Source organism: Maniola hyperantus, chromosome 16 (assembly GCF_902806685.2).
Source record: "Maniola hyperantus chromosome 16, iAphHyp1.2, whole genome shotgun sequence".
Lineage (NCBI taxonomy): Eukaryota > Metazoa > Arthropoda > Insecta > Lepidoptera > Nymphalidae > Maniola > Maniola hyperantus.
Genome location: NC_048551.1, coordinates 3,135,606 through 4,289,038, shown reverse-complemented (window position 1 = coordinate 4,289,038; position 1,153,433 = coordinate 3,135,606). Strand labels below are relative to the sequence as shown.

The 1,153,433-nt window shown below is 37.3% G+C and overlaps 13 protein-coding genes, 1 long non-coding RNA gene and 1 other non-coding gene across 24 annotated transcripts; 8 read left to right on the top strand and 7 right to left on the bottom strand.

The window, feature by feature from the left end:
• Positions 1-46,059: 46,059 nt before the first annotated feature.
• On the bottom strand, positions 46,060-51,857 carry LOC117989494 (uncharacterized). The gene is made up of 2 exons (XM_069503739.1): positions 50,973-51,857; positions 46,060-47,165 (listed from the first exon to the last, which is right to left on the bottom strand). The coding sequence occupies exons 1-2, from the start codon at positions 51,496-51,498 to the stop codon at positions 46,348-46,350; spliced, it is 1,344 nt and encodes a 447-aa protein (XP_069359840.1). The 5' UTR covers positions 51,499-51,857; the 3' UTR covers positions 46,060-46,347.
• Positions 51,858-100,696: 48,839 nt separating this feature from the next.
• On the top strand, positions 100,697-169,057 carry Cph (BCL11 transcription factor chronophage). Its single transcript, XM_034976894.2, has 5 exons — positions 100,697-101,429; positions 144,244-144,420; positions 144,988-145,191; positions 145,493-145,678; positions 164,253-169,057. Exons 1-5 carry the CDS (start codon positions 101,393-101,395, stop codon positions 166,244-166,246), a joined length of 2,598 nt encoding a protein of 865 aa, XP_034832785.1. The 5' UTR covers positions 100,697-101,392; the 3' UTR covers positions 166,247-169,057.
• Positions 169,058-305,173: 136,116 nt separating this feature from the next.
• Positions 305,174-322,522, bottom strand: LOC117989701 (putative ATP-dependent RNA helicase DHX57). The gene is made up of 18 exons (XM_034977114.2): positions 322,343-322,522; positions 321,329-321,485; positions 320,739-320,887; positions 318,722-319,691; positions 317,333-317,542; positions 316,644-316,923; positions 316,118-316,219; positions 315,400-315,584; positions 315,090-315,244; positions 314,012-314,194; positions 313,511-313,761; positions 312,671-312,918; positions 312,347-312,421; positions 311,451-311,657; positions 310,223-310,297; positions 307,696-307,942; positions 307,099-307,187; positions 305,174-306,747 (listed from the first exon to the last, which is right to left on the bottom strand). The coding sequence occupies exons 1-18, from the start codon at positions 322,408-322,410 to the stop codon at positions 306,604-306,606; spliced, it is 3,795 nt and encodes a 1,264-aa protein (XP_034833005.1). The 5' UTR covers positions 322,411-322,522; the 3' UTR covers positions 305,174-306,603.
• Positions 322,523-331,616: 9,094 nt separating this feature from the next.
• Ork1 (open rectifier K[+] channel 1) lies at positions 331,617-357,249 on the top strand. The gene is made up of 6 exons (XM_034977115.2): positions 331,617-332,147; positions 352,394-352,573; positions 353,426-353,547; positions 353,724-353,964; positions 354,057-354,319; positions 354,401-357,249. Exons 1-6 carry the CDS (start codon positions 332,003-332,005, stop codon positions 356,480-356,482), a joined length of 3,033 nt encoding a protein of 1,010 aa, XP_034833006.1. The 5' UTR covers positions 331,617-332,002; the 3' UTR covers positions 356,483-357,249.
• Positions 357,112-499,729, bottom strand: IP3K2 (Inositol 1,4,5-triphosphate kinase 2). 3 transcript variants are annotated; one of them, XM_069504005.1, is made up of 7 exons: positions 499,492-499,729; positions 474,325-475,039; positions 366,497-366,676; positions 363,125-363,197; positions 362,296-362,423; positions 360,202-360,453; positions 357,112-358,529 (listed from the first exon to the last, which is right to left on the bottom strand). In XM_069504005.1, the coding sequence occupies exons 2-7, from the start codon at positions 475,033-475,035 to the stop codon at positions 358,185-358,187; spliced, it is 1,689 nt and encodes a 562-aa protein (XP_069360106.1). In that variant the 5' UTR covers positions 475,036-475,039; positions 499,492-499,729; the 3' UTR covers positions 357,112-358,184. The 3 variants fall into 3 exon arrangements, with proteins under 3 accessions (XP_069360106.1, XP_069360107.1, XP_034833007.1); XM_069504006.1 differs by lacking the exons at positions 474,325-475,039; positions 499,492-499,729 and adding an exon at positions 425,555-426,127; XM_034977116.2 differs by lacking the exons at positions 474,325-475,039; positions 499,492-499,729 and adding an exon at positions 413,225-413,904.
• Positions 384,463-387,188, top strand: LOC138403444 (uncharacterized). The gene is made up of 2 exons (XM_069504020.1): positions 384,463-384,620; positions 386,073-387,188. The coding sequence occupies exon 2, from the start codon at positions 386,083-386,085 to the stop codon at positions 387,013-387,015; it is 933 nt and encodes a 310-aa protein (XP_069360121.1). The 5' UTR covers positions 384,463-384,620; positions 386,073-386,082; the 3' UTR covers positions 387,016-387,188.
• Positions 499,730-504,231: 4,502 nt separating the features above from the next.
• On the bottom strand, positions 504,232-515,973 carry sbr (small bristles). The gene is made up of 10 exons (XM_034976720.2): positions 515,682-515,973; positions 514,896-515,489; positions 513,712-513,902; positions 512,653-512,762; positions 511,696-511,732; positions 510,426-510,673; positions 510,069-510,237; positions 509,669-509,833; positions 509,028-509,197; positions 504,232-508,714 (listed from the first exon to the last, which is right to left on the bottom strand). The coding sequence occupies exons 1-10, from the start codon at positions 515,734-515,736 to the stop codon at positions 508,615-508,617; spliced, it is 1,839 nt and encodes a 612-aa protein (XP_034832611.1). The 5' UTR covers positions 515,737-515,973; the 3' UTR covers positions 504,232-508,614.
• A 2,762-nt stretch (positions 515,974-518,735) lies between these two features.
• On the top strand, positions 518,736-748,137 carry LOC117989666 (serine/threonine-protein kinase minibrain-like). Of its 8 annotated transcripts, XR_011237702.1 has the most exons (13): positions 518,736-519,775; positions 553,272-553,450; positions 556,669-556,770; positions 727,618-727,806; positions 728,634-728,781; positions 730,359-730,532; positions 731,491-731,603; positions 737,436-737,645; positions 738,328-738,413; positions 738,891-739,020; positions 739,126-739,261; positions 742,502-742,587; positions 743,758-743,883. XR_011237702.1 is itself a non-coding variant. In XM_034977056.2 (12 exons), the coding sequence occupies exons 1-12, from the start codon at positions 519,712-519,714 to the stop codon at positions 743,874-743,876; spliced, it is 1,593 nt and encodes a 530-aa protein (XP_034832947.1). In that variant the 5' UTR covers positions 518,737-519,711; the 3' UTR covers positions 743,877-748,137. The 8 variants fall into 8 exon arrangements, 7 of the variants coding, with proteins under 7 accessions (XP_034832947.1, XP_069360110.1, XP_069360112.1 ...); XM_034977056.2 differs by lacking the exon at positions 742,502-742,587 and having other exon boundaries at positions 518,737-519,775; positions 553,272-553,393; positions 743,758-748,137; XM_069504009.1 differs by lacking the exon at positions 742,502-742,587 and having other exon boundaries at positions 518,737-519,775; positions 743,758-748,137.
• LOC138403390 (uncharacterized) lies at positions 623,526-624,901 on the bottom strand. The gene is made up of 2 exons (XR_011237649.1): positions 624,682-624,901; positions 623,526-624,356 (listed from the first exon to the last, which is right to left on the bottom strand). It is a non-coding gene; the product is annotated as an uncharacterized lncRNA (long non-coding RNA).
• Positions 748,138-749,306: 1,169 nt separating the features above from the next.
• TRNAH-GUG (transfer RNA histidin (anticodon GUG)) lies at positions 749,307-749,378 on the top strand. The gene has a single exon. It is a non-coding gene; the product is annotated as a tRNA-His (tRNA).
• Positions 749,379-749,834: 456 nt separating this feature from the next.
• On the top strand, positions 749,835-1,102,303 carry LOC117989332 (uncharacterized protein CG43867). Its single transcript, XM_069503976.1, has 30 exons — positions 749,835-750,187; positions 841,895-842,270; positions 843,867-844,026; positions 1,025,347-1,025,409; positions 1,068,812-1,068,907; positions 1,070,627-1,070,815; positions 1,071,537-1,071,656; positions 1,072,830-1,073,009; positions 1,074,455-1,074,554; positions 1,074,987-1,075,138; positions 1,075,994-1,076,119; positions 1,076,588-1,076,705; positions 1,077,179-1,077,415; positions 1,077,753-1,077,918; positions 1,078,277-1,078,484; positions 1,078,952-1,079,113; positions 1,079,569-1,079,667; positions 1,079,795-1,079,824; positions 1,080,193-1,080,337; positions 1,081,091-1,081,203; positions 1,082,281-1,082,454; positions 1,086,978-1,087,097; positions 1,089,407-1,089,564; positions 1,090,009-1,090,186; positions 1,090,893-1,091,048; positions 1,091,857-1,092,031; positions 1,093,354-1,093,525; positions 1,093,968-1,094,097; positions 1,094,595-1,094,807; positions 1,095,497-1,102,303. Exons 2-30 carry the CDS (start codon positions 842,119-842,121, stop codon positions 1,095,896-1,095,898), a joined length of 4,494 nt encoding a protein of 1,497 aa, XP_069360077.1. The 5' UTR covers positions 749,835-750,187; positions 841,895-842,118; the 3' UTR covers positions 1,095,899-1,102,303.
• Positions 751,730-752,548, top strand: LOC138403380 (uncharacterized). Its single transcript, XM_069503701.1, has one exon. It carries the CDS (start codon positions 751,857-751,859, stop codon positions 752,475-752,477), a length of 621 nt encoding a protein of 206 aa, XP_069359802.1. The 5' UTR covers positions 751,730-751,856; the 3' UTR covers positions 752,478-752,548.
• On the top strand, positions 939,591-941,237 carry LOC138403426 (uncharacterized). Its single transcript, XM_069503915.1, has 2 exons — positions 939,591-940,744; positions 941,222-941,237. The coding sequence occupies exons 1-2, from the start codon at positions 939,591-939,593 to the stop codon at positions 941,235-941,237; spliced, it is 1,170 nt and encodes a 389-aa protein (XP_069360016.1).
• Positions 1,102,304-1,102,722: 419 nt separating the features above from the next.
• LOC117989330 (uncharacterized) lies at positions 1,102,723-1,118,619 on the bottom strand. The gene is made up of 16 exons (XM_034976676.2): positions 1,118,574-1,118,619; positions 1,115,302-1,115,471; positions 1,114,634-1,114,794; positions 1,114,125-1,114,507; positions 1,112,537-1,112,760; positions 1,111,623-1,111,725; positions 1,111,109-1,111,236; positions 1,110,268-1,110,558; positions 1,109,371-1,109,655; positions 1,108,534-1,109,024; positions 1,107,882-1,108,065; positions 1,107,246-1,107,441; positions 1,106,398-1,107,167; positions 1,105,685-1,105,877; positions 1,104,716-1,104,829; positions 1,102,723-1,103,874 (listed from the first exon to the last, which is right to left on the bottom strand). Exons 1-16 carry the CDS (start codon positions 1,118,614-1,118,616, stop codon positions 1,103,804-1,103,806), a joined length of 3,807 nt encoding a protein of 1,268 aa, XP_034832567.1. The 5' UTR covers positions 1,118,617-1,118,619; the 3' UTR covers positions 1,102,723-1,103,803.
• Positions 1,118,620-1,134,247: 15,628 nt separating this feature from the next.
• On the bottom strand, positions 1,134,248-1,145,219 carry LOC117989331 (uncharacterized). The gene is made up of 16 exons (XM_069503978.1): positions 1,145,169-1,145,219; positions 1,143,893-1,144,062; positions 1,143,364-1,143,524; positions 1,142,150-1,142,619; positions 1,140,671-1,140,894; positions 1,140,446-1,140,548; positions 1,140,190-1,140,317; positions 1,139,814-1,140,101; positions 1,139,316-1,139,600; positions 1,138,748-1,139,235; positions 1,137,109-1,137,292; positions 1,136,443-1,136,638; positions 1,135,173-1,135,942; positions 1,134,903-1,135,095; positions 1,134,498-1,134,611; positions 1,134,248-1,134,332 (listed from the first exon to the last, which is right to left on the bottom strand). Exons 1-16 carry the CDS (start codon positions 1,145,209-1,145,211, stop codon positions 1,134,262-1,134,264), a joined length of 3,888 nt encoding a protein of 1,295 aa, XP_069360079.1. The 5' UTR covers positions 1,145,212-1,145,219; the 3' UTR covers positions 1,134,248-1,134,261.
• Between the last annotated feature and the right edge of the window lie 8,214 nt (positions 1,145,220-1,153,433).

Sequence of the window (1,153,433 nt, the reverse complement as noted above, 5' to 3'; positions counted from 1 at the left end):
TTATTATCTCAATATAATCTACCTATGTATAAAAACGGTTGATCATCCATACAGTATTGTTCTCGCTATGTCGACAATAGCAATTATCATATTATTATCATCGTCGGGCATTCCTGCATAAATCAATCGGTTCGGGACATTTAATACCTATATAAAGCCAAAGGTACATGTTTCATAGACATGTTATAATTTTTGAAGTGTAAAACACTTTAGACGATTTTTGGATGGGTAAAAACTTCAAGGTCACGTCAGCAACATGGTGTAGTTAATAGGGTCTTGGATTGTAGTAATAAAATTATGTGATGTTTTGTATAGCGGTAGTTTATGTGGCAAGAATTCGTTATTGAAGAGAATAATTTTAAAAAATCATGATTTTTTATTTTTTTTAACATAATTAATTATTAACGTCATGCTGTACGGAAAGCGAATAATGACGTCACAATTCGTAAACGATAAACATTTTCAATTTTTAACATAAAAATAGAGTAATTTCTGCTGGAAAATATTATTAAAAAAAATTTAAATATAGTATTTGTTGTTGCTGTCTTACATGCTTTTTTCCCAATATTTTTTTTTCCAAGTTCAAATCAAATATTAAATTATCAAAAAATACAAATATTATATTAGTAAAGAATAATTTTAGATGAGTGTTTTAAGCGGTAAAGTAAAGCCAAGCCATAGGAAGCCAATTACTCATCGGTTTTAGGCAATAATAAATGCCAATTTTCAAGTTGTGCACTTATTTTTTACAGACGCCTTTTCACGCGAAACTGTATATCTAGGTTATCATAGATTAGCGGTTCGGGAATCTTTGGCCAAACAATTATTACCTTTAACCTTATTTTGGCATTTGGCGATGTCGCAACGACCCTGAGGCGCGGGCTATCATCTGTGGCATCGGCATCCTCTTGGCGCAGGGATGTACCGAGGATCAGAGATAATCCAAGGTCAGTGGGCGCCAACCTTTAATAAATTCCTGTACAGTTTTAAAGATAAATAAAGTCATATATAAAGCTACCGCAATATATATATCAGTACCATTATTATACATGCGAAAGTGTGTTTGTTTGTTGGTTAGTTGGTTTGTTGGTTCCTTCAATCATGTCGCAACGGTGCAACGGATTGACGGTTTTTTTTTTCATGGGTATAGATAAAGACCTGGAGAGTGACATAGGCTACTTTTTATCCCGGAAAATCAAAGAGTCCCCACGGGATTTTTAAAAACCTAATTCCACGGGGACGAAGTCGCGGGCATCAGCTAGTTATTAATGTTTTATGTATAGTCCGCGACAGGTTGAAATGGCAATCGGGGTATGAGGCGGGGAGACGCCCTGCACGCCCACACGTCACTCGCGCTCGCCCGCACTGGGTTAGCACGGGGGGCTGTGCGGGTGTCCCCGATTACCATTACAACCTATCGCGTACTATACTTGACTTATTGTTTGGTATTGTTTTATAGATAAGGAAGTGATAAGATTGTTAATGAAAAATCATAAAGCTCTTAAATACTTTGACCTGACTTTGACAATAGTCAGCACTTGATTAGTTTGTTGGTCTGATTTAAAACGAAAACGAATAAGAATGAGTAGGTACCTAGCGAAAGTTTTTTTTTTTATAAGAATATTAGCCATATTAAATGACTAATATTCCCCTTTCCTCTCCAATTAAGCGTCAGGCTTGTGCTAGGAGTAGGTACGACAATAGTGCAACGGGCGGGATTTGAACCGTCGACCTTTCGGTTTTCAGTCGACTCCTATACCGGTTGAGCTATTGAGGCTCGTTTATAAGTAGGTTTGTACCTTACTTGTTATTGGGAATTCATCTTAAAATTATGGACCCTTATAGGTTTATTCGATTTTGACGTTAGTTAGTAGACATAGGTTGCATCCCAGCGATGGATGTAGGCTACTTTTTGTCTCGGAAAATCAATGAGTTCCCATGGGATTTAAAAAAAATGTGAACCCCCTTGGTCATCATCAGTGCTCGATACAGAAATAGGCAACTTTATACCCCGGAAAATCAAAGAGTTCCCACGGGATTTTTGAAAAACCTAAATCTACGCGTACGTAGTCACAGTCGTCATCTAGTAGTGGCACCTACTATAATTGTGTAACTTCTATCGATATAACAGATATATTATTTTATAGATATTTTACTGCTTTCTGAGATCGTGGCCTATAATTTCAATACACCATGTTATTTCAATAGCCTAACCTAAGTGCTAAGTGACGCAAGTACTAATTCATCGCCGCACAATAGTTTTTATCTCACAATGGCATCAAAACAAAGTCAATAGTTTGCGACCTTTGGTTTAAATTTATTCAATATTGCGCGATCCGTCGAATATAGCAATAATTCGAGAATAATTGTTTACCACTCTTATTGTTGTGGCTGGCTGTCAATCAATTTACTTTCGAACATTGTGATCTACATAGCCTATACAGTGTCGGTGTTATGCAATAGCGCATCAGCGTAAAAAATGATATATATCTTAGCTAATTGAACTTAACTTATCCGTAACAGGTAAGTAAATGTTACTGATTTATTATATCGGATCTGCTTGGTGATTTTTCCGTTCTACATTTTACTTTTATTTTCATTTACAAAATGTAGTTTTCCTAACACTAATAAATACTTTCCTATGGTTTGGTGACTCTTCTATGGTTTTTTTACTAAAGGCTCAGTCAGTATCTGCGGTATTTTTCAATGGCTATGGACCAAACGCATGATGGGCTACTTTTGCGCAATTAGAGCTCAACGCCCTGTTTAGTGTGCCTTAATTCAAACAAATACTTAAGTTACCTTTGCACGACTCGGTTATCCTACCTATGGTTCTGTACTAACGTGTCCCCGGTATTTTTCAATAGTCAGGGAGGGATCAGACGCGTGATCGATGGGATGGACGCTTGCTTGCTCGGTGCCTTGCTAAGTGTGTTTGACAAATCTTGGTCCGCCTTTGCCTAACTCAGTTATCCTATGATCCTCTTGGTAACAGTGTGTCCCCGGTATTTGTCAATGGGCCAGGGAGGGACCAGCCGCGTGATCGATAGGATGGACTGCTCGGCGCCCTGCTGACTGTGCTTGATAAATCTTGGTCACCTTTTGCATAACCCAGTTTTCCTATGGTCCTCTTGCTAACGGCGTGTCCCCGGTATTTGTCAATGGGCCAGGGAGGGACCAGACGCGTGATCTATGGGATGGACTCTTGCGCAACCATATCTCGGCGCCCTGCTAAGTGTGAATGTAGACGGAACTAATGTAGAACAAGGCTTTGGCATATAAATGTGACGCTAAATAATAAATATGTTTCACAAATAATATTTAAAACGACTTCTTATTTTGTACGGACTATAGGTACCTACATAGTATTCGTAGCCGCATGTGGGCAAAAGTGTAGGAAAAGGTAAGGAAATTACAAAGTATGGAAAATTGATGATCCCATTGTATATCGTGGGTACTTCTAGAAGCCTCCTCTACATTTCGGCTATTCGTTTGAAGTTCGTGTGCTGTAGTCGTGACGTCGCTCGTCCACTACGCCGCTCCCACGGACCGCTAACTTTATTATGAAACGCTCTTTACGGATGAACGTGGTAATGTTAAGGAGTTATGATAATTAATTTTGGCTTGCAAGATGAGCTTTTATTACAAAACGTTTGACTATAATTATTACTGTGGACTGTAACCTAAATCCTTCTTATTTTGAACTAGCTTGTGCTCGCGACTTCGTCAGCGTGGACTATACAAATTTCGAACCCCTATTTCACCCCCTTAGGCGTTGAATTTTCTAAAATCTTTTTATAGCGGATGCCTACGTCATAATAGCTATCTGCATGCCAAATTTCAGGCTGATCCATCCAGTAGTTTGAGCTGTGCGGTGACGTTGATATATCAGTCAGTCAGTCAGTCACCTTTTCCTTTTATATATTTAAGAAGATTTCTTTCTTTCCGTACTCAGTAGTGGGCCGCCCGCCGGTGATGTGTTGATAATGTTTCATGCATGATGATTATGTTTTTTTAATAGTTAGGCCTTGTTGTCTATCCTAGATGATTAAAGCATTGTTTCAAACCTGTTCTAGTAACGTGGTGGGTAAATTAGAGGTTAACATATCCATACTCAAGGCCTTATAGGGGGGGGGGGGAGAGAGGAGGGGGGAGAGAGGAGGGGGGAGAGAGGAGGGGGGGAGAGGAGGGGGGAGAGAGGAGGGGGGGGGGAGGAGGGGGGAGAGAGGAGGGGGGAAATTGGGTAATATTGATTGTTCCCTGTCCCCGTTCCAACGCTACATCACCTACCCGCACTAGAGCCAGGTCCAGCACAGGTCCATAAGTCATATAGGTAGGACCTCGTTTTTTTTTTGTGGGTAATCTTGGAAACTGACAAATCAGTCCCCGTTCCATCTAGGCTCCATCACCTAGGACCGCAGACGTCCACACGCGGCGTGAGAGCGGGCGGACCGTCCGGCACGATCTTCATACACGAAGCGTTGCATTGTTGTGTCATTGCATACAGCTCGCGAAATTTATCATAATGCGATGTTGCGGTTCATTAGACTGACTCATTTGAGCTACGTTTTGAAATCTTGGTACTTTTACAGTGTTCGATAATAATTATAGGCAGGCACTATTGAAGCAAACTGTAAAGAATATCCAAACCTGCGCGACCAAAACAACTGCAAAGCGGGATCGTCAGCCGCACGGCCGTCGCCTCGCACAAGACTACAACAGTCGCGTAGGTGTGGACCATAGATTATTGGTGTGGACGTATAGATAGATCCGCGTCATGGACGCTCTCGCATCGCTTCCCGCATCCCGCGTTCATGGCGCGTAGGTGTGGTTATAGCTTTAGTTTTTACTTTTGACACGTATGTAACATTTATCTGCTTCTTTTTATATATAATATATAACTAGCTTATCTTTTCAGCTGGAATTTGATAGAGCTATATAATAGCTTATGTTACTTCTGGATAAAGTAGCTTTCTAATGGTTACGGAATTATTATTAAAATCAGTTCAGTAGTTTCAGCGTTTATCGAATACACACTAAGAAACAAATCTTTACTCTTTACAATATTATTAGTAAGTATAGATTGGTAACCGCGAAATTTCTAAGGCTATTTTCAGATGTGATGTAATCGCAAATACAATGCCAAACAACGCGCTATAAACGCGAATGCGGTGGTTTAGTGCGTTTTCGCTTTCGCCATTAGCAATAAATCAGCGACGCCATCCAGTGGGCAATGGTCTATGCGCCGCGCAATACTTATTCACACACGCATTGTGTGAGTGTCGGTACAAACCAGCGTTTTTTAATGAACAACGCCTGAAAAAATGGACAGGGCACATAGTTCGAAAAACCGATAGACGTAGACGGCTGGTGGATGTGAAAACGCAGTGTTAGAAGGTGGACGGACGACATCAGGCAATGGTCTGTGCCACTGCCGTGTAATATTCACACACGCATTGTGCGAGCATCAACACAAACTAGCGTTTTATGCCCGTCGTTTGAGAGAAAAATGTCTGAAAAAATTTGAATGTAACAAGTTTCTTGGCATCAAATTGCAAATACTTAATAACACAAAAAAAATTGTGTTTATGAATTAAAAATTTGTATTTTCAATTTTCGAAGTAAGATAACTATATTAAGTGAGATATCATGTGAAAGGGACTTTTATTTATTTTTACGCATCATAGTTTTTGAATTATCGTGCAAAATGTCGAAATAAACAACTGTAGTACGGAAACCTCGTTGCGCGAGCCTGACTCGCACTTAACCGGTTTTTTTTAATCTAGAGTAACAGCAACTGCTGCGTGTTAGACGTAGCGTTTGAACCGCTATGTTGCAAATCATCCTAACGGGAAATTTTCACTCCGGCGCCGTCCATCATCTGTCGATTTCCCATTTTACTGTCAATACATGTAAACGTCTCAATTTTGTTGAGGCTCGGGGATATACAGCCAATATCATTATGTTTACAATAGTTCTATTATCATGTCAGTAACATAAAAACTACTAGCTGACCCGCCCCGGCTCCGCTTGAACGGAATTTTGAAAATCAGCAATCAGAATTTCCACAATAACTGAATGCGTGGAATGGTGAACCAATGGTTAGTCGTCTAAAAACAAGATAACTCGAATTTATTGTTTTCAGCGACTTATCTAACGAGCTGTTACACCATTGGTGCCTTACACTTACACTATAAATATGACGATTTCATCACTACATTTAACAATGCTAAATAATTTCACAAAACACCGAAACGGACCGAATAGTTGTAAATAAGAGGTCTCCAAGCCAATTTGCGGAGACGAAGGGTCCCGTACCACCATAATAGATTATCAAAGAGTCGTACGTTTTCATTAGTCGCAGTTGGTTATGCGACTTTTAAGGTAAAACTGCGTGGCTTTGAAATTAAGCTTACGTTTTGGATGTTTTGTTTGCTCTGATTATAATGCCTCCACAGATTTATATGGGACTTGTACTCATATATCTATCTATTAGTAGCATACTATATTATAGAATCGCATGGCCTGCTGTTGTGCTATTACGAATGTTTTATAGGTCTTTCTTCTAAGTAAGGATAATCGAATGGACCATCATAGCTATTTAGCAAACCAGCTCAGCCCAATGTACCGCTTGTTGGATGATAGGAGCATAGACTTGCCACCGGTTGCCAGGTCTTACAAGACTTGCAGAAGACCTGTGTGACGTGAAGCGGCGTAGAACAGGCATGCAAGAGTGGCAGCTCCTATAGTAGTAGTGTAGTAAGCCAAGTCTTTGATTCTCTATTTAGTCTTATTAGTCTTTTGAGCTACCAGAGTATCTAAGTAAATTAGCAAACAAGCATAGTTTCTGTTTTGATACAGTGAATGATTTGTATATTGGAGGTAGGTATTTGCAAATATCTGCTAAACTAAAACTATAACTAGGTATACTAAAATTAATATGAATATTATTTGGATATTTTCATCGAATACTCCAATCCAATGCATCAGTCCAGTCCAGTGGTGGCCAAGTTGAGGTCGTATGATAAGCGCAGTGTAAGACGACCTGCCGCCGCGCTGGACCAACGAATTGTAGAAAGCGGCAGGAATCGGTTGGATGAGGAAGGCGGAGGACTGTGTTTGATTTCGTACCCTTGGAAACGCTTATTTAATTACGAGCAGATGCCCGCGACTTCGTCCGCGTACTGGTCCTTACCTACTCACTCAGTCTCACCTTAAGACACGGAACCCAGAATACCTAAATGCCAATTTTCATATCTCTAACTTCAAAAACATTGGATTTTCATATAAACCTTCCACCCCCATTTTACTCCCTTAGGGGGGGAATTTAGTTAGATCCTTTCTTGTCTGATACCTATCCCCTAGAAATAGCCTACATTTCAAATTTCAAGTAAAAATAACAATTGTTAAAACTTTTCTATGAAAACATTGCCCCCCTATTTTACCACCCTTAAGGGGGGAATTTCCCAAATTGAACTATACAGATTTTTATTATTTAAAACTAATAACCTAAATGTCGATTTTCACGTCTCTAACACCAAAAACATAGGACTTTTATACAACATTCGACCCCCCCTTTCGCACCCTTAGGGGGGGAATTTCATTTCAAATTTCAAGTTTGTAGGCTTTATAGTTTCTGAGATTTTGTGATTAGTCAGTCAGTCCGTCAGTGAGTGAGTGGTATTTCTCTTTTATATATTTAGAAGATAATCATACTAGATTCCAATAGGATTTTTTATGGGTAGGTGGGTATTGGACGGATTGGGCTGTTTGGCATGCAGATTAATGACGTAGGCATCCGCTAAGAAAGAATTTTTGAAAATTCAATCCCTAAGGCGGTGAAATAGAGGTTTGAAATTTGTGTAGTCCACGCGGACACAGTCGCGAGCATAACTAGTCTTTTATAATTCGATACGTATGAGATGGTTTTTTCATTATGACCGATTACTGGACAACCGATATTAGTGTTATCGAGTGGTTTGCACATGGTTGAGCTTTGTTAATTAAACTGTGTATCTGTTGTTGACCGATTAGCTTTTTATCAGATTATTTAATAACAAATTACGTAGATATCTATACGGAAGATTTCAATTAAAATTATACGAAAATTGTATCTAACCAAGTGAAATGCGTACCTACCTATTTTGGTACGGCTAAGTTACATAATTAATTAAAGCAAAGCTTATTAATTATGGGCGATTGAACCAAAATATGCCAAAAATTTAAACCATATTTAAAGACATATACCTACCTACCTATTTTGCGACAGCTTCATTTCTGTCAAGCAAAGTTACTCCTCGATGCTGTCAAGTGACCCACTTATAGTACGCGACAGATCGAGATGGCAATCGGGATAGGGGTATGAAGCGAGAGGACGCCCCGCACATCCGCACGTCACTCGCGTATCCCGCACCAGCATAGCGCAGGGATGTACGGGGCGTCCCCACCCTGGTTGTCATATCGACCTGCCAAACAAGTAGATAAATGGACAGATATGTAGGTAGATACCTACTTAGAAAGATATCTATAATACCTAATGAACTCCCAATAAATAGGCAGTCCTTTGGTCATTCAGAAGAGCTCAAATAAAAGGTAAAAATATATTTTGTGTTATGTTTATGAAGTAACAGATCAGCTCATCATAATATGCAGGAGCTCATGACACGGTTCCAGGTTGTCGTTCCGACGGGACATCCTGATAACACTGCGTGCCCGCGTCCACGTTACACCACCGGCCATGTTTATTGGTCACTGATTTTTTTTTTTCAAAAAAATAGGAACCGACTTCAATAACCACAAACACTAAAAAGTAAAAAATAATTTAATTTATTACCTAATATATTATGTACACAAGAGTTATTGTAGTTCTATAGTAATATTTTTTATATGTCAAAATATATAATGTAAATACAGTGTAGGTATAATGTAAATACAGTGTGGCAAATTCTATTGTACTAAATTTCTAATTAAACTAAAATGACCAGTCCAAATCTAGTGATATTCTTTTCTGCAGTGAGCATTATGAAAGGGATAGCGATACAGTACGCGGCAGAAAGTAATGTACATCGACCTTTAGAAGGAGAACATTGTCTCTGTCGTTGAGACCGACAAAACGTCATATAGGTATGAGTGACAGAGCCAACGCTCTACAAAGTCGAAATGTCGTTATAAGTATCTAATTTCAGTTGTTACAAACTAAACAAAAATTTAATTGAAAAAAGATGAATATAATTCACAATAGTTTATATGTCATAATCATTTTTTAAAGAATAGGTATGTTAAATGGCTAATTTTCCCTTTTCCTCTCCAACTAAGCGTCAAACTTGTGCTAGGAGTAGGTACGACAATAGTGCAACGGGCGGGGTTTGAACCGTCGACCTTTCGGTTTTCAGTCCACTCCTTTACCCGTTGAGCTATTGAGGCTCTGAAATTATTTATTCTGTGTGTGCAATGTTTCTGCCCTGCAGTGTAAGAGTATAATGGTGCGACCATTGGCGCGCGGTCGCCAGCAATTACCCTATTGGCAACAATTGTTGTGCGACGCTGCCCGCTCGCCGGCGAGCGCGGCGTCCTGCTTATCAATTTCAGCGCTTGTTATTGCGGTGTCATCTGTCATCCGCAAAACTGCATAGATATATACCTAAGTACGCGACAGGTCGAGATGACAATCGGGGTTGGGATGCCCCCGCACAGCCGCACAGCCCCCGTGCTAACCCGGTACTAGACAGCGCAGGTGACGTGCGAGTGTACGAGGCGTCTCCCCGCCTCATACCCCGATTGTCATCTCGACCTGTCGCATACTATATCTACCACTAACAATATACAATCTTATTAGAACATTTTTACTTATTGGAATTAATTGATTTGATGGTACCTATTGTCCCATAAATAATTTGGATTCTAGCTCTTCAATCCTGATTCCTGATGATGTACGGGGCCTGACCACCAAAACTGATGGGATTTAGAAACAATCGTAGTGATCCCACGGGATTTTTAAAGAATCACGCGTTTAAATGTCTTTTTACCAAATTTGGTACTTAGTAAGTATACTTGCATCCCGGGGACGGGCTATTACGGATGGGAGGGGACGATTTAACTCCGAAAAATGAGAGGTGCTTGCCCGGGATCGAACCCCCGACCTTCATCATCCCTCATCGCTCCAGCCAGTATAGTAAATTAGTAGAAGTCAAAGATTATTCAGAGGTAGGTTAGGAACGTGCATACAGAGCGTCCAGATAGCTTACCGAACCCCAAACCATTTGTACTCTTTCACCCTTGACTTAGCTCATACATCACATATCCAATCGCCTAATATTCTTAATGATTATTAATAGTTACTAGTACTAATATTATTTTGTTTTGTTCTGTTTTCCCAGTAGAAGTAGATCATTGATTTAGTTAATAAATCAATGAAGTAGATACCTAAAAGATTTTATCGAAAAATATATTCTTTCGTTAAGTTTCTATTACATACATACAAATGAAAATTAGGTAGGCATAGTACGCGATAGTTTGAGATGGCAATCGGGGTGGGAACCCAGTGCAGGCGATTGCGGGTGACGTGCGGGTGAGCGGAGTGTTCCCCCGCCTTATACCCCGATTGTCATCTTAACCTGTCGCCGACTTATATCTACTTAATTTAAACATGAAAGCACATTAATATAGTTAAACTAGATGATGCCCGCGCCTTCGTCCGCGTGGATTTAGGTTTTTTAAAAATCCCGTAAGAACTCTGTAATTTTCCGGGATAAAAAGTAGCCATTTCCTTCCTTGGGATGTAAGCTAACTCTGTACCACATCAAAATCGGTTGAGCTGTAGGGCCGTGAAAAACTAGCAGATAGGCAGACAGAAAGACACACTTTCGCATTCATAATATTAGTATGGATTAGGTTACATAAACAGAACCGTGGGAAAAGTGATGTGTAGGACACGAGCTATCCTGAGCGGAATTGCAGTAAGCATTTCGTACGTAAAATTCATCTTATTGTTCCCACAACCTTTACAAACCACTCAACATGGATATCGGTCAAGGCGCGAGTCCAGGCGATGTTTAACTATAATGAGTTAATACAACCCACGCCTATTATTGTTCTAAGTACGTCTGTCCATCCGTCTCGAACATTTGCATAATAATATGAATATTATTACCAAGTTATCACTCCACCCATCAAAATGACAGTCATTCAATTTTCACCTTTATAGTGTTTGTAATAAAAGAGATGTTACAGAGTTTCAGAGGTAAATAAAGGTTGTAGTAAATCACAAATGGGCTCATTGTCAGTTGGACGAATTAGCATGAGATACGAAAGTAAAGGCGTTACACGAGATGGGATTATTAATTTGTTATTGTTTTGTATTTTGTCTTAATACCTAGTGATTGAGAGAGTTTAATTCTAATAAGAATTTTGAGTTTGAAAGTAAAATAAAGTTAGCAGCAAAAGCAGTGAAAAGTTGTCATAATAGGTACATTGTTTTAAAGCCAATAAAGCTAGAAAGTGTGGAAAAACCGGCCATGTGCGAGTCAGGCTCGCGCACGGCGGGTTCCGCAATGAGGGTTCCATACTACAGTCGTACTTTTCGACATTTTGCACGATAATTCAAAAACTATGATGCATAAAAATAGATAAAAATCTGTTTTAGAATGCACAGGTAAAGACCTTTCATATGATACCCCATTTGAAATAGTTATTTTACTTCGAGAATTGAAAATACTAATTATTAGTTCATGAGTACAATTTAATTTGTTTTGTGTGATGTAACCACAAATTCACAGTTGTCAGATTTTTCCCCGAATGTCTGCTATAAGACCTTTATAAGACCTACCTATCAGACAAATTTCATGATTCTAGGTCAACGGGAAATACCCTGCAGGTTTCTTGACAGACCGACAGACAGACAAAAAAGTGATCCTATACCTAAGGGTTCCGTTTTTCCTTTTGAGGTACGGAACCCTAAAAAGCACGAAATCTTTTCTTTGTTCAAATTAATACTACGTACGACCAGTGGTGGATTTGCAGTCGTGGCTGCCATAAGCCCCAGGCCATGTATTTAGTAAGTGCAAAGTAGGTACCAGCCAGCAGGGCGATTGTTTAAAACCTGCATCAATCATTATTACAATCTCAATTGTTCTGATTGGCTGAATTTGTGCGATTCTTGTTGCAACAATGCATTGTGGCCAATAGTGAGCGAGCATTAACCAATCAGAGATGATTGCGATCGTGACATTGTAGCTGTCAAACAACCGCGGTAGGGCCACAGGTACTTTTATCACAACATCAGTGAATTTTGGTCACGATTTGACCGCCCCTAATATCTGTTTGCCCTAGGCCCGGGCCTACTGGGTCTAAGGGCGAATCCCCCCTTAGGTCCAGTAGGCCCGATTAGAAATGGGTGAAAAGTATGTTGCTAAATTACAGTAACTATTACAAGCTAAATAGGTGTGTAAAAAAGCACAACAAATCTGTTCATAGAACAGGGACGACGCTACGACTCCTACGCATTTCGTTTTGCAATGCATCTATTATAATTTGATAGACCGATGACTCAAAGCGCCCGCGCTGTGCTCGGGTCGATGCTGATGGTACATAGGTTGCGATCATAATTAATTTCATACTTCTCAGTCATACTCAAGAGTGGGCTAAGCTGACTTGAAAGGTTTGAGCTTTTTAGCGAAGCCGTTTAGTGATTGTGGGAATATTTTACTTGTCATTAAAACTGAGCCGAAGTCTATTAAGGCTTTATAAATCTTCAGTTCAATGTTTACACAGCGCAATCAAATTGAAACGGTCAGATTCAAACTTTATACAGTTATTTTATTAAAGTTTCATTTTGGAACGTTCGGGCGATGGAGAGAGCTATGCTTGGAGTTTCTCTACGTGATCAAATCAGAAAAGAGGAGATCCGTAGGAGAATTAGAGTAACCGACATAGCTCATACGGGTTGTGAAGCTGAAGTGGCAATAGTCAGGGCACGTAGTTCGAAAAACCGATAGACGTTGGGGTCCCAAGGTGCTGGAATGGCGACCTCGCACCGGAAAGCACAGCCTAGGTTGACGGACGACATCAGACGAGTCGCAGGGAGCCGCTGGATTCACGCAGCCCAAGACCGTGGCGTGTGGAAGTCCCTACAAGAGATCTATGTCCTACAGTGGACGTCTATCGGTTGGTGATGATGATGATGATGATGATAACGGTACGGACTGATTGCACAAAGGTTTTGATTTTCCGGGATAAAATGTAGCCTATGTCACTCTCCAGGTCTAACCATACCCATGCAAAAATCACGTCAATCGGTTGCTCCGTTGCGACGTGATTGAAGGGAAAACCAACAAATCAACAAACCAACAAACAAACACTCACTTATAATATGAGTACTGATATAATATGGGTACCTACTGATTAAAATTTGTTGGTTTGTAGTTTTTCACCGAACAGTTAGAGATGCGTTGGTACACAGGATTGAAAATACTTAACCTTTATCAAAAACGTTTGCAACAACGTTTAGCATTCAGAAAATACTTTTTTTGATGATAGTATAAATTCTAACTACTTATCGATGGTCATCAATAACGTAATATTTTTGCACTCAATAGCAGCGCATCTGTCAACAAATTGATATATCACGTAAAAATATAACGGAGCGTTTCAATAAAACGCATAAAAAGTATAAAGAGCGGACAAAGCATCTGCGTACACGTTTATACTGAGAGAAATCTTTTATTTTCTACCATAATGAACGGTAATTTGACTACGCGCGATCAAATGACGATGTCCTTTCATTGATTCAGCCACTATTATGTAAAAATGGTAAAAATATTGGAGTCACTAAACAAAAACTGGCCTTTTCATGCTACGGTTATGCCGCTCCAACATTTGCAGTCACATTTTTGATGAGCTATTGTGAAAATATTTTAAAGATTTGTCGAACTTTTTTGGTCACCAATATTTTTTTAAAATTACTTATTGATCCGTGCAACTTAATTAGCTTTTTTGATTAATTAAAGTTTTGTTTGTAGCTTCTCTAGGAACTTAATTAAATTTTTCATTTTCGGGAAAAGATCATTATCATTATCAACGACCCATTGCCAACTACTGGGCGTGGGGTTCAGACTAGGTCCACCACATTGGTCAAGTGCGGATTGGCATACTTCACATACCTTTGATAACATTATGGAGAACTCTCAGGCATATAGGTTTTATCACAATTCCTTTACAGTTATTAAACCTAGTGACATAGTACATAAGTTAGAGGTGCGTGCTTAAGATCACCAACCCCGACGTCTTAACCACCGCTTTAAAGAAAAGATAATTTCAAATCAAATCAAATCAAATCAAATCAAATATTCTTTATTGCACATGTGGGTATGTATGTATATACAGATGTTACACTTATTATAGTTTCACCACAAATAGCCATATTATGGCATGCAAAAAAATAAAACTAACTCCTAAAAACTAAAACCAACTTACTGACTTAAATTACAATTGAATTATCTATTATTACTATTATTTAATACAGTTAATAATTATATTTTATACATACCTACTAGATTTAACAATATAATACAATACAATTTAAAGACTGCTAATAAAATAAATAAAAAATGCTACAACTTATTATAAATTTGTGTCTGTTAAATACTCTTTAATGGAATAGTATCTTTTATGTAGTAAAAATTCTTTAATTTTATATTTAAAAGTTTTAATGTTTAGCTTTCGGTCAGCCAATGATGCTGGTAGTTTATTGTACAACTGAGGTGCCATATTAAAGATACTATTACCAAAAAGTGCGGTTGTATGTTGCATAGGACACAGTTTATTCTGTCTACGCTCATTCTCAGAATATTTAAACAATTTAACATTTGTTTTAATGAATACAAGTACTTCATAAATGTATAAACTTGGACATGTAAGTAACTTAAATTTATCAAAATATGGTTTACACGAATCTGTGGAGCTCAAATGACATATGGCTCTTATACACTTCTTTTGACTTTTAAAAACCCTATCTTTGTCAGTCGAGTTTCCCCAAAATATGATACCGTATCGAATATTTGCTGTTACGTATGCATTGAAAGCTATTAACACTGCTGTCTGGTTTACAACTTTAGAGAGCATGTGTAGTGCAAAAGAAAACCTATTTAACTTCATACACAAATTATCAATATGGATTTTCCAATTTAAACCGTCGTCGATATGTAACCCTAAAAATTTTGTGTGTGTTATTTCTGATATTTTTTTACCTAAATAATTGATGTCCAATGATATTTTATTACGTCTATTTACAAAAGTCATTATTTTAGTTTTGTCCAGATTTATGATTAAATTGTTACATGTTAATTTCCTTTATTAACTGAATAGAAGGAAATAGAGAAGTATGACCTCGAGTGACATGAATTCATCATAAAGACTAAGAGCGATCACGCACTCATCTGATCCAAAACCGTGACAATACTGATATAAAAAATATCTACGTCTTATTATGTTATTAAGCTACCATACAAATAAGTAGTTTTTATGACAACTGCGGAACGTATTTTAACGGACTCGGATCGGATGAGTGCGTAACCGCCGTTAGTTTTATTAATCTTTAATATATAAAAGGAAAAGGTGACTGACTGACTGACTGATTGACTGACTGATTGACTGACTGATCTATCAACGCACAGCTCAAACTACTGGACGGATCGGGCTGAAATTTGGCATGCAGATAGCTATTATGACGTAGGCATCCGCTAAGAAAGGATTCTTGAAAATTCTACCCCTAAGGGGGTGAAATAGGGGTTTGAAATTTGTGTAGTCCACGCGGACGAAGTCGCGAGCATAGGCTAGTTAAGTACAAAAAGTAAAATGGTATGTAATCACACCGCACAGTCCATTTGGACCCGTATAGGTAACGTTCGTCACGTTGCTTGTTTGCCCGCATCGCACATTTCCTCGAATGTAAATAGGTGGCCGATAACAGATAACGCTGCCTGGTCGGCCGTCGAACATGGATCTCGTTTAGAAAACGATGCTATATTTACCTGCTGATTGACTAGTATCAGGGCAAGGTTGTATCTGCACTTAGTATTCTTGTCAGCTTCTTTGGTACAACATTTACCTTCTGCCATACTATAGGTAGCTACACTTAGAGCAAAGTTCTGCCGTGGTAATCAAGAGAGCAGTTAGTCGAATTTTTGACTTTGTAGGGTTGTTGCCAACGTCCATCCGTCTATCCGTCTGTCTGTCTGTCTGTCAGAGAGCTGTATCCGGTGAACTGTAATAGGTAGAGAGCTGCGATTTCCACAGAATAATATGTATTTCTATTGCCGCCATAACAAGAAATAATAAAATTTCAAAATGACCGCCATGAAATTAAGAAAAAGAAGTGTTATTCCTTGTACGATGTCGATGGTACGGAACTCTTCGTGTGCGAGTCCGACTCGCACTTGACCGATTTTTAAATGACAACCCTACCTATTCAGGAATATTCATGAAACATTCTATCTTCTTAGTCTGGATCTAGATTTCATACCTCTACAGGTAGGTAGGTCTAGGTACCTACTATACGAAAATCAAGCCTATCTATGTACAGTGTTTTCACAAACACAAAATAGGTAAGTAGGTATTAAGTATTAAACAACTTTGACCCATTTCGTTAACTGGATGGGTGACCGGCTTTGGAGATCCAAACTAGGCTTTTTCGATTGTTCCGTGCCTCCGAGAGCCTGTTTATGACCACTGCTAGACATAGGCCTAAGAAAATACAAAATAGCCTTTACCTAAATCAGATAACATCAAAGTGGACGTACCTACAGTTTTCAGAAACTGAATATACTTAGCACCTGAAACTATTTTGATTGTTCCATAGATACTTATTTTATCTTTTATTCTGAACTGATAAACATTCAATCGCAATTTTTACTATTCAATACCATGCAGATGTGACCGTGAGAATATTGACCAAAATTTGCAATATAGTTACTATGCATAAGCTTTTTAATGCCCTCGTCTTAAAAAATCACACACGGACCGTGGGGCAAAGGTATTGTTGCCTACCCCTCGATCGACGGTAAAAAACGCTTATTCAAATCGCAAGGTAACTTTACTCCTAGCTTTTTTACAACAAACAATAGTTAATAGTTTCTTTTCTTAGGGACTGTTATTTTTTTAACGGTCCAGGCAGTGCCCTGGGGTCATAGTTGAGGATTAGTGACGTTCTCAGGCAGTTTTTTTTTATAAGTTACGAGTAGAATCTTTTTATCTGTGGGTACATCTGCTAAGGTCTTGTTGTTTGTTAAAAAGTGGGTCCGTTCGTGAGAATGTTTTTGCAGATTTTTTTGGGTATTTATATGATACTAGCTTACGCTCGCGACTTCGTCTGCGTGGACTACAGAAATTTCAAACTCCTATTTCATCCCCTTAGTGGTTGAATTTTTAAAAATCCTTTGTTAGCGGATGCCTACGTCATAATAGCTATCTGCATGCCAAATTTCAGCCCGATCCGTCCAGTAGTTTGAAATGTGCGTTGATAGATCAGCCAGTCAACTTTTCCTTTTATATATTTAGACAAGATGATGCCCGCGACTTCATCCGCATGGATTTAGGTTTTTAATAATTCCATGGGAACTCTTTGATTTTCTGGGATAAAAATAAGCCTAAATCCTTCCCTGGGATGCAAGCTATCTCTGTACCAATTTCATCAAAATCGGTTAAACAGGTGGGCCGTGAAAAGCTAACAGACAGACATACAGACAGACACACACACTTTCGCATTTAAAATATTAATATGGAATATGGATAGAACAGAACTGGCAATTTTTAAAGCCTAAGATTTTTCGTGCAGAAATTTTCTCGTTTCTGATTCGAACTGCTAGAATATGGAACGCTCTTTGGATATCAGTTTTCCCCTTCACTTTTAATATAGGTGCATACTATCAAGTCAAGAGTGAATAGGCATCTTCTAGGCAAGCGCGCTCCATCTTAGGCTGCATCATTACTTGCCAGCCATAGACCTATAATGTTGCCAGCAGCTCGATTGCAGCCAAGCGCTAGTGTTATACTTCTTTGGGTAATTGAATGAATGAATGAATATTTATTTATTACCAAAATTTTTACATTGGACTTAAATGGAATCCTGACCTCTAAACTAGTCAGTTACAGTCAGTGTTATTATTATTATTACTAGCTTATGCTCGCGACTTCGTCCGCGTGGACTACAAAATTTCAAAACCCTATTTCACCCCCTTAGGAGTTGAATTTTCAAAAATCCTTTCTTAGCGGATGCCTACGTCATAATAGCTATCTGCATGCCAAATTTCAGCCCGATCCGTCCAGTAGTTTGAGCTGTGCGTTGATAGATCAGTCAGTCAGTCAGTCAGTCAGTCATTCAGTCAGTCAGTCAGTCAGTCACCTTTTCCTTTTATATATATAGATATATATAGATAAAGTGTATGGTAAAAATAAGTTAAGATGCTCTTAGTATTGAGAGGACTTCTTAGTATTGAGGGTTCTTCTTTAGGTAGTTACAGTCGGTGTTCTGTCTATGATAAAAATTAGTTAAGATGCCCCTAGTATTGAGAGAATGTTTCAGTATTCGCCGGTGATATGCCTGCATGAATTTTGAGCTCGACTGAGCTTTTTGTTTTAAATATTTAAATTGTTATCATACCTTGCGATAAAAAACAAAGGCCACACGTGTCCGCTTAGCTTTATCGATTGTCCTCATATTGTCCTCCATGCGGGCGGGTTATCGTGACGTCATGGGACACTGCGTTACGTTCCGCCCGATTACGGCCCACCGTTAGGACAGGGGTTAGCGTGTTAAAGGTGTACTCTCTTAATTAGGAGCATAACTGTCATGAAAAAGCCTGAAAAGAGTTTCCTTTTAAATTTCAGAAGATATCTTTTGAGGGTTCTGTAACCAAGGGTGCCAACAAGACTCTGTTACTAAGCCGTCTGTCTGTCTATCAGTGGGCTTTATCTCATGAACTCTAATAGGTAGGTAGAGTGTTGAAATTTTCACAGAGAGTGTAGGTAATTCTATTGGCGCTATAGCAACAAATAATAAACAACTTTAAACCGCCTTCTTGCAAATTAAAAACAATCAAAAGTGTTATTTGTTTACGATGCAATGGTTCGGAACCCTTCGATATGCGAATCCGACGCGCACTTGACTGGTTTTTATTATGTAAATTCACATTAAAATAGCGGTAATAGAAGCCGAGTGTTTAAAACGGCTTCTATTCGGGAGGTCAGGGGTTCGATCCCGAACTACCCGAACACTGTTTGGAGTTATGAGCACTTTTAACAAAAAATAAAGAAACACATCTTGAGGAAACCTGCATGCCTGAGAGTTCTCTATATGTTCTCATAGATGTGTGAAGTCTGCCAATCCGCACTGGTCCAGAGCGCGGTCGCCAAGCCCTTCTCATTCTGAGGGGAAACCCCGTGCTCATTAGTGAGCCGGCGATATGGGTTAATCATGATGATGATCATATGTACGTTATTAGTTAGGTACGCTTATATACGAGTGTGTAGACATTTTAATCCGATAAAAAAGCGCTGGTTTCATGACCTTTTTTATTTTTTACCAATTACTTCAAGCAACTGAATTCAAACACATTGAACTGATATAAAGTCCATCACAATGGCCAAGGAAGGATAACAGGCATCATCCTTTCGCGAAAAAACAACAAAGGATCGGTCCAAGCGTAACACATGTCAGAAGCGAATCGCGGATGCCCTTAAAGGATTACGCAACTATTGTCCCGCATGGGTACTATTCTTTAACAGACAATATCCTCATCTTTTTTTTAATTTTTTCAACCACCTGGTCGCAGATTTTTAGCCACGTCATGTGCACTGATAGTTTTCAGGGTTACGTAGGTAGGTACCCTTAACCTTATAATCATAAAATAACCCTTGCCCTCTGATTGCCTTAGCCACAAGTCACAGTACATTATTTTTTTTGCAATCTTTGCACGTAGAAATGTGGTAAAATTTATCCACGCAGAGTGAATAGGCATCTTCTGATGACTTGAAGGTACCCATATTATAATTAGAGGAGAAAACTGATGCTGGAAGGGTGTTCCAAATCTTAGTGGTTCGAATTAGAACGAAAAAATGAGGAGGCAAATCGTTTCGTACGTATCCGTGGAATTTCGCCTACGTACGGGTGCAGACCTTGGAGATGCCTTGCCTTGAGGATGAACCAAGGTCGAAAAGTTCTTCGGCACACTTTCCGAAATATATCCTGTAAAATACCGATAGCCATGCAACTTTGCGCCGATGTTCCAAACTTTGAAGTTCGGAATTGACCGGCGCTTCGTCACCAATGAGTCTTCTAGCGCGATGGTAAGTATATTCACATGACATAGGCCGAATAGGACCGTCCGGAGGAATTTAAGCCATAATATTGTATCTACTGTACAAAAACAGAACCCTCATCACACGAGTCCGACTCACTCTTAGCCGGTTATTTATAACTGATTCGCAGGCTGAATGAACGGGCTGCCCTGCGGTGGTTTTTTGGGGTGCTGATTTTAAATTTCAGTTTGATCGAGAGATCTTGGAGAGATGGGGTTTTTTGATTTGTGAGGTTTGAGATAAAACTATTGTAGCTTTTTTATGTATTTTTTATTGATAACCTTGGCGTATCTGCCCAAACCTTTTCTTGAAAATTTTTCAGTCTCTATTTAATTAAGCTAACGGGTTGTGAAGCTGAAGTGGCAATGAAAGTCTCTACTAGAGACCTATGTCCAGCAGTGGACGTCAAGAACAACGAAACTTGCCTTATTTTTTGCGCAACGGATCAGCCTGGCTGACGTGCGCGGAAATGCAGACAGTATTCTTGGCATCATTCCACGCGGGTGTAATATTACGACAAAATTGAGTATATAATTATTGTGCTAAAATTCATCTAATCACATATACTTGGAGTCTGAAATAAATATTTGTTGTAATATTTAAGACAGAATCGTTATTCTATTATATACATTTTATTACTCATCACTTAAAGCCCACTGTCTAACGCCCAGAATCTCGGACGGGCATGATTTATATTGTAATTAGATAAGGCTATAGCTTTAAGTTTTATTGTAATATTTTCATTTCTCTAGAACAACGACGATATATCTACCAGTGTTAAGTTTTTAAAATTAAAAACCTGATACTTTATGACGATAAATGTACAAACTTTCAGTTACTAACTTGCATCTTGTACGTGACATTAAAAGCTCAATGAGCGTGCGAAAAAAACAGCTTCAATATATTCAATACCCCGTTATTACCATAACGAATCACAAACAAGTTTCTAACCCTGACCCCTCGCGAATGCACAAAAAATGTCACCCCCCACATTTTTTCTAACCCTTTTATGCATATCCTGTGTCAGCCATACAGTATTACAAGTCAAATTTAAATAATTTATGTTCGGCCAGAGTTCGTTAGTGAGTTTGTTTTGCATCTGCCCCGTCATGCGCATGCGTGCTGTAGAGATTTATTTACTTTACAAATTTATTTTTTTACTTATCTAAACCTGGTAATATCATAAAACTGGTAATATGGCTAATTTGGCGTTAAAGAAAACTACATATATACCTACCTAGTCCATTCTGTCAAGTTCAACCTCATTATCATCATCATGATCAACCCGATGCCGGCCTACTACTGAGCAGAATGAAAGGGGCTTAAGGGTTTAGGGTTTCCTCAAAATGTTTTCCTTCACCGTAAGCAAAGCAAGTGATATTTATTTGCTTAAAACGCAAATACTTCGAAAAGTTAGAGGTGCGTGCCCGGGATCGAACCCCTTACCTCCTCAAAAAAAGCCCGACGTTTTAGCCGCCATTACCACCGCTTTTTTAGTCCAACCTATTTCTGATGGTTGATTTAGAAAAAAGAACTTTCCTAATAAAAATAATTTATCTACCCATGATTTAGGGTTACGCCTACACCTTCACATTAAATCTACCATCACAACATTTCATTTACTGCCTAGATTATTACACGAATTGTTCATAGAACAATGCAGCGATTATGATATTTGGACATCAATTGACACGTCGAAGTGAAAGGGATGAACATTGAAGGCGAGTCGGAGGCTGAGCTTGCAGCTAAAGATCGTGTCATTCTCAGTGGATGGCGAAATGTTGCCATGCTGTGGTGAAAATATCAAGGCGTTTTCTCAAGGACGTAAGGAATAACTTAACTGAAGTTAAAACATGCAGATACACAAATAGAATAAGCGTCATTGCGTCGTAGAAGGTTCTTATGCGATTCAGTGACTACATAGGTAGGATTTACATTTACACCATGCGGTGTAAAAGCGGTGAAAGTCTAGTGGTTAAGACGTCGAGGAGGTCGGGGGTTCGATCCCGGGCATGCACCTCTAACTTTTCAGTTATGTGTGTTTTAAAAATTAAATATCTCTTGCGGTGAAGGAGAACATCGTGAGAAAATCTGCGTGCCTGAGAGTTCTCCATAATGTTCTCAAAGATGTGTAAAGTGTGCCGACTCACACTGGGTTAGCGTGGCGAACAGTGACCTAAATTAACCCTTCTCATTCCGAGAGGTTACCTCTGCTCAGTAGTGCGCCGGCGATGAGTTGATCATGATGATTTACACCATGTAAATTTTACTATTTTGTAGTTAAGTATTTGTAACTTTTACAGTAAAGTTTTTTTTAATCAGAATGTAGAACAAACAAAAAGTTTCACACGAATTTCCTCTATAGTCAATACCTATTTGCCTTTTAGAGTTATACAAAATCCGTCATCATTGATTTACAGAAGAATCAGGAGCTCAGAGTATACCTACGTACAATAATAAGGTATGAGACAGTTAAATAAAAGCTAAAGTAGGTAAACTTTAGTTTTGCAATAGGGATAAATAGGGATGATATCATTTTTGTCATTATACTAGGGTAAAACTATACAAGATGCCCCAGCGGGCAAGACGCCTCACCACTCTCACACTCACACAAATTAAGATAGGCGATTTACGATGACACACCGACATAGCCGCTAGTGCTCTTTCAACTTGTATGGCGCAAACACGTGTTTCTTGCATTTATTTTTGAAGTTGTGGTCAAATCAGTGAATTATACCTTAGAACATATTGAGGTGAGTACTATACAATTTTCTCGATTTAAACTACTAATTTGTTATTCAAAATTATAGTTAGAAATACAAAATCTGTGATAAATAACCTACGATTTAGTACGTTTCTCACAGTTGTTACCGTTTAGTGGCGCCGGCATTTGAGGTGGGGCATCTTGTACTAAGGTATTTACAAGATGCCCCAGTTATCACGGTGTAAGACGCCCCATTTTTAGTGCCACAAAATAATACGTATGTTTTACATTTTTTCAGTAATGCCACGTAATTATGTAAGATCTACTTTGCGGGCATCTTGGTCTGAAACTGAACATATACAACAAAACAGAAAATATACAAAAACGGAAGTTGATTAAAGAAAAGTCTTGAAACCAACGAAAACATGTAAATTATCTAAAAAAATGATAAAAAGAATGTTGTTAAGAAGGATATAAAAGGAAAAAGACCAGCAAAGAAAAAAGCAAAGAAGATTAAACCTGTATTTCAATCATCGGACAGCGACAGTGAAGACGAAAACAAGCAAGAAAGTTCTGATGAAGAGATATCCGAAGAAGACAACGAAAACAGATGTGTAGAATGCACTGAAGACTATTATAAAACGACATCAACAGAAGACTGGATTAAGTGCTCTTCTTGCTCTTTTTGACTGCACGAGTTCTGTACAATGTACAAACCGTTGTGTAATAACTGTGGTAAAAAGCTAAGAGAGAGAAGCTATCACGAAGTAAAAAATAAAGAAAAAATAAAGTATACATTAAAGAGTATAAGTTACAATATGTGATTTAAAAGTCGATCTCTAACTAGACTGTTTTATTATAATTATTTTAAAATTTCTGAAGATTTGTTATTTCTATTTTACTGGGGCGTTTTGAAACTGAACTGAGGCATCTTGTCATGCAATGACCGCACAAAACGCCCCACCATAGGTTTTAAAAAAGCTAATATTATGTGTTATTGATAAGTCTGAACTACCAAATAAATATGCCAAAAGATTCTTAAATTATTGTTTTTTCATTAAGTACCAGTATATTTATCTAATACTTTAAAAGTAAGGTTTTAAAGAAGTCTATAAAAAAGTGGGGCATCTTGTATAGTTTTACCCTATACCTAATATTGTATGTTGTTAGCAAAACATCCTGAAGTTTGACCTGCATTTTATTGAATAAATAAATCATCATCATTCATTCATTTTTGTGTGAAAAACCAGCCATATTTAAATTCGAAAATATTTTCCCATTTTTTGAAAAACTAGATTCGACTTATTAAGTCAAACCATATAAATGAATAAATCTATGTTATCGAAATTTACCGCTTGTCGCGTCCCAGTTAGACTATAATGGGGTCATAATTTTTTCCACATTGTTTTTACAAACCCTTTTAATTTTTTTTCGACTTCCAGTAGCCCCCAGTTGTAGGTTTTTTTAAAGTTTTTATACAGCTACATTGGCCGGATTTTTGTCATCTCGTTTATATTAAATTACAGTTTTTATAACGTAATGAATATGCGGGAGCCATTTTTGTTAGATATGCAATTGTAAACGAAAATGAGTGACTATTATCGCTGCCCCTTTTTTTCTTTTTTGTTTAAGCAATAGCAGCTTTGTTTGTAGGTTAGTTTTTGTGTGAAATTGATTGATACATTACAATTTATTATTTGCCATAGGTACGTAATAATAGTTTTATTGCGTGATAAAAAATAAAATAAAATAAATGTTAAAGACAATGAGTTGTTTTGTATTGTCTTTAAGAATTTTTTGATTGGTTATATTTTTTTTTGTTAACCTCTGTAAAAAAAATTACAAATGTTAGAAAACTACGCTTATCATCAAACAAGTAACTTGAAATAACAATTCCAAAACACAATAGCCGTAATATCGATACATTTATATCCCAACAGGAATTAATTCCACTTCAATACGACTGACAATACAGTCGGATGTATCTACCCACAGATCTGAGTTCAATGCAACTCTGCGTGAGAAAACTTAAAAAACCTGCTCGCATACAAAAAAAACGCACTTAGACGAATTATTAAAAACCCCTCCAAGATGTCCCTTGAACAAAGCGCGTAGATGCACACCTTGACAGAGATGCGTCCTTAAAAAATGTGCATATATGTTTTTATAAACAATCTACGGTACTGGAGCCCGTAAAAAATATAGGGGTTGGTGAGATGCGATGTTGGACTGTGGCTCTCAAACTCGGTACATTTTTTCTGTATTTAGGACCTTAGTAATGAAAAATTTCGAGTCGATTATTTTTAGTTTAAGTATTTACTAATGCTATGTCTGATTTCCTATTTTACTGTTACTGTTATTTTCTATTTTAAAGCAAATATGTCATAGAACTTTATATCGGCAAAGCTTGTGAAATTGTACATTAAAAAGTGAACACAAAGTCGTAAGCTTAGATATGTGGGACATGTTACGTATGCGTAGCGACATAGACTAGGCACACACAATTTTTTTCGACAGTTTTGATGTAACTTTGAGAACTACTGTCTCGATCAAGTATATTATTAAATTTGATAGTTCCGGTACCTATTAGGACTCTCTTTTTAGAGGTTCTACAATATATTTCCGGTATTGACCGAACTTAGACATCTTTTGCTTGCCAAGCATTTTTATAAACATGCACTCGAGTGATTGTTGTTTTTATGCATTTTTCCGTAGACCGTCCGAGGTTGGTAGTTAAAGTTAAGGCCATTAATTTGTATTAATTTCAGATATTGATTTTATTAAAAACGATGATAGGTAGAGTAGACGAAGGTAAGTGGCGTGCACAGGGTTTGATGTGAGGGTAAACATTAGTTAGATTACCTATTAACTGAATGTCATAATGAAAAGTGAGCATTGAGCTATTTCAACTAGGGTAAGCAGAAGATAATAGAAAAAGGTATTCATTAATAGGTGCCCTTCTCATAAATTAATCTAAAATTTAGGTAGATGATTATAAAAACAGAGGGTCCTGCGATATAAATCTTTCAAATAAATATCCGTCATAAACTCTCAATGTCAACTGAGATATTTACACTTACCGTTCGCTTCCTGTGGAGGTTTTTTAAGATGCCCTGTTCCCACAGACATCCGCGAGTTTTTTAAAAGTTTTTTTTACATGTAGATTAGAATTAACGGTAAAATCTCCCCTAAGGATAGTTTAATTTATTTCTTTGGCACAAAAAGATGCGGTTGCCCTTTGTTTGTGAATGTGACGGTGCTCAAAAATAATAATGCACGTAGTTCTGTGATAGCTTCAGTTTCTACTTTCTAGAAGTTTCGACCTTTAGAATAAATTACCGATGCTAACTTTACTACAGACTATTAAATAAAACTCTCAAAAAAAGTCCTCAATAAAAAAATATGTAGTTAAACCGCCAAAACAAAACAATGTTTAATTTTTAAGCTTTATCATGCGCTAAAATTATTTTAAATTTAAAAACGTCAAATTTTAATTTTGAATTTGTTTGGTTAATATATAAAAAATTTAGAGCGATAAGGTTACTTTTTTGCAAAATTAACTTTTAAGCCTACATGCGAATAGGTAAGCATATGAAAAAAGTTTTCAAAGAAGGTAGAGCTACCCATTATTTATGATAGAAATTTATGCAAAGATAACGTGCATAAATCAACATAGTAATTATTTTTTGAGACAGCCGTGTTACGAGACGTTGTTTTCACAAACAATAAAACTAAGAAAAAAGTAAAGAAAAAAACAACCGAAAATCAAACCCCAAAGAGTTCTTCAAATTAAACCCTCATTAGAAATTTTCATTAAAAAATACGTTAACGTGAGAATATTAAACCCGCTCATTTTTTCTGTGCAAAAACTAGTTGCAACGTGCGGCTGAACAATATCAAGACCGTTGCATCTTATTTGCATAGATTTTTTTTTTCGAATTCGAAATTCGAATTTTTTTATTCCAGTTTTTAAATTACAGCCAGGAAGACCCTGACACCATATAATTAAGAAAAAAGTATAGCTGCCGCGGGTCTATTCTGTGAGTCCTTTTATCTATCGGTCAGGTAAAGTGCATAAGTGTCGGATACAACAATGCAGTCCGGATTTCCTCTCTCTAATACAAGGACCGACCTTTGGCTCACGTGCAGATTTTGAATACAATCCGATTTTCCGTGGGCGTGATTGATTTTGGAGATAGACTTGATGTATTCTTGTGAAATCGATTATAATGACTCATAGAATTGCTTCCGATATCTGGTCGCTCGATCGGATTGGCTGCTTAGCCTAAGCCGTGTGTCGGTATTATTTAAATGAATTACACATTCGATTGAAAATTATCACCAACAATTGCATCATGAGAGTTAAGGAGATCGCACACGACTGCAAGTTGTCATAGCTACAATAGCCGTATTTTTCAGCAAGTGTGAACGGTCATATCTACTTAGGTACCTAACATCAAAAAAAAATGAAGCCAGCAGAAGTTGGCGCTGACGTGACTTATGCTGACTTCACAAGTATTTCTTCAAAGCCATCAATGTACTTAGCTGAATTTGTAATATTATGTATTTTAGGTAGATAAGTATTGAAAAATACGAGGCGTGCGCGTTTTAAGGTCTGCTATATCTTTTGTCTTCTGTGGCTCTTGTAGGTTGTCTTTTGGAATGCGATCACCTTAAGGATCCTGCAATAAAAATTAGAAAAAGTTTTAATAAAACTGTAGGTGCTAAGTTACCTACAGATCTCTACAATATTTTTGTAATACTTATTAGTCATAGGGGTTTACGATAATTTAAATGTTAGTAAACAGTAGGTACTGGGTACTTCCGGTCACTATTTGAGAACTCAGTAGGTAGATATTTAAAACTTTAGAAATAGGTACGCCTTTGCTTGACCTCTATAAATAATTGAAACATGTCATCCAAACCATCATAATGTTTGATAATATGATAAGAGTTTAATCCTATATGAAAGATAGTAATATTATTATCACGTTAAATTAAGTAAATAGTCTTCTCTGAGATTTATTTGTGCTAAAACTGATACGTAAGTATAGTAAATATACATACATTGATATACATATTCGGTCTTAGGTTATTAATTAGGTATCCTCATCACGATCAACCTATCGGCGGCCCACTATTGAGCACAGGTCTCCTCTCCGAATGAGAAGAGTTTGGCCATGTCTATCACGCTGGCCAAGTGTGGATTGGCAGACTTCACTCACCTTTGAGAACATTATGGAGAACTCTCAGGCATGCAGTCTCCCTCATGGAAAACGAATAAAATTACAAAAAGTTAGAGGTCTGGAATCGAAACCCCAATACCCCGAATAAGAGGCAGATGTCTTAACACTAGGCTCTCAGTGCTATCACCGTTAATAAATTAATCATGATCATCATCATCATCATCATCAACCGATAGACGACCTGTGCTGGTCATAGATCTCCTGTAGAGACTTCCAGATACCACGGTTTTGCACAGCCTAAATCCAGCGGCTCTCGGAATAAAATAATGTTGATAGGTACTTACCTAATTATTGACTTTAGCGTATTAATATAAAAATGACAAAGTGCAATAAAGTCAACAAAAGCGACCATAAATTGTGGGGATTATGCAACGGCACGGCTTACATCCTCTTCCTTGCCTTAGAACCATAAATTTCATTTAGCTGCAAGGTGGTCTGACAAATTTGCGGTTGCTACTAACGACAGACTGCCACTTTTACCCTATTACCATCACAGACTAAAAAATCACCTTTATGAATTAAACTGCCACTTGCAGTATAAACAAAAATTTGTATTGTAATTTCTTACACTGTGGCTAAGAAGGCGGGCGTTTGACGTAAAAGGTATTAAAATTCCCATCTACAAGCCGTTTGTCCGAAACGGACAAAAAAGGACAATCGATTTGTGACATTTGTTTGGGTTTTGTCCCCTTTTTTGTTGACTCCCCGAGGAGCTTGTTTTAATGACTATGTAATTGTTTTCGATAGAGATAAGTTTCTTGTTGTTTCTGTTTTGACTGCTGCATAATTGTTGCTTATTGGTATTTGTATTTCGTAAGATTTATGGAGTTATTGACAATTGCTAGCAGTGATTTGACACTGTTTGGATATTCAAGTACCTAAGTAGTTGTGAGCAGCTTATTGTTATTGCGATATTTATGCTTTGTTTGGTGACTAATTCCATAGGTTTGTAGACAGTGAGACTACAACAGTAGGTAAGGTCCTCGTTTAAAGTTACGTGACGGATAAATTTTGACCATCAATAAAATCAGTATGGGGTTGTAACAGGCATAAGTCAGGATGTAGTGGACATTCACTTGAAAAAAAATTGCAACTGCCTATTTTTTTTTCATAATGAGGTGTTATAATATACAGTACATATAGAGCTTCGGGCGTGGTCCAATAGATTTGGCCCATCCAGAATATTCAATCGTCTATAAAGTCACTAGTAAGACTGGTGCGTAGCACTTGCATAGTGCATAGTGGTGGTAGCCGGTAGGTGTACAGTACGCAAACATCAGTCATCGATGGTAGGTTACCCGTCAGTAACAGTAGTGACTGTGGCAAAACGAGAAGCAAAACCTGTCTAAAGTTAGATTATAGCGGGGAGCGATCACACAATGCAAATTAATTTGTTAGGCGCTACGTAAGGTCGTACAGGCTAGACGGCATCATATAAAATTGTGTAAGTGTCGTATCATCCCACCACGACTTCAGCTCTTCCCTTCCGCTCCCGTTGTAGTCGTGGCCGCAGCCTCATTGACGTCTTACAAGAACTGTAAATAATCGAAACCTGACTGTTAATCCAGTAAGTACTTAGCGATACCGCAAACAAAAGCTAGTCATATTAGCGGGACCGATCGTACACGTCTCCCCGTTATTCGACGTGGATTTCCCGCTCGTGAGAACACCATCACGCCATGGCTTTGTGATAATAGCTGTCAAACGGCAGCCTATAATTGTGGTGTGCTGAAACGTGGTGGTAATAGAAACCTGGTGGTGAAAGATAATGGATGGTAATGGTCAATGGATATCTAGGGAGATCTACGAATATGACGAAGTAGCGTTCTACTAATATTATAAATGCGAAAGTGTGTCTGTCTGTGTCTGCTGGCTATTCGTTTCACCAATTTTGATGAAATTTGGTGCAGAGATAGCTTGCATCCTGGGGAAGGACATAGATTATAGGAAATATTATAACTTACAGCTTAACCCACCTTGGTTAACCCACCGGCAATATGATATCGAACATTAATTCCGTAGCGTCAAAACCTGAAAAGTACAAGAGTAATATAAAGCTGTAAATAAATATTTGTATCACAATGAGGTAGGTTACACTTTATTGGAAGGCTACAGTTAATTTATTACGTAGGTTGTTACGTAGAGACTCACAAGTTAATTTCCAACATAAAGCCTGGAATAAAACAATGAACGTTCTAGAACAAATAGCGAATGTATAACAGCGTTATGATGCCAATAAATAATGAGATACTCGCTATGATTGTGTGTGGTCTAAAGGTGACAGGCGCGACTAATATTTGTGCAGGTATTATAACACGGAAAATACCACAAGCCTGCGCACTGCCATAGGCGGAGCGGAATCATTGAAGACAAATACCAATTACTAATTTACTTGATAAAGTCAAAATCATTTATTCAAAGTGGGCACTGTTTTACTCTTTTTGATAGTCAGTTGTTGTTGGATTTGTAGGATGATACAGTCATCATCATCAACCGATAGACGTCCACAGCTGGACATAGGTTTCTTGTAGGGACTTCCACACGCCACGGTCTTGCTCCGCCTGAATTCAGCGGCTTTCTTCACGATGTTTTCCTAGCAAGTGATGTTTGTTTAAAATGCACATATTTAGTACGCCATAATCGCAAAAAAAAATAGCTAACATCTAAATATGCATGCAATCACACACTCCCACTTACACACGCACACACACACACACACACACAAGCACACAAGCATACACACACACTGTTGTAATTTTATTATTGTATATACATTTAGATTTAAATAATAATTAAGTAATTTCGCTGTTGATTACTTTCAAATAAACAAAATAAATAAATAAATAAAAAGAAATAAACCTCTTCTCCTATGTTCATATCACCACCCATATAATCAACTCAAGATAAATTTACAGCAGTGCTTTTCTGGCACAGAGATGCCCTCGCACCGCGGTCACCGTATCCTTAATTAAATACCACTATCTTCTGATTACATAGTCCGATGTGTATGATAATAACTTGTTTGCTCTTCAAATCTGTCACTTGTTCTGTTAAGTATTACCTAACGCGACAATTGTGGACACTACGTCATCTGAATGCGATTTACTTTTGTTTAATTTGTACTTTAATTTCATGGCAAGTTGTGTTCTATCTTATTTAGCGTAGAATTATTATTTATTATGCCTTGGAAACCATTAGTTATTTACATGGGAACATTTTATTAGTAGAAGCGTATAGCTTGTCTATTTTTATAATGATTTCAAAATACGTTTTCATGTCGAATACAGCTAATTTCTCATCAGGTGTAATTATCATTCCACTAGACATAATGCCCGCGACTTCGTCCGCGTGAAATTGGGTTTTTTTTAATAACCCCGTGGGCACTCTTTGATTTTCCGGGATAAAAAGTTACCTATGTCACTTTCCAGGTCTTTAACTATGCGCATGCAAAAAATCACGTCGATCCGTTGCGATTTGCTTGTGATTTTTTGCATGGGTACTATAGATAAAGACCTAGGGAGAGTGACATAGATTTTTATTCCAGAAAATCAAAGAGCTCCCACGGGGTTTTTAAAAAACCTAATTCCACGCGGACGAAGTCGCGGGCATCATCTAGTTTTTGATAAATCTGTGTTTTCTTACCCATTGTTAGACAAGATGGACTGATGAATTATTAATTTCATAAATAGAATATAGCTCTATCGGTTATTTGATTAGTGCCCGGTTTTCTTCAGCAGATGGGGGCTATGGGGCTACGGGGCTAATCGTCGCAATCATTAATACTCGTTGCTCACGGCCGAGTGAGCGCGACATTACCGTGACGTCCGATCATTAGCTGCTGATATATGGCGATTTTTTCTGTTTATATGACATTGTCTTAACCTCTAGAGTCTAGGCTGATTGACTAGTATTGACTGAGCGATCGTTACTCTAGCTGAGCGTTTTATTTTGAGCAGTTATTAGGGTACCATCGCATCGAGCTGATCAGCCCCCCCGATTGTGTGACACTTTCGAATTTATAATAGGTATTACTAGCTTATGCTCGCGACTTCATCCGCGTGGACTACACAAACTTCAACCCCCTATTTCACCCCCTTAGGGGTTGCATTTTCAAAAGTCCTTTCTTAGCGGATGCCTACGTCATAATAGCTATCTGCATGCCAAATTTCAGCCCGATCCGTCCAGTAATGAAAGCGGTGCGTTGATACTTAGATCAGTCAGTCAGTCAGTCAGTCAAGAAAGGATTTTTGAAAATTCAACCTCTAAGGGGTGAAATAGGGGTTCGAAATTTTTTGTAGGTCACGCGGACGAAGTCGCGAGCATAAGCTAGTTAGAAATAAAAGACAAGAGAACTGTGATCTAAGAAGAAATACAAGACGAAGATCTTTTTTATTCAACAGTACTTACCTACCTACAGTAAGTGTATAGAGTAGGTACTAGGTAGGTATAGTAAAGTCCACACAAAGGCAAAACTTCGTCATAATCGCACTGTCTCGGTGTAGTTTTAATTTCAATTTTTTCTGTCCAGACACGACCAGATGTAAAGAATATGTTACATTTAAGTTTCAGTTCAAATAATATGAAACTTTTTAAATTAAACCAAATCTACTTTTTTTTAACTAAACGGTTAGAAGTCATGTGACTTTATCCGCGTGGGTTTAGGTTTTTAAAAATCCCCGTGGCAATTCTTTGATTTTCTGAGAAAAAGTAGCGTCTCTATACCAAGTTTCGTCAAGGTCTGTTTAACGGATTGACCGGGAAAAGTTAGCAGACAGATGGACAGACACACTGTAACATCTATAATATTAGTAGGTATGGATTACAATTTTCTCTACCCAACATAATGTAAAGTCCATTTTATACCTTAATATCAAAAGTACAGATGGACGCAATTAGCTTGCGGTTGCAATTACAACACTGCGATAATGTGGCCTGCCCTTTACTATTTCGTCAAAACATTGCATGTAAATTAGTACCTACGTCCTACTTGGTTTCTAGTCAGCTTTTAAGGTATACATTTTAACGAATAATCTTCAGTGTCTAAATAGTGTGTAAATGGAAGAAATCCCGAAATGTTAGCAATTTCGATACATAATTATCTATTGTAGTAGCAAATTTTTGTTTGGCATCTTACCTTAGTTTATTTAATTATAGTATAGTGAGTAGTAACCTTTAATAATAATGAATGATGATAGTGTAGTAAGTATTTATAGGTCTACTAGCTGATGCCCGCGACTTTGTCCGCGTGGAATTAGGTTTTTAAAATTCCCGTGGGATTTTACGGGATAAAAAGTAGCCTATATCACTCCCCATGCCCCAGGTCTTTATCTATATCCATGCCAAAAATCACGTCAATCCTTTGCACCGTTGGGCCTTGATTGAAGGACAAACAAACAAACAAACACACTTTCGCATTTATAATAAGGGCACTGATGAGTGTAGTTTGTTGACATTAGGTATGCGTGTGAATTGTGGAAAGTGGTATTTTCTACAAAATAATAAAAATACGTTCAAATGTTTACTATTCAAATGATTTGACAAAATTTTATCTTGCCTGGAATATGCGTCATTGGTGTCAATTGTATTTTTACGACTGTAAATTTTCCATAGATCTTCAGGCAAATGGCTGAATTGAACGATAGCACTAATTTCTTAGTAGCCCTGCATGTTGTCAATAATGTATGCATCTAGCACAGGGCGAGCGAGCGAGCGTGACAGACTGCGCTTGTACTGAATGCGGACACATTTGTACCTGAGCTACGTACTGCCCGCCCTATCACGGGGACATTTCATATAGGACATAACTTTGCAACTGTAGTATGAATAAAGCTATTTTCTAAATAGCCCTGCATGTTGCAAAGGAACGATTTGTAGGACAAGTGAGCGAGCCTTTTTGTACCTGAGCTATGTACCTACTGTCCGCCCTATCACGGGGACATTAATTCATAGTACTCAATAGGGCTTTGTAACAGTAAAAAAAAAGATGCTTTCTTAGTAGCCCTGCATGTTATTAATAATGTATGCATCTGGCACAGAGCAAGCGAGCGAGCGTGACAGACTGCGCTTGTACTGAATGCGAACACATTTTTACCTGAGCTACGTACTGCCCGCCCTATCAAGGGGACATTGCATATAGGAGTTATAGGACTTTGCAATTACTGGAGTATTAATAAATTTATTTCCTAAATAGCCCTGTATGTTGCAAAGGGACGAATGCATTTGCCAACTTAGGATAAGCGAGCGAGCATTATACATATTATGTACCTGAGATATGGACTGCCCGCCCTATCACGGGGGTATTATTTTCATATAGGACACAACTTTGGAACTAATCTAAGAAAGAAGGTGATTTCTTAGTAGGCCTGCATGTTGTCAATAATGTAGGCATCTGGCAAAGGATAAGCGAGCGAGCGTTGCACTTTGCTTAGGAATAATGCGGAGTGCGGACACATCTGTAATGATGTATAGTGATAAACTAGCTTATGCTCGCGACTTCGTCCGCGTGGACCACACAAATTTCAAACCCCTATTTCACCCGCTTAGGGATTGAATTTTCAAAAATCCTTTCTTAGCGGATGCCTACGTCATAATAGCTATCTGCATGCCAAATTTCAGCCTGATCCGTCCAGTAGTTTGAGCTGTGCGTTAATAGATCAGTCAGTCAGTCAGTCAGTCACCTTTTCCTTTTATATATTTAGATTAATTACGTAAACTTATAATTTAAGTTACGAGGGTTCCAAACGTACCTAGATGTCTTTAAAACTGTTGTTTTTTTTACAACAACATAATCCAGTCATTGCGATAGGTCCTTATAGCTACAATTATGAGCACTAGCCCTAAAATTATTACAATGCTTATAATAATGTATTACGATTTATTATACCTACAACTTGTAACCTTAACGAATGGGCCACTGTACTGTAATTTGTACGAAATGTCTAACAATTAATCGTTTAGCAATGTCAACTATTTTATGTGCCTACATAATTAGGTAAGCTAAAATGACGGATAGACTACAGTCTAGTCTAGACCACTTCATAATTCAACCAAGTTCCAAGATTATAAATCATGCTGAGGGTTTTTTTAAATAAAATGTTACAATAAAACTTAAAGCTAGCCTATAATTACTATACCCGCGTGGAATAATGCCAAAAATACTGGCTGCATTTCCGCGCTGGACGGCCAGGCTGATCCGTTACGCAAAAAAATGAGCCAGCCCTTCTGTCACCAGATGAGGCTAATAATCACGGTGAAATGTCTCTGAGGGTCTGTCTGTAGGGGATTGTCTCAAGGTAGACTTTTAGGTAATAGTTGTTGTAAATTATATTTACAATTTGTTCAACCCTGTTCAAAAACTTTAAAGTATGATTCATTTACTATCTTTGGACAATTTCGTAATGTATAAAATTCAATTAGGTATACTTAAAATTTGAGAACTAGCATGTAGCATGCATTGCAATAGGTAAGACTTGCACGCCGCCGTATGTTGACAGTAGTTAGTACTAAAAATATTTTTTTATACCTAGGTATTGGGTACTGGCCACTGGGTAGGTATTACTATTTACTACACCTCAAGGTTTGTTATTAAGAAATTCTAAAATATTTTCTAAATTCTACGGATTCTCATATTATACCGAACAGACCTTTGACGATTCAAAAGGGTATGTCAAGCATGATATTTGAATGAAGGATATTTTGAATTTGAATAAGAAAGATGACTGCGCAGACGATGCCACTGATAAGCTAGTGTACTTTGTTTCGAATCATCATTTAGTTACTTTTTGTTTCATTTACTTCGAAATTACAGTACGCTGAACATAGGTATAGTAAGCGACAGGTTAAGATCGGAATCAGGGTATGAGACAGGGGGGACACCCCGCACACCCGCACGTCACCCGCACTCGCCCTCACTGGGTTAGTGCTGGGGCTGTGTGGGTGTGCGGGGTGTTCCCTCCCCGATTACCATCCAACCTCGATCTCGAACTTTTTGGGGTTTGGGTTTGGGGTTCGATCCTAATTTAGGATTTGTGTACAAATGAATAAGGACCATTGAACGAAGTTAAGACGTCATGTAAGAATAAAAAAACCTTTTTATCATGAAAAAAGTCTTTTATCATGCTCTACTTCACTTGAAAACCAAAAAATCACGCACGAGTCATTACATTCGCATCGAAAAGTGTTTCGCAAAAAAAAAACAACAGAATTGTATACGCGATCGTGTAGGTGGTCCCGATTTTATAGCGCTAAATAATAGCACCTATGTGTTCTGTTCTATATAATAAGGGCCCACAATTTCTGTGGGCATTATGGCCAATGTTCTGGGTGGTCGGATTACGGCGCAAAGCCGTGGATTATGGCACATCGACACGTGTGCTCTCTATGCCCTCGAGTGGCTTTAGCTGTGTACTTGATTGTACTGCCCATGATAAGGAGATGCGGGAATCGTATGGCTAAGAAGGTATAATAGGTAGTTAGGTATCGGAACGTTTTTCGTCGCTTTTAATTCATTGTGGGAGATTTTGTTAATTTTCTTTTTTCCTTAATCATACCTAACCTTTTTAAGAAAAATTACATTTTCCTCCTTGTGGTCGAGGGTCCGATTCTGGGCACCTCTAACTTTTCGAAGTTATATGTATTTTAAACATTAAATACTTATTACTTAAAATGCTTTAACGATGAAGGAAAACATCGCGAGGAAATCTGCATGCATGAGAGTTGTCCATAATGTTCTCAAAGGTGTGTGAAGTCTGCCAATATACACTTGGCCAGTGTGGTGGACAGGTATGGCCGAGGCATGGTTGATGATGATGTCACGATTGTCTTCAACGTTGTCTGTGTTAATTTTTATTATTAAAATTATCATTAAAAAATTTATAGCATGGTAGACGGATATAAGAAAATTATACGTGGGTTTTAGCACAGTATTATTTCTTTCAGCCAGGACAAAGCCCTACTTTCTTACGAGACTCAAAAGCATTTTATGCAAGAGGCCTTTGCCCCGGAGTAACTTTTTAAGTACAATAGGACGAAAATAATAACTTCAATAGGTACCTACTGTGTAAATATCATGCTTAAAATATAAAGGATCGCAAACCGCCCACAAATAATTCGCTACCGTTTGGATTTAACGTGATTACATTTTTTTTTTAATTCAACCTAATTTTTATTCACTCATGCAAGTTTCCAATCTTCCTTAAATTCATTTACATAAAGTTCAAAATTATATTTATAAAGTAAAATTTGTATGAAAGTGTAAGTTTGTATTCTTTGTAAAGGCTTTTTCAAAATGTCAAACCAACCGCGAAGAATTTCGCCCGGACTAGCACCCGTGTTTACTTAGCGGACAGTAGGTACCTTTATGTAGGATGACCATCAATATCGTGATTACAAGACTTATAATCACTTCATAGTCATTTATAGTACTTCATATCACCATAGTCCACTTCATCATTTTCAATAGCGCGAAAGAAAATGGTGAGTTCATTCATTCATCAGCAAAGAAGAATTGCTACAGTATTTATTAATACTTCAGTACCACAGCATTACTAATCGGAGGTCGGGGCTTCGATCCCGTGCACGCACCTCTAACTTTTCAGAGTTATGTGCGTTTTAAGTAAGTAATTAAATATCACATGCTTTAAAGGTGAAGGAAAACATCGTGACGAAATCTGCATGCTTGAGAGTTCTCCATATAATGTTCTCAGAGGTGTGTGAAGTCTGCCAATCCGCACTTGGCCAGCGTGGCCAAATGGCCAAAACCCTTCACGCTCTGAGAGGAGACTTGTGCTTTGTAATGCCGGCGTTTGGGTTGACCATAATTTATCAGCCCACCCCACGGCCCACAGCCGTTGAAATGACTGGAGGTCAAATAGCCGTCTGTATCATGCAATACATTCGCAAATATTGGTAGTTGCCACATCTGCATTGCATTATTTGTTTGAAAGCGAAGCAATGGCAAGTTTTAGTTTCAGCCAAGACATCTTTGACCTATGATTTTCGTAACCTTGGTCACACTACATGAATTTAAAATTTTTACCCAAATAATGGCATTAAATTTTGGCCAGATCGAGCCTGAATAATAGTGTTAAATTTCTTAAATCCATCGAAATATGATGAATCTGTCGGCGGCTTCTTTGGCGGTTTAATTTTTTACTTCTATTGGGTACGCCGCCGTCAAAGGAATACGGTAGCGTAATTTGGCGTGTTCTAGATTCCTATACGTGACTTGCAGATATTTAGCAGATGAGCACTTTTGTAAAGATTTGTTTACTCTCAAATATGAAATATGTACAATAGTCTCAAATTTATACTTACAAGATTTCGGCTTTTTCTTTGCTGTCTGACGTTGAGTTATTCCATCGTAATGATGGTATTCCATTATAGATCAATCAATCCATATTTTATATCCGTAGGCCTTAAAATTCTGAAATATATCTGTGGGTCTGTTTTGTCTCTTCTTAACATTTTACGGCTTGATCCAAGGCTTGACCGGTAAAAACCAATCTTGATGAAATTGGGGCAGAGATAGCTTGAATCCTGGAAAACTACAAAGGATACTTTTCTCCTGAAAAATTATAGAGTAGGTACTCATGGTATTTTTTGAAACCTGAAAAAATCAGATAAGCTTGCCTATACCTACTATAAGTAGGTAGGTAGAATGTAGATATTCGATAAGCATAGAATATTGTGTAAGCAAATGACCAAACAGCAGATTTTCTTGATTTCAAACTCTAAAAGTGTACTAAAATTAGTTTATTAAATCTGTCCAGAAAAATACTACACGTTTAGATACTAAACTAAATTCAAAATGTATAAAAAGACAGATTCCTAATGTCCGAGTCAAGAATTTTTTTCAAGCTCTCTAAGCTTACATTTATCAGCTTAGGTAATATTATAGAAATATCCCTAGATAGAGAAAAACATTGGACCACACTTGACACGTTTTTAAGCTAATGATAGGCTAGGTCATATGAACATGGCCGGTAAGATGGGACGTGGATTAAAGTAAAATAGTCTTTATGCTCTAGGTCATAAGATATTAATATTTATATGTGTCTGATATGTTATGATATGACACATTAGCGCTCAGCGTTGACAGCGCGAAGCAATTTGCAATTAGTTATGGAAATAGCACGAGAGTGTAGGGATGGGCAGCACTTGTACAAAATGTATCGTTGTAACTTGTAAGTTTGATATAGCCATTTTACATGCAATCTACATCTACCACAGCTACGTGTCAAAATTGCTTCATAGATACCTATGAGGTATCTTTTTAAAAAACTTTAGTTTTACGCATTGACATATTATTGTGATTTCAACAGTAGGTAGGTATTTAGTAAAGCGCATTGGTTTTGAATTAGACTGAAACCTATAGAGCGTACTCTAAAAACTTTGCTCATACCGTAATAGAACTAAAACAAGGCAGATTTATTTAGGAAGTCAAAGTACCGTCTATAAGATGTCGGTCTTAAAGTCCTTAGAAAATAACTCACCTGAAGTAGGTATATATTTTGTAAAAATTAAACGCAAAAAATAGGTGCTGTGATTTACTAAAACATTGACACATTTATTTAATCTTAACAATTATGTAAATATTGCAGTTGTCAAATTTATAAAAAGAGAAGAGAAGCTAAGACAGTGGGCTTTAATAGTGATGATAAATTAAATCCAATGATTACTAATGAAAGTTATCATCTATCAATTATTGAAATGTAGGTAGTTGTACTTTTGTCAGGTAAGGCCACATACTAAGTAATTAAAATTAAAGCAAAGCATCTGCTGTATTATTCACCATCTAAACTGGCTTATAAAATAATTAGAAGTTGATAACCTAATGTTTACGTTTATCTCAATAGATAAGATAATTAATTAGCAAAAGAGGGTAGGTTATAAATACAGAAGTAAAACCAACCAAGTCGAATAATAATTGAATTGTATTGTTCAGCATTGATCTATTTATATTAAAATGAATCTACCACCCATTTCGCTAAGGTGTTTAGTCATGGAGAAGAAAGGGCAAAGAAACTCCATAACACACATCTTTTAAAACATTAGAACGTTGAGTAAAGTAGTAGGTACATATTTAGTACACAGTTACAACAGGTAACCTATAAAAGGCAAATGATTACATTACATTATAATAAAATATAAGAATACTTAACTTCAGTAAGGTCCGCTGTGTTTGCTCTGGGCTGTCGATACCAGACTGTTCCCTCTCTGTCGAGGTAGGGTACTTTTATAACACTGCCATCGCAAACAAGGCGGATGTCGACTATCGCATGATCTTAATATTAATCATTATTTTATTTTAGGTTTGTTGACAAAAGGCATGTTGACACACCCAATTTACAATAATAAAATCAGTGACATTGATGGTCTACGTATTAATAATTTACCATAATAATAAGCGACTTAAATTGACAGTTTACACAACATTATTATTTCACATAATAGCTATTGCCAACTGTATGTTGACAATAGCTTAATATAATGTCACTCTTAGTATATTGACAATATTTAATTTACAATGAATAATTAGTGACATGTATTGATAATTTATATAATATTATTTTTCATATTTTCATATTCCTAGATACCAAATTAAACAAGAATAAACAATAATATTTTTACACTATTGTATTGTATGATGACAGTAAGAAACTAGGAACATTGACATTGTATCCGGAAACGGAATAACGATTCTGTTTTAAACATCACAACAAACATTTACTTCAGACTCCCAAGTTTATGATTAGATGAATTTTAGCATAATAATTATGTATCCAATTTTATCGTAATATAACACAGTCATAATATAAATTTGAGATGACCTTTCAGAAACCTTATCGATAGACGTAGCTAACATCACTAAAATCCTTTAAAGTGGAGGTATCCACGAAATAAGTGATCATTATGTAATCTTACGAGTTACGACCATGGCCTTTGGATCCTCGCGTCCCGTTCCCAGCACCTAAGGTTAGCATGTAGGAAGAAGACATCAAAATGTAGGATAATAGGGCTTTAACTTTTGACCGCAAGTCCGCAACATATTCCTCAGGCTAATATGCAACCTTTAGGATAATTTATTTTGCAAAGTTTTCGATCATGTTTGAGATAAAATCAATATTTTACAAGATTGTCTAGTCCACACTAATTGATATTTCCATACTAATACTATACCTAAAGCAAAAGTGTGTGTGTGTGTGTGTGAAGTCTGCTATCTTTTTTTAGGTCAACCATTGGTACAGAAATAGCTTTCATCCCGGGAAAGGACATAGCATTTAGTCCCCGAAAATCAAAGGAATCGCATGGTATTTTTAAAAAGCGTCATCACGTATCTTATAATTAGGTATGGCAAGTGATAGGAACATACTTCGAGACATGGTCGCTAACTATGGGACTCCTTGAGTCACTCAGCGGGCGATTGAAATATCTGTGCTCGAAGTTTCTCTACATGTATCAGAAATGAGAAGAACCAAAGTAAGCAAAATAACCTAACGGGCTGCGAAGTTGAAGGCAATAGTAGAAGAATTGATAGAATAGACGTTGGGGTCCCAACTCCCAAGCTGGACAGACCAAACGAGTCGCAAGGAATTGCTGGATCAAGAGACTGGTGTGGAAGTCAGCAGTGGACCTCTATTGTTTGACGACGACGATATAGTTAGGAGTTTCCTTGAGGGATCAGATTTGAAATAAGGAGATCCGCAGGAGAACCAAGGTTAATAACATAGCCTGAAATATCATTAGCAAGCTGAAGTTGCAAAGAAGGGGCCACGATTATTTTAGAGGTGATGCTTTGGTGGTTTAGTTAAAGATTTTCATTTAGGTATATTTTATAGCTTAAGTCTATGTGTCTCTTTATTTATACAGCATTGTATTTAGGGCTAATTATGTGCTTATATATTTTAATCAACACTAAATTTACATTAGCTATCTGTATAGGAATGATGACATATTGCGAAAAATTTGCGATCCGATAGTCGGCGTAGAAAGTTGTATGGTAGGCACTTAGTTGTTTTTATCAACAAATTAATTACCGGTCCGCGAACGTCTATCTGTATCATTAGCCGTGTATTGGTGTCGTTCTTTTATTTCACGGCCTTTATCTTATCTAAAGAGGACGTGCGGGCGTATATAGGCTACATCAATGTAACAAACCACCTTGACTCTCCAAATAAAATTTTACTCTATTCTTTACATGCTACAGTTTAATTTTGAGTGGTTATTTCATCTTTTTTTCCGACGCTTTTCTCCAAAAGTTCTACATTGAAATTTGAACGTTATAATTCAAGTTTAAAGTATGTTTTTGTTTGGTTGTAAGTGGTTTTTCCGGTAGCGCTGCTATGCGAGCGGTTTACAGCGACAATGGGCCACTTGTTTCACGATAGGTATGTAAATAAGTGGATGGATGGTTGGTCACCGACCAATTGTTTGTCGTGGAGGCGATAATGTGACGGGTTCTTGTAAAACCTGTATTAGACCATATCGCTATACGCTAACATGTCTTGCACTTTACATATTGATAGTGGTTCGTTGACTTATAAAGTTTTGCGGGGCAATGAGCTCGGCCATTTTTTTTAAATATTTATTACGAAACAATTAGTATAACAGGTGAATTTTGATGAAAGAAACTTCTGATTTCTATAAAATCAGTGTTTATTTGTTTTAGAGGAACGCTTAGATATCCAAATATTTGGACGAAAACTTTTGACTGTACCTAGGTAGTACCTACGCGAAACAAATTAAATGGTTTGATTAAAGATTTGATTGAATTTCGTACAATAGGATCTCGACCGCTTTGTGTTAGACTGGATGTTTTTAAAACAGCTAGGAACTAAAATCAACTATTTATTTGATGAAAATTCGAAACCAGCTAATTTTATTATGAGAAAACTTTCCCTTTCCTACGGAACCGAAATATAATCCACATAATACTATTATAGATATTATGCCCCGTTCTAATATTATCTACGTTTTAAATGTCCAGAACAAAAATCATTTAAAAAATCTTATACTTAGTGTATGAAACGGTAGGTTATGTATGGGATACTAACATTTGTTCGTAGATAATCAGAAACTAAGCCGACATGCATAGATCACCCTAAATATCTAATTACATTAAATATATTTTTCTACTTACCTATTTGCTGTACAAAAATAAACCTTTTTCAGTAGTTATTACAGTTATAAATTGTATAAAAAATAATGGGGCGAAAAACAATAACATTTTCGCTTCCATTGTGCGTCGATGTAGAAAAATATGTCGAAAACTTGCACAATCATCTCTTGTTTTAAACGGGTGTTAAATAACTGCTCACTAAATAAAGAAGTAATGGATAGAAAGAAATATTAAATGTCGTAGTTTTGCTATTGAACGATGGGTTCCAATTGGTACCATTCACGGCTGACCGTCGTGTGCCCTACGCGACCTTTCACCTTAGGGGACGGAATAGCGAGAACAACGGAGTATATTCGGGTAATAAATATTAAAACCGTAACTAATATTTTTATTTCAATACTTCTGAAGAAATTTCATTACCAAATAATTTAATTCAGACATGATAAAAGAGCTTACTCACTCTACTGTAAAGATAAAAGACTTTATGTACTGCAATTTAAAAAAATTCAACAAATAAATAACGATAACGAAAAAAATAAAAACTATACACAAGAAATAAACATCCTTAAAAATAAAATAATTATTATGATGGAACTAAGTAGGTATTTATTACTATTAGATTTGTAAGAGGGCGAGTAAAAACGAAAAACCGACCATATTTTATTCATGTTTTGTCTTTATGGTGTAGTCTAATGCACTAAAGACTATAAGTGCTATGCAAATAATAATCCCATATTTATTCATTTATCTGGATGACTGCAAACATTGCCATATTGCATCATTGTAAAATTTGAGCTTTCGACCAAATGTCACCATGTAAATTGTAATGTTATCATTTTCTGACTTTTATTTTTAACTAAAAATGACAACAAATAAGTTTATCATAAAAAAATATTGGTTCAACATCTGTTAAGTACTTGTTTAGTTTAGTAAAATGGTATTTCGAACAGCGTAAAATCATATCAAGTTGCGTCGTGCTCTACGGATTTAGTAATCAGTTTTTGCGGCTACATTGATATAAATTTAATTACCTACGAGTAATTATGTAGCTATGTAATCATTTGATACACATACATATTTTTATTATGACGAATTCTATGGCAACTTAGAATACTAGTTTTACTTTATTAGCTATGATTAAAAGATAAATGGCTGAAAATTTAACTTACTTACTTATAATACCTAAATTTGAATTACTGTGAATACTTAGGTAGGTACCGCAGGTATATTATCAACTTAACATCTTACCGATCAATAGAAACATTACTATTTTATTGGGCATTGTATTGGAAAAAAACCTGGTACCTACCTACATTCTGCTCCATGGATTTTGTGTGAAAAAAATCCTGGTTATGAGTAACTGTTGCAGATTATACCATTGATAAATGGTCGCACCAGCCGATCACAGGGTGGAAAAAAAGCATGAATAATAACTGTTTGGTTTTATGGCAAAAATCACGGTCGATTGCTAATGGTACTGACCATGGGGCCGATCTATTGCGTTTTTTCGATGAACATTAACGGAGCGGGCCTCCGATTTCCGTAGGACAATGGATCGCATAAATTTTACTGCGCAAACACAATGCATCCGTATATGATATGCATACACGTTGTAATTGCATTGATATTTTAGCTGTAATTTTTTTTTCGTGTGGGTGTCGTTTTTGCCATGCAGAACTAGAAGCATAGTCTTATGAAATCACTGAAAATTACTAAGTAGAAGTCGGCTAATAAAGAAAATAACAACGAATTCTCCATAATGTTCTCAAACTTGTGTGAAATGTGCACTTGGCCAGTGTGATGGACTACGGCCTAAACTTTTGAAATCCTGAAAAGAGACCCATGCCAGTAGTGCCGATAAAAACTGAGGACTGCCGACAAAAGTTAAAACTTAAAACTATGAAAATAACAGTAGTCTTTTGAAGATTTTTAAATTAATTGTACCTACCTGCCTGCCGAGTCGAAGTTTCCACGTCAAAAATATTTTTTAAGAATGTTTAACTATCTATATACATACCTACTAATTATTTTGAAGTGTTCGCAATAGTGACAGTAGGTAGGTATTTCTTACCACGTTTGCGGTCGTGATGTTGCGCAACATGTCTGTGTGTCCTTTTGACCGTCCTCACCTTTCAGAGGTGAAGCGCAATTTGTTATAAGGAAAATGGCAAAAGATTATTATAATAGGTAGCTCTTAGATATTTAAAAAAATCGGACTAAACGCATACACAGGTATATTTTGTTATTTTTGGCATAGGCTACAAATATGATAGGATACCTAGCTACGAGTAAGTATAGCACATGAGTAGATATACGACTATGATAAGTAGGCCTCATAAGAAAGCTCAATCACTTAGTGGATGACGGAAAGGACGCTCGAAGTTTCTCTATGTGATCAAAATCAGAAATGAGAAAATCTGTAGGAGAACCAGGGTATTATAATCGACGTAGCCCTACGAGTTGCTAAGCTAAGTGGCAATTTTAGTTTTCTAACAACTAGGTACTTAGTAAGTAGGTACTAAGGCCTATCTATCTATCTAGAGAGCTATATACTTAATTTATAGATTTAGTTAGATTCATTCATTTATTGCACGATTGTAAGTACAAAACAGATGATAAGTACATGTCTGTTTGTACCTTGGGCTGTTGGTTAGGCGCTGGTAAGTTTCGAACCTTCGTTCTTCTTGGCTGTCGCAATTGGGTTTGTGGAATCTTGAGTTTTCCTTTATTAACTTGTGTGTTTAAATCGATGTAATGTAAAAGTCCGTTAACGTTACGTGCTGAATTCATCTGAAGCTTGTTAGTCCGTTTCCTGCCTAATGTCAGGCTGTCACATTATATGTCGTATCACTGTCACTGTCAATGTCTTTTGAGTAGACCACAGACCCAGTGCCTTGTCTATGATCTGTTTGTTTATATAGTTGTTGTGTTCACAACATGCTCCCCCCCGGGCTGATGTCGTCCGTAGGGAGAGGGCAGATGTTGTTGTAGGCCCGTGTAATTGTGCCCTTTTTGGTGAGTAGTACGGCAACTCTTCCAACTGAGTCTCCACCGTAGAAGATTTTTGTAACTCGACCCATAAGCCACAGAAGAGGTGGTTGAGTGCGGTCTCTTACTAAGACGAGAGACCCAACTTTGAGTTGACCATTTGACTGTCTCCATTTTGTTTTCGTCTGCAGCAACGAGACATACTCCAAGGAGTACCTCTGCCAAAAATGTTGGCGAAGTTGTTCCACCCGCTGATATCTCTGGAGTCGATTGATGTTCCTTTCCAGCAAATTTGGATGAGCTGCTGATAGAAGAGGTCGTCCGACTAGGAAGTGTGCTGGAGATAGGTAAGAGAGGTCGGAAGGATCGGATGATAGGGGGGTAAGAGGACGAGAATTTAAGATTGCCTCTATTTGCGCCAGGCAAGTGGCCATTTCCTCATAGTTGAAGTGGGTTAAGGAAAGTACTCTGCGTAAGTGGTGTTTCACGGATTTGACAGCCGCCTCCCAAATTCCGCCGAAGTTAGGGCTATACGCCGGGATACGCTTGAAGTTTATACCTTGGTCGATGAGTTGACATTGCACGAACTCTAAGCTATTTTTAAGAAACTGAGCGAGCTCATTGCACGCTCCAATGAAGGTAGTCCCGTTATCGGAAAATATGGTGGCAGGTTTTCCTCGCCTCGATGTGAAACGATTCAGAGCAGCCAGGAACGCCTCCTTTGTAAGATCCGTTACGAGTTCAAGATGTACTGCCTTTACTGCGAAACATACGAATACGCAAATGTAAGATTTTGTAAGTCTACCCCCCCTGCCCTTTCGGTCGAGTATAAGCACCGGCCCGGCATAGTCGACACCTGTGTTAATGAAAGGATGTTCCAGTTGCGTTCGCTCTTTGGGTAAATCTCCCATGATGGGCTGAACTGAAGACGCCTTGAATCTAAAACAACGAACACAAGAGTGTACAGTTTTTCTGGCTAGATTCCTTCCATTAATAGGCCAGTAGTTCTGTCTAACCGTGCATAAAAGAAGCTGAGGGCCGGCATGCATAAGAATTTTATGTTGTAAAACAAATAAAATTTTCGTGAGATGATGTTTGGAGCAAAGAAGAATGGGATGTTTGACGTCGTAAGTATAATAAGAATTTTTTAAACGACCCCCTACTCTTATGAGATTGTCAGAATCTAAAAATGGTGATAGTGATTTAAGTTTACTGTGTGAAGACAAAGATTGATCATTCTTTAACGATAAATATTCTTCAGGGAACATTTCCTTCTGAGCATGATGTAAAATGAGTTTACGAGATGTTTCAAGTTCGTTGAGGGTAAGATGATTTGTTTTGGTTTTGTGTTTACAATTGTGTATGAATTTATTCACGTAAGCTAAGATTCGAATTATTTTGTTGAAGTTACTATGCTTATGTATGAGTTGAAGAACTCTGTTTTCACTAACGTCTTCTGTATTTTGTGGTGTGACTGCGCACAATACAGTGTTTGAGTTTTTGTGTATCTCCGGAAATTTGATGTCCACTTCATGCAAAAACTCTGGCCCTGACCACCACAGGGCGGCTGTGCTGATGGAATCAGCCTTCACCCCACGAGAAACAAGATCCGCGGGGTTAGACTTGGAAGGCACGTAGTTCCACTTATGGCCGCTAGTGCTTTCTTGTATCTCACCAACTCTATTTCTGACGAACTGAATTGTTTGCGAAGATGAACTTGATAACCATGACAATACGATTGTTGAGTCAGACCAGAAATAGTGTTGATGGACATTGATTGTAAGAGCACTAACTGTCTTTTTCCAGAGTCTTGTGGCAAGCAACGCTGCGGATAGTTCTAAACGCGGTATTGTAGTTTTGGGCTTAATGGGCGCGACCTTATTTTTAGAAGTTAACAGTCTAACATTCACTGACCCATTATCATCTACCGTTCTTACATAAATACAACCGCCATAAGCGCGCTCGGATGCATCTGAAAATACGTGAATTTCAATAAGAGATGGGTTGCTGCATGACACCCATCTAGGAATTGTGATTGAATTTAAAATATGAAAGGTGTTTGCAATATCTAAGAAGTCCTTTTTTATGTCGGCAGGTGCTTCAGTATCCCAGTCACATTTGCAAATCCATAACGCTTGTATAACAAGTTTAGCTAATAGTACGCATGGACCAACAAGACCTAAAGGATCGAAGATTTGACTGATAATAGAAATGATATTGCGCTTTGTTAGCTTTTTCTTTGTGTCTATGTCAATGATGAAATTTAAATTGTCTGAAACTGAATTCCAATGAAGACCTAATGTTTTTGAAGGTGAGCTGTCACTCAACTTCAAATCAAGGGATTTTTCTGAGTTATCCTTTATGTCAGTGATAGCGTGTAAGACCTCAAGACTGTTAGACTGCCATTTGCGTAAGTTCATTTTTGCAGAGGCTAAAGTGTCTCTTACACCTTTGCAAAGAGTAATGACCGATTCTGTATAGTCACCTCCGGACAAAAAGTCATCCACATAAAAATCATGTTGGATGGCACGTTGAGTTGCAAGGTCCTCGGTTTCATCCGCAAGAGACACTAAACATTTTGTAGCCAGATAAGGGGCTGAGGCTGTGCCATATGTCACTGTATTAAGAGTGTAAGTTTGTAGGACCTCGTGCCGATGAAACCGAAAGACTATTTGTTGAAGTGACCTTTGACTTGGTTCTATGTAAATAGTACGGTACATTTTTTCAACGTCAGCAGAAACCACTATTTTGTGTTGCCTAAAGCGTATTAAGATTGAAAATATGTCGTCCTGTACGGTGGGACCTACCATCTGTATAGAATTAAATGATTTTTGGTTTAAAGTGGCAGCCGAGGCATCAAAGACCACTCGTAACCTCGTGGTTGTAGAATCACGAAGTACCCCATGATGAGGAAAATAGACGTTGGGTAAGTTAGATGTATGTTGATGTATGCTTTGGTTAAGAGTCATATGACCTAAATCGATGTATTCTTGAATGAATTGTGTGTATAAGTGTTTCAGGTTTGCATCCCTATCCAGCCGCCGCTCTAAAGAAAGAAAGCGAACCTTAGCAAGATTATAAGAATCTCCAAGCACCTCTGGCGATTCTTTAAGGGGAATTGTTACTATGAATCGACCATCTTTGTCGCGCCGAGTGGTGTCTTCAAAGATCTTCTCACATGCCTTTTCCTCTAGAGACATGCTATGCTGAGGTAATACAGAATCTAGTTGCCAGAAACGTGTAAGTGAAGATTCATCATTTTGTCCAATAAAGTGACAAAAATTGTTTGAAGTCTCTGATTGAGATGTCTTATTATGGCTAAGACAGCCTGATAAGAGCCATCCTAACTTTGAATCGCGAAGCTTTGGCTGATGTTTCCCTAAGTCGATTATGTTTGTACCTAGGACACTCCAAAAGACCTCAGCTCCTACTAAAATATCAATTTCTGATGGTTCATTGAAAGACGGGTCGGCTAACTGAATGTTTTTAGGTATAGGAATATGCATTGTATCTATGTAAGCAGAGGGTAAGTATTTTGTTATTTCTGCAATTATATAACAGCTTATGGCTTCTGTATAGCCACCATAATAAGATTCAATTACTAATTTACAAGACTCTGATATTAAAGAAGTTTGATTGTTGATACCATTAACTGTAGAGCTGACAGGCTTCTTTACTATCCCGAGCCTATCACTGAGCTGCTTTGTAACAAAATTGGCAGTACTTCCATTATCAAGCAACAGCCGTGCTGTGTGTAGCTCATTTCTGGCATCCCGAACTCGCACCACAGCTGTGGATAATAATACATTTGGCTGATAAGATATTGAGGTTATGTCTGTGGACAGCGCTATCGCTGAGCTTGTAGGCTCCTTAGAGCTGTCATGCAGTAGCGTGTTGTGTTTCAGGTTACAGTATTTACAGTGAGTTAATCTACAGGTCTTCGATGTGTGTCCTGGCCTTAAGCAATTTTTACACAAACTCAGTTCAGTGACCTTTTTTGTACGAGACTCAACATCCAATTTTCTGAATGTTTCACAGCTGAATATGAAATGAAGTTGAGAGCAAAAGGGGCACTTGTATGGTTTTTGATGATCAGTGTAAGAAGTTTGTGTTTTGTTTTTATTTATGTCTGAAAATGTTGCAATGTTTGACTTATGTTTGTATTTATTGTTATCCTGTAGTGTTTCTAGTAAATCAGCTCTCTTAGTAATGAATTTTGTAAATTGTTGTAAGTTGGGTGTGCCTCCGAGGCCATTTCGATATTCTTCCCACTCACGACTGGTAGTGGAATCTAATTTCTTAGTCATAATGAAAATAATTAATATGTCCCAGTGGTCAGTGGGCATTCCTAGTGTCGTAAGAGCTCGCAAGTTCTTATTAGTTACATCGACCATGTTCCGCAATAAGTGACTTGATTCCTTTTGTATATGTTCTAAATCAAATAACGTTTGAAGGTGGTGATTAACCAAAAGACGCTCGTTGTCATACCTCTCAGTAAGCAATTGCCACCCTAACTTATAGTTATTTGCACTAAATTCTAATGATTGAATTGTCAAAGCAGCCGTACCTTTAAGCGCTGCCCGGAGATAATGAAACTTGTTTATGTCGCTTATGGAATTGTTGTTATGAATTAGAGAAAGATAGGTGTCTCTAAATTCGAGCCAGTGCTGATAATCTCCATCAAAGTGAGGTAGGTTTATCTTAGGTAACCTTACAAAATCATGTCTGCGTTCCTCATTGCTTTGTATGCTATCATCACTTAAAATGGATGACCGACGCCCATGTGTGTTTGGTTGTGGGCTGAGCAGCACTTGGGCCTCTGACAAAAGCCTAAAATATGTGCCATCGAACGCTTCGCGATCCTGATAGGCTGTTTCTGGGGGCTCCGTAAGCGTTTCGATTTCTGTTTGTAATGTGTCGAAATCACTATAAAGTTGCTCAATTTTCCGAAAACGATACTCTAACTCTTTAAATTGCACTTCACTCAATGATTCACTGGTTTGTAGAAGTGTTAGAAACGATGAAAATTGAGTTAATTTTGCTTTTATTGATCCCCGCTTTTTGACGAGATCTTTGATTTTTGCCTCGCTCATTTTGCTGTAGCAAGGCTAAATAACGTTATTATGAACTAATTACTAACTGTTTTTTATAAAAACTACGCAATTGATGTGATAAATAGTCTAAAATTGATCCGACAAAATAAGTTAACCTCACATTATTCTTTGTTGAAACTCGAAACTTACACAATAAGGGGGAAAACAGAGGATTCGTTTGCGGTCGGATTTGAAGCAATCCGTTTTGTAATTTGGTAATTATGGTTTTCTATGAATGTTAGGATGCAATAATGGTTTTTAGTTAACTATGAGGAAATATTCCACGTACGTAACGGAAATGAGGCAATATTAATATGAAGATTGTAGAAATTAGGAATTGTTAGGAAATAAGATAAAGGAACGGACTCACTCCAGAAGTTGGCTTGGACGACCGTTATGCTTCTGGGTCCACTCTGCTGCGAATTTTCTGCCGATGACTCGGAAGATCGAAGAGTTTCTTCTTTGTTCGAAGGACCACTTGTTTGTACCTTGGGCTGTTGGTTAGGCGCTGGTAAGTTTCGAACCTTCGTTCTTCTTGGCTGTCGCAATTGGGTTTGTGGAATCTTGAGTTTTCCTTTATTAACTTGTGTGTTTAAATCGATGTAATGTAAAAGTCCGTTAACGTTACGTGCTGAATTCATCTGAAGCTTGTTAGTCCGTTTCCTGCCTAATGTCAGGCTGTCACATTATATGTCGTATCACTGTCACTGTCAATGTCTTTTGAGTAGACCACAGACCCAGTGCCTTGTCTATGATCTGTTTGTTTATATAGTTGTTGTGTTCACAACAATGTCTTAAGCATAGTGGTAAAGTGGTAATATCTACTAATTTAAAGTTACTCTACTTACGTGCTCCTATATATATTACATACGTTGATTATTCTATTATAAACAATCAGACCCGCGCACTTACTACAAGGTATTGTCTTATTGCCTAGGTAGTCATAAACCTAAAGGCTAACACAGCGTCTATAAATTACAGCGCTATCTTAACGCAAATCGCACCAGATCAAATAAGACACGTGTTATCGTGGAGACGTAAAACGGACAACGTGGTTCGTGTAATTATACTTAATCATAAAATCACTGTTTACCGTCTTGATAAGTATTTGTAAACTGAGGAAAATAACGCTATACTTCAAGGCACCTAATCACCCGACTAGGGCAGTATTTATCAGTTACCTCCACAGAACCTTATTAATTACCTCGTATAGCTGCTAAGGAATACTAAAGCTCTGTTCCCTACTACTAAAGTTGGTATGGTTGGCTGACACTGTCTCACTATTGGTTAAAATGCACTGTTGTAGCAAGAATCCGCTGTGCCAGATCCTTCTTTCCACGCACATGCAAACTGTGGAACCAACTCCCAGCGGTGTTCCCACTAGATTACAACATGGGGTTATTCAAGGGGCGGACCAACAAATTCCTAAAAGGCCGGCAACGCATGCGGTTCCTCTGGTGCTGCAAATGTTCATGGGCGGCGGTAATCACTTAAAATCAGGTGACCCTTATAATATAAATTTAAATAAAACTGTGTACGAATGGACGGATAGACGGATATAATCGAACTGGACGAAACTATATGAGTTTCTAGCTGTAGTTCCTTGTTTTACTATTAAAAATTATTTAATATTTATTACGTATTATCTCTTAAATACCGTGACAATCTCCTCGTGGGAACAAAACCATCAAAGTGCTTAAGCAATCAAATAACCTAAATAATCTAATTAAAACCTACAAAAACTGCAGGATACGGGATAAATTAAACATAGCGGGCAAACACCGGCGTTTCCTTTGGCCGCGATAAAGGCCCATTTACATAAGGTAGCTTGTGTGATGTTTAAACGCCACTGGGATCCAGGATTTCGGTTGTATGACTGAAAAAAGTTAAACGTAAAGGTAGGTAGTTAGTAGAGTAAATTACTTGATTGTTTTTCAATAACAAACTACCAAACCAAGTCCAAAAAAATGCGTAAATTGAGCCTTCTGATTGAATATTTAGGCAATACGATTCGATACTATTTTTGGATCAGTGTGATGAGTTGACTGTTATTTTAAAACAGATTTTTTTAAGTTCTTAAGTCTCAAAAGGAGGATTAATTTGCGACCAATTCAAAAGTAGACTACCGTCCCAATAGGTATAACTTAAATAAACAGAGTATTTTTTAATTTTTTATTGTAAGGTAGATATAATAAGAACAGACAGTTCTATTAAATAAACTTAAATCAAAATTAAAAGTAAAAAAAAACATTAAATTAAAACTATAATAAATTAAATTAAATCTAAAACCTCATCTAGACTACCGCAGCGAGTCATTTTACCCCCTTACCCCTTTGGATTGCCAAACTATTTCTTTGTCCAAGGTAGCTGCCAGCTTAGGGTCCTCGGTTGACTCAATAACCTTTTCGAAATTTCCTCAAAAATAGCTCGAGCCCCCGGGCCCACCACGGCCCCATCGTCTCCACACCAAAAGGCACGAAAAATAGGCTATTTTATTTATCACCTAAATGTAAACGGGGCCTAATAGAGAGGCCTTATCAACCCTTTATCTTAGAATAAAACAAGCGATTGTTATGTTGTTATCAGCCAGGTCAGTAAATATTCAGGTTTGCTGAGGAATTAGAGATTCGTCTTCAGATGTCCTTGCTGCCAAATGACACAGGATTATATTATTATGATGCGGGTTTAAATAATTGTGTTTGAATTGAAAGATCTTACTAATATAATAAATGCGAAAGTGTGTTTGTTTTTCCTACAATCATGTCGCATCGCATCGTCATGTGCATTTTTGCATGGATAAGTATAGTAAAAGAACTGAAGGGTGATAATTAAGTATCTACTTATAGGCTACTTTTTATTCCGGAAAATAAAAGAATTCCCACCAAAATCCACGTGGACGAAGTCATGGGCATCATTTATTTAGAGATAATCACGGACATACTTGTACTATACATTCAGGTCGAACAACATAACCTCCTTTTTTGTCGGTCAAAAAATTCGACTTCATTTTGTAAAATATTCTGTAAGATGGATTTCACGGGTCAAACTCTCTCGCTCAAAACTCTAATGACCTCCCTGGCGCAGTGCTGAGCGTTGTGATCTTATTAGTGAGAGTTCAAGGGTTCGATTCTCGGTAGGAAAAATTTGCAATTTTATAATTTTAAATTTTTTTCTGGTCTGGTCTAGTGGGAGGCTTCGGCCGTTTCTAGTTATAGTAGTTCAAAGCCGTGTCGCCAAGCTATTTAGCGTTCCGGTACGATGCCGTGTAGGGAGCGGTAGGCTTTCAGGTCCACCCCCTTCTAAGGGCTAATTATCTGAATTAAAAAAAAGTCGGTTAATAATTTGCCATCATTTTGTAAAACTTTCTGTAGACGGATTTAACGGTGCAAACTGTCACAGTAATGAACAGTTTTGGACCGGGCAAGATTCTATCACAGGCAGATGACGTTCCGCACCAGCCTCGTCCAAATGACGAGCATCATGGTAACGATCTTAACGCTTTGCTGCGCGTAGATTGCCTCCAGACCATTGCCCCCTGCTCCTTGGCACATGACAACCGCAATGTGTCCGAGACTTCCGCGTTCAGATAACCATGTGTCATAATTATGGCCTATGGGCAAAGCTTAAGTGCTCTCCATGCAACCTACAGTTAGTTTCTTTATCTGTTTTTTTACGGCATTCACAATACGTATAGGAATAATGCTTTTATGACTTCGATTATTTCATAGTCTACCACGCTTGCCTAGCACGGATTGATAGACTTCACACCCTTTTAAGAACATTATGGAGAACTCCCAGACATGGAGTTTTCCTTCGTCGTTAAAGTAAGAAGTGATGGTAATTGCATAAAACGTACATAGCTCCGAAAGTTAAAAAGAAAGGAGGTATAATATATTATTATGGAATTAAAAACTTAGGTAGGTAGGTACATGAACCCTAAAAACTGTCCGCCAGTTTTTTGGGCAGTCGTTTAAAAAAGAATACTTAACTTATCTCCTAGCGATATAATATTTCGATGCCCTACAATTTTTTTTTTTAAATTTTGTTAATACCTACTTGGCATTTGATTTGGGAAGTAAGTAGAACAAACAATAATGTTCTAAAGAAGTAACCAGAAAAACACACATTACAGATGTAGGAACCACCAAACCCACCCATTAGGGTTTAATATACGACATGTGTCAAAACTGTCAAATCAGAACAACAGTGAGACAATAGGCGAAGTGAGACGACAAACGACTTCCTATGTGACCGCCGCGTGCGCACGCGCCGGTCACCAGCCGTGACGGTGAGCTTGTTTTTGGTCAACGGTGCTTCATAAAATGCCGCATGATATTTTTCCTCGTCTTCTTTAAAAAGTCGCATTCATCACTAGCTTCTACTCGCGACTTCGTCCGCGTGGACTACACAAACAAACCTTTATTTCATCCCCTTAAGGGTTGAATTTTCAAAAAGCCTTTCTTAGCGGATACCTACGTCATAATAGCTCCATGCCAAATTGAGCCAAATGAGCTGTAAGCACAGATAGATCAGTCAGTCAGTCAGTCAGTCAGTCAGTCACCTTTTTCTTTTATATATTTACATTATTGAGGGTCATAACCCCTTTCCATTAATACACAATGGTAGGTAATAGTCTATTTGTTAAGACGTTGGCCTTCTATTCGGGGGATCGAGGGTTCCGTACCGGGCACGCACCTCTAACTTTTCGGAGTTATGTGTGTTTTAAGCAATTAATTAATATCACTTGCTTTACGCTGAAGGAAAACATCGCGAGGAAACCTGCATGCCTGAGAGTTCTGCATAATCTTCTCAAAGGAGTGTGCGCAAATACCCAATATTTGACACATGTCGATTCAGAATCAAACCGAGAGTTCACTCACTCTAGTTCACTCTGTAATCTGAATGCAACATTTTATCGGCCCGAATTCAAGGCACGGAACATAGAATACTGAATTGAAAGATTAGAAAATCGCAGAACGGTATGGAATATTAGTTTGTCCAGCCAGCGAGTATGGAAGATCATTGTTCATGGTTAAGTTTATATACTTAGGGTACCTTCGTACTTACTGGTGGAAGCGCAACTAATGGTCTAATTTAAAAAAAAAACAGATTTTCCTATTTCCTATAAAATATCAATGAAGATGGTCAGAAGTTAACAAATAGAGACTTGGTTAGAAAATTGTAGTTGCACCGATGTAAATGTAAGTTTAAGACGATTTAAAAGTGTTAATCACTAAGACTATATGTACTTAGTACTTCATCATCATTATCGTGATCAACCTATCACCGGTTCACTACTGAGAACGGGTCTCGTTTCAAAATGAGAAGGAACTTAGTACTTACGTTAGTTTAAAATCTTTTAAAGTGTTTTACATTAAAGATAAGTATTTCCACTTTTTTAATACATAATTGTTTTTAAGCAGATGGGTGAATAATTTAGAGAGCCCTAAGAAAAAGGGCACGTGGTACGGTTTTTACATACTTTTTTCTACTACATAAACAGTATGGGAGGAAGTAAAGAAATTAAGAAATCGGTCAGTAGGTTAAAGATTTAAGCCGCCCATATGTTACTGAAGCAAAAACGATCTCCACATCATGTTATGATGTTAATTTATACCATAATATGATTTTGTAAAGCAGAAACTTATTAAGTTAACATAAAAAAATTATAAACTAAAACCGTCTCATCCTATTAGAGTCGCGTCTTCGTCCGCGTGGACTACACAAATTTCAACCCCCTATTTCACCCCTTTAGAAGTTGAATTTTCAAAAATCCTTTCTTAACGGATGCCTACGTCATAATAGCTATCTTCACTCCAAATTTCAGCCCGATCCGTCCAGTAGTTTGAGCTGTGCGTTGATAGATCAGTCAGTCAGTCAGTCAGTCCGTCAGTCAGTCAGTCAGTCAGTCAGTCAGTCACCTTTTCGTTTTATATATTTAGATAATGTTCTTTACTCATACCAAACTAATATTCCTATCTCAACCGATCAAAATGTATCTATTCCTTACTCATCCTAGAGCAAAAGTTGCGAGCACAAAGATGTATTTTTGTAGATGTTAAAATTTTCTAGTTTGGTAAATAAAATAACTAATTACAAGAAATTAGCACAGAGGTTCTTCTCCGTTAATTTGATTATGGAAAATCGTGAGGGCATCGCTTTTCCCCTTCCGATGTTCTTATTAAACGTCAGTTACTCTAGTAAAACATAGAGTAGAAAGTATAGAGACTTTGGTATGCTTTGGTAAGTGTTTGACTTGCTAAGAAAACCCATATAATGGCAAGACATAAACCAATTATAAATCCAAATTGCGAAGGTGTGTCAGACTGTCTACTAGCTTTTCACGGCTCATCCGTTAAACAGATTTTGACCAAATTTGGTAAGTATAGAGATAGCTTGCTTCCCTGAGGATTACCTAGGCTTTTTATCATGGAAAATTAAAGAGTTCTCACGCGATTTTCAAAAACTAAATCCACACGAACGATGTCGAAAGATTATTACCGGTAATATTGTGCTAGGTACCTTCCAAAAGCTATTATGTAGTTGTTCAGTCAGTATAAATTGGGCTTCTTTCGGCGCAAGGTTGGCTGGCCTGGGCGGGCGGATAGCCAAGGGCCGCGCGCGCCCGTGCCGTCCCCGCCTTGTACCACCTTCTGTGAAAAAATAGGATTAAGTACCCCTTGCCTTGTACAAACCACAAATAAAATATTTTTTATTCCCAACAAAACATAAGGAAAGAAACCGGCCAAGTACTCGGGTTTATAGTTATATTACTTTAAAAATTGAAAATACTAATTATTTGTTCATGAACACATTTTTTTCAATGATGTAACTACAAATTCACAGTTTTCGGATTTTCCTAGACCTACTTGTACTGTAAGACTTACCTATCTGCCAAATTTCATGATTCTAGGTCAACGGGAAGTATCCGTTAGATTTTCTTGACAGACACGGCCGACAGAACGGATTACTCTGTTGTCAGTACAGCTGTCTGTCCTACAAGGATAAGAGAGCAATGTGCTCTCAAAACTACACTAACTTCACTGACGTAGGAAAATTCCAACAGCAAAATCCTTGGGAGACATAATAATATGTAGTCGTACCTATCACTGGAGCGACGACTCTTTCACACCAATGCATTTGGCGCAAAAGTGTTGCAAGGCAGGCTCTCAGTGGTGAAGGAAAACACTTTCTTTTGGTCAAATAGCCAGCAAAGTAAGTAAGATAAAGTAATTAATAAAAATAATTAACATTTCAAAAGATTAGAGTGGAAAATCGTATGTATCAAGTGAAGGTAGATCTTGGTACTTATGCAATGACAGTATTGGTAAGTATCCAATGAATCAGTGTATATGTTGTAACATTCCTATTAACTGATACACTTTAATTTAAAATATTTATTTACTAAAGATTTTATATTTATTTGCTACCACTACCGAGCTACAAGCGAGCACCGACAGGCCATCGAGTCCGAGGGCGGGGCGGCGATGTCCGTGCCATGACGTGTGACCCGTGGCCTCTGCCCACCTCTGCACACGCTCACTAGACAACAGTGCAACGTTTTATATTAATTTCTTTGATATTTTATATTTATTTGCTACTAGCACTACAAATTTGCTATGACTATTTAGCTAGAAACGAGCATTGAGAGGCTATCGAGTCCGAGGGCGGGGCGGCTATGTCCGTGCCATGGCGTGTGGCCCGTGGCCTATGCCCACTTTTGCACACGTTTTTCAGACCACGTTGAAACTTAATACTAACTTTATGTTAATTGAAGATTCAGATCGTGACTAGTGACTGCGTAGCTGCCAATTTTGTCTGACCTAGCACACCATTGTTGTGTCCTCATCAACCCATGTAAACATTTTTTGCGATAGTGTGTGCTGGCCGTAGAGTACCTATTCTTGCACACTGAGCATATATCATTTAAGAAAACAGACCTAGGAAACAAGAAGTAGCTTGTAGTCAAAATAAAATATTATTCTCTTGAGAACTTGAAAATTGTCTTATTAAGGCACAGCCGACACAGCCCCGCGCTAGTCCGGTGCGGGACAGCGGGGTAGTGCAGGTGACATGCGGGTGTGCGAGGCGTCCCCCTGCCTCATAACCCAATCGCCATCTCGACCTGTCACGTACTATGGGAGAACTACGTATAGTAGTTAGGTTAAAGTAGACCAATATTCTACCGTTAGTGCACCATAATTAGTGGAACGTAGCACACCAGTGTCTGCGGCGTGTCGCACGGAACGATTCGATAAATACGACAGCGAAATGGCTCCGGCAGTCACGAAGCCTAATAGGGGATGTTTGTCATGCAACCTTATATCTTGTCCGAATGTATGGGACTACCGCAGCATTTAGACTTACAAATACGCTTGAACTTCTTAAAGCTCCAGTGCACAATGGCCCAACTAGTTTGGCCAGTTCCGGTCAACATGAAAACGTTTTATAAAAATCTACAAAAGTGACTAATACGGCCTACTAGGTACACGTAAATACACCAGTACACTAGGTGGCCATACCTAATGTGTTTAAGTCTTTTACCAATCTTACCAATGCATTTTATTTTCGCCATGTCGATCGTAGAGCCATATTAGCTAAGTGATCTTGCAATTTAGCCCGTGGCCCTTCTACTAAATGTTGATTTAAGTGATAATCATAAGAATAATGTGTAGAGCGAATCCAAAATCAATATTATCATATACCAATTCAATACCCAAATAGGCTATTGATTAAAATGTTACTCCCCTCGCGAATTCCGTTGCACAATTTCTATACACCGCATTCCGTCGAACCATAGCAGCCCCCGCACTCCGATATTGCCCATTGTAAAAACCATTTAATACAATAAACAGAAAGATCCGCGGACCGATATTTAAACTCAAGCATTCGATCGCTCATTCACTCATTCATTCACTCCCGGTCGTGAACCGGGACGCTTTATTTTTTTTTAACTTCAAGGACTTCGATTGGCTCTGCAGTCGGCGAGCTTTTGAACTTGAAACTTGAAAATTACGAAATGCATGTCGCTGTGATTAAGATGACAGATTACCGAGTCTTTATTATTTGAGAACGGTGTTCTTAGTTTTTTTTTTGCAAATTCTTTATTTGTTCTGTATGACTAATGATGCAATAGGTAAATCGATGCAGTTTTCTGTACTCAGAGAAGCCTGGAATTAAAGGCTGGGATATTGGAAATTTGAAAAGTTTGTGCGAAAGAGAAAGTGAGAAATGAAACTTTTTTAAAAATAAAATAACTGATAAGTACATCATCATTCATCATACACAGATAGAAAATTAGCAATATATTTTTAGTAAGACTAAAAATGGTTATCTTCAATTTACTAAATATGAAGACGACAAAGCAAAAGTGGATAGAAAAGACTTAAAATAAATTATTGAAAGAAAACTTAATTGTTATTTTAGATTAGAAATCGAAATGCCGGTGCACAATAATTGTATTGGACAGTAAACAAGCATGTAATCGTAAATAACATAACCCAGTAAAAAATAATAATTGTCCAAGTTATTGAATCTATAATAGGAAATACAAAAAATAAACACAAAACCGTTAAGGCACAATCCGTTAGGTTCAATCAAAAACTTCATCGGCTCTACAGAAATTTTACTAATACGCTAATTCAACATATTGTGAGGGGTCTCAGTTGTATAAAAAAAACGAGGGCTAGCACAAAAGGTAAGAAAGGGTCAGAGTTGTTTTTTGTGTGTAAAAAAATCCTTACCAGATGGCCGCAGCGTTTAGCGACAAAAAACGGTGCGTGCCCAAGTTGCGTATGAGTAGCGATGGCAAATAAAATTGAATTGTAAATTAACAGTCACTAAAGAGTTATCTAGCTGATTCTTATGACGTAAGTTATGTATTGGGTTCCGTGCTGATCTCGCAGAGGGGGATGTCTTTTAGTCCGTGCGAGTCGGACACACCCTGTCGATAGACAGAAGTCCGTTAGGGATTTCTCCTCCTCCTACGAAAAAAAAAGTTATGTGCAGTGTACCTACTTAAACATAGCTTTAACTCTCGGGTTATTATTTGGCCCGAGAGTCAGTAAAAACACATTTTTTTAAATAATGAGTTAAGAAATACATACACATTCTGAAAATATTAAAACACGGCCTTTGATGTAAATTGTCAGTTTTATCAATGAAACGTTGTACAAATATCATCAATTCATCATATTCATCAATTCTTATTTTATGCGTGGTCGTCTAATGTCTTAAATTTTAAAATACATAGTCATTATATTATGTTAATTGGACAGTTTAAAAAACCTATTGGTGCATACCGTTCAGGAAATAATGACTACAAGTTTTAAGCAAGTATGAATCGGAAGTAGGTTACGGAATCCTTATGCGTGTTCTGACTCGCACTTGATCAGTTTTATTCATACAGAAAAATATCGCAGCGATCTACAATAATTTTTATTGACATGATTTTATTATCTGAGCAATATTTTTTGCCGACGGTATTTTAATTCTAACATCCTTCCAGAAATAGCGATTTGTCCCTATTCGTATAAATTTCTTCAAATTAATGGAAGTTTAGATGATTTTTGATATAACAGGATTTATGGCGTAGTGACAGGTGGTCATCAGGTCTAAGATTGCGCCGTCATGGCCGTCTGTCGGTCACATGACCACAGCAGTAGATATATCAAGATTTTACACTTACTAGACCGAAGTAGCACTATCGTCTGTATGATAGTAATTTCAGTTGGAATTGTGTGCCTGAAAAAAATATATAATTCCTTTTGAATCTTTCACGTACCTACCTAGTTACACAGTTGGAGTGTGACAAAAAAAGCGGTGATAGCCTCTTACACGGGGAGTCGGGGGCACGCATCTCTAACTTTTCGAAGTTATGTGCGTTTTAAGCAATTAAATATAACTTGCTTTAACGGTGAAGGAAAACATCGTGAGGGAACCTGCTTGTCTAAGTGGTGTGTGAAGTCTGCCCATCCGCACCTGGCCAGCATGGTGGGCTATGGCCAACACCCTTCTCATTCTGAGAAGAGACCCGTGATCAGTAGTAACTATAGTGACCCCACGACGGGTTGTTTGATGACGAAGTATAACTAAATTTATATGTCACTACCTACTTAGTAATAACTTTTATCACCAACTTATAGGACGCGGCAGAAAGTAATTTACATCGACCTTTAAAAGGAGATAGCAGATTTGTAGAGTGTTGTCTCTGTCCTTGAGACCGGCAAAACGTCATATACGTTTGACGACCTCCCTGGCGCAGTGGTGAGCGCTGTGGTCTTATTAGTGGGAGGTCCCGGGTTCGATTCCTGGCAGGGGTTTGGAATTTTATAATTTCTAAATTTCTGGTCTGGTCTGGTGGGAGGCTTCGGCCGTGGCTAGTTACCACCCTACCGGCAAAGCCGTGCCGCCAAGCGATTTAGCGTTCCGGTACGATGCCGTGTAGAAACCAAAGGGGTATGGGTTTAATAAAAACTGCCATACCCCTTCCAGGTTAGCCCGCTATCATCTTAGACTGCATCATCACTTACCATCAGGTGAGATTGCAGTCAAGGGCTAACTTGTATCTGAATAAAAAAAAAAAAAAAAAAATATAGGTATGAGCATAGATAACAGATTACTTCTCTTATCTATGGATATGAGTGACAGAGACAACGCTCCACAAAGCCGAAATGTAATTCTAAAGGCCGATGTACATTACTTTCTGCCGCGTACTGTACCTACTTTTACTACTAGTAGGATATACATTTCTCTCTCTTCCAAATAAAAATTACTGTAATTACAGTTACACCTAGCTAGTTATCTTTGGTTTTTATATCAACAGTGTTTTATAGTATTTTTAGAAGTCGCAAATTATAACTACCCCTGTCAAAACATTTTTTGTGTCCGCATCTGTGTAATTTTTGTCCTGTCCTATCTATGTTACGATCTGTGAGCGGTCATTCTAAGAAAATATAACTGTTCTGGTGATAAAGAAGAACTCCAAACACTGTTCGCTTACTAAATATTTTTGGGTTATAATATAAGAATGTAAAGTTTGCATCAAAAAGTGTAAGTTTTTTCACTAAGCATTTTGTGTGCGTAGGTGTAAATTAAATAACGTATCTATTAAACAAATAATTCATACTAATATCTGTAAATATAAAAGGAAAAGCTGACTGACTGACTTATTATACTGGACGCATCGCACTGGAATTTGGGATGCAGCTATTATGATGTAGACATCCGCTTAGAAAGGATTTTTGAAAATTCAACCCCTAAGGGGGTGAAATAGGGGTTTGCAATTTGTCTAGTCCACGCGGACGAAGTTGCGTGCACAAGCTAGTAAAACTCGTGATTAAGTAGAAAGAAAATTTTCTAGGTCCAATTACTCTGAATAAAATGCGAATATGTAGTGCTCTTCATTAAAAAGGAGTTACAAAATTAGAAAGTTGTCCTCTTTCAATATTTCTCGAGTTTATATTCGCGCATTACGTAATCTGTACCTACACATAACTTATGACAGATGCTAGTGGCATAGTTCTTTGGACACGAAATTTGAATTAAACAAATGATAAATCATGGCTAAACAACCTTGTGAGTACACGCACCATGAATACAACGACTTTTTGAGACAATAACCTCATGATTGTAATACTAATATTATGACAGTTTAACGTTGTACCCTTTTAACATCTTTGGCATAGTATGATCTGAGTTACACTTTTTATCTTTTGCGGGTGGCCAACATCTAGAAAACAATACCTTAGGAAATATTATGTAGCTTGGGTTCAATAAAACTTCGGCCCCAGATAGTTATTATCTTAGCATAACAGCTATAAATAAAAACCAAATGAAGCATTCCAGTACGAACTACGATGTCATCAAATAGTTCTATTCCCATTTTCCTTCCATGGCCCTTCTAAATTTCAGCTAAGTTCATCCCACCTGAACCTGCATAGTTAGACAATTTCAATAATCCCTTCATGAAATAAATCTGTCACATACTTTATCAATAACATTAAGTTAGTAGTCTTCCACTTGAATTAATTGCTTGATGAAAATCAAAGGTACAGTAGCCGGCAAGAAATATTGTACATCGACCTTTACAATGAATGCGATTTCGGCTAGAGCGTTGTTTCTGTCATTGATACCTATGTGGCGTTTTGTCGGTCTCAACGTCAGAGACAAGGCTCTACGAAACCGCTATCTCTTTCTAAAGGTCGATGTATAATATTTTTTGCCGGGTCCTGTACACGTTTTAATAAGAAGGAACAAGCATCCTAAAAAATGCCTGATTAAGATTTACTTTGACGATGTCACAATTAATGACTTTACTAACAAGGGCGTTCATGTCTAACCCTGATGATGTCTAACTTGCGTTTCAACTTGCGTTAGACGCATTCGCTACCTAATACCCAAACGTACCTTCTCGTATGCCTGTGCGTATGCCTCATGCTCATGCATTAAACCCTGTGGTGCATGCCTAAATGGATGCAGTATTGCACGCACAGTACTGACTACGTGAATTGCTTCGAGATATTACTGGTGTATATGAAACAAGTTGAAAGCGCACCAGTGTAGTTAGACCAATCCATTACTGAGTAGTTAATTAATTTTCCAAAAAAGTCTCTGTAATTTTAGAACCATGGATACCCTCCTACTAAATAGCCTTCGTGGATGCATCTTTTGTCGCGTTTCGACAGTACGTCTCTAATCAAGAGAGACATTAAAAATAATTATTGCCGTATATAGTTGTCAGAGAATGAATGGCGAATCCGGACTAATATAAGAGCTTTAAGCTTGAGGACACAAGTAAAATGGTTTAAGTAACATTTTAAAGATTTAATTAAAACATATTCTTTTATTTTCCTCATCTTTTTTGTAGAGACTTGCTTATGCTCGCGACTTCATCCTCGTGGACTACACAAATTTCAAACCTCTATTTTACCCCCTTGAGGGCTGAATTTTCAAAAATCCTTAGCAAATATCTACGTGACAATAGTTATCTGCATGCCTTTCAGCCCGATCCGTCCAGTAGTTTGAGCTGTGTGTTGATAGATCAGTCAGTCAGTCAATCAGATTAACTTAGTTTACTTAATAGCTCACTGGTCCTAATACTATCTTGACCGCAGACACCAGAAGCCCTCATGTACGGTTGCAGGTCTTTCGTCTTTTACCATTATTTGTTTTTCTCAAATCGAATTCATGTAACTGTATACTTTTGATCGTCATCATCATTATCAACCGATAGACGTCCACTGCGGGATATATGTCTCTTGTGGGGATTTCCACACGCCACGGTCTTACGCCGCCTGAATCCAGCGGCTCTCTGCGACTCGTTTGATGTCGTCTGTCCAGCTAGTGGGCAAAACTTTGATTTCTTTACACTTTTCAACGTAAAGATAATATACAACAAACCTGTATAATGGCTTGAGAACCACAATTTCTTGAGTTATCCCACTTCTGATGTTTGTTCTATAAAATGAACGATTGTGAGAACGGGTCATTACATGCGATATCAACTGTTAATAGAGCCGTTAAACTCAAGAGTCGTCACGCTCACGCTGAGTAATGGAAGCCGAAAGCATACTTTATATGCCAATAGTATGCCACACACTTTGACCGTTCTCCTTATACCTATAGTTTAAGACTACGAGTATCGGTTATAAAGTTCAAGTTAACATTTCAATTTGATTATCTTTAATCTTGATCCTAACATTTCGAATCTGAAATTATGTTAAATTTCTATACCTTAAAGAAACGTATAGAATTACCAACAAATGAATTGCTAATTTTACTTAGCCTAGAGGCGGGCGTTACAAGTTTATTTTTATTTCTAGTATTTACTTACATTATGAGTCACTTTTTTTAAAAATTTATGTATGTTTTTATGGATATACAATAAATTTTCAAAAATATATTGTTTTTTAAATGAGAAGATTAATGAGATTATTTTCAACCTGTACTGACCCGAAAGAGAGACAAATTCATGATAGAAACGCTTCCTGGAATATTTTAAAAACTATATACACAGATTGCCCTCAGCCTGAAAAAGTTTATCGGATAGGAAAATACAATCCAGATAAAAACCGTTTAATCAAAGTATGTTTTGAGCTCCCAAAAACAGCCCTGTATATACTTCGGAACAAATCAAGCGTGAAGAATGACGTGAACAAAATTTACCCCGATCAAACATCTCAGCAGCAATCATATATGAAACATCTTAAAGAAGAGCTTGAGGCTCGAACAAGAAATGGCGAAACAAATCTCATGTCTAACCCTGATGATGTCTAAATACACTGGTGCGTTTTTAACTTGCATTTCAACTTGCGTGACGCGGTGTACTATGTGAGCGACGAATACGACGCGACGCGACGCAACACGACGCGACGTAATGCGGCCTATATGGCAGTCTGCGTCTCGCCGCAGTCTGCCATACAGGCCGCAAGCACGGTATGCCGTTGAGTTGATCGCGTTCGTCGCGTTCGCAGCGTCGCGTCGCGTAGTATTCGTCGCTCACGCAGGACACTGCGAGACGCATTCGGTAATACATTAGTATAGTAGGTATTTTACAAACATCAGTGTAGGCTCTCGTGTAGGTGTGAGGAACTGTGTTGCAAGGTTCGCCGCTCACGTTTGGCTACCGACAACAATAATTCGGTATGTATTTTCCACACTTTTCTCCCGCGAGATAAGGTTACGCTTGATAAGCGCTTGATGGACGATTATGTTAAACTTTGTTCTTGCGCTGCTATCCGAACATCTAGAAGTGGCATGTTAAAATGATAATATTATTTGCTTTTCTTTACACAAATATTTTGTACTGGATTTTTGTTTTGAAAATCCCGTGAGAACTCATTGGTTTTCCGGGATCAAAAGTAGCACATTGCCTTCCCAGGGATGCAGGCTATCTCTGTACCAAATTTCAATGAAATCGGTCGAACGGTTGGGCCGTGAAAAGCTAGCAGACAGACAGACAGACACACTTTCGCATTTATAATGTTAGTATGGATTGTTAACCGACTTCCAAAAAGGAACATGTTGGCATATTCGGCACGTACCTACCTATGATTTGGTTTCTGAATTTGGCGACTTTGACTGATTTGACGACCTCCCTGGCGAAGTGGTGAGCGCTGTGGTGTTATTAGTTAGGAAGTCCCGGGTTCGATTCCTGGCAGGGAAAATTTGGAAATTTATAATTTCTATTATTGATTGAGCACGTGTTTCCTCTCAGAATGAGAAAGGTTTACGCCATAGTCCAAAGACCTACCTAGCTGCAAAACTTCATGATTCTAGGTCAACAGAACTACCCTATAGGTTTTCTTGACAGACACAACAGACAGACGTACAGACAAGAAAGTGATCCTATAAAAGTTCCTTTTTACTTTTGAGGTACGGAACCGTACAAATATTAAATGATCTTCAATCTTCATTTACTTGTTAACACATCCAGTCAAAGAGGCTGTTATAAGTTGCTTAGAAAGAAAATATGTTATACCTACCTAATGACTCGAGCCAATTCCATGTTCATAATTATTTAAGAAGATATCCACTAATGCATTTTTATTTTTATCTCAACATTTTTTTTTTAATTTGTAAAGTGTCGTCATAAAAGTGATGACATATCTACGCGTGCATTGCGCTATGATGTAGGCGGATACTGATAAAGCGTCGTCGGTGATGGAGATTGATGGCGCGCAGTGTAAACACGCCTTTATACGTGGCTGTCTGCTGGACCTGCTTACGTGACGGCCATACCAATGTCGAACCTTATATCTGTCATAAATACACGACTTTCTTCATTTCTGAAAGAAAAATACATGTTTCTGTGAAAGAAGGTAAATGCCTAGAGTATGCGGTACTCCTCATGGTAGGGGGTGCCTACTGCCTAGGCATTAGGCAGAGCCAATTCGCACTTGGCCAGCGTGGAGGACTATGACCTATACCTACCCTTCTTATTTTGAGATGAGAAATGTGCTCATATGGAGAGCTTACACACTAGTTTGGGTTAAGACAGTGGATTAAGATTTACTAGAGTCCAAAAAAAAACCGTGACGACCTGAAATTTCCAAAGTCACGTTGCGTTATGAAGTCTGTAAAATGTTAAATACTAATTACCATTGGAGGAATTTAACAGTAAAGAAAAGGGAAAGCAAAGTCACGTCAAAAAAAGCTTTATTTTCCTAAAGAGAAAATAATATTGAGTCGATTTCACTATCTTTTTCTTCCTAGCATTTGCCGCTTTGCATTTGCTGGCTGCCTGTTCATGTTCAGTCCGTATCTAAATATGTAAAAGGAAACGGTCTGACTGATCTATCAACGCACAGCTCAAATTACTGGACGAATCGGGCTGAAATTTGGCATGCAGAAAGCTATTATGACGTAGGCATCCGCTAAAAAAGGATTTTTAAAAATTCAACGCCTAAGGGGGTGAAACAGGCGTTTGAAATTTGTGTAGTCCACGCGGACGAAGTCGCGGGCTTAAGCTAGTTTTGAGATAAGTAGGCTATGAAAGGAAAATATCCGCAGATCAACTTAACACATGATTAGTAAAATAAGCAGTTACTGCTAATAGGAAAATACCACAATTTAATTAGTAACCACAAGATTAAAATATAACCGTCTAAAGCCAAACATGGGACCAACAAAAACTAGCCGAAATCTTTCCCACATGTGGTTACCTCACTTCCTTCACACAGTGGTGCTATTTCTTATTTCTCTAGGCAAAAGGTTGAAAATCGTTATTTTTTGGGGGATAGAAAAAGGTGTTTTTTCATCCCCGGACAAATAGGTCGCAGGTTATTTGCAGTCGCAAGGTGCAAGTCTAACGGGTCGTTTTGAACTTAAAACAAACGGTACGATACTTGTCATGTTGGCGCTACGGTGATAAAAGGAAGCGTTATATTGTTTTCGATGCAAAGCTGTGTTTGCAGTTTTTTCTATATATGGTATTCGTATGAGAAAATTTTTGAGGGCCACGTTAATTTGAAAGAATAAACTAGTTTTAGTTAACTAGTATTAGTATATTGATATTTTTTTATTAATTAGGTATTCATCATAGCATCCTTACTTACTAATATTATAAATTCCAAAGTGTGTTTGTCTGTCTGCTAATTACTTTTTAACAGTCATCCTTTGTACCAGTTTTGATGAAATTTGGTATAGAGAAGCTTGCATTTCGGAGACTGACATACTGAAATTTGGCATGCAGATAGTTATTATGACAGGTATTAGACATCCACTAAGAAAGTATTTTTGAAAATTCTACCCCTAAGGGGGTAAAATAGAAGTTTGAAATTTGGGTAGTCCACACGGACGAAGTCGCGGGAATAAGCTAGTTTTTAAATAAAACCAAAGTTTTTCAATCTATTCTCTAAATACAGTATTATTGTGAGTAGATAAAAGATACGTTAAAGGTTAAGTTATATTAGGCTATTCTAACAAACAATTTTTGCCCTCCCCTCTGTGTACCTAAACGGTTTGTTAAAAGCTCCATAAAGCCCATTGCATAATTTTTACCATCACCACTGAGACATTACCTATTAAAATACTTAAAACTACAAAATAAAATTTTCGGACCCATCTCTACCATATTATAAGCAACGCCCGAAGCTTGAGACCAAACACTGGGTAAAAATAGTCTCAGAGGTGGACAAAAAACAACATAAACCGCGCGTCTCATGTGGGCCAACTTTACGCAATATGGGTTTTGACCCTTATAACCAGCGGATATTTGTTTTATCTTTGGCTTATCCTGTGGGATTAGATACATGGTGTTCACAAAAAATATAATTTATAATTTTATAATTATGCACAAGTTATTGAAACTATCTAATTAGAGATATTCGGCATTTTATATTTTTGAGTTTTGTAATAATAAGAACTCATCATTATCATCATCATCATCATCACCAAACTATTGCCAACCCACTATTGAGCAATAGGTTTCCTCTCAGAATCAAAAGGGTTTATGCCATAGTCAAGCTAGCCGACTTCACACACCTTTGAGAATATTGTGGTGAACTCTGAGGTATGAAGGTTCCCTCATGATATTTTCCTTCACGGTTAAAGCAAATGATATTTAATTGTTTGAACTCATAAACTTCATAGCTAGGTATTATAAATTTAAAATATAATAGACTTTTAGCTTTTGGCGATCGTGGTCGTTTTATATTTCTTCAAATGTAGCGTATAAATAACAGTCGCCTACTAATTAAAGTTGGTCGGTACTAAAGTATTTTACTTATAAGTAGGACCATAAGTAATACAAAATCTGTAACAATAACCATTTCTCGAACACAACGTAGGTAAGTATATATCCGCAACAAAAAGGCGGCACATATTCTTTATTCCCAAACAATTTTACACCATTTTTCCGTCAAGAAGTTGCACGCAATCGTAATTATACTTCGCGATATAATTTCACCACAACAAAGAGCACACCCACACCGCACTACACGTTTTTTGCGCCGGGTCAGAGCTAACGGTGAGAGCGCAACTGCTTCCAGATGCGTCGCATCGCGTCGCCTCGGCTAGCGGTATTTCACCACGATTTTTTGTCCTGACTTTCCTATTTTGTATCCCGTGTACGACGAAGGTCTGATCGAAATTTACGTCACGAAAATCTTTATTAATTTCAGAGTTATACGCCTTACGAGAGCCCAGCTCTCTCTGGAGTTGCTGGAATCCAATGGCACCGGTATTTGGCCCCATCGGGGTTTTGGTTTTGCGAGGCCGTGCCATAAGGTAAAGTTAGGAAGGTTAAAGAGTATTGGAAATACATACATACCTATGTACTTATGTTTTTTTACTTACGTTTTACCAACGTTATTATCCAATTAAAAGAGAAACATAATTTTTTCATTTCAGGTAGGTACTTAGGTCTAGGTACTTAGGTACTCTACCATTTCTTCCATAATAATGGTGTGATTTTTTGTATTTTTTTTATAATGTTGGTCTGATACGGTTGTCACGGTTGATTGAAGATCTTCCTCGAGGTTTCTTGCGTATTGCGTCCTAACACTACATAACTCATATACATACAAACATTCAAATCTACTCAGTAGGCATCATTAACCGTACCAAAATAATTCCAATCGGACATCAAGAAACAAGCAAGCGTAGTGTGAGACGCCCTCCAGCACGATGGACCGACGATATAAAGAGGCTGGCGGGAAGTGGATGAGGAAGGCTGAGGACTGGGTGTGGTGGCGCTCTTTAGGAAAGGCCTATGTCCAACAGTGGACATCCACAGGCTGATGATGATGATGATCAAGAAACCAATCAATCAATAGTCATTTAAATACCTAGAGTACGCGACAGTTTGAAATGGCTATCGGGGGAGGGAACGCTTCGCCCACCCGCACAGCCCCCGCGCTAACCCCGTGCGGGCGAGCACGAGTGTGCGGGCCGTACTTATAATGTTTATGACTTTATATACGTAAGCATAATATTATACTTAGCATAATATTGTACGTAAAGAAATATGTGAGTGTCCAGCACATGCGGCCAGTCTGGACCCTTGTGTCTGGCGACCATGTGTGGAGCGCCCCCCGGCCCCTCGTCCCCGGCTGCGGCTCACGTGTGATCACGTCTAACTAAGATAAGAAAGTTACGCACCGTTACTTATTAGTTTAGTGATCGTTATGGGATATTTCTGTCGTCGGAATTTTCGTCGTGATTTAGTAAAGTTTACATTTTAGGGAGTGATTGAGCTTATCAACGAATAATTGTATAAAGAATCTAGAATTTTACATACCTACCTATGTAAAACTCTAGAGATATACTATGTAAGCGGTCATAGCCTAGTTGTTAAGAGGTCGGAGTTAGATCCCGGGCGCGCATCTTCGGAGCTATGTGCGTTTTAAGAAATTACATATCGCTTGCTTTAACGGTAACGGAAGATATCTTGAGGAAACCTGCATGCCTGAGAGTTCTCCATAATGCTATCAAAGGTGTGTGAAGTCTGCCAATCCACACTTGGTCAGCGTGGTAGACTATAGCCTAAACCTTTCTCATTCTGAGAGGCTATCACTGCTCATTATTGAGTCGGCGGTAGGTTGATCATGAATCATGATGATGATGATGATGATGATAGAACATAGATCCTTAGCTTAGCACCGCCTTGTAGGTATATAAGCTTCACCGCCAACGTGTCTACCTTCAAACAAGAACAAGGCGACGTGTCACGTCCAGAATATACGACAGAATCCAAAAACCACAGACCTTAAAAACATAAATCTCTTCCGTAGGTACCTACGTGTGACGTGGGTCTCATAATGCCTCAAAACACTCGAAACTGACCTAAGCTACGGTAAGATTTGCCGAAAAGAAAGAAAAAGGCTCAGCAAAAAAACTTGTAGATTGAAATCTTATTTTAGTAATTTGTTTGGGGAATTGAAGATAAGAGTTAGAACGGAACTTTAATTTAAAATTAGTGGCATTGATTTTATATGTATTACCAAATGATTGGTAAATTTACTAGCTATGAGTTTATTTTTTATTTTTTAACAATATTAAACATGTTAATCAAGACTAATATTCCCCTTTCCCCTCCAACTAAGCGTTAAGCTTGTACTAGAAGTTGGTACGAAAATAGTGCAACGGGTGGGCTTTCGGATTTCAGTCGCTCCCATAAACGAACCATATTGTTTGATTTTTTTTATTTAAAACTAGATAATATCCGCGATTTCGTCCGCGTGGATTCAGGTTTTTAATAATCCCGTGGAAACTCTTTGCTTTTCCGGGTTAAAAATAGCATGTGTTTATCCGGGGTACGTATAATCCTCTATATTCTTAGGTATAATCTAGCTCCATTCCAAATTTCAGCCAAATCCATTCAGTAGCTTTTGCGTGAGAGAGTAGCAAACACACACACACACACACACACACATATACATTCATACATACATACCTACCTACATACTACACACAAGCAAACATGCAAGAGTAGATTATCATCATCATCATCATCATCATCATCATCATTAAGAATCAACCTATCGCCGCCCGGCTCATTACAGAACACGGGTCACCTCTAAGAGTGAGAAGGTTTATGACCATAGTCTACTACGCTGGTCAAGTGCGGATTGACAGACTTCACACCCTTGATGAGTTTGTTTACGACGCGCGACGAAACGTTTTCCTTCACCGTCAAAGCAAGTGATATTTAATTACTCAAAACGCACATAGCTCCGAAAGTAGATAGTCCACTAATTTACTGCTAAACCTTGAAGTTCCCAAAATCAAAATCGGCCTGCATGGCTCTTTTCATCGGTCCCACATGAGGCGTGTACGTTTTTTGCCAGATTTCTTCTAACAGAAATACCGTTATGGCCACATCTTGCATAAATCATGTGAAGTGGTGGCTTGTGGTGTAGGATTGGCCCCTTTTAATTTTTTATCTGTGAGATGTGCTTTGCATTTGCTTTATTGCGAGTGATAAAGTCACTTCTTGTTATGGATTGAAATATAGTACCTAATGTTTATTGAGTTATCTCTATAAACATTGTCGTTTATGTTTTTAGGGTTCCATACCCCAAGGGTGTCAACAGCACCCTATTACTAAGCTTCCGCTGACTTGCCCTTTAACAAGAAGGTAGCCTCTGACGTGCTGACTGTGACTGCTGGCGCTTAATAGGAGTAATCTGTGCATTCAAAAAAAAAAAAAAAAAGTAGCTAACATCTAAATATGCATGCAATCACACACTACCACTTACACACACACACACACATACACACGCACACACACACACACACACACACACACACACACACACACACACACACACACACACACACACACACACACACACACACACACACGCACACACGCACACACTCACACACGCATACACACACATACAAACACTGTTGTAATTTAATTATTGCATATACCTACATTTATTCTAAATCTATTCTGTTAAAATAGTTTTAATTATAATTTTAAGTAATCTCTTTTGGCCTTCTGTTACACCTAGATTTAAATTTAAATAATAATTATGTATTTACGCTGTTGATTACTTTCAAATAAACAAAATAAAAATAAAAAATTCTAGTGTGAGTTTTATCGGGTCAGTGTGGTCTAAACAGGCACATGTACAACCTTAAGCTCCAGGGCTCGGACATCTGCAGACTGTGCCAGAGTCTACCGAGACTCCATTGCACATTTTCTGCTACTGCCTTGCTTTCATGTACAAACGTAGCATCCACCTAGGGAAACACATCGGCTACCCTGAGGATGACACTTCAATTCCAGTCAAAAAAGTGCTGCTGTATATCTGGCGGTCACAGGATTTGACAAGGAAATGTGAAGAGGAGGCAAACACAATAGATCGGAGACGGTCGAAGTGATACAGGGTATTCAAGAACCTGCAATCTGCATAGTCCCAAAGTATAAGAAGAAGAAGAAAGCCTCCGCAGTCCATCCGTCCGTCTGTTCGTCTGTTTGTTAGCGGGCGGCAATAGGTAAAAAGTCAAAATTTGCACAGAATGTGTATTTCTATTTCTGCTAAAAGGAGCAAAAATAAAAATTTAAAAATGACTGATAAAAAAACTCTTTCTTGTACGATGCTTTGGAACCACATTCGGAACCCTCGGTGTGCGAGTCTGACTCGCACTTGGCCGGTTTTTTTCGTATTAAACTTTGATAAGAATCAAGGCAACTCTATAATATTATTATCATCAGCAGTAACTAATAAATAAAATTCAATTTAACACAAGCTTTTCCATACAACCATCCATCAACTCTTTTCTAATTATATTCCTAACAATAGCGATAAAAAGTTGAAAAACAGTGGACAATGGATCCCGGGTCCATCTCTAAAGGAGGTCTATCAAAAAGAGATCAGATCGATAGAGACCCACACGGCACACATGGGGGCGTACGGAATAGTTTCCCATAAAAAAAATCAAGGACTAACGGGAAATGACAGATAGAGTCCTTGAGAAAATACTTGTTAATTATTATACTGACCACTTTGTACTTGAAATCTTATTTTATACTAGATGATGCCCGCGACTACGTCCGCGTGGATTTACGTTTTTTAAAATCCCGTGGGAACTCTTTAATTTTCTGGGATAAAAAGTAGCCTATGTCCTTCCCCGGGATATAACCTAACTCTGTGCCACATTTCATCAAAATCGGTTGTACGTTTTGGTCGTGAAAAGCTAGCAGACAGACAGACAGACAGACACACTTTCGCATTTATAATATTAGTATGTATTAACCAGGATACACTTACTATTTCAAAGATATTTGACATTTCGTTTTTATATTGCAGGAAATTTTCCTTTATCCTTAGGTATCCAGACTATTACCGACATTTGCTGTGATTCCTTTTGTGCTAAACTTGTTCGAAGTCCCAACAAAAATAATTTCCAGTGGATTAAAGTGAAACCAATAAAAACCATTTGTCTATACTGGTAGTTGGTATAATGGTTACAAGAGGCAGTAGGTACCTACCACGTGGACAGCTTCTTTTTCTGGCTTCATATTCTGTATTTTAGTGATCTGTTTACCGTCTATAATTTTCCATTAGTCTGCACAAAAGACTAAGAAACATGAAACGATGGAATTATTCGCATCGTTTCCTTTCAAATTTTTATAGAAACACCTTTTTTGTTGCAAAAAAGCATAAATGAGGGTGGAAGGTAAAAAATCTATGGACAAAGGCCGGTGCACAAAGAAGGTTTAATACGAACTTTTTCTGACCGTCGATATACTTTTTCATCCGATCCACACTGGCTTAGCTGGCCTGCCCGCATATATCGAAGGTTTTTGCAAAAAACATATACAGAGCCACCTTCACTATCCATCCACTTTTTAAAAGCTTTAATACGAATACGCACATAGTTGTAATTTTACATAAGAAAATGGTTGAAAGTAAGTTTTTGAATAATATTACCTACTCAAAATATTAGTCAATAAGGAGAGATTAAGTAAATTTAAATTCAAAAATATTTATTTCATGAATGTAGAATATTATTACAGAGACTAAAATAATAATATCTCAAGCCACTATTACTGGATCGGAAAGCATATTCTAAGTACCTTTTTTAAAGTTAGATACCTAACTGTTTTATAAATAGCAAATGAAAACTTATTTTTTTACGTTTACCGAAAATTTACTCACTGAATCTTGCATCGCAAAATCGGACAAGAACGGTCTTTTTATTCGAAAGGTTAAAGTTTCATGGGATTTTTAAAGGCCTATCCTTTTACTAATTTTGCCAAGTATGATACAGCTGACATACTGCAGGTGACGGACAAACTTTTTCAGTACAATAATAGTAATTTTTCAGAAAAAAGTAGTAGGTAATTTTTAAAAAACCTAAATCCACGCGGACGTAAGTCGCAGGCATCATATTATAGTGAAATGTAATTAACTTATTCTACAGACGATTAACTTTATGCGAACAAAAAATACAGTCGACCTCAGAATAAGGTGACGGAGCGAGCGAGCTTGTACACAATAATAATAAGAGACCTCGTCCGCTAATGACAGCCCGCCAATGCTCGTGTCCAGCCGAGCTCATTCAATGCTAATTCCAATCAACGACCCACCAATTTGTTAGACAGGACAGTTGAAAAACGATCGTAGAGAGCTTAAAGCATAATGAACGAAGGTAGGTAGATACTAATATTAGGTATATCAATAAAATACAATTAATAGTATACAAAAAATATAGTTGGCCATAAAATAAGGTGACGGAGCGAGCGAGCTTGTACACAATAATTAGAGAGCTCGTCCGCTAATGACAGCCCGCTGATGCTCTGGTCCAGCCGAGCTCATTCAATGCTAATTCCCAACAACGACCCACCAATTTGTTAGACAGGACAGTTGAAAAACCATCGTAGAGAGCTTAAAGCATTATTAACGAAGGTAAGTAGATACTATTAATTAATATTAGGTATTTCAATAAAATACAATTAACAGTATTTAAAAAACAATATAGATGGCCATATAATAAGGTGACGGAGCGAGTGTGCTTGCAAGGTTCCCCAAAATACACATTTTTTACACGACCATTAGGAGAAAACCCAGTTTTATTAGATTGATATAGGTAACCCAATTTCAGTGAAATTTCATATTAACGTTCAACGTTTAATACACTAAGGGATTACGGTATTATTTTATGGTAATAGAGCACATAAAATTTTAAATATAAATATTTATAAAAAGCGTGCAACAAATTTGCGCACGGGCGGGCCAGACTTTTCGATACATTCGCCTTTGCGATCCCATTTCGCCTTAACTTATTTAATTCATAATTCATGTGATAAAATCGCTGATAATAATATTATGGTTCCTATTTTTTTATTGATTCACTTCAATTAATGTGAATATCTGCTCTAAATCTGCTGTACTCTTTTATCATTCACACAATGACCCTTGCGATGACAAGCCCCCTGCCCACGCGCAAGTTCATTCTAATCATTCTCTGTACCATCATCACAACACATAAAAACAGAATTGTGTGATATAAAATTCAGTTCGTACATTGACGAAAGAGTACTGACAAAAAACTTATGTAAGCTTGTGTAAAAGGTAATGTGTATTAAAAATGTTTTTATGATAATATTATACTTAAGTTCGTGATCACACCTATCTTGAAGCTCTTACACCGCTGTTTCATTCATACATACTTGGTCGATTTTTTATTACAATTTAAACGCACGAGTGGGCAGACGTTTTGTTTTATTGTCTGAACAAATTTGATACGTAATCGCTTTATCATCGGTTACGTTAATCGATTTGTATTAACAATAGTATTTTGTACTGTTTTCATTATAGGGATTTCCTTATAGGTTGTATTGCTAGATGTAGATTAAGTAATTTTGAAATTTTCTTGTTAGAAACCTAAAAATACTTATGTACCTATCTTAAAAAATGTAACGAAATGTAATATAAAAGATTTTACAGTCGAAACTAGACCGAAACAGACGAGATAAAAGATTAAAATTAAACATTGACTTATATATTACTTCGTATGGACAGGGCCATCGAACAAACAAAATGGCACCGACTCATTGGTGCTTTAGCACCAATGCAACCTTAGTGACGTCTGGATTTCAAACGGGTCGGTCATTAGTAGGTATAGAGGTGGTGTTGATTTATTTGGTCCCAAAACCGTGAAAAATTTTGTTTGCTTGGGCATATTATCTGGTCATTTTATCGATGAAATTAAGTCATTTTAAAGTAAAAAACTTGAAAAATGCCTATTATAAACCAAATAAATTAAATCCTAGTTAGTATCACTACCCATTATTTTAAATGCAAAGTGTTTGTTGATTATTCCGTCAATCACAGCATAATCGACGTGAATTTTTGGATTGCATGGATACAGTTAAAGATTTAGAAAGTGACTACGCTACTTGTCATCCCAGAAAATCCGTATTCCCACGGGGTTTTAAAACCTAGATCCATGCGAATGAAGTCGCAAGCATCAGCTAGTCACAACTACAAAAGAGAAAAATACGATTTGTTTATTGTTGATGCAATATTTAATCTACATTTTAAATGTGATACGATATGAAACCTCTTAACATAAGAATGAACAACAGATAACAAATTGTGAAAGGCTGTTTAAAAATTTAAATTTCGAAGCGCGAGTCCACCGCTGGCCAGTATGCTAATAGCGACAATACGAAATGTCAAACTGAACTTTGTTATGTTGATGACTGTACATTTCTGTTGCCACGCCCTTCGTGCGATGACGATGTTTTCAAAACACGTTCCATGGGTCATCAATCATCCATATCCATACTTCCATACTAATATTATTAATGCGAAAGTGTGTCTGTCTGTCTGTCTGTCTGTCTGTTAGCTTTTCACGGCTTAACCGTTCAACCGATTTTGACGAAATTTGGTACAGAGGTAGCTTGCAACCCGGGGAAGGACATAGGCTACTTTTTATCCCGGAAAATTTAAGAGTTCCCTCAGGATTTTTAAAAACCTAAATCCACGCGTACGAAGTCGCGGGCATCAGCTAGTTATTCATATGAATCATAAGTAATTTTATTTTTAAGTCCACCTTTCTCTAATTCGAAGAAAATACAGAGTGCCTGGCCTGGCTCAGCCAAACCCTCCTTCCTACCGGATGAGGCTGGGTGATTAGCTCAGTGATCATCACTTAATGAAAACTATAAAGTTCATTTGACGTTTAGTTTTAATCCATTGAAGGTTTTCTACAAAAAATATTTTTATACTGCTCTGTGAAGCAGCAATGTAAAACCAACCAATGCATTTAGTATACTCATGATTTCCAGAAACAGACAGTTTTCCAGGAATATTCTTCAACAGCCACAATCCCCGACAAGTCAAGATGACAATCGGGAGGGAACGCCCTGCACACCCGCACAGCCCCTGCGTTAACCCGGTGTGGGCGAGTGCGACTGACGTGCGAGTGTGCGGAACATCTCCCGCCTCATACCCCGATTGCCATATCGACCTGTCGCGTACTATAGATAGATAATTTTTCACATAGAACTGTTAATAAGATAGCCAAAACAAAAACACCGGAATAAATCACTCTCACCACAATAGTGTTGGGAAAGATATAATTGCTTTAGTCCATTTATAATGGGCGTAATTAATTGACTCCGTGATGGGATGTTACCTCACTATCATCCACTCGACATCAACCCACTGTGCGTAGTAATGCGTAGGTATCATGTTAAGAGAGGCTCGGGTATTGTCTTAAATTAAACTCTTTACTCCAACGCTGGTGAAACTTTATCAAAATACGAGTACGAACAGAATAACAAACACCAAAAGCCATTGAAATTTCATTGTTTTACTTGCGAGTGATTGGTCTAGACCAGATGATTCATTATCATGGTGGCAAGTGCGCTCCATCTTAGGCTGCATCATCACTTGTCACCAGCGGGGTGATTCTCTAACTCAGTTTCTAACACTGAATGATAGTCACCGAGCTTATTTTTTAATCGGTTGAAGGTTTTCTACCAAAAAATATTTTAATATCAACCAGGGAAGCAGCAATGTAAAACCAACCAACCTCGGTGGCTATCATTTAGTGTTAGACACTGAGTTAGCGAATCACCTAGTAGGTCTGATTGCAGCCAAGCGCTAGTCTTTATATAGATTTTAAAAAAAACATCATAATATCTCAATACTTAACCCATCACGGCCCGCTATTAGCATGGTCGAATGAGAAAGGCTTGGCCATAGTCTACCACGCTGACCAAAAGCAGATTTGCGGATTTCTCATGGAGAATCAGGCGTCATGAGGAATCATCTCAGGCATGCAGGTTACCTCACGAGATATTTTAATTGCTTAAAACGCAGATGTAGCTCCAAATAGTTAGAGGTGCGTGCCCGGGACCGAACCCCGGACCTCCCGAACAGGAGGCCGACGCTATCACCTCTTTAAATAAAATTATCAAATCCCAAATCAACCCTTCCGGAAATGTTACCAGAGACCTCTAATTTATAAGAACACCGCTCACCACTGAGCCAGGGAGGTCCTCGAACCAAAAGAACAAAAGAACGCCATACTTATACCTAACCTATGGTTAGTTGTTCCAAAATTCCCCAGACATGCATTATGCTAATTTCTAAGACACAATGACGTTCAGGAGCCAACTGTCGCCAGCCAACAGGTGAAAGCTGACCACCCTAAATAAATACTTAATCCTGGCACATGTTAACATTCTAACCGCAATGCTTATCAATTCTCGTTCAGGCTAAACGGACGGTTGACCGCAATAATATGCATATGGCTAATAATATGATTAGGTACAATATAAGCCTTATAATGGTAGACCCATCGATATAAATGACAAGATATGGTCAAGCGAACAAAATTTTTCACGGTTTTGGAACCAAATAAATCAGCGCCACCTCTTAGATACTAATGAAAGACCCGTTTGAAATCCAGACGTCACTGAGGTTGCTTTGGTGCTAAAGCACCACTGAGTCGGTGCCATTTTGTTTGTTCAATAGCCGTGTCCATACGAAGTAATATATAAAGTCAATGGGTAGAGCCGACATAAATCCGAACGTTTCGAATCTCAGAGCAATATAATTTTTCGTATGTCTATATGAGGGCTTCGGCTGATTCTCAAGTCAGGAAGGCTCTGCTTTGCTGGCGGTGGACATTTGGCTGGTAAATAAGCTTCATTTTCGTTAAAAAAATTGTAACATTATATTATACCTAGTAGTTAATTTAGTTTTTTTAACATATTTATTCATTTTACAATAGAACGTTTACCTACTGTTTACTTTTAAACCATACCTACAGACATACTGTATGGAATCTTTACTTAAATTGTTATCCCCTTTGTAACTCTGATATCTGTACGGAATTTGCATGCAGTGTTTACTTTTAAATGATTTAACATAGTTGTGCATAATAGAAAAACCTATGTATTTATTATAGTTAGTAAGTTTTATGTTAAAATCGCTAGTAAACCATTCAATAAAAAAATAAAAAATAAAAAATTATGATGCAATGATGCTGGCCAAGTCGCTTATCCAGGGTCCAGACGCATAAAAAACTAGTCACTTCTACACGTTATCACATCCACGTTAAATATCTGAAAATGTGGTCCTATGGCCAGGCATTAGACAATGCTAAAAAATAGACGAAGCTTAGGCTATTTTTTTCAAGTAGATCTACTGGGAATCATCATCGCATGGAACGTTTTCAAATTTCATAGCACAGCAATGTACATAGAGTAATTATTGGTATTATATTTTTCATTTAAGGCCCAAGCCACGGGTCTGCCTGCGAAATTCAAATTTAATTTGGTTTTTCACAATTTGTAAACTAATGCGTGACGTGAGCTACTCGCAAATTAATCATTATTTTGACTAATTTCTTAAACTGGACACTTTCAAGTAGTGATTTTTATATAAACCTGTGAAGATGATATTGCTAGGGGCGAAATTTGAATGCCATAAATCTACTTTCTCGCATTAGTTTACAAATTGCGAAAAACAAAATAAAATTTGAATTTCGCGGGCACATTGTGTCTTCCACTATTATATGATTTATGTAACATTATAATAATTGATGTCATGCCTACAGCCCAAGTCGTACCAACTCAATTTGCCGGCCGGCTGTCAAGGATAACGTCTGTGCGGTAATCACTCTATTGACAATGCAAAACATACATTCTGTCCGAGGATAATTCGCTTTAAACTTGGAACAGCAAATACTAAGGAGTAAGTACTGGATTGTTGTTTATAAAAAAAAATTTGGCCATCTGAATTTTTATTTCTGAAATTTTTACTAGGTATACTTCTTTTAATATGCGTCTCTAACTAGGTATTTTATGCGATATTTTTTTTAACTATGTAAAAGTAGAAAAATAATTATCATAAAGTATTGCATGGCAGAATTTGGATGTGCCTTTCTGTTATTGTATCATCTGCACTGTTTACCCATATTCCCAATGAAGAAAGAATTTGAATTTAAATCACAGTTTCGCACTTATAATAGGTATGGGTAGTAATTCTTGATGACCTCCCTGGTGCAGTGGTAAGCGCTGTGGTCTTATTGGTGGGAGGTCTGGGGTTCTATTACCAGCAGGGCTTTGGAATTTTATAATTTCTAAATCTCTGGTCAGGTCTGGTGGGAGGCTTCGGCCGTGGCTATTTACCAGCAAAACCGGCACTGCCAAACGACTTAGCGTTCCGGTACGATTCCGTGTAGAAACCAAAGGAATAAGGGTTTAATAAAACTGCCATACCCCTTCCAAGTTAGCCCCCTTCCATCTTTGACTGCATCATTACTATTACCACCAGATGAGATTTCAGTCTAGGGCTAACTTGTATGTGAATAAAATAAAATAAAAAAATAAAATAGCTACTCCATTTGCTTATATTCCTTTTCCTCGTTTGAAGGCAACATTTGGCTTCACCGCGAAAGTGGGAATGTTCCTCGTAGCATCATTGTTTGACACACCAGGCAACATGTCATTACCAACCTACTGGATGAACTCATTTTCGATACTTTCTTACTGTGAATAACATTTATTTTACTCCATGGTTACGAATTATTTGCAGTTGTGCAATATTACTGAAGCTGAGGTAGCCTAGTGGTTAGGACATCCGCCTTCCAATCGGAGGTCAGGGGTTCGATCCCAGGCACGCATCTCTAACTTTTCTTATGAGTTATGTGAGTTTTTAAGTAATTAAAATATCACTTGCTTTAACGGTGAAGGAAAACAGCGTGAGGAAACCTGCATGCCTGAGAGTTCTCCATAATGTTCTCAAAGGTGTGTAAAGTCTGCCAATCCACACTTGGCGCGTGGTAGACTATGGCCAAAACCCTTCTCACTCTGAGAGGAGACCCGTGCTCTACAGTGAGCCGGCGATGGGTTGATCATGATGACTGATTTGCCAGTGTTTTCTCAATTACTTGGAAAGCTTACGCTCTGTATCGATTTTAAGGACTTATCGTCAGATCGTCATATTTATACTGTTTCTACTTAACTAACTATGTAATATAACAATTATGTATCTACCTAAGCTACAGTATATTATATACAATAGGTACATAATTTTGAATGAATTTTCTGTCTATGTCATTTAGGTATATAAATACATAAAATAGGAATATTTATGGTGTGGTGTTTATTAAAAAAAGTTTCCGAACGCATCACTTGCGCTTTTTAATTAAACAGCGGTCCTGAATTTAAAAACCGAATTCACCTTTGAACGCACAACAGTGACCTCCAACCCACATGGATGTCGGCCCACACCGCCAGTCATTTGGATTCGGGCCGCGTAGCCATTGTTTGACTTTTATTTGAATTTGGAATCACCGATGTTTCGACAGCTTGAGTTCGTCATACTGGCTGATAAAAGGTTCTTGGTACAGGTTACAGATATTCTAAAGTAGTTATAAGAGTTAAGAACACGGTATCACGGAAGAGGTCGTGTAGGTACCTATTTCGGCAATTTGGTACACGATCATTAATAGAAAATAGAGACAGGGACCATCCATTTTCCATCTATTAATGGTTGTAGAAATCGTTTTACCGAAAACACCGCACGTACCTACTTATGTAATCTGTATGAAGTCTGAATGCGTGTACACAACCAAATTTTACAATAATTGAATCGGTCATTTCACAAACCACATAAGTCACACAATTAGAATTTTTCAGAAATCAATAAAAACTGTGTCATTCATAGGTAAACGAGTTTTGAATGACTTTTTGGGCTGAATAAAGTGTACACTTTATACGATTGAAATATCGAATAATCTTTACAATTTTTAAATAATACTTACTTACTTTATAATAGTACCTACCTAAGTAATAGTAAAAAATGCTGAAAAACTATCCTTGACTTATGTTATTGTTATAGCAAGAAACCAGGTTAAACGGTACATAATTTGAACAAAACAATATTTAATCAATATTTTTCAAAGTTACACTTTATTAACATGCCCGGGGGCTCGAGCTCTTTTTGAAGAAATTGCGAAAAGAGTTATCGAGTCAACCGGGGACCCGAGAGCTGGCAGCTACCTTGGTCTTTATTAGTTTGGCCATCCAAAGGGGTAATGCTGCCAGCATCTTGGGTACAATGCCTCGCTGCGGTGGTCTCGACGAGGTTTTAGATTTAATTAGATTTATTTTAGTTTTAATTTAATGTTGTTTTTTTTAGATTTAAGTTTATTAATAGTTTATTTGCTAACCATATTAACATGCTGTGTAAATACGTCTTCATGTTTTACTGTACCTACTCTACTTTTTATTTAGTTCGGTCAGTGATTTCTTTTCATCAATGTCGTAAATATCGAATTTGGCTGATGGTCAAATGCTAAAATGACTTTTTGGTGTCAAAACTCAAAACTTTCATTTTACATTGTCAATCACATTGGAGCAACCACGGCCTGATGATATATTATTGGCACGTATAGAATCAACATAAAAAACCAATTTAATAGGTAGGTATATTCAAAAAAAAATGTCTCAAATTTACTAAACAAGATGGGATGTGTGGCATAATTAAAAAATAAATGTTTTTCTATCTCTCCTTTTATATCCTTGTGCTAAACGCAATGGAGATGGGCCTATAGTAAAAATAAATACTTAAAATAATATAACAGCTGAATAAGTAACATTAAAAGTTACATTATATAATTCAAGGGTTTTACATAACTACCTACGGGACAGAAACGAACATTTTCAAGAAGAAAAATAAACTAAAGTAGTCATAGCCAAGGGCGCCTGCCACAGTTTAAGCTCAAGCTACAAGAGGCAAAAAACCTCATGCCTAACAAAAGCCCGGCCAATTGTCTATCGTAAATTCTTAACATCAATGCTTTTTAGTAGGCTGTGACTGTCTCCATTCAACCACCATTGTCCCTTACGTAAGCTACGTAATTCAATACGTTTAAAGTACTTTTTGTCAAAATATTTACTTTGCCTCACATTCATACAATGGGATACTTTAACTAATAATGCCATTATTGCCATTCAGAGACGGGACGGTAATTGTCATGTCATTATATCGATTCAAGACATCGATGCTTTGACATCGGAGATTTGCGAACGTTGGTCCTTATCGAGTGATAAGATCGATGTATCGAGTTGCTTATTATTGAAGTGTTCGTTCGTTATAATTTGAGACGTTATTATGGAGGATGTCGTGAGAATATTGTAAAATTAAAATATGACCCAGTTTCGATATTACGTAATTAATTAATTATTACCGTTACATTATTATCTTACAAATTCCACAATTTGACAATCAAAAACTGTACAATACCCAATCTTAATACTTAAATGATTTTCTGTAAATAAGGAAACAAAAGTAAAATAACCAATTGTAATGCATAATGCATATTATATGCATTCACTTATACGAATATTACACTAAAATCAACTATATAATTTCTACATAAGGTCTATCTTGATTTAATAACAAAATAGTTTGAGTAACATTACTTATAATAATCAGTAGAGTCGATAAAAAGTGCGACCCCTCGTTGATTGGACAGTCATTATTACCCATCATCTAACAATACGCCTAAGTGAAGACATTACACCGTTCAGTGCAAAAGTCCATGCATGGATCATAATTTTTAATCCGAAAATGATCTTGCAATCAAGAGTTATACTCTCTCTCTAAAATAACTCTAGCTATTTTTATCATGATTGGAGGATGACTTCGTTTTTCTGTATTTAAACATCCATCCATGCAATAGTCTGAATGCGTCCACAGCTGGACATAATTTATTATGTTAAGTTTTTGAAGGTGCAATTTAAATAATTGAAAACAATGATCCAACTGGTTAAAGTGGCATACAACTCGACTAACAAAAAGAAATTTTGACTTAGGTTTCGTACAGTAAATTATTTACACAAAGTGATATTAACAGAAACTGACGATTTAACATGCTGTTTGAGGCGCAGAGGAAATGAAAAAGCCAAATTTGGAGTTCCAAAGTCGGTCACCCATCCATTTAGCAACTTGGGTCAATATTGCATAATAATCGTAATCGATATAATATTGTGTTGTCAAAACTAGGCCAAACGCCTGTACAAATTATTTTTAGGACCGGCGGTGGTCCGGTATTATGACAGAGAGCATCATTGCGTATAGCTTCTCCATTTCGAAGGTTATTTTTTTTTTGAGTTAAGTCGTCTGTTTGTATGTAAATTCTAGGCTTCGCTGACCTTGCCCAGAGTCATCAGGAATGAATTAGGAATCGAACTTGACCACGGGGTCGCGCGGTCTAGAGTGATTGACAACGTGGAGGTGATGCTTTGTTCGAAGCCTTTTTTGCCTGTCACTATGGTTTTTCTTGGTAATTTTCTACGAATAACAATTACTTAGCGTTTAAACTACCGTGAGTGATTTCCATTCTAAATAATATCTGTCCCGGCTTTACTCACGTGTGTAGTCGACGTTAGCCCGACTAGTTTCGTGAAAACCGCGGCGCGTGCGCGAACGGACTCCCTTGAAAAAGGACCCCGTATGGGTTCGAAACTAGTCGGGCTAACGTCGACTACACACGTGAGTAAAGCCGGGACAGATATTATTTAGGACAATTACTTATTTTGGTTTATTGCTTTTATTCTTAAACTTAGACGTCTACACTCTTCATCAACGGTAAACCCAACACAAATAAAGCTTTCGATATACTCATACCTATACCTGATACATATTAAGATTCGCCGTGATTACCTACTCTAAAAGGTTTTGGCCTGATTTTTTGGCCTAGTCTGTCCTACCATGCATTGGGTCTATTTTGTATGAGTCGTTGTTTTTTAAAGACCATCGATCAATGATGCGGCTTGTCTTTCTCTACAGCTCAATCAATTTCGAAAATAAAAGGTATAGATATATGTACCTACTTATAACAATTGTCAATCTGAATGGCTTAAGAGCTGATGAACTAATTTATCTGAAAGATTCTGTGTTTAAAAATACTCACTATACTAAACAGGGCGTTCTTCAAGGAATCAGCTTTAAAACTTACCTAACACATCACTATTCATAATGCGAAAGCGTGTTTGTTTTGGTTTATTGGATTGTTAGTCGAAACGGAGCAACGGATCGATGTGATTTTTAGTTAAAAACCTGCAGAATAACATAGGCTACTTTTTATCCCGAAAAATCACGGAATTTAAGTAACACAAATCCACGCGGACGAAGTTGCTGGCATCAGCTAGTAATAAATACGAATAGCATGATACACCATTAGTCCATTACGCTATAGACGCCATAAAACTAATATTGGTTTTCGAAGATAAACTCAAACGTTTTTGAAATAATGCGCGCAAGGTCTTTAGAATAATTTTTAAAAGTATAATCAAGTATAATGTGGACAATTTGGTGCATTAAGTCGATAGCGCCACTAATTACTGGTTGACGAGCTCTCGACAATTAACCGAACAAGGCTGCGATAAATTTATTTATTAGTCGAAACTCGAAATGGATGGCGAAAGAATCGAGTGTTTTAATAAAACCTATATTGGAATGTTGGAAGCTTTAATAATAATAATCGGGGAACATACATAAAAAATAAAATAAAAATAAAAAAAGATTCCGACGAATTGAGAACCTCCTCCTTTTTTTGAAGTCGGTTAAAAATAGGTAAATACAGGATGTTACCAGAACGCTAGCAAAAGTTTAGCGTTATTGTTATACTACCTAAACACAATCCAATACATATTATAACCATTTGCCTCATTTTGTAGCTAGGATAGCCAGTTCTTGATCTTGTACCATTTTTAATATTGTATATGCTTATGTCAACAAGCACGCAAATTTGTTCAAGATCAAATCCATGTATGTGTGTAACTAGATGATTGAAAAATAAACGTTTTATTTATTATTGTTATTATTATTTGTAGTTTTAGTGACTTAGTATTTTTCAAACCCGCAATGTCCCTATAGCGTGCAAAATTGGGGTAAATGCCCCACCTACGACGTACATTTTATAAATTTAATTAATATCTTTTGAAAGCAAACCCACATCAAAATCATTGTTTGGCAATAGCGCTGACACTGCGCATTGCGTCGCTGCGGTGGCTATCTCTCTTTAACAATCAGTGTAATAAAAGCACTCATCAAACAAACTAGCTTTTTTCTTTAACTATATCTATGAACTAACTTCTATATATGAACTATATTTATCAACAAGCAACAACAACTCAACCTGTACGGGAAAACCGACGCGTCCCGTATAATACCTCTTTCCTAATACTATTTTGCCATCAATCAATCAGCCTGTTTGCGTCCACGGCTGGATATAATTATACCTTCACCAAAGTGCGCCACCACACACGATCCTCCGCCTTCCTCATTCACGCTGTATTTTTAAGGTGCCTACTCTTTTACTCCGAGACATGGTCGCTAACTATGGGCCTCATAAAAGAAGCTGCGAAGCTGAAGTCGCAATGGGCAGGGCACATAGTTCGTAAAATCGATAGACGTTGGGGTCCCAAGGTGTTGGAAAGGCGACCTCGCACCGGAAGACGTAGTGTTGGAAGACCCCACACTAGGGGACGGATGACACGCAGGGAGCCGCTGGATTCGCGTGGCGTGTGGAAGTCCCTACAAAAGACTTATGCCCAGCAGCGGACGTATATCGGTTGATGATGATGATGACTCTTTTACCATAGAGAACTTTTACTAGATCGTGATTAAACATTACGTAAATAAGTGACCTTTCCACCTTCAAATGGACGATACCATAGCGGTCAATATACGGTACCAAGCGGTACCACCGACCAAAATATCTGAATTTTTATTTGGGGTGGAAGTTTTAATATCACTATGGAAACACCGGTGTTACGATGCTCATATTTTACATCAGTTAACCCTAAAAAGCTTAGCCTAAACGTTTGATAGCCTATTGGTTAGGACGTCCGCCTTCTAATCGGAGGTCGGGGCATCGATCCCGGGTACACAGTACACACCTCTAACTTTTCGGAGTTATGTGCGTTTTAATTACCTAATTAAATCTCACTTGCTTTAACGGTGAAGGAAAACATCGTGAGGAAACCTGCATGCCTGAGAGTTCTCCATAATGTTCTCAAGGTGTGTGAAGTCTACCAATCCGCACATGGCCAGCGTGGTAGACTATGGCCAAAACCCTTCTCACTCTGAGAGGAGACGCCTGCTCTGTAGTGAGCCGGCGATGGGTTCAAAAATCAAAGAAGCATCCTCTTTAGCAAGAGGGTTTTTTTTATTTTACTGCTTGATAGGCTTGTGCTTGAGGACAGTCAAGCTATGATGAGGTCTATAGGCTGGAGCCCGCTTGCCTAGAAGAATATAGATTGACTAGATGATACCCGCGACTTCGTCTGCGTGGATTTAGGTTTTTAAAAATCCCATGGGAACTCTTTGATTTTCCGGGATAAAAAGGAGCCTATGTCCTTCCCCGGGATGCAAGCTATCTCTGTACCAAATTTCGTCAAAATCAGTTGAACGGTTGGGCCGTGAAAGGCTAGCAGACAGACAGACAGACACACTTTCGCATTTATAATATTAGTATGGATTATAGACGCCAGTTCATATTATATTATGGATTTCCTAGTACACATCCCAGATTATTCCCACGATTATTCAAACTTGATCACAAACTTTCCGTTTAACCATCCATGGGAATCACATAATTTTTTCACAAAGCTCAGTAGTTAATCAATTTAGAAAAATTCAATAATATATTTTGGTATCTCTATTTATAAACTTTTTCTTTATATTGTTTCTAAAACTAAAGGTATTCGGAGAAAATTGACCTTTAACTTTACCCGGTCAATATAACCAGTGTCTACTCGTACCATGCACTGGTTAGGGTTGCAAAATGTAAGAGGGTGATTTGAAATGAGATTCGAACAAATGAGGCAATTAGGTAGGTACATATTTTTATCCTTTTCAACACATTCTTTTAATTTATAGAAGCTACATTCCTTTTTAAAAATACACACTTAGATATAATATGTCGTAGTAATGTCTATCCATACTTCCATACTAATATTATGCGTGCAAAAGTGTGTCTGTCTGTCTCTCTGTCTGTCTGCTAGCTTTTTACGGCCCAGCAGTTAAACCGATTTTAATGAAATTTGGTACAGAGTCAAATTACATCCCAGAAAAGGACATAGGCTACTTTTTATCCCGGAAAATTAAAGAATTTCCTCGGGATTTTTAAAAACCTACATCCACATAGACGAAGTTGCGGGCATTATCTAGTATTATATAAAAATACATTCATAAATTTTATAATATTAGTAGCGATTTCACAATCTTTGCCCGTTCCTTCTCTTGATTTTCAAGAGATAAAAAGTAAAGTACCTACATAGTTGAGGCGAAAAGAATTAACAAGCAAGCAGACAGGTAGGTACCTAGACTTACTATCTACTTACCTATTATTATCAACAATCATATTTCATGGATTTCATTTAAAAAATGTAAATTAGTATTAATATTTTTTTTTTAAGTTCTACTAAGTAGTATTTGAGAAGACACTTCAAGATACGGACTTTTCTAGTTTAGTGGCCAGGGCTCCATGAAAGCCAAGTATAATGTACCTACATAACAAAGTTTCGTTTACCTAGTAAATATTCATTTCATTCCATTAAGGCTCCCCCAAACAGGCGCGTTATTATAGGTCAATAATATCGCATGCGTTATTGCGATATCTGTTTTCAGTACATTTTGTATTAGGATGGTCATGTAGTTACTCACTGCTGCGATAATACGTCCTACTTCCATTGCGGCGTTATTATCGCAGCAGTGTGTAACTACATGACCATCCTAATACAAAATGTACTGAAAAGAGATATCGCAATAACGCATGCGATATTATCGACCTATAATAACGCGCCTGTGTGGGGGAGCCTTTAAAGTACGTACGGATAGAGTATTTTGCTCAGAGTTCGTGACATTTAGATTTAATCCACGCATAAGAGCTTTATTCGCGTTAATTATCTCGAAAACTTGATAATAAACAATCACTATAACAATGAGCATCTAGCCACCAACAGATTTATAGGCTCGTCGGAGCTGAGCAAATATTTTGCAATGATGAGTCAGTCTGAGAAGAGCGTGGGTGGCATGGGATGCATTGCGTTGCAAGTGATTTAATAATATGATAATTTGGCATTTATATGTCATAGATCGATGGGGTCACAATCACACGCTTTTTTAAAAGGCGGCACAAAGATCTTTCATATTGCGTTTATGCAAAATATACAGTTAATATTCATTGTGAAAGAAATAGAGCTCAGTTAAAATAGAATCACAATAATTGACCTCTCGTCCATAATCTAACTGTTTAAATGAATTTACTGTTGAACTTTTAGATTTCTTTCCTTTGGCATAAGTTTGGCATCCAATCGATGCCAGCCACTTTCAGATGCCATCGGTCTACATAATCTATTTTATTTATTTATCATAATCGGAAATGAGTTAGGCACAGATTAATTTTTTGTTAACTAAATAGCATGCGCTTGACTGCAATCAAATCTAATCAAGCAGGATAGGTATATTCACTCTTCTTTTCAAGGTCCAAAACTGGGAAAACGATAACTCTAATATAAAGTGTATTCTATTAGAGCTTAAATTGCACCATTAGAATATTTTTTTACAAAACATCCCAAAAGGCCAACTCTTTTACCAAATAATTTAGTGTAATTTTTTAAAGAGTGTAGGACATAAATGTTTTAGAAGACGATATATCATCAAATTCAAATTCAAATTTCTTTACCTATTGCGAATATGGGTAAACAGTGGAGATATTACAAAAACAAAAAGGTACCTTTTAGCATGCAATATGTTATGAATGTTATGATATACCTATCCGTTTAAATATGTATATTGTTCCAGTTATTGTTCCCTTTAACTCTAATTGTCTATGTTCATCGTTGGAATCGTTGTTTGTTTGGAAATGGATGCTGGATCTCATCTCAATTTATGGTCCACGTTGGCGGGCAGTGCATTAGCTACCGTGCTTAAGTTAGGCTTAGACTAGCTACTGCAGTTTCTTTATTTGGCTTTACCTTTTTAATAAGTGTAGGTAAAAAGTATCTTATCTATTTGGCCTATACCTAATAGGTAGGTAGGTACTTTTAATAAATTGATATATAATAATATCAAAATACATCTATGTAATATAATTTAAACAAAACGCGTAAGTCTAAGGTACAACAGATGTCAACTATCCATCCCGACCTGTATTATAAATGCGAAAGTAGACGTATTTGTTGATTGGTCTGTCCTTCAATCACGTCGTAACGATCGGCGTGACTTTTTTACACGGGTATAGTTTAAGACCTGGAGAGTGTTACTACTACAGGCTAGGTACTTAGGTATTATCACGGAAAATCATAGACTTCCCACGGGATTTTAAAAACCTAAATCCAGGCGAGTGAAGTCACGGGCATCAGTTAGTAACTAATATTTTTAATAGAATATTAAGTATTATGTTTTATGTTACAAATAAAGCTAAAGATCCCACACTAGGCTAGTCTGCATTAGCCCTAAAGTCTGACTTATTTGGCCGCGCTTGATTAGGCCGTGGCTCGTAGGCGCCGTTGATTCACCAGATCCATCCTAATTACCATCGCACGTCTCTCATAACTCACAAACCAACCTTAATTATGCTAGCGAAATTATGCAACTATTTACACTTTTGCTTTTACTATAGCGGCTGCATACTTGAGAGTTCTCCATAATGATCTTAAAGGTGTATGAAGTCATCCATTTCGTATTTGACCAGCGTGGTGGACTATGGCCAATCCATTCCCAATCTAAGAAGAGACCCGCGTTCAGTAGTAGCTAGGCGATGGGTTGATGATTAATGAATGCTGACCCTACAAATAAGGCTTAAGATCCTACGCTAGGCTAGTCTGCATTAGCCCTAAAGTCTGACTTATTTGGCCGCGCTTGATTAGGCCGAGGCTCGTAGGCGCCGTTGATTCACCAGATCCATCCTAATTACCATCGCACGTCTCTCATAACTCACAAACCAACCTCCATTATGCTAGCGAAATTATGCAACCATTTACACTTTTGCTTTTACATCGGCCTTCGTACAAAGTGGTAGGCACAAAAGAAATATGGTAGATGAGTTCTATTTATAGCTTGTGGTCAGCTACCGCTAGTTGTAAAAGTATGTATTACTTATACTACTACTACTAGATGATAGTTGGTGCCCGCGTCTTCGTCCGCGTGGATTTAGGTTTAAAAAATCTCAAAACCTTTCCATGATAAAAAAATCACTCTCCAAGTCTTTAACTAGGTATACTTAGGTATCCATACAAATGTCTGCCAATTCTACAGGCCAATCCATACTGGGCCAGCAGGCAATGCCAGCCAACCATTCTGATTTGGAAAAGAGACTTGTGCGCTTAGTGCGTGTGATAAGTAGGTACCTAGCCCAAACTGTCATCGTCACCATCAACCGATAAACGTCCACTGCTGGACATAGGTCTCTTGTAGGAACTTCCACACGCCACGGTCTTGCGCCGCCTGAATCCAGCGGCTCCCTGCGACTCGTCTGATGTCGTCCGTCCACCTAGTGCGGGGTCTTTCAACACTGCGTCTTCCGGTGCAAGGTCACCATTTTAGCACCTTGGTACCCCAACGTCTATCGGTTTTACGTATTGTAGACAAACTGTATTGTAGACAAAAATCCTCTTTTTGTAATTAAACCAGCAAAGCATGTTAATAAATATTTATGATAAGATAAGTTTATTAATTGCAAAATTGTATGTACATAGGGTCTTAAAAATATTAAAGTCCAATTACAATCTGCCATCAATGGCGCGCAATTTTACAATAGTGTCAGTTACACATTTAGTTACTATTAACATAGGTACTAAAAAATAAAAAATAAATTTAAAATATGATGTCAGAGAAAACCTAAAATAGTCTTATTTAAGTGCATGTTAATATTAACATAATAATAAATTAATTACATTGATGAAATTAATTACTTAATCAAATCTCGAAATTAAGCCTTAATATGTCGTACGAAGTCATCCACTGTATAAAATTTTTTTTCTTGCAACCATTTTTTTAATTTATGACAGAATTGTTTAAATGGAAGCATTTTAATCTCCATCGGCAATTTGTTAAAGATTTTTATGCACATAGAGTAATAATTTTTTTGGTATAATGATGTTTTGGAGATCCTATCAGACACTAATTTATCTTGATTTCTCAATCCTCTTTTTCCAACATTATCATGCAGAGTTTTGAAATAATGAAAGTTCGTTTTGACAAACTTTGCAATTTCTAAAATGTACATACATGGAAGTGGCAATATTCCATGTTTTTGAAAGACAGGCTTACATGATTCATAAGGAGGCATGTTAAGAATAGCTCGTAGACATTTTTTCTGAACTATGAATGCCTTATTAAAATCTGTTGAATTTCCCCATATAATCAGGCCATAACGGAGTACTGATGACACGTAACCATGGTATGCTGTGAGAGCAGTATTCAAACTAGCAGTCTTTACTAGTCGACGTAATACGTACACAAATCTATTTAGTCTATTACACACATTATTTATCTGATATTTCCATGAGCAGTTTTGATCAATTTCTATTCCTAAAAATCTACAATTTGTTGTTTCATTAATTTTATGGCCTTTATAGTTAACATTAAGATTTACATGTCGTTTATTATAATGTCTAAACTGAATAAAATTAGTTTTATTAATGTTGATACATAGATTATTATATTCTAGCCATTTAATTATTGATTCTACGGTATTATTTATTTCAGCTTCGAATTCACTTATGTTATTATTATTACATGTCAGAAGAATAGAAATGTCATCTGCAAAAAGAGTCATATTATTATTTGTGATATCTGGTAAATCGTTTATATAGAATAGAAAAAGAAGAGGCCCTAGAACCGTGCCTTGTGGTACTCCATATTTATTTGTTTCAAATGACGATTTAAAACTCACTACTTCATTATTATCATTTAAATTTTCTATTTCTACACACTGCCTTCTACATTTGAGAAAGGATTCTATCCATTCCAGGGCAGGTCCTCTAATGCCATAATTGTCAAGTTTATCCATTAGAAGTTTGTGTGAGACAAAATCAAACGCTTTTGTCATATCAATAAATATTGATATTACAATTTCTTTTGCATCCATACTTTTTATAATTTTACTTACTAAGTTAAAGCAGGCTTGAGTTGTTGACTTTTTACTTTGAAACCCGTATTGCTCATTTTTAAATATTTTAAATTTGTTTATAAATTCAGTTATACGTTTGTGCATTGCCTAAAATGATACTAAAACAGTATGATAATAAACCAGTTATTAATCTAACCATAATATTTTACCTGTCTTACTAAGCGTCCAAATCCAAGGACTAAAACGAAATCATCAAGGGGTGTGTTTATTTTTGAAATCTTTGTACCAACTTACAATTTCAGCTGCAAAACTAACACTCAAACGAAACTTAATCTTATTGATAATAGTTTTAAAGTATATATGACTCCTAATTAGAGAAGTAAGAAGATAATTTTGTTACATAGAAACCGTGTGACATTAGTTTGTGTCGACCACATGTGCCCTTGAAAAGGGACTTGCGTAAGTTAGATCTATTTCGGGAATGTGGTCGCTCTCTAAACCACTCTTATTTTTTTCTTATTTATGTTGAGACAAGACACTACTAGTGTCTTTAAGACCGAGCTTACATTTAAACCAAAAAATCTAAGATTTCAAGCTCCAAATTTACCATCATAGAAAAGACTTTCACATAATTAAATACATGTTTAAAATAAAACAATCTTTCGTATTGACATTTAATGTATCGTAAATACAAACACTATTGTATTTATTTTGTAGTAATCAATCTCCCGCCTCTACTTTTAATGAAAAAATAACAGACTTCACTTTGAAGCCCTAAATCTGCCCTTAAAAACCGGCCAAGTGCGTGGCAGGCCACGCGCCACGCGAGTCGTTCCGAACAAAGTAGGGAATCTACTTTTCTTTATTTGAAAATGAAATTAATTATTTCATATAGGACATCTGGACATCCTGTGCACTTATGATAAGTCAAGACTCTACCACCGGTTCGGAATGTAGATTCTACTGAAAAGCATCTGGAAAGAAGAATATTTCAGGCAAAAAATTTTGTTCTAAGATATCTATTATCTACCTACCTATATTATGATGGTTAAGTTAACGGACTTGCAATTTATTTAAATTTTGTTTCTTCCCAAACAAAAACGGTAGAAAATCACGTTACAATCCCAAACCAAACCCGATACTTTCTCAGCGACAAAGTTTCATGTATCAAATCGAGCAATTTTCGATATCCTGTCCCACATCTGTCGTGGGACAAAAAATACGACATATCCGACAAAGATCTACAATTATGTCCTGTATGTCATGTTTGAAACTTACACGCATCTTAACTTAGGTTGAAGACATTAATAAACAGCTTATTACTTATTGAAACCCATTAGTAATAAATAAATACCCAATGATGAATTGACTAATCACAAAATCTCAGAAACTATAAAGCTTACATACTTGAAATTTGATAGGTAGGTTCTTTCTAGGACGTATATATCAGCTAAGAAACGGATTTGAGAAAATCCACTCCCAAGGGGGTGAAATGGGGGTTGAAAAGTTATTTGAAAGTCCTATGTTTTTAAAATTAGAGATATGAAAATTGGCAACTAGGTATTCTGGGTTCCGTGCCTGAGTGAGTATAAGGTAAGTGAGGGCAGAGAGAAAATTTCTGATCTCATTAGAAACCAGAAATTATACGCGGACGAAGTCGCGGTCAACTTCTAGTAAGGACTACAATCGTACTTTTGACATAAAAAGTTAAAATGACGCGTGAGGAGTTAAATTTAACGCGTTATATATTTATATACAAATCAACAGCCTCTCAAACTAAGTAGCCATCTCAGTAAAGAACCTCAGGGATGGTTCGTATCTCGCCCCCGCTTTCCGCGCCGTCTAGTGCCGAGTAGCATGCCGAAATACACGTGAAAATTCACACATCACAAACCATCCCTCTCGCATCCTCCACACATTCCTACATATGAACGAGATGAACATATATAACTCATTATCCCAAGTTTTCCACTAAAGAAAACGGACACCCCTATCCATCTCTATTTTCACTCAAACCGCGGAACCTTTAGACAAGGATGGAATGATTTTACTCGATGTCCGAATGTGGTTGTATTGTCCAGTTATTTTTGTCCAGCCTTCTCGAAAATGAAAATACTGCGTCCAAACTTCAAACAATTAATATTTTTGTAAAATTAACTGAATTTTTGTAGCAGGTGCCATAGTGCCTTTTAACTTAAGTATTACCATCCAAAATTCATACTAAATAAATAATACAGGAAAATTGTAAATCTTATACAATAAATCAATTTCATCAAAGTATGTACCTACCTACTTCGTAACTAGGTACTTAGCTAACATCATTACGACGTAACAAACAGCTCTAGCCCTAGATACCTGTAAAAAGTCCAAATGATAAAATATCTAGGTACCTACATCAAAAATAAAACAAAAAAATAATTAGAGAAAAGTAAGGTAATCATAGTAGGTAATTAGGTATACCATCAACTTTTCTTTTTTTAAACAAAAAAATGTAGGTAGATAACACGTTTTGATTTAAGAAAACATTTACTTACCAGAACCAGTGGTAGATGCATCCGACTATTCGTAAGTACTTGTAAAAGTTTATACGAATAAAAAAGATTTTTATTTTATTTATTTTATTTTTATTTTACTTAGTTAAAAACTTATGAAAAAAATCAAAATTTTTAATAGGTGAGGTCAAGATAATCAGGTAATACTATTTTATAAAAAACAGGTAGATAACTACCTGAGCACCTACCAAACTGTCTTAGTATAATTTGTTCTTCTTAATAACTCCTAATATTATAAAATTGAAACATACAGAAAGTTAAGAAACACCGCTTGTAATAAAACAAGACAATTCTAAAATCAATCAACAATTAAAAGCAAGAGCTCGACATGAAAACTTTTTCAAATTTCAATAATCGAACGTTTTAAACCGGCGAAGTGAGTTCGGAAACAATTATGAAAAAGTTCTTTTTCGTCCGCAGTTCGCGCCAGACTGTCATAAAACTTATTAAAGTCAAGGACCGAGATAAGTTTCCCGTCTTAAGTAAAATAACGCGGTAAAAAATGCGCCGGGAAGTTGAGTGAGAGTGAATCTTAACTACGTGTTGCTTTTAGCGAACTATTTATGCTGTAGTATTTCTGCTAAAGTTTACGTTTGGGTTTTTCATGATGTAGATTTTGCTTGTTGATTCATTTTCTGTGATTTACAAACATATTATAGAACTCCAGATAGGCAAAACTCATTGAAAAAGTGAAGACAAAATCGACCTTTAGAAAGATATAATGGTTTTGTAGAGCGCTGTCTCTGTCGATGAGACCGACAAAACGTCACATAGGTATGAGTGCCAGGGAAAACGCTCTACAAAGCCGAAATCTTACTCTAAAGATTGATGTACATTATTTTGCCGCGTACAGTACGCTTCTGTGCGTGACGCATACGCGTAGCGACACAGATTACATAAATATTGACACCTTCGAGCGAGCTTCGAAAATAGCGGTTCGTTACCATTTTCTAAATATTGGCTACAGCCAGGCTTCGCTGGGCGAAAATTTATTCCCTACCCCGTGGGAATTTCGAAAAAGCCGACCTTGTTCCTTGTCAGAATTATAAAAGGGAAACCTCTATGCACAGCTTTTTAAATCTAAGGGTGTTGTGGGCTGGGCGTTAATGAGTCAGTCAGTTTTGTACTTTTGATAACATTAATTAGAATAAGTAATACAATAGGTACTAACGATATTTCAAACACAAATGAAGAGGTCTTAGATCTTTTCTAAAAGGCATTAAGTAAAAATTACATTAAATAAAACCGAAAGCTTTTAAAATGTAGTTGTTTTTTCAAACGTAAATATTTCATGATAACTGTACAACAAAACAATATTATATAAGTAGGCATAAATATTTACTTATAAGTATAAAACATTGCAATAGAAATCGTAATCAAATTCGTTTACGATAAACGAAATGCAAGAATCTCGACACTTTCCGTAGCCGCCGTAGCACCCTGCTACGCGCGAAAAGTTTTAAAGAAATGTGGTCAAGTCACCTCACGCACGTTAGTTCGAATATTCAGGCTTCAGTTTGTATTATTATGCTCCCTGTAGTAAAATTTTGTAAAACTACTATTTTCTCCATTAATAATAACAATATATTTTAAAATAATTAATAAATTAGAAGGTAAAATATTTCCTCAGTCAAAGTACCTATTGTAGAGTCCAGTTACTGTAGTCTGTAGAGTTCATTTTCAATTCACGAGAAAGTTATCACAGTCGTTTTAAAACTTCATGAAAAAGCGTTCACGAGCGCAGACTGACCGTGCGACACGGTCCATTCAATTAAAAATTCCATCTCCTAATCGAGTCATGAAATATGCAAGCAAATATTATCCCTTTTCTTTTGTACGCGCTGCATCTTCGCCCCACCCGCGCACGCACACCGACGCACGGTACTTGTGATTTATGACTATCCCTTTTACTCCCACGCTTTCTGGTCGAGTTGCGCGCGGTGGCGTCTCGCTCAAGCAGCCGAGGCGATGGCGACCGCGAGTAACCCCTGGCTACTTGGTACGGACTCGCACGCGCCGTCGTCGGCCGGTCGAGAGAGATGGCGCGAGTCGTGGACACGAGGCCGTCGAGCCCTCGCGCAAAGGGACACAGGACAGACGTTCTCGGACATCGGGCGAGAGCGGGCGGCCGGCCGCGCACCTGCCTCGCACCGCTCCGCACGCGACGTATTACGCTACGATAATCACAAACAACAATAGTCTATTTCAAATAAAATTATATCGTTTTGTTTTCGTATTGCAAATTTTATTACAGTTGAGAAAATTACTTTGGACGGTCTTCGGGACAATTTTGGAAAATTTTCATTATAGAGACGGTGGTGAAAATATTGACACAAGTGAAAATTAAACTAAGAAAATTAGAATAAAAGTGGAACAGTGCGGATAGCTTAGATAGTACACTGGGACGTTAATACGAGTGTTAAAAAGACTGATGACCGGTCAAAACTGGCGAATTTTTTTTGGAAACTGTGAACTGATTCGTCGCACCATGAAAAGAAAAAAGTAGAAGCGGGAAATCCAACTTTTCTTATTAGTCGGTATGAAGAAATTAACGAGATGACTATTATCAGTTTATGTTCTATCCGTCGGACTTTAGCTGAGGATTAGTATGACACCTCGACCTTTATTATCAAAAACGTTTTGAGAGTGGGACGATAAGTCGCCGGGCCGACGGCGGCACATGTGAAGTGCTGATAAGGAGATATTAAGATAAAGATTTTTCTGAGGATAGCGAAGTTGTTGAAGATCTAAAAATAGGTGACCAAATCAAGATGAGAATCAAGATGCCAGCTGTACGCATCGCGCAAGGTAACTATAGAAAATATTTGTAATTTGTCCTTACAATAACCGCGTTGAATTCGTCAACTCTACGATAACTAATTGAAAAAAATGCATGCAATAGTAAAAAAGAACGAAACAAATAAATTGTACTTTGGTACCTTATATTTGTAACAATCTACGAAAATGACTGACGTTAATAAATTCGCGAACTCTACAATAATTTTCAAAAATGCTTATTAACTACAATTGTTTTTAAAAACTATTAAATACCTATGTGTTGTTATTATAAAAATGCATGCAATATAGATACCAATAGGTATAATTTGTAAATTGATCTAACATTTTTTTCAAAAATATTTTTCACGAAATTTGCAAACTCTACAATAGTTTCACAAAGTCATACGAACATTTTAATTTACCACAAAATTTGTCAAACATGAAATCAAAATGAATCCGTAAAAAGTATTCGTTTTGTGGAAAATTGCGGAAAATTTTGCGATTTCCACGGAAAATACATCATCATTACAAACATGCACCCACACCCCCATCTGCGAGACGCTATTCAAAGCGACGAGCTACTTAATAGCTGGCCTAGGGTTACCATTCCTTTATTTGAATACTCCATACTCCAGCAAAAAATAAAGAAAATTTCCATTTTCTGGAGAAAACTTTAAATATTTACCCCCATAAAATTGACTCTACAATTCCATTTAGAATACCTACATATAATAGAAATATTGTTTTACAAGATTTACCTAACTATCTAAGTATGAACCAACTTACCAACCTATTATAATAAAAATATATACCTACCTACCTACCGATTACAATAACTGTTATGAAAGTCAGATTGATTTGAGTTGTAAGATAATACCTTTTTTTTGTCTGTCTGTATTTCTGTCTGTTCGTTACCTACCTATATGTTCGTAATTCGTATTGTCCATCCGATTGAGTTGAAACTTTGCATGTTAGATCATCATCATCATCAACACACCGCGACTCACTCCTGAGCATGGGTCTCTTCCCAGAGAAGGGTTTGGCCATAGTCCACCACGCTGGCTAAGTGCAGATTGGAATATTTTACATAAGGTGCATGCCAGGAATCTAATATCCGATCCCCTGAATAGGAGGGCGACGACGTCAGAACCACTACTATCACTGTTAGGAATTAGGATACGGATATGGATCCAACAACACCAGATTCTATCAATGCAAGCCTAGAGATATTATCATTCAAAGTTAATCTGCATAATATATATGAAAAGGTGACTGACTGACTGATCTATCAACGCACAGCTCAAACTACTAGACGGATCGGGCTGAAATTTGGCATGCAGATAGCTATTGTGACGTAGGCATCCGCTAAGAAAGGATTTTTGAAAATTCAATCCCTAAGGGGATGAAATAGGGGTTTGAAATTTGTGTAGTCCACGCGGACGAAGTCGCGAGCATAAGCTTGTTATACCTATATTACATACCTACTAACTCCAAATCTTATCGTTACGAAAAAGACTGATATTAATTAATCAGCAACAAATGGCAAACCTACCCAATATGATTTTGAATTTTGATAGCTATGAAAATGTAAAAGGTACCTTACGTTGTTCCTCCCCATTAATATTTTGTATTCCGGGTAAGTATTTTTTAGGGTACCGTACCCCGAAAGGAAACACGGAACCCTTGTTGGATCGCTTTTTTGTCTGTCTGAATGTCAAGAAACCTATAGAATACCTACTTCCCGTTGACCTAGCATCGTGAAATTTTGTAGGTAGGTAGGTCTTATAGCACACGTAAGGGGAAAAATCCGTAAACCGTGACTTTGTGGTTACATCACAACAAAAAAGTGTCCATGAACAAATAGTTAGTAGATACCTACCTATTTTCAACTTTCAAAGTAAAATAACTATATCAAGTGGGGTATCATATTATGAAAAATATATTAAAAAAACCGACTTCCAAAACCACTACAAAGTAAATAATAACTTTTGTTTCTAGTTTCTACACGTGTAGGTACCTATGTACTTATGTTGAAGTCGGGCGAGCTACACGCTTTGATTTCTAGATTCTTTTATGCTCGCCCTGCGAAAATGCTTTACCTGCACATTCTAAAACAGTTTTTATTTATTTTTATGCATTACTTTCGATTTATCGTGCAAAATGTCGAAAAAACACGACTGCAATATATCTACTCGTGTGACTGCAGTACGGAACCCTCGGTGCGCGAGTCTGACTCGCACTTGGCCGGTTTTTCATATTATTGCGCTGAATGGATTTTCATTCAGTTACTTTTCATAGCATTACGCTAAGATAAATTAGAATAGTTTGAAAATACCAACTGGGTAACCCTAGCTCTAACATAGCGTCCATGTGTCAATATTTACTTTAAGCTGGTCATCCATGGTCCGAAAAGAAAAGGGGTTTTAAAGACCTGTTTTATACATACATATTTTATAATGATGTACATATATCTGCAATAACAATTACTTCTGCTACAATACTCACACAATTTTGGAATGTGTGCCTAAATTATCTATTACGAGTAGGTAGGTGCCTACCTATGTAAGCGATTTTTTGAAAGCATGAATTTTTTGTTTGCCTTTTAGAACAGTTTTTATTTGTTACATAGGTACGATAAGGACAAAACCGTTAGTCGGGTACCTATTTATTTTATAACAATTATAAAGTAAAAACAGAAACCTATCACAATATTTTTTATTAGATACCTAACATTGCTTCAAAAACCAAAAAAAAATATATAGGTACCTACCTATAGAAAATAGGTACATTTATTCTAACATTTTTTTAATCACTAATTCATAAATAGTAATATTTTCTTTGGTTATGTCGTTAAGTTTTTATCATTTTGTAATATTTTTAAAAAAGAAGATTTAATTACCCGCAGATAAAAGTTGTTAGAATTTAAAAGCACGTAGGTACAATCATCAGGACATAGGTAGGTAGGTATAATATAAAATCATTGACGTCAATTATTTTATGTCCGTTTAATACTAGTCACGACTTTTGGACAATACTGTATTTTCTACTTTTATTTACTTCTAGAACAGTTCTACGGCGTAATAAAATTATCTATTGTGATAAAATCACTAGCCACCGAGATCATTTGAAATGTGATAATAAAATATTTTTTTGTAGAAATCCTTCATTGGTTTTATAATAAACTTTAAATGAGCTCGGTGGCTTTCATTCAGCGTTAGACACGGAGTTAGCAAATCAGCGGGCTGATCGACTCACCAAAACCTGGAGGAGGTCAATTGAGGCAGACCTTAAAAAAGTGGGACTCGCATGGAACCATGTCCCTCACGTTGCCCTGTCTTTGGCACTGACCAAAGACAGGACAACATGGAAAAGATCTGAGGTAGCCCTAAGTTGCACTGAAATCAATTTTTTTTATTCAATTAAACTTTTACAAGTACTTTTGAATCGTCAAATGCATCTACCACTGTTTCGGAATGAAGAAGAGCCAGCAGGAAACTCGGCGGTTGCTCTATTCAAAGATTTGATATGACAATATCTTGCCATGTAGGTATAAAAGTACCTAATTGAAGTCCCGCTAGTTTAGTAAGTTAAGTTTTACTAATTGATAACATGAACTTTTAAGTATTATGATTTATGTGATAAGTAGACGGAATGACACACTTCAGCCACCTAAATCTTTGTGGGTTTTTTGCTGTGTTATATTCAACAAAAAACGGACTTGTTAAACATTCTTTATGTTGATAATTTTAAAAAAGTCTACTTAGGTAAAAATTTCCATAACTCTCACCTACAAGCCATGATAATTACAAATGGTAGGTATAGTCCGCGACAGGTTGAGATGTCAATCGGGGTATGAGGCGAGGGGACGCCCCGCACACCCGCACGTCACCCACGCTCGCCCTCACTGGGTTAGCACGGGGGCTGTGCTGGTTGCGAGGCGTTCCCTCCCCGATTGCCATTTCAACCTGTCGCGTACGTATCTACTATAGGTAGGTACTAGGTATGTCGTCCGGCCGCTCACTTGTATCTAGGTAAAGTAAAGCATGGGAAAGTTCGGACGGGCATTAGAATTTCTTAAAATACGTAATTAAATTAAAGTAGCACTTGACCAGTGGGAACTATTTAACAATGGACAGACAGACATTCCGTTTCATCTGTGTAACCATTTCTATTTTATTTCGTTCTCGTTTTTATGTTAGGTTATCTGTCTCGTCCCAGCTTCGCATAGGTCTTCTATGGTCTTATGATAAAAAAACCGGCCAAGTGCGAGTCAGGCTCGCACAACGAGGGTTCCGTACAACAGTCGTATTTTTCCGACATTTTGCACGATAATTGAAAAACTATGATGCATAAAAATAAATAAAAACCTGTTTTAGAATGCACAGGTGAAGACCTTTCATATGATACCCCACTTGATATAGTTATCTTACTAAGAAAATTGAAAATACTAATTATTAGTTTATGACCACAATTTAATTTTGTTTGTGTGATGTAACCACAAATTCACAGTTTTTAGATTTTTCCCCTAATACCAGCTATAAGACCCACCTACCTACCAAATTTCATGATTCTAGATCAACGGAAAGTACCTATCCTGTAGGTTTCTTGACAGACCGACGGACAGACAGGCAGACAGACAACAAAGTGATCCTATAAGGGTTCCGTTATTCCTTTTGAGGTACGAAACCCTAATTAATAATAAATGTGTTACAGAATACGAACCATATTATTCATAAGCATGGTGGAAACACAGGAAACATCACTAAAATACAAAACACAGACAAACGGTTGTTAAATAATTTGTTATTTCCTATAACAGGTAGGTATGTATGAAGCCAAACATGACTAAGCCAAAACGAAATTCACTCTAATACAAAGACTTGTTACTTTGTTTTCAATTATTTTCTTAAGTTAACGATCTACCTAAGTGATAAATAAAATACAATGTGACCGAAAAAATAAACTCACCTTGACTTAGCCTAGTTAGCTTAGCACCTAACTTACCAAAAGCTAGCATAACTAACTAAACTAGCATAACAAACTAGCCAAAACAAATAAAGTTTACTTTTTAAAATCATGCCTAAGAACTGTAAAAGTTCCGCCGTTAAAATTGTATGGAAGTAGGCAATCATTAAAACACATGCGTGCGCGCACTTCAACGCACCGATTCTCCTTGTGCCTAGTGTTATCGCACACATAGGCAATTAGCGCAAGTTGACCGGAGGCGACAGCCCGGCCTGATTGGTCGGTGGTGGTGTGACGTCATCGACGGCTGCTGCCTTCGCGCCCGATTGGTCGACACGCGTCATTTCATCGATGACACGTTTGTTCTTATTTTGAACGTAAGAGGTCTGAGGTACTTGGTTTTTTGTTATTCATAACAATGGTAGCCCCCGGCCCCGGTGCAAAAAATTGTATGTGTGTTCAAACTTTGGTACGGTGACATTGCTAAGAATTTTGTATTTTATACTTTAGGATTATTATTTTGAGTTGTTGTTTAGGGATTTCAAAATCACTATTAATGTCGGTAATGGTGATGTGTAACAAAATAAGCAGGAGTAGAGAGATGGTAACAAGAACAACGCTCGCAGATTAAAAATTAAAGCGGACAAAAAGTTTTGAACGCGGCCTCAATTACTGAACAGAAAGTGTCCAGAGCGGAACCTTTTTGGTTTTAAAACCCTCCTCAAAAGTGTGAATTAGGGAATCGTCAAATTATTTTATCAGGTGCGAGGCCAGACGGCCGGGGGAAGTTTCGAGAAGTTTTAAAAATCAAAGTTAACTTTTCCACCGTTTTCCACTCGCGCCCTAAATAAAATATTAGCTCGTGCACCGATTTGTTTTTGTAATACAAGTTTGAATGTACTCATGTAGACCCTATTTTGGGTCTAATTGACACGGGTTTTGTTAGGACTTTGCTAATTTTTAATTGATACAAAAGTTACTTTTGTGATTTTGTGTCAACTGAAAATAAATACTTAACTTATATTATTTTCTCAATTTCTATGTTGTAACCAAGTAACGGGGATTTCTTTGCTTTTTAATAAGAATCTATCTATTATCATCATCAATCAATCAATACTTATAATAAAACTGTAACAGGTGAAATTCTGTACATTGAAGATATTTTGAAAATTTTTTTTCGAGGGCACTCTATAATCGATACTGAACACAAAACTGTAATTTTTTTCATTTTTGTCTGTCTGTCTGTCTATCTGTCTGTCTGTCTGTCTGTCTGTCTGTATCACGGCCGCGCATCACGCTGAAACTACTGAATGGATTCCAATGAAACTTGGTACGATTTGAGGTCATACTATGAGGAAGAATATAGGATACTTTTTATCCCGAAATTCAGCATGGTTCCCGTAGGAGAGGGGATGAAAGTTAAAATGTATACTGAGTTGTAATTCATTAACGCGTAGTCCGATTTCATTCATTCTTTTTTTGTTAGAAAGGGGATATTTTAAAAATTGTTCCGTAAATATTTCAAGGTAATCGGTTTTTAACCGACTGTCAAAAATGAGGTGGTTCTTTTTTCTACATCGATTTTTTCGAGGTTTCTGGACCGATTTGCAATTTTTTTTTTAAATCAACAAAAAAAGTTTTCGTGGTGGTCACATAAAAAAATTCTGGATTCAACTCCTTAATCCTGATGCTGCAGGGTTACTGTCCGCCTGAGTTATCAAGATTCAGGAAGTGTTCATAGTGAATTCATATTTTAGGTACCAAGTAACGACTTTATTCTCAGACTTCAAGTCTCAACTCCTCAACCCTGATGATGTAGGGTACAGCACTCCTAAACTATAATGTTTCAGGAACTGCGGATGATGCAAAATTATTTTAGGTACCAAGCATAGGCTACATCATTGAACTTCGGATCCTAACTCCTCAATCCTGATGCTGCAAAGTACTGAAGTCCTAAATCGTGGGGATTTTAGAATTTCTGATAGTGAATTGATATTTAAAAAAAAATTAAAAAATTTGAATCGACTGTTAGGCGAAACGAAGTTCGCAGGGTCAGCTAGTGTAACAATACAACTAAAGTTTTCTAGAATTCAGTTAGGTAGTGGTTGACTTAATTTACATTTATTTTATTTTATTAGTTTAGGTCTAATCTGGATGATGTTTAGAAACCCGAGACAAAACGTAGGTTAAAATTTATGCTATATCCCATGGTAGATTGGAGTTTTAACTGCTTCATAATGTGTCATGAGATAAAACAGTTTAGTAAAAGAATCTAAATAAAGAAAAAGTTTGCTTGCACGTAAATACCTACCTACTTTATAACTACCTATTATAATTACATTCATACCACTCCTAACTTTTTGTTTTCAACAGTTGTTTTAATTTGTGTAATTAGAGTTAGATAATATACAAATGTAATATTATACATTTACATTTCCAATATTAGGTATCTAATTTATACAATGAATTATATTCCAAACATTTTTCCTTCATTACCTGTTTCCGAACGTTTTGATTGTATAACCGCTTCATTCATCCTATTTCTAATTCATTTGTTTCCATCAGTTGTTTTACATTCGTTACATTTGTTTATTTTTCGTTCGGAAATGAGCGGATGGTGCATAAAAGGGCCGCATGTCAATTTAAAACATTGCCTATATCTTGTCTTTCGCTTAGCGATTCAATATGTCTTCATTAAGCGAATATCGAAGCATCGTATTCACAAGCGGAACACTCAATCTTGATCCTTGTGCGGGAATTATAGCTGCGACAATGCTCTTGATACTTAGAGCTAATTTCAGTTCAGTTTCCCATAGGCTTACAACTTTATTAGTTAGAATATTGTTATTTGAAGCTAGCAAGTTACCATTATAGATACGAATAAATATAAATAAAAATAAAAAAATAGTACGAGACAGGTGTAGATAGCTCAACGGTTAACAGTGGGCAAAAATCGGAAAGGTCGGCGGTCCAAACCCCACTCGTTGCAATATGACAAGCTCGCTCAGTTGGAGGGGAAAGGGGAAATTAAGTCACGATAAACATGGCTAATCAGTACCCTTATTATAAATGCGAAAGTGTGTTTGTTTGTTGGTTTGTTGGTTTATTAGTTTATTGGTTTTTTGGTTTGTCCTTCAATCACGTCGCAACGATGCAACGGATTGACGTGATTTTTTACATGGGTATAGATAGATAGACCTGCAGAGTGACATAGGCTACTTTTTATCCCGGAAAATAAAAGAGTTCCCACGGGATTTTAAAAAAACCTAATTCCACGCAGACGAAGTCGCGGGCATCATCTAGTTAATTATATCTTTAAAATCGTTAGATTGATTAAAAATAGCTAACTACGGGTATACGAGTAGATTTGGGTAAAGTTTTAATTTGTGCTTGAAAAGTAGGAGTTGCCAATTAAAAAAAAACATTTTGAAAACCGAGATTTACAAAGGATTATAATTTACAAAGTAAAACAAACGGGACAAATCAAGCAATTATTAGCGTTTGAAGAAACCAACTTAGGTAGGTACCTAATTGAATCGATTTTGAACAAATAAAGAATTCAATCGATTTTGGCTTGCATTCTCTCGGAGTCTGAGTCTTTCTCACGGTTGCTAACAATAATTCAGGGCGTGCGATCAAATGGACATTCAAATTATAAAGAAAATTAATGTTTTACTACAAGTAAATTACGCTTATTCGTGATAATTCTGTTTTGCCGACACCCAAGTACCTAATTATTGGTTGATAATGGCAATTGGAAAAGGTTGGTCAAGGGGCTTTTGTGATGATTCCGTGTCATTAAATGATTGGAATTATACAATTTTATAGCACTTGCTGTATAGCCCGATACCTAGTCATTTTATTTGTGTGCAATAAAGATTAAAAAAAGACAGACAACGAAGTGGTCTATAAGGGTTCCTTTTTTTCTGCTGGGCAGTTGAGGACCTAACCTAACGTAATAAGCTAGGTGATTCTCTAACTCAGTTTCTTACACTGAATGATAGCCACCAAGCTCATTTTTAAATCCGTTGAAGGTTTTCTAAGAAAAAATATTTTAATATCACACAGTGAAGCAGCAATGTAGAACCAATCAAACTAGGTGGCTATCATTCAGTGTTAGAAACTGAGTTAGCGAATCACCCTGCTGGTCGATGAACAAACGACTAATTTTTGTTATTTTCGACAAACACTTGCGTATTTAGTATCTACCTACCTACCTATTTGTATGTAGAAGTATAGATCAAAGACATGTGGATAAGAACATCGAAAGTACCTACCTAATGATGTAACGAAGACCAGATAATTCATTCAGATCAGTACAAGTACCTATATTTAAAGTATGGGAAACAAGTTAATTTAGCATTTAGAATAATGAGCCTACGGGCGGCCACCCGTCCGGTATCCTGAATTATTTCCTACTGGACCGGGCCTTTTTGCCTTTTTAACCGACGGCTGCCAAGAAAAACAAAAAAACGGGATATGTTTTAGCAGTGTACCTTTGTTTGTTTGTTTATCTGTTCGCTAAACTCTTGTAAATTAATTTTTTTTTCTGTCTGCCTGTTTGCGTTTGCGCATAGTTCATCCGTTTGAGACTTGAGTTAAAGCTTTGTAAAATTGTTGTTGGGACTTGCAGGAAAGTTTTTGACATTGGTACCATCAACGTAGAATATAGGTGGCGCTTGGGATACATTGCAAGACATGCCGGACATTGGCTAATACGTATCGAACTATACAGTCATCCGCGCTATCCCGCACCGGGTAAGCGCGGGGGCGGTGCGGGTGTGCGCACATTCTGATTGCCATCTCGACCTGTCGTAAACCTACTATAGTTGTACTTACCTTAGTCGAGGCTAGTTAGCGGTTGGATGTAGGTATCAATCAGTTACTTAAATATTTTTTAATCAAATCGTAATAGTTCTGCAGATTATTTCATAAAAAAAAAAAAAAAAATAAGCCTTTTATTACTGAAAAAGGTACAAATTTACAATATTATTACAATTCTAAATGTGTAATTAGATACATGCTTTTAGGTATAAGTACATAATATAGTTGCTTATAGTTACAGTAAACAAGTTGGTTAACAATATTTTCTGGTTTTTGTTTTATTTTATAGAACACAATTTTTGAATTTATTAATACATCTGAATATTTAAAATTTTTGATACTAAATCACAATTTTTAAAAATTTGAAAAAACATTTATTTTTATTTTTATGGTAAGCTTAGACTTATTATGGTATCTATTATTATTTGCTATGTATAAAAGTTGTATAGTACTAATTTACAATTCAAATTTTTATTATTTTTATCATTTATAACAATATTTATATATAACAATTATCTTGTTTTTTATTATGTAATTTTTTTTTATTTTTTTTACTATGTAAAAAAAAAGTAGTTTCTTACAAACAATCAAATGGCAGATTTACGTCGTCATGATATTAGTGGAGATGTAAACTGGACCGGAGTTAACTTTTTGCCTTTTTAGATGTCCGCATCGGATCTCTCGTTTTTGCGATTCTTAAGATAACGTATGGATTTACATATGTTATATCAAAGGAGGTCCTGGACTATATTTAAATTGGATTTATTAGTCCCACTTATTAGAGGATGCAACGTTGGCGGTATTAAGTAGAGGTTCATGAGGTTCATTCATAAAATGTACCTACACATTGGAAAAGCTCAAGAGATACATGTTTGTTTTTTAACAACTTTGTGGTTGAATGCTTTATAATAGCTTTATTATTACAGAAATGAAGCCGTTAAAATTACCATGTAAAATCACACTGTGGTTTTAATCCTTATTCAGCATTTTATATTTTCATGTTAGTTTTATCAATAACTAATTCACAGCTTTCCCTGGGTTTTCTCCAGGCATTTCCTCCGTTCTTCTATAGATACTTAGTAGGCAGTGGCGTGCACAGGAGTTCAAGCCAGGGTATGCATTTAGGTATGAACTTATTTTACGGCAGGTTATAATGAAAAATAAGCATTGATTTATTACAATGAGGGTAAGCAGTGTGTTTATGCTTCTATGAGCTGCACGCCACTGTTAGTAGGTGATGTTTTAATACAATTTACATAAGTAGATAATCATAAAAGTATGATTGATCACATACATATTTCAAAAACTGGGATTGTGATGTCCGTATAATTTAGGATGTCACCAGCTTTTTTCAAAATGTTTGAAGCAAAGAAAACTACTAACTGAAATGTGAAAGTGCTGAAAAATAAAGTAAAAGACAGTACGGTTTCAAAATTAGTACGGGACAATTGTATCATGGACAACATCGGGCTTTCTTTTTGAAGATGCAAGGCAAACAATCCTTTCTGTGAGGAAGGTCGGACAAAAGGATTATTTTTTCCAACAATACAAGTCGTATTACAAACAATGGAAACAGTAGCCAAACATTGTTTTTTTTACGTTCAAGGTGTTGAGGTAAACATAATCTTTGAAAGAAAGATGGACAGACTGATAATTCAAAATACGTAAACTTATCAAGTAATCTGTATTGTCAATAACTATTTATGTTTAGGCTTTTCAATTGTAAATAGGATTATCTACATTTTAGCATTTAAAGAATAGATAATGTGGCCTCAATATTAATAAACTCGTAAGTATAATCAATGATAATACTAAGCAAGCGTTTTGACGTTTGATAATAATAAGTCGCTGATTTGACTAGTGGTCATCATGTCTATTGTTGTGAAAGTTCCTAGCAAAAACTTATTACCTTTTGACCTTTCTTCAAATATGTCTTGTACGTAGGTCTTGAAATATGACCAATTAATAACGTCTGTGGTAACGTTTAGTAGTTGGTAGTTAGTCACGTCTAGGTATAAAAAATATGCAAACATAATATTATCTTACACCAGTCCTTTTCCAAACATCTTTGGACAAAAAAAAGAAAAAAATAATTACCACTACCTACTCCTACTAGTACTATAAGTTCCGCAAATTGCTATTGCGGTGGAACCATGTCTCATTAACATCGAAATGACGTCATTTTGACGTCAGCCGAAATAAAAATAGACCGTCAGCAAAAAATGTTGTATTGGTTGCTCGAAACTTCAGTCTAGTGCTGACGTCACTAAAATGGCGGCCACGCGTATTAGCAATTTGCGGGACTTATACTTTTAACGGATTTATTTATTTATTTTTATTTATTTTATTTTGTAGAGACAAACAGTTACAATTAGTTAGCTAGATAGTATATATATAAAAACACTTAAACCAAAGCAGTCTCCAATGAGAAATTAACACTTATAATAAAAAATTGTGTCCACAACACACGGGCATAGTATGCATATGAAAAACTAAGCACAGAGTATTTAAAACTAATAGAAATTGAAACACGTCTAAATTCTAAAACCCCTTCCTTCTACGAAGTCCGTTAAATATCGGACTTAGCTTTTTACGCCACATTACTTACGTCGTTATTCAAAGACCCTCTAGTAATAAGAAGTAAAATAAAACAAGGAACTCTAAAGAAGAATCTGCTTACAAAGAAATTCAATTCAGTCTTCATTGTGAACCAAATTCCCTTTGACCAATGACCGCCCATTAGGCACTATTAGCCGGGGAGATGGTGGAAAATCCTACCTACCTAATTGATAAAAGCGGACAGTTTGTATGTCCATGCTAAGGATGAGAGGTTATACTTGCATACTTTCTCGTAATCTGTCTCTTTGTGTGTCTTTCTTTATTGCTCTTCTTGGCATAATAATGCGGTGAAGTTCTTGGTCCTTCCGCATACAACTTGTATTGTTTTAGAATAAAATAGAATAGATTTATTTGCTGATCCAATACATAATAAACACAATCGAACATTTCCAAAAATAATGCCTTAAAATGAAGGGTTAATTAAAGGGTATCTAATATAACAACAGTGTCTATAATGTGTCCTGCCAACGAAAAGGCCCGAACTCAGCTGAATGCTGTGAATGGATCCACATGAACTAACCACGGCGCTGTTATTCTGTTCAAGCCCAAACTAGGAAAGTCTTACTTTTTTGTGTTGGTGTACAATAAAGCATATTTCATTCATCCAACTCTATAAAATTACTATTTCAACTCTTAGATTTTCACGATTATTATCAAATGATAGCCTCGTAGCTTTAGTTTTAAGTTTGCGTTATAATTATCACCACTATATTATCTTACAAATCTAACACTATACCAGACAATCAATAAGAGTAATTTATTACCTATTTTGAATAAATCATTTGACTTTGACTTTGACTTTGATAATAACCGGGACCGGCTGCTTAACGTGCTCTCCGAGGCACAGAGTATATAAAAAAGCCAATATATCACATCAGAGTTCTGATTCCATACAAGATTTTAACAACGTTTAAAGCTCACCTCTCCTTGTAATGATTGTCAAATCGATATCACAAACTGCGGGCACGTAAAGGTAGACTGAGCAACAGCGACACGCGACACTTAGGAAGCACACTACTGTGTATAGGAATGTGAGAAGTGCATTTGATTTAAGGTAAGCGACCACGATGGGCGAAGGCATTGCTATCAGTTGATAGGTCTGTCGCGCGTCGCGGTTGCGTAGCTGAGTCTACATTTAGATTAAGATCAAAAAGCCATAACTGTTATCGCACTTGTAATTGCCGCCTTTGAAACACGGCAAGTCACGTGATCTGTTACGACAAAGCAATCTTGAGTCGATTGTATAAATGAGGGTGTTTGATGATTTTTAAATCAGTCTCGTTCTAACTCGAGACTCCACCGACTATTAAATGCTTTTTGTGTTTAGGTCGCCATTTTTATATAGTGGTTGCAATAGCAATTGTGCCCTAATCAAGTTAATATTGCAGTTAGGTTATTATAAAATGTAAAACTTTCGATAAGCCTGTGCGCGTCGTGATTAATATTTAAATTCACATCTGATATGTTTATATAACAAACTAGCTTATGCTCGCGACTTCGTCCGCGTGGACTACACAAATTTCAAACCCCTATTTCTCCCCTTAGGGGTTGAATTTTTAAAAATCCTTTCTTAGCGGTTGCCTACGTCATAATAGCTATCCGCATGCCAAATTTCAGCCCGATCCCTCCAGTAGTTTGAGCTGCGCGTTGATAGATCAGTCAGTCAGTCAGTCAGTCACCTTTTCCTTTTATATATTTAGATAAGGCGCCAGCTCTCGGCCTATATTACGGGCTAGTAAAATAAATACACCGCTAAAACACAATGGGGATAAAAAATGTTCATAACAAGAATTAATTTATTGTAAGCCGCGATCAATAGACGGCGAGTGGGTGGACAGTTTCTCAAGAGTCCATCTTTGTCAGGCTTTGATACTAATTTGTTAGTGTCGGCGGTTCAACGCGGGCAGATTTAAAGTTTGGTAGGTAAGGTATTTTACGGCTTATAGTATCAAGTCCTACTAATAAGGTATCGATTATAGAACAAATAGGTATAGTTTAACTAGTGATCGCACGCAACTTTGCTCGGCCAAAATATAAATCCTTTTCATTCCTTATCCCGTGGGAATTTAGAAAAAATATAGTATTATGGTACATTATAAAGGAAACCTCCGTGCAAAATTTCAACTATGTTGGCCCAAGAGTTTAGGCTGGGCGTTCTGAGCGTTGATGATTCAATCAATGAGTAGGTATGTCAATACTTTTCGTTTTTAGGGTTCCGTACCTCAAAAGGAAAAACGAAACCCTTATAGGATCACTTTGTTGTCTGTCTGTCTGTCTGTCTGTCAAGAAACCTACAGGGTACTTCCCGTTGACCAAGAATCATGATATTTGGTAGGTAGGTAGATCTTATAGCTGACATTTGAGGGAAAATCTGAAAACCGTGAATTTAGGGTTAGATCACACAAAAAAAAATTAAATTGTGTCATGAACTAATAATTAGTATTTTCAACTTTCGAAGTGAGTGACTATATCAAGTGGGGTATCATATAAAAGGTCTTCACCTGTACATTCTAAAACAGATTTTTATTTATTTTTATGCATCATAGTTTTTGAATTATCGTGCAAAATGTCGAAAAAATACGACTGTAGTACGGAACCCTCATTGCGCGAGCCTGACTCGCACTTGGCCAGTTTTTATTGTTTTAAATATGTATTGATAAGATGAGTTCACGAGCAATATAACTTGCAGAAATCGGCTGTCATCTTCATGTCAATGTCAATTTTCTGTTGTTAAAACTTGTAAAACTTGATTTACTACGAGCTGCAACTGTTTACATAGTGCAAGACACTTGCCAGAGACGACTTGTCTAGTTTTATTGCTTGTGGATACTAGGACACATTTTCACTACTAGCTGAATGCCCGTGACTTCGTCTGCGTGAATTTGGGTCTTAAATCTCGTGGAAACTCTTTGATTTTTCGGGATAAAAAGTAGCCTATTTCGCTCTCCAGGTCTTTAACTATATCCATGCAAAAAAACATGTCAATCTGTTGCTCCGTTGCGACGTGATTAAAGGACAAACCAACAAATCAACAAACCAATAAACCAACAAACAAACACACTTTCACATTTATAATATGGGTAGTGATGACATTAATTTAATTAATTAAGCTGTTACTCTCTTTGGTAAACCTAATTTGTTACTGATCCACGATTAATTGCTCAATTCACTTGATCATCGAATAGCGATTCAGAGATTGGAGCAAGAAGGTACATTTTCTTTATATTGTGAGAAAGGATTTCTATAAATCCCGCAAATTGCTATCGCGCTGGAACCATGTCTCGTTAACATCGAAATGACGTCATTTTGACGTCGGCCGAAATAAGAGTATCAGCTCGAAATTTCAGTCTAGAGCTGACGTCACTAAAATGGCGGCCACGCGCATTAGCAATTTGCGGGACTTATACGCGAACGTATTCGGGTCGGGTCAGATAGTCTAAACATAAGAAAAAGATGAGTGACGGACTGACTGACTGACTGACTGATCTATCAACGCACAGATCAAACTTCTGGACGAATCGGGCTGAAACTTGGCATGCAGAATGCAGATTGCTATTCTGACGTAGACATCCGCTAAGAAAGGATTTTTGAAAATTCAACTCCTAAGGGGGTGAATTAGGGGTTTGAAATTTGTGTAGTCCAAGCGGGTGAAGTCGCGGGAATAAGCTAGTCAGAAATAATATGATATATACTCAAAATAACATGACGACGAAGAAACAAACAAAAGCTGCAAAGATTTTATCGAAAAGATCGCGTACAACAGGTTGACAATGGTCCCCTGGACCCGACAGAGCCACCTGAGGCTCCGATATTTTCCCATGGTCAACCTTCGATAAACACCTCGACAAAAAATCATTCCACAGCCTTTGACAAACAATTGGTCAAAGAGATTTTTTTCTTAACAAAACAGACTTCGCACCCACATGGACCAATATCGATAATATCGACAATAGACGAATGGGGTACGATTCCATAGTGTTAGGCAAAATAACTATTGTCGATCGTTTATAAGGAATCCTTTCATCGAATTCATACTGAAAAGGGTTTACGAGTGTCACTTTCTTTTATTGTTGATTGTATTTTTATTTATAAATAGTAAAATTCTACCGAACACTGGTCCTATCTTTTATTGATCAGAGAGCATAATAGTGAATGTTGTTATTAAAAACTATAAGCTTGAATGACTTTTTTAGAAGCTGAATTTTTTAGAAGCTTAGTAGTAATTAAGCTTTTTGAAAAGCTTAATTTGCTATCCGCTGAAGTAGGCAAATTTGTATGGTACAACATGCAGCATGCGACATGCAGCGCCCGCCCTACCACTGCTAAACATGCAGGAAAAGCCAGCCACCAAGCAAGCAATGTTTGGCGGTGCATGTCGCTTGCTGCATGTTGTATCATACAGCCTGCTTCAGCGGATAATAGCAAATTAAGCTTTTTGTTCATATCATGGGCTTCCGCAAAGTAACGCCTGCTTCATATATACAATATTTGAAACAATGTCGACAAACCACTATTACATTAATTACGATGGAGATCTGTTTTCTTCGCGGCAGACCGTAGGAAACGCTTCTTTTACGTAAACAACCGGAAAACATATCCTTTAAAATGCTAACATGGGTAACTCACAAAATACAAAATTTCATAATTTTTTTTACAAAAAAAAATCTTTACAAAAAAAATCTTGATTGACACGAAGATTGCAGTGTATCAAATTCTACCTGAACCTTTTATATCGACCATTCTTCCAACCTGTATGCCAAGTTCCCGTGACCATTGTCCAAATGCCTTTGATACGGCTGAACTTCGATTTTTTTCTACACGTCAGATCGGACAAATGGACAAACGCGGCCTTTAATAGAGACCTGTGTTGTATTGAATTACGACCAGTTACGTGGTTTTTTTGGCCAATATTAATCCTGTTCGCTATTAAGGGCGACGTAAAAGGTCTTAACTTTTTTGTTTTTAATACATATCGGAAATCTGTGTACATAGCATAGTTTAATGAGATCTAAATAATTTGGATCTTTTATTAAGGAGCATTTTAATTTTACAAGAGCAACTTATTTTTTTAGCACTAAAACTGCAGTTTGTATGCAATGATGTTACAAACATTATTTGTAATTTGTGTGTGATAATTTGTTCATGTTGTTTCTATTATTTACAATTACGATACATATCTATGTGTATGTGCCTACTGTAGCAATATTGATGTAAATCTCTTATTGAAAAATAGTATAATTCTCCATGACTGTCCTGCTATTTTTTACTTTTAAAATGCATTAAAAACAAAATTGTACCTATCTTTACTTTTTATGTATTGTTCTCTGTACGTACTGATTTTGTGGTGTACAATAAAAGTTACGCGGCCAAAAGTGAAGAAACATCGATCTTTAGAAGGAGATAGCAGATTTGTAGAGCACTGTCTCGGTCGTTGAGACCGACAATACGTCATATGGGTATGAGTGACAGAGACAACGCTCTACAAAGATAAAATGTCATTCTAAAGGCCAATGTTCATCACTTTCGGCTGCGTACTGTAGGTATATTCATTCATCGATTTATTCATTCATTTTAATAGATTTTTAGAAGAACTAAATATAATCATAATACACAGTAGGTATCCTGCTTTCTTTTGGTATTGATTTTTTGATTCTACCACAACCCACAAATAGATTAAATATCGTTATGGTAGAAATATATCACAGGTATAAATAGGTATTTATGTTAAGGTTTAATAAGGAAAATATTATGCCAAAGAAGTCACAGTACCGCCTTCGAACGGCTCATTGTTTCCTATAAAGAGATGAAGTGGGTGTTAAAAATCATAAGATACACGTTTCGTTTATGATTAATATTGTGTTACGTTCGTTGTATTGTGTCTGTTTGTAGGCGTTTGGCTAAATTTATAATAGCTCGCCCTTTTCCTTCAACTAAATACGATATTTAGTGGGATTCAATACGCTTAATGTTGGTCATGCATAGCCATGCAGATTTATAATAAAGATCGATGGGAGATAAAATGTTTTTGCTAGTATTATTTAATAAGTAATTATTATCACACGATCTGTAAAGCTCGTACCTACAGCATACTGCATAGTGAATCTTTTCTTTGTAAATGTGTCTCGTACAAACTGACCTCTTACACGAAGAGGCTCTGAATAAAAATCATGGTTTTATGAAAAAACATATTTCTTCCTTACTAGCAAAGCTTTAAATAATAGTATTGGTACAGTTATGTTCCTATGTGCAGATTTATTTTTAATATCTTTCAATAAATACTTTATCGATTGTACAAACAAATAGTTTACTGTTGATGATGAATGATGATTTTATGACGAGATTACTATTAGTGTGTTTAATATAAATTTTAATTTTATTGATTTTAACAGATTACTAACAGACTTAATATCTATGGAATGTTTAAATTGTATCTAAGTAGATTTATTCTATGTAATAGAATTTGTATTTTAAATTACATGCGATATAAAATAATAAATATTTCCAATAAACAGTGTTAAAAATATGAGATAATAGATTCTAAATGTTATGTAATTGAAGCGTTTATGCTCATCACTAATAAGCAATTACAAACAATAGATCTATGCATCTCACAGACCCGCCGACGCAGACTAGTCACTAGACGAGGTGTCACCGCTGCATTTCCGGACTCACGTTTCCAAAGTATAAGGTCGTATCTGCATACAACGCTGGGAGCTTTCCCATACCGGGCACTTCGTGACCGCTCGCCTTGTTAAAGATGACCTGCCTCGAGATTATGCACTTACACCCGTTTGAATGATGACTGTTTAATTGAGGTCATGTGAACTGTGCACGCTTACCGTAAACAAAGCGTGATTTTTTGCAATCCTCCATAAATGTTGAAGCGTAGTGAGCTTATTAATTGCCTCTTTATGATAGTTATATTCTTTTACTTTTTCTTTTGCCTGTTACTATCCAGTTTAGTCGCAAAATTTACATTTCTTTCGGAACTTGGCGTCCGAACTTAGGTACCTACCTAAAACTGTACGCAGTTTTTTTTATTTTAAAAAAATATCCTTTATAAAAGACAGCTTACCTATTAATTGACTTTTTATGATAGTTATTTTCCTTTCCTTGTGTGTTTGCTACTATCCAGTCGCATAATTAATATTTCATTCGGACTTGGCGTCGTACATAACCTAAAAATGTACGGAGATAGTGTTCTTGTTTATTTGGAAAAAATATATATCTTAACACCGATCGTCGATATAATAATATTGTGTAGTTAAGTGTAGTAGATTCTGATGACAGTGTTTTATTTTTTATTTTTAATAGGTAGATACTTATCTTTATAGTATCTACCTTTGCCTTTCGATTTATTAAAATCACCAGCTAAATGTAGAGTAAAACCTAACTAGTATTTAGGTACCTACCTATTTAAATAAAATATTCGCCTTCCTCGAATGACATCAGTGAAAGTAACTTCAGAAAATCTAGACAAATTAAACACAGGTATCAATAACATACTCGTACAATACGCACTTCATATAGCCCACTGTGACCACAGTACAAAATCTTTATAGTCCGAAATGAAGCTCACATACATTCACATGGCTGTGGTGAAGTGATGGTCCATAGAAATCGCGATAAATTTCCCGGCGGCCGCAAAGATCAGTTTCTTCCTATCATCAGATAACCGCCGAGTGACCTGTGTGCCTCGTCCCATTGTCTGTAGGCATTGAGTTAGACCATAGAGGAGCAAAACTTATACACAAGTACATCGGGCATCAATATAAACGCCCTCATTCCTACTGATTTCAAATCAATTCATTTCCAGCATGGCATTTCAATCAGCTACCTACGAATAATATCTACTTACAGTAAGAGTAAATAATTATAGTATGAGGTAAATTCCAAGGAATTTTATAAACATAAATCCAGCAGGCAAAGTCGCGGTCATCATCTAGTAGTTAGGTACCTAAAATAATAATTATATTTTTAAGTACATAGTTGTACATTACATCTATCTCTTTTTACATTATAGAGAGCGATGTAATGAAACATATAAAAAGGTAAAACAAACGCATCACTGAAAGACAACAAAATCGGTCAAGGCGAAGCCGGACTCACCTCTGAAGAGTTCATCATGTACCTACCTATCATTCTTTTTTAAATTTACATGGCAGCTATTTTGAAATTCGCAATCTTGTTATTTGTTCAACTTCAACAATTTCAACTCTCTAGCAACTTTCAACATTCATGAGGTACAGCCCGCTGTAAAGGGTACCGTTGGCACCTTCCGGTACGGAACCCTAAAAACGAACGACTGAAGAACTCGTTCAGTATTCAGATTGAATCTATTTTGTGAACCATTGCTACTCTACTAGCATCGCATCTCTCTGTCTGTAGCGGTCAAAACGACAGTTGAAATGATTAAACTGGATTGAGAATTACGTTTCCGTGTGCATTGCTAATTCAATGTAGATTTCCAAAGCACTTACTAGATTATACGCGGGACTAACTTCACCATCCCGTTGCACGACCACTTTTGGGGTTAATTCGTAATACATTTCTATTACAAGAGTTTACTTTGGATTTTGTTATCTCTAACCAGTTGGTTAGGTGTTATGATTTTCGGTTTATTTTGTAAAACGTACTGCTTTTATTCTCATGGCGTTTTTTGGTAGGTAGTACCTATACCTATCTATAGTAGGAAATCCAGTTTCAATATGAACTTATAGGAAATTAGCTTTTGACCGCAAATCTTATCTGCGTCGATTTAGGTTTTTAAAATATCCTCGTTGTTTGCCCGGAGTAAAAGAATGTTATGTCTATATCTAGGATCCATGCTATCTTTGAGCTAACATTGTCGGTTCAGCATTTGAGCCTTGAAAATCATGTAGGAAATCTTAGCTTTATAATATTTAGAGATGTGTGCGTAGGAGCGAATCTAGGACCCCCTGAACAAAAGACGGAAGTCTTCACTACTTAGTCGTCACATTAATTTATTTTGAGTTTGTGTACAACCATAATATTAGTACCATTATCTATTTTGGTAACGCTATTCTATATCTAAAACTTAGATAAGATCATAAAACAGCTCAATTACAGCTTAGGTAGGTACTTTGCTTTCATTAATCTACTCTGTTAAATTTCAGCTGAACATTGCAATGTGACTTCCCAATAATTCATCAATAAAAAAAGTTTGCCGAGTGTCCTCTTAGTTTTCTCTCACGCTGTCTCCAATTTTTTTGTTCCATTAGATGACATCCAACCCTTTATACACACTACAATGGTGTCCATAATGGATTCCTTGACCAGAATTCGAGCATGTGGAATTTTTTGCGAAGTATGGTACCGATTATGACACGGCCCTTCCGCTTTACCGGTCATTAGGTGGGTCTGGGAATTATGGCGTGTAAAAAAGGAAATTGAATTTTAAATTATAATTTTACCAGCTTTTTCGGCGACTTTGTCTAGGTTATTTAGGTTTTGAAAGATCATGTTGGAATTTCCCAATTTTTTTTAGATAGATAGACGTAGATACTTACTGTTGCGAAATCTCAAGTTTCTAGATCCAGTGAAATAAACTCTACGTGGATAGGTCGATAGTTAGTTTCTCTGACTCGTTTTAAACATGGATGAGATATATAGTTATTTACCAACCTAATAACATGAGCATAATGCAAGAACAATCAGCAAATCAGCTTTTTAATTGATATGTAGTACCTATTTAAGACAAAAAAGTCAATTTATGTATATTTATTTTGAGTTCAAAAATTCAACAAAAATACATTATTTGTAAATGAAATCAACCGCATTTCAAAAATAGTTTTACGAACAGCATAACCTACAATAATAAAGAGACGTAAGTAAATACAAATAAAACCGCACATCCTCAACTCATGCGCACTTTTGAGATGATCTCGGTCAGCTGAAAAATGTGAATTCATCAGTACAAAAAGAACGGTCAAGTGTGAGTCGGACTTGCACTCGAAGGGTAAAGAAATAACACTTTATACCTAATCATTTTTAATTTTCATGCTGGCCATCTTGAAATGTTTATTATTTGTTGTTATAGCGGCAATAGTGGGCGCACCCTTTGGGTACGGAACCCTTATAAATATTCAAAATACTTACAGTTAATAGACTTTACAAATAGGCTATATTATATTAACATGGAATCAAGTATAAAGTGCCACATTAGGGCCAGATTAAAAGCTCTATTTTTTACTTTGGTACTGCATGATATGAAACAAAACATCTCGTTTACAAAAAATGCACTTTCATCGCAGAAAAGCTTTAGTGTTCCGTATCTCTAAAGATAAAAACGAACCCTTACAGGATCACTTCGTTATTTGTCTGTCTGTCGTGTCTGTCTAGCTAGACCCGTGAAGGGAATCAAAACCCTTCCTTCGCCTTGACCTAGAATCATGAAATTGGGCAAGTAGCAATTTCATGACACAAGTAAAGCAAAAATCAGAAAAATGTGAATTTGTGGTTGCATCACAAAAAAAAATTAAAAATGTTATTTCTTATGCGATGGTACGAAACCCTTCGTGTGCGAGTCCGATTCGCACTTGATCGGTTTTTTTCTTCGATTCTATATTCGAATCCTATTTGAATTGTGTCGGGCGGAAGAGCCGCCGCAACCACCTGTTACGGTTTCACACGACCAGGTACCTACCTAATCCAAAAACATCACAACTCGGACAACGGGTCATAACTGTACCGTGTTTTTTGTTCTTTCACTCAATAATGAAACAGATTTTTAACTTTTTTTATTTTTGTATAGTCATGGACAGTTATGTATTAGGCAGTTGGAAAGGAACAGTTAAGAGGCCATTAACTTAGGTACAGGAAAACGCGTAGACCACGAAAAAAAAACGTTCTTTTTTTTTATTTGACATCATACAACTTTGGCTGAGTTACTCTGATCATAATTTTTTTTTACAAATAAATCAAAAATAATCCATACTAATATTATAAATGCGAAAGTGTGTCTGTCTGTCTGTCTGCTAGCCTTTCAGGGCCCATCCGCGTTCAACCGATTTTGACGAAATTTGTTACAGCGATTAGCTTGTATCTTGGGGAAGGACATCAAAGTGTTCCCACGGGACTTAAAAACCTTAATCCACGCGGACGAAATCGCGGGCATCATCTAGTTCAATATGATTCACCAAAACAGACAATTAATCTGTATGGAACCGATATACCATACCAGTGTAGCATATACGATATGCACCTCCTACTCTGCACTGTTAAACATACAGAAATAGGAAGATAGCTAAGCAAGAAAGATGTACCACAAAATCTTCTAAAACACACTCAATAGGACACCAAAGCATTCTCAGGAGATGTAGACCCTAACATTGTGATGGACTTCGGCGAAGTAAAGCTTGCTTCTATAAATCATAATAGTATTTTATCAGTTACAGCAGCTGACCATTGACACTCCAACAAAAAATATTATTTCCCAATAGATTCAAATAAAATTGTGACGGATTATTTGACTCTATTTACTCTTCGCAAATAACCTCAAATTATTCCACCGTTGGCGTTGTACAAGCCAACATCACACGCAATTTGTCGTCCGACCATAGGAAAATCGAATTATTGTATTGTTTATCACATCCCCTATTATTTGTGCCTACCAGATGTACACTCAATGTCAATCTTCCATGTTTGTTTACCTAGAAATAGCAAACATTCTGCTGTGGGGTCATTTTGTACGCTTTGCCCGAATATTAGATTATCATAACTTCGTTACGACCATTGCCAAGGAATCTCGGGAAAATCTCGATAAAAAATAATAGTTGGAAAATGATAGCATTATCATCAACTAACCGGCTCGTTGGAAAGCCTGGAGCACCGCAGAGACGTTAGCTCTCTATGCGTGTTCTATCGCCTGTATAATGGGGAGTGCTCTGAAGAGCTTTTTGACCTCATTCCACCCTCTTTTTTCTACAACCGCACCGCGCGCCACCGTAAGGAATTTCACCCTCACCATCTGGGTGTCTGGTGCACTTCGACCGTCCGCTGCGCCAGATCCTTCTTTCCACGCAAGTGCAAACTGTGGAACCAACTCCCATCGGCGGTGTTCCCACTAGATTATAACATGGGGTTATTCAAGGGGCGGACCAACAAATTCCTAAAAGGCCGGCAACGCATCGGCGGCTCCTCTGGTGCTGCAAATGTTCATGGGCGGCGGTAATCACTTAACATCAGGTGACCCGCCTGCTCGCTTGCTCGCTATATCTATTAAAAAAAAAAAAAAAACATCCTCATTATCAACCCAATTACAGAGCACGGGTCTCCTATCAGAATGAGAATGGTTTAGACCTTAGTCTAACCACTAGGCTATTGTAATTAATATCATGCTAATTGTAAATTGTAGGCACATTATAGGTAATGTATACTAAGTATTTGGTAGGGACGACCCGCGTTTGTTTGTGTACATTTATCTTAGAGCTTCTAAATCAAAACGTAGTCGCTACGAAACAATGCGTGGACGTTCGATGCGCGGACATCAGTATACTTACTTCTATAGCTGTCTGATTTCCCACACGCTACTCTACACAAAATATGAAAAACTGAATAATGTATCCAGTCCAGGTTCTTTGAAAAATATAAATTTTAAGTATCTACTCAAGCTAACGATTGATAGCAACGGAAAGCAGTCATATAGCATTACTGCAATTCACGCACATTTTATCTCAAGCAACGAACCCTACATAATATTCCAGTAAAGCCAGGTCAGTTCCATCACAAAAACCACGTCCAACCAATAATTCATGCTAAATATAACGCGACACAATTATAAGTCATCCATCCATTTAGATCCAAAATCATATTCATTCACTAATACCATTTTCGCAATGACATGCACTTTTTGCCATTCAAATGGGGGACAGTTGTGCTTTTTCTGTATGAGACTTTCGCCGTGGTGTCTCTGGTACCCATACCATAGACGATTACGCATATTTTTGCTCACATGTTATTAGGGGTGGCGTGTGTGAAAAAAATGTACTATTATAAATAAAAGGAGCTCCACAAAGGGATGGAAGAGCGATCGGGGTCACTAGGAAACGGCGGTTTTGATACGGGGTTTTTTTACCTGGCAGACTGGGGTCTTTTTTTAATAACATTTTTGGGTCTCAAATTTTATGGTGCTAGCCAGTCAGTCTGTGTTCATCTGCGAAGATGATCACATGCTTTATGACGTCAAGGAGACTTGAAGTGAGTGCCCAGTGGTCTCTTGGACATATAAGGTTTTGAGTTGAGTGTCTCACGAACTTCTTCACTTTGGACTATATACTTTTTGAGTGAACTGAAGATTGAAGAAGAATATGGATTTGTCGATACGTAGTAAGTCAAGATTTTCCGACTCTGGCATCTTCGTAAGACGTAAAGGTACCTACTCTCATTTCTGTGACTTATTGTTATATTTTTCAAATATTTCTTTGCTTTAAAACTACATTAATAAGATTTTTAAATTTTGTTTTTAGTTAAATTTTCTTTATTTACAAAGATCTCATACTTCTTCAATTTTTATTTTCACCACAATCTTCATGGGCTACGTAAAACCTTAAACTTTAAAGGATTTTCTCGTCAGCTGATTCCTCTAATACGCCTATTCCCATGAAGCACATAATATTCTTTGCTTATAACTAAAATAGATCTCAATAGCAGTAGAATAACTAGAACTATTTCTACAAGGATCCTACGTCGTGAATGTATCGGGAATATCTATATTTACATGTATAACTCAATGAATAGAAGCTAATACAGATGGAGGGGTAGCTATAAATGAGGCAATAACCAATGCAGAAGACAAATTGGAAAGTAATAAGGCAGTGAAAATGATATCTGGCCCCGAACATATCTCTATGTGGAATCAGACGAAACTGATCCCATTTACATTAACATATAAATGAGTAAGTAAGTGGACTGTTCCCTGTAGCTTATTTATTCCTTGATCGAACTTTAGTGTTTTTGCCGTAAAAATTCTATGGGATGGACTATTAATTTTTAGCGACAGTGTAGGTACCTACCTATGTTATCTAATAAATATATACTACACCATAAAAAATAAGCGCCTATGTTTTAGAAACGAAACTTCCTTTCGGACTTTATTTGCTTGAATTCCGAGAGTTTTTATTTTTGGCATAATTTTAGCATTTCTTCAAAGAGTTTAGCAGGTTTTCGCAGTTTTTAGTCCAGTAGTTAGCAGGACCATGAATTTATATCTGGTCACGTACTGACGTAATATATTTTACTAAACAGAGGTCTGACAGCGTTGCATACCTACTAACACTACTCGAGGGTTACGGTGCGGGGAAGTGGGAGTCGAGGTAACTGCATTCTCTGGGTGATTCTTGTAGTACCTACCTTCCTAGTTAAAAGTAGGAAACCAATGGACTGACAAAATGAGTAGATAATTAATGAATAGTGGCGTAATTATTTGTACTAATAATAAAATTATGTTATAAAGAAAATGTTATAAAATATGTAGAAAGTAACTACCGAACTTAAATGCAGTAATAGTAAAACTTGCCAAGAAACTTCAACACTCAACATATTATAAGCTATATTTAAAAAATTATTTTAGGAAGATATATAAAGTTTTAAATAAACTACAGATGGGGCAAAACGACCACAGACGCAAGTTAAGAAAAAGGAGCCAGTTGGCTACTTTTTTCTAATCCAATCAACAGTTAAATGTATACAAAATAAAATCGAAATTAAATGAATTATTTCATACAGGACAGCATGCTCCACTTATGATAAGTCAAGATTCTATTAAGAAGAACCGGCAACAAACTCAGTAGCTTTGCTCTTTTTAAAAAACAAAATATTACAATAATATTATGTAGTCAAATATTATGCAATACATAAGCCATCTAACTGTTACACTACCTTGTGGGCTGCTGGATGCAAAACCGACCGTTTCCATGCACGTCTTACCTAATATAATATGAGGTGCCGTCTTAGTATATACCTAACACTTACATACATACTATAACAAACATTACTTCAGTTAAATCTAATCTTAAAAGTTAGTTCAATAGTTTAGAGAATTAACAATGTACATACCTACATTTTTTTTGACCCCAGGAAGTATACAATATGAATGTAGATAGGTTCATAATAATATAGAGGAGAAACAAAGAACCTTTCTTTTCTTAGGTCGGTTTAATATAGCATGCTTCAAACCGGATGTAGGTTAACAAAAATGCGAATTTTATTTTTAATACTGGATTCCAGTATCGCCGAGAGACAGTATATAAACTACTTCCTAAGATATAATGAAATACTTATTGACGTATGATTGAAAGTAGCTTATTATCCAAAGCACATCATCTTACCCTTACTTTTCTGTTAAGTAAGGGTTCAACGTATACGCATCTAACTTGAAGCCATATTTCCACAAGACGATATTTAAACAAAAGCCGGTCCAAATTTTAGATAAATCTCTTTGGTGTTTTAGTTATGCCTTCCTCCACTGCATTGACCGCAAATTTCTAGCGGAGGTCGTATGTCAAAATAATGTCCGCCATGGAATAGGCAGATAGGCTAAGAGCTGGTGGTAACAAAAAATAAGTCGTGCAAACTTTATAACAAGTGTATAACATTACAAAACATAAAACAATTTCACTTCTTCTTTATCTAAGTTTGTTTATTTATATATATCAGATTATACAAGAATTGCATTTTTTTAAAAGATTTTGCAGAGAGTTTACTATGCACAAAATACAAATAAGCTTAAGCTTAAAGTTTATTCAAAATAGGTAGCATTATGATAGCCACGACTTCGTCCGCGTGTTTTTGCGGGATAAACAGTATCCTATCTGTTAAATCAGGGTAGGTATACATAAGCTATGCCCATTCCTCAGCCAATTCCGTCCAGTAGTTTTTGCGTGAAAGAGTAACAAACACACACAAGACACAAACCTACGCAAACAAACAAACTTCCGCCTTTATAATGTTAGTATGATTGTACACTTTTTTCATAAAAATGTACCATAATATTTCATTTTCCAAAAAAAAACCAAATCCTTCACTGAACGAGTTCTGTTTAAAACGAGGGAAACACTGAAGCACAAGAATATCTACTCGTGTGACAAGGCTTGCCTAATAGAGCAGCTAGAAATAAGACACAGCTAGATCACAGTTTTACGGCGGTTACGCACTCATCCGATCCGAGTCCGTGAAAATACGTTCCGAAGTTATCATATAACTTTTTGTATTGTAGCTTATGGCATTTGACGTACATATTTTTTGTATCCGTAATTTCACGGATTCGGATCGGATGAGTGCGTGATCGCTTTTACGATTATGCTAATATTATTAATGCGATGGAGTGTTTACTTGTTCATTTGTTCTTAGGTCGCCACAACGACATAATTTTTTGTGTGGATTTAGTTTCACATACCTACTGTGCATTGGCTACTTTTTATCTCGGAAAATCAGAGCAGATACCTAGATACACGGGATTTTTAAAAACCTACATTATAAAACACCTACTAGTTATTTATATTTTTCGTTACGGTCACAATTTCCCAAGAGCATGGAAACAAGAGATACAGTTTTTCCGAAAGCAATAAAAGTGGGGTTATATAGCGACGTCCGGTCGGGAGCACTGCCAAAGACTGCCAACCCTTACACCAAGCATAGTGGTCAATAATACCCCACCTTGTCACACCATAATCAACCTTATCCAAAAAGCTTTAGAGGTTACATCGACTGCATGAAGAAAATTTTGCACGAAAACCAGTGCGAATAAAATAGTAGTTGCTCGGACTTGGCAAGCTGTTCTGTTTTAAAGCATTTTTAAGGCTATTCCGATGACATGTATATTTCTGTGAAAGAGAAAGCTTAAACTGTAGAATAATAATAAAATTGTCGATGGAGTAACTTATAGGGGATGTTTTTCTGAAAATACAATTTTTTCTTTAGAGTTTTGAACTCTTTCGGTACTTAATTATATACAAATGTCTGACGATTAAATCAATTTAAGAAACCAAATCATTCACCTCCTGTGTGCCAGGCAGACATTGCCTTACAGCATTGGGAAGAACTGGATGGCTGGCGGGCTGGATGAGGAAGGCTGAGGACCGAGTGTGGTGGCGCTCTTTAGGGAAGGCCTATATCCAACAGTGGACGTCCACAGGCTGATGATGATGATGATGATGATAATTGGGAAGAACGGTGTAAACGAGAAACAAACATGCTAACTGCTGTAGGAAGGGGTAGGCATTAGGTAAAAGGTTTTTAGTATTAGTTTTTAGTATTATATTAGGCTTTTAGTATACAAAGGTTACCTAAATAACAGAGTAGAATACGCTAAGCTGACTGCTAACCTTCGCTAGTTGGAAAGGCACGCAAAGAAGAAGAAGATCCTAAATAAAACTATGAAGTCTAAGATAGAAGCGAGCTAACCTGGAAGAGTTACACTTTGGTTTCTACACGGCATCGTACCGGAAAACTACTTAAATAGCTTGGTGGTACGGCTTTGCCGGTATGGAAACCAGGTACAGCCGAAGCCTTCCACCCGACTAGACCAGAGAACATTAAGAAATTATAAAATTCCAAATTTCCCCTGCTAGGAATCGAACTCAGGACCTCCCATTAATAAGACCACAGCGCTTATCACTGTATGGATCGTGTGACGGAGATACCACCGTTAATACCTTCCTATAATAAGTTGCCTTCCTATTCCGTATAATATTATAGATTGCACGTAGAAAGTAACGTGTTAGGTTTTGGTTGTTTGTCACGACACGAGAGTCAATAAAAACGCCACACCGGACTCCTTAGCTGCTATACAACAACGCTATACCACGATAGCCATAGTGTTGTTATTCAATTTCTCGTATCGTAGATTTTTATCGAAAAAAAAACATTTTATTTTTTAGGGTTCCGTAGGTACCTCAAAAGGAAAAAAAGGAACTCTAGGTATAGTTATTAGATAAGGCTAATTTAAAGTTTCGCTGCTGTTACTTGTTTTTGGTACCTATTGGCTATTTATGTAGGCCTAAAGTCCTAAGTGTAAACGCAGTGTATTTCTACGGCTATACTCATGTATCCAGTCGAGGATAAGCCCGACTAGTTTCGAACCCATCCGGGGTCCTTTATCCTGACCTTTAGACTAGAAACCTAGAAACTAGTCGGGCTAACGTCGACTGGATACGTGAGTATAGCCGGAAAAATATACTATAGGTATATAATGGAAATCACTCACGATAGTTTAAACGCTGAAAACTAAACGCAGTGGTTTAAATTAGACTTGTCAAGTTTTAGAAAATTTATTTTTGATTACAACTCTTCAACTTTTTAATATTGTTTGCTTTTATAAGTGTGTGTAAAATATCAATATTGGCATGAAAGGGTATTTTTATGTAGGATAAGATACGATTGCACATAATTCATATTCTACTACTATAGTACTGACCGATGGAAAACAATAGGTTGGAACGTAGGCAATTTGTCTAATAAATGCTTTCACGCTTTGAACTTACCGCCTTAAGTTATACAAGGCATAAAACAGACGTTAAAAGGGCGTTCGTATCGATATTTTATAGGCACATCACTAAAGAACATCCGTTAAGCGGACACTTAACCCCTAATCCTTGGCGCGGCAGTTTAGTCTCTCCCGGGCATTTATGGCAAAAATCTTAATTCTGTTCTGCCGTTAACTGCCCGCCTCTAATTATTGCTGCCAACTGTATCTATTACTTCCAGTGCCTTCCTATATTCGTATAGCAATAAAATTATAAGGCTTTGATTGCACGGACAATATGGAGCTGTAATAATGTTGACTATAGAAAGATCTAAGTAATTTGTTTGTCTTTGGACTAGGGAATACGAGTTCTTCATTTCGTTTTGTAATTAAAATTTTTAATTTATAAAAATTCGGGTTTGAAAATTTTTCTTACATCTAACATCACAATTAAAATTTCAAATTAAAAGTGAAATTTACATGCACTACCTTTTACATAATAAGAAAACACGAAGAACTTATTATGATATTATGTAATTTGGGTTCGCACGCACGCACGTACCTCTAACTTTTCGGAGCTATGTGCGTTTTAAGCAATTAAATATCACTTGCTTTAACGGCGAAGGAAAACATCGTGAGGAAACCTGCATGCCTGAGAGTTTTTCATAATGATCTCAAATGTGTGTAAAGTTTGCCAATCCCCACCTATGGGCTATCTTCTCATTCTTAGAGGTGACCTGTGCTCATTAGTGGGGCGGCAATGGATTGATTATGAGGATGGTGATGTAGTATATTTAAAATTTTAAAAATATATCATCGAAGGCATACAAAATTAATAATAAGTAGATATAGTTTTTTATTAATCCATTATGTTTATTTTTCTCTTCTACAGTTTCAAGGATTATTACTTTTCCATTTGAGATTATGTTACCTTATTTTCAAGTCCGACCGATACCACTAAAAATAAATTTTCAATTTTTATGTCCAATATTTTTCTATTAAGGGCTGTCCATCCCCAGGCGAAGTATCAGGTTACGGGCAAAAAAGTGGAAATAAGAAAAAATTCAAAACCCTCTAACGAAGAGGCCAATACACAGGAGAGCTCTGTTTTCCTCCGGTTATTCCCGATATTCGGCAAGTATTGGATATCAGTAACACGATTACTGACCCGGCCTTAATTCGATCAATTGTGGTCGCCATTTTTTTTGTCTTTCCGTCTAACTTTACCTGTTTATGGAAACCTGGTAGAATTCGTTTATACAGTTGTGAAGAAATCCACGAAAAAAAAACCGGCTCAGTGCGAGACAGCCTCGTGCACTGAGGGTTCCGTACTACAATCGTATTTTATCGACATTTTGCACGATAAATCAAAAACTATTATGCCTAAAAATAAATAAAAATCTGTTTTAGAATGTACAACTAAAGCCCTTTCATATAATACCCCACTTGGTATAGTAATCTTAATTTGAAAGTTGAAAATAGCAATATTTGTTCATTTTTATTTTTTCTTGTGATGCAACTTCAAGTCGCGGACAAAATCTAGTTTTATAATAAGAAACTGTTTACAATAAAATGTCATACGTAACACATTTTTGACACTGTCCACCGATCCCTTTAGCTCCCTTGGGCCTAAAAAAACAAGATGAAGATAATCAGGCGTTTTTGTCGCTCAGAATTACGTCGGATAATTTGATTAGCTATCGGTGGGCGAGAAGGGACCCTTAAGAGGTAATCCTATTTTATAGGTACGCCTCTTTAATTTGATAGTCTTTAGCTGTTTTTATGGCACCTTCTGGATTCGTTTGTGTTTTATTTGTTGTTTTTATATCGATTGGTATCGCGTCCGCTTCTGTTTGGATTTTGTTTGAATAAATTATCTTATTAACTTATTCTTTTGTTCTTTTGTAACAACTCATCTATATATATAAAAGGAAAAGCTGACTGACTGACTGATCTATTAACGCACAGCTCAAACTACTGGATGAATCGGGCTGAAATTTGACATGCAGATAGATATTATGACGTAGACATCCGTTAAGAAAGGATTTTTGAAAATTCAACCCCTACGGGGGTAAAATAGGAGTTTGAAATTTGTGTAGTCCATGCGGACGAAGTCGCAAGCATAAGCTAGTACTTGATATTATAAATGCGAAAGGCTGTCTGTTTATGTGCTAGCTTTTCACGGCCCATCGTTTGGTACAGAGATAGCTTGCACCGCGAGGACGGACATGGGCTACTTTTTGTCCCGGAAAAACAAAGAGATTTTTAAAATGCCTACATCCGAAATTGCGCCATTAGAAAGGTTCAGTTTATACTTTATGGTCACTTAATTTCAGGAGATTACAGTGAAGAATTATGAAATAAAAAATAAGCCTTCGAACTCGTATATTTTCTTGTGGGTCTGTGACTCTTAAATAAAAGCTCTTAAAATATACATACAGGAGTTAATTAGTATAGTAAGAAATAATCCCATTGCAGTAAGGTTTTGATGTGTAGAATACGAGAATCTTTCGTGTGTAAATGAAATTATCTTTCATCACTGTTAACGTAGAATTCTATTTCTAGAATAAAATAGAATAGAGTAGAATAAATTTTATTGCATTCACTGTGTAGGTACAGGTTTTTAAAACAATTACAAAATCACTGCCTCATTACGTCCTATTTACTTCCCCAAATTCATTTACCTACACTTTGACACACAAACCAAAATGTCGGCATAATAATAATTATAGGTGGGCAAACGATGACGTCATTAGTGGCTGTTGACATAGCCCGCCTTCCGCCTGAATGGGCTGGGCGTGGTGTTTACTTGCTCTTGGCTTGCAGGCCCTTGCTTATTCCTTACTTATAATTATAATTGCGCTAAGAATAGCACTGAATGCTACCATGTTTTGGCGTAAGAGCTAAAGGGTGAAAATTAAGAATTAATTTGGTACGTATGGAGTTATGAAGGAACTTTTAAATCTTCAATTTAAAATTCAAAATTTCAAAATATTTATTTCTCAGTCTGGTAACAACTACGTATAGTGTAACGTTTTGAAATAGGTGAGGTATACGTCAACTTGAAACAAAAGCTACGAGATCTCCACATGGGCCCTGCGGGATGATTCGCTAGCTCAGTGATCAAAGCCTGACTAGAAATATAAAAAACTTGTTCGGGGGGGGGGGGGGGGGGGGTATGGTTATAGTTCCACGGGTTATCTAAAAATTTAGACCCATTATTGACAGTAATTGTTGGTGGACACCAACAGACACAGAAAGAGACCTTCCTTGAAAGTAAAACCTACCTTCATTAAAAGTGGAGGGGAAAACTGATGCAGGAGGGTGTCCCATAAATATTATGTGTTGAAAAGATCTTTGTGGTGAAAAGACCATAAAACAATTTTGTAGATCCAAAATATTCCTAGGTGTCTACTAAAAATTTCATATTTCACATTTTCACATTGTTTTAAAGAGTTTGTCTTATTTGCAGGAAATATCAAATTTAAGTTTATAAATAATGGCCATAATAAAATTCCTGTCTGTCTGTTCTGGAGTCGATCTCCATACAAAACCTAAGTAAGCCAAAATCGGCATGTAAACATTCCAAAAGGCAGGGAGGAACCAAAACAAATTTTCTTAAACAATTTAATAAAAGTAAAACAAACTGAATGAGTCGGAATTTGCCGACAAGGCTTTATTTGTATGATCCTTTGAACTGAATGTCCACTTCCGACAACTTGGTCTCTGAATAAAGAGTTGTCAAAGACCGATGTCAAAATTTTATGGCTTTGAATTATAAACAAACGCTAAATTATTAATAGGTTTTGAATGTACTGAAAATAGTTAGTAGCATGCGATTTTTGGTGGTTATGATTTTTTAAGAAATAAAGATTGATTTTGAAATAATACGACTGTAGTACGGAACCCTCGGTGCGCGAGTCTACACACACTTGGCCGATTTTTTATTGATCTGGATACAGCTTTAGGTTATAAAATAATGATAAAATGTCATAAAGCATATATTAAATATTTTTACCAAGAATAGTTTCTATGTGCTAAATTTTTTTGTAGTTTGTTAGGAGATTACTGAATACCAAAAATCTATCCATATTATTTTTATAGTGCACAAAATATAGGTAGAATTTTTTTCGTTATTAAATAAGCTTAAAAAAATATTTTTAACTGCAAATTAATTATTATCAGCTCTTTTATTAGATATAGGTGGTTAGGTATAGTGACAGAAGGGCTGGCTCATTTTTTACGCAACGGATCAGCCTGGCTTTCCAGCGCGGAAATGCAGCCAGTACCTATTCTTGGCACCATTCCACGCGGGCATGATTTGTATAGTAATTAGATAAGGCTAGCTTTAAGTTTAATTGTAATACTAGCTGATGCCCGCGACTTGGTCCACGTGGAATAAGGTTTTTTTAAAAATCCCGTGGGAACTCTTCGATTTTCCGGGATAAAAAGTAGCCTATGTCACTCTCCAGGTCTTTATCTATACCCATACAAAAAATCACGTCAACCCGTTGCACTGTTGCGACGTGATTGAAGGACAAAGCAACAAACCAACCAACCAACACACCAATAAATCAACAAACCAACAAACAAACACACTTTCACATTTATAATAAGGGTTACTGATTTTCATTAAAAAAAATGTATAAAAGGTAGGTCTAGTTTTAGATATAGTACTAAAACTATGGAACTAGATTTCATTACGAACTTATTCTGGAAGCACACAAATTGCACAGGCCAAGTAGTAACAATAACATTTGAATAGGACTCCATCCAGTATTATAATAGAAATAGAGTAGGTATATTGAAACTAATGCTACCGATCGAAACTTGTAATAATAGGGAAACCAACATTTTCACTTTTGTAGGACTCAACTTCTATGAATCCATACTACCTATTATAAATGCGAAAGTGTGTCTGTCTGTCTGTCCGTCTGTCTGTCTGTCTGTCTGTCTATCTGCTAGCTTTTCACGGCCCATCCGTTTAACCAATTTCGATCAAATTTAGTACGGAGATAGCTTGCATCCTGGGGAAGGACATAGGCCACTTTTGATACCAGAAAATCAAAGGGTTCCCACAGGATTTTTAAAAACCTAAATCCACGCGAACGAAGTCGCGGGCATTGTCTAGTAGAGTATAAAAATATGTAGGTCTTTTACACAAAATACATAAGCAATTTATTGAGAATACTAAAAATAGAAATAACCCTTACACAAAATTGTAAGCTTTCTTTTTTAACTCTTTGTTAAAATAACTACTAAACATATCTATTATAAATATAGACATAAGCGTCTAATATCTACCTTGATGTTTTTTAATGGTGTAAGGCACAAGCTTGCTTTTTAATAACTTGTGGCAAATAAAAATGTTAATAAGCTTACCTACACTAAAAGTGTGAATAGATTTCTAAAAGATAATGATTCGGTATTCATTATTGGCATAAATAAATCATGTAAGTTGGAGACGCCTATTATTTGTTCTGTAACGTCAGTGCTGTCAACGCCGTCAGCGTCACGGAATATACACACACACACACACACACACACACAATGTAGATATAAGCATAAGTATGCGCGACCAACATAAAGATCAGAGGAATTCAATCATTAGGATTACCGATATTATAGGACATGTCTCGCGAAATACCGAATATTTAGTGACCCTACCGGCTAACAATCACCACCCCCGCAGTATTCGGGTGTATTATTTTTATTCGGAGTTATTGTGGTGAAAAACGTTTGATTTCTATGGACAATGGGGTTCTCGTGATCCCCTGCCAATTAAGATTGGACACGGTGGTCATAGTGTGTCAAAGTTGGGCATATTTTTTGTTCTTTGTAGCGTTATGGATAGGCCGATCAATCTATTCTATTATAGTGTGTATGTAACCTATATTTTTGATGGTATGATGTAATATGAATTATTTCTTTTGTTTGATATCAGCGAATTCACTCAATTTTTTTTATCGAAATATTCTGTTATTCTTACTGTTACCTACTCTTTGAAAAATGTTGAATATATAAAACGAAAAATGACTGACTGACTGACTAATCTATCAATGCACAGCTCCGACATCAGTAGACATCCGCTAAGAAAGGATATTTGAAAATACAACCCCTAAGGTGGTAAAATAGGGGTTCGAAATTTGTGTAGTCCACGCGGACGAAGTGGCGGGCGTAAGCTAGTGTTGAATATAATATGAAGCTGTCTTACAGTCTAAATTGGAGTTTGAACTTTGATTCTAATTTTCACAAGACTGAATATCTTACCTACTGGAAACCTCCTTAAAGAAGTATAGCTTTAGGCAGTAAAAGTGATGTGTTCAAACTTTAGATCATCAGAATCGCTAGAACAGAGCCAATTAAGCCAATCAAAAAATATTCATGAAAGTTTTGTCGCATACAAAAACTTTTCATACTTCTCAACAAGAAGAAAACTGGCCCGGATTCTTTGCTCGCAAGTTTATAAAAATAATACAAATATAACAGTTGTTTTAACAATGCCATGTACAATGTTAACATTCCGACAGTCGCCGGGACAAAATGTAATTAATAATTTATGCGGCGACTGTCGAAAACTTCTAACACACAAGTTACTCGTGACCAACAAGCAATGCGAATCCGCCTTTAGCGGGGGAGACGCTACATGATATTTATCTCTCTGACTAAGTAATACTTTGTCCACTGGCTCCAATAAAATATACATCTCTATTCGATGACATCATATAATTTAAAGAAGTACGTAGATGTGCGTTACATAATACATACGCATCTAAACTGAACAGTTTAAACCACTACATTTGGATCACATTCGTAGAACACTATTTCTTCTGCCTTTTAATCAGCGCACACGCATTATATGAGCCATGTAATATGAACGTAACATATCTAAGATCTAATTTACCATTGATGACTGTATGAGGAAAGCAACGTTCAAATAGAGTGCGAATCAAGATAATTGCATTGTCAAACGAGTCTCAACACTAAGATTCGCTGTAGTTATTGTACCTACCACCTAATCGCGCATGCCACCTCCATATCTAGTAGACTCAAACTAGTATTTCTGTATATCTACTGCCTTGTTATCATACAATATATGTAGTCAGTTTTGTGGACTAAATAAAAAAAATAAAAGATATGAAGAAGTTGACGATCTACACATAAATTAGATAAGCTCATTATTGATCAACTGAACAAGAAGTATTTTATAAGTTAATTAAAATGTTTTGCCTATTATACTTGAAGGTAGGTAATTCTGAAATAAGTTTTTAGTACAATATCAAAAATTAAATAAGAAGTGTGCATGAACGCGAAACAATGGCAGAACTTTGTTATCGATCAAGATAATGTCTCCTCCTTGCTGAGTTACTGAAGGACGTGACCTTTTCGCTCACGAAAAAACAAAGCAGATTTAACTGTCATGCCTCGATGTAGTAACGAGCTAATTTAAACTTTTCGGTTGTCTCCTAAAGAGGGAGCATAAGCACACCCCACGTCGTCACCTGAGGCGTTAGGGACTAGACAAGAGTGAGTTTTCAATATGTACTTATTTAAATATTATAGATTCCCGCGACTTCGTCCGCGTGGATTTAGCTGTTTTAAAAATGCTATGGGAATTATTTGTTTTTCCGGGATAAAAAGTTGTAAATGTCAATTTCCGAGACCCAAGCTACCTACCTCTCCACCAAATTTCATATAAATCGGTTAATTGGATTGTTTTGAATCCCAATTTTGATGAAATTTGGTACAGAGTTAGCTTACAACCCGGGGAAGGACATAGTCTACTTTTATCCCGGAAAATCAAAGAGTTCCCACGGGAATTTTAAAGGCTCATCCGTTTAATTGATTTAGAGATAGCTTGCATCCCCAAAATTGACATAAGCAACTTTTTATCACGGAAAATCAAAGAGCCTGCGTGGATTTTTAGGAAACCTATATCGAAGTCGCGGGCATGATCTAGTACCTATTATATAATTGGTAGACTTTCAGTTCTGCTTTAGTTTCTTATTTTCCTACCTACATACTTACCTACCATAGAAATAAGTTCTAACTACACTAAATGGATTGTAAGTTAGGCAACCTATGCCTATTTATAGGATCCACGTATTTATAGGATCGGTTCGACCAAACCAGTTTAATAGGGTCGCCCTATTATAATTTAGTTTCGATTGTCTTTTCATAGAGGAAAAATTTATATGAAAACAGCCCTTTCAAAACAACTATAGGTGTCCACAGTAGATATACACGCTACCACAGAGTAGATAATGGCTCCTATTATATCACCGGTAATACCAATAAATCACTGTTTTACACCAAATATAGTGTGGGTGTGTGTATTCTATGGCGCATGTGATGACCAGTGTCCAGTCGCGTGCGGGGGTGGGGCCACGTAAACTTTGTCGACAAATCTACTTTAACGCGGTAAACCGATAGGGTTCGATTTGATAGGCGATCGGACCACGATTGTAAATAGATGTCATGTGTTTCAAATGTGAACTGTTCAAATTTCAAATTCAAAGTCAATGCCTATAGGCATTGACTTTGACTTTGATTACGTAGTATCTTGTGGGCAAGTACGAGCTATGTAATACTCTGCATTAGACGGGTCATTCCAAACAAAAAGGGCTGCAACTCGTTTTGCTCACAACTTGATGTCCAGTGTCATAATACCTAAGATTGACAGCTTCATAGAATACTATTTTTTGGCTTCTGTATCCGAAGGGGACGGGACCCTTTTTTATTTTATTCAGTTAAAAGTTATCTCACCTGGTGGTAAGTGGAAGCTAAGATGGGCTAACCTGGAAGGGGTATTGCAGTTTTATGAAACCTATACCCCTTTGGTTTCTCCACGGCATCGTACCGGAACGCTTAATCGCTTGGCGGCACGGCTTTGCCGGCAGGATGGTAACTAGCCACTGCCGAAGTCTCTCACCAGGCCAGACCAGAAATTTAAAAATTATAAAATTCCAAACCCCTGCTAGGAATCGAACCTGGGACCTCCCACTAATAAGACCACTCTATTACTAAGCCTCCGCTTATCCGTCCGTCCGTCGTCAGTCAGTCTGTCGGTCTGTTTGTCAGCAGGCCGTGTCTCGTGGACCATAAATGGTAGACAGTTGAAATTTTCACAGAATGTGTACCCCCACTTCTATTGCCGCTATAACAGCAAGTAATAAAAATTTCAAAATGGCCGCCATGTTAATTAAAATAAATTAAGGTAACGTAGGTACATAATCTTGTACGATAGTACGGATCCCTTCGTATGCGATTTTTTAATTTAATTAAGCTGTGGATACTAGGTACCTACTCAATTATCTATTAGGTTTTCATTAAAAAATCCTTTTTTTTATTCATTATAGGCAAACGCTTGACCACAATCACACCTGATGGAAAGTGATGATGCGGCCTAAGATGGGACGCGTTTACCTAGAAGATGCCTATTCACTCTTGTTTTAAAGATACCCGGGTTGTAGTTGGTAGGAAACACATATCGTGGAAGAGTATTCCAAACCTTAGCCATACGTATGAGGAATGATGACGCAAAACGTTTCGTTACGATCCTTATTAAAAATTAAATGTTTCACCACCATTGCACAGAACGGAAGGAAAGACATCGGCTCGAAAGGAAGCGATTAAAAAACAAAACCATTTGCCACGAGCCATGGCATTGCCTAAATAAATTCCTGTAAAAAAACTTACATCAATACGACACATTTACATAATAAACCCCCTAAACAAACTCAGGTACGACATGTAAACAAAGCGGTCGAATCACGTAGTTTTTTGCGCTGTATTAATTTAGTACTCCGGTTACAGTCGTCCTACTTTCATCACAAAGAGATTGAAGGAAAAATATAATAATAAAAGCGCACGGAATGTAAGGGAGTACGCATAGTACTTATGTAAAATTAGCTCCGTACCTCGCACGGCTTTGATGTGCCGACCAATTGTATAAGTCTTGAATATGAAAGTGCCTTTATAATTTCACGGGCGCCGATGCCGGTGTCGGCTTATTTATTAGGCAATTAAACGTATGTATATAGAGCATGTAATGGGTGGGTTTTGCACATAGGGCATACGTTTGAAGTAACTTGAGAGTGCTGCAAAAGTATGGCGACAAGTATACGCAGAGCAAAAAGTTTTGTTAAAACGCCTGAGGTTGGCTAAGTTGACTAATGCAAACTTATATATTTATAATGCAATGTAAGCACCAAGCAGACTTAAAAGGTTAAGTTTAACGTTAAAAATAATTAAGTTTTATTCGCCAAACTTAAAAAATTAAGAAAAGATTATTTTTACAGAATCGGCCATTTTTCAGTTCTGACATGGTTCTATCTTCCCCGTGTATCTTCCAATAATGAATCTAGCCCACGACGACTGTATTCTGTTCTCTACGACAAAATCCCTTGTTGCCGTCATAAATTCTTATATAACGAGAAATTTTCAGAATTGAATAGCTTTCCTTTTGTTTAATAATATATCCTTCTAAGTAATGTTGACAAGGCTTAGGTACGCATAGGTTCCATACAAAATTTAAATTAAATACTCTAAATTAAGTTACTTACTTATTTTTTATACCTATGTGTAGGTAGGTACAGTACGCGGCCGAAAGTAATGTACATCGACCTTTAGAAGGAGATAGGAAATTTGTAGAACACTGTCTCTGTCGTTGAGACCGACAAAACGTCATATAGGTATGATTGACAGAGACAACGCTCTACAAAGCCGAAATGTCATTCTAAAGGCCGATGTACATTACTTTCGGCCGCGTACTATACTTCATCAGTGTGTCATTTAATAAAACTTATCAATACAAATTTCTTCCAAAAATTCTTTGCCAAGTACCTAATAAGTAATAACATAATCACGGGTATCCAGAAACCAGGCGGCAATACAACACGTCCGTCAGAATGCTCTCTCTATTCAACCATTTAATTATAATCATAAGCAACTCAAAACATCAGATAAGTCGGACACATCTGTTGTACTGATTATCTTATACCTGTCCCAACAAAGGAAATAACCCTTCCAATACAAACCGCAAGTGAGACGGTCATTATAGCCATTGTAAGCTGGTCACCACAACTGACACCTTACGTCTGACGACCATGACTGAGACAACATATAATTAAATATAATTTAGCACTCGAAGGGTTGAAAGCATGAAAGTGTCATTGGCCATATGTCGCCCGAATTTGGACTCAAGTAATTGGCCTTCACTTGAATGCCTTTTCATCTGGTATGCGTGACCGTGAGCGGTTAACCTGTTTTATATTTTTGTATTTGTTAAATATAATTGATCAGCTGCTGTTCAAATATTTTCGGCTTAAATGTTCCCTATGGCGACTTGGCGACAGAAGCCTTGCCTATTTGCAAAAATTAAGTATTTATTGATTGCATGTATCGTTAACCTACTTCTTCGTCCATTGTCATGACATATTATACCTATCTTACATAAATGAGCCGCAGCAGAAACAGCTGAAAACGGCAAGCGTTGCAAGTATGCCTCTACTTATCGAGAGTTACATTTTTGTCTCGTTTGCCGTGGAAACACTAGGGCTATGGAGTCGTTAGTACTACAAAAAATTACGAGACATTTCACCGCGATTAATAGCCTTAAAACTGTCAAGTTGACAAGCGATCGCGATTCTTGCACGATTTGCTAAAGACAACCTAGGTTACGTTTATCTTAAACTAGATAGTGCCCGCGATTTCGTCCGCGTAGATTTAGGTATTTTTAAATCCCGTAGGAACTCTTTCATTTTCTGGGATATAAATTAGCCTATGTCCTTTCCCGGGTACCTCCCTTATATTAATTCACCTATTTAACTTTCAAAAAGACGATAGTATTGTTCAATTGGCTAGTCTGGCTAAACATTTAATTTATTATCGGCCATAGTTATATATTCAGTGAAAGATCACATGCTTCTTTTTTAATGATATTTTTCGTTGCAGCGGATGCGGACAGCGCGGCAGAAGGCGGGGGGTCGCCCACACCCGGCGTCCCCGCGGACACGCTCACCTGCGGGGCGTGCCGCAGAGCCTTCGCCCTGGCAGATATCGTGCGGTTCATCCAGCACAAAGTCTCCTCCTGTGATAAGGACCTGTCGTCCTACCACTGCTATAGCGCCGGTGAGAACTTATTTGGCTATTTATAACTAGCTGTTTATAACTCCTCAGTATTTTGTTGTCCACATTATTTTCAGATGCCACAAAATTATTCAAACTCTTTTTAGCAGTTGCCCAAGAAACGAGTTACGAATGGTTACGAAGCTATCTTAAATAAAAATAAAACCAGATGACTAAAAATTAAGTCAGTTAGGTAGAAAACTAGTCAGCGCTCTAGAGTTTGTACTGAGTAGTGCAGTACGCTGCAGAAACTATTGTATATCGACCTTTAGAAGGAGATAGAGGATTTGTAGAGTATTGTCTCTGTCGTTGAGACCGGTAAAACGTCATATAGGTACGAGTGACAGAGACAACATTTTTTTCTGCCGCGTACTGTACTGATAGTTTCTTTGTAATGATAGTAAAGGCCTTTTATTTTACCCCACTTAGTACAATAATCTGTTTTTTAAATTTTAGGGTCGAATTAAAAAAACACATTACTATAGGTATATTAGCATACCTAACTGTTGTTCTACTTAGGATGTATTTGCCTTGTTCCTATCTCATCTAATTTTATAAAATTTTACACAGGTCCAAATTCAGACCAAGAAGATGGATCAAGACCTGGTCACGTGGCAACTGGTAACTCCAGTGGAAGAAGACCCTCGCTGCTTACAGCCAGAAGGCCTCCGAGCAGTAGAGTGCACACTCCACCGCTAGCCAGCCCCTCGATAGCTCCGCCTGATCTGCTAGAAGATGGCGGTGCTTCGAGTACACCTAAACGGCTGTTAGATGGTAAATCTTAAGCTACCTTATTTCTACTGGTCGAATGATGGTAGGCGACATAGATCTACCTCCTGAGCATATTAGAGTTTTTTCTTAAATGTTCCCGCCATATCTCTGGTTTTATTACTTATAGGACTTTAGCATAGTAATCATGGAAGTAAGAGATATTCCGAATTTCTCTTGTTTTCTGATTTATAGTTTTTCGCTATTTCAGCTTCATTTTTATTATTGGCTCTCCAAACATTAGGTGTCATCATTGGAAAATAACGTTTCTTGAAAATTTCTAACTTGTCATCTCTTTTGTTACCAGAAGCCGATCCTGGAGTATCAACGCCTAAAAGAAGAGCATCAACATCACCCATGCCTTCAAGTTCCCCTGACGAAGACATCAAACCGAAGATCAAACAAGAACACATGGACACCACGGGGTCTCCTGAAGATCAAAAGAAATCCAGAACTGAAGTAGCTGACGCTGAATCTAACACTATGCATAGTGGTGAGTAACTTTTTGCCATTAAAGAGTTATTTGATAAAACCCGATCAGACATTTAGCAAATCGCGCTAAGTGCGATAAATAAATGATTTTTGAGTATGTACCAAGTTTTCGCATTCGTATCGTATTTACTACCAACACGGCATTTTGTGATGTCGTATACATATAAAGAGAAGTCAAAATTGACGCCAAAATTACAACCATTGATTAATTATTGGTCTCGCTCCGGTAATGTCCAATACAACATTTATTTTGCATATGATTAAGATTTAAATATAACGGAGAATCAATGCCCGAATTACGGAACAAAACCTATTGCACACGTAGGTACCTATTGCTAAATCTATGATCAACTGAAATATTCCGAAAACATTGATAATGTCGTGTTTGTGGTTTGAAACCTTCAATGATAGAATTAAACAGAGTAATAAGAATTCAAAAAAAATTGTTCGTAAGTCGATACAACGGTATAGGTACCCAGTCTAAATCTTCACATCTTAGATCACGTTTTGTTTGAAATGTTGATGTCATGGTGTTTTCTTTGTCCGGTATTTAGGATTTTATTAATGATTGCTGTCCACGTCCGCTTCAAAGGATTTTGGAGACAATTTTATCGTAACGCTCAGCTTTTGTCCTTTATTGTGCAAGACGTTGCACAACAACAATACTGGCGGCCATTTATAGATTTGCTGACGTCATCTTCTGATCATACATTTTGGATTGGAGCTAATTCTGTCACATCACTCGTATATTCGTAAAAGGGTGTTTTCTTATTTTTCTATTTCAGATCTTTTAATTACACCAAAAATACAATTTATTTCATAAGAAATTAGAGTATGATGATTAAGATAGCCACTAAAAATATCAAAATAAATTTCTTCTTGGTTGTATTCTCCATAGGAGAAGCTCGTGTCCGCAATTAAATGTCTTCGTTGCCCATATAGCACTCCACTCTGTTCAGTCAAGAAAAGCCAAGACTTTCTCATAGCGGTTTTAACTGGAAGTCCAGTAAGTGACTTGACCTGCTCAGACCAGTGGCTAGGGGATCGACCGCTTGGTCTTTTGCCTTCCATGTTACCAACGACTAAAACTGTATCTAGATTACTAGACAGAGGTCAGGCAATGTGACTAAAGTATAGCCCGCGACAGGTCGAGATGACAATGGGGGTATGAGGCGGGGAGACGCCCCGCACACTCGCCCCTTGTACGTCATCCGCGCTCTCTCGCATCAGGTTAGCGTGGGGGCTGTGTGAGTGTGCGGGGGCATTCCCTCTCCGATTGCCATTTCGACCTGTCGCGTAACTACTATACCTACCCCAGAATCTTCGTTTCATTAAAGTTACTTTCTTCTGTTGTTGTAGTAGTGTGTTTCTTCTCTTAGCATGGTATTCGAAACATCATTTTCCAAATGAACGCATCAATCTTTTTCCTCTCTGCCACTATGATCGTCCAAGCCTCAGCGCCTATTACCAAAATAAATACCAGGTGACTTAAGTTTGTATTTATAATCGATCGATCACCTTGATAAGATCATTGCTTATGTCCTTATAAAGTTTGCTAGAAAAGTGAAACACAAAAGGAAGCAGAAACTGGGAACATCTGTATAGCGAACAATCTTGCGGGGGTGGTTCGAAAAATAATCTATCCGAGAGCATAACCCTTTGTGCAAGCAGATGTGCCGTCATTTGACACTTTTGTATTAAACCGTTGCACAACAAAAGCTTTCTTAAGCCCGAAAATTGTACACCGTTCAAAATTTTCGACCCGCATTTTGTCAACTGCTTTGTGAGCCACTAAAACTTTAAGCGTTAACAGTTAATTTAGAGAAATTGTTTGTGCAGCATGAAAATATTTTCAAGCATTTTATAACCACAGAAGGAAAATACATAGCAGATACCTTCCTTTTAAATTTCCTAACTTCTTACTTATGTGTTTGGATCTGGAAACTTACTGCATGATTATTTTAATATATCCCTACTATTATGTGATTCGTAGAAAGGGTCTCTACCCTCAGCAATGAGAAATATGATTCAGAGAGAGGCCTTTTAATTTAACTATCATAATATAACAATGACAAGAAAAAAGATTGAAGTTACATAAAGATTAAAGTGGCAGCATAGTGGCAGACGAAAATCGCTGACACAATATCGATGCCGATTGCGCTATCGTCTAAATGTCAATTGCAGGCTTTGCTTCCACACCAGTTGTTTGGGCTTATTGAGTTTATCCTAAACGTTCATATTAACCCCTTCGAGTGAGCTGTCAAACCAGCCATATTCAATAAAGCATGAGGGTCCCGTTAAAGTAAAATATTACACCATATTGAAATGATAACTAAAAACAAAACAATAGCACCTATAAATCTAGTAAACTTTAAATTATTGTGACAATAATAACATAATTCTATTGGTGACAGTTAAATCCCGACCTCGTGCCAACGTAAAAAGGGATCTTAATTTAAATTGTATTATTTTGTACATATTAATTAACCCCATCGCTTTATGGACAGATAAAGGGGATGCTTTTGAAGAAAAAAAATATTTGCATGAACGCACGATTGACGTGCGCGCATTGTTATCTAGTGCCTTTTGTGATGACCCTTATGTTAACCGTAAATATGAGGTACAAAAGATTCCAAGTTTTGTGTACTAGTAGTTGAATATTAAACGGTGTGGTCTTAATGTTTAAAGTTCAGTGTTGATGAACAGATCGCTGATATTAACGGCCTTCCTTAGAAGATGGACTGTGATATTATAATTGTCAAAGATGCTACCGAGGCTCCATTGTCAAAGGCTTTTTATAATTTTTTCAAAGATAAAAAATGTTTGGCGTGCTCCTGACACGTACACGCTCATGCGTTTGCCGTGACCTATGGAACTTCTTTGACTCTGACACAATGGTCGAGGATATTTTTAGTTTTTGTACAGACGGGAAGGTAGCTAAGTGGCGGGCTTTAAATAAGTGGGTTTTAATTTTAGATGTGACGTGTTGCTTTTCTATGTGAAAGGTGAGGGGAAGATTGTCTCGTGCCTATCGCGTGTCCTTTGACTTAGCGTTCGATGGTTATATTTAGAAAAACTTTACCAAAACGCACGTTCGGATGACATCACCGTATCAGCTCTTCCACAGCTTGTTCTTTTGTCTCTTATTTCTATATTTGTTTTAGATATTGTTAAAGTCTCAACAATAGCCTGTCCTCTACGAATGTACAATGATGTGTCCACAAGACATCTTTGCACTCATTACCATAAAAAATACATACGTACAAGAACCGGTGGTCGTCACTATTTGTATCAAAATAAATATTGGGCCAGGTGTAAATTAAGTCCGGAGTTTTTGTTTGGGTTACAAATTAATGACGGATTGTTATGCTAGGCATTTCATATTCAAATGTTGTGGACTCTCACTTCTTAAAATATTAGTCGGGAATAGATAGTATGAGTAGATTGGTAGTGACCCAACGTTTCAATGTTTAGTATTCCCGCCCATTAGCATACGTAATAATTGTGAAGTAGTCCTGTCCGTATCGATTTCATTGTACCCCTCTCACAGAGTCCGCTGATAAAAATTATCCTTTTAAACTTGAATTAACACGGTCGACCGAGTCGTAAAACGGTCGGTCAGTGGAGTCTAAAGACTAAACAACAAAGCATTTTACTTATCTGCTCATGCAAAATAAACGTTACCACAAAAGCTATACGACGGGTCCTCGTTTCAGATAAATCTCTTGTATTTGTACACTAATCACGCATTCATAGACCGTTTCCATGATCGCCCCCGTAAATGATTTCTCGCTAAGTCCCGTCCAAGATATTTCCATATCAAGACATGTTTTCTTAAGGGTCGGCCACAAAGGGCCATCTCAGCGCCCAATCTTTAATCCTATCTCGGGACCTTTGCGGGCAAATTTAAATTTCTTTAGAAATATCGTCCTTATTATGTATGTGCGGGTTTCTATTCCTTGTGACATTCGTGGGCGAGATAACGTAAGTTAAGTCCGAGAGGAGATTGTTGAGAAAAAACTACCGCTAACTTCAACTAGATCCCATCTCCAAAATTCGGGCTATTGAAATTTGGTCCCAACGTAGGTGGTTATAAAACTCTATCTTGCTCGGGATTTTTGGGATTAGTACAACCTTATTTTGTATATGAGGTGATAAGTCTTTATGAAGGGTCAACCTTTTCTATAGTGGAGCTCACCCTTTTAGTGAAAAGAGTCCGTTGATAGCTGATTTAGGAATAGTGATAATGCATTCACTGTGTGTAAATATATCATAGATTTACTCTATGATAGATGGCTTTTCAGCCACGTAAGGGTTGGAAAGCTCCAGTAGATCTATATCAATGGTTTTCAAGTTGAAAATATTGTTGTGAGTATCTAGATCTCATAGGTTTGGAATCTTTCAAGGATCTGTTGATTGTGTAGCATTGGTGAATCGATTAACCATCGTATTATTTGCTTTGTGTTTTGGACACGGGGTCACATAAAATACCTTATCTGATTCATAGATATAATAATAATTTAGTTGTTTAAAGTTTTGATTTTAATTGATGTAGGTAATAGAGTCCTAATATACATTGAAATGATTTCTTAATAGCCATTAACTATTATAACGATGATAACCTAATGGTTAAGACGTCGGTTTTCTATTAGGGAGGTCAGGGATTCCATCCCGGGCATGCACCTCTTACTCTTACTATGTGCGTCAAATATCACTTGCTTTAAAGGTGAAGGAAAACATCGTGAGGACATTTGCATTTGTGTGAAGTCTACCAAAAGCCAGCATGAAGAGTATATGGCCCTTCTCATTCTCATTCATGGAACCAGCAATGAGTTGATGATGATGCGTAACTAATATTCCTAAAACAAACAACTATCTTATAAAATAATACATAAATAAACTGTCAAAGATTAAAGAAAATAGAATATTAAATTTACCAACACTCAAGGGTCCTGAAATATAAATATCAGGGGATTGCCGAAAAAAAACTGATATTCCTAAGCTAGGAACTAAAATGTATATTTTTTATGTTACATTGTATCACAACAACATCATAACATTTTGAAATCAATTTTTAAACCGCGTCCACTTAGGTGTCCCTCACACTCCCCCTCAGCATTTTATTGTTTTTCCTCCATTTTTTGTAATATGTGGTAATGGTCGCTCCACACGTGTCGACAACGGTTATTACGAGTTTAAAATAGCCCTCACATCTGGGCAAAGACGGTCGCGGACCAATTTTGGAGATCACATTTTAGTGTCTCATAAGAAAAATTTTGGTTGCGTACTTCTATGATTTTATCTTTGAGTATAATACTTATTTTGTTTTTATATATTAAATCTTTGATGTTTTGTTATATCGCCAGAGTGAACTGAGTGAGGGAACTATCTGTTTAATCCTGAATCCGACGATATGTCAAATGTTAGGCTATAATCACGTGAAATCATCTTATTGTTCCGAGAAAATCATAGAAAAATAGGGCTACATAAGGGCTATCTGCGTCAAATGTACCTAATATTGTATTTTAAAAGATATTTTAGATATTTTAGTATGAGTAACGCTATCACGATAAAATAACTAGTCTACAATGCTATACATTTTTTAGTGTTCCGTACCCAAAGGGTGGCAACGGGACTAAGGCTCCTCTGTCTGTCCGTCCTTCTGTCTGTCAGTGGCTCTATCTCGTGAACCGTAATCTGAAAATTTGGTAGGGAGTTAAAATTTTCACAGAATGTGTATTTCTACTACCACTAAGTATAACAACAAATAATAAAAAATCAAAATGGCTGCCATGATACGCAAGAAATAACACTTATTTTAATAATAAGTGTTATTTCTTGCACGATGGTACCTACGGAACCCTTCGTGTGCGAGTCCTACTAGCACTTGACCGATTGTTTAAGTTAAATAGAATTGCGCTGCTTACCTACTATGCTTATAAATTTTGTTATTTTTTTAAGTTATATTGAAATGAAAATGTAACTGTTTTTGATTTTTTGAAATCTTATTTCTATTTTTTCTCAGACCTCAGACCTGAGCGCGTATGGAACCCTTGGAAATTCAAATACAAATTCAACAACTGACAAACAAAAAGAGTACAATCATACCTACTTACCCAATTTAAATAAATCCTCTCCTATCTTTGAATGAACAGTTCATTAGATATTATGTAAAATTTCAATACAACCCGATATTAATAAAACGCCCCACTAACGGCAGAACTGATTCGAGCGGGGGCGGAAGCAATTTGCGAGGTAACGTGATAGTTTACAGAAATGAGGGGTTTTTATAGTGTCGACTGTCGACACTGGGTGCGGTGATCGCCGACATGCCGTCATGCTGTACCCTTATAACCTAATTGCTTGCAAATTACGGCGATGTCAGCCTTAAATAAAAAAAAATCGGCTAAATACGAGTAGGACTCGCACACGAAGGGTTTTGTACCATCGTACAAGAAATAACACTTCAATTTTTTTTAATTTTCATGGCCTAGCAATCTTTTATTAGTTATTTGTTATAGCGGCAATAGAAATACACATTCTGCGAAAATTTCAACTTTCTACCTATTACGGTTCACGAGATACATCCCGCTGACAGATAGATGGACGGACGGATGGACAGCGGAGCCATAGTAATAGCACGTAATAGGGTCCCGTTGGCACGCTTCGGGTAGGGAACCCAAATCCGCGTGACGGCAAAGACGCGTGACAGGCTAATAGCAGCACATCCGCATCTAGCACCAAAACTTTTGACCTGATTCCTCCTTCGCCTTTCTTCTATCGTACCGCAAGGCATCGTCAGGGTCTGCACCCGTACGTAGTCGAAATTCCACGGGCAGCGATTTGCCTCCTCGTTTCTAATTTGAACCGCTAGGATATGGAACGCCCTTTCAGCATCAGTTTTCTCCTCCACTTTTAATAGTTATAGGTATTGGGTACATTCAAGTCAAGAGTGAATAGGCATCTAACATCTTCTCTGGCAAGCGCGCTCTATCTTAGGCTGCATCATCATTTGCCAGCAGGTCTAGTCCATGCGCTATTCACTCTGGACTTGTTATAGCAAATACCATCAACTCAGCTAATTACACCAATTTTATTACGACTATCTAGTTTATTTACCTATATTCAATTCGCTTAATGCAGAGTAAGGATTCCTGTGGGTATCCGACATATCTCCTTAGGATAATTTCTTAATATTATTTATTTAAATAATTAAAAAAACACACGCTTTGCACACTTTTGGCCATTTACGTTGGGCACCTTTGTTACATAGGTATACGTAGGTATATAAATTTCACGACAAAACACTTGTGTACTCAAGATACGCTCGGTCGAATCGGTCATCTTATTATTTTAGCTGTTCGGTATGACCTGGGGGACATTCATTAATATATGCGTCATTACTCTATAATTATTTTTGCCACTATGGTCTTTATTGTTGTTAAAACAGTGGTTATTATCGTGTAAAAATACCGCGACAATGTAGACAATATCAATTCGTTTTACACAACTACGTAATTAGTTAATTTTCAGTATGGTCGTTATTGTGAAGACATGCAAAACGTATTCTAAATAATATATATTAGTGGTTTAATGCAGCTCAAAGAGTCAGACATTTTACATCTAAATATATAAAAGGAAAAGGTGACTGACTGATCTATCAACGCACAGCTCAAACTACTGGACGGATCAGGCTGAAATTTGGCATGCAGATAGACGTAGACATCCGCTAAGAAAGGGTTTTTGAAAATTCAACCTCTAAGGGGGTGAAATAGGGGTTTGAAATTTGTTTAGTCCACACGGACGAAGTCGCGAGCATAAGCTAGTATTATTATAATTATGGATTTACTCTTTAGATATTCTTAGAATGAACATACTGTGATTAAAAATAAGTCCAATTCCTTTTAAAGTATTGAGGGACTATAATTTGAATATAATTCCTGTAAGAAGTCTACTGCAGAATGAAAACTGTCTGAGAAACTAGTGTATATTTTTATTGTATCTACAAATAATAAGTCCAAACTCCATACTAGGTAATATTATAAAATGCGAAAGTGTGTCTGTCTATGTCATGGGATGTGTAAAATTTAAATGTGGATTTACTGCATGGTTTAAGTTGTGTGGATTGTAATCATCAACTTGGTACAGAGATATGTAATTGCATTTTGGAGAAGGACATACCTAGACTATTTTTATCCCCGAAAAATCAATGAGTTCCCTCGGGATTTTTAAAAACCTAAATCCACGCAAGTCGCTGGCATCATCTAGTTTAAAATAACTCACTCAACTATCTAATTCAAACCTTGTAATATTTTGTAATTCACTTAAAATAGTACTGCCATACGTAGGTAGGTAAATAAATGAAATTGCAAAGTCCCAAATTGTATTTAATTAATTTTTAATTTTGCTAACGAATCGCGTCAATCTGCTAGTGGCATAATATAATTCCATCAAGACACTAAAAAATATATGGCACATAAATAAAGCGAACGCTTCACGAAAATTGCGTTCCGTTTCACGAATTTTTATTTTTCATACCGCAACATGTCCCCAGTTATGGGTCACAATTTGCACCATTCGGGCTATGAGAGGGGTGTCGTCATACGTCCGGCTTTCATCTGGAACATCCGGATTTTGTGGCCACAGACATATTGTGGTACATGATACAAACATGAAAGTGTCAACTTCCATACAAGTATGACTATAAAATATACAAAAATGGAATATAATACCTACCTATATTTCGAGTATAGTTCATCATCATTATAATCCCATCGCTAGCTAACTTCTGAGCACTGGTCTCCTCTCAGAGTGAGAAGGGTTTGGCTATATAGACTATAGTCTACCATGCTAGCCAGGAGCGAATTGTCAGACTTCACATACCTTTGAGAACACTGTGGATGTGGATACCTACAACGTTAAAGCAAGTGATATTACTTAAAACGCACATCACAACTCTGAAAAGTTAGAAGTGCGTGCCGGGGTCGAAGCCCCGACCCCCCTATGGGAGGCATACATCTCAACCACTAGGCCATCACAATATAGTAGGTAAGAGCTATCGCGCACCACGGTAAATTTCCGTACGTTTTTCCGCCGCAAAATCTATGAACTATAGAACTACATAGAAGTGCGCGCACTGCAGAATTATTTCCGCACCGGATATTGATAGATTATAATTCTAATTTGCGGATTTTAAAACACACCGCAACTCGCCGCACCGTCGTGCGCGCTGCCTCTAATCTATCAAAATGTGTCAAGTGTAACAAGATACTTCATGATGTGCACTCTCTAGTATGTACTGAGTCAGAGATATGAGTACGAAATTACGCAGTACAAGGTTGAAATTTCGTGGTATCACTGTCAATACACGTAACGTATTTCGCGGAACTCTCTAACCTCACATGATGAAAACCTGAGATGACATAGTTTAGTATATTTTTGCTGTTTTACCGTGTTAACTTTGTTAAAACTTTAGAATGAAAACTAAACCGTTCGTAAAAGCTTATGTGCTCTATTTTATCCGCTTGCACCAAGATATTTTTTTTTGCTTGGAAATGAAAAATAACCAAGTCTTTAAAAGCATTTCATCAAGATCTGTTAAGTGGTTTAGCCGTGAAAATCGAAAGACAGACAGATTAGGATTTTTTATATACCTATAATTAGTAATTACTAGCTTATGCTCGCGACTTCGTCCGCGTGGACTACACAAATTTAAAACCCCTATTTCACCCCATTAGGGATTAAATTTTTAAAAAATATCTTATGAAATGCCTACGTTATAATAGCTATCTGCATGCCAAATTTCAGCCCGATCCGTTTAGTAGTTTGAGCTGTGCGTTGCTAGATCAGTCAGTCAATCAGTCAGTCCTCTTTTCCTTTTATATATTTAGATGTTTTTATATTTTCAATGATTTTCACGAGATTTTTCCAAGTGTCCAGGTTGTTAGAGTGCTAAAGTATGGTAGCCCTAGTAACGAGTGGGGGTGGGGGGCGGAAAGGGAAGGCGGTCATTCAGCGCAGCGGCGCGACGGACATCCGCCGCATAACAACTCGATCTAGCCTCACGCTTATAAATATCGCGACTGGAGAAATAGGGCGGCCTTTTTTAAAATTGACATCCAAATTAGGCTGAACGTGTTTACGCCTTTGCTTTGCTATTTATTATTTGATTCTCAATTTTTACCCGACTACGGCAAAGCCAAAAGAAATAGTTATGATTTTAGCAGTCTATGTATGTATGTTTGTAACTATTTTGTATGTTCCACTGTAGCGGCTAAACTACTGGACGGACCGATTTTAATGAATGAGATGTCAATCGATTCATACTAATATAGAAACACCTTGTCATTATTTCAAAGGTTACTTTGTCCCTTATCTCCGAAGTTTATCTACCAATCGAAAATTCTGAAATAATTATGGTCAATAGAAGTCTACGTATATTTTACAGGAAAAATAAAACCAACGCTCTAGTATTCTCCCGTAGTATATTGGTATCACTACCCATATTTTGTTTGTTGGTTTGTTGGTTTGTCCTTCAATCACGTTGCAACAGAGCAACGGATTGACATGATTTTTTGCATGGGTATCTATAGTTAAAGACCTGGAGAGTGACATTTTTATCTCGGAAAATCAGAGTTCACATGGGATTTTTGAAAACCTAATCCACGCGGACGAAGTCGCAGGCATCAGCCAGTAACAATAAACCTCTTAAAACAAAGCTAGTTTTGCAGTTCGTTAACAAAAGTGATTCTTATTTCTTACCGTTTTACTTCTTCTGTTATACGGAATCCTACGTGCGCGAGTCTGACTCTCACTTGGCTGGGTTTTTTTTAAATTTTTGAATTAAAACATTAACTGTGAAATCTGTTAAAAATAGCATATGCACTATATGAAAATAAAGTCGTAAAATTGAAAGCAAGTTCTTGAAAAATACGAATACACTTGGTATGAAACACTCGGGCGGAAGTCGCCGGCGCTGCTTCCTGCACAGAAGTTACCCCAGCGCCTCTTGCGGACACCGCGGCAACTATGTATAGCCACCATCGGTCTATGATTGCGTGCCACGTCGGAATTGCTTGGGATTGTTTTAAAATGCTGCATACAGTGTCTCAGAGATTCTTCATATTATTTATAACTAGCTGATGCCCGCGACTTCGTACGCGTGGAATTCGAATTTTTAAAAATCCCGTGGGAGCTCTTTGATTTTCCGGGATAAAAAGTAGCCTATGGTCCACTCTCCAGGTCTTTATCTATACCCATGCAAAAAGTCACGTTAATCCGTTGCACCGTTGCGACGTGATTGAAGGACAAACCAACAAACCAACAAACAAACACACTTTAGTACGGACTAGCAGATGCCCGCAACATCGGCCGCGTGTGTTTAGATTTTTAATATTCCGTTGGAACTCTTTGATTTTTCGGGATCTTTTTTCTTCTATGTCACTCTCCAGATCTTGCAAAAAATCACACCGATCCTTTGCTCTGTTGTGGCGTGATTAAACAACACCAATAAACTAACAAGCAAACTAACACACTTTCGCATTTCGTAGTGACTGAGTTTGCCTAAGAGTTTTCAATAATGTTCTCAAAAGTGTTTAAAGTAATAATATAAGTTTAATAGTAATATAATTTAAGTTTAAGATAATCCGCACTTGGCCAGAGTAGTGGACTTTGGCCAAACTTCTTATAATTCTGATAAGAGACCCTCAGTAGTGGCATGGGCTGACGAAAAGTGAACGATGATTGTAATGATGTGCCTGTGCCGATCGAGTACCTATAGTTCGGTGTATGAGGCGGGAGACGCCCCGCACACCCGTACGTCACCCGCGCTATCCCGCACTGGGTTACCACGGTAGCTGTGCGGGTGTGCATCGGTCTCCACCCCAATTGCCATGTCGACCTGGCGCGAACTATGGGTACATATTGTAACAGACGACATGAATGGCAGCACAGTCTTTAGTTACAAAAGTTTAAAGCTGTATTTGTATTTTATGTTACAAAACCATTGTAACTGAACGAAAATTACTATACGCGTACCTATATCGTAATAATCGCCAAACGCCGGAAAAGATCCAGCGGGCTCCCAAAAGCGGAACCGGTTAAAGATGGAGGCAGCCAGAAGTTTAACAACCGTTTCGATTTCAAAAGGCAATCGCTGATTGTGGGCATTGTGGGCGAATCAGTGGGGGGTGAAATTTTTAAACGCCACCCGTCTGGACCACCCCCTCGTTCGAGGGAGGTTAACCCGGGACAGTACGTTAACTGTTGTATTTCGTTTTTGCTCGTGCGAATTTTTACCCCGAAAGGAAGCTGAGGGTTCAATTAGAATTGTACCTACTCCTATTAGTTTATTTTTCATGTATAAAAAGATCTATACAATTTCTTTTTTATCCTATACCCGATTAGCTTTTTTACGCGACTAAACAAAAAACAGGAAAAATAGCTTTTGTTCCAATTTTTGATATAAATTGCCATACTTAGTATGAAATAATACTTACCCCACAAGCTTTCATATGGCATAGGTTTGAACATGTTTTAAGCAATTAAATATCACAAACATCGTGAGAAAACCCTGCATACCTGCCTGATTTTGAGATACCCATTCGTGAACCAGGGTCCATTCATTTTTGCTAATGGTCTTTTGATTTTGGTTTCCTCCGTATCTCGGTGAGCATGTCTTATCAGTAATCAGTAACCTTATTTTAAATGCGAAAGTGTGGTTGTTTGTTGGTTTGTCTGTCAATCACGTCGCAACGGAGCGACGTGATTTTTGCATGGATATAGTTAAAGACCTGATGGAGAGTGACATAGACTTTTTATCCTGGACAACCAGAGTTCCCCCGAAATTTTAAAAACCTAAATCCACGCGAACGAAGTCATCGGCTAGTAGGATAATAAAAAGAGGTCAAGCCTCAGAAATCCTACTAATAGGTAATATGTGTATAGGTACCTATATGTATTAAAACACAAAAAATGTTTCTACTAAGTACCTACCTATGTCCGTTATTGACTTTGAAACCATCCAACCGATCACTAAAACACTAAAACGTAGCACACGCCAAATACCTGCTAATATTGAATACTGGGCAGAGAGAACCTTGTAATATTATGCTAAGCCTAACCACACGTGAAACCACGGCGAAGCCACGGAGCGAGTCAATCGGATCACCCACACGTTATTGTTTAATTATCGCCATTATCGCACGGGACTAGATCTTATCGTGTAATGAAATTACGCGCTATGTAACCACGGAGCTTTTGTACGGTTAGAAAAAAACTACGATAGTTAAATCTTGATGTTCATAAATTACATCTATTAGCAACTCGTCCCGGCTTTGCACGAATGAATTTGATTTTGCACGAAGTGTTGATCTCTCATGCGTCAATGTCATGCGACAATGGATTTTATGACCCAACTTAGCTGAATTTGACGAGATCTGGAAGTGTAAATGCTTGCATTCTAGAGACTGACATATAAGGTTACTTTTATCTCGGAAAATAAAAGCGACTAAGTTCTCAGGGGATTTTTAATACAGCTAAATCCACGCAGGCGAATGTTCGAGCATCATCAGGTAGTTTGCAATGTAGTAAATATTAAAATAAGATGATTAACCTTTTTAACTTTGTTAGATATAAGTATATTACTAAATGAAAAGCAATTTGTAGATACCTTCAAAACCCTTTAATGACTAAAATATTTTTAATCAGTACCCTTATATAAATGCGAAAGTGTGTTTGTTTGTTGGTTTGTCCTTCAATCACGTCGCAACGGTGCATCGGATTGACGTGATTTTTGCATGGGTATATATAAAGACCCGGAGAGTGACATATGCTACTTTTTATCCCGGAAAATCAAAGAGTTCCCAGATTTTTAAAAAACTTAATTCCACGCGGACGAAGTCGCGGGCATCAGCTAGTCAGTAATAATACATTGAGTAGGTACAATATGTGTAGGTAATATTTGGGTAGGTAGGTTATGCGTTACTGATACAGTATGTGCATATAGGTACATACAGTAAAATTTCCTTCCAATATAGGAATAGTAAGTTTGAACTCAAAACTATAATATTTTACTTGAATAAACTTCATGTTATACATTTTTTTAAATGGTAAATGGTATAGGAATAATATACTAATGTTCCTGGTTCTATTGTTGCTGACGGTACATACCTACTATTTGGCTACCAAATTCTCTTCTGATTCTATAATAACAGATTATTGTATGTATGACAGTGACGGATTACGTACTGTAAGCAAATAAGTTAACGGGGCGATCGATTTTTAATCATGCGTAGCCGAACCTATAATCAGGATTATCCTATTGTCTGTAATGTAATACCATTACATTTAACAGTTATTAATCAATTTTTATATTACTAGCTGATGTACGCGTGGATTTAGGATTTTGAAAACCCGTGGGAACTCTTTGATTTCCCGGGATAAAAAGTAGCCTATGTCACTCGCCAGGTTTTTAACTATACCCATGCTATAAATCACGTCGATCCGTTGCTTTGTTGCGACGTGATTGAAGGACAAACCAACAAACAAACACACTTTCACATTTATAGCCCCAGGAGTAGATATCCCTACAGAGGGGAAGCTTCCTAATACCGTTCAACATTTAATACCTATTCTTAACCTAGTCAATACCTGTTGCAAGTAAAAAATTAAAAAAAAAACTAAGTATATATAAGGCTCGCAAATTGCTAATGGGCGCGGCCGCCATTTCAGTGACGTCATCACTAGACTTCAATTGATCTCTTGGGTACACAAAATAAAAATAAATATCCTTATTTTTTCTAGACGAACTGAAACATACTGAACAATAGTTAGGCATTTTTGTTTAACCACATTACTTTAGTCTATAATAAGTCATTTTTTTGTACAATTTACACGTAACTAATTCGGAAGTAATATATAAATATTCTCGCTAAGTAAGTATCAACTTAACGCGCAAGACCCACAGCCCTGCCGTTCGCCATCGAACTGGACGCACACGGAACGTCCGTGACACGTCGCGGTGTGCGTGAGCAGCGCTATGAGTGAGTGTACCTACAGCCAGCCGCTTGTATGAAGCTTCCTCTCTGTCCTACTCTGTGCCCCAGGGTCTCCACGGCAAACGGAACAAAAATGTAACTCTCGATAAGAGAGGCATACTTACGCTGCTTACCGTTTTCAGCCATTTCTGCTGCAGCTCCTGGTCTTGAATCTTGATGCAGTCTCCCTGATAATATGACACGGGGCTAATGTGTCAACGCAAGTTGCGTTACTTATAAATTTACCTACTATTTATAAAAAACTAGATCTTGCATCAGTAGAAGACTGGTTAGAATACATTTTGGAATATAAAAGTATATTATTTTTGTTTATGGTAGTGTGTGATGACCAAGACGAATACAATGAACAATGCCTGGACAAAAAGGTCAAAATATATTGATATCGAGATACGCATTTATCTTATACAGCATGATAGGGATCATATATTATAGGGATATTGAAAATCGACAAAGTGACATATTACTATAAAAATCATGCCCGCGTGGAATGGTACCAAGAATACTGGCTGCATTTCCGCGCTAGACAGCCAGGTTGATCCGTGGCATAAAAAATGAGCCATCCCTTCTGTCACCAGATGAGGCTATTTGAAATAGAGGTGAAATGTCTCGTAAAACAATGTTTGCACTAAGACTCCATGGCCCCAGGGTCTCCACGGCAAACGGAACAAAAATGTAACTCGCGGTAAGAGATGCATACTTGCGCTGCTTGCCGTTTTCAGCTGTTTCTGCTGCGGCTCCCCGGTCTTGGTGCTGTCTCCCTGATATGACACGGGGCCAATGTGTCAACGCAAGTTGCGTCCCACATTAGCATCCGTCCCCGTTCTCAGGGAACCAGCGGCAATCCATCAGGTCTCTTGCCATCATCCCAACTAATCCCTGCCGGCTCAATGAGCGCAGGAATATCTATGGTGGCAAGAGCCCTTTTCATCGTATCGTCAAGAAAGCCATGCCTAAATAGCCTACCAGAGCTCCTTTGGCAAGAGAGTCCGTGGATTCCAAATTCCACTTTCTTCTCATAATATTATACTTAACAGTTACAGTTTGATCGTTGCTTAAGTAGTGTCAAACACTCGGAGCACCCTGTATCCACGATCTTTCCGGTCGGTCACAGCACAATCTGACCGTTACATTTCAATAATCGTCTTAACATTCGAGATCGCTTATCGTGCCGCGCCCACCATTGCTAGTGATGATCCCTCTATCGATAACTGTTTGGGTTTTAAATATTAAACCTCTACGCTTGTATTCCAATCAGCATATCGATTTAATATTCCTCTTTTCGATTTAGTATAGGTGGCTACATATTATGTACTAAGAAGCTATTCTATCGTACGCGACAGCTTGAGATGGCAACTGGGGTGGGGACGCTCCGGACGTACCCGCACAGATTTGACGTCATAAACGTTTGATGTAATTTGAGGTACTTATTTAGTCAAATCGATAATTTAAAATGGTCACCAAACTTAAAACTAACAGTAGGTAGACGTGGATTTTACGAATCATTCCTAAGAAATAATTTATTTTTGACATACCTACCTAGGCATCATCCCAATTCCCAATTGATACTCGCACGATTTATTTGATCTGATTAATTTAAGCACCCATCACTATATTTATGTGCTCGTTGAGGCACAATACAATGTGTCCATAATATAATTTGTCTCGGCCTCACAATGAACAATCAAATTACTGTCAAAACTCAATAGGCGCAGCGCCGCTACGCGTCTTGACCACCGATACTACTGTTAATAAATTATTAACATTTTTGCTTATTGTTCCTCTTCGAATCATCATGATCAACCCATCGCCGGCTCACTGCAGAGCACGGGTCTTTTGACCATAGTCTACCACGGTGGCCATGTGCGGATTGGTAGACTTCACACACCTTTGAAAGCATTATGGAAAACTCTCAGGCATGCAGGTTTCCTAACGATATTTTTCTTCACCGTTAAAGCAAGTGATATTTAATAACTTAAAACGCACATAACTCCGAAAAGTTGGAAGTGCATGGCCGGGATCGAACCCCCGACCTCCGGTTAGAAGGCGGACGTTCTAGCCACTAGGCTATCACAGCTTTTTTCTTCTTCGAATAGTATTCTATAAAGAAATGTAGGCAGTAGGATGGTGTATTTTCATCATCATTATCATTATCAACCAACCGATAGATATCCACTTCTGGACACAGGTCTCTCATAGGAACTTCCACACGCCACGGTCTTGCGCCGCCTGAACATACGAGTAGAATGAATCCAGCGGCTCCCTTCGACACGTTTGATGTCATCTGTCCACCTAGTCCTGCCCATTGCCACTTCAGATTTGCATCTCGTTGAGCTATGTCGATTACTCTGGTTCTATTACGAAGCTCCTCATTTCTAATTTGATCACATAGAGGAATTCTAAACAGCTCTCTCCGTCGCCCGCTGAGTTTTCTTATGAGGTACATAGTTAAATTTTACTTGGAATTAATTTTCTAGGAAATTTGTGAGTTTTCCTATGAGGTCCATAGTTCAATTTTACTTGGTCTTAATTTTCTAGGAAATTTGTATCTTACTTTGTATCTACTGCGTTTGTTAGTGACGTCGAATACAATAAGATAGTTTTTGTAATGTCGATATTCATGTAGAAAAATGCAGTTGTAGTAATTATGATACGAACGTCTTAGCGAATAGAGAATCCTTAAAAGATTGGCAATCAATTTAGAGCCCTTCAATATTGCAATACTCATCTTGTGAAACTCATGTAATCTATCAACAGAGGTAAATTCACTTGACTATCCGAAAGTCGAAACCTTGCTGGTAAAACTTTATTTTAATTAAAAAAAAATCTTTCTATTTCTAATAGGCTCCCGTTTCATGGTTGGGTATAAACTGCGCCATTTATTTGAATTGCCCCTTTTGTAGCACATTTACCTACGACAGGTTGAGATGGCAATCGGGGTATGAGGCAGGAGGACGCCCCGCACACCCGCACGCCACCGCGCTCTCCCGCACTGGCTTAGCCCGGGGGATGTGCATGTGTGCGGAGCGTTCCCTCCCCGATTGCCATCGCGACCTGTCGCGTGCTGTACATAGTATTTTTTTAATCGTATTTAATAAAACTTAACACGATCTGTTAAAACAATAGTAAATACTAGAAGCGACACGTCGTTTGTCAACAGGCTTTCATTTTTCTCCCGGCGCGATAGTGTTACATATAGATTTCAATATCAACATTCTTAACCCAGGCGTGCGTACGTGATTCCAGCACGCGTATATTTCATAAGATTTTAGAGGTGCATGAATCACCCGGGACACGGAGGGGCTATCAGTCACGGCTGCCGACGTACCGGGCCCGTGGTCCTCCTGCTTAACATGCGTGCCACGAGCGCTCCCTAGGCCTACACTACGATATGTGAGAGCTATTACTAGACACTTTGCCCGCGTTAATATTCCTCTATATCTTCCATCGGAAAGCGTTTCCATCTTCGTACTCGTGTCTCGTATCTATAAGTATTTTAACACGTTTTTCTCCTTGTTACAGAACCGAGTAACTACGTCTGCTCTACGTGCAAGGCGCGCGTGCATTCTGCCTGGCGATTGGTTCAGCACGTGCAACACGTGCACGGCGTGAAGATTTACGTGGAGAGCATGCCACAGCAGCTGCCGAGCAAACAAAACCATTCATCATCGAGCACTTCCTCATCGAGCTCAGGTTGCTCGTCTACTGGCGCGCCTCTCCCACCACCTTCATTACGTCATCACCCTTTATTACCGCCACCAGACATGCATTCGCCGTTCGGAGTAGGAGGCCTACTACGGCTGCCTTTACCAGGCAGTTTACCACCACTTGCTCATCCATCGGTGCCCCCGACTCCCCTATTTGCGCGACCAAACCATCATGATCACAGATTTCGAATGGAACAATTAGTTTCAGAACAATTTCGACATCACGGACTGAACTTAGCTGCAGCAGCCGCCGCTGTTGCGGCCAATTCTCTCCCTCCACACCAAGCCTTTCCCTCCCCAGCGGATAGGCCACCCGTAGTTCCAACATCTCTCACGGGTCGGGACAGACAGCCTCCCGTATCTCAACCTCTTTCACTAGAACCCCAGCTGGATTTTTACTCGCAGCGCTTGCGGCAACTGGCCGGTACGACCAGTCCAGGGGCGGCCACAGGCAATTCGAGCTCTCCTAGCCCCAGGAAGCATTCGCCGCCGTTCGCTTCCCCGTCGCCCTCCCGAGTCGGCCAGACTCCACCGGCGGGCGCCGGACCCGGAACGGTGGACACCCCTCGAGAAGCCACTAAACTACATAGTTCGATATCACCCGAACGACGTGTTGAACCACAGACAGCAGATGCGCCGCCTCCCGAACGGCCATCATCGACACCACCTGCCAAAAGAAACAATAACGAAGCCATTCATACTTGCGAATTCTGTGGGAAGAAATACCGATTTGAAAATAGTCTAATGGTTCATCGGCGCACGCATACTGGTGAAAAACCTTTCAAATGCAATCAGTGTGATGAAGCATTTGATAAGAATTCAAAGTTAAAAAAGCATTTGAAAATCCACCGAGGAGCTGAGGCTAACACTGAAGAAAATGAATCTGCTGGTGAGACTGGAGACGACGATACCGAAGATGAATTAGACGACGAGGAAATGGATGGTGAAGAAGAAGAAGATAACGAAGATGGAGAGGATGTTGAAGAAGCTGAGGATTTAACCGTTTCAAATAGCAGTGCTCCCTCGGCTCAACCTCGAAAACAAACATCAGCAATACCGGCCCATCCTCCTTCCGCATCAGTTGTTGGAGAACTAATGGATAAATTCGGGTTATCTAACATTGCTCAATATAGTGAAGCGTTTAAACAAGCACTTCAAGAATCGGGAAATTCGCTCAAATGGCAATTAGCAAAAGACCGAGACAACAACAATGGCCCTCTTCCTGAAAAAGCTAATGGTATGCCTCCTGCTTTACGATTGAAGGAGGAATTCGCTAAGATGCCACCTCAGCCGCATCCTTTATTCAACCCCTTTGAAAATCCATTCGAAGCGTCTAAACGAATGAAATTGGATATGGAGAGGAATGAAGGATGGTGGTTACCGACGTTACACGCACAGCGACCACCTGATAATATATTTGATGGGTTAAAGAATAGTGGCAATGGTTTGCTTCAGAATCCTCTCTTAAAATCTAAAGAGGGGCGTCGCAACGACACGTGTGAATTTTGTGGAAAAGTATTCAAGAACTGCTCAAACCTCACGGTTCATCGCCGATCTCATACAGGCGAGAAACCGTACAAATGTGAACTATGTTCCTACGCATGTGCTCAGAGCTCCAAACTGACAAGGCATATGAAAACTCACGGTAGACTCGGCAAAGACGTATACCGGTGCAGGTTCTGTGAGATGCCTTTCTCAGTACCATCAACGCTCGAGAAGCACATGCGTAAGTGTGTTGTGAATCAAAGTAATGGTGCTGCACTTGCTTTATCCGATGACTCTAACGCGTGTCGTGATGAGGCCTCGTGACTCTACCCGTGGGGTGGCCTTCGCCTGCCACCGCCCCCGCCGCCCAGCCAGATCTTCTAGGTCTAAACTTGGTAAAATGTTTCATAGCCAGTACCTCTTAAATTAATTTCCAAAGCTTAGGTATATACAACGCACGACGTATCTAACGCGTCTCCTAGACGATGTTCTCAATTTAAGGAACTGTTCGAAGGCGTTCTTTTTATTATAAATCATACACGTGCACAGCTGTACGATTCAAACGTAAATGCGCCCCTGAAGTTTGCGCACCACGTTGCGCACCACACACATTTTGGGTGTCCGGGGTAGCGGGGAGGGTAACAGCGCACGTCTCGCAACTTCACGCAGACGCATTTAAATTTGAATCGTACTGTACGCGCTGTAGTCTCGCGTCGTTACCGTCATGCTTTGTGTCCGTCTAAGATTCAGGTGAGGCATATCCTCAGAGCGCGCCTTATACAAACCAAGTTTAATTAACGTTTGAATACTAAGCAACAAACTCAATGAGATTTTATTGACATCTGTGGTCTGTCAGATCTTGATAAAAATATGTGAGTAGTTTTTGGCTCAAAAATGTTCATACAAATCTTTGAACCTGTGTATCTTTGGAACTACGAATTTTTACGGAAATCTGACAAATCACATACACCGCTGTTAGTTTGTAAAGTCTTGAGTTTGATTGCTTGCCTATTTACAAGTAAGATTGAAATTATTTTGTACAAGGGTCGCTCGAAGGATACTCCTCTTAACGCATATCAATCGCGTGTAGAGGTCGGCATTTGTTCAATTTCTAGTCTTAAGGAATAAATTGTGGCGAAATTAATATTTAATATACCCATTGCAATATGAGCCCAAAAATCCTAGCATTCAAGGGCATTAATTTAAATGATAGGTACCTAGTGACATATCTTTCGTGTGAGCCAGTGTTGAGCATACCCGTTGCGTTGTTGGTGTTAGTTCGTGAAAGTTTTTGGTTATTTTCTTTGGAGGCTGTACTATGATCTTTACGTTACGTATTATCTAACTTGTTTTGTCATGTTTAATTGATTGTATAAAGGAAACCAATGCCAAAGTTAGCTACGTTGATTTATCCAGTAGAACGTTTAGTTGTTAAGCTGTATAGTGTCAATTAAACCGGTTTTTTCAGTATTTCTAAGATCCTCTGTAGCATTACGTGTATTTGGGTTGTAACTCTGTAAGTTGTTTCGTAATTCTAGGATATTATGTACAATATAAATCAAATGTTTCCTATTCTAGTTAAAACATGTAAATACGATCGCTGTAAGTGTATTATGTAAATCGAGTACCTACCTTTTGATGTTCATATTACTTATTATAGACAACAATAATTCGCAAATCATAAATTACTTTTCGGCAAGAACGGTGAGTTTCCTGTAATCGATAATTTAGCATTGTAGAAATCAAAATTGGAATCGTTTTTAACGGAAGATGTTATTACCAACAAGGTACTTTCGCCCTTACTAATAAGAATGTGTTCATTCCCTTATACATGGCTTATATTCTTGGCCCTTACGTAGACGCACTACTTATACATGACTTAGGTATACATTTATGTCATATAATCGACATGTTTAAGCAGTGTGTTCTTATTAATAAGGGTCTTTGATTTTACGACTGAAATGTGAATAAGCCACGTATAAGCAGTACGTAGATTATTATTAGTAAGGGCCTTTATATTTAACTAGTGTTTAAATTTATTAAATTAAATAAAAATATCTTGTGAGGCATTTTGATCTTCATTTCCAAGCTTTTGTTTCTCGAGAATGGGAGCATGTTATTTTATTAAGACTGAAAAATATTCCAGTTTTGTTTTTATTTATGAATGTTTCCTTGTGATTCGTGGAAGACCTATCACTCGTACCTTTAGTCCAAGTGTGAACTCTTTCAGTATACGTACTTAATGTAAATTATGATAGAATTTATATTAGATAATTGTAAGTAAATTATAATAGAAATAACTCCATTTTGTCTCCTGAATCGATCTCCTTCATCCGTTTCCATTTTTCTTTTATACTAGGACCTCTTTAGAAGTTGTACCTATCTTTGCAAAGAGATTCAAAATCTAGACAGGACCTAGTACTTTTTTAAATATTGTATTGGTCTACTCCACGCTTAAATTCTACAGTTATTTTGTTGAACTTTTTGTGACCTTTAAGATGATATAGATTTTTATTCATGTATCACCCAAAATAATTGTAGCCTTACTTAAAATTTGAACGATTTGCCACGACGCATAAATACGAGTACCTAATTGCTAAATTTGTTTCAACTGCAATGAAACCGGAATTCACGAGACGCTCACTGACAGCGCAAGGATCATTTTATTCCGCATTAATTAATTTATTAAACAAGAATCATGCTATTTTGTACCACATCGTACAAGAATAGGTAGCTTCATATTCTTGTAAAATTGAGCAAGATTTATACTGGTTCTAGTTAGAAATAGTGTACTTCTTGCTTACGATGAATCCTAGATGTCGTGGTAAACCGTTCGACTTTCTATTCTTATACGATTAAGTTTCATGATTTTCTTTTACCTATAGGATTTTTGATACCCAATTAATTCCTTTTATTGATTTGATCTTTACCTCTCTACGATATGGTAGTTGTAGTTTTATTAGTACAAATACTTTAAAAATAATTTAAAAAATCCTGTTTTTATAAATATTAACTCCCAGTGGTAACTTTAAAATTGTACTTACATCGTAGAAGAGGTGAAGTTTAATGGATTATGACTAGGGTCGACAAAATGGGTACGGTAATAGTAAAACAAAATAAATTACTAAGACAAATTTTATTGTGTAATTATTACCTACGTGAAAGAAGAACTGTTTTTATTATTTTTCATTTTTATTATTTTTATTTCAATAAATATCGACGATTTGTTAATCAAAAATAATGTGTTTGATTTGAACCCTCATAAAAATCTAAGTTCTAAGCTATTTGCTCTATCTGGCAATCTATGATGACACGAGAACAGCTTGATTAATTTTATTTCAAAATAATGATCGTAAGTATACAGTGCCTAAGTACTTATGTACCTACATACCTATAAGATGGGAGTGTGCTAAGGATTTAAGGGACAAAAATCTGTAGGTAGCTCCTGGTAGAGCCTTCTGCGGTCCTATTAATCAAAACGCTGAAAGCTGATTGGCTTATACCTACCTAAGTATAGTTAAACAATAATAGGTACTACTTTGGTAGTATGGATCTGGCCTTAGCAATTTGGAACACTCAAAGAATATTGGTTTGAAATTTTGAATGAACCAGGAGGAAAAACAAATGAAAGTCGTAATGACGTAATCAGTAGACGAAAAAACTACATAATTGGGGCCAAAAATCGCCGGTAGGACTTGCGCCACTTTTCAACGATAGAGATGATTACAAAAAGGTATTTGATCATGATCACTGACTTAGCAATGCAATACAAAAGAATACAGATACAGTTATCATGATTATCATCGACCCATCCTTACTACTAGGTAGGTACTTGTAGTTACTACTATGTAACTACAATTTCACTTTAATTCAGATTAACAGACTTCACACACTTTTGAGAACATTATGGCGGACTCTCGGCATGCAGGATACTCTAAAGTGAGCCGGCGATAGGTTGATCATGATGATTATGAGCTTATTTAAAATAATCGTCCTTCAGTTCTATTATACTTTAAGAGATGCAGTTTACCTACAAACTTATACACAGGTATGCTATTACAACATACCTAGGTACCTAATATTATATTATATTTTATGAGGTCGAAATAAGAATATTATTATACAAAAATAATAGGTAATCATAGTTACCAAAAAATTAAATACATGGTAGGTAACCTTTTATGCAAAGATTTTGAAGCTTTTACAACTTTATTAACATCTACTCAGAATTTTTTGCAAACTGAAGCTTTAAGCTTTCTTGTTACTAGCGCCATCTGTTAGCGAGTAGCTACAGCACACCATAATGTAAGTGCAAAAATAATGTAATTTTGAGATTTAATATCGCTATTTTTATGTCTTATTAATAACATTAAAAAAAATATGATAAAGATACTATAATAAATGTTTTTTTTTATAACTTTAAGATATTGCTAAGTACCAGAAACTTACCTAATAGGTCTGTACTTAGTTACTTTTAATTTTTTGGTTATTACTTATTAGTAAGACAGAACAGTTAATTATTATAAATTAATAGTAATAATTTTGTTATTTATCTTTAACTCATAAATTAACTAGCCTATTTGAGTTATGACGGAAATATTATTTTAAGTACTTTCAGGGTTGTAAAACTTGTTGGGTGTACTGTACATTTTTCCTAGCAGAATTCAGTACTAAGTTTTAACTTTCTTGTATCTTTACTATTAAAATTAAAATGACCTAGTTGGAATTATTATAGATTTTTAAGCTAGTGCTATAAAATCACACAAGATGGCAGCCCATTTAAGTTTCTAATGGATGCTAGATGTCGCTGTCAGCGATAAAATTAAATTGGAATTTTTGAACCCAGATAGTGCAACATTTTAACTGCATATATTTATTAAACTGCACCGTCCGTGCGGAGCGTCCCCCCCACCTCATACCCCGATTGCCATCTCGACCTATTGCGGACTATAGGTACGTACCTACTTAGGTAAATTGGTAAATCACCTGCAGCTGAAGCCTCCCATTATTATCATCATCGCCATCAAGCCATGGCCGCCACAATACTGAGTAAGGGTCTCCTCTCGGGACGAGAAAGCCATAGTCAGCCACGTTGACCGAGTGCGGATTGGCAGACTTATCATACCTTTTAGAACATTATGTAGAACTCTCAGGCAATTAGGTAGGTATGTAATGTAGGTTTCCTCATAATTTTTTCCTTCACTATTAAAGAAATTGAAATTCAATATCTTAAAACGCACATAGCTCTGAAAAGTTAGTGGTGCGTGCCCAGGGTCAAACCCCCGACCTTCCGAATAAGATGGCGACAGAGGGCTATCACCGCTCCTTCCATAAAGGAATCCAATTTTTTTCAAAGGATATTTCTTTTAATAACTCAACCAAGAATTAAACCGTTTATTGTGCTTGCAAAAGGATTATTTCCAAAGCTGCGTAACACAAAACTTTGAACTTCCGTATGATCAACGATCCTTCTGAGACTCATTCGGTTCAACTAATTACGTAAACTACGTAAATTCAAGTCAGTAACGTTCCGTAACATCTTGTATAACTGTCCGTAATATTTAAACATTCATTTTTGAGCCGCTCGTCTCCCTCGCGGCTGACCACGGATATATTAATAAAGTACAAACAAGAATTAACCCTTTCATTGTTTAATTATGTAGTCGCATTGCAGTCGTCTGTGGTACAATGTATCCCTACCTAGGTATCTTGTGGTGAATGTTTATAAATTCTACGGGAATTTCATTGCGTTATTCTTATTTATTTTCATCTGATGAAGGTTTTTAATTTACTTAACTCTTCAATTTTATTCTGATTTGTATAATTCCTTACTTTAATCTAGTCTGCCTTATCTGTCTGTTTGATAGCACTAATCTGAAAGGTATTTTAATGAGTTATATATAATAATACTTACTTACTTATTAAAACTCTCATAGTAGAATCATAACTCATAACATAGCTTATTTGGCGCAAGCTGTTCTACAAGAATAAAGTTATTTAGTTACAACAACAACACCACAACAACAACAACAACAAGTTAGTTAGAAAACAACCGCATCGCGCGCCACCGTAAGGAATTTCACCCTCACCATCTGGGTGTCTGGTGCACCTCGACCGTCCGCTGCGCCAGATCCTTCTTTCCACGCACGTGCAAACTGTGGAACCAACTCCCATCGGCGGTGTTCCCACTAGATTATAACATCGGGTTATTCAAGGGGCGGACCAACAAATTCCTAAAAGGCCGGCAACGCATCGGCGGCTCCTCTGGTGCTGCAAATGTTAATAGGCGGCGGTAATCACTTAACATCAGGTGACCCGCCTGCTCGTTTGCTCGCTATATCTATTTAAAAAAAAATAGGTTTTCACCAATTAAGTATATAATAGGTACTATTAATTAGTTAGTAGGCATACTTAATAGGTATGTCGGATACCTGATACTTAGGTAGGTAGGTACCTACTATCAGAAAATACACCTGTAGGTATTCAAAAACAGCAAATATAATACTTATAATAATATCAGTTATTCATAAAAAGACTGTATTTTTTGTCAGTATAAACTTTTGCGAGTTTAAAGATCAATCAATAATTCCCTTATAAGAGCCATATTAATCCAACTGACTGAACTATATATCGTAGAAATCCACTCTACCACACTCTACCATTGGATTTTCAATTTTATTCACTTGAAAATAAGAGTCATAAAGGTTTGTAAACATATGAGTTACCTTATAAAAATCTTATTGGAATGAATTGGTCCCTCAATTGGAATGCCCCAGTGGCGACCCTCCTATGATGACCAATGGGTATTTTAGGCCCCACCCCTTTCGGACAGCGGCCAGTTTGGGGTTGAAACTTTTATACTGATTTGTAGTTTGGTCTAAATTATTTTGTTTGCTGTGTTGAAAAGGTGCTGAATTAATTTGAAGATGTTGTGCTTTTGGAATTTGGATTTAGTTATGTAATATTATTGTTTGTATAAATTGTGATATTGTTTCTTACATAACAATATTGTAGAGCTTAACCTTGGTAAGTTATAAGACATTTTTATTCTTTTGAATTCGAAGAGTTAGGTAGGGTCGATAGGATCGAGATACAAGTAAGTAGGATTGAGTACAGTAGGTACAGTGGGCACCTACAGCTAATATACATATTTTGTATAAGTATATTTACTTACCTGATATCAACTATTAATAAATGCTTATGTTTAATGCGAGACAGGTAGGTGTAAAAATAAACAAACCAAATTCTGCCTAATTTCTTTTTATTAAATCTTTTTACTTAGAGCAGGTACCCACATAAAGTCGATATTAGATATTATCTTGCTAATCCAAAATATATGATGCCACTTAACTATAGTCAGTATATAAACAAAGTTAAAAAAAAATGTTGCAAAATTATTTTTACAATGTCCGTTATATTATAACTTTCACCATCTGCTATTCGGACAGTGCATTTTTTCTGCACAGTGCAATTTGCAAAATGCATAAGGGTGCCATCTTTATTATAACATCGAAACTGGTTTTCAGAAATAATTGTGAAAATTTTTGGTAGGAATGTAGGGTGGTTGGGTAGTAGCAGCTGTTAATGCATATTTTTTGACGAAATTTCAATTATTAAAACACTTAAAAAATTCTGTTCGTGCAATAGGTATTATTATTATAAATAAAATTAAGTCGGTAGGTAAATACCTACACGTTTTAGTTTCTCTGTTAACGAAAAGTCAGTCTCTAAAATCCATATTAGGTAGGTACTTACCTAATAACATTTCGAATGCAAAAACGTGTAGGTATGTGATATGTCAATCGATTACCTTTTTCTTAACCCATTTGATGAAATTTAGTACAGAGATAAGTAGTTTGCATCTTGGAGGCTATATTTCATCATGGAAAATCAACGAGTTCCCACGATATTTTTAAAGAACCGAAACCCATGCGCAGACTTATTGAAACATAAATATTTGTGAAAGATTCAAAATAGCTTGACAATTTGAATAATTATAGAGACTTTGAGTTTAGATAGGTACCTACTTCGGTAATAAAAAATAACTTAATAACTTATTTTTGTAAAGTAACTGAAACGTTAGGAGACAATAATTCATTTTAGTACCTAATAATAAGTATCTACCTACCAACTACCAAATAATAAAAACTTTTATTCGACCAATAAACACATATTATTTCCAAAACCATTCAATACAAATAACTCATCGGGACACCAACAATGAAAACATATTGTAACGAGTAACGACGGACGTTTCATAATAAATAATAAAATTTTATTACCAAAAAGTACATTTTACCCCACAGTCAGCACACGTAGGGTTACAGTTTTAACAGAAAAATGGGGAATTGGGTCGGAGAGGTCATCTCATTCGGGGCCCGCATTGAAGGGTTGAAACGCCCTAATAACTGGACACGGGCGTTGCTAATGTTAGCTTTACCGACCGGTTTGTGGATGGGTGACCATATGCCGTTGCTGCATAAGTATTTACTTACTTTGCTTTGCAGTTCTCTACGTTTCCTTGAGTCTAATATGCACACAGTGTACTGAGACTCTGCACTGTTCGAGACAGTCTTCGAACAGTGCGTACTTAAGTACCTACTGCCAAGGACAGAAGTCCTTCGCAGTACAAAACTTCTAGTCTTCGACGTTACTGATAGGCATCAAATGTTAGTAGGTAGGTACCACGTAGGTACATTTGACGCAGGTAACCCTTAATTAGCCCTATTTTTCTTTGAATTTACATCACCATACCCAATATTTGACATAATATCGTCGATCAGTATCAAATCGAGAGTTCCCTCACTCTAGTTCACTCTGCCAGTGATGGCAATAGGTACCTACAGATCCGAGACATGGGTGCTAACTAATATACCTATCTATAGGCCTCATAAGAAAGCTCAGGGTACTTACCAACCTACGGCCAAATCATCATCAACTAGCACATAGAAACCTTATGTCCAGTAGCGATTAAATAGGTATAAGATCGTTTCTGGTTAATGTCAATCACCGAATTGAACCCAGGAACTCGTATGTCAGGACTGAGCCAGAAATTATGCTAAAGAACGAAACACTATTTCCGTGACGTTCAAATCTTCATTAAAGGGCATTCCTAGCTACATAATCAAAACATTAACCGAAATAGGTGTGCATAGTTATTACACCGACCATCATAACGTGACCCCCTACGCCCTCGACGTCTTGTAAAATCAGATTAAGAAAGACGCAACAAATAATCCACGAGAGGTCTAATTTGAATGGTTAAGTTGTACTACAATCCGAATCAAAATTCAAAACCGCGCTCTCTCTTAATCCGTGTTGAGGATCACAATAAAAGGTAATACATTTTAACTCCCCGGGCGAATGTTGTACAATTTTAAACTTTATTAAGATCGGACTTAAGATACGAATTGTTTGTACCTAACAAAAATAAGATTATCCAAGCGAAAGTAGAAGGTGAAAGGGAGACATTTAGGCATAAAGTGCGAGGTACAGTGAAACCTAAAGAAGTTACAAACTAACGTAATTAAATATTTTAAAGATCATGTAACTGCTAAAGAAAATGCTTTGGAAACTATGTCAGTAACCGTAATGATTCATAATCATCATGATCAACCCATCGCCGGCTCACTACAGAGCACGGGTCTCCTCTAAGAGAGAAGGGTTTTGGTCAGTCTACCACGCTGGCCATGTGCGAATTGGTAGACTTCACACACATTTGAGAACATTGTGGAGAACTCTTAGGCATACAGGTTTTCTCACGATGTTTTCCTACACCGTTAAAGCAAGTGATATTTAATTACTTAAAAAGCACATAACTCCGAAAAGTTAGAGGTGCGTGCCCGGGATCGAACCCCCGACCTCTGATTAGAAGGCGGACGTCCTAACCACTAATATATCACAGCTTTTTTCCGTAATGATTAGATCTAACTAAAATTTTGCAATGCCTTACCAAAATTAGTAAAAGCAGATAGTTACTGCCTACGCGATTAGAACTGGCCACTCTGCGAAACATGCTCTCAAGCTACCTCAGTACCTACCAAGTAGATGATACTCGCGACTTTGTCAAAGTATGTTGATTTAGGTTCCTTAAAAAAGTAGAATGTCCGTCCCTGGAATGTAAGCTATCTTTTTACCCAGTTAAAGACCAGGAGCAAGCAGACAAACACACACACTTTCCTTTTAAATAATATTATTAATATGGAAGTAGGGGCAGATATTGCTTTGCAAACGAAAAAACGCGACGTTTGCTTGTGTTCGTGTGCGTTGCTCTTTCCCCCAGGTGGCGAGTAACCAGTGTAGCGCGTCTCATTTGCGATCGCAATTAACTCGTAGCACTCCGTGATTAGAACACGCAGTTGCGTAGAGTTCTACGAAAATAGACCCTCTAATAAAACACACTAGGAGATGCTGAAAGGAAAACTACTCGCTTCGCAAGCATAGCGTTCTGAGTTTGAATCCTGATCTGGCTTACACAAAATTTCTTTTACTTATTTTAAAAACGCAATAGGTAGGTACATTATCAGGCTATTCCAATTCAAACTATTCTTAAATAAGTATAGTACGCGACAAGTTGAGATGGCAATCGGTGTGCGGACGCCTCGCAACCCCGCACAGCCCCAGTGCTAATCCGGTGCGGGATAGCGCGGTTGACGCGCGGGAATGCGGGGTGTCCCCCCGCCTCATACCCCGGTTGCCATCTCAACCTATCACGAATTATAGGTACTACTGATAAAGCATTACTCTTGTAATACCGGAGTTTATTCGTGGGGACTTCTCTAAACGGTCAGAACAGAGATACTTAGTCTACCACTTCTACTACACTTTTCTGAAATAAAAACACCTTAGAAAAATGTGAATAAAAAACCCCTTTTAAAAACTAAATCAACACTGTAACTTATTGCATCAAAATTGTTACAAATGTTTTTAGGTATATAAGTAGGATTTTCATGTTTAATTAAACACCATTCATCCAGATATTCTAGAACCGCAGGTAGTCACGCAGACGTTGAGTGCGAGGTAAATAACAAAAGCCTTTCAGCGAGGGAGCGTGGACAATTTTACACGAGTATTTACAACCCTGCTGTCCAACGGTCTCGAGAAATTGTGGCAATAGGGACGCGAAATACATCCGTTTTTTGTTATCGATAATTAATCTAAATATATAAAAGTAAAAAAAGGTGACTAACTGACTGACTGACTGACTAATCTATCAACGCACAGGTAAAACTACTGGACGGAACGCGCTGAAATTTGACATGCAGATAGCTATTTTAGAACGTATTGTGACGTTAGGCATCAGCTAAGAAAGGATTTTTGAAAATTCAACCCCCGAGGGGGTGAAATAGGGGTTTGAAATTTGCGTAGTCCACGCGCACGAAGTCGCGAGCAAAAGCTAGTAAAAATAATAATATTTACTTTATTTACTAACTCAGCACAGTTCATTTCTCTGGAGGATGTTAAAATATCGACAAATATTTAGGCAAATTTTCAAATTTGAAAGCCTGAGTACTCAAACGTATTTTTTTCAACAAAAGTAAAACTATCGATAAATACAAAAATAAAATAAAAATCGTTATGATTGAAATTTATACTTAATTAGGATTGGGTATGTTACAACTATTTATGACCTGAATATTAAATTCCCTAAAACTTTATTCAAGCCAAGAAATAACTAGACTATGAATATTATATCCGATATACATAACATTCTACATAACACTCAATACACAAATATTTTATCCGAGTGTTACTCTGTTCTTCTCCACTACACACGTCGAGAACTTGTAAATTAGTTTGATACCTTGTATGAAAAGATAATCAAAAAATAATATCGAGTATGTCGATAAAAGAATGTCAACCACTATTCAACCATCATCAACACCGCATTCGGAAAATCTACACTTAACCAGAAGAGCCAGCCCTCCCATTTATCCTTACACTGTCCTATGGGGTGGGAGTTAGGGTGGGAGGAGGATAGGGGGGGTAACTCGGGGTGCAAAGGGCAATGGGCGCTCGCGCAACTTACCGCTTGTAGCGATTTGCTCTTTGACTAAGTTTTATGCTTTACTTTGGGTTCGGAAGTTTTTGGAACAAACAAATATTAATATGTGAATATGTGAACGCGTTCAACTCAAGGTTACAGAATTTCCTTGTTGGAATGAGTTCAGGAGCGCTACTTTTTAATTGCTTTGCAACTTTTAGTTTTCCTTCATTTACTTACCTACCTACTTGAATATGCGCATGCTGCGTAGAGGAAAGAGGTGGGTACCTACTTGATATTTTTGTTGCTTTGCGTACATCAATTTATATTTCACTGATTAATATTTATTTGTCATTGTTCGTCTCTAGTATTCGTAATAATTATTGTGCTGGCTAGTAGCTAGGTAGGTACTTACTGGTTAAGAGATTGCAATAAAAATATTCAATTAAAGTACCTAAGAGTTTCGTTATGTGATACACCTATACATGATTTACATACCTACTTAATAAAGGTTTATTGAATCAATAGTAATTTAGTAATTAACTCATAAGTAATTAAACATTAATGTCAGCATAAATTTCCAAATAAACTCTGTGCAGTAATCTGTGAAGAAAAGCACATACAATTACTTACCTACTATTACGAAGGTACAAGGTCCTATAGGAAGGATACGAAGGACTGAACTGCCAGTCTGCATTCACCTCAAGATGTGTTGAAGTACCATACCTGCTCCATCTACACTGAAAGAAAATCTATCATACAGTCTATAGTATTACAGGAATAGGTAGCATAATAATTATTGCCCAGTCATAATTTTTAAACGCCCTTGTCACACTCATAATATAATTTCCAAACGCGAAAGTCGGAAGAATTTACAATCGCAATTTAAAAACTCGATACGTAAATCAGAGCGTGGCGAGGGGGGATTCTACCCCCTTCAACCCCTCCCCGTGGGGTTCCGAGCCATCAGTCTGGCCACGGCAATTCGGATGATGAATTAATCCAACAAATGTGACGCTATCACTTAGCCCTAATGTAAGGATATAATGTTACCCGAAAATTTCGGGAGGCCCGGTTACTTTCGAATTTCGCGAGACATTGCAGGGTTTGTGGGGTAATTATCGTTATAACCCACCTACTAGATGATGCCCGCGACTTTGTACGCGTGGATTTAGGTTTTACAAAATCCCGCGGAAACTTTATTTTACATCCCCATCTCTACAAAACCTATAGGGTACTTCCCGTTGACCTAGAATCGTAAAAATTCGCAGGTAGCAATGTCTGGAAACTCTTTAATTTATATCCTCATCTCTATATTTTATACGAGGTTCCGTACCTCATAAGGAAAAAGGAACCATTACAGGATCTTTTCGTTGTCAAGACCCGTCAAGGGAATCAAAACCTAAAGGGTACTTCCCGTTGACCTAGAATCATAAAACTTGGCAGGTAGCAATGTCTTAGATAGAGCAAAAATAAAGGGAACAATTCGAAAACCGTGATTTTATGATTACAACATAAAAAACATTAAAAATGTTATTTTTTGTACGATGACACGACTTGCACTTGACGGGTTTTTTCCGGGATAAAAAGCAGCCTACGCCTGTCCCTGGGATGCAAGCTACCCCTGTACCAAATGAATGATGCCTGCTACTTCATCAACGTAGATCTAGATTTTTAAAAATCCCGTGGGAACTCTTTGTTTTTCCGCGGCGGCAAAAAGTAGCCTATGCTCTGCGATGCAAGCTACCTCTGTACCTTTCTCTATATTTTTAAGCATAGTTTGAAGTTTTATCAAACAATGATAGCAGCTTACTTTTACTCTTCTTTCATCCTTCTACGACCTCCAGTAATTCAAAAAAAAGCATTTCATTCTTTCAAATAGATCGAATCCATTAGCAAAAATTACACACTGCCCCTAAAACCTACATGCAAAAACAATGGGGCAAACTTCGTTCATCGCGAGCATCGAGCGTGACAGTTGAACATAATCAGAACTTGCCTTTACTGAAGTGACCATATGTTCCAAGTTTACTAGGACAGTCCAGCTTTAGCTAAGCTAATTTCTAAATAGAAATCGTCACAGCAGGATGCAGGATTGAAATGCTTCGAGGCAAGTGGCGACAATAATAATTGGTCGTACTTCTGGCAGGACAGGTCACGTGATTCGAGAAATATCTACGGTAGCGGCGCGTCCCTTCGAGAGGGCACTTGCGTAACTCGTAACGTTTTGACGACCTCCCTGGCGCAGTGGTAAGCGCTGTGGTCTTATGAGTGAGAGGTCCCGGATTCGATTCCCGGCAGGGAATAGAATTTTATAATTTCTAAGTTTCTAGTCTGGTCTGGTGGGAGGCTTTGGGGGTAGCTAGTTACCACTCTACCGACAAAGCCGCGCCGCCAAGTGATTTAGCGTTCCAGTACGATGCCGTGTGGAAAGCAAAGTGTACGTGTAAAGTACGAGCTTAATAAAGAGTAAAGACTGCCATGCTCCTTCCAGGTTAGCCCGCTTCCATCTTAGATCGCATCATCACTTACCACCAGGTAAGATTGCAGTCAAGGGCTAACTTCTATCTGAATTTAAAAAAAAAACTCTTATTAGCGGGAGGTCAGAGATATCAGTAAGGTGGTAGAAAGAGGGCATTTGTTAAATTTCAGGCCGCAGCGCTGTGCGAGCTGAATCGCAGTTAACTTCTTTAAGGTAACGGTTTATTTAAACGTCTTTGCAAAGTGATTCTTCTCTGTGCTGTGCAGTGCTGTGCAGTGGTGTGCTGTGTGTGTTCAGGACGCTGGTTGATACAAGAATTGATGAAGTTACGTTTATTACAAAACTACTCACCAATGTATAGTCCAAAGACCTAACATATTTATGTATAGCATTACTTATATTATATTATTTTGTAATCGGTATTTGTGTTTGTTGCCAAAAAATTGATCTATGTATTGCAGATTCATGGCCTCACCTGACTAATTCACATCCGCGGGCCAGCGCGGTTCCGCGCAGGTCCGCTGAGTAACCAACGAATATAAGATATTATGTAAGATACATTTCAAAATAATCCTTAATTAGTGTCCCGCTTAGATTCAAAAGACCCGGGTCACCCTACTGACAAAATGATTCAACGAAACCAAACGATTCACACAATTTTGACGTTTATATTTCATGTCACAAAGATGATTTTATCTTGTACAATTTTAGTGTTTGTGAGTAAGTTGGGGTAAAGTGTACGTATCCACTTTTCTCCAAAGACTATTATTTGAATGTCTTTCAGCCCGTGAGAAGGGTCCGCCCAGCCTCCCCGCGTGTGTTCGTCTGATAATGTAATTAAAACAACACCTTTATTCGGAGCAGTCACATTTTGAAACCAGTTTTAGTTTGATGTAGGTTGCTAGGTTCTTCACGTTTGTGTAATATCTGTTTCAAAGTTATTTAACATTTAGCCTAAAGTGGTGATAGCATACAAATCTTAATACTTACCTAACAACAATTGTGATTAAGATTTTGATTTATACATATGGGACTGATAGTCTAGTGGTTAAACTTCGGTCTACTATTGCGGGGTCCGGTTCGATGCCGAGCACGCACCTCTAGCTTTTTGCAGTTATTTGCGTCTGAAGCAATAATTGCCTGCTGTGATAGCCTAGTGGTTAGGACGTACGTCTTCTAGTCGGAGGTCGGAGGTTTGATCCCGGGCACGCACCTCTAACTTTTCACAATCCGCACATGGCCAGCGTGGTAGACTATGGCCAAAACCCTTCTCACTCTAAGAGAAGACCCGTTCTCTGTAGTGAGCCGGCGATGGGGTGATCATGATGAAGCAATAATTAAATATCACTTGCTTTAATGTTGAAGGGAAATAACTGCTTGAGAGTTGCATAACGTTCTCAAAGGTGTGTGAAGTCTGTTAATCCGCACTTCAAAATCAACGTGGTGGACTGTGGACTGTGGTCTAAAGTATCTACTTACCCCTTTTTCATTCTGAGAACTTTGAGAAGAGACCCGTTCTTAGTAGGGAGCCGCCGATGGGATGATGAAGAACTTTTGCTCATCTTTAAGAATTTACATTTACCTTTCTTTATTATCTGGTATCGGCTGATCAGACAGCTCGTAGGAGACTTGTGAAAACTACCTTTGTAAAAATTAACAGTCCTTTTGTATTAATTTCAAACTTATTTTAATCTAAATTATTCTCTACACAGACATTCCTAAATCACAAAATAAATACTTACCCAATACCCATCCAACACGTTAACTTATACTCACACCCGCTTTAAAATCGGCTGAGGGGTTCGCGCTGACCAATAGCATGCATTTAACCCTTTACAAGGATTAGAGCATTGTTTCAAATTTCAGTCTGTTCGTTTGAATTTGGAGCGCTGCCATTTTGTTCATTTAAAATGGACGCATGAACAATAGGTCACCATTGTTCGTGGAAAACGCTAGACGGACTGTGTCTGCAAAGTGAACGAATGTTGGCCATTGTTTTACCGTTTTCTAATTTTGAATTTTTAATAATGTTCCATTTCGTATGTCGATGCTCGTATTCTCTCTCTCTTTCATGCATGTGGTTGTTCGAGAAAATCGGAACGAGAGGGTTGAGATCTTTACAGCTTTGCTTTCTAACCTCACTTGTGTGTAGGAAATGTTAGAATTCATACAGTATTGTACTGTCTACCTTAAATAATGCCATACTGAATTGATAAACTTTTGCACAATTTATTTTAAAGGCTTTATCGCAGAACTAATATAGTAATAATTTATGTCGTCTATTCTCTGTTAAACTATTATGATTACGAGATTATTTTGGTGCCAAAGATAATATTATAAATCTTCCCATATGCAAAGCTCAAAGACTTGTATTTTAAAAAGTGAAGACAAATTCGTACGCTTGTGTGTGTGACACATACTCGTAGCAAGTAGCAACACATACTACATAGATATTATTAAATAAAATTCAGCAAAAGAAAGTAGGTGGGTATTTAGTAGTAAATAAAATTGCTATAGTTACCAAGTTTGGTAATTTATTTCAGAGCCATCAGTATTTGACAACCAAAAATTACAATTTAAAGACTAATACTAAAAACCAGAATTTCTTGTTTTTATTGTCCCACAAATTATATTATGGGGTCAAAACTAGATCATTTTGGTGAATAGACCCGGTGTGCGGCGGGTTAACAAAAAACGCGATTTAGTACAATATTGTCCACTTTTCGGTAATAGAGTTTTGTCAACAGGAGGCGCGTCGCCGCAGCAGTGAAGGGTTGTTTGACAAATTATCGAAAGAAATAATACGTGTTGATGTTTTAGATACCATCGATCATGTGTGCCTTATGTTTATTTCTATCAAATAAATATTTTTGTGTTCATTTGTCATTACTTCGATAAAATTGTTATTATTATTTATTTATTTATTTTACATCTAATTGTAACGGCAGTGCTACTTACACTAACTAGATGATCAATGATAAAAAATACAAAGTAAATAGTTATTATATATTTATTATTATATTGCTGTAGTTTGATGAGCTTAAAGGTATAAGTTTGTAGCCGTAATTAATACCTAGCTATAACTTAGAAGACACCCTTAAAATTATTATCATTTAATCATCCGTCTTATAATTTGTAAAAGACATTCAAGCCACAGGCCATTTGATCTACCACTGTCTTTCCAGTTTTCAACTTAGGTATGGGTTACCAAAAATCGCATAAACACTGCTGATTTTATTATTATCAATGACCATAATCAACATTGGTGATGAGAAAATAGAATATTAATTTGTTTTATAAATATGTTGAAGTAGTTTCTATCAACTCTGATATAAATGGCTATAAACATTCTACCAAAGGAAATATAAATAAATCCCATTACTTTTAGTACTATTATATCTTCAGTGCTTAAGCTAACATTTTTGCAACTTTAAATTGCTTATAACTATAAGTATAGGCATGCCAACTTTTAATCATCCCATCCATATCTTGTAAAAGACTGGCACAGGTCTATTGATGGAATAGAATATTAATTAGTTTCATACTCCAAATATTTTAAAGCATTCTTCTATCAATTCTGATGCCTCGTAATAGCTCTACTTATCAGTCTACCAAAGTAAATATAAATAAATCACATTACCTATGTTAACATTTGTTACTATAAATTGCCTAAAGCTATAAGTATAGGCATGCCAACATTTAATCATCCCATCCCTGTCTTGTAAAAGACATTTAAGACACAGGGCCTTCGATCCGTTAAGCTTGGACGCCTTGTTTGGTCCACCTGCTCCCTTTGTCCCGACGCTTTGACTGTACCTATTGAGCATTAGGTATTTGTTCCCTTCACTGTGCACATTGATTGGATTCTCAAATGACAAAGCTGATATAAATTTATAATTTTTATAATGATGTTTTATTATACACTAAATAATTTATATAAAAGTTAGAGGTTGAACCCCGGACCCCACGTCTTTACCTAGTAGTTAAGACGAAAAGACGGTGATAGTCTAGTGACTTTATCTTTTATCAGTAGGTATAGTTTAAGGGCTTATTCCACCTTCCTAAATAAGACTTCCTAAATAGTATAGTTACCGTCAAACTAGCTAACTTTGCCACTCAATGATATTACTTTGCCCAAAAAGCAATTTAATAAGCAAATTCGCTATCTAATTTTTTTGATAAATTAACATTTGAAGCAAAATTTGTTCGATTTTCCAGAGCAACCAATTGTAATCCAGACTTTTAGCCAACATTGCCCACATCGATTTTTCATCCAAATATCAAATACCAGAAAATACCATTACTATAATTTAAGGCTATCTTGGCCTATAGTTTGATTGTAGTGTTTATAGTACAGGTGAAAATATTTTTAAATAGAAACATTTTCCTGAAATGTGACAACCCTCAAGATTTACAACTGCTTGATCAGGTTTGTGTGGAAAAGAGAAATAAATAATCGTTAGGTAAAATTGCCCGCTCATTTTATCACTAAATATTTTATTCTACAATCAAAATTTTGAAACCTAGGCCAAGATAGCCTTAAATTATATTCAAAAAGCAATAAATTGCTTTTTGGGCAAAGTATCATTGAGTGGCAAAGTTGGCTAGTTTGACGGCAACTAGGTATACCATTTAGGACGTCTTATTTAGGAAGGTGGAATATGCCCTTTAGGGAAAATTATCTCTACAATCGTATTAGGACCATTATCAGATATAGTAGCCAACTTCCTAATTCTCCGCGACGAGTGTGAACGAAGATTAGACAAACAGCATCTCCTAAATTCCGCTTGTCGTCCGATAGTCTGGCTGCGACCGTTTGCATGCTAATGCTAATCCTTTTCTACGATGCAGATTAGCCGCTGCTACTCCGGGAGTTATGAATTGAAGGTGTTTCGAGTGGAAACGTTCCTGAAGAGTTAAACAGAAATCACGAGAAAAACAATAAATATTTTGCTACTTATACTTATTTTTTTACAATATAGCTGTGGTAGCCTAGTAATATAGCTGTGGTAGCCTAATGGTTAGGACGTCCGCCTTCCAATCGGAGGTCGGGGGTTTCATCCCGGGCACGCACCTCTAACTTTTCGGAGTTATGTGCGTTTAAAATATCACTTGCTTTAACGGTGAAGGAAAACATCGTGAAACCTGCATGCCTGGGAGTTCTCCATAATGTTCTCAAAGGTGTGTGAAGTCTGCCAATCCGCACTTGGCCACCGTGGTAGACTATGGCCAAAACCCTTCTCACTCTGAGAGGAGACCCGTGCTCTGTAGTGAGCCGGCGATGGGTTGATCATGATGATGATGACTTATTTTTTTAAATCATTCAGGTGATTTTTACGGTCCCGTACCCGAAGGGTGCCAACGGGACTCTTTTACTTAGCCTGTCTGTCCATCCGTCCGTTCATCCGTCTGTCTGTCATCGGGCTGTATCTCGTTACACGTCATAGGTAACGAGTTGCAATTTTTACTCCAAGTAGGTATGTGTATTTTTATTGCCGCTATGACAACAATTAGTAATAAAAAATTCAAAATGGGCACCATGAAAATTTAAAAAAAGTGTTATTGCTTGTACGATGGTACGGAACCCATCGTGTGCGAGACCGACTCGCACTTGACCGGTTTTTTAATACTAAAACACGTAGACGTTCCTACTTCGACAGGCTATGACTTCGTCCGACTTTAAGTTTCTTCACAGTCAATCGTTTTATCAGTGACTAGACAAAAACAATCATGCTCTTAGACAAGTACAATCACACATCTAGACAAGTTCAATCATAGCCCTAATTTGATACAGACATGAGACACCAATCAGCTCAAGTGTTTATTACACTCGACAGCCACAATCCCTATTATTGCCAGGTGTCAATAACCTACCAACGCCTTTTTTCTATACAAATAAATATTTTTAAAACCTGGAGTATTTTGAAACGCCGCCGCCTCACCGATCGCAGTGTGGAAATCACTGTAAATAACAAACATCAATGGCGCACTTTGCGGCTGCAGTGTAAATTTCCAATTAGAACTCTTTTCAGTCGGTGGTGTGCTTGCGAAAAAAGAGTTTCAAGGGTGATGTTGGTTGTATAATGATTGGTTCTGTAGGGTTACCTACTACGAGATTTTACATCTCGCCACGTTGACAGAATTTGAGCGTTGAAAGTTGAAACACACTAACGTCAGAGAAAAATAAACTCATGCATTCAGTACCACCGATATTTATTTCACAAAGCTTTTGTGGCTTGGAGTGCTGGTTGTAGAAATAAAACTCTATGGCCCAGGTCTCCACGGCAAACATTGAAAAATAGTACAAAAAACACAAGTAAGAATAGGCTACCAGATAAGCATTTTATTTTGTTACAATACTTATCTTGTTACAAAATGATTCAAGGTATATTTTTATTTAATTAATATATTTTAAAAGATGCAATTCTCGATTTGCGGAACCCAAAAGCAAACTATCGCGTCCCGATTGTAGCACCTTAATTAGCGCAATGCAACAAAGTGGTCGGGAATTGCCACTTTTTTCCTCGATTGTACCACCGACTCTTTCCCTGATTGTGCCACTCCGCCACTCCTCGCGATTGTACCGGCGCAAGCATCGTCACGTGGGGCGCCGATGTGCCAATTAAAGTTGATGACTGTACCTCTTTTGAAGTTCCTTGGCTCCTAATTAGTTGTTACTTTGCGTTGCGCCAATGTGTAGACACGGAAAGGTCAAAATATTATTTCTATCACTTTGTATGGCGCATATCGCACTAGAGCGGCGCTGCACAGCGCTTCACCGCGCGTTGCCGCGCGTCGCGGCTGGGAGAATATTGTGAAGCGCAGCGAAGCGACGCGCGGTGCAGCGACGCTAGTGCGACATACCCAGCGGCGCGTCGCGTCGCTTCAGAATGCGTACGGCCTGTGCGTACGGCGCTCGGATAAGATACACGCGCATCGAGTTAAGTATTTAATGTATAGGCGTGATAGACCTCAAACTAAATAACGTAGTTTTAATTTTTGGCACATGACAGGCTCTTAAAAGTATATCCTCAAAATTCCCAACCCCTAGAATGTCGGCTTCCACCCTTTCCCTCTTCAATGTCGCTCATCTTGCGACGTTGTTGTTCGTACGCGAGCGGGCATAGAAGTGACGCGCAAGTGACGCGAGCTGCCGCGTACTGCAGTTGTAGTGCGGTAGGTATCGTGAGCGGCCAGAAGTGACGCTTTCTGCAGTCGGACTGAAGCGACGCGCAGCGCAGCTCAGGTGTGTACAGATCTTTACAAGGCACGAGCAAACCTAGGATGCAAAACATTCAAATAAAATCTCAGAGACGCAATAATGGTATGAAAGTAGATCTAAAAATAGGTAGGTAGAGATTACCTATGATAAGGCTAAGGAACTGGCCTGACCTTCTTTTAGTTAGAAAGTTTCAAACTCTTATGATATAAGTAGTAAAATTACTGTAAGTATTTAATTACTTTTTCGAAATTTTTGAAAAGAGCAGCCACCGAGTTTCTTTCTGGTCCTTCTCTGTAGCAAAAGCATTCTGAACTATTGGTAGATCCACTTGACGATTCGGAAGTACGAAAGTTTATTCGAATAAAAGTTTACTATGCTTAATTCAATGGGACATCAAACAATATAGTGCAACAGGTGCCCACTGCATACAACTTCATGGATTTAGGTTTTTTGAAAATTTCGTGGGTAACTCTTTTTCCGAGATAAAAAGTCCTATATGTCCGTCCTCAATATGCGGGCTATCTTTTGTCAAATTTCGTCAAGAATGTTTGAGCGGTTGAGCTGTGAAAGGTACTTACCTACCTAAAAACAAACAGACAGACATATTACCTAATTACTTTCGCAATTTATAAATAACTAATTTTTAATATTAACAACTAATTTTGTGGTACCTAAGTATTTAATGATTAGAGATATGGCAAAGCCAAAGAATACCCGAGCGCCATGCAAAAAATATAATATTTTTTCTTTTGCTGTAATGTATGAACTTATAACGTGGGTAGCTAAACGTTAGCTGTTTTCGCGGAACAAAAGGCATCACCACAGAGAATGCGGGGTCACATAAAAGGTATATTTATGTAACAATCATCGCCATCGATTGTGCACGGGTGTTTTATATTGCTCGCTCGGATAAACCATCTATGGTTTTAAGAGAACAGCACTCAGTGGGACGGGGCTATATAATGCCGCGCAATGCATTATTTATGATAGCACTTTTTGTAAATACTAAATTAATTGAAGTTCAATTGCTCTATTAAGTTTTGGATTTTGTTTTCTGAAGCTCAACAGTAACTTTTCAAATCAAAAAAAGCGACCTTTTTGCCGTATTTTGCCTATTCATCCATATTCCATACTAATATTATAAATGCGAAAGTGTGTCTGTCTGCTAGCTTTTCACGGCCCATTCGTTCAACCGATTTTGATGAAATTTAGTACAGAGATAGCTTGCATCCCGGGAAAGGAAATAGGCTACTTTTTATCCCGGTAAATCAAAGAGTTCCTACGGGATTTTTAAAAACCTAAATCTACTACTTAAATGACAGATTAACGGCCACGCATAATGCCCCGTTAGTTTAATTGAGAACTAACAGTAGGACCTCTCCTCGATATTGTTTTTGAAGTAACGTAAAACTTAGTTTAAAAATTACGGCCTTATTTCAACTGCTTTTTAAAATATTAAGCATCTTTTGATACAAAATCTGTTAACATAATATGACATTCAAAACTGCGGATAAGAGCAAGTTACGATTTAAATGAAAAAAATGTTGAGGATACTTTAAGTATTAATTATTAAATTGTTAAAAGAAGGGATTTTTGGAAAAAAAGAAATATGTGAAAAATAAAGTGAACCTGGAAGATGTTGGGCCTAATTAGACATTTATATTAATTATTTTATTACTTCATTTTAATGGTTACTTATAAAAACTTAAGACAAATATTATTTTTTATTGTTGTCGCTTCCTTCTTGCTTAAAACCATCCGAAAGTCGAAGGCACGACGCAGACCGTCATTAAAAGGCTTTTAATTCTTGATGCTTTCTCTATTCACAGACTCGATACATGGACCTGAAAAAAAATATAAAGTTATATTTTATGCCGTTTACTTCAATACATTTAAAACCTAGAAGATACCCACGATTTTAGGTTTTAGGTTTTAGATTTTAGGTTTCTCAAAATCCCGTAAGAACTTTGTGAATTTCCCTAAACCTTTGAAAATGTAACCTATGTGTTAGTTCCGGGTATAAGCTATCTTCATTTCAAACTTCCTTACTGAACCGATATTTGGTTCAGTAATGCGTTGGTTGCGTGAAGGAGTAACAAACATTCAAACTACCATAACATTCATAATATTAGTAAATACTAGCTGATGCCCGCGACTTCGTCCGCATGGAATTGGGTTTTTACTCTTTGATTTTCCGGGATAAATCGCCAATGTCACTCTCCAGGTCTTAACTTATATCCATGCAAAAAATCACGTCAATTCGTTGCACCGTTGCGACGTGATTGAAGGACAAACCAACAAACCAACAAACAAACACACTTTCACATTTATAATAGGGGTAGTGATAAAGACTGGGCAACATGAAAAAGATTGGTCGTTGTGTAAGATTTTTTATGAACAGAATGTTTATCTTATAAGTAGGCATAACATTAGAGTTCTCTCGCTAAGAAATAATAAATTAAAAATTCTTTGTTTTCCTCACAAAGCCCTATTTCAATAGTTACGTTACGCATATCTTCCCCATATTTCTTAAGATGTCATAATACGAAGAATTTTGCTAACAAGCTTCCATCAAATGTGTATTCAATTCAAACTAAATGAACCGAGAGCTAGTCTAATAATTGTGTCAAGTGTTAATACTAGTAGGTACCTACATATCCTACTACTTATAATATTATAAATGTGAAAGTGTGGATGTTTGGATGTTTGTTACTCAATCAGGCAAAAACTACTAGACGGATTTAGCTGAAATTTGGAATGGAAATAGATTATATACCCTGGATTCACATAGGCTATTTTTTATCCCGGAAAATCAAATCAAAGAGAGAAGAGGATTTTGAAAAACATAAGTCGCAGGCATCCGCTAGTAAATATATTAAAAATGTACATGCACAATTAATTATATTCTCGACAAACGAGTTAAAGGGATAGAGCACAGAAATCGGAATAAGTCTAAGGGTGAGATCTATAGAGCGCATTCTGACTTAGCTAGACTTAAGACAGACTTAAAACGAGACAGAGCTATATCTCTCACATAGGTGAATCTGTTTTAATTGTTTTAACTAAAGTCTGAGCAAAGTCAAAGTGCATAATATTATATGTAATAGTTTTTCATTTATCGTGCAAAATGTCGAAAAATACGACTGTAACACGGAACCCTCGGCGTGCGAAACTGACTCGCACTTGGCTGGTTTTTTAATACCTATTACCCCTTTGTGCAATTGGGTATTTGACTCCAATTTTTTTATTACTTTATTATAAACTAGGATAAAAATAATGACGTAAACTGAAAAAACTAATTAGATCGATCAAATAATAAATAAGCATTTAAATATTTCTGATTAGACAGAGATAGCGATATAGAATTATGACGTCATTTTGACTAATGCCGTGTAGCTTCGTGCGGTTTCATACAAATTTTTCGTTTTGCGAGAAAGGGATAGAAGACTCTCCCACTCCAAAATTAAAATGCCTGTAACTTTGTAAATCTTTGTTGGATTTTAATATTTTTTCAGTGTATCCTGGTTTATATTAAAGTAATAATATTTATCAAATTCAAAAGTAGTAAAATACCCAATTCGTCTTCCAACTCTCACACTATGTCTGAAGGAAATGACGCGGGAAACACCATAATGAGCTGGTTCGAGTGCATCATACTACGTACCACTGTACGTTGGCAACAAAAGCAGCATTATGGCGGCACACAAAGAGGAATATTCTAGGCTCTAATGTAGCCTAGCAATAGGAAATATCATTGTTGTGATCGCTGCTTTTTGTCATAATTAAGAGCTTTTTGTAATAGAACTTGCGTTTTTTTTTGTTTCTGTTACAACGTAGGTAATTGGGCATTGTTTTATTGCATGTGTATATTGCAAATAACTTTTTATTAATATGCTTGCTTGTCTTTTGAAGTGAAACTTCTTAACGGACGGACACGTTTGGAATAGGGAACTGTCGTAAAAATGGAATAGGTATTTGCTAGCCAGTGCATTTTTTTGTCCATAATAATGTGACTGAGTAAGACTAGAGTAAGATTCGCTTCTGTGGGGTATCCTTTGCCATTTTTTTCTTTTTAGGGGTTTGTTTAATAAACTTATCTATTTGAATTTTCATTCACTGTCGTATAGAAGCAGCTTTAACTTCATGGATGTCGTCGTAAATTACAAGGAACTTGTATGAAGTTCAAGTTCAATACTTTGCAAAAATAGGATATCTGTATTTTTCCTAATAACGTTGTCGTGCATAGTAATTTGACTGTTTCGTTTTAGTAAAGGTCTATGTCCAGCCGTGGACGCGTATAAGCTGATGGATTGGATATTTTGATTTGTACCTAAGTATAAGTATAAGCGGGCAACGCATGGCGCATACCTACCGCATCTTCTCTTGCGTCATCCCTACACATAGATATTCCTATTGTTTCGGATTATCTTCTTCGAGAAAAGTTCATGATAATTCTAGCTAACAATTAGCATTTTAGGTGAAAGTGAAAGAGTTAAATTCCTCTAAGGCGTAGGTAGGTATTTACCTACATAAAAACTACCTACTTATCATTTATAAGATCATTTTATTCCTCAGTAGATATCTACATAAAATTTAAGCTAACTATGTGTATAAGATCGACTATAAGTGAAATAATTGTAATAAAAGAGCTAAAACAAATGCCACAGCATTAGTATCAAGCTATTTTAAAATCTCGTCTAATGTTCATAAAGCATGACAATAATCTAAAGTTTTTTGTAGAACAAAGTTTCATTGCTCTCCGAGTTCCGACCTCTAAAGTCGAGGCGCAGGGTTACCATTTTCACTATCCACTGAAATAATTTAAATTATTACCCATACTAGCTGACGCACGCGACTTCGTCCGCGTCGAATTAGGTTTTTCAAAAACCCCGTGAGAACTCTTTGATTTTCCGGGATAAAAAGTAGCCTATGTCACTCTTTATCTATAGGTACCCATGCAAATCCCGTCAATCCGTTGCACCGTTGCGACGTGATTGAAGGACAAACCAACAAACAAACAAACACAATTTCGCATTTATAATCAGTACCCTTAACCCTTATTGTAAATGCGAAAGTGTGTTTGTTTGTTGGTTAATCGGTTAATTGGTTTGTTGGTTTGTCCTTCAATCACGTCGCAACGGAGCAACGGATTGACGTGATTATTTGCATGGGTAGAGTTAAAGACCTGGAGAGTGACATAGGCTTCTTTTTATCTCGGAAAATAAATGAGTTCCGCGGGATTTTTGAATACCTAAATCCACGCGAACGAAGTAGCGGGCATCAGTTAGGTAATTACTAATAATTACTTTGGCTATAGTATGAGAAACAATAAATACGACCTCCTTTAGCTCATAATTCAGGCAAAAATAGCCGGCAGAAGACCACCTGGCCGAAAAAAAACATCGTGGCTCAAGAATTTATGCCAATGGTCTCACCAAACTAAACCAAATTCGAGAGTCGAAATACTTCCGCGTTACAGTAAAATGGACCTAAACAGCCTTGAATTGAAGTCAAATATTCAATGCCACTGATTTTAATTTCGCAATGTTTCCGCTTGGAGCGCTGGCTGTAGAAGTGTAGACAAACTTGAGCTTTAAAACAAGGCAGTTAAGATCCAGTTTACTGTAACGCGGAAGTATTTCGACTCTCGAATTTGGTTTCGTTTGGTGAGACGTAAAATCTTGTACTACGGGTACCGATCTATATTCCGTGCAGCAGCGTCCAAAGTGCAGATATTCTTAATGATTATCAACCTCTGAAAAGAGACGGCATTACGAGAAGACTAAAATAATTTAATGAGACTTTATTGAAAAATGGAAATGCATAACTACTAAGTATGACGTGTAAATTTCACTAAGAAACTTCAGTCTAGTGCTGACGTCACTCAAATGGCGGCCACGCTTATTAGCAATTTGCGGGACTTATAGTATGAAAATTATTTTAAAAAATAAACTTATTGAGTATTTTTGTTCTATTTTTGAATTTAATAAATTTTCTTCTCTCATCTGATGACCCTAAAGTTGAGACTGAGAGAAAACTGAATGGCGGCGTTTTGAAGAATCCGCACAGGGGCTAATTCTCGACCATACAGACACGCTAATTGGAAAAACGTCGACGAAAGAAAAAACACCATTGAAACGTCCGCAAATCTTTCACAAACGTCGGAAATGATGTCGGCTTTAAAATCTTTTTGTTTATTTTTTTTTATATCTTTTTCTTGTATTTAAATATGATACCCTCTCTCCATTAAATTTTGAAAGCCGTGATATGAGTTATCACGTCTCTCAAAATTGCCTATAGTCGACGCATTTTAAACTGAGTCGTCGAGTTATCTGTCTGTTTCGCTTGCACTTACCTACGGCCTGTAAGTGCGAGCGAAACAGACAGATAACTCGACGACTCAGTTTAAAATGCGTCGACTATAGTGATTAACACGTCCGCCTCCTATTTGGGAGGTCGGGGGCTAAGCAATTAAAATATATCATTTACTTTAACGAAGTGTGTGGAGTGAAGGAAACCATCGAGAGAAACCTGCATACCTGTGAAGTCTCTATGGGTTGTTGATGATGATGATGATATGATGATGACATAATAATAAGTGTGTGAACAAACACCCTCACTATTAATTTTGCTGGCCCGACACGTAATTCGAACCCGGGACATTATGATCCGCAGCTAAAAGCTGGCCACTAGGCCAACACACAACCACCACATTTGACCTCATTCCACCCTCCCTTTTCTACGAACGCACCGCGCGCCACCGTAAGCAATTTCAGCCTCACCAGCCTGGGTGTCTGGTGCACTTCGACCGTCTGTTGTGCCAGATCCTTCTTTCCACGCACATGCGAACTGTAGAATCAACTCCCTCCGACGGTGTTCCCACTAGATTACAACATGGGGTTATTCAAGGGGCGGACCAACAAATTCCTGAAAGGCCGGCAACGCATCGGCAGTTCCTCTGGTGCTGCAAATGTTCATGGGCGGCTGTAATCACTTAACATCAGCGTTTGCTCGATAAAAAAATCTCTATAAAAAAACATAACATTACTACACGTGGTAGGTATAATATTGTAGTCCAGCAGCCGCCAAGGGATTTTTTTCTGATTAATAACAACCTAGATTTTCGTGAGAAGATTCCGTTTAACAAGACGCTAAATTTTGTTCTGTGAAAATTCTAGATAGAGGTAGTTGTGGTATTGTACTCATGTATATTTATCGTGTGGTAATAAGTAAATCTTGGTAGGTAGTACCTACTTAAATTGGGCACTGAAGCGGAAACCTTTTGATATCGATATTCTTGTCAAAACAACCCCTACTCATTATATAGCTGTGCTTTATCAATACTGGATCCTTGAAGTAGGTATTTTCACTTAACGGTATATAATTATTTTTTTATAAAGAGTTCTAGTAATTTTTATAAAGTGGCCTAATCCGACTTAAGCAATTTATCTTTGAAATGTCGATATTTCATACCACCAAGTTTCATCACAATATACTTAGATCACTCAAACAAATCCCAAAACGCAAAATCACAAATCACGTTGTCATCATGAAAATCACAACCTTGTTATGGTCCAATTTGGTCCAAATGAATTCTTTTTAACTATCTTATAATTCTTATTTAAATTTCTTATAACCACGACAACCAAGTTTTTATAACAATAGATCACTCAAGCAAAGCTGAATGTTATCAAATGACATCACCATAGAAAGCAAAGATAACATACCTATCCTGGTTTTCTTCATGGTTTTATGATGTATCGTGGCCAGATTTTACTAAGGCGATTTATATTTGACATAAAGGTATCCACTGAGGTTTGTATACGTTCCCCAACAATAGACCGCTCAGCAAAGCTCAAACGCCATCAAAGCGCGGTATTATGAACAGCACATACATGTCACGGTCCAAATTAAAAGTCGTATCAATAACACCGGCTCCGCCAAATATGAGTTGTGGTTAATTCTATCAAGGCATTCTATGAGGCATACTCCACTCCTTATAACGAAGACAACCTACGTCTCGCAAAAATAGATCGCTCAAGCAAAGCCCAAAACGCCATTAAAATAGTTATTTGCACCTGTCATATACATACATGTTGGGCCTTGGTTTTCTTGCTTTATTTTGCATCATGGCCTAATTTTGCTGAGGCAATTTATCTTTGACGTGTAGGTATCTAATACCTACTGAGGTTTTTCATACAATCAACGCTCCGCAACAATAGATCGCTCAAGCAAAGCTCAAAACGCCTTCAAAGCGCGGCGTCATGAAAAGCACAGACATGTCAGGGTCCAAATTAAAAGTCGTATCAATAACACAAACGACTCCGCCAACTATGAGTTGTGACGGCGCTTTTTAATTAGCGCATTTTCCCGCAGATCCCTTTGTGCGGCCAAATTAGCCGGTGATGTGGCGCAAAGAGATATACGCGGTGCCCTCCTTTCGCTAGCATTAACAAATTACTCCGTCGAGGCTTTTTGTTTCCCGCTCCATAATCGAGCGCATCGCCAATAGAGGCTGCCGACTTCTGCAGAAATTAGAAAATCTTTCTACTATAGCTATTTATCGCGCAGCATCACGATTCACGATCGTACTTTAACAAAAAATTGTTTGCACTTTTTTCATACTTCAGGTTAGTTTTTATTTTAGAAAGTGGTCACTTCATAATTGAGCAATAGAGATTCTTCTGATGTTTGCAGATATTAGAAAATCTTTCTACTAAGCTATTTATCGTACAGTATCACTATCGTAGCTTGGCTTGACTTCAGGTTGATTTAGGTTTTCAAGGATCCCATTGAGTTAACCTACTAAAAATCATTTTTCCATATTATATAGAAATATACAGAAATGTAAAATAGCAATCAGCACTGTGTACGAAAAAATGGACAGCACTCCATCTGGTGAACCATTTTACAGTTTTGATCCCAGAAAAAAATATCTCCTCAATATGTAATTTTTTTAGGTCCTTGTTTTAAAAATTTCTAAAAGGAGATTAAGAAAATTTATTAAAGATCGCTGCAAAATACTTATAAGAAAGAAAAGTTGTTTTCACGATCATCTTTTCATTAGAAGTTCCATTAAAATATTTTCTTACGATTTACGAACAACCATCAATTAAGTAGTTGAAATTTTGGCCTTAGGTAGATACCTACTACTTAATCTGGTCTCACTGAAAACAATATGGTACCTACCAGGCAAATAAAGTTTCAAAACTTGTTTTTCAAAATAATATTTTAGTATTTACTTAAGTGTTTATAACATGACTAAAATAGATTATTTATTTATTTGGTGTAATGTACATAAAAAATTACATAATATATATATATATATATATATATATATATATATATATATATATATATATATATATATTACGCGACAGTTTGAAATGGCAATCGTGGAGGGAACGCCCCGCACTCCCGCACAGCCCCATGCGTGGAATCATCATCATAAGGGTGGGGCAGGCATTCTCCATATGTTCTATCAATCCGCACTTGGCTAGCGCGGTGGACTATGGCCTAGAACCTTCGCATTCTGAAAGAAGGATTATGCTATTTAGTGAGCTGGCAATTCATTGAGATGATCATGATGATATTGATAATAAAATAATAATAATTGGATTCAGGTGGCGCGAGACGGTGGCGTGTGGAATTCTGGCGGGAATGTGGCGCCTACAAGAGACCTATGTCCCACAGTACAGTAGACGTCTATCGGGTGATGATGATGATGATAAATTTAGTGGCAGCTCGAAACAAATTTCCAGTTACAATCTGTACCTACAGTGTATAGTCATTATAAAGGACTTTGTATTGTATTCGAGTGATAATAGCCAACTCACATACGAGTAGACAATACAAAGCCCATTTCAGCACATTACAAAAATCTCCTCGCCCAAGTCACGCATCGCATTCACCCGATCATTAAACGCAAAACGGCAGACGCCATTGAAATCAGGGCTTTATGAAACTATGAATCCGTAATGACCATGCGTCACATCGTTAAATACCAAAAACAATGGCGCCCGCGACAGAAATTAATATATCATTATGTCAGACCCATGTAGTCGCAACCCTAACTGCGACCGTCCCTTTCCAGCCTATACAAATATTGAATCTCTCTCGCTCTTTTGGGCGGCAAAGTTGTGCGAATTCTGAAATCTCTCCCGTGATTGGGATTAGTTAATTCGCAGAAACTGCTGAGAAAGTTAAAATTCGGATGTGTTACGATGCCTCTGGGTGGTGTTTGTGTTTGTAAATTATGCTTAGAACTTTTGTTGGGGCATAACTTTAGGTTATTTGGTAATTAATGAGCCAATGGGCTATATCCTGGTGATTTATTAGCTGAGGTACTGTAGCATCAAGCAGATCTTTGCGGTTTTATCGTTGGCAATGGTTATGACTCCGAGGAGTTAGTGACTTCTGCAAATAGGAGGCCAACGTTTTAACCTATCAAGTATCAGCGTTTTAAAACCGTTTATTTGCGGAATTTATGTGCATTGTTTTCACGATAAAGGAAAATATATTGTGAGGAAACCATGTGATGCATTAGAGTTCTCCATAATGTTCTCAAAGGTGTATGAAGTCTGCCGCACGCTCGCAGATTTATTAAATAGGATCTTGGATTGTAGTAATAAAATGACATAAAAATCATGTTTTTTCTTAAATTTTTCTCTTTATTAATGAACTAGCCTATGCTCGCGACTTCGTCCACGTGGACTACACAAATGTCAAACCGCTATTTCAGCGCCTCATGGGTTGAATTTTCAAAAATCCTTTCTTAGCGGATGCCAACGTCACAATAGCTATCTGCATGCCAAATTTCAGCCCGATCCGTCCAGTAGTTTGAGCTGTGCGTTGATAGATCAGTCAGTCAGTCAATCAGTCACCTTTTCCTTTTATATATTTAGATTGTAGCCCCATAAATTTCTAGCCCCTACTAAAAATTACTTAATTTTATTACTAAAGTAAAAAACCTATTACGCACTTGGCTAGTGTCGTGGCCATGTACCTACTTCTTACTTTGAGAGAAGACCTGTGCTCAGAAGTGAGTCGGTGATGGGTTGAGATGATGACAGATAGACTAACAACTTTAAAGTAGTAAAAATATTAGCGTTTATATTTTGTAATGCTTTAACATTAGCCCTAACCTTATCGCCGGTCTCGTGTTACGATCAACCTCACAGATATGGATAATATACAAGTACACTAGACAAGGTGTGCCAAACAAAATGATAGCTATTTTTTGTGCCAATTCAAACGCGCCCAACCGAGCTTACCGGGAATTAAAATTGACACTTTGTGTCAATTTTCTGTCTTCGTGGTGTCACTACATTATTGACTTTTCTCATCACTAGCAGTTAGTTCCGAGTGCGCTCACTACTGCTATCAGCGCCAAAATGGCGATAATCAAGTCGCTTCAAAAACAAATCGGCAATAGCAAGTCCAGTGTACTTGTATTAGTAAAGGTCAGTGGTTCAAACTACGGTACAATGTAAATGTAGCATACGGGGCAGTTCTCAAGTATAATTAGCGAGTCTAATCTTCCCCCGCACATGGTGATGATGCAAGTCATCAGAGCCTATGTAATGTCTTCTTTACTAACTTTAGCTTATGATAGATGATATCAGCTAGCATGTTTTATATCATTACTAGATGATGCCCGCGACTTCGTCCGCAACCCGCGTGGATTTAGGTTTTTAAAAATCCCGTGGGAACTCTTTAATTTTCCGGGATCAAAAGTAGCCTTTGTCCTTCCCCGGGATGTAAGCTATCTCCATACCAAATTTCATCAAAATCGGTCAAACGGATGGGCCGTGAAAAGCTAGCAGACAGACAGACAGACAGACACACTTTCGCATTTATAATATTAGTATGGATTGTTCAAGATTTGATACAATAATAGTGTAGAGTCACTTTAGAAAAAACAGTAAGTATCTACTTATACATATAACTCTTTAACAAAACTCTTAAGGGAGGTTCCGAAACCATAATATTGTAACAGTACGCGGCAGAAAGTAATGTACATCGGCCATTGGAGTGACATTTCGGCTTTGTAGAGCGTTGTGTCTGTCACTCATACTCTGTCATGTCTGTACATACATACTTACTGTAGGTATGACGTTTCGTCGGTCGCAACGGCAGAGACAATACTCTACAAATTTTCTATCTCCTTCTAAAGGTCGATGTACATTACTTTCTGCCGCGTACTGTAAGAAAATATAGTTGCTAAAATCTTTAACGGTCATAATTTCATAAACTTCATAATGATTTTATAGGTAAGCCCATTTTTACTGTCACTTTTCAATGATGTAAGTAGTAACTCCCCTGAAAAATGAGAAAGAATGAATAAAACGACAAAATAATATGATAAATCCATAACTTTACCGTATTATCAATACTAAAACAATATCAAAATAATTAATATCTATTTTATTTATAGTAGATAGGTACCAAGTACCTAAATATCTTTTTGTGAAATTCTACTTTTTGTGAAGTACTAGGTATTCAGTAGCTATAGGTACTTAAAAAGGAAAATACGATATCGTAGCACTCAGACCAAATGCAACATCAAAGCGCATACCACCATCCAAAATCAGCATAAACAAACAAACTATACCTACCACTTTCCATATTAATTGGCATACGCAAACACAATATCCTCGCCGACGAATATTTCACAGATATCCGACATTTCTTATCCAACCCACTTAAAACCTCCGAAGGGCAATGGGTCCTCCGAGTGTCATTCATCAACAACTTGCTCCCAACTTTCTATGTACCTAAACCTCTTATTATTTGCCACCCTCGACTATAAAATTGGACCAAACGTATTTGAATCACCTTTTGACACTCAACTCTATCTATATTCACATAAAACTCAAAATGTCGTCTGGGAAATTGTCTATACAGTCGTTTAAGACATTAATTATCGTTTTCGTCCCCAGTTTTAGGGTAACCCTTTAGGAAATTTTCGTCCCTCGCTGGACACCCCTCGACCGACGCGTGCCTTAAAGTCATTAGTGACTGTACTAAGGTATGCCGAAAGGTTGTGTTCAATTTTAATGGTGATATTCGCAACGATATTGAAAGGATCGAACAGAATGCCAAATACTAAAGCGAGGTTTATAAAGAGGCTAGATAATACCCGAGATTTCGTTCACGTGGATAAATATTTTTGAAATCCCATAGCAACTTTGTGTTTTTTCGGGACAACAAGTACCTAACCTATGCCGAATCTCGTCGAAGGCTGTGAAGAGGTGAAATTAAAGGAGACATATTTTTCGCATCCATAATACGTACTTAATAATATTAAGTAGGTATGCATACTAGGTAACAATTAAATATTTTCAATCAATCAGCCTGTTTGCGTCCACTGCTGGACATAGGCCTTCCCAAGAGCACGCCACCACACACGATCCTCCGCCTTCCTTATCCACCCACTACCCGCTATCTTCTTAAGATCGTCAGTCCAGCGGGTTGGAGGTCGTCCTACACTGCGCTTAATATAATAATAATATAATAAAAATATATTTATTTAAGAAAAAATATTTACAGGTTAGAAAAAATTCAGGTATAATCATAACCTCGAAGCTTGAGTTTTTCCGTATACCGAAGCCGTTAACATTAGGTATCTACACGTAACACATTTATCTACGCTTGCTGATACGCTGTCTCCACTCCAGAACACGTCTGCCTCATCGGCCACAGGTTCTGCGGCAGACGTGACCTGCCCACTGCCACTTCAGCTGGCTAATTAGATATTTTACCAGACTGCAATTTTATAGGCAATATTCTTGACACTTTTTGTTAAATCTCTTACCCTTAAAAACCGTATGTGGTATGTACGTCACTGCCCCTACGGGTACCCTCTTGGTTCTACGCTGCCTAAACCGCCTTAGCGTGCTAATTGTTTGGATATGTCGCGTTCGGTGACTACAGTTTTCCTAGGGGTTTGCTCGTTTCGAATTTTGTCCCTCAGAGAGAACCCGTAACACATTAAACTACTTTCCACTAAAATAATAATTAAAAGCATGTTATTGACTAGAGTTTCGTACCTTATTAGAGACTCGCTCTAATAAAGTAAGCGGTAGAAGTCTTCATCCGCGTGCATTTAGATTTTTGTATCCTGTGGGAATTTTGATTTTCCGGGATAAAAAATAGTCTATGTCCTCCCAGGATACAACCTATATCGAGTATCAAACTTCGTACCAAAAAAGCTAGCAGACATACACACTTTCGCATATTAAAGTATGAATGGGTAAGGATTAGATCAACAAATTTTTTTTTAGAAATTACCTGCCCATTAATGTACATTAGGTAATACATTATTAGAATACGTGTAAATGCATTGAATCTTCGTACGTGTATTTATGCAGAATTAGTTTTCCGATACAGTCCCCTTGCTAAGCCGTATTAGCTTATCTTTCCACTTGGCACGCCGTAAATTGGTCAAAATCTCGTTGCCTTCTCCACTTTGCTATGTATACGTAAGTGGTAGGGTGTGTATGACTTGCCTTTGTCCTGAAAAAATTACCTAATTAATGGTTTAGTAACAATCGAAGAAAACAAATTAATCATCCTTATGAATTAAGAAATAAAAATAAGTTTATACTTACTTAGATAGATATTTACTTTTAGAAGTTTTGTTGGGTAGGTTTTTACTGATGAAAATATTGACTAATAGTCCAGTTAATTTAGCTCATAAAATAGGGAAGGTTACATTAATTCGCATAGAGCTAAAAATTTGTAGGAATGTTCGGAACACTATTAGGTATAAATGAAATGTGAAAAGTCCCCATCGATCCGATATTTGCAAAAAAAAGACATTCAAGGTCAAAGTACACAAATAAGTTTTACCATAAAAATTTGTAGCATCAATTTGTAGATCATGCAATTATCTATAAAAAAAATCTTCACACTTTTTCTCCTAAGAGTCATGTATGGGACTTTTCACATTTCATTTATAATGGTGTTTCAAACATTCGTACAATTTTTCAGCTCTATGCAAATTAATGTAACATTGAATCTCTAATTTGGACTATAATAAAGTTCCTTCTTACGTAAAAATGTCTTATTATGACTTCTATTCAATGAATGAAATATCATGTTTTGATTTTCATCTGTAACAATAAAAAATTGAGTTAAATAAAAAGTAACATTTATCCATGGTTATCCGATTCCCATGTCATCCTACCAGATGTTAGGATCTTAAGAGCCGTTTCAAGGGTTCGCCGGTGCCCACGGAGTAGAAAGATAATATCGACATAGTTACTAATAATTGCACGTTATTGTTATTATTTATGCCTTGATTAAGAGGGATTATTGTTCATCGTTTACAATATGTTGTATTTTGAAGGGAGAGCGGGCCAGTATAGGCTGTATAGGTATAAGTACGCACTTAAGTAGGCTCTTACAAATAAAACGATATATTTTATTGCATGTTACAAACAAGCAGGCAGATAAATTATACAATCGGCCGCACTCAGAGTCGCTTAATCGGTACTTAAGTCATGAATTAGTATGGATAAGGAATGCCTTAAGCAACGATTAAGCAACTGAGTGCGGCTGTAATAGGTAAGATTCTAATTTAAAGTATGACGTAGAGGTACCTTCCATTCGATCTGTTAAAATAATATTATGGTAATAATAGAAATAACCTAACTTATTCTATGAGTTGTTACGGTTCCGTACTCGAAGGTTGCCAACGGGACCCTAGCCTCCGCTGTCCATCCATCCGTCCGTCTGTCTGTCAGTGTGCTGTATCTCATGAACTGTAGAAATAGGTTGAGAGTTGAAATTTTCACAGAATGTGTATTTCTATTGCCGTAATGTTTATACCTACCTAACAACAAATAGTAAAAATTATAAAATGGCTACCATGAAAATAAAAAAGAGTTACCCATTTCTTATACCAGTTTAATATATTATCTTTGCTTATACCTACCACGGTACGGAACCCTTCGTGTGCGATTCCGGCTCACACTTGACCGGTTTTATATAAAGTCTATTTATTTTCTCTGCCTCGTCGATTTTCTTAGCATCAAATACCAAACTCTCATATACAATTCAGAGAAACCACATTAATATTTCAGGCCCTAGCGGGTCCTTTCTAAACAGCCCATGGTCTTCTAAAGTTGTTCCAACTTTGAGTTGCGAAGGTTCGCTCTGGGGGTGCAAAGATTACTTTGGGGAAGGCCCTTATCTTTAAGTTTGGTATTAGACACTGCTTTTTGATAATACAGAAATGTTCATACTACCTACATAACAATTATACCTACTACGGTCGGTTTAGGACATGTCAAAGATCATTTATCTTCTATAATTTTGCTATCATCAGTAACGACATAGTTTATTATTTATATTTTAATATTATATTATATCTATGGTTTAGTTCAGGGCCTGAATGCCTGCCAGCTAACCGACCTACCTACCTGCCAAATTTCATGATTCTAGGTCAACGGGAAGTACCATGTAGGTTTCTTGACAGACAGACAGACAGACAGACAGATGGACGGACAGACGGACAGACGGACAGACGGACAGACGGACAGACGGACAGACGGACAGACGGACGGACGGACGGACGGACGGACGGACGGACGGACGGACGGACGGATGGACGGACGGTATACCTAAGGGTTCCGTTTTTCCTTTTGAGGTACGAAACCCTAAAAATCAATACAAAAAGAGAATTATTATCTAACACACCTAAATATAAATCACAACAATTCCAACAATTCCAAGAGCATTCCACGCAAAGACAATGCCATAAACATTCCTCGTCTCACATATGAAATTGGACGAGTAATCACGAACTAAGAATTACGTTCTATGGACGTACGCCATCACACACATTCACACTCTCATACTCATAACACACACACACAGACAAAACTCCAACATTGAAAGTTAGGGGTGGACTACTCGTGTCCTTCCTTTTGATTGCAATTAATTCGGAACTGGGGGAGAAGGGAGGGGGGTGGTAGGGTTGGCCAATGCGCAGGGCCGAACTTTGAATTGGTAAGTTTGCCCAAGTTCATTGTTCGCAAGTTTCTGATATAATGAATTGGTTGTTTATTTTAAGGTGGTAAAATTGATCGCTGTTTCTGAAGATATTCGGTTCGGGAACTAAGTAATAGGTACGTAATTTGTACTCTTGTAAAGATGTACCAAAGAACAAAAGATAGCGATTTGTCTTAAGAAGCTGGATTGTACAAAATAACAATTGTTTCAGAAGTGGGATAGCAAGAATTTCTTTGACTTAATTTTATATTTAACACTAGCTTATGCCCGTGGACTACACAAATTTCAAAATTGAAAATTTATATAACATATTCATTAAAAAAACCGGCCAAGTGCGAGTCAGGCTCGCGCAATGAGGGTTCCGTACTACAGTCGTATTTTTTCGACATTTTGCACGATAATTCAAACACTATGATGCATAAAAATAAATAAAAATCTGTTTTAGAATGTACAGGTGAAGACCTTTCATATGATACCCCACTTGATATAGTCACTCACTTCGAAAGTTGAAAATACTAATTATTAGTTCATGACCACAATTTAATTTTTTTGTGTGATCTAACCCTAAATTCACGCTTTTCAGATTTTTCCCCAAATGTCAGCTATAAGATCTACCTACCTGCCAAATTTCATGATTCTAGGTCAACGGGAAGTACCCTGTAGGTTTCTTGACAGACAGACGGACAGACAGACAGACAGACAGACAGACAGACAACAAAGTGATCCTACAAGGGTTCTGTTTTTCTTTTTGAGGTACGGAACCCTAAAAATTACCTAGTTATTATATTATAAACCTTTTCCGTCCTTTTCTTTCTTCATTGGTGAGAAAAAGATGCGAATATTCTAAAATTTAGTTGCCATCAGACTCAATTTGTCGGGTCAGCAAAAATGTAGTTCCTAACTTCGGCCCTGTCCTCTGAGCGAGTGGTCTCACTCGCCGCTACTCTTTGAAAAATATCCGGACATTTTTATCCCGTACTTATGACCTGTTAGGCGATCTTTTCTTTTTGCTATTAGTGCCTCGGAATTGTGGAGGTAAAGAGCGCCTTATTCTCCCTCTATTTTTCCCTCCGTCGTGATCACCGTTAAAAACCTTTGGACATTTATTTTTTACTTAGAGTACCTAAGTATAAAGGTACTAGGTACCTATAGCAGGAAGGTCTTGTCGCCATAACCATAACATAGTTAATTAATGTTTAATTCTTTACTATTAGGTATTATTTTGTAGGAATGTACCTACATAAAAAAATGCATCAACTAGGTACTTACATAGTTATTTACTTATAGATTACCGGAAAACCTATATGAAGTCAATGTTCTAAAATTATATAGGTAGTATTTCTCTCAATATTGTGCGTCCAAACATATACATATTCATCCTATAGAAACCTTTCCACGCGAGTACAACTCGCGCTTGTCCTCTTTGTCATTATTTTTGTCATTTTTAATCGTCGCATTATGTTTTCAGGCACAGTAAAAAAGTATTTTGCAGAGATTATTGAATAGCGATATTATAATTTAACCCTCTTAAGTTTTTATCTCCCAACAAAGTTATCTATACAAACTGGCATCATGTTCACATCAAACCGGTCACAGAATGGTCATCTCAGGTGAAAGGTCAGCAGGTGAAATGTCAGATCAAATGGTAAACGGGATGCTGTGCAGTGGGAATGATCTGTGATATTGTTCCCTTTATGAGATGTAATCTTTTTGACCTATCTGACAAGGTTATTGTCAATTAATTGAGGGTTGGTATTAGGTACATTAGCTAGTAGGTAAACCAACATTATTTTGTAGAATTAGTAGGTAATCAATCTTCTTCTCGAGTCTTTCAAGGCTGCGTTTTCCGGTGCGAGGTACCCCAACTTGGGACCCAAACGTTTAGGGATTCAGGCGGCGCAAGACTAGCGTGTGGAAGTCCCTGAAGGAGACCTATGTTCAGCAGTGGACGTCTTTCGGTTGATGATGATCATGATGACGGTGGTTAGATTAACACAATTTTTATTACCTACTGTTACAATAAGCATAACTAGACTAATAAGTTTAAACATAACTAGACTAGATAGAATGGTGGAAAAAATTGGTAAGTACATAATTCTAAAATCACAAAGACCCAATAAATTAATCTTCCAAATTATAACATAGTTGTAATACTTAGTTTGAAAGGGGTGCCGCGGGCACGCGCTCATACAAACTTGAATACATTTGTTACTATTATTGCTTCTAGTTTCGAACCGTTCCGTCTTTTATCTCGGACGTGATATTAGGAACATGCCACCCACTTTAATAAAACACATAACGTTGCATTTAACGTTCTGGGTATAATCCTTTTCTTCTTCCTTGCGTTTGTCTCGGCTTAAACATCATATTAAGCTTAGCATCTTTTCTTAGCACGAGCAAATTTTAACGTTCTTTAATCCATTCAATAATCTGATTCTTCTTTTCAGAATTCTAGCCCGAAGGGTGTAAACGGGACCTTATTAGTAAGTCATCCTCTGTCTGTCCGTCGTGCCTGTCTGTCAGTGAGCGTGCAGCGAGCTGTATCTCATAGATAGAGAGCAGGAGTGTTACGGATATTCTCATCTGCATCCGCATTAATTAATGCGGAGCTTAACGGATGCGGATTCATATTTGCAACACAACGCAACGCATCGCATCGCATCGCATCGCATCGCAACGCATTGCATCGCAACGAAGCGCAGCGCATCGCATCGCATCGCTTCGCAACGCAACGCAACGCATTGCATCGCAACGCAACGAAACGCAGCGCATCGCATAACTTCGCAACGCATTGGCTCGCATCGCATCCTTTTAATTTTTTTAAAAAAAAATTACATAAGTAATTAAAATTAAATTAGTAAATTGATAAATACTTAAATAAAATATTATGGATATATTTCGAACATCGACCGCAAAATACACCATTATTTTGTAGCATTCAAAGTGCATTAAAACGTCGAAAAGTCGTTGCGACACTATTCTATCAGTTTTTGTATGTGTCCTATCCATGAACATCATATCCCGTACGTACAATAATAATAGGCACTTATATGTTCATCCAGGGAAAAATACAGGTTTAAAAACCAACCAAACATCATTAATCGTATGCATTTCGAGCACGTTTTAATTTGTCTGAACTCAGAACCCCATAACACTGTCCACTGCATATCCCAGACAGTCTACATAACACACTGTACTACATAACCCTTCCCTAACCACAATGGTGAGGACATAGCATGAATATGCGCTCTAACCCTTCAGGTCCACGCGGCAATTATTCAAAGAGAATAGTTTAACAGAAAGGATTCTGAGCACTGCCCCTTTACGGACCAAAGTGACATTACTCGCAACATTAAACAAATGACAACCAACCGTAAGATCCAAAAAATAAAGTTTAATTTCAAATGGAAGCCTTAATGAACTTGTAGTAAGCGGTTGTTAAGACTAGGTTATATTTGGGTATATTTAGTGATATTTATACATTCGTACGGACACCATGCGGATGAGGCTGGTACATAGGTGATTTACAACTGCGGTTTGCAATGGGTCCTGGATTTTGCGGAATTAGTGAGGTCGGTCCGCCATTTTGTTTGCGGATGCGACCTGTTCTGAAATTTATGATGAAATGTGTTTTAATTCCACTGAAGTAAAATCTAGAAACTATTTGAATCTTATGCGAATAGGCTAGCTTCTCATAGGCTATAGGCGGCTAAAATTTTCACAATACAACGAATAAAACATGTAGTTAAAGTAGGTACCTTGCTCACCTACTTACATGCCTACCAATAAAAAGATAGTAGAAATTGTGTCTATTTTTCGAAGACCTCCTACAGATTTTATCTTACTAGGCCTGCTGACCTATGACTTTTAGTCGCTGTTTTTTTTTTGGGAAAAATTTGGGCTCTATACTTCTATTTTTGTATTTTTTATAAGTCCTACCTACCTACTTACCGTTATTAGAATCCTATAAACGAATACGGTATTTGACAACTAGTCAAATCAGTAACTTTTTATCAAACTTCAAAACGCGCACTTAGTAGGTATGCGATATTCTATGAAATACTGGAATGTGACGTCACATCATAATGGCGTACTTTTCTATTTTAATCGATAATTTAAAATGGTTATCACACGTAAAACCAACAAACGACGTGGATTTTACGTATTTTGGAAGTCCATCTATTTAATAATCACTGAGAAATCATTTATTTTTGATGTAGTCAAATACCCAATTTGTAGCTAAATATAAAATATAGCCAAAACATGTTTATTGTAAGCGTATGGATATAAGCTGTATATCGAAGTCGCCTGTCGCCAAACTTCGTCGGTGTACGCCAGCTAGCTAGCCTGCCCTCGCGTCTCGACGTCACAGAAAAACTTGTTTACATTACATTACCCTATGTCTCGTATCTTTATCTACCTATACAATTACATGTATGTTTGTATTTGTAATGTCAAAATAACAGCTATTTACTAAATTTTAAACTTTTTACTTACCTCTAAGTTCCTACTTATATGAAAGTAAGTAAAAACCGGCCAAGTTCGAGTCAGACTCGCGCACCGAGGGTTCCGTATTACAGTCGAATTTTGCACGATAAATCAAAACTATTATGAATAAAAATAAATAAAAATCTGTTTTAGAATGTACAAGTAAAGCCCTTTTATATGATACCCCACTTAGGTATATAGCTATCTAACTTTGAAAATTGAAAATACTAAGAAATATTTGATGATTAAACGAACTTACCCTAAGTGAAGTTCTATCATAATTATACGAGGGCTTCGTCTGAAGAGATTAAGAATACTTGTAGTAGACGAACCGTCTGGCCATTCAAACACTATAGTTGAGAAATACATCTAAAAATAAATAAAACAAAATAAAAATCCATTGATACATTTTTCGTACCATAGACTGTACTTCTCACAAGGCAACACTGGTCGCCATTTTCATTCAGTTTAGAGTTCCTTTTTTTTTTTTTTTTTTTACTATGTCATACAATATGGGTGTCCGAAAGGAAACAAATGGGATGGGGGGGATCTTAATCTCTTCAGACGAAGCCCTCGTATAATTATGATAGAACTTCACTTAGGGTAAGTTCGTTTAATCATCAATTATACTTTGCTTCGTCTTCGAGATTAAGAATACTTGTAGATCTTTAGAGATATGACATTTGTGAAGAAAAAAAAATGACAATATTAATTATATTTATATAATCAGTTATATCAATATAGTAAATGAATATAGTAGCCTAATCAGCAATAGAGAGTAAGTCAAAAAAGTTAAAGAACTTTATGTGATTTCAAAACAAAAACATTTTAAATGTTGTACTAATTATGATTTAAAACGGTTTTTTGCAAAATCATTGCTATTATCAGTTATCACAAATGGAGGATGAATTTGACCAATCCGCAGTTTTGTGTATTAGGTTATATTAACGGTATTTTTAAATGCGGTAAAAGTGGAGGCATGCCTCGTTGAATGAGCTGCAAATATATTTGTACCGAAGTATTATACTTTTATTTAAAACTTCCTTTATCCAACGACTGATTGATTGGAAACAATCTGGTTTATATGTGCTTTGGAAACTGATAAAATTACAGTTGATTATGGTTTCTTATAAAGAATGTTCTAATAACATGTACTAATAATGCCTCTGTCGGGCATATTTCTGGCTTTTCTTTGAAAACAAAAAAGGGCAGAACTAAGGAGGATAAAAAAGAAAGTCAGCTCGCGAGGTTTTTTATCAAATCGGGTATTTTTATAATAATTCTGTCATTAGTTTTAATTTCAACATTCTGTACATTAATTTTATGTAAAGTTTGCTACTCTTTGTGCCGTTACAAGAGCGAATGTTGCAATTCTTTTTGTTAAATTTTCCATACTGATCTCATCATCTGGGTACCAGTTTCCCACAAAAATAAATACTATTGAAGGATTTAAGATGACATTCTTTCCCAACTTTCCCATCATATACTATGGGAAAGTTGGGCGAAGCCAGTATTAACCTTTAAACAATCTTAGTTACCTGATCATCTGTGCCTATTTTTGCATTTACAATCAAAAATAAGGCGGATCTTGATTGTATAAAGTACCTACTTTACACAACTCCGGTATGAAACTTTTTAGTTAAGAAAATAAATGAGATGGGGAACTGATGCTTGATAATGATCAATACTATACTTTTACAAAAAAATAAGTATTATTATTTTTTATTTTTTAAAGCAACGCTTTATTGTTTAATAGAATTGAATCTTATTAGTTTAACTATTGATGAAGCAAGCAATATGATATTGTTTAATGCACTTCATGGGGTGCTCCTTCGTGAAGATGCTGTGCGAATAGTTTCGCGGCTACTTACTACTTACGGCTGTTAGGAGCAGATAACAATACAATATGTGTATTGGTTTAGTATTAACTTATGTAAGTATTAATATCTACAAACTTTCGGTTGAGTCGTCCAGAGTGGAGCAATTACTATGCCCTCAGGCTTATCTAAAATTAAATTTTATTAATTCGTTATTTTTAAAATTACGAATATTGGTTTTATAAATTCAACGTAAAAAAAGATTACTGCTAAGGCTCCTTGGGTCTTTGTGTAAAGAAATATATATGCATCGCATTTTTAGTAAGCTATAGCAAATAAATCTATCCAAGTGTTTTACTGTTCTACTGAAGGCATGTCCTGTCAGTTCTAACTTGGTATCGAGGTGCGGTGTGATCGACGCGATTTTGCGTCAGCTATTTTCATCATCTTGTGAACAAGTGTAAACGCGTCGACTGATAAAATGATTTTTTCTTCGCACCATGTCCTATTTCTTGGTAATATTAGTGAGATGAGAAAATCACACGCGATCCATTTTTATTACATATTAAATGGCACTTGTATTGTCGATGCGAAGAAGTAGGTATCTGACAATTATATTTTATACTCTTTATGAAGATCTTTCAATCGAAATATGTTGCCAAAAACTCTAAGTTGTTGTTGAGCATATTTTCTGCCATTTAGCATTAACTTTATCCTTACCATAAGCTGCCCACAATCAGTTTTACTGACATGACTGACATCAGAAAAGATTTCTAAGCAGTAGAAATCATTATGCGACGAGAGAGTAACATATTCCATGTTATAAGATTAACTGAACTTTCAATATGTGTCAGCCATCATTCGGAATCTTTTGTTAAATGTTCAGGAATAGTCATATTATTTATATATATGACCCTTATAGTCCTCAGTTTTTTCTAGAGATATTTACATAGTTCGATATTCTTGGTGTACAAGTACAACCAACCATATTAAACAGCGGGCTAAGATAAGGTAACGAGGCTTGCTTATTGAGCCAACTGTCGTATAGTACGTCGCTTTAATTTTTATTTTTAATATTATCTTGTCTTATTAAGATCCTCTTTTCATTAGTGAGAACTAAGTATAATAAATATTTACACCCAGTGTAAGTTGTCAACGAACTTTTCTCATAGTTAATATCAAACATAATGTTTCTAAGATATCTATTGTGTGAGTTACATTCTGCTGGCAAGCGTATAATCAGTCAGCAATTATACAAATATTATATCATCCAAATAATTGGATGAAATATATCCTAAAAACCGAAGTAAGTATATTACTGGTTTCATTCATTTTTTTAAATTGAAGGAGCTGCGTTCAATCCGAATGGAAGAACGATAAATTCGTATTTTTGATACGAGATAATTTTTGAATTACTCAAAATAGAAAATAAGCGTATTTTATATCAATTAAGGATACATAAGAATGAATTCCTCGAAATTAATGTTAAAGTTGCTCGTATCAACAGAAGACTTCTCCGTTTTAAAGTGATTCGTTGGTATTTAGAAAAAACACCTTAAATGTATTGTATAATAATTAATAATGCATACTGCATTCACATATTGTGAAAAATTTCTGGGGGACGGTGTAAATTCCTGTTTCGCGGTTGTGAAAAAAAAAGGTATTTTATAACCATTTCTAATCCATGATAAAATTAGGGCATCATTTACAATGAGGCGCTATCTGTCATAGAATGTAGATAGTCTACCTACGGTGTATCTTACTTCGCCTATCGGCTTGTCTGAGCGCGCACTCTGCGGCTGCGCGTGCGGCGGTGGCGGGCGGCGGCAGAGGAGCTTAGTATAGGTACTTGCGAGGCTGTTGCGCGGCAAGCGCTGATTTCCTCTTTGCTCCCGTTTGCCTCACCAGTGGAAGCGGAGCTTTCACGTTTGACTCGAAAGATCAAGATTCGTTATGTTGTGAGAAAACCATCGTTTTAGCTTGAAACGACACAGTTTCCGCTGCATCGCCCAATTTTTCGCCAAAAAGAAAACTGTCAATTCCAGCCAAGTATTTAAATGATTTTTAATAGTACATGTTACAAAACTTCGGCAAAACATAGACTCAACAAACTGGGAGTCACACAAGAGCTCGGCTGCATCAAATAAAAGTTTTATGAGGTACGAATTACGTCAGACAGTGCTGCAGCCTTTATTTCCGCGTTTAAATGTGGAGATCCAATCTTAAGGCAGTTTTCTGATAGGAACTTGATAGACTCGTGGTGGCCCTGGCAATGTGTTCCCAAAGGACAACTCATCCTTTATTTTAGAAAGAGTTTCACCTAATAGGTCCAGTATAATTATCCAAAATAATTAGATTCATTCAGAAGTTGAGGGTATATCGAAAAAGAAGCCGTACCTAATCAGTTGCTCTAGTCCGACTGGTGACGATTGAATGATATTCATCGTATCGTCTACAAATAGTTATTTTAGACTCAGGCTCACAACCTGTGCTCAACATAATTAATATGAAGGTATTATCTTTCAAAGATAAACTCATCGTTTTTAAGTAATGAATACAAAAGAAATAGTCTTTACAACTATCCTCAATGTATATTGACGTGTAGGTAACACTCTCTAATGAAGTGTACTCAACACTTATGTTACTGGATGTTCACTTATTTTCTTATGAAATAGGTAAGTATTTTTGAAATAATAATAAATGTACAAAGGAAATAGTCTTAATAACTATACTCAATGTATATTGTCGTGAAGGTACCACTCTCTAATGAAGTGTACTCAACACTTATGTTACTGGATTTTCACTTATTTTCTTATGAAATAGGTAAGTATTTTTGAAATAATAATAAATGTACAAAGGAAATAGTCTTAATAACTATACACAATGTATATTGTCGTGAAGGTAACACTCTCTATTGAAGTGTACTCAACACTAATATTACTAATTTACTGAAGTAATTTGTAACCTACCTTCTTGCAAATGACAATTCTGTAAGAATTGTCTGAAGATGAATCCGATAGTAATTTTCAAGCACGTACTTGTATCCTACTTTCCAATTTCTTTATATTTCGCAGTAGATACTCACCACTGACTTTATTTTAAAAGGAAAAAAACGTTTAGGCACTATTATCACTCAATTTTACTACGAGTTTTAAGAATATCGTGTTGAACGGCCTAGCACTAGAACGCGAATGAAAATGGCGACCAGTGTTGCCTTGTGAGAAGTACAGTCTATGGTACGAAAAATGTATCAATGGATTTTTATTTTGTTTTATTTATTTTTAGATGTATTTCTCAACTATAGTGTTTGAATGGCCAGACGGTTCGTCTACTACAAGTATTCTTAATCTCGAAGACGAAGCAAAGTATAATTTGTTCATGAACACATTTAATTTTTGTTCTGTGATGTTATCACAAATTCACGGTTTTCGGATTTATTCCTTTACGTGTGATACCTGACCTACCTACCAGATTTCATGATTCTAGGTCAACGGGAAGTACCCTACAGGATTTCTTGACAGACACGACGGACAGACGGACAACTATAAGTGATCCTATAATGGTTCCTTTTTTCCTTTTGAGTTACGGAACCCTAAAAACAATTAAGTATTAAAAAATACGTCAGTCTGTGTAGTTATGTGAACAATAAGATCCATTTTTCCAAAAAAACTTAAACCAAAAGAATTTTTGGGACGCCAAACAGAATTTATAAAATAATAAAATAAAAAAGTAGGTAGGTATGAAATAGGTAAGCAGGTACGAACCTACGTTAAAAGTTCAGGAAACGCCGACAAGCACCTCAGTTACTCTACGTTCTACACCCCCTTTCCACCTACGAAAAAAAACCTAAATGTCTATGGCTAAAATAAAATTCCTTACTCGTGCATACTTCTGAAATCTAGAGTCTGTAATTTGTTCACATACCTCAGGGGTGGGGGTAGCGCCACACTAGGGAGGGAGGGTCTCCCCGTCTGAGAGAATTTTGGCGGTTCACATTCCGCATGGTCATTCCCGGAGTCATAATTTTCTGGAGCGACAGTTGGGAAGTGCTCCTGTAATTGTTTTTGTAGCGAATTCCTTGGACATATTGTACGCATGCTTTTATTGTTATGCTACCCTGGTAGGTGCTTGAAGGAAATTTCACAACGAAGAGGGTATGAGTTTTATTTAGGGTTTCATTTAAATAGTTTTCTAAGGCTGTAGGTTAATAGAGCCTCAATAGCTCAACTGGTAAAGGAGTGGACTGAAAACCGTTAAAAAAAATTAAGTTAATTTATTATATTAACTTAATTTTTAGGAAAATACAATAATAAAATACAAAAATACATAAATAAAATAATAGTTATATTGTTAATAGTGTAAGTTGCATAGATTTTTATATTTTATGTCTTGCCCACCATATTATACTTATATGGTTAGGTATAGGACGTAGGTAAAGGAAAGCTATGAAAGTGAACTGAAGCACAATAATTGTGTGAAGCTATTAAATCAATCGATTTTTGAAATAAAATCAAATGAAAATGAAATCAATGAACTCTACTCTTCATTTGTTATTAGTAAGTTAAAAAAATTAAGGTGACGCAGGACGCTCGACCGAAATTGGCAGCGCACGTGGGTAACATGTTTGCTTTTCACTTGACATTGTATGAGAAAGTTGAGAGGCACGATGATTTTCACTGAAATCAAGCGCGCGAAAAGGGTTTAGGAAAAGTATTTTTGAGAAAAAACTGCTGAATTTATGTTTGCAAAGTAAAGTTATTTCAACTAATGAATAAATAAACAACGTCTAATGATAAATTGTTTTAGAATTTTCATATCCCTAATCTTATTTATTTACGCCCAAAGTTGTCATTAATTTAGTGTTTAAATAGGAATCTTTTGAGCCTCGTAACTTTTAAATCAATATTTTTTTCAATATTTTATATATCAATAAACCTAGATAATGACGAGATAAATCGATATAATTTCTAGTTTTGTGCGTACAATATCGAATATTGTTGTACTTTCCCTCCTACGTTTGTATGGAGAAAGCACCGAACTGAGCTACCTTAAGGAAATTAAACCAAAAACGAACAAAACACACAGGCAAAACTATGCTACAAAAGATGCTCTTATACCTACATCGCTTAGTAGGTAACTATTTCTACCAGGAAGCCTTAGGGAAATTTTATTTTTATTTTTATTGAATGGTTTACTAGCGATTTTAACATAAAACTTACTAACTATAATATATACATAGGTTTTTCTATCATGCACAACTATGTTAAATCTTTTAAAAGTAAACACTGCATGCAAATTCCGTACAAATAAGTATATCAGACTTACAAAGGGGATAACAATTTAAGTGAAGATTCCATACAGAAATGCAAGGAAGGTTCCTTGAATGTTTTTATAATATGTGTTGTCTAATAATATTGTTATTATAAACATACATTTGTATAACTAAGAACAAAAATAAATAAGTATTTATACTAAATACTTGTATCATATTATTATTACAAATTATACTATCTAATACTAGAATTTTGTAGTTACCTACTTTGTTTAAATAAAACAGAGGTGTTTATTTTATAAAGTTGTTTTATTATACAAAAAGCTCAGACTACACAAACATCTATATCCCCCAACTAATATCCACATAGCGGGGCACATATTAATCATGTACAGGCCGGATTCCGCGCTCGTTAATCATTGGGAGGAACTGCCGCAATCACAACTCCTTACATACACCGCTTTTTGTTAATTAATCTATAGTGTGAAGGTTCGCACTTAGTAGGTTTTATAAATATTATGATCATAATCTATAAACATAATATTATAATTATAAATATTTTAAATATTATATTATTATCATAATTTGAATATTATAGCTTCGTCATGATCATTCATTTGTTCAGTGTTTCAAAAATTCACACTACCGTAACTTCAGTTATGGGTCAGTGAGTTACCTATTGCCACTAAATAATACCTACACAGCCTACAAAATAATACCTACAAAGTAATTCTCTACTCTCTCTCTTTCTCTACTTTTCTCTAATCTTTTCTTCTCTTCTAATCTACTCTACAGGCCGGATTCCGTGCTTGTTAATCATTGGGAGGAACTGCCGCAATCACAACTCCTTACATACACCGCTTTTTGTTAATAATTAATCTATAGTGTGAAGGTTCGCACTTTACTTACAAATCAAATGCCGTGACTTCAGTTATAGGTCAGTGAGTTATGTATCACCACTAAATAATACCTACACAGCCGAAGCAATCTCTACTCTCTCTCTTTCTTTACTTTTCTCTAATCTTTTCTCCTCTTCTAATCTACTCTACAGGCCGGATTCCGCGCTCGTTAATCATTGGGAGGAACTGCCGCAATCACAACTCCTTACATACACCGCTTTTTGTTAATTAATCTATAGTGTGAAGGTTCGCACTTAGTAGGTTTTATAAATATTATGATCATAATCTATAAACATAACATTATAATTATAAATATTTTAAATATTATATTATTATCATAATTTGAATATTATAGCTTCGTCATGATCATTCATTTGTTCAGTGTTTCAAAAATTCACACTATCGTAACTTCAGTTATGGGTCAGTGAGTTACCTATTGCCACTAAATAATACCTACACAGCCTACAAAATAATACCTACAAAGTAATTCTCTACTCTCTCTCTTTCTCTACTTTTCTCTAATCTTTTCTTCTCTTCTAATCTACTCTACAGGCCGGATTCCGTGCTCGTTAATCATTGGGAGGAACTGCCGCAATCACAACTCCTTACATACACCGCTTTTTGTTAATAATTAATCTATAGTGTGAAGGTTCGCACTTTACTTACAAATCAAATGCCGTGACTTCAGTTATAGGTCAGTGAGTTATGTATCACCACTAAATAATACCTACACAGCCGAAGCAATCTCTACTCTCTCTCTTTCTTTACTTTTCTCTAATCTTTTCTCCTCTTCTAATCTACTCTACAGGCCGGATTCCGCGCTCGTTAATCATTGGGAGGAACTGCCGCAATCACAACTACTTACATACACCGCTTTTTGTTAATTAATCTATAGTGTGAAGGTTCGCACTTTACCTAGTAAGTTTTATAATTATTTAATATCATAATTTGAATAGTATAGCTTCATCATGATCATTAATTTGTTTCTATTTTCATTTTTTTTTTTGCAAAATAAAATAATTAAAAAATTCACACTACTGTGACTTAAGTTATGGGTCAGTGAGTTACCTATCGCCACTAAATAATACCTACCTACACAGCCGAAGCAATTTTCTACTCCGTCTCTTTCTCTACTTTTCTCTAATCTTTCTCTTTTCTAATCTACTCTACAGACCGGATCCCGCGCTCGTTAATACTGCCGAGGAACTGCCGCAATCACAATTCCTTACATACACCGCTTTTTGGTAATTAAATTAAGTATAGTGGGAAGTTTCGCACTTTAGAAAGGAAACTTTTTACAAATATTAAATCACACATTAAGTATACCTAACTTTTTTCTCGTGATGAAAATCCATCATGGATACCACCAGCCACGGGGGAGCACAGCGATTATGTCGGACTCCTACCGACTAAAAATCTCAAGAAGTTCATCATTTAACTTTTGTCGTTGAAGTCGCGAGCATAAGCTAATTCAAACTAAAATTTCAGAATGTTCTTCAAAATATTAATTTACAGCACGCGCGTTCCATAATAATATAATATTTAGGTAAATATATCTCTATATATATAAAAGGAAAAGGTGATTGACTGACTGACTGACTGATCTATCAACGCACAGCTCAAACTACTGGAGGGATCGGGCTGAAATTTGGCATGCAGATAGCTATTATAAGAAAGGATTTTTGTAAATTTAACTCCTAAGGGGGTGAAATAGGGGTTTGAAATTTTGTAGTCCACGCGGACGAAGTCGCGAGCATAAGCTAGTAAAATATATAATTTGAACAGCCTCGTCTTAATAACATTAGAGGCACCTACCTCCCCGTGCGGCTCCTCGATCACGCTCCGCCGCATCATCCATCATAATATGAACAAAAAGGTTCGCGCTTGGTCATTATGTTATACCTATACTTGGCAGATTATTATATAACAAGCAGTTGCTTTCCCCTGCGACTTTGTCCGTTTACCTACTTTTTATTAAATTAGCTAAATAAATATCTATCATCTTGAAGCTGTGATAGCCTGATGGTTAGGCCGTCCGCCTCCTAATCGGGGGTCGGGGGTTCGATCCCGGGCACGCACCTCTAACATTTCGGAATTATGTGCGTTTTTAAGTAATTAAAATATCAAGCTTTAACGGTGAAGGAAAACATCGTGTGGAAACCTGCATGCCTGAGAGTTCTCCATAATCTTCTCAAAGGTGTGTGAAGTCTGCCAATCCGCACTTGGCCAGCGCGGGCGTGGTAAACTATGACTAAAGCCTTTCTCACTCTGAGAGGAGACCCGTTCTCTGTAGTGAGCCGGCAAAGGGTTGATCATGATGATGACTTGATACAATCAACGGTGAAGAAAAACTTTGTGAGGACACCTGCATGTCTAACAGTTTTCCATAATGTCCTCAAAGGTGTGTGAAGTCTGCCAATCCACATATTTTGGCTAGCGTATGGTTGACTATGAAACCCTTATCAGGGGATAGATTATACGTGCGCTCAGTAGTAGGCCAGCGATGGATTAATATGATAATTAGATAAATCAGCGGAATAAAATGGAAATCATTGTCTTAAATAACAATCGGAACTCGTTATTACTTTTTTTATCGCTGGGAAATACATTTACGCATCCCCCCGGAAGCCAACCAGCCAGCCAGCCAGTTATCCAGCCAGCCAGCCAGCCATGGAGGGTATGTGGGACTCGCCGGCCGAGAGGCGAGCGGAATACCCATTAAAACCCAGCAATTATTATTAGTTTGAACTGATTCATTTAATAAACCGCTAAAAACACTTTTTGTTTGAATTTTTATCTTTTACGATTCGTGTAAGTATACGTACTTAACTTCTTTTGAGTGATTTGAACTAGAAATTCAAATATTACAAAAAATGTTGGAAAAACGGTAAATAACATTCAAAATTCCAATTCGAAATTCAGATTTAATATAGGTACAATACAACTAGTTTTATTTAAAAAACACATAAGTAGGTACCTACCCAGTGGCGTGCAGGTCAAAGAGGCATAAATGCACTGCTTACCCCAGTTGTAATAGCTCAATGCATATTTTTCATTATGATCTGCATGTAAACAGGTTCCTACCTAACTAATGCCTACCCTGGCTTCGAACACTGTGCACGCCACTGTACCTACCTATAACGGATTTCCAATACAAAAACTATTTAAACTTCAAATTCCTCAGTTATTAAATCAGGCGATTAACAAACCCGTCCTAAGGTTCAATTGCATGACAGGCTGTTAAAGTTACGGTTAAACTTTGGTCATCAATAAAATCCAAATGGGTTGCCGCAATATTAGGCACTGTGGAAAGCTGGTATCACAATAATAATAAAAAATCAGCCTAGTGCGAGTCGGACTCGCACACGTAGAGTTCCGTACCATCGTACAAGAAATAACACTGTTTAATTTTTATGGCGGCATTTTGAATTTTTTTTCCTTGGCACCCTTCGGGTACGGAACCCTAAAAAGAGTTCTACCTACAGGTGATACCCTAGTTTTTGAAACAACACAATCACACAGCATCTTGACCGGCTACATAGAACGTTGCACAAAAGACTTTTAAAAGTAAATCTTGCACATGAAAGCACAGGAATAATGAGAAGGCAACTACTTTGCCTCAAAGGGACCCATTCAATATAGACGAGATATTACAGAGGTTGAGATGCTGATTGGTATAGATTTATCTGTAGCTCTTATTTGTATTCTGTATCTTGTACTTACAAGTATCTAGTTTGAAACTTGCTTTGCTTTTTTATAGTTTATACCTATACTATTTAATTGATTTAACAAAAACCTCATATTTATAATTATTTAGGTGCTAGGAATGAAATTTCGTATATAGTTCGCGCCAGGTTGACATGGCAATTGGGGTGGGGACACCCCGCACACCTCCCGTGCTAATCCGGGCGCTGTGCGGGTGTGCGGGGTAGGTACACCCCGCCTCATACCCCCATGTCCTATTGCCATGTCGACCTTTCGCGAACTCTATAGGTAAGTATCTATCTAATTTATGCATTAGCCCATCGATATAAATGACAAGCGAACAAAATTTTTCACGGTTTTGGAACTAAATAAATAAACGCCACCTGATACTTATGAACGATCCGTTTGAAATCCAGACGTCACTGAGGTTGCATTGGTGCTAAATAAACATTTTAGGACCAATGAGTCAGTGCCATTTTGCTTGTTCAATGGCCCTGTCCTTACGAAGTAAATATAAGTCAATGCATTAGTCTATGTTATTATTGGATAAAGTAGCTTTCTTGGTGAAAGAATTATTAAAATGACTTCAGTAATTTCAGAGTTTATCGATTACAAACAAACAATTACTCACCTAATCTTTCTCTTTAAAATATTCGAAACCCCGAAATTGATTTCGCGGGTTTTTTTTAATCCTCAGAAGCATACAGCAGGAAAATGGTAAATAAGTAGGTAAGTATATTTATAAAATAAATAAAATTGATAGCTTCTACACGTATTTTTTTTATTTTTATTTTTTAACTATTCTTACTCCTAGGTTAACTTTACTATAGTTTTAGATTTATTCAATTACCATTGCACCTTGAATAATTTTAGTTTTTTGTGTTTTCACTATTTCGGAAAGTTTTAGCTACTTTTTGTATTATTTTACTTATATGATTAATAATTGTTCCATGTAAAGTGTGTGAATGTGCATGTAGTGTTTGCTTTCAAATGATTTTACATACAACGTCATGTAATTTAACTTTATGTAATTTAAGATCATTTTTGTAAAAATCGCTAGCGAACCTTTTCAATAAAAATAAAAAAATAAAATAAAAAAAAATTAAATAGTAATTTCTTTTTAGTCCACCATTATTCAAGCTTCGGGCTTTCAACTTTCAACTCTTTGCATTCGGTATTCGCGCTCACAAATTCATAGGAGCGAAATCGTTGAAACTTTAATAAGGTCGTTACGCATACGCCATTTTAATGTCCACCCATGACGTTTCATTCCCACCCATTGTTCCTTACCTACCCGCGCTCACCCACTCACCCCTCGGACAAAGGGGCTATTGTCTACGGCCATATTTTTAAGAACAATATATGACTATCCACATAAACACACATAATTATTTCGTGTGTTCTATTCACCTATAAACGTATCGTATAGATAAACGTTCTTTTATTTATAGTGTTCTTAGTTAAATTGCTACGTTAGGTAGGTACTTATTCATTAAACTTTTTGGAACCTGCTACCTTTAAAATTAACAATTATTAGCTGAAAAGGAAAGCCTTGACTGCGCGGTCCTGTGGAAAATTTGATATTTTATTGTACAATGTGCCATTCTTGTCAACGTGTTTCTATGAATATCTTGTACTTACATGGATTGAAATTTTAAATCTATGTATCTATCTTGGTAGGTAGGTCTACTTTATTTTTTCCTTAGTTGCCTTCCTCCCTTAGCTTTCAGAAGGAAAACGTGAACAACACGCTTTGACCGATGTTTTCGACCGTTTGCAACACAAATTACTGGTCACTTACGTAATTTCAGGGAGAAGTTGTTTACAATTTTTAAGTCAGCTTAGAAAAACAGATTTTCAAAATTGGTTGGTATATGCCTGTGGTATATGCACAAGCTCAGGTCTTTTAGTTCGTAGTCGCCCTTTGAAACCAGACCAATTTCCTAGCAAAAACTCATTTAGGCCACGTTAAAATGGGCGTCGTTGAGCGGCGAGGCCATATCCGACGAGCGATTGGCTCGCTGATTGATCAACCGTTGATTGATCCGATGAGACCGGCTGTCGGTAATGTGTGCCACATCTGTGGTTTTAATATGCGTAAATCGATTCAGTCTCTGAATAGTCTCTCACTGTTTTAGGTACTTCGGAGGATCGTGGTAATGGAAAATTTGTAAGTAATAGAATAGGTGTGACGTGCGACGACCGATTATCATTTATCATTATAAATTAGTAGGTATTACTAAAACTAATCACCTCTTCGTACATTTAAATGTAAGTAAGAATATGTTCCAGTACGATTAAGTAGTCAGAGATACAAACTAAAGAGTCACAGAGTATAAAGTATGGCAAACATAGTTAAAGCATACAAGATAGCAGGCAGCCCCCTTCAGTAATCTGGTTACGTTTTAACTGCCCCTTACATCCGTTCAGCGGAAAGCGCGATAGAGTAGGCGGGCCTCTTGTACAGTATAACACAATTATTCATTTTGCTATGTTTCTATTTTGCTTTGAATAACTTTGACGCATTTTTTTTATATCCTTCCCGGCTCTACGCAATAAACTATTCTTTCCGGACCGATGGTAGTCTCTTCACTTCATATTATCATTAGACTCATAATAAGGTGGCCTACAGTCCATACTAATATACATACGAATACTTATTAAAAATAGAGGGAATATTGTTAATTAGAGAAAACTTTTAACCACTAAGTTAAGAGTTATATAGTTATGTGTGGTGGGAAGCTTCGGCCGTGGCTAGTTACCACCTTATCGACGAAGCCGTGTCGCCAAGGACTAAGTATAAGGTTCCGGTACACCGTACGGCGTACAGTGCCGCATAGAATTAGAAACTGATAAATGATAATAAATAAGGGCAGCTGTCATACATACTCAGCTAGCAAACACGTAGTGTTATTGTTATACCTACCACCTAAACACAATCTAATAGGTACCAAAAACTATTTACCTCATTTTGTAGTTTTAGTGACTTGGTATTTTTTAAACCCGCAATGTATGACGTGCAAAACTCGGGTCAATGCCCCATTTACGATGCGGCATTAAGGCCGAGTGGCCTACTTACGCAACGTTCGTTAAAATGCATCACCACTGACCAGCAAAATTGCAGTCATGGCTAACTTGTATCTAAATAATAAAATAGTTGAATGAAAAAGTTATACTGCTTTGCCTATTTTCTAAAGAGTCTTTAACTGCAAAAATAATACCTAGTTCAAGAGTTTTAAGTATTAGGTAGATAAAAATATGGGAATTAAAAAAACAGTTTTCTAAAATATTGACCAAACTAAAAACTAACGGAAAACCTTGAGCCCATGTAGCGTTCTTTACCTATTAGAAACATTTGTGTTTGAAAAAAAAAACATAAGTAGGTAGGTACTCTAGAGTTGAACTTGAATGTACTAAAGGTGGGCCGGGCCGCCCATAACCTAATGGATAGAAAATTCTCTATGAATTAAATTTTTGGCGAGATGCCCTTTGGCATCTTTAAAAAAAAAAAAGAGATATCCATATCTTAATCTGTGTCTTTTGCGCTTTCCAAAGATAGGTAAGTACCTATTACTTGAATCCCCGTTTAAGAAAAAGAAATTCCGGTATTTACAGGAACATTCAACTTAAGAGTTAGATTAATAATTCTCACCAATTTAGATGAGAATTATTATTAATCTAACTCTTAAGTTGAATGTTTTTTCGCAGCATCTCAAGTAGATAAGTTGCCCTTTAAACCTAGATTTTTCTTACCCCCGTATGCAAATCACGGCGCGCGTTAAACTCAACGACGGGCACTCTCGTTTTCGCCCAAGTTCGCATTTTTCACTCCGCCCGCCCGACTTTCCTTTCACTTGCCAACTTTAAAGTAAACTCATAACTTTACTATTAAACTAACTTTCACTAGATAGCTACTTGGATAGTTTTTTGTTTCTCCTACATACCTAACTATAGATACAGATATACATTCTCTAACTTCGTCATTAATTCTGATCAGTTTGATGATTCAATAAAATATCTAAAATAAAAAATTCCGCAAATCCTTCCGCAAAATTATCTTAGCAAAAAAGGATGCATTCGAATTAGTAGTAAGTCTTTGAATGTATCTTTTTTTACCTTTTTTTATTTTATTATTGAATCATCAACCTGATCAGAAATAACGAGGAAGTTAGTAGACTTAGATTTTTTTAAATTTAATTTATTAGTATATAATAACTTAGCACCTAGGATTCGAATAATGTATTTTTTTTTTTGTATAATTTTGTTGGTGGGTTCATTAAAAAATACAAATAAATGTAGAAATCCTTTTATTTTACATTTTCCATTCCATAATATTATAAAGACTAGATAATTAGTTTAAAATTTTCTTGTTAGAAATGAGTTTCAGAAAAAGTAACGCTGGTAAACTCATGTAGGGAGTAATAATTCCAAAATCCATCAGTAAACGATGAAATAAGAGCAACTACCGCCCTCTATAACAATACTGTGTTGTATAGTTGCTTGCTACTCGCTAAAAGATGGCGCTGTCCCAACACTCTAATGGGATTATGAAATTAAGTTTTTTGTTCTTTTTGGATCAGTACATCACTGTATTGGATTTTGTTTGTGAATTAAAGTACCTACTTACTTATTTGGATTTTCTCCTATAAGAATTGTATGTAAGAATTGGATGGATGTTGTTACATAAAAAAATTCATATTTCCCTGAACCATTTTTAGAGTTCCGTACCCGAAGGATACCAACGGGACCCTATTACTAAGCCTCCACTGTCTGTTCATCCGCCTGTCTGTCAGCGGGCTGTATCTCATGAACTGTGATATACTGATACAGATAACTGATACATAGAGAGTGAAATTTTCACAGAATGTGTAAATATTTCCCATTGCCGCTTTAAAAAATTAACAACGAATACCTACCTACATGCTTACTAAAAATTTCAAAATTAAAAAATTAAAAAGTGTTCTTAAATTTAAAAACTAATAAGAAAGTGCACGGAACCCTTCGTGTGCGATACCAACTCGCACTTGGACGGTTTTTTACAATGTTTTTTAATTTTTTAGAAATTGATGGCCTGGATTTTCTACACGACTACGCAACGCGAAGAGTGTTACGCATGAATGCTCATACAGAGTCCTTCCTTTGTAGGGTTTACAAATAGAGAAAACCTATAGTCCGCGACAGGTCGAGATGACAATCGAGGTGGGCACCCGCACGTCACCCGCGTTATCCCGCAAAGGGTTAACGCATGGAGTGTGCGGGTGTGCAGGGCGTCCGCCCGCCTCATACCCCCATTGCCATCTCGACCTGTCGCGTACTAGACATTCAAAATCTCAAGTTTAAGACCAGTGGTTAGAGCTGACATGTACCTAACTAATGTACCTACCTATTATTTATCATAATAGATATAATATTATGTACAGCTATATCGTAAAGCGCGGTTTCCCCAAAAGACCCTACTCAAGAAATAAACCAATGATTTATAGCCATCTTTGCCCCATGAGAAAGTAATGCCAACTTTGAAAATGCCACAAATATCATGACAGTTGGTGAAATAGGTACATGTTATATCTATTTCGGACGCCGCCGGACCCGTGTCACACTGTCATGGTTCACGCATGCCCTGGAGGATGGAGTGGTCCAAGGCATACGCTTAATCGTGAGAAAAAAATATATTTCAAAAGTTGCTACTTTTTATTTTATGCTAGTTTATGCTCGCGACTTCGTTCACGTGGAGTACACAAATTTCAAACCCCTATTCCACCCCCTTAGGGGTTGAATTTTCAAAAATCCTTTCTCAGCGGATGCCTACATCATAATAGTTATCTGTAAGAAAATTTTCAGCCCGATCTGTCCAGTAGTTTGAGCTGTGCGTTGATAGATTAGTCAGTCAGTCAGTCAGATTGATCTTAATAATCTTAAAATTAAGTAGAAGCTAATAATAGGTTTTCACAGTTAGATACAAAATTAACAGTAAGATGAACACAGTGACAAGCAAACTATAACTAGATATAATTACGTTATGCTAGCAAACAAATTAGTTAAACTTTGGCTTACTCTTATTCACATTTCCATAAAATATGTTTATGCTGGATTCGTTATAAATTGAACTTAGATAGCGAGAAGCGCGAGCAATGAAGGAGTTTGATCTGTTGTTCATTCTAGACACTGGTATACGTAAAAAAATCTGGATGCACGTATTAATAGACGTCAGATACAAGTTAGTCCTTGACAGCAATCTCACCTGGTGGTATTTGATCATTGGATTTGAGTTTTGATAACTAAGATAAGTGCAAATAAGCGAACTAGATATGAATGTTTTTTTTTCAATTTATATAGGATCATAGTATAGGTAGTTTAACATGGCTCAGATAAGCAGTCCTATGTACTCTATATAAGGTAAGTAAGCATCTGCTTTGATCCATGTTACATTGTGTAAACAGTTTGCCCTGTCGGTAAACAAATTATACAAAGCACTTTAATTGAAAAAATATACAAAGAAAAAACGATTAAAATTAAATATTGTGATCCTGAAAATTTCGATTACGATTAATTAATTTTGATCGTTAATCACGTTAACTTTTTAATCATTAATTTTTAAACGTTAATCAGACTAACTTTTTGACAACACTGCTGTATCTTATAGATCACTCACTACCTTATGCTCGCGACTATAGTCCGCGTTGAATACATACATTTCAACCCCTTATTTTACTCCCTTAGGGGTTGAATTTTCAAAAATCCCTTCTTAGCGCATGCCTACGTCATAATAGCTATCTGCATGCCTAATTTCATCCCTATTCGTCCAATAGTTTCAACTGTGCGTTGATAGATCAGTCAATCAGTGACCTTTTCTTTTATATATTTAGATTTGATGCTATAAGCACACGAGTAGATATATAGACCAGAGGGTAAGCTTCATACTTGCGGCTGGCTGTAGGTTCACTCACTCTAGCGTAGCTCACGCACACCACGACGTGTCACGGACGCTCCGTTTGCAGCCAAACAGGGCGCACGGAGCGTCCGTAGTACGTCGTGGTGTGCGTGAGCTAGTGTGAAGCTTCCCCTCTGGTCTATAATATCTACTCGTGTGCTATAAGCTCATAACATGGGACACGGCAAATGTGGCAAAGATTCCACTCATAGGGTATTTCTTTAACTCGCGTCGGCTACGTGTGTAAACAGTCTGCCATGTCGGCAAAAACTTTTTACAAAGTAATTTGCCGACCGTCCGAATATTTGTTGCTTAGAAGTTGTCACAACAGAGTTCAACAGATAGGTATGTTAACATTTTTACTACTTTCTGCCGCGTACTGCACCTACCTACTTTGCATTGAAGGTAGGACCTAAGAGGTACCTATAGTCCGCGACAGGTCGAGATGGCAATTGAGGTACGAGGCGCGGGGAGCCGGATTAGTTAGAGGGGCATTCCCTCCCCGATTGCCATCTCGACCTGTCGCGTTCTATATAAACCTTCTACACAAATAAAAACTACAGGCTAATAAAAGCAAAATGTATTAAAGCCAACCAGGTCCTTCCAAACATTCCGTACAAATATTACAACAGAATTGAAATCAAAACTATACAATCGCACTACAATCTGGGGTCGACCCTGCGACCGTCCCCATACTACTGCCCACAAGAAAACCCTGTGAACCTAAATTCAACCCTATTTCGTAAGGAATAGAACACAGTTTTGTGTGTGGTCGGGAGGCAGTTAGTATGTTTTTTGTTGCCCAAGGTTGTTTAGGGGTGTACTGCCCACAGCGAGGGTGGACAGTCCGCAAAGGGTCCGATTGTGCCTCGTTTAGTCTACTTGAAAGGTTTGGAATCATTTTGGAATAAACTGTTGGTAAGTAGACTTCAAGACTTGTATAATATTATAATACTAGCTTATGCTCGCGACTTCGTCCGCGTGGACTAAACAAATTTCGAACCCCTATTTCACCCCCTTAGGGATTGAATTTTCAAAAATCCTTTCTTAGCGGATGCCTACCTAATAAAAGCTATCTGCTTGCCAAATTTCAGCCCGATCCAACCAGTAGTTTGAGCTGTGAATTGATAGATCAGTCAGTCAGTCATTCAGTCAGTCAGTCACCTTTTATTTTTATATATTTAGATTAGAATTTAACAGTTTTAGGTAGGTTTCAACTTTTTGTAACTTATTTTCATAGGCAGTGTTTTTCATTCGTTTAGGTATCATAAGTGGAGCCATTTAAAATTTTACACTAATTAGGTGCGATTTCATAATTAATTAATTTAGATATTAGGTAATTAAAACTTCATACCTATTACCTATTGGCCGTAATATTTTCGTCTATTATCATAGGATCTACCTAATTGTCACCCGACGAAGTTTACTAAATCATACGTATAGCGCTAGTAGGTACCTACCTAACCGTATCTTAGTTTCGTTATGTTTTAGATATTATTCTTTGTTAAGTACATAATATTATATCAAACATAAGTTTTACTCGATTAAAACAGATATACATAATATTTGAATATTATTAGTGTTCAAACGATTTGCGGTATCTAATCACTAGTTTTTTTTTTAAATATCGACCCTTCAAAACTGGTACGATAGCCCACAACAGTTGCATTAGTTGACACTAAAATAAAATAAGAATACCTATTGCTTGTCCATTACGGATTTCATTTAAAAAATAGAGAGAGTCGAGTAGTCGGTCGAGTTGACTTGCAAATTTGCATGAGGCACGGAGGGTCCACCCGTTGTGCATACATTAGAAGCAGATATCGCAAACCTTTTTGGTAGGATTAAATTAGTAACTTATTTGCGACGTTCTGTTTTGCCGGTCGATTCCTTATTGTACCGTCTCTTGCCAATGATAATAGATTAATTATCTTCTAAAAGCAATAGGTAGTCTTGTTACTATAATAGTAGGCAATCTGAATCAGCTGACTCCGGTGTCTTAAAACATTTTATAGAGATGATAGGAAATATCGCTGGTTTGATAAGCCATACCAATGTACCTATAACAATAATTGCAAAAGTGTTTCTGTCTGTTTGTCTGAATGTCTGTCTGCTAGCATTTCACGGTCCATCCTTTTAACCAATTTTGACGAAATTTGCCAGCAGACAGACAAAAACACATTCGCATTTATAATCATCATGATCAACCCATCGCCGGCCCACTACTGAGCACGGGTCCTCTCAGAATGAGAAGGGTTTAGTCGGCCACGCTGTCCAAGTGTGGATTTGCAGACTTCACAACCTTGAGAACTTTATCGAGAACTAGTCTCAGGCATGTAGGTTCCCTCATGAATGATTTTAAGCTTATTTCATGGTTTAACCACAGAATATATAATAGTACTAACGTTTTAACGACATACATATTTTATAGCCTCAATAGCTCAACAGGTAAAGGAGTGGACTGAAAACCGAAAGGTCGACGGTTCAAATGACAAATCCCTCCCGTTGCACTATTGTCGTACCTACTCCTAGCACAAGCTTGACGCTTAGTTGGAGAGGAAAGGGGAATATTAGTCATTTAACATGTCTAATATTCTTTTTTTTTTTATGTAGATAACGGGTACATACCACGATTAACTTGAAGTTTTTATTTGTATTTGTATTTATTTATTTTATTAAAAAAGAATATTTACAGTTTACAATAAGTCTACAATTCGTAAGTACTTGTAAAAGTTTATACGAATAAAAAAGATTTTTTTATTTTTATTTTTTTGTTGCATTCATAAACTTTAAATAAGTTTTTCCGTACACCAGTGCCGTCGACAGTCGATAGGTACCTACACGTAACACATTAATTTATTGGTATACTTAATACTTAACAGCTAACTAACAATTACTATTACAATTTGTCGATATTTTAACCTAATTGCACGGGTCGTGGTCACGACGGGACTGCGGTACTACGAGAGATGGAGTTCGAGCTGTCAAGGGCAGTAGCGAACTACCCTCTTTCTTGTTCTTTTCGCTGGAACTTCACGAGCTGTCCGACAAAATACACTCACAACGTTACTATAAAATTTTGATGTCGTACGTTGCTGTCTTGGTTTGTTGTTTTGATAAAGTGATATTTTAATCGCTTAAAACGCACATAGCTCCGAACCCCCGATTTCCCGAATTCAAAACCAACGTCATCTTAACCACTAGGCAATCACGGTTCTATAACAATAATATTAGTATGGCATTTAAACTACCGTGAGTGATTTCCATTCTAAATAATATCTGTCCCGGCTTTACTCACGTGTGTAGTCGACGTTAGCCGTTAGTTTTGACAGTCAAAACCGCGGCGCGTGCGCGAACGGACTCCCTTGAAAAAGGACCCCGTATGGGTTCGAAACTAGTCGGGCTAACGTCGACTACACACGTGAGTACAGCCGGGACAGATATTATTTAGAATATTAGTATGGTTTTTTTTAAGAATATTAGCCATGTTAAATGACTAATATTCCCCTTTCCTCTCCAACTAAGCGTCAGTCTTGTGCTAAGAGTAGGTACGACAATAGTGCAACGGGCGGAGTTTGAACCGTCGACCTTTCGGTTTTCAGTCCACTCCTATACCGGTTGAGCTATTGAGGCTCTAGATTGTGTAAACTATACAAGAAAAATATTTAATTTTATTCGTCCGCGACACCGACGCGACGGGCGCTGGGAAACAAATATTGCTAGATATTACGCGTCCCTTGCCCTTCAAATTGCAATAAAAAACCAGGACGTCTTGCTCCGACCACCTTGCCGTTATTTACTTCCAAGATCCAACGACCGGGGACCTTTTTCATTTCCTCACAAAACATGTTGTTTTTATTAAAACATTTCGGACGTAGCTCTGCCTGCATGCACAGATAGTTTTATTGGAATCAGATGCTTCGTATTGAATACAGATATAACATCAGGACTCTATAATAATTCCTCAAAGACTCTACTTATACAGTGGTTAAGACGTCAGCGTCTTATTCGGGGAGTCCGAGGTTTCAATCCCGGGGCATACGCACTTTTACATTTTCGGAGCATGTGCATTTTAAGCAATTAAATATCACTTGCTTTAACGATGAAGGAAATCATGTGAGGAAGCCTGCATGCCTTAGAGTTCTCCATAATGTTCTCAAAGGTGTGTGAAGTCTGGCAATCCGCTCTTGCCCAGAGTGGTGGACTATGGTCAAACGGTACGGACGGTAGACCTGTGTTCAATATTGGGCCGGCAACTGAGCCGATTGATATGATGATGATGATGATGATGATGATGATAATGATAACAATAGAACCTGAAAACAATGCCCCTACCTCCAGAGGAGGAGATACCTGATATCAAACGTCTGTAATATATTTTTATGTGTTTCTCAAAGGTCCAAAATCCAATATTTAAGATAAACAAACAATCGCCCTGGGTCCGCGGACACCGCAATTTATCGCGCGGGCCGGGCGACCCCGGACCAAGAAAGGGTTCGGAATGGATGCTGTTATTGTATCGGAAGGTGGCCCGGTCTTAACGGGCTTACAAGACTGTGCCTTTAGAAGCTACTAGAAGTGGCAGTATGGGAAGTAAAAAATATTATACCATTACCAATAGACGTCCACTGCTGGACATAGGTCTCTTGTAGGGACACGCCACGGTCTTGCGCCGCCTGGATCCAGCGGCTCCCTGCGACTCGTCTGATGTCGTCCGTCCACCTAGTGGGGGGTCTTCCAACGCTGCGTCTTCCGGTGCGAAGTCGCCATTTATAGCACCTTGGGACCCCAACGTCTATCGGTTGTACGAACTATGTGCCCTGCCCATTGCCACTTCAGCTTCGCAACCCGTTGAAAATATTAAAATCTTGTAATTTAAATCATCATAATCATCGTCAACTGATATACGTCCACTGCAGTAGACATTGTAGAGACTTCTACACGCAAAGTTTTGCGCCACCTGAATCCAACGACTCGTTTAACGCCCGTCTGTCCTAGGTCGACTTTCGGGTGCGATGTCGTCATTCTAGCTCTTTGAATTTCCTTGCGATCGCTCTAGGCCCGCGGACGCCACAATTTATCGCGCCGACCAAAGAGGGTTAGGAATGATGCTGTTATTGTATCTAAAGGTGGCCCGGTCTTAACGGGCTTACAAGACATTGCCTTTATAAGGCTACTAGAAGTTGCAGTAAATCAAAAATTAGATTAGGGCATATTAATGAAAAAGGACTCACCATAATATTATTATATTATGCTCTATTTGTCAACTGTCATGTCAAAAGTACGATTTTAGTCCTTAATCTACCAATGTACCTAAGCCAACCACATGAGAGTTGACGCAGCAAATAATATAGTGAGCTCTTTCACAAAATATATGCATTTTATACCTTATGTTTTACGTCTATGCTAGATTATTAGCCCATTTTTGAAAAGGATCTATATGCTTCAGCTGTTCTTGCATTTTTCTTTTGAAAATTGATTCGCGTCTTCAGTAGATGTTGTATCGCGTGGCATCATAATAGCGGCATAGCTTTCGGTAGATACTACTGAAAAAAAAAGTTTTTTCAATCGTAGACAATAGTACTGAATCTGAGCACAACTAAATTTTAGAGTATTCGCATCCTCTTCTTACTAATGTAATATGAAAAGTACAGACACAATTTTAAATTTAATTTAGAGCTGTCAAACCTTTACTTTAGTTGCCAGTTACGAGCCTATTGTTTTGTAGCGTGCACTAAAATTTAGAGTTTTTAAATGTGAAATTCATATTCCGTCCTTTTTTAGAAATATTATAAAGAAATAGATTTAGATACTCTTAATTTAGTTTAGAGAAAGACAACCGAATCGGCGCCATTGTTACCGAGAATGTGTCTTGCCATGTCTGAACTATTCATAGATCTACCAAGTCACATTTGCAAATACAACCGTTTCCATAGTGTTAGTGCGTATTCACGACCTGTCCCTTACGCACACTAACACAAAAGGGACAAAGGTCACTAGCCACAGCCTTCTTATATTTGTTTAAGACGTGTATTGTGCCCAGAAGTCGTATTTCTATACGTTTACATAATATTATATTATGGTTCTGTGTTTACTTGCAAATTCAATATAAGTAAAACAGGGGTAAGTACACTTAACGTTGGTACGACATTTTTATTTAGGTACCTTTTATTATTAGCTTTGGTACAAAGCAATACTCCTACCTTGATATCAAGATAATATATTTAGCTACTTAAAATTTGTTTCGATTTCCGATAGAGCCATTGATCATGAAATTGCAAGATGTGATGTCGATGTCAAAATATCCGTAAAATTTAGTTTTTATCCACGCACTTATTTTCGACTACATAATGCTCGCGACTTCGTTCACGTGGATTTAGGTAGGTTTTTCAAAATCCCGTGGGAACTATTTGATTTCCCAGGATGAAAAGTAGCCTGTGAGTTAATCCAGGGTATAATCTATCTCCATTCCAAATTTCAGCCAAATCCGTCAAGTAGTTTTTGCGTGACAGAGTAACAAACTTACACACACCAATACACACACAAACATACACACAAACTTTCGCCTTTATAATATTAGTGTGATAGTTTTTCTAGTAAGAAAGCCAATAGGAAGGTACGAACACGATTTAAGGTGCCTTAAATAAACAAATCATATTTATTTTGCTAAATAGTGATATACCTATATCTTTTACCTACTCTGTGGTGGATACAAAATGCCATTGCGCAGGTGTTAGGCTAGACCCGGTACATTTAGAAGTACAAAAATACTAACAACAACTCGCTCAAAACCCGAAGAGACTGCGACCAAATTGGTACAATTTGCAAGATTCTTAGGGGTGTGATCGACTGCTCTGAACTACACAACAAGCTCTGCTGCGTTTATGCACCCTCTAATCCATATATAGTCTATCTATAGTCCATAAACTAAAAGTAGAAAGCTATAAAGAAGTTGACACCTTTTCTATTAGATTTTAAACGGCACTTCATAACTTGTACTTCAATGATCGAAGAAGGTAGGTAGGTACCTACCCAAAAAATGTAATTCTGTTGGTCCCAGTTTTAATCCTATATACCTACCCATTAATCAGCATACATATCTAAAAACTTAATTATTATTAAATGTGTACCTATAAAATATAAAATATTAAACAACTCTAATTTAGCGTTTAAACTACCGTGAGTGATTTCCATTATAAATACTATCTGTCCCGGCTTACTCACGTGTGTAGTCGCGGTTTTCAGAAAACCGCGGCGCGTGCGCGGACGGACTCCCTTGAAAAAGGACCCCGGATGGGTTCGAAACTAGTCGGGCTAACGTCGACTACACACGTGAGTAAGCCGGGACAGATAGTATTTATAACTCTAATTTAGAATCAGGAGTATCATTAGACAGATGGTAAAATAAAATTAGGTAGGTATTTTACCTACCAACATAGTTTATACCTATTATGAGTTATGACCTACGTTATACCTACATGCATTTAGGTAGGTATGTTAGTATCGTACGGTAAATAGAGATCCGATTTAATAGACGTCCTCCAGAGGCTCCAAAACGTTCAATCAAAATGATAGGTAATTCACTTACACAACCGCTGGACGAATACCTAGGCTAATCGACTGACAAGCACGAAAGTGTTAAGACTTGAGCGATCCATTAAAATTTGAAATGAAATCTGCCTGAAGTATTTTGCTGAATGGTTGCAGGCACTGTTCCATATTTATGTAACTACTAGTTGATCCGCCCGGGTTCGCCTCGGCAACGATTCCAATTAAGAATTAGGTAGTATCTACACTGATCGCCATCGATTTGCTGTTTTTTTTTTTAAATCATCGGAAATCCTCCGATTTGTGTCAGAGTTCTTTTTTGGGTATTACATTTTGTTAGTCTATTTGGTATATAGTCGATTTGCTGTTACCCGTTAAGGAGTTCCGTCCTCCAAGTCCAAAATTATTCAACAGATCTTCCCTTTTACATGAGACTTGTACTTATTCTAGCAGATATAGGCACCTGATAGTACAACCTTTGTAAAAGAGAATTGCCACAAGTAATGCCTGCGACTTCGTCCACGTGGATTTAGGTTTACATAATCCCGTGGGAACTCTTCAATTTTCCGGGATAAAAAGTAGCCTATGTCTATTCCCGGGATGCAAGCTATCTCTTTACTGTCAAAATCCGTTTAACGGATGGGTCGTGAAAAGCTAGCAGACAAGCAGACATTCTTACGCATTTATACCTAATATTTAGAATGGATATTAATATATATATTTTTTTTTAAAAGAATATTAGCCATGTTAAATGACTAATATTCCCCTTTCCTCTCCAACTAAGCGTCAGGCTTGTGCTAGGAGTAGGTACCACAATAGTGCAACGGGCGGGTTTTTGAACCGTCGACCTTTCGGTTTTCAGTCCACTCCTTTACCCATTGAGCTATTGAGGCTCTAATTAGGCTCTAATATGGATTAGATATTTTCTCTTTTTCCAATCTTAAAATTAAGACTGATCAATCTGACTGTACCCGTCGTAACGCCATACCGACCACTGCTTCCCCGTATTCCCTAATTAACCCTGTATCGCTTTACTCCCCGGAGTTCTGCCCCGCAGGATGACCCCAGCTAATTCGGTTAGGGCTCAAACGATGTTTACTCTTAGCTCAAAGGTATATGGGGCGAACCGAATTATCTTTACCTCTACTGCCTCTACTAGCTGATTCTTGGATTTTGTTTGCGTGGATTCAGTTTTTCGGGAATTCTTTGATTTTCCGGGATAAAGAGTAGCCTATGTCACTCTCCAGGTATTTAACTACCTATGCAAAAAATCACACCAATTCGCTGCCCCGTTACGGCGTGATTGAAAAACAAACGAATATAATATTTTCGGGTTTACAATTATTATTTTTATGGTTATTGATTTGATGGCTGAATTTAGTGTAAAACTAAGGTGTAGAACTTTATACTTAAGCTTGAATTAAAACCATCATTAATGACTGATAATAAGTAGGTATTTGAATGCACTGAAAAAAACTAAAGGTTATACCTAATTAATATTTTATTACAACGGGTTTCTTACACTCAGTCTAAGATTTATAATACATAGCATGTTGTAATTACTTAGTTATCATCATCATTGTCAACCAGAGGTCTATTGTTGGACATAAGTCTCTAGTACGGATTTTCATACGCCACGGTCTTGCACCGTCTAAATCCAGCGGCTTCCTGCGACTCATTTGTGCTTTCCGGTGTGAGGTCACCATCCCCAACACCTTACTTATTTCCATTACTAGGCCGTGGGAACTTCAATAAAATCACTTTTACGGCCAAATTATAAACAATCAACCAAATAAAGCCAGTCCTCTAGAGAGGAACCACAAAAAGCTGTCCCAGCGAAGTTAGTGTAATCGATACGCCCTTAGGGCTTTCGTATAAATTAGAACTACCATCGATCACCGCCCTTTGCCCAATCGCTCGTAGTTTATTGATAGCGGATTGCCGATAGTTTCGGGTTTAGGACACTATTTGCGCAAAATTCCGGGAATTCCGATGGGCTTTAGGTCATCGATTTATACAGATATGCCCTGAAAAGGCGCACTGGTAAAAACAATCTGGTTTGCAAAATTAGTTAGGTCGGACAGTGAGGCATCGAACAAGCGACGAAATTCTTTGGTTCATATTTTTTTTTTTTTAGTTTAGAGACGTTTGTTCTAAGACTTCTAAGTGAGGCCCATGTCTAGCAATGGACGTCTGTCGTCTATTGGTTGTCTCGAACAGATAAAACGACTTTAGTAGATTGTGAGTGTTGAACGATAACTCGTAGGTACCTACCAATGTTTTATTAGATTGATGTAGTGAATTTGGCTCCGGTTCGTAGCTCTGTCTTTTGATTTTCTAAAATAATTAATTTTACTAAAATAATCTTTCCAAAATCAATTTAAATTTATAAGCTTAGAATTTCCTTGGGAGCGGTATTGAGAGTTCGTTAGGCAAGGGTCATCCCACGGGTCAGGCGGGATGCTGTCTATAAATTGCCCTACTCAAGTATTAATTGCTCTCCAAATTTAGACCCTTACCAACCTACCTACCTACAAATATAGATTTTAATTTAGCTTAGTTATCATCATCATCATCATCATGATCAACCCATCGCCGGCTCTCTACAGAGCACGGGTCTCCTCTCAGAGTGAGAAGGGTTTTGGCCATAGTCTACCACGCTGGCCAAGTGCGGATTGGCAGACTTCACATACCTTTGAGAACATTATGGAGAACTCTCAGGCATGCAGGTTTCCTCACGATGTTTTCCTTTACCGTTAAAGCAAGTGATAAACGCACATAACTCCGAAAAGTTAGAGATGCGTGCCCGGGATCGAATCCCCACCTCCGATTGAAAGGCGGACGTCCTAACCACTGGGCTACCACAGCTTCAGCTTAGTTATAGGTACTTTTTGATATTCTAATCAACTACCTACAGACTTGTAACGGGTCTCCATTATTTTTAAGCATGCTTGTATGTGTCGTTCTACCCAAAGGTGCGTAAACATCTTTTCAGTATCTTTGTACTTAAGTATAGGTATCTGTGCCACTACGCGCATGAGTGTCTCATACAGGCGTACGACAAGTCCTCACTTATTTAAAATACGAACTTATACTATGCTTTACCTGTCTAGAGCTTTTATAATATTAATTTTATATCACTATCTATAATATTATTAGTGAAATTGAGTTTGATGTTTGTCCTTCAATCACACCACAAGGATCGTCGTATATTTTTGCACAGATATACCTACCTAGTTAAGGATTTGGAGAGTGACAGAGGATATTTCTTATTTTATGTTAATTTTATAGACCAATCTGACGGGTCCATAGACTTTAAATCACTTTTAAAAGCACTTGTGACTTTGATGTAAGTGGGATAACCTAAAAATACGTATGAAATTGTATGTACCTCTATAAAACACAGGTAGAGCACTTAACTCTTCCTAAGGATACATTATAGGGGGTTCTAAAAACAACATTTTTACATCCCGACCCCGTCCGTGCGCATATTTTATTGCGGGTTACTGGAATGACCCTTGGATTACATAGACTTGCAAAACTTAAGACCTGCCAATTTACTAATGGGTATGCTCAAGTTTTACTAGGATTCAGTGACCGTGACAGTGAGATTCAGTGATTCCTGACCGAAGCCAAAGCCGAAGAAATTTAATTCAAGGTTGGCTAAAGGAGAATAAAATAATGATTTTAATTCTAAGTCTGATTATTGTCTTGTTGAACTTCTCTTAAGCAATAACAACACTTATATCTACGTATTTTAACTTACTTAAAAATAATAATAAAAAAATGACTTAACATAAATTAAAGCGTATGCGTAAGCGGCCAACACTTCGAACCATTTTGGACGAAGCCTAAAGTTTGGCCGAAAGTGTATTTTTTTGCCGAACGAAGCCAAAGCTTAAGTTATAAAGTGATAGGCATCTACTATCTTGTGGGCAACTGAATGCAAACTCGATTGCTTTCATGCAACTATGTCATTAAGAAATCCATATCCATACTAATATTATAAATGCGAAAGTGTGTCTGTCTGTCTGTCTGTCTGCTAGCTTTTCACGGCTCAACCGTTCAACCGATTTTGACGAAATTTAGTACATAGGTAGCTTGCAACCCGGGGAAGGACATAGGCTACTTTTTATCCCGGAAAATTTAAGAGTTCCCACAGGATTTTTAAAAACCTAAATCCACGCGTACGAAGTCGCGGGCATCAGCTAGTTCATCAGTAATTGTAAATCTCAAGGCAGACAATATTAACATTTTTCCAGTGCCACTTCTTTGTCATTACTAGGTCGAGACCTACCTGGACGGTCTCACGAGACGCCTGATGGACGGACCTCGCAGGGTTAACCTAAGCCAATATAAATATTTGACGACTCTGCTTACTTTGCACTCACTATCTAGTTTTAAGTAACGCTCTACACTCTACAGGTTATTTATGCAGTAGGAAAATTTAAGTGGAAATGAGGAAAAAATCCAAAACTACCTATCTACAATACATCTATTTTATACGATTAATTATAAGTTACTTATCTAATAAAATCCGAGGCTGAAACCACCCACATCCATTTGACTGTCCACACTAATATTACCTAAAAATGCAAAAATGTGTCTGTCTGGCTCATATCTTTCACGGCCCATAGCCATACTTATTTAAACATTTTATTTTGTTACGCAATTTCTGATCAAATATAATATTATGTTGTACCTACCTACTCTATTAATTTAGTCGAATTGTATGGTCTCTAAATGACTGTACTTAACTGTTGTTTACTTCCATCATTTTGAACAAACATTCTATCAAATAAATGATAATTTATTTCCATATCTGAAGTTAAAGTTTAATAAAATTGATATTAGATCAAACATACACAATTTAATCGATTCACATAATATTTGGTAGGAACTTAAGAACGTGTGAATTACCCACAGTTTTAACCCGATTTGGAACACCGTTCCCCGGGGTAACCGTGCCGTCCGAAAACTTTATCCCTGCACGCTATAGTACGCGACACTTCGAGATGGCAATCGAGGTATGAGGCGTGGGGACGCCCGCACACGCGCACATCACCCGAGCTGTGGTGATTGCCATATCGACCTGTCGCGTACTATACATTCAGAATAATGAAAGGTTGAAATAATTAAAAAAAATTATGGTAAGTATCTAAATGACTTTATCTACCTACCTAATCTATTGTACTTTCATTTTGTAGAAACATTCTGGCAATTTATTTATTTATCTGAAGTTAAAGTTTAATAAAATATGTATTGAATCAAACAAACACAATATATTCGACTAATATATTTGGTAGGAACGTGTGAATTACCCGCAGTTTTATCCCGGGCTCGAGCACCGTTCCCCCGGGGTAACCGCGCCGTCCGAAAACTTTACCCCTGATGACCCTGCAACGCAATAAATATACATTCCGAATAATGAACTTATGTTCAAGTTTTCTTACATCTTATAGTTAATATTACTTAATGCTAATGTAGATGCTAATCTATTCTAGTAAAGTAAGATGTTAAAAATTAATGTGTTAGGTCGGTATTGTTTTAAACAAAATATTTATCCAAAAACACATTGTTGTTGTTGTTTATTGTTTTTAACATATTTTAATCATGTGTACAACGGTGCCAAAATGGCGAAAACTATGTTGTGTTAGTAGAAGTCAGTGGGCTTAATACTCCTAGCGGAACATTTTTGAAGCTCAGAAACGCCAGACAACTTTCAAAGTTGTAGCAAGATAATGGACTAAAAGCCCGTGAGGGCCAGACCTTCGTTATTTTATAAACGCTGAAACGTTGTTTCTCTGCGCATTGTCTCCAACTCAGGAAGGAACGATCAGCGACTATGAAGTTTGGATCATCGTGACTTTGTCAGATAACAGGTAACAAAGGTGTATGAAATCTTTCATCATGTATAATTTCTTCGGAATTGTATTAGAAATCAGGTTCTTAATTCATTGCCAGATACCTACTTTAGTGTCGTGGCAATCCTCTGTCAGACACCCAAGACATTTTTTTTTATTTGTACCAAAAACATTTACAGTAAAAAGAAAAAGATAATTAAAGTGGACTGGGATGCACTTACTCTATGAGAGATCTCTACCAGTGACTCTTGGCAGTACGAGAGGTTTGAAAGGGAGTAGAATAGATACAAAAAATATATATTATTACAAAATTACAAAATTAGTTACAAAAGGTATATTATTAAAGTTAATGGCTCTTTCTCTATAAAATAATGTAACTCTCAAGCAACTAACTTGTAAGTTGTACCTAACCAGCGTATCTTATCTACCCTCAACATATAGTATATGTACAGAACAATGAGGCTCCGGGGACCTCCCGCCTCTTTACGGCCTGTCAATGACTAGTAAATTTAGAACTCGGCCCGCCATTGATATAAATGTTTTTTGTTTTCCCAAAACGACCCTTCAAATTGTAATTTAGTGTTGTGTTTTTGTTAAAAAATTGTCCGTCGAATGCAGTTGTTTATTTTTATGTTTGCGTTTTAAAAGGGGAATAAGTCCCGCAAATTGCTGATGCGCGTGGCTGTCATTTTAGCAACAGTTTGATTAGAACTTACATTAAAAAAAACATATTGTCTCTTTTTGCACAAAGCTTACCTACGGAGCTGCACTAAAAGGAATTAATGATAAGTAGGGTTTGAGATATTCATTTTTGAATTAAATGTTTCTATAAATAATGTAATATTATAAAAACACTATTATTACTTATTGATATCTAAGTAAACGGAACGACACACAATATATAAACCTTCGTGGTTTTTCGCTGTGTCACAAAGCAGACTAGTTAAACATTCCTTATGATGATTATAAAAAAGATGTATTTTATAAACTAAAATATCTCATATAGGTAGGTACTACAGACTTAATAACCGTCCGTCTGCAAATGCAAGAAAATAGTCCATCACTCCCCTGACTGAATGCATCCATGCATATTGAACGCATTCAGTTGACGACGTATGAGATGAGAATATTAAATTTCTTACGAATTTCATACGCATCACGCACGCTCCGCGCCCTTCGGCTCTCTCAATTACCTCTACATGACTTACTTTTTAAATTCTAGATATTTCGTTTTGTTTTAGGCATATAGAAACTTTAAATTCATAAATACTGCATAAATTATTATCTACTAGACCCGCGACTTCATCCGCTTGGATTTAGGTTTTTCAAAAATCCCGTGGGAATTCTATAATTTTCCGGGATAAAAAGTAGCCTGTCCTTCCCCGGGATGATAGCTAATTCTTCACCAAATTTCATCAAAATCAGTTAAACTGTGAGCCGTGAAAAGGTAGCGGACAGACACTTTAGTATGGATAACTTTTCGAATTAGGTAGGTACAATTTCAAATTCAAACGTTGAATTTGCACCTGGCAAATATTCGTAACCAATCGCGAGCTTTGGATAGCCGTTGACCGGTGGGGTAAAGACTGACCAATGTCCGACCGGTTTTACCCCCGACGCGTGCTATCACCCTTTATCCAACCACCCCAATCCACGGGTAACTTCGTAAGACAGGTTTGAAACGTGTTCATACCGTATAAATTGACGATGGACCTCGGATGTTGGTCTTTACCCGAATAAACAGATACTTTTCATAAATTTGAGACAGGTACTTGGTTTACAAAGGAAGTTTGACACGGGCCGTATATTTGACCACTTAGTGGCCGCAACTTGACAGGGGATGTATGAATAGATTTTATCTCCCTAAATGATACTTGTTTGGTTATTCGGTGTTAAACTTTTTTTGTCGCGTGCTCCATTGATGGGAGGTGCAATTTGAAAGTGGTTTATGAGTAATGGGATGGCGTTTATCTCGTTTATAATCCGTTTGGTAAACTGTCTGTTATTGTTATAAAGGTAAAAATCTCTCTTCCTCCAATTGGTCTCTTATGAAGTCTTGGCTGAGTATAGTGATTCGTCATCACCATTACGACAAGTAAGCTTAAGTGTAAAAAATTCATTAGTCCTTTTTCTAGCCATATGGACTGCGCCGTAGAAAAAAGCACCATCTTCCTTATAACTTGGTCAAGGTTGAACATTTGCCCCGTGGCCTTACCTCCAAGTTCTCAACATAACAGCGATGTACTTACTTGTCCAGTATGTTGACTACTTTCAAGGCAAGAATGAACAAGGATTTCCTAGGCAAGTAAGTATACTCAAACGGTACTGATTCTGAGCACAACGAATTTTAGAGAATTCGCATCCTCTTCTTAGTAATGTAATATGAAAAGGACAGACGCAGTTTGACAGTTTTAAATTTAATTTTTAGATGGTAAAACCCGTGATTTTAGCGCACAGTCGCGAGCCTACTGTTTAAATTTGTAGCGTGCTCTAAAATTTAGAGTCTTTAAATGTAAAGTTCATGTTCTGTCCCTTTTTAATCATTGTTAAAAAGAAAAGGATGCAGATACTCTAAATTTAGTTTAGAGAAAGACAACGGAATCGGCGCCGATCTTTTGTCCTCAAGCGCAAACCTAGGTAGGTGCATGCTTATTACATTTATTAAAATATACCTGCTTACCTACAGTTAATGCAATATTGTTTTTATAATGTAGCGGCAACGCTACAAAATTCAGAATTGGAGTAAAAATTACATATCCGAAGAGTCATTATCATTAATTACACATAGCACTGTGGAGACGAGTGTTTGAGTGTCATCCAATTGAGGCAAAATTTTATATCACTACATTTTATTTCTATCGTGATAATATATTTCAATTTTTAACACATTATGTATATAATGATAGCGTGTAACGATAATTTCAAACCCGAAACATCATGATTCATGTTACGCAGCCAAATCAGTTAAAGCCACTAAACTAACAAGGCGGTAAAACTGAGATAACAAGTGCTGCAAGGTATTTTGGCCCATATTTTTTTACCTCTTTGCTGAACTAATAAAACTTAGGCCTCAATGGCATTGAGCATTGAGCATGGCATTGACTGCAAATACTATTTTATACCTACCTACATGGCATAATCTTGTACCTATATCAAATATTTGAAAAGAGCAACCACCGAGTTTCTTGCTGGTTCTTCTCGGTAGGAAAGGCATTCCGAACCAGTGGTAGATGCATCCGACTATTCGTAAGTACTTGTAAAAGTTTATTCGAATAAAAAAAAGATTTTTATTTTATTTATTTTTATTTATTGAACTCGAATCAATACCGTGCATTCATTTGAAACTAATAGACATTCTGTCTTCCATAGATGAAAGTGCAGAGGGCCACCGGTCCTCATAATCCTGCCCTAATGCCCTGTCCTCTGCAAGGGACATTTCCATTTATTATTGAGCACTTAATTTATGTGTTTTGTTATGGACCGACAACTGGCGATTGTGCTAAACAAATGAAGCAAGAACATTTGTTTCACACAAAGCAATTTCAACTGTAAAACTAAACTAACAAAGTCGAGTTTACCACGTAAAGGAAAGCGGCTCAAACTGTTCAGAATTACAAAGAAAATTTTGCTCTGTGGGTCATTTTAAAGTAGTTTAAAACAAACAGTTTTGAGCTGTACGACATTTGTAATAACGTCGTTATCAGTTTGACAAACGCACGTCTCTTCAAATCTTTTCGAATTCCAAAATATGAAATTTTAAAAGAAAAGTTCCAAGAATTTCTACCGAATATAATTTTTAAGTTAAGTCGATATAGAGTTTATTTTTGTTTGTGAATCGCGTATACTTACGACGTTTTTGGGGTAAAATTGATCACTTAAGAATGGTTAGACAATGTACGCGGCAATCCGTTCGTTTCAGAGCCAGGTTTCGTTTAAGAAGGGGTGAAATGACATTTGGGATAAACTAAACCCCGGGAGTTTGGGGGTCATTTTTCAAAATAACTTATAGGCTTCGCATTTTATCATTAGTTGAAAAGCCGTATTGAATTAAAAATGTTACTTAGGTATAAAGTGAATGATTCTCGGAGTGCTCTAACGTAATATTCCATATGTAAAGGAGGGCTCTCCAAACCCCCGCCTCGCCTACATAAGCCTATGAAAGCATGAAAAAATCAAAAAAATTCATGTGAACCAAAACACATGTAGAATAAACAGATGATGTAGGTAGATACTAACAAAAATATGAAATTCACCACAACATTTGCTAGGGACCGAAAGTCTTGAACCGTTAGCAAAAAAATTTGCTTGTTAAAAATTAAACACTAACACTTTTTGTGTCTTGGAATATATACAGGTTTAACTTTGTCAAACCCCTTTAAAAATTGTTATGACTTTATGGTATAGTGACTATAGAATGCATAGAAGAAAACTTAAAATTGACCCCAACTTCCACTCAATCAAGACATCAGCAGTCATGCTTAGAGATTTAGGTATTGTAATCGAAAGTAGACCATGACTTTAATATGTGCATTGTGCAAACGATTCAACTGGGTGTTTAAGCAATTTTACCCAACTATATTGTGCCTTTTTAAAATTAAATAACCGTTCAGTTATTTCAGTAGACCATTCATAAATATTTCTAAATAATACGCAACAATTATAATTTTAATTACCTTCTAAATACATCTATACCGAAATACTTCTATTTTTAATTTAGTATGTACTATGTTTAAGATAAAAATGTATTTGTATGCCAGCTTGGCGTGGTACAGCTGGCATTACATGTACTGTTATGTATTTACACCTGTATGTATACCTGTATCAGCAAATAAATAAAATTTAATTGAATTTTATGAGATGTTCTGAAAAATGTACCTAAATATTTTTGACTGTCATATCTGATGAAGGTGGGATGTTTACTAGTTACAGTTAATTATTTCTGTCAGATCGTGGTCAAATTCTAACACTCTGTGGGGATCTAAAAAGGATTTTGTGCTGATGTGAGTTATAAAAAAGATTTTTTTCTAAATAAATACTTTTTTGTCAACAGTATCTGTTCGCTCGTCCATAATGCGAGTTGATAGGTAGATGTATTAAAAATAGTATACATTAGACGCGAACACGACATATTATTATACGTACAAACCTATAGATACGTCTACGCGTGATCCGCACAAAGCGTATCGCTCGGGATTACTCATCACATTTCTGATGTTTTAATAATGAACATTGTAAAAATCCTATTATAATAATGTTAAAAGCAATAATGCACTCTACTGCGTTTACATGAAACATTAATTTTATAGTAATGACTACGTTGAGAAAAAATTATTTGACTCTTAATAAAATATTTTTTTGGCGTCCGTCTAAAATTATTGTTGAATACTATTTAAATTAATTTCGCTTTATGTATGTATGAGAAACAAGATATAAAAAATATGTTGGTTACCTATTATAAAAAGAAAAAGGCTAATATTTTCTGGCTCTAAAACCATATTGTGGCTAATTCCATTGTACACAATCTCTAAACTAAAATGGCACGTCTAAATCTATTGCTATCCCTTTCATAATGTTGCTTGCGGAAAAGGATGGCACTAAATTTAGACCTGTTAATTTAGTTTAGTTTAGAGATTGTGTACAAGAGAATCGGCCCCACTGTTTGACTCTGTTGGTGAGCAGTTAAGTAAGTACCTACGTAAAATACGCAAATACGTAGCCCATGAAAAATTATTTTGTGTATTTATTTCATATCCAATGTATCGTATAGAGTATAGAAGCAATTTGGGTGGAAACTCAGAGTCGGTGTACGTTTTATCCATTCATCGGGATTCAGGAGGAAGGCGGGCTGCGAACCATTTGTAACGCATTGACACACCGACAGACAGACCACTGACTACTGCCTTGAGTTACCCCTACTACGGCAATCTATTTAAAATTTATTTTTATCATGAATTTATAGACTAGCAAAAAATTCTGTCCTTTGATTGGTTGATGCGCGAAAGGGCAGAATTTGTTGACGATTACGATAACGATGAGTACGTTTTTCTTACACAATTGAAAATCAGACCTGCTGACAAGTAATGATGCAGACTAAAATGGAGCGCGCTTTATAGAAGATGCTTATTTTCATTATGGATACTAGGATATCCAATTAATTTCTCTCTCGTAAAACTAGAAACGGAGCTCAAAATCCATAAAAATGTGTAATTTAGGTACCTAAATATTGTACCCAATCGTGTAACAGTGTGAGTCGTTGGGAATCCATCGAAAAATGTTACCTAAGTAGCTACACCAACTCAAAAATTTGTACTTATCCTAAATCTTTGAGCCGGTCATGTATTGCTAGATGTAGATTAATTTTGAAATTTTCTTGTTAGAAACCTAAAAATACCTAAAAGTACCTATCTTAAAAACTGTTACAGTCGAAACTAGACCGAAGCAGAAGAGATAAAAAATTAAAATTAAGCATTGACTTATATATTACTTCGTATGGACAGTTTCCATAGTTTTCCACATTTTTACTATCTAAATATAATCTATATACTTAATCTAAAAAAATACAGATATTTTTTCTAGAACATGTCTAAAAATTCCGTTGAGTTTGATTGGTTAATATTCAAATGAGAAGCAAACTACGTTTGTATGGAAAGCGTTGGGAGCGGGCTAGCGTTACTTCTCATAAGAAATGATTTTCAGAATGTTAATCCATTCAAATTTTGAGCGAAGACGGGTTGAGTTAGATAGTCATCAGTAGATATAGATATCCAGAATTACACGACTCTGACTCTACTCTACCAAACACATATTAACTGAGTAGGTAGGTAGTAGATAGGATTAGAGAATCGAGAACCACTAGTAATGAAGGCCCGTCAAAAAGATTAATGCAGACTAAGAGCTAGCGCGCACCACGGAAAATTTCCGTACGTTTAATTTCCGCAAAATCTGTGAATTCTTCTACATAGAAGTGCACGCACTGCGGAATTAATTTCGCACCGAATTTTAATGTATCAAACATTAAAATTCAAATTTTCGGATTTTAAAACGCACCGCAACTCTGCGCACCGTGGTGTTCCCGCAGTTCATCGCCGCGTTCATTTGTTCATATACTTAATATATTATAATTTTTATGCAAGTTAGCTGGTCCTTATCCCAATCATCCGCTAAGAAGTTTCAGAACAAAAAAGCGTTAAAATAAACTCATAAAATAGGTAGGTACACAACCTCCTAACCGAAGCTAAACAGCATGTATTTTTCCAAAAGCCTAACACCCCATCATCATGACAAAACACCATCATAAACACCGAAAAAAACTGGACCCGTGTAACTATCAGTAATTTATCTCCCGCGCCGAAAACGTCTTCAGTCTAACCCAATACAGTCCTAAGTAAACTTCAGGCCAACTTAAGCGACGAGTCCCTTTTCGGCCACATTCTAAATAAATAACATCTAATGGGTGAACATTCATCAGTGTTTCCACGTTTTTAGGTAGACCTCACTCCCCCTGTCTACTCTTTCGGAAAACTTGACTGAACACATTTGGTACACACTCGTAACAAAACTTCCACCTTATGTAGATAAACTTAAGGTTTAATTTCGATAGTTGATTGAATAGTACAAATTACGTTCGTAAAATTTGGAGATTAGCGTTGGCGAGTGCAGAGATATGGGGTAGGGAGGTAGGGGGCGGTCGAACCACCCAACTCCCCGAGTTTTTTTGTTGCATTTTTTGCGTGAGCGCGTGCTGGGTTTGTGCATAGGTAAGAAATAAGAAATTTTTACTGTTGCTTTTTTATTTTTATTTCGTTTTATGTTTATTTTTGCATGTTGTTTGGTTTGAACTTTTTTATTTTAGGTGGTTTAGTAATTAAAAACTTATTTTAAGAAGTAGGTACATACATTATATCTTTTCTAGGTGCTAAACGATAATTTTAAGTAAGTACCTACCTATGCTACCTTATTCACAAAATTTATAAACTCCTGCAAGTTTTATTGCTATAAGTACTTAGTGGACACTTGGCTTTATAAGAAAAATTACACAATAGGTAGATTTATCAAAAAAAAAATGGATTGTGTACGCATATAAATTAAAACTAATCAGAAAGTCAACAGGAAAGTGTCTGTTTTTTCATACTTGCTTATGCCCGCGACTTCGTCCGCATGAATAAAACAAATTTCAAACCCCTATTTTACCCCTCTAGGAATATTAAAAAAAAATCTTTTTGCACCGCTCATTAATGTCTCATTCGAAGGTTTCTAACTGACACAGGTTGTTTGAATTGTGGATATAAAACATTTTCGACTCACGCAAAGAAAGACACAGGTAAAAGCTAGAACAATGTAGGTAATAGAGAGAGAGCCAGCGCTTGCCAGACCTTCGTTATTTTATAAAAGCTAAAAGTTTCTCTGCGCATTGTCCCTAACACAGGGAGGAACGATGAGCGACTATACTTTATACTTTGACCTAAGATTTTTTTCTAAAGCCACCACGATCCAAACTTCATAGTCGCTGAGTCGCTGATCGTTCCTCCCTGTGTTGGGGACAATACGCAGAGAAACTTTCAGCTTTTATAAAATAACGAAGGTCGGGTACGCGCTGGTTTCTAGTCCATAACAATTTCCTTATAAAAATGTAAATAATATCTACTGTAACAAGTAGAAAATGACATCCGGATCGTGCACACCGATGTCACAGTAAACGAATACCTATTTATTTGAAGAGGGTCATTTTTTAGTTTATACTTTTTGCGACTACCTACTGTGTGTTATTTCGGAAAAGTGTACCTACCTTGCCATGCCTGAGAGTTCTCCATAATGGTGTGTGAAGTCTGCCAATCCGCATTTTTTTTATTTATTCAGATACAAGTTAGCCCTTGACTGCAATCTCACCTGGTGGTAAGTGATGATGCAGTCTAAGATGATAGCGGTAACTAGCCACTACGGTACGATGGTAACTAGCCACGGCCGAAGCCTCCCACCAGACCAGACCAGAAATTTAGAAATTATAAAATTCCAAACCCCTGCCAGCAATCGAATCCGGGACCTCCCACTATTAAGACCACAGCGCTCACCACTGCGCCAGGGAGGTCGTCCCAATTTGCCAAGCGTGGCGGCCTTTTTGGTGATGACTTTGTTTTATAGTGATAGCGAGCAAATGAGTAGGCAGTTGGGTCACCTGAAGTTAAGTGATTACCGCCGCCCATGAACATTTGCAGCACTATGGCCAAACCCTTTTCATACTGATAGGAGACCCGTGCTCTGTAGTGAGCCAGCTATGGGTTGATTATAATCATGACCTACTTACTTTTCTGGTAAGGTAAATGGCATATTATGGAATGCATTTCATTTTTAAAAATGAATAAGAATGTCTGCAACAAGATATCACATTCTTCATTCTAATAACTCGGAATTCTAATTCAAGTTGGAATTCAACGAAATTTCCGAAAGCATGACGCTAGAAATTGTAATATTCCGAATTTGTAGTGAAACCTACCGGTAACTAGTTGTGCTGTATTTTACTAAGTTCTCGATCGCTACATTGTGCAGGAATAATGTAAAACTAGGATTTTTTTAATTTGTTGTAAGTAAATTGTTAACCTAGAAGTAAGTTCTAATATTTTATTCCCGCTTTCCATTCATTGATTTTTAATTTTCAGTCCTTCAAATAAACTTTGATTGCTATCGTAAAATTAAAACTTCAAAATATTGTATCTTATTTTTGGTAGGACAGCCATTTTTATGCAATATTATTGAAGCGCACATAAAATGCTTTGAAAACTAAAATATTTAATGCAATTAACCATTTTAAAAATTAAAACCCACTTACACAAGGACACTTAAACTGATTTATAATGCGTACAAAATGAGTTCTCACGCGCACGCGTTTTAACTTTATGTGTCAACTGTCATGTCACGAGTACGATTTTAGTCCTTATTTTAAAGGTGAACCGTACTTTTGACATATCAACTATGGCACACACAATCCAATACACTGGTGACCATTAGCCTCATTTTGTAGTTTTAGTGATTTAGTATTTTTCAAACCCGCAATGTATGGCGTGTAAAACTCGGGTCAACGCCTACGACGCGGCATTGACTCCAAATGGCCTACTTCCGGAACGTTCATAATATTCATAATAATTCATAATTCATTTATTTATTGCATAATTGTCGGTATAAAAAGATGTTACATAAATTATTAAGTACCTAACATGTCACAATCTGCCATACAATGGCGTGCAATATTAAAATATTATTATATAACTGATCGTTCGTTGACCTCTAGCGTCAGTTAGATGTTTTATATGCAATAGGTACCTATATCGTGAAACCTTTACAAAATATAGGACTTTTTTTTCGCGTTTTTTTGTGGTGGGTATCATATCACTGATCATCAGTATTTTCACCTGTCTTCGTTTTTTCATGCGTTCTGGTTACACCTTGTATAGTCGGACTCTAGTGTTCAGGGAACATCACTGGTCACCCTACTCAAAGCAGCTGCCAATGGCTAGAGAGGAAATGGCAAGTGAACGGAACTAAATTCCAACGGTTCCGAGCGGTCGAGACGCTCCGCAGGCTGGACTGCAGTTTGAACTGCACCAACTTAGATGTAAAGGAATTAGGTATACCTACCTTAGAATAGAATAGAATAGAATTTATTTATTCAATTAGACTTAATACAAGTTCTTTTGCATCGTGAACTAGTTTAATTTACCACTGGTTCGAAATGCCGGTCCTACCGAGAAGAACCAGCAAGAATCTCGGCGGTTGCTCTTTTCAAGTCATCAATTATTTACAATATTATTATACCATACCTACTGTACAAGCGATTGCAGCCCCGTGCATTGCTGGAGCGAGTCAAATCCAAGCTTTCTTATCATTTACATAGTCTTCCACTGTATAATATGCTTTTTTAGGTAGGTACATATTGTTACGATATCATCTCTACATAGTATGAAATAAAGTCACTTCCCGCTGTCTGTATGTTTGAACGCGTAAATCTTTTAAACTTCGCAACGGATTTTAATGCGGGTTTCATTAATAGATAGAGTGATTCAAGAGGAAGGTTTATATGCTTATAGTTTAATATGGGTTTGTGTTAATTTGTTAAAATATGACGATATTTGAACAAAATGTTGGAAGAAATCAGGCTTCCATTGAAAATTAACAAATATTATAAGAAAATACATACATATATAACTAGCTGACCCCCGGCGAACTTCGTACCGCCTAACACTTGATTCAATTTTTTTAAATTTTTCTCTCCGTAAGAGAACCATCATCCTCGTACTCCAAGGAATATTATAAAAAAATAGTTTTCTTGACAGAAACGACAGAGAAAAAAAAGTGATCCTATTAGGGTACCTTTTTTCCTTTTAAGGTACAGAATCCTAAAAATTAAATTCATCATTAAAAATATTTTTCGATGTAGCTTTAGAAGGCATTAGATCGCTCGCCCCCATACGCACGAATACCAGCGAAAATGTTATCATAGCGAGCGACTGAACTGAAATAAGACACCGTCTTTTGTTTTCATTGTATGCCTACCAATAACGACGTACGCAACAAAAACAAAAGAAAATGGTTCTATTATGTGAAAACAACCCAGAGACTACTACGGTTATTTTCATCCGTGGGCTGAATTTATACGATATATTCACCGTTCAACTAACCAGCTTAAAGCGAGCTCTCATATCACTAACAATTTCCCCTTTACCACCTATATTTATAAGTGGAAAAAACAGCAGGGGAGGATAAGTTAAGATGGTTATGCGAACATATTTCGAATATCCAAATGCATAAATTCGGTCGGTAAGCTATCGACTTACTTTTTATATTCCAAGGAATCGCGGTGTCGGAATGGGCCACTGTTTTGAAGACAAACACGCTTTATGTATAGTGTGGGATATGATGCTTTTCGAAAAAAATACACCGCTTCGAGCTATCGATATTCTCTATGGAGGGAAGAAAAATAGACCTTCAAAAAAAGGCTTTCGCTAAGCCACGGAGATATGATTTGAATAACTGCATTCAAAAGTTGACAATATACTTGATTGAATCCTGTAAACTGCAGTTAATCACAATTGTAAAGTTATTATACAAATTCACTTTCAAATATAAAACGGTATACGGTATATACAGTAAAATGTATATACCGGTATAAAGAGCAACATCAACAAAAGCAGTCATTATGCCTAGGCTCCAGCCTTTATTAATATTATTTCACTAAAATTAATTACCTAACAAATTCTGAAAACTACAGTCAATCACAGTTGTAAAGTTACATACAAATCCACGTTCAATTATACAAAACGGTATACGGTATTTAGCAGATCTATCTATATACCGGTATAACGAGCAACATCAACAAAAGCGGTCTCTGATGGTTATTAATATTATTTATCTAAAATTAATTAACAAATCCTGAAAACTTCAAGAAACAGTTGTAAAGTTACATACAACTCCACGTTCAATTGTACAAAACGTATAAGATCTATCTAATGTACCGGTATAGCGAGCAACATCAACAAAAACAGTCCTAATGCCCGAGAAACAGCGTTTAATATTATTTCTCTAAAATAAATTAACAAATTCTGAAAACTACAGTCAATCACAGTTGTAAAGTTACATACAATTCCACGTTCAATTATACAGAACCGTATACGGTATATAGTAGATCTATCTGTATACATACCGGTATAACGAGCAACATCAACAAAAGCAGTCCTAATGCCAGAGAAACAGCTCTTAATATTATTTCTCCAAAATTATTTATCAAATCCTGAAAACTACAGTCCATCACAGTTGTAAAGTTACATACAAATCCACGTTCAATTATACAAAACGGTATAGGGTATTTAGCAGATATATCTATATACCGGTATAACGAGCAACATCAACAAAAGCGGTCTCTAATGCCCGTGTTCCAGGCCTTAATCTTTTTGTGCCTCTAATTAAATTAACAAAACCCAAGCGCGCGGAAACTGGACACGCACACATGCAAACACGGAATCGCAGACACTAGACAATAAGCCTGCATAATTCTTGTCCCCGGCGAACTTCGTACCGCCTAACAGTCGATTCAAATTTTTAAATTTTTCTCTCCGAAAGAACCATCCTCGTACTTCAAGGAATATTATAAAGAAAGAATTAGCGAAATCGGTTCAGCTGTTCTGGAGATTTGCGATCAGCAACACATTTAGCGATTCATTTTTATATTTATAGAGATTTATACTGTATTCCTGAATTTTTCCTACTTTCAGATTTTTCTCGCTCCACAATGAATTTACAGAGTTCATTTCGGTTCTTATAATAGTTGTCTCTTCCTTTATAAAATTGGAAAAGTTTCAGTTTTTGTGCTCACAAAACGCAAAAACACACAGGACTCCTTTTTATTAAAGCAACTTTATTAAACGAAATCGGTTTTTAGAAACCGAGATACAGGTCTCTCGAATGTCATTAGATCATTACTAAGTACATTTTGAGTACTCAAAAATATATTGCATATGGCTCCTATAAATGTGCGTAGATAAATGAATTTAGATAAGTTATTTTAGTAACAAAATAATTATGAAATCTATAAGAAATAAGGATAATCGCTTAAATTATTTCCTCAACAACATCATATTATTATCTTGTCTAATTTCCTTATTGTAAATATATTTTTATTTTTTCTGACCCCAAGACAGTTCCATCTAGTGTCTGCGCTGTCCCTCAAACCTCTGATGCTTACTAATACATACAAATGGCACTCTGAAGTGCGCGTGTGTGAGTAGGATCGCCGTGCGTGTTGTATGTGTGTGTTTTAGTTAAGGGTCGTCATTTCTCTTGGACCCTCCCCGTAGTGTCCGCAGAAAGGTGAGTTAAGATAGATTGATATGGAGCTGATACAACCATAATTTATTCAAGACTGTAAAATATAATACCTATATAGTACAGAATAGGTCACTATCGCGACCAGGTCTTCAATAAGAATAGTGAATCGATTATGGTTTCAGGTAAATATGAAATTACTTCTAGGAAAAGGGAGTGATTATTTTGCTGTAATCCAATTGAGAAGGTATTTTGTGAAAGTTTAATATTGTAAGTAGCCTAAATCTCTACAAAATAGACTTTCCAAATCGGTTCATGAACCGCAAAATGCGTAGAGTAAGTAGTAGTACTGTGGAGTAAGTACAACTTAGTACAATGTAGAGTAGGTACAAGATTATATTTGTTGTGTACAAGAAAATATTTTTAACAATCCCACCCAAACAAAGTCGGAGCGGGTAGCTATTTATTAAATATAATTTTAAAATTAAAATTAATTTTATTTAAATATAAGTTTTAGCCTCTCACAAGCGGCACAGAACTGTGAATTGTGGAAATTCCTTCACGAGACATATGTCGAGAGTGGACTCTATCGGTTAAAACGACGATGACAATTTTTTTGTCTCACTGACCTTAACTAAAACAACTAACCTAATCCTTTCAAACAACCATTCAGTCGGGAGCGTTACTCACAAGTCGCTCATAGTCACGGTCACTGCACCAAGTCCGTTGCTGCGAGCAAACACATTGTGCCTAGGGTAAGGAATTACTATGGCGATCGAAACCTCCAAAAACAAACACCGTATTTAAATACGGTGTTTGTTTTTGGAGGTTTCGAGGAGGAGGAGGAGGTTTATCATTAATGATATAATAATAATATAACAGCATATCTAAGATCTATTTAAGGGAGGTAATAACAGCTCTATGTAGGTAGTACAGACAAACAGACGTCCCCCTTGGCCGGCATCTCCCTCGGTTAATATTGATCAGTGTCCACTGCGGTCAGGTAGTCTCGGCCACGGCGACGCATGCGCCGGCCCGACTTACTTGATACATTGTTGCACTTCAACCTTGTACCTAACGATACATAAATTATACATTATACATAAATTATACATGTACCTCAATAGCTCAACCGGTAAAGGAGTGGACTGAAAACCGAAAGGTCGACAGTTCAAACCCCGTCCGTTGCACTATTGTCGTACCTACTCCTAGCACAAGCCTGACGCTTAGTTGGAGAGGAAAGGGGAATATTAGTCATTTAACATGGCCAATATTCTTTTATAAAAAAAAATTTATGTCCCACTACTATTATAGCTTATGCCCGCGACTTCGTCCACGTGGACTACACACATTTCAACCCCACATTTAACCCCCTTAGGCGCAGAATTTTCTAAAATCCTTTCGTAGCGGATGTCTACGTCATAATATCTATCTGCATGCCAAATTTCAGCCCGATCCGTCAAGTAGTTTAAGCTGTGCGTTGATAGATCAGTCATTCAGTCAGAAAGTTAAAAAGTTCCCATGGAGGTTTTATTAAATACCTAATCTAAGTCCACGTGGACGAAGTCGCGGGCATCATCTAGTAAGTACATACTAATATATTAATTAATAACTAGCTTATGCTCGCGACTTCGTTCGCGTGGGATACGCAAATTTCAAACCCCTATTTCACCCCATTAGGGGTTGAATTTTCAAAAATCCTTTCTTAGCGGATGCCAACAACAACAAAAAGTTCCCATGGAGGTTTTAATAAATACCTAATCAAAGTCCACGTGGACGAAGTCGCGGGCATCATCTAGTAAGTAACATATCTACTAATATATCTAGTAATAAAATAACTTCACAAAAATCACGTACCAAACCACTATAACGTTACCTCGTAGGTACCGCGTTAGGGAAACGAGATTTTCCCCGATTTAATATCAAAAAAAGTCCCTAAATTCCCGTATCATGTAAAAGAACACTTTCAATATTGGAATTGGTATCCCTTTGGCCGTAACAAGGTTTTATTAGATCCCACTAAAGGGCAACCCGTACAAAGGTAGTGGAACCCTTTTTGTAACTGTACGTACCTACCTATTACTTCAAATATATATTAACTAGTGAATAGGCATCTTCTAGGCAAGTGCGCCATCTTAGGCTGCATCATCACTTTCCACCAGGTCTGATTGCAGCCAAGCGCTAGTCTATAAATTAAAAAAAAACCTGCCCGACTTGATTCAAAGGCTCAAATCATTTATTCAAATTGGATACCATCAAGTTTATACACTTTTTGATTGTCTGTTGTTGAATTTTTAAGATGGCACTACTTAATGGTAATAATTAATTAAGTTAACTTAAAACTAAAGTTACGAGGGTTCCAAACGCACCTAGGTCTGAGAAGAGCCCACAACAACCACAGCCATTCGATTCAGTGTTTGTGGTGACGCGTATACATATATTAAATTGATTAGGTAGTTAATTAATGTTAGTGAATAAATAATAACAGATTTTACAAAAACGACAATGCTATAACATTAGTAGATATGGATTAAATCTGGAAGATCAAGAGTATGATATGACAAAAACTTAATAAGTAGGTAATATTTAGGAGAAGGAGGGCCCAAAGCGGGCACCTTAAGTTTAAGTAAGGGAAATGTAAGTACCTATTATAGACAAGAAAAACTGTTAATAATATTAGACGCTAAATGTATAGTTGTTTGATAGTCAATGTTTAAATTTTTCATATAAAATCTATAAAATACAAAACGGGAACCCAAATATGAAACCCTTTCGAATGCTCGCTTTGCCCGGGGGTAGCCTAAAGCGAGCATGCATAATTTTTGATTATCTTCGTGGAAATAATTGACAAATCCTCACCAATCACCGACTCACTACTGAGCACGGGTCTCCTCTCAGAATGAGAAGGGCTTAGCCATAGTCCACCACGCTGACCAATCGCGGATTGACAGACTTCACACACTTCTTTTGAGAGCATTATACAAAACTCAGCCACACAGGTTTTCCTAACTTGAAGTTTTCCTACACCGTTGATATTTAATTGCATTAAAAGTTAAAACGCGCATAATTGTAGGTAATTCCAAAAAGTTAGACGTGCCCAGGATCGAACTCTGGACCCCTCGAATAGGCCGACGTCTAAACCACTAGGCTATCACAGCTTAAGTAAATAGTAAGTCCATATAAAAGTAATAAAGTAGGAAAAAGAATTATCCCGGCAAAATACAAGGACATCTCAAGATAGTATTATCCGCCCTGGCTATTTACTATATTATTTGTAGTATATTTAAGCCATTTGTCAGGGGAAATCATGTCTTATGTAAGTACATCGGGCAAGGCTTACACCGCGTTGCCTGGATATCGTTGTGATGGTGACTGAATCTTGACAAAAGTATTCGTACAAGTACACTGAGCAAAAAGATAGCGAATATTACCCGGTAAATTGTAATTACTTATTTGCAATTTTTTTTTGTAAATCCGAGTAGGTACAACAATAAATGCATATTTTTTTTTTATAAAGAATATTAGCCATGTTAAATGACTAATATTCCCCTTTCCTCTCCAACTAAGCGTCAGGCTTGTGCTAGGAGTAGGTACGACAATAGTGCAACGGGCGGGGTTTGAACCGTCGACCTTTCGGTTTTCAGTCCACTCCTTTACCGGTTGAGCTAAAACTAATTATTTTGTAAAACTAAGTACTTTTACTGACTGATCTATCTTAAACTATAGAGCCTAGACGGATCGGGCTGAAGTTTGACATGCAAATAGTAGGTACATGATCTGGGCATCCGCTAAGAAAGGATTTTTGAAAATTCAACAGCTATGGGAGTATAAATAGGTTATAGTGATTTGAAATTTGTGCAGGGATTTGAAATGTGTGAAGTTACGCAGATGAAGTCGCGGGTATAAGCTGTTAATAATAATTGTTAATACTTTTTAATTATTTAATAAGTAGTTATCGAAATTTAGTTTTACTGTTATGTCAATTTAATCATTTTTGGTGAAATATGGGTGAAATCGTCAATTTATCCCAACATGGTTGGCGTGTAAAGTGTCCCAGAAAACTGGTCTTGGAGCTTTTAACTATGAGTTCGTCTTCAAGAAGTTAAATATTTCTGTGTATCTGCATAATGCACAAATCGGCTGCGAAAAACACACCCTATATATTCCTCCCATATAATTGTATATGTAGGCATACTTATTTACATTAGTAACAACAATACACATAAATAATACAAACATACACAAAAAAGTTCCAGAAATAATATAAAATACAACCCTTTGCCTAATAACATGAGGGAAAGTCGTAATAAGGGAAGCGGCCAAATGCGATGTTAGCAAAAATGCGCGACTGAACAGCAAACAAGCTAATGGCGCCGTAAACTATACAGCCGACTATACAGGATGATATTTTGAGAGAGGGCAGTGAGGTGAGTACTACTAGAGATGAGAAACTTGGTCGAAACAGTTATGACAATTTTGTGCGGATAAATAGTGCGTGTAATTTTTACATCTGTAATTTACCGGTTTACTACTTAGCGACTTATTATCTACTAGTTGATGCCCGCGATTTCGTCCTCGTGGTATTAGGTTTTTAAAATCCAGTTTTCTCCTTTGATTTTTCGGGATAAAAAGCAGCGCATGTCACTCTCCAGGTCTTTATCTATACCTATACAAAAAATCACGTCAATCCGTTGCACCGTTGCGACGTGATTGAAGGATAAACCAACAAACAAACACACCAACAAACAAACACACTTTCGAATTTATAATAAGGGCACTGATTTGTTAAAAAAATGCATATATCTAAGTACAATTTTTGACAAAGATGTTGCTACTTAATATAAATCTAAACAACTGTAGCGAGGCTTAGGTTCCCAAAACGCTGGCTGCGTTACTTCGTTGAGTGGCCAGACTAATGGTGGCCAGAGCTGGCTGTTACGTCCTGAGGTAAGAGCCAGCTCTCCGTTCACCCGTAGACTACGCGATACTTGATGACAGGTCCTTAAAAAAGGATTTAGCATTAAAATAACAGGATTAGAATTATCGGATAACAGATAACATTTTTCAATAGCCAATAATTTTCACATCATTTACCACGCTAATCAGCCCCCCAATTGTGTAAGAATAACCATTTCATGGCTATCGCAATCGTCAAGAATTCTGCCCTTTGATTGGCTGTGAAAAAATGTAAACAGCGAATCAACCAATCAAATGGCAGAATTTCTTGACGATTGCGATAGCCATGAAATGGTTATTCTAACACAATTGGGGGGCTGGATTGTCTAGTCTAACTCTTTTTTTTTTTTTAATTTTACTTTAGTTTCAGTTTTCATCTCACTGACCACTCCTAAAATTCCATCCTGTATATAGCCACCAGATTGTTCAGGTCTCCCCACCAATATTAATCCTAATAGGAATATATGACCGGTGGCAGGTCAGGCTATATTTGATACGGATGAGATGGGACGCGTTCGAGCCATTTGCGTTTATTGGCTATTCGGCCAGTTTGGAATTATGTCCGCTCTAATTGATTCCACAGATTCCATCGTTCGTTCTATAATACCTATCTACCTTTATTTTGAAATGGTTACTTAATACAGTAAATCATCATCATCATCATCATGACCAACCCATCGCCGGCTCACTACAGAGCACGGGTCTCCTCTCAGAGTGAGAAGGGTTTTGGCCATAGTCTACCACGCTGGCCAAGTGCTTATTGGCAGACTTCACACACCTTTGAAAACATTATGGAGAACTCTCAAGCATGCCGGTTTCCTCACGATGTTTTCCTTCACCGTTAAAGCGAGTGATACCTATTTAATTTCTCAAAACGCATATAACTCCGATAAGTTTGAGGTGAGTGCCCGGGATCGAACCCGCGACCTCCCGAATAGGAAGGAGGCGGACGTCATAACCACTAGGCTATCACTGCTTCTGGCAAAAAATTACTCTTAGTCTCTAAAAATATAGCTAAGTACTAGCGACTGAAATTTAAAGTCACTCAAGACAAGTACAACACGACCACCTATTCTGTACATCGTGCGATACGGTCGCCGCCGGGTGGGTAGGAGGGGGCCGGATTGACCGCGACATTTGTTGCCTGTCTGTCCCCCCACGGGGAAGTTTTGCACACTATTACCGAGCTTTATATTGACTGCAAATTGCGAAGTTTCCACCGAATAACGTATTGATTTGATGTCGAATGAGTGTGCGCTGGATTTTTATTTGTGGCTTTTTGTACATCTATAGAATAGGTACGTACCTACTTTAATAAAAAAAGAAATTAATAAATAGCTGGCTCTAGAAACAAGACCTTTTCCTTGCTGGCAATTTCTATAAGGTAGACTCCCTCTTAGTTAGACACTTCAAAAATAGATTGATTAACATATTATGTTATATAGTTTCAAAGTCCAATAATAATTATTTTCTGTAAATTTAACTACTGACGCCACTTGGTGGTTGTCACTTTTCGTTGATAAAAATTTGTAGGTAAGTTAGTAAGTAGGTAGGTATAGTGTAGCAAAATAAAGATTCACAAAGTTCATTCGAAAAAGGTTGATAACTTTAGAGTTAAGCATAAGTCAAAACTGTCCACTTTAGTTAGTTACCTACCTACCTTGTTTAGTTCTTTCGTAACTAATTAACATTTTCAAGTCTGTTTTTTTGCATTAGACTTGCATTAAAATTAATAGAAACCTATAGAAATAATAATTGCTTAGTTCTTCCGTAATTTATATTTTGCAAGTTCTTTTAATGAAAATCTATATATATAAAAGGAAAAGGTGACTGACTGACTGACTGACTGACTGATCTATCAACGCACAGCTCAAACTACTGAACGGATCGCGCTGAAATTCGGCATGCAGATAGCTATTGTGACGTGGGCGTCCGCTAAGAAAGGATTTTTCAAAATTCAATAAAATAGGGGTTTGAAGTTTGTATGAACGTCTGTCAGTTTTGAAGTTGTCGATATTGTCTATAAAGAAGTTTTGTAGTTAATATTTTTGCAATTAGCAGTATGACATATTTTATTAAGCCCATATGTTAAAATCTCATTGTTACAGATCTACCCTAAGGGTGTAAAATAGGGGTTTAAAATTTGTGTAGTCCACGCGGACGAAGTCGCGGGCATAAGCCAGTATTACAATAAAACTTAAAGCTTGTCTTATCTAATTACTATAGGTACAAATCATGCCCGCGTGGAATGGTGCCAAGAATACTGGCTGCATTTAAGCGCTGGACAGCCAGGCTGATCCGTTGCGCAAAAAATGAGCCAGCCCTTCTGTCACCAGATGAGGCTATTAATTATTAAGTTCTTTTGCATTAAGACTTGCATTAAAATTAATATATAAAAATGAAATATACGAAATACGAATACTATGTTTAATTTATTGGTACGATATAAGTTTGTAGCAGTACGTACCTACCTACCTATATCGTGAAACTTCGCTTGGCGGTCGGCCATATCGCAAATGTGCAAATAAATCCTCGGTAAATAAGGGGTGAGGGTGGTGGTCAGTGGCCGAGGCCCGCCCCTCGCCGGTCCGATCGACCCCACGGTGGGGGGGTTGGGGCAATTGGGCATTTGTAGCGCGCGAAACTGCCATTATTATTACTTATTACGACAGTAAAATTTAAATTGTTAACTTTATTTAATATTACAGTAGGTACCGTATAAGTATTATTTTATTAAAATTTTAATTTATTTATTTCAAACTAACTGATGCCTGTGACATAGTAAGCGTGGATTTAAGTTCTATTTAAAATGTCATTATCAAAGATAAAATATATCTAGTAGGTACTTAATTAGCAAAAGCAATTATAATAGCATAAATAGATACATTTGTACCTAAGTAGGTATATGATACAAATATATTATACCTATACCTACCTGCCTTATTGCACATCACAGATAAAAATAACAATATGTACCTACAATATAGTACTTAATTTAAATAAAAGTTGTAGGTAATTAGGTACAATAAGGTAAGATACCGTATATAATTCTTATAGGTAGGTAAGTATATTGCCAAAGAGTAATCTCTCCCAAAGTCCAGACAGTTTAATAATTAATTATAATATGTACCTCTACCTACTTATTGTATTTTTGCAAACATCTACCTACTTGGAACAGCTAACAACTAAAACTAACGAGCCGTCATACAAAACAAGGACACACAGAAAACATTGGCATGTTAAAAATAATTGGACCCATCCGACTGACTCAAGAAAAATATCCACTATCTTTGAACGAATATGTTACGTCGATGCGAAGCCATTGTCCTTTGAAAAAAGAATATCGCACACTGATATACAAAACCTGAGATTAATAGTCACGCGTGAAAAACTTATATATTATAGAATATGATTGAGGTATAAATACACGTACCTACCAGTGGCGAAGGGTGAAAATCTGATAAAGGGAAGCCGGAAACGTACTTACCTAAAAGAATATCAGCTGTTCGATTTTTGTTTTCAAAACTTAATTTAGAAAAATTACTATCGTTACGTAACAAGAAATCTGTTAAACAACAATCTATGTGAATTAAGGCCATTTCTGATTTTGGCTTACCAAACTGAATCAAAATTACCGTGAACTTACCACTTATAAGTTATTAATCACATCCCCAATTTATTATATCAAAATAAAACACCACTAACAACTTAAACAAACAAGCATGGCCGCTTCACAAAAACAAATGTATCAATATGAAATCACCCTTCAAAATACAAAATACTCAAAATAGTAGCATGTACCTGTTAAAACAATAGTATTAATATAATTTTTAATTTGGAGGTATTATAGGGTAACTCGGATCCAACCGAGTTATTTACGTCAAATTTGTCTGACCTGTCAGAGTTCCAAATTCGTATTCGCTACTGGGCCAGACTAAATTGGTGTGCTCTTTATTAGTCGACCGTAGAGCGAGACAGACCTAGTTCGTTCCTTTCGCTTTCGCTAGGGAAATGAAAGAGATAAATACTAAGCAAAAATCTAACTAGGGAATCCGATATTTTACGGCTTGTATGGTGTAGGACTGTAGGTGTATGTTACTTACATTAGCTGTTATGTTTTTAACTTAAATTAGTACTTAATAACAACAAAAAAAAAATAGCATTTGTGACGATCGAACCTTTGTATTTACGAATGTATTACGGAATTTATGTGAATAGTACCTACTTACGCTATATTATGCCAATTCTTAAAGGGAAGCCGATAGGAATCGTGTTATATTGACTCTTCGCCGCTGGTACCTACTGTAAATAGGTACGCCACGTATGTATAAGTATTCTCTTATAATAGAAAAAAACTCATGTTTTAAATGTGCGCATGAAAAATATTATAATTTAGCATACTACAAGAAATGGTGTAATATTTTAACATTTATTAGTTTTTCCGTGCAAATTTTTATATTATTTTATAATAAATGATGTATTTATCTGTGTTAATTAAGTTTTTTAAAAGCCGTGTTAACTGTTTGATTTTCCGAGATAAAAAGTAGCCTATGTCCATCTTCCGGTGAGCTATCTCTGTACTGAATGTACCTATGAATTTATTTTAAATTCATGAGTGGGTAACAGAAAACAGACAGACAGACAAACAAACTTACGCACTTTAGTATGGAATTTAAATGTTTTGGATTTTAAATTTTTTGTTTTGGATTGATTTTTGTTTGTAATATCATGTCATTCTTATAAATCGCAGATGGGTAAGTAGTAAGTACCTATGTATATCCTCAGTATCCCTACATCATCGTTTGAAAAAAAAAGGAATATCACATAACGAAGTTGAGTTCCGACTTTATATCAAATATCACGCATGACGCGACTCCCGCCCACCACCCGGCGAGGGCGGGAGGGGAGGAGGGCAATAAAAAATAATATATTGGAATATGCTGGAAATAACAGCGTATCATCTTTTCCATGGATACCGGGGACACTTCTGTTTTGACGCGTCCGGTCTTTTATTGTCTTTGAGGGACTGCTGACGCGTGTAAATGTTTTATTTTGTTATCCAGAATGTATGTTAGGTACTTCTTCTTTATTGTTAGAGTTTTTGTTTTAGGTACTTATATTGATTTATTTTGCAATTAACATACGTTTTGGTTGGGTTAGTTTAGGTTTAGAATGCACAAATTATTTAAAATATCTGGAGACATACACGACACGACGTATGGTAAAATAACACTAAGATCACTTGTTTGTATTGCTGAAGGCTTTATCTCTATGTAAGTAATAGGTATATCTGTCCTGTTTTTATTAAGTAACTAGTGACCGCCAACGAAATGTGAATCCTCTTTATCCCATGGGAATTTCCCAAAACTCGGTTCTATTCCTTGTTTATAGGTTCATTCTATAGGAACCTAACCTACGAATGCATAATTTCAACTTTCTAGATCCAAGGGCTTAGGCTCAGGGCGCTTCAGAGTCAGTTAATTTAAAAAAAAATGTTTTTAATTCGACCATTAAAAGGGTCATATTGCTGTTAGTAAATACACGAAACTTAAACCTAATGAGCCAAGACTTTTCTTTGTTTTTATATATAGATATTTAATTAGATATTATAATTCAATAAAATTAATTTATTATGAATAGGAAAAGGGTTAAGAGAATTAAGATTCAACCAACGCCGTGACGACTTAAATAAATTCATAAATTCAACCTTTCGTGTAATAATTAAGAACTACTCACCGACCGTAATAGATTCACTAACATAATTACAGCACATTACTTACGAATTTACTGGATTTTGAAAACATTTTAGTAAAAATCAATAAAATCTAAACAATCTATTTATAAAATCGATAGAATTCTACACACTTCACATTTCTTAAACTATTTGTGACTCGATAAAATCGATTTTCGATATACGAATCTGCGCACACGCACTCCGGAGCCGGTTCGATAAAGGAATGGTACAAGGAAAGGAAACGACCCCGCGGGGTCAGGTAGCGCTTTAAGAATTAGGCGCGCGTTAAAGGGTTAACTGACAAAGGTATTATTAGGGTTAAGGAGCAGCTTGAGACCGGGTTCAGGTTACGAGGTACCTACGAGGTTGTATACGTGATTTTTTAAGTTTGATTAATTTGATTTTCTTAATTTGAGATTTGAGTTGGTAGTATTATGCTACGATCTACGATCTTACCGTAAATTTGCACTGAGGAAACCTTTACACAAAAAATATTAAAAACTTTCTTTTCTGGATTGTATCAAACTGCGATCGCATTTCATATACCTAACTAAGAACAAAAAGTAAATGTTATGGTTACTAACACTAATGGGCCAAGGTCTGAAATAAATTTTAATTTAATTAATTTTTTTATTTTATAACTAGTTGAAGAGAATTTTTTTGACATTTTGTAGCCTTTAGTCTCAGACCAATGATTACCTACTTCTGTGAATTTACCCAATTTTATAACTACGAACACTATACGTTTGTGTCTAAGACCGCAAGGACTTAGGTTTTTCATTTTCTTAAATTCTGTACTAAGTAATCTCATACATGAATAGTTAAAACGAGTAATAATAACACACTTACCTTTTTTGTCTTAATAGCACACGTGTCTTGCTACCTAAATATAAATATGGAACAGCTAAGTACATAGTGTCCCAGATAGCCACGGGACCTAGGCAGCATAAGAACACAAGTGGTGTATCGAAAACCCTGGAAGAAGCCTATGCTCAGCAATCGACGTCTATAAATGTCGACACATGTTATGCACACTAATTCCAACTACACACTAAGTCAACACTAAACTATCAAAACATTTCTAAAACCTCAACAGACTGTCTCTACCTGACTACACATTCGCGTGTGAAATTCTCGACTGTCATTTTTGCACGTAACCCTTCAATGCCATTTAATGTACCTGAAACGTCCCAACCCAATAATTCATTACATAACAATGGTAACACTAACTTATATTCTAGTAATAGTAATAATCAAAACCCTTTATCGCGGTGCCGTTGTCTGAACGACCCTTGCGAAATTTTTTGACACAAATAAAACACCCGTTCCGAACACAAATATTTGAAAAAAAAAACGCTAACTGCGTTCGATTTTTAACTTTGTCTCTAATCATAAGTCAGTTCGGAAATAACAAACCGTTGCAATGATACGTTTTTTGTATTTTAAGTGAAGCGTGATTGATTAATATTTCGACAATCATTTATGACAAAAACTATATGATGTCTGCGACTTCATCCACCTATATACCTATAGGTTTTTAAAAATTTCGAGGGAACTTTTTGATTCTGCGGGATAAAAAGAAGTTAATTCAAGGAACCTATAAGCTATCTTCATTTCAAATTTTAGTCAAATCGGATGTTAAATATTATTAGGAATAATTTTAATATTTTTATGTCGTCTATTAATTTTATACCTTTGACGTTCTTAGTATTATCGGTTCTTTAAGACGATAAAAAAAATAGGTAAACTAAACATTTAAACAAAACAAAAAACATACTTTTCTGTTCTTATACCGACAAATTTGCATAATACGGCTATAATTGATTTGAATAACACTTGATTCCGTTGCCTTTATGCCTCCCTACATTCAGAAAAAAGTACTTGAACTGATCAGATTCAAGATCTGATAAGATACAACTCTGACTTTGTACCCTGCGCTAGTGCCCACTTACAAATTACTCGCCCAATTTACTTGCATTGTATGCTAATTGTAGATTTTTAGATACGTGAAGAAGTTCTCAAATTATTATAACATTAAGCTGAACTGGTTAGCGGTAGGTACATATTCTATAAAAATAATGACCTATTTAAATATCATGCAATGTATAAAATATAACTTAAATCCTGTATAATTTTAAAATTATATAATAAAATTAGGCTACGTTTTGCCTACGTAGTGAGTTGGTTTTTACGTTACTGCCGTTTTAAACTTACTTACGACCCTACTAATATGCGTATGTAAACTAAATATCCATGTACCTACTTATAGAACGCATCTGCCTCACGTACCTTCTAAATAAGTACTAAGCATTAAAAGAACCCTCTATGCAAAAATGAATGGATTTGGCGCTCGGTATCCCATTGTCATAGATCAGGTACGCAAAAATTGCAACATTCAAATTAATAAAATAATAAAACTAGTTCGTGCGCATCGCAAGGGTTAGATCGCTTTTGTTCAGCATCGTAGGGCTTTCTATTATTACGGATTGTTATGCATAGTTATTGAAGACGTGGTTTTCTATTTTTTTTAATTATAGCAAGTTTCTGTGTAGAAAAGAGTTGAATAACAAACTTGTCTGAAAGACTACCCGAAATCCACGTTTTTGTCTTGACATGGTGTCTTTAGATTAATTATATTTCTTCCTATATTATAAATGCGAACGATGTTTGTTTGTTTGTTGGTTTGCCCTTCAATCACGCCGCAACGAAGCAATGGGTTGGCGGAAGATTTTGCAGGATATACTTAGTTAAAGACGTGGAGAGTGACTTATGCTACTTTTACCCCGGAAAATCAACAAGTATCCACGGGATTTTAAAAAACTAAATCTATGCGGATCAAGTCATGGCACCAACTAGGAAATAATATAAAAACTTAATAAGGGTCAAGTTTGATAATTTGGAACATAAGTTCCAAATATAAATTTAAAATAAAATATAAATTTTATTTTTCAAATTTTGTACAAAAATCACACGAATAACATTTCAATGTCACAAACGACAAAAAATGTCGAATGGGGTCATGAGAACTATCCAATATTTTCGAAAATTTCACACTGATCGCCTCTTGACACCATAAAACATTGTGATTCTGCCAATTGAGGCAAAAAGTGCCAAATGGGGAAACGGGGTTAAAACGACATGTTTTGGCAAAAAAATATTGATATATTGTTTGGCACAACACTAATTAAGTTTGTATAGGTTTTTGGAAAGAGAGGGGTCACTTATACCTTTTTAATCTTTTGGTAAGTGATAGGGTAAATTTATTTGCACTATCTGGTAATTAGTCTGGTAGTTGATCTTCAAAATAAAAAAAATATTTATTTCATGAAGGACAACTAGTGTCTCTTATGCTACAGTACGCGGCAGAAAATAATGTAGGTACATAATTATATCTTTAGAAGGAGGTAGTGGATTTGTAGAGCTTTGTCTCTGTCGTTGAGACTGACAAAATGTCATATTATATACATAGGTATGAGTGACAGAGACAACGCTCTACAAAGTCGAAATGTCATTCTAAAGGCCGATGTAGATACATTATTTTCTGCCGCTTACTGTACGAATGTGACTCTACCACCGTAAATTCTTCTCAGAAGAGCCGATAAGAAACTCAGCAGTTGGTTTTTTCTTAAATTGTAAAAAAATTACAACAACTAGGTACTCTCTACTAACTCCCACGCAACTGACACCAAGGGATTGAATTTTTTTTACTTACTCTTAGTGATTTATTAAATAAATTTAGTAATTTCAATGGATATCGCTTTTGACATCAAACAAGTAGCAGAGAGCCGCTGGATTCAGGCGGCGCGGCGCAAGAAAGAGGCGCGTATCTATTACTTATCTATCGGGGCGAGATCTTTCCCAAACAGATGCAATCAGAATTAATATAATTTTTCACACAGTTACCGTAGGCCGTAAAAACCCTTGGAGTATATTTTGTAATAGAACAGAATTACAACTCTTCAAAATTGACAAAAAAATTCGCACAATCAATTGCATAGTATTTCGGTAGCTTACACCGCTTATACCAAGTCGGCCATTTTTTTATGTCATCCGGACTATTGTAACTTTTTGCGGGAGTCAACGAGTGCATTTTTTTGGATTTTTTTTTCGAAAATCCTATTTCTCGGATTTAAAAGGATTTAGACACTTTGTTGTGACAACAATGACGTTTGTGGAGATTGTTATTTGTTTTGATTTAGAAGTGCGAGGTTTGGAGTTTTCCCACAATTTGTTTGTATTTGATAAAAGTTGTACCTACACAATACTTTGATACTACTATACTACTTACTATAGGAATTTCGTCTGTTTCATTTTTAGGGTTCCGTACTTCAAAAGGAAAAACGGAACCCTGTCTGTCCCTGTGTCTGTCTGTCTATCTGTCTATCTGTCTGTCTGTTTGTCTGTCTGTCTGTCTGTCTGTCTGTCTGTCTGTCTGTCTGTTTGTCTGTCTGTCTGTCTGTCTGTCTGTCTGTCTGTCTGTCTGTCTGTTTGTCTGTCTGTCTGTCTGTCTGTCTGTCTGTCTGTCTGTCTGTCTGTCAAGAAACCTACAGGGTACTTCCTGTTGACCTAGAATCATGAAATTTGGCAGGTAGGTAGATCTTATAGCTGACATTTGGGGAAAAATCTGAAAACCGTGGATTTAGGGTTAGATCACACAAAAAAAATTAAATTGTGGTCATGAACTAATAATTAGTATTTTCAACTTTTGAAGTGAGATAACTATATCAAGTGGGGTATCATATGAAAGGTCTTCACCTGTACATTCTAAAACAGATTTTTATTTATTTTTATGCATCATAGTTTTTGAATTATCGTGCAAAATGTCGAAAAAATACGACTGTGGTACGGAACCCTCGCTGCGCGAGCCTGACTCGCACTTGGCCGGTTTTTATCGTTAAAACACCTTATTACCTTTAGGTACCTATAATTCCCATAATTCCTAATTTTATGCCACTTACCTATGTGTTTTTATTCCTATTGAAGTAATTTTATTATGGCTAGTTACTTTTCACTCGAGTCAATAGATACCTACCTGCCTAATGTAAAAAAATCTTCAACATTTACAATTACTATTTGATAGAGCTTCAATAGCTCAACGGGTAAAGGAGTGGACTAAAAACCGAAAGCTCGACGGTTCAAAGTTTCAAACCCTGCCCGTTACACTATTGTCGTACCTACTCCTAACACAAGCTTGACGCTTAGTTGGAGAGGAAAGGGGAATATTAGTCATTTAATATGGCTAATATTCTTTTTACAAAAAAAAATCTATTACGAGCTATTTATACTAAGAGCACACAAATCTATCAAAAACATATTCTTCTAATCTACGTAGTTTGCCAATTTCGCAGATAAACTTTTATTAAGTTACATGCCTGCTCAATATAAAATTTATCGACAGCATAAAAAATGTAGTAGCAAACGTTAACTTCAAAGAGTCAACTCAATTCGACACAGGACTGCGACAAGTCTAATACCATTCCGCCCCGACCTCCCCTATTGGCATCCAATCTTACAGCCCCAATACTTGGCTTATCAACATTCGGACACCATAACAGGCCTTTTCTAGCCTCATACATATTTTAGGGGGCGCACACCCCGTTTGGTCAACTGTCAGTAATGATTTGCTGCCGATTCTCCCCATCCTCCTCCGTAAATAACACGACCAACTTAGTTTGACCTGCGAAATCACCCGTCCATTAAATCTTGCATCTCGATTTTTTTTGTTTAGTGTTTAATTGGCACAAATCGATACAAATAATTTTTTAAAATAATAATAAATTAGATTACTAGGAATAAGTGCAAATATATACCTACCGAATTTATCAATAACTAGGTATTTTGTCTACTAGACCTTCCTACCTTTCTCCGCGTGGATTGGATTAGGAATTTAAAAATCTCGTGCGGCAATTCTTTAATTTTCCATGATAATAAGTCCAATGTCCTCTAGGATGCAAAGTATCTCTGAACCCATCAAAATTTTAAAAAGATGAGCCTGAAAGATAACAGATAGACAGACAGACATTTTCGCATTTAAATAATACCTAAAATGGATTATTTTTCCCGAATTCAAATCAAATTATAAATAAAACTTTTCAGCTGTTACATTCATATTTCATAGCGGTCCAGAAACGCCAATCATCGTTAAGTAAATTTTGTTTAAATTGCAAAAACCGGCCAAGTGCGAGTCAGACTCGCGCTCAGAGTGTTCCGTACTACAATCGTATTTTATCAACATTTTGCATGATAAACCAAAAACTTTTATGCCTAAAAATAAATAAAAATCTGTTTTAGAATGTACAGGTAAAGCCCTTTCATATGATACCCCACTTGATATAGCAATCTTAATTTGAAAGTCGAAAATAGCAATATTTGTTCATGAACACATTTAAATTTTTTTCTTGTGATGTAGTAACCACAAATTCACGGTTTTCAGATTTTTCCCCTAATTTCTACTATAAGACCTACCTACCTGCCAAATTTCATGATTCTAGGTCAACGGTAAGTATCCTGACGGTTTCTTAACAGACAGACAGACGGACAGACAGACATACCTTGTTGCAACCATTTGCGACTAATCCACAGTTATTATTTGTCTGATTCACTTTGATCAATGTAAAGCAATTGAAGAGCTTCTATTAACCTTCGGGTAGCATTTTCTTGGTCGTATGTAACAGGTCTAGAGATGGTGGTCGGGCAAATAAGACCAGGGGGCGTTAAAAAAGTTAGATTATCTATTTTTTTCGGACGTAAGCACGCCCGGGGTGGATATCGCTGGGAAATATGGCTTCCTATTCGTATAGTTCGCGGGGTTTTGTAGTTTCTCTATTTGTGCTGTACGCGATAGATTGGCGTTTTACGACCGCGGTTTATATTCCTTTATCATCACATCTATCTGTATAGTGTTTGACTAGATACAGTACTTTACTTGGTTCAAACCAGGGTTGGTATTGTTTTCAAACATATTTTTTTATTTAAAAAAGCAGAAGGTAATATTTACCTCTATTTGTATACTTTAGGTACTAAACTGTGATAAGCTGTGATAGCCTATAGTTGTTATGGCGTCCGCCATCTAATCGGAGGTCGGGGGTTCAATCCTGGGCACGTACCTCTAACTTTTCGGAGTTACGTGCGTTTTAATTAATTAAAAATCACTTGCTTTAACGGTGAAGGAAAACATCGTGAGGAAACCTGCATGCCTGAGAGTTCTCCATAATGTTCTCAAAGGTGTGTGAAGTCTACCAATCTGCACATGGCCAGCGTGGTAGACTATGGCCAAAACCCTTCTCACTCTGAGAGGAGACCCGTGCTCTATAGTGAGCCGGCGATGGGTTAATCATGATGATCATGATGATGAGGTACTAAACAAATAGTAGGGCTTATGATATTATTATTATGCATAGGAAATGGTGATACTCCCGTAATAGCGTAGTGGTTACGACGTCCGCCTCCTATTCGGGAGGTCGGGGGTTCGATCCCGGACACGACACCTCTAACTTTTCGGAGCTATGTGCGTTTTAAGCAATTAAATATATCACTCGCTTTAACGGTGAAGCAAAACATCGTGAGGAAACCGGCATGCCCGAGAGTTATCCATAATGGTCTCAAAGGTGTGAAGTTTGCGAATCCACACTTGGCAAGCGTGGTGAACTATGGCTAAAACCTTCTCATACTGAGAGGAGATCTGTCCTCTGTAGTGAGCCGGCTATTAACCATGATGATGATCCTTATGATAAACGAACCGTGACTAAACGCTTCCATTTGAACAGCCAGTTTTTCAAAACGTCATTAAATTTTTTTTTTTTTTTTTTTTTATAAAAAAAAAAAAAAAAAAAAAAAAAAAAAAAAAAAAAATTACTATGGAACCCTAAGAACCCAAATAGCAAAGCTTACTTACACCAAAGACTGCAAGAAAAATCGTCAATATATGAAAAATGATAAATAGGTCTATCTCAACGAAAATGTCTGTAAAAAAAAATTAGCGATCGACAAGAACAATTTGCTCATAGTTAGTCTTGAGAGAGGCAACAAGAAAACATCAAAGTAAGTCAAACAATGTTGTTATGTGTTGAGCGTAAGGGAGTGGCCCTCTCGGCGCCCTCGAGCACTCAAAGAGGACTGCGGCCCTCGACGCGGCTCGCTACAGCCTGAAACATATACCTGCAGACCAAGCACAATCATTGCGACACTTCTCGCGCCTTTGTCACAGCTTTTTCATCGACAAAGCGTTGCACAAGCTGTGAGAGAGACATGTGTCCACACCACAGACCACTAAATGTGTCGCACTTCTAGCGCTGTTGTAGAATAATAAACAGTTTAGTTTTGCTAATTATACCTACTTACTTAGTACTAAATGATGTCCACCACTTCGAGTTCGACCCACCACTTCGAGACGAGTGGTGGGTGTAGTCAACCCCGTGGTGGGTGTAGTCTTTTTTAAAAATCCCGTGGACAGTTTGATTTTCCTTTAATGAAAAGTAGTCGAAGTGAAAGTCAAATTCAAATCATTTATTTACATTGGGTATAATTGTTGTATATGTACACTTTCTGATGGTCAATTGCTGAATTCGCAATACAATGATGTCGTGGCGATAGTCAGCTATGTCCGTCCCCGGGATATGCAAGTTATTTTTTTTTAATTCGTAAAAATCGGTTATTTATTCACTGATTTGATTACATTGTTCACCCATCTAAACTCCGAAGGCTAAACGCCTACTCGTTGTTTGAATTAACATAGAAATAACAATTTTGCCAAGAAAAGTTAATATATTAGGAGCCAGTAATTCAATAGCCAAGTCAAGTTGTTTGCGAACGTACAAATGCTATTTACCGTACGAATCCGCGGACCACTGGCGGTGTCACGTTGCCTTGCCTCCAACGTTACCCAAATAAACCTAAATGCTTGTTTGCTGAACGGAAAATGTATATCTGGTAGCGACGTCTCTAACGGATAGGTTAATAGCTCCAAACACATGTTATTGAAATGTCGCATCTACATTCTACGTCGCTGTTTAATCTTTGGTGATTTTAAAAATGGAACGCGTATTATACCTTCTTTAGATTCTTAAAAATCCCGTGGAAACTTGATTTTTCGGGATAAAAATAGCATGAGTCACTCACAACTCTTTAACAATATCTATGCAAAAAATCACATCAATCTTTGACTCTGTTGCAGTGTGATTGAAGGATAAACGAACAAACAAACAAACTTTCGCATTTTATACCTAATATGATTATGGTCGAAAAACTAAAAGTAATGGAAAACAAACGAAGAGAAAACTTAAATTAAATAAAACCATACTTTTGAAAAATCCAACATAATCATGACATAACCCTAAGCTGGAATGCTCATTTGCAAATCGCAAATTACATAATAAATTCTCAACAAAAAGACGCGAGCGAAATGGCGCGGGCTTCACGTGAAAAACATGCCAGCGTCCGGCGGGCATTACTCATACCATACCCGCTGAAAGGTATCCTGTGGGAAATTACGGGTTGAACAGACCACGCGCTACCTTTATGTAACATTCCGTTTATTATGGTTACCCAGAATTAAATAATTTGTTTTTAAAAATAAAACGCCTGATCGGCGTCTAAAAGGTATATTTAAAAAATTTTAAAAAAATTGCCAGTCAGTAAAGATTTCCGACAGAAGTGTAAACATAACACTATGAAATAACAGAGGTTTCTTTTTTTATAAAACGCAAACATTTCTGACTTAGATACATAGATAAGCTTATATAATATATATATTATCAAAATATTATTGAAAATTTAATTGAAATATTATACACTGCTACCATGTGAATTTTTTAATCAAAGAAAGAAAATTTGTCTCACAGAATTATTAAAAGATTATTATTATATCCATACTAATATTATAAATGCGAAAGTGTGTCTGTCTGTCTGTCTGTCTGCTAGCCTTTCACGGCCCATCCGTTCAACCGATTTTGATGAAATTTGGTACATAGATAGCTTACATCCCGGGGAAGGACATAGGCTTTTTATCCCGGAAAATCAAAGAGTTCCCACGGGATTTCTAAAAACCGAAATCCACGCGGACGAAGTCGCGGGCATCATCCAGTTAAATATATATAAAAGATTCAAGAGAAAATTATTTTAATTAGATAGTAAGTATACTTTAAATTCTCAACTAGACGCGAGTGTTAAAATATAGCGCAGCGTGGAAAACATATCAAAGTCCATGAGATGAGTGAATGGTATCCTATGGGAAATTACTTACTTACAGGTCGAAAAGACCACGCAAGCTGACTTCATGTTACGTTGAATGTATGCCGCAATTTTATTATTTACGTGCAATGTTAATTTCTAAAGCGCAAAAATGTTACTAGTACGAATAGGTATTAATTATTGCCAAGAAATCTAAACCGAGTCGATTAAGTTTAATATTTTGTGCGATTCTTTTCACAATATTTGCGGTGGTGCAGGTGTGGTGTAGCCTGTAGGGTTCCTAACACCAAGCTTGTTTCGAGGGAGGTATGATCGTATTATGAGTGACTCTAGCTGATCCGCTCCAACTTCGCTCGAGTGGAAATTCAGAAACTTTTCAGAAATTCCTTAGGCATGTAATGGCATCTACGTTATAGCAAAATCTACATCAAAATTTCAAGATATGGCAGTCTTTTTATCCTTTTTATATTATTAGAGTATGTCCAGCATTTCTGTTGTACCTACTTCTACAAACTAAAATGACAGGTTTAAATGCATTACTATCCCTTTCATAACGCTCCGTGCGGAAAACGATATCATTTTAGACCTATCAATTTAGTTTAGAGATTGTGTGATTGTGATGTGTGTGTGTGTGAGTGATTAAGACATACATACAACTATTTGTCATTTTGACCAAGCTTCTTTAAGTCCGGCTAAAAAATCATACTTACTTATTGAGGCTTCAGCCTACGACGGTCCTAACTAGGCTTAATCAACGCTAGTACACTGTACTCTATGTCAGTGCTATATTCCGGATGACAGATGTCAAGTTGTTAGTCAAAGGGACTAAAAAGCGATACCCCGTTAACCACGACTGAGAGATACGTTCGCAATTTTTCCCACACGTCCACAAAGGGTTAAAGGCGTCTTTATTGTAAGAGGATATCTAATTTCCTTGAAAGCAAAATTGGCGTAACATTACTGAGGTACTTTTTTCTTTTTTTTGTGCCAGTAACCCTTTATAACGGTGCGTTTGTAGTTTTTTTTTCCTTTTTAAAGCGTAAAGAAAAGGCGGTTAGTTTATATCCGGCGTCTTTTGACATTTCGAGGGCTACCCAAAGTTCAATGAGGATTAATTATTTGAAGTGGGATTTAGTATTGGAGTGGTTCGACGTGAATCGTAGGCGGTTGTATAGATGCTGTATAGGCATACTGTTCTTGCTTCTTGGGGAATGTTTTTATACTGTCAATCTTGGTGGAAATGAACGGTATAGAGACGTTGGTAATTATAATTAACCTACTTGCTGACGTATGGTTTGCTCATTGGTGGTAGGCACAACACTGCATGCTGCAAGTAATCTGCGTGCTGCATGCACTTCTATGCATTTATGTTCACGTACCCAAAGTTATGTCAAGATAACAAAAGCTTATGAAAATTTTCAATTAAAGAGAACGAAACGTTAACTTAACCCTACTGATACGAATTTAATTCGATAACTTATGGAAGCAATCTTTAACAATATTGAAAAGGAGCTATTAATTTTCACACCTCATCAGACTACGTGAGATCCGATCGTAAAGATGGCCGTCGTAAAAAAGTTTGAAAGAAAAATAATTTCACGCGAATCAAGACGCATCTGCCGCCACCTGTCATATTAGCCTTTGATTAGGTATAACTAGAGTTGCCATGATTGCTTGCAAACGTAGGACACGAAAAGCTCTGAAAAAGCTAGGGAGTTCTAAAGACTGGGGCTAATATTTTCGTACCTTTTGGAATTGAATATTCAAGTTTTCTTAAACTTCCCTTTTTTCCCTTCTATTTTTAATATAGGAACTTTCAAATCAAGGGTGAATAGGCACCTTATAGGCAAGCACGCTCCACCTTCTGCTGCATCATCACTAGGTTTAATTACCAAGCGCTAGTCTATAAATAAATAAATAAACCTCTTTTAAATAGACAAGTACATCTTAACTTAAAATTATGTTATAACCTACAATCTAATTATTGATTAATATACTGAGAAGAATTTAGAAATAAACTATTTCAAAACACATCGAGAAAAAACAATAACTCATTTCAAAAACGATTAAAAAATTAAACTCATGACTCTATCTGAAATTAATTCAGCGTTTCACTTAGGTATGTACGGGTAAGTATTAACAATTTATACATTTAGGATTACTTACTCTATTTTTGAAATCATAAAGATTTTTAAAAGAAAACCTGCATAACTTAGAAGTTAGAACATAGTCCTTTGGGATATCGTTCAAACTAGGACTTATCCGGGAAAATCAAAATGTATGGCAACCCTATCTAAAACCGATGTTCGGGTCTTAGCGACCCGTAGCGGATGCGAAAGGGTTTGCCTTTTGTTTGAGCGAACAGTTATGTTACGGTGTTGCCAGGTGGGTAGCGTCTTCCGCGTTCCCACGAGCTGATAGCGAAATTGACATCTTAAGGGTTAAGTTTACGCAACTGTATTTGCTTGTGTTTTATTTTATGGGGTTAAGTTTTTGTTTGGAAAAAATGAGTGCTGTTATAAGTAAATGTTTCTGGGCAGGGTGTAAGATTAAAGTTTAAGCTCATCTAGGTACAAAAACCGGCCAAGTGCGAGTCAGGCTCGCGCAATGAGGGTTCCGTACTACAGTCGTATTTTTTCGACATTTTGCACGATAATTCAAAAACTATAATGCATAAAAATAAATAAAAATCTGTTTTAGAATGTACAGGTGAAGACTTTTCATATGATACCCCACTTGATATAGTCACTAACTTCGAAAGTTGAAAATACTAATTATTAGTTCATGACCACAATTTAATTTTTTTTGTGTGATCTAACCCTAAATTCACGGTTTTCAGATTTTTCCCCAAATGTCAGCTATAAGACCTACCTACCTGCCAAATTTCATGATTCTAGGTCAACGGGAAGTACCCTGCAGGTTTCTTGACAGACAGACAGACAGACAACAAAGTGATCCTATAAGGGTTCCGTTTTTCCTTTTGAGGTACGGAACCCTAAAAAGGATAAACTGACTGACTGACCTACCAATGTTTCTATCGTTCATATTATCGTGACTTGAGATTATATTAATTGATTTTCTTTTTCCCACTAAAGAAAGGATTTTTACAAATTCCGTCCGAGCCAAATCGAGGTAAAAAGTGATTAACATTATTATAATCAACCGATAGACTTTTACAGCTAGACATAAGTCACTTGTAGGGCCTTTTATACGCCACGGTCTGAGTCGCAGAACTGACGACTGATCGACCGATGGGACAGACGTATTCTTGAGTTGAGGCCGCGTACCAGTAAACGCATTCGCTCCTCCAGGCGCGCGACCAATGACAAGAAGATGACTGGAAGTGGATGGATGAAGTAGACGGAGAACCGTGTATGGTAGCGCGCTCTTGAAAAGGGCTATGTCCAGTATTGGACGCGTGGAAATTGCAGGATTGGGGATTGAATTTGATAGAACTTTAAAGTTGTATTTTTGCTAGTTTTCCGTCAATGAAAGCCAACCTCTGTATTTTACGATATTTACTTACCCATATGAGTACACATGCGTATACCTACTGTGAATCTCTCGATAGCCTACTACCCCTATAGTTCGTCAATTAAAAGCGCTAACCACCCAGTGAGTAATAATTTTTATTCACCACAGGGTTTTGATGGACTCCAGCTGAGATTGCATTAAAGTGCAGTAGGTAAAGGGTAATGAAAACACCACCATTATTTAATTTAATTTTATAATTATTATCCATCTGAATTCGCCATAATATACCTAAGTAACCCTTTGTGATACGCATATAAGAGTAAGATTCATAGTTTTGATAACTAACCTACTCAGGTTAGTTATCAAACCTATATCCATGTACATTAATTTCTGTACTCACAGAACGCGGCAGAAATTAATGTACATGGACCTTTAGAACTAGCAGATCGCGTAAGGAATTCTGCTATACGTTCCAAAACGCGAGTAGCTGACGTTGGCCTTGCAGCCGCTTTACTCAAATGGGACTGGGCAGGTCATGTGTGCCGTATGCCAGATGAGTTATGGGCAAAATCTGCTTCTTTTTGGACGCCCCAGAATCATCAACGCCAGCGTGGTCGGCCGAGGCGACGTTGGCGTGATGAATTAGATAAATTTACAGTTACGTGGCCTGAAGAGGCACGAAATAGAAAATTGTGGAAGGATCGGAGGGAGGCCTTTGCCCAGACGTGGGACAGCACAGGCTGATTTAGATTAGATAGGACCTTTAGAAAGAGATAGCGGTTTTGTAGAGCATTGTCTCTGTCGTTGTGGCCGATGAAACGTCACATAGGTATATGACAGACACAACGCTCTACAAAGCCGAAATCTCATTCTAAAGGTCGATGTACATTATTTTCTGTCGCGTACCTACTGTACTATGTTCCAGAGATAACGGTGCGGTTGTCACAACGTTGTGCAAACTAGATACAACTATATTAGACTAAAATAGTTTTCGTAGCATCAAGCATATAGCAATAGCTTTCGTAGCATTTAGTAGTTCTATTTTAGTCTAATTATTTTTGTTCTGGGTTAGTTAGGAAGATTCCAACTTTAGTAGTTCATTAATTAAAGTTTCTTGTAACTGATCGTATAATGGGAACATAACTCATGCTACTTATAATTCTTAATAGAGCCCCAGAGTCTTTGACAAAGAATCCTAAAGAGAACAGTTTTTATAACTTAGCAATAAAATATACGCAGAAGCCTATCGTGAATTTTTTTTCATGCTTAAGAATACATCGAAAATCACAAGTCACGTTTGTGGCGACAACCCTACATTTCACCAATGTATTACTTACCAAAAACATACGTATACATCGATACAATTTTATACATTACTGTTTTTTTATTAAGGGTTCAAATTTCATAAGAAAGAAAACCAGCAATGAATTGTAAGCCATTCATTGTAGCAGTAAGAGTTTAACCCTAAAACGCGCACGGCTCGGTCTTCATTGTATGTAAGATCGCATATCCATTAATCAGTCTGTGCTAGAATCATCAATATAACATTATACAGATACGTCCAAGCACTCGATTCGAATATTCGATGTATCGATTATGTATCGGTAATTCGATTACGCCAACTTGTATTGTACCGGGGCTGTTTATCATCCGGTGAAAAATGACGACGTCATAGTTTACGGGCAAGCAGGTTACGTTGATTTGTTACTTTTTTACAAAAGAATAGTGGAAAGAGTTACGTAATTTTTACTATATTCTGCCTCCATACATATTTAGTCTGTAACTACCTAGATATCGAAAAAGATACTATCTATCTATCTAAATATATTAAAGGAAAAGCTGATTGACTGACTGACTGATCTATCAACGCACAGCAACTACTGGACGGGCTGAAAAGCATGCAGGTAGCTATTATGAAGTAGACGTCCGCTTAGAAAGGATTTTTGAAAATCCAACCCCTAAGAGGGTAAAATAGGAGTTTGGTGTAGTCCACGCGGGTGAAGTCGCGGGCATAAGCTAGTTTTGAATATTTCCATATACCTATAGGTATAGTATGCGGCAGAAAGTAATGTGCATCGGCCTTTAGATTGACATTTCGGCTTTTTACAGCGTTGTCTCTGTCACTGATATCTATAATATGACGTTTTGCCGGTCTCAACGACAGAGTCAATGCTCTACAAATCTGCTATCTCCTTCTAAAGGTCGATGTACATTACTTCCTGCCACGTACTGTAGGTATCTATACCTAAGTACCTATAAAACGAATTTGGTTTTTGTAGCTCTTTTTGGTTACCATAACTTTTTTATTACACGAATATTGATGTCTCAGAAAATGAAACCCCGTCAACTTTACGTACAAAATATTACCATACAAAAATATGTTGTTGTTTCATCAATTTTCCTCGCAAACATGGAGTGAAGGATTAAAAGCATATCAATAACGTCCCGATGAGCAGCTTTGAGCGCTCGTCCATGAAATACTTCCACCTTCACGTCACTTCCCGCCGATATAACGAGATCACCTACTCGTTACCTATTTCCCTCTTTACTACAAAACACCAACAAAATATTGTACCGAGTTTTGTTCTTTTTACCTATTCCTATAATAAAAACCGGCCAAGTGCGAGTCAGGCTCGCGCAATGAGGGTTCCGTACTACAGTAGTATTTTTTCGACATTTTGTACGATAATTCAAAAACTATGATGCATAAAAATAAATAAAAATCTGTTTTAGAATGTACAGGTGAACCTGACCTTTCATATGATACCCCAATTGATATAGTCACTCTCTTCGAAAGTTGTAAATACTAATTATTAGTTCATGACCACAATTTAATTTTTTTTTTGTGTGATCTAACCCTAAATTCACGGTTTTCAGATTTTTCCCCAAATGTCAACTATAAGATCTACCTACCTGCCAAAATTCATGATTCTAGGTCAACGGGAAGTACCCTGTAGGTTTCTTGACAGACAGACAGACAGACAGACAGACAGACAGACAGACAACAAAGTGATCCTATAAGGGTTCCTTTTTTCCTTTTGAGGTACAAAACCCTAAAAACCGACCAACTAATGGGTGGGTGAGGAAGGCGGAGGACCGTGATTGGCGGTGCGCTCTTGGAAAAACCTAAGTATGTCCAGCAGTGGACGTATACAAGCTGGTGGAATTGAATGGAAGGGTTCCGTATCAACGTATTCTTATACGATGTAAAACTTTTTTTTTCATGACGACACAAGTTATTTAATACAGTTAGGTCTGATTGCAGGCAAGCGCTAGTCTATAAATTAAAAAAAAACATACATATTTAATAGTTTAATGAACTTATGTTCTGTAAATATGAGAAATTTACGCACATTTAAGGTTATCTAAATAATTTACAAGTTATACTTTTAAGACTCTGAGGCTCTATTGTAATAAATCTGTTATATTTTAGCAGGGTCTCTGTTGCCTTAATTTTAAGTGACTTTGTATTGAGAAATATTCTAACAAAAACTTTGTTTTTTTTTTTAATTTTATATAGACTAGCGCTTGGCTGCAATCAGACCTGGCGGCAAGTGATGATGCAGCCTAAGATAGAGCGCGCTTGTCTAGAAGATGCCTCTTTACTCGATATAACAACCATGCGAAGTTGAATAGTTCAGCTAGTTAACAGACAAAATTAACCGATCCAATCGCAAGCTGTCTGCATCTAAAATCAATAAACTTTTTTTTTATTAATGGTTAACCCTTTGTCGATGGCACCAATCGATTTCCGAACCCTGCACCTCAATACAATGCACATTTTAAAATTTAAAATCCGATATCTGTAGTGAACTTTTTATGACGCTACGATGCATTTTTAACCCTTCACCGTATGTCTAAATTCAGTGGTCCTCAAATATTTTTATGCATCCTATCCCAACCTTTGCTTGTTTTTGTATTGTGTGAAATAAAAAATAAAATATTGAGCTAACTTTATATTTTGACTAATTACTTACTCGATGATGCTCACGACTTGGTCTGCGTGGATTTAGGTTTTTTATAAATCCCGTGGAAACTCTGGGTTAAAAATCAACCTATGTCAGTTTGATGTCGGATAACCATCCCTTTATATAAACTCTTTGATCATAATATCAAAAAAACTTGTTGATTCGTTTGCTCCGTTGCGGTGTGATTGAAGGACATAAAAATAAAATAAATAAATAAATAAAATTGAAGGACATACCAACAAACAAACACACTTTCACATTATAATATGGGTAGCGATAGGATTTGCAGTTGGAGCCGAGAGTTTCTGGAGGAATACTTGCGACTTATATTTTGAAGTGAAAACTATTATCTTAATCCGTATAAATTTCATATTTAAATAATATACATACTTACCTAATTATTTTAATGAGAAATTGGTCAATACGAGTACTAGGTACCTAAAAAACTGCAATCAAGATTTTATATTGTTTTATATTTTATTTTATTTTTGTGCCAAATAAATTTTATCTTATTATCTTATCTTATCTTATTTATTGACAGCTGTTGAATTCAAGTTGTAACTATGTATTGTCAAATGCCATAAAATGTCTCCTTATGCAGACAAAAATTTACTCTTCAGACAAAAATTTGAACTAAGTAAGTAGGTATTTAAAATCAATATGAAAAACTCACCGAAATAAAGGCTCATTAACACAAAAGTTGAGAAGCGGTGTCAGGGGATTGTATAACCGCGCGGTGTCTGTACGTGACAATTTAAACAAATTCTGGGCCATTTGGCTTCTGGGGTGGGTTTTTTGAGCACTTATTTTGAATAAAAAAAACTCCATTGAGCCATGTTCACCCGGCGGATCAGATGCGGGATGAGTGTGTGGCCTATAATGAGGAACCTAAGCCTTGGTCAGGTAGAAGTTTTTGTTTATGGTTGCTTAATAATACTACTGTCTTATATCTATATCTATCACAGAAGTCGGAACCGATGGCCGCTAGGGCAGACGTGTTCTGGAGTAAAGACTACGTACCAGCAAGCGCAGTGTGGGACGACCTCCAACCAGACCACCGCGCTGGACTGACGACCTTAAGAAGGTAGTGGGAAATAAATGGTGGTGTTGCACTTACGGAAGGCCTATGCCCAGTAGATAGTATAGACGTAAACACGCTGATTGATTGATCAATCGCCAGAAAATTTTGGATTTGGAAAAATTTATGTTTCAAAAAAAAAATTGCTACGGAAAAATTTTAGTTTGGTCCTCACCAAATTAAAAACTAACAAAATTTTCCTTATTGGCCCTGCCCAGTATCGAACTCATAGAAAATACGTGCCAATCTATGCCGTTTCAACGTCGGGACGTCTGAGTTGCATCCGATACCTGGGATCCTGAGATGACTCATTCATGACTCGTACTGTGCCGACGGCGTCGGGTTTCTAGTGGATATCCTGGCAGAGCCAAAATACAACTACCAGTAGTACCTATGAGTACCAAATACTTATATGTACCTGCTTTTGTGCAGTATGCGGCATTTACCACAGCGAATAAAAGAAGGTAACTAAAAGTAACCTAACTGTTAGAGGTGAGGAAATCTCTAAAATGTATTCCGGAGACCATCATTTATCGCCGAGGGTTCTGAATCAAGAAATATCATAATAGGGAGGCGCTGAGCGGTGGATTTGCTGCTCGCGTCTCGCTGCCTCTATTTTTATTTGCAGACTTGAGACCAGGAGGTGAGCGGGCATGAAGTAAAGTGGTTAAGTACAAAATGTTCAAAATTTAAAAATGTTCCTTTGGCAAACTTCTGACTTTTAATCATACATAGATATTTACCCTCCAATTAACAAGTTTCAGCAACAACTTTCATCAACCAGTTTCATCTAGAAGTTTCTGCAACAAGTTTCGTCAACATGTTTCAATAACAAGTTTCTGCAACAATTTTAGGCAATAAGTTTCTGCAACAAGTTTCATGAACAAATTTCAGCAACAAGTTTCGTCTACAAGTTTCAGCAATAAGTTTCGCCAACAAGTTTCTGCAACAAGTTCGCCAATAGAGCCACTCCATACTTACATGAATAAAGTTTCGAGAGTGTTCAGATGTTCAGATAATTCAAATTTTTCAATTATTATAACAAAAAATCATAATTCAATGAATTTCATTATAATATTGTCTACCTAGTCAATAAAGCTGAAACGTATAATGTTATGTATGTTTAATTTAATTTAATAAAAAAATGAAGAGTTCCAACTTCCAACGGGTCACTTAATACTCGTACTTATAATAGTAAAGAGTAGACTATAAGAACGAACTGCGTTTCTGAACGTTTGATTATGTGGTATTTTTAATAGAAAGAAAAAAGGTAAGTACGTAAACCATAGACCACAGTTCGTCACGTTCGAATTTCAACTCGTACTTTGCACGCTAGCGAGCAAAATTAGTGGTAATTTTGGCGTGCAAAGTACGAGTTGAAATTACGAGCCAGTGAGATGAAAATATTTTTTAAACTTTGACAGCACTGACACTAATTTTAGGGTTGCTCTATAATCTATATACCTAAAACATTTTAGTTCCAAAATATTTAATCTTCTCCACAAACACATAAAAATCTTTAAAATTCGACTTGTACCACTTTGCCGTCAGCAGGAATGGAGAGCGGGCATTATTACCGATAAGTATATGGGGCGGTGTGTTCGCGGGTAGATTTTGAATAATATATTATTTTCTTATGTAAAATGCCCGATTACTCCCATCCTAGAGATTTTTGCCGCACAAAGAGGAAAGCCTTTATGGCACTTTATTACGTTTCGTTCTTAAGTTTACGATATTTTGGAAACGCTGTTTATAGAAAAATATTTTGGTTCGATATTCATTTATATTTTGAATAAAATATATTCTCAACCTCATAAACTTTTAATAGGTACTTAAAGCACGCGGCAGAAAATAATGTACATCGACCTTTAGAAGGAGATCGCGGATTTGTTGAGCATTGTCTCTGTCGTTGTAACCGACAAAACGTCATATAGGTATGAGTGACAGAGACAACGCTCTACAAAGCCGAAATGTCATTCTAAAGGCCGATGTACATTATTTTCTGCCGCGTACTGTAAATCTTAAGCTAACGGCTAACCTAACCCGTTATGAAAACATCAAGAAGACGCTAACAGTTTCAAAGTTTAGCAACCAAAAACTGGCTTTCAATTAGCTATAATAATAATCTTAAATCAAAATGGTATTTAAGTATTTACTTAACTATCAGCTGATGAGAGATAAAGAAACATCACTGATACTTTAGGTTGAGTCCCTATGTTTGAGAAGGTTTTTGAGTGATAGGCAAAAGTCATAATCATAGTCATATCCATAAATAAAGTTATTCAAAAGTAAGCATGTCAAACTCAAACTCAAACACAAACTCAAATTTTTTATTCAGAATAGATAAAATTTTACGCTTAGGTACTGTTGGTCAAAATATTAATTTGTAAGATGATATAGCAGTGATAATTAATACGTACTTAAAACTAAAGCTACGAGGGTTCCAAACGCGCCCAGGTCTGAGAAGAGCCCACAACAAACTCAGTCAACTCTGTCAACACCATAACCCTAATCAAGACCACAATATGATAAAGCAAGTCACACACAGAGACAATCGGGCACAAATGAACGAGCACGTAAGGTGGTGTAAGCGAGTTTTCCACACACAGCAGCGCAGCCTATAACAGAACGTATAAAGAAGATGGCGTAAAAAGAGGTATATTATTTTATTATCTGAAGCCAGCCAGGACCGGCGACGGCAATATCACCGTATATAGATTCGATTTTCTACGTGAACTCCTTTGACGGCCTTCATAATGCGACATATAAAACTGGGGTCTTACGGACCCCGAAACCAATTTCGGGTTATGACCCAACGACTCTTTGATAATATTCGCGGGTTATTAGGTACGGATAGGAGTTTTTTTAGTATGGCTATTTTTTCCGCTGACGGCGGATTATTGGAGCGAGTTTACGAGGTAACTGTACCTACCTACTGTCAGCTTACGTTTGTTTTATGTTTGTTCTTCTCTTGTCGTATGTAGTACGTAAATACATATACACCTGCTTATGTCGTATTGACGAATGTTTATATTTCTCTAAACTCGTAAAACGGTTTCGTGGTCACGAAGGTAACAAAGTCGTCAAACAAAGAAACAAAGTGATGTGCCACGTATTCAACTAAAAGACGTGTTTTTTTAGAAACCTATTATCCTGATCAACCCATAACCGGCTCACTACATTTCTTCTATAAAATTAATCCTAAGTGTCTACAGATTGCTAAAACAGATGTTACAACTTACAACTCAATCATTTTTACGGGCATTATGTATCTGAATATTCCGCCATTGATAGCGTATGGGGAACCAAAGTGATCATACAGAGAAACAAAGTGATCACAGAGCAGTTTGATCGCCAGGTCACGTGCCACGTATACAGCTAAAAGCCGTATTCTTTACGAGCCGATATCAGATCGTTTGCGCTCAATGCGTGTAGTATTCGATCTGCTTCGTACTTCAAATGTTACGTGACCCATGCTAGAAGGGCACAAGCATACGATACAAAATAGTCTTTACTGATATTGTAGCTTAAGTTATATTAGGTATTTATTTTATTAGGGTTCCGTACCTCAAAAGGAAAAAAGGAACCCTTATAGGATCACTTTGTTGTCTGTCTGTCTGTCTGTCAAGAAACCTACAGGGTACTTCCCGTTGACCTAGAATCATGAAATTTGGCAGGTAGGTAGTTCTTATAGTTGACATTTGGGGAAAAATCTGAAAACCGTGAATTTGTGGTTACATCACACAAAAAAAAATTAATTGTGTCATTAACTAATAACTAGTATTTTCAATTTTCTAAGTAAGATAACTACCTATATCAAGTGGGGTATCATATGAAAGGTCTTTACTTGTGCATTCTAAAACAGATTTTTATTTATTTTTATGTATCATAGTTTTTGAATTATCCTGCAAAATGTCGAAAAAATACGACCGTAGTACGGAACCCTCAGTGCGCTAGCCTGACTCGCACTTGGCCTTTTTTTTTATTCAGATACAAGTTATCCCTTGACTGCAATCTCATCTGGTGGTAAGCGATGATGCAGTCTAAGATAGAAGGGGTAGGTAGGTTCCATGGAACCCATACTCCTTTGGTTTCTACACGGCACCATACCAGAATAAATCGCTTGGCGGCATGGCTTTGTCAGTAACGCGGTGTTTTTGTCTGCTCCACAATATGTTGATAATCCATACTAATATTATAAACGCGAAAGTGTGTCTGTCTGTCTGCTAGCTTTTCACGGCCTAACGGTTTAACCGATTTTGACGTAATTCGGTACAGATGTAGCTTATAGACCGGAGAAGGACATTTTTTAAAATCCTAAAACCACGCGGACGAAGTCTATCATCTAGTACCTATAATAACTCCATCATTAGTCATGATGATCCACGGTATTGACATTTGGTAGTATTATAGGAGGTTTCAGATTCTATATCAAGGTGTAGTCTACAATTCTGCATCGTCCATATCAGAATAAAAAAATTACAAAACTTTTTCTATAATAGGTTCAGTTCGGTTACAAATTCTGAGGTAAGATTCTGTCTAACAAAACTTATATCTGCGATAACAAAAAAACAGTAGCAGGCTCAGATCATTCCGAAAAATCCTCTTAGGCCGCAAACGATAGGAAAGGATAGGAATCAAATCTACTAAAAAATGCAATCGGAATCTCAAAGACATACAAGAAACTACTTTATTAAAGCGCACTCTATATTCATAACGCCTCAGCGATACTATCACACAAATAATATCTCCCCTCAAGATGCATTGGGAAAGAAATGTATCAGAAAATATATAAAAAACAAGCACAGGGAAAAATGTTTAGTTGGTAGTTTAACTAGATGTGGCATAAAGCTATCAAGTATTGACTCAGTTATTAAGTCAGCGATATGCAAATACATGTAGACAATGTACTTAATAATAGTGAAATCTTTTTTTTTTTGTTATTTTGAAGTGCACAACAGTGTTTTTTCTAAAATTACGGTAATTAAAAAGCAGTTACAAATTAGAATTTAACTTATTTACAGGTAGGTACAGTACTTTAGTCAAACTAATATTTTTTTCTCGAGACACTTTGTTTCTCGTGTTTTTTCTGATTACACTACGCTAATTTTAATTCTTGAAGATTTTAGCTCGTAGTGATATTTTGTATCTACTTTGCTTATCTTAAATTTTCAAAAGCTTTGTAAAGCTGCAGACTTCAGACCAAAACTCAACAAGTTCTTCCATCTCTGAGTTCTGACATACCAGCGCAACTGAAAAAAACTTAAACGTTTCTCTTTTTGTAAGGTTTTGCAAGGATAATTAATTTCCGTACGGAGGAGCCTACCTTTTGTCTGGAACTATAAATTGAAAAACTAAATATATAAACGTGACAGGTCTCTTTCAGTAAATCTTATTCCTGTAATGTACCTACGTACGGTCGGTGCGGGCGACCGTGTGATTTTTGTAGGGGATATGGGATTTTCAGAGATATGAGCCGACCTGACTCGGCTTGTCCGAGAGAGGGACTCTGGACGGCTTTCATACGTAATTCACTCTACAAATACTGATACTGGTACAAGTACCCTGCCATTAGTTTATTGTGTTCCTATCGAGTACCGACATGTGATTGTTCTGTGTATTTGTCTCATCTGTGTAATCCATACTTCCATACTAATATTATAAATGCGAAAGTGTGTCTGTCTGTCTGCTAACTTTTCACGGCCCATCCGTTCAACCGATTTTGATGAAATTTACAGGTACAGAGATAGCTTGCATCCCGGGGAAAGACATAGGCTACTCTTTATCCCGAAAAATCAAAGAGTTTCCACGTGATTTTCAAAAACCGAAATCCACGCGGACGAAGTCGCGGGCATCATCTAGTATCTACCTAATGTAATGTTTATATAGAGGAATGTGCAGCGCCCAGACAAGTCGACAAGACTTAAGGGTGTTAGGAACCTATGTAAAAAGCTATATTTGTTATGGAAATAAAATATAAAATATTATTCGAATCTTCTTTTTATCCGACTACACAGACTGCGTTTAGCAAATATTATTATGTGCAATGTGAGTCGGTTCCCTTATAATTAATTGCCAAACTTCTTATTGGATTTCGATAAGTGATACCTACTGTTGACTTTGTCTTAGCGTATTGTGAGGTCAGGTATTCAATATGGCGGATATGATAAAATATATACGTACCTACCTACCTACGTCAAGATAAAAATAGTCTATCAAAAGGTGTTATACTTAGTGTAGATTCGGAAAATGTTAAATTTATCTTTTGAATAAATAAACCGTTCGTCCGTCATGGTATTTATAAGGGGGTCTGAGTAGGATTTTAGGTTATAGATTTCAAAAATTTATAATTTGTGTAATATACCTATTAACCGTTCGTCCGTTGTTTTATTTTTAAGAGGTTAGGTTTTTTAACTTTATCTTATTTAAGACTTGGTATCAAGATGAGATTATGACCAACATTTTTAAAGTAGGTAGGTGCAACATACATACATAACATGCAAGGTGTAATAATAATGAATATGTACTAAGCATTTGGGTTCACATTGCATAAAGCCATCCAATCCAATTCACAGTTCAAAGGTTATAAGATCTTTGCCAAGGCAACTGGCCGAGTGGGTGAATGTCATATAGGTAGCATATTTTATTATGTTATCTACCATACTAACGTAGTGATACAACTTAAAACCTACCTATATTAAAATAAATATACCATTTCACGTGGAAGGTTACCTATGGGCTTAGATTTGATACAACTAAGTACAATACCCGGCAGAAAATAATGTACATCGGCATTTAGAATGAAATTTCGGCTTTGTAGAGCGTTGTCTCTGTCACTCGTGCCTATATGACGTTTTGTCGGTCTCAACGACAGAGACATTGCTCTACAAATCCGCTATCTCCTTCTAAAGATTGATGTACATTATTTTCTGCCGCGTACTGTAGATTTGCATACAAATCTTTGGACTTAACTGTGTAACTTGTAAGTTGTAACTTTGAATCTACGTATTTTTATAGGATTTTTACAGGATTTTTTTTTAATTTTTCTCTCCCTAAGAAGCATCCTTGTACTTCGAGGAATATTATGAAAAAAGAATTAGCGAAATCGGTTCAGTTGTCTTCGAGATTTGCGATCAGCAACACATTTTGCGATTCATTTTTATATATAGAAAAGATGTCACAAGCCACAGTCACAGATATTGATTTGTAGAGACGTAAGAGATTTGTACGTCGTAAATTTGACTGATTAGATAATTTTAATAAGTAGGTAGGTACCTAATTCAAGTAAGAATCAAATTTCCTTTGTATGGAGCGCTCTATATTCTCCGTGATGTAATTTTTTTTTCTGATTTTTTTTTAACTAACTAAGCGTGAAGCTTGTGCTAGGAGTAGGTACGACAATAGTGCAACGGGCGGGGTTTGAACCGTCGACCTTTCGGTTTTCAGTCCACTCCTTTACCAGTTGAGCTATTGAGGCTCTATTGTAATTGTAAAAGTTTAATCCAAAATTCAGAAAGGATTCAATTTTACAGGAAGCCATAAACAAGGCATCGAAAATTCACCAATGCGTTATAGCTACGTATCTACCCACTCAGTAGCAGCGACTACGTCATCAGTCACCACCGCCCACACCATGTTGCTATCGAGATACCATTTATAAGGGAGAGAGTAGAGACAGACCAATTTATATAAAGCATAAACGAGGGACAGAAAATAATTGAATGTAAAAAATCGGCCATTTGGCGCCCAGGAAGGGGCTTGCTGAGGGTCGCCACGGTTATATAATTTTAATATTAAATGACGTATGCCATACGGCGTCGCTTCTAATTTTGTTACAGCCCTTGTTTACGAGTTATTTATCGTGTTGAAAGTCCAATTATAAGTGGAATTAATTGTTTTTAAATTAGCTTACTTACTACTTATGTGTAATGATAACCGAGACCGACAGCGTTTTGTACTCTGAAACACACAGGCAAAGTTACAAAGTTGACTTTTTTTGAAGCTACAAAGTAACTATAATATATTGGTTATACTATAAGTATTTTGTGAAATAAAATCAAAACAAATCCAAATACTTACTTATGCAAGTGATGATGTATGACAGATCATCACTTGAAAACGGCTCGATGATTTTCCTGTTTTTGTGTTCGTAATTAATTGTCAGGATACGGATTGTATGAAAAATTATTTTTTGAAAATAGCATCCGTACGAACCCAGGGGGATATCTCGTAAATAATAACTGTTCGTTAGAGCCTTGCTAAGAAAAAAAATCTACCTAAATGGACCTGAGTATGGGACATTTACCTACACGATTTGTAATTTCTCCACCTTTTTTTTTCATTTACATCGCACATGACTTGAGACTTTAGGAATAAGGAACCTTTCTGTAGAGGCCTAGATAATTCTATAGACACATACGTAATAATGGTCCAACGTCCGTTCTTCACAAAAGGGGAAGTAGAACTCCAGCGGAGTAGGATTATTGGAAAGCAGGGCTTTAGCGCTCGTATCGCCGGTAATATTAAATATTCAGCCCATGAATGGATTCGCGGGACTTAGGTACTGTGATACCATTGTTATAGGATTTGGTTATGCTCTCCTGGTACAGAGAAAATCATATCACAGAAAAATGTGTAAGAAAAACTTAAGGTGACGCAGTACCCTCGACCGAACCTGTTTGCTTTTCACTCGACATTGTATGAGAAAGGTGAGAGGCACGATGATTTTCACCGAAATCAAGGGTTCAGAAAAAGTATTTTCGAGAAAAAACTACTGAGTTTATGTTTGCAAAGTATAGTTAGGTACTTCAACTAATAAATAAATATACTATGTCTAATGTTAAATTTCTTTAGAATTTTCATACCCCTAATCTTATTTATTTACGCCCAAAGTTGTCATAAATTTAGTGTTAAAATAGGAATCTTTTGAGGCTCGTAACTTTAAAATCAATATTTTTTTCAATGTTTCATATATCAATAAACCTAGATAATGACGAGATTAAATTTAGGTAGAATCGATATAATACTTAGTTTTGAGCGTACAGCATCAAATAATGTAGTAATTACCCTCCTACCTTTGTATGAAGAAAGCACCATCCTGAGCCCCCTTAATAATATTATTTATTACTAGAACTTTTACGGGGAAAATCAAAGAGTTTTTGCACAATACATTGCATTGTATACTACAGTGCGACAAGGCTACCTTGGCGCGTGGCGACAATCGGAACTAACGTTGCCGCCAAGTGTCCCCTTTGTTCTTGTTTGAATATTCTAAGCCTATGTTCTCCAACAGCGCCCCCTGTCAATGTCATTCAAGTGCCAAGAGGGCCTTGTCGGTCTGTAGGTACGTACGGTCGAGATGGCAGTCGAGGTGGGGACGGCCCCGCACACCCGCATAGCCCCCGCGCTAACCCGGCTAATGCTGTAGCGCGGGTGACGAGCGAGTGTGCGGGGTGTCCCCCACCCCTTGATTGCCTTCTCGACTTGTCGCGAACTATACTTAGGTATGAAGCTAGAGTGCATTTCAAATCGCCATTGCGTCGCGTTTCCTTCATGGAACACGCCATGTGTGTCCATCCTAGTCTTTACAATGTATCCTAATATTATAGCTTTGTTAGTATTATAGTAAGCTTGTATTGACTTAAAATGTATGAGCATTCTAATATCCTTTAGAACCCCGGGTAAGGTTTGAGACCGACCGAAAACTTTAGGGTATAGTACCTACGTAAACTAAGTAGGTATAATAAGTACAATGTTTCTATAGGTAAGGCCTCGATGAGAATAAGACATAAGCAAATTATGATCAATGCGTAATTATTAGTACCAAAAAAGTGGTGATAGCCTAGTGGTTGATACTTCCGGGGGCCCGAAGTTCGATTCCTACTCTAACTTTTCGGAGGTATGCTTTAAGTAATTAATTAATATCACTTAGGTACACTACCCGGCAGGAAATCGACCTTTAGAAATAAATAGCGGTTTCGTAGAGCGTTGTGTCTGTCGTTGAAACCGAGAACACGTCACATAGGGACATAGGTATGAGTGAGAGACAAAGCTCTACAAAGCCGTAGTCTCTTTCTAAAACATTAAACATCAAACTTATCGTTTAGCGGCATAGCTTATAGGATAGCTGGTAGGATGGTAACTAGCCACGCCCGAAGCTTCCCTGCACTAGACCATACACTATTTAGGTCTGCTGGGAGACTTCGGCCGTAGCTAGTTACCACCCTACCGGCAAAGCCGTGCCGCCAAGCGATTAGCGTTCCGGTACGATGCCGTGTAGAACCTAGAGGGGTTTATTAAAACTTGCCATACCCCTTCTAGGTTAGCCCGCTTCCATCTTAGACTGCATCGTCACTTACCACCTGGTGAGATTGCAGTCAAGGGCTAACTTATACATATCTGAATAAATAAATCCATACTTAATATTATTATAAATGCGAATGTGTGTCTGTATGTCTGTCTGTCCGTCTGTCTGACTGTTTGCTAGCTTCTCACGACCCACCCGTTAAACCGATTTTGATGGAATTTGGTATAGAGATAGCTTGCATCCCGGGGAAAGCACATAGGCTACTTTTGATCCCGGAAAATTAAAGAGTTCCCACGGGTTTTAAAAAACCTAAATCCACGTGGACAAAGTCGCGGGCAGTAAAATATAAATTCCCAAATTGCCCCTGCCGGGAATCGAACACGGAACCACTACAACTGCGTCAGGGAGGTCTTCAAAAACTATTAAGTAAGTAGGTAAGTTCAAAACAAAGCACAGTAGCTAGTAGCTACTCTATGGACTTCTTGGATTAAGCGGCCCATATCCTCTAACTTCCTCGCAGTTCCTCGCACATCCTCCTGCAGATTGCTATAGTGTTGAGTCCTATCTCTGTTTACATCTCCACGTTACAAATGTGTTACATCACAGCTCCCGACTACCCGTTACTTATCTTGCCTTGCGAGGGTTAGGGTTGACACTCATACTACCCTCATTTTACTAAAATACGATTATCCTAAAAAGCAGTTTATGAGTTTTTACCACAAATAATGGAAAATTAGAAAAAAACTGATGTTCCTAAAAACTTTGCTCAAAACTTAACTCTTAGTCCTACTGTGGCATTTTTAGAAACATCAGTTTTGGAAAATTCACATGTTTTTTGGATATAGCTCAAACACTACTTCTTTTTTGGAGGAGAGCCGCTTTTAAGAAAAAACCGGCCAAGTGCGAGTCAGACTTGTGCATCGGAGATACCGTACTCAGGTATTTTTTTGACATTTTGCAGGGATAAATCAAAAACTATTACACATAAAAATAGATAAAAACCTGTTTTAGAATGTACAGGTGTACCCTTTCATATGATACCCAATTTGTTATAGCTATCTTACTTTGAAAATTGAAAATTGATGGAAAATAGTAATAGGCTACTTGACAATTTTTTTAAGTTGGTCTTAAATGGTTAATATTTGTCCTATTATATCAAAAAAATTAACACTATATTTTTTTGCGCCCTAAAAACCGTAAAACTTTAATTTAAAAAAATATTTTTCTTAGACAGGTGAAAACACTGTCGGCCATGTTTGGCCGATAGATTATCTGTGCTCTGACGTCATGCATTTGTAAACAACAGTATAACCACTATACTGTTGTTTACAAATGCATGACGTCAGAGCACAGATAATCTATCGGCCAAACATGGCCGACAGTGTTTTCACCTGTCTAAGAAAATTATTTTTTTAAATTAAAGTTTTACGGTTTTTAGGGCGCAAAAAAATATAGTGTTAATTTTTTTGATATAATAGGACAAATATTAACCATTTAAGACCAACTTAAAAAAATTGTCAAGTAGCCTATTATTTGTTATAAACACATTTTAATTTTTTTTAATGATTCACGGTTTTCGGATTTATTCCTTTACTTATGCTATAAGACCTACTGCCTGCCAAATTTCATGATTCTAGGTCTACGGGAAGTAGGTACTTTATGGGTTTTTTGACAGACACGACAGACAGACGGACATACAGATATTTTCTGGGATAAAAATTAGCCTATGTCACTCTCCAGGTATGCAAGACATCACGTCGATCGATTGCTCCGTTGCGACGTGATTGAAGGACCAACTAACAAATCAATAAACCAACAAACAAACAAACAAACACACTTTCACATTGATGGGTAGTGATTATAGTCATAATATTAAAAATTCATGGAAACTTTCAATTAACACTACCCCGCTTACGCATTCACCCCAATATAAGTAAAGTACAATACAAATAAATCTAATTATCCTTTTGATCCTTTCACAGCATCCCCTGCCACAATTTTTTTATGACAATTTATTCAAAAAACTTGGTCAAAACCATGTCAAAATCATCTTTCCAACTGACCTGTGACGTACCTGTAGGTATAGATTACCCCAAATAATAAACAGATTGATCCCTGACATCCCCTGTTACAGTTTTGATCTTAAAATATATTCATAGACATTGGTCAGCATCCGATTGCAACCCTTGACCCTACCTGTTATTAGTTACCCCAATTTCAAGTTTACCCCAAACGTATATAACAGATCTCTTTAACCTATTGACCTATTCTCAGCATCACCGTTACACTTTTGATCTCGTATTCAAAGCATGCTTATATTAAGTTAAACAGGTTATTGTCCCCCGCGTAACGACGCATTTCATCTTAACATTATAAATAGAAAAATTTATATAATTTAAATCCTTATTGATTATTTTAAAATATTAACAAGGCGGGTGGTACAATTTGTCAGCAAAGTAATGAGATACTTTTTATATAGATATAAATAGTTAATTGTTTAAATAATAATAAATATAGGATATACCTAATTATGGCTAATACATGACTATGGTACTCTATCTGTATTTTTTTTGTTTTAATGTTATTTTATTTTATTCTTTGGCTGAATAAAGGATATTTATTGATTTCAAAAAAAAAATCCGAACCATTTTTGTTAGTTTTTCAGTCTACCTTCTTATCAGATAAAAACGAATAGGTGAAGTGTAATTATATCAAAATAAGTTTCATGATTCACATTGAAAATATTCAGAGCCTTTGGCCGAAGCAATAGCGTAGCCATCCACCTACTAATTCAGCGGCGCGGCGAGCGGAGCGGCGCCGGTGACGGGCGGCGAGCGGAGTGGTGCGAGAGAATTACAAGTACTTATAGTATACGACAGGTTGAGATGGTAATCGGGGTATGAGGAGGGGGGATGCCCTTCACGCCCGCACGTCACCCGCGCTGTCCCGCATCGGGTTAGCGCGGGGGTTGTGTGGATGTGCGGGGCGGCCCCACCCCGATTGCTATCTCTACCTGTTGCGTACTATACATAGTATTGGCCTACCCACGAAAACGTAAAGGGCTTCATTCCTAGATGATTTTGTTATTGCCGAAGTGAGGTACCGCCACATCGCTCATAGCGAAATGTTTCTGAAGAGTAGGTAGTTATCCGAGATTTTTGCAACACTGAAAGGTTTTTCATTATATTTCTGTCTAGTGACAACCCTACGGATAAGCATGTTACAGTTAAACACGCCATATGTATATCTCAGGCGCTGACCAAACACCCGCCCACCGCCGAACGCCCGGACCTCGGATATGGGACACACAGCGACGTGCATGGAGCCGCATAAACTGAAAAATGTTTATATTTCTGCCTTGTAACAACCCTACGGATAAGCATGTTACAGTTAAACACGCCATAATATGTAGGTATATCTCAAGCGCTGACCAAACACCCGCCCACCGCCGAACGCCCGGACCTCGGATATGGGACACACAGCTACGTGCATGGAGCCGAATTACTTAACTGAAAAATGTTTATACTTCAAATGACAACCCTTAAGTGGTTACAAACGTCATAATGTTATGTAGGTGTTGGTACTGATTCTGAGCACAACCTACTTTTAGAGTAATTGCATCCTCTTCTTACTAATAAATATGAAAAGGACAGACGCAGTTTGACAGTTTTAAATTTAATTTTTAGATGGTAAAACCCGTGATTTTAGCGCACAGCCGCGAGCCTACTGTTTAAATTTGTAGCGTGCACCAAAATTTAGAGTCTTTAAATGTAAAGTTCATGTTCTGTCCCTTTTTAGCATTGTTAAAAAGAAAATAATGCAGATACTCTAAATTTAGTTTAGAGAAAGACAACGGAATCGGTGCCATAGCCTGACTAAAATTACACTTGTCCACCACTGAAAGACGGACCGATACCTATAAGATAACCCTGAAATACCTATACATGTATAGTTTAAGACCTGGAGAGGGGGCCCAGTGGCGTGCACAGAAGTTTAAGCCAGGGTATGCATTTAGGTATGAACTTATTTTACGGCAGATTATACTGAAAATTAAGCATTGATTTATTATAATGAGGGTATGCAGTTCGTTCATGCTTCTATGAGCTGCACGCCACTAAGAGGGGCATTGGCTACTTTTTATCCCGGATAATCAAAGAGTTCCCACGGGATTTTTAAAAACCTAAATCCACACGTACGAAGTCGCGGGCATCATCTAGTAGGTAGGTACTTAATAAGTTCAATATTAAAGACATCTCCTTTCCACTTTCTGTTCCACATACATTGTCGTCCGCACATTTAGCAGGCTGATCTTAAGGCCCGACGTTTCCTTTACGAAGTAGCCTAATGCATACGCTATTTCATTACTAACTTAGATACTGAGTTTATATGGAACTAGCGACCCGTCCCGGCTTTGCACGGGTAGCTACAGATTTTCAGTTGCGTTTTTAGGGTTCCGTACCCGAAGGGTGCGGGGTGGCAATGGAACCCTATTACTAAACTTCCGCTGCACTGTCTCTGTCAGTAGGCTGTATCTCACAAACCATAATTAGATATAGAGAGTTGAAGATTTCAGAATGTAGGTATTTCTATACCTAATAAGTAGGTAATAACCAATAATGAAAATTTCAAACTATAAGAACCTATTTACTAGTGTTATAATAACTTAAAAGCCGCGATAGCTCAACGGTTAAAGGAGCGGACTGAAAACCGAAAGGTCGCCGGTTCAAATCCCACCCGTTGCACTATTGTCGTACCTAAAATCCAATCCCCCAATTAAGCGTAAACTCTACCTACTTATAGGTAGAGTTATTCCGAAAATTTAAGAGGTTCGTGATCAGGTTGAACCCTGGACCCTACGAATAGGAGGCCAACTTCTTAACCACTGGGCTATCACGGCTCTATCGACTCTGCCTAATATTATTTCGTCTTAAATATCATTATCAGTGAAATGAAGACGTGTTCCCATCTCACAAAGGACCAACAACCCAAACCCTGTATCAAATCACTTCGGTCTCTAAGCTCGAAAGTTTCGCCTAACCTAAACCGAAACTCTAAAGGATTCTTGTCTCTATATATCTACCTACCAGGGAAGCCAATGGACGTTAAAGAATCAGTTTACACAAAAGGGCTAGACACCTAAAGATATCTAATATTAGGTTGACTAATGTGTAGCTATAGTTACCTTTTAAATATAGATCATTAGGTAGGTACATAAAATTATATTACAGTATTTCCCCATACCTACTGTCTCAGTTCGCGCCAAGCGCCTCAATAGCTCAACGGGTAAAGGAGTGGACTGAAAACCGAAAGGTAGACGGTTCAAACCCCGCCCGTTGCACTATTGTCGTACCTACTCCTAGCACAAGCTTTACGCTTAGTTGGAGAGGAAAGGGGAATATTAGTCATTTAACATGGCTAATATATTTTTTTAAAGTTAAAAAACACTGTGTCAGTATATAAAAAAAATATATGTATCGCCTAAATGTATGCAGGTACCTACATTTTATCTACGCGCATAACTTCCGAACGACTGCACCAAATTGGTTAATTATTTTATGTTGTGTTTATAATTATTGTAAGTACCTACAAGGTTTGTATGAAAGATTTATTTTTTTGGGGAATCCACAGAAAAAAACAGTTGCCGTGGGACGCGGATGAAGTCGCACACATCAACAGCTAGTTATTAATAAAAACATAACATTTATTTATGAGACGCATTAAAATTACAATTATATTGCACATTACACCAAACAAAACTGAATAGTAATTTAATACCCTCGTAATACCACTCAGGTAATACCGACTACAGTTACAGCTAGTGATTGAAATAAAAACTAAGTTTATTCCTCCCATACACCAACAACTAAATACACACACAACCATATCTATCCGTAGCTTACTTTGCGTGTGTGCGATGCGTTTCAAGTTTCAACCAATGGTCAAGCCACGGTCAAGCGGTCACTGTGAGAACGAAACAAATATATTAATACTTTAGTGTGTGAAAGTGACGGTTATACGACCGCTAAAACTTAACTTTTTACCAAAAAGTTTTTTGTTATAATTATGTAGACCGTGCTGTAAGATACCTAACAATTATATTATGATAATGATTTTTTAATGATATCATTATTTTTACATTTTCTTCATTTCTGTTGCCCAGGTAGGTACTTTTAAAAAACTGCCATTTTAAACAGCAGTTTTTATATTATGTAAATAATTCTTAAAATCTAATTTCTTGTTTAATACTTATGTTTATGTGTGTGTGTTTACCTAATCACCATATTTTATTTAGAATTTAACTAGATAACTGATAAGTAATTACTATACAAAATATTATTAAATAAATGTTTCGTTTTATATCAACCTGTACTAATGTATTTAAAGTTATATTTAATCTAGTTAAATTTAAAGTAGTCCATTTATTTCACTATAACCTAAGCGTTATTACCTTTAACATAGTTTGCATTTTTCAAGGGATCGAAGGATTACCGCAGAATTACTATTGATTTGGGCGCGTACCCGCTTGGCCGCCTTTCAAATGAGCAGATCGTTGGAAATTATAGAGAGTTGTTACAACAATAACACACAAAATATTATTTTCTATTAGGTACCTACTATTGATGATTTTTTGCATCTTTTGGCTATAGTGATCTTGAATTATTGTAAATAATAATTTGGTAATCTACCTAATTTATGAGTTTTTTACCATTCTTTGAGGCCATTAATAAAGATTTACTAATACCAAACCAAATTGTGCATAATATACCTAATTAGATCTCAATCAGAGTTTTTGTTATCAATCAGGATGAAAAATATTTTTCTATGTAGGTAGGTACTTTATAATAATGATTTATACCTATTTTCTAAACTGCAACTGGTAGACTAAGATGTTTGTATCTGGTACATATTAAGATTGTATAGACGACTAAAATATAAGACGTAATATTATAATTTATAACAAATTAAAATCATAATATCCACTCCGTACAGTTTTCCAAGAAACTTCGCAAGACCCAACCTGAATTTATTAAGCCGGACCCTAGAAAGGTTTGCCGTATGCAGATAAGGGATTTATTTAGCGGAAAGGTCCGTCCCTGGGTTAGCTAAAACGCCTTTTGGGTCGCGATGACCAGGATTGGGACAAAATTTATTGTCGGCTTTCGGCTTTCCCGTTGATTTATTCGGCCTTACTGAATGAAATCACGCCGGGCGATAATGTGCGGAGATTTTGTTGATATCCAGGATTGCTCAATTTTACTAAGTATTTTATACAGAACAGCTTATTTCGACTTCCTTTGCATTGGTATTTAAATATTTATACGTTTTCTTACTGCATTAATTTATACTGTAGGCTCTATTGTTTTATGAGTAAGTATGATACCCGTGACTTCGTCGGCATGGATTTAGATTTTTTTTAATCACGTGGATTTTTTTTAATGTTATGGCATATAAAGTTCCTACTTAACTTATCCCCAATTAAACTAAATTGACAGGTCTAAATTTAGTGCTATCATTTTCCACAGGTAGGTAGCACTAGGAAAATGATAGCAATTTAATATTTAGACTTAGTCATTTTAGTTTATTCAAGAGATAGGTACATAACAGAAATGGCCATAGCTGTTTAATTAGGTAAAAAGGCTTCTGTTTGGCATTAAAAACTCTAATTTTTTTTTTCAAAAATAGATTAGGTACCTATCCTTTTAAAAGAGCAACGGCCGAGTTTGTTGCTGGTTCTTCTCGGTTGGAAAGGCATTCCAAACGAGTGGTAGATTCTTTTGACATTGCAAAAGCACTTGTAAAGGTAATAAATAATGTTTTTATTTCTATTTTTTTCAATTCAGATACAAGCTATCCCTTGTCTGCAATCTCACCTGGTGGTAAGTGATGATGCAATCTAAGATGGAAGCGTGCTAACCTGGAGGAGTATTGCTGTTTTCATTAACGCCATACCTACCCCTTTGGTTTCTACACGGCATCGTACCGGAACACTAAATCGCTCGGCGGCACGGCTTTGCCGGTAGATAGCGTTTTAAACTTTTTTGTTTCAATAGCACTTAGATCTATACGACAAGCGATATGGACCCAATATCTGTTTGCGACGGACGTAGGACGCAACGTGTAGCAAGCGGCGGGCGGACGGTAAATGGCGCCAATTACGCACGGCCCGGACGTGATGTGATTCAAAATGGCCGAGCGGGACACCGGGAAAGTTGGTGTAGTGTGGATAAGGAAATAGAAGATTACTTTAGCAGGACTTACTAAATGGAAGGATCTAGAACCCTCATTATTACCTATTTAAAAAACCCTCGCTATGTAATTAGATAATGAGTCACACCCTCAATGAGGAATACAACGTAAAGAGAAGGCTTGTTTGAATAATTAACGGACTTTAACGAATTTTTTCTTGAAATTTACAGAACTAAGTAGGTAGGAACTTAACTACCAACGTGTAGAAAAAATATATCTAAATGTAGGTATAAAAGGAAAAGCTGACTGACTGACTGATCTATCAAACTACTGGATGGGCCGGGCTGAAATTTGGCATGCTGAATAGAGCTTATGACGTAGACATCGCTAAGAAAGGATTTTGAAAATTGAACCCTTAAGGAGATAAAATACCGGTTTGAAATGTAATGCACGCAGACGAAGTCGCGGGAATAACAGCTAGTCATCATCATCATTAATAATGAATAAGCTCAAGTACATTAACGTCCTAAATTAAAATAAAAAAGTTGCAATGCAGTTATGTTACATTTTAGTGGCCTTAATTCCAATTCGAATTTTAATAACTGCCATCTATTAGTAGTAGTTTGATTATTGGAGATGTTATGGAAGTTCCGCTATTCGATCATAGATGGCATAGTATGGATAGGTTTTTAAATTCAACAAATATAACTTTCTGAAAGTGAAAAAGTTACTAAAGCTAATAAAGTATCGTTACCTACTCTATGATATTAGTAGATATGGATTAATTAAACTGATATACCTGGTGCTGGTAGCTTGATGGATCACTTGATCACTGGATGGTGGTGTTGATTTTTATTGTACCTATCTGAATAAAATAAAATAAAAATTGTTCTCACTGAAAAAGATTAGGTTCTCAATTCAATCTTACTTTTTTGCAAGTAGGTAGGTAAGGTACTAGGTCATTTCCATTACTTTTCAGGGATCCGTACCCAAAGGACGCCAATTACGGGACCCTATCACTAAGCCTCTGCTGTCCATCTGTCCCTCTGTCGGTCATCTCTTGAACCATAATTGGTAGAGAGTTGAAATTTACAGTTTGTATTTCTGTTTCTGTTGCCGCTGTAACAATTAAAATAATAAAAAATTCAAAATGTCCGCCAAGTACGGCGGTACGGAACCCTTTGTGTGCGAGTATGGCTCCTACTTGACCGGTTTTTTTTGTAAAGGTAGGTAATTTTTCGCTAGTTTTCAGTTTCGTATCCACTAGTCTCCACCGCTAACTCGGACGGCACTAACCCAAAAGTTCGCCTATACACATGTATCCCGCTGGAACACGTGCGTTTTACGACCGAACACTATTGGATCGGTCGAGAATGGAGGCCTTCCATTTTTTACCCACATTGAAATATCGACTGGTAGGGACACCATATGCTTTTCACCGAGTTCCATATTACGCATATTTACTTTTAAAATCTTAAAGTGTCAAGTCAAACCCATTAATTTAGTTTAAGTATGTTACACCTAATCATTCAATCAATTCATCATCATCATCATCAACCGAGAGACGTCCACTGCTGGACATCATAGGTCTCTTGTAGGGACTTCCACACGCCACGGTCTTGCGCTGCCTGAATCCCGACTCGTCTGATGTCATCCGTCCACCTAGTGGGGGATCTTCGAACACTGCGTCTTCCGGTGCGAGGATCGAACCCCCGACCTCCGATTAGAAGGCGGACGTCCTAACCACTGGGCTATCACAGCCCTAGTAAATAAGCCTGAGTACATAAACTTATTTTATTCTCCATGTTTCATGGTAACCCTTGGTAGCGTGCGGCCGACGCTCGTTAGGTATTTGTTAGGCTCCGGCGTTTTGTCCGATAATGTTCCGCCGTGTGATGGATGGAGAACATACGTCACGCCAATTTTCACCTTGTCAATTTCCCGCGATATATTTTTAGGGAAAACCGTTTTGGTACAAATTGTACGGATTTTTTGAATGAAACAGATTTGTGTAGGTCGATAGGTGACAACTGACAAGCTAATCAGTACCTACCCATATTATAAATGTGAAAGTGTGTTTGTTTGTTGCTTTGTCCTTCAATCACGTCGCAACAGAGCAACGGAGATATAATTTTTGCATGGGTATAGTTAAAGACCTGAAGAGTGACATAGGCTACTTTTTATCCCGGGAAATCAGAGATTCCCAAGGGATTTTTAAAGATATAAATCCACGCGTCACGGGCATCAACTAGTTCGCACATAAAAATGAAAAATAGAAATTCTTTAATTCACTCATCTACTAAGAAATAAAACACCATGCATTAAAACAAAAATATTATATTTATTTTCATATTATCACATTTATTAGGTCATTATGAATTAATTTAAGAACTCATAACATAATTTAATTATTGTAAGTGAATTAATTAATTGAGTAATTCATTACCTATTTTAAATTAATTATGATTACAATTATTCTATTTTTCCGATTCAATCTACTAAAATAATTGTTACGATTCAAGAGCATGATGATTAACCCTTCTTAATCTTTGAATGCTGCCGGTACTAGAAAATTGATAAGATATAGCACATATAGTACGCGACAGGTCGAGATAGCAATCGAGGTGGGGACGCCCCGCACACCGCTCTTACCCGGTGCGGGATTGCCATCTCGCCCTGTCCCGTACTATATATGTATACTTAGTAATCGCAAAACAAGTAGTCCAATCTGAACACGAGGAGTACGACTGCGCAGTGAACAAATACAGATCTCAACGGGCTTGTGTATTTTATACTTAGTCTATGACCTGCGCAGACCACAATGTTGCAATTTCACTAAGTTGCAACATGCTGGTTTTCGCAGTTCATAGACAATCATCATTTTTCAAAATGCTGTATAATTCCCGCAAATTGCTAATACGCTTGACCCCATATTAGTGACGTCAGCACTAGACTGAAGTTTCGAGCTGATGGTATGTATATTTTTATTTCGGCTGACGTCAAAATGACGTCAATTCGTTGTTAATGAGACATGGTTCCAGCGAAATAGCAATTTGCGGGACTTATACTAAATTGTATCATCATCAACCCCTCGCCGCCGCCGGTCCAATACTGAGCACGGGTCTTATTTCAGTTTTTTTTAAAGAGTATTAGCCATGTTAAATGACTAATATTCCCCTTTCCTCTCCAACTAAGCGCCAGGCTTGTGCTAGGAGTAGGTACGACAATAGTGCAACGGGCGGGGTTTGAACCGTCGACCTTTCGGTTTTCAGTCCACTCCTTTACCGGTTGAGCTATTGAGGCTGTATGAAAGGGCTTTATGTCATATAGTCCGTCAAGTGCGGATTGACAGACTGACAGACTTCACACACCTTTCAGAACATTATGCTCGCAAGCATGCAAGTTTTCTCAAGATGCTTTCCTTCACTGTTAAAGCAAGTGGTAATTAATTGCTTAAAACGCATATATAACTTGAAAAAGTTAGGTGCGTACCCGGGATCGAACCTCCGACCTCACGAATAGGCAGCTGACTTCTAAACCACTAGGCTATCACCGCTCTGAAGATTTACATAGGCTCTTTTTATCAGAGTAAATCAAAGAGCTCCCATAGGATTTAAAAAAATCTAAATCCTTGCTGTCGAATTCGCAGGCATCATCTAGTATGTAAATAAAATTAAATTAAAAAATATATAGTAGGTACAATAAATTATTATTTATACAGGGTTATTCTATAAATCTATACTACTAAAGATTAATCTTTAGATATAATTTGGACGATTGTCTTAATGATTTTGTTTCCTTTCTCATAATGCAGCAGGTCCAACGATGGGTCTTTAATCTTCTCTTCTAGAAGATTGATGAGTTCCACACGAATCGTCTTTAGCATTTCGGCCACCTGAAATAAACACAAACTATAGTCCAAGGCAGGAGATGACAATTAGGGTATGAGGCGCGGGGGGGGGGGGGCACACACGCACGCAGGCTATGCGGAGCGTTCCTTTCCCAGTTGCCATCTCGACTTGTCGCGTACTATAAATGTAGCCTTCCACCAGACCAGACCAGAGACAATTAAGAAATTATAAATTCCCATATTGCCAAATTGCAAACCTAGCGGAGGAGGTCCGACCGTCTGTCTGTCAGCGGGCTGTATCTCATGAACTCATGTAGAGACTAGAGAGTTGAAATTGTACAGATACGCTGCGGGAATTCAGTCACTATTTCACGCTGTAAAATCTAATGAACTTACTTCATGTTTTTCAACTTGGAACATAATCCACCCGTCTTCTAGGGAAACGATAAATGTGCCATTATGAAGCTCCACAGCTAACGTACAACCTGAAAAGATAAGTGTTTTTAAGTATTATTGAGTCTAGATAACGTCATCTGTAATGCAGATATAAATGGGGCTGGTTCTCAATTTTAGTTAGACGTGTTAAGATTATCTAGAATCAAACAAATAAAGAATTTTCAAAATCGGTCGCGTTTTCGAGTAATCGGGTAACATACATTAAAAAAAAAAGATTCCGACGAATTGAGAACCTCCTCCTTTTTTGAAGTCTGTTAAAAATAACGAGTATAAAATCTTAGTCATTGGTCTTAGAGATAATCGCAAACATATAACATAGTAGATTTTGTAGAGCGTTGTCTCTGTCACTCATACCTATGTGACGTTTTGTCGATCTGAACGACAGAGACCATGCTCTACAAAACTGCTATCTCTTTCTACAGGTCTATGTACATTATTTTCTGCTGCGTACTCCACATTTATTTTAATGTAACATTTTAACACCATGGTGTTTTTCAATTCATATTTTGACCAGAAAACCATGAAAAAAATACTCACCAGAAAACAAAACCAACGGCAACTGAGGCACCATAGAGCACTCCCGTATAAACACCCTCGATGTTTTCACCTTCTCTTGGTACACTAGATACGGACTGCCGAAATATCGGATAGTGGAGTTGACAGAAGATGGGTGGAGAGCTACGTAGCCGTCCGATTTGGTCTTGAACTTCAGTTCGTCTGGTGTCGGCTGGCGAGGTATGGCGCCGCCTACTTGCATGTGGAATGCTTTTTCCGGGGTCAGCACCTAAAAATACTAAAAATTACAAAATAGCCGCCATGAAAATTAAAAAAAATTAAAGTGTCATTTCTTGTACGATGCTAAAACCCTTCGTGTGCGAGTCCGACTCGCACTTGACTGTTTTTATTTTACCTTTTGACCCCATTGAAAAATAATCTTTAACCATTTTGCATTAAAGTCGTTTTTACATTGATCCTGATTTTATTCTTTGTCGATAGCATTTGTAAGAATTTTCTACCTGCAGGCCGATTCAGAACCCTTCGATAATATACCGTGTCGATACGATTTGGTATCGATCTCGTATCGAAATTTTTTTGGCGTGAAATTCAGAACGTTTGATAGAAGGATACGATTCGATGTCGATTACGGTATCGTTATCGATAAAATACAGTGCAATTACATGAGCATTTACAAAGTATGCTATTTTACCAAAATTTTACTTGTTTTTAAATTCATGTTAAGCATTAATAAATTACTTTTAATCATCTTGAAGGCAACTAAAGTCATTATTTAAAATGATAACCTAATAAATTGTTGATTTCAAAAGAAAAACATCGAAATATAGTTACTACTACAGTTTTAAGTTTTTATTAAAGCTATCCTCGTAAATACCACACAGATGTCAAACATCTGTCAATCAATTTTAAGTTTGAATTGTAAATTTTTTCGGGCGGTTTTTAGAGTTCCGTACCCGAAGGGTGCCAACGGGATTTTATTACTCCACAGTCCGTCCATCTTTCAGCGGTATCTCGTGAACTATAATAGGTAGAGAATTGAATTTTCCTTGAATGTGTATTTCTATTGCCACTATACAACAAATAATAAGAATTTCAAAATGGTCGCCATGAAAATTAAAAAAACCGGCCAAGTGCGAGTCAGGCTCGCGCAATGAGGGTTCCGTACTACAGTCGTATTTTTTCGACATTTTGCACGATAATTCAAAAACTATGATGCATAAAAATAAATAAAAATCTGTTTTAGAATGTACAGGTGAAGACCTTTCATATGATACCCCACTTGATATAGTCACTCACTTCGAAAGTTGAAAATACTAATTATTAGTTCATGACCACAATTTAATTTTTTTTGTGTGATCTAACCCTAAATTCACGGTTTTCAGATTTTTCCCCAAATGTCAGCTATAAGATCTACCTACCTGCCAAATTTCATGATTCTAGGTCAACGGGAAGTACCCTGTAGGTTTCTTGACAGACAGACGGACAGACAAACAGACAACAAAGTGATCCTATAAGGGTTCCGTTTTTCCTTTTGAGGTACGGAACCTTAAAAATAAATAAAACTCTTGTATGATGGGACGGAAGTTCCGTACCATTCCACGGAACCCTTCGTGTGTGAGTCTGATTCGCACTTGACCGATTTTTTTATTTTTGCATAATTATTAAAGTCTCAGATGACTTGTATAGTCTTCATTTCATCTTCTTAAGACTCCTTAAAATTGTGGCCCCGAACATTTTTTTTTTGAAATAACAGTATCTAACGCGATACGTAGGATATCCGATGCCCTGTAGCTTTCGATAAGTAATCATCCAAAATTATCGGACGTTCGGATAATCTTATTCGATTAAGTTGTTGTGAATAGCGTTTGATAGTCGTAATCGTACGATATCTACGTAAGTTCGATTCGGTTTCGGTTTCGACAACTTTACTGTCGTTACGGTTATTCTGAATTGAAAATACATCTTATCGTACGACAACTTACCGAATCGATCGATAACTATGTTATCGAAGTGTTCTGAATCGGCCTGCTGGTCTCTTCGTTTTGTAATTTTTTCTCGATTTTACAATCAATGGACAGCTAACGATACGTAGATATTTTTAAAATAATCCGCAGGATAAGTACCATAGTAATTTTTTCAGAAAATTTGCAAGGTATTGCAAAAGAATTAAATTTAAAAATTGAAAACTTTTACAGTTTTTGGACTGTAATTTTAAAATTCTTGAAGATTTTTCTTGTTTTATAACTGTTTATTATTAACAAGGATATGCACTAGCAAGAAATAAAAAAAAAATTATTATCAGTAAGTAATAAAATGAAGTCAGTTAAAAAGGAGTTAGTATGAATTCTTATAAAACAAAGCAATGGGGCCGATTCTCTAGTACACAATCTCTAAACTAAACTAAATTAGCAGGTCTAAATCTAGTGCTTTCCTTTTCCGCAAGCAACATTATGAAAGGGATAGCAATAGATTTAGACGTGATATTTTAATTTAGTTTAGAGATTGTGTACAAAGGAATTAGCCACAATGTTGAATTTTTGATATTTACCTTCACAACGTTAGGATATAACGCAGCGCATAGGATCGCAGCCAACAGCTTGTCATTACTTCCGTTGCAGTTCAACTGTAACAAAAAAAAATTATACATTTAATACATAATATTAACATAATAAAAACAGCTTGACTGTTGGTTCGTTTCTAAAACAAAAAAATCAGGCATTCGGGGCATGTCCGACAGAAGCTAAACTTCTACATAAACACTTACTTCGTCCCAAGTCAAAGAGGCAACGGAATCCTTCCTCATCTTCCTCCTCAGAGCGGGCATGTCGGGCACGAAGCCGATGGAAGCCAGCAAGCCGAGCAACTGGTGCTTGATATCGGCGAGCATCATGAGCGTCTTGTATGAGAGGAAGTGCTCGTTGGAGAACACTAGCGCCGCGTGCGTGCTCGACTTGTGTTTTAGTGTAGTGTGATGTTGGTACTTTAGTGTTTAGTGTAGTGTTAGTACGGTAGTTTTTAGTGTAGTGTTAGTACTTTAGTGTTTTAATGTAATGTCATACTTTAGTGTTTAATGTACTGGCAAAGGGTACTGCATACCCATGTTTAGTTTTCACTTGCTTCGGTCGCATACCCAAACTTACGACGAATCTGAAACTTACTATCTGGGCTTGCTATATGTGCGCTTGATTAGTCCTCCGTACCGCAACTATATTGAAACCTCAACGTTTTCAATTAGAACGCAAGGAAGTATGAACTTACTTCGTCCCCAGTCAAAGAAGCGACGGAATCTTTCCTCATCTTCCTCCTTAGAGCGGGCATGTCGGGCACGAAGCTGATGGAAGCCAGCAAGCCGAGCAACTGGTGCTTGATATCGGCGAGCATCATGAGCGTCTTGTATGAGAGGAAGTGCTCGTTGGAGAACACTAGCGCCGCGTGCGTGCTCGACTTGTGTTTTAGTGTAGTGTTAGTACTTTAGTGTTTAGTGTAATGTTGGTACTTTAGTGTTTAGTGTAGTGTTAGTTCGGTAGTTTTTAGTGTAGTGTTAGTACTTTAGTGTTTTAATGTAATGTCATACTTTAGTGTTTAATGTACTGGCAAAGGGTACTGCATACCCATGTTTAGTTTTCACTTGCTTCGGCCGCATACCCACACTTACGACGAATCTGAAACATACTTACTATCTGGGCTTGCTATATGTGCGCTTGATTCGTCCTCCGCACCGCAACTATATAAAACCTCAAAGTCTTCTATTAGAACGTAAGGAAGTATGAACTTACTTCATCCCCAGTCAAAGAAGCGACGGAATCCTTCCTCATCTTCCTCCTTAGAGCGGGCATGTCGGGCACGAAGCCGATGGAAGCCAGCAAGCCGAGCAACTGGTGCTTGATATCGGCGAGCATCATGAGCGTCTTGTGTGACAGGAAGTGCTCGTTGGAGAACACTAGCGCCGCGTGCGTACTTGACTTTAGTGCTTGCTGCCATCTCTGGAAGAAAGCATTTTAAATATACTCTTACCGCCGAAAGAAGTTAGTATAGCTGTTACGTAATCCCATAAAACGATAGAGAGAAATCTCAGTGGGCACTAACCATTTTGAATCACCAACCAATCACAAACGAAACTATGTTTTCTAATTAAATTTCGAATGTTTTTAGAAGACATGTCACTAACATACTAACTTCTTTGCACGGATAGAGTATAGAACTTTACTGATGATTCGTCACAAACTAAGATCTTGTCCTATGAGTTCGGATGTACGCCAAATATTTCATATCGGTGCTAGATCTATCTACTCAATAAGTAAATCTATAATATAAAAATGAATCACTAAATGTGTTGCTCATCGCAAATCTCGAGAACAGCTGAACCGATTTGGCTAATTCTTTTTTTATAATATTCCTTGAAGTAGGTACGAGGATGGTTCTTACGGAAAGAAAAAATTAAAAAGTTGCCTGAAAAAGTCTAAAAACAATACTTTTCTATATTACCATACAAAAGATTCGTAATAATACTTAAGTCTATTTGAACTTTAATACCATACCATAAAGTTTAAGTGTTAGTGGAGGGGTTCCGGGAAGGCAAAACAATTGAGTGACGTGTTAGGCGGTACGAAATTCGCCGGGTCAGCTAGTATGGATATGGATATAGTATGGATATTAATTTTTCAAAACTTACTCTGTAAGCTCTTAAAGTAGTCAACTGATCACTGTTCGCACAAGCGAATTCTCTCCTTTTTGCGTCGGCCTCTGTCTGTGAAATAATTCCTTTTTGAAAAAAAAAACCAAGCAGAAAATTACAACACTATGAAAAAAATTGTCATTGTTAAAAGACAAATGACCATTTTAAATCAGTAAATTGTAAAAAAGAAAATATTAACCGAAAATATTTCCGCCATATTGAAATTATATGACGTCACTCATTTTCTATAAACTCTAAAGTGAAGTGAGTATTATTGTAATAAAAGGTATTTCGGAAAAAAGGTTGCACGAAGGAACTTACTTTTTTTCCAAACGGCGCAACAAAAGGGCTTTTATGGCTCAAAAAAGCCGCCATCGTTAAAGCGGAGTCTACACAGCAGAATATAGCGCCGAATAGCATCAGTTTCCCTATTCTCACGTCTACTGGTAGCGCCGCTAAGTGCTTCCCGAGCGCAGTGAGGACAAATGCCTTGTCTAAGGCACCCACGTCTTGCAAGCGGGTTAGTGCGCCGTCTATGTTGGATACGAGGGGAGGTTCAATCGTTTTACCTGTAAAGGTGGATGAATAGTAAACATGCTGAGTATTTTCTTTAAAACTGTAAAATAGGACAACCTTAATTCTTCACCGATTTTTTTGGGCAACCTTATTGCTCTTGTTCTTTGTGCGTCTCACTCTCAATAATTGGTATTGTATTCGTTTAGTTTACAAACTAGCTGATGCCCGCGACATCGTCCGCGTGGATTTACGTTTTTCGAAATCCCGCGGGAACTCTTTAATTTTCCGGGATAAAAAGTAGCCTATGTGTTAATCCAAGGTATAATCTATCTTCATTCCAAATTTCAGCCAAATCCGTCCAGTAGTTTTTGCGTGAAGGAGTAACAAACATACACACACACACACACACACACACATACAAACTTTCGCCTTTATAATATTAGTCGGGATTAGTCGGGATTCCTGCGAAAATTGTAATAATGTGAAAAAAATAGTCTCATCTGTGAGCTTCCGTGGCGTGCGCTGCGTAAATAGTTAAAGTTACACGAATACAATATTCGGTGGAATTGTTCATCTTGAACAGCTCCAAAAAAAAGTCCGCGATAGCATATAGATATCAATGATATAAAAATCACAAATTCTTACCTAATACTTCATGTACGTTCATGTTCTGGAATAACGGCAGTATCTTCAGCTTCAATAACAGTTGTTCTAATGGCACCCTATGTATCTCCGGCACGGGTTGTTCCGCAAAGTGATGGGTGTATCGATGGGATGTGAACAGATGTATGCAGACTCCGGCCATAACTCTACCGGCGCGGCCTCTACGTTGCTTCGCGTTGGCTCGCGACACCCACACTAGGTCTAGAGATTCCATGTTGCGGTTGGAATCGAACCTGGAATGGTGTTTTGGAATTTATTTGGACTGTAATTCCATCGCAGCCATTATCTAAAGAGATAACTAATGGAAGAACTATCATGGTTTGATTTTTAGATCTGTTAATTTTGTTAAGCGGAATTTAAACTTTGTGCCTGTAAAAAAAGAGCACGAAGAAACCAACATTGTAATCTTTTGTTTTTTTGTGGAAATGAAGAAAGAAGAAAGGAGAAGTACAACAATTTATCATAATATTGCGATCAACTAACCTTTTCTCCTTCATCCGTCCGCAGTCAACAACAAACACGCAGTCATCTATAGTAACAGAAGTTTCTGCTATATTGGTTGAAAGGACAATCTTCCTCGCCCCAGGTCTAGGTTTCTGAAACACCCGCGCCTGCTCTTCGCTTGATAATGTCGAGTGGAGTGGCACTAATACGTATTTACCTGTGCTGAAATATAAGCAATTTGGCGTTTTTAAATTGAAGGATTTTTCATTAAAAAACATGCTAGTTGACATCAAATAATTGCTGCATTGACTTAAAAACAGTGTTCCTTAAAAACACAATAGGCATATAATTCAACAAGTAGTAACCGATGCTATAAAAAAAATGCAACTTAAAATGTATATACCGTTTCACTAAGAGTTTTTTTATAAATTCCGTGGGAACCCTTTAAATATCCGGAATAAAAATTCTCTATATTCGTCCCCGGGATGCAAACTATCTCCAACAAATTTCGTCGAAATCCGTTAAACTGACGGGCCCTGGAAAGTAGATAGGCGGGCTCACTTTTGCATTTACAACATTAGTATGGATTACGCCTGCATATTTTAGAAACGGATTTTTAAAGCTTAGCGTCGATATCCTATAGAAACTTCTGGATAGTTCAAATAAAGTCATATGTCCAAAAAAGGTATCGGTATAAGGGTGAGATTCACGCACAACAGACGGAAACGTTTAAGTGCGGAAACCAGCCCAGAGCGAAGAAGAAGAAGAAGAGTGAGATTTATAGAGCGCACGCTGACTTAGCTTATTACTTAAGACAAAGACTCGAGTTAAAACGAGACAGAGCTATATCTCTCACGTAAATCTGTCTCGTTTTAACACAATCTTAAGTCTGCGCCTCGATTGCGGGAAACCTGCATCAATCATTATTACAATCTCAATTGTTCTGATTGGCTGAATTTGTGCGATTCTTGTTGCAACAATGCATTGTAGCCAATAGTGAGCGAGCGTCAACCAATCAGAGGTGATTGCGATCGTGACTTTGTAGCTGTCATTCTCCCGCAATCGCGCAGCTGAGCAAAGTCAAAGTGCGCTTTATAGATCTCAGCCTAAGACTCACTTTGGACTAAACGTGTGACTTTCAGCCAGTTGGTCGTGCAAGGACATGATCTCTCCGATACCGGGCAGGAATATCAGAATGGCGCCCTCTCGCGGCCACGAATGATCTCCTTCCACTATGTACGTTAGAACATGTTCTACGAGGTCTAGATTTATCTGAAAAAAAAAATTCAGTCAAACAAAACTAAATAAGTACAAAAAAAGTAAAAAATATATCATCAGCTCGAAACTTCAGTCTAGTGCTGACGTCACTAAAATTGCGGCCACGCGCATTAGCAATTTGCGGGACTTGTACTATACATAATTTTTACCTTTTCAGTGTCCATTAGATACAAATTCTTGCACGCCAATTTGCTACAATTTGGATACCGAGCGACCATTTGCGATATCGAGAGGTTTTCATCTCGTATAGACGCTTTAGGCGGTTCCGTTGCTTCCGATTTGACGTCACATGTTTCGAACTCCGTTTCGAAGTCTATCCTCTTGTCTCTGTCACCTGAGATACAAACAAGAGGGACATAATATATGATAAGCACAACAGGCGGAAACGGTGCGGAAACCAGCCCAGAGTGAAGAAAGAAAAAAGAGGGATAGAACCTATATGATATCCAAATAAAATGAAATAAAAATAAAAAATATACTTTATTGTACATAATAAAATTTATACTAACTGTATAGGATTAGTACTAGTTTTCTCTCGTCAAAGTCGATAGATATTGAAGATGGAAACATAATAATGTAAAATGGACCTAAATTGCCTTGTTTTAGGTTTAAGTTCGTCTGTACATTTACAGCAAGCACTCTGAATGGAAACTTTGCGAAATAAAAATTGGTAGTAAGTAGGTATTGAGTATATTTAAAAACAAAAGTCAAAATTAAAATATGTTGATCCATTTTATTCGGACGTTATTTTTTTTCGATGCTCGAAATATATACCAAGTGAAGGAGGATATTAAGTATTTTTATATAAAAACATAAAGAACTATTAGACATTTATTAAGAATTTTCTACAATTTTCTTGCGACTTACCTTTCTTAACTTTTCGAGCATATGGGCCATTTTCTTCTAAAACATAATTCGTAACATCCATAACGTCATCCAAAAACAATTGTTCCACTGGAAAAGTTCGACCTAAAACATTTAAATAAATTTAAGATTAAATTTAGATTTAAATACATACCCAAAAAACGATTCATGGCCAAACAATTAAGAGCGCTAACACACTGGGACTCCATGGCGACGTCGCCGGCTACGAATCCAAAAAATTCATATTGAAATGTATGGCAGGTAACTTGGCTACGGTCTAGCGACTTATACGTGGTAAAATGGAGACCAGACCAGTATTTTGTACAAGTGAGTTACGGCTTAGTTACTGAGTGAAGGACTCAGCGGCCAACCGATGGCCAGGACGGACGCCCGTGTGTTTGTGTTCTTGTTGTACTACTTATGTTCAACCTCATTTGGTAACGCTAGCCGGAGGTAGCTATGGCTACGTAGTCAGCGACGTCACCATGGCTTCCGAGTGTGTTAAGGCTCTAATGGGCAATGGACATACCTGGTATTTCAATAACTGGAACCTTGTTAAAGTAACCCGAGAACAAATCTGCGTTCATCGTCGCACTCATAAGCACAATAGTCAAGTCTTTCCTTACTTTGATAAGGTCCTTTAATACTAGTAGGAGGAAATCGCTCTCCTCGGACCTTTCGTGAACTTCGTCGACTAATACATGAGTGATAGATTGTAACTGTGGATCGTATTCTAATCTTCGTAGTAAAATACCGGTGGTGCAGAAGGTTAGTCTTGTTTTAGAGGAGACTTTGCTTTCTAACCTGATCTGAAAATTAAAGTAGGTATATTAGTGCTAAAATATTTGTGAAGTCACCATCAAGATCGATGTTAAAATTATTCAAACACTGGAAATGACAAAAGCGTGTTAAAAAGTCGTCAACCAATTAGAAGTTGAAAGTAAACGTCATTTTCGTAATTAATAGTTACCCCAAAAACCTCGAAAATGACATCAATTTAAAAAAAAAAAAGACACTTAATTGTCTGTTTGAAAATGGAATGGAAATGTCATTTTCGTAATCAGCACCTCGAAGAACTTCGAAAATGTCCTTCATATCGTGTTTATTCAAAAGTAAAACAAGTCCGCCATCTCAATTTATAGGTATGAAAGCGGGCTTTTAAACTTGCGACATTGTATAGCTATAATATATGTGTTGCACTTGATAAGACAAAATTACCTGATAACCGACAATCTGCCCCGTCTTCTCAACCCGTTCCTCAGCGACTCTGTCGGCCACCCCAATAGCGGATATCCTCCTGGGCTGAGTACACACAATGTCCACGTGCTCACGCCCTCCATGGCTGTAGCTGTCGAGCCAATCGTCCAGAATGTACTGCGGCACTTGCGTGCTCTTGCCGCAACCCGTCTCCCCACTTATTACTATTACCTGACAATCAAAAACAAACTGAATTTTGGTGGAACACTTGAGAAAGCGAAGCTTCTCGTTCACTGTCTCACTCACTCGTAACAAGGGTGCAAAGAACTTTGTACTAGGGACTCATAAGTTCTGTATAGTTGTCTCAACCGATTCATCAGCGACAATCGGCTACCCTAATAGCGGATATCCTTCTAGGCTGAGTACACCCTACGCTCACTATTGCTGTAGCTATCGAGCCAATATTCCAAAATGTACTGTGGCACTTGCGTACTCTTGCCGCAGCCCGTCTCCCCACTTATTATTATTACCTGACAATCAAAAACAAACTGAATTTTGGTGCAACACTTGAGAAAGCGAAGCTTCTCGTTCACTGTCTCACTCACTCGTAACAAGGGTGCAAAGAACTTTGTACTAGGAACTATTGTCTCAACAGATTCATCAGCGACAATCGGCTACCCTAATAGCGGATATCCTTCTAGGCTAAGTATACACTATGTCCACGTGCTCGCGCTCACTATTGCTGTAGCTATCGAGTCAAGTCTAGAATATACTGCGGCACTTGTGTACTCTTGCCGCAACCCCTCTCTCCACTTATTACTATTACCCGACGTTTTAAAAAAAAATTATAAAGTGTTGTGGGACCCCCGACAGAAGCGAAGCTACTCATAGACTGTCTCGCTCACTTATATGGGCAAATGAGAGAGCGAGAGAAAGTTATATATCTTGCACTCCGTTTCGCTTAGTTGTACGGCGCTAGAACCCAAAGGTGTAAAGCCACTGAAAGTAGCTCTCTTTCTGAGTCATAGTTATAAATTTGGTAGATATAGCTTAGATACTGGAAACAGACATAGGCTGCTCTTTATCTCGAAAAATCAAAGAATTCCTATAGAATTTCCAATGAACCTAAATCCACATAGATAAAGTTACACGCATCATCTACTAAGAATAAGCCCCCCGATTGTGTACGAATAACCATTTCATCGCTATCGCAATCGTCAAGTAATTCTGCCCTTTGATTGGTTGAGTCACTGTTTACATTTTTTCACAGCCAATCAAAGGGCAGAATTTCTTGACGATTGCAATAGCCATGAAATTGTTATTCTCACAATTGGGGGGCAGGTTTACATCTTCTGTTGAAATAATTAGCTCTTACTTATTCCTCAGACATAACTTAATTCTTAGACTAACCTGCGATTTATCCATTGTATCTAAAATTTCTTTCCGTTTTTTCCATGCAGGTAATTTTTTCCTGCTAGACAGCATTTTATGATACCTATTATTATCGCGTTTCTCTAACCACCATTTAACTATTTCACTATTTTCTTTCAATATTGCATTAAAATTAATATTCGACCTATCTTTGGTTTCACCTTTCTTATAATGAGAAGGGCGTGTTAACTTCTTTGAGTTAGAATTTTCTATTAACTGGGGGAATAATGCTTCAAATGCTTCAGGAAATTTTCTAGTATCAAACTTTATAAAATTTAATATATCTTCTTCGTTGTTCAATAATTCTACTAGTGTGTAAATACTTGGTATACCGTCTTGGGCTAATGTTTTCGCTTCGTCGTATAATCTAGCGGTTATTCGTAAACATGTTAGCTCTGGTATCAACTTGGAACTCTGTTGTGGTTTAAAAAATAGTATTGGCGGTTCGTAAGGATATAAAGAGTTTTCTGGAAACCTTATTTCTAATTCATAAGAAACTTTTTCACTATCTGTATAATCAATTTCTGTCGGTTTATTTTCTGCTTGTGTTTCGTGTGAAAATTTGCATTTAGCACCAAATCTGCAAGAACCTCGTAGGAACAGTTTACATGCTTCTTTCTTTTTCGTTTTGAAATTCGTACTTTTGTCTTCTCTTTTCTTTGGAATCTGGGCTTCTGTGCTTCTATAAACATTTGTTAAATAATCCAGATCAAGATTCACCGTCCATATATTGGTATCAGTTGCTTTAAAACTGTTTTCGTAAATTGATTCCAAAACTGCTTTTTCGTCCATTATCATTTCTAGTAATTCTGTTTTAGTTGGGATATTTGCAGGTTTTTCTTGTTGAATAACATTGAAATATTTCACAAATAGGATTTCTAGTGCACTGTCAACGTTTTCTGCTGCATTTTCTAGGGCTTCCGCACAATGTGGTTTGTGAAAGCAATATCTGAAATAAGAAAACGGTAATGTCAAAGCCTTTGCCTTTTATTCAAAATGGGTACCGGGTACCACTAATCAAAATGTATACTTTTTGATTGTTAAGACTGTTTGATTGTAACAATTGTTAAGACTCAAGCTAGTATCATACAACAGAAGTTACACTGACATTCAGAAGTTTATTTCAGCCTTAAGGTAGCTCAGTTCGGTGCTTTCTCCATACAAACGTAGGAGGGAAAGTACAACAATATTCGATATTGTACGCACAAAACTAGAAATTATATCGATTTATCTCGTCATTATCTAGGTTTATTGATATATAAAATATTGAAAAAAATATTGATTTAAAAGTTACGAGGCTCAAAAGATTCCTATTTAAACACTAAATTAATGACAACTTTGGGCGTAAATAAATAAGATTAGGGATATGAAAATTCTAAAACAATTTATCATTAGACGTTGTTTATTTATTCATTAGTTGAAATAACTTTACTTTGCAAACATAAATTCAGCAGTTTTTTCTCAAAAATACTTTTCCTAAACCCTTTTCGCGCGCTTGATTTCAGTGAAAATCATCGTGCCTCTCAACTTTCTCATACAATGTCAAGTGAAAAGCAAACATGTTACCCACGTGCGCTGCCAATTTCGGTCGAGCGTCCTGCGTCACCTTAAGTTTAGTTAACCGCTGATTTTTTCATGGTACTGCTTCATCACCATATTACAGTAATCTACTGATGAGGCAGTCACATCACATAAGAAATCACCCTGCAGAATCAAGGTTCAAGAACCTGGTATGAATAACTTTAAAAAATAATTAAAGGGCCAATTTCTGATAAATGTCAAAACGAGATGGATAAAATTTGCCCCAGGCTGAACTATGCCTATCATGAACTTAATGCCACAACTGCAAAACAACATATCATCAAAACAGATTTATCATCTCTGTACATTTATTAAATGGCACATATATTATCATCTCTGTATATTCTGGGGCACGCCTCCATACAATTTTTGTCTATCTCCTTTGTTTTGCAAATACAGAAAAAGTGTTACCTACTTTTCTAATTTTGACAATGCAAACTCTCGCAACCTCGTTTCAGAGGATTTTATGTCTGGTTTGGGTGCGAGTGAGTAGTCACAGCCTCCTCTAACCACAAGATTGCCTCTTTCCATCCAGAAACGGTTGCCCAGGTTTGAACCTTTGTCCTATAAGTAGAAACAAAAATAAGTTATATTTTGTATCAACGTAGAAGTTGAAAGACTCTAAGGGTAAGATCTATAAAGTGCACTCTGACTCTGCTTTAGACAGAGTTAAAACGAGAGAGAGGTATATGTCACATAAATCTGTATCGTTAGAAGAAAGTTAGATTATTTAAAACATTATAATTATACATAATATAGGAACAATTTGCTTTTCTGGGATAAAAAGTAGCCTATGTCCATTTCTGGGATACAACTTACAAGGTACCTCTGTACCAAATTTCATCAAAATCAGTTAAGCAAATGCCATGAAAAAGTAACAGACAGACACACTTTAGCATTTATAATATTAGTATGGTTTAGACTCAGTTTTTTCATCAATATAAATCTTACAAAAACATAAGAATAAATACTTAAATATGGATAAATTTATAATATTCAACTTACCTTGTACACGCTACTACTTTCCAATTTAAAATCTGACCCGTGAATAAATCGAAGTGTGTCTAATACAAGCTTCTGTGAGTCCGGGCTGAGACGAATGGTTTGCATTTCCACTTTAAGGGATGGGTGACTCTCTTCTTCATGCTCATCTTTATGTTTTCTATAAAATTAAATAATTTATATTATTTATAGAGGGTGTAACCAGAACGGTAGCAAAAACGAAGACAGGTGATAGTACTGTTGATTACTGATATTATGATACCTTAAAAAACACGAAAAAATCCTATAATTTTGTAAAAGTTTACAATATATTGCAAATAAAACATCTGACTGACGCCAGAACTAATGTTACATGTAACATCATAAATTCAACCTTGGACATTCACAGCTTGATAGGTGGTGAAAAATGGTTAATTTCCTGCACTTTAAACTTTAAACACAAAATTAGAATGAATTATTGGATGAGTTAACCTCATATAAGCTAACTAGCTTATTCCCGCGACTTCGTCCACGTGGCCTACACAAATTCCAAACCCTTAATTTAACCCCCTTTAGGGGTTGTATTTTCAAAAATCCTTTCTTAGCAGATGACTATGTCATAATAGCTATCTGCATGCCACATTACGGCCCGATGCGATCATAAATAATGGTAGGAGTTTTCTTGGGATAATAATGTGATAGGCTCTCAGATCCTTCTGCCTTGATTCACAAGAGCAGTAAAGCACCGAGAGGTGAAAACGAGATTAATATTTTGACGAAAATCGCCTTTTCTAGTCTCCTCTCAGATAAATTATTTATTATTGTACTGCAAGTTCTACTGCAAAAATGTCCTTGAAATATCTAATGATTCATAGTGACCCTCTAGAAATAAGCATGTATGTATCTAGCTTATATAAACGTATGCATTTAAAAGAACACCATATAGGTCCTTAAAACTGGTAAAATAATACAGAATCCTTTCAAGATTCTATGAAACATTGTGCAATTTCTAAATCAAAATATTGTCTTTTAATTTACCTTACTCGGGCGTCCACTGGTACTCGTAGGAAGGTGTCTTCGGCCAATTGTCTACTGTTGTAATTCATGGCGCTAAAATTGTTAATTCCAGTTAAAAATTTATAAAGTTGAAAAATATGCGAAAAAGTCACACAAGAGAGACCGAAGACGTGCACATCAAATAAAAGATTAGAATGTCAAAGTCAAACACAAATTGACGACAACGCTCAGCGACAACGCGACATTGACACATTGAGTAGATGCGTGCTAGGTACGTACCTCTACCTCTATGACATTGACAAATATGCACAGGGTATGTCATGGTATCGTTTAGGCTTACGCTATATGCTATCGGACGGGTTACTATTCTGTTTGACAAAATAAACTCAAATCAGAGTCGATTGGTTTATTAAACCTTGTGATTAACCCCTAACACGAGGATAAATTAAGGGTAAATTATGAGGGTAAAACTTGTGATTCCTAGGTTATTGGATTTTGGAGTTGACGTGTCACGAATCGTGCCATAACACAACCGGAATAAAAGCGAAACTATGTATCCCTAGCCTTATTGGCATTTGTTTTTTAACTTATTTGGTCATAGCATGGTCATAGACACTTAAATCTATTGGAAGCTTGCCGGAAGTTTCAGTTTCAACTTTCGGCTTACAGAAACCAGAAGCGGAAGCGATTTTTAAAAATAACTGTTTTTTGTTTAACTTTATGTGAAATGGAGCTTTCCATGGTTAGTGACCTTGCTTTCCATTTCTTTCGATAAAAAGTTATCTCGCTCCTGTGCTACTGAGTAGTTTATAGGAATAACTGGGTTAGGTAAAAATACCTACCTACCTATAGTACGCGACAGGTTGAGACGGCAATCGGGGAGGAAACGCCCCGCACACCCGCCCCCGGGCTAACCTAGTGCGGGCGAGCGCGGGTGACGTGCGGGCCGCCTCTCGCCTCATACTCCTTCAAGGCTTCAAACTGTATCTACAGCTATCTTCCTACTTTGTCAGGAAATTAATGCACTTTGTCGTAAAACTGGCCTCGGTAATAAACTGGCTAATCTCGTCCAAAGCCCAAATGTCTAGATAAGCCGAAAAACCTTAATCATAATCCTGAAAACCGGCTACATGCGGTCAAACTACAATATGTACAAATAGGATTCCGTAGTCTTAGGATATTTAAGTATGTACCTACCCACTTTTATTTAAAATCAACGGCACCTTACATAATAATTAGGTATTTATATGTAGTATTCTATTTAATTATCCTATTTCTAAGATATAATAAAACTTCTTCCTGAAGTCCATAATCCTTCCTTGTTCATGTCATAGGCTCAATAGTTCCATCTTCCACTCCCATACGTTTAAGTTTCGTAGCCATACTTCATCCTTTAACCCTTCATTGTACTCTTCATTCATCAATATCTGTAGAAGGCTGTATCTATCGTGTCACAAAATTCTTACGCTGTAAGAGTGTGGCCATCTTCTTATGGATGATGGCATGAAAGCCATCCTGGCCTCTGTGAATTAAATGTAAATAATAATCAAACTACATTTATTATTTAATTGATTTACCTTTTGAGTTTGGATTAATTTTCTCTCGAATAGTAAATAATTTAGGAAACGAAAAGCATGGTTCTAAAAATATAAATAAATCTTTGGTTAGGTAGGTACCTACCTAATTCAAAATTAGAATGCTGAGCTGTGAGCTAGGCTGGGTGATAGAGTCATTTATCTACTTGCCTACTATAGAAGGATTCTGTTTTAGGCGTTCTATTATGGAACCCTGAGCACAAATCAAGGATTAGGTAGGTTTATTGCATAGTTAGCAAATAGGCACTTTTGCAGCTATAAAACTAATGGTTTATAATTAGCCGTTAAAAAGAGTGTTGGAAGGTGTCATTATTCTGTTTAATTTGTCTTTTTCCATGTATACCTATGTGAATGATGATCGTAGGCAATAATAATATTATACCTATCAATACCATCTAGTCTACCTTTTCTTATCTTAGCGTCTTTGAGGTAGGTAGGTTAAGTTATCCACTTTCCTAACTTACGCAGATAAGTATAAAATATTTTTACTTATCTTATTAGGTAGGTACCTATTTATTATTACTTTGTAACTAAAATTTTGGTAGGTACATGATAAATAAAAATAAATAAAATAAATAGGTTAGTAATATAACGGCTGAGACTGGCTAAGACATGGATTCTGTACCAAGTTATAAATTTTGGAGCCGTTATAAGGAAGCAATGCATTATTATTTGCATCGAATGAATGTCCTTATTTCTTCCAGCGGAACTAAATTGACGTGTATGTCATAAATTACCTTGAAAAGAATTATTGAGATTCAATGTCCATCTCAGTCATGAGACACGCGAAATTTGCTTCGTGAAAAAATTGCCTATTAAAAAATTCGATAACCCTGTAGTTGTGTATCTTGAAGGAACTTTAATTGGCTACCCTCCTGGTAACTTGGTAGGAAAAATACGTTAATTTTCATCGACAGTTCTAGAGCACAGTCCCCGCGCTAACCCGGTGAGGGATAGCGCGGGTGACGTGCGGGTGTGCGGGGCGTCCCCCCGCCTCATACCCAGACTGCCATCTCAACCTGTCGCGGATTACATCTTCATAGGATTCAGAATAGGGATAGATGGTACCGAATATGAGGAGGTGGTAAGCGGTAAGCGCAATGTAGGACGACATCCAGTCCGCTGCCGCTGCTGAGTCGATACTGACTGGAAGCGGGTGGAGGAGGACGCCGGACGGTGGAGTGGCATGCGTTCGAAAAGGCCTTAGTCCAGTTGCAATGGACGAATGTATAATATGCTGATGGATGAGAGTGTATTGACACGTATATTTCTTTTAGTGAAACAGTAGTAGGTGCCTACGTGGCGCGTTTGAATAAAAACAGATGTAGGTATTATACGCACAGCGTCATAACGTTCTCTATAGCCTACTTAGCCTACTAGTCCATCTACCTATTTATCTATCTTCTATACTTAAAATAAGACTGTAACAGGTCAAATTATGATCGTCAGCCTTTATCATCCAGCCACTTCCCGCCAGCCTCTTTGTAACGTCGCGTGGGGCCATCGTGCTGGAAGGCGTCCTACACTACGCTTGCTTATACGCGGTTTCCACTCAAGGATTTTCTGGCTCCAACGGTCATCGCCTCTACGATAGGCATGTCCTGCCCACTGCCACTTCAGCTTGCTTTTTTGCATGGATATAGTTAAAAACTGGAGAGTAACACAGGCTCCTTTTATCCAGGAAAATCAAAAAGTTCCCACTGACTTTTGAAAACCTACGTCCACGCGAACAAAGTCGCGGCCATCAGCTAGTATAGGCAAATAAAAAAGCAAAGTGCCCATCCCGTTTAAGCTATTGTAATGCTAAGTTAAAGCATTTGTATCTATTTGATGAAAAGACAGAATATAAAGAGGCACGGACGTCGGCAGTTTAACGAATTCAATAAAAAGTTAAATTCAAATAAAATCTATTTAATTCAGAAAAAGTAAATACTTATTCCCCTTTATAGAAGCCTAAATTAAGTTTCAGATAGGTACAGTAGCCGGCAGAAAATATTGTACAAACCGCTATCTTTTCCCAAAGGTCGATGTACAATATTTTTCTAATTCTTTAGTAAAAGTTTCCTGAAACTCTGTGTAAATTATGTACCTACTGTAATTTAATTTTCTACAGGATATGAAATGTGCACATTTCATATCCTGTAGATTGGTTCAAAAGTTAAACTTCCTGGAGAGTATTGCTACTGTCCAGACAAGTAGGTAAGTATGGAATTTAATTTCTGGACAGTATGTATTAGTACAGCGATTCAGGAAAGTAGGTTTGAATTTGGAATAATGTCTGTTCCTCACAATTATTTACTGTTCAGAAATGTTACTATGCTAAATTTGAATTTGGAATAATTTTTCTACCTAAATATCTTGTATATTTTTAATATTCTTTTTTTCTTAATCTTAAATAGTTTGAATTCGGAACTCTACGAATAGGCTACTTGACTCATATCTAATTTCGTCCAATAAATGATTATTTATTATAGTATTTTGCTTAAGACAACGAAATATATCAATAACAATTATTAAAAACGCAGGATGGATATATAAATCCAATTTAAAAAAATACAATTTTTATTTTTATTTGAAACGCAGAAAACGCTGTCAGCCATGATGTGACGTCATTAAATATGTAAACAAAGAAATGTCAGCCCTATGTCACGCGAGGACTAACGTAGTATCCAACTATATAAAATTTAAAGTCCGTAAAAGTTTGTCAGGACTTTAAATTATCTGCTTTTTTTACATTCTCGGATGATACAATAACGATAATTACTATATTTTTCATATAAACTAGTATAGAAGTCATGTTTATTAAACTTTGGGAGGTTATGCTGTTGTTTACAAATGCATGACGTCAGAGCACAGATAATCTATCGGCCAAACATGGCTGACAGTGTTTTCACCTGTCTAAGAAAAATATATTTTTAAATTAAAGTTTTACGGTTTTTAGGGCGCAAAAAAATATAGTGTTAATTTTTTTGATCTAATAGGACAAATATTAACCATTTAAGACCTACTTAAAAAAAGTGTCAACTAGCCTATTGCGTTTTCAGTGCTCGACTCACAACACGGCACGGTTATAGGGTTTTTTACAGCTAGGCTGTAGCGTCATTCGGAGCAAAAGTTTAATGAATTTTTTGGTCTTTATATTAAAAGGCTCGAATTGACTGTTCGTTTTAAATTATTTATTAAAAATAAGTTACCTACTAAATAAAATGAGTTCAAGTAAGGATAGTATGGAATTTAATTGCACACCTAATTTGAGAGGAGGCTGAATTAGCAAAATACATAGAAGGTACATATATACCTATCACCTATATACTTTTTTAAATAAATTACTAGTTTCATTTTTTAGAAAAGCACTATACATGCCTCGACCGGGACTGCCTTTCTGGCCTCGGCCGTCAAACTCACACTCGACCAGAAAAAGCTTACTTCCCGGTCTCGTGCAGTAATGTACTATTACGGTCCGGTTACGGTAAACGTTAATTTTTATTTTTATTTTATTTCATTACAATTTAGTCCTTGACTGCGATCTCAAGCTCTCACATGGTGGTCAGGGATGGCAGTTTTATTGATAGCAGGGGTGGATTTTCTTAAAATCTTTTCTAAGAAAATGCGCCATAGAAAAAACCTACCTACCCAAGATAATTAAATAACAGTAATTAGAATACGAAACGAAACACGCGAGTCGCAAGGCATGGAGTCGATGGATCCAGGCGACGACGACACAAAACCGTGGCGTGTGGACGTAAGACCATAAGACCTAGTAAGTATGTCCTGCAGTCTGCTGTGGACGTCAGTCGGTTCATGACAACGACGACAATGACGACGGGAACTTTCATATTCTGTCCTAAGTCACGGTGCGTTTCTTCCTCTTAATCTTGCACATCATGATGATCTGAAAATAATATGAACCTTTTTAGACATACGTAATGCTAGGAGTTTTTACATTTGATTCACCATTTGTTTGTTAAACAGTAAAATACGTAATGTCGTATAGCCTTCGAATTAACCAAGCATGCGAATGACGTCTAATATAAGGCTTTCACGTTAATTCCTTAATCTTGAGCCTCGTTTTAGTGGAGATTAGGAAGGTTTGTAAATATTTGTGACACGTGGTTCAAAGTGACGAACGATAAGGCCCCTCTCACACTGGAAGAGGGTAACGTAACTAGCCGGCTGCAATTCACCTGTTCCTTACAACTTAAGTCGCGCCGCGCTGCAGTGTAGGTACCCGTGACTCAAGTTGTAACAATTTCTAGACATAATATTAACTCGCAGGCCGCAGCACCGTTTACGGGCACACGAATATATACTTACGTCCAACTGCTTGGATTTCATTAAAATGTTGAAATGTACAGAAAAATGAAATTCGGATCTAGTGATCACTCATACAAATACTTTGAGAAGAAAATTCTGGCATTCGGATTGGATGCAGTGCGTAAAGAGTCTAATGGTGATATCAGACTGTTCATTTGTTGTTAATTTCTGTCTTCCGTTCGGCATCTTTTACTCAAAACGTAAAGTCCGAATCAAAAAAGACAAAATGAAATGTGACAATCACTCCGAATGAACCGTCTGAAATCACCTTTAATGCTTTCACATATTACCTATGGCGTATCTACTTATCTCTCTATAGCTAATCCGTGCAATTTTGAAGAAACTTTTAGTGGATAAAAATTTGATGATTGCCTAAATGACTCGCTCGATCTGGCTATTAAGGTATTAGCAAGTCAATAGAGTAGGTATAGACAAGAATAAAGGACAACTTTCACTGTAAGACGTTGGTTTTTCCCGTTTTTCTGGCCAAATGAGAAAAAGCATCGCTAAATAAATTATATCGGCAAATTGTAATCAGTGAACTGTACACGGACATTGTAGCTTGACCTTGACATTCGTAAACTTTAACAGGGTGATACATTTTTTATATGCAACAGGTAGACAAGATGACCCATTTGTGAACAGTCGAAATTATAAGTCATCATCATCATCAACAACGCATCGCCAATTCACTACTGAGTACGAGTCTCAGGTACGGCATTATTTTAAGGAATAAAGCCATTTTTAGGGTTCCTCCGGTAAATAAAAAGCGTGTGTCGACCATGGTACGCGGTTGCGGAGTTTAAGCACTAAGTGAGTATTTTTTTAAAGAATATTAGCCATGGGCCCTTGACTAAACTTCCTCTTTCCCGTCCAATTAAGCATGAAGCTTGCGCTAGGATTAGGTACGACAATAGTGCATCGGATGGGGTTTGAACCGGCGACCTTCCGAATTTCAGTCCGCACCTTTAACCGTTGAGCTATTGTGGCTCTCAAACTGTTATACTATGTATTGTTGGGTATGATCCACTAAAAAAAATTCCTGACATTCATTCTGATTTTCTTCATCAAAATGTTTTTTCCTTTCAAAAGGGAGAACGGCTACCTTTCCGGTTTCGGTAGAAATTTCACAATTTTCGGATTTTCGGATAAGTAATCAAAAAGTACGAAAGAAAAGAAGAAAATCAGAAGTAAATTTTTCTATGGCATAATAATATGTAGATATGTAGTAGGTATTAGAATAACCAGACTATAAATAGATAAATATGGACAAAATACAGGAACATGTTATGTCTAACATGAAATGATTTATGCCTGAGGTAGTTAGAGTTACCTACACGCGGACATTGGGTTCGAACCCTGACACCTTTGTTTACATCCTAGAAAAACACTATCCTTGTGAATAATTTGAATTCTTTTACCCGCATGTTGTCGATGCGCGTTTTATGAATTATGATACTGGCTTATGTATGTTAATTGTTTGTGTATGAGTCGTCGATTTTTAATCGACTTCAAAAAAGGAGGTGGTTCTCAACTCGGCCCGTTTGTTTTTTAGGGTTCCGTACCTCAAAAGGAAAAACGGAACCCTTATATGATCACTTTGTTGTCTGTCTGTCTGTCCGTCTGTCTGTCAAGAAACCTACAGGGTACTTCCCGTTGACCTAGAATCATGAAATTTGGCAAGTAGGTAGATCTTATAGCTGACATTTGGGGAAAATTCTGAAAACCGTGAATTTGTAGTTACACCACACAAAAAAAATTAAATTGTGGTCATGTAGGTACTAATAATTAATATTTTCAATTTTCTAAGTAAGATAACTATTATCAAGTGGGGTATCATATGAAAGGTCTTCAACTGTACATTCTAAAACAGATTTTAATTTATTTTTATGTATCATAGTTTTTGAATTATCCTGCAAAATGTCGAAAAAATACGACTGTAGTACGGAACCCTCATTGCGCAAGCCTGACTCGCACTTGGCCGGTTTTTTATTTTTCTTAAAGGTCTAAGTCTATACAGACGGACTTTGGACTGCAAGCCGACAGAAAAATTGCACCAGGGCTACAGTTTTATTGCAGTTGACCACCGAGGAGAAAATAGAAATAGCACGGCGTTGCTGCGCATGCAAACTCTGCCATGTGGAAAATCACAAGTATTCAGAAGAAAATAGTATTGAAAAGTTTGACGCAACTGCTGACGCGCGTGCACCCTACTGGGTGCTATTTACATTGTACGGTCAAAACCTTCCATCAGACCAGACCAGAAACAATTTAATTTTATTTTAATTTTATTTTGCATATGTTATGAAGGCCCAAAATGTTTACAAATACTTACTTAAAATCTAAATATATAAAACGAAAAGGTGACTGCCTGACTGACTGATCTATCAACGCACAGCTCAAACTACTGGACGGAAATTTGGTATGCAGATAAAATCGAAATCGAACCTGGGATCTCCAAGCCTCCTATCCATACAAATTTATAGTCGCACCTAATGCTCCCTGGCGCAGTAGTCAGGGAGCATTAGGTGCGTTCCGCAGAAACTTCTCTGATTCCTTAGGCACGATGCTGTTCAGTTAGTACGTATTTCTACGCTAAAGGTACTACCACATCAATGTGACCAAGCGTGATCTCATCCCTAGATTGCTTTTCACTAGCTATCATGTCGAGCGGAAGACCTGCCTATGCCTAAGTTATGAACAAAAATCTGTCAAAGAATCGACTCGGCTTCGACAGGTACAATGTAGATGCCAAGGAGGTGTGGTTATTTTGTTAAGTATGTAGGTATATAAGTATTTTGAAAAGAATAAGCAGCATTTCGATGAAGGCTTTCAGTCGGCTTGATTTCTTGCAACATCTTGAACAATTATTATCATAATATTTCAACAATTTAACATAAAAATAATATTAAACTATAAGTATACTTATAAACCTTCCTCTAGAATACTTCATCTACTTATTGATGAATATTCGGCATTAAAATCCGTTGCGTAGGTTAAAATATCTAAGCGTACAGACGGCGGCAAACAACTTGGTTTTATACTATGGCGAGATTCCTTTGAGCTTAAAAAAATAACCGCACTCTTACGTCAAACTGTTGAACTTGCTGGATTTCGCTATCAGAGAAATGATGTAACGCTCTCGCGCCTAGACGACCATTATCAGCTGCAGAATCCTTATAATCTTCTGTCGTAAACGGAAATCTTTCGCTTTAACGCGTTTAGTATATTATCATTGAAGTATGCACGTATACATGTATATGTGGATATATTGGTATAATACTGGCAATAACCTTACATATTATCCTTACGACGAGCTAATGCGAGTTGCCAGTCAAACATTTAGAGCTGATCGTATAAAAAAAGGACGTATTCGCGGCCGGCGTGCGGTCCGGAGGCGCGCGCGCCGGAAAATCATTCGATCTAGCGCTTCGGTCGAACGTCGTCCAATCGGAAAGTGTCATCGATTTTTTTTACTATAAATTTTCACTAATCGAATTTCACTTTTTTCAAAATGCTTAATATGACTCAGTGGTTGTGTTCTTGATCGCTACAGGATCCAGTGCTACGGAGATTTTTCAATTAAAAAATGAGCGCAGCTGTTAGACTCTTTTCACGGACTTTCTAAAGTTTTTAAAATGCCGAAAGTTTTGCCTTTTAAAAAGACGATATGGACATTCGAAGTATTGTGATCCTCATACTTTAAATTACATTTTTGAACGTGATTTTCAAAAGTTTTCTCACGGACGGAGTTTAGAAAAAACTTGTCAAGATGATGTCCAAAAAGCAATTAGCGTGCATGTTGGCGTTGCACATAGTATACTTGCTGGTCGGCGCGAGCATATTTTATCACATAGAAAGTCCTCTGGAATTGGCGCAAAGGGCTGAAGAAAAACTGGAAAGACTTGAAATCCAAAGTGAGTAGTTTACGAATAGCGCTAACACCCATTATGCAGGACACATGGCCTTAAAACTGCATAACAAATTGTCTCATATCCTTTTTCACTTACGATACTAGATATGTTTATATGGAATAATGCGTTTGCATTGCGAAATCGAATTAAAACAAGTAATCGTACATAATATTATGACATCTAACTAGCTTGCCCAATCATCACATAGATAGGCAACAAGACTGAATGTATTGAAGACTATTATTAAATGTATTGAATTATATTATTATTAAGACCTCAGGAAATGTTCAAAATTTCCTATACCGGTTGAGCCTCAATAGCTCAACCGGTATAGGAGTAGACTGAAAACCGAAAGGTCGACGGTTCAAACCCCGCCCGTTGCACTATTGTCGTACCTACTCCTAGCACAAGCTTGACGCTTAATTGAAGAGGAAAGGGGAATATTAGTCATTTAAAAAAAAATGGCTAATATTCTTTAAAAAAAAAAAAAAATTTTGGTGAAACCTGCAGTAAAAATATCACTGTAGGAATACCCCGACTATTTAATAATAATAAAAATACTATTTACAATACAAACGTTTAAAACTAAGTTGTAGAACATAAATAAATTTAAAAAATTATGCACCAAAATATCATCTAAACCACTGTAACGAGGCAAAGTACTCAGAACGCTGGCTGAGTTACTCATTGATTCAAATCTAATAAAAAATATAACAACAAGAATGATATATTATGTTCTTCGAAAAAGGTTAAAAATTTAAAATAAAGTGCGTATGTAAAAGTGAATAGATATCAAATACATTAGCAGTTGATGTTGTAACCTTGCACTCAGGCTCGGATAAGTGAATAAATGCAGTTTTCAATATAGTTGACACTCTACTACTTTACGTTTATCGATCCACTTAAGGGATTGGCGATGTAGTGTTGTAACTACAGAAATAGGTATAAACAATGGAAAATGTTGCAATAATTTATTAAACAAGCAATTATTTATTTATATTTCTGCAGTATTTATTTATTGAGAAATTGTGTATTGATTCTGTTAAGTGTTCATTACAAACCATCACAGCAATTAAATTAATTATTATTGTGATAAGAACTTTTCAATAACTATTGTTAATAATCTTCATCTAAATAGTTGGTAGCATATTTAATGATCTGCTAAAATGTCAATCAAAATTAGCAGATCATTTGAAACCATAAAACTCTATAATCTTCTAATTAGGTATGCACGGTAATGTCCGCGCTTGTCCGAAACGTTGTCGTCGTGTATTTAGGTTTTTAAAAATCCCGTGACAATTTTTTGATGGTTTTAATGAAAAATAGGCTAGTCCGTCTCCGGGATAGGTACAAGCTACTTCTGTACTTACCATTAAAATTTCATCAAAATCAATTGCATAAATGGAGAGGCCATGAAAAGGTGTAGACAGACAGACCGACAAACAGTCAAACAGACAAACAGGCAAACACACTTTCGCATTCATAATACTAGAGCAGATTATAGGTTTTAGACTGATCTACACTTTCCAAAGCTCTTTTCTCGGAGTAAGTTTAAACAAAGCACCTATTGTGTTTTTCTTTTCATCGCATTCAGTTTTTGTTATTGCAGTATTTATTTTTCATTTACGTTTACAAACTAAAGCTTCTTCTTCTTAGCTTTTTCCGCTTTAGGATCGAGTTTTGCCTACGTGGCTTCCACTTTGCACGGTCTATTGTATCTTTGCATCCCTTCAAAGACCGTTAGCACTTCGTGCTTGTGTGATGTCAATCCATCATTACTTATCGACCAACCGGTGACTCGCGTATAGTGCACGCGATAGGTCGAAATGGCATTCGGGGATACCCCGCATACCCGCACAGCCGCGCTAACCCGGTGTGGGATAGTGCGGGTGACGTGCGGGTCTGCGGGGTGTCCCCTCACCTCATACTCCGATTGCCATCTCAACCTGTCGCGGACTATACCTACTTAGTTGAGAACGGTGCAGCGCAGCCGAAGCTCTTGTACTTTTTACCCGACTACGGCAAAGCCAAAAGGAAGGGTTATGATTTTAGCAGTCTATGTATGTGTGTATGTTTGTAACTTAGAGCCTCAATAGCTCAACCGGTAAAGGAGCGGACTGAAAACCGAAACGTCGACGGTTCAAACCCCGCCCGTTGCACTATTGTCGTACCTACTCCTAACACAAGCCTGACGCTTAGTTGGAGAGGAAAGGGGAATATTAGTCATTTAACATGGCTAATGTTCTTTAAAAAAAAAAAAAAACTGCGTATTTTGTGTGTTCCACTGTAGTGGCTAAACTACTGGACCAATTTTAATGAATGAGGTGTCAATCGATTCGTTATTATGGTCCGGGTGACATAGGATAGGATATTACGTCCAAAAAAGTAGGGGTCCCCAAAAATGTTTTTATTTTATTGTATTAAGTGCGATGTCAAATGTAAGAGGAAACAATTTTGAGTTCATAAATATATAATAAATATAGTAATGTTTAACCATACCAAGCGATAGAAAATCAATTTTACTAGTGGCAACTAGCGGCAGTTTTTTATTATTTGCTAGCTGCCCTGGCCAACTTCGTTCCGCCTAACAGTCGATTCAAATATTTTAAATTTTTCTCTCCGTAAGAACCATCCTCGTACTTCAAGGAATATTATAAAAATGAATTAGCGAAATCGGTACAGCTGTTCTCGAGATTTGCGATGAGCAACACATTTAGTGATTCATTTTTATATTATAGATAAATTAAAATTTCTTTTACTTGTGTTTCTTAATAATGATGAAATAAATCATATAAAACGCTCTTTGTTTTAAATACAATGTTAAAACGTACACCTACCTACACTATATATATATATTATTTAAGGCACATTGTTCATAATTTAATAACACATAATTAAGAATAATTTATGAAAGGATATTTATGTGTTCATATTTTGACCATTTTATAGATACTTAAAATAAGCTTAGTAAGCAAGTATATGTATTTATCCTAATATTAATATTATATAAGCTTAGTAAGCAAGTATATGTATTTATCCTAATATTAATATGTATTATAAATGTGAAAGTGTGGATGTTTAGATGTTTGGATGTATGGATGTTTGTCACTCAATCAAGCAAAATCGGCTGAACGGATTTGGATGAAATTTTGAATAGAGATAGATTATACCCTGGATTAACACATAGACTACTTTTTATCCCAGAAAATCAAAGAGTTCCCGCGGGATTTTGAAAATGTAAATCCATCCTGGCATCAGCTAATAGTTTTATAATGAAAATTGGTTGCATACCTAATCAAATATTTATTTAAGTAGTTTCCGATAGACATAACAGACAGACAGACGGTGACAGCACTAAGTACATAACTTGTTTCTTACTTTTATTTTTTTTGTTGTTTTTTAAAAAGAAGCCAATAAAGCGTGAAGCTTGTGCTAGGAGTATAGGTACTTTATTTTATTTATACCTAGTCGGGTTAAAGTTGTATAATTTTTTTCCATAGTCGGGTTATACTTAGTTTTTCTACGATAGTAACCTATCTCTCACGTCGAGGCTACCGCGGATGTCATCATCATCATCATCTCAACCCATCACCGGGTCGGGTCTCAAAGGTGTGGATGACCTGAACTCTTCTTGTTGTGAGAGGAGACCTGTGCTCTGTAGTGAGCCGGCAGTGGGTTGATCATGATGATGATGATAATAACGTTTAACGTGCTCTCCGAGCACCCGAGCTACAGATAGAATGAAAATGACAAAGTCGGTCACCCATCCAGTTACCGACTTGGGTTTAGAGCCTCGATAGCTCAACGGTTAAAGGAGCGGACTGAAATCCGGAAGGTCGCCGGTTCAAATCCCACCCGCACTTGTGTCGTACCTACTCCTAACACAAGCTTTACACTTAGTTGGAGGGGAAAGGGGAATATTAGTCAGCATAATACACTTGGCTAATATTCTTTTTAAAAAAAAAAAAAAACGCTGACGCGCGTTGCTTAGAAATTGCAATCAAGTCTATACAAGTATTTATCCTTCTATAAGTTTTTTTTAATACAAATGGCGAGCAAACGAGGTGATTACCGCCGCCCATGAACATTTTCAGTACCAGAGGAACCACCAATGCGTTGCCAGTCATTCAGGAATTTGTTGGTCCGCTCCTTGAATAACCCCATGTTGTAATGTTATTATTCTTTTAATAATTATTGCTATCGACAATTTGTAACAAAGCCTTCACTTTCAATCAATGAACATTTATCTCGATTGTTATATTTTTCCACGGTTCTCGATAAAAAATCTAATTGACAACACAAACGGATTGATGTAACGTCAAACGAATCTTCCGTTTTTACATTTTCTCTATACACGTGACGCCACAAAAATATGTAGATATTTAGCTTATACCCGCGGCTTCATCCGCGTGGACTACAAAATTTCAAACCCCCCTTAAGAGTTGAATTTTCAAAATTCCTTTCTTTAGCGGATGTCTACTTAATAATAATCTGCATGCAAAACAAAGTGCTAAGTATGACAAATATACAAACAATGACCGGGCAAAGATTTTAGCGGTTTGCGGCTACGAAATCCTATACCTTATTAATGTTTTGAGACAAACTTGATCAGTTTTCATATTTGGACCAAACCTTCAGATCTTAATAAATAAAAACAGGAAAGTATGTAAATTTGTTTGTGGGGTTGTCTCTGGAACTACTGAACCGATTTTGAAAGTTCTTTCACCAGTTGAAAGCTACATTATTCCTGAGTGGCATAGGCTACATTTTATTTCAAAAATATTAGAGATCCCTACGAAAATTGTAATAAACTACGCGAGCGAAGCTGGGGCGGGTTGCTAGTCGCTTAGGTATATTTTTATTTGCCGAAGTAACTGTGTTAATAAAGATGGTTCTATTTTATCCCCGAATGCACAAACTTTATGAGTCATTTAAGTAACTCGATAATTAATGATTCTAGAGATGCATTTTGGTTTGAGTATTTAACTTATCAGTAAAACAAATAGAATTAACACATAATTAAATTTTATCTCGCTCACACAATCACAGTTGATGTTTTTTATTACATCACTTATCTGTTAAATATTAAAGATAAACTTAAATGTTATATGGGATTAAAATAAATACGTGGTAGAATACTAAACGACTTTAATGACTTGGTGCATGGAAGGCCCTGATCAACATCAGATTCTGTCATAATACGCTCTTCTTAGGCCCGGTATCCACCAGAGCGGAGACGGGCGGAGATCTGTTTAGCAGACCAGTCACTTTACTGATAGATGACTTGAAAAAATTATCACACCCATTAACAAATAATCTGATTGGTCTACTAAACACATCTCCGCCCATCTCCGCTCTCGTGGTTAGTAAAACTTACAGGTGTAATCGCGGCCGGCCTTTCGAAAATTTATGACAGTTCAGTAGTTTAATATCTCTTTAATAATTTTACATATTATGCTAAAATCGTGACACAGCTGTCAATTTGTATTATATCTTCACGATTTATCGTCATTTTGTTTCCTTGAAGCAGCGGGATTTTAAATATTACTTTACATATTTCATTGTCGGTATTAAAATTTAGCATCAACATTTTTATGAGTGCACATTACTGAGCATTTTTGACACTTGGATAGCGATACATTTCCAATTTTTATTGTTGTGGGTGATTCAAAATGGCTTGTTTATTTTGATTGTAATATGGGTAAATTTTGACAAATTAGTAGGTAGGTACTTAAGTTAGTGTATCCTTTAAATTTTCTTGCAAAGAAAAATACCTGAAATATATTATTGTTTAACTGGTGCACTATTTTTGCACACCACGATATTCTAACCCGTTAATTCGCATATTTTTCGTTTGGGATTAGGTAGGTAAGACTTTAGCTCCTTTTTAGGGTTCCTTACCTCAAAAGGAAAAAAGGAACCCTTATAAGACCACTTTGTTGTTTGTCTGTCCGTCTGTCCATCGTGTCCACAGATAAGAGAATCATGTCTGTCAAGAAAACCTATAAGGGTAGGTACTTCCCGTTGACCTGGAATCATGAAATCCGGTATGCAGGTAGATGTTATGCACAAATAAAGGAATAAATCCGAAAACTGTGAATTTGTGATTACATCACAAAAAAAAATTGAATGTGTTCATGATGATGAACAAATAATTAGTAAGTATTTCCAATTTTCAAAGTAAGATAACTTAACCAAGTAGGGTATCATATGAAAGGACTTTACCTGTGCATTCTATGTAGAACAGATTTTTATTTATTTTATGTATAATAGTTTTTGATTTATCGTGCAAAATGTCGAAAAAATACGACTGTAGTACGGAACCCTTGGTGCGCGAGTCTGACTCGCACTTGGCCGGTTTTTTAGGCACACTTATGCTTTCAGTTTTACTTAAGTACTTGTAATATTCTTTCAAGAATGTTTTACGTTAGGTATATCTACTGGTGCATTATTTTACACACACTACGCCATCTATCACGTGAAATGAGTAAGTAGGTACCCAACTTAATTCTCAGGCGTTTGCATTTTAACAAAAGATTTCAATTACTTACTACTGAAATAATTATACAAATGTTATGACGTTCACACAACAAAAGCATTCCTAAGGATAATTACATCCATCTTCCAACCGATTAGGTGTTACACTAAAGAGAGCACATTTGTTTAAATATTAAAAATATTAAAATTCACCATGACAAAGACTTGTGCAAATTTCTTGGAGTATAATTATTGTGATTACTGAATAGCAAACCTGATGCGTCTAAACTCCATATCCACTAAAAAAAAGATTCCGACGAATTGAGAACCTCCTCCTTTTTTTGAAGTCTGTTAAAAATACAGAGCAGGTATCCACTGAAGGATAAAAACCTGAGTGCACTGACTCTATCAGTCTGCTACATTTCAGAAATTCTGGGATAATCTATACCCTTATTAAGAAATAATTAGGGTAAGCTTGTATAACGCATTAATGATTCACACTTCACAGGGACTCGGCTATACCAAAGGTTGGGATCTAGAAGAAACCGATATCAAGCAGTGGACGTCTAAGTATTAGCTATTGTGGTTGACGACGATGAAGCAATATCAACGTTACATTTAGATCAGCTTACTGAGAAAGTCATTGCATGTTGGATCCATATTTATTTTGTTCCTAAACTTTGAGGCCCCTTAAATCGTAGGGCTGCTTCTATTAATTTCTCGCGTTGTGGGAAAAAATAGAAAAGATGTTAATACGTGTACATGTGTTACCTAAAAGCTCGAATATTTGTAAATCTTAGGTTTTATACATTAGCTGGTAAATGGATAAAATGAGTAAATTTTTCGTGCTTTTACCACGAGGACATTTTCGGTAACGGGAATTACCTATATCTAGGTAAGTACTACAAACATTTTTGCTGAAATGGATCAACGAGGCTTTACCAAGCAATATTTACACGATCAAAAGTATTTCAAGAGTCCATTACTTTACAGATTGTTGAAGCAAACAGTAGCTGTTAACTGTATATCGAGTAGGTACCTAGTACCTACACATTATTATCAATGGCTCAATTACTCTAATCAATGTTCTCATAATTGAAGGAGACAAACACTTCACGGATCCTCCGCTCTCACTTACGTCACTGTTTTACCTTTTGACGGACGTTCATCTCTTTAACCTATTGATATAAATCATTTATATGGCGGGTCTCATCACAGTATAATAAAGCAAACTATATAAACACATCATCTAAATATACTTACAAAAAAGAAAAGTCCTGACTCACTTAATGGTTACTCATCATCGCCCATTTAAAATGCTTGGACCTAGATAGCTGGAATTTTGCATAGAAGACAAGGAATATGTCCAGATTTTTCGGAATTTCCACGAGAGCGAAGCCACGGGCGGTCGCTAGTTATAAGTGAACAATATGGATATAGGAATGTGAGGCGGAGAGAATGTCTCCGCCTGTTAAATTCCTAAAATTTCAAATTGTCAAATTATTGTAAAAAAATTAGGGCAATTTCATTAAATTGGTCTGAAATTATTGAAAATGTACTAAGTAAAAAAAAAATGTACTTCCAAGGGTCAAAATGGCTTGCAAACATGAATCTATTTAAAAACCTGCTTTGTTTGACTTTTCCCCCAAAATAAGTATAAGCAAATATATTTTGTAACAAGCAAGGTGGGATCTATTCACGAAAAATGAATTCCATACGCGTGCTACACCAGTAAAAGATAGACGATGATAAATTTAATAGCTTATTATTTTACAAACAGTTTAACGACTAATGAAATAGACCCGATTGCCTTATAATATCATTGGATTTCTATTGTTTCAATGTGAACAAATTCCTGATTGCATAAACCTACTTAGTACCTACTATAAGTACCTACAGTCATTGCTGTCGGAGCCACCCGGGTACAGTAATACTACTACGAGTAAATAGTTTATCACTATAACTACTTACTAGTCAATGCTAAATATCAGATTTTAATACCCTATCCAATGAACTTTTAAATGTTATGCCATACTAGCTGATGCCCGCGAATTCATCCGCGTGGATTTACGGTTTTCAAAATCCCGCGGGAACTCTTTGATTTTTCGGTATAAAAAGTAGGTTATGTCACTCTCCAAGTCTTTAACTATACCTATGCAAACAATCACGTCGATCTGTTGCTCCGTTGCGACGTGATTGAAGAACAAACCAACAAACACACTTTCGCATTTATAATAAGGGTACTGATTATAGTATGGATATGGATTTGATCACATTTGATACTGCTAAAGTAAATACTTGTAGCAATAATTATGTAAAACCAATACCGCTAGCGCTCAATTTAAACCTTGTTGCGTATTAAATCTCTTTGATTGCTTACTAACTAGTCTTATTTATAGGTTCAGTAGAACGAATATGTGACCCAGTTTAATACTAATCAGGATTCTTATATGCATAATCATGGGATTATGCATATAATATGGATTATAAACTAGCTTATGCTCGCGACTTCATCCGCGTGGACTACACAAATTTCAAAACCCTGTTTCACCCCCTTAGGGGTTGAATTTTCAAAAGTCCTTTCTTAGCGGATGCCTACGTCATTATAGCTATCTGCATGCCAAATTTCAGCCCGATCCGTCCTTCCGTTTGAGCTGTGCGTTGATAGATCAGTCAGTCCCCTTTTCCTTCTAATATTTAGATGAGAATAACATTTTTTTATCTATTTAGTTCAGCTTAATACTATTTATTGTATACCATTATAAAAATAAGACACAACATAAGGAACACAAGATAGAAGTAATAGCGGTCTTATCGCTTCGAAGTGATCTCTACCAGGCAACTAGGGTGAAAATTGACTAGTGAGAAAGGGTTTAGGGTCTGTCTGTTACCTTTCAAGCCCTAACCGCTGAATTTTACTAAATCTGGCACAGGCGCGTATTAGTTCTTTGATCGAACAATAGGCAACTTTTATCCAGCAAAATATTCTAGTCTCTCGGTAATTTCCCGCGGACAAAAGTTACGTTACAAAAGTTACGCTAGTAAGAAATACCTAGTACAGTAGCCGACAAGAAATATTGTACATCGAACTTTAGTATGAGATTTCGGCTTTGTAGAGCGTTGTCTCCGTCACTCATACCTATGTGACGTTTTGTGGGTCTCAACGATGGAGACAACGCTCTACGAAACCGCTATCTCTTTCTAAGTTCGATGTACAATATTTTCTACCGCGTACTCTGTAGTAGGTTCGGTGTCCTGTTCCACGTCGTACCACTTATCACGGTAAAATATGTGGTCAACAGCCAAGATTAATGGTCGAGATTGTTCACAAGCCTACAAGTTACGTGATTTAAATATTTATAACGTTAATCCGTTTTAGACGTTTAGTTACATGGAACGTAACGTTGCACTTTTTGGTTTATTATAATCGATGGTTATAAATGAAAATTCACCTTCTCAAAAGCTTCGCAAGAAAGCTTGCGAAAGACTCCGCAATTGAAAGGAAAGAATGAAATCTAAAAACAGATTCATTTTTATTTTTGCGCATAATAGTTTTTGATTTATCGTGCAAAATGTCGACAAATTACGACTGTAGCCTACCTACGAAACCCTCGGTGCGCGAGTCTGACTCGCACTTGACTGGTTTTTTATGCAGTCGTGTAAATAAATTTCAGTTAGACCTAATCCTGGAACCCTTACATTTTGTTACCACTTTTCCATAATACTCATGATTTTATACTCCAAAAAAATTATAACCAAAAAACCGGTTAAGTGCAACATATTTTAACATTTTTATGTGCAACACTGCACAGTTAATGACAAGTGCTTCTAGTGATTTAGAAAATTGTTTTTTCTTGAACACATTTTAATATATTTTTTTGAGATGTGACCACAATCTCACGGTTTTCGGATTTATTCCCTATAAAACCTACCTACGTGTAACATTTCATGATTCTAAGCCAACGGTAAGTACCCCGTAGGCCCATTTACTTTTACTTTACTTTACAGACAGACAACAAAGTGATCTTAGAAGGGTTCCTTTTTCCTTTTGAGATACGGAACCCTGAAAATGGGGTAATAAAAATGTATCTAATAAAAAATGAGTAGGTATCCGGAAGTAGCGTTTAATGGGAAATATTTTTTCCAAAGCCTTACGTGATCTACATACATATTACACGGCCTAGTTTTATTTACAAGGAACTTCAATAGAAATGTTGTAATCTTCTAAATATATAAAAGGAAAAGGTGACTGATACTGACTGACTGGCTGATCTATCCACGCACAGGTCAAACTACTGGACGGATCGGGCTCAAATTTGGCATGCAAATTGCAAATACCTATTATGACGTAAGCATCCGCTAAGGAAGGATTTTTGAAAATTCAACCCTAAGGGGTGAAATAGGGGTTTAAATTTTTTTAGGTGCACGCGAACGAAGTCGCGAGCATAAGCTAGGTTGATCATTATTAATGATCAACCCATCTCCGGCTCACTACAGAACACGGGTCTCCTCTCAGAGTGAGAAGGGTTTGGCCGTAGTCTACCACGCTGGCCATGTGCAGATTGGTAGACTTCACGCACCATTGAGAACATTATGGAGAACTCTCAGACATGCAGGTTTCCTCACGATGTTTTCCTTCACCGTTAAAGCAAGTGATATTTAATTACTTAAAACGCACATAACACCGAAAAGTTAGAGGACGCGGGATCGAACCCCCGATCTCCGATTAGAAGGCGGACGTCCTAACCACTATAGGCTAGCACAGCTGTAATTAAAAAGCTGATTCAATTAGATATTTCTTCACTGTGGGAATCATCATTGCTTTACATTATACATATTTATTCATAAAAATCGTATTTAAATTAGCTGAACTTGTAATTCCAATAGTTACAATATCTATTACTTACGAAAGTTTGCACAACAATAATTGTAAGCTAAACAATAGTTTTCCTTTCCGCGTTTTCTCATCTATTTACATAAACTAATTATTATCGTAGTAACGAGGAAAAGTTCCGTTGGTTTCCGACTACAAATCAGAGATTCAGCGAACACTGGACCCGGGAGGACATCTTTGCCGACACGTCCTTATGCTTAGTTTTCCTCATGTCACACTGCTGCTGAATGTTAATGGACTCTAGAAATTTCCGGTACAAGTTTTCATGGATGGCGAATATTTGTATTGTAACAAGGACTATTTATTAGAAGTAGCCCTATTGTGACACTTACTGTTAGAGCGAGGTAGCTAAAAGCATGTAAGCTCTTATTAGAACGTGACAAAATGATTATGTTCACCGTGGCCACTTTTTTTGTTTGCCAAAATGTATTTGTACGTGAGATTTTGGCAAACAAAGTGAAGTGATGTTGACTCAAGTATTGTAAATAAGTAATTGATTTGTTTTGTTGTTTTTTGTTTTTGATGTTATTGTGCAATGGTGGGTTGCAGTATACTAGGCTACAATAGCCGAAGCGAACGTAAAATAGACGGAATAACATTTCACAAGTAAGTACCTCTGCTTGAGCGAGAGGGACTGAGGGGGCCACGCTAGTTGCATATCTGGACAATGGACATATCTGTAATTTGTTTGTTGTCCGCCAAGTTTATATATTTTTAACCGACTTCCAAAAAGGAGGTGGTTCTCAATTCAGCCCCTTTTTTTTCGACTTTTTTTTTAATGTATGTACTCGTACATCGATTTTTTCTAAGTTTCTGGACCGATTTGCAAATTATTTTTTTAACTATAACGAGAACAGTACCTACGTGGCAGAAAGTAATGTACCGACATCGGCCTTTAGAATAACATTTCGGCTTTGTAGAGCGTTGTCTCTGTCACTCATACCTATATGACGTTTTGTCGGTCTCAACGACAGAGACAATGCTCTACAAATCTGCTATCTCCTTCTAAAGGTCGATGTAGATACATTCCTTTCAGCCGCATGCTATATATAGATATATAGATATATATAGTTGGCGACAGGTTGAGATGACAATCAGGGTATGAGACGGGGAGAGAGAGAGAGACTCCTATAAATATAAGAAAGTCTGTATGCTATAGAATGCTCCGTTATGTTCTCAAGGGTGTGTTAAATCTTCACACTTAGCCAACGTGATGGACTATGGCTTAAACTCTTTCCTTTCTGTGAGGAGGCCCGTGCTCAGTAGTGAGCCGGTAAAGGATTGAGAAAAAACGGTAGGTATATTAAGAGTTAGCCAGCCGGTCTCAAACAGTGCTAGACGTCTATTCAATACTGTGACCACAATCCTCTGTAATGAAACCATGTCTATGCGAAACACGGTACACCTCATTGTTTAAACTTTAAATCGTCACCAATGAGTCATAAATTACAATCTATAGAAATAGGCGATAGCTATAGGAAGAATACTTAATTATTAATCTACATGTAATTACCTCTGAAGTCGTTATTTATTTATTTTATTTGTCTGGTTGCAAGGCATCAGATGTGACTACTTACCACGCTAGAGTTGAAAGAAGGAAGTCTATTTTGTAATTAATAGACTAGCATATGCCCACGACTATACAAATTTCAAACCCCTATTTTACGCCTTTAGAGTTTGATTTTTCCAAAATCCTTTCTTTGCGAATGTCAAATTTCAGCCTAATCCGTCCATTAGTTTGAGCTGTGCGTTGATAGATCAGTCAGTCAGTCACCTTTTCCTTTTATGTATTTACATTTTAAACGTGTTATAGAAGTATGTTATTTAAGTAGGCTACGACTACCAAACAACGGGAAAACCTTGCCGTGCGAAAATGTATATGTATCTCTGCAGTTACCTTTTCACAGCCCATCCGCTTGACTGATTTTGACGTTTGGCACAGAAATAGCTTGCAACCCGAAGACGGAATTAAGTTACCTACGTACTTTTTATTCCGAAAAGTCAAAGAGTCCCCACGGGATTTATGAAAAGTCAAATCCACGTAAGTAATGTGTCTAGTAAACAATAAGGAAGGAGGTATAAGAGCAAACTGTAATGACTGAAAATCCTATTTATCATCGCAAAGTGGAAAGATATACGACGCATGCAAACACCTTCGGCCTCTGCTGCGTCGTGATCGGGAAATTAGGGCTCTGATTAGTACCTGTCGTTGGACGTGAATATATCAGTATAAAAATAATAAATTGTCTTATTACTTGAAAAATGTACATACGTCACGTTTTACGTGCTGAATTGATGGATATCTTGGATGAAAGATCACTCTTTCTCCGAAAACACTTTTTTGGGCCTAGGATTTAACCTAATTATCTTTTGTGATACTGATAAAGCACTCTCTTAGTTAGTGCATGTAATTAACGTCCATACCAAAATTATAAATGTGTGTTTTTTTTGTCTGTCTGTCTGTTACTTTTTCACAGCCCAATTTTGGCACAGATACCTTAGGAGCTTGCATCTCGGAGAAGGCATAATATGTTAGTTTTTATCGTGGAAAAAAAAGAGTTTCTATAGGATTTTTAAAAAACCCAAATTATCTTCTAGTAAAGTAAATGATGTCTGCGGTTATATAAAAAAAAATTATTAGATATAACATTTAAAAATTAATTAATTTGTTAAATCTCGAGAAACTACTGGTGTCTTTTTACGACTTAATCTATCCCAAGATGGGAGTTTATTAATATGGATTAACAATGACACATTACATACTTCTACAAGATTGCATATTAATGTATTAGTTTTGTAACCTGTTGTGAATAAAACCTAGATGATAATAAGTTTAAATCAAGTAATTATTATTGGTTGGTACATCCATGTTCAATTGATTATTATTATTATTATTTATTTATTATTTAATTAGAACGGCCATAAAGCCAATTACACTAATTAAACTACGAGTACAAACTAACATAAACATACTTACAAAAATTGTTAAAATTATAAATTTTAAAAAGCAAAATTATAAATTTTCACAAAAGTGCAAGATCTGACCCATGAGGTCAGCCCATTTGTCAGCAAATATGTCACAGCGAGGGGACTCCTTCAGCAGTGCGTTGAGCGCAGCCAAAGTGCGCGGTAAGGGTGATCTGGAGCGCGCTAACGTGCGACTAAACGGACTTACGAAAAATTTGGAGCGGTGGCGGAAAAAGCTGTAATTAGAGGGTGCATAAACGCAGCAGAGCTTGTTGTGTAGTTCAGAGCAGTCGATCACACCCCTAAGAATCTTGCAAATTGTACCAATTTGGTCGCAGTCTCTTCGGGTTTTGAGCAAGTGGAAACCCAAGTGCCCTTGGAGAAATTTTGTGGGATACATAAATGGGTAATACCCATGTAATTTTTTATATAAATACCTTAGAAAGGCTTTTTGAACCTTTTCAAGTAGCAAGGTGTAAGTGCTTTCATATGGATTCCAAATACAAGCGCTGGTTTCTAGCTTGGCACGAACCAAAGCGTCAAATAGCAGTTTTATCGTGTAACAATTTTGAAAATCTCGAGTATTACGCAAAACAAACCCCAACCGCTGGAATGATTCGGAGGCGAGTGTAGAAATATGGTCATGGAATGTCAGTTTATGGTCAAATATTACTCCCAAGTCCTTTACATTAGTTTGTCTGGGCAATTGAACTCCGTTCATTTTATACGGGAAGAAAACTGGACACCTTCCGCGTCCAAAAGTCATGACCGAACATTTATTGGTGTTGAACTCCATTCTGTTTTCGTCGCTCCATTTGATGACAGCATCGATATCATCCTGGAGTTCAACACATTCGGCCTCAGATTTTATTTCCATAAACAATTTCAGGTCGGCAGCGTATAGTAAACACTTGGCCCTTTCCAGCACTAATGGCAGGTCATTGACCATTATCAAGAAAAGGAGAGGACCAAGAATCGAGCCTTGACTGACGCCTGAACGAGTGTGGTACGGTTTGGACTCATACATGCCAAGCCGTACAAATTGCTTTCGATCTTGCAGATAATTTGCCATTAGATGTAGGAGGTTGGGAGCTAAACCAATCTTAGACAACTAGTAATATATCATTGTTGACCCTGTCAAACGCTTTCCGAAAATCAAAGTAAAGGACATCAACTTGTCCACCACGATCCAAGCATTCGGAAATGTAGTCTACCAATATCAATAGGTTACTATTTACTGATCGCTTGCTCCTAAAGCCGTGTTGTTCATCAGACAGAAACACATTGACTTGCTTATGAACTATTTCATGTAGTATGCTCTCAAAAACTTTAGCCGGTGTAGACAAGATTGCTATAGGGCGGAAATCCTCAACAGCTACGGTATTTCTAATTTTAGGAATAGTGATAGCTTCCATTGTGATGGGTAGGTACCAGATTTAAGAGACAAGTTGAATATATGAAAGAGGGGAAGCACAAAATAATTGGACTTCTTGGGTATATAGGGTGGAATTTCATCCGGGCCTATAGAGCTATTTGGCTTCAACTTAGTAATACCTTGCTTTACTTGCTGTGGAGAGATATTTTGTACACATATCATATTACTGTTTCGGCTGTTATCATAACTATTAGCCTGCGAAGCACTAAGTGATGGAACCTCGGGGAGAAATACGCTTGAGAAAAACTTTGCAAAAGCTTCGGCTGCTTTGGTTCCCACCAGGCGCTTGCCATTGGAATCCACTGTTGGCTCGAAATCACCTTTTGATCGCAAGCACGAGACGTGAGCCCAAAACTTTTGAGGATGCTTCCTGATATTAGTCTCGACATCTTTGATGTAATTTTTATAAGCAATTTGGATTCTATCATTAAGGCTGGACCGTAAATCGCAGAATTTTTTGTAGTCCGAGTCCAACTGTGACTTTTTCCATATTCTATGTAGTTTTAATTTACGTTCACAATCCCTGATAATGTATTTTGTGAACCATACCGGATAACGGCAAACTATCCCAGATCTTACCTTCTTGGGTATACAACTGTCAAACAAGTTATAGATGGTTTGATAGAAGTAGTGAACTGCAGTATCTACGTTTATTTAATTAATTGATGAATTAATTAAAAGCCCATTTACTGCCTCAACTCAAATAAAATAAATACGTACTTAAATAAAAGTAAAAAACAGCATTTATTATTCTTAGTTACAAGTATTAACAAATTAACTAATTTTAATATGAAAAAAGGCGTTGATTGTACAGAGTTTTAACACTGAAAACTGAAAAGCTTGTCACAGCTCAAGAAGACTTCTTGCGTGTCGTTGCGTGGTATACGATTCTGACGAGAGTTTACATGACAGTAATGTAATATGATTTTGAGAATTTACATTGTAATGGTGCATTCTAGCCGGATTCATGGTAGCCGGAGGAAAATTCCCTTTTGTAACACTTACTTACTATACACTCCCTATACAACAATTTTCGTTGTTGTATCATTATTCATTAATCTAATGATCGGCTTGACGACTGATACAGTACTAGCCGATCTAACGCTCAAATCTGAGCTGCTACTGCTACATTACAAACGAATGCTCTTGGTCAGTATACATCTTTAGATGGTGACGAAAAATGTCAAGGCAGTTCTTACCCTAATTCAATGCCGAGACATTAAACCCATTCCGCAAATATTACTTTAATACTATGCATTTTATTCAAATAACTTTTCCACACAAGAAGAATTTGGCAGAATACGCTAACTTCCAATAATTTGTGCTAATATGAAAGGCATCACGATCTCACTAATTGAATAAGCACTTCGTCGCATAAACTGTAAAGGACAAAACACAGTTAGTCATGAAGTTCCCAATGTGCATTGTGCTCTCTTACCTTTTATATAGGTAGGCTACGGAGATTAACAATTAGGACATTCTTTGTCAAATTACCCTAACAACTAATCTATCTCTTGAAGCAAATCTGATTTCCTGCAGCTCCCTACCTACCTTTCCCTAGCTTTCTAACACATAAGTAAACAAAATAACTATTCTGTGTTAGCACACACGTCTAATTCGATCCATCTGTGATTCGTAGCAATATTCCCCATAACATTCCATCAGCCTGTATGAGTCTGTTGGCCTTTCCAAGAGCTCGCCACCAAACACGGCCCTTCGTCTTCCTCATCCACCCGCTCCCCGCCTCCTTCTTCAGGTCATCGGTCCAGCAGCAGGCTGAAGCCGCTGAAGGCCGTCCCACACTGCGCTTACCGGTACGCGATCTCCACTCCAAACAATAAAATAGTCTCACAAACCTGTAAATGTACATAGTGTACCTATCTGTAATCAACCATTCCCTTGATCTTGACAGTGGTCCCGTCCTTCGCATTGTCAACGTTCAATTGAAGCACATTGCCGTGTATCGGCTTTACATCAGCTCTATATACCCATAATGATGATCCGATGACAATAGCAGCACCGCTCCCTCCTTTCGTGTCGTTGGTACTATACAATTTGAATAGGAACCATTTTTAGTATCAAAAACTACTAATCGTTTCCGGAATCCTACTTTATAGAGTTTTACTAGTTTATCATATATTTTTAGTTCTTTATAAGTTTCAAACAGATTTTTACATCTTGGTATGTCGGTTCAATACCCAACCAACCACCAAGATACCAGTTAGCAGAAATATAAAATCAATGGCAAAGTTTGAGCTCGTCACCCACAACTAATTCACAATCAACAAATCCTCAGCCCTCGCAGCATCAGGATCGAGATTGCTCGTTTTAGTTTCTTGTAGAGGATTCATTAGGTAAAGCTTAGGTACTTGTGCTCGATTATTTATAGACCTCTGTCTGTACAAGCCCTTGACTTCTGCAAACGATTACAGGATACAAGATCCTTTTAAAGCTAAAGTTATGACAGTCGACAATCGACATACTCTCATAGGAATACATTTAAGAGAGCACATAAATACAGTTTATTATGGACGCCATTGCCGCAGCGATCGCTCCTTTTTAGCAGCGTCTGATTTGAAGTAGCCATCTTTGCTTGGGCATCTGAACTTCGAGAGCTTCTTCTTCAGATGACTGCTAGAGGGACTAGGGCATATTATTCATTGGTGATTATTTAGTTGTACACAAATTTTTTAAACATAAAATCTTTAACAACAAGTATAACATTAACAACAAGCCTTGCCGTGTGTCGCCACAGTTATGCCAAAGTAAGTAGGTAAGTACTTAGTTTGAGTTGTCATCAAGAAAGACGCCGCGCTTCGGCTCTACCGGTGTGTGTTGCCCCAAAGAATTTAATGGTGTGTACGCGGTACCTCGCGAATTTTTCCTTTAATTTTTTTTATTTTTCCCCTAAACAACAATTTGTCTCATTTGTGTTGAGCCGACCATAAAATTGTGATTGTTAAAAAAAACTTTAAACACCTAATTAACGGTGCACGTTACCGTTTTGTCGTGATTTAGCAATTATTTTAATACTTTGTTTAACTAGATCCATAGTCTTGTTAAAGTTGTTACATTTTATGGTAACAATTGACCACATAATGACCACATTATTCACTAACTGATAGATTAGCTGCACTACTTCAGCGTTATCAGTAAAGGATGTGGTATTGCGGCTAACTCTAACTTAGACTAAAAATATGACAGGACAAAATTAATTGCTATCCCTTTCATCATGATCCCTGAAAAGAAATCCCGGAAAAGGATAGCCCTAGATTTAGACTGTCAATTTAGTTTGATTTAGATATTGTGTACTTACCTACCTACTATAATAGAATTACCCACAATTGACGGACTAAATCTACCATTATACCTACCTACCTACTGACTAATAAAAATTAAAATAAATTGCGATATTACTAAAAATATTATGATACCTACCCTTTTTCTTTGTTTGCAGGCCAACTTCTGACGATTTTCAAAAACTGTTCATTAATCAAATTGGTAAATTCGCTAAACAATCGTTGATCATTTCCGATCGATATTTCCGATACCTATTAGGTCTAATACTTAGTTAACGTTATATCAGAATTGTAGTAACCGCAAACATATTGTTCTATTTTATCACATTGAACAATGAATAATATAAAAAGCATAATACTTAGGTATTAATGGACTAAGAGCCATATTTTATAAAAGCTGAAAGTTTCTCTGCGCATTGTCCCGCAATAGGTACTGGAAACTGGAAGGAATGTTTGTTGGGATCATGGTGGCTTTGGGAGATAAAAGGTAAGTAGGTAATAAAGGTGTAAAAAATCTTAAGTCAAAGTATAGTCTAATTTGTTTTCTTTAGGATAGTAGGTAGAAATCACGTCATACATTGCGAAACACTTAAGCGTCGTGGCAACCGCCTGCCAGAAACCCTCAAACTTTTAAACAAAAAGGATGTCTAGCAGAGGGTTGCCATGATTATAAGTGTCTGGCAATGCATGGCGTGATTTCTAATACAATCCTGAAGAAAATGTAAAAAATTAGACTTTATATTTTGACGTAAGATTTTTTACACCTTTATTATCTGTTATCTCCCAAAGCCACCATGATCCAAACAAACGTTCCTTCCAGGACAATACGCAGAAAAACTTTCAGCTTTTATAAAATAACAAAGGTCTGGCACGCGCTGGCTCTCTCTCTTTATAAGTGTTTATTGTTCTCTTTTATGATCAGTTATTTATCAGCCTATAATAGGTATATTGCATTTATAGGTAATATCACTGCGCCTCTTACATAAACACTCATAAATCTGAGTTTTTTGTGGGCTCTTCTCAGACCTGGGCGCGTTTGGAACCCTCGTAACTTTAGTTTTAAGTACATACCACTATATCATCTTAAAAATATAAATTTTGACAATCAGGAAGAGTAAAATTTTACCTAAGTATTCTAAATAAATATTTTGAGTTTGAGTTTGTTTCTATTTTTCAGATCTGCTATACGAAAACTACATTCCAAACGATCCTGAAAAGCAAGACAGCATACTGCGCAAGCTCTCCGAATACTGTGGCAAGTCCATGTTTAACTACACCACGGAAGATGCTGAGCCACCCTTCAAGTGGGATTTCTATCACTCCTTCTTCTTCTCTTATACGGTTGTCAGTACTATTGGTGAGTAATTTTAAGAATTGACTTTTACTCCTCCACTCCTTTGTTTACTCGTGCCGTGTGTAGTCTAAAATGAAGCCTAAAGATTACTTTGTTCATGTTTAGTGTAGTCTTTTACCTTTCCTATTATATTTGTGTCTGTAGTGGCCTAAGAGCCAGCGCGTACCAGACCTTCCTTATTTTATAAAAAAACTGAAAGTTTATCTGCGTATTGTCCCCAACATTGGGAGGAACGTTTGTTTGGATCATGGTGGCTTTTGCGAGGTAATAAAGGTGTAAACGATCTTACGTCAAAGTATAAAGACTATTTTTTTATATTTTCTTCAGAATAGTATTAAAAATCACGTTAGGCATTGCCAGACACTTAGTATGGTGTCAACCCCCTAAGGGTGTCTGGTGGTGGTTCCCACGACGTTAAGTGTCTGGTAATGCACGACGTGATTTCTTATACTACTCCGAAGAAAATATAAAAAAATTAGACTTTATACTTTGACGTAAGATTTCTTACATCTTTATTACCTGTTATATCCCAAAGCCACCATGATCTAAACAAACATCCAAACAAACGTTCCTCCCAGTTTTGGGGACATTACGCAGAGAAGCTTTCCGCTTTTATAAAATAAGGAAGGTCTGGCACGCGCTGGCTCTCCCTCTGTAGCTACAAGTCCTAGATTATTAGTTTCTCACTATAAAAAATAGTTTTCCAGTAAATCATATTCTCTTGGTCTTCCATTCCCAAAAAACTATCGATGTTTTTAAATTCCATGCGGACCTATTATAAGACCAGCTATTATAATAATACCCTAACTTTACAAGAATCTATGGAAATAATATTAGAATCGTATCGCTTTTCAGGTTACGGGAATCTGGCACCCACAACTCACCTGTCCAGAATCTTGATGATATTTTATGGATTATTTGGAATCCCCATCAATGGTATACTACTTGCAAATCTTGGTGAATACTTCGGTCGTCAGGTAAAAAAATGACTACCTACTTTATACAATAACAAAATGTAGATCCAAATATTTTAGTGGACTGAAAAGTCGCTTAACTATTTAGCTTTAGTATTTGGTAACACGTCTCGCCTTCTTTAAAAGAACACTAAAACAAGAGATAGTAATTTTTCCACACATTTTTTTAATTTTTTCAGCTCATTTCTGTATACCGAAAGTACAAAAGAAAAGACGAAAAGCGTGCTGATAAACTGGATTATTTTTTTAGTAACTTAGGAATGCTCGGCCAAATATTTCTCTACTTAGTCCCCGGTTTCTTGTTCTTCATATTCTTGCCTGCCTGCATTTTTATAGTCTTCGAGGGCTGGGATTATGTAGCTGGAATATATTATGCCTTTGTTACTTTAACTACTATAGGATTCGGTGATTTAGTAGCAGGTATGTATTTCTCATTAGCATATAGGTACTCATTTATGAGTGATTTATTTTCTTAACCTTAAATAATTATTATTTCTCTATGTTTTTTTCAGGAACTGTAAATAATGGTTTTAAGTACGGCTATTTCATGGCATATCAAATATTCCTCATCGTATGGATCACCTTTGGCCTCGGGTATATTGTAATGTTGCTAGGCTTCATCACCAGTGGTATGAGATCTGAGAGAGTACACAGGTTGGAGCAAAAATTTGCCTATCAATTGAAATCCACACAAAGCAAAATATTACAAGGATTTACCAGAGACATTGCTATTATACGAAAAATTGTAAATGAAGCTAATTTGTTGAAAGTTAAAGTAAGTATTTAGTAAAAATAAAAAGCAATTCATATTATTAGATATATTGAACATAACTATAGAGTATCATTTTATTTTCAGCCTGTCTATGTCAAAGCTACACCTTTCTTATATAGAAGCTCAAGTTGCCCGAATTTCACCTTTGACATAGAACCAAGAGATCCTGTTGTTAAGAGAAAACGAGCGAACTCTGAAAACATTCAACTCACTGCTAAGGATATGCTTCGAATCCAGTCGGATACTGATCTTCTTGGAATAGACAAAGAAAAGACATTTACAGCATCAGCTATCATAAAACCGGTTGAATTATTAGCTAGAGTTGTAAATGTATTAGGTGGGTTTGAAGCACACAATCGTGACAGAGGTATCAATATTTTTGATGACGATCATATTTTAGCAAGTGAAAAGCCATCGCTTTTTAGCATTGGCCATGAATATATACCTAGTACTCCAGTCAGTATGAGAACCAGAGCTTTAAGTGTTGCGGTACCAAATTATAGAAAAGAATCTGTTGCTAAATTAGATCATGATTTTACGTGGACAAATGGTGATACAGCTGAAAAGTATAGAAAAGAGGCCAATATTCGAAGCGGAAAGCTATCACTACCAGCGAATGTAGATTCAAATGATACAAGTACAAAAAGCCTATTTTCGAGACTATTTAGAAAACCAAGCTCGAGTGAAAGTCCTGCGGAATATATCAAGAACACAATGAGAGGAAGACTAAGTAGTCCTCAGGGGTCTTCCGAAATTAATAAAGATAGAGAACGACGAGGTAGTATTTTCCCAACATTCGGTATTGGGGATGCCCAAAAAAGTCACGTAGATGCATATAAAGAAAGTACAAAACGTGGTAGGCATAGTATTTTTCCTACATTTGACTTCTCGGAGGACGAAGATAGAGCTACTGCTAGGGCTTACCAACAGAAACCTAAAAGGCACAGCATATTTCCCACGTTTGATTTTAGTGAAGACGAGGATGCGTCTGCAGCTAAAGCATACAAGGAAAGAACTAGATCTGGTAGACATAGTATATTTCCAACATTTGATTTTAGTGATCCTGATGATGATGCAAAACATTACAAAGAAAATACAAGACGGGGCAGACATAGTATTTTTCCTACATTTGATTTTAGTGATCATACAAGTAATGATGAGGATACTGTTGATGAGGACGAGGTACAAAAATACCAAAATCGTACTCGAAGAGGACGTCTTAGTCTATTACCCACATTTGGTAGGTCGAAGAAAAGCGACGATGAGACATTGCCGGAAAGCTCGGATGAGTTAGTTAATTATAAGGAAAAAACACGTCACGGTCGCAGCAGTCTGTTTCCGTCTTTTGGCAAAAGCAGAAAAATTAGTACACCTGAAAGTGGTACCAGTGATCTTGAGGCCAGTATCAAGCAGTATCAAAATCAAACAAAAATGGGTCGCAACAGTTTATTTGCTGGTGATGCAAATAGCTTTAGGCAGGCTACCGAAGTTGGCCGAGGAAATCTCTTCTCTAGTGAATTAGATAATTATAGGAATAGAACACGTCATGGACGTCCTAGCTTATTTGATCCCGACGTAAACATTTCGAATTTACCGGAATCAGAGCAAGTTGAAGTATTAGAAAACACAAGTGTTGCCGATTTACTACGAGCTTTAGCTGTAATAGACACAGTTAACGGACAAAGTAATTCAGACGCATCAGATTCATCGGAACCATCGTCATCAAGAAGGCGAGGGTCTATAAGACCTGATTACAATTTGCCAAATATTCCTGCAAGAGGTGATATAGCAGAAATGAGTGGACCAAGAAGAAGAAAAGTATCAGTGCGAGCTGCGGCTCCCCAATTTACTCCAACTTTGGCTACAGTTGTTGCAGGGGCTGAACTGCAAATAACAGCTGCTGCACAAAGAGAAAATCGGATGTCCATGTTGATGCAACCTCCACCTCCTTATTCAGAGAGCGCCAGTGAAGTACAAACTCCAAGAACTAGAAGGTATTCGCCAGCACCTGTTACTGCGGAATCGAGCAGGTCAGGCACAGCACCGGTGACTAGACTTTTTACACGAATGCGAAAAGAAAGTGCGTCTGCCATCGAGGAAGGTTCAAGACGCGACAGCTTAACTGATATTGTGATAGATAATAATAAAGAAAAAAATAATACGTAACAGTGCCAGTCATATCAGTGCAATTAGTAGACTTAAGTATTTAAATTATTATTTTTATATTACTATTTGAATTAATTGAGCCGTCCAGTTGGAAGTATTTATATTCCTTACTGCTAAATAAATCGTCACCATTCCATTTTACTGTTATTCTTTTGATATTTTAAGTTAATTTAGAATTTATAGATTTTATTATACCTAATTTTTTTAAAAATCTTGTCATATTAATGTCTGGAATATTTTCCTGATAAGTTTAGTAATGTTCTCAAAATATGTTGGTTTTTACTTAACTGTGGCTCGGCAAATCAGTTAAGTATTAGGTCTTTATATTTTTTTATCAGGTAATGGTACGATTACACCTAACGAGTACAGTGGCGAGTCAGTGTCCTCGGCCGAGTACTCGGTTGGTATAAACACTTTAACGAGTGCAATTTCGCCACAATTTCTCAGCCACAGCTTTGTCTCGGCCGAGTGACATTTTACTGTCTCGCTTCCCTACTCGGTAGGTGTAATCGTACCATTAATAAGCATACCATTTTTTTAAATTTTCCAGTTTTAAATATTTTTGGATAAGCTCCAACCTCAAAAATGTTTAGCCCTAGTTTCAAGGTGAAAAAATCAAAACACCAAAAAAATGTGATATGTTTTAATTAGTGTCTCCAAATAAATTTAATATTACGTATTCTTACTTAGGAATTAAATTTTATCTAGTCGTTACACTAATATAGTGTAGTTACAATAACAATAAATATTTATATTATGATTGTGTCTATTTGTCTTTTCTTCAGAAGCCCTAAAACTTACATTTTTAGTATAACAAACACTTTTATGTCAGATACCTACGTCTGGCTAAGAAATGTGAAAATTCTGATTAACAGTTTGAATTAAGTATATATTAAAATAACAATATTAATTTACATTCTTTATTATAAGTTAAATTTATTTATAGTTTTTTTTACAAACATCGATTTGATACGCCGGAAAAATCTTTAAAGTTCATTTGAGTAACAAAAATAAACACATCAATAATATAGTAATATAGTGATGATATAATTATACAGATCGAAGCATCTATCATACGTAGGCATATTAATTACAGAATTTGTTTAAACAGTATTAAATAGATCAATATTTTCTCAATTTAGATAAGAATCAATTAAAATAGCATTAATGCTTAATGAATGAGCGAATTCATCGTATATTTTAATATTCTGTTTGTTACTAAAAATAACCTACAATATTATTATATGCTTGCTACGGATCCATAATAGGTACATTATTAAAATACCAATAAATATAGGCTAAGTTGATCAATCATTATGTACAATATTATGTACATAGTAATATACCACCATTCCTTATCATACTCATCGGCCGTGCCAAATATTGTATCTTTATCTCTTGCACTATATTCTTCGGTATTTCAAAATGTTTCTTTTCAATATTATCGTCAGCTTCTAGAATATAAACAAAATAACGTCATCTATGAAATTTACAAATTATAAATCCAATGACGTTCCTCTCTAACTCTAAAGATGAGTATTATAAACAACTTATCAATAATACAATCACGGTCTTTAATACACTATTTACAATCATCAATAGCTTCAGTACCAATACATGGTACTTTGTCTTTGTACAAAATATAATTCAAAGTTTAAATTCACGCTACAGATTTTCTCTGTATTGGAACGTTTAATAAATTTCAGGTCGCTAAAGTGTCCATTCTAACGTTTTTATCTACAGTTAAATTAGAAAAGCACTCGATATTCCCATTATTGTCTTTTATAAGGGATTCGAATATAGATATTAAATTGTTAATGCCGATGAGGTAGCCATCTTCGTGGTTGCTGACCTTCCAAGCGGAATTGTGGTCGATATCTATACCGTCAGGTACAGGAACTGTTTTGGCAAAATCTATCATCCAAATGGATGCTTTTCTCTTATCGTGGACGAAAAGTAAGGAACTGCCAATAAGCTCGTGTGTTCTGAAGAAATTGGATTCTATTAACGTCGCACGTATGTTCTTCAGCCTCTCGAGGTACTTTGGCTGTAAATAAGAGAAATTAAATGGTTAAAATTTTGTAATACTATTTACAAAATTCGGTAGCTATAGGTCGTATTTTTTTCTGTGTGATTGGGATCAGTCCAGAATATTAGTTAAAGGTTACATGTTTTGTAAAGGCTGCTCCTCTTTGGAAGCAACATTCATATTATATTTATTGCCTATCAGGAAGCGAGATCGAGAATGCATTAAGGCGTCTCGTATTTTGGCAATCTTTTATTATCATCGTGACTTCAAATTTTATTATAGTTACGTACATTTTATAATCTATATATATAAAATTCAAAGTCCCGACTGACTGACTGACTGACATATATATCAACGCCCAGCCTAAACCACTGTTTGGTGTGTTCTTTGTAAAGAGTAGGTATCTAGTATATATCTATCTAAGTGGGTTAAATAGGGGATAAAAGTTTGTATGAAAGTCCGTCATTTTTCAAGTTATTTGCATGAAAATTGGTTTTCGGTCACAAATAAAGAAATACGTGTTCCAGGATTTTAGGAAATTCATCCCTCGCCTCGATTTTCTAAATTCCACCCCAGCGAAGCAGGGGCGGGTCAGCTAGTTAAACATACAATGTTAAATGCACATGTACATGATAAGCACAAATGTTGGACCATACGGAAGTAGGGTTAAAGTCTATGTACAATAATGAAATGTAGGAAAAATTATAAAATAACGAACAGCTCAGCATAGTAGAAATGTGATCTGTTATAAACAAGTTTGTATGATTATAGTGACGTAAATAGCTTGGATTTATCAATGTTTTGTCTTTAACTGATTGCATGGGTCAGATCATAATTAGATAAGAGCTAACTTGTTGTAGCCGGTTTCTTATATAATGCTTTATGAGAAACATTATAATAAAATGCATTACAGCCATAAAACATAGCAAATAGATAATATATTTTTAATTTCAAAGAAAGTACGCAACAAAATCAAATGACTAAGAAGTCAATTTAAAAGGATTTTATAGGATGATTTGAAATTCATCGAAATTGGTTTTAACATTTTGAAATGAATTCAAACATCTCTGAATACAAGCATTCACTGAATTTTAATTGGTACCTACGAGAATACACAAAATATAGTGTTGTAAACAATAACTAAGGTCATGAAATACAAAAGCTACAAGAAGACGTCTGCGGTCTGCGTGAGTAGGAAACGATTTGTATTGAATGTCATAAAGAATATTTTTAGGGTTCCGTACCTCAAAAGGAAAAACTGAACCCTTATAGGATCACTTTGTTGTCTGTCGGTCTGTCTGTCTGTCTATCGGTCTAAACCTACAGGGTACTTCCCGTTGACCTAGAATCATGAAATTTGGCAGGTGGGTAGGCCTTATAGCAGACATTAGGAGAAAAATCTAAAAAACCGTGAATTTGTGGTTACATACAATTAAATTACAAAAAAATCAAATGGTGGAACTAAAAATTAGTATTTTCAATTTTCGGAGTAAGATAACTATATCAAGTGCGAATCATATGAAAGGGCTCCACCTGAGCATTCTAAAACAGATTTTTATTTATTTTTATGTATCATAGTTTTTGAATGATCGTGCAAAATGACGAAGAAATACGACTGTAGTACGGAACTCTCGTTGCGCGAGCTTGACTCGCACTTGGCCGGTTTTTTACTTTAAAATTGTAAACTTACCACTGCAGTTGGGATGCTTGCAGTAAAATCTTTGAAGGCCTCAACAATTTGATCTCTCGTCTTGGTAGTCTTGAAGTCTTTCGAACTTGTGCCGTCTGCCTTCTTGACGCCGTCTATCCTGAAGCCAAGTGTGGACGTCGAACTAATAGTCTCTCTCCAGATCATGTATCTAGGCTTTGTTACGCCCTTACTTCTGTGCTCTTCTTCCGTTGGCGCTGAAGGATCGATTTGGATCATTTTTTCATACATATCCTGAAATCAAAATATTATGTTTTTATTAGAATTACCATTGATAAAATTTAGATAAGTACATATTCTTAAGTTTACGTAAACTGCAATAATTATAAGCAAAATGTCAGTGCCTATTCAGATATTGATATTGCTGAAACTAAATCTATTAAATATTTATTTAAGTATCTATATTTCATTTAAGCTTCGCTAGTGTGTAATTTCTGAAAATCCATTAGTGGGACTCTGCCCTACGTCTTTAAAAACCTACATTTAGAAACCACAAACTAAATTACAGTAGGTAAAATCGTTTATCTCTGTATGACGTCATGAAACCAGTTTATCATTAATAAATAAAGAACATTGTTGGACCTTAATGAGAATTTCTATAATTAAAAGAGTCTTTAAAGATATTTATATGTAAGGTCATTTCAGTTCAAGATAAATCCGCAAATAGATTATTAACGTTATAAAATATTAAATATATATAATGTTTATGTATTCGGGGTAAGTACCCTTCTGACATCAGAATATTTATTTATTTTAGAAGCATTTCTCTTAATTAGTTATGTAGAATAATAGATATTGCTTGTCGTATTTCTACTTTCTAAGAGGAAGTAAAAATATTTAATATACCACCCTAATTTAAGGTTATTTGTTTCATCTTTTCAAAATTAAAGCTAAGTGAATTAACTTTAATTCCCCTAAAATTTAAACAGAATATTTTGTATTTTAGTGCAAATTTTCCGGCATAAAATATAAAGTGCATTCCATTCACGTATTTTAATTTTAGGCAATTTTCAGTAAAAACGTGAGTTAGTATTTTATCTAAGATTGACAATAATATATCATTAACAAAATAATAAGTACCTACCTAAGAGTATATTTTTAACTTAACTTATACTTAAAGGCTGGTTTACACCAGAGCTATAACCTGCAACAATGTAGCATGCTACAAATGGAAACATTAATTTTGCAGCATGCGGCAGTATTTTTTATGCAGAGACAACATCTTGCTGTAGAATTCGAATATTACGGTACGACAATCTGCCAACGATTCTTGCTACATTTTGCATTGAGCCCTGTGGCAATGTCGCACCATGTTTGCGCTGGTGTAAAACGTTCTTAATTCAGCGTATTTGTACTGTGCGTCTAATATTACTGTTATTGCATTTTCTTGAATGTCGCAGTTCTATTTATTATCATCTACAGCGTCAGTGGTGTCATTAATAAATGACCGGAATATGAAGGATTATGATGTATTTCTATACGCTTCATATTACGCTTGTTTAGTCGAATTATATTATAATATTGTGTTTCAAAATTTTTTTTTATTGTCATGCTTTAATTAATGCAAATGATAAAATGTCACTTGCTTGAATATTCCTATTCCTATCTCGAGCCACGGTCTGTTGGTTACCTATATTTCGCGTATCGTTCATCTGATTGTGTCTAAACTTTGTATAGTTGTTATTGCTACTTTGTATTTACTAATATAGATCCACGCTTTTTCGTCGTATATTTTGTAGAATATCTCTCTGTTCGTTACATTGCGTTCGCCTGTCAAGAACATAATATGATTGAGTTGAAACTGTGTGGAGTTCTTATTGTTTTCTTCAAACCATCAACTACAATAGATGGTGCACGAGTCGCATTGCAAAGCATGCCAGACAAGAAGGTGGTGGTAAGTGGGTGGATAAAGCAGATCAAGGACCATGTTGAGTGGCACGCTCTGGGGAAGGCCTATGTCTAGCAGTGGACGCAAACTGATTGACTGTGGGAACCGGACCAGAGATTGCCATTTAATATTATACTGTTTTGCAATGCTCTAACCCCTAGAACCCTTAGAAAATTTAAAATACTCACTTTTCTTAGCTTAGTCTTTTCTTTTGCTTTCGCTAATTCTTCTTCTAGATATGTTCGTACGCCAATCTTGCAGTCCATGACGCAGGGGCAGTCGAAATCACTTAGCAGATCTTGCAATTGTAAGTACACTGTGGTAATTGATGGTTAAGGAATCAAAGATAATAACAAGATAAGATTATACAAAATTAATTAGACGTTAGTGAGATTGACCTCGGTAGATTTAGAATAGCTAACAGAACTGGGTGAACTCTCGGGAAGGCTTATGTCCAGCAGTGGACGCAAACAGGCGGATTGATAGACCGACCTGAACGAATTTAGAAATAGTCTTTTCCCTAGATTGAATGAGCCGGTAAACAAAAACTACTTAGCTGCCTTCAAAAATAGTGTATGCTGATGCCCGGACTTCGTTCAGATTTATGTTTTTAAAAATCCCGTTGGAATCCTTAGTCGGGGTTTATGTTATAGAGTCTAGAGAGAACCTTCGAAGTGCAAAATCTCAAATTTCTAGACACAGTAAATTTTCGCTGTACCTATTACGTTGGTACTTGATATGTCAATTTTACTGTCCAAACTAGTAAATCCTAGGCCAAACTTATCTTACGCGTGTCACGAAATACTACTACTGCACGTTAAGCCTAGGGCTCTAGTTTGGCCTAAAGTATTTTTATAAGTCAAAAACGAGATAGCGTTATATGGCTGACATAAGTGACATAAGATTTAACTGAAACTAAAATCAGAGCAAAATCAAAGTGCACTCTATACTTATAGATCTCAACCTAAGAGCTCGAGGGCAAAATTTTTGAAATTTTTCTTTAGAAAAAAAGGATACGTTCTCCATCTTCACACGTGACTTGCCCCTTGTATTCGGGTACAAATGGCCGCAGTATGTCCTTCATCAGCAACTGTAACAAGTGAAAAATCAATTAAATATACTAATATTATAAATGCGAAAGTGTGTCTGCCTGTATGTGTCTGCTAGCTTTTCACGAGTTAGCTTACATCAAGGGGGCGGACATAAGCTATGAACTCTATAAAGAATTCTGATTATATTACGAGTATACTACTGTGGGAAATTGTAAAGGCTATTTTACGCCGGAGCAACAATATGCAACAATGCGGCATGCGGCATTCTATTTCATTCCGAGAAAAATGTACTACAAAATTGGCAGATCCCAACAGGCAACAATCTGTTAGAAGTTTAATATAATAAAAATTCAATTTACGTGTCCATACTTAGGTAATAGTGAGCTTTGTAGTGTTGATTTAATGCACAACTAAAAGACAACGCAAAAGAAGAAAAATAGGGTTTACAAAATATGGTATTATGACATAATAGATAGGTAGGTACGCCATCAATTTAATCATCGCAAAATAAAAAATAAATAATTAATCATTGTTTGTGTATTTCGCACGATTGACACAATTATGACTGTAACTAGATTTAATGCACGTGTTATACCTATTATTACAGATCTTTAAAGTGTGTGTAGTTTTTATTATTATTGTCACTGGTTGAAGTAAACAATACAGACTGATGACAGATGCTTTTCGTAACTAGATAAAAGGTAACAGATAAGTACTGTTTTATGGCTACCTAAGTCATAAAGTCAAAAAATCCATGGCTCATCACTAAATATTGGGTAACTACCTATACCTAATCATTTTAAAATTAAACAAAATACAGTAGGTACCTAAGTATTTTGTAAATATAACAATATTCACGATTGTCAAAAATCTATTTGTGGGCAAATGAATCTACTGATTTGAATCTACCAAGTGGTTATTAACATACCAATTTGTAAATAAACTAAACTCGCTCAGGATATAAAATAATATTCCATAACAAGCTAGCCCTTGACTACAATCTTCTCTGGTGTTAAGTGATAATGTAACAATAGGGTTGATGAACTTAATGAAATAATTAAAGTTATTAATACATATTTAATATTTTAAAACAATAGATAGTGACGCATGCGAGATATATTATATTTCGGTAAGCAACCCAAAATGGGTACTCGTATGACACTTATTGACGTCAATCGACAGTGTAGAGAAATATTTTATGATTACGAAATATAACAGTTTTACCATAAAATGCTGATACGAAGGTACCTATTTGATTCGCCTGAGAGGCCCGTTACATTTGCGTCATTGTCATAATATTATTATAGTTATAAAATGTATTAAAAAATGTATTAAAATATGTCTTAAAAGTTTGTATTACAGTTGAAACTCTTAAGTCCGTTCTAAAACATTTTGTTAAATAAGTAGGCTATTTATCTTTCCCTTATACAGTATGCGGCAGAAAATAATGTACATCGACCCTTAGAAAGAGATAGCGGTTTTGTAGAGTATTGTCTAGTGCAGGATTTCTTAAAGTGCGGTCCATGGACCCCTCAGGAGTCCGTATCATGTGTACTCGGGGTCCGCAGCAGCTCAGTAAATCCTTGTGTGGTAAACTGCACTTCCTTGCCTCGTCCCGCGCGCTTTCTGAAGCAGGCTTTTCGGTGCTACTTTCGCTGTAGTTTCGGTGCTATAAAAACAAAAAATCGCAATCGATTGCACATCGCAGATGACTTGCGCCATCCGTTGTCAAAAACTATTCCACAATTAACGTGCTCATTGAGGCCAAACAACAACATCCTTCTCTCACTAACTTGAGTTAGTGAGTTATCATCTGCGTCGTGAAATCCATTATAATTTTTTTCATTGTATGTGTCAGTTATAGTAAATAGAGGAAACTACCAATATAACTGATTTCTAAAATACACGGTTTGTTTTTTTAAAGGTTTTTTTCCTGAAACAGGTTTGACAGGGGTCCATGAAATTTCAAAATTCTGACAGTGGTCCTTGGCTCCCAAAAGTTTAAGAAACCCTGGTCTAGTCGCATTGTCTCTGTCGTTGAGACCGATAAGGTATGTCACATAGAGGCATGAGTGACAGAGACAACGCTTTACAAAGCCGAAATCTCATTCTAAAGGTCATTATTACAAGCAAGGTCAAGTACATTATTTTCTGCCGCGTACTGTACTCACCTACTTATACTGTCTATAAAACTGCAATATACATGTCTGTGAATCTTCCTAATACATATTATATTCATATAATATTCATAAAAATAACTGCATCATTTGTCTAAAACTATACGTCATAATAAAATATATATTACACTCATTAGGTAGATACCTAGTTTACTAAAACCCTTACACATGGTTACGTTTATAATAGCTGTGGTAATACCAAGTATTGTGGTTATATTGTGGAACTTTTAATGTCGTAAGTAATATTTTATACAAGGAATTTGGATTTCGGCCGATGGAAATGCCCAGAATAATGATACGTCGTCGCCAAGTTTGTAATTAATTACACATTTTCTCATGGGGTTCAAGGGTCCGATTATAGGTAAAGGTCAAGGCTCAATTAATTAAGAGAATCATCTTTTAAAACGAATCTTTGAAGTCTAAGGATTTCTGCAAATTTTCTTTCCTAAAGAAAAGCTTTACTTACTAATTGGTTTCTAGAAGGGTCTAGAACTACGAGTAACGACTGTCTAAACCTGGTTCAGGAAGAAAATGGAATATTGTTAATTGAATAAGTATTATTTTATATACATACTTACTTCAAGTATCATATGACATATCCCATAATATTGTTAGTACATATGTATGTATATACCGATATTATGTAACTAATCTGTAATGGATAATCAAACACCCCTATCAATTCTTTACGCGGTTAACCATATAACTATGGGTTTTCTATTTATAAAATGAACCTCGCTCAAGATCTATTACATAATACAATTATGTAAGACGTCAGGCAAGTAAATTTATCGCGGTTACAAAACCTATTATATTTGAGTGATGGCTCTCCAAAGGCTCATATTATCGCAGCAGAGGTATACTCAGTACTCACACTCTTCAGTATATATCACTTGCTTTAACCGTGAAGGAAAACATCGTGAGGAAACCTGCATGCCTGTGAGTTCTCCATAATGATCTCTAAGGTGTGTGAAGTCTGCCGATCCGCATTGGACCAACAGCGTGGCTGACTATAATGCCTAAAGCCTTCTCATTCTGAGAATAGACCCGTGCTCAGTCGGGCCGGCGCGGACGCGCGTGATCATGATGATACTCACACAATACTTTGCCTGGGCCTGGCTTAAAATTATTAATTTTTGATCTCAATAAATAATTCTTACCTTAAAACACCTTTCCTCTTGAGGGCTCAGCTTCTTCAGTATCGTGCCCTGATCCGGGCCAGCCTTGAAGTTGCCTTGATGTCCGGCGAGCTGGACCCAGGGGTACCGCTGCTTCTTGTACGTCTGGAAGAACGGCGTCCATTGCACTATGTTCCGGAGCTTCCTCCATCTTTCTGATTGCTGGAATGAGAGAAAAGTGTTGCCATTATTAGGGTGTACTAGATTATTCCCACGACTTGGGGGTTGAAAAATTGCGGGCTGCAACTCGTTTTTGCTTACAACTTGATGCTTGATATCAGATTTACTTGATATTTTAGTATGAAACTAGCTTATGCTCGCGACTTTGTCCGCGTGGACTACACACATTTTAAACCTCTATTTTACCCAGTTAGGGGTTGTATTTTCGAAAATCCTTTGTTAGCGGATGTCTACGTCATAATAGCTATCTGCATACCAACCAGCCCGATTCGTCTAGTAGAATGAGCTGTGCGTTGATATATCAGTCAATCAGCTTTTCTTTTTATATATCAGAAGAAAGAAGATTTAGGTAAATATGGTCATTCGAAATGGGGCATCAATATCATACACTTTTTAATATGAACCAACCTATAAATATTTATATTGATATTTTTCTGTATGCCCGCCAATCCTGAGTTAGGCTGAAATCTATAGACTTTACTTTAAGTCAAAACACGACAGATTTATGACTTAGTTATGTCCCTTACGTAAAATCGTCTTACTGAAATATATGTACCGTACTTTGACTTTGCTCAGAGTTAAGACAGAGTTAAAACGAGATAGATTTATGCGAGAGACATAAAGATGTGATGACTCTAAAATAGAGCCTCGGTAGCTCTACGGTTAAAGGAGCGGACTGAAATCCGAAAGGTCGCCGGTTCAAAGCCCACCCGTTGCACTATCGTCGTACCTACTCTACTCCTAGTACAAGTTTACGCTTAGTTGGAGGGGAAAGGGGAATATAAACTTGGCTAATATTCTTTAAAAAAATCTCTAAAAAGCGTATGTAGATATAGAGCGTACTTTGACTTGTTAAAAAAATGTGACGTGAGCGTTATGATATAGCTGGCATAAATCTCGTTTTAACTGAATCTTAAGTCTGAGGCCTGCTGAGCAAAGTCAAAGTATGCACTATGCCCATACGCCTGTAAGTACGGTCTGAGTAGAGTCAAAGCACGCTTTATTTTCAAGCTTATTGCAGAGTACTTAGTGAATCTAAAGTCTAAACTATAATAGTAAGATTATCAAAATCGTTGCACGAACAGAGAAACCCGGACGAGTTATATAGGTACCTACGCGTAGACTAATTGGGTATACTCCGACAAAAACATAAGTTGTACCGTTATATTCATATGGTAATCTATTTAATAGTTGTGTTACTAATTCGTCTCTAACTGGTGAAGTAACAATCACTGGGTCAGATGATAATATTAATCATCATTATTAGCAAGAACCAGTTGATTGGGAATTTCTGGTTACAAATAATTGATATGCCTGATAGTAATTAGCAACGGGTAATATTAGAACAGTTTCCGGCGCAAAAAACCACAATCAACCACATACCTACAAACGTAATAAGTTTTAGAGCCTCTAAAGGAAAAGGTCCCGAATTCGATTCTCGGTTTAAGGTATATCGGAATAAAAGGCTACATTACCATGCAAACTTCCACCGAAAATTGGTTTAAACGAGATCTAGTAGTACTTAGTTTTTGATTTATCGTGCAAAATGTCGATAAAATACGATGTGATTGTAGTACGGAACCCTCAGTGCGCGAGTGTGATTAGCAATTGGCCGATTTTTACTTGTAGTAGGTATCTATCGTACGCTAGGTGCTTGCAAAAGGTATAGTCGACGCGTCGCGCGACGGGTGGAATTCGACCTTACGACCCTTTTGATTACAGTTCATTTCCTTAATAATCATTAAACTATTAAGGCTTAGTACCTAGATAAACAATAATAACAACTAAGACGCTTAAGTTTATCTGTACAGTATGTATACAACGACCTCTCTATACTAAGCACTAGACGGGTCATTCCAAACAAAAAATTGCAAGATTTTGCTTACTTTATATTACTGATGGCCAGTATCATATTATTAATTTCGACAGCTTCATAGACCACGATTTTTATTCGGAATGGTCCATCTAGCTAGTGCGTAGTATAATATAGAAGTCGTTGCCAACTTCCTTTTTGCAATCGAGTAAAACATCTTAAAATTGTTAGACGTATCGCGTACTAACATAGCAATGAAAACTCTTGGCCGTGAATTTAACAATGAAGGTCTTCTTCACGAGGGCAAAAAGCGGAAAAACAGCAAATAGCAAAATTACTTCACATTGGCAGTCGCCACGAGCAATAAATATAAATTGTTATTAATGTATGACTAGTGACGTACTTTGAAAAGAACCTCGAAAACTATCCAATTAAGTATCATTTCATTTCCTCAATAAAACCACTATCATTTGCTTGCAAAAATCAGTTAGGTATTGAAAAAAGGAAAATCTATTTTTTTGTTTAAAAAAATAGTAGGTAAATAAAATACATTTAGATGAATCTTTATAGATTAAATTGAAGAAAAACTATTTTTTGAAAAGAAACGACTAAATGGCTTTAACACTACATAAGAAAAACTATCTACTATTTACCAGGCTGTATGATTTATGATCTTTGCCTATCCCGAAGGGGATTAAATTGAACAAACTTGAAAAAATAGTCGTCGCATTGTAAGCAATAACGTAATATTGCTTTTACTATTAGGGGAAAAAAGATGACTGTCCTTTGCTTGTCAAGGATTGACTATGAAATTGCAAAGTTACCCCGATTTAATTGAACAATATTGTTCAAAATACAGTTCATACAAAAACAGTAATTGATTATTTAAAAAAAAACTAAATAGTAAAAAAACTAAACGTAAACAAACCTTCTTAGATCTCAAGACGTAAACACAATACACAACATCCACAAAATCATTGATGCGGAAGCAAATGTCGTCGGAATACATTTTCAAATACATTCCACACTATTCCGAAATCGATAAACAAATCAATTATTTCTTTAGATTTTATCACTGTTTATTCACTTAAAATAACACGAGTTCTCAATTCAAATTAGGAGGAAATTATCCACAGGTAAGCTGATAAAAGTATAGGTATAGATTGCAGACCACATTAAACACAATGTTCGAAATTCAAGTTTTAGGATCCGGAGTTGTGCAAAAGGTCCAACCCTCTGTGATATACTGAACAACAAATTGGCCTCATCGCCAATATAAACCGTATACCGTATAATCTGTACTGACTCAGTAAGCAGTTGGTGGAACCGCACTGTGTGACGTCAATCCAGTGCGACCTAAGCAGAATTGCACGATTGGTGGAATTCCGGATTGGCCTGTTTTGTTCCGTCGTATTCAGGTACAAATTACGCCTGTAAAATCTGTAAAGTAGTCACAGTTTGTTTCACTAATTTAATTAGGCTATTTTAAACCTGTTATTTACCGTGGTACCTATTTTTAAATTAATTTATTGTGGATGGACCACCATCACTATCAGTGGCGTGCACAGGAGTTCAAGCCAGGGTATGCAATTAGGTATGAACTTATTTTACGGCAGGTTAAAATGAAAAATAAGCATTGATTTATTAAAATGAGGGTAAGCAGTGCGTTTATGCCTCTATGAGCTGCACGCCACTGATCACTATGTATTTAGGTTTGGTTTGAATTTGACTAATATAATTAGCTATTTAACATCTATTGATTTATTTTTAAAACTAATTATTTTTGGATAGAACATCATATTTTAGTACAAATTAGTATCTAAGTTGGTACGAATTTGATGATGACTAATAAAAGTATGACGTATCTGTGACGTCACAGATAAGTGAAAAGATAGTATTATATGGAAAGACTACAGCAACTTTTGTTTACTGCTCATGACGTACAAGATACTTATCTAGCCCTAAAGCTTTAGAATAGTATTTGAAACTTGTATTGGGTAAAGTCGTCTCAAGTGATTGAGTTCCACTGATAGATCTTGAAGGAATTTCATCAATGCACGGTCTTCTGCCGCTTGTATCCAGTTGTTCCTCGCAATTCCCATGACATTATCTAAGTATCTACTTAGTACTTGGTAAGTGCACTCCTGTGTACTCCCAAAGTCCCAACGCTACGTCTTTCAGTGCGAGGTCGTTATTCTATGGACTATGGGATCGAAACATCTAATCATTCGTTTGAGTAGGATTGGGTACAATAATTATTCAAATAGATCATCTTGATTAGATTCTTTTCCTTATTCTACAGACTTTTTATTTTGCATCTTAAACCATACTATAATATTATAAATGCGAAAGTGTGTCTGTCTGTCTGTCTGCTATCTGCTGATGCTGCCCATCCATTCAACCGATTTTGATGAAATTTGGTACAGAGATAGCTTGCATCCCGGGAAAGGACATAGGCTACTTTTTATCCCGGAAAATCAATGAGTTCCCACGGGATTTTGTAAAACCTAAATCCACGCGGACAAATTCGCGGGCATCATCTAGTTCTAGATATTTTAAGGATGTTGCATTTTGCCTCATATTTTGTACTTAATTTTCTTTTAATTTTAAACACGTCATGCTTATGAACCTTTTTTTAATTATGTCCGTCATGATTCTTTAGTAAGGAAAACCAATTTTTTTTACTCTTCACTACTGTATTTTCGTCAGCTTTTTTCCCATTAGACCTCCATATGTGTAATCTCATAGAAATTAGTATGATATCATCGCTTGCGGCTTTAGATATGTCTTCATGGACTTTAGAACTGCCGTTTGTATTCGATGACTGATTCAGCTGCTCGATTGCGGTAGAATGACAGCTACAATGTCATGATTGCAATCATCTCTGATTGGTTGATAGTCACTCACTATTGGCTACAATGCACTGCTGCAACAAGAATCGCACAAATTCAGCCAATCACAACAATTGAGATTGTAATAATGATTGATGCAGGTTTTACGAAATCGACCTACGTGTTTGATATTATGCGATGAGTCTTCAGATAGATATATAAATAGAAACATGAAATAACCAAGACAAAAACGAACAATTTGAAAACCAAAAAAGTTTTATGCAAAGGCAGTCTTATTTCTCAGATGCAATCTCCACCATTGGTGAATGGAAAAGCTAGGAGGTGGAACTAGAAAGGGTTTTTTTTTCAACTAAACTTTTACAAAATGCTTTGAAATCGTCAAATGAGTCTACCTCTAGTTCTGAATACCAGAAGAATAGAAGAGCCAGCAAGAAACTCAACGTCTGCTCCTCTCCAAAATAGTTATAGAAGTGATTTTAGACTTATTTGCATAGCCTCAAATAGCGTCTTGCAAGTGCCAAGCTGCAAGCACAACGAGCAATGGAGTAGGCCATGATCGGTATTCATATGCTCATAGATCGCGTGCCAAACACCACAATTTGCAAAAGAGACTGACACCCGTATTTACACTCATTACTATGAAATCGCACAGTGTGCTCGAACGCATAGTGTGGATTCCACCAATCAGATTATCGAAAATTGACGTGAAAAAATAATCTGATTGGTGGAACCACACACTGTGCGTTCAAGCGCACTGTGAGACCTCATAGACCATCGAAAGTGTCCGGATCGAAATGGAGGTAGACAAGTAAGACAAGGCATGTCTGTATGGCCACAGAATACAAATGACCGATGGACCCGTTTCCTAATTGAATGGAGACTACGTCCCGGGAAAAAAAACCGGCCAAGTGCGAGTCAGACTCGCACAACGAGGGTTTCGTACTACAGGCGTATTTTTTTTAGACATTTTGCACATTAAATCAAAAACTATTATGCATAAAAATAAATAAAATCTTTTTTAGAATGTACAAGCAAAGCCCTTTCATATGATAGCCCACTTGGTATAGTTATCTTACTTTGAAAATTTAAAATACTAATTATTTGTTCATGATCATATTTTAATTTTTTTTAATGATGTAACCACAAATTCTCGGTTTTCAGATTATTCCCCTTATGTGTGCAATAAGACCTATCTACCTGCCAAACTTCATGGTTCATGAACAAGAACATGAACAACATGAACTAGGTCAACGGGAAGTCGACAGACAGAAAGACAGAGAGACAGACAGACAACAAAGTTATCCTATAAGAGTTCCTTTTTTCCTTTTGAGGTACGGAACCCTAAAAAAGTTGGAAAACAACCATGACAATAAGTTTGCGGGAAAAAATTAAGGAGACTTGCCAACACCGGGAAAAATGAGGAGGCGTTTGTCCAACAATAAATAAAGATAAGTGAAACAAGGCTGATAAAGAAGAGAAAGTTGGAAAAATTTTTAGCGTCTTACATTATTTTGGCTGCTAGAGATGTTAGGGAGTGCTTTGCTTGTGTTTGATTATTATTTTTGTATGTTTTGGAAGCTAAAAATTCGCAACTGCTGTCCCGGATAGAACTTGTGACTTTTTTCACCTTATATACCTTACCTAGACCTATTTAAAATTTTGTGCTGCTGTACCAATTAAGTAAAAACGATCGCAATAAAATCGCACAATATTAACTGTAATCATCATCATCATCATGATCAACCCAACGCCGGCTCACTACAGAGCACGGGTCTCCTCTCAGAGAGAAGGGGTTTGGCCATAGTCTACCACGCTGGCCATGTGCGGATTGGTATACTTACTTATTACCTAACTGTAATATTGTAATGATATCGAATGTAATAGTGACGTATTTTGTTATAGACTTCCTTCCAGTGCAAACGAGACAAACCACAGCAACGCATTATTACTGGAAATGGAAAATGCGTACCTAATTAATGATGTCACTGACATTTTTTGGCGAAGTCGAATTTCGAATTCAGTCTATGTATTATTTATTATTTAAAAAGGGATGGCTGCGTGTGTTATAGCACGTTTGTAATAAGCGACAGGGATGTTGCATTTTGCCTCATATTTTGTAGTAAATTTTAGGTATAGTACGCGAATCGGGGTATCAGGCGGGGGACGCCCCGTACACCCGCACGTCACCTGTGCATTCCGCACCGGGTTAGCGCGGGGGCAGTGCGGGTAGGCGGAGTGTTCCCTCTCCGATTTCCATCTCGATTTGTCGCGTACTATAGGTACCATATTACGTAGCTGACGTTCCTACCACATGAGTGTGTTTCTACTATAAAATATTTTTCAGTCAAGAAATTAGAATGACTGGTAACCCACGTCATAGTCTGCGGCATAAAGTGTGGCTGCAAGGATTTACTAAGGACTGATCCACATGATGACTGATATCCACGCAATAGATGCTTGTAAAATTCCCTTTACTGAATAACGGTTAACCACCAAAAATGTGACGATATTGAATTTTAAAATTATGTTCTATCTATTTAATTTACAACTAGCTTAAGCCCGCGACTTCGTCCGCGTGGACTACACAAATTTCAAACCCCTGTTTTACCCCTCCAGGGATTGAATTTTCAAAAATACTTTCTTAGCGGATTTCTATGTCATAAGTAAGCCTTAATAATATAACCTCATCTGTTATTTAATCGAATTATATATCAATTTAAAGATTTTTTTATTCCCGATCCAACCGTATTAGATTGCTTTATCAAAAAGTTTTTTGAATCCATAGTTGCCTGGATTTAAGATGTATTTTTTTTATTTTTGCTTTTATTTTACTACGGGAACCCTTAAAAGGTGTCAAGCACATAGGTATTTACGTAATACCATATTTTACAATCGAATAACCCTGTTTTTATGTACTTAACAACCAGTCTTATTGATTTCGTCACATTGTAAACAACTAAATTATTAATGCAAATATACAAGTAAATAATACCTACCTATTAAAATCGAGTTTCGGTGACCGAAGAATTTTTGCCCTGCAATAATAATATCCTTGACAGACATTTTGTAATATTAATTCGGTGTAGTACCCATCCAGGATTCGATATCCGACTAGGAAACTTGATAACTGCTTGAGAATAACCCTAGTGTGCTCCCCAGCGCTTTTCATACAAACGTAGTTTGGTTCTCTTTTGAATATTAACCATGGCATACCTAGGTATATGGTTAATACCTCTCAATGAAATTTTGTGGGCACATACATACCTACTAGAAATTCCTAAATAATGGTGTCTGTGGTTATCTTTTCTATGAAAATAATATATGTATAGTACGCGACAGGTGGAGATGGGAATCGGGGAGGTAGCGCCCCGCACACCCGCACAGCCCCGGCGCTAACCCGGTGCGGGCGAACGCAAGTGACATGCGGGTGTGTGGGGCGTCCCCTCGCCCCATTCCCCGATTGCCATCTCAACCTGTCGCGGACAATAGTTTCAAAGAATCTCCGCGCGCTGGGAAGTGCGCTAGGACTACCTACTTCTTTTAAGTTGGATCTGGTTTGATTTGAATATTCAATCTAGGAGGTTTTGGCTAAAACAAGTTTTAATCCACGACCTACCAAATGATATCAAGGAGCAATAATTAATTATACAGTATTATATTTAACGAACCGGCTAGTATAACTACTGGAACAATATTCAAAAGACTCGCCAGATATGTCAGGATTCACATTTTAAAATCATGCCGAACGTGGGCGTATTAACGATATTCTCTTGCAAACGTCTTGAACTCTACGTATCTCACACTTGAATCAAGCGTCTCTATCTGACGCATCTAGACGAGCCTAACGATCCCACGACGAGTATGTGTTTTACAATAATTATTACTTTGCTATAAACCAATTATTATCGTAGTAGTTTCGTTAAAAAAACTTGCACTCGAAGTGCAGTACTTAACATAAATACCCGATAAAAATAAAAAAGACGACTACATACGCGTAATAACGTAAAAATATATACGCGGCGCCCATAAAAAGATACATTGACGCAAATGAATGATTGACCAATTAAACTAAATAAAAAACAAATAAATTATCGCAATAAAATAATTATTGCAAGGCATCTTATGCATTTCTCGCCAGCATAGGCTTCAGGCACATTGCCGTGTTGTGATATGCCCTGTGTCGCAAATCGCAACGTAATTTGGCATGACGAACTAGTACCTACCTACCTAGACGGAGCGCGGCTTGAGCGCCAGATACTGTAAACGCCTTCATAATAAATGGCTCTGGTAGGCTTCTGTTACGTCACAACTCATAAAACTCACAGGACTCAACTTGCAACACAGTAATGTGTCTGCGGCTTTATTTTTTTTATTTTTTTTCAGTCCCTATAAGCCAAGAACCAACAGTCCAAGAACTCGAATTATCTTAAACATGATTAAATTTGTTTTTTGAGAGTAAACGTTTAATAAATATTTTACATAATATATGAACGCTTTTCTGTCTGTCTGTCTGTCTGTCTGTCTGTCTGTCTGTCGTTCTTTCAAGAAAACTACAGGGTACTTCCTGTTAACCTTGAATCATGAAATTTAGCAGGAAGGTATGTCTTATTGCAGACATTAGGGGAAAAATCTGAAAATCGTAAATTTGTGGCTACATTCCAAAAAAAATTAATATGAACAAATAATTAGTGTTTTCGAAAACAGATTTTTATTTATTTTTATGCATAATAGTTTTTGATTTATCGTGCAAAATGTCGAAAAAATACGATTGGACTACGAAACCCTCAGTGCGAGAGTCTAACTCGCACTTGGCCGGTTTTTTCTCCATCTAGTTTCTCATCGCAAGTTGTGGCAATCACTAAGTGGGTCTACAAAATGGCACTAGTATGAATTTCTGTCTTTTTGTGTTTAAGTTTATTATTTGTAACCTTTTGATTGTCCATTTAATTTTTTCTTTAAATGACGTATAATCAAATTCAGGGTCAAACCGAGAGTTCCCTCACTCTAGTTCACCCTAATTACGTCGCGTGCGCGCGTAACGGGGGTTTTTCAGATTTTCCTTTATGCATCGTGGGTATTAAGTGTGCACAATTTATATAAATTACTAGATGATGCCCGCGACTTCGTCCGCGTGTATTTAGGTTTTTAAAAATCCTATGGGAACTCTTCAATTTTCCGGGATAAAAAGTAGCCTATTTTTTTCCCCGGGATGCAAGCTATCCCTGTACCAAATTTCGTCAAAATCGGTTGAACGGTTGAGCCGTGAAAAGCTAGCAGACAGACAGACAGATACACTTTCGCATTTATAATATTAGTATGGATTAACACACACATGACTTTTGTCATTTTCACCTACGTTTTTTTAAACAAATAAACGAGAAGACGTTAAGTATTTCGTGCGCGTAGGTGGATCAGTACTCAACTACGTTAAACATAACTTTATAATATTATGATATATGCGTACGTAGGCCTTATTGCTATTATAATATATTCTATAATGCAACGACATTATGCTGTTACCATCCGTAATGTCAAGCAGTCAAGTACGCTAGTGACGCAAATGGTATGTGAATCTGCAACTGTTAACAAAACAGACCTTCCCAGAGGACTATTATTGTTTGTAGTTCCATATTTACTTAGCGTTAACAAATACTGCGTTCATGAACATCATCATGATCAACCCATCACCGGCTCACTACAGAGCACGGGTCTCCTCTCAGAGTGAGAAGGGTTTTGGCCATAAACTACCACACTGGCCATGTACGGATTGGTAGACTTCACACACCTTTGAGAACATTATGGAGAACTCTCAGGCATGCAGGTTTCCTCACGATGTTTTCCTTCGCCGTGATACTTGCTTTTGTCTGTTATTCGGCCAGTGCCCTGTACTTAGGTACCTACTACTTATAGAATGAGTGTTTGAACCATGAATATTATGAGTGAAAAAATATTTCTGTTCTATTCTAAAAACCCGGCCAAGTGCGAGTCAGGCTCGCGCAATGAGGGTTCCGTACTACAGTCGTATTTTTTCGACATTTTGCACGATAATTCAAAAACTATGATGCATAAAAATAAATAAAAATCTGTTTTAGAATGTACAGGTGAAGACCTTTCATATGATACCCCACTTGGTATAGTCACTCACTTGGAAAGTTCAAAATACAATTTATTAGTTCATGACCACAATCTTTTTTTGTGTGATCTAACCCTAAATTCACGGTTTTCAGATTTTTCCCCAAATGTCAGCTATAAGATCTACCTACCTGCCAAATTTCATGATAGGTCAACGGGAAGTACCCTGTAGGTTTCTTGACAGACAGACAGACAGACAGACAACAAAGTGATCCTATAAGGGTTCCGTTTTCCTTTTGAGGTACGAAACCCTAATAAAAAAATTGCTTAGCGGCAAGGATTTGTTTAGTAATATGGTAAATACTAAATAGCAACGGATCCAGTTTCAGGTGAGATTGCAGTCAATGGCTAACTTGTATACTTAGGAATAAAAATAGAAAAGTAAAAATTACAAACTGTCAAATGCACTGACTCAGCCAGGAATCGAACCCAAAACCTTTCACTTATAAGACCACTGCGCCAGGGAGTTCAATCTTTTGTATTTGGCGTGAGGCACCGTAGCGGAAATAAAGCCCAAAAAACTAATTTTAGCTCTTTATTGTTGTTTTAATTGATAAAGGTCGTATCCGATTTGAAGTGGCATCGAACTATGCATTGTTTACGATTGACCTTCCTTTGGTCTTCAGCCCGTGTTAGGGCGCCGTGCGCCAGCCATAATCTATCAAGGCATACCTATCTATTACTAGATGATGCCCGCGCCTTCGTCCGGTTGGATTTAGGTTTTTTAAAAATCCCGTGGGACCCTTTAATTTTCCGGCATAAAAAGGAGCCTTATGTCGATGGTCCTTCCCCGGGATGTAAGCTAATTCTGTATCTACCAAATTTCGTCAAAATCGGACAGTGAAAAGCTAGCAGACGGACAGACAGACACACTTTCGCATTCATTATATTAGTATGGAAATATGGATTTGATAAACTGCTGAATATCTTACCTCAGATCAAACGAATGGATCATAGAATTTTGAGATTTTGCAATGTAGCCATAAAAAGAAAAGAAAGGAAGGTAGACGATATTGAAGTAGAATATTAATATGTATAATACTTATAGAAATGCCATTACAACAAAAATCGTATTGTATGAAGTCGTACTGTCAATCATCATCAAGTTGTAAGCAAAAACGAGTTGCAGCCCTCAAAAATGTTTGTTTGGAATGCCCTGTCTTGACATAGCAGGGTTGTTACGGATGCCAATATTATAATATCCGCGGATACGGATGCGGATTATCAGAAGTTCACATCCGCCGATGCGGATGTCTGAATTAATGCAAATTTCCGCATTTGCGGAAGCGGATGCGTAACACCTTGCTGGGTCCCATTGTACACTTGTTGATTGGTCAGTTAGCGAACGAAGATATCAACTAGCAAACACGCGCGAAGCACGCGCCACTCTGGCCCCGCCCAATTTTATTGCAGGTCGGTATTTGTTTCGAATATGAATCCGCATCAGTAAAAGCTCCTCATTAATTGATGCCGATGCGGATGAATTAATGCGGATGTTCCGCATTTGCGGATTATTCGTATTTAAGGCCATTTATAGGACAAACTATTGCACATAATAATATATAGTGGCGAGCATAGGATACGGAGGCTTATGTGGGGTATCACGTGGATAGATTACCTACTTATGTCAGGTCATGGTGAAAAATAAACATGCCTTTATGACCTGCACGCCATTGATAACTAGTACCATAGACGCCTAATAGCCGGACACCCGCGATCGCCAAGCTTAGGCAGTTGCTTAGCATAAATGTCGACCCACGCCCGTTCGGTACCCTCATTCCGCACGTTGTCGTGACTTTTGAGTCCACCAATCGCAACAAAGCATTCTCCCCTGTCCCTCGCCAATATTTTACGATTTTGTTTTCATGCAAAACTTGTATATGCATACTCTTGAAGTTGAATTTCCTGTGCTTACACTATACAAAAGTCATGTCAAAGGACACTGTAATTTGATAATTGAAATGGTAAATTCCCTAACCCTGAATGCGGTATTTTATTTTGAAGTAGATACTACCTACGTATAGTTACCACCTTAGTAATATTTCCTTCCTATGAACTTTAACCTGTGGTTTTGAATTCCTCATAACAGAATTATTTACAGTGGGTATGTCAACACACATTCATTATAATTAATTGGCTATTGATAATATTATTTGTTACGTTGCGGCTTCCTCGTCTGGAAACAGAACCTTAACCCAAGAACCGGGAACCCTGTTCTGGAAAGATAACGTTGAACTCTTCGTGATGACGTGAATGTCTGTCATATCAAGAGGTCAAACAATTTAAGTAGGAATCTAGGAAGACGATTTTTAACTGTAAAAGAATCGTAGTCTAGTTGTTTGCCGAAGGATCGGGGAACCCAACGCATTATTATCCCAAAAAAAATTGTACCTATAATTAATGAAAAGGTGTTACGATTCTCGGCAATGAAGAATACGAAATGTACACAGAGAGTAAAACAAGTATTAGGTATATGTCCGTCAGCAGTGTACGTCAGTCTGTCGATCTTAAAAATAAAGGACTATCTTGAAATGTATCCTGGTATAACGTAGCGCTACACAGGAACCTCCTAAACATGAAAAGCGAAAACAAAAAAAAAGGTTTTAAGTTTTAACCTTCAAGTAAATGCCTCGTTGAATATGTAATTTAAAATCATTATGAGGTTCCGTCTGTCCGTCCGTCTGTCAGTGTGTATCTCATGAACCGTAATAGGTAGAGAGTTGAATATTTCTATCAACAACAAATATTATAATTTTCTAAATGGCCACTATAAAAATTAAAAATAAATAAAAAGTGTACGGAACCCTTCGTAAGCGAGTCCGACACACACTTGATCGTGTTTTTCACACTTTTCTTTGCCCGTGTCTAGTCCTCGTAAACGTTAAGCGTTAACCTCGTTGATGTTAAGTTTATACATCAAAGCTTGATTTTATGACGTCCATAGACCGGGTCTCTATCCCCGCTTTAAATTGTTGAAGATTCTAGATTACTAGAACATTCCTCCCAGCCACGAATGAATCACATGAGCTCCATTAATTATTAGAATGGATAACACTGTCTTGTTAGGAAACCGCGTGGGTTTGAGCATCATCGTGTTACAAGTCGTTAGCTTTATTGAGTGAACTCATCGCTTTTAATTGTCTCGCGGACACCAAATGGTGAGTAAGGGCTTGGATAGACGCGACATGTGACTGCGATCGAGGTTCCTGCTGAAAACCAGCGCTGTATATTTTTCGTGCGTGTGCACTGTGCAAGGCATGTTGGGATCTTTTTTCGGGTTGTGCCACACCCACAGAGAATTCAACCTCAATAGTACGCATTTACAAGGTTTTGCATCAAAACAAAATCGTAAATGTTGTGATTGGTGGACTCAAAAGTCACGTAATCAAGACAATATACGTTTTGTGGTATTGCACTTCTATCAAAATGCTGCTAGGTATGTTTTTCCTAAAAAGCGGCCCTCAAAGAGTAGTTTGTATAATACAACATAATAATATGAATTTAGATTCATTGATGTTTCTAAATATGTAGTGATGATGAAAGAGAAATGAGGGGAAATCGGAAGAATTTGATATCGCATCAAAGCTTTGAAAGAGGGACCATGGAACTGGAAGCTTACTACGAACTCAGAAAACTACTGAAAGCAGATGACATAGTCTATACTTATAATCTTATCCATACTTCCATACTAATATTATAAATGCGAAAGTGTGTCTGTCTGTCTGTCTGCTAGCTTTTCACGGCTCAACCGTTCAACCGATTTTGACGAAATTTGGTACAGAGGTAGCTTGCTACCCGGGGAAGGACATAGGTTACTTACATAGGTTATCCCGGAAAATTTAGGAGTTCCCACAGGATTTTTAAAAACCTAAATCCACGCGTACGAAGTCGCGGGCATCAGCTAGTCTTTAATAATTTAAGGTTTAAATTGGCAAAGTGATTGTGCAGAAAAATTAAGTAATTAAATATATTTCAGCAAATTCCAAAACGTGTGCAAGACACTCCAAGGTCGGGAGTGTAAATAAGATACTATCTCAGATAAAATACAGTAGGTAGTGATTGAAGGTTACTTTTAGGCTGATCGCACATTGGCTTCTTTTTCTCGAGCGATCGCTTCTTTTTAGCAGCTCGACGGGGTGATTACGTAAAACGTTGCAGTAGCGACAGCAACGCGACAGCAGTAGCAATGCGACAGTTCATTTGCTGTTTCTCTTCTCCTTCTTCTTATTTTGCTTTGTGCCTATTGCTGTCTCTCTCTAGCCGAACGTTTGACAGCAAAGATCGCGAGATTTACGCCTGTCGCAAGCCTGTCCCGAGATGCGTAATCACCTTTAACAATACCCTCGGAATGTGGAGGCAGCGACGGACATCCGAACGTATTATTTTTACATGAGTTTCCAAGAAAGAGTGTAATATTTTCAGGGTTCATGTATTTACGTTTCTTTATTCCGGCATAACTTCTAAATGGCTGAACAGATCGGGACGTATGGGGTATCGTTAGAATTCTTACGGCATCACTGTTCAGTACCCTGGCATATATTTTTTCAATATAGCGGCTGTATGGCGCCATTTTTAAATGTGAACATTATTACTTTTTAATATTTAGTTCGTTTTTGGCAGGGCAGTCATGTCTTAATTTTTTTAATTACGACTGTTTAACATTTGTAGACGCTATGGGTGATATATACCTAGTCGTTATAGCATTCGAAGTCATGTCACTCATATGAAGAAGGATTTGAGAGTACACTGTACACCGTCTAACAATTCGTCGTCGTCGTCATCTTCGCAACTGATAGACATTTGACGATCTCTACAGAACACGGTTTTTTGCCAGTGGGTACCGGCTCCCAGCTACTTCCTTGAGACCGTCATCCCCTCTAACAAAGGACCTTTTAAAGCTGCTTTATCCACATTGTTGACCCAAGAGAACCCTAACGGTAGTGAATAATGCAAATGGGTTACGACCCTCAAGACTGAGGAATACGATGCAGTGAGGAGAGAGAAATGGTAGCTACTCCGTAGACCCTTGGGCGCCATCTCCTTGGACGAGAGAATCACGGCGATAGTCTCGCCGTGCCACCAATTTCGATACAACTATTAAAGGCTAATCTCCATAGGGCGATACTATTAACAACCATAGTAGGTCGGACTCGTTGCGATTCCCTCGCCCGTGGAGATGGCGCCTTAGGCGATAGTAGCCAATGTGCGCCCAGCCTTTTGCGTTGTATGAAAAGTCAATGTACGTTTTAGCACCTACACCGGGGCTAATCGCCAGTAAACGTTAGACCACGAAGCCGACCACAAAAACGTCATGGCAATTATCGACGCAATAAATCTGGTATTTCACCGCATTCGGAATTATAGCGTGTGTACTTAATCGACGAGAATGTCTTTACACCAACAAATCTATACAAAGTATAAAATATCTTGAACGAGCGAGTTACTTTACTGACAGAAACGACAAAAGCACAGAAATTGAGTAGAGTTATTAATGTGACCTAAACATTCAAACGGATTTTTCAGATATAATTCAATTTTAATGTACTTTAGGTACGTTGAAAGTTTGAAGATCTTGAAGTGCAATACAAAAGGTCATTCATTTCAATTGTAATAAATTATTATCTCTGAACAAGGGGATGAATAGAATGAGGTACATACTTAGTAAAATTTAAAGTACTTAAAACATCGAAATATAAAACCTAAAACTATTTGTCTATTGTACAAAAAAAATCACGTATTAAAATGGCCATCAGAAGCTTAGAAGGATCTTAACTGACTCGACTGAACAGCGGGTGATGATCTCGGACATGACAATCATTGATTAAGCTCCGCTCGCTCGCACCTCAACTATCGCAGAGGCGCGTGTTGTTCAAAACAAAAATTCTTAGTTCACGTGATAAAATTTTGCAATCAATCGAACCAATTTAACTGATTAATTTGATTTGATTTGAATCGAACAAGATATTTGACACCGTCGCATCGTCTAGTAACATGAGTACCTACAAGTAATACAATGAGTCTTTATTAAATCAATTGATCTGATTGTGTATGACATCACCGTTCGTATCAACTGAGGTTAACACGAGTCTCGGAGTCTAGACTCTAGAACATAAATATGTGTGGTCTGTCATATCCAATCCAACCATCAACCTTGCTGGACATACCTAGTAGGTATGCCTATCCAGAGCGCACCACCAAACACGGTCCTCTGCCTTCCTCAACCACCCATTTCCCGTCATTTTGTTCAGGTCATCAGTCCAGCGCGGGCTGATAGTCACCCTATCAACCATTTTTAAACTAAAACCTGCCATAGCACCGGTATTATGTCAGGTAGGAGTCTTCGGCCGTGGCTAGTTACCACCCTGCCGGCAAAACCATGCTGCCAAGCGATTTAGCTTTCCGGTCCCATGCTTCGTAGAAACCAATATGATGGGTATGGGTTTAATCACAGATAATTAATAATTTATCTATGGGCTTGATGAAACTGCCATACGTTAGCCCGCTTCTATCTAAGACTCTCTTACCACCAGGTTCATCACTTACCAGGTGAGATCGTAGTTAAGGGCAACTTGTATCGGAATAAAAAAAGGTAATATAGCGTTTAGTGTAAAGAATTTTAATCTTTGTAAAATACCTAGTTATTAATTAATAGTCTAAATTTATGAATCTACTTTAGTAGCTACCAACTTACGATGTATTTATGCAAAGCCAATTTCCTTTTATGATCTCTTAAACGTTTAAGCTCGATATTAGCACGACTTTTCTTACGTAAATATCAATCAATGTAATGGTTATGCTAAAGTGTAGGGTTATCATGGTATGGAAAACCAATCGAGGATATGTATATTAAGTGTGTGTGTGGAAAGGAAAAAATTGCTTTTTTGTACAAATACCTATACAAAGATCTATAATAAATCTAGATGTACGATAATACCTTTTTGTAAAAAGGTGATTGTGATGTTTAGTAAATATAGTGCACAAATAGATGGTGTCGCTACGCTCGCACTTTTGGCTGGTCATTGAGTGCGAGCGGGTGTACCGTCGATTTGCTTACTGAATATTTGATTTTAATTTGAAATCCTAAAGCCTCAACAAGTGTATTTCACATTTGGCGACGAATACAAGCGCAGTAAGTAAATTTTATCACTCAAATTAGGTATGTACCGGCTTACAGAAATTGGTCAACAACAAAATATGAATTTCACAAACTGTTTTGGATAAGAAAAGAAATGGAGAAGTAGCTTAATAGAATTAGTACTTCAAATGCGGCCCGAAAATATCGGCCAAAAAGCTTATTTCTAATTATTTCATTTTGGACTTATTGTTTAGGTACAGCTATTAAGTTTTATATTAAAATAAATATTTTATTATTATTTGAGAATTCGAATATTTTAAATTTATTGTCAATGAAAATAGGTCTTATATATAAATATTTTGCAAACGTTATTAGACTTTATATATAAGTGTTAAGTTTATTATAAACTGAAGTCGTTGATATTATAAAACTTTTTCTACGTTTCGTAATAAGAAACATAGATGTGTATAATTATGTGTGCCGACACCCGAGCCACTTGAACGATTTGAACGATTCCGACTCGGTTGTGAGCCCTCGTCTATACCTACTATTATAAATCAATGCATTATCGAATAACACAAATTCCTACCTTTTGTGTTGATACATTACGGCATTTTATTTGGTGTCTGTCTAAATTTCGATAATAAGCAAATAGGATGAGTAAGGTTGGTGCTAAAAAGAAGTATTCAATTACGATTATAGTTTACGTATTGTTGACCAAATCTGTTCGCAAATTAATACCTATACCTATTATACTTACCTATCGAAATTTTCGATCAATCAGCCAAATGTACCAACGAAAATATTATCGTTAATTTACCTGTTTTAACCAAATACTTTTACCACTTCAATAACTTTGAAGTCATAACGAAATAAATGTGGTTAAAACGAAATACATACGTATGATTTTCGATCAATCAGCCAAATGTACCAACGAAAATATTATCGTTAATTTACTTGTTTTAACCAAGTACTTTTACCACTTCAATAACTTTGAAGTCATAACGAAATAAATGTGGTTAAAACGAAATACATATGTATGATTTTCGATCAATCAGCCAAATGTACCAACGAAAATATTATCGTTAATTTACCTATTTTAACCAAGCACTGACCACTTCAATAACTTTGAAGTCATAACTATATAACTAAATGTAGTTAAAACGAAATACCTTCATGCGTATGAAGTGTCACAAAATCAAAATAATACCTGTTAAGGCCAAGTAACTACCAAATGGAAGTGAAGTCAAATCGATTGCATTTTGCACTGTCTATCGTTATTAATGAAGTAATTCATCAGCCATCAACGAACTTTTCATGTGCCTACCATAGCTATATAACAGAATCACATTCAAAGACAGTCTTGTGATTTTCTGTATTAATTGACCAACATTCTTAAACTAAAAGTTACAGTCAATTTAAATAAGGTATATGTATATTGTACATAGGTATATGCATATCTAAATAATTTAATTAGTAACGAGGTTCCTTCTCCCTTATTCACAGATCGTCCAACATGTCCCAATCACAAGTGACGACATTAGAACCATTTGATTGTGAAGGTGATCCCACTTCCATTAGCTCCCGTTGGGAAAGATGGAAACGTGCCTTAGAAATATATTTCATAGCAGCAAGTACTAACGACCAAAACATAAAACGTGCAATGTTATTACATTCCGGAGGCATGCCACTACAAGACATATATTTCAATATACCCGGAGCTCATGTGACTGACCCTGATACGACTGACGTTTATGACATTGCGATTAAAAAATTGGACGAGTACTTTTCCCCTAAACAAAGCTATTTATTTGAAAGGCATATTTTTCGGTTGATGAAGCAGGAACCAGATGAAAAGTTTGAAAAATTTTTGGTTCGTCTAAGACGACAAAGTTCTAAATGCAATTTTGCAAATGAAAATGAAAGTCTTATTGACCAAATTACAGAAAAGTGTAGTTCGACTAAGTTGAGGAAGAATATTTTACTACTAGGTGATACAGCAACAATTGAAAAAATCATAACAGAGGCAAACACTTTAGAAACGGTCGAACGGCAGTTGAACGAGTTTCACGATAGACAGTGCACAAATGCAACAACTACCAGCCTTAATAAAATTGATATCAAAACAGCCAAGCGGTTTACTAGAACAGAGGCTGATATCTGTTGCCGATGTGGCAGCAAAAATCACAGTAGTGACAGCAGTTCCTGCCCTGCAATAAACGCTAATTGCGTGAAATGTGGTTTCAAAGGTCATTTTCAGAAACACTGTAGAACTAGGGCAAATAAAAGAAAAGGTTCTAACCTCACTGCAAACGACAAAATTAAAGCTAAAAAACCCAAAGTGGAAAACCCCAAAAATAAAGAGCCCCCAAAAAATAAAGAGTCTACATCTGTAGACTACATTTTCCACATGGACGACTTGATTCAGGCAGTAGATCCAATACTATAAATGATAAAACTTGGCAACTTATGAAACGGTCTGAAGTTCTAGTTTTCAATCAACAAAAGTCTTCAGACAAAACTTTTATGGCGTACGGTGCTAAACACCCACTAAAAGTATTAGGTTCATTTGATGCAGAAATAAAAGTAGGTTCTAAATCATTAACAACAAAATTTTATGTCATTGAAAATGATTCAAGAAACCTTTTTGGTAAAGAAACTGCCATTGCCCTTAACATACTAAAACTAGGTTTTGATGTAAATTTCGTTGAACAAAATCAATGTCCCAAATTCAAAGATGTCCAATTAGAGATAACTATTGACAAAACAGTTCCTCCAGTTTGTCAACCTTATAGACGAGTCCCAATTCCTTTGGAATCAAAGATAAACAAAAATAGAGGAACTAGTAAAAATGGACGTCATGGAAACTGTAAATAAACCATCTTCTTGGGTTTCTCCAATGGTACCGGTTCTAAAGCCTGACGATGATATTCGTATTTGTTTGGATATGCGTGCTGCTAACAAAGCCATCATTACAGAAAACCATCCACTGCCCACCATGGAACAGTTCATTCCCAAATTTGGCAAAGCAAAATTTTTCTCAAAATTAGATATTAAGAATGCTTTTCATCAGATTGAACTCACAGAAAATAGCAGAGAAATTACAACTTTTATAACAAGCAAAGGGCTTTACATATACAAACGATTAATGTTTGGAATATCGTGCGCACCTGAACATTTTCAAAAAATTATGGAGAGAATATTATTGCCATGCGAAGGAGTTGTAAACTTTATAGTTACATTGTTGTATGACATTGTTGTTTTTGGGCGAGATGAAAAAGAACATGATGCTAGGTTTCAACACGCATTAAAAGTACTCAGGGACAAAAGTTTTCTAGGATTATTCAAATTTGTTGGAAAATGGATCCCTAATTTGTCAACCCTAACGGAACCCATTCGGCAATTACTTTGCTGATGCGAGTCCTGTGGGTTTAGGAGCAGTACTCAAAGCCTTGCGCAAGAATCGAGCGCTGGGTCCCCCGTTTACAATCATATGATTATAAAGTCATATATAAACCTGGAAAATCTAATATAGCTGATCCACTATCCCGTCTATGTACGGGTACTAGTGCACAAAATAGCCCTATTGAAAATGAACATCATGTTAACCAGATTGTCCAATACGCGCGTCCAGTAGCATTATCCCTTAAATCGATTATTGAAGCATCTAATGATGATGATGATGAGTTCAAATTAGTGAAGAATGCTTTAATAAATAATGTGTGGGATACTTCAGTAAATAATTACAAGATGTTTCTCATAAAAGTCTGGTGGCCAAATATAGATAAAGATACTGAAAATACTGTAAAAATTGCAGAGGGTGTACTTTAGTCTCGGCACCCAATCCACCAGTACCCATGAAAAGACGAAAACTGATTGGAAAGATGATTTGCTAAAATATTTAATGGGGTATAACAGTACTCCTCATCCTTCCACAGGGAAATCCCCCTCAGAGTTGTTCCATGGAAGACAATTTAGAGACAAATTACCTTTTCTAACGGACCTTGAACATAATTATAATGATTCGGAAGTAAGAGATAGAGACAAAGAAAAAAAAAAGAGAAAAACAAATTAATAGAAGATAGGAAAAGAAAGGCTGCAGATAGAGAATTGCTACAGATAGAGAATTGGAGATTGGGGAGAAATTGTATGTGAAGAATATGATTAAAGAAAATAAATTAGTTGTTCAATTTAATCCAATACCTCATACAGTAATAAGAGCTGACGGAAGCGACGTAAACGTAAAGAATGATGAAATTGGTCAAGAGTACAGGAGGAATATTGTTCACTTTAAGAAAGTAGAAGGTCACTGGAAAGTCATTGATCATGAAGAAACATCTGATAAAGAAGTTTAGGTTAATAAGTTGATTCAAGGATAAAATATTGTTTTGTTTGTTTCTAAATGCTAATCATATTGTAATTAAAATAATGAATTAATTTGAAGATTTAATTGAACAACAATGGCGCCGATACTGTTTCTTTCAATAAGCTAAAAGATTATCTGCATCTTTTTCTTTTTAATATTGCTAAAACGGGACGGAACTTTACATTAAAAGACTCTAATTTTAAGTGCATGCTACAAAAAACAATAGGCTCGCGACTGGCAGCTAAAGTCACGAGATTTGACGGTTCTAAATTAAATTTAAAACTGTCAAACTGTGTCTGTCCTTTTCATATTACAGTAGTAAGAAGAGTATGCAAATGCTCTAAAATTTAGTTGTGCTCAGAACAGTATCACTGTCTCAAGTCTGCCTGTAACTGTATGGCATGGACTAACCTAAAAGTCGAAATCCTACTATGACTACTACAGTATATTATGTTGAAGTGAACGAGAAGGAAACTGGAGCCCGTTAGGTAGATATCCCATTAAGGGATACCTACAATCTTAAGCAATGAAGATGAGATATGCCGAAAAGAAAAAGGTAACTAAACGTGATAAAACATAAACAAATTAAGTGAGTGATAAAACTGACACTTAACAAAACTCAAGTTGAGTTTTGAGCGCAAAATATAATGCAGTGTCAAAAAATAATATTGCCCGTTTTCCGTTTATCTTAAGAAATATTTATCAATCTTGGCTGATTTTATCAATCAATAAACGTTTTGCGCGACCTCATAAAATATAAAAGTTATGTCTTTGACATATTAATAATGAAAAATGTACTTATCGACATTTCAGGTCAGATCAACTTATACAAGTGCAATTTTTTGTCATAAGGAAACCTTAATAATATGATTCCTCAAAAGTTATTATTTTCGTTTAACCCATGTTTTATGTTATTTTGACCGTCAAATAATAGGTTAAGGCTAAGGGCACAGACAGAGCGCGTCGAGTGATGGCGAGTGGATTTGAGTGAATACGGTGAGAGTACAGCCACAAAATAAGAAGATACTTACTTAACTAAGGAACTTACGTATTTTGTGCTAGAGTCACAACGTAGTGGATAAGGGCGTGTAGAGGCGAGGCGTGCCGAATGGCTTGTTATTATGTGTGAAAATTGGCTGGCGCCTCGCCCGACGCACCTCTGCCATCCGCGCGCCATTTGATGAACCACTAGAATGCGCTTATTTTCACTATTATAATTTCAACTGTATGTCGAACTAGATAAGCTAAGTGCAAGTTGATAAATTAAAGAAGCCGTATGTGGCTGATGTGCCTAAAACACACAACGCACTTTAGGAACTGCAGGGCAGGATGTCATATTGGTGACTGAACATGGGCATACCCGTGTAACAAGAAATTGTGAAGCATGCCATAAAAGCACGACAGCTGGAACACGGCTCGAACACAAGTTCTCAGTATGAATTAAGCCAAACAGATTCTTGTATTACAGCTTTTAAAAGTCTGTAGACGCTATGTTTGGCACGCTGATGTGAGGCGTCACTGCCGTCGCGCATTGTTTGTTTTAGCCCTTAGCATTAAACCTCCTTCATAAGAGCGCTCAGAGTCACTCAGCAGGCGATGGAGAGAGCTACGCTTGGAATTTCTCTACGAAAAAGAAATCAAGTCAGAAATGAGGAGATCCGTAGGAGAACTAGAGTAACCGACACAGCTCAACGGGTTGCGAAGCTGAAGTGGCAATGGGCAGGGCACATAGTTCGTAAAACCGATAGACTTTGGAGTCCCAAGGTGCTGGAATGGTGACCTTGCACCGGAAGCCGTAGTGTTGGAAGACCCCCCCACTAGGTAGACGGATGACATCAGACGAGTCGGAGGGAGCCGCTGGATTCAGGCGGCGCAAGACCGTGGCGTGTGGAAGTCCCTACAAGAGGCCTATGTCAAGCAGTGGACGTTTGTCGGTTGATAATTAAACCTCCCAACTTAATTTTTTGAATATGAACTGAGTCAACGCAAGCGTTGTTTAAAACGAGACAATCCCGGCAAAATCATAATCTACAGTGCACCTACTAATACCTCATTTCGCGCTAGGTTAATTACTTCATTTAAATACTTTGCCTATTCCAGATGAAACTAGCTCCCAATACCACCTTTTGGTGCATGACAGTGACACGGTACATGTAGTTCTTACTAATTTGGATATGGAGATTTATTTGTCACACATGCCTTCGTTAGTGATAATAATTCCCTTTACATTAATGTTCTATCATGGAGCTCAAAAGATCCTTAATGCTTACATTAAGGATTCAGGGGAAAATAGCCGACAAAACGCCGAAGAAGAACGTCAAAGAAGAATTTATGCCAGTACGGGAAGAGTACTACCCGCAGGTTGATAGGTAGATATTTGAAATTTTCATAGTGTGTGTATTTAATATTGTGCCGCTACAACAACAAATAATACCTAGTAATTTAAAAATGGCCGCCGTGAAAATAAAAAATTAATTATAAAGCGTTATTTCTGATACGATGTTTTGGATAAAAATAAGTGGTTAACTTACAACTTACTGGCGCTTTTCATAAGTTCAATGGTTTACCTGAAAACAAAATAAATATAGAAATGAAACAATGCATGAATGGTGTCAAATATAATATCATACCTACATAACGTAATGGATAAACACAAATATGTCAATTTTAATGTATAAAAGGAAAATCTGACTGACTGACTGATCTATCAACGTAGTACCTACAGCTTAAACTACTGTATGCATTTATGACGTAGACACTGGATATCCGCTAAGAAAGGATTTTTGAAAATTCAACCCGCGCTGACGAAGTCGCGGGAATAGCCTAGTATTAAATAATATTTTCGTACGGGCAAAAGTAATATTTAACTTATCTATTTAACTAGGTATAGAATAAATTGACCATAGCAACATCAACGATCATCGTGACGCATATTCAATCTCTATTTAAACATGTGCAAATAGTAGCGTTAAAAAATAAATAAATGTTTACTCAAACACTTCTTACTTACTCAAATGTTAAGTGCTAGGTTGGTTTGACGTAGGTAAACCACTGCAGAAAACGTGCAAACTATTGAAAATAAATCAAGTGTATCGATCCGTAACAAAACAAACAGACAAAAACCTCATAATTGTGTCAGACTAAGAAAATTATCTAGGTAGGAAGCCCAATGGGCGTTGCGCAAGGGGGCACCGATGTCTTCAAAAGAGATCTCGGAGCCTCCCAATATGCGCTGAGGGTGGCCACCGAGGGGGTTTTACAGGTGTACGCACCTCCAGTCCCCACGCTAACCCGGTGCGGGCAAGCGCGGGTGACGTGCGGGTGTCGTCCCCCCGCCTCATACCCCGATTGCCATCTCAACCTGTCGCGGACTATATATGTCCCTTATACATATAAAGAACTACCTGTGTGTAAAATGCACATAATTCCAAAGTAAGATATGTGCTTGTCCGGAATCGAGCCCCTGATCTCCTGAATAGGAGGAGACAGCGCAGCATGACGCCAATTAATTATGTGTTATTAATTTATTATTATGGTTCCTTGTGATATATTTTTAGTTCTGACACCTTTGATTCTAAATGCGCTTACCGCATAATATACTATTTCAATGGCTGCCACTCTTTCGCAATTACTGACCAAAATATTCAGTTTCATAAATTATTCAGCCAATAACAACACTGCGATCGCAATCCGATAATCATAATATTGGTGCTAAGGATACGAATATAGAGTAGGTACCGACAATCTCTTTATTTAAAGCTATTCAAAGATTTTGGATAAATATTTGTCTCTCTATTTGCACATTACCGCAGACGTTATAGCATCGCAATCTAGGCCATAACTGACGTCAATAGTTATTACCATACCCGGCGATGCGACGGCGATACGATTCGTCATTCGACCAACCGACAGATCATTTTATATCGGTACTAGATGATACCCGCAACTTCGTCCGCGTGGATTTAGGTTTTTAAAAATCCCGTGGGAGCTCTTTGATTTTCCGGGATAAAAAGTAAAAGCCTATGTCCTTCCCCGGGATGCAAGCTATATCTGTACCAAGCGTCAAAATCGGTAGAACGGATGGGCCGTGAAAGGCTAGCAAACAGACAGACAGACAGACAATCGCATTTATAATATTAGTATGGAGTATGGATAAATAATGATGAAGGATAAATGATACATATTTTAATCATCATCATCATCTCAACTTATCTTCCAAAAAGAGGTGTGTGCCGAGTCGAAACACTCAGTCCCCGCATAAGAGGCCAACATCTATCCCCACAATAGTCAGTTATTCTTTTTAAGTATATATGTATTTAAATAGTAGACATATTTGATAAATTTGAAAATAATATCCACAGTAAAAGTAGAGTTAAATTATTAACATGGATGAAAATATATCCATTAAAAAAATATATAACATACTCTCCCAAATCCAATCATAGAACACTAGATGAAATAACTAAAGATAAATTTGTCGTGTAGTTGGACTTAAAAGCTATAAGACCCGTACGATATCTTCCATGCGCAATCACACGTTTGTTTTGTTATGGAAACATTTCGTCCACTGTATAATGTTCAATTTGAACGATAACTTGACTAGAGTGTAAACACAGATCTATTTGCCAAACATACTATATTAAGCAGGTACTAACTAATTTCTAATTGTATTGGCTGATACTTATTTTTATGCTTTCCCTAATGTTGACTTGAAAATCGAAATGATTTGATACGATATATAGCTAAGTGACTGTTAAAATTTCTTTATCGTAATAGCTGTCACAATATTATGACTGTCACAATTTTTTTATCGTAACGAATAAAAGAAGTGAGGTACGACAAATCTTAATTGAATCAGCTTTAGGAGTTAGACATAAAAATCAATGTCAACAGTTATATACCTACTTAAACCAGCTTTTATTCTAATGTCAACAGATAATATAATTTGCGTAGAAAATAATGTCAATAATCTTTGAACGGCCACAAATTCATATTTATATTATCCTCTAAATCTGCATGTTGTTAAAACCGCAAAGCACTCAAAAGTAGACAAGCAAATACTGACTTAATCCCCTAATAATTATGTGGTTATAATCTTACTGAATACCTACCACATACAAAGTATCATTTAATTAATATAATTTCCTCATAAACCTAATCGTTAAACATCAAAGCTGACTCAAACGGTCTGCAACGATCTGATATGCGAGATACTTATCAAAAACAATAAGGCTTGTTCATACCAATGGCAAAATAAAGGATATACCTACTTAATATTAATATGTAAGGCAATGCGAATTGATGATCGAAAATCAGAATATAGCAAAAAGCTTAATTCACGATTTTACACAAAAAGTTTGATCTTTTTAAGATTTTGGAAAGAAAAATACTGTAATAGTTAGAATAGAGAAGATATTTAAATAAGAGTGTTCTACGTGGCATCAGTCGGGAATATTAAATCACTTGCACTCGGTCTGTGCCGTTAGGGTCGTTAGCCATAGCTGAAGCCTCCCTTCAGACAAAAGTTCACACAATTTTAACATTAAGGGTCAAATTTATAGAGCGCACTCTGACTTAGCTTAGACTTAAGACAGAGTTAATACGAGACTGAGCTAAATCTTTAACATAAATCTGTCTCCTTTTAACTCAATCTTAAGTCTGAGTAAAGTCAAAGTGCGCTCGCTTGTGGTTAAAACTTTATTCGGTGCGCCCACATCGATTGCAAAACCGGTCCCTTCAAGATGTCTGTCTACAAGACAGACAGCATGGGTCTCCCGCCCAGTTAAAAAATAAATACAACAAGTATTTACTTTTCAAGCAATATCGCTTTCAAGAAATAATACCGTTTGTTTGACAACCGATTCCTGCCTTTTAAATCAACTTCAACGGTAATACATACATTCTTGTACCTATTATAATGTAAATAATTGTAGTAATTGCGTAGGTTAATTGCTTTGATTTTATACAATTAGTAATTAAAGGTCAGTAATATTATCGTTTTATATGACGACTTAAAAACTTTGATTTTCTTTTCCTTCTCTTTATTTTCGCCTAGTTTTAAATTCTGGGCAAGACCTGCAGCAGACAGAATCTATACACCTTTTCAATCTTCGCTCTTCAAAATTTGGACATTGGTGTAGGTAGGTTTGTTTGTTGAGAAGCGAAATAAGTTTCAAGTATGTATTTATGGCAGTATATTAAGTAAAACCTGACCAGAAATATCGAAAACTTGCTCTGGTGGATGGCGCCACTAGTATATTGTCTATGATCATTAAGTATAATTGGTCATGTATAAATTAGTTCCACGGGTTTTGCGCAATATGGCGAAGTATTTTTTTATTTTTCTGATCGGGCTTTAATTTTAATTCCATTATTAATAAAATCAGTAGCGTTAAATATTGCCAGTTACTAGCTGACACAGAGCTATTTTTGATAGATTTCCTCGACATCAATGCTAACCGATGTATGAAGCTCAATACTAAAAAAACTCAATCATTAGTGCTGTAAACATGATATGAGAGTTATAAAAATGAGATAATAATTCCGAATGACCCAAAACATTATTATCGACATCCGACAAGTCAGAGACAAAATTGTTACGTAGGAGGTGGTATCACTGTGACCTTTGATAAAAGTCAACAGAATAAAAATGCAAATTGACTCGGCAGTACTGTTCCTCCTACAGCAATGTGAAGCACATTGCATTACAAAAACAAATTTTGAAGGAAAGGCAAACCAACTAGGTACTCATTCATTTACTATAACTTAAGATCAATGGATAGCTGTTATGTTTCATAGATTAATTATTGGTCTCGCTACGCTCTTTATGATTGAATTCGTTCATCCGTTGTCGGTTGGTATCCGTGATTCTTAGAAGTGGCCATTATACAAATACGTACATTAGATTCCTATTTTTTTCGGATCCGTAAAATCACGGATGAGTGTAGAAACTAAACTACTATTATTACTAACTAATATTTCGGGGCAAAACAATTCATGAAATAGATATACAGACCTTAATTTGATTATAATTATAAAATACAATCTTTTCTAGACAGCAATTTTAAACTAAGACAAGAAATACACGAAGATTGAAAGTTTGACGATGATGTAACTATCAAATGAATGTGATTATTAAGTTAATGTGAAGAATGACTCAATCTACCTGCATTGATCAAAACATGCTCTTGAAAAGCACGTGTAAGGTCAAGTTCATTATATTTGGTTGTGAGAATCTGCATCGCAATTCAGTTGTTTGTTTATTAAATACCCAGCATTTTTAATTATTGGTTGTCATCCTTCAGTTATATAAGGAAACTAGCTTATTCCCACGACTTCGTCCGCGTGGACTACACAAATTTCGAACCCCTATTTTAGCCTCTCAGAGTTTGAATTTTTAAAAGACCTTTCTTAGCATATGCCTACGTTATAATATCTATCTGCATGCAAATTTTCAGCCCGTCCCGTCTAGTGGTTTGAGCTGTGCATTGATAGATCAGTCAGACAGTCAATTACTTTTTTGTTTTTTATATTTAGACTAGCTTATGCTCGCGACTTCGTCCGCGTGGACTACAAAATTTCAAAACCCTATTTCACCCCCTTAGGAGTTGAATTTTCAAAAATCCTTTCTTACCGGATGCCTACGTCATAATAGCTATCTGCATGCCAAATTTCAGCCCGATCCGTCCAGTAGTTTGAGCTGTGCGTTGACAGATCAGTCAGTCAGTCATTCAGTCAGTCAGTCAGTCAGTCACATTTTCCTTTTATATATATATAGATAAAAAGAAAAAAGTCACAGGCATCAGCTAGTTTTATCTATAACTCTGAAAAATTAGAGGTGCGTGCATCAAACTCAGGATCCGCTGAATATAGGAGGCTGAAAATTGGTTAGTCTATTTGGAATTTAACTATATGGACTGGTCATTATGATACGGTAACGTACTAACAGACGTCATTGCCAACCTTCCTACGTCATTGTAATGAGGTAAGCGATCAGCAGGCATTAGACTAATGGTGGTCAGTGATAGTCATTACTCATTACTCGCGTATTAATTAGCATATATAAGTGTAGATTGTTGGATTAGTTTTGTGGCTCTACCTTCACTTACAATAATATGGTTTATAATTAAAAAGCTATTTACAAATTCGAGAGCCTCGAGAGCTCAACGGTTAAAGGAGATAATAGGAAGAGATTTCAAATTTTCACGGAATGTGTATTTCTATTTCTGCTATATAAGCTGTGATAGCCTACTGGTCAGGACGTCCGCCTTCTAATCGGAAGTCAGGGGTTCGATTCCGGGCACACGCCTCTAACTTTTCGGAGTTATGTGCGTTTTAAGTAATTAAATATCACTTGCTTTAACGGTGAAGGAAAACATCGTCAGGAAACCTGCATGCCTGAGAGTTCTCTATAATGTTCTCAAAGGTGTGTAAAGTCTACCATTCCGCACAGGGCCAGCGTGGTAGACTACGGCCAAAGCCTTCTCACTCTGAGAGGAGACTCGTGCTATGCAGTGAGCCCGCGAAGGGTTGATCATGATGATTTCCGCTATAGCAACAAATGTCTATCTATATTTTACATCAGGTCACAAAATTATAAATTATGTTTTGTTATTATTGTACTTCAAATTGGAATCTTTCGAGGAAATAAATTGGTTGAATCTAGAAAATAAATCGATTATGTTTTTTTTTTTAAATAGATATAGCGAGCAAACGAGCAGGCGGGTCACCTGATGTTAAGTGATTACCGCCGCCCATGAACATTTGCAGCACCAGAGGAGCCGCCGATGCGTTGCCGGCCTTTTAAAAGGCAAATATTATTAATTAATTATTTTATACTATTTGCATCACTGTAAAGTGTAAACGTAGATAATATCACAAGGCTTATTAAGAAAACTAAATAAAAATAGCGACAAACTGCTTCCTTTTAAAGAGTCTATTAAAATATAAATGATAATACGACTGTTAAGAAACCTAAAATAGGGCTTGCAAAATAAATAATGATACCTGATAATGGAGTTGAAAATCAAATATACGCAAATATGTGAACTGTGCGACGCTAATTACTTATTTATTATTTGCATCACACTCAGTATTGTTCGCGAGTAGGCATCAACTATGGCCGCTATGGGCGCCGATGTAGGTGGTCTACAATGGATTCACGATCTCAATCCCGCAGAGACCAAATATGGCTTCATGCTTGCAGATTTATAGCACACTAGATAATAAATAGATTTTTTTTTAATAAAAATAGCAAAAAAACGTTCAGGCAGTTACCGCCGCCCATAAACATTAGGGGTTGAATTTTCAAACATCCTTTCTTAGGGTATGTCTACGTCATAATAGTTATCTGCAAGCTAAATTTCAGCCCGTTCCGTCCAGTAGTTTGAGCTTTGCTTTGATAGATCAGTCAGTCAGTCAGCTTTTCATTTTATATATTATTACTAGCTTATGCTCGCGACTTCGTCCGCGTGGACTACACAAATTTCAAACCCCTATTTCACCCCCTTAGGGATTTAATTTTCAAAAATCCTTTCTGAGCGGATGCCTACGTCATAATAGCTATCTGCATGCCAAATTCCAGCCCGATCCGCCCAGTAGTTTGAGCTGTGCGTTGATAGATCAGTCAGTCAGTCAGTTACTCAGTCAGTCAGTCAGTCACCTTTTCCTTTTGTATATTAAGATTTAGATTACAAAGAAACACAAAGTAAAAGTCATTGCGTCAAACTACTGCAGTTTTGTCACGAAATGGCTATAAAAGTTATTTTAGTACCTACGTACTACGTCGTCCCTTCAGTAGATATTATGAATGCAAAACGTTAAGTTATGTTAAATTTGTTGTCATTGACGTAGGCATAATATTAATGTGACGTACGAGTAGGTATACCTATCTAAAGATAGTTAAATCACTAGTGAAGTGAATGTCTTCAAGAATATGTAGAAAAATGAGTGAGTCGAGAAGGAAGACACTTAATAGTCCAAATACGTAAATTCAAGTTTAGATGTTAATAAAGTATTATTTATTAAGATAATTTATGCTTACTAGTAAAAAAAAAAAAAAATCTTTTTTATTCGAATAAACTTTTACAAGTACTTTCGAATAGTCGGATGCATCTACCACTGGTTCGAATGGGTATCAAGTATAACAACATGTAGGGCCTTAGCAGACACGATGCTTTTAGCATCAGCGCGCGGCCGGCGTTTAGTTGTTCCGTTCTAGTCATAGGCATAAAATTTTTTCGCTACAGTCGTATTTTTTCGACATTTTGCTCGCTAAATCAAAAACTGCTGTGGATAAAAATAAATAAAAATCTGTTTTAGAGTGTACAGGTAAAGCCCTTTCATATGATATCCATTTGGTATAGTAATCTTAAGTGCTTTGAAAGTTGAAAATACTAATTAATTATTTAATTATGAACACCGATGTGATCAGTGGCATGCAGGTCATAGAGGCATAAATGCACTGCTTACCCCAGTTGTAATGGCTCAATGCATATTTTTCATTATGACCTGCCAGTAAATAGGTTCCTACCTAACTAATGCTTACCCTGGCTTCAAACACAGTGCACGCCACTGGATGTGATGTAACCACAAATTCACGGTTTTCGGATTTTTCCCGTGACGTGTGCTATAAGACCTACCTGCCTGCCAAATTTAATGATTCTAGGTCAACGGGAAGTACCTACCCTATAGGTTTCTTGACAGACACGACAGACAGACAGCGACTTCAGGGTTCAGAGAACAGGGTTCCTTTTTCCTTTTGAGGTACGGAACCCTAAAAACATAATAAGGCTGTGATTTATCTCTATAACACAAAGTCACTAACGTACATTAACCCTAGAATATTACAAACGTTTTTGCGTAGTCATCAAATGAACAAAAAGCCTTCTTAGACTACCTATGATTTTTTTTAAATATAAAGGCATGACTATAAAGATTAAGAATAAGAAGTATATATTATTACCACAGAATAATATAATAGTACCTACTAATTACGGAGTAATTTTAATCTATAATCATCTTGCGAATGATTTTGCCAAAGATCTGCTTACTACTTTTGTAAAGGTAGTTTGGGAAAAAATACACAAGATTTTGCGAAGAAAATGGTTAGTACAGACTTTCAGGTATACAGCTCGATCACGCATGAGGTACCTATACCTAGGTCCTAGGTATTTTTAAAAATGGATAAACGGTTAAGTTATTATTTATATTCATACCTACATTGTATACATTTGGTACCTATTAGATATTTCAGATTCTACACACATAATAGGTATGTCGCAGTAATAAATAAGTACTATTTCACTTTGTTAATACTTAGGCTAGAAACAAGTCATAATATTAGTTGTACTGTACAGTGTCAGAGATAATATATTAAACAAGTACAGTTCGCTTACTCTCTATTTTTAACTAGTTCAAGACAATTACTAGATGGCGTCACTTGGTTCGTATGAAATATATTTTTTATGAATTTGACGGAATATCATATTTTACATGTCTGGTTCATCAAATTTATTTATATTTAGTAACAAAATACAAAATTTTCACAACATCACCATCGGAAAAAGCAAATTCTTAATTTTAATTATTGACTCATTGAACTTTACGATATCCATAGCAAGTTCTATCTTTTGCAGCAGCGGGGTCTTCTCCGTTTGACCTAGGCCAAAAACTATCTTTTGCTTTGGATAGCTGAAGTAGTATTACAAAATTCCAGTAGATGGCGTAACAAAATGACTTGTCACTTGAAAATAAAATTATTATTTTGCCTTTGGATTGGTGACGGTTGAATTTGACGGTGTGTTACAATTTTCTGAGTGCTTTTATTTCTTTTCTCTATTTCGTTTGTGAATTGAAGTAAAGACGTCATGTGCGTCGTAAAAAAATTGAAATTTGAGTTGGCTCTAAATAAAATTAAGTTTCATCAGCTGTTCGATAGATGGCACTAAATAAATTCGATAACTCACATTTTAGCTTGCACAATAACGCTATCACACTATAAGGAGTTGAACTACAAGGTACCGGCGACTTAAAGGAGTTTTACGCAAGCTTTAAATGAATGTATGACGTTAGCAATCTGTACTTGTTTAATATATTATCTGTGACAGTGTAGGGTCAGACGATTCGTCTGAGTATAAACAATAACAATAAGCCTTTCTAAGGTATTTATATAAAAAATTGCACGGGTATTACCCATTTATGTATTCCACAAAATTTCTCCAAGGGCACTTGGGTTTCCACTCGCTCAAAACCCGAAGAGACTGCGACCAAACTGGTACAATTTGCAAAATTCTTAGGGGTGTGATTGACTGCTCTGAACTACACAACAAGCTCTGCTGCGTTTATGCACCCTCTAATTACAGCTATCTCCGCCACCGCTCCAAATTTTTCGTAAGTCCGTTTAGTCGCACAGTAGCGCGTTCCAGGTCACCCATACCGCGCACTTTGGCTGCGCTCAACGCACTGCTGAAGGAGTCCCCTCGCTGTGACATATTTGCTGACAAATGGGCTGACCTCATGGGTCAGATCTTGCACTTTTGTGAAAATTTATAATTTGCTTTTTAAAATTTATAATTTTAAGTTGTTAATTTTTGTAAGTATGTTTATGTTAGTTTGTACTCGTATTTTAATTAGTGTAATTGGCTTTATGGCCGTTCTAATTAAATAATAAATAAATAATAATAATAATAATAATCTCATTCATCACATTATTATCAAAAGCTTAAAAATTATGAGGGAACTAATAAACCAACAAACAACACAGGCAAATCTAAAGTTGGCAAAAATAGCTCTACCTAACAGCATTTTGGAGAAAAACAAAATATTTAACACTCGTTACTAATATTATCACTTACAGCAAAAATTAACGGAAAATTGTTAAAAACCGAACACCACCCACGCTGTTTCTGCTTGTGTTACGAGTATATTACTCATCTGCACTGAGTAATCACACTTTGTTAACGGAATACCAAAATGTTGATGTGTATCAACAAACAAAAAGCTTTATTTGTTTTTGAAATAAGCATAAAGGCGGGCGCCACTTTAGAAACAATGGCAAATCTTCCTAAAACACAAAAGAAATTGTGGCCGTTATAGACTTTGAAACCATCCAACCGATATGCCCCAACCGGTTTATTTATTATCATCATCATCACCAACCGATAGACGACCACTGCTGGACATAGGTCTCTTGTAGGGACTTCCACACGCCACGATCTTGCCCCCTCAGGATCCAGCGGCTCCCTGCGACTCGTCGAATGTCGTCCGTCCGGTTATTAGAGAGACAATAATGCGAAGATGGTTTTAGAACGGTTTTTTAGCGAAGCACACGCCGGGAATCCGCTAGTAGGATAAATATAAAGTTGATATTTGAATTAGAGAGAAGTGTCTCTACCCTTATTACATACACAAAAATGTGTTTTTTGTTGGTTTGTCTTTCAATCACACCGTAAGTTGCAACGGAATTGAATACCTACACAAACCTGTACTATATTTTAAGCAAAACAGCCTAAAACTGTGCTCAAATTGAGTCCAAAGCGAGATTTCAATCAAATCTGTACAATTGGATATTTTACTACTTTTGAATTTGATAAATAATGACGTACGCTGAAAAAAATATTAAAATCCATCAGTTTTTTCAGTTTACATTACTAACATTACTTTTATCCTAGTTTATAATAAAGTAATAAATAAATTGGAGTCAAATACCCAATTCTAGAGTAAAATTTCAACAGCTGTCAATCAGTTTTTTGCTCCTCCTATAAAATTATAATAATTTTATCTATTTAACTACTCCGTTTTGTGCGCCAACTCCTCACTTTATCAGCGAGACATTGGGCATTGGAATTAATTTCAATAGACTTGACATTATAATTTTCTTCGCATGTGATCGGGGACATCCTGTTCCATTATTTCGTCTGGTCCACATAGATTAATAAATAGAATACATTACAAACTATGCAATCATCAGAGAGTTGTCATCACTAGAGCAGCAATCTTCTCACCAGCCGTGCTTCTTGTCATTTAGTAAATTGGCGCTAGACCTGCATTTACTTTATATGTCAATCATTCCTGTATATATATGAAAGAGAAACTGACTGACAATCATATTAACGTAAAGCTCAAACTGTTGCGTCTAGACTCTTGACTCTAGAGACTCGAGATTTCACATGCAGATTATCTCTATAAAAGAGATTTACGACGACAATCTTGTCTAATAGATTTTCAGAAATTCCAACCGTGCGAATTCGGGGCAAGTCAGGTAGTTTCTCTCTAAATATAATAAGTATGACATAATTCAAACGTTACTGTAACAAGAGTAAAATCTTTAAATACATACCTATAATGTGTTTATGGTAATGTTTATTAGTTCTCCAGTAATCATTAGGAAGCAGTGATTTTTGACCGCCTGTAGCACAGGACAATATAGTGGACAGCATATGACATTATATGTCTTTGCCTGTAGCCTATGTAGCGCTCTTTCGCGGCTTCTTGATCTACATAGCATTACAAAAGTCTCGATAGTGTATGTGTCACTCTGATAACTGATTGTGTTAGAGCTGCAGGTGTATGAGGTTTGCTCCTCTATATAATATGCAGTCAAACATCTCTCTGGTTCTGGTTGTGACAACACGAACGCGCCAGACGGGCGTCGCAGGTTATCAATGTCGTGTGACGTCACATAATTATCATTATCAACTGCTAGACTCTTTATAGCGATTCGACCCACAAGAAAAATCGCTGTGGTACTGGCTGCCGCGCCTGCGATTAGCGGAGTGTATCTGTGGCAAGAAAACGGCTCACATAGCTGTTTTGATTACATTTTTAATTTTGCTTATGGTATTGCCGCATCGCGTCCCGCATCCTGCATTCATGACGCGTTGGTGTGGCCGTAGCTTTATTCGACAACAAGACAGACCTTGAATGTGATCTCACAGCGTAAGTGAAGATACAGATGGAAGTTGGCTTATAAAACAGGTATATCAGTATGATTTAAACCCACAACACATACACACACAACAAAAGTGTTGTCCAAGAAGATAGGGTATGACCAACAGTCACGCTTGGCCGAATAGGATTATCTAATTAATGCGCTGCCGCTACGCATGGAAGCCTACGAATTCACGTGGTCTGGTGTATCATGACAATTATCTCAGTCACGTTTTAGCCATTGAGTAGGAGGAATCTACCTATCTAACTGCTACTCACAGCGTAGTAACGGGTATCCGCTATGCCATATTATACAGGGTGTAACCAGAATGCTAGTAAAAACAAAGACAGGTGATACTACTGTTGATTACTGATATGATAACACCAAAAAAGCAAAAAAAAAAATTAAGAAATCGTACATTTTGTAAAAGTTCACGATATATTCCAAACTGATCTGACTGACGCTAGAGGTCAACGAAAAATGCGTAAGTAGGCCATCAATGCCACGTCGTAGGTGGGCCATTGACCCGAGTTTTGCACGCTATAGATTATACCTTTCATTTACAAAAAACTAAGTACAACTTTCGGAATAAACCACACTTTTTTAGAAATTAGTTGACTGTTTAATAAAATGTTATTTTATAAATTTAAATATTCGGTAATTATTTAGCAAACCAACCGAATATTCGGCCGAATACGAACATGAAAAATATGCCGAATGCACTGCATACGAATATTCAGCCGAACATACGGCGCATCTCTAAATAATCACTGCCGTTCTAATACCTAAGATATAAAAAAAAAATCATAACATAAATTTTATCTGAAATCTAGATTTTAATCTAGGAATTCTATGTTAATATGTGCTATTACTACACAGTAAGCACATAACCGGTGTTAGAATTTAGAGGTACCGTACCTACAAGGTACCAACATAGCACATACATAGCTGCCTACATACTACCTACCTACTTAGTTCAGAGGCGCTCTGGTTCAAGTTAGAGTATCATTACCTCAACGTAAGACAACCGTAAGACGAGGTAGATACAATAATATAATATATAGATTTTTATAATAACTCTTATGTAGGTTCAGTTTTTATTGCATCACGTAAGCCCACCTGTGTTCTGAAAAGAGTCATTATACTTATGAACAAAACATTATATCGGTTTTTATGTAACGCAAAAAAGCAATGGATTTCTATCGAGTAGGTACCGGCTTTATAGCTCAGTCGTAATTTTTATTTAGTACTAGCTTATGCCTGCAACTTCGTCCGCGTGGACTACTCAAATTTCGAACCCCTATTTTACCCCCTTAGGTGTTGAGTTTCCAAAAAAGCCTTTCTTAGCGAATGTCTACGTCATAATAGCTATCTGCAAGCCAATTTTCAGCCCGATCAATACAGTAGTTTGAACTGTGCGTTGATATATCAGTCAGTCAGACAGACAGACAGACATACAACAAAGTAATCCTATAAGGGTTCCGTTTTTCATTTTGAGGTACGGAACCCTAAAAAACGAATTTCACATCGAAATGAAACGATTTCGAAACGAAGTTCCTATCTATTAGTCATCCTCTCTATATTATTAGTGTCCATATAAGTACAAACACAGCTCAATATAAAAATGAAACTATGCGAAAATTCGCATTAATTTGCAATATGATTATGACGTCAAATATTGAATCAAATGCGTCAGTCGAATCGAATTCGAACAGTTCTCAAAATCATTACACAAAATGATGAATAACGCGTAATAATGAGATGTGATTATGAATATAAACCGCAAATGTTATTAGGTATTATAATGATATACTTAGTCAGTAATGGGTGTTCTTAGAAATTGTAGCAAGTAGGTGGTACATACAGTCATTTTATAAGTATTTCTCTACCTTCCTGACATTCTACCTTTATTGAGTTGGCTACATGACATGAACAAAAATGGTGTACAGTTCAAAATAATTATATTAAAAGATATTCAGTCCATTTCCAATATTATAAGTGAAAAATTTAAGAGTGAAGCGCGCAAAGTAGTTTAAGTGTCTCTACCATTTTCTTTATTTATCTTTTTTTTTCGGGGTTCCGTACATCTAAAAGAAAAAAGGAACCCTTATAGGATCACGTCGTTATCTGTCTGTCTGTTTATCCGTATGTCCGTCTGTCGGTCGTGTCTGTCAAAAAAACCTATAGGATACTTCCCCCGTTGAACAAGAATCATGAAATTTGGCAGGTAGGTAGGTCTTAAAGCACAAGTAAAGGAATAAATCCAAAAACCGTGGATTTATGGTTACATTACACAAAAAAAAAATGAGTTAATGAACAAATTAATAGTATTTTCAATTTTCAAAGTATGAAAGGGCTAAGTAAGTATACCTACCTGTATATTCTAAAACAGATTTTTATTTCTTTTTTTACATAATAGTTTTTGATTTATCGTGCAAAATGTCTTGTATTGTACTTACCTCATTCCAATTTGTAAACACCGCGACTTCGCTAGATTTAATGGCTCATTTAAAAATCCCCTGTAACTCTTTGATTTTCCCGGACAAAAAGTAGTCTATACGATGGACCGTGAAACAGATGGACCGAAAGATAACAGACAGGCAGACACACTTTCTCATTAATTATAATATTATGGATTTAATAATGTGAACTTTATCACAAAATAATATAATTATATCCGGTAAATAACAACTGAAACGGTTTTTTGGCGAAGCAGTGGGTGGAAAGCGTGTTAACTCAAGATCCCACGCTAATCCGACCATAAAATGAATTCTAGTTCAAAATATTTAAAAATTACAAGTACTTGTTGATTAAAGCATTAATTAAACTATTATAGTGGGCAATTTTGTAATTTTATTTATATAGTTAATCTTATGACGCACCTAAATCATTTTATCTTATAAGTGATTATACCTACCTTCTTTGAATTACATAATATTTTATAAGCTCTGTACACTAAATTCTAAGGCAACAACAATGAACTACATAGTCATTGTTGTTGCCTCAGCGTAACTCTACATTAAGACATACAGTCTACATCTCTACTCTCTGAATTAAATACAGCAGAAACCACTTGTTTATGAAGCCAAGACCCCCCAGTCTTCCAATGCTGCGTCTTCCGGTGCGAGGTCTCCATTCCAGCACCGTGGGACCCCAACGTCTATCGTTCTTCCGAACTATGTGCCCTGCCCATTGCCACTTCAGCTTCGCAACCCGTTGAGCTATTTCGGTCACTCTAGTTCTCCTACGTAGAGAAACTCCAAGCATAACTCTCTCCATCGCCTGCTGAGTGACTGAGCTTTCTTATGAGGCCCATAGTGATATCATAATACATTAATTCGTTTGTCACCGTGAGAATCCCCATACAGTGCAACGGTAGCCAGAACCGCGGAAGCTGACTATTACGCTTGATTACGTGCACCATAAGTATACATACACATTACACATACATAATTACACGTATTCATACATAGTTCACATAATAACCGATTGTATGCATAACACGCGAGCATTTTGAATGCGAATTGTAATCAGAGATTTTACAGAGATGCCTACTAAACTCTAAACGCTCCCAAATGGATGCTAGGTACCTACTAGAGCGGAGACTTTATAAGAGCCTATAAAGTAAGCCTACTTAAAATAAAAATATTATGATTTAATTTTTATAATATGTTCGGTATATTGGACAGGATAGAATATTGAAGAAGAGGTGAAAATTAAGTAGGTAACAAATCCAGTCGCTAGTAGGTGAAACTAATAATAATAAAATTATCAGTATTAAGTACTTTTTGGAAGTAAGGTGTGAATTTTTAATTTAGAATATCTTAATGAAATAATGATTTATTTATTTAATAACTCAGTACAGTGCATTGCTCTTGAATCCTGACCCCTAAACTAGGAAATCCCGTGTCTTAGGGGATGCTTGGATAATGCTATATCATTTGCCCAAAAACAAACAAGAGGTCCAGAGATAGATTCATTCCGATCGACTTTTCAAAGTTGATATTTTGTATGTTTTTATTATTTGGTTGCATAAATTACTTTGAATGATTTATAAAAAGTCGGTATTTTCTCCGCACAAACCTTGACATGTTCCTTTTGTTATAAAAAAAAAGCTAAGTGGCTGAAAACCGTAAAAGCCGTTTAGCCGTAATAATATGCTCACTTATATTCATAAGATTATATTAATTAAAAAAATTGCCAAAAATAATTTATGTTAATTATTAAAAATTGCTTAAAGTGGCCTTGGTATTTCATATTATAATTACATTAAGTATGCTCAAAATTCAAATATAAGTAGTGGGACCCTAAATAAAGTAAAATAAGGCAATAATTGAAGGCTTTTTGTCACTCTCACTGACGCACGCTAGTAAAAAGTTAATCAAATAAGTTCTTTGATCAATACGAGAGCAAAAAGATTAATTGAATTTGTCGACTCCGGCTGGTTATTCCAATCACGACGATAGATCGATCGAGTATAGATCAATTAATCTTTGTTTGATTTTTACTGTTACATTTTTGCATTACAGATTTAAATATTTTTTGTTTTACATAGACCAACCAGCTTTTGAAGTTGCTGCCTAACTAATAATATATAAAAAATGTGCGTCAGATGATATCAAAAAATAAAAAGCCGGTCTAGCAAAAATAGAACTCAATAACGCCTTTTCCAGACGCCTTTTCCTCAGAAACCAACCTACGTACCTACTTACTATACTTAATTGCTAACGCAAAAACGTAAGCACAAGTAGCCTATACCTAGTACCTACCTACATTTATACTTACTTACTTGAAAAAATAATACATTAGATTAGCTTTACCCAGGGACTTAGTTCGAGTGACCTACTTAATTTAAACCTAAAACAGGTTTTTCAAAAGTCTCGTTGGAAATTTCGTAAATGTTTTCTTAGTATAGAGCAGGTTTTTTTAAACTTTTGGCATCCAAGGACCACTGTCAGAATATTAAAATTTCATGGACCCCTGTCAAACTTGTTTCAGGAAAAAAACCGTGAATTTCAGAAATCAGTTCATAGGTGGTAGTTTCCTCTATTTACTATAACTGACACAAACTTACAAAGAAAAAATCACAATCGATTTCACGCCGCAGATGATAACTCACTGTAACTCAAGTTAGTGAGAGAAGGATGTTGTTGTTTGGCGTCAATGAGCACGTTAAATTGTGGAATAGTTTTTGACAACGCAAGGCGCAAGTCATCTGCGATGTGCAATCGATTGCAATTTTTTGTGTTAGCACCGAAACTACAGCGAAACTAGCACCGAAAACCCTGCTTCAGAAAGCGCGCGGGACGAGGCAAGGCAGTTTACCACACAAGGATTTACTGAGCTGCTGCGGACCCCGAGTACACATTATCATGTGTGGGGTAAGGGGTCCATGGACCCCACTTTAAGAAACCCTATAGAGAGAGAATCAGTTTTCCCTTCCATTTTAGTATCAAGAGAGTCAAAATTGAATAGGCAAGCGTGATCCATTTTTAGCTTCATCATCACTTGCCAGCAGGTCTGATCTGATTGCATCTAAGCGCTAGTCTTTATACCTATTTGAAACTAGCGAACCGCTCCAGCTTCGCACGGGTGCTTGTTAATAAAATATAGCTTATGTCACTTGGGAAGAATGTAGCTTTCTATTGGTAAAAGAATTTTCAAAATCGGTTCAGTAGTTCCAGAAATTACTTCCTACAAAGAAACTTACACACATTACCTTTTTATAATATAAGTATAGATAAATGTTTATACAAAATCTCAAGTTTCTCGTTATATTAGCCAGAAAGATAATACTAGATCATTGACCATAATAATTAAACAAACACGAGACAATACTAACGCATATGATGCTTGAAAAAAGAGGTTAGTGGAACAGTTTGACTCACTGTTGACTACCACTAACTACCTACGTAGTAGGTACATACCTAATAGTGGTGAAAGTCAAATGTGATCTACTGCCATTCTTTCACCATTTCATATGGCGAGAATTTCAAAGATCGAGATCGCCATTCCAGCACCTTGGAATCCTAACGTCTAGCGGTTCTTTGAATTATGTGTCCCGTCCGTTGCCACTTCAGCTGCAAAAATAGTTGGTCTGTGTTACTCTGGATCTTATATAGATCTTCCCATTTCTGATTCGATCACATACACTCTCTCTCATACTCTGGACATCTATTGGTTGACGACATAGATAACAGAACCATTTCTACTTTGTTTAGGCAATTGAATGTGGCACATGTCCTCGTCCACTAGTTCAAAGTCGCTCAAAGACTACGAAGCGAGACAAAATCCGTAACGAAGAAATTCAAAGGAGACCCAAAGTGACTGAAAAAGCCCAACGGGTTAGCAAGTTGAAGTGGCAATAGGCAGACCATAAGTATTATGTTTGTTGCAGAAGTCGTGGCCGCTGACGTATTTTGGAGTGTAGGCCGCACACTGGTAAGTTCAGCATGGGACACCAGTTAGGACCGATGAGTTTTGAAAAGTGGGAGGATGAGGAAGGCGTGGAAACGTGTCTGGTGGCACGCTTTTGTGATGGTATATGTCCAGACTCCAGAGTGAAAAAAAGTTGATTGTTGAGATATGAAATAAATGAATATGCGTCTAAATCGATTTGTGCATAGAATACGAGTAGATTAAAGACTACTATCTACCAGGCTGGTAATGCCTTGCTTGGTAATCTTGCTGTCTGCAGCCGGTCAGCCTACTCCACAGGTCATCTGATCTGTGTTCTAAGCAGACTTGATCAATAAACAAACAAATCAAAAGAAAACGTAACATTATCTATAGAAAACAAAGATAACACTATTGATACTTTCCAAAAAAAGTAGTGAATCTTTTGTTTTTTGGTTAATGAAGGCGTTTTAGGAGTTGCTCTTTTATTTAAAAAAGTTCTAACTCTCTTTACTAAATATTTGACTTATTGGAATAGTAATAAGAATTTAACTTTTTGGATTACAATCCGGCTTTTAGTGCAAGGCAAATTCCATTTAACATTTGAATTCAAATTATATTCATGCGTTCACAAAATATTTCATTAAAAGTAATCACTTCTTTTTATGGTTTCTTAACAAGCCATATTAAGAAAATCTAATTGCAAGAATACTTCATTGAAATTTTTTAACTACATCAAATTATCTACATAGTAAAACATCCTAAATAGTTTTCAATGCAGATTGCAACCAATTATTTATTATTGCGGAAAAATTATAACTCTTAAATAATAATTGACTCATTATAAACACTTGATTATTTGTGCTTTGATTATTATTTGATAAGAGTGGAACTCAAATAAGGATAAATTAACGAAACCTTACATAATAACAAAACAGTAGCAATAATTGAGTTTTTATAATAATTATACAATAACACGTGACTCATTTGACAGGAGTTCAAAGTAAACAAACTTGGCCTTGAGAAGAACAAGTAACTGTTTAAGAAACTACCATTGACACAGATGTAAGCGTATGCTAACTTGCTTAGAAAGAATCTTGATAAATACGCGCGGAGTATGCCGACTGTGGAGGATAACCAGTATTCTAATAAAAAAACTAGTATTTGATGCCACTAAGTCGATTACCATTAACGATCACGTGGAATTGTATATACTATGTTATCTTGTTGAAAATAATATAAAACTAGTATAAAATGACGATTATAATAAATAAACAAATTCTTCACGTATGTTAATCATGCAGCTCTTAAACAAATAAAAATATGAAAGAAAAGGAGCTACGTAGTTAGGGCTACAACATTTACATTAAAATCACATCAAATTATCTAATAACTTATCGTTAATAAGTAGTTTGTAATACTATTATTTAAATTATTATATACAATTATACATACAGAAAAACTTATCACTAAAAAATAGTAGTTTATAATATAAGTAGTTTTAAAAATTAAAAATAGAATTTAAAAAAATACCTACTACGTTGTAATTAATAGGACCAGATATAAGCACATCGTTTTTGGGGCACATAGATATGAGAACTGAGTGATAATAATCTAAATAGAGTAAAAGTCATAACTTATAAACTCAACACTGTACTTAACTAAACAGTTGGAAGCAATTCTTTACAAAAAAAATAAGAATAAACCTTACGTGCAAAGCAATTGCGAAAAATGTAGAACGGTATATTACCTGTTACAATAATTAAGGTAGTGAAATACTTTGATAAGAAATAGATTTATTAATACCTAGTTAAATATTTTAGAACCATTATGACAAGTGTGAAATTACTAGAGATATCTATGCTGATTATTAGCATGTATAACTTGTATATACAAGTTCTGAATATATTTGAATTGATGATTCTAAACTAGTAGAGCCATCCACTTCTGCAGACATATTGGAATGGATGATATGACTTTTAAGCCTATCCAATTAGTTTAGAGGCATTGATTATGTCAGTCGGTTAGTTTGTTTTTTTATTACATATTTATAGAATACTAGCTTATACCCGCGACTTAATCTGCGTGGACTAGACAAATTTCAGACCCCTGTTTTACTCCTTTAGAGATTGGATTTTCAAAAACCCTTTCTTAACAGATGTCTACGACATAATAGTTATCTGCATTCCAAATTTCAGCCCGATTCGTTTAATAGTTTGATCTGTGTGTTGATAGATTAGTCAGTCAGTCAGCTTTTCCTTTTACATCTACATAAGTATTACGAGTACATCCTCATTCCAATCTTTAATACCGGCTAGGCTAGTTTCTAATATTGTTAGTATTAAACGCCAATATAATTTATCACCGATAATGCTATAAGCCAATTCAATAACTCAACTCTAGTACACGATCTGGTTCTTAATTATTATCAGTCCACTTTTTCTTTCAACGACCAATCACTACGGATTAAGCTTGCCTCTCAATTTTTTTATAAAGCCTGCAATATTAAGTAGGTCTTTGCAAAAGCGAATCTCTTTAAAATAATAAATTATATCTCAATAATACTCTTGCTTAAGTCTTGCTATTCTTGAATTATTACAGACCTCTACTTTTCCAACATTTATATTTTTTTTCGTGTTTAAAATTATAGTTATGTTTCATTTTGTTGCTGAAAGTGTAAATGAGTATACTTATGTAAATGTCAGACTATAATAAGGTATTTATAATATACGTTCGAAATTGTAGAACGTTTCGTAACATTAGCAAGTCAAATTGGCGTCGTTAACTTTGAATTCTTTTGTGCGAAATACTTACCAAATATTTTGTAGCAAACTATAATTTGGTTAAATATGTTGGAAACCCGTGAAAGATGTTTAACTTCAACAACGACGGAAAGCCAACTGTATAGCGTAGATAATCTTAATTTATTCAGTACAAACATTGAAGTAGGTGGATTATGGAAATTACCTTTTGTATGGGGCGCGGGGGAGGGACAGGTTCAGGCGCATCGGAATCCCATTCAGAGCTCAGATCATCGCTCGACGCTTCCGTATAGTCCTCGGTCCACGGAACTTCTAACAAGGAACTCTTCATTTGGTCGTAACCAGGCGACATTGTAGGTGGCCCATACCCAGGAGGCAAAGGACTCGCTGCTCTACATTCCTCACAGTTACAAGGCTTAGGACCAAAAGTCTCTTTACAAGGGGAATCTCCTCGCGAACTTGATTTAGATTTCCTTCTGGTATCGTGTTTTCTAGCAGTTCTTGGTGATAGTTTGTTATTGCATTGCGGTGGAATGTAATATCTCGTAGGTTCAGACGACCGTCTACCTGTGTCCGGGACTTCTATTTTCACCGGGGTCAGCAAGGACATCTTCTTCGTCTGCTGCCTATCGGTATTAGCTGGTCTGTCGTCTTCCATGGTGAACCGTATGATGGGTATCGTGAAAGGAAAAGATTCGGGGCACTCCGGCATTATTGTACCTAAGTATCACTTCACAAGCTTCCCGGCGGAATTCGGGAGGGGGTCAACGACATTTTCGACTCACAGTTATGAGGTTATTAGCACATTTTGGGTGACTGCACGCGTGCTAAGGGCGCCGGGCGCGGGCGTCGGTCGAGCGCGCGGCGCACGGACTGCGCGTTTGCGGGAGCTGACTCGCGGGTCGGTTATACGCAGAAAATTCAACTGTGAGCATTTATTTTGTATTCGACATTCGAACCGCGATACGCAAATGATAGCAAAGGTTTGCGTAACCGTGAATGTAACGAGGAATGTACGAATTTCGTTAATGTGCAATTTCGAATTCGCAAATGTAAACGCCGCGTACGTCAATAATTATTATGTCGTAGAGTTTGTGTTATTTACACATTTACAGTATAAAAAAGATTCCGACAAATTGAGAGCCTCCTTATTTGAAGTCAGTTAAAAAAACATTTTTACCTTATTAGATGATACCTATACCTACCTATAAATGCGCCTTCCAATCGGAGGTCGGGGGTTCGATCTTGGGCACGGACCTCTAACTTTTCCTATGCGTTATACCTATGCGTTTTTAAGTAATTAAAATATCACTTGCTTTAGCGGTAAAGGAAAACATCGTGAGGAAACCTGCATGCCTGAGAGTTCTACATAATGTTCTCAAAGGCGTGTGAAGTCTGCCAATCCGCACATGGCCAGCGTGGTAGACTATGGCCAAAACCCTTCTCACTCTGAGAGGAGACCCGTGCTCTGTAGTGAGCCGGCGATGGTTGATCATGATGATGATGATGATGATACCTATAAATGAATATTTCAAATTATTAAAGAAATTAATTATTTCCAGAAATCATCAGATTTCAGAGGCCAATAGAAGTTAGAGAGAAAAATCAAGAAGCAACAGAAGGCGCTCGGAATCATGCATTTTTAACCGACTTTTAAAAAAAGGAGGAGGTTCTCATTTACTCGAAGACGCCTAGACCGATTTGGATTTTTTTTTTTTAAAGCTTATACTTCCTATTCCTATGTGATGCCCATAGATTAATTATTGGTCTCGCTCCGCTCTACGTGGGGCCATAAAAATTTGGTAAATATCTGATGAACATCTTCAAAAAAAGATAATGGAACTCCTCAGCGGATAAGAGTAAAAATTAAAAAATAATTTTATTTATTACTGAATATACTATGTATACAAGATATTTATTTATTTTATTTTATTCAGATATAAGTTAGCCCTTGACTGCAATCTCACCTGGTGGTAAGTGATAATGCAGTCTAAGATGAAAGCGGGCTAACCTGGAAGGGGTATGGCAGTTTTTTTATTTAAACCCACACCCCTTTAGTTTCTACACGGCATCGTACCGGAACGCTAAATCGCTTGATGGCACGGCTTTGCCGGTAGGGTGGTAACTAGCCACGGCCGAAGCCTCGCACCAGAAGAGTCAATAATAATAGTTCTATAATAATATTTTTTGGGGTCGGTGCCAATGAGGTGCCAGCCATTGTGGAGTCTCAACATGAAGTATAGCCGATTCGCGCAGGTAATAAGCTAAATTGGCACCGGCTCCAAAAAATATTATTATAGAACTATATTAACTCTTTTATACATAGTAGGTATATTCGGTAATAAATTAAATTATTTTTTAATTTTTAGTATTTGTAAATAGGTATTGAAGTTGGTTTTTATTTATTTTTTTGTAATTTTTTTAAGTCCGTTCCAGTCCAGAATCTTAAAGATGTCTTCCAAAGCTGCGGTAAAGAGCTTCGGGGAGATTTAGAACATCTCCCAGTACGTCGCACTCCCTGCTGCAATTGGATTGGTGTCGTAGTTATGGACTGACATGCTGGCGTTTTGGTACTACCACTTCAGCACTTAGATATACCTACCGATAGTCGATCCGGCATTAACTCTGTAAAGACCTTAATGCGGCCCAAGTTTCCACCGAATCGAAGGCTTTCTCATAGTCTACAAACGCCAAGCAAAGTGGTCGATTGACGATTCTACTTTTTTTTTTCTTTTGTATAACCTGCCGCCGCGTGTGGATGTGATCTATGGTACTGACGCCTTTCTGGAATCCGGCTTGTTTGGGAGGCTGGTAGTCGTCATACCTAGGAGCGACTGTGCTTGACTTTTCATAATGCCTCTGTGAAAAACACACAGACAGACAAGCTGACAGACAATGATCCTGTAAGGTTTCCGTTTTCCATTTTGCGGTACGGACCCCTACATTAAACAAGCTTTCAAAAGAATATTCTACACAGACTTCTAAATTAGCATCGATGTGCGTCAACGAAATCATTGTACCAATAGTACGCGACAGGTCGAGATGGCATTCGGTGTATGAGGCGGGTGGACGCCCCGCACACCCGTACGTCACCCGCGGTCACCCGCACTGTGTTAGCGCAGGGCTGTGCGGGTGTGCGAGGCGTTCACTTCCGGATTGCCATCTCGACCTGCCGCGGACTATACATAGTAGATACCTATCTACTTAGATACAATTTATAAGGCGGCCATTAGACGATAGGTTTTACATCTGACAAATCCGTCAATCATTCATCATCATCAACATTAATCCATCGCCGGCAAGCTCCCAGTATGATAAGCGTATGACCATAATCCACTACGCTGTCCAAGTGTGTATTGGTAGACTTCACACACTGTTAGGAACATTTTTGAAACTTCTCAGGCATGCAGGTTTCCTCAAGACATTTTCCTTCACCGTTAAAACAAGTGATATTTATTTGCTTAAACCGTACATACCTAACTCCTGAAATCTAACCCCGAAATCCCCGAATAAGAGGCGACATAAGCCGACATCTTACAATCAATGCTTCATGAATGATTGATAGAGCTCAGAGCAGATAATTATCCACATATCTGTCAAGCATACACAGTTATCGCTCTATGCGGTACGTTATACATACGTCAATCTCAGCAATGACTGTGGCAAAACTGACATCAAAACCTACCGTCTAATAGACACTTAAGTAAGTAAGTAAGTAGGTACATAACATACGAATATTTTGTTGAAGTTAGTATTACATAATATAAGAAGTAAATATTTATAAGTGACATTAACAGCTGGAGACTTTACAGTGCTATATTGAGACATTAAAGTTGACTTATAAGGTAAATTCAGCATGTTTCTAATGTCTACCGTGCAATATTGAATACCTGCTTAAAACATTGATGTGCCATAATATTTAACTTCGTCTAGTTAGAAGTACGTGTATATTTACCTCCGGCTTCTTCAGTATTTTTATGGTTATATTTTTTCCATCATAAATAACTTTGATATTCATCTGACATCTCTATTACTAGGCCTAATTTAATAAAACAAGTTAAAAGAAATAGAATTTCTATTTCAAATTGTAGTAAAATTTATTTAGTTTTTTCTTCGAATAGAAAATCTTACTGCAGCTTTCTCTAGAACTAAAACTTATAAATGTATTTATTCAAGTGTTATAGCTACTATTAAAGTGTCTTAAGAAACTTTATCTTTTTCTACTACATGAGATATTTCTCTCATAAAATGTAAAAGGGAGCCTGTAAATGGCAAAAAGTTTATAAAATTATGTGAACGGCCGGACGAAATGGTCAAACGCACTATTCTGTATCGTTAATCGTAATCACGCAATCATTGCCTCTTGAATCTTGATGCCTTAAGAGATTTAAAAAATAATGAGCCTTTAAACTGTAGTCTTGGCTGTAACCATACATTATGACAGACGTAAATAGCAACTTAAAAATATCTGACCGCTTTATCGACCGTTTCTCTTCAGCAGCTAAAGCGGAGAATTTTTGCAGCTTAGGGTTCAAACGAAAGGCCCAGGAGCAGCTTAGGCATACGAGTGGGAGCTGAAGCTACCTGTATTGCTAACATAGCTCAAGCGTGTGCATAGACGTCAAAGTTATCTTAGAGACGCTAGAGATTTTTTAAAGAGATTTTTGCTGTTAGACCTGCGCCTGAATGCTCGTGACTTAGCGATGGAACATGGATGCTAACTATGGGCCTAATAAGAAAATTCAAAATCATTTTACTAGTTACGGAGAGAGCTTGATTGCTTGCTCAGAATATCTCTACGTGATTAAAAATGAAAATGCAATGAGCCCTAGAAGAACCTATCTAATGCAACGAACTGAAGTAGCACTGGGCGGGCATATACCTAGTTCGGAGAACAAATAGACGTGGGGTCTCTAGGTGCTCAAATGGTGACACTCAAAAACCAACTAAACTACAAACATAGCGTTGGAAGACCTCCATCAGGTAGAAGGACGATCTCTCCCCAATTCTCTGCGCATTGTCTCCAACAAAGAGAGGAACGATCAGCGATTATGAAGTTTGGATCATAGTGGCTTTGACTTTGGCTAGATAACAGATACTTAACAAGAACATATTAAAAAATCTTTCAGCTAAGTATAAAGTTTTTTTTATTTTCTTCGGAGTAGTATTAGAAATCACGTCATGTATTGCCAGACACTTAGTATTGTGGCAACCACCTGCCAGACACCCAAGACATTAAAGTTTAAGGATGTCTGGCAGGAAGTTGCCACGATACACATGACCGCGTTCTGTGAAAATCCTTCTCCTTGCAGAAACTCATATCCAGCTGTGGGCACTTATCGGTAACAACGGCGACAATCGTAATGCAGACCTTTCTCACCTTTTAGGTAAAAAAGGGAGCTTCAAATACGTCATTCATTAAAGCCCCATAAATAATTCATTAAAGCTTATTATCTTAATTGATTGGCATTGAGCTTCTCTTTCGAGATGTAGTTTTATAGGCATTTCGTCGCCTTTTTAATAATTGACGTCATTTATAAATACTTATGTGTTTTTATTTTCCGGGCATATTTTATCTGATAGTTTATAATCATTTATGATATCAATTTGTCTGTCAGTTGATGACAGACTTGCTTGATTAATGAATTGTTGCTAGTGGTTTTTAAAAGCTGACCCCAATTTCGCCCGGGTGAAATTTCTGAAAACCCTTTCTAAGTGGGGGACAAAATCTGAATGCTTAATTTGCACGTTGAGTCAGTCAGTTTAGTCTTTTATAATATTATATGTTACCTTGAGTGTGTTAAATATGAAGAAGAAATTCTAATATTATAATATTATAATTATTATTAAAATGCGAAAGTGTGCTTGTTTGTCCCCCCCTTCACGCCCTAACTAATTTAACCAATCGACTTGATTTTTGGCAAAGAAAATCAAAGAGTTTCCACGGGATTTTTAAAATCTAAATCCACGCCGACAGGTATCAGCTAGTACCTACCTACTGTATTATTACATACATAGTACATACCATATTATATTTATTTTAAGAGAAGATGGAAACAAATAAACTATTAATAAACTTAAATCTAAAAAAAAAGAAAACAATATTAAATTAAAACTAAAATAAATTAAATTAAATCTAAAACCTCATCGAGACCACCGCAGCGAGGCATTGTACCCAAGATGCTGGCAGCATTACCCCTTTGGATGGCCAAACTAATTCTTTGGCCAAGGTAGCTGCCAGCTCTCGGGTCCCCGGTTGACTCGATAACTCTTTTCGCAATTTCTTCAAAAAGAGCTCGAGCCCCCGGGCCCCACGGCCCCAAGGTCTCCACACCAAAAGGCACGAATACGAAGCTCCCATCGAGGTTTTCATATTTGCGCCTTTTGGCCTGTTCGGCGCTGATGGCCGCTGCACCCGCCATAGAGGAGGTCGCCTGAATGTGGGATGCAGCTAAAGTGTCTACACAAGTTGCATCCCAAACAAGCGACCTGCCCATCTTCCACGGTACGAGCGTCATACCATCAGGTCTCTTGCCATCGCCACGTGCCAAACCAATAGGTTCTAGTACAGCTGGCACATGGGCGGTGGCAAGGGACCTCCGGATGATGTCGTTAAGGGTACTATGGCGGGAGAAGCGACCAGCGCTTCTCGAACAGGAGAGCCCATGGTGGCCGAAGGCGTCAACGCAGTCACCGCAGTGGCAACGGTGAGGCTGGTTTATTGTGGCGCCAAGCCTTATATATTATATTATACATCCTAAATTATAAAGCTTCGTATATATTCCATAGGAATGTAATGTGAAATTCAGAACCGAATATATAGGAATTTTAAGTATAGTACGCGACAGGTTGAGATAGCAATCGAGGAGAGTCCCTGCACACCTACACAGCCCCCGCACTAACCCGGTACGGGCAAGCGCGGGTGACATGCGGGTTCACAGGACGTGCCCCCGCCTCATACATCGTAAAGTTTAAATATATTGCTCATAAAAAATATTGATTTTCAAAAAATCTATCTTTGTATCTATTACTGGTTCGGAAATCATTCAGTTTCTATATGTTAGAATAATTAATTACTTACCTACATATATCTATATCCTCAAGAAAGATTTGTTAGTAGTCTAACTGGTTATTACAGGTAAAAACACTAAATTTAATTAAGATTTATATTAAGATATCACTGAGAACAAAAATGCATTATCTTGAAATTAATTACGTAAATAATTAAATTAAAAACTAAAACCCGCAAATGGAAAGCCCCGTGTGGTTTTGTGGTCAAATAAAATTTCATTAGTCAGTTCAAGTCCTGACTTTAAATGGCAAGGTATGTACCTACCTAAATCTTTTCAGCCACAAAATGACTCTGATTTTTAAATCATACTATTATTTCTATTTTCCTGTGTGTGTCATACTTAGATATAGTACGCGACAGGTCAAAATGGTAATCGGGGTATGCGGCGGGGGGACGCCCCGCACGTCACCCGCGCCATCCCGCACCGGGTTAAAGCGGTGGTGCGGAGGCTGTGCGGGTGTGCGAGACGTCCCTACCACGATTACCATCTCGATCTGTCGCCTACTATACGTAGATAGTAGGTACATTGTATTGCGTAACTTGAATGAAGAGAAGGCTTAGATCAAAGCTTTTGCTCTAGATTGCATGATTACAAAAATAAAATAACTGAATATTCATGAAAATTCAATTTTTTTCCAAAATGTCATGCAATTATGAATTCGGCCCGCGGGATTTTTAAAAACTTAGGTATAGGTGCGGCCCTCATTTAGTGCAACTCTTTTTTTAAATCTGAATATAATATTTTCGCTTGACGATAAACGCAAAAGCTTGACGCACTTCGTAATAATATAAACATAAAAATGCTAAACGGTATGCACATTAAGTGGATGATGATTTATATCTTTGGTATGGCCATTATAATATTATCTCTGTTAAGATTTTTGCTTATTCGTCATTTCTTAAAATAGCAAGAGTTTTATGAAACTAATTTTCTATTTTATCTTTTTATCATTAAAACCCTATTAGTTTATTAGGTATCTACTTAATTAACTATCCACAATCTATAATACTTAAATATGATATTTTAATCTGTTGTTCTATGATCCTTATCCATATTCGACACTCATATTTTTATCACTAGACATCCATTATATTCGAAAATGTGTTAGTTTGTTGGCTTGTTTGGTCTTCAATCACATCGCAACTGAGCAACGGATCGACGTGATCTTTTGCACGGGTATACCTAGTTGAATACATTGAGAATGACATAGGTAGTGAGTAGTGACATAACAAGGAGGCTCTCTCCCCTAATTCTTTATGTCACGGCTCAGCACTAGCTTTATTTCTGAAGACGGACATTGACTACTTTTTTACCGCGGCAATAAAGGCTTATTCCAATGAGATAACAGAAATTCCTAACCAAACAGCCCAATTAAATTTACTTACAGTCTCATATTTTTGAAGTTGATTAAAAAAGAAAAACTCATCAGTCCAACGACCCCTCGAAATTCAAAAGGTTCGGGAGAAAGGACTGATGGTGACGTGCCAGAAACTAGTGACGCACGCGCGTGTCTGGATATTCAAAACGTGTCCGGTGACGTCACTAGGGGCGCTCTCACAAATTTACATGAGCCGTAAACGCATAGACATACAAAAACGAAAGATACACAGTCCCACAGCCAGCTGACATCAACTCGTCGAGTCGTCGAAAGTCAAAAGATGCGAGAGAAAACGACAATACAACATCTAAAGATCCTGCTACTAATAATATTCATTTCATACTAGCCTGAAAGTAAAGTAATAGTATTATATTTTTAATTACTTTTGTTTTGGTTTTAGACTAGTATGAAAACTATTGAAAACAGTGTAAGTTATTGAAAATTTAGATTCACGAGTATACATATTGCACAAGTTACTTTTAATATCCCTCTTTCGGGACCTTACGAAGAGAGTTCGATTGTGTTATTATTGGTTATGAACCTATATTTTAGCAAGAGGCCTAATTCGCAGAAAGCCCTTCTGAAACTCTTCAATTTAGCGGGAAACCTGCACATGAGTGAGGAGACTATATTCAGATAGATATCTTGGATTTTGTATATCAGTGACCAAACATAAAATGTATCAAGGTAAAAAAAACCCTATTTTAATCCATCAAAGTTCAAAGTCCCAAGCATTAAATATAAATGACATAAAATACAAATACGGCGTGAATAACTACGCTCCTACGTCAAGCAAGTGGAGCGCATCGTTTTTACTTCATTATAAATGTTAATTGTAGGCCTGCTGAATAAGCCTGGTCATTGAATCGTCAGTAAATGGGTGGCACTTCCTGGTTAGGGTCCGTTCAGACCGGCGCGGAGAGGATCGATGAGCGTATATTTTAGTTTCAATGGTTCCGTATGGACCCTATCTCTGCCTTCGCTGTTCGTCCATGGCCCCCCAGTTAAAAGTGAGCAGCGGGCATATCCTCTTGCGCATCTTGCCGTTTGGCTTAGGAGTTCGGACCCACGGCAACAGCATCACAACCACAGATTAGAGAAGTAGACTCATCTGTAATCACAACCCCCTCTTGATTCATCGCCATCATAATAATCATTAGGTATGTAGGTAGGTACAAGTTCCAAACAAAGTCAAAGTCAAATTATTTATTACGCTTACTGATGGTCAAAATTGTTAATTTGTAAGATCATAATTATAGTGGTGATAATTAATTACGTACCTACTTAAAACTAAAGCTACGAGGCTTAAAACTAAACCATCGCTATCCTACTATTTTAAGCACAGGATTCCTCTCAGATTGAAAATGGCCTAGGCCATAGTCCAGATTGGCAGACTCAGACGTTCGAGAACATTCGGAACATTCTCTTAGGTAGGTATACAGAACTTAAGTTTTGAAAAGTTAGACGTGCGTGCTCGGGATAGAATTCCGAACCCCCGAATAAGAGACCGACGACGTCTTGACGAGTGATGATGATGATGAATAATTACATATATCAAGTAACTAGCAACCCACCCCGGCTTCGCACGTGTAGCTCATTACAATTTTCGAAGGGATCTCTATTTTTTATTAGAATAAAATATTGCCTATGTCACACAATGTAGCTTTCTGCTGGTGAAAGAATTTTCAAATTCGATTTAGTAGTTCCAGAGATTACCCCCTACAAACAAACTTATAAAATTTACCACTTTATAATATTAAAGTACCTATCGATAGATGATTTTATACAAACGCGAAAAGTGAAAAAAAAAGTTTAGTAAAAAAGCTTTTTGCAATGAGCTTTTAAAATACAAAAAAGCGCCATCTTTAATATCGCTGTAAAACTGCGAAGGTAGATTAAGCTCACGATGATATATCGTCTCTACGTTTGCCCATGCGCACGCGGCGCTTTACTTAAAACTTTTCTGTGCCGTCACTAGATAGCGCTAGCATACAATTATGTTACATTCCTATTACATTAGCATTCAAATAACAAGAGTATTCTCCTACTAGGTAAGTATATTAGTATACGTCTACTATTTTTACTGGACTACGAGTCGGTTCCCTCATAATCTATATTATCAATATATTATGTACTAGTAAATAAAATTGAAGAGTCTGTCTGTTTGAGCAGGTTAATCTTCGGAACGGCTGAACCTATTTTGACATGACTTTCACAGACAAGTACATAATTAGGAATAAAACAAGGATTAACCAAGGAGCAGTTGTGTTCTTTCTATTAATATAATATCTGTCCCGGCTTTACTCACGTGTTAAGTCGACGTTAGTCCGACTAGTTTCGAACCCATCCGGAGTCCTTTTTCAAGGGAGTCAGTTCGCGCACGCGTCGGGGTTGTGACTGCGAGCTGCTGCCCGTAGAGCCCGTTGTTCTTTCTAGCTATGTTACACCGAAATCTCCAAGATTTCTGAACCGATTTGCGTAATTTTTTTTAATCAATTTGTGACATTGCCCCATAAAAAAATTAGATTCCAACTCCTCCACCGAGTAGAGTAAACTCCTCAATCCTGATGCTGCAGGGGACCTGACCACCAAGACTGATGGGCTATAGAAACTGTCGGTTATGAATTGATATTGAGGTAGGTTCTTACCAAGTAAAGACTCTTTGAACTCGAGGCTCAGCCCTGATGCTGTAAGGAATTGCCAAATCATGCGTTTACATGTTTTTACGAAATTTGGTATTGCATCCTTGCATCTCCGGGCTACTATGGATATAGGCTACTTTTTGTCCTGGGAAAATCAAAAGTTCCCACGGGATTTTTAATAATAATTTAATCAAACCATCCGCAATAATTGTCGATAAGTTACCAAGCAACGTTGTTGATTATGAAAAAAGACTAAAAAAAATATCAACATTGTTAAATAACTTATCAACAGTTTACAAATAGGATTGATTAATTATTAATTTCAACCGTTAGCAGAGATAATATATTGCCGTTAGTGACTTATCGAGAGATAGAAAAATTATTAATTTCGGCCTCAATATTATATTGATAGTCCACTTATGCACGTGTTAGCATGACAAATAAACTTACTGCCAGACTAAACAGTCCGCTCCAGCGATGGCAAAAATAATTTTTACGACCGGAAATTGAACCCGTGACGCTAGCGGGCCTCTGTCAACTGTGCCAGCGTCACTGTACTATAATTTTATAGCTCAATAAAATTTTATTAACCTTAGGCCTAACGCACATAAGTAGGTAGGTACTTACCTATTGGATATCTTTGTACACTATTATGGCAACTATAGTACGTTAGTACTATTATATATTCTGTGACTATAGTAGGTAGTACTTAGGTAGACGTAACTACCTATTGGAATTGTTGGGAAAATCCTCTTCTATGATACCTATTACTTAAAATATTATTTTTCTGTTTTTACTATTTCAGAAGGTATTAATTATTGAATTACCATACCTACCTATGTGTAGTATGTATACCTAATGTCCTACCTACCTAATACATAGTCGTATAAATTGGCTGGACATGAAATATTCAAACGGGTAGGTACTTAATATAATTAATTATACATTTTTCGTTTAAAAACTTCAATTAAGCCCATGTTTAACTGAGATTGATAATGAAGCTTTTGAGCTTTTTATAGTAAAAGGCTTTAGAAACGTATAGTTATTCGCTTTAAAATGTGTTGCTATAAACCAAAAGCTAGGCAAAGGGGTGAATTTTAGGGTGATCTATGGTGAAAAGACACAATTATATTATTATTATTTCAATGGCCTTAAAATTTTTACGACTACATTGCCCAATATCTAGGTACCTACCTAACTTTTGTAAAATAGGCAAATATGGAAAACAATAGAGTTATCTACAATATTAGAACATCATTCTTTCATTTTTATAAAGTGCAAACTTAATTAAAAATAAAAAATAAAAAGAACATAATATTAAGTATTATTACAGAAATATACACCTACAAAACACAACATAATATTATTATTATTATGTATAGTAGAACAACAACAGACAAATAAAAGGAATATAAAAATTAACAACTAAGTAAAATACGTACCTTTCTAAGTCCTTTGCTCGCATCCGGATTGGGGAGATAAAAGTCCACAATTCCCAACAAACAGTCGTCACACCGACACACATCACTTGGCAGAGAGGACATCGATCCAAAACTGCTGCAACTATCCATTGAGTCCGTTCGCACTAGCTTGCCCGTGCTCAGAGCCTCCATTTTAGCCACAAGCAAAGACTCCATGAGAGACCGCGGTCGTGCAGGGGACCGGGAACGACGCGGGAAGTCAGGGGACAAGGATAAAGTTCGGTCTAATAAATCCGGGGACAACGGCCTGTGGCGTGAGAAGTCCAAAGATAGATCTGGGGTTAAGGCTCGTCGCGCTATGTCAGGGGACATCGGGCAGGGGACCAGGTCGCCCGACCCCGCGCGCGATAGTGGCGGTGTCACGCTCCGACAATGGGACGATGTCATCTTGGATGCCCGCATTGGTTAGGCTTCCGCTATTACACTTAACACTTCACTGATCACAATGGGTCTGTTTGTTTCTCCGTTTTGTACACTGGGCGTCGCATGTTTTTTGTTATTTGTTTATTTTGTTTTTGTTGTAACGTTCTGCACTGTTAGTTTTGGAGTCATGCCACTATACATGAGGTTAACGAGTCGTTTTTCAGTTGACTTTATAACTGGAAGGTTCAAATTAAAAGGCACGTTTAAATCGTATCTAGGCCCTTACTGCTAATATACATCATTGTCATACATTCGACGTGCATAATATTACTATATCATGTCATGTAGTATGCCTACCTGTACCTACCTATAGCAGTGTGTGCAGTACGCGGCCGAAAGTAATGTACATCGATTTTTAGAAGGAGATTTGTAGAGCACCGTCTCTGTCGTCAGCGACAAAATGTCATATAGGTATGAGTAACAGAGACAACGACGACTCTACAAAGACGAAATGTCATTCTAAAGGCCGATGTACATTACTTTCGGCTGCGTACTATACTTCTTCTTCTTCTTTTCGAGTCGACGGTCACCTCAAACACGGGCAGCCCAAAAAGCCGCAACCGCGATTGCTCGGTCGGTAGCGTTGTGCAGCTCCTCGTTCGTGCAGGCTGTCGGGCACGCAGGGCACCCAGTCATGTGCGCAATGGTCTGTTTCGGATGACCACAGATGCACTGCGTATCATGTACCGAGATAAAGCCCCAATACCCAATACTTAACTATTTGGGTAAAATGACCTAGCCTAATTACCTAGGTAAATACAAATACCTAACGGACATAACAGAATCCTAACCTAAAGTAGTGTAATTAAAGACCAATTACTTATTTACCTACTTAATTATTTAAAAAGCTCAAAACACAAACGTGCTTTTAACATTAATTGTTCAAGACAGTTCACGATTATTGTATCAAGGAACCGATGTGTAATTAGTACTTAATTATTGTAAACCAATTAAATGCCAATTAAACTGTTCAAAAAGACAAGATGGTAGTCTGTGTGCTTTGTGGTTAAAATATTTTATGTGAAAGAGTTCATGGACCGTAATCCATACTCCATACTTAATATTATAAATGCGAAAGTGTGTCTGACTGTCTGTCTGTCTGCTATCTTTTCACGGCCCATCCGTTTAACCAATTTTGATGGTATTTGGTACAGAGACAGCTTGCATCCCGGGGAAGGACAAAGGTACTTTGATTCCGGAAAATCAAACAGATCCGACAGGATAAAAAAATCCACGCGGACGAAGTTGCGGGCATCATCTAGAAAATAATAATGAGAGTCGATAAATTACAATTAACGAATTATTATTGCAATTAAAAATCAATGAAATTGTTCAACATTTGCGAAGAATTCCAGAAGCATAAATCAAACAGTATACGCGCCAGAGCCTGAGTTCAACTTCGAAGTCGAAATATTTCACATTTTCAAGCGTAACATACCTACCTACTTATACTCGTACAATTCATATCCATTTTCCATTCTTTAGTATGTATTATAAATGCGACACTGTGTCTGTCTATCTACCAGCTTTTCACCATCCATTAAATTACGAGAAATTTGGTCAAGATTATGTAGTTTGCATCTCATCTCATACCTAGACTCCTTTTGGTCCCGGAAAATCAAAGAGTTCAGCGAAATTTTTGGATCCTCATGGATGAAATCGGAGGCAAATACTTTCTTCGTTCAGAGAGCTTGCACCCTAAAGACGGACATAGATTACTTTTGTCCCGGAAAATCAAAGAGTTCGCCTCGGATTTGTAGTAAAACCAACGGACTCCACGCGGACAAGGTCGCAGGCATCTAGTATATTATGTAATATTTTTTTTAATCAGTAGGTACCCATATTATAAATGTGAAAGTGTGTTTGTTTGTTGGTTTATTGGTTTGTTGGTTTGTCCTTTAATCACGTCGCGACGGACCAACGGCAACGGATCGACGTGATTTTTGGTATGAGAGTGACATAGGCTACTTTTAATGCCGGAAAATCAAAGAGTTCCCACGGGATTTTAAAAACATAAATCCACGCGTACGAAGTCGCGGGCATCAGCTAGTAAAACTTAAAGCTAGCGTTATCTAATTACTATATCATGCCCGCGTGGAATAGTACCAAGAATACTGGCTGCATTTTTGCGCTGGACAGCCAGGCTGATCCGTTGGGCAATTATGTAAATAAATAATTCTATAAAATATGGCCGTTAAATTTATTAGTTGTACGGTTCAAAAATTCGCAAAAAAAAATGTTACGTTACAAATAATTCATATTTATTAAAGAACATTTTACTTTGTCCAAGCCCTGAATTATTATAGAAATGGAGCCATATATCAAGTTTGGACCGCTGGTATGTTTACAAGTTATTACTGGTGTATTATTTATTCTCTTCACGTACAAAATATAGCCTTCGCGAGCCTTGCGCGGGCGCACCCGCGAGCGTAACGTCAAAAATACGTGAAAACTATACCTAGGACTTCTATAAGAGTTTTCACCGCGGGATTTTTTCTGCAGAATTCTGTAACATGGAAACTGTATGAATCCGTCCACGCATATTTTTTTGCGAGTGCGTGCGGCTTTATAATAATTAACATTTTCCTTAGTCACATAATCACAGAATTTTGCGGAAAAAAATCGTACGGTGAAAATTTGCAGCGCGTGCTTGCCTTTTTTGCTCTCTCAGCATAAAATCAGTCGTATACCTTGATAGGGGGTCGAGACCCCTTCCATTAATCACATAATCGTAACAGTTTTCTTTGCATAATAAAATCCTTAACCTCCTAATGCGGTGCAGTGGGCTCCCAGAGTCTATTTTATATATTAAGCACCTATCTAGCTAGGGTAATAGAGACGGGGAGACCCCAAAAATGACCCCTTTTAATTTTGGGAAATGCTGAAATAGTGAGAGCGTACATGTACTGTAGGTACAGCATACTCTGTTTCACTTTAATTAGTTATCAATTATCATTCTTTTTGTAATTCGGTATTGGACAACTAGTCAAATCAGTAACTTTTTATCAAATGTCAAAACGCGCGCTTAGTATGCGAGATTCTATGAAATATACTGAAATGTGACGTCACAATCATTCGACGAGCTTTTTTTAGTTTATTCGATGATTTAAAATGGTTATTACACTTAAAACTACCAAAGGGCGTGGATTTAACATAATATTTTGGAAGACCCTCTATTCAATAGGTAATCACTGAGAAATAATTTATTTTTGACACAGGCAAATACCCAATTAGGTATGTACCTCTAGGTACTTATTTATAGTTACGAATTTTGAGCAAAAAGTTATCAAGTTGGAATCTCCTTGATCTGTGAATGCTGATGATACTTAGTTGAAACTCTGTGCTGAATGTTGTAGGAAAAAACATAAATATTTCATTATTCAACTGAGCAATGATCAGCTTAGCAATAAATCTCCGGTAAACAGTTAATTCCTATGCGCATCCACGCTCACGTTCTGGGTGGGCTTTAACAAGACTACGCAAGCTTTTTCTATCAAGTAGCTAAAATGTAGTAGGTAAACCCTGCAATAAAAATACAATAAACTCGTCGATTTTCATTTGAAATAACGTAACTTTTAATGGTTTTGTGAAGTACCTCTTAAACGGAAACATTAATAAAAAGGTTGTTAGTATAAAATGCTAATATGACTATTTATTTAATTAATAGATTCACTTAGTACGAATGGTAAGTGGTAAGTACATACCTACAAAACCAGATCGACATACCTACCCAATTTCTGTGTTTCAATTTCAAAACAGAACTGTGGGAACCACAGTAAATGTCACTCGAAGAACGAGCTAGTCTACCAGTTCGTGATTAAGACGTGATTCGAGGACAAACCAACAAACAAACAAACACACTTTCGCATTTATAATAAGGGTACTGATAAGTGGCAGAACGGATGTATTAAAAAATAAGTATTTAACGCTTATTTATTTTAACTACCATTACCTAATAAGTAATAACCCCTGTGACATAAAAATAAATTATGTAAAGTATCAATCTACTATTTGTGTTGACATTTTGAAAAATCAAAATCATTTAACTTTATGAGGTCATAGAAGCGGAGACTTCAATGAAAAAAAAGATATGCTAATACAGATCATATCGACAAGTGGTTCAGTCTAAATTGGCATAATCGATTCTCGATCGATTTAAATATGATGTAGATACTGCACCAAGAGCTGGTCAACGATTGTACAAAAATGTTTATCAGGGCATTCTTCATTATCGAGAGCCGCTGGATTCGGGCGGCGCAAGACCGCACACGCCACTAATTTCCTACAAGAGTCCTATGTCCAGCAGTGGACGTCTATTGGTTGACGATGATGTTGATGATGATGAAAAAGTTAAAGGTATTGTAAATATTGGTTCTTGAGATAGGGAGGGAGGTTTGAGGTTTGTTAAAGTGTATCTACTGAAGATATACAATTATCGTATATTCGTGTTGGGTACTTGAAATCAGGTGCGAATAAGTATCTACCTACCTTCTGTTACCTATAAATAGTACCCAAAATGTTCAAACTTAGAGCTTGACATTGCTTTTAGGGCCAGTATGCAAATATAACAAGTATTCGTTGCTTTACTGCAGAGTGCAGACTCGTAATTTCATACGCAGGAAACATTTTGTCCAACTGCATTTTTTAATTCCGATTTTTTTGGGATCTTTTAATCACTATGTGACTATGTCAGATCCATAATAACCTAATTAAATTTCTCTCTATTTTAACTTAGTAACTAATCTTACCCGTTAATAGTTGTACTCAGCCAAATTCTCGTACAACTGATTTTAAAACGGTTCAACAATCTTGGAAACAAGTTTAAAACGGTATGAACGAATTATACACTCGCTCTCTGACTACATGACTACCGATTTGGAAAGTGGATGTATAAAATATGTCGTCCGCATGGAGCAATTTACATAATTCCTTTCCCATAGCGAATGACGTTGATATAATGCGAATTAAGCGATGTATTTCCTATTGGATAGAATTTTTGACAGACTACCTTCGCTATAAATTCGTAGTCGCTCAGAAGTTATATTGTGGACTGTGGTATCTCTCTGAAGGATAAAAGTCCTAAACTAGGAAGTTCGTGGAAGATAAGTAATTGATAAAACAAAACTTCAGAGGATTATCAAGTTGAAACAGTACTTACACAGAGTCAATTATGTAGGTATGTCGCAGACCCGTTGGCCGCTATGGCAGACGCGTTTTGGAGTGGAAACCGCGTTCCGGAAAGCTTAGGACTGAGTGATGAATTTCTGGATTTTAACATTAATAAAAACAATAAGAAGGTAGCGGAATGGGGGTGGATGAGGCTAGGTGGAGGACCGTGAGTGGTCATTGGTAGCGCACTCTCCAAAAGGCCTATGTCTATCAGTAGCCGTGTGCAGGTCATAATAATATGATGGATGGAATTTCGTTTATTCGCTACTTAAATGGTTTGTACATAATTATTATCTAAGAAAATTTTCATATGTCTTCTAAAATATTCACGCCATAGAAAATCTTTCCGCTCCGCTTAGGTAGAAACCGGACCTAATACGTGTATTGCTACAGGGTATGACAATAGTCCTTTACCTATATTAATTAGTGAACAAGTAGGTAGATATGTTAAAGTAGGTATAGCACGCAGGTTGAGATGGCGATCGGGGTGGGGACGTCAGGCGTGCTAACCCAGTGCGGGATAGCGCGGGTGACGTGTGGGTATGCGGGGCGTGCCCCCGCCACATACCACGATTGCCATCTCGACTGTACTCATCTGTACTGCACGGTAAACCACACCTATTTTTTACTCGATACACCCACCGAGAGGTTCTAACTCCTCCCCCTTCTCGTTTAATGCGTAGAAAAGAAAAGCATATGAAACCAAAAGAAAACTGCCGATAATAAAGAGCTAGGGCACTCTAAAAGCTCGAACTACGGTAAATCCACATATTCCCGTAAAACCAAAGATTTACCAAGTCGTATTAATGGTAAATGGCTGATCTGTTCTTTCAAAGGTACCTACCGTGACTACAGAGCACATGAGTCTTTTCTTTTGGTAACGATCTTAGGTAACCATCTTACTGCATCATCACTTGCCATCATCTAATTGCAGCCAAGCACTAGCTATAAATTAAAAAAAAACAGGTAGGTAGGTACCTACCTACAGTTGACGCCACGTGGACGCAATGTAGAGATTCCCTAACATTATGGCCCCGTATGCCCATTGCCCCGTATGAACACCTATAAACTTTTATTCACGACTCATGACCATAAAGTGTAATAAAACGTCTTAAAGATTATCCAATTTTGCCCTTATACGGAGTAAATTACAAAAGGTTTTAAACTATCATTACTTAATACGCATGAGCTCCGCGGCTCAGCATCTTCTTACAAATATCTTTATATTTTAAGCTGAAATATTTTACAGGGCAAAAAGTTGATTACAGGAAATACCGTGCGTTGTAAATGCGCGTATAATAATATGATGACTGCAATAGCCCGAGCACAATTATTTCGACACATCTTTCTCCCGGGTGGCAAAAGCTCTATCGCACCGATTGTGCTAGCGCTGCAGAGCTTACGTGGAAATAATAATATGACTGCCCAAAAAAGGAGTGTAATTATTTCAGCGTGAGTTTCTTTATTTTTTTCAAAATTGTTTAGGCATTTTAGAAGGATCTAAAATGCCTAAACAATTTTGGATGTACCTAGGTATCGTTAGAATCCTAACATCAACCCAAGTGACAACAGCTATAATTTTTTTTAAAAATTTAAATACGGCGGCTGTATGGCATGTTTTTTTAAAGAAATGTGATGATTGATGAAATGAATGAATAATATAAACCACCTTATCAATTCTCTTACAGAATAGGTTCTCAAGACATTACTAAACTTATTCCAGCTAAAAAGAATTTTCACAGAAAAACTTAAAATAGGAGATATCGGTGTTATTTCAACGTGTAAAGTCGGTAATGGTTTGGCAGTGAAAAATGCTCTAGGTACGTTGTGTCTCGGTAGATGGGCGTCGACCCTTAGGCACATTTCCACGGGCAAGGGAGTCGCAACGACTCCTACCTATTATGTTCGGCGATACCTAGTATCGCCCTGTGAAGATTGGTCGTATGAGTTGCGAATTTGGTGACACAGCGAGACTATCGCCGCGATTCTCTCGTCCGTTTAGATGGCGCCTTAGTGATTATTTTGAAGCGTCTACTCATTGGACAAAGTGTCAAGCATTATAACCGCATTATGTGTCAGACCAAGGTGGTCCTAAATATAGTCCTTTCTTAAGATAACGAGCCGTCAAACATTAAGTACACTTAATAACAGTAATTATGTATCCGTGCAATTTGGTAATTACACACGCTGGTAACTCATGATAATAATAAAATTATCCTGCAGCTACTATATTATCACTATACTGCACATACCAAAGTATGAAAGTAGGTACCTACTTGTATTTTTATTTTATAGATAGGTGGGTGGTGGTCACAGGTGGTGGTGATAGATTCCTCCCGATAGAATTTAGGCCACGGCCCACGGCGGCGCGGCGGCTAAACTCAACGGAGACTATCCAACTACGTAAAAAATATTCTACTTACTTAGTGCACAAATGTGTGTACAAACACAGCTGCATTCTCTACTCCCTCACTCTCGTATTCCGATCCAAAACGACCGGAGACAGATCAGTCGCAAACCCAACGGCTTTACGTGCGTTGCAATGTACTGAGGTGTATCACCACAAACTTTCCAAATGCAGGATGGTACAAAGAATTTCTTAACAAAAAAACCTCTAGGTATTCATTTTTTAAATGATCTTAATTTTAAATTAATTATTGTTTTTTTTTTATTCAGATACAAGTTAGCCCTTGACTGCACCTGATGGTAAGTGATGATGCAGTCTAAGAAGATAGCGGGCTAACCTGGAAGGGACACATATTTTAATTTTTTAATAATTTATGATAATATTCTGACTGTATGTAAACATGTTTTATATGACCCCCTGACCTGCAATAAAATAATTTTATTTTTATTTTATTTTTTACCGTTCCTTCTTCTACAGAAAAGGTAACTGTTTTTGCAAGACTCGGGACCTTTACTGAAAATTTTACATTCTATGACAAATTTATTACGTCTGTTACCACAACTGTTTATACTTTTGACGGTGAAAATCGCAAAATAACCGAAATATTTGGATTTATAAGACAGACGAGGTGTGATTTCTTGCATTTCGAAGTGACATAAACAACAGCTTTTTGCTGGAGCAGTTATTTTGTAAAGAATTTAATGAAATTCACACAAGAGCGTTAATGCGTAAGTAGCCTGGTGTTTTATTAAGGGTAAGCCAGTGTGTCAGCGACTTTACTTTTTGTCAGCCGCTGTAATACTATGTTGTCACCAAACGTCAGCTTTTTATGGTTCCATACCAAAATGGTAAAAAAGGAATCCTGGGTGCGACTTCGTCCGTCTGTCAGTCCGTCTGTCTAACTGTTTATTTCATTAACTACCTACTTATGGTATCAAGTTGAATTCTGAATAGATTTAAATAAGTATTACTTACTGCCCCACCTTTATTTAATTGCAACTAAAATAAAATTATATTTATCAATATTAGGTTCTTATTTTAAGCCGCATATTTTGTGACCTGTTGCGATAATTATTGTCTGAAAATATCTTTACATTCTTTACCGTAACTTCTTTGTACCTTAATCAAAAATCGAAAATAATTAGAGTTAGTTTATGTAAATTTTACTAACCTACACGAAAAATTAAATAATCTCTTAGTAGGATAGTTTTTGGAAATATCAGTACTAATTTTACAAGCAAACTTGGCACTTGGCACTATATCTTTGTCGGTAGAGTACGTCGATTTATGACATAATATTATGATATATTTTTTATTTAATATATCAGATTAGCGCTTGCACTTTGGCATGATATTGGGAAAGAACTCTACTAAAACTGTTAATTTATTTACTTACTTGTTACTTACTTACTGACTGAGTTGTGATAATTTCTGAACTATTTTAATGATGTCGAATTGATGTAAATGTCTTTGGTATTTTATTAAAGACCAATCAATCAGATATTAATAAATAGCTCGTACTATGAAGGCCTTTAATTAAAGTCGCAATGCCACAGATTTCCTTTCTTAATAATTTATTTTGAGAATTATTTTGGTCGATACAAAGTGCCAATTTTAATGAACACGAGGGAGGTTGCTGCAACTTGTTCCAGTTTCACTTGTTAACAAGTCATAATTGAAAAAATACTACTGCCCTGTCAAAAACCGAACCGAAAATTGAAAATGAGGTTATACAACCGCCATATTGATTTTTTTATACTTAGCTAGTTGGGAATTGGGATTATGTAAGAGTTCTAACGATGGGTAGCCCCATTCATCTAAATCTGTTTAGGCAATAAGAAAGTATGGTGGAATAAACACGAACCCTGAATTACAATCAAAAAACACATTACAATCCTTTTTGGGCAGTCGTGCAAAAATGATAAAACCGCCCTCACGATTTATAAGCGATACCAATCGCTATCAATTCGACATGTCTCAAAGCTCGTAAACATCCATAAAGATGCTTGTTAACAAGTTTCATACGTGAAGATGGCAGGTGGTCGTGACTTTTTATTTCTTTACAAACAGCGATATAAACAGCTATGTTCCACTAGACGCACCGCTTCATAGGAACAAGTAGCAACATGTTCCAAAACGAACATCGTGTATCGGTGTCCGCACCTTTATGTCCCAGTCCCGGCTACATAGGGCCAACAACACGTTTTTCCTCGGCATTTCCCGTTAAGCGTAGATTATTTATTAATAATTTTATCAACAGCATTCACAACATCGTTTGGCGTTTGTCTATAACTCAGGTGGTGGAATATCAAGGAGATTTAACTGCAGAATCAACGCGTATCAAATAAAGACATTTTATAGCCAATGTAAACGGCATTGTAAATGGCATTAGACGTTAAACGTTAGTGTGGCCACACAGTTCAACTTGTTTTGTACCGGCGAAAATTTTCCGTTGTTTAAGGCGTTCTTGGGCATTGACGTCGACCTTAATTTAGCCGTACCAAAGGCGTAGTCCAACTGTAAAAATTAAACTTGTGCGATAATAAGTATTATTCACGTTATCATATTAAAGTAGGTTCTAACTTAATTAAGTTCGTAAAAACGAACTGCATCTAAAGGGAAGACGTACTGGAGTAAGATCACCGATGTTTGGTGGAACATGTTGTAACGATGAGATGCCATATCTAGTGGAACATTTATTAAGATCGCCGTTTACAAACCTATAATTTGTACGGTATGAACATAACGCTGTTCTTAATTATAATGACAGGTAATCAACCCTGAATAACAATGCAAGTGGCACTTGCGTTATTTTATGTTTTTTATTTATTCAATTTATGACGATTAACAATAATTATTGATGAAATTTCGATTGTTATCTGTTGTTACGACGGGGTTATTTGTAATTAATTAAACTTATTAACTTTGTCTTATAAAAAGTAAAGTACATATCCAATCAACACTCGATGGTTCCGCATCTTTTGTATTTCAACACCAAACTGTTTTAAAGCTGATAAAATAATAATTTGGTTTAATTTTTAGACACAACTTGAAAAAGTTTTTGTTGGTCATCAACAATAATTTAATTATGGCTACTCATACTATAAATGCAAAAGTGTGTTTGTTTGGCTTTGGGGCAACGGATCGTATGCCATACATATGCCAGATTTAATCCCGGAAAATTAAAGAATTCCCACGAAAACCTAAATTCACGCGGACTAAGTCGTGGGCATCAGCTAATGTCCAATATTTCTCTCTTCACCAAAATGTAGGTAGATAGATGCTTGGGACGCTACGGAAAAAAGTGCCAGTTTTCATAGAAAGCTTGCCGGCTGGGCTTTATGACTTTACCGCAGACCCCTGAAATCTCGCGCGTTCCACTGGTGTTTATCAAGAAAACGCATCGTAAATACCTCTGCAAAGATAAGCAGGTACGATTCGCTCTTTCTTCATTCCTCGACGTGGAATTCTTCGACAGAAATGGAGCAAAAAGCTCGCGGTAGCGCATGGCGGGGCGATAAATCCTGATTGTATCTACCACCGCTTTGGTTATCATGCCCTATTAATTTTAATTTTGTCATACGTGATTTTATTCTTTTTAAAAGAGTTTATTTGGGTTATCTATATCAGTATCCTTATATCAGTACCCTTATTTCGATACCCTTATTATAAATGCAAAAGGGTGTTTGTTTGTTGGTTTGTCCTCCAATCACGTCGCAACGGAGCAACGGATTGACGTGATTTTTTGCATGAGTATAATTAAAGACCTGGAGAGTGACATAGGCTACTTTTTATCCCGGAAAATCAAAGAGTTCCCATGGGATTTTCAAAAAACCTAAATCCACGCTGACGAAGTCGCGGGCATCCTCTAGTATGTATTCATAAAAAAATAACTTTTAAATTGGATTTTATAATTATTTTAGAAGAGCATTGGAGCCTTGTTCAATAATATCAAAGAGCGTAACGGGATCACGAATCATTTCGCAAAAAATGATTGATCATCGACAATATGATTTATGGTCAATTTGATGGATTGCATTTCGCGTTAATTTTGGTTAGGCTTTGAGTTATAATAAGTTTTGATGATTATTTTAGGATTTGGGTATAGATTTACTTATATTTATATTTATATGTCAATTTCGGGGATGGACGCTACCTCTGTACCAAATTTCATATAAATCGGTTAAAGGGAATCTTTTATGAATCCCTTAGAAACTCTTTGATTTTCCGGGATAAAAAGTAGCCTACTGTGTCCTTTCCCAGAATGTTAGCTAACTCTGTATCAAATTTCCCCAAATCGCTTAAACTGTTGGACCGTAAAAAGCTAGCAGACAGATAGACAGACAGACTGAGACAATTTCGCATTTATAATATTAGTTTGGATAATTTTATCAGTTAGTATTCAATCATTTACAATATTATGCGAAGGCAATGGTAAAATCAAACAAGCACTATTTGATGGAGTAGGTATGTATTGCTTGTAAGAGTCGGGATGTGCGGGGCGTTTCCTCCCCGATTGCCATCTCGACCTGTCACGTACTATACCTACTTCTCTATCAGTGATTAGTTGGATTCATATCAAATCTAGATTCTATTCAAACAAAATCTGAAAAACTGATATTTTCCCAACAAATTCTCTGTTCAGGGTTTCTTCAGTTCTAAATTCTGAGTTGTAAGATTACAAATTGATAAAATTATACATTAAAAATATGTTTAACAGAATATACCTATCTAGCTTATGCTCGCGACTTCGTTCGCCTGGACTACACAAATTCTAAACGCCTATTTCACCCCCTTAGGGGTTGAATTTTCAATGCCTACGTCATAATAGCTATCTGCATGCCAAACAGCCCGATCCGTCCAGTAGTTTGAGCTGCGCGTTGATAGATCAGTCATTCAGTCGGTCAGTCAGTCACCTTTTCCTTATATATATTTAGATAAACAGTTGGGACTGGTTAGTCGCGGCCTTCTTTCTTTCATTGAGCGCACATTATACCTCTATCGTTGCTTAGACCGTTCTCTACTAACTTAGGAGAGAGCTTTTGCCCAGCTGTGACATTAATAGTCAGTTAACAAGAAATGCCCTTATAAGATAATGCCTTAAAATAGCGATTGAAATAACTTTAACCAAAACAGCGTATCTTAACCGTCTCATCAGATATGAGCTTACCTAAATGGCAAACTTTAATACATACAAAATTGTAATTTTTGATGCTTAATCCCTATTTCTCCTCTAAGCATAACGGGACAGGAAAATAAATTTTATTCAAAAACGTATACGGATACGCGTCTTTACTTGGCAAGCTCGGTGTTTACATTATATAATTGTTAATAATACCTAATTAATATTGCAACACGACACTTTTTTCTTCCATATACAAAAAGGCAATTACGTGAGATTTATAAATTTTGCATAATATTTCAGTGTCACAATAATTAAAATTCCTTGTTAACTAAAAATTAAACCAAATGCTTTTGTTGCAATAGTTATAATTCTAACAAATGCTATCAATTAGAATTGATTTTACTAGTTAAAAAAACTGTAGATACGTAAAATAATAATAGCAGGATTTTTTTACAAATAAGGTGAGATTTTCTAACCACTCTCTTTGACATGCCACTACAATTTTTTTTAATAGATATGGAAAATTTACGATTGAGGAGAATTTTAACTTTAAAATAAAAATTATTGTTTTCTTGTAAAATGCAAACATTTTCGCAGCGGTGTCGAAATAAGTCAAAAATTACGCAACGCTGTGTTGACTATATTTAACCTGTCCAAATAATATTGTGCTCGAAATCGATAATGAAATTTTATTACGAATAAATATATACAGTTTAAAATAAACTATCAGATTTAATCTTTAATGAAATCCCAGTGAATTGAGTTTTTAACAATTTAAATAGTGAAGTATTATGTATACTTAATTTAAAAAGGAAAGTCAATATGAGAAGCAACTCGGCCGTAAATTTTTACGACAATGTGTTGACATTTAAAAATCACGCAAATAAATTGTTTTAACAGATTAAGGGCGACCAATTAAGAGCTTATCGTCATAAGGTGTTCTCTTTTTTAATAGCTTTCGATTTTAAAATTTTGATAAGTTCATAATTAAAACTGATTACTTTATCCGCTTAGTCCAGGGGCTGCTGAAAAATGGACGCGGAAAATTTCTTCAGCGCATGTCCCTAATCTATACTAATATTACAAATGCGAAAGTGGTCTGTTTGTCTATCTGTTAACTTTTCACAGACCATCTGTTTAATCGATTTTGACCAAAGGTAGGTACAGGTAGGACCGCAGACTCCAGAGTAAATTGATTATACTATCTATGGCCACTTTATCTAAGGTCCAGTTGCATGATAGGGGGTTAAAGGGATGTTACTGTTACGGTTATGTTTTAATCGTCAGTAAAAGCAAAATAATAGTACCTACTGGTTTGTTAACTTATGACCAACGTTTGGTTTGACCTCAATCGTGGATATAATGAACACTAACCCGTACAACTCACTTTCCTTTTTATTGATGATCGATTTTTATGGTAACCGTATAATGTAACTTTAATCGCCTGTCATGCAACTGGACCTAAATCTGTTATAGAAATTGTTGGACGACTGGACAAAGGTCTCTTGTACTCGTAGAAATTTATACAAATCATGGTCTTGTGCCGCTTGTGTTTCCTAAATATAAATTACTATTTTTTGTTTTATATCTTTGATAGGCTATACGTTCATAAATGATTACATATAGGTATACTTACTATTAAATGCCTTAAGTAGGTATTAATTCACTTTGAAACAAAGAAAGCAACTTTCTTTTATGATATTATAGGTAGGTAAGTACGCATCTAAACCGGTTCGTATTTAGACAGCGCTATGTAGTCGTAACTCGTAGTCCTCTAACAACTCATTTTGAGACATGACCAATATTTTTCACCGAACCAACATTAATCTCTAATGTCTCTAAACAAATATATACAAATACCTCTTTAAGACGGGTGCACATAAGAACAAATCTGCGAAAAATATGACTAGTTAAATAATATTTATTAATCTACACGTATTTATTTATTAACCGTTTTTGGCACGTCCTGACTGAAAACCCCCAAGTTTTTAGCTTAGACGTTTTGTACGATTTACTTTGTTATAAGTTTTACAATTAGAAGTTAAAAAATATTTGCTTATAATCTATGAAAGACCTCTTCTTAAATTATTATTAACCGCACATAAAATAAATAATAATGTTTTACTTATTGTTAAATTATTAGGTATGTTCCAATATGCATTCACCTTTATTTATACAGTGGAGTATTTTCAATACGACACAAACTAATGTTTCGCTCAGAACAAATAAATCATTAGGCTAATGACTAATTGTGTATGAGTAAATCATGAATAAATATTGATGAAAGATAAGAGAATCGAGAAGTCTGACCATTCGCTACTACCTATAAACAAACCGACAAAAACTTAAGCTTTTATAATTTGCATAATTATTATTGTGACACTATTTATAAATTAGTACCTACTTTATGGCTTATCTAAAATTTCACTCATAATAATCAAACATTTGGCAAGTTACAATCCTTTAATTTCCTTTCTTCTTAATTTTTTCACGAACAAAAAATAAACACAACCTCCCTGGCGCAGTGGTAAGCGCTGAAGTCTTGTACAGTGGGAGTTCCCGGGTTCGATTCCTGGCATTAGTTTGGACTTTGGAATTTTATAATTTCTAAATTTCTGGTCTGGTCTGGTGGGAGGCTTCGGCCGTGATTAGTTACCAACCTACCGGCAAAGCCGTGCAGCCAAGCGATTTAGCGTTCCGGTACGATGCCGTGTAGAAACCAAAGGGGGTATGGGCTTAATAAAAATGCTATACCTCTTCCAGATTAGCCCGCTTCCACCTTAGACTGCATCATCACTTACCACCACGTGAGATTGCAGGGAAGGACTAACTTGTATCTGAATGAAAAAAATTAAAAAAATACACCTACCTAAATACAAGAGAGTAGACCTACCTGTTGCTACCTGTTAAAGAATATTTCAAATCTCAAAGTTTGACTTTTACTTACATTTCAATTAGATACATGAAATCACTAACTGTAGACTAAACCTATTTCAAAACTTGTTAATTTGTAGATAACTATATGTAACAAGTCCGTGGTTGATTATTATCATCTATGTTTTTCTTTGATAAATCTAGAATTAAAATGAAGTGTCGGCAGATCAATTAAAAATAACTGTTACTTATTGGTCTCCTTTAATTGAACATAACCTTCAATTAATTTTATTTAATAGACCTCGTCATAAATATCCTTATTCAAGAATTCAAGAGACATGGATGGCCGTATGTGGGAAAATATTTTTTGTACTAAATATTTTCGCGTATGTTCGGAATTAATATTAATTAAAGCATTTTTTATAACGACATGTCATTTGTGTAAAATATATCAATGTAATAGTCTACATTCCAATGTTCACTTATACAAATGAATTAAAGCAATTTTTTAACACATTATTATCGTGGTAAAATCAGTCATTCTTTTGATATAAAACTTTACCACGAATAAAACCTACCTGAAAATTAATGAAACAACTACCTGTTGTAAGAACAAAAACCTGTTGAACTTTTAATTTTCCGACGGTAAAATTTGAAATTCTAATTGAAAAGCCAGTAGCGAAAATGTTTGACATCGAATACACGATAGTATAAAGTACCGTAGGGAAGTGGTAGATAAATCTTACTTATATGTCTCTAAAACCATTACACGGTGGCTTGAATGGTAGAAAATGTAAATAACATGGACGTTTATGTTTTACACGAGTCACGGATAGCGGCACTGACTTGTTGAGAAGCAGAAAATAATATTATTTATTACAAACGTTGCGTTTCTGCAGAAAAAACCGACACTGCATGCGCCGCTGTAAGTAATTGACAATTTCAGGACAACTGACAAAGTTTTTTGAGTCATTATACTAACGAGCCGAAAGAAAGCTTCATTTTGTGTACAAATTAACATAAAAAAACCTATTAACCTTTTTGATTTTTCTTTTTTTTAAATGTTAATGAAAAAGTAGATCTTTTCTGTCTACAGATATTTTTGTCGTGTTAAAAAGCACAACCTCCAAGTCTAAGTTTTATCCCGAAATCAGGAGTCTCTACAGATTGTGAAGGAAGCACCTACCTACTTAACGGGTAACAACTAGTAGATATTATATTAAATCAAAAATTACACATCAATATACTTAACAGTGCCGTTTACTGACAGACAAAATAAATATTAGAAAAGTTTCGAATATTTTCTATCATTTTGTTAGGAAACATTATGGCAGAAATTAACCTTAATCACTAATATATAATAGCCTCTACTGTTATAAATTACAAATTACGGTTAATTTCTGTTCATTAAATTTATTGCCGTTTAAATAACAAGTAATTTTAACGCAATTGCTCTAAATTCTAATGCTCATTGCTCAGCGGGCGGCACCGTTCTGTAAGTTGCTTTAATTTTTATTACTGCGCTAGTAAAATTGTTTACTTTATAAGTAGGTAATTCTTAGTGCTACCTAAATTTAACGCCTATCATACAGACAAGCAATAACCATTATAGTAGGTCCTGCAAAGGTCAGCAAAAATAGGACCAGGGACATTTCGTCCAATCAAAAAAGGTCCTACAAAAAAGTTTCCAGAGTGCGGAGTCAATTATTATGTCTCAGAGGGCATAATGCAAATGGACCATCTGGCCGAAGTTAGTGAAAAACTGTACCTATTATTATTTATTATTATATATTTATTTTCTATTTAATTAGAACGGCCATAAAGCCCAATTACACTAATTAAACTACGAGTACTAACTCGTAGTTTAATTGGTGTATTGGGCTTGTAACTAACATAAATATACTTACAAAAAATTGTTAAAATTACAATTAATAATAAAGTCATGTCAAAAAGCAAAATTATGAATTTTCACAAACGTGCAAGATCTTTAACCGCTATAAAAGGAAAAGCTGACTGATCTGGGATCTGACTGATCTATCAACGCACAGCTCAAAGCACTAAACAGCCCCCCAATTGTGTAAGAATAACCATTTCATGGCTATCGCAATCGTCAAGAATTCTGCCCTTTGATTGGCTGTGAAAAAATGTAAACAGCGAATCCACCAATCAAAGGGCAGAATTTCTTGACGATTGCGATAGCCATGAAATGGTTATTCTTACACAATTGGGGGGCGGATCAGGCTGGGCATACAGATAGCTATTATGACGTTGACATCCACCAAGAAAGGATTTTAGAAAATTGTCAAAGTCAAAGTCAAATGATTTATTCAAAATAGGTAGTAATAATAAATTTTTCTTTTCGATTGTCAGTTGTTGGATTTGTAAGATAAAATGGTGATAATTATTCAACTAAAGCTACGAGGGTTCCAAACGCGCCCAATTCTGAACTAAATTACCCCTTTAAACAGGGGTTTGAAATTTGTGTAGTCCACGCGGTCGAAGTCGCTCGCATAAACTAGTCCTCCTATATTATTTAAAAAAAACTGTTTGACATGTAACAAAGTACCATAAATCTTATGGTATTTTTCATATTATTTTGTGTTAAGTATTAGTTTTTATTGTCATTATCTATTTTTATGGGCCTCGTTGCCTAAAATAATCAACACTTAATAAATAAAAATCGGTTTTACTTAACCAAATCGCGCTGACCAGCACGGCACGACGACATGCGACATGTCATTAACTTAACTCAGTGGCCCTACCGCGGTTGTTTGACAGCTACAATGTCACGATCGCAATCATCTCTGATTGGTTAATGCTCGCTCACTATTGGCCACAATGCATTGTTGCATAAAGAATCGCACAAATTCAGCCAATCAGAACAATTGACATTGTAATAATGATTGATGCAGGTTTTAGACAATCGCCCTACAGCATAAAATCGGACATGCACCGCTTTACAAAAAGTCTCAAAGGACGTTTTCGGATTAAAAAATCGGTCCCTGATAAACAGCAGTCGTCTGTATTAGGTCTAAGAATTAATTTTATTGCAATTTTTTAATGATCTATTGTTTATTATGTTCAACATACAAACTGATTCAAACCAATGGAAAATAGTACCTACTACCTACCTTAGTCTTACTTGACTTATTCATATAAATATTCATTATCTAATAAGCTATTGGTATAATTTGTCGTGCTCATTTTAGGAACATTGATCTGCCTTTTTTTGGAGATATTTGATATTTCATATCCCATACACGGAAAGGTTGTAAAAATTCTGCGTAATAACTTTATTTTAGTTGATCTATGTTCAAACCTTGTAGAAACTTGAAACTTATCTTTGTAATTAAGTAAATAAATGCTAATTTTTATTTTCTTTTATTTGCATTTATTATTTTACAATTTTCAAAATGTTTTACTTGAAGAAAAGAAGTTAACTTACTAAGGCTGCCTTCACATTACAGGCGCGTCTTACACGCGAATGAAATACTTAACTTGAAGGCACCTTAATTGGGTATGCAGGATTATATTTTCACAGTATGACAACGCATTAACATACCTATGTGCCAACATAATTGTGGTTTCGAGCAGGTATTTATTTTGACCAATCACGCAGTTTTTCCTGTCACATCGCGGGGGATCGGATCCATCGAATAGTTCGTACGGCGCGAAAACGTAATGTAATGTATGCACATAAAATAAATCTCAAATGAGCCACTTAAGGCGATCGCATACTGCCCCAAGAGCTGAGAGTCAGCCGCAAGGTGTGCTTTTTTCAGTACCTACCGGAAATGCAAAGGACATCTGCAGAGAAGTTCCTTATAATATTATAAAATAGGATAAGAAATAATTTCAGGTCTCACCCGCAAAAGGGGTTAATAAGGAATGAAAGCCTGTCTGGAAATTCATCCTTTTTGAGGTGGAAAATATGGAAACTGGTGTTTAGGCTTTCGTATACCTAATAGATATACAATAAGATATAAACTTTCATCCTATATTTGATAAGGAGACGAAACTTTTTAAAAACATCTAAGATAGTTCCTGAAAATAATATGATGCCGATGAGGAATCCAATAAGGTACACGGCTAGTCACGAATAAGTCACGGAAAGCCTTTAATCACGAATTTTCGTGACCAAAGCTTAGTGTTGTTTTGCAAATTATGCTAATAATATCCACAACACAATTCGGCGGCATTGGACACGTCGAGCTCTGTTTACGCCTCCCGATTTTCTTTAAACATACGTAATTCGATCGCTTCTATTGCTGATGTTATTTATGTTTTTTTTCTGCAACATCTTTTGCGGTTCGCTCCGTAGTATGCGATCGGTTTATATAACGTGCACATATAATTTAATAAATTAATAAATCACCGACTATAGCCGCTCACCGCAACTGCATGGAACTGGTAAATAACTAAATAAGCGTATAGCGTCATTCAATTATATTTTTTCCAGTCCATTTTAAGCTATCAATGGCACGCCCGTCTATGAAATATAGTCTCATTTTTCGTAAAATACATATTATTATAACTATTCACTTACTTGCTCATTTATTTTAATACGAAAATGAAAACTTGGTGTAAACAAGCTGTTACATAATTTAGAACTGTACACTTACTAGCTTATTTTAACAAGGGCCATGGCAGATCGGTGAATTTGCGACTGCATCAATGCTTCAATGCGTTTTGATAACTCTATACGTTCGATCGCTATATTAAAAACGCGCGTTAGCGATTGTTTTGATGGTGCTTGGCGTTCAGCCGCTGTAATGAAATCTAAATATAAAAAATGAAAAGCTGACTGACTGATTGACTGAACTATTAACGCACAGCTCAAACTACTGGACGTATCGGGTTGAAATTTGCCATGGAGATAGCTATTAAGACAAAAAAAATCAACTCCTAAGGGGGTAAAATGGGTTTTGAAAGTGTAGTCCACGCGGACAAAGACGCGAGCATAAGCTAGTCTTCTTCTATAATTTAAAAATGAAAATGGGGTGAAATAGGGGTCTATTTCACCTCCTTAGGGGTTGAATTTTCAAAAATCCTTTCTTAGCGGATGCCTGCGTCATAATAGCTATCTGCATGCCAAATTTCAGCCCGATCCGTCCAGTAGTTTGAGCTGTGCGTTGATAGATCAGTCAGTCAGTCAGTCAGTCACCTTTTCATTTTACATATTATTTAGATTGCTGATCGGCGATGCTAAATCATCGTGATTCGTCATACAAACAAATAAATTTTCTCTTTATAATATTAGAAGTATTAGGATAGATTATCATGGTGTCATAAACAAGACAATGGGAATAGACAATCTTGCTTGTACTTATTATCTTATCAGCCCGCCCTATCCGTGTTAATATTGTTAGTGAAAACATAGGTGGATACTATCACTATATAGGACTATGATCTACGAATAGTAACGATACCTATATATAATTCTATAGAATCTATAGATAGGTAGGTACGTGTAAAAACGTCCCATAACTGAAATTAATTTCAGAAAATAAAGAATGCAGAAAATTATTATTGATATCTAACTCACTATTTGTACTAGGTGGGTATGTATAAAACACGTATTTTGACGACCTCCCTGGCGCAGTGGTAAGCGCTGTGGTCTTATTAGTGGGAGGTCCCGGGTTCGATTCCTGGCAGGAATTTGGAATTTTAAAATTCTAAATTTCTGGTCTGGTCTGATGGGAGGCTTCGGCCGTGGCTAGTTACAACCCAACCGGCAAAGCCGTGCCGCCAAGCGATCTAGCGTTCCGGTACGATGCCGTGTAGAAACCAAAGGGGCATGGGCTTATTAAAAAACTGCCATACCCCTTCCAGGTTGGCCCGCATCCATCTTAGACTGCATCGTCACTTACCACAAGGTGAGACTGCAGTCAAGGGCTAACTTGTATCTATATTAAAAAAAATAAAAAAAAACGTATCTTCGTAAGAGAGGATTGTACACCTATACATTTAAATTAATTGGGTCATATTCAAATTAAGGCATATTTTTGCTCTGCGAGCTAGATAACATCAAGCTACGCATTTCAAGCATAACAACTGTCGACACAATAAGTGTGAAGCATTAGTGTGTCTATCTGTTACGATCTTACGCCACAATGAGCACTTATCGCTGTTAGATCTCGTACATTTGATAAGAGAATGTATGATTGTTCTGACACAGCTTTTACGCTAAGTGCACCTTAAGTTACTTCAATCAAAGGCCAGCGTCCACTAGACTAAACTATAAATCATCACCGATATTATAAATGCGGAAATGTGTTTGTTGGTTTGTTCTTCAATCACTTCACAAAGGAGCAACGGATCGACATGATTATTTGCATGGGTAGTTATAGTTCAAGACCTGGAGAAATGATATAGGTTACTTTTATCCTGGGAAATCCGCAAATAAGCAACTATAGAGCGATAGCTCAACCGTCTGCATAGACATAAAAGTTGCCGTGTGCTGTCCAATGCCTCTGACGATTCAAAAGTACTTCTTTAATTGAATAAATAAAAAAATAAAATTATATATTTATGTATTAGAAAAGCTGGGCTTCTTTTAAGCAGCTATGGCCTCTTGAATGGCTTTTAGCACAAGCATAGGTAATGTGGGCACAGATGATTATGTACCTTTACTTAAATCTGCCAAAATTGTATGGAGATGTCAAACAACACGTTCTCCCACAACTACACATTCTATTCTATACCAAATGACAGATATCATCATCATTAACAACAACAACCGATAGACGTCCACGGCTGGACATAGGTCTACTGTAGGGACTTCCACAGACAATGACAGATATAGGGTATACGCACAGTTAATTTTGAGCACACTAAAATCTAAGGTTTAAGTAGGTCATAGTTGTGGAAGTGTGAACGCAAAGAGGAACATTGCATGCTTGTCGAGCATGTATCTGTGTGTAAGAACTGCTGAGCAAAATATTAGCACGCGCATCGCGTTTCGTCTTTTGTAGCTACTTTTGTAATCAATTTTGCATTATGTAATATGTTTGAAATAATAACACCTAGCCTACCTACCGCCGCGCCGCGTTGTTACTTTATTGAAAATATCTTTATTGAAAGTCATCATTTATAAATTTTATTAAGACTTGCACCTTTGAGGTAAAAAGTAAAAAGGTGAGTAGGTATCTTTTGAAATAAAAAGCAACATTTAACTGCGTGAATATTTTATTGCAACTCACTTTAGCTTAGGTATCTATAATATTATTTAAAAGTTTACACGCGTATAACTAAAATAAGATATAATGTTATGTTTTTAATTATTGTGGACTTGCTCTAATTTTATGATAGAGATATCTAGGTAAAACACCTTTCAATTTATTTAAAATTTTAGTTCCTTGTGTCTTGACTCTACCAATTTCTTTTTCTATTTCGTCAACCTGTTCCAAGCTAGATAACTGTCTTGAACTGCAACACTACTAAGTACGAAATAGTATCTATTTGTAGGGAAATCGTCAAAAATTTCAAGTACAAGCACATGTTGCCGGTTCACAGTCGATATGATATCAGTAGCTGAGTTTGAATTCGGATAAAAAATGGACCGCATGACATCAAATCGACCAGATCGGTCCACAATCCATAATGGAATGGAAAGTCATCGCAATTTACGGTTATGATAATGTTAAGGAGTGCAAAAAGTTTATAAGTCTGGTTCCCATAATAAGAGACCCATAATAATAAAAAGCATGCTAAAGTTTGTTTCATCATAAAAGTTTAGATTAAGAAGCATAAAAGCTTTTTATTGTTTCAATTTACGACATTAGTGCTAATTCGGATGCATGAATACACTAAATTAAAACAGGTCTAATAGAATTATTACTATTTTTAGTGTCGTCGAATTATTTTATAGATTTGTGTAGGTACAACAGAATTAACACCATTATTAACACCCGATTATCTGCCACTAAATGATACTTCCGACTTCGTCTGCGTGGATATAGGTTTTAAAAAAACCAAAAAACCGGTATGAATTCTTTGATTTTCCGTAATAAAAAGTAGCCAGAAATCAGCGCTAAATTCTGAATGGTTTGCAGAACCCTAATAAGATAATAATAAAAAGTGTTAATAATAAAGATTGTGAATCGTCGCCTTATAAAGTGTAACTCAAAAAATTGCGAGGAAATTTTACTTTTGAAGATGATTCAAATCTTAGTTCTTACTGGTTTTATGAAAATGTTGAGTATCTGTATATAAGTATAGGTAGTATTTTGATGATGGGTAAAATATAGGTACATATTGAACAAACTTATACTGCTAATGAGTAAATCGTTAGCAGAATATACCTATTCCTACTCTCCACTGTTACGCAAATCTTTGGTGATTTGATTCCACTTTTTGATATCACCCTGCAGGTGATCAAAGTGGAATATACCTCTGTTTTTAATTTATTATGTCATAACTATTTAACTAGCCCAGCGAGTTGCGAAGCTGAAGTGGCAAAGGGCAGTGCACATAGTTCGAAAAACCGATAAGTATGAGAAAATTAATATAGGTAGGTAATTCTTTATATATATAATTCAGAAACCTGACTGACTGATATATTAATCACAACGCACAGCCTAAACCGCTGGTCCTAGAGACATGAAAGGAGGGTGTGTTCTTTGTATAGAGTCCACTAAGAAAGGATTTTTCGAAATTCCACCCGTAAGTGGGATAAATGGGGGATGAAAGTTTGTATGAAAGTCATTTTTTCTAGTTATTTCCTTGAAAATCAGTATTTGGATTTTCGGAATCAAAGGATTTTTGGAAATTCGACGTCGATTTTCTGAATTCCACCCGAGCGAAGCCGGGGCGGGTCAGCTAGTATATAGATATATTAAGTTGTAAGCGTTATTCGTGTTCTCCAACAGACCATTCATTCGATCGCTAGCGCCATACATGTGGCACATGAGTAGATATTAAGTAATGTGCATGTGGTGCGCAGGCGCACAATATTGTATATTTGTTCAATCAAAATTCCTGTACACATAGAGAGTTATGGACGTGAAAAATCCTCTAATGACGCAGACTACTGTTTGATGTTCTGAACACATTGCCAATTATATTTCCTTCTATATTATTAAACTTTACTGTAAGTTTAGCAGTCTATGTGTAGGTATATGTGTATATTTTTTACCGGTTCCCTCATAATCGCCAATATACTAAATTTTAATAAATAATACTTATTTGTCTGAATTTGTCTAATCTTTAAGCTTGATACGCCATATTATGGTATTATAATTATTATAACCAAAATTCTAATAGATAGGTATGCGGTTAAGACAAAAATAAAAATACGTCAAGAAAAATGAGATACTTGTATCGAGTTTGGTGAGTCTGCTATCAAATAAAAAGTGTAAGTACCTACCTATCTAATTTTTTATATATGTACATAACCGAGTCACCTACCGTTAATAAATAATGGATCACGTAGGTACCTACGAGCGTATAACAATATTTTGCCTTTAAAAACCCAAAATTATTATTAGCCCAAAAACGAATTATGTAAAATCTTGTGATTTTTTGTTAGGGTGTTTTTGTTACATTGTGATCTATATACTAATACATATTATAAAGAGGTAAAGTTTGTAAGTTTGTTTGTAGGAAGTAATCTCTCGAACTACTGATCCGATTTTTAAAATTCTTTCACCAGTAGAAAGCTACATTAGTACCTATTCCTGACTAATAAAGGATTTTTTTTGCAGAGATCCCTACTAAAATTGTAATAAGTAATAAGCTACCCGCGCGGGGTGGGTCACTAGTCATCAGTATAATCAGTATCACATTCGTAGGCTTCAAAACTTTGAACTTTGAACAAAGCTTTGAATCGCACGTGTTTGAGAGTTGTTATAATAAAACCGCGTAAATAGGTAAATAGGTTAAGAGTAGGTAATTAATAAGCAATTCCAAAAAGACTATCTTACAAAATGATCTCTTGACAATGATAGTAAGTAAACAAAATTCAATTAAAAGATAACACATCTAATTCACTGTATATTTTGGAGGCAATGAAAAGTAATTGTATCGAATAAGCAATCAAGATATAAAACGATAAAACTATTGCCGCAATTAGCGTCACGGCAATTTTGAGATCGATTTATTGATTACTTCCATCAAACCGAATAACTCGCGAAATCCGACACCATTCGACGAGAGCATTTTGTTACCATGGCTAACGTAAACAGATAGAATCGATTATTTACAGTATCAATCGATAATCGATAAACGGTCTAAGTAAAATGTTTATATTGTAAACACTTAACAGGTGAGGTGATGATTGAATCTGTACACTTACACGACTCGTTAACCTCTGTATTGATGGAATTCAGTGCAAACGCATAACTACAAACCCGTATTGTTTATCCATTTAATACAAGTTATTTGAAAATTTTCACTTATAATATCACTCAAAAGTTTACAGCACTACAGCCAGTATTTAATTTTTTTAATCGATGACGCGTCACGATACATCGATTTCATTGTGGAAAATCGAATAGTTCGATTGGAGCATGTCGTGATCGCAGTTCGCAGATCGAATGCGTGCAATCAGTTCACAAGGCGTTACACTACTAAGTAGTAAGAACGGTGGTGTTACGATGCTTGTCTTGAGTCGCTGCAGGCTGACTAGCTGAACCGATATATTAGGGTCACACTTACGACTAATGATCTGTAATCAAATACGTAGGAAAGCTTTAGGATAAAGTTTTCAATCGCCTTCGGCCTCTCAATTCGAGCTCAGATGACAGCAGAGGTAAAATATCAATAAAAATTTAGAATGGTTGTGTGAAGGTAAACCTGATACCTAGACCTGTGATGATGAAGTCTAAGTAAAGATGCTCGCGCGCTTGCGTAGAATATGCCTGTTTACGCTTGAGTATTCACACACAAGTCGAATCGACTCAAACAATGAAATATACAAACTTTAGGAGCCCATTGTACCATGATTGTACGGTGTACCTACCACCTAAAAGTGTGATTTCAAAAAATTACGTCTTAGAGGAGCAGCTACTTCCTAAAAGGAACTCCCATGCAAGATTTCTGAAGTCCTTGTAGTTTCAGAGATTTCATGACGATGTCAGATTGATGGTCCTTCTGCATTTCCGCATTTTCCGAAACAAAAATATATTATAATAGCGGCATTTAGCCGAGCTAGGATAGTTTCCGAAACAAAAATAGGTTATAATTTAGCCGAGCTAGGATAGATTGAAGTGCATTATATTATAAGTGCGACATTTTGTCGAGCTATTTGTTGCTAATGTATGTGATCTAATATAGCTAAGTTCAAACATGGCACAGGCCGCCGTGGGATCGAGACATTGAGTTTTTTCGCGTGTCTAACATTACATATGTCATAATTCTAAGGCCGACACGTTTTCGTACGAAACAAACTCGCCCGATACGTCTGCGCCCGACGCGAATACCAAACCTATGACCTCTGGCGACTCTGGTGTGGGTGCAAAAAATCATTAAAAATATTATAGTGCGTACGTACATAGAAATCGTTACAAAACATGCGAGTTGCGAAAGCTTCATAATCAAAATATTGCTAAATTTGAAGGCCAGTTAGAGCTAAACCTTCAAAACTATTTTGTCTGAGCTTCAGTTTACTAGTTAGTCTTAAAATTTTACTAAGGACCAGTTGCATATCAGATAGTTAAAGTCACTTTACAAGTTACCGCTAAATTTTGACCACAGCAGGCTACAGCAAAGCAAAGTTGATTATACCTATAGTTCAATATTCATATTCCCGAGGTTAAATGTTGTTCCAAAAACAAACCCATTTTGCTTTTATTGGTGCTCAAAGTTTATTCGTAACGTACTTTAACCACCTGATATGCAAACGGCCTTAAATTGAAAGTAATTCGTTTTATTAAATGTCCCAACCTGGAAAAGAAACCGGCATCTCTTCAAAAAAGCTCAAAGATGAGAAATAAGTATTATCTTTTTTTTAAAGAATATTAGCCACTAGCTGATTCCCGCGACTTCATCCGCGTGGAATAAGGTTTTTTAAAGTCCCGTGGGAACTCTTTGATTTCCGGGATAAAAAGTAGCCATGTCAGTGTCCTGGTCTTTATCTATACCCATGCAAAAAATCACGTCAATCCGTTGCACTGTTGCGACGTGATTGAAGGACAAACCAACAAACAAACTCACTTTCGCATTTATAATAAGGGTACTGATGGCCCTTGACAAACATTCCCCTTTCCCCTTCAATTAAGCGTACAGCTTGTGCTAGGAGTAGGTACGACAATAGTGCAACGGGTGAGGTTTGAACCGGCGACCTTTCGGATTTCAGTCCGCACCTTTAACTGTTGAGCTATTGAAGCTATCTATAATATTATCAGTGACATTATAATGTGTATTATATTCGTGATGTTGCTGGTAATTCGGTTCCACACAAGAATTGACCTAAACTTGAATGACAGTGAAATCCGTGCCGAATTAAAAACTTCCTCTTTTTATCAATTTGCAACTTGCAAGCAAGAAGACAATTTTCGGACCGCATCCTATCAATTTCAATTAAGTTTTATAGACAACCGAATCAGAACAAATTGTACCAGGGAGAGATCAAGGAACTGAAGTTTGGAGTGACGTAGGAAATTAAATAGATGCGTACGATCATGAATATTGTCAGGTTTTCAATCAATGGATTTGTTGGAGGTGAATGACATTTAAAGCTTCGAGGAATTGGTTGCGTGGCCTAGAGTACCCAATTTTTTCTATCAATAGTAGGTATGTTATGTTATGACTATGAGCGTGGCCAGGCCAGGCCTTCACATTTCAGGTACCTTTTTAAAGCTACAAGTTCCCGGCGGGACCCGTCCGGGCAAGCGGGCCAATTCAGACGGTTGCGGTCGCACGCGTTATTTCGATATTTAGATAGGTACTCACATGCTACGTCGCGTCATCCGTTCGTTGCTAAAGATTCGAGTTTTACAACTAAAAATTAAATTAAAAAATTTAAACCGCAACCGCACCGTACCGCATCGCACCGCACCACACAGCAGCGCACCGCTCCGCAGCACACAGCAGTGCACTGCACAGCAGCGCATCGCACCGTATCGCACCGCACCACACCACAGCTCAACGCATCGTACCGCACCACACCGCACCGCACCGCACCGCACCGCAACGCACCGCAGCGCATCACACCGCAGCGCAGCGCACCGCACTGCAACGCACCACAACGCACCGCATCGCATAGCAAATCAATTTTCTAGGAAGTCTAAAGAGGCAAGTTAATAAAAAGATCCCAGTTTTAATAAAAAAAACTACTTAAGTAGTTTCCCAAAGAGCGTATTTGTCTGTAAAATCACTTTTCACTTCGTTAAATAGGTACTAGTTACTACGTTAAACTTTTTCAGTTGTTGGTTGTAACCATAACGTCGTAACCTTGGCCCGAAATATATTCTGAATACTAAAGATCATAACGGCATCTGGCATGTACGAGAAATTGTATATAAAAGCAGCCACAATTTTTTGTTATTTTCAAATAAACTACTCAATCCAGTTAGTAGGTTCTTACTTATTTTGTTGTTTTGCAAACTAAAGGAATGTGGCCTTTTCGTATTGCCATTTAAGACCCTTTAAGGTACAGTCAGCTTCAAAATAACTATAGATTTTTTTAATACTCTGACAAGTTCAAGTAAACGATTATTATAATGATAGTGATGATGATTTTAAAAAGCAATAAAAATAAATCAAAATTTTGCATTATAGATACTAAGTACTATACCTAATATCTATGGGAATTCAATATCCTACTACCAGAACACTCGTTATGGAAAGATATCCATGTTTTTTAAGTAGCACCTAAATTGATTGCATTGGAACTAGTAGGTACCTACCCACTAGGAACTTGGGGTGTTACGGATATTTGCATCCGCATCCGTAAATGCGGAACATCCGAATTGATTCAGACATCCACGTCCGCATCTGCATCATGCGGAGCTTTTACGAATGCGGATTCATATTTGGAACAAGTAACGACCTGCAAATAAATTGGGCGGTCCAGAGTGGCGCGTGCTTCGCCCGTGTTTTCTCGTTGATATCCGTTCGCTAACTGACCAATCAAAAAGTGTACAATGGTACTCAACAGGGTGTTACGGATATTTGCATCCGCATCCGAAATGCGGGACATTCGTATTGATTCAGACATCCGCAAATATTAGTATCCGCAACAACCCTGCTAGGAATCACAGTTTTACAATCTATTATTAAACAGTGTAGGAACCTATCAAATTGGCTAAAATTGCTGAGGTCTATAAAATCTAGAAATAGTTAGGTACATGCCAGTATAGATAGCACTTATGGAAAACTTTTCGCTGATATAGTAGTATGAGCACTTTGAGCTGTGCCTTTCTATTTTTGAAAACCGTATGAATATCCGTATTTCTGAGATTACAGCCCGAACAAACACTAACTCAGCGCAGCGCGGCGAGAGACTTTAATTTATAACAAACTTGAAAAATTACGAACTTAGATGGATACAAAATTTCATGCCCCATTTAATCCTCTCAATAGTGAAGTTTCCAAAAATCCTTTCTTAGGGATTGCCTACGAGAGAATGTCTACGATAAGGAACCTACTGTCAAAATTTCAAGTTTCTAAACTCAGCAGCTTAGCCTGTGCGTCAGTCAGTCAGTCTGTCAGTCAAGACAAGTCTGTACCTACATATAAAAGGAAAAGCTGACTGATTGACTGACTGACTGATCTATCAACGCACAGCTCAAACTACTGGACTGATCGGGCTTTAATTTGGCTTGCAGATAGCTATCATGTAGGTATCTAACTTAGAGATCCGCTAAGAACGGATTTCTGAAAATTAGATCCCTAAAGGGGTAAAACAGGGGTTTGAAAGTTGAAACGAAGTCACGGGCATAAGCTAGTCTTTCTATACTGCATAGATTGCCGTTTAATGAGCACTTTTTATTTATAGATGAAGTTTGTCTCCACACTTATTTACCTCGGCTCACGCGCAGCTGCCGTGGAAGCGCGCAAATAAATCACGCAACGACACGCCATATATCTTTCACCAATATTGTGTGTAGCAGTAGCACCTTATTCCGTTGGACGGTGTCAGTTTCATTGGTATGTCCTAGGGTATTTACAATCTACACGCCTTATGGGATACGGCGCACTTACATTTTGCAGTCAACGTTCGAGTAGGAGCCGCGATAGCCTAGTGGTTAGGACGTCCGCCTCCTATTCGGGAGGTCGGGGGTTCGATCTCGGGCACGCACCTTTATAGTAATGTGAGTTTTAAGAAATTAAATATCACTCGCTTTAGCGGTAAAGGAAAACATCGTGAGGAAACGCCTGAGGAAGTGCCTGAGAGATCTACAATATAATGTTCTCAAAGGCGGGTGAAGTCTATCAATTCGCAATCGGCCAAACCCTACTCATAGTTGAGAGGAGAGAGGAGATGAAGGAGATAGGATCTGTAGAGAGCCGGCGATGGGTTTATCATGATGATGATGATGATAATCGAGTGGAGTTGCTATCTTGATGCCTTCTACTAGATCCATCGAAAAAAGAGCTCTAAACTTAAAGAGTTATTTAATGGTAGGTAATTATTGATGAGGGACGGCGGGGGTGTGTGTCTGTACCCACTCTCTACGTCTATACTGCCGAGCGATTAATTTGTCTAACAACCTTTCAATTTCCTCGGTATGAAAGGACAGTACTTATGCGCAGACTCTACGCCTCCTCAGTTAGTCGTCCAGAACTCTTCCCTGAAACCATCTATACTGAAATGACTTTACATGAATTCAGTTACCGCCAAGTTCTTCAGACTGGGTTATTAGCTACTTTCACCCACACAATAGCATATTTTCAGCAGATAAGCATCTGATATGTACAAAATTACCTAAAGCTGTTTCGAATGGAAGCTTCCTAAACTGCCGAAGAGAGCCTTAAGTCTCTTCTTTAGACGGTATGGCTGCTAGAGAAGTTAAACGCTCAAGCAATGGTAGTCAACGCCTAGGCAACGCCAATATTCACTGGCAGCCATGACATTTAACCCAATTGTTTTACCCGAATTCGGGCTAGTTCCGCAAGTTAGTTTCGAAGAAAGTTAGTTAGAATTTGGTAGTTACGGAACCTCCGAAAGACGAGCGTATTCGTACGATTATCTTTACACTACGTCTTTGCGACGATATGTGATTCCGCTGTTATGCCGCAAATCCATACTTCCATTCTAATATTATAAATGCAAAAGTGTGTCTTTCTGTCTATCTGTCTGTATGTCTGTTGATCTGTCTGTATGTCTGTCTATCTGTCTTTATGTCTGTCTGTCTGCTGGCTTTTCACGGCCCATCCTTTCAACCGATTTTAATGAAATTTGGTACAGAGATAGCTTGCATCCCGGGAAAGGACATAGGCTACTTTTTATGCCAAAAATCAAAGACTTCCCACGGGATTTTTAAAAACTTTATCCACGTGGACGAAGTCGCGGGCATCATCTAGGCAAATATAAGCCTCCCGTCCCTCGTTTAAGACTCCCGACGAAGTTGACAGGCGCATTAGTTTGAGCTTTAGCACCGCGGGCGTCGTTACCTTTTTAGCTATAGAGATCCTACCTTTCTGAGATCCATTTCTGGGTGGATCTAAAGTTTATATTCCTTCCTTTTCCAAATCGGTGCACGTCTTATGGGGAAGGTTATGGACCTAGGAATTCCAAACAGTTTTACAACGATGCTACGTAGAATATCCTAATGTGACCATAATAATATTCGCAAAATTACTATATAAGGTTTTTGCAAAATAGGTATTTGTGCCTGTCACAACCGTGGCCATAAATAAGAAGTGAAGTGCAGTAGACGCAGCCCACAGTCAACCAGTCTCGTTATAAACATCAATTTTAAATTATCCGATTAAAAGTCAACGTCGCTAAACTTATTGCGGGCTTTTATGTTTTTGAAATGGGGAAACCATTGATCTAGGTAACTAACGCAAAGAAAAAGTGGAAAACTGTACCTACAATAAAGTTGCTTTAAAAACAGAGTTTAGAACTACTTAGACAGTGGTAACAAAGATAATTGATATTTAAGTAAGTTAAGAATAAGTAGGAAAAATAATTGCAAACATTCAGTGATTTTTCTTATTTTCCGTAATATTCTATCTCCATTCTAATTTAAGCCAAATCCGTCGAGTAGTTTTTGCGTGAAAGAGTAACAAACATACGCACATACATACACGCAAATTTTCGCCTTTATAATATTAGTGTGATACCTTTACTGTGTATCTTTGGTGTCTTGTATCAAAGAGTCCACCAATGGAATTGATAGGATCAGTGGTTTCTATAAATGCTTATCAATGACAAATAGCTCGATCGCCTCCCGCGCTGCGGTCAACGTGACTCGTATTAATAATTTAATAATACCCAATATCTCGACACAAATTGACAGCTGGAATACTTAACGGTAGTTATTATAACGAAACAAGTATGTAGGTCGTAGGTAAAGTGCTGCGTGCTATAATGACATAACAATAACATGGGGTTATTCAAGGGGCCGGGCGGACCAATCAATTCCTGAAAGGCCGGCAACACATTGGCGGTTCCTCTGGTACTGCAAATTTCCATGGGCGGCGGTAATCACTTAACATCAGGTGACCCGCCTGCTTGTTTGCACTCTCAAAGGCTTTTTTTTATAATTTTTTTATAATTTATTTAGAATTTAGAATTTAGACACAAGAAACAAGCTTTCACCATACACGTGCAAAAAATCACGTCAATCTGTTTCTCAGTTGTGACGTTATTGAAGGAAAAACCAACAAACGATCACACTTTCGCATTTATAATGATGAGTAAGAAGAAAGAAAGAAAATGCATTTATTTGTTGTTGGTGTCACAGATAAAAACAAAGTACAAATGTAACATTTTCATCTGTGACACCACCCCAAATAGGTGTACAGCTCAGCATAATGTCTAGTAGCGTCTAGTGGTATTTACTATGTAGTATTATAGTGAATGTGATGGATCGTAAATTAATATATGCCAATTGCCAATATATACTATAAACGCCTGCTAAAAGTTATTGTGCAAACACACAGTATGTGAAATTGCTTTTATTTTATTCACATTAGAGTTGCATTATTATTAATTATTATACTAATTCAATAATATCGACCTGTAACGTCACATTAAATAATAACTTATGCTCGCGACTTCGTCCGCGTGGACCACACAAATTTCAAACCTCTATTTTACCACCTTAGCGGTAAAATTATTAAAAATTCTTTTTTAGCAGCTTTTGCTATTTGCGCTGCATGCCCAGCTTGCTCCGTCCAGTCGTTTGAGGTGTGCGTTGATAGATCAGTCAGTCAGCTTTTCTTTCTATGCATATATATAGATTAATATTGAATTTAATAAAGATAAATATTATAATAAGTAATGCGTTATATTTTCATAGTTGCAATTAAATATTTTGTCCACGTTGCGTAGGCGTAGGCTGTAGGCGTGGGTGGACAGGTGCTATCATCATCATCGTCATGATCAACCCATCGCCGGCTCACTACAGAGCACGGGTCTCCTCTCAGAGTGAGAAGGGTTTTGGCCTTTTGTTCCGTCGCATGCGGTGGGATGGAACTTCGTGAGGTTTTTAGTCGAGAGTCCGACATAACCTTTGTGCTCCCCCGTGGTTGGTGGTATCCATGATGGATTTTCCTCACGAAAAAAGGACTAATCTCACAGATGCTGGCTGATATTTTTTTTAAATGAGTAATGTATTAAAATTTAAAACATTTATTTAACCATATTTATTTATTAAAATATATGACGTGTGCAAACTGCAAACGGTAGGTGAAAAAAAAAAGATCTTAACGATTAATAAAATTTATTCATGCTACGCACTGTATGCTAATTTAATATCCATTTCTTATACCTACCTACTCACACTGGAATGATTTAATATAATATCGCGAGTATTGCATGTAACAAAAAAATGGAATAGGTTGTAAGTAGGTATTTATATTATACGTTTTATCGGTAGGTATCTATTAAACTTTGAACAAAAAAAACGGCCAAGTGCGAGTAAGGCTCGCGCAACGAGGGTTCCGTACTACAGTCGTATTTTTTTGACATTTTGCACGATAATTCAAAAACTATGATGCATAAAAATAAATAAAAATCTGTTTTAGAATGCACAGGTAAAACCCTTTCATATGATACCCCACTTGATATAGTTATCTTACTTCGAAAATTGAAAATACTAATTACTAGTTCATGACCACAATTTAATTTTTTTTGTGTGATGTAACCACAAATTCGCAGTTTTCAGATTTTCCCCGAATGTCAGCTATAAGACCTAGCTACCTGCTAAATTTCATGATTCTAGGTCAACGGGATGTACCCTGTAGGTTTCTTGACAGACCGACAGACAGACAGACAGACAACAAAGTGATCCTATAAGGGTTCCGTTTTTTCTTTTGCGATACGGAACCCTAAAAAAATTGTTTTGATCGGAAAAGGGGAAACTATCGACATTCAAAGTAAAGCCAAAACTACATTATTTAGGCTTCCGTATACGAAGGGTGCCAACGGGACTCTATGACTCCGCTGTCCGTCCGTCTGTCTGTCAGCGGGCTCTACACTGTACAGGTATCTAGCGAAAGAGACCTGAAATTTTCACAGAATGTGTATTTCTATTGGCACTATAACAGCAAACAATAAAAATTTCGAAATGGCCACATCAAAATTAAAAAAAACCGGCCAATGGCGAGACAGACTCCCGCACCGAGGGTGCCCGTCCTACAGTCGTATTTTTCAACATTTTGCACAATAAATCAAGAACTGGTAAGTAACTGCAAGAAATAAAAAGCTGTTTTAGAATGTACAGGTAAAGCTATTTCATATGATACCCCACTTGGACTCACTTGGTATATTACTCTTTCTTTAAAAGTTGAAAATTCTAATTATTTGTTCATGAACACATTATTTTAGTGTAGTCCAGTAAATAGAGCATTTAACCTCGCACTAAATTTCCGATCCAATTTCTTTTTTTTAGGTTAAGGGTCACTTACTGACCATAAAATGACAAAATGCTGACAGATCCAGGTGGAGCTTCGATCACAATCTTGAGGGAAAGTTTTTGGCTGATATCTCGGAAACTATCCACTTTAGGGCAAAAGTTATTTAGATTGTTATTGTAGAGAATAAAATTTTGCATCTTTTGTTTCCTTTAAACTTTTTTGTAAAAATTACCGTTTACGATTTATATGTCGTGTACGTGGTCAACGGGTAGTACCCTATAGGTTTCTTGACAGACAGACAGACATCAAAGTGATCCTATAAGGATTCCTTTTAAAAAGTGTTTTAGGTATTTTTTACGATGGTGCGGAGCCTTTCGAGTAAGAGTCCGACTCGCACTTGACTAATATTTTGCAACTCTGTAAAGTCGTCATCATTATTGATGATTTTTCACTATGATTTATACTAACTTGGCAAAGGGTTGAAATATTATCTTAGTCTACTACCTACTTTACATGCAATAACCTTTCTACAAAATAATATCATTTTCGTAAGTTTAAAAAGCTTGGTCCGGTCTGGGCACAGCTCGGTATCAATTCTAAAAACAAACTTTTCAGGATTTCTGCACTTTTTTCATTTAACAAAATGCTATAAGTATATAATGTAAGCTAACTAACCAATTGCCACGTGTGTATTTAATCTAAACAAGTAATTAACAAAACGAAACGCTTCCTACATAGTATTATTAATGATAACATAAAAGCTAATAATACCTACTCCTGCGACGTAGTTACTATGTTATGACGTCAAACTCATTAGAGCGATTACAAAGTCATAATTAGATGGAAATTAACATAACTTTATGTAAATTGTATTAAAAACCTATAAATAAGGAAACTTTGATATCTGTAAATAAAGCTTAACTTTAATTAATTGAGGCAAGATAAACTTTTGGTACATTATTGCTACATAATACATTTAAAATAATACTGTGTACATAAATAAATTAATAAATATTGGAATCTCAGTGTAATTTTAACGGATTTAATAAAATTATCTTGGAATGAAAATTAAAAAATGTTGCAATATTTCGAAAAAGTTAAACACTTCCAATTAAATCCGTTAAAAAATATAATTATACAATCTAAGGATAACTATTTTTTTTTACAAAATTAATGATATGTTACTATTCTGTTATTCTTGATTGTTAAAAATGTTAAAATTATTTCTAAATGCGGAAAAAATAATTAGATATTTAATAAATAATCAAGGAATGTTTTTACATTATTATTTAGGTAATTAAGAAAATACATTTTCCTAGTACAAATTGTTCTCAATTTTATTTTCATACGCAGGTAGCGTATGAAAATAAAATTGAGAACAATTTGTTGTTATTCACAAATTCAGAATCAACTACAAAATATCTGTGAAAGACAGATAAGTATACAGAGCCAAGGTGATGCGAATTATTATTTTTCGCAATTCGCATACGGAATTTAACAAAACATTTGTAAAAACAATTTTAAAAATGCATATTGGAATTTCATTAGGTCTAACTCTGAGTCTAGATCATTTCATTGTATAAATTCTTATCTTTTGTTGAATTAATTTTTATAAAATTTTCAAAAGACAACAAAAAAACAAAAATCCACAGTAAATAATACAAATTTTAAAAGGAAAAAATTTAAATAATGTTCTTTTCTTAAAAACATATTTTAATTTCCAACAATGTAGATCGGCACCATTGTATTAATTATTATTATTTATTCAACATAACGAATTTATTAAATTAACATGCCATAGATTTGCGTCACTAGACTTTTTAATCACAAACAATCATAATTGCCAATTAAAATAACAAATGCAATCTGAAAACACATTAAATATGAGTACATACCATAGCGAGTATATTATACATTTAGATACGGTTATTAACCTATTCAAAATTCAATAAACAATAAGATTTAAAACCCAACATAAAAGGCATCCTAATTTCTCACTTAAAATACCTACGGAACACTATAATAAAAATACTTATGCGCTGCCCAAACTTGGCACTCACAAGAATACGACGATCGCTTAGCATAGATGGTAATGTATCAAATAGCAATCCAAATCATCATTATAGAATGTCTCAAATTATGTTCGCGCGATCAAGATGTGCTCAATTACGGTAAAATGACAGCTAGTGTAACGATCGCAATCACCTTTGATTGGTTGACACTCTCTAGCGAGAGCGCTATTGGCTAAAATGCATTAATAAATAATAATGTAGCATTTCTACAATCGGCCAGCAGAATACGCAATCGCATCGCTTGTTCATGCGAGCTATCATCTAGGACAGCGTCTTAACTCATTTAACACACTGACGTATTAACTCTATGGAGTAAACTGCAAAACATACCGCGTGTGAATGCGTCAGTGTGATAAAGCGGAAACAATAATTAAAAATAAATAAAATATAGCTGCATGTATGCTGCGTGTTTTGCTTAGTTTAGGAGATTTTATGCGGAAAAGGTAACTCATAAATAAGCGAGTTTTTCATAAGAATAAGATCAATATCATTATGGAGCACTAACGGGCTAACCTCGGGCTAACTGAGAAATCTGTCCTCAACTACTGAGTTTTAAGTTTCGGTCATACTAATCTGTGAATCCTACATAGATTGTGGGTAGTTATTACCTCGTATCAATCATCAATTTCATTCTACTACTGCGACAAGAAATCATAAAAGAATTCAATCGAGTTTCCTTGTCTATCAAAACGAAGGAAAATTAGGTCGTCCTAGATTAGTCTGCTACTGCATCGAGTCTAAGGATCCCAGAAGTGATGTCCAGAGTCCCAGAAGTGGAGTGCAGGGTCCCAGACGTGGTCGAGCCCAGAGTCCCACCGCAGATCGCTCAGGAGTCAACGCCCTCAATCAGCGTTTAACATCTGGAACAAGCAATTTTACTTTTTAATTTGTGCCGTTTAACTAATTTAATCTAAACAGGGGAATTGAGTCCTGAGCGACCTGTTCGAAACACAGACAATATACAGTCAGTTATAAATTCGAAATATACATGCGAATGTGTGTTTTGTTTGTTAGTTAGTCTTTCAACCACGCCACAACGAATCGACGTGATTTTTGCATGAAATAGTTAAAAAACTGAAGAAATGACATAGGCTACTTTTCTCCGGAAATTTAAACAGTTTCCACAATCTTTTTCTTATCGGGATAGATATACTTAAATCTCAAATCGACGCGGATGTGGTCGCAGGCATCATCTAATAGACTGTAAATTATAATTAAAAAACTGGTCAATTAGATTGAAGTTAAAAATAAAGCATAAATAAAAATGTGTTGAAATAATCATCAGTTGTAATCAAAGGATTTTTGCAATTGTGCATTATGGACTGTACAATCTACTCGTCTACACTCAGTACGACGACGGTAGGTACGGTCGGTCTACGGTAGATTAAATATCACCATGCGGCCGCGTAGTCCCAGAGGTTTGTCTGCCGCATATATACTTACATACTACCATGTTCATGGTGGGCAGGCAAAGTTAAACCATAGACTTATCTCATTTCCTTTGAAATACAGGCTGACAAATCAGTACCCTTGTAATAAATGCGAAAGTATATTTGTTTGTTGGTTTGTCCTTCAATCACGTTGCAACGGTGCAACGGATTGACGTGATTTTTGCATGGATATAGGATAAAGACCTGGACGGAGTGACATAGGCTACTTTTTATCCCGGAAAAATCAAAGAGTTCCCACGGGATTTTTAAAGACCTAATTCCGCGTGCACGAAGTCGCGGGCATCAGCTAGTGATAAATAATTGATTACATCAGTGAGTGCGTGGTGTAACTGGAAATTGGAATCAATTCTATGTAGTTGAACTCCATCCTGTTTTACAGCTAACTGCAACACGCATGTACCGAGTGATTTGACACTTGGTCAATCCTCGCTAGGGCTGCCAGCGTTTAGTTTAAAAAAAATTAAAAATAAACATACAGCTATAAACGTGGTCTACCTAAAGGATTTCCGAAGTGAAGCAGGGGCGCATAAACCAGTTTAAAATATAATAAAACCTACTTAATAGTGATGCTTAATGGTGCTGGTACTTACAGTAGGTACGCTACAGGTCGAGATGGCAATTGGGATGAGGACGCCCGAACATCCCCGATAGCGCGGGTGCCGTGCGGGTGTGTGTCCCTCCGCCTCATACCCCGATTGCCATCTCGAGCTGTCGTGAACTTATACGTAATTTGATTTAATTTTGTTTTACTTATCTATTTGTCAAAAAAACGCATAAAATTTTCAGGTAGAAAGATTTTGGTCAAAATAGCACAATGTTTGATTAGTAGTTCCGTATCGTCAAGTCATTCGTGATTCTGGATTTTATGATAAACCTTACCATGTTTTTATGCACATAAAAATAAAAGAACTTTGTATTTATGGTATGTATCACTTCAAGTGATCAATCAGCTCTGGTAGGCTGTTTAGGCATGGCAGCTCTTAACGACACGATCAAAATGGCTCTTGCCACCTTACCTACATTCCTTTGCTCATCAAGCCGGCAGGGATTAGTCCGGATGATGGCAAGAGACCTGATGGATTGACGCTGGTTGCCTGGGTAGGTACAGGGACAGCGCTAATGTGGGACGTAACTTGCGTTGACACATTGGCCCCGTATCATATCAGGGAGACAGTATCAAGACCGAGAGCCGCAGCAGAAACAGCTGAAAACGCGGCGGCGCATAGTATGCATCTCTTATCGAGAGTTGCATTTTTGTTCCGTTTGCCGTAGAGACCCTGGGGCCATGGAGTCTTAGTGCAAAAAAATTATGAGACATTTCCCCGCGATTAATAGCCTCATCTGGTGACAGAAGGGCGCGGGCGCGGAAATGCAGCCAGTATTCTTGGCACCATTCGACGCGGGCATGATTTGTATAGTAATTAATTAGAGAAGGCTAGCTTTAAGTTTAATTGTAATATTTTCTTTAAAAAAAAGAGATAATTATTCTTTTTCAGCTAGGTACATATATCCACATAAAGATTGTAGTACCTACCTATTCAAACCTAATTGTGTAACGTTCTACCAGTGTACCTCTCTTTATTAAAAAATAAAATGTAGGTAGATAAGCATACAAATATTTGCGAATTTTAAGTGATTTTTTTCGTTTAACTATGTAATGCAAAATATCACACGCTTTACAAATATGAGTTGACAAATACAAATATAGTGGGGTACACCAAAGCTAACTCCTACGCTCACTTATAAATCTGGGTCCATACCTATAAAAAGAGAAACTGATTGACTGACATATTATATTACACTTCACTACTAGATGATACCCATAGACTTCATCCACGTGGATTTAGGTTTTTAAAATCCCGTGGGAACTTTGATTTTCTGGGGTGAAAAGTAGAGGCCTACCCAGTGGCGTGCAGGTTATAGAGGCATACATGCACTGCTTACCCCAGTTGTAATCGCTCAGTGCATATTTTTCATTATGACCTACCAGTAAACAGCCTACCTAACTAATGCCTACCATGGCTTCAAACACTATGCACGCCACTGGGCCTACCTATCCTATGTCCGTGTCTCCAGGAATAGGACGCAAGCTAACTTTGCACCAACAATTTAGGTTTTTAATAACCTAGGTTCGTTCCCGGGTCGCAAGCTAGGAAGAGTAAGTAAAAAACACCTGAGCAAAGTCAGGGCGGGTCAGTTATAATTATTATAGTACCTACAATATTCAATTAAACATTCATAAAAATAACAGTTTTTTTATGACGCGTTCTTGATTAACCAGTTTTTGTATTTCATCTATGACGTAAAGTTTATTATGTAATAGTAGGCCCATTTATAGTTTTTAGGGTTCTGTGTCACTCTGATATAAAGTATGTCTGTCTATCTATACCTATAGGTAAATCCTGGTTCTCTAACTCGTAGACTGACTGGGTAACAGAGCTGAAATTTGGATATTCAGTAAATATAAACAGTAAACATTCATTGAAATTAATTTTCATTCCTCATCCTTACACATGAAAAAAAGCTGAAAAAAGATTTTTGACCCTGGCATGTGGGGCGTGCCTTTGAGAGTACAAACATATGTTTTGTTTTTAAAAATAAAGAAATGGGGGGCCGTCAAAAATGCCATTTTAGACTAAGGTTACAGGGTCTAACTCAAAAACTAGAATAGTAAGGAATTCAGAATATCCTTATATAATTATGTACTAGCTTATACCTACGACTTCGTCTGTATGGATTACACAATTTTAAAACCCCTATTTTACCCCCTTAGAGGTTGAATATTCAAAAATCCTTTCTTAGCGGATGCCTACGTCGTCGTTATAGCTATCTGCATGCCAAATTTCAGATCGATCCGTCTAGTAGTTTGAGCTGCGTGTAGTCAGTCAGACAGTCAGCTTTCCTTTTATATATATAGATATACATATTTAGATTAATTAAATGTAAAATACTGAAAATTCATATGTGGTATTCATAATGTGGATTGTAAGCTGCACAGAGAATGGTGGTTTGTGGTAAGCTGTGACCAAAACAATTGGTCACATGTACGGAACCCTAACAGAGCATAGCTCGACTCGCACTTAGGCGGTTTATTATTTTGGAAAACAAGTTTATTGGCATTGATAATGACGTTCGTGCACAGCTATCACGTACTAACACCAAACCTGTTCTTTACCGTGTGGCCGTGTTTAAAACCGAATAGGTATCTACATCTACCTACCCATACCGCTAAAACCGCAAATGTTTATTTAACCTATTCAGCACATCCACCAATTTTATCCTCAGGACCTCATCACTTAGCGTCTGTAGATGTGTCAACAAGTCGTAGGCAGACCCGTCGCCACTATCCAATCCAATCCCTCAGCCTAATGCGTCCACTATGTAGACATAGGCCTTTTCGAGAACGTTCTTAATAGATAATAATAAACTCTACTGAGCATTGCATTTTAATTTCAGCCCTTAAACAAGTCGTAATTTAAAAAAGTAAAACCCACAAGAAAACGAATTAAAAAATATATATTTGAAAATGGCGCCATACAGCCGCCACATTAACTTTCAAAAATATTATAGCCACACTAGTGACACTCACTCGGGATAATGGAAGGATTCTAACGATCACCCATACATCCAAATATGTTCAGTCATTTAGAAGTTATGGTGGAATAAGAAACTCATAACTGCATGAACCCTGAAAACATTACCCTCCTTTTTTGGGCAGTCTAGTCCTATAAATATAGCAGCTGACAGCTGATACTTCAATTTCAATCTCTCATACAAATGGCAGACTAGACTCGAGAACCTTTTGGATCAACTTGTCACCTCAGTCGTGCGAAAAAGCCGACTGCCGACGTGGACGGACGAAGGTTTTAGAAGGAAACCGGCTGACACGACATTTTGTAAAATACCGAGCTGGAAACCTATAGAAAAAACCTATGTTTGCGGCGTTGGTAAGTTGCCACGTCTGTATAACTTTTATTGTCTTATTGCCTGTTTATTATAATAAGCCATGATTAACGGTTATGCAAGCCCTGCGACCCTGCAACCGCACACACGCAAACACGCACACACACATGACCACGACAATCATCAAACCGGCCGATTGACGTCAATGGTGGGTGGGACGGCTGTAAAAAATAAACTATCAGTTTACTATAGAACAACACAACATATAGCCATAACAAGGCATTGTCTCCGTTTTTACTCATAACAATTGAGCTGTGAATGGATGGCATCTTTTTTATTGTTTCTCGTTGTTGATAAGATGATATGTTTGAAACGCGATGATAGTTGTTTACGGATGCTTAGAGAACCCTATTGTTGCATTCAATGCGTATGTGTTTATTGTATTTAATTATAATGCTTGCCAAGCAAGGAAATATATGTACTTATTAGAGTCAATGCATTTAAACCCTTTTACTCAACCTCGTTAATCAATAAATAACTTTCCATTTGATCGGATCCAAAGGCGGGCTGTTCGACTTGTGGACGATCCCAAACTAACTGGCCAGTTGGAAGCCACCATGTCCGAAGATCATCGCAGACGATATTAAGATATCCTTTATATGGGACCACCCCACGGTATAACCTGTCAAATAAAAACTTAAACATTCCAATGGGTCACCCAATAAAAAGGATGCATGGACAGCAACAAAACTATAAATTCTGCGTTTTATTTTGAACAAAAGTACACCACATCCTGGCTTTCTCAAAAGAAGACGATATTACCTATGCAAATTCTAATTCTATAAGTTGCAAAGGTAATATCGCTATCTGTCTTCATAATATGAAAATGAACTATTCCCATAATAACTAGGCCACTACCTTGTCGGGTCCTTGACAACAGACGACAAGTATTACCAAGTCCATAAACCTTCATAAGCCATACATTCCATACATAAGGCTTGGACACAATGTCACCACAATAGTAACCTCACCAAATTTTAGCCACAGCAGATCTCTGAAACTATAGGCGACGCATTTTAAACTGAGTCGTCGAGTTATCTGTCTGGTTCGGTCGTAGTAGCTGCGAGCGAAACAGTGTACTGAGTGGGAGTTCCACAAAATTAGGTAGAAATACGAATAGGTAGAAATAGGTAGAAAATCTCCCACTAGGCACACTGACAGATAACTAAAGTTTAAAATGCGTCGACTATAGTCAAACTAGGTACGCAGAAGACATTTTAGTGCAAAGTGTGCGGGCAAACACAGACGCATTCTCTATTCCAATTTTCTGTTCTACTAGCTCATGCCCTTCCAGCATCACTTTGATATAGAGGTACTTTTCAAGAATGAATAGGCATCTTCTAGGGAAGCGCGCTCCATCTTAGGCTGCATCATCACTTGTCAGCAAGCCTGATTGCAGCGAAGTGCTAGGTAGTCTATAAATTAAAAAAAAACAAATAGGTACATCCAGTGTGATGTCCTTCCATGCAGTTGCCGTCACGCGTAGCTATTTATGGATCCAAGCCTTTACCTTCCATCCTTCACTGATAAAAAAACGTGACGTCAATTGCTGGTAGAGTACCTAAGAGTTAGAATACTTTGTAGCACATTGTACTGAATTTGCATTAGAATGGTCTAACATTTGTGATACTATGTTTGACATTTACTTTACAAAGCAAAATTTACGGTCAGCAGTAACATGGCAACTCAATTTGCTAAAACGTGTACAAACTCACTAAGTACTAACAATAGTATGTGACTATCAGGTGCTTTAAATTTAGCTGTCTGCAGTACCTACTAAATAGGTATAATAGAACTAGGATACATTGAATAGGTAGGTCAAATACTGATTATGATTTAATAGTCTTCGTGGAGTCAATTCGCTTCCAGCCGCGACAAGATCATTAAATCTTTTATGAATTGAAAACCTCCTCCTTTTTGGAACTCGCTTAAAAATGATGCAATCTAATTGGTGTTTCATCCACACCCCTTCATCCCTAGCTACGCATCTTCGCGTTCTAAACTTTGACAGGAATAGACATAGGTAATTACTAATTATAATGTTCTTAGATTTCCCATGGTTGCAAATTGCAATTAATAATTTGAAAATCAAAAATTCAACCTCTTGATAATAATGTCAAACATGGCTTCTATTCCTTGAATGCCAGGGTTCCAGGAAAAGGTACGATAATATACGAACCATAATATTGTTTCGTTTACGTGGGAATGAGAATGTAACACACCCACCTACATAATATAAACAACTTTATATAAAGCAACGAATTAGCAACGCTCCGTTAAACCACAGTTAAGGATAACAAGGGATTGAATGACGGATGTGGACATCCGCTCCGAGACTAAACACATCCATACAAATAAGTAAATAACACAGGATTAGGATATATCGCTGATAATTCGAGTGCAACAACCGTATACAACAATCGCAATGTTATGGAATAGTACTAATGCCATATTGTTTTACGCAATAATTGACCTCCCACACAGTTCCTACCTAGATAGTAGATAGGTATGTTTATTGTATCATCCTCTATTATGTTAATAAAAGCTGTAACAGCCCAGTGGATAGAATACGCAAATCCTAGTTAATAATTCTGAGATTTCTTATTATGTATCTTGAGAAGAAAATAATCTTTCTTAAAGGGGATCTACAGAATACATATTATCCTCTCTAAGAAAAGCTTTTGAGAAATTTCATTTTGATTTTAATCCATGCGGACGAACACGAAATTGCAAGATCCAGAAAGTATATTTTAAGAAAAAAATAATTAATACCTAGGTATATTATAAGTAGTAAACTTATAATTTGTCGTCTTTTCCATTTTGCAAGAAATGGTAATCAAGCTGACATTGACAAAATTTAAATTAGGTATGTGCCTATGGGGACGAGTAAAACCATCGAATTGAATGTTCATTAATGATTTCCGCAAGAAAGACTAGACCATTTTAGGTCGTTCTGCTAACGAGGCCAATATTGTATTTATTCAACCATGGAAAGTGAATGTATAGTTGAAAGAAATTTTTTAAAATGAAGTGTTTCTTTCTAAATGTTTTAGAAGTTTAAGATAATTCTTGGCACCATTCCACGCGGGCATAATTTGTATAGTAATTAAATAAGGCCAGCTTTAAGTTTTACTGTAATATTAAAATAAAATAAAAAAGATATAAATCCTCATTACTTTTCCCAGAAGATATTGTTAGAAGTTCTATCGATATAGAATGTAGGTAGTAGAACTTTCATCAGATTTTTGTCCATCGAAGGGATAAGAAAGTTCCCAATAGCGGTGTTACCTCAAAGATAACTTTAAGCTGTTTATTGCAACAAAACTAACTTAGTTAAAAGTACCTACATAATATAAGCCGTGTACTTGACCTACTACATAACAATAAAAGGCACGATTACATTGCATAAGAAGGTAATAACAAAAACAAAGAAACGTGCGCAAAATTCAAATTATTTGAAATGCAAAACTACCTAGTACATTTAAAATTCAAATTCCGGTTGTATATGACAAACCTAGTGCTAGTTAAATATTATGGTTTAAGCTAATTTATCCGCTTATATATCTAAACTACGTGCGTCATTCACTCTATATTAACATGGAGAAAATTACGTTCAAGCCCATATAAATAAAGCATTTTATATGCCACGTGTCCTTAACTCATTATTTGTTTTTTCTTACAACAATATGACTTTGTATTTAGTTCCCGTATCTATTTATTTTTTGATGGAATCAAATAACCACTTATTTATTGCGAATCAGGGTTACAGATTGGTTTCATCATGGTTTCAATACATAGGTGTGTTGTTTCCAGCCAAATTCTGAACGCACCCGGAAAAAACTTTTCAAAGTGTTCTTGCAATATTCTTGCAAGTTGCATCTAGCGTTTTCGTCATTGTAGTAGAGTAGTAGTAGAGTCGCTGTATGAATGAATGAATGAATGAATGAATGTACGTTTATTGTACACCACAAAATTATTACAGAAATCACACACAAGTAGTGTGTTTCAACGGCTCCATATTTTGCGCTCATGTACCTATTTGAATTTGTGTCGCTACGCTAAGGATTCTAACCTTAGAATCCGTCGCTTGCTCGGAACTCAATACAAACACTCGCGCCAAAATAACAACTTTGCAGCCTTTATAACAAATAACTATTATTTTTGCTTTTACGCTAAAGACTTGAAAGGTTCACCTGCTGCGCGATTGCGGGAGAATGACAGCTACAAAGTCACGATCGCAATCACCTCTGATTGGTTGATGCTCGCTCACTATTGGCATGCATTGTTGCAACAAGAATCGCACAAATTTAGCCAATCAGAACAATTGAGATTATAATAATGATTGATGCAGGTTTCCCGCAATGGAGGTGATGTTGTTAGATAGCAGCCAGATTTGTCTTTTTAGCATTCTTTAGAACAATCTAGACTTTGTATTTATGAACTAGGTATACCTATTAATAATAGGCTATTACTTATTTTGTAAGCAACTTCAACCTTTTTATTACTCAAGTTGTTTTTCATTGACGTCACAAGTGTGAGGTAATATAGCATCGGCAGTAAAATTTATTGTTATTATCATAACAAGTAATGGAGAAGGTAGGTTAGGTATACGCTATGTTATGCTAATTTTATGTGAAGCAAGCATATTGCCTCTGTATTCATACAGTGTGACGCAAATTACATGATAAATACCTTGTAATTTATCGTGAATATAAGGCTGTGTAAATAAAGTAGATAGGTACCTACAGATAAGTACTCCTAAAAGAAAGTATCCACCTTGTATCCACCTATTTAGGAAACACCGAAACAGATGGTACATAATTGATAGACCTACCAATCTACCAATTTAAGAAAAAACGTACCTAAGTAAATAAAGCTTAATTGAATGCCACCATAAACCATTAGAAAAGCTTAAAATCAATGAAGCCTCTAAGTTATCAAATTTAAAAAAAGTATTTAATGAAAAAAAATACGTAAAAAATGAGTTCATGAATAAAATGTAAAAAATACCACCGGGAAATAGGTAGGTATAAAGCAATTGCATACTACCTAAATAAACTTTTCACGCAAAATCAAACCATTTAAGTAGGTAGGTATATCTTCGTACGGGTCCACTTTACAGGAGCTTGTTTAGGTCAGTCAGAGTCACCACATAAAAGTAGACGGACGGAGTTATAATTTTTTCAAAACCAACGATTGAAATCTCTAAATCGTTTGTAAGTGTATGTGTTTTTTCTCTTTTTAGTATTTGCATAAATAATCATTGAAAAACTCACCTTCTTTGGTACTGTAGGAGGAGTCTCGAACTCCTCGTCATCTCGGCTGGACAACGTCGAACACGAGGAACACGCTGAATCCGCTGACAGAGACCTCGACCTCAGCCAGTCCACCTCTTCTTCTGTCGCACCCACAGCTATTCCATCGGAATAGTCACTGACAACAACGCTGGGCGTCCGCACACATCTGCCCCTGGTCTCGCACCCCTCGCTGCCCCGTCTGCCCAATTCCACCACATGAGCTTCGATTAGAGTCCTTTCTCGTCTCGGTGACATGACGTCCGGCGGTGGGGTGACGTCGCGAGGGTGCGAATGCCGTCTCCTCGGTTCCAGCTCCACGGCGGAATCGTCGCTCAAGTCTCGGCTGCGTCGTCGGACAGCCGCTCGGTCGTCGTCATCGGATGAACTGATATCGTCTGGAGGGCTGGACGCGCGAGGGATGCGTAAATACTGCATCGGGCCCGGCTCGAACTTTCGGAGCAGTTCGGAGACGCGCGGCTGCGCGTGTCGGGTGACGCGCGCGGTCGTGGGCGCGCGCATGCCAGCACTGTCGGTCGCTCGCCGCGATATCGATAGCTTTGCCGAAGCCTCCCGCGCCTGCCCAGGGGGCACTCCTGCGCCGAGCTTGAGGTAAAACAAACTGTGGCTCAGTGCTTTCTCGCGCAAGACCCGGCGGAAGTCCTCCGGGGGTGTCTGCTCGAGCCGAGGCATTGTTCTGCAACAGAAGAAAAGAAAAATATAAGTACTTAATTATGGCTATCATTTAGTGTTAGACAATGGGTTAGCGAATCACATAGCTGAAGGTAGAGGAGACCTCTAGAGAGAAAAATTGCTGACCAATATAATTGGAGAGACTAAATCGGCGTGACCAGGTCCTAAAAATGATGGAAGAAAATCATGCTGTAAAAGGCAAGATGTGGCGCTGAAAAGGCATGACCAAGAGCTTGTTGTAGAGACGATATTATAGTGACGCCTATACTTAATAGGGCTTATGTTTTCTCGTGAAGTGAGCATAAACAAAAAAACAGATGATCACTTTTGTATCAGTAGTCAGTACCCTTATTACAAATGCGAAAGTGTGTTTGTTTCTTGGTTTGTTGGATTGTTGGTCTGTCCTTCAATCACGTCGCAACGGTGCAACGGATTGACGTGATTTTTTTGCATAGGTACCTAAAGATAAGACCTGGAGAGTGACATATGCTACTTTTATCCCGGAAAATCAAAGAGTTCCCACGGGATTTTTAAAAACCTAATTCCACGCGGACGCAGTCGCGGGCATCAGCTAGTACTTAATAAGTAACTGTAGAGATTTAGAGATAATTGTAATTAAATAATTTCCTTCTTCGATGGCCAGCATCACAAATTGAAGCAATTGTAACTAGAAACAATAGCTAGTATTTTCACACAGCGACGTCATCAGCTTGTTAGGGATGCCAAATGGTTTTCCTTCCCAACAAATCTCTTGTGGTTTATGATAGTACTAAATGATGGCCGTGAATTCGTCCGCTGAAAATTAGATTTTTAAAAATCCCGCGGGACTCTTTGATTTTTCGGCATAAAATGACAATTTCCGGGAAGCAAGCTCTGTACCAAATCCATACTATTAATATTATAAATGCGAAAGTGTGTCTGTCTGTCTGTCTGTTAGCTTTTCACGGCTCAACCGTTCAACCACTCAAATTTTGGTACAGAGGTAGCTTGCAACCCGGGGAAGGACGGGTTGCAAGCTACTTTTTATCCCGGAAAATTTAAGAGTTCCCAGAGGATTTCTAAAAACCTAAATCCACACTAACGAAGTCGCGGGCATTGGCTAGTTTTATACAAATATAATATAGATAAACGAATGGGCCTTTAAGAATTCCGTAGCATTCACAACTTTGATTTTCCGGGTTAAAAAGTAGTAGCCTACGTCCACCCCCGGGATGTAAGCTAACTCTGTACCTAAATTCATCAAAATCGGTTAAACTGTTGGTAATGTATGTAGGTACTATGAACCCGTTATTTTCATTATAATCTAAATAGTAAGTACCAGCTACCTATTATGTAATAATATTATGTCTGTAAACTACGAAATAAGCCTAAAATCATAAGAATCTATCCATTATTTTTTTAATGTACTAGTACCTACATTTTGAATTAATTTTATCTTTTGCAGCAAGAATGATTTCAGTTACCTAATACTATGTACTAAAGGTTTTCGTAGTCAAATAATGTACAAATTCGTTTTAAGATTGGTTGGTTTAATTATTGTCAACCCTAATTCTGGCATTATCTTTTTATCTCACGCATTGTGGATGAAAAAATGTGGAAATAACCACTCGGCAGTTCCAATTTATGGCTCGTTTGGAACGCGACTTGACTAGGTATCGTGCCAATTTCATAGTATTTTTCCACCATTTATTATATGATGATGCCCGCGACTTCGTCCACGTGGATTTAAGTTTTTTTAAATCCCGTGGGAACTCTTTGATTTCCCGGGATAAAAAGTCGCCTATGTCCTTCCCCGGGATATAACCTAACTCTGTACCAAATTTCATCAAAATCGGGTGAACGGTTGGGCCGTGAAAAGCTAGCAGACAGACAGACAGACACACTTTCGCATTTATAATATTAGTATGGATAATAGCGAATAACATGATAATTTTAAATCATCGCTATTTCGATTTTCGACCCAGTTGCACTTGCATGGGTCGTGGACGTCACGACGGGACGGGGCGGGACCCATAAAACTTGGTCGAAATATCATTTAAATAAGAAAATTGTTACACCACGAACACGATATAAATATGTCCAACCACGACTTTACATTTAAAGTACCTAGGTACTTCTCATGGACCTATGTCATTCACATATTAGCTCAGAATAAGTACATAATAGTGATTATTAGTGAATCTTAAAAAATCTTAAATCTTTGGCTATGCGACTAACTATGGTGATGTGACAATAATTCATTAAGATATTTTGCAATGACATGTGGAATTGTGTCTAATTGTTCATTTAATTATTTTACTAGACATAACAAATAAAAGATAAGATAAATGATGATATCTTTTATTTGTTACGACTTGTTTATCTTTCAGTAAAATAAAAACGTCAGCGACACAGATTACAATCTGATGATGACATATAAATAGGAAGTACTTATCTATCTACATCTGAAGATGGCTTAAAATCATTATAACTGTTTTATTTTTTTACTAGACTATTTTAAAATCGTCTCAATATCACACATAGATTTAATTTATTTAATCTTACAAAGCTTAAGTTGAGTTTGAGGTAACAAAGCACTAAAACCATTCGGCGGAAAGTAAATGGGTATAATGGGGACCAGGAAGACCCTCACCATCGAACACTGCGACCTTCCTCCGCCATCCTTTACATAATTTTATTCATTGTAAATTAGATTCTATAAAATAAAGACTATGGTTTATTTCAGGTTGAAGGTGTTTCCACGCGCTAGATTGACGGCTCAGTATCCTTTACACGACTTTATTTAGGTACTGTAAATTAGATCCTAAAAAAGGTGATTAAGGTTTATTTCAGATTGAAGGTGGTGTTTCCACGTGCTTGGTCGCTCGACATCGACGTGCATGTCCTCAAGCAATGACGTCAAAGGTAGCCTTGCGCGGGCGCAAGGGCACCGCACCAAAACTGCTTAAGTTAGACAATTACTTAATAAGCTGTTACAAATTGTTACCTACCGAAACTAGGAACTTATTTATTTTTTGTGAGTTGTCAAGCTGTTTCAATTTTGATCTGGGTAGGTACCTACCGTCTAGATTCCTGATTCTTTTTTTTACGATATTAGGTATGTACTTACAAAACTTAGCTAATTTAACAAATAACTACCTTCAAGAATAAGAATAGAATAGATTTATTGCGTGATTAGCTTATAAGTACCCGCATCTTCGTTCACGTGGAGTTAACAAATTAGGGGTTGAATTTTCAAAAATCCTTTCTTAGTGGATGTCTACATCCCTCAACCCGATACGTCCAGTAGTTTGAGCTGGACGTTGATAGATCAGTCAGTCAGTCAGTCAGTCAGCTTTTTCTTTTATATACATTTTGAAGATAGTGATAGTGATAGGCAATAGTAGGTATAGTGAAAAAGAAAAGAAAAAAAAGTGGTCAAAGCCGCTTGGCCAGCGTGATGAACTGTGGCATTTCGAGAGGAAATCTGTGCTCAGTAGTCGATAGCCATGGGTTGTGACGATGATGGGTATGATGCCCGCATGATAATGTACCAAGAGTATTAGCTGCATTACCGCGCTGAAAAGTCAGGTTGATTCTGTGCGCATAAAATGAGCAAGTCTTTCTGTGTTCAAATGCTCTGATTCTCAGCGTCATTTTATTCTCAATTTGTTTTTAATTTTCCACAAACATTTTCACGGCTCAACCGCTAAACCGAACCTGACGAAAGCATAGAGATAGGCGACAGGTCTAAATGGCAATCGGGGACGGAACGCCTCGCACACCCGCACAGCCACCGCGTTAACCCGGTGCGGGCGGGCGCGGGTGATGTGCGGATGTGCGGGGCGTCCCCCCAACCTCCTATCCCGAAGAACTAATTCTAGAACGGACATCAAAGAATTCCCACCGATTTTTTCGAAAGGCCACGCCGATGAAGTCGCGGGCAGTAAAGAATAAATAGAACTATGTATTTCACCGCTCTGTCTAATTAATATAAAGTATATTATGCTTGATGATAATATTCTCAAAGACTTTTAATATTATACCTACTACCTACTGTACAAAAATATGTTTTAATATTTATTACATCATATTTAGGTAGGTACCTACTTATTATAAGAGACGTTTTAACAGCGGATTTAATTAAAAACGCAAGGACGTCCGCGTGAAAAGCCCCGTTAACCATTTGTAGAGTATCTACACATTCACTTCTTTGAATAAAATACGTAGTAGGTATCTACATATTTTATCTATATAAAATTTTAAAAATTAACCTACACAAGTATCTTTGTTTGTTTATTTGTTCCTTGGCGTTCCAATCCGTCTGCGAGGAAACTTTGTACAAGTTGTTAGGAGTTGCGAGAAAATTTCTCACATAACGTACAACGTGGTACATTTACGTGTAGGAAACTAAAAAATCAATGGTAATTGGTAACACAACTTTGATACTCAAGTCCTTTAGAGAAAGTAAAATCAACATAAGTTGTCAGTGGTAAAATAACTGAACTGACTCTACCTACGTCGGTTTATCTATAACCAGTAGGCCACGGACCACGGTTTACTTACTGCCATATACCGAAATTTTGGATACTTATGTATTTTTATTCAGTAGGCACTAGGCACTCAAGTGAACCGTAGACGTAGCCTTTTCGTCAAAGGCGCTCTATGCGCGATAGCCTTTGGATAGGCGCAGGTTCGAATTACCCTAGGTACTTAAAATTATTTAGAAATTTCTTTGAAGTGTAGTTAAAAACACTACCTATCATAAAAATTATAAATAGATTTATCTAAACTATACTAATATTATGTATTTATATACTTAACAAAATATATTAATAACTCATTGCAATTATGTACATGAATGTATAAGATAAATGGTTAGAGTTGCTATTTATTTCTTGAAATTGCTACTAAACTCTTTAGATTTTGCTTAAGAATTAATTCTAAACCATTGACATTTTATTTGTAAACAGAGGCACGTCAAAATGATAGACAAAATACTACAGACGTAACAGATAATATATAGCAGCTAATCCAAAGGTCTTACATGGTGAATTGATTTTATTATATTTTAGAAGTAAAGTAATTGTAGATTTAAATAGAGTATAATGTGGAATTTTGAAGTGTATAAATTTAAAACTAAAGTTTAATCTCTATTGTCGACTCTATTGAATTTGAGTTTTATATGGTATCATTATACTTATGGAAAGGGTAGCCAAAGGGCTATAAATGGCTCTGCTTTGACGGTAGACATCATTAATTTTCCTATTTTTAAGAAGAAGCTGTGACATACCTACAGGTACGAATATTGTTGATTTTATATTTCTATTGTTGTACTATGTATGTTGATTTATGTATTGTTCAAATGTGTAATTGGTATTTCAAAATAGACACCACCGAGTTTTTTCTTGCCAGTTCTTTCTCTCGCTAGATAATATGCTTTTTACGAACTGGCGGTAGATTTTTCTTAAAGGAAATAATAAATTATTTAAAGATAAAGCAATAAGTAATGGTAAAGATAAACTTTGATTTGGAGGGAGTTTTTCCCTGAATAAAACAGTTTATTTCTTTATACAATCTTTTATTTTGTCTCCTACCTACAACCACGCCCTAGCTTATTGATAACGAACTAAGGTTTAGACTCTCAGTAGGTTGATTCCTGACTCTATTGTCTCTATACTTCTGAGGTTAATCTAGCATCAGAAGTGGGATACGATATGGCTGAATTGTGCCTTTTCTAATACAGTTGTACAAGTTTCAGAAATACCGGCGAATTCGGATGGCTTTGTGAAAAGCCATCAAAGATGTTCCAACAGGCGTTGTGATGACTGACGTCCACGAGAGGTACCACAATGGACATTGGATACCCTAAATCTGGAAATCTTAATATGAAAATATGGTATGAAAAAAAAAAGTGAAAGTGAATTAAAACTTTTTTGCAAGACAATTTTTCAGGCAGGTAGGCCTTAGAAAGTTTTATTGCGTAATCATGGACCTATTAATACTCTGTGTAATGTAGTAACACAGTTTCATAGTACCTGTCGTCATTTTATTTATTTTAAAACTAATTGTATTATAGAAATAAAGATGTGGGTACTAAATAAATAAAATTTTTGCGGGTAATTTTGTGTTCAGTATAGATGTTCTGTTTCAATGACTCAGATTAATGTTTGAAGGTGTTTAATCGCATGATGTCCCAGCTAGTACAACAAATCGATATTACGTAAATTAATGTTAAAAATTTGCAGGTAGTTAGTTGGTAGGAAATTTTTATTAAATGATCATACGATAAAATGTGGTTAAATGTCAGACTGACCGAGCGGTGAAAAACTAAAGCAAGTTTGTCAGTAAATATTTACCGATGATTAATTTGTGTTCTATTTTAATTTACGTCTGACGTCTAGCCGTATATTCGTAATTTATATGATAGTGATGTTGACATTGAATCATTGAATATTGTTTTACGAGTGATGAGTCATCTTACTTTTTTTTTTAGTTATGTTCTTGAGGCATTTCCTATGTAAGTACTTCGAGAACGAAGTACTTTTCAGGTTGGCCGAATAGATATATATATAATTTATTTATGTGTTACATAATGACAGAGAGAAAAGAAGGAAAAAAAAGAACCAAAAAAAAAAAGAAAAAAAAAAAAAAATTTTGTAATTTTGTTTCAAATTAAGAACAATACAGAAATACATTATATTGCATCATTCGTTAAATATTGATGATTCATTGATCAGAAACGCGATTAGCGTGGCCATTTTTGTAAATTTGCTATTGACTTTGCATCGGAGTTCTCACTCGCGAAACGTAGAGATGAAAGATTTGTGATACCTACCTACAATAATTAAGAAATTTTGTTGGAGTTTATTTTTGTAGTTTTTATATAAGGATAGGTTAGGCTGCTGATGTCTTATCCTGTTGCTATGCCGCTAAGTCTAGTAGCTACTGATTGTTTGATGTCATTGTTTTTTTATATATACCCACCGTTATGTAATGTGATGTAATGGAGCTGCCAATCCACACTTGGCCAGCGTGGTGGACTATGGTTAAACCTGAAACTTAAATTTAGAATATTGGAATTTAGAGATTATTGACTACCCACTTGTGTTTAATATTTTTTAATGCCGTATTTTGTTGTTTTGTTTGAATAATACTTTTGATTTTTTGACGTTTTTGATGTTTGAAGTGTTTAACTATTTTTGATATTGATTACTTCTTTGACGATCTTTTTAATGTAAATTATTTTTGTGGTATTTTTTGACATTTTAGTTTTTGATACCTACCTTTATGTTTTTATTTACGATCTTTTTGGATTTTTATATTTTATTGTGGAAAAATGTTTTGGTATTTATTTAAAAAGGAAGGTTGTTGGCACATCATTGGATGTGGGAAGCAACAAATGTTTTTGTATAGTCCAAGGACTGATTGCAGATAGACAAAAAGAGATTGAATAGTAAATATTTTTGAAAGTAAATAACGATAATTAGATAAGTTTACTCTTTGATTATTTTTACTTCTTCTAACATAGTAGTTAGTTTTGTTTTGATATATCTTACATATAATTACTTTTTATATACCTACCCTTTGTTTTTGACTTTGGTACTTTAGGAGTAAGAGTCGATGGTATTTTATTATTTTTGCAAAATTATTAACTTGAAATTGAAAAAAAGTTCTTATGATTTAACTTATTTTGAAATATTAATATTTTTGTAACTTTTTCATTTTGATGGTTCTTTTTTATGAAACATATTATTTTAAATTCTGATAATTTACAATTTGTTCAGTTGCAATTTTTCTTTGTTTAATATTCATCTCTATATTTTATTGGAATTTATTTAAAACTTTGATCAAATGTTCGATCAATGGAAAAATTGTATAGTGATATATGGATCAAAACCAATGGTGTTAAGGGACAATTTTATGATGGTTTACGATGTTGCCTTAAAACCAATGGTGTTGAAGGATATTTTGTAGATGATACTTTAAAACGTTGGAACCAACGGTGTTGAAAAGTATTTTTATAATATCGCTTTAATACCAGTGGTGTTAAAAATATTTTTGATATTGGTTTAAAACCAATGGGGTTAAAGGATATCTTGTTTGGAAACATTTATGTGCTGTGGCGAGAAGAATATTTCTCGTATTTTTGAGAGTAAACTGTGTGGTAATTTTGTATGTCACACACATGTTTAAAATGTTTTTTTTAAATTTTGTTGGAAGCCACAGACATGTTGTTTGAAAAAAAAAAAAAAAAAATGTTTTGATGTTGTTAAAAATTTACTTTACGAATTGTTTGTTTTTATTTTGTTGCTTCGAGAACGAAGCAATTGTCAGTTTGGCCGTATAAGATAAATGGTTAGAGTTGCTATTTATTTCTTGAAATTGCTACTAAACTCTTTAGATTTTGCTTAAGAATTAATTCTAAACCATTGACATTTTATTTGTAAACAGAGGCACGTCAAAATGATAGACAAAATACTACAGACGTAACAGATAATATATAGCAGCTAATCCAAAGGTCTTACATGGTGAATTGATTTTATTATATTTTAGAAGTAAAGTAATTGTAGATTTAAATAGAGTATAATGTGGAATTTTGAAGTGTATAAATTTAAAACTAAAGTTTAATCTCTATTGTCGACTCTATTGAATTTGAGTTTTATATGGTATCATTATACTTATGGAAAGGGTAGCCAAAGGGCTATAAATGGCTCTGCTTTGACGGTAGACATCATTAATTTTCCTATTTTTAAGAAGAAGCTGTGACATACCTACAGGTACGAATATTGTTGATTTTATATTTCTATTGTTGTACTATGTATGTTGATTTATGTATTGTTCAAATGTGTAATTGGTATTTCAAAATAGACACCACCGAGTTTTTTCTTGCCAGTTCTTTCTCTCGCTAGATAATATGCTTTTTACGAACTGGCGGTAGATTTTTCTTAAAGGAAATAATAAATTATTTAAAGATAAAGCAATAAGTAATGGTAAAGATAAACTTTGATTTGGAGGGAGTTTTTCCCTGAATAAAACAGTTTATTTCTTTATACAATCTTTTATTTTGTCTCCTACCTACAACCACGCCCTAGCTTATTGATAACGAACTAAGGTTTAGACTCTCAGTAGGTTGATTCCTGACTCTATTGTCTCTATACTTCTGAGGTTAATCTAGCAAATGCGTATAGGTAGATAGAAAAAAATGAAATTAAATAATAAATCTGCGTAAAAATCGCTAGTGTGTACCGACTCTACTACCTGCCGGCCTAGATAGCGCCAGATAAGGTTAAATTAAAGATAACTCGATCTGCGCCGGAATGGGGACACGCCGGGCAAACAATATTTTATTCACGTTGGGATGATAACAGGTGACAGTTTTGATGTAGGACCTACATACAGTTCCGAGTATACACGGATTAAAATAGACCTTCAAAGTCAAACCTACAAAAAATGAGCGAAAATAGGCATTCTTAGCTCTCCGTATACAAGTAAAAGCGGAATAAAGGAGCCACTGTCTGTCTGTCACATCACAACCATGACAGATAGGGTAAATTAAAGATAACTCGATCTGCGCAGGTAACAGTTTTGATGTACCTACCTACATATAGTTCCGAGTATACACGGATTAAAATAGACGAATTCAAACCTACAAAACTTTTTTTTATTATTTAGATACAAGTTAGCCCTTGACTGCAATCTCACCTGGTGGTGATGATGCAGTCTAAGATGATAGCGGGCTAACCTGGAAGGGGTATGGCAGTTTTTATTAAATCCATACCCCTTTGGTTTCTACACGGCATCGTACTGGAACGCTAAATCGATTGGCGGCACGGCTTTGCCGGTAGGGTGGTAACCAGCCACGGCCGAAGCTTCCCACCAGACCAGACCAGAAATTTAGAAATTATAAAATTCCAAACCCCTGCCAGGAATCGAACCCGGGACCTCCCACTATTAAGACCACAGCGCTCACCACTGCGCCAGGGAGGTCGTCAAATGTCGTCAAAATGAGCGAAATAGGCATTTTTTAAATGTTCCGTGCCTATTCAAGTAAAAATCCTACGTAAAAATCGGTAAACTAGTAGGACTCGCACACGAAATATTTCGTACCGACGCGACGTGACTTCCCAAATAATATATCGAATAAGTATTTCGAAATATCCAGACGAAATCGGAAACAGATAAGATCTACTTGTAATCAGTAACAACACCAACATACACTTCAAATTCTAACGGAACTAACTTTGTATATAGATTATCTTCAAAGATATCTTCGAGTGGTGATGGCGAAATAGCTAATTATAAAGTGTTCAAATGTTTCATACTGTTTCCAAATACCACTTTTATTGGTACACCGTTAATTACTCTAATTTGCTATTAGTAGCATGCTAGTGACCAGCTCTGACTTTGCACGGCCGCAAAGTACGCACAGACTAGCTTTTTTCCACGACTTTTTACACACTTTACTAAGTGGGTTTAGGCTGAGGTCCCGGATTCGAGACTCGGAGTCGGCATAGGCCTGAAAAGTAAACGGATTTTTCTGTCATAAAATAGCAACTCAGTAGCAGCCTGGAGTTGGGAAGTAACATCCCCTTGCCCATGAAAGAGTGTCGAAGGCCCGGGCTGACATATCACTGAATGAGGATTTCAGATGCCTATGTTATACTGAATTCCTCCTCCTTTCCCCGCCCTACCTTTAGTCCAGCACTAAAGCGTGAAAAATTCTTTGTCCTGCGCCTGATCTCTTTCCGGCCATATATATGACATCCGCTGCGATTGCGTAGTTCGCTAGTCTCTACAGGCTGAAATTCGGTCAGGAGAACAATGTTTGTTTTGATTTCCATGGATACTATATATATAGTCTAGTCTATGTTCGTCTAGATTCTTCCCTATTGCCTAGAACATAGACACTACGCACTACCGTTTGGTATGTTTAGTTTTGAAATTGTAATCCGGCGTCGATAACTGGGCCAGTGCTCCGAGAGTAACTGTATTTAATTACCATGTATTAATAACTTAGACGGTTGTTGTTGAGTTGGTTTTTTTGTACAACAATTACATACGATTGAAGACGTCTTCTCGTCCAAAATCTTTCAGTGCCCGAAGAGCAAAGTCTTCTAACTTGCCGGGGATGACATACGGATCTAAAACATGGTCACTATCATGGGCCATATAAGAAAGCTCAGATTCTCTCAGCGGACAATGGAGCACTGTTCCGTGGAGCAGATAGAACAGCTATGCTCAAAATTGATCTACGTAATCAAATTAGAAATGAGAAGATCCGTAGAAGACGTTTAGAAAATTATTAACGTTTAAGGGTGTCTGGCGGGGGTTCCCACGACACTAAGATTTTCCACGGCAATTCATGACGTGATTTCTAACACTACTCCGAAGAAAATATAAAAAAATTAGGATTTATACTTGACGTAAGATTTTTTACACCTTTATTACCTACCTGTTATCTCCCAAACCCACCATGATCCAAACAAATGTTCCTCCTAGTGTTGGGGACAATACGCAGAGAAACTTTCAGTTTTTATAAAACAAGGAAGGCCTGGCACGCGCTGACTCTATTATAAGAATATTACCTATCTAAGTTGTAAGTTGACGTGAAAGATGAAACGTGCTAAATAAATAAGCGTAGGTGATGTACGTTACACATGTGCGACATGGCCTTACCAACTGACTAAGGTCTAAGGCAAACCACTAAGTGCAGTAAATAGACTTGACTGTCCACCTCCTGCTGCCTAACACGGCAAAATGTCTCAACTACTATGATACTAGCGGATATCTAGCGTGTGATAACTTCGCTAAAAAAGTTAAAAAATACACCAAAAAAAAAATCGCCTCAGCAGTGTGTGGTAGGACGACAGTAGGTAATACGTCCATGCATTATACATCTCTTCCTTATCCATACTAATATTATAAATGTGAAAGTGTGTCTGTCTGTCTGTCTGCTAGCTTTCACGTCCCAACCATTTCGATGAAATTTGGTACAGAGTTAGCTTACATCCCGGAGAAGGACATGGGCTACTTTTTATCCCGGAAAATTAAATAGTTCCCACGGGATTTTTAAAAACCTAAATCAGCTAGTTTTATATATACAGATTAACACCAACATCCAATATCGGACAAAAACTTGTACAAATAAAGCACTAATTTCGGCCAACACTTTCCCTAACCTTCGTAAAAGTAAATGCAAATAGTACGCATTCTTTAGTATTACACTCGACGATAATCTCGCCTCGTACGTTACGGTTTCTAATTCCTTTAATGCCCATATTGTGTACAAAAACTACGATTTTTATCTGCCGCGTTCTTAAGAAAGTCGATTTCACTTAAAAGTTCATTTGCAGTTGAATTAATTATTATACCACGTTGATACAATACTTGATACAGTAAGTACGCGGCCGAAAGTGATGAACATCGGCTTTTAGAATGACATTTAATTTTTCATTATTTGCATTTTTCAGACCGAGACAGTGCTCTACAATTTTGCTGTCTCCTTCTTAAGACCGATGTTCATCACGTTTGGCCGCGTACTGTACGTATAGTACGCGACAGGTCGAAATGCCAATCAGGGAGGGAATGCCCCGCACACCCGCACAGCCCCCGCGCTAAACCGGTGCGAGTGAGCACGGGTGACGTGCGGGTGTGCGCACTGGGCCAGCATGGTAGACTATGGCCAAAACCCTTCTCACTCTGAGATGAGACCCGTGCTCTGTAGTGAGCTGGCGATGGGTTGATCATGATGATGATGATGAAGTACTTAACAAAGCGGAAAAATGTAACGTTTAAATACCCAACATCACATGAGTGCAAAATAAAATTATCCACACTGGTTATAGGGAGAAAATGATAAGATAACGGAACTCTATTTACTCAGCACTGTACTGTAAATTATGTGTTGCTATTGTCATACAAGTACGAGTAAACATGCCTTGAGGCACGTGGATGATACCTACAATCTAGGGGTGTTACGGATATGCACATCCGCAGTAATTAATGTGGAGCCTTTACGGATGCGGATTCATATTTGGAACAAGTAACGACCTGCAAAGAAATTGGGCGGGACAGACTGGCGCGTGCTTCGCGTGTTTGCTAGTTGCAAATTCAACCCCTAAGGGGGTAAAATAGGAATTTGAAATTGTGTAGTCCACGCGAAGCCGCGAGCATAAGCTAGTAAGGTATAACTGCGGGAGTGTCACGTTGTCTATAGTAGGCGACAGGTCGAAATGGCAATCGGGGTGGAAATCCCCCGCACACCCGCCAAGTCCCCGTATACTTATCCGGTGTGGGAAAGTGCGGATGACGTGCGGGTGTGCGGTGCGTTCCCCCGCCTCATACCCCGATTGGTATCTTGACCTGTCGCGTACTATGCCTGTCGGTTTGTCAGGTTACCTCTACAAGCTCACTGAGCCGATCTTGGTGTTTCATACAGAGATAGCTTGCAGCCTGGAGTATACACATACCTACCTACCTACTCGTAAATAAAATACGTCTAAGTATTGGAAATACCTGTCTCAGAAGACGGAAATCCACAAATTATAGAATAAATTATAATATTATGTATAGACCGGGTTTCCACAAAATTCAAGGAAACTAATAAAATACTGACAGTGAACTGGTACCTACCTCGAAAACCACAAGTGTATTAAATTTGAAATCTAGGTAAAATAGGTCCTCAAATAGTGCTCGAAGAAATCAAGGCCAGATTTTTAATAATCTAGACAATAGGTATTATTATTTTTGTACTTAGATACGAGTCGGTATGTTGCACATAATTATTATAATACTAGCTGATGCCCGCGACTTCGCTCGCGTGAAATTAGGTTTTTTTTTAAATCCCGTGGGAACTCTTTGATTTTCCGGAATAAAAAGTAGCATAATATGTCACTCTCCAGGTCTTTATCTATACACATGCAAATCACGTCAATCCGTTGCACCGTTGCGACGTGATTGAAGGACAAACCAACAAACAAAACTTTCGCATTTATAATGATGATGATGGATGTATGGTAGTTACACCCATTATCATTATCACTTCGATTCATCGCCGCACTGGTCTACAACTGAACCTGGTCTTTTTTCAAAATGAAAAAGGGCATAGGTCCACTACGACGACCAAATGCAGATTGGCAGACTTTACATACCTTTGAAAACATTAAAACTTTCAGGCATGCAAGTTTACTTACGACATTTTCCTTCACCATTAAAGTAGGTGATATTTAATTGCTTAGAACTCATATATTTCCGAAAAGTTTAAGGTCTCTAAAAGGAGGCTAACGTCTTAGTTACCAAGTTATCAATGCTTTTATCACCATACCGTTACTGTTTATGAAATAGGTAATACTTAGGTATTATGTAGCACCTATAGGTTGCATCTTACGTTGACATACTCATATCACGTATCTCATAAGTGAGGTAACCCGAGTACTTGTACCCTATTACTGTGATTGCGCTATTGTCCCTCGTGTGATGGGTATATTGTGTATGTAAATCTATAAATAAATCAGAAGATACGCCATACATTTCCGGTTGATGCAACAGGATTAGATTAGGATTTTATGTCAGTTCTTTATGGATTGGCAGACTTCGAGAATATTGTGGAGAACTCTCAACAATGCAGGTTCCCTCACGATGGTGTTCTTCACCGTTAAAGCAAATTATATTTAAGTAATTTAAAACGCACGTTAACTCTGAAAAGTTAGAGAGGCGTGCCCGGGATCGAATCACAGATCCCCTACTGGATGGTTGATGTCGTGATTCGGCCTATATCCTGCATATAGGCCAAATCACGGGATATAAAGATAACCAGAATGCTAGCAAAAACTTAGCGTTATTTTTATACTACCTAAACACAATCCAATACCAATAACCAATTGCCTCATTTTGTAGTTTTAGTGATTTAGTATTTTTCAAACCCGCAATGTATAGCACGCAAAACTCGGGTCAATGCCCCGCCTACGACGCGGCATTGACTCCGAGTGGCCTACTTACGCAACAGATGACAGATGTTTTATTTGCAATATATCGTTACCTTTTAAAAAATTATAGGATTTTTTAATATAATATATTTTTTCGCGTTTTTTTTTTGTGGTATCAAATCAGTAATCATCAGTAGTACCTTCGTTTTTGAGTCCGTTCTGGTTACACCCTGTATGAACCGAGACGTTGGTGGGGCCATGGGAAGTGGTGGGTTGTACCTACCACGATGCCATTCTAACAATAACCTCATTCATGAATATTCATTCCGTGACTGGACTAGCAAAAATTTTAAGAATGTTTATGTGCAGTATTATTCAGAACAATATAATACCTACCTATTATATTTATTAGGTATACGTGTGTGGTGACATCATTTTCACAGTAACGGAATTTCCTTTCGTTGACAAATTACATAAATAGTTATTGTATGCAAATATCCTTAGCTAAAAATAAATAAGTATAAGGTAGGTACTCCATTACTCATTACATTTATAATTATTATAACTGGCCGACCTGACCTGCCTGTGCTCGAGTGGTGCTGGATTTTCAGCCCAGCCTGAAAAAATTTGTGACTTTTGAAAATTATAAATAGGTAAAATAACTTTAAAAGTTTAATGTAGGTTAGGTAGTTTAATATCTGCTTTTTGGGTCTTCAATATAAATTTCTCATGAAATACATTGAAATGCCGTTGTTTAAAATTTTCGCGATAGAAAAAAAATCCGAATAATGTTGTAATGCAGCATCGATGTATTAATGCAGCCAGTATTCTTGGCACCATTCCACGCGGGCATGATTTATACAGTAATCAGATAAGGCTACTTTAACTTAAAAATGTTTCAATAATATGGGCCTTTTGGGTCTTCCCTCTAAATTCTTAATGAATTAGATTGGACGCGATAAGATACAATTTCCTCAATAGAAGAAATTCCGAAAACTGCTCTAAATATTAAATTTTTAGTTTTACACTGACTTCTCTCTCCTTCAGTATACTAAAGTGAATAAATGCATCCTTCTTATATTTTCTTGGTTTTGACCCCACGAGTCTGCGTTATTTTTTAACCCATGTGCAGATGTGGTTTGAACTCTGAGATAATAACATTATGTATTACTTACTTGTAAAGCTTGGAGTTTCTTTATGTGATCAAATCAGAAATGAGGAGATCCGTAGGAGAACTAGAGTAACCGACATAGCTCAACGGGTTGCGAAGCTGAAGTGGCAATGGGCAGGGCACATAGTTCGTACAACCGATAGACGTTGGGGTCCCAAGGTGCTAGAATGGCGACCTCGATCCGGACGACGCAGTGTTGGAAGACCCCCACTAGGTGGACGGACGACATCAGACGAGTCGCAGGGAGCCGCTGGATTTAGGTGGCGCAAGACCGTGGCGTGAGGAAGTCCCTACAAAAGACCTATGTCCAGCAGTGGACGTCTATTGGTTGATGATGATGATGATGATGATTACTTACTTATTCAGTTTATCCTTTTATACTAGATACTTATTTCAAGATATTGAATGAATGATGTTAGGCACGCAGTTTTATTACTTACCTATATGGAAAACCATGAAACTCTTATCGAGCAGTATCGTATAACGGGTTACGCAAGCGATAGCGTAGGTAATGCGAAATAGAAATGTTTCTACGCCTCATTTTTACCAAGGCTGCGGTTAACAACGAAAGTTTGTCACGACAACTATCGGGCACTAGTGGGAGTTTACAATCACTGGATTAAACCCATTCATCATCGTCCATCATGAATCATGATCAACCCATCGCCGCGCCGGCTCACTACCAGAGGCCAGTACCCGTAGTACAAGATTTAACGTCTCACCAAACCAAACCAAATTCGAGAGTCGAAATACTTCCGCGTTACAGTAAACTGGATCTTACATGCCTTGTTTTAAAGCTCAAGTTTGTCTACACTTCTACAGCCAGCGCTCCAAGCGGAAACATTGCGAAATTAAAATCAGTGGCATTGAATATTTGACTTCTTTTCAAGGCTGTTTAGGTCTATTTTACTGTAACGCGGAAGTATTTCGACTCTCGAATTTGGTTTGGTTTGGTGAGACGTAAGATCTTGTACTACGGGTACAGAGCTATCACAAAAAAAATTGTGGTCATGAACTAATAATAATAAAGTATTTTCAATTTACGAAGTAAGATAATTAGATCAAGTGGGGTTTTACTTGTGCATTCTAAAACAGATTTTAATTTATTTTTATGCATCATCGTTTTTGAATTATCGTGCAAAATGTCTAAAAATAAGACTATATTACGGAACCCTCGGTGCGCGAGCCTGACTCGCACTTGACCGGTTTTTTGGGTCAAAAGCTTACCCTTCCCTAGGATACAAGCTATGTCTGTACCAAATGTCTAAATGGATTAAACAGATGAAACGTGAAAAGATACAGACACTTTTGTATATTTTATTATATCACTAGCTTATGCCCGCGACCTCGACCGCGTGGACTACACAAATTTCAAACCCCTACCCCTATTTTACCCCTTACGGGTTGAGATTTTACACATCCTTTCTTAACGGAGGTCTTCGTCATAATAGCTATCTGCATGCCAAATTTTAGCCCGATTCGTCCAGTAGTTTGATGATCAGTCAACTTTTCCGTCGATTACAAAATATCATTACAAAGCCGGTGAATCTGTAATCAAACTAAACCACAGAATATATAATAGTACTAAATTCCCTATGTCTTAGTTTATTTCAACGATCTGTACGCACTTTTATTTTATAAACTCAAATCTTAACTCGGGCCCGAAGTCAAAATCCCACGCCAATTCTTACCTAATTATGATATTATTATGTACAGTTTCCTTTTTATAAAAAAAAACGGCCAAGTGCGAGTCAGGCTCGCGCAACGAGGGTTTCGTACTACATTTTGCAAGATAATTCAAAAACTATGATGCATAAAAATAAATAAAAATCTGTTTTAGAATGTATAGGTGAAGCCCTTTCATATGATACCCCACTTAATATAGTTATCCTACTTCGAAAATTAAAAATACTAATGATTAGTTCATTGACCACAATTTTTTTTGTGTGATGTAACCACAAATTAACGGTTTTCAGATTTTCCCCCGAATGTTTGCTATATGACCTACCTACCTGCCAAATTTCATGATTCTAGGTCAACGGGAAGTACCCTGTAGGTTTCTTGACAGACCGACAGACAGACAACAAAGTGATCCTAAAAGGAATTCGTTTTTCCTTTTGAGGTACGGAACCCTAAAAAGTAACAGTGTTAACAGCTATAAGTATACTTCCTGGTAGTAAGTACATTTTAGCTGTTTTCGGCATAACATGATCACGTTCTTGCTCGCCGGATGTAACCACGTTTCCCATGATTAATAACAGTTCTTTATGATGGTGGTCTCATTCTGAGAGAGGTTGATTGTATCATTTTGATGAGTAAGTTTCACCATTGTCATGGTCATCGTTAAGTCGAAGCTTATTCTGATTTTTTTGCATGGAAGTAGGTACTTTCACTTATTCAGTAACATTATAAGTTAGATAATACTTTTTTCACTTTGTCGTTGTTATAATATCAAAAAGTTACTTTGTTTATACAACTCTTGCATAATTGTATACCTAAATGTAAAGTAGGTATCAAAGAAATCCTAGCTAGGTAGGTATACAATTAGTCTAGCTAGTGCTTATCTGCAATCAGACCTGCTGGCAAGTGATGATGCAGCCTAAGATGGAGAGCGCTTGTCTAGAAGATGCATAGGTAACAATAACGCTAAGTTTTTGCTAGCGTTCTGGTTACACTTTGTATATGTATAATAATAATAATATGTCTATTTAGTTTGACTTATATAGGGAAACTCTGATTTTTAATCGTAAAAAATATTAGGTAACTAAATTAATAGAATTAACTAGGAAGTGTTTAGTTTTATAATTCATGAAAGATCAAATTTAAATAAAACTCCAGAAAACAACGTAGAACAATGTAGATAAAAGAGTTTAAATAAGACAACATTCGGGTAATTTACAAATCAAATATTTTGACATACAAATATCCACATTCTTCAACCAAAGATAGCCCGTATATCTGTTCAGAATACAGATCTAAATCCTTGAAACCTTGAAAACGTACTTACAAATTCATTTATACTAATTATCTCCGTCATAAAGGAATTATCTCACCGCACACTCAAGTACCATACACCTAATTTGAGGTCTTTAACTGATTAAACTTAGGCTATAGTCGTGTTCGAAAAAAAGTGCTCAAGACTACTTACTATTTTGTTTTGTGTCACCTGGTGGTAAGTGACGATGCAGTCTAAGATGGAAGCGGGAATATTCTTGTATTTTTCCCAGTACGAGAATCTGATGGCACTTACGAGCTTATAAACCACGACTATGAATTATAAGTTTAACACTCTAATATGCCGTGAGACCATAGTCAGGTATTGTAAGGGTAACTTACTTGTCAGGTACTGGAACGTTGTAAGTCACAACGTCTAGTAAGATGTGTGGGTCACCTGGACCGAATTCCGGATATAAGGATTATATAAACGTTATGGACAGGTGGACGCCTCAGCAGATAAGACTAAAAGTCAGATCAAAAAAGCGTTGGATGGAATGCGTAGAAGATAAGTATATAAGTAGGCTGTAGGCAAGTTACAAGAAAAATATCGAGATTTTTTGCAAAGACCTAATTGGTATAGGTACCTATTGCACCTAAGACGGACGTACAATCATAAAATATTATTTATAAAACCACAATAATATTATACTTAATAAGAGGGCTTCTCATTATAAAACAATTTATGAATTTAAAAGTTAATGGTTCATAGGTATCTACGTCATCATAACTAACATAAGTGATAAAGTTTCAATGAAACATCCATAGACAGGTTCAATCAACTTTAATCATAATTTAATTACCGTAGTAAATTAATATGTACTTTAAATAATTGACAAATAACCGGAACTTTCGTAGTATTAGATTGAAAACCACTTTAATATACTTTAGAAGGCTTTTATTCACTGTTCACATAATAATTTTTAGTTATAAGAGCACAAGACCAGTCCTATTTACCCATTACAAATATTTTAGATTTGGTATCAATTTGGCAAGGTTTCTCTCGAGAGGGCCATCATTTTTTTTTCGACTTACACTTTTCATTTTCAGGAGGTTCCCTGACCTACTTTTTTTTTCAAAATAAGTGTGTTTGTGTGTACTGTGTGTGTTTGTTACTCTTTTCTTTTACGCATAAACTAATATACTTCACAGATTTGGTTGAAATTTGGAATGGAGATAGCTTAAGCCCTGACTTAATACATAACCTACTTTTTATCCCGGAAAATCAAAGAGTTCCCGCAGGATTAAAATAACCTATATCCATGAGAACGAAGTCGCGGTTATCATCTAGTACCTACATTAATATAACTAACTAACCAAAACGCTAATTTGGTAAGTAATAATCTAACCACAAATTCACTTTCAATCATCGCTCGGAAGTCGGTATTATTCTGGACATCATTTCCGCGCGATGTCACGCGAACGATGCGATTCTGCACGTTCTACGCACGATATTACGCTTCCGTGTGCGACCGCTATCTGTTCTAATGGGTCTAATCAATTGCAATAATTAACAGTCGAAAGCGTGGCAAAAACTGTCTAGTTTTTGCGAGCTTTTGCAATTAATGATAACCAAGTTACATTCCCTATTGTATGATTAACTGCTATTTACCTACTTTTGCATGAAATTAAAAGAAAAATATTGTAAAACTCGTTTCCTTGTGTAAAAACTGTAAGTATTATACTTCTATATATTACTACTGGCTACTGCTGTCTTTTTGTTAAAAAGCGGAAACTGCAAAAAGTAATAGGTAAATGCTCAAGTTAGGTATGGGCAAAAAACCATAGCATTTAAAAAAGTCTTTATTTCTTAAAAAGTATGATGCTACGTAGGACTGAAATAAAATAACTAAGCCGCTTAGCAAAAGGGTGAAAATCATTAAAAAAAACATATCTCCTAAACTATTGAAAATCGCTGAACATAATATATAGGGGTGATTCGGATACCCCTTTAAATAAGGTATTCAAATTATTCTTTTAGACGTCACAACCCCGGCCACCCTGTATAATATCTACAGTAAAGAAACAATAAAGAAGGACTCAAGGAAATCTTTGATAGTTTTTAATTACATAGTTTATACCATCGTAAAACTGTGGTTATACCACTCGTAAAACTGTGGTATACCACTCGTAAAACTGTGGTTATACCACTCGTCAAACTTTGGTATTAATACCTGCAATAGAATAAGGTCATCGTACCGATAGATCATTTACATTTTCTAGGGAAATAGTATAACTGTCTATTTTAATTGGCGCCGCAGTTTCTAATTTAATTGCAACGTCGTAGTTGCTACCTACTATCATCATCGTCATCAACCAATAGACGTCCACTGCTGGACATAGGTCTCTTGTAGGGACCTCCACACGCCATACTACGCTACCTACTATAATCATGTTATAATTAAAAAGTTTGAAGTTAATTGTGCTTAAAATGATTCTTGTTTCTACGTTTAGGTACTATAGATTCATTATTGGGGACTGCTTGCTTCTCAATCGCCAGATAAACTTTATCTAACGAGAAAATTCGACATTTTGACAGATTCCCAATACAAAAACAGTCATAACGTCAAATTGATTCATTAGATAAGTTTATCTGGAGATTGTGAAACATGTCCTAACGGCGGTTACGCACTGCACTTCCGTCATCCGAGTTCTATCGGTCATCCGTGAGAATACCAGCGATTCTCTACGACATATTATTATGTAATAAGCTCCCATACAAAACAAAAAGGTTCCTTTTTTTATTTTTCGGACTAGGATCGGATCGGATTGGATGCGCCGTTAAGGTATGTACTTGGCAAATTACTTACGTCGAAGCAACAACATGCGAAAATGTGGCACCTTGACAACTGGACCCTTTGCAATTTTGTGCCAGTTGCACATATCGCGGTTAAATAAACTACACCGTTAATGTTCAATTTGGCCATAAACCACATAAAGCTGGTTGCACAAAAGATGTTCGGTAGCTTTTGAACAACATTATTTTGATGAGGTATGAATACTTACCTACTGACTTGTGCAACCCACTTTGCTTGATTTTTTAAAGTTTAACTTTAACTGTAACTTAAAATTATCAGTATGTGTGCAACTGGCCCTCAGATAGGTAATGAATGCTCAATCCTACTTAAGTAGGTACTTATAGGTAGGTCTGATTTTGAAATCGATTTACGATCGCAAGAAAAAACGACGTAAAAACTGTTACAAAAACAACATAAGTACTCGTAAGTAACTGTGTTGTAAAGTAGGTAGGTAGCACGTCATTTTACGGCACATTTTCGCGAAACTGTGTCAATATTTTATGTGCCTAAAATTACGTGTCTATCATATTTTTAGTATACTTAGGTAATTTGGTTGTACTGTAGAGGACGTAGAAGAAAATTCTTAAGTTTTTATACGGGCGAAAAACTTAAGAATTTTCCTGGAGGAAAGAAGAATTTTTCTTTTTTATTGCACCTGGAGGAGTACTAACTGCTACTTATCCATACTAACATTATAATTATACGAAAGTGTGTCTGCTAGCTTTTCATGGCCCAACAGTTTAACCGATATTGATGAAATTTGGTACAGAGTTAGATTATATCCCGACATAGGCTACTTTTTCTCGGAAAATTAAAGTTCCCACGGGATTTTTTAAAACCTAAATCCACGCAGACTAAGTCGTGGGCATCCTCTTATAGTTATCTAATGGAACTATGGTTGACTTCTAAGTTCTGACACCGCCGCCGACGTGACGCTATAATCGTCAATAACTACTTACTTACCAAAGTATATTTATCATCATCATCAATCTCTATTCTCTTTACCAAATTCCGTCAATATGGGTTAAGCAGATGGGCCCGGTCGTAAAAAGGTTATCCTAGTCAGACAGAATCTTAGTATGGATTTTATGGTTCTAATGATTTTAAAGTAAACATTTGTATGGGTACATCTATAAAGTAGTTAGTTATCTATTTGTCTTCTGATTAGGTAACGTCTACATGTACAAAAATGTAATTATGTGCTGTAATTAAAAAAAAAACAATAGGTTCACTAGTCATCTTCCCACTTAACTGGCGTTATTATAATTTTATTATAATTAGTTGACTCACAATCATAAGGAAAACTCTTTTCAATCTTTTGGCGTTTCATCGAATTGAATTCAGAGCTTGCATTCAAACTAGCTACCTAGTATGTAAACTAGATACCTAATACCTATCTACTTTTAGGTTAAATGTTTTATTTAAGTATACATAACTAGCTAATGCCCGCGACTTCGTCTGCGTGGACTACACAAATTTAAATACCTATTTCACCCCCTTCTTCTTCTTCTTCTGCCCTGCTTCTTTTTGGACGCCCCAGAATCATCAACGCCAGCGTGGTCGGCAGAGGCGACGTTGGCGTGATGAATTAGATAACTTTACAGTTACGTGGCCTGAAGAGGCAGGAAATAGGAAATGCGGTGCAAGGATCGCAGGGAGGCCTTTGCCCAGACGTGGGACAGGCACAGCACAGGCTGATTTAGATTAGATTAGAACCGGTTAGCTAAATATAAATTGTATTGTTAAATAAGTATAAGGGGAGTTAACTGATAAAGATAGTTTCCATAGATTTGTACTTAAGTAGGGAAGGACGTGGTATTTTCATGTGTGTAGGTAGGTATGCCTATTCGGTACCTAGGTATTTTAATTCATGAAATAAAGGTTATACATAAACTGTTAACTAGATAGGTACTTTTCTAAATTTTCACTTGTAGAAAATACCTAATTAGGTAGGATATAATTGAAATCAAGACTTACCTACTCATTCACAATTTAATACAGAGAAATTACGATACTTATGTATAAAAACCGGCCAAGTGCGAGTCAGGCTCGCCCAATGAGGGTTCCGTACTACAGTCGTATTTTTTCGACATTTTGCAGGATAATTCAAAAACTATGATACATAAAAATAAATAAAAATCTGTTTTAGAATGCACAGGTGAAGACCTTTCATATAATACCCCACTTGATATAGTTATCTTACTTAGAAAATTGAAAATACTAATTATTAGTTAATGACCACAATTTAATTTTTTTGTGTGATCTAACCCTAAATTCACGGTTTTCAGATTTTTCCCCAAATGTCAGCTATAAGATCTACCTACCCGCCAAATTTCATGATTCTAAGTCAACGGGAAGTACCCTGTAGGTTTCTTGACAGACAGACAGACAGCAAAGTGATCCTATAAGGGTTCCGTTTTTCCTTTTGAGGTACGGAACCCTAAAAAGTATAACATAGTTAAATATTCATATGAAACGCTGCACAAAAGTGTCAAATACCCAAAACCCAACTGACCCGTCGAACAATGCAAAGTCAGCGAATGGCAGCACAATCACATCGAAAGGGTTAACACACGGACATACTGACCTCAAAGTTCAAACTCGTTCCGCTAGCGCTTTACCGTTACACTACACATGCACAAACAATAACAATTGCAGTCTCTGAACACCAATTTCCGAGCGACGACCACTGGTTGCGACTTTCGAATAGCAACTACAAAGTACAACGCATACACGGTTGGTTCCAACCAACACTACCGATAAGTGAATCAAGAATCAAGATAATGCGAGGTACGCAGTAAAAGTATGTGTAAAGTCGGGCACACATGAAAGCGTTGATTTTCATTTTTATTCTTTAAATCTTGACTCGTCTTCGATTTTAGCATAAAGTTTTGAATCTAGATTATTCACAGCAGTTTCCGATGTTAATTTTTAGGGTTCCGTACCTCAAAATGAAAAACGGAACCCTTCACTTAAGATCACTTTGTTGTCTGTCTGTCTGTCAAGAAACCTATAACTTACTTCCCGCTGACATAGAATCATGAAATTTGGCAGGTAGGTAGGTCTTATAGCAGACATGAGGGGAAAAATCTGAAAGTCTTGAATTTGTGGTTACATCACAAGAAAAAATTAAAATGTGTTCATGAACAAAAATTGCTATTTTCAACTTTCAAAGTAAGACTACTATACCAAGTGGGGTATCATAATATGAAAGGGCTGTACCAGTACCTACATTCTAAACTAGATTTTTATTTATTTTTATGCACAACAGTTTATGATTTATCGTGCAAAATGTCGAAAAAACACGACTGTAGTACGGATCCCTCGGTATGTGAGCCTAGCTCGCACTTGGTTGTTTTTTTACTACTTCAGTTCTATTTGAATGGATTGTTCTATGTGGTTTAACTGTAAAGAACAACGCCACGAGGAAACCTGCATGTCTTGAGAGTTCTTGTAACGTTTGTTCTCAAAGGTGTGTGAAGTCTGCCAATGCATGTTTGGCCAGCGCGGTGGACATGACGTGTGCTTTAAATATAAGAAAAACACGTCGGGAAACCTGCAGAACGTCTTGAGAGTTCTTATAATGTTCTCAAAGGTGTGTGAGAACTACCAATCCACATTTGGCCAGCGTGGTGGACTCCCTGTAATCTAAAGTCTAATCTGTTATAAATCTGAAAGGGGGCCGGTGATCAGTTGTGTTGACTGATGATGATAATGATGACGATTGATGAATCGTAATGATTCTTCACCTCACTTTACAATTAGATACCGAGCTATGTTTATTGAGGTTTTCTTTATTCATAGGCAATTAGAAAGTCTAGCTTAGCTGTTATCTACGTATCTACCTGGTAATTAAATATAAACTAGTTAAGTAGGTACGAATAAGAAATAAAAAGTTGAGAACTACAAAATTTCGATTTGAGTTTCGGAATTCCTATTTATTTTATAGGTCAATTGAATGCATGAATATTTGGTCATATTATTTACTAAGTAGCTTCTTATTTATACTGATAGCCTAGTTGCTTAAAAGAATTCGGCCTCCTTAGAGGGCCTGGGGTTCGATCCCGGGAAGGCACCTCTAACTCTTCTGAGTCAGGTACCTATATAGTTTTTAGCGATTAAGTACTATAATAAATCTTATAAACATCGTGAGCAGATTTTTCAATAATATGTGTGAAGTCTATCAATCCGCTCTTGGCTATGGCTACTTTGGCTAGCGAGTGGATATGGAAGCCCTTCTCATTCTGAGAGGAGACCTATTCTCTATACTGGATGGGTAGGTATTATTGATGCGAAAATCGCCGAATCGCTATGGTCCGCTGTGTGCACTAGGCATAAGTAATTTGTGCTGAACTGCACTACACAGTACCTAGGTATACCCACTATAAGATTGGCTCAATGATTGTCACAGAATCTTTTCTCCGCTCATAGCTCGGTCGATGACTCGGCTCGTCAGCCGTGACAAAATGTTGACAAATACGAACTTACTTACTTACTTTTTAACCGACTGTGCAGGCGGACACAATAAATATATTATTAGATAGCCTGTATATCTGTGCCTGTAGGTTTAGTGTATATTATCAAGGTCCAAGACAGGGTGTTTTTAGGATTCCGTAGTTGGTATCTACTGTACTTACCTAATTATAATCATCTTATCTCAACTTAAAGTACTTTTTTTAGGAAGCTGTTTAGCAATACGTCTTTACAGAAAGGTAACCTATAAAGTTGCTTTTTAAAAACCTAATTTTAAATGGATGAAGTCGGGGTCATCATTATTTTTTTTGTTTCTGAGTATACTTGCCTCCGTATACGGATCTATGTAAGTACCTATATCCGGATACTTTTATTTTTATACCGGAAAATCCAATATTTCCCTTTGGATGTTCGAAAAACCTAAGTCCACGCCAACGAAGTCGCGGAAAAAAGCTAGCGTATTATATGGGTAGGCAAGTATAGTCCGCAACAGGTCGAGATCACAATCGGGGTATGAGGCGGGGGGAAGCCCCGCACACTCGCGCTTGCCCGCACCGGGTTAGCGTGGAGGCTCCCCACCCTGATTTCCTCCCCGATTGCTATTTCGACCTGTCGCGTACTATAGGTATTTATTAAGTAGGTAGGTAGGTCCTGCCTACAGCTCTTATGAAAAAACCATCAAAAAATAGGATCACGAAATGACTAAGCAAGAAATGCTATTGTTGTTACATTTCGTGTTGCGGTTATGAAGAAGGAAAAAACAAACATTTTTTTAACTTAAAATATTTTTTCAAGTCAGCGAAGCGTAAAATCAACTTTGTCAAAAAGTGATAGAGTCACAATTAGAATATCATAAGGGTACACATTACGACCGTATGCTTCGAAACCTTATTTACATGGAACGACCTGGGGACGACGCAGGTCACCCGTCAGAGGAAATCCCAGCTTCAGTTTTACAGGAAATTCATATTATCCACTTTATTCAAACGATAAAGTTTAATCTTGCTTTGCATTTACGCAGGGGCGTTTAAAAACTTGACGTGTACAGACCTACTTAACTATTCTTCCACCATACTGTAGGTTCTATAGGCACCTACAATCTTTATTCCTACTGGTACTATATTACAGTGAAACAAGGTCATGTACCTAAACAAGTTTCAGGAGTTTCCAAGACAAGAAATAAGAATCTTTACAACGGACGTACGTTTGCAGAATTACCTACAGCAGATTTAGTACCTCAGAACTGCCAATTTTTGGCTATGTGTCATTTTTGTTTGCAATATGCTAATTCGTACATATACATACACGTCATCTACACATACTTAGATAGAAGTAAGTAGGAATCAGCTTTGTGCAATGTGCACCGAAGTAGGTAGGTACATTCTACATAACTCGCCAAACAGAATTATTCGATTGTTTGTATTAAATACAAAATCGAATTAAAACCTACGTACCTAGTACTTATTTCATTATTTCTTCCTACTTGTTTCGTCAAATCGAGAAAAATTTCTATGTAGTCCCTACAAAATGACTTCAAAATACGGTTCACCTTTAAAATAAGGACTAAAATCGTACTTTTGTCATGAAATTTGACACATAAGTTAAAATAGCGGGTTAGAACTCATTTTTTACGCATTATACTTGCTTACCTACTCAATAATAAAAACAATGTACTTAGGGGTGAGTCGCAATTACTGACTTGTAAAATTCCACAACTTATCGTGTCATATTACTCCGAATACAGTTATCATTAGTCAACAAGACGCATCTCGATTCTCGTGGAAGATTTTCAACGGGGACTTACTGTAAACTCTAGCCGAGCAGAATTACTACACCTGCTTCAAGTCGCGTATAAGTTGCATCATCTACATTTTTTACTGTGTGTCACTTCAAAATCTTAGTAGGGCCTGATACAAGCTTAAGGGCTTATTCCATCCTCCTAAATAAGACGTCCTAAAGGCTAAACGGTATAGTTACCATCAAACTAGCCAACTTTGCCACTCAATGATACTATGCCCAAAAACCAATTTATAAAAATCAATTGCAGCTTTTTTATCCCAACAATTCCCCGCGGGATTTTAGGCCCATCCGTTATACCTACCTACATGCAGATATAGCTTAGGTACATATCGAAGATTGACATAGGCTACTTTTATCCAGAAAAATCAAAAAGTTCCTACGGGATAACAAAAACCTAAATCCGCGCGGTCGGAAGTCGCAGCAGACATCAGCTAGTATACATTTTTCATCTTCAAAAAAGCAGTTTGTTGCACAGCCATGAAAGCAAGCAGGTCTACGAGGCTTAACTGCTTAATACCTTGCCTGTCAGACCGATCGAGATCAAATCAGCTATCTAAACAAACCATGGTACTTTATCAATCTTCAAACATACCTACTTTACGGTATGACGTAGGTTCTTTGTGAAGTCGACACTTGACGAAGTTTATAGATCTAAGATGATTATATGTACCTAAATTAATAAACTAAGTATAATTTTTTAAAGAACACAATTGAGTAGGCTAGTAACTCATTTTTCAGTCTCAGCCGGCATAGCAATATAGATCGATGAAAAAATTAGTATTTTACCACATTATTCACCATCATCATCATCATCAACAACAACCCATTGCCAACTTACATGAGTCTCTTCTCAGAATGAGGCCCATATAGTTCAGATAGTCAATTGCGGATTGGCAGACACTTCACACATCTTTGAGAACATAATGGAGAACTGTCAGCGATTTCGGCTTACATTAAAAATAATATAAGTACAGAAAACAAAAGGGCGACCTTAAAGTGATCTTATCTTAACATAACTAACTTAAATTACGGAGAGGATTTCAAATGAAAACGCTTATTATTCGAAAATAAAACTTTATTCACGCAAACCGTAATCATTCTAGAATGTTAAATACCCTAAGTTCTCCCTAAGCACAACCCAAAACTGGCACAGATGAGGGCATCCTCAACGTACAGCCAAGTAAATACCGTACCGTGACAACATGGGACCATGGGAGAGAACACCATACAGCTAACCCACAAGGAGTATCCAGGGGGTTCCGCCGCCAATATTCCGAGGCAATTTACCCCACGTAAACACCATAAGAATACACCATGTGGCTGCACAATCATGTGACAACCTTGTCTACGGACACCATAAAACCGGCCGTTTATGAGGACTTTAGCCCGAAAAACTCAACGTGTGCCACCCCCATTTCCCCACAACTACAAACTCACTACATTCTCTTTTTTAACCTAAACTAAATTAATTTCTGAAACGAAACTTTAAATCTAATTATTATGAATTAGTTATTATATTTTTAATCAACTCAATTATTTACATTTTTGTGAAACAGTTGTTACTACAAAATATTTAACAGAACTATGTTTATTACTCAAAAATACATTATGATAAAAATAAATTCGAAATAACATCAGATTTTTGGAGCACGCTCACATTTTTGCTCACTTTTTAGTGGACACTAGAATTTTTGATATTTTACAATGGCAAATAACCAGCTAAAGTTTAAACAAAGTTTTTATTTGTCCACAAAAAATATTAATAAAGCATGGCCTATTATCACTACCAAATTATTATTATTTATTAAAGGAAGTATTATAGAAAACAATCTAATTGATAGCACTAAAAGGGAGCAAAATACCCCTTTAGTGTTATCAACAACCAAAAGATTTTAGTGAAAACATTATTCTTTATATGTTTTCCTGAAGAATAACTATGTTATGATATCTATTTTCGATTGATCTATGGTAAATAAATATTTTTTCATTTTTTTTTTCATTTTCAGTACAAAACAATACATAATTTATAATATTTTGAATTTATATACTTTGCCATGGTTATGAAAGGTATAAACCAATTTTGTGATAAAATTATCTAAGCTATCCAATTACAATGTACATACAAAGAAAAGGACAGCTATATTACATGTCAATATTTTGTATGTGCAAAAAAATAGCTATTACAATTACTACATTCAAATATCATTGCAAACGGATTTTCTACGAATTCCTTTAGAACACCCGACGTATTACCACGTTATAGAGAAAATATACGCTTTTATGATTTTTAGGCGATAACCGATCCGAGAAGGCCGACTTTTTTTTCCGAGTTGTGCCACACATGACACAGTTTATTCCTGCGCTTCTTCTGCTTAAGGTGTTTTGGCTTAATGCTCCGGGATAACCAAGTCTGGGATGTCTGGTGATGTGTGGCACAACTTTAAAAAATAAACGTTTTTTCTTTATGAAATAAATAAAGCTAATAATCAATCCTATCTGTAATCTTTCGATAAGATTCCTAGCAACGTTACTAGTAAATTATCAACAGATCACGGATAAGTTGGTTATTAATTTTGGCCGTTGGAAAACTCGAATCGAATCCGAATGTTGATTTTACACTGCGTCCGTTTTGAAGACTGTTGCTTGACTAGGATTCGGATCGGACGCAGTGAACAAGCATTCATACACTTGTGTGCATTTTGTGGTTAATTCGGTCTATGACCAATGCTCCAAGTTGGAGATATTCTCGTTGGAAAATGAATCGCTTCGGATCTAGTGTGCAAACCCTTATACAAATAGTATTTCGGATTGAGAATTCTCGGATTCGGATCGAGAGCGTAACTGCGATTACGCAATGCACTTCCGTCATCCGAGTTCAATCCGTCACCCGTGAGAATACCAGCGATTATCTACGACATATGTCATAAGCTCCCATACAAAACAAAAAGGAACGTATTCTCACAGACTTGGAGTGGATGAGTGCGTAACCGCCGTAAAAGCCTAGGCATAAAAACGTACCGCGTGCGAATGCGTCGGTGTCCTAAAGGTGTAACGATTATAAAGTTTTTTGGCGTTTAAACTATTGTGAGTGAACATTATAAATATAAATGCTACCGGCTGTAGTCGAATGGTTAGTCGACGTAAGCCCGACTAGTTTTATCGGTAGTCAGTATCAACCGAGACGCGTTTGCGATGGGTTCGTAACTAGTCGGGTTTACGTCGACTAATCACGTGAGTATAGCCGGGAGCATTTATACGATTATAAACTTTTTTTATTTTGAAACAAGTTTTGTAACTTTTTAATTTGGAAACCATGTATCAAACAATTATTTATACAACAACACTTATAACTATTTTCTTAAACAATATTTACAAGTCAAATAAGGATTGATATCAAACATAAGAAAGCCGAACGAAACAATATTTTTTGATAAAACTCCTGCACAAAAACTGTCTAAGCGACAGCGATTAAAAAATCGCTTGTTATCAAACAATTAGAGTGAAGCCACACGATGCGTTGCGTTGGCAGTGCGGCGCTTGAACAGTACCGCTGCGTCATCCTACTTATCATATAATCGCTGTATCATGCCACACGATGCGTTGCTACGTCGTGCGGCGCCGCACCGCACGCGCTACGGATTTGAGACCAGAGAGACGAGTTGGGGAGGGGTGGTGCGCTGCAACGCCATACTTTCTGCCAGAGCGGCAACGCATTGCCCATGTGGCATCCAATACTGAAATCCACAGCAGTACGGCGCCGCAATGCACTGGGAACGCATCGTGTGGCGTTAGTCTTAATGTATGAAATAACTTTTATACTTGCAGATCAAGAGATATCCGTTCAACACAAAACTTCGCTAAATTGACACGACTGCTCCTTCAGTTGCCAAGTATTTTTTAACCGAGCACTAAATTTTGACATTTTGAGTTTATGTATTAAAAATATGTTAAATTAAAGTTTATTCTACAGTTCAGAGGATTATAAGGCGCCATCTCCACGGATAAGAGAATCGCGGCGATAGTCTCGTCGTGTCACAAAATTCGATACAAACTCTATGAGCCAATCTCATTATCGCAGCGATAGTTTGTATCGAATTTTATTTATTTTATTTTTCATGTACAGTAATAATAAATTAAGTTACATTGGAAATTTTTTCCACACGGCGAGCCTATCGCCATGATTCTATCGTCCGCCCTTAAGATTGAGTTAAAACGAGACAGATTTATGTGACAGATATAGCTGTCTCGTTTAACTCAATCTTATGTAACGATTAAGCGACTCTGAGTACGGCGCTTAGACTGATTTAGTTTATTTTTTAATGCTGTCACTTTTTGGTAACCGCATTATACTTTGGTATAGTATGCATAGTATAGTGCGCGCAAAATAAGAAGTCCAATCTGAAGACGAGGCGTATGACTGCGCATTGTACAAAAACCCTTGGTCCTTTAGTTTGGTTTGACCCTTAGTCCTGTGCAAGTCTCTATATTGTAACTTCAAATTGGACTACTTGCAGAGTGAACTAGAGTGAGGGAACTCTCGGTTTGATCCCGAATCCACAATATGTCAAATATTAGACTACGGTGACGTGAAATCAAAGAAAAATAGAGCAACTTTAGAGCTACCTGCGTCAAATGTACTAACATTTGAGGTCTGCCAGTGATGTCGAAGCCTCGACGTTTCGTTAGAAGTTCTCTAACTGTCGTGAACTGTGCTACTTGTTTTGCCATCACTGGACTGTTTTTGTCATGCCAATTTAATGAAGTTATCACTTACGACTATAACTTTACGAGAAATATAACTTGGTACAATAAATCTATAACGCGTGCCTATAGAGATACGAATCGAAACGAAGTAGCGCTAATCATTCGGTCTCATTCACATACACTACACAAGTATACTGTATAAGTGAGATCGAATAATTCACGCCACTCTTTTCAGTTTGTGTCTTTCAATAGCTCGCCTTATATCTAATGAACTTTTTTAATCAGGCACTAACAGATATTGAAATTTTAAATTTTATAAAAACACTATCACATAATGTGATAAATAGTATTAGCAAAATGGAAAGTATTTGTACAACAATAATATTATTACATTTCCAGTTTTGTTTTATATTTTTTCATTTTTTTTCTGTTTTTTTAACCACAAGGCAATGTTAGTATTATTTTTCATAAAAAGATAAAAAAACTTTTTTTGTGCATTATAACATTACAATTTACAAACTAAAAAAACTATTAATTCATTGCCAATAATTTTTTTGGCAGATTTTTTTTAAATATACACACTATAACAGTCCGTTCTTCCATCTTCATCCACTCTTCATTGACTCTTGGCTTTAAGTAACAAGGAACCGTCTATATACACAATAAGGATTCCGTTTTTTCTTTTCAGCAACGGAACCCTGGAAAGGCACAGCCACTGGGAGCAGCAACCAGTTCATTTGACGAAGGCCTCTGAAGGTATTTTGCCTTCTGAGTGAAGCTGGTTGAAGATGAACAACGCACGTTGGTAATCCCAACCGGTTTCTTGTAGACAACTGTAATGGAAAAACTTAATATGTAATGAACATCTATCTGACCGATATAATATAAACTATTAAATAAATAATTGGAATTAACTATTGGAATTGTTATTTTTAATCATCCTCTCTAAGAGATCTAAAATATAGAATATAATCTATATATATAAAAGGAAAAGGTGACTGACTGACTGACTGATCTATCTTGAAAGTACTCAGAAAAAACACAAACGTCGAGAAGCGTTACCTTACGTGCAGTTCGTATGAACTCTATGTCGCTTGGACTACTCGCGCTGGGGTGATGTAGGCTAAGAGACAGTGAACTACTTACTTGATGCTCCAGTGCTCGTTCATACCCGTCTGCTGTCCGAGCATGTTCAACATCATGCGTTGGTTGTCGTCGTGTAGTGCTGGTGTCGCGGCCACTGGCGCTTGGACTATTTGTACTGGCTGTTGGACGACTGGTTGGTCGGGAGTGCCTGTTGAGAACGCTTTATCTTCCTGCAGATGAAAAAGATTGATCAACAGGACAGAAATAGGGAAGAAAATTTGAATTGTATCAGTAGAGCTTTATTTTTGCCCACTTTATTTTTCTACTAACGACCCGCCCCGGATTCGCACAGGTAGCTTATTACAATTTTAGAGATCTTTAATTTTTTGAAAATAAAATATAGCCTATGTTACTCGGGAATAATGTAGCTTTCAAAATCGGTTCAGTAGTTCCAGAGATTACTTCCTTCAAACAAACTTACAAACTTTACCTCTTTTTAATACTTATGAAGAAGTAAAAGCGTAGCTGGAGCCCAAATAGGCAGTCCGCTTTTTTGCACAAAAAATGCAGTGCAAACTGCAGTGGGAATTTTCTGAAAACTTATGTTAAGTGCAGTAAAGAATTTATCTTTCAATTTCAGAATTTTTTCGCAAATAAAGTTTTAAGGTTAGAAATGCTTAAGAAATTTTGCAGAATCTTGCCTGTTCTCTGGTGGGGTTGGTAACGAACAGCATATCATTGGTGATGGAAAATCCGCCGTTGCTGTTGGGTACGATCACAAACGTTCGGTGGAACGCCCTGATCGGGTTACCGGTTACGTTCGTCTCTCTGTATACTCCATTCATAGTCACTACTATCAAACCAGGCTGTGGACAAAAAAAGTCAAGTAAACAAAACGTTAATGCGACTTAAAATACAACTAGCGCCATCTAGTTAGACTTTTCATAGTCAAAGTCAAACCATTTATTCCGCAGCGCGGAGATTGCCACCGGACTTGACATCACCTCCGCGCGCGACAGCGTAACTATCGCCCGAAGCGAAGGGAACATAATAAATGACACCAATGAAATGAAACGGTGTACAGAATTAGTTACAACTTACTGTAAACACTGGTAAATCGACAGCGAATCCCAACAGGTCATGTTTAGTTTTCGGCAAATCTGACAGGAAAGAGACAACTTGCAGTTTGCCGATCTTCAAGTATCGACGTCTGGATTCCCTTTCCATTATCCTAAGTATGTTTCGACTTTTTGATATGTACGCATTTAGTCTGTAACAAAAAAATGCATTTTAAATCTTCTATCCTTATTATATGCATGTGGAAGGAAAATGGTGAGAGGAGGACCAAAGCAAAGGTGTTTGGGTTGCGTGAAAATCAAAGGGTTCAAGCGGGATTAAAAAGACGTATATCTATGCGGATGAAGTCGCGGGTATCATCTAGTATAATATAAGACCTACCTGTTTTCAGGAGCATTTCTGCAATCGCCAGTGAGGTATGATGCCGCCATGGATAACATAGCAGTTTCATCGTACGCCTCAAGCAATGGCTGCCTGGACTCCGAGTCATATATCGCGAAGTATTGCGTGAGGAAGTCCCGGACTAAGGTCTGGCCGGCCTGGTCTATGAGGAACCACTGCCTGTTGGGAGGCAGGCTGACTTCGTCGGACACGTCGAAGCCGATCGCTGGGGGGAGATCCACGCCGTCCTATATAATGAGTCAAAAGTCATCTATCTTCATCTTTCCTACTCTTTTGTAATGCAGTGTTTGGTTCGCAATAATAAAAAGACCAGTCAAGAGCGAATCAGACTTGCACATGAAGGGTTCCATACCATCATACAAGGTACTTATGCCTAAAACACTGCAAGTTAATGACGGACTGCGCCATCTATTAGTAAATTATTTTTTCGTGAACAAATATTTAAATATATAAAAGGAAAAGGTGACTGACTGACTGACTGATCTATCAACGCACAGCTCAAACTACTGCATGGATCGGGCTGAAATTTGGCATGCAGATAGCTATTATGACGTAGGCATCCGCTAAGAAAGGATTTTTGAAAATTCAACCCCTAAGGGGGTGAAATAGGGGTTTGAAATTTGTGTAGTCCACGCGGACGAAGTCGAAAGCATAAGCTAGTTTAATTTAATTTAAAACATCTTTATTGCATAATGCTGACAAAGAATAAAAAATACAGGACATGCTTAAAACAAAGTTTAAATTTTTTGTGTGATGTAATCCACAAATTCACGGTTTTTGGATTGTTTCCTTTACTTTTGCTATAAGACCTACCTACCTGCCAAATTTCATGATTCTAGGTGAACGGGAAGTTTTCTTGACAGACACGACGGACAGACAGACAGACAACAAAGTGATCTTATAAGGGTTCCGTTTTTCTTTTAGAGGTACAGAACCTTAAAAATCACATCAATCCGTTGCACTGTTGCGATTAGTTTGAAAAACAAACTAACAAACCAATAGACCAACAAACAAACACACTTTCGCATTTATAATAAGGGTACTGATTACGAAAATCTATATAAAAATAAAAAGTAAAATTGTTTAATTTTTTATGACCGTTTTGCAAAGCACTTCTGGTGGAGGGTCTACATTATAAAGAAAACCAACATGCAATATATCTTTCTAGACCCAGCATTTTGTGTTACACATTGATGTCAGTCAGTCATTCAGTTTATCCTTTTATTATATGGTTGTTTTTCTAACTTACCAGTCTCACCAATTTGGGAAACTTCTTCCGGATTTCACTGGACAAACATGGGAAGATATAACTCTGAAACTCACACAGTATTATCCAATCCAAATTCCAATAGAATATGGGTGACCAATCAACATTGAGCTTGGCTGCGGTATGCTGCACTATGCTCTATCACTCCTCTAAGATTATAAGAAACGAAAATCCTTGCTGCTCTGCGCTTTTTTAAAGAGCCACCGAGCAAGTACCGAACATGCGTCCTCCCGCGTTTCGGCCCATATAACCGCGAGGTTGGTGGGCCCATGGGTGGTGGTGGGTTGGTCTGCGCTTTCTAAGGCTGTGCTTTGTTTAAAATTAAAACAGCAAGGACTATGCAATACGTGCTGGCTTGCTCAGCATCGCATTACCCACCTCGCTTAGTCTTTCGACTATATCGCTTGCACTTCTGCGTACTCAAGTCGCGCTGTCGCAGTCGTACTGCAAAGCTCAATGTTCTTTGTAGTAAAACATAGAACCGGAAAGTTAGCTGAGCACAGCACAGCACAGCGAAGCAAGGCTCAATGTTGATTGGTCACCCTAACTTTGACAGCTGTTGTACTGACTTTACAACTTTGTTATGTATAGTCTGTACAAAATGACTCCTCTAAAACTTTTGAGTATTTGCATCTTTTTCTTACTAATGTGATAAGAAAAGGACAGAAAAACCTAGTATAATTTAGAACTGTCAAACCTCGAAACTTTGCCAGTCATGAGCAGAGTGCACTAAAATTTGTAGTCTTTAAATTTAAAATTCATTTACTGTCCTTTTTTAGAAATATTAAAAAGAAAAGGATGCGATACTCTAAATTTAGTTTAGAGAAAAACATCAGAATCGATGCCACTGTCTCAGTAGTCATTACCCATAATTCAGGGTTAACCCTTGGATTCTTCCTCGCTTCGTCACTGCACAAATGTGGTCTGAAATAACATTACCTCACGTAAATGTCATGGTCACTGAACCTGTTCACCAGTGGGTTTCCTTTGAGGTACAGCTCTACAAGGGGGAGGGGCTTGAGTGGATACATGGACCCCAGGTATGGTATCTGAAAAGAGGTTAAACTTGGTAAGTTCCTTGAGAAGTAACTCCCTTCAGTGGTGTTCCCACTAGATTACAACATAGGGTTATTCAACGGACGGACCAAAAAATTCCTGAAAGGCCAGCACAGCTCAGTTCCTCTGGTGCTGCAAATGTTCATGGGCGACGGTAATCTAAAAATCAAGTGACCCGCCTGCTCGTTTGCTCGCTATCTCTATTTAAAAAAAGTTTAACAACCTATTTGGCTGTGGTAAGCAGTAAGCACTGTTGATTGGTCAGGCTGCACAGATGAGGGACGGTCCTCAGGGTACTTTTACTTCATTAAAATAGGTTGTTTACAACAAACTACATTAAAGCACACGAACATACAGTACGCGGGAGAAAATCTAAATATATAAAAGGAAAAGGTGACTGACTGACTGACTGACTGATCTATCAACGCACATCTCAAACTACTGGACGGATCGGGCTGAAATTTGGAATGCAGATAGCTATTATGACGTAGGCATCCGCTAAGAAAGGGTTTTCAAAATTCAACCCCTCAGGGGGTGAAATAGGGGTTTGAAATTTGTGTAGACCACGCGGACGAAGTCGCGAGCATAAGCTAGTAATACATAAAACTTTAGAAAGAAATAGTGGTTTTGTAGTGCCAATGCACTGTCGTTGAGACCGACAAAACGTCGTATAGGTATTCGTGACTGAGACAACGCTCTACAAAGCTGAAATCTTATTCTAAGGGTCGATGTACATCATTTTCTGCCACTTTGCCTATGTCTTTTACTGTACATAAAATCCCCATAAAAGAGGACATTGACAGACTAGATAGTAAATCAATATGCATTATAAAATATTACTGAATTAGCTCAGGTCTAGTGTACTGGAAACATTCAGTTGTGGCTTTACATACTAGCAAAGACATGCAATTTAATGGAAAATGAAAAAAAATCACATGTTACCTTGTTGTCACCTAAGTACAGTATTTTCAGGTTTTTTAACTTGACACACAGGGCCTTCAGGTGTTCAATCCCATGGAGCTTATTGTCATTCAGGTTTAAAGCTTCTAGGTCTGGAATGTTCTCAGCAATTATGTCTATTGCGGCCAACATGATCATGGGGCGGAACAGTGCACAGAATATGTCAGACAAATCTGTAACAAACAAGAAAATGTATGGTATATAAATATATAATAATGGTAAATATATGAAGGGTTTAATCCATAGTCAGCCAAACTGGCCCAATGAGCATTGGCAGACTACACATCTTTGAGAACATGGAGAACTCTTCGGCATGCAGGTTTCCTCACGATGTTTTCCTTCACCGTTAAAGCAAGTCATATTTGTTTTTTTTTAAACAACTCTGAAAAGTTAACTATTTAGAACTATTAATGCCAAAAAAGACAGAGAATGAATTTAAATAGTAGTGCTACTCTACATAATTAGTGCTAGTCCTCAGGTTTGACAGTTTTAAATTAAGTTTGTATATCCTTTTCTTATTACATTTGCCAGAAAAAGATGTGAATACTTTAAAATTTAGTTGCCATCACAATCAGTACCAAAATTTAATTAAAACTTATAGGTTTAGATGGATACTGTATTGAAAACAATTTGATAAACCTTCAAATTGTTTTTAATCCAGATTTTGTAGTGCAGAAAGGTAAACCTACAAAACTTAATATTTTACTAGATGATGACTTTATCTGCATGGATTTAATTTCCCTATTTATTTTTTACCATATTTAATGGGATAATGTCTAAATGCCCTATGTCCTTCCTAGGGAAGAAAGCTAATGTACCAAATATCAAAAACTGCTGGGGCATGAAAAGCTAGCAGACAGACAGACAGACACTTTTGCATTTATAATATTAGTATGCAAATTAGTATGGATGATATGTACAGATTTTTACTATTTGTTATTGGCAGTTTATACTGTAATATGTCCCATGATGTAGATGCATTTCATGAAGTCTGTTGGCTATGTTTGAGTGAGTGGACACATATACATGTGCCACTCAGTCCCCACCATAAGGTGGTCAATGTTATGCATACAAATATGTTAATACTTATTACTACAACTTACTACTACAACCAATAGGCTGAGTATACTTCCTGAAAACGAACTAGACCAGTATGTAATATTTACCTGGATCAGAATGAAACTTTGTCAAATCCAAAGCTTTAGTCGCAGCATTGTACCTCTTGGCCATCGCAAGCTTCATCTTCTCTTTCATATCTGCGTCGATGTTCACATTAGGCACAGAGTTGCGCACAATAACAACCAGTTTAAACCCATCTGACATAACAATCTTTCTATCAGCATTAAACAGCTTTTCTGCTATTTTTGCATCATCAACATAGAATACAGCGGCGTTGCCATTTATTTTGTAGTAATGAGGTATGAACACATCCGGTGATAAATGGCTCAATAGTACTCTTAAAATTACGTCTTTCTCATGTTTAGCTCCATATGGTATTATTATTTGATACCAAGGTAGTAACCCAGGTATGAACCTCTTTCTGCCAGCCGGCCGTGGTGCAGGAGACCCAAGTCTTCCTCCTCTAGGTCTAAAGCCTTTCCTGTTAGGTCCTTGACCTCCAGATGCCCCCATATCAATGTCTCCATCCAACAATAATTGCGATGCTTCATTCCACGATCTGAATTTACTCTTTCCTTTATTCGTACCAGGTTTAAAGCTGACTCGCCTGGTGTTATTAGAGTGTGCACGGTCGTCATGTTCTGTAAATCGAAAACAATATTACCAAACAAATATTATGAACAATATTATATGCAAAGTTGAGTCGTATAGAAGTTCAGTAGGTACTTAAATGTAATTTTCCCAACCACTCAACAGAAAGCCGAATATCTCTCAAAATTCCCAAGTAAAAATCGTTTTGATATAATATGTGTTACCTAAATAAGTACACTTACCAAAGTGCAAGTCATTTGGCTTCCAATTCCTCAATCTTCCTCCACGTTTAGGCATGGTGTTTACAAAAAAGTTGCACAAGTGACAAGTTACAAGTAAAACTATTAACAAAATTATATTTTATCGGTGTTTGTATTATGAACTGCACTTGCCATAAATTTAAACGCACAAAGCAGTGGTCTTATTTTCAAGTTTTTCTTGCAAAATGCAAATTTTAGGTTTTCTTTTCCGTAATTATCCGTAATGGCGACAGCGGATTAGGCGTCGTGACGTGACGTCACAATATTATTGCCTTTGGTTCAAGCTTTGGTTGAATTCAATTGTGTTACCATAAAATTTATGTTAAAAACTACTACTTTATAAGAATAATCCAAACTTATTATTATAAATGCGAAAGTGTGTCTGTCTAGTGTCTGTCTATCTGTCTGCTAGCTTTTGATGGCCTAACAGTTTAATCGATTTTGATGAAATTTGGCACACAGTCATAATTATTACCACCGCTAATATTTAAAAAAAATAGCTTACATCCCAGGGAAGGGCATAGCCTACTTTTTATCTCAGAAAATCAAGAGATATCACGGGATTTTTAAAGGCTTATCCGTTTAGCCAATTTACATGACAATTGTTACAGAGTAAACGGAAGGTACGGAGGTCTCGGAAATTGACATATGCAACTATTTATTCCCAAAAGTATTTATTCCCAGGGGATTTTTAAACCTAAATCCACGCGGATAAAGTCGTGGAAATCATCTAATTTCTGATAAGATTCTGTCTATGTCCAATTGTCCATACTCCTTCACATACGTTTTCGTACTCAGACAAAGTTTTCGTACAAAGTTCAATTGTGGACACATATAACCCCAGTCCTGATATTTCAAGTACTATGGGTATGGGAGCGCTCACACTAGATGCGAGTTATTCGTAGGTACGATTTAACTCGTATCCAGTGTGAGCGCTCTTCAGCTCTCATAACGTATTTGAAGGCCTAAGATTATTATTCGTGTCTATTCAGACGATGGAATTTCATTAGAAAATGCGATAATGAAAATAATAATTTCTTTGCATACGTATTGTGTGATGATAATTCTGTACATAATCTACAGCTGGCACTAGTCACAACTGCTTCTGATTATGTACAGCCTACAGCAATCTTTATGGCAGCAATAAAGGAGCTTGAACCTGCACATGGTAAGAGTACGTGCATGGCGAGCTATAACATCTCGCTGATAAAAATTGTCGAAGTTAGCTTTATTATATACCTAGCTCTTTTTTTATTTGCCCTCACTCAGGTTTCATATTATAGACAGACCAAGAAATGAAAGAATAGGTACAGAGATTCACAATTAATAATTATATTTCAAAACCACTCGATTCCTTTCAAGAAACAGGTATTCTTACAAAATATCCTCTCAGTCTATTCACAAAAATATAATTTTAAAAGTTCAACCGATAGTCGTTCACATAGATCTCTTGTAAGGACTTAATATGATGCGAATATTATAAAGGCGAAAGTTTGTATGTGTATAATGTGTGTATGTGTGTTTGTTTGTTACTTTTTCAAGCAAAAACTAAGGGATAGACTTGGCTGAAATTTGGAATGGAGATAGATTATACCTTGGACTCAGAATACATAATAGTATATGTACAGAAGGTTCACTCCGCAAAATCATTTAAATAGATAGCAACTATTGCTTCGACACCATAAAGTGCAATTCCAGGTCGCACAGCATTTTATAACCTACCGCTATATTTACCTAGAAGTTGCCTCTCTTTCTATGGTTAGCTTATATCTTTTCTGATTACGTTAGGGTTGTCTTTAAAAGAATTACTAGCTTACGCCCGTTACTTCATCCGCGTGGACTACACAAATTTTAAATCCCAATTTTACCAACTTAGCAGTTGAATTTTAAAAAATCCTTTCTTAGCGGATGTCTACGTCATAATAGCTATCTGCATTCTGCAGGCCTTTATTATTGAGCACTTACATACGTAATTAGGCAAATAAGTATATGCAAGTAATGGACAAGGCCACCATGAAAATAAAGTGTTATTTTTTGTAATATTGTACGAATATGGTACGGTGCGATGCGCTGCGCTGTGGTGCATTGCGGTGCAGTGTACGTGAGTACCTAAATATTGAAATAATGCGTGCGACCTACGCACTGCGTGGCGCGCGGCGACCGTCTGAGATGACCCGCCCAGACGGGTCCCAACGGGTACCCGGTACAGTACCTGTCTGGGCCTGACCTGCCTTGGATTAGCATAAAGGCTACTCTTTATACCGGAAAGCCAATGAATTCCCACGAGATTATTAAAACCTACATACATACGAATGAACTCGTGGACATCAGCTATTATCTTTTTAAAATGAACTAAATTATTTTGTTATACGCGTGAAAAAGCATATGTATAAAATTGAAGATTATGTAATATATGAAAACGGAGCGTGGAGTTGACTCGCATCTTACTCCAGTAATGTGCGGGACAGGAATAAATTCTTTTACATGGTATAATATTCTTTTAAATCGAATATTTGAAAAGAGCAACCGATGAGTTTCTTGCTGGCTCTTCTTGTTAGGAAAGGTATTCCGAACCAGTGGTAGATACATTTGAGTATTCAAAAGTACTTGTAAAAGTTTATTTAATAAAAAAAATCTATTCCTATTTCTTTAACATCTCTATGTAACATATTAAATACAAAAAAAAATTCTACCAAAAAAAGAAAATTTTTACACACATGGCATCATTATTATAGATTATATCTACGTTTGTCTATGGTGGACGCTAAGGCAGACTCATTTTACGCAATTTATTTTCCAAATAATGCTCTTTGCATTAATTATTCTTCCATAAGAAACTTAATGCAATTATTTGAATCATGAAATTTCCAGTAAAAATTGCATTTAATCGATTGAATTTGATAGTTGTTACTCGAGAATTCATTTATTATTCATTTTGTTAAATCAAAAATAAATTGTCTAAGCATTTTAAAATGGAACGTATTAGCAGCCATAGCGTTTTAAAAATAAAAACGACCACAGACAAACTTCGTGTGCTTTTCTTTTCATCAAGTCTGCCATGTTTTGTCCTACTTGTCGCGCTTGATCAACGCGTTCGCGATTTCTGTTGTAAACTATTATTTTACTGAATGTTTCACAGGCTGTGTTTTGTTTACAAATAGTGTAGTTAATGACTTTATAATTACGCTAATGAAACGTGTAATCAATCAATTGCTTTTGATACTGGTGTATAATGGTGTAGTTCGCATTTCATAAAAATTTGAAATTGTTCACAAGCTTGCTATTGCAGCCGTGAACAGAGATATTCCGTCACGATTTTGAAATGGTTACAATTTATTCGGTTTAGTGTTAATAAGTAAGTTCGATCCTGTGACGCAACCCACGTGCACATAATTTATCAAGCATCTCATGCACATTTGTTATTATTTTGTTCGCGGCTCGCGAGTTTGATTCGAGCTTGCAAGGATCGGATCGAAGAAGGGAAATCGTGTCGTCCGTCTTGCTCCCTCCCGTCGCTGTCCATTCGGTTGCATTCATTCATTTTCATAAACCGAAATAGATTTTTTGATCGAGTGCAATAATTTGTTTTGGTGCGCGAGTCCCGAGGCCGTGGGCCAGAGGCAGTGTTGTTGGTGTTGGAGCCGCACACGTGACGCGGTCGCGGCCGAGTGTTTGGGTGTCGTCTAGGGTCGCGCGGTCGCTGCAGTGCGGAGCGCGGCGAGGCCGAGGTGAATCACCGCGCGGTGCCGTGTTGATCGTGCTTGTTTACCCGCGAGTGCATCGTCAAGTGCGTGAGCGGAAGTGCCAGGCATGTGCGGCGCGGGCTGGCGCCGATGACACCGCCGTCCCATGCGACGGCGCTTTGAGCCAGTGAAAGAGTGCTAGATATTATGTTTCTTGGGTTATGAGTGTGTGACAAAGTTGTAGTGTTTCGAGGACACTGGAGCCCCTAGACGGAGTTGGGCCCGCTGGGGCGGCCCTGGTGCTTCTCGGGGCTCCGCACGAAGGCAAAATGGCAGCGTGGAACCGCCACCACCACTTCAATATGCTCATGGATGAGAATGCCAAAAACAAATGTAAGTAACCTATCAATCAATTGATTAAATACAATTAAAAACCTGGCTAATACTTGATGTTTTCGACTATCACATGTCAAAAATTCCCTTGACGTTTATAAAAATGTGAGTAGATTACTGAATAAAGTTCATCAAACACAACATTGCTGAATAAAGTTCCATTTCTTCTAGTCGTCTACAACATGCAACTGCATTGTATGTGAGTAATTGAACAGCAAATAAAACAGCCTGCGTATCTGTAGATTTGCAATGAAAAGCTGTAGAAGAAAATGAAACCACACATAAAATTCAATGTTTTGAAGCTTAAACATGATCTATAATTCTATACCTTTCAATGTAAACATAAACAAAGTTAGCTTAGAAAATGCAAAACTCAGTAAACCTCTTTTGCTTACTTATTTTAAGCAAGTTCTTATGATATTTCATACTGTCAGGCGATGGTGATAACTAGGCACTTAAGTAATTTCCTCAACTTAAACCTATGCATGGCTGTCTATAAGAGTTCTGAACACCCTGGTTAAAAAGAAGCCCACAACAAACTTGGTTACTGTTTAAACTGTAATCTGCTTCAGAAAAAGATTCAGTAATTTAAGTGCAAAATAAGCTCTTTAGCTAAGCAACAACCTGTTAGGTTCAACTTAAAGGTTTCCGCACATAACAGATGCAATGTCAACTAACTCAACTTACATTAAAGCATGGATATGTGAGGTTTATGTATAACTAGCTTGTGCCGCATGTACTACACAAATTTCAAACCCCTCTTTCACCCCCTTAGGGGCTCAATTTTCAAAAATCCTTTCTTAGCGGATGCCTATGTCATAATAGCTATCTGCATGCCAAATTTCAGCCGATCTGTCCAGTAAGTTGAGCTGTGCGTTGATAGATCAGTCAGTCAGTCACCTTTCCTTTTTATATATTTATTTAATATATATACATTCTACGTATATATATAATATATACATTACATTTGCGATTTCAGCAATTAAATATCACTTGATTTAACGGTAAAGGAAAACGTCAGGAGGAAATCTGCTTGCCTGAGAGTTTGCCGTAATGTTAATCTATACAATTTGTGAACTCTGCCAATCAGCACAATATGGTAGACTATAGCCTTCTCATTCAGAGAGAAGACCCGTGCTCGTAGTATTGGCAGGCCACAGGTTGGGATAATGATACCTGGTAGCACCAGATACAGATTCTTGATTTTATAATCCATACTAATATTATAAATGCGAAAGTGTGTCTATCTGTTTGCTGGCTTTTTGCAGCTCATCGGTTTAACCAATTTTGATGAAATTTGGTATAGAGATAACTTGCATCCTGGGGAAGGATATATGCTATTTTTTATCCTGGAAAATTAAAGAGTTCCCATGGGATTTTAAAAAACCTAAATCCACGCGGGTGAAGTCGTGGGTATCATCTAGTAGTTTATAAAGACTTGGAGAGTGACATAGGCTACTTTTTATCTCAGAAAATCAAAGAGTTCCTACAGGATTTTAATAACATAATTCAAGGGGATGTTCAGCTAGTATCTTATAAGCTTGTTATAAGATATCAACCAAGTGGTTATAATAACCACCGAACTCCCAGTAAGTATATGAATAATACTAATAATTGATATTATTAGGAAGATACCTATTTATAATAATGAATAATGATTCCAAAATAATATAACACTGCAATAAGCCGTAGATAATGTTTAGCATTGTTTCTAAACTGATACCAAAACATCACCTCTATCTATGCCCATGTACTGGGGCTGCACATAGGCATAGGGGTGATTACTGTTAACTACTAACTGTAATGACATGCTTACACTTTGTAACTGCACCCTTCTTTTTATCTCCTTTCCCATCTAAGTTGCATGACACTCTTGCTAAACATGTAGTTTCATTGCATATCAATTTACATGGTACTTGGATAAGTAAATACAGTGTAAACTCCATATTGCAAACTTCTATTTACGGAAAAACTCCTTTAAACATAGAAATTGCTAAGGTTCCTTTGGTTTACATTGTTAGATACTCTTTTACTCTATAACGCAATAAAATACCCGGCCCCTTCAATTTCGCTATGTGCATACTTTATTGCCATCAAGAATCAAGATAGAGAATAATATGCATGATTAAAACTATGTATACAATGGCGGCCTTATTGCTTACTGTACGTACCTAATACAATTTTCCAGCCTATCACCTTTAGAACAACTGCAGGTATTTTCCTGTATTTGTGTTACAGTCCAAGTATGCAGGGTGCGCATTGCTGACAGTTACCGGGCATTGTCTGCTTTGCACGGATTTTGAATGGCGGTTTGGTGGTGGTTTAAATTATAATTTACTTAAGTTTAATTTCATTTTAACTGAGTATTATTTTTCACTTTAGTAGATGATGGGGTGATAACTATTTTTACCAAATAAAACCAAAGTAGACTACCTTTTTCTTTTGATACTAAGTAAGTGAATAAAATAATCTTAGCAGAACCTTGCTGTGTGTTTTGATTAGTTAATTAGCAGTTTCCTTAGTCCATTACCTACTAACTTACCATGGCCTAATTTTCTACCATGGCATAATTCCCAAAAATTGCTCCCTGCTTTGCCTTCGAACATGCTAACTTCTATAGAAGCAGGCGTTACTTTGCGGAAATCCATGATATACAATGAACCAAAAGCTTAATTTTCTATAATCCACTAATACAGCAGATTATAGCAAATTAACAACAAACCCTAAAAGGCCGGCATTGCATCGGCGGTTCCTCTGGTGCTGCAAATGTTCATGGGCGGCGGTAATCACTTGAGCAGGTGAATCACCCACATCAGGTGACCCGCCTGCTCGTATGCTCGCTATCTCCATTACAAAAATTAACCTTTGGTTTCTACCAAGTGTCTTGAGAAGATTTCCCCCCAGTCTACAAAAAAAAACTTGTTAAAGTCAGATTGCTTACGTAATTATACTATTATAATAGCAAAATACTATTAAAATAGCAACAAAGCTAGGCCAGCGAAAAAAAAAAAAAAAAAAAAAAAGGCTTATTGATCAAAGTAACTTTTTCAAAACCTACCTGGAGAAGAATTTAAGAAGAAAATACAACTATTGCACACTAAAAGTAAAAGTAATTCAATAAGAAAATACAGAAGAGGGAAAAATAGTGAATCCATTAAGTTATACTTGTATATTATATCTCTCAATGGCTATACTCACGTGTAACGTTAAACGCTAGAATTCCATTAAGTTGTTTTATAGCCAGGCAGTATCAACATTGCACATCCAGCTGACTTGGGCGGTAACACGAATTTGCATTGTTGAGTGCACACAGACCTACACTGACCCACCTATGGGTGCTGTCCCGTATCCTTTTGACCTGATTTTCCTCTTGCGTTTGATTAGGGTTGAGTTGTGAATCGATTAGACTCGACTAGGTACTTTATATTGCAGGTAAGTTCACACCTTTTTAAATAAGCTCTAACATCAATATGTTTGAGTATCATATAAGTTCAGAGACTTTCATTGCTGGAATGGCTGATTTTTTAAAATAGTTTTTTTTAAAAGTTAATAGAAAAAACAGTTATAAATCAAAAAGAAATAAGTAAATCCGTAAAATGAAGCGTTCTTACGTACAGGTTTCCGCACAGTCTTGGTATCCGTCCGTTCATTCTGTCTGGTCTAGAGTCACTAGATTAACGGCCGGAATTAGTAAATACTCATTCTAGTTATTTGTAATCTGCTGATAAATTCCTTATAGATGTTGTTTATACGAGTATTTTGTCAAAAACTGTATGGTCTTCTTTAACAAATAACAATGTTGCTGTAGTCTTTTTTTAATCCCGGAGACAAAAATAAAGTGTTGGGTGTTGCCTGCTTTTTACGACTCTAATAGTGATGTGGTGCAATCGAAACTTAACGGTAAATATTTGTAGATTTTCTTATCTCTTCTTGGAATAATTCCAATTCATCAAATGAAATAAGAATGGGCGGATTTTCAATTTATGAGTTAAAATTGAAAATATAAAATACTATTGATACTTTCCTTAGGTGAATTATTTTTTGTATTTTTTGTTACTAATTATTCTTTAATTCTTTTAAATAATATGTGATTAGTTAGTCCTAGTTTTTAATTTTGTAATTATGTACACATTCCGTATGTTTATTTTACTCGCTATGCACGAAATATTATTTTATTAATGATCTTAATCTGAACCGGAACCATGAGGACAACACTATTTTTTGCTAAGCTGGTATTATTATTTTTTAAGTTTGACATTTCTAGCTGTCATTTTGGTCTCTGGGATAAAAAAATAGACTATAAGTAACTTATCGACCGAGTACAGATAGATTTATTATTGATTTTGGCCATAATTCGTCAAATAAAGAACGATCTATTTACATACAAATAACAGAAAATCCCTACGATTGTTAACGAGAGTAAGTACCTACCTACCTACTGTACCAAAAAACTAAAAAGTAACGATTTTATGATATAACGGGACGGGAAGTTTATTTTGTGCTAAATTAATCGCTCCATGTAGCCTCGACCCCAAAACTGCTTAACGCGGCATCGACCTCCCCAACCTTTAACCTAATTCTGCGTCCAACCCTCGCGGATGGCTGCTTGCATTGATGCTTTTATTAGATAACATAACCTCCATGCTGCCTCGATGTGAGCCCGACAGTGTTGAATTGGTACACAATGATTCTTTACCACACTAAGCGCGCGTTCACACCTAACGTATTGTCAGCAACCAACTGTGAGCGACCGACGCACGTTTGTATGACGCACGTGTGAACGACTGAGTTTTCTTATGTGACTCATTTCATGTGTGCTCAATGAACTGTGTGGTTGACAGAGGATGCACAAAATGTCTGAGACATCGTCGGTGCAAGACCGCGCGCGGCGTTTGGAATTTGGATGTCTCTACCAGGGGTGTTATGGATATTCGCATCCGCAAATGCGGAACATTTGCATTAATTCAGACATCCACATTAATGCGGAGCTTTTACGGATGCGGATTCATATTAGCAACAAGTTACGACCTGCAAAGAAAGTGGCGCGTGTCCCTCGCGCGTGTCTGCTAGTTGATATCTTCGTTCGCTAACACTGACTAATCAAAAAGTGTACAATGATACCCAACAGGGGTGTTACGGATATTCGCACCCGCATCTGCAAATGCGGAACATTCGCATTATTTCAGAACTTCTCATAGTCTCCGCACCCGCGGATATCAAAATACTGGCATCCGCAACAACACTGGGCTCTACAAGAGACCTATGTGCAGCAGTGAACGTGTTGACCTGTGGATGACGACGACGATGCCCGAAAAGTCAGTAGTTTGTGGTGGCCCTTACAATACCCGTGAATTGAGTAAATCACTTCATTTTTTGATGTTTATTTACGATCCGAAACTGTTCTCTGTAGGGAGCGGGATTGGGAACGCTATATTGTATTCTGAAATTTATAACCGTCATTGAATCTCGTGTAGCACGAGATACAGATGAAAGACGTCAAGATTCACGTGAATTCCGTTTAAAAATTATAGGAGATATGGGTCCTGATTTATGTTATACTATCTTATCCCCACGACTTCGTCCGCGTGAACTACACATTAGTGTAGTTCACGTATGAGGGGCTGAGAATTGGCATGCAGACAGCTTTGACTTAGAAATCCGCTTAGAAAGGATTTTTGAAAATGGAATGGTAAATTTTTCAAAAATCCTTCCTGAAATTGGTGTTATAATTTGCAAATTTTACGTGAACGAAGTTGCGGGCATAAGCTAGTTTATTATACAGGGTTACAGGAAAATAGGACACGATCCCGTTAAGGGGTTATAGTACAGGACATTAGCTATCAGACGACCCCTAAAGTGCTTATGCGAAAGTGTATCGTTTTCGAGTTATTAATTTTTTTATTTTTTTCTTGGTAAAAGGGTGTTCGCCACTTTAAAAATTAATAAAAAAAAGGAACAATGTATTTCTGCAGATTTTTTATTATTTCTTGCTAGTACATATCCTTGTTAATAATAAACAGTTATAAAACTAAAAAAATCTTCAAGCATTTTAAAATTACAGCCCAAAAACTGTACAAGTTTTCGATTTTTAAATTTAATTCTTTGAATAACTTGCAAATTTTCTGTAAAAATTACTATGGCACTTATCCTGCGGATTATTTTAAAAACATCTACGTTTCATTAGCTATCCATTGGTACAAAAAAATTACAAAAAAAACATAAAATCAAGAAAAAATTACACAACAAAGAGACCAGGTAGAAAATTCTAACAAATGCTATTGCCAAAGAATTAAATCAGAATCTATGTAAAAACGAGTTTAATGCAAAATAGTTGAAGATTATTTTTAATGAGGTCAAAAGGTAACATAAAATCAGTCAAGTGCGAGTCGGACTCGCACACGAAGGGTTCCGTACCATCGTACAAAAAATAACACTTTTTAATTTTTTTAATTTTTATGGCGGCCATTTTGTAATTTTTAGTATTTGTTGTTATAGCGGCCATAAAAATACACATTTCGTGAAAATTTCATGTTCGTTCGTTCGTCCGTCCGTCCGTCCGGCCGTCCGTTTGTCTGTCAGTGGACTGTTTCTCGTGAACCCTAATACGTAGAGACTTGAAATTTTTACAGATTTATTTTCCTGTAACCCTGTATATTCTTAATTTGGATATTGTTATTAGATAAGTGGGTATAATAGAACTTTAACTGTATCAATTTACACAATAAACTATGTCCTAATAATGTGATAAGTACATCTAAGATTCCATGTGGTGGTATAAACTAGTTCAGATTCTCTCACCGCCCACGCTCTTGGCACTGCATCGGATGCCGGATCTACATTCTACCCAAATAAAACAAAGATATTGCTCCCGATACCCAGTTTCTAGGAAACCCGTGACGAGTCACACGGATTTTGCGCTTTGATGAACTTACTAACCGATAATGAGCTTCTGACATAACTATCTCTTTATTTTTTTGTCACAGACCACCACCTATAGACGCCTAATAGCCGGACACCCAAGCATAGGCAGTTGCTTAGCATAAAAGTCGGCCCACGCCCGTTCGGTACCCTCATTCCGCACATTGTCTTGATGACGTGACTTTTGAGTCCACCAATCACAACAAAGCATTCTCCCATGTCCCCCGCCAACATTTTACAATTTTGTTTTATGCAAAACCTATATATATATATATATATATATATGCGTACTTTTGAGGTTGAATTCTCAGTGTTTTTTATTAAATATTTTAATTTCTCGCGTGAACTATACAAACCCGTGGTTTTCCCATTATAAAAATTGTCTTTCCATAGCCCTCTCTATCTGCCTAAAAAACTCATGAAAATTGGTTCTGTCTTTTTGAAGATTTGTTCGAACAAACCTTTAAAAAGCATGTTTTCGTGTCTAACAGTTTATAGGAACTCCTAACGACTGTAATTTGACTAATATAATATAGTAATCTACTTCTACTTCTTAGGGGGCTGAGCTTTACTAGAAGTTCGCGCGATATAAGGTTTGGCCTCTTCATTTTCATGTTAACGTTATCATGCGGAGGCGTGGATGTAGGACGCGGTATGTAATTTCCTCTATCGAGAGGGTAAGTGGGAGGATACAAAATAAAATTACTCAGGCCATAAATAAACAGCTTCTTATATAAAGAGTGAAACAAATCAAGCACGCAGGGTGACGGATGTCACTCTTATCGCGCGTATACGTTATTTGTAATACAAGGAACTGTGTGCTTAGTGTGAGATTTTATATCTCACCAACGTTGATAGAATTCGAGCATCGACACACTACAACATCATAGTAAAATGGACCTTAATGTCTGTGATTTAAAGTCGAAAATTCAGTAGACCACATTTTAATTTCGCAATGTATAAATGGATGGACGAACTTGAGCGTTAAAATTAAGAAGTTAATATCCATTATCTGAAGTCTTTCGACATTCGAATTCTATCAACGTTGTTGAGATTAAAAATCTTATATACTCACCCTACTGTATGTAGCAAGTCATTGTGACGCGCGATGAAGACGTCAGGAGAGCAGCCTGAACTGTGACGTCCCACCGTGCAATTTTCATCTATGCAATGATCTAATACGATACGAACCGCTAAGGTATGGAATGCCCTTCCGGCGTCCACGTTTCCTGCCAAGTATAACATAAACACCTACAAGCCAAGAGTGAATAGGCATCTTCTAAGCAAGCGCGCTCCAACGTAGACCACATCATTGCTTTATCACCATGATTGTCGTCAAGAGCAAGCATCTTACAATCCGGGTTGCCTGGAAGAAGAGATCACTGTAGTGATAAGGCTCGCCCTTTTGTTTTTAAGTGTATCATGTATTTTTATTTTTCATAATATTGTCAGTAAATTAGCAATAAAAATGTTTAAATAAATAAATAAAATGAACTACGCTCCCGTTGCTCGTTGTATTTATTTCAACCTTTAACGCCATGCGCGCCAACCAGCAGACAATGCACGATCTAACTTTTGCATTTCACGCGTCTAGATCGTGTGCCGCGCCCCCGGCTTGCCCGCAGTTTTTCCTCATACGAAAACGTGGCCAATGTCAAGTCTCGAAGAGAGCAACGTGTCGGAGTTATATCGTGCCATTTGATTGGCTACGCTCTATAGTTTGAAGTTAGTTCCACGCCTGTTCTTTGTCCATATTGTCAGTCTGCAGGCAAAAATTTCATATTTGGTAAAGATCTTAGAAGTTAATATATTTTACACGTAACTATGGTACATCGAACTGGCTGTCTGAGCGCGCACACTTAATTTCGAATTTTGCTAGGATATGTCAATATATTTTAATCACAGTCAGGTGTTTAATTTATGAAAATCCCAATTTACAATATGCCTGGTTCAATTTGTTTTACTTACCTACCTAAATGAAAAAAAAAAAAATAATAATAATAATAAATACACTTTATTTGCACAACCACAAGAAGGATTACATTAAAGAATAAAAAAACACAGACAGAAGGAAGATACAAAAGGCGGCCTTATCGCTAATTAGCGATCTCTACCAGGCAACCTTGAAGATTGGAAAGTATAAGGAAAATTAGATTGCAGGTGGTGTGTAATATACTAATAAACATACATTCAAATAACTGATACATACTAATACATAAACCACTAATACATGTATTAAATAATATGTATAATACCAATATACTAATAAAATAGACTAATATATACTCCATAATCGTACTTAAAGAGAAACAAATATGATAAATAAATACCAACTTATTATAAAAATTCAATTACAAGTAAACCGTCTGAACGCAAAAGTTTCCAAAGAAACATTTTATTAAAGATCGTAAAGAAGGCTAAATGTAATGTAGTTAATATACATTGCATTCCACAAAACTCCGAAACGGCATCCCAAGTCGATGGCGACTCAGAAATTTTCTTCCGTATCGCACAATAAATTGGAAGCGTAAAACGCGTGCCCTAAATGGGATGGGAGTGCCAAATATTTAAGGCTTGAACAGCCACAACGCGATATGATGCGGAATTTTGCTAAAAATGTTTGACACATTACGAGCATTACATTGCTCAATGAACTAATTGCTCAGCACTAACAATTAGACGTATTTAACAGACTTAATGAATTTAGTAAGTGGTGTAATCTCTGACTAAATATGCGATTTGGCATCGCCTCGAATCTCGAAGTCTTGGAAAATTCGGCTTACTTCCTTGCCTACATTACAAAGGGAATCTCTGTACAAAATTTCAGCTTTCTAGGTGCAAGCGTTTGGGCTAGGCGTTGATGAGTCAGATGTGAGTGAGTCAGGACTTTTCTTTTTATACACCGTGTGAGATAAGTCACACTGCAAACAAAGCTCGCGTAGGAGGAAAAGCGCGTGTCATCCCCGCAGTGTGACGTGCTTAATGCAGTTCATTAAATTACATTCTTTATACCGATTTCTCGTCAGGCTGAAGTCTGTCAGGCCACGGAGCTTGAAGGTCTGTCTGTCGAGCTGCGGGCCTTGAGTCTGAGGGTCCTTGCTCGGGCGTGTCCCATTAGGTCATTAGGATAGCTTTGACTAACAGTTTCAACCCTTTTCAAGATTGCCTCTAGGTCGCGCCTTTTCTGCATCGGCTTTAAGATAATCGAATCCAGTGCCTTGGTCTCTTTGGTATTTGTATGTAAGTGTCATATTCGGTGGGTGGTATAGATGGTGTCCCCCATTCATCCGCGTGGACTTATGTTCTTCCTAAACCGAGTGGGAACTCTTTGATTTTCTAGGATAAAAGTAACTAGCCTATATTATGCATCTTCGCGAGGCAAGCTATCTCTGTACCAAATAGATGATGCCCGTAACTTGGTCCACGCTGATTTAAGTTTTCAAAAAATCCCCATGGGAACTTTTTGATTTTCCAGGCGTGAAGTAATTTTGTCCGTCTTCCCGATGCAAGCTATGTCAGTACCAAATTTCGTCAAAATCGGTTAAACATGTAAGCTGTGAAAAGGTGCAGATAGATGATCGTACACCTACACACGTTCCTCAAAACGCCCTGCCGTACTGCTGTCGTTGGTAAAGGCGCTTGGTGTACGACCAGACCTTTACAGCGGCTCCCCCGGCCACTCGTACCCGCGATCAACTTTCATTGAGCGTCTGAAAGTTGTTGCTATGCGGATGCCGCCGGCCCCGCGGTGCGCCGCTATTAAACCAAAACGCTCGTGCAACGGGCGTCATGTAGATGATATCGTGTTTCGAAAGTAACCTGCTATAGTTTACTCGCTTTAAACGTTTTCTCATTTCCATTGGCCCGCTTGTCGCCTCGTTAAGGCTGAGTAAATCAAAATAAATGCCAATCCTATAGTAACATTTAAAGTAGATGAAGTTGCGGTGTCTGTCTATGATTTTGAAATAACTGCCTTCTATTTATCTCTAGTTAACGTTTTATCGCTATTAAACATTGAAGGAAAACATTGCGAGGAAACCTGCATGCCTGAGAGTTCTCCATAATGTTCTCCAAAGGTGTATGAAGTCTGTCAATCCGCACTGGGCGAAAGTGGCAGACTAAAGACTAAACCCGTCTCATTCTGATAAGAGACCCGAGTGGGCCGGCACGGCGACGGCTTGATCATAATTATGAGAAACGTTTTATCTAATACTAGCTTATTCTCGCGACTCCGTCCGCGTTTTACCCCTTTAGGGGTTGAATTTCAAAAATCCTTTCTTAGCGGATGTCTTCGTCATAATGGCAATCTGCATGCTAAATTTCGGCCGATCCGTTCAGTAGTTTGAGCTGTGCGTTGATAGATTAGTCAGTCAGTCAGATTTTCATTTTATATAAATTTAGATTTGTATATATATAATCGAACCGACAAACGCCGATTTGTTTGACTGTTGTCTCTACGGACTTATCTTCGTAAAGACTGGACCTATTTTGATTCGACTTTCGCGAGCTGGTAAAGAACTATACAAGAAGAAATCTAGGTTACTTTTTGTACCGGGACACATATACCTAAATAAAGTTGTTTTTGCCAAAAACTGAAATCCTCGGGACGAACTCAGGGCAAAAATTAGAACTAATTTCAGTAGCAAGTTCCTATTTAGTCTTAAATAAATGCTATTGTAACTTGTAATATCATTCGACAGTAAGTAATTGATCTCGTAGATAAAGCTTAAACTACCGTTAAACTTACCGTGTAACTACTCGCGTTGTATTTTTATGTAAATTACAATTAATAGCTATAAACAGCTCACATTTTCTCTTGAAATGAAACTATAACGGATTTAAATCGTGGCGTTTTATTATTTAAACTGACGCGGACGTTGAATCAAAATTCACAGACCCAGTTGTCGCTCGCGAACGCACATCATAAAAAATTAATGATAATTTTAACGCAATTCATATGACGTACGGTAACAGTTCAGTTAATAAGTAAACTTAATAGCTACTTACTTAATTATTTACATTATTTTTTATCCATTTCTTTTTCTCCGCTACTAATTATTATTGCAATTAAAAGTAAAGCTACCAAATATTTTTCACAATATTTTTAAGAGAATGGTGTCTTAATTTTTGGTTTTGACTTTTGACGATTTAAGTACGTTACTAATTACTTTAAATGTTTTGTGTATGACCGAATCCCTAATAATGTAGCTGCATATTCCGCGCCAATTAAATAGTCACGACAATTAGGGAACTTGTAACGAAAATGTTTCTACATTTGACGATCGGTAGCCTATGAATCGCCTATTTTTCTTTGATATCATTATACCCATAGCCTAATATTTCAAAGGTATATAGTCGATTCAGTACTGAGTGTTCCCTTTACTCTAGTTCACTCTGGAGTATGGTCTAGTTGGATTTTATGTCAAAAATAACTATCAAAGAGACACAAAATCGAATCCTTGGTTGCGTTTTTGTAGGTCAAAATAAATGGCATTTTACAAGGAAGTTCGGGATGAAAAAACGACCAAAATGTTTGGATAAGATCGGGATCTCCCGCGCGTTTATCTCATACACAATTCTTGTACGTGCGAATGCATCCCAAGTGCGGGCAGCCTGATCGCACGTGGGGATAGTCGGATGTTAACGGTATCAATTTAACTGGTCATATCTCAGAGGCGATGTAGTCAAGCCGTCTCGCTGGTGAATGGTCATTGGTCACCTTTCTCCGACACACTGTCTAGACGTTTCGGCTGCAGCCCGTGAATGAATTTCATTTCACATCGGAATGCGGAACAGATTTATTAGACCCTACCACCAATTGGCCGAGTGAAACTTTTGTATAAGGAAAACTTTGATTTCGTTGGTTAACGTCAATGAATCACACACTTATTTCTTGTCATTATGGCTATTCGTCAGAGAATCTTCTTAAGTATTTACTTAATTTAAAATATAACAATAACTAAGTAAGTAGGTATAATGCGATTATTGAAATGTTTTTTTAAAAGCAAGATGTCTTGGTTAAGTTTCTGGTTAAGATAGGAAACTTCTGAATTTACCCAGGTGTTCAATGACATGAGTAGGAAACTTCTGAATTTACCCAGGTGTTCAATGATATGAGTTGCTTGCGATTTTTGTGACTACAGTTTTATCGGGAAAATCTGAATATAATTTGGTATTCCGGTAACAGTACACGACGATTATAAGTGGGTCTATTCAGATTAAAATGCGCTTCAAATATTATCTTATCTTTAACTTAGTACATATCAGTGGCGAAGGGTGAAAATCTGAAAAAGGGAAGCCGGAAAGGTACCTACCTACCTACTTACCTAAAAGAATATCAGCTGTTCCCTATCGATTAAAGACGCTTTTTGTTTTCAAAACTCGATTTAGAAAAATTACTATCGTTACGTAACAGGAAATCTGTTAAACAACAATCTATGTAAATTAAGGTAATTTCTGATGTTGACTTACCAAACTGAATCTAAATTACCGCGAACTTACACTTATTAGTTATTAATCACTAGCCCCAATTTATTATATCAAAATAAAACACTACTAACAACTTTAAAAACAAACTTGCATGGACGCTTCACAAAAACAAATAATAATCAATCAAATTCAATATCACCCTTCAAAATACAAAATACTCAAAATAGTAGCATGTACCTGTTAAAATAATACTATTAATATAATTTTTAATTTGGAGGTATAATACGGTAACTCGGATTCTAGCGGCTTAACTACGTCAAATTTGTTTGACCTGTCAGAGTTCCAAATTCGTATTCGCTACTGGGCCAGATTAAATTGGTGGGCTCCAACCGTAGAGCGAGACAGACCTAGTTCGCTCCTTTCGCTTTCGCTAGGGAAATGAAAGAGATAAATACTAAGCAAAAATCTAACTAGGGAATCTGATATTTTACGGCTTGTATGGTGTAGGACTGTAGGTGTATGTTACTTACCTACATTAGCTGTTATGGTTTTAACTTAAATTAGTAATAACAAAAAAAAATTAGCATTTGTGACGATTCGAACCTTTGTATTTACGAACGTATTACCGAATTTATGTGAATAGTACCTACTTACGCTATATTATGCCAACTCTTAAAGGGAAGCCGATAGGAATCGTGTTATATTGACTCTTCGCCGCTGGTACATATAGATGTCCTTTCACAAGTGTTTATAAATACTTCCTTTACTGAACACTAGTTACTCAATTATAATATACTTAGCTTACTTGATAAGGAATTTATTGAAACTAAGCATACGCCGTCGGGAGTCAGTGCGTATTTGATATTGTAGAATTTTAAATATTTCGTCATACATTAATATAAAACGTTGCCCACAGCCGATTAACATTATGTTAATCGTATTATTAACAAAGTTCAATAACAATTCCTGGTAGGTAAGCGTAGAGAGCGCGAGGACAAGGCGTGGGCCCCTTCGCTGTGTGGGTATTCGGGTACCTGATGCAAATGGCCAAGATTTCTCCACCACAGCGCCTGCAGACAAGGGAAAATTATAGATGGTAAACGGGACGCCAGAGTATGAAACACACGAATAACTAAAAAAAACGATCACACACGATGGGTTCCGTACCATCGTACAAAAATGCCACTTTTTTCATTTTCATACTGGTCATTTTGGAGTTTTTATTATTTGTTATAGCGGCAATAGAAATACACATTCTGTGAAAATTTTAACTCTTACGGTCCACGAAATACAGCCTGCTGACAGACAGACGGACAGATGGCCGGGCAGCGAAGGCTTAGTAATAGGTGGCCCTCTTCGGGTATGGAATCTTAAAAATCGGACCGGTTTTTTTCTAAAATAACGTTCACAAATAGCGGCGGCAACTCTATAAAAGCTATTTTTTTATAATGCCCCCAGTCTACTGGGACAGGGACGATTGCATCTAAAGAAGAATTGACCTGAATGGTAGACTGAATATCGTTCTCTTGTTAACGGAATAGTTATTTATCTTTAATCTAATGTAGCGTTTCTTAGTATCTAGATCTGCCAAGTCCCAATAATTATTTTTATCCAAGCTGGCTTCATAATGAGCACGTTTATTCGCGAGAACTCCGTCTCTATTTTTCTTTAGTCACTGGCATAGTCTCATACCCAACGATGGCTCGACCTATTATTATTATTTGCGGCCACGATTTCATTGCGCACCGACAAACATTTGCATTTTAATTGGATTTAGTCTCGCTTACATATCATAACGCTTGCTTTGTCGTTACGGACGGACGGACAACCTGCTAAAATTTTATCGCTATCTACCTAAAATGATAAATAATAAAACCGCTTGACAACGACTTCGGTAACTCGTGTCCTTCAAAAATTTTGTCAATGTGAACACATACACTACGAGTGGGAAAGCTACAAAGTAGGAGTACCTATCTTATCTTTGTAATTTTATGCTCTCTTGGTACTAGGTATATCTGCCTAGAAGGAGACCGGTATACTCAAGCTATCTCGTATACCTATAGTCCGCGACGGGTTGAGATGGCAATTGGGGTTTCAGGCGGGGGGGGGGGCCCGCACACCCGCACCGGATTAGCACGTGGGCTGTGCGGGTGTATGGGGCGTTCTCGTCCCGATTGGTATCTCGACCTGTCGTGTACTATACGTAATATCAATGCTGCCTCAGTACAAAGTATTATTTAGGAGCTGCTCACCGGCACAGATTCACGGAAGTAGAGGTCCTCAGTTCGACTGAGCAATTGCTTGGTCTGGTTTTCTGGTTCCCCTTACCCCCATAACTTACTGGTAACCAAGCCTTACTAGCTGTATGGTTCACACGTCATGCCATTATTATCTTTTAGAGTTGAGCGCGTTCTTAAACTTCGTCATCAATTACCATCAAAGCCTGTCAAAGATAAAAATAACTATGGTAGATAGGTATATGGCAACGTAATCACATAATGACGTGGATACCGCGAGAACGTAAAATTCCACCCGATTTCGAAACAATTAATTTAATTATTACCTACGTTTATGTTTTTTAAAAAGAGATGTGATTTAATTGATTGTTATAATACATGTATGTAACGGCTACGTATATTTAATACCGAGCTGTCATTTTGTCGTCGGTGGAAATAAGTTTTTTTTAATTGTTAACAATTTAGCAGTTTACTGTGATCTCATCTAAATCACAGAGTAAGGAGACCTATGATATTACATATTTCATAAAGAGGTTCAACAGTATGTACAGAAATAGTTCGCAAGTTGTATACCGGGGACGAGAGGCTTTTGCTCAGTTGTTAGACATTAATAGGCTGTTAACCCTTACTTAGATATCGAGGTGTCTAATGGAAGGTACGGTTCCACTATCGGGATTCGGCAAATGATTCGAGTTTGGGCTACGATAGTTCGGCGTTCGGCAAATCAACTAGCCACACTACTCGGGATACGGCGAATGTTTTCTGTTTGGCTAATTTTTAAATAAGTTTGACAAATAAGCCGGCCGGCAGACGCGCCATTCTGAGACAATTAATTAGTATTTGATATATTTCGGAAAACAATGAGTTCCCGCGGGATTTTTAAAAAACCCATAGTTATTAGTGCCAACCATTCAGGTTTGGTTCTACTCGCGTATTCTAATTCTAAGTCTACCAATTCGCACATGGCCAGCGTGGTAGACTATGGGCAAACCCCTTCTCACTCTGAGAGGAGACCCGTGCTTTGCAGTGAGCCGGCGCGGATAGGTTGATCATGATGATGATTCAGGTAAGTGCGAATGTGCGGAACGATACGATTGCCGCTGGCCACACAATTCGCGACATCGCGAATCTTTTGCCGAATCCTGATAGTGGAGGCGTACCATTACTGTTGCTAGTGAAAATAAATACCTACTTTGGCAAGTAGGTACTAGGTATATTATAAGGCGCGTTGCCGCGGAGTGTGACGAGTCAGCCCTAAAGTGCCCCTCGGTGTCAACGACCGGCCGCGAAGGTTTTTGCGCGGCGAACGGTGGTTTATTTTAATATATAATTGAATGAGTATGGTAAGTCGAAACTACGACGGAAGTGATTGTGTACGGACGTTGGTTTTATGTTCCATTATAAATTAACGTAGGTTACATTTTTAGAGTTCCGTACCCGAAGGATGCCAACGGGACCCTATCACTAAGCCTCCGCTGTTCGTTCGTCCGTCCGTCTGTCACTCAGTGGGCTGTATCTCGTAAACCGTAATAGGTAGAGAGTTGTAATGTTCACAGAATGTGTATTTCTATTGCCGCTATTTAACAAAAAATTATAAAAAAATTTAAAGTAGCCGCCATGAAGATTAAAAAGCAATTTAAAAGTGTTATTTCTTGTACGATGGTACGGAATTCTACGTGTGCGAGTCCAACTCGCACTTGACCGATTTTTAACTTATTATGAGATTGTATTCTTAACTAACTCATCTAATTAGTGAATGAGTGATTGCCATAGCAATGCCCTGTCCTTCGTGAAAGAGCGTTTGGATAGTCTTAATCGTTGAGTTATCGCTATCTTACCTTTATAATGTAGACGAGGAATAAGGGTTACATAATAAACAGAATTTATACTTGGACCCCGCAAAGCCGTCTACCTTTGCAAGAAAACACTTTTGGAAGGTGAAAATCAGAAGAAAATTTCTCTCAGTGAACGATTTAGGGAGCACGCTACAATCCGAAAGATCGTGTCTCAAATCCAATCCGTTGGAAACTTGTCGTCCTTGCTTCTAGCATAAACTTCGTGCTTATTCGGTATTGAGGAGTATGAGTCTAATATATAAAAAAAACATATCTTGCAAAAATATGAAAATGATTGTATGGTGGAATACCGAAGTTCGCATCCCCGCGGGCCCCAGTGACGATGACCGCAGGTTTTTGCGCCATGTGCAATGTAGAGCAACAGCCGTCAGCCACCCATCGCGAAGATGTTGGACAATGCTGTCTAATCAGTGATCTGGTACTGGCTATCCGATCTGGCCTCACTTGGATATCAAAATGATTGTATGGATGAATACCGAAGTACGCATCCCCACGGGCCCCAGCGACGATGACCGCAGGTTTTTGCACCATCTGCAATGTAGAGCAACAGCCAACCATCGCGAAGATGTTGGACAATGCTGTCTGATCACTTATCTGTAACTGGCTATCCGATCTGGCCTCACGTGCATATATATCGAAATGATTGTATGGAAGAATACCTAATGCCTAAGTTCGCTTCGAAAATCGAAGACATCGCGGGCATCAGCTAGTATTGAATAGATAAATCGTGACAGTCAATAAGTAAACTATCTACTTAAAGGAGCTATATAAAAAGTCGCGTCCAAATATTGCCCATCTTTTCCACTAATATCTACAGCCTGACAACCTGATATTTGATAACTATTGACTATTAATGCAGCATCATAAAAAACGATATAAAAATGACATATTTATGAAATTTGGTCCATCTTGATAAAGCACGACATCAAGGAGCTTCATAGTAACCGAAATAGTTTTAGCTTTTTCCCTATATAACTACATATCTATGGCAACTATGGTCATAAATTTCTATCATACTTAACTACAATAACTAATACTCTATTTAAAAAACAAAATTCGGTCCATCTTGATAAACCTTCGTTAATGAAGTCATTTGCATCATGTTTAAAGCAAAAAAAAATACAAACGTTATCTATAGCATTTATCACTAAAGAAGCTCTACAGTTCGAGTGGCGCAATTTCTTCGACCTTACATGTACCCAGTATGTAATTCAATTTTTTTGGATTCCGATGCCCGAGCCCTTGACTACGATCTCACCTGGTAGTGAGTGCTGAGTGCAGATGGAAACGGGCTAACTTGGATGAGGTATGGCAGTTTCATTAAACCCATACCCCTGATTGGTTTTTACGCGGCATCGTCCCGGAACGCTAAATCGCTTACCGGTAACGGCACGGCACGGCTTTACCGGTAAGGTGGTAACTAGCCACGGCTGAAGCTTCCCATCAGGTCAGACCAGTGATTAATTATAAATTATAAATTCACTCATTCTCCCTGCCAGGAATCGAACCTGGGACCTCCCACTTATAAGACCACAGCGCTCACCACTGTGCCAGTGAGGTCATCATAGACTACAATCATAGTTACAAAAAAGTATCAAAAAATCCAACTTGATAATAATAATCTTTCAACGACGTAGGTACTTAAAAGTCTCAACAGCTCTGCAGTAACAGATAGTCGCGCCAAAACATCAGCCATCTCCTCCACTATAACAACAATATTCATCAATGATCTGCCACAATCGCGTGTTACCGTCGATAACGGCGCGGGCGCGCTGTTTTCGCGCACACCTCACGGGCCCCGGGTTAACGGCCAGACGGGCTGGCCGGACGTTAAACCTGCCCCGGACCGGCTCGCGGCCTCGGTGCCGAGCTCACTCGGTCTGCAGTTAGCGTGGTGTCGGCCACACTCGCATCTTATTTTGTAATAGCTGATGCCTGCAATTTCGTCTGAACTCTTTGATTTACCGGGACAAAAAGTAGCCTATGTACTATCGAAAGGATTGCGATTTGCGATATCACTGTCTGTCAAATTCGGTTATTCTATACTTTTTTGAGAGCTTTTCTTCTTCAAGAGATCATCCGTGTGAGTCCCATAGTAGGCACTTTAAAAGAGAAATAGCTTAATAGTTGAGGTTAGAGTTATTCATTTTAATATATTCAAATACTCTTTGCTTTTCCGGGATAATAAAAGGCCTATGTCCGTCTACGGGAAGCAAGCTATCTCTGTACCTTTCATCACAATAGTTAATTTTAGATAGGCCGTGAAAAAGTAAAAAAACAAGAAGACAGACGCTCATACGCATTTAGAATATTAGTATGCGTACGGATTTCACAAGTTCACATTTTTACCGTTTTTTGTTCTAGATTAGAGTTTTGATCGTAGTTACTCAATGTAGTAACTCGACTGGCATCATTAGTTATGATTTGTGAAATCGCTGTCAAGCACAAAACCTGTTATAGGCAGGGGAAAAAACTATTATTTGATTATGCTCTTTAATATTTAGATTTCGGTAGACACATCCGACTGATCGTCATTTATCATAAGCTGTGAGTGGACTCAACTATAATTAATGGCCTCTTATATAACAGAACACGAAATATTTTAGTCTATAATTTTTAAAGTGCGAATGGAAACTATACCTGACTTAAACATATTGTGTTCTGCTTCTAGGCAATGTGCTTTATGAGATATTTCTAGAAATGCGGGGTTTTTACATCAGTTTGCACAAATTTAATGCTTCAATAGTTCCATGTAATATGTACTTACCCCATGGACCATGGAGGTGGTCAAGTATAACATTGCTAAGGTGTGGAAACCTCTCACCGAGTCTATAGTTACTATATGGCTTATAATTTACTTTGCTTTCAAGGTAAGAGTAAATAGACATCTTCAAGACTAGTCCGTTCGATTGTACACTGCATTATTTATCAATTTGCTTCAGGCATGATTGCGATCAAGCTCAAGTCTATATTAAAAACATCATCTGCAGCATGCTGCTGGAAAAAGGTTCCTTTTTGTTCGTCAAGTTTTGCGTTGAATTTGTTCCGTTCTACCCCCGTTGCCTTTTCGATATTATCGCCTATCATAAACGTAAAAAAAAAATGTATACAATAAGCTTTATATAGACAATTATTATTTGTAGAATATGTATTTCCTACTTAGTTTCAAGCGTTTAGGTTACTTAACAAACTTAGGCAATATAAAGACTTAAGTCACATTGCAAATTTGAAAATAAACGGTACCAGTAAAACATATTCACCTCTTCTCCCGTCTATGTATCGTCTATCTATATGCTTTGTGCATTAGTAATTTCGACTTTGTATATATGTACATAATATCCTCCAGTACATTATGTGATTTTCATTATACATGGTGCTTGTTTTATGTTCTGACCGGCTAGACAAGCATGATTTGGGTAAGATAATAGCTGTCTATCGAGTAACTATGTTCCCATCGCTATTAGATGCGTAGTTTCAATTTTATAGAGTTTTGTTCGTTTTAATGGTTCAATTCACTTAGCTTCTTGGATCGTAGACCTTGGAATATTAAAATTACTATAGTTGGTCTGCGTATTACTTCGAGTAACAAGTTTGATTTCTGCTCTCAACTCTTTGGTATCTCTCAACGCTTTATGCAAATTCAAGGTATTATCAAAACTCAGTCTGCCCTTTTGTTTATTTAACTTTTAAATGTTAAATAGTCTTGAATTAAAATTCTTAATCCTAACTGGCAGCGATCACACAAGCAGACAAGGTCAAACGTCAGAATTCCTAGTATCCAACAACGAATATATTCATAACAAGACTTTAGGTAGGTAGCTAGCCGTCTTTTCTTCAATTCCTAGAAGGTCCAGCAATCTCAGGAGTCGTCTTTGTTCCACAGACCTTTGTTAATGATATCAAAATAAATATCCTGGATATTCCGAAATTTATTTTATTTCGTAGACACAAAAGATGAGATATTCTATTTATATTCCATGGTTTTAATTTTTATATTTTTCTATTTGTGTTAACGTACATATTATATTTTTTATGTCTGGCCAAAAAGATCGCTAGCAAACAATTAGATTAACTGCATCAAAAGTTAGATTTGTATCCGAAAAATAAAACATCTATATAAGTACTTGATTGATAGCTTTGTCATTGTGAATGTCATGAAACCAAACAATTCGTAGATTTTGGGTGTTATAATTAAATTATACTTTAAGTACGTACTTATATCTATATCATAGTATGCTAAGCGGTAAATGCGCCATCTAACAAGTTAGTTTTACTTACATTAAGTGCATGAATGTTCTTTGAATTTTCTTGAAAATATTCTCAGAATAACTTGTAGTTGGTAACTATCATAATCGTATGTATATAGTATATTTTATTATTATTATTTTTTACTTATCAGTTTAATTATGTAGATTGACTTAATTAGCTTTTAACGTTTATTGTAGTATTGTGATCAAATAAAAGTTTTCTTTCTTTTTTCTTTCTTAATATTTTAGATAGTTATTTAAATAATATAACGTTACAGTTTTCTGAGAAAAAGAGGTTATTCTATAATAACATTATTTTCTTTAGTTTCATATTAAGTCACTATGTGATATTTGAATAATTTAAGAAGTCACATCATGCAACGCCTATGATCTGGCCGATCTAAGCCTGGATCGGTAGGTATTTGGTATAGAGCTTTATTGACTAAGTCCGAGTAACTACTCATTTAAATTATAAAATCCAGACGTTTGTGTATGAAACACGAAAATATTCACTTATAACTTATTATTAACTAGATGATGCCCGCGACTTCGTTCGCGTGGGTTGAGGTTTTTAAAAATCCCGTGCGAACTCTGATTTTGTCCTTTCCCGTGATGTAAGCTATCTCTGTACCTTTCATCAAAATCCGTACAACTGTTGGGCTGTGAAAGCTAGCAGACAGACGGACAGACACACTTTCACATTTATAATATTAGTATGGATAGGTTGTTATGCACTTACAATTTACATAAATTTTTCACTATACCGTTCAAAGACGTTTAGCATAGTAACTAACTACAGAGTAGTGAGTACTGAGTGCCATAAAATCAACTGACATTGTATGAAACAATAAAGCGAATAACAGTTTATCTAATCCTACTATTAAGTGAATAACCGGATCATCAGCACGTGTCTGTATATACTTAGTTGATATGTTATTGACTTTAGGTATTATTTAAAGGAGTTATTTTTCTTTTGTAGTCAATTGTTCTAAAGTCGCGGGCATCATCTAGTACTTAATATCTCGAAAATGCTAGGTGTACTCGTAGTAAAACCAATAACATACCTAACTTCACAGTAACAGATAATACTTTCTCAAAATCGCTCAATGCAGTTCAAAGAATAATGCTATTGACAAAATGCGGGCGGGCCAAGGCGATGCAAATGAGGGCTCAGCCCTGTATGTTTATACTGCGACTCTGGCGCCAGCGGTGCCTTGAGAATCTACCAAGATGCATTCTCCCTAAGTGCTTAATAGAAAACGCGCTGAATTATTCACCAGTCGAAGACTAATAAAACCGGCCAAGATGGTTGAACTGTCGATATGTAAAAAGGATATATAAGAAGATGGTCTTCTAAGGAATAAAGTCCTGGTGGTATTCGTTACCAATGTTCTAGTAATGTGGAGTACATTAAGGGCATTTTGAGGTACATAAAACTGAAATAACATTCTGATCACGAGGCAAATAAACCGACCTTTACCAAGGCTTGTCATTACACTTGTAATAAACTGTAAATCTCAAAAAGTAGCGAGAAGGTAGATGAGAAGTGTGTGGTAGCACCTGACCTAAGTCCAGCTGTGACCACATATAGGCTGATAGATAAATGTAATCGGTTGGATGAAACACTAAGGGTGAGAGCTATAGAGCGCACTCTTGACTTTACTTAGACTTAAGACAGAGTTAAAACGAGACAGAGTTATATCTCTCACATAAATCTGTCTCGTTTTAACTCAATCTTAAGTCAGCAAAATCATAGTGCGCTCTACAGATCTCAGCCTAAGAAAAAGAGACCGAGTCCGTCCGAGACGGTACAGGATAGGATGAAAACGTCGACTGGTTGTGTTGGCTTGTTTCGTCAAGAATTTCCGTGATTTTATACAGTTGATAAAGAGGGATTCGTATAGCCTGGCTATTAATTACCGTCTTAAAGTAGAACCGTATAGATAATATTACCGTGGTCGTACTCTTTTATTCTAATTCGTCACAGAGCCCGTCTGTATGTACGGCGGCTTAGGTAGAGATCGGTATGTTTGGTATTTCTTCTTATAAACTTCTATTCAAGTTGGGTTAATTAATTGGTTACTATTAAAAGAAACTACCGCCTCGTACTCTCTTGTGAATCCTTCGTCGATAAAATCACCGGCGTACGTAATTCATGTCGACATGCTTGTCACCTGAATCACGTGGTCCTCCGCTCGGTTGATACTTAGCAAGCGATATTATAGTTCGCGCGTTAGTATCGTGGGGCTGGCCGCGCCGCTCGCCGGCACATACCCGCGCCTTATCGCCTGCGCAGTGCGCCCGTCGCCGCTGATATTGACAAGTTTCGCGTTCACAACAACGCCACGTGTATAAACATTGTTGCACAACAATAACACACGGCCGCCAGTGACGCGCAAGGACGCGCCGACCCAAACAATTCCGAATGATAGTTTAATATATGAACTGCGCTCCCACGCTTTTAGTGGTGACTGGTGACACCCGCCACCGATCCCATGTCACTTGTCACACTAAATCATGGGTACCGTGATTTCCAATAGTTGCGCAGTGATTAAAGTGTTGGCTGTTCATTGTTGTTCTAATAAAACGTGCTCTCGGCTCATTGTTTTCAAACCAAATGATTGGGTTCAGTGATAAATTCTTTGTTCTGTGTTTATATCTTATATTATTGGAGTGCACTTTGGATTTGCGGGATGTCTATACTAAAAGAAGAAAAAAGTGACGATTGTAAGTAACTACTTTATACTGTTTCTTTCGATGAGTAACTTGTTGTGATAAATTTCCGAGATAAGATAAAAGTTTAACTTGAATTGCGCATTTATCCGTGCGCATTTCTAACGTTTGATGAACTGCAATCAATCAAATACTTTCTTACAAAATTAAAAAATAAATAAATGGATAAGTGACTGTTTTTTTTAAAATATGTAAGTAAACGTTATATTTCTTTTCATATAATACTTTATTTACTGCGTCTAAAATACGCGGTCGTGAGTAGCAACTAAACTATTTTTATTAAATTCCTACGTGCGTTGCGTCATCTCCGTATTTAAACCAGGTCTTTGGCCTACAATATATGGCACACGTACCTATTCGTAGGTATCTATTTATCAACATGATTAATCGTCAATTTTGATCGGAATAAATTACGAATTAGTACCACAGCCTAGTACCAACTATCCGCATTTGCAATACGTAAACACAAGTTTGCACCTCCCACGCTAATCTACCGGCGACTAGTCGCATTCCGCGCATAGCTACCACAGGTTGTCGGCCGGCAGTACGGGCTGGTTTTGCGCGGCTTGGAAGTAGTGACGTAGCGACTAGCTCGTCTCGACTCGCGCCGTGCCATCGACACACTCCTACACTCGTCCTCGCACTCGGCGCTTAACACAACTCATCGGGGAAACCCAGCGTCATCTCAGAGCTTCCTTGAGACAAACTGCGCAGTGAGCACATTCAAGTCGATGCAGTCTCGATATCGATCTATTAGTCCAACGCTATTGTCTATAGTATATTTTAAGCCATGATTGCTATTTATGATTGAGTGGCGCTATTTATGCTATCTATACTCGTCTTCACATTGGCGCTAAACAGACTCATCGGGGAAACCAAGCGTCATCTAAGTCTTAAAATAGTAGTAGAATGTCGTAGACTAAGTATAAAGCTTTATTGCAATAAAACACAGTTGGTATATACTTATGCAGTCTCCGATGCATTTACTTAATATATTATTCAATTCTCGCCTGCTACATTCCAGGAATCTGTTTACTTACGACTCCAGTAGATCGTACCACTTCTTACCTAACTTTAGATTGATGGCACATAGTTCAAAATAGAAATCAAACTAACTACTTACATAAGAAGGTACTCACAATAGCACTTCATTTTAGGGCATCTCCTAAATCTGCACCTAGACTACAGCAGTAGGTACGTTAGTTATCGTAGTAATTTATTTATTTAAGTACCTACTAGGCATGTGCCCGATGAAATTTCCTAACACCGCTATTCAACCGCCTTGGGGTTGATTCGTATTAACAGCGAATGGAAGTGAAATTCTAAAATTTTACCTAGCTTGATGAGAGAAAAAAATTCGCGCAAAAAAACTTGTGCTTTACGTAGTGATAGAGATAGAGCAATAGAGGTCAATATGCTGCGTAAGATTTTAGAATTTCGCTATATTATTTGCTAATCGCTGCCAAGTGACAATGTGATTCGTGAATGCTACGAACTCGATCTGGATCGGCGATATTTGGATCAAACCATAGTCTTAATAAACAGATATGAGATAGACCTGTTATACCTATTTTTTACCGTGCATTACCTATACTCAATATATTATGTCAGTGTACTCAGTATGAGTAATTCATGCTCTATGACTTATGAGCCATTTGCTGTACAGGTGCATTTGAGCATTAGGTATACGTGTGTGAGTGTAAGTAATGCATGGTAAAAAAGTAGGTTTAACAGGTCTATATGTTTATTACGACTTATGGTTCGATACAAATATCGCCGATCAAGAGTGTAGTTCGTTGTCTGTAATATATGTATATTTACTTAATTTTTGTTTAGTTTAGTTACAAAATATTTGTATCTAAGGTATCTAAAGCATAACGTTAACAGTGAATTGCAGTAGATTATATGATAAAAACATCCAGAACCGCACTGAAGAACGTCACGTAACGGCCGCGGAGCGTAACGAGTTTCTACAACTACGCAGTAGCTGGATCACATGCGATAACATGCGGATAAGTGCACATGCGCAGATCATAGCCGGAAAACTTCGGCATATTTACGACGCAAGGATGCACCCGCGGCAGAGAGTGAGGGTAACTCTCGGTTTGATCCTGAATTGACGATATTATGTCAAATATCAGGTTATGAGTGACGTGAAATCAAAGAAAAATAGGCGATTCATAGGCTACCTAGCGTCAAATGTAGGAACATTTGATGCCTACTAGGCTACTAATGACGTCGAAGCGTCGAAGTTTCGTTGCAAGTTCCTTAACTGTCGTAAGCTGAACTGTCGTGTAAATAAAAATCATGTTTTTTTTTAAATTATTCTATTTAATAATGAATTCTAGCCCCATAAACTACCGCTATATAAAAATCACTTCGTTTTATTACTACAGTCCAAGACCCTTTTGCGCAGTTGCTAAGGTAACATTCAATAACATGCTGAACTGAAGTGATAACTGACGAGTTACACGTGCCACGAGCAAGTTGGATGTAAAGTTCATTGTTCGTCCGAATGGACATTTCACTACATTGTAATTGATCGTATTTTTTATCTACATTGTTGACTAAGTAAAATGCATCTTTGATTATGTCATAGTTCACGGCAGTTATTTATTTATTTTACATCTAATTGGAACGGCAGTGCCACTTACACTAACTAGATGATCAATGATAAATATAAAATACTAGCGACCCGCCCCGGCTTCGCACGGGTAGCTTATTACAATTTTCGTAAGGATCTAATAATAAAAAAAAATATAGCCTATGTCACTCAGGAATCAGGCCCTCAGGCCCATCCGTTCAACCGATTTGGCCTAAAACTTCTAAGAGGAGATTCGTACTCAATAGTAAGCTGGCAATGGGTTAAGATGTTGTTATTGTAGTGTCATTAAAATTTTAAGTGACTTCATTAATTATTCTTATATTTTTATATTTATTTTACTAAAACTATTATTAATGACTTAGATGTATATTGTTATTGATCACATTTAATACACATATATTTATTATGTCGGTTAGTTATATATTCGTTAGTATATATATAACATCATTAAGAAAAGTGCGTCTCTGAAACAACGCAGTTACCGAGATCAGATGCAATAACACAACGATAATAATTGCACGTGCGACGCGAGATTCTGATAAGAGAAAGGTCCCTTTGCACTGCGACTTTACACTAGATAAGATCAGATGTAGTTCTACTATAAGTTTCTAAATTCCCTTTTTGTATGAAAAATATATCTAGATATATATTTGTACCCGTAATCATCGTCATTATCAACCGTTAGACGTCCTCTGCTGGACATAGGTCTATTGTAGGGACTTCCACACGCCACGGTCTTGCGCCTAAATCTAGCGGATCTTCATCATCACGATCAACCCATCGCTGGCCCACTACTGAGCACAGGTCTTGTCTCAGGATGAGAAGGGTTTAGGCCATAGTCCACCACGCTGGCCATGTGCGGATTGGCGGACTTCACACACCCTTGAGAATATTATGCAGAACTTTCAGGCAACTTTCTTCACGATGTTTTCTTTCACCGTTAAAGCAAGTGATATTTAATTACTTAAAACGCACAATTTTATTTCCGAAAAGTTAGAGGTGATCGGAATCGAACCCCCGACCTCCCGAATAGGTGGCGAACCTCTTAACCACTATCATAGCTCATTATAATATTATATTATACGCATTCTGTTATTTTATTGGTGATATTTACCTGCAATGAAATAAAGCCTAAATAGCTCATCTGATCAAACATCGAAAGGTCGTTGCGTAGGTTTCAACCCTTCCACTATTTTCCATTCAACGTCGTAATACAAGCTCATTGTTCAGGGAATAAAGGAAAAAGAGGCAAAAATAAAGCTATTTCTTAAAAAAAATATTAAACATGTACTTTATACTTTGTGTTAATTATGTATTTAAGTAATAATTAAAATATTCGTGGAAACTTTCTGAAAAAAGTGATTTTTATTGTCTTACATGCTTGCTTCGATGCCAAAACTATACAATCTTTGATACTAATGGAGAATTGTTCCTGTTCTCTCTTCATACAAAGTCTATTAGAAAGTCGGGCTACCTGTATAAAACTGCATTACACACAGACGCACACGTTATCTTCTATTAGCATTATGTTTTAGCGTTTAAACTATCGTGAATGATTTCCATTATATATATATAATATCTGGGACGGCTTTACTCCCGTGTTTAGTCGACGTTAGCGCGACTAGTTTCGAACCCTTCCGGGGTCCTTTTTCACATGTAGTCCCGTTGTCCCCGTTAGCCGTATCCCCGTTAACAGGGACATCGGGATTTGAATAACAAGGGAGTCAGTTCGCGCACGCGTCGCGATTGTGACAGCGAGCTGCGCGTGCCGCTGCCCGTAGAGCCCGTTGTGAGGGTGGCTGAGGTAGTCGGGCTAACGTCGAGTAACACGTGAATAAAGCCGGGACAGATATTACATTATGTTATTGAATGAGTGTAAGATCGCATAAATATGAGTCACTTATCATCTCTGGTAATTCAGTAATTAACATTTAAATAAGATAAGTGGACAATTGTGAGTCATAAATAACAACAAAATAAGCCGAGTGCCCTCGGAGCGCACCCCGTACAAACTACGTTCGATTCTTATTTGAATATAAAGCAGTCAAACTCAGTGTTTTCATTTGAGCCCTATTTATTATCTTTGAAATCATACATTTTTATAGTGGACAAACCATAGACATATTTAAAAAACCGGCCAAGTGCGAGTCAGGCTCGCGCAATGAGGGTTCCGTACTACAGTCGTATTTTTTCGACATTTTGCAGGATAATTCAAAAACTATGTATGATACATAAAAATAAATAAAAATCTGTTTTAGATTGCACAGGTGAAGATCTTTCATATGATACCCTGTAAGTTTCTTGACAGACCGACAGACAGACAACAAAGTGATCCTATAAGGGTTCCGTTTTTCCTTTTGAGGTAAGGAACCCTAAAAGCGTTTAAAAAATTGAGTGGGATGCATTGACTTATTACATATATTACTTCGTATGGATAGGGCTATTGAACAAACAAAATGGCACCGACTCAGTGGTGCTTTAGCACCATTTCAACTTCAGTGACGTCTGGATTTCAAACGGGTCGTTCATTACCAATAGTATCTAAGAGGTGGCGCTGATTTATTTGGTTTCAAAACCGTGAAAATTTTTGTTCGCTTGACCGTATCTTGTCATTTATATCGATGGTGGGATAGATTGATTTTATTCAAATAAGCAACAAACTTCGTTTATATATATATATGAAGCGCGCTCGAAGTACACTCCTTGTGACCTATAAATACAAAGTGCGAATCAATTATACTATCAAAACATTGTCTCCTTTTGTTAATGAAAGGTAGAAATAATCAACAAATTAACTCTCAATTAAAAGATAAGCAGGTAAACAAAGTAACGCCAAGTTACGAGACGTTGAACAAACTTTTCTGTCGCCTTGAAATAAACGAGCGAGTCGAACCCCTGGCCCGGTCTGGTGTTTTATTATAAAACGTCACGTTGTACCAGACGTTACATAAATAAGACTGATTTAACTTGTCTGCGACCTCCGTTGCCGTCGCAAACGCACGCACCTCTCTTACTCTGTTAGGACACCGACGTATTTCGCACGAGGTAGCGAAACTTTGACACCTTTATGTCAAACGGATAAAGGCGTTAATAGTTTAGCTGCCGCATAAGAATGCGTCGATGTGCTAAAGGCGTTTACGCCTTATGTCCGAAACGCAACGGATATCAGAAACTGCACGGCAACATTGAACGCGTGTACGAACGTGTGTAACACAAATACTTTATAAAGCATGTCACACAAAGAGTGCAGATTTTACGTGCGCATTGCAGACTACAGTGTGTACCTACAGTGTGTACCTACCAGTTGGACACATCGCATTCGCGCCGCGTTGCCTTTGCGGTTTTTGTGTATTTATTTCAAGCTTTCACTTCAGTTTACCGCTATTTCTAGATGAAAACATCAATAAAAAATTGTAAAAACACAGTAGATAGATATATTATATTTTTTTGAAAACAATCGCACGTAGGTATATATCGGAAACCCTATAGCCATGAGAATGAGCAGCTATAAGTAGGTTTGCCATCAGTTAAGAATGTCATCAGAATTCAGCAGCTCGATTACGGTAGAATGACAACTACAATGTCACGATCGCAATCACCTCTGATTGGTCGACACTTGCTCACCATTGGCTAACGTGCTACGAAAACCATATTTCGACATTGATGCAGTCCTTAAATGATTGATGCAGCCCGTTCGTAATAGAGCAGCTGAATCACAAGCAGCGGTGTACAGGTCATAAAAGCATTACTTAACCTAGTTGAAATAACATTTTGGTCATTTTTTATAGTGAATGACCCTGACAAAAACCTATTTTTTAAAATGAATGTCCCTGACGAATTACCAAACTGTTTGTAACAAAATTAAACTAACAAAAGTAATCACAAAAATTTTCGCCGTATTAACAACTATTTCAATTAAGTACTTAATTATTACCAAAAGTTTAGTATTTAAATAAGAGTTAATTTTGCAATTCCAACAATTCGCAAGGAAACTATTTGTAATTCTTTGAGTCCTTGGATTTACAAATATTTTATTACTTACTTAATAGGTAGGTTAATTTGATTTTGTTAGCGCACCACTCAAGCCGGTAAAAACTACCTAAACTTATGCCTACTTTTGGCTTCGAACTCTTTGCACGACATCACAAGGCTCTATGTATTCAAACCAAAAACGATGAAAGGCTTAATTTCTGGAAAAAAAAATGAAAAAAATAACCAAACGAAATCAAAAGCTCTTTGGTATACTTATAAAGTTTTAAGTACCTTATTAAATTTCATTGAACATTCTTCTTACCTTTATTACTTGTCTCTTATGTTTTCCTGATGTTTTCAACATTTTTCCGCCTCGAGACTCCACAACAATCCCGATGGGAACCCACCGTGAGACGTACTTACTACTTTAGTGACTTGTTCCCGCTTGTAGAACGAGCGACATGCGATCAACTTTGCTAAGATTGATATGAACTCACAAAGTGGAAACTGACAAGTCCGAAGCTATGTTTATAAACACTTACGTTAAAAGTTGTTCGGATTATTCGGTAACACAATGTTTGGAATACAAAATGATTGTACATTATTTTAATGTTTTATTTAGAGCGTGTAAGGCTAAAGGCGGAAACAAATTATAACACGCGGCTGACGTATGCGGGTATCTGGATCATACATAGTACATACGCGTCCCATAGTTTGTTTTACGCTTTAGGATTGGGTCTGTTTAGTGCGCCCAAAACAAGTAGTCCGATCTGAACACGAGGCGTTATTGTTGACAACAGATATCAGCCGGGATATGGCGGACAAACCGCCATGTTGCAACTTCACATCGAACTATTTGTTTTGCTATCACTGTAACAGTAACTGTTCTCTAGTTTGTCATCTTTACAAAAGGATTTACACCACACATCTCTTCCGTGCATAATTCTGGACGTCTGTAAATAACTCTTGTCTAAAAAGTATTTATTAATATTCGCATAATAAATTGCATTGAAACGTGTCTGCGTAAAGATCCCATCAGTGATCATACAACTGAATAATTACGTTTCAAACACGAAAACGATACTGTACGAATATGAATAAATATACTGTCAGAATAAAAATAGTTTAATTACTGAAACAATCGCTTCTCAGAATGCGAGGAATTTATTCGTGGAAATAAAAACGATTCACATAAAAAAATGATTCACACCGCAATGTTTAGAAGCGGGGAAGAGTGGGCGGGCAAGGTGAATGAGTCGTTTATGGAAATTTGAACTATGCCACCGGGTTGATTGACATGAGCTACTCTAAAGTCTAAACATCGCATCGATCTCCTAACTGTATTGATGCTATTTTGTATTCTGTTAATTTGGGCGAGGCGGTTTAACTAGATGGGCGAAATGGAATTTAAACGTTCGATACATTTTACAAATTCGTGGGAATTGTGTGGTTTATGAAAGAGACGACACACCAATGCCTCCGGCGGTCAACCTTTTCTAGCTTTGGTAGTTTAAACCTACTTTAGCTTTTGCCCATTAAATGACAAATTATTATCTAAGTATATTTTTTACAAATAAACAATATTTTGCTTTGATTTGTTTCATTAATTACTTACCTACCAAGGGTAAACTATTAACGGTGGTATAAGGATCTTCTTAAATCTTTTGAGTTTAAGTTTAACCTGCAAAATTAACATCCAGGGCAAAAATTATATGGTTCTGTTCCTTTCGACTTGCAAAAATTGACACTACAAAATTTTAATTTAGAAATTTAAAAAATAGCCTAATAATGTTTTTGACTAAATGACATAGTCTGGGCTGCAGTGACACATGTCACAATGACAAGTATTAATAATAGTAAAAAAACCGGCCAAGTGCGAGTCAGGCTCGCGCAATGAGGGTTCCGTACTACAGTCGTAATTTTTCGACATTTTGCACGATAATTCAAAAACTATGATGCATAAAAAAAATAAAAATCTGTTTTAGAATGTACAGGTGAAGACCTTTCATATGATAACATATGAATTCAATAGGTAAAGATTCCATTCAGTATGTCTGTAGGTATGGTTAAAAAGTAAACAGTAGGTAAACGTTCTACTGTAAAATTAATAAATATGTTAAAAAAACTAAATTAACTACTAGGTATAATATAATGTTACAATTTTTTATTTTTTTTAACGTTTATACTTAATTACTATTTTCTTATATTCTACACATTCTAAGTTCTAACACACTCTTATTTCTTATTTTCCCCCAAATGTCAGCTATAAGATCTACCTACCTGCCAAATTTCATGATTCTAGGTCAACGGGAAGTACCCTGTAGGTTTCTTGACAGACAGACAGACAAACAACAAAGTGATCCTATAAGGGTTTCGTTTTTCCTTTTGAGGTACGGAACCCTAAAAACCTGCAAAAGACTGTAAAGTGCGGAAAAAAACCCACGACATAAGAAGGGCTTTAAAGTTTATTATCTTAATATTGTTTTATTTTTGTTGCAGTGGGCGTGGTCGGCGGCGGCATGCCGGAAGCCGCCGGTGGCGAGAGGCGCCACGTTCCTCTCTATGGCAGGCTGGTTGCGGAGGAGCAGCTGGCCTCCATGAGCGCGCCCTCGGACATTCAGGTGAGCGCCCCCGCGCGCAACCCAAGAGCTTTCTGCTGCTACCCTAGCCGCGCACAGGTAAATGATGCACGAGGCAGTTTGGGGTTCCCCTAACCCGGTTGTACGATAACTACCTACTGTTTGCGGTTAGGGATGCTAACTAGGGCGGTGGCGTGGGTTCCCATTAACCAAAAAATACTTATAACTAGGCCATAATGCTACGAACTTATAAGGATCGTGCTCAATATTTGACTTTGCCCTATTAATTGACTGATATTACAGATTAATTTATTTTAGACATAAATTGTATTTTTATAGACGGAGAAATAAACTAAGTAAAATGATGAACTTATAAATTTAGGAAAATAAATAGCATATTTTACTAGTTAAAATACTTCACTATATTAGATTACTTCAGTATAGAAAAAGTGCTTCAGGTATTATTAGGACAAGAAATATGACTTCCCTGTTTAACTAACGCCTTGCGAATGTCCTTGCGTGTAAATTTTTTTCATTAGGTATGCCTATTGTACCAATAGAAGATGATGACTAACTAATTAATTATAGTTTACCTCTGTTAACTAGTTTAATATGTGTAAAAAATTAACATGATGTGTGCAGTGCAGTTCACACGCGTTATGACTGAAATCTTCAAGAAACTAAATATCGAGATAATAAGACGAGATCAGGAGTAGGATAATTGTAGGGTTTATTGTAATATTGGTACCAAGTTTAAAAATTATTTTACATTTTATTCTACATAATTAATATGTATAGATACACACTCCAAGTTTTCAATTTCAACAAATTACAAGAGAAGCTTATAGTGGCTAAAGTATGAAATAATAGGAAACACTGTATGTATGTTTTTCTCTTCTAAGTTTTCACTAAGGTGTGGAAAGCCCTTCCGGCGTCCGTGTTTCCTACCACGTATAACCTAAATACCTTCGAAGCAAGAGTGAATAGGAATTTTCTAGGCAAGCGCGCCCCAACCTAGACCTCATCACTGCTTTTTAGGTATGATTGTAGTCAAGCCCAAGCCTATCGCGCTATAAAAAAAACTTCAAAAAGAAATAATGCTTTTAAACTTATTTTGTTTAACGTAACGCCCACTTACTTAAACCCTTAAAATACGTACAGCAAGATCGTCCTCATTGTTTTATTAAAAGCACCATTAACAACGCTGTCGGGGCAGACATTACGCGAGGTAAATAAATTATTTATCCTTCAAACTAAGTGCCACTAATTATCTACAAGTTCTCTTTCACCAGAGGTTTGCTTGAAGTTGTTTGAGGGTTAAGTAGGGATACCACGCTGCGAAACTTAGCGATCTTCTACCAAGTATTTCTTTTTAATCGTAAATGATTCAGGTTTATCCACTTTATCCATGATAGTAGATCAAATTATCCAATTATCCATCAAGTGCTAATTTCACCAGGGGTTTGCTTGTAGTTATTTGAGAGTTAAGTAGGGATACAACGCTTTAAAACTTAGCGATTTTCTAACAAGTAAGTACTTGCTTGCTTCTTTTTAATTGTACATGCTCATTGTTCAGGCATATCCGCTTTATCCGTGGTAGGTAGTTAGTGGTTTTTAGCTAAGTGCCTCTTTTAGCTGACGAAAAGTATTCATTTTCTTTAAGATACCACACTTTTCTCAAAATCTGTTTAATCATTAGCAAGTACCTCGCAGTTTAAGAATTATGATCTCGAACATAATAATCTTCTTCTTTATGACAAACATATACTTATAAAGAAAACGATTATTATGTATTATTTGCTAGTTATCTCTTAGGTTACTCTGCGAATCATTGTAAACCATTTACTGTAACGAATAAATAATAATCATTCGTTTCTTTTTGTAGCTATTAGTCTTCATTTTTTTTTGTCTTACCAATAAAGAGGAAAATCTTAAGAGCTAATTGTGGGTTTTAGGATTTGATAGAGCAAAATGAATTTAATAGATATAATTATACAAACTGTCTCGTGTAGGTAGGTACGCTTTCTTTAGGAACACTTTTAGAGTTTCGTCTTGCTTATTCCTATAATTGAGAATGAAATCCCAATAAATTTCACGCATTTAATTTATATTTACTACTTATTATAAAAATATTTTTTTACTTATAGTAATTATTATGTTTCAATTCGTATGCTAAATTTGTTGGACATGAAGCTTATGTAAATTGACTTGATTTCTTTCTGTTTACGTTTTATTAATGATACATTTGGCGTCAAACAAATTAGTGTACCTACTATGTAATAATTTGGTAACTGACTCTTTAAATTTCAAACCTTAACAGTTAACGTCATTAACTCGTCTTCAACGTAACATCAACTTTTTTGTGATAACACAATTCAGTTCAATTTATATCGATAAACATTGTCTAATAATAATAGAACGATTTAGTAACTGTCAATTACCGAATTATAGTTGTTTTAGCACTTAGTATAGTTGTTTGATAAATTCAATGCACCTATTCGATTTTATAGCGCGACTTCGTCCGCGTGGATTTAGCTTTTTGAATATCCTGTGGGAACTCTTCAATTTTCCGGGATAAAAAGTAGCCTATGTCCTTCCCCGGGATACAAACTATCTCTGTACCAAATTTCGTTAAAATCGGTTCAACGGTTGAGCCGTGAAAAGCTAGCAGACAGACACACACACACACAGACACACTTTCGCATTTATTATATTAGTATGGATTAACGATTACAATACTATATCGTTTTGAGTGAAGTTTAGTCAGTTATTTTGCATGCGTGATAAAATTATTAAAATAATAATTATTATTACTTAGACAAAACTGCCTTGGACCTAGACTGCTAGCTTTTATTTGTCTGCTACAATTGCTAAATGTTTTAAAATACTATGTATAGGTATACCGCTCGACTGAAACGGTTCATGAGGTAGGCTGCGGGTTTCGGGAGGGTGACAGTGACGTGAAGAACCTTCATTTTTACGACAACTGTCACCTTCCCGCAACCCGCGCCATACCTCACGAGCCGTCTCAGTGAAACGGTATACCTGTGAGTAGAGCCTGAAAACTCAAACAACGCGCCACGGAAACTATACGGCAAAAAGTCACATTCAACGCCCGCGTAAGTGTATGAGATTTGTAGACAAGTAACTATACGAAGTACACAAACAGCAGCGCGTGACTTTGTCTCTCGTATTTAACAAAAGTTAACTTTCTTGTATTTAAATATTTCTAGCCGCATTGGACACGTTTCCGTCGCACGTTCTGTTTGTTTCAACCTTAACTATTAATAACTTACTAGTTTTTGTTGGTTGTCCAGGCCATGCAAGCTCGAATACCACACCATTTTCGGGATCCCTCAACAGCGCCGTTAAGAAAACTCAGTGTGGACCTCATCAAAACCTACAAACACATAAACGAGGTAAGTGTTTTAAGTAATTAAAGTATAGGAATATTACTTACTCCTAATTATTATCTTTCTTTGAATTAACGTTATACCACCAGTTGGTGTCCGCTTCTAGGACAATATTCACATTACGATTACATCACTAGGATATTTCCCATAACAATAATAACTTTACCAGGGTCAGACACCTCGATTTACGGCAGCGACGTCTGCCGGTAGTAGGTAGCGTATAAGATTTGTAAAAACAAAGAACACAAACGTATCGCACTGCAGATTGCGGCGCCAGGAACACAACTTGTAGGTATATTCACTCTGCAGCATAAACTCTACATTCCTTTTATTACAACTTGTAGTACTCGTTTTGGAACCGCTGCCGGCGCGCGTCTTATATGACTAGGGCTTTAATTTTTAACATCTTACTGCCGTACTCAGAGTCGTTTAATCGTTACTTAAGTTTAGTTAAAACGAGACAGAGCTGTATGTATATCTCTCGCATAAATCTGTCTCGTTTTAACTCAATCTTAAGTAAGGATTAGCGACTCTTGAGTACGGCTGTAAGTAAAATATTTATCAGTCATAGAAATTGCAGCGTTTCGAGAACGGTTACAAAATTAAAGTTGTCTTGATATGTATTACCAAATTATTCAATTCATCGGAAAGATTTGGTTATTAAGTTGCTAACAACATAGCTACATTGTCATTGAATAAGAATGCATTTCTAGTTGATGTGTACGTGAGATAAACACACAATTATTTTACATTAGAGAATGTCCGCGACTTCGTCCGTGGATTTAGTTTTTAAAATTCCCGTGGGAACTCTTTGTTCGGGATGCAAGCTATCTCTGTACCAAATTTCGTCAAAATCGGTTGAACGGTTAAGCCGTGAAAAGCTAGCAGAGAGACAGACAAACAGACACACTTTCGCATTTATAATATTAGTATGGATTACCCATTATCTTACTTACTATGCAATTTTACAGAACGTGCACAATAATTTTTATAAATAGGTTGTTATGAATAAACACGCTCATGGTCGTTGTAATGAAAAACACGTTCCGATTATGGCATTTTACTAATTAATGGTCTATTATTACTTCGTTCATTGTTTATGGTTCAAAAGCCATAGTTTATCTCAGCTATTGTGTTGGATTATCAGTATTTGATTAGATTTCAGTCGATTACAGTAGCGAACTTGTAACTACATAAGTCAAAGTACAACACGTGCCTTTTTGAAACTTATGAATATTGCTCACTAGTTGATGCCAGCGAATTCGTCCGCGTGGATCTATGGTTTAAAAAAAATCCTGTAGGAACTCCTTGATTCTCCGGGATTAAAAGAATGCCTATGTTACTCTCCAGGTCACTATAAACACCGTTTTCTGGTGTGGGTTCCCTTTCCAGCACCTTTGGACCTCAATGTCCATCCGTCTGCTAGCTATATGTGTCCCACACATTACCACAGCGTTGTGACTCGTTGGTATTCTCGTTACTCTAGTTCTTCTAAACTCTTTATTTCTTATTTAACTGCGTAGTGAAACTCCCAGCATTGCTCACTACATCGCTTGCTGACTCTTAGTCTGAGCTTTCTTAGTCTGAACGCACATCCGCTGGGTTCAGGCGGTACAAGACGCTGCGGCTCGCTTGATGTCGTCTGTCCGCCTGGTGGAGGGTTTTCGGGACGAGGTCGCCATTCGAACACCTTGGGACCTTGGGACTTGGGTTATTTTTAGTTACGGATATTTAGCAAACACTGTTTTCTCACAATGAATAAGACAGGACAAAGAGCTTACACGTTTCCTTTCACCATTAGGCAATAATAGAAATGTATCTCTCTACATGAAACATTTTGAATACGGATGGGCATAATCGCAAATTTATCGATCATTCCGTATAGCGTCCGATTAGTCTATTAATCTGGAATCAACTGGTTCCGGCTATTCACTTACATAACTCAATGATATAACAACGGCCCATTAGAGTATTTATCTAATTGTATTGTCACACATGCTAAATGTTAGAATACATCCAAATTGACGGGTAACTAGGCGCCTGTAAGTTGTAAGTTGTACTTTAGTTAGTTATACTAAGTAGATTACGAATAGATACGTCTTATGCTTCGAATAAGCTATTGCGGGCTAGTTAAACTATTTTTTGGGGTTTTCTGTTTCCTACGGTTGTTTGGTTCTATCACCACTCTTTTTCTACACAAGAACTACGTAAAATGTCTTAAGGCCAGTTGCATATAAAGTAAGATTATCATTAGTGTTTCTGAATACCAACAAGTAAAGTGGGTTGCACGTGTCAGAATTCGTATTTTGTACTTCCTAGCCGGGCGAAAAACATATTACGCGTTACTTCGAGAAATTTTCTGCGATTTTTTAATCTACCTTTCCTTTTCTGACTAATAAGGAAAAACAGATATACCTATATCTATTATGTACCTACTTACTACTTACTTAATCTAATAATAAGAAAAAGTCCTGAATCATTGACTGATTCATCAACGCCCAGCCCAAATCCTTAGACATAGAAAACTGAAATTTTGAGGTTACGTTTATAATTATTTAGACAAGGAATAAAGCCGGATTTTTGGGAATTCCGACGAGATAGAGAACATAGAGGATAATATTTTCACCGAGCGAAGCCGCATACAATCGCTAGTGAATTGATAAATTACTTTAAAAAATCTTAAAATTCTCGAAATTATAAACAAAATACGGGGTAAAATGATGCATTGGCTATAAGTTTTCAGTGTCAAGTCGAAATAATAATGAGTTACACAAGGAGTTGATACAGCGGCAGCGGGCGGGTGTTTACGACTTTTCTGCACGTGTTGGTTTGACCTTTGGATCACGTGGGCGTGAGTTTTCGCTGCAACGTAGGACGCCACTAAACTGCTGCGTCACAGAGTTTTCCACGAGCCGAATCACGAATACTGCATCTGAAAGTTAATTATACGGTTCCGTAGTTGAGGGGTTTATTCGTAGGGCGCTCCAAACAAACGTAGTTTTGGCTTTGGTTGACATTTTGAATACTAACCAATCAAACTCAATGAAATTTTGTAGATACGTTATAACCTGATGCGAAAGTGTGTCTGTCTGTCTGCTAGCTTTCCCGGCTCAACAGTTTAACCGATTTTGATGAAATTTGGTACAGAGTTAGCTTACATCCCGGGAAGGACATAGGCTACTTTTATCCCGGAAAATTCCCGAAGAGTTCCCGCGGGATTCCTATAGGCCCATTCGTTTAACCTATTTAAATATGAAATTCGGTACAGACGTAGCTTGCATACCGGAAATTGACATAGGCAACTTTTTATCCCGGAAAATCAAAGAGTTCCCACAGGATTTTTAAAATTCCTTTATCCACGCGGACGAAGTCGTGGGCATCCTCTAGTATATAATATTTTTGTTTAAATGAATAGTTTATATTTCTTTTTAATACAACATTAAAAAAGTTTTAATTAAAATGGTTTTTTTTTACTTTTAACCATAGACGAATAGGTATAACAGCAACAAACAGAATAATACAAACATAAAGAAAAAAATAAGTATACAAAAGGCGGCCTTTATCGCTTATTATTAATTAATTCCAGTAGTATCTTCTAGGCAACTTTGATTAGTCATGCAAATAAGAAAACTTCTTACTTCAGAATTATTATTATTAGAAATAAACTTATTTTTGCGGCAGAATTGGGTATTTGACTACATCAAAAATAAATAAATTCTTAGTGATTATTAAATTGTGAGTCTTACAAAATACGTAAAATCAACGTCCTTTGTTAGTTTTAAGTGTAATAACCATTTTAAATTAACGATTAAACTAAAAAAGTACGTCATTATGATGTGACGTCACATTTCAGTATTTCATAGAATATTGCATACTAAGTGCGCGTTTTGACGTTTGATAAAAAGTTACTGATTTGACTAGTTGTCAAATACCGTATTGCTTAAGTGTTTGCGTAAGCAGCCACCAGAGTTACATGATCCTAAAAATTATTATCTTATAGTAGCTTCTTGAACTGTGTTTTCTTAAAATTGTCCTTAACGTTATATGGACGTATGTATCTGTTTTAGTTGTATCTACCTAATTGCTTGACTATTATAGGTATCTTCTACATTTCTTTTCACGATATCCAAATCGAACCATCATTTTTTTAAATGGTTGGTCGAAATATCGATAATTCAAAATAATCGTAGGTATTATTTTTATTTTTATTGAGATACAAGGTTCTGGCAATCTAACCTGGTGGTAAGTGATGACGCAGTCAAAGATGGGAGCGGGCTAACCTTGAAGGGGGATGGCAGTTTTTATTGAACCCATGCCCCTTTAGTTTCTACGCGGCATCGTACCAGAACGCTAATGGTAGTACGTACGCGTTATTTACAATGTAATATGACGTTAAACCACGAAATAAGTCTAAAATGATTATAGTAAGTATATTAATACCTGTAGCCCATTCATTTTTATGCGAGATGAGTCGGTAGGCATTCTTTCTAACGATATGCATCGCTTTCCCGGTATATATGGGTTTTATGAAGTGTCCATTTCAGCAAAGGCTCATAAAGCTCTAACACGTGTCTGGATGACCTTTAGGTATACACGTGGGCGTTTCATTGCAGCGTGGGACGCGACTGATAGCGTCGCTGCGTCACGGTTTTCCCGCTAGGATCTAATATAAAAGTTTGCATTAACTGTTAATCTCGTACTGTGTTCAGTGGGTAGTCAATAAGTATAACGTCATTTATCATACGTACATATGACGTATTATCGATTACGTCTTCTTAACGATGCGATGAAATTAAATGAAATGAAATAATATATGCTTTGTTGTACACCATTATAAAATAGAAAGACGTATAAAACTTAAAAGTAAAACAATAAATTTGACAAAAATAGAAGTAGATACCTACAATTGGCGGCCTTATCGCTTTGAAGCGATCTCTACCAGGCAACTAAAAAAAATTATTAGCCGAGAAATGTGATATTTATATGATTTGAGCTATATTATTGTAAAAAATCTTTAATGCTTTGGTATTCTCTGAAACGAATTAAAGTGTCAATTTGTTTTTCGTTTAAAATTCAGCCAGTAGCCTAAATCGTGAAGGAAAGCAATGTGAATAAACCTGCGTGTCTGAGAAGTCTCAATAATGTTCTCAAAGGTTGATGTCTGCCAATCCAATATGGGCCAGTGCAGCGTGGCGCACTATGACCTAGACCCTCTACATTCTGAGAGGAGCCCCGTACTCAGTAGTGGGCCGGCGATGGGTTTATCATAGTGACGGTGATGATGAAACTGTATCATGCGTAATTTGAGTTTGATAACTTAGTTTTTGAACAACTTTTTTGTACTTGAAGTAGGTATGGACTTGTCCGATAGCAACTGGACGTGGTCAACTTCGTGGCAAATTTAGGTCTGCAATAGAAAACAAAAACAGTCCCAGTTTATATTTAAAACTCGGAGCTTGGCAGTGGGCGTTTTCACGAAAGCGTAGGACGACCGAAGAAGTAGCTGTATCGTTTATCAAAGTCATGTTCTATTTTAAAACTTCAGGGGTTTTAGGAAACCAGACAGAAGCTTAAAGTGCGTGAAAAATTAATAATTTTAATCATCACCTTAACATCCTTCGATTCAATTCAACTCTTCTATTGGGCTACATCCACAGCAGACGTTGGTATTTACAATGTCTCACTCTCCTTTCCTCATTAATCAATTGTTGTGTGAAATGAAAAGTTCATCTTGTTCCATTTTCTTCCTTGACTTGAAGGCTTTTGCAAAGAACCTTTCCCTCGAAAACACTCACAACTAATTAAAATACCTAGTCTTCGAAATACAATAGCATTGAAATCAGAATATGTACTGACTCATAAATACTTCAGTGGATATCTAATGCATGTCTCACCACCATGCACGAAGATTAAGATTTCTGCCCTTTGCTAATGTCAGGGCTGTCCAAAAGTTCACGATTAGTATGCTCCATTGATGCTAGACGGCTGCAGGGCTCCTTTTTTATTTGACTCCTGTAAATAAGAAAAACAGTCTGCGGTTTGTTAGACGGAATTTGACCCTGTCTGGCATTGTGCGCCCGTCTTGGAGGTTAATACACCTAATCACAGCCAAAAGGGCGTCTGCACTTCAAATTCAGGTGTAGTAGTAAAATAAAAGCATTTTTACGACTCTACTTCAACTAATAGACATGTAAGCACCAACATTAAACATATTAATAGTGGCATATAAATATTGTACATCAACTTTTAGAATGAGATTTCGTGTACCTATGTGACGTTTTGTCGGTCTGAACGACTGAGACAGTGCTCTACAAAACCGCTATCTCTTTCTAAAGGTCGATGTACATTATTTTCTGCCGCGTAATTACTGTACAATGTTGGTACTAGTCTACTTTATGTGCTGCTTTACTTAATCCTAATGATGTCTCGGTTCTATTTTGTATGAAACTTTATGGATTATGGATTATATTCTTTACTAGATGATGCGCTCAACATCGACCCCGTGGATTTAGAGTTTTAAATATCATGTGGGAACTTTTTGATTTTCAGGGAGAATACGTGTTTCCAGAATGGAAGCTATCTCTGAACAAAATTTCGTCAAATCAGTTAAGCGGATGGGCTGTGGAAAAGTAGTAGACACACTTTCGAATTAGTATTGATATGGATGTAAAAAATTCAAATGCATTACCTAGGATTTAACTCAACCGAGTTTATGTTTACACCACAATCGTAATAAACCTTGTAAGTATATTTTTTGTAAACAAATGAATAAAATAAAAATAATATCAATATTTAAACATAGCTAACTACGTAATAGTAAATTGGAAAATATAGGATCTAAATCCTTTTTTTTGCTTTCCGAATTATTCATATTACACCATTTATAATGTGAACTGGTTGGTTAGACTTACACGTAATTTATACTTTACACTTTAAAGTAACAAAAAAGGACACATAGCAAAAAGTTACTGAAATAATAAGCCGCCGTTACCTAAATCCACATAGGCGTTAGCCACTTTAGATGTAGAAATACAATTGAGTATTTTCATACAATTTGAATTAATTTCGTTTGTAACTGTTAATGTCTGTTGTTTTGTTTTGAATAGCAATTTGTCGGATGTTAATAGCAATTACGATTTGAACTTCACAAAATTAATCCTCAGCGAGACAGGGGTCAAACTGAAATACGTCTAGTTGTGAATTGTAGTTACCATAAATAATTATTGTTTAATCACTTTAATGTACTAAGAATTTACAAGGAAGAAGCCTAATCTATATCTGTCTGCTGGCTTTTCACGACCACCACCAAATTTCATCGAACTCGGTTAAACTGTTGTTTTAACCGATTTTGATGAAATTTGGTACAGAGTTAGCTTACATCCCGGGAAGGCCATAGGCTTTTTATCCCGGAAAATCAAAGAGTTCCCACGGGATTTTTAAAAAACGACGAAGTCGCGGGCATCATCTAGTTTATTATAATCGGCTGAACCAGATAAATCTGTATTTACATGCGACAATTAAATTGCACCGCCCACCTTCCCGTTACATATACGAGTACATGCAGGACAGACAAGCAACCAAAACGCACCACCATGTAGAAATGTCGTGAAGATGCCGTGTGGAAACCGATCAGCGGTAGGTATGGGTTTAATGATCCCGTTCCCATTCAGCCCGCTTCCATCTTACAATACATTATCACTTACCATCAGGTGAGATCGCAGTCAAAGGCGAACTTGTATCAGAATATATAAGAAACCATCACCATCACGCTTGCGTGCCTGGCCTGCCCATTGCTTAGTTAGCTGTTTATGGCACGCTCTGACATTATCAAACTATTGCAGTCTTGTAGTTTATGTACAGACAGTATCATTATAACTTATCAAACTATTCCAGTCTTGTAGTTTATGTACAGACAGTATCATTATAACTTATCAAACTATTCCAGTCTTGTAGTTTATGTACAGACAGTATCATTATAAATTATCAAACTATTCCAGTCCTGTAGTACAGACAGTATCGTAATAACTTATCAAACTATTCCAGTCTTGTAGCTGCGGGCCTCCCCCCCAACTTTGCCTGAGTAGCATTATAATGCTACCATTAGGTATATCTTCATATCGATCGATTGAAATAAATATCTTCTAGGTCCAGTGATTTGAGCTATACATTGATATGTCAGTCAGTCAGTGTCTCCTTTTATTATAGAGCAGATGAAAACAAGACGCTTCGAACATGCACTATTCCTGTACAACAGTCGGGCAATTAATCTTACAGTTTGGGACACGTGGAGTCTCCCCTTCGAAAGCGCGCCATTTATTTTTACACATTGTATTAATAGTCAATATTCTATTTATATTTGGAAACGTGGTCGTTGCCCTATTTGGATGTGTTTACATGACGCCACAACAGTTTCGTACCTACCTCACAAGTACAATACAAAATGTATCGGAGTTACGCGTGGGGAATGTTTTTGTTTTGATTTGTATTCAAATTGCTCTTGATCATGTGTCTATACTCTATTATGTCACTCGTGACATAAGTAGAGTAATGGATGAGTTAATCGACTGACTACAGCTAAAGTTTGCTGATTCAAGCCCTAGGTTTAAGAATTGTACATATTAGTAGATATACATATTGTGAAAAACGTATGTGAAATTTGAACCATAATATGTTTTGCTTTTATCGTTTGTAAAAATTAAAAAAAATATTAATATGTATATTCTTTATTGCACCACAAAACAAAAATGTCAGGTTGCAAGAGATCTTAATATGTCGTTGTATGTTAATTTTATCTCTTGACTGTCATTTTTTGATGACAATTGTATGCATGTAAGATAATAAGTACCTAAGGTCTCCAACCTGGAACGTGTATTTTCGACGGATCCACGAGTTGAAAGATGGTTTTGTAATGTCAAGCACAGAACGAAAACAAATTGTCGAACACGAGCATTGAAGATTACCACAGCTAATAAATAAAATAGCTATTTATTTTCCGACTTTTATTTACGTTTGAAGTCTTTGACTTGTCATTATATTGTTAAGTCGGCAAATAGCATCCAATTTTAGCTGTCAGAAACATTTTTGCTAGTGTTTTTTGTTAGTATATTCGTAACTGAATTGCGTAATGTTATTGTTGGTCAATAAGTGCTTGTCTAGAAAGAGTTAATTTATTTACTTGTAGCCAGATGCCAGATTGTTGCGAATAACGCTTTGTATAGTACGCGACAGGTCGAGATAGCAATCGGGGTGGGGACGTCCACACACGTCCATAGCGCGGGTGACGTACGGGCACGTACGGGTATGCGGGCGTCCCCCCGCCTCATACTCCGATTGACATCTCAATCTGTCGCGTAAATAGATTTGATTAATTTATTTGCTTGATATTACATTACAGTAGTTGTTCCAAGTTAGATTGATTTGTTCATTCTGATTTATTTTTGGGCATGATTACTCTGTAGTTAGAAGTTAATAAAAATTAAAGATCGATTCAAGAAAATAGTCACTACAACTTAGGTATTTAACACTTAAACAGTAGAGTAAACAAAGGTACTAATTCGGTTGTACACAGTTTTTAAACTAATGGTTGTGTTACAGTTGCATTATCCTTTTTCGCTAGGAACGTTGTGAAAGAGGTAGCAATACAGTTAGTCCTATCATTTTAGTTTGTTTAGAGATGGTTTCTCTTTGCATCGCATTCCTCTTTGCTGAAAATCGTGATGCCTTTCCATTAATCACATAATGGTAAAAGGATTTTAGAATTATAATGCGGTGGGTTCCCAGATTCTTCCGCATATAGTAACTAAGAGATTTATCCGGAGGATGTTACTTCAATTCCAGTCAAGAAGGTGCTGCTGTATCTGGCGGCCACAGGATTTGATAAGGAAGTGTGAAGTGGAGGCAAACACAATAGATCGGAGACGGTCGCAGTGATTCAGGGATAGTAAGGACCTGTATAGCCCCAAAGAAGAAAGAAGGAAGAAGAAGAAGAAGTAAGAGATATCGACTCTTAAGTTTTTACAGTTATCATCAGATGTTAGTCATAATAAACGGCTTAACATGCATGCTATCCAAGGCACGGAGCAAACGAAAACGCTAAATTTGGACCTTCAAAGTTAGTTACCAAATACCCATCCAGTTAGACACTGGGGTCAACGTTGCTTAGCAATCGCTATCGATTGGTATCCGTTGTCGCAATTAGGCCACACTTCCCTCATTTAGCGATTGTATCTGAATAACCATCAATATAGAGTTTAATATTAACCGCTTCGTAGAGTTAATCCTCGTCTAGGATATAGATAGGCATATATGCTTTGAGTTATTCGCCCCAACTGCCCTTTAGAGTTTGAAATTCCCATTAAACTGTTGTGTGGGTTGAGTGTTATTGTCTGGCCTCGGTAATATTACCTCCATGTAGGAGGAACAATCCGTTTTCAATCCATTCGACTCGAGAGATATTATATTCCCGATTGTGATTCTTAATCACTAAGCAGAAATATTCTTGGGTTGTCTTTTGTTGAACAACTTGCCAGATTGCTTGTATGTTGATTCGTCTGTACTCTGTATCATAATAAGTAAACAATTTTAGTATAATTATGGACGAGTTGCTTAGTGGGTAGTGGGTACCTCTACCGTACTTCGCCTCTCATTTATTACACCTAACTCATTATTGAGTTACCAATCAAACTTACCAACTCTAAAAAAAAATTAAAAAAAAATTTCATCATTATCATCCAATAGACGTCCACTGCTAGAGATAAGTCTCTTGTAGGGACTTCCGTACGCCAGGGTCTTGCGCCGCAGGAATTCAGCGGCTGCCTGCGACTCATTTTAAGTCTGTCCACCTAGTAGGAAGTCTTAAAACGCCAGGCGCTTTCCGGCGCGATATCGCCATACTAGCACGTTATTAGGATCCCACTATCCAGTTTTTCAAATTACATAATATTATGTGCAAAGTAACAATCCTGCCTATTCCGTAATTATTTTTAGAAGATGAATAAGGAAACTTTTTATTTGATCACCAACGATCCTTAAAACTAATTACCTACATTAATCTATCCTTATCAATAAGAATAATTAAATATTACAATAAATAGGTATATTATAATAAGTATTGAAAGTGTATTAAGTTTTAGGTTTGAATTAAACACTCCTTAACACTAATGAAAGATTTTTACGTTATTTTTTTTAATCTAAGAAATTCCAATATATCGAATCAAATAGCCGGTTATTTTAAACATTTCGTGAATTAATAAGCGAGATAAGAACGAATTCCAAGTAATATCGGGTTTTTTGTCTGTTTTCCTCCTTCGTTTCCTCATCCGCCGCGCCACCGTCTCCCAATAAAACATTGGGAACTCCCTTCTTTTACAAACATGTATTATATATCGCTCATCCAATAAAACAAATATCCAACATCATTGGAATAAACGAAAAACCGTGAAATGGCTTTACCTATACATTCTAAAACTGATATTTTAAATTTATTTTTATGCATAATAGTTTTGATTTATCGTGCAAAATGTCGACAAAAAATACCGTTCCTACCGCACCCTTATCTCAGAAGTTTACCAATCGAAAAGTCTGACTCGCACTTGGCCGGTTTAAAAAAATACTTACTAGAATTACTTAACATAAACAAACCTACGATTTGATCTGCAAACCCAAGCTATAGTGATTTACCTCCATCCCTCATTAGATGGAGCGCGCGGCCTTTGTCCGGCGGGGAGGTCAACAACCTTCCGACTTTCCCATTTTCTCCTTTTCAGTACTAAGGCTTTTATTACGTTGCCTCTGCTCCCTTTCTATCTGCAGATAGGTAATCCTCTATTAATATTACACTGCGGTTTTGCCGACCAAGTTGTTGGTATCGTATGATCCCTATTACGTCACATAGGACATTCCGATGACGGACAATGGATATGCAAACGCAACGGTGAAACGCAACTCCCAATGTTGTCATATTTATTTATTATTATTAGCGTTTATAACAATGTTACAACTATAAGTCTATTATAAATACTATCTGTCCCGGCTTACTCACTTATAATGGAAATCACTCACGGTAGTTTAAACGCTATAAGTCTATTTTTTAATCCCGGAGACCAAAATGACGTTTCGTGTGTTGCCTGTTTTTTACGGCTCTTTATTAGTGATGTGGTGCAATCGATAGGTACTTACCGATAATATATATATATATATAGAGGTTTTCTTGTGAGATTTGTAAAATGAGACAACAAAACGTGTTGAAAATAATTCCAGTTCAAATGAAATAAGTATGGGCTGATTCGCAATTTATAAGTTCTACAAACTATTGAAAAATTCCTTAGGAATTATTTTTATATTTTTTATTACTAATTTATTCTTTAATTTTAGACTTATTTACCAGCTTACTTTACTTATTTATTTAGATACCAGCTTAGGTATCATTATTTTAAAGTTTGACATTTCTACCTGTCATTTTGGTCTTTGGGATTAAAAAATAGACTACATATAATTATATCCTGATTCATCTGGTACACTAGTAGTGCTTTTTAGGACAGGCCCTTGAGTTTTAGAATTTAGACATTAGAATTTTACGCTAATATTGCTCTCAAGAAAATAACTATCCCGGGCAAGTTGAGAGAAGAATCGAAATACGTCATACTATTTACGAAAAGTTTCTTTTTACGTAGTTATAATCTTTATTTATGCCTTACATAAATGCTTCTACGTAAATGTAACGGTTTAATGACTTCACATGACGACATTTTCACTATTTGATTGTGTGTTTCTAAGAAACCGAAATAAATTTTTTATAGTCGGTAAAATGTGAATGATTTTAATAGTCTTTTAACCCACACTTTCAAATACTTACTGTCGCAGCCGAAGCAGCAAGAGTCAGGAGGCTTTATTAAATTGTATTTACCGTGTCTGTAATTTTTGATTGACCTGTATTTGAATAAAATTTGTTTTATGGTCGTTAATAATTCTTAGTATTTCTACAAATATGACGTTTGAAGTACCTAGCAGTAGTTATAAACAATCGTACTATCATAAAATCAATGTTTCCTTATAGCGTATTGTTTGTTACTACGGGAACAACTTTCGCCGTTTAACCGATTAAACTATAGCTATCGAGAGCAAATAAATACTACATATTGAGCGCATTGGGTGGCATGAAGCAAAGCCGCTGGCTGAATGCAATAGACGACAATGACTAACGCCACTGGCGAATTTCGCAAGCGGCCGGTTATTGCGATTCCGAGTCAAGGAATCAATATTTATAGATCGGTTACTGACTCGTGATTGACTGACCCCGTTCTACAGATATCGAAGAAGATTTATCTCGTGTGTCGGACAAGTTATTTCATTATTTACTGGGCAACGTGGACCGGTGATATTGTAGCGCGCTCGATTGTGTTTGGCCATTGGAATTTATTGTCCCAATAAATGACACATTTTTTACGACATTTTTACTAGGCGATCATCTTAAGAAAGTCAAAGCTTTCCCATCCGCGTACAAAATGAATTAACTAGATTTTGCCCTCGACTTTGTCCATGTCAATTTAAGTTTTACGAATTCCGTGAGAACTCTTCGATTTTGTGGGATAAAATGTAGTCTCCAGAATGCAAGCTATCTCTGTACTAAATAGGTGATGTTCATCCATCTGAATTTAGATTTTTTTAAACCCCATGGGAACTCTTTAATTTTCCGTATCAAGTAGTCGTTGTTATTTATTAAGATAAGTAATTTATTCTGTATACTAGCCAATGCTCGTGACTTCGTCCGCGTGGACTACACAAATTTCAAACCTCCCTGGCGCAGTGGTGAGCGCTGTGGTCTTATTAGTGGGAGGTCCTGGGTTCGATTCCTGGCAGGGGTTTGGAATTTTATAATTTCTAAATTTCTGGTCTGGTCTGGTGGGAGGCTTCGGCCGTGGCTAGTTACCACCCTACCGGCAAAGCCGTACCGCCAAGCGATTTAGCGTTCCGGTACGATGCCGTGTAGAAACCAAAGGGGTATGGGTTTAATAAAAACTGCCATACCCCTTCCAGGTTAGCCCGCTATCATCTTAGACTGCATCATCACTTACCATCAGGTGAGATTGCAGTCCAGGGCTAACTTGTATCTGAATAAAAAAATAAAAAAACCCCCTATTTCACCCCCTTAGGGGTTGAATTTTCAAAAATCCTTTCTTGTCTGCATGCCAAATTTCGTTGTGCGTTGACAGATCAGTCAGTCAGTCAGTCACCTTTTCCTTTTATATATTTAAAAAAGATTGAACGAGAGTTAAGAAATTGCATTTTGAAAAAATCGTATTACGCTTAAAAATTCCGACGCGTGGATATTCTCACTGCCACTTTTTACATCGTGTGTGTAAAAATCTGCGATCTCCCACAAGCGGGCGTTCCCACAAAACAGTAAAGTTATCAGATGTTAGGTAACAGAATTTCCCAGCGATGCGCTAGACGGTACACAGTACACGCTGCATTGTTATTACGCTTTCGCCGCATCTATGTCGTGCGATGCGAGCATCAGCTGTTCGTTTGTATGTGAAAAGTAATTGCCGCATCTCGAGACATGATTGGAAAAGAAAACACAGCTAGCTTAGCTCTTGCCGGCTCGCGACATTGTGAAATCGACGAATGCGCCACTACTGGATATAAGATATTATCGGAGCAGCTGCACTTATTAAGATGTCTACAGATTTGCTCGATTTTCGATGACGTGAACATTGGCACCCTTATGTGGTCGACATGACTGTAATCTACTCGAACGAAATGGTATTGTTCAAGGGTTCTAAAAGTGTGGAATGTCCTTCTGGCGTCCATATTTCCTGCCAAGTATAACTTAAATACCTTCAAAGCAAGAGTAAATAGGCAAGCGCGCTCTACCCTAGATCATCACTGCTTTGTAATAGCAAGATTGTCGCCAAGAGCACAGCACGCCTTTCTCACATAATAAAAAAGTGTGATCAAACAAAATCAAGTAAACCACCAGACAGACGATCGACATCGTATTTTTTGTCGATCGCCGCTGTTGATCATTTTTGTCGATCGATAAATCAACAAGTGATGTGAATTTAATCTTGATATTTATCCATCGTTAACAATGGATAAAATCGAGCAAATCTGTAGGCACCTTTAGACACATGGCATATTTTAATAAATAATTAAGTAATACTACAGTAGAAAGTTGCCATATTATTGCTGGAAGCTGTGATGTCCCGCAGAATGGTCTCGTCCATCCAAAAGTCCCGCAAGACTTACGTAGACCCAGTCCCTATTAATATAGTTTCCAATGACTTCGGTATTAGTTTTTGTTTCTTCGTTGTTTTGTTTACTAATAACAAGGCACAACAAGGGTGTTCTTGCTCCGATTATTATATTTTATTAGAACCTAAAGTAATTTTCTTTTCGTTGTATTGTAAAAATTATACCGCTTTGCCGGTATGGTAGTAACTAGCCACGGCCGAAACCTCCCAGCAGACCAGACCAGAAATTTAGAAATTATAAAATTCCAAACCCTTGCCAGGAACCTGGGACCTCCCATTAATAAGACCACACTGCGCCAGGTAGGTCATCATACATTTAAAGCGTAGTTATAATTTTGTTAAGGTGTAATAATGTGTTAGTACTCAAGTGCTTATACAGTGACAAGCGCGTCTTAATAAATCCGAAAACGGTGTGAATTATGGCTATCGTATATGCTTTATTGATTCGACCTTAATGTACGAGTATAAAGCGAGCAAGGTATTTACAAAAACTCGCCTAGTCATATGTAAGTCATGGATATACTGCGTCGGCACACGTGCGCCAGTTGCATAACACTTGCATACGAAAACAACCTACCTTTCCATCGAGGTGACCTATGTAGGTGCTTTATCTAAATATATAAAAGGAAAAGGTGACTGACTGACTGGCTGATCTATCAACGCACAGCTAAAATTACTGGACTAATCGGGCTGAAATTTGGCATGCAGATAGCTATTACGACGTAGGTATCCGCTAAGAAAGGATTTTTGAAAATTCAACTCCCCTAAGGGGGTGAAATAGGGGTTTGAAATTTGTGTGGTCCACGCGGACGAAGTCGCGAGCATAAGCTAGTCTATCTAAATATGAGTAGGAGCTAAGTAAGTGCGGTGGTTTTCTCGGTTGAAATGCATGGAAAGCCGTACGTATTAGTTAAGTATTTGTGATCTTTTTGTCTTCATGCTTTGTTTTTTGTTGTGTTTTTTTGTTTTGTTTATGTACGTTTGTCTGGTGTTGTTCTGTTTTGTACTGTGCGCTATGGTCCCAAATAAAAGGTTATTTATTTATTTATTTATTTATAGGATTGACTGACTGACTGATCTATCAACGCACAGCTCAAACTACTGGACGGATCGGGCTGAATTTTGGCATGCAGATAGCTAACTGCTAATATGACGTACGCATCCGCTAAGAAAGGATTTTTGAAAATTCAACCCCTAAAGGGGTTGAAATAGGGGTTTGAAATTTGTGTAGTCCACGCGAACGAAGTGCGAGCAGAAGCTAGTTATACTTAACTGAACACCCGCCGTGGCTTCTCACGGGTAGACAAAGTATGCGCAGATTTGTATTTTGTAGGGTTCCGTAGGCCGAAGGGTGCTGACTCAATGGGACTCTACACCTAACTTAGCCTTCGCTGTCCGTCCGTCTGTCTATCAGCGGGCTGTATCTCATGTACCGTATTATGTAGAGTTGAAATTCAGACAGACTAGGTATGTATTTCTATTGCCGCTGTAACAACAAATAATAAAAAACCAAGAAGGAAATGGTCGCCATGCAAATTAAAAAAAAAAGTATACCTATAGTGTTATATTTATCTTGTATGGTGGTCAGGTACCCTTCGTATGCGAGTTAGACTCATACCTACTTGACCGATTTTTCTGTTTATGCTGCGCGAAAAGCAGCTCGGTGATTTTTCAGTCGACAAACAAAAATGTATTTGGCAATAGCTAAACGCCGGCGTTCGCACAGTTGCATAGATGAGAGATAAAAATGACCGACACATGCATGCGGTGTGTACATTTTTTCATAAGACTAATCACCAGTACACGGCGCACTCGGTGTTACCTACTTACAGGCGAGCCAACTAAACTGAGTCAAGGTGAGGCGACACGTCACGACTTTACTGTTGCCACCCGGATTATGTTCGGACGCCCACTGTGTGCAAGTCTAATTGTTGTCTGACTACGGGAATGCAGATGGGCTATGATTTTGACAGTTTTGGTAGCCTAACTGGTGGGTGGACCGAAATTAGAGAGTTACATAGGTTCGTATCGCACCCGTAGAACTATTATTATTACTGTCGTCGTATCACAAGCTAACCCCTTACGTAAAATTAGAAAGGCTTATGTATTATTATTAGTAATACAATTATTAATAGTAAAGATGACGAAACTATAATAATATTAGGTACTAGCTACAACAAGCTTAAGCTCGCGACTTCATCTGCGTGGACTACACAAATTTCAAACCACTATTTTGCTCCCGTAGGGGTTGAATTTTTTAAAATCCTTTCTTAACGGATGCCTACGTCATAATAGCTATCTGCATGCCAAATTTTAACCCGATCCATCGAGTAGTTTGAGCTGTGCGTTGATAGATCAGTCAGTCAGCTTATCCTTTTTAATATATATACAAGTTGATGCCCGCGACTTCGTCCGGGTGGATTTCGGTTTTTAACAATCCCGTGGGAACTCTTTCATTTTCCGGGATAAAAAGTAGCCTATGCCCTTCCCCGGGATGCAAGGTATCTCTGTACCAAATTTCATTAAAATGGGTAGGCCGTGAAAGTCTAGCAGACGGACACTTTCGCATTTATAATGTTAGTATGGAGTATGGATAGATAAGAAAAGAATCACGTATGAAATGAACCAAAAATATATTAAACTCGCATATTTTCCTGTCTAGGGCAAAATGCCCGGCATTCCGTTAATAAGGATCTAACTTCTCGTTGCTAGGCTAGACTCCGCCAGACCGGCGCCGTTACATTGAGGGCATAGGCTGGGCCTAAAAGCCCTTCCAGCGTTGACAATAAAGGCCATTCACCGACTAGATATAGTTCTGAAAATCGGCTTATCTACTCAAGTATTTATAGTTTATGCCTATGTACAAGTGGGCAAAATGTTACAAACAAATTTTTTTTACAAACACAATGTTTATGATTTTGACGCGTTCTTTATAATATTATACTAGCTGCCCTGGCGAACTTCGTTCCGCCTAACAGTCGATTAAATTTTTTAAAATTTTTCTCTCCGTAAGAACCATCCTCGTACTTCAAGGAATATTATAAAAAAAGAATTAGCGAAATCGGTTCAGCTGTTCTCGAGATTTGCGATGAGCAACACATTTAGTGATTCATTTTTATATTATAGAGATATCTTCTTTTATACTTAACTAATAATGTTTGTTTGCTCTGTCCACATCGTTCGTCTGATTAAGTTTAAACCTCACACAGTTATTGTGCGCCAAAAATAACTGTACTAGGTTTAAATTCCATCATATATATATGAAGGTTTTAACAGCAACATCAACGTGCAATAAATGGCACGAGAGCCATTGCAACGTATACCAGGCATTAGTTACACAACCTTAGCCTTTTTATACTAGATCTTTACGGGTTACGAATTTAATTGTTGTTTCAGAATTATACGAATGGAAGGTTGTTGTAGATGTTTTTAATGAAGCTGTTATCCTTGTTAAAGATCAATTTGATTATAGCGCGATGTTTTATAATCACTACCTAAATGCCAATGTTTGTTTTGATGAAAGGAGGTTAAAAAGGCCTCGTAATTGAAAGAATCATAGCAGAAACAAAGTTACGTTGGCGCTTGTCTCGTAACTGACGGATTGCGTGCTCGCCAACAATGATCGACTTTCTTGTGAAAGAGCATCCATAGACATGCCAACATGGGACGGCAGCTAACATTTTCGTATGATACAGCAGGTTGGGGCGGGACATACGCATTACACATGATTTTCGTCATACTCATGTTCACTTTTAGGCCCACCTGCTGAGAAGCTCTGCTAAGGTCACTGAGCATTGAGGTCTTCCAGAGTCTCTGCAATAACGACTATGTCATCGGCAAATCGAAGGTGAGTGACGTAGTCGTCGCCGTTGATGTTAATGCCAAGTCCTTTCCAATTCAGAAGCTAAACATGTCTTCCAAAGCTGCGGTAAAGAGCTTCAGGGAGCAGGTTGGCTGGCAAGTGAGACCTACTGAGCGTTCGACTAATTGTAGAAACGCAACGGCACCCAACTTCAACGTACCTTATTAGTTGGTGCCAAGTCGGTTCGATTCAGTCCGCGAATTCGTCGTGTTAACCTATGTAAGTCTGCTGGATAGATCTCTTGAAGTGATTTCCACAATTCACGTTCTTGTACCCTTAGTGTTCCGCAGCTTTCTGGGACTCTCTTGTTGTAGTAAGCCCATAAGCTGCAACATAGGTTATTATTTGTGTTTAATAGTTTGGATCGTATCGGAAGTATGATTTGTTGGCGCATCTGTAAATGCTAGGGGCGTATTACCCAAAAAGTGCGTTTAAGCGTTCAACAATAAAACAAATTTACGGTTTCCCTCGAGAATATAAGGTTTCAGCTGTTACGTAATATGGACATCGACCATGTTAATGCCGATTAATTCTCGCTTAATATAAATTTTACAGAGGCTGGAGGCCAGTCCCTGAACCGGCTAGGCTATTGATGCCAAGGTATCCGCTGCTAGTAATTGCGTGTTAAATTTTACTTGACATCGCTTAACCTTCACTCACAAACTGACTTACGGAGAACTCTGTCTCGTGGCCGGTATGTAGCGCACGACGCGAGCACTCGTGGCTCGGTACATAATGGTTTTAAATATATAAATCATACACCGTTTTTCAGGTGATCTTCACTCTTCACTCTTCTTCAACCTTGTCACATACCCCAATGGCGGAGTATTGAAAGTTGCGCGGGAATGGGGACACCGGCTGTCGTTTCTTGCTCTTTGTTTAATTAATGAATCGGCCCCGTTTTTCGAGTTTTCGATAATGACCGTAACCAATCGGCTCGCAACGGATTTTAGCCCCGAGAGAATATTACTCGACCAACTTGGTTCAAGAGTTGTATTGGTCTTGAGGGAAACGTTCGCATGAAACACTAATTCGTAGGCGTGTTCTATCAACTACTTAAATATCGTTTATTGTGAATTACGTCGATTTTGTATTGACTTGTTTTGATAACATTTAATATTACCTCTAATTAATAATAATATAGAGCATAATATTATGAAGATATGGTATGCGCAATACCACCGTGTTGCTGAGAATGGGAAGTCCACTGAGCTACACAAAATTATTCACAAAGAAAAATTCGAATACCTGGGCCTATGCAGGATTCCAAATATGGACTGCTCCTATTCATCATACAAGAGAAAATAAATAGCAAATGGAGAAGAAGTCCAACTAGGCTCAATGGTTGCCAACCTCTGATGATGATGAGACAATTGTCATTTAGGTTAACTTTGTGTTTCAGATATGCATTACGTACGATAGACGCCCACTGCTGGACATACTTAGGTCTCTTGTAGGGACTTCCCACACGCCACGGTCTTGCGCCGCCTGAATTCAGCGGCTCCCTGCGACTCGTCTGATGTCGTTTGTCCAGTAATTTTATACTTGAATTATACTTCGTAATAATATTTTATAAATAATATTATCGACATAGCGTATTTACTTGAAGTAATTATAAAAAGGTAATTATTCATATAGGGTATCGGTTACGCAGGACATGTTGCGTTATAGAAGCTAAAACGTTTCATGTATGGCTTCAGTTTCACCTTGCACTATTTATATACCTACAGGCGGCGCTAGGTTTAATGTTCTTTAGAGTAAGATCACACTGGCGCTAGCGCATTAGCATTTGTTTGGTCTATTTATATGCAATATGCTTTACTATTTTGTTTGAAAAATACAAATATGTAATCTACGCTTTAGTTATGGCCAGTACGTAAATTTTGCCAAAATATTGTCCCATTTGTAGTTTCCCCTGGTGACGCAGTCAGTACCTACTTAATACAGACGATAGGACAGACAGCTTAAATCTTAATCCAATCTTATCGCATTTTAACTTCTAAGCGCGATTTATACTACGCTTTACGTATTTTGTTTTCTATGATGCTTTTCTATTACGCATTTTTTTTATTAATAACAAACTGAAAGGTACAAGAAATACTAGGTACAATAACCAAATTATGCGTACCAATTGTAGTCGCTGTAGGATGTACTAAGCCTTTGTTATTTTTATCGATAAATCAATTAAATTTCTTTTTTGCGAAGTCGCGATCTTACGATTTGAAACGCGTCACTCGCATCGCGTGTAAAACGCTCTATCTGGACGCGTTCCTAGACTAGGTAACACCGATTCAGTACATACGCACTAACGACACGTGGGTGTGAGGGATTTCGCAATGTAAACTGAATTGTTACGTGTAAATCGGCTCACGACCGATTGTGATAACATGACGTACTTACTCGTATCATCGTTAGACATCGGTACATATCGTTGATTTATGATTTTTGATTATTTAACTAAATGCGCACATTTATATAAATATAAGTAAGTCTACTCTAGGTAGAGATATTCGTTATTAATCACAATTCTACGCCTTCTAACCGCTTATCTATCAAATAATATAATAGTACGTTTTTTCTGATAAGTAAATTATTATGGCAGACATTTTCTTGCAAAATGCCAATACTTACATATTTTATTCAAGCCATTTGCAATCAATACAATACTAACAAGCACGCGATTTCACATTATAAATATCGGACAATATTTTTTACCGATTTTACCCAACGTGTTGTACGTAATCAATAAATCATCCAAGAGTTGGCCGGAAATTTTTCACACGTACTTGTTGAAAGCTAAAAGTATTATATACTTTGTACCTGTACTGTACGGTCTTTACGTTAGCTGAATATGCACATTAGCCATCTGTTCCGTGATTGATGCAGTTGTTGATCTGCGACTCGTATGTCGGAACATCTTGTTTTCTTACCGTTTGACCATCACTCTACCGACTGCCTGGTGTGTTGTTAACTCGAGCTCTTGCCCGAGTAGAAGAAACAGAAGATCTTTACTAAATCATGTTTCAAATTCTATCCTAAGTTACTCGATTATCTTTCTGGCAGTCTATGGCTGTGGCCTTATAGTTGGAAGTTTCGGGTCCGATTTTCACCGGGGTAAATTTGAAAATTATTTCTCAACTAGCTGATGCTAGCTGATGCGCGACTTCGTCCGCGTGGAATTAGGTTTTAAAAATCCCGTGGGAACTCTTTGATTTTCCGGGATAAGAAGTAGCCTATGTCACTCTCCAGGTCTTTATCTATACCCATGCAAAAAATCACGTCAATCCGTTGCACCGTTGCGACATGATTGAAGGACAAACCAACAAACAAACACACTTTCGCATTTATAATAAGGGTACTGATTGACTGAGATGTGTTTTTGTTGCTTTTGTTGTGGTGGCTTTAGTTTAACTGCGGCTGACTTACGGCAAAGCCGAACTGCCTTTCGATTAAGCGTTCCCTTACAATGCCGCATGGAAATAGGAATCTCAGATATTTGTTTATTAATGACTAGCGACCCGGCTTCGGCTAAATAATATTATATGAAAAATGTAGCTTCCTATCGGTGAAAGAATTTTCAAAATCTGTTCAGTAGTTCCAGAGATTACTTCCTACAAACAAACTTACAAACATTACCTCTTTATAATATTAGTGTAGATTAGTGTAGAACTGGCTACAGATTAGCGCACTTTCATCCTACATTGTGAGTTCAGTAACTTTATCTGGTCATACAGCAGTCAAGTCTTAGTTGATGTAATTAATTTTTTGTCTTCAGCTCTCCGGCTACAGCTTGCAGTCGCTGTGTCGCTATGAGAAAGGTTACTTAATCGTCTCCTTGGATCAGTTCGTTATCAGACGGATTATGGACGTGACACACATTGCCGCGGTAAACACCATTGACTGATACTAGTTTTTTATAACGTGCACAATGCTCATAGTTATTGGCTACGGCAGATCATTATGAAGCAGAGGTATGATATGAATACCAGTATATGATTTACCGGTGTATTGTGAATTTTACTTGTTGCAATCCAAATCTAATTGTAAACCTGTAATACTGTCTCACGACATGGCAAAGGCCTCCCTCCGATTTTTCACAACTCTCTATTCTACCTCTTTGGGCCACATAGCCATAAATTTATGTAAATCTCATGCCATCGTTGCCTGGCCTGTTACGCTGGCGTTGATGATTCTCAGGAGTCCAGAATGAAGATTTTTGCCCACAAGCAATATTGTTTAAGAAATGTGGCTGCAAGGTCAAGGTCGGCTACTCGTGTTTAGGAACATATAGCAAAATTCCTTTCGTTCGTTCAGATCTGCTAGTTTTGATCCAAATAGGTATGTAGCTCTTTAGCAAACCTTGACCGTGTTGCAATAAATCTTTTAAATCTCTGTCTAAAGTAGCTGTGATAGCCTAGTGGTTAGGACGTCCGCCTCCTAATCTGGAGGTCGGGGGTTTGATCCCGGGAACACACCTCTAACTTTTCAGAGTTATGCGCGTTTTAAATAATTGAATATCACTTGTTTTAAACGGTGAAGGAAAACATGTTGAGAAAACCTGCATACCTGGGAGTTCTCCATAATGTTCTCAAAGGTGTGTGAAGTCTGCCAATCCCCACTTGGCCAGGTGGTAGACTATGGCCAAAACCAGTCTCAGTCTGAGAGGAGACCCGTGTTCTGTAGTGAGCCGGCGCGATGGGTTGATCATGATGATGATGATGATGATGATGATGATGATGAAGTCAAACATTAGTTTAGATGATTTGACATCATTGTCACGGTTCTTTATTTTTACCTTAACAACTGTTGTCGATTTATTTAAGAGATTTGTAATATAGAAATAGTTAGTGGCGGAGAAGTGATGTTGACATAATCATATCCCAGGCATAGACTAGGGCGTTAGGAATAAATTTGGGACCAGTAGGGCGATTGTCTAAAACCTGCATCAATCATTATTACAATCTCAATTGTTCTGATTGGCTGAATTTGTGCGATTCTTGTTGCAACAATGCATTGTGGCCAATAGTGAGCGAGCATTAACCAATCAGAGATGATTGCGATCGTGACATTGTACCTGTCAAACAACCGCGGTAGGGCCACAGGTGGCTTTTTACCACGTTAGTCTAGATAAGGAACGGAAGTTGTGACCATGCTACGTCTCACCAAGTCGCTACTTTATCGGTCCCGTTTTTGATGAGCATAATGCCGGTATTGAAGAGACTAAATATAATATTAGGGCCTATTTCGCAACGTCCGGAGAATTTTTTTCTACAGACCGTTGACTTTGTCCTTTGCCATCATGTTGGCACAATTGCATTTCACACAATAATAAACCCTAAGTTCTAAGGAATAAACCTGACAAAGCAATGGTGCCAACATGACAGCAACTGTCTGAACGGATAAATTTGTCATTTTGACAGATTCCAATTACAACAACTGTCATAACGTCAAATTTATTTGCTAGATAAAGTTTATATCTGAAAGTTGTGAAACAGGCCCTAAATCGTAAAACAATAATTATTATTAATCTCTTTTATAATCTTTTGACATCTCGCTCCCAGAATTAACTTAACTAAAACACAGCCCCCCTGAAATTTTGTCACGGAATATAAACGGCCCATTCAATTTGCGAAATATAATTTGCCGTCGCCTTAATTAATTTCTAAGTTTGTCAGGCATTATTTTGTCACCGAGTGGTGGCTAATTTGTTCCCAATAGTTAATGAGAACTCTTATTTGCATATTTGTTGTGAAAAGGGACCATTGCTCGGCATCATAAGATGTTTATTTATTTTGTTCCTTTTGGTTACTGACACTCATTGTTCCTGAGTCCACAAATTAATAATGACAATTTTTTTATATTAAAACTGAAGGAACCATCAAAATCGAGAGTGCACGAAGAAGTGGCAACATTTTATTTAAGAGTTTATGTGATGTGAAAACTGCGAACTTAAATAGAAACTTGAAAATTATAGGATATTAATAATTTTAGTTCAAATTTCATTTAAATATTTGAATTTCTTTCGTATAACTCACCTGTTTAATACAGGGTGTTTATAAAGTTTTATAACCAGCCGTTCTAACCATAATTGCATTGCGTCAACCCCAGTGACGCGCGCGTCCCGTATGTTGGTGCGTCCCATTCTGTTACCGTAACAAGCTTGGTCCGACCACTCAGTCCGTAATCTTGTTTGTGTCCGTTTACGAGCAATTAGACGGCGGACTTGTCTCGATCATCTTCTATTATTTTCCTAGTATATTTTAATCAAACGATAATTTTGTTCGTCTTCTTAAGTTCCTTAATTATTAATTAGGTACTAGCTTATTCCCGCGACTCCATCCGCATGGACTACGCAAATTTCAAACCCCTATTTTACCCCCTTAGGGGTTGTAATCGCTTGCGCTTTATTCGGTTCTTCAGATTTCTTTGGTATGAATTTGTTAAATTTAGAAACTTGTATATAGACTTAAATTCGTTTATTTCGATTTATTTTCAGAACAATAAGTAAAAAATTATGCTAATTTAATGAGTCACGATTTTCAATTGACACTTGATAGTTGACTTTGACATCGGCGAAGGTGACGTCTGGTGTTGCCACTTCAACCTTTTACATGCCCCCGGCCTTGGAATTGCCAGGTTCCAAGGTAGTCTTCTTTATCTCTTCTTCGCAAAACAATGGACATATCTTCGCAAATGAGCGTCTCACCACGCCCGATGACGTGCGAATGTCTGCTACACGTGAAATGCCATCCTTGCCTGGGATGGCGTTGATGATGCGTCCAAGAAGCCATTTTAGTGGAGGAAGATTGTCGTCTTTGATCACGACCATCATGCCTGGTTGCAGTGTGTCGACGCCGCTCATCCATTTACATCTCGTCTGCAGTTCGGAGATGTATTCCTTAGACCACCTCTCCCAGAAATGGTGTCGCATCTGCTCCACCCGTTGATAGCGACTGAGGTAGGAGCCGTTTTGGTTTCGCATGTCTTCGTATACTGGCGCAGTCAGAGATCGACCAACCAAGAAGTGGGCAGGACTAAGGGGTAGGAAATCTTGAGGGTCGGACGACATAGGTGATAGAGGACGGGAATTGAGAATTGATTCAACTTGCGTGAGAACTGTAGTAAGTTCTTCGAATGTTAGGTGTGCGTTGCCTATGACGCGAGTTAAGTGATATTTGGAAGATTTCACTCCAGCCTCCCACAGGCCACCGAAATGAGGACTGTACGCCGGGATAAATTTGAATGTAATGCTTTGACTTACCGCGTATTCGGAGATGTCATCGGAACATCTCGTTAAAAACCTTCCAAATTCGTTCATCGTGCCAACGAAATTTTTCCCATTATCAGAAGTAATTTCTAACGGCTTTGCGCGCCTTGAAATGAAACGCTTAAGCGCCAGAATGTATGATTCAGAAGTCAGGTCACTGACAAGCTCCAAGTGAACTGCGCGAGTCGTGAAGCACACAAATAAACAAATGTATGATTTTACAGTTTTAGCACCTCTACCCTTTCGGTTCAACGTGAGCACTGGCCCTGCATAGTCTACTCCACAATAAAGAAAAGGGTAAGTTGGAGTCACCCGCTCTTTTGGCAGGTTACCCATAAGAGGGTGTAAAGTGTTACCTTTCAATCGCTTACATAAAATACATTCATGAACGACCTGACGTGCAAGATTTCTCCCACCTACAGGCCACCACTGTTGTCGCACCTCATATAATAGCGCTTGAGGGGCTGCGTGGAGCAAACGCTTGTGTTCATGACGTAACAACAAAATTGTAAATCGATGTTTTGAGTTAAGCAGTATAGGATGAATTTTATTGTAATCGAATTCATTTGAATTCATAATGCGACCGCCTACACGTATTAGATCTAAATCTTTATCAACAAATAAATTCAGTTTTAATAGCGACGGTTTTAAATTTCGCTTATTCGTTTTAGTTATTAATTCATATTCCTCGCTGTATGATTCCGATTGCGATAACTTTGCCAAGCCCAGCTCAGCTCTTCTCAATTCATCCGAACTAAGAGCACCAGTCCGCCGATTGATTTTATAGTTGTGCGTGTTGTGAAGAAAGCGAAGCACGTACGCAAAGGCGCGTCTCATTCGATTGAACTGAGAAAACCGAGAAAAGGGAAATAACTCACGTTCTTCAGTGCAAACTAATACTGAAGTAGATTTTACTTCAGGCAGCTCTTCGTGTTTAGTAGCTTGATCTTGGTCTAGTACAATGTCAGAGCTGTCGAAAGTAAGATCGCGTAGGAAAGACGGTCCCTCCCACCACAGTGTGGAAGTGGCAAGATCGTTTAGCAGAACTCCGCGTGATGCCATGTCGGCTGGATTTTCCTTACCACTCACATGCCGCCATGGAAGTTCGCCAGTTAGTTCGTGAATTTCGACAACCCTGTTTTGAACGAAAGTTTTCAATAAATTAGGGGCCATTCGTAACCATCCCAATACTATAGTTGAATCTGTCCAAAATGTTACTTTGTTGAATTGGCAGTGAAGAGCTTCAATAATTTTCTTATATAGCCGCGCACCTAGAACCGCTCCACTCAACTCTAGCCTGGGTATCGTAAGAGGCTTCACGGGCGCGACCTTTGCTTTTGCGCATAGCAATCTATTGCAAATTGTGTTATTTTCCGTAGTAGTGCGAATGTATGCGCACGCACCATAGGCTACCTGCGATGCATCCGTAAAGATGTGCAACTCGATAGACGCAGGGTCCAGCCCAATAGCATGTCTCGGAACGACAATATCGTTAAGCGCCGATAAACTATTCGCAAACCGGTTCCACGCCTCGATGACGTCATTCGGTAGCGCGTCGTCCCAATCAGTTTTCGTTAACCACAACTTTTGCAATAGAATTTTTGCTGTTATGATTGCAGGGCTTAATAAACCCAGCGGATCGAATATTTGCGAAACATGTGACAATATTGTACGCTTAGATATCTGCGTATCATGTTTAAATGTTGTGTTATAATTAAATTCATCGGTAGAATTATTCCACCCTATCCCCAATGTTTTGCACTCGCCTTTTCCATCTAAATTCAATTGCTTTATGCCGTTGAAAACAGACTGATCGCATTCATAATTAAATATCCATTTCCGTAGAGGAAAGCATCCCGATTGCAAAGTTTCATATACCCTTCTGCATAATTCCGTTAGTTCATCTTTGTCGTCTAGGCCTGTTATCATATCGTCGACAAAGAAGTCTTCTGTGATAACTCTTTTGACGTCAGGATCTGAACTGGTAAACCCTAATTCCTTCAGGCATCTTACGGCGAGAAAGGGTGCGGAAGCGGTTCCGTATACGACAGTGTTGAGTCTGTAAATGCCTAAAGATTCCTTTGGATCATCACGCCATACGATCAGTTGCAGGTCTCGCTGATCTTCAGATACTAGTATTTGACGATACATTTTTTCTACGTCTGCACAGGCTACATACCTGTGCTGCCGCAAACGCAGTAAGATGGCTAATAAGTCGCCTTGTATGGGAGGGCCTACACGTTGGAGACTGTTAAAAGAAACTGACGTGGAAGAAGGAAAACTCGCGTCAAAAACAACACGTAGTTTCGTTGTGGTACTATGCTCTCGGAATACCCCATGGTGCGGCATGAAACAGTGTGGCGTTCCATGACTGTTAATTCGAGTCATGTGTCCTAAATTTTCGTATTCGTGTATGAAATCACTGTACATTTTTTTGTACTCTGGTACGCGTTGTAGCCGCTTTTCTAACGACATAAATCTGTTAACGGCTTGAGGATGCGTCTCACCTAATTCATGTGGAGATAATTTGAGGGGAATGCTTACGCAAAACCTTCCGTCATTATTGCGCGTAGTAGTTTTGACGAAATGATCTTCGCACGCCTTTTCCTCCTCTGTGCGCGTGTCACATGGCTTAAGTAGTTCCTCAGTCTCCCAGAACAGACGTAGTTGATCGTTAACCGCTTGAGAGAAATTGCACTGGATGTGGCCCTTATTGTGCGTATTAATATGTAAGGGACCTGAAATAATCCAGCCTAGTCGCGTATTTTGCAAGAATGGACCAGCAGGTAAACGCATTTTACCCTGGCTCAGTAAGTCCCAGAACTTGTCCGCACCTATAAGTAAGTCTATGCTCTGACCTTCATAGAAGTCGGGATCTGCTAACTGTAAGTTACTGGGAATTTTAAATTGCGCATCTTGTTTAGGTATAGCAGAAAAGGTAGATGTAATGTTCGGTAGCACTATACATTGTAAGCGTGTAGTATAGGAGCTGGTGCGTGATTTGATTTCAATATCGCAGATTAGCGTAGCCTGTGTAACTGAATTTCCAACTCCACGTATTTCTTGAGCGGACTGTATCACTGGTATGTTTAGAATATCGCATAAAGATTTTTTTATAAGGCAACGTTCACTACCAGAATCTAAAAGAGTGCGGGCTAAATGATAATTATTAAATTTATCACGTACTTCAACTAATGCAGTCGATAACAGGACTCGTTGCACGCAGGGATATTGGGCACATAATGTCTCTGTGTGCATGCTTGTTTGACTCTCAAATGGTTGAGATGCAGCAACGGTGTTGAGGGACGCTAAAGTGACTATAGATGGTCTTTTTTCATCGCTTCGCATCGCTTGAGATGGTACTTGGCCTTTAGGGTCAGTACTTTTATCACAAATTAAAGAATTATGCTTAATATTCTCACACTTTCTGCACGGTCCAAATCTACAGTCAGCTGCTGTATGCCCTCCGGGCCGCAAACAATTTTCACATAATTTATGGTCCCGTACAAATTTTAATCTTGAGTTTAAATCTAAACCTAGGAATTGACTGCAGGCGTATAGTGCATGATTAGATTTACAAAGTAAACATGAACGCTGTGTAACATGTGGTTTGCTCTTAGCGCTAGAAACATTGCAGTGTACCTTAGAATTTGTGTTTGCATGGTGTTTCTTACTATCATTTGGTTTGGTACTATTTGCCTGCAAAGTGTCTAGCATGTCTGCCCTATCCTTTAGAAATGTTAATAATACTTCAACTTTCAAGCGGGACTTGGAATCCTCAGATTTATTTGAAATTGTATTTCTGTGTTGTTCCCATGCTCGCTCTGTTGTTTTATCAAGTTTGGAAACAATAATATATATTAAAATTGAATCCCAGCTTTCAACGGGTTCGCCTAATATTTTTAATGCACGTAGATTTTTTAAATAACTGTCTATTAAATTTCTTAATAAATCTGGTGACTCCCTTGTCATGGCCTGAAGTGTAAACAATGCCTTAATATGACTATGAATTAGTAACCTATTGTTATTAAATCTATTTAAGAGTAACTCCCACGCTACCGAGTAATTATCAGCTGAGAACTCCACTGAATCTATAACTAGTGCTGCGCTGCCCTTTAGGGATGATTTCAGGTAATGAAACTTTTGAATACTACTTATCTGAGTGGATTCATGAACCAACGATTGAAAGGTGTCTCTAAACTCTAACCAGCGGTCACATGAACCATCAAAGGTAGGTACTGAGATAGTAGGTAACTTTACTGTGTCATTGTGACTATGACAGCTCCTAGAGCATGCACTTGTGACCTCCTTCTTTATCATACCTTCAGCACGAGCCAATGTACTGTAATAACTATTTTCAAACGCATCACGTTGATTTAATTGTTCTTCTAAGTCTAAGTCTAAAACTGACTCTTCTATTTTAGTCTGAAGCTCGTTGAACTCAGCATAAAGGCTCGATGCTCCTTGCAAACGCAACTTTAGATCAACTTGAGTTTCAATGGGCAAAATTTCGTCAGACAACCCATTGACATATGATGAAAATCTAGTTAATCTACTTTTAACTATAGCGCGTTTTTTAATTAAATCACGTATTAACTGATTAGTGCCCTCGTCATCAGTTAATGTTATTTTATACGGCGATCTAGACCTAGGTTTTGTCTCATTTGTAAGACTCATTTCGATAGCCTAAAAAGGTTAGAGTGAAAGACGAAATTCTATGCGTTTTGACGGGGAAAGGCTATGAAACAATAAACAAATAAGAAAGTGGAGTTGTACTCACGTTTAACGCGTAGAAATACCTTAGGAAAAGGGGTAAGTAGATGGGAGTGGTTGGTGATCCACGCTGGCCATCCGGTTCGAATAGGAACAGCTATGTAATCGCTTGCGCTTTATTCGGTTCTTCAGATTTCTTTGGTATGAATTTGTTAAATTTAGAAACTTGTATATAGACTTAAATTCGTTTATTTCGATTTATTTTCAGAACAATAAGTAAAAAATTATGCTAATTTAATGAGTCACGATTTTCAATTGACACTTGATAGTTGACTTTGACATCGGCGAAGGTGACGTCTGGTGTTGCCACTTCAACCTTTTACAGGGGTTGAATTTTCAAAAATCCTTTCATAGCGGATGTCTACGTCATAATAGCTATCTGCATGCCAAATTTCAGCCCGATCCGTCTAGTAGTTTGAGCTGTGCGTTGATAGATCAGTCAGTCAGTCAGTCAGCCCTTCCTTTCATGCTGCTATGCAACATGAAATTGAGTGCATACTTTTTTCACAAACACAAATTATTAGAACTGAACTTTAAGGGTGTTTTACTCAAAACTGTTTCTGACTTATACTGCCGTTGCTGCCGTCTCAATTAGGTTCCACGGCAGTTGTGTTAATAGACGGGCTAGAATCAGTTTTCTCAGAGTCTCGTTGCGGTTGTAACATGAACGGGGGTGATTTTCTTACACTGGCAATCTTAACAGTTACAAAACTGTATATTTTACTCTCCTTTTACTCTTGGTTATTATTTGTTTAATTAAATGAAAACTTTTAGACACACTGAGATATTCAAATATAAGATAAAAAGTTGTGCCGTATGTCCTTTATATTTTTCATACTTAGTATGTGGAAAGATTTTCTCTAGTACCTACTAGTTTTTTTAACTTAAAATATCGCTTATATTTATATAATGTCACGTGGATTTAGGTTCGTCTTCGGGATGCAAGCTATCTCTGTACCAAACTTCGCAAATTCGGACAAACAAATAAACTTTCCTCATTTATAATATTAGTATGGCTTTGGTGATCATGTCGTGATTTTCATATAAGAGCCAGTCACTAAAAAAGTTAACTTTCGTAATTTTGTAATACTACCTGGCAACTCGTTTACAAATTGCGCTGACGCAATTTTTATCAGCCTGTAACGGACAAAACCACAATATCGCATTCCGTTTGTTGTTTTCGATAGAAAATAATTCTTTCCCACACCAAATCCAATCATTTACTTAGATAGAGTATATTCTAAGAAATTCCCATAACACGACATTGATCTAATTAAGTTAATGGGTCGCTCATAGAACTTGTCGTCGTAATTAGCGGCAGATATTTAATAGCGTCTATTTTATGATGATTACATAGTTGGCGGAAATAAGTGTTATCTCGACGATCCTCCCTAATAAAAAGAGTCTATTAGTGGTGTTGTAATAGGAATGAAACCGGGGTGGTAAACAGAGGCATGCGCGTTCAATGTCTTGCACAAGGCTAACCATGTTTTGCAATTATGTATGTGTACTCTCAAAGACTCAAAACTCGGACCTAAAGCAATATGTAGAGGCTTCATGAGAGATTTCGTCAATTTTGAGATAGGTACAACAATCTGATCTTCAGTATTAACCTCAAGCTAAGCTAAAGTGGAGGAAGCGCCGGAATAACTAACCCTTTGGTGTAAAGTGATGTGTGCCAAAACTTACACTTTCTTCTTCTTTCAGTAGGTAGGTACATCAATAAGTTGCACTAAACGATAATGCCAGACTCCTCTACATACCACTCCACTATTAAGTTCTAGATAAGTACTATGTACTCAGATTTTAAAAATATTCATAAATAACTAGATGATGCCCGCGACTCTGTCCCCGTGGATTTAGGTTTTTAAAAATCCTGTGGGAAATCTTCAATTTTCCGGGATAAAAAGTAGCATATGTTCTTTCCCGGGATGCAAGCTATCCCTGTACCAAATCTCGTCAAAATTGGTTGAACGGTTGAGCCGTGAAAAGCTAGCATACAGACAGACACACTTTCGCATTTATAATATTAGTATGGACTAGCATTTACCCGCGACTTCGTTCCACGGTATACATTTATAGTCTTTAGCAATCGATAATAATGTAGTTATTTATCAGTGAAAGAATTTTTGAAATCGGATGGTTAGTTTCGGAGATTACATCATACATCCAAACTTTACCTCTTTATAATTAGTGTAGCTTAAAATGCGTTCCAAGGCACTGAGGAAACAAAACGGCGGAATTTTAAGTCCGTCATCCATCTAGTTACCGTCTCAGGTCATCGTTAATGACCCCGCAAACAGACATTCGCTGTCGCAACGAGGCTGAGCTACCCTTGTCTCCTATTAAATTAAAGCATGGTCACCCTATTCGTACAGTGAGCAGTAATCTCGTTTTTCGCAATTAGTTGTCGGCCGCCTCTATCGCCCGCCACGGTGGTGGCTGTAAATACGCTTCATCGTTTCACTTTTTATATTGTTTTTTTTTTCGGGATTTCTCGCATTTTCCCTGTCCCCGTTGCTCGCGCTTTTCACGTTCGATTGTTTTACGACACCGGTAGGTATTGTGGAATTCTTTTGATATGGGTTCCTTTACAAAACAAAATGTGCGATCAATTTGAGTTGGCCTGAAAACAATACTAGCACTAGCAAGACGTTCATGTAGGTACCTACTTCTACTAAGGGTGGATTTAGACAGTTCAAAATTAACAAAAAATATTATTATTAAAAAATAAATGAATGTGTATGAAATATATTTTTTAACCGACTTCAAAAAAAGGAGTAGGTTCTCAATTCGTCGGAATCTTTTTTTTTTAATGTATGTTACCGGATTACTCGAAGACGCCTGGACCGATTTTGAAAATTCTTTTTTTGTTTGAAAGGAAACTTCAAAGTTGGTCCCATTTAAATTTGGTGAAGATCTGATGAACGTCTTCGAAGATAGATAATATAACTCCTCAACGGATAAGAGTAAATTGCTCGCGATCAGTGTAATAGCTTAGTAAACAGTAGATTTTTAACCAGGCATAGCATATTTTAATACCATGGAGCCACTAAAAATTGTGAAATAATTTTTTTTACAAAAAAAATAAAAACCGACTTCGGCACCAAAAAGTATTATTATGGAACTATATTAACTCTTATATACATAATATATTCGGTAATGAATTAAATTATTTTTCAATTTTTAGTGTTTGTGTATCGAAGTCGGTTTTTATTTTTTTTGTAAATTTTTTTTTAATAGTTGACCGTTCATGCTTTACATAACATTTTTATGAATAATCCATACTGAATATAATAATTAGCTTTTAACCTTGCCATAGTGCTAATTGTTCTAGACCTTAGAAATCATTTGGTTAAAATAAAACAGTTAAATAAACATTAACCAAGCCAGTTACTAGTTACAACAGTCTGTTTTTAAGTAGCCGTGTAATGTAAGCGTAGGTAAGTATGTATAGTACTCGCTGTAGTGAAGCCCGCGACGTCCGTCGTTAGCGTCGATTTAGGATTTTAAACATCTCTTGGGAACTCTTAAAAAATAAAAATATTATTTATTCAATTAAACTTTTACAAGTATTTTTGAATATTGTCAGATGCATGTATGTATATACTTTATTGCACCACAGAAACACAAATGACAGGTTACAAAAAGAAATCTTAATAAGTAGGTACAAAAAGGCGGTCTTATCGCTAAATAGCGATCTCTTCCAGACAACCTTAACGCTAGGGAAAAAACGAACAAATGGACAGTGGGAGGTGGTGTAAAATAAACCTAAATACCAATAGCTAAATAAACTAAACCATATAATAAGAATATAAAATACATATTATTAATACACTAATACATACAAATAAAATATAATAGACATACATAAGACTACATAGATATATATACACATATAGATTTAAATAACAAACTATGCCGTTACTGATGATAGCAAAGAGATAGGTAATGATGCATCTACCACTGGTTCGGAATGCCTTTCCTACCGAGAAGAACCAGCAGCATTAATGTAGATGGGACCACCCACCAGCAATAATAATTTATTTTGTTAAATAAAACAATTGAATAAACATTAACCATTAGCTGCTAACACAATCGCCCGTTAAACTTTTAAATGGCCATGTAATGAAAGTGTATATCACTGAGCATTACACGCCTAAGTTGACAGCTGGATTTTACGACGCAATCTTGATATGATCACAACTATTTACTATTTAACTGCTTTGAGTAACCATAGCAGTAATAAATCTTTCTGATCAATATCTTCTAAACATATAAAAGGAAAAGCTGACTGACTAAGTCAGAAACAGTTTTGAGTAAAACACTCTTAAATTTCAGTTCTAATAATTTGTGTTTGTGAAAAAAGTATGCACTCAATTTCATGTTGCATAGCAGCATGAAAGGAAAGGCTGACTGACTGACTGACTGATCTATCAACGCACAGATCAAATTACTCTACGGATCAGGCTGAAATTTGGCATGCAGGTAGCTATTATGACGTAGACATCCGCTAAGAAAGGATTTTTGAAAATTCAACCCCTAAGGGGGTAAAATAGGGGTTTGAAAATTTATGTAGTCCACGCGGACGAAGTGCCGAGCATAAGCTCTTGTGAAACTCTTTTGGTGGAAGTAAACATTTTTGTAGAGCTTGAAAAAATAAAATAAAACGGATTAACAAACAAACGTTACAAGAACTTAAACTGTAAAGATTTTATTGAAAACTAGATGATGTCTGCGACTTTGTCCGCGTGGATTTAGGTTTTAAAAATCCTGTGGGAACTCTTCAATTTTCCGGGATAAAAAGTAGCCTATGTCCTTCCCCGGGATGCAAGCTATCCCTGTACCAAATTTCGTCAAAATTGGTGGAGCCGTGAAAAGCTAGCAGACAGACAGACATACTTTCGCATTTATAATATTAAGAATGGATTAAAAAGTAATAATTAATATCTAGTATAATAAATACAAATATTTTAGCTGTAATTGTATGATTACTCCTAGCGATAGCCAGATTAATCTAGAGCTACCTACTTGTTCTGTGAGAGTAAGTTTAATTCGTTCAAAGTTGCGCAGCGATGCCTATCACCACAGCTCCTTCGGGTTAATTCAAGATTTAATAAAATAAAGTAGTAATAACAATTAACTAAACACAATCGTGTAATACAATTCTAGATTAAAGTGGGTATTTTTAAATTCTTTGAGAAAATTAATTACCTAAACGGTTTATTAAGAACTAGACTAGATGATGCCCGCGACATCGTACGCGTGGATTTAGATTTTTAAAAATAACATGGGAACTCTATGATTTTCCGGGATAAAAAGTAATGTATGTCACTCTCCAAGTCCTTAACTATATCCATGCAAAACATCAGGTCAATCCGTTGCTCCGTTGCGGCGTGATTGAAGGACAAACCAACAAACAAACACGCCTTCGCATTTATAATATGGGTAGTGATTTGTAGAGATTATAGTGTGAATAGAAAATAAATGTTGATGAATGAAACTCGATGTTTTGAGCATGCGATAAAAATGTCGTTGATCAAGTTTCGGAAGCAAGGTGACTCCCGTGACCCGAAGGTGACCCGAGTTGTGTTCCGTTCGACGAACCCAGCACACTATCGTTACCTTAATCTTCGGTTTGGCGTCAATTAATATTCATACCCAGTGCTGTGGAGGTGTGTTTGTGGGGTATACTCTAGAATAAAACTAGGCGAGCTACCGTATACTTACTATTAATAATAATCATCATCATCATCATCAACCAATAGACGTCCACTGCTGGACATAGGTCTCTTGTAGTCAACTATTAATAATAATTAATTATTATGCTTGTAGTCATGGTTACTGTATAAGTGTATATGTACAATTTTTTATGTATGCACTAGTGTTATCAAAGACGGAAGTCATAAATATTTTTAACTACAGTATATTTACTTTTAAATCTTTTTATAATTAGAGTTGCTTCATAATATGATAAATATATTATAGACACATAGAGTAAAAACATTAGTTAATGAAGGGCAAAAAGCAAGACTTGTTCGTTTCTGTTTTACAGGTTGGTATTACCAACCACTAAGCGCCAAGAAGAAACCGAAGAGTTTCCAAACTACCCCCTTTTTGTTAGCGCGAACATCTCTGCTGGTCTGTGAACAAATCACCAGGAACCTTTTTTTAAATCGTCAAGTAATGATGCAGCTTAAGATGAAGCGCGCTTGCCTAGAAGATATTTCACTCTCGACTTAAAGGCGCGCCCCATATTTTAAATAATTAATATTATTATTTCACCAAATTTTACAGCCAAAATTAGGCTAAGCCACTGATGCCTAAAATAAGTTGTACACCCGTGTTATAGGCATCAGTGCTCTCCCCTTACGGGCTAGAATATTAAAAGCAATAAAAGAAATTCATGAAAAATATATATCCTTTCGGTTCGAATTAAAAACTGTGCGATTACATAAACTTCATTGTCAACAGCGAGAACTGTTCACAATGAGTTTTTAGTTTTACTTAGAATAGATCTTGCATCGCGTACCTACCTAAAGTCGCGTTAATTCGCTCACCTGTAAAGCTTTATTAGACACAGATTGCTTGATAATATTATGTAATACGAGCACCGGATAACCGATACAATTGTCTTCTCAGCTGCCGTCCGCTTAGTGGAGAGATTTGCTGCGAACCACAATAACATGTTGCCCTGTATATAGGCCTAAGACCTATTCGGTATTATATTATGGTGTTGCATATCAACACTTTGATAATAATATAATACAAGATAAGTGCTCATGTGAAATAGGATAGGTAAACTAAACCCAATTTTATTGTCAAAAATCATAAATAGAAATAATCAGTCAATTGCGAGTCAGACTCACACATGAAGGGTACTATGTACCGTACAAGAAATAACACTTTTTAATTTTTTTTTAAATTTCATAGCGGCCATTCTGTGAAATTTCTAACTCTACCTATTACGTTTCACGAGATACTGAGGACAGCGGACTTAGTAATATGGTCCCGTTGGCACTTTTCAGGTACGGAACCCTAAAAACGCTTTTGCGTTGTCCATTCACTGTTTTACCGGACTAGGGACCGCTAACATATTTTTTATTTTAGTTTAGACTAGAAAAACAAGTAGGTACCTATGCAATCAATAACATTTTTTTTATTTTTTTTAACTCTGGGAAATGCGTTTACGCATCGCCCCCTCCTGGAAGCCAGCCACGCACGTCGCCCGCGTCCCATCCTCTGCTTCGTCCACTGTGCCCTCTGCTAGTCAGAGGGTCAAGCGGAGAAACCTCCAATCAATAACATTCGTCTAACTCTAAATAATTGACGACAACTTAATCAGTTCAAGCGAGCGCGGAAGGGGTTTAACCAAGCGGAAAAACTGTTTACAAAACAACCATTACCTTAAGCGTAATAAAAAGAATAAAAATAAACAACGTGCGATATTTCCGGCGATCGAGGAAACAATAAAATTGAATTTCGCATTTCGAGCTAGTAAATGGAGTGGGAATTCCAATAAGTATTAACAGTCACTTAATTCCCACAGTAGGAAAGAAGCAGCTAAGTTGAACTTTAAGTATGCCTGTGGGTCATTAACAGGTCGTAAAAAGGAGATATTTTACAGACTTGCTCTATATTTCTCTACCTGCTTAAGGTAAAGTTTATGTTATACTAGCAGTTGCCCGCGACTTCGCGTAAATTTTCTGGTTACTCTTGAGATCAGATATTTTCCCGCTGCAAAAGGTCTCACTTATCTACTCACTCAGTCATCATCTTACAGGCACGGAATCCAAAAATTAAAACTTTTCTGTACAAAATTTTTCCCCATATTTACCACCCTTAAAGGGTGATTTTCCAAAATACAGATTTTTATTATTTAAAGCTTATAACCTAAATGTCGATTTTCATGTCTCTAATTTCAAAAACATAGGACTTTCATACAATCTCCGATCCCCCCTTAATAATATCAATAACGTTTCTTGACCTAACCGGGAAGTGACTTTATCTTGAGCAATGAGAAAATATCAACGTGGAAGTTCAAGTCAAAGATAAATTACTGTTATGTCAGTAAATGCATAAAGCCGTGACAAATCGACTGCTCTGCGTATTATTGTCAAAGGAACCAGGCAGTTGACAAAAGCCACTTCTATGCAATTATTAAGTAATAATGTCGTTTCCTCAATCCACTTGTGTATTTGTGTACTCAATAGATCGTGATGTCTGTTATTATGAAAACAGCTGAGCCGAATTAAGGACACGATGAGAACAATAGGTTTCCCATTCCCATTCTCCAATGCCGGTGCCGCTGCGAGGCTGTGACTCATCCGATGTGGCAATGGCGGCTGACTCACAGCTGATCTCATAGATGTGCGAAACAAGGATACGGGCAGTAGGTGACATGGGCGGTGATGTGCTAATAAAAACAATATTATATTTTTCTACTAGTATTTGTCATTAGAATGACACCTACGGAATGCAGAGGTCTTTTTTTTATTTGGTCATGTTTTAAAACAGCATCTCTTGAGAGCATGTTAATATAATTTAAATGATTTTTCGGACGAAAAATTTAGACTTATTTATGGAATTTTTATGTACGGCTTAAACAGCTGGGTCTAGAATAGTAGATTGCAAACAAGGGCACAAAACAAGCCATTTTATCTGAGACGTTTATCTACCCGAGCCGAAGGCGAGGGCAGATAACTATTTAAGTCGAGGATAAAATGGGTTTTATGACCGAGTTATACACTCTGCTTTTCACTTCGATTGCGAGGAAATGAAATAATAATAATATTATTGTAAGTACATGTTTAAAGTGAAATTCGAGCAATTTTGTAATTAAGGTTAAATATAGGCGGGAGACCTATACAACCTCATCATAAGTGCAAAATGTTATGGCACTATAGAAATGATATACTTACAATTTTTTTGTGTCATCACATCATCAAGATAAATTCTTGTTATTCTTATTATATGTTATTCTTTCTTCTATAAACACTTTATGCACAAGAGCATAGTCTTAGTCCGCTTACGGCCAGTATAAAGAAGAACTTTACGAGCATGAAAAGTGAAAACGTGTTTTTAACATAGGTTTTCTCTAAAGGATGTTCATAAAATCCGACCGAGCAAAGTCAGTTTTCTTTCCTTGTTTCAGTCATTATTTTTAATTACGATCCTAGCTAATGACTAGCCTTCGGAGCTTACTGTCGATATGATGTAGACTAATTTGGAAGACTAGAGACGTGCTAGGTAAACAACCATTATTTCATGTCTCAACAACGCAATGTCTTAACGTAAACTTTTTTCGGTGCTACATTACGCAACTATCATTAAATAAATTGCAGTTGTCAACTAAAAATTGCATGACGTTGAAATGCTTATTGAAACATGTCCATATCGCTTATCCTGTTGGTTTCGTCACTCGTTGTAGCTTGTTGCGGATTTTCGCTAGCAACGCGGGTGTATGAACTATCATTACATACCACAGTCCACGAGGCGGCCGGCTGACCTCACATACGAGTGCCTACGTAATATTATGGGAAGCAAGGATGGCTCTCATAATCATTTGTAACAGTGAATACTCGATACTTTTAGCATTAGCGATATTATTGCTTTTCGGAAGCTGGAAGCTGCGATTGAAAACGCCTTTAGTACATCAACGTATTGACACGCGTTATATCTTTACGCCGTGGACACAAAGGCGATAAACGTGTCAATGCCCAAGATTTCAATAGACCAGAAATAAAGCATAGAGTAGCAGATATATATACTTTATTTTTTGGGGTAGTAAAACAAGGAAGTTTAGGTTTCGTCCAGTCACGGCTGTTTGTCTGTGCTGCCGTCGTTTATCTAAAAAGCCGCTAACCACAAAAATATGTTGAGTTATCGCCAAAAAGTAGCAATTTTCAAAAACTATTGTTATACATAACATGTTTAGTACATTATATAAACCTACCACTACACAGAGTAGGTACATAATATTTAAATTTGAAAAACAAAATTAGAAACATAAAAAGCATGAGTCGAAAAAAAATTTATTTATCTCATCACCAAGTGAGACCTTGTTAAAAAGGTATTTTGAAATCATTATGAGATTTCGTAGAATATTTAAAAAAAGTTGCATTTAAAAATAATGACCGCCAAAGTTTGTAGTAGGCACAAACTCTACCTATGTTCTGAGTTCTCTAGAGTTTTTAGTTTAAATTTGGATCCGACAAGTACTGTACAATTATTTACATACTACATTTACAATGACGTCCACATTTTAACATTCATAATATAATAATAGGTAATAGCTTTGTCACTTACTAATAGGTATGTATTATTATGCATGTATCATATAGATTACATTACACTCATGAATGGAATTACCATTGATGACGCCAACTGCGGCTTTCAGACTTCAGTAGGTATGAGTGTGTGACGTGGAACACGAGCTACCTACCTTCAGAGTCGCCCACCACAGCCATTGATAAATTGATAAGCTATAAATGTCGAGTATTCGCTTAAATTACATTTTCAATGGGACTCTCTGTGTGAAACACAAGAGCCTAATTCACAGCTTATCATAGAACATGATTGGTCGCTCAAAGGACTAGTATCTAAATTATATTGTTTATATAGGTAAGTAAGCTAATGACTATACTAGTATTTTAGTGTAATATATAATGTAAATAGCGGACGTATCTCACCCCCTATTATTAAGCCTACTACGTAATTTCAAACAAACTAGATCATTATTTTTGTTTAGTTTGTCCGTTGATTTCCCTTAAACTAAAGTTAGAAGAAAGAAAAGGTTAATATAAAGTAGAATTGATTTTATTAACATTTTAAAATCTATAAAAGCAGTTTTTTGTCTTTTTATCAATTTCTAATATTCCCAATCGGTTCACAAAATGTTATTTCTATTAAGTACTAGTCTTTGTTTAGTTTTACGTGGTTTTTATTGTACGCGTGTTTTGCGAAAAAACATAAATTATACCCCATATTTGACAGCATTACACGTAGGGATTCCTGTACAAATACGCCAGAGGATTGTGTTTTGGTGACAACATGCGTTGTAATAATTTTAATGGAATAGACGCTGTAACCTTTATTTCTTTTTAATTTGAGTGAACCATTACTGTCACGCCCATTCGCGTAGCCTGTGGGTCGTTTTTTCATTAAAAAAATCTTTCCACTGAACACACGCTTAATTAACTTTGCTGAATTTGTAAATATTTGTTTTTCGCATATAAATTACAATGTTCATAGTTTTAATACCTAAGTAACTACACTCTGTAATTTGTCTCAATTAATTAGTAAGTCGGTAGGTCTAGGTACGTACAACCTAAAACTTGATCAACATTTCTGTCGTCTACTAAAGTATTAAGTAGGTACGTACCTAAATAAGAAATTTCATTTAAATAAGTAAAAGTGATGTCATTTGCGATCAAAAGCTACATCTCTAAAATGTCTCCAGCGCAATAGTCGCTAGCTGTGACGCCATAAACTGTCATGTTGACAAACCAATATGACAGCTTTGTATGAGATGACTGATCCAACTTAAACGAGCCGCAGGAATCGCTGGATTCAAGCGGCGCAAGTCCCATGACCTGTGGGAAGTCTCTACAAGAGAACTATGACCAAAAGTGGATATCAATCGGTTGATGACGAATGAACGACAAAAAACGTGCTGGTTAGTTTAACCTTGTCGTCCCACAGTCCTCATTTGAAAATGGCGTATGATTCGCATCGTTTGATATCCCAACGCGGGCAAACGACCTTAATCGCACACCGAGTAGATACAAAGTCAGGGGGTTAATAAACTGCTGAAAGTTAGCCTATCTGTTATGTAAACATCCGTCCCGATAGGCCGGGAGCACCTTCATACCGATAGCGCTTAACACAACGCAATACTGTTCGCGTATTCTGATACGAGATGGATGATGCATATTATTATTACCTATCGTTTATCTATGTAAAAGTAACAACGGCTTATGTTTCTGGTCGTTAAAAAATGGTACAATATTAAAATCAATCGTCTTTCTCCTATAAAACACATTTCTCAAAAAATTCTTCATTTTTGTTTCAAATGGAAATAATGGAAATGAAATGAGACTGAAACCATCTTTTTTAGTTCTCAAACCCGTCTCGGTGTGGTAGACCAAATAGACCGCAATGTAGAATCACTACTTTTTATTTTAAGAAATACCTACCTAGTCATATTAGTATATTATAGGAATATAGGCAATCGAATTATAAGATATTTGTTCTCTAAAATATTATCAAAACAGTTTAACACATACATGAGCAGTTCCATTTTATTATTGTAAGGAAATATTTCCTTAAAGCGGTCTCCTTTATGAAAAATCCCTCAATCAGCCAAATAAAATGACCCTTTTGGTGTCCCTTTTTCAACCTTTATCTGTGTATAATTTGTTGAGTAGTACAATGAAGCAATTTACGTTCATCCGGCATCCTGTAGGCAGTAGGCAGCGTTGTCTAAAATCAATTGTTTAATTTAGATAGGGAGCTAATGGCAGAAAAAATTAAATCATTTGCTCGCGTACTTCTGGCATACATTTCTCGTTCCGAAAACTTACCCAAATAATTAGTAGGTAGTGAGTAGCGACACATGCCTTTTCACAAATATTCACACTGGTTTACGAACCCTTTTTATTATCTTCAAAATTGTACTAAATTAATTGTAATTAGTCTGAATCATTACCATATAAATTCAAGCCAAAATATTGTTCTATGGAACTGTCAAAATTGGTATGCCAATAGACAAAAAACATAAGTAAGCAAATAGCAGTTGCAGGGTGCAACCCGCAATCAATTTTTTCTTCTCGTCTTGTGCGTAGTACCACCGTTCACGAACTTCTAACAAAACGTCGACGCGTCGACGTCACTGGCAGGCGTCAAATGTTAGTACTTTTGACGCTAGGTAGCCCTATTTTTCTTTGATTTTTCGTCACTATAGCCTAATATTTGACATAATGTTGATTCAGGATCAAACCGCGAGCTCCCTCACTTTATTTCACTCTGACATAAGTAGGCGAAAACGAGTTGCAGTCTGAAGATATTTTTTTCGGAAAGTCTCATCTTGTGCGTAGTACTACACAGAGTTCGTTGGTCTGAATCACGATCTAATCATATACCACCGATATTACCACCAACTCTAGAGCTATGTGCACTAGGCAGCGCTGCCTAAAATCAATTGTCTCACTCAATTACCCGACGACATTTACACCCGAAGGGCGCATTGTTGGTGTTCCGATCGGCGAGAAACAATGACTATTGCTATAACAAACAGTAATTATCTGTTTGTTACGTCCTTGTGCGGTATGTGTACGGACTAAAGACGGGCTTTTACGCCGTGTTTTCGATTAAAATCATTATTGTGTGAGAATATTTATGGAGCATACTGATACTTTTTGTAGGAAAATTATTAGTATGAAGATAGGTCTCGGTAGAGCAGAACGTAGGTATGTTACATTCATCATCATCATCATCAGACGTCCACTGCTGGACATAAATCTCTTTTAGGGACTTCCGCACGCCACGATCTTGCAACGCCCGAATCCGGCCGGGCTCCCTGCGACTCGTTTGATGTCGTCTGTGTAGGTACCTAGTTATATTACTGAAATATTATTTATTTTTAGAGCGGAGTTTCAAATCTTAGAATATTTTAACTTGTACCTACCTCAATGACTATTATTTACCTATATTACATAATTAGTATCTTTAAAAATCTCTGAGTAAATGAAAAAGGCTATTTTTCTGTTTCGCAATACATTTATCTAAGAAAATACATATATGAAATAAGATAAAATTTAAAGAGATAGATTCATTAGAAATGTTTTGTTCTACGGCTTTATTTAATGAATTTTTTAAAAGTGTTCGTATATTTCGTCTATTATCGTACTAAGGGTAGAAAGGATAGGACACTCCCCCTTATTAGACATCGCTCTTGTTAAATTTTAAAGTGTTAATGCTATGCCATTAAACAGGTGGGCGGAAACATAAATAGAAAACACAATGACCTAGCAGCCTTGAAAACAATAAAAAGATTTATTCCGAAGTAAGAACTTCGTTTATAAACATCCGCCAACTCTACTTAGCTACCTACTTACCTAACATGGTCATAGACGAGGAGCTGCTGGCAGTAATTTTACTCTTGAACCATAGTGCTATAGAAAATGCGGTTTTTAAAAACAATTAAGTATACTTGTTTAATATTTAATTACCACATTAATAAATTAAAATAGAAAACGAACATAACTTTCATGCTTCTTAGTACTTAGTATTATAACGTTTGCCGTAACGTTTGTTGCCTCATGATTTCCTAGTTTATTACTAAAAAAATCTTTCACTTGGCCATATCAGATAAATCATTCACTTCAAATAATAGGTACAGTACGCGATAGGTCGTTCGGGGAGGAAACGCCCCTCACACTCGCACAGCCCCCGAGCTTACCCAGTGCGGGTAAAAGCCTAGTCCGTCCGTTAGTCCGTCTCCAGTATACAAGCTATCTTTATATGCATTAAAATCGGTTAAAAATAAGGGCTATGAAACGTAATAGATAGACTTACAAACACTTTGACATTATTTATAATATTAATAGGGAATTATTTAGTTAAATTTCCACAAGCTCCTTATCTATTATCGAGTTGCCTAACATAGTCAATAGGCCAATGTGAACAATGCCACACACGGCCAAACATCCGGCGGCTTATCGTAAAAGTTCCGAGGAAACCGACGATTAGCCGTCAAGAGCGCTGACGTTTCAAGAATTTTTCCCAACTTGCTTACGCAACATTGCAACCTTATGACGTGTGTATGCAGACAATTAGTTGTGAAAACTCATTTTGCTAGAATTTTCATGTGAATATATATGTTCTAGATAACGCGCGCGACTTCGTCCGCGGGGATTTTGGTATTAGGTAGGTATTCTTTTAAATCCCGTGGGGACTCCTTGATTTTTCGGAAAAAAGTAGCCTATGTCCGTCTCTGGGATGAAAACAATGTCTATAAGTCATAATCGGTTAGACGGATGGGCCGTGAAAAGGTAACAAATAAACTTTCGCATTTTTATATTACCTTGTATGGATTTACGTACCTATTGTCTATGAATCGATAGAGTTCGCATTAAGTGCGAATTTAAAAAAATGGCAGAATTACTCAAACGTAGTTACATAGTTCACTATAAAACGACATTATTCATGACTATCTCCCTTTTCGGGCTTCGTCAGATAACAATTACACGTTTGCATATGAAACTGTCGAGACTTTCTCTTGAGAAAATCTACACGAGTTTTGTCAAGATAACAGTTAACTGGAATTATAATAATATTTAAATATGCATTTTAACGTTTCTCTGTTAATTATTTTAATTAAATCCATCCTTAGGTTCATTAGCAGGCGGAAGCCCGTTGGAGGCAAACATTAGAACTAACCTTGTTACTGTCTAATAAGCATATTCTGCTCACACAGCGAGACGGAAACAGCGCTAGATGTAGCGACTGGCGAATCTAGACTGTTGCCAGCCGGTACCGGGCCGGATGAATGGCGTGCATGCGCGTGAGTCGATTACGCAAGGCGGCCGGTGACGCAACGTCGCGACTCGACACCGCGCACCGTTGCTTGTTAGTATGCAAAATAAGTGAAATATCCGTGTCGCCGTGCCTCGGTATGCGCTTACCGTTCCGTCAATAGATGCGCATTGCGTCGCCGCCGCGCCGCCGCTACCGCTTTTTTTAAGGGGCCCATTAGACGATAGATCCTGCATCAGCCAATTCCGTTGACCATCTACAGTCTACACTAAGGAAAGAAAAGGGTGGTAACGCATTGGTATTTCCTCTGGTGCTGCAAATGTTCATAGGCGGCGGTAATCATTTAACATCATGTAACCTGCTTGCTCGCTATTGAAAGGAGAAACTGTCTGACACGTCAATTTACCTATAGCCCAAATTGCTGTCTCGAAACTTAACATTCTACACCCAGTTTCTGTCTATCTATAACATCCCAACCAATCCAGCGGGATTTAAAAAAAAACTAAATCCACGCAGCTCAGCTAGAACCTTCCGGCTTGTTCAGGGATGACGGCAAGAGGCCAGATGGGATGACTATGGTACCATGGTCGATGGGGCGTGCGCTGGTGTGGGATGCGACCTGCGTCGACACGTTGGCAGCGTCCCATTTATGGGGCACGTGCCAAAAGCGGCTGCAGCAGCCGAGTCAGCTCAGGAGCTTAAGCGCCGTAAATACTCAGTCATTAGTAAGGACTATGTATTTGCGGCGCTTGCGTTTGAGACTCTGGGCCCATGGTCATCGGACACGAAAGCTTTTATAAACGTCGTGTCCCAAAAGCTGATCCACGCGTCTGGTGACCCAAGAGCTGGTGCTTATTTCGCTCAACGGTTGAGCCTTGCCGTTCAGCGAGGTAATAGCGCCAGTGTTTTGGGCACAATGCCCATAAATGACCATTTGGACGGCGTATATTTTTTGTAAAAATGTAACATGTACTTTTAAATATTATGTTTTAGTCATTGATAGTTTTTTACTTGTACTTAATAATAAATAAAATATCGACGAAGGATGATATAAAATCTACGCAGATGAAGTTGCGAATATCAATTACTAAGAGTTTTATCAATGAGTAATGGAGCAGATTATCCAAATATTCTGTCATATTAGACGATGGTTACCTATCCATCAGTCACAGAAGTGACTGAAACTAACAGCAAAACCTAGCATTTAAGAAAACCTTTAAACATTACGTATGGCGGACATATGGAAAGCTATGGCTTGCTGTGTAATAATTTATTTAGCGGTTAAGACTAACCACACGGAAATGCCCCGAAGAGATTTGAACGCGTCAATACGCAGGGAAATACGGTTCTTTTATTATTTAAATAGGTTTCCTAATAAGTACGTCATTAAGTAGGTATAATAATTACGTCAAAAATAAATAATTATGTTTTCTTCGATATGGTCTGATGACACCCTTGAAGTTTCCGTCTAATTACATCCAAATAGGAATGTACAAAGAGCTAAAGAGCAAGTTTTTTTGGAAGTTAAAATTAAATTGATTACGGTATTATTGATAAAAACAATTTATTTACCTATGGGTATTCTGGTATTCTTGAGAGACACGACGAACAGACAGACCAAAAGTGATCCTGTGAGGTTTCCTTTTTTCCTTTAGAGGTACTGTTTGTAACTATACTGCTTTGGCTAATAGCACTTTTTTTTCATCAACAGCTTAAAATACTTACTTGCCATTTCACAAAATTATAATTCAATATGCACGTCTGTCGAAATCGTTCTACTTAGTCCAGAGTACGCGATGACACAATCTCTACATAACCGATACAAAAAGCTAATAGACTTTAACGTCATGTCTAGACTGATAAGTTAACTCCTGTACCGTAACCAACTGAAGACTAATTACCTACTGCGTCAGTTGCTTAATCATTGCGCTCAAGCATCACTTGTTATACAAACCTTGTGCCTACTAGAGCTAACATCTAAAAGGTTAAAGATAGAAGAGCTACTCTTACGAGTCGTATCCATATTTTAAACTCATGCTTCAATCTATTCCTAACCAAGTGGCATTAAAGCGAAAAAAAATTTATGAAAGGTTTCCTTTTTAATCTATCCTTTATTATAATGATATTGATGAAAGGTACAGAGCTAGCTGTCCCGAGGACGGACATAGGCCACTTTTTGTCAAATCGAAATCAAAAGAGTTCCCACGGGATTAACAAAATCTAAATCCACGTGAACGAAGTCGTGGGACAATCATCTATTTGTAACAGAGATAACTTTGCATCACTGGTTACTTTTTATCTCGGAAAGTCAAAGAGTTCCCGAGGGATTTTTAAAAAACTTAAATTCACGAGTATAAGGTCAGTCGCGGGCATCATCTAGTGCTTAATATTGAAAATGAATGATATCAAAAATTGTCAATCTGTCGTAAGTCGAATTTATTGAAATCGGAACTTCATCCCGATTCCCGCCCCGAATGGCAAATTGCACACGCATGGCGCGGTGGGGTGCCAATGATATCAGCAGAGGACGGACCTTATTTGTCGAGTTTTGACATTATGACGCCGATAAACTTGAGACCAAATATGTTGCCATTATTTAAAGGGATTCGCGACCAAAAACGAGGTCAGGTTTTTCTGGAAGAGAGTAATTCCGGTTGTGATTGTGAAAACTTTGAACCAAACAAATTGATGTGATGTGTGATTCAAATAAATATGTAGGTATAAATTAATACTACAATCTGGCTGAAAACTCAATTAAATAAAAAAGGGCACACAAAATAAAAATCTTAGTATTGTGACACAGCTGAAACTATCCGTAATTAAAAATATAATTAAAATAAAAAACTGATAACTTCACAAAAATATACGTACCTATATGTGTAGTTGTATAATGGGCTACGGAAACCCCAAACGGACGGGACGTAGATACATATACCTACAAGTACTTCATATCGGTCCTATTGAGGACTTTTTTAACACAAGTTTACTAACTCGCTTTCTTGACAAGTAAGTCTTTGTTTTTCTGCTTGTTCGATCAAATTTTGCAATCGATTTTGATTTTTGAAATCAGTTAAAAATTACAGAACTACTGCTCTAACTTACACTTCACCGGTTAACTTTACGAAGAATATAACGGGCTACGGAAACCCTAAAACAGAGAAAGAATTTCTCGCTGCACAAGTTGATTTTACCGCAGCTGTTGCATCCGTATCAGTAAGCAGTCACAAGGTCTTTCCACTCGGTCGCGTCGGTGTCGACAGTTGCCGTCTGCTCGATTGTTGACATGACCCATTATTGGTAGTTAGGTGAACACGATAAAGGTTGCCCGAGGTCCGTTGAGTAAACGATCTTAGCCTATGTTTTAAAATTATCTTAAAAATAAACCGTAAAACATTGACTTACATATTACTTCGTAAGGCTATTGAACAAACAAAATACACTCAGTGGTGCTTTAGCCACCAATGCAACCTCAGTGACGTCTGGATTTCAAACGGGTCGTTCATTAGTATCAAAGAGGTGGCCCTGATTTTTTTGGTTCCAAAACCGTGAAAAATTTTGTTCGCTTGTCCATATCATGTCATTTATATCGATGCCGTCAAATATATATGAAAGACTTGCACTCCATTTAAAGTTGTTGAGCTTTCCGAGTCAGTAAATAAAAATATTTTGCTACCAAAATCACATCACATTACTTTATAAAAACTGTAGTCAAGTGGTAGGTATATTTAAATTAAATTATTTAAATTATTGATTTAAAATTGAATTGAATTTAACTTTTGAAATATTCAATAGTTTCAGGCGTAGTTTATACAGAAGTGGCGAGGTACGCCAACACACATTTCTTCATAGACCGAATGAAAAACGTAAATGTAAAAAGTGTGTAAAAGTAAAACTTGAAATTCTTCGTCAACTTAATACAAATTACTTACGGTTTTTACACTGTACAAACTACAAATGATCAAAATAATTCATTCTAAATAAAAATATGTACCTATTTCAATATCTGATACGGCAATATCGTTGTTTCTATGTAAATAAGCGTTGTGAAAATTGCGCAAATATTTCAGGATATCTATTAGCTTACCTAATATCGCGGAGAGCTGAGTCATGCGCCTTGTAGGAAATAACGGTTGCATTTGTGCCTTATCTATATTTATGTTCTCCGGCGCTAATATAGTCTTTATCACCAGGCGCAGGTGCTTATGTACTCGTACCTACTGTGTCGTATCGTTCTTAGTGCAGGATAAAAATGACAAGCGAATGACGTTTATCACCTCAAATCAAATGAGTAGATAATAACGTCCGAAATTAATATAAATCTATCTGTAATCCGACGATAAGTTACTTAGAAAAGTTTTTTTGTCCAAAATTGTATGGCCTTTTTTTTGACAAATAACGACGTTGCTAAGCAACTTATCGATAGATTAACAGATATATGAATTATTTATTTTGCCGGTAAGTTTATCACGTAATTTTTAAAAATTAAAATGTACCATACATAAAGAAGTGAAGTACTAATGAAAACAGGGAATGGGACCAAATTCGACTATCCTGCCACAAAATACAAATGTCATCGTCATATTATAATGATTGATATAATGCCCGCCTTCCACCCGCATCTTATGGAACGGTTAATGGTACTTTAATCATTTATGTCAATCAACCACACGTGTATGTGAAGTAGCTGAAAAATCGGTCACTAATTTCAACGGAATGACAACTTGCGAGAAAATCAACCTAATATAATGCTTTTAATTACTGCTTGAGCTTTAGACACATTAAATACCTCGCGATAGAAACATCTCTGATGCGGCTCCCAGAACACAAGGATTAGCTGTATGAAGTTGTCCACACTGCCAAGCGCGCCTCACAAACCCTTCTGCTGCAGTTTCGCACTGTCGATGTCGCCGTCGTCTCTTGCAGTGTGACTGCTTCAGTGATTCTTCCTGAAGTGTAGTTTCCGTCGAACGTTGCTACCATTTCGCTGTTACTTGAAAATGAAAATCGCGAGACTAAACTGTTATGAGTTCTCACTTATCAATGTCATCTACATAGATTTGCGAATTCATACTTGTTGCTAAAATACAACTTTACACCTTGGCTTACTTGGCTCATTAAAAGGTATTTCGAAATATAATTTCAAACAAAGAGGAAAAACCGCAAACCAAATTCGTTCATGGTAAAAATATCGCAAAGGCGACCGATGCATTCCAGGAACCACAATTTACTCGGCAGTATCTCGGAGGCACAATATCTGAAGTGTCATCCCATTATGAACCCTTTTTCTTAATGTTATAAAGTTTATATTAGCTTTAACAATCGGTGAGAAGAATGGAGCGAATGGCCGGTTGAGAATGTTTGCCGCTGACCTAAGTGGTCAATAATGATCTGTTATAATATTACTTTATACTGGGTACCTTCCTTACTGTTCTGCGACAGGAGGAAGGTGAGCCATATTTTACTGCCCACACTATCTTTGCTGCTGATATGCCGTACGAAATTACTGGTCTTGGTGGTGCTATCAAAGTTTCGATAAAGCTGTCGAATGTCCTAGTAGACAGAATAATCATACTAAACTATTTCACTTTTATATGCAAACAAGAAAATGTTTAAATGAAATTTCCCGTTTCCACGTCTCTAGATTTTGGTTACCCTTTGAGTCATTATGTTTTGTTAATACAAATACGATTAGGACTAGGATTAGGATTACAAATGTACCAAGAAATAAATGAACTCGTAACTAAAATTTTCCTATATTATATGTGTGCTCTATAAGGGGTTTTTCTTTTATTTATTTGAAAGACATTGTACATTCTTAAAAGTTTTTTGATTTTTTATGAATTTTAAATATAATATTGAGAGCTAGCTGATGCCCGCGACTTTGCACATTTTTGATCCCGTGAAACCGTCAGTTTTGCAGGTTGCAAGCTATCTCTATGTCGATGAAATCGATTCATTGGTTGTGTTGTGAATTGTTACGGACACTTTCGCATTTAAACTATGGATGTAAATATGAGAAAAATAACACTAGTTACCTAAATTAGCGCGAATAAATGCATCCATGAAAAAGAGGTTTTGGAGTATGCTTGCGGTGTCACAGGATTCTTTTAACATTTTTATAAAATGAAGCCGGTGTTGCTCTTACCGTTTCGTGTAATTAAAACGGCATCGTCGGCGAACTTCATTATAAGGCTTTATCAGTGCACGGCGGAACAGTTATTTTACTAAAGCGAGTTATGTGCGAAATTTCCTAATCGCTTTTTACGACGACCTACAATACATGTTACAAACCATCTCTATAGTGCTATCTCTACAGATAGATCAGATGTTAAATTATGTATGGAATGTTTATAATTATCTTATTCTTGTCTATTTTTTTTAGTTTGCACAAATATTTTACTGTTTAAATATGTTTCCAATTAAACTTTTTTTTGATTTCACATTCAATTCTCCTTGTTTAGAGTATTTTTTATCAATAAAAGTAGCGAGCAAACGAACAGGCGGGTTACCTGATGTGAAGTGATTTCCGCCGCCCGAACTCTTGCAGCACCAGAGGAATTATTGTCGTAACCAAAGCTTGCACCACCTCTACACTAAGTTACGTACAGAGGAAGAAAATATTTAGTTGATAATAAAATTATTAGATGATGCCCGCGACTTCGTCCGCGTGGATTTAGGTTATCAAAAATCCCGTGGGAACTCTTGATTTTGATTTTCTGAGATAAAAAGTAGCCTATGCCCCTCCCCGGAAAGCAAGCTACCTTTGTAACAAATTTCGTCATAATCCGTTGAACGGATGGGCCGTAAAAGGCTAGCAGACCGACAGACAGACGGACAGTCAGACACACTTTCGCATTTATAATATTAGTATGGATATGGATTTTCAATGCACATACTTACCTACTTATCTATTTCTTAAAAAAAGTTTACTATTTCACATAGGGTTGGTAAAAAAATCATCATTTCATGAACATCATAATAATAGATGGGATTCGTGACTCGGGTTCTGAATATCACTTGAGTTTTGACCTTCTTGGCGATAAAGCTTGTAGTTACTTACACCGTTACGTGCAGAGTCCAGACTTAACTGGAATTCACTGGAAAATTTGATAATCTCTAAGTGAAAAAAAGCTGTTATCTTGTCGCAATAAAATTGTTGAGTTAAAAAGTAAAACAAGTTTTTTATTCGGTCGTTGAAGTTTACTTGAGTTTACCGCCGTGAATTATTTATTTTTATCGTTAAGTAAATTGTTTAAATAAACTCAAACATAAGTCACTTTACAAGCTCTTTACACTTTACAAACTAAAACTATGTAAAAGGTGTCTCTATTTATCTTATCAATAAAGTTCTACTTAGCTTATAGCTTTATTTAGACCCACAGTCTGGGTGGTCGCACTATGTTTTAGAGTTCTTTACCTTTTCTGCTCAACTTTATAAACAGATGGTAGAAATAGAGAGTTCAGTTTATAATTAGTTGCTTTCTAAATCGGAAATTGCGAAAATTGAATAGGTAAAAACCACTTTGAATACCTACCTAACCTTTTGCTTTATTCAAGATGTTGCGCTATAGATTTAAAAAATACGTTTCAGTGATTACGATTTGAGAAACCCTTATTAGAATACCACAGATAAGTAAAGATCTTATGACATTTCGCCAGACCGATTACATAAGTCAGTACTCAAGTCCGGCCTGGGTGGTCGAGCTGTTAGGAGGTCCGCTTCGACAGTCTTTTGAAAAAAAAAAACCACAAGAAATGTCCAACGAATTTAATTTGGAAATTCACACACACGGAACTTTTACTTCACGCGAATACAGTAGTTTCAGTGTTAACTATTCAATATGGAAATGTGGACTGCCTCGCCGCCTCGCGGATTGTTCGCTTTATATAAATTGAAATGCTGAAGCAGCGAATTAACACGTCATGTTAAAATTATTAATTTATAACATTTCCCCCCTTTAGACGAAGCTTTAATTTAAAATAAAGCGTAGTAAAAAAAAGAAAAGGAAAAGGAGAGAAATGGTAAAATATTCTACATAATTTAATTATTTGAAAGATTTCTTTGCACTGATGCACTAAGATTTCGAAGGTCTACAGATGCGTTATCTTCATCATCTGTTATCTGTGACATTTCAATAGAACTTTGGGCTTTGTTTTCTTTATGCGAAATCTTTTTGCGATTACATTGGAAAAAAAATTGAATGCAGAATTTGTTACAATTACGTTGTTTAAAACATCTGATAATCTTATAACATAAAAATAGAAAAATTAACGAAATAATTATATAAGTAAAAGCAGAATAATACGAGCTATATTTTATAAAATGAGATTCCTCTTGGATCCTGTTGATTTGCAACTCAAGATCGTTGAATTGGTTTATCGAATTTTTTAAGGAATCTAAATTAATATTACTTAGGTTAATAGGTGATAGAAGAGGAATCGTTTTGTTAACAATCTCTTGGTTGCAGCAGTTATCATTAGTTATATCAAAATTAATATTAAAGTTATTATTATCAATAGTTAAATTTGAAATGGTAGAAGGTATAAATTGAATCGTTTTAAAGTAACCAATGCAACCTTTGTTCAGTTTTAATATTCCAGTGCCAGATATAGAATAATCCTTAAAGTTATCATTACAATTGATAGTTAGTTTGCTTGTTTTTGACTGTACAAATATCCATTGATTATTTTTTAATTTATGCCATATGTCAATAAGACCATATAGGATTTTCGGTTCACATTCCCTTGGTAAAGATAGAGTCACTTCAGTTAAAAGTTTTGTCTCGCATGAAGGATTCGAATTTACAGAATAAATTGACTCTAATTTACAGATGGAATTTTCACTATTTAAAATAGTACAATCTCTTAAAGTATCTAATAATACGTAATTTAATCTATCGTCAGTTATAGCTAAATAGGGTTTAGTAGGTTTGATTAAGGCAAAACTTTTGGATTGTCCTTCGTAATGAGGAGTCGGGAGCGGGATTGTTTTATAGACGTTATACTTAACGGGAGAGACAAGAGGGATCTGTATTACAAATACTATCTTATTGTTATAGAAATAGGAGACTAACTTAGATATATCTATAATAGTATGTATATTTTCTATACTTAGTGCTACAGGAAAATCTAAACCTTTATTGATTGAGTTTCTGTGTTTAGACAGTTCATCATACAGTTTTACAGGACTTAGAACAGAAGGATGTAGAACATTAACTTTTGAAAACAAAATTGCGTTTATTACAGTATCGAGAAAATTTGAGATAGCTAGTAAAGAGCTTTCGATTATATTAACTAAGCTATTAAATCTAGTTAAATACATTAATTTTTCATTATCACTAGTAACATAAGACAATATATCGTTTAATTTATTAATCTGAGAGTTTAACTTTATCTCATTTTGATTTAACCTAGAAATAGTAGAATTAAAAGTATTAATAGACGACTTAACTATATGAATATTATCTTTCATTAAATGAAATATCTCAGATTCAGATCTCTGACAAGAGCTAATTGCAGCATCATATTTTCGGGCATCTTCAGCATCTAAAGTGCCAAAGAAAAACTTAAGGATTTCACCACCAAATTCTAAAGATCTTTTGAATCTAGCAGGATTTTCGCTTGAGATAATATGAGATAGAGATTGAGCCTTGAGATAATTGGATTCTAGAAGTACTTCAATTGGACTAAAAACATTTTTGCAGCTAGAGTACTCTTCTGGTTGCAACTTAGCACAAACTAGAGAGGTTTTAACAATCAACCGGTCAACTTTGTCAAGCTGTGGTTCCAATGAGACGGTGTTGAGATGCGTGATTACTCTCCAATAATCATTGTAGAAATAAATTTTTGTAATGGGGTCGAAATATATTCCAGGGCTATGCGTTATGGGTGTAATCATTGGCTCAGACGAGACGTAGGAGAAAAATCTGAAAAGAATGATAAGCTTAAGTTACAGCGAGCTTAATTAAATTAGTATGATACTTAACATGTTTTCTATTTATTAATAAAGTAACATTATGTTTTCCATTTATTTTAACGATTTTGTAAGGGCCTTTCCATATTGGAGATAAGGCTTTACGAAGTCTGTGATGGTATTTTAAATATACCATGTCACCAACTTTATATTCTATGTTAGGATTAGAACTTGAATCATAGATTTGTTTTGAAGATTCTTTACTTGATCTAATATACTCTAAAGCTTTTTCGCGGCTTACTTTCATTCTATACTGAAGCGCACGGACATACTCGTGGTATGTAACATTATTATCTGTGTCGTAGAGAGAATTAGGAAGGGTTGGTTTCTGTCCAAACAGAAGTTCAAACGGAGTAAATTGAGTAGTAGTATGAGGAGTTGTATTATACGCGAGAACAGCTGTTGCTAGGTAGCAATGCCAATCATTTTGATTTTCGTTTACAAAGGATTTTAGGTATTCTTTAAGAGTAGCGTGGCTGCGTTCCAGCGCACCGTTAGTTTGGGGATGGTAAGGGCTAGAAAGTAAGGGTTTGATTTTGAAAATATCGGTAACTTGTTTAAACAGTTCTGATGTAAAAGTCATGGCTTGATCAGTAAGGATCATTTTAGGAATAGCGAATAAGGACATAAAGTGGACCAGATTACGGGCTACTTCTTCACTTGTTGAAGAAATCATAGGATAGACACATAGGAATTTGGTAAGATCATCTTGCAGAGTCAGTATGAACTTGAACTTTTGGAAACCTGCTTCAGGTAAGACACCAACTATGTCCAGAGCTAATCGTTCAAAAGGCTTTGTGCTCGTGGATGTAATAACCATAGGAGCTTTAATGCAGGCTCGTAAAGGTTTGTTAACTTGGCATAGTTTGCAAGACTTCACATAGCGTTCTATGTCAGTTCTCATTCCTTTCCAGTAGTATGAGGCTTTAATTCGACTATACATCCTATTCACACCAGGATGTCCTGCTATGGGAGTGTCGTGATTCTCTTTGAGAATTGTAGGAACTTCAGCTGGAGTTGGAAATATTATTTGATTTTTATAAATATGTATTTTGATATTAGTGTTATGAAATACGTAGGAAATCATATTATAAATTTTGGTATAGGATAATTTAGTAAAAGGTTCAGAGAAATCGGAGATAGCTATTTCATCAATGCTAGGGTGATGTGATATAAGTTCATCACGAAGCATCATCAAAGTGTCGTAAATGGAGCGAAAAGTTGTCTCATCGTAATGATGAACCTTGGTAAAAAGAAAATAATATGTTTTATTATTTTTTGTAACTGACCTTACCGAACATTGTTCACGTTCGGCTTCTAACAATGAAGCGGTGTCGGTTATCTGAGATAATAATTCCTCACAATGTGGCATTGAGTTGTCGAAATCTAGAGAAACGGGGCATGCAATAATTTTGCATTTGGAAAGATGTAAAGCTTGTGAGTGTTCTTCAATTTTTGTGTTAGAATCTGGTAAAGAGTTTGTAAGTTGTTTCTTAAAATATGCCTCGTAGGAAAGCTTAGTAAGATTATCTGTATTTATAGCATGAATTGGGATGCGAGACAGAGCGTCTGCATTTGAATTTAATTTTCCAGGTTTGTAAATAATCTCGTAATCGTATTCCTCAAGTTTGAGGCGCCAACGGACGAGTTTGGAACCAGGATCTTTGACGTTGAAGAGCCATACTAAGGGCCGATGATCTGTTACGATTTTGAATTTAGTGCCGTAGAGATATGGTCGGAAAGTTTTAACGGCGAATAAAATAGAAACTAACTCCTTTTCTGTGGTCGAGTAATTTCCTTCTTGTTTGTTTAAGGTTCTAGAAGCATAGGCTATTGGTTTGTCCTTGCCGACAGGGCCTTGAGATAGCACTGCGCCAACGGCGTAGTTGCTGGCGTCTGTGGTAACGATAAATGGTTGAGAAAAATCAGGGTATTGGAGAAGAGGAGCTGAGGTTAACTTTTCCTTCAGGAGGTTAAAAGCTTGGTCTTGTTCTATAGACCAATGAAAAGTGACATCCTTTTTGAGTAAAGATGTTAGAGGTTTTGTGATCTTGGAGAAATTGTCAATAAATCGGCGGTAATAACCAACGAGACCGAGGAATGACTTTACTTCTTTAGGATTTTTAGGAATTGGGAAATCACAGACTGATTTAATTTTTTCTGGGTTTGGAGAGACACCTTTATCCGTTATAATGTGACCTAGATAGGTGACTTCCTTTCTAAGGAATTCACATTTATCCGGTTGTAATTTGAGATTATAATCTCTGAAACGGTTGAATACCATTTTCAGTTTTTCACAATGTGATTTGAGATCTGCACTATAGATGATACAGTCATCTAAATAGACATAGCAATGTAAACCTTGAAGACCTGATAATACTGTGTTCATAAGACGTTGAAAAGTACTGGGAGCGTTCTTAAGTCCGAACGGCATCCTAGTGAATTCGTAGTGGCCTGCTGAACCATTTGTGTTGACTACAGTAAAGCCAGTTTTAGGTGCATCTGAAGGATTCAGCGGAATTTGATGGAAACCGGAGACTAAGTCCAGTGTGCTAAAATATTTGGAATGACCTAGTTGATCTAGGATATCTGTGATCAAGGGAATAGGATATACTTCGGATACAGTGACGTCATTGAGGCGGCGGTAGTCGATAACTATTCGCCATTTCTTTTTCCCGGATGCGTCCATTTTTTTGGGAACCACCCAAACGGGAGCATTCCATGGAGAGATAGACGGTTTAATAATTTTCTGTTGTAGCATTTTCTGGATTTGGGAATCGACTTCGTTTTTATGACATTCGGGAAAACGGTAAGATTTTACATTAATAGGAGAGCTATTACCCGTGTCAATAGAGTGTTGAATAGCGTTAGTATGAGTTAGAGTGTCTCCTTCGAGATAAAATATATCAGAGTATTCAGAACAGCACTCTAAGAGAACTTTTCTCTCCTCATCGTTAAGATGTGAGTGTCTTATAAGACTTAGAACACGATCGAGTCGATTTGATGAAGAATTAGAAACGTGGTTGACAATTTCGGGGGATTGAGACACTTGGCGTAGTTCAGAGAAGTCTATAGGAGTTAAATGAACCTTGAAGTCTTGGATTTCTATTTGAGATTCAGTGGTATTTAAAACAGAGACATTGACTTTATAATTAGGCTTCAAACTTACTATACAGTTTGCTATATATACACCTTCGGATATAGAGTGATCTAATATGAGTGCGTCTTTTAAATGACGTAACTCGAACTTGTCATTTGAGACAGTGCATTCAACAATAGCTTCGGAGCGAGCCGGTATTATATATCTAGGGCTCGAATAATGAATTGGTAAAGTGTAATTTGAGATAGTAAGGGATTTAGTATTATAATCGATATTAGTATGGAAAAAATGTAGAAAATCGGTACCTAAGATACCGTCTGATTCCAGATTCAGAGCGTCAGTTATGACGTGGAATTTAAAAGAAATGGTGTGGTCGTTTATAATAAGGTTAAGCACAACTGTTCCTAAAGTTTCGCTATAGGAATCCTTATCGTTTATGCCTTTGAGTTTTATAATTTCTTGAGACAATTGGGGCTCTGCTGGTAAACACGAGCGCTTAATAATGCTGACACTTGCGCCTGTGTCAACTAAGAAACAGAGAGGTTTTTTATTACATTCTATTTGTAAAAATGCATGAGGTAAGGACACCAACTTTTTCAGGGTGCTTGTTTCGAAGATCGGGACGTCTTTAAGAGGCAATGAGCTTTTGCTTGCGTTGCTTTGGGGGTCATTTTGAATGACTTTAGATTTTGTAAGACTCAGTTGATCCTTTGAAGGAAACTGAGATTTAAAGGATTTTGTAGTATAAGAGCTAGTATAAGAATTAGAATGAGATATAGTATTATTTGAGCAATCTTCTTTGGAATGCTTTGTATTCGATTTTGTAGGAATCAGTGAGGATTTAGGATATGATTCAGCGATATTTTGGCAGTCTTTTGGTGATTGCCGGGATATAAAAGATTTGGTATAAGATTCAGTGTGACTCGGACAGTCATGTAGCGATTGCCGAGATGTAAACGATTTGGGGGAATTAGTATAAAAGGATTTAGTAGTTCGAGTGCCATTTTGGATTGTTGATTTCGGCAGGCACGCATCCGAAATCAGTTTAAGTTTTTTGATTCAGGGACGTAACTATTCGTCACTTCATTTAAGGATTCTGAGTATTCATACATGTTGACATTAGCATTGTTACTATGAGAGGGACCTGACGGAGGGTGAGAGTTCATCCGACGCTGATTATTATTATATTGGCGCTTACGACATTCTGAGATAAGATGTCCTTTGTGTTTACAATAGGCACAGGTTTTGACGAAATTTGAGTCCTTTGATGAACTTTGACTTGTTCCTGCAGGATATTGAATGTTAGTGGGAGGAATGTGGAAAGATGATCTCTGTGTGAAATCGTGCTTTTTCTTAAAGCACTCTGAGAAACTATGATTGGTCTTCTTACATAAGGAACAAAATTTAGTTGGATGTTTTGGTTGAGTAATTTTTACAAGTTTGAAAATTTTTTCTTCTTCGACTGCTAGAGGAATTGCTTCATTAAGTGTCGAAGGGTTTCTGCAGCGGACAATATTAGAAATGTTAGGGTTAAGACCTAATTGGAATGAGCTTAAGGCGAGTTCTTCCATAGCTGCGATTTTGCCTAGAAGGAGATTACGATCAGTGCATGAATTTTGAATATCAGCTTGAAGTCGAGTTAGGCATGCTTCGAGTCTGATAGAATATTGTGTAACGCTTTCGGACTGGCCCTGTTTACAGTTTTGGAGATCAAGTAGCAGATGGGACGAGTGTTTTTTCTCGCCAAACGTGCTTTTTAAATATGATTTTAATTCATCCCAATTATTGAAATTTTTAAGGCTGCAGGCTAATTGTGCTTTGCCCTCAAGTTGGGAGATTATATATTTACATAAGATATTTTGCTGGTCGGGAACAGCTAAACTGATTGCGTTATCGCAGTTAGTTAGGAACGCGGCAAGAGTTTCCTGATTCCCGTCATAAGACCTTACGAATTTAGTGAGCACAGAGAGAGGCACTTTTACGTCCGAACTTTCTGACTTTAAACTCATTTTTGATTACTGAAACTGAGATATGGAGAGAAAAAAAAAAGGATTTAAATTTAAAATACAGTACGAAAATATACAATTTAGACAATTTACGCTTTTTATACAAAATTAATATAAACTACTTACAGGATAACGGCAAACATCACGATTTATTTTTCACAAAAAGGTTTTCACTTTGATGTCACTGCACTGAAAGTTAAATTAGGTCGATGCGTTTGCGACACGTGAAGGCTTTGAACTGTACGGAATGCGTCTCGTATTTCACGCGGCGACGATATCGAGTAGGTTTCTGAAGATATTGAAGAAATTGTATTTCGTAATTTTGAAGGCTTAAAATTTATTTCACTGATGTTTTTAAGTGAGTCCAGGATATTCGCGTTCTTCGTGTGAGATGCGGGCTCAGTCTGGCAGGCTGAGACTTATCGTCGATCTTGAGTAGAACCGGTGCTTAGTGGTTGTGATGCGGGCTCAACCCTGGGGGCGAGGCTTATCGTCGATCACGACTGCGATGACCTCAGGATTCTTTGGATGCTAAGGGTCCTCTTGCGTGAACCTTCTTAGCATCCCACTTCTGACACCAATTGTTAGGAGGTCCGCTTCGACAGTCTTTTGAAAAAAAAAACCACAAGAAATGTCCAACGAATTTAATTTGGAAATTCACACACACGGAACTTTTACTTCACGCGAATACAGTAGTTTCAGTGTTAACTATTCAATATGGAAATGTGGACTGCCTCGCCGCCTCGCGGATTGTTCGCTTTATATAAATTGAAATGCTGAAGCAGCGAATTAACACGTCATGTTAAAATTATTAATTTATAACAGAGCGATTGTTATTTTCAACGCGTTGTCTACCTACGCGCACCTACCTATATCATGCGACACGACAGGTCGAGATGGCAGTCGGAAAGGGAACGCCCCGTACACCCGCACAGTTCCCGCGCTAACGTGACGTGCGGGTGTGCGGGGCGTTCGCCCCCCCCCCCCCCCCCCGCCTCATACCCTGATTGCCATCTCAACCTGTCACGGACTAATAATCCAATGAATTATCAGTTCGTGTATTATCATTTCAAAAAGAGATTTGTCATAAATAGAGTAGGTATTAAAAATATTTTAAGAAGTTGATGTTATGTTTCACTAGCAAGAAAGGCAGTATTGTACGTAGACAGTTTTTTTATCTAAACAGTATACCTATGAGTGTTATCTACCAATAGCCGTCTTTTTTAATTTAAGAATTTTTACCAAAAATTAGTATCTAATAGTAAAAAGAAAAAAGATGAGAAGTAGACAGCGAAGCACTTATCTCTATAAGAGATCTCTACCAGAGGTTGTAAAGAAAGCAACCTACAGCAAAGTTAGAAGACCCATCTTCTTGGGACTTATGTAGTTAACATTACACATAAAATACATGATATTATTATATAATACTGTAGATGATGCCCGCGACTTCGTCCGCGTGGATTTAGGTTTATCTAAAATTCTGTGGGAACTCTTTGATTTTCCGGGATAAAAAGTAGCCTGTCTTTCGCCGGGATGTAAGATATCTTTGTACCAAATTTCGCCAAAATCGGCTGAACGGATGGGCCGTGAAAAGCTGGCAGACAGACAAACACCCTTTCGCATTTATAATATAGTATGAAAGTATGGATTTTATTATATTGCGACCAGACATACTTGCTTCTTCGTTCAAAGGTGCATGATCGAAGGTAAAACGTTAACTCGAAAAGCCTACAAAAACATGCTTGCCATCTTTAGAATCACATGTATAAACTTCCGATTTTGAAAAGGCATATCTGATTGAATCTCATTGTAGCGTATAAAAGTTGCTTCAAGTATGGAATTATCATAAGTAACAGGTAGTTTTTGTGCTGTGTGCAACGTTAACACACTATCGTATGAAGATACAGAACGGTTGCTCAAACGCATCAAATAAATACGCACGTTGTTGTACACTTCTATTACTTTTATTTATAAAATATATTACATTATTATTATTATTTTTAGTATGTAATGATCTCTTATATATTATAATCCTCATGATGATATGTATTTATAAGTTTTATAACATATATATACCATTAATATTCCTCAGTCACTAATTTTCCGTGCTTAACCGCATTAATGAAATAAAACAGGAAACCATGGTAAACATTAACTCGGACCCTACGATACAGGTCACTTCCTAGTGTAGGGTCCACTGGTAAAAGTTTATAAAATGTGCAAGCAAGTATAATATACCTACACCTAGTTACATATTATTATCACCACTTGTAATCTGTAATTGTAATTAATACTTATATGTACTTTAAAAAATTTAAATTTTAAAACAACTTTATTGTTAATAGATTTACAGAGAGTAAGAATACAGGATACACTTAAAAAACAAAGTACTTGTACCAATACTTTTGAGAAATAAACGATTTATTTATTTATTTATATTTATTTATGAAACATCGGCTCCTTGTAGAATAATGTACTTAATGCGGTAAAATAATAAATTATTGGCTTTATGCAGAGAAAGTCACAGGTTACAGCCGTTCAGCACGTTTTTACATATATAAATAACTTATACTTTGTAGTAAATTCTATATTAATCCGGTCGGCCTTAACCGGTTTATGAAAGAGCTATAAATGGGTATCATTAAAAATGCACGCGATTACAGTTTTGCCTACAGCGGGCGTCGGGGGCGGGTCCGGGCGGACGCTAAATTAGCGGTCTGCTGCTCTGTTGCTCTGTCGGTAACATACAGTATCGTTTCCTGAAACGACTTTATAATGGACTTAAGGACCTGCACATGACGGACGGATTATCCGCCGCAAAAATTAAGTACTCTTAGATCTGCATCAGACACCGCACACGATGGACTAATAAGTAGGTACGGCGGCGATTACCTAGTGGTTTACTACTACAGGGCGATTACCTAGTGGTTTTTTCTGGTGGGAGGCTTCGGCCGTGGCTACTTACCACCCTACCGGCAAAGCCGTGCCGCCAAGCGATTTAGCGTTCCGGTACGATGCCGTGTAGAAACCAAAGGGGTATGGGTTTAATAAAAACTGCCATACCCCTTCCAGGTTAGCCCGCTATCATCTTAGACTGCATCATCACTTACCATCAGGTGAGATTGCAGTCAAGGGCTAACTTGAATCTTAATTTAAAAAAAAACATTATATATCAATGACGTAGTAGACGAGTAGTCCATCGCTATATCCATCTATCGAAGATAATATAGTAGAAAAGATAGTCGATTCAATAATTATAAATAAAATTTTCAGTCGATGGAAGCCCAATATGTAAGAAGGCTTACATGAAACAAATTAATTAGTTTTGGGTTTGAAAGTTTGATCTCTAACCTTACTAACGCACCTAATAGGTAAAGATATTGTTATTATGACGTCATAATTAAGTACGGCAAAGAAAGCTTGGATTTTTCTCGTTCACTCTGCCTGTGTCTCAGAGTCAGCAAATATTTGTATTCTAAAAATAATAATGATTTTGCTTTTGTTTTAAACAATACGTTACTTTCGCCCTCTTAACTAAAGACACATAATATTATCCCTTACATATTAACTAACAACCGCGTCAAGTTTCCTTCACATTACGCTTAATTAAAATCGTAGTCAAGACTCCCGGCCTTTGAGCGACTGCGGCTTATACCCCGGGGTGTCGTACACCCTAAAGTTGAAACGTTAATTATTCACAAATAAAGGAAAAGTTGTATTTTCGACATAGTCTCGCTGAAAATCTCCTTACTGCTCGCTTCATAATAATATTAAACAATGAATTTAGATTACAAAATCTTGGTAGAACCTTTAATACTAAGTTAATATATAATATGTCAAACATTCTCATTGAAATCTGCATTTCGAACAAGTAGTAGTTAAGAAAATTATTATTATTAATGATAGATTTTATTTATGTACCTGAACTAGAACATTATATTGATTCTTGTTATATTTTGATTATGATAGGATGACTTTTTTGGTGTCTAATATATTTTCCCAAAGCTTTGTTTCAGGATTGGCTCCGATTTCGTTTTCTTTAGGCCTTAAATAACAAATATTAGCTACTTACTGTTTAATTTCAAGCCTCATTATTATACTCATTAGAACGCCTTGTTTCTTTCTTACTAATGAAATTAAAACAAGATTACTTTGGATTTTCCGGTTTACATGTTATTAAAATAAAGCCAAGACCGAAGCTTAGCGAGTATGTAACAGCTTTTTTTAACCCCAGTGCAAATGAGAAAATTTATCCAATTAGTACACGTAATTATCTAATTTTATTTAATCTGTAGCATGTAATGTTTCAGGAGCTAGTGACATGTTCATCATGTTTCTTAGTTGGTCTTATTAACACGTTTTTTTGTAAATTTTATTTATAATTTTTTTTTAACGTTCTCTGCTAACTGTACTTAGTAGTTAAGCAGTGTGTTGACTTCACGGAACAGAAAGAACAGTGGAAGTGCAATTCACCAAAATTACTATAGGAACCGCTGTCGCCAAACTCATACAAATATACCGATAGTCATATATTGCACTACAAAGAAACAAATCATTTGATTTGTCGTTTAAGTTTAGTCAAAACTAGCCTACGTCACAGATTTGGAAATAAACCCTGACGCTCTAGAAATAAGATTTATTTTGCTTTAGCGGAAGAACGTATTTACGAGCTATAGTCACACTCACGTCACACTAGATTCAATTGTCCAATTAATTCCGCTACTTGACCATAGATGGCGGTATTCTAAGTAGTAGCAATTATAAACTTAATTACTTTAAACATATGGTTGACATTTGCGTGATCGGTCGATTTTTTTTTCCTCCTCAGTTAAGGCTGCACCACGTAGCTCAATGAATTACCTATCGATATCGATAGATACTCGTTATTTTGTTCATTCGCAAAAATAAAATTAAAAAAGGTAATTATTGAATAAAAGTGCTGGTATGTATGCATGCCTTTTACAAGTATGCACAATAAATACTGCAACGTATGAAAATAGATAAATTTTATTTATTGCCCTTGAAATAAAACATATTTGTTAAGAAACTGGCGTTTCGAAAGTCTTATTTTTAATTTTAATAAATGGTGTATGCGAACATTTATGTATATATTTTTCGACTATTGCCTTCATCAAATCGGTAACGTGATTAGACGCAGGAATCTCCGAATCACTTTGTCTTTTTGAAGAACCTGGAGTGACCACATTTATCATTTTGTGGCTGAAACCAAAATTAAATTTTGAGAATAAATCCGTACTAATATTATAAATGCGAAAGTGTGTCTGTCTGTCTGTCTGTCTGCTAGCTTTTCACGGCTCAACCGATCAACCGTTTTTGATGAAATTTGGTACAGAGATAGCTTGCATCCCGGGAAAGGACATAGGAAGTTGAAAAGTTCCCACAGGATTTTTAAAAACCTAAATCCACGCGGACGAAGTCGCGGGCATCATCTAGTACCTATATAAAAATGAATAGGAGAAAAATTAATTAGTGTGTTTATGAATTAAATTTGATATTTAGTCAGTCAATCTTCATACAAAAATATAACTAAGAGGTGTGTTGTTTTGTATTATAATATCAAGTATTTTCAATACTTACTGAAAGTAATAAAATAAAACAAGGTTATTTGATTAAAAGACTTAACGATTTTCATTGATAGAGGCGCAGTAGGTTTCGTATATCTATATCCTTTATTTGATATTATAAAATCGACTTCTAAAAAAATGTTCAGAGCATATCATGCTTGATTTGGTTGGCATCCAATTAACTCTACCCGTTGCATCTATCCATTTCTCTTTGATGCTTGCATCTTTGGGAAACCTAAAAATATTTTAAATGAAGGTTAGAGGAACTACTGATGTCTATTTAGTGATCAATGCAACGTCTCACTCATTAATAAATTATAATTATTGCGTTACTATTTATTTATATCCTTGTATCGATATCAATCGATAAATTCAATATTCTACTTGGCCACATCACTATTTGAGTAGCGAACACGGAGCGAAGTACTTTCGGAATAGAATCAATCCAAAATAAACTTTATCTTAATTGTTTAAGGTTGATTTTGACTAACCGTTCTATTAAATATTAGTTAATTGAAATAAATTAAGATTTTATAGAAAACAATGAAAATCGTACTTACCGATGATACGAAACACCTCCATTTTTAAGATTTTTTCTCCTACTATCATTTTTACACTCCAAAACGGAACAGTAACATTGCTAGGGCAATATGAATTTGTCGCGAGACTACCAACTCCACGCGATGTTAGAACGCGACTGGGATCAGTTTTACGTAACTACGCTTAATTGTGGCACGCGTGCCACGCCTACTTAGCACTTCCACTGTTTTTTCTGTTCCGTGGTTGACTTATTTTGACATGAACATAGTTAACTGATACAAATCAGTAGGTAGGTATTGTAATAGATGAGAATCTCTAGATATGAAATTCTACTGATTATAATCTTGATATCTGTATATTAAAAAGTAATGTTTGTCTGTCTGTTCGAACATTGAGCAGAGGTTGTTAGCACTTGCGGGTAGTTTTCTGACAGTACGTACTATCAACGTATCTACAATATCTAAATATATAAAAGGAAAAGATGACTGACTGACTGATTTATCAATGCACAGCTCAAACTACTGGATGGATCGGGCTGAAATTTGGCATGCAGATACCTATTATGACGTAGGCATCCGCTAAGAAAGGATTTTTGAAAATTCATCCCCCGAGGGTGTGAAATAGGGGTTTGAAATTTGTTTAGTCCACGCGGACGAAGTCCCGAGCATAAGCTAGTTAATTAGTACTTACATATTGGTTTTTCCATTACCTACTAATATTTAATACAATATCGTACTTACCTACAGGATACTATTAATATTAGTGTATATTTTTTATGGAAATACCCAATTCCGATACTCGATAGACGTTATTTATGGTTTACCCTATGGCTAATGGGCATCCATTCATAGACAGCTTTATAGTTAAGACTTATTTAAAAAACGACTAAAACTTACAAGAAAAACGTCTATAGGTCACAGGTATTCTATTGCAACATGAGAATATACTGTAGGCGTGAGTAATCTTTGAACTTTATTAAGTTTTCGGTAAAGCGTATTTTATTATTAGTTATACGTCCACGTTAAGTCTTAACTCCTACGCAAACAATTGTAGTAATGATTATGATTTTACTATAGATTGATTCTATATCAACGGACTTTAATTAACAATTATATTATTATTAAGTACTTATTAGATAGTGTACAGATTTGGAAAAATTAATAAACTTAATAAATCACTCTTGCCTACTATTATTATATCAACATCGAAATGCCGACCCGCCCCGAATCGCTCGGAGGCAATTTCTGAAAATCCTTAGTGAGGGGTGCTGAGGGTCTACGTTATAGAGAGTACGACCTCCCTGGCGCAGTGCTTAAGCGCTGTGGTCTTATTAATGGGAGAAATTGAGAATGGTTTCGAATTTTTAATTTCATAAAAAAAACTATGCACTTCAATCTCAAATTACTATTGTTAGCTAATAGCTTGCGAGATATATTTACCAACGTTGACATTATATCAGTCAGTCAGTTTCTTCTTTTATAAACCGGCGATTCTTGTTTAACAAACGTCGTGACCACGTTGCGGCGATGCGAAAAGATTAAAAAGAGAAATATTCAGAAGGACAATATTCATATTATCAAAACAAACAAACCTTGAATGAAAAAGTTTACTATTCAGTAAAAAGACCGCGTTATGGATTCTCAAGAAAGTTATTATTTAAAAAATTAATGAGATCCTTTGACGATATTACTTCAAGGGCATAACTCATTCTGAGTTAGAAAATAGTCTGGAAACTATTAGCAATTTTATAAATAGCACAAGATGCGTACCATTTATAGTGTGGGTGCCATGCTTACCGGTTCTAAAGGAGGCTCTATTTATAGCTGGCAAACAGGACTTACTTGATACATTTCGTATACTCGCGATGTAGGTATTCAGTGGAATATTAAAATATCTACTTATTGATATAAACAATGAGTGCGAATTTTGTGAGTTTATGTATTACTAGATGATGCCCGCGACTTCGTCCGCGTGGATTTAGGTTTTCAAAATCCCGTGGGAACACTTTGATTTCCCGGGATAAAAAGCTATATCTTTCCCCGGGATGCAAGCTATCTCTGTACCAAAATTCATCAAAATCGGTTGAACGGGTGGGCCGTGAAAGGCTAGCAGACAGACAGACAGACACACTTTCGCATTTATAATATTAGTATGGATTGTGGAGGTTAACTAAAACTTGTTTGTTTGTATTTACACCAATAATTATTTCGCCATTATTGAAAGCTATAGCTATTTGCTTACGATAGGTAATTTTTCAACAGGAAGAAAAATCAGACCGCTGCGCTAGTTTCAATATATTTTGAATGCCACGATGTCAGGTTATACTCGTTTAACCTGAGGAAACTATTTTGATGTAAGTGCTATTTTGCAGTTAAATAAAAAGGTGACTTTATTATATCTAAAAGGAACAAGCTTCCTACGCGAACCTGAAACAGAGATTTGACGGTTGTACGTATAAAGGTCACTGGAATACAGCAAGTACCTTATATCATCAAAATACATAAAATTATGACTACCCTGTATTTTAGTTAACAACTCATATTTTATATGTACCTAACAAATTGGATCCATAATGATTTTTTGACTCTTTGATTTTTGCAATAGTGTCATATCAAAAGATATTATGGTAATAATAACTTCCATGTTCGCCCCCCAGTACCCTAGTTCAAGAACTGAAAGAGAGATGAATGTTGAACTAGAAGATAATAGAACGTGGAATGAAAATAACAGAATTTACTTATTTGTGTGTTATTCGATCTCTCATAAAAAGAAAACAGCTCAAGAGGATTTCCGGTGAAAATAAGGTAGAAATCCTTACTTATCACAAAATAAGGCACGGCCCCGAGAGTCTGTCAATCAATGAGAGACCCAATAAACAGTTTGCGGGGACAGCCATATATCGTGCGAGTGGGTCGGGACGGGGCCCTTATCTGTCATTGAGCGTTGGCTAATATTAATTCTTCACTCACGTGGACATAACGTCTGATACTTTTTTCTTAGTTATATTCGCTTTTTTTTAAATATTACAATAAAACTTAAAGCTAGCCTTATCTAATTAATTATTAATGATTGTACAAATGTTTGGCTTAAACTCTTCTCGCTTTGAGAGGTGACCCGTGTTCACCCATTCTTACAATATATCCAAACCAGCAGTCCATTTTTTTTTTTTTATTTATTTTGCTCGGATATGGTACATGTATATTATTTACATGGGGTAGGTAAAATGAGGTAGGTCTAGAAGTTTTAATTCTCCAATAATAATAATCTTTGGCTCTGATTTAGGTTTCAAAGCCCAAGAACCTTCAAGCAACGCAAACTTACACATTGAAAAAATTGGCAAGCAAAACTGTCTCTTGGTTGCGAAAGCTACTAACTACTTGGAACCATTAAACCTTCGGAGATATGACACACTATATTGACAGCCTTTATTTTAAACTAGCGTAAGCCCGCGACTTCGTCCGCGTGGACTACACAATTTCAAAATTTCAATTTTAAACCTCTTCCTTTCTTAGCGGATGTCTTCGTCATAATAGTTATCTGCATACCAAATTTCAGCCCGATCCGTCCAGTAGTTTGAACAGCTGTGCGTTGATAGATCAGTCAGTCAGTCAACCAACCAGCTTCTCCTTTTATGTATATAGTTGAGAGGATTTTCGGCAACAACGAAGTGGTAATGGTTAAATCCTTATTTATTACGTAACACTGTAAGTCCCAAGACATTGTCATTCAAATGTAGACCCTACCCACAGTTTTTGTGCCGGTCATCGTCCGGCGAACCGGAGGACCGAAACTTACATTGAGCGTCGCCTAATCCTATTTCCGCGCTCACGTGTTTGTAGCGTTAGGTCATACAAGGGACAATATATGCGACAAAAAGTATTATGTCGGCAGTAAAATTATATTTGGGTCCCACAGCGTCTCAGTGGGCGATGTCCACGGGACTCTAAAATTGTGTGTGTTGTGTGTGTGTGTTTTTGGAGGGCCTATTACCGTAGTAGTAGCTAGTGTGACGATCGCTAAACTTCTGATTGGCTCACTATTGGTCCAAATGCACAGCTGCATTGCTGCATTCTAATACCTTAAATTCAGCCATTCACAATAATTGAGATTTTAGCAAAACTTTCGTGAAAAAGAGGCTGTTGTGTACTTGTGTACGTACTCATTATAACGATTTTATGCCAAATGCCAATTCTGCAAGTTGCCCTAAGCGGCCAGGGCAGTAAGATTTTAGTTGAAAGTTTGGTAAAAATGCTTAAATGCCAACACTGGCAGGGCAGTCAGGTATAAGATGTTAATTGGCAACAATTTAAATTGCCTCTGTGATATCGTTGTAGGTATTGTTAAGGCAACTGAGACAATAATCATCCCTAATCTTACGTAGCTCTTTGTGCATTGTGCGTGGGCCGTCGAGTCGCGTCGCCCGTCCACCAAGTAGGCTTTTCCGACTGTGCGTCACAGCGCTTGACGATCATTGGTGTCATTGGTGTCACTAGTTCATTAACCTTCAGACTGATATGATAGCATTTTTTACCTTTATCTGGAGAATAGCGTCCGGAAAATAATAATCTTCTATACTCCCTATCCCGTGGGAATTTAGAAAAATCCGGTCTTATTTCTTATGAAGTGAATCTCATTGCAAAATTTCAGCTGTTTTCAGCTTGTACATATATTTAGACTAGCTAATGCCTGCGTCTTTCGTCTGCGTGGACTTAGGTTTTTGAAAATCCCGTGGGAACTCTTTGATTGTCCGGGGTAGGTAAACTTAACCCATGTCACTCTCCAGGTCTTTAATTATACCTTTGCAAAAAATCATGTCATAAATAGGTATATGGATAATAAAGAAGAATTACATCAATATGCAACAAAATGATTTCCTAACTTAAATTCGTCGCATAGCAACACAGAGAATTCAAGGTGGTGGTCTGTGCATAGCAATTAAGTACTCAAAGTTACAGGAAAATCAGATTCTGCGCTCGCCCACTTCATTTAAACTTCATGTTATACCGCCACACAGTCGTTTGTGCGACATTGTAGTTTTTCCGAGAACAGGGTTGTATACCGACAATTTAAGTTTCTCTTAGTATTTCTTATTCGTGTGCGTTCAGAGTTGTGGAAGGATCTGGAAGGAAGTCAGAAGTACATTAAGTATAATACGCGACAGGTCGAGATGGCAATCGGGATGGAGACGCCCCGCACAGCCTCCGCGCTAACCCGGTGCTGGATATAGCGCGGGTGTGCGGGTTGTCCCTCCGCCTCATACCCCGATGGCGATCTCGCTCTGTCGCGTACTATAAGGTATGTAGGCAGGTACATCCATCATACAGGAAAATTATTATGATCACCAGTTCTGGAAAACTCCATAAAGTACGCCGTCAATAACACAATATTATTTCCCGGAATAGGCCTACATGTACGGCGGGTTATCATTATCAGTGCCTATTATAGGTAGTTTATTTAAGGTGACGTTTGAACAAAGCGAATTTACATTTCATACATGATTATTTTTACTTTAATTACTGTCTGGCAGGGGATTGCCACGGTACTAAGTGTCTGGCAATGCATGACGTGATTTCTAAACACTATTTCTAAGAAAAAAAAATATACTTTGACGTTTTATTATCTGTTTTATCCCAAAGCCACCATGATCCAAACTTCATATGTAGTTGCTGATCGTACGTCCCTGTATTGGGCACAATACGCAGAGAAACTCAGCTTTTATAAAATAACGAAGGTCTGGCACGCGCTGGCTCTTAGTCCATTAGATGACATTTCGTGAACAACGCTAAATGTCAAAAACAAATGGTTACATTATAATTATTACCCTGGTTTGATACATGCTGAAATAAAATTACCTACGGACTTTTTAAAGCTTGCCACTTGTGAGCGTAATAATTTTCGCGCGGTTCAATTTAATGCAATGTGGCGGGCAAGTGAGGTGTGCGGCCCGAACTGATTCATACGAGTTATCATAACACGGCTTTGTTTTTAACATAATATTGTGTAAAGAGCGAATTGTGAAAACATACCATTGATTTTTACACATCACAGCGCATTCCTCATATTTAATTAATAATTGTAGGGATTTTAAACGTTACCGTAGTGCCGAAATGGTTTTTAACAGTTTCGGACCTGTTAATTCCACGCGTTTTATAAGTAGGTACGAATATCTATCCTATCCGTTTTTCTTTCAGCTAGCTATAATCAAAGTATTTAGGCAGGTTTTGTTAATGATTTTAATCCGATTTGGTAGATTCTTTTTAACACAACAAGAAGTCTCTATCAGAACAAAAAGTCTCAATTTGAATACAATTCTATTTTGAAACGAGAAGTGTTTTAAAATAACAGAAGCCTATAGGTCTGCTTTTTAAATCCATAACAGTTTTTATAAATTTACTTGTTCTAATTTTATATTTTTTACTAGCTGCCCCGGCGAACTTTGTACCGCCTAACAGTCGATTCTTTTTTAGGATTTTTTTTTAATTTTTCTCTCCGTAAGAACCATCCCCGTACTTCAAGGAGTATTATTTAGTATAAAGTATTAGCGAAATCGGTTCAGCTGTTCTCAAGATTTGCGATGAGCAATACATTCAGCGATTCATTTATATATATATATATATATATATATATATATATACATACGATATTCGAACATACGTTAATCTCTATTTCTATATATATATAGAAATAGAGATTAACGTATGTTCGAATAAATCTTAGTTTAAGATGACACGGGATTTGGGATTCTGATGAATTATTAAATAAACCCTCCTAATTACGTAGCTTTAAGGATATGTGGGATATGTACTACTTATATACATATGAGAGTATTTCTGCACAATGTGAAAGCCTTGTGACCTTTCGGCGGGTCGCTTATGCGAACCATGTCGAATTTACGTCTAGTTCTTATTACAAAGGTCCTTAGAGCTAAAATGCAACGCAAAATATCCTTCTTATACCCGTGCCTCGGCGTACGGTTAACCTCAGACGATGCATTAATAATGCCTTTTTATAAAACCACCGCAGCCTTCTAATCTAGACGGAATTTGTGCACATTCCGCAAAGTTTCGAGGATATAATAATTTTAGTTTGTTTTGTACAGGTTTCACTAGTTCGCTACCTACTGAAATAAACCACAATTTCACAAACGATATTGAAATCAAAGTAGCATGTGTAAAATTAAAGGTTTGGACAGACACAACGCGTGACGGGAAAATGTCCAATGCGGCTCCTAGAAGTTGATAAGATAGTGAATTGTTGATGTGGCGCTCTGATCTAAATCTAATAAATAAACTAAATAAACTAAATCAACTAAATGAACTAAATCATAATATAGTACGCGACAGGTTGGGATGGCAATCGGGGTATGAGCCGGGGGGACGCCGCGAACACCCGCACGACACCCGCGCTCGCTCGCACCGGGTAGACTCGGGGGATGTGCGGGACGTTTCCTCCCCTATTGCCATCTCGACCTGTCGCAGACTATACATGCGTTCAGTGACGTTCTATCGTCGCACGTCGCTGCTCTCAAGCTCTTTCTCTTCTTTTTCACGCGTTCTAGGTCTGGAGCTAGTCTGGACATATCCAGACTAGGTCCAGACCTTGAACGCGTGCAGTCGAAAATTCATTTCATCCATACTAATATGTTATATATTATACTAATATTATAAATTCGAAAATGTGTCTCTGTCTATCTGTCTGTCTGCTAGCTTTTCACGGGCCACGGGCCAACAGTTTAACCGATTTTGATGAAATTTGGTACAGATTTAGCTTACATTCCGGGGAAGGACATAAGCTTTTTATTCCGGAAAATCAAAGAGTTCCCACAGAATTTTTTAAAAGCTAAGTCCTCGCGGACGAAGTCGCAGGCATCATCTAGGTTCTTATTAAAATATTAACTAATTATTTTGTTTTTGTTTACAGGTAAGAGCATGTTATTCTACACTACTGAAAACTGAGTAAGTGACATAAGTTGTTTAGTAATCTTTTATTTAATCTTTGGTTTCATCGGATTCCTTATTTCTGATTGAATATATATCTGAGCTAGGCACCAAATTTGTGTGTGCTACTTCAGAATTTCAAAACTGAAAAATGCATCATGTTAGATGCGAGAGGTTTGACAATGGTTTTGAGGTCTCTATAACGCGTGATCTACTGATCGTGATCATAGTACCTAATAAAGCAATATCAGTCAGTCCTATCATTAATGTTTTGGGTAAAACAAGGTTGACGTTTACATTTTATAGGAACTATTTTGAATTCCCAGTAAGTACAAATTATTAATAATAAATAATAAATTATTATTAATAATAAGTAAATTATTAATATTAAGTTCTCTATTTATTTAGAAACTAGCTGATGCCTGCGATTTCGTCCGCGTGGAATTAGGTTTTGTAAAAATCCCGTGGGAACTTTTCGATTTTCCGGGATAAAAATAGCCTATGTCACTCTCTGGGTCTTTATATATACCTATGCAAAAAATCACGTTAATCCGTTACGACATGATTGCAAGACAAACTAACAAACACTTTCGCATTTATAATATGGGTAGTGACCGTCATTGCTTATTAAATAGGTATCAAATTCCAAAACCAATAGTTGTCATTGTTTTCCAAGGAGCTTATCACGGCACGTAATGATATGGCGACATTTCTGAGGATAATTCGTCGCCAATACCAGACTATCTTAGGCTGAGTCCACATTTGTATCGTTATGGCTAACCATTATCTCCGGCATGAAGGCCTGAATTGAATTGTATGACGATCGTTACGCGCCTATTAGACGATGGGTTCAGCTTCAGTCAATTCCGTCAATCATGAGTAATCAGCTAATGAACCATCGTTATCATCGCCAGATAGAGTAGACCCACAGATATTCTCGTAGAAAAAGTAGGCCCATAGTACGCTGGCCACGCTGGCCAAGTGCGGAGGATTGGCAAACGTCACACACCTTTGAGAACTTTAGAGAGAACTCTTAGACTTGCAGATTTTCTCACGTTTTCTTTCACCGTGAATTGATGGATGATTCTGGGTGAGATTTCTGAATATCTTTTCTTTGTGGGCGGGGCCTTTGTTCGTATTTTGGAGAAAAGCTACAAATGCAAATTCCAAGTTTATAAAGCCATCAGTTCGAGGTATACGTTTGATAATATTATGTCAGTCATTCAGTTTCTTTTTTTACACAACGAGATTCGTCACACAAATATCAGTCATCGCATTAGACGTAATGATTGTGGCAAAACTGACTGAAAAACTTTGCGTCTAATAGACGTCTGATCCGGCCTAACTAACAATCTTAATACAAATGTGGACACAGCCTACTATAGATTTATATAGATTTTATCGGTGGTGTAGTGACGTGACTCATAATGGCTTATCGACGCGCCACACCCTGTCTCTTACTAGGAAATAGTGATGTGCAGTATCGGTACACGACATTTTTAATCAACGCTTTATACAGCGCACTTTGTAGGTCAGCGCTAGGTGTAGTCAGCCTACGAAATAATATCAGGATTTAAATTGATAAATGTTGCTTTGCGGAAATACATGATACGGAAAGTTAATCATAAACAACTCAACTAGTGGCTGTATGTTGCAGGTTTCCGTCCAAAGTTAGCAAAATATTTATCAAAAATAACATTATATCGTGTCGATTCAATCACACTTAAAATATTGCCTAACCCATGTATTTCAATAATGTACTAGTAAAAAGTGTAACTATTATGCTTTTTTTAGAGTACTAACTAGCCGATATTTCAATCGCCAGTAAATAATCTTTAACTGAGAAATAAACACGTTTTGAAATTCATTAATTGAAGTCTATTTGGCAATCGAAAATTACCTCTTACCTATTCTACTTTCGATAATTTCCTTATTTTTTAAAAATGTTATGAAACAAAATTTTTGTTATATACGTGTTACAATAATCAGGACTCAGCTTTACATCAAAATTATTTCCATTGACTGAATCTAAAAATAGATCTCTCCTTTGAACCTGAAATAAACTTTGTAATAACCTTAATATAACAAAATTATCGTGCTGGTAACATTATTCTTCAGGAAGAAATATGTTAATTTTTTTATATATTTAGGTTAAGTAAACGTGTTCTTCTTTTAGTAAGTATTATTACATAATTTTAATTTAATTCCTAGTTATACGTAGGCGTCCAATAAACTAGGGCTTTACTTGTTGTAATTGAAATTGTATTTTTGGAATTAACTTACCTACTTATTGGGTATTCGGTATTTTTAACGTAGGAATCAATATTTTAGCAGATTTTCGGCGAATAAGGCCGATGCCAATATTTGATTTTTATGGATACCAACACGATTAAAAATAAATGTTTCTGTAAAACAGTATCAGAATTGTTTGTAAAATAAAATGAGGCACTAAATCATATTTTAAATGAATTAACCGTGACCGTCAAACAACTTGAGCTGAAGTGGCGTAGTGGGAGAAAGTTGTGACATCGTGGGAAAAAGGAGTCGACTGATTGACCATTCGCGTGTTCTCGCGCGGTACAAATCCTCTCACGCCTCCTTCGGCCTGCCAAGGAGACTTAAAAATCGACTACAGTACCCGGCAGGAAATATTGTACATCTACCTATAATATGAGGAAGAGTCTCTACTCTTCCTCATATTATAGAGGTAACAAAATGTTGCTACCTTCCTCTCCCCGCACGCACCGTATTGATGTCATCAAGACATCAATTTACCCTTTATTACTAAATTTAAATGGCTACTTTTAACGGATTCGTGAAGTTTTTTATGGTATACGTAACCTTTGATAAATAAATAAAAAATCGTTCTTTCTTTTCTTCTTTCGACGTCTGCATTCTGCACATGATGTAAGAAGACTTAACATTCCAACCTGGATCATGTTCCCAAAAGAAATCTTTAGGCACTTGACATTCGTGCTACGTTAAACGCGAGATGTTAGAATATTTGGGAGTGCCTAGTATTCCTGCTAGACAGGCACGCTCAACAGTGCCTAATTAAAAATGTACCTAAGTTACTGTGGTAGCTTGTAATAAAACATGCAAGTGACTTGATTAACCCCATTCTGAGAGGAGATCCGTTCTTTGTAGTGGGCGCGGTGGGCTCATCATGATGATCAATCATGATGACTCGATTAACCGGACGGTTGCAAACTTCTCGCATGCACTTGAAATATAAGATACTATATGAAATATCTGTCAGTCCGCACTCGGCCAGCGTGGCAGACTAGAATAGAATAGAATAGAATGTTTTTTTATTCATGTAAACTTTTTAAAAGTGCTTATGAATAGTCAGGTAGTTTTAATTTACCACTGGTTCGAAATGCCGTTCCTACCGAGAAGAATCAGCAAGAAACTCGGCGGTTGCTCTTTTTAATTTTTCAATTTACAATGTTATTATACCGTACTATACAAGCCATTGCAGCCCCGTGCATTACTGGAGCGAGTCAAATCCAAGCTTTTTTATCGTTTACATAGTCTGCGACTGTATAATATGCTTTTTTAGGAGCATACTTTTAACACATTTTTCAAACTTGTGTAGCAAGTCTAAAATTGCTTGTGGAATTTTATTATAAAATATTACACTCATTCCCACAAATGACTTTCCCACCTTCCAGAGGCGGAGCGCAGGAGTAGCTAGCTTATTTTTGTTTCTAGTTTGCCTTACATGGAGATCACACTGGAGATGACTGTGGCCTGAACCCTACTCATTATGACAAGAGGTCCGTGCTCTGTAGTGGGTCGGCGATGGGTTGTTCATGATGATGATGACGATGATGATGATGATGAAGATATGAAATATCCCGCCACTACGTCATGACTCATGTGATCCTCCTATGCTCACTTATAGTCCATCTCTATATCTAAACTAAATGGATATGACAGGTCTAAATGTTATGCTATCCCTGTCACAAATTTTTTTTTTTGGAAAAGGATAGACTTTTAAACAGATGTTTTAAAGTTTCGTTTAAGTGTTCTGATGCCCCCTTCTTCACAGAAAACAAATTAGGTACAAGTTTTTTTTTATCTTTTTGCGATGTACACATCGAAGTTTATTTTGACCAAACCGTCCGCGTCGCCTTTTCGAATATCAAGGAATTTTCAAACTTATTATGAAGCACGCAAAGCTTTCAGCAATTGCAAACATGTCACCTACATAGATTGACGAGGATATCGATAAATAAATAAGGTCGATTTTTTATGTCACAAGGGTGCGTTGTGTTTGTTTAATGCACCTGTGTACTCCGCTGTACAAATGAAATGGCCATGTTTGGTGTATGATAAAACCATTTTGATAAAACACGTAAACAAAATGTAGATCAGCACCTAAAGGCTATTTTACGGTGAAGCGTCAACATGCGACACTGCAGCTAGCTATACTTACTGTTAGATGGGTTTCTGATAGTGTAGACTTGGACACGTCTCTGACATTTTTCTAGGTGTTTATGCTTTGGGCGGATCTATAATGCACTCTCTGGTGGCGGTTAATAATGTGGAGATTTGTACAATATGTGGAATTCAAATAAGAGTATATAAAATCGTTTAAACTGAGTTTAACTTTTGCGTCTTCGAGTTTCGTAAGGAAAAAATAGACCACTACTTGGTATTTTCGCATTTAAACTATCGTTAGTTTTCCGAAACTTCCGGCACTCCGAACCAGTGGTAGTTGCATCCGACTATTCGAAAGTACTTGTAAAAGTTTATTTGAATAAAAAAGTTTTTTTTTGTGATTTCACTTGTTTAGTCAACGTAAGCCGCAATCATTCATATTTAGAACTACTTGATACTTTACAACATCTCGATAAGAAATGGCGGCCTCAAGACCGCTGTTCTGTTTGGCGGTCATCCATTTTAAACGTTAAACGGATAAGCCGTGAAGACAGATGTGACTCACAGCCACACTTTCGCATTTATAATATTAATATCGATTAAGTATGTATCATAAAGTCAGAAAAGAGGAAAGTAAAAGTTGTTGCGTATCAAAAAGTGCGTAGAAAAAGAAAATAAAGTATCTCTCCCTCGCCGGATGTAGAGTCCACGGAGCTCAACAGTGAACACCTGTTGTTGTTGGCGTATCGTTTTTTACGTAGCCCATGGTAAATATCCGTTTCATCCGGTTTTCCTTAATAGAGTAACGAAATGTTTAAAAAAAAGTATTTGACAAAAGTAGGCTCGAAAGCAGTACAGTAAGAAAGGTCAAGTCACAGGAAAGCTATATAGTACGCGACAGGTTGAGATGGCAATCGGGGTGGGGACGCCCCGCACACCCGCGCCTACCCAGTGCGGGATAGCACGGGTGACGTGGGAGTGTGCGGGGCGTCCCCCCGCCTCATACCCCGATTGCCATCTTAACGTGGCGTGGGGATGCCCTACACAGCCGCGCTAACCCAGTTCGGGATAACACGGGTGACGTGCGGGTTTGCGGGGCCTTATACCCCAACTCAACCTGTCGCGTACTATTGTCATGAAATAAATGAGACAATGGAGCTAATTGTGTTGTACGTAATCTCTTAACTAAATTGACAGGTCTTCTAGAAAGGAATAGCAATATTATTTAGAACTGTTCAATTACAATAGTCCTACTAATTACAACTAATTCGATTATATACAATGGTTAAATTTTAGCTGAATCCGTCCAGTAGTTTTTGCGTGAAAGAGTAACAAACATACACACATACACACAAACTTTCGCCTTTATAATATTAGTGTGATTTAATCATTTCCCGCAAATTTTCTGACGCACATCGCCCAAGTTCTCCAAAACTAATCATTATCACAAGTTGTTGTCAGCTTTATCAGTGATAATGGACTGGAATGTGGCGCCGAATGTATTCTTATCAATTACTATGGAAACTAGCTCAGTGAGTTCCGTTTGTCCCACGGAGATTTGGTTTGAGATTAGAGTGGACTTTTAAAACTTTTGACAATTATAATCAACATTTAAATCTTAGCCATATTCCATACCAATACAAATGCTAAAGTGTGTATGTCTGATCTGTTAACTTTTTACGGCTCAACCGCTAAACCGATCTCTGCTGCCACGAAGATAGCTTACATTCTGGAGACAGACATGAGGTATGTTTAACCGACTTCAAAAAATTAGGAAGTTCTCAATTCGTCGAAATCTTTTTTATCACTAAAAATTAAAGATTTCCCATTGGATTTAATACTAGGTAAGAGTGTAGAGTAGCCAAATAGATACTTCTTCTTGAGTTATGGTTTTAGTCGTTTTGTCCTCTCTGTCATCAACATATTGTTTTACAATATTATTTATTATCTCTGGGTTTTCCACAATACGGTACACGGACACGATAATAATGTAATTATTTAGATTTCATTGATAACGTACTGCAGACAGTGCAGAATTGCGCAAACTGCGAGCGATAAGGTTGCCATGGTGACGATCTGTGACGATGACCAACTAAGCAATTGTAGTCCCTAGGGTTATAGTAATTATGTACCTACCTAGTTATATATAGTGTCTTCCTCTCACTGTTATTATATAAAAATTTTCTTTTGAGGCTCGTTATATTATATCCTTGTTCAAAGAAGAGTTCTTTTCTAAAGTACCTACTTATGACTGAATTTGTTGAAAGGCATCTGTTACAAATGTTCACCTAATAAGATTTATTTTGATGATAAATATTGACTCTCCAATTTTGAGAGAACAAAATAAACATTTTCATTGTAAACAAAGTTTGATAGACATAATACGAATATCATTAAAAACAGGCGTTGATCTGCTCGTAATACGAATGAGGAAACGATTAACAATAACACCGGATCAATATGTAAATTCGTTAAATGAAATACGTCGTCAAAGGCCCGTTTCCCCGGCGACGAGATCTCGATTCGCTATTCATTATTACGAGTATATCGAAGCAGTATAACAATAGCCTGCATTTCTTGTATTACAATTACGACGCGACGCCGTACCGGCGTCGCGTCGTAATTGTAATACAAGAAATGGGATCGGATATACGATTTTCCATATCTCCTTAAATGTTATGGGCACCTAGTACTTCAAATTGAAATGTATTCTACAGCAGATTTTACTTATTATAATTTAAATTTCAGTGCGGCTGAGCTTACGATAGTATAATATCGAAAGCCTGGGCCGGCAGTACGTCGACACAATTGTACCTAGAATCCAGATTGAGTATCATTTACTCAGCACCTTAAAAATTATAGGTTCGTAGTAGGTAGCTTGAATGCAATACATTTTTTTTAAACTTCCTAACAATGTGGCTAATTCCTTTGTACACAATCTCTAAACTAAACTAAAATATCACGTCTAAATCTATTGCTATCCCTTTCATAATGTTGCTTGCGGAAAAGGAAAGCACTAGATTTAGACCTGTTAATTTAGTTTAGTTTAGAGATTGTGTACTAGAGAATCGGCCCCATTATTTGCATATGAACAACTAATTACTTTTCTTTTATATATTCAGACTAGCTTATGCTCGCGACTTCGTCCGCGTGGACTTCGAAAATTTCAAACCCCCTTAGGGTTGAATATTCAAAAATCCTTTCATCCGCTAAGAAAGGATTTCTGAAATCATATCTGCATGCTAAATTTCAGCCCGATCTGTCCAGTAGTTTGAGCTGTGCGTTGGCGTTGATAGCTCAGTCAGCTTTTCCTTTTAAATATTCAGATATACTGTAGTGGTACCTATAGGTATCTTCGAATTCACTAAATCAAAAAAACAAAAGAAGCAAAGCTATATCAGCTTGAAAGCAGCTGCCGAAACACCTGTCCCGATCGCCTTGTATCGTACGTTAAATGCATAACATTTTTCGATTCCTTCGACTTCCATTCTTTGTTCCTTGCATTTATCGACAAAGATAACAATGCACTTGTATTTATGTCCAATTTATGCATCAGATTAGTTTTATTTTTCTGAATAACTCAATATTAATGAAGCTCACGAAAGCTAAATGTTTTTTCGATCGGATGCCTGGTTAGTTTCTTTTTATATTCTGATAAGTTTTTATATGTCATTTCTTAATCTCATAAGCTTATTTAAATTCTTGGTAAAACAAACATTCATTAATCGGCTATAGCCGACTTCCAAAAATCAACTAAATGATACCTACATGCTAAAATAAAAAGCCCATTTCTATTTTCTTAACTATTGTATTATTTTTATTAAGAAGAATTATCTAAGTAACTGAATTTATAATACCATTGAGAAGGCCAAAATGTAGACAAATTAAAACTACGGCAAATCTGCATCTTCTAGGGTTCTCTTGATTCGATCAGGGACGAAAATAATAGCTAATAAATAATCTATCTCGAACACTCACTACTCACAATGTTATGTTCTAATACAAACAAAACATAACAGACGAATTTCCCATGTCGCCTTACAATTTAAGTGATGAATTTGTAGCGAACGTATTTATTTCTAACTACAAAGTTGTACAATACGACCCGGCTTCGCACGGGTGGAATTACTAAAAATCTTACGTTATTGCGCGACCCTACCTTAAGGGGTCTGCTTTATAGAGCAAACCTACATGACTACCTCAAGATTTCATATAACTTTCATCACCTATTTAACACTCTTGGGGGTGGAATTTCTAAAAATCCTGAAACACGTATTTCTTCATTTTTGAACAAAAGCTCTGATATTAGTTTTCATAGATATAACTTGAGAAATGACTGACTTTCATACAAACATTCATCCTCTATTTAATCCTTTGAGGGGTGAAATTTCCGAGCACCTGTCTCATAAATAGAACCTACTGTCAAAACAAGTCTTTTTATACATTTACAGATTACAAAATAATTTAACCGGTAGGTTATTATCATGTACAGGCGTCAGTCACACATAATTATTATAGCTAAGCAAAAGAGGCTATTTTTTTTAAATCGCCTCCCGCTCTTAAATTACGACTTGCCATTCGCGATCCGCGCCACCCCGGGGAAATTACGTGCCACCAAGCAATAGCATTACTAGTCCACTGCAACTAATAAATGTAATTAATTTCGTATCTCTACCAAACAATAAAAGTTCTTTCACTCGGGGACGAAAAGATCCATCGTGCTGCACGGCCGTTTAATTTTGTTCTAACTGCGACTAAATTTACCTATTGTTTGGGTAATTGATTCATGAGATCGGTGATGTTCACTAAAAGATTGTAAGTTTGTAAGATTGTAAGGAATACTCTTCCTAGATCAGTGTTTCCTGTCAATTATAATCCGAGTATCTTTAAAACAAGAGTGAATAGGCACCTTCTAGGCAAACGCGTCCCATCTTAGGCCACATCGTCACTTCCCATCAGGTGTGATCGTGGAAAAGCGTGCGCTTATAACGAATTAAAAAAAAAAGTTTTCTATTGATCTGTGATAGAAATTATAAGTTGTGCTGCGTACTTATGGTTTTTGACGCATTACTAGTCCACTGTATCTACCCATCGCCGGCTCACTACAGACCACGGGTCTCCTCTCAAAGTGAAGGGTACTAGCAACTCATACCTAAATGTAGTTAGCATTAGGTACATAATTTTGTATCTCTACTATGCCAAACAATAAAATTTCTTTCACTCGGGCGAAAAGATCCGTTATTCATCGTGTCATAATGGGCGTTTAATTTCAGTCCAACTACGACTATATTTATTGTTCGGCTAATTGATTCATGAGATCGGAAAATATGATAAATTTTCACTGTTGTAGAACGATAGGTTTTTTATTGATCTGTTATAGAAAGGAAAAATTGTCACTGTTAATTTCGTTTGTAAATAAATCTTGGACTGGCCAACAACTTTATAGTGATACAAATACATACATTACCCAATGCCCAAAAATCCGTTTTCAAAGTTCTTGTTACAAAAACTGCTCTAGACGAACTGAACTGCCTAAAAAAAGGGTAAAATGCATTGTTTAACAAAATAATGGCGTACTTGAATCGATTCGCTTACGGAATTGTAAAAGGAGACCTCCACAGTCATAGGCGGAGGGACACCTGTCTAGGGAAACAGGTTCCCCGCCGACCGTGTGAATGGACGTGATGGATCTTCTCATACACCGAAACTGGTTTTTTATTACAGACAGAGCCATTCCGTTTGTTTCAAAATATTGTTTTATGTTTTCAATAACCGTCAATACCCGCCCCTGGCTACTCAGTTAATTGGTAATGCCCGCTAAAGTTAATTTCGCTTACATAGTAGTGATATTAGGTACTGATGGTACTGATGATGTCCGCGTCCGCGTGGAAGTTATTGAAAGATCCCTCAGGAATCGTTCAATGTTCGTAAATAAAAAGTACCTAACCTATATCCGTCTATCTCTGTACCAAATAGCTGATGATACTCACAACTTCGTCCGTCCACGTGGATTTAGGTTTTTGAAAAATCCCATGGGGGAACTCCTTGATTTAACGAGACAAAAAGTAACCTCATGTAAAGTTCGTCCCCGGAATGCCAGCAAACGTCAAAATCGGTTAAACAGCTAAGCCGTGAAAATGTAGCAGACAGCTTGTTAGACAGACACACTGCATTTATAACATTAGTATGGATTAGTAGGTAAGTAGTGATTTTATGATTCTTGCGTACACAAGATTGATAGAATTGTAGATGTCTTTTAATAGACTCTACCACTAGTTACTGTTTAAATGTAACACTAAACAAATATTACAAATATACAAACAAATATCACTATCAATACTTGCCAGATAAATGATTATTTTATCAGTAATAAAATATCTTACAAAACTTCCCTGTTTGAAACTATAAAAATTATAATATTTAATATTATGATAGTTAAAATTATCTACACGTAGATTCTTGTATCAATATAAAAAATAATATACTTATGTAAGCAGACGGAATCACGGAAGCACGTCTTTACCTAAAATAAAAACACTTATCTTCAAAGGATATAACGATTGTATTTAGATAAGGATTACTTTACAAGAGTTATAAATTTTAAATAAATGTTTACGTGTAGGTACACAAGTTATTAATTTTATATAAATAGCAATTGATATTATATATACGTACGTTACCAAATCGAAAAAAAAATATTTTTCTGGCTAAGCATCGTAGTGTGGGTAATTCGTAGTCAACGAGGTCTATAGACTGATAACGGGCCCCCCGCCATTGAAGAATGCTCTTAGGTGTCGTTTTACCCAAAGGTGCGTAACCACCGCGCTACTATCTATATTCTATGCAGTCTGCCGCTACGCACATGCCGAGTACAAGCCTACGAGTTTACTGCACTTTTTAAAATACCTATGAATGTATGAAATGTTTGTCTATCTGAAGTTTTACAATATCTTTGTTCGTAGTGGGTATACATTCTTCTCAGCATGTGTTTATTCACAGTAGTCTTCACAGCAAATAATTTTACTGATTTCCAATATTGCATGGAGAGGGAAGCTGAACCATAAAGTGGCAATTTTTAATGCACAAGTTGCCGGAAATTTCTAGTCTTAATATAAATGGCGCTAAGAGGAGCTTTTGTTTACTCTTCGATTGCTTTTCACCAGCGAGATAAATTTACATGAGACTTTTCAATTAAAAAACTCGATTTTTAGGGTTCCGTACCTCAAAAGGAAAAACGGAACCTTTATAGGATCACTTTGTTGTGTCTGTCTGTCGGTCTGTCAAGAAACCTACAGGGTACTTCCCGTTGACCTAGAATCATGAAATTTGGCAGGTAGGTAAGTCTTATAGCAGACATTCGGGGAAAAATCTGAAAATCGTGAATTTGTGGATACATCACACAAAAAAAAATTAAATTGTGGTCATGAACAAATATTGCTATTTTCAACTTTCAACATAAGATTATTATACCAAGTGGTGTATCATATGATAGGGCTTTACTTGAACATTCTAAAACAGATTTTTATTTATTTTTAGGCATAAAAGTTTTTGATTTATCGTGCAAAATGTCGATAAAATACGATTTTGCTATGGAACCCTCAGTGCGCGAGTCTGACTCGCACTTGGCCGGTTTTTTATATCTCGCTGCGGCTTGAAATATGTTTTCAATTTTCTTAGCTTTAATGCATCCTCTATCCTGTTTCCTACTGTGCTCGTTGTGTTTCTAGTGAGTTATTTCCTGTGTTCTTTTTATAGTAACTTAACTTCTAACATTTCGTTGTACCTTGTCCTAGGCCCGTTGTCTAGAAATTATTATTAACATGTTAATTTAATAAAGTGTAATTATGCCGTCAACTTGGTAATGTGCATTTTAAGCAATTATATCAAAGGAAAACATCGTGAGGAAACCTGCATGCCTGAGAGATCTCTATAATGTTCTTAAAGATGTGCGAAGTCTTCCAATCCACAATTTTCCAGCGTGGTAGACTATGGTCTAACCTCTATGGTCTCATTCGGAAAACTAATGAGCCGGCGCGGCGATGGGTTGAGATGACGGTTATTTCTTCTCCTTAGTTGGTATCTTTGAGTTCTATTTTTATCATAGAATAGGTACTTGCTCCGTCTCTATCAATCGTTCTGGACATACGCGTGAGCCTGACGAATCACATATTATTTAAGCTTACGTGCAAGAAAACCTTTTGTTTTGCCTAGTGAGGTACTTTTTAAACGACATTTTATTTTTTAAATCAATTCATTTCTACATTATAATAATAATATGTATGTAAATTCATTTAATAGTTTCTGTTAAATTCGCAATTTTTGACATAAAACCTACCCAGCCCATTATTACGAGAAAATCAAAAGCGTAATAAATCGAGCCCCATAATAAATGGTTAGTGCAGCATTAACGAAAGAAATTGCCTCAGTTACATAGAATTGATAGTAGTAACAAACACGAAATCGTTTTCAGGCAAGGTGCAGCAAGAACGCATGAGTCACAATAGCGGGTCATACCTGTAAAACCTGACTTGTCAAATCTAACCTGGAAACGATCTAAGTTTCCAATAAACTGATTAAAAGGCAACGTAAAAAAGGGTTTATTAAAATAAATTGAATTAATAATATTACTAAAGTATTACTAGCTGATCCGCCTAGGGTCTAGCTAGTAATATTATTAATTTGTGTGTGTGTGCGCGTGTGAGTGTGTGTCTGTGTGTATGTGTGTGTACGCACAGACTACACAGGCAACGTAGATATTGGCGCAGAGTTTACACACGGACGAGCGTACTTCAAAAAATCGCGACCTGTTACCAAGGTTGCTAGATACATGCAAAATCACAAGTTTTTAGACACACGGCGTGATTAAGTTGTACATTGTGAGCTGGTTGTGAGTCAATCAGCTTATAACTTTATATGTCTGCCTCGTAGTGGTTACGATGTTCGACTGCGGATGCCGAGTTCTGGACTCGATTCTCGGGGTGGAACTTCTGTGAATTGTCATCGTTACCAACAATAGACTAACTTGTCATTATCGTCGTAAAGTTATCAGTGTTAGCAGTAGGTTCCATCTGTCGTCATGAAATCGAGGCCGGCAGTCGGTCGGGTGGCCTTTGTAATGCACCGAGTGCAATAACAAACGATACCTACTTTATTGCGCGAGGCGTAAAATGCACGTGTAGGTAGGGCTACCTCACCAATCATCTAGCACAGCAAGTTTTCGCCGCCCAACATACAATCTTTTCAAAAATTCTAGAAAGATTTGTCTGGAGGATTGAATAATAATTTATTTATCCAAGTGCATTTTTGTAAACATTCGATACTCGAATTGCAAGAAAAACTACATGATGCTTTAAATTGAAGGGATTGGGTCTTAATTCGGTGGGAGGATATGAGGAAAGAAGTAACTTGGTAGAGTCCTGACAGTGTGTCGTAAGAGAAACCTAGAGAAGGTTGGCCTAAGTGAAATATATTTGAAATAGATTTAGAAGCCAACGTTGGCCTACGTGAAATATATTTGAAACTAGATGATGCCCGCGACTTCGTCTGCGTGGATTTAGGTTTTTTTGAAATCCCGTGGGAACTCTTCAATTTTCCAGGATAAAAAGTAGCCTATGTCTTTCCCCGGGATATAAGCTAAGTCTGTACCAAATTTCGTCAAAATCGGTTGAACGGTTCGTGCCGTGAAAAGCTAGCAAACAGGCAGACACACTTTCGCATTTATAATATTAGTATGGATTGGATAGTATGGATAAATCAAGAAGTCATAAGGTAATTTGGTTACTAATAGAATAGGTACCAGTTTCAAGTTACACCTTTATTGTCTTGTTTAGGTGCATCTACGAAGAGCAAGGCATTCAGTTCTTTCAAGCCTTTTCCCACGCGAGATTTGAGTGAAGCGCGATTTTTGTCTTCCGTGATATCGCTGCACCAAAACTTTATTTTGCTGCTAATGCGTCTCCAGGCTGTTAAAACCTCATTTTCCCATCATTATGAGTTACTATATGTATGTCTATTGTGCTAAAAGATATGTCTAAGACAAATAAATCTAGCTGACACATTACGCGTACTCTTTTCATACATCTCTCTCTCTCTCCGGTCGTTCCTTCATTGCTGAATGAAGATCGTGGTCCTGGCAAACTTCCCTCGAATGGACTATCTGTTTCCACCGGCTTCTGTTGGTGGCCATTTTCACTATGTGATAAAATCCACACCTGCTGGATCCCTTTAACTGGTCTGACCATCTAGTTGGTGAGGTACCTCATACACTCATACATTATATACACTGATATAAATTCATATTCATTATTTACACTAAATCCTTTGAAACATGGCAAAGCAAATTTCCAAAAGTTTATGTGATTATGCTAACCCTATTTACATCAAACTACCTATTGTTGGGAATACCCAGACCGGCGCCAAACCATGGCGTGACTTTGTTAGTCAATCATACACGAAAGTTATTGTTTTGCTTGTAAAATTAACCCACTGTAAGTTTTTAATAATAAACGAGGTGACGAATAAAACATGTTATTCGCTTATGCTAATTAATAAATTTGACTGTTGCGGTTGATATAACGATGAATTAAAATATTAATGACCAGTGAATTTGAGTATGAATGATGTGTATTTTTAAGTATTTGCTCTTTTCGAAGCAAATGTGGAGGCAGTTGTAAGCATTTACATATTTATTCAAAGATTCTTTTTACGTACAAAAAACAATAATACATATTTTAAACAAAAGGATGAAAGCATTCTATTACCTGAGCGTAATACAATAAAAATCTGGCAAAGTTACGATAAGTAATATTCTTTGACAAACATTCTTAATCTTATTGGAAACATTTCAATGCGAATTTGTTCACTATCAGTATCACTAAACTTATACTTAGGACTAGGAAAACTTGTATGGATCCGAAGGAAGGCTACGGTGCTCGTTACGTTCCCGTTCCGTACGGTGCCCCTAGTTCGGCTGCTAAAGCACTCCTTCAGAAGTTCAGACCTATACTTAAGAAGTCTCAACAATCAACATGTAAAAAACTTTTTGTTCAATTTATTACTATATGTATAGACCTATATACAATCTTCAGGACAACACCACAAAGTAACTAGCACTAATAGTCTCTGAGATTAACCGAGGATGGACGGACGGACAGACGGACGGACATGGCGAAACTATAAGGGTTCCTTGTTTACTACGGAACCCTAAAAATGGTATGTTATTACCTTAGATACTGTGAGTACACTCTTGTCGAAACTATCTAACTATAAATTGTGTCATTTGCTAGTACGGCTTCGTCTTAAGCCGTGACCGAACTGAAACCGAACTGACGTGAACTCTAACTCCATAGTCCTGAGGCAATAAAAACATTGTTTTAGCTAAGCAGTAGTATACTTTACTCACAAACCACTACGTTACTGAACCTGAGGTAATGAAGAGAGCGCCCAAAAGTCCACACGGACGAAATTGATTTATCATCATTATCATGATCAACCCATTGCCGGTTCACTTCAGACTTCAGAGCACGAATCTCCTCTCAGAGTGAGAAGGGCCTGGCCATAGTCTACCACTCTGGCCAAGTGCGGATTGGCAAACTTCACACGCCTTTAAGAACATTATGGATAACTCTCAGCCCTCAGGCATGCAAGTTTTCTCACGACGTTTTCCTTCACTGTTAAAGCAATTGATATTTAATTACTTAAAACGCACATAACTCCGAAAAGTTAGAGGTGCGTGCCCGGGATAGAACCTCTGACCTCTAATTAGGAGGCGGACGTCCTAACTACTAGGCTATCAAAACTTAGAAATTGATTACAAAACGACAGTCGCCAATCAAACTGTTGCACTCGCTACTAAGTACACAAATCAGGCACTACAACCTGCCGCAACTGTTTGTACTTTATTTACGCCATTGCCCTCAAAGACCTAATAATTTAATCAAAAACACGACCGCTTCGTGGAACCACGGAACCGCCGGCTTTGATTGCTTGGAGACAATTCTGATTGGTCGCTCTGTATTCCTTATGTTAACAGCGTTAACACGTAGCAAAACATATTCAATTCGATTATACATTAAGCGAATCGGTTGGGGGTCAAAAGACTCTATACCTACTTCATATTATTAACGAATGGAAATATTATGTATACTTCTTTAAGAAAAACTACTTTGTCTAGACGCGATTTAGTTTTGGATATTGACATAATATTTAAAATACAGCAAAATAAGCATTTTAAAATTGTAGTAGTTTACTATTATGTTTATGTATTCGAGATTCCGTTCGTGATCGAATCTATTTTTTTTTCTATTTTTGCAATATTATCTAATTGAAACTAATGATCCGCCTCTGGCTTCGCTTTTTTTTCTGAGTGTTCCTTTCGTAGTGGTAGTCGTTTATTTACGTCAAAAATATTTCATGTGTCTAAACCCAGCTCTTTAAGCTGTCTATCGATATGCCAGTCAGTTAGTGTTTCCTTAGGTATATGGTAGTTAAAATATACATGTTCTAATAAATTAGAACAATCAGAATAACGGTCTAGATATCATTATTGTCATTTAAATATTTTCATCAGTGACGGTCAAAATAATCACTGAAAATAGTTTAATAGAAATAAGAAATATTAAATATTAAGCCTGATTAAGACCACTGCCCCTATTTACCTATTCTACTTGAAGGATCGCAAAGTTACCCAGGGCCCGTACGTCACAAGACCCTCAAGGGTCATCAAACGTTTGATATAGTAACTATATATTTCACCGCATTTCTGTCGACGAGTGTGTAATGTGTACCATCCCTTAAGGTGCGCTTACACGAGCAATGGAAATTACTCAATTCGATCACTTCAATCACGACCACATGAAGCCATTTACTGCAATTCCTACTTGAAATCAGCAATGTTGCTCCTTTTAGCGCCACATCGTGTTGAGGGAGTTAGAGTAACGTAGATCAATTTAGAACAAATAGGTACACTAGCAATTTAGTTCAATAGGAGTCACTGGCAATGGATAAGGTTTTACTGGCAGCGGCATGTACCTAGTTATTTTATTATCATGAGTTTAAAACGGAAAAAAGAAGATGAATAGACAGATTTACGTGCGAACATTTCTACAAAAACGAAAGCCAACTTTATTGTGTGATGTGTCATTTCGTGACAATTCGTTTCGACAACATTGAGCAATATGGAATATATAGAGCAATTAGAAATAGTATTATTGCCGAACCAACTGCCGCATTTTATTTAAATTGCTGCAGATTGCTATAATAATTGCTTCAGATGGATCCATTACGTGTTACCGTGTTTTTAATTGCTTAAAAAATTGCCCATGTAAGCGCACCTTTAGGCTATCGCTATCGGGTTTCGAGTACCACACTGAGGCTTCAGCCTGCACGACAAAGCGGGTTCAATTAAACGTGATATGCTTTGAATAGTTTGTACAATGGCATAGGAAAGCGCTTTCTAATTCATTAATAATTCGGGCCTGCATTCTGCAAAACTTCGGCCTCTCCTTGAGTGATTCATTTTATTGCGCACATCGGATGCTGTGGGTGTAGTTTTCAGGATTCCGTGGAAGGGCGCTATCAGGACCCTATTACTAAGCCTCCGCTGTCCGTCCGTTTGTCAGCGGGAAGTATTAGCAGAGTGAACTGCGGTACATATTAGCCAATCGGATTTATTGAGAACGTCACACTTTAGCTGTCATTTTCCCTCAATCGACATCCTAGAGGCCTTCCGCGGTCCGCCGTAGTTCGTAGTTTGATAGCTAATAGCTATAGCACGTATAACGCATGCAGGTCCACCTCTGATTGGCTAACATTTTCTCAGTTCTCTAAAATGCTCACTTGCAGCAGGAATACCATAAATTATTCAGCTAATCACAACAATTGCGAAAGAAGCCCTACCTTTTTATATAGTACCTACTAGCTGCCCCGGCGAACTTCGTACCGCCTAACAGTCGAATCTTTTTCGTGATTTTTTTAAATTGTTCTCTTCGTAAGAACCATCCTCGTACTTCAAGGAATATTATAAAAAAAGAATAAGCGAAATCGGTTCAGCTGTTCTCGAGATTTGCGATCAGCAACTCAAGAGATTAGTAGGTAGGTATGACATAAAACGGAGAAGAAAATAGGGCTAGCGAAATCCTTCTAAGGTCTTGGAAATGCCTTTGTCTTGTAATTGTGATTGGTTAGGAAGGAATATAATTTATTAAAATGGATACTAGTAAATTATGCCTATACTGACAAATACACCTTCGGAACATACAGAGAGAGACCTATATAAATCACGAGTACCTAGATTTAGAAAGTCTCCGACAAAATGTGACGCAAGAAAAGCGTCCGTGGGCGTAAGGTAAACACTCGTCTGGGCCTAAATTGTATTCAATTGTCAGTTGATACCATTCATGTCTTCATTCACGAAACTTCCAGTAAACACAGATCATTTTACAGACTTTCTTTGAAAACAAATATAGGTAGGTACGGTACGGTATTATCATTCATAGAAGACTCCATGAAAATTTAAATTTTGTAAGAAGGATTAGCTGACCCGCCCCGACTTTAGTGAAATGGAATTTGAGCGAATCCTTTCTTAGCTTTATATAGAAAATCTACAAGCAAAATTTTATGTTTCTACCTTACAGGTTGTTGATGTCAGTTAGTCAGTCAATTTATTTTCTATAAACGTGTGATAAATGAATATGGCATAACTCAGTAGGTAAATATTGTTTGAGTTTTTCACGGCTACGCTCAAAGATTTTCACTTTAATAAATTAGTATTTACTACCTTGTCTAAAGAAGTTTCACTTCAATAAAGCATTGATGTCGTGGAAAGACTACAAGGATAATAGTCCTACGAAATACGCTCGTGTCCGCCGGTTGAGCACTCGCCTTTGATCCAAAATGTCCCCATTTATCACATTGACACATAAGTATTTAAGCAAGATTTGCTTCAGCGAAGGGTATTTATAAGGTAGAAGGAAACTAACCTAATTGTCCTGTTGAAGAATGAAACATTTTGTTGAAGTTTTTCCCATTGCATTTACTTACTTAATTATTTAATTTTCCATAATCTGCTTTCAAGGTTAAGTCCAAATCATGTACTTAATTAGGAAAATTAAAGGCGAAGTTAATTAATGTGGAAAAATGTGCGCAAAATTTTTCCTGGGCAATTTATGGCTCTCCCCGAATATTTCGATATAATATATTAATAGCAGAACTCCGCGTGCGCTTTTCTTGCGCACGGAATTATGCTAGATTTGTTCTTGGCCTAAATTAGAAAAAAATGCTTTTTATCATAGGAAAATCGGAACGGATTGCGGAGCACCAAAGGTCGTCCGATTCCGTTGAATAAACCCTAGTCTCCAATTCAAATTGCCCATTTCATGAAAGGGTACTTTAGTAGCCTTATACTCTGGAGCATATAGGTTATAATATATTTAATATGAATATATATTCATAGGTGGCTCTTGCAAAATCAGTTAGGAAAATGTAAAAATAGGAGTGTGTTCATTTGATAAACACAATTCTTTGACCCTAATTGGGTTAAAGGGTTTCTTCTTATTGCTCTAGTGTTAAATTTTGGTGTGAAAATTTTTCCAGTTGTGCCTCTACGCTTTTCCTATTGATAATACATTTAATATCTGTGCAAATCAGATATTAAAATGTGAGGAGAAAAAATGCTATCCATCGCATAAAGTTCGGGGTGGAGTGTGGCGCGGCTAAGGGCGTCTGTGTCCATTGGGTAAACAGTAAACACTTGTCTCCGACTCAAATTGCCCTCACTTGTCATGCCAAGGGTACCTTCGCGTGACATACAAAAATTCCTTATTACTTAGTACAATTAACGGCAAAGAAATGTCGTTTGAATAGCGAAATAAGACATTTTTACTTTTCAAGTTTTGTTACTAAGGACAACGATATTCCGTTTTAGTGATTGATTTATTCAATACAAAGGAGCAGAGTTTCGACCAGAAGACCTTGTGAATGTTTAAAAAAAATAGATTTTAATACTTACTTCTATCTGTAAAATTAGTTCTTAAAACACATGACTTAGAAGTCATGACTTAGTATGAATTACAAATGAAGAGCGTCTGTGTTATTAGCTCGATGGTCTATTCAAGGAATATCTTGGCTAATTTACCGTGTTTGTGCAAAGTTGAAAATTATTTCGCATAAATTTTAACTTCTTATTTGTCCTAACAAGTTCCAAATAACCGGTTAAACTTTGACTCCTCAGTATTTGATTAGAATTGATATTATTCTAAACTTTTAAAGTCTAACCCATATAATTAGCAAGTGAGTATTTTGTACTCTAGATTGTATCTACGTATAAACGTTTGATTCTATAGACTTGTACAGTTTTAAATCTAGTGAACGCTTACCAAGCCCGTTATTCTGAAGTTATTTTGTTTTGTATTTACAAACAGAAATTAAAAACACCCCGTTGGCTTTAACTGTCGCTAAGGTTTTTAATGTTACTTAAAGTAGACAGATACATGAGTGGTGTAGTTTTTTGTCGTACACGGATAAATATGGTGTGGTGTCGTTAAACCGCTGCGTCCTTGACTAGGGCGGGTCGTTGACGTGCAGGCGGTCAGTCCCGCTCCCCACAAATGCACATAGGGTGTCCATTGCCTTGGAAATAAACAAAATATCGGGAGTATTGACTTGTGACCGTTCTTTCCAACTTTTTTAGATAGCTTTAGAGCTTAACAGCTTTAGAGTGCACGCACACCATGCTATTTTATCTAAGACCGTTTTTTATCCTACAATGTGCTTAATTCTGGTGTACACAATCTTCTTTAAATATATAAAAGAAAAATCTGACTGACTGATGTATCAACGCACAGCTTTAACTACTGGACCGATAGGGCTGAAAGGCATTCAGACAGCTATAATGAAGTTGCATCCGCTAAGAAAGGATTTTTGAAAATTGAACTCCTAAGGGCTAAAATAGAGGATTGCAATTTATGTCGTCCACGCGGAAGAAGTCGCGGGTATAAGACTAAAATGACAAGTGACTAAATATATTGCTATCCTTTTCATAATGCTTACTCTGGATAAAGAAAATACTAGAATTAGACCTATCAATTTGTCAAACAGGTGGCCTAATTAGAATATCCAAACCACTTAAAACAGACATGCTTTGTACATTGTCCGTAGAAAAGGCAAATAGTTGGTAAGCATAAGCGCACGCGACCGATTGGACCCTTCTGATCGCGACGTCCATACCTCCGACACGCGCCTTTACTTGAAGGGTGAATGTGAATTTCATTGTCTGTTGGCATTTTAATCTTTTTCGTATAGTGATAAACTCTATTTTCCCTACCAACAAAAGGCTTAAACAGAAGGCAGGATGCCACACTACGCGCGCGTACACGTGTACGATTTGTTTAGAATAGAATAGATTTTTATTGAAATAAACTTTTACAAGTGCTTTTGAATCGTCAATAGAATTTATCATTGGTTCGGAATGCCATTCCTACCAAGAACCACCAAGAAACTGCTTATCGCAAGGAAATGTATGCACATAAAGTCGTCCCTGCGGCGCTGCATTTGAATTTTGAACACCTTTTTAGTGCCTTTGCACAGGACGACATTTTCACGCCTAGTTTACGAGACCACGTTGACCTTGCTGCATAGATAAATAAAAGTTTATTTAGCTCACAAAACAATACAAGGAAAAAAAATATAGAAGTTGTTTATAACTACAAAATTAAAACTAAACAAAACTACGAGCTAGAAAATACTAAAAACAAATATCATGTCTTGTGTGAGCTAAAGGGGCTACTGCCTCTACATAATGCTGCAGTATTTGACTACTGCAGCGCTGATTTTCAGGCAGAGCCGCATGCAGCTGCACGTGAAAATGTCACCGTACCGCGTACGCAGACTTTGTCCGCCCTCTAAATAATTCAGCTTGGTAGGTTTTAGTATTAAAGTTAGCTCCTTATAAATCCTACCTCATTTCCTTGCGAAGCCTATTTATTTAACAAAACAGCCTTGAAATATTTATCTCATTCAACATTTCGTAAAAACATTTGTTTAGTTTAATCTCCTTAGGAGGAAACTCCTTGCTGAAATACGACGGGCAGAGATTGACCGTGCAGAGATGTAATTAAATGATAAACAAATAAAAGAGACCGATGTCATTAGCATCGGGGACGGCGCACACCACACGTGGACCGAGAGCTGGCGGGAAATTTGAAAGAGGTTTTTGATTTATTGACTAGCCGAATTAGAATTTATCAAAATCCTTTCATTGTGGGGTCTCTTCGTTATAGAGAGAACCTACGTGCCAAATTTCAAGTGTCTAGTTCCTGTGGTTTATTTTTTTAGTAAAGTAAACCGTGTAAAAACCAAAGGGGTATGGGTTTAATAAAAACTGCCATACCCCTTCCAGGTTAGCCCGCTATCATCTTAGACTGCATTATCACTTACCACCAGGTGAGATTGCAGTCAAGGGCTAACTTGTATCTGAATAAAATAAAAAAAAAAACCCTTTACTCATCTAGTGATAAGTGATGATGGAATCTAAGATGGTAGCGGACTAACCTAGTAGCGGTATGTCAGTTAATTAAACTCATCCAAAATAGGTAAATAGGTACAATTTAAGATTTTTTACAACAGCAGCTGTTGTATTTAACATGCTGTATTATTTTAATGACGGTTAACGGTTGAAATTCAGAAAACCAAACATAGCGATAGCGACGTTGTTAATAAGTGTATTATTGTCAACAAGGACCATGCATTTTTTTACAAATAACAACCTTGCTAACATATCGGTAGAGGACATAAAGTAGGTGGCTTTTAGGTTAGCCTAACGTTACCTCATGAACTTAACCATTAACAGAGCTGACTGGCTAAGAGATTTCATACAATCTAAGAACTACACCAAATAAATTACTACCTTCAGCTGAGGAGACTAGAGTGTAGAAGAAACATTGCAAACTTTTATGAAGCTCGTCTCTCTTGCCACTAGTTCTCCAACTATCAGGATAGACAGCGATTTTCCGCTATGAACTTTATCCCAGAGGAAATTAACTTCTTATGTTTCACGCCTCTCTTCGGAGACAATTCAATCCTGCCCAACACAAAATTGATTGTTTTTTGTCACATTCACACCAATAATTGCCCGTTTGCAATTTTCGGTCATCTACTTCGATGGCCCTAAGAGATTTTTTATCTGTAAAGCTAGAGCGGCTGTTAGGAAAGTTTTACATAATTATATCGCGGTGACAGCCTAGTGTTTAAGACTTTGGCTGACCTTCTATTCGGAGAGTCCGGGATTTATTTACGTTTTAAGAAATAAAATATCAGAAGGAAACTCTTGGCGAAATCTGCAATCTGCATGCCTGAGACTTCTCCATAATGTTCTCAAATTTATGTGAAGTCTGCCGATCCACACTTGACCAACGTAATGGCCAGACCCTTCTCATTCTCAGAGGAGATCCGTGCTAAGTTGGCCGGCCGGCCAACTTAGTTGAAATGATGATGATGATGATGCATTAAGTTTGTTGCAATTTTGATGTCTAAGTCTGACCGAAAGATAATATTTGTCTCTACTGACTGACTGTCGAAAGCGTTCGAACGTTAACATTACCACTACTAACGATTATCTAGTGATGGCTAGCCCCACTAAAATTGTTAACACTAGGCGGGTAATCCTAAACACGTGCTAACTAAATAATTTCTCGAGTCCCGGTAGTTGAAACACTAAATAAGTGTCAATATTACGGTTAGCAAGTAAGTTAAAAGTACGTATTTACCAGTCGTTCTTTTTTCAGTAAAATGGTTCTAGACCAGCTTTTACTCTATCTATCAAATAATATCGCTAGGTTTACTGATCCAATGTTTTGTCCTGTCTGCCACAAAACGTTTAAATATCTTTGTTCCGGCATCTTCGGCAATAGACTTGTAAATCAAAAGATGCAACGTCATCGTCTGCCGGGTTGTTTTTTAGACCGATGCCCCACATCTTTATAACGGTCAGATTAATTTGCTTGCGTTTTTTGTCCAATTCCAAGCAATTCGATCGTCCATACCGACGCGGTTGAGAAAGTGAAACAAAAACTAAAATTGAACGCCCACTTGCTTGATTTGAAATTTGAATGCTTCTATAAAGGCACGAAGTGTATAAAAATAATATGTTTCTTTATTAAAAAACAGCTTAATGTTTTTAATCATGTTTTAAACAACAAGTTTCCCAACCCTGGCCACGACAAACTAGTGTGCTCTCTTCTTAAAAAAATTATTGAATGCTACTAATATGAGATGTATTTGCACTAGGTACCTACTACACTATTTTGGAACATTTACGTTTCCAGACATACCTCTATTTGAAATTGAATCTGACCATAGAAATTTCTATTTGAAACTGATCATAGAAAACGTCTAACATTCAATTTGCAGATTCAAATTAGATCTTTGGACCTATGTTATTTATTTGTAAAATATCAGAATAACTGTTACCGAATCGATTCTACCAGCCCTTCTGTCACCAGATGAGGCTATTAATCGCGGATTTATATTATTTTAACTGCATTAAATCGTTGAACTTTTCCTCGTGCGTAAAAGTCCATATTTTCCACCCGGGGTTTTTGAGTTTAACCTAATGTTCGTTGTAGAACGTGTAACAGTGTAATCGCTCAATGTTTAGGGGGGGGGGGGGGGGGGTATATTCGCGGTAGGTACTTAATTGCGCCCCGCCGCGCCGCACCTAGCCGCCTAACCATAGAAATACTCGAGCTAATATCGCCACTTCGACACATTTGACACTTACCTACTTTGGTACGTCAAACAACAATTCAACCCCTTCCAAACAATTTATGCAACCCTAGTGAAATTTCTGTGAGTGGGTACTTGTAACAAAACCAAAGGAACATTGCCACTTTGATTTTCCCACTGATTTTATAAAGATTTGGAGCTCACAATATTAGATCCTAAATTAAACTTTTTCTTTGTTGAGCTAATGTACACCTCTTATACTAAGTGCTTGTTCCTTCTCATTTCTCAGAATTAACGTTGTAATAAGTAAATATATTCTTTTAACTTTTCGGTGGAAAAATTTCTAATTCAAAATTAAATTTTCTCGGAACTCATGGTTTATGAAGGTTAACAGACTAACGAACTTGATATTTGATTTTAAGCGTATGTTTTGAGAAACCCGTGAGAAACGACCTCTAAGAGCATCTTTAAGTACGAGCTCAATTACAATTTATCCAGATCACAGATAGATAGGTAATCAGTCGTAAAGGTTTCTAGAAATGAACGCTTCCATTATACGATAGCTTTTGTGTCAGTCTATTCCGTAAATCATGATTGATGGACCAGATAACTATCCATCGCATTAGACTGTAGATTAATATCTGTTGATCACACCCATGGACTTGGAGTAGCTAGACACCGCAGGTTGTCCAGGTGTACCCAAAAGAGCCAAGCACCTATTTTATATTTATTCCTCGGACAATACTATCATTTCTCATTCCAAATACGAGCAATCGATCCTCTCTCATGTCGAAGTCGAAGTTGGCGCTCACGCGTGGCGATTGGAACTTGTGATTGCACGTTGTGATCATCACAATGACTCGCATGACGTCATTTTAGGTAGGAAAAAATAGGCACGGTTGGTTTCCGTACTATTTAATGAACATACGGCTTCTAGCTATTCCAAGTCCGTGATCACAACAACAGTGACTTGGTAAAACAGACACCAAAATCTATTGTCTAATGGACGCCTTAGTGAGACAGGACCACAGTATAAACAGAGACACAGTAGTCCGTAAATGACAAACAACGACCCTTCAACATAGGGCCCTAACTACGTAGGCCAGTTCGTCCCGCACTTATCGCACGATTGCTCTGTCTAGACTTTGTCGAACCTCTGATGTAATATACTCTGGACGTTACAGTAGTTCAAAGTGATTGAGAAACATTAGACGGGGCTGTGGTTTGCCGCGGTGCCGTCGCGTCAACTAGACGCCAGGGATCCGATTGGACTGCGTCTACCCGATACTCTAATTGTGTCAATTTTTAATACGGTCTGTCTATTGTTTTGTGTTGTATATAGGTTGTATAATTATGTTTAGGAGTTAGGTAGGTATGTTAGAAAATTTTATGTATAATTGATGAAGGCAAGATATAAAGTTTTAGGTTGGTTCTAAAGTACCAGTACCTACCAATCGAATATTTACCTTTTAATTTTGGCAAGTAGATATAATAGTTCAGAAGTGCAATTCGCAGTGTTTATTTAGAACATTTCTGAGTAAAAAATATCACCTAAGAATAGAATTTAATTGGAAAGTAACTCTGTTTGTCACCTTTGCTACCTTTCTCTGTTTGTTTGCTACCTTTTCACAGATCAACCGCTGAACCGGTCTTGGCTAAATTCAGCACAAAGATAGCATAGCATTGCATCCTGTAAACAAACATAAGATACTTTTTATCCCAGAAAATCAAAAAGTTCCCGCCCTTTCAAAAGGGACGGGAAGTCGTTTGAAGGGACTTTTAAAACCTTAATCCACGCGGACGAAGTTACAGGCGTCCGCAAGTAAGTAAAATAAAATTGATATTTCTGAATAGGGTAAACTAGCAAATTATAAAATGGAAAATAGATGTCACGGATAAGTATTTGGAACAATTAATAGAATACGTAAATGGACATAAATATGCTCGATCAGATAGTAAGTATATCTTGAATACTTTCAAGGCAAGAATGAATATAAAGGCATCTTCTAAGCTAGCGCGCTCCAACATGGACCTCATCATTGCTCTGTTTCTCAGGCATGATTGTCGTCAAGCGCAACTAGCGCGAGCCTATCTCACAATCAAAAATATAAAAAGTCGTCTGTTGGTAGTAGCTACAGAATACGGTTGCCTGTACATGCGGAAAAGGTCAGTCAACCGTATGTGTGTTTTGAATAACATGGAATCGAAGGGTAGAAAGTATTTCGGCAGTTATTTTCGGTATGCGTATCCGAAAAGGCCGTTACAAGTTGGAAACATACAGCAGGGATTACGCGCGTCGCATTAGCATATAATAGTGTTATTTGCATTCGGTTACTTTGGCTTATATATTTTGCGCCCGCTTATTTTTCAGAAATCCAACTCGATTGCTGCAGCGTACCTGCCTAATTTATGCAAAATACGGCACATGATTGGACTACTGTCGGCCGTTTTTAGGGTTCCGTACCCGAAGGGTGCCAATGGGATCCAATTACTAAGCCTCCGCTGTCCGTCCGTCCGTCCTTCCGTCTGTCTATCTGTCTGTCAGCGTATCTCATGAACCGTATAGGTAGATAGTTGACATTTTTAAACAGTGTGTAGGTATTCCTATTGCCGCTATGATAAGAGGCAAATTAAAAACAAATTAAAAATGTATTATTTCTTGTACGGAACCCTTCGTGTGCGAGTCCAACTCGTACTTGATAGGTTTTTTCTACCTATTTTTAGTACAGTCATAATTTTATGTCTTAAGTTGATGAATAATGTTGTCCTTGTACCAGTTTAAGTAGTTTCGTGTTTACTTTTTAACGTTCCTTGTCGTTTTCGAATTGTTGGTAATTTTCCTATGTACTTATTACCATATTATTTTTATTACCTAACTACCTGACTGAGGCATTGCACTGAAATTAAAATTATTTCTTGAAACCTATAGGAACAGCGAACGAAGACAACGGAAAAATATTAACTGCATCATAATCATTATCTATGTACATAATATTATGAAAGGATAAACTGACTGACATATATCAATCAAGATTTTTCACTGGTCACGCTCATCTCTGATGCACTACAAAATACACTTCCGCACACAAAAGAAAAGCTTTCTATAATGGACGTTGAACGTAAAGCAAGTTGGGTTCTCATTGCTCACTCTATGGCTGAGATCTATAGAGCGCACTTTGACTTTGCTTAGACTTTAGATTGAGTCAAAACGAGACAGATTTATGTGAGAGATATGTACATACCTCTGTCTCGTTTCAAGTCTATCGTAAGTCTAAGCAAAGTCAGAGTGCGCTCTATAGATCTGACCCTATATGCGGTGTGGAATAATCGGAAGAACTCCTGTGGTGTTCGCTTAGTGCGCTCGGGAAAGAATTTCAATAAGTTGTTTTCATTTGCAAATTGCGCGCCCCGACGTCACCTAATGGAATAGGAATCTGAGGGCCGCGTGCCGACCGCCCGCAAAGATGCTTATTGGATTATAAAGAGCTTCTTTTATGGATTCACACTTGACGATTTTAACGGCTCATTAGAAATAGGTTCCTACTTGCACGTTGCCAATCATGACATAAGAGTACCTATAGTCGCTAACTAAGGTCGTGTGGCTTAGTTGTGACAACTCGCAAATCAATCGATTGCGATTGTTTGACCATACGGAAATCAAAGTCACTAGACTCCTTTAAAACTGCAGTGAAGAATCATTATCTTACAAATTGAAGACGACAATCATATTTGTTTCTCCTTAAGTACGATTATAGAGTATATATTAGTCTATTTTATTAGTATATTGGTATTATACATATTATTTAATACATGTATTAGTGGTTTATGTATTAGTATGTATGTATGTATAGTTATTTGAATGTATGTTTATTAGTATATTACACACCACCTGCAGTCTAATTTTCCTTATACTTTCCAATCTTTAAGGTTGCCTGGTAGAGATCGCTAATTAGCGATAAGGCCGCCTTTTGTATCTTCCTTCTGTCTGTGTTTTTTATTCTTTAATGTATTCCTTCTTGTGGTTGTGCAAATAAAGTGTATTTATTATTATTATTCTTAAACGACGTTAAACGAAGACGGTAATTGGATGGGAGACGACTTAAAATGCTCTCCAAGGCACGTAGAAAACGAAAAGGTTAAATTTCAACCTTCAAAGTTGATTACACACCCACTTATCGGCATGGGTCAACGTTGCTTAACCAGCGTTATCAACTGATTATAACATGCACTATCACATCTAGCTCACACGTTTCTGGAAAGATAAATGGATAAAGTTCAATATTCTGCCAAATGACAAATGTGTACGGTCACTTCATATACTAAAATTCTGGTCATTTTATTATTTCCGCAAAGGTTGCCTAGAAGAGATTGCTTTAGCAATAAGGCCGCCTTTGCACCCTCTTGTATAGTTTCTTCTGTAGCTTATATTGTTTCTCTGTATGTACCTATATATTTGTGTGTGCAATAAATTATTCCGAACTAGCTTATGCTCGCGACTTCGTCCGCGTGGGCTACACAAATTTCAAACCCCTATTCGAATTTTCAAAAATCCTTTCTTAGCGGATGCCTACGTCATAAAAGCTATCTGCATGCCAAATTTCAGCCCGATCCGTCCAGTAGTTTGAGCTGTGCGTTGATAGATCAGTCAGTCAGTCAGTCACCATTTCCTTTTATATATTTAAGAAGAAGATAAATAAAATAAAATTCGTAATAATGAACAAAAGCTAGTTGTATGTAGCTTAGGTACATTATAATAATATACCTACTATAAGTCTCGGGCGCCATCAACGGCCGATAAAGAAGTAGGTGCACGCGGTGGCCGTTGAAAAATGCCAGTGACATTATTACCATCTCGGGGATACATTGGTATGCCGCGAGCGGGCGCCCCGAATGCCATTACTCATTTATTCATCGCCCGCACGTACTTTATGCTGAAACTTGCTGTAATATAACCGCGATAAACACGCTCGGCTTTGTATCGCACAAGCTTGTTCGGATCTCGCGTCTTCGTCCACGATACACCAATAGAGTCATCTACCGACTACCGAGCTACGGGTCCAGAGTACGTAGACTTACAGAGGTGGTCGAGCTAGTAATACTGCCAGATTGAACTAGAGTGAGGGAACTCTCGGGTTTGATTCTGAATCGACGATATGTTATGGTGACGTAAAATCAAAGAAAAATAAGGCTACTTTAGGGTTACTTTCGTCAAATGTACAGTAGCCGGCAAGAAATATTGTATAGCGACCTTTAGAACGAGACTTCGCTTCGGCTTCCTAGAGCGTTGTGTCTGTCACTCATACCTGGGTGACGTTTTGTCGGTCTCAACGACGGAGACAACGCTCTACAAAACCGCTATCTCTTTCTAAAGGCCGATGTAAAACATTTTCTGCCGGCTACTGACGCCTGCCAGTGACGTCGAAGCATCGACGTTTTGTTAGAAGTTCCCTAACTATCGTGAACTGTGTTACTGCTAAATGTAATAAATATCTCTTTTAAGGGTGTCTCACACACCTGTTATATTACCTACGTAATCTGACTGGACCGAATAGTGACATGGGGAGCTTTCTGTTCAACTCATAATACCTAATCAGCATTGAAAAACAAAATCCTTCCACAAACACATTATGGTACAAAACAAAATTGTACAACCTAAAACAACGTACTGGCATTTACATTATGCCACTTCAAAAAGATGTAATTTTACGCAAATTTAATTAGCAAAAATATAATTTAAACGCGCACCTAACCTAACGCCCATTCCACATTGCCACGGAATTTTAATCAGCGCGCTTTGCAAAACGGAAAATACCCGCGGTACCAACTCACGGTTATGGTAACGCGCGTTTACAACCCGCGCTAATATAATGTTAGCGCTAGATCAGACTGGGCCCATATCGCCGTAGTTTGGACATTTAGAGTGTGACAATTGCAACCATCTCTGGGCACTGACTGGCCGACACTAGAGTGAGAACTTTTGATCCTGAATACATAATAGATATGTCAAATATTAGGCTATGGTGACGTAAAATCAAAGAAAAATAGGGCTATCTTAGGACTACCTAGACTAACTACTAATATTTGACGCCGTCCAGTGACGTCGACGCCTCGACGTTTTGTTAGAAGTTCCCTAACTGTTATGAACTGCCGACACTCCTCATGACTGAAATGCATTGTTCGCAAAAGTAGTTGTCAAAAATCGTTGGTGTTGGTAACCAACGATCTCTACGTAGTAATACCACAACATAATGTCATTTCGAATAGAAATGTTTGCGTACTGCAACTCGTTTTTGCTTACTCTATATGTCCATGTCTAACTTTTTGACAAAGTTCATACAACATAGTTTTCTTCAAATAGCCCTTTTCTATAGGCGCTAATTCAGTTCAATGTTGGTTACTATAAGACGAAAAGTCCCCAGTGTAGCCCTTGGCTTACCGTTGCCATGGTAACGAGTAACGAGCGATTATAATGTTAATGTGTAACGGTGAACCGCGCAAAGAACGCGGAAGCGAATTTTCCAATAAACCGAGCAATAAACGTATTCGTGACCGCTGCGGGTTTATTATGCCTTCTCTTGCATTCCTCTTTCCCGCTCGCAGGGTCGCCCAACTAACAAAGATTATAACGTTATATTAGTTACAGAAAGGTCACAGCGGCTAAAGTTACCGTCAAGATAATTTTTAATACATTCTTAGTCTGTTTCATCACTTACTTATACACGAAGGGTTTTGTACCATCCTACAAGAAATAACACTTTTTTATTTTCATGGGGGCCATTTTGAAAATTTTACTATTTGTGGTTATAGCGGCAATAGACGCATAGACGGACATAGACTAGACAATAGACGGACGGGCAGTGGAGGCTTAATAATAGTGTCCCGTTGGCACCCTTCGGGTACGGAACCCTAAAAAGTAGTTGAACACGGTTAACAGCCATAAATAATAATAATTGAATACTTAGATCAACCGTGATGAATCACTGATCATATCCTGAGTACATACATTAATACTGCATTCTCGCAATTAGCATCTATAAGGAAAAAAATGTATGAATAACAATGCAATCTTGTTGCCGAGAAACAACTTTTCTAAAGACCTCTCAAGCTATTAGCACAACCTTGCGTTCGCAGAATCCAACTAAGATCTTAACCATATAGCCGGGGAGCACGTGGGATTTGTGGTTGTACTTTCTGCATTATTCTGCACTTTAATCTGCATTCCGAACCGGTGGTAGAGTCTAGACTTATCATAAGTGACACCATGATGTCCTGTGTGAAATGAAATTAATTAATTTCATTACTTAATAAAATTATATAGTGATCTAAAAGTTTTTATTTTATTATTTTTTATTCAGATAAAAGGTGATACCTCAATGCGATCTTACCTGATGGTAAGTGATGATGCAGTCTCAGATGGAAGCGGTCTACGCGGCATCGTACTGGAACACTAAATCTCTTGGCGGTGAAGCCTTGTCGTTGGGGTGGTAACTAGCCACGGCCCACGAGAGACAATTTTGAAATTATAAATTCCCAGACCACTCTTGCTGGGAATCGAAGCCGGGATCTCCCACTTATAAATATACCTAATATATATTAATATAAAATGTTAGTTGATTCGCTATATGTAGGAGTCATTCAAATATTCCCACCAGTTGCTCTTCGACCAATAGGTATTAAGATTAAAACGTAATCCGTTGGTTTGCAATAGAATAATTTAAGATTTCCTGGTTGCCAGCTTATCACAATAGATCCGTCAGTTCCGTCCCATATAACTGTTAAATCATTTCCCTTCAATCACTATTGTCCGGTGTACGTCCTAACTAGCTACACATGACTCAACCGATATGTGGGCAGCCTCACGCGATATTACTTCAATTAGTTTATTTATTTATTTATTCATTCATTATAGGCATTTTTATGTTATATTTGTATTTTATTATTATATTTATATTTATTATTTTATTTATTATAGGAAAAAAGTTACTCTTGATAGGTATCATTCTATAATCTTTATATCAAGATTTTTTATAATGTAGGTATCAGATGATAAAGGAACAAAAACTCACCATACGTCTACATAATTATATATTTTTTTCATCAAAAATAAATTATACAGCCAGACCAGTAAGTAGTTCATTGTCATATCTTAGTATCAAGTTTTTACTCTTGACCTAATTACCTTTGTTTATTTTACGATAAATCAGCTCTAAGTTTATGTTATAGTAAATAATTAATTAGATTGGTAAGCAGGCACTTAATTTAATCTTAATTACGATCCATGTTGTAAAAATGAACTTAACTCCTTTATTTAGCTCTCCATTTTGCAAGTTAAACGCAATATTTACAAACGTTTAATTCGAGATTATTTTATTCGCGTCGGAAAGTCGGATTGAATTGAAACGTTTCGCAGCGAAGCTATTAGTTCCCACACGAAAAATTGCCGACGTATTTGGGTGAGACATACATTGTCCGCTTGTTTTCCAGTCATCCACCCGATGCATTTATTTATGCCGTTTGCGGTGGACGGCTGCCCCGAAACGGGACGGAGGCGGCCAGAAATAGCCACGGTGCAGTCACACGACAATTGACTCGTGGAGCCGCCTGTGAAAGGGTAAAGGCCGTGCTACACATGAATGTTAGCTTGTATTAAATTTTGAAAGGATATTGATTTTATTGACGTGTCCGAGCTATAAAACATGGATTTACGAAATATTCTTTATTTTACACCAGCAAGAGAATAAATTCACAACTATCTAAATATCTAAATATTGTTATACTAGCTGACGCGCGTGACTTCATACGCGTGGATTTAGGTTTTTAAGAATCCTGCGGGAACTCCTTGATTTACCGGTATAAAAGTATATCCATATAACAACATATAACATATAACAAAATCACGTCGATCCGTTGCTCCGTTGCGACTTGATTGAAGGACAAACCAACAAACTATTAAACCAACAAACAAACTAACAAAGAAACACACTTTCACATTTATAATATGGGTACTGATAAAAGGAAAAGCAAACTGATTGGCATATTAAAGTATAGTTTAAATTGCTAGATTTAGATACTTGTGATTTCACATGTAGGTTTAGTCCCCACTTTCTACTAAGAAAGGATTTTCAGTAATTCGGCTTGGCCGTCACCTAATAATGAATAATAACATACAACGTTGCACTATCTGTCCAGACATGGCATGTCTCTTAATATGTTATATGTATCTAATAACACTAGACCAGATAGGTGTTTGTATTCTTTTGTAGCATTTTGATTAGCCCACTGAAGAGAACAAGTTTTTTTTCTGTGCGGCCGTCAAGAAACGTTTGGACGTATTTTATTGTTTGATACAGGAATTTTTATCATTTTGAAGAGGCCTGTAGGTATCTACTTGGCCTTCTAGAGTCCAGAGTAAGTGTATCTCCGGCTTAATGCTCTTTGTGTCGTCGCTTTTGGTTCGTGTGTTGATTTTATTAATTTATTATTGTGACTCAGTCTTTTCCGCGTTGATGTCACTTTCGATTGAATTATTGGCAAAGAATACAAGTATAAAATTAGCTTTAGGGATTGTTCTTTATCGAGATAGCTTTCTTATACGAACTTCGCCCTTTTACATGGTAATACTCCCATATTACCAATATAGCATAGATAAGTTTTTATTCAAATAAACTTTTACAAAGTGCTTTCGAATGGCAAATTGAATCTACCAGTTTTTCGGAATACTATCCTAATGTCAAATAAAAATACCCTTTTGAGGGCCTACTCGAATAGTAAAACCAGAGTTACTAAATTGTAGCAAAACTATAAATCGTCAGAGTTTGCAGCTCTATAAAGAGCCTTAATAGCTCAACGGTTCGAGGCGGACTGAAATCCGAAATATTCAAGCTCTATCCGTGGCAATATTGTGATACCTAGTACCTACTCCTAGAACAAATTTTAGGTTCGATTCCCATTAGCATAGAGTTGAAGCGACAATCTAAATATGTATAACATATTGACCTCTATCTATTCAATAGAAGAAAAAAAATCCCCTCTTATTTTTTTAAAGTAAAGTTACCTTTAAGTAAAGAGAATTGGCATCTTCTAGGCAAGCGCGCTCTATCTTAGACTGCATCATCTCTTGCCAGCAAGACTGATTGCAGCCAAGCACCAGTCTATAAATTAAAATGAAAAAGTATTCTGTCCAATGTGTGAGTCTTTGCATCGTTTTTTTCTCGATAGAAAGTGTGGAGACAGAAGTTTAAAAATATGTATGAGGTGTGTATTCAAGGCGCAAATATGAACGCCACGTCAAATGATTGCAATGACAATTCCACCATTCGACGCGACAACGACAGTCGCGTGACATCCACAACAAGTGCTAATCGTCGCCCGCTCGCGATCGTTACGGTGCCGCGTCGAACTTGTATCGAGTGCCTCGGGATTTCACTTCAGCATCTGTACCCTTATATAGTTTCCGCATTATGTCAATTTCCGGGACTCAAGCTACTGCTGTACTTACCACATATATAAATGACCAGTTAAACGGATGGACCTTTAAGAATCCCGTGGGGTCTCTTTGATTTTCTGGGATAACAAGTAGTTTATGTCAAAGTATTTCATTACAATCGGTTAAACTGTTAGGCCGTGAAAATTAGCAGACAGACATACGTCTGTATGTCTGTCTGCTACTTTTCACTTTCGTATTTATGATATTATCATTAGTATGGATGTCAGAGTAATATAGATTTAAAGAGCTGAAAGCAAACCCGACGCATTAAGCAAGGGAGTAAAGGTCCATTTTGCTGTGACGTTTTAGTGTTTCGGCAGTCGATCAATGTTGTCGAGATTTGCAAACGCGTACTAAGGGTAGGTAGTAGATACTGATTTGAGCCGATGCAACTTTCGCTCAGGCACGATCTCGTCCGCGCGGCTCTGGCTGCATTTCTTTTTATCTTCGGTAACATTGTTCGCGTTTCAAACGTTTTGTGTTTTTTTCTCCCGTTTTATCGGCGATAGACGGGTGCTTTTAGCGGTGTGCCGCACCGTTGCAGTGATGTAGAAATTTTATTGTGCTTTACCGAGTAGGTTTCTATTTCTCGAGTTCGTACCTAATACACACGCGTTGACTTGTCTTGCTAACGCGGTAGGTAGGTAAAAACCAAAAAACATAAGATCAATAGAACATCAATTTAATGTTTAATTTTAGGTAGGTAGATAAGTTTAAGTCAACTTAAAATGTTACTCAATTCACGCTTGTTGCGTTGAGATAAATCTGTAATTTTATATTCATATAGCAAAACTCTGGTGTGATATGTCACGTTGGTTTACCTGAAAATTTACACATAAGCCCCAGGAGCTATTTTTGCGCCGCACCGTCGCGGAATCATTCTACAAGACTGTAATAATCAAATTTATTGCAAGCAGTAAGTAGACTGGCTTCCGTGTTTCCTGCCACTTATAACCTTAATACCTTCAAGGCAAGAGTAATAGGCATCGTCTAGGCAAGCGCGCTCCAACCTAGACCTCATCATTGCTTTTTATTAAGCATGATTGTTGTCAAGCGCAATACTATCTTGCAATAAAAAATTGTATTATACCTGTCATTATTTACCCATGTAATGAAGCCAACGTATCAAAAGTTAACTAAATGTTAGATAGCAACAGTTAATAAAATTCAATGTGTCGTCATTGGTTAAATGTCGAATCAGTTTGTCAGCCCAGACGGTTGGCCAATCGGCCCAGAATGCAGTGTCGTCTGCCCTGAATTGGGACGCGGCACTCGATTCGCCAATACTTGCCGAACTGACCGGACGCGAATGCCGAAGTACAAATAATAGAGCTTGCACTGAAATTCCACTACTACCTACTTCTTCTTGTATCAAACGTGTACAGAGTTTATTCGTGCTCTATTCATGTTGCATTAATTTCACCCATTTATTACCAAAAGTTAGACCGACCGCTTAACATGCTTTCCGAGGCACGAAAGGAAGATAAATCCAAGTTCAGACCTCCAAGATCGGTTACCCATGCAGTTGCAACTTGAGCCAACCCTACTTTATCTTGATATGCGCTGTCGAAAGGTTGACTAGGCCTTAGGTGCCGTCGCTCGTATATTCCTGTACTTTCACTATAGGCCTATAGGCATATTATAGAAAAATATAAGGCTTTCTTTCCACTTTAGAATAGTGGAAACCAGCTTTATGCTTTCTCCTGTTACCATTATAAGAATGGTAATAAGTTTGTTTAACATACAAGTACTAAAATGATTAAACTCATTATCTTTGAATAGAATCTCGCTGAAACCATTGTTCGTATCGCAATAAAGTGCAATGAAACGTATGGGCTAAATGTGTAATCCATTGTTTTTGTAGCAGCCAATATCCAGCCAGTTATCGTATGGTAATGACTTAGAAAATCACAATATTGCTTGTGAAGAGCTTCACGGCTCATTTGTGCTTCGCCGCTACGCTACTTGCTAACTTACCAGTTGGGGTCCATTCACACTGGCAGAGTTGAGGCGAATGGAAGAAACAATCAAAAATTTTACATAGCATATTGAGCACAAAGTACCGAACGTAGTTTGAAGGATTAGCAAGTCGAAGAGGCAGTGGGTAGTTCATATCTGCTGATGGAGCAGACATGTTCTGGAGAGGAGACTGCGTAGTAAGCGCAGAGCAGGACAACCACCAGCCTGCTGAACCTTCGATCTGAAGAAGATAACGGCACGCGGGTGGATGGGGATGGCAGAAGATCGTGTTTGCTGGCGCACTCTCGAAAAGGCCTATGTTCAATAGTGAACTCATATTGGGCTTTGGCTGATGAATTGGCTCAATATTTAATAAACAATGCACTATGCAGCCACGGAGAAAAAAAAAGACTTTCTTTTCATCGTTTTTGCACATTACGTTGCGCTTATAGAGGTCAAAATGCTTTGTACAATTTTAAATTGCGTTTCTTCTCTTTGTCAGTGTGAATTGACCCTTACCAGTGCAGGGGTGCATAACGATGCAATTGGGATTAGGTGATCGGGATCGGCTTCAAATCTTTGAATCGATGTAATTTTATTAAGTTTTGCTTTCTAGCTAATTTAGCTTTCTCAACTTACTAGGCTTAGTGTTTAAATATTTTTTTAAATATTTTGTTTCGCCTGATAAACATGTTCTTCAATCGATCGCCCTATTTTGAATTCATCGATAATATTTCACGATTGACATCACAATTGCAGCGATAGGCGGTTCGATACGCGATGTAAAAACGTTGCGCAATGTAGAGCAAAATTTATTTATAGACTAGATGCATTCCACCTGGTGTGGGCCGATGTTTAAAAGCTCTCAAAAGAATCATAATAATATCTTCCACTACTAGTTTTTTTGTTTATTTTCTTCGTGTGTAGGTAATACACTACTAACAAAATATCGAATTGTGGAGAAATGATAGAACAAAATTATAAAAACAAAAATAAATTAAATTGTGCGTACAATGATAACTATTAAAAAAAAACAGATTGTAAGGAATACATAAGTATTTGAGATTACCAAAAAAGATGACGTCCTGTCTTCCTAGATATCGCTCAGAACATGAAAGCATAACTTCAGGAAATCTTAATGAAAAGAACTGGCAAAAGATCTTCAGAACAGATAAACTTAGCATCTCTTGTTTTTGTAGGTTATTGACTTTATGTAATATGTCGATGATGTATTTTATTCCACCTTGGGAATTGGGATAGGACTGCCGCAGTAGTTTCCCTTGTCCTTCTGTCTTGTCCATTGGCGTGCACGAGATCACGAGTTTCTCTCTTTTAAGGTATGCCTCCGTGGACCTTCTCCAAGTGTTTAGTAAATAAAATAATAGATAAATGTAGAGTGATAGGTAATATAGATGTTTATTCCAATGCTGGATACTTACGGACCTTTATCTATAGGTATCTACTTATATCATAAAGAGGTCAAGTTCAAGTTTGTTTGTTTATAGAAAGTAATCTCTGGATCTACTGAACCGTTTTTGAGAATTCCTTCACTAGTAGAAAGCTACGTTATTCTTGAGTGACATAGGCTATTACATATTTCTACGTAAATTGTAATAAACAACCCGTGCGAAGCGGGGGTGGGTCGCTAGTATATTATAATTAACTGGTTACAGAATACAGATGTGGGATGGCAGTCACGCTAAGTTGTCTGATTAATATGATATTTTTCCCGCAATCTGCGAGGCGAATGATAATTTATAACGTGTTTACGTACACAAACAGAATCCGTCCCCGCGGAAGTGGGAGGGCTGCCCTACGCCTGGGGCCCTCGGCGGACGAGCGAGGCCCTAGGGTCTGTTCACATTGGTGACGCGACTCAAAGAAACGCACAGTTTTTGATTTCTAGACATTGTAGAACAATAATTGAATAAGAGTAGAACTTTTCAAAATCCTTTCTTAGTGGGGTTCCATATTAGAGAGTCGTCATGCAAAATTCCAAGTTTCTAGACCCAGCTAGCGGTTTTAGCTGGACGTTGATATTAGTCCGCTTCTCATTAATTTATACTCATATGTAAAGAAACTGAAAGATTTTTTATTCAATTAAAATTTTACAAGTGCTTTTAAATCGTCAACTGAATCCACCATTAGAAGACTATTCAATACAATTTTTGGTGGGTTAGTACAGTACCGTTACTGATCTAGATCCGGTAACATAGAGACGCCGCGCAGTCCAGTATGACACCGCTTATAGTGCTTGCTAGAGTGATTTTCACTACAGGCAAACATTCACTCTTGTGAATCCTCTTTTAGTGCGAGGAAATAAATATACCTAGTATCCCCCCGTCTCATACCCCGATTGCCGTCTCGACCTGTCGTGGACTATAATGATATTAATTTCCAAACAGCCCTTTCGGCCGCTTAGTTTATCAAGCAAATTTTTACATTCAGCACCCCCCTAACTAGGTACTAATGTAACTTGGGGAATATTGGCTCCGGGGTCGCAGTGTAAATACACGCTAATTATTCGTTAGCGACACTGATTTGTGATTACTGATATTTAATCCATACTAATATTATAAATACGAAAGTGTGTCTGTCTGTCTGTCTGTCTGCTAGCTTGTCACGGCTCAACCGTTTAACCGATTTTAACGAAATTTAGTACAGAGATAGTTTGCATCCCGGGGAAGGACATAGGCTACTTTTTATCCCGAAATATTGAAGAGTTCCCACAGGATTTTCAAAAACCTAAATCCATTCGGACGAAGTCGCGGGTATCATCTAGTATTATAATATTTAAACTAAGTAGCAAAAATAACACTACTATAATCTAAACGATTATAATTATTTCCACTATTTATTACAATTCGACAGTGTTTCGCTACATTCCTTTCCGGCTTCCGCGTTTCCCGTGGCCTACAAAGTACAATAAATTAGCGTTGGCGTAAAAACACTCTGATACTGAACCTGCGCAGTGGGCGATTTATCGATTAATTTGGTGATTTGCGTTGCGCGTGGATGTCTACTCCGCCACGCTATTGGCCTATGTTAGTCCACCTTTCGCTCCTAAGGAAAATACAGTACTTAAGTGCCCATACGCAGACTCCACCATGTCGTTAAGAGCTCTTTTTACCTGCCGCTAACAATATGTTTAAAATAAAACGAGTGAGTAGGGCATCCTTTTGGTATAATTAGGCTAGTGAGTTTCAAGTCCCAACCAAAATGTCATCACTTTCCACAGCGCTCGCCTATTAAAAACCACTCGTTATGTATGCTGTTTTGCTATCTATCATCAAGAAGTAGGTCTTCAAACAAAAAGCCAAAACATACAAATCACAAGCGATATTTTGAAAGGTATGCTCAGAAAAAGGTCAAAATAAGCAGAAAAGCACAGCGAAAGCAGTGTTCGCGCGTGTCGTTCGACAGTAACCGTGCTATGACAAGCACTCGTTCCAATTTGATGGCCCCGCCGAATCGCCGCGACCACTCCATACATAGTACACCCCGCTTAGTACAAGTTTACACATCTCGATCAATGTTGATAAACCGGCCTCGCTCAGGTGAAATAATTATATATGGGTATAAGCCAATGTCACAATTTCAGAGCTAACTTTAAGTTTGTGTGCCTACCAATAAAACAATCACCTTTAGCACAACTTTTAGGCCTATTTTACTTTCTTACTTTATAGTCTTTCGATATTCTATCTACATTGTCGAGATTGCGAAGTAGTACTAAGGGTACAGTTCGCTAGATAAATACACACCGGTGCCGGTATATCTCGTGAAATATGGCCGTGTCCCGACTGTATGGAAGGGAGGATTAATCAGCCTAACTACCCAATACGGAAAACCCTCAAGTTGTCCATAATTTGATCATTATAAATTGTTATAGATTACGTTTTGTTTGCCCAGTTTTTCCTCTAAATCCTTACTTCCGTACTAATTTGTGAATGCGAAAGTGATGTTCTTCTTTCAGACTGTCTATTTCTATACATTTCTAGCGGATACCCAGCGTATGCTACCACGCTCTAAAATAAAAACAACTCTAAAACAATGTTTGCATTATTGCCTTTCTAATGAAACCAGTTTCAAATTCTATAACGGACAAGCAACGGTAGAAACATTTTTTGTGGTAAACTTACTTGTCAATACGACTTTTACTTTATCTGTGTAATTTGTTTTCTTTTTGGGTTTTATTTTAGTTTTCACATCATTTAGAACATTTTACGTGAACGATTATCTACATAAGCCAACCCTTGCGAAGTCGAGTGGCGTTTCCCAACGGATAGCGACTTGGACAAGCATCGCTGCGTTTCCTATGATTTGCTAAATAATAAATATTTACAGTTCATTAAGTTTTCTTAGGTGAAGGAAAACATTATGAGGAGATACTTGCGCATAACGGAAGAAATTCTGCGAATTCCGCCTTCGTCCGTTAACCATCATTGGATCTACGAGCTACGAGTTCGAACTAAAAGCCCTAAAGCTAGTGGGAATGTTGAAGTAGGTACTTGATAAAAGCTGTAAAGTTAGTTAAGTCTACTTTGCCTGTGTATGTTAACCTGTTTAATTTTCCGGCACCTAATAAGTGGCAATCAAGATTGAAGTTAATTTCTGAAACGTGCCAAAAATATACTAAGAAGTTAAAATTTCACAGTTAAGCCTTTTCATATCCAGATGATGTTTTTAGTATCCGTAGGTATGTTCGGATGAAAAAGCAGAGCCCCTGTAGGAATACTCGTGCGTCTGTCTGTCTATCTGTCTGTCTGTCACAGCCAAGTTGCTCCGAATCTACTGGACAGATTAAGTTGAGGTATGTGTCTTAAGAGCTCCTTCGGGAAAATCAAAAAGCTCCTACGGGTTTTTTTAAAGTCTAAATCCATGCGGGTGATGTCGCGGGCATCAGCTAGTTTGAAAATAAAATTGAAATTATAGTTCAAGTACCTACTAAAGTTAGTTCAAGTCAAGTATCTAATGTATATCGGAAAAACGGTCTTGTTATTATTTTTTAAAAGGGCAGAACCGTTGATCTCACGTGGATCACCAGTTCTGCCGTCACTATCCGTAATAGAAGCCCAGAGAAAAACTACTCAAAAACTATTCCGAACACCTAAAACTTATTTAATTGTAAGCTGCTATCAATTTGACCCTAACCCGTTCGTATGACATCGCTACCAGCGAATCTAAAAGAAACAACTAAAGAAACTAAAACTGATTTGAAAAGGTAGGTAGGTAGATTTATTAAACACCGAAGGTAGTTCACAAAACCACCCAATCACATCACAATTTTAATTTGTTAAGAAAACCGAACGATGGTAGATGTAGGTAGTAAATTAATTTAACACTGAAGGTAATTTACAAAACATTACGATTATAATTACTCAAGTCTTCCAAACACCGGACTAAGATCGTTTCGATCGATCGTCGATCGTTCATTTGATTTAAATTTTGCTTTATTATTTTTCCTTGAGATATCCGGAACCATGGATTCCGGATCTCTCTTACGGAACAAATAATTGTAAGGAAACACTAGTTCCTGCGATAACTTTACTACCTACCCGCTTAGAATTCTGGGTATAATTTACTACTGGATTTTGCACACAAATACCAACATTTTTAGCGTTATGATTTTATTATAGAACCGTTAAATGAATCTACCACTGGTTCGGAATGCCTTTCCTACCGAGAAGAACCAGCAAGAAACTCAGCGGTTGCTCTTTTCAAATATTCGATTTACAATATTATTGTCATGAATGCAAGCAACCGCAATCTCGAGCAATACTAGATTTTCACAATGATTTTATCACGATCACAATAATGAGTTAACGAAACATTGTGATTTTGGCTTCAATGATTATAGTTACTCACTGAGATTAATCACAATTCAAAATCACTGAGCAAACACTCTTTAAATCTAATTTATTTTCACAATCACTTTATTACGACAATAAATAGTCAAAGGAAACATTGCTTTTGATTTTAGCTTCAAGGATTGCGGCAACTCACATTAAACACAACTCAAAACTACTTTGTAAGTAACTATTTCGAGCTAATAAGACCTAGCCAACACAGAGTCGTCTATTTTCTATTTTGGCACTAAAATTGGGCAGAGTTTTCTCCTACTAGCCTTCCCTAGCGCGAGGCGAAAAATTAATCCTAAATTCTCACTGATCGAAACGCGTCCAAGCAAACAACGTCCCACCATTTTCTCGCTTTGCGTGACGACCGTCATACTCAGCTCCCATTGGCCGGACCGCATTGCACGCGTTTCGATTGGCTCTTGTTTGGATAGTAACAAACAATTTGAATGCTTATTTAGTAACAAATAAGTAAACTAAGCTTAGAACGGATCTAAACAGCTTCTTAAATTATCTCAATATTTTAACATTGATTCTCCAGCAATCTGAACAGCAAAACATTTACACAAAAACAAATAGGAAACAAAACGAGTACCTACTTACTTCAAAGCATACAAAGATTCGTTTAGAAACAAGTAAAATATTAGTTTATAAATAACTTAAATTGTAGAATTTGATCAGTAACAATTGATTTATAAAAAAGATAAGTTTATTGAAAGCCGGTGAAGTCTCCGCGGCGACATGTACATAGAAGAATCATACTTTCAGTTTTTATCAAGTAACCTCCCAAAATTTCCCACTAGCTCTGGGATCATAAGCTCAATATACCTACCCGCCTGGAGAGTTGAGGCCAACGGCCCGTGGCAGCTAAGACGTTAACGCTTCGATTTCTCACTACTCATAAACTAATATTATTATTTATTGATTTTTTATTATATGATGACACGACATTGTGTTTTTAGTAATTTTTTACTGGTATTTTACGTAGGTTCTTACATTATGTTATTCATTTTTTTTTTTTTTAATGATCTTTCGGTTGAATCTAATGTTCTTTATAGACCAAGATCCCAACAGTGCTAGATCTGTCTTATTTTCTGAGTAACAAAATGTGTGCGATAGAGTAGTGTTTGTACATTTTAGTGTCAGTCACCTCATACTCTGGACCTTTCAATTGTGTCTGGCAGATGTTTTGTTTTGACTCGCTCCGGCTTTGCTCAGGTGAAATTGATAGAACTCCTTTTTTAGTGGATATATGTTATATGATAGAGAACACCAACAAGCAAAATCGTTCGGAAGAATCCTAGGCGCGGTTTGAGATGTACGTCGATAACGGTATCTCAGTTTATCCTTTTAATTGTATAGATATCTCTATATATAAAAATGAATCGCTAAATGTATTGCTGATCGCAAATCTCGAGAACAGCTAAACCGATTTCGATAATTCTTTTTTATAATATTCCTTGAAGTACGAGGATGGTTCTTACGGAGAGAAAAATTTAATTCAACCTCCCCCTCAATTTTCTAACTCCACCCGAGCGAAGCCGGTTAGGCGGTTCAGCTAGTTTATTATAATTATATAAATTCTAGATGATATCTCGCGACTTCGATTTAGGTGTTTAAAAATCCTGTAAGAACTCTTTCATTTCCCAGGATAAAAAGTAGCCTATGCCTTTCACCGGGATGTAAGCTAACTCCGTACCAAATTTCATCAACTAGCAGGCAGACAGACAGACACACTTTCGCATAATAATATTAGTATGGATGTAAATATTTCGGTAACAGTAAAATCATGAATTTTCGTTAAAAAAAATGTATTGAGACTTGAGAGCTTCGAACCCGTCAATAAATCACGTTAGATAAATTGGGCAATCCATAAGATAATGGTGCACGCACCGCAAACACGTGCGGCCTCATTGAATCTTATAGAGCGGTTTATGGCGGTTATCCATGTTCTATGTAACGCTGCTTGGCTACAATACACATAGGTGTCTGCTACATCAATATTGTGGATATAACATGAATCTCTTTACCAATATAATAATTAAATTTTACATATCGCAGTACCTATAGCCCGCGACAGGTTAAGATGGCAATCGGGGTATGAGGCGGGGGGACGCCCCACATCACCCACGCTCGCCCGCACCGGATTAGCGCGGGGGCTGTGCTGGTGTGCGGGGCAGTGCGGGGCGTTCCCTCCCCGATTTGCCATTTCAACCTGTCGCGTACTGTAGTACCTACTGATTCATATTTTTAGGTTTTGTTTTAATTACGTCCTACTGTTTTACTTCAGGCTATTTCTAAAGAATATCATTAAAATTATAATAAAATTTTTATTATTTCGAGAATCACGTTAAAATTAGAACTTTATTTTTTGTAAAAATCTTAGGTCAATACTTACTTAGTTACTAAAATAATTACAATATCAAAATAAAAATAGGTATAAGTCCCGCAAATTGCTAATGCGTGTGGCCGCCATTTTAGTGACGTCAGCAGTACTAGACTGAAGTTTCGAGCTGATGGTATATTTTTATTTCGGCTGACGTCAAAATGACGTCATCTTGATGTTAATGAGACATGGTTCCAGCGCAATAGCAATTTGCGGGACTTATATCGAGAACCTCGGTCGAGAGAGGTCTTTTGATAACACTATTATACTAAGACGTCCTCGGTTCGACAATAATCATAAAACTACTAACAACCTACCTATTACAATATCTTAATAGTAGAGAAAACAACCCAGGTGCAACAGCCGTTTAGGGTGCCTACGTATTGATTGATGAAATTAATCGTCTCGGATTTAGGAATATTTCACCAATTAAAAGCAATACATACCCCACGAAGTTCGATTTGAACTAGCCATGCGTTTCATACGATTAGTCTTAACAAAGCTGTTATGTGAGAGAGCCCTCCATTCCATCGCTATGAACGGGTGTAACTATGCCTACCTACTTGCCTATCGTTGTTTATTTTTTATTATGTATTCAATATTGTATAGTATTTACATGACCAAATTAGTCGGGAATGCACCGGCGAAAAACGAGACAAGTAACAACCAAGATATAGTACGCGACAGGTTGAAATGGCAATCGGGGAGGAACCGCTCCGCACACCCGCACAGCTCCCGCGCTAACCCAGTGTGGGCGAGGCATTCCCCCGCCTCATACCCCGATTGCCATTTCAACCTGTCGCGGACTATACATTTACACTTTTACAAAACAAACAACCCTAATTAATTATTTTCGCTTGGCTCGTGCGTGTAAAGCCCTGGTCAAACACAACAAGTGACGACACCAGCATGGCAGGACGACACACTAAACGCGTATTTTCATCAAACGGTTCGGCAGTAGCTTTTAGTGATTTGTAATACGAGATACTGTATGAAGCACCGCGGCTTCTTCATACAGTTTTTTATATTAGATCTTCTAGAAGCTGTTTTGTACTCAAGCGTTGTTGTCGTACCTCGTTGTACGTGACCAAGGCTTAAGTCTAAAGTATCAACACATTAATTGCAGTTTTAACTTGCTGGGCGTTAACCTTAAATTATCCCATAGGCGCACAAAATGATTCCCTACAGAGAAATAGAGAGTACTAGGTACTAATACAATTGCCCAAATATGGGCCCTTAAAACTGCACTTAATTAGATTAAACTTTTAGCTAATTAATTATAACTTAATGAATGATATATAGTTATATGATACGTACAAGTACTATACTGAGTAACTGGAACCTCTAATAAACCCTCCTACAAGCAATTCGACATAGACTATTTTCCTGCATTTACCTGTTACGTAAAAAGTAATACGCATTCTTACCGAGGTAAAATGTCTTTAAGAAGTGTGTAATTGATTGTAACTCGTGGTTTATGAGCTGTAATGTTTGCCGACGCGAAAGAATTACTACTTTAGCTGATTGTTTTCTATTTCTGTTTTGTTTCCATCTTAACCTCTCTCTTTTTGTAGGAATTACTTTGTACTCGTGCCTGTGGATGTTGCCGCTTGTACATCAAACACATTTGCTAAAAGCTTAGTGAACAAAGTTGCTAATTGTAATTGATAATTTGCTACATACTTATGCAAGTTTTATTTATTAATTTTAAAATTGCGCTCGAATTTGTCTTGAACTCTCTCATAGTAAGTGACACGTATATTGCGCAAGCGCACCCGCCACCATAAGCTCAAGTTAATGTAATCATGCACTACTTTAGTTTTCGATCCTACTTCTGATGTCAGAATCTAGAATAACTTTAGTTTCATTCTTAGATTAAGTAGGCACATCATTTAATAATTATTGAATTTACTAAAGATAATTTTACTCGTTTACATCGTATGAACCACATTTAATATGTACATGAATATTAGTTTAAGCAAATTACCCCAAATCATTAAAGTGAAATAATAATTCCCGAATAACATTTGCGCACCCATGAATCGCCGCTCCAATAATAATTATTCTTCTATAGATACTTGAGCAAAATTAATGATGGAAAAATGAAAATTCCTTTCTTCCCTTTCTACCCCAGGGCCCAAAAGACTTAACCGCAGCGAAATCGGCTACGTCACATTGACGTCATTATACGGTGCGTCAAAACACGATGTTGACGACCCCGATGACTTGCATGATCCGCCCCGCGATCTCGTATCGATCCTTCCCACAGGCCACTAACCCAAGATACCAAAACAATTCTAAAGTGGGCTCTACACTCGCGGCGCGAACGGCCGCGAAAGCCCGCGACAACTGCGAATCACGAGTGTAGATGTTGTTCACGCCTTCGCGTTCTCGCTTCGCGCCTTTCCCCGATCAGTGTCGGTTTTTTGGTCCGCGACAAAGGGTTTGCGGCGCGCGAACGTGAACTCACGCAGAAATCACGTCGTCGTCCATAGTAACGAACAAGACTGTGAAGATTTGCGAGTGTGGAGGGACACAGTTCACGCGTGGATCGCGGCGTACATTCACAGCGTGAAATAACGGCGCGAATTCACGTGTGAGTGTAGAGCCGGCTGAAGCCTACCATCGCAGTTATAGGGGCGTGTTGTCCGACAATTTGTAGACCATATAATTATGAAAAACTACGCTTGGCTGCAAATATAAGTAGCAGCTTTACCTACTGTTAGGATGATCTGTAGCAGTAGTGAAGCTACCTCACTAGATGACGACCATAAGTCTAGGCCTGGCCTTCGATAACAGCAGAGTAAATCAAACAGTTCTATTCGTGTCGTACATCGATTCTTTTTATAGTTTAAACCTCCACTAAAAAAAAAATTGAAAAATTCTAACGGGGTCTTCAATAAACGCAAGGTTATGCTAGTTTATCTTAAAATCTATATCGTGTCACTACGGTGTATTAAGATTTAAGACAAAGCAAACGATTCTCCATAGATTTTAATGAAGTAGATTTTAAAGAACATTTTAATGAGTATAGTCATTTCCTATTTTCCCGATTGCTATCACAGGTCGAGATAGCAATCGGGGTGTGGACGCCCCGCAAACCCGCACAGTCCCCGCGTCAACATGGTGCGGGTGACGTGCGGGTGTGCGGGGCGTCCTCCCGCCACATACCCCGATTCCCATCTCGACCTGTCGCGTACCATATAGCACAGAATAATATAATAGTACCTACTAACCATAGTTTGGCAATTATTTTACTGAACCGATGAACCTATAAACACAAGTGTGTGTACACACAGACATAATGCTAAACACTTTACCATCTCATAGCCGGGTAGCAAGTCTTTAGTCTGATCTTGTACTAATAAACGCTTTCTTTGTTCCAGGTGAGCTTTCGACAGTTATACGAGGTCTCCTTTTCACATTCCGCTGCAATACGGTAAGGCCTTTGCCGATGGCTCAACAGATTTACACTAATAAGGTGGCGTCAGATTTCGTAGCTCGGATTGTATTGAAGTCGTTTATTTAGTCTTTGTATTGGTGTTTATTTTTTTAATGTCTTATGTTTGTATTTACTGTTTGTTTTATTCATGTACCTTGATGGGTATGACCGCCATTATTAATGTGGATTGTTTCGAGAAATTTGGTTATTTTTTCACGCTATCTATCTATTCAAATAGAGGGATAGGCTAATTTTCACTTCCAAAAGCTACTGCTTTTCAGCATATTATTCTTGAAAGATGATATTGAGCAAGCTGAAAAAAGAATTCTAAATTGTCATGATTATTACAACTTATTTTAAGTACTTATAGAGACCCGAATTTTCATTGTATGTTATGTGGTAAAGTTATCCTTATCAGAGATTATTATGCAAATTCGAATACAATTGTGACGGTTTAGTGAGACAGCTTGACTAAGACATTGGGGCTAATTCTATTTTACCCCATTTCTAAACTTGATATACTTGATTGAACTAAATTGATAGGTCTAAATAAGTGCTATCCTTCTCCGCAGGGGGAATTGTAAAAAGAATAGCAATAGACTTAGACCTACCATTTTAATTTAGAGATTGTATACAACAGAATTAGCCACATTCTAGCGTTGAGACATTCTTATGAAGACAGAGATCATTATAATTTAGTTGATATTATCAAGTTATAGTGAGACACAGTTATTATTATTATATTACATAGTTAATATAGATTATCATCAAAAAATCGTCCGCAATCATAATCGGTAACCAGGTGATAAATTATTATAAATGTAGATGTTACCGGTGCTAAATGTGCTGCGCTATTGGTAATTAATCATGTCAGTCTTGTTACCTGTCCAAACTATAAACAAAAAGTCCGTCGGTAATCGTTTAGAACTAACCGAGACGTAAATATTTGGTAAGGCGTTATGGCGGTATGGTATTGGTATTGGTTTTTTTTACCGTAATACAGTTAATGTCTGGTAAAATGAGTTCTGGACGAAGTAATGTGCTTACGCATGGGTACTGTATTCCCAAGACCGCTGGAAATGAAAGGTTGATGACAGGTATGGCCGCAATTACACCTGTAAGTTTTACTTACGTTAAGAGCTTACGAAATTGATTGACAACAAAACTGAGGTAAATGTACTTATAACTGTTTACATCTTACAGCCCTTTCACGCGGCGTCCAGTTTTTTGCAGGATCCCGTTTTCTGCAGGATCCCGTTTGATGGCGAATGTGTTTGTATGCTAGCGAGCATCCCGCATGCGGGATGAAACGGGATCCTGCAAAAAACTGGACGCCGTGTGAAAGGGGCATTACGTGAGTAAATCTTACAGGTGTATCCGCGGTCTATGGAAATCAAAATATTTTGCCGCTCATGGGGCTTTGTTAAAGAGCGCCCTGCTCACTAGGGATGCGAGACTGCGAAGAAGCAAGTCTATTCTGGCGTCCGCAAACATCCTGAGAGCGATCACGCACTCATCCGATCCGAATCCGTGAAAATACGGATATAAAACATATATATATACGTCCGCGTGGATCTAAGTTTATTAAAAATCCCGTGAGAACTCTTTGATTTTTCAGCATAAAAAGTAGCGTACGACCGTCTTCGGGATGCAAGCTATCTCTGTATCTTTCGTCAAAATCGGTTTATCGGATGAGCTGTAAAAAAGTAGCAGACACACATAGGCACACAATTTCGCATATATAATTCTAGATGATGCTCGCGACTGCGCCCGCGTGGAGTTTGGTTAAATCCTGTGGGAACGCTTTGATTTTCCGGGATAAAAAGTAGCCTATGTCCTTCACCGGGATGCAAGCTATCTCGATGTATCAAAATTCGTCAAAATCTGTTGAACGGATGGGTCGTGAAAAGCTAGCATACAGACAGACAGACAAACAATTCAATTCAAATTTCTTTATTGCGAATATGGGTAAACAGTGCAGATATTACAAAACAAAAAGGTACAGCCAAATTCTGTCTATTAGCATGCAATATGTTATGACTTATGATATACCGAACAACGTGTACATAGTTTTGATAAAATTAGTCAAATTAAATACTTAGTCACAAAAAAATACAAATTTAAATGATAATGTTACAAATGTCAAAAATTAAAATAAAACTACAATTTCTCTACAAGGTAATCATTAATCGAGTAATATGTCTTTTCTAACAATAGTTTTTTCAATTTTATCTTAAATAAAGGAAGTTCTCGCAACAACAACAGGAAGGAACAATATTATTAGTATTAAGTTAAAGAACGGACGAAAGCTCTAAAACGCCGGTCGCTAATTAAAAAGTGACACCCCAATCCAAAATCTCACACTGCCACACCTTAGGCTGCCACAGTTTCAGCTGGTGTATTTTGGCCGAGCACGTGGCATTGCGTGGCGCGGGTGTAATGGGCCGCGCGGGTGAATATTTCAGTTCACCGGTCAAGGAACTGTTACACCGCCGCGCCGACGAGATTGATGGCCTAATATCGCGATGAGCTCGCCCGGATATCGACGAATGTGCATTAATATAATACATTTAATTTTATATCCATGAAGGTATATTGCGCGATTATTTATTCAATCCACTTGTAACTAATCCTGCATGCAGGCGTTTGTTTGTACCATTATCTTTTATTTATAGGATACCTACACTTTTTTAACATCGATAAATTGGATTTGAACGATTAAGTACCGATTTCACCAAAATCGAGTGACGTTTAACCGAGGAATAAATTGGGCGTAATGACTGTTTTCGTATAGAAAACCCACCAAAACATTAATTTTTCATTTTAAAAGTCAAAACTTGGTTAGAACAAAATTAAATTGTGTAGTGCGTGTTTTGTACCTAATGTGTATTTTTTTGTACGCAAGCGTATATTTAATAGTAGATGATACCCGCGACTTCGTCCGCGTGGATTTAGACTTTTTTAAATCCCGTGGGAACTCTTTGGTTTTCCGGGATAAAAAGTAGCCGTCCTTTCCTGGTAATTATGCAAGCTATCTCTGTACCAAATTTCGCCAAAATCGGTTGAACGGATGCACTGTGAAAGGCTAGCAGAGAGACAGACAGACTGACAGAAGCACTTTCTCATTTATAATATGAGTATGTATTTTTATACGTCATATTTGCTCCAAGCTAGACCAGTAAGAATTCCAGGTGATTCGTGTGCGTCGTTTATTTATTTATGTGGTAGTTATATTTTCAACGTGCCTAACGGTTAAGCTTTTCATATTTATGTGCATCTATGTTTATATTATGTTTTTATCGATTCAACCGGCAAGAATAGCGATTAATTCAATGACATCGTGATATGACCAAATTGAATCTTTTCAAAGTCTCGAAAGTATCGAGACTTGAATAAGTCTCGAATAAGGAAAACAAGAGGAGATTAATGAAAGCAATTGGGAGATAAGAAGTTGTTATTTAAATACGGAAGTAGGCACTCGCGGTGCCGACTGCCGAAATTGTAAAAATCTGTACCGTTGCCGTTTTCCATATAACGCACCGACCATGCAGCGGTGATCACTTTCATTTTATAATGACTTAAAAGTCCGTTGACTTGTTCCGCCTGTACGAATACAGTTTCATATCAAAATGCACTTTATTTTTTGTGCAAAAAGTAATAATCATCACACTTAAAAATAATATTATAAAGGCGAAAGTTTTTATGTGTAAGTATGTTTGTTACTCTTTCACGCAAGTAAAACTGGGCGGATTTGGCTGAAATTTGGAATGGAAGTAGTTTATACCCAGTTTATGTCAGATTAACACCTAGGCTACTTTTTATCCTGGAAAATCAAAGAGCTCCCACGGGATTTTGAAAAACGGGATTTTAAATCCATGCGCACGAAATAGCGGGTTCAACACGTGAGAAGCTTCTTTTTAAGCCACAAAGAGATGTTCCGCTTTGTCTGTCTGTGTGTCTGTCTATGTCGTATTAACAGTCAAGTGATTTAAATGCGGCTTTTTTATTCGCGAACTGGTTTCATGAGATGGTTCTTATTTTAAGTGAAGAAGAAAAGAAGTGTGATATCTAGGTACTTAGTAGATTAAAGATTTAAGAATTTTAAGTTATCTCATCAAAAGTTTCATTATGAAAAGTTTGAACGATTTTCTTATATAAAATTCCCAAAATAAGCAGTTCAACGATCTCATGATGCAGTTATTCCTCATTATGGTGATTGCATTATACTAATAGTTAAATCAAAGAGTGTCCAATCAGTAAAAACGCAGAGCTACATCATAGGTATAAAATCGACGGCGGCGGCCAATACCGTAATGCGAGACTCGGACGCGCGCCCCGACTCGCCCCGTGTTATCGCGCGCCCGATCTGTTTGATACACCGGACGCCGCAACGCCACGTTAAGCTTGTGGCACACTAAACATTCGTCATAGATAAGAGAAGTACTCTAATCTGTGGCTTAGGTATTATTACAACAGGCTGCTTGTACATATGATCACTGGTTATCTATTAGTATTATTATCCGTTATTTGGAAACTCTGAAATTCTCGTCAGATATTATAAAAACAAGTGGTGTTCTTGACTTCGTCTTGGTTTTTCTCGTGTCACTAGAATATAGTCTCTCTCTCTCTCCGGTTGTTCCTTCATTGCTGAAGATCGTGGTCCTGGCAAACTGCCCTCGAATGAATTATCTGTTTCCATCGGCTTATGTCGGTGGCCATTTTCACAAAGTGATAAAATCCACACCTGCTGGACTCCTTTAGCTGGTCGGACCACCTAGTTGGTGAGCGGCCTCTTGGTCTTTTGCCCTCAGTGTTGCCCCGAAGCTTGAGGGTAATTATTCGTTCGCTAACTGGTTTGTATCCGATCACACATTTATCCAGCTGCTGTGGTACAATAGAATATAGTAAGTTATGACATATTAAGTGCTGTGTGACAGCCAAAATCTGCACAGAAAGAAACTCATATCATATGAGTTTCTTTCTTTCGATATGAGTCATATGTACAAATACTTAAATGCAAAAGTGTGTATCTGCTACTAGGTACTATCTGCTACCTTTTCACGGTCCATCTGCCTAACCGATTTTGACGGAATTTGGTGCAGATATACTTGTGTTCCGTACTTTTGGTATTTTATTAGCCTAGCACAAAACAGTTCCCCTTTTCCAAATTTTTACTACATTTCATTATTACAATCGGTCGGGGTTTACCAATGTGGCCGCTTATCAAAAGTGGCAACACTACAGTGCTGTCAACTGTCAGTCGAAGTTGACACACATACCGCGAACGCTCCGCGCGAACCGTGACGCAAAAAAACAAGCCTAACGGCTATCGCCGACAAAGCCGAAATTATAGACGCGAAATTCATCAAACTTGGACCAGAGCATCAACCCTGAATCCTTACCAGTGCATCTTGGGGGCCCCCATCATCGGAGCGCGTTCCCGGATCCGGTAAGTGACTGCATTACAAACACTGACCGTCCATTAGCTTTTCTTCTAAACATAGATTCGAGCCGGATATACCGCATTATATCTGGTCATTTTGTGTTATTTCGCGTTCTATAACTGTTTTATGCTAGTTTGATTAAATTAAATCTCATTTTAGTCAAATTTCTTCATTTTCAAGCGCGGCTCCTACCGCCAGAAATCGAACTTTTAAATCGAGATTGTAGGCATGTTGCGTGTTATTTTTCGATAATACCGGTGTCTCATCCTCATGACTACCAATACTTCGTAATTATACATAGTTTAAAGCGTTTTAGTGTATATTTCGATATTTCATTTCAACAATTTTTATAAAAGAAATAAAGCGGTAGTTACAAAAAAAAAAAAAAAACGTACGCTCGGAGCCACAGCGTTGCGCGCTGGCGAGGTAAATAAGGCTAGTTACACACTACTCTCATTATTCGTATTACGTACGGACAATATAATTTCGTAATTGGTATTTCGTACCAATTGCATATTTAGCGGTCTAGGTATTACGTACCGAACCCCAACATCAGCAAATCTTGTATTTTTTTGCACTGGACACACAAATTTAAACATAACGTATTAGGTAAATAGTTTTAAAATATTAAGAAGACCTTTTTATACTCACAACATTTACCACTTATACAACCTTTTCACATACAGTTTATTTATTTATTATACTTATACATTCACTCAGATACAATGGAGATTGAACAATTAATTTTTGAACGTGATCTTGCCCTAAATAGTTTGCAACGTCTTGCAGATTGCTCGAATAATCTATCCGAGTTTCGAGTACGAGTTAAGGAATTAAATTCTATCAAAAAAACTTTCTTTCAAGTGCAAACTAAAATCGAAAAACTATCGGCAAAGGAACAAAACTTTACAAAAGAAGAACATTTAGCGATACGTAATCAATTCGATTCCTTATACTATCACATTCAAGTAACATTGGACGCTATGAAGGAGACACGTAGACAAAGCGTCGCCTGTGTGTCACCGCCCTGTGGTCACGATGCGCATGCGCACTGCAGCCGACTTCAAACTGCGCAGTCACACATTAGACTACCTAGACTTTCATTACACACCTTCGACGGAAAATTAACTGAATGGAATGCTTTCTATGACTTATTCAAATCTCTTGTACACAATAACGAAACTTTAACGGACGTGGAACGATTTCGTTATTTATTATTGTCTCTAAAGGATGAACCTTTTAATTTAATCAAATCTATCCCAGTCACTGAGTCGAATTATGCAAATGCTCTGCAGGCGTTATGCCACCGATATGAAAACAAAAGGATTCTTGCAACGAAACACTTTGATAACATATTTGACGTTGAACCGGTAAACGAAAATAATTTACAACCAAGCTTGCGTCACTTACTTAATACATATCTAGAAAATGTAACTGCTCTAAATTCATTGGAATTTCCAGTCTCAGAGTGGAGTTTTATACTTTTAAATATTTTATTTCGTAAAATAACTCCTGATATACGAAGACGTTTTGAACTATCATTACGGTCATCAAGTGAGATACCGCCAGTGAGCGAATTACTTGACTTTCTCGAGAAAGAGTTATCGGCATCGGAGGTAATGTCTTCGTCCGCACGCTCCACCATCACTACCGCGAGCCGTGCGTCGGCTCCCACTGCTGACTCGGCTGACGGCTCATCCCGCACGCCTGTTATGTCGATGTCAAGTCACGCGCAAGCTGCACAGTGTGCTTTAACTCGTGCTGAATCGATTTCTAACGCATCAAATACGCCACGCTCCTTAGATTCATATTACAATAGCATTTTGCATCCTCAACGAAATATGGGTGTCTATACAACTGTCACTTCGTATAAAATCAAATGCGCTTATTGCAAAGATAGTTCACATCCTTTAAATAAGTGTCTTAACTTCCAAAAACTTAAGTTAGATGAACGGCAAGAATTTGTAACTCAAAATAAAATATGTAGGAATTGTTTATTGGAACATGAAACTGACAGGTGTACCTCGCGTCACAACTGCCACTACTGCTCATTACGTCATCATTCTACAATTTGTGAAAATCGAAAAACTGTTCATAATCAAAACGTCACACTGACACCACGGACATCAAAACCTTCGGCTTTCCCTGAGCTACACTCAGGTGCAAAAACTTCATCGCCCACTTCATTACATGGAGCTACAGGGCCTTCAAACAACAAAAACTGTACAGTTTTACTAACTACTGCTATTGTCAACGTTCGGTCCTCGGATAACGGGTCTAATCCGCCGTGCCGGGTGCGTGCCCTTGTCGACCAAGGATCTACGACCACACTCATTTCTGAGTCATGCGTCGAACGTCTTGGCTTGAAGCGGTACCCTATGCAAGATTGTACCAATATCACGGGATTAGGTGACAACAAAGAACAACTAACCAGTTACACGTTGTGCGAGGTTACGCCCCACAACCAAACAGAACCAAAATTATACGTCGAAGCTCTGATATTGCCGAAATTAACTAATTACATCCCCAGTGTGCCGCATTCGTTTGAACACATTTCGCACCTCAAGGGTCTTTCATTAGCGGATCCAGAACTACGTTCTGCGCGTCCCGTGGAACTCTTGCTTGGTTCAGATTATACTGACAGCATACTGCTTCATGACAACATCAAGGGTCCACCGGGTACCCCGGTGGCCATAAACAGCATCTTCGGTTACCTCCTAAACGGTAAAATATTACATGCGGCCCCGAGTTCAAAACCTAATTTTAGCGTTCGGCAACCTAAAGTACAAAATTCTAGACCAGTACAGACTCCAATCAGCACACCTAAAGTTGAGCTCAACGAGAAACCTACAATTTCTCTTCCGTTGAAGGGCAGTATTGCAGTTTCTGCGCCTCGTTTAACAAAAGCGTTAATATCTCGACCTTTTGTAAACGACGCCGGACTCTGCAGGGCCGGCGGTGTCAACCATTCTGATGTGCCTTATGATGCCAAGCAGCACGCTCATCGTAAGACACGTACAAAATATATAAAACGTTCGAAACCAGGTGGTGTTTTCGTATGCAAGTTACAGAAAGCAATCTATTCCCGACCAGCCTCCGATTTACACACACACACAAACAAGGCAGTCGGGCACTACCACTGTCTTTCATTATTGCAACACAACGTCTTTCACCAACACCTGACCGATTACATCATTCATTTCAATGCTCTTCATACGTCTCATTGCGCAGAAGTATACACAGCAGTCCTAGATCACCAGCTCGCCGCCGCCGCAGCTGATGTGGCGCCTAGCGCGCGTGCTACTGCACCCCAGCGCCTCCATAACCCGCTCATCAAGCGACGACGTAAGGTCTGCTTATTGCTTGTTATGTAAACATGTCGCATCTATTACATTTCATAATTTTAGTTTAAGCTACTTAGTTTAGGTATTCTCTTTTTTTTTCTTTTAATAAAATAATCCTGAATTATTTTATGGCCGGCGGTATGTTCCGTACTTTTGGTATTTTATTAGCCTAGCACAAAACAGTTCCCCTTTTCCAAATTTTTACTACATTTCATTATTACAATCGGTCGGGGTTTACCAATGTGGCCGCTTATCAAAAGTGGCAACACTACAGTGCTGTCAACTGTCAGTCGAAGTTGACACACATACCGCGAACGCTCCGCGCGAACCGTGACGCAAAAAAACAAGCCTAACGGCTATCGCCGACAAAGCCGAAATTATAGACGCGAAATTCATCAAACTTGGACCAGAGCATCAACCCTGAATCCTTACCAGTGCATCTTGGGGGCCCCCATCATCGGAGCGCGTTCCCGGATCCGGTAAGTGACTGCATTACAAACACTGACCGTCCATTAGCTTTTCTTCTAAACAACTTGCATATAACTTGCATCCCGAGGATGAACATAACCTTAAAAAAAATGTTTTTTAAAAAAATGAACCCACACGGGTGAAGATGCGGGAATTAGCTAGTAGGTATGTTATATTTGGGAGATGCATGCTCAGTTTGTTATCGAATTGAAAGTTCCATTGTGTAGATTCCGAAAATCTTAATATTTTTTTAGATAGGTACCTACCTCCATGAAAATATGACCCAGTCCCCCACGGATTTTTTTTAATTATAGAGGATAGTCAGGGTGCATCGAAATTTTGACTTCCATGGTAGTAATCGATTCAGCTATCAATAATTTATTATTGTTGTAGTAGAATATAATAGTTTTAATATCATACTTCGATGTGTTGTACAACATAACATTTTAGTTCCTAGTATTAATAGGGTAGGCAAACAGTGGGCACCGCTATATTCTCGCGTTTAGTGTGCCCAAGACTTTATCCTCGCTGTGCATATGTAAGTAGTACGTACTACGTACAGTCGCTAATCGCACCCCCTCATCAAATACGCCGCTATAATAAACAAACAAAACATATGGCTTTCGAATTTATTTGCGGCTTTTGACAACATTACAATGTACAACTCGGATATAAGGGTTGCGTTTTGTGCAATTGAACTTTTGAAGGGTTTCCTTTTTACTTTAATATGTAGCAGAAGGCATAACGTAAGCGGAGTGCTTCTTTTACCTTTCAACCTTTTTTGCGAGCGTAGCACCTAAAAACATTGAAGGTAAAGCTATAATAATCGACGCGACTTTTCTAGAATAATAGGTAATTTTTTAGTCTAAAGTGTAAACTTTATACCATACTTTACACACGGAGTTGTTACTTCTGTCCATCTTTTTAAAATATTTCCGTGATTAGTTGATAACTCATCGTGGACGAAAGTTTAATATCTTACTGTGACTAAGGTAGTGATTCGTATCATTACAAAGTTTACGATAATGACATTTGTGACAATGCATAAAACCGCAATCGGTACTGATCAGAATGCGTTATGATTTTTATTTCTGTATCATAGTCATTTGAAAATGTCTTGTAACAAAGTGACGGGTAAAAGCGATGAGGTAGGGAAGGGGGTAAGACAACAAGAGTGCGTGTGCGCCTTCGGCGTCGAAACGCTCCAGTTGTTTCAGCCTGACCACAGCTGTCGGCTTGGAGAGATTCGTTATGGGTGTGTTTACTTCCTCAGGTTTGATGACCTGTCGCCTTGTGTTCTTACTTACATAAATTGGGTTTTCACTCATGTTTTTTGCTACAGTTTTCTAAAAGCCTTCAGCAATGTTTGGTTCTTAGAAAATTGTATTTGTCTGGTTCGCTTTGTTTTACTCTTTTTTTATAGAATTATCGCGTAACCTCGCCAAAGCCTCGCCATGATATGATCTGTAGTTAGGACGCTCAACTTGTGATACGCTGATAATATGATCGATGATCTGATACGACCCAAGAGATCGGATACGCAAATTTTTGTGAAAAAATCGCAGTGTAGCGTCTGTAATACAGACCGCTACACCGATCATTGACACGAATGAAGGGACGGATGAACGGGCTTAATACGTTATACCATCGTATCGATCAGTCCAAATATTATATCATCGCGTCAAAACGTGAGAAACGCGTGTTGATGCGATGATACGTGATCGGCGAAAAGATCAGCCCAACAAATGTTGTTGGTTGACAGTTAACACATCTCTTTGATGAATATTTTCTAATTTTAAAACGAAATAGTTTTTGTTACGTGATCGTGTGGAAATTACTCTTGTCCACAGTGGCAGATTGAGCTAGAGTGCGAACTCTCGGTTTAATCCTGATTTGACGATATACATGTCTCAAATATTAGGCCATGGTGACGTAAAATCAAAGAAAAATAGGGCTACTTCAGGGCTACCTGCGTCAAATGTACTAACATTTGATGCCTGCCAGTGACGTCGAAGCCTCTACATTTTGTTAGAAGTTCCCTAACTGTCGTGAACTGTGACAGTTATGTAATGTCCTTTCATCTTTATTAACCACGGAAAGGAAACGTAATTTGCTTATGTAGAATTAAATGATGCCCGTGACTTCGTCCGCGTGGATTTAGGTTTTTAAAAATCCCGTGGAAACTCTTTGATTTTCGTGGATAAAAAGTAGCCTATGTCCTGCCGCGGGATGCAAGCTATATCTGTACCAAATTTCGTCAAAATCGGTTGAACGGATGGCCCGTGAAAGGCTAGTAGACAGACCGACAGACACACTTTCGCGTGTATAATATTAGTATGGATTGTAGATTGTCTGATTTACAAACATTTCCTTAAGTGCCATCTTGTTTTATTTATATTTTCGTATCTCTATCTGTAATGTTTAAAGGGTTATTCCGTTTTTATTCCAAAAATAAATGGTAAAAGCGGTTCAAAAATAGCAGGTAGTTTATAAGAAAGTTTCGCGAATGCACTTTGTGCGCGACAAACCCCGCAGCTCACAATCGTTAGTCTAGTTTGCTAACAGTTAACGCGTCGCGACCAACTTGCGACCCCTTTGCACTTTTTCGGTGTGGAACGTGGAGCACCAGTGGAAAGTTCTCAAACGTTTTCAATTGTATCTACGTCGCGTCGCGTCGTCGCCCCAAGTACGGCACCGGCACGTTAGCGCCATTTATATTCACCTGAGTTTTCCAGTGGTTTTGTTCGTTTTTAATAATATTGATGTCAAAAGCGTTTTAAGGTCTGAAATTTGAAATGTTACTGGAAAATTGATAATTTTTTATTAGTTACGAAATTGCAATGCAAAATTCTTGCTTTAACGGTGAACGAAAACATCGTGAGGAAAGCTGCATGCCTGAGTTTTCTCCATAATGTTCTCAAAGGTGTGTCTGCTAATCCGCATTTGGCCAGCGTAGTGGACTATGGCCTAAACCCTTATTTTTACGGGAGCAATCCCATGCTCAGAAGTGGATATAGGTAGAAATGATAATGATAGAATGACTCTTGAATGAAATGAATCTTAAATTTTGCGCTTGAAATACAGTCAATACTAATAATAAGGACATAATATTATATTCTGACGCAGTCTTCCAATCCAGCCGAAAATCAGTATTTTATTTTGCCTTTGAATTTGGAAGTTAAGAAGCTGCTTTTAAAATTTAAAGGTCCATTTCGTACCCGAAGCACCATCTTGACAGCGACAGTTGGCAAAAGGCCATCCTCCAAAGCTACAGAAGCTACCTTTGACATTAAGAAGTCGGACTTTGTCCGGGGGTCATAAATGTGGGCGACCTTGCAGGTAGGTATATTCTCGTCGGCCGCGTTTGCTATTTCGGAACGTTGACATCGATCCGAGGAAAATTGGAGCAGCATCTTTGGCACCTGCGGTGCACCAAAATGCGGCTGGCAAATGCTAGATTGATCTAGCTGAAACTATTCGCAACTCCATAGTAAACCAATGAATTTTGATACAACGCGATACAATGCAATGGCGTACGGGCGTATTTAACTAAGCTGCTTGCCACGAGAAAAAAAACTGATATTACCAATATGAAAAGTTTTAAAATCGAACATATTATTGAAAGTAATAGGATAGTACAGAAAAGCATTAAGATTCTTATTTCAATATGAAAAATGTACATATGGTTGCGAGTTAGTGTTTAAGGACACGTTGAACCAAGTTTGATTAGAATAAATCATGAAGCTAAATTTATAAAAGGAAAAGCTGACTGACTGACTGATCTATCTATGAACAGCTCAAACTATTGAATTGATCAGGCTGTTCAGCATGCAGCAGCTAAATATGATGTAGAAATCCGCTAAGATTTTATTAGGGGTTTGAAATTTGTGTAATCTACACGGTTGAAGTCGCGGGCATAAGCTAGTAAATATACAAAAGTATGCGAGCTATTTATTTGGCAAACACAAGACAGAAGATGTAAATATATTTAAGTACGTTTTCGTGGATTTAGGTAATAATGAAGAATGCCCGTCGATAGCAATTTTCCTCATGCTCGTGCTTACCGTGGCGATGTTATTAATTAAACTACGTCAACGTCTGTCTAACCCAGACGAATACGTAAATCGTGACGTAATCACACGACCAATATAACACAGCAATACAAACACGTTTGCTTTGTTTAATCTCGTAATAGTGTTTGTACGAAAATCTGCAAAAATGCAAAAAATGAGTTTTTAGACGAAATATTATTAGTTCTGAAAATTTAGAAGCTCTTGGCCATAACAGTTTAATAAAGACATTTATTTATTTATTTCCACACAAAAAAAAAACAATTAAAATATTGGTTTCTTCGTGCTCGTAAGCGCTTGGGAGCTAATACATACTTCTCCATTGTCTTTCTTTGGGTTGGTGTGCCACATTTTGAAGTTCCTGGTACTCGTTATTCTAGGGATTATTGTCGCCCTTATTAAAATAGGACAGAACGTTTTTCTTCTTATATCATTAGGCTAAAAGCCTAGCGACCCAAAAATTCTATGATTTCTCAGTAGTGCCCTAAAGCTTTGAGCACATGTACCGCCCGGTGTTTCCACTTAGCGCGTTATTTACGATCCAGTTCGAGTATCGACCTCTCGGATAAGATTGTATCAGATTTGCAAATTTCACTCGCCACGATTGCGTCGCGCCGCGTCGCTCAAGGTGACCGGTGCGTTGACATTGAAACGCCTTTATCAGATCAGGCGGCGCGGAATCGCGAATTGTGTTTATTACTGGGTCGGTTGCCGACTCGGCGGGGACGTGCTTACGTCTTAATAGAATTAGCTGATATACCCACCTAGTAACGGCCGTGACATTTTCTTGGGTAATCGCTACCTAAATTTTTGTTTCTTAAGGTTTCTTTTAAGTAAGGGAACGATTAATACGATAGTGTTTCTATGCCCGTCTATTTAATGAACTTTGGAATTTAGCGTGGTTGTTTGTTTTCCTATAGTGACAGGGAAAATTGTTACCATGTGTTTCTTATCATAGTCGCCAATCGGGTTATCAAATTAGCATTGCAAATGTAGGCAGGTAGGTACATCTTGTATTACAAGAGTCCAATTTACGTTAAGATAAATAAAAACCACTAACTAACAGCTGTAGGTAAGTACTAATAAGAAAAGAGATTACAAGATATTGATAACCAAATCGGCATTAATCCTATAAAAAATTGGTACAGTTATTTTACGATTATTATAATAAACGTTTCAAAACTCTTTGTGGGATCTCGATGGCTAATTTGAAGTTTTATCCGCGAATAATTTATGTTACTGTGATACAACCAAGATACCATCTAGAATTACTCATAATATTTAGCAGCGTTTTGATGGTATGTATCTGCTAATTGGATTAAAAGTAACAGCCTGTCATAAACGGATTTGGAATAGTAGGCACGGCATTCGCCGATTAACAATGACCTCTATGTAGTACCTACTAAGCACTAGACGAGTCATTTCGAACAAAAAAAATTGCGGACTGCAACCTCGTTATTGCTTGCAATTTGATGTCCAGGTTACTTTTGACAGTGTTATAGTTTGAAATAACTCTTCTATAAGTAGGTAGGTGCTAATTTAGTTCAGAGTAGGCTAAACAATACGAACTTCTAGGAAGAAGTGTTAAGTATGTACGGAATAGAAATCTAAATATATAAAAGGAAAAGGTGACTGACTGACTGATCAATCAACGCCCAGCTCAAACTACTGGACGGATCGGGCTGAAATTTGGCATGCAGATAGCTATTATAACGCAGGTATCCGCTAAGAAAAGATTTTTGAAAATTTAACCCCTAAGGGGGTGAAATACGGGTTTGAAATTTGTATAGTTCACGCGGACGAAGTCGCGAGCATAAGCTAGTGCTATATAAAACGTAAGTGGCGAGGGCAAGCATGGCAACAAAACATCGTCACACTCAAGTCATTAATCCGGTTCACTGCGAGTGCTGCGAATATTTATTTTCCTCTTGTCACCAGGTGTTAGTCTTGGATGGCGAACGTATTTCATTGAATTTATTCATGACACATCTAAGGAAATCGTTAGGCACCCGCTATTATGTGTGAAAACTTGAAAAGCTCCTCTCCTCAGACATTTCGTTGTTGTACGGAGCAAAATTGAGAGGAGGAATTCTTGATTTTGTATCGAATTAAACAACGATATCCAATTTTTGTTGATCTTATCACCCAAACGTTGTTTGTGAGTTAATCTTTTGTTAGTTTATTTATATATTGTTTTTAATATTGACATCCATGTACTACATCTACATCTAGGTACTAAATAATATTTAAATACAATTTTGTTATGTTCTATACAATTATGGGATCAGATGGTTTCAACTTCCTAACATCTAAGTTTTATCACAATAAATTGATAGTTACATTTGGAGTTCTTAAGTTTTACTATGTAACAACTATGAATAGGAATATGTTTGATTATGCCTGTAGAAATATTTTAGAACAGATATATTTTTTATTCAAATAAACTTTTACAAGTACTTATTAAATACATTAGGATTGAGATGATTTCATTCTTAATTTTGTCATTTCAAAGACATTATTATCGTCATCCTATTTGTCATATGTAACCACTAGCTGCGTAGCGTAGATTTAGGTTTTTAAAGATCCCGTATAGCCTATGTCACTCAGGAATAATGTAGCTTTCTACTGGTGAAAGAATTTTTAAAATTGGTTCAGTAGTTCCAAATATTACCCCCTACAAACAAACTTAACGACATTACCTCTTTATATAATAAGTAGTATAGATTACCCCCTACAAACAAACTTAACGACATTACCTCTTTATATAATAGTATAGATATATATTGACCTAGCACTGGATAATGACTTGATTTAGGCTTCGTCTTGGATAGATTCATTGACTGTTACCGTCATTGCATCATTGGAAGCCAATGGCCTGATAGCTACTTCAGTTCTCACTGTCGAAGTTCAATTTATTCTCAGAATCTTGACATCAATTATGATTTCTCAAGATGATAATGGGTTTTTTATTCTTTGTTTAAAAGTTTTTGCTTGCTCTAGCTGCTCGAATTATTCTTCAGTGCTCGCGTTATCAATTTATTATATTTTGTCATTTATACCAGATACCTTATAACTTCTTCATTATGTTAAACTAGCTGTCTTTTTCTGTGGATAAAAATATTTCATGCAAACCGTGTCGTGACAATTACAAACACAATAAGAAAAAAAAAGAATTAACCAATTTGTTGCAGTCGTTCGGAAGTTATGAAGTTATGCGCGTGTACATACATTTCGGCGATTTATTTTTATTTATATGTACTTAGATTTTACTGATTTTATATATTGTATTGATTGATAGTTAATACAGTACACTAGTCAAAATATTTGAAAAATCCCTAAAATCCCTAATGAAAACCATAAAGCAATTCAGTTTAATCGTGAAATCATCTAATGTTTCATTTGTAATTTTTAAAATAAGTACATTAATGTTTTATATACCTAGATCAGAAACGGAGGTAAAGTGGACAAACAAACTGCGAACAAGGGGAACAATTTGTAAATACCTTGTACCGCCTTAGTGGTATCACGATTATCGGTACGTCGCTGGTACAGGCAGGGGCCGTGATTGGGTGCAGTGAAGAACTCTATTAAAACTGCGATCGGTATCTCGCTCCTGTCACGTGTACCGCAAGCCCGCCGGCTAGCCGAATCGCGGTTCGATTTCGTGTTATACCTATATCTTTTCTTAGTAGTAATCTCATTCTCTGCAGCAACAAACTATTTTGTTATATTAACATGATTGAAATTTTCATATTCATGCGCGTTCTTATTTATTACCACTCATTTACTATTACTCAGAATCATCATCATATCAGCCTGCTTGTCAATGGCACTAGATGCAGTTAGCTGGTTGCCACAGCTTGCTGGGTCTTATCACTATCAACGTATCTTTTTGACCCATTTCTCTCTTTCGCTTCTCTGTAGCTCAGTTAGATTAATTCTGTCGCAAACTGTGGCGACTTTTAAGTGGGATTGGTTAGAATTACAGACTAGTCAGGGTGGGATTAACCTGTTGGATATTAAAGAATTAAGAATATCACTATTTACCTACTTACACTAGCAGAAAAGTGACCTTCCCTAAATAAATGCCTGCCCCACACCAGGCACTGTTCTTTATCCTAGTTTGACTCGAGAACCAGCCAGCCATCCTTAAATAAACAAGTTACCGGCGCGGCGCTGCGTTACTTGATAGTATTGAATCAAAATTATCACAATTTGAATACATTTAAAATATCGGACTAATATTAAGCAATTAATATTCGTCTCTAACCAAAATTTGTTCATCGTTGAGCCAAGTTAAAAGATTAGTTTCGCTCGTAATGTAGTTTGCGTCATTCCGCTTTATTACACGCAAAATGAGTGGAACCTACCTACCTGAATATACAGGGTGCTATTTTGGAAATGGTCAGTGAGGCGATAGGCTAGACTTTGAGAATTTTGCTTTAAGCACCCATATACCCAGTCGATATAGAAAAAACTGTATTTAAAATGAATTATGAATTAACAAAGATTTTTGAATAAAATCAATCAGAGTCGTCAATCTTTTTTCCTTAAGCTCTATGCAGGCCGTTCTAACTCGGGCTCTCAGGCTGCGGATTCGGTTGGCAGTTGCCATGAAGTATTTCGGTTTTGGTGACTGCATCGCGTCGCCAGATACGCTGTGACTGGTTCCTATTTTCGCGCGCAGGCTCTACTAGGTGAAACGCTTGCATAACAGTGTGGTGTATTCAGCTCCACACAGTAGTCAGTGTACATACCGTATCAAAACTGCTATTTTGCTGTTGGCTTACGCCCTCAATAAGAACTGGCCGAAGTGGTTGTCTTCGTCAACATTCTTCGAAGAACGCCGGACGGGTCGGCAGGCAGAGGAAATAATGAAACTTATACGTCGCGCGCCGCACAAACCCGCGATCGACTATCGATAGAGGCAATTTGCCGAATAAATGACTCGGTAATAATTGGCCACTCGCTCGATTTAGGCGTTTGGGTCATTGATATACTTACCTAATACCTAAGACGCTCGTATACCTGCAATAATACGAGAGTGTCGGAGGTTAAGTGCTAGATTTAAATACCACAATTTTATTGAGACGTTTCGCAACGAAAATTGGTAAAAGTATTCTAGCTTCCATTCTGCAGACGGATATCTCTCTGAGAGTTCTGATGGGATTTTCAATAAACCTAAATCCATGCCGACGAAGTCGAAAATCAAGCAAGCATAGAAGTTAGGAAACAAAGACAACGAGATAATATGTCCCAGCTCCCAGATTGGTACAATCAATGTCTAATCTATGGTTTCGGTACGAATAACCCATTGTTTAGGCTTGTAGCGGTCAAGATTATGATTTGCTTCTGCTTTCACGGTGGTCTACGTGTAGCGTAGATGGGCTACTTTCGTCTCGCTCCAGAAGCCTTATTAATTCTTTTTATCAACAACTTATTTTTCATGCGATAGCGTTAGCGAAGAATAATGATTTCGGAAATACTGTAGTGTACTGTAAGTGACCTTCTAAAAGTAAAATGATTCTTCGTAATGAATCCTATAATAAGAAAGCAACTCGTTTTTTAAGATAAGATATCTAATCGCTTTCGCAATGAAAATTGAATTCCGTTTAATCTGAGCCGTTTGAAATTAAATTCTCTCTATCGGCGCATCGCTCAAATGCTTGCAGCGCCGCCTCCTGCACCCTCGCCATTGTTGTGCACCCACCGATGCACCCTGGACATTATTGTACTCGACTGCGTTTGCAGTTTTCTTTAATATGCAAATGTGAGAAATTGTACGTCTGATTGGAAGGTTTTCAAAGTTACAGTAATTTCTTTTTTAAAGTAAAAATACACTTCTATAAATATAAATACACTTATTTTGAATAAAATATTTGAATTTTGAATTTTGAAGTGAAGAAATCGGATGATGTTAGTTAAACCTTCATTCGAATCTAATGAGTTACTTAATTCAAATAGAGAAATTTGCCAGTTCAAATACTGATTGAATCAGATCCCTGCAATGCATGAAATAAGGGAAGTACCTCTTTAACATAAAGCTGAAAAGCTGGCTTTTAGTAGGTAGTTTTATATCATATACAAGAAGTTCTTAGTTCGAAATACACTTTGAATAACAACTAAACGAGAGATCGTCGGTGCTCAACTATTTCCACCAAAGATTCCGAGCTCCGAATTCTCTGAATAGCTGCATGCGTTGCTGTCAAATAAGCGAGGGGTGTCGGCGTAATAGCTTTAATGTTCCCTTAAGACGATACTGTGTGGAACTATTAGCTACATACAATATTGAAATATTTGTGTTTCTAGTCACTTTCTCTAACGTCTTTAACGCTTTTACCCATATCAGGCAGATCAGTATATCAAAACAGTCTAGTTTCCTAAGTTAAATATTAGTATAGATATTTTGTGTTCTGACTGATTTCATCTTAATAATTATTGGTCTATGCGTGATGCAAAATATTTAGCATGACTTTAAATAAAGAATAAAATTAATTGATCTGTTTTAGGTAGGTATTAGGTATAAGTGTCTAATGAGTGGATCCTTTACGCTGAAAGAGGTAAATACCGTGTTCTCAAAAACTTTATAATAACATAGTGAGCACCGGCAAAACCGAGTCTTATAATTGCACGAATGTTTATAATGATCTCTCATGAGTAGGTACCTACTCTCACTCAATATCGCAAATGATTCATGAATGCGACACTCAATAATCGCAAATGATTCATTACATGGAAACATTCAATTGGCGCTTTCATCTCGCGGTGTTTTATCTCATTTTTGCCAATTTAATACAGACACCCGCGGAATGCGGATCGGTTGCGATTTCCGGAAAAATCTCCCTGTCAACGACCGCGCCCGATATAGTGCGGGTCCGTTAGCCGAGTGATCGAGCTGGACTCCTGCCACCGGCGCCGGCTAATTATACACATGCATACGATATACGGGCACGGGCGGTAATCGCGCCGAGGGACACCATTGTCTGTATCCTACACTGTTGATAGGTCACTATACCATATTTTTGCCAGGCTTAGCTTGTAATCTGTAACCTTTTCTCCGGCCAACATTGTCAAACATCGTTTGATATCATAAGGATGTTCTCCCAATTAAGAAGTTATTTCTGTTACAAATGAACATCGTCCCACACGCCACATTCCCACGAGATTAATTGGAGGGAAAAAAATATTACTCTGTGGGAGACGATGAGTAATTGCTTGTGAATGTAAACATATGATTTGAATAGCGCGATTTCTCAAGAAAACGTAAATTCTCGCTCGATTACATAGTTTACTCTGCAAAAAGCGCGATTATCTGGATGAGTACCAATGAAAGAAAACACGACGACAGATGTTTTGTTTTTAGTTTTGTGGACTCGTCCCAGATATTTCTGGGCGGGCGGATTACTAGCAGTTGACGCGCGACGTGTTCCCCGCCAGAGGCATCTGGGTCCCGCGTCAGTTGACCAAAACATCGAGGCCAAATGTCCATTCACGAAGATATTAGATATATTAGTCTTTATTTTATAGGTGTAGTTGAGATAACGTGCCAGTCGCGTCCACGCAGTCGATTATTACGGACAAGTACATTACTAGAGTACATCTCGTCCACCTATTTGTTTATTCCATTTTCACTTTGAGCACGCGCGAATCGGGGAGTCGCGTAAACAGATGTCACAAAAGTGTTGAGCAGATAATTGCTAGTACAGCACGGGTTTTGTTGGATAGGTGTGTTAGTTTGGTGTTAGGAGCGTTGGATAAGTGTTGTGGTGGAGTCCAGTGACCGGCCAGCCGTGCGTGAAGCCGGGATGGTGCGCAAGGGGGAGTCCACTGGCGCCCTCTTCAGGACTCTGGCCGACACGCTTCGATGGCGTTCCGTCCGCGCCCTCGCAATGGTATGTTCTGCGTTAGTTACTGTCAAATCGACTTACACCTTTCATTGCGGTTTCGACCGCTCTGGGGGTTTCTTTATATATATATATATATATATATATATATATATATATATATATATATATATATATATATATAAACTAGATCTTTTTATTGTTCGCTAATACCTACTATTTTATAAAACAGCGTGAAACCTATAGAACAATGAAATAATTAAAATAAAATAATAAATAAATAAAACATAGGTAATAGTTTGTGTTATTATAGCAGAAGTTGACACTTAACGCTTAATTTTATGTCCACGTGTAGAATCATTCTAGAATCACAATAGCAACATATTTCAATGCATTTGAGTAGTTCAATATATTATTTGCTTCAAATGATTCAAGCTAATACCTAATTGTACTGTTAGTTAGGCAGTTCTCCGACCACTGTCGATTAGCGAGAAACGATAGTCGCCCCTCATACATTAATTATTTATTAATCCCTGGGCAAACTGTGCGAGTGTTTTGAACACCAAGAGAGTGTCGCTGAGCGAGTTTCTCTTTGATAGCTTTTGTCGCTGCGACAAACTAGCGGAGAGAGAGTTCTCGCCGGCGGCAACTCAAGCGTAATCTCCCAACGTGACTGACTTCAAGTCCGGTCGTCAATACGTACGCTGGTCTAGAGAATATTCTCTAGGAGCTACTTATATCAAAAAACCTATAGGCAACCTATCGGCGTAGTTTTTTTTTTTATTTTTTTTTATTCAGATACAAGTTAGCCCTTGACTGCAATCTCACCTGGTGGTAAGTGATGATGCAGTCTAAGATGATAGCGGGCTAACCTGGAAGGGGTATGGCAGTTTTTATTAAACCCATACCCCTTACAAGCCTTCTGTAGACCAGCGTCAGTGTTGGTATTGATTGGTGTTGGCATTGATTCTCGGACGATATGTCAAATATTAAGCTATGGTGATATAAAATCAAAGAAAAATAGGGCTACTGTAGGGCTACCTGCATCAAATGTACTAACATTTGACCCCTGCCAGTGACGTCGAAGCCTCGACGTTTTGTTAGACGTTCCCTAACTGTCGTGAACTGTGATAGTACAGTACCTACCTGGGTAGGATGAGACTGGTGCAATTGTAATCTTTGGTAGTACACGTAGTTCCGTGAGCAAATTCATGATGCATTAGCCGACCGTTTAAGATTTATAGTCTCTGTCTGAAGGAATAAGTCACGTGCGAACACGAAGGAGATAAAACCTGCGGAGCTACATTGTTTGCTACACCGAATAGATTCAAAAGGATAGTAGAACGGCTATTGGAAACATTTTCTTTAATCTCATTTAGTTCAAGTTGCCACGCTGTTCGTACATTTCAGGATGAACCATACCCAATAAATTACAGATTACTAGCAAATAAAACTATCACTTAAAACTGATCAATTCGGTCTCAACTATTTATTACCTATTCCAATTAATGTATTTCAATTTACTCCCGCTTCTAAAACTAAACATAACACAAGTGTGAAAATGGAAAAGCGGTATAAAATACATATTATTCAGTAGAGTACTGAAAATTCGGCTTAGAGTAGGTACTGCAAAATCGCCTTTGCTTGTTTTGCGTGCATGTTTGATCTGCATAATGCATAAGCACGTGCTAAACGCTGCTCATATTCGTAGCAAGTGAAAAATTGAGTGTCATCATAAGGCGCTGATTGAATAACTACATTCAATCAAATTATTATTTATAGACCTGATATTATTACGGAACTTCTTTGGTGCATTTGATGTGGTCACTAAATAATGCAGTGCAATGGTACAAGGAAAGCCAAGTCCCCTCTGTCGCCAATAAAACGTGAACATCTCCGTCCACTACAATGCCCGTGGATTCTCTACGCCCGGTTAATTCAATGGAGTGACGTAAAGTACGGTGACAGCGATTAGTAATAAACGTCTTGACGCAAGCGTTACAGCTCTTTGCGCCTGTTTAATATGTGCTCTCTTTACTATACAGTTATATACATCTACCAAGATATCATAATGCTATCGTATCAATCTTTCTTCTTGCTACCTCCTTAGCACGAAGTTGTGATTATGACATTGCTATAATCGCAATTGAAAAATCATGTCAAACAACTTTACACTCTTTTAAGAAGCCAAAGTGATGTATTGACTCCAAAAAAATCATAACTAGATTTTTTTTACAAGATACAAGTTGGCTCTTGGTTGTAATTTCACCTGGTGTTAAGTGATGATGCAGTCTAATATGAAAGCGGGCTAACCTGGAAGGGATATGACAGTTTTTTATTTATTAAACCCATACCTATCCCTTTCGTTTCTACACGGCATCGTCCCGGAACGCTAACTCTCTTGGCGGCACGGCTTTGCCGGTAGTGTGGTAACTAGCCACGGCCGAAGTCTCTCACCAGACCAGACCAGACCAGAGAAAATGTACCTATAAATTATAAAATTCTAAATTTCCCCTGCCAGGACTCGAACCCGGGACCTCCTACTAATAAGTCCACAGCGCTCACCACTGCGCCAGGGTGGTCGTCGTTTAGGTCGCATGCATTGTTTGTACCTACTAATTTATCGCTAATAATATGACAAGGTAGCGGCCCTGGGTATCACTCGAGTCTCGAGTTTTCGACTCGTTCGTGGTCATCGTCTGGCGTTTTTGAGAGAAAATTTCTCCTGGCCTCGTACAATATTTCACAATAGTCTGGCAGAGTACTAGATACTGCCCACGGCACAGCTGCTCCATCGCATCAACAGTTTAAAATTTAAATAATTGGTTAGTTACATAGTAGTTGTTAAAATTACACATCATTAATTTAACTCAACATTTAGCTGTGCTAGCCTACTGGTAAGGACGTCAGTCTCCTAATCGGAGGTCGGAGGTTCGATCCCGGGCATTTTCGGAGGTATGTGCGTTTTAACTAATCAAATATCACTTGCTTTAACGTTGAAGGAAAACATCGTGAGGAAACCTGGAAGCCTCAGAGTTCTCCTTAATGTTCTCAAAGGTGTGTAAAGTCTGCGAATCCGCACTAGACTTAGGCGTGGTTGACTATGGCCAAAACTCTTTTCACTCAGAGAGGAGACCCGTGCGCTGTAGCAAGCCGGCGATGGGTTGGTCATGATGATGATGATGATACACAATGAACCAAAATATTAATTTGTTATAATCCGCTTTTCCTACATGTTTAGCAATGGAAGGGCGGGCGGTGCATATCTGCATGTTGCACCATACAGATTTGATATGTTTCAGCGGATTATAGCAAATTAAGCTTTTGGTTCATTGTATATCATGGATTTCCGCAAAATAACGCCTGCTTCTATACAACGACTAGCTTAAGCTTGCGACTTCGTCCGCGTGGACTACACAAATTTCGAACCCCTATTTCACCCCCTTAGGGGTTGAATTTTCAAAAATCCTTTCTTAGCTGATGCCTACGTCATAATAGCTATCTGCATGCCAAATTTCAATCCGAGTCGTCCACTGCGATATGCACTGTAAAGGTGTTTGTTACATTACATCTAAGTGACACATGACCCAGGATTTCTCTACGACCTTGCGTAACAATCAATTTTGATGTCTCAGTCGTTCGTTACAATATCTAGTGACTGAATCTAAGGAGCAAGACATACAGACTCGAGGCGCGGCGTTTTTTTGTTAATAACTCCCAAACAAAGTCATTCATCATCATTGTCAACCGATAGACGTCCACTACTAGACATAGGTCTCTTGGAGGGACTTCCATACGCCACGCCGCGCCGCCTGAAATGAAAAGATTACTTTGGGCCAGGGTGGGCCCAAGCGCGGCGCTCGTGCTGTATTTATTTTTCCGTATACCAATTTCACCGGTATGTCAAAGTTCATAAAGTTGAGATTAGGTTATCAAAAAGACTTCACTGCGTATGTATACTCTGGCCCTAAAATGCCAGTAGAAAAGAAGAAATAATAGTCTTAACGTTAGGAATAATCTGTTCTTGAAAAGAACAAGATGTATACGCGACAGGTCGAGATGGCAATCGGGGAGGCAATGGCCCGCACACCCGCCCAGCCTCCACAATAATCCGGTGCGGGAGAGCGCGGGTGTCATGCGGGTGTCTAGAGATAATTATATCAGTGCATTGTGTAACCTCGCAGCGAGACCAGATGCTATGATAAGCACGTGCACCGTATCACTCTCGATATCGCACGGACGCATCGCGGAGCCGTCAAAACAGCACGCACGGCGCGTGGACGATAGTAAACATACTTACGAGCAGCGATAATAATTAATAAATGCTCAAGGCATATTAGCTAAACTCACATTATTTTAATAATTCACACGAGGGCCTCTGGAGGTTAAAATGGAAGGCACTAGACATGCATTAAGAATTAATTTTAAAGCCTGAACGCTACGCTCACATACAAATCACACGAGTATGACTAGTTCTCACTATCTGTTGGCTCCAGACAACGGGTTCTCGTTCATCCTTATTAACTTAGTTACTCAACAAAGGTAACTACAATACAGAACAGATACATAACAATGACGATAATCTTGAGAATTGCCAACAGCCGCCTAACGATGTTTTTGTAAACTCGTTACGTCGCGACTCCGAGATCTATCTTGCTCCACTTAGCCAGAGTGAACTAGAAGGAGGGTAGTCCTGATTCGACGATATGTCAAATATTGGACTATGGTGACGTGAAATCAAAGAAAAATCGGGCTATTTTAGGGCTACCAGCGCCAAATGTGCTAACATTTTGCCGCCTGCCAGTGACGTCGAAGCCTCGACGTTTTGTTAGAAGTTCCCTGACTGTCGTGAACTGTGACTGAGCTTTTCAGGCAAAGCAGTTTGTTGCCTCAGTTCCTACATATGGCAACCATTTCTACTGCCTCCTCTGAACAATTCCTGTTTCCTGGTCTTAAGGACGGAAAAGAGTTGTTTTGTCAATACGGTATTTGCCTACTAGTCAAATCAGTAACTTTTTATCAAACGTCAAAACGCGCACTTAGTACGCGATATTCAATGAAATGCTTGAATGTGACGTCACATCATAATAACGTAGGTGCTTTTTTAGTTTAATTAATTAAAAATGGATAATACATCTAAAACTAAAAAAGGATGTAGATTTTACGTATTTTGGAAGACCCTCTATTTTATGATCACTGAGAAATAATTTATTTTTGATGTAGTCAAATACCCAATTGCATGCATCAGTGACGTGCCATTGCTATGAAAGCACTGACCTCTATTTATACAAGTACGCTGGATCTGTTTTTGAACCTACTTTATTTTCGCCATTTTGGAGTTGATAGCAGCAGTGAGTGTTTGAGTGAGTACTCGAAACTAAATGATAGTGATGAGACATCTGTCAACATAGTGTTAACATGATGACCATTTGACACAAAGTGTAAATAATTGCAATTCGTGGTACGTTCGGTGGGGCGCTTCGAATCGGCAGAAGAATAACCGTCATTTTGTACGGCGGCATTCTTCCAGCGTACTTGCAATATCCATTTCAGTTTGTACAAGCAATATTATGACTGTTCCATATATTATATTTTCTGTTAAAATCTGTTAAATCTGTTAAAATCAAAAGTGTCACCTAATCAACGGGATTGCCATTATAACATTTTATAGTAATAGGAAGTTCCTCTTGAAACAGATGTGTGTGAAAGTTAATTTAATGTATCGTTTCATTCTTTTATATTTAGCTCATAAAAGCCTCCGTAAAAAGGACTAATGTTCCTTGCTCGCCCGACTTACATGAGGGTCCATATCACCAAAGATGGTGAATTTGGTGGTGGATCGATGGTGAAAAGAATACATTATCCACCAGCGAAAGTTTTTGACGTCAAAAAGGACCCAACAGACGTGCTAAAGAAAGAATAAAAAAGTGTCTTTCATATCTAACAAGGCATCATTATATTATAATGTTATGTCAAAAATAGAACTGTGCTCACAAAAGGATCTCAATTCTCAACAACCCGAACTTTAGAAATACGACATTGCAATACCAGGCCATAGCCATATTTCCCTCTAGCTGTATTAATGATGTAAAGACGAGCCATCGCATCGAGCTGTCGGAGCTACGACAAGATGCAGCTGCTTTCCTTGTTATTACTGTTTCCAAGTACGTCCTTTCGTATAGCTTTTGTTCCAAGTTATAAGCGAAGAGCGTTTTTCTTTGAGCATAACTCAAATTACAAGTTCTTACTTCTTAAATCAATATTTAAAAGAACTCGGAAGTTAGCTACTTAAATGACTGGGAACATTAGTCGTATTTTTTTCTCTAGCTTATTAATCAATTATGTAAAGAAGAATCATCGCTTCAAACTATCGAAGCTACAACAAGATGTAACTTTTTCCTTGTTATTATTGTTTTCCACTAGGTACGTCCTTTCGTGTAGCTTCTGTTAGTTATGAGCGAAGAGCGTTTTCTTTGAGTATAACTCATAAGTTCTTAAATCAATCTAAAAGTACTCGGAAGTGAGATATTCATATGACAGCGATACTATACTTATTCATTTCCCCCTCTTGCTGTATTAATTATAAAGAAAAGCAATCGAATCAAGCTGTCCTTGTCCTTGTTATTACTGTTTTATTTTAAATAACTTTAGTTCCAAGTCATAAAAACATAGCGTTAAATGCAATGATTAATATCGCTAAAATAATTAAGATGTCTCTCTTAATATTAATTTTCTATAAATACGAGTATGTAGATAGATAAGTATGATTATACATTTTTAAGAGATTATTTTGTTCCTAAGTTTTATAGGAAATACTTCCAAAATGTCTATTTCGATAAATATTACTTAAATAACTCTCCTAAACTTTAGACTTACCATCTGTATTTTATAGGTAGCTAAGAAACCCAAATCACACAAAATGTTCTCTTCATTTAAATGATGTCTATGTTAGTTGTAATAGAAATGCATTTACTGTTTAATTAATGTCTAGATATGAAGCTCTGTTTTGTACCTCGAGGTGGCTTGTTTCGCTTAATGTTTGAATCCCCAGACATTTCATTGCTATTTAGGCTTGTACAATGTACATATTCAAATAACGTTTGTGTACGAGTTAACCTTAAAATTATTGAAGCAGTTTCAAAGTTTCGCTTGCGTGAACAAGTATAAAAACCGGTCAAGTGAGAGTCGGACTCGCACACGAAGGGTTCCGTTACGTACCACCGAACAAGAAATTACACTTCTAATTGTCGTGGCCACCATTTTTAAATTTTTATTATTTGGTGTTATAGCGGATATAGAATTTCAGCTCACTATGTATTACCTACGGTTCATAAGATAGACACTGCTCGCTGACAGACAGACAGACGTACGGACAGCGGAAGCTAAAGCGGTAGTTGAATCCACCACCGGTTCTTACACTCCACAGTCAGTTATTTACTTGGACCGCAAGACAATTTACCATAGCGTGCTTTCAGTAAACAGCAGACTGTTGATATGTACTCGTATTTTTGTATTTCGTATCAGTCGAGTTTATTTTAAAACCACAACTTCTCTACCCATAATGTCACTTCCGGCTTTTGCAAGTGACTCCAAGGCTAAGACCTTGTTGCAAATAAAACAGTTCACAGCGTCTCGGTAATAGCTAGTGGCATAAATCCTGTAATGTGTGTGGCTTTTTCCTTAATACCTTTGCCCCTTTTTTATACGAGTGAGAAATAACGCGAGAATGGAGATGGTCTTACTATGTAAAAATTAATTTTATTACAAAGTTATTAACTTTAATTTTATTGATATAAGTTTGTTTCCTAGAATGTATCGAATGTTTTGAATTGTATTAAAACCAAAAAGTAGAGGAGCGAGAATTTATCGAAAATTGTAATAGATTTGTGACGTTGTTATGAGTGATTGATAGATGTTGGATCCGTTATCGTATCGCAAAGCTATATTTCGGATCGGAAACGTTACGTCGCGCGTCGTCTAGGTGGCGACGGCACGCCGTATCGTCGGAGCCGCCATCCGCAGAGATGACTATGTTCGCTCTCATTCATTAGAGGGGTGCGGGGAGGGTGCAAGACGTCGCGCGCCGCCCGACGATATCGATTTTGTCCCATCCCCCGCCCGCGCCACCCCTACGCCGCGGCTCTCAGCATCCGACCTCGAGTGCTCTCCTCTCGCGCCTACGGACACCTCCGACAGAAACTACGCCTTAACGACATGACGCCACAGCTCAAAATTCCAACCCGTGACCCGCGCGCCGCTTCGTCCCGCCGATCCCTAATGGACCCTCCGGCCGAAAGTCACTCGGTCGAGATTGCACTGCCGCGGCGTGATGCCCTCGTCCACGCCGGTGGAAAAAATAAGCTTTTTGTTACAATTAAAATGGTAAATCAAACCAATTTTAGTAATTGCGAGGTCAAACTTTGAAGTGGCAGCGCACGGTGAGGGCGGGCTTTTTGAACGCGTATGATTTTTAATGGGCGCTCTAGAGTTATTAACGTACGACGGTCGACCGGGGCCGAATGGCGAGGGCTCGATGAAGCGTGTCCTGTACATTCGCTGATTTACCTATTGCTTTCTACTCTCTCAGTACAGTGGATGTAAGGAACCCACCTACACCGCTTTATTTTCAGCATCGAAAGATGGATACAAAGTTATATTTACTCGCTTGCTCCTATGACTTGCAAACTTTTTAAAATTCCTACGTTGTCTTGATTTTACTCAAAATAATATATCATGAGGAAAATTTGCGACGATTTAAGTACAAGGTAGCTAATTGAGATTATTACTATCAAGTCTTAAAAGGCAGGTGGTGGCCATTATACACACGACATTTATTTAATACAAGCTGATGCCCGCGACATCGTACGTGTGAATATAGGTTTTTAAAAATCCCGTGGGAACTCTGATTTTCCGAGATAAAAGTAGCCTATGTCCTTCCTCGGGATGCAAGCTATCTCTGTACCAAATTTCATCAAAATCGGTTAATCCGTGCAAAGCTAGCAGACAGACAGACAGACAGACACACTTTCGCATTTATAATATTAGTATGGATTTTAAAAATTATAATCATAGTTTAATGACAATAATAATTTCAAAAAGGTGTCTTGTCAATTGTTTTATATTATTGTACTTAAAGTATTGACGAGAGTCCATGTTTCAAGCATGGAAAATATAGTAAGAAAGGCTGATCTAATCCCCAGCAAAGACGGACAGTGAAAGTACGAGTATATAGGTAGCAGATCACTTCTAAGTCTACGGAGTCTATGTAGAGAAAAAATTGCATAGAAAATTTCTGATAAGGGCTCTTCAAAAGAGAATACTTAAATTCTAACGTGAATAGGTTTAAACCTGGTTTAAACAAACATTTCTAGTTTATAAAAGTGGAATAAAATGGTACTTAATTGTTAATCTTTTTTTTTGAGCGCGCATCGCTAGAAAACAACTGTTTTTACCGATTAAGACGAAATTGCATTGAAAAGTTTAAAGTTGGACATAAAATACTGCTCTAACTTCAAAATTTGATCAAAATGTATTTCACGCGGGCAAAGCCGTATAAAAATCTAGTTCCTAAATCTAATCTTGTGAATTTAAATGGTTCTCTTATCTAATTTTAAGTCCTAGAATTCGGTTTTCGTAATTTGTTATCAAAGTAATTTTAGGGCTAAAGATTTTATCTGGGCTTTTCATTTCTCGTACTTATTGGATATCGTTCCTTGTAGTTCCTCGACTAATGGCTTTCGTAACAATAACTGCTATTTGTGTAAACGGTTTAGTATTATACTCAGGGCCGATTCCAGTTGAAAAGGTATAGGTATTTATTGAATGCTTGCTTTATAGCGCGGGTTCGTCCGTGAATCCATCCATAAAATAGTACCTTTTCTTAAAAGGGCAAACGTAATGCAAGTATTTTATCGAAATAGCTTTTGTTGATGGTCGAAGTGGTAACCACAACGATCTACGAATGGAGTCAACTGACTATAAGATTTTTTTTGTAAGTGAAATCAATACACAATCGTCGTCGTCATCGTCTCAAGCGAACGATATCCACAGCTGAACATAGGAATTAAAGGGATTTCCATACTTGACGGTATTGTACTGCTTAATATATCCAACCGCACTCTACAACTCATTTGATGTCTGTCCTGTGAGATCTACTATCACTGACTTCTGGTTCTATCTATATTTATGTTCCATTCATTGCCATTTTAGATAACCAATGCCTGAAAATCCGGCAACGTATTGGCAGTTTCTCCGGTGCTGCAAAGATCATGGGCGACAGTAATCACTTAACATCAGATGACCCACCTGGTCGTTTGCTTACTATTTATATATAAAAAAAACCGGTCAAGTGCGAGTTGGACTCATACACGAAGGGTTCTGTATCATCGTACAAGATGAAGATGAAAAACTCTTTTATGTATAGGACACTGCAAGTTAATGGCAGACTGGACTGAATGGAATTGTGATTAGGTAAATTATTTTTTCGTGAACACATTTTAATTTGTGCTATAAGACCTACCTACCTGCCAAATTTCATGATTCTAGGTCTACGAGGAGTACCCTATAGGTTTTCTTGACAGCAACCGAAAGACAAACACAGACAACAAAGTGATTGTGTGATTTCTTTTTAAGGTACCGAACCTTAAAAACATGAAATCACAGACATCTAACAGCAAGTTGTGTTGCTTATCTTTATCAGCCTACTTCTTTGGCAAACGACCTCGCGTTTTATCAAAAAGAAAAAGTTAAAATCCATCGGTAGTTTGTAGGTATCCAAGATCGCGGTCTATGACTTGTTCTGTCATAATATCATAACATAGCTCGCATTGCGGTAGGTCGCACGAATTAATGGATTATGCATTGTTTTTATTACATATCGATGTAGATACCACAGTGCGCGGTACACGCCGGGAATGCATTATGCATAATCGTCGGCTTAATACATACCTACATAGCGCGGACTGCCGATAATTTAGTCGGTCATGCCAAAAACGGCGAAATACAACTCGGAACAAAAGTGGTGATAGTTTAGTGGTTAAGACGTCGGCTTCTATTCGGGGCATCTGGGATTCGATAACTTTTCGGAGTTACTGAAATCTGCATGCCTGAGAGTTGTCCCTAATGTTCTGAAAGGTGTATGAACTCTGCCTATTTTAAATCAAATCTTTGAAAAGAGCAACCGCCGAGTTTCTTGCTGGTTATTCTTGGTAGGGAGGGCATTCCGAACCAGTGGTAGATAGACACATTTGACGATTTACAAATATGTACTTGCAATAGTTTATTTGAATAAAAATATTTTAATTTGTACGACGCTGACGACTTATGTTTCTAATTTGCAGGCTTTGTATTGTACACTAAACAGGCTATAAATACCCCATTATGCATTTACGCTCAGTATACCAACTGGATCGGATATCACATAGTATTATGCGTAGGTGCCTATATTTTTTCGACGCTTTGCGTCGAGGCAGGTGACCACGGGTACGAGAAAACAGGATTTTTAATCAGTTTAATTGAATGGTATCGATTCGTCTGCGATCCGAGTTTATAAAGTAATGATGGACCAGCGTAGATACCTAATTCATGTTCACGATTTTCGAAACTGTTAGCCCTATACTACCTTTCGCCCGCGACTTCACGCGAATGTTTTTCAAAAATGTCTTTAGACTTAGGACCCATTTTTTTCGGAATAAAAAGTGACCTTAATCACTCATCCAGGACAATCAGTTACCTGCCTAATATAGCGCCTCCAAAATTGGTTCAGATGTTTCAGTGATGTCATCATCATCATCATTATCGACCGATAGAAGTCCACTGCTGGATATGTCTCTTGAAGGGACTTTCCACACGCCATAGTCTTGCACCGTCTGAATCCAGCGTCTCCCTGCGACTTGTTTAATGGTGTAGGTCTACCTAGTAGGGGGGAACTTCCAATGCTACGCTTTCCGGTGAGATCGCCAATCTAGCACCTTAGGATCCCAACGTCTCCGGGATTTGTAGCACTATGTGTCCTGCCCATTGCCACGTCAGCGTCACTGTCGGTCACATGTCGGTTATTCTGGTTCCTCCAAGAAGTCCTCATTTCTTATTTGATCACGTATAGGTAGGTATATCGTAAGTCGTGGCTATCATCTACCTATAGTATTATGTAGGTATGGAGACTTGCCGAGGAATTTTCTATTTACAATTATTTAAAACATTATTGTAATGCAAACATAATGTATACAATTACACTTCAATGTTATGGTTGTTACGTGTATAATGTACTTGTAATAATGCGTTATTTCCCGTACAGGTGGTGATAAAGCACGTGCGGAACGCAAAGTTGAATTTTTATCAGATATTATTTAAAAGCTTGAAGTTATACCCACTTAATTGCAATTTATAACTCATATTTTCTTACTAGATGAAACCCTCTGCTAGATTTTTAAAAATCCCGTGGGAGCGCTTTGATTTTCCGAGATAAAAAGTAGCCTATGGCCGTCCCCGGGATGCTAGATATCTCTGTACTAAATTTCGTCAGAATTGGTTAAACAGATGGGCCGTGAAAAGCTAGTAAACAGACTGACAGACATACTTTCACAATTATAATATTAGTATAGATTTACAAATTTTTAATCGGTACCCCCGTTCTCTTGATCAATTAGTACTTTATATACAGTACAGTGCAGTGCGACAAATCCGATTAAGTTCAGTTCCGGGGCGAGTGTTCTGTAGGCGCGCGGAAGAGACGCTATTATTTCGCGAAAGGTCTCCCCTGCATTGTGCTCAAGATTCAATCGAAGAGCACCGCCGGCTGCCGGGGCATAGTGCGTTCCCATTGAAGCGGAGCGGCTGAGCGGACCCAAAATGTGGAGTACACTAATTAGATTTGAAATCCGCATCTCGTCTCCACTCTGCTTCAGTGAAAAGAGTTAATGAAGAAAAGAGTAAATAGAGAAAATCTCTTAAATAGTAATTCTAGCATGCAATGAGAAAAGCGAGGTTCTGTCATGATATTTTAAGTCTAACGACCTTTACATACTTCAAAACCTCTCAACCTCGCTTCGCTCAGCTTCAGTGTAAACACACATAGCTCCGCCTTTATCCCCTCTGCTCTACTTCAGTGGAAACGTACCCTTATTCTTCTCTTGGGATTTTGATTTAAATTTATCGTTTGTGCCTCAGACATTAGTCACGATGTTTGTCGCTTTCAGTGAGTACCCGCTTCCCGAAAGATAGTATTATTGGACTGATGGACGTTTAAATAATGCTCGTCTGATTTGATATATTGCTCTTATGTTACCGTCCTATTGATTGCGAGGCTTTGCTTTAGCCACCACAGAGATTTGTTTCTTTTGTTTGAGAACTTTACACAAATTGTTATAGGTATTTTTGTCAATAGATTTCTAATTCAGTTATGTAGGAGGCATGGGAAGAGTATCTACCCGATCTTTATTCCGCGCAGCAGAGTCCATGGTGCAGATAGCCCTAATGGTTGCCAACCTCAGATAGGAGACGGCACTACAAGAAGAAGAAAAGGAGATACATGAATACTAATTTACAATCGACGCATAAACATCACAATAACATAATATACATCTACAGACGATGCGTGCCATTAATGGATAGCAATTTGTAAATACTATACGCCTGGTTATTATGTAAATGCCCTTCAAAAGCGTCTGCCCTGACCTGCCTCAACGAGGGGAAAGCTTGGGGTAGGTTATGGGCATTGCATCCGACCATTCGCCCACTGCAAGGGTGGTTTTGCATAAGTATACCTCGGTTAATACTTACCGCCGTGAATGTGTCTGTCTACCTTAATCACTGGATTTATGAATGCTGCGGCATAATTATGACTCCCGTAGTGCATTCGCCATATACGTCTTGATACTTATGTAATTACATGTCCATACATTCAACCCTCGAAATGTGCGGTTAGCGCAGCACTTTTGTGCAGACACGCTTTATTTGTAGCGCCCTGCCGATTGAAAGTTGCGCTTTTCAAAAGCCGCTAAATTGTTTGAATTGGGGCGCACCTAATACCTAGCCGATGCATGGTTTTTAGTTTGCTATAAATTTTAAATCGCGTATCGTAAGAGCAGAAATAAACACGGGATCGATTATGGGTCTGACGTCCAGAGACGTGTCGCCGACTGTACCGCTCTGCGTTCTTTCGTAGATCAGAAATGGAATTCCGCCCCGAGCTAATCTAAGCTGTTGGTATCCGGCAGATGATTAAAAAAGCGTGCGTGCCCACTTGACGCACAGTGTTAGCTTTTTGCATGGGTGTGCGGTGCGGTGGCACTAATGAAACGGCGTGTGCGTCGCGGCCTACGTACGCGGGCCTTGCATTGGGTCGGGTCAGTGAACCCGCCCGCCCACTATCGGGGTAAATATGCCGAATGCACACAGATGCGCGCGCCGCCCTCCCCTCCCTTCACGCCGACGCCGCCGTCGCCGCTGCACTCTGCACGCATCCACCCCCAACCCCTCTTAAAACTCCTAATTGATTGCGCAAATTTTCTCGCAATAACTGTCTTTTTATGGTGTTAATGATGTAAACTTGCGCAGTTCCGCCGCTTTAATTGATGCTGCGACGTGATCCCGCAGCCTCCGCGCCTGTCCGTCGGCCGCGGACGCCCGCCGGCCAGACCCCGACGACGCGACGGGGCCATGAAAAATTAATTAGCGTGCACTCGTATTAGCTTTTTGGGGATTCCTGCGTCGAGACTCGTTGTTTCGAAACAAATTTCTGCCCGTGATGAGACGACGTCGTATAATAACGTGTAATCCGCTTTCAATGTGCTTCCATTTCGACTCTATGCATTACATAGGGCTGCAATTTCACTATGGATATTTTTCCATTCCAAAACGTATCTACCTAATGCATTTCGAATAAAATTTTCTTTGTAAAATTTAACACATAGAAAGAACCTGCTTGGACAGAACTTTTCTTCGCAATAAATAAACGCAATCGAGTATAATGAGTTAAGCAATTAGAGTAGGTATAGTTGCTGTCCTGTCGCGTTCTCTTGATACATATTGCTTCTCCATTTGAATAATGAGTAATCAATACATTAAACTGGATCCTGGGTCCGAGGATCGAGTCCGATGACACCATCGTTCCGTCATAATACACGGTCCGATGATGTCACGATGACGGAATGCGTTCAAATGACTACCCACTGCCCATGTTTTATGAAACGAGAACATGGTTTATGCCAAATGGCGAATCTACCCACAAGTTTGTACGTTTAAAGGTTTGGACATACATAATGCGCGGCGGAAGCGTGTCCAACGCCCCGCTACTAAGGATGCCTGTCCACAGAATCGAGCGGAGCGGAGAAGTGCTCAGTAGACTAATCAGATTACTGAGAGGTACTTTGGATATTTATAGGGTTGCGAACCTTAAAAGGAAAAAAGGAACCCTTATAGGATCACTTCGTTTTCTGTCTGTCCGTCTGTCTGTCTGTCGTGTCTGTCAAGAAAATCTATAGGGTACTTCCCGTAATCATGAAATTGGGTAGGTACATAGTTCTTTTAGCACAAGTAAAGGTATAAATTAGATCCGAAACCCAAGAGTTTTTGGTAACATCACAAAAAAATTAAAATGTGTTCATGAGCAAATAATTAATTAGTATTTTCATTTTTCAAAGTAAGATAACTATACTAAGTGAGGTATCATGTGAAAGGGTACCTGTAAGTGTACATCCTAAAACCAATTTTTATTTTTTTTATGCATAATAGTTTTTGATTTATCGTGCAAAATGTCGAAAATATATAGCTACGACTGTAGCATGGAATCCTCGGTATGCGAGTCTGACTCGCAGTAGGCCGATTTTTTTGCGTCATTTCTGTGGTAGGTATCCCATTGGTCAACTCCGCTTCAATGACAAGTTGCAATACAAGAAAGTTTTAGTGTGTCTGTCTGTCTTTCTGTCTGTTACCTTTTGAAACCCTAACGGCTGACGCATCAATCTTGACACAATTTAGCAGAGATAAGTATGGCTTGCATCTTGGAATATACTGCACTAGCTGATGCCCACGACTTCGTTCGCTTGGGTTTAGGTTTTTTTAAAATCCCGTGGGAACTCGTTGATTTTCCGGGCTATAAAGTAGCCTATGTCACTCTCCAGGTCTTTATCTATACCCATCCAAAAAATCACGTCAATCCGTTGCACCGTTGCGACGTGATTGAAGGACAAACTTAAATCCACGTGGACGAAGTCGGGCATCAGCTACAAAAAAATAATTTGCAAAAAATTCCACTCTGGCTATTATGGATAAGCCGGCGGTGAAATTTTATGTGTAATAAATAATAATGTTTATGTATAGAACATAGATACAACATGGGAATGGTCAATAAATCCCATAGTGCGGCAGTCAACAGTGCGGTTGCTTGCCAAGTAACAGGCACTGTACCATTGCATCACCGCGAAAAGCTCACGTCTTACGTGCGAGCGGGATCACTCCTTCAAAGATGTACTGCAGCTACTGGATGAGTCAGTCTGATTAATAAATATGTGCTATATTTATCATGGTCGCTAACTATGGGCCTCATAAGAAAGCTCACTCAGCTATGCTTGGAGTTTCTCGACGTGATCAAATCAGAAATGAGGAGATCCGTAGAGTAACCGACATAGCTCAACGGGTTGCGAAGCTGAAGTGGCAATGGGCAGGGCACATAGTTCGTACAACCGATAGACGTTGGGGTCCCAAGGTGCTGGAATGGCGACCTCGCACCGGAAGACGCAGCGTTGTAAGACCCCCCACTATGTGGACATCAGACGAGTCGCAGGGAGCCGCTGGATCCAGACGGCGCAAGACCGTGGCGTGTGGAAGCCCCTACAAGAGAGCTATGTCCAGCAGTGGACGTCTATTGGTTCATGATGATGATGATGATGATATTTATCATAGTTAAGATTTGGTAGCCTAGTGGCTAAGATGTCCGCCTCCTATTCGGAAGGTCTGGGGTTCGATCCCGGGCACGCACCTCTGTAAGCTACATTGCCTTTGCTCAGTATTTAATTTTTGAAAAAAAGATGATTGTTTTGGAATAGTCAAATTATGTGCCTTGAAGGTATACGTATTTAAGTTCTACGAGGCGGGCGTTTCAAAACCTGAAAAGTTGAGTAAAAACGTGTCGTACGAGTTAATTGGATGTCGACCACATAAGGATGACACGCGGTTTCTCTCTTTTCTGTGTTAGAACAGTGAAGGAGGAACAGGACAGTTCCTAAGCACACAGTATATCCGATAGAAGAGCGATAGGCAGGCAACGCTGTAAACTGAGCAATTTCGCTCGTGTTAGTGATTTTTAAGTTAAAAGCAAATAAAGTGTCACATCCAGTGCGATTCTACACGCGGTATTCTTCCGTTGTTGGTTATTCAATTACGGGAGGCGCCCAATGAAACGAACACTATTGCACAACCAAATTATTTTCGCCGGCTCACTTCCGACCGCGGCGTTTAGCGAGATAAGGCCAATCTGCTAATTTGATCCCAATATACACTTGTTTGGGTGCGAATTGCGTTCTTTACTACGGTTTACACTTTACACCTTTTCCTTTTTAACAGGCAAATGTTTTTCTTATTTACCATGTGCCCTATTCTTTAGTCACTTCTTTAAACAGCTTCGCTTTAGCTAACGCAGCGACGATGAAACGTAACACATTTGACTGTAAGTCAAGAGTCAAATATTGTTTGTACCTTTCAATCAATCAATCAGCCTGTTTGCGCCCACTGCTGGACATAGGCCTTCCCAAGAGCACGCAAACACAAACGATCCACCGCCTTCCTCATCTACTCCTGGATTAACACATAGGCTATCCCGGAACATCAGTTCCCACAGAATTTTCAAAAACCTAAATCCAAGCGGACAAAGTCGGGCATCAACTAGTTGTTGATAAATTGTTATACTCACTATCAATATTTTCTGTATACTGCTTGCCGCCAGGTACAACAGCATTCTTGACCACGATTTATTTAGCCTCCTCCGAGTGTACCTACTATCTTAGCCGGTGTATGGCGGCTTTACGAATCTACGCGTTAAATGCTGATTTGATATCGTTGTCTCCTGGACTTCAGCTTTGTGGTGCGTTGTACCGACCGCATTCAAAAGATTGATCGACAATAAATCACCTTGCGCAACTAATAAATGGAAATAATGTATTGGCATACGATTACGCTGTTTAATGTGAATTATGATAAGTTGCTCATATATTAGGACACGAGTCAAGGTGGCCGGTGTTCGGAGCCAGTTTTGAGATATTGTGCGTCATGCCCAGATCATAAATATCGATTTGAAATTAGTCATATTCTTGGAAATTGTTAACAACCACTGTACCTACTGATCTGGTGAAGGAAAACATCGTACGAAAACCTGCATGCCAGCGAGTTCTCCATAATGTTTTCAAAAGTGTGTGAAGTCTGCCAATCTGCACTTGGCCAGCGTGGTGAACTATGGGCAAATCCTTCTCATAGTGAGAGGAGATCCGTGCTCTGTAGTGAGCCGACTATGGGTTGATCATGATGACCGCACTGATCTGAATTCGTTTCAACATTGTGTTGTAAATCCTAGTCCTTTGGATATTGGGTAGGTATACTTTTCAAGTTTTTTAATAACTGAACGGGTTATTGAAGTGATGAGCCTAATATAAATCTATGTATGGTTCATAAAAATAGCCCCAAGAAGTAAGATTGATTTCTAATCTCTTTAGCGTTGTAGATGCTTAGTAACAAGGTTTACCTGAAATTACAAACATCGAGGAGCGTACGGGCGTCGGGTTCAATAGCGAATGCTTATAATAAATTCACGAAGTTTACGTAGCGCACGCTTATCTACGCCGAGACGTAGTTAGCAGATTTGAATTGAACTCGGTCCGCGAGTCGCGACGACAATTGGAAGCCGCCGCTGCCTACTCCACGGCCGCGCTGCGAGATGCGCTCTTCGCGTTCCCATCTCCGGCTTCATTAGACAGTTACCCGTCCACCGAACTGTGGATCATGTCCCGCTATCAGGTGCGCTGCAAACAAAACGCTGAATAGAGGCCGGGTTAAACATGCACGACGGGTGTACGGGTATAATTAAAGTTTAGGAGACGCTCACGTCGCCCGTTAACCTCGTTATCGGGCGCTGGAAGTGGGTGAGACGCGGCGGGGAGGGAGGCAGCCTCGGGGTTGGGGGGAAACGGGGAAAATCAATGACAGCCGCCGCGCGCCGTCTCCCCGGCCCGACGCTCATCTCGCCACGTGCCGCGGTCACTGGCCTGCTCGCCATCGCCACCGCCGCCATGTCGCAGCTCGCAACCTCTCCCGCAGCCACCGGGCTGATTGATGATGGCCAGCCAACCCTGACCGCGCTCCCCGGCAACAGCACTGACCTTAGATACCGACCCGATCACGCGGACGTTCGATCAAACATTGTCAAGGAGATACGCTTTCAAATGACGATTTATTCCGCCCACCTACCTATCTTTAGCACACCGTTCACCGAACTATACTAGGGCGGCATACGTATAGTTGTATTGTAGCGATGGCTCGGTTGTCAGGGCGCTCGGTCGCCTGTAAAATATACTCCGTTTTAGGTATGTAGGTCGCAGCCAGAAATTTGGGTTATCGTTTGGCCACGTCGATATGCGACACTTCCGCCACGCTGCGAATGGTATGCAGTCTCCAATAATATTATTGGTCGCTATGCAACTTACGTAACAGTGGCGACTGCCAGAGTGCCAGATACTGTGGGTTTCAATGACGTGACATATCTCGGATGCATCGGTCATCTCGAGTTGTCGTTCCTTTAGTTATGCCTATGAAGTTCCTTGCTAAACAACTTATATAATATATACAATAAAGTTGGACAGTTATTCTCCTAACTTATTACAGATAGAGCGTATCTCTTATAATTAATCTTATGTCAATGAGATATATCTAAAAGTAAAAGAAATAGCTAATTCTAAACTAAGTAAATAGCGAAGTAAATAATATTATGTCGAAAAAACACCATATTTCCTCAACATGACCTTACCCTTAACCTTCATAATTTTCTTTTAAGACTACGTCTACTCCTAGTCTATATGCATATTTTTACTGTATAATATTATGTTTAGGAACTTGTTAAAGGTAGGTATCTATATAATATATTGCTTCCACCCCCATGAAACAAGTACTATATTCTACTCACTCCATATAATTTTTAATAAGAGATAAAAATAATAGAAAGGAAAGATTTAATTTTATTCTTTTACAAGTCTCACTCCTAAGGTGGTAAATTAAAAAGTTATGAAGTAATACTGACTCAATGTAACATTGTCGTTTGCTATATTCGAACACTCAACTTTCTGCTTTAGACATTTGTTAACAACTGAGCCGCCGCGTCACGCAGCACGAAGCGAACACAATGAGTCATAATATCTCTTCGGCTAGACGCGACGCCGACGGTGCCGCATTAAAAAAACCCAGGATCAACGAACTGCCTAGTTCCGAATCCCATGCGTTGCGCTGTACGAATCTACCAATACAAACAAATTGAAGTGTCTGTCTGTGATTTCTCGTAACTGATTTTATTCATATAAGCTTATTTACATGTTATCTATACATACCTACTCGTATTATAAAAGGATAAACTTACTGACTGTTTCAGTGCGTGACAAGTCGAGATGGCAATCGGGAAGGGAACGCCCCGCACACCTGCACAGCCCCCGCGCTAACCCGGTGCGGGAGAGCGCGGGTGACGTGCGGATGTGCGGGGCGTCCCCCCGCCTCATACCCCGATTGCCATCTTGGCCTGTCGCGGACTATAGGTATACAGCTCATACCTCTGGATCTAGAAACTAGTAACGTAGGCTCTCTTAAACAAACGTGGTCTATGTTATAGAAAAGAAAAACCTAGACTGATACGGTTTTAGAAATCTGGATGAAGCCGGGCGGGTCAGCCAGTCAAAACTCAAAAATAAGCACCCATTTTTAAATGTTTGTCTGTCTCTCTGTTTGTACAAGCTTAAGCGGGAATGTTGACAAAACTTTAGCAGGCATATAGAGTACTGCAAGGAATAATTAAGACTATTTTATTGCACGAAAACAAAGGGCTCGTAGGAAATTTAAAGAAACCTAAATCCATGCCAAGGAAGTCGCGAGAAACAAGTAGTGTTTTTATATAAGCGTATCGTCGATCAATGTCAACCGCATATTTGGGTCAACGTCCGGCCAAATTCCCGCGCTCCCCTATCCTCTTCATTTCCTATAATGCATGCGGATACTTTTTACTGAGGATTCTACGCAGGCCTTCCAATGCTAATTTATTATCCAATTTTATACATAGGTACTCGTATTATACTTGAACGATCAATGGATTTGACGATTATAGTTATGACTAAGGCTAAGGATAGATGATGACAAAAATCCTCTACCTGTCGTCGTCCACTTTGATATCGTCCCCTGACTGATTGCCAATCAAAAGTAGTAAAATTATATAAGCAATTGGGTATTTGACTCCAATTTTTTTATTACTTTATTATATACTAGGATGAAAATAATGACGTAAACTGAAAAACTAATTAAATCGATCAAATAACAAAAAAGTTATACGCTTTTAAATATTTCTGATTAGACAGAGATAGCGATATAGCATTTTGACTTCACACCGACCCCAAAAAATATTATTATGGAACTATATTAACTCTTGTATACATAATATAATCGGTAATAAATTAAATTATTTTTCAATTTTTAGTGTTTGTGTAACGAAGTCGGTTTTTATTTTTTTTGTAAAAAATTTTTATTTCACCATTTTTAGTGGCCCCATGGAATTATGCTATGACTGGTTAAAAATCTACTGTTTACTAAGCTATTACACTGATCGCGAGCAATTTACTCTTATCCGTTGAGGAGTTCCAGTATCTATCTTCGAAGATGTTCATCAGATCTTCACCAAATTGAAATGGGACCAACTTTGAAGTATACCCTTTCAAACAAAAAAAGAATATTCAAAATCGGTCCAGGCGTTTTCGAGTAATCAGGGAACATACATAAAAAAAAAAAGATTCCGACGAATTGAGAACCTCCTCCTTTTTTTGAAGTCGGTTAAAAAGCAGGAAAATACCCAATTGAATAAAGTGAAGTAATTACTCGTAATTATATTACATTGTAGGGCTTATAAATTTCTTAAAAATCCATACTAATATTATAAATGCGAAAGTGTGTCTGTCTGTCTGTTTGTCTTTCACGGCCCAACCGTTCAACCGATTTTGACGAAATTTAGTACAGAGTTAGCTTATATCCCGGGGAAGGACATAGGCCGGAACTTTTATCCCGGAAAATTGAAGAGTTCCCACGGGATTTCAAAAAACCTAAATCCACCGGGACGAAGTCGCGGGCTCCTACTAGTAATTTATAAAAAGAACACTATAATAATCAATAATAGAGAGAGAGTCAGCGCTTGCCAGACCTTCGTTATTTTATAACAGCTGCGTATTATTACCAAAACTGGGAGGAACGTTTGTTTGGATGTTTATTTGGATCATGGTGGCTTTGGGTGATAGCCGGTAATAAAGATGTAAAAAATCTTAAGTCAAAGTATAAAGTAATTTTTTTATGTTTTCATCTAAATAGTATTAGAAAAACACGTCATGCATTGCCAGATTCTTAGTGTCGTGGCAACCCCCTGCCAGACACCCTTAAACTTTTAAACTTTAAGGGTGTCTGGCAATGCATGACGTGATTTCTAATACTATTCCGAAGAAAATATAAAATAATTAGACTTCATACTTTGACGTAGGATTTTTTACACCTTTATTACATGCTATCTCCGAAAGCCACCATGATCCAAACAAACGTTCCTCCCAGTGTTAAGGGCAATACGCAGAGAAACTTTCAGCTTTATAAAATAACGAAGGTCTGGCAAGCGCTGGCTCTTAGTCCATTATCATATTATAACAAATACTTTCACGCACAAAAGCCTCAAACAACTATATTTCAGAAAAAGTTTTAGTTAATTGAAATAAAACATCAATGTCCAATGATTAGACATGTCATGAAAATGTCATTCTTTATTAGATATTGTCTCAAGTAGTGGTGATAAATAATACGATGAGAATTAATTTAATTATTTGCATTGTTATCATACCCATAAATTATTTCTATGCCTTATTCTTGTAATTAACGAGAAGCTCATTATATATAAAACTGGGAAATAATAAGTCCGCCTACCGGAAAAACAAGGTACCTAGTACGTGTTGTAATAATTATGTTCTAACATCGATGGTTCTAAGTGGGTATGTATGTTACAAAACTAATAATAAAATGCCAGTTCCCATCAAGTGCTCGTTTGATTCACAACACTAGGTACCCCAAGTCTCTAAGTTCTAGCTTATTTAACATTTGGTTACTTGTGTATATTTTGGTACTTTTACTTCTTAACGGCTGACAGGGGTTATCCGGGTCTTGCATTCTTTAATTTCCAATTTAATGTATTACCATTCTAATTTTAAAAATGCGAAAGTGTATGTCTGTCTGTCTGTCTGCTAGCCTTTCACGGTCCATCCGTTCAACCGATTTTAATGAAATTTGGTACAGAGATAGCTTGCATCCCGGGGAAGGACATAAGCTACTTTTTATCCCGGGAAATCAAAGAGTTCCCACGGGATTTTTGAAAACCTAAATCCACGCGGACGAAGTCGCGGGTATCATCTAGTTCCTAATAAATCATTTAGTTCGCCTATGTTCGCAGACCAACCAAAGCAGATTTTATCTATTTAAACTAGCCTATGCTCGCGACTTCGTCCGACAAATTTCGAACCCCTATTTTAGCCCCTGTAATTTTACACCTAGGTTGAATTTTCAAAAATCCTTTCTTAGCGGATGTCTACGTTATAATAGCTATCTGCATGCCAAATTTCAGCCAGATCTGTCCAGTAGTTCGAGCTGTGCGTTGATAGATCTGTCAGTCAGTCAGTCGGCTTTTCATTTTACATGTTTAATTAGATTGCTATGCCAACCGTCTTCTCTCAAAGAAGTTAAGAAAGATGAGCAGCTTACGTGAAAAGTAAAAAACCTGTAAAAGTCAAACCAGAACCTCACAAGTAAACATATGACCGTTCTCGTAATATCAATCGTTATTTTGTGTCCACATTTCATGATATCGTTAAAAACGCTTGTTTATAACGTTCCATGACCAAACTTAATACGTAAAGCCTCCATCCTTCACGATTTTTCGTCTCAGACGTTTTTATTAACGTCTAATCCCTCGTCCACATATATTATGCATGATGTCAAAACAGAGCGTTCTAGGCTTGCCTAGGGATTAGCGTTGTATCGGCGGAGTGTGCTTGTGAAATATGTTGAAAAATGTATTTTCAATCTCATACGGGGGAGCTTCCCGGCTTAATATTTCCTGTCCTTATACGGTCCCGTTCGTTTGAAACTAACAAAGTTATAAAAGTTTTGCGTTTTGATATTATTTTGTTCATCCTGAACTGTGTAGCGTGTGTGCTATATAAATATTGCTCTTTAGCTCATATTTTGAAACTGGACCCTTGGATTTGCAGTTATCTAGATTGTCGCCGTCAGTAAACCTTTTTATCGAAATAAAAATAAGAGCAAGCGTATTAACGTAATCCCATTTCTGTTGTCCATAGGTATACTACGCGAAGAAAAAACGGAGAGCGCAACAGTACCTCGGCGACGATGGCTCACACAAAAAGGAACGGAAGCTCTACAACGATGGGTACGACGACGACAATCACGACTACATCATCAAACAAGGCGAAAAGTTCCTCGACCGGTACGAGATCTCGTCGCCGATCGGCAAGGGCTCGTTTGGGCAGGTGAGACAGTTTATTCTTTCCACCAATCGATCAGGCTGTTTGCGTCCAGTGCTGTACATAAGTTTTCCCGAGAGAGCCACACGAAGTCCTCCCTCTTCTTTATCCATCCATATCCCGCTTCTTTTTCTTTTTTATTCTTTGGCTCATTTAATTTCTCTTTACTAAGATCAATTATTATTCTCATCTATGTTTATTATGTATTCTATTCTTTTTCGTCGTTCATTACTTTCTTTCTTCTATTGTATAGTAAGGTTGACGGTGCTATTTTAGTCCCGTCGTGATCTCGACTCACGCGACTTGGTCGAAATATCGATAATTCAAAATCATCATATTAATTGTGATATGCACCGTTATTTACATTATAATATTTTAACTGTCTAATCTTTAACTTTCTATCTACGCGTACCTCCACAAGATGTATCACTCTATTTATAAATTGCTCACGTGTCTTCACACACTTCGCTCAAATAAGATTGTCAGTTTCCAAAAACTTCTTACTTTGTAAATGGAACCTATATAACCTGCCAAGGAACACCTTTGGGACCACGCTTATAAAACTTTTACAACATTGATGAGGTAGAGATAAATTTATTTTGGCAACAGTGATTGCCGTTAGGTTAAGCTTTTGTAATCTTTTGTTATATTAGTGTTATTAAGTTTGTCATTTATTCAGTCGCATTCAGTTATCAAAAAGTAACTGTTTCCGTTTTTTCTCAATGTTTAATTTATTAGTTAGATACAAGTATCCAACATACTTGTACATAACATTTAATTTGATACATGTAATCCCTTTTTTTCTAACAAATGGTAAATTTGATTGATTTCAGGTTGTGAAAGCGTACGACCACGAGGAGCAGTGTCAAGTAGCGATAAAAATTATTAAAAATAAGAAACCTTTCCTAAATCAGGCACAAATAGAAGTCAAGTTACTAGAAATGATGAACAGAGCAGATGCCGAAAATAAGTATTATATAGGTAAGTTGGTCCATATTTAAGGAAATTGTTAGTTGGTGTCACTTATATGTAGGTCTCTGGATGACAGTTGGTAAAGATGTAACTGCGCTTGGGTATATATAATTATAAAAACCTAAAGTTCCGTACTACAGACGTATTTTTCTTGACATTTTAAACGATAAATCAAAAATTTATATGCGTAAAAATAAATAAAAATTTGTTTTAAAATATCCCACTTAGTATAGTAATGTTATTTTGAAAGTTGAAAATACTAATTATTTGTTCATGATTCATCATTCTAGATCAACGGGAAGTACCCTATAGGTTTTCTTGACAGACACGATACACAGACAGACGGACAGATAGATAGACAACAAAGTGATCCACTAAGGGTTCCTTTTTCCTTTTGAGGTACGGAACCCTAAAAATAGCTTCCGAAAGCGGACAAATCTCCAGTTGCCGATGCTGAAAGTATCGTGTGTTTTGGCCCTCAATTTATTTACACAGTTTACACAATTATTACACAATAAAATGGAATTATAATATATAACAATGGAGAAGGTATCGGTTGGGACACCGTTGAGCTCCCAATTTAATTTGTTTTAGTGGAATTTTACAAAAACCTTGAAATTAGATATTAGAAATTACTTAGAATTCTCTAATTTAGAAATGCGAAACTGGTATTTCTTCACTGAATTGTTTTTGTTTAAATTATATTCTGAGAATGACTTAAACTGTCTTTGATTTTACGATTAAAATATTATTGAATTTTCATATGCATAATGAATTTTTTAGCTTTTATAAACGGAAAGTTATGTAAAATGTCGCCAAATTATTGAAACTTGGTTAGTTTTTTTTAATATAAAAATGGCGAGCAAACGAGCAGGCGGGTCAACTGATGTTTAGTGACACACTTTCGCATTTATAATATTAGTATGAATAGTATTTTTTTCTAAGCGAAATAAGTGGCTAAACACTGTTTTTGCAAAGTAACTATCAACTTACTTATAATACAATTTTAATCTAGAAATACGCAAACCATGAACTGACGATGAAACATCAAATAACTTTATGGAATCGATAAACGGCGCAAATTGGTCAGTTAAGTTTAAACGGAGTTTATCTTGCATTGCGTTGTTCAAAGACGCACTGTCTCAAGTTATCGGACCAATAGCGCTATTGAATAGATAAACTGTCGTTAAAAGTACCTCAGAAACCGGGTATTAGTGCTTCAAAATTCAAATAATATTTGATGAATGTACAAGATTATGTACCTTTTTTTTTAAATTTACATGCCAACCATTTTGAATTTTTTATTATTTGTTGTAATAGCGACAATAGAAACACACACTCTGTACTTAACAACTCTCTACCTATTAAGTTCATGAGATACAGCCCGCTGATAGACAGCCAGACTGATGGACGGACAATAATAGGGCCCCGTTACCGTACCTACCTTTCGGGTACGGAACCCTACAAAAGGTCTGATGTTGTAGCAGGAAGGTGGTGAATTAGCAGCTGCCACAGACCCATCATAAATTTCATAAGAATTTGACTGTCCACATGTGTAAAGTAACCCTTGGTCAATTTGTTTGCAGTAAAACTGAAACGTCACTTTATGTGGCGGAACCACCTGTGCCTAGTGTTCGAACTGCTGTCGTACAACCTGTACGACCTGCTACGAAACACCAACTTCCGTGGAGTCTCACTCAACCTCACGCGGAAGTTCGCGCAGCAGCTCTGCACCGCGTTACTGTTCCTTAGTCAACCTGGTGAGTTTACTTTCATTTTTTACTTGTAGTAAAGCATTCTAATCCGCACTTGGCCAGCGTGGTGGACTATGGCCTCACCCTCCTCTTTCTAAGAGGACACCCGTGATCACTAATAAGCCGGCGATGGGATGATTCGATGATGATGATGATGGAAGTATTACGCCGCCATTAGCGGTGATACCTAGTGGTTAAGACATCGGGCTCCTATTAGGGGCCTCTGGGTTCGATATTTCTAGCTTATGTGCGTTTTAATCAATTATTAAATATCACTTACTTTAATGGGGAAGGCAAAGATCGCGAAGAAACCTGTTAGCCTGAGAGTTCTCCACAGTCAGAAACCTCACAGAATCAAAGGGGTGTACTAACTACTAACTCGTAAGGCATCGACATGAGAATTCATAGATCCGGAGCCATACGAAGAGCTTCTAAACAGCTCTCTATACAGCGTCAGTAACGTATTCAAATGAAATTGTTTGTAGTTCTAGAAGATCGACTTTCAAAAATTATCTCATAGACGATAGTTTTTCGACTAAAATTTTGGATAGGAGCAGTCGTTACTTTGCGACATTCTATGGAGGTATAAAATGTAGACTCCACAATGCAAATTGCACTGTGGAGTCTACATCTGAAGATGCCGGAATTAAACGTGTGTTCTTGAAGATTTGTGTGGTGTTGTGTGTTGGTGGTGTGTATTGCTTGCTTCTCCTGCTTCTTTAGTAGTGGGAGGACGGGCGGTGCATACCGCATGCTGCACGTTGTACCATACCTATAGATTTATCTATTTTGGCGAATTATAGCAAATTAAACTTGTATCTATGTACTAAAATTTTGTTTACTCAGGGACATGTTTTTGGGCTACAAAAGACGCAATAGTTTTATTCCCATCAATCTACTTAGTCAATAAGTTGAGTTGTTTACTATGATAATGTGTTTACGTGAATGTTTTTGTTTGTTTCAGAACTAAATATAATTCACTGTGATCTTAAGCCTGAGAATATACTATTATGCAATCCCAAGAGGTCAGCCATCAAGATTGTGGACTTCGGCAGTTCGTGTCAACTAGGTCAAAGGGTATGTTGATAAATAATCTCCATAAAATGTATATCTGTTATCATAATATCAATATAACATTACACTAGCACTATGGCCGTATGATCGTTTGCACGAAATGGTTGGAATAGTTTGAGCTTAAACAAAACTAAATCTAAATCTATACTAATATTAAAAATGCGATCTGTCTGTCTGTCTGCTAGCTTTTCACGGCCCATCCGTTTAATCGAATTCGTCGAAATTTCTTACAGAGATAACTTGCATCCTGAGGTAGAAACTTAGAGTAGGTACTTTATATTTCGGAAAATCAAAAAGTCCCGACGGGATTTTAAAAACCAAAATCCACGCGGTTGAAGTAGCGGGCTCATGTAGTGTTCATATTATATAAGATGAAATCTTAGTAACGTAGCTACTAGCTCAAAATCTGACATACTCGTAACAATCTTCAGAATTGCATACTTATGGCAAAATGTATGTAACACTTTATATCTTGTTATCGGCTCGTATATTTCGCTATTCGCGCCATTTGTTGCCGCGACGCGTTCATTGGTTCGATAAAATCGAATTAAGGTAGGCGTCCACAGTTCCAATCCGCACACTTCGAACGGATCGCATAGAGCGGATCCGTTTGTAGGCATACATCCACTGTATCCGCAGTTATCGGAATGCTAACGCAACTGCCAGCTATCGGATCGCCGATGCCATTTTTCCGTAACGACTGTAAGGCAGACGGACGGACTGACAGCAGAGGCTTAGTAATAGGGTCCTTCGGGTACGGAACCCTAAAAAGAAAACATGGCGGTTGACGCGGCGAAAAGGGCGCGCGGGGTGCGTCCACTGATCGGTAATCCATCTGCACGCATCTGAAAAGCTGCCTCTTCGAGCATCTGCTTCGGCATTACTGATAGGCCGATGCAGTAGACGCAGTTCTATGAGTTTCTATGCAAAAAATACTAAAATCCGATGTGTATTCGATGCGGAACTGTGGACTCTTACCTTAAATCTCCACAAATACCTAGTTCGATGTGCGCGTGCGATTATTTTAGATCTCCATTCATAATATTGACTATTACGTAAGCATATCTTGATAACCTTCGTCTTAAAATAGTTATAGTAGGTAGAAACAAAGTTTATTTAGAATGAAATTATAATAATCTGTGATTAGGAAATTTTTTGTGCGCATATTTTATTATACTTGTTCAAATTGTTGATATTTTGTGGCACGCTACGAAATCCGTTTTGTCATATCAGAATAGTGATGTGACACATTATCGAAAAAAAATTCAAAACATAAATTCACATGAAATGAATGAAGTCACGGGCATCATCTATTTGGTACAGAGATTGCCGAAGACAGACATAGGCCGGAAAATCAAAGACTTCCCGCGAGATATTTAAAAAAACTTAAATCAATGCGGATATAAATCGCGGGTATCTACTAGTTACTTCTAAATCTTTTAAGATTTTTATATATCATGTAATCTGTAGACTCTTCAAAAGAACAGTGAATAAGCACCTTCCAGGCAGGCGGCGGCGGCGCGCTCTACCTGGCTGCATCATTTCCTACTGTTTGTTGTGATTGCAGCCAAGCGCAGGCCTATCTATATATATATATATATATATATATATATATATATATCTCGACTCTAGTATCATAAGGTCGGATGTGTACTTCCGACCAAACTCACTTTTTTACATAAAGGTAATGAGCATTTCGGGCTCTTTCTGCCAAGCTGACACCAGTATTTCTATCTCTTTTCGTTGCAAAGATAAATACATGCATAATGTCGTATCTGAACACATTCTAAAAATTTGGAGAACCATAATTATATTTTTTGACTTGCGTATGTATGCACCAAAGCAATGGAGAAAAATGATAGGTGTATTTTGAGTTCGACCATTATGCTACGAAATAAGTTTATTTGTAATAATAGCTGGTACTGCAGTTACGCACTTCTGCTTCTAAAATATGTAATAATTTTGTTAGGTAAAATCACAACAGATGTTATGCTTCGAATTTTTTGTATTAATATTTGGACTGTGAATCATTTAAGACTTTTTGCCTTGTAATATAAATAATTTTGCAATAAAATTCATGGAAGTAAGTTGAAATAAAGCTTTTTGTTTGTGACTACATTAAAGTTGATGTGATTAATAGGTAAGAGATCCATCCTATTTCACCAAAATTTTGGACTAAACTGCGGGAAAAAAGTAAAGAGCCAGAATAAAGCTGAAGACATTTTGAAAATGTAGACTGGAAAATCTTTTAGGACCACGAAAATCACACCATGGAAATCTAAAAATATATTATAATAATACCCCACTAAGCAAAAACCGTGCATTTATGGTGTTTTATATGAATCATAGTTCAAATCATCAGTTCAAAAATTTATTGCCCTAGTTTTTAGGTAGCCTTACAAAATTAGAGTACCTAATCAATTTTTTTCTTCTTTACCCGTCTTATAATCGACCGGTTTTGATAGTAATCGAGAGCAGAAATTATAAGGCACCTACAATATGTAACCTGATGATAGTGATTCTAACGAAACATTCCTAATTATAGGAAGCTTTAGATTATGTATTTTAAATATATATGTAGTATAAATTAATTTATTAATTAAACAACTAATAAAAGTGAAAGTAAAAAAAAAAAAAAAACTTAACTAAAACACGAAAGAAACAGTTTAAAAAAGTATCTGTTAAAAAGAACAGTCGAAACAGAAGCAATGGAATTTTCAAAAAGCAGAAAGTATTTTTTTATTACAAAAGTGGCAATGCCGGATTTGACTAACAGTAAATCCTTATACCTGCGTAGTTTCTGCACCTTAAAAACGATTCATGATGCTACCAGCAGTGTTGCTACTTTAATGTAGTCTGAAAACATCAGCTGCAGCGGAAGGAATAAAACAGTATCTTGTCTTATTTCATTAATCTACTAGAGAAGAAACAAAGTATTCTCGAAATTGTTGAAGAATTGACTTTGTGGTCTGATAATTGTGTCGGTCATAATCGGAGCATGATAATCGTTATGGCTTACTTATGATTATTATAAGGATTACCACACTAAAAGGTGATAAATCACAAGCTTTATGCTAAAATGCAACATGTACCTACGTGGAGTAAGATGTCATCCATGCATGCAAAAAAAGGGAACAGCTGAAAACAATGCAGATTACTAAACTAAGAGATTGGTCACAGTTTACAAGAACATGCGAAGGAAACAAAATATTTTGATAAGTTTGATTTGGCACTACAACATATTTTTAAAGACCACATCCCTTTACAAAGGTGATATATCATGACCGTTTGTTATATCAAAAAAAAAATAAGAACGGCGGGGATTTTCAGATTTCGGAATATATTACCTGGCTACAACTAACGCAATAATGCTGGGTGTTATTATTTTATAAAAACTACTTTAAAGAAGACTTTTTTGTATTTCATTAGTATGTTATAGGTACATATAAACTTAAAATTCTTCCTCGCTTTCGCCCAATATACGACATAATGAGAAACCATTATCCACTGTAAAATATAACCAACTTTTGCAGTAGGTACCTGCTACGTACCTAATCATTATAAGGAAAATCAGGCTATGTTAGCATGTTTTAGATTTCCATATTGATGTAACCGCAATATATGCAATTCCACAAAAAATGTTTGGCCCACTGTAGGTTTCTAATTACTTTGTATTTTTTTTCCAATTTTTGGCCGTTGTTTTTAATTAATGGGCTTTATTTGTGAATTTGTAAATGTTATTTTCATTCATTCAGAAGTCACAAGGTTTACAATGCAATGATGCGGATGCGGATGCAATGGTCAGACTATCGGGCGAATGCAATTATTATGTTTCAGATCTAACTAATCAGTTTCAGAAAAATCAGATAGGTACATTGTTGCTATCTCACAAAATTCCTAAATGATTTTTGTGAGATAACTACTGTGATCTTTTGTCCGAATATTACTTATGTATAATCAGTTAAGACGTATTATGAAATATTAAGTAATAGATCCGACTTTTATTTCAAATTTGTAATAGTAAAAATTGCAGCCATAAAGTCGGTTTACAACTTATGCACAAATTTTTTTAGCACAGTTACGAATATTATATAAAGTCGCATATCGTCCATTTTGAAGAAATTGTGAGTTTATATTTTATTTATTAATGATAAAGTATTTCTAGTAATGGTTAATGATAGATACAGTTAAGTGTTAAATATTACAAAAACAACTGAAATTGTATCTCTAGTAGTTTAGAAATTATGACCCGATTTCCCTAGCATTTTTGTTTTGGCTCTCCTGAAAAGTAGCAAAAATCCACATCCGACCTTATGATACTAGAGTCGAGATATATATAGTTTAAAAAAACAAAAAAAAACAGTTTTGCTTAGTTTCTAAAAAGTGTTTTATTAAATCGGTGCGAAATAAGTATTTTACTTCAATGAAACTGGTCGGATATCCTAAGCTCCCATTATACACATGAGCTAATTGTTAGAGATAAATCACTCCGGGGTCTTCCGATTTAGTACACTATTGAGCAAAGGTTATCTTCAATTACGCGTAAATGTATTAAACTCGGTATTGCTCGAGTTATTGTTCCCGGCTGCGATTGAGGAAAATTTATTGGACTTTGCACGTACGGTCTCCTGTAGGTGATAGATACTACGTCTAAAGTAATAAACACTCTTTGTCCCCTTATTCCGTCCGCTTTTGTAGCTTTGATTGCAATACATACTTAAGTTGGACATCGCTTTGTGACTTCAACTCATTAAATCGCTCCATTACAATATTTTTACACCGATAAAAATTATAAGTACCTACTACTAAACCCTTTCTTATGTTGTCTCTCCTCACTAGAATCACTTTCGGAACTGCGCCGAGTCTTGATACATCACAAGAGCTGGCCTACTATTGATTTTTAGGGTTCCCAAAAGAAAAAAAGAACCCTTATAGGATCACTTTGTTGTCTGTCTGTAATGTCACATGTGTTCACGAAATTTTTCATGAACACATTTTAATTACAGTGCCATCTATATTTGATTTGATAAATTAATTTTAATTTATCAAACCACATATAGATTGTGCTGTTGCCATTATCTTGCAGTGTTGAACATAAAAATGTTAAAAAATCTTGTACAATAGTATAGAAACCTTAGTGTGTGAGTACGACTTGCACTTGGCCGGTTTTTTTAATTTACACACTGCAAATATACACGGTGTATTCACATCTAATATGTCAAGTGTAATTTTTATTAGTAAGGGGCGGAGTAAGGGCAGCGTGAACTAGAATGAGGAAATTCTCGGTTGGATCCTGAATCGACGATAATATATCAAATATTAGGCTATAGTGATGTAAAATCAAGGAAAGGGCTACTTTAGGGCTACCTGCGTCAAATGTACTAACATTTGACGCCTGCCAGTATTTTCATAGATTTTCTACGATACTCTGATCAATTTTACTATTAACAGTACAGACAAACAAACATTTATATAAACTGTATTCAGTAAATATTAAGTTTATCCTTCTATTTTCGGTGTTAATGGACAAATAAATTCTACGAAACAGGCAAATTAATTTCATGATTTGTTTCCTTGAACGCAAATATGCAGGTAAGGGCCTGCATATCGTGTTATTTAGACTAATTGAGATGACCTTATACCTTGAGCCTTTGATGTATAGTACGCGACAGGTTGAAATGGCAATCGGGGAGGGAACGCACCGCACACCCGCACAACCCCCGCGCTAACCCGGTACGGGCGAGCGCCAGTGACGTGCGGGTGTGCGGGGCGTCGCTGATAGGGTGGTAACTAAAAGTATTTGGGATTTTTAAAAACTGATGTTCTCTCTAACAGATATACCAGTACATCCAGTCAAGGTTCTACCGGTCACCAGAGGTCCTGCTAGGCATCCCCTACGATCTGGCGATCGACATGTGGTCGTTGGGCTGCATCCTGGTCGAGATGCACACGGGGGAGCCACTGTTCAGCGGGGCCAACGAGCTGGACCAGATGAACAAGATCGTCGAAGTGCTGGGCATGCCGCCGGACCATTTGCTCGATCAGGTCAGTTTGATGAACTAGTCTTATTCATTTGCAGTAAGATTGTCGAAGTGCTGGACAAGACTTTACCAACAATTGCTAAGCCCCAACACTTCCAATATTGACACTGTAAATTGCAATAATTGTTAATAATTGAATCTATGTAGGCACTTAATATTGGAACTAAATGAGGTTTGCATTGGCCAGAAATTTTCTTAAAGCTCAAATCTTTTGCTATTCTCAAATAACTTTTTAATTATATTCTGAAACATTCAAAACATTTCAAAACATCGTGCGACTTGCACACGAAACTAAAACATTGGAAACTGCAACAAATAATTATTGCTCCGTTCGCGTTCTGGATGAAGATATAATGGCTCTTAGCTCGCGATAATTGTCTAACTTTCAACAATATGTAGCCGCCGCGCCGCTTAAATGTGTAACCATAGCGACACTCCGACCCACTTCCATTGTTAATTGGAAATAAGACAACTTTTCAAACACTTAAGATCTGTTATGAAATCTACGAACGTGCTACAAGTGTAGCCTTGCGCCTGAATCTTGTTGGTGCCTTTTCAAGACAAAAACTTCAGTCACTTGTGTGGTTACGACTTATTATCGAGTTATTATTGAAATTTCAAAGATTATATTGCTTGGAAATGGCAAATGTAATATGAAGTGACGTTGTTGTTTGCTTCATTTTCAGGCACACAAAACCAGAAAGTTCTTCGACAAATTACCAGCGTCAGAAGGCGGTGGTTACGTCCTGAAGAAAGTTGCCGGCAAAGACGGGTAAGTCGTAGTTGTAGTTAATTGTTATTTTAACTGAACAGTAAAGTACCACTCTCCTTACCACTTAGGAGTAGTTTAAATTCTGAAGTTGATATCTAAACAACTAAATGCCATTGATGTATATAAGACAGATTTTTAACATAATATGTATTTGGTTCTCTTCTCTCGTCTCGCATGGCATCTACGCGAGCCAAATGCTCGGTTATTGTAGACTTGCCTCTCACTTTTTTGGTAGAGACAATGAGCGCCCTGCAACCGCGAGGCGGTTTTTCGATGTATTTACGCAAGCGCATCAGAAGCTCTGAAAAGCTCCATCAAAGTTCTATGAGCGCTTTGTATTTGCTGCGCCTTTGCTGGAGTTGTGATTTGAAATTTGCAGTAAATGTGATATTTTTGACCAATTTAGATCTTCGATTTCGTGACCGCTTTTCCGTGACTGTTTGTGTAAGTAAATGTTTCGTCTCGTATCTGTTGCAGCGGATACAGAAAGTACCGGCCGTCGGGCACGCGGCGGCTACACGACATCCTCGGAGTGGAGGGCGGAGGTCCTGCGGCGCGGCGGCGAGGAGAGCCCGGTCATTCTGTCTCCGACTACCTTAAGTTTAAAGTACGTTTTTGTACGAATTTCTACACTCCAATCAAATCATGCAACTTTTGGCCAGCTGTGTCCTTTCAGTCCACCTGATAATAAAAAGAATCCTCGATTTTCCAGGACCTAATTCTGCGCATGTTGGAGTATGACCCCAAACAGCGCGTGACGCCGTACTACGCGCTGCAGCACAACTTCTTCAAGCGCACCGCCGATGAGGCCACCAACACGCAGCAGGCTCAGTCACACCACCAACACGGTCAGTCCACCAGTAGCAAATCCTGATCCTCCGTGTCCCAGTGCGACACTGAAGTGCGTGACGCCGTACTACGCGTTGCAGCACAACTTCTGCCTCATTCGTCTGGTGGCACGTTTTTATTTGGCTGTGGATCAAAAGGTCGGGGTTGGGCAAAAAACCGTTATTTGGTTTCTCTGTGAAACAATTTTCAGTAGCTTGGAGTTGGCAGTGTTACATCCCGAATCCTCGGAGAGCACAGTCATAAAGCCGTTAGTTCGGTGTCGGAACTCACCTTTGCCTTAACAAACCTTAGCCATACGTGTGGGAATGATGACGCAAAACGTTTCGTGCATGTAGATGGAATGTCGAAGGATGGAAACTCGCCCGACATCTTGCGGTACAGTGGTGGTCGAAAAGTTCCTGAGCACTCTCAGAAAAATATTCTATAAAGCACTGATAAGCCGGCAACCTTACGGCGCTAATCAAGTTGGAAGTTTCGCCAGTAGGAGAGACGGTGCCTATGAGTTTCTTAGTTTGACGTCCAACAGCATATATAGAGCCGCTAGTTGGTATTTAGTGGAGCCATAATAGAGGTGACTCGAGTACTCCATGCATAACCTGATTTAGGCCAGGCAATCAGTTGGTGCGGCCTGCAGTGAGGGACCTACTGCATACTTTGGTGTATTAATTGGCATTGCGTTTGGCTAACCTCCTTTGAAATTTGGGAAATGTATACCCCTTGCACACTATTTGTCTATCCATGAAGGCCATACATTGTATATGTGGGGCTGACACTGAACTACATTCTTAAATCATGCGTGTATAGAAGTGAACCATCCATATGGACATGTTCATGATAAAGGTATCGCGGGTAAATATAATGGGCGTTTTTACATTTTTATAATGCGTGCCAATAAACGAATCGAAACAAAGCGACGCTAATCGTAGCGTCTCGCTCACACACTATTCACAGGTGCACGGTATAAGTGAGATCGAAAGATTAACGCTGCTCTTTTCATTCTAGTTTTTTATTGGCATGGCATCGTATGACGTTCGTGTTACATGCATATCGAACCCTTTGCAAACTCCTAAGTTACTAACTATCAGTACCCTTATTATAAATGCGAAAGTGTGTTTGTTTCTTGGATTGTTGATTTGTTGGTTTGTCCTTAAATCACGTCGCAATAGAGCAACGGATTGACGTGACTTTTTGCATGAGTATAGTCAAAGACCTGGAGAGTGGCATAGGCTACTTTTTATCCCGGAAAACCAAAAAGTTCCCACGGGATTGCTAACAACCTTAATCCACGCGTACGAAGTCACGGGCATCAGCTAGTTGTTTATATAACTTAAGTTTGATTCAACCTACGATTTTCATCATGATCGCCGGATCGCCGAACCCATCGCCGGCTCACTACAGAGCACGGGTCTCCTCTCAGACTGAGAAGGATTTTGGCCATAGTCTACCACGCAGTCCATGTGCCGATTGGTAGACTTCACACACCTTTGAGAACATTATGGAGAACTCTCAGGCATGCAGGTTTCCTCTCGATGTTTTCCTTTACCGTTGAGCAAGTGATATTTAATTAATTAAAACGCACTCCGAAAAGTTAGAGGTGCGTGCCCGGGATCGAATTCCCGACCTCCGATTAGAAGGCGGACGTCCTAACCACTAGGCTATCACAGCTTTACGATTGTCTTGCTTTTGGTTACATATGGATTTATGTGTGCAAGGGTATGATTAACTATTCCAGAACAGCTAGCCTCGAAAAAGAAAATATTTAGGGGTATGGTATTTAAATGAGTGTTAAGATTTTATGTGAATAATTTCTTTCGGTTGATATGGATAACAATGCATAATGGGAGGTTATAAATAATTTTAATATATTATAGCTTTTTATTTATTGGTGTTCATGGGCGTACCCAAATATTTCATTCATATGGAATTCATTCCATGGACACGTAGAAGCCCAATTTTTGTTTGTTTGACTTAGTATTGAATTTTTTACTTTAAATCAAGCGACTTTAGGTCTATTTTATTTTACTTCGAAGCTCGAATTTTGTCAACTTGACTTAGATCAAAATTTAGGGGTATTTATCCCCTATTGGGTACGGCCATGTTTGGTGTCTATGGCAAAATATTATTCTAAAGGTGTTTTAATGTATGATATTGTGTAGATTATTTTATGTCTAACATGATCCATTTTCAGCTTTATCGTGTCTCCGCTAACACATGACGCTATCATCAATTCATTTTTTAACTAATTGGGTTCCATGGAAACTGTCACTAAAATCTTTTAAAGTACTTCAAAAATAATGATCAAAACTAACGTGAATGCCTTTTCAATGATTTTTTAGCCTTAACCATTGTTAAAGATAAATAATTAAATTTTTAACTATCACACTATGTCGTTATAGCAAAATGGGGTAAAGCCAAAGTTATTTTTCTATTGTCACTTAAAACAGTTACTGATTGAACAACGTACACGGTATGCTTGAGCAGTCGACTGCAGTTGACCGCTCGGACTGACTCTAGTAGTATCGGATATGACAATGAAAGGAAGATTGTAGTTTGCTATGCAGTCGCCGTCATAACTGACTGCTTCAAGCAATCCGTGTATATCTGCTCTTAGATATAAAACTAACGTAAACCTAAGTTTGGATAATTTTATTAATATGATTCACAAAATGTGATCAAATAAGCACTGAAAACAAAATTAAATGTAGAACTTGGACTACTATCCTAATTCAGTTGTATACAAAATCATGATTCTAAATTGACAGCCTGAATAGTAGTTTTATCATTTCCGCAGCCAAGATGGTGGAAAATATAGCACTGTAGTTGTTCTGTCAATTTAGCATGGTTTAAGTTTTGTGTAAATTTGTAGAGTATTTTTTTGGTATTGATAAAAAGAATCCTATGTATGGCCTTGATTACACCAGTAAGTTTTACTCAAGTAAGTAGCATATATTGATTGTCAGCAAATTTACTAAATGACACTTATAAGAGCGTTTACATGAGTAAATTTGTCGTAAGTTAATCATGTAAGCTACTTACGTGAGTAAAACTTACTGGTGTAATCGCGGCCATAACTTACAGACGTAATTGCGGTTAAAACTTACAGGTGCAATTGTATTTGTTAGTAAGGGTTGACAATAGAACAACAACTGGGGTTACACCCGTCCAAATTAACCTTTCACACTATTCATACAATAGTGAACCTTAACTCCTTGTTTATAATGGCGATGTTCCCGCGGCAGATGGCCCGGACTCGCGATGACTAGAGCGCTCGGGCGGCCCCCCCTCGCGTCACTAACGCCGCCTAGTGCCTAACATTGTACGCCAGGTCTGCCTCCAAATCTACGTTACCCTTTTACCCCCGGAATGCTATGCCCCCTGTTGCCCCCCCTTGAACCCACATTCTTCATTTGACATTAGTAACAGTAACTACAACAGTATTGAGTTTTAGAGAGGTTAAATAATTTAACACTTTACTCAGCAATTCTATAACTGCACTTGACTTGGTTAAACCAACTGGAACATATTATTTTGTGATTTAAAACCTTTGAGACCATCCTTATTTGGAGCACATGTATCCATACGGAAGAATGTCACCGATTTGAAGTGCGGCCCAAGATGGCGAATGCCCTAATTGAAGGTGACTTGTTTTATACCCCTTTAACACTACCTGATCCGCCCCGGTTTTGCTTGTGCGGAATTTGTTAAAATTATTTCTTAGTGGAAGGGTTTACATTATGAGAAGTTAGAAAACCTACCTGTAAAATGTCTAGTTTCTAGATTACCAAGCCTTCACAGAAACACAATACTGTTACAGCTATTAGATACTCACACTATTATAGAGTCTCCATTCAATTTATTTTGGCATGGTATCATCCATCGTATTTTATTCAGTGCATGGCTTATCACTGTTAGATTGGTCATCTGCAACTGCTTACAATCTCAATTATCATTATGCAATAAAAGTTCATCAATGGAAAATTCGTTGGTTGCAGATTAGTGCCAATCTTATCGTATTTTATTATTTTATGTAATAAGTACACGCATTAAATAAGTATTGGTTTTATGATAACGAAACCTGTAAATAGGAACTAATTATTACAAAAAGTCTGTCAAAATATTTGAGAACTAGGTTTATCAGTAGCATTTTGATTAGGTAAAATCATAAATTAGTTAGATCCCTTAGATTTAGAATATTATAATCCCAATTATTTAGTTGTTTGTTTTTAAGCCGAAATAATATTATCATGTATAAAATGTAAGATTTTCAAATTCAATATTTTGTATGAAAACAGTAGGTGCAACTGCAAGTTGCAACGGTCTCAGATCTCAATAAGAACAAAATATGTTAAGCAATTTAAAATCTCCGGTTTTACGGTCACAAAAAATTATTATCGAGGTTCCTTGGTATGTTACATTGTTTCGGCTTACAACAAAAGTAACTATGGGATTAGTATTAGGAAATGTTAAAAGTAAATATGTTGTTTCGGGTAAACAGTGGGCGGCGCCCGGCTGTGGGGCGGCGCAGAGCGCATGGAGGTGGAGGGCGTCCGGCGCGACGACGACATGCTGCAGCCCGTCTGCCAGCTGCAGCACTCGCCCGTCGCCATCCACTAGCGCCGCGCGCGCGCCGACCCGAGCCGAGCCGGGCCCGGCGCGACGCCGCTCGCACCCGCCTCTGTCGCGCCCGGCGCCAAGCGCACGCGCAACAGGAGGCGCAAGCATCCGCGGAACTGAGGACCAGACTGTGAAGTGATGACGCGACATAGTGCCGTGGTTAAACGCGCGACGCGAGGACGAGACGGACAGTCTAGTCGCGTCGAGCGTCGCGCAATTGACGAGTGCTCAAAGGATATGAGTATGATGGTTGTGTGCGTGTGGACGTTCGGCGAGCGAGGACGCGTCCGCTCGCCCGGAACGGCTTAGTATAATTCCTTGCTCCATAATCAAAGACGATAGAGTTAATTCGCTCTAGTATTCGTAAGGCGGAGACTGTGCGCGAGTCGGTGTAGTGTAAGTAAAGTTAAATCACTCTATATTTAGAGGACGGTATAGATCCACGTCGCCTACCGGCGGTAGCGAGTAATCCATAGAGAATCGGGACACCACGGCGTCGGAATAGTACTCTAGTACAATATGTGGCAACACTTGCGGACTGAATCCATATTTATAATTCTTTATTTTTATTTAATGCGATAAGTCTGATTGTAAAAAGTAATGATGGCGATTAGTTACTCTGTAACAGGATTGTATGTATGTATGTTCGTACCGCTTCTCGACCGTACTTAGTAGTGCCGCGGCCCGAGGCCGAACGCATCCGGATGCATGGCATGAAAGCTAGGTTTTTTTATTGTTACGCAATGCATATCAAGGACGCAATATGGTAGAAAATAAATAATATTGTACATAATATTAGGAGGCCGACTAATAATGGATACAGACTGCAACTTCAACCGGTAATATAGTTTAGATACGTCTATGCTAGTTAAGCTTTCCTTCAGTTATTATCGCAAGCTTTATATTTTTAAAAGTGTCGGCAACTGATGACTGAGAAATCAAAGGGCCAGAACAGAATTTCGTTTATTGATACAACCGAGTAAAAAATAGTATAAAATAATAAAAAATGAAGTATTTTTTGAGTGCACAGATTGATTGGATTCGATACTCCTGACGTTGAAATCATTTGAAACTTTGCCCTCGCATTTCAGAGTTGTTGTATATTGTAAATGTTTTTATTTCGGATCTCGAATGCGCGAGATTCGAGGATCTGTACATCAATACACGCGTACTGTGTAACACAATATATATAGGTTATTTTTGACCCATCGGAATATTCAGACGATATGTAAATCAAAAAATAGTGTATAGGTAATTCTATAAAAACACAAAATGTACTTGTAGGTTACGGGAATGTTGAATCATATATATAAACATTTTTGGGTATTTCAGATAGGAGTTAATAAATTAAACTGACTTGTTCAACCTTTTTGGATTTGAATCTACAATAGACTAACCTCATTGCAACAGACTGGTCGTAACTTTGTAATGGAGATATTTTGTATAGCGTACACTGAATCACTGCCTTATTGTGCCGGAACTCCGAGAGCCCCGCCGCGCGCCGCGGCGCCCCGCCGACCTCGGGCGGGGCTGCGCGCGGGCACGCGGCGCGCGGCGGCCCCGCGGCGGCTCCACGCGGGCGCCGCGATTTAGCAAATTATATTTTTTTCGATTGTGTATAGTTCGTGACGACTGAGTCGCCCGGGCGTGGAGCCTCCGAGGATACATTGCAACTGAAAGCAGATTTTTTTGTGCTGCAGAATGTTGCCGTGATTTTTTATAAGAAAAATAACTTCCCCTCCCCCCGAAAAGTTATTTTAAAATTAAACGAGTTTGTATGGTACGATTATTTTCATACATGAAGCATGAAAGTATTCTCTTAACTTGCGTTCCTTAGCTCGGTAAGCGCTGCGACTGTTCTCTCGATCTATTTATTGTTTTCATTGTAGATTTGAATCTATTTCTAATCTCTCTGGTCTGAAATATAAATTTTTCGAATATCTGTATCATATTTACTGTATTTTAATACTTTTTTGCTTCATGAGGTTATAGGATTGTTAGAGATGTAAGAAATAGGTATGGGAAACATGTTTTCGTTTCATTCTAGGGAAGTAACAAATTATGCCAGCGGGTTTCCGAACAGTCTTTAAGACTATTTGATTTTTTTTGTTTCAATAAATAAATGTTTTGTTTCCTTCAATTATTAATTCTGACGAAGACTGTATTGGATTTTTGTTTTGTTACATTTTCCTTTGTTATCAATCTAATCATACATAATGGAATTTGTCGAAACATGATGTTTTAACGTTTAATTTACATATTTCTTTATGCTCTATGTTGTTCAGAGTGACTCGTCTTGGATTCAGGCGTTTTAGTAAATCTTGTAGTAGTTATTTTTAATTGTTTGCCGTTATGAATCGTACCTTTGTCGTCGATTATATCGTGGAAATACGAGTCATTCTGGAGTCACACGTATAGTATCAGCTGCCTTAGGGTCAGTGTAGACCAAGCGGAAAACTGATCGAGAAAATGCATACACTTGTCTTAACAATAGCCCAACGATACAATTAAATTTCTTATTCAATTCAAATAGAGTTCTAAATAATTTGACATAAGCAGTCTTACGACTGTTTGAAAGTTTTGTATGACATCACTTTCTTGAATTTCATCAAGAGGTTTAATTTTGTATCTTTTAATAAAACTGCAGGCTCAAAAGGGCTAAAACCTGTTCAAAATTTACTGTACGCCTTTTTACAGTAACTGAGTCATGGTCTGCCATTTCATCTCAACAAAACTCTGCGAGCATTATCGATGGAGTTGTATACGGAGATGACCTAGTAGCAAGTAACATTTTGTCTCCAAAAATTTAACAATCGGCCTGAAAAACGATATTTAGCGCAATTTTTGCAATCGTCAAAATATATTTGTAATTTGTAAAATAATTGACGTTTTCATAGTTTTAATCTGACGTAAAAAAATTGTCAGGGATCGACAAATCAACCCTTAAAATGCAAACAGACGAGTGACAAAGAGTCGTATTATGTAATATGGCCGTTCTTTACTTGCATAGCGACGCGATTGTCCGTGAACGCCGCAAAACGAACATACTGTTTCGCGCTCTTTACGAGCTTTCGCGGCGCTATTTACACGAGTGAAGAGCGGGCTGTATGAAAACGTGCGTCGTCAGTCGTGCATATTATATTATGAGGTGTACCGCTTGACAGAGACTGCTGTGGGTTAGGGTGCGGGTTGCGAGAGGGTGACAGCGACTTCGAAATCCTTGACTTTTACGTCAACTGTCACCCTCCCACAACCCGCGCCAACTTCAAGAGCCATCTCGATGAAACGGTATACTTATAGTTATAATAGAGCCAACGAGAAATTGCGTTTTTGACATCTGTCAGTTACAAACTAAATAATATTGTGTGCCCTCTCGCACACATTACTTTGATATGTGACAACGAAACATCAAAAACGCAATCTCGCGTTGGCTCTACAATAGCAGCTATACTTTCTGCCGCACTACCTCACTGTCGATTGTCTGTAAAGTCTGACGTACATCTGAGACACGCCGAATCGAGCCGAAACGCATCGACTAAAGTATGATAAGCGATTCGAGTCGGCAGCGTACTGTAGCGCGTCGCTCAGGACGCAGTTCTATAAAAATAGATGGCGAATTATTGCGAATCGATTCGTTAGTGAGCGTTAACCATTTTGAGACACCAACCAATCACAAACATGTTTTCAAAAAACATTCGAAAGTTTAGTTTAAACACATTGTTTAATTTGTGGTTGGTGCCTCAAAATGATTAACGCCCACTGAGATTTTTGTCTCTGTCATTTATAAGGGATTATCGTAACAGAGAGAGCCCTATACTAACTTAAACTTTGGATAGAGTATATAGTGGACTCCAGTCTATATTATTCTAATCTACATTGACAATCAGTGGGAGAAACTAGCGCATGCTCGAACAGTTTGCGCTCGATCTGCGCCGCCCGCGCCGCTTGCGGGAACCTGCCATACAATATTATTTTACATAATCGAGCCTTAAATACGTGACAAGAGAACTGGAAACACCAACCTATTGATAATTGTAAACCGATACTAATGATGGCCCTAGATGTTTCGCTTGAGTATGTATAATACTGTATTTATTTGTATTTGTACTGTGACATGGTATCGTTGACGCGAGTTGACGCTGCGCGAGAGCTAAATGTTTATTTCCTATCGAATTGTCAGTTCGCAGGCACTGTAACAATAAAAGGATAGAGCTTTATGTCACTAAGTTTTGTATTTTAAATCAATAAACGATAGCAATGATTTTGGTATGTTTTAATGTCACCATGCACCCTTTTCCCGCCAAAACAGTTCACCACGACAGTTAAGAAACTTGTAACAAAACGTCGAGGCTTCATTCACCTGCACTCATTCAGCAGGCGTCAATTGTTACCTACATTTGACGCCAGGTAGGCTATGAAACGACTACCGGGCCTAATATTTGACAGATGTCGCTTCAGGATTAAAACCAAATAACCTAACCAAAGACGTAGGTTCGAATCCCGCCAGTTCCGCAATTTTTGATATGTATTTAAAAATAGATGCTGCCTGTGGATTTAGATTAAAAAAAATCTAAATCCACAAATAAAATTGTATCAAAATTTGTTGAATTTGGTTGAAATTGAAGCAGACAGACAGACACACTTTCGCATTTATAATATTAGTATGGATTATTTACAAAACCGAGTTTTTTTATTCTAGTTACGAGTGAACTAGAATAAAAAATAGTTACAGTTTGAAATGCCGCTGTCGGATAAAAAAAACACGAATTACAAATTCGAATTCGATTCGATTTGAATATGAAGGCTGGAGCTCACATTTCCAGGCTTTACTATGATCGAGTCGGAGTAGGTGTCGAAACTTACCTAATGTGGAAGACCTTTAACGTTTAGTGTTGTTTTCTTAAGTTTTAACGATGAGTAGGTGCAGTTTAGGCACAGATGTCTGTCAGCGGCTGTACTCACGTATCTAAGGGCTAACGTCGACTAAATAAATGAGTACAGCCGGCGACAGATATATATATAATGTAAATCACTCACGATAGTTTAAACGCTAAATTTTATTTAGGTAAATTAAAGTTAATTATGACAGAGGTTCGACGAAGCCGTCTAAACAGTGGTCAGTGTGGGACAAAAGAGCGACCCGAACTAGCCTGCTTAGGTACGGCCCTTCTTTTGAAGGGTCATCGAGGTCATCATTTACCACGAGATCAAAGGTATGTCGGACTACTGTATCTTTCTTTATAGTGTGGTTCGGGTTAAGTTAGGTTTCCGAATGACTTTTTGTTGTTTGTTTAAATTTTTTAGCGTCAGCAATAATTTTACAATGAGACCGCAGAAATTGGAAATAATATGTATTGTCATTTTATATTTCAAACTTACTACTAGTTGGTAACACCTCATAATTTCAGTATTGCCTCTATATCTCCGATAGCCGTGATCGTCTAGTGGTTAGGACCCTACGTTGTGGCCGTAGTAACCCAGGTTCGAATCCTGGTCACGGCAGTGGTCAAACACTGTTACGGCGGAGATTATATTTTTGTAATTTTTAAATTATTTTTATTTACCTAATTTAATTTAGATTTCCATAAAAAAAGGTATTTTTCTGCCGTCTTTTACCTAAAAGTCTATCCGTCGTTTTGATAAGGGTCATATTAAAAACTAAGGAAACTTACACCGTTACACCTAATTACAGTTTCTAATAATATTAGGTAATAATGTTTTTGTTTCTTCTATGTTGATAAGCGCAACTTTTTTGATGTAAAATTGTTGGTTTTTTTATTTTTAAAACTTTATTTACGCCATCTATGGATGTGAGGTTGAGTCACTATAAAAACGTTTTGCTCCGTGTCTCGGTGCTCCGTTACTGACGACTACGGAGCCTCCGTAGCCGTCAGCTATCTGTAACTTCTGGTTAAAATTATTGTAGCTTTGCCTCGTCTAGGTGGCTGTACTGGTATTTGTTTTGGTACAACTACGCACCGCAGCTGTTCGGCGTTCGCTATCATAGAAATCTGTGAGAGAAAAGGAGTGGTGATTAGGCTCTGTTTGGCAAAAATTTATGTTTTATATATGGTTCCCGGCCGTTTTGACACCTGTGCTTCTAATATATAATGCATTGAGATGTTACCCGCGTCCTATATCGTCGGCAGTGTCGAATAACCGTGATAAATGGTGTAATTAACGTTGTTAACTTTGGTTATGACGTTTACTACGTTTTTTGCATGTGTGCGTGTGTATTCATCGTGACAGCATTGCCGTTGATTGTTGAAGCGAATCTTGTAACGGGATTTCTTGTGAGAATGCTTGTTTGGGTAAGTTGAAAATGTTGTTTTGAATGCTTAACCTAACCTCTCTGCCACTCACGCCTGCAGCTCGGCTATACATCCATAGATGTGCGCCTCTGACCTCGATACCCAATACAGTTCATGATACTATTCAACAGAAAGGCCAATTTCTAGCGGTCACATTTTTTTGCCAATTGAGAGTGTGAATCTTATTGGCTTGATCTTGGTGTTGTGTTTTGTTATGCTATAACCATGCCTATGACTGCTATGACTTAGTAAACTCAATTAGGTACTTATTTAAAACTCAAAAATATAATAAGTGTGAATGTTAAAAAACATAAGAGCTTTGTGTTTGATATGAATTTTTGGTAATTTTGAAAATACCCCCATTTTTATCTACCTACTTAATAAAAATATTTAAGTAAGTAGGTGTTTATTAACGGTCCTACATAACGGACTTTTAAAACTTTTCTCACGTTAAGTAAATGACACTTAGGTATTATTCTTGTAAGTACCTACCTACCTACCTACCTACCTACCTACCTACCTAATTGTTTTCGACACAAAAATGTCTAGGTATAAGTACAAATAAACACTGGGCTTAGTTTACTACTACCACTAGGTAGGTATAGCTTTAATTAAAACTGGTTCTTATCTTTAGTTATTGTAAGTAATGTAGTCGTTGTTTTGTTTTTTCCTACCATTTATATATCTTATCAAGGTTGACAATTCACAGGAGTTGAAACTCATTCATATATTTTGTCAACTAATGATCGCTTTACTGTACCTAAATCTTAATGATTGGGACCTATTTACTATTATTTAGTTGTAAACTTAGCTAAGTAGGTACTTTTGTCTTGTTGTTGCTCTAGAATTTCCGTATCAACGAAGCTGTAAACAACTGTTCGTCTCTTCTTTTACTTCGTTCACTATTCCTCCAATAGCGAATTCTTTGATTTCCGATCTTGTACCGGTTCCGTCTTGTGGTTTATGTTTCTGTAATTTTTAATATGTAAGTAGTCAATGCATTTGTAAGTAATCCGTACTTCTTATCTTAAAATAGACTGGTTCTTGTCTTTAAAACATGACTTCATAGTAGAATTTCAATTAGGTAGGTAGGTATGCAATAATTTAAAAGCATTCTTATTAGCATAGATTCACAGCACAGCTCTTACTGGTACAGACTACCTTGTCAAACTGGTTATTGATTTATTATCCAATTCACTAATGCTACACCAACGCTTTTCCCAATGCCAAAATTTAGCTAATTTTGTTACAAAACGTAGCGAACTCTAATTTACGGACGTTTGATGTTAATTTCGTTGGAAACGGGCGAAGTGGCTTTTACTGGCTGGTTATCATACTAGGTATAGTATAGGCAAGATATAATATAGTGTTAAGTAATTATGAGTCCATATTTTGCAATTTCACGAATATACGATACCTCTATGATACCTACCCTCAAGTATCAAAAGTAAGCATAAGTTATAATAAAAAGAAAATTTGACATCTAATTTTGACATTAGTAATCAATAAACCTCATCCATCATCAGTCATCAAGAGCATCAAGGTTTCTTGAATTCCATCTTCATATTGCGTGGTTTTCTTCTCGGCCTCCAAAATTTCCTGTAATCAGAACAAACCAATTAAAAGTCTATTAAACAATGTTCTAAATTTGCTAAAGCGCAGCAACAAAATGTTTGGCAAAAAACCTCCCATTAAGTCTAGACGCGAACCGAGCACCAGCGCAGCGAAAGGCAAAGATGCGCTGCCCGAAGTGGCTCTAGCAGCCATCCTCTCCTACAAAAAGCAAAAAGAGATCGGCGACTTTATGAGTTTTTTCCTCGATGCTCTCGACCGGAATTCCGATTGGCTCAACGGGGTCGTCGGCAAGCAAACTAACTTCAGATGCGCTTTGTTGGTTGGAAACGGACCGAACAGATTTCAGCTCCAGGAAATAATATACCCGAACGACGGCAACGATATCCATCTTGAAGTAGAGCCGAGAGATTGTGAAGATTTCGACAAGGTTGCGATCGCCGCTATACTGAATGTAGCGAACTATGAAATTGAGCATCTTCTGAGGTACATTAAAACTCGTCTTTATGAAAATCCGATGAGAGAAGATTTGCTCAAAGGCATGGAATTGGGAATCAACTACGCAGTTTTGACACCGTTTTATGAAAATCAGTATAGGCTAGTGGAAAGAATCCACATCGGAAGTTCAGTGAGATGCGTTGAACCTCTGCTACAGAAGAAACGAAGGCGTAACGAAAAATCAATCACTAGATATCCTTTCAAAAAGATTAAACAATAGGCTTTATAGTTAACTACAATTATCCTATGCCTTGAAAAAATATTTAAAAATTTACATTCAGGTCATATAATATAGGTACATAATATTAAATCTATTATGGCATCTAAAAAGAATCGAGTTTTTGAACTGCATGTCCGCCATTTGTATGAAATAGATCGAAATGAATGATACCTCGTTACGGTGCACCGCAGTGGGTCATGTAGCATGTAATGACGGCAATTTGGGGCGACTGAAAACGCGACGATCAAGGCAAATTATACTCATTTCTGCATTGATAGCTTCCGATTACCTATGATGGATGGCACGGCATCGGCGGCGAAATTTAATGTGACGAAAATATGTATTATAAAATTATGCATTCTCCATTGTTATATCGTTGATTAATTATACACGAGAATTGTTCAATCTGGTGGTAAATTACCTTGGATGAAATGTAAATTACTTACTTACTCATTTCTAAATTAATTACATCTTGTATTGCAGTTGTTTTTGTCAGTTCATCGCCCATATCAATGACTACTACCTATAGAAAATTACTACTAATTCGTCCTTAATTAATTTAATTATATTATGATACTACATATTATTTTAGATTATTATTGAATTATACCAGTACCATATCAGTTAATTACTCAAGCAAGCCACTTGAACTAAATCTTAATTGCAGCTCGAAGAAAAAATCCTTAAGGTTTCCGATAAAGTTCACGTCCAAATATTTAAACCAAGCATTTAAATCAAGCGGCCCAAAGCAATTTTTGGGTACGCAAACAATAATCAAGCCCCCGTCCGTTACACTCTTTTCATCTGGCAAAGCGGTCTTCCGGCAAAGATCAATATCACAGAAATCGGGCAGCCGTGCGCGTTCTAACTTATAGATAGTCACAAAACCCACCCCATAAGTTATTACAAAATAGCACACAGGTTATAGCCATACACGCAATCGCAAAATCTGGCAAAGCCGTACCGCCAAGCGATTAAGCGTTTCGATATGATGCCACATAGAAAACGAATAGGAGTAACTATGAGCTTAGTATAATTGTACAATAATACGATATTATAACCATGTTACATGGTCACATAATGTCACACGTAATGGTCACGTAATGGTAATGTCGCAACACTTGCCACCTAGAGATAACAATTATGAACTTTCAAAATGTTCATAAATAGCAATTCCAACTAAGCCTTCAACTTAAGTCAGCAGCAGGACCGGATCGATTTATTAGCTTATGTCAAAAACCACATCTCCATGGCTGCCATCATCATGAGGCATCCAGACTTATACAATGGATTGATTGTTATTTATATCTGGCGGGAATGGACTATGAGTCATATTTAATTGTTAACTATTTGAATCAACATATTTTGTGTCATGTTTAACATCTAGCTGATTTAATTGTTACGTTAATGATTTGTGACGTCACAGGAAGTATCATTTAGTTCAATCACTTTGCAATTTGTAAAATACTGGAAGTTAAATAATACCAACCTTTAAAATATGTCAGTTTTGCTGTCCTGTCAAATTAGTATAAAAAGCGTAGGTTTAATAAAAATGGCGGTCAATTGTGAGAATTAAGTCGAAGGCGCAAGCTATGCTTAAAAATACAGTGAAGTGAAATTGGAAACTGACTATTATTGAAGACCATCCCTATACTTCTGCAACATTTATGCCTTCGGCTTCGCCCACGTGAAGTGTGGTAGTCATTGTTGTTCCACTTGGATCTAGCGGCTCTCTGTGACTAATTTGATGGCGTCTGTCTTCCTAATGGAGGGTCTGATGCACTTTGCCGTGTGCCATAATGTAAGGCCGCCATTCCAAAGCGCACCTTGGGATCTGAACTTCGAGCTGTATATCCCGCTCATTGCCACTTCAGCTTTGCAACCCGTTCAACTATGGCGGCAACTTTAGTTTTTCTACGGATGTTTTATGACTGTAGATCTACAATTATTTTTAAATGGCAGCAGCTATGTTCTTGTAAACTTTCAACCTGCTCATCGTTATCAGAGACATAAATCTATTTGAGTCATGGTCTGAGAGTAAGTTGGGTCGATCCTTGGCCCTTTTTCTGCTAAGTCGGCCCTGCGAAGGATCAGGGGCCGCTGACTGCCGCGTAATTGGCGTAATAGTTATGTGATTTATCGCCAAGATTTATGGACTCCATAATAATAACCTTCTGTTGGAATTTGCGTTCGTATTCGAATAGTAATTCAAATCTTACCATTTGTCTCAACTAAGATTGATGAGTAAATCCATTTTATATCTGGTTTCATTACTGTTACTGTACTTCTGAGATGATTTAGAAAGTGTTTAATGGCAAGAGGGTCAGTCCGTCAATAAGTAAATACTTATCGAGTTTAAATATCATGATCAAAATTAGGAGCGAGTCACACAGCGGTCGATGAAGTGAGCTATGCTTCGAGTTTATCTAAGTGATCAAATGAGGAGATCTGTAGTAAAACCAGAGTAACTGACATAGCCCAACTAGATGTGAAGTAGAAGATAGTCATTGGGGTCCGATGGTAACATCGCACCGGAAACGGTGGCGCAAGACCGCAGCACGTAAAAGTTTTTACAAGAAACTAACTTCCACGGACGTTTATCAGTTGACGACGACGAATATTGTGATAACGGCGTTATCGCATCAACATAATATAAATGAATACCACATTATTAGAAGTAGGTAAATTAAACTTAAACCATTGAAAGACACAACTGGCTTTGATCCTTAAATAGGCATAATGCTCATGAAAATTTCCAGGCAGCATCAGAGGAACAGCCGAAGTGTTTATAATTTGTGATTATCCGCCCTTTGAGCGCTGGTTTGGAGATTCGAATGTCTGAAAAACACTCATTAGATATACTTACTTATCACTAGTCACTATATACATAACGACATAATATTATAAATGGGAAAATGTGTTCGTTTGTTGGTTTGTCCTTCATCCCGCCGCAACAGAGCAACGAATCGACATGATTTTTTGCATAGATATAGGTACCTAGTTAAAACCCGGAGAGTGAAATAATACCACATAGGTAACTCTTTGAGTTCCCGGGATAACCTAAACCTAAATCCACGCGCACAAAGGCGTGGGCATCAGTTACTTCGTATTAATTATAATATTTTCGCAGAGAATACAAACTCAAACAATATGTACACCTAAGTAAAACGGTTTCTTGTTGCAACAAAAAATGGAATTTAGTCCGTGGCCGGTCTGCGCATTGAAATGAACAAAAAGTGTTAACTTAAATCCCGACATTTGGAGCCGCCTGGGAATCTGACCGCGGTCCAGATTTAATTTACATCTGCGATTTCATTCCAGATTTCTTTTAACATGAAATTCGTTTTGCGCTAAACCGTTCAGAGTTTGTAACTGTGCAGTGTGCTCTCAATGGAGGAATATTGAAGTAAGAGCGGCATAAACGGGTGGTTTGAGTTAGTTTCTAACTTCTCACGCAGTCATCGTCAAATGTTCGAGCAGTCGTTTTTAACCTCTGGAGGAGAAGACAATTTAACTGCTGCTGCTAGGAGGGAGATAAAAAAAAGTAACGAGCAAACGAGCAGCCGGGTCAGCTGATGTATGTGATTACCACCGCCCATGAACATTTGCAGCACCAGAAGAACCGCCAATGCGTTGCCGGCGTTTCAAGAATTTGTTGACATTATCCTCCTAGCAACTGATGACCTTTTGTATCCTACTTCTGTCTGTGTTTTCTGTTCTTTCACTGTTATTGTCCTTTTTATGGTTATTTAAATAAAGTGTGTAATAAGTAAATAATAAATAAACTGCGCCAGAGTTGGCGATAACTCAAGAATTCGAGTGCAGTTAGCCTAAGTTGCAACTGCTCGACCATCTCGGCCGCACGACGGAATTTCGCCATACAGCTGAACACTCGGTCGTGACTGCTCAAACGGTTTCATAATATGTGGCAAGCTTAAACCGATCAGTCATGACTGCTTTAAGTCTGCGGCCCGTGTATGAACACCCTAACTTGGGAACTATTCTAATACTCTTAGTGCGAGTTAGCACACCTCGACAATAATAGGCTATTTTTTGAAATCTGATATTTTTAAGGGGCTTTTACAGATAGTCTGTATGCCAGCCCCAGATAGGCTATTTCTAGTCGAAATCTATCGACACTAAAATGGACCTCAAGTTATTTGTTATTATTTGTTTTCAAGTTGTCTATTCAGTTAGTATTACCGTTTCTTATTTTAGAAATTTGCCGCTTTAGCTGACTGTGTAGATGTAAAAACAAACTTGAACCTAAAAACAAAAGGCTTAGAGCGTATTTTATTATGTTAATACCATTGGATCGTTAGGTATAGTCCGCGACAGGTCGAAATGGCAATTCTTGTATGCGGCAGGGGGACGCCACGCACGTCAGCCATGCTCGCCCGCACCGGGTTAGCGCGGCGAGTTTGTGAAGTGTTCCCTCCCCGATTGGCATCTCAACCTGTCGCGTATTATTCCTTTGTAGGTATACATTTTCATCGGTAACTTGAGAGTTTTTGATAGTCGATATCGATAAACGTTGTTGAGACATGCAATCTCTTACTAAGCCTCCTGATAACAATATCCAAGAGTTTCCACGAGAAAGGTCTTCGGTAAATTCCTTAAGTAAATAAAGCTAATGAAAGGCCAAGTTCCGCAAATACGAGCTCGTAAAATATTAAAATTTGCCTTAAAATTTAGTAACGTCTTTTATAGCTTCGGTCAGAGAGATGTAATATTACTAGAGTGCGTATAAGTTATGACGTCCGGTCCTACTAAACGGCCTCAATCTGCTTGGTGTACTTACAGTACACCATCACCAGTCGTACTTTATTGAATCACAATAATGTTGCTGACTTTTCAACTTTCACGGCAATGAAATATGAGCTAAAGACATAAAATTACCTATGTACTTAAGCGACCCAAATTACCTAAATTATTTTTTTTTCTCTTTGGCTACGGGGAGTGGAAGAATTGACACATTTTTGAAAATATAAATTCGTTACCAATTAGGAGCCAACTCCAACCACAATTAGTATCCAGCTGAAAAAGGCTATCGTCTCAAGAAGCCTATTTTCGTCTACATGCCATGATTTTATAACAACTCTGTAACAAAATAAATATTAGATTATAGTAGTTATATTTCTTAGGGTTTGTAGGTAATCATAAGGTAGAGGCGCTTTTGTACGTTTTTCGTCTGATGTATGAGATTCGCACCTCTAGCAATATACTTAACATCTCTCTGGCTGCGGCTATGAAAAGAAACTGCGCGATTGCGGTGTAAAAGCTATAATTTTAATATAAAGCGATAAATGTATCTATGGTGGTTATAAAGAAATTAAACATAAAATGGAACCACTTTAAGGGTTAAATTTTTATTTTAAACATAGAAAGGGATTTTGATGGCCCTCCCACGTCGTGAAATCGCGTTATCTTTAGATTTAGAGCTTGTGGGTGATAATAATACGCAGTGGAAATGGTGATTCAAACTGTCGTCCTGAAGCGTTTTTCCACGGACCACCGCACGACACGACTTTTCGGATATCTCGTCGGTGCCGCTATATTGTTTCGAGTTTGGTGTAGTGTCATAGTCCCTGTACAAAACACGACTGCTGATTTTCATTGAGACGTAGGTATTTGACCTGTAATCATGTATTTTTTTTTAAATAGAGATAGCGAGCGAGCGAGCAGGCGGGTCACCTGATGTTAAGTGATTACCGCCGCCCATGAACATTTGCAGCACCAGAGAAACCGCCGATGCGTTGCCGGCTTTTTAGGAATTTGTTGGTCCGCCCCTTGAATAACCCCATGTTGTAATCTAGTGGGAACACCGCCGATGGGAGTTGGTTCCACAGTTTGCATGTGCGTGGAAAGAAGGATCTGGCACAGCGGACGTCTATATATATATCTAGCTAAAAGCTGTTTATAAAATATCTATTTTATCTTAGTAGCCACTCCTAGTTACCAGAGTGGCAGACGGTAGGATAACTAGCCTGTTGAGGTTGGGTAGATAATTTATTGATTTGGGGTCAGAGCTAACCTCCGAACCATTTGTCTTTCAGTGAGCACCTACAAGCTGCGACTGCGAAATCGTTGGTGGAATCGTCACTCGTAAAAAATCTTTCAAATGATATGTCGTGTGTTACTTATCGTGACTGCGAATCGTGTCGTGCCGAGTCCATGGTAAAGCAGCCATATGCGCCAACAGAGAGTCTTATACCTCTGATTTACTTGCGACGTGTGTGTGAAATATCGCCCTTAAATCTATTGATGTCCGTAATACATTTATGAAATCACTTCCACTTGTCCCCTTTTCATTTAAATTATGATTAGGATTCATAGATTAATGATCATGAGATTTTGGTGATTGCATCTATGGTCTAATTCCGGGCTAATGTCTGTACTCCAGAATTGATGATATACATCCGGGTTACTTAATTAAATACCTTTTATTTTAATCCTAAATTCCTTATTGTCAATTCAAATAGGCTATTCCTATTACTGAATTATCAAAACGGCCTTTGTTTAACAAAGCTATCAGAGTGCCCGTGTAATGTTCCCAAAGCGCCATCGACCTAATACATTTTCCGCTCTCTATATTTTCAAGCGTTTTGGTAATTGCCTGTACTAAAATCTCTACAGCGTTACGGACGGTTACGTAACCCTATTTAGGTAACTATATCGAAAATAATAATATATAACGTTCAACTAATGTCTCTTAATCACACAAAAATATTTTAATGCCAGTTATTTTATTCATTTTGTCTAAAGTACAATTCAAAAAATATGACATGCAAGCAACAAGTAGTAGGCATACGTTTGTAGTCCCGTAGTTAAATAATGAAGAAGTTACTATATTATGTAATTTTGTGTGGATTTAGATGTGATTTAGTTTATCTGCAGATTAAAAAGAAAATTGGGACTCAATCATAAAGGACTTACCTATATGAATATTTTTATGGGTACCTACTTAGATACTTTCATTTTTCTTTACCATTTGCATTTTACACAACCTCTTTCGGTGCAATCCATCCTTAACTATTTAAGTTGCCTTGAGGAGATCACCAAGTAATAAGGTCGCCTGTTCACCCTGATCTGTAAATACAAATAGTGTATGTCTAATTTTTTATGTTATTTGTGTATATAATTTGTGTCTGATAAAGAGTTTTTATTTATTGAAAAGGAAGTAAAAGAGAGACTTAGAGATATACAAGGATGGAAAAGGCTACTCTGACAAGAGCTTCTTCTTATATTACAATAGTAAGAGGAAGAACGATTCAAAATCGTTTGAAAAAGTTTTGAACAACAAAAGTTATGACGAATATCATAAGGATCATAATAAATTATGAGGAGCAAAGAAACAGTGTAATTAGTTACCTACACTTCTGGTCAAAATATTTTTCCCTAACTTATTCCCAAGCTTAGAACTGTGTTTTAGCGTTTAAACTACCGTGAGTGATTTCCATTATAAATAATATCTGTCCCGGCTGTACTCACGTGTTTAGTCGACGTCACAACCGCGGCGCGTGCGCGAACTGACTCCCTTGAAAAAGGACCCCGGATGGGATCGAAACTAGTCGGGCTAACGTCGACTAAACACGTGAGTACAGCCGGGACAGATATTAATTAGAACTGTGCTTTAAATTGAGTTCAAAGTTCGTGATTTTGATCACTGATTACAAACTTGAATTCATTTCCAAGCAAAACGACCAAAAACTGTGCTAAAATTGAATTCAAAGTTCGTCATTTCATCAAAACGCTACATCACAGTATATCATTAGCTTTCATTCAGTTTCTTTGCTCATCCTGTAATTTCATGTAAATAATACCGTTTTTTATTGTTAAGACTGAAATAATATTTTATTATAGGAAATCGTAAATGTTCCGTAAACTTTACAGATTGTTCCGTTAACATTTCGCGAATTCTGTCCCATAATTTCCCCACATGTAATCGCGTATAAAAGTCGGGCGGCCATTAAAAAGCCGTCAGGCGCGTCGTTTCACATCTGTCCCTGTTCGAGGCTATCCATCGACCCCTGTCCACCTGCTTCCTCTCAGTTTGTTGCTTCTTGAAGGTTAGTGATCGCTACTATTATATAGGTATGTGTATCAAATGCGAAGTTCTATGTGTCTAAGAACGACCAGAGTGAACTATATGGAAATACAATTACAAAGCATTTTACCGGAGGTCTACTATGTGTTTCAAGACCTGCGGTAAAATGCTTTTTAAGTCGTGTACCTACTATCAAACTTTTATCAATATAGGAACTATTTTTTCAATTTTTTTGTATTATACTGTTTTAATTTTTACAAGAATTAAGTAAGGAAGTTTATTCCTGTATATGTGGTATTCCTTAGTACCTAATATATATCTAAATGGCTCGATTACTTTGCATTGATGTACCTACGTACTAAAGGTAAAAGAGCAAAAACAGGTGTATGATACATAAATTTATATTTGCGAGCTATCTTGAGAAAACCGGCCTTTCGAAGCCAACACAAATTTCAGTCGGAATACCCTTTTTCATATTTGATATACGCGTCACTCGATCAAGAGGCTGTGAGGGTTCTAGGTTTTCTGATAATATCTCGTCTGCAGGACAAATTTGTTTGTCGTGTGGACATAAGTGGATAAAGGCAAAACCCCTTGTAAGTTCAACAATATAAAAGGATATTTTCTTTATACAACTACATGACCTTTTCGAGGAACGAATTTACTGAAAGGATTTTTTCTTGGAAGGATCTGTTCAAATTTCCGAAGCCTTTTAATGATCTTAGAATATTCATAATATCTCAATGGACGTTGGAGTCGTTATATCCAATTTTGAGAAGTAATGGTTAAGAATTCAATTGTGTGAATGTTTGCTAAAAATATAGGTACTTACTTATTAAATTTATTCAACTTCAAAATAAACTACTATGATTTCGTGATATAAATAAAAAAGGTGCGACTCAGATGTTGTTTTATTCATGGTTATTCGTTCACGCACCATCCACCGATCGATCCCATAAACCATGGTAACTTTAAATATGAAAAGAGACAAGAAAATCGCGCCAGGTTTTAAGGGTGGTCATAAATATCTCTCTCCAGATAAATATGTATCATTGTCCTATGTCACGGTCTTCTGATTTCGATAAAGGGTCTGGGGAGTTTGTTTTAGGGTGAACTTTCAAAGGTTTTTTCAGTTTTTATGTTTTGGAATGGTAGATACCTGCAAGTTTACAGTTGTAAACGCAGCTGTTTCAAAGGTAAAGCACTTCGTGTACTCATATTATAAACTAGCTTATGCTCGCAACTTCGTCCGCGCGGACTACACAAATTTCAAACCCCTATTTTACCCCCTTAGGAGCTGTATTTTCAAAAATCCTTTCTTAGCGGATGTCTACGTCATAATAGCTATCTGCATGCCAAATTTCAGCCCGATCCGTGCTGTTGTTTGAGCTGTGCGTTTATAGATCAGTCAGTTAGTCACCTTTTCTACACTAATATTATAAAGAGGAAAACTTTGTTTGTTTGTTTGTTTGTTTGTTTGTACTGAATAGGCTCAAAAACTACTGGACCGATTTTAAAAATTCTTTCACCATTCGAAAGCTACATTATCCACGAGTAACATAGGCTATATTTTATTTTGGAAAAAAATAGGGTTCCGTAAGATATTTGGGTTTTTCGGACACAAGGTGTAAAAAACAACCAGAAAAGTTACTTATTTTGCGTACGCTGCCTAAACTATAAAAGATAGAACCATAAAATGTTCTAATTAATTGTAGATCTTATAAATATCTACAAAAAAGTCCGCGACACACTATACCCATCTATGTCGAGTGAGGCACAGCAACCATTTTTTTATTTAAAAATCTTGAATTTTTTTTGGACTACATTTAAACGCGTTTATTTTACTCATGCTATTAATCCTTATCAAAATAAATGATTTCATCACTAAGAACAGTTTATGGAGATAATATTTGGTCTTTGAATGATTAAAATTGGACGTTTGGTTTTGAAGTTATGGCGAAATTAAAATATTACGATTTCTGCTGCACGGCCCGTTGCGAAGTGGGCGTCACCAAGGCGGGGGTGCGCGTGCGGGAGGGGAGTTTAGATCTATGAGTAAAGGTTCGTACGCACCTGAGCGGCGCGGCGCGGCGCTTCAGTCCGACTGCAGAACGCGTCACCTCAGGCCGCTCGACGGTGCCTACCGCACTACAACTTCAGTACGCGGCACCTCGCGTCACTTGCGCGTCACTTTTATACCCGTTCGCGTACGAGCGCGAAGCGCCGCGCCGCGCCGCTGGGTATGTCGCACTAGCGTCACTGCACTGCGCGTCGCTTCGCTGCGCTTCAAAATATTCTCTCCAGCCGTGCCGCGCGGCAACGCGCGGTGAAGCGCTGTGCAGCGCCGCTCTAGTGCGATATGCGCCATACAAAATGATAGAAATGATATTTTGAAGTTCTGTGCCGCGACGTGCAGCTCGCTGAAGCGCCGCGCCGCGCCGCTCAGGTGCGTACGAACCTTAAGGTACCCGCGCGGCTCCCGTAAATGACGCGGTTCGAAAATTCCACCCGAGCGAAGCCGGGGCGGGTCAGCTAGTATAGTATATACATACAGAAAAAACTTATCACTAAAACATTTAATTCATAATTTATTTGTCACTATAAACGTGCAAAAGTTATTTAATCAAGTTAAGGTAGCGCAAGATCTTAAAAACTTTTAAGTTCACTTGTTTTACGACAGATAATTACAGTTAGGCGCGCATATTATATTAACTCCCACACAAACACTTTACCTTTCTAAGTATTTTTTACTCCACTTCGTATTATATACAATAAACCATTGTTTAAGATTTGCGTGCCAAACATGGTGAATGACATTTATATATCTTACTAGCTGACCCGCCCCGGCTTCGCTCGGGTGGAGTATTTCGGACTGGGAGTGTCATCGTGAAGCCGTTGCTTGGTACCTAAAATATCAAATCACTATCAGAAATTCAAAAATCCCCACTATTTAGGACTTTAGTACTTTGCAGCATCAGGATTGAGGAGTTAGGATCCGAAGTTCAATGATGTAGCCTATGCTTGGTACCTAAAATAATTTTGCATCATCCGCAGTTCCTGAAACATTATAGTTTAGGAGTGCTGTACCCTACATCATCAGGGTTGAGGAGTTGAGACTTGAAGTCTGAGAATAAAGTCGTTGCTTGGTACCTACAATATGAATTCACTATGAACACTTCCTGAATCTTGATAACTCAGGCGGGCAGTAACCCTGCAGCATCAGGATTAAGGAGTTGAATCCAGAATTTTTATGTGACCACCACGAAAACTTTTTTTTTATTTAAAAAAAAAGTTGCAAATCGGTCCAGAAACCTCTAAAAAATCGATGTAGAAAAAAGAACCACCTCCTTTTTGACAGTCGGTTAAAAACCGATGACCTTGAAATATTTACGGAACAATCTTTAAAATATCCCCTTTCAATCAAAAATAAAGAATGAATGAAATCGGACTACGCGTTAATGAATTACAACTCAGTATACATTTTAACTTTCATCCCCTCTCCTACGGGAACTATGCTGAATTTCGGGATAAAAAGTATCCTATATTCTTCCTCATAGTATGACCTCAAATCGTACCAAGTTTCATTGGAATCCATTCAGTAGTTTCAGCGTGATGCGCGGCCGTGATACAGACAGACAGACAGACAGACAGATAGACCGACAGACAGACAGACAGACAGACAGACAGACAGACAAAAATGAAAAAAATTACAGTTTTGGGTTCAGTATCGATTATAGAGTGCCCTCGAAAAATTTCAAAATATCTTCAATGTACAGAATTTGACCTGTTACAGTTTTATTATAAGTATTGATTGATGATTATAAGTATTGATGATTTTATTGTTTAAAAAACTATCGGACCCCGGATGGGTTCGAAACTAGTTTTTTTTTTTTTTTTTTTAAAGAATATTAGCCATGTTAAATGACTAATATTCCCCTTTCCTCTCCAATTAAGCGTCAGGCTTGTGCTAGGAGTAGGTACGACAATAGTGCAACGGGCGGGGTTTGAACCGTCGACCTTTCGGTTTTCAGTCCACTCCTATACCGGTTGAGCTATTGAGGCTATCGTCGACAAAATAGTGAGTAAAGACGGTTTGTCAGACATTGATATCATTAATAAACAATTGTTAGATGTATTTCAAAATAAAGAATTATGATAATCGCCACAAAACTACATATTCCTAAAATCCGAATTTCACGAAAATAAATACAAGCCCAGTCATTCGTTTCTCCCGGAATTCCGATGACGAATGCCCCCATGTTCTGCTCGGGACGGGATATATAATGCGTAAAATTACTGTCTTCAACTGCTTTCATACGTTATGTGTGTTATGTTTTTGCGAAATGTCTCTATTTGTTTAGGTTTCGAAGACCCTCCATTTTTCCTTTTCAACTTTCTGAATTATACGACGTTTAGAAGGTTATAAGTGTTGGGAAGCCCAAATAATTTGTATGTACTACTACGAGGAAGCCTCATTATTTTACTTAATATGTCAATTAGTAACTTTTTTTACTTTTGCTCTAAAGGCTCTAAATTAGTTTTTGTCTCTGGTTGTACTTGTACTAAACTTCTTCAATTCTTATATTATATTCTGCTTGACTTTTAGTATTATAAAATACTAGTTGACACCCACGATTTCCTCTGTGTATTTTTAAAAATAATGGATACTCTCTGATTTTTTGGGACAAAAAGTAACTTAAGTCACTTTCCAGGTCTTTAACTAAATAATATAATCACGCAAAAAATAAAGTAAATGCATTGCCTCGTCACGACGTGATTGAAGGATAAACAAACAAACCAACAAACAGACACATTTTTGCATTATTTTTTATTATTAGTGATAGAGGGTGAATCACAAAAAGAATTTAATTTCAAATGTTTTAGTTGGCCATAAATAAATTTAACTTTAAATTAAACTGTAGAAACAAAACTAGTTATTTCTCCAGTTCAAGATAGTGTCAAAGCGTAAAAAGGGGGTTGGGGTGGTCACGTACAAACAACTCGAGTTTAATCTAGCGGTGATTAAAGTGCTACAGTGGACCGAGCGCCAACTCGTGCGGCTTTGGTGTCTTTTACTGCTGGCGCCGACGACGTGGCTTATTAATTATTGTAGATAGTTTTCTTGCTAATTCTTTAACCGTTTTATAAAGAAATCGTTTTTGGTCAGAACCATTTAGATAAAGACTAGCTGATGCCTGCGACTTCGTACGCGTGGAATTAGGTTTTCGAAAATCCCGTGGGAACTCTTTGATTTTCCGGGATAAAAAGTAGCCTATGTCACTCTCCAGGTTTTTATGCCACCCATACCCATGCAAAAAATCACGCCAATCCGTTGCACCGTTGCGACGTGATTGAAGGACAAACAAACACACTTTCGCATTTATAATAAGGGTAGGTACTGATTAGAGAGAAGCTGTCGATATTTTGCGAAAGTCCATGATTCATAAGGTATAACAAGCTTATTTTGCTTAACCAGCGAAATCTGTATGGCTTTGCAATTATTGCGCTTTATACTCAACGTGCGAAGAGTGTCTTGGAAAATTGTGTAGTTTGTTTGGTTTTTCATGTTTTTCTATACTTTACTTTTCCTTAGCTTAAACCCTGTTTAAACAAGCAACTTCTTTAACGGATAGGCGTGCAGTGGATAATCGTTATGCAAACAATTTGTTTAAACTTGATTAGTGTCCACTCGTCTAAGATGGTTTACTATACTTAGAAGATTTTTACATGCCAGATCGAAGAAAAAGAAATGCTTAATCTGTAAAAACCATAAAAAGCGATTCGTTCAACATTATCGACAAGAGCCTACTTTATGAGAAAAGGGATCGATGTGTATTTTCCTCGAAAGACTTTATTAAAAATTCAAATGTGCAGATGAAATAGGCTCAGTGAACGAGGGTGAAATTGATCTCTGAGATCATGAGCGTACATTTTGTGTTCACTTTAGAGCGTCAATGCATTTCGCAGCCGTTGAAATTATGTTGAGCGTGTTTAATATTTATACTTTAGAAACAACTTGGATGTTGCTTGTTAAATATTTATGGGAACTTATGCCACTTAATTTTGTATTTATCTACTTGTGTTAAGGAAGCTTTTTCTTTTGATTGGTTTCAGTGTAACGGTAGACCACGATCTTATTTGATAGAAAGTGATCAACGACGACCACCCTGAAGCAGTGGTAAGCGCTATTGTCTTGTTAGTGGGAGGTCCCGGGTTCGATTCCCGGTAGGGGTTTGGAATTTTATAATTTCTAAAATTCTGGTCTCGTCTGGTGGGAGGCTTTGTCGGATTTAGCGTTCCGGTACGTTGCCATGTAGAAACTATGTTTGGGTTTAATAAAAATTGGCATACTTACCCTAGCCCGCATCCATCTTAGGTTGCATCATCACTTACCTACCACCAGGTGAGATTGCAGTCAAGGGCTTCATTGTATCTGAATAAAAAAAACATGGACATTTTTCGAAAGGGTAAGTAGTAGGTAAAATACATATAATCATTCTAAGCAATTTCTACGACAAGAAAAGAAATTGCCGTAAGCTAGTAGGAACCGGGCCCTTTGTTATAACGTTTGATTTAATAAGGCTTTGTGCAGCCCTTCGTACAATAATTGTGAATTAATTGCGATCTCAAAGCCAATGGACTTCCTAATGGCTTATTAGAATTACTATAAATAAATTAGGGACAACCTTGCCGCCATTATTAATTTCTCAACTAGTTATTTCATGGGGTTTCGCGGGAGTTAATTAATATCCTATTTGCTGATGCCTGCGACGTCGTCTTCGTGGATTTAGGTTTTTAAAAATCCCGTGGGGACTTTTTGATTTTACGAAATGAAATAGCCTGTGTCACTCTCCAGGTCTTAAACTATATCAACGCAAAAAATCACAGCAAATCACAGCGGTATATTGCTCCGTGATTGAAGGACTAATATACCTACTTACATCTTTTTTAGAACTGCTCCATAATTTGCAATACTTTCGGCCTCGCCTATGGTAAATATACCTTTCTGCCAGCTGACTCGTCTTGGCTCGCACACTCTCCGAAAATTTCAACTGTCTGCCTATTACGAGATTCAAGAGATACAGACCGCTGATGACAGAGTCGGGTAGACAGACGGACAGATGAATGAACAGCGGAGGCTTATAACAGGGTCCTTTTGGCACACTTCGGGTACGGAACCCTAAAAAGAATAATATCTGTGATTATAATATTATCAGTAATTAAGTATTAGTTTTAAAGAAAACCAAAACAAATAAAAATATTGGCACGATATTATTGATATGATTTAAGTGCGTGTCTTCAATACAATTTATGCAAGAGTTGTGCACACTTGGCCTTCGTATAACGTGATCTAGTTCACGATTTCGTTATTCGCTTGATTTGACGGGAACAAAGAATGTGCTACTGATTGTATAATTAATGGTTCATTGGAGTGAATGATCGCACTGCACGAGTGCGAACATGGTGCGGACGCATGTACAGTTCCCGGCATGAAATATTTGCGCATAACTTTAGAAAGAGATTTCGGCTTGGTTGAGCGTCGTCTCTGTCACTCATCAGAATGTTAAAACACAGGGACGTTTTGTCGGTCTCAAAGACAGAGACAACGCTCTAAGAAATCGTTATCTCATTCTAAAGTTCGATGTGCAATATTTCCTGCCGGTTACTGTAGGTACTTATTGTAATACTGATTCGCAACAGACTTGCTTCGCACAGACTTCCAGCAGACTTGATGTAAAACTGATAGTGGCATTCTTTATCTAAGCTCCTTCCTTCCTTATTTTAATTACAACTTCTAGGAGCGACGTTGAAAACGTTGCCGACACATTTTTTTTTAATTTATCGACTAGCGCTTGGCTGCAATCAGACCTGCTGGCCATTTGTGATAATGTAGCCTAAGATAGAGCGCGCTTGGCTAAGAAACCCCTATTTACTCTTGATTTGAAGGTATCTATATCAAAATTGTAGGGAAAAACTAATGCCGAATCCATATCCTAGCAGTTTGAATTAGAAAAGAAGAAGCAAATCGTTTCGTACGTGTCCGTGGGACTTCGACTACGTATGGGTGCAGATCTTGCCGATGCCTTGCGGTAGAATAGTAGAAAGACGATGGAGGAACCAGGTCAAAAATTTATTGGCACATTCTCCGGAATATAACCTATAGAGAGTAGAATATCGATAGACAGTCAACTTTGCGTCGATGCTTCTAACTTTGAAGCTTAGAATTGATCAGCTCTTCGTCACCAATGAGTCCTCTAGCGCGCCATCTACCGAATCCAAGGCATCAAGTTGATACTGAATATCGGGAGCGATTCTATTCTTTACATGATTGCCAATTAATAAATGCTGTTCAATTAAAGTGAAGTGTCATGAACTCAGTTATTTCTCTTAAATAGATCGATATGGTAATTAATATCAACAAGTTCGTGCAGTAGGTGTGAGTGTGAATCTTTTAAATAGATACAAACAGCCTTTGATGAAACTCAACGGAGCCTATCTAACAATATTCTATTCTTTACACGAAGCGCCCGTCGAGGGAGGAGCAAAAAGGTGAATTATTAGATTTCGCACGGCTAGTGGTTTCAATCGTGGCGATATTTAATTAAACGGAACCTCATGGGATTTCGCAGACGCTGCGGCCGCGTTTCCACTTTAATTTCTTATAGTCTGGCGTTGAGATTTTATTAAGTACTTATAATAAATAAATTTTGATTTAGTAGAAGAAATTCATGAGATTATTTCAATAATTTCCCACCATTTGTTACTATAATTACTTTTAGATTATAGTTCTTCTATTTAGCCTATTCCTTAGTTAGTCCCGTGAAATCTAGTACATGATACTTAATGTAGTCATTTACTTATTTACTGACTCTGTAGACCACTCGTAGACCGTGATTTTTTTCAGTGACTGACTCTATGAGTCTATAGTAAATATTCAAACATATTCTATGTTTCCTAATTTAAAAATATATTAAAAGAAACTAAAAAAAACAATGAGTTTCTATTTAAACAACCTCTTAAACTACTTATTAAATTACTAGGAGATCCCGCGACTTTGATTTTCTGCCATAAAAAGTAATATATCTCTGTCTGTCCCCGTGCTGTACAGTAGCCGACAAGAAATATTGTACATCGACCTTTAGAATGAGATTTCGGATTTGTAGAGCGTTGTCTCTGTCACTCATACCTATGTGACATTTTGTCGGTCTCAAAGACATGGACAACACTCTACGAAAACGCTATCTAAAGGTCGATGTACAATATTTTCTGCCACGTACTGTAACTCTCTAATCTCTACCATACTCTCTCTAACTCAATCTTTGTACCAAATTTCGTCAAAATTGATTAAATGGATGGGCCTTTAAGAATCCCGTGAGTATTGAGTACCTACTCTTTGATTTTCGGGCTATTTTCGGAGTAAAAAAGTAGCCCCTGTCTGCCTCCGGGATGCAATCCAAGAATTTTGTCATAATCGTAAACGGATGGGCCGTGAAAAGGAAACGGACAGACATACTTACTTAAACACTTTCGCATTTATAATATTAGTAGGATTTCACAGTTACAGATTATTTAGCTTTACGACTGGCGTATGCAAATATTGTTTTAACATTAGCATATAAATAACTTTTTCTACTTATTTGTTCCTCTTAGTTATGCTCCAGAAAATTTTATTTAATTTTCTAACGCAGAGACTGAATTACCTGCCGTTACGGTTAAAAGTGCCGTCCTCGTTTTTCTTTTTTCTCAAAACAAATTGGATCAGCACGTCTACGGCCCCAGGGAATCTTCTGGCAGATTAATTTAGTCCTACGTAGTTGCGTAATATGAGTTATGGTTATCCGAGGATACTTTATAAAATGCTTTATAATGGACTATGATAAAACTCGAATATTGTTTATGATGTTATTAGTATTTTTATTTAAATACTAATAACATCATCAGGCAGCGTCAGGAATGTTCGCAGATGAACGGACTGATGACTTCTTTGCAATAATGCGGAAGAAGTCATCATCACACGCTGACAAGACTGCGCTCAAGTATCAACCGCATCCTGAACATGTTTGCGAGCAAGGTGGACTCACCAATGCCTGAACACTTTATTCAAGCGTTCAGCTGGTAAAAAATAATTTAAAACTGTCAGTTTAAATTATTTACATAATATTATTTAGCATAATTTTTATATGAGTCGTTGTTGCTTGAAATAAATTTATATTTATTCAAATATACTTATTTATTACCTAATAATTAATGATGCCCGTGACTTCGTCTGCGTGGATTTACGTTTATTAAAAATCTCGTGGGAACTCTTTGATTTCCAGGATAAAAAGAAGCCTATGTCCATCTCCGAGACTCAAGTGAAATGGATGAGTCGAGAAAAGGTAACAGAAAGATAGAGAGACACATTTTTGTATTTTTATTAGTACTAGGTGATGCCCGCGACATCGTCCGCGTGAGTTTCGATTTTTAAAATTCCCGTGGGAACTCTTTTATTTTCCGGAATAAAAAGTAGCCTATGTCCTTCCTCGGGATGCAAGCTATCTCTGTACCGAATTTCGTCAAAATCAGTTAAACGGATGGGCCGTGAAAATCCTAGCAGACAGACAAACAGACAGACGGACAGAAAGACAGACAGACACACTTTCGCATTTATAATATTAATATGGATAATATTAGTATGGATGGAAGTATGGATTAATGTAATGGCTTCCCAGGAAACACGCAGTGCCACGCATTAAATCGGCCATTCTGATTTGATAAATAACTCTATTATATTTATAAAAGTAGCTTGTATGCCATTATCATATTGGTGTGTTTTGGACACTCCAAATGTAACACCACATATCATCACAGTTACTACAATTGGACCCTAAAGCCATTAACCGTGTCCCTTCGACGATAGTTTCTCAAGTCGTTCTGAAGACTCAGGTGTCCTTCCAAATGGTTGTGCTGGAAATCATTTAGTCTGCCCCTTGAAGTCAGTCCCTCAAGAATTATTTAGTTTTATCCCTCCGTTCAGGTGGTCTTGTAATCACAGGTCGGTAGGGAATGACCATCGCTTTCAGGTACATTTAAAAGCCTTCTCCCCTTCGGAATTATTTATTAGATTTGAAGCTCGTTACCTATTTGTGTTGCCTTTTGAAGGATCTTTGACGTTTTACCTACAATAAATAGTTAATCTGCGAGTTTTACTTCATTAAATATTTGGTGGTTGGTACCCTAAAAACCGACAAAAGTTGTGAATTATGTAATTCAGAACTTTTGTCGGTTTTTAGGGTTCCGTACCTCAAGTGGAAAAACGGAACCCTTATAGGATCACTTTGTTGTCTGTCTGTCTGTCTGTCTGTCTGTCGGTTTGTCAAGAAACTTACAGGGTACTTACCGTTGACCTAGAATCATGAAATTTGGCAGGTAGGTAATCTGAAAACCGAATTAGTGGTTACATCACGCAACAATAATCAAATTGTGGTCATGAAGTAATAATTAGTATTTTCAATATTCAGATAGATAAATAATTCAGAAAGAAAAGTATAGTATCTAGCATAATACCTATTTTTAAGTAGGTAAGTATCTTTATCTAGATATATTATTTTTACTAAGTTAGAATTCTCATACAGCCACCACATACCTTTCAATTCGGAATCAATCATCCACACAATGCTTCACCAATTTTATTCCTTCAATGGTGAAATCTCTCGAATCCTAATGTATTCTCCTTAACAATGAAAAGCGCTTTTCGTTCGCTTTACAAAACCTCAACTATTCTACACACCTATCTCTAGTAGATCTATTATTTCTTATTAGACTATTTCTACATTGGATTCACGAAAAGAAGTATTCAGGCATAGAGAGATAACCACATCACTGTACCTATTCAGGTGTAATATTTTGAAAATGGAATAGGCTACTTGACACTTTTTTAAAGTTGGTCTTAAATGGTTAATATTTATGCTATTATATCAAAAAAATTAACACTATATTTTTTTGCGCCCTAAAAACCGTAAAACTTTCATTTAAAAATATATTTTTCTTAGACAGGTGAAAACACTGTCGGCCATGTTTGGCCGATAGATTATCTGTGCTCTGACGTCATGCATTTGTAAACAACAGCATAACCTCCCAAAGTTTAATAAACATGACTTCTATACTAGTGTACGTGAAAAATATAGTAATTTTCGTTTTTGTATCATCCGAGAATGTAAAAAACGCATCGATAAAGACCACAGAAAAGTTGTGGATTAGAGTGCCCAGTGAAATAAATATACGTAACACGCGAAGACTTGCTTAAAGGGATCCTATATGACTAACGACTTCAACCCAAATTTATTTTTGCAAAGATCACTTTGTTGTAATAACTTATTCAATTTATAAAGAGAAAACGATATTTTTTTACGTTTACTATGAGTTTTTAGAAATATATAAAAACTAGCTTATGCTCGTGACTTCGCCCGCGTGGACTTCATAAATTTCAGACCTCCATTTAACCCACTCAGGGGTGGAATTTCAAAAAATCCTTTCCTAGTGGATACCTTCTCTTTACCTACAAATAACACACCCACCAAATTTCATGTATCTAGGACCAGCTGTTTAGATGTTTAGGCTGTGCGTTGATATATAAGTTAGTCAGGACTCTAAATTTTATATATATGGATACTACGTTAGTCCCCGCGTGACATAGGGATGACATTTCTTTGTTTACAAATTTAATGACGTCACATCATGGCTGACAGCGTTTTCTGCGTTTCAAATAAAAATAAAAACTGTATTTTTTAAAATTGGATTTATATATCCATCCTGCGTTTTTAATAATTGGTATGGATATTGTTCGTTGTCTTAAGCAAAATACTATAATAAATAATGATTTATTGGACGAAATTAGATATGAGTCAAGTAGCCTATTATTTTCAAGACTAGCAGATTCACCCCCGGAATCTTTGAAAGTCTTTTTTGTTGAGATACTTAGTTGGTAAGAATAGAGAAAAGCTATATACAAAATTGCAATATTCTTGACCCAGTAACAGTTTCAGACAGTAAATCAGTTTTCTTTTTATCATCCATATTCATTCTAATATTATAAATGCCAAAGTGTGACTGTCTGGCTGTCTTTCACGGTCCATCCGATTAACCGATTTTGACGAAATTCGGTACAGATATAGCTTGCATCCCGGGGCTTTTCCGGGATCAAAAGTATTTTATCCCGGAAAATCAAAGAGATCCCACGGGATTTTTAAAAACCTAAATCCACATGGACCAAATCGCGGTTATTATCTAGTAGGTATATAATATATATCTTGTTCAAAGGAAATTAAATTCCCCAGAAAAATAATAGAGTATCAAACCCCGTAGGCGTTAGACGTTAGATAACAATAGCTAATTATTCTAAAACCTAATTTCCATAAAAACGCCTGATTATACGAGGCCTTGAAATCTTTTCTTCCGAAGAAATGTTTTTACCTAATTTACATTTTTACGGTAAGATCACGCAGTTTCGGGCGAGATTTACGCACTTTTCGCGAGCTATATTTTATCTTAACTTCGTGTCAATTTTGGGGCATGTTTATTAATAAACTAGATGAGCCCCCGACTTTAACTAAATCTCTGTACCTTTTCCTCGAGAGAGAGGTACGTGGTCTCCACTCCAGAACACGTCTGCTTCATCGACCGTCGGTTCTGCGACGGACCTGACCTGTCCATTGCCACTTCGACTTGCTAATCCTTTGAGTTATGCCAATCGCTAATTTGCTATTGTTTTTCTGCAAATTTCGTCATTCCATACATAAGTCCTAGCTTCGCGACTTCGTCGGCGTGGACTACATCCCCTATGGTCATTTAGGGGTTGAATTTTCAAAAATCTTTCGTTTGTCTACATCATCATAATAGCTGCATGCCAAACAGCCCGATCCGTCCAGTTGTTTGTCCTTGAGTCAGTCAGTCAGTCATCTTTTCCTTTTAGGTATTATATTTAATTAAGACCATAATTAATGTTTAAAAATTAAAAGTTCAGAATTGAAAGTGTCTGTATTATTTATTTACTCTCCATTCAAAAGCATCGCGAGAGGCTCTCGACGCGGCGCGGTAGTCGCTACTTGGTACACTCGAATTAAGTGAATGACATTTTCATATTTAAACAGGGCGTAATGAAACTTTGGACGAATTTCCGCATATTTACCTACTTTTGTTTCATAATATTTAAAGACGTTTATATTTCGTTTTCAGTATTGTAGTATATTATAATATTAAATGTGGGTAGTCTAGGAACGAATAGCGATCTATCATTTTGCTGCATTAAGCACTCTAGCACTTAAGTATTAGATGTTTTTATTACTTCTACTAGCTAGACCACGACTTCGTTCGCGTTGATTTAGTTTATCAAAAATCCCCTTTGATTTTCCGGGATAAAAAGTAGCTCTCTTATGTCTTTATTTCACACTTTCGAATTTATAATATGAGTAGTGATATAGATTTTTATAAGTTTCTAAAACATGAGTTTCTCTGTTCGAATAGTGTAAAGTCAGTATTATCTTTCCTCATATAATATTAAAATAGCTTCTCCAAAGAAACTTGTTGAATCCCAGCAACTTGCAACGTCTGCTCGTTTTTGCCACATCACGCAATTTGTTCAGTTTCTACTCTCTAGTAATACATGAACCTGTTCGGAGTAAAACAACAACTGTTTATTTACAAGACATTCTGAGCTTACTGCTATAAGACCCATACACTATGCACATATGTAATTCTTTAAATAGTGCTTTCTTTTTTTGTTGGCCTGTTTGTCTGTTCGCTACAAATATTGCAATCGATTTTAAAATAACTTCCCGATGAGATAGAGCTTTGAAATTTTAAATACAGATCGGAAGTAGATGAAAAACAATGTGCGACCTCATCACTAAAGTGATCTCTTCCAGGCAACCCATACTTAAGAACTTATAGAACTGTAAGACGGGGAGTCGCAATGCAGCTATATATAGAAAACCTATAGGTATACATAAACATACACTCTCTCAATGTATTTCGTATTTTTCTATTTGTTCTAGGAATGCAAACAAAAGTTAACGAAAAGTTGGCAAAATCTAAGTGTAATTTGGGGTTACTTTCCATCAATGCTGTGTAATAAACAGTAGTGCGTACTGAAGGCGAGTGAAGTGCGGGCTCGTAAATTATCAGCAAAGGGCCACCGATACAGAAGTAAGGCGACACATAAATCCTACTGGCGCTATAACGGGTGCCACTGACTTCGGTTTTCTGGACCACTGGTTACTGGAAGAGACAATTGCTACTGGTTTAAAAAAGGAAAGAGAAAGCGGTCCGTGTTTTTTAAAACCGATTACAAGTTAGCCTAATCTAAATATATAAAAGGAAAAGGTGACTGACTGATCTATCAACGCACAGCTCAAACTACTGGACGGATTGGGCTGAAATTTGGCATGCAGGTAGCTATTATGACGTAGGCATCCGCTAAGAAGGGATTTTAGAAAATTCAACCCCTAAGGGTGTGAAAAAAGGGTTTTAAATTTGTGTAGTCCTCGCGGATGAAGTCGCAGGAATAAGCTAGTAGCTTATAAGCTCCCACTTATAAGAATATAAAACCACATAGCTTTACCACTGCACCAGGGAGATCGTTGTTAGGTTGTTAGTTGTTCATCGATTTTATCTGCTCACGCAACTCTCGTATGGCCGTTCTAAAGCTTGAGCTTTTCTGCCCTATCAGGTTTAACTTATACTTGCTAATATTATAATTGTGAAAGTGTGTCTGTCGGTATGTCTGCTAGCTTTTTACGACTCACGCGCCCCAACGATTTTGATGAAATTTGATAAAGGGATAATTTGCATCCCGGGGAGGGACGTAGGCTGCCTTTTGTCTCGTAAAATCAATGAGTTCCTATGGGATATTTATGAACCATAAATCCACGCGGATTAAGTCGCGAGCATCATGTAGTTTCTAAATACTTATATATTTTTTATAATTTATGGAAACTTTGTTGGCTAGTCTTAAGGTCTGTGATAAATATTATTCTCATTTTTGTCTAAAGAATGAGACAATTTTAACCAAAATATTTTTTCTTGATGCTTCAACTACATTTCACTTCCAGTATATAAATACCCCTAATATTGGCACTAAACAAAGCACGGCCGGTATAAACAGCTAATTCCATTACTAGAATAGCTCGCGTAGGGTGGCTGTGGACAGCCTTATTGGGCTTTCGAGATTAGTTGGTTCTTAAGGTCGGCGCACTGCGGGTAATGATCTTGGAAACCAAAGGGGTAAGAAATAAAAGGCTTTATTTATTTCGTCGTCCCCAAAACTGACATATGGCTATACTCAGCAAACTTAATCAAATATTGGGTTTTAAATCAGGGGATACGAAAAGTCTTATACTATTCCGTATGCCATAATTTTATAGGGGAAAAGTGGGATATTTGTTATTTAAAAGTAGGGCATTGATATCTTCTCAAAGATGTCATCATCATCATCATCATCATCATCATCATCATCATCATCATCATCAACCGATAGACGTCCACTGCTGGAAATAAGTCCCTAAAAGAGGACTTCCACACGCTACGGTCTTGCGCCCCTATACCGGGTGTAAATAGAACGCTAGCAAAAACTTAGCGTTATTGTTATACTTACTTACCTAAACACAATCCAATACCAATAACCATTTGCCTCATTTTGTAGTTTTGATGATTTAACATTTTTCAAATCCGCAATGTATAGCGTAAACTCGGGTCGATGGGACCTAAGACGCGGCATTGAGCCCGAGTGGCCTACTTACGCAACGTTCGTTGACCTCTAGCGTCAGTCACATGTATTATTTGCAATATATCGTGAACTTTTACAAAATATAGGATTTTTTATTTATTTTTCGTGTTTTTTTTGTGATATCATATCAGTAATCATCAGTGTTATCACTTTTCTTCTGAATAGGCACCTTCTGAGTAGGTGCGCTCCACCTTAGGCTGCATCACCTCATGTTTGGTGTGATTGCAGTCAAGCGCAAGCCTAGAGTTAATATAATATTCAGTACCCTTATTATAAATGCGAAAGTGTGTTTGTTTGTTGGTTTGTTGATTTGTTGGTTTGACCTTCAATCACGTCGCAACGGAGCAACGGATCGACGTGATTTTTTGCATGGGTATAGATAAAGACCTGAGGGCCTAACATGCGCCCCGCGAGAAAATTTTGTCTACGCATTATCTCGTGTTTCTTCATACAAATAAGACGAGTAAATGCGTAGACAAAATTTTCTCGTGGTGCGCACGTTAGCCAAATTGGAGAGTGACATAGGCTACTATTTATCCAGGAAAATCAAAGAGTTCCCACTGGATTTTTAAAAACCTAATTCCACGCGGACAAATTCGTGGGAATCAGCTAGTATGTATTATATCAGTTAGATATCTATAGTTCAAAGGTAAATAATTAATGCAGAAGTTTGTAAGTCGAGGGGCGGATAAGGCTTTGAGCATTGCACTGCGGTCTGTTACAACGCACGGGGGAGCAATGCCTAATAAGCTTTATAATTTAGCGCAGACGCCTCGACTGGAACTGAGTTATTAGTTCAGGTACAATATTTTGCCCGCAGCTTCACTGGCACATTTTTTAGAATTTCAAAAACTATTTTTTGTGGAGGTGCCGTTTTCGTAACGTTTTGTCTAGGCATACCTAATGTTGTTTTCCACTTGGCGAGTTGAATTTTTTTTTATCAAGAAGTACCTATCTAATATCATGAATCTAGGGCCTAGTGCAGTGGCACAGTTTACCGGTGGTCTGAGCTATAAGTTCATATGATATGTCAGTCAGTGCCTTTTTCCAAGCCAATCCAAACTATAATATTATAACGGTGAAAGTGTGTGTTCCCACGGAATTTTTGAAAGACCTAAATCTACGCGGATTCACGGGCATCATTCAGTTATAGAAAAAGCGGATTTGACTTTACTACCCGGACAGTAACATTTTATAGAGATCTCTTTCTTGTAAATAAAAAGTAATACCTTACAAAGCTGGCCTCAAGCTGGCTGTTAGACATAAGCAAGACAAAAGATTTTGACATGTAAGACTCATCATTTTGTGACTGAAGAGAAATATTTTTGGCATGTTGGGTTGTACGTTTTTATAAAAATTCAGTTTTATTTTATTATTTTCTATTATTTATTAATAATTTAGTGATGAATTTTGACGAACCAGCTAAGAAATCAGAGAATGAGCATAATAATGGAGCTCACGAAGACGAATCTAAGACGGAGAATGCTGGAGAACTTCTGGAATTGGCAAACAAGTCCTCAAGGGACGTGAACGATTTGAAAACGTTAGACGAGGATGACCATAACAATGGAGCTCATGAAAATGAATCTAAGACTGAGAATGCTGGAGAACTTTTGGAATTTCCAAGCAATTCCTCTCAAGACGTGAACGATTTGGAAATGATCAACGAGGATGAGTATAATAATGGAGCTCACGGAGATGAATCTCAGGAGAAAAATGCTAAGCAATTCCTGAAAATGTCAAGCAAGTCTTCTTATGATACAGATGATCTAAAAAATTTCGATTGTAACTCTGCGGACAAAGTCGCGTAAGTGCCTAGGTATATCACTATCCTAAAGGCGAAAATGTATAAATTGTTTGTTGGTTTGCCTTTCAATCACGATCGACTCGATTTTTTTCATGGATATATTATTGTGTAGTTAAAGACCTGGAGAGTGACATAGTCTACTTTTTATCCCGAAAAATTAAAGAATTTTACGGGTTTTTTAAAAACCTAAAACCATGCGGACGAAGTAGCGAGCATGAGCTAGACGTAAATAAACTAGCATAGAAAGAATTTGCAGGCTGTCATAGTACAGGATAGTTAGCCAAAGGCAACATAGTTAAAAATCGTAACCTTGGTTTTGGAAAAGCCTACAGGTTTTCAGGTCGCAGCGTCTCCACTCTAACTACCGGGGTTTAAGGCACCGTCTACTTACCCACTATGAACTTAGGATATTTGATCCAAACAAACGGGTAGGTATGTGTAAAAATAGATATTTACAAAAAATACATTTAAAAGTTTTAGTCAACCTTTCAAGGCGTAAATGATACTTGCAACAACACACCGAAGTTTAAACATTTATAAACCCTTATTTCCAGTGACGGAAGAGGTCTACTTATCAATGATGTCGAAGAAAGCCTTGTTTCTTCGAATGAACAAGAAGTCCTATCAATGACACCAGCGGATTCCCTGTCTCGAAAAAGAAATGCCCAAACAATTAATTCTAATACGCAGCCTCGTAAACATAATAAAAATCAAAGAGATCATCGTAGGAGACGACCAGATAGACCACCTAAGGCTGGCCCGTCAAGGACCATAAAAAAGAATGAAGTTTCTTCAATTTATATTGGAAAATTATCTAAACCTTGTTTTCTATTATTCTCTTTATTAAACCTTGCTCTATCAAAAAAGCGCCTACGAACTACTACGAAAACGTTATCTTTGGGTAGAAACTAAATTCTTTAATTTCAGTTACTTGTTACTAATTTTCATTTTTTAGTTAAATTTTATGTATTGTTATTTTTGTGGATTGTATTATTAAAAATCTTCGATTGAAACTTATCCAGCAATTTACTTTTTTAATATAAAACGGTTTTTTCATCTAGATTACATACTTCTACTTATTTGTAGAGGTTAGTGGGTTGCATAGTTAATGTAGTTTGTAATATATATATATATATATATATATATATATATATATATATATATATATATATATATATATATATTACAAACTACATTAACTATGCAACCCACTAACCTCTACAAATAAGTATAGTATATATATATATATATACTATATGTAAGTATATATATATATATATATATATATATATAAATCCGTCATTTTTAAGGTTTGAAAATTAAAAATCAAGGGAAAATGTCTTTGTCTTTCGGATTTTTGGAAATTCCACTTAAGTGAAGCCGGCGTGGATCAGCTATAATAGGCATCACTTGTTTTGAAATTGCAACATTTTCGTCTCAATCAATCCTGTAGTTTTCGTGTAACATCATCCGGATAAGCTAATGGACAGAATGGAATACTTCAATTTTTAATCGTAGATAGATAAAGGCGTATTTTTTGAAACCCAGATTAGCACAGGCGAGCGAGCATCGAGATGCGTTTAAACTCCGTCTGTATCGTTGAACGGTGCCGTCGTATTTCTGCAATCTCTTAGCGGATCGTATCATATCGGAAATTGAATTTCCGATTGGCCCTCCAGTGCACAGACTGGCTGTAATGGATGGTCCCGCGGTCCCTGTTTCGCGAACTTCATGAGAATGATAGATAGTAATACTTGGAATAAGACTTCCCAGTGTGGAAATTGAACAATGTTTAGTACTTTCTCTGCTACTTGTTTTCTTTGAGTCTGGCGAGAATAATAAACGGAACGAAATTTATGGGGAAAGTTTGCTGACGACTTTCTTTGTTATTTATAAATGTTACTGTATTTTTATTCTGTTTGTTTATTACTCTGGTATTTGATTGCTCTAGTGTAAAACTATAATGTCACTTGCTTATTTCCGCAACTTCATCTGCGTGGAATTAGGTTCTTAAAAAATCCCGTGAGGACTCTTTGATTGACACTAGGCTGAGCACGGGTCTCCTCTCAGAATGAGAAGGGTTTGGCCATAGTCAACCACGCTGGTCAATTGCGGATTGGTAGACTTCACATAATTTTGAAAACATTAAGGAGAACTTATGCGAAGCATGCAGATTTCCTTGCGACGTTTTCCTTCACCGTCAAAACAAATGATTTTTAACTAGCTGATACCCGCGACTTCGTCCGCGTGGAATTAGGTTTTTAAAAATCCCGTGGGAACTCTTTGATTTGCCAGGATAAAAAGTAGCCTATGTCACTCCCCAGGTTCTATCTATTTGCATGCAAAAAATTACGTCAATCCGTTGCACCGTTTGCGACGTGATTAAAAGATAAACCAACAAACCAACAAACAAACACACTTTCGCATTTATAAACAGAGTACTGATTGTTTAAAACGCTCATAGCTCGGATAAGTTATAAAGTGTTCCAAGGAGTTCTTTAAAGAGTTAATAACTGAAACACTGTTTTATAATCATCAACAAATATCACCAAAAAGGCGGTCGTTTCCCGAACAACAAAATCAAATCTCCCAACTTAGCATAAGAACAAAGCGTTTATAATAAGCGTTCAGATATTCAGCACCGTATTTACATAATACAGAGCGTAAATTACCGGCGCTAATGTCTCAAGGTTTCGGTTTCTCTCAACAGACAATACTCTCTGCTTGATTTCAGAATTTTCATAGCCTTCTTTGGGACTAATAAATGTTCGTTCCTGGTTAAGCGCTTTTTCTGAATAAATGATTCAGAAAATTAGAGTCCCAGGTACAGTTCCGGTAGGAAGGGTGTCAACGGGATTACTAAGGCTCCGCTGTCCGTCCGTTTGTTCGGCCGTTCGTTCAGGTTGTATACTATGACATTTATGTATTGCTGACCTATATATGTATTGCGTCTGACCTATTCGGGGGGTCCGGAGTTCGATTCCGAGCACGCAACTCTAATTTTGCGAAATTATGTGCGTTTTAAGCATTTAAATAACACTCTCTTTAACGGGGAAAGAAAACATTGTGAGGAGACCTGCTTGCTTGAGAGTTCCTCATAATATCCTCAAACATGTGTGAAGTCTGCTAATCCACACTTGGCCAGCGTGTCATTCTAAGAGGAGATAAATATGTGCTCACTATGAATAGGTATAAACTATGGATTTCAACGAATCAGTTATGGTAAAAGCTGTTTGAAAACATATTGATAGTGTGAATCAAAACTGAGATGAATTTTCGTTTGTAACATGTTTCTTGTCCAATTCATTTCATGTTATCCGTTGCCTGTGCTCCATTTGACAGATAATGTAACGTGTATTGAGAGATTGGGTCGGCTCCGCTGGCTCTGATATGTATTGGAATTGGGTGTATTGTTATTGCATTTGACCCGTATAGAAATGCATTTAGATTTACGAGTATACCTAACATTTTGAATTGTCTACCATTTTGTGCTAAGTAGATTTATGAGTATTTCTAACATTTTGAATCGTCTACCATTCGTCTATTTATCGTTTTTGTGATAAATTAATGTCGATTTCATATTCGTAAATTACTAGCTGATGCCCGCGACTATACCCATGCAAAAAATTACGTCGATTTGTTTCCTCCTTTACGACATGATTGAAGGACCAACAAATAAACAATTCTGTACTGCGATGCCAGGCATGGAATTATGAATCAGCTTAGCTTATTACTAAGATCCCAGCCGTTGTGGCTAACCTTTGTCCTTTTGAGAATCTTATCTTTAGAGCCTCGATAGCTCAACGGTTTGAGGAGCGGACTGAAAACCGAAAGGTTGCCGCCGCGCCGCGTTCAAATCCCACCCGTTGCACTATTGTCGTGCCTACTCCTAGCACAAGCTTTACGCTTTATTGGAGGGGAAAAGGGGAATATTAGTCACCCATTAACCGGGCTAATATTCTTTAAAAAAACTATCCTTATGCGAACAAAGGGTCATAATGTGAAGTCCTGCCAAGAGTTCACATCACATAAAAAATATATAGGACATATCGAAAAAAATAAAAATCTTTATAAAAAATATACATTTGCCAAAACCACGCCGTGAAATGATTCACTCAGGCCGCTGGCTGACAAGGCAGATACCGTTTGCAGTTTTCAATGGCGCTTATCAGCCTCGTGACATGACAACCGCCTGTGGAGGCAGGGAAACAGTTTTTTGTTGACGTGATTTGTGAAGAATTTACCAATAAAATGTCTTGACATCTCATTTTGTGTGTTGCTTCGTGGAAGTGAAAATATATTTGTAAAATGATTTCTTTAATATCGGATCAAGTATAGTAGTCTTTAGATCTTAAACTTAACGAATGACATTATAAATATTTAAATCTCTGACGGCTTAATTCATGTGATAAGTCGGAGTAAGTATGCCCGACTAGTTTTCACACCATCCTTCTTCAAAAGGGTTCAGGTTCAGGGTTCTTTTTCAAAGGGCTTCTGCTCACGACATGGCACCAAGACTTATACCTCTCACGCGGACGAGGTCGCGGGCAATAGATATTAAAAAATATTTTTAAATTGACTATTGAAAACTCAGACGGATATTTCCTTGTAATAATACTCGAGAATCGCACCAAACTTATTTATTCACTGCACACTAATACTGATCTTAATCATCGCACTATTAACATACGAGCACTCCTACTGCCGCTGCCTACAGCTGACAAAAAAAATCAAGTTAAATACAAGTCGTTACGTTATATTGACACAAGCGATAACAATAAGCATAATCGAAATTGCTAACACTATAATTTTGCTACTTAATTTATTTTATTTTTCAAATTTTGAACGTAACAGCGCTACATAATAATATTATATCGATAAAACGTCGGACTTGTTCATCCAGGGAATCTGAATGTTGAAAGTTGGAGCAATGATCATTAAAGTAATTAAAGCCAGCAATTAACATGCATTGTCCATTCGTGCGTCGGTCCAATCTGCGAGGTAATTTAACTTGTACGGGTCGGGTCCAGGTCGGCACGCGGCGGGGGACCATAGCTCATTATTAGACCTCACCCCGAATGTTTCTCATACGAGTCGGATTGTAGTGATGTAATCTTAAATCATGTACAGTCCGTGACACGTTCAGATGGCAATCGGGGTATGAGGCAGGCTGACATCCCGCACATCCGTACGACACCTGCGCTCGCCCGTATCGGGCTAAAGCGGGGACTGTGCGGGTGTGCAGGGCGTTCCCTCGAGCTGTCGCGTGATATACATGTTGTTGGTATGACTAATATTTCTTTAGAATTTAGTGCAAATATTTCAATACCGTACTTGGAGATGGACTAAAGTGATGTAATCTTAAATCATGTACATGTTGGTTGGTATGACAAATATTTCTTTAGAATTTAGTGCAAACATTTCAGTGCCCTGAGATTCAAGTGTAAATTTTGAAGATAACTTGGATTAAATCTGTCATTTAGTATGGACAGGAAAACTTTGACATTTTGATAGAGTTTTGATGATTTTAGCAGACTTGCCAGCTCACTACTGAGAATTGCTGTCCTCTCAGAATGAGAATTTCTCTCAACAAAGCCCTTAGCCTGTGATATCAGTATTATATTCCAAGGATTTGAAGCTACGATCTTTCGTATTTCACTGCAGTACACCTTAAAACCTTTGAATTATGGCTTTCAAACATCTTTCAAATTAGTAGCTTCTTTTCATAACCACATATTCTCTTACGTACTTCAAAGGAGGAGGTTATGAGGAAGCAGTACATTAACATTAATTACATCATCCTACGAGTGGAAAATTAGTTTTTACGGGTAAATGACGGAATTCCGCCGAGCTTAATGAAATTCTGTCTAATGAGATATCTCAGTCTTAACGTCCCAAAGTTTGAGCTGACTTAGTACATACTATGTATGTGTGACAGACAGTTTCGCTGTGAGATCCGTGGTAAACTTTACACTTGCGACATGTACAAGTGACGCCGAACTTCTTGATCGCTTTTAAGCCATAACCGCTACCGAGTTTCTTGGTCTTGCTGGTTCTTCTCGGTAGGAATGGCATTCCAAACCATTGGTAGATTCTTTTGACGATGCAAAAGCACTTCTAAAAGTTCTGGATAGAAAATCTTTTTATTCCATTCTATCAAGAGGTGACGAGTGGTAGTGGTCCTTTGTAAAAAGTAGTTTGTGTGTTATCGCCAAAAAATATGGAAATTTAGGAAAACTGATGTCTCTAAAAAGTTTGTTACCTTGCCCTTGAACAAAACACATTTGAAAACATCAGTTTTTTGAAAATTCACACGTTTTGGGCGGTTTATCCAGCTGTCGTAAAGACTAGGTTTTTTTGATTGCTAACCTCGTGGATGCTCCTTTACGAGTGGTTTCATCGTTGTCTGTGTTATGTAAAAAAACCGGCCAAGTGCGAGTTAGGCTCGCGCAATGAGGGTTCCGTACTACAGTCGTATTCTTTCGACATTTTGCACGATAATTCAAAAACTATGATGCATAAAAATAAATAAAAATCTGTTTTCGAATGTACAGGTACCTTTCAATGATACCCCACTTGATAAAGTCACTCACTTCCAAAGTTGAAAATACTAATTATTAGTTCATGACCACAATTTAATTTTTTGTGTGTGATCTAACCCTAAATTCACGGTTTTCAGATTTTTCCCCAAATGTCAGCTATAAGATCTCCCTACCTGCCAAATTTCATGATTCTAGGTCAACGGGAAGTACCCTGTAGGTTTCTTGACAGACAGACAGACAACAAAGTGATCCTATAAGGGTTCCGTTTTTCCTTTTGAGGTACGGAACCCTAAAAACTTGTCTATTGCGTCGCAACATGTAACTAGTGCAGGAATACAAAAAGTCATACTTGAATCAATAAGTCTAGGTAGTGTGTTCACTCTAACTCGCGAACTTTAGGTAAGTGAATGTAAATCCCGTACACACTAGCGTAGGTTGAGCTTCTCACTTAATAATGAATTAATTAATGCAACGTTGCAAGTTCCTATAGCTACGTGGAGTTAGATCGCGGAACTCAAACTTAGGGCGTAGTAGAACTAGCTAGAAGTAGGTAGGTATCGTTTTCCGACTAAGTTATTTTTGGCTGTGTGCCTGCGGGTTTAGTTTCGTGCTCGGAGTTTTGATCAACTTATGTTTAAACGCTTGACTTAGTTGTGAAAGCTATCCTTTATTTAGTTACTAGGTGATGCCCGCGGCTTCGCCCGCGTGGATTTAGGTTTTTTAATATTTGTTTGTCTGTCTATCTGTCGTGGCTATCAAGACCCGTTTAAGGAATCAATACCTATAGGGTACTTCCCGTTGACCTAGAATCATAAAATTTGGCAGGTAGCAATGTCTCATACCACAACAATTAAAGGGAAAAATCCGAAAACCATAATTTCTGGTTAGGTACATCACAAAAAAATTAAAGTGTTATTTCTTGTAACCCTTCGTGTGCGTGTCCGACTGACATTGACTGGTTTTTAGGGTTCCGTACCTCAAAAGGAAAAACGGAACCCTTATAGGATCACTTTGTTGTCTGTCCGTCTGTCTGTCAAGAAACCTACAGGGTACTTCCCGTTGACCTAGAATCATGAAATTTGGCAGGTAGGTAGATCTTATAGCTGACATTTGGGGAAAAATCTGAAAACCGTAAATTTAGGGTTAGATCACACAAAAAAAATTAAATTGTGGTCATGAACTAATAATTAGTATTTTCAACTTTCGAAGTGAGTGACTATATCAAGTGGGGTATCATATGAAAGGTCTTCACCTGTACGTTCTAAAACAGATTTTTATTTATTTTTATGCATCATAGTTTTTGAATTATCGTGCAAAATGTCGAAAAAATACGACTGTAGTACGGAACCCTCATTGCGCGAGCCTGACTCGCACTTGGCCGGTTTTTTTATATAAAAACTTACTAAGCACAAAAAATAAAAAGTCAAATACTTATTGAAAGAATTTGAAAAGAAACCGTGTACAAAGACATGTATCAATAGCTCGGCGAGCGCAGCATAAAGCATTTTCACGGCGTTAAAAATGGTTTACGAGTATAGCTAAAGCGAATGCTCCGTCGTAGAAGGCCGAGCTCCGTAGTAAAAAATCCTAATTTCCTGCACCCTTTCATTTATACCCGTAACCCGGGCAATCTGGGCCCTGTAGCTTATTTATAGGGGTCCCGCTCGTTTGATGGGCGGCTGTCAGAATGCGTAATGATAAAGGTTGTAAAAAAGCTCGCAGACTTGAGACACCTTGCGTCTTGATATGCTTCAAGTAGGTACCTAAAGACTGTTGCAAGGTTTAGTTTTATAAAAGATTCCGACGAATTGAGAACCTCCTCCTTTTTTGAAGTCGGTTAAAAAATCCACACAAATCATAGGCCTCATTTGTGTGGTTTAGGCTTATAAAGTTCTCATCTTTGTGTCTTGGCACGAAAATGACTCCATCGAGCTGTCATGCAGAGCAAAATGAAAGACACCCAAGGATAAGGAAGGTTGCCCAAACGATAGACCGTCCAATTAAGTCTACTTTGGGTGGTTCTTTGCATGATTACACCAGTTTATCAGACAGGTAACCAGAGAGAACCACATATGCCTCGAAAAACCACTTCATAATAATGAAGACATGGATTTTTTTCTTAAATACTTCTTTTTTTCTGGAATTAGCGCGGCAACAGCAAACCCTCACAACATCATTAAATATTTAGCAAACCGAAAAATATTCGCCTCTCGACAGTCTCGACTAACAAAGGTTGGTCGCATTGATATTGAATGGCGAGGAGGCCTTGAGAATACAGTCAAACTTATAATAATTAATTATTTATTAAAAGAACAAAGACCGAGAGAATCTGAATACAATAAAAGTAAAGAAATACCATGACTATAAAACAACAGCCGTCTATTTTGGTAGAGATTCCACTAGGTCTATGTCCCAAAAACTTACATATAAAAGCGGTGTTAGTTTATCAAACGCAAGTCTACTGCCCCACAGTTACCAAGCTCACTACAGTCATGTAGCAGAGTTTACGAGTGTTAGTTTGGTCGTTCGCCCATAGAAATGATATGTTATCGTCTCTATTTTTGGACGGCCTAATTCACGGGGACCCCTTTATCCTGGCGCTTTATGGCGGGACGGAGTATCGTGTTGAACCGTAGACATGTAAATTGACATGATGTAACGGTTCGCCTGCAAGTATTTCAGATTGTACAATGTACGTTGCATATTTATTCCGGTTTTGGTACTGTGTTATTTGTTGGAAGCTTTTAAGAACTTTGTTGCAGTCCTAAGTTTTCCACACTTAGCTTATTTGTAACTAGCTGATGCCCGCGACTTCGTCCGCATGAATTAGGTTTTTTAAAAATCCCTTGGGAACTCTTTGATTTTCCGGGATAAAAAGTAGCCTATGTCACTCTGCGGGTCTTTATCTATCCCCATGCAAAAAATCACATCAATCCGTTGCACTGTTGCGACGTGATTGAAGGACAAACCAACAAACCAACAAACAAAAACACTTTCACATTTATAATAAGGGTAGGTACTGATGGAAAAGAGAAGGAATTGGGCAATATTAAAATATTACTAGGGTGTATTGGCAAATTTTCTGAGTATCTACTCTGTTCTGGAATCTTTGTACCTATTACTCGAATATTGCTTGATCTAGTATCGGACAGGGAGAGTCACATAGGCTACTTTTATTCCGGAAAATCAACGAGTCCCCATGGAATTTATGCAACTTAAATCCACGCATAGTCGCGGGCAGCCATGTTTTATATTTCCTTGTTGTATTACAGATTTTGGGTTACAGTTATTTATCTAAGTATAAAACACCAAAGTAAAATAATAAATATACCTTTTCAAACACCCTTTCCGAAAGCATTACTGAATTTCTTTGCTTTAAACCCATAAATTTTAAGGGTAAGGCACCTTATAACTGGGCTATTTGACTTTTCTCGCTGTAATGTATTAAGCGGGCCTTTTTCAAAACCAGTTCAAATTCACTTTAGCTCGCCTACTTGGGGGGCGTTGTTGGCTTGAATTTTAAAAAGCGACCTTAATTACGCTCAGCGCGGATTCAAATGGGTGAGATTGTTGAGGGATGAATTGCTCCATTTTTTATTGTTTATTAAATCGCTTTTTGTTATGGCGTTTTTTTTTAGAGTGCAGCGGGTTAATGGATGGCGTTTCCGCAAATATTTTTTTTATAAAAGTTATTGTTATTTTTTTATTATTTTTAGGTTATTTTGCGATACGCGGGTGCGAGTGCCAATAGACTTTTGTCCTTTATGCTTTTGTTTCTAGAAGTAAAATTAGGATGCCTATCCATTGAAGCGGAGTGGAGCGGAAATGTGTAGGTACAGTTGACCAATAAGAGTTTTATCAGATAATCTATTTGTCTGATCAACACATTTCCGCTTCAGTAGACAGGCATTCTTAGGATTGTAGAAAACTAGAAACGGTGTCAGCAATTTAGTGAATTCAGTGTGGCATTAAAGGTGCCATCAACATCAATGGGTGCCATAGAAATCTGCAGACTCCCGCGTTAATACCTATTACTTATAACGACGTATCGAGTATGTACCTAACATTTATTTACGTGGATGTGTTACAACAATGTGCTGAATATGGCTTTTTAATTAGGTTATCTTCCATCAAAAGTTTAAAAGAAGATACCTACTTTAGACATAAGACAGATGAGTCTTTTTGCCATAAATAGATAGTAACGTAAAGATGGAATAGAAAGATAAGACTCGACGTTGGAGGATGAGTGCGGGTTTAGATAAAGTCAAAGGCTCTTTAAAGTCACATGTCAGGTTGACATACTGGAAAACCTCAAAAGATACCCTAGCGTTTACGTCATGTACAATATAATATGCAAGTTTATCAAACCCTTTTAACAGATAAGAGAAAGGCTCTTCAGAAGGGTGATTGATTGATGGTGAGTGAGTGATTCTTTCACTCCCTTACCACAGCTTTTTTTAGAGTCGAATTAAGTATAGTTTGAAAAAACTGCTATGAGATATCACGATATATTATGGCTATGAAGAAATAATTTGATCGTTTCGTACGTCCAATTTTCCTGTTCAGAACTTTCGTAAATTGACCCAATCAAGAATCGAATCTGATACCCCCAGTCTGAGAGACTTTTACATGCACCTCTGCATTCAGTCGTAAGGCTTTATTATATATACATAATATTATCTAAAAGTTTTAAGTGGTACTAGTTATAGTGCAAAAGTAAGTAGGTACTTAGAAAAAATCTCGCTTTACCTCCTCTATGCTAAAATATAAACAATATACACAATAGAGCTTAGAAGTACTTACCTAGAACTTCACTGCAATTACGTAACGTAATTAACCACGTTATAGTATAGAATCAAAACTGAAGCACTGGCCTAGAAACTTTCACATACAAAAGCCATAGAGTTACTTAGTCCACAGAGCAGCAAACCAGGCGTTATAAAAACGCCACTACTTTAGGAACATCGTCCACGGCCACGGAGACTTTTTGTGGCGATACAGCAACGCGTATCTTGAACGCGATTCAGAATCAAGACAGTATTCATCATTCATCGGAATCGGATTCAGATTTCATCGGAATCGTGGGCAAAGGTAGAAAGATCAGAAACACATCACTATCGTGGCTATCGCTGCAAAAAGTAGCGGGGAGGCCCTGTCCCATCTGTATACAACGAAAAAGTGAAAAATATGGAGTTTTGTGAACAAGGTATGTCCTTTGGTAGGATTGATTTTAGAATCTAGAAAAGCATTAAAGCAGCGGAGACATCAAGATATTTGATTTATATTTTGGGGTGGGGAAAGCACTCAGTCTGATACCGACATCAGTTGGTATCATTTTCGAATAAATTGGGGATGATGTATTCATTTATATTGGCACTATTCGGAAGAAAAAAACGACTTAAATAATGGTTTTCTGTTTCATGACATGCGTATTTTGAAAGAAATCATTTTTAGCTCATACTCTACTTAAAATCCACGAAAAGAATACGTAAAATCCACGTCTCCTGTAATTTTAAGTTTATTAACTGTTTTAAAATAATTATCGATTATAAAAAAGCACGTCAAATGTTTATGACGTCGCGTTTCACTATTTCATACCAGCTCCCATATTAAGCACGCCTTTTGACGTTTAATAATAAAGAGTTGCTGATTTGATTAGTTTACACTTTACAACATTGCTATTGGTAACGTTTTTATGTCAGTTAAGTTAGGTTCGTCGCTTTGCAGGACATTGCTGCTCTAGTAACAACAACTCTGACAAAAGCAAACATTCAGAGTTCTGCCATAAAAGTACTGTAGAGGGGGCATTAAAACAGCAAAGTACACTACATTTACTGAGTCTTGTTTGCTTTCAACAGAAGCTATTAAGTTGTTTACTACTGGATCCCGAACTTGTGTCTTTACCACGTTATGAGCTTACAACTATTGTTAAACGTAGAAATTTGAAATAAGAGATTGTGCTGATCCAAATAGACTTTTTTTTTCGGTTTTACAATACAAAAGGACAACAATGACAGTAGCAGTGGTTCGAAATCGTATGTGTACAGAAGTTCGTCTTGACGTTTTGAAAAAGGTAACGACAGATAGCGAATTACGTGGACCAATGGGTTATGCGTTTCGTTTCACGCCGCAACACTATTTTATTTGACTACCTCCGTGGCGCAGTGGTAAGTGCTGTGGTCTTATAAGTGGGAGGTCCCGGGTTCGATTCCCGATAGGGGTTTGGAATTTTTCTAAATTTCTGGTCTGGTCTGGTAGAATGCTTCAGTCGTGGCTAATTACCACCCTACCGGGAATGCCGTGCCGCCAGGCGATTTAGCGTTCCGGTACGATGCCGTGTAGAAACCAAAGGTCTATGGGCTTAATAAAAACTGAAACACACACACACACAAGAAATCGAACCTATCAAAAGGGGTGGGTTGGTTAAATCATCTTTAAAGTCTGTTCAAACGTGCGCTGAAGAAACGTGATTTCGCAATTGAAAATTGAAAATACTATTTGCCAACAACTGTAGAAGCAACGTGCTTGTGAAAACGAAGTCAACGTGCGTAGTTAGAGATCGTTGACCTGAACAGTTTCTTGTTGTTATATCTTGTACCATGGGTACAGAAAACCCTTCACCGAGTTTATATATTTTATATAATGTATGTATTAAATTTATCAGGTATATAATATCACTTCATTGCTTGAACTTAAGAGAAAACAATACCTAACACAAAATACAAAAAAGGGAATTGGGTGCAACGATATCATTCTATCAATATGGGAGCAGATTGTGCAGCAGAAAAGAATAAAAATAAACTATGTAGGTGCCTACACTAAATTAGATACTATTTGTCTCGTCTCTGCAACAACCCAAATATATCAAAAACAACTCGTTATCTAAATAAATCTAACAAACTCAAAGCGTGGATATAATGAGAGAAATATATTTTCGTTTCTCGTCCGCGATGATGATAATTTTCTCTTTTTTGTAGTCGAAATGACTGCAAATGTGGCTCGTTACGGATGAATGGCTTTAATCAAGATCTTTTCACGTCACTGCACAAACCCTCGTTCCTCTTCAGTCCTCATATTGCGTTAGTGCAAATTGTCTCCTATTTATGTGCGGTGAGTTAGACCATGGAGGATCAAATCAGTACCCTTATTATAAATGTGAAAGTGTGTTTGTTTGTTGGTTTGTTGGTTTGTCCTTCAATCACGTCGCAACGGAGCAACGGATTGACGTGATTTTTTGGATGGATATCGTTTAAGACTTGGAGAGTGACATAGGCTACTTTTTATCCCGGAAAATAAAAGAGTTCCCCCAGGATTTTTATAAACCTAAATCCACGCGTACGAAGTCGCGGGCATCAGCTTGTATCATATAAATGCGTTTAAACAAGCGATCCCACTTACCGCCGTACTCAGAGTTGCTAATCGTTGTCGGTGTCACAGATAAAAACAAAGTACAAATGTAACATTTTCATCTGTGACACCACCCCAAATGGGTGTACAGCTCAGCATATAGCTGTCTCGTTTTAACTAAACTTAAGTAACGATCAAGCGACTCTGAGTACGGCTGTATGACAATACAAATATACTACTCAGAATTAATAAACATTTTTTAGTGAAGTTTGACGATCTTCCAGGCGCAGAGGTCCCAATTTCTGGTATGGGCAATTTGAAAATTTATAATTACTAAATTGGCATTGGTCTGGTGAGGAATCAAGATCTTTTCACGTTGCTGCTGAAACCGTCCCTCTTCAGTGCTCCTAAAAAGCACAATTGTTGAACTATATTGCACCATTCAAGTTTAAAAAAAATTCAAGTAGATACTTTAGGTAGAGTAGGTACAAGTAGTGGGTAAAGGTTGAATCAATATTGCGGTACATTCGCTACTCTATACATATTTTAGCTCAGTGCCTATATAAATATGATTCAGTTCTTCATTTGCACTTCTTTCATCAAGCGCAGTAATTCCGCGAGTTTTTCCCACGTCTTTATAGTATAAACGGTTTTTACGAACGAATTTACTCTACAGGATGTATTTTTTTACCGTTCTCTTCTCATAATATTGTATGAATCCTACCTTTACGTACAACTAGAGACTTATTAAATTTTTCAGAGCCCGTACTATCCGTAAACGTGCAAATATTATGTGAACCTACTCATATACTCTCGGTTTTCGAAACACCATTCAATGGTTAAAATATGTTTTTTTTTAAATAATATAAATTAGCCTTTTAATCGTTAATCATTTAAAAACAAAAATTATTATTAACAAAGGTTATTCAAGGGGCGATTTATTGGTTAATAAATAATATATTTATTTATTTTAGAAAAATATTTACACAGTTTCAAAAAGTTTAGTTGTAATCAACTCGTAAATTGAGTTTTTCCGTACACCAGTTGACAATAAATAAATTATTAAATGACAGTAGTAAATTAAATCACAATGATAATTAGTATTTGTAACAGCCAATCCTATCCGTTCTATTTAGTGGTAGATGCATCCGACTATTCGTAAGTACTTGTAAAAGTTTATACGAATAAAAAAGATTTTTATTTATTTATTTATTTATCTGTAATCTATATAATATATAAAAGGAAAAGGTGACTGACTGACTGACTGATCTATCAACGCACAGCTCAAACTACTGGACGGATCGGGCTGGGCATGCAGATAGCTATAATGACGTAGGTATCCGGTAAGAAAGGATATTTGAAAATTCAATCCCTAAGGGGGTGAAATAGGGGTTTGAAATTGGTGTAGTCCACGCGGACGAAGTCGCGAGCATAAGCTAGTATGTTGATAAGTTTCTTAGTACATTTTTTATTCCTGAGCACTTCCAGCTTTATAAGAGTTATACATTGTTATGTATTTAAAATGCTTTAAAGCTGTTTTGTCGCCGGAAAGGCAAAGCAGACGGGGAAATGGATATTGAATTTCGATTTTATAGAAACACAAAAGTTCCCCGAACAACGGAAGCTCGTTCTAGGTTTCATTATTACTTAACCGGGAAATTGTAGTATTTTAGTTTGAAATCGAAGTATTTTCACTGTTTTGTTTTAAAACTTACGTATCAAACTGTCGATACGGCTTGGACAGACACACTGTTGCCTATAATAAGCTTGTCATTTTGTGAATGTATTTTACATAGTTAAAATTGTTTTTGTGACTGTATTTGTGAATGACTAAGCTGTTGGTAAACCCAATAAAGAAAATAAAATAAAATGATACTTGGTCACAAGGGGTCTCTTTATAAAGACCTATTTTAATTTATTTTAGTCTTGATAGCCTAGTGGTTACGTCCGCTTCCTATTCGGGAGGTTAGGGGTTCGATCCCGGGCACGCACCACTAACTTTTCGGAGTTATGTGCGTTTTAAGCAATTAAATATCACTTGCTTTAAAGGTGAAAGAAAACATTGTACACGCCTGAGAGTTCTCCAAAATGTTCTCAAAGGTGTGTGATGTCTGCCAATCCGCACTTGGCCAGCAGCGTGGCGGACTGTGGCCTAAACCCTTCTCATTTTGAGAGGAGGCCTGTGCTCAGTAGTGGACCAGTGATGACTTGATCATGATAGTGATTTTATTTTTCCAAAGGTGCGAAACATTTGTCGCAGCACTCACATCATATAAATAGTAGTGGCGATCCAAGTATGGTGCAAGAAAATATCCTTGATATATACCAACCATTTGTCCCTTGCCGAAGGGCCATTAACTTCCCGCCGAAAGGTTTCTATAATGTACTTCAAGGGCATTAGTGTACCCGCAAGGCGTTTAAGGGCGAAACGTACGGCCTCTCGAAGTGCTTTCCAACGGACTTCATAATATACTTGTTGATTGATGTCGAAGAAATATTACGGGATTTTTGTGCGGCACTTTATTTATCGACTAGAAAATCCCTTCTCGCATTCACTAAATATCGTAACCATCAAAATAGAAATGTTTAAGTAAATATGTAGGTAGTGTATGTACTTATTTTTTATCGGGTCACAAGCAGTGATCTTAACGGACCAAAATCACTCCAAGGCTGCGATAGCCAGCTACACTTAATTGTCAAGAATCAAATAATTAATTGATCAAGATTTGTTAATTTTTAATAGAAAATAAAATAACGAACATAATATGATGTTTGGTGTAAAATACTTGTAACAAATCTTGCACCACATCTTAGACTATTTTATTTCTCAAAATGTGTTGCCAATTTATTCGGGATTTGTAAAATTGCATTTCCCCATAATGCAAACATATTATTTAAATGCGATGCGGAAAACTAGCAGTTATGTGATATTCCGCATTCGGTGAATTGCCAATGGTTCTGGACAATTTCTTGCAATCCAATTGGAATTCTTTGAAATTTCTTTTGTCGATCCTTTCACCCTTAAGCGCGTGGTACACGTTCAATATTTATCGTGATCCAGGAGGCCTACCGCCGTATTTAACAGCGCAGTGATGATCACAATCACCACTGATTGGCCGAGACTATAACTATCAAAATAAATTAAGACTGTAGCCATGATTAACGCAGATTTTACCCAATCGCTCAGTAAATCCCGGTATTTGGATCATAATTCTCTCATTACTGAGATGAATATCGTTATCTATTAAAACACTACCACTATCTAGTCCACAGTACAAAGAGCAATAGAGAAGAAAAAAGAAGCTAAAATACATAGTTGCAGCAAGATACCACAAATTAAGCCAATTACAACAATGCAAATGCCGTGCTAGTCCCCGGGATCACGATTAAAAATATCTCAGTAAATATTGAGCATGACCCTTAAATTACGTAGGCTGTTGTGTAAACAAAGCCTAATATGCAACTTAAAGTGTGTCCGGACTCGTAAAAGACAGAATGCGGACTTAAAGCATTATACTTTGACCCTTTGACCAGAGGTTCCCAACTTTATAACCTACCGTTTCAAAATGAGGCTTTTAGGTTTTCCTATTTACTTTTACCTTACTCGCTTCACGTCTACGAGATGATCATCAGCATCACGTATCCATGTAGATAATAATATGTGGACCTTCTCTGATAGACACCTGTATTGCTGTAAACTTAAATGAATTTCGTTTAGCTAGAGCTAAATAAATAAATAAAATAACTAAAATTATTTATTTAATAGAAAGCCAACGGTATACAAAGAATTTTTTTTAATCTAAATTAAAAGTAAAAAACAACATTAAATTAAAACTAAAATAGATTTAAAACTAGACCGCGCCCCGTGACTTCGTCCGCGTGGATTTAGGTATCTAAAAATTCTGATTTTGAGAAGACTGTCTGGTCTGGTGGACAACTTCGGCCTTGGCTAGTTACCATCCCACTGGCAAAGCTGTGCCGCCAAGCGATTTAACGTTCCAATTAGTAAGATGCCTAGTAAATAGACACCAATTAATAAGTTGCAAACTCCGCCCGTTGCACTATTGTCGTACCCACTCCTAGCACAAGCTTAACGCTTAGTTGGACAGGTAAAGGGAATATTAGTCATTTAACATGGCTAATATTCTTTTTTTTTTTAGAGTATGGGCTTGATAAAAATTGTCATAACCCTTCCAGTTTCACCTGCTTCCATATTCTTATACTGCAACATCATTTACTATCTGACGAGATTGCAAATAAACTTGTTCGGTTAAAAAATCTTTTCGACTAAAACAACTAAAACTAACTTAAAGTTTGTCTTGATAGAGTTTTCCGGGAAAAAAGAGTCGAACATAAAGTCATCTAATACCCATTTACTGCGCAATGAAACTTTACAAATACAATTTTATTGAAAACCGTTACGAAAGTAGGAGAAATCTATTTTTAATCTACAAAGTTTTTGTTAGGGTTTCGCTAGTTGTAGATGAAAAAAAGGGCGATATTGAACATCGTTTTCGAAAAATATTAAAACTCTAGTAAGTAGAGATGCTGTGCTATCGTGAAAACCCAGATGCAGTAGGTACAGTACGCGGCAAGAAATAATGTATACGCGGCGGATTTGTAGAGCGTTGTCTCTGTCGTTGAACCGACAAAACACCATAAAGATATGAGTGACAGAGACAACGCTCTACAAAGCCGAAATGTCATTCTAAAGGTCGGTGTACATTATTTTCTGCCGCGTACTGTACGTGCTAACGTTGTAGCAATAACAAAATTTTGCTCTGTTGGAAATAATTAAAACAACGTTCTGCTCGTTCATGTTTAGTTTACAAAAGTTTGAACGTAATGTTGTTAGAAAGTTGATGGTTAACATTGATTTTGAAAACATGAAATTATTTTGTTTCGTCCAAAATATCCTGTTATGAAATGAATACTTAAAGTAAAATAGAATAGAATAGAATAATTCTTTATTTGCATAATGTGGTACATAAGATGTTAAATCTAAGAAACAGTCCAGCACATTAGCCATGTCGGCGTACAAATGTATGTACCTATGTAGTAATTTCTAATTTTATTTACCAGTTATTATTTTTAGTAAGTACATAACTGTAAAACTTATTGAATCAGCACTACGCGATATTTTTTTTGAGCCCTTCTGACACCTTTGTTAAGAAAATAATAATATTAATAACAAAAATTGCAGAACCGGCGAAAATATTTTCATAAAATATTTATTTTTATACATATATATGTATATTAAGATAAAATAAATATATTTTGAAATTTTCCAAGTGTGGTAGGTATCACAATCATTAAAAATTATAAGCTTTTGGCTAAGACCTAAGAAATTAAAGATTTTTTTTTTAAATTTCTACGTTTTGTACTAAATCATTTATCATAGCATTTTGTTGATATAATTTAAGAAACAGTTCAACAATTCAACAACAACAATTTAACAATCACTTCTTAATGTATTGTTCGAGTGTTATGTTGTTCTTATCGAAATCCTGTGAAAAACATCCACGCCGCAGCCTCTGTTCCCTGTTTCCGTACAATCGAGGCCCTTTCGCGAAACTTCTCAACTGCTTTCAAGGGAGTGATAGCCGAGTTCAGTAATTTTAACTAATGACACTTCGCACACTGAAGAGTCGTCTACACGCATAAACTTGTCTCGCGCTGCCATACATGTATCCAAAAAGCGCCTCTCACGTTAATGAGGGAGGAAGTACGCTTTACCTTATATTATGCCAAAGTACCGGCCCATCAGGTCAATAATACGACGTGTAACATATCAGACGCCACCGAAAAACTGGAAACGAATAAATTCGTCTCGCGTTGCCATAAGGCATACTCCACTCATACGAAATATTGTATCCAAAATTCTTTTTGGATACAATATTTTTGAAGAAGGCACTGTGTAATTCCCACTACAGAACTGCCGGCCCCCTTAGTCAAGAAATTCTATCAAAACGAGCGGAAAAATATCAAAAAGGCAATTTTAATCAATCAGCCTGTTTGCGTCCCCTGCTAGACATAGGCATTTCCAAGAGCTTGCCACCACACACGATCCTCTGCCCTCCTCATCCAGCCACTTCTCGCTACCTACTTAAGGTCGTCAGTCCAGCGGGTTGGAGGTCGTCCCACACTGCGCTTGCCCACTGCCACATCAGCTGGCTAATTCGTTGAGCTATGTCAGTCACTTTGGCTCTCCAACGGATTTCCTCGTTACGGATTTTGTCCCTAAGAGAGACACCCAACACAACACGCTCCATAGTACGCCAATTTGCCTCGCGCTGCCATAATATTAGGACCAGGAGAAGAAATTTTAGTTAAGTGTTTTTGAATTGTAAATTCCGTTAAATGCTCGAACTTATTGTGGATGATAGTCTTCATCTAGTCGTGATGCTTGATATATGTAGCTCACTGTGGGTGATACAGAATATTATACAATGAAATATTTAGACTTGTTTGAAATAACTAAACTTGTTAAATTTTAAGTACTTACGTCACTGCTCGTTTTCATAAATTTTACGAGGCCGTTAAAAATCTAATGTTTCTAAATACGAAGTTTCTTAACGTTTTTGGCTTTTCTATTAAATATTTTATGTCTTAAAGTCTTCTTACTGGCATAATTTTAAGTGAAATGATTTTCTTTTTGTAATTTTTATCAATTATTTAACTTTATAACTACTTCCTTAACTAAATTATTAACTTCAGAAATCAACGATTATATCAATCTTAATTAAAGTATTTATTTGTTGTTTATTGATTGGCGGTTTGGACACACATGACCTTCTATTTGTACTTCTTATTTTATTAGAATCTATTTAGGTGTTTCCCACAACTTCATTAGCAATTCTAACTTAATTGTTTCAAGTCATTTCAAGTACAAAAGTCTATGGAGCTGAAATTTCAGAAATCCCCTTTAGAGAAACTACACTATTACTTTTATACTGGTCCTTTCCCGACATTCCTCGTATCTCCAAGTCTGAAGCACTTCAAGTACTACGCTTTAGGCAAGTCCCATTGTCTTGTGACAAATGTCTTGATGGACGAAAGCAAAGAGATGTCACATTACTAGAGTAGCAATATCCCGCTACATAATCATTCTGGCTGGTGTACCTGATGGTGGAAGTTCACCAGTCGTGCTTTTTGTTATTCGAAAATTTGGCGAAAGGAGGAAGGAGGAGGAGGAAAAAAATGAAGGTTCAGAGTCATTTTACTTTCACCGTATTTTTTTCAGTTTACCAATTTAGACCTTACTCAAAGTTGTTGTTACTAAAAAAGACTGTTCCATTCCATTTCGTCTGTATGCGTCGGCTTCGAGGTGGTTTTATTTTTAAATAAATAGCGAGCAAATGAGCACCTGATGTTTAGTGATTACCGCCCATGAACATTTGCAGCACCAGAGGAACCACCAATGCGTTGCCGGCTTTTCAGGAGTTTTTGATCCGCCCCTTGAATAAACCCATGTTGAAATCTAGTGGGAACACCACCAAATGTAGTTGACTCCACAGTTTGGTGTACAATAAAGAATATTAAAAAATAATTTCAAACCCCTATTTTACTCCCTTAGGGGTTGAATTTTTAAAAATCCGTTTTTAGCGGGTGACTACGTCATAATAGCTATCTGCATGCCAAATTTCAGCCTGATCCGTCCAGCAGTTTGAGCTGTGCGTTGATAGATCAGTCAGTCAGTCACCTTTTCGTTTTATATATTTAGATTATTTTGTACGACAAACTTTTCTCCTCCAGTCATAATATGACATCTCTCTGGTCAAGGCCCTGACAGCACTGTAAAGCCCTTCAATTTACATACAAATAATTGTAACAGATTGCGTTCCCTGAACCGTTTAGCTGCGAATTGTGTTCATTTGTATAATTTGCCTGCCTCTTGATTCAGTTACACAGATTTTGATGTAAAGGCGCTTGATTAATTTCCGCTTGGCTCCTTTCACTGAACTCTGCCTGTGTTTGTACCTATTCCCTTCATTTGGTTTAATTTCTTGTTCTTTATAAATTTTAATGAGTTTGCGTCTTGGATTTTACTTTTCCAACTTTTGCCACAGCTTAGTGCTTTTACATTATTATATTACTTTGCTGAGTGGTAGTAGATGTTTCTTCTTCATATTTTTTTTGCAAAATAAGGCATGCGCTTGACGACAATCAGACATAATAAAAAGCTATCATGAGGTCTAGATTGAAGCAGGCTTGCCATAAGTAACCTATTGTAATATGTACGAATTGATAGTTTAAACGTAGCATGTTCATATTAGCTGTAACATAAAAATGCAACTCCTCAATATATCAAAGTAGGTTGCCTGCACATCGGATTGAAAGAGAGGTGATGCAAAATTATGTAGGTTAGGTAGTTAAGCAATAAGATTTAAACAATAGTATGTAAGATTTATTTATTGTTATTGTTAGTCCATAAGCGGGAGTAGATCATAAGACGGCTCTCAATAAACATCTTTCATCGTTGCCGCATTTAATTATTACCATACGGCCACAACATATCTCATGGCGACCCTTGCCAGTCGGTGCATGCCTAATCTAAGTGCGTGCACCGGCTGGGCACCGATCAAGATGAAGACTACACAATTTTCAAAAGAATATTATCAAGATTCAAGACTCAATTAGAACAAAAAGAAGAAAATAATTCCACGTCCTATATTAAAAATCAAGAAACACTAACATCAAGAAATAAGCCAAAAAAAAAAATGAATCGCTTATGAACAGAAGACATCTCAAGCTTCATTGATCGGCCCAGCATCATCGTGCGTCCAGGGTTATCCCGGCCAAAACTAGGAGGTGTCCAGGGTATTCCCGGCCCAGTTCGAGGAGTCCAGGGTTTTCCCGGCCCATTAAGATGCAGTAAAGAAGAGGCGAAGACTCCAGACCTCCGGACCTGATGACCAAAACCTGTCCTGATGACGACGGCGACTACACGGCGGTCACGAAATTGACTATTGAAATGCGTCGCTAACAGTTAAAGTATGTGCAATTTATCTCTCGTAATGGGCAAATAGGTAGAATGTGTAGCTATTGTAATTTTTTTTCTTGGGTACCTAGTTAATTTAATTTTGTACGTAGGTTAGGTAAATATTGGTTTTTTATAACAAATAATACTTGTTCCACTATCTACTAATAAATTCCATTCGTGCTTTATTAGTAAGATTTTATATAGTGTGTAGGATAGTTTAAAATAATAATAGATAATTAATAAATGAATAAGTAGGTACTTACTTCTTTCGTAAATATTCGATGTTAAAATCGAAATATTCAGAGAATTATAACGGTGTCATCGCGTGGTCAAAGACACACGCGTATCCGAACATTTTGTATTGTTATACGAGACAATGGTTTTGCTCGAGATGCAATTTGCAAATACAAGGAAATGAATATGAAATAAGGAGAATTTTTTCCCCTACAGACGTTTTTCGTCTAGCTTCGTGCAAGTTTTGACGATATAAGACTATACCGGCTTTGACAAATTAGGACTCTGCAAACCAAAGGCTTGATCACCCTTCGGCTGTAGAAGTGCTAGGTATAAAATATACAATTATTTATTTTGGATTGAGACATACTGACGTAGGAAGATGATTGTTATTTATTATTTGGACGCGATGTTTTGCGCATATTTAGTACCTCCTCATTCAACTATATATTTGTCTAGACTCTTGATCATTATCTACCGCGCTGGTGTTAGTGAAAGACCTAGAATTTTTATGAAAAGTTGAATGTTATTGAAATACTTATTGAAAGAAATAAGTTTGATGAAGACTATAAGTGTTATGAAAAATGCTCGCAAGCATGTTATGTTAAATATTTATTAGGAGAGTACGCGCCGCGTTTGTTCATTTGTTTATTTATTTGTATTATGTGAAGAAGTAACTTGAAAGGAAGATGAAGACTAGGAGAGATTTATTTTGACTGTCCAGGAAATATGAATACCTGAGATGTTTACTTAATAATAGGTATTATTATGGGTTATAGAATAGAAACCTTATATTTACCGTCTTACGACGATGCTATACGACAGCTGTATACTTATGATGACGACGATTTGATAGGTCAAAGAATATTTTGAAGTCGATTTGTGAAATCGATACCTCAGCTTATACATATCTAATACCTATGATGCTATTTTGAGATTATTTTATTATGATGAGATTTTTCGAAACTTTTGTAAAAGTTAAATCCTTGACTGTGCACTTGATTACGATTTTTCTATTTATAAGTAAAGTTGAAAGTATGCCCATACGAAGTAAGAGATAAGATAAATTGCACTTGAGCACAGGAAGTAACGATTTAAAAAAAATTTTTCCTTACATAATTTTAATTTTATTTAGCATTAGATTTTATTTTTGTGATTGTCATCATCTTTTCTTCTGATTCGATGTAGCGTCTAACATTTTTTTTTCTTTTAAGGGGAGGGGTAACCGCATACATTTTCAGGGGAGTTGTAATATGTACGAATTGATAGTTTAAACGTAGCATGTTCATATTAGCTATAACATAAAAATGCAACTCCTCAATATATCAAAGTAGGTTGCCTGCACATCGGATTGAAAGAGAGGTGATGCAAAATTATGTAGGTTAGGTAGTTAAGCAATAAGATTTAAACAATAGTATGTAAGATTTATTTATTGTTATTGTTAGTCCATAAGCGGGAGTAGATCATAAGACGGCTCTCAATAAACATCTTTCATCGTTGCCGCATTTAATTATTACCATACGGCCACAACATATCTCACTATTTTGAATAAATCATTTGACTTTGACTTTGACTTTGACTAACTATAAAGGTCTAGAAAGTAGGCCACAAATCCAGACTGAAATCAGTCTTATCTTATCTTATTATTATTATCTTAATAGTTTTATCAGTCAGTCATAACAGTTAATCAGTTCGAACGTTTATGCTTAATAACTCTAATAAGACCAGGTGTGGAATGCCCTTCTGGCGTCCGTGTTTTCTGCCAAGTATAAACTAAATAACTCTTCAACGCAGGAGAGACTAGGCATCTTCTAGGCAAGCGTGCCTCAACCTAGACCTTATCATTGCTTTTTAAGTACGAGTCGGACTCGCACACAAAGGGTTACGTACCTACCATTGTACAAAATATACCTAGCACTTTTATGCAGAATACTGCAAGTAAATGACGGACTGCGCCATCTATACGGGATTTAGTAAATTTTTTTTTCGTGAATACATTTTTTTTGTGATGTAACCACAAATTCACAGTTTTCGGACTTTTCCCTTTAGGTACTTGTGCTTTAAGGCGCGACCTACCTACCTGCCATTCTAGGTCAACGGGAAGTACCTACCCTATAGGTTTTCTTGACACCCACTACAATATAAGGCTTCCTTTTTTCCTTTCGAGGTACGGAACCCTAAAAACATTATTTTTGATGAAAACCAAAGCGATATCTTTCTAAAATTCAAGAACAATGCAACTTGAAACAAATCGCTGAGCAATTAGCTCAACCGGACACATCTTATAATTGTTTACGAGGAAATGGCTGGAGTTTCCGCGCTCTAATGAAAAATGTCCGAGACTTTGTCTCTGCTCCTTTATGGCTTAAGTTTTGTGGTCGGGGCTTAAATTATTTTAAGTGCGCCCATTTGAGAGCGCCTTGCGGTTATCGTCTGCCCTCTGTGATTAATGCTACACTGTGTTGAACTTACCTTCTGAGCTCTGTTCTTGATAGGGTTTTACTTTACCGCATTTTGTGTGTGTTGTTTCGGATTGACTATGCTGCGTGGGCCCTACTGGCCGCTACAGCGTCACGGCTCGAAGAATTAATTATCCTTCTGTGAGGCTCGGAGCACGTCTTAGGATGACGTTGGGATGGGTGGATTTGTTCGACTATTGGTTGTCCGTACGCCCCCGAGGCCGTGGCGTGAGTCCACGTCCGGGTGACTTACCCGCAAAGTTGTCTTCTCTTATATAGTAGGTACGCGACAGGTCGAGATGACAATCGGGGTGGGAATTCCCGCACACACGCAGAGCCGTGACATGCGGGTGTGCGGGGTGTCCCTTCGCCTCATACCCCGATTGTGATCTCGATCTGTCGCCTACTATAATTATCTTACTAGCTTTGAATTAATGTTTTATAAATCCCGTGGGACCTCTTTGATTTTCCGGGATAAAAATTATTTTCATTCTGTACCTACATCTTTAACTGCATCCATGCAAAAAATCACGTCGATCCGTTTCTGGTTGCAGCGTGATTAAAGGTCAACCCAATAAACTAGGAAACATGTTTTATGTTATTAAATGTTTCGTCAGTGCAAACTAACGGTAAAGCTCACGTTAGTGTTTTAGGAGATTTGAAACTGATCATTGGGTTGAGAAAATGATAAAACAATTTCTGAAATGAATACGAACCCGAATATAATATCAGCCACAAACAGATAAGGGAAAATGATAAGTAAATGTGGCAGGCTAATTCAAAAATGCTTTCAAAACTCCATAATAGCGTAGGTATAGCTACCTACCTACCCCTCTCTCGAATCTCGGACCCGCTATCTGGGAAGCCGGTTTTAATTAAATGTTTTAACTATCAGATGGAAAGGGCTTTTCAAAAAAGATACGACTGCTATAAATTTTTTGTTTCAATAAAAACAACTCTTAAAATACTCTGTCTTGTACCTACATTGTTTAGGATAATGGCTTCTTCATGGTAATTCTTTTTCTTTTTTTCCCCGTTGCTTTGGCGTTCCGCGGGACTGTGGTAGGTACTACAGAACCTTGAACATAATTTCTTAGTTTTTAGTCGTTGTTGTTTCAACCTATGGACGGCTACCAGCTGTTGAGCATTTTAAATTCCTATACAAGTTAGCCCTCGAGAGCTAGAGCTCGATCTCACCTGGTGGTGATGATGCAGCTTAAGTTTTTTTTTTTTTTTAATGGAATTTAGATGGAAGCAAGCTAACTTGGAAGGGGTAGGCAGTTGCATTAAACTCATACCCTTGATCGGTTTCTACCCGGCATCGTAGTGAAACGCTAAATCACTTGGCGTCAAGGCCTTGCCGGTAGGGTGGTGACTAGCCACGCCCGAAGCCTCCCCACTAGACTAAAAAGTCTACTATAAGGATATTTACAACCACGAAGTTATGCCGCTTGGATTGAGCTGCTCCTTAAATAGTAGATAGCGATACTTAGATCTCTAAAATGTCAATATTTTAGAGACCTAAGTATCGCTATCGAGTATCTACTTAATGATTTATCATAATTATTTGAATTTGTTGTTTAGAAGCAGGCGTTACAGTGCGCAAGTCCGTGATGTCTTAGGAGCCATAAGCTTAATTTGCTATGATCCGCTAAAACAGACAAATATGTGTTGGTACTACGTATGTATCTGGCGGCATATACGTTCAATTTCAGAAACTTCGTACCTAGAGTGTATTTTAGGTTATAAAATAGCGAAAGCGAAAGTTGAAAAAAAAAAGTTGCCTTCATAACCATAAAATCTGCTTCCCGAGTGTAACTAGATCGATTTAAATTTTTATTCGCAATTCTGAAAGGCTCTAATAAAATACAACGTAGGTTGGTAGGTACTAGCTATATTTTAATAAAACGAAATTACTAAGGGCGGGTGTAAAATTTAAGGACCTACGAATTAATTCTGGCAGTAATTGAGTCCCCAAGATATGTACCTACGAGGGGTCATTTTATGTATATTTTATTTGAACTGAATTCGCTCTTTGTTAAATTAATGACTTCTACACTACAGCAGTAAAATAAAATAGATGATTTCAAGCTCTACAAAGGAATTTTTTACTTTAATACAAGTAAGTACTTAGTAATAAGCTGTGATAGCTTAGTGGTTAGGACGTTCGCCTCCTAATCGGTGGTCGTTTCTAAACGTTTCTCCCAGTGTTGGAGACGTTTCTCCCAATACGCAGAGAAATTTTCAGCTTTTATAAAATAAGGAACGCACGGCACGCACTGGCTCTCTCTCTATGACTAATAATATTATAATATGAGTAAATAGTAGAGCAGAAAAAATATTTTAGCCGAATGAATGGCGCTCATCGTAAACATTTATCCAAGAAAAAGTGTTTATGGGTCGCCACTCGCCAGTGATAATATGTACATAAATATTTGGCTATTGCTTTGAGCAATTCGGGACGATCATCCATGTTTTATTGCCCATGAAAACGGACGAAAATCACGTTTTTATTCCCTACTACGTTTTGGATTAGGAATTTCTATCTTATACTTATAAGTACATCAACTTATCTACTGTAAAAATATATTTAAAAAAAATGTAACCATGGTCATTATTTTTGAGAATCACAATTAATCAACAATATATTCACTAGGTAATTACACCACTTAAAGGAGGTCCACTCCACCAAAAGCTGCGTTTTTAGGGTTCCGTACCTCAAAAGGAAAAACGGAACCCTTAAAGGGTCACTTTGGTGTCTGTCTGTCTGTCTGTCTGTCTATCCGTCTGTCTGTCAAGAAACCTACAGGGTACTTCCCGTTGAGCTAGAATCATGAAATTTGGCATCATCACTCAAAATCATCATCAATCACACAAAATTAAATTGTGGTCATGAACTAATAATTAGTATTTTCAACTTTCGAAGTGAGTTACTATATCAAGTGGGGTATCATATGAAAAGTCTTCACCTGTACATTCTAAAACAGATTTTTATTTATTTTTATACATCATAGTTTTTGAATTATCGTGCAAAATGTCGAAAAAATACGACTGTAGTACGGAGCCCTCATTGCGCGAGCCTGACTCACACTTGGCCGGTTTTCTGGTATGGGGTCACCATACTACTCCAATTACTACCTACTACTTACTATTCTAAATTCTAATCAAAAAATATAAATATCCCCTTATTTCTGTAACATCCACTTTAAAATATAGATACGAGGTAGCGAAACTGCCTAAATCAATTTCGTTAAAACAGATTTAAGGTTTTATAAAAAACATGTAGGTAGTCTGCATACTTAGCTAGCGTGGCGGACTCCGGCCTAAACCCATCTCATTCTGAGTGGTGTCCCGAACTCGGTAGTTGGTGATAGGTTGATCATGATAATGATGTCATATTTTCTAAGTCTATAAAATATTTGGTTTTTAATTTTAAGGTAAATTTCGTGGACGTTGTTGATTACGACAACTAAAAAAAATTAAAAAAGAACATACTTAAGTTAAAAAGTCATAGTTAAATAATAATCATAGTATCGACAACAAGTAATAGTAGTATCAAGTTGCAAGTTGTAAATAGAAGGAAACTTAGCTTTATAATATAGTAGGTACGCTTACCGACTACCGAGTTAAGGAAACCAACTCGGTTTGCTGTTACTTTTGTGAAAAAGCAAACAGACCGTTCATTTCATTAAATAGTTAAAGTAAATCGCTTTTAAAAACAAAAGCGTTAGGAACACATTTATTGTTGTAACATTCAACGGTAATTTACCGACTTCTCACAGTCTAGAGGCGAGGAAATGGCAACAATTATTACTTTTCTTGTTCAACTTAATACATTTGCTTTTGTTTCGGGAGGTAGTATTTTTGATTTATACACGCCTTTTTGGATTCGTTTATCATTCTGTCGACATGTTTGCCAACTTTTCACATACGTCTAGTACCGGCTAAAGTTTGGTGTATGTGTTTACTTTTGTTTGGTTCAAACTTTCGTAGTGCGGTTATGATAAAGACCTAAAAATATTTAAATCTTCGATCATCAGGTAATGTATTTTCGGAGTTTTCTATAAATAAATATACTTTTACTCTTACGTGTCCTATCTATTTCATTGTTGTTTAGCTTTTTAAATAAATAGGCTCTTGTCATTATATTTTTGAAATATATTATACATAATACCCTCCCCCCCCCCCTCCTCAATAAAAACCACACAAATGTGTACATATTTTTTTCTAATTTATGTGCACTGCTGTGAATTCCTGCACCATTGTTTATCATTCTCTCGACAAGTTTCCCAACTTTTCCCATACGTCTAGTGCGGGGCAAAACTTGGTGTTTGTTCTTATTTTTTGTTGTGTGGAAACTTTCCTGTGGTTACTTTTGTACCGGGTTATGAATTGGTTGAAAGTTTTTGGCCGGTTTATGACTTTACAGTTTTTAATGTGCTGCATTTTTAGGCTCCTGCGCTGCTTGACTCTTGTCTTACTGTATCTTTTGAGAACAGTTTCAAGTTATTTTTTCTTAGTATTAAGTTATATAGTATCTACCTAAGTTTAAACTCTTCTTTTTAAGTATTACATCCAATGATTACATCTAACAAAGTTTATTTCCATGTATTTCCATGTAACACGCTCCGTCTCTAACTCTACGGCAGGTCAGCACGGCCTTGAATCCATGTCTATGGTATATCTAAATATATAAAAGCTGACTGACTGGTCTATGAACACTCAGCTGAAACTACTGGATGGATCAGGCTGAAATTTGGCATGCAACCTAGCTATTATGATGAAGATAGCCACCAAGAAGGGATTTTTGAAAATTAAACTCCTAAAGAGGTAAAATAGGGGTTCGAAATTTGTGTAGTCCACGTGGACGAAGAAGTTGCGGGCATAAGCTAGTTAAATTTATAAATGAAAAGTTTGTGCCTGTTACCTTACAGTTTAACCACTGGATCGATCTTGAAAGCAGAACAAAAAAGTAACATAACTTCCTCGCAGACGAAGTCGCGGTCAAAAAGTAGTAGGTATTTCTAATAAACATACAGACTTATTTTCTTTACATTTCGCATTCGCTCTAGTGTGGATGTTTATTCATCTTAATTTAACCCATCATGCACTCGGAGAATCGAGATAAATGTATGCAAATCGTTCCACTGCGAAAATTCATATGGAACGGTTGTAACTTTCCCACTCGCTTCGTATGCGAAGTTGCCTTCAGTGCTTATTATGAAAACTCTTGATATGCACGAGAACAAATAACTCTATTTAAGCCTTTATTTAAAGTGTACTTAGCATTAAGTCCGGCGTTATATGTAGGTACGGTTCTGCCGTGAAACGTTTAAGCTAGCTTTAAGCTCGTGTGAATAATATTTTGCATTTTAGTTTTAAGTTTAAATTTTTCCCTCTTTTTGTATCGAGTCAACGCAAACCGTTTATAGATCTCAGCCTTAGCCTCCAAGTTGCATTTGTTCTAAGCTTTTATCTATAGCCAAAACCTTTCACTAAACCATCCTTTTTTCCCTCCCCTCCGCAAAGCGTGTAGTTACGGGTTTATAAATAAATAAATAAATAATATTTTATTTCAGACAACAGTAGAGTCCATATTAAATTTACAAACACTATATTTACTAGAGTTAGTGTGTTAGTAACAATATTTCCTTATTGTTAGTAAATAAAATGGCCGATTGTAGGAGCTCTAGTCGCCCCGTGGCCACAGCCACCCAATGTTTAGCTATTGAGCAGCCTATCCTATCTTTAACTGCACCCAGAATGCTGTTGTGACTGCTACGAAGACGTTGTAGGAGTGAGGCCTTTTTTTACGAATGATAGCATGAAAGCCATCAGTCCTGGCCTCAGTGAACATCCAACTAGCACCACAGTCCCTCAGCAGCCCTACAGCATTCTGAATGCATTATTATACTGCATTTTATTCGTAGCGTTCTAAATGATTAACGTAGTTTGGTTTCCATTTGTTCATAATAACCAATCAAACTTAGTGTGATGAAGACACGTTCTAGAAATTAATACCTGTATCTGTTTTCCAGAGTTCTGTAAAAATGTGTAGTTTTGAAGGTGCACAAATCTTAGAGTCCGTGTCCGAGTGAGACCCAAATTACACCTGCATGAAAAACGCTAGAGGGACATGCTGGGGATACTTCACTTAATTAATTAAGATTAATAAGTAATTTTTCACGCATACATTTAACACCAACTCTGGTAATCTCAGAAAATATTTAACTCGAGTCTTTATAGGTACCGCAGTTTAAAACAAAGGATCGTTTCGTAAGCTCTCTCAACCGGAATTCATCGCATATAAAATTTTCCCGATGTGTCTCGATGTGGTGCAATAAAAACCGATTTGTCACTTCAGAGACACGCTGTCTCCGTGTATCCTTCATTTACCCGTTTATCTTGTCTTATCTCGCCTGCCGAAATGTTTTTACAGTTTCTTTTCTTGTGAAAACGTTTTATTACAGTAGCGTTGGCTGAATATATTATCTACGAGTAGAAGTTTTCTCAATTGTCGACTATTTTCTGGTCGAGATTTGATTTGCATTGAGGTTTTAGGTTACTTGTATGTAAAAGCCTCCTTGATTCTTCTATGTATTGTTGAAAACCTCTACTATTCTTTATTATATAAAGTTGTATTCCTCATTGCTGAGGGTCGTGTCTTATTTCCACTGATCACATAATAGCAGGAATTCTTTTCTGATAATAATACGGCGGGTTCCCAGATCCTTCCGCATTCAACTCACTAAGAGGGCGAGATTTCGTTTCTTATCTCTACTTCCTCTACTATTACGATTTACGACGTGGTTAAAAAAAGAGAGATCGTGACCCTGAGAAATGGAGAGTACGACGCAGAGAGAGAATTATTTTATGGTTTGGTAAATTGTTTCGAGTCACTTTTCGAGCAAACTCATTTGGACACAGCGTAGCGTCCTTTTCGCTAACACAATTAAACTTTTCACTGAGAAGCGATTCCGCCCACCCTTTGTCTTTGTTCGGTTTGTATAAGCTCTTTATTGTTATACTTATTTGACTTGGAAATTCAGGTTTAAAAGGATATTAATTTGAAACAGGATGCGGTTAAGGTGTGTTTAAATATATTTTATTAAATGATCTTCGAATAAAGCTACTCATATTTGTGATAGAAGTTCACACAGGTGAGTTCGTTTACTCATCAATTAATTAGGCACATTTAGCGATTTAGATACTTTTTATCATCATCTCTACCCATCGCCAGTCCGCCACTGAACAAGGGTTTCCTCGCAGAATGAGAATTTAGGTCCACTACGCTGACCATGAGCGCGGATTGACATGCTTTACACACAGAATATCAAATCTATGCTAATAAATTAATGAAATGAAATGGAGAACTCTCAGGCATGCAAGTTTCCTCACTATGTTTTTCGGATAATTAGTTGCTTTTAAACGCACATAGCTCCTTAAAATTAAAGGTGTGTGTTGTAATAATGAATTTCTAGGGGAAAATATTCTATTTTATAAAATAAAACGAAAAATTCGACTTCCTGTGACAAATATTATTTCGAAGTGAAAACTCGTTGCGTATAAACTTTAACGAACAGTACGTGCCCGGGATTGAACCCTGGAGCCTCAGAATATTAACCACTAGGCTCACTGCCTTCAAAATAAAGATCAGTATAATAATGAAATACTTAGTATTGAAAATAGAAGTATTATTAGAAAACAACATTCGCAAAACATAATACGTGTAGAAGCACTAATGCATAAATCACTGGAGCTACATGACTTCAACACGGAGCGAGTTTGCTTAGAACTGGGAGGAAACTTCAAGACTTCATTGTTAGTGATGAAACTTGTAGCGATTATGTGGCAACTTTGAATGTACCCTGCATCTTGTATGAGCCGCGTCGCAGCGTGAACGGAAAGTCAACAAAGACCGGTTATAGGGGAACTTTTATAATAAACCTACACTTGTACTTGCACTTGCAAAAGTGATCTAAAGTTTATCTTTGAAGTTTTATTGAAAAATCCTAAGCTCTATGGTTTCATAAGGGTAGCCCTAGTTCAGTCTCTGTATGTTTGGTATTTTTTATTGAGATACAAGTTAGCTTATGTCACTCTCCAGTAGGGCGATTGTCTAAAACCTGCATCAATCATTATTGCAATCTCAATTGTTCTGATTGGCTGAATTTGTGCGATTCTTGTTGCAACAATGAGCAACAATGCATTGTGGCCAATAGTGAGCGAGCATTAACCAATCAGAGATGATTGCGATCGTGACATTGTAGCTGTCAAACAACCGCGGTAGGGCCACGGGTCATTAACTACGAGTATACCTACCCATGCAAAAAATCACGTCGATCCGTTGCTCCGTTGCGACGTGATTGAAGGAACAACCAACAAACCAATAAACCAACAATCAAACACACTTTCGCATTTTTTTTTTATTTTACATTTATAATATGGGTGCTGATTGTCACCCATCAAGGGAGATACCGTAGTCTAGTAATATGGTACGTACAGCTTTGCTAAAAGCCTTATATTGGGTTACTTCTAATTAAATAAATCGCTACATCAAAGAGCATATAATACCAAAGGAATATAACAAAAATTGTGGCATCAAAAAAAGTCCCTCGATTTATTTTACCTTAGTATGTACTAGTACTTTGTCTTTTATTTAATTTTCTCTTCAAAGCGAAATATCTTATGCAAATTAAAAAGCAACCTTTTTATCTCGGCTTCGTAGACTCCCCTTAATTGTAAATCTAATCGAGTTTGCTAACGATATCTTTTCATCAAAATATATCGCCGACGAAAAGTAAGTAAACAAGAATATTCCACTCGTAAATTGAGACATTTTCATATCATTACCGTATTTAATGATCCAAAAGGGCCTGCGAAAGTCTATTTGCATAAAGAAGAAGAAGAAGAAAGACCGATAAGTTAGTAATTATTTCATTATCATAATTACTAACTTATCGGTCCCGGCTCTGTTCAAGTGGACCAAAAATGGACCTTTTCCAAAAATCCCGAAACACGTATAGTATCTACGCGACAGTTTGAGAGATGACAATCGGGGTACGAGGCGAGGGAACACCCTGCACACCCGAACGTTAACCGCGCTGGCCCGCATCGGGTTAGCGCGGGGGCTGTGCGTATCTCGACCTGTCGTGTACTATTTTTGAACGAAACCCAAAATACAAATTTTCATGTATATATACGAGTATATTTGAAAAATGTCAGACTTTTGTAGAAACTTTCATTCCATTATAATATAACACCGGGGCGGAATTTCCGTAAATCCTTTCTTAGTGTTCGCCATAAAAGGAACCTACTGTGCTCTCATGTTTCTAAACCTTAGATTTAGGCTGTGCGTTGATAGTCAGTGTGTCAAGACAATTCTTTTTATATATTATACAAAATACCTAGCACTCGTTTATGATTACAGAGACTCAATTTTCAATGAAACACGTATCACCACACAGAGGTGTGATCTTTGAGTTAACCCTGAGAAATACTAAGAAAGCATACAAGGTAAACTGAAGGTCTAGCTGTTTGCTAAGGTTAAGTTGATTCTATGAGGCACCCTTGAGTTGTGATGGGAACGGAACCACCCAGAAGAAGGTAAGGATAGCTTCTTTATTTAAGCGCCAGCATCTCAATAGTGATATCATATCAAACTAGCTTATGCTCGCGACTTCGTCCGCGTGGACTACACAAATTTCAAACCCCTGTTTCACCACCTTAGGGGTTGAAATTTCAAATTAACATAATTATCCTTTCTTAGCGGATGCCTACGTCATAATAGATATCTGCATGCCAAATTTCAGCCCGATCCGTTAAGTAGTTTGAGCTGTGCGTTGATAGATCAGTCAGTCAGTCACCATTTCCTTTTATATATTTAGATTTACCCATCACCGCTCACTATTGAGCACGGCCTCTTCTCAGAATAAGATGGACTTAGGCCATAGTCCAGCCTTCACAGACCTTCGAGACCATTATGGAGAAAACTCAGTTATGCAGGTTTCCTTCGCTGTTAAGGCAAGTGTTTTAATTGCTTGAAGTTGAACGCACATACGAGTAGCTCCAAAAAGTTCGAGCTGTGCAAAACCCCGGGCCACTGTCCCGGATGTCGCTGTCACCGTTTTTTTACAGAAGGATGACCTTTCTTTTTCGAAGGCCTGTTTACAGCGCTATCTCTTTTATTTTCGTGCGTCATCTTCTGTCTTAATCATCACTGAGTAAGATTTTATGCGCCATGTGATATAAAACATGTCTATGGTATACAAGTCATTGAAGTTGTTGATTAAGTACTTAATTTCTTTGTCTATAAAAATGTTTGTTCCCTAAAAGCTGATAAAATCTTGCCACGTAGTATCAAATCGTAATAGATATCTTAATAGAGAATACATTCAATTTATCGGTCACGCACGTCAAAAAATATTTAATTATTCGTCCCAGCAAACGGCCGAATAGCCGATAAGGCGGCCCATATCTTGATATTTGTCCACAAATTACGGTAATCGTTGTTGTTAACCGCACCATGACACGCGAGTGCGTTTGGACGCCCACTGTGTATAACTCAATTTGGACATTAAAAGGGAAGGCTTGGTTAGCTTTAATATTTTATTACTAGCTGATGCCCGCGACATCGTCTGCGTGGATGTAGGGTCTGAAAAATCCTGTGGGAACTCTTTGATTTTCCCGGACAAGAAGTAGTCTGTGACGTGTCCGTCTCCAAGATGCAAGCTATCTCTGTACCGAGTAGATGATGCCCGTTACTTCACCCACTTTGTTTTAAATTATATAAAACCTAAACCAAGTTATTTTCCGGGATAAAAACAGTCTACATCTGTCCCCGGGATGCAAGCTATCTCTGTAGCTTTCGTCAAAATCGCTTAAACAGAAGAGCCGTGAAAAGCTAGCAGATAGCGTTTATAATATTTGTATGGAAATATGGATTATTTTTGTTTTTGTATGGAAATATGGATTATTTTTGTTGCTATACGTATATAGGTTAAGGTAACCTCTAAAAACCTTTGAAATTGAATTTTTTATTGTTTGCACTGAAAAATAACCATTGTTGACCGAAGAAAGTTACCTATTTTCTTTTCAATTTTCCTTACCTACAGTTTCTTCATAATAATTCATACCTCTATTCAGAAATTCATAAGGTTGGTTGGTTTTGAAGCATTGTATCCAAATTACTTGTCTGAGTTGTACAGTAGATGTATACCCGAAGTAACGCGATTATTCTGCAGTCCTGGCGTTTTAAATAATCTCCAACCCTCTCAATTGCACTTCAGGAGTTTGTAGTGTTACCATTTATTCAGTAATTTGAAATATGGTTTTGGATATAAAAATAGTATAGGAACTATTCTAACCTTGCGACTATTCGCTTTCATTAGTCGAACCGTTCTTGGATTCGATAGCCATAGTTGCACTAATTTAAAACTGAACATGAAAAGACCTTTCAGACTGTTCATTCTGACTTCGGTTTCGGATTGTGATTAGCCGAACAAAGAAGCTGTGATAGCCTAGTGGTTAGAACCTCCGCCTCCTAATCGGAGATCGGGAGTTCGATCCCGGGCACGCACTTCTAATTTTTCGGAGTTGCGTTTTAAGTAATTAAAGATCACTTGCTCTAACGGTGAGGAAAACATCGTGAGGAAACCTGCATGTATGAGAGTTCTCCATAATGTTCTCAAAGGTGTGTGAAGTCTGCCAATCCGCACTTGACCAGCGTAGACTATGGCCAAAACTCTTCTCTCTCTGAGAGGAGACCCGTGCTCTGTAGTGAGCCGGCGATGGGTTGCTCATGATGAACAAAGAAGCGGTTTCGTCAAACAAACCTAGGAACCAGCTTTCTGGTCGTTAAAGTTAAAATTAGTATTTTCAATTTTCGAATTAAGAAAACTATATCAAGTGGGGTATCAAATGAAAGCGAAATGTCGAAAAAATACGACTGTAGTACGGAACCCTCATTGCGCGAGCCTGACTCGCACTTGGCCGGTTTTTAAATATTAGTATGGATTTCTAAAAATGAGGAATTCCTCAGTTCGTGCCAGTCATGGTCATAATGAATATAATATAACTGTATGACTCTTATAATACGAGGTTCAAACTTACTTTAGTCATCCTACTGACTATATTGAATTTCATGTAAGCTTCTTTTTATTATTTTATAGTTGTGAGTGGTTAGATGTTTTTTTAAGTTTGTACTTTTAATAAAATAATTAGGTACTTAACTATTAATGTTTTTAACTTGTGTATTTTCGGCTCTACCTTTTACATGGTTATCCTAGCACCGAACCGCGTATTGTGTGAGATTTCAATCCGGAAGGCTTGAATGCTCTCTTTGTTTCTTAATGGGATTCACGAGGCATCAGATACGGGGTGGCGACGGTAAATGTACACTGATTTACTACATTCTGTATTGTGCTTTTTGATTGTTTGTGATATTATATGAAATGGTTGGAGATAAATGTGTTTTTATCTGAAAATGGACACGTTTTTGCTTGACTAGGATTTCAGATAACGCAATGTTGCTGAGATCTGGCACAATGGGCGATCGAAGTGCATCAGGCACCTAGGTGGTGAGGGTGAAACTGCTTACGGTGGTGTGCGGTGCGGTTGTAGAAAAGGAGGTTAGAATGAGGTCGACTCCTCAGAGCACTCCCCCATTTTAAAGGAGATAGACTTCGTTGAGAGGGCTTACGTCTCTGCGGTGCTCCAGGCTTTCCAAGATGTTTTTTCGTGTCCATACGAGGGACAGATTTACGCACTACCTACATGAAAAGTTAGATTAGCTTCAGATGGCTATGAACAGAGCTCCTATAGCGTTTACTCACTGTGCGTTTACTGTACCGAGAACTAGAATAAAATGGAACTAGGATAAAGTTTAGACCTAAATCATCCGAGAAGACTGTCAATATATTGCATAATTCGGCAAGTGTCAAACTCAAAAAATAATTTAGAAGAAACCACGAGTACAGATGAATATAACGAAATCAGAAGAAAAAATAGCAAACAGTTTATACGATCATTCAGCACGTATCCAAAGTAACCAGCGGTTCTGAGAGGCTGTTAAAATCCTAATAGTTAAGTCCTTTGTCCTCCAGTCGACGCGGACGTGAAGAGAGGGCTTGTTAATAATGCACTTTGAGTGGTGGTCCGAGAGTAAAGTGCGAATCGCCGTCATTTCATTGAAAATTCACAACTGAGGGCCCGTGATACTCAGCAACGATGATACTAAACGCAAACGTGTGATCATAAAAACATGAGAGTAGGTGCAAATCTTAACTTACAAGTTACAATACGAAATTGAAACAAAAAAGAGTTGTAAAAACCAAAAACGAAACTTCAAGGTTCAATCTTCTAGTTTAGAGAAATACAATAATTTTTGAAATAACGAGCAAGGACTTGGAATAGAAATAGTATGAAAACCAACTGTGCATATTTTTTTCTTACCTATAACCTACGATGACGTCACGAGATCAGGGAGCCATCAGACTTCGACAATCGGTTGATCATGATGAGTAGTGTAGCACCTACCTACTCAGTCGCTGGTTCTAGAAACTTGAAATTTTGCTAAATTGACCATCCACAAAAATAAATTCTATCTGTTCCTCTAGATATCTATATAGGTAGCTTGTTATGTAATCTTGTTTATTCTTTATACACCTATATGTTAGAACTTGTATTTCTTGAATATTGCCTGCGCTCGGCTGCAGCTGCGACGTGTCGCTCATAACTTCGTAACTCCGGCTTGGGCTAAATTGATTTAGCGCTTTCTTTATAGCGCATTAGCTGTAATGGGATTATTACGAGTAGCTTTATAAATGAGATTACGTAAAGAGGTAGATGGAAACGCGCTTACCTGGAAGATTAGGAAATTTCTTATTTAAAAGATAATCCGTAATAGCTCGTTTGAAAAAAAAGCTAAGAAATGCTTATGCTAACATAGGCATTATTATGTAGAAAGGTACTTGTATTTTAATATATTTTAAAAAAATCCACAGCATTCGTTCTTTGAAATATGGCGTATTGACATCGCCATCTTTTCGATCCACCACCAACCCAATATTTAAAAAAAATACAGGGCAGAGACCCATATAAAACATGTTTACTTACATAGAAAATTTAAAAATGTTTTTTTTTAGAATATTTTAGAATATTATAAAATATTGAGTACGGGTCTCTCAGAATAAGAAGTTTTTAGTATACTAGATACATATATACATACTAGCTAGCTAGCCTAGTGAATTGGCAGACTTCACACACCTTTGAGAATAATATGGAGAACTCTCAGACAAGCAGGTTTCCTCACGATGACTTCCTTCACCATAAAGCAAGCAATATTTAATTGCTTAAAACGTACATATGTACCTAACTCCAAAGAGTTAGAGGACCTGAATAACCCCCAGGCTATCACCGCTGTAAACACTGTTAGTAATATTACGTATGTGCTAAATGTTATATTAGAAGTAAAAAAATCCAAACTTAGACTTGTTTTTTGTAATTTAACTTTAATCCAAAGTTAAATTACAATATTGAAGTGCTCTGATTGTAATATACACCTATTTAAACAAATAAGTACTTACAAGTATTTTGTGTTCGTATTTTCTCGGTGTTTAGCCCGTAACGAGGTCATAAGCTATCTAATGGCGGTTCGGTAAATGAACTCAATGCAGCCCCTTATCGCGTACACTCGGGCTTATCTAAAAAACCCACTGATAATCGGTCTGAACGACCGATTTAATAAACTCGATCGCACCCTAATGGGTGTAATTTTCGCGCGAGGGTTAACAAGCTACGTCCGAAACAAATGTTGGTGCATTCGTCAACCGCTTATTTGCACGGGGTAGGAGAGACCGAGCGCATTTGCCTTTGCCGTAGAATAAATTACCCACAGTCGGCAGAGATATTCCAAATTGCGAATCTCATTCCTAACTTCACACTTATCTATATGCTAGAACATTTCGTATAAAACATTTACTATGGGTTGCGTTTTGCGATGTTTTGATCCTAGTCCTAATACTTTCTTTGTGAATTTGTGAATGAATTTTATCAAGCCATAAATTATTATAATATTATAGCTGACCCGCCCCGGCTTCGCTCGGGTGGAATTTAGAAAATAGAGGTGGGGGTTAAATTTCCAAAAATCCTGGAACACGTATTTCTTCATTTGTGACCGAAAACCCAAATACCAATTTTCATGCAAATAATTTGAAAAATGACGTACTTTCGTACAAACTTTCATCCCCTATTTAACCCACTTAGGGGTAGAATTTCGAAAAATCCTTTCTTAGTGGATACCTACTCTTTACAAAGAACACACCCTCAAAATTTCATGTCTCTAAGACCAGCGGTTTAGGCTGTGCGTTGATATATATGTCAGTCAGTCAGTCAGGACTTTGAATTTTATATATACAGATGCCACAGCATAATAATATAGTACTTTCTGTATCATGAATTTTATGAATATTGATAACTCATGTTTTACATTTAGCAAGTAAGACATTTTATACGCTGAAGTACTGACAACGTTGGTTAAAGTAATGCATACAAATCCACTTAACTGAATTAAGTCTACAACTTTAAAAGGACCATAAAATCTAATCTACCATAAAAATATCTCTGAAATCCCTACTCTGTGCACATTCATAATAAGCCCCATAAAAATATGATTGCCCATGGTATTATTTTCTTGATTGTTCAGCGGTTTCTTGTGCTTCATAATTTACTGTTTTCCACAAATTGTATTTTGTAATGTGAGCCATTTGGGGAATTTAATGATTCATCATAAAACCGCTAGGCTATCACAGCTATAATATATAGTACCTACTCAGTATTCAACTATTTTAATATCCCAAGCTTAAGACTAATCCAATCCTTTTCTAATGGGTTCCCTGAAACACGTACCTTACTTACTGTTTTTTTAGCTACACCCTGCATTTTTCTATTCCTATGAAAGACTAATTAAAATTCCCTCTAAGAGGGAAGTGGGTGGGCCAGGGAACTATTTTCCATCCAGGTCGCTACCGTATTTTCACTGATACCATCTCGACATGATTATTTATGCTTACATTTATAGGGGGGAATAGTTCCGTCGATACGCCTCTGCCCCTTTTTGTATATTGTGGTTTGTATAACTTACAGTTATAACGACAAGGAGTAGACTTTTTAAGACTATCGTCTTGTGACTAAACGCGACGCGAGTAGGTATTTTCAAAAATGCTATCTGTTTCACGCCGCTTCGATACCTTCTCCTCGTGAAAGATGAGAAGTGGGACAATTTTGGTCTCATGAGATTCATTATACCTTAATCCAGGCCCGTACGTTACATTTTTTTAGTATTTTAGTTTAGTTAAATTAGAAAAAATTAAAATACTCAAGGAAGTTTTTAGGTCAAAAATATAGATATTTAGACGCGTTTTGTTAAAAAATCAGTTGAAAGTGAACAGTTCTAGATAATGTTGATTAAAGAACTTGTGTACTAAATATTCGATTTTATGGATATCTTGTAAGACCTAATGCTTCTTGAAGATTTTTTTTTAACATTGACTGTATCGACTAGTTGAGTGTTAATTTATTGAATTTTTAGCTGGTTCGATTCCCGGGTGAGACAAGCGAATTTTAGAAAATCTTTGAATGCAGTTTTGTTTCTTTTTAAAAATAAGAGAATGTTTCCTTTGAGTAAAATGATCTCACTTAAGGGTTTAAAGTAGTTCCGCTGAAGGGCCCATACTTTTTTCCACTCTGTATAATGTCTGTATTTCCAATATTCAAAAATCTGTAAAAGTAAAGAGAGCTATTGTTCACGATGTAAAATAAAAAACGAAAAACAAATGATTACCTTTTTAGTAACTTTTACTAACTCAGTAGAGATAATATTAATAAAGTTGATGTGTCTTTAAACAATTAATCCTATCGGGCGATTTATATAAAGTACAAACTGAAACAATCACAAAAAGCACTGAACCTTATTTTCTTTGATTAAAAAGAGCTCGTTTAAGTAAGTAGCGATTATCTACGACGATAGGTAATAAATTTCGGCCGACTGTTTGCAACAGTTACTGGAGCTTAGGCTAACTATTAAGTATTTCAAATTCTTTGTTGAGTGGGCAGTTAAATTGTAAGTAGCGGTTGGTTTATTAGTCGACAGTTGTAGGATCATAGGTAAAATCTTCTTTTCTAAAGGGACGAATATACATTTGGGTATATAATAACTAAGTCGCGGTAATATGTAGGTGACAACTATATATTATGTATTTCGATATTTAAGCGACTAAAATAAATTAGTTTGTAAAACAAATACCATTGCGCATTGGGGTCATTGTGACCGATGCAAGGTAGTCAAGGGTTAATAAATAATTAAAAATTAAAATATACATATTGAAACATGTTTAAAAAAAATTGCACCTTCTAAGCTTCTTCCCGGCTCTTCTCAGTAGAATCTGCTTGCGAACCGGTGGTAGTCTCGACATATACAATACGCGGCAGAAAATAATATAGGTACATCGACCTTTAGAAAGAGATAATTGTTTTGTAGAGCGTTGTCCCTGTCGTTGAGACCGACAAAACGTCACATAGGTATGAGTGACAGAGACAACGCTCTACAAATCCGAAATCTCATTCTAAAGGTCGATGTACAGTGTTTTCTGGCGCGTACTGTACCTACTTATTATGTGGTAAAGTGGTAGACGTATTTGGCGATTCAAAAGTACTTATAAAAGTTTATTTGATTAAAAAAAACCTTAAATTTTATAATCTAAAAATTAAATAAAAATAGTATTATATTGTGTAATTTCGTGTGCATGTAGATAATATAATAATTAATACTTAATTGAGACAAATTAGTGAACTCATTTAAATGCTGATTTCGTTTCACTCGCTAATTAATTTAAAACTGTCGTTAGAGAAATGTTCGATTTGGACTTCAAAGGAAAAGGTCCAATTAGGAAAATCACTCTCCGAAGTAATTTGGCGGGAAACTTTTCATCTTGTCTAGCGAAACTGTTTTATTTTGTATCTATATGTGTCAAATATTTTAGACAGATTTAGGGGTGTGCTAGGTTTTGCTTTAAGATGGATATTTACGAGTAGATCGTGTTTTAATAAATGATTAACCCATACTAATATTATAAATGCGAAAGTGTGTCTATCTGTCTGTCTATCTGTCTATCTGTCTGTCTGCTAGCCTTTTACGGCCCATCCGTTCAACCGATTTTGACAAAATTTGGTACAGCGATAGCTTGCATCTAGGGGAAGGACATAGGCCTTTTTATCCCAGAAAATCAAAGAGTTCCCACAGCATTTTAAAAAATCTAAATCCACGCGGACGTAGTCGCGGGCATCATCTAGTACTTAATGTGTTAAGAGAAAAGTGGCGGACAAAAATATCGAATTATCAAACATTCAAATCCACATATATGTACAGTACTACTTTATAACTTAAAATTAAACTTACAATACAAATCACTATAAAATATAGATTAGGTAACTCGTATTACAGGTTAGACTTAACAATGCGAGGTTCCGACCTTGTTAACCGTAAAATGACGCTAATTAGTTAGAACGATACGATGCAATAACAAGTCAATCACTATTATGTTTTGACGACTATTTTTAGGCACTTTTTCAATGTATTACCATTCTTGCATCTTGACAAAGTCGGTAAAAAGAAAAATAAAATACTCTTTATCACAAGATGACATAATAATGTAGTAGTCAAGCAAGCAAGTCGTTGGCGAAAACAATTTGAAACCAACTTCAAAAGAGGACGTTGTTCTTTTCCAGAGGGTGGCGGTTTGTGTCATCATCATCATGATCCACCCATAGCCGGCTCACTACAGAGCACAGGTCTCCTTTCACTATGAGAAGGGTTTAGCCATAGGCTACCACTCTGGCCAAGTGCGGATTGGCAGACTTCACACACCTTTGAGAACATTATGGAGAACTCTCAGGCATGCAGGTTTCTTCACGATCTTTTCACCGTTAAAGCGAGTGATGTTTAATTTCTTACGCACATAACTCCGAAAAGTTAGAGGTGCGTGCCCGGGATCGAAACCCCCCCCCCCCCCCCCCCCCCCCCCGAATAGGAGGCGGACGTCGTAACCACTAGCCTATCACGGCTTCTTCTTCTTAACTCACATAAACTTCTGCAGTTTCCAGAGGGTTGCAATTTGTGTATTTTAATGTAATATTTAGTGAAAAATAAAAATAAAAACAAGATTCAAGAGACACAGTAGGTACTCGTTCAACATTTTTACAGCACATTTCAAGAGATTTCTATAAACAGTCAATGCTTTATAGCATAATGCCGTCCCAAGTCGCAAAACGCCTTTAAGAGCTCTCTTTACGACTTCCGTTTATATCCCCCCCTCTTCTCCCACTCTGATAAATTAAATGTAACATCTTCAAACTGTGGAAGACAAGGTAATCTTCGTCGTGTTTTGATATTTTGAATGACTTGTATATCTACGTGATTTGGCGCAATACCATATACATATTTTATTTATATTTAGGTTTACACAGTGATAGGTATCTCATATTATTACTCATTATATCTGATCGGTTTCCACATCATACTATATTATTAACCGACTTTCAAAAAGGAGGTGGTTCTCAATTCGCCCCGTTTTTTTTTCGACTTTTTTTTAATATTATAAAGTCGAAAGTTTGTGTGTGTTATTGGGTATGTGTGTGTGTGTGTGAATGAGAGAGAGAGTACGTATGTGTGTGTGTGTCTGTGCGGAGTTGCTTTTTGGAATTGAGATAAATTACACCCTGACTTAACAAATAAAGTTAATTTTTATCCCGGAAAGTTAAAAGTTCTTACGGGATTTTTAAAAAAATCCTGTGAGAACAGCCGTAAGTGTGCACAGCCGTCTTGTAAGATAACTCTCGGACATCCGCGGACGTCCGAGCGCTCAAGGTTACTTCCCGCGACTTACGTCCGACAGTGTGTACAGTTCAGTGTACCTACTATGTATTATCCAGGTACCCATAAGCCGCCGCTGGCGGATTATAATTTGTTCTTTATACTTTGTTTCCGCCTTCACTCAGACATCCTACTCTGACATTTTCACAGTTTCTCAACTATTTTTCATTACGACAAGCTTAAAAGTACCATTGTTACAGTATCAGTGACAAGGACTGAATACATTAAGTAATAATTTAGTTTCGTAAGGCAGTATTATTGTTTCTAGATAGTCCTTGAGATCCCAAGCAGTTCCGTTGTTCCACAACATCACGATAATCCTGTCTGAGTGGGGCTTTAGAGGCTGCACTCTGTAATTACTCATGGATAACATTATTTTGCTACCTTTCAAGGGGGGAGTATCTATGGGTGGAGTAATTGAGAACATCGGCGGATGTAATCCTTGATTGAGCTTTCATAAATTAATTTTGTCGGTCGGTCGGTTATGGGATATATTTTATTCTTAACTTTTTTTGAACAATTTATCTTTCTTTTTATTTAATCTCAAGGTTTATTATTAGTATCCTTTACATCAGCTATAGTGAGTTCAGACAATCTGAAGCCTCATCCTTGGACGAATTAACAACATTACTTCAGATTGTCTAAACCTCTTTCTATGTTAGCTCAATATCATATACTTTAGTATCGTATACCATCCAATTACATACACATATATACCATCCAAATACAACAAGCCTTTATCGAAATGTTTGGCATTTTTGTATCTGCATTTTTTGCTAGTTTTAATTTAAGTGAGCTTTTTTATAACAACATTGAATAAGCCTTTTGTAGGCAAACGCATTCAAAAACTTTGACTGCATCATCAAAAATCATTAAGCACCTTCGTTCTTTAATGTAGTGCTTTTCGCTTCCGACCAGTGCCAGTCATATTACCTACACTACATATACCTACTTTTATTTTTCATCAACAAATTTAAAGCTCTATATAAAGGCACAGATCACTTAAAAAATATTAAATATCCACCCAAAAATTACTTCCTTAAATTGAATTAAAATTTATTGAACAACGGCTTTGTTATTCGAAGTACAACGGTAAAATTTATTCATCATCACTAAACATACGTTTAATTACAAAGCTAAATCTAATTCAACAACGTTAGAGTATTTGGACAGTTCCGAATATAAATCATCTGAAATAATAGACAATGCAGTATTGCGAATAATAAAATTTCCACGCGACACCGCACCGCCTGCATCGAATGCATTGAGTTTAAACTATAGAGCAGCAGACTTCATACATCAGGCGTCAAAATATACCCCATCTTTCTAGGCTCCGTACCCGAAGGTACTTACGGAAGGTAACTTATAATGATGGGCAAAGTAGAGAGCAAATAACACGCTGGAAGTAGAAAAAGTCCTGGTTGCGCAACATCCGCGAATGGACGAAGATTGCCAGCGTAGAAGAACTATTTTGCTTTGCGCAACCGCGGAAAATTCACTGAGCTGACGGCCAACCTCCATTAGTGGAGAGGCACAAGAAGAAGAAGAAGACTCGAAGGGTGCGAACGGGACTCTGTTACGGGAGCCTTTGCTGATCATCCGTCTGTCAGCGGGCTGCATCTCATGAACCGTAATAGGTAGAGAGTTGAAATTTTAAGTGTGTATGTTCTACTGCCGCTATCTAACAACAAATAAAAACATAAAAATGGCCGCTATGTAAGTTTATTGTATTTCTACTTTTTCATTTTCTTCAGGATGGCTTAAAAAAATGCACAAACATAGACACAACCGCTAACGCGCGGGTCAAAGCATGACTGGAAAACTTTTACGCGTCAAGTTTGCAGTGCATTTATCGTGACATTGCTGCTCTAGGTACCATGACAACTCTCTGATTGAATGCATTATCCGTAACCATTTTATATGCTAGTTTGCTATTTTAATGGCGGCATATTTCATTTGCTTTCAGTCCTTTTGAAATATTATTTAGAGCTTTCGTGTTATGTATTGTAGCGAGCGTTTTGGTTACTTTCTATTTAGTCACGTTTTCAGCTAGGGAAAGATTTTTTTCTACCACAAAATGTTGACAAATGAGACAGCGAATATAGCATGAAAACTGCAATGCTTAAATAGAAAACTGCTACTGTACGAAACACAATAAAAGTGGCTGGCGTAGGCACCAGCTGGCGAATTGGCTATGTTAATTTTTACAGTTAAAATAGGTGCAAGACTCTATTTTTATAGAAAAACTAACTTATGCCCGCGACTTCATTCACGTGGATTACACAAACTTCAAACCCCCATTTTACCCCCTTAGGGGTTGAATTTTCAAAAATCCTTTCTTAGCGGATATCAGGTTGTTAAATCAATGGATATCATATTCAATCAGTCAGACAGTCAGTCAGTCATTTTTGCGTTTAATATATTTAGACACCTATTTCGGATAGTTTACAAGAATATTTCGTTTCCTGTCACTACTCTGATTGTTAGGAGCATCTTAAACTTATGTCTGTTTTAGGTTTTTGTCAATAGGTACGTTTTGCACAGTTATCTTCTAAGATGTATTTCAGTATTGAGGGGTTAGCTCAGAGCCTGAGAGCATGCCTATTGTACCTATACTAAATAATATGTTCTAAATATGTAAATAAAAATATACATAATATCTAAAACAATACTCGGAAAAGAATCTGTAAATCGACTTCGCATGTCTTTGTGAATATCTAATGCTTCTAAAGTGCCCATTCTAATTTATTATTGAAATAAAATTCAAAGTTTATGACTTAAGAACTGCTCACGATGCCTCCCCTGGCGCGAACTGACCGTCTTAGCTTCCTTTATAGTGCCTTAGAGATTTGGAAATGTTGTGAGTGGTTTTTAACTACCCAATATATTAAAAGGTTTTGCATAAACGTTTGTGCTCATTTTATTTATGTGTTCAATAGCTATATCTCATACAAAGTTTATATGTTTAGCACTCTTAGCATAATACATAGCGTGATCGGGGTTCCTTTATGTGGTTCAATCAGAAATGAGGAGATTCGTAGAAGAATTAAAATTAGCAACATGCCCCAAGCTGAAGCGGCAATGAGCGGGGGCCGGGGCTCATAGTTCGAAGAACCATAGAAGTTGGGTCCCAAAGTGCTGAAATGGCGACCTTGCACCGAAAAGCTTAGCGTTGCCGACCCCCTATCACGAAGATAGATGAAATCAAACGAGTCACAGAGAGCCGCTTGATACAGGCGGCGGTAAATCATGTCATTATCAGAAACCTATTTATTTTATTTTATTTTAAAACTTTTTTTGCATACAAAAGGATAAACAGAAAAAAAGTAACAAAAAAAAACTATGTCCAGCTGAGGACGTATATCGGTTGACGACGACCACAATACAGGATGACATAATTAGGTTGCAGCTCCCTAATGTAGTAATTAGGAGCCAGTTGAGCCCAATCAATCATGACACGAAAGCTACTTGTATCTAACTTGTGCTGGATTAAGCTTTTTTGAAATTACGATCTTCGGATCCACTTGTAGTTGAAAAAATCAGGATGACATTTGTATCAATCAATCAATCAGCCTGTTTGCGTCCACTGCTGGACATAGGCCTTCCCAAGAGCGCGCCACCACACACGATCCTCTGCCTTCTTCATCCACCCACTTCCCGCTACCTTCTTAAGGTATTTAATTCAATACTGGTAGTTTCGACATCAATGATATTTATAGTACCGTAAACCAATCATAAGTATATACATGTCAATGATCGGAAATCTGTCCTACATAGGCACAGATATAAACATAATAAAATGAAGTCTCATGATTACATAGGTGGCACATATATCACAGCCGACGTTCCAGATTTAGTGCAACTTCCGCTCGTTTCTTTTTCAGAAGAAATCAATACGTCTCGAGTCCGCATACGGAGCTAATGCTCAATTGACACAAATCATACGGCTTCGCAACCGACCGCCATCAAAAGCTCTCCGTCTCGACCTAGATCCGTTTCCTGCCTATTATTCAACGCCGCTAATTTTAACGCGAATAGTCTCGGAAGTGAGTTCAGCCGAGCAGTCAAATATAGCTGCAATTCTTTTTAGGGTTCCATATTCAAACTAGTTCTTCGCCTGAACCAGCTTTTTAGGGTTCCGTAGCCGAATGGCAAAAACGGAACCCTTATAGATTCGTCATGTCTGTCTGTCTGTCTGTCCGTATATCACAGCCACATTTCTTCGAAACCATAAGAGCTATATTGTCGAAACTTGGTAAGTAGACGTATTCTGTGAACCGCATTAAGATTTTTACACAAAAATAGAAAAACAACAATAAATTTTGGGGTTCCCCATACTTAGAACTGAAACTCAAAAATCTTTCATTTTCCGGGATAAAAAGTATCCTATATCACTTTGCTGTTCTCTATCTATACACCCATGTAATAAATTACGTCAATCTGTTGCACCGTTGCGACGTGATTGAAGGACAATCGACTTTTCGTTTGTGGACGAGACCCACTGTCAGTGTCCACGTTTCCGCTCCATACATGCTCCATACGTCATCACAGGGTCATCCCTTACCTAACTTTGATTAATTAACATCTGACTCTGACATGACTTATTGTCAGAGGAAGAAGGCAAGGTCTCTAAATAATTAGTTAATTTACTAGAAGTTCTGCCGTAACTGAGGGTAAATTTTATAAATTACTTCAGGCTGAGCCGCTGCTACTAATCGCATCATCTGCCAGGCGACCTGTCAAATGCTGACGTCGTAAACTTTAACGTAAGCGTTTATCGCCCATTTCCAGTTCAGCCATAAACTAGGCTGCTCCGAGTGACTCTTAAAATGTGAGTAGATGGCTCGGAGAAAATCCATCTCAATATGGTCAGAATCTTGAGAAGGATTTTTTAGATAGCGAACAGATATTATCTGTTCACTACATTAGATAATATTATAGGTATCATCTTTCTGGACATATGATTCGATTCACGATTTGTTAACAACTATTCAGTACCCTAATTATAAATGCGAGTGTGTTTCAATCCTTCAATTACGTCGCAACGGTGTAACGGATTGACGTGATTTTTGCATGTGTATAGATAAAGACCTGGAGAGTGACATAGGCTACTTTTTGTACCGGAAAATCAAAAAGTTCCCACAGGATTTTTAAAAAACCTAATTCCACGCGGACGAAACCGTCGCGTCGGTTCAAACCCCGCCCGCTGCACTATTGTCGTACCTACTCCTAGCACTAGCTTGACGCTTAGTTGGAGGGGAAGGGGAATATTAGCTGTGAATATTTTTATAAAAAACAAAAAAAATAACAGCTCGTGGTTTTCGCTTGTTTAGTGGCTCAATCCTTCGCACCTTCATCAATCATTGGCGCTTCGGGCGGACATTGTAAACCGTGCTTAATTTCATTCCGCTGAATTAACTTTACGATGTGTGCGAATTCATGCAAGAAAATAAAAGGAAATTGCCTTTTTCTTATGATTTATTCAAAAAACCGGCCAAATGCGAGTCAGACTCGCTCACCGAGGGTTCCGTACTACAGTAGTATTTTTTCGACATTTTGCACGATAAATCAACAATTTATGCATAAAAATAAATAAAAATCTATCTTAGAATGTACAGGTAAAAGATAACGTTGTTTTTGTTGTTATCAAAGGATTTTATAATGAGACTTGATTGACTTTTTAAATAAGTTGTAAGAGTAGCTTTGTTGTAGAATGAAATAGGTGGGATATTCTAATTTAAAATTGTACATTCCAGTGTAAAACAGAAAATAATTTTGGTAGTTTTAACCTAAGTTTAATAATATTATGTAACTTGGCAAGTAGGTAAAAATAGGTAGGTATTTTAGGCATGTAATAATATACATATATATTAGAAAGTTACTTAATCAACTCCATACATATAAAATAGATATTCATCTTCAATTCGAGCACTTGTATGTCTTCATTGGATTATATTTCTGAAAGTGTATTCATATGGGTTCGTTTACCGCATCCTTTCCTATACTGTCTTCGGAAGAGGATTATTGGGTTTAGTAGGTCAAGTTAAAATAATAAAATTAATAAAATCCTATCTAAAAAAATATTCAAACGAGAGGAATGACAAGTGAAACAGCCATCGATATAAATGACAAGAAGAAGCCCACGCGAACAAATTTTTTCACGGTTTTGAAACCAAATAAATCAGCGCCACCTCTTAGATACTAATGAACGACTCGTTTGAAATCCAGACGTCACTGAGGTTGCATTGGTGCTAAATAAACATTCGGTGCTATTTTGCTTGTACAATGGCCCTGTCCTCACGAAGTAATATATAAGCCAACGGAAACAGCACTTTCAAAGCTAGTGCGCTTCAACCTATGTTTCTCATTGCAGAGCAAATTACTATCTATAGGATTTAAAAAATATAATACACTTAATATGGGTTTCTGGTATATGGTAGAGATCTCTTTAATATTCCGGGCTACATGTAGCCTATATCCGTCTCCGAAATGCAAGCTATCTAAGTGTACCAAATTTTGTCAAAACTGGTTGGTAACAGACATACAGATGGGTAGAAAGTGGCACTTATTATAATAATATGGAATATGGATATAGAGAGATTAGTTTTATACAAACTTGTATGAACTCACGAGACCTAACTTGGTTAGACAAATTCAGTTATAGGTTCCAAATAAAGTTAGATTCTAATTTTATCAAGCTCCTTAATGAAATATTGTGTGTAAAGGTTAGCAAGGGTAGAATGTATAACTTTGCTAAAAGGTTTGGGGTCGCTAGAACGAATCGAATTTTCTTACACATGTTTTATTTTTATTTATTTTATTTAATAGGAAGCCAACGGTATACAAAGAAAACTAATTATGACGACTTATATAAACTTAGGACTATCAATGTATACTCACTTACAGGCTAACTCAACATGCTTAACTAGAACTTCTAAATAGTAAAACTTAAACTAAGACATTCTTTGCGTACCTAAAATCTATAACAATTAAATTAATTACTAAATAAGTTAAAACTACGATGATGCTTACAACTAACAATAAAAACTACAATTAAGACTAACAATAGTACCTACCCTACAATTTCAAAATGTTATGATTATTAGTAAGTACTGCTACTGCGTATCAGCATTTCGTTAGTTCAGTGATGCTCTATTACAATATATCGATAGTTTGGATTTAGTTCATTTATATTTTAAACTAGATGATGCCCGTGACTTCGTCCGCGTGGATTTGAGTTTTTGAAAATCCCGTAGGAACTCTTTGGTTTTTAGGGATAAAAGGGATTTATTATAAGTAATTACTTAGGAAATAGTAAAACTAAAATTTAAAAGAGAGTAAAACTTTAATGTTACTTGCAGTAATTGGTACACGTGTTCCTAAATGCTAAAAAAACTACATAATATCTACTTACTAGAAAAATCCTTAAGTAGTACTAGAAAAGTCCCCTACTTTAGTGTGATTATCCAAAAGACAAAGCTCAGTATTAACGATTGGTAGTAAAGAATTTCCCATCGTTTTGGCGCGGTCAGGTACATTTGTTACTGGCTAGCGGACTGAGCGTTTAAGCACTACCTCGTATCTTAATAGACACGGTCTTAGCGTATCTGCTAGCACACTTATAACGGTGATCGCACACGACGAGACCTGCCGCAAGAGCCTAAGGGCTTGTATTTCAGTCAAATCGCCTACGCGGTGGAGGGTGTGTTTGTAAGATATCAAGCAGGCAATGGATGACCGCGATTGCACCCGCGTTGATTTAGGTTTTTAAATATCCCGTGGGAACTCTTTGATTTTCCGGGATAAAAAGTAGGTAGCCTATGTCCTTCCCCAGGATGCAAGCTATCTCTGTACCAAATTTCGTCAAAATCGGTTGAACGGATAGGCTGTCAAAGGCTAGCAGACAGACAGGCAGACACACTTTCGCAAGGGCTCCTAATCGCGACTTGTATAACTAGCAGCTCTCTGCTACTCGTTTGATATCGTCTATCCGCCACAAGAAAGTTGGTGTTGCCTTTCCAGCACTTTGGGATTCTAACTTCTAACGGTTTTTCGAAATATATTGTGCCCTGTTCCAATTCAGCTTCACAACCCGTTGAGCTTTGTGTTACTCTGGTTCTCCTACGAATCTCCTCATTTCTGATTTTATCCCGTATAGAAACTCCAAGCATAGCTCTCCATCGCCGTTGGGGCCGTGTGCGATCTCTTTAATAGAAACGGTCTTAGCGTATCTACTAGCACACTTCTAAACGACACCATTGCAATAGAGAGCGTGATAATCCTAGAACACTAGGCTTCAGAGGGAAGCGCTGAGCAATCGATTTGGCAAGTTGCCCGACTCGATACCTGCGACCTACTTCCGCCCGATCTTATTTAGAAGAGCCTTTACGGGAATATTTGTTTACACTCAATTAAACTAGATACTTTCCTAGTTAACTTTACTGAATTGTTTTTGTAGACGGTCATATTGTTAGCGGCCACGACGTTTTTAGCATCAGCGATCTGCGAATTTTGCGACTGCATCGATGCTGCATCGCGTTTTGACGACTTTCTGCGTTCGATCGTTGTATTGAAATCGCGCGTTTTAGCGTTCGGATGCGGAATCAAGCTTACGAAAATAGATTTGAACGTTGCGACTGGAGTGGATGGGTTGAGAGCATTCTCAACCCATCATTTCGCAACGCATCGTTTGGCTTCACTCTTATGATCGCATGATCATAAGAGTGAAGCCAAACGATGCGTTGCGTTGGCGGTGCGGCGCCTGAGGGGTGCCGCTGCGTCATCCTACATAGAAATCGCTGTATCCTATCACACGATGCGTTACGACGTCGCTCGTGCGCACCGCACACGCAACGGACTTGGGGCCAGAGAGACGAGGCAGGGATAGCTGGTGCGGTGCAACGCTATACTTTTTGCTGGAGCGGCAACGCAGTGCCCGTGTGACTTCCAATACTGAAATCGCGGTGCGACACCGCAACGCACCGGAAACACATCGTGTGGCTTCAGTCTTAGCTAAACTAATCATGATGATGATTGATAATGAAAAACCGGAAGTTTCAATTTTGTGGAATTTTTCATCGAAACGCGAACCATCAAAGTTTTCGAAATGTGTAAAATTGTACTTACTAGTAGTAGTAGAAGTATACATGCAATAAAAAATCGATAAAAGTACTTTAATACATATCGATACTTTTCTTTTCACCGCCCGTTTTCGTCAGCCAGACTAAAGCGAACCAAAAGGCAGATTTTAATTACGAAAGCCGCCGCGGGCCAATGTGCTACGCCTTTGTTGCCTATGCCTATTTCCAGTCTCATCTCTCGTGCCTGTGCCTACAAATAGATGAAGTGTATGAAATTTTTCTTGCTGAGTTAAATTGTGCCCAAAATCGTGCTACATGCTAGATAAAATCTGTTATTACAAAACTCGTTGGTTGTTTTTGTTGATTTTTTTAGTATCTTTAGTCTTTTCTTGTGATATTATGATTATGATGATAATAAATTAGAAAAAAACATTTAATAACTAGATGATGCCCGTAAATTCACCCGCGTTGATTTAGATACCTAAATCATTTCCGGGACAAAAAGTAGCATTGTGTCCGTCCCCGGGTTGCAAGCTATCTCAGCACCAAATTTCACAATATCCCACAATAGACCACTTTTTGTCGCGGAAAATCGATCGAAAATCCCATTGCCGACTCACTAATGAGGGTTTGTTTACTCTCAGAATGAGATGGTTTTGACCATAGTTTACTGCACTGGCCCAGTGCGGATTGTCAAAAAAACCTAAATCCACGTGGACGACATCGCGGGCAAAAGCTAGTTATTTTATGAATAATGCCTAAGATCTCTAGTTTCTACTTGTTGTTACTGGAACCATACGTTCGTCGCTTTCGACTTCCCTGGGGACCAGTCATCAATCTTGTTCATACGTTCCCTCCTGTCCCTCCTGTGTCTCGTTGACACAATACGACAGCTGGCAAAATCTCTCGTAGAAAAACTAAATATAAAAATAGCAAATAGCCTATTCTCATCCAAACTAATAATATTCAAATGCGAGAGTGAATTGTTGTCTGTCTCTATGTTTGTTACGTTTTCATGGCTTCTTTCTTGCCGGCTTTTGTCAGTAGAACGTGCTTGCCGAACCGATGGAAGAGTCATTATCATAAAATACGTTAGATACATAAATAAATCATTCAATTTTTCAATACGGTTACAGCCAAAATTAGATTGAGCCTCTGATATCTAACAGCCGTACTCAGAGTCGCTAATCGTTACTTAAGACTGAGTTAAAACGAGACAGATTTATGTGAGAGATATAGCTCTGTCTCGTTTTAACTAAACTTAAGTAACGATTAAGCGACTCTGAGTACGGATGTAAGATAAGTTTTACAGCCGTGTTACACCAAATTTGAATTTGACTTTGAGGTTTAAAAACCTATTTATATCTGCACCTATACTTATATCTATAAAAACACGATCTAGAGTTTTCTTGGTAGTTGACTCAGAGCGGTCTTAATTTTTCCACCTAAACAAACTTTAGTCCTTATAACCTCACGAACTCATAAAATCTTCTTTCTGATAACTTGTAACGAACGCTGCTAATACGTGCCCATCTGATAAAAAGAGCTTCGCCTTTCGTCCATTTATTTATAAGGTCAATCACGTTATCGTCAAAGTGCAGGAAGGTAAACGAGGCACGGGGGCGCTTTCCAAGATACGGCGAATAAATAGGCTTTACGATACTTCGTACCACGAAATTAGGGTAATCGATCTTTACAGCGGAGTTACAAAATGAGCACCCAATTTTGGGTTGATGTTCTTATCACAGCGCGCCTGCTGTTTTTTCCTACTTTCTCCAGCGCTTTGGGTTTGTTAATTGTAAAGTAAAGCTTGGGAGTTTTATAAACTGTAACTGTACCGTATCGGAAAATACTTTGGAAAACAAATTTTCATAGGTAAGTAAAAAAGTTAAAATATGTTCTTGAACAAATAATTAGTTTTTTCAATTTTCAAAGTAAGATAAGTGATAACTCTTGGACGATCTACGTCCAAGTGATAACTATACCAAGTACTATATCATATGAAAGGGCTTTGCCTGTACATACTAAAACAGAATTTCATTTATTTATTTTTATGCATAATAGTTTTTGATTTATCGTGCAAAATATCAAAAAATACGACTGTAGTACGGAACCCTCGGTGCGCGAGCCTGACTCGCACTTAGCCGGTTTTTTTCACAATGAACTGGTTTAAAATGTTTTTGGAATTGAGAAATATACCAGACATGTTAGATGAGACGTAATGGTCGTTCATTGTTCATGTAGTGGTTTTTGTAGCGAACCCTCATTAGTGTCTGTCTGGTTGCTAGCACGGTCTTTGTTTCCATGGAATGGTTCGAACAGACTTTTTCTAGATCGGATAGGTACTTTGGACATGTTATTTTATGTTGAGGCCTCAAGTTATCTTTGTACATACATTTCAAGTAACTATGTTTATCTGACTTATGTTCCCCTTTTCCCTCAAACTAAAGCTTATGCTAGGAATAAATACGACAGTAAAGCAACGGTTGGGGTTTGAACCGCCGACCTTTCGGATTTCAGTCCGCTCCATTAACCGTTGCGCTATTGAACCAGACTGAGCCAGACATGTTAGATGGCCGTCTATCGTTTATATAGTGATGTTTGTGGCAAACCCTCATTAGTGTCTGTCTAGATGTTAGCACCGTCTTTGTTTCCATGGAATGGTTCGAACAGACTTTTTCTAGATCGGAAAGGTACTTTGGACACGTTATGTTATGTTTATGCTCACAGACCACCACCTATAGACGCCTAATAGCCTGACACCCCAAGCATAGGCAGTTGCTTAGCATAAAAGTCGGCCCACGGCCGTTCGCTACCCTCATTCCGCACATTGTCTTGATTACGTGACTTTTGAGTCCACCAATCACAACAAAGCATTCTCCCCTGTCACCCGCCAACATTTTACGATTTTGTATTGTGATTAAGAAGGCGGACGTCCTAACCACTAGGCTATCACTAGGCTAAGTAAGTGTACTTAGAATAAATAATTTTGACTGACTTTAATTAATTTATTAAAAAGTCATATGCGTTGATTCTTTATTTTACTCTAACTTGCAAAGTAAAAAAAAGTTTTATAAGTAAAATAACTTACCAAAAAGCTAGTTTTACAGAAAAACTTTAAAAAGACCAGCACGTTTCCAATGAAAGTACACAAAGCTTTGTTACACTTTTAATTTACTAATGTCTCTTTCCCCGCTGTTACATCATTTCCTTCTTTTTGGAGCTCTACACTTTTTCATACAAGCGGCAGCCATTAGGAAAATTGGTGAATTTTATCTATAAATCTGTTTTTATAAAAGAGATTTCGTCATGTCAGAAAACCAATCAATGGATCATATACTGGCTTATGCTCGCGACTTATACAAATTTCAAACCCCTATTTCAACCCTTTAGGGGTTGAGTTTTCAAAAATCCAGGAGGGACGCCCCGCACACCCGCACGTCACCCGCACTCGTTCGCACTGGGTTAGCGAGGGAACTGTGCGGGTGCAGGTTTGCTCCCCAATTGCTATCTCGACCTGTCGCGTGCTATAGGTATATTTTAGTAACTGTACACGCGCAAGTCAGTGACCGGTACGTACTACGTACGTACTTCAACAGTTGTGTTACATACTCGTAACTCATCAGGTGGCATAGTTCATTGTAGGGTAAGCATGCCTATTTTTTGATTTTCAGGATATTTTTTTCTTTTGATTTCTCATCATATTATTATCTCATATTATTTCTCATACTGTGGTAAATCCCTGCCATACACCCTTAAACTTTTAAACTGCGTTTGGCAGGGGATTGCCACGACACTAAGTGTCTGGCAATGTATGACGTGTGTTTTAATACTATTTCGAAGAAAATATAAAAAAAATTACAAACAGACTTTATATTTGGCTTAAGATTTTGTACACCTTTAATACCTGTTATCTCCTAAAGCCACCATGATCCAAACTTCATAGTCACTGATCGTTCCTCCCTGTGTTGGGGAAATTACGCAGATAAACTTTCAGATTTTTAAAAGGTCTGGCATGCGCTGGCTCTCTTCCTATATTGTGACAAGCATAAGTTTCTTAGGGTTCCGTAACACTAGGTAATATTTAATTCTTATGGTAAGACTAAGGGAGTAAGTGAGGCCTTTTAGAGCGGATTTTTTTTCAATAATCTCATGGGAAATGAATTGAACGCTCGCGCACGTAGTTGCGGGCAACTGTTAGTATAAAATATAGGACATCCTTTAATTTTCCGTTAGTGTGGTGACTGTAGTTGAAGCCTAATGAGACAGTGCGCTACCCCAAGTCATTAGGTGGCGTCCTCGGTTGTTGAATAGCTTTTAAAAGACGAGCTTGTTTGCAGCATCCGTTATTGATCACGGCCTGGATTTTTCTTTTATTTGTTAAAACACGTTTGAAATCTGGTATTCATGGTTATTCAATACTGATTCGTACCGGATTTTTATTGAAGTTGCTAGCGACTTAGATTTCTCTTACTTAGCATTGATTTTTCGGAACAAGAAGCAGCCTATGTTAAGTACTTTCCAGGTCTTTAGCTACGCAGAAATTCCAAGTCGTCCGTTGTGACTTGATAAACAAATAAACTTAAGCATTTCTATTATTATATAGGATTATAAATATGTAAAAAAGGTTATCTACTCTCTTCCAATGTAATTGTGTGTATATGCACTTACCTACCACTTCAGTGATATTAGGTTTCTAGATACATACATTTTTTCATAATCTATGTAAAATACATTTGAAGTGAATATTTGTTTGAAGTTGCCGATTTTTCAGTAGAGCTGCTAACGCAACCGATGATACAGTCTTTAAAGTAAGGGTAAGTGAACAAAGCTCTAAGCAGACTATTAGGCTTGTCAAGCCATACAAATTAGGTAGGTAGAAAATTAGGATAGTAGTTTCGTCAAAAATTTCTACTTCAGAATTGATTCTGAAAAATGGAAAGAGAAAATAATTCATAACAAACACAAACTAGAAACTCGAGGATATGCTCAGAAATTACGAAACGGATTGGCTGCAAAACTCAATTTACTTGCACTTAAAAGCTTGAAGCCTTAAATTCCGATACAGATAAAAATGTCGGGCAACACAAGAAGGGTTGACCCCAATTTAGTTTCCTAGATAACGTCCTTGATAACATTAATCAAAGCTCGTATCTGGCGGGGTCCGAGCAATTTTCTGGTCAGTGACCTTTTAATTTGCCACCCTGTGAAGTAATTTTTCACTTCGGCTGTGATGTGATAAGCATTAGGCTTCGGTTAAACGGCGCGAAAGTTATCGTGCGGCCATCGCGCGGCATCCGATCATTCGACGCGCCGCGCTCTCTTGTTCATTAATGACGCGTGTGAGCTATATTTATTAGACAACTAGCTGATGCCCGCGACTTCGTCCGCGTGGATTTACGTTTTTCAAAATCCCGCGGGAACTCTTTTATTTTCCGGGATAAAAAGTAGCGTAGTAGGATGTGTTAATCCAGAATATAATCTATCTCCATTCCAAATTTTTGCCAAATCCGTCCAGTAAGTTTTGCGTGATACTCCTTCACAACATACATACATACATACATACACACACACACACACACACACACACACACACACACACACACACACACACACACACACACACACACACACACACACATACAAACTTTCACCTTTATAATATTAGTCGGGATTACGAGTGTGTTCAAATTTCGCGCAATAACATTACCGATGATTACATTTTGTCCGTTATGTAATATTTTCTAAATAGTTACTAATTAATAAGAGTTTGTTGAAGAAGAACTTGCGGCGATCGCATTGTGCATGCCCGAAAAAAAAAATCGTGTGAAATAAACGCACCCTTAAGATCCCCGGGTACGGCTATCAGGGAAGCTGATAATGAAGGGATTTCGGTAAATAAGGTAGTTAATTTGTTTTCGGAACTTTTGAAGTGTGATAGGATTTTATCAGTTATTTCTCAGATCATTATTTTTTATCCATAAGTGCATATATCAAAATGAAAATTTTCTTCGCTCAAGGTATGTCACAGAAGAAAATGATGATCGTTAAATCAGGAACATTGACTTTGTGACACTGAAATCGAGTCTTAGTGCAAAATGCACGCGATGATGATGATGGTGATGAATTGAGAGTCTCAAATACATTATTATTTTATTTTTCTTTATGACTAAATATTATATTTAAAAAGTAAATAAAACTAAGTTATTATATTATTTTAAGATTGTTGATGTCAAAAAAATGGCCGTGGACGTTAGCCAAAACTTGTGTTGTTTAGTTTCAAAATCATATTATCGCGGAAAATTTTACTACAATAAAGAAGAGTAGAATCCAAAAATAAAAAGAAATAAAGTAGCGGAATACATTTACCGGGTCGTTACAACTGAACTCATATAAACTAAGGAACTAATTTAAATTAGACTAAAAACATTTAGATTTGTTTAATGTCGTCCTAAAGGTGATCGCATACTATACAAGACGTCTCGCAAGATCCGCAGGCAGGAGGCGTAAGAGCCTTAAAGCTGGTGCAATAATATGCGACTATGCGGCACGATACAAATCGACTAATTAATTTTGTGTCCTAGCAGCATGCGTCAGTCTATATTACGCCAAGCAACGGTGATGCCACCACCACGTCCTGGTGGTAAATAAGAATATATTCTTACAACAGTCTGCCGACGATTCTTGCTACGTTTTAAAATATTCAAGCATGCAGCTATGTGGCATGGCTCAATATCGCACTATGTTACTCTGGCGTACAACTTGTCTTTGTAACTTTGGAATCGTAAGACGTAAACGCCACACAATCCCCAATACAAAAGATGCTCGTAACGTGCAAATTTGGCCGCATAAGACACATCGAGGAAATCCTGATGGGCTCAGTATAGATCGGTACCTACTAATGTGATCTCTACCCCATTACTTACACATATGTACAGCGTGCCCAATGCTGCTGACGTTATTTGCATTTTCATTACTGAAAAATACGGTACTGGCAGCACTTGCGCCTTCTGTGGGCCGTGTGTGCTCACCTTTAGACATAAAAACATTCAAATAAAAAAAAGGATTTGTTTAATGGCCGCTTTAAAACGGCGATTGGAGATTATAATGAACAGTTAATCATAGAAGCATGGGTTTATAGTTTTGAGTCTCTACACACTGCGAACCTCGTAGGAAATCTGTCGTAATAAGTTGCGTTGAATATGTTGCGTCATACCTTCCTACCTACATTTCATTTCAGATATAATATGGTCTTTTTAGTGCTGTAAGATTATTAGTTCTCAGTAGAATCCGAATCGATTGGTGGTAGAGTCCTAGACGTAGCCTAAAAGTTAGTGGACTACATATTAAGTGCTCGGAAATTAGGAAAATTGCTTATGATCGCAAAAGTTTTTTCCAGCTGACTCCAAGTTTCAGTTTGAAGATGTCACTGCACAATGATGATGATGATGATGATCAAAGTATTCTAGGAAAAGCAGCTGTAGACAAGACATCAGCTTAAAAATTAGTTAACGAAATTCGAAACTAAAATAGTTTTATAGTTTAGCCACTATAAAAACTGACACGGTTTCAACCACTTTTACTGTCTAAATCTACTTAAAGTTGCATTATGTTGCTTCTAGTTTATTATCTATCTAATTTCATTTCATTTAACGATTTTAGTTTATTTTGCTATGAAAACTGGAGTTTAAACTGGCAATTAGTAAACTGTGTTGCATCACGTCCGGGTCCAACCAATTAATGTAAGAAAAACTTCATTGTTATTTCCATCTCAGTATTACTCATAACGGAGGCTTCTGACCCTTGCTTTTGGTCATAATATAATGGTGAGGGTTTTTTTGAATAATGATGTGGTGGCTTCCAGAGCCTTAAAATTGCAATTAAAAGGCTCTGGAATTATTTTGGTATTAATTGCAATTTTTTGAAAGATACCCAGGTAGGTATAAAGTTACAAAGAAGAAATTCTAAAACAGTAAAATCCATGAAGCAATAATGACTCCTCTAAAACGAAACCGACGAACCCCAAATAAAACAAAATCGACGTTATTATTTAAATGTCACCAAGACCGGAAATATATTATATTTCACTTGCGATGACAGTATTTGTCAATGCGCCAGCGCTGACATTTTATTTTGTCGCCCGTCCAAGCGCTCCCAAACCACGACTAATTGACTCACCTTACCTAATCTCTCACCTCGCCACCCACTGACTTCATATTTCTTTTTCAGATCTAAATACGGCGTGAAAAAGATCAGACAGAACCAAGATGGCGGGAAGGATTGCGCGGCAAATCCCGCGTCGCGTCGGTCGCCATCTTTCAACTCGCGATAACCGCTTCCTTAGTTTAAATAGTTCGGATCGTTTGAAATAGTCTGTGATTCTGTCGTGCGATTGGTCAGTGACGTTAGCTAGTGATGTGATAGTGTTGAGTGTGGTGCAGTGTTGTGTTACGATGTCGGAGGAGAGGTCGAGGCGGTTGTCGCAGATCTTCGACCCGTTGTCGAGGTTCACGGATCACAGTGGCGCAGGGCAGTCTTCCAGTACTCCAAACAGTCCTCGGTTGATGCCAAGGCGTTCGAGGGATCCACCGCCACCACCGCCCAGGTATATTTTTAACTTTTAAATTTTGACTAGCAAACATCCGCGGCCTCACTTACTCCCGTGGAAATATCCTTATGCCTTGTCTACATTATAAAAAGCATCCGTGTGCAATAATTTCTAACATCACATCTTCCTATCTGGTATCATTTTTAAAATTTATTTTACCACTTACCTAATGCGAAAAGCAAATTTAATTATTACTGCGAATGTAATTATTTTGTCTATACAATAATTAAAATCATGATTCCTCGCCGCAAATTGCATTGCAAGCTATGATTAGAGATAGTTATATTATAATATTGTACGTTGAAACCGTAATTGCAACATGGCGTAGATTGATATCGTGATAATTTCGCAAACTCTTACTTTGTAGAGAAAACATACCATATCGGGATATCAAAGCGAACCGCATCGTAAGTCAGATGTCCCACGTTTGATTCTCGATTTGTGATTATTGATGTTTTCTTAATTACCAGATAAATATCAGAAAGTTGCCTGATATTCCTGTATAGGTTGGTTATAGCTTTTTGCCGACCTCCCTAGCGCAGTAGTGAGCGCTGTGGTTTTATAAGTGGGAGATCCCGGATTCCATTCCCGGCAGGGGCAATTTGTAAATTTATAATTTCTAAATTGTCTCTGGTTTGTATAGCGGGAGGCTTCGACCGTGACTAGTTACCATCCTACCAGCAAAGCCGTCCCGTCAAGTGATTTAGCGTTCCGGTACGATGCCGTGTAGAAACCGATAAGCGGTATTGGTTGATACAACTACCGTACCAGTTCCAAGTTAGTCCGTTTCTTCACGCGGATGAAGTCACGGGCATCAGCAAGTAAATTATAATTAACTAGCTTATGCTCGCGACTTCGTATGCGTTGATTTAGTTTTTTAAAACTCCCGTGGGAACTCTTGGGTTTCCGGGATAAAAAGTAGCCTATGTCACTCTCCAGGTCTTTATTTATACCCATGCAAAATATCCCGTCAATCCGTTGCACCGTTGCGACGTGATTGAAGGACAAACCAACAAACAAACACACTTTCACATTTATAATAAGGGTACTGATTGGTACTGCCAACTTCAGGGGCGTAGTTTGTATCCAATGCCCTACATTCACAATACAGTGTGAAATTGGTACTTACGAATTGGAATGACGCGCTCGCACACCAATTGAAGGCTTAAGTCGTTTCCAATTTTCATGTGATGAGATTGTAAATGCTGGCTGAATCTGAATTGGTAATGTGTTTCACTTGATTATTGGTGAAAATGTTTTGAATTTAAAGGAATTTTGCTAATGGCTAATTTAGAAAGAGAACATCATTTCATTTCATTCAGAGATTCATGTTTTCATTTTATAGTTATTCTTACTAGAATCTTACGCAGAATTAAATTCTTATTAGAATCTGGAATAGTTCTTACGGTACTCCGTAAATCTGTTTCATTTTAACGTGTGAGCAAAGTCAAAATGCGCTCTATAGATCTCAGTCTTAGACTGCATCGTCATTTACATCGTCTAGGTAAGATTGCAGTCAAAGCTTAACTTCCTCCTAAATAAAAATAAATTAAAAAAACCTACTGCAGACTGTAATGGTGATATATTTTTCAGACCATTCGCCCACTCCTCCCGCCTGGATCCCTTGGAGTACGAGCTAGCAGCAGCAGACCTTGGGTCTGTGAACTGGCAGGAACGGTGCTTGGAGCTCCAGCTGGAGCTGCACAGGAGTCGCCATCAAGCCACGCGAGTACGAGATATGCTCAGAGATAAGGTAGGATTATGTGATACAAAGTGGTGGAGATTTTCTTCAAGAGACCAATGTCCAGTTGTGGACGTCCATTAGTTGAGAGTTGAGACAATGAAGATTGAAACAAAGAGATCGTTTCTATTCATTTTGGTATACAATCTGCAAGAATTTGTGCTGCAAGATATTAAACCACATATATTTTTCCATGAAAAAAGTCATGGCCTCAGTGAAAAATAGATGTTTTTTTTTTAATGATATCAAAACAAAAACATTTTTATTTTTTTAAGTTTAACTCAAAATCTCGATATACCTACTAGTGAAGGCCGTGGCAGAACGATTGTTCTACCACGGGAAGACTACCACTAAAATTTCAGCGTGTATAAGCTTTGTAAAGACTAAAGTCTTCATGCTGACTGAATGTACTTGGATGCATGGTCCAGGAAACACAATGTGTGTGTATTCATCCATGTTTTATATAAAAATAAACAACGTTTGTTTCACCAAAAAAGCAAAACTCTATGTATCTAACAAAAAGTTCAAACACATCCGAATCCATTCGTGGGGAAACTAAAAGCAGAATTTCCGCAGGACGTAATGAAAAATGGATCAGACATCTATCATAAACTCTTTCCCGCGATATCCCGGAACGCAAAAACTTACCGGCGACGTGAATAATGTCACGCGAAATTAAATCCCGGGCTATAAAGAACAGATGACGGGCGGCACGGATAACTTCTGGATTTTAGGCGCTAAGGATCACTTGGCTTAAGAGCCTGTAGGAAATTTTAACGAAGTAATTCAGAAAAACTTTACTCAGCAGACTGCAAAAGTTGGTCTTGGAATAATGTTTTAAATTCTTTGAACTGCTTTTAGAATTAACGTCTCCATCGTAAATAAACTAAAATATCAACTACATTCCTATGACATAGCCGGGAATATTTCGGACACATTTCCCGCAGAGATCCTAGCAACGTTGAGAATTAGTTGGTAACTGTCAGAAAAGAGGCCAAGAGAACGTAGCCGTTGGCCCGATGAAATCTGTCCATCACTCGAACTCGATCAACTGGTCCACATAGCTGACATCTGTAAAGAGAAGAGCATCTGAGAAGGAGAAGACAAGCCGTGACATGCCATCACGACCCTCAATATTCAGGAAGGTTGACAAGAATTAGTGTTCTGGTAATTCAGCATCAGGTATAACAGATCTCTTCACCAACTAGGAAAAGAGATTAAAATATTTAGACAAAGCATCAAACACAGCTAAGTGCCGTTTAGACCAGCCCTCGTAAAGATAGCTACCTAGGCTACCTGCTAAGCTACCTACAGGGTATTTCGGGCAGCTTTCATCCGTTTTTCTTTGCCCTTAAATTCATAAATTGCTGGTTTTCCATGACGAATAACCATAATATCAATTTTCATCTATTATCAAACACCTCTTCACAATTTCCTACAGGTTCTTGGTCACAATTGCTACTCAGAATTTAAATCGACGTTTGACAATTTCGGTTTTTTGAGACAATTTATTTCGTTGGAACATACATTTGGAATCGCCCTTTATTGCTTGCAATCTTGGACGTAACCTGAACGACCAATGTAGCATACGTTGCTTCAGAGTTTAGTTTGTATCTCAAATAGCACATTTTCCTTTCAATATTACCTAATCTTATTCGGTCATTGGCGAATGTTCCTTTCCAGACCTTACTTTATTTTGATTGTAATTTTTGTCTTAGATAAAAAGGGTTCAAGTAATTTTATGAAACTGCAAAAAAGGAATTTTCTATCACAGTTTTCGAAACTCCGAGACAAAAAATAATACAGAGCTACGGATACAAATTTACATTCCTCGTAGCCATAGTTAATTAAGTATGACCAAAAGACTTAACTATAGCTACGAGGGATGTGGCCCTGCGGGTGATGCACTAACTCAGTGATCATCACTAAGTGAAATCCATAAAACTCATTTGACATTCGTTGGTTCTAAATTGCTGCCTCACTGAGCGATATAAAAACATGTTTCGTGTAAAACCTTCAATGGATTTAAAATAAATGTCAAATGAGCTTGGTGGCTACGAAACTCAACAAAACCAAAACTGATCCGAACTGCACCAAAAAGGCTAGTAAAAGTGTTAGGCAAAGGAAAGATTCATTTTGAAGGTGTAAATAAAAATGAATTGCCTAACTGCATACATAATAAGTGGACATCAATAGGAGACCATATTCACAAGAATTACCTACAAGAGTCAAATGATGATGAAGGCGACAAAGGCGATGAGGATGACAAAGGCGATAAAGTAATTTCAGCGGTCACAAAAGAAAGTAAGAGAGTCAAATTTCAAATACCTCCACGGCTAAGCTCTCCAAAAAGCCCTCCAAAACCGGAAAAATAGATACAGAGATTGCAGAGTTGGTTAAAGAAAAGGGGGTAACCTTTAGATTCATATTACCACTTGCAGTGGTTTGGACTGAATCATTTATGTAATCGTAATATAAAACCACAAGAGGAAGCGTGGAAGTTCGTTGACGCTGATGAAAATAAAGAGAATGTAGCATCAGGACATAAAAGTGAAAAGGAGTCATTTTCGGAAAATAACTATAGAAATGGTAATCTGGAAAATGAAGGAAGCCCCCGATTCCCTGCGCACAGCTGGTGTAAAGCAAGCTGTGTTACGGACACTAGCGATTATAATGACAGTTATACTTCACCACTGATTTCTCGTGAGGCGTTGAACCACGAAGTGCTTCTCGGTGCTTTGAATGAATTGAAGGAGCTGTTGCGGGAGGGTTTCAACTGCGAACAAAGCGCGTGTTGGCTCCGCGCGTTGCATGAGCAACTCCCTTGCGCCCCTGAATCTGCGATCTATTGGGAGTGCCAAGCGGACCTCGCGGAGAGGCAGGGAGACTTGCTAGCCACGCTGTAGTGTTTGGAGCAGGCCATCGCTAAGAGCACAGAGATATGCGCACCAGAGGAAAACTTGGACTGTCTGGTGGACAAACTCAAGCAGCTTCAGATAAATCCCAACTGATGTACCGGGTGTTAATATCTTTAAGAGAAGGGCGAGAACACACGGTAATCAAGTGGCACTCCAAGGTACACGGTGACGCCGGTTCGCCATCGTCAGAGTCATACTCACACACCATTACGTGTCGGCAGCTGCAAACAACAGATCAGGCAGCTCGGGGGAGAGTTCTGGCCAACAAGGCTCTCCGTGACAGCCCTTAGAATATTGACCATAAAGTGACAACCCTTAGAATATACAATACCCAGTGACAACTCCTAGAACATAATAAGAGCACCCAGTGACAACCCTTAGAACTCATATTATACAGTACAACTGTTAGAACATACAGCTCACAATAGCAGTCCTGGGTAGTAAATCATGTGGCACTGCTTAGTACACAATGATGATGGTTTGCCAAAGCCACCACCTGAGCTGCACTCTACGCTCTACAGCTCCATACGAGTCATAGAAGTTGGAGCAGAGTTCCAGTACAACAAGATGGTCAGTGACAGTCTTGTGACAAGGTGCTCAGTGACAGTCTAGTGAACTTATACTCTTAGAACATTACCCTACTGTGATTAATAATTGTGATAGTGTTAATTAATTGAATTTTAAAATTATCATTAAATTAAATTTTATTGATGCATAATTATTGCCATTTCACAATGTCATACTATTGCAAACCTCTATGATTAAATAAAAAGGAAACTATAAATACTATCTGTCCCGGCTTACTCACGTGTCGCTTACACACGGGGTCCTTTTCCGGATGGGTTCGAAACAAGTCGGGCTAACGTCGACTACACACGTGAGTAAGATTTATAATGGAAATCACTCACGGTAGTTTAAACGCTAAAAAAGGAAACTGATCGGTAAAAAAAAAAACCGATTGCTTTATTGAGTGGTATTAATTTAAAAGAACAGGATATAACGATCCCATGTTTGATGTGCCTCATGGATGGGGGCCATAAGTTTTTATCTAAAGAGCCGTGCCATCAAGCTGAAGTTGCGTGGAAAAGATTCCTTTTATCCCCCTATCCTATTGACTCATATGGCTGTCGCAACATATTAGTTATCAATATTAGGGTCAAACGTGACTTCGGGATAAAGATACGTATAGTACACGACAGTTCGAGATGGTAATCGGGGTGGGAACGCCCCGCACATCCGCACAGCTCCCGCGCTAACCCGGTGCGGGATAGCGCGGGTGACGTGCGGGTGTGCGAGACGTTCTCTCGCCTCATACTCCGATTGCCATGTTGACCTGTCGCGTACTATAGATAAGTAGGGAGTACAAATTTCGCTGATTTCTTCGATCAATCAATTGATACAACCAGCCCGACTTCGAGTGCAATTCCGGAAAATTAGAGAAGCCGCACACAAGATCTCAATATATTATTCTGGACCGACCGGTTAGAGTTGTACGTTGATAATAATTTATCAGTCAGTCAGTTTCTCCTTTTAGATATTGTAAGTAGCTGACCCATCCTAGTTAAATCATCATCATCATCAACCTATTGATAGCCTACTACTTTAGTCCACCACGCTGACCAAGCGCGGATTGGCAGACTTCGCACCCCTTTAAGAACATTACGTGTAGTTATATCACATAAAGTTTTGCGGTTACAAACTTTTATTTGCATAATTATCTTTCCAAGGTACGGAACCCTCGGTGCGCGAGTCCGACTCTCACTTGGCTGGTTTTTTCCAATCGTAGGCAGTAGTTGTAAACACTCGTTAAACTTTATAAATTGGCCCGAACGATTCTACAACTGCACAACGCTTAATTAAAAGTTTCCTCGTTCCAATTTTCCAGATCCTTGCCGACTCTAATTATTGTCAAATCGTCAAATTATATTAGAAAGTGTTTCGATTTGTATGATGAGAAGTATATTTACTTTCTTCTACTGAACATTTCTGTATATTTTGATTACACATAAAACATACAAAATGAGCTTACGGATTTCAAGAAATGTCTGCGAAAATATTAGATTTTCAAAAAAATTTACCTGAACGAAGCCATGGTGGGTCACAGTTATATTATCAGGATTGGTATGCCAGCTCAGTCCATAAATAAAATGTTACCCTAAAGATTTTATCCACAGATTCGCAGATTTCTTCTTCGGAATTGTTGACGCTAACACATTTTCCATCCCGGCAACTTCCAAACTTCACGTGTACGGGAATATTCGTGCAAAAGCTGAAACATAGCTGAAATCCCGCCGAGCCGAGCGGAGGTGCCATACATCTTTTGGGTGCATATTTTATTTTACCGCTTCGTTTATTGTTACATCCTATAGCACTTTGGGAAATTCCATTTGAGGGTTTTCATCGTTTCAAGAGATTGTGTACTAACCCAATCATCAATACGACATCTACACTATACAATAATGTGGCATGATCCATAATATCCATACCTACATAATATTTTAAAAACGTAAGTGTGACTGTCTGTCTGCAAGATTTTTAGGGCCCATTTTTTAACCGAATTTGATAAAATTTCGTACAGCTCGCATTTCGTGTTAGGTCACTTAGGACGTAGGCTACTTTTGATCCAGGAAAAAGAGTTTCCATGAACTTTTTAAAACCTAAATCTAAGCGGACGAAGTCGTGGGCATTGTAATATTTGTTAATCTCATCAAAGGTTCTGTTATTCTATGTCAGATAAATACAATATTTATGTCTGTGTGATTCGAGAGCTGTACGTGAACCGTAATGGTTTGCGGTCTTGAACTGACGTGGTTGATGATTCGACGTGAACTGATTGATGTGTGGAATGATGCATGATTTTATAACAAGTTTGATGATGGGTTGGCAATGACGGACTTGCACCTGCACTTTGCTTTTAGCCGTTAGGATTCTGCATTGTTAGAAAATGATTCCTTTACCGAACGACATTTATGGGATTTTCATTCATACCTAATACATAGAATTTTTAATTCTACTATAACAGGTTTGTTAGCAAGTCTTCCCACTTGCAACTCGTCTAATCTTGTCCCATTTCATCCCATTCGCATCTCGTCCCATTCGTATCTCGTCCCGTTTGCATCTCGTCCCATTTGCAACTCGTCACGTTCGGATCTCGTGCCATTCGCAACTTGTCCCAATCACTATTTATATTCGCAACTCGTCCTGTTCTTAGCTCTAGGCTTGGTAAAGATTTCCCCTAATTGCATTAGATATCTGAGATTACCTTCTCTACAATTTAATAACCATCCCGGCACCAACCTTCCCCTATTTTGTATTCTTACATAATTCTTCGCTTCACTTCATACACGTGTAAGACCATTAAAATCCAATTTCCCACAAAGCTTTTAACATAAAATGCAATATACAGGATGTATTAGTCAAAATTCATGTCTGTCCGTACGGCGCTCCCGGGTGCATCGACTTTGTGTAGCTTTGGCTTTTACAAATCGCACCTTTGGAACTGTGCACGTGAACCACAGAGCAATGCTGGAGATTTGAGCAATATTTACAACGAGCGAAAAAGATTTTTCTAGTTGAAAATACCTTTTTCGTAAAAGTGGTATAATTTTACACTACTTATTTTACACAAGCTAATATGCGCAACTTTTTCCGCGTGGTTTTTTTAAATCTCGTGGGAACTCTTTGATTTTCCGTGATAAAAAGTAGCCTGTTTCACTCTCTAGCGGCTCGATTACGGCCGAATGACAGCTACAATGTCACGATTGCAATCATCTCTGATTGGTTGATGCTCGCTTACTATTGGCTACACTGTATTGTTGCAACAAGAATGCCATAAATTCAGCCAATCACAACGATTACGATTGTAATAATGATTGATGCAGTTTTCTCGCAAGCGAGCAGCAGGTCTTTATACCAATGCAAAAAATTACGTCGATAATCGCGTTGCTCCGTTGCAACGTGTTTGAAAGACAAACAAACAAAGCAATAAACACACTTTCACATTTATAATATGGGTAATAATTCTCTTATGAGATTCTTGATTATCCATAAAATACAGGATGTATTGTTAGTCAAAATTCATGTCTGTCCGTACGGCGCTCTCGGGTGTATCGAATTTGTGTAGCTTTGACTTTTACAAATCGCACCTTTGGAACTGTGCACGTGAACCACAGAGCAATGCTAGAGATTTGAGCAATATTTACAACGGGCGAAAAAGATTTTTCTAGTTTAATTTGTCTAGTTTAGTTCTAGTTGTCTTAAGGTTTTTTTATTGCGCTACTAGGTAGGTAACTAGGTATACTAATAACACTAATGGTTTAATAAATAATAAATAATGTTCAATATGACATCTCACCTGCCATATTACCAGCACGTTTCAGAACACCTGTAGTGGCATAACAGCATGGCTAACCTAACCTATCAGTTCTTACAAATTGTATGAAAAATCATTTACTGAAATAGGTATAACTAACTTCTGCTGTCCCGATTTCTTCCATCGATACAATGAAATGATCTACGTACGATACATAAAACGGAGTCGATCGGCATTAAAAAATTTAATTAATTATGAAACAAGAACTAAAGGTTCCTAAGACAGTTGCTTCTAATCCCTGTTGATATGGTTTTAGATTTCCCTATACTGACAGTATAGAGATATCTAAAAAAACACTTTAATGGTAGGTATACACCTACCATTATAATGTACTAGCGACCCCTTATGTTTTTAGCTAATGAGCTAGTTTAACATAAAAACGTCTTAGTGGTTATAGCATACACAGTTTAAAAGTTGTGAGTTGAATTTTATTTTTCAAGCAAACTTTTTTGCTTGCTCTTGCACATAGTTACTCTGTGCTAATCTCAAAAGGCCCATGCATCACTTTTCTACAGGCGTTCACAGTGTCGATAAATCAATCGGCTCTAAATAGTTGCCGACTGCTACAAATATTTTAATCTAAACTCGAATAAAACAGTACGACTATTACTTAATAATACATTATTATAGGCACTCTTTATCGATGATAGTTAATTTCGAGTCAGGCTCGCGCACTGAGCGTTCCGTACTCGGGTATTTTTTTCGACATTTTGCACGATAAATCAAAAACTGTTATGCATAAAAATAAATAAAAATCTGTCTTAGAATATACAGGTAAAGTTCTTTCATATGATATCCCAGTTCTTACTTTGAAAATTGAAAATACTAATTATTTTCACATTAACACATTTTAATTTTTTTATTTGATCCAACCACAAACCCACGTTTTTCGGATTTATTCCTTTACTTATGCTATAATTGCCTACCTACCTGCCAAATTTCATGATTCTAGGTCAACGGAAAGTACCGGAAAAATGTTTCTGTGTCTTCGTTACACTGGTAACTATAGCCTCAGACCTCTACTCTGTCCGGCCATATTTTTTTTTGCAAAAACGTAAAAATCTCATATTAATTTATTTTAAATGAACGTCATGGATTGGCTGGTAGGTGGGTGGGAATTCTGGAAGGTAAATTCAAATTGAAAATTAGCCAGGTAGTGTATAAACAGTGCGCAATTATTGTAACAGTTACCGTATCCTGAACGATTCTGACGATTCCACCGGAAACTAGCCCGAGCCAATGGCGTAAAGTTTCACGTACACCGAGTATCTCTTTGAACATGTTCAGAAGTTAACAAAGCATTGAACATGACAAAAGCAAACAGAAACTTCTCAAGTTAAGTTTTGTTCTATATGTTTTGTTAATTGCGGATAGTAATCAATTCCTAATATCCTGTACATTTGTTCTACAGAAAGCATGTTATAGATTTAAAATAGATCAGTAGGTGCAAATGATTTGAAATGTTTAAAAAAATCGAACACGTACAATAAACTTCCACTATGCTACCTTACATATACAAACACACAAGCAAGTCACATATTCTTTTTTTTAATTTTAAAATTATTCGAAAATAAACTATATTGACACAATCCATCTTTTAATAAACTTAATTACTATAATCAGAAATGTGGAGATCTGTACTCTGAATCAACGGAATGTGAAACTGAAGTGGTAATTGCCCAGTACCACTTAAGCTTCATATCTCGTAGTACACGTCCGTGCACATAGTTCAAAAAACCTATATAGACGTTGGGGTCCCAAGGTGCTATAATGGCGCTCGCACCGAAAAGCATTGGAAGACCCCTCACTGACACGGACGGTGTACAGACAACATCAAACGAGTCGCAGGAAGCCGCTGGATTTAGGAGCGCCTCATGACCGTGCCATATGGAAGTTCCTACAAGAGACATAATATATGTCCAGCAGTGGACGTCTATCGGTTGATAATGATCATGATGTTCCTCGTGCACAAAATTATTCATGTTTTATATGTAACTAGCTTATGCTCGCGACTTCGTCCGCGTGGACTTTCAAACCCCTATTTCACTCCCTTAGGGGTTGAATTTTCAAAAATCCTTTCTTAGCGGATGCCTACGTCATTATAGCTATCTGCATGCCAAATTTCAGCCCGATCCGTCCAGTAGTTTGAGCTGTGCGTTGATAGATCAGTCCTAGAACCTTTTCCTTTTATACATTTAGAAGACTAATTATTATCAGACCTAAAGTGATAACTTTACGCTCGGTATGTCCCAAGTCCTGCAGCAGAAACCCATACTCGGCAGTTATATGAAACGATGGACACGCTCTCCATTCCATTTGCAGTATCTTTCACTATATTGGCAGTGATTTCATACTCGCCGCTGCAATCGGGAGCTGAAAGCGTTCGAGTGCAGAAACTGCAGCGCGAATAAAGAGAAAATATATAATCTGTTGCATTTTATTTATTTGCGGAATCAACTCAACAACACTTGATGGTTGCAACTGGAATTGAAGTAAATGAAATTGAAATAATATTTCCATCGCTTATTTTGTTGAGTGAGTTGGAAGCGGTACTTCCTCGATCTTTTGTTATCCTACTAATAAACCTAAATGAAACATATCGAAAGGTGGAAGATAGTTTCTCTAGTTTCAGATTCGGTACGCAAAATTGAAGCAAACTCATAGAATAGCTCTAACCATTGTAAAGTGGAAGTGTTGAACTGAATCTTGTGTACATTTTGACATAAACGGAGTAGTAGGTATGTAAGATAAAGCTTTTGCAATTTGCCCAACAAATTCCTAAAAGGCCAGCAACGCATCGGCGGTTCCTCTGGTGCTGCAAATGTTCATGGGGGCGGTAATCACTTAAGATCAGGTGACCCGCCTGCTCGTTTGCTTGCTATCTATATTTCAAAAAAGACAATTGAATGCATAGAGCATTTAATTACAAAAACTTTAAAATAATTAGTTCGATGCGATGTATGTAACAAACGGTGAAGGAAAAAATCGTCACATACTTGTGCTAACATCGTATACCAACTGTGATCCAATTTAACATTTCATTTTGTCATCCCAGAAGTTTCACGATAAGCAAAAGCGCTCGTCTCTAAGTTAGTGTCATTACAGCCAGTAAAATATCTCGCAGACAGGCAATCTCGGCTGCATTAGCTCCCCGTCAAGTGTCATGTAAGTGACGACACTAAGCTTCTATGTTATATAAGAGCTTCTATGTTATAAAATAGTTATGATACGTATTTTGTGAAGTAAAACTTTTTAGGTGACTTGATAGTTATTTAGATCTTATATCGGATGGAAGTAGGGTTTGCGTTACTTCCGTCCGTATTTAAAACGGTCGCTAAATAAAACAGCTGTTTTGAAGCTGCCATCTTTTATCGACGTGTTTAGTATTAGTAATAAGCGTCATAGCAAAAAATACTTTTGCCGACTTATTTTCAAAAATGGTCACGCGCGCTTTTAGTATTACTTCAACCACGCGTATATAATAAGTTAAACGCATTGTTTTTTTCTTTTTTAAGCTTTTCACGAAAATTATGTCAGCCCTATGACTTTGTACGAATTTTCACTTCATCATTATCATCATAGTCAACCCATCGCCACCTCACACCACATAATCTACCACGATGGCCAAGTGCGGATTGACAGACTTCACACATTTGAGATCAAATATTATGGAGAACTCTCAGGCACTCAGGTTTCCTCACGATGTTTTCATTCACCATTAAAGCAAAATATACTTAATTGCTTAAAACGTAGGTACATAACTCCGAAAAGTTAGAGGTTGGGTATTTATTATTTTTTAATCAAGAAGATATTCGGTTTTCTTTTTAACTTTTCCGTATCAGACACGAGTCTGATAGCAAAGCAGTCGCTTTCGTAAAATTTCGCTTTCTCATCCTCTATTCATCACACGTCAAAATTGAAGCGTCCTATGAACGCTACGTCACTTTACCAGGTAAAATATCGTAGCAGACAGGCAATTTCGTCTGCGTTAGGTGATAGGTCTCGTACCATTTTATTGGTGAAACTAGCAGAATCTCCCAGCTTCGGTCGGACTCTGACAATAAAATGCATAGAGACTATAACGCGTAAAATTTAACTCCTCGCGCGATATTTTAACCTTATGTGTGATGTGTCCATGTTAAAAGTACTATTTTAGTCCTTATTTTAAAGGTGAACCCTACTTTTGACATGTCAGTTGACCTATAGTGTTAAAATAGCACGTGAGGAGTCATTTTATTTAATTTTAAAGTTAACTGGAAGATAATAATTTACCAGTTAACCTTAAGAGGGGTTAATTCATAGTGCGCTCCAAACTAAAGTTGTTTGGATCTCATTTGAAGACCAACTAATCAAACTCAATGAAACTTTGTAGATACGTTTTAGGAACTATGAAACTGTGGAATTTTTAACATCTTTTTTTCAGTTCAAAGTTACACAACGTTACCTCAAAAATTTTAAAGCCGTGTAACTTTAAAACCAGTTAAGTACATATTTTTGCGGAAATCTGGCAGACATACTTAGATATTAGCGTCGCCCTTACATAAACAAACAACGCGGATTTTGGATTTTGCTCTTATTTATTTCTATTTAGGTCAGCGTCGTAGACGAAAAAACGGCAAAAGTTAAACGGGACATAAAACGCCCCTTTAAAAGAATGTCATTACTACAGGCACATTCATCTCTCGAAACGCAGGAAAGAGGCCTTTGTTCACAACACTCATTTATTCGGACAAAACTTTTTTAACCGTTAATGTGCAAATTAACCGTCAGAAATGGCGGAATCCAACAATGCCTTTTTTGTCCCCGGCTTCAGGGTAAAATATTTTGGGTTGTGCCAGTGTACCTACACTCTACAGTAAAGTTGGTGCATAGTCATCTGCATAAAGTATTTTGTATTATATTTTTGTGGTGATCATTTTCTCTTTGTTTTTTTTGTTTTCGATTGTTTTTTTCATTTTTTACTAGCCGATGCCTGCGACTTCGTACGCGTGGATTTAGGGTTTTATAAATTCTGTAGGAATTCTTTGATTTTCCGGGATAAAAAGTAGTCTATGTCGCTCTCCACTCTCCAGGTCTTAAACTACCTATACCCATGCAAAAAATTACGTCGATCCGTTGCTCTGTTGCCACGTGATTGAAGAACAAACAGACAAACCAATAAACCAACAATCCAACAAACAAACACACTTTCGCATTTATAATAGGGTAGTGATACGAGTGTATACCTAACAGTTACCCTCAGTATGTACCCGTTATCTACAGTATAATGTCGTTAAACCACGAAATAAGCCTGAAATCACTGATGTCGTAGTCTGTGCCTAAAATCATAAGCCTTGAGTTCATCATCATCAACAACCGATGGATGTCCACTGCTAGACATAGGTCTTCTGCAGGGACTTCCACACGTCACGGTCCTGCGCCGCTGAAATCCCGCAGCTCCCTGCGACTCGCGTGATTTCGTCCGTCCACCTAGTGGGGGGTCTTAAACGCTGCGCTTTCCGATGAGAGGTCGTCATTCCAGCACCTTGGGACCCCAACGTCTATCGGTTTTTCACCACACGCTGGGCCATATCGGCTACTCTGGTTCTCCTACGGATCTCCCCATTTCTGATTTGACCACGAAGAGAAATTCCAAGCATAGCTCTCTTCAGCCTAGCATTGTTTCCAACCATAGATCTTGTGAAATTATTTAAAAAAAGAGGCAGAGATTTTCCTTCATCAAACATAAGCCAGGCCGGTCTTTTGATTGAATTAACATGAAACTTTTCGGCCCCGGCTGACAAATTTATCGCCATGAATTTTTTTCACCAATCCACCGTAAAAAGCAAGTTTGACTCCCGAATTTAATTTCGTTTATTGGGATTTCGTTTTTTCCGTTTCCAATTTGTGCAAATTCGAGTTTCTGTTACGGGTTACCTACATTTGAAATACGACGGTCTTTTTAAATTTTTTACTAAAATATTATCACTCTTGTATAAATCGAATCCTTTCTCATTTGAGGTACCTATCTATAAAAAAAGATTTAGTTTTAGTATCAAGCTACAAATCTAAAGACTTATCCTGGCTGACTGACTGACTAATCATCAACGCACGACCTAAGCCGTTTGGTTTGGAAACTCAAAATTTTGACATTATGTTCCTTTTATGAGGTAGGCAAAAACTAAGAAAGGTTTTTGTGGAAATTCTACTCTTACTAAATAAGTGGGTAGTTTGTACGAAAGTCTGACATTTTTCAAGTTATGTCCATGAAAATTGATATTTGAGATGATTTATTGTTGGACATAATATTGTCTTCTAGGGCCTTCCGCAATTGCCTAAATCAGTGTCTGGCTGCGACTCTTTTGATGTCTTCTGTCCACCTAATAAACTCAATAAACGATGCGCTTGTGTGAGGTTGGTATTCCATGACCTTGGCAGCTCAACATCTAGCTGTTTTTTGAACTATGTGCCCCACCCATTGCTACTACAGCTTCCGTACTCTAATTATCCTACGGAAAACTCGGTAGTCTATAAAAATACCAGTGTCACTAATTACTAAAAGTTCGTGGCCTCATTTAGCTTTGCAGCGAATACTGTAAAAAAGTAGCTATGAAGAGGAATTGGCAAGCATGTCACATAAACATTTAGGGGCTACGAAGCGAGCGGGGCATAAAACGTCCTGCAAGAGGACGGTCATTAAACAAGATCGCTATCATAATTGAATTAAAAATTCCGACACGAGTCCTCTCTGCAGGAGATGTACCCTCACCCTCGGAGTCACGGTTTATTTGTGTCTATAATGTACAGAGATGACACTTCAATGTTCTACCGAGCGTGCTAGGGTTGTGAAGATTGTGAGTAAGCTTTTTTGGACGATTTCTGGTGTGAATTTCGTGATGATGTAAGAAATAGAGTTCTTTATTAGTTTTCAATGTCATACAATAGGACAATATAAGTTTAATTCCTCGTAATGTACAATGTACCTACATACCTAAAATCTGAGATGACATAAAAATTCATAATCAAGTCATCATCACCATCAACCCATCGCTGATTCTCTACTAAGTACGGGTGTACTCTTGGAATAAGAAAGGTTTGACCATAGTCTACCACGCTGGCTAAGTGTGGATTGGCAGACTTCACACATCTTTTAAAACACTATAGAGAACACTTAGGTATGCAGGTTACCACACGATGTTTTCCTTCACCATTAAAGCAAGGGATAATCCAAAAAGTTAAAGATGCATGTTCGATATCGAACCTCGGATTCCCAGACTAAGAAGCCGACGTCTTAACCACTAGGCTATCATCGCTTATTTCACCGTTATCATAGTGAAGTAACGTATATGAAGCACACCTAAATCACAACAGTGAATCGTTAAGGGTAACGTTACACGTAACTGCAGACGCCGCCATCCGTAGTGGTTGTTAAACACAGATGTTGCTGTGGGCGACGACGACGTATGAACACGTTTAACTACGTCTGGTTTTGATGTGTTACAAACTATTATAGAACAGCTTTCAAATAAGAGACAAAATATTGATAGTCAGGTTAAATCACAGTCAAGTAACGCGTATATACTTGTAATGTACTAAATCATAACAGTGAACGTTACACGTTACTACAGACACCGCCATCCATAGTGGTTGTTAAACACATATGTTGCTTCGGGCGACGACGATGTATGAACACATTTAACTATGTCTGGTTTTGATGTGTAACAAACTATTTGTAGAGGAAAAGCTTTCAAATATGAAACAAATATTAATAGTTAGATTAAATCACAGTCAAGTAACGCGTATATACTTGTAATGTACTAAATCATAACAGTGAATCGTTAAGAGATGTAACTGCGGGCGACGACGATGTATGAACACATTTTACTACGTCTGGTTTTGATGTGTAACAAACTATTATAGAACAGCTTTCATACGTGAAGCAAATATTAATAGTCATGTACTAAATCATAAGAGTGAATCGTTAAAGGTAACGAAAGGTAACATTACAGCGATACTACAAAAGCCAGCCGCAGTTATGGTTGTTAAACACAGATGTTGGTCTGGGCGACGTATGAACACATTTGGCTATACTATGCCTGGTTGTGATATAATATGTGACAAACGAATAACACAGGAACACTTTTATTCTTGCTTCTTTAGTGAAGCTGTGTCTGTAAAATGTACTAAATCATAACAGTGAATTATTAAGCAAAGGAACACTTTTATTTTTGAAACAAATATTATTAGTCAAAGTGAAGCTATGTCTGTAAAATGTACTAAATCATAACAGTGAATTATTAAGCTGTAAGAATCACACCGAATAAGAAGCCTTTCTTACCGATTGGTTGCTTCGTGCAACGTAAGTATGAACACATTAGATCTCTCTCTCTCATCAGTCTCATAAGAAATCATCATCATCATCATGATCAACCCATCTCTCAGAAAGAAGGGTTTTCCATAGTCTACCATGCTGGTCATGTGCGGGTTGGTAGACTTCACACACCTTTAAGAACATTATGGAGAATTCTCAGGCATGCAGGTTTCCTCACGATATTTTCCTTCACCGTTAAAGCAAGTGATATTTTATTACTTAAAACGCACATAACTCAGAAAAGTTAGAGGTGCGTGCCCGGGATCGAACCCCCGACCTCCAATTATAAGGCGGACGTTCTTATCACTAGCTCATAAAAAATGTCCCCACTTTATAAGAAATTGACAGATTCAATATGAAGATATGGTAAAATCTAGAGTTAAAATAAAAAAAGTTTGCTAGCAACGCCAACGCTCAATACGAAGTGTATGCAAGTTCATTATCTCATCGCCCGCGGATACGTCTGCGATTTAACAATCCGATCGCCGCATTGATGCTCTAAACCAGCGATTCCCAATTGGTGGTCCGCGGAACCCTGGAGTTCCGTAGAAGGGTCGCAGGGGTTCAACGGTCTGTCCGAGAGATAGCTAAATATAACTTTTGTGAAAACGACTCATAACCCGTCACGCCTACACGGCAGTCTAAGATGGAAACTACCCGATAGGTATACTCCTAATCAGTTTCTACATGGCATCTTACCGGGATCGCTCAATCGCTTGGCCTTACGTCTTTACCGGTAGGATGTTAACTAGCCAGCTAAGGTTCCGCCAAAAAAGTATGATCAATTAGGGTTCCATGACCAAATAAAATTGCCTAAACCTAAACCTCTGCTCTAAACCCTATGCATATCATAATGAACATAGATTACATAATAGGATCTTGGACTGCAGTAATAAAATGATGTAATTTTTTGGTATAGCGGTAGTTTATGGGGCTAGAATTCATTATTAAAGAGAATAATTTTAAAAACAACATGATTGTTAATTGAAAAACTTTTACATTATCTTCCAAAGCCACCATGATCCAAACAAACATTCCTCCCAGTGTAGGGGACAATACACAGAGAAACTTTCAGTTTTTATAAAATAACGCAGGTCTGGCACGCGCTGGCTCTTAGCCCATTAATTTCACGTGCTCGACAGATCTCTCTTTTTGAAGTGACTGCCATCCGGTTTGAAAAGTAGACTCTATTGAGACTAAACCGCCAAGACTTTTCTCTTATCAATCATTTTGTACTATTATTACTTTAGAAATGCCTAAATGCCTTAAAATAAATATATGTAAATATTTTTTAAGTGTATCCCCTGTATTCACTCTCTGTAGTTTAGTTAACAATAAAGTTGTTTAAATAAATAAATAAATAAATAGGTACACTACTCTGTTAAAAACTGGAAACGTCTAGTACAAATCGAAGACAGTTAGATGTATAAAACACGACACTGAAGGCAAGTGCAAGTTCGTTATCTCACCGCCCGAGGATATGTCTGCGATCTGACAACCCGATGGCTACGAATGAGTCCCATTAATGCATAAGCACAGTTCAAACTTCTATCATCTTCCAACTATCTTCATCTTCTACTTTACTTGCTCTATTACCTAACATTTTTCTGATTTTTTTGCGGTATATAATCATGTAAAATATTCATTTTTTTAAAAAGAATATTAGCCATTTTTTAAATGACTCATATTCCCCTTTCCTCTCCAATTAAGCGTCAAGCTTGTGCTAGGAGTAGGTACGACAATAGTGCAACGGGCGGGGTTTGAACCGTCGACCTTTCGGTTTTCAGTCCACTCCTATACCGGTTGAGCTATTGAGGCTCTAACTCATTCATTCATCTTTAAGATTGTTTGATTACTTTGTCTGTTTTATTTTGAAGTGAATTTAGGTTTTTTAAAATCCCTTGGAACTTGTTGATTTTCCGGGGTAAAACTAGCCATTATATAACCATATAACAGGATAAAGCCTATCCTACTCTCCAGGTCTTTAGCTATACCTACTCTTACAGAAAATCACGTCAATCCGTGGTGACGTGATTGAAGGATACACCAACAAACCAAGAGTAGGGTAATGATATGGTTCAGACATGGTCCCTAACTATCGGCCTCTCAAGGAAGCTTAGAGCCACTCAGCGGGCGATGGAGATAGCTGTGCTTGAAGCTTCTCATGTGATCAAATCAGAAACGAGGAAATCCGTAGGAGAACCAGAGCAACCAACATAGCTCATTAGATTGCGAAGCTGAAGTGGAATTGGCAAAAGCATAGCACAGTTCGAATAACCGATAGATGTCGGGGTCTCAGAATGGCGACTTCGCACCGGAAAGCGCAGCGTTGGAAGACCCCCTACTTTTCAATTAGGGTTTTATAAAAAGTTGTGACGTATTAGATCAAAGAGTTCAACGGGATGTTGAAGTAAGCTTCTATATCGATGAAGTATCTGTAAACCGATAATAATATATTTCTTTTAGCTGCTTTTAAATTTTATCGATAAAACGATAGCATGCGCATATTTCTAAAACACGAAGGACCGCCACTCATTACCCTCGACATACGGAACTCGATCCTCGACCCCTTTCAGCCCCGTCTTGTAGATAGTTTACGCGAGGAACGTTGACGGGAATTCAATTTTGTATGCTAAACTTTGAAACGTACGGCATGTATGAAACTCAACCAAAAATTATTATCGATGCTTTCCGATAAGTAATGGATATACCTACGAGTATGAAAAAAGCCGTGGACGTTTGCCTTCTCGTGGAGGTCGGGGATTCGATCCCGGGCACGCATCTTTAACTATTCGGAGTTATGTGCCGTTTAAGCAATTATTGTAAACTAGATTAAGCTCGCGACTTCGTCCGCGTGGACTACATAAATTTCAAACCCCCACTTAGGGGTGGAATTTCAAAAATCCTTTTTAAAATGAATACCTACTTTTAACAAAGAATACACCCTCCAAATTTCATGTCTCTAGGACCAGCGGTTTAGGATGTCTGTTGATATATAAGTCAGTCAGTCAGTCAGGACTTTGAATTTTATATATACAGATATCACTTAATTGAACGGCGAAGGAAACATCGTGAGGACACCTGTCTTAGAGTTCTCCATAACGTTCTCAAAGGTGATGGAAAAACTCTTGGAAAAACTGGAGTAGGTATAGACATGATGTAGGTAGTAAAACAACGATAACAAGGCCACGTGAAGCCAAGGGCTTTAATATTGCACCTTGTTTGCATGTCAACTATACTGTGAAGGGTTAGCGAGTCCTTGAGGCGGGGCGCGGTTGAGGTAGGGCTTGAAAATCGGACTATTTTTCAGCTCCGGAGTCGCGTTTTGATGCTCAACGTTTCAAATTTACAGTTCCGGAGTTTCGAAGCTTCATTAAAAAAACTTGAATGACATGATTAAATAATACATTTGCTTTGAATATTTCTTGCGCTTAAATGAATTTTCAAGTCCGAAATACAACGAATCAAACAAATCAGTTAAAAATATGAAAGTTGAAACTCGGGTTATGTTTGGTGAGAGGCTTCGGCTGTGCCAAGTTATCACCCTACCGGCAAAGCTGTGCCGCCAAACGATTTAGCGTTCTGGTACGATGGCATGTAGAAACCAAAGGGGTATGGGTTTAATAAAAACTGCTATACTCCTTTCAGGTTAGCCCGCTTCCATCTTAGACTGCATCATCACTACCATCATGTGAGATTGCAGTCAAAGCCTAGTTTGTATCTGAAATAATAAAATATGATAATAAAAAATGTTCACGATAGCTCCGGTTTTACAAACGAACCTGTAACCTGTCAAAGCTCCGGAGTTAAACCAAAACAGGAATTCCGGAGCTCAAGCCCTAGGTTGTGCGCCCTCCACGGTTTAATATCTGGAGATTACCGCCTCATTAATGCACGGTCATGCCACATTTAATGGTTTATTGCTGAGGGAGACGTGATGATATGCCGACTGCTTGTTTTATTTGAATTGTTCAGGAGTTATTACCATGTCTATAGTTTAAGACATCTACATGTCCTGGAAGATAAGATTTAGACGGAAATAGCTGTTGAAGTGTTACTATGTTTATAGTTAAGGATATCTTCATAGGTAGTGCATACTGGGAGATAAGATTTAGATGGAAATAGCTGTTGAAGTGTAGTTGATACTGGCTATAACTTATGCTTAAGTCACTATCGAGTAAGTTATAGGTGCAGTAGATAAGACAAATGGTTCTAAACAACTGTGATATGAAACTGTCATAAAAAATACCTACAGTTCGAAGATTAGACCATGTATCAACAGCATCATTTGCTCTCAAAGCAGAACGTAATTTATTATTAAAATATGTACACATTATAGTAAAATAAGTTTTAATTATTTGATGATTTTGACCTTAATTCGGGTTTTATTTCGTAAACTATGCCAAAAATTGTGCTTACTTATCAGACTTAAATTAGCCTAAATCCCGCGACTTCGTCCGTTTGGACTAAACAAATTTCAAACCCCTATTTTAACGTCTTAGGGGTTGAATTTTAAAAAATCCTTTGAACCGTCGACCTATAGGAATTCAATCCGCTCCTTAATCGTTGAGCTATTGAGGTTAAGGTACGATTATTTACATCATTCAGCCCAAATCCGTGATTTCTGCAAAATAAATCACCCTATTCCAATCTTACCCAATTCCAGTATTATTAATGTGTAATAGATGGAATTCAATTAAAAAGGCATTATCTTCGAAACCCCCCCTAATTGACATGACAAAAACAGATCGCGAGGGATCGATTATGAATTAGCTACCGATTTCATCTTGTCTTGGGCTTAGCGGGTAATACAGTAAAGACGTATTATATGTAGAGAATTAGAAACCTTACGTGTACAATAATAAGTAACATTATTAATGTGCAACTGTTGTCTTTTCATGTTGTTCAGTTGAAGATTCTATGAAGTGAAAAGACAATATTATGTACAGTTCACTTCATAGTTTCGTACCTCGATTTTTTTTTTAATAAAATTATAGCCAGCGTCATTCGGGATGATGCAAAGATTCTGACAACACCCAATACATCTTAATCTATTCAGGCATTTAAAAGTTACATACATAATATAGTACGTGACAGGTCGAGATGGCACTCGGGATGGAACGCCCCGGGCCCCGCACATCCGCACAGCCCCCGCGCTAACCCGGTGCGGGTGAGCGCGGATGACGTGCGGGTGTGCCAGGCGTCCCCCTCCTCATACCCTGGTTGCCATCTCAACCTGTCGCGTACTATACAATATACATACCTACCTACCTACTAAAATAAATGTGTAGTATACTTTCAATATGTTTAATTTTCGATACGAAAATCGGCTTCATCCATTAAAAATCAAAGCTATTGTGATTGCGAGAACATTACGGCATTTTCTCTTCAACAAAATGAAGTACCCACTGCAACATTTACTTTAAACAAGAGCTGCAATCCAATTGTATTTATACATCCAATATTTTCCTTTAAAAGAACAAACAATAAATTTAATTTATCCAGAAATCTCGTAGTTTTGTGTAAACATGACAGTACAAAACTTTAATTACAAAAGTATGACCAACTCACTGGCGTAGAGGTGAGCTTTGTGCTATGATGGTACTGGATTCGATTCAAAATTGAATTTTTTTAATTTCTAAATTGGCTCTGGTATCTGGTAAAGTTTAGTTTATGTTACGTACTTGGGCGAATCAGTGGTTGATTGATGGAGGTCAAGGATCGAAACGAAAATCTGTCATCATCATCATCATCAACCGTCATTAGACGTCCAACTGCTGGATATAGGTCCCTTATTTCTTCCACACGCAACGGTCTTGCGCCGCCCAAATCCAGCGGGTCCCTGCGACTCGTGTGATGTCGTCCGTCCACCTAGTTCCAACGCCTTGAGACCCCAACGTTATCGGTTTTTCGAACTATGCGCCATTGCCAAAGCTTCGCAACAAGTTGAGTATTCCTCTGGCTCTCCTACGGATCTCCTTTTGATTTAATTACGTAGAAAAACTCCAAGCATAGCTCTCTCCATCACCGCTGAGTGACTGACCTTTCTTATGAGGTCCAAAGTTCGTGACCATGCGACCATATTTCGGATTCATATCCATATTATGTATCGCTCAGTAAAAGAAAAGAAAACACGAAAAGTACTACAATTTAATCACAAAAGAATGGCGAAACTGGAAAACAATATTAACATTCAAACTCTTACAAGATAAAGGAAGTCCTTTTAAGGTATTTCCTTGACTTATCCTAAGGCGCAATCCTTTATTGAATTCCGCGCGTCTCGGAGTTTCAGTGTGCACATTTTTGTAATACTCCATCTGCTCTTTCAACTTTATTATTACATACCTGATATACATTCTGCCAAGTAACTGCTTACTACTAACTTATTACACTCAGTTTATTTTGTACTGGTATTGGCGCTGATTCTGTTGTTTTTCGCTAAACTAAATTTAGAGTATCTGCATCCTCTTCTTTTTTTTTTTTTAATATAATAATAATTTAATATTGCTAAAAAAGGACGGAACATTAATTTTACATTTAAAGACTCTAAATTTTAGTGCACGCTACAAATTTAAACGATACGCTCGCGACTGGTAGCTAAAGTCACGAGGTTTGACAGCTCTAAATTAAACTTAAAACTGTCAGACAACTGTCTGTCCTTTTCATATTATATTAGTACGAAGAGGATGCGAATGCTTTAATATTTAGTTGTGCTCAGAATCAGTACCACTGCTAGATTCTGTAGATCACGGACCCTGATACTTTTAGACCATTAATTGCCTGTTTTCGTGAATCATTAGTCTTGATATTTTTGTAAAGTCGGCTTACACATCATCATCATTTTATAACACATCATCATAACCCATAACCAGTCCACTACTGAGGACAAGTCTCCTCTCGCGCCCCTTTCACACGGCAGTCCAGTTTTTTGCAGGATCCCGTTTTCTGCAGGATCCCGTTTGATGGCGAATGTGATGCTATTATATGTGAGCATATAATAGCATCGTTAGCAATAGTTCACACGAGCATTCCGCATGCGGGATCCTGCAGAAAACCGATCCGGTCGAATTGAGCCATTCGATTTTGTCACTAGAAACTGAATCCGTAGTCCAGTAAAAAGCGGGATCCCGTTTAATCACACATATATTTAAATAGCAGTCTTCACACGGCTTCCTGCGTGCGGTTTTTTGCTAGATAAGTACTGTTTTTTGCGGGAAAGTGGAGTGGTGGCAGCTCCCGCCCCGCGCCCGCCACGATGCAACAGGACGCAACCGTGTTGACACGGTAGTCCAGTTTTGCGGGACCAGCTTTTTACTGGATCCAGCAAAACTGAACTGGTGAACACAGCGTCCAGTTTTGCAGGATACAGTAAAAAGCGGGTCTTGCAAAACTGGACTGCCGTATGGAAGGAGTGTCAGAATTTAAAGGATTTTAGGCTGTGTTTAGGTAAAACTGTGAATTGAGATTGACTGAAAGAGTGTCACTACGTCACAGAGTCATTTTCAGCCCAATTTTTTAAATGCCCATTAAAGTTAACGACTTGCAACGATCAATCTTGCTAAATAACTATTCAAATCAAAGTTAGCACGTTGCAAAAATGGCTCCCAAGCCGCGATTACTGCAATGTGACCCCCAGTGCACCTAAGTGCAGCAACACTAAATAATTCACCCGGAGATGGATGGCGCTAATAGGGCCCATACGTCACGCAGCACCGCGTAAATCCTCCGGTACTTTCGATTGCATTCCAAAATACCCCCCTTGATGTATGGTAATAGTTTTTTAATTTTTTATTTAGCTACTAGTTGTTTTATTCGGACGTTTTTGTGATTGATTTTGTTTACTGGCGCCAATTCTGTTATTTTTCTCTAAACTAAATTTAGAGTATCTGCATCTATTTCTTTTTAATATGGCTAAAATGGGACGGAACATGAATTTTACATTTAAATTTACACATACATACAATTCCATTTTATAATGAATTCTAGCCCCAAACACTACCGCTATACAAAAACATCACGTCACTTTATTAGTACTACAGTCCAAGACCCTATTAGCCACATTGTCAATTGATTGAAACGGAAAGAACAAACTGTGACCTTCCACTAATGCACATAAGAGAGTGTTAAACGTACGCGGGCGATACTAATGCACTTCAGTTTTATTGCGCGTTTATTTGTGACACGTGCCTGTGAATACTCGCCCGCTTTTATTGCGGCCTAAAGGTTCATCCAAACCTGCGCGATTGAAGCGACTACGAAGCGGGAACGCCAGCCGTGCGGCGGTCGCCATAGTCCATGGTCACCTCCCACGATATTTTAATGGTGCCGTGCACATCTACGCGACTACACCGTCTGCAGATTGGGACGTATGCGTCTAGTGATCTAAAATCAGCAACAATGTACAAAAATATGTTTTTTTTAACTACGAGTGTAATGGCTAGCGCTTGCCTGCAATCAAACTAAACAGTAGGAGATCATGCAGCCTAAAGTGGACCTGCCCAGAAGGTGCCTATTCCCTCTTCTTAGAAAGCTCTTGTAGCCAGTGGCGAGAACGTAAGCTTCTGGCTGCCATTTTTCCCACTAGCTACTAGAGCTTTCCATATTCTAGCAGTGCTTATTAGAAACGAGGAAGCAAATCGTTTTGTACGAGTCCGTAGAATTTCAACTATGTAGGGATGCATACCTTGACGACGCCTCACGGTTTGATAGTAAAATGGCGAGCGAGGAACTAGGTCAAATTGTGCGCTAAGGCACTCTCTGAAATATAATCCAGTAGAATACCAACAGACAGAGGTTCGCGATTCGCATATTTGCGTAGGAATGTACGTACAGAGTCGCGTCGCGTCGCGTCGTTCATGACGCGCAAGTGTGGCCGTAGCCTGAACGAGGCGGTTTAGAAACGTACGAAGATAAATGTCATCGTTTTCCTTCAACTTGGCATTTTAAAGGTAAACCCGGGAGCAGTTTTGTTTCAATAGATGTCATTATGGTCCGTGGAGATTTTGCATTCATTTTTCTGGTCCTGCAAACCAGTAACTCGGTTTTGATCTTAAATGTTTATTTCAGCTGCTTTCACGTTACTTTCTTTCCATTGTTACCTAAATTCTCACATTTTTCTATATACCAGATACCTACAGTGAGCACTACGTGGTAATAGTATATTATAATATAATATACTATTACTATATTATATTATAATATAGTAATAGTATTATTTCTAATTTTGTTTTTTGAGAAAAGTAGGCATGATGTAATGCGCAGACGTACGCATTGAGGGTCAAACCTCTGTGGTTTTTTTTACAATGCGTACTACCTATTATATGTAAATTTTCTTGTATGTTAATAATAAAATAAAAAAAAATAAAAAACTTGAGGTGACATGTTGAAAGATGGAGGCAGGTTGAAGTTTATAATGTTTAGGTCGCATTTACCCACTGACCACCACCTTATAGACGCCTAATAGCCGGACACCCCCGATTGCTAAGCTTAGGCTGCTTAGCATAAAAGTCGGCCCATGTCCAGGGTACCGAACACCCTCCTTCCGCACATTGTCTTTTGAGTCCACCAAACCAAACAAAGCATTCTGCCTTGTCCCCCGCCAATATTTTACGATTTTGTTTTCATGCAAAACCTCGTATATGCGTACTCTTGAGGTTGAATTATCTGTGCTTTCACCACTCCCACACCGTACAGCTACGTCAGCAACTGTTTCACATAAACGGTAGACTGGTAATTTGTGAGTATGGTTATAGCATGTACCTAAAGGTATTTCTATCAGGTTTTTAGAATTCTGTGTACGGCATAGGTACGAGCTATATCTGCATTGGAATAAACTGCACATGGACTAAATATGTAGCCAAGTAAAATTTTTACGAGACATTTTCTGCCCAACGAATCAGCTTGGCTGTCCAGCGAAGAAATGCTGCCAGTGTTCTTGGCATCATTCCACGCGGGCATGACTTTTACAGCAATTAGGTAAGGCTAACTTTAAGTTTTGTTGTAATATTTTCAAAGTTAATCTTGAAAACAAAAGTAAAATTTGTTTTGTAAAGTTATTAAGTTTTTTGAAACCATAATAAAATTACGCTGTTTTCAAGGAATAACCCATATTGTACAACATAATCTCTATGGCATCGACTTTACTCACTAGAAACATTAGTTACGGTTGTTTAAGCCTCAAATGCGGTGAATCTTTTTACCGATTGCTTTAACACCCTCTCCCTCGTAACAGTGGATTCATAGAGTGCACTCAATCTAAAAACAATATCACTAAAGTATTCATGACAAATCGGTGTCTAACGAAGAGAAATAACTACGTAAACATCGGGCGATTTTAGCATGGGGAGGAATTTTTGGGATATTGCCCTACTGATAGCGTTTTATAACCAACTAGAAACTAGATGATGCCCACAGCCCAACACTGTCCTTATGGATTTAGTTTTTTGAATATCCCATTGTTGATTTTCGGGGATAAAAAGTAGCCTACGTTCATTTTTGGGATGCAAGCTATCTTCGTCAAAATCAGCAGCCTCATTATTATATTTTTGTGTATAATTTTAATGCTGTTGCTAAATTGCACTACAAAGTAAACATTGAGTCATGTTTTGATAGATAATACAACACGTACACATTTGCGCACACACAAATACATACGCGCACGCACGGACAAGTACACGCACACATGCACATGTGCACACACACACACACACACACACACACACAAACGCACGCCTACACGCACACACGCACGAGCATGCACAATTTCCGCGGATTTTTCTTAATTGGATTAAATTCCTCAAAGGCCGGCAACGTATAGGCAGCTAGCTCCTCTAGTGCTGCAGAGTTCATGGGCGGTGGTAATCACCTATATTTTTATTAAAAAAAATATTAAATGCATATTTACAAACATAAAAGAGAATTCAAGGTATTCCCGCTTTTACTGGGGCCACACTTGGAAAGACAAGAGTAGGGTGCGTAACTACGTAACGCGTTTAGATTGATGGCAGATGCAATTTGGGAACGACTCGGATTTATTGGCTATGATAAAGAAACATTTGCGGGTACATTTTCATAATAGGCACCCCGCAATCGGTGCAATTGCTCTGAAAGAGTTGGAGGGAAGAAAATGGCGTCGATTCTGATGTATTTCTCTTTACTAAATACTAAGTAAATCCTAATAGTATCTGCATCTTTTTCTTTTTACTACCTATTATTGCTTAAAAACGAAGGAAAAGTAATTTTAAATTTAAAGACTGTTTTACTGCACTAGGCTCAGGACTGGTACAAAATGTCAAAAAAATACGACTGTACTACGGAACCCTCGTTGCACGAGCCTGACTCGCATTTGGCCGGTTTATATATTTAGATTGCATCATCATTCAGAATCAGGTGAGATCGTATCGTATTCAAGTGTCAACTGAAACTTCCAATACAATTAACAAGAGATCCTAAACAAAACAGTTTGTCCGTTGCTCCTAAAAGTTGCTCCACAGTACCTGATAATTATCTTTAAAATGTCTTCATTCCGTTTCACGGTGCAACTTTAAACTTTTTAATTCAATCCAACAACTTAAAACAAGTTAGTCCCCCTTGTCCTGAAGTAATGAATAGTAATCACTCATTTCATTTGCACCCTATCCCTTTATTACGAATCTTTGATGCAATCGATGCGATTGTCGCAATTCTCCCTAGCGGCTTACACTTTAGAATACTTATTTCTTAAGTGGCTAACACTATCTATAATCTCTAAACTAAACTAAAATGACACGTCTGAATCTATTGCTATCCCTTTCATAATTTTGCTTGCGGAAAAGGATAACACGATTTAGACCTGTTAATTTAGTTTAATATAGAGATTGTGTATAAAGAGAATCGGCTCCACTATTGGGTTAAAAAATTTCAAAAAAATTGCGCACCTCACTCTTACATTTTTCATAATATAAGTGGGTATGTTGAATTCCTTTTCCTGTTAAGGAAATTTAAGAGTGGCTTGAGTAATACCTATTCATCATCATCACGATTAACCTATGACCGACTCATTACAGAGCATGGCTCTCCTATCAGACCATCACCCCGCTGCTGGTCAAGTGTGGATTGGCAGACTTCATACACCTTTGAGAACATTATGGAGAAGTCTCTTACGTATATTAATTAAGGAATGTTTAACTTAGCCAATAAACTACGGTTTAGATCTATAGAGCGCACTTTGACTTTGCTCAGACTTATAGCATTGTTAAAATAAGACAGCGTTATATCGTTCGCATAAATCTGTCTCGTTTTAACATAAACTTAAGTCTCTATAGATCTCGACCTGAATGCCATGCCATGCCAAACTAAATTTATGGAGCACTGGCTGACTTTTTGTAATACATAGCAACAAAGGAGTAAATACTTGACGACCTCCCTGGCGTAGTGGTAAGCGCTGTGGTCTTATTAGTGGGAGGTCCCGGGTTCGATTCCTGGCAGGGATTTGGAATTTTATAATTCTAAATTTCTGGTCTGGTCTGGTGGGAGGCTTCGGCCGTGGCTAGTTACCACCCTACCGGCAAAGCCGTGCCGTGCCGCCAAGCGATCTAGCGTTCCGGTACGATGCCGTGTAGAAACCAAAGGGGCATGGGTTTATTAAAAACTACCATACACCTTCCAGGTTAGCCCGCATCCATCTTAGAGTGCATCGTCACTTACCACCAGGTGAGATTGCAAGGGCTCACTTGTATCCGGATAAAAAAAAATAGGTATCAAGTAGATCTTATAATCGCAATGCATCAATCACAAGTTCCGCAATAAGGGCTGATGTCCCTCTGCTCCGTCAGATTATCGACTACCGCAGGACAATATCTTAATCGTTACGGGGAATGGAAACAAATCACCGTACAAACCGCACCGAGCCGCGGTACCGTGCTCGGGGGACACGCTACGTAGCCCTAAGAAAGTGCATCTCAGGTTGTGGTGCAAGAGAAAAAATATGGCGAGGATGCTTCGAAAATTTCGTATCGTCGGATCTCAAAATTTTTAATGAACATTTTAGGATTGATGAAACACAAAGACGAACTCCAAATGATTAGCTCGGGGCATGGTTAACAAGATAATGACGTTATCGATTAGTTTATATTCTTATCCATATACTTACTGCTTATTATGCGTTAAAAAATTAGAATAGAATGTTTTTGTATTCATGTAAACTTTTTACAAGTGTTTATGAATAGTCAGGTAGTTTTAATTTACCACTGGTTCGGAACGCCGTTCCCACCGAGAAGAACCAGCAAGAAACTCGGCGGTTGCTCTTTTTAATTTTTCAATTTACAATGTTATTATACCGTACTATACAAGCCATTGCAGCCCCGTGCATTGCTGGAGCGAGTCAAATCCAAGCTTTTGTATCGTTTACATAGTCTGCGACTGTATAATATGCTTTTTTTAGGAGCATACTTTTAACACATTTTTTAAACTTGTGTAAAGGCAAGTCTAAAATGGCTTGTGGCATTTTATTATAAAATATTACACTCATTCCCACAAATGACTTTCCCACCTTCCAGAGGCGGAGCGCAGGAGTAGCTAGCTTATTTTTGTTTCTAGTTTGCCTATCATGGAGATCACTGTTTTTTTTGTAACTGTGAATTTGTCGTACAAAAATTATATTATTGTAAATATATTGGGAAGCTACTGTAAGAATACCTATTTCCTTAAATATCTCTCGTAGGGAATCGCGCGGTTTTAAATTATAAATTGCATGTATTGCCCTTTTTTGTAATACGAATATTTTCCCAATATCTGCCACTTTACCCCATAGCAAGACTCCGTAAGACATAATACTGTGGAAATAGGCAAAATACACAATTTTTGCAGTTTCCACGTCAGTTACCTGTCGAATCCTTCGAACAGCATAAGCAGCAGAGCTGAGTTTACCAGCAAGTGTTGATATATCGGCGTTCTATTGAAGCTTTGCATCTAACGTGATCCCCAGGAACACGGTGGTCTCCTCCACTTTTAACATATCATTATTTATCATTAAGTTAATGTCCTTGGTCGTCTTTGTACTGGGCAGAGAAAATATAACACACTTGGTTTTCTTTGCATTTAAAAGTAAATTGTTGACAGTAAACCAATGAGTGACCCGCGATATGGCATTATTTACATCGTCAAAATTACTTACTTATCACGCGCCATTTAAATAACTTTATGTGTCTTTCATGTCAAAAGTACGATTTTAGTCCATATTTAGTCCGTACTTTTCACATGACAGCTGACCCATACAGTTAAAATGGCGAATGAGAAGTCATTTTGTATACATGGCATTAGCATGATAAATTTTGAATGAAATGCAGTTAAATTAGAAGCATGTCTTCAGGGTTAAATTTGTTCGTTGTTACTCTTTTTCTTGTTTTTCAGAATTCTTTCACAAGTGCCATCAAAAATTTTCACTCAGTGCCACAATATAAATGAAACCACACATTTACTTAAACCGAGTTGGCTTTCTTTGAACCTGACAAAATAAACTAAACTACAACTGCAATAATACAGCCATTCTAGTTAATTATTATTATCTTATTGTTTTTTAACACAAAATTTTATGCAAGTATGCGCTAAGTAGTATCCTGTAATACACAGATTTTCAGTTCTACGTACAGTAACGCATTTAAGTACACTAAAATATCTTTAACAAAATAATAATAAGAATAAGTGATAAAGAAACGCTTTTCAATCCTTACTTGTACCACCCAGTGGGGACAACTGCAAATAGCGGTAAAATGGGACCTAACGCTCCCCATACATTGACTTTGACGGATCTTTCCCTTGCACCTAATAAACTAATGCATTGAGGCATCCCCCTCTAAGTAGACATTGCCAATTGCCGAGGGGAGGGTTTTTTGCAGCGTAATAGTTTTTGTGGTTGGGGAGATGTGAAATCTACGTGCAAAATGAAACAAAGAAATGAGTAAGACTAGATTTATTGACAGTGAAATTTTATGTTTAAAGTAGGGTAATTATGTATATGAGATTTCAGACTGAATATGGGTATGGACTATGGAATATATTATTATAGAGTAATAAATCTGTTTCGGCTACGAATAATATGCTATGTCATCATCATCATCATGTTCAACCCATCAACAGCTCACTACAGAGCGCGGGTCTCCTCTCAGAGTAAGAAGGATTTTGGCCATAGTCTACCACGCTGTGCGGATTGGTAGACTTCACACACCTTTGAGAACATTATGGAGAACTCTCAGGCATGCAGGTTTCCTCACGATGTTTTCCTTTACCGTTAAAGCAAGTGATATTTAATTAATTAAAACGCACATAATTCCGAAAAGTTAGAGGTGCGTGCCCGGGACCGAACCCCCGACCTCCGATTAGAAGGCGGACGTCCTAACCACTAGGCTATCATGGTTTTGCTATGTAGATATAAAAAATTATTTCAGATCTTATCATCATCATCCAACACCAACGCCGGCTCACTACTGACCACGGGTCTCCTTTCGGAATGGAAACCGCTTTTGACCCTAATTCTAGGTAAACGCGTTCCATCTTAGGCCACATGATCACTTTCCATCAAGTGTGATTGTAATCAAGCATTTTCTTATAATGAATTAAAAAAAGAGCATTTTTTCACAGGATTTAAAAAAATAATTAAAGGTACAGTCAGGAAGTTTTATCTTTAGCAAAATTATGAGGTTAATTATTGCTTGGTCAAGTTAAGAAAATTGCGGCTATTTAGCTAGAATTCTATACTACCAGTATATTATGTAGTCCAACATATAGCACGTGTCCATCGTGCCGGACCTCAGACTGGACCTTGGCCACACTATATTTCGTGGAGTTACGCACAAACCGCATGTTTAGTGTGACATCATGGTGATTCAGTGCAAGCAAGCCTGTAAAGTGTGTGGTAAAGGCTGTTACATGCTCAGTGCTAATTCTATTGCTCAGCACTGTTTATAGCACTTATTTTACCTATCATTCAATAAATTTAAAAAGGAATTATCATCGTAAAAAAAAGTAGCTAACATCTAAATATGCATGCAATCACACACTCCCACTTACACATTCACACACATACACACACGCACACACAGACACACACACACATACACACACACACACACACACACGCAAGCACACACTCGAACACGCATACACACACACACACACACACGTAAGCATACACACACTGTTGTAATTTTATTATTGTATATACCTACATTTATTCTAAATCTATTCTGTTAAAATAGTTTTAATTATAATTTTAAGTAATCTCTTTTGGCCTTCTGTTATACCTAGATTTAAATTTAAATAATAATTATGTATTTACGGCGTTGATTACTTTCAAATAAACAAAATAAAATAAAATAGGTGCATCAGAATCTGCATCTGTATTATTGCATTGGAGTGCGTATCAAGAAAAAAAATTGGTACTTCACGCCTAATAAAAAACAAGCGCAACATTTTAGGCGTAATTTTCGCAAAAATTTGTCCCTATAACCTTTCTTTTTTGGCCGTGAAATTGTAGTTGTTTATCATTTTACTAATTTAAAAATATCTTTCTTTTAATGTACCTTATAAAGTTATAAGTAAAGTAGCCAGTAAGAAATATTGTACATCGATCTTTAGAATGAAATTTCGGCTTTATAGAGCGTTGTCTCTGTCACTCATACCTATGTGACATTTTTTTCGGTTTCAACGACAGAGACAACGCTCTACGAAACCGCTATCTCTCTCTAAAGGTCGATGTACAATATTTTCTGCCGCGTACTGTAGGTACTTACTTACTTATTTATTGTTTGGAACAAATGCATTTAATATGAAAATTTCTAATTCAATATGAAAAACCTAAAACAACAATATGAAAAGTACCTGAGAACAGATGCATAATTTTTATGCGTTGTTTGCATTTGCGTATCATTTATTTGATTTTCCACTTGTATCTACATAGGTTTACATATTGTCTTTGTGCAGCCTTGTTTCAGGATCAACTGTTCCTTGGAAAGGATTTCGAATTTAATATAGCAACTGCCGGCTTTAAGGCTGCAGCTTTACTGAGGATAAGAATTCAATTTTCTATCAGCTTTCACCGGGAAGTGAGGGCACAATGGACCACTCATTTTTACACCCCGGTCCTTATGCCGCTACGTATAAGATGTACAATGCATCAAATTATTCCGCGAACATGTCTACCGTATGTAGGATTGCTATGAGTAAAGGTATTCCTGGGACATCTTTTTTTAAAATTTAAATTCAAAACTGTGTGTGTTACACACACATTTTCACAGATAATAAACCTACAGATATGCAACTAGCGTGGCCCCCTCAGTCCCTCTCGCTCAAGCAGAGTACTTACTTTTGAAATGTTATTATGTATCTACTTCTATTTTTCGTTCGCTTCGGCTATTGTAGCCTAGTATACTGCAACCCACCATTGCACAATAACTTCAAAAACAAAAAACAATAAATCAAATCAATTAATTCTTTATAATACTTGAGTCAACATAACCTCACTTCACGTTGTTTGTTAAGATCTCACGTACAAAATACATCTTGACAAACAAAAAAGTGGTCACAGTGATAAGGACAAAAATAATCGTTTTGTCTCGTTATAATAAGAGCTAAAATGTATTTAGCTATCTCCCTCTAACAGTAAGAGTCACAATGGGGCTACTTCTACAGGTATTTATTCTAAGCACATTTTGAATATTCGGTACCTGATGGAATGATGGATTATCGTCATCAATATCTCAAGCTATCGCTGGCCCATTACTAAGCACGAGTATTTTCTCAGAATGAGAAGAGTTGACCATAGTCCACCACGTTAGCCAAGAGCAGATTGACAGACTTCACACATCTTTGAGAACATAATGGAGAATTCTGAGGCATGCAGAAGATAGAGGTGCACGTAATCGAACCATGGAGGAGGCTATAATCTTTAACCACCAGACTATCACATTAGCTTGTTCTACAATTTTTTCTATTTACGAGTACGTCTAGCCTTAGTAGTAGAGCCTTTAGATCATTTTTCCAAGATATTACCTGAATTTCTGTAGTATTACGATGTTTTACTGATGCTTTGGTAAGAATAATTTTATTTTAAACAAATAACAAACATGGATTCGTTTTTTGAAAATGATTTTAAGGAATTGAAATTTGCGAAAGCAGTTAATTATTTAAATTGTAGGAATTTAATAGCAGATTTTTCAGAATGATCCACAATATTTCGAGTGTATGGTGACTTTATCCGAACATATTCCGTATGGAGTACGTGCTGAAATCGCAATAAAGGCCCAATCACGTGCCCTTCAGAGGAAGCTTTTTGTGCGCGACAGCATGCAATAACTGACAGTAGGTACCTCGTGAATACCTGGCTCCGAATAGCGCTCATGAAATGACGACGAACCTCAATGAATTTATTGAATCATACAATGATGATATGAATATTTAAGTTTTTTTAAAGGTCCTTACATCATAAGCGGTGCGGTGCGATGCGCTGCGGTGCGTTTCGCTGCGGTGCGGTGACGTGCGGTGCGGTGCGCTGTGGTGCGGCGCGGTGACATGCGATGCGGTGCGCTGCGGTGACATGCGATGCGGTGCGCTGCGGTGTGGTGCGCTGCGGTGCGGTACGGTGCGGTGCGGTGCACTGCGGTTCGGTGCGCTGCAGTGCGCTGTGGTGTGGTGCAGTGCAGTGCACTGCGATGCGGTGCGGTGTGGTGTCCGTCTGTCCGTCCGTCCGAGTCCCCTATTGTCTACATAGGTAGGTTATCAAAATCTTACAACATAATATTTAGTTATACATAGTTAGACCTTGGTTACCCACCAAAACAAAAATACCTAAGTAAGGCTGAGGTAAATTTGATAGACTTTAATAGACTAAAAACTACAAACCTAATAACCTAATATTTTTACCAGTAAACTCGACTGATTGTAAACTACTATTCTCCATTTTAAAATAATTTCGTCCTTGTGGACTAGAATTATATATTCATCAAAAATAAGAGAATATTATTATAACTTCTTATCCACAATTTACAAAGTAAGACTTGCAATCTTAGAAGTGCAGAAAAATCACCTTATTTTTCGCTCTTTGCGATGCAAAAGCTATGTAAAAGCTCCGAAGCTAAGTAGATGGGATGTGAAATTTTGATTAGGCATCTCTCGCAGCACGAGACTTTCGAACTTTCGAGAAGAGCTAGACTCATGATTAAAAATAAAAAGTTAGGTTTTATTTTTTGTTACAACATGCTAATATGAGTTTGTAACTGTCGAAGTAGTTTCGAACTAACCGTGCGTACCTAGCTTAATTTTTTCTATAAGTTTGAAAGTAAAATATTTTGTAGTAAAAGTTTATTATTTCTCGTACCTCTTACAGCTTATTTAAATATGGTAAAACTTTATTAATAAAACTTATAGCATGCGTAATCTATCCATATTCTAATTGCAGTTCAAAGCATGATCACGTTGTATGGTGTCAAAGATACTAGCTGAAATTCGGTGCTGAGCAGCCAGGCTGATTCTTTGCGCAACAAAGATCTTTTGTCTTCATCACCAAATGAGACATTATTTTTTGGCACTAAAGCATTAATTACAATTATTAAAAAGGAGAAGGAAAACATCGTGAGGAAACCTGCTTGCCTGAGTGTTCTTCAAATGTGTGTGAAGTGTGCCAATCCGCACTTGGGCAGCGTGGTGGACTATGACCAAACCCTTCTCATACTGAGAGGAGACCCGTGCTCTGTAGTGAGCCGGCTATGGGTTAATCATGATGATGATGATTAGAAAGTTTAATCTTTCGCACCAAGGAGTTGATTAATCATTCTATCTATAAAAGATATATTGGTTATTAATTGTGGCATTTACCGAATAAATTATTCTGACATTACAATGGTATAGATTTGAGAAAAGATTAGGGAAAGTTAACTCGACGAAAGTATAATTCGATTCATTATGTGATTTAGCATCGAGTTTCCGAATCGCCATGAAAATCAAATTAATCAAAGAAACTTTCCCCTTCCGCGGATTTAGCCGAGCGAAACAACATATTGCCAACTCAAATCATTGGCTTCTGCTAAAGTTTAATTCCGAATTGCCTAATAGTAGGGACCCTATTATTCAGATTTTCATGGGATACGTCCTTAGAGCTTTTGAGCATTTGTCCGACCGGTCCGTGTATATCAGACACCGACGCTAATAAGGTAATGATATCCGAATGAAGCAATAATACGGTATTTGACTATGTCAAAAATAATTTATTTCTCAGTGATTTAAAATAGAGGTTCTTCAAAGTTCCAAGTCCTTTATTAGTTTTATGTGTGACTGAATTATCGATTAAAGTAAAAAAAGGACGTCTAATGATAAAAAACCTGTAGCACTCTCCAACAAAAAATCACGTCGATCTGTTGCTTGCGGCGTGATTGAAGGACAACCAATACGCTTTTGCATTTGTAATATTAGTAAGTTACATAAACCTAAAATCTAGTTATGACTAAGACTAAGTCCGTAATACTTTTTATTTTTTGTTACAATCACGCTTCGCTCACAATTCATGAATAACTGAATAAACCTAAAAAAGGATGTCTGAAAATGATTTTATAGGCAACCTGTGCCGATTATCCCATATAAGTTTCATATGTGGCATCCCTATTCAAGGGTTGTATAGTTCCCTTGAGGTCCTTTAAATTCGCAATCGAGTTTACGATTTATAAACGCTTAAAACTTAAGGTGAGGTACAGTTGTGTCGGTAGTAAAAGCAAATAAAGTAATGGCCTATAAACGTTACTCTTAAGGGGAATGCCATTGATTTATATTAAGTACTTCACCCACTGAGGCATGCGTACGGGAAAACTACAATTAGTGTTGCTTGGAGTATATTTTCTTGGAAAATACATTTTATCTTAGAGGTAGGAGGAAAATATTTTCATTTACAAAATGAATTTCGGACTGTTTCTTCATATTCGTCTCACTTTTCATGATTGAATGAAAAATATTTTTTTTTATTACGACAGATTACAGATAAATTGATTATTATTATTGAAACCGGCTGGTTTACTTGTTTGTTAATGACAACGCTCATGTTGCCTTAGTTAAAGTAGAAAGTCAACTTGAAAAAGTAATCGGGGTTTGAGGCGGAAGGACGCCCCACACACATGCACGCACTATCCCGCACCGTGTTAGCGCAGAGGCTGTGCGGATGTGCGGGGCGTCCCCATCCCGATTGCCATCTCGACCTGCTACGTACTATACATAAGTAACCAAGAAGCTCTAGGCTAGTCGTTAATGTTTTGATGATCTACGCAACGAGACTGTTTATCTATCGAAGATAAACTAGTTCATAAAACGATCCAATTTTCTACTAGTCTACGTTATCGACTGAACATTGTTTATAGTTGACATCGTTTCCCCTTTGATTGAACGAATAGAACTACATAGAGAAAGAGCCAGCGCGTGCCAGACCTTTGGTATTTTATAAAAGCTGAAAGTTTATCTGCGTATTGTCCCCAACACTAGCAGGAACGTTTGTTTGGATCATGGTGGCTACGGGAGGTAATAAAGGTGTGAAAAATCTTACGTCAAAGTATAAAGTCTAATCCATTCTAATATTATAAATGCGAAAGTGTGTCTGTCTATCTGTCTGTCTGCTAGCTTTTCACGGCTCAACCGTTCAACCGATTTTGACGAAATTTGATATAGAGATAGCTTACATCCCGGGGGGACATAGGCTGCTTTTTATCCCGGAAAATTGAAGAGTTCCCACAGGATTTTTAAAACGTAAATCCACGCGGACGAAGTCGCGGGCATGATCTAGTTCTTTTATATTTTCTTCAGAATAGTACTCGTATTAGAAATCACGTCATGCATTGCCAGAGACTTTAGTGTTGTGTACCACACTCATTATCAACACATACAAATCGTGTGTGGATAGACCGGTGTGCCGGTAGTAGTAAAATGTAATTAAATGAGTTCACTTAGATATGAGTGTCGGGGATGTGACTCTACTCTAAGCTACCATTATTTACGTACAGTAAGTAGATCAAGGAATTTCGCAAAGTAACGCCAGCTTCTATCAACAAGATTATAATACCTAATACATTTTTCCACGGGTTGCTGAATCCCGAGCAAGTGTGGCGCAAACAAAGCGCAGTTTCCCACGCCGCTGCGCAAACAAGCGCCCCTTATTGAAAGCAAACAACATCAAATCTTGCTCCAAGCGATCCTCCTTAGCTATTCCGTTGCTAACCATAAAATAACCAAGTCTTTGTTCTCCTGTAAAAATACTAGAGTCCATTCTAATAGTTTCGTATTTTAAAACCACTTGGGCAGTTGTTATTTTTAACAGTCGATGTGCAATTCAAATTAACTGTTAACCATTTCAGTTTTATTGGATCACTCGAAACTCTAATTCAAAGCATTTACCTATTCAAAATCGGTACCATAGTACATTTTTTGACTGTCAATTGTTGAATTTCTAAGCTAATAGTGATAATAATTAATTACGCAAACTTAAAATTATAAGGGTAACCAATCGATCGACAGATCGAGCTATACTGCGCTGTGCTGTGCTCAGCTAAGCTAACTTTCTGGTGCTGTTTTTTTCTACAAAGACTATTGAGCAGCGCGGTGTGCTGTGCTACTGCCACAGCGCGACATAAACAGATTTTTGTTTTAGATAACTACGTGAATAAATACATAGACCCCTATAACCAAAATATCATACTCTGAAAATAGCTTTAATATTTCGCTACGAGAGAATATTCATTGAAATTCGCCTAATTTAATATCTATTATTGTAATACAAAGGAATATTTATAGGTCCATGAACACAGAGTAGAATATCTGAACAGTATTTATTTAACATTTCGTCAAAATATATTTCAAAAGGAAATCTCTTGTTTGCATTCAATAAAGGCCTTGTTTGCGTAGTCCCTGGAGGCAGCGCTCTTTGTTAATATCTCCATATTACTATAGTATGAGATGTGGTTAGCCAAATAGGTAAATGTTAAATGTTGAATATGAATTCATTATAGTATTTGTTTTATAATATAATATGAGAAATCCGTAATTGCTAGAGGGTAGGGCGGTATTGGTCTTGTTTAAAACCCATAGCTAACTCTATGATACGGACACCTTAAAATTAAATTTATCTAACAGAAAGTCTAAGTATACATTACTGTAAAATATGTCTTCTGATATGTTTTGTAAACATGTGTTTTTCTCGGGGTTTTGTACTGTAGGGGCATAGACCTATAAATACTCTGTAGAGGTAAACATGTTGAATTGGTACAAAGCTAATCTGAGCGAGAAATTGGACCAAGCTGGACTGTGATATTATTGATAATCGATGTAGGAATATACATACTTTTAATTTATTTTTCTAGTTTTCTAGTCTGGCGCTGGCAAGAAAACGATGTATTTTAGCTAGATTTTAGCATCGCATAGAGCCCCACTTAGCATCTAGCTGTGCTTGTAGAAAACATTGACAATTTGAAGCGATACGGAACAAATAGACAGCGCCCCGGGGAACCGTCGGGATTGGCTCATTGTTTACATTTTATTTATTTTATTTTCACTTACACATGCTCCGTTTTACATGTTCCCGACTCATGTAACTAATTTAGTGGAATTATTTTTACTTTTTAGGCTTCCGTACTTCAAAAGGAAAAAGGAACCCTTCACTTCGTTGCCTGTCTGTCTGTCTGTCCGTCTGTCAAAACCTGGTACTTCCCATTGACCTAGAATCATGAAATTTGTCAGGTAGGTAGGTCAAGTAAAGGAAAAAATTCGAAAACCATCTACAAACAGTTAGTTCTGCGGCTCGTTAACAAAAGTGATTCTTACCGTTGTACTTTTTCTTTAGTACGGAACCCTCGGTGCTCGAGTCTGACTCGCACTTGGCCGGTTAATTTTTGTTTAAAAATTACAACAATTCATTAGATGACTGCCCAAAAAAGGAGTGTAATGTTTTCAGAGTTCATGTATGTGAGTTTTGTACTCCACCATAACTTTTAAATGGCTGAACAGAAAATCCCGTAGGAACTCTTTGATTTTCCGAGTTAAAAAGTAGCTAATATCGGCTTTTGGGATGCAAGCTGCAACTGTGCTTTTCGTCGAAGGCAAAGGCAAAACAAGACAGACATTATGGACTCGAATTTCGATGATTTTTGCAACTTTGTCCGCGTACCAACATTGAGTTTCTTAAAAATCCCATGAGACGTCTTTCATTTTCCGAGATGAAAGTAGCCTTTTAACTAAAAAAATCTTCAATATACAACTTAAAAATGTTTTAACAGGTTTTTAATGAGTTATTAACTTTACAAAAGGCACCTAAATAACAACTGTGAACTCTGTGCACTATTATTTCAGTGGTAAAATATTTTCATTTGTCCAAGTGAAATATTCGCTTGGCATTAAATATATTACGTTGGCCACAGTTAGCCATTGTGCGCCGGCTACGGTGGAACCTATCTGCTACTAACGACCGCTGCTGCGTTTAATGGCCACATATTTAAGACGGGGAGGTTTTTTTATGAACATATTCCCTTTGTGTTTTCACCCGACTGCGTTGGGAAGCATGTTTATTTATTATCAGACTAACTTATGCTCGCGACTTCGTCCGCGTGGACTGCACAAATTTCAAACCTCTATTTCACCCCCTTAGGGGAAGAATTTTCAAAAATCCTTTCTTAGCTTTTGCCTACGTCATAATAGCTATCTGCATGCCAAATTTCAGCCCGACCCCTCCAGTAGTTTGAGCTGTGCGTTGATAGATCAGTCAGTCAGTCAGTCAGTCAGTCAGTCAGTCAGTCAGTCAGTCAGTCAGTCAGTCAGAAAGTCACCTTTACTTTTTATATATCTATTTAGAAGAAGAAGATAGAGACTCGAGTAATTTAGTGTAAAGAAGCTCGCTTAGAGTTGGAGTCATTCTCAAGACTTTAGAGAAGCCTCTAAAGTCTTGAGTTTCACTGGTAAGAAAACCAATCCAGACACAAATGCATAATTATGTCGAAAAGTGGCTCAAGATTACCGAGTCGAGTCAGTTAATGGCAACATGTAAAATCCTAGGGTTAGGTGCAATACGAATAGTACTGATCTTAAAGCACAATGAAGTTGATATCGCTGTAACCTAGGAGGGATATCGAAGTCTAATACTAGACAAGTTATCTGCCACTAACGACCGCTGCTGCGTTTTATGGCCATATATTTAAGACGGGGAGGTGTTTTTTATGAACATATTCCCTTTGTGTTTTCACCCGACTGCGTTGGGATGCAGCATGTTTATTTCTTTTCAGATAGACTCGAGTAATTTAGTGTACAGAAACTTTGAAGTTGAAGTCAATCTTTCTGCCAACAGTCTGAAGTCTCTAAAGTCTTGAGTTTCGCTGTCAAAACAAACCAATCGAGAGACAAATACATAGGTATGTTAAAAAATTCCCATGGGAACTTTTTGATTTTCCGGGATAAAAAGTTGCCCATGTCAATTTACGGGATGCAAGATAGCTTTGTTAAAACTTCATATAAATCGGTTAAACGGTTGGGCCTTTAAAAATCTTTGATTTTTCCAGGATGAAAAGTAGCCTATGTCCTTCCCCGGGATGTATGCTAACTCTGTACCCAATTTAATCAAAATCGGTCAAACTGTTGGGTCATGAAAGCTGACAGACAGACAGACCGGCAGACAGACAGACACACTTTAGCATTTATAATATTAAGTATGGACGTATGGATTTTCAAATTGCCTCAGCCGGGAATCAATCTCAAAACTCCTACCAATAAGACCACAGCGCTAACCACTGCGCGGCTGTTCTTCAAACCCGATTTTCTCAATCTTTCTCAATAAAGTGAAACTCGACGCAGTTATCGAGACGCCATTAAAAATCCCATTCCAGAGCCATCAAAGTTATCAGTGCCGCCATCATCTACCAATCAAACTTTACTGTACACTTTGGACGACGATGCTAAAGTCGCTATGCGCTGGAAGCGATAAGATTTCTCTCGTATGAATACTATGAATAGGTAATAGATGATCTCGTGAGAATTCTTTGATTTGCCGGGATAAGATGTAAGTAGTTTGTATCACTTTCCTTTAATTATGCATGAAAAAATCATCTGGATCCGTTGTTCCTTAGCGGCATGATTTAAGGATAAACCAACAAACAAAAACTATATTTATATACTATAGTTAGTAATACCAAATCTCATATTAATTTTCACAGCTTCATGGAACACAATTTTTGTCTGAAATAGGTCTTATAAAGGTATTATGAGTGGTGAGCCCTTTCCCGCTACCTACTTCGTCCAAGGTGAGTGATATAATCTATTGCCTGTAGCACTCGAGGATAATGTACGAGCAGCTGTCTAGCAGTAAAAGAATTTTCAGAATGGGATCATTAGTTCCGGAGATTACCCCTTCATTTAAACTTACAAACTTTCGTCATCATCATCATGATCAACCCATCGCCGGCTCAGCAGAGCACGGGTCTCCTCTCAGAGTGAAAAGGGTTTTGGCCATAGTCTTCTACGCTGGCCAAGTGCGGATTGGCTGACTTCACACACCTTTGAGAACATTAGTTACCTGTAGTAGTGTAGTAGTACTTATAAAATTACCATAGTCGACTCATTTTAAACTGAGTCGTTGAGTTATGTGTCTGTTTCGCTCGCACTTATCTATGACCTGTAAGTGCGAGCGAAACAGACAGATAACTCGGCGACTCAGTTTAAAATGCGTCGACTATAGTAATAACTTTACCTGCTTATAAAATTAGTGTAAAGAAGCCTTTCTAGATATTTGACTGCCTGTGTTCAAGGATCCGGAGTTTTATAAGGTCGGACTTCATTATGCTAATTGGGTTCGATTTCTTCCCTCATCTGGCAGTTTCTAGTGATTCTTGTTACATGTCTTATCTGGGGTAAGTGAAATTGTCTATAATCTATCCACGGAGAAAAGTTAGTATAGGGCTCTCTCTGTTTAAAAGATCAGTCGGCGTTTACTGTTTTGAGTCACCAACCAAGGAAGGGATTTTTTTGAAAATTCAACCACTAATGGGGTGAAATAGGGGTTTGAAATTTGTGTAGTCCACGCGGACAATTTCGCGAGCATAAGCTAGTCTCAAATAAAAATAAATGCAAAAACAATAAAAATGAGTAGTAACAATAATGTATTTATTATTGTCATTATTGTATAGTATTTCTATCATTATTTTCGATTCCCACTGCGATGCTGCGTCAACCAATACCGGTAGATGGCCACATCTAAGTGCTCATAATACATCTCATTATTAGAATGACGTAGTCGCTCCTAAAAGGAAACTCTTAGGAAGCTATTCTGGAACGTATAATCGGGAAGAACTCTGCCCGAGTTCTTCTTTCTACCTGAGAGTTCTCCATAATGTTCTCAAAGGTGTGTGAAATCTGCTAATCCGCACTGGTACTGGTAGAATTTGGCCTAAACCCTTTTCATACTGAGAAGAGATCCGTGCTCAGTAATGTGCCGGCGATGGTTTGGTTGGTTGTTGATTATGATGATGACTCTAAGCATATTAATAATAATAAAAAAGATATTAATCATTTTGTGATTTTAGTTTTAGTTTTACTTTTACCACTATTAGAATCTTTAGAATTTAACAAGTGTTCTCGATAATGGATGTAAGAAGGCTAGGTCGACTCTGCATAAAATATGGGTTAAGAGCTTAAGCGGAGTTACTATAGGTTACCTATGTAGCTATTAACTTATTGAAGTCTATAGTTTCAAGAATACTAGCTATCTTGAAATTTCAGTCTAGAAAGCGAACTTAGAAGAACTATGGAAGTGTTTTATTAAAATGGCTTCAAACCCCCATATCGGTTTTTACTTTTTACACGGCATCGTACCGGCATGTTAAAACCCCCTCTACACTTGACCAGAGAAAATTAAAAATTACCAAACTACTCCTGCGGAGAATCGAGACCTGCAGAGTGATTCGCTAACTCAAAGCCACCGAGCCCATTTGACATTTATTTTTAATCCATTGAAGGGCTTCTTCGAAAATTCTTTTTAATGTCATTTAGTGAACCAGCAATGTTGAATGAGATCGGGGCTATCATTCATAGTTGAACCATGAGTTAACGAATCAGCATGCCGGGGCTCCCAGCTCCCACTTATAAGACCACAGCGCGCACAATTGCCCAAGTTGGTTAAGAGAACGCCAGATTATCCACTCGTACATTTTCTCGTTTTTCTGTGGTTATAGAAAAAAACCGGCCAAGTGCGAGTCAGGCTCGCACACTGAGGGTTCCGTACAGTCGTATTTTTTTCGACATTTTGCACGATAATTCAAAAACTATGATGCATAAAAATAAATAAAAATCTGTTTTAAAATGTACAGGTAAAGACCTTTCATAATATGATACCCCACTTGATATAGTTATCTTATTTCGAATATTGAAAATACTAATTATTCGTTCATGACCACAATTTAATTTTTTTTGTGTGATTTAACCCAAAATTCACAGTTTTCAGATTTTTCCCCTAAAGCCAGCCATAAAGCCATAATAAAGCCAGCATAAGACCAACCTACCTGCCAAATTTCATGATTCTAGGTCAACGGGAAGTACCCTGTAGGTTTCTTGACAGACAGACAGACAGACGGACAGACAACAAAGTGATCCTATAAGGGTTCCGTTTTTCCTTTTGAGGTACGGAACCCTAAAAACCATTTCAGTAAACTCTTCATAAAGGAAGCATTACAGCAATAAAATATATTGAAGATATTATCTTACGGAAAAAACAAGATTTTTCTCTTCGTCCATACAAAACCTCCATACTCCAATCCTTATTGTTCCCAAAAATCAGTTTTCTCTTCAATGTCCCGATACAAAATATGAAATCACTCAGTTTTATGGCGAGCTTAGGAGGTACTTCTTTCTTTGTTCGCGCACTTTACTCTATTTGCGGCTGACATACACCAGACGGACAGACGGACAGACGTATAGACGGACAGACAGAAATACAACAAAGTGATCCTATAAGGTTTCCTTTTTCCTTTTGAGGTACGGAACCCTAAAAAACCATTTTAATAAAGTCTTCATAAAGGATGTATCATAGCAATCCATACTAATGTTATAAATGCGAAAGTGTGTCTGTCTGTCCATCTGTCTGTCAGTCCGTCTGTCTGTCTGCTAGCTTATCACAGCTCATCCGCTAAACCGATTTTAACGAAATATGGTACAGAGATAGCTTACATCACGAGGAAGGACATAGGTTACTTTTCATCCCGGAAAATCAAAGAGTTCCCACGGGATTTTTAAAAAACCTAAATCCACGCGGACGAAGTCGCGGGCATCATCTAGTAAAATATAATGAAGGAAAACACGAAAAAAAAACCCTTCGTCCATACAAAACCTCCACACTCCAATTCGTATTCTTCCCAAAAAGCAGTTTTCTCTTCAATGTCTCGATACAAAGTATGAAGACACTCAGTTTTATGGGCAGCTTAAGAGGTACTTCTTTCTTTGTTCGCGCACTTTATTATATTTGCGGCTGGCATACTACACCATTTAAATTGTTTACTTTTTCAGATTTATGAGCTTTAGATAGATGACTTAAGTCTAGACTTTTTGTTGGCTGAGAATTATGTCCATATATTATGGACTAAGAGCCAGCGAGTGCCAGATCTTCGTTATTTTATAAAAGCTGAAAATTTCTCTGCGTATTGTCCCCAACACTGGGAGGAACGTTTGTTTGGATCATGGTGGCTTTGGCAGATAACAGGTAGGTAATGAGGCTAATTCCGTTGTACACAATCTCTAAACTAAACTAAAATAGCTCGTCTAAATCTATTGCTATCCCTTTCAAAATGTTGCTTGCGGAAAAGGATAGAACTAAATTTAGACCTGTTAATTTAGTTTAGTTTAGAGATTGTGTACAAAAGAGAATCGGCCCCAGTAAAGGTGTAAAAAATCTTACGACAAAGTATAAAGTCTAATTTTTTAAAATATTTATATTACTTACCTATTTAGATCTTAATTTAAAATTTAGTTCGACCTCTGGATGCTAGCCAAACAGCCTTCAACATTATTTATAAAATATGAGAAACGTAAAGAAAATATCCAAAGGTCACACAATAACGTCTCTCAGACGTCCTTAATAATTTAATGGACGGATAACAGCAAAATAATTATCTCTTTTGTAAATAAAAAAAACTTACATACTCTTTGCGTTGTAATCCTCATTACTGAGGGTTGTAAGCTGTGATATCCTAGTGGTTAGGACGTCCGCCTTCTAATCGGAGGTCGGGGGTTCAACCCTGGGCACGCATCTCTAACTTTTTGGAGTTATGTGCGTTTTAATTAATTAAATATCCTGAGAGTCCTGCATAATGATGAGCCATGATGGCTCCAAATAATCTAATTAAATGGTTAAATATCATGGTAAGAGCTGATAATAATGGGGTGGGATATACGACTCGAATAAGGGTGACGTAAGATTTAGGACTAAGTATTATAATATAAGGATTATTAATAGGAAATTGGACCGATGGCTTTATATACTTACCGAGGCACCGGAAGAAAGCTAAAGACCAAATTCAACTTGGTCACCCATCCAATTATCAACTTGGATCAATGTTGCTTAACCACCGCAATCGACTTATATATACGTTGCCGCAACGAGGCCTCCCCTTTATCACACCACCTTAATATTATTAAAGCTCAAAGTTTAAAGATTTCGGATTTGTCACCCCTTCAATTTACAACTACAACATATTATTTGGGATCTTCCCAAGCTATTTCAAGGATCTACAAGATTGAAGTCTTCTCAACACGGAGTATTGTATAATAAATAACAGTTTCAACAAGGACCATTGTAGTCCCCTATCTGAAACCTTATAGTAAATAACATGACAGAGACAATCATAGTCTAAGAGTAGGCGAATGATATTCTCATAATGTTTTATTCAGGCCCTAATTCATATACATACAAATATTATAATTGCGTTAGTATGTCTATTTGTGTACTAATTTTGACTGATGAGCTACCTGTAGGGCGATTGTCTAAAACCTGCATCAATCATTATTACAATCTCAATTGTTCTGATTGGCTGAATTTGTGCGATTCTTGTTGCAACAATGCATTGTGGCCAATAGTGAGCGAGCATTAACCAATCAGAGATGATTGCGATCGTGACATTGTAGCTGTCAAACAACCGCGGTAGGGCCACTGTTGTCTAGAACGAATACGTACGTAGCTTTTGTTAAAAATTCTTTGACAACCTCCCTGGTGCTGTGGTAAGCGCTGTGGTCTTATTAGTGGGAGGTTTCGGGTGTGATCCTCGGTAGGGGTTTAGAATTTTATAATTTCTAAATTTCTGGTCTGGTCTGGTAGGATTTGGCCGTGGCTAGTTATCACTCTACCGGCAAAGCCGTGCCGCCAAGCGATTTAGCGTTCCGGTACGATGCCGTGTAGAAACCAAAGGGGTAAATAGGTTTAATAAAAACTGCCATATTCCTTCCAGGTTAGCTCGCTTCCATCTTAGATTGCATCATCACTTACCACCAGGTGAGGTTGCAGTAAAGGGCTAACTTGTATCTGAAAAAAAAGCTATAATATTTTCAAATACATCCGCGTCGATGTAAGATCCCGTAAAAACTCTTTAGGGAAACTAAATAAAAAGTCCACTATAGCCACCTGCTTGATGGAAGCTATTTAGTGTACCAAAAATATATCCAGATCGATTCAGTGGTTAAACCGTGAAAAGGTAATAGATAGACAAACTTGCGCATTTATAATATTAAGCACGGATGGATAAGCATGGATTATAGGGTCTGTTTAAATTTTTGCAACAAATCATTCACCAGTTCTCTGTGTATTAGATAAGGGACATCGCAGGGTTTCAAAGCTTATGGGGACCGTCGCTAAGAAAATCTTTATTAATAGAGGCAGCGTTGCACCAGCCGTGAGTGACAAAGACGAATAGACGTTCTGATCCCCCGAATAGATGTAGAGGATTACCAGGGTTGCAGCTGAAATAGAATGTTCAAAGGTCTTGAGGCGCACAACGGGCTAGATTCTAGCTTTGGCAATTTCCAGACGCGTCTAGCCAAGAAATAGCTGGCTATATCGCGCAAATTTTTATGTTTTATTTTTATGTAGTTGTAGCAGTAGTAGTATAAAGCTTTATTGAAACAAAAAACCGTATATAAAAATAATAAGAAGGAAAACAAATTGTACTAAGTAGCTTGCAACGTGAACGGTAGCCTTATCACTAAGAAAGAGGGTTTTCGTCATGAATGATTTTTTAGCCCATTTTTCACGGTTTTGGAACCAAATAAATCAGCACCACCTCTTAGATACTAATGAACGACCCGTTTGAAATCCAGATGTCACTGAGGTTGCATTGGTGCCACCACCACTGAGTCGGTGCCATTGTGTTTGTTTAATAGCCCTGTCTATACGAAGTAATAGGTATATAGTCAATGTTTACAAGACAGGTAATTTTTGTAGCTGAAAATTTTACGTGTTCTGGCTGATATCCGAAAGCAAAATGGAGGATGTTAGCCTTAATCGGATCTGCATTGAAAACAGGGCCGTTTCATTAGAAAAAGAATATGTTAGAGCCATAGCACACGGCGTATTTTTAACGCGCAGACGACGCGCGTATTAGGAACGCGCGTCTTCAGCGCCGTAGACGCTGATTGTTGCGTTTACATTGATGATACAAGCGCGCGCATGAAGCGCGTATACGCGCGTTTGAAGCAATTTTTTAAATGTTGTATGATAATGACCACTCAATCTTTTTTCACTCGTAAATGGGTCTATCCAATAGATTCGGTTTTTTTTCGTTTCTTTCTTTTAAAAGAAGTACTAAAGCCAGCGTAAGCACTGTTGTCTCAACCGACGCCATTGTACAACTGAAGAAGAGGAGTTTCTGATCAAAACGCAAAAGCTACGAGCGACTACAGCGCGTCTACGCGCAATAGAGGCGCGTTTCAAGATCGCCCTGTGTGCCTAGGTTAGAAGGTTGCGTTCAAATCTCGTATGAAGCGCGTATACGCGCGTCATCTTCGCATCGTCTGCGCGTATAAAATACGCCGTGTGCTATGGCTCTTAAGGATAGTTTGAGAGCAACATGAATATTCATGTTTCGATAAAAGCAAAATGCTTGAGATATTTCCGATATTTCTTTTTGACGTTTCATTTTGTCTATGATTTTCTTTGTCTACGGAATAGTATGTAGATAGTAGGTAGTACCTGATATTCGCGAAGGCGCTGCGGTAAATCTGATTGTTATCCTTTTCAAATACAACGCATGTTTGCAATAAAATGTTTTTATTTTGACTTTTTATTAGAAAAGCCAAAGTTTTTAATTTTAAAAAGCGTCCAACATCATTATTTAGAGTTACTATTAAATAAAATTTAAATAAAAAAAATACTATCGTTGCATAAGTAGGCCCGCTATAGTTTTGCTCGCATATATAATTTCTGTAAATACTACCTTAGTGTGAAGGAAGGGTACAAAATATTTCAATAAAAAAAATCAATTTTCAATAAATAAATAAAAATATAGGGATCGTTTAGACAAGCCTTTTGTAAATACAGTAAATAAATCAAAAACCAATCATACGAGTCTAGAATACATTTTTAATTCGATAGATAAGTATCTACTTATAGATAGCTACTAACGTTTTTCAAAGTATATTTCGGCACCCAAAATAAACCCTACCTTTCCCCTACTTTAACAGGTATACCTATCTTCTTAAATCTCGCCGTCCCCTAGGGCGGTTTATCGTTATTGTGTACGATATCTCCTAATGTATGGAGGTCTGCACTCTACACATTCAATACCCAGTTATTCAAACCCTGACTTAATTCAATTAGGACTCAGAAACCTCGCTAACCTTTTGGGCAACTTACATTTCATGATCATCGGGTGGTAATGAAACATTCAGGGCTACATGTTGAATAATCAAGCTTATAGACTGTACCTTAGATCTATCTTTAGGAATTATTTATTGTCATGTATACTAAGAAATCGAGTCGAGGGAATTGCAAAGATCTGCTGAATACTTACTAGCGACACATATTAATCGTGGTTTGTGTAAATATTTTCAAGATGGCTATTTGCACCTATGGCTGCAGTGAACTGTTATAATGCTACTACAGTCGACGCATTTTAAACTGAGTCGTCGAGTTATCTGTCTGTTTCGCTCGCACTTACCTACCCCCTGTAAGTACTTACGAGCGAAACAGACAGATAACTCGACGACTCAGTTTAAAATGCGTAAACATGTAACATGTAGTAGTTCATGCATTAACATTTTTTTTGTCAGTCCCGAGAAAAGCCTGTTATAGGTAAGAAGTAGGTACCTACTTTTATTTTAAGGTAAGTATAAAACCTAGCAAAATTTATTCATCGATCGAATCTCTGTTTTCCCAAGCTATTCAAATTCACTTCCTTACCATTCCAAGTATTATAGCAGTTGTTTCAATTATAACCAAAATATATGCAAACAATTCTGAAGACCTCTCGAAGTCAGCCATAAACTCAATACAAGTTCCAAATTGAATTAAGTTCGTGCTACACTCTAACAATGTAAAATCAATTTTAAGACAAAGGGGATAGAGAACAAATTAATTTGGGTGTAGGAATGGTCGTTTTAAAGCCCTTTAGCATTATTTGAATAAGGCCTTAAATATCCCAAGATATCGTGAAGTTCTTCAAAGGCCAGCCTAATCTAATCTCTGGTAATTTCATCCTCCTTTCATTGATGTATGACACAAGATTTTGACCACTAAAGTATGTATGGAAAATCAGTCATATTCTGAGGAAGCAAAGACTGCTAGGTTAAACTTTTATTAATTCTTAGCTCTGAATCAATAAAAAACTTAAGTGTGTTTATTAAGCCGAAGTAAAACCAAAGTAGAGCGAGCAAACTTTTGTCGAATATATCAAAAATATCTTTGAAAAATGTAATTTAGTCAAAGAGCAGTATGTTAGTTACGTAATATACTGAATATACTTACCTACTAAAAGAGTCAGTCAGAAAAGCAGGCGAATTTTTGGGTATTTTTAGATGAGTTTAGTTAAAATGTCCTCCCAATTCATTAAACAACTTCAATGAATAAATTGATAATCTTGATCATTACTTTGAATACAAACCAATTCTTTTAAATAAGCTAAAAATAACTAGTAATTTAGTCAGTGTTGCTGACACTACTAAAAAGGCGTTTTGTACTATTTGGATTACGAAAATAATTATGCAAAAAGCCTTTTAGTTTTCATAATCAAAGGTAAATCGAAATACCGCCCCTAAAACTAAAACTACTCTCTGCATGCATTTTCATACCACATAAACGCTACCTTTATTCGCCTTCCGTGAACATTCTTAAAATAAATTGCTTCCCAAAATGCAGCCATTGCCACAACTACCATTTTATCTGTGTATCTCTCATCGCATTACTTACACTATACTTTTAAGCGAGGTTTAAAACAGTGAATTTTCTGCTGCGACTTCTACTTTACGAATAATCAACTTACCTCAAAACAAAAAAATGAACCCTAACAGGATCACTTCGTTGTCTGTCAGTCTGCCTGTCTGTCTGTCTGTTTGTCCATCTGTCCGTCAGGTCTGTCAAGAAAACCTATAGGGTAACCGGAAGTATAGAAATCTTATTATACTTCCCGTTGATCTAGAATCATGAAATTTGGAAGGGAGGATTTTATATATGAACCATCGTCATCAAAAAAAATCTACCAAAATCGTGGTCTGCAAAGAAAAGTGTGTATCAAATATCCTCAAGAAATATTTATGGAAGACCAATAAAGCTTTTACTTATTGCCTATCTAGCACTGTTGGCCTCTAGAGGTTTAAGCGTGAAATTCGTTCATTTATTCTATTCCTAAGAGTACTTGACCGCAACAAAATCCTTACCTAACTCACGCACGTGCCTTCAACCAAAATCCTTAACACGTAGTTGAATTAAAATACCTTGTGACCCTTTTTCATTAATAAGAGATCTTCGCTCCGCACTGAATATTTATGTACTTGGGTCCAGTTCTTAAAAGACTAGCGATTTTATTATTTTAGAGGTACTGCAGTTGTTTGAGTTTAAAATTCTCTCTGTTATATACTTAAACAGACGGGATAATCAATCAATTTATGTATTAAGCTTCAATGTTATCTTTTTGAGACCTTTTCACTAAACGTGGACAGTTTAGTTTTCGTCATTATACCGGCTTTCGCCACCTTCATTACGATAGGTTACCTCTTGAACGCTGCAACATCAGTATAGCTTGTTAAGTAAGATCTTGATAAGATACAACTAATAATATTATAATAAAAAACGTGATAAAAATGTGTAAAAGGAAGACTTTACTTATTAAGTACTAGCTGATGACCGCGACTTCATCCGCGTGGAATTAGGTTTTTAAAATCCCGTGGGAACTCTTTGATTTTCCGGGATAAAAAGTAGCATATGTCACTCTCGAGGTCTTTACCTATACCCATACAAAAATCACGTCAATCCATTGCACCGTTGCGACGTGATTGAAGGACAAACCAACAAACAAACACACTCTTGCATTTATAATAAGGGTACTGATTTTAATATTCTGTTATATTATATGGGTTGAGAGTTGAGACTAATTACTTAAATGCTTCTAACAAGAATTTCGTATTCAGATATACCTACTGTACTACTAAGAACCTTGCTCCTTTAACTTGGACCAAATTCTTGAACGAGAGACGCCACTTGATTTTTTCTGATACATTTTCATGAGGTAACCTTATACGGGTATCTTGGCTGGGGATTGGGTTAAACTTATTAGCCCAAATAGTCTGAATACTGTTACTAACAAATATTTAGATGATTTAGCATTTTCACTTGATATTTTTTACTATGGCCACACTATTTTATTTTATTTTAAAACTACCTGCCTACATTTGTTCATAATAGTATGTATAGTATGTATGTAAGTATAAGACTACAGAGGAATGTGCAGTGCTCAGACAAGCCGCCAAGCGCTTACGAGCACGAAGAAACCAATATTGTAAGTGTTTTTTCTGTTTGTGTGGAAATAAATAAATAAATAAATATTAAGCTTATTATAAACTACACTATAACACACGAGATAAGCTAAGCACTAGGCTATCACAGCTTCATGAAGTGGTGATAATAAAAATAATAGTTTCTCTCGTAGCTTTAGCTGTTATAAGTGTATGTAATTAAATTATTATCATTTATCACCATTACATTATTATGTTACAAATTCCACAATTTGATACTTTGACGATCCGAAACTGTACCTACAATGGTACCCAATTTAAATAAATGATTTGAATTTTTTTGACGTTAACTATGCGTTAATCTGTTATCCTTTGGAAAATAATTTGAAAATGGAATGTGATAAATGTATAAATAAAAAACAGTAGGAATTTGGATTAAAAACTTAAACAATTGGTGTAAAGCCAGCAGGAAAGCCGATTAGCAGCGACGAATCCCATTGAGTCGGTACCATTGTTCAGAGATTTTGCATGCAATAGGATTCTGCGAGCTAAATACCTTAAATAAATAGTCGAATTGCTTTCAGAGACGTTTCAGACTCTTCTCTTGTGATGGACGGCCACATTGGTACTATGAACACACATGTATCTATGTATGTATGTACCTACATAGACTACCATACTTCAATATACTACCATATATTATGTACATAGTGTACGTACGTCTACACACACACACGCACGCACGCACACACAAAACTTTACTTTTGAAGCCTCATATTATATACCTATATACCTAACCAATTTTAAAGAAACGAATGAAGTACAAACTACAAAGCTATACGAAAAAACGAACGATATGTTCACCCGGGAAAATAATTAATTCTACAGGATTTATAAAAAAATAGCTGATGCCCGCGAGTTTGTCTGCGTGGAATTAGGTATTTTAAAAATCCCGTGGGAACTCTTTGATTTTCCGTGATAAAAAGTAGCCTATGTCGCTCTCCAGGTCTTTATCTATACCCATGAAACAAATTACGTCAATCCGTTGCACCGTTGCGACGTGATTGAAGGACAAACCAACAAACCAACAAACAAACACACTTTCGCATTTATAATAAGGGAACTGATTTAATTTAATCACTCAGCCAAAGTTGAGGGCAAAATCTAGGTGACCATAAAATGTTGAAAATTGAAAATACAAGCCGAGGATGAGTATTATGGGTCCGACCATGCCGAGGATTTAGAGTTGTCACAAACTTTATTTAAACCATCTTAAGTTTTCATCTAGGAAATGAAAAGTAGTAATATTTCCTAGAAGTTATTCAGCGGGCGCAATTCCGGTCCTAATATCAAACTTTTCATATTACACTTTTCAGATTTCGAACTGAATTTGACCTAGATAGAATATATTTTCAAGATGTAACCTACCCACATTGAATTATTATAATATGTATCACTATAGAGCACGGCTCTCCGCTCAGAATCAGATGGGTTCTGGCCATAGTCTACCACGCTGAACAAGTGCGGATTAGCAGACTTCACACACCTTTGAGAACATTATGAAGAACTCTCCGGCATGCAGGTTTCCTCACGATGTTTTCCTTCACCGTTAAAGCACTTAAAACGCACATAACTCCGAAAAATTAGAGGTGCGTCTTAGGATCGAACCCCCGACCTCCGATTAGGAAACCTATAATATAAAATACTTGCCTTCGGGCATATCAAATTTATAGGCTTGTAATTTTTGAATAAAAAAGCTTTCTAATGGTGAAAGAATTATCAAAATCGGTTCAGTAATTTCCGAGTTTATCGATTACAAACAAGCGAATCGTTTCGAATTATTTTGTTTACCTGTTGAAATAATAATGAAACTTTGCGTAATAGTTTGGATGCAAAACATAAACTCGAGGCCACGACCTTTGCATTACTGTTCCTAAAAACCTGTATTTGAAAAAAAAATAGAACAAAGAAACCGAAGTTCTTATCTAACAATAGGAGAAAGTCAACGCCCCGTTTGAACTCTAAAATATAGCCAAGCGAGAAAAGTTGGCCCACTTAGAATGTGCGAAAAATCCCGTATAGACGAAGAGCTGGTATCCCGCATAGATAGAGGTGCATAAGCCTTATGTACGATAGTCGGGTAATTGGATGGGTTTGACTTTGGCGGTCTTGGGCTTCCCGTTTCCTCCTTGCTTTCGAGAGCACGTTAAGCTCTTGGCCCGTTTATAATAATCTTTTAACATCTGATAATAATTGTTAAAAGTCGTATCAAGTTAATTTGAAATCACTATCTAGTATGTAGCCTGAGGCTTTGTCAAATTTTTTATTTTCGAAATCTAAAGGGTCAAATGACATATAATTATACCGTCATACCATTCGCAGGTCGCAATGCCGACCTGCGAATGGTATGAATTGCGAATTTTTGCCGAGCCTGTAAAAAATGTAACGTAGAGTTTGCGACGAGCGACTCGGCTCGCCGTCCTGACTATCCGAATGCAAACATTACGTTCAAAATGATACCTATACTACAGGTTAATTGTCAGAAAAATCTGTCTCCCTGTTCTCAAGTAAATTTTCAAATTTTTTATTTTCGAAATCTAAAGGGTCAAATGACATAATTATACATTATAATTATAATTATACATTATAATTATAATTATACATTATATATTGCGAATTTTTGCCGAGCCTGTAAAAAATGTAACGTAGAGTTTGCGACGAGCGACTCGGCTCGCCGTCCTGACTATCCGAATGCAAACATTACGTTCAAAATGATACCTATACTACAGGTTAATTGTCAGAAAAATCTGTCTCCCTGTTCTCAAGTAAATTTACATTACATAATATTTTTTCTCAATTAAAAAGTATGTCACTCTCCAGGTCCTTAACTATATCCATGCAAAAATTCACGTCGATCCGTTGCGACGTGATTGAAGGACACACCAACAAACCAACAAACAAACACACTTTCATATTTAAAATTGGGGTAGTGATAATACCGGTTTTCCAACACTTGCCTTCTGAAATGTTAATTTACTCATTCCGTATCGATTTTATTAAGTTTTTGGAAGCTTTGTCAGGTTGTTGATTTTTATAATCATCCGATTTAATTACTTTCAATAAACCATTTACCAGCTCTTGGTCTAAGCACTAGTTCGAATCGAGGAGATCTTAAAGCATCGGCTACGTGAAATATAAGATCTATCGGCGATATTCAAGTAAAATCTGGAGCAGTTGGCTTTCATTCGACAGTCTAACCTAATATAGATTTCGCTTGATATTAGCTATTTCTAAAAGGCGAAAATATTTTATATCTACTTACTTAGTACGTGATACCATCTAGACCTGTCGCGTACTATAGGTATCTTAAATTAAAAATTGGTCTCCTCAACCAATCCTATCTAAGGTAGGTACAGTCAGCAACAAAGCTAGGTATGCACCCATCCATAGTCACTTGTACTGGCGGGTGCAAACTTAGCTTTGTTGCTGACCCTACCTACTTCTGTGACAAAAGAAATAAACATCACCCACAAAGTTCACGAAAAGTAATAAGTTCTGTGTTGACAACGCAAGCAGCAAATAGCAACTGGCGACTGGCGAGTAAACCTCATGCGATATTGGATAGAAACAGCTGCCCCCAACAGCTAAGCTCCTAACTCGAATTAGGGACTAACTTGCCGAAAGGTGGACTCCTATTGATACTTTAGTGATGTTGGCTGTTCATGTTTCGGCTCACACAACGTTTTTCAGATCGTTTTTTTTTATTTATTTTTAATAGATATAGCGAGCAAACGAGCAGGCGGGTCACCTGAATGAACATTTGCAGCACCAGAGGAACCGCTGATGCGTTGCCGGCCTTTTAGGAATTTGTTGGTCCGCCCCTTGAATAACCCCATGTTATTATCTAGTGGGAACACCGCCGATGGGAGTTGGTTCCACGGTTTGCACGTGCGTGGAAAAAAGGATCTAGTATGTATATGTATATGTAGGTATACTATATTAAACTTCATATGTTTTTGTTTTGAATAATATTTTTCATTCCTTTATTGTTTTTAATAAGTCTGTAAGGGGAGAGATGATGATGCCTATAACACGAGTGTACAACTTATTTTAGGTATCAGTGGCTTAACCTAATCTTGGTTGTAAATTTTGGTGAAACAATAAATGATTTATTTATTTATTTATATTATACAAGCGACCCGCCCCGGCTTCGCATGGGTGCAATGTAGATACTAATGTGGTGTCATAGAGGTGTCATTGCCTCGGAAACTCAAATGAGAGGATTTTTTTTCGACCTAATTCACATTATTTCAATTTCTATAGGGATCTCTAATTTTTATATAGCTATAAACCTTCCTCTTGAATCACTCTATCTATTGGTGAAAACCGCATTAAAATCCGTTGCGTAGTTTAAAAGATCTACGCGTTCATACATACATACAGACGTGGGAAGCGACTTAATTTTATACTACACAAAACAATAATAATGTAAAGATTTAAGTCTGTTTATAATGCGCTACCAACTCAAACGACGCCAAAACTACGAACATACACTCTCCCTTGGCTTTGACCTAGTCGGGGAAGAATAAACTCTCATCTCTCCTCCTACCTAAGCCTCATATTATACATATTCAGTACGTAGATACCTCCTCCTAATGAAAAAGGACCTCTATGTATTTTAATTCAACTGCATAATATTACGGATTCCCGGTCGTGAGGGACGTGCGTTACTTAGTTATGGGATTTTGTCACAGATGAGTGATTTCTCTAATCCGTGGATTTTGTTAAGGGTTTTTTAATTTAATTACCTACAGGTTAGCAATCTTACCTGATGGTAAGTGGTAATGCAGTTTAAGATGGAAGCGGGTTAAGTTGGAAGGGGTAAAGCAGTTTTATGAAACCAACCCTTATTGGTTTCTGCACGGCATCGTAACGGCACGCTAAACAGATTGGCAGCACGGCTTTTCTGGTAGGGTGGTAACTAGTAACTACCCACGGCAGCAGTCTCCCACCAGGCCAGACCAGAGACAATTATTTAGAATAAATTAATTCCCAAACTGCCCCTGCTGGGAATCGAACCTGGGGCCTCCCTGCACCAGGGAGGTTGTCGAATATGACCTATTCCTAGGAGTATACATGGGTGTACTTATAGGTGCTAAATCGCGGGCATCAGTTAGTTTGCTACGAGTATAGTCCGCGACAGGTTGAGATAGCAATCTGGGTGCTACGCCTCGCACACCCGCACTGCCCCCGAGCTAATATAGTGCGAAATAGCGCGGGTGACATACGGGTGTGCGGGGCGTCTCCTGCCTCATACCCTGATTGCCATCTCGATCTGTCTCGTACTATAGAGCTAAGAAGCTCTTCACTCTTACCTTTTATTTTACTTCACCCATAGTAGGTATAAGCAACCCCTGTAATTACTAGAGGCTAAGCGTTAAGACCCGAATTCCCTGTTAAACGTCCCACTGGGATATCTAAGACTTTATGTGGACACATATTATCACTTCTCATGTTTGACCTCTTAAAGTGCCGCCAAATGATCGACTTTCTGTACAGGATTCAAAGGTATGAGAGATCATTTTATACTAGACGTGGTCACAAAATCTTGAGACAAGCAAGGTGTTATCAACTTGGGAAGTTTGCAACGAATGATAAAAGTGAACTATATCACTTACTGTTAATGTATCTTTCGCTTTCCGGCTCATCGCATCCTAAATACAGTACGCGGCAGAAAGTAATGTACATCGACATTTAGAAGGAGATAGATAGTGCGTTGTCCCCGTCATTGAGACCGACAAAACGTCATATAGGTATGAGTGACAAAAACAACGCTCTACAAAGCCGTTCTGCCGCGTACTGTACTAGTACTGGTGCCAACTCGTTCTTTTCACTCCTCGAACAAGGCCGAACTTTTAAAGTGGTATCCTATTATTATTATAAAACTGACTTTTGCTCAAGATCAAACGAATTCAACTTCTGTATTTTATGATATTATATTCATAGGTACCTAGTACCGTTAAGTACTAATATCACGCACAATAGACGGAAACGTTTAAGTGCGGAAACCAGCCCAGCCCCCCAATTGTGTAAGAATAACCATTTCATGGCTATCGCAATCGTCAAGAATTCTGCCCTTTGATTGGCTGTGAAAAAATGTAAACAGCGAATCAACCAATCAAAGGGCAGAACTTCTTGACGATTGCGATAGCCATGAAATGGTTATTCTTACACAATTAGGGGGCTGAGTGAAGAAGTAGAAGAAGAAGAAGAACAAATATCGAGGGGGGTTGTTGCTTAGTATGTGCTGTAAAACATTCGGAACTTTTCATCAGTCGTCCTTACAACGATATTGAACTAAATGATACGAATCATTTGTGCAAAAGCATTGAAGTGAATCCCAGAAGATACGTATCTTTCCATTTTATTAGCGAGTCGTTATGCGCACCTCTAACGTCTTGTTCAAATAAAGGGCGGTTAGACCTCGGTCTTCGCTTTCAAAGTAATTTAAACTCTATTTCCTTGAGTTTTAATCTGATATTGGATTGTACGTGTTTGATACGAAGTAAATCAATTTGAAACTTGTATCAAGTTTATGCTCTGATGTCGTAAGTTTACGGAATTGCTGGCTTTGTATGTTGTAATTATTTAAATAAAGACCATTATTTGATGGACATTGGGATATTGCTATTGAAACTGAATACAGAGAATGAGAATGTAATTATTCAGTTTTGTACTGTGAAATTCTTAAGATTTATTAACAGACGTACTTTTTAAAATTAATTTTGTATGAGAGCTTATACAGCGTGTTACCAGAACGCTAGCATAAACTTAGCGTCATTGTTATACTGCAATAACCATTTGCCTCATTTTGTAGTTTTAGTGATTTAGTATTTTTCAAACCTGCAATGTATAGCGTGCAAAACTCGGGTCAATGATACGACCCCCACCTACGACATGGCTTTGACTCCGAGTGGCCTTACGCAACGTTCGTTGATCTCTATCGTCAATCAGATATATAAAATCTGTGATTTCAGTCGTGAATGTTTATCAATATATTGTCACTTCTGTAATATTGAGTTAAAAGTCCCTCTTTTTAGTTAAAAAACTTTAATAAACTCAATCATAAAAAATCCCTAATTAAATTCAAGTACCTAAAGGTATTTAAACTTAAACGTACTCTCATAAAGTCAAATGTGAAAAGTAAAGTAAATAGAAGCTAGATAGCTACTTTACATTGTGAACAAAGATTCGACGGCGCTCTCGAAACTTCCAGCTTTAAAAGTGAATGGGGTACTTTTCTAGAAACATCTATAAAGAGCGAAGTTTTATAAACAGTTTTTAACTTGTCTTTGAAAGAAATTAAGTTTTCACATTGTAGTGATGAGTAGGTATAGTTCACGACAGGTCGACATAGCAATAGGGGTGAGGACGCCCCGCTCACCCGCATAGCCCCCGCGCTAACCCGCATAGCCCCCGCGCTAACCCGCTTAGCCCCCGCGCTAACCCGCATAACCCCTGCGCTAACCCGCATAGCCCCCGCGCTAACCCGCATAGCCCCCGCGCTAACCCGCATAGCCCCCGCGCTAACGCGCATAGCCCCCGCGCTAACCCGCATAGCCCCCGCGCTAACCCGCATAGCCCCCGCGCTAACCCGGTGTAGGATAGCGCGGTTGACGTGTGGGTGTACGGGGCGTTTCCCCGCGCCACATACCCTGATTTCCATGCCGACTATACATTACGTAACATCAGGTACTTGTTGATCTTAGATTTACTGAAATTTTGTTTTGGCTTAGCTTCGTTAAGTCCACTAATTACGTAAGTACCAAAAAGATATCCTTTGCTATCTAGAGAATGGATGTTATCTACGCGCTAAATAATATCAAGATCAATTCAGAGATTTAGTTTTAAAAGTGTCTCAAACAGATACCTACGTCACACTTTGCAGTCATTTTCTTCACGGCATCGTACGGGAACGCTATCGCTAAGCGGCACGACTTTGCTGGTAAGGTCGTAACTAGCCACGGCCGAAGCCTCCCACCAGAACAGACTAGAGACAATTAAATTCCCAAATTGCCACATGACTGCCAGGAATCGAACCCGGGGCCTTCATTTTGTAAATAAGTAACCTAAATAAATAATGAGTAGGTATATGACGTCAACCTTTTACTCATTAAATATCTTTAGAAACTTTCCAAAATGTTTTTAAAATGACATTTTCATTAAGCCGTATGCTTGGAATTCACGCAAACTTAATTTAAAGACGATAATGAGAAAGCGACAACATTCAGTCCGGTAAAACTCGGATAAAACTTACGTTACACCCAGAGCCGACAATTTTTAGTGAATTTATGGAGCACCCACACGCACAAGTGTGACTTTTGGCTGTTTGTCATTTTTAGAGCCCCGCACTAATTAAGGTGAAACGGCGTTTTTATTGTTTGGAATACAACGCTATGCTGTTGGAGACATTCCTTTTTTAAATAATTCCATTTGGTACCTAAATAATAATATGTATGTAGATTGTGGAGGCCTAGAACCTATTATGTGTAGATACGTTGTTTGTATACCGTGGTTTGTGGCGAAAGACATTAAACAGCACAACAGTGAGTTGTCACCATGGAGTAAGAGCCAGCGCGTGCCAGACCTTCGTTACTTTGTAAAAGCTAAAAGTTTCTCTGGGTATTGTCCCCAACGCTAGGAGGATCACTCTCAAAAAATCTATTAAAAGTATGCTCCTGAAAAAAGCATATTATACAATTAAAGATTACCTAAATGATAAAAGAGCGTGGATTTGACCTGCAGCTCGTTCCAGCAACGCGCAGGACTGCAAATACTTTTCTTATACATGGCATGATATTGTACCTATATCAAATCTTTGAAAAGAGCAACCGCCGAGTTTCTTGCTGGTTCTTCTCGGTAGGAAAGGCATTCCGAACTAGTGGTAGATGCAGTTGACGATTCAAAAATACTTAAAAAATTCCATTGAATAAAAAATATTTTTATTTTATTTTATTAATATTTTATAGATCAAACTCCGATTCATTGCGTTAGTTCAGTTTATCTTGAACGCTATAACAAAATGTTCCGGTGGAATACAGCGCTTGTTTAATGCCACCCGTATATTTGGTGCGGTCGTGCTCAAATTGGTGATTATACCGTTTTTACTATACTCATAGAATTAATGTACGCCGTCCGCACGTATACGATTTTCAGCTGTTGATAAGCTACGTTAGCGGCCATATTTCCATTGTTATGGAGCCTATTTGAACAATTATTGCGGTAGATTCATAAAAACTTGGTAAAAACGTTAATAAAGATATCGTAATCTTATTTGTATCTTGACCCGCGAACATAATATTTTTTCCTTTATTTTATTAAACCCGAAAAGTTTATTATATTCAGATATTAGATAGATATATCAGAATTAAACTTTTTTATATTCAGATACAAGTTAGCCCCTGTCTGCAATCTAACCTGGTGGTAAGTGATGATGCAGTCTAAGATGGAAGTTAAGTGCTCAGTTGCGTCAAGATTGATTCAGCGGTTGAGCTTATACTTTTACGATTGTAATAATAGCATGGATAGATGATAACAGAAATGTAGATGCTTTAGATTTTTGACTCAACCATTTTATAGGATGAAAACGAAAGTAACAGCAGTTCAAGATTTTCACGGACACTTCAATAAGTTTGATCTACGGGGTGCCACGATCCGACGCATGAATACATATCGACTCATTACTCTCTGCCGGCAGGCAGTCTAGACCGAAACAATCTTGCTATGAAACTGGGATAGTAAACAATTCTAGATAATGGATTAAAAGTATTTCAAGAGTTCAGTACAGGATATATTTTAGCGAGTTTGCCAACGCATCGTACTGTTAGGAGGTCCGCTTCGACAGTCTTTTGAAAAAAAAACCACAAGAAATGTCCAACGAATTTAATTTAAATTTAAAAAATTCACACACACGGAACTTTTACTTCACGCGAATACAGTAGTTTCAGTGTTAACTATTCAATATGGAAATGTGGACTGCTTCGCCGCCTCGCGGGTTGTTCGCTTTATATAAATTGAAATGCTGAAGCAGCGAATTAACACATCATGTTAAAATTATTAATTTATAACATTTCCCCCCTTTAAACGAAGCTTTAATTTAAAATAAAGCGTAGTAAAAAAAAAGAAAAGGAAAAGGAGAGAAATGGTAAAATATTCTACATAATTTAATTATTTGTAAGATTTCTTTTGGATGCACTAAGATTTCGAAGGTCTACAGATGCGTTATCTTCATCATCTGTTATCTGTGACATTTCAATAGAACTTTGGATTTTGTTTTCTTTATGCGAAATCTTTTTGCGATTACATTGGTAAAAAATTTGGATGCAGAATTCGTTGCAATTACGTTGTTTAAAACATTTGACAATCTTATAACATAAAAATAGAAAAATTAACGAAATAATTATATAAGTAAAAGCAGAGTAATACGAGCTATATTTTATAAAATGAGATTCCTCTTGGATCCTGTTGATTTGCAACTCAAGATCGTTGAATTGGTTTATCGAATTTTTTAAGGAATCTAAATTAATATTACTTAGGTTAATAGGTGATAGAAGAGGAATCGTTTTGTTAACAATCTCTTGGTTGCAGCAGTTATCATTAGTTATATCAAAATTAATATTAAAGTTATTATTATCAATAGTTAAATTTGAAATGGTAGAAGGTATAAATTGAATCGTTTTAAAGTAACCAATGCAACCTTTGTTCAGTTTTAATATTCCAGTGCCAGATATAGAATAATCCTTAAAGTTATCATTACAATTGATAGTTAGTTTGCTTGTTTTTGACTGTACAAATATCCATTGATTATTTTTTAATTTATGCCATATGTCAATAAGACCATATAGGATTTTCGGTTCACATTCCCTTGGTAAAGATAGAGTTACTTCAGTTAAAAGTTTTGTCTCGCATGAAGGATTCGAATTTACAGAATAAATTGACTCTAATTTACAGATGGAATTTTCACTATTTAAAATAGTACAATCTCTTAAAGTATCTAATAATACGTAATTTAATCTATCGTCAGTTATAGCTAAATAGGGTTTAGTAGGTTTGATTAAGGCAAAACTTTTGGATTGTCCTTCGTAATGAGGAGTCGGGAGCGGGATTGTTTTATAGACGTTATACTTAACGGGAGAGACAAGAGGGATCTGTATTACAAATACTATCTTATTGTTATAGAAATAGGAGACTAACTTAGATATATCTATAATGGTATGTATATTTTCTATACTTAGTGCTACAGGAAAATCTAAACCTTTATTGATTGAGTTTCTGTGTTTAGACAGTTCATCATACAGTTTTACAGGACTTAGAACAGAAGGATGTAGAACATTAACTTTTGAAAACAAAATTGCGTTTATTACAGTATCGAGAAAATTTGAGATAGCTAGTAAAGAGCTTTCGATTATATTAACTAAGCTATTAAATCTAGTTAAATACATTAATTTTTCATTATCACTAGTAACATAAGACAATATATCGTTTAATTTATTAATCTGAGAGTTTAACTTTATCTCATTTTGATTTAACCTAGAAATAGTAGAATTAAAAGTATTAATAGACGACTTAACTATATGAATATTATCTTTCATTAAATGAAATATCTCAGATTCAGATCTCTGACAAGAGCTAATTGCAGCATCATATTTTCGGGCATCTTCAGCATCTAAAGTGCCAAAGAAAAACTTAAGGATTTCACCACCAAATTCTAAAGATCTTTTGAATCTAGCAGGATTTTCGCTTGAGATAATATGAGATAGAGATTGAGCCTTGAGATAATTGGATTCTAGAAGTACTTCAATTGGACTAAAAACATTTTTGCAGCTAGAGTACTCTTCTGGTTGCAACTTAGCACAAACTAGAGAGGTTTTAACAATCAACCGGTCAACTTTGTCAAGCTGTGGTTCCAATGAGACGGTGTTGAGATGCGTGATTACTCTCCAATAATCATTGTAGAAATAAATTTTTGTAATGGGGTCGAAATATATTCCAGGGCTATGCGTTATGGGTGTAATCATTGGCTCAGACGAGACGTAGGAGAAAAATCTGAAAATAATGATAAGCTTAAGTTACAGCGAGCTTAATTAAATTAGTATGATACTTAACATGTTTTCTATTTATTAATAAAGTAACATTATGTTTTCCATTTATTTTAACGATTTTGTAAGGGCCTTTCCATATTGGAGATAAGGCTTTACGAAGTCTGTGATGGTATTTTAAATATACCATGTCACCAACTTTATATTCTATGTTAGGATTAGAACTTGAATCATAGATTTGTTTTGAAGATTCTTTACTTGATCTAATATACTCTAAAGCTTTTTCGCGGCTTACTTTCATTCTATACTGAAGCGCACGGACATACTCGTGGTATGTAACATTATTATCTGTGTCGTAGAGAGAATTAGGAAGGGTTGGTTTCTGTCCAAACAGAAGTTCAAACGGAGTAAATTGAGTAGTAGTATGAGGAGTTGTATTATACGCGAGAACAGCTGTTGCTAGGTAGCAATGCCAATCATTTTGATTTTCGTTTACAAAGGATTTTAGGTATTCTTTAAGAGTAGCGTGGCTGCGTTCCAGCGCACCGTTAGTTTGGGGATGGTAAGGGCTAGAAAGTAAGGGTTTGATTTTGAAAATATCGGTAACTTGTTTAAACAGTTCTGATGTAAAAGTCATGGCTTGATCAGTAAGGATCATTTTAGGAATAGCGAATAAGGACATAAAGTGGACCAGATTACGGGCTACTTCTTCACTTGTTGAAGAAATCATAGGATAGACACATAGGAATTTGGTAAGATCATCTTGCAGAGTCAGTATGAACTTGAACTTTTGGAAACCTGCTTCAGGTAAGACACCAACTATGTCCAGAGCTAATCGTTCAAAAGGCTTTGTGCTCGTGGATGTAATAACCATAGGAGCTTTATTGCAAGCTCGTAAAGGTTTGTTAACTTGGCATAGTTTGCAAGACTTCACATAGCGTTCTATGTCAGTTCTCATTCCTTTCCAGTAGTATGAGGCTTTAATTCGACTATACATCCTATTCACACCGGGATGTCCTGCTATGGGAGTGTCGTGATTCTCTTTGAGAATTGTAGGAACTTCAGCTGGAGTTGGAAATATTATTTGATTTTTATAAATATGTATTTTGATATCAGTGTTATGAAATACGTAGGAAATCATATTATAAATTTTGGTATAGGATAATTTAGTAAAAGGTTCAGAGAAATCGGAGATAGCTATTTCATCAATGCTAGGGTGATGTGATATAAGTTCATCACGAAGCATCATCAAAGTGTCGTAAATGGAGCGAAAAGTTGTCTCATCGTAATGATGAACCTTGGTAAAAAGAAAATAATATGTTTTATTATTTTTTGTAACTGACCTTACCGAACATTGTTCACGTTCGGCTTCTAACAATGAAGCGGTGTCGGTTATCTGAGATAATAATTCCTCACAATGTGGCATTGAGTTGTCGAAATCTAGAGAAACGGGGCATGCAATAATTTTGCATTTGGAAAGATGTAAAGCTTGTGAGTGTTCTTCAATTTTTGTGTTAGAATCTGGTAAAGAGTTTGTAAGTTGTTTCTTAAAATATGCCTCGTAGGAAAGCTTAGTAAGATTATCTGTATTTATAGCATGAATTGGGATGCGAGACAGAGCGTCTGCATTTGAATTTAATTTTCCAGGTTTGTAAATAATCTCGTAATCGTATTCCTCAAGTTTGAGGCGCCAACGGACGAGTTTGGAACCAGGATCTTTGACGTTGAAGAGCCATACTAAGGGCCGATGATCTGTTACGATTTTGAATTTAGTGCCGTAGAGATATGGTCGGAAAGTTTTAACGGCGAATAAAATAGAAACTAACTCCTTTTCTGTGGTCGAGTAATTTCCTTCTTGTTTGTTTAAGGTTCTAGAAGCATAGGCTATTGGTTTGTCCTTGCCGATAGGGCCTTGAGATAGCACTGCGCCAACGGCGTAGTTGCTGGCGTCTGTGGTAACGATAAATGGTTGAGAAAAATCAGGGTATTGGAGAAGAGGAGCTGAGGTTAACTTTTCCTTCAGGAGGTTAAAAGCTTGGTCCTGTTCTATAGACCAATGAAAAGTGACATCCTTCTTGAGTAAAGATGTTAGAGGTTTTGTGATCTTGGAGAAATTGTCAATAAATCGGCGGTAATAACCAACGAGACCGAGGAATGATTTTACTTCTTTAGGATTTTTAGGAATTGGGAAATCACAGACTGATTTAATTTTTTCTGGGTTTGGAGAGACACCTTTATCCGTTATAATGTGACCTAGATAGGTGACTTCCTTTCTAAGGAATTCACATTTATCCGGTTGTAATTTGAGATTATAATCTCTGAAACGGTTGAATACCATTTTCAGTTTTTCACAATGTGATTTGAGATCTGCACTATAGATGATACAGTCATCTAAATAGACATAGCAATGTAAACCTTGAAGACCTGATAACACTGTGTTCATAAGACGTTGAAAAGTACTGGGAGCGTTCTTAAGTCCAAACGGCATCCTAGTGAATTCGTAGTGGCCTGTTGAACCATTTGTGTTGACTACAGTAAAGCCAGTTTTAGGTGCATCTGAAGGATTCAGCGGAATTTGATGGAAACCGGAGACTAAGTCCAGTGTGCTAAAATATTTGGAATGACCTAGTTGATCTAGGATATCTGTGATCAAGGGAATAGGATATACTTCGGATACAGTGACGTCATTGAGGCGGCGGTAGTCGATAACTATTCGCCATTTCTTTTTCCCGGATGCGTCCATTTTTTTGGGAACCACCCAAACGGGAGCATTCCATGGAGAGATAGACGGTTTAATAATTTTCTGTTGTAGCATTTTCTGGATTTGGGAATCGACTTCGTTTTTATGACATTCGGGAAAACGGTAAGATTTTACATTAATAGGAGAGCTATTACCCGTGTCAATAGAGTGTTGAATAGCGTTAGTATGAGTTAGAGTGTCTCCTTCGAGATAAAATATATCAGAGTATTCAGAACAGCACTCTAAGAGAACTTTTCTCTCCTCATCGTTAAGATGTGAGTGTCTTATAAGACTTAGAACACGATCGAGTCGATTTGATGAAGAATTAGAAACGTGGTTGACAATTTCGGGGGATTGAGACACTTGGCGTAGTTCAGAGAAGTCTATAGGAGTTAAATGAACCTTGAAGTCTTGGATTTCTATTTGAGATTCAGTGGTATTTAAAACAGAGACATTGACTTTATAATTAGGCTTCAAACTTACTATACAGTTTGCTATATATACACCTTCGGATATAGAGTGATCTAATATGAGTGCGTCTTTTAAATGACGTAACTCGAACTTGTCATTTGAGACAGTGCATTCAACAATAGCTTCGGAGCGAGCCGGTATTATATATCTAGGGCTCGAATAATGAATTGGTAAAGAGTAATTTGAGATAGTAAGGGATTTAGTATTATAATCGATATTAGTATGGAAAAAATGTAGAAAATCGGTACCTAAGATACCGTCTGATTCCAGATTCAGAGCGTCAGTTATGACGTGGAATTTAAAAGAAATGGTGTGGTCGTTTATAATAAGGTTAAGCACAACTGTTCCTAAAGTTTCGCTATAGGAATCCTTATCGTTTATGCCTTTGAGTTTTATAATTTCTTGAGACAATTGGGGCTCTGCTGGTAAACACGAGCGCTTAATAATGCTGACACTTGCGCCTGTGTCAACTAAGAAACAGAGAGGTTTTTTATTACATTCTATTTGTAAAAATGCATGAGGTAAGGACACCAACTTTTTCAGGGTGCTTGTTTCGAAGATCGGGACGTCTTTAAGAGGCAATGAGCTTTTGCTTGCGTCGCTTTGGGGGTCATTTTGAATGACTTTAGAGTTTGTAAGACTCAGTTGATCCTTTGAAGGAAACTGAGATTTAAAGGATTTTGTAGTATAAGAGCTAGTATAAGAATTAGAATGAGATATAGTATTATTTGAGCAATCTTCTTTGGAATGCTTTGTATTCGATTTTGTAGGAATCAGTGAGGATTTAGGATATGATTCAGCGATATTTTGGCAGTCTTTTGGTGATTGCCGGGATATAAAAGATTTGGTATAAGATTCAGTGTGACTCGGACAGTCATGTAGCGATTGCCGAGATATAAACGATTTGAGAGAATTAGTATAAAAGGATTTAGTAGTTCGAGTGCCATTTTGGATTGTTGATTTCGGCAGGCACGCATCCGAAATCAGTTTAAGTTTTTTGATTCAGGGACGTAACTATTCGTCACTTCATTTAAGGATTCAGAGTATTCATACATGTTAACATTAGCACTGTTACTATGAGAGGGACCCGACGGAGGGTGAGAGTTCATCCGACGCTGATTATTATTATATTGGCGCTTACGACATTCTGAGATAAGATGTCCTTTGTGTTTACAATAGGCACAGGTTTTGACGAAATTTGAGTCCTTTGATGAACTTTGACTTGTTTCTGCAGAATATTGAGGGTTAGCGGGAGGAATATGGAAAGATGATCTCTGTGTGAAATCGTGCTTTTTCTTAAAGCACTCTGAGAAACTATGATTGGTCTTCTTACATAAGGAACAAAATTTAGTTGGATGTTTTGGTTGAGTAATTTTTACAAGTTTGAAAATTTTTTCTTCTTCGACTGCTAGAGAAATTGCTTCATTAAGTGTCGAAGGGTTTCTGCAGCGGACAATATTAGAAATATTAGGGTTAAGACCTAATTGGAATAAGCTTAAGGCGAGTTCTTCCATAGCTGTGATTTTGCCTAGAAGGAGATTACGATCAGTGCATGAATTTTGAATATCAGCTTGAAGTCGAGTTAGGCATGCTTCGAGTCTGATAGAATATTGTGTCACACTTTCGGACTGGCCCTGTTTACAGTTTTGGAGATCAAGTAGCAGATGGGACGAGTGTTTTTTCTCGCCAAACGTGCTTTTTAAATATGATTTTAATTCATCCCAATTATTGAAATTTTTAAGGCTGCAGGCTAATTGAGCTTTGCCCTCAAGTTGGGAGATTATATATTTACATAAGATATTTTGCTGGTCGGGAGCAGCTAAACTAATTGCGTTATCGCAGTTAGTTAGGAACGCGGCAAGAGTTTCCCGATTCCCATCATAAGACCTTACGAATTTAGTGAGTATAGAGAGAGTCACTTTTGCGTCCGAACTTTCTGACTTTAAACTCATTTTTGATTACTGAAACTGAGATATGGAGAGAAAAAAAAAGGATTTAAATTTAAAATACAGTACGAAAATATACAATTTAGACAATTTACGCTTTTTATACAAAATTAATATAAACTACTTACAGGATAACGGCAAACATCACGATTTATTTTTCACAAAAAGGTTTTCACTTTGATGTCACTGCACTGAAAGTTAAATTAGGTCGATGCGTTTGCGACACGTGAAGGCTTTGAACTGTACGGAATGCGTCTCGTATTTCACGCGGCGACGATATCGAGTAGGTTTCTGAAGATATTGAAGAAATTGTATTTCGTAATTTTGAAGGCTTAAAATTTATTTCACTGATGTTTTTGAGTGAGTCCAGGATATTCGCGTTCTTCGTGTGAGATGCGGGCTCAGTCTGGCAGGCTGAGACTTATCGTCGATCTTGAGTAGAACCGGTGCTTAGTGGTTGTGATGCGGGCTCAACCCTGGGGGCGAGGCTTATCGTCGATCACGACTGCGATGACCTCAGGATTCTTTGGATGCTAAGGGTCCTCTTGCGTGAACCTTCTCAGCATCCCACTTCTGACACCAATTGTTAGGAGGTCCGCTTCGACAGTCTTTTGAAAAAAAAACCACAAGAAATGTCCAACGAATTTAATTTAAATTTAAAAAATTCACACACACGGAACTTTTACTTCACGCGAATACAGTAGTTTCAGTGTTAACTATTCAATATGGAAATGTGGACTGCTTCGCCGCCTCGCGGGTTGTTCGCTTTATATAAATTGAAATGCTGAAGCAGCGAATTAACACATCATGTTAAAATTATTAATTTATAACAGTACGATTTATTTTCTGTTTTACATTACAATACTCGTGGACGAGATTGCACCAAACTTTATGGCTGGTTATGTAGTGTAAGTTGTGGAAATGTGAATGAATTCAGAATTTTAATCCAATTCTTGTATCGTAAAATTTAATGACCCCAATTTTCCACAAGGGACTTCGCTTGAGAGTATTTTTTTAGGACCTTCAAGCTTTCTAGATTTAGCAACCCCAAATATCTTTGACTTGCCCTATCTGATATCTCGGCTCTATCAAGTTTAGTTCCAAAAATTAGGTATAAGGGTATTTCAAATCAAATTCCAATTTAAGGTACAAAATAATGTACAGGTATATAACATCATTTCATAAAATATCATAAGTTTATTCGGGTTATTTTATAAATGATATAAAAATATTACTTTTCCATTTTATCTAGACTTTTTTGGCAAACGCTCCTGATTTTCCTTTAATATCACTGACAGATCCAATATTTCTCAAAGCCTGTTTTTTAAGACAACCCCGTTTCGAACTAGTATGTGATTTCTCGCGTATTCAAAGTGGGCCAACTTTCATCCCTTTGAGGTTTGTTTTCAGTATTCAGAACGGAGCGTTGACTTTTTTTCTCCATTGTTGGAATGATAAAGTCTTGAAGTTCTTTGTTCTGTTATTTTTCGAGATAGTTGCTTCGTCGCGTTTTCTTACTGTCTATTATACTTTTTACTCTATATATTTTACCAACGTATTTTAATAACCCTCGGCAGAAAAGAGTCTGTCTGTGGCATTATGAGTGAATTTTCTATGTGATTGAAATAAAAATCATGTTCTTGTAAAGATTAATTATTTTTCGTTGTTATAAACTTAAGTTTTTCTTTAACTACAATTTTTAGCATTTGCACCTCTTATCATAGTGCCAACCCAGTCAACAAACTCACACAAGTGAACACAAACACAAAAAAAACCGGCCAAGTACGAGTCGAGCTTACACACGAAGGGCTCCGTACCATCGTATAAAAAATAACAATTTTTTGTGTTGCAAGCACGAATTCAAGGTTTTCCTTTTTTTTATTTGTGCTATAAGATCTACCTACCTGCCCATGATTCATGTCAATGGGAAGTACCCTATAGGTTTGTTGACAGACACGACAGACAGACAACAAAGTTATACCGGTATAAGGGTTCATTTTTCCTCTTGAGGTATGGAACCCTAGATATAGTTAAGTAAGTACTTATTTGGCCACTGCGATCAAAATTTTGTAAAGAACTTAAAATGCAAGCCATCTGCATTGCATAGACTAGGTACAGCAAAAGAATGCAGAACTCTGACCTCTAGAACTTACTGAACTCTAGCAGTAAGATTGATGCCTAGTTTTCGTGTAAGGGTTTGTTGATGCGTATGGTTCGATTCATGTTATGAAACTGGTCCACACTCCACATGTGTAAATAGCTTATGTAAATCATGCCCCATGTGCTAGCTACGTCTGTATCAACCGCAAACGACTATAAAACATTATTTAGCTAGCACATGCGTTTTAGAATTGTAATTACAATGTGCTTGGTATGCTTAAATGGTTTACAGTTGATTGGAATTATTAATTATTGCAAATATAGTGTAAATGATTGTGTTTAAAATGTCTGATTAGCTTTAATAGCATTATGTAATACATATACCTACCAGCGGCGAAGAGTCAATATAACACGATTCCTATCGGCTTCCCTTTAAGAATTGGCATAATATAGCGTAAGTAGGTACTATTCACATAAATTCCGTAATACATTCGTAAATACAAAGGTTCGATCGTCACAAATGCTAATGTTTTTTTTTGTTATTAAGTACTAATTTAAGTTAAAAACATAACAGCTAATGTAAGTAACATACACCTACAGTCCTACACCGTACAAGCCGTAAAATATCGGATTCCCTAGTTAGATTTTTGCTTAGTATTTATCTCTTTCATTTCCCTAGCGAAAGCGAAAGGAACGAACTAGGTCTGTCTCGCTCTACGGTCGACTAATAAAGAGCACACCAATTTAGTCTGGCCCAGTAGCGAATACGAATTTGGAACTCTGACAGGTCAGACAAATTTGACGTAAATAACTCGGTTGGATCCGAGTTACCCTATAATACCTCCAAATTAAAAATTATATTAATACTATTGTTTTAACAGGTACATGCTACTATTTTGAGTATTTTGTATTTTGAAGGGTGATTTGATATTGATACATTTGTTTTTGTGAAGCGGCCATGCTTGTTTGTTTAAGTTGTTAGTGGTGTTTTATTTTGATATAATAAATTGGGGATGTGATTAATAACTTATAAGTGGTAAGTTCACGGTAATTTTGATTCAGTTTGGTAAGCCAAAATCAGAAATGGCCTTAATTCACATAGATTGTTGTTTAACAGATTTCTTGTTACGTAACGATAGTAATTTTTCTAAATTAAGTTTTGAAAACAAAAATCGAACAGCTGATATTCTTTTAGGTAAGTACGTTTCCGGCTTCCCTTTATCAGATTTTCACCCTTCGCCACTGATACCTACCTACCATTGATGTGGGAGGAATTATGATTATTATTATACACTTTATTTGTACAATCACAAGAAGGAAAATAACAAAAACGAGAACAGAAAACACAGACAAAAGTAGGATACAAAAGCCTTGCCTCTACCAGGCAACCTTAGGATTAACAAAATATTGGTACCGTACCCTTGCAAAAATCTACGTTGAAGCATTGTTCCGTTGCGTTGTGATTGAAGGACAAACCAACAAACAAACGCACTTTCGAGAAGCTGACTGACTGACATACCAACGTACAGTTTAAACCACAGAGTCAAGAAACTTGAGACTTTACTTGTAAGTTTTCTTTTAAGTTTAAACACAAGTACAATATTTAGAGAGATAGAATAAGCTATTGGATTTCTATTCGCTCCCTAAACTGATACTATTTGTGTGAAACATTGTCGACAATTTCAAGGGTGTAATTATGCGTATTATTTATTGTGTCTGTATGGGCACTTTGAGCATGTTTCTCGGTGGCAAAGCTAGGCTTTTAGGAGCCGTATTGACTCAATTACCACTCGCTCGGCGCGAGGCGACAGTGTATTTACATTTCAAACGCACTCGACTCGCGTTACTTGATACTTCTAGCTCTTAGACTACACTATGGGAATATACCTTCTTACCTTTTTGTTTAGTGGCGTAGTACATACTCAGGATATTAGAGGTTAAAAAAAAGAATATTAGCCGAGATTATTAATTTTCCCCTCCAACTAATCGAAAGCTTGTGCTAAGAGTGGGTACGACAATCAACGGGTGGGGTTTGAACGGGCGCAGTATATTTTACTTATTTTATGGTAGACTAGTGGTTAATACGTCGGCCTCATATTTGGAAGGCCCAGGGTTTAATCAAGGGGTTCCTAAATACGATCTCTAGCTTTTCAGATTTAAGTGCATTTTATGCAATTAAATATAACTTTCTTTAGCGGTTCTCATTCTGAGAAAAGATCCATGTTCAGCTGTGGACCAGTGATGGGTTGAGCTGGAACTTGAGTTAGAAAGTATTCATGATAAAAACTTAGATAAAAATCAATGTTTCTTTTATATTATATTTACCCATCTAAATATATAAAATTCAAAGTCCTGACTGACTGACTGACATAATTATCAACGCACAGCCTAAACCCCTGGTCCTAGACCCGTAATTTTGAGGGTGTGTTCTTTGTAAAGAGTAGGTATCCACTAAGAAAGGATTTTTTGAAATTCCACCCCTAAGTGGGTTAAATAGGAGATGAAAGTTTGTATGAAAGTCTGTCATTTTTCAAGTTATTTACATGAAAATTGGTATTTGGGTTTTCGGTAATAAATGAAGAAATATGTATTTCAGGATTTTTGGAAATTCAACCCTCACCTCGATTTTCTAAATTGCACCCGAGCGAAGCCGGGGCGGGTCAGCTAGTTAGGTATAAATCCGACAGTGTGTTTGTTTGCTGGTTTTTCCTTCAATCACGCCACACCAGAGTAACAGATCGACGTGTTTTTTGCATGGTTATAATTTAAAGATCTAGAGAGTGACATGTTAATTTTTATCTCGGAAAATCAAAGGAGTTTTAAAAACCATGCATACGAAGTCGCGGATATCAGCTAGTCTATATAACAAGTAAATGTACTATAAGCTTTGGATAAAATAGTTTTACAAGTAGTACATCATAATTCATGAACATTATGGCTTTTAAATACGTCATGGTTTTGTGTCCCAAACTGTTACCCAAGGGTATTTTATTTACGTTACTAAAATTTAGCAATAGCAAGTCGACATGACGTTTACAATTTGACCTTTGATATTTTTTGTAGCAAAAATAGCTCGAGCTCCCTTAAGTCTTAAGCCCACGAAATATTGTCGACATCACAAAATAACTAATAAGTCACCACCTCAACGCTCGAGGAAAAATCGCCTCCATCCTATTTTACTTTCTATTTTGGGACAGCACATAAAATTATGCGCGTCCCTAGTCACTTACTGAGCCTTAAAAATAAAAGACTTCATGAAAATTGACTTTCATAGGCTTACATTAGACGGAGAGGTGGATATGATGGAACTAGAGTTGTGCAAAATGGCTCTGAAAGGAAAAGAAATTGACATCTTTTAAATCAAAGAACCGTATCACTCTTTTACTTCAATTGTATAATAGAGTAAATGACAAAATGATCAAACAAAAGAGTCTGTTCACCTACTGATCTTACCGCACTTGTCATGTCTATCTGACTTTTACTAAACATATCGAGGAGGTGAATTTTTTTATGAATTCTTAAATAATTCGGAAATCCGTGTAGTGTTTATACGAAAGGTTCAAAATATCTCTTACGTTCGATTATTATATTTGAATTCGCTACCAGAACAGTTTATACATTTAACTGGAAGAGAGAGAAAGTATGAGTCGTAGAAGAGTTAGTATTTTTTGTAAAAAAAGCCCGAAAAACCAATATTTAGTGTGAACTGAACCAGTACCTCTGATTAGTAAGTGACGACATGACGGTGAATCGTTTATAATGTTAGCGTGACCGAAATATATAAATAGTAAAGATGATGTAGTTCATTTATATCTTTCACTCGTGAACCGCCCAACTCGAGAACGAGAGGGCAAATAAAGAGGAAATGAGGAACATTACATAAATATTCAAAAGCATCCACTACATAATGAAAAACCCGGAGGCTTTATTCAAATTCTCGAGAGGTGCCTTCTGATGTGTTGACATCTTAATGATGCGGGGGTTAATGAATCGTGGGATTACATAGACGTTTGTGTGTTAAATGGGACTATTTAATTATTGTTGGAATTAAAATAATTAAACTCCAACATAGGGGGTTAGTTTTAACTATCTGCATTACTACGAATGTTGATGGAACAGATTTTCTACATAATAAAATCGTTTGATGGAAAATCTAAATATATAAAAGGAATAAAAAGGTGACTGACTGACTGACTGATCTATCAACGCACAGCTTAAACCACTGGACGGATCGGGCTGAAGGCTTGCAGATAGTTATTATGACGTAGACGTCCGCTAATAAAGGATTTTTGAAAATTCAACCCCTAAGGGGATAAAGTAGGGGTTTGAAAAATGAAAAAGTTCCCACGGGATTTTAAAAAGCTAAATCCAAGTCGCGGAAAGAAATATTTTGTTAGTTGAATAATTTTACTTGTAGTCTGATGTAGTGAAATATGTATATCATTTGAGAGGAAGCGAGCGCACCGGAAGCGTCAAACGCCAGATGTACCGGAACTGTCGCCATATTGCCATTTATGACAGCGCAGCCTAGCGTGGCATATTATAGCATAGCATTGTCTGTGCCTATTACTGCGAATAAACCGGTATATAAGTCTCGCAAATTATTAATGTGCGTGGCCGCCATTTTAGTGACGTCAGCACTAGATTGATGTTTTGAGCTGATGATATATGAGACATGGTTCCAGCGCAATAGCAATTTGCGGTACTTATACGATAAACAGGTAGGAACCGATACAAATGTGTTAGAAAATCGGTTGACTGCGAGTCGGACTCGCATACGAAAGGTTCCGTACATTTAAAATAACATTTTTAATTTTGTTTTAAATTTTCGTGATAGTAATTTTGATTTTTTTTTTGTTGTTATAGCAGCAATAGAAATACATATTGTGTGAAAATTTTAACTTTCTACCTGTTACGTTTCACGAGATACAGCAGACTGACAGACAGGGGACGAACGGATGGACGGACGAACGACAGCAGACTGCAGAGGCTTATTAATAGGGTGCCATCGGCACCCTTCGGGTACGGAACCCCAAAAAATCAATGAGAGACAAAAAATAGTTAAAGAAGTATCGTGGCCTTTGGTCGTCTCTCAAACCTCTACTACTAAATATAATAATAATATACCAAACATTGTCGTTCCTCAAGAGATTCTATTATCCACGTCTCCCTTGTAATCAGTTACGGGCTTAAATGCCCTGCAAGTGTTTGCATTCCCGGGGAGGAGGAATACATGCAATTTTATCCGTCAAAACGCCCGGGCACATCCGACGAGAAAAATATGCCCCAAGCACGCTAACATATTATTGAGGCTTAGGATGACTGGAAGAGTTATTTTCGTGCAGTTTTTCACCCGACTACGCTCTTAGCTCGCCTTGATGATCGTGCGCGCGCGAAAATAATAAAGGAGTATTAAATATATCCATATTCATACTATCCATACTTTAATATTATAAATGCGAAAGTGTGTCTGTCTGTCTGTCTGCTAGCTTTTCACTGCCCAGCTGTTCAACCAATTTTAACGAAATTTGGTACAGAGATAGCTTGCATCCCAACATGCATGCAAACGTTTAAGTGCGGAAATCAGCCAAGAGAGAGAAGAAGATGAAGCTTGCATCCCGCGGAAGGACATAGGTTTTTTATCCCGGAAAATCGAAAAGTTCCCACGGGATTTTTAAAAACCTAAATCGTAACCGACGATCGGAATCAACGTAACCTTGAGCGCTAGGACAGACATCCGAGAGATATCTCACAAGCCGCGTTCCAAGGGACTTTATATGACAAATAACAATTCCCAATTCAACTGAGCACATCTAGAAACGTGTATATCGTGGCACAAAGGTAAATTAAGGCGGGAATGACAGTAGTGCGCACTGCAAATATTCCCAGCGACAATGCACGAGGGGTAGCGACGGGTACTGTGTATAATGTTTTATGTTTGACACGTATTTGGAGTACCCACTGTTTGTATCTAGCAAACATATCCCTACAGAGATTTAGTTATTTCAGAAAGTGAGTAAACCAGATTAACAAATACTAAAACTCGACTCAGCGGGCGATGGAAACAGCTTTGCTTGGAGTTTGTCTACGTGATCAAATCAAAAATGAGGAGATTTTTTTATATTTTCCTGTACAAGTTAGCCCTTGACTGCGATCTCATCTGGTTAACTGATGATCCGTTGGAGAACTAGAGTGATTACAGTGCTTACCAGCGGTAAGCACCCCCCTAGGCTATCCTAGTCCTAACCACTATAGGCTATCACAGCTTTCTTGCTAAGAATATTAAATCCTAATTCATAGATTTGCGGTTGGTAAGAAAAACATGGAGTAACTTGCCGAAATTTTTATAGCAAAATATGCAAAATATATGAACAGTTTAAATACTCGTACGGAACTAAATAATACGACTATTTATTAAATTTTCACATTTCATAAAAATGTCTTTGCCCAGTTTCGCTCGGTAAGCTCTAGAAAAATTCGTTAAGGCGCCGAAGTAAACTAATTTGTTTTATAATGCTCAACTTCTTCTGCAGCAACCGACAACGCTTTGAAATTCTTCAAAGTTTACTACGTAATTGCGTTATATTTTATTTCTGTAAACCATAAAATTCTTGTTCAAAAGTTGTTCTTTGAAAGTGGTTGGCACTATTGCATTTTATAGCTATACGCTACGCTTGAGATCTTCCGAAATGAACCTTAATATATTATAGTACGCGACAGGTCGAGATTGCAATCGGGGAGGGACCGCCCCGCACACCCGCACAGCCCCCGCGCTAACCCGGTGAGGGCGAGCGTAGGTGACGTGCGAATGTGGGAGACGTCGTCCCGCCTCATACCCCGATTGCCGTCTAGACCTGTCGCAAACTTTACAGTTTGTGCCCGATACCAACTAAAGATACTTTTGAGATGTTGATGTTACCATGGCTCTAGATATTTGGCGATTTATTTATATAGTATATTTTACAAATTCAAAAGCCGATTCAAGCCGAAAGTAGATAGAAGCCGAAGACATATTTTTGTACTGCTAAATCGTTATACTACTTAGTAGTTTGTCCATAATTTTACTCTTATCTACTTGAATATTTGGCAAAAATATATTGAGCGCAAAATACAATTCTGATGATTACTTACTATAGTTTCTATGATTTCATTCCCTTCTTTTAAATTATCACAAGCCGTTTTGAGTATTAGTTACACGACTTTAAGATCAATTTGGCGTGCATTATGTGTATTTCTTTCTACATTCATTTCTCCGTGCAGCCACTAATTGAAAGCAGTGGTAGACCATTCTGTGGAGATGTGCTTGATGGGAAGATAAAGCACGTTTGCAGTCCTCGGGAGCCGCCAACAAATTGTCTTTGAAGGCTTTGTAAATAACTCGAGCGGTGATTGGATTTAGGTTACCATTGGGGGGCTTCTTTTATAATCTAAACATTGAGTTTGTTCTCCATTTTATTTAAAAAAAGCCACTTTAATATTTGTGAAGCGCTATAGCACATATCTATAACTTGAACTTCTAATACGCTGAGGGTTTTATTAATAGGTAATTTTATTTTCTGAGTTTATTTTCTTCTTCTTCTTCTGTACTTACTTCCGTTCGTACTTCTACGTAGTTTATTTTATTACTATTGTTACTAAAAAAATACACGAGTAATATTTTTTTTCATAATTATTGTTCTTTCAAGACACGTATTTACTTAACTTAATTACTAAACTTTTATTTCTAGCATTGCTTACATTTAAACTCTTTATTACATTATATTCTGTATTATTTATATTTATTTTCACAGATCAAAAAGAAGGGGCTCTCAATTAACTGCGTATTTTACAACGTACAAAATATGATTCCATTATATTTTTGAGCAAATGAACTAATTTTGATGTCAGAAACTTAGTTTTTTAATACAATTGTATACTTTTGTTAAATAAAATAATATATTCCGGTAGGGATACAGAACAGAGCTTAAAAACTTGTATTTACAGAAAATATGTTGTTAACTTTAAAGTTTTACAAAATCGTCCTTTGTTTCAGGTACGAAAATGTGTGAATGTTACCCATTGTCCAGAATTTCTGTTGGTAAGTTCTCAAATGTTTACATTTCGCCATTTGAGACAAATAAGTTGCAAGAGCGCTAGTTTCAAAACTGCTTACACTTAGTATTTCAAGTTCTTTAGGGCTTAGCAAATGAAGAAATTCAGCGCATTTTATTTTGAATAGGAACAGAACCAATTTAGCTGATATATTTCTTGTCTAGAATAATTTAACATCAGATTCACTGTAACTGTTACATAGACGATATCATGTGATGCAATTTAAAATTGAGATTGAAAGTAGTTAGAAAAAGGTAGAGGTATGTGAAATTTTTTTAAGACCCATGTCCCTAAATAATATCTACGCGGTATCATACCGAAAGTTCTATAGACCAATCGTTATCGTCAACGGGATGTAACCTATAGGTTTTATCTATAGGGTAGGTACTTCCCGTTTAGGGTAGGGTAGCCGGTAGGTACTTTATAGGTACCTACCTATAGGACAGACAGACAAACAACGAAGTGATCCTATTAGGGTTCCTTTTTCCTTTGAGGTACGGAACCCTAAAAAGGATGAAATATTATTTTAAAGATTTGTATGTAAATCTTTGAGCCCGTGTAACTTTAAACTACACATTTATACAAATCTCTGGAAAACCATAGACACACATAAATTTCTTGAACGTTTCTACAAAACATTAAGTTAAATGAGAATCAAACTACATAATATGTACCTATATTTGGAGCGCACTACGATTAAACTCCTCTTAGGTAGTCAAAGTCAAAGTCAAATTATTTATTCAAAATAGGTAATAAGTTTTAGATAATCGGTTGTTGGATTTGTAAGATGAGATAGATGATGTAGATTGTAAATAGTTAGATATACCTTTGCCTTGTCGCTAAACCTTATCCCGCTCCGACGTCTTGCCTTTAATTTCGTTCACAAAGCGACGTCGTCTCTGTTATTATACATCATGCTCCAATAATTGTCGTCTCGGAAGAATGGAGCACCCTGTACACTCGAGTGCACGCCGGGATTTCTCTCCCGGTGTTGTTTTAGCAAATTGTGTAAATATTTGCACGGAGTATTGTGCTTTACTTGAGATACAATTTTGAGAAATGTTAACCATTTCTGGACCGTTTAGCGTTTATGAATTAGTAAAGTTTTCGTCTTGTAAACTGGTGACTCGCCTCAACTTCACACTGGTTGTATTTACCAACTAGTGACGTACCCTGACTTCGCACGGGTGCAATGTTATCTAATATGGTGTCAGTGTGGAGGAATTGAAATAGTATTCGATTTGATAAGGACAAAATATATCATATCCGTCTAAATAGCTTTCCAAAGTCCACTTTGTATCGATTTTTTTAAACATTTAAATAGTTATAGAAAGCTATATGTAGGTATAATAATATAATGAAGCTCTTTCATACATGCGGCTGTTGATTTTTATTTACGTATAGATGTAAAAGTATATTTGTTTGTTTGTCTGTTACCTACCCGTTTAAGCAATTTGGACTAAGCAATCTTGAAGGGCACAAAGGTAAGTATCTAGCTTTTATCCTGGAGACTCATGGAATGTTTTTATCCCGGACTTATTGACGTGGACAAGATCGCAGGTAGGATGATAACTAGCTGTAGCCGAAGCTCCTTGTAGGAATTTGAACCCAGAATCTGCTACTTTTTAAGACCATTCATTCGCTGCGCTGAGTTTTAATCATTTTTGATAATTTTGGTGTTCATTTTCCTTTATTAAAGTAGATTAAATCTAATTTATAGAGATTAAATCTCTGTCCCACTAATACAGTAGCAAATGTTTTGCATAGTTTCAACCTTTAAGCTTGTTACAAAACTGGTTTTTGCCCAATTAAGCCCTAAACTTTCCGGTCTAAAATGCCTTTTCTTGAAATATCGAGTCAAATATTTAATGTGACATTATTATTACGTCGCATTTTACATTTTACTAAGAATTTTGCTGAAATTCGACTAGCGTGTCGCATGCGACCCTCCAGGAAGCAAACTGTTACTAAAGGTGATCGTGTATCGAACCATAAGACGACTAGCACGAGGTGCAAGAGCCGCAACGGGGCTTATTCAACGCACTAAAAAAAAATCGGTGACAAGTTGGCATATAGATAACAGAAGTACTTGTCTGCGAACCTGCGGAATGTGTCTTGATCTGATGGTAACTAACGATGCCTTCTAAGATAGAAGCAGGCTAAGGCCAGGCTAGCAGCCTGGAAGGGTTATGACAGTTTTTACCGAACTCATTTCCCTGTTGTGTCTCTAGAGACCATTGTCGATAGCCTGATCGTGGCATTGACTTGCTTTAGTAATACACTGGGATTGCTATTATTATTTATATACACATAATTTCACATTGGTCATTGAGTTTTCAAAAAGAGCAAAGCATTTTGTAAAGTTTTATTTTTATAAAACACTTTTCTATATTTTCTGATTTCTAAGGTTTTTGCGTCTCTTGTAATTTTAGCAGCTGTGTGCGAACTCCTTATTAAATTGTGTTTTACGGATAGAATAAAATCTAGGCATCTATAAAAACGTCGTCAAAGAAAAGTTAGGGACGTTATTTGTGGAGGCGACCGGCACGCTAATGAGTGAATTTTATCAAAATTACTACATTTTAATGTAACCCATTTTGTAAACGTAACCAATTTATACCCACTGACCGGTATTCTAATCTGTTTCGTTTGTCTAATCCTTATTTGAAGCTGTGGTAGCCTAGTGGTTAGGACGTCCGCCTTCCAATCGGAGGTCGGGGGTTCGATCCCGGGCACGCACCTTTAACTTTTCGGAGTTATGTGCGTTTTTAAGTAATTAAAATATCAATTGCTTTAACGGTGAAGGAAAACATCGTGAGGAAACCTGCATGCCTGAGAGTTCTCCATAATGTTCTCAAAGGTGTGTGAAGTCTGCCAATCCGCACTTGGCCGGTATGGTAGACTATGGCCAAAACCCTTCTCACTCTGAGAGGAGACCCGTGCTCTGTAGTGAGCCGGCGATGGGTTGATCATGATGATTATGATGAATCCTTATTTAATTATAATTATTACAAAATATCAAATATTCTGACAAAATGTGGCTTTATTTTCCTCTGTTATCCTAATCAGTTTTGTTTGTACAATGTACATACCTACTAATCCTTATATATAAACATTTAGTAACCGATAAAAATGACAAAAAGTCTGACAAAATGCGTCTATATTTTTGCCTCTTATCTTTCTCTATTTGTACCTAATCCTAATAGTGCATCATCATCATCATGATCAACCCATCACCGGCTCACTACAGAGCACAGGTCTCCTCGCAGAGTGAGAAGGGTTTTGGCCGTAGTCTACCACGCTGGCCAAGTGCGGATTGGCAGACTTCACACACCTTTGAGAACATTATGGAGATAACTCTCAGGCATGCAGGTTTCCTCACGATGTTTTCCTTCACTGTTAAAGCAAGAGATATTTTAATTACTTAAAAACGCACATAACTCCGAAAAGTTAGTGGTGCGTGACCGGGATCGAACCCCCGACCTCCGATTGGAAGGCGGACGTCCTAACCACTAGGCTACCACAGCTTTTATTCTATCCTTATTTTATCCTAATAGTTACACATCTTTAATCCAATTTTAGGATAGAGTAGCTTTGTTCCTACAACATACATCAAACAATGTGTTCATTAGTTAAGTAATATTATGTATCTTTGTGCCTAATTATGTTAAAATCATTTAGCGGCTAAAAGCGGCGGTGAAGGCATTAGACAGACAGACAAAAGCTGTTAAGTACTTCCCATGCTATTTACTTCATTTCGAAGCCATACCAAAATGTTCTATCTTCATAATATAAACGAACATGACTTATTCGTCGTGTTTACGTCCTTGTATAGAGATTAGGTTAATTAATTAGCCTGGTTTCGTGATTTACTTCTTTGTACATTGTATTTTAGTACTAATTTTATTTTCGGGGTCACAAGATTACAATCGTAATATAATCGTATCTTTAAATTAAAATTATAATTGGATATGTTTTTATTACCAGCTGAAATTCATTACTTTTAACGTATTAGGTACAAAAGGTTTTAATCATTTTAATTTTTTACATAGCAAGCCTTATTAATTTTATTTTTTCCTGATAGCCTTCATGCGCCTTTGTTAGAAGAGTCTTCGTTCAATTCCCAGTTGGGTGATTCAGGATAGCTGTATTTGTTATATTTGGTCAGGGAACATCCGCTACAGCGAAGTAGTGCCTCATAGAACTAAATGAAACCATCGCACTTATGGGTCATAAAAAACTGGAATATACCATTTAAGTTTTCATTTTCTTCTGCATCCTCACAAAGCATCAATAAAAGATACTATCAAAATGTACGTTTCTACAATACAAAAGAATTTGATTGTAACATTTTCAAACTTTGATTTCAAATCAAACCATAGCACAGAATAATGTAATAGTACTAACTAACACCATAGTAAGTGTATAATACTAATTTTATGGTTTGAAACCAATGTCGCGTTTAGAAGGTATCTTCTTCTTTTACAACAGTTAAGCAATACTATTAGAGTTGAGAACGACTAGAAGTCCAAATTGACGTTGTTACAAATGCACCTTTTGCGTTGCTGGCGGTCTTGCGGTAATGTGCTTTCTTTTATAAGTATATGACACTATCAGAATTCTCGTAGAGTTGAGAATGACCAGAAGTACATTGTGGACTCTTTTATATATTTTTATTGCATAAACGTGCCCCCAAGAGCAGTTTGAATTCAAATTTTTGAAAACGTGCAGATTATTTTACAATTGCATGTGGCTCTAAATGTATTCAGTGGTCGTTGAATATTGTATGCACATAATAATATTGGTAGCGCTATTCGTATAATAGATCCCTTATCGTCGTAACGTTATTATTTTGATTATACATGTAACCGGCTTTACTCACGCATTTAGTCGACGCTAGCGGCTAGCCTGACTAGGTGACTAGTTTCAAACCCATCAGGGGTCCATTTTCACAGGGACCACGCGTCGCGGTTGAGACTGTTATTATTTTGTTTACCTATTCTCTGAGCCTACAATATTTATTTTTTACATTTTTCGAAGATCTGTATTGAAATATAATACAAAGAGCAGATAACAAATGATACAAAAAGTAATGATTATACTACGTGAACGGAACGGATGTAGGTTAATAGTTCAACAGTTGAGATTTAAATCTTTAATCTTTTTACGCCTAAATATTGTAAGCCGTACATCTATTCAGAGGCTGTGAATTGTGACTAACGAACTGAAAACTTAAAGTGAACTAACATAGTTCATGTATATTGTAAATGCAAAAGTGTCTTCAGTCTGACTGTCGGTCTGTCTGTCTGCCAGTCTTTTATTTTACGTCTTAAGTTGTACGTGGCAGGAAAAATAGTAAGGGCGTTCCACAGCTTTAATTAGGTACTCTAACTACTCTAACTATAAGTAGGTACCTCATGAACTTTGACCGACTTCCCTGGCGCAGTGGTAAGCACTGTGGTCTTATTAGTGGGAGGTCCCGGGTTCGATTCCTGGTGGGGGTTTGGTTTATAATTTCTAAATTACTGGTCTCGTCTGGTGGGAGGCATCGGCCGTGGCTGATTACCACCTTACCGGCAAAGCCGTATCGCCAGGCGATTTAGCGTTCCGATAAGATGCCGTGTAGAAACCAAAGGGGTATGGGTTTAATAAAAACTGCCATACCTTCCATGCCTTCCAGGTTAGCCCGCTTCCATCTTAGACTGCATCATCACTTACCACCAGGTGACATTGTAGTCAAGGGCCAACTTTTATCTGAATAAAAAAAACATCTCAGTCAAACAAATCACACGTCTGTAGCAAAGATTCTGCATTTAAACTTTCAAAGAGCGCGAACCAACCGACCAAACAGCTGTTCTATAGTTTGTGGTTAGCTATGAAGTCCAGATAAACGGATAGGCAAATGGTCTGAAAGTCAGAATCATTAGTGCATAACACAATTACAATTTAGTCGACAATGTCGGCGGCAGAGGTTCGTGTGCAAGCGAACTTTCAGCCCAGTGCAGCATGAGTAATACGCGCAAACAAGACTATAATTTGGGACTTTAATTAATTTTGCTTGTGGCGTTTTTACGCATGGTTTAATACGATACAACTATAACTATTCTATTATAGGCATGAATATGGAATATGAAAATAGAAAATAATTTATTTACGATGCAGAACTTCGACAAACATTAGGTACTAGCTGCCCCAGCGAACTTCGTACCGACTACCGCCTAACAGTCGATTCTTTTTCAGGCAATTTTTTAAATTTTTCTCTCCGTAAGAACCACCCTCGTACTTCAAGGAATATTATAAAAAAGAATTAGCGAAATCGGTTCAGCTGTTCTCGAGATTTGCGATCAGCAACACATTCAGCGATTCATTTTTATATACAAGAAATAAACTAGCGTACGTTCCAGAAATTAATCATGTTTTCAGTAAAAACAGTTCTGAAAAAATTCCTCAATTTTAGCTCTATTCAGCTATCAAGCTGGATTTTTCTACATCCATGGTAGCTGTTCTATGGAAAAAAATCATAAATCCACGCAGACGTCCCGAGCATCATCTAGTCTATAACTAGGTATGTAAAAGGAAAAGCTGACTGACTGATCTATCAACGCACAGCTCAAACTACTAGACGGATCGGGCTGGAAATTAGCATGCAGATAGCTTTTATGACGTAGAAATCCACTAAGAAAAGATTTTTAAAAATTCTACCGAGGGAGTAGAATTGGGGTTATTTTGTGTAACCCACGCAGACGAAGTCGCGGGCATAAACTAGTATAATATAAAGTCCTAAAGTGTACACAGGCAAATTATTATCACTAAACTTAAACTACGTAAATATTATGAAAGTTAAATGTTACTGGAGCGCTGTTTGTTTTACGTAGCGGTGGGCGGCGAGTGAGAACTAGCCAAAATAGTAACATATCGTTAGCTTTTGAACCTGGCTGAGTTCAAAGTTGGATGTGAATACGACGAAACTTTCACAAACTACGGATTGGATTTTGCTTTGACGTGAAAACCACACAAACTTAAAGTATTTAACTATTCATACTTACTTCCATCAAAGTCGCGAGCATCAGCTAGTTCTTGACAAATGCTTACTCAAATATTTTCATACCAGGCTAACATAAGCTTTTAAAGCTCATAAAGGTCATGCGCAGATACGGCGTTGCACCGCGTACGCACGGAAGACCTGAAATGTGACATCTAGGCTACTTTTTACCCCGGAAAATCAAAGAGTTCCCACGGGATTTTTAAAAACCGACGTAGACGAAGTCGCGATCATCAGCTAGTTCTTGATCTATACCTACCTAGAGATCTACTCGTATCTACCAGGCTAACATAAGCTTTCAAAGCTCATAAAGGTCACGCACAGATACGGCGTTGTACCGCGTACGTACGGAAGCCGTGCCATCATTAGTTACTGTCGACCCGCGCCGAGTTAGATATTGATATTTTCGCTATGATAAATGGTGTTACAAAGTCGTTCCAACACCGGACACTGCGTAAATGTGGGCCATAATGTATACGCTACGTCGATACTTTCTGCCACTTCGTGTTTATTGCGTTCCATATATATGAGTTCTGTGATTTCGTATGTGGTAGGTACCTATTTATTACATTACGGACCTGTTTCACAACCTCCAGATAAACTTTATCTAATGAATAAATTTGACGTTATGACAGTTTTTGTATTGGGAATCTGTCAAAACGTCAAATTTATATTCATTAGATAAAGTTCAATTCAATTCCCAATTATTGGCTTTTAGGTGTGCCAGCTGGGCACAGAGTGTTTCGCCAGTGTCACGTTTATGGAGAAGGCTTAGATAAAGTTTATCTGCTGCTCGATTGCGAAAGAATTACAGCTACAATGTCAAGGTCGAAATCACCTCTGATTGGTTGACGCTCGCTCACTATTGGCTACAATGCATTGTTGTAACAAGAATAGCACAAATTCAGCCAATCACAACAATTGAGATTGTAATAATGATTGATGCAGGTTTTACGAAATCGACCTACTGGAGGTTGTGAAACAGGAAACAGGTTATCTAATAATTCATAGTCAAGAGGGGCTTCTTTAGAGGACGAATCAAACATGTGTCATACACAACCTTAATTCACTGCATCAAAGGTTTAGAGGTTGCTTGACCACAATCATACCCGATGGAAAGTGATGATGTAGGTAATGATGACCTAGCCTAAGATGGGACGGGTTTACCTATAGAAGATGCCTATTTCATCTCTTTTTGAAGTTACGTATTTTATTATTTTGCAACCCTTTCGCCAGAGGTCGGCCCATTATCCCGCGATGTGTACGCAAAGGTTTTGTTTTGACACTTGAGAGATGAAAACAGAAGCGATTTATCTTAGTTTCGCCCGAGGCGGCTTAGGAAAGTTTTCCTTTGTGTAACCTACTATCTCCTTATGGCGTCAAACCTACTTTACTTCACTTCGCTTATCAAAGGATGGCTTATCTCGATACAGTTATTAATATTAATAGTAGGTTAGTACGCCATGATAGCCTAGTGGTTAAAACGTCCACCTCCTTTGGGGGTTCAATCAAGGTTGGCAGGCAATTAAAATATATCACTTGCTTTAACGTTGAAGGTAAACATCTTGAGGAAATCTGCATGCTTGAGAATTTTCCACAATGTTCTTAAAGGTATGTGAAGTCTGCCAATCCGCACTTGGGCGGCGCGGTAGACTATGACCAAACTCTTCTAACTATGAGATGAGACTCGTTCTCAGTAGTGACCCGGCGATGGGAAGATTATGCGTAGGTAAGTAAGACATAAGTACGAAGACTAAGCACCCGTATCAACCGTTCCGTTCATGTTCCAGCATCAGTTTTCCCTCCCACTTAGTGAATAGGCATTTTCTAGGCAAACGCCATTCATCTTAAGCTGTATCTTCACTTGCCAGCAGGTCTGATTGTACCGATGTGCTAGTCTATATTTAAATCTGTTGTGAAGATCTCCAAAATAACTAAAATGACATAGATTTTTTATTCAAATAAATTTTTACAAGAGCATTACAATCGTCACAGAATCTAGCACCATTGGTTTGAAATGCCCTTCCAAACGAAAAGATCCAGCAATCTTGCTGGCTGTTCTCGGTTGGACTCGACGGTTGCTCTTTTCAAATATTCAATTTACTATTTGAAAAACTATTATTACAGCTAGTATTACCAGAAACTACCTTCTCTAAACATAATAGCTCTGCACAGAATTTCATTAGGAAGCATTTTTGTTTGCTTTTCGCTGAAGTGAGACCCCCTATAAAGTTTCGAAGCCCGTGATAAAGTAGACATTTCTGCAAGATGCATTAGCAAGGGGACCAGCGGCCATTGTCAAGTTTTCTCAGAACGATCTTAAATTAAAACTGCTCCTCATGGAACCATTATGGCTAAGTTAGAACTCCAACTAACTAGGGTTTCTATTGAAGACATTAAGGAACTTTAACTTACATCTTACATTTAAGGAGTGGATACACAAAACGCGCTACGGCAGCGATAACAACGACTATTTAAGACTGTTTTACACCGGAGCAACAATACGACATTGCGGCATGCTAGTGAAGTAGAAACCTTCATTTTGCGGCCTTAAACAGCAGCAGTCTATATTTTTATGCCAAGTCAAATACAATCAGCTGACAATTCTTGCTACATTTCAAATTATTGCACCATGTGACCCTGGCCATGCTGCAATGTCACACTATGTTGCTCTGGCATAAATGAAGCTTAACGCCTAACTTCTTATAATATCGTGTAATGTAGTATGAATAAATACTTACATGTAGGTAAGGCTAAGACATACACAGCGCGTGATAGAAATTGTATAGTGAAGCTCTAAAATGTTATAATACAAGGGACTATGTGAAAGCCTTAACACAGCAAAACGTACATAGAAGCTGCGCTGTTGGGATCGCGCACCATCGTCATCGTGCAGTCCAACTTCAGTGTGACTTATTTTCATGCAGTACCTTGTATAATTAAAAGATCTATATTGCTTCTACTCTGATGTCGGTCGCTTTATAACGCTGTCAGCGTTGCAGTATTTACAGATAACGCAGGCGAATTCAGCGTAGGAAAGGTGGGATAGGATAGCGTATAGGAAGGTAATTTCAGGCATAAATGGGCATGCGTATATGTTGTGCTCTCTCATACAGTTGCCACCGCAAGTCAATATCGTTCCACGCCACATGCGTCCAAACCCTTAACATGGCCAAAGAAAATTAGTTAAGGAGGTATGTGGGGCCTGATGAATATTTATTATATTTGTTTTATCAAGGCCCTGTGGTTAACGAAAGGGGTAATTTATGCAAGGGTTGCCTAGTTAAATTTTGAACCGCGTGAAAATGAGTGAAAATTTTCCACTAAAGGTTAAGTTTACTGTCAATATTATTCATGGTAAATTTGAGAAAATGAACAGCGCTACTTGCGGTCCAATTGAAAAGCTGTTGTTTGCTTTGTGTGTATATTGACATAGTTAATGCTAACTTCAGTGATACCTAGTGATATTCGTATTTCAATCATACCACTCATAAAGCTGGACGATTAATGAAAAGGTGCATCAATCATTACATTCTCAATTGTTGTAGTTGGGTGAATTTTGTGATATTTTTGCTGCCACAATGTAATTCACCATTAGTGAAAGAATGTCGACCAATCAGAGTTGATTGAAAGGAATTTTGCCAACGCGACTTATAAAAGTGCAAATTATTAAATAAAAAACCATATAGGATGATCAAGCTGGTAAGTCACTGATGGCATAATTAAACCTTCATTCAAACTTTTTGAATAGAAAATAAAATGCTTTTCTTTTCGCATTGAACTTTGTCTTTTGAACGGGTCTTATCGCGCTTTATTTTTATCTCAGCACCCGGGACCCTCCTCAACGAGACCGGGAGGACTGTCTCTAACCGACAATCGTCGACGGCCCTGAATAATACAACGCTGAAGCTGTTTCAAATATTGGTGAAATAATACTTCTGAAAGTCCGGTTCAAAAGGAAGGGACTAGAGTTTTGGGTAGGTTTTTGATGTATTACTTCGTTCTCGCTTACTCCTAAGTGCAGATGGCTAGTCTTCACACACCTTTGACAATATTATGAAGAACTCTCAAGCATGTAGGTTCCTTAAATCTCTAATGATGTTTCGTTCCTTAAAACGCACATAACTCCGAAAAATTAGAGGTGCATGCCAGGGACCGGGCTAGTTGTAACCATGCCTTAACACTCATACCTATATAACAGTTATATAACACATGCCTATATAATAGTTGTATAACACATGTTTATATAACTTAATAGTATATTAGTATAATATAATAGTATTCTATAATTAGTATTTAGAGCCTCAATAGCTCAACCGGTATAGGAGTGGACTGAAAACCGAAAGGTCGACGGTTCAAACCCCGCCCGTTGCACTATTGTCGTACCTACTCCTAGCACAAGCCTGACGCTTAATTGGAGAGGAAAGGGTAATATTAATCAGTTAATATGGCTAATATTCTTTTTAATAAAAAAAATATATTATCACCGAATAAAAAGAATTTAATATTGATAAAAATCGCGAAAAGATTTGTGAAGCGGAAATAAAAAGGAGTGTTAAGGCATGTTTATATAAACACCAAATCCGGCTGAGGGGATAACTCATTACTAAGTTCGCACGAACCTAACTGACTCCGGTAACACTTGCTTGTTATAACTTGTCCGTTTACTTTTCCCGTTGCTACCGTCTGAGAGTCGACTGTAGGATAAGTTGACTTATTTACCCAACTTACTTAATACCAACTTAGTTCTATAGTGACTCCAACTTTTAATATTCAATATTCTGTTATGGAACATGCAAGGTACAATTTTGCTTAGCAGTTAGCTGCAACGTTAAACGATATCTTATTTTATTCAGAAGTAGACGTTACTTAACGTACTTAATTTATCTTAAACAATCTATGTAAGTAAATAAAAAAAAACAATTGCTGCATGTTTGAAAGATCATCACTTGAGAACGGCTCTATTGATTTAACTGATTTGTTTTTTCGTTGTAGGTATTCGTAATTGTCAAGAAAAGGTATGCATGAATTTGTTTTGGGAAAATACACTGGAAAAATCAAATAATTGGATGCCATTTTTGTATGAAATCTCAATACTTATTTTCTTCATTAGTAAAATGTACCTGTGCAAATCCGGGGCGGGTCGCTGAACACTTCGCATCTAAATATATAAAAGGAAAAAAAGGAAAAGGTGACTGACTGACTGGCTGGCTGATCTATCAACGCACAGCTCTAACTAATGGACGGATCGGGCTAAAATTATGACATAGGCATCCGCTAAGAAAGAATTTTTGAAAATACAACCGCTAAGGGATGAAATAAGGGTTTGAAATTTGTGTAGTCCACGCAGACGAAGTCGCGAGTATAAGCTAGTAATATTATAAATGCGAAAGTGTGTTCCTTTGTTAGTTGGTCCCACAATCACGCCGCAACGAAGCAACAGATCAGCGTGATTTTTTGCATAGTGCATAGATATACCTAGTTAACGACCTGGAGAGTGACACAGGCTTACTGTTTATTCAAAAAATCATAGAGTTCCCACGGGATTTTACGAACTTAAATCCACGTGGACGAAGTCATAGAGGTATATAAATGTTGTGAAAAAATGAGTAACACTATTTTTGCTTGTTAAGAGGATGATTATAATATTATAATATGTATATCATATAAATAGATACTTATGTATAATAATATCCCCTAATTCAAATTGTATTCGAAGAGCTTTTATCTTTTATATTTGTCTTTTATAGAGCTACTTCGTTCGTGTTCTATTTGTTTACTAAGAACGTTACCTAATGATGCGTGAAAGAACGTTTTCCTATTTCATGGAATTTTCCGGACGCCGCCTTCGCATTCTCAACGTAAACACCTGATGTTACATAATTGGTGAGTTTTTTTACGTAGAGAAACGTCTTCGAAATACAAATCAAAAGGTTTTATTAGTCATAGTTAGAGAGATTAAATTATTAAGACATTCTTGGCAATATATAATAGCTTAAAATGCAAATAATCCCGAAAAGGAAGTAGTGCGTGCCCATGATCGAATCTCCGACTCCCTGAACAGGGGGAAGACCTCTTAACCACTAGGGTATCACCGCTTATAAATACCTACAGCTCATATTAAGTAAATTGTGCATGTAAATTCTTATAAGTAGATCAAAACAGCTTATCTTCACCAAGTTCAACTTATTAAAAATGTCCAATATCAATATTGAAATTGCTTGAACGTAAAAATTCTTTATAACAATTTCGCTTACCTAATTTCAACCCGGGTAACTAGTGAAATGTCACAAATTTAATTATTATCGCGACAGAAGGCATTTCTGAGGGGCCGGCCTGACTTTGACATAGAAATTATAAGACCCCCGTCACAAAATAAAGTAGGTATTTTGGGACCCCGTTATCAGGAAATATATTGGATTTATATTAACGGTTTTTATTAGCAGAACTTATTGTGCCAGAAACATTCAGCCTATTTACTACGTCTCCACTTTATTTGATGTAGCTTATGACATGTTTTGCGCGCGGGCGGGGCGATCCATACATGGCTGCATGCCGAAGCAACAATATGCGACAATGCAGCATGCGTTAATTTTGCAATGAAAACATTAATTATTTTAACACACACACGTGTGTGTGTGTTAAAATTAATGTTTAGGAGGTCCTTCTTAAAAGTGGATCAAATAGGTATAATTATTTCCACAGATTTTCGGGTGTTTTTAGCGAGTCAGGTAATGCGAAAAATATGGCACCGGACTTTTGGCATTTCATCATAAATCAAAAGCAGTGGAATTCGTTCACATTGAATGGCAAGAATTTCGAGTTTCCAATCTTTTTCAGATTATAAGGAAACCCCTGACGGTTGCTGAACTTGAAGTTTCAGTAATACATTTTCATTTATTTCTATTTTTTTTCTCACAATAAATTTTATAGCTAATCTTATCTTCTCAGGGATCCGTACTCAAAGGATACCAACGGGACTCTACTACTAAGCTGCCGTCTGTCCGTCCGTCGGTCTGTTACTCATCAAGTTTTATATTTACTTGGAAGAAAATGTAAAGAAAATGAAAACAATTTATCTATCAAAACATTGCGATTTCTATCAGGTATTCATGCTCGAGTTAGCAAAACAGAAAAGAAGTACAAAAAGGTGTACATTTTGCACTAGCTATCACCATTATCAATCTAAAATATTGGAAAACTTTAAGCCGCTGACTTTTAAAAACATAGTTTTACGAAGCAAAAAACTTCAACCGGGTTTTATAAGTTACAAATTCCATACCATCTTCAGAACTGCCATAACCGTAAACTGTACTAGTGCTTTAAAACTTCATAGATAAATACTGCACTAGATGATTCACCCCGACTTCGCATGGCTTACCTATTCTATAGAGTATAGACTAAACGTGAATGTGTTATACAATAGGTACATACATATACGAACCTTTCTTGTGTATAATGTTCCAAATCGTGGCGAAATCTTTCGAAAAGCGATATTATTAGAAGTTTTCAAAGTCAAAGTCAAAATAGGTAATAAATTACAGTTTTTGATGGTCGGTTGTTGCATTTGTATAACAATTTATGCTACTTATAAAATGAAAATAATATTTTAGCACATTTAGTATTTCACGCTTCTACAATAACTTCTGAAAGAGTTGAGAACAATACTCAGGTATAGTTATATTTTTTAATTTTATTTAAATTTTTTCATTGGATTTTTCCGAAAGTTCCTCAGTGTGTAAATTATTTTAGGTCTAAATAAAGTTCACCTTTTTTATTAAGCACATAAAAATGCAGCATCCGTGAGTATTTTTTACAAAAAAATATGCGTTTATCTTTTACAAAGGGACAACAATAAACTCTTATTTACAAAACAGAAAAAATAACTCGTACAATACATATTTTTCCATGCTCTTTCGCACTCGTCCCTAAAGTATTGCCATTTTATACTGAGCCACGTTCCCTTTTCACCTCTTATATCACAAAGTAAATGTTACGAATGTTTTTGGCAGTAAAAGATCAGCGTAAAGTGGTGCGTTGTCAGCAGAACTCTATAATAACTAACCATCAAACCGCGTACTGAGAATAAATTTTCAATACACGAACTCGAGTCATTACTTCTGCTTAGAGGTTTTTGTGTGTTTATGCGCTAAGCTTTATACCGGGAACGTGTGCAGGAGTCATCGAACCATACGCCTACGAGTAGCTCTATACTCGGAAAAAAGTTAGTGTAGCCCTTTATCTGTTTCTTAATCTCGTACAAATGACAGATACAAAAATCGCAGTGGGCGTTAACTATTTTGAGTCACCAACTAATCACAAACATGTTCTCAAAAACATTCGAAATTCAATCCGAGAAATTTTAAATGATGAGTCACTTCGTCTCCTAGGGGCTCCCGTACTAGATGCATCAGTTCCTCTATTTGTTGAAAATACTATTTCAAAATTTAGTAGTAACTCCCACCGTCTGTTTGAAACTAATCCACATATGGCTCTCACAATATTGCGGTTTTGTTTATTCGTTCCAAAATTTACTTACTATCTAAGATGTTCTCCACTTTGGAAATTTAATACTTTATTGGACAATTTGGATGCTTTTGTTAAAAATATTCTCACCAGTATTCTAAATTGTCCAATAAGTAATCAAGCATGGTCCCAGGCTTCTCTTCCAATCAGGTATGGAGGTCTGGGAATTCGCAAAATTTCTAGTGTTTCGCTGCCAGCATTTCTTTCCTCTGTTTACAGTACACACACTCTCTATGGCAAGATTATATCCAATTCTTTGGGTTCCATAGAGGTGTCTGGCTTAACAGAGGCAAGAAATGAATGGTCCATGCATAGTCCCAGCCAAGTGCCGGTTTCTCTTTCTTCCCAGAGACAGTGGGACGACATTATTTGCAAAACGACATTTGACACTTTACTAGCAAACGCAAATTCTAAAAAAGACCGTGCTCGTCTTCTCGCTGTCTCTGCAAAAGAGTCCGGCTACTGGCTACATGCTCTTCCCTCTGCCAACCTGGGCACTTTGTTAGACCATACGACACTTTCTGTTCTGATTGGTCTTAGGCTTGGCGCCACAATAAACCAGCCTCACCGTTGCCACTGCGGGGACTGCGTTGACGCCTTCGGCCACCATGGGCTCTCCTGTTCGAGAAGCGCTGGACGCTTCTCCCGCCATAGTACCCTTAACGACATCATCCGGAGGTCCCTTGCCACCGCCCATGTGCCAGCTGTACTAGAACCTATTGGTTTGGCACGTAGCGATGGCAAGAGACCTGATGGTATGACGCTCGTACCGTGGAAGATGGGCAGGTCGCTTGTTTGGGATGCAACTTGTGTAGACACTTTAGCTGCATCCCACATTCAGGCGACCTCCTCTATGGCGGGTGCAGCGGCCATCAGCGCCGAACAGGCCAAGAGGCGCAAATATGAAAACCTCGATGGGAGCTTCGTATTCGTGCCTTTTGGTGTGGAGACCTTGGGGCCGTGGGGCCCGGGGGCTCGAGCTCTTTTTGAAGAAATTGCGAAAAGAGTTATCGAGTCAACCGGGGACCCGAGAGCTGGCAGCTACCTTGGTCAAAGAATTAGTTTGGCCATCCAAAGGGGTAATGCTGCCAGCATCTTGGGTACAATGCCTCGCTGCGGTGGTCTCGATGAGGTTTTAGATTTAATTTAATTTATTTTAGATTTATTTAATGTTGTTTTTTTTTAGATTTAAGTTTATTAATAGTTTATTTGTTAACCATTGATAATAAAATTATACATATGTTTATCCGAGAATGTTTTAAAAAAACGTTCGAAATTCAATTTGAAAATATAGTTTTGTTAGGTTGGTGGCTCAAAATGCCAACTGAGATTTTTGTCTCTGTCATTTGTATTTGTATGAGATTACGTAACAGGGAGAGCCCTTTACTTACTACTTCTTTCCGTAGATAGAGTACAGTATAAGGGACTTACGTAAATCTGAAGTAGGTATGATTTGATGAATAGATTCAAACAGCATTTGTTGGTCGACGGCTGTACCCACTCCTTGCATAATTTTAGCGGATTTTGCCGAGGCTAGGAGAAATATTAAAAAACCTAATATAGATTAGACCCCGTTATATTGTTTTGACCCAGTGGTCTACTACTTTGACGAAACGTTGTGTATACCACCCACATACAAAATGTGAAGCCTTGATGCTTTTTGAATGGGGTACAGTAGCTGTCGAGCAATATGAAAGTTTCCTTCTTAATGGGATTTTAATACTTTATTTAGACGTGGACTTCGCTATTGATCCCGATATGATTGATTGCGGATAGGGGTCCCAAACGCGCTTTGAAAATTAAATTTCTATAATATGGGGCTTCGGCTAGCTCTTGTACAGTATACTCAAAAACAGCCAACGTAACACAGTGTTTAACTTCATACGTGTTGCGTCAATGCATCGCTTTGCGATGCGGCATCGTTTTTACGATGCGATGTCGCACCGCAGTGTTGTGACCGCGCCCTAAGGTGTACAACCCGTACAGAACCCGACAGGAACTATTGTACATCGACTATTAGAAAAAGCTTGACGTTTTGTCGGTCTCAACGAGACAACGCTCTACGAAACCTCTATCGCTAGACCGCTAAAGGCCAATGTACAATATTTCCTGCTGGGTACTGTACCTATATTTTCTGGTATGCGCCGGTTGTTTTTGTCTTCACTCAAGCAAAGACAAGTAGCGGCGCACCTGGCTCAAAGCTATTTGTTCAGCTTACACATATTACAGAACCTGCAGGATACCGTGTGGCGTGGAGGTTCTAATAGGTACATATTAGCGCCGATTGTCTTGTCTTTCTTTAAATTTAGAGTATCTGCGTCTTTTTCTTTTTAATATTGCTAAAAAAGGACGGAACATGAATTTTATATTTAAAGACTCTAAATTTTAGTGCACGCTACGAATTTAAGCAATAGGCTCGCGACTGGCAGCTAAAGTCACGAGGTTTGACAACTCTAAATTAAAACGGTCAAACTGTGTCTGTCCTTTTCATATTACATTAGTAAAAAGAGGATGCAAATACTCTTTTTAGGTGTGCTCAGAATCAGCAGCAATATGTACAAGGTTTGGTGGGTTTTAATCTTAATTTTTTGAATATAAACTCTCTAACTATACCAATGCAAAAATCACTTCGATCCGTTGTTCCATTGTGACGTTATTGAAGGCCAAACCAATAAACCAACAAACACACTTTCGCATTTATAATAGGTAATGATCATAAGCGGTTTTATATACAAACTACCTCATGCTCACGACTTCGTACGCGTGGACAACACAAATTTCAAACCTTATTTCACTCCCTTAGGGGTTGAATTTTCAAAAATCCTTTCTTAGCGGATGCCTACGTCATAATAGCTATCTGCATGCCAAATTTCAGCCCGATACGTCCAGTAGTTTGAGCTGTTCGCTGATAGATCAGTCAGTCAGTCAATCCTTTTATATATTTAGACGAAAAGGCACGATCAAATACAGCCCTTCCCCGTTTTCACGCTGAATTTATATCATTAACATAAAAGAAGTTGAGAAAGGCTTATTCGTATTTTTCCGTCTCATTAGGCGTCGAGACGAGCCGTTAGTCTCGCGAAAGTGCAAGATCCTTTGCAAACGGGAACTTGAGAAACGTTCCTTTGAACATTTACTTTCTTGTGTGAATGTATGAAACTTCTCGCGTTACTTTCTTGCTCTACCTACTGAATATTTTGTACTATTGTAAAAAGTGTAAGTGTGAACCTAGTGGTTAGGACGTCCGCCTTCTAATCGGAGGTCGGGGGTTAGATCCCGGGCACGCACCTCTAACTTTTCGGAGTTATGTGCGTTTTAATTAATTAAATATCACTCGCTTTAACGGTGAAGGAAAACATCATGATGTTCTCAAAGGTGTGTGAAGTCTACCAATCCGCACATAGCCAGCGTGGTAGACTATGGCCAAAACCTGTTTCACTCTGAGAGGAGACCCGTGCTCTGTAGTGAGCCGGTGATGGGTTGATCATGATGATGATAATGATTGTAAAAAGCGATCAATTTCTGAGTAAGCCAATTTTCCAGTTTTCTAAGTTTAAGGCATCGACTCTATTTTCCACTCTGTCTGTCTGCGTTGGCCGTTAGTTGTGATACATTGTTATAAGTCCCGTAAATTGCTAATGCGCGTGGCCGCCATTTTAGTGACGTCAGCACTAGACTAAAGTTTCGAGCTGATGGTATATTTTTTTTTCGGCTGACGTCAAAATGATGTAATTTCGATGTTAATGGGACATGGTTCCAGCGGAATAGCAATTTGCGGTACTTATACTCACCTATTTGAATTACGTAAGTACCTTTGTATGAAAGTGTATTTATACAAGGTAAAGGGTAGTTTTGTAACAATGTAGCTCTCTTGAATAAACTTTGAAGTGAACACATTAAGTCAATGAGTGAATAGAATAGTTTAGTGGAACGTAAAAAGGATGGATTCTAAAAATCTTGCATTAACTTTGTATGAAACTCAGTTTATTCGTTTAGTAGTAGAGTCAACTTTAGGAACAAAAAAAATGAGTGGTGTATGATACCATACCTACCTAATAATAGCAAAAATATAAAATCGCATCAATCATGCGTCAAGCACGTAAATGCTTGACTCAAGCATCAAGCAACATTTGTAAACGGACAAAATGCTTGACTCAAGCAAAAATCTTCTTGCTTGACGTCAAGCCACTTGACCGTCTCGCAAGCTCTTAAGGCCATGTTCGAGACCTTCGTCTTGCTAGTCCGGAAAGCTCAGTCAAGTCAATTAAAGTTGTTAAGATCTCAATTGTTATGATTGGCTGATGAAGTTATGGTATTCTGCAACAATGCATTTCAGCCAATAGTGATAGAGTGTCAACCAATAAGAGGCGATGCGATGTTGATATTGCAGCTGCCAAACTTCCGTGAGTTCTTTCTTCGTCCCACAACATTTACCGGTACCGGTATGGAATGCTTTTCGTGGTGCTTTCCCAAAAGGTAGTGTAAATGAAAACACGAAATAAAGAGCAGTAAAAGTCCTCGTAGATAGGTACTAAGAAGATAAACGCAACCATTACACAATGCACGTAAATCAGAATGCACGAACCGCTGCTGCACTGGCTGCAGACAATGCAACCGTATTTAACCGTAACCATTGTACTAACAGGTGTTTCATTCCCTCTCACCACATAAACAATATCGAACAAAGAGCACACAACAATAAGTAACGTCAACATTATGGCTCGGACACACTGTATTGTAACACGCTTCTTCATCTAGCGCCACTAGACAATTAAACAGCACTTTCTATATCCAGGCAAGATAGGCTGTTACTAGAACGCTTGTAAAAACAGTACTGATTATTACTGATAACTGATAAGATACAAACAGACGCGAAATAGTAATTAAAAATCGTGTATTTTTAAAAGTTCGCAATCTGTTGCAAATAAAACATCTGTCTGACGGTAGAAATCTACGAATGTTGCGTAGATAGGTGCTACGGCGTCAATAGCGTAATAGCAATGAGTAATGTCAACATTATGGCTAGGACACACTGTATTGTAACACGCGTCTTCATCTAACACCACAAGACTAAATGAAACCTAGCACTTTCTATACCAATCAAATGTTATATTCGTAGCCCATGGAGTGATTCGCTAACTCAGTGTTCGACACTGAATGATAGTTACCGAGCTCATTTGACATTGGTTGGTTCTACATTGCTGCTTCATTGTGACATAAAAAAATTTTTTCGTAGAAAACCTTCATTGGTTTCAAGTATATGTCACACTCACATGACCTCGTTGGCTATCATTCAGCGTTAAACACTGAGTTATCAGGAACCACACCACCCATATACACAAAATGCCCATATTTCATTTGACGTCACAAGCAAAAATTTAACCTTAGTAGGTATTTTCTATACCCATAACCATTGACTTATAACCCAGGACAAACTTACCAGAAAACGTTAAAAAATAATTTTATTTACTTTTATAGCGTGTAGCGTTAAAAGTGTGTCTAATCCATCATTTGGCATCATAATATTAAACGCGCAACTGAAACATAGAGTCCCGTAGTAAACCGCAATCTAAAGGTACTTACTATCAATTGAAATCTACCCGTGCGTACTTCCTCAATACAGTATTGTGTGTAACAAAGGGAGGCTTACAGTTCCCCTCTTTATTGCAAACTAAACTCTAAATTTATTTCTACAAAGGTACATTAAACATTGAAGCTTTCAGGATCAGTGGGACCTTTTAGTAATAGGCTACAAATTATTCGCATCGAACAATATTTGCTCGCGACGTTAGCGATATTAATTAATTATATTATATCTATTGTTAAGAGAGTAGAACCTTTTCGTTGTAAACGTTACGAGGAACCGGAAAATATGGAACTTCTATTTAGTAGAGTAGTATGAATAAGGATCTTAACTAAACTTGAGATTAATCTCGAGGATCAGAAAGATCACTTTGATGTCCGTCTGTCCGTCTGCCTGTCAAAACCCGTCAAGGAAATCAAAACCTATAGAACAGGTAGATACCTACTTCGCGTTGACCTAGAATCATGGGCAGGTAGCAATACCACAAGCACAAGTATAGGAAAAAATTCGTAAACCGTGAATTTGTGGTTCTTTTAGTTCTTGTACGATGGTACGGAACCGTTCGAGTGCAAGTTCGACTCGCACTTGACCGGTTTTTTTAAACTAAATAGGCGTGAACTAGACTGCAACCACACCAAATAGTAGGTGATAGGTAGACCTAAGGTGTACCGCGCCTACCTAGAAGGTAATAGAAGGAAGTCAGCAATGTACCTATCTATATTTAAACTGTAAGGTTGTGTTGGAGGTCTGTCTGTGTGAAGAAAATACGGGCAACGAATAAATCACGGCTTTCGCATTTGATCGCGTCAGGCGATAAGGCCGCAATTTGGAATGCACAAAATATTGCATCTTTAGGGCTCCGCAAAAGCGGCGTTTATGTAAACACTGCAGGTGTTGCGAGATACTAGACCACTTTTTGCGTTTTATTATTAAACTGTAATCAACGTTTTTAGCGTTAGTCTGCGGTAGCAATTTGTTTATTCACTTTAGCCCGTCGATTTCACAGACAACAGGCGAGAGTTTATGTTCCATGTTCTTAGCGGATGCCTACGTCATAATAGCTATCTGCATGCCAAATTTCAGCCTCATCCGTCCAGTAGTTTGCGCTGTGCGTTGATAGATCAGTCAGTCAGTCACCTTTTCCTTTTATATATTTAGATTTTGAATAAAATACTTAACTTTGACTTTGACTTTGAATGTAATTTGACTTAAAATGATATCACAATGGATTGACTATCAAATCCACCAATCTGTTTTAATTGCTTATTTGTCTGGTACTAACAAAGATTTAATTAATTGTGTCTGACATTGTGTTGTGTGACGTATAAGAGCGGGTGTTATCACCTAGCCAGCTAATTGCACTTCAGCGGGTGAATTATGACTTGGAAGGGGGTACGTTCAGACAAGTCTGGGATACATTATTTTGTGGACGACAGTATTGAGTGGACAAAACTAAATTAACGCTTCGCAGAAAGTAAAGGCCAGTTCCCACGGTCGATCTGCATGAACGGATTTTTACTGGTTACGGCTAAACTAAGTGGCTCATAGTTCATAGTTTCTATTCTGTTTTTTGATAGAGTGCTTATAAACCGTCTGTTTGTCCGTGCGTCCGTCCGTCCATCCGTCCATCCGTCTGTCTACGCCTATACTTTTGTCTCGGAAAATCAAAGAGTTCCCACGGAATTTCTAACAACTTACGCATAAAATCGCAAGCATCATCTAGTTGATAATATTGCGTTATTACGACTGGAAATATATAAAAGGAAAAGGTGACTGACTGACTGACTGACTGACTGTCTGACTGTCTGTCTGTCTGACTGACTGACTGACTGACTGACTGACTGACTGACTGACTGATTGATTGATCTATCAACGCACAGCTGGAACTACTGGACGGACTGGGCTGAAATTTGGCATGCAGATAGCTATTATAACGTAGGCGGCATCCGCTAAGAATAGATTTTTGAAATTCTACCCTTAAAGGAGTAAAATAGGGGGTTGAAATTTCCGTAGTCCTTGCGGATGAAGTCGCGAGCATAAGCTAGTAACATATATATTATATAAATCATGCTACAGATGAGTACATCAAGTTAGTTAGATGGTATCAGTCATCGTAATATAATTATCCAGAACAACAAAGAACTAACAACATCAGGTGCGCTCTGTGCCCAATTTTCATCATGCCCTTTAAGCTAATCCAGAAAGTTTCCGCCATCCCCTCCCGTAAATAATAGTATCGCTCCATCAAAATGCAGACTGGGGCGATTTCTGAGGTGCTTCAGTGTAGGCGCTATTATCAGAGAAATAGTATCAAATGACAAAGATGAAAAGCAAGTGGGTGTTAACCATTTTGAGTGACCAACCAATCACAAGAGCCTACGTTTTCCGTACTTAATCTATTACAGTTTTGAATTCTTACTCTATTAGTGTACTTAGTACAGAAAACATGTCTATGATACACTCCAGATATTAAACAATACTCGTGCAAAAATCACATCGATCCGTTGCTCCGTTGCGTTGTGATTAAAGGACCAACCAACAAACAAACACACTTTCGCCACAGCTTTCGCATTTATAAATTAAATATTGAGGTAGTGATGTAGAAGATTAATATAGATAACTAGATGATGCCCGCGACTTCGGCCACGTTTAAAAATCCCGTTATTTCTATCCCGATTTTCCGGGATAAAAGTATTCAGTAGGTACTTGTTAATGTCTCGGTGCGGTTCTGCCCTATGCTATACTATCTTCTGCGTCAGTTTTAGTGCCGTCTATTAGAAGTCGCTTCCCTAATGGAAGTATCATCTTACCGTCTCGAATATCGTTATCCGATTATATTATTTTTGGCGTCAATCTTAGAAAAATTTTGTCGTGGTCTGTCTCCATTTTCCGTACGAATAATATGTAAGTTTGTAACATTGACTAATAATACTTTGTATGGTTATGGATATATGGTTATTGAACAAACAAAATGGCACCGACTCATTGGTGCTTATGCACCAATGCGACCTCAATGACGTTTGGATTTCAAACGGGTCGTTCATTAGTGTCTATTAAACCGTGAAAAATTTTGTTCGTTTGACTATATTATCTTGTCATTCGATGGTTTGTTTACACAATTTTGAAAGATTTACCATTTCATCTAAAGACCATACGGGATGCGAGCTGTCTCTATACCTTTCATAGAAATCGGTTAAACGAATGGTCCATGAAAAGATAACAGACTAACACATTTGCACTTATAATATTACTAGCTTATGCCAGCGCGCGTCCACGTGGACCACACAAATTTCATACCCCTATTTTACCCCCTCAGGGATTGCATTTCCAAAAACCCTTTATTAGCGGATGTCTGCGTCATAATAGCTATCTACATGCCAAAATTCAGTCCGATCCGCCCAGTAGCTGTGCTGGATAGATGAATCAGTCAGTCAGCTTTTGCTTTTATATAGTTAGACTATGAATTTGCACTGTCATAGGATTTCTTTCTCAATTGCTCTAACAAGACCCCCATAAAAATACAATAGTTCAGGCATCAATTTGATGAAGTGACACGATTATTTAGAGGATGGGAAAAAGTTCGGAGTGTCCTAAAGGGTGTGTGATGTATATTGGGCCCGGAACGCACCTGCGATCTTTGTTGTTAGAGTGAAATAGATAAATAATAGATGTGCGAACTATTTCTGTCATAAATTGTGGCTAATTCTGACTTACACAATCGCTAAACTAAACTAAACTGAGAATTCTAAATTGAGTGCTGTCCTTTTCTGTAGAAAGTATTGTAAAAAGAATAGCTATAGATAATGCCATTTTTGTATCAGTTTAGACGTTTAGAGGTTGTGTACAGCACAGAGGAATCATAGCTACATTGTCAATTGACATTGCACTTTCTCAATTTCATTGCATGAGCATGAGCATTGTCTCAGAATGAAGACCAGGATTTGCTTATTAATCTAAGCCTTTTTCACAAGCTACAAATTCATGGTGTTACCAGTTATCTACCGACATCTACTTCTTTTCCCCTGTCTTAGGCCTCATTTCTTTACTCAAATGTAACCGTGCACGATTATAGCCCCCCCCCCCCCCCCCCACCGCCTCACTCCTCCGTATTGTACAAGATGACATAAATACAGGTTGAATTTCCATAGATCCTTCTATTTGAGTTGTCAACCCAAGCACTGGACCGGGGGCAAGGCGCACCCGGCAAGTCTGCTGGCATCTGTAAACAATCAATATGCTAATTCGGTTAACCCGCCCTTAGCGCTTGCCCGGTGTTTATTGTGCAACACAGGCGTTCGCAATACTATTGCTGTTGCTGCATATTGATTTGCTGAAATGGATAAAGGTTGAAAAGGATTGCCAGTTTAGTACTTCTATGGATTATACCTGGAGGTTTGTTTTGTAGGCACCTTCTAAAATGATACACACGCACTCAACCATACGCACACCCACATACACACTTTTTATATCTATCATTTTATCATTTGTATGGGATTATAATGTGGAAAAAATACGTAACAGAGAGAGAGCTATACTAATTTCTTTCCGCAGATATGAAATGAAATGAAATAATTTATTTGTGTGAATATGGGAAGACAAGGTGTTTACAATAGAGAGTTGCCAACATATCCAGTCAGGAAGCCCTGACGTACAAATGTTTTGACAAAGTAGGCAGTACATCAGATAAGAATATCATATTGTGTCAAAGATATAAATGTCAGTCAATAATATTAATAACTTAATCAAATTCATTCTAATTCTTGTGCTTAAATTCTAGAAACTCACCAACAGGATAAAATACGTTTTGCGACAGCCACTTTTTTAATGCATTTTAATATATAGATAGATAGATAGGGTATATATAGACTTGGCATTCCGGACAAAAAAAATTGCGGGTTGCAGCTTTATAGAATACGATTTTTATCATACGAATACGAATTTACTATTTTTACGAATTTTATGTCTATACTAGCTGATGCCCACGACTTCGTCCGCACATGCAAAAATCACGTCAATCCGTTGCACCGTTGCGACGTGATTGAAGGACAAACCAACGAACAAACACACTTTCGAATTTATAATAAGGGTACTGATTGAATTCAATGTTCTAAAGCGAAGTTCCAACGCTATTCGTATTATTTTTTAAAATTTTTTTTTTTTAAATTCAGATACAAGTTAGCCCTTGACTGCAATCTCACCTGGTGGTAAGTGATGATGCAGTCTAAGATGATAGCGGGCTAACCTGGAAGGGGTATGGCAGTTTTTATTAAACCCATACCCCTTTGGTTTCTACACGGCATCGTACCGGAACGCTAAATCGCTTGGCGGCACTGCTTTGCCGGTAGGGTGGTAACTAGCCACGGCCGAAGCCTCCCACCAGACCAGACCAGAAATTTAGAAATTATAAAATTCCAAACCCCTGCCAGGATACGAACCCGGGACCTCCCACTATTAAGACCACAGCGCTCACCACTGCGCCAGGGAGGTCGTCAAAATTGCTTATTACTAGGTCATGAGTCATGACACAGTATTATGCATCCATTTGTGTAGTACTAACTCCATGAATTATAATTATCCTATGCTACCAGATTAGTTCCAAGTTCCAATCACAATTGCAGTCTTAACCAACCTGAATAATTCTCAGTTCCATACGGACGCACACGTTAGTGATATTAATCTAAACTATTACTAACACCATACAATTTACTGATACGTCGAAGCTGTCTAATACTAGTATGATAATTAAGGCTTTGTGATGTGGAAATTAATTAATTAATGAACGGTAGGTAGGGGTAAATTTGAATTTATGGCAATACTCATTGCCTACTGTCTCAGTTGCCTGAATTTCATTTATGCAAAGTACACCGACCTGCTGTGTAATATTTTAATAATCCTACATCCTACGCATTATTATTAAACAAACGGCCAAGTGCGAGTCAGACTCGCGCACCGCGAGGGTTCCGTACTACAGTCGTATTTTTCCGACATTTTGCACGATAAATCAAAAACAATTGAGCATTAAAATAAATAAAAACCAGTTTTAGAATGTACAGGTAAAGCCCTTTCATATAATACCCCATTTGGTAGAGTTATCTTACTTTGAAAATTGAAAATACATTGTAACAATACAAAATTGTTCATGAACACATTTTAATATTTTTTTGTGTTATAGCCACAAAAACACAGTTTTCGGATTTATTTCTTTGCTTGTGGTGTAAGACCTACCTACCTACTAAATTGCATGATTCTAGGTCAACGGGAAGTGCCCTATAGGTTTTCTTGACAGACAAGACGGCCAGACGGACAGACATTCTGCGCACGCATGTTTTCAAAGCTATGCGCGTTTTAAGTTTTTAAATTCTTATTTTAGAGTTCGTTCATCACCCGCTGCGGAACCCGGGTGTTTAGATTTTTTAACATGTAATTAAAAGTTATAAAACCATCCTAAAAATTAAGCTCTATTTTATTAGGATACTACTTATTTGGTAGCGATACTGAGTCCCATAATCACTTGATCAATCTCCTTTAATTGAATAAAACGCACATATTTCCGAAGTTACAAAACTCTCAACGCTCTACACACCGCTGATGTGACTTCAATGCCTCGATCACAGAAAAAAAGCTTCAATGCTCATCAAATGTAATATTTCCTTTGGCTGTAAAAAAATATTGGGTTCACGGACGTGTCCAATTTGTGTAGAAATTTTTTAACCCCCCGTAACAGCTGTCGTTAGTCAAAAATTGAAAATATATAGGTAGGTGTACTTTTATTCCTATTTTCTGCACGTGCCCTGACCGTTTTAAATCTGAGTTTAATTGAGAGTTATGGAAATTCGGCCTTTCCGGGTATCCGACAAACGGGCGGGATATGAAGGCTTTTAGGAAATTTCTCACGTGTAAAGATAGGTATAGATAGATTGACAGGCTTAGGATGACAAGCCTCAGGCGCACAGTAATTTTTTTCTTTGATATTCTAAAATCTTTGAAAGTTTATGTCTTTCAAAATAATCTAAGGCGTCCAAGATATAATTTTGGACATCAATGGATACTCATAAAATGGATTCTTTGAAAATTCTTTGAATCTGTGTATACCTACCTACTCTATACTACCTATCACTGACACGATTATGCCTTGTTTTGAAAGAAAGAAATACCTTTTTTTTCTCATATCTATTTGTAAGGCAAGACAAATTCATGTGAAAACTGAAGAACTTAACTTAATATTAAAATTAAATTAAAAACATTTTCACTATAAGTATACTTTTGCATCGTCAAATGCATCTACCACTGGTTCGGAATGCCTTCTGATGTTTTAAAAAAAAATGCTTAGGTTGTATTAAGGTTTTTAGTTACATTTTAGCTTAGTCCTACGTAGCATTCTTTACTAGCATTGGTTTTGGAAAGAAACATTGGTTTTGGAAAATTCCCACGTTTTTTGGCGATAACTCAAAAACTACATTTTGCTATTAACCGCTTTATAGATATATGACGGCAGAAATTATGAAAAAGCATTTTCTCACGCACAGAGCAAAAAGTAAAGTAAAAAAAAGCTACTGGGCTACTTACCGTAAAGAAAATTAGCTCGCGCTATTTTCCTAGAAGCATTTTAAACTTCTCTCACCCATATATACTTTTTCTAATCTAAAGCAAGAGTGCAGATTCCAATTAAGTTTTAAATTAAAATTGCGGGTTCTGCATAGTATTCCTTGTAATAGCCGTAACAAAAAAACCTTATATCCTGCAAGATAAGACGAAGCTAAAAAAGCTCATAAGCATTTAAAACAATTCCGTTTAGCCATTAGAGCGAGAATCGTTTGCACTGAATAACCTTAGCCTTAGTGTGCTGCACGAGATATCCTTAGAACTGCAAGTGAATGTAGAATCTATTCACAAACGCTTAGAGGTATTCGCTTACTACACAGACAGAACTGTGTCAAGTTTGTGATATGATAAGTAATCGCGAATCGAAGCGGCGCTATTTAACGTGATTTCTTGACAAGTGTAATCTATTATCTTTTGCGCATTTATTACAATTCAGTATAGGTATTAGACAATATATAATAAGCTGTGATATCCTAGGTTAGGACGTCCGCCTTCTAATCCGGTAGGTACGAAACCAAAGGGGTGTGGGTTTAATGATAATAAAAAATTGCAGCTAAGGGCTAACTCGTATCTGAATTAAAAAAACCGTAAACCCAAGAATCGAAATCCCGTTCTCTTAGTATTGTATGCGGAAGATCTGGGTACCCACCGCATTATTATCCCAAGAGATTTCCATTATGTGATTAATGGAAAGGGACCTTCAGCACGACCCTCAGCAATGAGGAATACGATTATAAAGAATATATATAAGAATCCGAGTGAGCGTAAACCTTAAATACCTAGAAATTCACATCCGTCCACAGAAATTAATATTAATACTAAGAAAAGTCATCTGAAAATGATCTACAGTTCAGTTTCGTTATCACGAGCTTCCGAACCACTGACCAAAGTAACCAGAATATCAAGAACTCTATAGGCAGTGTCATTTGCGAGAGAAAATCGAGTGGATTGGTTCTTGGTAAATTGGTTGATTCCAATGTTTAGCTTGGCAAAGATGAAGTAGGTATTTAACACTTCTTTGCTAACTAAAAAGTAAAACAAGAGACTAATGACAAGTATAGTCCGCGACAGGTTGAGATTGCAATCGGGGAATGAGGTGGGGGACTTCGTGCGCGTGGAGTTCACAAACTTCAAACCCCTATTTTACTCCTTTAGGGGTCGAATTTTCGAAAATCCTTTCTTAGCGGATGTCTACGTCATAGTAGCTATCGGCATACCAAATTTCAGCCCGATCCACCCAACAACGGTTTGAGATGTGCGTCGATAGATCAATCAGTCAGTCAGCTTTTCCTTTTATATATTTAAATCATCATCATCATCATCATCAACCAATAGACGTCCACTGCTGGACATAGGTCTCTTGTAGGGACTTCCACACACCACGGTCTTGCGCCGCCTGGATCCAGCGGCTCCCTGCGACTCGTCTAATGTCGTCCGTCCACCTAGTGGGGTGTCTTCCAACGCTGCGTCTTCCGGTGCGAGGTCGCCATTCTAGCACCTTGGGACCCCAACGTCTATCGGTTGTACGAACTATGTGCCCTGCTCATTGCCACTTCAGCTTTGCAACCCGTTGAGCTATTTCGGTTACTCTAGTTCTCCTACGGATCTCCTCATTTTTGATTTGATCACGTAGAGAAACTCCAAGCATAGCTCTCTCCATCGCCCGCTGAGTGACTCTGAGCTTTCTTATGAGGCCCATAGTTAGCGACCATGTGTCTCGGATCCATATGTCATCACTGGCAACACTGGCAATATATTTAAATAAAGCCTACTAATTCTCTCTAGCCCTCTTCTTAGGTATGTAGTAAATAAAGTTTTATATGGCAAAAGAAGATGTTGAATTGCTCCAAAAACTTACAATTATTATACGTTCTACCGACATAAGCATAAATACCTTTGTACCCACACACGCTACACATTAGTCCGAGGGGGTAACATTAAAATTGCGTGTAATAGGGGATAAATCTCCACGCCATTACCCCGGCCAGGACAGGTGCTGTTATTTTTACCCCGGAAATTGGACGGCCGCTTTCATTTTGGATACATTATGGTGATACAAATGTCTCCACAAGCGGTGATGGCTTAGTAGTTAAGACGTCGGCCTCCTATTCAGGAGGACCGGGATTCAATCCCGGGCACGCACCTCTAACTTTTCGTAGCTATGTGCGTTTTAAGCATGCCAGAGTTCTCCAAAATATTCTCAATGGTGTGTGAAGCCTGCCCATCCACAGTTGGTCAGCGTGGTAGGCTATGGTGGGTCAAGGCCTGCTCATTCTGAGAGGTCTGTGCTTAACTTTTGTCATAATTTGCATTAAGTACAAGTTAAGTAAAAAGTTATATTATCTTATATCAATCAAAAAACCACGTTCTTATATTAAACAAGAACCTAATTTTACTTTCACGAAAGCAGAATTCCATAGGTACTTGAATTTCGTACAGAAATACCATTCACCTAGTCTCTATACTGTAGGAATTACTTAACTCGTATAATATAGCCGTAGTAAATTCAAACTTAGATCATTTAGCACATGTTCACGTAAGATAACTCGCGAAGAGCATAAGAATACATGGCCCTTATATTTTCGCCTCATATTCATATTACCTTGGGATTAAAATCGCTGTATGTCGCCTAACCAAGTTCTACCAAAATATGTAGAACTTTCAGAGAAAGTGTGTAGCGGTAAAGTATTTGTACAACCTTATATATGAGCTGTAGAATTGTGAATTATAATATCGAAATGTCAATCTAAGTGCTAAAGAGTGTTCTTCTGAGGCTGGCGTTTTTGTTACCCTATAGCTTTAGTTTTAAGTTTACGTACTTAATTAATTATTTATCAACATTACAATATTATCTAAGTTTAACAATATTGGCAATCAAAAAGTTTACAATGTTAACTATTTTGAACAAATGCTTTGAAAAAAAAACAAAGATTTGAATAAAAACCACTTGATTAATAAAACCTAAATTCACGTGACAAAAATTGCGAGCACCGTTTATTTAGTACAGTATAGTTTGCATCCAGGAGACAGACATTAAGTACTTTTTACATTCAATCAATCAATCAGCCTGTTTGCGTCCACTGCTGGACACAGACCTTCCCAAGAGCACGCCACCACACACGATCCTCCGCCTTCCTCATCCACCCACTTCCCGCTATTTTCCGGCCATTCGGCTTTCGGTTCTGCGGCAGACGTGGCCTGCCCACTGCCATTTCAGCTGGCTAATTCGTTGGGCTATGTCGGTCACTCTGGTTCTCCTACTTTTTACATTAGAAAATCAGAATTGCCCACCTAAATCCACGCGGATGAAATCGCGGGCATCATCTAGTTTTAATTTTAAGTAGTATTATAAGTATGGATATAGATAAATTAAATATTAAATTCAGTATTTAAGAACCCTGTTCAAACACTAAAAAATAGTTGATCAAATCTCAACAGCAACTTAGATAAAATGTAAAGTTCTATTGCTATTCCACTTTGAACATCTCTCGGGGGATAGATCTGTTCAGGTTTTCCTTCGTCGCTCATAAATTACGTAAGCACCTTAGTTTTCTGAAAGCTCGTTGGTTTTGTGTGAGAATTTTAGATTATAGTTCTTACATTTTACGAAGGCCACTGACTCATGCTTGTGTTTAAGTCGTATCGGTATGTGTACTAAATGTGTGCGTTTGACAGCGCTTGCTCGCGACTGATTGGTCCGACATGCACGCACACTTCCGCAATGACCATGTAAACGACGTTACCACAAGTAAAATTCACTAGCCTTCGTGAATTGCAAGAACTGTACTAGAATATACTACTAAAAGAACTAGGTTAAAATTTCGTCTGGTTGGAGACATTGGCCGTGATTTGTTACTAATCTCCTGACATAGTTGTGCCACCAAAAAATTTAACATTCCGGCATAATCCGGTATATAAACCGGTTTGTATGGGTTTGATTAAGTTGCCATATCCCTTCTGTCCAAGCCGTCCATCCTTCCATCCGGAGTTAGTCAGCTACTATTCTGCACCATCATTTAATTTAACAATATTGGCTTCCAAAATTTGTAAATTTAAAAATGAGATTGGGCATGTAGGTTCTTTCTATAATGTAGTCCACCACTAAGAAAGGATTTCGAGAATTTCCAGCTGAGCGAAGCCGGGGCGAGTCTGCTAGTTTGACCTGGAATTGAATCCAAAGTTTGCTAAATACAGAACGTCTATACATTCAAGGCATAATATTTTTTAAAAAGACAGCTATCGGAAACCAAAAAAAGACCACGCATAATAGACTATTAACACATCCCCCTATTAGCAAATAATTTTAACGTTAACGTCTTTTTCGTCGCCGGGAGTATTTGGGGTCTTGTTACGTTGGTTATTCAGTAAGCCATGGCAAAAGGGTGAAATTAGAAAATTTCCCGAGGCGTGCCGTTGCCAGGAGACAGGTTCACGGGGTTTTCGGAGTCTCTAATAAGCGGCGTTTAGCATTGAGTTTAATAGGCCATGGAGGAGCAAACTTCATATACCTATGCCATTGTATATGGTCATATTTTCCGCGTAATCATTTTACGAATCTGCATTCATAAAATGCACTTGACATTCATGCATTCATTTTTTGTCGACAGCGCAAACAGATAGAGTGTATCGTATTCGCTGAAACTACCATTAGATGAATCAAAATCTGCGGCCCAGGTGGGAGCGGGTGTGTGCTGCGGGGCGACCAGCAAGTGCGCCATACTCTCCGACCCGCTCTTGATTAGGACGCGTCCGCGCGTCTTTCTTCCAATTTCTTGTAAATATTAAGAATTTATTCTACAGCTAAGTAGACCGCAGATTAACTGCATGTGGAAATGTTGCCGTCTTCAAAGATCCCAATGCTTTAAATAAGCGTTTCCATCGAGTGATTGTATAGATGTAAGCTTGTAGTTTATACTCGTATCTCTCTTATACTCTTTTTGCATTACCGTGGAAGTTGCGTCATTTATGACAGTGGTAGCATATTGAGTAACAAATTAAAAGCAGGTCCGGCGCCATTTTAATAAATGGCAATAACACGACTAATTTCCTTGTACACCAGTTAGATTAAGAACACTAAAACATGAGTAGGTATCACTGCCTCTAGTAATTTGACAACTCGCTGGCTGTTGGTAACTTTATTTTATAAAATAAAATATTATATTGCCAAACGATTGTGTTAAACTCGGAAAATAAATTGGTCAATTATCTTTTCTTTTCATCAATATTGCTTTACTTTTTTATTGAACTTTTTGTTTTGGGACGTTAATGAACTGAACTAAATTCAGAAGATTTTTCTAGACTATTGAACCTTCGCTTTTTTATCTTCTATAGGCACATTATAAAAGGATAAACAGACTGACTGACATGACCTCAATGTACAGTTTAAATCGGTCTAAGAAAACTTTTCAGACCTTCTACGCGAGCAATGTCGAGGCGGGTCAGCTACTTAAACATGTGCGTAAGCAATCCATGTAGTTTTCTATAATTTTGTGTATTTATCCCATCATCCCATACCATGATCTTGGAAGTAGGTATCACTGCACCTTCACATTCATTTGGACTTGGGATATATAACTGACTATTCATTATAATCATCATTTCCCGTTAGGTAATGAGCATATGAGTCTTCTCTCAGAATGAGAAGGATTGTCCATAGTCCACCACGCTGGCCAAGAAGGGATTGGCAAATTTCACACAGCTTTGAGCATTATGGCAAACTCTCAGGCATGCAGACATTCGCACGATCTTTTCCTTTACCATTAAAACAAGTGATATTCAGTTGCTAAATATAAAATACATAAATCCGAACTACCTATTACTTTTGTAATATTTAGGTACAATTTGTAATCTTTAGGTACAATTGTAATCTTAAAGCTCTAACACAAATACTTGATTCTCTCAAGGTCTCCCTCACGTAGCATTTCCGTAGGTGTCTAATTGATACAAACATACTATTCGTCTCAATAAAACATTATTGACATTTGAAATAGAACTTTAATTCAATGGTGTAAAGTTTAAATTAGTAGGTGTAGTCACGGAAATTACAGTTGAATTTTAAAATTGGTGTTCTATTGAATAATAGCTTCGTGGGCGATACTACAGTAGTTAAGTAGGTAATTGTCCGTAAATTTCGCATAGTGACCGCAATCCTTAACGTGTGACACTTCATAATAGGTATTTCTTATTCTGTTTTAAAGTATATTATGTACTATCTGATGCCTGCGACTTCGAGGTTTTTTAAAAATCCCGTGGGAACTCTTTAATTTTCCGGGATAAAAAGCCCATGTCACTCTCCAGGTCCCATGCAAAAAATCACGTCAATCCGTTGCACTGTTGCGACGTGATTGAAGGACAAACCAACAAACAAACACACTTTCGCATTTATAATAGGGGTAGTGATTATGTATTTTATTTATCCCTCTTTCTGCTTTATCATGCCTTAGGCGCAACGCCCACAGAAGGAGTAGAGCAGCGTCGAGGCCGTCACTCGGCACCCTCGGTCTGCGCTGGCTATTCGTCTCTGCTCAAATAAAAACCTTTTAAGCTATTTAACTTTTTGGGCACATGCATACTGTGGAACCAACTCCCTTCGGTGGTGTTCTCACTAGATTTCTACATGGGATTATTTCTACAGGGGCGGATCAACAAATTCGTGAAAGGACGGCAACGTATTCCTCTGCTGCAAATTTTCATGGGCGGTGGTAATTACTTAATATCAGATGACCTGCGTGCTCGTTTGCTCGCTGTTTTTATTTAAAAAAAAAACAAGTGTTTATTAGGTACACAAGAGTATCATCTTATTATATTGTGTCAGTTGCTGACAGTTTCCTAACGGTTTCCTATGCTGATGTAATGACTGATGACATATTTTTGGCAATAAAATCATTAATGTAGGTGGATTGTGGAATCTAAATAATACAGGCTTGTTCTGTTAGAATAAGCCGATAGGATTACAACATTACTGAAAAATGTATAAGTACCTACACAATATATTAATTAATATCATACAATTTCGTTAAAAAAATATCATGCGTTGCAAATAAATGAGGATTACACTCATGGCGAATCATACTAAAAATAGGCTCCTGCGGTCCCGCCATATATCGAATTATTCCCAAAGTATGGTGGCGCGGAAAACGCATGTGCTGCGGTTCCCAGCACTCAGTCCATTAATTTAATTAATACCGTTATTTTACATCACTGTATGAACCATTCTGACGGTAAAGAGTAACTGGTATTTTTATTACAGCTCCGGCAAACAAATATGTCCTTTATCACACAGGAATACGAGTTGTTTCAAATGCAAATGGAGGTTGGTGAACGGACAATGGTTGGCCGCCCACCAAACCTATATGTATGGTTTTCGCAGCCTGTGGCAATTAGCGTGAAAAAGTATCGCCGAGGTTGCGACATCTGCGACTAGGCTGCAATTTGCTGCAAATATAAAATACTGCAAAAATGTTAATGTTGCGAACCACTGTTTATTAAGCGTCTGCCTACATAGTTGTGAACTACTACTGATTATTATTATTTAAGAGTACCTCTACTTTTAAATGATAGTTTAATGACCAAATACACTTTTAACCACATTAACTACGCTTACGCTGTGAGGTGACAGTGATGTTGAATTCCTTGATTTTTACGTCATCTGTCACCCTCCCGCAACCAGCATGCTACCTTATGGGCCGTCTTAATGAAATGGTAGGTATACCTACTATATTACACTCTATCCACAGAAAGAAATTAGTATAGCGCTCTCTGTGTTACAAAATCCCATACAAATGACAGAGATAAAAATCTCAGTGGGCGTCAACTATTTTGAGACACCAACCTATAACAAACATGCTTTCAAAAACCATTCGCAATTCAATTCGAAAATGTTTTCAAAAAAACATTCATACATCAACCATACATTGCAACATGCACTACAACATTTGTGATTGTTTGGTGACTCTAAATGTTCTAATCTCTGTCATTTGAGTTACGTAACAGAGGGAGAGCTAATACTAAGTTCTTTCCGATAGAAGTAACATTCATTTATATAGTCAATAGAAAGGACTTTTGTTGATCGTAGGTATATAAAATATACAATCACTATTTGTTGATGTTAATCTATAGACAAAGAAGCAAATCATACAAAGGAGTAAGGAGCCAATATATTCAATTGAACGAGTAGGTTATGAAATTTCAATATCATCGGTATAGATATTGACTTGAAGGAGTTCTCGTATCATAAGTGCTCTACAATATGCTGCCGGTATGGAGTGGAATGCCGATAGAATTCCTGAAGTTCATAGAATAATTAATTAATGAAACGGAGGTGCAATGGCTCAAAGGTGAACCTAGATTTAGTGTAAATATATTTCAGTGTTCAGTGAACTGTGATAGCCTAGTGGTTGAGACGTCAGCCTATTCGGCAGGTCCGGGGTTCATGATATTTTCCTTCTTTTCCTTCACCATTAAAGCAAGTGATATCTAATTGTTTAACACGTACATAACTTCGAAAAGTTGGAGGTGTGTGCCCGGGACCGAACCCGACGTCCTAACCACTAGGCTATCTCCGCTATACTAAACTCAAAATCTACCGATAATGTGTTCTCATGTACTTTTTATTGTTTACAGGTAACAACACCAAAGTTTCACCATGTCGTAAGTAAGGATTAGGCTTCAAGCTGTTTAAAGAAAATCATTTAATTTAGAAAACTTTTTGTGAATGGTTTTCAAATTTTCAAAGGGAATGATTGCATAGAAATGAATTTATTTATTTCATGTCTGTGTGTGCCTGTGCCTGTGCCACTTATACTATATCAAGACTCTTCTGAAAGCAGATTCTACTGAGAAGAGCGGCAAGAAACTCTTTTGCAGTTACTCTTTTTTAAATCGGTATAGTACGTCAATACTCTCTATATTACTGGTTTGAAATGATAAATGGTTGGCAAATTATAATCAACAGTCAAACGAAATGATCTACAGATACGAGAGTGAAGTAATACTAAACGCTCAATAGTCATGGAGAATTCAATTGGCACTTATTATTTCACTCTCACAGACTTAGAAAGCATATAATATGAGGCCTCCTTTGGGGCAATCTCTATCAACTCAAAGTACCTTCACTTCATGTTGAAATTTTATAACTCGACGCGAGTTACCTAACTCTTCGAGAGCTATGATAAGATACTTTGGTCGGAATTCAATCTTAGGTAAAGTTAATGACCTGTGACAACGTTAAACTCCGTCACCCACGTAAAAAGGTCTGCGGTTCGATTCTTAGTTGGGTAATTTTTGGATCATCAACATCCTATCACCAGCTTACTGATGAGCACAGCAATGAGGAAGGGTGAAGGCCATAGTCTATCTCGCTGGCCAAGTGCGCACTACCCTACTTTACACATCTGTAAGAATATTATGGCGAAATCTCAGGCATGCAGGTTTCCTCACGATGTTTTCCTTCACCGTTAAAGCAAGTGATAATTAGATCATGCTAGCTTATAATTAGAGCATGCAATTGATGAAGTTCGATCCCGAGCATGCTCGGGATCGAACTTCAGACCTCCCGAATAGGCATCGACATCATAATCACTAAGCTATCACATATTAGTATAGATTGTCCTATATTAGCCTATTCACTAGTTCAATAGCCTATATTCTATAATCATAGTCATCGCTTACATGATATTACAGGTAATAGGCAATTTAGAAGTAATTTGTCATGAGCCAAGATCAATGAAGGAGGGTTTAAGGTAACGTAATCCTACCTTGGCGTAGGTCGATGACCTTTATTAGGCATCATTAGTAATCGTTAGTGAAGGCTTAGAACGTCTCAGGCAACTTAAATGGTTTATATTAATTTGTGAGAAATTGCGTGATTAGATTTATTAATAGGTAGGTAACTAATTAGTTTAATTAATAACTAGATGATGGTAAAAGGAAAGGACACATCGTGAGGAAAGCTGCATGCCTGAGAGTTCTCCATAATGTTCTCAAAGGTGTGTGAAGTCTACCAAAACGCACTGGGCCAGCGCGGTCGCGGACTATGGCCTAAGCCCTTCTCATTGTGAGAGGAGACCCTTGCTCAGTAGTGAGCCGGTGATGGGTAGATGATGATGATGATGATCCTTTCTGGGGTTTTTCTGTTTTTTTTTAATCTTATGGTAACTCTTAGATTTTCCGGAAAAAAGTAGCCTATGGTCACTGTTGAAGCGCCTACAACTTCACTTAATTATTTAATTGTTTCTTTATAGTATTTTTGTTATTGTATATATATAAATTAGTCACTTTTATAACTCATGTTTAATATTTTGGAATCAAACATTAATAATCTAAAATCACACATTTATTATCTTTTCCAAATGTCAGTTCATGCAACATAATATTTTTATAACCACCCGCAATTTTCTATATATTTTTTGTATCAATTGACGTTTTCATAAATTCCTTTGTTCTCTTCTTGTTAAAAACTAACCAACGGTCTGCGCTCAATAAATCATTTACAACTGCAAGAAAAATCCTTTAAATTGTCATCCACGCATCTACAGTCACTCTTCAGGTCTTTAACCCTATATCGATGTAAAAAAGTAGCCTATGGTCACTCTTCAGGTCTTTAACCCTATATCGATGTAAAAAAGTAGCCTATGGTCACTCTTCAGGTCTTTAACCCTATATCGATGTAAAAAGTAGCCTATGGTCACTCTTCAGGTCTTTAACCCTATATCGATGTAAAAAGTAGCCTATGGTCACTCTTCAGGTCTTTAACCCTATATCGATGTAAAAAGTAGCCTATGGTCACTCTTCAGGTCTTTAACCCTATATCGATGTAAAAAGTAGCCTATGGTCACTCTTCAGGTCTTTAACCCTATATCGATGTAAAAAGTAGCCTATGGTCACTCTTCAGGTCTTTAACCCTATATCGATGTAAAAAGTAGCCTATGGTCACTCTTCAGGTCTTTAACCCTATATCGATGTAAAAAAATCAGGTCGATCGTGGTCACTCCATTTCGACATGATTTAAGGATAAACCTATCAATAAACACACCTTTGCATTTATTATATTACTAATAGGATAGGACTACTTAATCTAGCTCACTCGCCAGTGCTTCGTACAGATAGTCACCCATTTTTTTTCTAGGATACGCACCACTTCTATCTAAGTAGTTTACTTATTTGTAGAGTCATAACTTTATCATCCACCTCATAACTGAAACCTGAAAAATAAGTTTAAATATGGTTTTTTTTCTAAAATACAAAAATCTTGTTAATTCAAATTATTATTTTTTCGTTTTAGACTAGCGTTAGACAAACATTTTCACTTTTGGTAACTAAAAAAGATGATCCAGCCGATAATAGAGTGCAGTGACTAGGCAGAAACCTAGAATGCCTATAGACGTGTGTGATGTGTTTTTCTGAAAAACTATGACATTTTTTTGAAAGCTTTTTAGGCCTAACTCCACCCGAGTATTCAATTTTAACGAAGATTACTCAATAACACTATTCTAGTTTTCCTACATACTCGTGATGTAAATAAAAAGCACGCGCAAAGCAATAAAATCATATAGTAACGAAACAAAAGCTTAAACTTTCCACGTAATGACAGCGCGATGTGCCGCATACAAACTCAATAGCTTAACAGGTGCTTAACAGGTTTCTAGGTAAAGAGCAATGTAATAATGTTACCTCACACGTGCTACCAAATAATAGAAGCCGACTGCAAAACATTGTTTATTTACACCAACGTTCCGTCATAAAAGGTTGTAATGCGTTTACACCACATACGTAGCAGCCAGCTACGGCGTAGCGGCGGGTGCTATAGTAACCTAACCTCAGTCGGCTCGGCGGGCCCGGTTCGCGTAGACGCGTATACCGTGCTACACGTTACCGTTACCGTAACCGCGTGTTACCAAGCATCACCAAATGTTACCGAGTGTTACCAAATAATCCCTTTGAAAAGCCGTATTTTAATTAATGAGAATCTAAAGATGGTCCCGTGATGGCTTTGCGCACGTGTGTGTAAAGCGTGTTTGATTTTTGCCGGGAAACTTGTGTGTGTGTTTTGTGTTGATTAGGAGGTGGATCCTAGTTGATGTACTTGATATACGCTTTTGCGAAACTTTGTGTGTATATTTAAATGTTGTTATACTCACATTAAAATTAAATACTTAGATTTAGATTTGTTTGAAAATGAGTATGTTCTATATAGCTTAGTTCACCGTTGCACTAACTACACTAAACTAAATTGTCGATTTTACAGGAGAGCTTTTAAAGTTCACATATGAATAGCAGAAAATTAGTAGATCATTATCAATAGAGTTTTAGCATCTCATCACAATTCTCGACATAAAATGCGAAAATGTATTGAAATGATCTACTATCTTTGTGCTAGACATATTGAACTTTAAACAGTTCTCCTGTAAAATCGACAATGGTGTAGTAAATGCAATTCTGCCTTTAACTAAATAGCTGTTAACTACATAAATTATTTTATAAGTTATCGTTAAAAAAAACGTGGGAATTTTCAAAAACTAAAACTTCTCAAAAAGAATACTACTAAAACTAATGTTTCTGAAAAATAATGCTACGAAAACTACAAATTAACTTAGAACCTTGGCTCTTTTTTTTGGCGGCGAATAGTTGTGAACTAAGGCTATGATGTATAGAATAGATAGGTTAATTATACCTAACCGAATATACCCACTCACTTTGCTGTACGAATTAGCAACTTGTCCACCCAAATAATGTAGTAACAAACCATTAGAGCGAGAGAGTTAGCGCGTGCCGGACCTTCGTTATTTTATAAAAGCTGAAAATTTCTCTACGTATTGTTACATTACGTGTTGTTGTTGTTGTACACAAAAAGGAACGATCAGCGACTATGATATTTGGATCATGGTGGCTTTGGGAGATAACAGATAGTAAAAAATCTTATGTCACAGTATAAAGTCAATTTTATTTTTATTTTCTTAGAAATAGTATTGGAAATCATGTCATGCGTTGCCCTCTTAGTATCGTGGCAACCCCCTGCCAGACGCCTTTAAAGTTTAAAAGTTTAAGGGTGTCTGGCAGGGGTTTTCCACTTTATACTTTGACGTAAGATTTTTACACATTTATTCCTGTTATCTCCCAAAGCCACCATAGCCAAACTTCATAGTCGCTGATCGTTCCTCCCTGTGTTGAGGAAAATACGCAGAGTTACTGTCAGATTTTATAAAATACCGAATGTCTGGCATGCGCTGGCTCTCTCTCTCTGTAATGTATAATATGTCAGGAATGAGACTCGGTGTAAAATATTTTGCACAACAAAAATAAGCATTGAATAGCAACTCATCTCCAGTTTTTGGAGTTGATTAATTCTTACCATGATGATTTTCATACTCAGACATGACCAATGGTCACCATTTGTGGAAAAGGAGGTAAATATGAGATATACTACTAAATGTAGCTTTTTTGATTAATACTACTTAATCCAGTTGTTCTAAAATTAATAATTGTACGTTTTATTCCAGCTCTTACACATTGTTCGCAAAAGTTTTGGTGAATTTTAGTAACTACTTTAATAGAACCCTTTTCAAGTAAACTTTAATTACTTTATACTACCCGAAAGGAATAATTACAGAACTGACTTTTCCAGCTGTTGTTAAAATAATGTGAATCATTTTAGTGAATTATGGATATAGCTAGTTTTAGGGGAAAAAATCAATTTCACTTTTTTAAACTTTAAATCCTTTTAAATAAATAAGTATTTTCGCAAGAAAACTTTTATTACTTACTTAATAATAAGAGTTTACGTTTTGATTGAATTTAAAAACTAATCCCCTAAGGAGGTTGAATAGAAGATAAAAGTTTATATGAAAAGCCGTGATTTAGTTTTCAAGTTATATCTATGAAAATTGGTACAGTAGCCGGCAGGAAATATTGTACATTGACCTTTAGAAAGAGATTTCGGCTTTTTAGAGCGTTGTCTCTGTCACTCACATCTTTGTGACGTTTTTTCGGTCTCAACGACAAAGACAACGCTTTACAAAACTGCTATCACTTTCTAAACGTCGATGTACAATATTTCTTGCAGGCTACTGTACCAATTTTCATAGACTGAGTTATAACTCAGAAAATTAATCCCAGTGATTTAAATTCAATCAAAACAAACTCCAATAATTATTAATTAATTAATTTTTCCCCTTAAAATAATTATATCAATCACTTATTATATGGGCTTTCGGGCACAAATATAATTAAGAAGTAGGTACGTATTTCAGAATTTTGGAAATTAAACCTCCTGATTTTCAAAAATCTCAAACGAAGCCGGGCTGCATCAAATTTTTTATTTATATCCTAACTTACTTACCTTTTGTGTTTTGGTTAATTTCGGTGGCAGGCTACCCTTTTCATCGCGGACGTATTTTTGCACTCGCTAAGTGCTGGCCCATTGTGCGTCAAGTTCAATGACCGGGCTCTTCTTCAAGCTACGAAAGGCTTTCGCGCATAACTCCAGGCCATTTACTTGATCGCCGTTTTCACTTAAACTGACACTGTGGATGTATTAGTGCGGGTATGTTGCATACTGATAAGCTTTTCTTCTCTTCTTCACTAAAGAATAGGCAATTTTTTTATGTGGGTGGTTTGCGGACGCATAATTATCAACATATCTTTATACGTATAAAAGAGTAAACTGATTGGCCTATCAACGTACAGCTCAAACCGCAGGACCTACAAACTTGAGATTTTTCATGCAATTTCTCTCTATGGTGTAGACCCGCACTAAGAAACGATTTTCAAAAATTCCACCCAAGGCTGGTCAGCTGGTTACTACTCATATGAACTTTAATTGTAGTGTTTTGAATAATTTCGGTAACCATTCACTTATAATTCTTTTCCCCTTAGACATGTTTCATAAGACCCATTCTGTTAAGTTCAATGACTACTCTTCTTCTAGCTACGAAAGGTTTTCTTTTAACTATGTCAGTTTCCGAAAATTTTGGTCTTGTAAAATTGAAGTAGAAATAACAGAAATACTAAGTTTTTTTAAAATAATTAGTACAGAAAGGCTATTTCAAAGACTATGCCCTATAAAGCTGTTGAAATTAGTATGGCATTGGACATGAGTAACAGCCCGACGAATTTTTGTTTGGAATGACTGTGGTAGTACTACATAGAGCTCGATGAATGTAACTTTACCAGCCTCTTGTACCACTGGTGCAAAGTCAGCCACATCGACCAAGCTCAGGCATATTTGCCTAGCGAACTTCTAAACTCTAAGGCAATGGACGAGTGTGTGCGGGAACGAGTAAATCAATAGCCACTTTGCAGTACGTAATTCCCGTAACAATGAAGTGGAGAGACGTCAACTGCAGATGCGTACCTATTGTGTGCGCTTTTCGCATTTCACACATAATATGCTATATCCACATCAAGATACAGGGTGTTATTTGAACGCTAGCAAAAACAAAGACAGGTGATAGTACTGTTGATTAATAATAAGACACCACAAAATAAACGCGAAAAAACCCAAAAAAAATGTATTTTTTGAAAGTTCTGACTGAAGCTAAAGGTCAACGAACGTTGCGTAGATAGGTGCTGCGGGACAACAAGTTTTGCACGCTATCATTGCGAGTTTAAATGACTAAATCTACAAGTATAAGGCAAATGGTTATTGGTATTGGATTTCGTTTATCTACATCTACACTAATATTATAAAGAGGAAAACTTTGTTTGTATGTTTGTTTGTTTGTACTGAATAGGCTCAAAAACTACTGGACCGATTTTAAAAATTCTTTCACCATTCGAAAGCTACATTATCCACGAGTAACATAGGCTATATTTTATTTTGGAAAAAAATAGGGTTCCGTAAGATATTTGGGTTTTTCGGACACAAGGTGTAAAAAATCAACCAGAAAAGTTACTTATTTTGCGTACGCTGCCTAAACTATAAAAGATAGAACCATAAAATGTTCTAATTAATTGTAGATCTTATAAATATCTACAAAAAAGTCCGCGACCACACTATACCCATCTATGTCGAGTGAGGCACAGCAACCATTTTTTATTTAAAAATCTTGAATTTTTTTTGGACTACATTTAAACGCGTTTATTTTACTCATGCTATTAATCCTTATCAAAATAAATGATTTCATCACTAAGAACAGTTTATGGAGATAATATTTGGTCTTTGAATGATTAAAATTGGACGTTTGGTTTTGAAGTTATGGCGAAATTAAAATATTACGATTTCTGCTGCACGGCCCGTTGTATTATATAAAGAGGTAATGTCGTTAAGTTTGTTTGTAGGGGGTAATCTTTAGAACTACTGAACCGATTTTAAAAATTCTTTCACCAGTAGAAAGCTACATTATTCCTGAGTGACATAGGCTATACGGGATCTTTAAAAACCTAAATCTACGCGGGCGAAGCCGCGGGGATCAGCTAGTCTAAATATATAAAAGGAAAAGGTAATCAAAATACTGGATGGATAGGGCTGAAATTTGGCATGCAGATATTGTGACGTAGACGTCTGCTGAGAATTTTTTTTTGAAAATTCAACCCCTAAGGGGGGTTTCGAACATTGTGTAGTCCACGTGGACAAAGTAGCGAGCATAAGCTAGTTTCCCTATATTGTATTTTTAAAATGTGTGTACAATAAACTATTTACTTTTTATTTTTTATCATATCAATATAGCATAGGACAAGACTTTCACAGGCAGCTAGAGAAATATAAAAGGAATGATAGAATAGAATAGAATAGAAATCCATTTATTCGTTGATCCAACACACGATAAACACAAACACAAATATTTACAAAAAAAATCCTTAATATCTAATTCAACAAATAGGTATATGATCTACTAGGCTGCTTTTTATTTCAAGAAAAACACAGGTTCCTCTCGAGAAATTTTAAACATTCCTAAATCCACGCTAACGAAGGCGTGGGCAAAAGTTAATAAGTGGTAAGAAAGGTAAAAGGTAGGACTCGAAATAATAATTGTTTCTGGCTAATACAACGAAACAGACAGCCCAATCATATTAAGCTTCTTATATTAAGACAAAAAGCCGCCAGCACAATAACTTGCAATTTCGTTGAAGGCTTATGGAATAAGAGCTGACGACCTTGCTGGCCTTGCTGCTAATGTTATGCTAACAAACATCCATACTAATATTATAAATGCGAAAGTGTGTCTGTCTAACTGTCTGCTAGCCTTTCACGGCCCATCCATTCAACCGATTTTGATGAAATTATGTACAGCGATAGCTTGCATCGCGGGGAAGGACATAGGCTACTTTTTATCCCGGGAAAATCAAGAGTTCCCACGGGATTTTTAAAAACCTAAAACCACGCGTACGAAGTCGCGGGCACTATCTAGTTTTTTATAACTTAAGTTTACCTAGTATAATTCATACATTTTACATTATAAATGCGAAAGTGTCTTTCTGTCTGCTAGCTTTTGACGGCCCATCGGTGAAACCGATTTTGACTAAATTTTGTTCAGTCATAGTTTGCATCCCAGGCACGGACATAGGTTACTTGTTGTCTTTCTTTCTTCTGAGAAACTTAAGAATTCCTACAGAATGTAAAAAATCTACATCCACGACCAGTCGTTAAAGTCGCAGGCAAAAACATAGTTGCTTTCTTTTGAGAAACTCTAAAGCCTCACATGCGAAGTAAGCTTAGAGGTCCCATGCTCTTCGCCTATTCCAAACGGAGCTCAGCCTTCAAAGAATGAAAGACTTTGAACCCATTGAGACATTTACATTCAGTGAATTTGGAATTGAAAGTTCCTTCGGTCTCCGGTTTGATTTTCGCTTGTGTGCCTATTCACAATAGACGGCTTTGTCCGTACGTACGTTTGCGGTATTTTACTTTTCTCTACTTTTCAACTGTGATTGCTTAGTGCTCTTTCTTCGACTTGCCGCAGTACTTTTCTATTTTTGATATATTAAGTAGAATAGAAGCGGTGCTTGTCTAGTAGTTTAGATGTCGACTCCTATTCGGAAAGCTCGGAGTTCGATCCCGAACCTCTAACTCTTTGAAATGAAACATGATTTAACGGTGATGGAAAATATCGTTAGGAAACCAGCTGCATGCCTGAGAGTTTTCCATATAATATTCTGGGTGCTGCGGTCCGTGAAGTCTGTCAATGTGCACTAGAACAGCGTGTTAAGAATTTTTTGAATTGTTTTTGGTCTACTATTGGAAGCTTCTACCGTGGCTAGTTACCACCTTATCGGCAAAGACGTACGATGCCTCTTTGAAATTGATTAGGGGTGGGTATGGGTTTATTTTATACTGTCATACTCTGTCTAAGTTAGCTTGTTTCCATCTTAGACTACCTACATATCATCAGTCAACACTTAACAATAAATGAAATCCAAGGTAAGGGCTAACTTGAATCGAATATAAAAAACAGGTAGGTGTATTTAAGTCAATGATTTTTCATTACTAAATTTTTTTATAAACAGGTCCTAGGAAGTTGTCAATAAACAAAGGATTGGTTTAGTTCTGTTTTGTTTTTTCTTCGCAAGTTTAGGTTTTTCTTCGAGTTTTTCCTTTGAATGACCGTCTTCGGTTTTCTTTTCAAATTAAGGAACCATTGAACAACTGCGTTGTGTTTATTAAAAACTTATTCTAAAGCTGTTCGGGTTGTTTGTTTTTAAGTTATACAAATGTAAAATAAGTTTATAAGTTTGCTTATGTTAAATACATAAATAAACAATACTTCAAAAAAATTCTTTCCAGTATTATTTTAGCCATCTTGGATGATTTTACATTTTTTGAGACAACTGACGCTACCCGCGGCTTCGCCTGCGAGGATTTAGGTTTTTCAAAAATCCCATGGGAAGTCTATTATTTTCTGGGACAAAAAATAGCCTATGTCCATCCCTGGGATACAAGCTATCTCTATATCCGTCAAAATCGGCTAATCGAATTTGCCGCGAAAAGATTGTAGATAGACAGACAGACACACTTTCGCTTTCATAATATTAAGTGTGGAAGAGCCGCTGGAGTATTTTTTATAACCGATGACAACTTAAGCCCTTGACTGTGATCTTACCTGGTGATCAGTGACGATGCAGTCTTACTTTTACCCAATACACCTTACTCTTTATACAGGATGTAACCAGTACGCTAGTAAAAACTTAGCGTTATTCTTACACTACCTAAACACAATCCAATGTCAATAACCATTTGCCTCGTTTTGTAGTTTTAGTGATTTAGTTTTTTTAGTCAAACCCGCAATGTATAGCGTGCAAAACTCGGGTCAATGCCCCACCTACGACGCGGCATTGACTTCGTGTTGTCTACTAACGCAACGTTCGTTGATCTCTAGCGTTAGTCAGATATTTTATTTGCAATATTATATCGTGAAATTTTGTAAAATATAGATTTTTTTATATTTTTTCGCCTTTTTTTGTGGTATCATCATATCAGTGATCATCAATAATATCACCTCTCTTCGTTTTTGCTAGCGTTCTGGTTACACCCTGTATAATTTTGATAATTTGTATGAGAACTTTAAGTGAAATATTATAAAGCTTTGCGGGCGGTGAAATTAGTGGTTATTAAAACTTTGCTGTTAGTGAGGTACTTGTAGTTACATTATAGGAAAGTTGGTGAACCACTTTTAATAGGCTACTTGACAATTTTTTAAGTTGGTCTTAAATGGTTAATATTTGTCCTATTATATCAAAAAATTAACACTATATTTTTTGCGCCCTAAAAACCGTAAAACTTTAATTTAAAAAAATATTTTTCTTAGACAGGTGAAAACACTGTCGGCCATGTTTGGCCGATAGATTATCTGTGCTCTGACGTCATGCATTTGTAAACAACAGTATAACCCTGTGGTTATACTGTTGTTTACAAATGCATGACGTCAGAGCACAGATAATCTATCGGCCAAACATGGCCGACAGTGTTTTCACCTGTCTAAGAAAAATATTTTTTTAAATTAAAGTTTTACGGTTTTTAGGGCGCAAAAAAATATAGTGTTAATTTTTTTGATATAATAGGACAAATATTAACCATTTAAGACCAACTTAAAAAAATTGTCAAGTAGCCTATTATCGCATCCGTTTTCAACTCACTCGAAAAAGGGGCAGTTGAGATTTGTATTACAATTTGCACATGGACATGTTTGAAACTATTATCAGACTAGCTGATGCCCGCTACTTCGTCCGCGTGGATTTAGTTTTTTAAAATCCCGTGGGAATTCTTTGATTTTCTGGGATAAAAATTAGCCTATTTCACTCTCCAGGTCTTTAATTATATCCATGCAAAAATCACGTCGTTGCTCCGTTGCAACGTGATTGAAGAAAAAACCAACAAACTAATAAACAAGCACACTTTCGCATTTATAATATGGGTCGTGATAAATCACAGTTTCTGAGCAATTAAATGAAAATTATAAATAACTAGCTTTTACTATATAAAAAATACGCGCTGAATTGAGAATCTGCTTTTAAGTTGGTTAAAAAATTCACCGCATTGTCTTGATGCTAGTTAAAACTAAATATATATAATGCTAAAGCACAGATATTAAGAGAAAACAGTTTATATAAGTGTATCGATCGTTCAAGTAATGTGAAGGAGCCTTAAGTAATAACAAGTAGAAAACTTTGAAACCGCATCAAGCTGTAAGAATATCTTAATTTCCCCTTTAAAAGCAGGTAAGGAAAGAGCCTAGAAACTTTGCCCCTCGCAACCTGCTAACATTAATTGCAATGCAACTAACATTGCAAGTTGCAACAAACTTATAGTTACATCCGAGTTTATTGCGTATTTGCTGCAACTTGGATGTTTAAGTTTGTTTTAACAGTTCGCTTTAATGTTATATGGGTACTCGTGTTAGGAGAATTTTAATGCCTACTCTACACAATAAATAGAGAATTATTTTAATACTAGTTTTGTCACTGAATTAAAACGAACGTTTTGATATGCGTTTATTTTCAAACGTACCTAATAAGACAGATTTTAGATAATAATGTTAGCTATTACAAAAATATAAAAATCTATAGTTATTATTAAAGATAACCACAACTTCATCTGCGTAGATTTAGGTTTTAAATATCCCATGAGAAAACTTCGATTCTCCCGGACAAAATAGACCTTGTCCATCCCGGGGATGCAAACTATCTCCTTATAAAAATTCTTCATAACCAGTTAAACGGATGGGCCGTGAAAAGGTAGTTGATAAACTGATATACTTTCACTTTCATTCTATTCTCTATAACCTTTCACTAAAATGGTATCCACCAACTAATGCCTACCCTAGCTTCTAGCTTCCTGTGCACGCCACTGGTCGGCAGTATCGTAGTCGTATCGCTGTATTCACGACTAAAAGCACGTGCAATCAGCGTAATGCAAATGTTGGAGTGGACACCAGTGGGCACTAGACAGGATGTGATGTCGCAACCGTCTCGCATTATTGATTCAACCGCTTCCAGCTCGGCATTGGCCTTGCTCACAATGAAAATGAAGGTCGCTATGTGTAGGTTTCAAAAATAACACAGTATTGAACTAAATTAGTACCTAAAACAGGGCTATTTTAATCAAAAATCGTGTCAATCAAGTTGTACAGTTAAAAAACACGGCTGCCGTGCTAAAAAGTAAAAGACTACATTAGGCGCTATACAGCCACCATATTAAATTTTCTTCAAAAACTAATGAAAATCTGTTCAACTATTCTAAGAATACAAGAAGTTACAACAAAATTGGTTTCAGTCGGCACTCATCCGCGAAATTTGGAAAAAGTATTATCACGGATCTTGATAATAGGTACTTTAACTTGAACAGATTAAGTAACAGGTACGAGCGATATAAGTATAACGTAAGAATAAAAAAGGGAGTTGTAGCGACGCCTCTATCTCACTCCAATCTTGCTCCACTAACTGCAATATTCTACTGTACTAGGCCAGGTCTGAGTCAGGACCATGTTTCCCTATAGAGCTCAATTAAATATTCCCCTTTCCTCTCCTACTAAGCGTCAAGCTTGTGCTAGGAGTAGGTACGACAATAGTGCATCGGGCGTGGTTTGAAGCGTCGACCTTTCGGTTTTCAGTCCACTCCTTTACCTGTTGAGCTATTGAGGCTCTGCTTACCTGTACAACAGCTATATCTGTACTGTATATAGTAGGAAAGTTGAGCTATTAAGAGCCTCAATAGCTCAACGGTTAAAGGAGCGGACTGAAATTCGAAACGTCGCCGGTTCAAACCCCACCTGTTGCACTATTGTCATATCCATTGATGTTGTACCTACTCCTAGCACAAGCTTTACGGTTAGTTGGAGGGGAAAGGGGAATTAATCGTGATAAACATGGCTAATATTCTTTAGAAAAAAAAGTATATCCCTTCACTTCTGATCCATTCACAAATCGCAGTAGACCCGCGTAGGCGTATGAATGGAAGGTGAGCGACTCTGACGCATGCTACAGATTTGCATATAGCGTGGATGGGTTCCTTGACCTAGTGGCTTAGTAGGTACCTGTCTGGCTCAACTATCGAGATTCTATTGCGCACTCGTAGCTTTTAAAGTTTATCTAAATATATAAAAGGAAGGTGACTGACTGATCTATCGACGCACAGCTCAAACTACTGGACGGATTGGGCTGTAATTTGACATGCAGATAGCTATATGATTTTTGAAAATTCAACGCCTAAGGAGTACTCCTATAGGGGTTTGCAATTTGTGTTGCACTGCGGACGAAGTCGCGGGCATAAGCTAGTTCCATTATAAATACTTTGAATTTACTTAGTTCTTCTTTCCTTTGGGTTATTTTTTACTGTAAAATCAAGACGATGTTATCCATACTAATATTATAAATGCGAAAGTGTGTCTGTCTGTATGTCTGCTAGCTTTTCACGGCTTAACCGTTTAACCGATTTTGACGAAATTTGGTACAGAGGTAGCTTGCAACCCGGGGAAGGACATAGGCTACTTTTTATCCCGGAAAATTTAAGAGTTCCCACAGGATTTTTAAAAACCTAAATCCACGCGTACGAAGTCGCGGGCATCAGCTAGTTTACTATAATTTTGCTCATACACTACGCTGAACTTTATTTACTATACTTTTACGCGAAGAACACTAACAATACTGAACTTTCATAAACTTTACTTTCAATTATTTCTATAACATCCTCATCCTGAAAAAGAAAAGTCATAACTCGTTTTGGAGAAATCTTAATCATTTATATTGATATGAGGTTTTACAAAAGGTTACAGTTATTTGTAGTGCCATTATTATCTCTATCAGTGTAAAGTTACACGATGCTGTAGTAGGTCAGAACAATGATATGTCATGTTACACGTTTCCTCTTTAACGCTTGACATTCACACTGGAAAAGGTTGGAATGTGGACGTGGGTTGATGTCACGGCATTGAACAATGTTTTCTGGGATACAAGTTCTTCTTACAAGTTATGGGCACCTAGTAGTTTCACTTACTTTCCTGGCAACCTATTTAGTACTTAGGTACTTAGGTACTTATTATTGGTGTCATTGTTTGTTCTAGTTATTCTTACATGAATTAATAAAAAATATTAATTATAGTTAGGTAATTTAGTGTTTTGGATCATTTCTTTATTGTATTTGGCAAGTTTTATCTTTAGCGCATTTAACAAGATTTTACAAGGGTGGTTTAGTAATAAAATTCATCAACATTGATGCCTGCAACTTCGTCTGCGTGAATTTAGGTTTTAAATCCCGTAGTAACAAAATATTTGATTTTCCGGGATAAAAATAACCTATGTTCGTCACCGGGATGCAAGCTCTCTCTGTACTAAACTCCATCATTGCTTTCCATTGGGCATGATTGACAAGCGGAAAACTGTCTTGCAAAAAAATTAATGCTGGAAGCAAAATCGGTAAGCGGTAGCTAGCCTTGTTCAAAGTCATTCAGGGAAAAATTGTTTTAAAGATTATGCAAGTAATTTGGCTAGTTCCGTTGTACACAGTCTCTAAACTCAACTAAAATGACACGTCTAAATCTATTGCTATCCCTTTCATAATGTTACTTGCGTAAAAGGATAGCACTAGATTTAGACTTATAAGACAGTAGAATTGAAAAAATAGGTACCTAGTGCAAACAATCGCGCGTACAATATAAAACCCTTTTTAACCGACTTCAAAAAAAGGAGGAGGTTCTCAATTCGTCGGAATCTTTTTTAACTCATACAAAGGACGTTATATTTACAGCATGTAGATATAGCATACTGACTACTGTGCATATTTGTAGGTCTGTGCGTTTGTATCGCCATTGTTGCAGAGGTCGTCGACTCTTGGCACGAATGCTGTAGAACTACAGCGAGAGGAGAAATGAACAGTTGTGTACATTCAGTTTGAATTGTGTACATAAGCGAAAATTTGCGAGGTAGTTACGTCAAAGTTAAATTTTTATTAGCTGTTCGGACAGCAGGGTTTAACTGCAGAAATTAAAACCCTATTTTTTTTTCTTTTTTTAATAGAGAAAGCGAGCAAACGAGCAGGCGGATCACCTGATGTTAAGTGATTACCGCCGCCCATGAACATTGCATCACCAGAGGAACCGCCGATGCGTGTTGCCGGCCTTTTAGGGATTTGTTGGTCCGCCCCTTGAATAACCCCATGTTGTAATCGAGTGGGAACACCGCCGATGGGAGTTGGTTCCACAGTTTGCATGTGCGTGGAAAGAAGGATCTGGCACAGCGGACGGTCGAAGTGCACCAGACACCCAGGTGGTGAGGGTGAAATTCCTTGAGGTGGCGTGCGGTCTGGTTGTAGAAAAAGGAGGGTGGAATGAAGTCAAAGAGGTCTTCAGAGCACTCCCCATTATAAAGGCTCCCCTTATATCTACTAGATACCATATTATAATACTAGATCAGTTTAGTTTTAAGCACTGAGAGCTTAATGGTTAAGACGTCGGCATTCTATTTGGGGGTTAAGAATTCGACCCTAGGCGCGCACCTCTAACTTCGGAGTTATGTGCAATTTAAGTAGTTCAATATCACACGCTCTAACGTTGAAGGATAATATCCCACCCATCCAATTTTTAGTACAGAGATAGCTTGAATCCCGGAGACGGACATAAGCAGTTTTTATCCTAGAAAATCGTAGAGTAGTAAAAACCCAAATTCACGTGAAGTCGCGGGCATCATCTAGTCTATTATATCCAATCCAATGACAATGAAAAAGAAGAGACACTTTCAAGTTTATTAAGTTTAGATTTTGTTAGATGCATTTTATTATTTCAAATTTATTTAAGGGAGTACTTATATTCATCATTTTATATTTCATCCGCTCGCTCATTTCAATAGCGTACGCTCTTGAGGCAATCAGTGTCAAGCAGCTCTTGAATCGCTGAAAACTGAAAACTTCGCGCTATTATACTGTTAGTTTAATCGTTTGTATTTAACCCACTGAAATGAAATGTTTGTACCTAAGTATTTTGTATGTAATTTTTTTGTCATTGATAGTAGAGATTCCTTGGTGCATATCGAGGTAGGTTGATTAGTATTTTCGTGTTTTTACAAGTTTTCATTTAACTTACTGAGTCAATAGGTATGTGGTCAAATCTTGCAACTGAATTTTAGACCAGAACTCCGCATTTTCTCAACATAGCTCGGTAGTGTTTTATCTTGACAAAGTATACCTACTTTTGACAAATTGTATGTTTTATATTCCGAATTAGGCTTGCGCTTGACGACAATCATCTTCTCTCTATATAAAAACTAGCTTATGCTCGCGACTTCGTCCGCGTGGACTACAAAATTTCAAACCCCTATTTCACCCCCTTGGGAGTTGAATTTTCAAAAATCCTTTCGTAGCGGACGCCTACGTTATAATAGCTATCTGCATGCCAAATTTCAGCCCGATCCGTCCAGTAGTTTGAGCTGTGTGTTGATAGATCAGTCAGTCAGTCATTTAGTCACCTTTTCCTTTTATATATAGGTATAGATGAATCGCTAAATTTGTTGCTGATCGCAAATCTCGAGAACAGCTGAACCGATTTCGCTAATTCGTGGTGCTGATTTATTTGGTTCCAAAACAGTGAAAAATTTTGTTCGTTTGGGCATATCTTGTCATTTATATCGATGTGATGAGGCCTAGATTTTTTTTTCCAAAGAATATTAGCCTTGGTAGTTATGACTAATATTCCCATTTCCCCTCCAATTAAAGTGGAAATCTTGTGCTAGGAGTGGGTACAACAATAGTGCAACGAGTGGGGTTTGAACCGGCGACCTTTCGGGATTCAGTCCGCTCCTAAACCGTTGAGCTATTGAGGCTCTTACCTGAGAGATGCATATTCACTCTTACCTTGAAAGTGGTTATACGTGGCAGGAAGAGCATTCCACATCTCCGCAGTCCGAACCGCATTACAAAACTGAAAAGTTGAAGAGAGAGAGACAGAGAGAGAGAGAGAAAGAGAGAGAGAGAGAAAGAGAGAGAGAATACGGATACCGTAGTCTTAACTATTAGGCTATTACCTACCAATTTATCGATTTAAATTACTACTATTATTACTATACGTAAAACTAGTGAAAAGGGGTCAACCAGTGGGTCTCGCCATCGATAAAAGAATGGAGTGGGTGCGGGTGTCAAGTTCTATCGTAGTTCTTTCAAACTTGAGAAACTAAAGAACATTGATTACTTTCTACAACTACTTCTTGGCAAGTTTCATACACAATTTTAAAAGCTTCAATCCAACAGGTAGGTACCTCCTTTATTTTTAAGTGATATCATCATCATCAACATCTGATAGACGTCCACTGCTGGACATGGGTCTCTTATATCCCTATAAGATTCCACATGCCACGGTCTTGCGCCGCGCCGCCTGAAACCAACGGGTCCCTGCGACTCGCCTAATGTCGTCCGTTAAGTGATATCTTAGTGGTTAAATATTGGTCTCCTATTCGGGGAGCCCGGGGTTCAAATCCATGCACACACTAATTCTCAGTAGTGGGCCGGCGATAGGTTGTAGGAATGATACTTATGTTGATGAAATGAAATGAAATGTAAATAATTACATGTACCTACCATATTCGAACAAAAGAAATGATTATTTTAGCGTTTAAACTACCGTGAGTGATTTCCATTATAAATACTATCTGTCCCGGCTTACTCACGTGTGTAGTCGACGTTAGCCCGACTAGTTTCGAACCCATCCGGGGTCCTTTTTCAAGGGAGTCCGTCCGCGCACGCGCCGCGGTTTTGACTGAGTCAACGGACGGACGGACTCCCTTGAAAAAGGACCCCGGATGGGTTCGAAACTAGTCGGGCTAACGTCGACTACACACGTGAGTAAGCCGGGACAGATAGTATTTATAATAGAAATGATTATGATTAAGAGTGTTATGAAATGAAAAATTCAGTTTACACGTAAGTAGGTATAATAATTTTATCAGCGATTCAGGATGCAGTTTCTAGTGAGAAGAGCTAGCAAATACTCAGCCGAAATTTTTTCAGATGTCTTCATATAGGATTTTATCACTTTTCGAAAAGAATTATATCATATCAAATTTATCATCCAGGCTTCAGCGCTAATATTGCTGACATAATTCATTTTCTATTAAAAAGCTCGGAACGAAAATTCAAAGCCCGTTAAACTAATTTTTAAGACTATTATGTAGGTCAGTAACCACGCCGACAATACATCATACAGCTCATCAATCCACGTCGCTCGCTCACGAACTATCTCTCGCTGAAAATTTAATTTAAATTTTCAGTTTGTGTCGAACATTCATTTTAAACTCGTACAGTTCGAGAACAATGGGGCACACGTAGGATAGGAACTCCATGCTGACTAATTTTAGTGAGACAAGTCCTGGTTTTGATCAGTACCCTTATTATAAATGCGAAAAAGTGTGTTTGTTTGTTGGTTTGTCCTTCAATCACGTCGCAACAGTGCAATGGACTGACGTGATTTTTTGCATGGGTATAGATAAAGACCTGGAGAGTAACAAAGGCTACTTTTTATCCCGGAAAATCAAAGAGTTCCCACGGGATTTATGAAAAACCTAATTCCACGCGGACGAAGTGGCGGGCATCAGTTAGTTTTTCAATATCTGTCCTTTGCACTTATTTACACTTGCACTCGCTGCCTAATAAGTTTAAGGAATAACAATTTTGAGAACCTTAGACTGCCAAACTTCTTATCAATTTATAGTTAGGTTCGTACTACTTAGTTGTGTCCTGTTAAAAATATTTGGAGTCTACAACTGAGTTTGTTGAGATAACTTGTTGTTCTAAAGAATTTTTTAATGCTATATCTGTGCTTTCAGCACAGGCATAGCAAATGCTGAGTGGAGTCCATTTTGGGATCACACGCCAGACATTTTCTTCAAATTAATATCTTTAAAATTATAGTTCTTTTTCTAAAAATTATAATTTGAGTTTCTTTTTGCTTCTGCACACACCCCTCTTTACACAGATAATGTTTTTATGACTTGACTATGAATGTGATTTATTTGTCTACTGATTAATTTCCAAAGTCAATTCGTCCCAGTTCGTATATTGTAGTAGTAGATGGTCACCCTAAACTAGGATCCATTTAACGAACGGGTAAATGGTATTTACTGAATGTTTATCAGACGTCGAGGAGATAACATTGCAGTGAAGCTCCCTCTTGTTTCACGATAGTTGCCTTTATTGCGAGCTAAAATATGTGTTATTATAATAGTTTTATTTTTATGTACCTAATTAAAACTCGTATAAGAATAAAAGTGCACATAGCTCAAAGGATTAAACAAGCTGAAGTGACAATGGGAAGGTCACATCTAATGGAGAACCAACGCAACGGCCGATGGGGCAGACATGATCTGGGATGGAAACTGGAGTCCACGTAGTGGGTAGCGCAGTGTTTGACCGTTCCACTGTTTATTCCGCTTGACTAATGTTAGTTCCGCTGGACTGATGACCTGAACCTGAAGAAGGCGGCGAGAAGAGAGTAGATGAGACAGGTATAGAGGGCCGTTTTTTCGGTTTTTTCCTCTACGTCCACCAGGCTGACTTGCCTGTCAGTTTAGACAATCTAAATATTATATAAAAGGAAAAGCTGACTAACTGACTGACTGACTGATCTATCAACGCACAGCTCAAGCTACTGATCGGATTGGGCTATATAACGTAGACATCTGACATCTGACGTAGACGTAAAATTCAACTCAAAAGGGGGTAAAATAGGTGTTTGAAAATTGTGTAGTGTGTCCACGCGGACGAAGTTGCGAGCATACGCTAGTCTCTAATATGCCTGTATGGAAGTGGTTACTATACTACCTTGCATTACATGTCCGTACTTTGTATGTAGGTAAAGATATATTTTATGAGCAAACTGAACCCTAAACAAACGTAGTAGGTATCCTCCCCGAAAACCTGTATTTGTGAAGGTGCAGTAACAGAGCTTAACCCTTAACATATGCAAAGTCACGTCTCCACTATCTTTGTTTGTTCAGCATAAGCTTATCGCGCGACATGGGGTGCAAAATACCTATAGCACACGACAGGTCGAGATGGCAAGCTGGGTGTGAGGCGAGGGGATGCCCGGCACACCCGCATGTAACTCGTGCTATCCCGTACAGGGTTAGCGCGGGGGTTGTGCGGGTATGCGGGGCGTTCCCAGCCCGATTGCCTTCTCGACCTGTCACCGACTATACTTGTGTTAGCAGTTCTCAGTAACTCGTTTGAAATGGTCCGACCACCTAAAAGTGGTTCTTAGACGGACGCGGCACGATCTAGCATGAGGTACCTACTTCATACCATGTTAAAATTGTTCTGTTTTTCTCAATATTTCCTGCCAAAAAAATTGCATTTACTTTACATATGTCTATTTAGTTTAAATCGTGGTACAGGCCCAGTCTAAAATAAGTCAACCATTATACACCTGCGACTTAGTAGGTATTAAATATTCCGGCATTCTGCATAATGGATCAGGTTTGACAAACTAACATTATTAGAGTCAGGTGTCTGAATTAATAACTGGGATAGGATTAAAGTGATGTACGAGGTACAAATGGGACACCTAGCTGTAGGTACATACCTATACGTGCCCTTTTTGGGTAGGCCTTTATACTGGCTCTACAAGCTCGCCGAGTGAATGCGAGCGGCGGCGAGTCGAGCGTGAAGTCGGTCCGTCCTCACGCTCGCACTCGCAGCTGCTCGCCTTGACTCGGCAAGCGTGTAGAGCCAGTATAAAATGCTATTCTATTGCTATGGTATTTACCTTTATTTAAGTAGTTTTGTTAAATAAATGCTATCTAACTAAATAAAGGTTTACTCGTAGGGAACATAGGTATATATTTCTTATGAATGAATTAGATTAGTTCCTGAAATTACAAAATGCCTCGCATAAAAAATAGATACAGGTATTAGTAACATCTCATAATTATTATGAATTTTATAAAAAGTGATTGGGTTTATCTTTCTTTGTTTTACCTAACATTCAAAATTTACAACACTAAAATTATAGTAGACTCTACATGATAAACAATCAAGGGTGAATAAAATACAGCAAAAAAGACCAATATTAATTAAGAAAACTTCCAAACAATCCTGTATATAAACTAAAAGTGCGGTTCATATGCGTCGAATTTGTGCAATTTAAATAAAATCAGTACGAACGATGTAAGTGTCGGTTTAAAGTGGAGTGCCAATGTGTGAGGTTGCGGCGCAGCGGGGCGCGGCTCACCTATGACGAATAACAACAACGGACTGAACGGAGGCGCGGCCTTCCCCGCGGCGGCCGACATGGACTCGCTCGAAGAAATGCTGCGGAAGGTAAGCAAAAAAAATAAAATTTAATTTAAAGCTAAAAAACGGACTCGCTGCGCTCGCGGTCGCGCTGTCACATTAGGTACCTACAGACCAACATAGACTGACAGGATGATGATCTTTTGTTTGTTTAGAGTACTAAACAAATCAAGCTTCCAACTTACATATATTATAACCCTGTTTGATTTAAAAATATTTGCTTTCACCATCAAAGACAAAACGTTTTTTTAATGGAAAAACTGAATTAAGTAAGTATTTTGTTAAAATCATTAAGAGCGTTTGCCATGCTTTCTTCTCGAAACCACTAAAATGTACTGGACATATTAAAGCTGGAAGACGAGTGCCATAGAAAACGACAGTTTTTTTAATGCCGATTCGTAGCGGCCTAATTCGTAGATTAAAATTGACACTATGTGGCAAAATATGGTCTTCGTGTTGACACTTTGTTGACAGATGTCACTAACATTTAGTTCCGAATACGTTGACATGACTGTGAGTGTGTTCATGTACCTACTGCTGCTGTCAGCGCCAAAATGGTGAAAATCAAGTTGCTTCAATAACAGGTCAGCAATCACAGTTCTAGTGTGTATTAATAGAGGTCATTGCTTCAAACAAATCGAAATCATGAATAAAACAAAACTTACAGCTAGACAAAAAGAATTATTCATAACAAAATTTTTATAAAATATACATACTAAAACAATTCTTCTACTGTTACACAAAAATAAAAAGCACTGAAACTATTAATCTAAACGATTTACGAGTACTTCATACATATATCATTTCCACTGTAACGATCCACAATCCACATACAAAATGCAGTGTAATAAAGGTATGGAAATAATTAATGTATTTATAACCGTACTGCCATACCTACCATCTGTCATATGTCATGTTCGTAGTAACGACCTAAAGTGACGCGTCACATACGGCGAATTAATTAGCTGGACTTACCTATCTACGTAATGTTATTTGCATGTGTTTAAACAATTAAACTGACCGCATACTATGAGATGACCTGCAGTAGGCGCAAGAGCCGCAAAAAATGCAGTTATAAATGTGAAAGTGTCTTTGGATGTTTGTTACTCAATCACGCAAAAATTTCTGGACGGATTTGGATGCAATTTAAAATGGAGATAGATTATACCCTGTATTAACACATAGGCTACTTTTAGCCCGGAAAATCAAAGAGTTCCCACGGGATTTTTTTAAAACTAAACGCACGCGTACGAAGTCGCGGGCATCAAATAATTCCACTTTATATTTGCACATATTATTTAAAATAATACTTAGATAGACTGACTGTCATACTATCGACAACAGGAAACATGTCTTCCACTGGGTCCAGAAACTTGAAAGTTTACATGAAGGGCTTTTCTGTATAAGCTAGACCCCCACTGATAAAGGATTTTCTGAGTGAAGCCGGGGTGGGCCAGCTAGTAATAAATATAGCTACGAGTACCGTCTAAGCGAGTAAATAAAATTAGTAGGTATAACTCCTAGTAAGTTATAGTTTGCACAAGTCATGAAAAAAAAGCTTTATAATAATAGCTAGGTAATCTTCACTTATTTTACACTTAGCTAATTATCCTGAACTAGGTGCCCTAAGTTTAAAGGCGCTAGCCTGAGCTAGGAGCACGTATCTCCTGCTGAGCGCATAATTTATTTTGCTCCCCGGGAAGGACTAGTTGTAGTCGAAGAACTGGTGGGAAATTTTCTCAAAGTTCTTGTATTTTTTAATTTTAGCATGCATACCTAGTCCTGCCAACAGTCTTTTTCGATTGCTTTATTTTGTCTGCACTGACTCTAGCGAATTCTGGAAGAAGTCGGGATCAAAGCTAGTATAAAGAAATAGTGTGAAGGTTGATTGTACATACTCATATTAATGCCGTAGCCTGTTCCCTCCAAAAACCTTCCTTAGTGGAGGTTTGACTTTGTATTATTTTATACATCAGATAAAAGATGCCTCTTCCATTTACAACTTTCAACTTGTATTTCTTTAGTTGAGTTTATTAGTATGCCACCTTTTTTTGTCAGTTTTCGGTATGTGTACGAATATAATTCCCTTCTAAGTAAATCTACCTCTGTCCTCTCCCTACACAGATACCTGTATAGCAAACTTCGAGTTTTCATCAAAATTTTCCGCTAGCTCTTTGACCACTACCCCATAACAATATTCTGCTCTCTTAAGTAAGATGTAAGGGGTAATTAATGCACTCAGTGCATAAGGGGGTGCTGAAGTGTTGAATAAAATATGATTTATGTAAACTACCTCAATTTTAAATAATTAACTTTGTAATCATATTTAATGTTTTTAATTATTTTTGATAATATTCTGCCATTTGGATTTAGGTTTAATAAAAGTTTTATAGCGATCCTTTATTTTCAGGAATAAAAAGTACCTATTCAGATAATTACTAGTCCCGGCTGATGCTTCCCGTTAGATCAGACTTTAGATTTGTTTGTCTGGGACTGCAAGTTAAAAATAGAGTTCATACAAAACTATCACGGAACAGGGTATTAGCTTATACTTACTTCCAACCTTGAACTAAAAATCCTTTTAATCCTAAAAACAGCAATAAATACTTACTAGTGTTTGAGGACGCCCAAAAATGTTGAAATTCCCAAAAATTAATGTTTCTTAAAAAATTATGCTACGTAGAACCAAGGTTTTTAGTCAGTCTTTAGTTTCTACGTAGCAAACTTTTTAAAAACATCACTTTTACTCACATATTTTTTGGCTATAACTCTTAAAACTATCTTGATTTGCTGTTAACGGCTTTTACATATCACAATTAGACAGACACAGAACAGCAATTTCGTTCTGTCCTTGCAGTCGTATTTTATTAAATCTTTCGCGACATCTCAAGATCGTTAAAAATTGCACCTCGTATTGTGGAGCAAAAATATGATATTGCTTGAAACCGCGGCGTTTTTTAGTTTTGTTGTGTCTGTCACCGCACCGTCTGCACGGACAGATTGTATTTTATAGTAATATGGCTTGCAAAAAGGTTGATGAAAAATCCGAAGATTAAAAATAAAATGTAGACGCACGGTAACACAAATACAGAAATAATTAAAATTCCTACCTAAATTACCAGAGAGGCTAGTATGGAACTTATGATTACTGATCTCCACTGTTTTCCCATAGGTATTCGCAATAAAGAAATTTGAATTGAATTGAATTGAATTACTATGTGACAATCGCATTTGCTTGCTTTGGTAGACACTCTTACACACAGGTATTTGATGAACTTATACCACACACTTATACTTCAGCGGGTAGTTCTTTACTTGAAAATGCTATTATTATGGTAAAAAAGTAATCCATTATTAATCTAAACTAACATAACAAAACGGGAAAAACAAAAGAATGTTCATCAGCTAAATGCACCGCCTGTGTTCGCGGGAATCATTATTGCTAATTAGGAAAAGTGAAAAATGCAGAAAAGAAAAACTTTTCTAAAGGCGGTGTCGCACGTTGCCCGTGCCGCTTAGTTGCGAGTCGTACGCTACGCTTGGCAAGCCCAATCTACAAATACGTTTCTATACTAGATATTATACCTACCGTTTCATTGGATGGTGGTGTGATTCACTTTTCCGAATGCACTTCCCCAACCTGTACCTTTTCGCACGAGTCAAGAAATACAGACCTATACTTGTAAAATCAACGACAAGGCGAGAAAAATGCTCCGTCGATCGACTCGTTTGGTAGTTCAACTATTGTGACTCGGATAGCGTGTGGAGCTAGCATAATAATGCTACATCCACATATGCCTTCCACATAGGCCGCCGGCTTTATTTGCGACTTGCAAAATGCGTTAGTAAATAAGCTGGTGGTAAGACTTTACAGGCAGCTTTACTAAAGATAAGAGACAGACACAGACTACGTACCTACTAGATTCTATATCGACTACATACAAATCGGCGTGAGATTTACGCACCTTTTACTAAAATATCGTTTGTTTGTTTGATACCTTGATACCTACAAACGTGCTTAAAAAAATGGCAGTAAGTTTCGAAGGTTGATTAGTGGTTGGTTATTCATTTAAAAAAGAAATAAAAATGTTCACTTAATTATCTCTGTTCAACAAAGTGTAGGTACGAACAAAGGAAAGCTCTACAAATTAATACGAAACAGCCTTTAATATCGAGTGGTATATATTGATACGCCACTGAAAGGCATTCACGGGTGAAAAGCGGGCTCAATAAACTGGTCAATTTAAACGCGAAATAAAAACAAAGTACAAAAAACTCGTAAAAGCGAAATTAAAAATTAATAGCGGTGCGCGTTAACGTATGAACATGGTCCAATGATCAACGCACCGAGGAGTAGACATACACCGAAACTTTAAGCCGCCACGTGCGACGTCGCATCGCATCGTCAAAAAGTGCAGGTTGACACTTTTTTTCGAGATTCGCAGCACAAAATACGCGTAGTTTGACGCGTAGCATAGATTTATAGTTTGCCCTGTTCCTTTTCTTGCCCACTTTCTAGATATATTATGCGCCTGACCACCTCACCTCGATGGAAGATTCATCTTCCTCTGAGCTAGGTTTGGCCACAGATTCAGCTGGTCGAATCGAATTTCAAAGACTAAACTAGCCGTGGAGATTTTTTACATCCACAGCATTTATTGTCACACAAAACATAAATTACATTAAAAAAATACAATTTATAGGTGACCTGATCATTAGAACTGATCCCCTCTAGACAATTCTTCCTGATATTTGCAATATTCTAAACTGAAATATTTGCATCTGAAAAGAGTCTAAATCTATTAGGCATCTGTGCTTTTTTAGTCAATTTATGCGGAGGTACACTAAAGTATAAGATGTTATAGACAAAAATATATGCAATGTTATATTTTGCTGCAACTTAACACATAGAGAATAACACAAACAATTGGCGCACCCATCAATATTATGCACATTTGTGGACCCGTTGGTCCAGTAACTTGTTAAAAGGGAATATGTATGGTTTTATGGTCCCTTCTTCCGTTGAAGGAGAGATCGCGTAGCTTTTTGTGTGAACGTAGCCCTGGGACTGGATCCTGAAAAGGGGGGAAGAGAGCGGTAGGGAATATTCATGTAAATATCCGCGCGGAAGACTCGGATCACCCTTTGAATGTTAATTGCGTTATTTTGAGTCGGATTCGTTATATCGTTACGATATCGTGCGTGGACACACGCTGTGTTATTATTATATTATTATCCTCGGTAATCGGGATAAATCCCGATTACCGAGGATAATAATATAAATCTTCTTCTCAGAGCAGGGCGCGCTTGGGACCCTACCTACCTACTACCGGCTTACCGGCCTACGATAGTTAAAGGTATAGCTAAGCTTTTATTAATGCTATATGCTCAAACATTGTAATTATTAAGTAATTCTACTATAATAATTCAAAATTTTATGTGGGGCCATGAAGTCTTAGCACATTAGTAGATGTCTTAGTGCTAAAAAAAGATTACAAGATATTTCACCACGCTTAATTGCCATAGTTGGTAACAGAAGGCCTAGCTTATTTTTTGCACAAAGAATCAGGCTGGCTGTTTAGCGCGGAAATGCAGCCAGTGCATTTTTGACACGTGGGCAAGATTTGTACAGTAAATAGACAGCTATTGAATTTTCAATTTAAAAAATCTAGATTAAAATTATCAAACTCAGTAAAAAGCAATTGCACGAATATAAAATACCGTCGAAAAATTCCAATCTATTTCATCGAAACCACAGTTAAAATGTCACTTTGTACGTGCCAGTATTCAATTTTTATCAATACAATACGTTTCATAGAATAATCCTTTGGTATCTCCCAAAATCGATTTTCAGCTTAAACGAACTCTCGCTTTGCAATTAAAATATTCAATTTATTCTACGGCCGAATTTGTTTTTAATTATTGCAAATTGGTCATTCGAACGCGTGAATCGATTATAATCATCCGATGGGATTATTACCGTACATCGAATACTAATGAACTTTAATTTATAATCAAGTGATTTTCATTATAACTTAATGTTGATTTGGGCGTCGACTATCCCCGTCAGGTATCGATACCGGAAAATAATCGATTCGTAATTATCGATATTACTTAATATGGATTATTATTGTCGAATGAACATGTATGAGGTTTGAATGTAAATGGGCATCGATATAATTTCGATGTGTTTATGGTCATATTTGTTACGTGCGGTGGTCATTAAAAGTCACTCAGAATTCTCATGAAAATGATTCTACTGTATTTTAATGAAGCTTTATAATTCCGAGCACCGAAATTGCGTTTCGAAAAATTAAATCGTCGGTTTCGTACTAAATGGTAAAAAGGTACATCAAGCCGTCTGTACAGTACATAGAGGTCGTGACTCGTGTGATACGTGGGCATAAACTATGCCCGAGACTTCGTGCACGTGGACAACACAAATTTCAAACCCCTATTTTACCCCTTTAGGGGTTGAATTTTGAAAAATCCTGTCTTAGTGGATGCCTACGTCATAATAACTATCTGCATGCCAAATTTCAGCCCGATCCGTCCTGTAGTTTGAGCTGTGCGTTGATAGATCAGTCAGTCAGTCAGTCAGTCGCAATTTCCTTTTTTATATAATACTAGCTTATGCTCGCGACTTCGTCCGCGTGGACTACACAAATTTCAAACCCCTATTTCTCCCCCTTAGGGGTTGAATTTTCAAAAATCCTTTCTTAGCGGATGCCTACGTCATAATAGCTATCTGCATGCCAAATTTCAGCTCGATCCGTCCAGTAGATTGAGCTGTGCGTTGATAGATCAGTCAGTCAGTCAGTCAGTCACCTTTTCCTTTTATATATTTTGATATATACATATTGTGTCATATTCGACCTTAATGCATTGCATGAAGGTTGAATATGAGACACAAATGTCATCTGAATGGTCCCCTAAAGAAGCCATTATTTTGACTATGAATTCCAGTGTATTATAAGCAGCGAGTTGCAGCCTGCAATTGTTCGGAAAGATTCGTCTAGTTGGTACAGTGCGTAGCATATTAGAAGGCGTTGTTTATACATTTCCAAGCTACGAAACCCTCGTTGCAAAATTCTGACTCAGTTGGCTGGTTTTATTGTGATTTATCGAACGTCACCCGTAACATACTCGTACACTTAACATGTTTTCAGCAAAGGTGTTCGGTGTTTACCCCTAGGAACAAGTCACTAGCCACGTCAACACCGCATTCGTATTAAAACTTGAACCCCACCGGGGCCGGTTGCTTTATTATTTATTGCCTGGTATAATAACTTCCCCGGCCTTTATTTGTTTTCAACTCGTTACGAAGATTTGCCCTAAATTCGGAAACTCGATTATTTATTCATTTTAAACCGTAGCGGCAGACGGTTTTGCGGACGGCCGACGTTATGATGCGGTCGTAATCGAATTTTGCTATGCTTTATTCGATTTTGTTACGATTCGATTAAATTATTACTTTACTGCTCGATGTTTACAGTTAGTTATTACACAACTAATGCGTCATGTTTTCAGGGGTCATCTATCCATGTACGTGAGTTTCTTTGTTCCACCATAACTTCTAAATGCCTGAATAAATTTGGATGTATGGGGCATCGTTAGAATCCTTACATCATTACTTCCTCGATCTTTATTTGTTTTCAACTCGTTCTGAAGATTTGGACTAAATTCGGAAACTCGATTATTTATTCATTTTAAACCGTAGCGGCAGACGGTTTTGCGGACGGCCGACGTTATGATGCGGTCGTAATCGAATTTTGCTATGCTTTATTCGATTTTGTTACGATTCGATTAAATTATTACTTTACTGCTCGATGTTTACAGTTAGTTATTACACAACTAATGCGTACTGTTTTCAGGGGTTATCTATCCATGTACGTGAGTTTCTTTATTCCACCATAACTTCTAAATGCCTGAATACATTTGGATGTATGGGGCATCGTTAGAATCCTTACATCATTACTTCCTCGAACTTTATTTGTTTTCAACTCGTTCTGAAGATTTGCACTAAATTCGGAAACTCGATTATTATTTATTCATTTTAAACCATACTGGCAGACGGTTTTGCGGATGGCCGACGTTATGACGCGGTCATAATCGAATTTTGTTGTGCTTTATTCGATTTTGTAATTCGATTTAGTTATTAGGTACTTTGTAACTCGATGTTTACAGTTAGTTTTTTTATCAACATATATCGAAACAGTGTTTGTAATAGCTGGTTAAACAAGTCATTATAGAGACGAAAGAATGAAACATCGAAAAATATTTTTGGGACGTAATATAATCCAGACATATCTCTGGTTTTCGGGATAAAGAGTAGGCAATATTTATCTCCAGCTGCTAGCTGTCTATGTACCAAGCAGATGATTGCAGGGACTTCGTCGGCGTTGATTTAAGGTTTCTAGAGTCCCGCGGGAACTTTATGGAGTCTATGTCCGTCCCTGTGATGCAAGCTCTGCACCAAATTTCGTCAAAATCGGTTAAACGGAATGACCGTGAAAAGCTAGAAGACAGACAAATAGACACACTTTCGCATTTATAATATTAGTAGGCATGGACTAGTATGGATTCAACGTTTCTTACTATGTTAAAAGAATTTAAACCTTTTTTCCTCCATAAAATAAAGTAATTTACTATCATAAAGAAAGTTCTTATATGGTCCGCAGTGGCCACTTTGTAACAGTATGTTAATGCGCGTCCTTATCTCCAAACCCTACCTATTTTCTAATGCCACGGCATTTTAAATTAGCCTTTTAAAATTGCGTGTTTTATCCTTTCAGTGGCGCTGATTCTGCTGTCTTTCTCTAAAAGAGTATCTGCATTTTTTTTTCTTTTTAATATTGCTTTCTTTTTAAATAAAGGGACGGAACATGAACTTTACATTTAAAGACTCTTTTTAGTTCATGCTACAAACTTGAACAATAGGCTCACGACTGGCAGCTAGAGTCACGAGGTTTGACAGCTCTAAATTAAATTTAAAACTGTCAAACTTTGTCTGTCTTTTTCATATTAGATTAGTAAGAAGAGGATGCGAATACTCTAAAATATTTTTGTGCTCAGAATCAGCACCAATGTTCCTTTCCTAATTTTTAAACTTGATCTGGTTTTTCTGGTTTTTCTTAATTAATATTTGACTGGATTCCACCTAGTTGCTGAAACACTGCGTTTACACCATTGATGTCAGTTTACTTTTGACCAAGATCTGTGTCTTCACAGTCGGACTGCATTTGAACTGCAAGCCCACTGCAAAATTGCAGTTGGAATGCAATTTTATTGCAGTTTACACAACTGCATTGGAACTGCTGACCAACTGAATGAAGTTAATATAGCACTCTCTATGTTTGGATTTATCATTTGTATAGGTACGTAACAGAGAGAACGCTATACCAACTTATCCGTGGAATAAAGTTAGTATAGCGCTCTCTCTGTTTTTGTATGGGATTAGGTAGAGAGGGCGCTATAAGTATTAACTTCATTCCACGGATAGGGTATAGAACTGCACGCCTATTACCACTATTGGTAGTTTACACAAAAATAAATGACATTGTGGATGATTCTGCTGTGTACAATCTCTAAAGTAAACTAAAATGACAGGTTTAAATAATATTGCTTTCATGTTCCAATTCTTTTTTTTTTTTTTTAAAAGAATATTAGCCATGTTAAATGACTAATATTCCCCTTTCCTCTCCAACTAAGCGTCAAGCTTGTGCTAGGAGTAGGTACGACAATAGTGCGACGGGCGGGGTTTGAACCGTCGACCTTTCGGTTTTCAGTCCACTCCTTTACCCGTTGAGCTATTGAGGCTCTAAATATTATTAGGACTGATTTAGGACTGACAATTTAGTTTAGTTTGGAGAATTTTATTGTTTATGAAGTTTTCTAATTCAACGACATTTTAAATTAGTCTCTTTGAAACCGACAAGTGAATTAAATCGTATCATTCGCGTTCAGAGCATTCACCCATAGGAATATTCATACTTCTGTCGCCGATCCACGCAATTGTAGCTCATGTCTCATTGTAATACAGAGTATTGTTCCGCGATGCGTATTGTTCGTTCTCTGCAATGCAGTTCAAAAGCTCGCATATATCGGCAGAGAGGGTAGTTGGCGTTAATACCGATTAATGTGGTTTGCACACGCAACTGTGCAGTTAGGGGAAAAATGCTCCACTTACCCGACAGCCGAGTTTTACAAGTTTCAGTTGTTATTGACGTCATTTCAGGCACGGATTTCGTATTCCTGAATAATTCCGTTGCTCAAACTTGGTAAAGTTTCGTATTTTTACATAGACGAAGTTAAGCACAACTTAATAAATAAAATTCTTAATACTGACAGCTTCGATTAAGAATTTGACAGACGCAACACAACTTCAGTACGCGGCAGAAAGTAATGTATAATTATAATTTTAATTTTAATTCACGGTCCGCTCCGCTCCATTCCACCCAGCTCCGCGTCAGCGGAAACGCACCCTTACACTCTCGCTAACACATCCAAAGTAGAACCGACACACTGCAAAATACCTAACCTGCATACTAATATCATAAATGCGAAAGTTATTTGTTGTTTTGTCCTACAATCACGTCGCAACAAAGCAACGGATCAGCGTGATTTTGCATGGATTTAAGGACCTGGAGAGTAACATCATCATCATCATCATTATCATCAGCCTGTGGACGTCCACTGTTGGACATAGGCCTTCCCTAAAGAGCGCCACCACAACCGGTCCTCAGCCTTCCTCATCCAGCCACTTCCCGCCAGCCTCTTTATATCGGTCCATCGTGCTGGAGGGCGTCCCACACTACGCTTAAGAGTAACATAGGCTATTTTTATACGGGAACATCAAAGAGTTCCCACGGGATTTAAAAACTTAAATCAACGCGGACGAAGTCGCGAGTATCAATAGGGCGATTTCGTAAAACCTGCATCAATAATTATTACCATCTCAATTGTTGTGATTGGCTGAATTTGTGCTATTCTTGTTGCAACAATGCATTGTAGCCAATAATAAGCGAGCGTCAACCAATCAGAAGTGATTGCGATCGTGACATTGTAGCTGTCATTCTACCGCAATCGCTCAGCAGGTGTAGTAAGCTGTTATGAGATAAAGAATATTCAATATTATACCTGAATCGATCATTTGGATAGCATCCAAGCCGTGTTTACGGTGGTCCGACGTGCCCCGATAAGGATTAATATACGCGCACTGTTCCACGCGACCGTTTGAGGGTTTATTATACCCCGTCCGTTACGGTTTGCGGTTTGTTTTGAACTGTTTTTAATTAGATGCAGTATTTCCTCAACAAAATAATTTAATATCATCATCAGCCATTATCATCATCAGTTGGAGCATAAGCCCCAAAAAGAGAAGGAAGAGGAGAAGATAAAGAATATTCAATTTTATTCCTGAATCGATCAGTTGTTCAGCATCTTAACCGTGTTTACGGTGGTCCGACGTGCCCCGATAAGGATTAATACACGCGGACTGTTCCACGCGACCGTTTGAGGGTATATTATACCCCGTCCGTTACTGCTTCAGCAGTTTGTTCTGAACTGTTTTTAATTAGTTTTGCAGTGTTTCCTTAACAAAATAATTAAGTACTGACCACAGACCAATCCTAATAGGTTAAACCGTTTTTGGTTTTAATAGTGGTTTTAATCATGTTTCTACCGTGAATCCATGATATAAGTCGTTAGTTCAATATCATTAATTTTATTACGTCATCTGTCAATATGCCGTGCCTCTTCAGGCCACGTAAATAGGTACGGAATAGGGAATGGGGGAAGGATCGGAGGGAGGCCTTTGCCCAGACCCAGAATCCCGGTATCAGACGGTAGGAACGGTATTCCGAACCAGTGGTTAATTAAACTAGTTGACGATTCAAAAGCACTTGTAAAAGTTTACTTGAATATAAATATATTCTATTCTATTCTATTCTAGACGTGGGACAGTACAGGCTGATTTAGATTAGATCTTTTAATACTCTGATTGGTCTGCTAAGCACATGGTCAGGCACCCTTAGGCTGATATCATTGTTGTAGACTTTGCTCATGCCTCAGAAATTAATTAGAGTTTTATGTATCTGACATCAACCTAATAAATCTTAAATCTGAGTAAGTCAAAGAACGTTCTATTACCTAAATAACTCTGCGGCAAAAAACAGATATACTTAATTATGTCAGATACACTTGCAAGGCACTTTATAATGTTCTCAAAGGTGTGTGAAGACTGCCAATCTACACTTGGCCAGCGTGGTGGACTGTGGTCTAAGCCATTCTCATTCTGACATGAGATCCGTGCTCAGCAATGATAAATCAGAAACGACACATAAACCTTTCTCTTTTTAACGAAAAGTTAAGTTCCCGCTCTTATAGAAATATAGATCTTAGCGCCATTCAGCGAATTTGATAACGCAAATAAAATATTAGAAGGTGGTGTAAGTCGTAGCTAAAGATGTATTTGAATTTCTACCAAATGAAGGTATCTCACTATCCTCACCAAACAAGAAGTATCTAATATACTTGAAATGAATCCCGATATTCGATGGTCCCAGCGCCCACATAGCTCCTAGCGCCGAAGCCCGAAGGCTACAAATAAGCTATTAAACACCGAATCGTCGCAATTCCGTTTTGGCTTAACACGAGATTCCGTAAAAGGTTATACCAGACCGTAAAAAGTTAATAGACGCGCCGATTTATAAGACCTTAATACCATTATCACATTATACCGAATACCGATACGATTTAGTGTTTAGACCTCAACTGGTATTGATATCCGATATTGTATTATTGAAATCTCTCGTGTAAGTTTTTACATAAAAACTTAATCAATACCAATGATTTCTATGTATTACTACGCACTAGACTGGTTATTCTGAAATAAAATTTCTGTAGGCTCGTTTTTCTCCCTTTGAAATACCACTTCTATTGGTACTAAATGAGTTCAATGCATTGATTTCAGTGAATTTCAGGGCTTGTTTTCTATGAGTATGTACTAGAATATATTTAAGTACAATTTACGTGATCCGATATCAATTCGGTAAGTGTTATGAGAATACCGTTACGTTTTTAGGGAAGACAGTTCGTAATTCCGCAGGTTGAGGGCGCTTTTGTACAATGGAAGGTAATGATTACTTTTTTTGTTATTACAAACACCATTAACACGATTAAAAAGACATTTTTTTTTGTAATTAGGGTACATATTTATTAAAATGTACATTTTACGTGATCCGATATTGAAACAGTAACTGTTAAGTATCTACTTGATATACCGGTATAGTATCTTCTTATGTATGGATGCGATAACGTTACATTTTGACGGAAACAAACGCAGTTCGAGTAATTCTCGCTTGAAGGCGCTTTCGTACAATGGAAGGTAACGATTTCTTTTTTTTTTTGAAATTTTATTACAAGCGCCATTGTCGCGATCAAAGGGACGCGCAATAAAACGCCTGGAGGGCCAAAGGTATTCGGTTTTTATGTGCTGGTATTTATCTACGATAGCTTGGAGGCTGTATTGTTGGGCGAAAGATTTTTTGCTTTATTTATGGTTTTTACGGGTGACTGAAATTTTGTTTGATGGTAAGCGATGATGTATTTCTAAGGTGGAAAATACATCATCGCTCCTGGAAAAGTCACGTTAGTTGTTTTAAGATGACCAGGAGATTTTTTAAATGTATTTGCAGTTTGTTTTTAACGGGTTTAATTTAGTTGAATTAATATTTCCTAAAAAAATATGCATCAACATTGTCATCTCAACCTGTTGCCATTCCACTACTGAACACAAGTTTTCTATGAAAATGAGAAAGGGTTAGGCAACATCCACCACACTGGCCAAGTGCAGATTGTCAATTTTATGGAAAACTCTCATGCATGTAGGTTTCTTTACGATGTTTTGCTTTAACGTTAAAGCAAATGACATTTAATTGGTTCTTAAAATACATATAATTCCAAAATATTGGAGGTGCATGCCCGGGATCGAACCCCAGACAACCAAAATAGGAGACTGTAGCTTTGACCACTTTAAATCTTCTAGAGAAACTCCTATACATGTGGAGCTTAGAACTTTTAATAGTCATGAAAAGGGGATTGTACAAATCTACAAAGACTTACCTACTTTACCCATTAACACTCTCTTCACAGTCGCAACTGCAGCGCAAATAAGTCCAGCGATTTACAATTTGTTGTCGTCCATTCCAGCGCACCTACAATTTACTGACTTGAAGTAAAATGTCGACTGTAGAAAAGGGTATGGCTTAGGTCATAGTCTGCCACGCCTGGCCCAGTACGGATTGGCAGACTTCACACACATTTGAGAACATTATGGAAAACTTCCAGGCATGCAATTGCAGATTTCTCTACAAATGATATTTGATTCCTAAAATGTATATTACTCCAAAAAATTAGAGGTGACCACTATAAATAGATCTTCTAGAGAAACTACTATACATGTGGAGCTTAGAGCTTTTAATACTCGTGAAAAGAGGATTGCACAAAGAATACCTACGTTATCCATTAACACTCCCTTCACAGTCGCAACTGCAGCGCAAATAAGTCCAGCGATTTAGAATTTGTTGCCGTCCATTCAAGCGCACCTACAATTTACTAAGTTGAAATAAAATGTCGACTGTAGAAAGGACGAAGAAAGCTACTCTTTGTAGCAACAGTTTCCTCTAAACATGGAGTATACTACCTCTAGCAGATATAAAGTAAAGTAAAAGTAAAAGTAAAATATGCTTTATTGTACACCAAAACAAAAACAATAGACATATAACAAATACAGCATGTACAATAGGCGGCCTTATCGCTAAAATAGCGATCTCTTCCAGGCAACCTTAGGGTAGAGGATATTAAAATACGTGATAGCTTAGTGGTTAACCGAAGGAAAATATGAGGAAACCTGCATGCCTGAGAGTTCTCTGAGTTTTCTCGAAGCTGCGTGAAGCCTGCCACAACGCAGGCAAACTTCACGCACCTTTGAGAACATTAACGCACCTTTCGGAATATGGCTGAGTAAACGCCTTATGGCACGGCATGCTTCAAGTACGACACTACTTGAGTAGATGGCTGCCACTCATCATCATTTAGGTCTGGTGGGAGGCTACGGCCGTGGCTAGCTATCACCCTATCAGCAAAGCCGTACCGCCAAGCGATTTAGCGTTCCGGTACGATGCCGTGTAGAAACCATGGGTTTAGTAAAAACTGCCATACCTACCCTTTCCAGGTCAGCCCGCATCCATCTTAGATTGCATCATCACTTACCACCAGGTGAGATTGCAGTCAAGGGCTAACTTGTATCTGAATAAAATAAAATAAAAAATCGGCAACGTCCACTGCTGGACATAATGGTGGAGTTGCGTAAGCACCTTAAGTCTCTTGTAGAATCCAGCGGTTCACTGCGACCCGTTTGATGTCGTCTGTCCACCTAGTGGAGGGGGAGAGGGGGGGGGCTTACCAACACTGCGCTTTTAGGTGCGAGATCGCCATTCTAGCACCTTGGGACTCCAATGTCGATTGGCTGTATCTAGTGAATGCGAAAGTTTCAATCTACATGTAAGGTAATCACGGTTTCCTTTGTTTCGTGAATTATTATAAACTTCATTGTTTAAGCTCTTTAAGCCACATCATGCCTTCGGCATCGATGCGACGCGGAAATTGATTGAGATCCATTCACGGAACTTTATTAATTCGGTTGGAAATTCCCGACAGCTTTTAGAATTTAAAGATTGCTCCGGTAATGAGATTATAGATTATTCACTTTACAGTTCACTGGCAGAGTTCCGGTGAAAAGATCACTAATCTCTCTATAGTCAAACAATTATTGCTTAATCAATGTATGTACCTAAGTTTTTTTATTCCACCATAACTTTCGTATGCGTAAACGTCGATACGGGTACTAATGCAAAAACACTGTATAGTCCATGTTCTTTGTTAGAAAGTCAGTTCATTTTTATAAAAATTCAGAAAATAGATCATAAAGCAACAAAACTAACCAAGTATTATACCTACCTTCAAAAATCGTTTTAAGAACTATTTATTATCTATGTAAAACAGAATTATGTAGTATATTATAGATAGTAGTAGTAGTGTAGTATATTATAATTTATAGTAAAAAAAATAAAAAAAATATAGTAATATATACCTACCTAGGCCCTAGGGCCTTGTTTTAAACGAAATCAAAGAGAATTAATAAAATTATTTTGCAAAAAATGGAGAAGATTCGTTATCTCAAAGCTCTTAAATCATTTATTAATCAGTAGGTAGGTACATCCGGAGAAGGCACAACTGCGCTGAATTAGTAATGCTTCCATTATGAGAGACTGTTAACCCACCTACTATGTCTATTGATATGACGTAGGTACTTTATATCAAAGTGATATAAGCTATGTTTATGTTGTGTATCTCTCTCAGTACTGAAATCTTATTTCTATTACGGTTTCCCTGGTGGGAGGCTTCGGCCGTGGCTAGTTTCCCTACCGGCAAAGCCATGCTGCCTAGCGGTCTATCGTTCCGGTACGATGCCGCTTAAAACCGATCAAGGATATAGGTTTAATGAAACTATCACACCCCTTCCAAGTTAGCCCGTTTCTATCATAGACTGCATCATCACTAAAATTATCACGAAAGTCAATAATGCCTTTAGAGCCTCAATAGCTCAACCGGTAAAGGAGTGGACTGAAAACCGAAAGGTCGACGGTTCAAACCCCGCCCGTTGCACTATTGTCGTATCTACTCCTAGCCCAAGCTTTACGCTTAGTTGGAGAGGAAAGGGGTATATTAGTCATTTAACATGGCTAATATTCTTTAAAAAAAAAAGAAATGCGCTCAAAACAAGTCGTCTAATCTGAATACGAGACAGATCTCAGCAGGGCTTGTGTATAAGTACAATCCCTAGTGCCGATTTCACCAACGTCGAGTGATGTTTAACCTAGGAATAAATTGGGCGTAATGACAGTTTTTGTATTGTAAAGATGCAAAAATATTTTACGTTGGTGAAATCAGCCCTTAGTCTATGACTTGTGCACCCCAACATGTTGCAACTTGGTTGGATTGGATCCTACTTGTTTTGTGCGCACTATTCCTTAAACCCCTATTTCTCAACAGTAGGCAAGTAAGTAGATAGGTACAGTACCCGGTAGGAAATATTATACAACGACCTTTAGAAAGAGATTTCGTAGAGCATTGTCTCTGTCGTTGAGACCGACAAAATGTCACATAGGTACGAATGCAGAGACAAGGGTCAACGAAGCCGAAATCTCTTAAAGGTCGATATACAATATTTCCTGCCGGCTACTCTACAGTTCGAGACAGGTCGACGTAGCAATCGGGGTGGTGACGCCCCGCACACCCGCATAATCCCGCGCTAACCCGGTGCGGGATAGCGCGGGCGTTGTACGGGTGTACGGGTTGTCTCCCCGCCTCATACCCCGATTGCTATCTCAACCTGTCGCGAACTATAACCTACGAAGTCGAAACACGGATCTCGCATTTCGGAGCGCTGACACGGTCCCGATGCGATTGTTATTGCGTCTTCACCTCCGACGCCAATTGATTCTTTATTTACCCTCGATGCACTGGCTGTTTATCCGCTATTGCTTCAATTTGAACATTTCCCACAACAAAATTCACAATAATTCCAACACAATAAATAGATTTAAAAGATAAAATAGATTAGACTAACGCCATATACCGACACTGTTGCACTCGGTAGCAAAACTATTAAGGCATGTATATACCATGTTCAAATCATCATCATCATGATTAACCCATCGCCGGATCACTAGAGAGCACGGATCTGCTCTCAGTATGTGCTGTGTCAAGCGCGGATTGGTAGACTTCACACACCTTTGAAAACATTATGAAGAACTCTAAGGCATGCAGGTTTCCTCACGTTTTCCTTCACCCTTAATGCGAGTGATTTATATTCTTAAAATGCACATAACTCCGAAATGTTAGAGGTGCGTGCCCGGAATCGAACCTCTGACCTCCCGAATAGGAAGCGGACGTCCTAACCACTAGGCTATCACGGCGTGCAAATTTATCTGTGTAATAAAGGCGTAATTACTAAAAACTGTTAGCTTGATACAGTATTCCCAAATCTCAAAGCTAAAAGCAACTTAATATTGCAAAGTTCTCACATTAGGTACATCTTGCACCCCCGTTAAGATTAGAAACAAACAGAATTTCAAATTCAAAAGCGAAAGAACGGCGATAATCGCATCAGGGTGTTCACGGATATCCGGTTATTCGCTAATGTATTCTCGCCTCGTCGAACGTATGCCCGGTTAATCTCCTCCTTTGATTTACGACCGTCACATTCTTATTTACGTAATTGTTCGTTTTTATCCGGCTCCATGAGGATTATCATAATTACCAAACTCCTCATTGGATTTCAATATACGCATACTGACCCAAATACACACGACTCCGAAACTAACATACAAATTGTGGAACCAACTCCCTACGGTGGTATTCCCACTAAATTTTAACATGGGGTTATTCAAAGGGTGGATTAAAAGAGTCTTGAAAACCCGGTAACGCATTGGCGGTTACTCTGGTACTGCAAATGTTCATGGGTGGCAGGTAACCAGCCTGCTCGTTTGCTCGCTCTTTATTTTTTATTTTATTTTTTATTTTATGATAGATACTTGATATGCTTACAGCTAGTGCCAAAGCGCATTACAAGTTAGACTTATGACTAATAACTTATAGTTTATACTATTCAAACAAATACACAAAGGCTCTTATAAGTGTAGATCACTTATAAGAACCTTTGTGAAACATGAAAAAAAATTATTTATATTTCTATTGAACACGTCTAGGCTCTGGTGCTGAGCAATCAACTCATTTAGCATGGAAAGTGCGCGGAAGGTTGGCGCACTTTCAGCACAATTCAGGCTTTATACAAAAAAGCCTTCAGCTCTAGAGTAGAATGTACTTCAGCTTGTTTACGTTTAAGTAGTAATTGAAGTATCGATTGGAAAAAGTTATGTTGTATGATAAAATATTCAATTATTACCTTTTAATAAAAATACCTTGGTCGTTGAAATGTTACTAAACGGTTACGAAGCGTACTATAAATAAAATTGTACCATGAAAACATTTTATAGCTATCGGCCGTGTACGGGTTGATTTGCATTTGTGTACGAGTCGCTGGTTATTGCATGTGGTCTCTTGGACCGTGCAACACAACACACAGTTCGATATTCGATGTAGTTTAATATTCTGGCCGTAGAGAGCCCAATATTATTAAATTGGGTACCTATCGGGTATCAACTATTGAAATATACCTGACGAATATTAATAACTAGCTGCCCAGGCGAACTTCGTTCCGCCTAACAGTCGATTCAAATTTTTTAAATTTTTCTCTCCGTAAGAACCATCCTCGTACTTCAAGGAATATTATAAAAAAAGATTTAGCGAAATCGGTTCAGCTGTTCTCGAGATTTGCGATGACCAACACATTTAGTGATTCATTTTTATGTTATAGAATAATGTTAAGTAATAAAGTAACTAATGTTTTGAAAATATACCTATACTACGTGGCAGAAAGTAATGTATATAAACTTTTAAACCGAGATAGCAGATTTGTAGAGCGTTGTCTCTGTCGTTGAGATCGATAAAACGTCGTAAATGAGCCTCCTAAGCCTACGCTGCCCGTCCGTCTGTCTGTCAATGGGCTACATACAGCCCTCTATTTGGTAGAGAGTTGAAATTTTCACAGAGTGTACACCTATTTCTATTGCCGCTGTAACAACAAACAATAAAAATTTCAAAATGGCCGCCATGCAAGTTAAAAAGTGTTATTTCATGTACGACGGTACGGAACCTTCATGGGCGAGTCCGACTCACACTTGACCGGGTTTTAAAACTCTAAACCCTTAAATTTTGACGTCACGTATCATATATAATAGTACGATACATTAGCCAAGTATAGCGCAGCTTTTAGCCAGACCGCTTGTGAAATTGCGCTAATTGCGTTATCTGAGCGAAAAGCTGTTGGATTTAATGCTTTCTGTTTGCAAGTATTGCGGATTGTCCATGTGGATTTAGGTATTTAAAAAATCTTGTAGGAACTCTTTGTTTTTCCAGGAAGTAAAGACGCAAGCTAGATCTGTACCAAATTATGTCATAATCAAACGGATGGGCCGTTAAAAGCTAACAGACAGATACACTTTCGCATGTATAATATTTAATATTTACTAGCTTATGCCAGCGACTTCATCTGCCTGACTAAACAAATTTCAAACCTCTAATTTTACCCATAAAATAGAATTTTCATAATCGGGTGTCTTATCTACGTCATAATAGCTATCTGCATGTCTTTCAGCCCGATCCATCCAGTAGTTTGAGCTGTGCATTGATAGATCAGTCAGTCAGTCACCTTTTCCTTTTATTTAGATTTATAAATCGATAGTTCCATATAGCCGTAATAAAATATCACGTCATCTGACAAAGAATACTTCTAACCTTACCATAAACAAAAGAGATTGAGTACCACTTTGCCCAACAGAATTGAACCTGGAAGGAGCTTTTTCACAAATGATTTAAGTAAAGCCCATTTTTACCTCCGATACGTTGATTTCAAAATAAGCCGAGTGTGATCCTGTCATACGGAACAAATGGGATTTATCTTCTTCCTATTTTATATTAACATCCAAAAGCTTAATTCTTCAAAATTCGAAAGCCAGTGAACCGGAATCATTCGCCTTAACTCAATCATCGTAACTAAGCTCGTAGGGACTCCAGCTACTTTGTATCTCGCGGGGCCTCGCCAAATTTTCCGTGTGGCCTGTCAAAGGAAATCAAAAATAAAGAAAAATGTGGAAACATTTTGTATACCTACGTGCGAAGGAAAACATTAGTTCAATTCGATTTTTTTTTGTAAATCTGCTGGGGGCAACTAGTACACACCTTCGGCAAAATCCTAAAATCAGAACAAATAAAGTAACTCTCCTTTATACATCACCATTATCACAAACCATCGCTGGTTCACTACTAAACACGAGTGTCTTCTCAGAATGAGAAGGGGAGATTTCACATACTTTTGAGTACCAACTGTTAGGTGGGATTTGTTGATAGTCTGTGCCCGGCCTAGCACCCTCTGACATTCTCCTAGTCTATGGTTTGGGTAATCTCTGGTAACGCTTAAAAGATGAATAGTTCATTGCACTCACTTGTAAATTAGTTTAAACTTTAAAGAGCAAACAGTGATTAAAAGTATGTTAAGGTATATCAAAGTGGTTTTCCATTTCTAGACGGGTCATTGTGAACAAAAATGTTTGCGGTCTGCAACTCGTTTTACTTGATGTGCAGTATCATTCTCATAGAACTATCAGCTTCATAGAACTATGGAAATAAGTTAATGTAAAAAAACTCGCATCGTTAAACAAAGTTCACAATGGAGTCAAAGTGAATTTCCTAGCCTCCTAGGTCCTATCTAAGGACTAAACTTAGCCAATAAACAATGAAGACGATTGAGAATTCTATCCGCGCCACGATCGACTCGAAAATTTCACCCGTTTCGTGAAAATAAATTTTCTTCCAAGACCCAAGACAAATAACATTGGTGAGCGATTTTGCGAAATTAACTCTGTTTGAGGAGCAACCGCGAGTGAAATTGACACAGGGAAATCCTACAGGAAACCTGTAAATAATGCAGTAGGCTGACGACTAGATTAAACGGAAATTTAATGACAATCATTTTCACTGATTTGTATTGGAAGTTTATCTGTATCTATATATATATAAAAGGAAAAGCTGACTGACTGACTGACTGACTGACTGACTGACTGACTGACTGACTGACTGATCTATCAACGCACAGCTCAAACTACTGGACGGATCGGGCTGAAATTTAGCTTGCAGATAGCTATTATGACGCAGGCATCCGCTAAGAAAGGATTTTTGAAAATTCAACCCCTAAGGGGGTGAAATATGGGTTTGAAATTTGTGTAGCCCACGCGGACGAAGTCGCGAGCAAGCTAGTTAAATATATAAAAGGAAATTGACTAACTGATCCATCAAATTACAGCTCAAACTACTGGACAGACAGGACTGAAATTCGGCATGCAGATAGCTATGACTAAATACCCGCTAAGAAAATTCAAGATTTTTGAAAATTCAACTCCTAGAGACATTATAGGGGTTTAAAATTTGTGTAATCCACGCGGACTAAGTCGCGGGCATAAGTTAGTTTATAAATAAACTAGCTGACCCGCCCCGGCTTTGCTCGGGTGGAATTTAGAAAATCGAGGTGGGGGTTGAATTTCCACAAATCCTGAAATACATATTTCTTCATTTGTTTGAAGCAAAACCCAACATCAACTAAACCCAAATACCAATTTTCATGCAAATAACTTGGAAAAATGACGGACTTTCATACAAACTTTCATCCCCTATTTAACCTTTTTGGTAGTAGAATTTCCAAAAATCGTAAAATACGTTTATTTTTTATTTTTAACCGAAAGCTTAAATACCAATTTTCATCGATGTGACTTCAAAAATGACGGACTTTCATACAAACTTCCATCCCCCATTTAACCCACTTAGGGGTGGAATTTCAAAAAAGTCTTTCTTAGTGGATAACTACTCTTTACAAAGAACACACCCTCCAAATTTCATGTCTCTAGGACCAGCGGTTTAGGCTGTGCGTTGATATATATGTCAGTCAGTCAGTCAGGACTTTGAATTTTATATATATAGATAGCGAGCAAACAAGGCAAGTTTCTTCACGTTGTTTTCCTTCACCGTTAAAGCAAGTGATATTAATTAATTTCTTAAAACTCACATAACTCCGAAAAATTAGAGACGCATGACCGGGATCGAACCCCGGTCCCTCGTATCTTAAACACTAGCCTATTACCGCTTTCTGACGAAAATAAATCGTAACTTGAAACGAAAGTTTCGACTCGTAACTGAAATTCACGAAACTTGATCAGAGAAAATCAAATATACCCGTACTGCAGTTTTCGGACGTCGTGTCCTATAATTGAATTCACGCTGATTGGCTAGTTCATATCGCGTTCGATGACGTCACGTCCGGTCCAGTCACGTGGTCAATTTCCGTTCCAATTTCCTATGCAGCCTGTCATTTGAGATCCGTAGACTTAGTACAAGATTTTTACATCTTACCGACGTTGGTAGAATTCGAGATTCGAAACACAATAACGTCAGAGTGCAATTTTGCTCAAGTTTATCTAGAGTAAAATTGACCTTTGACCTTGATAAAATTAAGTCAAAAATTCAGTAGGTGCCTACCACCAATTTTGACTTCGCAATTTTTCTTTATGGAGTGCTGACTTATTGACAAACCTTAAAACAAACTAGTTAAGGTCCGTTATACTTTAACGCGTGTTTTCACGCTCGTATTCCATCAACGTTGGTGAGATGATATAGGTATCTCATACTAATCCTAGCGACTGTCGTCAGGACGTCTTGAAATTAATTTTGAATTTTGATTCGTCAAGTGATGGTCCTTACGCCCAACACACACTAACAGAGTCGAAGGAAGTATTTTTTGATAACTTGCCAAACTTTGAAATACGGTTGAAATTAGAATAAAGACAATCGATATAGCCTGTTTGCTTCCACTGTTGGACCAAGGACTTCCCAAGAGCGCGCCACCACATACGGTCCTCTAATTTCCTCATCCACCTACTTCTCGCTACCTTCCAACGGTCGTCAATCCAGCGGGTTGGAGGTCGTCCCACGCTGCGCTTGCTGGTATGCGGTCTCCACTCCAGAACACGTCTGCCCCAGCGGCCATCGGTTCTGCAACAGACTGCCACTTCTGCTGGCTATTTGTTGAGATAATATGTCGATTGTCGGTCACTTTGGTTCTCCTTCGTTACAGACTTTTTGCCTCAGAGAGGTAATCAAAAAACTCAAAATGGGAAACTAAGAATACCTACCTACCTAATATAATAAAAATCTTTATAAAGATCACTAAAAAGAGTGAATCTGTAGCCTATATAATCAATTAGGTCCATTGCCTCTGAAATTGCTTAAAAACTAGCAAGTTGATTTAGTTTTAGTTAGCGAGTCGATCAAATACATTTGTGGCGGAGCTGATTGCATTAGTCTGAAAACTAGCAAACTTTATTGTGTTTTTTCTTTCATTTTCTGTTAAATTGAATTTCTATTCCATTTGAAGTTAATGGATTTCTTATTACAGCTTGCGGTAATTTAGAATCAGAGCTAAGAACTAATGTGGTTAAATATAAACACACTTACCTCATAAACAATGTATTTTTATTAAACCTAAGGTTTATTTTCCTGAGTATTAACTAATCTAACTTTGGTATTTACACAAACATTGGGGCCGATTCTCTTAAACACAATCTCTAAACTAAACTAAATTAACATGTCTAACTCTAGTGCTTTCATTTTCCGCAAGCAACATAATGAAAGGGATAGCAATAGATTTAGATGTGTCATTTTAGTTTAGTGAGATTACAACAACGGAATAAGCCACATTGTTTCTACTGAAAATATTTAGTAAGATTATTCTACAGGACGAAAATGTCGCGATACAGTAGTGAAGCGAATGGTGAAGCGTCGCTTACTAAACTAGGGGTAAACTAGGGGTAAGAATACTTTTACGAGTTGGTCAGGCTACAAATATAAATAATAAAACATCAATCCATCAAAACTTTCTAGACAACATATTATAATAATAATTAAAAATCCCGCTGGCACATAAAACGCCACACACTCGCCAAATATCCAATACCGATGTTATCACAATCATAAAAGGTGTTTTATGGCATCGGGTTGTAAAAAATACTCCATTATTTTATGCTTTATACCACCATAAAGTTTATAATAAACGGCCAACGGTAAAAACCGCCTGTAAACCTCTTCATATGACGTGCCGAGGAAAGCAAACTCAAATACGGGTATTATACTTTTTATGAAGGTTTTTAGTAGTAAAAAATATTGCCACTGGAAGTTTTCTAATAAATTTTCAGTCTAAAAAATATCATAAGCAACTTATTTGTGTTATATTGAGGTTTTACTGTATTTGTAAGTAGCCCTTAGAAACTTGTTGAAAAGACTTCACTTCTCATGAACCAATTTTGCCCAAATTTAGGGCGCCCTGGTCGTTAGTTAGGTATAAATTTATTTTGTTAATAGAGTAAACGTTTATTTTCATTTTTCATCTTTACCGAAAGTAAGTAATACGTATTCTATTACTTACCTTTGAAAGATAGATACTTAAAAGAAAATCCAAAAGAAAAGGTCTTACATAATCCGGATCGTTTTCTAGGAGAGATAGAATATCTACCTTAAGAATATAAATGCGATAGGTTTAGAACCTAATCGCAGGCAATTCTTTCAAGATGCCACCCGCACTAATGCTCGTTGCCAAGGGTTAGTTAAATAAAATATTTTATCCACAAACTCAGCAAAACCTCAAAAAAAATCCATTAATATACAGTCAACCACATTGTACTCTACAGCTAGCTTTTATTCTTACCAGTGTAAGGTCGATACTAGTTCCAGATTTCGTACAATTTCGCCTATCGTACATCTTACACAGCAAAATGTAAGAAAACCATACAGATTTATGTGTCATACGTGTTCACTGCTCAGTTTTGGATGGGCTATTCTGTGTGAAGGCCTATAGAAGATTGTTTTATGATATCTTGCATGTCGTGCCTCCTAGTCATGATTTAGTTTGCGTGAATGCAATCTAAAAGCAATAAAAAAAATTCGGAAATACATTGCAGTTGCTCTGGTGCTGCAAATATTCATCAACCTTAGGACCCTAACGTCTATTTCTATTATCTACGTTTTCGAACTATGTGCTCTGTAAGTGTTTTTTTTATTATTATTATTCAGATTCCAGTTAGCCCTTGACTGCAATCTCACATTGTGGTAAGTGATGATGCAATCTAAGATGGATGCGGGCTAACCTGGAAGGGGTATAGCAGTTTTTATTGAACCCTTTGGTTTCTACACGGCATGGTACCGGAACGCTAAATCGCTTGATGGTACGGCTTTGCCGGTAGGTATGGTACAGATGGGACTTAAACCTACTACCTTTCCAATTTCACTCTATCCTTAGACGTTGAGCTATTGAGTCGTCCAAACTTGGAAACTAGGTCACATACCACAGCAGTAAATGCGCTATTTGGTATACATTTCACAGCAAATCATACAACTGTGTACCGCCAACAAAGCAAGAGCCGAAACCCGGGCGGAATGCGAGATTATTCACCGATGAATTTTACATAGCATCCGCTGAGATTCTTTAAGATTTACGAGCATTTGTAAACAGTGTTTCTCTTCTACTAGTGTTATATCTACAGTTGCAGTCTACCCGTACACACACATACACAAGTTCAATCCCTGGCATGCATTTATTGGAGCTATGTGCGTTTTAAGCATTTAAATATCACTTGCTTTAACGGTGAAGGAAAACATCGTAAGTTCGCTTTGTTACAAGTTCCCCAACTGTTATGAATTGTAACGCTCCGTCAAAGCAAACTAAGCTAAATTTGAATTGTTATCAAAAATACTTCGCTTCTCTATACAGGTGGGCTTCGAGCCGAAGGTATGTACCTAACTATACAATTTTAAAGTTAACAGTGATAAAAAGTAAAAACTCTACTTTTTCGACTTATTTCATTGAGAAGTGTTCCTATTTCCACCCCTCATACTTCGTGCATCCATCCCATCAAACCTCCATAACTCTGACATAGACTTAATTTAGTGAGAAAAATACCTTAAAGCTTTGAACGTATCCCTCCAATTCCTTGGGCCCTTTGGGGACTCAAAATGCATATTTCTGTTATCATTATACAAAATAAACCTAATCATAACATCAAAGGAGGTAAAGGGCCCTCAACCCTCCTAAAGGAAATCGTGTTGGTTAAAAATGTATTTCATTGGAGAGTATATTTTCGAAATTTAGCGTCTATTTTTCTTTTTCTAAACTCGTTTCCCTTCTAAGCGTGAAACAAAGTAAAGGAATTTGAACGTACCTATACTTACTTATAACCTCAACCTTTTCCATCCTAATCTACTGTAGCTGATAGAGATGCTTTTCGTATGATGATCGTCAAACTTCGTTTCGAAGAAGGCACGCGATGATGATGATGATGATTATACTTTAAATGTTATTATTTTTTCACAGATCGACTATGCTATCGATTAAACCACTTAAAATGTCGCACGTGGACATTAAGTAGCCCTTTATGTAGAACTAAAATACAAACAGAACCATTTTTCACAATTTTCATTACATTGTCACATTGTCAAATGCAATTTTATTCGTAGGTCGAACGTGTTAGCTAAAAATCAAACATTTCAAACAAACGACAGAGCGCAGACATATCACAAACAGGGGTAGTTTCAATTTGAATACCGCGAAAATTTAATCTAGCGCACTGAAAACCATAAAAATGCCCGTCAGCTGACGGCAGTTTGCCCTTTTAATTTTAGGGCCATCGCCCACGGCAAGCTTTTTTTTTTTTTTAACAGCGATATAGGGTAAAAATGTCGAGATACAGTAGCGATGTTGTAGTTGCTGACCAGTGTACAAAATGAATAGAATAGAATAGAATAGAATGTTTTTTTATTCATGTAAACTTTTTAAAAGTGCTTATGAATAGTCAGGTAGTTTTAATTTACCACTGGTTCGGAATGCCGTTCCTACCGAGAAGAACCAGCAAGAAACTCGGCGGTTGCTCTTTTTAATTTTTCAATTTACAATGTTATTATACCGTACTATACAAGCCATTGCAGCCCCGTGCATTGCTGGAGCGAGTCAAATCCAAGCTTTTTTATCGTTTACATAGTCTGCGACTGTATAATATGCTTTTTTTAGGAGCATAATTTTAACACATTTTTTAAACTTGTGTAAAGGCAAGTCTAAAATTGGTTGTGGAATTTTATTATAAAATATTACACTCATTCCCACAAATGACTTTCGCACCTTCCAGAGGCGGAGCGCAGGAGTAGCCAGCTTATTTCTGTTTGCTAATGCAAATGGGATTATTGACAAAATGTATGGATACATCACCGTTCAATATAAGGTGTAACCAAAATGCTGGCAAAACCGAAGACAGGATAGTACTAATGATTACTGATAATATGATACCACAAAAAACCGGCCAAGTGCGAGTCAGGCTCGCGCAATGAGGGTTCCGTACTACAGTCGTATTTTTCGACATTTTGCACGATAATTCAAAAACTATGATGCATAAAAATAAATAAAAATCTGTTTTAGAATGTACATGTGAAGACCTTTCATATGATACCCCACTTGATATAGTCACTCACTTCGAAAGTTGAAAATACTAATTATTAGTTCATGACCACAATTTAATTTTTTTTGTGTGATCTAACCCTAAATTCACGGTTTTCAGATTTTTCCCCAAATGTCAGCTATAAGACTCACCTTCCTGCCAAATTTCATGATTCTAGGTCAACGGGAAGTACCCTGCAAAGTGATCCTATAAGGGTTCCGTTTTTCCTTTTGAGGTACGGAACCCTAAAAAACGCGAAAAAAAATTATTAAAAAATCTTATAATTTTGTAAAACTGACACAGAAGACAGAAGCTGTTTGCTCTACCTAATATCCGCTTAACTATTTGGTTCAATCACACAGCTGGACGGACTTCTGAGCGTTACAATTTGAAGCTGCTACTAGGCTATTAGTTCTATGATATGGGCTTTAGCTTTATCTCTACTGTAATAATATTGTTATACCTCGTTTTTTTTTTCATGCGATAATTACAAGATCAAATGTAACGAAAATTTCTGAAAGCACATCAAATCTCTATGAAACTTGTTGGTCCAAACGCACAACGTGACTCGTCCGTCGCTCAAGTGCGCTTTGCTCCTATATTTATTTTAATATGATTATTTTCTTGACAGACACGACTCGGAGACAAACTGAGAGACAGACAATGAAGTGATCCTATAAAGGTTTCTTTTTTCTCACCCTCACGATTATGTGATTTGTGGAAACAGTCACAACCCTCAGCAATGAGGAAATTGACACAGAAGTTAGATAAAGGTGGTGCCTACTAGACAGTCCAACCTGCAATGATCCTAAAACAAAGAAAACTGGCAATATTATTTAAGCATTGCCTCCAGCTAAAAAAGCGAGGGCCTGGCCTATCTGTCGCAGTAAATAAATTGTCTGTACTCAACCTTAGACCCTGAAAACCAGACCTTTATTTCCCTTACCATAAGAGTCATTATTCATAGTATGGACTGTTTATCTTGGTTGTTACTAGGGTTCCCAATTTCATATTGTAGAAAAGTTACTTCTTTTGAAAAAATTTAACCCACATAACCCAAATCCATACTTTCATCCATACTAATTTTATAAATATGAAAGTGTGTCTGTCTATCCATCTGTCTGTCTGCTAGCTTTCACGGCCCAACAGTTTAAACCGATTTTTATGAAATTTGATACAGAGTTAACTTACATCCCGTGGAAGGACATGCGCTACTTTTTATACCAGAAAATCAAAGAGTTCCCACGGGATTTTTCAAAAACCTAAATCCACGCAGACAAAGTCGCGAGCATCATCTAGTGTTTCATAAGGTGGACTAAGCTTAAAACTTTACATCATTTACTATTAGAGATGGACTATTTCACTGGTAGCATGTGAAAAATCACTTGAAAAGTCTTATTATAAGTAACACTTGCTGTGGAAAATCACACTGTTTGAAAATTATTATACATTTAATACCGCTTAGTACGGAGTCCTTCTTGTGTGAGTCTGACTCGCACTTGACCGGTTTCTACTCATAATAAAACATTTTCGCATCCCTTGCTAAAAATAATGTTGACAGCCCTAGCTGTAACCGCAACAAAAAATTCAAAACAATATAGGCGGAACGGACAGTGGTTATCGAAAAATGTGAGGTGAATTGTTAGCCTCTGCCCATTCTGTGCCCTGTGGTTTGCAATATGTACATGTACATTAGGACTTTGTGTGGAGTATGACTTTCAAATAACGTTTTATAAATAGGTAACCATCCGCCCGCCCGCCCTAGCTACGCTTGAGTAGAATCTTTGAAAATCCATGATGATTTTTGAAATTTCCAAAAAATCCTGAAATATGTATTTCATCATTTTTAACTGAGCTGAAATACCAATTATTATCAGTAATAATAAATATACTTTGCACAAATCGTAATCGAAAATTTAAAAAACACTTAAAAAATTCACATTTGAAAATGGAACCATAACTACAGAATACAATATAGCCGCCATTTTTTTTTCAAATCATTAATAATTTACATTCAGTGTCACTAATAATATCATTTAAGGTAGATATATTTTTTAATTTGTTTATCGAAGTTCACAAAAACAACATGTATAACTCAAACAGCTTTAAAAAGTATAAATGATAAATTGCGAAAAATCTCTGCTTTTCCCAGATTTTTCTCCCGACTTTTAAATCTACAGAGTATATAATTGAATCTGTACCGTCTTAGCATACAAATGTTACTTGAAACGACCTTAAAAATTTATACTCCCTCTTGCGGGCGACCTCATATCCTTTGCGTTTGCAGACTCTTTTTAGGGTTCTGCATTAAAATAATAAAAACCGGTCAAGTGCGAGTTGGACTCGCACACGAAGGTTTCCGCATCATCGTGCAATATTTGTACTTTTTCAATGCAGACGAAGCCGCAGGCCGAACTATTATTAAGTAATACGTTTTAATCCACTTTTATTCCTCGTAATATTTCCACTTTCCGTTTAAATCGTTTAAAAGCATTGCGTTGAGTCTGTAATAGTAGGAATTTGCAAATTGCAAAGCCCCGCTACCCGTTTTCACATTCAGTATTTTCAGTACTCTTATACTGAAAATACTGAGGGTACCGAACGGGCGTGGGGCGACTTTTAAATGCTAAGCAACTGCCTAAACTTGGTGATCTGGGGTGTTAGGCGTCTATAGGTGGTGGTCTGTGTGTAAACCTAGAATAAAGGAAGAGAGGCAACATAAAAGAACAAAACTAGTTGAATGAAAAATGGGTAGGTAACCTTAGCCGTTGCGTCGAGTACATAAAAAAAGTTAGAGCCCAACGTGGCCCAACCGCCAATCAGGAGAGTGGTGGCAATCTATCAACGTGTCACTGCTTCGTATCCCAATTTTGATGCGAAGTTTTCATTGTCTCGAAAAAGCAATTAAAATAACACATCGCTCGTTCATTTATCATCAAAATGAAAAGCTCTTAATAGATTGGGCTTATGATTTTAAAGTTTAAAGGGATTATGAATTACTAGATGATGCACGGGTCTTCATTCGCGTAGGTTCAGAATTTCGAAAATTCCGTGGGTTTGATTTTCCGTTATAAAGAGTAGTCTATGTCCTCCTCCAAGGTGCACGCTGTCTCTGCTGTAGGTAAATTTCATCAAAATCGGTTATGCGAATGGGCCGTGAAAAGGTTGCAGACAGACAGACACACTTTCGTATTTATATGATTACTAGATGATGCCTGCGACTTCGTCCGCGTGGATGTAGTTTTTCCTTAAATCCCGTGGGAACTCTTTGATTTTACGGGATAAAACACCCATGTCCTTGTAAGCTAACTCTGTACCAAATTTCATCAAAATCGGTTAAACTGTTGGGCCGTGAAAAGCTAGCAGACAGACAGACAGACAGACACACTTTCCCATTTATAATATTAGTATGGATAGTAAATAATTGATTGATTCGCAGATTACCCCCTACATACAATGTCACAAAGTATCTTTTTTATAATATTAGTAGGTATAAACTAGCTAACTCGCCCCAACTTCGCTCGTATAGAACTTCTGAAAATCTTTAATTAGCTGTTGAGGTCTCATTGAGGTTCATCAAACCCATACCCTTGATCGGATCGGTTTTAAACTCACTGAATTTCAGACTTATTAGATACCTACACTTAGGAACAGAGGTATCGAGGTGTATTGTTTCAAATTAGGGAACAATCCGATATCAATGCATACAATATCAAAATGCAAATACCCCGTGGACGTTCAGCTTATAACGATATCGTTGTTGTTCCGAGCCCGTATTCTCGGCGTATTGCCAAAATCCAAAATGCTATCTGGATGGTCTCTTAGCTCATTTCATTAGAATAATGTCACGCTAAAGGTAGCATTTGGGGCTTCTGACCTAGTTTAATTTATCTTTGAATATTTATGAAGCTTGAGTATGAATAGTTGAATAAAACATCAACTTATTATATTTAACTAAGCAGATGACGCCCGCGACTTCGTCCGGGAAGTTTTGATTCTTTAAAATCCCTGGGAACTCCTTGATTTTCCGAAGTAAAAAGTGATATTAGGCATGTCACTCTCTATGGCCAGGTATTTGAATATCTATGCAAAAAACATGCAACATGTTGATCCGTTGTTTCGTTGCGGCGTGATTGAAGGATAAACCAACAAACAAACAAATTTTTCTATTTAATATAATATAATGAGTAGTGTAGTAGGGGGTTCGATCCCGGGCACGCACCTCTAACTTTTCAGAGTTAAGTGCGTTTTTAAGAAATTAAATATCACTCGCTTTAACGGTGAAGGAAAACATCGTGAGGAAACCTAATAAATTTTACATAATGTTCTCAACGCGCAACGGCGTGTGAAGTCTGCCAATCCGCACATGGCCAGCGTGGTGGACTTTGGCCAAACCCTTCTCTGTAGAGGAGACCCGTACTCCGTAGTGAGCCGGTGATGGGTTGATGTTGATGAATGAGTAGTGATATGGATCGTGATGATGTAATGAAATTGGATCTTAAAGCATTCAGTATTAATTTGAGAGCAGGTATTATTCGTGAGGTAGTTAGGTATGTTATGTTCTCCGAGGCACATACGTTAATAAGCGAGCTACCTGGCGCACATCCAAGGCACTTGATATTAAAGGATATTTTAGTGCAGGTCTAAATCATTGGGCCTGCAAGGCGTATGTGCTAGAATGGGGAATATTAAATTCCCAGCCAGCGGCCCAGAATGTGGTCACAAATATTATTTATCGTTACAAAGGAGATCAAATTAAAATATTATGTTCTCCTACATGTACGTATTAGACGTCGCTCTGGCTTCTCTCGGCTGAAGTTTTTGAGAAAATCAGGGAAACCTACAAGCAAAATCATAAGTTTCTAGATTCTATACTAGAACAGATATTTTTCTAAGAACCAGGGTTCCGTTTGAGAAAAAGAAAGGAAAAAACCCTTTTTGTGGCAACACATACAAAATAAGTTATTATTATTTTGCTAGACGTAAAAACGTACCTAGAAATGAAATACACATTTTGTAGTGTCCATAAATCAAAAACAGAAACGAGAACAAAGGCTGTAAAGGTACGCCTACACGGGCAATTGAAATTCCGCAATTCCAGGCAATTTACGTATGGATCAATAAGGAGCAATAAGTGGAGCAATCTGGAACAATTATTTTGCATAACATTACTGAAAGTTTTAAGTATTGCTGGCTATTGCCGCAAATTACTTCATGCGGTCGTGAGTCATAATTGACTAAATTGCCTGGAGTTGCGGAATTCAATTGCCCGTGTAAGGGTACCTTAAAGAAATGCTTATTGCCGACGACGGGTAGTTTGTTAATATTTGAACAGCCTTGTCGCTCCCATACTGAAATGGCATTCATCGCCCGGCGCCGAGAAGGGATGGACGTCTACGAGTGCCGTAATTATTTATTGTTTTAGAACAAGACGCCACTAAATTGTAAAAGTTTAAAGGGGCCTGGCACGGGGTTGCCACGATACTAAGTGTCTGGCAATACATAACGTGATTTCTAATACTATTCCGAAGAAAATGTACAAAAATTGGACGTAACTTTGATGTAAGTTTTTTACACCTTTGTTACTTGTTATCTCGCAAGGCAACCATGTCCAAACTTCATAGTCGCTGATCGTTCCTCCCTGTGACAATACGCAGAGAAACTTACAGCTTTTATAAAATATCGAAGGTCTGGCCCTCGCTGGCCCTTAGACCATTAGAATACGAAAATTATCTAAATATTAATAGCAGTTAGTATCACGCATACAACGACTATTGAAAGAAGTTTGTAATAATGTCAAAAAATAAGCATCGCGGGTGAATTTAATAGTGTAATTTGTTTTCATTCTACAATAAACAAAATATTTCGACCTAGTTACATTAATCATGATTACTAATTAACTAATTACCCAGTTTTCATTTGCATAATATCATTTCTGTCATGTTATAAAGATCTTATCAACAGCAAGTAGGTAATTACTCTGACACAGTGAACGGATTCTAGATATGTATTTATTAACGAATAGGTATACTATTGTTAGGCTGTCCTTATTTCCTGTGATTTGTTCTCGTGGATATACTATTTTAAAGTAGAACTGATGATGAAATACTGAAGGAATAGGTATAAAATATATGTATATACTTTAGTTTTCTTAGTTGACTTGAAATATGAATAAATCGCAGAAACCTTTTCGGAGAAACGCGTAAGTAACGCGATTTGCCTCACTGCCTGGCGCTTTAGACCTTCTGGAGTTACGTTTTACTCGCAAGTCGCAATATTATGATTTAAGTGGATTTAACTGTCAGTTCGCAGTAAAAAGTTCCTATGGGCTGCGTGTAGTTGCGTATAGTGCGCCTGGCATTTCAGCCAGGAGCTACTTATTCACCTTTTAATAGTCTAAGATCCCGCATTAGAAATATCTACCCTCATCTGTTATTTAACCGTGATAAAAAATACAATATGCTAGATAATGTATAGATTGATACATCGCGAACAGGTTGCCATGCGAAATCACGTGCCAATGGTGTTAAACAGTAAAAAAATATATTTTTTAACATCATTGGTTAGATTTGGTGGGATTTAGTTAAGTGCGATCTATGTGCGATGTATTTATGTACCATATATTCTCTATCACAATTAAGTAACAGATGAGGTTAGACATTCCTAATACCGGATCTCTACCTATAAGTCAGTTAAGGTAAAATAGATTACACCTACCCAATTAACAATATACAATAAGGTCATTCATTTATAACATGAAGGATGTTGTACAGAGCTTCCGTCTTTCATGCTGAAAGGTTAAGTGAAAATAGGTCATTGGAAAAAAGATTATTAGGTCATGACGTTACCGCCCTAGTCTAGTTCAATGTTCTTTAGTCTCGTAATCCTTTGTGACTTTAAAAGCTCCGTAAAAAGCAAATGAGTTGAATGTATGTCTGTTTATTAAAGATACTGCTCTGTTTCTCGTAGAGTTATTTTTGGAATTTTAATATTATACAGAACTCTCAAGAATGCAGGCTTCTTCACGATGTTTTCCTTCACTACTAAAGCATAACTCCGAAAAGTTAGAGGTGCACGCCAGGAATCGAACGCCCGAACCCCCGCATAGAAGGCCGACGTCTTTACCCACTAGGCAAGTACTCACCAGTCACCAGTTAACACCCGTCCTCAGTAGTGGGCTGCCAATAAGTAGAGATGACAATAATGACTAGGGACTAGGGTACCATAACTTAAGGTAGGTACCTAACTATAATCTAACTAACACTAACAACCAATAAACAAACATTCAATCACGTAATTGCTATAAATGTTAACACGCCCTGACTATTATGATTGATCTATATTAATTGCTCGGAGGCGTATAATTAATTTATTATTACTGCCTACTCAGTAGCCTATTTTTCGAGGAACTAATTAGATACCGGCTTATTATGGGTATTTGAACACATTAATTATATCAACGCTTTTATCACAATAGCCAGAATGGAATAAAAATAACGAACTATGTAGGTACTTGCATTTCACGACCATCTTGACTGCTTTTGAAAGGATAATTAAATGAATAAAGGAAAGTACGAAAAAGAAACACCATAAAATATAAAAACCGGCCAAGTGCGAGTCAGGCTCGCGCACCGAGGGTTCCGTGCTACGGTTGTATTTTTTCAACATTTTGCACGATAATTCAAAAACTAGCATAATAAAATGAAAATCTGATTTAGAATGCACAGGTAAAGCCCTAAATACTTGACCAGGCCAAGACCCAACAAGGGATGCGGCGCTAAAAGGAATTGTAGAAATTGTGGCCAAATTGTGAAATGTGCGAGTAATTTTCAAAATGCAGCGATGCGAAATAAACAATTCTTCACTCAAACGCATTTTGTAAATGTCCCTGTTTTCGTTGTAGCTTAGTTCTGCTCTACTAACCACAGTTGCTTTCCGTACGAAAGGACAGCGAAGTAGCTAAGGTTGATACTTACAACCAATATAAGGGTAAGAGCACAAGACACGTCTCGCGACAAAATGCCTGAATGGCGTGTGACCTAGTCCCTACGTCACACGAAGCGGCCGTGTCGTGAAAAAGTAGTAGGCTTCGCTTTAAAGGGGGTACTATGGGAGCATTACAATACTCAGGGATACTTACGCACGCCATTCCTGTAACAATTCGCCTACCCGTCGAGTAGCTCAAGATACCTTACCGTATACCTTGATCAGAAAATTACCGGAGAAGCAGAAAAAATAAGAATAAGAAATCAGGAGAATACACTTTATTAATGGACAACATCAGTGAAAGAAATGGAACCCATTACAATCACGTCGGGGTCACCAAGTGTTGCGTGTTATAAATGAAACTAGTGGTTGAAATTATCATTCCTTTTGATTCATTCAACATTCAACCACTAGTTTCATTTATAGCACGCAACAGTCTAATCATCATCAACCCGTGCTAAGTCACACGTGTCTCATGTCAGAATGAGAAAGATTTGGCCGTAGTCCACCACGCTATCTAAGTGCAGATTGGCTGACTTCATATACCTTTGAGAACATTAAGAAGAATTCTCAGGCATGCAGGTTTCCTTCACCGTTAAAGCAAGTGATATTAATTAATTGATTTCAACGCACATAACTATGAAAAACTACATTTAATGCATGAAATTCTGACACAGTTCACCTATTTTTCGTGTATCTTGCATCACCCAATGTTTTGACATATCGTCGATTCAGGATCAAACCTCACTCTAGTGCACTCTGGTTATGAGGCATGTGTCAATGTCGGACTGTATTGCTCTTAAGCTGTATGGTAAGTGCTTCTCTGACGGTGTAATACCGAAAGTTCATCAAAAGAGATGTGCGAACAAAAAGCTGTAAGACAAAAAGTCCCAAGTTAGACGAAGCCCTAAGTCCGGTAGAAAACGACGATTCATAGTTCCAATCTTCGTTCGTGGCCGCGATGCAGAAAATTGAACAGCTTTGACTTTACTCGGCAACTTTGTTGCAGCTATACAACGAGCTATATGTATATAGTACGCGACAGTTCGAGATGGCAATCGGGGTATAAGGCGGGGGGACGCCCCGCACACTCAAGCGTCACCCGCGCTCTCCGCACCGGGTTTAGCGTGGGGCTGTGCGGATGTGCAGCGTGTTCCCTCCATGATTGCCATTTCAACCTGTCGCGTACTATGGCTGTTCAAACCTCGAGAAAATTCCATAAAATAGATCGTTGCTCACTAGGTTCTAGAAACAAAAAATATTTTTATGCTGCCTGTGACATTTAGGTTTTTTTTTTTAAATCCCGTGGAAACACCTTGATTTTCATGGGATAAAACGTAGTCTATGCTGGCTCCGCAAATGCAAGCTATCTCTGTACCAAACGTCCGTAGCAGACAGATAGACACACATTCGCATTTATAATATTTTAGTATGGATTTCCGATTTTACGTATTCTTTATTTATCTATTACTAGCTTATGCCCGCGACTTCGTCCGCGTGGACTACACAAATTTCAAACCCCTATTTCAACCCCTTAGGGATTGAATTTTCTAAAATCCTTTCTTAGCGGATGCTAGCTAACTGCATGCCAAATTTCAGCCCGATCCGTCCAGTAGTTTGGGCTGTGCGTTGATAGATCAGTCAGTCAGTCAGTCAGTCAGTCAGTCAGTCAGTCAGTCAGTCAGTCACCTTTTCCTTTTATATATATAGACTAGCTTATGCTCGCGACTTCGTCCGCGTGGACTACACAAAATTTCGAACCCCTATTTCTCCCCCTCAAGAGTTGAATTTTCAAAAATCCTTTATTAGCGGATGCCTACGTCATAATAGCTATCTGCATGCCAAATTTCAGTACAATCCGTCCAGTAGTTTGAGTTGTGCGTTGATAGATCAGTCAGTCAGTCAGTCAGTCAGTCAGTCACCTTTTCCTTTTATATATTTAGATTTGAGAATATAACATATCAATGAGTTGGGGACTCAAACTTGGTTTTTCTCATTAATTATTATTTTAGGGCGACACAATATTGTTTTGAAAGTACATTTGTAGGTAGTGAAACAGCAATCCTTAATGAGATTTTACGCTAAATAGTAAACAACCGATTGGCTAATCCTAAACGTAGACGTAGTAAAAAGAAAAGTATCGTTAACGAAACAACTGCAGTAAAAACACGGCTTTAATTAACATAAAACCCTGAAAAAAGGATAATTTAGGCTTCCAGGCTATTTGAATAATATGGCTCTACGTTCGCCTCACAAAAATTTTTACAGTTTTGTGAGAAAGCTTTCGATTACCCAAATTTTGTTGTTATAAAGTTTAGTAAATTATTGCATGAACAGTTGATCACATAGAAACCTACCATACGAGCACATACGGGTATGGCGGATTGAACCCAAAGTGTATGCAATCTTGTCCAGTCATCGCGCTGGGCGATGGCTAAACTAATTAAAGCTTAATTACAAGCATTAATTTACCAGATCGCTGGCCATTCCATCAGCCTGCCCGAACCGCTGTCAACATATTGTGTTTATGACGTCTAAACAACTAAAACATGTATGTACTACATTACTCCGTTACAAGCAACTGTGTTTCTTATACGATACAGTATTAAGGACGAAATTCCTGTATGGTTTTAGGATTTGGTAGATACCCACTTTGACCTGGTATGGGTCGCTATAAGGTCGGGGAAACTGCGGATTCAGTATGACTATAAATTTTGATCCGTCAATGACATTGGTGTTCGAACTGAATCTATTAACGAAACCTAAACCGACTTCCTCTCCAACTTGGCGGATTAACAGAACTCCATTCATCGTATTTTAAATTTATTATTTAGTATGCAGCTTAGTTCCTCACGATATTTTCCTTCACCGTTAAATCAAGTGATACCTATTTTTTTTTTTGTTTTTTTTGTAAAGAATTTAATTGCATAAAGCGCACATAACTCCGAAAAGTTAGAGATTAGAGAGCTCCCGAAACTGTAATTATGCAGTTTTGATAGGGATCACGAACTTTGGACTCAATTTTAGAACAGTTTTAGGCCATTATGCTTGGAAATGAGTTCAGATATTTTGTATTAAAAATTTACCTATTTGTATCAGAAGTTTAATTACACCGTTTTGTTCGCCAGCTCTTCGAATATTAAATTCCTAAATTGCCGGGAACTGAACCGGGATTGCCAGCATTCACAACTGCGCCAGGGAGGTCGAAAAAATATAGACGGGTAATAAAAAGTTCAAGGCAATCGTCTGAATTCAAGAGTTCAAGTAACACTGGTTCTTTCGTATTTATAGTCCAATAACAAACATTTAGGGCATTTAGGCGAGACCCTGACACATCGGGCCGTCACTTTATTGGAGCGTATTGGCTGTATATGACAGTGCTTATGGGCGGGAATGATATTCCAAATCTGTTTATTTCCACCTACATTCCTTTTAGCCTGAGAGCTGGTAGGACATTTCGAGGGGGTGAACATAACTAAGCTGTGATAGCCTAGTGGTTAAGACGCCCGTCTCCTAATGGAGATCGGGGGTTCGATCCCGGGCACGCACCTCTGACTTTTTGGAGTTATGTGTGTATTAGGTAATTAAATATCACTTGCTTTAACGATGAAGATATATATATATATATATATATATATATTTAGGACCTGCATACTCCATAATGTTCTCAAAGGTGTGTGAAGTCTGCCAATCCGCACATAGCCAGCGTGGTAGACTATGGCCAAACCCCTTCTCACTCTGAGAGGAGACCCGTGCTCTGTAGTGAGCCGGCGATGGGTTGATCATGATGATGATGATGATGATGAGGATGATTGACTGACTGATCTATCAACGCACAGCTCAAACTACTGGACCGATCGGGCTGAAAATTAGCATGCAGATAGCTATTATGACTTAGGCATCCGCATCCTTTTTTGAAAATTCCACCGCTAAGGGGGTGACATAGGGGTTTGATATTTGTGTAGTCCACACAGACGAAGTCGCTAGCATAAGCTAGTATAAAATAAAATATTTTGTGCTTCTACTTTGCTTTGACGCACGATGCATTTGAAAGTTGAAACGTTGGATTTTTATTTGTGAATTCGTTAGCCGCGAAGGGAACAGACGTTCGGTAAATCCGGGATCGAATGTTATGTTTGGCGGGTTCCTATGATTTTTACGTGGAAACTTTCTTTTGTATTTTTATTTCATTTCATATCCTGTTTCAATGTTTGGGGAAATTTTTACTCGATGTATGTTTTTATGGAGCTCTATCTATACCTATAATATTATAATAAATATGGTATATGGTGGAAAATTATGCTGACGATACAAAAGCTTATTGTAGAAGTTTATTTAGAAAATAAATTATTATCTTCTAAATATATAAAAGGAAAAGGTACTGATTGACTGACTGACGTATCTATCAACGCACAGCTCAAACTACTGGACGGATCGGGCTGAAATTTGGCATGTTATATAGCTATTATGACGTAGACATTCGCCAAGAAAGGATTTTTGAAAATTCAACTCCTGAGGGGCTAAAATAGGGGTCTGAAATTCGTGTAGTCCACGCGGACGAAGGCGCGGGAATAAGCTAGTAAAATATAAGATACCTATGCAATAAAAAATAATTCACTCGAAAATACAACAAGTAAGTAAAAGCTGATTCTATGTAACTTCGTTTAAATACGTTAAATTAGTTTTATACTTGTTGCACCAAAAAGAAAATCTTTTCCGACAATTTTTCACATATTATATTTTTGAACAATACCTACTAGAATTGATTGATTGATTAATTATAGGTACGTACCTGAAGATTTTTATACTTAGAAGTTGTAAAAAAAATCATGTGAAAACTTTTTTATAAATGGAAATACTAAGTAGAATCATAAAAGCTTCGGTGCCCTTTTATATCAATCGAGCAAAATCTTTTATTCTCGCCTTACATATTATATTATCCTTACCCGCCAAATAAATCCTTTAAACACAGCCTAATACCTTGCTTTGCATACGTATATCACTATGGTACAACCACCCTTTCGTCGATTCGCCTCCCCATGCCTCTACAACCGCACAAATACTCTCTCTTACATAACAATAATACTATTCCTACAGCCTCCCTGACAAATAGATGTACTTTCTATACATTGTTATGTATATCGCTACGCAGCGGACCACGTGGTTCAATAAAATATGCGCGGGCTTGTCAGCGCCATCTAGCGGGTGGTGCTAGAACTACGTTGTACGCTGAAAATAACCACCTGGTTTCTGTAGATGTTGCAGTTTCAGCGCACTCTGTTTCATGTTGCGGCTGTACATCCATAATAGATGGCAGCACTAGTTACATAACAGATTGTAAGTACAAGTACTTTTATGATTCTAGAGCCAACCTAGAGCTAAGATTTTCATTTCTTGCAGTTAGCTGAACAAGAATGCAATTTTCATCTGCGCTCTCGACGTTCCGCAGTGGATTAGGTACATACAAAATAAATAGTTCGGTCTACTTGGTATTTTACAATGAAATTATTCAAATATGTTTTATGTAGGTATACCTCCTACTTATTAAATCGATTCTTTAATTGTATTTTCTTTGTTTCAGCTCTCAGAGCTCGAGCAACGGGTTCTGGAGGCTGAAGGAAGGGCAGAAGAAGCGGAAGATAAGGTAAGATTTACCTACTAATATTCGGTTCCATGAACGGTGGTAACTAATTTTTCGTAACCAGCTACGAAATAAGAGTGCGGATTCGTAACGGAACAAGATTAAAATTACGTCGTTTCGTAGTAACCAGCGCGCAGCGGGGCGATTGTCTAAAACCTGCATCAATCATTATTACAATCTCAACTGTTCTGATTGGCTGAATTTGTGCGATTCTTGTTGCAACAATGAGCAACAATGCATTGTGGCCAATAGTGAGCGAGCATTAACCAATCAGAGATGATTGCGATCGTGACATTGTAGCTGTCAAACAACCGCGGTAGGGCCACAGTTACAAAAAGACATTAGTCTCTTATAATATTCCGTTACGAACCCGGAATAAATATTCTTGTTTAGTTACGAAAAGACGAAATATTAATCTTATTCAGTAGCTGGCAATGTAAAATTAGATATGTACCAACGTAGACAGGTTAGGTGCTAGTTACGTACATACATAGACACATTAGCCCAAGGCGATCGGCCCATGCGCTCACGGTGAAAACTCACAGGGCGGGCTTACCCTTACAGGGCCACTAGCGTAAATTGGCCGTGTGTGGCCAATTACACAAGCCAGCTTGCTGAATTTTGCAGGTTTTCATTCAAACATCAAGGGATATTAGCACAGTACGCAAACATTTTCCAAACACATTGGGACAGTGAGGACCTACTTGAGCCGTAATATTTAACACTTCATCAAAATACGATATTACCTACGAGTAGGTAGGGACTTTCTATAATTAAAATTAGTACTTACTAAGTTAATAAGCCAGAAAATAGTAGGTTCGCTGAGGGTAGCTTTAAATAACTTTCGATTACTTATCCAAAAACATATTATTCCTAATCAGGGTACCTAATGTCCTGGCCGTCGCCGCCATGAAATCTAAATATATAAAAGGAAAAGGTGACTGACTGACTGACTGACTGACTGACTGACTGACTGATCTATCAACGCACAGCTCAAACTACTGGGCGGATTGGGTTGAAATTTGGCATGCTGATAGCTATTATGACGTAGGCATCCGTTAAGAAAGGATTTTTGAAAATTCAACAGGTTTGAAATTTGTGTAGTCCACGCGGACGAAGTCGCGAGCATAAGCTAGTTACTTAATAAAATAGCAGAATCATAGTGATGCATCATGCTTTTTATTGTAAATCTCAACAATTTCACAAAGGGCCGCCTTTGATCCCGGCATGAAAAGGCTCTGGAAATCCTTCAGAACTACAATGGATGCAAGTCAGAAGGGTCGGCAAAAACCTTCTTTATAATCCACACTGTTAATCGTGACCCTAAAAGTTCTGTGAACCTTTGTCAATGGACTGCCAGAGCTTTTTTGTTCTCTTCTCTAAAACTCCAAATATTTATTACTAGCTGATGCCCGCGACTTCGTACGCGTATATTTAGGTTTTAAAAATTCCAAGGAAACTCTTTGATTTTCCGGGATAAAAAGTAGCCTATGTCATTCTCCAGGTCTTAAACTATACCCATGCAAAAAATCACGTCGATCCGTCGTTGCTCCGTTGCGACGTGATTGAAGGACAAACCAACTAACCAACAAATCAACAAACAAACACACTTTCGCATTTATAACAGTGGTAGTGAGGTTCTTTGCACAATTTAGGAATATCTACTTACAATATTGTCAATATGTCTACTAAGTAATTATATTAAATGCACGATTCCTCTTACTTAACGTAGATGAGGACTTAGAGATATTTTTGTGAAAATTTTACTCTCTAAACGGGTTAAATATGGGATGAAGGTTTGTGTGGAAGTTAGTAATTTTGAAGCTTTTTTAAGTTAGAAAATATACTTAGCATACCTAATATTAGTGTTTTGACTTCTGATTATAAATAAGTCTGTTATTTCTGACTAATATGCTAAGAGATAGGTATAATATTATTATTTTTACCATTGATGTCGGAACCACCCCTTACATCCCGTTCCGACTTGTCAGCTGTAGGGTCCGGATTTTAATCGGATGTTTCAGTGGCAGAACATTTTGACACAAAATCAGTTTCAACCAAGTGTGAATAGCTTCATAAAAAATGTTCTGCCACTGGAACATCCGATTAAAATCCAAGCCTGACAGACGACAAGTGGTAGCAGGCTCTCAATATAAAACTATAGATATGTTACCTAAGTAGGTAATGGTATAGTAGTTTCATAGTGCATCATCTTATTATACTCTTTATTTGTACCACCACAAGAAGGATTACATAAACGAAAACAAAAACACAGACAGAAGGAAGATACAAAAGGCGGACTTATCGCTAATTAGCGATCTCTACCAGGCAACCTTAAGAATAGGAATATATGAGGAAATACAGATTGCGGGTGGTGTGTAATACAATAAATTATAATATAAATACATTCAAATAACTGCTACATCATAAACCACTAATAAATATTATATTAAATAAAATTTGTATAATACCAATATATGTATAAAATAAACTAATATATATATTTACTCCATAATAATTATACTTAAAGAAAAACTAATAAACTAAAATATAATTGTCGTCGTCAATTTGTGAGATAATCTCATCTTCAAGTGCTGTAAAACAAAGTTTCTCATAAAATGGATGATCAAGAAAGAGCTGATGGATTAAAAAATAATTTCAATTAAAAAAAACCAAATTCAACATTTAAAGAATATCGCCACAATATTTTATTGAAACAAGTTAGCACTTTGGTTAACAAAAACGTTTCCCCTCGTGGATAGCAGTTGTTAACGCTCGCGACAACCACTGGGGGTCCGTTTAGGGATTATTATTTGAGAGGGGTCACAATTTTGGTGTACGAATTGCAGCATAAATTAATTTGCGTTATGAATTTACGGTTGGGTTAAATGTTACAAAAGTTACAAATCTTAATTTGGTTTTCACAAATTCAAGGTGTGCTAAATAAATGAAATTAAACAAACAGGTACTTAGACACGTCTTTATCATAATATTATTAGCCCGTAGATAACTTAATGGCTCTTACAAAAACACAATCCATTCCAATATTAAACACGCGAAAGTGTGTTTGTCTGTCTGTCTGTATGGTAGCTTTTCAGGGCCCAACAGTTTAATCGATATTGGTAAAATTTGGTACAGATTTAGCTTACATCCCGGGGAAGGATATAAGCTACTTTTTATCCCGAAAAATTACAGAGTTCCCTCGGGATTTTTAAATAACCTAAATCCACGCATCCAAGTCGGGCATCGTCTAGTAAATAATAAATTAAGAAACATAATCGTCACAAATTACCCGAACTTAGGTACTAGGTATCTACTACTATAAAGTAATTTATGACTGATTTTTTTAAACAAGAAAATAATTGCTATTAATTTATTGGTAAATTGGTGTAAAGGACACGTATACACACAGCAATCAGCATCAAGTCAATAAACAAGTCCTCCTGGTCTATAACTACTAAATTATTGAGGTACTACTTGTCTTTATCGGAAAAAAAAGATAGCTAGTTTTTTCATTTCTCTCTCTAAAGCTGCCACTGGTTTTTCATGCCTAATATTAACGCCGATTCATTTTCTCAATTCAATATTTTACCTTTTTTATTTTCCCGTTTTATTTGCCAACGCTACGCCAGGAGAGCTATGCACACAGCAGCGCCGATGCTCTCCGGAATCGCGTCTATTGATTTTCCGATTGCACAACTATGACTCACTCAAAAATGATGTTAGAGAAATTAAACTTTAAAACATTGTTTCCAACTTGACATAAACTTTCAAAATTCTATTCTTGGCAAAAATCCTTCCTACATTATTATATCTCAAGATAATTCCCGCGACTTCCTAGGAGCGTGAATTTACCATCCCCATTCTTCATATTTAATTTTTAGGGATAAAAATTAACCAAAGTTATCAAAATCGGTTAGGCGGGCGAACCGTCAAAAAGAAAAGACAGAATGTAAACGCATTTTAAATTCCTAACACCTACTTATTTGTGTTTTTTTTGTTTTGTTATTGCCGCGTGTCCGCGTGGAGTACACAAATTGAAACCCCTATTTTACCCCTACTTTTCAAAAATCCTTTCTTAGTGGATGTCTACATCAATTGATATATTAAAATATAGTCTACCAGATATGCCCCCGACTTCGTTCGGTGGATGTAGATTGTAGGTTTTTAAAATCCCGTGGGAACTCTTTGGTTTTCCGGGATAAAAAGTAGCCTATGTCCTTTTCCGGTATGCAAGCTATTTCTGTACCTACCAAATTTTGTCATAATCGGTTGAACGGCTGGGAAGTGAAACTGAAAGGCTAGCAGACAGACAGACAGTCACACTTTTACATTTATTTTATAAAACTAGCTTATGCTCGCGACTTCGTCCGCGTGGACTACACAAATTTCAAACCCCTATTTCACCCCCTTAGGAGTTGAATTTTCAAAAATCCTTTCTTAGCGGACGCCTACGTCATAATAGCTATCTGCATGCCAAATTTCAGCCCGATTAGTCCAGTAGTTTGAGCTGTGCGTTGATAGATCAGTCAGTCAGTCAGTCAGTCAGTCAGTCAGTCAGTCAGTCACCTTTTCCTTTTATATATTTAGATAATACTTAGTATGGATTACAATTCATTCACAATACCTCTGAAAGCCCTTTACTTTTATTCTCACTTTGGAATTTGTTTGCTTTGAATTTTCTTTTAAAAACTCGTGTTATAACACTACGTCACGTCTTGACCCAATTAAAGCGTTTTTTTTTCATTTGTGACCTAGACCTTGTCTACAACAACAGGTGTAGCCCGTAGGTGCTCAAAAGTCTAAGCCACAGTAGTCTAAATTTAGTCCTAAGAACTTAAAACACGGGAATTCTCTTCAGTCTTCAAACGTCTTGACCTACTTTCGAGCTTTTAAAAGCTCTTAAGAGGAATCTAACTCAAATTCAAATCATTAATAGAATGTGGTAGAATGTAGAAATCCTAGGTTTGGTTCTCAGTCGAGTCAATTTAGAAAATTACTTAATTGACTTATTATTGAGTTGCATTTGAAAACGCCTCTATTTCGAGCGGCAAGAGTGGCAAGAGGTCCCGAATTCGATTCCCATATAATATCATGTTTGAATATTTAACTCCATGATCCCAGATTCGATTTCTGATATACCTAGTAAAATAAAACGGTATTTTTGTAGAAAAATGCTTGCACATTGCCAGATATTATTCTAACCGCAAGTAAAGATCGTAGTCGACAAACAACAACCTGCAAGTCATCCAACATTAGGCTTTATTTGATCAAAATACAATCTGATATCACGTAACGTCATGATCATTCATGTAATACCCCTACAGTTATCTATCCTACATTCGCCTTGGCACAAATAAACAACCTACCCACATCTACACACGACTCTAACGTATATTCATATGCAAGTAAAATCCGAAATCCCTTTCAGAGACAGGCGATTTTTTTAGGGTTCCGTACCCAAAGCGTGCCAACGGGGTTTGAAAACCTCCGCTATCCGTACGTCTGCCCATCCATCTCTCAGTCCATCTATCAGTCTGTCAGCTGGCTTAGATCTTGTAAACCGTAATAGGTAGAGACTTGATCACACAGTGTGTATTTCTATTGCTACTATAAAAAATAATAATAATAAACTATGATAACGGATTTAAAAATCAACGCCATGCAAATAGAAAAGTACATAGTACGATGGAACGGAACCCTTCGTGTGCGAGTCCGATTCGCACTTGACCGGTTTTACATCAAAACTCTTTGCCAACAGAAATCACCCCTAGTAGCTGAGTAGCCACCCCTTCAACGCATGCGCGCAAACCAACTTCACGTTGTTATAAGAAACCAAGCTTTATACGCGATAACTTCACGCCTAAACTGTATATATTCTTTAATTTACCTCTTAAATAAAATACAACGCATCCATACAATCCGTCTTGAATAAAAAACCTCATTTATTATACGAAAAACTGTTTAGAAAAGAGTTCTTTATAATCGCACGGGCGTTTAAGGAGAATAAAGATCGATAGATTCTCTTTAATTATTTGTGTTAGCGTCGGTTCCGTGTTAATAATAAATACGTAATAAGGGCCTAAGACTTTACAGTACAACGAATTTTTGCTAATTTGCTTCTAAGTGTTAAGTAGTCAGTCAGTTTTAGTGTTGATAATGTCGAAGTCTTTGAAAGCACATCGTTTGAGTGCGGAGTTTGCTGAAAAGAGAAGTCAACAGATGAAGAAAAGTGATCCGTCGAGCATATAGCAGCCGCCTGTGAGTACTTAAGTAATCAAACGTTTATTGGGTTTTACGTCTCTTTCCGTGACATTTCTTTACTCTATACATGTGGAAGAAGCCTAATCAATACACTCTATTCTATATAGCTATTAAGTATATACGAGTACATAGGATTACCTTAACATAAATTATATGGGAAATGTGGCAACGTAAAGTTGTGACCTCTTGTTTATTATTGGTGAACACATACCTAAATTGACGGGTCACAGGATTTTTTTAAAAAGACGTCATGTAGGAGAAACCGGCTTTACTCACGTATTTAGTCGAGGCTAGCCCGACTAGTTACGTCGACTAAATACGTGAGTAAAGCCGACTTCTCCTAGATGTATAATGGAAATCACTCACGATAGTTTAAACACTAAAATGTCTTGATATGTTTTGGTTATACTTAATGTGGGGCATTAACCTAGATTTAGGTTATGTAGGGTGTGCTTAAAACGCACAAAACGGCACCAATATAATGTACCAGTCTGCGACATCAAATCATTTTCAGCAATGTTTCAGTAAAGAAATGGTGTAAGGTAACGTGAGTTTCTTTAATCCACCATAACTTCTGAATGTCTGAACAGATTTGGATGTATGGAGTATCCTTACATCATCCTGAGTGATAGTGGCCTGGATAATATCAATTAAAGAAGCATCAACGAGTAATTACATACCTATGCGTCACCGCGTAAACAAATACCAGCTCTTAGGCCACTGCAGTTGTCCTTTTTTTCTTTCGGTAGGTATAATAAGTTTTTGCTTTCTAACTTTAGGAAGCTGTTTGTAAACTAACGATTAGATAACATTTGACATTATTAAGTAACGGGTAAAGGGTAAACATGTAAAAAAACAAAGATCACCCATCAAATCCCTAATTTGGATCGATAATGCGCTATTGTTATGTTTTATGGTGCATACAGTCACACCGTCATGCTGCACCAATAATGCAGTTTACTCCAGAATTTAGTTTATTCCAGAATGTGTTTCCATTTTTCCTTCAAAGATGAATAAGTATACCTACCCAATGTTCATGATTATGCTAACATAAAGCATTTTATAAAAGTTTTTTTAATGAAAAATTCAGCATGCCTTGTTGTATACAATATCTGTCACCGGCTGTACTCACGTATTTAGTCGAAGTTAGCCCGACTAGTTTCGAACCCATCCGGTGTCCTTTTTTAAGGGAGTCAGTTCGCGCACGCGTCGCGATTGAGACTGCGAGCTGCGCGTGCCGCTGCCCGTAGAGGACCCCGGATGGGTTCGAAACTAGTCGGGCTAACGTCGACTAAATACGTGAGTACAGCCGGTGACAGATATTGAAATCACTAATGGAAATAACTCACGATAGTTTAAACGCTAAAATGCCTTATTGTACCTATTAAAAAATCACCGATTCTTTGCTAATCCATATTCTCAATTTTCCATGGACCCTACGCTTTGACTAAGTTTCTATAATAATAATATAATACATCTAAGATTACCTATAATCTGTACCCTACGACTCAATACTTAAGTGACCGATTTTTGCCCTTCTGTTCCTATATGTCAATAGGTAATCCTCTTTAGGTCAACCTACAGCAAAATGACAAAAAACGCTTTTAAAAAAGACTACAATATTCAGCCATAAAATACTTACATCTACTTATTATTCTAAAAACTAGATCGTCATTCGTCTTATGGTGTGAGCCAAATCTAGGTTAGAATAATAAAAAGACTTAGCTAAGCTAGGTAGGTATAACTACTTGTTAGCCGGAAAAGTAGGACGTGCTAAGGAAATATGAATAATCCAAAAGGGCATTTATAAATGTCAGCTATTACTGGCATAATGTTAGTTTATAGTTTCATACCTACACTGTGAACTCATTGTAACTACCTACCTTCTGCAATACAGGATTTTCCTAGTGCAGAATGTAGGAAACTCGTTCTGGGGTCTAAATTCAAAATTCAAATATTATTTTTTTTTTAAATGAAAATATTACAATAAAACTTAAAGCTAGCCTTATCTAATTACTATACAAATCATGCCCGCGTGGAATGGTGCCAAGAATACTGGCTGCATTTCCGCGCTGGACAGCCAGGCTGATCCGTTGCTCAAAAAATGAGCCAGCCCTTCTGTCACCAGATGGGGCTATTAATCGCGGTGAAATGTCTCGTAAAATTTTTTTAGCACTGAGACTCCATGGCCCCAGGGTCTCCACGGCAAACGGCCGTTTTGCCATTGCTAATGTCAGTGCTGAAGCAGGGATCGCCTAGTGGTTAAGGCGCCGGCCTGCTATTCGAGAAGTCGGGGGTTCGATCCCGGGCACGCACCTCTAACTTTTCGGAGTTATGTGTGTTTTAAGCAACTTGCTTTGACGGTGAAGGCATCGTGAAGAAACCTGCATACCTTCAGTTCGCGACAGGTTGAGATGGCAATCGGGGTATGAGGCGGGGGTACGCCCCGCACACCCGCTCGTCACCCGCGCTCGCTCTCACCGGATTAGCGCGGGGGCAGTGCGGGATTGCCACCTCAAGCCTAAGAGTTATCCATAATGTTGTTAAAGGTGTGTGAAGTCTGCCTATCCGAATTTGGCTAGCGTGGTGAATTATGGCCAAATCCTCATAAATCCTATGGCCAATTTATGGCTCATTTTGAGAGGAAGCCCATGCTCTGTAGTGAGCCGCTGACAGATTGTAGATGATGATGAGCATCAGTACCCTTGCATAATATGTAAAGTAGGTTTGTCCACAATCATCAAGGGCTGGACTTCGTCTCACAGTTCACTGTATGTATTCACGCTGTGCTAGTAGTGGCTCTAGTAATATTTAGTAACACATGACCAACATGGCGTCGCCAGCTGTTGTTTGCGCATGCGTGGTGCTTTCCCGCCATAGCGTGGAGCGGAACAAAGGTGATTGACTGGCTAGGCTACACGACTGTAAAATGTAGTCTTATACAAGGGCATTTCCCAGTATTACTACTAATATACTAATTAATTCAACTTTAGTGCTAGTCAACATTTGGGTAACATTCACTTTCATCATAAGACTAGCTTATGCTCGCGACTTTGTCCGCGTGGACTACACAAATTTCAAACCCCTATTTCAAAAATCCTTTCTTAGCGGATGTCTACGTCATAATAGCTATCTACATGCCAAATTTCAGCCCGATCCGTCCAATAGTTTGAGCTGTGCGTTGATAGATCAGTCAGTCAGTCAGTCAGTCAGTCAGTCACCTTTTCCTTTTATATATATATTTTTTTATTGATCACGTAAATTTCAATAATACATTTTAAAATAAACAGTTCGCCATCCTCTAGAAACTGTTAAAGTTTATGTGAGGATGGCGAGTTCGCGTTATACAAATTTAATAAAATCTAGGTAAAAAACTGTTATAAAAATAAAAGCTGTTAATTAGTGCATATTTGTACATATAAAATATCGTTAAGTACATGAAACACTTCCTAGACCTAGACTAGGCATCCAAAGAGGCACCTAGATTCAGGAAGTGCCATTTAGATTCGCCACTTTATTATTAATCCTACTTCCACACGTCGTAGAATCAATGTCGTCTCTATGGTGAGTCACAGTGCAATAACCTACCCTAAACGAAACCACGTATAATATAACCTGTTATATAACTATCTACCTTCTACACAGAAATCAGAATGAAGGAAAATTATAAACCTAACTTTAGCGTACAAAACGTAGCAAAAGTGAAACTAGGAACCTTCATTCGCAATAACGCTCGAAATGATGAAATGACAATAAAATTCCACAGTCAATTTCAGACTTGCCTTTATAAAAGTTTAAAAAATCTATTAAATCATGCTCCTAAAAGTGTAAATGATAAAAGGCGTGGATTTGATTCGCAACTTGCTCCAACAATACGTATGACTGCAATTTTACGTGGCATAATTTTAAAAAAATGCATTTTTCAGCTCGGTTCAAAGGGGATTTCAAAGTTAAAACGTAGGTGTTTATCACGCACAATTTATTTTCCTGACGTATTTCGAGTAAGTAGGTACTATATTTACATTAGACTTGAACTAAAAATTCTATATTACTAGTTAGTTAGTAGTCAGTTAGGAAAGGCATTCCGAACCAGTGGTAGATGCATCCGACTATTCGTAACTACTTGTAAAAGTTTATTCGAATAAAAAAGATTTTTATTTTTATTTTATTTTATTTTAGTTAGTATACTAATAAATATAAAGAAAAGAGTGGGTACATTGTAACGTATAGTATAATATGTAGTAAATAGTGGTAAATTAAAACTACCTAACTATTCATAAACACTTGTAAAAAGTTTACATGAATAAAAAACATTCTATTCTATTCTATCGTTGGCTATACATTAGTAGTGCTCGAGCATGTTGCACGCTCGGTGTGCACTGGCCCTTAGTCTGTGTCTACAGACAGACCGATCAGTCGACGGATTAATCGCTGCAATAAACAGACGGACGGATTGAAAGCCCGGGATTTAGATATCCACGTTTTTCGCATCTATTGTTTACTTTCCACTCAAAAGCTTTATATACTGAAATAGGCTCAACGAGCAAAATGTTTTCAATAAAAAATGCAACGTATTCTGACACTAGAAAACGTGTTTTTTCAAAAAAGATGATTGAAAAACGAATTTTGACCGGCTTCAGAAAAGGGGGAGCTTTCCAATTATATTTACTACAGTAACTTACCACTTTATTTACTAAGTACTTTAGGTACCTACTTTGAGATTGTAATTTTTTTTGCAATTAAAGCAAGATATCCAGTGGACGAAAATGCCGGCTATTAAATTAAGTAGGTACAAATCTAAATATATAAAAGGAAAAGGTGACTGACTGACTGATCTATCAACGCACAGCTCAAACTACTGGACGGATCGGGCTGCAATTTGGCTTGCAGATAGCTATTATGACGTAGGCATCCGCTAAGAAAGGATTTTTGAAAATTCAACCCCTGAGGGGGTGAAATAGGGGTTTGAAATTTGTGTAGTCCACGCGGACAAAGTCGCGGGCATAAGCTAGTCCTAATCTAAAATCTTAGTGAACTAGTGACACGCAGACGTACAGTACGCGGCAGAAAGTAATGTACATCGGCCATTAGAATGACATTTCGGTTTTGTAGAGCTTTGTCTCTGTCACTCATAACTATATGACGTGTGGTCGATTTCAACGACAGAGACAATGCTCTACAAATCTGTTATATCCTTCTAAAGGTCGATGTACATTTCTTTCTGCCGCGTACTGTATTATAACTGTTAACTACCTATTTACATAGCCATAGGATGTCATGACTGTAATAATATTCATGTCTAGGTAGGTAGATACTTATGGTACATACTCCTAAAATCTTCATCATCATCATCAATCGCCCGCTCACTATACTAAGCACGATTCACCTCTCAGAATGAGAAGGGTTTAACCATAGTCAACCACGTTGGCGCATTAAAGCCTTACCGTACGCGGCAGAAAGTAATGTACATTTAGAAGGCAATTAATTGATTAATTGTAGGGCATTGTCTCTGTCGTTGAGACCGACAAAACTTCATATAGGTATGAGTGACAGAGACAACGCTCTACAAAGCCGATATGTCATTCTAAAGGCCGATGTACATTACTTTCTGTCGCGACCTGCTCTTAACTTTCTTATCTCTACCCATTGTTTACAGAAAAATATCAACTAAAATTACTTATTCTGAAGCAGCTTAAGCTCGTCTTCAATACCCGTGACTTTACCAGTAATTACGCTCGTGACGGACGGACGGCGACGTAAGACGAATATAGATAACTTGTTGATATTGCGAGGGCACTCGGCATTTCCTGTGAGCTGTGACAATTTTGGACGTGATTTCCTGCCTGGAATTTCTTACACTAAGTGACGTATTCGTGGAATAAATTTTATAGGGTTCCGTACCTCAAAAGGAAAAAAGGACCCTTATAGGATCACTTCTTGTCTGTCTGCTGAGACCCGTCAAGGAAATCAAAACCTATAGAGTACTTCCAGTTGACCTAGAATCATCAAAGGCAGTTAGCAGTCATCACGTTCGACCAATCGCCGGCTCACTACAGGGCATGGGTATTCTCTCAGAGTGAGAAGGGTTTTGGCCATAGTCTACCATGCTGGCCATGTGCGGATTGGTAGACTTCACACACCTTTGAGAACATTATGGAGAACTCTCAGGCATGCAAGTTTCCGATGTTTTCCTTCACCGTTTAAGCAAGTGATATTTAATCAATTAACTCCGAAAAGTTAGAGGTGTGTGCCCGGGATCGAACCCCCGATGAGAAGGTGGACGTCCTAACCACTAGGCTATCACAGCTTTCTATCAGGTAGCAAAGTCTTATATATAGCAAATCGTGAATTTGTAGTTACATCACAAAAAATAAGAAGTGTTATTTCTTGTACGTTGGTACGGAACCCTCCGTGTGCGAGTCCGCCTACCACTTAACCGGTTTTTTGTTTATGTGACGGCCTGTCTAGCGCATAGATCCCGAATTCGATTCCTTTCGCTTTCATCATGTACGTCTTTTGTACATGATGAAAGCGACAGGAATCGAATCTGACGCCCCGTCATCGGTAGGGCGATTGTCTAAAACCTGCATCAATCATTATTACAATCTCAATTGTTCTGATTGGCTGAATTTGTGCGATTCTTGTTGCAACAATGTATTGTGGCCAATAGTGAGCGAGCATTAACCAATCAGAGATGATTACGATCGTGACATATTGTAGCTGTCAAACAACCGCGGTAGGGCCACGGGGTATTGATGACCATAACTTTGACCCCCTAGATTTAGATGTTTTAAATATCCCATGGGAATTCTTTGTATTACTGGTTTATCCTATGTCGGCGGGGTGATTACGTATCTCGCGACAGGTTTGCCACAGGCGTAAAATCTCGCGATCTTTGCTGTCAGACGTCACACGTAACAGCGGCTAGAGAGAGACAGCAATAGCCACAAAGCAAAATAATAAGAAGAGAGAGACAACAAATGAACTGTTGCGTTGCTACTGCTATCACGTTGCTGTCGCTACTGCAACGTTTTACCGCGCCGATCTTAAGGATATTAGATGTAAACAAGACTTCAGGATATAAGCTGTCTCTGTGTCTTTCGCCAAGATCGATTAAGCGGTTGAGCACCGAAAAGGAAACATACAGACACACTTACAAAGGAAGTCTGGATTAGAATATATGACCCAATCTACACGCGTTGGGTTGGGCCGCGTTTCCCAATTCCGACTCACCCATTCATCGCCGAAAAGAAGAGATCATAATCACGTGTAGCCGTACCTACTAACAGCCCAGCAAATTGCTATTGCGATTGAACTCATTAACATCGAAATGACGTCATTTTGACATCAGCCGAAATAAAAATATACAATTTTTTTTTAAATAGATATAGCGAGCAAACGAGCAGGCGGGTCACCTGATGTTAAGTGATTACCGCCGCCTATGAACATTTGCAACACCAGAGGAGCCGCCGATGCGTTGCCGGCCTTTTAGGAATTTGTTGGTCCGCCCCTTGAATAACCCCATGTTATAATCTGGTGGAAACACCGCCGATGGGAGTTGGTTCCATAGTTTGCACGTGCGTGGAAAGAAGGATCTGGCGCAGCGGACGGACCATCAGCTCGAAACTTCAGTCTAGTGCTGATGTCACTAAAATGGCGGCCACGCTCATTAGCAATTTGCGGGACTTATAATACCTACGTAATATTAAAACAAAATAGACACCGAATTGAGAACCAGCTTCTCCTTTTTGGAAGACAGTTACAAATAAGGAAGCTGTTGTTTGTTATAATATTTTAACCGACTTTCAAAAAGCATAAAATCTTTGCATTATAGAGCCTCAATAGCTCAACCGGTATAGGAGTGGACTGAAAACCGAAAGGTCGACGGTTCAAACCCCGCCCGTTGCACTATTGTCGTACCTACTCCTAGCACAAGCTTGACGCTTAATTGGAGAGGAAAAGGGAATATTAGTCATTTAAAAATGGCTAATATTCTTTTAAAAAAAAAAAAAAAAAAAAAAAAAAAAAAAAAAAAAAAAAAAAAAAAAAAAAAAAAAAAAAAAAAAAAAAAAAAAAAAAAAAAAAAAAAAAAAAAAAAATTATTTTTATCTTTTTCTGTTCTAAAAAATATAAAGCGCGATGCGGACGCAATATTGTCCAAACGAAAATGCTTTTAAACTTGAAACTTTACACTTGCCGATTCCTTACTAAGAGCAAAAACTTTTAGCCACAAAAAGGAAAATACAGCTTGAAATTCTTTCACCAAAATAGCGAAAGAGCCAGCGCATGCCAGACCTTCGCTATTTTAGAAAAGTTGAAAGTTTCTCTGCGTATTGTCCCCAATACTGGGAGGAATGTCTGTTTCGATGTTTGTTTGGATCATGGGAGATCAAGGGATCTTTGGGAGATAACAGGTAATAAAGGTGTAAAAAAATCTTACGTCAAAGTAAAAAGTCTAATTTTTTTATATTTTCTTGAGAATAGTATTAAAAATCACGTCATGCATGTCTGGCAGGGGGTTTCCAGTATAATGGCAGCCCCCTGCCAGACACCCCTAAACTATTAATCATTTAGGGTGTCTGGCAGGGGGTTGCCATGAGGTATGGTTTTTTACACATTCACTACCTGTTATCTCCCAAAGCCACCATGATCCAAACAAACGTTCCTCCCTGTGTTGGGGACAATACGCAGAGAAACTTTCAGCTTTTATAAAATAACGAAGGTCTGGCGTGCGCTGGCTCTTAGTCCAAAAGACGTTAGGGATTTGTAAAATGGACATATAAAAGCGATATTCAATACAAAAGCGGTTGCATTAGTGTTTTATTCAGCGCAGCTGCGTCCGATTCCCATTTGCCACGGGGTGCATCGGGATTCTATGTAAATCAGTGGTAAATGCGCAATGCGTCAAACTATGCATCTTGCAGCTTCATGTAATATGTATAATTATTTATGAACTATAAATAAATGTTATGCCCGTTATGTTAAGCAAATTTCAGCCCGATCCGTCCAGTAGTTTGAGCTGTGCGTTGATAGATCAGTCAGTCAGTCAGTCAGTCAGTCAGTCAGTCAGTCAGTCACCTTTTCCTTTTATATATTTGGAAGATTTTCTTTAATAAAAATGTGTCACTTACCTTTATAACCTAGCAATACACGCATGAAATCAACTCAGCATGATATTGGTTGTATACACGTGTATACATAAAGCTTTATGTTCAACATCCATGTGCTTAGAACGGAAAATCCATTAAAGCAATAAAACCTTTATCTTAACGCAGCAAGAGCTATATTTCTGCGTACATAATGTAAGCATGTTATTTATTTGTTATGTTCGTGGCAGTATACAGTATGTTCTGTTTTTGGACACGCGCCAGACCGTGGCTCCGGCGGGCTTTTTACTCTCGTTACTGAAGATCACACGCGCGACTGTAGCATGAAAAATGTTGGCTTTTTATGGAAATTCCCATCTTTGAATCTAGAATATACTTACTTAAATACTTATGTCTATAAAAATAAGCTTCAGTGCCTATTGACATCATATTATTTACACGACAAAAGTGTCACCTGAGTAGGCAGTGGCGTGCACAGGGTTTGAAGCCAGGGTAAGCATTAGTTAAGTAGGAACCTGTTTACTGGCAGGTCATAATGAAAAATATGCATTGAGCTATTACAGCTGGGGTAAGCAGTGCATTTATGCCTCTATGACCTGCACGCTACTGCCAGTAGGTATTTTGTAAGGAGATATGAATTAAAACACAACCGCTATAAAAATGTATGTGGAAACGCCAGGGTCAAGTAACTTGTGACTCTTTCCCTGTCTTGATACCGACGCTTACTTTTACTTTGATCTGTTTAACAATTTTCCAAATAGGCTGAAACTTGTGCAACAACAAGTGTACCTGAAATTCATCCGATAGCAACAATAAATTGAAATCATCGCCATGTAAAATCAAATTTTACAAAAAAATTAAAAAAGGGCTATTTTTAAATCACAAGAAAGCTTAGAAATGAATTACTCTTAGTATATTATGAAATGATGATTTGACTTTCAAAAAATGTTCAATACCTATATTTATAGTGCATTCAATATTAACTGGCGTGTTTCCACTTGAGACCGTCATTAGCAATAAACAATAGGATTAAGTCGTGGCGGGTGAATTCAAAAGAATCAACACTGATTGGTTTGCAACAAAATATGTAAGTTTGAACCGGCTCCTTTGAAACGAATGGGCTCTAATAAACGAAACACTCATGTTTCGTTTATTGCCCCTATTGTTTACGTTCAAGTGGAAATGCGTCAGTTTATACTGAATCTACTATATTATATTTTGAAATACAATATAATATAATTACTTGGTTTGATTTGAAAGGGGAATAGGTGGAAACATGGAGCTTAGCTTACGTATTGTGTGTGGAATTATGTCACGTCAAAATGTTGCAAAACAAAAAGTCCATAGTGTGGTTTATCTTTAGCTTACTGGGTAGATCATCGGTATTAGCGCGAAATCAATGTCTTTTTAACGACCTGTGCCACTCCAATTTGCTAGAAACGTGTGCAGTCATACTTTTATTGCTCGTTTGAAACTTTATGAGTCAGGTTTACTGATTTCATAGCTACTAATGGAATATGACAATTCAAAAGTCGATAGTAGATTTTCAGGAGCTCAAGTAAGTCAAGAAACACTTTTAAAAATCACCCTTTATAATTTTAATGATTTGATTATTAGGTCTCTCTTCAGTCTCTACTATAACTAGTACTCGTAGGGAAATTAAAAAAAAATCTATAAGATGAACAAAGAAACAGCGAAAGATATTACTAAGAGATAGCATAGAAAGGAGATAGATTAGCAAATTTTAATATTGGGGAAGCTTTTAAATAGTGCTTTTGAATAGTCAAATGAATCTATTATTATTAGTTCATGCCCCTCCTACTGATTACTGCCAGTAAGTACTTTTTATGTATTGCCTATAGGTCATAGTTAGTAATCTGTGTTTTTAATATATGTGAGAAGTCAGTTAAAAAATTGATCAATGTTTTTTACGTAACCGCGTCGCGGTTGTGACTGCGAGCCGCACGCGCTACACGCGCCGCACGTGGACGGCCCGTTGTTTTATATATTTTATAATATTATTATAGCGATGCAACGATAATGTAGTGTTGAAAATAAAGAGATATCTTTCCTTTTGAACTTGTTTTTAGAACACAGGAGCTATTTTTACTCAAATATTAAACAAGTACAAGCAACACCTCAACGGTTAGAAGCAAAGTATCAATTAGATTTTGGTTTTTACTAAGACTCCGTTGTCCGTCCGTCCATCCGCCCGTCTCTCTGTCAGCGGGATGTATCTCGTGAACCGTAATAGGCAGAGGGTTGAAATTTTTACAGAATGTGTATTTCTATTGCCGCTATAGTATCAACAAATGTGTAATAAAAATTTCAAAATGGCTGCCATGAAAATTAAAAGTCACTACTCGGCAAATACCTTTGGTAAATCAAAAGCAATAATGTAGGTACAGTGCACGGCAGAAAATAATGTACATCGACCTTTAGAATGAGATCTCATACTCATGTGACGTTTTGTCGGTCTCAACGACAGAGACAATGCTCTACAAAACCACTATCTCTTTCTGAAGGTCGATGTACATTATTTTCTGCCGCGTACTGTAATCACACATATTTAATTTTAATTTAAACCTTATGTTCGCGGCCGTACAAAACCCAATGGCGTTAACTCATGTGCACCATGGTCCATGCCGATATAAATTAAGTCTCCAGTCAATTAATTACTTATGATTACTCGTGTTAACAAGCCATGTTAATGCGTTACTCATCGTTTCTATAATAAACACCCTCGTGCGTTCCTGGTTCGATTTCATTAATGTATAGGTAGGGAGTGATGATTCATTTACTAAAATAATATCAAGTGAAAAAGGCTATATTTCATTATTTCACCTTTATATTTTGTTGGACCGTGTAGTCCACTGACGGACGGGGTGAACAGCTATAGTGGGACGATCGCAATTACTTCTGATTGACCGACTCTGTCTCACTATTGGCTAAAATGCATTGTTGCTGCAAGAATACTACAAATTCAGCCAATCACAACCATTGAGAAAAATATATAAAAAATTCTACATTTTGTAAAATCAATGAACGTTGCGTAAGTAGACTATTTGGAGTCAATGCTGCGTCGTAGGCGGGGCATTGACCCGAGTTTTGCACGGTATACATTGCTAATTTGAAAAATACTAAAACACTAAAACTACAAAATGAGGCAAATGATTATTGGTATTGGATTATGTTTAGGAAGTATAACAATAACGCTAAGTTTTGGCTAGCGTTCTGGTTACACCCTGTAGAGGAAGTGCTTGACTGCAATCACACCAATTAGGTGATAATGCAACCTAAGGCCTCGTTTACGGAGATGCGGGGCGTCGCGCGTCGCGTGTGGCGTGGCGTCTCGCGGCGCGTCGTACGTTTTTTTTGTTTACGGTGAGGCGGCGCGTGAAGCGGCACTTAGCATCGCACGCGTAATCACAAACATATGACAATATACGATGTTGTTCATAGAGATGCGAGGCGGGAAGAGTGACGGTGCCCGCCGCTGTGCCCGCGGCGTTGCACGCGGAGGGCGCGTCTGCGTTATGCGATTTCCAAATAAAGACTGGCAGAAGGTTCCACTGCGGGCATCGCTTCATCGAGAATTGCCGCCGCGTGCGCCACCACGATGAACGCCGCGTGGGACGCGTCGATGCCATCCGCAGGCTCGGCCGCAAAAAAAGCTCCATCTCAAACAAACGCGTATAAAATTGCTTCTCCGTAAACGCACTCATACAACGCCATAATGTTTAAATTCAGTGCAGGCCGCGCCGCCCATCACAACGCGCGACTCCCCGCGTCTCCGTAAACGAGGCCTAAGGTGGAGTGCGCCTGCCTAGAAGATGTCTGTTCACTCTTCTTTTTGACTCTGACAGCAATTGTATACTATAATGGATTATTTCATGCTCAAGCGTTTTTTGTATTGTCTGCGGCGAAGACGATAGGTACTTCTGTCGTATCCTAAACTATACACAATGCTATATTTACAAAGCTTATACATATTCATCGGTCCCAATCGCAGAGACAAATTAACAATCGGTTGCAATCAGAGCGCGACAAGCAGCTGCTCCCGACAATTGACCCGGCGACAATCGCGACATCGATTGAGACAGCGATTTTGCTCAGACTTCCCCTACACATCGAAATCGTTATTATAAATCTTCGATCATACCTAATAGTGATATTGATAAAAAAACGGTCAACCGATCATATAAAACCATCGTACACTCGTACAAGATTTTCGTAATAATATTATCCTTCGAAAAAAATACCCGAGTACAGAACCCTCGGTGCGCGAGTCTGACACGCACTTGGCTGGTTTTTTAAGTTAAGTATATAAACAGCTCTATGAAAATTCTGTTTTATCTATCACTAGTCACTACCCATGTTATAAATGCGAAAGTATGTTTGTTTGTTGGTTAATTGGTTTGTCCTTCAATCACGTCGCAAGGAACAACGGGTTGACGTGATTTTTTGCATGGGTGTAGTTAAAGACCTGGAGAGTGATACAGGCTACCTTTTATCTCGGAAAAAGAGTTCCCACGGGATTATAAAAACCAAAATTCGTGCGGGCGAAGTCACGGGCATCAGCTAGTATCATTATATTTTTTAAAAGACTCATCAAGTTCCGTCTCTAAAAGCAAAAGTATGCCTTTTGCTTTTAGAGACGGAATAAAGATGGCTTTTAAAACATTTTACTTTTTAAATTAACAGTTTATTTCGCGTAGAATAAAATCATTTGCTCGGCGATTCGCATTCAATGGCGGCTCTATTGAAGCGATAACCGCTTTAAAGCTCTCTAAAAGCGCCATAGGATTTGGTACGTTCTCACTTAGCTTCAAATTGCAATTATTTTCACTTTGGTATTTTATTTTAGTACCTACTACACTATTCTCCATATACGGAAAGAAGTTAAGTATAGTATAGGGCACTGTCTGTTACGTAATCCCATACAAATGACAGAGACAAAAATCTCAGTGGGCGTTAACCATTTTGAGACATCAACTAATCACGAACGAAACTATGTTTTCGAAATATTTTTGAAAACATTTTCGAACTGAATTTTGATTCTTTTTGTACAAAATAACTTGTCACGCGCCAATTTAACTCTATGGGTCGGGTCAACTGTAACTGGGTCAAGTCAAAAGTACGGTTCACCTTTAAAATAAGCACCAAAATCGTACTTTTTGCATGAAATTTAACACCTAAAGTTAGAATGGCGCCTGAGAAGTCATTTTTACACATACCTACCTGTCTTGTATCTCTTTATTTTGAAGATTTTTGGCTCCAACTAAACATTAGCTTGGAGAATAATCGCATAACTTAGAATATAAGTTAGTACCTACTTATACAACAATAGCTGGGTATCTTATGACTCGCCTATCGCCTAGCCGGCGCCAAGGAACGATGTTATAGACGGAAGGTGGGCGAGGAAATGCCTTTTACAGTTTAAATGTATGCGTCTTGAGCAAACATTTAAACTGTAAAAGGCATTTCCTCGCCCAGACGCCAAAGAGAATTCTAAGCTTTATCGAAATAACTTTTTTTTGAGTCTCAATAGCTCAACGGGTAAAGGAGTGGACTGAAAACCGAAAGGTCGACGGTTCAAACCCCGCCCGTTGCACTATTGTCGTACCTACTCCTAGCACAAGCTTTACGCTTAGTTGGAGAGGAAAGGGGAATATTAGTCATTTAACATGGCTAATACCTATTCTTTAAAAAAAAAACTAGCTGATGCCATTGACTTCGTCCGCGGTATTAGAATTTCAAACAATCATACAGGGGGAATCCTTTGATTTTCCGGGATAAAAAGTAGCCTATGTCACTTTCCAAGTCTTTAACTATATCCATGCACAATATCAACGTCGTGATTGAAGGACAAACAAACAAACACACGCATAACAATATGGATAGTGATAGTGATAAGCGGTGATAGCCTAATGGTTAATACTTCAGCCTCCTATTCTGCGGGTCCGAGTTCAATCCCGTGCACGCACCTCTAACTATCTGTCCTTCACCTTACCTTACCTTAGGTACATATAGGTATCTACCTTAAAAAAACTAGAGGTGTGTGCTCGAGATCGAACCTCGGTCCCACCCGAGCAGTCTAAGGCCAGGAAATAAAAGTTGCTGTTTGGAACAATCTGCGCTATATCTTATTTAGGTACATCCCGCCCGTTCTTTTTCTTAATATTATGTAACTTTGCAAGTACCTATTATGATTCTTCTCAAGTTCGCTGCATGACCACTTACATGCGAAGGACACTCGAGTTATAAACGGAGTAATATTATGTACATTGTACGCATAGGAGGGAAAAACTGTTTTCATCATCCTAATGGACAAATATTGGTCCGGTTTATGGTTTACCCTCTTATATTAGTTCATGTGTACTAATTAGCTCGTTATATCAATGAAGTAGGGTCGAATTTAGCATGCATCCAATAGTTACGATAATACGACCCCTAAGTAAGGCAGTGAGGCAGACTCTGGGGTCTTAAAGTAGGGTTGACACGCTAAGTTTCACGTTTCATTAATCTAATTTAACGAAATATTTTACTAATTGAGATTTGACGTGTTTTACGCTTTTGAAAATAGTTAGTTTAAATAAAGTTTTATTTATCTTAATAATTAACAATACTTTTTAGTTTGCATTATTGGCAGATTATACGTATCCTTCCTATGTGACAACGACAACCTGAAATTAAAGGACTAAAAATTATGGAAATTCTTTCAGAAATCTTTTCTTTCCATTTTGCTTTAAAACTTCTCACTACAATAATTAATAATTAATGCTCACTAAGTACAATCCCTACTTATAAAATTAGCGTAATAAATAAATGCGAGTATGTATTGTTTACTTGTTGGTTTGTCCTTAAATCACGTCGCAAAACAGCAAAAGATTGACGTGATTTTTTGCATTTAGATTACCTTTAAATATCTTTATTTTAACTATTTATTTTATTTTATTATTGCATTTTATTCGTATACATTTCTTGATATTGAAAAAGCTCTCGATAAAGTTTGGCATGAAGGTCTTATTCATAAAATTAGAAACGAGCTACCCAAATCATTCGCAGATATCCTGGAATCATACATTACAGATAGAGCATTTAGAGTAAGACAAGAAGATGCCTACTCTGAGCTTAAATGTATAAAAGCTGGAGTTCCGCAAGGGAGTGTTTTAGGGCCGGTCCTGTACCTATTATATACCTGCGATATTCCAGAACTTGAAAACAATACTATTGCCACTTTTGCTGATGATACTGCCATTATGGCCGTAGGAGGCACACATGAAGAGGCAGTGGGTAACGTACAAATAGCGCTAAATAAAGTCTATAAGTGGACTAAAAAGTGGAGAATAAAGCTAAGTGAATCAAAGTCAGTTCATATAGATTTCACAAATAAAACAAAAAAGTACCACGCTGTCTTCATAAACGACCAAAAAATCTCCTACGTGGATACAGCTAAATACCTTGGTATGACACTTGATGTGAAGTTGCGCTGGAAAGCTCATGTCAAGAAAAAAAGGAAAGAACTTGATATAAAGTATAAACAGATGTATTGGCTACTTGGTAGATATTCCTCGCTGTCAATACACAACAAGATTATTTTGTACAGACAAGTCCTGATGCCCATTTGGACTTATGGCATACAGCTGTGGGGCTGTACCAAAAAAAGTAACATCCAAATCATCCAACGGTTCCAAAACAAAGTACTCAGGAATATTGTAAATGCACCCTGGTACATCAGAAATGACGATATTCATCGGGACCTTCAAATTGAATACGTCCATAAAGTTATCACCAAATTTGCCAAAGCCCACGACTATAGGCTTCACCACCACGTTAACGTTGAAGCAATCCAGCTGCTTGACGTAACGGAGACAGTGAAAAGACTAAAAAGGACCAAACCTTTTGAATTAGTGTATAGTGATAAGTTACAGTGTACATAGTGTAATGTGCTGAAAGAACACGTGAACGAAGTGTATCTCTAACCAAGAAAGACTAAGATGCGTCAGTGGACAATCTCTTAGTATATAAGATAATTTATTACTTTACTATGCCCCGAATATTATGTAATCAGATATGGGAAACCTTTTAAATAGGTCGTGGGTATATTGATTATGTCATTTGGATGGGATCCAGTTGTTGCCAACATTGACCTTGGGTTTGCCATCATATTTTTATTTATTACCTAATCGAGAAAATTGAGAAAGTTATTTATTATTGAGAACTGGCAACAATTCAGTTTAGTTTAGATTTATCATCTAAAAAGCCTGTGATAGCCCAGAAGGTAGTTAGGACGTCCGTCCGTTAATTAATATCACTTGCTTTAACAGTGAAAGAAAACATCGTGCAACCTGCATACCTGAGAATTCTCCATAATATTCTCAAAGGTGTGTGAAGTCTACCAATCCGCATATGGCCAGCCTGGTAGACTATGACCAAAACCCTTCTCACTCTGAGAGGAGACCCGTACTCTGTAGTAAGCCGGCGATGGGTTAATCGTGAAACCTATGTATTCAACGTAAACATATCAAAAGCTGCTAATATTTTTTTTTTCTGGCTTAATACAATCAGTTTTTTTTTTATTACAATAAAACTTAAAACTAGCCTTATCTAATTACTATTATAAATCATGACCGCGTGGAATGGTGCCAAGAATACTGGCTGCATTTCCGCGCTGGACAGCCAGGCTGATCCGTTGCGCAAAAAATGAGCCAGCCCTTCTGTCACCAGATGAGGCTATTAATCGCGGTGAAATGTCTCGTAAAAATTTTTTAGCACTAAGACTCCATGGCCCCAGGGTATCCACGGCAAACGGCACAAAAATGTAACTCTCTATAAGAGAGGCATACTTGCGCCGCTTGCCGTTTTCAGCCGTCTCTGCTGCGGCTCCCGGTCTTGATGCTGTCTTCCTGATATGACACGGGGCCAATGTGTCAACGCAAGTTGCGTCCCACATTAGCGCCCGTCCCCGTTCCCAGGGAACCAGCGTCAATCCATCAGGTCTCTTGCCATCATCCCGACTAATCCCTGCCGGCTCAAAGAATAAATAAATATAAATAATATAAAGCTAATATTTAGTCTCAAAAAGACTAGAAGCTGAAGACGGAGCCGTAATTTAAAAAAAAAATATCGTCGTTCAGAAATCAGAAAGCGTCTCGACGCAGCGCAATAAAACTGCACTTTTGTCTACTTTTGTACACTTTTTAGGTAACTTATTGTTATTCTTCCATGTGACTTATGGGTCTGTTGTGAGAGCATATCTCTTGAGATTAGTCTACACTCTACTAGCATTATTTTACGACTCTTTTCCGTATTGTCAAGTTTTTTGCCGTCTTGCATTTCTTTCACTATTTTATCAAAGCTACGTTTTTTTAAATCTAGGCAATTTCAGAACTTCTCTTTGGATTTTATTTATTTTATTGACTTTTAGGCTTCCGTACTCGAAGGGTCCTAACACGACCCTATTACTAAGACTCCGCTCCCCGTCCGTCCGTGTGTCTGTCAGCGGGCTGTATCTACCTATTAAAGTAGAGAGATGAAATTGTCCAATACAATATAATATCATTTATAATAATCTTTCTTACTGGCTTCACAGCTCTGAATTCCAAATAGGCATATTGAAGCAAATAACCCCCTGTAACCCTAAAATACTAATTTGCATAAAGTACCGTACACACTACACAATACATAGTTTCCAAAAAATAAATTATTTGACACAAAAAATAGAAAGTACGAAAATTACATTCTTTTGTCTACTTTGCCGTACACACCGTACACACTACACAATACATAGTTTCCAAAAAATAAATTATTTGACACAAAAAATAGAAAGTACGAAAATTACATTCTTTTGTCTACTTTGCCTTTCTGGTACAGAGGTGTAGCTGAAGAAATTTGCATACAAAATGAGCGCAACTCATGCGTAATACTAGAAATGTCGTTTTGTACACTCCTATTTGGCTGCTATGAATATTTATGAAATTATTATTTTCGTATTTTACGTCAAACCTTACTACAAAATGTTGGTGATAAGAGAATGAACAGTTTTTTGCGAAACATCGTCTACGGTAATTCAGCTTTTTTAAATATCACGTGGGAACTCTTTAATTTTCCGGAATAATAAATAGCCTATGTCCGTCCCCGGGAGGCAAGTAATCAAAGTCAGCTAACCGGATGGATCATGAAAACATAGCAGACAGGCAGACACACTTTCGCATTTATAATATTAGTATGGATTAGTATGGATATGGATGTAGTATGGAAGTATGGATTAAATATTAGTATTAATAATATTGAATAGGTAGATAACTATTATAATATAATAATTTATATTAATATATGGATTAAGAAATAAACCTGGTAAAGTATAAATAAATAAAAAGAAATCGACGCATATCCTATTATGTATGAAACAATGAAGGAAAGGAATGACAATAATCAAGCTTCGAAGCTTGGCCTCGCATAACAATGATGCCTCACGGAAGATGATAGTGCTGTTAGAATTCTAAATATCTCTGCGATATTCAATGGAGCTTAAATATTATAGTGATCATTGAACTCTTGGCTGTCTACTGGTATTGTATTGAACGAAATTCCTATAACTTTCTCATAATATGAACGTTCAAAGTTCGATGCTTGGGGCTGGTAAACTAAATTAACACGACTGATATCTACTAAAAATATATGGCTATATTTTGTAAAACCAAACTAAACCTAAAACCGCAATAGAAAAATTGAATCATCTATATTTATTGAAGACTTCTCTTTAAATTCAATAGAAAGCTTGTCAATTCCTCTTATGAAGACAAGTTAAAATATTTTAAACTCGATTCTCTATGCTTGCACCGTATGCTACTTGATACAATCCTACTGCATAAAATCATCAACAATCAAACGGATACCACACTTTTGTCAAAAATAGGTCTAAATTGTAAAATCCCAAAACGAGCAACTCGCACTTACAACGTATTTCCAACTAAGCCCTGCCGCACTGTTTTTGCGACGCACTCTTTCCTCAATCGCATTTGTCATCAATTTAATACGCTTCATCAGAAAGATCGACAGCTAAATATTTTTAATTCTACGACAACCTGCTTTCGTCGTAACGTCATTATCTCCCTGCGAAAGGGAGCTAATTAATCAGTTTGTAATGAGACTTAATCGATTTAACGTGCTAATTCCTTATTACATTTTGCTTTACTTTACTGCCTTTTAAAGTCATTACATCATTGTACCTAAATCTTTTGTACTAGCCAGTTGTTAACGTTTATGCTATGTGTCCTTTAGTTATAAATCTTTTTGTATGTAAATACTTGTGTATGTGTAAATGTTGTTGGTTAGTCAAATAAAATAAAATAAAATAAATAAAAAAAATAAAAATAAATAAAATTTAATAATGAATTAATGAATAAATGGAAGGATGAATAGATTGATTAATGGATGAATGGATTAATGAATTAGTCCTTTCCGTTCTATCCGTTCCATTCGTTCCCCTTAAAAGTATCCATTATTCTATTTATTTTTCAATTTCCCGGATGATATTTTCTTAATTTTAGACAAGTTTTAAGTAGGTAATATAAAAATTCCTATAAAATCATGTAGATATTCATGTGAGTTCAATGGTATTACAAATATGGATGTGTGTTTGTTTGTTGCAACGCAATGGAGCAACGGATCGACGTGATTTTTGGATGGATATGGTTCAACGCCTGGAGAGTAACATAGGCTACTTTTTATTCTGGATAGAGTTTCCACGGGATTTTTAAAAACCTAAATTTACGTGGATGAAGTCGCTGATCTGAAATTCCAGTGAATATTGCAGTGATATTCAGAATTCCAACAGCACTAGTATCTTCAGTGACCGCAAGGCATCATTGCTATGCGGGAAACTAGCTTCGAAGCTTAATTATATTATCATTCCATTCATTCATTCCTTCATTGTTTTATAAATAATACTCCGAGATGCGTTAATTTATTTTTATTGTATTTTTCTCTTCCGGGTCGTTATTAACATTTTGTAAGAAAAATTCTTATAATTAATCATACGATCTTATCCAGTATTTTAATCATTATAGAACATTGCATAAAGCTAAATTGCACTAAATAATACTCACAGTTTCTTATAAATTGGTATTAAAATAATAATAATTATTGTTTCTATCAAAAAAAAAAACCTTTTTATTATCTTAGTGTATTAGCATTTTATTCTATCTACGAACACAAAATACTCTTTTAATTTCCAACTAGGGGAGGTAAGTACCTATTGTCTTTTGAATGCAGATTTCCAATTTAAGGTATAGTTATTTTTAGAAAATGATTTTTTAAATGATGTATCGAACCCAGGTACAGAACCCAGGACCTGTTTTTGATAGATCCGTGGTAACGTATAAACGTAAATCTGAGAAAGTCAATTTTATTTTACAGATTAAACACTCCGTGATTTACTCTTCCGCTATTGGAAAAATAAAACTAACTGCTTCATCATTCCCATTTGACAGCACTCAGCCACTCAATCTTAAAAGGCATATCTTTCAAGCAATCTTAGCCATAAAGATAAAAATAAACAAGTCAACGGTAGAATATTAAAAGTACTATGTAAATATCGATCCATAAAATGTAGCGCGGCGGAACGTCCTGTAGGATATCGCTGGCTCTGCTCGGTTAGTTCACTTCCGCGCCGCAGCGGGCGCATACGTCGCATGCCGTGTTCGAAATTTAAAATTAACCCCGACCGCAAGTTCAAGTCGGTTGGAAACGTTCGTGTAAACTCGACTTTATGTGCATATTTTTTAATCCTAGTGTGTGTTGTCTGTGGATAAATAACGTTTTTAAAAAATAGCGCCAATAAAATTATTACATTTTAAATGTGATTAATTTATACTTTTACCTAAATATTTTACAATTGACACTTCAGAAATTGTTGGCTGCTATAAATGCCTACCTACCTACTTATTTAATTAGTTAATTAATAATTAGTTAGTACCCAATATTCGTGGCAAACGCATACGACGCATACCATATTCGAAATTTAAAATTAACCTCGCGGCTGCAAGTTTAAATTGCTTGGAATTCGGAAATGTGAATGTGAACACGACTTTATATTATTAATAACTATGCTCTTCTTTTTTACTCAATTTATGTTGTCTGTGGTTTTGAGTAAAGCGTGCAAGATTTCTACATTGATTCATTCGTAAGCATTGTGAAGATAATCTGAAATAAAATATAAATAAGATTTTGATTATGATTATTCTAGGTAGATAGGTACATATAAATACCTACAAAACACACATAATTTAAATTAATTAAAACTGGTACCTAGGTAATTAGGTGCTTAGTTTACCTTTGTAACTCTACATCCGATATTTGATACCGAAGCCATTTATTTTTACTGTAGCGTTCGAAACATTGGGTAGAGCAAGTTAAGTACCTACCTAATTAGGCGATAATTTGCGTGTTGGAGTAACTAATTCAAACAATATTAACTGAAGTCTGAATTGTAATACTTACGTGAATTAATATAATATAAATTGTGGTATTAAGTACGTCAAGGATTAATAAATTAAGCTCAACAATTCACATTGTAGGTCTGTACCTACTGTATTCGATTATCGGAAACAACTTCGTTCCGTATCGTAATTATTCCGAATACGTAATGAGCTGCGGGCGGAATGGTGGAATTAATGTGGCCCGATTTAATTGAAATAGTTTTGAATTAAATTAATTCTTGGTTGATTAAATAAGGTTTTTATTTAAATGATTGATATTGAAATAAGAAATAGAATAGCGCCAAATAGAAATCGCGGCTAGAATAGAAAAAGCACCATAGAATAGAATAGAATATATTTTTATTCAAGTAAACTTTGACAAGTGCTTTTGAATCGTCGAATAGTTTAATTTATCATCTCAATCAGCTGGCAGACCAAGTCACTGTTTCAATCTCTCTGAGATATCTAAAAAGAAAAACATGACCTTGATAGACCTTGATCTAGGTCCATTCTAATATGCCTTTTAGTGGGAACTAGGTCATACAGACAGATGAGAAAAATCACACGACTTTTTTTCATAGTCGAAAGGACTGATCGCATAATAATATCGCAATCAGGAAAAAATCGCTATCCTAAAATCACTACCCATATTATAAATACGAAAGTGTGTTTGTTTGTTGGTTTGTCCTTCAATCACGTCGCAATGGAGCAACGTGATTTTTTTGCATGGGTATCTAGTTAAAGGTCTGGAGAGAAATCCCGGTATCTTCAGAACAAGAGTGCATAAGCATCTTCCAGACAGACGCGTATCTACCATTTTAGACAACAACATCACTTCCCATCTGGTGTGATTGTGGTCAAAAGTGTGCCATACTCGGACACGAGGGCTCCGTAAAGAAATAACACTTTTCAATTTTTTCCCCTTTACTTGTGCTGTAAGTCGAGTTGTTATTCTAAAGGCTGTGCAATTTGCAACCTGCCGAATTTCACGATTCTATGTCGTAAATATCTTATAAGATTTGATTCCCTTTACAGACAGACAGACTAACGGACCCTAGAGTGATCGTATGAATAAGGGTTCCTTTTTTTTCTAAAGGACTATAAAAACACCTTATCACATCAACCTCTGCAAGCCTCTTGCTTATAATTTAGTAATCTGAGCACAAATACAGGTTAACAATTGCCTCTGATTTATTACCTACGTGCTCTTAACTCTTACAGTCTCTGAGGCAAAGTTAATTAGAACTTGAGATCTAATTACCTACGTATCTCCTTACGTACTTATAAGGTAGGTATGTATATGAACTTACCTACTGTACGACTCGAGAAAAGTTGAATGTGACTGGGAAATTCAACTATGTAACATACGTAGTAAGCTCTCGTACCTTCAAGCCATGTGTATCTCTACCATTCGTTCATGATGTTTCTTTTTTTTTTTTTCTCAAACTAAAGCTTGTGAAAGCCGCTAGTATGAAGCTCGTTAATACTTTGTTTATAATTACAGTTTGATTTAATCAATATTTTATGTTTAACGAGTGTCGGACAGTTCCACGGGCCGCGGTCGCCGGCGCCCATAATGAGAAAAGTTTCGCCGCATCGCGCGTAAAAAATGATAGCTGTTTAAAACTATCGATTGCCTTTGTGAAAGCTGTTTTTAATGAACAAGAATTGAAAAATCTCGCCACCCTGCCAAACGTCATAATTTATGGGTAAATCTATAAAAAGGGGGTAATTTGTAGTTTGTAAGTGACTGGGTACCTAGGTACTGTTCTTAATCTCCAGAACTAATGATCCGATTCTGAAAATTCTTTCACTGATAGATATATATATATATATAGGTATATTATCCCCGAGTGCTTATAGGTTAAAAAAGTTCACGTGAATGAAATCGCGAGCAAAAGCTAATTTGTAAATTCATAGATTATACACATTCGAAGTAATTTGCTAACTCGTTTTTCATTTCGAACTGCTAGGATCTGTATGGAACGCACTTCCGGTATCAGTTTTCCCCTCAACTTTAATATCTTTCCGTCAAGGGTGAAAGGCATCTTCTAGATCTAGCCAAGCGCGCTCTATCATAATGTGATGGTCTGATTGCGGCTAAGCGCTACCTAAAATTAAAAAAAAAGATTTGGCGCTGGTTTTCTTAATCGAAACACATAGTAAGTAGCCCTTAGTAAGGGCCCACTAAAGTGTAAAATGAATGCACATTTTATGCATGGCATGAGTTAGGTAAATGTAGAAAGTATCGCATAGAGATTGTTGGGAGCATTGGAGAGATTGCGTTTCATGCCAAGAGGTGAACAATAGGTATAAAAAACCTCCTCCTGTAAGTGCAGTATTTTTTTATTTGGCTTTACGGCTCTGGATTCTAGTCCTTTTGAACCCAAGTGCAGTAAGTACTATGTAAGTACACTATGAACGCTGAGTAATTTAGTGCATTATGACGTCATAACTCATAATAATTATAATAAAACAGCAGAGTCATGAACTTTTAGTACTGTTCTTTTATACCTACCTAAATCTAGTCTAGGCTCTAAGTATAGAGATTTTACGTACCTACTCTATTATGCTAGGTTTATTGACAGAGCAGTCTATTGCTAAAACGGACTTTTACTTTTTCTTGTGTGTTGCGGGTCTAATACCCTGTTAATAATAACGTTAACCAATTACTCAACAGTGGAAAATAATATTCATGACCTGACTCGTTTATCCGATTAGGCAATTGCTCCTAACATTAAGACAGGCTGTCAATAAAGGCTCAGAAATGCTAGAACCCAGAGCCGTGAAGCCAATTAAAAAAAACGGTCAAGTGCGTGTCGGGCTCTTACAGGAAGGGTTCCGTACCATCATACAAAAAATAACACTTTAAGTTTTTCTTAATTTGCATGACGGCCATTTTAATTTTTTTATCATATTTTGTTGTTATAGCGGCAATAGAAATACACATTGTCTTTCATTAATAATTTACTGTTTATAAAGGTTTAGAATAAAAACTCGGAAACAGCCCAGGACGAAGAAGATGCGATTCTAATTCGTGGTCACTGCTTAATCCAACTGTTGTTTATTGGTTTGTTAACGCAACAAATCTCTTTAAAAGTGACATGAACCATTTGGCATGTAAGAATAGATCAAAGTTTAACCAGAATCGCGATCGGGAATGCCTCTGTGCCCCTGACGGTCGCATCCGGCACTTTTGGGTCGCATCACTTCATTTGGACTTTTATATTTTGTATTGCATGCATGTACAATGTCTATTGTCTGTCCATTACATAACACGCACGTGACGCACGCAAATATTGATTTGCTTATCGAACATTTGTGAAGAACAAAGCGAAGATTTTTTTGCCCAACAAGTTTTGAATTAAGAAATGACTGTAGTTAGAGAATCAAGTAGAGAATTAACAAATACATTCAAAATACGATTCAATACGTAAAACCATAGATTAATAATTATTGGTCTCGCTCCGATGCGTAAAACTAATTTTGTGTAAAAAAAACAAAAAATGGTTTCATAAAAGTGAAAATGAATAGGTAATTCGAATTTCGACCAAGAGACGAAATTTTTAATATCCGGTGTAACTTAGGATGCGTTCATTTTTAATTATTGTATTTTCTATGTTTTTTATGATATATGGGTAACTTTGCTTGGCAGTGGTCGGTAAAATGACATTTTATTTATTATTATTTTCCATTAATGTGTTTTATTCAACTAAGTACAGACTGTTTTGTTTCCACTAGACTCCAGAACACATTTTATTAGAATCAAAATAAGGTTTGTCTCCTTTCGGTGGCTATAATTATTGTGCTTACAGGTTGTAAAAGTTTCATTTTTACTACTTACTTCCTCACGGTTCCATCACAAAATTAACTACTGTCGGCCCATGGATTAAATAAGGAAGCCTCTAACTGAACAATTCATTGCTGCCAACGGTTTAATTAGACAGAGCTTAGTAATGAACCAAGTTGTGTGCTTCCTCGATGTTTACACTTGACCGCAAATTAAAATTAATGGATTAAATTTCAAAGCTTTCTCCGTACCTAAACCTATCAAATTTAATTACGGTATTAATGCAGCTGGTGTTGATGATGAAGCGGTTTTGATATCCTCATTAACTTTTTTCTAAATCTTCAGTTAAATATTGATTTAACTTTACTATTTAAGCTTAAGTTAACTGTAGAGTGTAGAGTAATAACATCACAAGTTTCATCCATCTTTTGATTCATGCGTATTTTACTGTCCACTTTAGAGCTTCCTCGACGCGTCTATTTATTTTACTTCGCCGTGTAAGTGTTACTGTTACCCGATATAGAAAGTTCTGGATATTCACGGCGTGGTCCCCCTCGTGTCGTGAGTCAGGCAAATTACGGCGTTTGTGATTAATGCGATCTATTCCTGGGTATTCCTTCATCGTTAACTTTCATTGTTCCTCGCCTATATTGGTACCTAAAGGTTTTCCTATCACTTATCTCAATATTAGAAAACAAATATATTGTCGTACAACTGGGTGTAAAAAAACCTAGAAATCATAATGGCAAGTTCAGTTGTTCGAAAGTGATTTAAAAAAATGTAAGTAGAGGTTAAACTAATTTAATCACGAAAGTCGAGACCCCATAGAATTCTTGTGATTAAATTAGTTTAATCTCCACTTATGTTTTTGAATTTGTTTCGAACAACTCAGTGTTAGAGCTTTAACATTTCATATTTGATTAGTAAATATGAACTCTAATCTATGAATACATTAAAGTTTAAATGTTAAGACTAGGTATCTCAAAATATTTAACGTTACTGTTTAGGAAAATTGCCAAAAGCACGCAAATTAAATTATGGCCTGCTTAGGTACCTACCTACTTTACTTTTTAGATGCATTTAGCATTCTGGTCCTAAATTTAATTTTTTTATACTTAGATGTTAATATCCGACTATGATAAATAAATAAGGAGTCAGCAAACTTGTGCAGTTATAGTGTATAATAAACTTATGATGAGTGATGTGTAAATGGATTAACTGTGGATTATAAACTGAAATGTGGCGATGATTCAGCGTCGAGACGTGAGGCGTGAAGCCGTCAAAATGTTGTTCGTACACGCCAATGCGGGCAGATGTAAGTATACTGAATGTGATGACAAGACCATCATACGGATTATATTGTGTATAATGCATACAATTTGATAAAGGACTCGCCAGATTTGATCTCTATGTCAAGATTTATGTCAAAAGTAGAAAGGGACTAATCCGTACTTTAGATATGACATGACATCTCAAAATTGTACTTAATCAAAACAATAAAAAACATGACTGTCCTGCCAAAAAACTAACTAAAAAGTAAAACTTTTAACATTTGAAAATGGCGCCATACAGCTGGCAAATTTATGCCATAAATATGTAGCCTGGTATGTATTTTACTTTCTTTAGGGATCAGTCAAGAAAGTCAAGGATTTTTTAGGCAATTCTAATACCTAATAATATTATGTCATTATTATTGTCTCATATTTTGATTTACTGTGTATCTAAGTATTTCTATATCTATAGCACCTGTAATGAAAATATAAAATAAGTAATACTAGATGGTGCCCGTGACTCCATGGTGCGTGGTTTGATTTAGATTTTTTAAAAATCCCGTGGCAACTCTTTAATTCTCCGGGATAAAAAGTAGCCTATGTCCTTTACCGGGGTGTAAGCTAACTCTGTACCAAATTTCATCTAAATCGGTTAAACTGTTGAGCCGTGAAAAGCTAGCAGACAGACACACTTTCGCATTTTGATATTAAAGTATGGATTAACATAACGTTGCATCTTTTAATGATTATGATATAATGAGGCTTATGATCTCTTTATCAATGTCAAATTGCGGTTGACTGTACAAGTAATCATGAACCACAACATCTGACATACAGACTACAGTATCTTTATATTATGTATTAAGGTTAATTAACAGTTATACGATGAAAAGTATCGGTTTATGCGGCTTATTTGATGTCAAGTATTGTTATTATGACTTTAACATAGTCAACTAGATACCTAGATAACCTAGATGATATTATAGAATTTGTCTATCAACTACTGTTAGGTACTTACCTAGTACCTACCTACTATTTTTTCACAACACTGTCACGTCCTATTTGTTCCTGGAAGTTACAAAATGAATTATGATCCAAATATTTTTTGAGTTACATAATTTTTTTTGATTGTTTTTGAAGTAGTATTATAAAAAGAACACCCTGCGGCGAGATAGCGCTGAAGGAACTCGGAAAAGATACGAACACGTTACTGCGTTAATATTACTTTTATTAATCTCTTAATTACTTATTTGATTATAATTACTATTAACCGCACTATTCACAATTTGTGCTGTACTCAGCATCTCTCTAGAGAATGATCTCTGCAAACTCCCCCAACCTCTGGCTAAGTTTCGAACCCTCAAGGTAGGGGAAACCCAATCTGATTGGTCACCACTCCGCGCCAACTGGCGTTACCCAATCAACGAGTGACAACAGATAGTGTATTTGAAAATTAAGTTGGACAACGTGACAATAACAATCCGATTGGTCCCCACCGTTTTGCGCCAACTAGCGTCAACCAGTCACAGAATGCTGACATTTAAAAACAGAGTTGCCAACGTGACAGTCAACAATCTGGCCGGTTCCCGCCATTTTACAACAACCAGCGTCAATAAACACAGAATGATAACTGATAATCTATTTAAAAGTAAAGTTGCCATGGTGAAAAATAAAATATAATAAAATTTTGAAGCTATTTTACTTAAGATCCTAACAATCGACCGTCCTGACAACGTGTGCGCCCCGCACATGTCGCCAGGAGGCATCCTAACAATCGGAACTTAGCCAGTTGTTCATTCTTTACATCATACCAACCTACATTCTTATTATAGTGCTATTATGATGATACACAAATAATAATGGCGACGTTTAATAATTAATATACATATTTTAGCAACTGAATAACACAATATCCTATATGTATCATATCAAAATATAAACTATATTCTCAACTTGTATCTATATTTTATACATTGCAATCAGCATGATTAACGCAACAATCACAAACATCAATATATTAGTTGCACAAGTAAACTTGTAGGTACTATCTTTAATCTCATTTAATCTAGGTGTATTATCTTTAATCTCATTTCAAATCAAAATATTAATATACTTATAACAATATTTCATTATATTCTACTGGTTATTATTCATCGGATAAGTATTACTTCGTAGTTAATTATATTTATCCATCTGCTTTATAAGAAGAGCAACGATCAATTAATGTTTTCCATCACTTACGAATATCTATTAATTGGGATTCGAACGATCAATTAATCGAATAACCCATTATCAGATTATTCCTTAAATGATAGATTTATCGAGAAAACCCCGTCAGACGTGCCTACAAGACGATCTATTTACTTGTGGCAGTTAGTGGGGCAACATACTCTAATATTCTCGTACCAGGACACGATCCGATCAATTCTCGTGCCTAGTTCTAGTGTTTCTGTTGTATCAGGACACGATCCGATCAATTCTCGTGCCTGATTCTAATATTCTCGTACCAGGACACGATCCGATCAATTCTCGTGCCTAGTTCTAGTGTTTCTGTTGTATCAGGACACGATCCAATCAATTCTCGTGCCTGATCTGTAACAATGGAAAATAATTGTCTGTAGTTTCAATGCATCAAGGGCTAATACGAAACAAAAACACACACACACAAAAAGGTGAACATAATATAACATTGTAAGCTAAAATCATGTGTACTGTGATCGACTATTTAGCTATGGTTTAATCAATTCTCACTATCAGAGTTGCTACTGGTATCCGAACCGTTCACCTCCAAAGCAGCAATATGTATCCATGGCATCATACGGTTGGCGGCAACCGTTGTGGGTCGTTTGCTTTGCATGCCTATCAAACCTGGCACCGGCGCTACTTGATATCTATCCTTGCCTAAGACTTTAGTGACGCGGTAGGGCCCTATGTACGAGGGCATGAGCTTTTTGCTCTGTCCATCATTATTAAAACATGTTTTAGTTATCTTAACTAGGTCACCTACAGTATAAACTCGGGCTGGTTTTCTGCCCTTGTCGAAGGTTTGTTTCTGCTTCACCTGTTCGCTGTCAATCCTATCTTTAACCCCTTGACGCAAGATACTGACGTCACAGTTTCCATCAGAGCTTTTGGATGCAGCATTAAGAATAGGATTCATTTCGCTGTTCATGGGAGTTCCGAACAGTACCTCTGACGGCGTTCTACCGATTGTTTTCTGGATGGTGTTGTTCAGTCCCCATTGAATTTTCCCCAAATGACTATCCCAATCTTTCTCACCGTATTTCACCGTCATTGCCTTTAAGGAGTCAAGAATGGTACGATTGTACCTTTCTACTTGACCATTCGACCTAGGGCTAGCTACTGCGTTAAGAATGTGCTTAGTGCCCTTATCCAAGCAAAATCGAGTGAATGTGTGAGAAGTGAAACAGCTACCGCGGTCACTTATAATACGGTCAGGAACTCTAAATGTGAAGAATATGTCGTCTAGAGCTCTTATTGCGTTTAAACTGTTGGTATTTCTAACGGGCTTAATGAAACAAAATTTGGTGAAACCATCTACAATCACGAGCAAATGTGTATAGCCTCGCTTTGATTTGACGAAAGGTCCGAGGTGGTCAACATGTATGGTATGAAACGGCACATCTACTTTAGTGATAGGGTGCAGCAGACCTTCACTTGACTTTGGACGGGTTTTGGCATACGCACATTCAATGCATGAATTCACATATTTTTTAACGAACTTTGACATTTTCCCAAACCAATATTTTCTCTTTATCCTTTCGAGTGTCTTCTCCACCCCAAAGTGACCAATATCGTCATGGTTCATGCGACATATCTGCCACCTCGCACCCTTTGGCACTACCCAACGCACGTTATCCTTATCTGACCCTAAATAACGAAACAACTTATTATCTTTTATTAAAAAGTTATCTTTTATGTATCTGAGCCCCTTCTCATCATGGTTACAACTTAAGATACTTTTTATCCTACAAAGCTCTGTATCTCCCAGCTGAAGTGTATGCAGCCAATCCTCATTGCTAATTGACCTAACAGCGGGAACATTTTCGACGAGAGATTCTTCCGAGCTCACAACAGGATTACGAGACAGGGCGTCTACGTGGCCCATCTTCACACCTGGCCTATATTCAACTGAACATTGAAATTCCTGCAGCAAAAGCCACCAGCGTGCTATTCTCGGGATCAAGTCTCGCTTTGAAAACGTGGAGCGGAGAGCACTGCAATCTGTGACAATTTTAAATGACTTTCCTAACAAATAGACCCTGAACTTCCGCAGAGAACATACGACCGCTAAAGTTTCCAGTTCATAAGAGTGGAAATTCCTTTCTTCAGGGGACGTTTGCCTGCTATAATACGCTACTGGGCGAAAAGTATCGCTTCCGCTGGGGCGCTGCAACAATATACCTCCAATACCCAATCTGCTCGCGTCCGTATGAAGCTCTGTTTCTGCCGCTGGATCAAATATTGCAAGAATGGGCCTATCCACTAACTTAGCCTTTAGGTTTACAAAAGCCTCCTCCTGATCGTTGTTCCATGTCCACACGGCATCCTTTTTGAGTAATTTGCTGAGCGGAAATGCAATACGGGCAAAGTCCTTAATAAATTTGCGAAAGTAACTCGCCAAACCAAGGAATTGACGGACATTATGCACATTCTCAGGTCGAGGGAAGTTGGCGACGCTGTGGATCTTCTTCTCACCAGGCCTGACCCCAGCCGCACTGATCTCATAGCCAAGATAATCGATTGTATCTCGTAAGAAATCGCATTTAGAAAAATTTAATGTGAGGTTGGCTTTTTCTATTAACTGTAATACTTCTTCGAGACGATCTAAACATTCTGTGGGGTCCCGCCCGTAAATTAGAACATCATCCAGATACGCAGTTGCCTTACTGAAACGAGCAGACCCTAAGATTGAGTTCATCATGCGCTGAAAAACAGCCGGGGCGTTTGCCAAGCCAAATGGCATACGATTAAACTCGTACTGACCATCTGGCGTGACAAACGATGTGAGGTGTTTACTATGCTCTGAAATTGGGACCTGATAGTACCCGGACGTTAAATCAAGTGAAATAAAACAAGCTTGACCTGTGAGTCGAGCTATTTCATCCTCCATAATGGGTATGGGGTAGCGTTCCTTAACTGTAACTGAATTTAGCATCCGATAATCAACGCACATTCTAAGAGAGCCGTCCTTTTTACGCACTAGTATAATCGGACTGGCGTATTCAGACGAAGACTCCCTAACTATCCCTGCGTCCAGCATCTCCTTTACCATCACACGTACCTTTTCTCGCTCATGGTGTGACAACCTGTAAGGTCGATAGACGACGGGGCGTTGGCTGTTCAACTCTATATTCATTGTGGTCGCGTTCGTACAACCTAGATCTTTAAGTGAAGACGCAAAACAATGTTTGTAACGTTTGAGCAACTCTAACAACCTCTGCTTCACGTCTTCTGGTACTTTATCACTTACACGAACCTCCCTTTCGTCGAAGTTATCCTCAATCACCACAGGTATCTCAGGTGGTTCGAAAATGACCCTACTTACAACGTCTACTCGTTTTGCCCTACACAAGAGTGAACTATCTGAAATCCGGCAAGAACTTGAACAAGGAATCACTGTTATATAGACATGACCCCTTTCAGAGTGATAGAGACCTCCACAAATAAAATATTGTTTGGTTGGCTTGCCCGCAACACTATTCCTTACGAGGACGTTGCTAAGGGAAGGTTCAACTCTTGCTCTCACCGACGCTGCACCATGGAGCTCCACTACACCTGCAGTTTGAATCCCAGTCAAAGTCTCTTGTACACCCGGATCAGAAAGTGGCACTTCCTTGCCGATATCTATGAACTGGAGTTTAGTTGCATCCTTATAAACTATGATATGAGGCTGTTCCGTGTATGACTGACCTATGAGGACAGACCTTTCTAGCAAATTATCACATACGACCTTACATAGAACGCGAGCGTTTACTCCATCAACACTAATACTAAGCAACAATCCTCCTAGTGATGTAACTAAACCATTGCCGAATCCCCTTAATAACGATGGTATATTGTCATGAGTCACACCTAACTCCCTAACTAAGGATTCTTTCACCAGCGTAACATCACTCCCGAAATCTACAAACGCTTGTCTTATCGTGTCGTTTATTTGCACATCCTTCATAAATTTTGAACTTGGAAGAGAAGGAGAGTCATGTTCCTGACTGGCTGTGTCAATGCGCATGGTTTTTGGTACATTGACATTTTTCACAACCCCATTACCCTTTTTAGAGAAACACTTATCTTCTGTATGGCCTACTTTATTACATTGTGTGCATTTAATTAGCGGCTTAGGACAAAACAAGAAACTATGTGTCCTCTCCTTACAGTTGTAACAGCCTGGAAAAGAGCCGGATCTGCTACTCGACTTTTGATTGGAATAGGTGTGAGTGCTAGAGTGGTCGGTTTTGTTCCTAGACTGGTTTCGGTCGAAAGATTGGTACGAGTCCTTGCTGCTTACTAAGAATTGCAATAACTGATCGGGGTTAGAAGAGCGTAATGCCAGCGCACCGGATTTTAAGGTCCTGTCACTGATCCCATGAATAATACAATCTACTGCACGCTTATCAGCTATATCGCATTGATTAAGTAACGCTAATTTTTCATAAAAATAAACTTCTATAGGTTCATTATATCTGCTCCTCCTTTTAAGCATCTCCTCCAAGGCCTGGCCGTAATTTTGTTCGCAAGGAAAAGCATTTATTAGTTTCTCCTGCCATTCCGGCCAGGTAAACAAAACTGAATTTAGACCTTCGTACCATGTTTTGGCAAGACCTTGGAGTTTCTGCATGGCAAAGTGAGTGACAGTCTTATCATCCCAACCGTATACACTAGCACATTCATTGACCTTTTTGAGCCAAATATCAATCCTTTGGTTTTTTTTTGAGGGGTCGAAATTGGGAAGGATATTCATGTGATCAACCTTTTGAGAAGATCTTGTGTCCTGGGTAGACGGTCGAGATGCTAAACTATCCTTAAAACATTTCAAAATATCAGCAATACATTGCTTAGAAATGGAAGGGCTACGTGACCTTTTAGCATATCCCGCGACGCCACGACGCTCAGCAGGATGCACCGCGCTGGCCCCAGTTTCTGCCCGTCGGTGATCTGGGGACGCGTTGCTGCTGCGATGACTGCGACTCTTATGTCGCCGCGGAGTAGCCTGATGCGAAGTCGTACGTGGCACGTTGTAGCAGCTACGACTCGGACTGTCGCCTTCGGCATGTAGAAGTCGCTCCCGCTCTCTCAGTAACTGCCTCTCCAGAGTTTTCACCCGCTCCCGGCTCGCTTCTAGTCGCTGTCCCAGGATCGGAGAAGGGCTGCGGGTACGCAGCCGGCTACGGCTGCGTTCCCTCCTTCGGCTCCGGCTTCGATGTTCCATGGGACCGGGCGTCTCGAGTCGCCGATCCATGTTCTGTCACCTCAAAATAAAAATAAACAAAAATTGAGTTTCATTAAAGAAACATTGTACGCGTGCTGAAACGTAGATAGCTATAATATGAATCAAAAGAAGGGATTCCCTTTGTTTATGATTCACAAGTGTTATTAGGATGTAGGTAGATAGAAAATTAATGGTGCGCGGTTGCCTTAGGCCTACTTCTGGTATATTCCAATATGATATTTGACGGTAAATTTGCCAGGATCTACTAAAATAATTATTAACTAATATCTTTTCCTAATAAGCTAGCTTGCGCCAGGTACCTACAATATTATAGGTAATTATTTTACACAAGAAGGTAGGTGTTAAAAAAAAACCAGTTGAGGGTCAGTTGGCTCGTTTAATTCCAGACACCAACAAGTATTTTCACAAATGTCAGTAAAACTCACTGAGAAGGAAAAAATATATATATAGCTATATATTATATTCAGTGGATTCTTATCATTTTTATTTAAAACTCGTTAATTACAAAAATAAAGATTTCCTTCAAAACGATTAAATACTTCCAGCAAATATCCAGAATCCCTTTTTTTTATATATAGAGATAGCGAGCAAACGAGCAGGCGGGTCACCTGATGTTAAGTGATTACCACTGCCCATGAACAATAATCTACTCAATAATTAAATAACGAAACGGATATCTAAAAGTTAACCATTAAATAAATGATTTAAAAAAAAAATATCATAACAGACAACAATTCAATAAATAGAATGAATTGGAAAAATATCGTAAGAATGGAGGACGGAAGAGACCGCCAAACGAGAGCGAAAATGGCGATAACGCATGCATAGACTTTTATAAAACTCGACCAGCAACGGCGAGGTGGCGTGCCTAAAATGCTCGCTCTTTCATTAAGATATAATGCGAATAGGCGTCTGTGCGCACTAAATTACGTAATGCAACAAAATAATGTTGAACGCACATTAATACAGGTTATGATATTACCACGTTGTAATAATGATCACTTGAGTTGGTGGGTAGACTAACATGCTTTGTCCGTAAAATCTCACACAGCTAAATATTAGTAAAACAGGAGGTAAAACGATTGCTATCAGCTAATAAATTTGTATAATTGGGCGTGTACTTACGCGTTGATGGTTAACGCTGTCCTGTCACTTCTGAATTATAAAAAGAACACCCTGCGGCGAGATAGCGCTGAAGGAACTCGGAAAAGATACGAACACGTTACTGCGTTAATATTACTTTTATTAATCTCTTAATTACTTATTTGATTATAATTACTATTAACCGCACTATTCACAATTTGTGCTGTACTCAGCATCTCTCTAGAGAATGATCTCTGCAAACTCCCCCAACCTCTGGCTAAGTTTCGAACCCTCAAGGTAGGGGAAACCCAATCTGATTGGTCACCACTCCGCGCCAACTGGCGTTACCCAATCAACGAGTGACAACAGATAGTGTATTTGAAAATTAAGTTGGACAACGTGACAATAACAATCCGATTGGTCCCCACCGTTTTGCGCCAACTAGCGTCAACCAGTCACAGAATGCTGACATTTAAAAACAGAGTTGCCAACGTGACAGTCAACAATCTGGCCGGTTCCCGCCATTTTACAACAACCAGCGTCAATAAACACAGAATGATAACTGATAATCTATTTAAAAGTAAAGTTGCCATGGTGAAAAATAAAATATAATAAAATTTTGAAGCTATTTTACTTAAGATCCTAACAATAGGTAGAGTCAATCCTGAAAAAAACTATTTACTTTAATGGTGAAGGAAAACAATATGCCTGAGAGTTCTCCTGAAGAGAGAATGTTTTAAAAGGCGTGCGAAGTCTACCAATCCGCACTTGACCAGCATGGTAAAGTCCGCCAAACCGCACTTGGCCAGCATGGTAGATAGCCAAACCCTTCTCATCCTGAGAGGAGACGATTTATGATGATGATGATAATTAAATTCTTGTTTTTCCCTTTGATGTTAAACGATTCTGATGCGACTTTTTCTATTTTATTTCAGGTCCGCGCCATGGAGCAGCGGCTGTGCGAGTGGCCGGCGGGTGCTGAGGGCGCACCCAAAGCCATTACGCGGCTTGAGGGCCAAATTGAAGAACAGGTACGAAAATATTAGATTCTAGAGTCACAGATGTAGCATAAGATACGAGACATTACCTTGTTTTTAACATTGATGCGAACCGACTTAAAATCTTGTGAAATGTTTTTAAGATTAGCACATACCTATAGACAAACTGACGTGGCGGAGAGACTTTGCTTTACTTATTTATTTTGGTAGGGAGACAATAATATTATACTGAGGCTAAAATACGAGTATATCGAACCAGTTAATACCAGTAGATACCAGTTGGAATGAAGTTCGAATAGAAACCTAACTCATTTAGCTGAAGTTACGCAACAAATTCCTATTAAGGACGTTCAGCTTTAGAGCACTTTGGGGAACCATTTACTTAACTTATATTTGAAAGCTTGCTCAAGGTTATATGGTAGAGACATGGTAGAGACCACGGAACAGTAGAGACCCACTTTTCGTGCGTATAAGTTAGAAAGTTACCTATAGACCTGAAGATTATGTAGGAATCAGTAGGGACTTGTACGTTGTACAGAAAGCTGTGGGTGACGGTTAATTTATTTAGTAAAACATGTATAAAACATTAATGTCGTTTGTATGTTGCTAAAACTAAAAAAGTTCTGCATCAATTTTACCAAGTGGTTTTATGTTTATTGCTTTTTGCGCTTTAATCTAATGTTACCCATCTTGACTAGAAAATCAAATTTATTATTATATATTTTTTTTTTTTATTATATTTTGAACGCATCCGAAAAAATTGTTGACGTCATATCCGATGTCCTAGAAACGTCACGTCACTTCAATAGGTAGGTACCTACCTAGGTAGGTACTTCGCTGTGACATACAATTTACAAACGTCAAACGTGCGTCAAACATACAAAAGCTTGGCAGTTGGCGTTGTTATTGTTTACAAATTAAAATTTAATTATTTTCTGAAATTTCCTCAAAATCCTGAATGAAAATGTTTTATTTACATGTTTGTAACCACACAGTGTTTCATAAAAGATGTTCTCCCTCTATAATTTATGTGGAATTCAAGTAAAAAAATTCGAATTCAAAACAGAAAGTAGTACCTAACATCGTAATAATATGAAGGTACTTACTAAATATATTGAAATAGGTATTAAAAAGTTTTAAAGTTTAATTTTAACTAACACTTAACTAGTATTATGTACACTGGGAGCATTGAAGATTACGAGTTGTTTAATTTAATTTTATACATAATAAACTCAACCTTTAAAAAGTTTGTAGAGTTTGTGGATTTTGTAATTGTAGCTTGTAGGTACCTACCTAGTTGTTTTATTGTAGACATGTGCATATTAAAGACAAACTGACTATCATGCCAATGTACAGCCTAAACAGCTGGACATAGAAATTTGTGACTTGCAGTACTTGCACATAAATGTTTTCTATAAGAAAGCTATATTTCAGATATTCCACCTGAGTGAAGCCAGGGCAGACCATTACATCAGAGGGATTAGAGCTTTTGGCGCTACATTTACAACCATTTATTGGTCTTGGCATCTACGATTTTACTCCATTATGTAGCAAAGGAATCAGCTAGTTTTTATTTGTTCTAAGTAGATTTCCACACTTAAGTACATGTTTCGATCTGTATTTTGTGTGTGAAGTCCCGTCACTGCATCTAGGCCTCATTCTAAAAGCCTAGCAAACAACCTAAGTGAATCAATGGTCAATAATTGAAACAAATTATATTTTAAGTATTTATAGCCTTTACCTTGCTTCCAGAAGCAGCTGCGACTTCAGGACGCGAAACAGGTGGAAGCTAAAGCCGCCCGGATCAAGGAGTGGGTGACCAACAAGCTGAGGGAGCTGGAACAGCAGAACCAGCTGCTGAGGGAACAGAACGACCGCTGCAACCAACAGCTAGAACTGCTCAGAAACCACATTGCCACACAGGGGAGCAGAAACTGTGCTGTAAGTATAAAACTAATTAAGGTACCTATACATACGTTTGAGTTTGAACAGTAAATAGGTAGGAGCAACATTTTAAATTAGGTTATCTACTTAATATCATTTTTATTTTGTAAAACTTTATTTCGTGGTAATGCATACTAATTACTATATTACTGACACATACTTCCTTATACAATTAACAATGTCAAAAATTCTTAAAACTAACTAACATAATTATAAATTATGATTCGATAACAACGTCGTCAAAAAGTCCCTGGTTGCCCTTGGGCCAAACGTGCCCAGCAAGCTGGCAGCATCGCCATGCTGAATGGCGATGGACAACCTTTGGACCAGGTAGTACCCAGAGCGCGAATCGCAGCCTCTTTACCTTAGGCTCTTTCCCAATTGTAAATTGAACATTTGAAAAAAGCATCCGCCGAGTTTCTTGCTGGTCCATCTTGGTAAGAATGGCATTCCTAACCAGTGGTACTTAAATTCTTTTGACGATTCAAAAGCATTTACAAATAAACTTTTTTATTTGAATAAAAGTCTATTCTATTCTATTAATAATGCTAATTAAGCTGTACATAATCTCTAAACTGAATTAAAGTGACGGGTCTTACAATAATGCTATCATTTTCACAATGATGCCTTCAGAAAAAGATAGCATTACTTTAAGACCTGTCACATTAGTTAAGAGATTTGCCGAACTAAGTTTTTATCGTCTCCATTACTTAAACAGCAGTTCCTACCCTCTCGGGGAAGCCTGTCTCTCGAGGTGAGGTCGGAGGACGGCCCTCGCGCCTCCTCCAGCCTTTTGGCAAACAATCGGCGACGCTCTGAGAGCCTCGAAGGCCCCCAGGTAGATTGATGTTAGAAATTGTGTCAATGTGATGTTAGATTGTACGGGATGCTATTTTGTTTGAGCACATTTTTTATACTTATATTATTTCAGATACTTATGTGTACTTTAGATTTTATGTATTGCACTTCTAGAGCGCAACGCACATTTACATAGTGGAGAGAAGCAACATCGTTTTTTGATAACTTCTCAAACTCAGCTTTATTACTGACACATAGCAACATATTCTCTCTATCTCCTGTGTTTCTCTTTTTATTATATCAATTTCAATCATAAATAAAGCTAAGTTTAATTTTGCCATCAAAAAGCTCCATTCTGTAGGTGTTGCACCTTAGAATATTTTCTTAATTAGGTTAGTAGTTAAATTTTACTGACCAAAACTTTAAAAAGCAAGTCTTTAACAACACCATCATTTACTTATAATTTTTTTTTGTTAATTTACTTCAGTATTTTAATTGAAACACAGGTAAGGTACAAAACACTATTAACCAAAGAGAAGAAAATACCACGAATAAAAGAACACGTTAACGACACGGCTATGACAAGATAACGACACGGCAACGGCAAGATAAGACATGGCAACGACAAGACAACGACACGGCAACGACAAGGCAACGACACGATAACGACACGGCAACGATAAGATGATGACATGACAACGACACAATGACGACGCGACAAGACAACGACAAAGCAACCTAACGGCAACGGCAAGGCATATATTCAGCCAGAAAAAAAATCAAAGTGGTTGCAAGCCTAAGTTTAAACTCTACACCACAATTCTTCCGTTTTAGCATAATATTTCACCAAAATAAAAACTCGATAAAAACGAAAATCTTTCATAATTATTAACAAAAATCAATACTTAACTAGATTAAAGAAATTTTAGCATTTAAACTACCGTGAGTGATTTCCATTCTAAATAATATCTGTCCCGGCTGTACTCGGCTGTACTCACGTGTGTAGTCGCGACTACACACGTGAGTACAGCCGGGACAGATATTATTTAGAATTAAAGAAATTATTGAAACTTTTTTAAATATTCCAATACTTTTTCAAATATAAAAAAAAAAAAAAAATTAATTTACAGCTATGTTGTTCTGTTAAAAGGTTTAAACTTTAAACCTTGCAGTTCTCCTTATCAAAAGCTTTATAATATAATTTAAATTTCAGTTACCAATAGTATCGTCGGAGCCACACTACAGTACCCCAGTACGGCATAGAAGGAACCTTTCCATCGGCACCACCAACCTCACCCAAACCGCTCCGAGCAACGTTAACAGCCAACTTAACACCATGAACAAAACCATGGATGAGAGGACCACGGCTAGTTTGCTTGCGGACGATTTGGCTGTAAGTTTTTTTCTTTTAATATTTTAACAATCCTTTAAAGCCGCTTAAGTAATTAAATATCACTTGCTTTAACGGTGAAGGAAAACATCGTAAGGAAACCTGCATGCCTGAGACTTCTCCATAATGTTCTCAGAGGTGTGTGAAGTCTACCAATCCGCACATGGGCAGCGTGCTAGACTATGGCCAACCCTTCTCACTCTGAGAGGAGACCCGTGCTCTGCATTGAGCAGGCGATAGGTTGATCATGATGATGATGACTAAAGCCGCGCGTTTTGCAAAGGGAAACCATATCAGAGTGAACTAGAGTGAAACAACCGGCCAAGTGTGAGTCAGGCTCGCGCAATGAGGGTTCCGTACTACAATCGTATTTTTTCGTCATTTTGCACGCTAATTCAAAAACTATGATGCATAAAAATAAATAAAAATCTGTTTTAGAATGTATAGGTCATGACCTTTCATATGATACCCCACTTGATATATTAATCTCACTTCGAAAGTTGAAAATACTAATTATTATTAGTTAATGACCACAATTTAGTTATTTTTGTGTGATCTAACCCTAAATTCACGGTTTTCAGATTTTTCCCCAAATGTCAGCATAAGATGTACCTACCTGCCAAATTTATTGATTCTAGGTCAACGGGAAGTACCCTGTAGGTTTCTTGACAGACAGACGGACAGACAGACAGACAGACAGACAACAAAGTGATCCTATAAGGGTTCCGTTTTTCCTTTTGAGGTACGGAACCCTAAAAACTGTCGGGTTTAATCCTGAATCGATATCTGTCAAATATTTGGCTAGGGGCGACGTGAAATCATGCATGTAGTAAATAATAATTAGGTCTTTGAGTGAAGTCAAAGATACCTAGTCGTTTCATAGCCTACCTAGCCTCAAATTAGCGTAGGTTACATTTCACACCTGCCAGTTTAGATAAAGCCTCGACGTTTTGTTACAAGTTTCCTAACTGTCGTGAACTGATGCCCAGAATTCTCCTCTGCCAAAATATGACACAAAGGGACTGCCAAAATAACTGTGCTGATGATGGATGTCAAAAATGTCAAAGGGAGGGAAATCCCATATTCTCTTCTTTCTCAGAATCTGTCATGTGAAACGTGAAAATTCGACATTTAACGTAAATTATTTGCCGATTGTAAAGTCAACTCTGGGATTCGTCTTCTTCTTCTTCCTTACCTTATCCCACGCTACGTGGGATCGGCACAACATGTCTTCTTCTTCCACTCATTCCTGTCATTCGTCAACGTATTATCCACTTCTTTTTCACGCATATCCTCTTTCACGCAATCCATCCACCTTTTCTTTGGTCGTCCTCTCCTCTTTTTTCCTTCCACATGCATACTTAACATCCTTCTAGTGACATGGCACTCTGGGATTCGTCTAAACATTCATAATATATCACCTTAAACAATTTTCTCTATATTTGCAGGCTGCAGTAGAAAATTTAGTGGTAATACCGACAACCCCAAATACATCGACAGACGGCGATACAACGCACGATTACGCTGAAATTTATACTCCAAGCAGAGGTAAGTTATTCCAACGCAGAATTTGAAATAATGTGATAGAAATGGGATCTCCGTTCTTTATTACCGGGACAGCCAGGGTGTTGGCGATTTTAGCTGCTCATTAGCTAGAGATAAAAAGTAGATGCAGAAATCACATCGACACGTCGCTCTGCTGAGGAGAAAAAAATTAACGACCTCCCTGGCATAGTGGTGAGTGTTTATAAGTGGGAGGGCCTGGTACCATACCGTGTAGAAACCGATACAGGCTATGAGCTTAATAAAAAAAGCCTCTTCAAAGTTAGCTCGCTTCCATCGTAGTCAAGGGCTAAGTTGTAATGGAATTAAAAAACACAATTTGGCGTTCATAATATTGGTAAGATACTAATTTTATATTTTTTACGTGTAGAAATCAAGTTTATCCCAGAAAATAACTAACCATAATTTGGCCACCAGAACGGACACCGGCGTGGCAAGGCGTCAATGTGATCGTCCAAGGAAACAGTCGAGGCGGTTCTTCCACTGGAGATAGCTCTACCTCTGAACAGCCGAGACCTCCCACGCCACCCTTACATCGATTTCCGAGTTGGGAGGCTAAGATTTACCAGGTAAGGTTATATAGCCCGTAAAAAATGACTCCTCACGCGCCATTTTAACTTTATGAGTCATCTGTCTTGTAGTAAAAAGTACTAGACTAAACTCGTACTTTTGACATGAAATTTGACACAAAAAGTTAAAATTGCGCGTGATGAGATAAATTTTACGCGTTATACTTCCAATTGCTTCTCCAAAAAAATGTATTTCACTGATCACTTTATTTTTTTGTTATTTTAGATCTAAAACTATGCCAGATATCGATTTATCTTTCAGTTATCTATGCCCGAAAACAATTAAGATCAGTTTGCACATCGACTGCACTATGGTGCATGTCGCACTAAAGCGGCAAATTATTGAAATAATATCTTGACGCTATGTGCCGTGCTGTACAGTGCTGCGCAGCGCCGCTTTAATGCGGGTTGGCCTAAAATAGTAAAGTTTTATTAGTTATGACCCTTGAAACATTTCCTTTTTGGAGCAAATTTTGTGGTAATTTCGTGCGTAAATAACTATAATACGAAACTGCATACTTGCAAAACTTACTAATAATAATTAAAATATTGATTAGTTTTCCAAAATAATAACGTAATGCCAAACACTGATTTGCGCCGTCAAAACATCGCGCATCTCGCTCTTAAGTATGTCCTGCTCGTAAATGTTGATTGAAATAGCATACTCTAACGCTCAACCACTTGATACCAAATAGAGCACTTTCAAGTGCCGAGATTGGTGCGAAACTAATTTTAAATTCGATTGGAAGTTAGCTCTTGAATGCAATTTTCCTAGTAGTAAATGCGGGCTTACTTGGAAGAGGTATGGTATATCTCTTTCAAAATAAACTAGATTCGACTTTTTTTTTTGTTTAGGTGGCAGACGATGGTCTTCAGCAATCTGTAGAGGAGGAGCTAAGTCCGCCGCCATGTCCGCGGACAATGCACGAGTCTACTAGTTACCAGGACATTTCCGTCCCTGTATATGCTACAGTTAAAGGGGTAAGTTACTGAGATGTAATTTCTATAACAGGCAACACTTCTCAAAAATATACTATACATGTTTTTGTACAAAAATCAATGAATGCAGACAAATAAATGACGGGGAGTGAATCTTCAAACTACCGAGTACTTTCCGTGCTGTCTTTAATCTTTAATCTAAATATATAAAAAGAAAAGGTGACTGACTGACTGACTGATCTATCAACGCACAGCTCAAACTATTGGACGGATCGAGCTGAAATTTGGTATGCAGATAGTTATTATGACGTAGGCATCCGCTAAGAAAGGATATTTTAAAAGTCAACCCCTAAGGGCGTGAAATAGGGGTTTGTTTGTGTAGTCCACGCAGATGAAGTCGCGAGCATAAGCTAGTAATATATATTTCCGTCTTTTCTTTAGGCAATCAATTTAGGGAAGTTTAATATTCTCTGTGTAAATTATACTTATTGAAGTTAATGTTTGTTGCAGCGCGCTAGTCAAATCCGATCGATGCCTTTCACGGGCGACTCGTCGGACGATTCGTCGGATGGCGAGGAGTCTATGGGTGTTACTGTACACAATACGCCACATCACAATCCCGTTTACGGTGAGTTTACTAACAATTGCTAATTTATTTTGTATGAGTCTATGCCCATGTCCTATCCTCAGCCTTTCTCATTTAGCCATTTGCCACGACCTTCTGTATATCGTCGATCTATTATTGCTTACTTGTACGCGACCTCCACTATATACGTTGATATTTGTAAAGTGCCCTTTGACTTTGCTCAGACTTTAAGATTCTGTTAAAACGAGACAGCGTTATATCGCTAAAACTGTCTTGTTTTTACTGAAACTTACGTCTGAGCTCTACGCTCAATAAATCTCAGCCTAGGAGTTTTTGGATCCAACAGCCATCGTTCTTGTGACAAACATGGCCTGTCCACTGCCACTTCGGTTTGGAGTATGTAGGGATTCTTTCGTGGATTTCCTCATTTCGAATTTTATCCCTCAAGTAAATTTTTAATTTAGTTCTTTCTATAGCTCATAGAAGACTTTAAATAATTCCGTTTTCGTCTACAGGTCAGTCCTCACAAATGCCAATAAACAACGTCAACTTAACAAGTGTTCTTCCTGCTTCGATACAACAAACGTCCGGGCCGCACGGGCTTGTGCTGAACAACGCAAACGGGCAGTGTAGCTCTTCCGATACCAGTCTCAGCGCCAGCAGTCCATCCAAAAGCGTCAAGACCAGCTCAAGCCTGAGCCCCGCCAAGCGATCCAGCAGCGGCTCGCCCAGCAAACAGAGCAAGACTAGAGGTAAGTACTGTTCCCGCTTGTACTAAACAATACAAAGACAGTGCAGCTCATCCGACACCAGTCTCAGCGCCGGCACTCCATCTAAAAGCGTGACGACCAGCTCAAGTCTGAGCCCCGCCAAGCGATCCAGCAGCGACTCGCCCAGCAAACAGAGCAATACTGTTAGAACTGTTCCCGCTTCAGCCAAATAACGGGGGGGTTGGAGAGAATACACATGTCTATAAGTTTAAATTTAATAACAGGTTCCCTTTCATTCCTAAACCCCCAATTTACTAAAACCCTTTACTCGCCCTCTAAAACCCCCAAAATGGTATGAATAAAAAATGTCTATCCACAGACACGTCATTCGAATCGGGCATGTCGGATGACTACGCGATACCCCCGGACGCGGTGTCCTGCGAAGGCAGTGGCGCGAGGGACTCTCCCAGAAGACATGACGCGTTGGAAAAGAGTGGACATCTTGCCAAATTGGGGGGGAAACTAAAAACTTGGAGGAAGAGATGGTGAGTGATTAAGTTTAATTTTTCCTTCACTTTTACATGAGACTAACCTGACAGTACAGCTGTTTTAAAGCAAAAAGAATTGTCAAAATCGGTTAAGATTTGACAGAGTTATGGAATAACATCGACAAAAACTATCATTCCCTATCCCGAACGGTCCCTAATATTTTTTCGGGATAAAAACTATCCTATATACACGGAGTATTAGCTAAGTGTTTGTTTGTTTGCGTCAAGTTGCGCTCAAATCCGGTCAGATAAAAAGTAATTTGATATTTTAAATTTTATAAAAATCTTTATTTTAAAGACGGGGTCAATACTCGTAAACTGTAGATACGAGTTTTTAATAATATTTCTTTTACAGGTTTGTCCTCAAAAATGGCACACTATCATACTGGAAGTCCCAATCAGAAGTGAACAGAAAACCTCAAGGTCAGATCGGTTTGGGCGAAGCCTGCAAGATATCGCGCAACGAAGGTGCCGCGACCTTCGAGATCTTCACCGGGAGTCGAACCTATTACCTCACCGCCGATAGCACTGCCACTATGGAGGACTGGATTAGGGTATTACAGGTAAGTTTAAAAACAAAAAAAAACCACTACTCTTATCAACTAAGGTACTTTTAATTAACGAACTCATTATTTGACTATACGTGGAATAATGAATCCATCATCTATTTGGTTTAGAGATAGCTTGCATCCTGCATATATAGGCTTCTTTTTATCCCACAAAATCAAAGTTCCCATATGAATTTTTGGTCCATCCTCTCTACGATCGTTCCTTCATCGCTTCATTGTTGATCCTACCCTCCATTCAGATTGATTGTTTTCACTGGCTTCTGTTGGTGGCCATTTTCTTGGTGTAATTCCCTCAGCTGGTCAGACTACCTAGTTAGTCCATCCTAGGTGGGCCTGAATTTTTGTAGCCCAAACCCAAAACTCAATTTTGACGCTTTGCTTTTTAACTAAACTATCCATAACATGTTTAGACAAAAAAATATTTTGGCAATTGAATTTGGATTTCCACTCTGTGTTTTCAGAACGTCCAAAGGCGAAATGCAACAAAACTCCTCCTAAGCAAGGAAGACAATAAGCCTACGATCCAGGGTTGGCTCACCAAAGTGAAGAATGGCCACGCTAAGAAGAGCTGGTGTGTTCTACTCGGCAAAATGTTCCTGTACTTCAAATCGCCCGGAGATCAGGTACCTTGGACAACCCTATTTTTTATAAAGCTCCTAAGCGAATTAGATAATAAGCCAACGATCCAGGGTTGGCTTACCAAAGTGAAAGAACGCCCACGCTAAGAAGAGCTGCTGTGTTCTGCTGGGAAAGATGTTCCTGTATTTCAAATTGCCTGGAGATCAGGAGTACAACCTGTTTCTTTGTGTTTAAAAAAAATTACTAACTGGCTGATTAATCTCTATCGGAGTTAGGTGCCGGGAATTTGGCTTGAATATTTGAAATGATAGGAAATGAAAGCACGTGGAAAAAAAATTGTTTTACGGCCCAATTTATGAAAAACTTATCCTTACAACAATGCCCTAATGTTAAGATTCTCGAACTCAAACGAATAACTTCAGGATTTTTCATACCCAAAATCGTTACAAAAGTGCGTTCTCTCATAATTAAATTCTTTGTCCTTTCTTAAATCTTCCAGAACCCAACTGGCCAGATCAATATGCGAGACGCTCGCGTTGAGGACGTTGAACACGTGTCAGACTCTGACTCCGAAGAGAAAAACGATGATGGCAGGAACCTCCTGTTGCGATATACCCGCAGCACAGGTAACTGGGGTTAGTGAAGCTTTTTCTATTTATTTTGGTAAATTATGCTCTAAAGGCTTACACCCTGACTCTGAAGAGGAAAACGACGATGGGAGGAACCTCACTGTTGCGATATACCCTAAGCACCAGGTAACTGACGGACCGACTTTTTGTAGGACGTGTGTGTTTCAATATTGTACTCAGTTTGTTTAAATTTTGGCCGACGAAAAATCGGTTATCGATTGTCGGACGTTAAGTCTATCCTGGTTTGAATTTATTGTTAACTAGATTATGCCCGCGACTTCATCCGCGTGGATTTATGTATTTAAAAATCCCATGGGAACTCTTTGATTTTCCGGGATAAATGTAGCCTATGTCCTTCGCTGATATGCAAGCTATTTCTGTACCTTTCGTCAAAATAGGCTGAACGGATGGGCCATGAAAGGCTAGTAGACAGACAGACAGACAGACACACTTTCGCATTTATAATATTAAGTATGGATTTGTTTTCGTCTCAGGGCCCAACCTACCTCCTCTTCGAAAGCAAAGCCGACAAAGATTCCTGGCTGTACCATTTGACCGTCGTGAGTGGAGGCGGGCTCAGCCAGGGCACGCACTACGAGCAACTCGTCCAAAAACTTATGGAAACTGACGGAGATCCCAGTAAGTTATCTTTTATACTTAACTTTATTTTGTAAACTTAATAATATTGTGAATTAGATGATGCCCGCGACTTGTTCGCGTGGGACTATGGGTGAAATCTACAGAGCGCACTCTGACTTTGCTTAGACTTAAGACAGAGTTGTAACAAGACAGAGCTATATCTCTCACATAAATCTGTCTCGTGTTAACTCATCTTAAGTCGAGCAACGTCAAAGTGCGCTCTATAGATCTGTCTTTTAAAAATCCCGTGAGAATCCTTTGATTTTTTTTTGGGATAAAAAGTAGCCTATATGGGTCTCAGAGATGCAAGCTATTTTGAACCAAATAAATGACGCCCACGGCTTGACGGCCGTGAAAAGCTAGAAGACAGACAGAATTTCGCTAATATAATACTAGTATGAATTTAGCATTTGAATATACGTGAAAAAGTTTGTGGAACAAAAAATCTTTTTATTTCCATTACCAGCAATAGGCATATACATTCACAAGAATTAAGACAAAAACAACATTCATATTTTATATTAAAGTAAAACTAATCTTGACAGCTAATATTTCAATAAAGGCTATTTCATATTCTTATGGACCGGACCCTCTTTTTATCTTGACTGGCTTACCAGTCCCAGTTTATAATCAAATTTATTAAATTAACCGATTGCCAACCTAACCTAACACATTCCAAATTCACGATCTGTGTGCTGTATCTAAATTAAATAAGAAGTATTTTGGTTCACATAATAACTTTTTCATTTTCAGATTGTGTTCTGTGGAGGCATCCAACTTTACTATATTCGAAGGAAAATATAACAACGCCGCTCACATCTTTGAATTCCGAAGCTTTACAAGCCGAAGCTCTAAAGTTATTCAAGGTAAGTCTATTAAAAAAAACGCGCCACAAGGGTCCCGTACTACAGTCTTCTTTTTTCGACATTTTGCACGATAATTCAAAACTATGATTGAATAAAAATAAATGAAAATCTGTTTTAGAATCCAGAGGTGAAGCCCTTCATATGATACCGCACTGATATATCTTACTTCGAAAATTGGCAAAATACTAATTATTCGTTTATGACCACAATTTTTTTTTGTGGTGATGTTACACAACTTCACGGTTTTCAGATTTTTCCCCTAATGCCAGCTAAAAGACTCACCTACCTGCCAATTTCATGATTCTAGTTCAACGGGAAGTACCCTGTAGGTTTCTTGACAGATAGACAGACAGACAGACAGACAGGCTACAAAGTGATCCTATAAGGGTTCCGTTTTTCCTTTTGAGGTACGGAACTCTAAAAAGAATGAAAATTCGAACAATGTGCCCTGCCCATTGCCACTTCAACCAACCCGTTGAGCTACGTCGGTTACTCTGGTTTGCATACGGATTTCCTCATTTTTAATTTGATCTCATAGATAAACTCCAAGCATATAGCTCTCTCCATCGCCCGCTGAGTGACTCTGAGCTTTCTTATGAGGCCCATAGTTAGCGACCATGTCTCGGATCCATATGCCATCACTGGCAATGCACACTGTTCAAGAACTTTGGTCTTCAAGCACTGAGAAATTTTGGTCGAGAAGATATCTTGATGCTTCCCGATCGTTGCCCAGTTGAGTTGGATTTGGCATCATTTATATTCTATCCATGGGGAGAAGCTAGTATAAGGCTCTCTTTGATATGTAATCCCATAGAAATGACAAAGACAAAAAACTCAGTGGGAAAAAAACCATTTTGAATGGCCAACCAATCGCATACATGTTTTCAGAAATCATTCGAAATTCAATTCAAAAATGTGTTCGTTTGTGATTGGCTGATAGTGTCTCAAAATGGTCAATGCCTACTGAGTTTTTGTCTTTGTCATTTGTATGGGATAACGTAACAGAGAGAGCCCTATACTAGCTTCCCTCCGTGGATAGAGTATAGTTAATAATGAATTGGTGTTGCAATGTTCCAGTGCGTACAACTGTTCATGTCTGTGGCGGTCGAGCACGCAGGGATCGACTACCACGTGGTACTGGCGCAGAACGCGCTCCAACAGTGCCTCGAAGTGGGCGAGCTGCAGGACGAGCTCGCGTCCGCGCTGTGCAAGCAGACCGCGCCGCACGCGCCCTCCAAGCACGGCGTGCAGGTACGCGCGCGCTCCCGACACCGCGTGAGTGCCCCGCTTGCCTAGCTACACTGTATTACACGCCGTATTAACCGCGCGTCTAGTGTTACGCGAGCCGAACGGTTTTTGTTACGCGAGTCGAACGGTTTTTTCACGCGAGCCACACGATTGTGTAAGATTATTGTTACGCAAGCTAAATTATTGTTGATACGTGAACCAAACGTTTTGTTACGTGTTTTACTTGTTGCCTGTGTCCTTTACAACTCTCATTACATACTGACTGATGAAGACAAGTAAGCTTCAATTCAAGACAAGCTAGTGTCAACGTTGTGTTAGCAGACTGCGACGCACGCGCCCTTCAAGCACGGCGAGCAGGTATGCGTGTGCTCCCGACACCGCGTGAGTGCCCCGTCTGCCTAGCTACACTATATTAAGCGCATCTAGTGTTACGCGAGTCGAACGGTTTTTGTTACGCGAGCCGAACGGTTTTTGTTACGCGAGCCACACGATTGTTGCACAATCTGAAAGATTATTGTTACGCATGCTAAATGATTGTTGATACGCGAGCCAAACGTTTTGTTACGTGTTTTACTTGTTGCCTGTGTCCTTTACAACTCTCATAACCTACTGACAGAGAAATTAATAGTGAGCTGCAAGCTAGGCAGCGTCCGCGCTATGCAAGCAGACCGCGTCGCACGCGCCCTCCAACCACTGCACTCTATTAAGCGCTGTATTCAACGTGACGCTTTGGAAGATTCTGTCTTATACAATGCTTATTTGTATTGATGCCAACTATTGATTAATAAAGGTTTTATGCGTGTATTTTAGAAAATAAGTAAAATGGCGGACTACTAGGTAGGCCAAGATCTTCAAAGCCCTTTAGTATCCATCAATCCTGATTCTACTTCAGTCTAAAGGACACAGGCATTGGCATTCACTGGGTTTTCAAATCATATTGCATAAAAATTGCAAAAAAATTAATAATTGTATTTTCAACCCCACTATGGCTTACTAAGATCCGGAGATATTCTGCAGAATTTTATTAAAATATGAAATTTCAGGTACCGCTTGCTAAAACAAAAATAATTGGTAATTTCTATAGACAGATTTTATACCACTCATAAAAAATCTATTCATAGTAACAATAAAGTAAAAAAAAACACGTAGCATGGCTTTTGACGATACATATTACGATTTCGCTAGTACACGGTACTATATAAAGCGGCTACACGAAAGTAGATCTAAATGATGTTAACATAAAGTTGATATTCCAACGTGCGGTTTAGAATTGGCTTCTATTTGCCGGCTAAGCTTAAAGCAATGCTTTTCTCATATGTCTATAATATACTCATTTACCACTCATTTATACACGGGTGTTGTTCTATTATACTTTAGCACTAGTGTATAGAAGGTTAAAGAATTTCATAGTTTTTGGTGTCGGCTAAGTGTATAAATATCTTCCTGCTATGTAGTTTTTGCTATAGATAATTAATATAAAATGAATTGTGTGATACTTTAACTAAGGACGTAAAAAAAATTTTAAAGACAGAACTGAAAAATGTCGTCTTTTTCCGCAGAAAATATTATGGAAAAGACGCCACGTTTTTTAGAACTGCCATTTTTCATATGTTCTGTTTCGCTCATTTCTACGTTTTGCTTGAGATACAAATCGCACAGTCCATTCCTCCATACATATCTATGCTCCATAATATAATCATAGACAAGGAAAACGCGATGTACTGAGCACATTTTTTTAACACGATACTGCTTAGAAAAAAAAGTTTATTTTGCTTTCGAAATTTAAATATACACTAACAAACCATAGACTATGTACAGCTTTGTGTGTCGCTGTAAAATTAAAAGGCTTCGTGTCACGTGGTTGATCAATTTGGAATTTGTGTATGTGATCTTTTATTGGCTTCTAAAACTTGTATAATATCTTGTATTTTACTATGCCTTCAAAAATTTTTAAACGATTCATGAAATAAGGTTTTATTCCAACTTGATCTCCAAGTTCTGGCAACATTGGATATTAATAATTCGGTTATATGCTGATATCACACGGTTCGAATTGGAGTGAAGGTTCACTCGAGTGATTGTATCATTTTGTTTGTCACTATTGATTCATTTTGTGTTCAGACGTTTCGTTTCGAGTGAGAAATACCAAATGAAAGACACAAATGAAAAATGAACCATTTGATATCATCATTACTGATTAATCAAACCGATAAAAACATTAAAGCAAAATGACAGATAACTTAATCTGTGAGAATGTTTTTAACTGACTTCACAGCTCTGGGTTCTAGCTTTTTTGAGCTTTGTGATTGTCATTAAAATGTTGCCATGACAAAAAAGCGGTTATGTTATTCTTGTCGCAATCTTTCAAATGGAATGTTGGTGTAAATTTTCCCTATTTTATTTTTTTATTTTTCCCTTTTATCCAAGAATGTTTGCCCTCTTTTCCAATAGTTTTAGGGAATGTTTTTTACCTATTTTATATATCATTCATATACTCATAGCTAGATCCGTTAGCACTTAACGATCTCCTTTGTCAGAAAAGGCTGACGTTGCAAGTTTGTTCTAGAAAGTCATTAAACTGGTATGGATTAGTTTAGAAATGGTAAGTTAAAGAGACCTTTACGTTTAAGATTTGTATAACTGCATAATGTTAGTAATATTTTATTAAGACATGAAATAAATATTTTTATACTTACCTAAATAAGTATAAAAATATTTATTTGCAAAAAATAATCAAAGAAATAGTTTCATACCCCCATCTCTGAAAATTGACGGAAATCCATACTTTCATACTAATATTTTCAATGAAAAAGCGTGTCTGTCTGTCTGTCTACTAGCTTTTCACGGCCTATCTCTTCATCCCGGAATATCAAAGAGTTCCCGCTGGATTTTTAAAAAACTTGTATCCATGCTGACGACGTGACATCTAGTATAAAAAAAGCAAAAAAAAATTTTTTAAACTGTTAAAATCTAGTTCTGACCAGCAATTTTATAATAGTTTGTAATAAAAAAATTATGTATGGTACTTTTATTTGAAATAAAAATTGCTACATTATGCAGGTGTACTATAATTTATGTAGAATCATATTATTACAATGTAATATAATTACTCACTCCAACTCTATAATAATTATTCTTGTACATAGGGTTTCCTCTTAAAAGCACACTTTTAGGACTATAAAAGCACAGTCACTAGAAAAAATTGGTTTGGGTACACATAACACATTTTATTATACAGTATATTATCAAGAAAAACATTACACATTAATAGCCCATATACATAGACATTCACATAAATATAGTTCTGTAAATAATACATTATGGTACGCACTAGTAGAAAGGTTATTAAATAAAGGTATTTAAATATTTTTGGGCAAAAGTATATTTGCCCGACATAAACTTCTTTTTTAGGTGTTCGTCTAAATTTGTACAATGAATAGCACCTATAAATAATCTTACAGATCTTTTAACCGACTTCCAAAAAGGAGGTGGTTTTCAATTCGACCCGTTTTTTTATGTACACGTACATGTTCCGTGAAACAGAAGAAGAACTAGAAGTTTCCGTGGTGGTCCCATAAAAAATTTTGGATCTCATTTTTAAATGCCACCGCAATCTGCCATCCGCACAGGGCCATCATGGCGGACTATGGCCTAAACCCTTCTCATTCTAAGAGGAGACCTGTGCTGTGCTAGTAGTGGGCCGGCTATGGGCTGATCATATCATATCACCGTATCACCGATGTCTGCTTCGGCGGACATGACGCTGGCAGAGTTGCGGTCGCACTAATGCGTTCCTGAGTTTCCATCACCAGTACCCCTAGCACTGAATTTGCATATTTCCACAAGATGGCCGTAGCCGGCGGTTCCCCCTGAAAACTCAGACATAAAGTGAAATTATTGTACAAATGTTAATATACTTAATTTTGAATTCACTCGTATTGTTTTGTAAAGATATCTAAAATTATTGCGCTCGCTACATTTGCGCTTTATTTTATAGCTAGACTAGCTTATTCCTGCGACTTCATCCGCGTGGAATACACAAATTTCAAATCCCTATTTTACCCCCTTAGGGGTAGAATTTTCGAAACAGCTATCTGCATGCCAAATTTCAGTCCGATCCGTCCAATTGTTTGAGCTGTGCGTTGATAGATCAGTCGGTCAGTCGGCTTTTTCTTTTACACACCTATAGATTTTCCTGGATATAAATTAGCTTATGTCCGTTTCCGGGATGCTATAGAAGGTACTTTTATAAATGTGATGCTAGCTATCTATTCAGTACCAAATTTCAAGGAGACTAGTCGTGAAAAGATTACACGTGCTGACATAATGCTCTTTAACCTAGTTATTCTCTAGGGAATATCAAATGCAACACTTATTTACCTACATTAAATACCTACACACATCAACACATACTACTAAACTACTATCTGACTTTATATACTTACAACAAAAGAAGCAAACATCACAATATAAGTAGCTATAAAGCCCCCCACTGACGCTCCGACACCAACATTTCATTTGTACAGCAACTGCTACTGTGCGCGACCCAGTCGTTGTTCACTTGCGACACGGGCGCGTCCTCAGTCGGCGGCGACAACAAGAGTGACCTCCCGCAGAACTCTGCCGGATCGCCAAGCTCGATACAGGTATGCGACAGTCGTGTCTGTCGGTCCACGAGTGTCCGTGAGGCACTTTGTCGATTTGTTTGATGATCGCTTTATTAAAATGTCTCAAAATGGCAAGCCACTGGCCGAGACTACAACAAAAATTGAAAAAAAGAGGTTAATTTAGACATATGAAGCTGGTTTTCTTCTAAGTTAACGAATTTGTTGCCCTCTGCGCTTCTGAACTGTATGAAATGAAAACGTTGTCAGCAAATAACCGACCCTATTCGGAACATCTTGAAGTTCGAATTGTTAAGGCAAAGACAGATGGATCCCACGTACGCAACGCATTATGCCATCTGGACACTAGATTTGATTTGAAAACATGGAATAGAAAACAAGCTTATCATATCCCATACAATGTCGATTTGCGATATCCAGTACGGTGTAAAAAAGCAGAGAAGTTCGTACGATATCCCACGTATAAGAACAGTCTGATTCTGGTGTGTTCCTGGGTAGTACGTCATCAGAATCTAATAGAATATGACACTAAACGCGCGTTGCGTATGTGGGACGAATCTGCCTTTACCTTTACTCGATCCTACTAGAGCGTGGGAAAAGAAACATTCAAGAGGAGCCCAGAGCGCTACAAATTCAAAAGCACAGGTTCAAAAATAGAAATCGGAAGATGTGTTCTTGGAAAGTGCGTCACAGACACTGTTGCACAAATCCTTAACACTGCTTCATATTTACGTACACCTTGATAAATGCCAGAAACACACGTATAAACACGATGAAACCCGACGCCTCGCTAAACTTATTGAGCGTTGATTTATTTAGATAAGCCTAATTCATAATAAAAAATGCGCTTAAATATTGAAACGTGTCCATCTTTAGAATTTTTTGTCGATCAAATAAATCTATGTGCATATTTTATGAGCGCAGTTTTTTTATCTATGATGGTATATCTATATGCATCGATGGAGTTGATTCCTCTATGTTGAGTCAATCATTATATTCTATAGTGCGACAAGATAGCATCTTGGCACGTGGCGAAAATCGGAACTTACGTTGCCGTCATGTGTCCCCCTTTGTTCTTATTTGAATATTCTACGACTTTGTTCTCCAACAGCGCCCCCCTGTCAATGTCATTCAAGTGCCAAGAGAGCCTTGTCGCACTGTATGAGTTATGACTACAATAAGCTCAAAGTTCAATCGCAACGTCTTCTGGGTTGGGTAGCGTATTATACGTGTGTCCGTAACATAATACTATTGTAAAACCTTTACATGAAAACTACCCTATTTACCGTTTAAGAATTTTATAGATTTTTTTTCTAAGATTTTTAGATTCCAAATAATTTAGAAGCCAATGAATGATAGTTCACTTTTTATATTGTAAAAACACAAATATCCATTACATCATATGAGAAAGGCAAAACGATAACCGTATTATTAAAATTTGACGTCACAGTGTATTCCTAGTGTAAGGTTTGTAATTTATAGGTCAAAAGATCAAAGTGGAAGATAAGAAGAGTTACAACAGATATTAATGACTTGTAATATTTGTAAGGTTCATTTCTTTTGATGGATTGTTGTGAATTTTGGCTCGTTTTCTCGCAGCGTCTGTGTAAAGTATTGTATGGCAACATTGTCTCTCTAGATTTTTTTGTAGATTAATGTGTCTTCAAATAAACCTGGGACTTAGTTGGGTAAATCATACAATGTAAGGCGATTTTCAGCGACAACGGAAGATTAAGACCGAATCTATTTCTTTTAGACTATAGTTTTCAGACCATAACTTGAATATCCAGGTAGCTAAAAATAGCACGTACCTATTAATACAAATCCGGGTCATCCCGAGTCCTTGACGGACTTTGACCTGCCGAGAATAATCCAACAAAAACATTTTACACAGACCCTATTGAGTAAGTGTTTGCAAAATTCACAGTAGCCTAAGACTATCTTTTAAGGAAGAATATGCGAACATGCGTAGTGATACCATATGAAACACAGCCATAAGAGATCACTTCATTTTCTAAGCACATATTCGCTTTGATCGAAACAAGTTAGGTTGTAGCTGATTTTCACCAGAAATGGAAACAAAAGTATGGTATGTTTTACACATCGCTACGAATCCGTCGCATATAGCTGAGATATTCACTATTTCGCGACGATATAGCAATTGAGGTGTGAGCTAAGTCGTGGAGAGGGTGTAGCTTGCTGGTGTGTGGGGCGTCCCACCCCAATTGCTATGTCGATCTGTTGCGAACTATACACTTCATTGAAAATCCGGAACAACCAATCTAGAGTTAAAACGGAATCATAATGTAAAATGTGTGGGAACATTTCAGGCCCCCTTACTCTCAGTGGACTGCAAGAGCAACCCGCCGACGTACAGTTTTGTTCAAGGCTGGCAACTATTAGCGCTGGCTGTCAGTTTGTTTGTGCCGCGGAATAACAGACTCTTGTGGTATCTCAAACTGCATCTGAGCAGGCATGCTGATTCTAAGTAAGTTTTTTATAGAGGTAGCGAGCAAACGAGCAGGCGGGTCACCTGATGTTAAGTGATTACCGCCGCCCATGAACATTTGCAGCACCAGAGGGACCGCCGATGCGTTGCCGGCCTTTCAGGAATTTGTTGGTCCGTCCCTTAAATAACCCCATGTTGTAATCTAGTGGGAACACCGCCGATGGGAAATGATTCCGCAGTTTGTATGTGCGTGGAAAGAAGTATCTGGCACAACGGACGGTTGAAGCGCACCAGACACCCACTTACTCACCATGTGGTGAGGGTGTAATAATGATTGATGTAGGTTTTACGAAATCGACCTAGTTAAATAAATGTTGCAATTTATGCAGTTGACTGAGATACTTTGTCACAACCAGGCCACACGACTGCTTTAAATTATTATTTTTCAGTTAAAAAGAACCTTAAAAACCTTATACGTTTTAGGACTGAATGTGGTAAATACGCAGCGTACTGTTCGCGCGCACTGGAGCGTACAATACGCAACGGCGGGCGAACCGACAAGCCTTCTCGAATGGAGGTGCTATCTATACTGCTCAAGAACCCCTATCACCACTGTCTACCTCACGCCATTCCCGTGCATATGCTCAATAACACTTACCAGGTATGTGACGATGATTTTTGTTATAAACATAATTTTTCATTTCTTTTATAAATTTAGTTGGTCCGCGACAGCTTGAGATGGTAATCGGGCCATTCGATTGCCATCTCGACCTGTTGCATACCATAAGTAATTAAGATAAATTGAATTAAAAGCCATATTGTGGCTAATTCCATTGTACACAATCTCTAAACTAAACTAAAATGTCACGCCTAAATCTATTGCTATCCCTTTCATAATGTTGCTTGCGGAAAAGGATGGCACTAGATTTAGACTTGTTTATTTAGTTTAGTTTAGAGATTGTGTACAAGAGAATCGGCCCCAATAGCTTAACGTTTAAAGAAGTGGACTGCAATCCGAAAGATTGGATAAACATCCAATCCGAAAACAATTTTGGTACATGAAAAATAAAAATAAATAAATAAATTGCTGTTTCAAACCCCAACCATTACACTAATGTCGGACCTATTCCTAGTACAAGCTTTACGCTTAGTTGGAGGGGAAAACGGAATATTAGTTACGATAAACATGGTTAATATTCTTTTTAAAAAAATCTTGCTGGATTCAGCACTAGTATGAAGACTAGTGACTAACAAAAAAAAATTGTGATTAAGTTATTTTAAGATTAATCACCCGTTCCCATGGTCTGGGAAAACAGCTAACTCAAAGCTTACTTTTCTTGAAAAAATTCAATTGTAATTTTTCGCAGGTCATAAGCTTTGACGGATCAACTACTGTTGAGGAATTTCTATCGACGCTAAGTACAGAACTGGGCTGCAGAGAATCGGCTGCATCGGGCTTCGCTTTGTTCAGTGACGATCCCATTGAAAAGGACTTGGAACACCACATTAAACCAGACAAAAAGGTATAATGAAAGTCTCAAATTAGTGTGGCACTAATAATAATCTTCTAGGCAAACACGCTCCAAACTAGACCTCATCATAGCTTTTTTAAGCATGATTGTCGTGCTTGCGCACTGAGGGTTCCGTACTACAATCGTATGTTATCGACAATTTGCACGATAAATCAATAACTATTGTGCCTAAAAATAAATAAAAATCTGTTTTAGAATTAACTACAAGTAAATCCCTTTCATATGATATTCCACTTGGTATAGTAATCTTACTTTGAAAGTTGAAAATAGCAATATTTGTTCATGAACACATTTTAATTTTTTTCTTGTGATGTAACCACAAATTGACGGTTTTCAGATTCTCCTTATGTCTGCTATAAGACGAACCTACCTGCCAAATCGCATGATTCTAGGTCAACGGGACTTGGTGGGACCCTGTAGGTTTCTTGATAGACACGACAGACAGACAACCAACGAAGTGATCCTATAAGGGTTCCTTTTTTCCTTTTGAGGTGCGGATCCCTAAATACAAGAAGTCTTAAGAACCCCTAAATTGATTGTGTCGAATCGAACACAAGACCAGTGGCCCTACCGCGGTTGTTTGACAGCTACAATGTCACGATCGCAATCATCTCTGATTGGTTAATGCTAGCTCACTATTGGCCACAATGCATTGTTGCAACAAGAATCGCACATATTTAGCCAATCAGAACAATTGAGATTGTAATAATGATTGATGCAGGTTTTAGACAATCGCCCTACTGTTATTTTAAAGTCTCCAGCGACTGGAAGTCTTCATTTTTTATTGTTACTTTTTCAGTTATGTGACGTAATATCGAAATGGGAAACGGCGCTAAGAGAGAAGGGTTCAGGCAAGTTCGAGAACTCGCGCGTGATACGACTGACGTACCGCAACCGGTTGTATTTCAAGAACTCCATCCGGACGGAAACCGACAAGGAGAGATTGTTACTCTGCTATCAAGTTAACCAACAAGGTAAGGAAGTTATTTTTACTTTAAACAACTCTTACGTATTATTTTTAAGAATTTCGTGATGTTAGCGATAAATTAGTGTAATTTCAAACAGTCAAAACTTAGCCCCGGTATCCACCTAAGCGGAGAGGAGAGGAGATGCGTTGATTCGATAAATCAAACTCAAAATAGATGACGTGAAAAAATTATCACGTCATCTTTTAAAAATCGGATTGGTTTACTGTACACATCTCCTCTCCGCTCCGCTTAGGTGGATTCCCGGCCTTATCCAAGGTAACGGCCAATTTTGGACGACCCAATTTGTTAAGTCATTTAGTCTACGGGTCTCTTCGCCGGGCGATAATTGCCAGGCCCCACGCTGGCCAATTGGGTATTTGACTACATCAAAATTAAATTATTTCTCAGTGATTATTAAATACGTACTTCCAAAATACGTAAAATCCACGTCCTCTGTTAGTTTTAAGTGTAATATATAAATTTATTTATTATAATACGTCAATATTAATATATTAATTTTAAGTGTAATAATGTGTTGCAGTAATAGTAAGGATTCCTATTATTAATTCTATTTGTGTACCTATTCAAATTTGCACACCATATCTACGTATGGTAGATTGTAGCTGGAAACAAAAATTGTAATTGACAACTTTTAAATGTAACCTACAATCAGCAAATAAATAATTTGTATTTGTATTTGTATTTGTAATAACCATTTTAAATTATCGATTAAACTAAAAAATTACGTCATTATGATGTGACGTCACATTCCATTATTTCATAGAATATCGCATACTAAGTGCGCGTTTTGGCGTTTGATCAAAAGTTACTGATTTTGACTAGTTGTCAAATACCGTATTGCGGATTGGCAGAGATTTATTTCACACACCTTTGAGAACATTATAATTCAAATTCATTATCACCTGCTAGCAGGTCTAATTGCAGCCAAGTGCTAGTCTAGATAAGTCTCCTCACGATGTTTTCCTTCGTCGTCAAAGTGATATATAATTGCACATAACCCTGAAAAGTAGTGAAAGAAAAATATATTTGAACTAGCTTATGCTCGCGACTTCGCCCGCGTGGGCTACACAAATTTCAAACTCCTATTTCACCCCCTTAGGGGTTGAATTTTCAAAAATCCTTTCATAATAGCTATCTGCATGCCAAATTTCAGCCCGACCCATCCAGTAGTTTGAGTTGTGCGTTGACAGATCAGTCAGTCAGTCAGTCACCTTTTCCTTTTATATATTTTGAATTTAGATTTTTTATTGTTTCTATAAATTTTTCGTAATTTTTTCCTAAATTTGAATTCTCAAAATGGTCTCCAGTGGTTGCGGGAAGGTTTCCCGTGACGCGGGAACTAGCGGCAGAGCTAGGTGCACTTATGGCGCAACTGGATATGGGCGACTATTCGGCCTCCAACACGCAACACAACCAACCCCTAGCACACAGATTCTACCCCTACCGGTACCGAGCTGGTCTAAGCAACGAAGAACTTAGGTAAGGCTGTAAAAACTTACACATATGAGTACGCATGCACGACCACGTACACACTAAACATCTACGCATGAAGATACGCACGTACGAACGCTGCCATGCGCGTACGCACGCAGGCACACGGATTTCCACATTCAGAAACACCTCTACGCATGTATTCAGACACGCACGTTCTCATTTAGATATAAACACGCACAATTACGCACGCACACACTTTTTAGTCGATTTTTGTATAATTTACCAAACCAGCCAACCAGAGCTCCAAGCGAAAACGTTGCGAGATTAAAATCAGTGGCATTGAATTTTTGATTTCAATTCAAGGCTCTTTAGGTCCAGTTTTCTTTGACATTATTGTGTTTTGACTCTCGAATTCTAGCAACGTTGGACGTTGAGACGTTAAATCTTATACTAATCGTACAGTTATTTCATAACCTCTTTGTTACAGAGACGTTGAGGAAAAACTCCGGTCGAAGTGGGTAGCGCTGAAAGGACGAAGCACGGTCGACTGTGTTAGGATATACCTCAATTGCACCAGGAAATGGCCGTTTTTCGGAGCCACGCTGTTCCAAGCTAGGGTAAGATTATAGACATAAATATTGTTTTTTTTTAACTGGGACGGTATGGAGAATTCCAAAACCATAGAAGACACAGGGAAACTGTCATAGCCCATAGAAAATATTAGGTTGTTTGTAAAAACAATTTTGGCCTAGTAATTTTTTTGGTCAAGCGTGAATTGTCCATAAAAATAAATAATAATGTCTATTTTGTTTTAACGCTAATCGACTTGGTTTCATGTAAGATTCAATTTCATTGTATCGGAAGAAAAAAATCGGGATAGCAGAAGTTGGGTGTGTATAAAGTTTTGAAAGCTACGAGTATGTTGCGGTGTACCTATCTACAAAAAAAATTCAAATAATATTTAAACAAACTTATTTTTTTATAATCTTAAGCATAAGTTTTTTGCAATTGTTCCTAAATCAGTTTGATACCTTGCACTAAAATTGATAGCCAAGACCCATTGGAGCGTTTGCGGATTGCATCGACAGATTTACAGTTGGTGCTTACGTTCCAGATAAAACAACCGGATCTCTCAATGGCCTGGCTAGCAGTATCTGAGGATGGAGTCACAGTGTTGGAGCTCGCGTCCATGGCCGTTATAGGTCGATACGCGCTCAACTCTATAGGCCTTTTTGGCGGTCTTCAGGACGACCTGATGATGCTTATTGACGCGGAAGATGCCACAAGTCCTGTTCACAAGATGCTGATCAGCCTCAACAAACCTAAAGTGAGTACACGCACGCACACACAAACACGCATTCTGGCGTGACGATTGACCAATCTGAACGCGTCTCGATTGTCAGTAAATTCGTTACAGACCACTAAGCCTTCGTATGTGCAAGGTGTGCATGTCTTTATATAAAGTATCCGATCGTCAAACAGCGTTAGTCCAATTATATGTCTACTCCTTAAATTCCCATGTGTTTTCTTTAATAAAAAGTAGGGATATATTCCTAAAATTCTCCTCAGCTGATATGCAGATTTCTTCATTCATAAATCATAATGCTTTTCTTCGTTGTACTCTTTGCTTATAATTTAATGGCCATGTCATGTTTGGTTTGACAGCTTTGTGGAACACAATTTTTGTTTGAAATAGCTGTTCTATACATTTTAATCACTGACCTACTACGCTGTACTTGCTATTTTTGTAGCAATTTAATTATCGTCATTTTGGCGCTGATAGCAGCATTGAGCGTCATGTGAGCGTATTTGGAACTAAATGTTAGTGATGAGGCGTCTGTCAACATAGTGTCAACACGAAATGTCAATATCATAAGTACGCTCGGTGGGGCGCTATGAATCAGCACAAAAAATAACTTTCCCTATGTATGGCACACCTTGTCTAGCGTACTCTTATACGTCCGTATCTGTACATTTAATTCACTGAATAAAACACTGTATCCGTTTTGTCCACAGATGGTAGAGCTAACCCATCTTATAGCGGACTATAAAAACGCGCTTATACGCACCGGGGGCACCGGAACTCCTCAAATGAACTCCCTCACAAGAAACGGAAGCCATCGGAGCGTAAGAAAACCTCCCTCGACCCTCCCTCACTCAACACCATCCACCCTCCCACACCCGTTAACAACATCACATCACCATCACCACAACACTTTAAACTCACATGCCACGACAATGACTTTAGGGTCTGATAGAAATGCAACATTAACTCTAAGTTCCCACACTTCAACGTTTAACCAACATTTAGAAGCAAGGGCACATTCCCACGGACAGCCCGACATATTAAAGTCCACTCCAGACCACCATAGGAGTGAAAAGAAACGGAGTCACACACAAGACAGCGGGGTGGCGTGATTCAGGTTTTAAGTCGCGACGTGTGAAGTGACTTTAAATATTTTAAGTGTTAGTCAGTGTAACACGGCTGTTTAAAATGTTGATTATTACTTTCGTGTTGTAAAAAAATGGTACTTTTTTGATTCAAAATTATTAATAAGGTTTTTTATTATTGCGGTCGTATTGGGAAAAGTTGTGGACCTTAGGTACCGATAGTATGCGACAGGTCCAGGTGGCAACCGGGGGACACACGACGTTACATAGTACCGGGTTTTTTTGTAGACTAATAAATTAATGAGGAAGTTTTTATGTAGTATTTTGTTGGTTTTATTTTTACTGTAATGATGGTACTCTAATGATAATATGGACTTTAGAAATATAGACATATAATGACCCGTATATCTCAAACATTGGAATTTGTGTAACTTTAGCCGCAAAAATAGACCAATTATTTTATTTATAAACTTATAAAAAAGTTTTACGAGTTAATTTAAATTTGTTTATTTTATATTTGATTGAATAGGAACTTTGACACTTAATTATTTCTAGGTAATAAGTTATCTTTCTTTCTCAAACTGACATTATTTATGTGATTTTTTAAAATTTATACATCAAGAGTTTTACATTTTCTTTTGTGTAACTTACATACCAATTTTATTGATTTAGGTACTTAGTAAAAAAAAAAAATTATGTTTTTTATCAATAATAATTAATAATGATATAATTAATTAACATTTGAAACAGTAGTGTTATACAAATCGAAAAAAAACAAAAATTACCATTCCTGTGCGATGTAAAAAACGATAATTTTAAATATACCTCATATTTTGTAGCTCATGATTCAGCCTTTTTATATATTTGGCTTGTATTATAGTGTATACCTACTTTATTTTCTAAATATACTTACAAGACGTATAAGTGTTCATACATACTAAATGGTTATCCGTGATGCCAGCCGTCCGTTTTAATTCGTACGATTGAACTGGTATAAGTCCCGCAAATTGCTAATGCGTGTGGCCTCCATTTTAGTGACGTCAATACTAGACTGAAGTTTCGAGCTGATGGTATATTTTTATTTGGTAATGAGACATGGTTCTAGCACAATAGCAATTTGGGGGACTTATAATCTAAAAGCTATGTTCAGATGACAAAAATCATATCATATAATAATCATATAATATCATCTTCGTAAGTATCATCGTATTTGCCGTCACCCGTGCGGTTTACCGCATTACCACAGTTCACGACAGTTAAAACATCGAGGCTTCGGCGTCACTGCCAGGCGTCAAATATATCGTCGATTCAGGATTAAACCAAGAGTTCCCTCACTCTAGTTCACTCTGGCATTACGGGTAACCGCAAAGTAAAAATGTTCTTTACAAGTAAAAACGGTGGCTAACGCTTCAAGTGCTTATATTTATAAACGAATGTTTCTCTAACGCTGTCCGATAGCCTATTTAGGTAATTGTGTAGCTAATATATACGAAAATGAACTATCGCGTGATTATATTTAAATTGGTCATAAACAATATACCTATTTAACAGATAGAAATCGTGTTCCCTTTTGTCTAACCAACATTGCAAGGTTACATAGTTTGAAATTTTGTCCTTGGATGCATTTATGAATTCATTGATTCAGTTGTTAATAAATATCTTAATTATCGGATTACTTCTTTTAAATCGTAAGAAAAATGTATTTCAGAACACCATATAAACGAAGTTTGATTATTTAGTGAAATGTAGACAACGTTCTAAAATTTGATATTTGTGTCTGTGGTTTGCCAGATTTCCATAGAAATATGTAGTTTTAAAGTTACTAGGACTCAAAGATTTACAAATAAAATGTAAAACGCCTTCTTTCTATTTTTCTTTAGCCTTTGAGTAAAGTCACGGCCGATTTTCAGAATATTTATTTTATGACCAGTTTGAATATATTGGCTTGATAGGTCTTCTATATACATATTATGTGCAGGGTATAATAAATATGTGCTATGTAGGGGACGAGTAGCGGTAGTATATGATATAGAATCGAGTAGTAACCCAAGTACCCATCACGATATTAGAAGCATTCAATGAGGAAAGATTTTTAAGGACTTGACTTTGATGCTAATTCGTTCGTACACAATGCTTAAAATAAAAATGTGTTTTTAATTCTGTAAAGAACCTTATGAACAGTATAGCGCTATTTATCCATGTCAATAGAGGGTAAACATGTTTATCCCTTACCGCACACGTCTGATTAAACCGCGGCCAAGGTTTTTGTGGTAAGACACGTTGTCTAAACACAAGAACTTTAGGCGGGGTTTGAGCTGACGTTAAACACGTACGTTGAAGGAATATTATTACTTAGCCATTAAAGACGTTAAACACATTTATCCCTTATCACGCAAGTCTGTCCGCGGCCAAAGATTTTGTGGCAAGACACGTAGACACGGTTTAAACTTACGGTAACACGTGCGTGGTAACGGGTAAGTATGTTTAACGCACGTGTCTAACGTCAGCTTTAACCTCGCTTAAAGTTTTCGTCGTAAGTTTTCGTGGTGTTTAACCGAATTAGCATCATTTTTTATTGGAAAATATAAGATCATTACAGTATTTTTATAGCCCGTCTAATGAACATTGTATCACATAATACATAATAAAGTAACTAAGGGCTTACTTACGACCTTTATTTTATAATTATTTGGGACTATCGTAAAATCGCCTTACCTATCGATATTACATCCGTATAGGCGGAATCAGGCCTAACTTAAAATCTTAGTTAATTAGAGATTATTCAGTTGAATACTTAGGCCTTAAAGAAAATTACAATTAATATCGACTGATAGCAAGTAACATCCTAAGATCTGCAACGAATCTCTTATACTCGAATTGTACCATACAAATCGTAGGTTTTTGAACTAAACGTACCAAACGTTTAGTGTAAATTTTAAGGCTCGTGCCTATTTAGGCAGGAACGTAACGCAAGATTTAAAAAAAGTGTTTAGACGACTGTCTTTGTTATTTGTAGGGTGTCTGTCAAATAATTCGCTAGTATTTGCGTATCCCACCACCCTATTATTGTAATCATGTAATTATGTACATAAAAATTAACACTGATTTTGCGTTGCAAAGCTTGCCGATTGTAGTCTGCAATTCGCTTTATAATACAAATTTCATTTTATATTGGTATAATTTATTTCTATTTGCCAGTGTTTATATAAATTATAGAAGCAAAGAAATCAAAAATATACGACGTATCATGCATAGGCGTCAAAATTTACACAAAGCTACCATAAAAAATTAAGTGATTTTTTATATTAATAAATAATCATGTTACCAGCTTACTATGTGAATATGATTATATAATTATTTTGCACAATGCCATGCGATGAAGATGGCTGAATTAGGTATTTAAAGAAATGTATAGACTATACATAATTACAATTTATTGATCTGTGTTGACCCTATTGGTCGAAAGACCGCCTCTGTATCTAATATACTCTGCGTCACTTGAACCAAAGAAGTTGTAATTATTATATAAATGCCTTTAATTAACCGTTTAAAGTTACCGGTTAGTTTGTATCAGGTGTTTAACTATCGAATATCTTAGTTAAGTTATTATTATATTATTTAACAATACAATAAACTCGCAATATTATTATTGAAATATAATATACAAATTTTTTGCCGTGACTTTTTTTAACTTGACTGGACCACGAGTGTAAGTTTTCATGTAACCAAAACATATTATTTGAGGTAAATTTGTCATTTTATATGAACGGTCCAACGTTGTGATTTCCATAGTAATTTGACAGAATTTATATGAAAAACCATCAAGTTGTATAGTCCGTACAAAATGAGAACTCACTCGCCCTTTTAACTCTATGTGTCAATTGTCATGTCAAAAGTACGGTTCACCTTTAAAATAATGACTAAAATCGCACTTTTGACATGACAGTTGATACATAAAGTTAAAATAGCGAGAGAGATATCATTTGTACGCATTATACGTCTATTAGATCTTATACGAAAAACCAAGTTATATGTTACAAAATGGGCTCTGGCTAACCAAAAATACATCTTCATCTCACCAAAGGCAAAATTATACTTTTTAGTACATTGTGTGTTAGAATAGCATCAAACGGGCTAATTGTAAAGAGCTAATAAAACAAAACAGCGACTAATTAGATGTAGTTTTCTAAATTGTAGAATACATTGTCCATATAGATAAAAGTATGAACCATTTCGACCAAATCGCTTCATAGGCCGAACTAAATGTGTATTTAATATGCGATTGTAGCTTGATGTATGTGAAATATTGTAGAATAGAATATTTTCACTCTTGAGTGTAACTTAAGTGAACAAACGTGTCAAACCTGTCTTTTTGGTGGATTTGTCATGAATCATCATGAGTTTGTTTTCTTACGGTTTACGTCTTACTCTTGAGTGTGGTTGCAAACAGCAAAACTCACTGTTATTTGGTATTCCAACTGTTTTTTAACAGTTGAATGTGACAATTTGACAATTGGATTCAACTGTCAAAATCGAACCTATAGTCCGTAAAAAAGACTCCTCACGCGCCAATTAACCCTTATGGGTCAACTGCCATGTCAAAAGTACGGTTCACTTTTAAAATAAGGACTAAAATCGTACTTTTGACATGAAATTAAAACACAAAAAGTTAAAATGGCGCGTGTGGAGTCATTTTTACGCATTATACATTAAATGCAGTATATGCTACTATCAACCTTTTTGTACAGTGAGTTCCCAAACTGCAATACCATTCCCGAGCGCAAAGTTGGTAAAATGGGGTATTAGCAAACGGTTGTAAATATAAAATCTTGATAAGAACTTAATAATGGATAATTTTGGTTAAAATGGGCGCTTAGTCATTTTTTATTAATGAGCATGGTTATTACAGTTTGGGAAACTCTGTTAAACCTATCAGCACCTATGGACTAAGAGCCAGTGCGTGCCAGGCTTTTATAATAACGAAGGTCTGGCACGCGCTGGCTATCTCTAGACTATATGTTAATTGCGAGTTAATTTAAGGGCTACTTTTTTACAGTTCCATCCTTGAAGTTCATCATCACTCACCTTGAAATTTCTTCAGTTTTTCATTTAGATAGTTACCTACTTACTACTCTTATTTATATGATTTACTAACGATTTGCTTTGGCTTCACACGGGTGCAATTTACCTTACTAATGTGTATTGAGATTTTCTATCCAAATTAGCGACTTTTCCGATAAATTTTCAGAAAATTCTCCTTCATGTATGAAGGTTTGTAAACCTTGTCCTGATAATTAGGAAAACTGCCGAATCGGTCGAGCCGTTTTCATGTAATGATTTATATAGGTACCTACTTTAGATAGAAGAATATTGCAGCAAAAATGAGAAATTGCATTTTTGCGTATAGGCCCTTTTGTAATAAAGCTCTGCACCATAAAGCATTGTAGATCTTGAATAAACTCGCAATATTAGTGTTGATAGGCATCCTAATGTATTACTTAATAAGGTCTAAAATCGCGTATTTGTTGCTATCAGTTCGTATAAGATCTGATTTTATGAAAGTTGCCAATGTTTGAGAAGAAACAACCTACAACTGAATTCTTAAAATAATATACCTAATTTGTAATTAATCAGTGTTTTCATGAAAAATAGTTTTTAAAAAAATTCAAATAAACTTGTTACGAATTAATTTCAAATCTTCAAGTGAATCCACCACTGATTTGAAATTACTCGTACTTAGATTACCAAGGAAAACCAGCGAAACTGTAGCTTATGATATACCTACAATACAATACAGAATTTAGCCAATTTTTATAAAATCAGATTTTACATAGTATTATTATTATAAGCTCGCAGGTGATAAAATATTTCGATTGCACTTTTTGCATAACACAAAAAAAAAACTGTTGATATTAATGTGTATAGAATATTATATTATTACAACTAATTATGTATGTATGTTTACATAGGACTTTTTGTTATTAAGTAGGAATGTGGCTAATTCCGTTGTACACAATCTCTAAACTAAACTAAAATGTCACGTCTAAATCTATTGCTATCTCTTTCATGATGTTGCTTGCGGAAAAGGATAGCACTAGATTTAGACCTGTTAATTTAGTTTAGTTTAAAGATTGTGTACAAGAGAATCGGTCCCATTGTTTTAAGTGAAATTTGGTTGTATAGCGAATCTATATAATTTATTTTTAGGTACCTATTTATTTGTTTTATTAATGTATTTTTGATTGATATTGTATTTTGGTTGTTTTTAATTATATTAGAAATTGGTTTTGTGGTACTTCTGTAATTTTTTCTACTATTCTGTTAGAGGCCTACTTCGATGTGATATTGTGAGGGCCTAAATTTTTTGTATGATTGATTGAATTTGGATTAGTTTTTTATGATGCAACAATAAACGTGTAATATCGAAGCCAATAGTTTTGTTTTTATTCTTCATTCAACTTGCATTTTTTTAAATCCAAAACATTAACAACTAGCTGATGCCCGCAACTTCGTGGATTTAGGTTTTTAAACCCCGTTGCAAATCTTTCATTTTCCAGGATAAAAAGTAGCCTATATAGACATATGTCATGTCACTCTCTGTCTTTAACCATGCAAAAAATATCACGTCGATCCGTTGCTCCGCTTCCGCCGTTACGTGATCGAAGGACAAACAAACAAACTTTCGCATTTATAATATAGGAATGAGTGGGGTGTTTTATAAGGAAGTGCGATATGTCATATCAGCGCTTCAATTTGTAGGTATTCTTATGAAAAATAAAAAAACAATAACATTAAAAGTTTTAATTATGAAAACTTAACAATAATTTGACTAAAACAATAACGATAAAAAGGAAAACAATCAAAAACTCAAGAATTTTTAACAAATTACGTAACATAGTAAAAGCAACAGCAGCTGAAGTCTGAATGTCGTCTACTCGCGGTAGGTACTTATAGTACGCGACAGGTCGAGATGGCAATCGGGGTGGGAACGCCCCGCGCACTCGTACAGCCCCCGTGCTTACCCAGCGCGGGTGTGCGCGGCGTCCCCCGCCTCATAGCCTGATTACCATATCGACCTGTCGCGAAGTGGGCATGACCCGTGTCATTAAATGTTAAACGAAGCCACGGCCAACGAGGATAGCGGGCTATACCTACAGGAGATTTTTCAGATGAGATTAATATGATTATACTCTATCCACGGAGAGAAGTTAAAGACAAAAAACTAGGTAGGTACCTAGGCGTTAACCATTTTGAGTGACCAAGTAACCAATCACAAACGAACAAATGGTTTCAAACTGAATTTCAAGTGGTTTTTTTTAAATAAGTACGTAGGTACGAGTAATACGGAAAACACAGTTCGTTTATGATTGGTTGGCTCAAAATATTCCATCCAATCGCCCATTGAGTTTTCTCTGTCATTTTTATGGGATTACTTTACAGAGAGAGCCTTATACTAACTTCTCTCCGTGAATAGAGTATAGCATATCTTTCCGCTTTAGTGCCAAGTGCTAACCGACATGTCTCGTCAACGACACCTATTGGACGACATCACTGGGGTGTCGTTTACCTACAATTATTTTTTGGTAACGCCACCACCAACGACGCTATTGAGGTTCTACGTAAATAAAACAATTAAGTAGGTAAGTATATAAGTATACTTAGTTGTGTCCTTACCAAAAAAAAATTGCGAGATAGGCTTGCGCTTGACGACAATCAAGCTTTAAAAAGCAAAGATGAGGTCTAGGTTGAAGCTAGAAGACGCCTATATACTCTTGCCTTGAAGAAAACAACACCTCACCCGACCTTTACGAAACGTGCAGCTGTAGACTGTAGGTTTGTTGTAAACGACACCCGAGCGGTGTCGTCCAGTGATGTTGACAAGACATGCGCAGGCGCTCTAACATTGGTAAGTCAAGTTAGAATTTTTCAGAATTATGACAACTGCATCTCGGTAAGCTTAACATCCAGCGCTTTCAGTATTGACTGCGCTGTAAGAGGCAATTCTGGAATGGAAAGAAAAACGTTATTTCAATTTTGAAAAACTCAAGATCAGCTAAGTTTTTGCTAGCGTTCTGGTTACACGCTGTATACTAAAGTAATGTTTGTAGTAGCGCTCGGAAGATTAAGACAAAATGTAGTGCAGGAAGCATCAAAATCGGTCCACGCGTTTAGACTCTTGAGCGCCACAAAGGAACCAAGAACCGGTCAAGTGCGAGTCCGAGTCGCATACAAAGTGCTCCGTATTATTGTACAAGAAATAACATTTTTTAATTGGTATAGCGGCCATTTTGAAATTTTTATTATTATGTTGTAATAGCGGCAACCCAAACTTTGTGAAAATTTCAACACTTTTCCAATTACGGTTCACGAGATACAGCTCGCTGACAGACAGACGGGTCGACAGCGGTGGCTTAGTAATAGAGTCCCATTGCTAGCCTTCGGGTACGGAACCTAAAAATGAATCATATTATTATAAACTGTTGAACTCATAAAACTCGATGACGACCTCGATTTGGAATTTTATACTGGTCTGGTCTGGTAGGAGGCTTCGGCCGTGGCTAGTACCACCCTACCGGCAAAGCCGTGCTGCCAAGCGATTTAGCGTTCCGGTACGATACCGTGTAGAAACCAAAGGGGCACGGGCTTATTAAAAACTGACATACCCCTTCCAGGTTAGCCCGCTTCCATCTTAAAGACTGCATCGTCACTTACCACCAGGTGCGATTGCAGTCAAGGGTTAACTTGTATCTGAATACTTAAAAAAAACTCCTTTGCGTTGCGCAGTCGTGTAAAAAGGCGCGTCTCACGATGCGCGACAACGCTTGAATTTGTAGGTGGCCTTACCGAGATCAAACCATTCATTGGGATCGTATCCAGAATCCTTGCGCGACTCCGTGATACATTGTCTCAACGCATAAATCACACCGTGCGACGAGACCACGCCCATCTCTCCTACGGCTGTAAGTATTTTAAAAGTATTATATAGCATATGGTAATATGGTATTATTACCATACTGCCATATTGGGTTTGTCATGATGTCATAGCTCATAACACACCATGGGTACATGGAACTAGGAACCAGCGCAGCTTGTATTTACCCAAGGTTAAGGTATCATATATTACTCTCTATATTCAATTTTAACGCTCTATGTTTAAAGTCAAATCAAAAAATAAATAATTTACCTATACGAGGTAAGATCTAGACGTCATAACTCTTTTGTTGTCATTTAACTGCTTACCAGCCTAACTAACTCATGTTTCTACATGACTTTCCTCTTGTACGGGAGCGGTGTGCAGGCTCGACCGTACCAAAGGGGAGATCTCCCACCGAGCGGTTGGTTGTGCTCGGTAGCGCCAGCTGGGCCAACGGTTATGTCTTGAAACTTCTATATATAGTCCAGATTGCAGAAAACTCCGTTAGTGCGATTACTATCGGCGGTACATTTGTTCGGGACTACGTCATCGATTGAACAGCGCCATCTAGTTTCTATTGTGGTAACCGCCACACTCTGATTGATTCCCATCAAATATCAAGGCACGTTCGTTCAACTGATTTTGACGTACGAAACACAGCGATGTACGAAACCGAATAAGGACACTTTGTCAACAAGACGGGCGTAAACTTTTCATTCCGGAAAATCAAAGAGAGAATCCCACGGATTCCCATTCTAGAACCCTAAATCCACGCAGACGAAGCCACGGCAAGTGTGAAATATTTCTAAACTCATAAGCGCATACCTACTCGGAAGTCGGATTAGGCACCTACTAGATATGACCTACTTAGTAGGTGCCTAAATCTCATTAGTCATTACCTTTAGATCCCATAACGCCTTTAGGATTTCGGGAATTGTATCTCAAGTATACCCTGAAGTCAACTGGAATATCCTTAGCCAGGTACACTTCGTACTCAAGCGCATCATCTGATAGCAGTTTGCCTGTGTTTTTATCGTAAACAAATTTTTCACATGTCAAATAACTCAAGCCTTGCACATAAGCACCTTCAACCTGAAAATAAAAGTTGTAGCTGTAAATATAGACGACTAAGCATCAAATTAATCAATGATCTTTTAGGCCGTTTTCAAATATTACATAGTATTCTAATTGTAACTTTTTTTTAAATTTAATATATAACTGAGAAGCTCAGTGTAATTTATTAAAAATAAATAATGTAATTAGTAATTAATAAACTGTCTAATGTTAAATACTAACTAAAAGATACTAATCTAAAAGTGAACAACTTACAAATTTAAACTAAAACTAAAACCTTAAAAATATAATATTATAACTAAAATATATGTATTATTAAAAGGAGTCCCTTTAGGCAAGGCTCCGAAGATACTGGCAGCGTTCCCCCTTTGAATAGCTAGGCTAATTCTTTGTCCGAGGTAGCTGCCAGCTCTTCGGTCTCCTGTGATGTCGACTAATCTTTTTGCTATTTCCTTAAAAAGTCTTATAGCGCTAGGACCCCACGGACCAATGGTCTCGACATCGAATGTATTTGTAACTAATTGCAAACAATATTTACCTGACCAACATCAATATTCGGATTGGCACTCAATCCAGCATCTTCCAATATGTCACATCTGTTCAATTGAAACTTGCCCGATAATACATCCAATTGTGCCTCCAAAATTGAGACCGCAAACGCGCTGTAGTTCTGCAAATCCGGCTCCTGGTCAGTCATCGTGTATGTCGCAGTCAAATCTACTAGGTCCTCCCCAGCTTTAGTAATCAACTCTGACCATGTTGGATTGTTCATTTGATTTCTTATAGGCTCCAGTCGGGCCTTCAGAATGTTGCATGCTTTCATTATTGAGTAACAAACGCATTCGCTTACAATACTCGAGCCTGAGAAAACGTTATTCGCTGCTACGAAGGAATAGTGGGGAATGACTGATACTGTTTTGAGTGGTATTCCCAATTCATAAGCGCACACCTGAGCAGCTTTAGTATTAACACCTTGACCCATTTCAATGCCACCTGTTGTGACCGTTACTGTAGCATCACCACGATAGATGGACACCATAGCTGTGTAGTTTCCATAAAATAGTACGGGAAACAGCATAACGTTGATTTTGATAGCTTTTTTCATCCACCTATTTTTTTTGTTAAATTCTTTGATTTCTTTTAGCCTCTTTTCGTAGTCAGCTTTAGCTTTTAGGTTAGTTATAAGTTGTGGTAAATCGTTGTCTTCGGTTCTCATGTTGACTAAACGAACATCGGTCGGATCTTTTTTTACGGCAACGGCTATGTGTTCTATAATGTTTTCCATGCTAACGATGCCCTCGAGTGTACCTTAAATAAGTATTAAATTATAACGAATTTTATTGTTCCATTTTTTTTCCGATTTTAAGTATTTTAAATTCAACTCACCAGGGGCTCTAGCAAAAGTGTTGGCAGGTAAATCAGTAAGGACAGCGTATGTCTTCAAATTAAAGTATTCTGTATTGTAACAGTGTGGAAAGCCACCAGCGACGAAGTCCAAAATATTCTCATTGTGAGAAAAGCCATCGTCCTCTGTGATTGTTGCGTTCAAGTACTGAATCTTCCCGTTGTCATCTACTCCGACCTGAAATCACACAATCTTGAACTAGAATTTTACATGAGGAGCAAAAACGACCACGTGCCAGACCTTCGTTATTTTATAAAAGTTTATCTGCGTATTGCCCCCAACACAGGGGAACTTAGGAAGGAGGGAAAATATGGGTGCTTTGGGCTACCTGCATCAAATATAACATTTGAGCCTGCCAGTGAAGTCGTGCCAGTTCTTTACGATGTTCTCAAAGGTGTGCGAAGTCTGCCAATCCTCACTTTGCCAGCGTGGCAGGCATTCTCCAGGCCTAAACCATTCTCAATGTGAGAAAGACCCGTGCTCAGTGAGCTGACGATGGGTTGACCATGATGATGATGATGATATTGATGATGATAATGATGATGATAATGAATATCTTCATCAGACTGCAAACAAGAACAAACTTAACAAGGAATTTAAAAAATCTTAATAAATACCTCATATTCGCACTGGCAAGGCAATCTTCTTCCAGCTATAGTAATATTGGTCGGTAACGGCAGAACGAATCTGCATGGACGATCCATTTTCTTCGCAACAATTGCACTGGCGCACGCCACTTGCACGTTGCGACTGAGTTTCCCACCAAAACCACCTCCAAGGCGACGAACTTTAACTTGGACACTGGGTAGGTAAAATGTTATGGTTAAGTACTTGTTAATAACGAACAACAAACGTTTCGTTTCTAGACACCAACAGTGAAAATAAAATCTTCAGGTGAATTAACGTTGTCAATGTTAGTTCGAACACAAAAACACTATTAATGATTTAAAATCAACTGATAATAATCACTAGGAGGCTACTTTTCTTGCCTATACTATGGCATTAGAATTAGATTTAGTATAGATATTAGAGAATTAAGTAGTGTTACCTAATGCCTAAGCATCTTCCTCAAGTTCCCGTAAATTGCTAAATCATATTATTATTATTATTATTCATTATCTTTTAAAGTATTTTCCTTTTTTGAGTTGGGTAGGTTGTTTTGTGTTCATCAAAACTGGATAGAAAAAAGGTTTGGGATAAAGTTTCAGTAATTTGATTAATAAGCTTATACCGGTACCATTATTGTAACGCTTAATTTCATAAACTTACTCGCTTTCTTGCATTTGCAAGCACTGTGCTACAGCGATTTGTGTCAAATCCATCCATTGGGTTGCATCATATACGTCCATGGCTTTATCAAGAGGGATCGCAACACACGTCAACGGTTCCAAATAATAGTGATACTGAGCTTTCAATTCGAATACGCCTTTAACAACTTTTTTAACATCTTGTCCTCTGCCTGTCGGTTCAATTGTCGGACCCGACACGATTCTATCGCTGAATTTCTTAGCTTGATTAATAGTTAAAATTGGCGCTGTATTAACAAGATTCTTGTATGTAACTTTAACTTTTTTTGCAGCGTCTATTGCTAACTGATGACTTTTTGCTGCCACTATTGCTACTGGTTGTCCGTAGTATTTTATACTTTCATCTGCCAGAATTGGCTCGTCTTCCGTTTGAAGTTGTATACCGGGGAAGGTGAAAGAATTTTTTCCTGGTATATCTTTAGCCGTATATACAGCCAAGACGCCTTCTAAATCCTGAAAATACGAGTTAATTTACATGCTTTCGGCTTCATTAAAAAGTACAACAATTTAACGACTTGTGCCCCAGCGCTATCCTGGGTACTAATCCTGGCTAGATCAGTTTGAGAATTTATTAGCTTTGGTCTGATAAGGTTACCACCGTAAAGACATATGGATGTCGCTAAGCGATTTAACTGTTCGGTACAAGTGCACGTAGAAAGCTAAAGATATTAGGGTTTAAATAAAAACTGCCAAACTTCATCCAGGTTAGCCCGCTTCTATCTTAGAGTGATGATTACACCAAAATATGAAATCGTAGTCAAGGGCTAACTTGTCATCAAATTAAAAAAAATTGGCTTACCAACGCATTTGCAACATCAACTTGATCTACAGCGCCACTGTGGACTGTAGACAATACAAACGCCCCATGACACTCATTCGGCATTGGCGGTATACCATTTACGTACTGAGCTTCACCAGAACTTTGTATGATAGCCTCCAGTTTCATCACGGGCTGGTTGAGAGGGTACAGCGTGGGGTCTGTTTGGAAGACCTGCTTGCCGCTGGATAAAGGTCGGACGATCAGTTGACCGCCAGATAGGTATCGTGGAGAGACTATTCCCTCTGGAGTTAAATTAAGAACGAACTGAAAAAATAGTAAACTGAATTTGAGATCTTTGAAAATGGGAAAATTTACTGTTTAGTTTTTATTCTTCCTTCTGTCAATACTTAATAATGTTTGTCAATTACCTATTCATCTATACCTAAGTAAATTATAAAGAGGAAAAGTTATTTTGTGAGTTTGAAAGTGGAGAATGAAAATTATTTCACTAACAGGTAGCTGCATTATCTTCGAGTGCTGTAGCACTTGGGGAAATGTAGATAATTATAGGATAATCCTACGGAATAGGATAGGATTACCCTATTGTATAGTACATACTCTGACTTCTAGAATTCTATTCTAAACATTTTTTTAAAGAATTTTCGAATATCTTTTATGTGCATAGGTAGTTTTTCTCTACCCTATGAGCTCCTAGGATCCCTATCTTAAAATAATATATACTTAAGTAGTTGAAGCTTTTTCTTAGTTGGTCGGTCAACTAAGCATAATATTCAAAGATTTACCTACAGCAAATTTTTCTGTTAGAAGATTAGTCTTCAGAAAATTTGCTGTTTAGTTACATAGTGTTTTGTTTATTTCGGGAAATCATAAATCTTTTTCTTTACTACAAAAACAATTTGAACCTTTAATTATTACCTTGTAAAATAGTCCTATTGCCATTTTCTTCCTTGTCCAAGCAGACTGTGCTGGAGGCATCTCCATGGGCACCAGTTCCTTATTTAACACCTCAATAGCTCTTTGCACAACTGTGTTGTTAAATAGATTCTTTCCTTTTAAATATGCCTCAGTCTGACTGGCGTGTATGAAATCGGGTGCAATGTTGCCATAAACGATCCGTATTGAGTCAATGGAACTAAAACTGCTGTCCAGTTTGACACTAAACGCTACGTTAACGATGGCCAAAGCGTTTTGACTTCTCGGCATTATCTGAAACATTTCCAATTTTATATAAGTACAGGGTCATACGGAAAGGCGTCCTAACCCAAAAGGCATTATTAAGTAGGTACATCATTTTAACTATGAGACTGATTATTGAGTACGCGAAAAAAATTCCGTATACTTTTTCGAGTCATATGCAAGCAATTGCTTAAAATTATTGCTTAAATTGCTTAGGATAAAATTTTATCCTCATCACCTAGTGTGTATCTGCTTCGACCACCCGTTGTGCCAGATCTTTTTCCACGCACATCAACAATCAACATGCATTTTTTTTATTGTTTATAATTATTATCTTGCGATCGACGATAATTATTCCTAAGAAACAGAGCAATAATGAGGTCTAAATTGTTGGCCCAACTCTCTTCAGCGGTGTTCTAACTAGGTTTCAACATGGTGGGGGCAAATTCCTGAAAAGCTGGCAATGCATGCGATTCCTCTGGTGCTGCAAATGTTGCGATTGGCAATATTTGCTGCACCAGAGGAATTTAATTAAGTTATTTATTTAAGGAGGATTGGCTTTAGTAAATTTCTAACTCACCTTGTAACTCCTAAACAAATGATTGGAACCTCGTGGTGGTAATTGAAAACTCACGATCAATTTACCACGCATGTCAGTTTGTAGGAAATTCTCCATGGAATAGGAAGTTCTAACATTATTGGCGTCACCTGTTGAAACGGGAAATGAGAAATTAGATATAAGTATAGGCAAGTATAGTCCGCGACAGGTCGAGATGGCAATCGGGGAGGGAACGCCCCGCACACCCGCACAGCCCCCGTACAACCCCCGCGCTAACCCGGTGCGAGCGAGGTCCACCGCCTAAGTACCCCAATTATTGCCATTTCGACCTGTCGCGGACCATACCTGTTTTGCGTTCACTGCAGGTAGGCATAAGTCTCCTCTAAGTCTAAGAACCATGTCTCATTAACATCGAAATGACGTCATCTGACGTATATTTAAGTAAAAAATAATATACTATATCAGCTCGAAACTTCAGTCTAGTGGCGGCCACGCGCATTAGCAATTTGCGGGACATCATATTGAACAAACTTACGTATGGTAATAGTGGCCCCGATTGTTTCAAACAGAACGAACACATCAGATGGATAGGATGGGTCCCTGTACTTCAGCATTATGTTTCCCGCCAGTGAACCCAACTGAAAAAAAAAGATCTTTATATTTTTACTTTCATCAATAAGAACTAGTCATCATCATCATGATCAACCCATTGCCTGCTCACTACACTACGGATCTCCACTCACAATAAGAAGGGTTTTGGCCATAGTCACAGAAGATATAATATAATATTAGGTGCCTACTTATATCCATAACTCGACAAATGATGCAAAGTAAATAATCAATTCCATAAGCTTGATAAAAATGTCGAATTTGAGTTCAAATACCTAATTAAGTATGTATGTATATTATTATATATCCTATAACCTTGAGACAAGTGTTTATCTTTATTTAAGCGACCGGGTTAGCGCGAGGGTTGTGCGGGTGTGCGAGGCGTTCCCTCCCCGATTGCCACCTCGACCTGTCGCGTAGATACTATAGCTCCGAAAAGTTAGAGCTGCATGCCCGGGATCGAACTTCCGATCTCCTGAATAGGATGCGGACGTTACCACTAGTCTACCACGGCTCTGTCATCATTATAATATCATTTTATTTTTTACTTAATATATATTATACATTATACACATACATATTATATTATACTTAATATTATAAATGCGAAAGTGTGTCTGTCTGTCTGTCTTGTTGTCTTGTAGGCCTTTCACGGCCTAACCGTTCAACCGATTTTGACGAAATTTGGTACAGAGATAAATTGCATCCTGGGGACACAGGCTACTTTTTATCATGGAAAATCAAAGAGTTCCAACGGGATTTTTACAAATCTAAATCCACGCGAACGAATTCGCGGGCATCATCTAGTTTTGACTACGTTATAAAATAATAGTTTCTTACCTTTCGTACTGGATTCTGCGCTATCAAATCAAAATGCTTGACGAATTCTTTTAAATATCTAAATTCATCCATAGTTTCTGCTTTATTCTTGAATACTGCCTTGGTGTCCTCAAGTGACATGTTGCCGCCTAGGACAAGGTTCTGATCCAAGCGGCAGGCCTTCAAGGAGGGCACTTCACTGATGTCAATCAGAGTATTTGAATACTCAAAATCCTGGATTACACCTGTCAAAATAGGATTTGAAATTTTAGTGAAGCTGCTTTGAAATATTCGTGTGCGTGTATTTGAATTAGAATTTATTTGCAAGAAATATTGTACATAAATATCATAATTATGATTAAATATCCAATATGTTTCGTCAATAGCCCCATCTGGTGACAGAAGGGCTGGCTCATTTTTTGCGCAACGGATGTGCGGAAATGCAGCCAGTATTCTTGGAACCATCTTATGTGGGCCGGATTATATAGGGTGGAATTTTGTAATGCCACCTGAAGGGAAAGTACTCTAAATACTGTAGATAGAAAATTTTACTCAAAGAAAACATTCCTATATTTTTGAATAGAAAGCAAACTGCATTCAAAGATTTTCGAAAATTTGATAATTTCAGATTTCAAGGTTTACCTTTCATTTAATTTATCAAGTTTCTTTGAGAGATTTTATCCTTATAATTGATCATAACGATTTATGCAATAAAAGTACCTACAGGTTTTAATTTTTACAGATTTCAGTCGGTTCGATTCTCGGGTGTGGCAAGCAAGTTTTCGAAAATCTTTGAATGCAGTTTGCTTTCTATTCAAAAATAAAGGAATGTTTTCTTCGAGAATTTTTTTTTATCTACAGTATCAAGAGTACTTTCCCTTCAGGTGGCATTACAAAATTCCACCCTGTATAGTAATCTAAATACCTATATAAAAGGAAAAAATGACTGACTGACTGGCTGACTGATCTATCAACGCACAGCTCAAACCACTGGACGGATCGGGCTGAAATTTGGGATGCAGATAGCTATTATGACGCAGGCATCCGCTAAGAAAGGATTTTTGAAAATTCAACCCCTAAGGGGGTGAAATAAGATTTGAAATTTGTGTAGTCCACGCGGACGAAGTCGCAAGCATAAGCTAGTTAAGTAGATAAGGCTAGCTAGCTTTAAGTTTTATTGTAATATTTACGATTCAAAAAAAAATCGTCAATTGACATGCAAAATATATTATCAGTTGTCTACACTCTACATGAAAATTATTGAGCCATTAAAAATAGATTTATTTTTTACACAGTTTCGGTAATTAAGTGCTTACCTACAATGAATATGCTCAAAGAACACATATAATAGCAGTCAAACTGAAACATGTCATGGTAGAATGTTTGAACCCCTTATGGTTATGAGGGTATCTACAAGCTTTTAGTGTACCTAATCTAGAGCAGATTTAGATTTGTCTTCTAATATAGGTACCTGCATTAATCAAAATTTCTACGGTCGCATTTTTATTTGTAACCATTACTAAATAATGGTAGGTAATTAAACTAGTTTCAATAATAAGTAACATTAGGTGCGACGCATAAATTATATTTATCAGTTAGCTTGACATACCTTTTCCAGTATTTCCATCAATTAACATATAATCTCTCGCACCATTAGTATTAAGTATATTAAATATCTGTTCCTCGGTATATACTTTAATAAAGTAAGTTTTTCCGTAGTCTAGAATTATTACTTCACGATCGCTTAAAGCTTCTACTAAGGTCCAATCTCCATCGCTGCATGTAGAACATTTTCTGTCGCAAATCTTGGCTTGGTCTTTAAGGCAGGTGGTAAGTTCTTCTATGTCTTCAACTTGTTTGGACAGCGCAGGACTGGCGTCCACAGCAAACGATTTGATCGTATCTAGGATTGGTCGATATCCTGTACATCGACAGGTGTTGGAGCCAAATGAGTTCTCCAACTCAGCCATATTGAGGCCCTTGTTTAAAAGACTGCAAGTTGTAAACAATATTTTATTAGCGCCAACAACTCTTCGTCACCCACCTTGCCCACTTGCATCCAATTTGATATAGCTGAGGCTTTTAAAGTTCTGAAGGATATCTGAAAGTAAACCTCACCTAGTTAAATGCATCACCCATCCAGGAGTGCAGAATCCGCACTGGGTGCCGTTAAAGGCAGCTATGCGTTTCTGAACTTCACTGTAGCCCTTCAGTCTGTTGCCGACGCCCTCTACGGTGGTAATGGCCCATCCGTTGCAGGAGACTACAAGCACCAGGCACTGCGGGAAATAAATAATTTGAAGACCTTTATGATGGATAGAGGAGACGTGGAGAAGATGGATGGATAGACAAATTCGCTGTTATCATGTTCTGTTTCTTCGGCTACAAAAATTCTAATTTCATTAATTTATCGGCTAAGAATGGTTCTGTTGAATTAGTAGTTATACTTAGGTAAGTTAAAATTGTCTGTGAATTTAAAACCTAAATAAGCAAGCTATCAATAACCTTGCTTGAAGTAGGAAGTACTTATTAAATAAGTATAGTAATCATCAAAACTAATGACGCCACTCTTAGTAGAGTTTTTTTCACGAGAAAACCTTCAATATTAGCGCTGCAATCAGACCTGGTGGCGAGTGATGATACTCTGGGAAACTATCGTATTGTTATTCCAAGAAAAGCCCTATCACCGAGCTATCACTAACGAGAATAAAGGTGGGTTTCTTCCTTTGCAAAGGGAAACGACGCAGAGGAAAGAGAGGGAGGAAGAGAGAGAAAGAGAAACTTACAGAATTAACGGAGAAAGTCTCCACAGTCCCGCTGGTCTCTCTCTGTGCAGTCACCTTCACAATACACGCTCCGCACACTCCCTGCCTGCACATAGCCTTTGTCCCGGGGAGCCCCAGGTGGTACGTGAGGTAGGTATACAGGGATGTCTCCCGGTGGAGATCGCATGTCACTGAAGAATGAAGGACGTACATTTTAACTTTTACTAGACGTAAATGAGGTTATAAGATGAGAATAGTAGGTATAGTAGGCAGCGTACCTAGTTGTATGTCAGAAAAAATGAAGGAAAATTAAAATTGGTCATGCGTGACACTAATTGCTCACCAACAAAAATACTTATGGAAAGTTACATTGGTAATTGGTATTTGGTACCTACTAATAATAATATACTCAAGCATTTTAATTTTAATTCATTTGTGGACAGCATTTTTAAAACCTTTTCCGTAAAAAAAGCATTCCGCATCACAGTGTGTACGGGCTCTTAAGATGTAATCATCTTAATTTGTCGCGGTAATCCGCGACAAATTACGGTAATCACGATAAAAGACGCCAGTATGCATATTATTATTTTGAAGCGGACAAAAATACTACGTTGGTATCACGTAATAGGAGGTATATGTATTTTTTCTTTTGTTTTGTGATGGAGTTATCTTGTTTTACTACTTTATTAGCAAGTTTAAACTTTTTCGTACCACTTGCTCAAAAAAGTGACATTCTATGCCATAAAAAGCGAACATAACAAGTTAAGTTTAAGTTTTTGACACCCTCGCTACGCTCGGGAGTAAACCTCGGGTCCTTTCGTTACGCTTGCGATTTAAATCGTCACCCGCGACAGAAGACACTGCTTTATCCCCTTGGTTTATTAACCATCTATTAGTATTATATAGTAGATTATTATCTACTATTATTTGACTGTAATTTACTTAATAACATTCTATAATTACTTACTTATCTACATAACAAATAACTACGATTTTAGCATTAGCTTGATCCTTTAAACGTATTTCACCGGTTACTTGAGACGGGCGATAAATAACTACTTACGGCGATTCTGTTGCGTAATTTGGGAAAATGGTCCTTGAGACGGGAGGCGTGTCCATTGTTTTCTTCGGGCACCTTAGATGGTGTGCAGCAGTGGCGTGCAGGTCATAGAGGCATAAATGCACTGCTTACCCCAGTTGTAATAGCTCAATTCAAATTTTACATTATGACCTGCCAGTAAACAGGTTCCTACCTAACTTATGCCTACCCTGGCTTCAAACCCTGTGCACGCCACTGGTGTGCAGGGGTATTTTTTTGATAGGTAGGTAGTAGTGGTACTACTACCAACCGCTGGCTGGGCTGCGGGAACGAGTTTGGTTCCGTAGCCCAGTCACCGGGCGATACGTGGTCCGTGGGCCACCGCGTGGGGTTTTAGTCGGTGAGAGTCCGACGTGCCCTGAAGATTCCTCCCTGGGTGCGGTGGTATCCATGACAGATTTATCCACGAAAAAAAAGGATCGGGGGAGAGCAAACTATATAGGCAAAAAGGCACTGCTACACAAACTGCTTAATAAATAAAACTACCTGTGTCAAAAAAAATTAATCTTTACTAATCAAAAGTACCTATAGTACGAGACATGTCGAGATGGAAATCGGGGAGGGAACGCCCCGCACACGCGCACAGCCCCCGCGCTGACCCGTTGCGGGCGAGCGCGGGTGACGTGTGGGTGTGCGGGGACGTCCTCCTGCCTCATAGCCCGATTACCATCTCAAACTGTCTCGGACTACCTATATGTACTTACGGACACATGTCATTTAGGTATATCAAGTTAATTTCAAAAGTAAAATATAAACAAGGAGACTATGATTTTTTAATGAAACAATTTAATGAAACTGAGTCGTGTAATTAATCAAAGCACGATATCTATGAGGACAGTGACCTACACAGATAAGATGGTTTTGTCTCGGTACGAGTAGTACTTATTTATTTTTAACCTTTTAAAAACACTAGTTTTTATATTAAGAAACCATCTTAACTTATTCCAATAATTTTACGGAAATCGAATTTATAGAATAGGTAACCACCCGTAACATATAGATTATAGACCCGTAACGTAGTAAAATAATAAATAGTAGATAGTGTGGTAAATGGTAATATACCACCATTGCAATTTTATATATAAGTTAGTAATAGAATGTTGATGATTGTAATGTAAGTATTTACGTGGAAGTCAGATTTTTCTTATTTTTAAACGTATAACTCTACTATTTAACGGTTTATTACTTATAGCGATTATCTAATTAGCTTTACAAACTGATTGCAGAATTGGTAGATATCCACCTTGAAATAAAAATATTACTAAGTATCTACCTACCTACACTAATAATCCTCTAATATCTATTTCGTTGAACGAGGACAAGATTTCGTTTTCAACAAGGGCAGACTGAAATTCTACAGGTACTTAGAACATTGCACGCCACGCATTAGAACAAAAAATCAAAGTGTAGTTAGTATTTTAGAACATCAGAACATTTTAATGAAAATTGTTAATAATTATTGCCGCAAAGTTTTTGTTTTTTAAATAATGTTTCAAAATAAGTAAATAAATTAATACAAATCAAAACTGATATTAAGTATATTATATTTTTATTTTTATTTTTATTTTCATTTTTCGTATTAAGGTCTCCGCAATACAAGTTTCAAGATCAATGCGAAAAATGATTGTAATATGGTAATTAATCTTCTTGATAATAAACATATTATAGTTAGGTACTTATTTTATTTTTATTATTTTTTAATTATTTTCACCTTACATTATTTTACGCTCAGATCAAACAATTACCTCGTTTTAAGTAGGTAATTATAAATAATATTAAAAACATATTAAAAATTGCGGAACCAGTAGGTATATAATTCGAAACTGCGTCTCTCCTGGATATAGGTAACGCCTGGAGCGCCTCAGACCGTTAGGGCCACGGTTCACTTACCGAAAGATTTTTATTCAGTACTCAGGCGACTGTTTAGAAATTTCCTTGAAGTGTAAGTAAAATCACTACATACCATAAAATATAATAAATAAGTAGGTACACAATATGTTAATGTCATAAACTTTGAAATTTTGAAATACGTTCAGAATGTGTTACTCTAACACTTTATTCTAACATGAAATCATGTTTTTACATAATATTATGTTTGTCGATTTAAAAAAATTGCTTCAATTTGTGTAATTTTTGAAATGCCGTTTAGGTTAATCAATCAAAGGTAAAAAGTTATATCGATAATAATTTATACCTGTACATTTTTTCCCATTTACAGTAAACTTCACGTAAGTCATAACGATATGGACTCAAGTTTGTAACTAAAGCCTTGCTTCTTTGAGATATCATTATTTATAACTTCGTAACATGTACAGGTTAACAGGTACTTATGCCATTTTAATAAAGCCTCAAAGTTGTTGACTCAGTGAGCTAAATTGAATACTACAATAGCAGTGACTGAAAAAATCGCAGCTGTATGACGCATTAGCTCTTTTTGCACGTGACTTTCTCCGCGTAGATTTTTATTTTTTACTAACCCTTTGTTTTCCCGGAATGAAAAGTGTCCAATGTCCATCTCAAGGTTGCAAACTGCTTCTTAGCCAAATCTCATTCAAATCGGTTGAATCGTAGACAACGTCCGTTTATTAGATTTTTTATGGATCAATTTTATTCAGTAATTTAAATATTACTCAAGCTATCCAAAACAATTAAATTAAATATGTGAACTTGATTAAATTAAATCAACCGATTAGTTTGTAATTTTTTTTTTCTGTGACTAATAATAATCTATAGCCTCCAACCACTGAGTCACTAGTTTGTAGTCTGTACCTCGATGCCGCCAAATATGCGTAGTTACACTACGTAGCAGAAAATTTTGTACATCGACCTTTAGAAAGAGATAGCGTTTTGTTGGTCTCTGTCACTGAGACCAACAAAACGCCACGTAGTATGATTGACAGAGTAAAAGTAAAAGTAAAAGCCGATGTACAATATTTCTTACCGGCTACTGTACCTATCTTGTGCTAGACCAGAGGAGATAAATAACAGTGCAACAGTTTTGATTTGAACCGCGTCGACCTTTCGGCTTTTAATCATGTTGAGGCTCTAATGCCAGGGAAGAGTTACCGAAGTAGGATTAAACTCTGTAAATGTACCAAACGTTGTCCTTGAAGAGAGTTATGTAATGCTGAAACTTATATACACTCGGCGTCACAAAAACCGCACCTGTCTGAAAATACATCTAAGCCAAACAATATTGATATCAATGCAAAGGACGTTTAACGACCTTTTATCATACAATAGTTATATTTCATAAACAATATAAACCTTCTGAATACGGTCCGTTAAAGAAAATGTTGCGTAAATACTCATTATAATATAGGGAAACTACTCATTACAATACCATTACCTTGATTAACCGGGCTTAAAACTGATTTAAATTATTTTTTTCACAAGGTGCGATTTTTGTGACGCTGAGTGTAGGTACATCTACTGCAGAACACAATAAATATTTTAAACTTTTAGGCCCGTCTCAGACTATATTTATAAATATAGAGCCTCAATAGCTCAACTCGTAAAGGAGTGGACTGAAAACCGCAAGGTCGACGGTTCAAATCCCGCCCGTTGCACTATTGTCGTACCTACACAAGCCTGACGCTTAGTTGGAGAGGAAAGGGGAATATTAGTCATTTAACATGGCTAATGTTCTTTTTAAAAAAAAAACTGTAACTAATAGCTATAACAACAAATAAAATAACAAACTATAAAAATAAAATAAATTAATAGCTAAGTATATATTATTATTATGTTTTGATATTGTGAATGATTCATCAGTGTCAGGTTTTTGGATTTTTTCCGCTTGTTATTTCTCATTTTTATTTCACCTGTATACCTAGTTAGGTAAGTATTTGTTTAAATTTCAGAAACTGTTGTTAAAATAATAAAATGAACGTCACAACCAAAAAGTTAACAATATTTTTCATGTACACTTGTATACATAGTATCAAAATAAGTAGGTATTGCGTACACGAAGATTCTAGAAAATTTTACTTTCATGTTTTTATGAATAAAATTTGTTAGGTACCTACCTACCTACTTCATCAGTTTTGGCAAAAAATACTTACTTCATTTTGCAAACCAGGATAGCTCGTATAGTAACATCAAACGTACATTATTTTGACGTTGTATATTTTGCCAGACAGCTCGTGAATTTCCAGTGAAAAGAACAGGAAAGCGAGTACCTATACTTTTAATCATGGAATTAGGAAGGAGCTACTTCCTATAGTAGGTACCTATTCTAACTCAAAGAAATTTTTCTTCTTCTTAATTTAGAAAGCCATAAAGCAAATTAAGAAGAAGAAGAAAAATTTCTTTGAGTTAGACATGACAGATCTAAGTTCCCCTCTCGCAGTATGACAAATAAACCACGAAATAAACCTAAAATCATTAGTTTTGCAACCTAGCAATGGAAATAAATATTACTTATTGTAAATTTTATAAAATTAAGGAACAACAAAACTCAACTTGCAGCGCCGACAGATTGCCGCCTGTTTATCGTCTATATCGGATTAACTTTACTCCAGAATAGCGAGAAGACGGAAGAGTTGGTATTTTTAGGTGGTTAACATCAAATTAACTCGCATGACACGTTTTGGCTCAACGTTTCTGATGATACGTTCGGATGTACTACCAGGGCTGGCATTTGAGTACTTTCAAGGCAACAGTGATTAGACAGGTACCTAGGCAAGCACGGTCCATGCTCATCATTGCTTTCCACAAAATATTATTGCTGTCACAGAGTTCCACATCACTGTTTGCTGTCAAGCGTATCTTTGAATCGCCCGCTCTCCCACTAAGTACTACACATGCAGTGTGTACTCGTAATATGTAAGTGCATTCATGCACCACACAGTTCTACAAGAACTCACACTACCTACCAACGTTTCATTTCGACATTTTTAGGGTTCCGTACCTCAAAAAGAAAAACGGACCCCTTATAGGATCACTTTGTTGTCTGTCTGTCTGTCTGTTTGTCTGCCTGTCCGGCTGTCTGTCTCTCAGGAAACCTACAGGGTACTTCTCGTTGACCTAGAATCATGAAATTTGGCAGGTAGGTAGGTCTTATAGCAGACATTAGGGGAAAAATCTGAAAACCGTGAATTTGTGGTTACATCACACAAAAAAATATATATTGTGGTCATGAACTAATAAATTAGTATTTTCAATTATCAAAGTAAGGTAGTATCAAGTGGGGTATCATATGAAAAGGAATCTAAAATAAATTTTATTTATTTTATAAATCATAGTTTTTGATTTATCGTGCAAAATGTCGGAAAAATACGACTGTAATGGAACCCTCGGTGCGCGATCCAGACTCACATTTGGCTAGTTTTTTGTGTATTAAAATTACCTCTAAGATATAATTACCCATTTAATAAGCAAAAGAATTAGCGAAATCAGTTCAGCTGTTCTCGAGATTTGCGATCAGCAACACATTCAGCGATTCATTTTTATATAGAAAAAAGATATAAATTGTCAATGTTACTCTCTCATAGAAATAGATGATTCGTTAATATAGTCACCGTCAGGTAAAAAACGTTCAGCTGTTTATTATCTCTATAATTTACCATACCACATAGGTTAATGTGTTGTAGGAATAATTTTTAACAAAACAGACAGCGCAGCTTATAGATAATAAAATTTATTAAAACATTAAATTGGCACATCACATTACATTAGCAACCACGTTAACAAGACCACAAATAGTACTTTAAACATATATATAAATAATTGATACAAGGATGATAGAAATGGGGTTCAAAATCAATTAAACAAAGAAGTAAAAATAAGTAGTTAGGTACCTACTAATATTATCATTTAATGAAATGACATTATTTCTTAAATAATTGTTATGTTATACACCAGTATGTCACACATCTCTAGGTAGGTGCATCAATACATGTTGATGTTGATTAATAATTATCATGAACATCAGATTATTTGGATTAAAATGATTTGAAGTGTTTAATTTTAAACAATTATAACAATTGGAACTCGTTCAGTTTAACGTCCATCGCTTTTAATAACGATTCTGTCGTAAGAGGTAATTCTGGAAAAAGAAAAATAATATATTTTATTAATGTTATTTTTGTAACAAAATAAACTTAAAACTAAACACGACTAACATATCACAAACTGAGGACTTATTTTTAATTTATAGGTAGGTACTTATTTAAATTATATATTTTCGGAATCTACACAATGCGCAAAATATCTATCATTTAAGACCGAGATACCTACGGGCACCTAGTCTTATTTATATTAGGATGTGTTGATCTTATGGAAAATTTAAATACATACCAAGATCAAACCATTCATTAGGATTGTATCCAGAATCCTTGCGTGACTCCGTTATACATTGTCTTAAAGTGTAAATTATACCAATTGCTGAGCATACACCCATTTCTCCGACGGCTAAAAAAGTTATTTTTAAAATTTATAGATAGAAATAGAATAGAATAGAATAGATATTTTAGAAATAAGTATACCAAAATATCTAATTTGATACAAGAGAACTTCTGTAAAATTTCCTGGTAAGTAATACCAATTTCCTGGTGGTAATTTCCATTTTGTCAATTAATTATAAAAAATTATAACCTTTAGATCCTAAAACACCTTTAGTATTCCTTGAATTATATCTCAAATGAACCCTGAAGTCAACAGGGATATCCTTCGCCAGAAAAACTTCGTATGTAAGTGCGTTGTTTGTTAGCATTTTGCCCGTTTTTTTGTCAAAGATGAAATGTTCATATGCCAAATAACTTAAACCTTGCACGTATGCACCTTCCACCTATTTAAACAGAAAGTACAATATTTAGCTTAAAATAATAAGATAAGGCCTCAACCCCGGCAGAGAAATGTAATCGGTATCATTTACCTGACCAACATCAATATTAGGATTGGCACTTAATCCAACATCCTCCAATATATCACATCTATTAAGTTGAAACTTTCCAGTTAGCACATCCAATTGAACTTCCAATATTGAAACGGCAAATGCGCTGTACTTATGCAAATCTGGTTCTGTATCAACCATTGTATAGGTTGCAGTCAAATCGATTTCTTCCTCCCCAGCTTTTTGTATCAACTCTAGCCACGTTGGATTGCTCAACTGCTCTTTTATAGGCTGTAATCGCCGTTTCAAAGTATTACATGCTTTTATGATTGAGTAACAAACGCATTCGCTTACGATACTGGAGCCTGAGAAAACGTTATTGGCTGCTACGAATGAGTAGTTAGGAATAATGGTTATTTGATCGAGGGGTATTCCTAATTCATAAGCGCACACCTGAACTGCTTTAGTATTAACACCTTGACCCATTTCAACCCCACCAGTTGTAATAGTTACCGTCCCATCACCACGATAAATAGAAACCATGGCTGTGTAATTTCCGTAATATTCTACGGGGAACAACATTACATTCACTTTGATTGCTTTCTTCATCCATCTGTTGTTTTTGTTAAATATTTTAACATCTCGTAATCTTTTCTCATAATCTGCTTTTAATTTTAGGGTTTCTATAAGCGATGGTAAATCATTGTCTTCTTTTCTCATGTTAGCTAAACGAACATCAGTGGGTTCTTTATTTAAGGCAAATGCTATGTGTTCCATAATATTTTCAATAGCCATAATACCTTCCATCGTACCTTAAAATATGACGACAAATAAAAACAAATAAAATAGTGTTAAGTTTTTAGATTTTTTATGCTAAAACAAACAAGAATATCTGTAAGTATTCCGATAATTATTTTATTATGGTAAGACTTAAAACGATTTATTGCACGGTATGGATTCAAGGAGAAATACTTATTAGAAGCATTATATTTCTAAATATCTTACGATTAAATAGTTTAATGTCTCTATATTTTATCAATAAAAAGTTAGTTAGTGAGGTGTCATAAATTTTACTTACCAGGTGCTCTAGCATAAGAATTAGAATTTAAATCAGTTCTTACAGCATACGTCTTCAAATTATAATTATCAGTGTTATAACAGCTACGGAAACTACCGGCAACATAGCTCAAAATATTTTCGTTCTGAGAACAACCAGCATCTTCTGTGATTGAAGCGTTTAAGTATTGCACTTTGCCAGTATCGTCAACGCCCACCTGATGAAATAAACTAGAAGTGTAAAATCCAAATTTTATATACGAGTATCAAAAAAATATATACAGGATACAAATCGACGCCATGGACCCTTAGAACAAATTCCTCTACCTCCAATGGTATAAATGTCTGCCCCTGCTGACTGCGGTCAAAACAACATCCTGTACAAACAGGATACACAGGACAAACAGGAACAGGTAGGTTGTGTGTAACAGTAATGTGTTGAATTAAGAAACCAGTACTTTTTACCTCGTACTCGCATTCAAAAGGCAATCTACCTCCGGCAATTGTAAGATTAGTCTCTAATGGCAAGATGAATCTGCAAGGACGATCCAATCCCTTTGCAACGATTGCGCTAGCGCACGCCACTTGTACGTTACGACTCACTTTTCCACCGAAACCACCACCAATGCGACGTACTTTTACATGAACACTGAAAATTAAAACGATTTTAAATTATTTCTTCTTATTAGCCTATTACTAAATCCTATTAGTGTTCTGTTCTCTCTTCTATCTATTAATATTCTAAAGAATCTTAGTAATATGTTATAAATTCAAATACCACGATCTTAAAACGTTGTCTATTACCCCCATTGATGTTGGAATCCGTATTACCCCCAATATGAGGTCCTTAAAATATCATTTTTAATTTATTTTTAAAATTACAACGTACTTGCTTTGCGGCATACTTAAGCATCGTGCAACTGCAATTTGTGTTATATCCATCCACTGGGTTGTATCATACACCTCTAAACCAGTGTCCACAGGGATTACTACGCAAGACAAGGGTTCCATATAGTAAAGATATTGCCCTTTTGCATCTAACACGCCTTTTAAAACCTTTTTAACATCATTTCCTCTTCCTTTTGGCTCGATAGTATCTCCTGATATAATTCTGTCACTAATTTTTTTAGCTTGATTAATGGTTAAAACTGGTCGTGTGTTTGGAACATTCTTATATGTCACTTTTACTTTTTTAGCTGCATTTATAGCTAAATCCTGACTTACGGCTACCACTATTGCCACTGGTTGTCCATAGAACTTTATATTTTTATCCGCTAGTATCTCTTCATCTTCAGTTTCAAGTTGTATTCCAGGATATGTGAAAGAATTTACTCCTGGTATGTCCTTAGCTGTATATAATGCCAAAACACCTTCCAATTTCTGAAAGTTGTGTAAATATTGTTATTACATACAAACATTTACTTCAACAACAGATACTAGAGTTAAAATGTACATGCAAGCTTACCAATGCATTTTCAACATCAACTACATCTACATCACCATTATGGACTGTAGATAATACGAAGGCACCAAATACTTCATTCGCCATCGATGGTATATCATTAGCATATTGAGCCTCTCCAGAACCTTGAATTACAGCTTCCAATTTCATTACAGGTTGGTTAAGAGGATACAGCTTAGGATCTGTTTGGAAACTTTGCGTACCGCTAGATAGAGGTCGGACAATTAATTCACCGCCAGATTTGTATTGTGGAGATATGGTTCCATCTGGAGTCAAACTAAGAACAAACTAAAATAAAAGAGTAAGCGTAAGATAAAACCCAATAATACAAGACGTGGAATTAATTTATCCCTTAAAATAGGCGAAGTTACTTCTTTATGTTATTTAAGTCATGCTCTTGGTGTGTACCTTGTAAAATAGCCCTATCGCCAGTTTTTTTCTTGTCCAAGATGACAGTTCAGGGGGGCTCTCTACTGGTGCGATCTCTTTATTTAATAAATTGATGGCTCCTTGTAGTACTTGATTGTTATATAAATTCTTTCCTCTCAAATATCCTTCTGTTTGGCTAGCGTGTATGAAATTAGGAGAAATATTGCCGTAAACAATACTTATTGAGTCAATACGATTAGCGATGTCAAGTTTAACATTAAACGCTGCATTAACGATGGCCAAAGCGTTTTGACTTCTTGGCATTATCTGAAACAAATATTGAAAATAACATAGTATTTTTCGGCTTTCCAAAATATAACCAAGTTTTTTTTTTTTTTTTTTTAATAGATATAGCGAGCAAGCGAGCAGGCGGGTCACCTGATGTTAAGTGATTAGTGATTATTAAGAGTAAGTAGGTGTATACCTAATAATAACAAAAACTAAATTATTTATTAACAATTCATACCTTATAGCTTCTAAATATATGACGCGGGTCTTGCGGTGGTAATTGAAAACTCACAATCAGTTTAGCTTGCATATTGATTTCGAGAAAATATGCCATAGAATAGGAGGTTTTGATACCATTCACGTCACCTGAAAGGATTTAAGCATTTTTATAGGGAAATTAAATAGTGTTTGTAATTTTATGAATTGATAATACCTATTATGAAATCTTCATTCGAATTTACAAAATACAAAAGATAGACTTACGTATAGTGATGTTAGCTCCTATCGCTTCAAAAAGTAGAAAAACGTCAGATTGATAGGCGGGGTTCCTGTGTTTTAGCATAATATTTCCTGCTAATGAACCTATCTGAAATAATAATATCTAGATTTTTAGATTTTATTTCTTCGGTTAACAATATTAAACTATGAGATATATACATGATATGTTTATAGGCTATATTATTATTAGGATCGCAAATTGTTTCTTTAATCATTATAAGTGTGATGAAAAGTAAATAAATAAGTATCTAAGTATATATGCCTACCTTTCTAACAGGTATCTGTGCAATTACATCAAAATGTTTGGCGAATTCTCCTAGATAAGAAAATTCATCTCTTGTTGATGCAGCCTGCTTGAAAATTGTCAAGCAATCTTCTAAAGAAACGTTAGCTCCTAGAACTAGGTTCTGATCGTAATGATAATGCTTTAAAGATGCGACATCACTGATGTCTATCAGAATTGGTGCATACTCAAAATCTTCGATAAGTGCTGTAATGTTAAAACATGAATTTGTAACTTTTGTAACACTTATTACTCCCTATTATATAATACTATTTTGTTGCATAATCCCTGTGTCTCAAGTCTCAACTTACCTTTCCCAGTATTTCCATCAATTAACATATATTGCTTTGTATTGTAAGTCGTAATCGTATCAAATATCTGATTCTCTTGAAAGACTTTTATAAAAGTCGTTTTACCGTAATGAATTCTGATTGGATCGCCTTCTTTTGCAGCGGTTATTAGGCTCCAATCGTCATAATCGTTACCATCATCACTACATGTAGAACATTTTCGATCGCAAATTTTGGTCTTATCATTAAAACAAGTCGTAATTTTTTCTATATCTTCTACTTCCTTACAGAGTGCAGGACTGGCGTCTACAGCGAACGAATGGATTGTTTTCAAGATTGGTCTGTATCCCGTACAACGGCACGTATTGCAGCCAAACGAGTTCTCCAATTCCACCATATTAAGCCCTTTGTTTGCGAGGCTGAAAATTATGGATAAATGTTTTAGCCGATAGTTTTAATAAAAAATATACTGGATAGGTTAAGTGAGCATGTACTGTTTAAGGTATGTATTTATCGTACAGATGAAAGTATTTAGTAGTTTGCTTGAGTCTAATTTGTTCATTGACCTATTAATATTAACCCACATTTAACTGTCCGCGACTTCATTCGAGTTAATTTAGGTTCTTTTTAAAAATTCCATGGGGTCTCTTTGATTTTCTGGGATACATTTATAGCTCTTATTTCGTGTCTTCAGGATAGCGTACCCGTCCAAATCGGTTGAGCGGCTGGTTCGTGAAAAGGTAACAGACAGACAGCAGCACTTTCTCATTTGCAATAATTATTTATGGTGTCCTCTTAAATTTTTCTAATTTCATCATCATAATAATCATCATTATAGGGCCCTCTAGACACTACGGTGTTGCACCGCCTGAATCCAGCGGTTTCCTGCGACTCGTTTGATGTCATTTGTCCACCTAGTTTTCAATGAAATTAAACCTCACCTAGTTAAATGCATCACCCATCCAGGAGTGCAATACCCGCACTGGGTTCCATTAAATGCTGCGATACGTTTCTGAACTTCGCTGTACCCCTTCAGTCGATTCCCCACCCCCTCAATTGTGGTGATGTCCCATCCATGGCAGGATAACACAAGCACCAGACACTAGCCGTGAAAATTACAGTAATAAAATTAATTAAAATTTCATATTTCTCATAACATCTACCTCCAAACAACAATACCTCCCTAAACCTACTTAGTATATTATATTAGATTGATGGTGACCTTATAATTTTGATAATAGCACATGTTAAGAACACTGCATTTGCTATCAAGTTTTTATTTAAAAAATACACAATATTATCGGGTCGGTACCTTGGTCTTGGTTGGGTTTTACGATGGATCGTAAAACTGTGGTATTAGGTACCATATTACCCATGTACTACTACATAATATGGTAATTGAAAATCTTGGCAAGAGGTCAAAAAGGCCTAGATCTAGAAAACCAGTTTTTTTTTAATTACCAACATAGAGAATGTTTAACAAATCCAATTAAAAAATATATATATTAGACAGCAAAAAACCACAAAGGTTTAAAAAGATTAGGTAAAGAAGTACCTAGCGAGCGAGCTGGTTGAGTATTTACTACACATTCCACGGGAGCAGAGATACAACAGTGTCAATCAAGATAGACTGCATTAGGATTGTAAGCCGATCGACTCCGCAGTCCGCAGTCCACATGCAGTCAGCATGCAGTTGTAGCGAACTGTCCGCCAAAGTCGTAACTAGTCGGCAGTTAAGTTTATTTTTAATTTATTATAGGTAAACACAAATTAGCCCTTGACTGCAATCTCACCTGGTGGTAAGTGATGATGCCGTCTAAAATGGAAGCGGGGTAACCTGGAAGAGATATGGCAGTCTTTAAGATTGGTTTCTATACCCCCTTGGTTTCTACACCGTACATGAACGCTAAATTGCTTGCAGGCACGGTTTTGCCGGTAGTGTGGTAAGAGCCACGCCAGGAGCCCCACCAAGAGATTATAAAATTCCAAATTTCTTCTGCCGGGAATCGAACCCGGGATCTCCCACTAATAAGACCACAGCGCTCACCACTACGCCATGGATGTCGTTGACTTGTTGCAGAGTCACAATAATTCACTTACAGAATTAACAGAGAAAGTCTCCACGGTGCCGCTGGTCTCTCTCTGTGCAGTCACATTCACAATACACGCTCCGCACACTCCCTGCCTGCACATAGCCTTTGTTCCTGGGAGGCCCAGGTGGTACCTGAGGTAGGCGTTCAGGGTCGTCTCCCGATGGAAGGAGCAGTCCACTGGAACGTACAACTTTACTACTTAGGTAGGTATCCGCGATAGATCGAGATGGAAATCGGGGAAGGAACGCCCAGCCAGGAAACGCACAACCCCCGCGTTAAGTGCAGGTGAGCGCGGGTGACGTGCGGGTGTGGGGGACGTCCCCTCACCTCATACGACCTGTTGCGTACTATACTTGGTACTTGGGAAACTTACTCGTAGGTTCATATGAGAACACTTAAGAAACAGGTAGGTATGTAGAGTTGTTCAAAAAACAGGTAGAAGATAATGTAATTAGTAATTACCTACTAACAGTTACTTATTGTACTTAATTTAATTTAAAAAGTAGGTTGGTGCCAAATACCTAGTTGATTAAACATCATGTTCACTTTCATGTAAGTATTTTAATATCAATAGAAGCAACGATCTCTAAATTGATGGATTTTAAATCAATCTAAGTACCTACCTACTTAATCTTAATTTTTGTAAATATATTACTCGATAAATTCCATTATTTTTAATTTATTTATCAACGATTTATTATAACGTACGTATATAAGCTATGGTAACGTATCAAAAATAAAAAGAACCAAAAGACTCCGATAAATGGTTCATCACAAAATTCACAATTTGTGTACGAGCTCTTAAGATGTAAATGATTACCACGAGGTACATTGGTATGATTACCGCGACAAATCACTGTAATCAGACGAAAAACACCAGCATGCAAATGATTTTAAAATATTATCTAAGTACAGTTTTTCTTCGGATTGCTATGACAGAAAGTTACATAATAATAATATTATTATTGGCTGTAGGGTTTTTAAATAACCCATGGGAACTCTTTGATTTTTTGTGAGAAAAAGTAGCCTATGTCTCCATTCCAAGTATTTAACTAACAATGTAAAAATCCCGTCAATCCGTTACTCCGTTCGTTGCAGTGTGATTGAAGGACAAACCAAGATTCCAATAGACCAAAAAACAAAAACACTTTTGCATTTATAATATAGGTAGTGATGTAATAATAGTGAAGTAGTGATATTATGGTAATATGGAAATGCATGAAAATTAGCTGGTGAACCTGCCTACTTACTTACCTTATCTAGAGGCTATGAGTAAAGTTTGGTCTCTCTGCAGAGCAAAGAGGTGGATGGAAATTGGAAAAAATTTGAAATGGTGGTGATGATGATTACTTATCTCAACTAGATTTTATTTGCTTATTTAGTCTGGAGCATATGTTCTGTCAGTGTGTTTTTACCTAACTTTTACAGTGATGGAATAGAGTTCACTATGTGTTTGTGCACCATTTGTACGAGTAGGTACAATATAATATTTCCTGTGTAGTTGTCTAGTATACAACGGAATTCAGTCAAGAAGAACCTTATATTTTGTTGTTAAGTAATCAAACGTAATAAGTGATCTAAATAATTACTTACCTCTGCATTTTTTCCCGTTCACGGTAAACTCTACGGATGTCATAGCGTCAAGCACTCGTGCTCTTAACTAAGGTGTTTTTCGTTATTTAGTGTATTTTTATATAATGACACTAAATTCATAACGTTACGACTAGTAATAGGATATTAAGGGTCCTTTCAGACGTACGACAATACAAAATTACATGAAATGCGTTATTCTTATAAAGCCACAATAAACCAGCCACACCGTTGCCACTACGATGACATGTGTTGACGCTTTTGGTCACCATGGGCTCTCTTGTTCGAGAAGCACTGGTCGCTTCTCTCGCCATAGTACCCTTAACAACATCATCCGGAGATCCCTTGCCATCGCCCATGTGCCAGCTGTACTCCCTGTACTCCCTGTACTGTAGAACCTATTGGTTTGGCGCGTAGCGATGGTAAGAGACCTGATGGTATAACGCTCTTTCCTTAGAGATGGACAGGTCACTTGTTTGGGATGCAACGTGTGCAGCCACTTTAGCCACATCCCATATTCAGGCGACCTCCTCTATGGTGGGTGCAGCGGCCATCAGCGCCGAACGGGCCAAATATGATAACCTCGATGGGAGCTTCATATATGTGCCTTTTGGTGTGGAGACCTTGTCTGTGTTTTTTGTGTGGTGTGTGTGGGGGCCGTGGAGCCTGGGGGCGTGAGCTCTTTTTGAGGATATTTCCAAAAGGGTTATCGAGTCAACCGGGGACCCGAGAGCTGGCAGCTACCTTGGAGAAAGTATTAGTTGGTCCTAAATGTGGTCCGCCTGAATAGACCCTATAAATGAACAAGCCTTAAGTAAATAATCGCAGCGAAAATTTCCAGCTGTGCAAATTTATATTTATTTCCAATTCATGATAATAAGGAACGTAAAAATTGGGCAAAATTAAGATGCTGCTCAGATGAATAATGATCTGGGAATTTCGTCACAGATAAGTAACTTTCTTTTCTGAATATAATTTTTACCAAGAGTTTTGTTGTTTTTACCCACACTTCAAGAAAAAATTCTAAATTATTTCAAAATACATAATCAAAAACCGGCCAAGTGCGAGTCAGGCTCGCGCAAGGAGGGTTTCGTACTACAGTCGTATTTTTTCGACATTTTGCACGACAATTCAAAAACTATGACGCATAAAAATAAATAAAAATCTGTTTTAGAATGTACAAGTGAAGACATTTCATATGATACCCCACTTGATATAGTCACTCACTTCGAAAGTTGAAAATACTAATTATTAGTTCATGACCACAATTATTATTTTTTGTGTGATCTAACCCTAAATTAACGGTTTTCAGATTTTTCCCCAAATGTCAGCTATAAGATCTACCTACCTGCCAAATTTCATGATTCTAGGTCAACGGGAAGTACCCTGTAGGTTTCTTGAGGTACGGAACCCTAAAAATGCAGAACTGTCAGAATTCGAACCTGGAGAGGGAGACGTCCCTGGCTATTTCTTTTCTGAAGTTATTCTTAACATTGATCGCATAATGTAGCATTGCTCGGGACTGCAATTACTTTTATGTACATGACATAATTATTATTGTATATCGAATCATAGAAAAGAGTAACCACCGAGTTTCTTGCTGGTTCTTGTCGGTAGGAGGTAGTCTGAACCAGTGGTAAAGTAATTGTAAAAGTTTATTTGTATTTAAGAGAATAGGTATTCTAATCTTATAATATTATCATTAAGAGAACAGACCAGATTAAACGCGCCGCCCACGTCCAAATACCTACTGGAAAAGGCGAACGTTCCTATTGAATGCCAATTCCCAGCCGAGTTTCACGGGCCGCTCGTAGGTTCAGAGTATGACATCATCCTGCTATAATATACTTGCCTAATTATTATTTTTTATAATAAATAAAAACCGACTTCAATACCTAGCCACAAACACTAAAAATTAAAAAATAAATATTTTTAAGAGACTCCACAATGGCACCTCATTGGCACCGACCCCAAAAAATATTATTTTAGAACTATATTAACTCTTGTATACATTTTTTTTCTAATTTTGGTATTTGTGGTTATGTATTGAAGTCGGTTTTTGTTTTTTTGTAAAAAAAAATCACAATTTTTAGTAGATCCATGTATTAAAATACTCTATGCCTGGTTAGTAAAAATCTACTGTTTACTAAGCTATTACTGATCTCGAGCAATTTACTTTTATACGTTGAGGAGTTCCATTATCTATCTTCGAAGATGTTCATCAGATCTTCACCAAATTTATATAAGACTACTTTGGAAGCATAACCTTTCAAACAAAATAGATTTTTTTTAAATCGGTGCAGGCGTCTTTGAGTATTCGAGGAACATACATAAAAATAAAATTAAAAAATTCCGACGAATTGAGAACTTCCCCCTTTCCTGAAGTCGGTTAGGAATGAAAATCTGATTGACTGACATGCTGATTGATCTATCAACACACAGCTCAAATTACTGGACGGATTGGGCTAAAATTTGGCATGCAGATAGCTATTATGACGCAGGCATCCGCTAAAAAATGATTTTTGAAAATTCAACCCCTAAGGGAGTAAAATAGGGTTCTGACAGTGCAGTCCACATGGACGAAGTCGCGGGCATAAGTTAGACTTGAATAATACGCTTGCCTGTATTCTTATAATATACTTACTTAAGGGTAGACGTAAGGTATTCAAAACAACAACATTTTTAAAATTACATAATTTATTGCCACTAACAAAGACATGGACACTAAAAAAAATTGAACTAATATATTATATTATACTGATATAATATAATATTGTTATACTGATATATTAACGAAACTAATAGTCATAAAACCACACACCAATAAACTTTAAATAAGTCTAATTAATAATATGCTAGCACTAAAGGATACAAAAATATATAATGTAGGTAGGAAGACGCGATCACAGAGATACATACTAATCAATTGTTGAAAACTAGACATAAATTTCTCAGCATTTTTCAGGCTAGTTGTAGACTTGTTCAAAAAGACAAATGTGTTGTGTCGCCTTCATGCTATGTCGTGACTGATAATAGTGTTCTTGTATCTTCTGAATTCTGATATACTACTACATAATATTAAGTATAGTAGGTAATTTAAAATTTATATCATCAAATATTATAATAATTGGAGTTCCTCTAGTTTAGAATCCTGTGCTTTTAGAATCGACTCGGACGTAACAGGTATATCTGAAAAAATTGAAAAAATAATTTAGATATCTACCAATGTTTGTACAAAACTATACCTATAGTACGTGACAGGTTGAGATAGCAATCGGGGTGAGCACACCCCGCACTAATCATGTGCGGGAAAGCGGATATGCAGTTTCATATAAGAAATAAAAAGTTACGTACCAAGGTCAAACCATTCGTTAGGGTCGTGTCCAGATTCTTTGCGGGTCTCCAATATACATTGTCTTAGTGCATAAACTATACCAGGGGATGAACAGATACCCATCTCGCCAACAGCTAAAAATAAATCATTGAAGTAAATTCCTTGAACACTCGTTTTATATAATAATATTTTGTAGGCTCTGGCCTACAAAATATTAGTCAAACATTTTTAGAAAGAGGGAAAGAAGTAAAATTTTTATACCATCCACAGAGTCGTAATAAGTACGATTCCTTTTGCCTTTTTTCCATAAAACAAAATTATTTATTTTTAAGTTTTCGGTTATTTATTTTTAAGATGGGGATATTAAGGGATATTAATAAACAAACAAAAAACTTGTAACTTCTAGAAAGAAAGAATTTATATACCTTTGGATCCTAAAACACCTTTGGTATTTTTAGAGTTGTATCTCAAGTGAACCCTGAAGTCAACTGGAATATCCTTACCCAGATATACTTCATATAATAGTGCACTGTTTGTTAACTTCTTTCCAGTTTTTTTATCGTAGACGAAATGTTCAAACGTCAAATAACTTAAACCTTGTACGTAAGCACCTTCTATCTAAATGAAAAAAAGGAAACATATAATGTAGCTTAAAATTTGGATTAGAACAAGATATAAGTGTGTTCCTATATTACCTGACCAATATCAATATTTGGGTTGGCACTTAATCCAACATCTTCCAATATGTCACATCTATTTATCTGAAACTTTCCACATAGAACATCTAATTGAACCTCTAAAATTGTAACAGCAAACGCGCTGTAATTATGCAAATCTGGTTCCGAATCACTCATCATATAACGCGCGCTCAGATCCATTTCTTCCTCTCCAGCTTTTTGTATTAACTCCATCCATGTCGGATTGCCCAATTGTTCCTTTATTGGTTTTAATCGCTCCTTCAAAATGTTACATGCTTTTATTACGGAGTAGCAAATGCATTCGCTTACGATACTGGAGCCTGAGAAAACGTTATTGGCTGCTACGAATGAATAGTTCGGAATAACTGATACTTCTTCGAGTGGTATTCCCAATTCATAAGCGCACACCTGAGCAGCTTTAGTATTAACACCTTGACCCATTTCAATACCACCTGTTGTAATCGTTACTGTACCGTCACCTCGATAGACAGAAACCAAAGCAGTGTAGTTTCCGTAATATTGTACAGGATAAAACATAGTGTTAACTTTAAGTGTTTTCTTCATCCACCTATTGTTTTTATTGAATGTTTCAATTTCTTTTAATCTATTTTCGTAATCTGCTTGTATTTTTAGAGCTTTTATAAGCTCTGGTAAATCATTGTCATCTTTTCTCATGTTGGCTAAACGAATGTCAATCGGATCTTTTTTTAAGGCAAACCCTATATGTTCCATAATGTTTTCTATACTCATGACTCCTTCTATAGTACCTTTAAAACAAGAAGTTATATTTAAGCAATTTGGAGACGTTTAAGTACAAGAATGATTAATCTATTAGTAGAAGATTCTATTAAAATTTGTTTCGCAGCTTTAGTGTACAAGAAGTGCAAGATACGTAACATGACTTTATTAATAAAAGCCAGGTAGGTATAAACTTAATATAGCAGTTATTTGCAAACTGGTATGAATTGGAAAACGATATAGCTCAAACTTTTATCTTAGTCAGTTCTATAATAGATATGGTATCTAATAAAAATTCTCAGTTTTTTTTTCAGAACAATATGCTATAACCGGAAAAATATGAGTTCGAATTCCGCCAGTTGCACTATTTTTGATATTTATTTCAAAAAATTGAATTTCTCTCAAGCGTTGGTAATGCTTTCAGACTATATAAAATTATAATAAGTTAAAATAGATTTACAACATCAACATAATTTAAATTATTGTTAATACACAAATAAATACTTATAAAATATTAATATAAACTCACCAGGTGCTCTAACATAAGAATTAGAAGTCAAATCGGTAAGTACAGCATACGTCTTTAGACTAAAGTATTCGGTATTATAACAGCTTTTAAAGGCACCTGCGACGAAACTTAAAATATTCTCGTTGTGAGAACAACCTGCATCCTCTGTGATTGAAGCGTTTAAGTATTGAATAACGCCATCGTCGTCAACACCAACCTGATTTTATAATATAAAAGTGTTCAATGATATACTTAAAATCAATAATGTGTAATAATTTTTTCAATAACCTTTCAAGTGAACCTTTCAAATACTAATGCAGTGATGTTTTCGTTATCTTCATCATAATTGAGTACATTTAGACAAGACAGACACAAGTATTAATAAAAATGTCAACTAATTTTTCTTTTAAGTTTTAACATTTTAAAATCTAAACCTTAACATTGTAACAAAATTAAATGAGATGAAGAAAGCTTTTCACTTTTAGTTTTCTCACGTAATAGGGTAAGCGAGAAGCCATTAAATTATAAAACTGTTTTTTTCATTAATAATTTATATTGACTTCTGTAATAATATGGGTACGGTTTGCCTAAAATAAAGAACATTTATTATACCCAGTAACCACTCCACGCGGGCGTGATTTCTACAGTAGGTGATTATAAAAAAGCGAGAATGAAAATTCTGATTACCTCATATTCACACTCTACAGGCAATCGCCCTCCGGCAATAACAATATTTGTCTCCAATGGCAATATGAATCTACAAGGACGATCCATTCCTCTTGCAACAACTGCGCAGGCACACGCTACTAGTGCGTTGCGACTTATTTTCCCACCAAAACCACCCCCTATACGACGAACTTTCACATGTACACTGAAAAGTAAAACATGTTTAAAAACATCATTTCGTAACATAATAATATTATTCTTCCCGATAATGTCGCTTTGAATAGCGTAATAAAATTAAATCTTTCATAAAAAATGACCTAATACATATGATTAGAAAGACTGCTGCTGTTGATGAGAAGACCAACATATTTTTAAGAAATGACTTTTTTTATAGACTAGCTCTTGGCTGCAATAAGATCTGGTGGCAAGTGATGATGCAGCTGCAGCCTAAGATGGAGCGCGCTGGCCTAGAAGATGCCTATTCACTCTTGACTAGAAGGTACCCATATTATAATTGGAGGGGAAAACTGGTGCTGGAAGAGCATTCCAAATCCTAGTGGTTTGAATTAGAAATGAGGAAACTCGCTCCGTACGTATCCGTAAAATTTTGACTACTTACGGGCGCAGTCCTTGGCGATGCCTTGCGGTACGATAGTAGAAAGGTGAAGGAGGAACCCAGGTCGATGTTCCAAACTTCGAAGTTTAAAATTGACCAGTGGTTCGGTAGACTGTCGCGCCAGAAGACTCATTGGTGACGATTGACGAAGCGTCACCAATGAGTCTTCTGGTGCGACAGTCCACCGAATCCAATGCATCAAGCTGATACTCGGCAGAGCCATCCCATAAATGGCTGCAGTATTCCATGCACGATCAAACTTGTGCTTGGTACAGGGTAAGCTGATCCGGCGTGAAGTACCGTTTGACTTTGTTGAGGATGTCAAGTTTCTTACCAGCGGTTTTTGCTTTGGATTCGATGCACTGACCAAAGTTGAGATTATTTTTTTTTGATTTATTGGAACGCCAACGGGTATATTTCGGAAAGTTGGAGTGAGCGGGAATGAACTCTGTTTTGCAATGAATAAACACGCTTGCATTTTGGTGACGTTTAATTTGGCTAGATTGGCGTCACCCCAATCGGATCACTCCTTCAAATTAACGTGTTCCACTAACTCCACTAATACGGGGGCGAATATGTATGACGACAACACCGTTATAGAGAGATCTCTGTAACGGTCGTCTGCATAGCCAAAGATACCGGGTTTTAACAGGTCGTTAATGTGCAGAAGTAAAGCGTTGCAGAGAGAACTGACCCCTGAGGAACACCGGCATTAATCGTTATTAGATCCGACGAGGAGCCGTCCGTGACTACTCGAAATGATCGTTCGCTCAGGAAGTCTGATATCCAGTCACAGAGACTAGTGGGTATCCCGTAAGCTGGAAGTTTGCTTAAAAGGCACTCATGCCAGACCCGGTTAAAAGCCTTCGAGACTTTCAGTGAAACGGCTAGCGCTTCCCGACAGCCTCACCCCAGATGTGCATGGCAGACACTAAAAGATCCCCTGTGGGCCGATTACGTCAAAACCCGTACAACGTACTTTCATATTCATATTACAAATGCCAATCTATATTCTTAAGTACTATCAGTTATCCATAAACTTACTCGCTTTCAGACATATTCAAGCATCGAGCTACTGCAATTTGCGTCAAATCCATCCATTGAGTTGCATCATAAACTTCCAAACCTTTGTCGACAGGGACTGCTACACATGTCAGAGGTTCCATATAATAAGGGTACTGGGACTTTGCTTCAAATACACCTTTAATTATTTTTTTAACATTACTTCCTCTGCCTTTTGGCTCAATGGTAGGTCCTGACTTTATTCTATCGCTGAATTTTTTAGCTTGATTTATAGTTAAAATTGGTGGTGTATTTCGCACATTTTTGTACGTTACTTTAACAATTTTAGCTGCATTTATAGCTAAGTCTTGACTAATGGCAACTACTATTGCTACCGGTTGTCCATAGTGTTTAACCTTTTCGACCAATATCTCCTCATTTTCAGTTTCGAGTTGTATACCGGGAACGGTGAAAGAGTTTACTCCTGGTATATCTTTGGCAGTATACAAACCCAATACACCATCTAATTTCTGAAATTAGGAAACTCGTTCATTTTAGTTTTATATTAATGAGACAAATTAGATGTATAAGTAATATTATATAAGCTTACCAGTGCATGTGCGACATCAATTTCGTCTACATCACCGTTACAGACTGTAGATAATACAAATGCACCGAATACTTCGTTCAGCATCGGTGGTATATCATTAACGAATTGAGCCTCTCCCGAACTTTGTAATAAAGCCTCTAGTTTCTGTACAGGTTTATTTAGAGGATACAGTGAGGGATCTGTTTGGTAACTCTGTATTCCGCTAGATAAAGGGCGGAAGATTAACTCACCACCAGTTTGGTACCGTGGAGAAATCGTACCATCTGGAGTAATGCTAAGAACAAACTGAAAGAAAATACAAATTATGCCTAGTGACGAGAATTTGCATTTGAAAATAATAATTTATGTAATAACAACTAAACGTACTACTACTATAATACGTATCAATACAAACTAAGTACATGTTAGTAGGTAGCTCAGCTGGTACCTACTTTACTAATACCACGGAATATTCATATAAAAGTAGGTACTACGCTAATACATACTTAGTAAAAATACCTTGTAAAATAGATTTATTGCCAACTTCTTTCTTGCCCACGGGGATGGTTCCGGAGGACTGTCTATTGGTATGATTTCCTTATTTAACACATTAATTGCTCCTTGCAACACTTGGTTGTGAAATAGATTCTTTCCTCTCAAATATGCTTCAGTTTGGGCAGCGTGGATGAAATCAGGAGAAATGTTACCATACACGATACTTATTGAGTCAATACGATTATCGATGTCAAATTTAACACTAAACGCAGCATTAACTATGGCTAAAGCATTTTGACTTCTTGGCATTATCTAGAACAAAATTTAATAATTTATTATTATACTAATTCTGTTCTTCATTTCTGTTGTAAATTCATAACAAATAAATTTATATGATTACCTTATAGCTTCTGAATTTATGAAGGGAATCTTCCGGTGGTAATTGAAAACTCACGATCAATTTACGGTGCATATCAATTTGGAGAAAATATGCCATAGAATAGCAAGTTTTTATGCCATTCTCGTCACCTGAAATTAAATATAATGTTAGCCATATTGTTCGTTGTGTAGGTACCTGCAGAAATCTCCATAATATTATATAACGTATCTACTCGCAATTTACCAATTGATCGGACAAGGAATTAAATAGAGCTTACGTATTGTAGTCGTGGCCCCTATGGCTTCGAATAGTAGAAACACGTCAGATTGATAAGCAGGGTTCTTGTGCTTCAGCATAATGTTTCCTGCCAATGATCCCAACTGAAATGACCAAATTAAACTGTTAGAAATTCTTACTTTTTAAAGACATTTTAAAAAGGAAGGCTTTGTAACAGTTCAGAAAAATGAAAGAGTTTTATAAGAGAATTAGTTCATAACTGTACCTTTCTTACTGGCATTTGTGCAACCAAATCAAAATGCTTAGCAAATTCTTCTAAATACGCAAATCCATCCATTGTTAATGCGGCCTGTTTGAATATTTCCAAACAATCTTGTAGTGAAACGTTTGCTCCTAAAACTAGATTTTGGTCATAGTGATAGCACTTTAGGGATGGTGTGTCAGATATATCAATTATAGCTACTGGATACTCAAAATCTTTTATAAGTCCTGCAAAAAGAAATTATAAACTATAAATAGATGATACCTCGTCCGTGCGGATAGCGTGGGCATAAGTTTTTTACAAATCTCGCGGGAATTCTTTGATTTTAAGTAAGTATAAAAAGTAGCCTATGCGTTGCGTTCATTCGGGGTATATAAGCTATCTTCATAGTCATTGTGCCGTGAAGGAGTGAGTACTAAACCTGCAAACTTTCACATTTATACCTAAACTAGCTTCTGCCCGCGGCTTCGCCCGCGTGGCCTACAGGAAACAAATGGCATTTTTTTTTTCAGAAACAACTTTCCCATACAAACTTACATCCCCTATTTTACCACCCTTATGGACAAATTTTCAAAAAATTCTGAAACACATATGTCTTCATTTGTAACCGAAAACCCAAATACCAATTTTCATGCAAATAACTTGAAAAATGACCGACTTTCATACAAACTTCCATCCCCCATTTAACCCACTTAGGGGTGGAATTTCGAAAAATCCTTTCTTAGGGGATACCTACTCTGTACAAAGAATAGACCCTCCAAATTTCATGTCTTTAGGACCAGCGGTTTAGGCTGTGCGTTGATATCTATGTCAGTCAGTCAGTCAGGACTTTGAATTTTATATATATAGATTAGTAAAACAAGTTAGTAATGTAGATTATTACCTATTGTTATCTGTAGGTACCTTTCATTTTACAATATCTATCATGCATCCTGGGTTTACAATAATTTATTATTTTAGGGTTCTGTACGTCCGAATAAAAAAACGGCATCGCTACAGGATCACTCGCATGTCTGCCTGTCTATTCATCTGTCACAGCCAATTTACTCCAAATCTACTGGACCGTTTAATTTGAAATTTCAAATGTTTGTTTTCTGTGATCAAAATATGGACGTCTGACATCACCACAATGACCCCCATATTCAAAATTGAGTTATGCTAAAAGTAATTTTGAACATCTTTTAGAAGTTTATGGTCTTAAAATAACCTGGTGAAGCTAAATGGATCAAAAATATATCAAATACTAGCTGATGCCCACGACTTCGTCCGCGTGGATTTAGGTTTTTGAAAATCCCGTAGGATCTCTTTGATTTTCCAGGATAAAAAGTAACCTATGTCACTTTCCATGTTTTTAACTACACACATGCAAAAAATCACCTCAATCCGTAGCTTCGTTGCGAGGTGATTGAAGGACAAAGCAACAAACCAATAAATTAACACACTCGCATTTATAATAGGTGTAGTGATTTGGGTTACTCATACCTTTTCCAGTATTTCCATCAATTAGCATATAGGGTTTTGTACCACAAGTATTAATCATATCAAATATCTGATCCTCTTCAAAGACCTTCATAAACATTGTTTCTCCATCTCCAGAACGCATAATGATTGGACTACGTTTATTTGTATCGTTAATTAAACTCCAGTCACCATCGCTGCTTGTCGAACATTTTCCAGAACACATTATGATTGGTCTACATTTATTTGTATCGTTTATTAAACTCCAGTCACCATCGCTGCATGTCGAACATTTTCGGTCGCATATTTTGGCTTTGTCGTTAAAGCCAGTTGTAAGCTCTTCTATTTCTTCAACTTTTTTGCAGAGTGCAGGACTGGCGTCTATTGCGAATGACTTAATTGTGTCTAGAATAGGCCTGTAACCTGTACAGCGACACGTATTGCACCCGAAGGAATTCTCTAACTCAACCATATTAAGGCCCTTGTCAGCGAGACTGTGAGTTAGAAAAAATTAAGCATCTTAATTAGTAAAATATTTTGTTAAAATAATAGGTACCTAGGTAAAAAAGGTATCTTATAAAATAATTTTACTGGTAAGTATATGTAGTTAGTTACCTATCAAAAGTTATTGTAGTTTCTTTATTTTGTACTTGTTCAAACATTCCTCAGACCATGATAATCCGCATATGTTGTTTCATTTCTTTCAATTGTTATGTTATGTAAATAATCCATCTGCTACATTATTCTTTTATATAACATTTTTTAATTAGGTAGGTATAACGTCCCGCAAATTACTTATGCGCGTGGCCGCCATTTTAGTGACAGCAGCACTAGACTGAAGTTTCGAGCTGATGGTAGGTATATTTTTATTTCGGCTGACGTCAAAATGACGTCATTTCGATGTTAATGAGACATGGTTCCAGCGCAATAGCAATTTGCGGGACTTATAAGTGTTGCCAGGGGATCTAAACGCCATATTTAAAAAGTAAGTGACTTCCTTGAATTACCCATACATTTCATTTATGTATGTACCTACATACTACCTAGGTAGCAGTGGCGTGCAGGTCATAGAGGCATAAATGCACTGCTTACCCCAGTTGAATAGCTCAATGCATATTTTTCATAATGACCTGCCAGTAAAACAGGCTCCTACTTAACTAGTGCCTACCCTGGCTTCAAACCCTGTGCACGCCACTGCTAGGTAGGTACGTCGTTTCAACATAAATCTAAAATCTTACCTGTTTAAATGCATAACCCAACCAGGTGTACAATATCCACACTGGGTTGCATTAAAAGCTGCTACGCGTTTCTGAATTTCACTGTAGCCCTTCAGTCTGTTGCCGACGCCCTCTATGGTGGTGATGTTCCATCCGTGGCAGGAGAATACAAGCACCAGGCACTAGATGATAAACCATCACACATAATCAGTATGGTCTGGAGTATGCAAGGTAAACAGAATCAGTGAAAAAGCCAACGAACCTATAACTGACATTGTTATTTGTTAATAGGTTTACGAAAATGACTGGTAAGTTTCAGGGAATACCTGTAGAAACTGCGTTCAAACATTAGTAAAATGGTCCCAACATGGAACCCCGTTAAGGCAAATGATACCTTATTGAGTGCTTAAAACGCACATAACTCCGAAAAGTTAGAGCCACGTGCTCAGGATCGAACCCACTCCGCTCCGTAGCATTTAGCATGTCCGCTAGTATTATGTGATAGTTATCATATTATGTAGTAGATACCTAATAATAATTAAGTACTTACAGAATTCACGGAAAATGTCTCAACTGTGCCACTGGTCTCTCTCTGTGCAGTTACATTCACAATACACGCCCCACATATTCCTATTCTGCACATGGATTTTGTTCCGGGGAGACCTAAGTGGTACCTGAGGTAGGCATTGAGGGTCGTATCCCGGTGGAGGGAGCTGTCCACTAGAACATACAGCAGTTAAAATTAACGAATTTTGGAAAAAGCACATCAATTCAATAATAATTAATTTCTAACAAACCTGACATTTTAACTTAGGTAGGCATATCATTTCAACAAACCTTTCATTTGCTATATCGGATAACCTACCTACCAAGCTACGACAATTATTATAATCTTCTTCCCTATTGTAAACCTATCCGCACCAAAAAAGCCGTTTAATAAACCATCCCCTTAAAATAAACATGTGTACGGACTCTTAAGAACTTAATGATTACCATGGGGTACATTTGTATGATTACCGCGACAAATTAAATTGAAATCACGACAAAAGACCGGCATGCAAATCATTTTTGTGATGGATTTTAATAAAATAAATATCTAGGTAGGTACTTATAATAGATAAGTAAGGTTGTTTTTATTTTTAACTAGCTGACCCGGCGAACTTCGTACCGCCTAACAGTAGATTTTTTATTTTTTTAATACTTACAATTTTTTAAATTTTTCTCTCCGTAAGAACCATCCTCGTACTTCAATGAATATTATAAAAAAAGGTTTAGCGAAATCGGTTCAGCTGTTCTCGAGATTTGCGATGAGCAACACATTTAATGATTCATTTTATATTATAGAAGATTATTAGGCACTTAGATAAGTATACCTACCTAACCTACCTAATGATTACAATTTGTCAATGCTGCCAGCATCTTGGGTACAGCCTCGCTGCGGTGTTCTCGATGAGGTTTTTTTTAGTTTTAATTTAGATTTAAGTTTATTTTATAGAATTCATTCTTAATTATTGATAGATATGTAGGAAACTCTGTAAAATTAATATGAATAAATAAATAAATAAAAAAAAAATACAAATTACGAAAACCTATTGTTTAAAATTTAAAAATAAAAATGTATTTCATGCGTTGTACCTAATTATTGTAGCCTACTTTAACAAGACTACAAGTGCTGTCCGCCGTAGATTGAATTTGCATTAAGAAATTATAAATTAGGTACCCCGGATTATACCTGGTACCTCCAGTATAAAAATATTTAAGTCACAGAAGCTTTATACTAAGTAACAGTGAAGTCTAATAAAATAAAGTCAACTCAAATTACATACCTCTGCATTTTTTCCCATTGACGGTGAATTCGACGCAAGCCATCTGTGAGCACTTGTGTTCTTAATTTAATTAATTGATGTTCTGTTGGAGCCATCTTTTTATAGGTACAAGCGGCAAATTTTTAAGGTGATGGCACACCGCTTTATGATTCAAATACAGTGCAAGCCGCGCAAACACCTTCAGAACGCAAGAGGCTATTATTTTACAGTGTTGAAAATAGGTAGTACAGTACGCGACCAAAAGTGATGAACATCGATCTTTAGAAGGAGACGGCAGATTTGTAGAGCACTGTCTCAGTCGTTAAGACCGACAAAGCGTCATATGGGTATGAGTGACAGAAACTCTACAAATACCTATGAAATGTCATTCTAAAGGCCGATGTTCATCACTTTTGACCGCTTACTTTGGCCTTTAGAACATTGAGTTATGATGTATACGTTAGTACATTATAATTGAATGCTTTAAAATGACATTTCGGCTTATGTGACGTTTTGTCGGTCTCAACAATAGGGATAGCACTGTACAAATCTGCTATCTCCTTCTAAAGACCGATGTACATTACTTTCAGCCGTGTACTGTAAGCACAGAGTAGGATATCTACTCGTGTGCTGTAAGTACCTCTTCTTCATCTGTCTTAGAATATTCTGCTCTACGCTCTACGCCCCACCGCATTACTCTAGTCAGCTGAGCTCACTCCATTATTCAAGCATGCTTTTCAACACACGAGTAGATATTCTACTCATGTGCTCCAAGTAGACTTCAGGGAATGTTAGACTCCGCCGCGCCGCCCGCTCCCGAAAATTGCAGCCTATAACTGCCTACGCATGTAACCTATAATATATTAATCAATAGCTACCATCAATACAAATAAGTACTTATTGTATTAGACAAAATCTTCCAACGTGTCACGTTTCCGAGATATTAGCTATCAAAGTATAGGTACCTACTAGTGGTGTCATGTGGTGGTGTCATGTGGTGGTGTCATTTATTATTATTATTATTTATTTATTATTTAATTAGAACGGCCATAAAGCCAATTACACTAATTAAAATACGAGTACAAACTAACATAAACATACTTACAAAAATTAACAACTTAAAATTATAAATTTTAAAAAGCAAAATTATAAATTTTCACAAAAGTGCAAGATCTGACCCATGAGGTCAGCCCATTTGTCAGCAAATATGTCACAGCGAGGGGACTCCTCCAGCAGTGCGTTGAGCGCAGCCAAAGTGCGCGGTATGGGTGACGGAACGCGCTACCGAGCGACTAAACGGACTTACGAAAAATTTGGAGCGGTGGCGGAGATAACTGTAATTAGAGGGTGCATAAACGCAGCAGAGCTTGTTGTGTAGTTCAGAGCAGTCAATCACACCCCTAAGAATCTTGCAAATTGTACCAATTTGGTCGCAGTCTCAGTCATGTGGTGGTGTCATCAGTACAACAGTCTAGCCACTAGTACAAGTTTGATTGCTTATATCTATGAAACGTGGTGGTACTTTGAAAGATTTTTATCTCATACAATCCATACTAATAAATGCGAAAGTGTGTCTGTCTGTCTGCTAGCTTTTCACGGCCCAACCGTTCAACCGATTTTGATGAAATTTGGTAAAGAGTTAGCTTATATCCCGGGGAAGGACATAGGCTACTTTTATCCCGGAAAATTAAAGAGATCCCACGGGATTTCTGAAAACCTAAATCCACGCGGACGATGTCGCGGGCATCATCTTGTAGTTGTATAAATCACTGGTTCGCTCACAACTTGAATATTATGCTGTTTGTATCTGGAATCCCTATTATAATAAACTAGATGATGCCCGCGACTTCGTCCGCGTGGATTGAGCTTTTTTAAAATCCTGTGGGAACATTTCAATTTTCCGGGATAAAAAGTAGCCTATATCCTTCCCCGGGAGGTAAGCTATCTCTGTAGGTACCTACCAAATTTCGTCAAAATCGGTTAAACGGTTGAGCCGTGAAAAACTAGCAGACAGGCAGACAGACAGACACACTTTCGCATTTATAATATTAGTATGGATATGGTAGAGCGGAGCGAGACCAATAATAATTAATTTATGGTTAAGAGGTTAGAAATTGTACAGAAAAAATTTCTACGGAGGATGAACTGTAAATGTACGAGAAACTTATGCCCAGCTTCTTGAAAAATATAATATACCTACTTGACTTGCAGTCGAGGCGCAAACAACTTGAAGCTATGCTATTATAATAATATGATCTGTGTCATAATAAATACGATTGTAAGTATTCCTTTAACTTGTAAACTTTGTTATAAAATACCAGTTAGAAGTCATGTACCTACGCAGTAATCTAACACACAAACTTTTTGCTACTTGAAAATACCGTACAAATTCTGGCGCGTGATCGCTACCTGGTAATTCTGGTGAGCGTGGCGAGTGGTGCGTGGTGATCCACTATGCAGCATGACGCAGTCCTGCATATAATGCATGCTTCGGCAATATTGTCATTTTTTCCACTCGTGTGGGCTCTTTCAAGAAGCTGGTCATGGATTATCTTAGGAATAATCTATCTATCTATATATATATTGGAGGGTCGATATTGAAAGAGTTCTTACTGTCTATAGACTCCGTGAAAAGAAACGTATAGGTTTTACTCTACGGAAGGTAGCCATCTTTATTTTAGTTGTCAGAGTTGGACTTTGACACGCACGAATTTTGTTGACGTTCACAATTTTCTCTCGCGTTAAATTAATTAAGTATCAGATTATAGCTTAGCTAATTATTATTCTTTGAGATAGGTAGGTAGTTTCTTAATCGTGATATTTAATTCGGTGATTGTGATATAGTTAGAACAGTAATTGTTCGATGCTAATGTACATTGTGTTAAATCGTAACATCTAGTGCCATCCGGTGACTTTGTCTGCAAAGCTAGTGCTTTAATAATGTTCGCGTAGTTGTTTGACGAATATGGAATATCAATGATTGGTGAATATTAGAGTAATTCGTGAGTTAACGTTTAGCTCAGTGGATAGGTTATTATAATGACATCCGTTAAGGTTATTTCTGCAGACGCTAGTGATTTAGAGTGTAATTGGAGATATACCGGCAGTTGAGATAATGATTAGTTTGAAGTGATAGTTTAGTGCGATAGTAACTTGAAGTTAACTTTGATAGTAGGTACCCGCTTTAGAATCGTATAACCCGGTTGGTAAAGAATCATTGATGACTCTCGTGTAATGTTGAAATGGATTAGACAATGAGTTGCCCATGAGATCGAATAGCTTACATTCTACCTGGTTTCTGTTGTGATCGCTTATTTGGGTGGATATAGTAGTCGTGGCGCGTGTGGCGCACGATGCTATGGTGTTCTGTATGCAGATGTGCACAGAGTGGAGAAGGTAGAGCTATTGCGATATTCTGAATTAGTAATGAGAAGTCAATTATAAGATCTGGTTTAGATCGTAAGAGAGTCGATGCAATGATCCTTTTAAGAGCGTTCATGAAGTTGTGATTGATTACCTTGAGATGATTAGATAACGGAGTAGGTCGTGACTTGATTGAGAGGTTGCAATAGCAATTGCGCCCTAATAACACGATGTAGTGTTTAGCTTAGGTTAGCTAGTTTAGAGTGAGGTGAGGGGTCGCTGTGAGGGGTGGTTGGAGGCGACCATAGGTAGGGTTAGGTTAGGGTGATCTGGTTGTGTTACGTTGATGGTTTCCATGTGCGATACGTTACTGAGAACTATTTGTAAAGAACATGGATTAAAGTACCTATCTATTAATTACTACCTTCTGATGTCGGCTAAAGATGAATAATAATTATCAGCCATCCTCCTGTTCTCCGACATCAGAAGTGGGATACACGATTTATGCCCACATTTTCGAAAATCATTGCAACACTAGCTTTGTTTAAAAAAAAAAAAAAAAAGTTACAATTTTTTTTTTTTTATTTATTTGTGCAAGACATGTTTTCAATTTTAATACCCACACGTGGTCTTTCTTGAAAAGCTTGATTTACTTTTGTGTGTTTTGAATAAAAAGAGAAAGAAAGAAGGATTATTTTGTGTAGAGATGCGCTAAGGAGTGGTGAAAGTGGCCGTGATTTAATGGAGTTAAACTCAAAACTCGAATCATTTATTCAAAATAGTTAAGTTTAGTTAATTTACAATTTTGACTGTCAGTTGTTGGAGTTATGTGGTATGGTGGTGATGGTGAATTGCGTAAGCTTGGAGCTAAGGCTACGAGGGTTCCAAACTACTTGGTTTCCTTACTAAATGGTTATAGCATTGGGAGTGTGATGTCCCAGCACGGTTGTCATCTAATTTAATAGCTAGTGGTCTGATGTTTTCAGCTGCTGAGATTGACTATCTAGCACTCTCAGATCATGATGCTACTTGGGCATTGGCAGTAAGGGTTGAAAAAAAAGTGCGATATAGGTCTGCATGGTCTTAATATGGGAGGGACTACAACGGGGATAATACGAAATAATTTTATTCATGAAATTTATCTTGTCCCTTACATTTTCGAATATTCGGAAAGCGTCGGCGAGGCATTTGATTCCTTTCATGATGTTGTATAACTTTTCTATGTGCTGTGTTTACCCTTTAAGAAGGTGAAAATGGATAATTGTAATAATAAAACGGTATGGTTGACTGAAGGGATTTTTGGTATAATAGAGTCACCGAGTGACACTGAAGCTGGGCTAAGATGAGATGAGGACTGGCTCTGTAGAGGAGTGCGCTATTCGCCTATGCAGTGTATTTGCAGACATAGTGAATCAGTCGTTTGAATAAGGGGTTTTAGGGGTTGCTAGGCAACTTAAAAATTTCTATAGTTACCATTCCTGTAGCCCGTGTTCAAAAAAAAGGCGATTGATGTGGCACCGTACTATAACATTGGTGCCAATATTAGCGGGAATGATTGGAAAGGTAATGGTGAAACGTCTCAAAAAAAAAAAATTCGATGCCAATGGTGTGCTCGTGGATGAACGATTTCGTTTTTGCAATGACAGCTCCACTGTTGAGGATTGTTTCTGTTTAAGTGGAATAGATAATGATAGCCTGAATGACAGGGTACCTATTGCTATTATTTTTCAGGATGTGACTAAGGCTTTTGACTTTGTGAATGATAAAATATTATTGGATAAATTAGATGGATATGGTGTTGAAAGAAGAGCTTATGAATGGATAGAGTCGTATTTGAATGGACCGAAAATGTGCGCTGGGATTGCTAGAATGAAAAATAATACCAAAGGGTGTACGGATCTCCACTGGAATGTGATAAGCGGGGGGTACCTCAGACTGTATGGTATGTGTGGTGTATTAGAATCCTTCCGTTTGAACTGACTTCAAAAACGGAGGAGGTTTTTAAATTCGCCGGAATATTTGTTTTTTTTTGTAACTTGTATTGGTGACATTACGATAGCGACCACTGTTCGTTGTGTATTGTTTGCAGATGATAGAATAATGTTGAAGGAATGTAGGAATGGGAATTGAACGGCGCTTTGGAGGATAATTAATTGAATTAGTAATAATGACTTGGAAGTGCGCTTAAATAAAACTAAAATGATGCAGTTCATGATCATGCGACGATGGAGAGGGTTGATGAGTTAAAGTTTTTGGGAATAATTTGCGACAGGAACTCTAATTTGAGGGTGCACATTAGGAGTGTGTGCTGAATTGGACGAATTTGTGTATGCGTGGGGACGTCTGGTGCAGATGATATAATTGAATGCGGCTTTGGGTGCATCCCACGGATGTGTATCATCCGTGTTGTCGTATGGATTGACATTGTAGGGTAATTACGTTGATGCTAAAAGGGCATTTCGACTTCAAAGGAAGTGCATAAGGACTGTCTGTGTTATGGGTCTGTTCGATTGCTGTATGCCGTTATAAAAAAAATGGGGGTCCTTCCACTGTGATGCATAGAGGATATGGGCGTATTTATTAGGAGATGTCAAAAATATTTCCAACGAGATTATGAGGTAAGGATGAGTGGGTCGGTTGGATGCACGAACGAGCTATGCATTTCAGAATGTCACAGTGGTACATGCATGAAAAGCGTTTGCGCTATGGCTGTAAAAAAAAATGAACAATAAGCTGCCGATTGACCTCAAAAGGATGAGTTTGAATGTGTATAAAGAAGAGCTTAGTGAATTGCTTTTGGAAAAGTGCTATTGCGACGTTAAAGAATATTTGATTTATAAAAATGGGTTGTCTAAACGGTGAGGTGGCCATTTAGATAGTAAACGGCGAGGTGGCTGTTTTGAAAAAAAAGGGAGTTGTCTAAAAGGCGAGGTGGCCATTTAGATAATAAACGGCGAGGTGGCTGTTTTGAAAAAAAGGGAGTTGTCTAAAAGGCGAGGTGGCCATTTAGATGATAAACGGCGAGGTGGCTGTTCCGATGATGGATGGACGGCGGCGTGGCCGTTTCAGCTGAGGGGAGTTAGCTTGGTGTATAGTGTGGTGGGTGTTTGGAACAGGTGATAGGATCAGTAGCGGGGTACTGCTGGAGTTCGGGTTTTACGAGACATAATTATGAGCGGTGAGTCTATTGTGGCAAATGGTGCAGTGTGTTTTAGAAGTTGCTACTATGGATAAAGTTGGGCTATGCTTTGGTTGTGTCATGCTTGTTTTATTTGTAATGGTTGTGATATGCATGCTTTAGAATATGTGGTTTGTGTGCTTGTGCTGATTGTCAGGATGAACGAGCGGATGTTCTGACGTTTATAAAATGTTTGTGCTTGATACATACTAGCGCCCGAGGACGGTCGCATGTCAGAATGGCCGTATTGGAGGGTCGATATTGAAAGAGTTCTTACTGTCTATAGACTCCGTGAAAAGAAACGTATAGGTTTTACTCTACGGAAGGTAGCCATCTTTATTTTAGTTGTCAGAGTTGGACTTTGACACGCACGAATTTTGTTGACGTTCACAATTTTCTCTCGCGTTAAATTAATTAAGTATCAGATTATAGCTTAGCTAATTATTATTCTTTGAGATAGGTAGGTAGTTTCTTAATCGTGATATTTAATTCGGTGATTGTGATATAGTTAGAACAGTAATTGTTCGATGCTAATGTACATTGTGTTAAATCGTAACATCTAGTGCCATCCGGTGACTTTGTCTGCAAAGCTAGTGCTTTAATAATGTTCGCGTAGTTGTTTGACGAATATGGAATATCAATGATTGGTGAATATTAGAGTAATTCGTGAGTTAACGTTTAGCTCAGTGGATAGGTTATTATAATGACATCCGTTAAGGTTATTTCTGCAGACGCTAGTGATTTAGAGTGTAATTGGAGATATACCGGCAGTTGAGATAATGATTAGTTTGAAGTGATAGTTTAGTGCGATAGTAACTTGAAGTTAACTTTGATAGTAGGTACCCGCTTTAGAATCGTATAACCCGGTTGGTAAAGAATCATTGATGACTCTCGTGTAATGTTGAAATGGATTAGACAATGAGTTGCCCATGAGATCGAATAGCTTACATTCTACCTGGTTTCTGTTGTGATCGCTTATTTGGGTGGATATAGTAGTCGTGGCGCGTGTGGCGCACGATGCTATGGTGTTCTGTATGCAGATGTGCACAGAGTGGAGAAGGTAGAGCTATTGCGATATTCTGAATTAGTAATGAGAAGTCAATTATAAGATCTGGTTTAGATCGTAAGAGAGTCGATGCAATGATCCTTTTAAGAGCGTTCATGAAGTTGTGATTGATTACCTTGAGATGATTAGATAACGGAGTAGGTCGTGACTTGATTGAGAGGTTGCAATAGCAATTGCGCCCTAATAACACGATGTAGTGTTTAGCTTAGGTTAGCTAGTTTAGAGTGAGGTGAGGGGTCGCTGTGAGGGGTGGTTGGAGGCGACCATAGGTAGGGTTAGGTTAGGGTGATCTGGTTGTGTTACGTTGATGGTTTCCATGTGCGATACGTTACTGAGAACTATTTGTAAAGAACATGGATTAAAGTACCTATCTATTAATTACTACCTTCTGATGTCGGCTAAAGATGAATAATAATTATCAGCCATCCTCCTGTTCTCCGACATATATAAAATTCAAAGTCGACTGACTGACTGACTGACTGACATATATATCAACGCACAGCCTAAACCGCTGGTCCTAAGGGTCTATTCTTTGTAAAAAGTAGGTATCCACTAAGAAAGGATTTTTCGAAATTCCACCCCTAAGCTAATTTGGAAAGTAGGTTTTTTCTTGAGGTTAGGTGTCAGCTAAGAAACGACTATGAGAGCATTATATTGAGGTGGGCCTAAAAATGTGCTT

Excerpts from the sequence above, each read along its gene's own strand:
- LOC117989494 (XM_069503739.1), bottom strand. The coding sequence starts at position 51,498 with ATGAGCGAGGCAAAAATCAAAGATCTCGTCAAAAAGCGGGGATCAATA. Across the intron at positions 47,166-50,972 it reads TCTCCGGGCAGCGCTTAAAG|TAAAGGCAGTACATCTTGAA; the intron begins GTACGGCTGCTT and ends TATGTTTCGCAG.
- Cph (XM_034976894.2), top strand. The coding sequence starts at position 101,393 with ATGAGAATCAAGATGCCAGCTGTACGCATCGCGCAAG. Across the intron at positions 144,421-144,987 it reads CTACCACTGCTATAGCGCCG|GTCCAAATTCAGACCAAGAA; the intron begins GTGAGAACTTAT and ends AATTTTACACAG. Across the intron at positions 145,192-145,492 it reads ACCTAAACGGCTGTTAGATG|AAGCCGATCCTGGAGTATCA; the intron begins GTAAATCTTAAG and ends TTTTGTTACCAG.
- LOC117989701 (XM_034977114.2), bottom strand. The coding sequence starts at position 322,410 with ATGAATTACAACAGTAGACAATTGGCCGAAGACACCTTCCTACGAGTA. Across the intron at positions 316,924-317,332 it reads GGCAGATTGTCGGTTATCAG|ATCAGGTTAGAAAGCAAAGT; the intron begins GTAATTTTGTCT and ends TTTAATTTTCAG. Across the intron at positions 314,195-315,089 it reads AGTCACACGTTTAGTCCAAA|CACAGGTAAATACGTATTAG; the intron begins GTGAGTCTTAGG and ends CTTATATTTCAG.
- Ork1 (XM_034977115.2), top strand. The coding sequence starts at position 332,003 with ATGATGTCCAAAAAGCAATTAGCGTGCATGTTGGCGTTGCACATAGTA. Across the intron at positions 332,148-352,393 it reads GGAAAGACTTGAAATCCAAA|ATCTGCTATACGAAAACTAC; the intron begins GTGAGTAGTTTA and ends TCTATTTTTCAG. Across the intron at positions 354,320-354,400 it reads CTAATTTGTTGAAAGTTAAA|CCTGTCTATGTCAAAGCTAC; the intron begins GTAAGTATTTAG and ends TTTTATTTTCAG.
- LOC138403444 (XM_069504020.1), top strand. The coding sequence starts at position 386,083 with ATGTCCCAATCACAAGTGACGACATTAGAACCATTTGATTGTGAAGGT.
- IP3K2 (XM_069504005.1), bottom strand. The coding sequence starts at position 475,035 with ATGCCTCGGCTCGAGCAGACACCCCCGGAGGACTTCCGCCGGGTCTTG. Across the intron at positions 360,454-362,295 it reads AAAAGACTAAGCTAAGAAAA|GATATGTATGAAAAAATGAT; the intron begins GTGAGTATTTTA and ends TTTTGATTTCAG. Across the intron at positions 358,530-360,201 it reads CAAGCATCCCAACTGCAGTG|CCAAAGTACCTCGAGAGGCT; the intron begins GTAAGTTTACAA and ends TCTTATTTACAG.
- sbr (XM_034976720.2), bottom strand. The coding sequence starts at position 515,736 with ATGCCTAAACGTGGAGGAAGATTGAGGAATTGGAAGCCAAATGACTTG. Across the intron at positions 509,834-510,068 it reads TCGATTTACCAGTGTTTACA|CCTGGTTTGATAGTAGTGAC; the intron begins GTAAGTTGTAAC and ends TTTTGTCCACAG. Across the intron at positions 509,198-509,668 it reads CCAACCCCACCAGAGAACAG|GAAGATAAAGCGTTCTCAAC; the intron begins GCAAGATTCTGC and ends TTTCATCTGCAG.
- LOC117989666 (XM_069504009.1), top strand. The coding sequence starts at position 519,712 with ATGGCAGCGTGGAACCGCCACCACCACTTCAATATGCTCATGGATGAG. Across the intron at positions 728,782-730,358 it reads CGAAAATAAGTATTATATAG|TAAAACTGAAACGTCACTTT; the intron begins GTAAGTTGGTCC and ends ATTTGTTTGCAG. Across the intron at positions 730,533-731,490 it reads ACTGTTCCTTAGTCAACCTG|AACTAAATATAATTCACTGT; the intron begins GTGAGTTTACTT and ends TGTTTGTTTCAG.
- LOC138403380 (XM_069503701.1), top strand. The coding sequence starts at position 751,857 with ATGTTTGGCAAAAAACCTCCCATTAAGTCTAGACGCGAACCGAGCACC.
- LOC117989332 (XM_069503976.1), top strand. The coding sequence starts at position 842,119 with ATGTCGGAGGAGAGGTCGAGGCGGTTGTCGCAGATCTTCGACCCGTTG. Across the intron at positions 1,080,338-1,081,090 it reads GGAAACTGACGGAGATCCCA|ATTGTGTTCTGTGGAGGCAT; the intron begins GTAAGTTATCTT and ends TTTCATTTTCAG. Across the intron at positions 1,094,098-1,094,594 it reads CCACGCTGTTCCAAGCTAGG|ATAAAACAACCGGATCTCTC; the intron begins GTAAGATTATAG and ends CTTACGTTCCAG.
- LOC138403426 (XM_069503915.1), top strand. The coding sequence starts at position 939,591 with ATGGCTCTCACAATATTGCGGTTTTGTTTATTCGTTCCAAAATTTACT.
- LOC117989330 (XM_034976676.2), bottom strand. The coding sequence starts at position 1,118,616 with ATGACTTACGTGAAGTTTACTGTAAATGGGAAAAAATGTACAG. Across the intron at positions 1,115,472-1,118,573 it reads AAATGGGAAAAAATGTACAG|TGACATGCGATCTCCACCGG; the intron begins GTATAAATTATT and ends TTCATTCTTCAG. Across the intron at positions 1,105,878-1,106,397 it reads CGAATATTGATGTTGGTCAG|GTTGAAGGTGCTTATGTGCA; the intron begins GTAAATATTGTT and ends TTTTATTTTCAG.
- LOC117989331 (XM_069503978.1), bottom strand. The coding sequence starts at position 1,145,211 with ATGGCTTGCGTCGAATTCACCGTCAATGGGAAAAAATGCAGAG. Across the intron at positions 1,140,549-1,140,670 it reads CACAAATGCCAGTAAGAAAG|TTGGGATCATTGGCAGGAAA; the intron begins GTACAGTTATGA and ends TGGTCATTTCAG. Across the intron at positions 1,135,096-1,135,172 it reads CAAATATTGATATTGGTCAG|ATAGAAGGTGCTTACGTACA; the intron begins GTAATATAGGAA and ends TTTTTCATTTAG.